Source organism: Meles meles, chromosome 6 (assembly GCF_922984935.1).
Source record: "Meles meles chromosome 6, mMelMel3.1 paternal haplotype, whole genome shotgun sequence".
NCBI lineage: Eukaryota > Metazoa > Chordata > Mammalia > Carnivora > Mustelidae > Meles > Meles meles.
Genome location: NC_060071.1, coordinates 130,359,113 through 131,512,545, shown reverse-complemented (window position 1 = coordinate 131,512,545; position 1,153,433 = coordinate 130,359,113). Strand labels below are relative to the sequence as shown.

The 1,153,433-nt window shown below is 38.1% G+C and overlaps 5 protein-coding genes, 1 non-coding gene and 4 pseudogenes across 17 annotated transcripts; 4 read left to right on the top strand and 6 right to left on the bottom strand.

Annotated features, from left to right (window-relative positions):
- Window positions 1-19,688: 19,688 nt before the first annotated feature.
- DIO2 (iodothyronine deiodinase 2) lies at window positions 19,689-32,285 on the bottom strand. Its single transcript, XM_046007232.1, is given in 3 exon segments — window positions 19,689-23,175; window positions 23,178-23,748; window positions 32,031-32,285. Coding segments are annotated over 3 exon segments (816 nt in total). The 5' UTR covers window positions 32,253-32,285; the 3' UTR covers window positions 19,689-23,152.
- A 255,344-nt stretch (window positions 32,286-287,629) lies between these two features.
- Window positions 287,630-700,446, bottom strand: CEP128 (centrosomal protein 128). Of its 5 annotated transcripts, none has more exons than XM_046006996.1 (25): window positions 700,387-700,446; window positions 697,845-698,005; window positions 678,446-678,606; window positions 676,596-676,682; window positions 662,900-663,026; window positions 661,549-661,667; window positions 658,841-658,932; window positions 654,980-655,052; window positions 642,548-642,664; window positions 618,768-618,854; window positions 616,120-616,194; window positions 614,086-614,218; window positions 606,396-606,547; window positions 577,234-577,584; window positions 569,189-569,839; window positions 564,037-564,201; window positions 547,605-547,781; window positions 541,904-541,963; window positions 523,826-524,018; window positions 365,656-365,705; window positions 345,087-345,110; window positions 315,114-315,191; window positions 311,284-311,394; window positions 296,602-296,710; window positions 287,630-288,747 (listed from the first exon to the last, which is right to left on the bottom strand). In XM_046006996.1, the coding sequence occupies exons 3-25, from the start codon at window positions 678,590-678,592 to the stop codon at window positions 288,620-288,622; spliced, it is 3,306 nt and encodes a 1,101-aa protein (XP_045862952.1). In that variant the 5' UTR covers window positions 678,593-678,606; window positions 697,845-698,005; window positions 700,387-700,446; the 3' UTR covers window positions 287,630-288,619. The 5 variants fall into 5 exon arrangements, with proteins under 5 accessions (XP_045862952.1, XP_045862951.1, XP_045862955.1 ...); XM_046006995.1 differs by having other exon boundaries at window positions 700,290-700,440; XM_046006999.1 differs by lacking the exon at window positions 564,037-564,201 and having other exon boundaries at window positions 700,290-700,440.
- On the top strand, window positions 694,760-695,221 carry LOC123943116 (annotated as a pseudogene).
- A 15,555-nt stretch (window positions 700,447-716,001) lies between the features above and the next one.
- TSHR (thyroid stimulating hormone receptor) lies at window positions 716,002-891,414 on the top strand. 2 transcript variants are annotated; one of them, XM_046009166.1, is made up of 10 exons: window positions 716,002-716,171; window positions 814,870-814,941; window positions 820,442-820,516; window positions 847,561-847,635; window positions 850,311-850,385; window positions 851,807-851,884; window positions 854,439-854,507; window positions 864,339-864,416; window positions 887,671-887,859; window positions 890,001-891,414. In XM_046009166.1, the coding sequence occupies exons 1-10, from the start codon at window positions 716,002-716,004 to the stop codon at window positions 891,412-891,414; spliced, it is 2,295 nt and encodes a 764-aa protein (XP_045865122.1). The 2 variants fall into 2 exon arrangements, with proteins under 2 accessions (XP_045865122.1, XP_045865123.1); XM_046009167.1 differs by lacking the exons at window positions 887,671-887,859; window positions 890,001-891,414 and adding an exon at window positions 864,562-864,631.
- Window positions 789,458-789,556, top strand: LOC123945354 (annotated as a pseudogene).
- LOC123944787 lies at window positions 830,958-843,956 on the bottom strand (annotated as a pseudogene).
- A 38,426-nt stretch (window positions 891,415-929,840) lies between the features above and the next one.
- On the bottom strand, window positions 929,841-975,487 carry GTF2A1 (general transcription factor IIA subunit 1). 2 transcript variants are annotated; one of them, XM_046009682.1, is made up of 9 exons: window positions 973,255-973,322; window positions 971,032-971,133; window positions 960,961-961,165; window positions 959,108-959,172; window positions 954,016-954,091; window positions 952,761-952,894; window positions 949,258-949,578; window positions 943,896-943,985; window positions 929,841-934,125 (listed from the first exon to the last, which is right to left on the bottom strand). In XM_046009682.1, the coding sequence occupies exons 2-9, from the start codon at window positions 971,044-971,046 to the stop codon at window positions 934,018-934,020; spliced, it is 1,014 nt and encodes a 337-aa protein (XP_045865638.1). In that variant the 5' UTR covers window positions 971,047-971,133; window positions 973,255-973,322; the 3' UTR covers window positions 929,841-934,017. The 2 variants fall into 2 exon arrangements, with proteins under 2 accessions (XP_045865638.1, XP_045865637.1); XM_046009681.1 differs by lacking the exon at window positions 973,255-973,322 and adding an exon at window positions 975,030-975,487 and having other exon boundaries at window positions 929,842-934,125.
- On the bottom strand, window positions 959,764-959,907 carry LOC123945214. Its single transcript, XR_006819117.1, has one exon. It is a non-coding gene; the product is annotated as a small nucleolar RNA SNORA79 (small nucleolar RNA).
- Window positions 975,488-986,178: 10,691 nt separating the features above from the next.
- On the top strand, window positions 986,179-986,574 carry LOC123944517 (annotated as a pseudogene).
- A 14,699-nt stretch (window positions 986,575-1,001,273) lies between these two features.
- On the bottom strand, window positions 1,001,274-1,152,205 carry STON2 (stonin 2). 6 transcript variants are annotated; one of them, XM_046009677.1, is made up of 10 exons: window positions 1,152,071-1,152,205; window positions 1,142,405-1,142,493; window positions 1,139,040-1,139,117; window positions 1,120,566-1,120,841; window positions 1,118,232-1,118,507; window positions 1,092,483-1,092,680; window positions 1,060,500-1,060,670; window positions 1,012,837-1,014,675; window positions 1,006,868-1,007,070; window positions 1,001,274-1,005,095 (listed from the first exon to the last, which is right to left on the bottom strand). In XM_046009677.1, exons 4-10 carry the CDS (start codon window positions 1,120,651-1,120,653, stop codon window positions 1,005,012-1,005,014), a joined length of 2,859 nt encoding a protein of 952 aa, XP_045865633.1. In that variant the 5' UTR covers window positions 1,120,654-1,120,841; window positions 1,139,040-1,139,117; window positions 1,142,405-1,142,493; window positions 1,152,071-1,152,205; the 3' UTR covers window positions 1,001,274-1,005,011. The 6 variants fall into 6 exon arrangements, with proteins under 6 accessions (XP_045865633.1, XP_045865634.1, XP_045865632.1 ...); XM_046009678.1 differs by lacking the exon at window positions 1,139,040-1,139,117; XM_046009676.1 differs by lacking the exons at window positions 1,139,040-1,139,117; window positions 1,142,405-1,142,493 and adding an exon at window positions 1,151,402-1,151,702 and having other exon boundaries at window positions 1,152,071-1,152,194.
- Window positions 1,152,206-1,153,433: the final 1,228 nt, after the last annotated feature.

Below are 1,153,433 nucleotides of genomic sequence, written 5' to 3'. Positions count from 1 at the left end.
GCGTAATGAATCTGTGCTTATGTAAAAATGTATAAAATTTAGATAAACATAAAGAAGTAAATTTATTCCATGCTTTGATAACATAGAACTAATAATTATTGACATTTTAGCATACATAGTTACTGCTTATTTTATTTAATTATTATATCATGACATTTACCTGGTTTATCTTTTCTTCCATTTTGTTCTAGTGATTTGGAAGATTTACATCATGTTTTCCTTCTGGCAGTGATAAAAATATTAAATTCTACTTTAAAAATACTTTAGAATCTAGTTTCCCTAGTTACTAGTATCAAGAATCAAAAGTACACATTTATTATCCATGTAAGTAATAAGACATGGTATAACTTTATCATTCTTTCATTTTTCTTATCAGTTTCCAGTTATTGTTGATTTAATCTAAACTTTTAGATTGAGTTATTATTAGGTTATTCTTTTCTTGTCATGCATTGCTTTAAAGATTATTTTTGATGTTCAAAATATTTCACCACCCAAGAAATAATTATTGATATTCAAATGCCTATATTGATCAAAATTATTTTTTTAAATATGACTTTCTTATCCTTGAGTTTATTATTTTTAACTGCAAATTTCAATTATCTTCCCCAGATGTGTGTTCAACTAATTCCTTTTTTTCAGGAAATATACATTAATGACTCCCGAGCCCCTGAAGATAGGAAATATCTCTCCTTTGCCCACATTCTATATGCCAAACATATTGTGGGTATAGAATTCTTGTATTTCAGAATCATTGCTGTTAGTATTTGGGAAACATATGAATCCAGCCCCATCTTAGTTCCTTTTTTACCCAACTTGTTGCAATTAGCTACTATGCTTTTAAGTTTGTTTCTTTATCTTCGATTTTAAAGAATTTCAGCAAGCTATTTCTAGGTGTTGGTATATTTCCATGAAATTTGTCTGATAATTGGTGAACTGTCTCAATGAAAAACTTGTTTTTCTTTTTAAGAATTTATTTATTTATTTGAGAGAGAGAAAGGAAGAGCATACAAGCAGGGGAGAGGGGCAAAAGGAGAAGGAGAAACAGACTCCCTGCTGAGCAGGGAGCCAGCAGCATCCCCAGGACTCAGGGTTGGATCCCAGGACCCTGAGATCATTACCTGAGTCAAAGGCAGATGCTTAACTGACTGAGCCACCCAGACACCCCCAAAACTTGGGTTTTTCTTTAGTTTGACACAGTTTCTTCTTTTACTTCTTTACTTATTCTTTCTGGGTTGTTTTTTTTTTTTCTGTTTCTTACTGATTTCCATTCTATCGTATGTAGATTTTCCCCCTAAATCTGTGTTCAATTTTCTTTTGTTCACTCTCTCAAGAATTCCATTTTTTATCCTTGTAGGTTCTTGGAGAAATTTTCAAAGTTTCAAACATCATTATTTAGTTCTCAAAGTATTTAATCAATTTTTTCACTGCCTCCTTTTAGTTAAGCATTTTTTAAAATTCCCATACAATCTTTCATGAGTTCAGAATATTTCCTTTTCACAACATCTTGCTCAATGTTTATAGCTGTGACAACTTCTTGAATCATGTTAGTTAACAGAAATAAGAACATTGCTAAATTTTTCTTCATCTGCTTACAGAAAGGCGATCTTAACCTTTTGAATACAATATCATTTTGATGTGTTTAGTGGTATTCCCTATTTACATGCCTTCATAGATAAAGAAAATTGTATCTTCCCTTTGCTAGAGTAGAAGAAGCTGAAAAGGTAGAACTTCCTCCATTTCTTCAGAATAAAACATTAGATCTTCTGATTTGTGCTTCTTGTGACTTCTTATCCCAAGTCTGCCATTCTTCTGAATTAGAAGCCCATCAATATATTTCACCCGTCTCCACTAATCTCTATTTTTCAAGCAGAGAACACTTGCTCTTTATATGAGGAGAAGCTTTAGGTCATTATTCTATCTTTTACTTAATCTGCCATTTTTGGAATTTATGTAGTCCAAAAATTTTTTTTTGACGTTTGTAGAAGATGAATCTCACAGTTTCTAATTTTCACAGGTTTTTACATGACCTTGACCATTTCTATTGGAATCTGGTGATGAGGGAATTGAATATCTCTGCTAATCCCACCATCTTTCCAAAACCTTTCTTTCCAATATTTTTTCTTTTCTCTTCCCATTATATTTTCTGTCAGTGTCTTCACTCTATCTCCTATAATTTCTGGAAAACATGCATTTTCTTATGCTGTTACCGTCTCCTGGAAGATCTTTCTTGGGACCTCTTCTCAATCCATCTCTTCCTGCTAAAATAACCAAGACTCAACAACTTGTCAGTGAGGAGCATAATAAAAGTGTTTACACAAGAGACAATATACAACTCTCTCTTCTATGTGCTCTTGTGCTATTTGTTAATACACACTAGAGTCTACCATGAATGATACCTATCCGTGGTTATACTTTATTCCCCGCTACAAATACTTAATTTTTGAGAGTAGGGATAATGCTGTGCTCCTGTTATTTCCTCTTTGGACACAAACAGAAACTGTCACATAGAAGAGGTTCCATAAAGAAGTATGTTAAATTTAGTTTAAGTTCAGCTATTATTTGTTATATACTACATATCGGTAATGTGTTATTTCTGTTCCCTACAATGAGCATGAGTGGTAAGTATTATTGTCCCTTTTTATAGAAGAGGTATCTGAGGCACATACAAGATTAATAACTTTCAGGTTATACAGTTAGTGACTGAAATTACATTCACACCCAAGTCTAACTCCAATGACCATGTGATTTTCTGACACACCATTCTGATTCAATTAAATTTTAATTAAGTTTAGATGACTTCACCAGGCATAAAACTTGCAGAAGGAATATAATTGGGTTAGATATGTAACAACATTCCTCCCTCACTAAGCCTATTTTGTGTCCTCTCTCTTTGATCACTATTGAGAAATAGACATCAAGGTTTCTACTGAATTGCTGCCTATTGAACCTCTGAAGCTCTTTTTGGATCTCTCTATTATTCTCCCAAATAATATGGCAATTCTCTGATTAGGATCTATATAAAGTAACTAACTAGTATACCTTAGAAATCTGAAGTAAGATTTATAGAATCTAGTTTTTTCCTCATGTCATAATTTCAATGTCATTCTACACATATTACGATCCAACTCTACTGGGCTAGATCTATTCTCTGTGGAAGCAGGAGAAAAATAATATGCAGCAGCTGTTGTTCACTGACCAGGAAAGTAGTAATTGAAAATGGTAAGAGCAGAAAAAAATCCTTTAAAGGATAAACTGGCAGCCAATGGGCCAAACCCAACCCACTGTTGTATTTTGTTTGGATTAAACAGTGTTTTAAAGCTATTTGACTTTGTGGTGAATATTTAAAAGTTTGAAATTTTACATAAAAATCCGGATTTCTGGTTTCTTTTTAAAAAATATGAAGATCTGATCACACCAGGCTTACATTCCTACATGAAACCACATACTCAGTTGGGTAGGGGCAGGGATGGCTGGTGCCTCCAACTGTGGACCGGTGAGATTGCAATATATAACACATGTGGAATAAATATAAAATATAGAAAGTTATAGCTCAAAAGAACCCTCACAAAATTAAGGCAGCTTTTCATTTTAAATAAGGAAATTGGACCAGGATAGTGATACAACTCAAGGTCACATAACTGGCTAACAATAAACTACAATAAATTCTAGATTTTTCTGGGGCACCTGGGTAGCTCAGTCAGTTGAGAATCTGACTCTTGGTTTTGGTTCAGGTCAAGATCTCAGGGTTCTAAGATTAAGCCCCACATTGGCCTCTGTGCTCAGCATGAAGCCTGCTTGGGATTCTTTCTCTCTCTCTCTCTCTCTCTGCCCCTTTCCCCACTCATGTATTTTCTCTCTCTAAAAATAAATAAATAAATAAAATTTTTTGGAAAAAATCTAGATTTTCTAACCACTCAGGCCACTGGTCTGTTTATTGACAAACTTCATAATGCAATAAGGACCTCTTATTAAATTACATTATTTAATACTTAAAAAGTGAGATGTATTTTAAAACACCTATCTGCTGTTCCCATGTTCCCTTGGTACCATCCCCTTCTCAATTTGCATTAGCGAGCACATTGACTTATGGAATGACAAATAAGTCCTTTGTGATAAGTATACCAAATTATTTGAGTGACCATCTATCAATATATTCTGAAAACAGGATACTGTACAAGATTCAGATTGTACAAACAAAAGTGTTGGACCCATATAATGTTTATTATGAATATACAATATTTTGCTCATTTATTTAACAAATATTTATTGAGTATCTATCAGGTTCAAGGAACTGTATTGAGCACTCACTGAGGATAGAAAGAGTGAACAATACAAATAAGATTTCTGCCTTTATAGTCATAAATTAGAAGTACCATCTGTAACAGAATCTTGAACACCGAATTATCTAAACATCTATTCCTTTGGATCTAAACATCTTTATAGATCACAGAGTATAGCAGATATAACACACATAATCCATGGTGAGTTTCTTAAAACTCGTTATTATTAGTGCCAAATTAGAATCGGAGTCTCAAACAAAGGCAGTAAATTAATGAATCAAGTGATAGGACAAATGCTTTGGAACTAGGTAAAAATATTAACATATAATACTCCATATTTTGAGTCAATTATTTAATTCTTTGAAGGTGAATTTTAAGTGATCCCATGATGTAAGAATATTTATATTGGAATAAAGGGTTCCCAACCACCCATCAAGTCACAAGGTAATTATCTTCTAAATGCGCATGTTGAGTCAGAGACCTGACTATGGTTGGTCGCAGATGTAAAAAATAAGCTTTTTTTTTTTTTCATTTCTCATGGAACAGTCCTCTATCTACTAGATAAAGTCTAAGTAAAATGTATTGAACACTAACTATGAATCAGACATTATGTTTATCACTGGGAAAATAAAAGATGATAAAATACTTACTTTCCTATATTAAACATTCATTAAAGAGATTAGGGGAAATGGAAAATTGCTAATGCTTAGCTGCATGTTGTTCTATTATTTTTTTCAAAAAAAATTGAAAATAAATGCAATAGGTCTCTGAAAGTAGGAAGAAAACAATGAGTTAGAGGATCCAGGGCACACTTCAAGGGTGTAATGAGTCTTGAAGAAAAGGTAGTAAATATAATCAAGAAAAAGTGGGGAATCTTGGGGAACTGTAAGATCAAACCTCACTGAAGATGGATAACCAAGGTTCTTTTTTTAAAAGTTTTTAAAAGGTGAAACAAGTTTAGCAAGAAGAAGCTAAAGAAAAATAAGAAAAGGAGGATGGGAATTTATTGACTTATATAGCTAGCTGATATTTGACTATATGCATTCACTGAAATTATGTCATCTGTCATCAGTAAAGCGTCTGCCTCAGCTTTGCCTTTCTTCACGTTGTCTTCAGAGTCATCCCCTAACTCCAGTGAACATTAGGCTCTCTTCCTTCTTGTTCCTACCCATACATGTGTTACCTGAGAGAGACATTTAAGCAATCGATTATATTTAGTCAATACCTAATTGAAAAATAATATATATGAATTTAGTAAATAAGCTCTCTTTTATTAGCCATTTGAGCCAAGAATCTTGAGGAAAGAGCCAAATAACATGTCTTTTATGTCAACTGTAGCAGCTTCCATATTACCTTTCACAAAGATGATCAATACATACTAGATACATTAAAATTATACTTAAGTGAGATGATTAGGATTTTATATTCTGAGTAGGAATTAAGAATGATAATTTATAGGGGTGTCTGGGTGGCACTGTTGGTTAAGTAGCTGACTCTTGTTTTGGGCTCAGGTGGTTACCTCAGGGTGATGATGTCAGGGTCCATCTCAGGTCCTGAGATGGAGCCCTGCCTATAGCTTGGCAGTCAGCATGTAGTCTGCTTAAAAGTCTCTTCTCCCTCTGCCTCTCCCACACTGCATGTACATATGCGTATGTGTGGGCATGCTCTCTCTCTCTCAAATAAATAAATAAATCTTAAAAAAAAAAGAATGATAATTTACAATACAGATATTGGGACAAAAAAAGGAGATAGTGACAGATTGTATAAAGCATATAAAGGTGTTTCTTGTATTTTCAAGGCTGATAGGCTAAAAACTAGGAATAATGTTAATTTGTTAAAGAACAAAATACCAACATTGGATAGGAGAATAAATTCCCAGAATATAAACACCACTTTAGACACCTTGAGCTTTAAGAGCTGATGAAATATTCAAGTTGCTAGGTCATATTAACAAATGCTAATGGGAGAGGCACCTGGGTAGCTCAGTTGGTTAAACATCCAACTCTCCATTTCAGCTCAGGTCATGGTCTTATGGTAATGAGACAGAGCCTGTGTCAGGCTCTGGGTTGGGATGTGGAGTCTGCTTAAGATTCTCTCTCCCCCTCTCCCACTATCCTTCCTACCATCTCTAAAATAAATAAATAAATCTTTAAAAACTAAAACAAAAACAAAAAATGCTTATGGGAAATACAAAGCAGATGACAGTGTAGATCTGAAGATCTAGATTTGGGATTCACTCTCTGTTAGCATAGAATTGATGATAATAATCACTAAAGTGGACAACATTTCATAGGAATGAATAACAGCAAGTTCTACTTTTGGCAATAAGACCGCTATATATTCCAGAAACTATAGACCCTGAGAAATTCTGGATAAAATAAATAGACGTTAAACTACATAGACGAATAACAAAAAAGTAAGAGAAAATCACAGGTTTAAAAAAAAAAGAGCCTAAAAGAACATGAAACTGAGTGTACACAGGTGTTAAAGTCACAGTCTGCTCAGGGGGCATCTCTGGACAGCACAACTCTAGATGTTCAGGTTTTAACAGTCATGACCTAGAAGGATGAGAAAGACTTCAGTCTGGATCACAGTAATAAGTCAAATCTGAGACTCCTACAGAAAGTTGGGTTACTTGAAGAAATATTCCCTGAATAAAAATATAAGCCAGAGAAAAAGTTCACCCCAGAGGAAGCAGTTTGCCTTAGGTCTTGGTGGAAAAGAAAACTGACTCTCCCTTGGAAATTCATAATGACAAGCCTGCCTCTCAAATGTTAGGGACTTGAACACTAGGTTAACTTTGCATTCTAGTAAACTGCAAGCAAAATTAATTTTTAAGGACTTCCAGGTTATTTGTGGCCCATGCACCTGGCAGGAGGAAACTTGGATCTCATTTAGTGGAAAAATTCCCTTAACCCACATTCCTTAGAATCTCCATAAATTAATATCAACCAAGAGGAAGAATATAATATAAAATGATCAAAAAGACAAGTAAACAGGGCACTAACAAGAGACAGAACAAAACAGCCCAAGGTTTTCAGATGATAGAATAATCAGATACAGATTAGCCTAAAATACACTTTAAAAATTTGGGGGGATAAGAAAGAATTAAAAATAAAAATGTAGAACATGGCACTTTCAAGAAATAACCAGGAATATTTGAAAAAGAACTCAGAAGAATTTTCACAAATTAATAATATACATTTTGAACTTTAAAACTCAACAGATTGCTTAAACAACAGATTGGACACAGCTGAGGAGAGATTCAGAGCACTCACAAGAGAAATCCAAGGAAACCAAAAGCAATGCAGTGCCTTTGGAATTAAAAAAAAAAAAAGTAAGAGATTTAGAGAACAGAATAAAGACACACATCTATTTGGAGTTAACAAAGGAAAAACATATAGAAACAGGAGAATTGACATTCAAGGAATTAATGGCTTTCAATTTTTCAAATTCCCTGAAAGTCATGTATCTTCAATTCTAGAAGTGCAACAATATCAATAAGAGTAAATTTAAAAAAATCTTCATTTCAGTACATGATAGTGAAGTTTTAAAACACCAATGACAAGAACAGAAACCCTAAAAATGCAGCCAGAGAGAGAGAAAAAATAATAATAATAATAAAATAAAACAACCACCACAAATGGGTAACAGACTGTCAGCAGATTCTCAACAGCAATATGGAAAACAACAACAGAATCACATGTCCAAAAGGTTATCTATAATTATATTCCTGCTTAAAATTTAATTCAAAAGCAAGAGTGAGAAAGGATATTCATAGGAAAAAATATATATAATAAAAGACAGAAAACATTTACCACCAGCAACCCCTGCCTAAAAGAAGATCTAAATAATGTACTTTAAGAAAAAAGAAACTCATCTCATGAGGTAAGCCTAACATTCAGGAAGGGCTAATAAGCAGATAAATTGGCAAATATGTAAGTAAATATAAATGAACAATGTCTGTGTATGAAATGATAGTAATTTGAAAAAGAACTAGATTCTTATACCAAAATAACATGTTGGAATATGTGTGAGAAATTTATTGAGAAAATTACAGATCTTCATTGTAAAACATTAAAGAATACCTAAGTAAATGGAAAGATATACCATGTTCATAGAAAGGTGAAAAAATCATGTAAATACAAATTATCCCACAAAATTATCTATAAATTCAACAAAATTCCAACTAAAGTGCTAAAAATGTTCTTTCTTGGAACTTAGAAAACTGATTCTAAAATTTTTGATGAAAGAATAAAGTGCCAAAATAACCAAGATGTTCCTTAGAAAGAAAAGTATGCATGAGGAAATTAGGGAGAGGAACTTATAATAACAAAGCTTATTATGAAACTTTAGGGTTAGTTTGAATTCATATGAAACTGACATTTTAATAGGTCAAAACCAAATATTGGTAACTGCTAATGGATCGACCTAATAATAAAGATGTAGCTTACAGAAAGTCAAATAGATAAGGTAAATCCAGAACAGAGAGCATACAGACAGACCCATGCATGCATAGAAACTTGCCAGGACTGGCATTATAAATCATTGGGAGAAAAGGAATCAAAGATGCTGCAATAATTAATTACCTGATAGGAAAGTAAAGTTAAATTATATTTCTTGCCTGATGCCATAAATAAAATTAGTTCCAGGTGGACAAACTGCTAGAAGAAAATATAGTAGAATGTCCTTACAAATGTTTCCCCCTTCTACAATCTAGAGTTTTCAGATGGGCACAGCTGTCCAGAATGAAGACTATATTTTCCAACCATCTTTGCAGGTCAGATTGTCTTATGGCAGGAGTTCCAGCCAAAGGGATGTAAGTGGAAATGTCCATAAAGCAGTTTCTAAGAATCTCCTGTTTAAAAGCTGGTGGAAAAATAAATAAATAAATAAAAGCTGGTGGACACCTGCTTTGCCTTTATTTCTCTTCCTTTTTCTACTCTCCCACCTAGGAAAGGGGTATATAAGGACTGTACAGCCTCATGGGGATGGAGCAGAAAGCGGGAAGGAGTCTAGATCCCTAAGGACTTTATGGAACAGAGCTTCCATACCTGCTGCAGATTGCCTACCTCAGAAATCTTACATGAGAGAGAAAAATAAGCCTTCTGTTTTAAGTAATTGTTATTTTAGGTCTCTCCTTCTCACAGTCAGGCCTAAGGCTAAGTAGTATAATTGGTGACCACATTTTCTCCCTCCTTATTACAGAAAGACTACAAAAGGGGAAAACAGAATATATAGGAATAATTCATGTGGAAACATCTGCTTTTAATGGATTAGATGAGAATAAGGAACAGTAAGACAGAGAAGCTATCGAAGTTCCAAACGGCAAATGCTGTGACATACAGAAAGTGAGGACTAAAAAAAAAGTTGCCTCTGGATTTGTCTAGATTAGGAGGTCACTGGTGACTTTAGAGGACTGTTTCCAAAGAGTGACTAAGAAGCAACACAGCACTCAAAGGATTATTGCCACTTGCACATTATTTGAAGGGCTTCCAGCCCCACACAAAACCAGCATGCAAACACGTTTGGTGTTTCTGGGAGATGGGTGTAACTAGATGTACCTGAATCATCAAGAAACAGAAATAGCTCTTAACCTGGATGATTTCTTGATGTCTTTTCCACAGTCATGGCACACCCATTAAAAACATGGTTTGTCCACTCCATCCAGTCACTAGAATGGTGAATGACAATTCTGTTGGGGTTCAACCTTTCTTTTTCAGTATATGAGGGGATTCTTTTTTTCTCTAGGGCTTAGAAGGTAACTGGGTTTTGTGTGCCATTAAATAAAACACATATGTTACTATTAATGATATATTTATAGATGTGTGTGTTAAGTGTTTACCTGTAATAGAAAATGATAAATCTTCTAAAGATGTAACTAAAATGGTTAGATATAGGTATATCCTTCAGCAATCTCTGTATAGAAGCCCTGAGCACCAGGAGGGGATACAGGCCAGAACTTTTAACTTTGCAAAATAGAAGCAGGCATTCCTTAATATACCAGAAGGGGAGACTTTCAAAAAATCTGCAAAAACTAAGAACACATGCCAAAAGAAATTTTTCCATAAGAAATAGTGGTAAAGAATGAATTCAGGGGATTTCAGCATATGAAGAGCCTATATATAATTACAAATCCTCAACATGTAATAGGGAACACACTCACATGGGTAGAGTCAGTAGCGGAGTGAGTTGACAGACTGTTGGGTTTCATGAAGGAGATTGTTGCTATTACAAAAGCAGGGGAGGTTTGTCTCCCCTCCCCCATCACTATAGGGAATGAGGGATTAGATGTCCCTAGTACCAACAAAGGGTGAGAATTCCTAAAATTCCCCTTACTGTGTTATCATTTTAAAGGAAATTTCCTAGTCAAGCATATCCAAGGCTGTACTCTTATTAGAATTGGTAAAGCACCTAAACCTTAAACAGTTAAGGAAACAAAGGTAACCCAGGTGTAGATGAATAGAAACACAAAAGGCAATGAAAATGTGGTGGGGCCACCTGACTAAGTAGGGTTGCCTGATGAATCTGTCTTGAAGCAATGTGTTGGCCACTTAACCACCTATCCTATGGGAGTGGCATATGAGGATCCCTAGGCCTGTGCTCTGTGCACATGCTAATAAATTGTTTAAATTGCCTTCTATGTGCTGTCTAAAACACCTGAATCAAGATTTTTGCCTGAATGGCATGAACTGTATCAATTATACAATCTACTCCATCCTAACCCATCTCCATACCCACTGCAGTTAGGCTAAAGTCTTTATCTTTTTCTGAGGGAGAGGGAAAATATAAACAGGGTGGCAAAGCTAAGGAAGAAATAGAAGTTAAACTCCTTTTTCTGAAGCAGGAGTGGTAATGGATGGGTTTCTGGATCCCTACCATTCTCTCCTGTCCAATCTCCCTGGCTTACAATGGCCACCGTTTATCAAGAGATACCTGGAATCTTCGCCACTGCTCTCATAGACGTAGGTAGCTGCAAGACCCAGAATTATTCCCCCTGGACATTTAAGCTACAAGTATCAGCATGTGTTCCAGGAGGAGCCCAAATTTAGCAAGTCTCCAGCAGATCTTGGCTCATGTAGGTAGATCCCTTGAATTCCCAGTGTCTAGGTGTGCCAACTCACCCAGGACATCGCATTAACTTTGCAACAAAGGACCTTGCACTTCCCTCCCCCCCATTAAAAGTCACCAGTTTTTACACTGGCGTGTGTTGGGGGTTTATTATCTGCCTCTTAATCCTGTGTACTTTTTGTCTCTTTATGCAAATCTAACCAACAGCAGTTGTCTAAGATGACTAAGCCACAGTGAATCCTTACCCATGTGAAAATTGGAAAAGGATTGTGAATACCTTTGCAAAATTCCCCAATAAAAGACATTATACTAAGGAATTTTATTACAAATTTTCCTGGAATGTCTTTAAGAGCTCGATGCTGGCTTATTTTTTAAGTGCCCTTTTCTTTTCTTTTCTTTTCTTCCCCCCTCCAATTTCTTCTGAAGGTCCTTCTAGATGGAGTGAAATGGCAACACTTCAAAGTTTTAAGCCTCAATACATTTGGAGGTTGTATCTGGTACATTAGATTTCATGTTTAGATTTTTCATTTATCAACAAGACTGTAAACACAGTGTGGGAAACCATATTTCATACCGTTTGTATATATGCCCACCAAATGTGGTGTTTTGATCAATAGTGCTTTATTTATGACTTAGTAGGTGCTTAAAAAATTCATTGGTGGTTGTATTTTAGATATTTAAATGTCTATTCACCAAGAGAGGGAGAAATACAAAGAAAGAAAAAAACACAGCTTCTATCCTCGGTTTTCTCAACTTTCACTGAAGTGGACTGAATTCTCCCTTCCAAAGATGATGGCCATTTTAATGTCTTATTTTTTGACAGATTTGACTTTCTCAATCACATCTCATGGACACTTTGTAAATACAGATTTACTTACTTAATTAAAGACAGCCCATCTTTCTCTCTTTCTCAATCTTACCCATTCTCTGAGTTCAACTCCTTTTAGATTCCACAAAGCCTCCTCTGAGAGCCCTACCCAGAGTCCTTTCCTTCTTTCCTCTGAACTTGTTCTTATTGATTGTACATATCCAATCATTTATTTAACCCTCATTATTAGGAAGGTTAAAGAAATTGCCACTGAGTTAACTTCTGATACCCTTGGACATTCCCAACATTCTTGTTCTCCTTTTTTTGGTAACAGACCCTGCTACCATGGCAACAGAGTAGGGATGTAATGCAATTCTACCTGAAGCATCTTATAGTTAAAATGTAAGTAATGTACAGCACAGTAACTATCATTAATACTGTATTATATATTGGAAAGTTGCTAAGATAGTAAGCCATAAAGTTTGTTATTCATTCGTAAGTCATAAAGTTCGTTAGCCTAAATAAAGAGGTAAACTGAGTCAAACTCAAAATTGCCCAAAAGATGTATTTGTTCAGGAATAGCAGAGAAATTGCAATTTGGGAAAAGCAAACTGTAGCAAGCTACAGGCAAGTCCTCTGAAGGTTTGGGTTAGCTGTGTTTATGGGCATGGATATAATAGGGGAGAGCTGCGTTCAGTCTGTTAAAATAAAACACAAATGAAGACCAATTTTGAAAATTCCCTAAGAAGACAAAACCAGTCCAGTCATACAAACAAAGCTTGATTCAACTCATCTTGCAAGACCAATCTGATCTGGGTCATTTCTTGTTCATGCATCTGGAAACCATAATCAAAACTTCCCAATGCTGATTTGAGGCAACCCCTGACCTACTCTGTATCATTTAAGAAAATTCCAGTATTATCACTTTTCTGTAAATCACGACTTTATGGGAAATCATCTCTCATTCCTTAAATTTTGTTTTTCTGAGGGCACATGTCTGAATTTTCCCATTTTATATCTTCCAGTTCCAATGTAGGTTGAAGTTCTTTCAAACTACATATGGTGACAAGTGTTAACTAGACTTCTCGTGGTGATCATTTCACAATATATACAAATATAAATTGTTCCATTGTAACTAATAATGATGTTACATGTCAATTATAGCTCAATAAAAGAAAAAAAAGAATGTAAGTAAGGAACTTCCCCCAGCTAGATCACCCAACATGAGAAGCTGATCTGAGAGAAAAATCAGACACCCAAAAAGAGAAGACACAAGGCTTAGCAAGCATTGAAGGTTTTAAAAGTCCCTGGATCCATCCAGTTCTCCTTGAGCTAAGTTTGATCCCAATCATTTCTAGGGTTTGGTTATTTTGGCCAGTAAATTCTTTTTTTCTTTTTTTCTTGTCGACTAATTTGAATTTGTCACTTGCAGAGCCTTGACAAATCCATGACAGGCTCCTGAAAGGAGTCATATCCTTGTGAATTTTGTTTCATGGCTTTAACACATCCTATTGCACCCAGCACAGATTATGCCCTGCAAAGAATAGTATCTCAATCAACAGTTGCCAAAGTCACGATTCCTTAAATTTCCATTAAAATTCTAGCATATTATATAAGCTACCACAAATATTAATATAATTATTATATGCAGGAAATTATGAGCAAGTTCAGAGTCTCAAGATACAGTACTACATTAGTTGAGTTACCTGTTTTCAGGAACAAAATGCACATATTTAACCATGTTGCTAATACATCTCTTCTCATTAGCAGACCACTGCCTACATAAAACCATTCATATCCTTTATACCTTCTCAAAATGCAAAGTACTTGATATAAACATGTTCAAAACTTTTTTAATTTCACATTAATACACTGCCAAGCATATTTTATAAAATATATCTCTCTCTGTGTGTGTGTGTGTGTGTGTGTGTGTGTGTATGGCTTTAACCAATTCCTAGAAAGTTTATATATTGCACTTAAAAAACCTGGGGGCATAGAGTGGGGAGGAGCAAGATAGCAGAGGAATAGGAGACCTAAATATCATCGTGTCCCAGGAGTTCAGTTAGATAGGTATCAAATCATTCTGAACACCTACAAACTCAACAGGAGATTGAAAAGAAAAAGAGCAGCAATTCTAGGAACAGAAAAACGACCACTTTCTGGAAGGTAGGATGTGTGGAGAAGTGAATCCAAAGCAATGGGAAGACAGGCCATGGGGCGGGGGGGGGGGGGGGGGGCAGTGTAGAGGGGGGTGGAATGGGCAGGGTCCTGGCAAGTGACCGAGCAGTGGAGCACAAAATCAGAAATTTTAAAAGTCTGCTCCACTGAGAAACGTCACTTCAGAGGCTAAGAAGTTGGGGGGAGGGGGGTAGCCCTCACAGGGACAGTGTGGTCTCAGGACCTGTGGGGTCAAAGAAAGACCAGGGGTGCCTGACTGTGGCAGAGCCCCCAAGTATCAGGGCAGAGAAGCCAGCCACAGAGACGGAGCTGAGGAGGGGGCTCTCATCTCAGGGTTACCTTAAACCATGATTTGAGGCACAGTCGGACCACTACTTCTCAGGCAGGAACCCCACAAGTGGCAAATCTGGAGAGACTCACCTTCCTCCTCTGAGTAGAGTGGAGTGGAAGCACGCTACAGGAATCAGCTGGGTTTGGAGACTCCAAATGGGACCATGCACCAGAGACAGAAACACTCGGTCACAGGCCAGGTAAGCTCAGAGTGTGGCTAGACACCAGGGAGATGGGAGTGATTGACACTTTTTCTCTGAGGGTGCACTGAGGAGTGGGGCCCCAAGCTCTCAACTCCTCTGGCGCCAGAGATTGGGAGGCCGCCATTTTCATTCCTGGCCTCAAAGCTCTATGGAAAGCATTCAGGGAACAAAAGGTACTGAGAACAAAACTGAGCAGATTGCTTAGCCTGGCCTCTGGCAAGGGCGGTGCAATTCCACCTTGGGCAAAGATATTTGAGAATCACCACAACAGGCACCTCCCCCAGAAAATTAGCAAAAATATCCAGCCAATACAAACTTCACTGATCAAATTTTATTTTTTTCTTATTCTATTTCTTTTAACTTTTCCTCTTTCCTATAACCTATAACTACTAAGGAAATTGAAGGAGTCATCAAAAATCTCTCAACAAACAAGAGCCCAGGACCAGATGGCTTCCCAGGGGAATTCTACCAAACATTTAAAGAAGAATTAATCCAGGGGCGCCTGGGTGGCTCAGTGGGTTAAAGCCTCTGCCTTCAGCTCAGGTCATGGTCCCGGGATCCTGGGATCGAGCCCTGCATCAGGCTCTCTGCGCCATGGGGAGCCTGCTTTCTCCTCTCTCTCTGCCTGCCTCTCTGCCTACTTGTGATCTCTGTCTGTCAAATAAATAAATAAATAATCTTTAAAAAAAATAAAGAAGAATTAATCCTTATTCTCCTGAGACTGTTCCAAAAATAGGAATGGAAGGAAAACTTCCAAACTCATTTTATGAGGCCAAAATTACCTTGATCCCAAAACCAGACAAAGACTCCATCAAAAAGGAGAATTACAGACCAATATCCCTGATGAACATGGATGCAAAAATTCTCACCAAAATACTCGCCAATAGGAGCCAACTATTAAAAGGATTATTCACCATGACCAAGTGGGATTTATTCCTGGACTGCAAGGTTGGTTACACCTGCAAATCAATCAATGTGATATAATACATTAATAAAAGAAAGAACAAGAACCATATGATACTCTCAATAGATGCTAAAAAAGCATTTGACAAAGTACAGCACCATTTCTTGATCAAAACTCTTCACAGTACAGGGATAGATCATACATACCTCAATATCATAAAAGCCATCTATGAAAGTACTAGAAGTCCTAGCCTCAGTAGTCAGACAACAAAAAGAAATAAATGGCATCTGAATCAGCAAAGAACTCGGAGTTCCACTCTTTGCAGATGATATGATACTTAATGTGGAAAATCCAAAGACTCCACTCCAAAACTGCTAGAACTCATACAGGAATTCAGTAAAGTTTCAGGATATAAAATCAATGCACAGAAATCAGTTGCATTTCTGTATATTAATAACAAGAAAGAAGAAAGAGAAATTAAGGAGTCAATTCCATTTACAACTGCACCCAAAACCATACAATACTGAGGAATAAACCTAACCAAAGAGGCAAAGAATCTGTACTCAGCAAACTATAAAGTACTCATGAAAGAAATTGGGGGAAACATAAAGAAATGGAAAATGTTCCATGCTCATGGATTGAAAGAACAAATATTATGAAAATGTCTATGCTGGGGCACCTGGGTGGCTCAGGGGGTTAAAGCCTCTGCCTTCGGCTCAGGTCGTGATCCCAGGGTCCTGGGATCAAGCCCCGCATCGGGCTCTCTACTCAGCAGGGAGCCTGCTTCCTCCTCTCTCTCTCTGCCTGCCTCTGCCTACTTGTGATCTCTCTCTGTCAAATAAAATAAATAAATAAATAAATAAATAAATCTTAAAAAAAAAAGAAAATGTCTATGCTGCTTAAAGCAATCTGCACACTTAATGCAATTCCTATAAAAATACATTAATTTTTTTCAGAGAAATGGAACCAATAATCCTAAAATTTATATGGAACCAGAAAAGACCCCAAATAGCCAGAGGAATGTTGAAAAAGAAAACCAAAGTTGGTGGCATCACAATTCCAGACTTTAAGCTCCATTATGAAGCTATAATCATGAAGACAGTATGATACTACTGGCACGAAAACAGACACATAGATCAATGGAACAGAATAGAAGGTCCAGAAATGGATCTCAACTCTATGTATGGTCAACTAATCTTGGACAAAGCAGGAAAGAATGTCCAACAGAAAAAGTCTCTTCAACAAATGGTGTTGGGAAAATTGGACAGCCACATGCAGAAGAATGAAACTGGACCATTTCCTTACACCACACACAAAAATAGACTCAAAATGGATGAAAGACCTCAACGTGAGACTGGAATCCATCAAAATCCTTGAGGAGAACACAGGCGGCAACTTCTTCAACCTCTGCCGCAACAGCTTCTTCCTAGAAACATCGCCAAAGGCAAGGGAAGCAAGGGCAAAAATGAATTATTGGGACTTCATCAGATCAAAAGCTTCTGCACAGCAAAGGAAACAGTCAATAAAACCAAAAGACAACTGAAGGAATGGGAGAAGATATTTGCAAATGACATATCAGATACAGGGCTAGTATCCAAAATCTCTAAAGAACTTACCAAACTCAACACCCAAAGAACAAATAATCCAATTAAGAAATGGACAGAAGACATGAACAAACATTTCTGCAAAGAAGACATCCAAATGGCCAACAGACACATGAAAAAGTGTTCCATATCACTCGGCATCAGGGAAATACAAATCAAAATCACAGTGAGACACCACCTCACACCAGTCAGAATGGCTAAAATTAACAAGTCAGGAAACAGACAGATGTTAGCAAGGCTGCAGAGAAAGGGGAAACTCCCTACACTGTTGGTGGGACTGTAAGCTGGTGCAGCCACTCTGGAAAAGAGTATGGAGGTTTCTTGAAAAGTTGAAAATAGAGCAAATAATACATTATATGTTAATTTAAAAAAAGAAACCTGAGGCATAAATATAACAAAGTAAAACTTTGTTCCATAGGCTCAATAGAGCCCTTTCCATGAATTCTGTGTGTGACTTGCTCATGAATATGGAAAGTATCTGAAGATTTTCTTCTAACTTGTCTTGATTTCCTTGAAGACCCTGGCACACATCATGAGATTAAAATAACCTGGCATTGCTGGTGTCTTTACCCACAAATACCAAGGAATAAATATTAGAATGATGGATTCTCTTTCCCTTGTCAACCATGAATGTGTTCCAGCCAGGGCAAGGTCTAGAGAATAATTTAAAAATAAATAAACAGAACCAAAGAGTAACTTTATTCTTTTATTCAAAGTTTATTAAAATACAAGAACAAATTTTAAAAGCACACATACCACTCAGCACCAATATAATAACATTCCTTCTACGATAACCTCCAAAGCATTTCTGTTTCTGCAACTGAGCAGCAGAGAAAGACACACGTGCATTCTCACCACATTTACCCAGTACCCATAGCATCGTGCCCCAAATAGTCTCCTTGCCAGGGAGACAAAGATGGGCAGGGGAAAACTAATGTGACTACATCCAACCACTAACTGAGTCAGTGACTCTTTCATCAGTAGTTATCATTCGCACACTGGTCACCTCTGCACATCCCAGTCTCCCTCTCCGGGTACTCGATTACTTGGGCTAGTGATAGAGTCTGGCAATAATGTGATGCAAAACTAAGTAAAACTGGCCAACATTCCCTACCCAATATCTTTTAATTGCTTTGGTTATAAAGTACTGGATACCTATGTCTTCATAGTCTCTCATCCTAATACACATAAAAAATACATGGGCCAGTGACGTAGTCTGGAGAACTCTTGAGAGAATTTTTATTTATTCCCCACCCCCTTCTGTGGGCTTCTTTCATTTATGTGTTTACCTGTTTGCTTTGGGGGGGTGGGGTGGGAGGGGGGATAGTTTTGAGCCCAAATAGTGACTTCATTCAACATCTCCTGGGTCCTTAAGATCTCCTCAGTAAATATTAAATGAACTCCATGGAGCTCTGGTGCTACTGCCCTAGATGGGCAGCAAACGCTGAATTGCATGACCAGTCTTGTTTGGATATCTGTATATGTTTGCTTTCTGTTGGTTCAGACTCACCTTAGAACAGAGCTGGGTCTCTTAGTTGAGACCTTGCCTCTGCTGCTATCCAGAACTTAAGGCATTAAGAAGTAGCCCAATGTTTGCCTCATTCTAAAGTCATTCATTGATACCCAGCAGCCTTTTCCATTGGTAAGAAGTTTCTTTTCAAATTCTCTCAAATCAGTAGACAAAATTCTCAGGCCCTACCTCTCTCCAGTTAGCAACTTCCTGACTCTCCCAGGCCCTACTTCCTTCTTTCATGGAGGACCTCAAGATACCACCAGGAGAATGCTGATCATCAAGCAAAAATTGATACTTATGCCCCATTCTGTATGTACATATGAAACTTAAGTTTGGATTCTATTTTTAAGATAAAGTAGAAAGTAGGGAGAAAGTTGGACTATAACTAAAAACATTTTTGCTCTGATTTTTGGCAATATCATTTTGTTTTAAGTTCCTGGAATCAGAATTCTTACTGTTAATCTCTTCTGCTGAGAGACATGACATTGGACATGTTCTGAAAACCTGTAAGTGCTGGAGAGATTTTCATTAACCCTTTGATGGGACAGAAATTGGTGTCTACATTTTCCCCTTTGCAATGGCCATATGATTCTAATTAAGCTAATTTTCCAAACCATCAGTCAGATTTACAGAATGGAAAGTCCTGTACATCAGTGTATTCCTTTAGCTGTGGATATAACCCACAACACATGCTAAGAGCACCTTGTATCCAGCTGGGAATTCTCCCAAAGGCATAGATATTGTCTTTAACATGCCCTCTGGTATTTCTTGCAACAAGGTAGTACCCACACATGACCTCACCATATTTCATATTTTTTATTCAAGAGCCCAAATAGTGTAACACACTTCTGGCAAAAATAAAAGACAGCAGGCTTCTCTTCTCCCCTTGGTCATAGAATAGGCATTTTCTGCTTAATGGCAGAACTTATATCAGTAGGCCATTCAGAACTTGATATTACCAAAAATCAAAGGTACATTCTATAAACAAGGTGAAGACACAGTACCAGAGATCCAAAACATGAAAATAAAAAGTCATATAAGTTAAACGACTATCACTTTAACTATACAAAGAACAGTTACTAGTCTTCCTCTGAGGAGGTCAGTTACATTTTAATATCTGTATCAAACATTTCTACATTATTCTGTGGGCATTTCATTCACACCCATTCAAGAAAGTCATTGTTGATTCCACTAATATTTTCTCTAAGCAATAAAATAAAGTAAGTTTGAATAGTTCCAAGACATATGTCTTTCAAACACTAAAGGTTTGAGTAAATCCAGATGTTATGATAATATCTAAAATTGCTTGGAAACTATTTCAATAGACAAGCTAATTCAGTTTAAAAGGCTAAACTGATAGCTCCATGTAAACACAGCCTAGGGGGAGGGGATGTTTAGGTCTAATTGTTCAAAGGAACATACTTTACCAAGTATGTTTGAACAATTGGTCAAAGGAACATACTTTATAAAGACAAGATAGGAAGGGTGGGTATTGACACAAATAATTTCTCTGAGCATACCAGCTAAGCCTTGATTCTCCTCCACTTCAAATAATGAGTTCTTGTTATGTTCATAAAAGATACATCACAGGAAATCATAAAAAACCATGTTGAGATAAATAGGTTACACAATTACAGGCTTATCATAACTCTGGTTAACACCAAGCCATTCTACAGACTGTAGGATTCCTGAGCTTTGTCAATTCACTGTCTTCATTGTTCCCTAACTGCCTTTCTTCCAGAAAGTCTTCTGTGTTCTATTGAACATATCTTTTTCCCTGATATTCAGACGATGCCTTTGTATATTTACTTCCACTGCTTCATTTTTCCATTGGAATATCCTCATGGAGAGGAATTGCACACACACGACCTTCTCTTTTCCTTAAACATAGATCGCAACTGGGTGCTTTTTCCATCATCATTTTTCCCAGACAACTAGCACTGCCTTAGCCAAATCTCATCCCCCCACCAGCTTCTCCAACATCCTGTTCCATTATTGTACATGTAGAACAAAGGGGAAGTTTAAGGACAACAGGGTGAGTGTGCTGCAACCAAGTTTTCATTTTACTTTTCTAGGGTACCACATAGTCTACGGCCATACCACCCTGAACGCGCCCGATCTCGTCTAGGGTACCACATAATCTTGACACCATTTTAAAGATAAAATTCAGGGAGGCCCAGTCTGGAGTATAAAGTTTAATGACTGAGAACTCTGAAATAATCTGTTCTCCGTGGGAATTTCCAGAAATTTGTTAGATGTTGCCACATTTTCAAAATTTCCTTTGTTTCTTCGCAGGTGTGTTTTATAGAATTTAAGACACTGGAAAGCTTAAATATTGCTGTAAAGAAAACAATCAGTTAAAATAGTACATTGATATCTAAACAATAAACTAGTGATATGACTGATACATTGTTCCAGTTCTGTTTTTTTGAATATACTTTTGGTTCTTACACACTCAATTCCCGCCTTTTTCTTATTTCAGGCAACTAGTTTCGGAAGATATTTTCAACTTGAGTGTTTTTTTTTCTCTATGACTTTTATTTTATGATTTAATTATTAATGGAATGGTCATAAGAACCTTTGATTATCCATATCAATACAACAATACACTGTGATTTAATAGCATCCTCAAATTAACAATAAAACATTTATAATACAAAATTAATTGGTCTATTCTTTGGGGGTTATGATATTTAGATATTATATTATAGGTAAAACTATAGTATATTTTAAAGAGAAATATGGTGTGTGTGTGTGTGTAGCATTATAATGAGGACAGAGGCCTTAGATTACTAGACCTCAAAGGAAGATCCCAGTCCAAATTTAAATGTAAATGGGAATTCCATTTTGCCAAATTCCAAGCCACTGAGGGTTGCCTCATATCAAAGCCTCCGAAATTATTAATGAGAATTGTCTCAAACTAACTTTCTCTTCCTCTCTTTTGTAACTGAAGAAATCTTGTTTATTTGCACTTACTATTCATTATAGTTCACCCACTCTGGGAGGAGAACAGTGCTACAGCTGAATGTCCAGGGCACCTACCTCCCACAGCAGCTGGGAATATATTTATACATATTATCAAGAGTATATTATGAAGAATGTACTCCCCAGCTCGGCCTCTGTTAAGGAGACTGAGACCAAGAATGAAAGGGGCCACATCATAATTGTAGGAATGGAGAGGAACAGACCAGCACCACTGGACCTACTGGTTTTACATTTAATCAGTATCATGTGGTATAGTTCACCCGCTGAAAATATACATACCACAGACCTGTTTCAGAAAGTAATTATTTCTACCAAAAAAACCTCATAATTAAAAATAATGAAGCATAGGGTTTTTTCCCCTTTCCATCCCCCTTTCTCTCTCAATTGAGGAATATATGATAAATTCATTGATTTCATATGCATATTCCCCATGCTAATTTCAATTAAGTTGCTTCTTTTTCTGGCCCATGTATGTTTTATGTTTCCATGTTTCTGTGACTAACAAATTAGTCCCATTCCCTATAGCTTCAAGGTGAAAGTCTGTGAAGCCTCCCTATCTTTCTGCCTCCTGTCCTTAGCCTGTCAGTTGGATTTTCTTCTAGGGTTTTCCCCACCTGCCTAGAAAGGAACCCTCAGATTTCAGATAATCATTCTAATCCTCCAGGTAGGGATCATCCTTGATATCTGCAAATACACCTGTGAGTTCTGGGATGTTTAGACTGGCATAGAGCACCACATGGCTAGAAACTAGAACAGCAGAAGCTACTCGAACATTGTTAAACATGAAAGCCTTAACCACAAGAACTGGGCTCAAGGACTCTTTATACGTAAATATTTGGGAACTTTCCAGATGGGCTCCATCCGTGCTGAATAAATCATAGGCAATACTCCTTATACTAATAAGGACAATAATTCCCTAACATAGTAGTTATTCAGGTAAGTCTTTTTCTTCAAGTCCCAAAGCATGCATCAGCTGTATTACTTCTTTCCCAAGGCAGAATGAACACAAGTTGAAACAGCGTTTCTTCCTCTCCATCTTGGGATCTTTTCATTCGGGCTTTTCATTAGGAAGAGATGTGCTGGGGCTGATACTTAGCCAAATGCCATTTGAGTGGTAAAAGGAGTATGGAGATGTTAGATGTCTATGTTCTTCTGACATGTAAATTCCTAACTTTCAGCAAGACAATGGGTCTCGGTGGAAATAGTGGATTCAGTTCTTAGTTTCCTTTCCTTTACATAATTTAAAAAAAAAAATAACTCCTTTACAATCATACCTTTAACCAGCTAATCTAGATTTCATCTTTTGCTGAAGTTCTTCTCCAGCCAATGCCGGACTTCTTGAAGGTTGTAGCAGAAAGGCCCCTTTCCTCCCAGGTAAGCAATTTTCTGTCTCTGCACAATACACACACGTTCAAAGGCTACCCCGTAAGCTACATTAGCATTATTGTCCATGCGGTCAGCCACAACTCGGCACTGGGGCGGCAAGGAGAAATGCTCCAGAAGCTGGTGGGCTGCTGCACATCGGTCTTCCTGGTTCCGGTGCTTCTTCACTTCAAAAGACAAAGAAGAATCACCAGGCACTGCCCAACCATCTGAAGGATGAGCCTCATCAATGTAGACCAACAGGAAGTCAGCCACTGATGAGAACTCTTCCACCAGTTTGCTGAAGGCTGGCAGCTGGCTAGTAAAAGGAGGTCAAGTGGCTGAGCCAAAGTTGACCACCAGTGGGCGCTCAGGGCTGGCAAAGTCAAGAAGGTGGCACTCAGCTCCATCAACCATCTTCACCTGGGCACCATTTCTACTGCTGTCACTTCCTTCAGCATTGGAGACGTGTACCACACTGGAATTGGGGGCATCTTCACCCAATTTCACCTGGTGATGAAAAAAAGAAAAGAGGGAGAGAATACCATATGAAACGCACTGTCACTCCATTTCACTCTATACAAAAACAACTGGCTCTAATCAAATGTGGCATTTCCTTCATAGGATGTAATAAACTTACATTGATTTAATTAAAGAGACATCATGGCAGGTATTGTAGAAAAAAGACCCTAAAAAGAGTAGAAGTTTTTCGTTCTGTATAGTTACTGAGATTAGTTGTTTTCATCATCAAAGGCATCTCGGTTAACTCTCTTCATCATTATGTTGACGCCAATATTCTTTCCTACCTTTACTTTGCCGTCAATGGTTAGCACACGTCATATAACAAATGATTAATTGACTTCATTTTAAAAGTTAAAAATGAATGGTCTACTTTAAGAGAAATTATCAGAGTTGTGAAATTTAGCTACCTCCTTCTGAATTCCCACTTTTGAATTCTAAAATGCATGGGAAAGACCTTTATATTCTTGCATGATGCTAATTCATTTAATTTCAACCAACGGACAACAATACCAATGAGGTGTATTTCTGGCCAGAGGTAGAAAACCTGGGATCTGCTATTTACTGAAATGGGCTACTCCCATTTCACCTCTTTGGTATCTCATGTTTTCCATCTGTAAAATAGTGATAATGCTACCTGCCTTCCTTGGACAGTTATTGGGTTATAACATAGAAAATAAGCTCTTGTACACTACAAATCATTGTGCACTTATAGGTTCCATCATCAAATGCCAACTAAACATGTGAAACAGCATACCGCCTATCTGGGAAACTCTATGTTTAAAAAAAAAAAAGATTACCCTTAAAAGTAACTTGAGCTTTTCTCAACATGATGTCCTTCCTAGAGGTTTCTCAAGCTGCTGCTTACTTTCAGGTTCCTACAACTAGAACCTCACCATTTCCATAAAACAAATGAAATAACAAAAACATGCAATTATCCACAATTCTCTTAGTTCCTCATTTTCCACGTGTTTTTGGTTTGGTTTGGTTTTCTTGTTTTTATCTAGGAAATCACAAACCATTTATTCATCTATCATGTATTCTATTAGCAAGCTCCTCTGAACTATAAAATATTCAGACAGGTATAGAAGAAGGTATGCAAGAAAATTACTCTCCGTGCCCCTTTGCAAATAGTTTAGACAGTTGAACACAGACTGAAGGAAAGTTTGTGGGCCTTTGGATCCGTAAATTGATAATAAAACGCTGGCAACATAAAAGAACCAATTACTTCAGTTTGAATTAACACAATCGGATCTTCCCCTAGAATGGTTTAATCAAAGCCAATAACATTAGGGACAACTTACGACAGCCCAATTGATTTTTATACACTATACTTAATATTACAAAACACCTCCAACTGGATCGACTTATTCCCTTCGTATAAATACAGCCGCACATAACACTGCTAGTAATTGAAGTCACTTAGAAGGAAATTGTTAAAGACTCAACAATCCAAACTGATGTAAAACACTCAAGGGCTTTTATTCAGAAGCTTCTATCTAATGTGAATGCATAACTCATTTTAACTGTAGAGAAAGAAGTAAAGAAGTTCTTCCTTTCCATTCTGAAAAATCCTAGCGATGCAGATTGAAAACAATACGATTATTTTTTTCTAAAAAATCTTAAAATAACAACCTTCTTTCTTAGGAAAGGAAGCTGTTCATATGATTTAAATAAGTACATTTGTTTTCAGTTACTATCAGGGAGAAAGTTGCTTTATTTATATTAATTTTCTTGGTTAATTTGCAAGTTATACTAGATGGAGAAATCTAACAAGCCACTTTCAGCTGGGTTGTTTTTTTTTTTTAATATTTTATTTATTTGACAGAGAGAAATCACAAGTAGGCAGAGAGGCAGGCAGAGAGAGAGGAGGAAGCAGGCTCCCTGCGGAGCAGAGAGCCCGATGTGGGGCTCGATCCCAGGACCCTGGGATCATGACCTGAGCTGAAGGCAGAGGCTTTAACCCACTGAGCCACCCAGGCACCCTCAGCTGGGTTGTTTTATACAAGGTAAAATAATACCTCACTCTTCTCTGAGGTATTAAAATACACTGACAATTTAAAGATACACATTTTAAAGGTATTATAAACCTTTTAATTTATGGGTACTTCTTGTACTTCTTTGTAGGTCTAAGCGGTGGGTAGCATTACCATTACCTTCTCGTTAGGTTTTTCCCACTTAAAATACAGGTAACAATTCTAGGAGGGCTGCTGTCAACAGTATTGTGCTGTGTTCCTCAATCTACTGTGATATAAAGATCTAATGCATCCAGACCAGTCTAAATTCATGAGCTGTTGTAGTGACTTCTTGTCGAGTGCGCAACCCACGCATAAGAGAAAAATCATCTCTGAAGTGTAGACTTGTAGGTTCTTGGTAGGTGAAAACAACCATCTGTTTGTTGGAGTCATTTTAAAGACTTCTGATGCCCCGAACTCTCACCCAAGCAGAACTGCTGATCTTTCCATTATTCTTGATCATTCAAACTAAACAATCTAATCTGATGCTTCAGTCACAGGTGACTCTCATTACCTGTAGTTAATTTTCTTGGAAAGTTAAAGCAGCTCCTCCTTCTTCTTGGTGACACATACTTCAGTCACATAATTCTTTTTGAAATACAGACTAATCTACCTCAGAAAATTTCAAACAATTATAATATATTCACTCTAAAATTAAAAATTAGAAAAAGTACCAAATGCATAATGCCTGTGTGTGTGTGTGTGTGTGTGTGTATGTGTGTGTGTGTGTGTTAGTGCTGGGAGCAGGGTTAACATTTTGTTAAGCTGAAAATTTTGTTGAATGATATTACTGGATGAATGGTATCTGTTATAATCCTAAGAGTAGGGGTCAATAAAGAATTTTACACTTAATAATAATCTTGACCTGCAAAGAACATAACTCTGTTTGGGTGATGGATATGTTCACTGAGTCAGGTTATTTGGAAATGTGAATCCTGGAGCCCTGTGGTAGAGTTCTGCCATAATCAACACCAAATACTATCAATCTGTTCTTGATTATCTCAGCTGATGTGTGTATGAAATGAAAGTAGCCAATCCCCTTAATTTTGCTAAGCAGCCATGGGACCCTACTGAAGATTGGAAGGTCATAAGCAGACATCCTGTTCATGAGGGTGACTAGGTTAGAGAAAATGTGATATTAATGATAATAACAAACCTATGAGGGGGGAAAAAAAAACCCACACCCATTATTTGTGAGTCCCAAAGTGAATACACCAGTAGTCTGCTTTTGTAAATCTCATCTACTAATTGTAAAGTTTGTTCATTTTGTTAAAACCTGCTGATGACAATTTAGGAGTGATAAAGAAAAAATAAACTTTAGAAATTTAAAAAAATGAAAGTTCCCTTTAACCTAAAAAAATAAATCTTTTAAAAGGACATTATTGTCCTTCCTCAATTGCCATGTGAGACCAATGTCATTTCTCATCTTTCCATTTGATCTCTGTGGCAATTAAATTCTTATTATGACCAGAGTTTCAAATGAAGACTTTCTTGGTTTGTTCAGTTATATGCCCTGCTGAGATGGAATGGGAGAATCTCCATTGTCTCCAATGATAGAAGATTCTTTGCTTTCCCCAGGAGCAAAGCATTCCTTGACAAAGAGCCAGAATGATGAAGAAAATAAAGTTCATCCCATAATAACATTTAGGCTGCAGGAAAGAAGCTCAACAAAAACAAGTTATCCCCTGGTACTCCCAAACTTTGTTTTAATTTCCCACAGTGGCACAGAAAGTCTCCTGGCCACAAGTTACCTATCATCTTAATTTCTTCTTCTTAGAGGGTTTGTGTTTGGTTTTTGTCCTTAATGAGACATATTTGCCAAAGAGGCATTCAAAAGGCATTTTTTACTCTTGCGGAAGAGTAATTAGGTCGGTACCTCTTTCCCTGCCAGCATTAGCTGCTCTAAAGAGAACCCTGCCCAGTATTTAATGCCCAAACACAAGAAACATCATTTCCACTAATTGGTCTTGAAGTTCCGATGTTCCCAAAGGGTCCCTTTATTTTGCAAGGATCAGAAAGGACATACGTAAAATGTAATATCGTCATCACTGACTTTATCTCTCTCATCTGCGCTATTACAGTTGTCCTTTCTTATGTTTGTGTAATCAACATCAACACAACACCAACAAGGGAGGTAAATAAAGGGTTGCATTTTGACAACACGGGGCATCTCTAAGCAGAGCACAAATGTTGTGATAGTCATATTTATAAACATGAACAAGAGTGTAAATATATGGCATATAAAATTTGACTCTCTTGATGATGGTATTCCTTTTACTGATAGTGTTCAGTGCATGGAGAAAAGGATAATACTGCTTGAGCATGTGGATTGTGAAATGCAGGGCAAGGGGAAAAAAGAACCATTCATGAAGCAGAAGCTGGAAGTAGAGCATATACTACTAACCTTGTTCCCCCACCTCCACCCCCCGGCCTGAGAAAGGCTTCTGGAAAAAATATCACTTCATCTCATGATAGGAAGTAGGGCAAATGATAAAAATTGGGGGGGGGGAGGGTTGTGGCAGAACAATATTTACACATCCTTCTTGCTACCCAAAGCCCTGGAATGGCTTTATCAACCATCATGAAATTTCGAATTCGTTGACATAATGACCAGACTATATCAGTGTCCTTACAAACATGGCCAAACAATTATTAAGCAGCAATTTGCCCATCTACATTCGAACTAGCCAAATAAACCAGAGTTGAAGAATGAATGAGTTACTTACTCTGAGTTCGATTCCCTTTTGGTCATTCTTTTTTCGATCTATACCTTGAAAACAAAGCTCTGAGCACTATCACTTCCTACTGTTTTACCCAAGTGATGGGCAAGGTCGAGCTGTGGCCTCCTTTCTGTTCTTTTGGGACTGTTTCTCTCCTAAAAGGGCTATTTTCCACTGTAGAAACTAGTGTCAAAAGGTCTGAGGGGAATGAAGAGGAGGAGGATGTTAGAGACCCTTCAAAACCAAAATTATATGTTCAAATGAATATGTTTTCTGTGCTACTGCAATATTAACCACTCAGAAGCTAAACTGCTTGTCAGCATCTATACTGCGTGTTTACTTTTACACTTCATTTAGGTAGAAGCCAGGCTCGCAGGCACGGTAGTTTGCTTTTGGTTGCATGTTTGAGTCTCGGAGCACCAGCACAAGGATGCAGTGTTAAGATGAAATGACACAGATTAGGAAAACTTAAAGAACACGCTTCGGGTGTTCGCCTCTGTTACGAGTTTCCACAAGTTTCTGTAGACTTTCTTTTTCATCAACACCATGCACAGAGCTCCCTCTAACTGAGCGCAAGTGATCTTTAAAGGCTTCCCTCCAAAGTTAATTTTAAAGCCCATTCAATATTTTCATGTAGAGGGTTGTTTTATTTTGTTCTGTTGATTTCCTTGTGGCTTCCTGTCGGAGCCAAATACAGGGCTAGCACTTTGACTGCACTTTCTCTAAATATCTTCCCAAACATCTGACCTTTAACAAAGGGAATTAGAAAGGACATGCCTGACGTATCACAGGTGCGCCAACCGCTCAGCCAGGAATACTCTGCTTCTGCAGGTGGCAACTTCCAAATAACCCAAGTCAGGATTGTGACATACTGTGGTACCATCTCACACAGAGCCTTATCCAGCGTAGCCATAGATTGGCGGCACCCAAAGACAGTGTCGCAGAGGACAACAGCAGTCAGGGAGGTGATTCAACCTGTTTCAGAGATTCAGCGAGACCCTTAAATGCCACCAGAGCCACCACCACCTATTCATACTGGGAGACAGAAGGAGACCTAAAAATCAAGGCAAGCTGTGTCCACAACGTTTCTATTCTATCCACCCAATCCAGTCTTGTCTCTGGATATATGGGTTCTCGAGTTGCTTCTTCTCATGGTATCTAATATATAAATCATAAAAAGCATACATAATAACAATTATGAACTTGGTCACTAATCAACAGAAACAGTAAAGGAGAATATATAAACCATCTGCAGAAAGAAAGAAAGAAAGAAGGAAAATCACTTTTCCTTGTCAATTTCTTGGAATATGCATCACAAAATATTGCAACACATGGAACACTATATATAAGCAAAAAAAAATTAATGAGGTTTATTGATGAGGCATTTGTTTGCTTTTCCCTTTTTATTCCAATAAGCTGCCGAAGAGAAGAAACACTCTCAATATTTGTGGGTAACAGCACAGCCCCCATATTTTATGTGAGATATTTATATAAGCATATATGCATAGAAGTAAAATTCTCCCAAGTGGTGACTTTCATTTTATAGGCAAAAAGTCTATTATCTTTTAAAGAAATAAGAGTTTAATATGCTGCGTTCAAGCCACTGGCATGGCCATGTTATCTTCCTAGCAACTACAAAATCCAAATATAGATGAGGGAACGTGCTAATACTGTGCCTGGCATACATGTGCATTCTCCACCCTCTTTCAAAGTCTTTACTCCCAAATCAAAACATAAGAATTTCACATTCAATGATACATTTGTGGGAATGAAATGATCATCTCAGTATCTCCCTCCCTTGACTCTCCTTTGCCCAACATACTTAACATAAAGGAGATTAATGTGAAAGGAACTTTCACGTACTACCAAGAGCTCTTACTATTCTCTGGCCTTTAGGACAACACATGCAGACCTTCTGCAGGTGACTTTTGATAACAAAGATATGCAATATAGTAAAATGCCCCCATTCATGAATATTTACTTCTTGAGCACTTGTTTCATTTTCAGTGGAACAGGCTTACTCCGGATTCCTTGTGACTAGAAGTTATTCTATTCCTTTCCTCGTGCATGGATTTATTTTTCTAGAGTTTATTGATGGAGTACTCATTCCTGTCCCCCTCTCTGATCCTGAGTTTTCACTCTGTTTCTGAGGTGCCACTTGTCTATAATGTACCACTTCATTGGCTTCCATATGCCTCTCAAACTCCCTTCCCTGGCATCTCAGACAAGGTCTCCCAGTACGCTTAGGGAAAACCAAGATTGTCTACTTTGACGGCAACTTTTGCCAAGTGAGTCCATTCTTCTTAATTGAGCCTAGAGATCTTTAGGAGTCACGTGGGTAGGGGCAGGGGGACAACCAACAAAGGACCAGTTCCCCTTTGCCCCTTGAGATCTGAGTTGGGGATGTCCTACCAACGTCTCCAAGCAGCCAAAAGTCTGGGCTGTCAGTAAGTATTAGAAACAAAGCTCATCAACTCAGATCTTGGGAAGCCGCCCTGAGACATGAGTTCTGCCCCTAAGTGAGGCCACTGCTCTAGAGCTCAAAACACGTGTTCTAACAGTTCTGAGACAGTAACGAACCATAGACTTATCTGCTCTTTCTAGGACAACTTGTTTTACTTTTGAGAAAGCAAATATGCTCTCCCTTACAAAGTATGGATTTCTGACAGCTAGTTCTCAGCTCTATTTTTTTTTTTTTTTCAAATTGGTATCTAGTAACCCAGGACCGGGGGGGACTCGGTGCCTGATAACCACTTCAAAGGGTTCAAGTCAAATAAGTTATGGGGATGAAAAGTGTAGCATAGGGAATATAGTCAATCTTGTAATAACTTTGTATGGTGACAGATGGTAACCACACATATCATGGTGAATATTTCTTAATGCAGATAATTGTCAAATCACCGTGTTGTACACCTGTTCACTGTATGTCAACTACCCTTCAATTACAAAAATGTCCATGTAGAGGAGGACGCTGCCCACCGGGCTGCTTTCATTAACTCTTACCTCTACCAGAAATGAGGGGGCTATTATGCCAAATCCCACTGGCTGTGAGCATTCTGTTACATCTTGCCAACTCTGCGGGTTCTGAGTAGCATTTTCTTTTTTTCCCTTGCCTTTCAGTGCTGAACCGTCTTTCCTGATACACCTACGTCTCTCATCAAGCGAAACATCAAAATCCCAGTTTGTGACAAGAGCAGGTAAAATGCAGCAGTCTCCCCTCCCCTGACATTTCCCCCAAATTGTTTAACCGGCACAAACACCTTCCACTTCAAAACTGCCCCAAGACACGACTGACCCTTGTTAGAAAGGCTCCTTATTAAGTCATGCCGAGTCATTACAGCTTCCTACCTGTCACGCCCAAATCTGACCTGTGTGACAGGTGTGGACGGCGCAGGAAGGAGCTCCCTCGAGCATAACCACCAGGCTCCCAGATGCAGCGCCACGATCCCAGCCCAGGGCTCCCCACGGACTGCTGCCCCTCACTGGCCAGCCCCTGCCCCTGCTGACCACGGGAGAAGCCCCAGTCGGGGTGGCTCACCTGCTTGTAGGCATCGAGGAGGAAGCTCTTCCAGATGCAGCGCATTCCCTCTGAGGTCAGCATGCGCCTCCACTCCCCGCGAGTGGACTTGGAGCGGCTCAGCAGCAGCACCACGTGCTTGAGGAGAATGACCGAGTCATAGAGTGCCAGGAAGAGGCAGTTGGAGAAAAAAACTGGCAGAATTTGCAGTGTGATCAGCAAGTCTACGCTGAGGATGCCCATCTTCTCTGCCTCCCAGTCAGTTCCCTTGTGCGCTCTGGTTCCCCTTCACCCTCTTATTTAAAAGGGGGGTGGTGATAGAGGGGGTGGGGGAGATAAAGGGGAAGGCCGGGGTGGGGGGAGAAGGAGAAAAACTAAATTAAAAGGAAGCCCAAGTTGTCTCCTCTTTCAAAGAAGCAGAAATGGCAAGACCAAGTCCAGTCTCTCCAGCCCAGCAGTTGGAGTGTGCCCATCAATTCATTCAATTCGGAGCTGCTGCTTTTTTTTTTTTTTTTTTTTTTTTTCAGGATTTAAGATGTTAAAAAAAAAGAAGAAAAAGAAAAAAACCACACACACAAACTGGCGCACCCGTCCCTAATCCAGTTACCCCTCTCAGAGTCGGTTAAAGAGAGGCAGTTCTACTTTCATTTCCAAGCACCTATGAGACTGTGGCAGAGATTGCAAAATTTTCTTTAGCTTTGCATTGTCTCTATGTTCAGAAACGTAGCCTGTTTCTTTCTTGAATTGCCAGAGTTTTTTAAAATGTGCTTTTAGGGTAGTTTTTTTCCCCTTCTTTACTCCGTTTGACACACACTTTCTGTTCTCCTTCTCCCAGGCTGTCTCTCTCTCCCTTCCCCAGGAGCGACTGACTCCTCTTTTCCTCACTCCCTCTGGCTTTTCCTTGGTGCTATCTGTCTGTGGTGCAAAGTGCCTCTCTCTCTGCAGCCCAGTGAGTCTCCCTGAAGCCTTTTATACATTCCCTGGCTAATTGCTGCAATAGAGAAATGAAAGCCTAATCTTGGTAAAGATCTTGACGTCATTGAGAAAGAGGGCTTTACTTTGGCCAGAACTGCAGTGAATAGAAAAGCAAAACTCGACAACTTTTTTTTTTTTTAAAGGGGGGGGGTGGTAGAGGGACAGTGGAATTTTGCTTTGTGATTTAAAGAGAGGGAGAGAGAGAAAAAAAAATTTAATACCTTGGATAGTTTTCAGGAAATGCTTCCAGACGTTGGGAAAAGTAATTTAATGTAATGTGTAAATTGATAGGGAAACACTCTCTCCTCTGATGATGATTATTGTTATCCTTCATTTATGAGGGGTTTTTGGAAAGAAAGGATTCTGGAAGGCAGGTAGAAAAGAGGAAGAGTACTCAGGGATGGTCTCTGTTCTATTTTTTGGAAGATGTGGATCCTTACATCTGGTCTTTATACCTTTATACTGTGACAGTTTCTCGTCAGATTTGTGACCCAGGTTCTTTAAATATTTTCGAGTCATGATCTTATTTAAGCATATTCAAAGTGAGTTGTGAGGTGGAAAACTTTTGAACTGTTTGAGTACCATCACAGCATTTCTCTAAAGATTTTTGTAGAAAATTAATACAAGTTTTCTTTTTGGTGTTACTGAAATTTCCAATGCGAAAAAGAAAAGAAGAAAAAAAAATCTTCCAGACGACCATGAAAGTAGCTAGTTGACCAGACCTTCTTTTTGTTCCATTTTGCCTATATGCAGATTAAATTAAAACTTTCTATCAAATGGCATTAAGCTGCCATAGGACTGAGAAATAAATTTCTTTATTAAGTGAGCTCTTTAAATTCTGTCCTTTCCCTGCTTCTGTTAGCATAACCCTTAAGAGACCTGAAGCTTTGGGGAATCTTCCTTTTTCCTTGAAAAAAAAAATTAAATTTGTAGGTGGTTAGGAGCAGACTTTGAATTGGTTCAAGAGCCACACTGAACATTGCTCAATGGCTTTGCCTCTGTCGTAAGTCTCCATGACCAATGTCTATTTAAGCAGACAATGCTTTGGCAGAATGCCATGACCCCCACCTCCGTCTAGCTTTCCTTCCTCACTTACCTAACTGATCACCTATAGTAATTACGTTTTCTTGGAAGAAGGAGTAGTAAGTATAGACAGTGGGGTGAGGATATCGAATTTAAATTGACAATTAGCCGACTTTTCTATGTATACAGTGCTCTCATTAAGCATGAGCTAAGCAGGAGATGTAAACCTGTCGTCAGTACATTTCTGCGTTTTGTCCCTGTGGCTATAACCTGCAAGATTACAGAAATAATTTAAAAGCCCGGAGCAGGGGTCATTAAATGGTAGGCCAATGGACCCAATTCTGGATATATATGCATTTTATTCGGTTGGTCCAGTTCTGTTTGACTTAAGAAAAAAATACAGTGAGAACGCTTTTGGCTTTCATGAGGCCAGGGATTCCTATCTGCTTTCTCTGTTCCTCTCTTCCACCAGTTAGAACCATGCCTGGCACAGAGTAAATTCAAGGAGGATGTACTGAATGGACCAATGGGTAGGGTATGCATTCCTCCACACTAGGGGGCACCATTCACATACAATATGATATGGCTAGGGTGTCTCAGAACTGTACACCTGGCTGGCCTTGGATGTGACCCTTCCCATTGACACAACCCTGCCCCTTCCCTACTGTCCTAAAAAATCTGATTTCTTCATCTTTCTCATCAGTTTCGCCCATTATGAATCTTGGATTTATATTCCAAGGACTAAATTTTGAGATATTTCAGAGCTTAGAGAAATGAATATAAACCACACAGAAAAATATTTTTCCTGTGACTAGTGTACATTGTTGCCTAAAGAATATTATTCAGATACATGATAACATTTACTCCATTCATTCTCTCAATCTTCTCAGTGTCCCTATTGAAGAAAAAAAGACAAAGTGAGGGAAGTGACAACATGCCATTTTAACTAGTGTAGAAGGGAAAGGTAAAGTGCCAGATGAAGTCCCACTCCACAATGACAGAAGGTCTGAGTCAGGAAATGATGTTTCCACTCACTGTTCAAGCCTTAAAATCTCGCCCCTTTTCAAACATTCATTTTGACCTGTTTGAATGAAAGCAGTGCTCATTTAAGGCAGAGATGTTAGCAGCTATAAACCAATGCTTCCTCACTTGTCATTTGCTTTCAAGGAGAAAGATATGATTAGAAATGGCAAGCTAAGGAGGGGAATTGGTAGAAAATCAGAAAAATATTTTCTTTTTAAATGCAAAGTTCAAGGCACATCCAAACTACAAATGATTATAAATCAGAAAGGCTTTTTTTCTTTTTTGTCTTTTTATTTTCCTCTTTCTTTCTTTCTCTCTTTTCTTTCTTTGGCAGTCAGATGTGTCTGAGGGTTTTTTAAACCAGAAGGACAAATAGACACATAGCCAACCTCTTTGTATCATTTTTCATATTTCTTCCATCATTTTTTTAAATGAATAAATAAATGAATTACAAAACTGAAAGTCACTCCTTTACCTGTTAGACAATCTGTCCATTCTAGAAATTACATTTCTCCAAAGCTATTTTTTATACACAGTTTGCTTGTTCAAATTATTTACACTATTCAACATTTTGGTTTTCAAGTAAACCATGAAGTAAAAAAATAAATAAATAAATAACACATACGGTGACAGAGAATGATTTATCCCATAATGCAGATGAGAGAATGTGGATCATGAAGGCTACAGAGTCAGAGCTCATGCTAGGATATCTTCCCTAAAGCTGAACCTCACTTTTTTCTTACATAACTGTTTTGTGGGCCCTGGCCATACTCTGAAAATTGAAACCCTTGCCAAAAGTGATTGTGCTGAATTATTTTACCTTCTAAATTGCAAATGATATCTGGGATTTCACATCTGTTTAATACTGCCCCACTTCAAGCTCCTGATTTAGATTTCATATGGTGATTTCAAAGGTTTGGCTATCTTCTTGGCCATATAAGCGTTCTTAGCAATCAACATTGTAATCAGCTAATTGCATACCAATGTGTGGCATGTTGGTCAATTTCTCCGTACAACGTTGTACACAGGTTTCAAATTATGAACAAAGGCAGCTTAGGGCAAAATGTTTGGGGTTTTTTAGTAAGTGCAGAACTGCTGTAAAATTGTTTAATTGTGGTCTTTTTCTATAGTAAGAGAGCATCATGTCCACCATTGCTTCCTTCTGGCTGGAGAAATAAGAATATGAATGGTAAGTGTTCCTTTGCTCCACTTTTTGGCTCAAACTGAGACTGAGAACATAAAGGTAGATAACTTGAGAGCAGACTCGAAAATTTCAGGGGTGGAAGCTATCACTGCTATCTCGTTATTGTTTTATGAAGGAGCCAAAGAGAATCCAAAGAATTCTGTGGAGTTAATAATTCATGCTGTGGATCGTTCAGAAGTCTTATTTCACAGAATTTTATTCCTTGTAATTCAAACAATTTGTTAAATATAGTTTTAAAATAGAGTTTAATTCTTCCGTTATTAAAAACATGTCAAATAAATAGATCATAAATCAAAAAACGTCTGCTCAGGACTGGGAATGTGATTGCCATACCCCCCCCCACCCCAAATAGCGCAGTCCTTATCAGAGAAGGGAATCAAAAACTGCACGACCTTCTGTCTCTACTAACTCCCGGTTGTGCCCAAGGAGGAGTTATAATGAAGGGTTTGTACTACCACTACTGAATCATTCAGAATTCCCTGTGGGCCCATCCATTTTACAAATGCAGCCGTGTTCCCTGCCTTGTGATGAAAGAAGCCCCGTGGATAAAATAGACAACCCCAGAGTAAACTCTGACACACCTTGAGCAAAGCAGCTTAGGGCTGGGGCAGAGAAGGCAGACTCTGTGGGAGGTATGAGCATTCTATCCCAACAGCTGGTCTCAGGTCCCTTTGCAAGCCCTGGCAGAAAACAGAGGCTGAGGTGTTAATGCATTTTTCCCTCAGGAACTGCTGCTACTCTTTTGTTTCCGGGCCACCTACTGGTAAGACTGAGGAGGAAAGGAAAAGGGAAAAGACAACAGGATGGGGAAAGCAGAAATGAAGAGATGGAAGATGAGGAGGGTGGAGAGGAGAGGGGAAGGGAGAAAAGACAAGTTTCAATGAACTTCTTGTGAGAGGCTGTGAGCAAGAGAGCCAATTAATGCCAATTGTGGCAATGCCTTCTGTGAGGAAGACAGCTGTCCAGAAACTGGATGGAAGCCACCACCTCATTTCGCAGAGGCCACTGAACAGCTGTTTCAAGACAGCAGCCTTCATTTGCTATTGACCTGGTCTAGATCTAAATTGATGGCCGATCCCCACCCCCGGCTTCCCAAATCTCTCTGGAACGAAGAGGCTGAGTGTTATTTAGTTTTGAGAATAGTTTATTAACCTCTAGAGACACCCAAGTTTGGTGGTGGGGAGGCCAGGAGAATAGAAAAGAACACTCTGTAAAGTTATACAAGATGAATTTCTTCAGGACAAGAAGCTCTCGAATGAATACATTGAACTCATCCTCTTTTCCTAAAATGTGAGTCCATGTCTTCATTCCCCCTAAATCTTTACCCACTGCAGCAGACCAAGAGAGACAAAGGAAAACGATCAAAAGTCATCATCTTTGGACCAGCTTTTCTTCTACTTTTGTTCTGCTCTATAGCTCATAGGAAACCACCAGCTGACATTTAGTTTTAAAATAAAATATGCCATTCTTTATAAACAGTTTTACAGTTGCCTTTTAAAAAATCACTTATACATTGCCTCACTCTTATACTGAGTACATGAACAGAGCATGACAAAATATATTAGGATTCATGCTGGTTCATGCAATTCCAGAGGCAATAGTAGCTTGTTCTCACTGAGGGTAAAGGAGGCCACACCTCCTCTCTCAAGAACTGGTAGACACAAATGCACAGAGAAAATAAGCAATGTGTTCTAATCTCAGTGAAGATAGTGAAACTAATAGAATTACTGTAGCATAAAAAAATCCACATTCGATATGGGGATAAAATACCTGCAATGAAGATGACTATACAATGAGATATGTTACCAAGGGAGGTTATGAAAATGTTATCACTGGGCTTATTTTCAAGGTAGGGAGGGAGGCTAATAAAACAATTTTCCAAAACCTTTTAAGCCCATGGTACTCTTAAAGTAATAGTTTAGAATAAGTTAATATGTAACATATACATAAAACCATCCAACTGGGCTAATGGCAGAATACCATAATCATAAATTATGCTCTGTTCCCATTTCAATTTTGAAGACAATTTTTTTTTGTACAATTAAGTAAAATCTTATGCTTTCTAAAGGTAGTAGACAGGAAAGCATGTTTGTTTTCTACAGGCAAAATATAAGGCCTGAAATTCAAATCTATTTTTAAAATCTAGCCTCATTTATTAGACGGACACTTGTCGTCTTTTATCAAGACACAACCACTTAGCTAAATGATTGTTTTAAAAATAGATGTGTACAAATTCCTGAATACTCTTGTCTTGTTTTCTCAGGAGAATTTTCTATCACGATTTAAAGACTCAAAATCTATTTTCCCAAACTAAAACCAATATGCTTCATGATTTTTTTTTATCAGTAATGAACTAAATGGTACACAAAGCTAAGACGCTGAACTCCTCAGCCCAAGTATCTCGATCTCTTCTTGATAAACGTTAAATAATACTAGCTCACTCAGCAAATTGGCACTCACCAGTTACCAAGAGATGTCTTGTTCTGGTGGGCTTCAATCATCAGAGGCAGAATCTATTTCTGAGCCCATACAGACCCATAGGATCAGAAACAAACCTCTGGATTGATTTTCTACCTTTAAAATGGAGCTGAAGGTGTCTTCCCATACTTATCTCATGTTGGTGGCTAATATAGTCATGTTTTTGAGGAATTTAGTATCATTCTAAAAATATTCAAAATAAAAAGGAATCCTGGCTGGTAAGTTTATTTGGACCTATCTGTATCAACAGATTCCCTCTAATAAAAACTTCTGGGGAAAAAAAATATTCCTAACAGGCCAGATCTGATTTTATTATGAATTGCCAACCTATTTGAAATGACTTTAAGGAAACCTGGGTTACTCAGTGGAAAACAAGAATGATTACCTGTAATGGCGGATATTATGGATGCACAAACTTTGCCTAAAAAATAATAATCAACCTGCATCTTTAACCACACTCAACCCTAAACTGAACCTATTTGAGAGCCCTTGAGAGAGGCATATTCCTTAACTCTATAAATTATTCACCATGTAACCATTCCTGCATCTTCCATGATTCTAGGAAGACTAGAAAGAAAATGAACACAAATATCCCTGATCCTAGAGAACAATTGATCTCCTAAGTTTTCTTGGACTGAAACGAGGTAGAAAATGCTCAATAGCAAAGAAGGAAAACCACTGACATTTTAATGGACCATGTGTTTGACAAATTGAAGCCACAACAAAATCCAGTGCCTGCCACTATCTGTGGCACTACTTTGTATCTTATTTAAGAGACTGTTTAACATAAAAACATAAAAACATTTCTCTCCTACCATGGGAACCTCAGAACTATGGGTCTTAAAAGAGCTATCAAAGCTATTTGGTGTTTTTTTTTTTTTTTTTTTTAAACAAAAGGACTCTTCTAGAAGGTGTTTACAGACAACGGGGGCAGAGGAGAAAAGGGATAGGGTAGAAAAATAGAAGAGAAAGCTAGATTTAGAAGGATGAATATAATCAGGGTTGTGGGGGGGGGGGCAGTGCACGTTCAATAACATTTGATTCCCTGATCACAATAGATGTTTGATCTATTAATGAATATATTAAATATTGGGAATGTAGAGGTTAATTCAATGAAAGGACAAGAAATTAGAAGTCAGTGGGTAAAATATTTTCCTCTTCTGATGTAGGCCCAGTGAAAGGGTACGGGAAATGTGAGAAAAGGGACAGGAAAAAGCCAAAGTCATCTGCTTACATAATAAAATAAGCTCAAATTCACTCGAAATATTGGCCACCAGAAGACATTTATTCAATTTGCCAATCTACTTACAGCAAATATTTATTTGTCATTTTGCTGTGCACTGTTAAGGATTACTGGTCTCAAATTTGGAGTCCAGTAGGGGGAGACAAACATGCAACTAAAAAAGGCAACTCATGGTACAGGTGCTATTAATAAATAAAGTTGCAGCATACAGTATGGTATAAAAGAAGAATTAGCCAATTCTATGTGGAATAAGAGTCAAGAAAGTGTTAATGAAGAAAATACACATGCCGCACTAAAATATTGTACTGCAAAATCAAATTTAGAAATGTGGTATCTGATAATAGAACAAGTTCAAAACAATGTTTATGTATTACTCTAATAGAGACTACTGATAGAATAATCTCTATTACAATTATACATACTTAGTATTTTTTGACATTGGAACTAAGTTATTTAGGTATAGATAACCTTTTCTTGATTAACGATAAAGTTGTTACAGTTACACAAAATGAAAAAAGTTTGATTAGAGCTTTGTTCTGACAGATTCTACCACTAACAGCCAGAAACAGGGACCTAAATATAACTTTTCTCTCCCTTTATAATTGAAAGTTAGTATGTACAAGTTCAGTCTTAATATCTGAATGTTATGGACATATCATGGAAGGTAGGAAGTATTGCTTGATAATGCTATTCACATCCAATTAAATAATAATCAGTGATGGGGATAAGAGTAACCAGGTCAATTCCAGTCTTCCACTACTATACTTGAATGATTTCAATCCATTCATTTCTTTTTTTTTTAAAGATTTTATTTATTTATTTGACAGACTGAGAGAGATCACAAGTAGGCAGAGAGGCAGCAGAGAGAGAGGAGGAAGCAGGCTCCCTGCTAAGCAGAGAGCCCTATGCAGGGCTGGATTCCAGGACCCTGAGATCATAACCTGAGCTGAAGGCAGAGGCTTAACCCACTGAGCCACCCATGTGCCCCCATTCATTTCTTTTTTATGTTTTCTAGGTACGTCACAAAGGCAAGCTCATAAAGCGTACTGAAGTTCTAAATCAGTGACTATCCAATATGGTAGCTTTTGGAAACTTTATGCCGCTACAGGGAAAAAATGGATTGAGTATCTCAGAATCAAATTTTCATTCTTCCAGTTCTCTTTGGTCTATAGCAAGGGTATCCCTCTTGTTTCTTTATTTATGATATTTATTAATTCTGTCTTCTCATGACAAATCACCCTGATAGTGTATAGGATGTAGGGTCAGAAACATTGAATACATTTACTTGTTGAAAATTTTGTAAGGTATTGCAAGAAAGATGTGGATATCAAAATTTTATGGAAATAGGAAATATTTATGAAATTTAGAGCCAGCAGTATAGTGCACAAATGAACATTCTTGTTTCCATATTTAAAGGATAAACTCCCACTGGGGAATAGTTAAATTCTGGGATGTTAGAAAAACTTATGGAAAAATTCATATATATGCAAAAGTAGAGTGATGAGAATAAGGAATCCCATGTATGCATCAATCAGCTTCAAGAATAAGGAATCCCATGTATCCATCAACCAGCTTCAAGAGATACAAACTCATGACCAATCTTGTTTGAGCTCTACAACCCTCACCTACTTCCCTGCTTTCCATGTAATTTTGAAGGAAGTTCAAGTCAGGTTTTTTTTTTTTTTTTCCTAAAACATCTGTGAGGTTTCTTTGCCTACAGAAAGCATCATATGAAATAGCTAGTTAATTGATTTATTTTCTTTTATCTATCTTTTTACTCACTGTGACATTTACCTGTCAAGCCACTAAGGAAGAAATGGAAAACAGACATTTCTCCCCATTATTTTTGAGCTCGAATTCAATTTTTCATCTGAGTACCCTGGTTGCTACAGTGATAGGTGTTGTAAAAAAAAATGCACAAACAATAAAACTGTAGCATTTTTCATAAATTATTGAACCAGTCATTTCCCTTTTCCCCCCATTTTTAATGGTAGGCAGTACACATGTTGACTCAGAGTGAAATTGCTTTTTAAATTATGAGGTGGTCTCAGTTTACTCATTTACATCCAAACCAAAATGCAATTACTACAAGGCACAACATGAAATTGCCAACTAGGTTATAAGAATCAGAGGACTGTGATAGAACAAAGGCTGATAAGAACTCATGAAGGTGATCAATGACAAGCAGACATGTTGCTTAATGTGAAATTTCTCACAGAGAAACTTCATTAACACAAGAAAATCATGATATTTGCCATAAAAACCAAAAATCATATGAATGTAAAACTTAACTTCTTAGTGAAACCCATAATAACAGATCTGTGTGCCTGTTCCCTAAAGTCATTCTCCTTCCCTGAGTCATCCAACATTCCCCAATGGTAATAATCTCTCCCATTAGAGATTTTTCCATCTTCCCAACTACTTACCATTCCAGAACAACTCCTGGCCTAGAAAGTGATGAATGGATGTTTGGAGGGTTTTATGGAAAATATAATACCTTTCCCCATATCACTGATCACTAAGGGAGAGGGTGGAGGGTTGGGAGGGCAGAAGTGTGTGCAGCTATTTGAGTGTCTGCATCTTCTCCAACAGAAAATATAAAATTTTACCTGATGCTATGCCAGCATAGTGTACTTGCATATGCATGTACATTAAATTTTGTAGGTGTGCTTTGCTATATTGGAAAACATATTCAAATAATAAATCTCAATAAATGAAAATGACTTTCTTTTCCTACAGTATATAAAAATGCCAGGGCAATCTGCTTTCCATGTTTGACACCAAAGAGCTAAACATTGAGTGATATCCAACTTTATGAGACACATAAAAATGAAATAAAAATGGGTAAGAAGATAAACATTTAAAGAGATAAACACTGTCAAACAGAAATGATTACAAAGTTTGTAACAATCTGCAGTTTTCATTGTTTTCTGTTTACCTAGCTTTCCCTACTATGAATTTCTTTAGCTCATTTCCCTTCTTTTAATAATGCATGTTCCCATAATCATTGACATTAAAGTAAAGGATGTGAAACAGGACCCAGTTTATATTTATTGGAAGAAATATCAGTAACTTGAACATGCAAAAATTTCCTTATATACTTGAATGTTTCATCTAGCTACTTTCATTTAATAGCTCTGGAAAATTGAGCTCCTTCCTCACAGGAGTATAGGCTGTTTACTTTGTATTATATGAAACCACCACATTCAACCTTTTTTGACCTACTAAAACAGCAATTTCATATTATTTAACCCAATAATATTTCAAATGTCAAAAGGTCTACAGATTGCCATTGCACTTGAGCTTATATATGGTTCTTTCTTGGTGAAATGCACAGAGAAAAATGAAAATATTCCCATTGGAATTCCCTTGACATTTGAAATTTTATTTTTAAAAAATCATATTAATAATGGAAAACAAATTAATATTATTTTTTAGTCCGGCCTGTCATTGTCTCTGTCAGTGGCCTAATCTAGCCCCTGGAAGAAATTATGTCCCTTACCAATTACTGCACTATGCCCAGGGGTTCCTTCTTCAAAATGATGACACCTAATGCATTTGAGAACATAGAATGTCACTAGAAAACTCAGTAATACCTTTGGCTAGGAAACATTTTGTAGACAATATGTTGTTTTACTACTAACAAATTAGATGTTCTTATACTGCAATAGTGATGGCGGTGGGGTGGGGTGGGGGAAGGACAATCTAAAGTGTTAGAGGTAGGAAGGCCAACTTGAATGGGAGACTGATATTAAATAGGCCAAGTTATTAAGGGTGGTACTCAAACATAGCAGGAAAGGATTTCTCTTACAATCTAAAAATTTGAGATTTTACCTATGTCCATAAAAAGTTTAAAAAGTGACTCAAACATCTTCAAGAGTATAGAATAATTTCTTCTCTGAGAGAATACTACATCTCTGCTCTTCCTAAAGCTATCATTCTTAATGGAAGCTTCTGTAAGACTGGTTTCTGAGTTGACCTCTCAACTTGGGGGTTAACTTAGTCCATCCCTATTGTGGAAAAAGTTAAATGAGCTCCAGGAAGCAGATTAAACACATTCTGTAGACACTAAGTCACCACTTGACTTTTGTGACTCACCTTCATTAAATTTGTCAAAGCAAAATAAAGGAACAGTAAAGAAATGTGGATTATATCATAGGCCACCAAGCAAGTACCCAATTATCTTCTCACATAATCCTTTTTTATGATATTGATAATATCAACACAAACAGCACCAACAAGTACTGATAGCTGACACTTACTGAGTACTTCTTATATAACAGTGACTCCTCTAAATATTTTAATTGTATTGAGTCATTTAATCTTTGTAACAATCTTATTGGCCTAAATATCATTATGAGGCTCATTTCATAAGTGAGAAAACCAAGTCTCAGGGAGGGATGAAGCAAATTTTCAAAGGTCACAATCTTTGGATCACAAAATCCCAGTACTGGAAGGTACCCATGAAGCAGGGAACCAGTTTATCCCTCAATTTGTGTGGCTGGTTAAAAAAAAAAAAAATCCGGGGCGCCTGGGTGGCTCAGTGGATTAAGCCGCTGCCTTCGGCTCAGGTCATGATCTCAGGGTCCTGGGATCGAGCCCCGCATCGGGCTCTCTGCTCCGCAGGGAGCCTGTTTCCTCCTCTCTCTCTGCCTGCCTCTCTGCCTACTTGTGATCTCTCTCTCTATCAAATGAATAAATAAAATCTTAAAAAAAAAAAAAAAAAAAAAAATCCCCCTCCTAAAAAAAAACTTGTAAATCCTAATCCTCGAAACCCATTAACCGTTACCTTATTTACAAAAAGGGTCTTAGCAGATGTGTCAAGAATTTTGAGATGGGGAAATTATCCTGAATAATTCAGATGGGCCCTAAATGCCATCTCCCAAATTCTTGTAAAAGAAAGACAGAGGATGGGGTGCCTGGGTGGCTCAGTGGGTTAAGACCTCTGCCTTTGGCTCAGGTCATGATCCCAGGGTCCTGGGATCGAGTCCCGCATTGGGCTCTCTGCTCAGCAGAGAGCCTGCTTCCTCCTCTCTCTCTCTCTCTGCCTACCTCTCTGCCTACTTGTGATCTCTGTCTTTCAAATAAATAAATAAAAATTTAAAAAAAGAAAGAGGGAAATTTCACACACAAGTGTGTGCATGTGCACACACACAGACACACACACACACACACACACACACACACACACACGAAAGGCAATGAAAAGACAGCAAAAAAGAGATTTGAAGATGCTGGCTTTGAAGACTGGAGTGATGTGGTCACAAACCAAGGAACATTGGCTAAAAGAGGCAAAGTAAGAATTCTTCCCTACCACCTCTGACCTGACCAATACCTTGATTTGTGGCCCAAAGATACTGATTCCAGACTTCTGGACTCTGGAACTGTGAGAGAATAATTTCTATTGGCTAGAGCCAACCAGTTTGTGTTAATCTGTTATAGTAGCCATTGGAAACTGACACAGGCTATAATAAAAAGAATATCTAAACTATTGAACATAAGTTCAATGTTCTGGTTTTTAAAAACTCTAAAAAAGAGGCTTATGATTTTTCCTTCAGTAACATGTTACAATATTTGACCATCCCACTCTCAGGAAATAACCCCTTCTAATTTATAAATCATTCACTTCCTTTTGCTCTGTTTTCTAAAGGAACAGATTATGCCTGTCCTTTATGACATCTTCCATACTCTAAGTAACTTCATTATCACTGTTATAGACATAGGATGAATAATGCTCATTTATTTAGTTTCTTTATTACAGGACCAATTTCTGGTGCTACGACTATCTTTCTAGTTTTCTTCTGATACCCACTGTAGTTGTGAAATTCAGAAGTGGTTCCAGAATTCAAATAAACTAGATTTTCCTCAAGGTCTAAGCATAGTGGAAATACATATGCAATGGGATGAGTATGGTTGTATGATTTTCCAGATCAATGATAGAGCTTTAACTCAAAAACACTTAGATTAATTCAGTCAAAATTGGAGGGCCAACATTAACAGTGATTATTTATTCCATAAACATTCCTGTCAATTCCACAAAGTTACTTTTAGTCATCCATATGGACTGCAAAAAATTGTTAAATAATGCCATCTGTTATTTCTATGTTGAGCTTAATCTATAAGGTAGTATTACTAATTGAAACACCAATATTTACTTAATAGCGATAGATAAGAATTTTTGCATAACAACAAAATCAGGGGACATCAGACCTCTAGTTTTCTTATGGAAATTATAAAAATTACAGATACATTTACTTGCCCTAACCCATGGCAGATTTTACACCTATGTGATTCTTCTAAAACCAGTAGACACTCCATCATAGAAGAGCAAGCAGAGGTGAAGATGTCTACCCCAAGCCATTTCTCTTTCTCAGTAAAAATAAAAATAGGGTTCAGCAATCAGAACCTGTTTTACTTGAGCCAGTTGATGTAGCCACTAAATAAAATGACAAGAGACTTAGGAGCTCATGGTAGAAGGGATGCATTCTCGGGTTGCCTATAAAACATTTTCAACACATCATCATCAAAAAGATTTCACTTTTTCTACTTTACGTGTACTGTTTTAGACCAGGGTTTCTCCAACTCCACGTTATTGACAATTCAGACCAGATAATTCTTTGTTTTGGTGGCTGTCCTGTGCATTGTAGGATCATTGAGCAGCATCCCTGGTCTTTACCTACTAGATGCTAGTTGCAACACCACACCTGATCCCCCAGTCAAAAATGTCTCCAGATATTGTCCATTGTGCCAGGGAATAAAATTACCCCTAGTTGAAAACAACAGTTTCAGAGCAAGCATAAATGCTAATGAATATAACCAACTGGCTGAAATGAGATAAGAAATAGAGAACGGAACCATATGCCTCTTCTACAGTGGTCTTGCTTTAAAGGAAATCATAGAGCTGTAAAGAAGGCCAGCAAGGACCCCCTTTAACGGTAAAGACAAATTTCTTTTCAAAAAAAATTAAGAGTTTATTTTTAATAAGACAACTCTGTGTCTGATCTTGAGGCCAAAGGACAGGTTGTTCATGTTCCATATCTCTTCAATACTTCGTAACTCAGGTTTCCGGGAATAAGGATTTTAAAGCCAATCCTTGATTTACATGGATTACACTGACATTCAGGGCAGGTGTGCATCTATTCATATATGTATCTAGAACATATGCAGGTGATGTCCCTGCATCAGACATTAGGAGTGTCATTAATTAAGTGGCCAAGAGGCACATGTTTAATTCTCTCGGTGATTTAGAAGTGGAGGTAAAGAAAAAAGGACTTAGGGAAAGGTCAATTGAGATGTTTTTCCCTTGTTTCACCCCAAATGGGATCTTTGTTCTTTCTATAGCAGATAAAAATAAAACTAAGGCACACGGGGGATAGGGCTCCTGATAGTGATAAGCTATCATGACCTTTCGGAGAAATAAAAACTTGTGAAAATTTTCAGCTCTTTATATTTTTTAATGATTTATTTATTTATCCGAGAGGGAGTGAACAAGTGAGTGAGTGCAGGGGGAGGGGGAGAGGGACAGGGACAGAAAGGCTCAAGCAGACTCTCCTCTGAGCTCAGAGCCCAACGCAGGGCTCAATTCCACAACCTGGAGATCCTGACCCGAGCCAAAATCAAGAGTTGACATTTAACCTACTGAAGCACCCCCAGCTTTTTATTTTCAAAATAACAGAATAACTGCATAAGCACTAAATATTTAAAATCCATCAACAGAATAGATTTTTGTGAATGTTTACAGAAATAACACCATATAAGCTATCAGAACCTCTACAAGTTTCAACTTACACTGTGATTTCTCTTCAAATTATGTAAATACTTGCTATTTTTAATAATACCAGGGGTTATATGATATTCTCTAGACATCTACTTTACTTCCATTAGGGTCAAAAAATTACAACTCTGCTTTCAGATCTAAATAATCCTCACAACCCCAAAAGATAGTCCATTACAGTCTTCCTCCTGTTACCGAGTGAGGGCAAAACTTAATAGCTAGCTTTCATTTCTAATATCCTCAGCCAACCATTCATTCTGCTCGTCCTGCAAAGATAATGCATGTATAAACAAATATGGGCACATGTTTATTGTTGTTATTTTTAATCAGACTTCATTTGTGAGAATATTTGGGCAAACTTGTTGTATTCCTGGCATCACAACCACTCCCTTCCACGGCAGAGGACGCAAGCCCTGCCCCAGCTCTTGTACCAGCAAGTCGAGGACGTCTGATGAGCATCACTTTCACAGTCATGCAGAAATTAGTTTAAGAAGCTCTGCAGACTGAGAGTAGATGGGGCCAGTTCTGTTGCCAGAGATATGCTTTCCTGCCCCTCCTTCTGATTAAGTGTTTTGCTCTTTTGACTGAAGGAGTTTCAGTGGGTGAGGAAAGCTACCCTTGAATTGTCATCTCTTAAGAGGAAGCTGACAGTGCTCATAGTTCAAGCACAGGTTGACTGATGAGACTGTCCCTGCCTGAGAGGCTGGCAATCTTTGTCATTGTCAGGATCAGGTAAGCCGTTTCACCGGCCAAAATTCTGGTCTCCCTCTACCTCATCATAGCTACCAAAGAGAGAGGAGGAGTACTGTTACTGAAAATAGAAGTTTAATGTGATTTGAGTTTTGTTGACTTTGAAGATCCACAGACTTGGCCTTGCAAATTGGAGGGCACTCTACCAGTTCTTGGTAGTGAATATGGTAGCACAAGAGAGAACACAGGAATAAATGCAGGTTTTATGAGGCCAGAAGTTTCTATAGTTTGGGAGGGCCCTCTTTGAGAAGAAGAACATGTAGTTATAAATACAAAAAAAAATAATAAGTACAAAAGTGAATAGCTATTCAGAACATTGAAAAGATATTACAACAAATTACAAATTCTAAAAGGCTGAGAAATGCCACAAATATCAAAAAATCCAGAAAAATAGCAGAGTTTTTTTTTGTTAATTAACTGCAGGATGCATTTCTTAAATTTTTATGCCTGGATATTCTTTGATCATCTCTTCATAATGCAATAAATAATATTATCAAATAAAAAGATAAGTTTTTATATAAAATTGCAAACAGGAATAAAATTTCTTCTTTCTTCTTATTCATCAATTAGAAGATTTTCTTTCAACTTTATGACTCATTACAGTCAATACGAGATTTTAGGAGGGATGTCGGGTGTTCTTTCATATGAGAGTTGTAAAGTTCAATATTCCAGCAGTTAGCCTCTGATTTTATATATTTCCAGCCTTATTTTTCCTCCACAATTACATCTTTAGTCCTTTGGTCTTATACTTTTCTATCACAGTATCAGCTGATTTGTTATAGAGGGTAATATTCCTAGAAACAATCCCATACCAGGACAGCTAGCAGTAGCTTAACTATGCACAAGTGACTGCAAATAACATAAATACATCTCATTAAACCTGAACTAAATGCATTTCTACTGAAAATATCTGCTGTTCTCCAACACCAATGAACACAAAAGTATAAAGAATAAAAGTCAGGATGTAAAGGGACAGTTGATTTAATCAACTGTGGTTAAAATACCTCACTTGTGTAAACCTCGAAAAAATATATGACTATATAAACACATTGCAAGTCAAGGGCCTGAGGCTTAGTTTCATTAGCAAACTGTGAAACTGCCTTGGGGAGAACTGTGAAGGCCATACCCTCTGTCTACACATTCCTATCCCTCCCTTATGTTTTCCCACATATCTCACAACTTTGTACAACAAAGTGACTGGCAAAAAATTTAGTCATGTAGTTTTCATTGGGGAAATTTATGATACTAGAATGACTATATTAATTGTAAAAAGAAGATGTCATGAAGATTTAAATACACAGGACCCCAGGAACAGGGTAAAACAACAATATAGAGATGGTGTACTTGAAAAAATAAGTACGTGAAGACAACTTCATTCTGTGCACATGCATTAAACAACAGGTATGATGCACCTGTTGGTCCAAGTACTGTACTTAGTGTTAGAGACAAAAATAGGACTACAATCTGGACCTTGCCCTGTGAGGGGTCCTCATTTAAAAAATAATGTGTGTAGGGGCGCCTGGGTGGCTCAGTGGGTTAAAGCCTCTGCCTTCAGCTCAGGTCACGATCCCAGGGTCCTGGGATCGAGCCCCACGTCGGGCTCCCTGCTCAGCAGGGAGCCTGCTTCCCTCTCTCTCTCTCTCTGCCTGCCTCTCTGCCTACTTCTGATCTCTGTCTGTCAAGTAAATAAATAAAACCTTTAAAAAAATGTGTGTAATCAAATTCACATGTGTGAGGTATGTCCCTATATAAAAATGCATAAAATCATGAAAAAAATGAGAAAAGATAGGTAAATATTTAAGTCATCTCTTTTGGAGGATGAAAAATTAAAGCATATAATAGAAGAAATCACAAAGGAAAACCTGTAGATATTATATGGAAATACTACTCTACTTAAAAACTATTGTCAACTGAGTGAAAAGGCAAAGAATAAACTGGGAGAAGAAAATCAACATATTTATTGCAAATGGAGGTTAAATATAATTTCTCTTTAGAGTTATTTAAATTAAATGAAAAAAAAACAACCCAATGGAATAAGCAAGAGACATGAATAGGCAATATAAGAAAAAATATAGCTAAAATAAATATATGAATATATCTAAAACAAATAATAATCAAAGAAATAACAATTAAATCAATTGATGATATTATGTTTCACTTATAAAATTAAAAATATTTTTTGTTTTAAAGACAGAAATTAACCCTGATCAGGATATACTGAGATGACAATTCTAATATATTATTAATAGAAATGTCAATTAGTATAAATATTATGGTAGAATGAATAATGACTCCCAAAGATGATGAGGTAAAAAAAAACAAATATCTGACAGAGAGAGGGAGTACAAGCAGGGGGAGTAGCAGCAAGAGGGAGGGAAGCAAACTCCCCGCTGAGCAGCTAGCCCCATGTGGGGTTTGATCCCAGGATCTTAGGATCATGACCTGAGCTGAAAGCACACACTTACACAACTGAACTACCCAGGTGCCCCCAAAGATTTTTTTAAGAAGTGAATGAAATGCTGTTCATAGTAGTATTGATTCCGATGGCAAAACAATAGAGAAAAACTGCCCAGTAACAGGGACTGATACAGTAAATTATGGAGTATACATATAAATAAATATTTTACAGTTATGGATTTTTTAAAGGATTACTCAATATTATAACTATGCCAGGGGTATGATATGAAGTTTTTTTAAAAGATTTTATTTATTTATTTGACAGGCAGAGATCACAAGTAGGCAGAGAGGCAGGCAGATAGAGAGGTGGAAGCAGGCTCCCTGCTGAGCAGAGAGCCTGATGTGGGGCTCGATCCCAGGACCCTGGGATCATGACCTGAGCCGAAGGCAGGGGCTTTAACCCACTGAGCCACCCAGGCGCCCCAGAAGATATTTTTAAAATAGGTCATAAGAATGTATATGTGGAAATTTTACAGAATAAGGTTCATCACAGCATGCTATAGTAATGGAAAAGGTAAGGAAAACATGAATGTGCAACAATAATAAATTATGGTCCACCACATTATAGGATATTATGGAGCTATACTAGGGACTACACTAGGGACTTGTCTAATATCCATTCTACTCTCTTCTTATTTCTTAACATCACAACCCCATTCTATTTGAGACTACTTGCCAGATAAAATTCTACATTACCAACCTCCTTTATAGCCAGGTGATCATGACACTACATCTTAGCCAATGAGATAAAAGCAAACTTTGTTAGATGGAACTTCTGAGAATATTCCCTTAAAGGTCAGGTAACTGGTGGGTTTTCTTTTTCCCATTCTTCCATTTATGTTTCTAATGAGGACATGGTGGCTAGAGTCCTGGCAGCCATCTCAGACTCTGTGACAAACCTGAGGATGTAAACCACATGCTAAATCTAGTGGAACAGAAATATAAAAACATCCTGGGTCCCTAATAACCACAGAAATGCCAAAAAAGCACTAGATGGATTATTTCTGGTCTTCTTTAATGTAAGAGAGATATAAAATTTCCTAGTATTCAAGCCACTGGTGTTTGCTGTTATAAGCATCCAAACTTAACTAACGCAATAGTTGATTTTAAAATTGTGTTTGGCAGCCGTGATCACCAAGATAGCATGGTACTGGCACAAAAACAGACACATAGACCAGTGGAACAGAGTAGAGAGCCTAGATATTGATCCTCAACTCTATGGTCAAATAGTCTTTGACAAAGCAGGAAAAAATACCCAGTGGAAAAAAGACAGTTTCTTCAAAAAATGGTGCTGGGAAAATTGGACAGCTATGTATAAAAGAATTTTATACATAATTTTATATTCGGCCATTCTTTTACACCATACACAAAGATAAACTCAAAATGGATGAAAGACCTCAACATGAGACAGGAATCCATCAAAATCCTAGAGGAGAACATAGGCCGTAACCTCTTTGACATCTGCCATACCAACTTCTTTCAAGACACGTCTCCAAAGGCAAGAGAAACAAAGCAAAAACAAACTTTGGGATGTCATCAAGATAAAAAGCTTCTGCACAGCCAAGGAAAACAGTGAACAAAACAAAGAGGCAACCCACGGAATGGGAGAAGATATTTGCAAATGACGCTACAGACAAAGGGCCAATATCCAAGATCTATAAAGAACACCCAAAAAACAGATAATCAAGTCAAAAAAGGGGCAGAAGACATGAACAGACACTTCTCCAATGAAAACATACAAATGGCTAGCAGGCAAATGAAAAAATGCTCATCATCATTAGCCATCAGGGAAATTCAAATCAAAACCACATTGAGATACCACTTTACACCAGTTAAAATGGCAAAGATTAACAAGGCCAGAAAAAACAAATGTTGGAGAGGGTGTGGAGAAAGGGGAACCCTCCTACACTGTTGGTGGGAATGCAAGTTGGTGCTGCCACTTTGGAAAACAGTGTGGGGATTTCTCAAAAAATTAAAAATAGAGCTGCCCTCTGACCTGACAATTATAATACTGGGTATTTACCCCAAAGATACAGATGTAGTGAAAAGAAGGGTCATATGTACCTCAATGTTCATAGCAGCAATGTCTACAATAGCCAAACTCTGGAAAGAGCCATGAAGCCCTTCAAGAGATGAATGGATAAAGAAGATGTGGTCCATATATACAATGGAATATTACTCAGCCATCAGAAAGGATGAATACCTAACTTTTGCATCAACATGGATAGGACTGGAGGAGATAATGCTGAGTGAAATAAGTCAAGCAGAGGAAGTCAATTATCATAAGGTTTCACTTACTTATGGAACATCAGGAATAACATGGAGGACCTTAGGGGAAGGAAAGGAAAAGTGAAAGGGTAGAAATTGGAGGGGAAAACTAACCATGAGAGACTGTGGACTCTCAGAAACAAACAGGGTTTTAGATAGGAGGGGGTGGGGGGATGGATGAGCCTGGTGGTGGTAATTAAGGAGGGCATGTATTGCATGGAGCACTGAGTGTTACAAGTAAACAATGAATCTTGGAACACTATATCAAAAACCAATGATGTATGGTGACTACTATAACACACACACACACACACACAAAAATTTCAAAAAGTCAGGATGAAAACAAGGATTATAAAAAGTTGTGTTTGGTAATACTGCCAAAATAGGTAATTTAAGCAAATGATCCCACTGATAACAAATAGAAAAGTCAGACAAAATTTAAGATTTCTTGAAGTTATGAGACTCATCTAGCATGTCCAATCTAATAGTAAGCCATTCCCATGAAATCTTAATTTCAGATATTATTTTTGTTTTCAGATCCATAGTATCTGCTTGGAAAATTTTTAAACTATATTTATTTGTCAAAATTCACCATCTTTCTATCAAATTTATCTATTTTTTTCTACTTTCCATAAGAAATTGTAATAGTCATTTCAAAGTCCTTGTCTACCAATTCCAACATCTAGATCATCTGGGGGTCAGGGATATGTATATCTCTTTGATTATGGATCATATTTTCCTCTTTCTTCATATGCTGCATAATTATTTTGTGTATGCCAAAAAGGACAACAGAAACTGAAGTCAATATTATTTTCCCTCAGAGGGCATGACTTTCCTTTGTCAGGCAGACAGGGAGGGTGACTGGCCCTTTTGAACTAATTAGGAATTGAGCTGGGTAAACGTTTTGGGTTGCCACTTTAGTTAGATGACGTCACAAAGGTGTGAGCTGTTTTGTGTTTATTATAAACTTTTCCACCTCACAGAAATTTGGCTTCTAAGTACTGGGACTAGAAATAGTTTTTATTGAGTATTTCATCCCAGTCTCCTTCCTTCAGAATCCTAGACAAAAGTCTCGTGAAGAAATATGGTGAGGGAAAATAGCTATGCATTTCGGACTCATACAATTTCCAAGTAGCTTGTCTATTCCTGCATTAAAAGGTCCTGATTTCTCTTTCCCTTAGCAATTTCTGCCTGTCTGTGTAGAAACCTGAAATGATGACTGGACTTGGTAAAGCCCCCAGAAGAACATGGCTGCCAAACTTTGTCCATGTAGAAGGTCTCTTCAATCTCTGGAAATTAATTCCTCTAAACCTCTACACATTCACAATTTTCTGATGACTTTTGTAGACATAGATACAGAGATAGAGATATAAGTAATAGACATAAACAATTTTTAAAATCATGCAGGTTTTCCTAGTTGTTACAGAAAAAGCAATGTTCTGCCACTATTTAATATATCTTAAAAGAATGTAGCAGTTTCTAGAACCATAAAATAATATAAAATTTATGAATTTTATATATATCATTTATTAATTTTATAATAATATTTAAAAAATTAAAATTTTTTGCCATTCAGAAAACTCCATGCCTGCATGGCTTTGTAGCTAAATTATACCAAATATTTAAGAGAGCACTAATAAAATCTTAAATAAGCTCTCCAAGAGAACAGAAAAAGACAAACACTCTCCAACTCATTTTTTGAGGCAACATAACCTTGATATCAAACCTTATAAGGGAAATGATAGCCAAATCTCTCTCAAGATTATAATTGCAAAAACAAAACAAAACAAAAAAAATTGCGAGACTTAACTCTAATCTAAGTTTATTTGCAAACAAATAAAAGAATAATACATCACAACCTGTTGGGCTTACTTCAGTAATTTGAGGCATTTTAAAAGTTAACATAATTTGCCACATTAACAGAGAAAGAAGTAAAATCATATTGAACATCTCAATATATTCAGAGAAAACAGTTATTAAAACTCCACAGTTCATAATAAAACCTCACTGCAAACAAGGAGCAGAAGAAAACTTCAATTTGATGAAAGTTATTTCAACAAAATTATAGCAAATGCCCTACATAATAATGATATAATAAAGCTCTCCCTCTACTATCAGTAACAAAACAAGGATTGCCATTATCACCAATTTAATAAACATATATGAGAAGTGGCAAATAAGAAATAAAAACTGGTAAGATTTTATACACAGAAAAATGAAGAGAATCCACAGATAGGGTGCAAATTCAGGGTATAAAAATCAATAGTATTTTTTAGACATCAATGAACAGAAAGATGAAAATTTAAATTATAGCATCTATAACCATATCCAAATACATTATATGTTTAGAAGCTGACCTAAGGAAATATGTAAGGAGTCCCACACAGAAAAAAAACAATATTATGAAAAGAAGCAATATTCAAATGAGAGGCAAGCAAGTATTTTCTACAAAGGGTTAGATATTAAGTATTTTCACCTCTGTAGGCTAGATAGTCACAACCACCCAACTCTGCCCTGTAATGCCAATGCAGAAATAGGCAGTATGTAAACAAATGGGTGTGGCTATGCTTCAGCAAAATTTTATTTTCGAAAACAGACAGAGGACCATATTTAGCCAGTGGGCTATCATTAAATAATAAGAGGAATAAAATATATTAAGCTATAATAAAGATACAATAAACATATCTATTCTCTCCAAATTGACCTTTTCATTCAAATTTCTTACAGTCAAAATTCAGGAAGTGGGTTTTTGTTGTTGCTGTTTGATAGATAGTGACAAGCAAATTCTATAATGAAGGAAATTTACAAAGGGCAGAAGTTTGCCAATCTTGAAGGACAAGAATTAAAGGACTTTAACCAATGTTGAGACTTATTTTAAAGTTTCAGTAATTAAGAGAACATAGTATTGCCAACAGACTAGATGCTTAGATCAGCAGAACAGAACAAACAATCTGTTAATACCCTTACATATACATACAACAGGTTCATGACCAAGGTGACACTCTGAAGCACTGGAGAAAAAATGGTCATTCTAATTCTAAAATTATTCTAAGTTATTTAGGTAGGAGTATCATAAAAGAAAATCATTCTCATATTATGTACAAAAATCAACTAAGGGTCGTCTGGGTGGGTTAAAGCCTCTGCCTTCAGCTGAGGTCATTATCTCAGGGTCCTGGGATCAAGCCCCACATCAGACTCTGCTCAGCAGAGAGCTTGCTTCCTCCTCTCTCTCTGCCTGCCTCTCTGCCTACTTGTGATCTCTGTCTGTCAAGTAAATAAATAAAATCTTAAAAAAAAAAATCAACTAAAAGTATATATGGTAGATCTAAATGTGAAAGATGCAATAGTGAAGCCCCCAGGAGAAACTACAGAAGAATATCCTCAATAATTTGAGGTAAGCCAAAAGTCTTACTCAGGACATACAGAGCGCTAATGCTAAAGGAAAAGACACAAAAATAATAACTTCCATTTATCAAAGGATATTTTAGGAAAGCAAAAATGTAAGGTGCAAAGAAGCCATCAGATGAAAAGATGCTCAACTTTAGGAAAATGTAAACCAAAACACAAGAAGATAGCAACACACACTGGTTGGAATGGCTAAAATAAAACTGGTAATCCTAAGTGTTGGTGAGAATATGGGACATCTAAAATTCTTATAGAGAACTGGTGGATTCTAATGAGTAGAACCACTCTGAAAACATACATCCTATGATGTAGTTGCTACATATATATCAAATATGTATATATATATATATCTCCTATTAACAATTCCATTTTTAGACATACTTCAAAGAGAAATACATATGTGCATACAAAAGAATGTTCACAGCAGTGCTATTCATGATAACCTCATACTGAACCTCACACTGAAAACCACCCAGATTTTAATCAATACTAGAGTAGATAAATATTTTGTGGCACAGTTATTCCATGGAATATTACACAATAATAAAAATGAATAAACTACTGTCCCACATACAAAGTGGATAGAGCTCACCAACATAGTACAGGAAATAATTTGCCAGACACAAAAAGAATGTGTATTACTTCATTTAAATAAATGTTTTAAAAAAATCAAGCAAAACAAACAATAATTTATTTTATTTTATTTTAATTTATTTGACAGAAAGAGGTACAGCGAGAGTGGGAACACAAGCAGTGGGGGTGGGAGAGGGAGAAGCAGGCTTCCTGCAGGGTGGGGAGCCAGATGTGGGGCTTGATCCCAGGATCTTGGGATCATGAGCTGAGCGAAAGGCAGACACTTAACGACTGAACCACCCAGGTGCCCCTGAACTATAATATTCTAAGTCATGATAGAAATATTTGTAGAGGGAGAGAAAGTAGTCAGAGAGAGAGCATATGAGGGTTATCTGGGTATTTGCGATACCTATTTCTTGACGGGGTGATAATTACATTGGTAGTTCCTTATTATTCTTATTTATTTATTTACTATCCTATATTTATTATTCTTCCTTATTATTGTTTATTGTTATTCTTTATTATTTAGTTGTATGCATTCACATTATATTAAAAGTTTTGCTTATTCAGGTAAGTGAACAATGACTGTTTCTCTAATGCATGGAACAATGACCAAAGGATAAATAGCAATATAAAATGCTCATTTCTAGATAGAATTTATGAATATTTATTTTCATTTACATTTGTATCATAATACTATTGATTTTCTTTTTAAAAATAACAGGATCCCACATTCATTCATACTAAGAAAAAATCGGTATGATTGTTTAAATTAAAACTACTTCAAATTTGTCAGGACTGAATGAGAGGATGTTAAGGTCATTAATCAATATGGATAAATAATAAAGGATAGAGGGCAGGTTTTGGCAAAAAGAAAATCCTGCATATAGCTTAGTTTCATGGAGGGTGAAGTAGCAAAATAGAGGAGTCAATCACATATAATAATTCAGCCAAGGCTGAAGGGATAGATTTAGGTCTTGCCAACAAAGATGTGACAGCTAACTATGAGTATGGGAGAAATTTTTAAAGGGAAATGTAGATTGTAAATCTGTGTGCCAATTTTTATCAAATATCAAAACATTTTGATTATAAGTGGATTATCTATTCGGAGAGACGTTTTTACTCTGGAGTACCTCCATTTTAATGTTTTCATTTACTACTAGGGTGAAAGTTGCATTACCTAGCACATTACCTTATATGTGGTAGTTTTATATAAATGCTTGATTAATGAAATATTTGTTTACCAAATTTGCTGATAACGTAAATCCAGGAAGAAAAGTAAACACATGGATGTCAGAATCAGAACCAAAAAGATCTCAGTAGGCTAGAAAAACGTAACCAAATTTCCAAGATAAAGCAATAAGAATAAATGTGAAGTCCCAAGTATAATTTTTAAACAACTAACCTCACAAGTATAGGATAAGAAAGAAAATCTTATTACAGAGACCTTAATGTGAAAAGGCTTCAGGTTTGAAATGACACGGAGCCCAAGATAAATTCATGAGGTGTACAAGGCTACAAAAACCTAGGTCAGTTTTAGGCTATATCAATAAATGCAGTGTCCCAAACAAGAAAGTTAATAGTCCCATCAGACATTTTGCTGGCCAGAACAAACTGGAATGTTGCACTCGGTTCTGGCCGCATGTCCAGGGGAAGGTAGCCAAAACGGTGAGGTATCTGGAAACCTGATTTAAGGAAGGTTGATTTTGGGGGGGGGGGGGGGAAATAAAAACAAAAAGAAGCCTAAAAGGGGACAGGGCAACTGTCTTGGAGTACTTAAAAAGCTGTCACGTGTAAGTAGGATTTGATTCTCGATGAAACTTTATAGACCAAATAAAGAATAAGTGCTGAATCCCTCAGTTTACATAAAGAAAGAGATTATAAGGTAGACATATCCAAAACCAGGATGGGTTATTCATGAGATTAATCTATCTCTGAAATTTCTTTTATTATGTCGAAACACTTCATAAAGTGGTACACTAAACAAATTTCAACAGTTTAAACAATAATAATATTTAAAAATCCATGTATTTAGTACTAAGGTGAATGGAAAAAAATATCAGCAGTATTTTAGAAGCCCCTGTGGGACAGAAATATCTTGAATTTCTATGTATCATATCTTTGTTTTTCTTAGAGTTTTCCACCTATGTAGGTTTTCCTAAATAATAGAATGTTAGTCTTGTACTGTAGGAATTAATCATGCTGATCTATTCCTTTGCCTTGTTTTTCCCCCTTAACTTGCAGTTTTGCACCCATACTGATGGTGATGCATAGTGATGGTTGGATTGTTTTCTCTATTGACGAGTACTCCATTTGTATGGATATCTCACAATGGTACTAAATTCACATATAAAGATGTTAAATTAATATTTAATGTTAATTTAATATTTAAATATTAATATGTGCATTTCAGCTGTACCCAGCTGCTCTTAGACAAGACCCTACCAGGAACATTCTTGTTTTGTATATGTTTCCTGGTGCACAGTAAGGAGTTTCTCTGGGTTCTAGAGCAGGGAAGAAACACACTAATTCAGCTTCACTTGGGAACCCCAGACAGTTCCGAACAAGTTATGCCAAGTGACCATCCTGCAGCATCCAATGAGAGTTTCCATTGCTTCATGTTATCACCATCCCTTGGTATTTTCAGACTTTTAACGTGGCCCAAATGGTGTGTGAAATATATCTAATTGTGATTTTAATCTGTTATTCCCTTAAAGCAGATGAGGTTGAGTAGATCTCATATGTTTATGAACCATTTGTGTTTCATATTCTATGTAAACCTCTTTATAGTTTTTTGTTTGCTTGTTTGTTGATTGGCTGTCTATTTCTCTACTGAGTTCTTCTCTTTCTTTCTGATGCACAGCTACTAATCCCTTTTTGATTGTTTAATCTTCTCCTGGAATGTATCTTGCTATGTTTTGCATTTGTTATGGAATTTTTAAATATTAATTTAATATCTTTAAATGTTAATTTAGTACCACTTATCTGTCTTTTCCTTTAGGGTCTACCTTTATTTAATTTTTTAAAAAATTAATAATATATTCTTCATTATTGAATCCTAAAGTGTTCTTTAATTTTGGCTTTGGCATTTAAATCTTTATTCAATCTATAACTGATAGTTGATTATGGTATATGGTAGGAATTCAATTTATTTTATCATTTTCATATGATAATCATTGATATAAAAGGTTAGCATCTGGTAATTATTTTTATACACACATTGAGTGTGAGGACTCCCTTTGCTCTTCCATTTGTTAATGAGTTTCCCCCTGCATATATATCACCTACGTGGCAGGGAAAGATACACATACACAGACACAAACACACACACACACACACACACTCCAGTTTTCTTCTTCAGGAGCGTGGGGTTTTAGTTTCTTGGGCATATGCTCTACAATATATATTTTAAAACCAGCTTATCCAATATCATAAAAATAAAATTCTTGTACAATACAAGAAATCCTACCGAGGTTTTGTAGATAATTCCTTTTAACCTGTAAATCAACTTGGAGAGATCCGACAATTTATACTACTGAATTTTCCTATCCAAGAACATTACCCATTTAATTCCTCACAGACTCTATTATACAGTTATGTCATCATACCCAATAATAAACTTTAGTGTATGACTTTTGTATCTAATGGTGTCACTCCATGCATATTAATTATAATAAAATTCCTGTAGAATCCTTAGAATTTTCCATCTAAACAATTTTTTACTTCATTTTGATATAAAAAGAAAGGTTTCCAACATTTCATGGTTAAATATGATGCTTACCATAGCATTTTTGCAGATCCTTACATTAAATCAAGTTTCTTTTACCAGTTTGCAAGGAGTTTTTATTTAAAATGGATATTCAGTTCCACCAAATGCTTTTTTTTTAACCTACTTAGTATTTTGTCATTTGGTTTCCCCTCTCTGCTAATGTGATAATATGTGATAATAATGTGATAACTAAGATTAATCTTAGACTATCATTGAGATAAACCTACCTTAGTCATGGTTATCTCTTTTATATATGTCACTGGATTTTATTTGCTATTATTATTGTGTCCATGCGTAATAATAACATTGACTTAATACTTATTAATAGACTTGCCTGATCTTAAGGTAATATTAACCTTATTAGATGCACTGGGGAATGATCTTTTTTGTCTTCCTCAAGAGTCTGTATATGAGTTTAGAATTATCTTGACAATTTAGTATCACTTGCCCATAAAACCTTCTGAGCATGGTACTTTCTTTATAGAAACATTCTTAAACTCCAATTCAACCTTCTTAATGATTACATAATTAGTCATATATTTCTTCTTGGGTCAGTTTCAAAAACTGTATTTTTCTGTAATTTATTGACTTTACCTAGGTTTTTAGGTATTTTGGCATAGGTTGTTTATAATATCCTCCTAATCTGCATAACATCTGTCCCCTTTTTCATTTCTAATGTTGCTTATTTGTAATTTCCACCAAATTTTTCCTGATTAATCTTGTCAGTGTTTCATTTATTAGTACTCTTCAAAGAACCAACTTCTAGTTCGATGGATTTTCATTGTATTTCCTCATTTTCCACTTTACTATTCTGTTATTATTCTCTTCCTCCCACTTTTTTAGGATTATCTTGCTATTCTAACTTTTTTAAGTTCAACGCTTAAGGTACTTGACTTACTAATTTTGAGCCCTTCTTTAAGGCTAATAATTGCTTTCTAATACCACTTCAAAAACATAACAAGATTTTGATAGGAGTTTCATTATTATTAAATTCTAATTATATTCCAAACTTATGATTTATTCTTTGACCCATGAGTGTATTTAGTAACATATATTTTAAATCCAATCTTTTTTTTATATTTTTAGGGAATTAATGACTTCTGTCCTTATGTCACTGTGTATTTATGATAATTTATGATAATGTGGTATTTATGCTATCAGTCCTTTGAAATTTGCTGTGGTTAACTTCATGACATTGCGCATGATCCGTTTTCATAAATATTTTAATATTTTTAAAATATTTTATATTTTATATTATATTTTAAAATATAAATATTTTATATGTGCTTGAAAAGAATGATTCTAATTTAATTGTTGGATGCAATATTCCATATAGGTGAACTAGACCATTTTGCTGATTTTGTTGTTCAAGGCTTCTATACACACAGATATAAAATTATTTTAGTTGGCTTGTGCTATCGAAGACAGAGATATAGTACTAATGTCAATGGTTTTGTGTACATTTCTCCCTGAAATTTTGTCAGTTTTTAAATCAGATTTTTGAGTTAATTGTGTACATAAAATTTGAGAATGTGTTTCCTAAACTTATCCTTTCATCATTTTTTTGTATTTCTCAAAATCATAAGTAATTCTTTCACCTTCATGTATACTTTGGATGATACTAATTGATACTGATATAGATATTGATATAGCAGCTTCTTTTGATTAGTATTTGACTTGAAGTCCAGAGGAGTTGAATGACAGGCCCAAGTTCACACCAATAATTCACAGAAGTAGAACTAAGAACCACACTTCCTGACTTTCAGTCCAGTACCCTTGCTATGGGTCCCAACAGAATGAGCATGATGTGGTCCAGAGGGCAGAAGACAATCAGAAGAGAATGACTAGTATGTGCTAGCAAGCAATGGGGTATGAGCAAGGACAGCTATAGAGGAAGAATGGAGGTACCAAGTTTGAATTTTTTGACAAGGTATGATGGCAAAGTAGGATTTAAGGAAGCCTATAATTTTAGCAATATTCTGGAGAGAGAGAAGGAAATGAGACTGTTTAGGAGGGTCCTTGCCCTTCAAGTCCCATATAGTATAATGAGAAACTGAATCAAGGCAGTGGGAATGAAGAGAAAGGTAGACTCAAGAGCCACCTTATGGCGAAAATGACACATCAAATGACTTCATGGATTTTAGAGATTTTAGAGATGAAGAAAATCATAGAGTCAAAGATCCTACCTCATTTATGTCTGTTGTACCCTGACAGGTTCATTATTTCTTAGGTTAGAAACCCAAGTTGGAAAACAGTAGTTGGCCTACAGGAAGAGAGAAAATAATGAGTTTTCTCTCCATGCAATGAGTCTGCTATTTCTAGGAGACAACTGAAAATAGAGGACTAAGAACAGACCCAGATCCAGACCAGCAAGGTTTTTTGTTTTCTTTTGTTGCTGAAGCTGAAGGAGGCTACTTGCATGGAAATGATAGTTGAATGTTTGGATTAGGCTCTATGTTTCTTAAACATTTCTGTTTTTTAGGGCCCCTGGGTGGCTCAGTTGGTTAAGTAACTGCCAATGACTCAGGTCATGATCTGGGAGTCCCAGGATCAAGTCCCACATCAGGCCCTCTGCTCAGCAGGGAGCCAGCTTCTCTCTCTGCCCCTCGCCCCTCTCATGCTCTCTCTCTCAAATAAATAAAAATCTTTTAAAAGAATTCTGTTTTTTTGTGAGGGGTCTCATCCTTTCCAGAACTGATCAAGTGGCTTAATGTGTGAAAAAAAAAAATTCTGTTTTTAAACAAAAGGTATCATTTTTGGCCACAATTTTTAAATTAAAAATGCCTATAATTTATTATTGTCATCTTTTAAAAACTGATATCAAAGATTATGGCAGCATGAATAAACTTCTGGACTACCCAGGGTGCTTTCTTGGACAACCACTATACTCCAGGTTGCTCTTGAGCACCACTATATCAAAAAATAAGGTTTATTGCTTCAGAACTTTAAAATTCCTTGTAGACCTCCTCTTAAAGTAGCGACAAGGCTCAACTCTGTTTAATTCACAACCATTAAGATCAAAGCTTTAAGTGGTACATCTGCTTGTGTAATTATCACTAGTGCCAGAATACGGCTTTGTGAATTTGGTCACAATGAACTCTGAGGGAATAAGCAGCTGGAAAGGCTCTAAGAGCTTTCTCCCCAGAAGTTTAAAAAACTGTACTCAACCCAGTGATTTTTTTTTCAGTGAGTTTGGTTTTGTTTTTTGTTTTTCCAACTGGATATAATAAAAATGTCTGAGATTTTGCTACATAATATGATCTTTCTGGAAGGGTCAACACTAATGTTTTTAGGCCAGTTCAGCAGGCTTGAGTTCAATTCTGGAAGTGTGTAAGTTTCAACAGGATTCTAAAAAATCCACCCAAGAGCCGGCATTTGTCCATAGATTATTTATGTTGACCTCTTCCACTGATAGAATAGGGAAGTCCTGGAGGAACCATTTAGTTGTCTGTGTATCAATTGTAAAATACTTAGCAGCTCTGAAATCACAAATTCAAATCCCCACAAGTCCCACTCGGCCCTCCCTGCAAGGTACATTCATGGAGTATAATGCTGTCTGCTAAAGAAGGCTTCAGGATGAGACTTTTATATTAATACAGAGCACAAGGAACTCTGTTTTTTAAGATCCCAAGCCATTTTTGATATCAGGAGAGGCCTTAGTGCTCTCAGCCAAAATTTCTGGGACTCAGCTAAAGTTTTGGAGCCATTGAAAACTTGGCTATGTATATGTAATCTCAGATTAATAATAAAAGAAACATTTCTTTTATTTAAAATATCAAAATGTATTGAATATCTAGAGTAAATGAAGGGCTTCAAAAATGTCTCCCTACAACGAGACTAGAAGAATCTGCATTGGCCAAGTTTTCACCTCTGAACTTCATATAGAACCATGAAGCATTTCCAAAAATTTCAGTAAATATGAAGTTCTTTAATATTTTTTTGGAGAAGGAAATTTTCTTCTGTTTGTTTTCACGGAGAAACCTGCTAGCTGTCCATGTTTATCTTAAAGCACCCTTTCTTGCTAGTCTCATTTCTCGTGTAAGAACGTATGGGGCATGAATGAAACTAACTGGCGTTCTCCTAAAGACTCTCTCTCCCTCTCTCTCTGTCTCTGTGCATTTTCATGTGTGGTTCCTCCTGCTGCCGAGGTTGACATATCCTACATTCTCTTTTAGTTAAGTCCTAAAGATCCTTTAGCACTCAGCTGAGCTATCCCTTCTTCCAGAAATCTCTGGAAACCCTAACTCTCCTTCTCCTTTGACCAGGTTAGGAACCTCCCCCCAACTTCCACAGTCTGTCATTAACACTCCTCTATGTAACTCGCTTTCCAGCAAGAGTTCCTTACATATCGACTGTCTTATTTGTACCTGCAATCCCAGCACCGAGCTTAATAAATATTTGTTATAAGTGCATAATGAAGCCCTAGTAAACTATTCTTTCACTCATTTGGCAGAAGTACAAAAGTGGATCCTTTCAAGTGGTTAACAGATTGCATTCATTCATTAATCCATTAAAAGATATTTATTGAGAAACTGTTCTGTGTCTGGCACTTTAAACACAGAAGGCTGAGTGATGAACAAACCAAAAATTGTCCCTCTTCTCATAAGCTTGTATTCTAGTGGGGGAGACTTACTACCAAACAAACCAAAGCAAACAAACGAGTAAATCTACAATATGATGGCAATTAGTGTTAAGTGCTATGAAAAAAAAAAAAAGCATTCAGAGGCAGGGATAGAAAGTGAATGTGTGGGGTGGGGTGGGGAGTTCAGGAAAGCCCTTTCTGACCTGAATAATGTGAGTGAATGAGAACTAGCTGTGGAGAGAAGAGCATTCCAGTTAGGGGAACACCATGTGAAAAGATTCTGAAATGGAAGCACATTTGATGGGTGTGGAGAACAAAGAACCAGTATGGCTAGAGCAGAGAGAGTGAGGGCAGAGTGGTAACAGATGGCTATAAAGGTGGTTATAATGAGCTAGATACAAAGAGCTCAGACCATCCCTCTTAGGGACGTTGCATGGGATGCTTATAATGCAACTGTGAAGGGACCCATTTGAAGGCTTTGATAAGGGACATGATGTGGTCTGATATAGATCTTAGAGCACACTGGTGGCTAGGTAGAATTGGAAAAATTGGAATGTAGGAACATGAAGAAAACTATAAGGAAGTTTTTAGAGTAATTGAGCAAGTAATGATGTTCACTTTAGCTAAAGTGACCACAGTGGTGGTGGTGGAAAGTAGTCAGTTTTCAGATCAGTTTTGAAAGCAGAGAGAATAGAATCTGGCTTTTAGTATTGTGAAGTTATGTTTTCAGTTTATTACAAAGTAAATTAGGGTCAGGCTAATCCTGTGATTAATTATAAAACTCACAACACACACAGACACGTATACATAAATACACACATATCAAACCGATACAGCTAATGACACAAAATACAGGAAGCCCTTGGTTTGGTGTGATCTGAGGTGCCATTTTCAGATGTCAGGTGTGACTTAGGACAACCCCTGAACAACTGCTCCAAATGAGCCACCTGTGGATGTTCTACCTGATTAGTGTACAACAACGGTTTCTCAGCATCATTCCACACATGCATTGACCTATGTGAGCCTGAAAGTTAGTGTGCCCGTGGGAGTTACTACTAGCCCTCCACTATCACAAAACCCTGGTTCGGTGTCAGTCCACAGAGGCTGAGCTCCCCCAACCTCCACTTCAGAGATATGATGGAAAGAGGAGAGGCTTGGAGTTTGAGTCTTGACTCTGCCACCTAACTGGCTGGGTAACCTTGGATTAGTTAAGGATAGTTAACCTTTCTGAACCTTAGTTTTCTCATTTGTGAAATGCAGATGTGTAACAAACATAAAGAGATGCAAAGATATTCTTCCTCATTCAGCCTCCTGTGCTTCTGGACCTCATTCAAAGTCTTTCCCAGAAAAGTATGGCATCAAGGTAACTCGGGCAAAAACCACCAACAGGGATGTCAGGGGCATATTCAACATTCAACATGACCATTCATGTCCATGGTCAGAATCTGTCTCTGCTATAAAGACCTTTAGCTTGGAACTACTCCCATCTACAGTGACATCACTGGGACCCCTTGCTGTCTCTGTAACAGAGTCCAACAGACAGCTTCTAGTCTCGAGTTTCCATTAAAATCCTTAGCACTCTTAAGGGTAATAACACAGTCAGCATGGCAATCCACACACAGATGATAATGATGTCTCAGAAAGGAGCCATCAAACTGAGATGTTTTCAAGATTTAGTAAGTCAGTCTCTTTTCTTTATCTTGTCCTTTTGGTCACTGAAGGGCTAAGACCACTTTAGCTTCATTAGTTTTAAAGTAGCATTTTAGGATAAAGGTTAAAATTGTTCCAGTGGGAAGGAGAGAAAAAGAGGATAGACAGGAGCCAAGGGTTGTGTTGAGCAATGTGTCAATACAAACAATGGAAATCATCAGCAGACACTGAGGGCAAATTGCTTTCATATGTAGAAATTATACCACCATAAAAGACTGATAGATGCTTACACAGCTGTAGTTATTAGGGCTACATAATAGCATTTGTTCAAAGCAAATAATGGAGTAGCAGCAGGCTCAATATGACAGGCTTTCAGACCTTACCAACAATAAAGAAGGGACAAGTACCAGATAAGGCAATAAAGTAATTAGGGAAAAAGAATAAAGATTGAGCCCTGGGTTGATGTGACAGAGTGGAAGTGATGTGAGGAGGGTTTTAACAAGGTGACTCTTCTAGTGTATCAGGTGAATTCTAAAAATCTAACAGGTTAACAATTTTCAGATAATTTTATAATCTGTATGTAATTGAAGTGGTGTTTGTGAATCACTTGTTTGGTGTTAATTGAAATTTGGAATTTGGACTGTGTAATGATTGGTGTCAGAAGGAAGATGGCACATGCAAAGAGTTGGCAACTTGTCTTCTTTAGAGGGGGATACCGATGAGCCCAATAAATCATATAACCTAAAAAACTCTTTCCTGGCAGTACCTTAGAAGACATGAAGGACATTGGGAGATGGAGAGGAGAAGGAAGTTGAGGGAAATTGGAAGGGGAGGCAAACCATAAGAGACTATGGACTCTGAAAAACAACCTGAGGGTTTTGAAGGGACGGGGGTGGGAGGTTGGGGGAACCAGGTGGTGGGTAATAGGGAGGGCATGTATTGCATGGAGCACTGGGTGTTGTGCAAAAACAATGAATACTGTTACGCTGAAAAAAATAAATAAATTAAAAAAATAAAATAAAATAAAATAAAAAATAAAAAAAAGAATATATAATTGGGATAAAGTGTATTAATGGAAATGGTGGTAAAGGATGAACTAAAATAAGTTTGTGTTTTCTTTTCTGTTGACATCATCTTTTAATACACCCCCTTGAGTAAAACTAGCCTCTGTCTTCTCAAATAAAAAATAGGTATTCCTTTCCCTGGGCAAATTTTACCTGAGCAATAGCATTTGGTTTTGATAAATATACCCTTCAATGCCATAAGAAAGGCAATCACTATATTTACTACATGTCTCAACCTTATATGACTCTGCAGTGCTACCCATTGAAGGTACCAAGAAGATGAACAACATCATCTATTATATAAAGTTGAATATTATCATATAGTATTTATTATATAGTCATTTTTACAAATTTGTGGCAAAAAGCGAAACTATAGCTGTTGTTAAAAAGTTATTGGAATTATCAGCCAACCAACACTAATTCAAGGAATGTTATAACCCCCTGACTATAATCCCCTGATTATATTTTCTGCAAGCTATATTTCAGGCCCTATGACATCCTTAAAAATGTCTTGTTTCTTTGGAGCCTGAGAGTCCACTGGTAATGGAAGAGTTAATCATGAGTTTGTAAAATTTAAAGTCTTCACAGTCTCATTTGTTTCTTTTTGTTCAACAGAAAGAGACTTTCAGAAAGTTTGACTGACATTTATGATAATTACATTTGAAGATTAAAATAATTTAGGGTTTTGAAAGGTTTAAAAATTATATACCATATTGGGCCTCACATGATTATGGCTTCCTCCATATCATTTCAGTCGGGTGTTGAAATCCATTTGATGTGAATGTATTAGTCATTTTAATGGATATTGTTAATTCCTTGTTTTCAGCATACTAGATAAAGGGGATTTTAATTAAATTCATTGTGTGAGCACTTGTCGGGGGTAAAAAGGTTCACAGAATTATTATTTTTCTGGCATAACATGTAAAGAACATTGGAAAAGGGAAGAGAGCAATATCAAAGTGTGGCTGGCAGGAGAAGTCAAGCTAGCTTCATCTCCTGTGCGGATGATGTGATGAGGCAGGCTTCAAACACTGGAAAGTAGAGCCTTGAAACCACAGTTTCCATAAGGGACCAGCATGATGTAACAACATTGCTTTCCTTCTTCTTCAAACATAATGGCACTCCGTAGGTCAGAGTTCAAGTGTCCTCAAAAATCTCAATAGAGAGCCAAATCCTATATCCCATTAGCACTCAGCTAGAAAAATAGCAAGAAATGGCAAGAGCTTTTGTCCCAGTGGTTCTACTTCCCATGCTAGTTCAGAAAACCAGAAGATGGCCTCTCCCTCAAGGTTTTAGGACACTCCTGGTTATAATCCTTGGATTACTGAAGTCATTGGCCTGAGCTATGACGTCGTAGAGGATAGCATTCAGGGAATCAAAGGCCCAACAAGAACTGCTGAGATGGTGAGTTTGTTTTGGTAGAAGAGAAAGGCCTGAATTATTTATTCTGTAGAATTTTTACAACATATTATCGATTGACATATCTCTTTGGGTCATTAAGCTCAGAAACAGTGGCCTTAGCTTACTACTCACAAAACTCTGTCATAAATTCCTCAGTGTTGTTGGACTACATTTAAACAGCATAATCATTAAATGTAAAAGTAGACTGGGAGCCTCTACTGGAAAAAAATAGTTAAAGCAGTTCCAAGCAGCAGCCATAGCAAATGAACTCTACAATAAATGAACTCACTATCCTCCTATCTAATCTATAAAGTTTTGAGTTAGGATGCTAAAATTAAGTCATGCAATAGGTGTACACACACACACACAGGATGTGCCAGTAGTTTTCTCTGGGAAGAGGAATTACATGTGATATTCTTTTCTTTTTATATGACTATATTAAATGATAATATTCATTACTTTTTAAAATCTATACAAATACTTGACAAATTGAAAAAGTAACTAACTTATATACAAAGGTCTCTCTCTCCAACACTTGTGCATATATATATTTACATATCACTTTTCCCAAACCAAATCCAATTCCTTACACATTCAACATCTATCCTAATAATCTTTACAAGATTTCAAAGCAGGTAATGTGCAGAGGAAGGCATAAAACATAACTCCATCACATTTTTTAACTTTCTCAAATTAAGTGAAAAGGGTTAATATATATTTTGGGGGGAGAATTTCTACTTCTAACATGAACTCCATGTTATCACTCTTCCTTTCTTGATTAAAATTCTCAGGGGCACTCTTGCCACATTTCTCAATGTTCATCATGTGGCTTCTACCTCCCACCCTCTAATCCCTTAAAACTCTTCTCCCAAATCTCACCAATGACTTCCTAATTACACAACTATGATATCTTTGCTCATTCTTTCTCTCTTCTTTGATTCTTCTGCTATATTTGATACTTTTGTACTTCCTCCTCTTCCTTTAGAAACCAAAGGTAAATGGATTTTATTACTCAACACTGTGGTCATTCTTCTCTAATTCCAATGCCTATTCCCATCTTTCCTAATTTTGGTGGGTTTTCTTTCTTTGTTTCACCCACTCTCACTCTCTTCTAGGCTCTGCTTTCTCCTTCCACTCCCCATGTAAAAGCCATTTCCAAATCTGTTTCCAGTCTTCATGTCATTTTATTTCAACAAACATTAATTTAAAACTTGCTATATATTTAACACTGTGTTAGGCACTGGATTGGACTGAAAACAGAGTGATGTGTATACAAAGGAGAAAGTGGCAGATTCTGCTTATAGAGGAGTCTGGAATGACCTCTGCTAGGAAAGGATAACTCTCATAGGTGATAATAAGAGATTAAAGTTCTTGGACTTCATCCCATGGATGAAGAGAAACTGAGGATGTTTAAGCCAGGAAGAAACACTGATTTACATTTTAGAAAGATTACTGAAAGCAATGGAGGAAAATACTCAACTAAAGAGAAGAAGACTTATTGGAACTGTTGGCTGGGTGAGAACTGATTCAGGCATGACCTAATTAAGCATCGGTGAGGATGGAGAAACAGAGATGGACAGGCATGAAGAAGTGGTGAAGAGTCAGTGTCAAAGAGGTAAAATCTATAGGATTTGATGCTGATTCCATATAAAAAGGAGGGAGAGAGAGAAAGGACACCAAGATGACTCCTAGGATTCTAAACAGACAGGCAATATAAGAAGTCATCTATATTGGTCGGAGAAACAGTGGGTTGGGTTTTAGAAATGAAGAAATTGAGATATATCAGAGGAATTTGGAGAGTATTGGCTAGATGGGTCTGGACTTTTTGCTTTGAATTGGAATATAATGTGATACTGCTAAGTATAAGAGAGTCCAATCATGATTATAATGGGAAAATGAGAAAGTCAGGGAGAAAGAACAGAATAAGGAGAAAATAATACCAAAGCAGAGTCCAGGAAGTATCAGCACTTAATTGATAAGCAGAAGAAAAGTCAGCAAAGGAAAAAGAAATGATTGCCAGTTCTATAAACCTACCTGCACTGGCAGTCATATTCCCTGTTTTCCTTTCTGCTACAAGTGAAGTGTCCCACTAGTATTTCCTGCCCTCTCAAGCAACTGTGCAAATAACTCCAAAATCTATATTGATTAGTCAACCTTTCTTGTAAACTCCTTAATAACACTCTCCAAATCTGAAGCAAATCTATTTTCTTTCTTACACAGACCCTGATTTTTACTTAATCAAAATTACTCCTTTTCTTCAAATTTTTGCATTCACTATTATGCCCTCTGCTTTTATTCAGACTGCCCTCTCTTCCTGGGATTCCCACATACTCCAGACCCAGCATCTCCACCAGCCATCATTCATCATCCTAGTCATGGCCTAAGAGAAGCTAAAAAGAGCCCACACTGAGGTCACTACCATCAAAGGGTAAAGAAGGGAGAGTACTAATATTTATTCAGGATTTATTCATAACTAGAACTGTGCTAAGCTGTGGATATGTGAGTGCTTGTGAATAAATATCATTTAATCTTCACGACAACCCTAAAAAGTCCCTTTTATATAAGAACATACTGAGGCTCATTCATGACTTAATGAATATTTATCAAATAAAAACCTATATTATTTGCAAGGCACTCTACTAGTTGCTAATAAGCAATGGTGAACTAAACAGAGCCTCTAGGTTGCCCCTATCAAGGGTTAACAATTGTGGGAGAGACAAATATTAAAAATATAATTATGGAAATAATGTATAATAGAAAGTTGGAGGAAGGGCCATACAGCAGAAGGATTGGGAAGATAATTCAGGAAAGCAGGTCTCTTTTCTAAGACAGGAACACTTTAGCTAACACTTCAACAATGAGTACCCAGGTGAAAGGAGGAACAATGATATGTGAGGCAAAGGAAAGAGACTCTTAAACACTTAAAAGTGTAAAGAACTAATGAAAGTCCAGTGAGGTTGGAGGGGTTGAAGCAAACTGTAAAGAGGTGCTCCTTGAGACTGGAAAAATAGGCAAGGACAAGATTTTGCATGCCCTTGCAGGCTGTGTTCAAGAGTTTAGATTTTAGGGGCACCTGTGTGGCTCAGTTGGTTAAGTGGTTAAGCGTCTCTGCCTTCAGCTCAGGCCATGATCCCAGGGTCCTTGGATGGAGCCCTATGGGGCTCCCTGCTCAGTGGGGAGTCTGCTTCTCCTTCTCCCTCCACCTTGCTTCTCCTTCTCCCTCCTCCGTGCTTGCGTGCACTCTCTCTCTCTCTTTGTCAAATAAATAAATAAATAAACCAATAAAATCTTTAAAAAAAGAGTTTAGATTTTACTCACTAAGCAATTAGAAGAGATTGAAGGATTTTAGGCAGCACGGTTACATAAGGCTAGCTTTAAAACAAATCAGGAAAGCTAAATAAATAAAGTCATCCATTTAATAAATGGTAGAGCCAAAGATTAAATGCTGGGTCTGGTGTGTACCATTTGCAGGAAGCTTGTAATCTCAGTCCAAACCCAATCTGAAGGTCTGACCGACCTCTTGTTTGGTGTGGGTGGTCTCAATTCAGATTCTGGTGCTTCTTGTTCAAACGCAAAGATTTAGCTGACAGTCTGAATTACAGAAACTTTCCCTTTGCCATAGGGAACCCTAGGGCTATCCTTCAAGTGATGGGTACCGCAAAAGAACATCATCCTTTAGTAATGGCAAACTCGTATGCCTTTCAACTCAGGATCATCCCCTAGAATGACGTTTGTGGTTCAACAAGGTGTTTGGGATGGTGCTGCTGCTGTTAATATCAGGTCTGTCATTATCACAGTTTCCTAGAAATACAACTAGCTAACCAAAGGCAGCACAGGGTGATGGAGCCTGATTCCCTAGGCTCCAAATCTGATTTCACCACTTAGTAGCTGTATAACCCTGGGCTAAGCCTATTTTCTCATCTATAAAATGTGGATGGTGATAATAATAATAATAGTACTTAACTCACAGAGTTGTGAGGATTAAATGAACTCATATATAAAGCACTTGCAATAGTACCTAGCACGGAAAAAGTGCTGCCTCACATCTGTTGCAGTCACCAGCTAGACCCCAAGACCTGATCTTCACTGTCCACCTACTTGTCCTCGCTGACTTTTGTCCCCATTTTTCCTGAAACTCTTTTTTCTAGCTTATCTCTTAACTCAGGCCAATGGAAACAGAAACCACCCTCAAGAGAATGTGTCTGTCCTGACAAGACCTCCAGCCCACCTGACAAGACCTCCAGACCACCCAGACCAGTTAGAATGTAAACCCCTGACTCGTGTCTGCAAAGATGGACCATTGGAGTGACCTCTAGAATGACCAACAACTATCTTTACCTCATCATAATACTAAAATCTCCATCCAAGGAGGATCAAAAGCCTCATTTACATAGCATATAATGTATGTAAAGGCATATTTCCTTAAGGTGCGTTCATGGCCTTATGCCCACCTCTGCATAGATGACAAGGCGTCTCTATCTCAAAATTCATCCTAACCTTAAATAAAGGGAACCCATTCACGCTTGCTCAGGGAGTCATGGCTTTGGAAGTTCTTCCCTGCGATCTCCTTATATTTACTGCAAACGACTTTTACTTCTGTGACAACTCCACATGGTAGATCTCTGACTCACCAAGGAGTGAATGAACTCATGTTGTGTGGGTTAGATTATTACCAATAGTTATGAAGGCATTCATAATTTAAGGTGTTTCTTATGCATATATTCATTTGTAACCTGTGTTTATAAATAGACTGCACTTTTAAGGTGGAGAATCCAAAACAAAGAGAATATGTTCTTTCATATTTCTAGTGTAATATGTAATGCTTGTGTCTGCCATGCTTCACGACCACTTTGGTGCTACTGTCCCTACATGAGAAGTAGGAAAGCCCACATAAATGGACTCTGTTCCATCTGGAGTATGGTAGAAAGAATACTCTCATGGTACCACTTCTGAAAACACAGTGGCTGGCAGGGTCTGAAAGCTACCCAGCAACCTTCTGAGACTGTTTCTGGTGCTTATCAAATAAACAGCCACCAAGAAGGAAGAGAAACAAACCTTAGAGACCATATCAGATTGAATACTTCACTAAGGGGACAACTCGTCAAAAGATTATAACTAGATTCTAGACAAATTATACAAATAATATTATAAGTGGCCCCCATACCTAATCCCTGCAAGAGAGAAAGCAGAGCTGAGGGGAGTAGGGCCTCCCTGATCCTACTCCTACATGGAAGATTTTAGGGGAATGGAATGAATGCAAAGGCTTTGAATCCATTGATTGTTTAAATGGCACAAGTCACTCTGGTTTATTGCTGCCATGTTTTGCCAAATATTGAATCTAGCCCTAAATTGATGTACAGGGAGGAAAGAAAGGGAGACCTCAAAAAATATTTACAAAACTAAGAGAAAAAAAAGTGTAGAAGAAGGGGAAAGTAGATAAAATCACGGTAATCTTAATTTGCGGGCAGGCAGCGAAGGGCTGTGGCAAGGAAGGGGGAGTAACAAAGCACAAGCATACAATCCTCACATACTGCAGTTGAAAACTGACTTAAAGAACAACAAGGAGGGAAGGATGCTGGGGAAGAAGAGAGTGGCAATATCCCCTCCAGCCTGATGCCACTGTGTACACGAGGTAAGGGTGAGATCAGAGACCGGCTGACATGAAGGTGAGGTCCAAGATTCAAATCCAACTCTACAAATTCAACTTCCTATTTGGAATGTTGACATCGCAGCCAGAATTGCACCTATCTTGGGATTTTGTATATATATTTCCAACTGATGGTGTATGAGTGGAGTAGGTGGTAGGTGCTTATTTTTGCATATTTAAAATATTTTCTAGTAAGAAAGTATTTTAGAAATGTTGAAATGAAATTACATTTATAAAACTACTAAAAAAATGAAAGTTGAGGGACACCTCGGTGGCTCAGGTGGTTCACCATCTGCTTTTGGCTCAGGTCATGGTCCCAGTGTCCTGGGATCAAATCCCACATCAGGCTTCCTGCTCAATGGAGAGCCTGCTTCTCCCTCTGCCTACTGCTCCCCCTGCTAGTGCCTGGGCTTTCTCTCTCTGACAAATAAATAGGTAACATCTAAAAAAAAAAAAGAAGAAAAATGAAAACTGAAATGAAATTACAATTTTTTCATTACAAAAATGAAATTACAACTACAAAACTATTGCATGAAATGTACCCATCAATCAGAAGATGCTTCACAATTCCAAGAATAATAACACTTGGGGTAAGGGCTGGAGGGAGAAGGAGTAGTCTGATGTACAGTCACGAAGCACAGTGCTTGTGGACTGCCTCAAACATCATCAACCACGAACAGAGTAATACCTGTAATTTTTCTCTTTTTAAAGGCTTTTTAAAAAATCAGACATGGGGTTTTCTTAGAGAAAGATACCCTTGGCTCATTTTTCCTGTTGCCTTTGTGTTAGGCAGCTTCCTTCAAACATGTTTAAGCAATGAATGAGTTCCTCTCATGGTTTATTTGGATATCTGATACAAGTTATGGCAAAACGATTGAACCAAAAAAAAAAAAATCCTGAGACTATATGTATTACAATATCTAGTCCAAACTAAAAATAGGTTGGAAAAGATAAGCTAAAAAATGCTGAAGGATTCAATTCCTTGTGTAACTCATTTGTTGATTTTAAATGAGAAAACAATTCTTTAAAAATCTGCTATCTTAACATTTTATTTTATTTATTTAGACTACAAGGGAATAGGAATTTATAAATTTTGGAAAACTTATTATGTAAGTTATATTATAAACTTTGGAACTATGAACAAAATTAAGGAAAAATATTAAATCTTCCGTAATATGTCTACCTAGATAACTGTTAATCTTTTGACATGCATGCTTATATTTTTCATGGATATATTTATATAAACAAATAAAATTGGAATTATCTTTATATACCATTTTATAAGCCTTTCACTTAAATTTACATCTAAATTATTCTCTTCTAAATTATCATTTTTAATAACTAAACAGAACCTCCTTATTGCTAAACTCTAAATTATTCAGTCAATAACTCCTTGTAGGTCATTTCAATTGCTTGTAATTATAGTAATATTGCAATAAGTATCCTTGACATAATTTTGGGAATGTATCAGATTATTTCTTTATACTAACTACAGGGAAGAATTATTAGGTTGAAGAATATAAACATTTTCAAGACATGAGATATATATTGTAATTTGTGCCATGAAAGTGTACCGATTTGCCTTTCCACTAATAGTATAATCTACATAGATCAAAAAACAAACTACAAACCCTGAAGTTAAAGCTACATAAAGTTTTTGCTTCCAGCTAGAACCAAACAAGAAGATGACAAAAACAAAAAGTTATAAAAATAGCAAGCATAGTTCTTCTTAAATTAGTGAGTATATAAACTTGATAGATTTAATTAGGCACTCATTTTCATGCTCCAAACTTAAAAAAAAAAAACTCATGTAATATTTTAAAAATATGGTAAAGAATGATTTGGAAAGGCTTTGGAGAGAAGAGAGAAGTGGGTTCTAGTCCTAGTTCTCCATTCGAAAAGTGTGGATTACTGGAACTCTGTGAGTTTAAATACATTCCTACGTAAAATATGTAGGCAAACTTCTCAGGGCTGTTGGGAAGACTATAGGACATGATGAATGGAAGTTGCCTAGCACAGTGCTTGATTCAGTAGGTCTTCACTCCCAGAAAATCTTCCATCTCTTTTAAACATGTTCCATTCATGGCATTTTTTCGATACCATGGGAATATGCTAGTAAATTGTTGAAATGAATCTAAAAATTTTTGTACCCATTTGTTTGTTAATTGGCTTTTTTTCAGCAGGCAATATTAAGAGAGAGGCTGTAAATCCTGACATAAATATTTGAGAGAAAGTTTCATTAGTTCAATGTTTTAAAAATTGAAATTACCAATTCAAACCAGAAAAATGCAGCAGATGCCAACTGTATTATCTAAACTCTTTCTCCATTACATATCTGTAGTTATGAAGGCATTTTCTTCAGGGAATCTGCCCACTAAACAGCCATCTTGGTTTCTTTGTCCTCATGTTTTCATGTATTTTCCACATCTTCCCTAATGACTAATCTTTCCCATAAAGCCCGTGCATCCTGAGTTCTTCCTGTCTGCTCCATTTTGTGATTTAAATTCTATCAGGCGGGGGGGGGGGGGGGGCAAAAAGCTTATAATGAGAGACACTGAAGAATAAAGTGGTAGAGACTTGTCTAACACACTGATGAATAGCTAACATAATTGCCTCAAACATATGAACAAAAGAAAGTCATGAGAACTAAAAAATGTGTGGGCATTGAAATATGTCATAAACAAGGGATTAGCCCAATGAGTCACAGAACCATGATGTCTGAATATGAGAATATGGATCAAGAGAGGAAAATAGATGAATTTCCACCTTTTGCTCCAGAGATTTTATTTTTTTTCCTTGTGACTAGATTAAGCTTTAACATGTTTAAAATTCTAATACTGTGTGTTAAGTGTATGTGTTGATGCATGTCATCTTGTTGGCATTTAATGTTCACTGCAAAGTTACCCTTAGAAATCAGCATCCCATTCAAGAAAGCTACAATTGACCAAATGTTCAAACTGGCCCCTGCAATGGCACAAAGATGAGTGAATTTCAAAGGAGAATGATTGTTCTTTAGGTTTATATAAAATAAGGGATTTTTTAAAGGAAATTATTAAATTATTGCTGTAAACCAAATGCTTTTGCCCATTCTCCCAATTTATATGTTTGAAGTTTAATCCCCAATGTAATCATATTGGGAAGTGGGTTCTTTAGGAAATAATTTGATGTAGATAAGGTCCTGAAGTAGAACTCTCATGATGGGATTGGTGTTCTATGAGTACGTAAAGAGCACTGAAGGAGAAAACAACAATCTATGAACCAGGAAGTATGTCCTCACCAGACATTGAATTAATTGGTATCTTGATCTTAGACTTCCCAACCTCCAGAACTGTTAGAAAGTTCTGTTTTTTAAGCCACCCAGTCTATGATAATTTTTGTGGTAGCAGACTCAACTCATTGAGACAGTTGTCAATATTGGTAAAGTTTGCCACACTACGTCAATAAAGAAAAGAAAAAAATAATACGGTAAGAGATTTATTCTATGTGATTATTAGAAAATGGAAACAGGTAACATAACATTTTTCCAGTGAAGTTTGTTTTAGTTTATTATGTAAACCAGATCATACACTTGCCAAACCTCACAGACATTTTGAAGGTAAAAGCAGAGGCCATACCATAACCCTGGACCCAATATTGTATCTCTATGTTACCAACATATTCAGATACTCTACCAAAAAAAAAAAAAAAAATCTATTGGCCCCATACTTGAATGTCTGTTTTTCTCAATTCTCAACTATAATTTAGTTCCAGAAGTTACCCAAAGATGCAATTTACATAAATGATTAAAATCAAGATAATAAAAAAAAACAAAAATAAAAAAAAATCAAGATAATAGTCACTGAGATGGTCACCCATCCCAAATGTTCAATCTTGAATAGAAAACATAAATCTTATATCTGTGCATGGTAGACACCACTGGGTCATCCTTTTTTTGTTAAGAGAACCCTTACTTTGTTCTTCTAGAAAAGGAAATGTGTTCAGAGAAGGTCGGAGCCTCCTCAGACATTATTGTTCCAAGTTAATCATAGAATTCCATTTCTTTCTACCAGTAATTATTTAGGAATAAACATCTGAACTATTTCTAGCCAATGAGACAAGAGGAGTGACCTAAAAACAAAACCATCCAAGGGTGGCAGGATGGAAACGTAAAACTCTATGTCAGTGCACACACTATTCTAATACTGAATGAATCCTAAAATTCATCACCTTAAAACTTCTTGTGTAATGATATAATGCATGTTTCTGTTTTGCTCTTTAAGCTACTTTTAATTAAATATTTTGTTACTTGCAGTTGAAGTTATCATAAGTTATAACCGGTGAGACATTAGACATTACTTCCAGAAATGATCATAAACTGCCCATCTATTAGCCTCTGGCCAAGTCTCTTTCTGTATCATTATGTCTTTGTCCATTATATTCTTTCCATGTAGAGTGCCCTTCCTCTCTTTCTTCCCTGAGCAAATGGCCCAATAACCCTTTGTAATGCTATCATACATTCCCCTGCAAGAATAAAATTACTCCATTACCTCTGTTTCTGTATAATTTAGCCATTGTAATTATTACTGCTATTGTACAATTGCCAAACAATATGTTTATACTCTGTGCCAGACATTGTGCTAAATGCTTTACATGTATTACATCTTATAGTAGATTGTTTTCTTTGTTCATGAATATTTGCTTCTCACTCGTACCATGCTTCTAGAGGACAAAGTACTCTTCGTTATCTATTGACTTTGGGCTTGACATTATGCCTTGATGTGTAATTGGATACAGGTGGAGAAAGAAGGTAAGATGTATTAGAATTCTCCAGAGAAACAAACAGAATGGATAGATGGGTGAATGGATGGATGGATGGATTGAGAGATATTATAGGGAATTAGGTCATGCAATTATGGAGACTAAGAAGTCCTGAGCTTTGCTGTTGGCAAGATAGAGGCCCTAGAGAGCCAATACGTGACTCCAGCATCCAAAGGCCTGAGAATTAGGAGAGCCAATGGTGTAAGCCCCAGTCCAAATGTTGGCAGGCTGGAAACGAAAGAAGAGCTGATGTTTCCGGTCAGAAAAGACCCACATCCTGCTCCAGCAGCCAGGAGGAGTTCCTTCTTACTGAGCCTTTTTGTTCTAGTCAAGTCTTCAACTGATTGGATTCGGTCTGTCCACATTATGGACAGCCGTCTACCAATTCAAATGTTAATCTCATCCAGAAACACTCTCAACAGATACACTCAGAATAATATTTGACCAAATGTCTGGGCACTCTTTGGTCCAGTTAAATTGACACATTAAAATTACCCATCATCGCCTGGGTGGCTCAGTGGATTAAGCCACTGCCTTCGGCTCAGGTCATGATCTCAGGGTCCTGGGATCGAGCCCCGCATCGGGCTCTCTGCTCCGCAGGGAGCCTGCTTCCTCCTCTCTCTCTCTCTGCCTGCCTCTCTGCCTGCTTGTGATCTCTCTCTGTCAAATAAATAAATAAATAAATAAAAAAAAAAAAATAAAATAAAAATTACCCATCATACAGTATTCCCTCATGTCATAAATATACACTCAATGTGTTAAATGCCTACTCTGTGCTTGAAATAAATCTTCCTACTAGCATCCCTGTAGTAACTGAATTTTCATATTTCATCAATGAATTTTAAAAGTAAAGTGATCTTAGAAACTATGTTATTCAACTGAATCATTTATACAGGTAAGAAAAGTAAGGTTCAGAGATACTAAGTGGCTAGCTCCAAGCAACATAATTTTACTGGTAAAGACAGAGGTAAGACTAAAGCCAAGGTCAAGAGGAAATGCTCTTTCCATGATACTACAGGGTTCCACTTCTTCTCAGTACTTGATGGTGAATACCAATCCCAGAATAAAAAAGAAATTAATAGACATACATACATAAGTCTTGTGAAGTGTTTATCTTGCTGCAGATTTATACGCACAAGCATTTGTGAACACAGGGAGAGATAAATGCTTTATTATAGCTTCTAAGCAACAGTAAAACACATTTTAGATATAAAAGACAAAATTCCCATAGATAAAAATGCATCCTTTGTAGTTTTTCATCCATTAGAGGAAAATATAATAAAACACCCAATTTCTATTCCTGAATGGAGTATTTCAGAAGTTTAATTTTTCTTGCAAACATGCAAGTAACCCAATGATGTTCATCTAAAAATGAGGGCAAGAGGTATTAAATCCATCAGCATATAAATGACTTTTCTAGAATGTAAAGACGGATCACAGTGAAAGACAGCCATGATTTCAAATATTATTACTTACCAAGGAAAAATAAATAAAGTCAAGTTTTTCATGCCATCATTTACAAACTATTTCACTGAACTGTTCTTATATTATCACTTTCTGTTTTATGATTTTCCCTCAGAGAAATTAACTAAAAAATAATGTGTATGACTCAATATTCTTCAAATCCTAACACATTTCTTCTCTCATTTCCCTAAACAATCCTGTTAGTAAAAAAAAAAAAAAAAAAAAGGTAATTGACCGACATCAAATAAATATAAATGGCACCAGCTCAGAGTGAATTTCAAAATGGCTGTCATCTTGTTTCCATGCCATAGAAAACATGATGTAACCATGAAAAAAAAAGGAATAAATGCCAGTAAATGCTTATATACTCTAGCTTATTTTTAGTACATTGATACATAGATAGTTAAGGACTATTATTTCATGATCTCTTATGAACTATTAATAAAAGTATATGAACAATCAAAAAATCTCTCCTAAACTGACTAAAGTTTAATTGTTTATTTATCCACTCAACAGGCATGTCTTGTTAGACTAACAAAGGTTAGATGATAAGCCTGGTACTATAAAATATTTTAGAAGCTGAATTGATAAAACGTAATAACTGAGTGGATAGGAATAGAGAAATAAGAGCTATATGAGTGCAACATGGCTCCGCCATTTAAAGAGGGACAGGGTTCTGGGAGGTCTAAGCAAGTGCAGGTATATCACAACGCTCTATGGAAGCAAAGTAAGAGGAGCATTACCGGCCTGACAAAGATTCAGATTCAGGTGGCTACTCAGAGGTTATGACACTTGAGACCTATCTTTACCCAGTAATGAAGAAGAATGAGGTTATTACTGTGAGTGTGAAGAATATCAAAAGTCTTAGAGGTATAAAACAGCAATACAGTTTTTGCTGAACAATGAAGAGCGCAAAAAGAAAGTAGCATGTGCAGATATGAAAGACAGAACTAGAAAAGTAGGTTGGGGCTGATCTACATATGCTGATACATTTAATATGTACCTTCACTATTGGGGTTAACACTGAAAGTTTTTACACTGAAATGTGACAAGATTAATCATGAGTTCTAAAAAAACAGTAATAGGAGGAATTAAAGAAAGACCTGAGTCAATGGTAATAGTTAGGCAAATATAACCCAGGAAAAAAAATGATGAGCACCCGAAGTAAAGAATGAAGGAGGGGGATTCAAATACACAAGTGGATCCTAAGTACCTGCAAAGTCTGTATTTGCAAATACTTCTACTCACTAAACATTTTTTGTAACCCTTAACTGAATGTGTCCCTTTCATAGTCATTTGCGGACTTGCACAGGTTGGGAAAATTCTGAGTTGCCCAATATGCATATTCTCAGTTGAGATCAGACAAGGTGATGCTCAGCTTTCCTGTTTCAGTTTTCATACTGAAAGCACGTGTCCTTTTCAGAGTCCACATAGTGCCCGGTTTTTCACATCTGTGTGCTTTTTGTTAGTTATCTCACAGCTTAAAATGGCCCCCAAGCACAGTGCTGTCTTGAGTTCTTAAGTGCAAGATGACTGTGATATGCCTCATGGAGAAAATACCTGTGCTAGATTAACTTCATTCAGGCATGGGGTAAAATGCTATTTGCTGGCTGTGAGTTCAATGTTAACAAATCAATAATATGTCATAATTAAGGTGTCTTTAGACAAAAACTCATAAATAAGGTTATCCATTATTTAGTCGACAAAAATGTTACCAGAGGCCCACAGGAAACCAACTTGTGTTTCCTCTAGGAGCAATGGTTCATATTCACTAATTCATTGTTCAGAGTGACTTTATAAAACATAACTACTGTGAATAATAAAAATCAATTTTATTTAAGACTGTAAGATTCAGCTGTTGGCTACATATGGAGGAGATAGGAAAAGTCAAGAATAAATATTACTTATCTTGCTTGAGTAAGAGGATGGTAATGCTATAACCTACAACAGGTAGACAGGAGATGGTACAAATTTTAAGAATTGGACTTAAATTGGTGTTGACTCAAATTGAAGAGGTTAGATTTGAATATGTCAATGTAAAAGACATATGGCCAGAGAAATTTAGAAAGCTTTAGGACATAAAGGTATGAGGCTTAGGAGTGGAGATATAAACTAGAAAATCAGCAGCATGGAGATCAGGGTTTTGGTCAAGGGACTGAATGGGGTCATGGTAGGAAAGATGTATAATAAGAGAAGTGGGGTTGAGGAAGACCAGTTCTCCTTGCAGCAGTAAACAGAAGTCTGAAAGGGAGCTCATAAATAAGCAATAGGAAGAGAGCCAGGGGAAAGAGGAAAATAAAAACCAAAGAAAAGGAGACAGGCTAAGAGGTCCAACCCTCCAAAAGAGTCAAATGAGAGAGAGACTAAAAGAGACGATCCAATCTCAAAACTGGGAGACTTTTGGTGACATTCGTGAGAGAAACTCCAGGAAAATGGGAGGAGAGGAGCCAGACTGAAATGGGAGGAGGAAATAAGAAGGCTGACCCATCCTCAGAGAAGTAGATACAGTTTGCTCCTGCAAAGACTTTGGCAGTCAAAGAGATAAGAAATGTAGGCTCTCAGCTTGAGGATGAGGCAACTTACTGTAAAAAAAGGAAGAGCAGTCAAGCAGAGAGAGTCAATTATATCATATGGTTTTGCTTATTTGTGGAGCATAAGGAATAACATGGAGGACATGGGGAGATGGAGAGGAGAAGTGAATTGGGGGAAATTGGAGGGGAAGAGGAACCATGAGAGACTGTGCACTCTGAGAAAAAAAAAACAGGGTTTTGGAGGGGAGGGAGGTGAGTAGTTGGGTGAACCTGGTGGCGGGTATTAAAAAAAAAAAGGAACAAACAAAAAAAAGGAGGCATTTAATAAACACATTTTTTTTCTAAGATGAAAAAAAAAAAAAAAGAAGAGCAGAGTTCATGAGGTTTCCCTTCTGGGATCATCTGGAAGTTTTAAGTAAGATAAATATATTCCTTTGCCAATGGTATCTGGAAAACTGGATTTAAATTACTATTTCAGGGGTGCCTGGGTGGCTCAGTGGGTTAAAGCCTCTGCCTTTAGCTCAGCTCATGGTCTCAGGGTCCTGGAACTCAGCAGGGAACCTGCTTCCCTCTTTCTCTCTCTGCCTGCCTCTCTGCTACTTGTGATCTCTGCCTGTCAAATAAATGAAAAATAAATTAAATAAAAAATAAATTACTATTTCAATTCCATTTTTTTAATTGCTATAATTTACCTGAAGTTTAAATTGCCATTCATCACTCATTCACTCAGCAAACTTATGGGAAACTACCATGTGCCCAGCATTATTCTAGACCCTGGGATTATAGTAGTGAAAAAAAAAATAGACAAAATTCCCTGTCCCTGGGAAGATTATATTCTAGCATACCATATCTTCTGGAAAGAGAAATGGCATTCTTAAAGTATAACATAAACCAAAGGATAATATATGAAAGTCAGAAAATTACATACAGAGAATGAAACAAAACACAAAGAGCAGGTCTCCTAGAATCGTGTTAAGGATAGGAAGGAGTTTCCAAAAAATCACAGTAAAGAATGACAAGAATGACCTTACTAACCAATAAAAATAGCAACTGAAGATCGCTTCTGGCAGTTTTGCGGTGAATGGAATGGCAGGGAACATTGGAACTCTACTTGCTTATTTAAAAACTATAAAGTGTAATTTTTCAACTGGCACACAAGCCTTCTGAAGTACCAACTAAGTATTATATTCCTTTAGCAAACCCCCAATAACCCTATCATAGAGATGAACCCGTCTAACTTAATACCTCAAGGGCATCCTTATATGCCCCTCAAGGATAGCTAAAATAAGAAGGCTCATGATGGCTCTTCTTTCAAAATCAGAGAGATTCAGCCATCCTAGAGTGGTATAGCCCTGGGGTTGGATTCTAGTGTAAACAAGAAAATTCATCTTCAGCCTTTAAACTGCTTATCCCTTAAGTGACAGCTGAGGATAGACACAATAAGACTGACAGACCTGAATGGATTTCATAACATGTTTGAGTATCTAGAAATATATTATTAATAGTATAATACTTTCTTGTAGTTATAGTAATGCATAATGATGGTTCATTGATTTTTAGAAACTGTGTACACATGTTATCAACCTATATAAATAATCTGATACATAAATGATTGCTTTATTTGGATATAATTTTAATCCTGGGAATCCCTGAATCCCTGAAGATCAGAGTATTATAAAAACACTTTATTAATTCATCATCTACTCAGTTTGAATTTGTGATAGATCAGAAAAAAAGGTTTTAAAATGTTATATTAATGAAATAGCAAATATATATGGTACTGCAAAGTTTATGTTTAACTGACCAGAAAAATTTTGAGTACCCAATTTTTTTATCAATCCTTAAGTAATATATTATGAATTCCTCTCATCCATTCACTTTTTAGGAATTTAGCAAATTCCTCAGTGGCCACTGACAAACACTTTAGTTACAATTGGGGGGATTAAGTAGTACAAACTTCCAATTACAAAACAAATAAGTCATGGAGATGTAAAGTACAGCATAGGGAATACAGCCAATAATACTATAATATCTTTGGATGGTGACAGATTATGATCATCATTATCATAGTGAGCATTTCATAATGTTTGTAATTTTGAATCACTATGCTGCATACCTGAAATTAATATTTTAATCAATATATTTCAATTAAATATAAATATGACTCAAGTTTAATATTTCTATGACTATGACTCAATCTGAGTTAGTAAGATTTAATGCCATTCCTATTTTGCTGCTAGGTAAAAGGCCCAATTTTTCTACATATCCTGGATACTCCTAAATAAACTTTTATTAGTCAATATCAGTAATTATACTGATATAGTTTGAGATCTCAAACTATGTTGATTTCTGTTTTCCATAAAAACAGGCTGCCCAAATTATTTACAACAGTAAAACAGTTGTCAAAATATTTCAAAGTCATTAAGTCAGATTTTTAACTCTGCAAAGACAACTCTTAATTTATTCATACCAGGACACTGGAATCTTGATGCTACCAGTTGCCTTTTGAAGTATTTGCCAAGAAAACAAAAATGGAACTCACACCAAAAATCCACTGTTTTATTTATGAATAGATGATGTGAAATAAGATTTTAGATGTAAGGTAAAAGAATAAGAGGAGTTTGTTGTTTTTTTAACCAGAGCATCAACCTAACCAAAAGCAGAGACATCTAGATACGTACAATAGAGTCAATTATGAAGTCATTTTAACAATGATATGAATTTATATGACTGCCCTCCAGAAGAACTAAATAAAAAGGCAGGATGAACCAAGGATGAACTTGGTGAAGCAAGTAAGAATGCAGAGCAAGTCAATATTCACACGCTTGTGGTGTGTAAATGGATACAACCACTTTGGAAAATTGCTTGACAATATCTATATACCTTATGGCTTAGCGATTCTACTCCCAGGTATAAACTCAACAGAAATGTACCATATGTTCACCAAAAAATGCAGTACAATATTCATAGCATACTTCACAATCACTCAAATATTCACAAGCATACTTCACAACCACTCAAAACAAGATACTCCTCAAAAATATATCAATAGTGGAGAGAATCAATAAATTATAGGATATTTTCACAATGAAATACTATGTGACAATGAAAATAAGTAATCTACAACTACAGGCAACAATATGGATTGTCTTACAAATAAAAGAGGTTAGTGAAAGAAGCCAGATATAAGAGTATATACTATATCATTCCATCTGTATCCAGTAAAAAAAAAAAAAAAAAAAAAAAAAAAGGAGGGGGATATAACCTATATTGTTAGAAGTTGAGATAGTGGTTAGTCATGGCAGGTTGGTAGTGGTTAGAAAGAGCTACATGGGGGTTCCTGGTATGCCAATATTTTCCTATCTCTTGATTTGAGTATTGGTTACAAAAGTTAAGTTCAAGTTTATTAAAATACACCAAGCTATATAATTATGCTCCGTGCACATTTTTTTTAAAATAGACATTTCTTAGGGGCACCTGGGTGGCTCAGTGGGTTAAAGCCTCTGCCTTCGGCTCAGGTCATGATCCCAGGGTACTGGGACCGAGCCCCACATCAGGCTCTCTGCTCAGCAGGGAGCCTGCTTCCTCCTCTCTCTCTGTCTGCCTCTCTGCCTACTTATGACCTCTGTCTGTCAAATAAATAAATAAAATCTCTAAAAAAAATAAAATAGACATTTTTTAGAGTTTTAGTCTCATAGCAAAATTGAGGGGAAGGTATAGAGATTTACCATACAATCTCTGACCTCACAGAGCCCCCTCACAGCCTCCCCTATTAACATCCCTCACCAGAGTGGTAAATTTGTTATAACTGATGAACGTACACTGACATATCATTATTATCTCAAGTCCATAGTTTACATTAGGGTTCACTTTTGGTTAAGGTTTCTCTGCCTTTTCATAGCTCGACAGCTCATTTCTTCTCAGCACTGAATAATATTCCGTTTTCTAAGTATAATACAGTTCTTTCATTCACCTACTGAAGGACATCCTGGTTTCTTCTAAATTTGGCAATTATGAATACAGCTACTCTATATCTACATCTACATCTATATCCTCTTTTGTGTGGATATAAATTTTCTAATCTTCTGAGTAAATACCAAAAAGCAGGGTTGCTGGATCATATAGTAAGAGTATGCTTATCTTTATAAGAAAAGGTCAAATTGTGTCTTTCATAGCAGCTGTACCATTTTGCAAACCCACCAATGATGAATGAGAGCTCTTGTTGTTCTACATCCTTGCTAACATTTGGTGTCAGAGTTCTGGATTTTGACCATTCTAATATGTGTATAGTGCTATCTCATTTTTGTTTTAATTTGCACACTCCTAATAACATATAATGTGGAATATCTTTCCACATGTGATTTGTCATCTCCATATCTTCTTTGGGGAGATGTCTTTTAAAGTCTTTGGCCCATTTTTAATTGAGTTGTTCATTCTCTTATTGTTGAATTTTAAGAATTCTTTGTAGGGGTGCCTGGGTTGCTCAGTTGGTAAAGTGTCTGTCTTTGGTTCAGGTTATGATCTCGGGGCACTGGGATCTGGGATCAGGCTCTCTGCTCAGCAGGGAGTCTGCTTCTTGCTCTCCTTCTGCCCCTCTTGCCCCTCTGCCCTGCTCATGTTCTTTCTCTCTCTCTCTCTCAAATAAATGAATAAACTCTTTTTAAAAAAGGTCCTTTGTATATTACGGTAACAATTCTTTTCAAATATGTCTTTTACAAATATTTTTTCCAAGTTTCTGATGCTGTTTTTGGATCTGTGTTCTTTTCAGCATTTACATTATGTCATTATTTTGTATTAAGCAGTTTACCTTTGTTATTGTGGTATATATACATAATGAAAAATTAACTGAATTTGACCATTTTTTAAAAGATTTTATTTATTTGACAGAGAGATCACAAGTAGACAGAGAGGCAGTCAGAGAGAGAGAGAGAGGAAAGCAGGCTCCCCGCTGAGCAGAGAGCCCGATGTGGGACTCGATCCCAGGACCCTGAGATCATGACCTGAGCCAAAGGCAGTGGCTTAACCCACTGAGCCACCCAGGCGCCCCAATTTAACCATTTTTAAGTGTACAGTTCAGTGGCATTAAGTACGTTCACATTATTATGCAATCATCATTATTACCTACCTCCAGAACCTTTTCACCAACCAAAACTTAAAATCTCTATCCATTAAACAGTAACTCTCCATTTCCCTTTTCCCCTAGCCCTGAAAACTACTGTTCTGTCTCTACGAATTTGACTATTCTAGGTATCCCATGTAATTATAATCATACCAAATTTGTCCTTTTGTTTCTGACTTATTTAACAGAGCAAATGTTTTAAAGATTCATCCATCTTGTAGCGTGTGTTAGAATTTTGTACCTTTTTAAGAACTGGATATTTCATAGCATGTCATCATTTTAAAATGTCATATAAATGGTCACCACATCAAAGTCATGATGACAAATACCCTTGGCCAACTAGCTGATAAGTTGTACAATACCATGTGCAAGTTAGCCAGAATCATATGTAAATGATGCATGTGATCACTTCCGTAGTTTTATTTAAGGGAACCAAGAGTGTCCTTGTACTCTTAAATGTCTCCCTTCCTCACCTGTGATATGTTTTTTTTTTTTTTTTCCTTTTTTTTTTTTTTAACTGATTTTTTTTTTTATTTTTTTTTTTATTTTATTTTATTTTTTTTTATTTTTTTTTTTTCAGCGTAACAGTATTCATTCTTTTTGCACAACACCCAGTGCTCCATGCAAAACGTGCCCTCCCCATCACCCACCACCTGTTCCCCCAACCTCCCACCCCTGACCCTTCAAAACCCTCAGGTTGTTTTTCAGAGTCCATAGTCTCTTATGGTTAAAATTCTATACAAGCTATTTCTTAACTCAAATATTCCTGGAAGAGAGTAACTTATTAAGACAACATCTTAGGATGGTTTAGATATACTGCTTTCTTTTGTGATAGGAGAGATCTTAAGAGGGAAAGAAAGAAAACATCTCTTCTATTCCAAATACTCTGTGAAGTGTCATGTAATGCTTATATCAGCTCCATAAAGCAGGACTGCTAATGCTCTTGGGAATGAGGAAAGAGAGACTCAGGTTCAGCAACTGGGATCAGAAGACCAATTGCTAAATGGAAAGTGGATTTCATTTTCAGGTCCAGTACTTTTCTACTACACCACACTGCCTACCAGAAAGAGTTAGGATTTATGAAAGAAGATGTAAAAGAAAGAAAATACCAAGAATAACTCTATCAATTTCCTAATTTTGTCTAAATTTAGCATGGGTTGTTATTTCAACCAACCTGTTTCAGTAGAAGTTGCTTCATGTGATGAAATAACTAACATAAAACACATTAAAACTAATCTAAAATGTAGTCCATACTGATACTTTCCCAATTAAAAAAAAAAAAAGAAAAAGAGAGAGAGAGAGAAAGAGATTTACTGAGGGGAAAAAAGTAACTGATTGGTTCATTGGATTCCAGAAAGTCTCTGTCTCTAACAATCACATCCACAGTGGCTCCCACAGATTACTTTTTTTCCTCTGGATGAGAGGAGGGAAAAATACCAGGCTTATGTTTGGTAAGTCATGTGAGTGTCTGAAATCCTTATTCTTAGGAAGTTCTTTCTTAGACATGAACAAAATTCTTCTTGCTTTAAAACTATTTTTCAGAGTAGATGGAGTCTAACCAGTATTTTTCAAGATTCTATCCTAGAAGATTCCCAAGGAGCTTTCTTTCCCCAGATGAGATAATGTTAATGTCTTTCATCTTCCCTCTTAAAACAATCAGAATTTTCTTAAACTTTAATAAGAAGTGTCAAGACTGGGGCACCTGGGTGGCTCAGTGGGTTAAGCCTCTGCCTTTGGCTCAGGTCATAATCTCGGGGTCCTGGGATCAAGCCCCATATTGGGCTCTCTGCTCACCTTCCCCTCTCTCTCTCTGCCTACCTCTCTGCCTACTTGTGATCTCTCTCTGTCAAATAAATAAATAAAATCTTTAAAAGAAAAATAAAATCTTAAAAAAAAAAAGTGTCAAGACTGAGAAAGCAACAGTTCCTCTGCAGTAGTGGGCATCAGCCATGATCCATAAATGCTGAATGCCTCTGCTAACACCAAGCATAAACCAAGCATAAACACCAAGCATAAATGAAAAGGGTTTGTTAGTTTAGGTGCACTACACTGGAATAACCTAAACTGATATTTATTAAAACATGGGAACACATAGTTATATCATCCAGATTTTAAAATGTATCTTACTATAGTGTTGTAATTTTATAGGCTGAATTATATAGAGAGAGTTATGGATAGAGAGAGATAGGGTACAAGATGAGATAGAAATGGAGATGAAGATTATGAAATTAGATCTCTTTAGATAAGACCTGAAAAAAAAATCACAAAATCTATTGTTAAGTGTTGGGTCCATGGTCAAAGAAATGAGACTGAAACAAAGCGAAGGTCAAGCAAAGCTTTATTTCGCGCCAAGCATCAAGAATCAAACCGACCAGTCGGGGTCGCCTCTTACAGAAAGGGCGACCCCTCCCTGCCTTGCCAACTAACTTTTATAGAACAAAGGCCATGTGGTTGACCCTGGCCACACACAGGTGGCCAGTTGAATTACAATTCACCCCATAGTAGCTATTTGAACTAGCCTATCACCTTGATCAGGATTGGCACCCAAAAGGCGGGGCCCACACTCCTTGGTAGCTAGGAAGACAGTGTGCCCATCCCACTGATTGGATGTCTCCACCTTGCCCGACTCATCACTGCATTCAGGCTCTGTTACCTCCACCTGACCTGACCCGCTCTTGTATTTGGGCTCTGTTATCAGGGATTGGTAGACCATATTCTACAGGTTTCCTGGACTTGATTTTAAGTAAGTTCCCCTGCCGGGGGTGGGGTGGGGCGGGGGGATGGTGGATGGGGGAGCAGGGTTAGTTTAAGTTTTACTGCATAAACAACAAAATCATTGTTTAACCGGATAGAATCACTCTGGCTAAATAGGCCCTTACAGTAAGATCTTTATGAAGCCCTAAAATCAACTGTAGAGGAATCACAAAAGTTCTCAACTCTGCAAAATGAAGTAAAGTCTTTAATGTGTTTCTTTGAAATGTAAACAAATCACATGATATCTTTGTTGCAGTCTGTTACCCAGCAGTATAGAAGTCAAGCAATATTAGATCATATAATAGTCCAAGAAAAACTACTTCTCCCCTTGACCTAGTTTCAAAAGCATTATCGCCTGGCTTTGAAGATGGTTAAATATGCTTCTTAAAGTACTAGAGCAGGCCATCAAGTCTTAGTAATGGATTCTATTATCAACTAGTCCCTATTAAAGTGAGTTTAAAATTGACTTGAAATAAAAAACTTTATTGTATAAGCCTTTTAATTTCTCCCTTTTTTTACTAAATGATTGCATATTGGTTGCTCAAGAGATTTCTAGTTATGCTTAGCCTTAGATTATCTCTTTAATAGAAACAAACTTGACCAATATTCCCAATGCTCTATAACTATCATGACTGAGAAACTTAAAGATAACCTCCCTTCTTAACCCCCTTAGTTATTCTATAAATGTTTAAATACTGGAACTACCATTTTCTTTAATAAAGACATTTCTACAAAATTATCATTATTATCCATTATATTTCTTCAGCACCACTATGCTTATTATCTGAGCAAGACTTATAGAAGGTAAATTTTTGCCCAGCAACAGCTAAAGGAAAAATGTTGGACATAATTCTTAGTTCTTTTAAGACAGAAAATATTGGCAAAGAGATTGTGATTATCTCCTTTTCAAATTGGTTGCCATTTCCTAGCTCCAGAGACACTAGAAATTTGAAACTGACTTGGGAGAATAAATAATTATATACTTTTTCTCTAATAAATGGTTCAGTATTCCCCTTTATTATACTTTAAGTGCATGTGCTAATTGAATAATACAAATTTTAAGATAAGAATACATTTGCAAATGTAACATATTCACATGGCTACTGAGATATACAGTTGGTTTTGGAAATGTTTACCACTACTGAAAAGGTTGTGCCCAAAAAATTGTCAAGTTGTTTCCTCTTGGTAGTTTAATAATGATAATTTTTTTTTTAAAAATTGAGTTTTATACATAGGCAGTCAATATTAATTATTACTATGAATCTGAATGTTTGGAAACTTATCAGATTATTTACAATAAAAATAAAAGAATACCTGAAGACTTGATTGACTATTATAATTGCTTTCTTATGAAAGAGTGAACATTTATCAAAGTGCATCTTTCTTTTGGTGTATCATAGCACTAATCATGTTCTACAAAATATTTAGCAAAGAGGAATATTAAAACCAAGAGAAAAATTATCTTTCACTTTAATAGGCAATGATGATTTCTACTAGACTTTTTCAACCTGTTGCCATTCTACTACTAGTACCTGTCTGTGGGTAATAATCTTGCAACTCTGTGAAGAAAGGGTTTATGGATGAGAACACCTAAATTTTAGAGAAGTTATGTAAGTTGATTGAGGTCACATTGCAAACAAGACAGAAACTTGATCAAGTTCAAATGGATCCAACTCAAAAATTACATGGACCTTTCTTCATTATACCATTACATTATGCTTTTCTCTATAGCCAGCAACAACAAATACTATTCTCAATACCGCCATTACCAGGATCTTTCTTCCTAATCCCTTGAACTATATCTAAACCCTCCCAGCAAAGAAGTGCACGTGCTCTCTGGTGATTTTTTTTTCAGCGTAACAGTATTCATTGTTTTTGCACCACATCCAGTGCTCCATGCAACATGTGCCCTCCCTATTACCCACCACCTGGTTCCCCAACCTCCCACCCCCCGCCCCTTCAAAACCCTCAGGTTGTTTTTCAGAGTCCATAGTCTCTCATGGTTCATCTCCCCTTCCAATTTCCCTCAACTCCCTTCTCCTCTCCATCTCCTCATGTCCTCCATGTCATTTGTTATGCTCCACAAATAAGTGAGACCATATGATACTTGACTCTCTCTGCTTGACTTATTTCGCTCAGCATAATCTCCTCCAGTCCCGTCCATGTTGCTACAAAAGTTGGGTATTCATCCTTTCTGATGGAGGCATAATACTCCATAGTGTATATGGACCACATCTTCCTTATCCATTCGTCCGTTGAAGGGCATCTTGGTTATTTCCACAGTTTGGCGACCGTGGCCATTGCTGCTATAAACATTGGGGGAACAGATGGCTCTTCTTTTCACTACATCTGTATCTTTGGGGTAAATACCCAGCAGTGCAATTGCATTGTCATAGGGAAGCTCTATTTTTAATTCTTGAGGAATCTCCACACTGTTCTCCAAAGTGGCTGCACCAACTTGCATTCCCACCAACAGTGTAAGAGGGTTCCCCTTTCTCCACATCCTCTCCAACACACGTTGTTTCCTGTCTTATTAATTTTGGCCATTCTAAGTGGTGTAAGGTGATATCTCAATGTGATTTTAATTTGAATCTCCCTGATGGCTAGTGATGATGAACATTTTTTCATGTGTCTGATAGCCATTTGTATGTCTTCATTGAAGAAGTGTCTGTTCATATCTTCTGCCCATTTTTTGATATGATTATCTGTTTTGTGTGTGTTGAGTTTGAGGAGTTCTTTATAGATCCTGGATATCAACCTTTTGTCTGTACTGTCATTTGCAAATATCTTCTCCCATTCCATGGGTTGCCTTTTTGTTTTGTTGACTGTTTCCTTTGCTGTGCAGAAGCTTTTGATCTTGATGAAGTCCCAAAATTTCATTTTCGCTTTTGTTTCCTTTGCCTTTGGAGACATATCTTGAAAGAAGTTGCTGTGGCTGATATCGAAGAGGTTACTGCCTATGTTCTCCTCTAGGATTCTGATGGATTCCTGTCTCATGTTGAGGTCTTTTATCCATTTTGAGTTTATCTTTGTGTACAGTGGAAGAGAATGGTCAAGTTTCATTCTTCTACATATAGCTGTCCACTTTTCGCAGCACCATTTATTGAAGAGACTGTCTTTTTTCCATTGTATTTTTTTCCTGTTTTGTCGAAGATTATTTCACCATAGAGTTGAGGGTCCATCTCTGGGCTCTCCACTCTGTTCCACTGGTCTATGTGTCTGTTTTTATCCCAGTACCATGCTGTCTTGGTGATCACAGCTTTGTAGTAAAGCTTGAAATCAGGTAACGTGATGCCGCCAGTTTTGTTTTTGTTTTTCAACATTTCCTTAGCAATTCAGGGTCTCTTCTGATTCCATACAAATTTTAGGATTATTTGCTCCAGCTCTTTGAAAAATACCAGTGGAATTTTGATCGGAATGGCATTAAAACTATAGATTGCTCTAGGCAGTATAGACATTTTAACAATGTTTATTCTTCTGATCCAAGAGCATGGAATGGTCTTCCATCTTTTTGTGTCTTCTTCAATTTCTTTCATGAGTGTTCTGTAGTTCCTCAAGTACACAACCTTTACCTCTTTGGTTAGGTGATTTAAAGTAGAACTGGGGTTCCTGGGAACAGAGCTGAACTTGTAGATGAATTCAAATCTGGACATTTCTGGATAAAAAGCTACAAACAAAGAAGCTTGTTCTGCATAATAGAAGCCTCCAAGACAACAAATGCCAGGGTCAAAGGGACAGAGAAAAGCAGAGTGTAGCCCAGATAGTCTCAAATGCACCAGCTCTGTGCTATCTCTGTGTTGGAGGTACCTCTGTTATCTCACAGTTCTAAATAATCCGTCTACACCAGAGTACTCAGGAGCAGTGCAGATTTTACCGATGATTCTGTAGGGAAGATGGAGGAGGAGATTTAAATTGCACATCTCTCCAAAACCTTTAAAGTCTTCCATTAGATGTTTCTCTTCTTTTCCAAACACTACCAAGACATTTTTTCTTTTTTTGCCTGTTCTCTTTCTCCACATCCTAGCCAACCTTGCTTATTCTTCTCTTTCCTCCTACCAAATTCTCAGAATCTTCAAGTGCATCTCCCTTTCAGAATGCTGGAAATTTCAGCTCTGCTTCAGGGACCACCTTCAAATTGCACTCAATCCCCTAGACACACAGAAAAACAAAGACCTTCTGATTTACATCACTCATCGTCCATAAAAGCAACGAGAGATTACAGCATTTTCCAAAATAACCTTGGTTCTCCAGAATCCGTGTCCATAAAAATTTATCCAGAATCACTGTTCATGAACATTATGTGGACTGATGTTATTCTCTGCATAAACTCTGCCTGTCTCTGTGTTCACTCTAGATGTCCTCACCTCAATCATACTCTCACCCTTACTTATTTCAAATCCTGAAACTGGAGTCTGACTTTGGCCAAAAGTCAGAATGGACCCTGCTTCCAAAAATGTTCACCAATAAAAATCAACAACATCCCATTTATTTAGCATTTCCTGTGCGCTGGGCAGTGTGGTGAACACTTTAAAAATAAGCAATTTAAACCTCCCAAGAAGTCCATGAAGTAGGTATCACTGTTCACATCTGTCCCTTGGCCTTTTCCCTGAATGAAATAGGACTTTCGTCTTGGTGCTCACCCATTAGTGATAAAAAGACAGTTTACTCAGTAAGCAGCCAGGAACAACACAGATAGCTAGGTAACAATTACTTAGTACTGACCTTGATCTCACATCTTAATGATTTAATAGGACAAAGAAAGTATGCCATTTTTAAAAATTTAATTCACTTATGTAGTGCTAAAAACTTCTCAAATGGTGTCACCTACATAATCTTCACAGTAACACTAAGAAGCAAATATTGTTACAACCATTTTCACAGACCAAGAGAGGAGACTCATAGATGTTAAGAAACTGACATGAAAATTTATTAGCAAATGCAGATGTAACACATGTCTTATAATCTCCCTTCCGGCCTATATACTTTGAATAATATCATGATTCCATATAACAATGTATATTAACTATACTGGATAGTTAACTATATAACTATATAAACACACACAGGCACACAAACACACACACAGAGTAGTATGTGTTGTAGGGGCCAAAGCCAAGATGGGCCACTTTGGCATGAACATTATTTTGAGCTGAGAGCAACAGATACCGTGCAGGCTCAAGAAAAACTTTTGGCCTTCACTTAACTACAAAGAAGAATCTAAACTGGGCACCTTTCTCAGAATAAGAGTTATTAGCAAAGGTAATTTTTATGTAAGTGATCCATTTGCATAACAAGGTAACATCTAATTACTGAACATCTGTTCTTCTTATTCCCTGTGAATTGCATTCTTCTGAATTCCCAGACGCCTATCCCCTTCTCCTTAATTCAGGATGACATAAATACTTCATTTTGCCTGACTATCTTTGGAATTTCCATGTCTTTGTGGATTCCCCATGCATATGCTATTAAATTTGATTTTCTCCTATTAACTGGTCTCATGTTAAATTGATTCTTAGTCCTGCTAGAAGGCCCTTTGAGGGGACAAGAATTCTTGCTCACTGAGAGTGTGTGCTAAAGAAATGGCAACTGGTTTAGCAAGGCTAACTTATTTAATGCAGAGACTATTAGCTCAACAGTTAGCCCTCTGAAAAAGCAAAAAATTCAAGTATAGTGAATCAACTCGAAAATTTATAACCATAACGTGAAAAATTTCCCTTAGTTTCATCATCTGTAAACTAGAGATTACTATTATAGAATTTCATGTTATTTAAAAAAATACAACTTTGTTTTGGTTTATGGATGGATGGTACTGGGGGTTGGCATATCACAATGTTTTCAGAGCTGATGGCTTCTAAAATTCTGAACCCGGAGCTGATAATATAGCACAATTTTTCACACAATATCTACTGAAAGGAGAAAAATAGGGTGGTAGCTAAAAGGAAAAATGAAGGTAAGGAGCAATCTGAATGGGTAGGAAAACCGAAATCAAGACAACTTAACATGCATTCCAGAAATTACCAAGTGAATATGAGCTGCAAAGTGTAGTTCAAGTTTCAAATACAAAAGGACTTCCGAGAAATGAGAGGATGACAGTCATAACAATAGTTAACATTTCTCTCACATAGGACAATTTGCCAAGAACACTATATGCATCATTTGTTTAATCCTCGCATTGATTACACAAGGTGTTATTAGTATCATCTGCATTTTGTAGAGAGGAAGGCCTGAAGGGGTTATGCAAGAGCTCACCAGCCTGTGAATGTTATTAGCCACCATTTCCAAATTGTGGCCACCAGCAGCGGCATTCTCTCAAGCAAAAGGAAAGGTGGGGTGGGAATAGGAAAATTTGGAGCTGCCAATCCACATGAATTTACAAAACAAAGAAAGAGTAATTTCAAACTCTGAAGTTAAAAAAAAAAAAAAGAATTCATAGCAGCTCAAACATTAGAAACTGAAGAAATTCTGTAACAACAGGGGCTCAATAAAAAGAATAAAATAGACTATAAATAAATAAAATATATAATTTAACAAATGTGTTCCAACTGGCTCTTCCTGTGGAGCTGCTCTGGGGGGTTGGTGGGGGGGAGGGGGTGGAGTCATGACTGAAAAAGACACCAGCGATGCATCCCAAGAGTAATGCAAGGAATTCTCACTGAGAACAATGAAAAGAGAATAGGAAAAACTTTCAATGTCATAAAATCACAAACTTGTGGACAAGTATTTGAGTTAATTGCTTGAAATAAGGTTTGGAAAATGATTCTTTAGCTAATGTCTTCTTAGAAAGAACAGAAGAACATTAAGTAATTTGATCACAATCATTACAAGGGAGGTTTATATAAAATTCCCTGTTTCTCAGAGCCTCACCTTAACTTGGGCTTTTCACATCACCATTTTTGATTCCAGAGTACTAGAAACCAAGATTGTGCAGTCATGAATAGAAAGTGAACATACCGTGGTGGGTTTGTTTTCCCTTACTCAGGGTTTTCCTGTGGGGTGTATATGGAAGGAGTTACATCATGCATAGCTAAATTATATTCAGTTCATCAGCGGATAATAGACATCCCTTCCAGGAAAGCTTCCATGCCTGATATGCTCAACTCTATTACCCAACTCTGAGGCACAATGAAAGATTCATGAGGACAATGACAGTATAGAGGTGTGAAATGCGAGATACCCAGGAGAAGATGAAATTCATTGCTCAATCACAATGTGTTTTATACAATACGGTGTGGCAAGCTGCATACATGATCAAAAACATATCGTTATAAACTATGGCACTGCATACTTTAGTTATCATCTCTGCAGATATGCAAAGTAATACCTCACCTAGGCAGAATGATAATGATGAACAGAAGATGGTCATATTTCTGAATAGCTAGTACACACCTACTTCCAAAGCTCATACCTAAAACTTTCATATTTCATTTGGTGAAAAGTTTATTGGACTCTCCCTTAGAACCTGTTTAGTTTTATTTTACACACAATTCTAAGAAATTTAGTATAACATAGGATTACTCTAAATCAAAATCACAGGCTGTCCCATGTCCCATGTCCTCACCATGATCTGGTGAAGGATTTCATATCTCAAAGCCTCCACTGACTCACCTGTAAAATGGGTATTTCATGGAATAGGTATGAAGATGTAATCAGCACATTGATGTAAAGTATAAACACAATGCAAGTGCCCTAGAGGTCAAATGCAGATTTTTTTTTCATGGAACCTGGTATCACATTGTGAACCAACTACTTTATCTGAGCAAAAGTAAATAGTAAAAGCAAGTCTTTCCAATGCCAAGGAAAAAGGCTATTCCAGAATTCTTATGAGAATGATTATACATGGATCTCCATAGGGGAGACTCCCCAGGGTATTTTCAAAGGTAACTGTAATTTATAAGATTGCCTTTTATTGTTGATAATAGTTGTTGATTAGTGTTGATATCTCTCTAAGAATTCAAACTGCACAGCCATCTTAACCTAACTAGCACAGGAGTACAGGGCTCTGGCTACCCTCACTGCACTGCATAATCATCAATGCTTATGATGATGAATAAAGTCATCAAGAAAGGGTTAAGTATGCGTTCTTTAATGCCCTAATCAAGAAGACAAAGTAAAGAGACATGTTTAGAAAGATCACCCCTTTAAAAACCAAGAATTTAAACAACACTTTTTTTTCCAGGAAACTTAAGAGGTTTCAGTCAAGAAAATTCATTCATTCCAAGCAGAGCTGATCACAGTTGCAAAATACAGGATCACCGTCTTCCCACTCATTTATAAAGATGGTTTAATACTCTGTTGTCAGGACTTGAACTCAAGATTACCAAGGTAACTCTTTTTTAGGTGGAAGAAGCAGTTATCTAAACATATGCCCTTCCATGACCTTTGTTTACTGTACTAAATTGTTTATCTATTTTTTATTGATTTGTATGAGCTCTTTACAAAGGCCCTTAAGGATATTAAGGATACCAGGCTTTGCTTCTGAATTCTAAATAAATTTCCACAGTTTACTCTTTGTTTTATGGGGGTTTTTTTGTTTGTTTTTTTATTTTTTGCCAGAGGCCTTAAATTTTAATGTAATGAAATATGACATATTTTTCTCTTACGATTCCTGAGCAGCTATCCTGTAAAGGGAAACCTTTTCCAATCTGAGATGATTAAAATATCCTCCTATACTTTCTTCTAGTCCTTGTGTGCTTTTAGTTTCACATTTAAGTCATTAATCCAATTATAGCTTATGTTTGCATTAGGCAAGGTAAACAAATTCCCAATAAAACATCTTGTTTGAAAATATAATTCTTTACTTCTTAATCCATGCAGATAAAAGCATGGATTTTTATACTATGCCTAGGAAAAATAAGTGGAATAGATTTTTCATGTTATTGTAAGTTATCAAACATTCATCTCCGCTAAAATATGTAAATATTTTAGGGGCTACACTGTGTGGCTCAGTGGGTTAAGTGTCTGCCTCCAGCTCAGGTCATGATCCCAGGGTCCTGGGATGGAGCCCCACATCAGGCTCTCTGCTTAGCAGGGAACCCGTCCCCCCACCTCTCTCTGCCTGTTTTTCTGCCTATATTGATCTCTCTCTTTCTGTCAAATAAATAAATAAAATCTTTTAAAAAAATGTAAACATCTTGGTATCATGATGAAAAGGAAAAGGGAACTAACACAATGCCAAAAATGTGCCAAGCACTGTCCTTACTACACTATATATACCACTTCATTGAATTCTAATGAAGGTGAGATTCAGAGCAGATAATAACTTACCCCCAAGTCACAAAGCCGGTGAAGTGGAGCAGTGGTTCAAAACCAATTTGTTCTAACTTCAAAACGTATGTTCTTTCTGCACAAAGACACAGAAATGTTACAACATGTCTAAGGGATGCATGATTATAACATTTAATGGTTAATGCTATTTTTTCCCAAATGCTAAGTAGCCCATTTAATGCCTTGGATAACCGTTCCTATCATCGTGTTGTATCCAAGCATCTACAGAGTAAAAATGGTAAAATAAACGGAACTCTATTCTTGGGTAAGATGAGTGCTGGAAAATTAATTATTATCTCTTTTTCTAATTCTGTGTTCTGAATTTCTAGAGTGGAACTTAGTACAGAGGTGACATGATAATCCAGAAAAGTTCTAGGCAATTGGGGAATTTTTGTGATTCTAGGTATTTTTTTCAGGCTCTATATACTCATGGGAATTATTAAGGACACACACATAACAGCTTTGTGAAGTAGCATCAAAATAAAGTAAATTCTGTTGTTTGCACATATAGACCAAAAGAAATATTTATGTTAATGTTATGCACACTATTTTTCCTATTAATACCATGTCAACACAAAAGGCTTATAGCACTTTGTTATGTGAAACACTATCCCATATATTACCGCAATTGGTTTCCACAATCACCACATAAAAGGAAAAGCAAGGCAGTCATTATTTTCTCTGCTTTTACAAGGTGACAGAAGTTGTACTGCTTACCTAGATCCCAAGGCAGGGAAACGAATGAAGGAGGGGGTCTACAACTCAGCTCCTGGAATTCCTAATTCAGTGCTTTGCACCCTGCTGTACTCCTTTAAAAAGAAAAGCAAAAGACAGCTTTCATTTTAAAATTCTAATAAAATAATTTTTAAATGCTGTATCATTTTATTAACATCTACCCTGTAGACCTAGCCTCTTATAAAAAGAGATACTGTAATCTCAGTCCCTAGAGCTATTTAAGAAGTTAACAGGACACGTATCTGTCCTTGAGGATTGAGAAAAATAGCAGGTTGACAAGAAAATCTGCTGGGTTTCATGCTAAGCCAATAATGAATAGTCATAAAGGATTTACAATCACATTCATATCTTTTTGGAAAAAGTTCAACTCTTGACACACTGATAGACCTTCTATGTACAGAGCATTCAGAGGGGTACGAAGAAAATACGGTGGTAAGTGAGATGCTTGAAACCAATATTGACTGTGTGTCTCTGAGAGTATGGAATTTAAGGGAGTTCTTCGACGTAACTCTATTTCCAAATGTTTACCTAATTAGCATGTATTTATTTTAGAATAAGAAATAAATAAATAGAAAATGTATGGACGTGGATAGAATATAGTGCATTCTTGTTTCTAATAGAACAGGCCTCCCATGTTAAACCTCTTTGTACACGCTATCTGGCTATGTGGAAAGAGATGAAAGCCACACTGATTGAGCATGATGATGTCCAGGCATTTTTTTAGATGGTTAGAAACATTAATTTTATTTACTTCTCACCACAACTTTTTAAGGGAAATCTTATCATCCTCATTCTATAGATTTAGAAACCGGCTCTTATTGAGAGTATATGATTTTCCTTTGGTCACACTACAAGGTTTCAGACCCCAAGTACAGTACTCTTTTCACATTCCCATAATACCTTTCTTTTTAATCTTATAGACAATAGGCCTGCCTATTGCTGAGAATACCAGTCTGATTTATGACCACAAAGGAAAATCATGTGTAGTCCCTAGGACTCCCATATTCTTTTTTATTTGTAGTTCTCTAATACACCAAATATAAATTCTTTAATGAATTATTCTTGGTTCCAATGAATTATTGCACTGAGTTTATTATATCTGACCAATTGGTCTGCTTGTTGATCAAGTTTTCTGAGTAGATAAAATGGAAAAAAATATCAACCACTTGTTTTAAACCGATAGTAGTTCAAACAATTGCCTGAAGTGTTCCCTAATTGATATTAACTACACACTTAATACTATCCTGAAATTTTAATTTCTACATTCCTGATTAGAAACAAAACATGAAACAAACAAATGATTCGAGTTGAATGTAGAGACTGTCACTTAAAGAAAGAAAAATTCTAGAATTATAATTAGCAAAACAAAAGGGTTTTTTTTAAAGTCAGCAAGTAGTCAGGAAAGTTCAGACTGGATTAATATAGATCAGCAAGATGCTAAAGATTCCAATATGTGCAGCAAGATTAATATTTACAGAAAAAAAATAAGTAAAATGATTAGATATTTTTGAGAAATAAAATTGCTTCTAGCCATCAGGAAAATGGTTTTTCTTGGAAAGTTTTAGTGACTGAAATGAGGGACAAATGGGATTTCTGGGGACTCCATGACATTCTGTTGTTTGATCTCAATACTAGCTAAATGTGATGCTCAGTTTGTGTATTTTCTGTTTGTATATCACAGTTCAATAAACATTTCTCAGAAATGACTTCTAGCAGTGAGGACAAAAAACACCCTGACTGGTTTTTAATGATGTTTTTTGCATCTTTGCACTATAGAATTTTTTTTTCAAAAGAAAAACAAAACAGAACACAAACAAGAGTCATGAGAATAGTTTATATAGGGCATAACTATTCATTTGCAAAAGAAAAAGACAAAAGAGAGGCACCTGTGTGGCTCAGCTGATTGGGCATCTCCCTTTAGCTCAGGTAGTAATTCCAGGACTCCTGGGATTAAACCCAGCAGGAAGCCTCTTGCTTGGCCGGCAGTCTGCTTCTCCCTCTCCCACTGCCCTTCCCCCATCCCACCCCCCTCATGCTCACTCTCTCCCTCTTGTGTGCTAACTTTCTTTCAAATAAATAAATGAAATCTTAAAGAAAAGAAAAGGAATGGAAAGAAAAGATAAGAAAAGTAAAGAAAAGAAAAAGGCAAAAAAAAAATCTCTTAAACTCATTCCACTAAAAGAAAAAAGATGAGTTCCTCTTAGTATTCTATAAGTATTTGATCTGGGTATGAAGAGGTGATCTAAAGTCCTCAGGCACAACAGAGCCCAATTAACTCCCCTTTCTTCTCACAACACATATGCCCACATGCACAAATACACTCACACAAACATGCATGCACTCCAAACCATGTAAACCATCCCTGAAAATAAGTCTCTGATCTATAGAGTTACTATTGAGCAGGACTCAGACACTTACATTTCTAAGGGTCAACTTTAGGATGATTTTAATTAGTATCAAATCTGACAAGCCAAGAATATGTTGTAGGGCCATTGCTGATCCATGAACCTTATTTTTAAAGTTGATTATTTGAATCTCCAATTCCATTGAAAGCCTATTAGAAGATAATTTTAAGATAGCACACTTAATTTCAACAGAAGCCAGTAGTTCTCTAAGTTTAGAATTCATAAGGATTATCTGGAACATTTGTTGACCATAAAGACTTGTAATCTTTATGTCAGAGACCTTGATTCAGTAGATCTATAGGGCCCATCCCAGAAATCTATGTTTTCCAGAAGCATGCCAGGTAATTCTGAAACAAATAATCAGCACACCACACCTTGAGAAACACTTCCACTATTAGAACCTGCTTATTAATTTCCTGCCATACTCTGCATGGGATTCAGAAAGATCACAATACAAGCAGGGTGCATGGACCTGAATAACCAGATGGTTTTCATCCTGAATATCTAACAGTTGATGATTTAACACCACGCTAGAGTAAAACAAGGGAGAACAGCACAACAGGACAGGTGACTTCACCATGTTCTCTTAGTAAGTGTGACAAGATGTACCCTGGCTAAAGTACTGTGCATTTGTAAAATTTGTTCCAGTACTTTCACAAGCCTTCATCCTATGAGACACAATAGCTTATATGAGAGAAAAGAGCTCAACTCAGTAAACTTTTATGACACCCTGACCCATGGTTAGCAAACACCTAACAAAGACTTTGGCTAGCTAGCAGGCAAACCTTCCATTTGAAGACAAGTTCCAACAATGGAAGCTGTAACTCAACCTGTCACAGCAAGTATACCAGCATTACATCTGGACTGTCATAGGCTGTCAGTCACAGGATGGCTTACTAATTTTCTGCAACCCAGAACTTCATCAAGCTAGAAGCAACAGCTACCTTGTTTACCCTCATTCTTATGCAATCTTTCTCTGCATTATCATTTTGATCACTAATGTGCTTGCATTGACAAGAGCCAAAGAAAATTAAAATGCAACCCAGAAACAACAGAAATGTGTCATCCTGGAATGGACATGTGGTCCGTCCAACCTAGGCACCTGCTTCTCATGATGAGTAATGCCAGATGTTTCAGGGAAAGATATAAGTCTCTATTACACATGTGCTTTATGCAATTGTGCAATGATACATCACAAGGGAGTTTTCTTTTTCTGACCCTGGGTTAAGCATCAATTGCAGCCTAATATTTCAAGACATCAGTCCTTGAACTCATTACCCCTACATCCTTTACAGCACTCTCTTAAGAAAGAAAAGAAAAGAAAAGAAAAAAGAATATTTGTTCAATATGTTTCCTCATCAACCCTGGACCAAGGCAATTATACTTGTAGGCAACACTTTCTGGTTTCCATTAAGGAGATGGCTGGATATTTGATATAAGGACAATATTTGTTGGATACAGTAGGTAAATGAGAACTAGCTCACATTTGCAAATAGCTTGGAGAAAAAAAATCACTATGCTGATAATGTTTAAATTTAGTATTAGGAAAACCTTCCAGAATCGTTATAGCTAACAGCATAATTTGGGAAAAAAGACCAAAAAAAAAAAAAAAAGCCAAAAACAACTAGCAACAATGGCAAAAATTATAAACACTAATAATTTCTCTTTCATTATATACTCTTGAAAAAATTCAATAAGAAACATAACAACAGTATGGCTTATTCATTTGTTGAATGGATATTTATAGAGTACATTCTCTATTCAGGGAAGTTAAGGACTAGGAAAGGACTAGGGAACTAGTCATGGATTTTACCCTTATATAGTCCGAGAGGAAATGGACAATTGTTAGAGAAATAAATATATAATATAATGCCAAATTGAGATACATGCTATAAATGAAACCAGCATGGTTATAATAGAGAAAAACTGGAGAAACCTCCTTAGAGTGATCAAGTACATTTTCTCCAAAGAAAATGTACATCTGTACATTTCAAAGCTGGAATGAAAGGTTAAGAAGATTTAAGATCATGCCAAGAGCAGCAGGGGAGTGTTCAGAGTAAAGGAAACAATGAGGCAAGTCCTACAGGTAAAACCAAGCACTGTGTGGTCTAAGAACTGAAAGGAAGGGGAAGTCAGTGTAAATGGTAGTCAGTAAGAACCAGATCTTTTTTATTTTTTTAGAACTTCGTAGGTTATTGTCTAGAGTTGGAACTTTATAAGTGAGATGGGATGAGAAACCATTAAAGAACTTCAAGTAGCAAAATGGTATAAACATATTTATGTTGCTTAAAGATCACACTGGATATAGGGGAAGAATGTAATGAAGGAGACAAGAGTTTGGGGAGGTCTGTTCAAGCACTGATTCTCTAAATTTAAGGTACACAGGAATATCTGGTGATCTGGTTAAGATGCAGATTCTGATCTGCAAGTCGAGGGTGGGACATGAGATTCTGCATTTCTAACAAGCTCCCAAGTGACATTGACACTACTGGTCCGTGGACCACACTCTCTATAGTAAAGTATGAGACTACTTTTACCACAGTCCACATTTTTGTCTCTTTCAAGATGGTGGCTTGAGTTAGGATGGAAAATGTGGTATTGGAGGAAATTTGACAGATTTGAGATACATTTGGGAGTTATAACTACCAGATTTGCTATACCATGCTTCTTTACATCATAGCAGTGTAGCATGAAGGAGACATCTGAAACCAACATTTATGCAACTAAAAGGGGATCCAGAAGTTCTAGTCTCAACACTGCTTATGGTTTGAGCTAACAGCTGAGGAATTAGGCAGAGATGGAAACATTGAATGATAGGCTAGAGCTTAGCTTGGTGAATATCAGAGGGGGTTGAAGGAGTGGTAGGTGGGATTAAGCTGTTGCCTGGGTCTCAGCCTGATAGGCAGGGAGTTATTAACAGTGAATCAGTGAGAGAAGATGACCACAGATGCACAAGAAAGAACCAATAACCTCAAACTCAGGAACTTTGTTCTGCCACACTTTAGCTCTGTGTCTCTGGGAAAAAACAAAACAACCCTCCCCACCAAAAAACACCAGTCTTTTATCTATTTCTTCATTTAATAAAATATGATGCAATGAGATCATAGCCATGAAAACATTCAGCACGGCACCTATCACAATGAGAACGTATTAATAAATATCAGGTAAATTATACTCATGTGTTTCCATGGACGACCAGTTCTGCTTCTTCTAAAGACATAAAAAGAAAATTGCTTATGTAGCTATAGGAGGTAGTGATTTCATATCATGGAGGGTGTCCACATGCAACCCATGTTATTTCTGTTCTCGTAAAGATGCTTTCTGGATGAAGTTGGAAAGCCTTTTCTTAGAAGCAACGAATAAGTATCACCTTTGAATTAAAAAAAACTCCACACTTCTGGGAATGCTTCAAAGGAAATTTACAATTAAATATAATATTGTTAATACAGAACTTAAAGAGCTTATCCAGTCCCTTCACCATACCTGAAAGCATCTCAAAAATGTAGCCAACTCTCATGTTATCAAAACTCATAGGAAAAGATTGGCAACACTGAGGCTGGCTTTTTTTTTTTAAGATTTTATTTATTTATTTGACAGAGAGAGATCACACATGCAGGGGGAACAGCAGGCAGAGGGAGAAGATGGCTTCCCACTGAGCAGAGAGCCCGACACGTGACTCGATCCCAAGACCCAGGATCATGAACTGAGCTAAAGACAGATGCTTAACTGACTGAGGTACCCAGGTGTCCCTGGTTCCTGGCTCTTTCAGGTTCCCCTGCAATGGCCATCAAGATTTTTTCCTTGATTCTATATCAGTCCTCTACTGTTGTTCATTATATTACTTGTACAAAGAATAAGGCTTGCTGACTTCATCTTTCCTGGTTAAATTTAATGTCATTCATCTTGACTACACTTGCAGAGGGACTAGAAAATACCGTCACCGTACTCTATTACTCAGGTCTGTCGTGAAGTTAGACTGACCGACTTCAATTAAGCCTCTTTTGTAATTAACAGCAAATATTCGCATCCAAGCAAAGTGCCAAAAGTCCCCCCAAAGCTGTTTGATCTCTCAGTGGGTAAAACATGACCCACGACATATACACATACTTTGCATCATTAATTCATGGTGATGATAGTTTTCCCAATGATACAAAGGCGAACTCAGTCTTTTCAAATGACGAACATAAAACAATTAGCTTCTTTATAATCTTAAAAGTGACGGGCTTTATGACTCTCTCAGGATAGGGACGAATTTACAGAGTACAATTTGAATAGCTCTATGAATCTGTTTAATTGTTGAACCCTATGCCTGAAATAAACAACGAGGGATCTTCTCCCAAAACCCACCACATCCACCCCAGGCAAGGCAGGTGTAGTCTCAGTGCCCACATTCCTTTTCTTTCTCTGTACTAGAATAACTCTCAGATTCTGAAAGAGGGCCTCTGAAATTTCCATGGACAATCCACTCTAGTAGAAAAGAAGTGATACTTTTGGTCATTATCATTGTGCATGCTCTCTTAGGCAACACTTAGGACCATGTCCAAAATGTCACATACAACTCTAGCCCTCTATGAGAACTTCTCACAAAATATTTCTAAGTCAGTTCCTCAATTGCACAGAACCTCTCCAACTCAGAGGAAACATCCAGGCATTTCCCACTCCTGCAAAACATCATTGTCTACTCCACTCAAAACCAGGACAACATCAAGGAACTAAATATTCCAACCACACAAACTTCTGAATCCTATAAACCACTCATTCCCCTCACTTGGTCTCATAATAAATAATACCAAGTTCTGGGGTTTCAGAGTTGAAAAATCTTTCAAGAACTTAACAGTAAGGCAATTATCTCTCACCTGTATTTCTGAAATGACCTTGATCAAGCTCTCCCTACTTCCAATTCACCTCACTTAAATCCATCCTACACTGACCCCAAAGGAGATATCTAGGGTGCAGATTGGATCATGGTACTCAGACAATGGAAGAGCTTGTATTTAACACATTAAACCCACCGATATTCTTGTCTGACTCTCTCACTAAACTGTAAAACCTTTAAGGCAAGGAACAAATTGTATTCAGCCCATTAACCCTACAAGTTAACACCAGGCATGGCTTTTAACAGATTCTTCATAATGCTTACTTAATGAGTAAACATTAGTTCTTCAGAATCACAGATTTCTAAAAATGGAGATCAAGGAAGAAGGGTGGGGGGGACAGTAAATGGCAAAGATGTCAAACTACAAACTTTCTCTTGTGTCTTCCTTTTGTTCCCCAGAGCAGTTAGAGTAATATCTGAAGTAAATAATTTATATCAAAACCTCCTGCTACATCCAGAGCTTCTGAGATCACCATCATTCCCAAGTGATACGCAAGGAAGTCACACTTTACACCAACACATTATTACTGAAACAAAGCAAAGCTGTCCTCTAAGTTGTAAGTAGAATGGAATGGAATGATGTTTTCTAAACCCAGTTTCACTAAAATGGATCTCAGTACATATCCTCCAGTGATGATATCTCAATATCATCTACCTGTCTATGCCTACCACACACACTCACACATACAAGTTTTTGATACAACAAATCTTACTTAGATATATGGGGGGTAAATCTTACTCACCCTTAACTACCATTCCTCCTTGGCTCTCCTAACTGCATTATAATCATAGTCATTACTGCTTTAATGATAGTAATAATGCTTTGTGCTTCTACAGCACTTCTCAGATGATCTCAAAGCATGACTGCATTGTGCCTGTAAAAATTAAGAACGTTTGCCTCCTCTGGAGATGGTGTTTATAATAAGGGCGGGCACTCACAGACTTGTCTGACACCCACAAGTCAAAATTATGAGGAGGCTTGCACAGATTTGTTTCTTTTATTTAGTTAGGAAAGGGTGATTTTATGGACACAGGTCAAGACAAGTCTCTACAGGAGCCCATCAAAGAAGGAAGACCTATTTCTTATCCAACACTCTCTGACCTTATCAAATACATTTTATACTGACAAGGAGGAAGAGAAAATTTAATGCTTCCATAGTTTAAATCTGCAAAGTGCCTTTCAAGTCAAGACAACAAATTGACCACCTGCCCTATGTAAGTCTTTTTCTTTGGTCTCAAGGCAAACCTCTGTACAACTCAAACTTCTTGTCCCCATTTCATGTGACACTTTCACAGTGCCCCCAAATATTTCACTACAAGTTCTATATGGTCATTATTATAATTATGTTCCCATGATCCCAGGAAATCCCTTAGAAATTCTAGAAAACATAAGGAACCCAAATTCACCTTCATGAGGACCAACCATCTATGAGAAGTGTCCTAGGTCATGAGAGGCTAAGATATTTCTACCCTGGTCTAAGAAATTTCCCTCACCCACACTTTTAGGCTTTCTTTAGGAGTTACCATGTACCCATGTAGTACCAGGATAAGGCAAAGCACTGGGAACAATATGTAGAGATTTCGTCTCTACCTTTGAGGAGCTCATATTTTTTGTAGACTAGAGATCATGAGAAGTGATCATTTGTCCTGTTTCCACACCATGACTGCCCCAAGAAGTTTATTCTCTACATGGCAGCAGAAAGATGAATTTAAAATACAATGAGATCATACTGCTCACCTGCTCAAAACCCTTTGAGAGCTTCTCAACACACTTAGAATGATATCTAAATTCTAACCATAACTTACACAAGGCTCCCTGGATCTCTTGCTGCCTGCCTATTTCTCCAGTCTCATTCTTTTCCCTGTGAACCTTCCAACTTAAGACGTACTCACTTTCTTTCTGCTTCTCTAAAAATCTGAGTATAGTCACTTCCGGACATCACACTTGCTGCTCCATTCTCTTATAACACTAGTCTAGAAGTGTTATATGTCATCATATGACTTGTTCCTTCATTTTTTTTAAAGATTTTATTTATTTATTTGACAGAGAGAGAGGTCACAAGTAAGGCAGAGAGGCAGGCAGAGAGAGAGGAGGAAGCAGGCTCCCCGCTGAGCAGAGAGCCCGATGAGGAGCTAGATCCCAGGACCCTGAGACCATGACCTGAGCCGAAGGCAGAGGCTTAACCCTCTGAGCCACCCAGGCACCCCTTGTTCCCTCAATTTATTCAGCTCTCCCCTCCAGCCTCAACTTCTCAAAGAAACCTTCCTTGACCACTTCCTCTAACATGGCTATCCCAGTCTGTGATAGGTCAACTCTATCTTTTTAGTCTACTTTATATTTACTCACCATATTTACCCCTACCTGGCATTGTAATATATATGTACATGTGGTTGATTGTTCACCATTGGTCCTGTCCACCAGAATGTAAGCTTCATATGGGCAGGGATTTTGTTGTGTTCATTACTGTAACCCAAGCACCTAGAATAACACTCTGCTTATAGTGTCTGCTCAACAAATATTTCTTGATAAATAAATAAATAGTGGAAAAGTTCTCTACAACCACATTTTACCTAATAATACCACTGGATCATCTATTTGTTCCAAATACCCTAAGGATTCTTTAAGGTCTTCAAGATGGGAAAAAGGGAATGAATCTTTACCTGTTAAACCCAGACACACTGGTGTGGGCTGCAAGTAGTATCTATTTGCCCACAGTCATCTTTTACTGCCCATAATCCCAGGTCTCTCTCTCTTTTACACATTAGGTACTATAAATATGATTTTATTACTGGAGACTGGCTTTTCGGTCATCAGGAAGCATCCTTCATTGACGTGTGTTGCCCCATTGACATAGATAGGCCCGAAAACTGTGTCTCTTTGTCTACATCTGTTTCTATTTCCTTTGAGCAGGCTTAAACTTGATGCATTCACATACCCTAAGAAATTTCTTCCTGAGAGCAATAACAGGAATTGGATTGTTTTCATAAAGCTTCATGGCTATCTTGTTAGCCCCCAGGGGTCATTTTTTTTTTAAATCTTGCTTTCTTATGGGGTATTTCAGACTATCAAAACAAGTGTGTGCAACAAAAAAGCTACTTGGTTGGATTCATCAAGAGTCTGGATGCTTATCTACAAATACACAGACAATTACATGTGCAAAATGTTAATAAGCAAAATGCAAAGGCACAAAATGTTGAGCCTATCAAAATGAGCACACAAATCATGAGACATACCACACTGGAGCTTTTGAAGTTCTGACAGGTTCAAATAAGTCTTGGAACTTAATTTAAATGTCTCATTCATAACTGCCCCTAATTCTGTATAAAGCTGCCTCCCCAACAAGGATCACTCCTTCCTTTCCACCCCAATGTCCAATAAGGATATTGGTTCCCATTGCCCACTGGAAGCACTCTGTGGCATATGAGAAACAGGCTGATGGCATTGTTTTTATAGGTCTTTTTTGCTTTAACAATCACTTAACAGCCAGGTTGATCTCATTGGCTGACAACAATATTAATTCAGAAAATGTGGTTTCTAATCACAAGGGCTAAGCCTTGTTTTCTCAGCAGTATTTCATGCCATCACCTGTCTTTCTAGAAAGTGAGGTAAAACACTGCAGTCTTACCAAAATGTTGACGAAGTCATGCTGGTTTTCTTTTAAAACTGTATTGGGCTGAGCTAAAGAGAATATCAAAAACTGCTTTTCCTTTTCTGAAGCTAAAATTGAACCAGAGCTGTGTAGCCACACACCCATCTGTTCATCCATTCACTTATCCCTTCTAACGTGCACTAAACATCTACTGCAGGGCAGACTCGGCTAGAACTAGAATTATAAGTATTAACAAGACACAGCCCTTGCTCTAAATCAATTATCTCCCTTCAACAAAAGTTTTTGTCTTCAACAGTAGCAATAGCTTTTACATCCAAACATATATAGCCTGTGGAGCTTTACATCTACTAATTTCCCTTTCATGACTCTCTACCAAAGCTTTAACTGAATCCATATCTGTGGTGTTGGGATTCTCATGCTTCCTTGACTGTTTATGCACAGTCTATAATTTATAAAGTATTTTTCACATATAGCATTTCAATTAATCCTCATAACAATCTGTGAGTTAGATGTCATAAACCTCATTTTTTAATTATTTTAAGCGTTCATTTTAATCACCCAGTACTCATCGCAAGTGCTCTCCTTAATCCCCATCACCTACTTGACCCATCTCAACCCAGCTCACTTCCCCTCTGGTCACCACCAGTTTGTTATCTATGTTAAGAGACTGTTTCTTGGTTTGCCTATGTTTTTCCCCTTTGCTCCTGTTTTATTTCTTAAATTTCACTTACGTGAAATCATATGGTATTTGCCTTTCTCTGATTTATTTCACTTAACATAATCTCTCTAGCTCCATCCTTGTTGTTGCAAATGGCAAGATTTCATTCTCATAGCTGAATAATATTTCATTGTTTATTTCATGAACATCATTTTATAGAAGCAGGAGCAGAACCTCAGGAATGCTGTGTCACTTGCCCAGGGTTACACATGGTCTTCAGGGTAGAAATGGACATTTCTGATTCCATATAACTCTAATGTGGCTTCCAGTTATCAACTATATCATATCCTTTTAGTCTTATTTTGTTGCATACTCCCTTAGCAAATATTTCTTAAGTGTGAACTATGTGCAAAATATTTGCTAGATAGGCGTATGCAATCCTTGCCAGACTGGTTAATTTCTTTAGTTCCAAGTTGATTAAGTTGCTTAGATCCGTGTTCCCTGAATCTAGAGCTAGTTTCCTCAGCAATTTCTAGACAAATACTATAAAATATCATGTGGAATATGACTTCTTAAGTAAATGTCCATTTCAGCTCCATTTCAGAAAGGGTCAAAGCTTTTCTCCATAACTCATATCATTTTTTTAAGTTCTTATTTCACATGATAGTTTTTAACTATGGTACTTTTTTCCCCTTGCCCCACCTAGAGAGAAACCTAAGTAGATTAGAGGAGAAAGGGATAAGTCAAGTCAAAATTCTTCTGTTGTATTTGAGAAACACAAGTGGATGAGCAGCTAGATGTGCCAGAGCCCATGGCAAGTGTAAATGGGAGGCCATGAATGTAGATGACTACACCAAAGCTCAGGTTACATAGATAGTGCTGTAATTTCTGCCACTTTTTAACCAGAAACATTTCTCTCATTACTCTCATCTCATATTTGCTGCTTGTTGAGCTACTTTAAAACCTAATTCAGAAAGATGGCCCTTAAGAAAGAAAGATGTGAAATCAAAAGCAGATGCTTTAATGTACTGGGGTCATGTCTGGGTCTGGAAATGGAAACAGGGACAGCAGGTTTTTATATTCTCTTGAGCAAATCCCAAAAAATATAAATATTTCCATTAGTCAAAGGATACCAGACCAAGGTTTGTCAAATCATGGACCGCAAGAACTTCTCCAAGTGGAGAGGTTTACATGAGTACTAAGGCACTCATCATTACCAAGAACTTTTGTGGGACCTATGCACCCTTCTGTGTCATTTTCCAGATATGATGGCACAGGGTGTGAAAGAAAACAAGAATTGGAGGGCAAAGGCACTGAAAGGAAATGGGTGGGGAAAATGAAAAGAAAGGAGAGAGGGTGGATGGCATAAAAAAGAAAAAAAATTTTAAATAAAGATTTTATTTATTTGAGAAAGAGAGAGAGTGTGTGTGTGTGAGAGAGTGGGGGGAGGAGCAAAGGAGCAGGAAATGGGAGGGGGAAAGCATCCCAAGCAGACTCTATGCTGAGCACAGAGCCTGACAAGGGTCTTTATCCCAGGACCCTGAGATCATGACCTGAGCTGAAACCAAGAGTCAGGTGTTTAACTGACTGAACCACTCAGATGACCCCAAGAGAACAAGTTTTGAATCAGATAGGCATTAATTTAAATTCTGGCTTTTGCTTTGTGTCTGCCCAAACTGGCTCCTCTCTGTAGTGCACACAGTTATATTTACTGTAGGACAAATATAAAGATTAAATGAGATTTTGAATGAAAAGAGCCAGCATGGTGCTTGACAGAGCAGACCCTCAATAAAGACAGGTGGCGGTGACTTTTTTTTTTTTTTAAGTAAACGATTGAAGAAAGAGAGAGAAGAAAAGATGTTCTCACTGAATGGCATGTCATTCTCCAACCTGATTTTTAAGAAATTTCTATTTCTAAAAATCTTCCTGGATAGTCCAGGATCTTTTAAATGGATTATTATTTGAACTATTCTGATAATTCTATAGTGTACAGATACAAAGGTAAATCCGCCCAAAATAAAAACTGAAAAAAAAAGTTTTGAGTGCACTGTTCTTCTCAATCAGAATCACTTGTGCAGCTTTTGAAAGAAATCAAATTCCCAGGTCTGACCTCCACCTAATTTGTTTTTAGTAGGTCTTGGGCAGGGTTTAGACATTTGCACTTTTTTTAAAGTTCCACAGGTATTCCAACACCCAACCAAGGTTGCGCACTGCTGTTATAAACACTACATAAAGTTGGGCACTTGGGCAATGTGAGGGTCCTCCTACCACTATCCTAAATTAATGCAAAACATCAGTAAGGAAATAGACATTCAACACTGCAACTTTCTTTATCAGATTGAAATTGATGGAATATTTTATTTTCTGCATATATTGGCTCAAACTTCCTCTGTTTGTACCCATCTATAAAATCAAGATATGCCCTATAAGAAAGACTATGGAAACCCAGTAAACCCTTCGTCTAGAATATATTCCAAGTTTTAACCAATCCTTCATGTGTTTATATAATGACATGTATAACTTAATGACATCTACTTCAAATGTGTTGAGAAGCACACCATTGAGAATAAGGCAATGACAGTATGTAGCATGTCATGTTCTCAGGAGTGATGGCAGTAACATTATGTAATTTGATATTTTGCTTCAACTTGTTTGGCTGCCTCCATCTGTGTGAGTTATCGATTGGTGCATGGAAAATGAATTACTTCACTTCTGAATGGCTCATGAGAGAATTGAAACAATCAAGGCTAAATGGCTAATAAGGTACCATGTTCTAGTAGAAGATCATTCATTGTCCACTGATCCTTGTGGAGTACACTTTTCATTCAAGATCACAGCTTTTCTTTAAAAAAACATCATTTCTACCATTCCAAAAGGAAAATCATTATAAGAACACAAAGTGTTTGTTCTTATAAAGTTAACCATTTTGCAAAGCTTTATTTGGAAAACCCAAATGAGCTTATAATGCATTTTTTTTAAATTTGCAACAGAAAAATTGTTCCAAATAAATTTTAAAATGAAATGTCAGAAACTTGGGAAAATGTACTCAGTGGCCAAGAAAACAAAAGAATGGATGGTGATGAGAATTTCCCTTCTCTTTCATCAGGTTCCACTTAGCTAAGGTCAGTCATGCAACTGCAGATAAACAAACAAAGGAACTTACATTGAAACATGGCACATTCCTAACAGGACTTCTCAGCACAGGGAAGAAAGACCATCTCGGTACTTCCCTACCTCATGGAAGCACCAGCTGCTCCTCATCACTTTGGGAGCAAGTTGTGAAGAACATTAGTGACTTATAATTAAAGTGGAGAAATTCCATTCAGATGTAATCATAAAGGGAAATGACAGAGACACAAAGAAATGCAGAAATTAAAAAAAAAATTAAACCCACTAAAACCTTAAAGGCCTGAAGTGACCTCAGATTATTAAAAAAAAAAAAAAAAGACGAAACAAACAACAAAAAAAAAAACACAGATTGACCTTAAAAGAATTTTCCTTTTGATAGGAAAGCCACATCAACTGAGATGAATTCTGAGAAAAGAAGGCCTTGTTGGTATGAACAGATACCATTTTAATAGCTTAACAATGCAGATCAGCTGGTGAAAAAGGAAGGGTGAAGGCTCATCAATCCTCTAATTATTTACCTTCTTTAGGACACTGGAAACTTTTACAAGAGTTTCCAACACTAAGGTTACTAAATATGTTTAGTCTTACCAAAAAAGTTTAAGGTAAAATCACTTTGAGATACCCTGGAGTATTTTCCATCTCTCATAAATATTTAGATATAATGGAAGTTTCTATTCAATAATTTTATTTTATTTGCACTCTTTCTCTCCCTCATATTGACTATCTTCTTTCTCTCTCTCCCTCTCTCTTCTTTGAATAAAGAGAAAATGTCCAATGTCTTTTTCACTATGTTTTTAAGACATCTAAGCAGAGACACACCACTGTGGTGATGAAACAGATTAATCTCTCACTGAAATAGTCCTTCATACATTTTTTAATCTGAAAGGAAATTATAGAAACAACCGAGCTTCATGGGCATAGTGATGCAGCCAAGGGCACCATCCAAAATATTTGTGTGGGCCATCAGTTGCATTAGTACAGTGTGGGTATATGGCAAAGAAGGGGACCTGATGAAAAAAAAGGAGGGAAAAAAATGATACATCAAAAATATTTGTACCATTTCCTTGCCAGGTTACCAGTACTGGCTTCCTTCAGGTCTCAGAGACAGCTGAGACCCTTTAGCTTTAATTTATATATTCCCAGACCTGAGTCACTGGCCCTAAATTCATTTGTATCATTGGGGGTAACTTTACACTCTAAACAGATAGCTCTACTATTTAAATAGTTGAATATACTCAGTATACTTAATAGTAAATATACTCAACGCAAATATGCTCAACGCAGAGCTGTTAGTAAAAGTCCATTAAGACTTGCTTTCCAGGGGCACCTGGGTGGCTCAGTGGGTTAAAGACTCTGCCTTCGGCTCAGGTCATGATCTCAGGGTCCTGGGATTGAGCCCCACATCAGGCTCTCTGTTCAGTGGGGAGCCTGCTTCCTCCCCTCTCTCTCTGCCTGCCTCTTTGTCTACTTGTGATCTCTGTATGTCAAATAAATAAATAAAATCAAATAAAAAAAAATAAAGACTTGCTTACCAGATTCCATCCACTCTCTTTGTAACAACAACACATTCATAAGCTTCACTCTTCAGAAGCAACATGAAATAGAGGAAAACCCATGAACTGAAGAACAATGGAGACCCCATTTGAGAAGCTCCACCACAGGTCATGTGACTTTGGAAATAAAAACATTTACTGAGAAATTAGTATTTCCCAGGCACTCTTATCAGCACCTGACATGTATTACATATAGTCCATATAATAGCTGTAAGAATTAGATGATTATTATTTTATCAATGTTGAAATAGAGTGTTTCAAGTGGCTAATTACTAAAAAAGTCAATATTTTAACTCATAGTTCTAGCTGTTGAGTGATGCTCTTAGCCTCTATGCTGTACCATTCCTCAGCATTATTTAATTTGTCTGACTCTAATCTATGAGGAGGTAAAGATTGTAATGATTATATAATATATAAAATGTCCTTAACATTCGATAGTTTTACCCTTAAGGGGACTTCTAATTCCAGTCATGAGGAGGTAACGTCCATATTTATCCTCCTACTTTAAACAACAAAACTAAGGGGGGGGGGAGGATAAGGGGATGTGAAACAATGATATTCAAACATATAACTGGCAACACGGGCCAATGGTCCCTGAGAAAAATGAAACAAAACAATCTCTACAATTTCCCCCACTTACTGCCTGCAGTTTCCAGGCTGCAGTACAGAAAAGGGGATCCCAAATAGAACCAGAGGTCTTTCTGACTGAAGAGACAAGAGATTGGAGTCCAAGGAGTCTAAAAGAGCTAGAATTAGTGAGGCAGCATACCAGAGAGGGAGTTACACAGAGAGCAGCCCCCAGAGATCTGAAGAGGGGGTGCCCTTGAGTTTTTGGCTGAATACTGATGTGCTTATATGTGAAAGGAAACTATCCAAAGGTAAGGGAAGAAGAGGTGAACAATTCCAGAAACTCACACAGGGCTGAGAATAGTTCTATTACAACCGCACTGATTAGAAAGATCTCCTTATACACGGGGAATTGAGTACGCCATTACCATAGAAGTAGGGCTAAATTAGTCTTAGACTATAGCCTGCCTTTGGCTCTGTCCTACTGAAACTTAAAAAAAAGGTTTAAAAGGATCAGACTGATTCCAAGAATTTTAATTGCAAACTAGAACAAAGCCAAACAAAAGTCATCATTCAAGTATATACAGTTCACAATGTTGGCATCCCATCAAAAATTACCAGGCGGGGCACCTGGGTGGCTCAGTCGGGTAAGCCTCTGCCTTCAGCTTGGGTTATGATCTCAGGGTCCTGGGATCGAGCCCCGCATCGGGCTCTCTGCTCAGCAGGGAAGCTGCTTCCCCCTCTCTCTCTATGCCTGCCTCTCTGCCTACTTGTGATCTCTGTCTGTAAAATAAATGTATAAAATTTAAAAAAAAATTACCAGGCATGCAAATAAAGGGGAAAGTATGATCCCTCTTAGGAGAAAAATCAACCAATAGAAATAGATCCAGAGATAAAAATATGACAAAATTAGAAGAAAGGACATTAAAACAGCTACTATAAATGAGTTTAAGAAGGTAGAGAAAGAATTTGCTGTTGTTGCCATTGAAAACCCAGCTGATGTTAGTGTCATATCGTCCAGGAATACTGGCCAGCGAGCTGTGCTGAAATTTGCTGTTGTTGCCATAGAAGGTAGAGAAAGGGTAGAGAAATGATAAAGAGAAATGGAATATGCAAAAAGAACCAAATGTGAATTGCAAAAATGCACTGAATATGACTGAAAGTAGATTAGACATTGCAGAAGAAAAGATCAGTAAACTTGGAGAAAGAGCAATAGAAAATATCCAAAATGAAACAAAGAGGGAAAAAAAGAATAAAATATGTACAGTCCATAAATGTGGGACAATATCATATGATCTAACATGCAAATGGAGAGGGGAAACATTTGAAAAAAAGTAATGGCCAAAAACTTCTGAATTTAATAAAAACTATAAACTCGTAGATCCTATCAGTTCACCACACACCAAGCAAAATAAACATGAGGAAAACCAATCTAATGCACATCATACTTAAACTGCTGAAACCAGTAATAGAGAAAATCTTAAAACATGCAATGAAAAATGCATTACATTTAGAAAACTGAAGGTAATAATGACAGCAGACTTCCTCTGAGAAACTATGCAAGCAAGAAGACCATGTTATGACAGCTTTAAAACTATTGAAACCAAAACACTTTCAACCAAGAATTCTACACACAGGAAAAATATGTATCAAAACTGAAGGTGAACTAAAACTTTTTCAAACAAAAGCTTTAAGAATTTATCACTAAAAATTCTTCAGAGGGAAAATGATACCAGATAGAAATTTGAATATCCACAGAAACATGAAGAACACCAGAAATATTATATGAGTAAATATAAAAAATTTTTTGCATCTGTTAAATTTTTTTCTTTGAAAAATAATTCACTGTTTAGAATAAAATTAATAATAATGTAGTATGGGCTTTATATGTAGAAGTAAAATGTATGATACTGATATAAAGGATTTGGTTTGGCATGAGTCACTTAATTTCAGTTTAATGATATGCAAATAGGAGTATTTGTATTAATTCAATCTCTTCATTTAAAACACTTAGCATAGGAGCTAGCACATAGTCACTAATGTTAACCATTGACAATACATTTATTCCTGAATAATTTGGATTTTTACATGGAACGTAGGAGTGCATTATTCAGTGAAATGCCAGGCCATACCGAGATTGAGGAAAAAGGTAAAATCAGAAATGCTGATCCTGTTTTTATTTAAAATTTTGATACTGTGTTCATTATGGACTTTTTGCATTATTTTTTATTTTTTAAAATATATTAATATATTTATTAATATATTAATGGGGGAAGCATTGATACCTAAGTCTAGTGCCTCATCCTCCTCCCAGCCCTGTATCATTGATGTAAATAAAAGAAGTGGGAGAGAGACTTATTCCTTGATTACACAGCCCACTGATCAAACATGATGGAGTTCTAGGCATGGCCTCCTGCTCTGAAAGAATGGGAGATGTCTCTATCCTAAGGGTTAAATGTTTTTTCACTATTCAAGGCATTTCCTATGCCTTCTTTCAAATAGCCAATTCTCCTAAAAGTAATTCCACAAAGAATTCAGTTTACTGAAAAGTTGTTTGCACAACTTTTTATAAAAATGTTTTGTTGGCAAAATGACCTCCAGAAGAATAGTGATTTGGTAACACTCAGTGTTCAGTGTGTGTCAAGTATTGTTCTAAGCATTCTACATATGTCAAAAATGTTGTACTTTTCTCCATAGCCCTATAATATAGGTTCCATTTTTACCCCATGTTTATAGATGAGGAAATTGAGATCCTTTAAAATTACATGACTTTCTCAACATCACACAACTGGAAAGTGGCAGTCAGGATTTGAAACTAGGCTTCTCAATCCGGGGCCTCACTCTTCACCACCATACTACATGGCCTTTCACTCCCAAACTTAGGAGGAAGAGATCCAGAAATCCATAGGATATCGGTAGGCAGCAAACACATCTAGGACCCTTTAATTCCTGCTTTTTATGTTTCCAGATATTGACTCAACTAGTATCATGGGTGGGTAAACCACATCAACAGCTGGTTCCTGCCTAAATATTCAGGAATATAAAAGAACATTCTCCATGATTTACGGTTAAATTGACTGTTCATCAGCAGAAAGGAACATAGAACAAACACACATACATCCTTGGAGTATAGATGGAAATTCATTCCACTTGTCAAGAGAGATTTGTGTAGAAAGCAAGCACACTTGGATCACTTAGGCCTATGCCCCCTTTTTCTCATTATGATGTCTTTGCAGTCATGAAGTCCTCTGACAGCTTGTCAATTTGGGAAATGGGATTTCTGTTGAAAGTTTGATGAGTACATCTTATTTTTAATGCTAACTAATTCTTGCTTGCAGATAATCCTCTTCGAGTCATGTTTACATAAGATACACAAAAATGACAGGATAAAAATAGTTACTATGAAATTCTCCACAGGCTATAAACAGTTTTAACTTTTGGCAAAAGGACTTTATTATTTACATACTCAGACAAATATAGGTCATACACTTCTCAGATTATTAATGTTCTTCTGCAAATAATTGACAGTGTATAAATATACCAACTGAACCCCTTACTGAGTCTTAATTAAATTCTAGCAATCTTGTTCAGAGTCTTGTATATTTGGTTTATCTTAGGGTCATCATTAATATATATCAATAATATTACAGTCAGAGATCTTTTCTTGCCTACTTTTTCTAAAAACAAATACAGTCAAAAGTAATTTATTTCCAATGCTAGATAATGTCTAACTCCAAAATCTCAAGATTCCAATCTCCCACTGTCCAAATGTCCATAAACTTCAAATATCATCAACTCAAATGCCATAATCTTAATAGAGAACGAGGTGGCAGATTCTGTAACTGAAGTAAAGAGCACACTGGTTTACATTAAAACAGTTATTTCTCTGTCAAATTCTCACAGCAAGAACAGAATCTCAGTTCAACTTTTCTAGGCCAAATGAAGCATCATGTTTATAAATAAAGCCTTCAGTACCTTTTCCTCTCTAAGCAGTAAATTCTTTGCAACCTCTGGTATTTGCAGTATGAACATCTGTCTGATTTAGTTGCAGAACAAAGGTACTCTGTTATGGAAAAAACAGCATTTCTCCACTCACCCATATCCCAAAACATTCCTAAAACATAGGTGTCCTATGGAGTCTGTGGTAGGTAGAATAATGACCCCCCAAATATGTCCACACCCTAATCCCTGGAACCTGCAAGTATGTAAATTGTAGGGCAAAAAGAACTTTGCAGATAGGATTGATGTTAAGGATCTTCAGATGATGAAATTATCCTAGATTATTCGGGTTGGCCCAATTGATTGCATGGGCATTTAAAATGGGAAAACATTGCTCGACTGAGTTTAGAATCAGAAAGAGAGATGAAAGGGCAGACCAATGGCCAGAGATGATGTGTTGGTAGCTTTGAGACAGAGAAGGGACTGGACTTGGGTCCCCTCACCCTGACCATGAAATCCAGCATTCCTTGACCACTGAAACCCTATGCCCTATGCCTTTTGCATGGAATATCCAGCAGGGATGCAGAAGCAGGATGCTTCCCCAAGGAGGGACTCACCAGTCTGCACCAAAGTGGGCCCCAGTGCTCATCTTCATCCACTTTTTCTTCATTTTAATACCAAAAAATTACGCCCGGGGGTGGAGGTTTAATATGCTAATGAGACATTTATCCATTGTGCCTATGGGCCCAACTTCCTGTATATCTCTCTGTCCCTTCATTCTTAGATGTCACTCCTTTCCTGTCTTAGCCTCTCTAAAAACTGTTCCTGGTCTTTGTTCTGAGAGTCAGGTAGGAAGGGCCCTTTCCTTTGTGCTGCCTTCCTTGTGAATCGAATATAATCCCCAATAAAAACCTTGCCTGGAAATTCTCATTGGGCCCTATTGACTCCACTACTTGTAGAGTCCAAGGGCCTGAGTCAGTAACAGCTTTGAAGATAGGGGAAAGGACAACAAGCTAAGGAACATGAACTCTCTAGAAGCTGGAATAGGCAAGAAAACAAACTGCCCCCTAGAGTCTTCAGAAAAATACAGTCACGTCAACACCTTGGTTTTAGCCCAGTGACACCCGTGTCGCATTTCCCACCTGCAAGCCTATAATAAATGTGTGTGTTTTAAGCCATCAAGTTCATAGTAATTTGTTACAGCAGCAATAGGAAATACAAAATATATTCAAGTTAAGAGGCAACTCAGATTCCACCTTTAAAATAGGTATTTTTAGCATCTATTCCCACCAAAGGAGATGTGTGCGTTGTGATGGTTAATTTTATGTGTCAGATAGACTAGCCATGGGGTTCCCAGAATAAACTATTTCTGGGTGTGTCTATGAAGGTGTTTCCTGATGAAATTAGCATTTGAATCTTAGGCTCAGTAAAGCAGATTATCCTCCCAAATGGGCATCATCCAACCATTGAGGGCCTGGAGAGAACTTTATTTTCTTCATACAGAACCATGTATGCTATTAGGACATAAAGATTTATTAATCTTCTATTTTCCAAGAAATAAACTAGAAGTGTTCTTAGGTACTGAAACGAAAACCATAGAACCATAAACCTCAAGCTTCAACAATTTCTCATCTGTCCTTAAAATACAAGATCCCCAGAATTTCCTAACAATTAACAACTTTTGATTTTTCCTGTCGTTGGTGTGCCATCAGGTTGTAAGGATAAAAGGTGGGGGAGGAGAGGTAAGTGACACACAGGCCTGACTCCTGGGTGATTTCCTTAGAGCACCAGTTTCACACGTACCTGGCAGATCAATTTGCCATTTACTCATTCCTTAAGCAAATACGAATTGTGTCTCTGTAATTTCCAAGCACTGTGCTTGGTGCTGGGGATACAGTGATGAGTATGATCGGCTATGCTTCCATCCCAGAAGCTGGAATTCACTGAGTTTACAGAACAATGAGAGCTAATAGGACAGTAAGAACTTCTCCCCAAGTTCAAGAGTACCTGGTAGAGAATTCTGCTCTGCAACTATGAAGGGACATGACTTACCAACCACTGAGACTCACTTCACCCTCCAGGTGACTTCTAGCATTGCATCTAAACCCATTCCTGACCAGCAAGAGCAGAACGACAGAGGCCCTACAACTTTATTCTATTCTCTGCTCTCCAAAATGCTTTCCTTGTGCACAAACTGAGCAAACCCTTTAATCTGGTTGTTCTCAACTTGTTGTGCCAAAGAACCATCTGGAGTGCTTATTTAAAATACAAGTTCCTGGGCTCTCATCAAGATAGCCTGATTAGGTAGGTGTGACAGGAGATCCAACTGTCAGAATTTTTAAACAAATACTCCAGCTGAAATCTGCTCAGCTAAGGATTGCATTTTGATAAACACGGATTTAACGCCTACGTTTTTCATATCCATAAGGCTATGATGTTACTACTTTTTTTCAAAAATAATTTCTGATTTAATCTGATTTTTTAAAAATTTTATTCACATTAAAGAAACACACACACACACACACACACACACACACACACACACACACACACAAACAATAAATCAACCCACCTTCCATTATAGAGATAACCACTGTTAACATTTGATAGGTTTTCTCCCACCTGCTTCTTAACAGAACTAAAAAATATTTGAAGTCATGCTATATATAAAGCTCTGGGTCTTGCCAATTTCAAGTAAATATCATTTAAAAATTACCCATATGATTAAATCCTTCAAAAATGAGTTAGTTTTGATTGGTCATCTTTTAGGTTGCTTAGTAAAGCTTATAAATTCTTTCTGCCAATTATACATACTTTATACACACATACTATACAACCTTACTCTTAGATATTTTCAAAATTTGTGACTATTAAAGAAATTGTTTCTATAATGTTTTCACATTGTAAAATATGAACATGTGGGAAATCTACTAATTCTTATGTACTCTAAGTTTTAGGAGGATACCTTACTTCATTTTCTGCTGGGAATGGCCAGCAATCCCTATACCGATAGATTAAAGATTACTCCAAATTTTGCTGTGAAAGAGAGAAAGCAAGGGATCAACACTCAGAGGCGAAGACCCTTTGCTCTTCTTTGCTCCCATTTTTGTTGGTCCTTCAGGATAATCACAAATCCCTATCACTGTTTCTCAAGCATGTGATATGTCGCAAGGGGTCTTCCTGGAACTAGGAGGATCTGATTACAGAAAGATATGATATCCTAATCTGCATATTCTGTGAGTTCTGCTAAACATAGCCTAAGGGACAATGCATCATCTCTTAGATCACAGGATGGCTGTTTGGGCTAAGAAGGCTCTGGGGAATGGAGTGGTCACTCGGGCCTCAGCATTGCAAAGTCCTATGTCCTTCTCCAAAACCTTTCACCACGCCCAGCAGCCGCCATGTTACATTTTAGCAAGCCAGGTATTATGGCTGATTTCATGCTCTACATTAACCCCAACATCTCCCCTTTTCTTTTCTTTTAAAGCTGCAGCAAGTAGTTCTTGAGACAGTTGTACTATGTAGATACGCTTCACATCTCTGGCAGTGGCTAGGGCATTTATTCCAATTTTGCAGACTAGGATAAGAAGAAAAACAGTAATTATTATTATAAGAGCAACTCCTCAGAATCCCCATTTTTGTGGAAGAGAACCATGTGGCAGGCTTAAGCCACTGAAGATTGTTAGAAATAGATTGCCAAGCTTCTGCATGAAGCTAATGATTTTCCGCCACTGTCAAAGCGATGAACATCAAAAGTTAAAATATCAGGGCACCTGGGTGGCTCAGTCATTTGGTGTCTGCCTTTAGCTCAGGTCATAATCCCAGGGTCCTGGGATTGAGCCCCGCATCAGGTTCCCTGCTCGGTGAGAAGCCTGCTTCTCCCTCTCCTACTCCCCCTGTATTGCCTCTCTCATTCTCTCTTTCTGTCAAACAAATAAATTAAATATTTTTTTTAAAAGTTCATATATCATAGAGTGATCCATGCATTTGTTTCTTTATCTTTTCCCAGTCATGTACGGTCTGGTTCTAGGACATGGGGATAACGTGGACCTGTGAGCCCAGTCACATAAGAGGCCTTGCCGATAGGCTTCTTGTTTTTCCCCAAGATTTTCAGTAGCAGCTTCCATTAGTTGAAGATGTCCCTGTATTTTCTGATCTATAGTTTGTTGAAGTTGGAATTCCCTTGTGGTATTAATAGGCAGCTGATCCACAAAGGCTGCAGTCTGAACTGAGAGAGAAAGAGAGGCAAGGGCCACACTAGTAGCAGTAATAACTGAGACAGCCGTGATAATGCTGACAATGAGTAGACCCAGGAAGCATTTGGATCATTTAGAATCTCCTGAGCTTTCTGGGTCATCTTCTTGAGGTTTCCCCAGGTTGTGAATTTGGCCTTGGGGGTACTGGGGAGGTACATGACAGTCAGCTGTTTTTCTTGTAGATTCACGTGACCCCTCTGAGGGACTGGATTCTAGCCAGTCCAGGCCTTGGTAATGTTTAACGTTTCTAGTGGGGATCCACACTGGTCAGTCCTTAGTGGAAACACAAGTGTAGTCTCGCCCCCATGTTATGAGTTCTGCTGGTCCCTGACCTATCCCTATGTTTGGGTCCCAAGAGTACTTGGGCTCATGTTTTGGGCAGGTAGTGAGGTTTAAAATGTTCTTTGCCCAGAGTTTCAAAATCAGAATTTTTAAATTAAAAAGACTTAGAGTAAGCAATGCTTTCTGTAATTGTGCTATAGGACTCCTATCTCCCCCTTTTAGTTTTGTATCATGTATTTAAGGGTAGAATGTGCTCTCTCAGTAACAGCCTGATTATGACTGATTTGTCTCCAAATAGTGTGCTGTAATTTATTGACAAATTCAATAAAGGTTCTTGGGAGCCTTGGTTATTGTCCTATGTCTACATATAGACCTCTCCCCTGAAGCATATTAGCCACTACAGGACCCCTCCTAAGTGACTGAACAGCTTGTCATTCACATAAATCATTATATTCAGTATGCCAGCCTGAATACTGAGTGGGGCAAATATTACTTTACATAAATGCTTTGTTCACAAATGAATCTTTTATCGCATTTCTGTAAATCATTGATATCTCAAGGTAAAGTTTCCTTAATCTAGAAGAGCAAACATTAGAGAATCAGCAATGTTTTAAATAAGAGTCACAAAACTATAATACTCTTTTAGTTCATTTAGTCCCAAGTTACTAATTCTTATTTAATTTGAATGTAGCTTTTGTTAGTTCTGAAAGTTTTACACATTTCAGTTTTAGGTTTTTAAAGATACCAAAAACCTGTATCTGTCCTAAGCCCTTTTATATGAATTTCCTTGAAGATGAACCTCATCTTTAAGGAAAGTAAGTTCTTACTGTCTTCAAGACAGTAAGAACAATTATAAATGACCAAAACTCAGAAATGGACATTGTTAATGATTTTATATGAGAACTTTTTATGATACAATTGACAAGGAAACTCAGTTATTTCTGTGACACATGAAACAGTTTAATAGCCAGAATATAGACTGTTGATGACCTTGTACCACAGGGTACATACCAAACAAGCCTAATTAGTCAATGAGACTTTGTTCATGATTTAAATCTTGAGGAAGTCTGTTAAAACCTTAGAAAGTTTTAAAGCACCTGTCTAAACAGGACTACAGATCACTACAAAACTCAATTTTTGTTTAACCAAGGTGACAATAAGAGATTCCAAAGGCAAATATGTAGGAGGTTATGTAGTTTTAGCAAAATACAGCTTCTTTAATATTGAGAAGTTTTAACTAAGTAACCAAAGACCTGATAATGACATAACATAGAAAGTGATTTCTGGGCACACAAAAGAGAAAAAATAACCTTTGTTTATATTTTCTTATCAAGAGCAGACCAATGATTCAAGAAAACTTCATCTTTTGAAGAGAGAAAATTTCAATCTTATGCCACTATACTTCTAAAAATCCCTTTATTTTAATCTTAGTCCATCCTAACCACACCTAAAATTCCTTTCCAAAGATTTCCCTTTCATAAACCTTCTACAACTTTCTTTGCATTCAGATTGTCCCAACTCATCTCTCCAAACAACCATCTTATTTAAGACAAAATTACCTTCTTTTACCTTCAACAAAAATACATTCCCATTCCGTATATCTTTCTTACATATCTCCTATGTTTCTACATACAGACTTGCTTCCATTATTTCCATCAGTCTTAACTACATTTAGTAGAGTTTTGCATTTCTAGAAACCTTAGTCTCCAGTGAAAACTAAGTAGTAACGAATTGTCAACTGTCACACCAGAATTCTTTAGATGGCAAATTATTGAATCAGTTAAGCATAAAACATGTTTTGCCAACAGACCTAAATATTTTTAGTTTTTTGCAATAAGAAGTCAAAAGCTCAAACCTACAACCAGTAATCAATTACTTAGCACTTTATCCTATTTGGAAAAGACCTAGATGACCAAAGAATATCATTCCATTTACCATACAAGCAAAAGTTTAAGGTTTCCAGTTACCAAAGACTTTGAAAATGAGACAATTAACCACCATTTTAGTCATCTTTTTGGTAACAAAGTACAACAGAGAAAACATGAGCTTATTTGACCTTTAGTAAACCTCAGTAAAGTAAGTTTTACATTTACTGCTGGTAACCTTAAAGATATGTCTACCTTAATTAAACTGACAAACTTCATTTAGTTCAAATACTGAATTATATTCCACCTGGCTCCTCCCCATTGTCGATTTTTGCCAGAGACACTGGTGGGGAAATCTAGAGTGGGTGGTGTTAGGTCCAGGGAGTGCTCTTCTTGCTCCTTGATGGTAGGGGTAGGAGGAGCCAAGGTGCCTGAGGCCCTGAGGATGGTCTAGAAGTTAGTTCTGCAGTCCACACCCAAGGTTGTGCAGAAAGAAGGGGGAAGAGGGGACAGAAGAGTCAAAGTTGCAAGAAGGCAGAGAAAGGGTTCCCAGGTCCAGAGATTGTCAGCTCCAACAGAGGAGCGAAGGCCATGTTTTCCTGCCAACAAGGGGAAATAGTCCATGTTGAGCCAGAGAAGACAGGGAATTTTCCCCAAAACAAAGGGAGTTTTGGCAGCTGCTTGGGAATATTCCTTAAAGTCCCCATCCCAAGGTAGACTTAACCACAGTTGGTTCCAATTATAGCCATTAATCCAGGAAATGAGTGAGGAAGAAGCCCCTACATCTATTAAGAACAGTGAGAGAGAGGGAGTCAAGAGTCCCCGTTGTCTGGGATGGCCTGTGTTTCCTCCAGCAGCCTGGGTTTACTCAAAGGAGCCCTATTCAGATAATTATCATCCAGTATGGCAGGAGGGAGTTTGCTAGCCAAATACATTCAGGCAAATCCATTCTGCAAGTCCCTTAGATTGGGGTCCTGGTGTAGAGCAATGAAGGCCCAGGTACAAGCAATGGGTACTCTAGATCCATTTATGATTAGCTCTGAAGAGATCTCACTGATAGAGCCCACTGAGTCCACACAGTGGTAAAGATCAGTGCTTTCCTAAATTTTGCAATCCAAATTGTTTCCAGTGGGTTAAAAGGGACCCCGAGGAAGAGTCCTTGGGAACTGAAGAAAAGAGGTCCATTACCTAGAAAATCCCCCTGACTCCCTGGTCGTGTCCCACTTGGGATATGTCAGAGGTTCCTGGTGTCAAAGTGACCAGAGGCGTCCCCTGAACAAAATCGATATGACCATCGCCACTGATCTAGGCCCTGTAGGAGGTAGTCCTGCCTCCCCCCACCTTGCTTCCCCATCATATTCTAGACTATGATGGATGCTTGTGTATGGACTAAAATACCGTGATACTGTGCTTAAAGGTCATGCCATGAAGGTCATGCCTTATTTACCTTGCCTAGGAGGTCATGGCATAGAAGGTCATGCCTTAATTTACTCACCATAAGCTTTGAAGAACCCACTGTTTTTAGCCCCTGGAGAGCACTAGAAAAAATTTACAAGGAGAAATTATCCAATTTTGTAGCTGAAGTATTTAGTAGAGGACACTGACAGAGAACAGTAAAGATAGAAATCCATCATGATCTAAGCAACCTTCCAACACATGTAGTCCTTAGAGCCAACATCCCTAGGAAACAATCCCCTGTACGTATCACTTCCAGATGTAGCCCCCAGTAAGTTGATCCTTACTGGGGTGAAGGGGAGAACGTGGTAGAATTTCCTAGTTGCTGGGAGGAGGGAGTTTTCGTCTTTGTTGGATCTAACTTGAGAAATCAAAGAGATAATTTGGGGAGCCAAAGGAGTCATAGGTTCCCCTTCTTTTTTCTTTAAAAATGTTTGAGGTGCCCTCAGACTGTAACGGGGCCAGGGTGGACCTAACTAGACCCCACATAGTAAGGGAAGCAAGTGACACCTTTTTACCTTGTTTATGGCAACGTTTCAAGTTCTTTCCAATTCCCTCCCATACTTCAAAGTCTAATGTTGCTTGGTCAGGGAAGCATGGTTCTGTTCAATAATAACCTCTAACAAACCCTGAAGTTGGTCCTCTGTTACAGAGGCCCCGCTTACCTTAAGGACCTGTTTCTCAATTATAGTAGCTCTGTTAGCCTTTAAAATTTGCTTTAAGGAAAAATACGACAAAGAAACAACAACAACAATAACAACAAAAAGCAAGGAATACATCATTGACCCAGAATGACCAAAACCAAAGTACTCTTTTGTAAAATTATTGGTTTTTAAAGAGAAAGAAGAAATTCTTTAGACACTCTGGGCATATAGGCAAAAAAAATAAAAAATAAAATAAAGAAGAGATTCTCATCACATTCTTCAATAACAATGCTTTAAGCCAGAAGGAAATTGTATAATATAGGTAAGATACTCAAAGAAAGTACAAACCAAGAATTTATACCCACCCAAATTGACCTTCTATAAAGACCCATTATTACCTTGCAAAAACTCAGTTTTTTCCATGAGCCCTTGCTGAGTTGTCTACTGATAATGAGCTCCAGTCCAACAACATGCCTGGAGAGACATTGCCATAAGGACTTGGTATGTATTTACTCAGAGAAGTAACACTAAATTATAGTTAAAAGAGAAACAAGTTTATAATGCCTATATGCTCTAACAAGATAGTTATAGTATAGTCCCCCAAAGAGGTGGGGAAACTGCACAGTGGATACAAACATTTTTGTATCAATTTTCAGTACTCTAGTTGGGAGCAGCAGTTTTACCATTGTTATTCTGAGATTGTTGCATGTATAAAGTGGCAAATCAGTTATTGTAGAATCTTTCAAATTTTTCATCTCCTGTGTTCTTGGAAACCAAAGTCAAATGTCAGGTGTATGTGTGTGGGGGGGAGTATATATCTATATCTATAGATATATATAGATATATATACCATACCATATATACCAATATATAACAATTATAATTATATATAATAAAATATATATTATATATTTATTAATATAACATGTTATTTATATTAATAGATGATATTATATAGATTAATAGATAATGTTAATATTATCTATATCATATATTATATATCTAATAGATAATATTAACATTATCTATATCTATATTATATAAATATCTATATAAGTATATAGATGAATATCTATTTATTTATCTAAAAATATCTATTTATTTTATTATTAATATCTATTTATTTATATTTATATATTTATAAGTATAATTTATAGATAAATATCTATAAACATGTAGATATTTATAATAGAGATATAGATAATATTAATATGGATTATAGAGTATGTGTATATATACACATACTTTATATATACACATACTCTGCAATCTATATTAATAAATAAATAATAAAATCTATATATTAATAAATATATAATAAAATCTATGTCTGTATTTACATAAAATACCTAATTCTATTCATGAAAAAGACCTAGAAACAATGACCAATCCAGTAGCAGTGAGCATACATAGTGCTCAGTTTATAGTCTTGAAATTCCCTTTTCTATTTAAGAAAATAGAGGGACCTCTTGGAGAACTGATGATTCTAAAAGTGTGGCAGGAAATATAAAAGATGGGTCTGGAATATCTTGTCTTAGCAGGTAACAAGGAAGCCATCAAGGCTATCAAATGGACTTAGAAACCAACCTAATGTTGGTAAAATCTCAGCTGCAAGAAAGACTATAATTGCAATCAATTGAAATGTGCAAATACATTTCAATAAGAGTTCATAAAGATATTTGGCAAAAACGCTAACTGATCACCTTCTGAAGATGGTATGGAAAAAATTATATTCTTAAAAACTATGTAAATAAAACAGAAGAATCAAGTATTTTGTTCTACCTTTCCTATATGAACTGTACCACTGGGTGACCAAATAATAGATTAAGAAAAACATCTTATAAATTATTACAACTGATATAGGAAAACAAAATGACACAATATTGTCATTTTGCAACCCACCATGAACTAGTGTATGCAGTCATTATACACAATAACAGCTAATATCAAAGAAGAGCAAACTCTAGCCACGTATGTACTTCTTGACAAAAGAATATGGAACCACCTATAATCATGCCAGAAGGATGGAAACTGGCTGACTCAGCTGCTAATATGCAGAAAATGCAGAGAGCAAAGTCCATGCTGAATTGGACTGTGAGGATGCAGTAGACAGGATCCAGATTTTGAGAAACTCTATGGGTCAAACAGCATAACAGACAGACTACAAGGAAAAGAAAGAGATACAGAGGCTTAAACACATATTAATTTTTTAAATAGGCAAAATGGGACTATAATGTCTAGGGATGCATATTCAAATAATTAAGCAAGGAAATAATTAATATAAAAGTCAGGCTAGCAATTACCTTTGAGGGGAGAGGCCATGATTGAGATGGGGTACATGGAAGGAGCTTCTGGGGTCACTGGTAAAGTTTTATTTCTTGACCTAGGTGGTGGTTACCAGGATGTTTGTTCCCAAATAATCACTAAGCTAAAAATTTAATTTGTATGATTTTCCACATCTGTGGTTTGTTTTATAATACAAAGTTTTTAAAAGATGAAAACAGAACTACCTACCTCATACTAAATGTGTGTGTGTGTGTGCACGCGTGCGCGCATATACACATTTGAATATCCGACTTCTGGTACATAGTAAGTACTTGACAAATATGAATCCTCTTCGCTGTTAATCCTGTCGAACAGCCTTACTAGTGTGATTTCAGCACCATTGCTAACATTACTAACTTGTGTGACTAATCAAAAATAGTTAATACTCGGGGTGCCTGTGTGGCTCAGTCAGTTGGACAACTGTCTTCAGCTCAGGTCATGATCCTGGAGTCCCAGGATTGATTCCCACATTGGGCTCCCTGCTCAGCAGAAAGTCTGCTTCTCCTCTGACCTGCCCCCTTCTTGTGCTCTCTGTTTCAAAGAAATAAATAAAATCTTTAAAAAATTAATAATTTTTATAAAAATTTAAAAATTAAAATTTAAAACCTTAATCTATTATCACTCTTTGGAGAGAGAGGTTTTCTCCACATCCAGAGTTCTTACAGACCTTTTAATTCTATAAAAATACCCAAGCCTGAAACTTCCCCAGACTTGGCCATGAGCAGAAGCCAACTTACTGTGCCCAAACTTTTCGTTTTCAGGTGGTCCATTCAGTGCTCTGTGGCAAGATGATCATGTTGGGGTCACCACTTGTCAGGAATAGCCAGCAATCCCTGTACCAGTGGACGAAAGATTACTTTAAACTGTGCTGCAGAAGGAAGAGGGCAAGGGGAGTCAACACTCAGAGACAAAGACCCTTTGCTCTTCTTTGCTCCCACTTTTATTGGTCCTTCAGGATAATCATAAATCTTTTACTCTTTTTCAAGCATGTGATGTGTGACAGAGGTCTTCCTGGAACTAGGAGGATCTGACTATGGGAAAGATATGATATGCTAATCTGTGTGTTCTCCATGTTCTCCATGTTCTCTGAGTCCTGCTAAATATAGTCCAAGGGACAATGCATACATCTCTTAGATCACAGGATGGCTGTTTGGCCTAAGAAAGCTTCAGGGAAGGCAACTCCCAGCTGCATTCCTACGGTGGAGTGGTCATCCTACAGTGGAGTGGTCATGCAGGCCTTGGCATTCCAAAGGCCTATGCCCCTCTCCAAAACCTTCCCTGTTCCAGGAGCTTCTGTGTTACATTTTAGCAATTCAGGTATTATGGATGATTTCATGCTCCACATTAACCCCAACAATTCTCTTGCTAGTTCTAATTAGCACTTAAGTTGATTTAGCTTTCTATGTGATTTGCAAATAATAACTGTCTCCTCCTTTCTAATATTTACAATTTATTTTTTATTTTTATCTTATCCCATCTGTTAAAAAGCAATACTAAATAAATTAGTAATAACTAATCTACTTACTTTATTCCTGATTTTGAATTATTCTAGCCTTTCACCTTTCAACATCACATTTTCCATTTCAGACTGATAATTTTAGTTAAGCAAGTTTTCTCCTGTCATAGGTTACGAAGACTCTTATTTTTAGCAACATTTTACTAAATAATTTTTTGCATCTACTAAGAAAACAATATACATATTTTTCCTTTTCAATTTAGCCTAGCTTAGTAAAATGAATTGAAAATGATATCCACCTAAGGATACTAAGCTTTGTTTCAGGGCACAGATATACCTTTTCTTCAGAGATGTAGAAGAATTGGCTTTTAAAAAACAAAATTAAATTTCTGAGAATTTCTTTTTGTTTCCATCATTGTGAAAAATCGGTTGAGTGAGTATAAAATTCTCGAGTCATATTTTTCCCTCAAAATTGAAAGATTGTCTCATAGCAGTTAATATTGTGAAAGGGATGTAATTCATAAATGACTTGTTTCTTCTGCCTAATACTTGTAGGAATTTTTTCCCTTTTGTCTCCAAATTTAAAATATGTTGAGGTTAAGTGTAAGTGCAGTTTATTTTTATTTTGCCTAAATTTGAGTTGATAACTGCTTGCAAGGTGAAAATGCAAGTGTTGACTTGTGGGAAATATTCTCCTCTTCGTATTTTTTACTATTTATCTGTCATTTTTTCTCATGTTTCTACATTGAATAGGCTGGGACTACTCTTCATATTTCTTCTATTTTGTCTTATAATTATTAATTTTTTCCACCAGTTTTGTGATAATTTCTCAAAGATTAGTTGAAGATACTCATAACAGATACATCAATGTGTTTTCAAGTCTGTCTTCCATGTTTGTTACAGTAGCTGTAAATTAACCAGGCATGTGATCTTGCTTCCTTAACTGAGGTGACTTTCCCTATGAAGTACTTCAGATAGGCTCTACTTCATTCGATAGGCTCTTTCAATCAAGCACAGGCTATGAGCACCATGCCAGTACAAGGTACACATCTCAAAGATTTTACTGAGACTGATATTTGTGTGCTACTTCTTGTGTCTGCTGATTACCCCACAATTAAATTGTCCCAAGTCTATGTCATTCCGAAGGAAGGACCAACCAGCCTACTAGTCCTAGTCCCTATAAGCAAAGTAAAGCCTGCCTGGCGAAATCCCTTTGATATTCACAACCTTAATCAGTCTCTCCTTTATCAGATCCTTTAAAAAATTAATTCTTTAATAAGATTCTTCATGGTATTTAGACCTAGTTTTCAGTTTTGATAAGCGATTTCCATTCTTATTATGGCCCTTTGTCAAAGGGGCATGTGGAACAAAGACTGAGGTGACTAACAGACTTGGAACATGTCATCATATGAAAAGAACACCATCATTCTCATAAATATCTCAACATAAAGGAAAAAAAAGAGTAGAGGATTAAAACAAAGCATTCAAAAACTATTAGAAAATAGCAATGGTTTAACATGAGACTACTAAACTCCAAGAAGAGAAAGAGAATAGAACACCAAAACATTTAGAGATCGTGGCTAAAAATTGTCTCAAATGAATGAAAATCAATGCATCACAGATCTGATAAACTCAGAGAACCCGACACTGGATAAACATGAAAACATACACACAGACACATTATGGTCAAACTGATAAAAAGCAAAGATAAAGAGACAATCCTCAAGATAGCCAAAAAGAATATACATAGAGAGAAACAAAGTCATGAATTACACTTGATATTTTGTCAGAGATTACACAAGCCCAAAGATAATAGACTCACATATTTAAAGAACGGAAGGAACAAGACAGTAACAAAACAAATAACAAACAAATAACTGCTGACCTAGAATTGTATATTTAGCAAAAATATCTTTCAATAATAAAGGGGAAATCTTTTTCATAAACTTAAAGCTGAAATAATTATTAGATGTGTACTCAAAAAATTTCCATCTTCCATCAAAAGAAGTATGATACCATTTAGAAATATGGATCTTACATAGAAAAATTAAGAGCAGAGAAATGGCTTTTTAAAAAGGATGCTCTATAAGAAAGATACAGTGTTCAAGCAAAACTATCCACAGAGACCTGGCATGCCAGAAAGGATTGGCATGATATATTCAAGGTAATAAATGAGAAAAATATGCATCCAAGAATGCTCTATCCAGCTTGGCTGTCATTGAAAATAGGAGTGTTAACAAAGCTTCAAGGACAAACAGAAAGTAAAAGAATTTGTGATCACCAAACCAGCCCTAGAGAAACACTGAAAGGTGTTCTCAAAGCAAAGAGAGAACCTAAAAGTAACATCGACCGGAAAAGAGCAGAGATGGGGGGGCTCCTAGGTGGCTCAGTGGGTTAGGCCACTGCCTTCGGCTCAGGTCATGATCTCAGGGTCCTGGGATCGAGTCCCGCATCAGGCTCTCTGCTCAGTGGGGAGACTGCTTCCCTCTCTCTCTCTCTGCCTGCCTCTCTGCCTACTTGCGATCTCTCTCTGTCAAATAAATAAATAAATAATCTTTAAAAAATAAAAGAGCAGAGATGGTATACAGTAGTAGTCATGTTACAGGCAATGCAATGGCACTAAATTCATATCTTTCAATAGTTACCCTAAATGTAAATGGGCTAAATGCCACAATCAAAAGACACAGAGTATCAGATTGGATAAAAAAAGCAAGACCCATTGATATGCTGTCTGCAAGAGACTCATTTTAGACCCAAAGACACCTCCAGATTTAAAGAGAGCATGTGAAAAACCATTTATTACACTAATGGACATCAAAAGAAAGCTGGGGTGGCAATCCTTATATCAGACAAATTAATTAAACCATAGACTGTAATAAGAGATGAGGAAGGACACTAAATCATATTTAAAGTGCCTATCCAAAAAAAAAGATGTAACAGTTATAAGTATTTATGTCTTTCACATGGGAGCAGCCAATTATATAAACTAATTAATAACAAAATCAAAGAAACACATTGACAAGAATACAATAATAGTAGGGGACTTGAACACCTCTCTCACTGAAATGGACAGATCATCTAAGCAAAAGATCAACAAGGAAATAGGACTTTAAATGACACACTGGACCAGATGGACTTCATAGATATATTCAGAACATTCCATCCCAAAGTAACAGAATAAACATTCTTTTGAGTGCACATAGAACATTCTCCAGAATAGATCACATCCTGGGTCACAAACCAGGTTTCAACTGGCACCAAAAGATTGGGATCATTCCTTGCATATTTTCAGACCACAATGCTTTGAAATTTGAACTCAGTCACAAGAGGAAAGTTGGAAAGAACTCAATTACATGGAGGCTAAAGAGCATCCTACTAAACAATGAATGGGTCAACCAGTAAATTAAAGAAGAATTTAAAAAATTCATGGAAACAAATGCAAATGAAAACATAACTGTTCAAAATCTTTGGGATGCAGCAAAGAGAGAAGTATATAGCAATATAAGCCTTGCTCAAGAAACAAGAAAAGCTCAAATACACAATCTAACCCTACACCTAAAGGAGCTGGAGAAAGAACAGCAAAGAAAGCCTAAATCCAGCAGGAGAAGAGAAATAATAATGATCAGAACAGAAATCATTGAAATAGAAACCAAAAGAACAGTAGAATAAATCAACAAAACTAGGAGCCAGATCTTTGAAAGAATTAATAAGATTGATAAAGCCCTGGCCAGATTATCAAAAAGAAAAGAGAAAGGACCCAAATTACTAAAATCATAAATGAAAGAGGAGAGATCACAACCAACACCAAAGAAATACAAACAATTATAAGAACATATTGTGAGCAAATATACACCAGCAAATTTGATAATCTGGAAGAAATGGATGTATTCCTAGAGACTGCTAAACTACCAAAACTGAACCAGGATGAAATAGAAAACCTGAAAAGATCCAAAACCAGTAAGGAAATAGAAGCAGTTGTCAAAAATCTTCCAACAAACAAGAGCCCAGGTTCAGATAGCTTCCCAGGGGAATTCTATCAAACATTTAAAGAATACCTATTCTTCTGAAACTGTTCCAGAAAATAAAAATGGAAGGAAAACTTCCAAAGTCATTTTATGAGGCCAGCATCACCTTGATCACAAAAACAGACAAAGACCCCATCAAAAAGGAGAATTACAGACCAATCTCCTCGATGAACATGGATACAAAAATTCTCACCAAAATACTAATAGGACCCAACAGTATATTAAAAGGATTATTCACCATGACCAAATGGGAGTTATTCCAGGGCTGCAAATTTGGTTCAACATCAGCAAACCAATCAATGTGATGCATGACATTAATAAAAGAAAAGACAAGAATCAAATGATACTTTCAATAGATGCTGAAAAAGCATTTGACAAAGTACAGCATCCTTTCTTGATCAAAACTCTTCAAAGTGTAAGGATAGAGGGTACATACCTCAATATCATAAAAGCCACCTATGAAAAACGCACAGTGAATATCATTCTCAGTGGGCAAAAACTGAGAGCTTCTCCCCTAAGGTCAGGAACATGGCAGCATTGTCCACTATCAACCACTGCTATTCAACATACTACTGGAAGTCCTAGCCTCAGGAATCAGACAGCAACAACAATAACAACAACAACAACAACAAATAAAAGGAATCTGAGTTGGGAGCATTTGGGTGGCTCAGTTGGTTAAGCAACTGCCTTTGGCCCAGGTCATGATCCCAGGGTCCTGGGACCAAGCCCTGCAACAGGCTCCATGCTCAGCAGAGGGCCTGCTTCTCTCTCTCTCTCTGCCAGTTCTACTGCTTGTGCTCTCTTGCTCTTTCACTCTGTCAAATAAATAAATAAAATCTTTTAAAAATAATAAAAATTATATGTGTGTGTGTGTGTGTGTGTGTATTTTAAAAGTACATTCAAATAAGCAAAGTCAAACCCTCACTCTTTGCAGGTGATATGATATTTTATGTGGAAAACCCAAAAGATTCCACCCCAAAACTACTAGAACTCATACAGGAATTCAGTAAAGTGGCAGGATATAAAATTCAATGCACAGAAATCAGTTACATTTCTGTTTATCAGCAATAAGACAGAGAAATTAAGGAGTTGACCCCACTTACAACTGCACCCCAAACCATAAGTTACCTAGGGATAAATCTAACCAAAGAGACAAAGATTCTATACTCAGAAAACTATAAAATACTGATAAAAGAAACTGAGGAAGATGCAAAGAAATGAAAAAATGTTCCATGCTCATGGATTGGAAGAACAAATATTGTTAAAATGTCTAGGCTACCTAGAGCAATCTACACATTTAATGCAATCCCTATCAAAATATCAACTTTTTTCACAGAAATGAAATAATCCTAAAATTTGTATGGAACAAGACCCTGAAGAGCCAGAGGCATTTTGAAAAAGAAAACCAAAGCCAGTGATACCACAATTCTGGACTCCAAGCTCTATTACAAAGTTGTGATCATCAAGACAGTATGGTACTGACACCAAAACAAACACATAGATCAATGAAACAAAATAGAAATGGACCCTCAGCTCAATGGCCAACAATCTTCACCAAAGCAGGAAAGAATATCCAATGGGAAAAAGACAACCTCTTCAACAAATGTGTTGGGAAAATTAGACAACCACATGCTTAAGAATGAAACTGGTCCATTTCCTTACACCATATACAAAAATAGACTCAAAATGGATAAAAGACCTAAGTGTAAGACAGGAATCCATAAAAATCTTTGAGAAGAACACAGGCAGCAACCATTTTGACCTCAGCCACAGCAACTTCTTCCTAGACATATCACCAAAGGCAAGGGAAACAAGGCAAAAGACATACAAATGGCCAACAAACACATGAAAAAGTGTTCAATATTACTCAGCATCAGCGAAAGACAAATTAAAACCACAGTAAGATACCACCTCACGCCAGTCAGAAGGGCTAAAATTAACAAGTCAGGAAATGGCAGACGTTGGTGAGGATGTAGAGAAAGGGGAACTCTCCTACATGTTGGTGAGAACGTGAACTGGTGCAGCCACTCTGGAAAACAGTATGGAAGTTCCTCAACAAGTTGAAAATAGAGCTACCCTATGACCCAGCAGCTGCACTACTGGGTGTTTACAGCAAAGATACAAATGTAGGAATCCCAAGGGGCACATGCACCCCAATGTTTATAACAGCAAGATATCCAGATGTCCTCAGACAGATGAATGGATAAAGTAGAGGTGATACACACACACACACACACACACACACACACACACACACACACAAAATGGAATATTAGGCAGCCATCAAAAAAATGAAATCTTGCTATTTGCAATGATATGGCTAGAGCTAGAGGGTATTATGCCAAGCAAAATAAGTCAATTAAAGAAAGACAATTATCACATGATCTCAGTGATATGTGGAATTTTCCATACAAGGCAGAGTAGCATAGAAGAGAGGAAAAAATGAAACAAGATAAAACCAGAGAGGGAGACAAACCATAAGAGACTCTTAATCTCAGGAAACAAACTGAGGGTTGTTGGAATGGAGGGGGTGGGAGGAATGTTGTAGCTGAGTGATGGACACTGAGGAGGGTATGTATTGTGGTGACCACTGTGTATTGTGTAAGATTGATGAAGCACAGACCTGTACTTCTGAAACAAATAATACATTATATGTTAATAATAATAAAAATTGAAAGATAAACTTCATTTTCATTGTCTTAACAATTATTAACTGTCTAAAGAAAAAACAATGTCTTGCCAGACTCTTAAAATGTAAAAGTAAAATCTATGAAACAATCTCACAACCTATGAGAGAAAGGAAATGAAAGTACATCATTGAAAGTTTACTATGCTATCTGTGAAATAGTATAATATAATTTCACTTTCAACTATTTTAAGTGAAAGATATATATTTCAACCATAGAGCCATCTTGAAAAAATTTAGAAGAGGTACAGCACAGCTAATAAGCCCATAATGGAGAGAAAACTGAATCAAAAAAGCTAGGGAAAGATGGAAAGGGGAACTAAGAATAGATGGAGCAAGTAGAAGAGAAGCAACAATATGTTAAATCTAAGCATATTAATAGTTACATTAATATAAACGGCCTAATGCCCCAATTAAAAGGTAAATATTGTTAGATTGAATTTTTTAAAAAGCAAGACACAACCATATTCTATCTATAAGAATCCACTTTACCGGGATGCCTGGGTGGCTCAGTTGGTTAAGCAGCTGCCTTCGGCTCAGGTCATGATCCCAGCATCCTGGGATCGAGTCCCACATTGGGCTCCTTGCTCAGCGGGGAGCCTGCTTCTCCCTCTGACTCTGTCTGCTACTCTGTCTGCCTGTGATCCCTCTCTCCCTCTCTCCCTCTCTCTGACAAATAAAAAATAAAAATAAAAGAATCTTAAAAAAAAAGAATGCAATATTGTTATAAAAAGAATCCACTTTACCTATAAAGACAGAGACAGATAAAGAGTAAAAGGATGAGAAAAGATAAAGCATGCAGACACAAATCAGAAGAAAGTTAGAGCTGCTGTCATATCAGAAAGACCTTTGCACAAAGAATATTACCAGGCATATATAGGGACATTTCATGATGATATAACAATTGTAAATGTGATTGCACCCAAAAGCAGACCTTCAAAATACAAACAAAACTAAGAAAACTAAAAGAAAAAGTCAAATCCACAATTGTTGGGTATTTCCAAGATCTTGGGTATTTCTAAGATCTTCTCTTAGTAATTCATAAAGCAATAGAAAATCAGTGAGAATAGAGAAGACCTGAACAACATTATCAACTAACTTCATCAAACTGATATTTATTGGCTCTTCCATTCAACAAAAGAATGACATATTTTATTTTCTAGTGGTATGGAACATTTGCTAAGGTAGGCTACACTATGGGCCTTAAGACGAATCTGGACAGATTTTTAAAAATTTAAATCATTCAGGGTGGCTCTGTCAGTTAAGCATCTGCCTTCAGCTCAGGTCATGGTCCCAGGGTCCTTGGACCCCCATAAGGTTCCCCACTCAGCAGGGAGTCTGCTTCTCCCTCTTCCTCTCTCCTTGCTTGTGCTCTTGCTCTTTCTCCCTATCTCTTTCAAATGAATAAATAAAAAATCTTTAAGGGGTGCCTGGGTGGCTCAGTCATTAAATGTCTGCCTTTGTCTCAGGTCATGATCACGGGGTCCTGGGATCGAACCCCTCATAGGGCTCCCTGCTTGGTGGGAAGCCTGCTTCTCCCTTTCCCACTCCTCCTGCTTGTGTTCCCACTCTCACTGTCTCTCTATCAAATAAAATAAAATAAAATAAAATAAAATAATAATAAAATAAAATTTAAATTATACAAAATACAATTTCTGGCCATAATGAAATTAAACTATGGCAATAACAGAAATATATCTAGAAAATACCCCAGTATTTAAGGATAACAAAATTGGTTTCTCATAAGTCTCTCAAATTTATCCTTTTTCTCCTTAAATCTAAATCTATTTTGGGATTTTTGTCTCAGAGGACATCATCAGCTTCCCATGCTCTAAGACATTAAATTTTTCTGTTTTTATTTTTTTCTTTTTAACCCCCAACTCCTCTGTCAAACACAGACTCATCTGTTGACAGATTTGTGATACTACCTCTGCAAAGTCTCTATTTCACAATCCCACTTAGCCCCAGTTCAGGTTCTTATTACCTCCCCCATGGCTATTCCATCAGCTCTCCAAACAACCTTCTTTCATTTACTCCTTCAACCCAGTCTTAAACAAGTGTTATCTTCCTAAAACAGGATTTCCAATGAAGTGTGCACAATGATCTGTTAATCCTTTTAGATACACTATCACAAAATATTTCTGTGACCAAAAATATTTTGAAAACATAGCTTATTACATCTGTCTCTTTGAGCCTCACAATACCTCTTGGCACATTAAGATTATTTGAAGTATTGCAATTAAAAAAAAAAACCTGTTTAACTTTGCTTAACCTAGCATGTTCCAAATTTGTTTGGAAATTAAGTTCTGGGTTTTCTTCATATAATACTTAGCAATAATCTAAGAATAAGTGTTTAAAAGAATGTTCTTCAGCAAATACTTTCCAAAATCACAACAAAACTTCACTTTCCCCCTCCTTTAAAAATATGATGTTTAGAACTGGTTATGAAATGACACCCAAGATCTGTGGCCTAGCTGCAAGGTCTTTCATGGTCTGGCTTCAACCTTCCCTTTGAGCTGGTCTTCCTTATATACCTCCATGCTCAGTCCACTGAATCATTCATGACTCAGCCATTCTGGACTAAGGCCCATGACTCAAAAAAACCTAGTACTTTCCTACTGTTCATCTTGTTTTTTCCCCAGTGTTCACCATTTAAGTCCACCTGTCCTTCTATACCCAGCACAAATGCAGCATCATCTATGATGAGATGTCATTCATTTATCCAGAAAACATTAATAAATATATACAAAGTACTAGGTACTAGGGTCTATTCCAAGAAGGCTCCAGTTGGACATAAACTTTCCAAAATAATTCAACAGCAAGCTCTGCCTATATTACATCTGTGCTTATATTTTATGTATATTAAAGCACTGATCAACAGCTGATTCTCAAACCACTAAGTGCTCTCCTGCCAAAGGCTTACAATGGCTAGTCCCTCTCCTGGACTACTGTCCCAGGAATCTCTACGGCCACTTCCTTACTTCTTCAAGTCTTGATACAAATGGGATCTTCTCCATGAGGCCTTTCTACACCATTCTTTAAAATTGTAGCTGCCCTTCTCTCTTTTTTACCTTACTTTTCTCCATAATATTTACCACATGTTATAACAGAACTTTTGCATATCTCTGTGTTGTTAACTTCATAATCACAGGGACCTTTATCTATCTCATTCACTGCTATATGCTTAGTACCTAGAACAATGCTCACTACTTAGTAGATGTGATGGCTAATTTTATAAAAGTCTCAACTTGGCTAAACCATAGTAACCAGATATTTGGTCAAACACCAGTCCAGATGTCACCATGAAGGCCCTTTTTGATGAGATTAATATTTAATTCAGTAGATTTTTTGGGTAAAGTAGATGAGCCTTCATAATGTGGGTGGGCCTCATTCAATCAGCTAAAGGCCATAAGAGAAAATAAAAACCTGAGCTCCCCTTAAGAAAAAGGAATTCTGCCTTCAGACTGCATTCCAGCTTTTCTGGATTTCCAGGCTGCTCTCCTATTTCACTGATTTCAGACTTGCCGGAACTCACAATCTCGTGAGCCAATTCCTTAAAATTAATCTATCTATGGATATAGATATTTATATCCATCTGTGTCTCTAACTATCATCCATTTATCTATCTATCATCTATCTTTCTATCAAGAGAGAGAGAGTCTACTGATTCTCTTTTTCTGGGGACCTCTACTACAGCAGGAACTCAGTAAATATTTGTAGAATGAATAGATGATTTATCATTAGTTACATACAGATTAGACTCTAAGCTCATAAAAGTGGGTATAGCTTATATATCCTTCATTTGTTTTGTGCCTAGCACCATTTTTCATTCATTCATTCAACATATATTTGTTGATTACTGATCTAGTTCCAGGCATGAAGCCCATGCCACATACATGCCTTGTACTTCTCTACTTCTGGATTTATCATCCCGCCAACCCCATTCACTTATTTAATTCTACCTATCCTTCAAAATCCAGTTCAAATACAACATCTTCTATGAATAGGAAGCCATTCATCTATTCAGCAAACATTAATTAAATGTCTACTATGTACCAAGTGCTGGGTTATGTTTGTTGAATAAACATATGAACTTCTAAAAAGAAAGTGTTACATAAAGAGAAAGTAGGCATGATTTAAAAAAAAACTTATTGAAGCTGAACTTGTTAGTATGAGAGTCTATACATTGATAGTATCGCAAACAGCAAAAATACATTTGTCAATTGATTGGAATCACTTGAGTCATGTGAAATGTAGTCTCCAGCCAGCCAAAGGACCACAGCACTGGAACATTTAGTACAAGAAAGTAGCACATTCATATGAAATCAGAGGGTCAAGCAAATGCAGGAGGTAAGAAGCAGATAAGCTCAAATGGTAGTACAGTAGGTTGGGTTAATAAAGAAGAAAATGGTAAAGGATTTGCAAAGGAACATCAATTTTGCACCTTATCTATATTTTTCCATCTATCAAAAGTGATCAGTCCAGGTTTAGCACCAGCACTAGCAAGCTAAAGCTTTCTGTATAAGGTAAAAAGCAGTCTTCTTGGCTCCCGTCTTGCACTGAAATGATATATGAGGATAAAAGAGATTGACAGCTTGGAAAGGTCACTTGTCCAGTCAGCCCAGCACACCTCATCTTGCTTCCATGTCATAATAAACTTCATTTGCAGACCCTGTCTGAAAGCATATCCATATGCCTTGGATGCTCTGGGAATAGAAAGGTCATGTTGGACCTGAGTACCTCTCGGTCACGTGTGGGTGCTCCTGGTCTCCACTGACTTGCATATATTTGTATTTAAAGCCACAAGCAAGTAAGTTTCCATCTCTTATTCAGCCTGTCATCCTCGGTCTGAATCATAAATTATATATATATTTTTTTTTTCATTTTACAGTCAGAAAAATCTCCTCTGCAATGATAATAAAATCAGTGGACCAGATTCTGCCCTTCGTTACTTATGTACAAATCCTGCTGAGGTCAGCAAAACTTAAGGGCATGCAACTTTGGACAGAATGTACTCCAACTTTTTTTTTTTCCTTGCTGGATTTTTATTACTTGACATCTTTCTGATTCCTCTGGATTGCACAATAAGGGAAGGGTGGCCCAGTTTGGGTAAAATAAAAAATGACCCAAACCACTGACCTAAATCCTGTCTTTGAAATTTAAAATTACATTTACTAGGAAGGAAAATAGTTTTTTGAGTGTGGGTGGTTTTCTTTTTCAAAACCCATTTTCAAATGTTGACCTCCTGAATGTTATCATACCAGTTTGGATTGGAAAACAGAAGGGTAGGTAAACATTTTTTTAAGCTTGGTGGGGGGAGGTCATCCTTTCTGAATTCATTATCTGCAAAGAAGCAGGAAATACCAAGAGCTTTTTTTTTTTCCAAAAGATTTCCTAGTCACATTGCCAGATTTGACTCCAAAAGTAAATTGTCCAATTTTGTGCAATATTGAGACTTTTTGTCTTCCCTTCTTTCAAAGGTGAACTTAGGTAGTGAAGAAGCAAAGAGAGGGAAGCTTTGCTTGAGGAACGAGATAAGGGATGGAGGTGATGAATTCTTCTGTGCACAAATAAAGGGGCCACATGCATAGTTTCAACACAGATGACAGCCCTCATGATTTGATGTAATGACGCAAAGACTACCCTACCATAAACCTTGCAGCTTACCATAAACCTCCCCTTGAGATGCTTACTGATGTCAACCTTTTACAATAAGATGCCATCTCTAGACGCACTCTGTAAAATATTTGGCATCTAGGACTCCAGCTCATAATAGCCCATATCCTCAGTTATTTACCAATTCTCTATCTGAGATTAGGGGAACACGACACAGGCAAATTTTGATAAGAAAGAAGAAGGATAGATGTAATAATGGAGGAAGGAAAGATTTGAAGCAAAGCCCTCCTTACATTACATTAACACTATCCCACTGTTTTGTCATTCTTTGTATTTATAACTAATCCCTGACCTAAACTGGTCTCCTTAAAATTGGAGGCTCTGGCTCATTTATGTTTGTCAGTACCTGGCATTGGGCCTGATATCATGGAAGCCATTTAACACAGTGCTTTGATTTTACAGTCCTGGGCTTGAGTTCAAATTTTACCAATTACAAGTTATATGACTTTCGATAAAATATAGCACTTCCTTAAGCCTAATCTATAAAATGGGCATAGTAATTCCTTCCTCCAAATATTCTTTTCAGAACAAAGTAAGATATACTTTTAAGTGCTTTTCACAATGCTTGGCACAGAGTTTGCACTTAATAAAAACCATAATTATTACTAGACATTCAAGAAGTTTTTTGGATGAATGAATAACCCAATCAATGGATCAACCCCAAATTAAGAATTAACAGGGAAGCAGCAGGAGAATGTGGAAGCTTTGTCATAGGGAGACATTTAAAGGTTCGGAGTGGGGAGTGCCTAATGCAGACATGAAACAATGAACTTCAATCTTTGGTTTCAGCACATTTTCGAAAACTCATCACATTTGGTCAGACACTTGAATAGAATAAAAGTCCCAGAATAGCACTAAACTAGCAATAATTTAGAATACCAGTGTTTCACAGTGCCAATACTATGCACTGGTAATCTTTCAGCCCTGGGTAGCTACCTAAGTAAACTATGTGCTTTTTTAAATTCTTGTAGAGCAAAGTCGCCATATGTTCTAGGAAACATGTACTCTCTTTCCTGCTGATATGGTGTTTATTGGGCCTCTGACCTCATTCCGGTCATGTTATGCCTCCTGGTACATCATAAAAAGTAACATTATGGAGACCTTACTATGCACTCAGCACACTTCTAAGTACTTTACGTGAATCAATGTATTCAATTCTCACAACTTCATGATGTTAAGTATTACCTGTGTGGAAGTTACAAGAACCAACCTTATTTTACAGTTGAGAAAACTGAGGCCCATGGAATCAAATAACTTGGTAAAGGTCACGGAAGGAGCAAGAACTCCATTGTATATTTGAAGCCAGACAGATAGATTCCAGAGTTTTTAGTCCTATTCCCCCACAAGACACACTAGTTCCAGCTGCCTAATATAGGCACCATCAGACCAGTGTTTATAAATTACACTGTAGCTAAATAAATTTTTGACATTGGTGGAAATACACCTGTCTACTAGGGGAAGCTCTTTATACATGATATGAGGTCTGCAAGCAGAGACACAGTCTCTTACTGGCAAATTCTTCTCAGATCACAAATATGTCAAAGGCCAACATGCCAAGCTGAGGAAGTGAGGCAAAAATTGACCATATTCTCAAGCATGTAATTCTCAGAAGAAACGTTGCCCATCATGAGATCATAGCAACAATCCCTGTTTCTACTGGAAAGCTACTGACGGCCTCTTCAACTCAATTTCTGAATTTTCTGTCAATGGAGCAAACCTCTAGATAACAGCTGGGCAATTATTAAGCACAGCCAGAGCTCCTTAAAGCGTCCTGCTCAACTTACAAATCATTATCAATTCTTCACTCATGATAATCTTGCTTACAAATAAACTTGAGCATGACAATCACCAAAAGAAAGGACAACAATTATTAAAGACAGTAACCAACACGGGAATACAGAATCTTCCATTCAGTTTGTGTTCTGGGCCCAGGCCTGTGTGCCCATACTCCAGTAGGTCCTGGAGATGATATGTCATACACCAAGTTACTGCCCTCAGAAACGTCACTCACACTCACAGATTTTTATATCTGCGTATCTGTGTATTTTATATATGGGTATGAGATTTTTATATCTGTGTATGTGTTAATAGGGCTCCCCACTTTGATTTATTGCCCTTGGATTTATTGTATCTAGATACCAAGATTCAGCAATAGCATCCATTGTTAATTTTCTGTACAAGAGCGGGATTCGGTAACTCTTGTCTAACTGAATATGTCAAAACCATTGCAATTGTATGCTGTATTGCATCCAAATAAAATGTTAGTTCTGTCCTAGACCAGGCAGATTGGATTGCATATTTTTAAAATTGAGAAAACAAGCCAAGGACTTTGGGGAGCTCAACTCTGTTACCCCTGGGATCTTTACCATTGCAAGTTACCTTTTTCCTCAGCTGGAACAGTCATGACCAGTAATGGAGAACTGGTAAATTCCTTTGAGAGTCTCAGTTGAAATGTTCTTAAATAGTCCTTAGAATACTTTTAATTTTGCATATCACCTTGTATCTCTAGAGCTGTACCTGCTGACTTATTTCATCTTCTATGTTGTCTCTATGTCAAAAGAGTGATAGCCCTTGAAAACAAGAATAATTCCCACTTGGCAGATGGAGAAAATAAGCATCTGATTTGTTGTGCTCTACTCACATAATCAATATTCCAGAAAATCATGCAGTAGAGATAGAATGCATGGAATGAAAGGCATGCCAGTTCAAAAGTAATCCTCGCCCTTAGATCCCATTGAGGTTACCAAATAAATTGAGAAGAGTATTTCCAATTAAGATAAACACTGTAGAACTCTTTTTTTCTTTTTAAGATTTTATTTATTTATATGTCAGAGAGAGAGAGAGAGCACACAAGCAGGGAGCGGCAAGCAGATGTAGAGGAAGAAATAGGCTTCCTGCTGAGCAAAGAGCCCGATATGGGACTCAGTCCCAGGACTCTGCGATCATGACTCAAGCTGAAGGTAGACACTGAACCGACTGAGCCACCCAGGTGTCCCAACGATTGTAGAACTCTTAGTGTTTAATATTAAGCCTCAAATATCCTGTACCCAATGAGTGGTAACCAGTCCCAGAGGAATGTCCATAGTCTGCTGCCCCTCTTCCAGCTGTAGGCCCATAACATAAGCCAGCTAAGTAATTTGCATAGGGTAAATAGAGCTAGAATAGGATAATATTAAATCCAAGTTACCATTAACTTACCTTGGCAACTGTAATACACTCTCTTCCACCATTCTTGCCCACCTGAACCTTTCTTTTCACATAGACTAGGGTTATTTGTATAAATACTGTATCAAGTCCCACACTGGACCTACCTAAGACTTTCAGTGGCTTCCCACTGCACAAAGATAAAGGAGTACATTCCTTAGTATGGAGGACAATGTGCTCTTTAAGTTGGCTGTTACCTCCATCTGCAATATCATCTGAAACCCTCCCCTCATCTCCTTCATTATCTCAATACTTTAACTTCCCAAACTGTGCCAAACCCTTTCCCAACTCACAGCGTGTTCTTTTCCCTCTTTGTGATGCATACCCCTCCCCACCTGCTCCCCTCTCCCAGATGACTGCCCTCCCTCTGACTCTTCTTGTGATGGCATCTTATTTTTCAGGTTTACATTTTATTGTCCTTCCTGAGACAGACCATTTTTTTTTATTAACCTAGACCGGTCTTACCCACTATTCCTTATCACAATACCCTGTTTGTTTTTTCATTCGCCCCACAAATATATTTGTGTACTTAGTATATGTCAATAACTGTTTTAAGTGCTGCAGATACAACAGTGAACAAAGCACACCGAAAAATGCATTCATTCATGAAGATAATATTTTAGTGGGAAAATCATATAGTGAGCAAAATAAGTAAGTGAATGAGTATCAAAAATATTTAGATACTCCATTTTAGATACTGGAGCTGGGGAATGTTTTACTGAGAGGGTGACATGTGAGAAGAGACCGCTGGGGGGAGAAGCACGTCTCCTTGTGACTACTCAAGGAGAAAGGGTTCCAGGCAGAAGGAATATCAAGTGCAAAGGCCCTGAGACAGGAAAGTGCCTGGACTGTTTGAGGAAGACAAAGAGCTGCTCTGGCTGAGGTGGACTAGGGTGGAGGACAGTTGTAAGGATGACGTTGGAGAAGTAATGGTACGGACAGATAGAGCAGGACCTTGGACATCATAGCAGGTTCTTTGGCTTTTACTCTGACTTAAATGGAAAGCCCTTGGAAGTTTTTGAGTGAAGAGTGATATGATCTGCTTTGCATTATAATAAGATCATCCAAGTTGCTTCCTGGGGGAATAATTTGAAGGACTTATGCAATGAATATTTGTGTCCTCCCCAAAATTCATATGTTGAAGCCCTAAAACCCAATCTGTACTTGGAGATAGGGTCTGTGAGGTGGTGATAAAAGTTGAATGAGGTCATAAGGGTGAGTTCCTAATCTGATAAAGCTGGTACCCTTATAAAAAGAGGAGGAGACACAATAGCTTTTTCTCTTTGCATGCAGGCACCAAGGAAAACCATGTGAACACACAGTGAAAAGGAGACCAGAACTGGACAAGGCTGGCACCCTGATTTTGGACTTCTAGCCTCTAAAAGTGTAAGCAAATAAATTATTGTTTAAGCTACCCATTCTATAATATTTTATTATTGCAGCTAGATGTGCATTAATTTTTTTAAATTTATTTTTACCAAAGGGAGCGAGAATGGAAGACTGTTTCCTTCCTAGCATGTAAGAGAATTTTTAATTTAAAAAATCTGCTAGTGTGTATTTGTTTCAAATCTTCTCCACTCAACTATCAACTTCAAGAGGTCCAGCTCTGGTCTCTCTCATTTACCATTCTACACCCATGTCCCAGTACTGCACCTTGCAGGTCATGCATCCAGAATAAATATTTGCTGAATGAGTGATTTGATGAACTTTGGACTCCTCCTAAGAAGGTCCCATGCATGTAAAGTATTTGCTTCTCAATTACAAACATTTTGTTTGTGTTTGTTTCTTTAGAGCCTTCTCTGACCCGATGCTGTGATGCTGTATTTGAATCAACTTTCCTCTTTTGCATATTTTCATTCCACGATTATTTATTAGGTACCTGCTATAAGCCACCAGGCCTGGGGTACAAAGATGAACCCTAGTTGCTTACTTCAAGCTGTTAACAGTTATTTATGTTTTTCTTATTCAGTATAATAGTATTTAAAAAGAGTTCAAAATGCAAAAAAAGGATACATTTTTACCAGAGCCAGTTGTCTTTAATCTCTGAAATGTTTTTTTACTGGACAATTTAGCAGTAATCTGTTAGAACTCATATGGCACCTCTTCAAAATGTAACTTTTTTATATGATAGACTACAGGTTTAAAATTTGGATCACTTTAGGGAGCCTGGGTGGCTCAGTGGGTTAAGCCGCTGCCTTCGGCTCGGGTCATGATCTCAGGGTTCTGGGATCGAGTCCCACATTGGGCTCTCTGCTCAGCAGGGAGCCTTCTTCCCTCTCTTTCTCTCTGCCTGCCTCTCTGCCTACTTGTGATCTCTCTCTGTCAAATAAATAAATAATAAAAAGAAACTTAAAAAAAAATTGGATCACTTTAAAAAAAAAAACAACTCTTTTTTGCTAGGGCTGCCATAACTAAGTTATGAAGTTATATCAATATAGAACCAAGTTATATCATGAACTGGGCAGCTTAAATAACAGAATTTATTGTTCCATAGTTCTGGAGCTAAGAGTTCAACGTCAAGGTGTCAGCAAAGCTGGCTCCCTTTGAGTTCTGTGAGGGAAAATCTGTTCCATGCCTCTCCCCTAACTCCTAGAGGTTTGCTGGTAACCCTTGTCATTCCTTGGCTTGTGGAAGCATCACCCCAATCTCTGCCTTCATCTTCATGTGACATTCTTCCTGTGTATGCTTGCTTCCTAAGTTCCCCTCCTTACGTATAAGACAATCTGTCATGTTGGATTAGGAGCCTATCCCACTTCTATATGACCCCATTTTAACAATTACATCTACAATGACACTCTTTCCAAATAAGGTCACATTCTGAGTGGCATGTGGGGTCAGATTCTGAATGGGAGAACATAATTCGGTTCATACCAACTCTTAAGAAAAGAATAAATAAAAGCTCTTCTCAATGACTCCTTACCTTCCAGCCCTTAATTACTTGTCTTTGATCAGTTTCAAAGTTGAAAAGTCTTTGATCATGTTCAAAGTTGAAAAAAAAGTGAAATTCTGCATTCTACAACTTTTATAAGAAAAGCACCAACAGGGGTGTCTGTGTGACTCATTCAGTTAAGCGTCTGCCTTCAGCTCAGGTCATGATCTCAGGGTCCTAAGATCCAGCTCCACATTAGGCTCAGCAGAGAGCCTGCTTCTCCCTCTCCCTCTGCCTGCTATTCTGCCTGCTTGTGCTCTCTCTTTCTCTGTCAAATAAATAAATTAAATATTTTAAAAAGTAAAAAAAGAAATAAAGAAAACACTTTAGCAGAAGTCATAAAGCCCTATTCCAGTCTCACATATCTGGTAAGATCTGATTCAACAAACCTTATTAAGGATATCAGTGAGGTTCCTCATATATAAAAGCAGGGTCAACTTTCATCACTATCAATGTCTCAATCTGCCCCAAAAGAAGGAAATAAATGTTGTTATTTGTGTTAAGCAAAATTCTAAAATGACCCCCTTAACCTGTACCTCCTGGCATTAGCCCTGTGACTGCTACCTCACATGACAAAAAGGATTTTGTGTTTGTAATTAAGATTACCATTTAATATAATCACCAGGAGATTATTCCTGTGGACTTACCCTAGTGACATGAGCCCTCTAAAAGCAGAGTCTTCTCCAAATGGTAGTGGGAAAGAAAGTCAGATTCAAAGTATGAGACGGTTCTTAGAAGTGAAGTTCTCTATTGCAAAGATGGAATGGGCTGTGGGGACAAGGACCCAGGAGTGACCTCTAAGAACTGGGAGAGATATGACCAACAGCCAGTAAAAAAGTAGGGGCCACAGTCCCACAAGCACAGGGCACTAAATTCTGCCAACTTGAATAAACTTAGAAGCATATTTTTCTCTAGAGGCTGCAGATTAATCAAACTTTTGAGACTCCAAGCAGAGAACTCTATCCAGTCCACCTGGACACTGACCTATAGAACTGTGAGCTATAAATAGGTGTTGTTTTAAGCCGCTGACTTGTTTTAAGCCACTGACTTGGCAGTAATATCTTATAGCAACAGGAAGTCAATACATTGCCACATTATAGTGAGAAAAGGAAGAGAGGAACCAGGAGGAAAGAGAAGAGAGAATGGAGTGGAGAAAGAAACCAGGTAAAAACTGAGTAGGAAGGAGCACCATCAAAGAAAAGAGGTGAGGGAAGACATAGAGGTAGAAAGAGATAAGACAGATGAAGTTTGCCTTAAATATTTCTACTTAGAGCTAAGACACACTTATAATTTATTTCTTTAACTGTTCCCCTGTGTGCGTGAGTGGTGAGAGTGCCTCTGACGCACACCATTTTGGACAATGAAACTGAAATCATGATCCATATTACCTAAGAAACAACAATCTAATAAAAAAATAGAAAGGAAACGGCTCTTTGAACATGAGGAAAAGAGAAGGGGAAAGGAAGAAATAAGGAAAGATGAAGGAAAGAGAGACAGGAGAAGAGAAGGAGAGAGGAGGAAACTGCAAAACAAATTGGTTTTAGAGCAATATAAAATTCTGTACTGAAAACTGAACGAATATGTGTCAGAGACAAGCATGGTGGTATCAAACTTCTCTTGAAGTTCTCCAGAAGCAATACAGAAATTGCCATTTCCATTCTGCCTTTCATCCTTTTGGAGCTTCACTGAGTTGCCTGGCTGCTTAAACAGGCTTCAATGCCATCAAAGGAAGCAAAAGCTCCACAGCCATGACATTAAAAAAAAAAATGTCTTTACCTCATGTAGGTATTTCTGAATCCAATAATTATGAAAACACAAAATCACATCTGTTTGAAAGCGACGGGTAAGCCAATAGCAATGTTAGACATTTCCAATAAAATTCAATAATTGAAAATAAGTTTTATTAGGAAAACATAATTTCTGGACTTTTCCTCAGCAAGGCAGAGAAATTACTCTGACATGGTCAAATCCCAAGGAGAATTTTTTCCTGTGTCCTTAATGGTTCTATGGTTCCTTTATAGTAGGTGGGGACATTTCACCCCATGTTCAATGCCCAGTGACACAGACCAACCTCGGTGCACTGAAACAAAAACACAAAGACCGAAGTGGGTGTAGAATTTACAGTAAAGAGCATTACAGAGCCAAAGTGGCCAGGCAATTAAAACAAGCACCAAAAAATGAGCAAACTCTGTGAACAGACAGCTAGTTTCATGTAAGAATAATTTTTTTAATTGAGCTATTAAACACTAAAAAACAAGAGCAGAATACACAGGACAAAGTTCAGCTATTTAAGCGGTCATCCAAATAAGGAATAAGAAAGCAGATATTCATCTAGTAACTTCTGTTCAGTGTTCTAAGGAAATATCAACTCTATTTTCTTTGTCTATGACTACCAATATTACTTGTAAAGCATTCTCAACAAGTTGGTTAAATAAGATCCTTTCTTCCAGCAAGAGCTGAAAGACCTGTAATGGAAGTATGCTTTCAAGAGCTCCTCTTGCTGTGCTCAGGAAATTCTACATGATTATTGCCATTATTTCCTACATGGATGATTGTTATATAATTGTCTATTCTCTGTCTTGTGGCCTTGGGAGGATGATGAATGTGATGGTTGATGAATGTGATGGTTGATGACCAGCCAAACCCCAAGCTGTCAAGTGACCCAAAGAGTTGTTTATGCCAATCTCAGGAAGGAAAAGTACTACATAATTACCAAATAACATATTTAGACCAGGGGTCAGCAAACTCCTTCTGTAAAGGCCCATAGACCAAATATTTTAGAATTTGTGGACCATGTGATCTTTGTCACAACTACTTAACTCTGGCTGTTAGTGTGAAGCAACCATAGAAGATATATAAGTGAATGAGTATGGCTATGTTCCAATAAAACTTTATTTATGGACAAAAAATTGTATTTCTTACAATTTTCTTATGTCATAAAATATTATTCTTGTTTAGACCTCCTTCAACCACTTAAAAATGTAAGAACTATTCTTAGTACACATCCAACCAAAAGCAGGTGGTAGACTGGACCTGCCAAGAGGCCATAGTTGCCCATTCCATATTTATACTATTTTACGTGTTTCCTGAATCCATCCTATGATTACTTTTAGATCAAACACATGATAAAAACATAATAAAAATTGGTTCCAATTATATATAATGGGTACCAGATGCACACTACTGAATTTTGTGGAATATTAATAGATGTTCATCTTTTCTAATACATTATAATTCTATTTACTTGGTGCTTTTAGATCTTCTTGTCCAAGAAAAAAAAATGCAGAAAATCTGAAAGTCCCAACTAATTTGATTGCCTATCAAGTGCAATTTTTTTTTTGACACTGAAATTCTGTATGTCATAAAACTCTGAGATTTGTTTTCCAGCAGACAAAAATTATCTCAGAATTACTTGGTGTTATTTATTTGGCTGGGCAATTATCTCAGAATTATTTGATGATTTATCATGTGTGATAACACAATTACAAATGGCCTATAGTCAACATCTGTCCTGGCCTTAGTCCTCTGACATCAGCAGTAGTATGAAATGGACACAACCAAAGAATCAAGTTAAGGTTGACTCTAATTACAGATCTTGGGGGCAATTCTAGTGGGAGTTTTAATGTGGTTTTACTATTATCCGCACAGGGTGATTCACAGTTCAAGGCAACACTAGCCATTATTGATGCAGCACTATTTGTACGTATGTAAATTGTCCAATGCATATGGCTTCATATTCCTTATAATAATGCAAAATAAGGTGATTGCTAAAGAGTTTTCTCACTCACATCAATTCTGTCAATAAATCAACCATCTTTTATCAACTCTGTGACTTATTAGAAGCTTCACAAAATTCCCTTTATGTCTGCTTCCCTTTCACATAACTTACAGGTGCAAGTTACCTCTTACAGTTTAGTAGATCTGGCAATTACTTTTCCCAAATTGTCATTTTCCCCTCATAACTGAATTTAAGTTTTAGGGATGTCATTAGGCTCCACTACCAAGAGAACATGATGCAAGTGTTTGAAAAAGAAGATAAATTCAAGTTTGTTTGTTTTTTAAGCCCTTCCATTCTTAACAGGAAAACAAACTTCTTGGCTACACAGAACAAATGCCACATCTGTTGTCTTTTCTTCAATTCAGCTCTGATTTATTCTTTCCTTCAAGTCTTCTTTGCTGTCATTGACTGTCTTCTTCTTTCTTTTCTTCCCTTTTTCACATTCCCCAATTTTTCTTTTTTCCTTTCATTTTTCCCAAACTTCCTTCCTGCAAACACTGATTAGCTATCAGGCCTTGTGCTCAGCATCAGATGCACGAAAATCAACCAGACACAGATGTGGGAGATAGATGATGTCGTAAGATATACAAAGAAAAATGTGGCATAGATCTCACAGTCAACTCTTTTCTGAGCCTGAGACCCTATATGCTTCATTCATTTTCAAGAGGGCCATGTTTTATCCCCAATCTCTAGAGTCTTAAAATTCTCCCTCTTTCTTAGCACCCTCTAACTTCAAATATAATTATGCCTCCCCAAGTTGAAAAACAATCTCCACTTTCATGTTTAGTAAAATATTTCAAAAATATAGAGAGTAAAATAAGAAGTCATCCACAATCTTTACTACATATGTATGGGTCTTTGTAGTTTTTTTACATGTATATGTACACGTATATGTAGTTTTAAAATAGTGTTTCTTTGAGTGTTTTGAGTATATGATATCATACTGTATGTTCCATTCTGAAATTTGTTCATTAAATATATTTTATATATTATTTCTATACTTGGTTTATCCATATTGATATATAACTTCAATTTATTCATTTCACCTGATGGGTAATATTCGTCATATAAATAAGACACAAGTTATTTATTTTTCCCTTATCATGGACATTCATGTTGCTTCCAATTGTTCACTACCAAATATAATGTCAACATTTTAGTACATGTCTTTTATGGGCATGGGTTAAAGTTTCTCTAAAGTAATTAGCCAGATGTTCAGTATCTGGACCTCAGGCCATGTGCATTTTCATCTTTACTAGATACTGTAGATAGTATCAATTGCCTCTCCAACATAGTTCTTTCAATGTGTTCTCCCACTGTTAATGTTTGAAGCTTCCTCCCAGCCTTGCAGCAATTGGTAATTGTCAGATTTTTACATTTTATACTGTCTAATGGGTTCAAATGTATCTTATCTTTGCTTTCCAATCTGGTTTCCATCCTCATTTAGCTATAAAACTGTTCTTTCCATGGGTATCTAACAATCACCTTCTTGCCAAATCACAAAGACTTCACTTGTACTTGTCATTCTGCTTGACCTCAATTACATTTGGCATACTGGTAAACACCAAGTCCAAGTTCTCTTCTCCCTTTTGCTTATATTTAACAGCATTCTGGGGAAAAGAAGGCAGATGTCCCCTTAGAAGTTCAGATATAAATCTTGTAGATAAATCAGGGAATGTTTCCTTCAAAGAAATATATTTAATAATAGAACTACAAACGTGGAAAAAAATTTTTTTAATACAGGTAACTTTCATAATATGAAATACATAAAATTAATATCAAAACAAATACTCCTAACTTTGGGTGTACAAGAAATGGCATAAGAATACATTCACAATAAGTACTATACTTCATGCCACATTTAATAATTACTTCTTATATTTAACATAATTCATGTGTGAATTATATATTTTTTTAAGATTTTATTTATTTCTTTGACAGACAGAGATCACAAGTAGGCAGAGAGGCAGGCAGAGAGAGAGGAGGAAGCAGGCTCCCTGCTGAGCAGAAAGCCCGATGCGGGTCTCAATCCCAGGACTCTGGGATCATGACCCGAGCGGAAGGCAGAGGCTTTAACCCACTGAGCCACTCAGGCGCCCCTGTGTGATATATTTTTATTGATGTTTATTTCTTATTGAAATGTAATATTTTATGTTTTAGAAATTAATATATTTGAATCTACTGTAATATCAAAAAGGGGGTGGTGGGGGTCATGAAATCTATTTATGATAATGCATCTTCCTTTTCCATGAGCTATGATTCATTCTGACTAAGCAAGCTAGAAGACAGATTTAAAACTAAGATCAAAGGTCTTAGGTGGTTCAGTCAGTTATGTGTCTGACTCTTGGTTTGCCTCAAGTCATAATCTCAGGATCCTGAGATGGAACCCAGTCTCAGGCTCCTCACTTAGTAGGAAGTCTGCTAGAAATTCTCTCCCTCTCTTCCTCTCCCTCCCCCTCTACTCTTCCCCTCACCCCTCGGGTTCTCACTCTCTCTAAAATAAATAATTGAATGAAATCTTTAAAACTACAAAAATAAATAAAGTCATTTGAATCTGGCTCCAGTTACCTTTAAATGGGTCTAAATGAGTAGCTATACATGGAAAATTACCTAAAATACTTGTTGGAGCTCACATATATCTCAAACCCCACCATCCATTGCCCATCCTTGACATCACTGATGACATTAAACAAATATTCACTTAAGAAATTCACTCAACAGATATTTTCTGAGCAATGACTCATCAACTCTTCTAGCCGAAGGGATTGAGTGGTGAATAAGAAAGCCTCTTCCCTCACACAGCTTAGATTCTAGACCTCTGTAAAAGTAATACCAGGTTCCCTGTAACCCTCTCCAGTTTTTATAAGTTCTTGAAGTGATAGGGGAATGAGGCATTTTTGCTTTGGGGGAAGAGTAGGGTAACTGTCAATGTTAGCAAAAAGAAAACTCCAAAATATTATAAGACTGACACCAAGAGTCACAAACATTGTAAAAAGATGATGTCCAGATTTCTCAGTATAGTTGAAATACAGAGCAATGGTACCAAATGACCTTCTTGAAAGGCACTGGAAGAAAAAAATTTTAATAAAAATCATACAAGCCTAAAAAAAATCCCAAACTATTATTTGGCCCACAGTTGAAGTTGGCAATTACTAAAACCTATAACCAAGATCCTCAAAGACTGTGAAAATTTTATGTGAAATAGCAATTTGATCACAAAACATAAAAACCTAACTTCTTTGGTGGCTTGTATTAAACCTTGTATTCTGAATGTTTCCAAAACTCTTATGAAACAAACACTATGGTTTTTTTTAATGGAAAAAATAGTATTCCTTATTAAAGAACACTATGGTGTTTCTTTGTGTAATTTCTGTAGTCAATCTTCAAACAGATAACTCAGTAGAAAATACCATAACTCAAGTTTGGTAAAAAAGAAAATCATCTTTACCTTTTGTTTTCTTTGTTTCACTTGGTATGGTTCTATCACTATTAGTTTATTCTGAATGTTTAAAGATTCTATTGAATAAAAATGCTCTTTTTTTGAACTTTAGCAATGACCACAAAGATCTATTATCTTCCCAATTCTATCAAAGTTTTTCCAAACAAAGAATCAGAATTACGGAGGAGAAGGATTACACTATATGCTTTTCCTAGTCTAGAAATATTGGGTTTGGTAATCTAAATTGTTAGCAAAAGAACTGTAAAGGAAGAAAAATCCTCACTTTAGATGATCTGTGCTATTTGTCCCAAAGCAATGAACTTCCAAATGCTGCCAAGTTCTCTTAGAAAACTCATGTCACTATCAAGATAATCAAGATGAGAATAACAGTATATGAAATACCAGTGGTTTTTTTTCCCTTTGCTTTGTGAAGATATGTATGTGGATCAAAAAATACTTGTGTTCCATGTTGAGGTCCTTTGATTCTCAAAAGGAAATATGCTTGGCTAAATTTATGAGCTGAAAGACCAAGTGACCTATTTTTGAAACACCAGAGAAAAGACCAACTGTGTCAAACTTGAAAAAATTATAACTGTCAGTGGATCTTGGCTGTTTGGCAGATATACTTTAAGCATAGAGAATACCGAATCTGAAATTTCAAGAGAAAATTTCTAACCTTTCACATATAACAAATTTTCAGCATTCATAGCCAAAACCAGTTACGGATACTGCATATTAATGCTAAAAAAATCTAATTATCATCTAAAGTTGGTTAAGATTTCAAGGACAATGTCTTAAAAGTGATTTTAAGGAGGAAAAAATTGAGACTCCTCTACTCCTACTGTAAGAAAAAGATGGACGGTTATTTTCTTGATGGTGTGGCTAAAAATCCCTTTTGGAAACGCACAAGAAATGTGTTCTAGGATTGGACTACACACAACTCACTTGATGGAGATTTTTTTAAAGTATACTTAATTCAGCTTCCAAAGTTAATTTTTGTACAATCAAAACTGGAGTAAAATATCACCCTAGAGGAAGTGAACATGCTTTGCTTGTCACTGTTCAATGTTCATCAAAATACATGTGTAACACACATTTTCTTCACTTTCAGCAAACAAGAAAAATAACGAATGGACAACACAGATGATACTGAAGCCCACTATTATGCCTTCGTTTTCCATATAGCTTACCAGAGAACATTTTATAGCAACCAAGGATATTCAAATCTCACATAATCAACTTTTTCAAAAAGTGACTGTAGGATTAAGGGTAGTTTTTCTTCTAAAACTACCGCTAAAGTGGGGTGCCTGGGCGGCTCAGTTGTTAAGTGTCTGCCTTCGGCTCAGGTCCTGATCCCAGGGTCCTGGGACTGAGCCCTACATCGGGCTCCCCACTCTGCGGGAAGCCTGCTTCTCCTCCTCCCATTCCCCATGCTTGTGTTCCCTCTCTTGCCGTGCCTCTCTCTGTCAAATAAATAAATAAAATCTTAAAAAAAAAAATAAATAACTACCACTAAAGTGTTGTTTTTGCCCATTGATTTTAAATTGTAGAAATTTTATACATTGAAGCTACCATCTCTCTGACCTGTATAGTTTCTTTTGTGGGGTCCTTGTCTTGTTATACTTCCCCACTAGCAGACTGTCCCAAAACTTGGCTCTTGGTCATTTTCTTTCTTCTTCCCCTGTTCTCCCTCCTACCCTCCCTCCCTTTTACTTCCTCCCTTTCCCCTTCCTTTTCCTCTTCTCTTCCTCCTTTCCTTTCCTTTCCTTCCCTTCCCTCTTCTCTCCTCTCCTTCCTATCCCTTCCCTTTCCTTCCTGACACTCATTCAAAAACCTTATCATTTCTCACAATTTGAACTAGGATCTCTGTGCAGAGGATTTCCAAATCTGTGTTCTTGACATTTTATCAAGTCACCATTATTATACATACCTACATATATCAAGTCATTCACCTAATATGTATAAGACACTTATTGTATACAGGTCTTGCCACAGGCATCTGGTATACAGCAAACAGTACAACAGTGCACAAAGCAGTCATTGTAGGTATCTTTGGAGCTGCCTGCCAATGACCTCCTTACATATGTGCTCAACACACTGCATTCAACATTCATTGCCTAAAACTCATCATTTTCCTTTCTGCTAGCTCTCCTTCTTGACTAATATTTTTTTGCCAAAGCTACAGTCCCTCTTCTATTAATCCAGATGTGTAATAATTATGGAGTTAACTTGAATACTGGAAGAATGGCAAAGAGGAAATTTTTTTAGTTTCCACTCCACACCTATCTACTTTTATTCCATGTCTGTTTCTCAGTTCATTTTCCTAAGGAACCCCTCAGAATTCAAGGTCTTTCTCTTCCAATCCCTTCTCTATAAAGGTGGCACATTATTTTTAGAATACTATCCTGCAGGGTCACCTGGGTGGCTCAGTAGGTTAAGCCTCTGCCTTCAGTTCAGGTCATGATCTCAGGATGCTGGGATCGAGCCCCCTATCGGGCTCTCTGCTCAGCGGGGAACCTGCTTCCTCCTCTCTCTCTGCCTGCCTCTCTGCCTACTTGTGATCTCTGTCTGTCAAATAAATAAATAAAATCTTAAAAAAAAAAATACTATCCTGCATAAGGTCACATCTCCATTTAAAACCATACTTGGTTCACTACTGTCTAGGTAATAATATCTAAATTATATCTAAACCTGTTATTATAGCATTCAAGACAATCCACAAAGTATAAAACCCTTTCCAACTTTATTCCCCATGACTCCCCAATATATTTTCTGCAACAGCCAGACCGTTCCCCTCACTGTTCACAAAGCATACTTTAGCATTCGTACCTCCATAGTCAATATATACTGGAATGCTTCTCCCATCCCTATTTTCTTTCCCAGCTGGCCAGGTTTTATCCCATTTGAGACAGACCAAGTCTGTCTACTTCCTCCTGAATTTGTTCCTTAATTCTTCCAACCAACATTCAACTCTCTCAGAAAGCATGGACTATTTTATCTTATTCCTCCTCACGTTTTGATGATTTAGTTTTAAGAAATGAACATATTCGATTTTCTTAAGTTGGGCCTTCATTTTTCACTTTTACAACTCCTAATATTGTGATTATATGTGTCTACACTATGGAATGAATTGGCCTTTTACAGATTTAGATGTACTGTGTCTAATCACACCCTATGAAAGCAGTACCCACATGAAGTTGTCATGTAAGATATTTATTTACGAAAAGCACAGTTGTAGCCCTTATAGCCATGTTTCCATGGGATCTCCTGCATGACAGTGTTCCTTCTGTTTTTATTAGGTCTCAAATCAGAGAATAATTCAGTGCCTCCATATGTACCATTCACAATGATCCAATTAGCGAGACGGGTCATCGTAGAAAATTAAACATTATTTCCCTTGTTTTACATGACTGCAGAACAAGTGGCAGGAACTGCATTTTGATTTTATGTTCTCTTTGAGAACTAAACTTGGGCATTTGATTCTATGAACTGAATTAGCATGTGGAAAAACCTCGTGAAAGACTGGCTACCCAGACAAGTTTATAAACATCATTTGCTCTCTGCACAAAAGAGTAATGGTGAGAGATTACGGAGAGGATATCAGATGCATTTACTGTGACTAACAGCACTCACACAGCCCCGTTCTTGCTCCATTACTGTTTATTATCTGCTTTTCAACAGTGCTCTGCATTTTCTTCAAAGATTCTGATGTAAAGATGAGCAGAGTGTTCTTCAAGCGAGAACATGCTCAGTGTGCAGTATGTCGATAGCAAAGTGCTGATGGACATTATTCAAGAACTTCAAGATGTCAGGAACTGCACCCCTGTGGCTCATAATGGGAATCAAGCACAGCTATGAGATTTATTTGCCAAGGCCACACCACTTTGGCTGACAGTGCCGGAAAAGACAGAGGTCCTCACCCAGTGCCTCCCAATTAACATGTTTACAATTCCTGTCATTCTACTAAGCAGCTTGTGCCTGAAAGTCACAGATAATTTCTGTGGTCACAGTAGCCCCATCTCCCTCCTCACCTCTTTCCAAAGAAAGTAAGTGTCCAATTGGCGAGTAATGCTTCTGAATGGACTCCAGAGGATATGTGAAAAGACCATGGTGTTAATATCAGTATCATCTAGATGAAGAGAACTGTCCGCTGGACCACAGCAAAGACAATTCCCAAAGATACGTGTTTTCAACAGTTCCGCAAGAAGAATAGGAAGCTTTATTAGCAGTTAGTTCTTTTTTTTCAACAGCTTTATTGAAGTATAATTGATACAGCATAAATTCACCCATTATAGGTGTACAATTCAATGCTTTTTAGATTTATAGAGTTGTGCACCCATCACAATACAATTTTAGAGCATTTCTATCACCTCCAAAAGTTCCTTTGTCCCCCTTGTTTGCAGTCAATCTTTATCCCATCCCAGCCCCCAGCGATCACTGAACCGCTTTGTGTCCCTGCAAATTTGTCTCTTCTCAGTGTTGTACATACATGAAATTATAGAATACGTAGTCTTATGCATTGGGATTTTTTTTCACCAAGCTAAATGTTTTTGAAGCTTACTTACATTGTAGCTTATATCAGTAATACACTCCTTCTATTTTCCTTCTAGTATCCTATTGTATGTTTGTCCGTTCACCAATTGATGGTCATTTGGATTATTTCCAGTTTGGGGCTATGATGAATAATGTTGTTACAAATATTCATGCACACGTCTTGTCTCTGTGTGGATGTGAGTTTTTACGAAAAATCAAAGTAATCCTACCGTCATCACAATTAGTTCTTTTTCCTCAATGCCATAACTCTAAGTTCCATTAAAACAGTTAAACTCCACAGAAAATACCAACACCAGCAAGATTTTAAAAGAATGACAAGCCAGACCAGGTTCATTTCAGTCATTCATTTCTTTTTTTTTTTTTTTTTAAAGATTTTATTTATTTATTTATTTATTTGACAGACAGAGATCACAAGTAGGCAGAGAGGAAGACACAGAGAAAGAGGCAAGCAGACTCCCTGCCAAGCAGAGAGCCCGATGCGGGACTCGATCCCAGGACCCTGAGATCATGACCTGAGCCAAAGGCAGCAGCTTAACCCACTGAGCCACCCAGGCGCCCCTTCAGTCATTCATTTCTTTACCTTTCTTAGTTTTATTCTGTGTCCAAGTAAGTGCATACAGAGAAATGACACAAGGTCAACTCAAAATGCTACAAAAGGTAGCCTTTATCAGGGGTTATAGACTTTTCTTCTTCCAGGTGTACAACAGTCTAAAGAATACAATAAAACTTATTGGCACCAACTTATTCAGGGCCATAGATTTCTTGAGACAAACAGAATAATAATCTATTAAGATGTGATTCTCAGTTTAACTGTTTAGTCTAATATGTATTCAGCTATACACTCTTTATCTAAAAACAGAAAAGTTTGCTGCCAATTTGTAGATACACAGAATATTTTCCTTAAAGACTGAATTGTGTCCATCTAAAATTCATACTTTGAAGTCGTAACCCCCCAGTGTGATGGTATTAGGAGGTGGAGGTCTGAAGAGGTAATCAGTTTTAGATGAGGTCAAGAGGGTGGGGTTCTCATGATGGGATTAGTGCCCTTCTAAGAAGAGACCAGAGGGCTTGTTCTTGCCCTCTCTGCCATATGTATACAGTATGACACAGATATCTACAAGCTTGGAAGAGGGTCCTCACCAGAACTCAACCACACTAACATCCTTATCTTGGACTTTCAGCCCCCAGAACTGTGAGGAAATAAGTGTCTTTTGTTTAAGCCACCCAGTCTATGCTCTTTTGTTATTATAGCCTGAGCAGACTAAGACAATCCCTTCTTATGACCTTCATTCCACCCCAAGAAAACCTCTTCCTTTCAAAAATAAAATACAAACAAAACTGTGGAAATTAAAATGAATTTTATTTTGTTGTTTATTTTTAGTGTAATTTCTTATCTCAAAATTTTCTGAAATTAAGATGATCCAGCAAGGCCATTTCAGTTATTTCTGATATCTTGTGGATAATTTTTCAGAAGCCATTCTTTCCAAAATAAATATGTTATTGAAGACTTTTTTACATTAAAGAATGATTTTAATTTGCCTTAGTGCCAACATTTTTAATGAGGGCATGCATCCCTGAAATTATAATGTAAATCACTACAAAATGTGCTTTCTTTATAAAATGTGTTCAGAATAATTCTTGAAAGCATAACCTTTGTAAATTGATGTATGCCCAAAATGTGCATAATCACTCCTGTGCAGAGGTCTCTAGTAAATGTCCTTATTTAGCTGGCAGAAGGTGTATGAGGGAAGAAAGTACCATCACCAAATGCATCTTGGGACACTGCCTCATGAGCCCAAACTATGCTAAGCATTGATAACACAGTAACCAGAGCAATGACTTTGTATATGACTAAATTAATAAGTATTTACAAAATTCTGTACAATCAAAAAAGCATATAGAATATTATCAGTAGGATATGACCCTGAGACAATCAATAAATAAGTAGAGACTATTGGGAATACTTCTTGTAAAGGCACATGGCCAGACAAAAAATATACTCTGTAATTGCAGCCATCATCAACATATTTACCTTTCAAAAACAAATCATTATAATTGCAAAAGGCTACTGTCTATACTCAGAAAACATTTATGTGAGTAATAGGGGTTTAAACAGGAGTTAAGGGGACCTGGGTGGCTCAGTTGGTTGAGCACCCAATTCTCAGTTTCGGCTCAGGTCATGATCTCAGGGTTCTGGGATGGAGCCCCACACTGGGCTCCCTGCTCAGCAGGAAGCCTGCTTCTCGTTCTGCCAGTCCCCCTGCTTATATTCCCTCTCTCGCTGGGTTTCTCTCTGTCAAATAAATAAATAAAATCTTTGAAAAAAAAAAAAGGTACTCTCTCCTTCTCCCTCTACCCCTCCCATTCATACTGTCTTGCTCTCTCTCTCTCTCTGAAATGCATAAACAAATCTTAAAAAAAAAAAACAAAACAAAACAGGAGTTACATCTTGCTTCCTTTACCATCTTCTTTGTTGTCAGAAAAAAAAATAAATGACATTCTTTTTATATCCTGCTGGTATAGGAGCAACAGATGTTTAGCCCATACTGAAAGTGAGATGGCAAAAGGGTATCAACTCCAGGTATCCCACAGTTGGAAATAGCAGTACGGAGCTCACAAGAGAAATCTGGCTGGAGATTTACAATTGTAGTTAATCGGCATTAAGGATGCCACTAGAAGCCCTGACAACGCATAAGCCAGTGAAAGGACAATTTGCAATCAGAGTAGAGAGCCAGGAGAAAAGCTTCCTAAATGTCCACATATAAAGAATATGCAGAGGAGGAGGAGTCTGCAAACATTGATAGACTGTCTCAAAGCCAAAGAAAATGAGCATATAGAGTGCATAGATGAGGAGGGCTGCCCCAGTCATGCCAGATGCTACAGAAAAGTCATGGAGGAAAATCTTGAAAAGCATTCATTTGATTTCAGTTACAAGGTTGTTAGTGATCTTAACTAGACTGGGAAGTAGAGAGGACAAAGAGAACAAAGATACAACCAGCAGGGAATATTCTTTCAAAGATGTTTAGCTAAAAAGAGGGAGATATGTCACCAGTGGAGGAACAGATGATATGAAATTAAAGACATTTATTTAGGTAATTCAGTAGACTAAAAGAGGTTTGGGTACTAATGAGAAAGAAGAAGAGAGGAAAGATGGAAGACACAGGAAGAGGGATTTTATGACTTTTAGGTACTTAACCGGTAACAAGCTTTAGAATGAGTAACCCAGTTCAACACCTCTCCATTTGGAGATACATTTTAGATACACTTTAGGATCCTAGAGTTTACAGAGATTAGTTTACTCGCCTAGTTGCGCTACTAATAATTGGCAGAAACAAGTTTCCATCACCGGTATACCATTTCACAGCCCAGGGCTTTCTACACTGGACCACTCTGCAGGCTGTTCAACCCAAAGAATCTGCCAGGGTGTGCTTCGTTTGGTAAGGTGGTTAATTCAGCAATGTCGGTAAGATGTGAGGAAGACACATTCTAGAAAGTCAAAATTCCTGTTACAACCAGATCGAACAGCTTCTCTATCCTGAAGCAAGTTTCTCCCCATTTTCAAGATCCCCTTATCCCAATTCATTGTGTGTGTTTCTGCTTGCCCCACAATTTGTCTGTCTTGTACCCAGGTCTCTGTCTTGACATCTGCCTTTGTCAAACTCCCATAGAATTGTTAGATAAAATTGAGGATGCCCAGTTAAATGTGAGTTTCCTATATTAACTATACTGGAATTAAGAATGTAATAAATGTGAATTTATAATAAATAATATTTTCACTTAGTATAGATAATGGACCACTCAATACTTGGAATATATTTACACTAAAAAGTTATTGATGTTTATCTGATATTCAGTGTTAACTGGGTATCCCATATTTTTGCTTATTTGTTTTTTGCTAAATCTGACAACCCTATCCCAAGGGCCAGATAACCTGACTTTCTTTTTCCCAACACTCATAACCCTTCACTGTGTAGCAGTCAGACCATAACTGCCACTACTACTATCTGACACCCAGATGGAGAAATATTTATATGCTCTCCTGGTATAAGAGTCCCCCAAATATCTGATAGACCCTAAGTCATATATTTGTCTTAACAATGAAGTCTAGGATTTTTTTTTTCTAGATTTGCTTCCTTAATCATGTAGTTCTAATAAGGACCAAAATATCTTAGTATTCTAACAAAGACATACACTAATTCATGGGAGACAAAGTCAGTAGAAATGGAAGAGAGGAAAGAAAACTGACTCATATTTTTGTTTTTCCTCTAATAATCCACACAGTAGATAAGGAGTAATAATCACATTTACTCGTTGCTGGTTGGTTGATACCTAAGGGGCAGTTTGGTAAGAAAGTCAGGGCTGTATCTTCTTCATCCTGTCTCAGAGGACTGCCTGGAGGTCAGCAACTCCTGTCACTCACAGTTGCTGACCCAACATGATGGCTTAAATAATAAATGCAATGAAATAAGGGCTCAGTTCATTTATGCAATCCTGCCCGGATCTGTAAACCCAAGTATATACTAAGTGCATATGGGAAAGAATGGTAGAAGTTCATGGTGTTTAGTCTGTAAAAAAACCAAAAACACATTTTGCTCCTAGCATTTTTCCCCTTCATTTAAAAGTTAAATTGTGTATTTCAGAGATAAATCTAAGCCATGTGTCTCACTTCTTCCCTTTAACAGCAAACTGTTCTGAAAGAGCTCACTGTCATATCAAGGACTTCCAGAATGTCATTTTTATTCCAAATGAGAAAAATCACATTTTTCCTAAACACACAACATTCAGTCTCAAGAATACATATTGTCTTAATTCATGTCTCATGAAATATAATTATAATCTCTTTTCAGCTGATCAACCTATATCATTTCTGAAGATACTTATCATCTGATCAAAGCTGTCAGCAATTTAACATTTACTAAGAGCCTATTATGGTGCCAGACATCAGACTATATATTTTGCAAATACTAGTTCTTACTTCAATCACCCGGGTAGGGAGGTATTATTAATTTACTTAATAGATAAAAATATTAAAGTTTCAAGAGGTTATATAACTTGTGAAGCAAATAAAAGCTAACACAACTTCTGCCTAACACATAAGTCCACAGTCTTTCCGTTTTTCCAGATGGTAGTATATTCCCTTACAGATAAGAAAAGTTAAATCATCCCTATTTTCCATAAGTTGTTAGTCTTAATAAAAAGCATATGGACACGGAGTCATCTAACCCATATTTAAGTCAGTGGAGAACAATGCTAAATGGTACATGTATGGATCTAAAAACTCCATCTTTTAAAAGAAATTAAATTGTAGAATTCACAAAAAAAAAATTAGATTGTCTTTGTTAAGATGATATAATATATTCTATTTCCAGGACTCACAGCTTTTTTGGAGGGTTATTAATTACATAGAGATCATATTTTTGGTATTGTGAGGGTAGGAGAAAAGAGAAAGAGGATTTTCAAAGTGTGTGCAGGAAAGAGTCACCAGGGAATAGTGAATAAAAATTCATGTTCTGGATTCTGACACTCTTGACTTCCAAACCAAGTTCTGCTGCTTGCTTGCCAATTATTCAGTTATGGGCTCTTTACTTAACAACTCTGTACCTCATTATCCTCATTTACCAAATGGATATAATAATACTTGCCTTATAGGAATATTAGAATAATTAAATGAGATTATATTTGGAAATTAGCTGCCCTCGTGCCTGGGACAAAATAAACATCCTGGGAATGGTGGTTGCGGTTACAGCTAAACCGTCAAGTAGAAAACTTTGGCAGTCATGGTGAAGTCATGGAGGCCAGTGAGGCGCTTTCAAACAACTATAGCCCATGCATAGGAAAAGGAGAAACCAGCTAAGTGTTGGACAGCACTGGGAAGAAGAGAGGTGAAAGGCGACTGTCAGAACTGGATCATACAAAGACACAAAAGGACGTGTCAACAAGCATGGTATGTATCACAAAGACAGGCTACTTAATTTGAGCCATAAATTATCTCCCCATCTGAATGTTTCACACAGGAGAACACAAGACATTAGAGAGATGATTTTCACTGGATTAGGAGAAATAAAAATCAGGGGATTCAGAATTTGTATTGTTAGCCAAAGAAATAAGCATTAGCCCATGTGTCTCTTGCTTAAAAGTAACTCCATTATTATTATTCCTAAGGAGAATCATACATTGGAACTTTTAAAAAGTGGAAGAGATAGTCAGTTGTTATGATTTTGTGTTTGTTTAGTAATAATGAAAACCTGTCTTTGAGGAAAAAAACAGAATATATCTGCTTTGGCTGTTTGTTTTTAGTGGGGTTTTTTTTTTTAAGGATTTTATTTATTTATTTGACAGGCAGAGATCACAAGTAGGCAGAGATCACAAGTAGGCAGAGAGGCAGGCAGAGAGGGGGAGGCAGGCTCCCTCCTGAGCAGAGAGCATGATGCAGGGCTCAATCCCAGGACCCTGAGATCATGACCAGAGCTGAAGGCAGAGTCTTTAACCCACTGAGCCATCCAGGCACCCCTGTTTTTGGTGTTTTCTTGGAGCAAGGGCTAGCAAGCTATAGCCTATGACCAAATTGGTTCATTGTCTATTTTTATAAATAATGTTTTATGAGACCGCAGACTCATTTGCTTTTTTACGTACTGGTTATAGCTGCTTCCGTGATACCATTGCAGAGTTGAGTGGTTGCAAAAGACTCTATGACCTGCAAAGCCTAAAATATTTACTATTTGGCCCTTTACAGCCACAGTGTGCTAACCTCTTTCTTAGAGTTAAGAGGTAAGTATTTCATCTCAGTCAGCTTGGGCTGCCATAATAAAATACCCCACACCAGGTGGTTTAAACAATAGACATTTATCTTCTCACAGTTCCAAAGGTTGTAAGTCAGTGTCCCAGCACAGTTGGGTTTTAGTGAGAGCTTTCTTCCTGGCTTATAATGGGCCACCAACTTGTTATGTGCTAGCATGACTTGGGGGAGGGGAGGTCTACTGGAAGCGAGTGAGCAGGAAGAGTGAGATGACTCTTCTGTAAGGACACTCATCCAGTCCTACCAGGCTCCCCTCATTATCTCATTTAACCTTCATTATTTCCTTGTAAGCCCTATCTTCAAACACAGCCACAGTGAGGCGTTAAGGCTTCAATGCATGAAACTTGGTGAGACACAATTCAGTCTATAGCACGTTTCAAACCTATAAAATCTGATTTAGCCATAAGTATCCATCATCTTTCATTCCCAATGTACCTTCCAATGTGCCTTTCTAAACACATCTGGAAAACAGGTTAAAAACAAAGCACAGTGGAAACCTCTCCTGCTGACTAAGAGTAAAGAGACCATCCAGAAACCTTATCCCAAATGTTACCTTTAGCAAAGCATTTGAGTGTGGAGAAAAATAGAGATGAAATGACTTCTGGAGGGCAGAACAAATTTCTCCATTGAGAAACTGAAAGGCAACTATTAATCCATTCCCCAAATGGTAGTTTCCATCATGTGGATGCCCTTTTATCTTACGGAGAAAAAGAACAGTGAAGTATTTGGGGATAATCTGTGACCAAGTGGGGTCAAAAGATTCAAATAAGCATTGATGGGTCAAAGTCAAGTTGTAGGCTTCATCATTCTTGTGCTATTTGCAAAGAGGATATAACTCTATTTCTCTAACAACCACAGAGTATTTTAAGAGACACTACCTTATTCATCTCCCAAGTGCCCTTTGAAGTAAGTGTCCCATATTTTATTTCTATTTTATAAATGGAAAAACTAGGGCTGTGAGGAGTCGTATGCCTCTCCCCAGAATGAATCAATCACTAGAGATAGAAGCTTAAGTCCTTTGTTTTCTATACATTCAACCATGGATTAGGTATTAAAGACCTTTCCATAAATAAAAAGTATTTATGCTCATTGGATATAGTATCACTCATACCACGATAGTGGTGTTTATTTCCTGCCATGCCAATATGGTGGACGACTCTCTCATTTAGGCACTTTTAAGGTCTCCTGAATAATTTTAAGTAAAGAAACATGAACAATAATAGGAAAGAAATGTAGAACCTAAATAGGTTATGGTCAAAGCACCAAAAGTAGTACTGGATTGAGCAAGATCCCCAGACCAAATGCCTCACGACATAGAAATAGGCTCTAGCACCATCTAGTGGGAGACCAAAATAACTCCTGGATTATTAAGAGGGTTGTTTGTCATCCTGGGGGCTCCTTTCATCAAGAGGTTTGGATTATTTCCAATTTAAAGCTTCCTTGGGCTTCACTCCTAAGTAAGCAAGTATATCTTTTATTGAAATCATTGTAGAAGTACACCAAGGGTTGGGCTTGGGTTACCTATTAGAGTTTATTTCCCAATGACACAGAGTAAAAAGGGCAAGGACTAGAAGAGATATTAATTTAAATATATTCCACCAGCAGCTCCTTAGTTTTACACAAACTACCCTATCTCTCCCAGGGCCCATTACTCCACCAATATAATGAAGTTAATGCCAATCTAAAGGGTAGTTGTGATGATGAAGGGAGATCTTAAGTTTTTTTCCAATTTATCTATACACTGACTGTCAACAAATATTAGTTTTCTCTTTCCCCTGAAAGATTTCTATGATAGTCCCATATAGCACTACATTGCCTTGTTAGGGATACTCTAACAAAGCAGCACAGACTTGCTTAAATGATAGAAATTTGTTTTCTCACAGTTCTGGAGGCTGGCAAATCTGATATTAAGGTATAGCAGGGTTGGTTCCCTCAGGGGACTTCAGAGAAAGATCCATCTCAGTCCTCTCTCTCTGCTTATAGAAAGCTATCATCTCCCTGTGTATTTTCATACTCTCTTCCCTCAGTACGTGTCTGTGTCCAAATTTCCTCTTCTTATAAGGACAACAATCATATTGGATTAGGGCCCATCCTAATAACATCATTTTATTTTATTTTATTTTATTTTTAAGATTTTATTTATTTATTTGTTTGTCAGAGAGAGAGAGAGCACAAGTAGGCAGAGTGGTAGGCAGAGGCAGACAGAGAACCAGGCTCCCCGCTGAGCAACAAGCCCAATATGGCACTCCATCCAAGGACCCTGCGATCATGACCTGAGCCGAAGGCAGCGGCTTAACTGACTAAGCCATTCCCTAATAACTTCATTTAAATTTAACTATTTCTTTAAAGACCCTATCTCCGAATACTCATTCAGAAGCAGTAGGGGTTAGGAGATCAACATATGAATTTGTGGAGGGAGCATAATTGAGCCCATAGTAAGCATGATGATCAGCCATGTAGCAAGTAAATAGCGGCGGCAGGGTAAACCCCCAGCCCTCCCCTCCTGTAACATAGCCATGCTGCCTCCAGGGAGAGGTAAGTCAGAAAATCCAGTTTTATAGATCAAATGAAAGATTCCATTTCCTTTGGTTTAAGGCAAACTAGTCAGATCTATTTCCTCCAGGATCATAGGTTTTCTGAGATAAAAAGGACTCTACAGGTACAACAATGTACTGTTAATTAGAGCAGTCCTCTCAGGTACCCTGGACAAATAAGGAGGTAAAATCAAAACATTTGTTCTGTCCCCTAAACGGATGGAATCAATGGTGCCTGAGTTATTATGTTACCCACCATTGCTAAACCAACTTTGGGAAACTTCATTTCACTATTTAGCTGACTCAGGAAGGGCTTATTGTAACTTCTAGCTAATCTATAGTACAATTCAAAATCTTCAGCTGCTAAAAAAAAAAAAAAGAAAGAAAAAAGAAAAGAAAAAAACTGCACTCTCCAGTTCTATTCCAAAAAAAAAAATAAATGTCTGCCAGCATTTTCAAAATGTATTTGGTGAGGTGCCCATATGTTAATATTAGTATAGCAAAGATAGTCCACCTCGTTGCTCTCCTATTAAGCAGATTTCTTTTACAATCTCCCACATAGCCAGCCTCTGCATTTCAGGTTTAGAGAGAACAGAATTTCAATGCTTTCCCTGCCTGCTGTACCGTGACTTTTACACTGTTTTTCCCTTCCAATCTCTCCACCACAGCTATATTTGCATGTCTGGTATCCAGTCTTTCTCTGTCTGGGACAAAATAAAAAGTCATAATAATAAAACACAAACAGGAGCTTCAGAATCCCAGACAACTGCACTCTACAGTTATCATTATCATTATTATACCATTTATATTTTAAGTGACTATTTGAGTTTACCTCATAAAAAGAAAGAAAACGCAGTGCAAAGAGAGCAATATCAAGCAGTACTTGGTTTTGAGAATCCAAATGAAGTTGGGTCTTAGAGGTCAGCTAGGAATTTTTCTTCTAGAATTGCATATTCTACTCAATTTCAAAGGTGGCTTGTTATATATTTACTTCATAGACTCATCATCAATTTAAAAGGCCTGGGTAGAGTCACCATGCATATTAATGCACAGTGTTTCAAGTGGGTAACCAGTGGGCACCATGATTGATCTCCAGCTTCAACACATCATTCAATCCTCAGCTATCATCCAAACCACGCCCTCCATTCTTAGCTCTCGCTCTTCTTTCTTCCACTGGACAGATGATCCCTTCCTTTCCCTCAAGCTGACATTTGCCAATATACAAATATTACTGTTTTTACACCCTGTACCTAGATCTTTGTTTCTAATACCATTTTCCAGTTGAAAAAAAAAAATAGGACTGGCTCTAGGTCTGGTATACAAAGGGGTATACAAGATGGGCCTTGAGCATTTTGTAGTGTCAGAAAGTAAGAAAGTGCTCAATGGAAAAAAAAAAATATTTTTTAAAAAGGTGGAGCATATCGGAGAAACAAAGGAACCTACCTGAAAGAGCTCCAGTGGCCAAAGCTGGGACAATATGAACAACAAAATAAATATAGAATTGGATTATGATGCAAATATAAACTAAATATACGTGATTCCATATTGATATAAATGACTGAATAAATCCATGGAAGAGAAAAGACACATCTTTCAAACAGAAAAGTTACAAGTAATTTATGTAGATAACTCCCCATATTTGTGCCCCTGACAAAACTCACATGTTGACATCTTAGCCCCCATTGTGATGGTATCAGGAGATGGGCCATCAGTGGGTCATCAAGTGGCACACTCATGAATAGGAGAGTGTCCTTATGAATGAGATTGAGCGATCTGTCTGCCCTCCACTATGTGAGGATACAACATGGTAATAGCTATCTATGAAATAGGAAGTGAACTCTCACTAGTGATCCAATCTTCTGGCATCTTGATCTTGGACTTGTTGGCCTACAGAACTGTGAGAAATAAATTTCTGTTGATAAGCCACCAGGTTTATGGTATTCTGTTATAGCTGCCTGAACAAAGACACCCTTCTAAAAGGTGGGGCTTAATCTCCCCACATGGTGCCCTGCATATGAGCTGGATTTACGACTCACTTCTGAAGAATACAGTATGAAAAGGAAAAATCATAAACTTACAGAGGAGAAACCTGGTAAACATTATTTAAGCAAGAAATTAAGTGTAATATCTCCAGTGCTAAGTCATTTGATACCATATGCTCTCTCATCTGATGTAATGAGAGAGGTCCATTCATAATAGACCCCAAAATGCACACGCCCAATCTAATCATGAGAAAAAAATCAGACAACCTAAACTGAGGAATATTTTATAAAATACCTGAACAATTCTCTCCAACACTGTAAAGGTCAAAAAAAAAAAAAAAAGATACAAAGAAAGAAAAAAAAAAAGAATGAGACCATTACAGATTAGAGGAGGCTAAAGAGATGTGACAACTAAATGCAAAGTGGTGTCCTGGACAGGATCCTGGTACAGAAAAAGGACATTAGCGGAAAGACTGGTAAAATCTGAATAAAGTTGGAGTTCATTTAATAGTAATGTAGCAATGTAACTTTCTTAGTGTTTGGTCTTGGTCCTGAAGTTGTATAAGATGCTGACCTTAAGGGAAACTGGGTGAAGGACATATAGGATTTCTTTGTATCATCTTTGCAACTTTTCAGTAATCTAAAATTACTCTAAACTGAAAAGATTATTTAAAAATTAAAAAGCAAAAATAATTCTGCTCTTTAACATGTTGTTCATCTACAACTTCCGTTTACCACTACAGAATCTTCCTTTAGGAAAGGGTAGTAAAAAGTAGATGAAGGAAGAAAATAACTAAAATGGAAATAGCAATAACTCTGGGGGATGGAAGCATGCACATCTATTTGAAACACAACTCACATACCATAAAATTGACACTTTTAACATGTGCAATGCATTGGTTTCTAGTGTATCCACAAAATTGTGCAACTACTACCACTATCCAATTCCAGAACATTCTTTATCATCTTAAAAAGAAACTCCACGCTTATTAGCAGTCATTCCCACGCTCCTCTCTCCGTAGCCCCTGGCAACCACTAATCTATTTTGTGTATATATGGATTTGCCTATTCTGGACATTTCATATAACTGAAATCATATAATATTTGGCCTTTTGTGTCTATCTTCTTTCACTTAGCATAATGTTTTCAAGAATCATCCATATTGTAGTAGAATATAAATCAGTACTTCATTCCTTTGTATGGCTGAATAATATCTTATTATACTAATAGGTTGCATTTTGTTTATCCACTCCTCAGTTGATGAGCATTTGACTTGCCATTTTTTGGTTACTATGAATAGTCCTGCTATGAATATTCTTGTATAAGTTTTTTTGTGTGTGTGAACATACGCTTTCTTTTTTCTAGGGTATATACCTCAGAGTGGAATTGAGGTTATATATGACAACTCTGTATGTAATCTTAGGAGGAACGGCCACTATTTTTCAAAGTGGCTGCACCATTTACATTCACTCCAGACAAGCATGACCATTCCTTTTTTTATTTTAATTTTACTTTAAAATCCTAACCAATGCTTATTACGATCTGTCTTTATATTATAAGCACCTAATGGATATGAAGTAGTATCTCACTGTGGCTTTGATTTGCATTACTCTGGTGGCTGATAATGTTCAATAACTTTTTATGTGTTTATTGGCCATTTCTAGATCTTCTTTGGAGAAATATCTATTCAAATCCTTTGCCCATTTTAATCAAGTTATTTGTGTTTTTATTGCTGAGTTGTAATCATTGGTTTTATATTTTGGATACTAGACCCTTATCAGATATATGATTTGTAAATATTTCTCCCATTCTGTGGGTCACCTTTTCACTTACTTGATAGTGTCCTTTGATGCACAAAGTTTTTAATTTTAATGAGGTTTATTTCATTAATTCCTTGATTGTTGATACTTTTGGTGTCAAACATAAGAAATTACTGTCTATTCCAAGGTCATGAAGATATACATCTCTGTTTTCTAAGACTTCCACAGTTTGAGTGTTTACATTTAGGTCTCTGATACATTTTGAATTAATTTTTGTACATGACAGGAAGTATGAGTCCTCTGTATTTTTCTTTATGCATTATCATGAGTAATTCTTGGTCTTAGAATCAAAGTTCCAAAGCTGAAATACTAATTCTGCCGATTCCTAGTGTGAATGTGTTTCCCTTTTCTGAGATCTATTTTCTCACCAGTATTTGAGGGAATTAGATACTTTCTCTGGAATCTGTTTCAATTCTATTTGGGATTTTACAATCACTAAAATTCCAAGATACATTTAAGGAATTCATATTTATTTTCTTATAATTAAATGCTGAAATATTTATGGATGAAAATATAAGATGGATTGGCTAAAAAAAAAAAGAAGGAAAGAAAGAAAAAGGAAAAAGAAAAAAAGAAAAGAGGTAGATGAGCAGTGATATAGTCAGAAAAAATAGAATTGACCATGACTTATGAATTGTAGAATACACATAGGTTTGTTATACTTTTTATAAATATATACATATATATTTTTTAAGGTTTAATGAAGGAAACAGTATCGTTGATATTTTAGGTAGCCAAGTAAGAACATTTTTAAAAATCTATTAAAATTATAAAACTATCTATTATCATTATCATTATAATGAAAAAAATGGTCTATACCAAATAATAAGAGCAATATCACCTTTACATAAAGAGGATTTCTTTAATTTGGGAGAAAAAAAGCTTCATGAAAACTCATTACCTAGTCCTTCTGTTTTTCACTTGACCATTGACCAGAACTGATTCCTAGTCTGATGCTTGGAAAGCACTGACTCTGATTTTAATTCTGAAAATGAGCCATAAATGCTCAGGTTTATGATTCTGTCTACTTTTCAACAAAGAATAGCATGGTGGTAGGAACTAGATATTCTCAGGTAGAATCTTGTTGATACCAAGCTTTCAATAAACCAGAGAGTGTTAACTGTAGAACACTAAGTGAAGCTCAACTTTATTCACAATACAGTAGGTTTTTCGTGAAGTGCTCATGACTACAGACTAAATCAAAATAACTGTGAGACAAGGGGAAAGTGAGAAGAGAAACTGTCATATCCTTTCTTGAGGTTTTTTCCTAATTACTGAAATTATGCATGGGTTCAAATACATTGTAGTAAGTTTTTTTTTTTAAAGATTTTATTTATTTATTTGACAGAGAGAGATCACAAGCAGGCAGAGAGGCAGGCAGAGAAAGAGGAGGAAGCAGGCTCCCTGCCGAGCAGAGAGCCCAATGTGGGACTCGATCCCAGGACCCTGAGATCATGACCTGAGCCGAAGGCAGCGGCTTAACCCACTGAGCCACCCAGGCGCCCCCATTGTAGTAAGTTTTAAGTGAGTGTCTTTAATTGAAAATTAATAAAATTCTATAACATACAAAGGATAAAATCTAGCAGTAGACATCATTCATTTATAAGATTCAATGTGCTGGAACTGTTTATATAAGAAACCTCCTTAATATGATAGTGTTGATTTCATAATAGTTTGAGGAAAACAGACAGAATTATAATTTCTAAATCAAAAAATTAAAAAAAAAAACCTGGACTTTTCTTTGGCCTCCAAAAGATCTCTAGACAAATAGCAAATTAGTTTCTCCACTGACTCAATACATTTTAGAGCCTTTATCCAAGCAAGATAATGGTAAGATTTATTAATTCTGTAAAAATAAGAGCGAACATTTTCTGCTATATATATATCACTTATACTTAAGAATGGAATGGCCAAGGGCATCTGGGTGGCTCCGTCTATAGGGGATCTGCCTTCGGCTTGGGTCATGGTCCCAGAGTATTGGGATCGAGCCCCGCATCAGTCTCCCTGCCCAGTGGGGAGACTGCTTCTCCCTGTCCTCCCTGCTCCAGCTCTCTGTTGCTTTGTCTCTCTCACTCAAATAAATAAGTAAAAATTTTTTTAAAAAAAGAATGGAATGGCCATTAAACCATTACAACTTGGAATTTATCTTAAATTTCTTTATCTATTTAGCATTTAGTACCATCTATATATTTTTGGGTGATACTCTGAACTTTCAAACTATCTTCTTCATCACATTTTTGGATATCAGGTCTTACAATCTTTACAAAGGAATTTTGAATTTACAAAGTACTTATTTTTTTTTCCATTTTATTTATTTTTTCAGCGTAACAGTATTCATTCTTTTTGAACAACACCCAGTGCTCCATGCAAAATGTGCCCTCCCTATTACCCACCACCTGTTCCCCCAACCTCCCACCCCTGACCCTTCAAAACCCTCAGGTTGCCCCAACCTCCCACCCCTGACCCTTCAAAACCCTCAGGTTGTTTTTCAGAGTCCATAGTCTCTTATGGTTCGCCTCCACTCCCCAATGTCCATAGCCCGCTCCCCCTCTCCCAATCCCACCTCCCCCCAGCAACCCCCAGTTTGTTTTGTGAGATTAAGAGTCATTTTTGGTTTGTCTCCCTCCCAATCCCATCTTGTTTCATTGATTCTTCTCCTATCCCCCTACCCCCCCATGTTGCTTCTCCATGTCCTCATATCAGGGAGATCATATGATAGTTGTCTTTCTCCGATTGACTTATTTCACTAAGCATGATACGCTCTAGTTCCATCCACGTCGTCGCAAATGGCAAGATTTCATTTCTTTTGATGGCTGCATAGTATTCCATTGTGTATATATACCACATCTTCTTGATCCATTCATCTGTTGATGGACATCTAGGTTCTTTCCATAGTTTGGCTATTGTAGACATTGCTGCTATAAACATTCGGGTACACGTGCCCCTTCGGATCACTATGTTTGTATCTTTAGGGTAAATACCCAGTAGTGCAATTGCTGGGTCATAGGGTAGTTCAATTTTCAACATTTTGAGGAACCTCCATGCTGTTTCCCAGAGTGGTTGCACCAGCTTGCATTCCCACCAACAGTGAAGGAGGGTTCCCCTTTCTCCGCATCCTCTCCAGCATCTGTCATTTCCTGACTTGTTAATTTTAGCCATTCTGACTGGTGTGAGGTGATATCTCATTGTGGTTTTGATTTGTATTTCCCTGATGCCGAGTGACGTGGAGCACTTTTTCAAGTGTCTGTTGGCCATCTGGATGTCTTCTTTGCAGAAATGTCTGTTCATGTCCTCTGCCCATTTCTTGATTGGATTGTTTGTTCTTTGGGTGTTGAGTTTGCTAAGTTCCTTATAGATTTTGGATACTAGCCGTTTATCTGATATGTCGTTTGCAAATATCTTCTCCCATTCTGTCAGTTGTCTTTTGGTTTTGTTAACTGTTTCCTTTGCTGTGCAAAAGCTTTTGATCTTGATGAAGTCCCAATAGTTCATTTTTGCCCTTGCTTCCCTTGCCTTTGCCATTGTTCCTAGGAAGATGTTGCTGCGGCTGAGGTCGAAGAGGTTGCTGCCTGAATTCTCCTCAAGGATTTTGATGGATTCCTTTCTCACATTGAGGTCCTTCATCCATTTGGAGTCTATTTTCCTGTGTGGTGTAAGGAAGTGGTCCAATTTCATTTTTCTGCATGTGGCTGTCCAATTTTCCCAGCACCATTTATTGAAGAGGCTGTCTTTTTTCCATTGGACATTCTTTCCTGCTTTGTCAAAGATTAGTTGACCATAGAGTTGAGGGTCGATTTCTGGGCTCTCTATTCTGTTCCACTGATCTATGTGTCTGTTTTTGTGCCAGTACCATGCTGTCTTGATGATGACACCTTTGTAATAGAGCTTGAAGTCCGGAATTGTGATGCCACCAACTTTGGCTTTCTTTTTCAATATTCCTTTGGCTGTTCGAGGTCTTTCTGGTTCCATATAAATTTGAGGATTATTTGTTCCATTTCTTTGAAAAAAATGGATGGTATTTTGATAGGGATTGCATTAAATGTGTAGATTGCTTTAGGTAGCATAGACATTTTCACAATATTTATTCTTCCAATCCAGGAGCATGGAACATTTTTCCATTTTTTTGTGTCTTCCTCAATTTCTTTCATGAGTACTTTATAATTTTCTGTGTATAGATTCTTAGTCTCTTTGGTTAGGTTTATTCCTAGGTATCTTATAGTTTTGGGTACAATTGTAAATGGGATTGACTCCTTAATTTCTCTTTCTTCTGTCTTGTTGTTGGTGTACAGAAATGCAACTGATTTCTGTGCATTGATTTTATATCCTGACACTTTACTGAATTCCTGTACAAGTTCTAGCAGTTTGGGAGTGGAGTCTTTTGGGTTTTCCACATATAGTATCATATCATCTGCGAAGAGTGATAGTTTGACTTCTTCTTTACCAATTTGGATGCCTTTAATTTCTTTTTGTTGTCTGATTGCTGAGGCTAGGACTTCTAGTACTATGTTGAATAGCAGTGGTGATAATGGACATCCCTGCCGTGTTCCTGACCTTAACGGAAAAGCGTTCAGTTTTTCTCCATTGAGAATGATATTTGCAGTGGGTTTTTCATAGATGGCTTTGATAATATTGAGGTATGTGCCCTCTATCCCTAAACTTTGAAGAGTTTTGATCAGGAAGGGATGCTGTACTTTGTCAAATGCTTTTTCAGCATCTATTGAGAGTATCATATGATTCTTGTTCTTTCTTTTATTAATGTGTTCTATCACATTGATTGATTTGCGGATGTTGAACCAACCCTGAAGCCCTGGAATAAATCCCACTTGATCGTGGTGAATAATCCTTTTAATGTACTGTTGAATCCTATTGGCTAGTATTTTGGCGAGAATTTTTGCGTCTGTGTTCATCAAGGATATTGGTCTGTAGTTCTCTTTTTTGGTGGGATCCTTGTCTGGTTTTGGGATCAAGGTGACGCTGGCCTCATAAAATGAGTTTGGAAGTTTTCCTTCCATTTCTATTTTTTGGAACAGTTTCAGGAGAATAGGAATTAGTTCTTCTTTAAATGTTTGGTAGAATTCCCCTGGGAAGCCGTCTGGCCCTTGGCTTTTGTTTGTTTGGAGATTTTTGATGACTGTTTCAATCTCCTTACTGGTTATGGGCCTGTTCAGGTTTTCTATTTCTTCCTGGTTCAGTTGTGGTAGTTTATATGTCTCTAGGAATGCATCCATTTCTTCCAGATTGTCCAATTTGTTGGCGTAGAGTTGCTCATAGTATGTTCTTATAATTGTCTGTATTTCTTTGGGGTTAGTTGTGATCTCTCCTCTTTCATTCATGATTTTATTTATTTGGGTCCTTTCTCTTTTCTTTTTGATGAGTCTGGCCAGGGGTTTATCAGTCTTATTGATTCTTTCAAAGAACCAGCTCCTAGTTTCATTGATTTTTTTCTATTGTTTTTTTGGTTTCTATTTCATTGATTTCTGCTCTGATCTTTACGATTTCTCTTCTCCTGCTGGGTTTAGGGTTTCTTTCTTGTTCTTTCTCCAGCTCCTTTACATGTAGGGTTAGGTTGTGTACTTGAGACCTTTCTTGTTTCTTGAGAAAGGCTTGTACCGCTATATATTTTCCTCTCAGGACTGCCTTTGCTGTGTCCCATAGATTTTGAACTGTTGTGTTTTCATTATCATTTGTTTCCATGAATTTTTTCAGTTCTTCTTTAATTTCCTGGTTGACCCATTCATTCTTTAGAAGGATGCTGTTTAGTCTCCATGTATTTGGGTTCTTTCCAGCTTTCCTCTTGTGATTGAGTTCTAGCTTCAGAGCATTGTGGTCTGAAAATATGCAGGGAATGATCCCAATCTTTTGATACCAGTTGAGATGTGATTTGTGACCCAGGATGTGATCTATTCTGGAGAAGGTTCCATGTGCACTAGAGAAGAATGTGTATTCTGTTGCTTTGGGATGAAATGTTCTGAATATATCTGTGATGTCCATCTGGTCCAGTGTGTCATTTAAGGCCTTTATTTCCTTGTTGATCTTTTGCTTGGATGATCTGTCCATTTCAGTGAGGGGAGTGTTCAAGTCCCCTACTATTATTGTATTATTATTGATGTGTTTCTTTGATTTTGTTATTAATTGGTTGATATAGTTGGCTGCTCCCACGTTAGGGGCATAGATATTTAAAATTGTTAGATCTTCTTGTTGGACAGACCCTTTGAGTAGGATATAGTGTCCTTCCTCATCTCTTATTATAGTCTTTGGCTTAAAATCTAATTGATCTGATATAAGGATTGCCACCCCAGCTTTCTTCTGATGCCCATTAGCATGGTAAATTGTTTTCCACCCCCTCACTTTAAATCTGGAGGTGTCTTCGCGTCTAAAATGAGTTTCTTGTAGGCAACATACTGATGGGTTTTGTTTTTTTATCCATTCTGATACCCTGTGTCTTTTGATTGGGGCATTTAGCCCATTAACATTCAGGGTAACTATTGAGAGATATGAATTTAGTGCCATTATTAGCCTGTAAGGTGACTGTTACTGTATATTGTCTCTGTACCTTTCTGATCTACTACTTTTAGGCTCTGTCTTTGCTTAGAGGACCCCTTTCAATATTTCCTGTAGAGCTGGTTTGGTGTTTGCAAATTCTTTCAGTTTTTGTTTGTCCTGGAAGCTTTTGATCTCTCCTTCTATTTTCAATGATAGCCTAGCTGGATAGAGTATTCTTGGCTGCATGTTTTTCTCGTTTAGTGCTCTGAATATATCATGCCAGCTCTTTCTGGCCTGCCAGGTCTCTGTGGATAAGTCTGCCGCCAATCTAATATTTTTACCATTGTATGTTACAGACTTCTTTTCTCGGGCTGCTTTCAGGATTTTCTCTTTGTCACTAAGACTTGTAAATTTTACTATTAGGTGACGGGGTGTGGACCTATTCTTGTTGACTTTGAGGGGGGTTCTCTGCATCTCCTGGATTTTAATGCTTGTTCCCTTTGCCATATTAGGGAAATTCTCTCCAATGATTCTCTCCAATAGACCTTCTGCTCCCCTCTCTGTTTCTTCTTCTTCTGGAATCCCAATTATTCTAATGTTGTTTCGTCTTATGGTGTCACTTATCTCTCGAATTCTCCCCTCATGGTCCAGTAGCTGTTTGTCCCTCTTTTGCTCGGCTTCCTTATTCTCTGTCATTTGGTCTTCTATATCACTAATTCTTTCTTCTGCCTCATTGATCCTAGCAGTGAGAGCCTCCATTTTTGATTGCACCTCATTAATAGCTTTTTTGATTTCAACTTGGTTAGATTTTAGTTCTTTAATTTCTCCAGAAAGGGCTTTAATATCTCCAGAGAGGGTTTCTCTAATATCTTCCATGCCTTTTTCGAGCCCGGCTAGAATGTTCAGAATCGTCATTCTGAACTCTTGATCTGACATATTACCAATGTCTGTGTTGATTAGGTCCCTAGCCTTTGGTACTGTCTCTTGTTCTTTTGTTTGTGGTGATTTTTTCCGCCTTGTCATTTTGTCCAGATAAGAGGATATGAAGGAGCAAATAAACTACTAAGAGGGTGGCAAAGACCCCAGAAAAATGCGCTGTAACCAAATCAGAAGAGACCCCAAATTGTGGGGGGGAGAAAGGGGATAAAAACAGGCTCTGAAAAAAAAAAGAAAAAAAAAAGAAAAAATTTAAAAAATAAAACAAATAAAAAAATATAAAAAAGAAAGAAAAAATATATATATATTTAGATGAACTAGTCAAAAAACGTTAAAAAAGAAAAGGGTAAAAGTTTTAAAAAATTTAGCAGAAGAAGAAAAAAGAAAAAAGAAAAAAAAATTGAAAAAAGAAAAAAAAATTAAAAAAAGAAAAAAAAAAATTGAAGTAGCCGCAAGACTAAAGAATCATGGGGAGAAAGCCATGAGTTCCGTGCTTTGCTTTCTCCTCCTCTGGAATTGCTCTGCTGTCTTAGGAATTGAACCTGCTTTCTCCTTGATAGATGAACTTCGTCCTGGCTGGATATTTTGTTGATCTTCTGGGGGAGGGGCCTGTTGTAGTGACTCTCAAGTGTCTTTGCCCGAGGCAGGATTGCACCGCCCTTACCGGCGGCCGGACTAAGTAATCGGCTCGGGTTCGCTTTTGGGAGCTTCTGTTCCCTGAACGCTTTCCGTAGAGTTCCGGAGGACGGGAATGAAAATGGCGGCCTCCCAGTCTCCGGCCCGGAGGAGCCGAGAGCCTGGGGCCCCACTCCTCAGTGCGCCCCCAGAGGACAGCACCCAATCACTCCCGTATCCCCAGCCTCTAGCCGCGCTCCGAGCTCACCCAGCCCGCGACCAGTTCAAGGTAACCCCGAGCTGAGAGTTCAGTCCTCGGCTCTGTCTCTGCAGCTGGCTTCTCCGTTCTAATACCTGCGAGCTCTCCGACACTCCAACACCCCCGATCCTTCTGTGAACCTGTGGGGCTTGGGGCCACGCTGACCCCGCATGGACTTCACCCTGGTTTAGCCTCTGGAGCAATGTCCCTCAGTGGAACAGACTTTTAAAAGTCCTGATTTTGTGCTCCGTTGCTCCGCCGCTTGCCGGGAGCCGGCCCCTCCCCCCGCGGTCTATCTTCCCGTCGTTTTAGATTCACTTCTCCGCCAGTCCTACCTTTCAGAAAGTGGTTGATTTTCTGTTTCTAGAGTTGCTGTTCTTCTTCTCTTCGCTCTCCCGTTGGATTTGTAGGTGTTTGCAATGTTTAGATAAGCTATCGAGCTGATCTCCTGCTACCTGATGTAGTCTCAGGCTGCTACTTCTCCGCCATCTTGACTCCTCCCCCCACAAAGTACTTATTTTTGAAGAAGTGATTCTTCAGCTTTAATCCTGCAAAATGGGTTAGTCTTAACACATGTATTTTATAGCTGAGAATTCTGGATTTTTGAAAATTTCAATGAGCTGCTTTCCTTAACTTCATTTTTCCTATCCTCATACACCACTTCCAGATAATTCTTTACTAGCATTTGGATCATTTTCAATTAATCATTTAGCAAATATTTAATGGGTACCTACTAGATGCTAGACATTGTTTGCATTATATGGATATAAGAGTGAACAGCAGCAACAAAACAAAAAAAGAAAAAGGCACGTACACACCCAGAGTTTGCTCTATATATTTTTAAATATTTTATTTATTTATGTGTCACAGAGAGAGAGAGTGGGAGAGAGAGGGAGCACAAGAAGAGGGGGAGGGAGAAGTAGGCTCCCCACTGAGCAAGGAGCTCAACATGGGGTTTGATCCCAGGACCCCGAAATCATGACCTGAGCTGAAGGCAGATGCTTAGCTGACTGAGCCCCCCAGGTGCCCCAGCTTCCCCTATCTTTAAAGCGGGAAATGAATGAATGAAAGAACTCTTATTTCAATAACTCATATGACTCAGCACTAATTTAGCCTTCTAGTTAGTCCTACTGTTGCTTTATAGCCTATATTTTGTTCATGAGCTTTTCTCTTATACCCTAATACAAGCTCACATCTTGTATCCTGACAAACTAGTTCGTCTCTTCATGACTTGATATTCTAAAACTGTGATGGAAGGGATAATATGAAAGTTCAAAGATTCACCCAGAAAATATATAACTGATACTAAATGCTAACAGTATAAAGAAATTTAGGGTAAGTTCAAATTTGTACTGATTTAATGCCCATTTCATTCTTGAGTGCAAAGTGATATATATATATATATATATATATATATATATATATATATATATATAGCAGAAAATGTTTAACCTTAATTTTGTAGAATTTATGAATCTTACATTCCATGCTTGGAAAAAGGGTTTAAAATTTATTGAGTCAGTAGAGACACTAATTTGCTATTTGTCTAGAGACTATACGGAGGCCAAAGAAAGATACGATTCTCAAATCCTACAGGCAATACTTATAAATATTGCATCCATCCTTAATTTTTCTAGCCCATTCAAGGCTTCAGTCATGCTAAACAAATCTCATCATTCAACTGGTGCCTGACACCTATTGCCAAGATCATGTCTTGCTGGACCACTTTGACACTGACCAGCTGCTGAATTGCTAAGTTCTATAAATAGCATGTTCCCTGCTTGTCTGGACTTCTTCCTCAACTGTTTAGAATAGTTTTAAAATGTCACCTCTTATCCACCAGAGTGGATAAGACTAGAGACTGGGACTTCAGAGATGAGTCCATTTTCCTGGTCCTTAACCTTCCTGGTCTGGCTGCCAGGCTGACTCCTGAACTCAAAACTCCCTTCTCAAATACAACCTACACCTACTGGCATAGGCAGAAAATCAGATGCAATTACCATTTTAAACTCAAGAACTCCCTAGATAAGCTTAATTATTGATCCTTTCCCAAAATTTATAACATCTGCCCTGCAAATTCAGCATTATCTAAGGAGATGGTTATTTGAACTTTCTACTACCATGACACAGAAGTGATGGCTATATTTTAATTATTCCATTGGATTAATTTTGGACATTTGAATATGCAAAAAATAGTATTTCATTCAATAAATTTCATAGTATTCAAAAGAGAATGTATTTCTAAATTCAGAGTGCTAACAAATGTCCAAAGTAATAATTCACTAGTAGTCTCATCAATCAAAGGCAGGATACTTTGAGGTTAGGATTGAGGTATTTTTGCAGCAAATAGCATGCACATGGGCCCACAGATCATAATTTCCCTGATCATGCTAGGATAAATGTATCCTATCACACTGGATAGACTATTAAAAGGATGGGGAATGGGGACAGATGTCTAATCATGGTTCTAGAATGAGATAATACACTTTATCTTATCACCAGTGTATCTTTTAAGTAAAAAAGGAAAAATTTACTCATCTTCTGAAAGATGATGAGATGGAAAACTTCTCTAGCAACCAAATGTTTGTCAGAAAATAAAAGTATTCGTCTTTTGGTTACTTTTCCATGTCCACTCTCCCCTCTCCCTTCGTTGTTTTGTTGAGACAACCAGAAAGAGTTAAGTCATAGCAATGTAACAAAGGTAGCATTGCCACAGAGAAAGCAATTGGACCAGAGTTTGTCAAAATGTGACCACTTCAGAATCATGTTTGTGAAATGGCTTTCAAGTGCCATCTGAAATCAACTGAGTCAATCAGAATTTCTGAGGATGGATTCATGATAGCTATATTTTGGAAGATGGGCTTCAGAAAGTTAACCTTGCTGACTCTAATGATACTAAGGTCTGAAAAGTATTGGTAGTGGACACTTTACCAAAGACAGAAGAAAGCCCCAGAGGTGGAGCTGGTATTGGGAGAAGGTAACTGACCTTGGCAGGGAGAAAGGATTCAAGAAGAATGTGATGTTTGAACTGAGATGAAATAATAATAGTGTATATCATCTTCAGTCATGAAAAGGAATCTTTCCTGTCACATGCTTCAGAGACTGAAAAAGTAATGTGTAAATTGCTAGAGATATTGCTCTTGACCTTGAGCAAGACTCCTTAAGATCAAAGTAGCTAGAGGAGGCATGGGAAAGCAGTAAGGGGGAAAGGGATAGTCTGACAGAAAGTAAGATGCATTGCCTTTGTGACCAATAAGTGAATATCCAAGGAAGAGAGTGTTGTGGGTTTATGTGACACCACTGCAAAGAACTACACAGAAAGAATTCTGCAAAAAAGAAGAGCAAGCATAGAAAAAAGATACCTTCCTCTTGGTGAGGCAAAAATCAGGTAAAATAACTTTGTTTAGAGTAGTCACACTGACAAAAATTTAAAAACCTACTCTTTGTTTTGAAAGCAGAAACATAGCAGAGATGTACATGTTTCCATATGATAATGATATTGCCTATCATACAGACAAGGTGAATGTATATGAGGAGTTTAATTTTTCAGAGTTTATTAATAATTAAGCTGCTCATTAGGTTTATTAGACAGGATTAATCCCTAATTGGAACAGAACAACCATAAGGCAAATTATTAAAATAACTGAAGGAACTTTCTTTCTTTACTTTAAAAAGATAAAGTTTGGCAGCTCCAGGTACTTATATCTCTCTCCAGCGTGAGAAAAGAATGGAGTTTTTGGTCTCAAAGAACTTTAAAGTAGATCAGCTGTGATACTTTTAAGTACAGACTGGATTCTTGAGTACTCAAGTGGGCTTTCCTACAGACACTGTGAAAGGAGAGTATTTTAAACCTAGATAGGTTCCTGTCATGGGGTAGGGGAATGTTGACCATGAGGGAGGCTATGCATGTGTGAGAGTGGGGATATATGGGAAGTCTTCATACTTTCTTCCCAGTTTTGCTGTGAACCTAAAACTGCTCAATAAAAAAATAAATAAAGCCTTAAAAAAAATGTATGTGTCTGTGTATGGACACAGCGAGTCTCTACCCAGACCCTGAGGCTGGTCACTGTTGATGCCACATTTGCTAAGAAGACCACAGTGTTGTACGTGTGTAGGAAAACATATACGCAAACTGATATCTTCAAACTATATCTGACATGGCTTTGATCAATTAAGGTTTTTACAGATTGAATAAATATATGAAGGTCTCTTTCCAAAAATCCATATTTGAAATTTTATACTAGAAAACTGAGGAAGAATAAAGTCTGCCAAATATAAAAAGAGGTGATATTAAAGATGATTGGATCTGATACTTTATCTTACTTTTTCACTCCCATCCCAAATATTACCAAATACTTTTAAAGACTTATGAGCTATCTCTTTTTAGATTCTGGGGAATCTTTGCTGATTTATGCCCTAGAATATTACAGATTAAAAAAATCAAAATAACTCTTTGAAAAATGCTTGGCTCCATTGATTTTGTGGAGAGGCTCTTGCTTGGCTGAATTTAATTTAAATGTAGTCCTTTGTTATTGCTTCAAGAGGACGACAGTCATTTCTAACAAGCACAAATTATTCAGAGCATGACCCTAAATGCTGTATTTGAAATAGCAAAAGAAAGCAAGCTATCCTCTAACCTACTTCACATTGCAGGAAGAGAAGCTGTGTGAAAAGGAGCTGCAAAAGGGCAACCTGACCCAGAGAGATTTGCCCTCACCGGGGCCCTCCTCCCAGCTTTCGTGGGTCTCTGGATGGGCCAGTTGCACAAATACAAGAAGATCAGGCCAGCATCCTGGAAGGGGGGAGGGTGCTTGGTATCACCCTCCTTGGATAGCTCTTTGCCAAGTTCTAGTTAACCCAGTTACAGTAAAGCCATTGTGGGCTCTTTAGTGGAGCAAGCCTCAAATCTACATGGCATTCACGATTTTTTGATGGCCATGGCCACAGCCAGTAACTGCAATTTAGTGGCTTACACATTGTCATGAAAGGGGGCGGGCAAAGGCTCAAGAGCAGTGGATTTTATGGCAATAGGAAATAGGACACATTTTGTGCAGTTGCCAACTCCTTTGCATTTCTGAGGATGAAATGCCCCCTAGATCAAAGTGACAAAGTAGTTAGGATATTCACGGGACAGAAGACAAAAGGAGTTCATTCACTGCCAAAAAACAGCCTTCTGTTAAGTATTTAGAAGTTTAATAACAGTACTTACATGAGAAGCAGAATGCAGGAGGGTAACTTGAAAGTGTGCACAGCTTAACAGAAACTGGTCATTCTTCAGGAGAGCAGACAATCAGTGATTCACTTATTTACTCATCACACATACATCAAGCACCTTCTATATGGGGCTCTGACCAAGGTATTTTAAGGAGTATAAATATACACAACAAAAGCCTCTACCTTAAAGGAGCTTATAGACCTATATAATAATATATTATTATACGTTATATTAATATACATACAATTAATGTAATCATTATAAATGAAATTAAACCAAAAGATTATATATAATAGATTATAGATTATAGATTACATATATACATACATATATAATATATTACATATAATACATTACTTTCTATCTATCTATCTATCTATGCCCAACTTAAGATGTCAGACCATCTGTACAGCACTTGCAAAGAGGATGGACAAAAACTAACCCTGTAGGGGCGCCTGGGTGGCTCACTGGGTTAAAGCCTCTGCCTTCAGCTCAGGTCATGATCCCAGCGTCCTGGGATCGAGCCCCGCATCGGGCTCCCTCCTTGGCGGGGAGCCTACTTCCTCCTCTCTCTGCCTGCCTCTCTGCCTACTTGTGATCTCTGTCAAATAAAATAAAATCTTAAAAAAACAAAAAAAAATCTAACCCTGTAGTTTTAGTCCAACACTCTCCTCAAGGGGATAAAAGGATTGTGGTTAAAGAGACAGGAAGAGAAACTATTTCTTTGGAAGGATTTGTTGGGATACTATACCTTTCTCTCTCCACATGCCCCCCCACACACTTTATTAACGGAGAAGTTAGAGAGTACTTCTTCCTCATTGGGGCCAAATGAAAGACATGTCAAGAGAACCACGTGGGGGGATTGGCCTGTTTCCTTTTAGAGTTTTGGGGGTACAGGGTCTAATGTAAGACATATACCTGAAAAAAATCTCCAGACAGGAAGCTGCCTGAGGCTGCCTATAGTATATGATCTAAAAGCTGTATTGAGGGGTGCCTGATTGGCTCAGTCAGTTAAGCATCTGCCTCCAGCTGACGTCATGATCTCCAGGTCCTGGGAATGACGTGCAGATCAGGCTTCCTGCTCAGTGGGGAGTCTGCTTCTCTCTCTCTCTCTCTCTATTCCCACCCCCCGACACTTGTTCTCTCTCTTGCTCTCTCAAATAAAATATTATTTTAAAGAAAAGCAAGCTGTATTGAGAGCAGATTGTGCTTCCTCTAATAGCAGAGACAAGGATGCATAAATGTTTTCTAAGTACTGCATGTGGTCCACAGCACGTGGGAAACAGCTGACCTAGAGTCAGTTAGATCCTTTACCTAAGAAGGCTCCCTAGAGGGAAATGAAGGAGGATTAAGGGAGTGGAAAATGAAGTTGCCTTCTGCCTGCCTCTGATGGAGATCATCACACTTCATCCAGCAGTTAGATTATATTAAGGTAGAAACTCTAAATCTCATTAAGATACTTGAAGCTACAGTGTTATGGGAGATTTTTTTTAAGTCACCTAAGACTTGTTATACTCTTATATCACAGAATAAAGGCTGGATCTAAAAAACTTATATCGATAAACCTAAGTGGTCAAAAGTGAAATTTTAAGTTATTACCCATATATTGAGCTTACACTACTCCAAGTTTTTAGAAACATCCAGAGTTTGGAAGTTTGGGAAACTATACTCTTCATATACATGCCTAATAGACAGGACACAGATAAAAAATGTAGACTCAGACTCAGTCTAAATGTATTTGGTCCCTTGGCATAAAAGGCCCTTAGAGAAATGCCTTTCAAAAGTGAATCAAATAAGTAAATATTGAGGGTTTATACTCTCTTTCCCGGAGGAGTTGAGATGGGGTAGAGTAGGAGGGAGAGAATTTCTTCAGGATCATCCCTGCTTCTTAGTATGGGGAGGTTAGGACATTCAGAAAGCAAAGGACAAACTTTGCCTCCATACCCCCAGCTTCCCTCCTTTTTTACCCTGTTAGAAAGTCCCCGTCCCCACTGTCTTGTTTCTCAACCGCCTTGACTGCTTAGCCAAATAGGGTATGCCTAGGAGTCCTTTCAAGGCTGGAGCCATGGTTTGCTGCAGTCCACAGACAGCTGAAGTCTAATCCAGAGGTCATGTGGTCTACACCCCTGTGTTCTGAGGTTTAGAGAAGTGGCCCACTAATCATAGCATACAGATCGGTGCCAGTGACAGAAGGAGAATCTTAACCTGCTACTTCTTCAATAAGGCTCTTTTAGCTACACTACATTGCAGGAAGGATTATGCGGTCACATGCACAGACACATCCCATTGCCCTGCCCCACTCTACATAACAGTTTGGAGCCATGATTTCAAGCAATTTTATTTGGTATTAGGCAGAACCAAAAAAAGAAGGAGAAGGTGGAGGGGGAGAGAGACAGAGGTGGGGAGAGGGAGAAGGAGGAGATGGAGAAGTAGTAGTAGTAGTAGTAGTAGTAATAATTTGGAAAAGTCAAAGAAATTTACAGAACCACTTTATATACTATAAAGGTATATCATAATACCATGTTTTATGAGTCAACCAATCAATTAAACTGGGAATGTCATGAAAATTCCATTAATACTCATGTCCTCTCTGCCTAGAAAAATCATGAAATTAAGTAACTTCTGAAAAAACATTTCTCTAATCTCCAATCACCTGCAATTTCCAGAGTACAAACATAAATCTCATGTGCTTGCTGTCCAGTCTAGAAAGATGCTTTAGGCAAAGGGCCATGGGGCTGTCTGTAGAACCTGTGATAGAATTAACTTTGTTTTCTGCAGAATTCTTGTTCCTGAGATGGTGCATGGACCCACGTCTTTCTAGGAACCACTCCTAGGTAAGAGTCAGTTTCGGCCAAGTCCTCACTCGGCAGTGTTCTAGCCTCATCAGTACCTGCAGGCCTTCCCAGAGGGTCCTTCCTCTAAAAGCAAAAAGCTGAATAGAACTAAGGCTGCTAAGAGTCTCCTACATTTGGAGGTGCATTCCTTGATTTGATCATGGAGATAAAACCAAATAGCTCCAACAAAACACCTAGGTCTCCTGCACCAACTGTTCTTTCAAGGCAAAAAACTCAATTTTTTGCATGACATGAATAATAAAAAGATATGTACTAATGAGATCTACACAATATTGGAAAGAAGGATTATGAATGGGTAATCATACTTTTAGGTGATTTACAGATTTCAACCAGTTCTGCCCCAGGGTATGATTATCGCATTAGTCCTGTGCACTCAGAATAAATAGAGAATAGGTTGGGTGTGACTAGCAAACAACAGTTTTTGCCAAAAACCTGTAAAGAACAAACTGCGGATTCAGTAGGGGATGTACCAAGCATTACCTAAGTGGATTTCATGCTTATGAAAGGTGAGCAGCACCTGGCAGGGCAAGATCTCCAAGTTCAGAGCGACTCACACATCTACCACATGGCCAGACTCCCAAACCACATTGTCTTGCAACCATCCTGGGCCGCCCCTCCTCAGAGGACTCCGTGTTCTTTCTAAACCACACTGAAACTCCTGATCTACCTCTCCCTCGGGCCTTCTCTTCAGCTTGCTCGCTCAGCTGTCCCTGGAAATGGATTTATTCTCATCCACCCTTATTCCTAGGAGGCACATGAGAGTATGTCTGGAAGTGTAAGCCTACTGCCTTGGCTTTAATCAGATTTTTTCCTAAAAGAGTTCTCCTGAAGAGAGCAAGCTGGGAAGGGCTCAGGTGACCAGTAGTGACGGGTCAGAAGAACAGTTTCATCAATAATGGCTAACGTCAAATGAACCCCTACTAATGTGCCAGGTTCTATTCCAAGAGATGTATTTTATCATCTCATCTAATTCTCTCAACAATTTCATGGGATAGGTGCTCTTAGAATCCCTAATGACAGAGTAGGAAATAGAAGTACAGAAAAATAAAGTCAATTGTTCAAGATTAGAATGTTGGAACCAGACAGTCCCACTCAATCATAACACAACTAATCGGACACTCAGTTGGTTTCATTAGCGTTAGTCATGTGCCAGACACTGTGCTCTAGGAGTTCTGCGGATTATCTCAATGAATCCCTACAACAACCTCATGAAGTAGGTACTAATGGGATGTCCACTTATATACTTGCTTTATTTTACCTCTGAAGTTCAGAAATGTTAACCAATAGATGGAAAACAAGGTTTGAATAAAGATTTGTTGTTGTTGTTGTTGTTGTTGTTGTTGTTGTTGTTTTCCTCCTCACTATCACCTTTACAAAGTTAGTCCCTAGAGAAAGTGAATGGGATGCTTAGGAAGACATGGAGTGCCCTCTGATTGAAGACAGCCAAGAAGGGGGCAGATATTTACTCAAATGGGGTAGTCTTTTAAATGGTAGTAGATTTTCTGTATTCCCCTGTACCTAGGGATATATGTTTATATTCATTCACATTGTTTTCATTGTATCTTTTCCTGTTTAGTTTCTATTTATTTACCCTGAGGTTGCAAACAACGTTTTCTTTTTCATTTTCATTTTCTCATAACATCTAGGCCCCATCTTCAATACTTCGTGCTGCTGATGCAGCTAAGAAGTATGGGATTACGGAAGGCTCTGAAAAACAAGTCTGAACTGTCTTCTTACAAAACAGACATCTCCTTGCACAGTGTTTGTGCCGAGAGCCGGATCGCATCGTTCAGACTTGCAATGGACTGGGTGCTCCGAAGACGGCGGCACCACCACACCCAAACATTACCTCAAGGGTGTTTTCTTTCCCTTCAGATCTGGGTCTACAGGGTGATGTTAGGTTCCAGTACACTTGGAGATTTGTGATTTGTCAAAGATTAAGAACCAAGTGAGCCACACTGATGAAAAGTCCGCAGGTTCTGAATCCATTATTGTAGTCTAGTTAGCTTCTCCAAGAAGGAGGATATCATGACAACTATAATAATAATAATAACTACTTAGTATTTACTAAGCCCTTAGCCTAAGCCACTCTACCGACCACTTACATTTATAACCTCATTTAATCCTCACACACAAAAGAAAATTAAGATATGTATTAAGATCCATCACCCAGTTACAGGTAAGAAAACAGAGGCTTTTGAAAATCAAAATCAAATAGCTCATGCAGGGTCACATGGTTATGAGAAGTGAAAATAGTATTTTAAAACAAACACTGGGATCTGGAAAGCCTGCATTCTTGACCACTACCCAACATGGCCTCCCACCTTCCCAATATAAGCTATCAACACAGCATCACAAACTTGTGCCAAAACAAGAGCATTTATGGATGCTGCTTACTAGAACTTCTGTGAGGGTCTTCTGTGTGGAAGAAAGTTCTCACCTGAAGTAAATTCCTGCCACCTTGACTATAAGTTCAAGACGGACTTCACAAAACTAGACCGTTACTGAGTATGTTCTCACTGAACTTGAAAATATCAACAAAACCATACACTAGGGATTTAAATTCACAGTATAGATATTAAAGCCTATCTTCAATGAGAACTTCCTCTCTCCTTATATGCTTGCTTATTGGTGTACAACCATCCTCAGAATTCTAGTTTGAAGAACTGGAGGCAGGACTGTATATGTATTACACAGACTCCACGTTAAGGGCATCTGGAGAGCTCAAGTTACTCTTGCTTTTGGCTCTGGTCATGATCTCAGGGTCATGAGATGGAGCCTCATGTGGGGCTTTATGCTCAGCAGGGAGTTGGCTTCTCTCCCTCTCTTCTGCCTCTCCCCACTGCTTGTACACGGTGCTTTCTCTCACACCTATCTAAAATAAATAAATCTTAAAAAAAAAAACAAAAACCACAAGGACCCCACTTTAGAACACACAGATTCTTTTTTTGTTTTAGTTACCATTTGGTAGAGGGGATTTGATTTCACTTTTCGCCATTGAGGTTTATCTTTTTAAGGTGTTTAGCTTTGAAAATGGCAGGTTGTTGTTTTTTTTTTAATTTTGGTCACTTGTTTCTTCTAAAATAGTTTCAGGGAATATTTTGTGGCACAAATACCCTAAAACCATGGACATAAAGGAAAATTTTAAATACTATATATAAAAGGACATGAACCCATCAGATGGAAGTTTAAACTAAATATATAAAACTTTAAGGCTATGGAGACATGGCATCAGGAAAATACAAATCAAAACCATAACGAGATATCGCCTCACACTAGTCAGAATGGCTAAAATTAACAAGTCAGGAAACGAATGTTGGCGAGGATGTAGAGAAAGGGGAACCCTCTTACACTACTGGTGGGAAAGTCACCCTAATGACCCAGTAATTGCACTACTAGGGATTTATCCAAAAGTGATCCAAAGGGGCACCCGCACCTCAATGTTAGTAGTAGCAACGTCCACAGTAGCCAAACTATGAAAAGAGCCCAGACATCAATCGACAGATGAATGGATAAAGAAGATGTGTGTACACACACACACACACACACACACACACACACACACACAATGGACTATTACTCAGCCATAAAAAATGAAATCTTACCATTTGCAAAAACATGGATGAAACTATAGGTATTATGCTAGATGAAATAAGTCAATCAGATAAAGACAATTATCATATGATTTCACTCATGTGGAATTTAAGAAACAAAACAGAAGATCATAGAGAAAGGGAGAGAAATAAAATAAAATGAAATCAGAGAGGGAGACAAACCATAAAAGACTCTTAACTCTAGGAAACAAACTGAGGATTTACGGAGGTGAGGTGGGTGGGGGAAGGGATAATTGGGTGATGGACATTAAGGAGGGCACATGATGAAATGAACACTGGCTATTATACACAACTGATGAAAATCACTGAACTCTACCTCTGAAACTAATAAAACACTATATGTTAATTAATCGATTTTAAATAAAATTTTAAAATAAAAAAAAAAGACAATGGAGACAGATGTAGCTGAATCCAGATTCTAGATTGGCTTGAAACAACATTATAGAAGGTTTACCATAAAACTTCCTTAGAAATGAGCTTCCTGACTTCCAAGTACTAAGGTGCCTCATCTGGGATGTCACAGGTAGTCAGGAGCTGATGCAGGGCCACAGTGTGTAATCCTTTCTCGGGCTTGTTACTTATCCTTACCACTTGCATTTTTTTGGTTCTTACTTAGTTTTATCCCTGATCTTTCCTCACTTTCTTCACCCAGTGATTTTTTTTTTTTAAATAAAAAAGCACTTGGCCCCATTCAGCAAGAGATCCATACTCAGCCTCCACCTGTGTCACTAATGCCCTGTGGACAAATCATTTACCACAGTGCTGGCCCCTTGCTGTAACTTTGCTCATGTTTCTCTCTCTCCTTCTCTCCCCCTTTTTCCTACTCCCCCAACCTCTTTCACTCTCTTCTCTCTCTTTCTCTCCCACTGACCCCAAAACAAAAGCAATGACTATACCCTGGAGCCCAGGCAGCATCAACAGGGACAACAGACTCTGAATTTTACAATTTGGGAAGCCCTTGTATCTCAACAAGTTACTCTTTTAAGGACCTGGAAGCTACTAGCAAGTGATGTAACATGTTCTCTTGATAACAAGCCAAAGACAAGATTACATATTGGTCTTTCTCATGGATATTCAGCCAGAAGTCAAACATTACCTTCCCCCTTTACTATGGTGAAGTAAAATATTTGTGTCAGATGGTTCCAGTGTATGTCATCACCCTAGTTTTCCCTTGATAGGAACTCTTCTGTCAGAACAGATCAATGGTATTCATCAACTGATGTCAGGGTTTTGAGGAGCCAGCACTACATGCTGTTCTAGAAGCTTCCCTTGCCTTCTTCACACACTGGAGGGAGCAGAGGGTACTGCTCTGCAAACACCAGTGAGGAGGAAAGCAGTTTTTATGCCTTCTACAGACATCAGAAATCTTCTTGTACTGTCTCACACCATGTCCCTAAATGCCACTGGAGATGGCACACAGAGAGGGACCAACTGGCAACTCACCTGCTGGCTGGCTCTCTGAGACAAGTTCAGCTCATTAAATCAAAGTTAATAGCTGAGCCAAGATAATCCTGACCCTGTGTTGGAAAAGGCTGAAACCCTGCCACTGAAGGGAGGTGACAGGGAACATGGAGAGGTAGCTCTGGGTGCAGAGTTTCTGGCTGAGCAGCTGCATCTTTTGTTCAATAGCTACATCTTCCTGGATCATGTTATGGTTGAATTCTGTCCATCTGAAAATCGCATGTTGAAATCCTAACCCCAAATACCTCAGAAAGTGACCTTATTTGGAAATAGGGTTATTGCAGATGTTATTAGTTCAGATGAGGTCATCCTGGAGTGGGGTGGGCCCTAATCCAAAATGACTGGTGTCCTTATAAGAAGACACAGCTTCACAGAGAGAACACCATGTGAACATGAAGGCAGAGCTCAAGGAGATGCTTCTACAAGCCAATGGATGTCAGTGATTGCCAAGAACCACCAGAAGCTAGGAGAGAGTCAGGAACAGATTCCCCTTCACAGTCCTCTGACGTAACCAGCCCTGCCGACACCTTGATCTCAACAGCAAACCTCCAAAACTGAGACAATAAATTTCATTTCACCCAGTCTGTGAGAGTTGTTACGGTAACCCTAGAAAAACTGCTATAGACCATACTTCCAAAGTTGTGAGAAACTTAACGTGTAAAGCTCTGACAATCTACATATCTCAGTAACAAGTTACTAGACTAGAAGAAAGTGTGTATAATACATCATAGTTAGTATTTCTTCTTATTGGGTGTTACATTGTTCATCTACTTCCACTCGACACATACAAACCATCATTTGAAGGTCTCAAAATAAACCTAAACAACAAATAAAAACCCTAACTCATTAATGAAACTTAAAACTTTCTGCATAATCCTTTCCAAAGGAAAGTAGCATCCCCAAAGTGGACTTAAGATCAGCTAAGGACCTCCCCTGATTCAACTGGAGATGATATATTCAACTGGAGATGATACCGGAGATGTATATTCTTTTCTTCCCTACAAGTTTTACTGTGTGGCTGCTCTGGGCGAAGCACTCTGATAGGCACTTGAGACCTAATAGTCTCAACAGCAAAACAGGTACTGCTGTCTTCACAGTGGTCCACATCCAGTGAGGAAGATAGATTTTGGTCAAATAGTCACTCAGATATCTAGAACTATTAACTGACATGTGCAGCAATGCAGAAGTATTGCCACACTCTGTAGGCAGCTGCTTTCCCTTTGGACCTGTGGACAGGCAGGGCTTACTATTCTGCATTATATGCAAAGGCTGCAATACTCTGAGTTTTCTCCCATCAAAAGAGAATGCTGAACTTTACATTCAGGGAACGAAACCACCTGCCAAAAATATAATCATCTTCATAAAACATGGGCCCCAAAATAAGGAGGGGATAGGTGTTGACATGGGTAAAAAGAAGCAAAGAGGCAAATGAGACCTGGAGAGAGTTAAAGAAATAGGAAACTTAAGACAAGATGCTGGCATTGAGTACCCTTCCCCCGCCCAGGATTCAAGAATAAGCGAGTGAAGACATATGCCCGGTGCTGTGAGCGTGGCAGTGGTGAATGGCATGTGGTCGGGCATGAGATTGTGTGCAGTTGAAAGGATGTTACCCAAAATAAAAGCCTACCTTTGTTTGCAGCTCTGTCCTTTTAAACTGGAACATCACTGTTCAGCATGCTCCTTGCTCTGTGCAATTGTGATCCCTTTAGCCCGCTGCCAAACAACGTAGCTGGTCACCCAAGCTGCTGAATGCTGCTGAAAACGGGGAAGAAAATCCATTGAACAAGTCCTGAACATTGCAAAAGCGGCTGCTTCTCTCAATTATTTTGTCAAGTCCCATTATAATTGTGGCTGTGATCACATGCAAGGTTCTCCCGTGGGTAGGGATAGAGCCAGGATCCTCGAAGTACTGACATGCACCCCCCCACCCCCAATCAGGCCGCTGTGAATAGGTCTGTAGCTGCTGCATCGCTTGCCCTTGTTGGAAGGGACACTTCTACCTTGGCATCTATATTACCCTTAGCAAGGGTCATTTCCTGCTGGTGGTGACCAACTCAGACGATCTACTTTGAGCTTTCCCAAACAACTTATGCATAACTGATTTGAAAATACTTTGACAAATGCATTGCTGTATGAAAACCTAAACCCATCTGTTTTCCAAAGTATTTATTTAGGGAATACCTTTGCTGATAGCGGGAGCCTGGGTTGATTAACAAACAACATCACTGGGCTAAAGAACTCCATCACAAAATGGAAATAAGCTTGCATCCCAGCACAGAATTTTACTGTGACGCTTGCTTTGTCCTTGTCTGCTTGAGTTACATAATTCGGGAGCTGGACTGTAATAGTGGGAGATGTCCAACTATCCTCAGGTAACTAGTTGCAACACTAGAATGCCCAGATGAACAACATGAATGAAAACTATGTATTTTGAATGTTATTACATCAGATAGTAAGGCTTAAGCAAGTTTGGTACATTTAGCATCATATTTGAAAACGAGTGGGGAAAAATGGATAGAAAGATAGAAATATATGACCTGCAAACAAAAGACAGGTGGAATGTTCGGGAATGGGCATTGGTAGCTAGTTAGTGCATAGTTCTCCAGGTGTGGCCCTGGGGACAGCAGCATCAACCATACCTGGGAACTATTTAGAAACCCAAATATTCTAGAGTCAGAAACTCTGGGGTTAAGGGAGTGTTGTGTTCAGCAATCCATAGTTCAGCAAGCCTCCCAGTGGTTCAGGTGCATGTTCACATTTGAGAACTACTGAGTTAGGGCATGAAGACCAAAGCACAAAGAAGACAAAAGCAATACAGAGCAAGCCATCTTCCCCAAAGGAAGATCATCAGGGCTGATCCTCAATGTCTTCAGGGAAAGAAACTCTAATCCTGGAATCTGGAAATTATCAGAGGAGCTAAGAATCAAAACAATGATGATAAAGTGATGAAAAAAGTCATTAAAGAAGACTGGTTGTTGAGTGGTTTTTCAACTGCATGGTGACAGACCCGATCCCTTATCATTGTGACGTTTGAGGAATTCCTACAAGTTCCCCACAAATAGTATTTTCATCCCCAGATTTTTAAGTGATTGAAATCAGCCTTAAGCCCAGGCTGCTGAAGTTTTTGTGGTCTGGCAAGTATTTGGTATGACTGCCTTCACCTGAATCTGAGCATTTTCCTTCTGAATCATTCACTGAGTGAGAAGAATTTGAAAGGAATTAGTAAAACACATTCTTTGAGGTTGGAAAAATACAATCTGCCATAATCATAGAATGGCCAGGTTGCTACAAGCAAATGACACACAGATAAGAAATACTATTTTTATCTTCATGGTATAGTCTTCCTAATTCTTATATATACCTAGGGAAATTCCAGGCAGAGGTCACTGGTCAAAGGTAATGTAGAAAGGAAAGGAAAAATGTGCTACAATAAAAGTGTGGAGTTAATGTGGTTTGTCCCACCTAAAGCTAAATGCCAGAGATATTTCTCCACCTTCCTCACCCGCCCAAATGTTACAAGCAACTCAGCTCAGGGTTATTAACAAGAAAGAGGTTTGTGGGAATGGAACTTTCTTTTTCTTTTAAACTCCTTCACTTAGCATCTACCAAAAAGACACTTGTGTGCCTAAAAGTGCCATCATTTGCTAGTTTCATTCTCCCAAGCTGGGTAAGTAAATGTATATTTTGGCAAAAGTCCAAACTAGCACTCAAAGTTGGGTATACCAGCCATGCTTGAGAAACAAGCACCCATAATAGCAGGTGGTACAAGATTAATTTTGAAAATACTGGAAATATTCTAACGAAATCTTTTTTTTTTTCCAGGATGATTGTGAGCCTCATATCCCTACTACAAATTGACATTTCAAATGATTCTTTAAAGAGGACACCCAAATGTGTTAACTTCAGAGCCATGAAATCAATTTAATTTCAGTTTCTAGAAATTATTTCTGAATTATTACTGAATTATTCTGAATTATTACTGAAAAACTAACATTTGCTCACTCGAGTCCAACTCTATGAGTAAAGATCCGGAATTCAATTTTCTCTACTGAATTATTTTTTTTTTCTTTCTTTTTTTTTTTGGTACAGCCAAGGCGGCAGCCTATAGTCCTATCTCTGCCAAAACTTTTGAGGGCAATAGGAAGTCCAAAAATAGTAATTTAATATTTTCCACCTGTAGCTATAACTCTCCTTAGTACTTACTGGTCTCATGCTGGCAAGACACATGTAATGCTTTTGACACACCTGAATTTTACAACTTTTCCTACTGTCTTTTACTCACCACTAAAAATAGCCTTTATTGTTTATTTCTTGTTTTAAGACAAGGCAGTTTTAGTCTGGGGTGTCTTACCAATCCTACAGATCACCCGCCCAAACCCTAATTTGTTCAGCAGTGGTCTTCAAAACTGAGATGGAAAAGGACTAGTTCAGACCTGGTTCAGACTAGTTCAGATGGCTACTAATGGGGAAGAACCACTCTTAGAAGCATCAGCTCAGAGGGTTGCTCAAAGGAATTCAAAAGTTTGGCTGAAGTTAAATTTCCTTTGGGATTTAAAAAGCTGACCAGTTATTTGAACTGATACATGCCTGCTTTACTGTGATCTGTTCCTTATACTGTCTGGGCAAGAAGCTTTGCATGAGACTTAGGAAGCCAAATTACTCAAAGGACTCAGGTACACAATGAATCAAAACTCTTTCTCTTTCTCTCTCTCTCTCTCTCTCACACACACACTCACACACACACACACACACACACACACACACACAAACATACACAAGTCTAGGAACCCAAATGCCTGTAGTGGGTGTTTCTCAAGCTCAGAAGCACAGTGCTTTCCTGTTTTGCCCCTCTTCTTTCCATGATCAACTAAATGGGGGTTGACACTAATGTCAATGTGGATTGAATCATTGTCAATGTGGATTGCTGTGCTTCAGGTTTCATCAATTGTATAAAACTTACTTCCTATTACTCACATCCCCTTAAATTTTCACTTTTACCATGTACATATAGGTCACATCTCCCTAAAATAGAAACTGTTGAAAGATAGACATTTCCAAACCCCTAAGCCACAATCATATCTTTTTTCTCAGACAATATGCAATGCTATAATTTTCCCTTTAACAAAATTTTCTGGACAGTCCTTGGGAATTCATGTGAAAGGAATTGATAACTACAAGTAAACATAAATAATTTGAGAAAAAAAACAAATCTTGCCATTGACATAGCACTGCTTTCTTAATGTTATTCCATAAAATGTGATTCTGATTTACGGATTTGCTTAGAGACACAGTATACAATGTATACCTCATTTGCCCTCTATACCATCTCCTGGTTCCACCCCTAGTTTATATATGTTATTCATTCTCCTTGGTATAAAATGAGATAGCTGGCCTATTTGGTCATTAACTTCCTTTCTAAGCCCTCAAATCTCTGACTTTGAGAGAGGCTCAAAGAGGCTCAAAAATTAATAGTTTTTTCAGTATATTTCATGGACTTTCCCTACCAAGTCCAAACTACCCCCACTTAATTAAAGTCAAGTCAACCCATTCATTTACTCACTTAACACATATATATTAAACATCAACTATGTTCCAGGCAGTCAGCTAGATGCTGCCCTTAAGAACCTCATAATCTAGAATTTTATATCTTTGGCAGATATTTATTTTTAAGAGGACTATATACACTCTTATGTAGCACTCATCCATTCTATGTGTGTATCAGTGTAGAAATACCCAACTTGGTCAAGCACCTGTGAGACTACAGACCTCTTCAAATCCAGGAGAATATTTTATCAATTTTGGCCCTACAGGCTAAGAAGTTAAGAGACAATCTATACATTAAGAATAAAAACAAAACAATAACAAATAGGTTATGTGAATTAATGAACTACTATAGATATCCTTCTTAAAATTTCCAGGTAAAGTAGAAATCAGTAATTCAAATCCCTGATTGGAAGACAATTGGGATGAGATTCAAATGAGATTTGAGGACCATATTTGCTAGTAAGTTCTTTCTAATTCTTAACCATTACCAATTATTCCTTGGGCCTATACATAAATCCAGTATAAGGGTATATCAGTTAGGCAGATAAATTCAAATTTCATTCGGATAACATTTTTATCAAATTCTAGTAATCTCCAAAGTCCATTAGTTAGATTTAGAATTTAATCCAAGGGCTGTGAAACTCTGCAAAGTGAGCCTATGAGATAACTTATCAGCATTTCTAAGTATGCCAGCATATTATCTTTTCATTGTTCTTCATCCAATATCTTAGGAAACATAGAGCTGTTCACAGGCATAGGAATTTTAACTACACTAGGTTGGAGAAACACTAGATAAATCACCATGCCTCTGAATATCTCCCTAACTGACAAAAAAATTATCTGAGTTTCTCCATTAAAGGTGCGTTCTTTTGGGTTCAGACACTACGTCAGTGGTCTGGTTACATTAATGATGCCATTTGTTAGTGCCTAGTCTATTCCAGATACTGTGATAAGTGTTTTACATACTTTTTCCCCAAAACATCCTGTAAAATAAGTATTATCTCTTTTTTTCCCCCAGAAGTAAGGGAAGTTAGGGTGGTCACCTAACCGGTAAGTTGTGGAGGCAATGTTTAGTCTCCACACTCTTCTACTGTGCCATCTGGGGACACTGTGTTAAGCCATCATCACTTTGGGTGGTCCATCATAAAGAATTTTATTATATTATTCTTCCAGATGGCTGAAAATAATGAAATATTTTCAATAGTAGAGAAGAAAAACAAATGACACATCTAGGGCAGGGGGCATTTCTCAGAGTGATAGTAGAATTGGTCCCTCTAGTGAAGAGTGGTAGAAAAAGATATACACAAGGCTGCAAAATTTGGAGGAAGTAAATACAACAATAATTATCATAGCTCTTACTGTGCATATTCCCTGTCATAAGTGGCACATATATCTTAACTGATTTAAACTCCCAAGATCAGAAAAAGATCTTGAATGTGGAGAACTGGGATCTTTTTAGTGGCTGGTTTAGTGGCTGGTTTATTTGTATTTCAGAACTGAGAACTGTTCTCAGAGGAACAGTCAGGAAAAGTAAAATATACCAAGCAAAGTTTGTCTGCTTGAAGGACATTCCTTTGCATACATAGCTACTTTGAAAGCAACCTTGTGGTTATCTGGACACATCACACTTTACTAATCTAGGACTTAAATCCTTTAAAAAGTATTTATATAATGAAGGAGACAGATCAAGTTTTGTTAGCCTTAAAGTTTATGAAATTTGGGGATCCTTCTTTAAGAGAAAAAATATAAAATTTGTTGTGAAAGTACATGGTGGTTATAACTGATTGTTGTTAAATTATCTTGTATTTTCAAATTTTGCACAAACATGGGATTGCATTGCCAGAGCTCTTGCTAGAGACTTGGAAGAGGATTGTGCAAACAAGGAGTCTTAAAACTTGACCTTCGTTTAATTCAAGGTAAACCTGCCTCTGACAGTGAAAAAGAGTGAAGTGAGTATATTAAGCAGAATGTTAAAGAAGTCAACAATGAAGTTGCAAATTTCAATTACCTTTCAAATTAACCACCAACAGTCCAACTGTTTAACTAAAAGAACTTTGTAACTGCAAGATCTCAGGAACTGAGATTGCAACTGATCATCCAAGTGGAGACTGAAGCACATATGATCAGGTTTAAAAGTGAGACTAAATGTACTTGCTTGGCAGAATGATGGAGTGACATATCGTTACACTCCTTAAATCTTTTCTGGGAAGCAGCAACCACCTCTCCCTCCTGAATGTGTCAAAACATATCAGAGCATTAGAAAACAAGTTAGACATTTACCGCATTTCCATTCTTGTATACTGACCCAAGAGAAAGGGAGGGCCAAGTCTTGGTGAGGCAGTGATCATCCGGTTATACATAATCCACCCAAGAGAACAGAATTCATTTCTTGAATCACTGTCACACGCCGGGCCCCTTTGTTTGTCCATAATAGATGGACTCATTTTTCCTTTTACCTTGTAAAATCCACTTAAGAAGGAATTTAATGCAGTCAGAGAGCATTAAAAAATTCCTTAGTGGGACCACCCATTAATAACCTTACCCTGGAAGAGGTAAAGAATAATGAAGTATAGATATAAGAATCAAAGGGACGAAGTGGACAGGGTCCTAATGGCTTTAATGGAGAATGATCTAATAAAATGAACTGGCATGGTTTTCCTTTCAAAAGCAATCTTGAAATGAAAGAAAAATATCTTATGCAGAGTGAAACATACAGTTTTAGATGATGGACACAAACTGACTTCCTTATTTGCAGCCTTGGATTTTTCAGAAGTCTGGAGATTGAACCCTTCCCTGCTGTTTGTTTGATTTGGTCTGAGATGAAGCCAAGAGATGTGGTGATGGAAGTTTGGAAAAACAATTAAAAAGAAATGTATGCAGTGGTTTTTCTGGGATCCTAATTAACTGACCCATTTCTAGGTAACATTAGGGAAGTTGTGGGCAGTGATTATTATCTCTTTAAAGTCCTAATTAAAATGTCAAACTGTAAGGTAGAATGTCTTCAAAGCTGCATGTAATTTGATTGTGTTGGCTTATTGGGAAAATGGCCTTGGAAATACAAATAAACCAGCCACTAAAAAGATCCCAGAAGTCCAGGCTTTATTCCAGAAGTATAATGTGTTGAACCAATAGCATTTTATAACTAACCACTCACCAAGTGGTAGACATCCAAATGTCAAAGCCAGTTTCATAACATGGTAACACATAGCATGCTGCAAGAATGCCTTGCCATAGAATACTGGGGTTTGAAAAGGATTTTGGCATTACTTCACCTACAAAGGCTTATCACTCAGCTTTAAATGCCCTCATTTGATGAGCTTCACAAATGGCTGGCACTCTACCCACTCTCCAAATTTGTCTGCTAGAGCTTTGGATCTCTAAAAAAAAAAAAATTCCTGTATCCTATGGCAGACCTCTGCAACTCTCAAGTATTGAAATCTCGGGCAGAAAGGAACCCCTATCACATTTGTCTATGAGCATTTGTAAAGCTGTCCTACACTTAAGAAGATGATGTGGTTATGACACTTTGGGACGCAAATGACAAAACATCCAGTCAAACAAACGGCTTAAACAATAAAGACATCTGTTGTTTAACAAGTACAACATTGATTAATACAGCTTCGCAATGATACCAACAATGGTGCACTTTCTTTCCATTTTTTACACACTGCCACTCTCTGCATGCCAGCTGCTCCCCTCATTGTCACATCTTGCTTGGATGAGCTCTAAGCATCACCTCCTCGGATAATCACTTCCATGGGAAAGGAACAGGAATGTTGCCTCTCATGGATCTCTTTTTGTCTTTTCCTAGACACCCCTCAGCAGATTTGCCATCTTGTTTCATCACCCATAACTGCATCACATGCTAATGCCTAAGGCAAACACTGCCAAAGGAAATTACTATGACTTGAACTATGAACTAATCTATGACTAGATTAGCTTGAACAAGACTCCTCTCCCACCCCTACACCCAACAGGAGACCTAGTCTCTCCTAACATACATAGCATACTGATATGGTAAAAATGAATCATAATTCTATCCACAAGGAAAAATGGAACAGTAGTTACTGCATAGGCAACCAGCAGCACCCACCCTAGTAAATAACATGTCTAGCATACCACTGTCAGTAGGATCTGAACACAGAGTTGCTTTTCTACTGGGGGGCAGATGTGTATGGATGCATCATTCACATTCTCTCTTCTATCTCTTCTCATGGCAACATTTATATAAAATACCTAGCTGAGAACTTCGGCCGTGAGTAAGAGAAAAACTACTTCCACCTTGGAATTTGTCAATTCATTCACTTGTTTATTCACAAATATAGATTATCTACTAGGTAGTTGTTCCTGTGGAGACAGACATAGTCTCCAATAACAGAGGGCTTAGAGTCTATTGGGGAGAATACCTAAAGGCAAATAGGCAGTATAGTATCATAGTTTTTAACAGGGAAAGCAAAGTCCAGGAAAGTACTTAAGTAGTAGATTTTTGATAGCAAAAGTCCAAGGTACTACATAGATGTACATAGAAGATGTACCTCACCCAGTCTCCTGGAGAAGAGATTCCTGGGCTGGGAAATGGAGAATGATATGAGGATGGGTTGTAAGTAGATAGAGTACAAAGGAGATTAAATGAGCCCCACAGCTTTAGCTCTCATCTAATTAATTCAGGTATTATTCAGGTAACTTCTCAAGAATACCTATATGACTAAAACAGAGATTCTTAGTTTGGGATACATGGATGTAATTCAGATTACTGAACTGGAGAAGAAAAAAAAATATTTATTTGTATGAACCACTAAGTGAAACTTAACATTTCCTTTGATAATATATGTGGGCAAAAACCCACAGTAGTGTTATCATTACCAATTACTTTGTCAACAACAGAAATAGTGGATATGAAAATACTACATTATAGTTGATGCAGATATCTCAAGAAAGTGTTCAAAATTATGGCATTTATAAGACCTACTGCTAGATCTTGTTCTTTAAAGCATTCATTTCTTAAAAATGTGTTTAACATTTTGATTACTCTATTTCAATGTTAGATCCTCTTGATTCTGTATGTTTTATTTTATGCATCTAAAAGCAGTAGTCCAAGAGGGGTTCATAGATTTCACCAGACTAATAGGAATGCATTTCTCCCAAGTAAGACTCAGAGCTTATACATGAGAGACTTGAAAAAATTACGAATTTAACTTTTGTTGCAATTTTGCATTCTATCCAGTTGAAATTTTGTATCTGATTTTCAGCAGTGTTAGATCTGTAGCTACAAAAAAATAAAATATTCTTTTAGCATGGCAATAGAACCACTTTGAGTGTCTAAATTTGTCATTTTCTTTCTGTATGAGCAATCAGACAATCCATTCCACACCAAAGTCCTTGTCATCATCATTATTGTCCTAATGGTCAAGGTCAGTAGCTTCTTAGGTGCTCACTTTATCACAATCAATCACAAATGATCATTTGATTAAACAAGATGCTACTGCATTCCATGGATTACTAGCACCTAATTGAAGCTTTGTGTCCAAGCCCAAGAACATGACCAAACCAATCCCCAAATCCCAATTTTTGGGTGTCCATTTCCTGGGACCACTTGTGGAACCAGTTTGTTTGTCTTTTGTTTTTAATCAGTCAGGGTGCAAGCAGGAAACAGAACCATTTGAGTTACTTGAGCAGAGGGAATTTAAGATGAGATTTTTAGATTCTAGTATAAACTTGTTAACAAGAAGGCAAAAATAGAACACAGAGGCAGGGTTCAGTAAACTTTTTGTATAAAGGACCAGATAGCCAATATTTTAATAGCCATTTGGTCTCCATCATAAGAACTCAACTCTTCTGTTCTAGAACAGAAGGAGCAATAGTCAGTATGTATGTGTAGTTACTACCACAGTATTAAATTTATCACAGAGGTAACAATTGCAAGAGGCAACCACACTCCTTGCCCTGGCGGGGGAAAAAAAAAAAAAAAGGAAGAGGTTGGAACTTTTTAAACTTAGAGGAAAGACCCTGTGGAGCTGAAATGCAGACTCCTGAGAAGGGAGAAGAAGCTGGGGCTGAGGTCTCAGAAGTGGCACCCTAGCCCAACTCTGTAAGTGTTGGAGAAGCAACAGAATTAATCCAGCTGTTGTTATACAAGTATACTGTGATGCTAAGGGGCAGAAGTATCGCACAGTATTAGGAAACAAACAGGAAACCCAGACAAAACAAACAGGAAGGAGAAATCCTCCCTGTTCAGCCCCTTGTCTTGTCATTTATCTCTAGTGCCACCATTGGCATAGCCTCATGGGGAGCCAGGTGGTCAGGCTGAAACGTGGTTGGCAAAGTCTCATCCTCAGCATCACAAAGTGGAATTTAGAGGGGTAAGCTTGCAGCTAAGAAACAGTAGCTTTATAACTGGTACAGACATGGTTCTCAAGCTTCACCAGACTAATAAAGGATAGAGAGCACAGGGAAACAAGTGAAGAATGAACTGGCTCAAATTTTTCATGAGCTCTGATTAGTGAATATGCCCATTAAGTAGTCTGTGTGAACTGTTTACTTCAGCAAACATTCATTTTTACTATGCCCTAAAAGAGCATTGAAAATATGATCTCCCTCGTTATCAATTTGAAAGACAGAAAACTATAACTGATTAGTAAAGGCAATGACCCCATTTTGCTCACTTTTAAAAAAAGGAAAAGACCACTAAAGCTGAGGCAGGTTTTCCTGCTATTATTATTACCATAGCTTCTGGGCATATGCAGATGGTTCCATGATCTATTCAAAATCTACTGGGAAATTAAAAGGAATAATAAATCAATCTAATATTTTTAATAAAATAGTAATGTTTTTTAATGGAGTCCTTCATTGCTATGGGTGGCAGAAATGGACTGGAGGCAGAAGAGATAATAATTGGTAAGCTATTTTATTTATGGAAACTAGTTCTTGGTCAAAAGGACCACACATTCTTTGCCCTTGGATAATTTCCACTATTAAAAATCACAGGGATTCTGAGTAATAAAAAAAAAATAAAGCACATTCCAAGTTGACATGTCATAGTTGCAGGTCCATCAAATATTCCAAGTTCCATTTTTCCCTGGGATGTTTATACCAAACAAGAGAGCAGACCACATAATATCTGGAATTTTTCCTTTTCTATCCCCCATTCTACGTCTTTGAAAAGAAGCAAAACCCTTGCAAAATTATATTACCTTCTTTGGAAACTCTAACTAGTGCCATTCAATTCTTGATCACTTCCGTATACTGTATACCCTTATGACATCTTTCAACATGGCTTCCTCAGTCAACAAGCACACCCTGTGTGTTAACTGCTTGATGCCCAGCACTGTCCAAGGTACTACAGGATCCTCAGAATGACTTTCATTGTCAAGTGTTTACTATACGGTACGGAAAGCAAAATGGGATTCACCAGAATGTTAAATGAGTTCATTTTTTTCCCAGCTTCTTAGGTCATAGACTCATCCCTGGCAAAGAGAAAAGAAAACAAACATTCATAAGATGACGTATGTAGCCTACAATTTCAAGTTAAAAATCGGATTTAGGGGCGCCTGGGTGGCTCAGTGGGTTAAAGCCTCTGCCTTTCACTCAGGTCATGATCCCAGGGTCCTGGGATCGAGCCCCGCATTGGGCTCTCTGCTTGGCAGGGAGCCTGCTTCCTCCTCCTTTCTCTGCCTGCCTCTCTCCCTACTTGTGATCTCTATCTGTCAAATAAATAAATAAAATCTTTAAAAAAAAAAAATCGGATTTAGACTGGACCTTGAAGGGTCAGTAGAATCTAAACCAAGGGGAGTGAGGCCAAGGAAATAGCTGAGCAAAAGTACAGAAGCAAAAATAAAAATTCTGACTTAGGTGAAGCCAGGACTAAATATCTGGAAAAAAAAAGTATGAAGTAAGGTTCATAACAGTTTATGGAAGTACTTGAAAAATGATCAGTAAAGTGTGAACTTGACACAGAAACTTCAAGTCGGCAGGATCAGACTTGCTGAAAGTCGGGTTTTGCAAAGATTGATCATTAGTATAAAGAATGGTTGGACAAGAGGCAGGCAGACCTTGAAAGTGTTGCCTAACAAGGGTCTTACCCAGTGGCCAGATAGCCGTCTTACTGCAGCAGTCGCCATGAGAGAAAAAAGGAAGGCTCTCAGCTATAGAAACTGAGGTCACCACGGCAGCTGCACACCAGTATTTGATCCCTTTCACAGAGATCAAATTTTTTCAATGGTTTTCAGCACCCTTGGTTCCCTTCCAGTCCATCAACATTTAGCGAGGCCCCTCTGTGCAGATTGCTCAAGGATCTAAACAAAGACAGCACCATGCCCACAGAGGGCAGTGAGGAACACTTTTGGGTGCCAAGCTGACCATGCTGACCCAGAGCTTTCAGTGTTTTTCACTGCATTTCTCAGGTAGTGTTTATAGCCACCTCTCATCTCCTGAAATCTTCCCTTCTGTCCACCTACACTGAGAGAATGAATGTGCTTCCTGCTTTATGATCTGATTGAGGAATTGAGAGGCATCAGAGATCCTATCTGATCACTTCAGACTATAATCTCAAGCCCCATCTCACCCAGAACATTTGGCTCTTTGCACAGCAAGATACATTCTTATTTAACCTGGTTTCTCAAGCCTCTACCTCCATACCTCCTCTAAAGCACAGGTACTCAGTATATTGGTTTGGTCTTGGTCTTAAGCAGCTCAGATATATAAGGCTATACTATAGATTTTTATATTATATCATCATCAGCTTGTTTTATTTTTTTCTCTATACTTGGAATGTACAATCTCCAAGCACAGGACTTTTGTCATGCCTAGGCTTAGCATAGTATTGCCATTTTGTATCTCAAAAAATATTAGTAAATGAGCTAATATTTTATTTTTTAAAAGATATATTTATTTATTGAGGGGGTGGAGAAAGAGAGTGCACATGAGCTAGGGAAGGGCAGATAAAGAGAGGGAGGAAGAGAAGAATCTTAAGCTGACTCTGCACTGAGCTCGGAGCCCAAAATGGGGCTAGATCTCAACACAACACTGAGATCATGACCTGAGCTGAAATCAAGAGTCAGATGCTCAGTTGAGTGAGCCACCCAGGTGCCTGGAATAAGCTAATGTTTTAAGTATTTACATTTCTTGCTAAGGAGCTGGGGATACAGATGTAAATATCTTGACAAGAAAACTTGGAATTTCCAAATTTTAAAAGCACTGATGGTGCTAATAGTTGAATGAAATTCCATAAACACATCTTTCCCTTTAATATATGCTAAGAGATAAATTGTATATAGGCATGAACCCTAGCCTTTGAAATGTAACTTTTAGAAAAGGCTCTTAAGTGTTCCTTGGAAAACAACTATAAGTAAAGTGGAGTCTAGTGTGAGGACTATTTCTTCTTTTTTTTTTTTAAACAAAATGTCATTTTTTTCTTTGGCACAGTGATCCTCAAATAGAAATTTATATTATAGTAAACACTAATAGCATGGAAGCTTGGATTATTCACAGTCAATGACCATTACCTTTTCCTGTTTGATTCATCAGGGACAGATTTTCATTGGCCCCCTGCCCCCTGCACATTATTGTAGGATGGCTCCTCCCCTCCCATTCTTTAACTCAGTTTCTCATAGTCTCCTACCTCTGCAAATAGTCTACTAAACATATCTAATTTCTTAGTCAATTCATGCCTATCTAGTTGCAAAATGTTATTGGGACTACTCTGATGAATTTTCAACAACCAAGAGATATCCATTCATTCCAGCTATAAACTTAAAGAAATTAAACTTACTAACTATATTATTGCCTCAAATCCTGCACTATTTAAACAATGTATTCTTCAGGGCCTTTCTGATGCTCCTTCTCTGCCTGGAATGAAAAAAAGAAAGAAAGAAAGAAAACTAGAAATATCTTTGATAATCAGATACCCAGAAGGAAAAAAGATACAATAAAGTTGAATAAAGAACATATACATATACAATTTGATATTCTAAATATTATCAAAAGGGAGAATACATATTAAATGGAATTAGAAAAATCTATCACAGGTATATGTCTTTGAAACTAGATATGCTATTTCTTCAGTTTTAACCTAAATAAGCAGTCTACATGGGTTTATATTGATTTTTAGAATGACTAACCTTGGAGAAATTACAAAAGAATTCATTTTAAAAGGTACAACATAAAATAGAATAGCATATACCATTACATCATGTAGAAAAAAACCATTTAATGATATGGAGAAATGTTTGTGGTATATTGAGAGAAAAATCGGGTTGAAAATTACCAAACTTGGTATGATCCTCTTGGTGTTAAATATATATACAAAAGGGAAGAAGCAAGATGGCAGAGGAGTAGGAGACTGAAATATCGTCAGGTCCCAGGAGTTCAGCTAGATAGTTATCAAACCATTATGAACACCTATAAACACAACAGAAGATAGAAGAGAAGAAGAGCAGCAATTCTAAGACCAGAAAATCCACCACTTTCTGGAAGGTAGGCCGTGTAAAGAAGTGACTCCAAAGTGACATGAAGATAGATCAGGGAGGGAGGGGCTGGCTCCCAGCAAGCGGTAGAGCACTGGAGCACAAAATCAGAACTTTCAGAACTCTTCTCCACTGAGGGACCTCACTCCAGAGGCTAAGCAGGGGGTGGGGTGTGTGGAGCCCTCGTCGGGACAGTGTGGTCTCAGGACCTGTACAGTCACAGAATGACCGGGGGTGTTTGAGTGTAGCAGAGCTGCCAGAGTATCAGAGCAGGAAAGCTGACTACTGAGACAGAGCCAAGGAGTGTGCTTTCATTACTTTAAACCATGATCCGAGGCACAGTCGAGCTACTGATCTTTGAGCAGCTACTCCATAAGTGGCAGCTCTGGGGAGACTCCTCCTCTGGGAGGAGCAGCACAGGAGCACACAGAAGGAATCTGCTGGGTTTGGAGACTCCAAATGGGGCCACGTGCCAGAGATAGAAAAGCTCAGTCACAAACCAGGTGAGGTCGGAGTGCAGCCTGAGACCAGAGAGATGGGAGGGATTGACTGCTTTTCTCCGAGGGCACACTAAGGAGTGGGTCGCCAAGCTCTCGGGTCCTATAGGCCGGAGACTGGGAGGCCGCCATTTTCATTACCGTCCTCCAGAGTTGAATGGAAAGCATTCATGGAAAAAATGTACCAAGAGTGAACCCAAGCAGATTACTTAGCCCGGCCCAGGCAAGGGCAGTGCAATTCCGCCTCTGGCAAAGACATTTGAGAATCACTGCAACAGGCCCCTCCTCCAGAAGATCAGCAAGAACATCCAGCCAAAACCAAGTTCACGCATCAATGACAACTGCAGAACTCCAGAGCTAGGGGAGGCTTTTTCCCCATGATACTTTAATCTTTCAAGGTTAAACTTTTTTTAATTTTATTTTTTCTTATTTTGTTTTTTAACTTCCTCTTTCTTATTTTAACGTTTTTTTAACTATTGTATCTTATCAATATCTTTTTAAAAAATCCTTTTTTTAAAGATTTTATTTATTTATTTGACAGAGAGAGATCACAAGTAGGCAGAGAGGCAGACAGAGAGAGTGAGAGGGAAGCAGGCTCCCCGCTGAGCAGAGAGCCCGATGTGGGACTCGATCCCAGGACCCTGAGATCATGACCTGAGCCGAAGGCAGCAGGTTAAACCACTGAGCCACCCAGGCGCCCCTAAAAAATCTTTTAAAATTTTCATTGTTATAGTCATATATTGTCCCTTCATTATATTTAACCTTGTTTTTTATATACATACAGGTTTTTTTTTCTTTAAAGTTTTGGGATAAAATTTCTTCTAGTAGATCAAAGTATACCCTAAATCGAGCACATGGCATTGTTCTAGTCTCCAGCCTGATCACATTCTCTCCTCTTTTTTTTTTCTTTTTCCAACCAACTTATCTTATCAATTTCTTTTTTAGAATCTTTTTAAATTTACATCTTTACAGTCATATTCCATTCCTTCATTGTGTTTATCCTTATTATAGAGTATGTATGTTTCTCTTTCTTTAATTTTGGGAGGTAGTTTCTTCTAAGAGACTAGAATACACCCAAAATCAATTGGGTGGCCTGTTCTATTCACCAGTCTAATTATATATATATATATTTTTTTTTTCCCCCTTTATTTCTCCCCCTGGTTTGGGGTCTCTTCTGATTTGGTTAGTGTATACTTTTCTGGGCTCTTTGCCACCATTTTGGTATTTTGTTCTCTCTTTCATCTATTCTTATTTGGATAAAATGACAAGGCAGAAAAACTCACCTTAAAAAAAGAGAGAGAGAGAAAAAGGCATTACCAATGGCAAGGGACCTCATCAATACAGACCTTAGTAATACGTCAGAACTAGAGTTCAGAATGACAATTCTCAAGGTGCTAGCTGGGATCGAAAAAAGCATGGACGATATTAGAGAGTCCCTTACTAGAGAAATAAAAACCTTTCTGGAGAAATAAAAAAACTAAAATCTAACCAAGCTGAAATCACGAAAACTGTTAATGAGGTACAATAAAAAATGGAGGATCTTACTGCTAGGATAATAAGGCAGAAGAGAGAATTAGTAATATAGAATACCAAATGATAGAGAATAAAGAAGCTGAGAAAAAGAGAGACAAACAACTACTGGACCACAAGGGGATAATTCAAGAGATAAGCGATACCATAAGATGAAACAATATTAGAATAATTGGATCCCAGAATAAGAAAAAAGAGAGAGAGGGTCAGAAGGTATATTGGAGAAAATTATACTAGAGAATGTGGCAAAGGGAACAAGCATTAAAATGCAGGAGGCACAGAGAATCCCCCTCAAAATCAGCAAAAATAGGTCCACACCGCATTATCTAATAGTAAAACTTACAGGTCTTAGTGACTTACAAGTCTTAGTGACAAAGTGAAAAATCCAGCAGCTCTGGACAAGAGGTTTACAACATACAATGGTAGAAATGGTAGATTGGCAGCAGATCTATCCACAGAGATCTGGCAGGTCAGAAAGAATAGGCATGACATATTCAGAGCATTAAATGAGAAAAATATGCAGCCAAATTACTATATCCAGCTAGGCTGTGATTGAAAATAGAAGAAGAGATAAAAAGCTTCCAGGACAAATAAAAATTAAAAGAATTTGCAAACACCAAAACAGCCCTACAGGAAATATTGAAAGGGTTCCTCCAAGCAAAGAGAGAGCCTAAAAGAAACAGACCAGAAAGGAATAGAGACAATATACAGTAACAGTCACCTCACAGGCAATACAATGACAAAAAATTCATATCTTTCAATAGTTACCCTGAATATAAATGGGCTAAATGCCCCAATCAAAAGACACAGGGGTATAAGACTGGATAAAAAAACCAAAACCCATCAATATGCTCTCTACAGAACACTCATTTTAGACCCAAAGACAACTCCAGATTTAAAGTGAAGGCGTAAAAACAATTTATTGTGCTAATAGACATCAAAAGAAAGCTGGGGTTGCAATCCTTTTATCAGATATATGAGATTTTAAGCCAAACACTATAATAAGAGATGAAGAAGGACATGATATCATAGTTAAAGGGTTTGTCCAACAAGGAGATCTAACAATTTTAAATATCTATGCCCCTAACATAGGAGCAGCAAATTATACAAATCAATTAATAACAAAATCAAAGAAACACATCGACAATAATACAATAATTGTAGCAGACTTCAACACATTCCTCACTGAAACAGACAGATCATCTAAGCAAAAGATCAACAAGTAAATAAAAACTTTAAATGACACTCTGGACCAGATGGACATCACAGATATATTCAGAACACTCCATCACAAAGAAATTGTTCCAAAATAATGGAATTGGAAGGAAAACTTCCAAACTCATTTTATGAGGCCAGCATCACCTGAATCCCAAAACCAGACAAAGACCCCATCAAAAAGGAGAATTATAGACCAATATCCTTAATGAAAATGGATGTAAAAATTCTCACCAAAATACTAGCCAAGAAGATCCAACAGTACATTAAAAGGATTGTTTACCAAGACCAAGTGGGATTTATTCCTGGGCTGCAAGGTTGGTTCAACATCCACAAATCAATCATGTGATATAATACATTAATAAAAGAAAGAACAAGAACAATATGATATTCTCAATAGATGCTGAAAAAGCATTTGACAAAGTGCAGCATCCTTTCTTGATCAAAACTCGTCACTGTGTAGGGACAGAGGGTACATACCTCAACATTGTCAAAGCCATCTATGAAAAACCCACAGCATATATCATTCTCAGTGTGGAAAAACTGAGAGCTTTTCCCCTAAGTCAGGAACACTGCAGGGCTGTTCACTATCACCATTGCTATTCAATATAGTACTAGAAGTCCTAGCCTCAGCAACCAGACAACAAAAAGAAATAAAAGGCATCCGAATCAGCAAAGAAGAAGTCAAACCCTCACTCCTTGTCGATGATATGATACTTTATGTGGAAAGCCCAAAAGACTCCACTCCCAAACTGCTAGAACTCATACAGGAATTCAGTAAAGTGTCAGGGTATAAATCAATGCACAGAAATCAGTTTCATTTCGATACACCAACAGTAAGACAGAAGAAAGAGAAATTAGGGAACCTGGGTGGCTTAGTTGGTTAAGCAACTGCCTTCAGCTCAGGTTATGATCCCAGAGTTCCACATTGGGCTCCCAGCTTCATGGGGAGTCTGCTTCTCCCTCTGACCTTCTCCCCTATCATGCTCTCTCTCACTCTTCCTCTCTCAAATAAATAAATAAAATCTTTAAAAAAAGAAAGAAATTAAGGAGTTGATCCCATTTACAATTGCACCTAAAACTGTAAGATACTTAGGAATAAACCCAACCAAAGAGATAAAGAATCTGTACTCAGAAAACTATAAAGTACTCATGAAAGAAAGTGAGGAAGTCACAAAGAAATGGAAAAACGTTCCATGCTAATGGATTGAAAGAAAAAAATATTATGAAAATGTCTATGCTACCTAGAACAACCTACATATTTAATGCAAACCCTATCAAAATACCATCAACTTTTTTCAAAGAAATGGAACAAATAATCCTAAGATTTATATGAAACCAGAAAAGACCCTGATAGCCAGATGAATGTTGAAAAAGAAAACCTAGGTTGGTGGCATCACAATTCCAGACTTCAAGCTCTATTACAAAGCTGTAATCATCAAGACAGTATGATAATGGCACAAAAACAGACATATAGATCAATGGAACAGAATAGAGAGCCCAGAAATGGACCCTTAACTCTATGGTCAATTAATCTTTGACAAAGCAGTAATGTTTAATGGAAAAAAGCCAGTCTCTTAAGCAAATGGTGTTGGAAAAATTGGACAGCCACATGCAGAAGAACGAAAATGAACCATTTCCTTTACCACACATGAAAATAGACTCAAGGGGCACCTGGGTGGCTCAGTGGGTTAAGCCACTGCCTTCGGCTCAGGTCATGATCTCAGGGTCCTGGATCGAGTCCCACATCGGGCTCTCTGCTCAGCGGGGAGCCTGCTTCCCTCTCTCTCTGCCTGCCTCTCTGTCTACTTGTGATCTCTCTCTGTCAAATAAATAAATAAAAATCTTAAAAAAAAATAGACTCAAAATGGATGAAAGATCTCAATGTGAGACAGAAATCCACCAAAATCCTTGAGGAGAACACAGGCGGCAACTTCTTCACCCCCAGTCACAGTAACTTCTTTCTAGATACATTGCCAAAGGCAAGGGAACCAAGGACAAAAATGAACTATTGGGACTTTATCAAGATCAAACCTTTTGCACAGCAAAAGAAACAGTCAACAAAACCAAAAGACAACTGACAGAATGGGAGAAGATATTTGCAAATGACATATCAGAAATAGGACTAGTATCCAAAATCTCTAAATAACTTATCAAACTCAACACCCAAAGAACAAATAATCCAATCAAGAAGAAGATGTGGTATATATACACAATGGAATACTATGCAGCCATCAAAAGAAATGAAATCATGCCATTTGCGACGACATGGATGGAACTAGAGCGTATCATGCTTAGTGAAATAAGTCAATCGGAGAAAGACAACTATCATATGATCTCCCTGATATGAGGACATGGAGAAGCAACATGGGGGGGGTAGGGGGATAGGAGAAGAGTAAATGAAACAAGATGGGATTGGGAGGGAGACAAACCATAAATGACTCTTAATCTCACAAAACAAACTGGGAGTTGCTGGGGGGAGGTGGGATTGGGAGAGGGGGAGCGGGCTATGGACATTGGGGAGGGGAGGCGAACCATAAGAGACTATGGACTCTGAAAAACAACCTGAGGGTTTTGAAGGGTCAGGGGTGGGAGGTTGGGGCAACCTGAGGGTTTTGAAGGGTCAGGGGTGGGAGGTTGGGGGAACAGGTGGTGGGTAATGGGGAGGGCACGTTTTGCATGGAGCACTGGGTGTTGTGCAAAAAGAATGAATACTGTTACACTGAAAAAATAAATAAAATGAAAAAAAAATATTAAAAAAAAAAAAAGAAAGAAATGGGCAGAAGACATGAACAGACATTTCTGCAAGGAAGACATCCAGATGGCCAACAGACACATGAAAGAGTGCTCCACATCACTCGGCATCAGGGAAATACAAATCAAAACCACAGTGAGATACCATCTCACACCAGTCAGAATGGCTGAAATAAACAAGTCAGGAAACAACAGTGTTGGTGAGGATTAGAAGAAAGGGAAACTCTCCTACACTGTTGGTGGGACTGCAAACTGGTACAGCCACTCTGGAAAACAGTATGGAGATTCCTCGAAAAGTTGAAAATAGAGTTACCCTACAACTCAGCAATTGCACTACTGGGTATTTACCCTAAAGATACAAACGTAGGCATCCAAAGGGGCACATACAGTAGGCACATTATAGTAGTAATGTTCACAATAGCCAAACTATGGAAAGAGCCTAGATGTCCATACACAGATGAATGGAATAAGAAGATGTGGTATTACGCAGCCATCAAAAGAAATGAAATCTTGCCATATGCAACAATGTGCATGGAACTAGAGGATATTATGCTGAGTGAAATAAGTCAATCAGAGAAAGACAATTATTATATGGTCTCTCTGATATGAGGAATTTGAGAGGCAGGGTGGGGGGTTGTGGAGGATAGGGAAGGAAAAAATGAAACAAGATGGGATCAGGAAGGAGACAAACCATAAAAGACTCTTAATCTCATGAAACAAACTGAGGGTTGCTGGGGGGAGGGGAAGTAAGGAAAGGGTGTCAGGGTGATGGACATTGGGGAGGGTATGTGCTATGGTGAGTGCTGTGAAATGTGTAAGCCTGATGATTAACAGACCTGTACCCCTGGGCAAATAATACATTATATGTTGATTAAAAAGATAAATAAACAAACAAATAAATTTAAAAACAAAACAAAAAAATATATACAGAAGCTTGTCTACAAAAAACCTACAACTAACATAATTAATGGTGAAAATTGCAAACTAGATAAGGATGTCTGCTCTTGCTATTTCTATGCAACAAAGTAGTAAAGGTCTTAGCCAGGGCAATTATGTGAGAAAATTAAATAAAATCTCTAGATCAGAAAGGAATAAGTACAATTGTCTCCATTTGCCAATGCTATAACCTTATACATAGAAACTCTTCTAGGAACCCACTAAAAACTGTTAAAACAGAGATAATCAATGAGTTCATCAAGGTTGCAAGATATCAAAATATCAGTGTTAATTATATTTCTATATAGTAGCAATAACCAAATCCAAAATGAAATCAAGAAAATCATTCCACTGAAAATAACATCAAAAATACTCATGAGTAAATGAACTAAAGAAATGTAACACTTATACTCTGAAAACTACAAAATATCATTGAAAGAAATTAAAAGCCTAAGTCAATACAAAAACACCCGTGTTTGTGGATCAGAATATTTAATATTGTTACAATGGTAATATTCTCCAAATTGATCTGAAAATTCAATGCAATCCCTACCAAAACACCAGCTGTCTTTTTGCAGAAAAAACAAACAGATCCTAAAATTCATATGAAAATACTAGGGATGAGAACAGCCAAAACAATTTTGAAAAAGCAAAACAAAATTGGAAAACTCACATTTCCCAATTTCAAGAGCTACTGTAAACTACAGCAATCAAGACAATGTGGTACTAGTATAAGCACAGACATATAGACAAATGGAATAGAAGTAAGAACCCTGGAATAAACACTATTGGTCTTCAATAAGGATGCCACAGGTTAGACCCCTACCTCACATCATATACAAAAATTAACAAGTGGATCAGAGATCAAAGTATAAAATTCTTAGAAGAAGATATAAGTTAAATCTACACAAACTTAGATTAGACAATGATTTCATCAACATGACACCAAAAGCATAAGCAACAATAACAAAAAATAAATAATTGGACATGTGTCATTTTTTTGGTTTGTTTTCTATGTTTTTCTGTTTTCTTCCTTGTCTTCTTGTGTTGTTTTTTATAACAGAATTATATTTTAATTTATTTATAGCATTTTTTTAGTTTCTCTGTTAGGTTTTTAAATGGTTGATAGAGTTACTACCTTATATATACATAGCTTATCCGAGTCTGTTTGGTATTGTTATTCTACCAGTTCAAGTAATGTGTAGAAAGCTTACCTAGCTTTATGTCCCTTTACTCTCCTGCACTTGAGTATTATTTCCTCTACATGTATTTAAAGCCTTATCAGTGTAATAATTTTTTTAAACCATCAAACATAACTTCTGTTTAAAGAACTTTCTTTAGTAAATTATAGTAGATCTGCTGGCAACAAATTCTCTTAGTTCCCATTCATTTTAAAATGTCTTGATTTCTGCCTCATTCTTAACGTATGTTTTCCCCAGGTATGAAATTCAGGGTTAAAAGTCCAGATTCCTGTGCTCCAAGAGCTGCTTGGGGAAGAGCAACAGCACGTCTGGACTTCAAAGGAGCATGTAACCAGGATGAAGCCCAAATCTCTGGAAAGAACACGTGGCCAAAGCTTTCGTCCCTGCATGACACTTACAAACAGGGCGGCAGTCCCAGTAAGAACCCAGACTGAATTTACCACGCTCTCTCTGAGGTAAAGAAGCTCAGAACCAAATTTAATCTGATTCCAAAAATAAAGTTACATATGTCTTGCACAGTTACCTTTGTAAAATACTGTTTAAACCTCTTACATAGTTTTCATTTTTATCTAATTCTGGCAAGGGAATGGGAACTCTTGATCCTAGAACAATTCTACTTAGCCTCCTTTTGATTTTTTTCTAACTTGTTGATTTCTAGATCACAGTAACCTTCTATGATGCTATGCTCTCAGGTTTTGTTTTTGTTTTTTTGGAGAGTTCTGTGTGTGTGTGTGTTGCTTTATTTTATTTTATTTTTTTAAAGAAAACGTCTAAAACAAGTCAGCTTTTCTTACAGAGCTAGCATTACACGCTGTGGAATGACTTTAGCTTGGGCCCCGGTGTTAAAATTCATCAAAGAGAACATGAGATGTTTTCCTCACCTTGTACCTGGAATGTCACCTGTAACTTTAAAGGTAAAAACGCCTCCTTTTATACTCTCTATTCCCTCTGTGGTCTGGGAATTGCAGACATTGCCTAGACAACGTGAGTCCACTTTTGTAGTTTTACAGACCTGGTGGACATTACTGGTTCTATTTAAGAGTTCTGATGTACCACGTATTCTTCCCAACGTTGCCTTTTTTTTCTATTTCTTTTTTTTTTTTTTTTTTTTTTTTTGCTGTGCCCTGAAACCTCCATCCTCATCTTCTGCTTAAAAATTTTTTAAAAGCTATTTTTTGCACTCATTTTTTTCTAATTAATTTTTCGTGTAGTTTAAAAACATTCGGGGCACTCCGTAGATACAGCAGTTGCAAATATGTTCTCTTTTTTTAAGATTTTATTTCTTTATCTGACAGACAGAGATCACAAGTAGGCAGAGAGGCAGACAGAGAGAGAGAAAAGAGAGAGGGAAGCAGGCTCCCCACTGAGCGGAGAACCTGATGTGGGACTTGATCACGACATCATGACCTGAGCCAAAGGCAGAGGCTTAATACACTGAGCCACCCAGGTGCCCACAAATATGTTCTTGATTATCAAATAGTTCTCTCAAGGCTCAGTCTATCCGTCTCCCTGACGTCAGACCTATATAGCCTAATGTCCCCCTAAGGATGTAGCAAATGTGTTTAAAATACAAAGTATACAAAACTAAACTCCAGCTTCCCCATTAAAATCAGCATCTCCTCCTGGGAGCCCTATCTCAGGAAATGGCACCACCCCATGTTCAACCAAGAGCTCAAGCTGTTTTCTCACCCACTTCTAAGTTCAAACTGTTACCAAGACTTGAAAACCTAAATATCACACAAAATTCTTCCCCGCTCGTTCCCAATGCTACCTTCCTAGTTTAGCTTCCGATCCTTCTCACCGCAACAGACTACGGCCATCGCTGCTGCTTTCCTTGTGCTACTTCTGCTACTGCTAAGAACAGTCATAATAAAACAGTAAATAATGACCGCTGACAATAAGCACTTTCTATGAGCCAGGGACTGTTCTAAACACACAACACGAATTGTTTAACTAGTTCTCCTCATGACCTTAAAGAGTAAACTATACCTTTAATCCCAATGTAAAGATAAGGAAACCGAGGGCACTGAGAAATTACATATTGTAACCAATGTATTTCATCTTTGTGCTCGCTTCGGCAGCACATATACCAATGTATTTCATCTTTTAAGAGGAAGATCAAGGATTCAAACCCAGGAAGTCTGACTTCAGAGCCAGGACAGTTAACCACTAACCCGGTGCATCCAAGCTCACCTCCCTGACCCCCAATCCCTCCTTCAAACCATGGTGAGGTTTTAAAACGGAAATCTGACCATGCCACTCACCCATTTAAAATCCTGCAGATAGCAGGAAATGCTTGCCTATGTCACTGAAAAACATTCATTGTCTGCACCATCCAGCCTTATCTCCCAGAGCACACACCCTCCTAGCATGTTCCAGTCACTTTAGCCACGTATTAGTCTTTTGCCCAGATTCTTTTGACTCCATTTTTTCTCCACATCTTCTTCCCCTGGCTGGAGTCTATTCTTACTCCAAGAAGTAATAGGTAGGTGATAACCTCGCAACAGTCTCCAGGGCAGGTGGTTTCCATTAGTCAGGGATGGTGCTCCAAAACAAGTGGCAGGTAAAAGGCATTACCTTAGTACTGACAGCAGCTGAGGAAAAGGTGTCCCAGTCAGGGAGAGGAGATTTGGTAATAGAATCTTCTACATCCTCTCTCACATTTATTGCCATGGCTTGTATTTTCCATTTGTTGTCTTCACTGCTACCCAGGGAATATCCTGAGGATGAGGACTATGGTTTTTACTTTAGCTCTCCTCAGCAAGCCCACTTTCTGGTAAGCTAATGAAAGAGTGAATGAATGATAATTCAGTCCCTCCCACCTTGAGTGAGGAGATAAACAGACAAATACTTACAAAGCAAAGCGAGTAGTGCCTTAGAAATGCGAAGGAGCGACTCTCCGCAGTCTTGAGTTCCCAGAGAATAGAAGCCCCAGAGAGCAGGGTTTCTGTCTGCCTTATTCCCTAGCGTATCCCCTGAACCTAACAGAGGACCTAGACGTTACTAGGCACTCAAAAAATACTTGTTGACTAAATAAGAGAATTTGTGTGGATGGAATTCCTAAACTCAGGAGTTGGTGAGAAGTAGTTACACTTAATTTCTACCAGCTTGTGTACATTCGAGGTTGGCAACTTCTAAAACTGTTCTCAAAGTAAGACCCCCGACACAAGCATGACCTAGAGATGTGGTAGAAATGCAGATTCTGGTGCCCCAGCTGAAAACTAGAGTCAGACACTCTGAGGGTAGTGCCCATCCAAACATTTATTAACAAGTTCTCCAGGTGGTTTTAATACATGCTGAAGCTTGAGAGGCACTGGTTTTTGTTTTTAAGATTTTATTATTGATTTTTTTTTTTTTTGACAGAAAGAGAAATAGGGAGAGAAGTAACAAATAGGGGGAGTGGGAGAGGGAGAAGCAGGCTTCCCACAGAGCAAGGAGTCCCAGGCAGGGCTCAATCCCAAGACCCTGGGATCATAACTTGAGCCGAAGGCATATGCTCAAAGACTGAACCATGCAGGCGCCCCAGAGACACAGTGTTTCAAAGCAATAGTTGGCAACCCTGGCCGCACATTAGAATCACCTGGGGGGGGGGGGGTGTGCACCCATGTGTATCCTGCACTGAGTGTGTTCCCCCACAATTCATATGTTGAAGTCCTAACCCCCAATGTGATCATATTAGGAAGTGGAGTCACTGAGAGATAATTTGGTCTGGATGAATTCACAAGGGTGGAGTCCATCCTTAGGATGGGATCAGTGTCCTTATAAGAAGAGGCAGAATGGCCAGAGCTCACTCTCCGTTCCACCAGGTGAGAACACAAAGAGAAGACAGGGGTCACAAGCCAGGAAGAGGTCTCTCACCAGGACCTGACCTTGCTGGCACCTTTGACTTCCCACCATCAGAACTCTGAAAAATAAATCTGTTGTTCAAGCCACCCTGTATATGGTATTTTACTATAACAGCCTAAGCAGACTCAAACAGTGTTTACGTGCACATATATGAACAGTTACATACACAGATCTGTACATATATACCTATATATCAATCAAGGAGCCTGATTTAATCGGCACAACACACACAGTGCTGTTTCCAACTACTCAGAATGCTCGGGGCCGGGTCTCAGAACCCCTTGGTTTTCTCGGTCTCAGGAGCAGACCTGTGTTCTGAATCTCACAGATGTTTACTATCTCCCAGAACGGTACATCATTCTTCTGCTCTCCACACCCCCATCCCTTGCTTCCTTATTTTTGGAGGTCGTGTATGCTGGGGTAAATAAATACACATAAAAGATGATATTTTGACATTAAATGCTCTTATTTGCTCTAAATTTCCTCTAATATGGTCTAAAACTAAATTTCTTGACAGTTTCTTCTTAAGAAAGAAATTATGGAAACAAATTTAAATTGTGTGACCATAAGGATGAACCCAAACGTTTCGCTTGTGTACATATGCATGCATACAAATGTTTTGCTCTTACACATGCCCACAAAGTGAGACAGATGGAAAGGTAACATCTTTCACCACTCTTTTGTCTGCACTGTATGTGTGTTATTTTCTCCTGTTTTTAAGAATTTAGTCTTTATGAGGCCCTACCAGTGATTTTTTTTTTTTAAGATTTTATTTATTTGTCAGAGAGAGAGAGAGCACATACATGGGGGGAGCTGCAGGCAGAGGGACGGGAGAAGCAGGCTCCCCACTGAGCAAGGAGCCCATGAGGGACTCAATCCCAGGACCCTAGGATCATGACCTGAGCCGAAGGCAGACACTTAACCAACTGAGCCACCCAGGCATGCCCTTAGTAGTGATTTTCTATGCTTTATGCTTTTTTTTTGCTTTGGGGTGTAGTCTGATTGCAAGATAAGAATGAGCCTCAAACTGTCACCAGTTTGCTGTAGGTTTCATGTTTCCTTCCTGCCTGTTCTTATTTCTGTGAGCATTCCCTGTAGCAGTGCTTTCATCTTGTAGCAGCAGACCCTTTCAGTAACGCAGTTGAGTCTAGTTTTAATTATTCCAATATTGGTAGAAACATCCTTATCACCCACCTCCGCCCATGAAGGATATCAGCACCAGCTAAGCACAACTTAGTCAGAAGCTGACTTCTAGCACCACAGGCCCTTCCTCCTAGCTCCAGGGTTTAAAATTTCCAACCTCTCCCTCTTGCTCTCTCCCATCCTTAAGGGAATGGCTGCTTCCAGCAACTGCTACCTATGAGACATTCCTAGTGTTTCAGAGAAAGCCCTCATTCTCTCTCTCTCTCTCCCTCATTGTCTTTCTCTTTTTTGTTCTTTTTTCCTTTTCTGGTACATAGAGAGTAATTTTAGTCATAGTTACTAATTCAAAACACTGCCATGCTTTGTTTTTGATGGACCCTGACATAAAGATATTGGCACTAGGAACCATCCTGTGAAGCAGACTATCATAGTATAGGAGCACCTGGGTGGCTCAGTGTGTTAATAAGCCTCTGCCTTCAGCTCAGGTCATGATCTCGGGGTCCTGGGATTGATCCCTGCATTGGACTCTCTGCTCTGCAGGGAGCCTGCTTCCCCGCCTCTCCCTGCCTGCCTTTCTGCCTACTTCTAATCTCTGTCAAATAAATAAAATCTTTTTAAAAAATAGTATATTGGGGTTAATTTGGTCATTTTGTGGGCTTGCATGAGTGTTGAGCTCCTTGTTAATGGGAAATGGATTGGTGGTGATCCATGACATGCACTGGCATATGATTAATCAAAGCATTACATGTGATTGATTATGGTAAGATGCCCACTGGAGTAGGTCCTTGGGAAACTAAGTGACTATGGCCTTTCAGTTACTGTGGCATTACAGGTAACAAGGACTGTGGTGAGATGGATTTTCTGATTGCATCAGAACAATTTCAGGAAAAAGATAAGGAAGACTCCAAATGGATTCTAAAGATGCTAGACCAAGGAGGTGGAAATAGAATTCTGGAAAACACCAGATTTATTGCTTTTGATGTATTGATGGTGTTTATGTACTTAATATGTTGATTGGAAGTGGTTCTAAGAGCTTATTCTGGTTGAGTGGCCCTTGACTTTTTGATAGCCTGCATTTAATGAGATCAAGATGCCAGAACATCCCTGGCAAAATGCAGAACGGTTCTAAAAGTCTTGAGGAGATAAGAATATTAGAGCAGATTTATCATATGTGACCTACATTTCCACCTCATTATTGCCCTCAACCTGTGCTACATTTGCTGGGAGAGCTTAAAGGACGCTTGCTGTACATTGGTGAGGGGAGAACCGGAATCTTGGGAGAGCCCCCTGGTTGCTGCTCTTTGTAGGAAAGGTATGAAAATGGAAGATGCTGCTGTTGAGATGTTCTCCTGATTTGCAATGGGATCCTATAGTTTCAGAGGCCAAGTGTCAGTGCCTAACTGACAGAGGCAAAGTGGATACCTTTACCCTATGGGGGGAAGAAATAAACTGATAGTTTGCATATTTTGTCTTACAGGTATCTTTGGCAGTGGCAAATTATTATTACAGGGTCTCTAGGAATGAAATGCGCAGATAGCTTACTAAGATGTTATTTGATCTATAAAAAAAATAATTTTCAGGCTGTTGGAAATCAGACGTGAGTTGACACAATGCCTCTCTCCCAGTTTCCATACATGACTCCAGAACCCTTTCATTAAAGAGAGAGACCAGTTTCATTTGAGGATACAGCCTGCTACACTGCCACATATATACACTATAAATCTTCCTTGAGCCTTTTCCACTGTGTCTGTGCTATAGGAAAAAGAAAAACTCAGATATTTCAGAAGGCTTTATTAGGCACTGGCTTTGAACTGGTTTTGACTTCCAAAAACCCTCAGAGGCTTTATTAGGCACAGGCTTTGAACTGGTTTTGACTTCCAAAAACCCTCAGAGCCACTTTGTCCACAGTCATATTGATGGTTTATGGTGTTCACATAGAAAGTAGAGTTAACAATGGTGTGCTGAAGGAAGATATAAGATGGAGATACAATTTTGGAGTCATTAGAATATAGATGATATTTAGAAGCAAGATACTAGATGATATCACCAAAAAGTGGTATAGAAAAAAGAAAGTCCAAATTCCAAAGATTAAGCCATTAAGGGTTAAAGTTTTAGACAGTGATGACATGAGAAGGAAATAGCAGAAGAGATTGAGAGGCGGTAGCCATAAATACAGAGAGGGGGTACCAGCTGGGTGTGTTGTACTGGAACCAAAGGAAGAAAAGTGGTTCAAAGGAGAGAATGAGCAAGTTGTGTCAAATGCTACTAATCAGGTAACTAAGAAGAGGATCAAAAGATGGTAACACAATCTCAGCAATGTGGTGACCAGAAGAAAGGAATTTCAGAGCAGTGGTTGGTGAGAAACCTGATTTGACTGGATTCAAGGAAAAGAAAATGAGAAGACACATTGGAAACAGCAAGGGCAGACAGTTTCTAAAAGAGTTTTGCTGCAAAAGAACAGAAATAGGACAGCAGCTGGAAAAAAACAGTGAAGTCAAGAGGATGCTGTTTGTTGTTATTGTGGTAAGATGAAAAAATAATGGCATATTTTACATTGATGGAAATGTTCCAATAATGGGGGAAATATGATGATACAGGGAGAGAGGAGAATTGGCAGGCCAGTGTCTTTGAGTAGGAGAAAAGTATAAAACCTAATGTACAGATGAAGAAGTTAGACTTAGCATTGAGCAGTTTATCCACAATAATCGGAAAGAAGTTCTCTCCTAGTAGTTCAGATTTAGAACACATATAAAATAGAAATGACCTGCAAATAAAAAGTTACTTCTATAATTATAAAATTCTTATAAACTTAATTTTATTAATTCTTACAAACTTATAAGACTTTAACATAAGTTAAAAGTCCTTACAAAGTTTTAAAATTGGTAAATTTTCTAAGTTTGTCAGGAAAAAAGAGAATGCTTTCAATAGCAAAGTTTGGAATCAAATAGATATAATTTAAAATGCTGCAGATATTTTAAAAGTAGTAAGATTTTCATGACCAACTTTATGCCAACAAATTTGAAAACAAATGCTAGTAAAATGTAACTTAGTAAAATTGATTAATGAAAGATCAGAAAATTAATAGTCCTATAACTTTTAAAAAATTGAATCTGTGATTTAAAATCTTCCTACAAAATAAACTCATACTCAGTGATAAAGTAATGAAATTATTTCCCTTAAGATTAGGAATAAGAGTAAGAAGAAAAGAAATAATCACCATTTATATCTAACATTGTTTTAAAGAAACCAGCGCAAACATTGAGGCAAGAGAAAGAAATGAAAGTTATGAGAATCAGCCAAAATGTGTAAATACTCCTAGTATTCATAGATGCTATCATTGGCTACTTAGGTAACCTGAAAGAATCAGGTTACCTATAAGACTCTAAAAGGATTAATAAAAGATTGCTGTATTAAAAACCAGTGTATAAAAACCAATTGCATTTGTATAAGTTTTCAACAGAAAAATTATTTTTCAAAAATAATATCCTTTCAATAGTAATACAATTATAAATATTTAGAAACATATAAGATCTATAGAGAAAATTGTAAAACTTTTGAAAGACAATTAAAGGAGATCTAAATAAATGGTGATATACCATACTCATTGTTCATGATACTCAGTATCATAAAAATGTCTTTTCTTCCAAAAGTAATGTATACTTTTAGTTCAGTTCATCAAAGTGTTAATCAGTTTATGTGTTTACGTGTGTGTGGGTTGGAGAGTACAAAGATGTGTATAAGTGAGTAAGGGAAATCTGATAGCAAATTCTGAAATCAATGCAAAAATTTGAGGTTATCAGAAAACGCAAAATTCTTTCAAATAAGAATCTACAATAGGGGCATCTGGGTGGCTCAGTTGGTTAAGTGTCTGCTCAGGTCATGATCCCAGGGTCCTGGGAATCCCTGCTCAGCAAGGAGCCTGCTTCTCCCTCTCCATCCAGTTCTCTGTCACTATCTTTGTCTCTCTCTCTCTCAAATAAATAAATAAAATCTTAAAAAAAAAGAATTGACAATAGGTTTAAAGGGAAAAATAATAAAGTTACAATTTTAAAGAAGAATCTTTTAAATTATCCTGTGAAATTTTTTAAACTGCTTTATTGAGGTGTAATTGAAGTATAATAAACACACATTTAAAGTGTACAGTTTGATAAGTTTTGGTAAGTTTTGATCAGTTTGATACATTGGTGAAACTATCACTCTCTAAACTTTCTTTATTCCTCTTTATAATGCTCCCCCACCCCACTCTTAGGTGGGCAACTACTGATTTACTTTGTGTCACTATAGATTAATTTTCATTTTTTGGAATTGTATATAAATGGAATCATAAAGACTGTCCTATTTTGTCTGACTTCTTTCACTGGGCATAATTATTTTAAAACTCATTCATATTTTAGCATGTATCAACATTCCCTCCTCTTTATTGCTGAGTAGTACTCCCAAGTAAGATTTGAAATGGTAACTTCCCAAACATATGGGAAAGCAAAGATGAGGCAGATGACCTCATATCCTGGAAATCCTCACAGGAATGCATGTTCACAGGTTTTCTTATGTTGGTCCTGATTTTGCTAACCCACTTTAGAAAGCTGTGGTTTTAACTATCCAGACCCTTCTCAAAGAGCCTGTTGCTAAACACTGTTATTTTTATAGGCTTTTTTTCTTTTCAGCTAAATACAGCATATTGTTATAAAACTGCAGCTAAGAATGTAGTTCTCTTTTAGGCCATTTAGACTTTATTCTATTTTTATAACTGTAGCCCCACGCACCAACTAGTTGATCTGAGCTTTTGATCGCAAGAAAGTGTTTGTGGATAGGTCAGCCCTCTTACTGCAAGAAAAGCTACTGCAAGAAAAGCAAGTCAAAGTGCAAACTGACAGCTTATCAGGACATACAACACAAAAGCAGCAAAACTTCTAATGGATCCATTATTTACTCTAGGGCAGTCATGCAACTAACATTTGCTTGAGTATTTTCTATGCACTTGGCAATGAATTTTACATGTATTGTCTCATTCAGTCCTTAAATCCCAATGAAATTAATGTTTAATTATTCTGATTTTATACAGAGGAAACTGAGGCATGGAGACTAAAATGTCACAGAGAAAATGGCAGAACATAGCAGAGCATAGACTCTAGAGAAAAATATACTCTGGTGTGAATTCTAGCCAGACATTTAGTACTGCCCAGTTTTCTTGCTGGTTAAACAAGACTTTGTAAAATAATTAGCATAAAATAACAGTACCAGGTTATAAGGTTATTGTATGGCTTAGATGATATAGTGTCTTGCACAAAGTAAGTAATAAACAGTAGCTATAATAATTATTATCATTATCATTATTATTGCCATGACCAAGTAGTAATGCTTTCAACCATGATTACCCTGAGTCAATTACTTGAAAGTAAAATGTTTTCAAACCTCCTAATCAAAAATAAGCTTGTGTCACTTCCAAATACTGGGCATTTAAGAAGCATAGGAGATTAATATTAATTAAAATTCTTTCTGATTTTCCACCGCATGCGTTGATTTATACCCTGTCACGAAGCAAGTCTCTTTACAACATTTTAAGACAACTAATTTTCTTTAAAACACATAGAGAGAAAAACACACCTAATATTTTAATCCAGTGACAAATGCATTCACCACATGGGTATTATCTGAGAGTTAGCAATTTGACTCCTTGATCAACAATCCCGGCTTTACTTTGTTCGGTTCAGCCAACTCCCATTTCTTTTACTTTTCTCAGCACATAATGTGATAAATGTTCCCACTGCAACCTGTCACAGGGTAACTGAGGTTGCCAAGGTACACACACACACAGTCTCACCAAGCGATGAGGAGGAGGATAATTCAGCAAGTCTGCCATAGCATTCTGGAATTCTTTATGGCTAGGGAAACTTGAAGGCTTGCTCTTGAATACAGTTAACTTCATGGTGATTTTTAGTATGAGTCCTTCCTTCCCCCCTACATCTGATCATAACCAAGGATTATAGGCTCTTAGCCAAGATAAGGTGGGGACCACTGGCTTGCCACATGCCCTTGCATGCCACATGACAAAATTAGCCTTGCCAGTTGCATCTCTCCCTACCCCTAGTACAGTTTAGGATTAGCGTGATGACCTTTTCTAATTGGTTGACACAAATTCCTGTCTGGAGTCTTGCTCTGAATTGTAGTTACCAATCATATGACTGTAAGAAAATACTCCAGGCTGTTAGCACCAGGCAGCTGGAGGAGGAAACCAAGGTAGGAATCCTGGTTCTACAAAACTGTCCTTGGCTCGCTCTTTATAACAGAACAGAACCGGAAACACAGTCTTGTCTTGTGGGAAAATAAAGATGTACATTTGGCAACTGTCACTCATAACCATCAAGTCCTTCTCAAATTCTTCCAGGGAAGATGATTTTACTAATTTTAGCCTCCTCTTGGAAATAAGAGTTGGAAGTGACCTTATTCTAAACCCACCACCTCTTCATGTTAGGTTTACTGCCCCAGTCATCGGCACTGATGATCCATCACATTGCTTGTTTGTTTCTCCCTCAATAATCTCCTTCTATACTCACAGACACCAAGCTCTCGGTACCATCCAGGAATACTGCATTGTCTCTTTTGTTGACTCCTTCTTCCAGTCATCATAAGTAGTACACCCAACTTTCCACTCTCCTTAAATCTCCAGAACCGCCACCCCCTACCTACCAACAGCTTTTCAGTCAGTGACTTCATCCTCCTGCTTCACAGAGAAAACACAAACCTTCACAAACAGCAAACCTAAGAGAGTGCATCAATGCATGTATCCTTCCACAGTGAAAAATGGATGATCTCTTTATTTAAGAAGATAATTCTTTTATCTGTCTTATGGATTTTTTTTAACAGTCCTCCCTTCTTTTTCCTTTCTTTTCTTTTTTAGAGGGGGAGAGAGAGCGCATGTGCAAGAGAGAGTAGGGCAGTGGGGTAGGGGCAGAGGGAGAGGAAGAGAGAGAATCTTAAGCAGACTCCATGTCCAGTGTGGAGCCTGACATGGGGTTCAACATGGGGCTCGATCTCATAGCCCTGAGATCATGACCTAAGCCGAAATCAAGAGTGAGACAGTTAACTGACTAAGCCACCCGTGTGCCCCCAATAGTCCTGCCTTCTTAAGAACCTAATCCTATGGACTGCCTCACATCATTAACTCATCATCATCCTTCATCTCTGTGGGTTCTTGGCTATCAACATTTAAACATTCTCAACATTCTCTTCTTTTAAAAAGGCAAAATCCCCTTTAACTCTAGCCACCAGCTACTTCTCTATATTTTTATTCACAGACACTACTTCTAATTTAGTACCTTTCTCTGTTTTATTAGTTCTTCAGAATCTTGTCCTCTACCCTACCACAAATCTCCTGAAATGGTTCTTGCCAAGGTCACCAAATGTCATCAAATATAATTGGTCTTGCTGTATTCATATGACTTCTCTCTGGTATTTAGCACACTCATTCCTGCTGGAAACATTCTCTGCTCTTGATTTCAGTACACTATAATCTCCTATTTCCTCCTACCATAGACATCTCTATTTCTTCTCAACTTCCCCAACTCATCCTGGTCTACCTCTCCAGGAAATAATGGAATTCCCCAAAACTTAGTTCTAGTTCTGCTCTTGAATAAAACTATAAAATGTCCCTAGATGATGCAACTGCTCTGCATATTTTCATTTACCACTAATATGTTAATTAAGCTAAAATAACTTTCTACTAGCCTTCTACGAAGACCATATCTATATACCTACCAACCAACATATTCATCTTTATGTACATATTTCAAAGGCACCTTACATATAATTAGTCCAAAACTAATCTCAATCCAATCTCCCCAAAAGTAGTTCTTCGGAGTCTTCCCCATCTAATAGTACTACTATTTATTCAAACTCACACAAGAAACTGGGGAATGATTTTTGACACTTCTTTTTCTTTTAACTATCACATCTAAACAATCAGCAGGTTCTAATAGACAGAATTCCTATGTCCCTCTGGTCATTTTGCTTAAAAAGAACTCTGGTCCTAGGAGAAAATTGTATTGAAATAAATCTTCCATTTCTTTTTCCATCCCTCCTTTCCCCATCCTCCTCTTTCCTCCTCAGAGGAGAAGAAATGAATTGCCTTATCGGTGAATTTAGGAGAAGAAGCCAGGCCATTTTGCATTTCCCTTTTGGATGTTCACACTGTAACAGCAGGTGCATTCTAAAACATATAAAACAGACAGCCAAAAAAGTGTAAGACTTGTATATTATAAACTATAAAATACTATTGAAAGAAATTAAAGAAGATCTAAATAAACAAAAATATATACCATGTTCATGGATTGGAAGATTTAATATTTTTAAGATCTGCCCAAAAATGACCTACAGATTCTCTGCAAACCCTATAAATATCCTGACTGGCTTCTTTGCAGAAATTTACAAACTGATACTAAAATTCATATGAAAATGTAAAAAAGACAGTGTAGTTAAAACAATATTGAGAAAGAAGAACAAAGTTGGAAGACTCACACTTCTCAATTTCAAAACTTACTAAACTAACCACAGTCAAGACAGGGTGGGGCTGACACAGGACAGACAAATCAATGAAATCTATCAATTCCAGATAAGAATCCAGAAATAAAATCTTATATTTATGGTGAACTGATTTTCAACAAAGGTGCCAAACAGTTAAACAGAGGAGAGAACTGTCTTTCTAACAAATTGTTCTGGGACAACTGGATATCTGCATGCAAAAGAATTAAGTTGAATAGCTGCCTCACATCATATATAAAAATTAGCTCAAGGTAGATCAAAGACCAAAATGGATCACATTACCTAAATGTAATAAACAACATAAAAGTAGGTTTTAAAAACTAGGGGCGCCTGGGTGGCTCAGTGGATTAAGCCGCTGCCTTCGGCTCAGGTCACGATCTCAGGGTCCTGGGATCGAGCCCCGCATCGGGCTCTCTGCTCCGCAGGGAGCCTGCTTCCTCCTCTCTCTCTGCCTGCCTCTCTGCCCACTTGTGATCTCTCTCTCTGTCAAATAAATAAATAAAATCTTTAAAAATAAATAAATAAATAAATAAATAAATAAATAAATAAAAACTACAAAACTCTTAGAAAGAAAAAAAGGAATAGACTTCTATGACTTTAGGTTTGCAATAATTTTTTAGATATTACTTCACAAGCTCAAACAGCAAAAGAAAAAACGAAGAAGTTGGACTTTATCACAATCAAAAACTTTTGCACTTCAAAGGTTATCATCAAGGGAAATGAAAAAGACAACTCACAGAAAGAGAGAAAATATTTGCAAAACACATATATTAAAAGGAACTTTTACCTAGAATATATAAACATGATCTCTTACAGCAAAACAATAAAAAGATAAAGAACCCAAAGAACAAATGGGTTAAGAATATGAATAGTTCTTCAAATAAAGTGTACAAATAGCCAATAAACACATGAAAAGATGCCAAAAACCATTAGTTATCAGGAAGATACAAATCAAAATCACAATGAGATACTACTTCACATCCACTAAGATGAATATAATACAGAAAGACAACAAGTTATGATGAGGGTATGGAGAAATTGGAGTCCTTCTACTTGCTGGTAGAAATGTAAAATAGTGAAGCTGCTTTGGAATACCACTTGGGGAGCTTCTAAAATGTTAAACCCAGAGCTACCATGTAATGCAGAAATTCTGCTCCTAGTTATGTCAAAGAGAAAGAAAATCAATACCCATACAAAAACTTATACACAAATAGTCAATATCAGTATTATTCATAATAGCCCCAAAGTGGAAACAATCCAAATGCTCATCAACTGAAGAATAGCTAAACAAAATGTGATATATCTGTCCAGTGGAATACTATTTAGCAATAAAAAGGAATGAAGTCTTGGGGCACCTGGATGACTCAGTGGGTTAAAGCTCTGCCTTCGGCTTCGGTCATGGTCCCAGGGTCCTGGGATCAGGCCCTGCATCAGGCTCTCTGCTCAGCTAGGAGCCTGCTTATCTTCCTCTCTCTCTCTCTCTCTCTCTGCTTGCCTCTCTGCCTACTTGTGATCTCTGTCTGTCAAATAAATAAATAAATAAAATCTTTTTTAAAAATCTTAAAAAAAAAGGAATGAAGTCTTAATATGGGTTACAACATGGATGACCTTCAAAAACAGTAGACTAAGTGAAAGAAGCCAGTCACAAAAACCACATATTTATGACTTGGTTTATATTAAATATCCAGAAGTCACATCTCCCTGACCTTAATACACTGTCAAATATTTCCTTCTATCCCCACCAGAAAAGGTTTTCCACTAGAAAATACTCACGCCATAAGATTGAGCCCACCTGGATAACCCAGGATATTATCCCCATTTCAAGGTCCCTAAACTTAATCACATCTGCAAAATTACATTTATTATGAAAGGCAACATATTCACAGGTTCCAGTGTTAAGTTATAATGTCTCTGGGAGTCCATTATTTTGCTGACTACAGTACGTAAATTATATCTCATTAAAAAAAATTTTTTTTTTAAAGAGTGGGTACATTTTGCTTTTCTGCCTCCAGGAGAACATCTCCTAGGTCAGATCCCAGGTTTGGCTTTCATGGGCAGTTTGGAAACCCATGGCTCTCTCTCCTGTGATGAGGCCTGCACAGATATAAGATAGAGATCCTGGCAAAGTAGATCTATATACTAATACACTCCCTAAGTGGGCCATTTCACATTCTAGGCTTGGACAGAGACATTAGGAAATAACTGGTCACATACCCAAGTTTCCCTTGAATGATGCAATTATCTAATGTGTCAACTTTCTTCAATTTATAATAAAATTACTGTCTCCAGAAGCTCAGGCATTGATTTTTGTCTTCTAGATAATGCTCATAAACATCAATTTTACTCCATCTTCACGTCACCACCTTACTTTAAGTCCCCATCATGGTTCAATAAGATTATTAAAATAACTGTTTTGCATATTTTCTTTTTGTCTTCTAATCCAGTCTCCTAGATACAGCCAAAGTGACCTTATTAAAATGCAAATCTGATCATGTGATTCTGCTGATTAAGTCTTCACTTTGTTTCCCATGACTGTTGGGATAAAAATTTTAAATGTCTCACATACTCTAGATTCCAACCACAGTGCCAGTCTCCACTTGAACCATTCTTCCCCTAGATCATGGCATCTCAGAATCCTCATGTGCTGCTTTTTTTCCTGCTTTTCCCCTCAATTCTCACCTGGATGACTCCAGCATAGCCCACAATCTCAGATTAAACTTCTCTTCCCAGATCTCCACTCAAAGTTAAAAATCTTAAAGTATGCCACTTTTCTTTTAGTAAAAGTAAGGTAAGTGCCTTTGAGGCACTTACCACAATTTTTATTTAGTATCAGTATCAATGAATACTGTTGACCATTTCCAATCCCAACTGGTACATTAATACACTATTACCAGTACATAAGAGAGAGAGAGTAACTATGAGGTTCCCACTATCTCTGGCAGCCCTATTCCCACCAGAATATAATAACTGAAGAAGAAATTCATCGCTTTCTGGGGAAAGTGGCACAACCCAATGACTTCTTATTCTAATATAATTTTGTATCTTTTTTTGGTGGTAGAATTAATGTGTGTAATAGGACTATGAACACACCCATAAAAATAGGTCATTAATAAGCTTATGAAAAATAGCTGTATCAGTTGTATACATATAAATGGAATATTGCTCAGTCATAAAAAAGAACGAAATCTTTCGACTTACCACAACAGGCAGATCTCAAGGGTATTATGATAAATGAAATAAGTCACAGAGAGAAATACAAACACCATATGATTTCACTTATATGAGAAATCTAACAAAATAAGCAAAATAAACAAAACAAAACAGAAACAGACTTATAGGTATAGATTAACAATGTAGTGGTCACAAGAAGGAAAGGGATGAGGAGATGGCTGAAATAGGGGAAGGGAATTAAAAGGTATAAACTTTCAACTATAAAATAGATAAGACATGGAGATACAATATACAGCATAGGGAATAGAGTTAATAACATATAACAACTTTGTGCGGTGACAGATGGTGGCTAGATTTATCATGGGAATCACTCTGTTAATGTATATAAATGTTGAATCACTATGTTGTATACCTGAAACTAATATAATATTATATGTTAACTATACTTCAATAAAAATAATAGCTATAAAGGAGAATTTCAGACCAATATCACTGATGAATATGGATGCAAAGATTCTCAACAAGATCCTAGCAAACAGGATCCAGCAGCACATTCAAAAGATTATCCACCATGACCAGGTGGGATTCATCCCTGGGTTGCAAGGTTGGTTCAACATTCACAAATCAATCAATGTGATAGAACAAATCAATAAGAGAAGAGAGAAGAACCACATGGTCCTCTCAATTGATGCAGAAAAAGCATTTGACAAAATCCAGCATCCGTTCCTGATGAAAACGCTTCAAAGTATAGGGATAGAGGGAACATTCCTGAACTTCATCAAATCTATCTATGAAAGACCCACAGCAAATATCATCCTCAATGGGAAAAAGCTTGCAGCCTTCCCGTTGAGATCAGGAACACGACAAGGATGCCCACTCTCACCACTCTTGTTCAACATAGTATTAGAAGTTCTAGCAACGGCAATCAGACAACAAAGAGAAATAAAAGGTATCCAAATTGGCAAGGAAGAAGTCAAACTCTCTCTCTTCGCAGATGACATGATTCTTTATATGGAAAACCCCAAAGACTCCACCCCCAAACTACTAGAACTCATACAGCAATTCAGTAACGTGGCAGGATACAAAGTCAATGTACAGAAATCAGTGGCTTTCTTATACACTAACAATGAAAATACAGAAAGGGATATTAGAGAATCGATTCCATTTACTATAGCACCAAGAACCATAAGATACCTGGGAATAAACCTAACCAAAGAGGTAAAGGAGCTGTCCTCGAGGAACTACAGAACACTCATGAAAGAAATTGAAGAAGACACAAAAAGATGGAAGACTGTTCCATGCTCTTGGATTGGAAGAATAAACATTGTTAAAATGTCTATACTGCCTAGAGCAATCTATACTTTTAATGCCATTCTGATCAAAATTCCACCAGTATTTTCCAAAGAGCTGGAGCAAATAATCCTAAAATTTGTATGGAATCAGAAGAGACCCCGAATTGCTAAGGAAATGTTGAAAAACAAAAACAAAACTGGCGGCATCACGTTACCCGATTTCAAGCTTTACTACAAAGCTGTGATCACCAAGACAGCATGGTACTGGCATAAAAACAGACACATAGACCAGTGGAATAAAGTGGAGAGCCCAGATATGGACCCTCAACTCTATGGTCAAATAATCTTCGACAAAACAGGAAAAAATATTCAATGGAAAAAAGACAGTCTCTTCAATAAATGGTGCTGGGAAAACTGGACAGCAATATGTAGAAGAATGAAACTCGACCATTCTCTTACACCGTACACAAAGATAAACTCGAAATGGATAAAAGACCTCAACGTGAGACAGGAATCTATCAGAATCCTAGAGGAGAACATAGGTAGTAACCTCTTCGATATCAGCCACAGCAACTTCTTTCAAGATATGTCTCCAAAGGCCAAGGAAACAAAAGCAAAAATGAACTTTTGGGACTTCCTCAAGATCAAAAGTTTCTGCACAGCAAAGGAAACAGTCAACAAAACAAAAAGGCAACCCACGGAATGGGAGAAGATATTTGCAAATGACAGTACAGACAAAAGGTTGATATCCAGGATCTATAAAGAACTTCTCAAACTCAACACACACAAAACAGATAATCATATCAAAAAATGGGCAGAAGATATGAACAGACACTTCTCCAATGAAGACATACAAATGGCTATCAGACACATGAAAAAATGTTCATCATCACTAGCCATCAGGGAGATTCAAATTAAAACCACATTGAGATACCACCTGACACCAGTTAGAATGGCCAAAATTAGCAAGACAGGAAACAACGTGTGTTGGAGAGGATGTGGAGAAAGGGGAACCCTCTTACACTGTTGGTGGGAATGCAAGTTAGTGCAGCCACCTTGGAGACCAGTGTTGGAGACTCCTGAAGAAATTAAGAATAGAGCTTCCCTATGACCCTGCAATTGCACTGCTGGGTATTTACCCCAAAGATACAGATGTAGTGAAAAGAAGGGCCATCTGTACCCCAATTTTATTGCAGCAATGGCTACGGTCGCCAAACTGTGGAAAGAACCAAGATGCCCTTCAACAGATGAATGGATAAGGAAGATGTGGTCCATATACACGATGGAGTATTATGCCTCCATCAGAAAGGATGAATACCCAACTTTTGTAGCAACATGGACGGGACTGGAAGAAATTATGCTGAGCGAAATAAGTCAAGCAGAGAGAGTCAAGTATCATATGGTCTCACTTATTTGTGGAGCATAACAAATAACATGGAGGACATGGGGAGATGGAGAGGAAAGGGAGTTGAGGGAAACTGGAAGGGGAGATAAACCATGAGAGACTATGGACTCTGAAAAACAACCAGAGGATTTTGAAGGGGCGGGGGGGGGGCGTGGTGGGAGGTTGAGGAACCAGGTGGTGGGTAATAGGGAGGGCACGTACGCATGGAGCACTGGGTGTGATGCCAAAACAATGAACACTGTTATGCTGTAAATAAACAAATAAACGAATTAAAAAAAAATCTTTAAAAGAAAAATAAAATGACTTTCTCTCCTTTGTGCAAAAAGAATGAATACTGTTACGCTGAAAAAATAATAAAATGAGAAAAAAAAAAAAAAGATTATCAGAAAGAAATTAGGTCAGAAATGAAATAAAAACGAAGGGCAAAGAAATACCATTTTGATGTAAATAAAAGCATTTCTCCTGCTTAAAAAAAAAAAAAAAAAATAATAGCTATATCACAGAAGTTAATATTTCAATGACATATCGTATTTGTTTCTTCTACCACTTTCATTATCTAGTGATAATACTTTTTTTAAATTGGAATAATGGTATTGGAAGGGACTTCAAAATATCACTAATTGTGTAAGAGTAATTTATATGGCAGTATATAAAGAAATAGGTAGAAAAGTCTTTAAATCTTGAGTCTTGACTGTGCCCTCTACTAGCTGTGTGACTTCAGGTCAATTATTTAACCTCTCTTGGCCTCCATTTCTTTATCTGTAAAAGAGAAGAGATTATAATAGCTAACTCAAATGGCTGTGAGAAGTGAGAGTCAATTATGATATTTGTGAAGTAACTGATACAGATTGTCAATATCAAGCACAGTAATTCCTGAACTTGTAGATCTCATGGAAATTATATATATATTATGTATATGCATATATATAACATATTTGCATAAATACAAAGTATAAAAATAATGTATGTTAATATATACATAGATTTGATTTAGGTAAGACCCACAGGACATGTTGTTGCTTCTATTTTTTCAAATATCATTATGAAAAAAATCTATAGAACACAATTATTTTACTAAAAGAAATGACATTTTAAAACACATTTAGAAACATATAGCTTTATGTTAAGCATTTCTCTATAGAAAGATGAAAACCTGATCTCAGGCCATTACTAACTTGTGGGCTGGATTGGGAGATCCATATTGCAGCAGATATTTCATAAATGGGACTTAAACCTAAATCTGGTCTTGGGTATCATTTCAGACAAGTTAGTTTCTAGCCCTTTCAGGACCAATTCTAACCTGGACTCTTTAAGTTCTCAAAAACAGACTCTCCTTTGACTCATGGCATGTCCAAATCAATATATGCCACATAAGACTAACCTTTAAGTTACTTTCAAGTAAACTCATGCCTATTGTTTTTGATGGCAGAAAAGTATAATTCCTAGTAGGATTTTTTTTTTTTAAATTAAAAAGTCTTTACCCAATTTTAAGTTGTTTGGGAAATTTTCAGCTAGGATATTTTAGTCTACTTGTCTCTAAAATAGGTTTAAAGAACTTTTTAAAGTACGGGATTAAGACCCTAAATAATGAAGCTATAGAGCTACCTATAGAAGTGTTAAATTTCAGGGTATTTGAAAAAGTCTACTTAGAGCTCTTATGGGATATAACTTGTGCAACTTTTTGGAAAGCAAGCTGACAGCAATGTAGTGAAAATCTTAAAATAACGATACCCTCCAACTTGCATAATAATCCATAATAGAAATCTTTATGAACAAAGATGTTCATCTTAATTTTAATGACTGAAATTTGTAAAAATCCTAAAAATCCAAAAGTAAAGAAAACCAACATCCAGACATGACACACACATTCATATGACAGAATATAATTATTAAAATGTTCATAAAGAGTTTAGTTACATTGTATCATAGACATTTTCTCATTTATTAGTCCTAGGTCAGTGGTCAGCAAACCATGATAACATGATAACCCATGAGCTAAACATATTCTGCTGCTTGTCTTGTCTTGTATGGCCTGTGAGCTAAAAAGAGATTTTTACATTTTTTAATGATTGAAAAAAAAAGGCAAAATAACACCTTGTGATACAAGTAAAATATATGGAATCCAAATTCCAATGCCCGTAAATAAAGTTTTATTGGAATATAGCCAAGCTCGTATGATTATGTATTGTCCATGGTTTATTTGGCACTACAACTACAGATTGAAGAGTTGTGAAAGAAATTATATGGCTCACAGAGCATAAAATATTTATGATGTGACCCTGTACAATAAAAATTTTGTTGAACCCTGTTCTAAGCCACAGTGCTATTTGAGGGTGGTATGATTCCAAAGCTCCTTCCTTATGCCATGCTGTCCTCCCACCCTTGCCATTGCCAATGGGGTGGGGTGAAAAGCAACACACAAAAATATTAACAGTAGAAAATTATCTTTGAGAGAACAGCATGTAGCCAAAGATAGACACTCCATATTTTTTGAGTGAATAAATGTATACATGAATATTAATGCAGACAGAGGGATTCATATGGAATCAGAGTTCTTTAAAAGTCCTATGTCAGTCTGTCCTTTGCCATTATCTATAGAGAAGTGGCCAGTTGAAAAAAGCCAACAACTGCTTATAATATAATGAGAGAATTTCTTGGCTTTTGAACTTCTAGAGTCAAGAAATAATGGGGAAAGAGTCTTCTTTCATTCAAGTCTGGTTTCTGAGAAGGCTTTTCTGACACTATTGAGTGCAACAAGCTAGCGGGGTCATTGGAATTAAACATGATAGCAACAGAGGTCGTGAAATAGGAACTTCTGGTACATTAACTTGTCTCTAGACCTGTGCTGCTGACATGTGGCTCTATTGATATTCAAATGATTTAAAGTTACATATGATTAATGTTTCAGTTCCTTCCTCACACTCCCTTATTTTGAGTGTTCAACAACCACACACTGTTAGTGGCTTCTGTTTTGGACATCTCAGAATAGGTCATGTCCATCAACATAAAAGGTTCTATTGGGCAATTCTTTTAGGACAGTTCTTTTAGGCAATCGATGGTATGGTGTGGGATTGAGCATTTTTGCCCTGAGTCATTTGTGGGATTTGTTAAGCTAAGCTTCCAGTCCCAGTATTTTCCATGACAGTACATCTCTAAATTTAGAAATCACTGGGAGAGATTTGTCATGCAAATTTCTGTTCTCTAAATTTTAAGCATCGATGTATATCTCTCTTACTTTATGCTTCAGATCCAAAAATTAGGTGTGGCTTCCCATTTTACAGTAGAAATGCAAGACTGGTTTTTCACAGCATATAATTCTTATTATGTAATTATGATAGATCAAGCTCTGTGGATGTACATTGGTAATCATTTCTTTCCCTTCTCTACTTCTCTGTGATGTGTTTAAAGCCTTGTGGGCTATAAATCAAGTAATTGTTGAATGTGTACTGGCTTGCAACCTTACTTATAGCACTGTTCTCTACTCCCAGGGCCTTTATCCAAGCCTCTGAGAGTACTTTACATCTCTGGACTCATTAGAACATCTCATTCTCCTGGATGGGTGACAGGGATTAAATCTGTTCACAGACAGAGAGACCAAGGGAAAGAGAATTACAAGGTCACTATGTGACATTAACCATTCTAAGAACTGAGTCCACTAGAACAACAGTGACTGACCCAGTGCTAATAGTGATGATTTGACCTTTGAAGAACATTCCTCATCCAAAACTTCTTTACAGGCATTTTTATTTCTGGAACCATTTTCTGCATGTGGAAAAGAGCAACTTTTTTTTTTTCCTTTCCTTTTTTCCTTCTTTTAGTGATTGTAAAAGTAGTGAATGCTCAATTTTCTTTTTAATTTAGCAAGTATAAAGGAGAAAAAAAAATCCAGAAGCCAAATGCTAATTTTTTTGTTTTATCCAAGAAATATTTAGTAAATGCTTAGTACATGCCACATACCATTTTACTTGAATACAACTTTCCACTTCACCTCTTGGTGTCTTATATAAATAAAAGTCTGGGACATAGCAGTGCAGTAAAAAGAGACTGATCTTGAGACTCAAACTGATCTGTGTCCAAATCCTGGCTCTGACACTTAACTGGGTGAAGTTGGGCAAGTCACTTAAAATCTCTGAGTCCCATTTTCTCATATGTAAAATCATTACATTAAAATAGCAGTTCTGCAGTTTTTCTAAGGATTTGAATAATCTCTGCTCTGCTGGATCGTATCTAGGCTGTTTGGGACACAAGCCCATGAGTACAACCAAGTTTTTGCTCTGCACCAATCTGGAGCAACATAAATGAGTAGGAATATATATATTTTTTTAATCATAAAAAGAATGTCGGAGTAGGGAATCAGGGGATATGGGCCACTGGGATAGCGGCCAAGTTTTTCCAAGATTCAAGGAGGGAAGACAGATTTTTTTCCCCTGGGCCAAGCTTGCAAATCCCCAAGTGTGTCACCAACTACAAAGCACTCCATGTTAACACACCATTCAGGGTGAGAATTGTTAGGTTCTCAAGCAAAGTTGTAGACTCAACACAGAAGGGGATGTATGCAAGGCAAGTAGGGCTGTGTAATCTTAAATTATAGTGAGTTAAATGGGAGCCTTTGAGAAATGATTAGGTTTATCCATAGTATTTGCGAGTCTCTCTTGCCAGCTCACATACTTCTGCCACAATGGGAATGAAGGAATCATGGAACCTTCCATACAGCCTTGCCAATTCTTTTTTTTTAGTAGGAAGCTGATTATTCAGTTTGGAAATTAACCCAGATTCCTTGTTTCTCTTTCTGCCTACTTTCCTCCACTGTTTTCTGATCAGTTCACTTATTAGAAGCTCTGCCAGAGGGTAGAAAGGAACATGTTCAGGAAGCATTGAGTCAATGTTTCATTGTTTTCTGGTTACACAGATAAAAGTTATTTGGAAGACTATACTCTTAAGACTGTCTTTACTCCTGATTATGCAAATGACAGATCAATCAAAGCCTTGGTAGAATTATCTTGTTTTCTATACCAATACTCCATTCTTTAGAACTGGGCACTCAAGAGCTACCATCTCCTTTTCCCCTCATTACCATGGACAAATTAAAATCTGGGTGTACCAAAAAATCTCCCAGAGGTTTTATATTTATTTTTAGCTCCACACATTGATCCAAAACTAGTTTAGAAACACAACAACAACAAAGTCAATTTCATCTTTGAACTGATGAGAGCAATTTATAACATTGAATAAGTTAGAGTTTCCAGTGTATAATAAAGTCAACTGATAGTTAAGTTTCCTGCCTTATAACCTGATTTTATGAAAAGCATAGTTGTTCAGAAAAACTTTGAGAACATAATTTTCTAACCATCTTGCCACCATGCAATATTTATTGTTACTGTAGAGACTTTTCTCCCTCCTTTAGCCCCAGCTTGAGATTATTTTATGCCCTAAAGCACATCACAGTATGCCCTGGAGCCTATCTTGGGAATCAGAAGTGAATCTTTAAATCACCTAATTTCACATCTCACCAGCTATGGTTTGGTCAATATCTGTGCAAAGTACACACTGAGGCAGAGGTTAAAAACACAAAGACAAAACCTCAAACTGAGTGGAATAAAGAACTTGCCTTCAGGTAGAAACAGTGTATTTTTGTTGATTTTATCTTTCATAATACCCCTTTTGAAAAAGATCAGCACCTCAACATCCACAAAACAACATCCTCCTCCCACCAAAGTATTTTTAAAATAATTAGGCACTGACTTTATTATAGGTGAGTTGTCAGAAGAGATATGCCTCTGGAGTCTGCTTCTAGGTGATATTTCACTTCTGATCTTTATTTGTTCAATTTGAAGATTATTGCTTTTCTTATTGCCTCTGAGCCCCTAGAAGCTAAAACATGAGATCCAGCTATCAAGACCCAGGCAAGCTATCTATTCAGAATCCTTTAGAAACATTCAAATATGCATATTCAACTATGGCTACAAATATACTTTTATTCTTGGGCGCCTGGGTGGCTCAGTGGGTTAAGCCTCTGCCTTTGGTTCAGGTCACGATCTCAGGGCCCTGGGATCAAGTCCCACATTGGGCTCTCTGCTCAGCAGGGAGCCTGCTTCCCCCTCTCTCTCTGCCTGCCTGTCTGCCTACTTGTGATCTTTCTCTTGGTCAAATAAATAAATAAAATCTTTTAAAAATATACTTTTATTCTCAAAATTATAGAAGAATGTACATAGACTTTGGAGACTGGCAAAAATTGCTGTGTGACCTTCATCAATTTCATGAGGCCCAGCCTTTTGTTCTGCAAAATGGATTTAAAAATATCTACTTCGGAGGACGGTTGTAAAGTCCAATGCAGTTCTCATTGTAAACTTCCCAGGGTATTACCTGTCATAGAAGAAAGATTCAAACAACCACTCTCTGTATTAGCAAACTTGAAAAGTTAGTGGAATATCTTCTTGTTATGTTACAGACAAGAAAAACTTATTTGGAAACAAAAACTCCTCCAAGGGAATATTGGTTTGTCTGAAGTGTCCAAAGAAGGTGGGTGGGGGGTGGTTGTCTTATTTGTTGCTTTGGTTGAGTTTTGTTTGCAGTCTTGCTGTCTACCACACAGGAGGCCAGGTATTCCGTATTTATTTCTTTCGGGGCTATAGTGGTAGGGGCTAACTCTCCATTATCCATACCATCCCCAAATCATATGTCCAAGTAAATACTGCTAATTTCACACCTGTCAGTGATGGGTTCAGGAAGATCCAATTCTGGTATGGCACAAGTTTAGAAGACAACCCTTGCTAAAAAATCATCCTATGCTGTGCTAACTTCCTCTCATACCTCCAGACTTGGTCATCTTGGGGCATAATGCTCATAGCTACAGCAGCTGTCTTGACCACCATGAGAGTGAAATGAGAGGGATGATAGAAAGCATCTCCTGACAACATCATGGAGTTGCTGAAGTAAACAACCCTAGGGTCTACCTTGCTAATGGACTTCTTATATATGATATAATTATGTTCCTGTGTAAGCCAGTTTGGGGCATTGGATTAAAAAAAAACAAAACACCATTCTCATTAAAAGGAGGAGCCACCAAATGGTCCTCTTGTTTCTACTCATGCACCTCATATCTATGCTCACACATTAGCCAAAGTGACCTTTTAATATCTTATTATTACCTGGCTCAGAATTACCTAGTGGCCTCCTATAACCCACAGAATAAAATCCAAAATCAGTCCCAAGGAATACTGTCTTCTATAAGCACATCTACAGGGGGCGCCAGGACAAAGGACACAGCATTCTATATGACCTGACTTCTTTTTACTTCTCCACTTTTCCCTTTTCCCTTTCCTGTCCTTCTTACCCTCTCTAGCTCTGTTATCACCACAGTGGCCTTCTTCCTGATCCTTAAATAGCTCTTTCCCACCTGCAGCCCTACATTCTTCCTGGTCCCTCAGCCTGGAATGTTCTTCACTCAATTCTCATTTCATCCTGTTTTCAGCTCAAAGTTACCTTCTCAGAGAGGCCTTTATAATCCCACTACAAAAATAGCTTGCATACTCACCTAAACCCAGATCTCTATACCATTATTCTACATTATTTTCTTCGCAACATATGTCACTATCTGAAATTATATTATTCACTTATTTTTTGTCTTCCACCCTAAAATGAAAACTCCATGGGAACAGAGAGCCTACCTGCCTTGTATTCCCTTGCATCCCTAAGGCCATGTTTATGGTAGCATACAGCAGGCATTCAATAAGTATCTTTTGAATGAATGAAAAGCAGAAGTATTGTAGGGATAGGAGTAACTCAATCTGGGATAAACAGATAATATAGAAAAAGGAATTAAAGGAAATAAGAAAAACATTCAAAATAAATCTTTATAGGGTCATTAAAATGAAAAAAAGTACAAAAAGCAACATGCAATACAAAACAAATGTCTCTGAATACTAAAGGCTAGAGATCTAACTCTGAGAGAAGAAAAATCAATGGGTGTTGCTTTCGTATGACAATAAATCTGAACATGAAGAGGAAGACATGGTGCCTAGATCCCAAGAAGAGGTAAGCCTCACCAGCCCAGGAAGTCAAAAGGACCCAAGATCTAAATTAGAAGACCTCTCAGTTGTAAATTTAATTGTGGCTCGTCAAAACAAGAAGTTTGGAATTGTATATTCCCTTCCTTCCTTCTGGGGAAAAACTATGAAAAATTGGAAAGAGATATGAGCTCTGTCTCTAGGAAACTGCTAAAAATTTGGAGAAGTATGAAAACATAGGAGGGGCCCAACCTTTTAAAAGTACCTCTTTAAATAGTATTAGGATGACATGCTTTTTGGAATACACATAGAAAAAGTTAGTGAATCAGGAAAATGAATGGATATATGAGGAAAGAGGTGGGGCTTTGAAAAAGCTTTCTTTTCTGTTCACACAAACAAGAGGCTGAACTCATATCTTCCAAACCCTAGCAATTAGTTTACAAGAGTGAAAAAAAAATTGTCAGCTACACTAGCAAGAAGTTAAAAGAGGCTTGAAGGGAAGAGCAAACAGGAGCACTTTGTAACATATATTTAAAATATGTATGAAGAAGGTGTCAGTGAAGAGGTAAGTTTAAGAGCTTTAAAACAGAGATTTCCATCCACATAAGCCATTAGAAAGAGAGAAGAAAAGAAGTGAAAATTTTCACAAACTTAAAGTAATACAGAAAAAGTAAAGTGGTTTTAAAGAAATTCATAATAGTCTTTTTGAACAGTTGAGTCCCTGACCAGAGCTTACGAGCTATGACTCCATTGTTATGTAAAAGTTTACCATTAGGTCAAGGACAGCAGTGTGATTATAAATGGATTGAGGAAAAAGTGTATTAACAAGAGTAGTCTTCAAAAACAAACAGGGGAGGAATAAGATGGTGGAGGAGAAGGAGACCTAAATATCATCAGGTCCCAGGAGTTCAGCTAGATAGTTATCAAACCATTCTGAATACCTACAAACGCAATAGGAGACTGAAGAGAAGAAAAGCAGCAAATCTAGGAACAGAAAATTGACCACTGACTGCTTTTTGGAAGGTAGGATGGGTGGAGAGGTTAATCCGAGGCACTATATGGAAAGACAGATCTCAGGGGAAGGAACCAGCTCCTGGCAAGTGATAGAGCAGCAGAGCTCAAAACTAGAACTTTTAGAAATCTGATCCACTGAGGGACGTTGTTCCAGAGGCTAAGTGGGGTGTGGAGCCCTCTCGGGGACAGTGTGGCCTCAGGACCCTCAGGGCCACAGAAAGACCAGGTGTGTCTGAGTGCAGCAGAACTCCCAGTATCAGAGCAGAGAAACCAGCTACAGAGACAGAGCTGAGCAGTGGGCTCTGAGTTAGGGCTTACCTTAAACTGTGATTTGAAGCACAGTTGGGCTACTGCTCTTTGAGCATGAACCCCACAAGTGGCAGATCTGGGGAGAGCCACATTCCTCCCCCAGGAGGAGTGGCATAGGAGAGTGCTGCAGGAATCTGCTGGGTTTGGAGACTCCAAATGGGGCCACACACCAGAGATAGAAATGCACACCAGAGATAGATAGTCACAGGTTGGGTGAGCTTGGAGGGCGACCAGAGACCAGGGAGAGAGGAAGGATTGACAGCTTTTCTCTCAGAGTGCATTGAAGAGTGGGGCCCTGAGATCTTGGCTAGAGATGGGAGGTCGCCATCTTCATTCTCCTCCTCCAAAGCTGTTCAGGGAACAAAAGCTATTGAGAGCAAAACCAAGCTGATTGCTTAGCCTAGCCCCTGGCAAGGGTGGTGCAATTCTGCCTCAGGCAAAGACATTTGAGGATCATGGCAACAGTCCCCTCCCCCAGAATATTAGCAAGAGCATCCAGCCAAGACCAAGTTCACAAATCAATGAGAACTGTGGAACTCCAGAGCTAGGGGGAAAGCAACACACAGAATTCATGGCTTTCCCCCCATGATTCTTTAGACTTTCAAAGTTAAATTTTTAAGTTTTATTTTTTTCTTATTCTATTTTTTAATTTTTCCTCTTTCCTATTTTAAATTTCTTTAACAATTTTATCAATTCCTTTTTAAAAAATCTCTTTTAATTTTCATTGTTATATTCATATTCTATCTCTTCATTGTATTTAACCTTATTTTTTGTATACATATATGTTTTTCTTTCTTTAAAATTTTGGGATAGTTTCTTCTAACAGATCAAAATACACCATAAATCTAGCACATGGTTTTGTTTCCAGTCTCCAGCCTGATCACATTCTTTCCTCTTTTTTTTTCTTTTTTCAACCAACTTCTTGTCAATTCCTTTTTTAGATATAAAGTCCCTTTCTAGAGGAAAAAAAAAGAACTAAAGTTTAATCAAGTTGAAATCAAAAGAGCTATTAATGAGGTACAATTAAAAAATGGAGGCTCTTAGGGGCACCTGGGTGGCTCAGTGGATTAAGCCACTGCCTTCAGCTCGGGTCATGATCTCAGGGTCCTGGGATCGAGCCCCGCATTGGGCTCTCTGCTCTGCAGGGAGCCTGCTTCCTCCTCTCTCTCTGCCTCTTTCTCTGCCTGCCTCTCTGCCTGCTTGTTATCTGTCTGTCAAATAAATAAATAAAATCTTAAAAAAAAAAATGGAGGCTCTTAGTGCTAGAATGAATGAGGAAGAAGAGAGAATATGTAAGACCAAATGATGGAGAATAAAGAAGCTGAGAAAAAGAGAGATAAACAACTACTAGCCCATGAGGGGACAATTTGAGAGATAAGTGATACCATAAGATGAAACAATATTGGAATAATTTGGAGAGCAGAAGAAGAAAGAGAGAGAGGGGCAGAAGGTACATTGGAGCAAATTATAGCATGGAATTTCCCTAATGTGACCAAGGGAACAAGCATCAAAATCCAGGAGACACAGAGATTCCCACCTCAAAATCAAACAAAAACTAAAAGAATTTGCAAACACCAAACCAACCCTATAGGAAGTATTGAAAGGGGTCCTCTAAGCAAAGAGAGAGCCTAAAAGTAACAGAACAGAAAGAAACAGAGACAATATTCAATAACAGTCACCTTACAGGCAATACAATGGCACTAAATTCATATCTTTCAATAATTTCCCTGAATGTAAATGGGCTAAATACCCCAATCAAAAGAAGCAGGGTATCAGAATGGATTGAAAAAGAAAATACATTGGTATGCTGTCTGCAAGAAATTCATTTTAGACCCAAAGATACCTCCAGATTTAAATTGATGGGGTGGAAAACCATTTATCTTGCTAATAGACATCAAAAGAAGGCTTATATATAAGCTTATATAAAAGATATATAAGCTTATATGAGTATATATAAAAGAATCCTTATAATAAATAAATTAGATTTCAAGCCAGAGACTATAGTAAGAGATGAAGAATGACACTGTATCATATTTAAAGGGTCTATCCAAAAAGAAAATCTAACAATTTAAATATCTATGCCCCTAACATGGGAGCAGCCCATTAAATAAGCCAATTAATAGCAAAATCAAAGAAACACATTGACAAGAATACAGTAGTAGGGGACTTTAATACCCCCCCCACTGAAATTGACAGGTCATCTAAGCAAAATATCAACAAGGAAATAAAAGCTTTAAATGACACACTGGATAAGATGGACATCACAGATAAATTCAGGACATTCCATCCCAAAGCAACAGAATACACATTCTTCTCTAGTGCATGTGGAACATTCTCCAGAATAGATCACATCCTGGGTCACAAATCAGGTCTCTACTGGTACCAAAAGACTGGGGTCATTCCCTGCATATTTGCAGACCACTATGCTTTGAAGCTAGAACTCAATCACAAGAGGAAAGTTGGAAAGAACTCAAATACATGGAGGCTAAAAAGCATCCTACTAAAGAATGAATGGATCAACCAGGAAATTAAAGAAGAATTTTAAAAATTAATGGAAACAAATGAAAATGAAAACCCAACCTTTCAAAATCTTTGGGATACAGCAAAGGTGGTCCTGAGAGGAAATTATATAACAATATAAACCTTTCTCAAGAAACAAGAAGGGTCTCAAGTACACAACCTAACCCCACACTTAAAGGAGCTGGAGAAAGAACAGCAAAGAAAGCCTAAACCCAGCAGGAGAAGAGAAATAATAATGATCAGACAGAAATCAGTGAAATAGAAACCAAAAGAACAGTAGAATAAATCAACGAAAGTAGGAGCCAGATCTTTGAAAGAATGATTAAGATTGATAAACCCCTGGCCAGACTTATCAAAAAGAAAAGAGAAAGGACCCAAATTAATAAAGTCATGAATGAAAGAGGACAGATCACAACCAATACCAAAGAAATACAAACAATTATAAAAACATATTATGAGCAACTATATGCCAGCAAATTTGACAATCCTGAAGAAATGGGTGCATTTCTAGAGATGGATAAACTACCAAAACTGAACCAGGAAGAAACAGAAAACCTGAATAGGCCCATAACCAGTAAGGAGATTGAAGCAGTCATCAAAAATCTCCCAACAAACAAGAGCCCAGGACCAGACAGATTCCCAGGGAAATTCTACCAAACATTTAAAGAAGAATTAATACCTATTCTCTTGAAGCTGTTCCAAAAAATAGAAATGGAAGGAAAACTCTAGACTCATTTTATGAGGCCAGCGTCACCTTGATCCCCAAACCAAACAAAGACCCCACCAAAAAGGAGTTTACAGACCAATATCCTTGATGAACATGGATGCAAAAATTCTCACCAAAATACTTGCCAATAGGATCCAACAGTGCATTTAAAGGATTATTCACCATGACCAAGTGGGACTTATTCCTGGGCTGCAAGGTTGGTTCAACATCTTCAAATCAATCAATGTGATATAACTAATTAATAAAAGAAACAACAAGAACCATATGATACTCTCAATAGATGCTAAAAAAGCATTTGACAAAGTACAGCATCCTTTCTTGATCAAAACTCTTTACAGTATAGGGCTTAGGGTACATACCTCAACATCATCAAAGCCAGCTATGAAAAACCCACAGCGTATGTTATTCTCACTGTGGAAAAACTGAGAGCTTTCCCCCTAAGGTCAGGAACACAGCAGAGCTCTCCACTATGACCACTGCTATTCAACATAGTACTAGAAGTCCTAGCCTCAGCAATCAGACAACAAAAAGAAATAAAACGCATCTGAATAGGCAAAGAAGAAGTCAAACTCTCACTCTTTGCAGATGATATGGTACTTTATGTGGAAAACCCAAAAGACTCCACTCCCAAACTGCTAGAACTCATACAGGAATTCAGTAAAGTGTCAGGATATAAAATCAATGCACAGAAATCAGTTGCATTTTTATACACCGACAGCAAGACAGAAGAAAGAGAAATTAAGGAGTCAATGTCATTTACAATTGCACCCAAAGCCATATGATGCGTAGGAATAAACCCAACCAAAGAGATAAAGAATCGGTACTCAGAAAACTATAAAGTACTCATGAAAGAAATTGAGGAAGAAAAAAAAAAAGAAATTGAGGAAGACACAAAGAAATGGAAAAACGTTCCATGCTAATGGATTGAAAGAAAAAATATTATGAAAATGTCTATGCTACCTAGAACAATCTACACATTTAATGCAATCCCTATCAAAATACCATCAACTTTTTTCAAAGAAATGGAACACATCATCTTAAGATTCATATGGAACCAGAGAAGACCCCAAATAGCCAGAGGAATGTTGAAAAGGAAAAGCAAAGTTGATGGCATCACAATTCCAGACTTCAAGCCCTATTACAAAGCTGTAATCATCAGGACAGTATGGTACTGGCACAAAAACAGACACATAGATCAATGGAACAGAATAGAGAGCCCAGAAATGGACCCTCAGCTCTATAGTAAACTAATCTTTGCCAAAGCAGGAATATCCAATGGAAAAAAGTCTCTTCAACAAATGGTGTTGGAAAAATTGGACAGCCACATACAGAAGAATGAAACTGGACCATTTCCTTATACCACACACAAAAATAGATTCAAAATGGATGAAAGACTTCAGTGTGAGACAGAAATCCATCAATATCCTTGAGGAGACTATAGGCAGCAACCTCTTCGATCTCAGCTGCAGCAACTTCTTCCTAGAAACATCAACAAAGGCAAGGGAACCAAGGGCAAAAATGAACTATTGGGATTTCATCAAGATCAAAAGCTTTTGCACAGCAAAGGAAACAATTAACAAAATCAAAAGACAACTGAAGGAATGGGAGAAGATATTTGCAAATGACATATGAGATATAGGGCTAGTATCCAAAATCTCTAAAGAACTTATCAAACTCAACACTCAAAGAAGAAATAATCCAATCAAGAAGTGGGCAGAGGACATGAACAGACATTTCTGCAAGGAAGACATCCAGATGGCCAACAGACACATGAAAGAGTGCTCCACATCACTCGGCATCAGGGAAATACAAATTTAAACCACAGTGAGATACCACCTCACACCAGTCAGAATGACTAAAATTAACAAGTCAGGAAATGACAGATGTTGGTGATGATGTGGAGAAAGGGGAACCCTCCTATAATGTTGGTGGGATTGCAAGCTAGTACAGCCACTCTGGAAAACAGTATGGAGTTTCCTCGAAAAGTTGGAAATAGAGTTACCCTATGACCCAGCAATTGCACTACTGGGTATTTACCCTAAAGATACAAATGTAGGGATCCGAAGGGGCGCATGCACCCGAATTTTTATAGTAGTAATGTTCACAATAGCCAAACTATGGAAAGAGCCTAGATGTCCATCAACAGATGAATGGATAAAGAGATGTGGTTTATATTTACAATGGAATACTACACAATCAAAAAAAAAAAAAAAACCACCCAGAAATCTTGGCATTTGCAACAACATGGATGGAACTAGAGGGTATTATGCCAAGTGAAATAAGTCAGTCAGAGAAAGACAATTATCATATGATCTCTCTAATATGAGGAATTTGAGAGGCAGGGCAGGGGGTCGTGGGGGAAAAGGGGAGGGAAAAAATGAAACTAGATGGGACCTGGGAGAGAGACAAACCATAAGAGGCTCTTAATCTAGGGAAACAAACTCAAGTTTACTGGGGGTGGGAGGGGCAGGATAGGGTGGCTGGGTGATGGACATTGGGGAGGGTATGTGCTATGGTGAGTGCTGTGATTTGTGTAAGACTGATGATTCACTGACCTGTACCCCTGAAGCCGATAATACATTATATATTAACAAATGAAAACAAAAACAAAAACAAACACCTTAGAGAAGTAATGTTTACCTGGTAGACATAAGGAAAGAAGAAAATAAAAAAGTCATCTGTGCAGACCAAAGGACCCTTAACTCAATCACTTTAAGCAGGGGTCCTGGTTACTGCAGTGCTCTACAAGGCTGAGACTGAATTGTAAAAGAAGGATAAGGTGAGCACTGCTAAAGATTGTGCAGTCTTGAAAAATTCTAATCCATTTCTACCATGTAAGATGCCAGATATTATTTTCACTAAAATAGTAGTAATAGCTAACATTTTTAAAATATTTACTGACTACTCAATACTTGTTCTAAGCATTTTATACATAGGATCTCATCTCTCATAACAGCACTACAAACTAGGTTCTCCTCCTCTCCATTTTATAAGGAGGAAAAGAACTCATCTCTGACATCACAGTGTCTGGAAAATGATAAACCCCAAAATAGACATTGAAACCATAAATTAGGGAATGAGTGAAAATGATTGGAAGGAAGAAAAGAAAGGAGGAATTAGAGATAGCTGCAGAGCAAGAGAGAGAGAAGATTCTGGAAAAACTGGCAATAACAAAGATCAAACAACATTAAGACAAACCAAAAGACCACAAACAGTAGAGGAAGACGAAGGACTGAAATGATCTTCAGTACAATAACAAAATTAGACCAGGAATAATTGCATAAAATGCATCAGAAATTCAAGTGGCTGTAAAAATATCAAACACACCAGACAGGATGTAAAAACACACATGTCTCACCATTTGGGGCCATGCTGCCTGTGCCTTGGGCATAGTGTAGACAAACAAGAGAAGTGGTCTACCAGAGAAGATGGAAATTGTTTCCTCCAAGGTACATGAAATACAAAAAAGAGAGAGAGAGAGAGAGAGAAAGAAAGGAAGGAAAAAAGGAGAATGGCAGGAAGAGAAGAAGGAAAAGAGGAAGAAAGACTAGCATCCTCATTGTATTTACGCTGACTCTTGGCACCCAGATATTACAACGTATAAAATTCTGCTCTGAAGGAAGTGTCAAAAATAAACATGGAGTTCGACATTCTGAGGCATGCCTTTCTCTACCCCCAAAATTTCTATGAAAATCAACAAGAAATACAGTCCATTGCATGATGCTTGTTCTGGAAGAAAAGACCACCATTCTTACCAGGACTTTAGTCTAAAGAAGCAACTCTATTGCAAGAGCAGGAAGGCTAAAATGAAGGGTATGCCCCAGTGATACATAGGAAGACAGAACAAAAAGTGAAATAAGTTCCTAATCTGGACAAAAAGGTACAGAAAAATAGCCTGGGAGAGATCCTGAGAACTTAGTAATGTGTTGAAAAAGACAGTTTTTAGGGCTACAAAGAAAGAAAGTGTTTAGAGTAGTACAGAGACTACGAGATATACTGAGAAGGTTGTCAGAGATGGATGAAGTGATGCCTACCACTCCATGCACTGGCTTCACCCACTTGAAACCAGGATTGGCCTGAATGTCACACGGCAGGGAAAAAGACCACTCACCTTTGACATGCCTATTGCCTAGTACCATTTCTACGACCAACTAGTTGGGCAACTTACACCATCTCTCTGGGATTCCGCTTTCTCATTTATAGGAAGCAAAAAATTATATTGATCAGAGAGATCGCTTCTAATTTAGCAAGCAATTCTCTGGGGGCCTCCAGTAAGAATGGAAACAGGGACCACTGTAAGGAGGATCATGCAGCAGCAAATAGGGAAAATCTTCGTTAAAAAAAAAAAAGCCACCTACTGTGGGAAGAAGATGGACAACTTCAATGTAGGAATCTCTGCATTACATGGTACTCCTTTGCAAAAGTGACTAGTGAATTTCAGAAATTTCTAAACTCTTACAATATGAAAATCATGGTCGTCTTTTGAATGTCTGTGAATTTTAAGTTTTTAACGATTTCAAGAGTTATCCTTCCACCTGACCCTTGGAATCGTCTTCCCTCAAAAACTTCCTCTGTCTCAGATTGACCCAAGTCTTTCTTCAGTGCCTGCAGTTCCATCTCATCTTTAAAAGCACCTATCAAGAGTATGATATTTCCTTTGTATCTAGATATTGTCATGCTATTTATTTTCAAAAACTATTAATTCTTCTTTCAACAAAGATTTTTTTGAACACCTACCATGTGAACAAGGATAGGAGCGAGAAATGCAGTGATGAAAAGAGAAGATATCTTCAAGGACTTTATGGTCTGATGGAAACAACAGTAACAAGAGGGGACAGGAATGCTCTAATTTCTAAAATATCAATCTTAGATATATAATTAAATTTTATAGTAGGGCAAAGAGTGAAGGGCAAGGATTATTTTTTTCTTTCTTGATTCCGTTAGAGTACCAAGCTACAGAGCTTTTCTAGAGTAAGTGTTCAATAAACACTTGATTGTTTTGTTGTTACATGGCCACTGTGTCATAACTGCCTTGTGCTCTGCGTAGCAGCTGAGCCTTTCACCCACTGTTCCCAATTAAACATTTGCTGAATGGCTATTATGCGCCAGACATTGTGCAATGTCCAGGTGGTCCTGGCTGTCAAGGAGAGGGTAGTCTGGATTAGCCAGGCATGTTTACACATAATTAGAGTACGACTGAAGATACACCAGAGTACTATGGGAACAAAGAAGTGTGACCAACTTCATTTGGGGAAGTAACTATAATTTTATATTATAATAGGATCCTTAAGTGCAAAAGTTTTACAGACAAAGGAAAGTGGGAGAGGCTATTCTAGGTCATAAGAACATCATGTACTAAAGTACAGAGGCATGAAAAAGCAGATGGCTTTGGAGATTAGCAAAGCATTAAGTATGGATAGAATTGAGGTGGGTGGGAGCTGAGTGATGAGAGATGAGGCCACAGCTGAACTGAGAAGAGCTTTGTATGCCAAAGTAATGAACCGAGATATTATTCTACGGAGATCAAAGAACAAAGGGAACATTTTAAGACTCGAAGAATTGTGATTGGATGCCTTTATTTATTTGGGAGGGACCATGCCATGACAATGTGGAGACCAGTATATTTAAGGATAGCTTGTAGAGAGATAGTAGGAAGCGTGGTTAGGAGGGGTGCCAGGTGGCTCAGTGGGTTAAGTGACCGACTCTTGATTTTGGCTCAGGTCATGATCTTAGGACTGTGAGATTAAGTCCTGCTATGGGCTCCACACTGGGTATGCAGCCTGCTTAAGAGTCCCTCTTTCCCTCTTCCTCTGCTCCTCTCTTTTTCTCCCTCTTAAAAAAAAAAATTTTTAATTTAATTTAAAGAAGGCTGGTTAGGAAAGAGTTCCAAGCCCAAAATGATAAAGGCCCAGCTAGGCTGGAGGGTGTATTGGAGATGTATCCACAACAGAATATGCTGAGTCAGTGGGCGGGAAATACAGAGTGGGAGGTAAACCAAGTCTGCATTGTCTCTAAATTGGGAGCCCAGTGGGAGCCATGATGTCATAAAATAGGAAGAAAGACAAAGTCTGAGTAAAAAGGCCACTGCTGTAGATTTAAATCCTGTCTGGTGTACTCATTGTTCTGCAATTCAGGTAAGGTAATTCACTTTGCTGAGCCACAGCTGCATCATCTACGAAATGGAAAAATACTATCTACTTCATGGGATCATCAAGGTTAAACAGGAGTAAACTGTATGAAACCATGAAGCTTACTGCCTGGACAGAGAAGTTGCTTGAAAAATATTTGTTGAATGAAGAAAACTGTCAGACATAGAATAAACAGCAGAGACTAGGGTTTAAAACTAGGCTTTGTTGTATGACCTTGAGCATGTTACCTAACCTCCTTCACATGTGAAATAGGGAAAATTTATCCTATCTCACTGGCTAGTTGGGAGGATTGAATTAGAAACCCTATGCAGTGCCTGAGCTGGCACATAATTAGGGTTAAATAAATGTGCATTGATAAAAATATAAATTAGCTCAACTATGGTCAGTACATCTTGTTTACAGAGGTAGAAAATGACCTCAGTTTACTAAATATTACATACACACTCACATACTCACAAAAGAGAACACAGTCTGTTTCACATAAGAATTTAAAATTGTAAGATACCATTGTTTGAAAAGTTAACTTGTGTAGAAAAGTTTATTTTTCAATGTCAAGAAAAGTCACGCCTATTTGTGTTATATAAAAATTAGAAAATACCTTCATATTGTCTCATTAAAAAACAAAACAAAAATAGCTAAATCTTTGTGCAGAGTATAGATGACCTGCATAACTTTTGCTCTATAGAAGGGATACTGAGAAAACAATTATTTTTAAATAACCCAAGTACAAACCAGCATTACTTTAACCCAAGTACAACAAGCATTACTTCATTTTTTATTTGTTTGAATGCCTTTGATGATTTATTTGGATTCTGTTTCTGCTTAGATAAATGCATTTCACTTTGTGTATTGTAGCTGTGACAGATAATGCTAGATGATCCTCAATACACCTCAACTTTCTTCTAATACAGTAACTCACCTCTCCAACCTCTGACCTTCCTCCACCCCTTTTTTTAGAAACATGGCCTCCCAACTATGGACTACATTTCCCAGCATCTCTAGAAGCTAGATAAGTTCGTGTAAAACTTCCGGGCAATAGAAGAGGAGTGAAATCGATATCTTTAATTTCTGGGTCATCTCCTTAAACGTTTGTCCTGTACTCTCCCCTGTCCCTTCTTCTGTGGGCCATAGGACAGATGTGGTAGAGACCAAGGTTCTATAACACTGAAGAATATGACATCAGGGAATGGTAATGCAGCATAAAGGAAGGAACTTGCGTCCTTTAATGACCTAGAGGAGTCAATCTACTTCACCACCTGGACCAGCGGGACTGTAATGTGAGAAATGCATTTCTATCTATGTAAGCCACTGCATTTGGTTGTTTTTGTTTTTTTTTTAATCGTTGTTATTATAGCATCTCAGTCTCTATCCCATGTATTGCAGGGTTTGACCTTATTTTTCAAGAAAAAAAGAGATTTCAATTGTGAATATTGTCTCTAGAACCTTATGGGACAAATAGATTTTTAAAGACAAAGGTCTGATGTGTCAGGCTGAACACTGAATATTCATTACCACACCAAGGTTATTACCAAGGGCTTTCTATCACACCTTATTTAATAACAGTATTTTGAGTTCTAATGGAGAATGCTTAATTGTCAACTTAGTTGGTTTTGATTATGATTATGCTGTTGTTTGCCATGAAGTAATATTTTTTGATTTCTTTTACTATCGTCCGCCAGTCAATATTATTTGAATGAACTAAAGACTTTTCAATTAGACTTAACCACAAATTAGATTAAAAACTGGGGGTCTCAAAAGAGAATGTCTAAAAAAATGGGTCACTAAGTTTTAACCATGAAGTAATAGTGTCATTTTGTATATCATAACCACTAATTTCCTTTAAGACATTTTTTCTTTAAGCTAATGGCCAGTCAGCATTGGAAATGGAATTCTATTATATTGTTTTGCCACTCTTGTGGCAAATGAGGTAAAATATGATTCAAGATTCTAGTTTTGCCTACCTTCAGCATAGGGTATTTGCATCAGTATTTTTATTACTAGTGCAATGAATAGCTATGCAATGGCTTAGTTGTCAAAAAGTTAAGTCAATAAAAAAGATAGGTAAGAAAATAATTAGGGCATCAGGTGATGGTGGAATGTAGCATAATATAGACAGAATATATTACAGTTATCATATATGGTCACCTACACAACCTAAACCAATCACACATAGGATTGTCTTGGGTCAACTGATTTGGAAAACAATTGCACTACTGATACTTCAGTCACTTTCAGTAATTCTCAACTTCAAAAAAGCCAAATCAGTTTCTTCCCCTCGTCTTCCAAGTAACCAGTGACAGCTGCTGTAAGTGGAAAGAACTCCTGGCTAGGAATCAGGAAACTTCATTGCTAGGCTTGGCTTTCCCACTTAGAAAGTTGAATTTGGGCAGGTCATTTAACCTTTGTGCAGTGTGATTATGAAGCTCAGAATAGGATCATCTATAAGAAGTGTTTTAGAAAATAAAAAGCTTTATACAAATATGCAATAGTATGTGTGTGTATATATGTGTGTGTGCATGTAAGAAAAACTAACATCATCAATAGTAGAAAGCCACCTATAAATGTATTTGTTCATATGTATGTGTAAACACACATATATAGATATATACATGTGTATACATAAAGAAACACACACACATATTTACTAAATTAAAAACATTTACTATCTAGGATTTATGTCTTGGCTACTTCTGAAATGAATCAAGGTAGTTACAGATTAACACACAATGCCAAGGTGCAATGAAAAGCTTTAAAAAAAAAGACAAAGTCCATGTAGATGACATTTAAGAAGTATTCTCTGGTGGAGCCCCTTGGCTCTTCATTGATGGTTGACAGCAAAGAAGACAAGGGGAGTTTCATTGTAATAAAGACAGGTTACCAATAATTTATTGAACACCTGTGAATTATCCCACCCCAAATGAAAGTTTGAATCTTAACGATGACCTACATCTAATCAAAATTTTCACCCATAACCTAGTCCTTTGTCTCCCCTCTCTGGGTGATAAAGTTAATAGATCACCACTGCCAGAGTTTTCAGGAAGTAACATCTGGGAAGTGTCAAGTTCCCATAGTGAATACAAGGCAAATATTAGGCTTGTACCCTAAAGTCAGTAGGACTACTACTATAACCATCTTTTAAACTTTTCTCTTTGTGATCATCTAAGATTAAGGAACAAAATGACAATCCCGAGAACAACTAATCTCCTTTACCTAGTCCCACACCACCTGATAATTGTTGAAGAACCAAAAATCTCCTCTTCTAAAATAATTTTAAGTGAGCTACATTCCTTTTTATATAAATATAAATAAATTCGGGATGAATTTCATTGTGAGGCAGAGGGTAATACAAACACCTTTGATTTGTGAGCTCAGACAATGCTATTCTATTTTGAAACCATCCATCAATACCCTTTGATCTTTATTTTAAGCAACTAAGAGGAAAGCATTGAATTTTACGGTCTCAGTCCTCATTGTGAACTACAAATATATTATACTGTATTTTTATTGGACAGAATAGCATTGATGGTGATCTACCTCAATTGAAACTCACAGATTAAGCACCAGATTAATGAGGATGGGCCAAAAAAATGGCATTTGATGTTTTTCCCTACCTCTAACACTCCCAGCCTTTAAAAAAAATGATAATGTGTAAAATGGGTTCGAAATCTCTGCGTAGGAGACAAGGAAAGAGAGAGCAAGAGCTGATCATTACCAAACATTCTGTACTTTGTTCTACTGCAGTGGTTAGTTTGCCTTATCACTAATCAAAGGAATCACTCCAGGAGCATCTCCAGGCATTGAAAAAGCTCACAACTATGACATTCGTCTTTCAGAAGTTGGAATTTCTTCTCCAGACTAATATTTCTATTTTCTGATACTCACAAAAAACAGTTAAGGAAGAATTCTGTAGCAATATATTCAAAACTTGTCACCTTAGAACCATAATGTGCCTTTTTTCTAAAGGAGACCTCCAAAAACAGTATCTCATTTAGTATTACAGTTTACTTGCCAAAGAGGCTGCAGAGAGCACCAGCTCTCTGCAATTTTACAATTGGAGGCCTGAGTGTCATCCCAGCCTCTCTTCAGACAGAGAGAATGAGAGGAAGCAGTGACAGCCACATATTCTACTCATTTCTTGAATGTGCATTTGTGGACTCATATGTCAATGACAGACTCCTTAAGCAGGTGCAGAATAAACAAGCAGAATACATAGGGAATGCTGGTCCTTGTGATTAGAATTTAATCTGTCTCAGGAAGTAACTGCAAAGGGACAAAATGTATACAAGTAAACATAGTTTAATTGATTCAGGACTCACCTGACCCCTCTTGTCCTCTTGGAGTTGCAAATACCTGCCCAGATTGGCAGAGTCAGCTAGAACAGACAGTGGAGAGAGAGACCCCAAGACCTTAGTCTTTATAGGCAATCCCCTCTCTCTTCAAACATCTTCTTCATTCTGATTGGCTTCTGGTTCTTTCCCTGCTCCTTGCCTTTGAATTGTTCTCCACTCAGCAGCATGCAGGGTTAATATCTGCAACTTCCCCCAAAGCATCTACGCATGTCCTGGGCACGTATGTGTATTTCCAGTGACCCAAAGTGACAGTCAGTGGGAGGTATCTTCTTGTAACTCCTTTTCCTGGAGACTTGTCTCTCCCTTGCATGGCTTGTCTTGGCTCTTCTAAAAGGCTAAAGGAGGTTATCCACTCTCTTCACCCACAGGTTGCAAACCAAAACGTGGCTCGGTTTTAGAAGGATGGCCTGCATGACTTGCATATCACTGCCAGAAAGAAAACTCAGGTTCTATATTTGAACCCCTACCTTGTCCAAATCAAGCACCTCCAAAAATTATGAGCTCATTATTGCCTTTCTATTTGCTATCTTCCTACCCAGGTTAACAATATTTCTGTTCTTAATCTGATTTTCAGCCCTTTTTCCCTTCATTCTAGAGTTCTCTTTATAAAGTTTCTTCTGACACAGGTGAAGCTATGGGTTCTTTTCTGAAAAAAAAAAAGAAAGAAAGAAAGAAAGAAAGAAAGAAAGAAAGAAAGAAAGAAAGAAAGAGAAAAGTTCTTTTATTCCTAGCTTCCCATACCACCTTACAGAATGAACATATGTGATTTTCAAGAAATAATAACTGGAATGATTTTGTCATTTTTATCTTCATTTCTTGATTACACAAATGAAAGTTCAGGTCAAATTCTGCCATAAGACAAGGGAGTTTCCAAGTTACTTTCTTGGAGTGAAACATGATTATACCCATTATTGAATGAAGGCAAAAGAGAAGCTTAAGAATCATTCAGCTCAGGACCCCTGGGTGGCTCAGTTGGTTAAGTTTCTAAACTCTTGATTTCAGCTCAAGTTGTGATTTCAGTGTCATGAGATGGAACAACATGTTGGGTTCTGCACTGAGCATGGAGCCTGCTTAAGATTCTCTCTCTCGGGGCGCCTGGGTGGCTCAGTGGGTTAAAGCCTCTGCCTTCGGCTCAGGTCATGATCCCAGGGTCCTGGGATCGAGCCCCGAATCGGGCTCTCTGCTCCGCAGGGAGCCTGCTTCCTCCTCTCTCTCTGCCTGCTTCTCTGCCTAGTTGTGATTTCTCTCTGTCAGATAAATAAAATATTAAAAAAAAAAAAAGATTCTCTCTCTCTCTCTCGCTGCTCCCTGACACCTCTCTCTTTAAAAAAAAAAAAATTCAGATATGAAGAGACTTTGGTTTTATAATGATATTTGTTGAATTGGCAAATATCCAATATACTGTTTTTGAATTTTACCATGACTAGTTTTGATAACCAGAATGTAATAACATGATTACTTACAAGTAACCTGAATTTTACAGCCCTGGTCTATACAGAGACTGGAAAAATATCTTCTTGAAATCATGTTCAATTGAATTTAACTGATTTCTGCCAAAGAGACAAATGTCATCTTTCCCTACATTCTTTTATTCCAGTGAAATTCAATTAGTAATGAGATTCAGCATTTTCAACAACATGTTTAATCTAAGTTTAATCTTTTGAAGTCTTGAAACAGATAATGCACCCCCTTCTTCCCAATATTCTCTTGGATGGAGATGTACTGAATGTCCTCTCAGAATTCTCGAATGTTGAGTTATTTTTGATTCAGAACATTTCCACTGGTTGCCCTTGGGTAGACATGCCATATTATCACATTACCTTTGGAATCTCTTCAAACTGTGACCCACATTCTTAGTAAGGCAACGAGATATGAACACCTTCCTTCCCACCTTTTTTTTTTTTTTTTTTTTTTAATGACATCTCCCTTGAGTAACTGGTCACCTTGCAGGGTCTCAATTCATTAAGCTGAGTACACTTGATACATATTCCTATGAACTATAGGGACTTTTTTTTTCTGTAACTTGGAAGCACCAAGAACTTTAATATTGCCCCACATATTTGAATTTTAATGTTTAGAATATTGTCCTAGAGAATTTCATTCCTCAGTATTTCTCATACTTTCTTTACACCCTGCACACCAATTACACATGTGTGTGTACACTCATATATTCACAGTTAAAAACTTAAGTTTTAGGTTAAGTCCCACCTATGTAACTCACAATTCAGACCTTTAGATAAAAGAAAATTGTCATTACTCTTTTAAAATTCATTATTGCTTCCTGTGGATACTGATTGGGGTACGCTATCTTTTACAATAATCTTTTTTTCAAATATTTTATTCATTTATTTGACAGACAGAGATCACAAGTAGGCAGAGAGGCAGGCAGAGAGAGAGGAGGAAGCAGGCTCCCTGCTGAGCAGAGAGCCCAATGCCCGGCTCGATCCCAAGACGCTGGGATCATGACCTGAGCTGAAGGCAGAGGCTTTAACCCACTGAGCCACCCAGGCACCCCTTTCACATTAATCTTTATCACATGGTCTGTTTGAAAAAAATCTTGTGAGGTCATTGTCTCCTTGTCTTCACCTTTCCACTCCAGGTGCCCAATCCAGTCTTCAGAAGTGTGTTTAGCTAACACAGACTTCTGTCTACTCCCCAAATGTCTTGATTTTAATCAAGAATGCATTTTAATGAATTTCTAAATTGCATGTTTTCAGATACCCTTAAGGAGGGATAGGGGAACTGGGGGTAGAAACATTGCCAGTGCTTTGAAAGGATGATACCAAAAAGAAAAGTGGCAAAATGCATAGCTTGCAATTTTCATGAACAAAGTTGCACCAGTTGATCATTGTATTTCCTTACACTATTTCTAATATCTACCCTGCAGAGTGAGTATTATGCTTATTAACCCCATGTTTACAAATAAGGAAGCTGAAGATCCCAGTTGTTTTGTGATTTGCCCAGGGTTAGAGAGCAGTGAAGTGGCCTAACCAGGATTTAAACCAGTTCTATGGGTGCCTGTGCCCACCTACCTAGACTTTGGGGAAGGGTAACTAAGAGCTCAAAATCTCCAACTGTCAGCTCCAAGTAATCTGGAATTTGTTCAGACCAAAAGGTACATACGGAGCATCTAAAAATGCCCTTCCTTCCATCTCTTTAAATCCAAGGAAGGTATAAGAGTAAAACATAAAACATGGACTTAGAACTCAGAAAACACCAGGTCAAATTCTGTTTCTGACAGTTATTATACTGGTTCTTACCCTGGGTAAAGTTAGTTGTTTGGAGCCAGGTTCTTCTATATAACGATGACTATAACAATACCAACTCCGCTGGTCTACTGGGAGGATGCAATGAAAATAACTTATATGAAAATTTCAATGTGAGTGCCCCACTACTAGTAGGATCTCAATATTTCTTTTAAGATTTTATTTATTTATTTATTTGACAGAAAGATAGAGAGGACAAGTAGTCAGAGAGGCAGGCAGAGGGAGATGCAGGCTCTCCGCGGAGCCGGAAGCCCGATGCGGAGCTTGATCCCAGGACCCTGGGATCATGACCTCAGCCAACGGCAGATGCTTAACCCACTGAGTCACCCAGGCACCCCTTATTTATAACCTTTAAATAGTTGCAAAGGAAGATGTTTCTCAAGCCTATGGCAACTTATTCTTAAATGATCAATGGACAGCAGCTATATCATCGTGGCTAAGAGTATAAATTTTAACTCCTGCCGGTTTAAATCCTGGCTCTACTCTTAAAAAGTTGTCTGTCTTATATATTTGCTCAGTACTTCTGGGCCTCAGTTTCCTTATCTATAAAATAGGAATAATAATAATAATAGCACTTACCTGGTGAGATTTCATAAGATTTAAATTCATTAATATAAGTGATGAGTACAGTGACTGGCACTTAGTAAGCGCTTTATACATGCTTGCTATTGGGGTGCCTGGTAGCTCAGTGGATTGGGCGTTTGCCTTCAGCTCAGGTCATGATTCTGGGGTCCTGGGATCGAGTCCTGAATTGGGCTCCTTGCTCAGTGGGGAGCCTGCTTCTCCCTCCCACTCCGCTCCTCCTATCCCACTCGCTCATACTCTGTCTCCCTCTCTCTCAAATAAATAAAATCTTAAAAAAAAATAAATGCTAGCTATTATTATTAACCAAGCAAATAATATAGCTAGAATAGTAATTCTCAGCCAGGGGTGATTTGGCCCCCCAGGGGACATTTAGCAATGTCTGGAGACATTTTTGATTGATACAACTCAGTGAGGGGATGACAATTAGAGTGTTAAAAATCATGGATGCTATTAAACATTCTAAAATGTGTAAGATAGCACCTACAACAAAGAAATATCTAGTCCAAATGTCAGTAATGCCAAAGTTTAGAAATACTGAGCTGAGAAAAACCATTGCTGGTCAACAGAGATCCTGAGATACTTTCCCAGGGGGTATAAGAATTCACTAACCAAATATTGCTGGAAAATCAAATAGGTGTATAGAAACTGTACCTTATTCAATGTCAAGTAAACTAATATTGGAAAAAGTCAAATGGTTATTGGATATATGGGACTATATTCAGTATGTCTTAGATTTATTTTAAAATGTTCTTTTAAAAGAGTAATATTTACTTCTTGTAAGATCATTATTCTAAAATCCATTGAATAAGAATTTGGAGAGTGGATAAGCAAGGATGTGCAAAGGCTTAAGAGCCTGCAGGTCCCACAAGATAATACTTGCCAATTTATTCGGATTTCTTCCCCTAGACCAGAGAAGATGGTCTGCGTATCATGGACACTGGGTAGGAAAGAAAGTGGGCATGAATTTTCATGCTCCTTTATATCTTCGCCCTCCTCAACCTTACTTACTTTGTGGGCACTGGGATTATTTAAAGAAAGCTAGATATGAAATGACTAAAGTATCTCTTTTCTCAGTGTCTCAGGGTCTCAGGTGAATTTAGCAGGATCTTGAACTAGGAGGACACCTTATCAATCCTGTGACTTTCTCTAGATGTCCGCTAGCTTGGGTTGAAGAGGATGTGTTGGCAACTCTAATCAGAACTAAGTAAGCCCAGGGGATGGCCTTTCCTTAAGGCCTTTTCTTAAGAATAGCCTTCCAACTCTTAGGAGGAAAGTAGGAAGCTCTCTATCAGGAGCACACTAGGTCTTAACTTTTGTTATCTGGGACCTGATAGTTGATACTCCGGGAACTAGAAAGATAAAGTGAGTCCTCTTCTTTTCCAGTCCTTGGCAGGGAGATACTGCTCAAACACAAAACATTGTTCCAACGAACAGAAGAAACATGAAGAAGTAGGACTCCTTTTTAATGTTTGCAGGTAAGATCCACCAGACAGGTTCATATGAGTTTAGGATGGACTCAGTATTGTCTGCCATATAAAAGGAGGACTCTGTATCATTCTGATTGTAGTGGGTTGAATAATAGTCCTTAAATATATCGGGTCCTGATCCCCAGAACCTGTGAATGTTGCCTTATTTGGAAAAAAGCTTTCTGGAGATGTGACTAAATTAAGACTCTTGAGATACGGAGATTATCTTGGATTATCTGGCTAGGCCTTAAAGGTAATCAGGAGTATTCTTGTGAGAGGGAGGCAGAGAAAGATCAACACACAGAGAAGAGGAAGCCATGTGACCAGGGAAGCAGAGACTAGAGGGACACAGCCACCAGAAGTTGGAAGGGGGAAGGAATGGACTCTCCCCTACAGCCTCTGAAATAAGTGCAGCTCTGCCAATACTTTGATTTCTGTCCAGTGAAAATGATTTTGGAATTTTGGCCTCCAGAACTGTGAGAAAATACATTTCTACTGTTTTAAGTCTCCAGGTTGGGGTGATTTGTTTCAGCAGCTACAGGACACTGATACAGTTGTCATGACTGTGGCTTCTCTTCTCACAGGCATCCATAACCTGAACCTAAGTGGGAAAAAGGAAGTGGAGGAAGAGGAAGAAGAATGGGAAAACAAACAAACAAACAAACAAAAAAACAACACCTAAAGGCAGGCAGGAGATAGAAGATTGAACAGGAGCAGGAAGAAAAGAAAGAAGAAACAGAAAAAAAGTGATAGAGAAATAATTCACTGAATGGTGCAGGTCACGTGTGAATCATGTTGGGGAGAAATAGAGAGAGTCCCTAAATTCCCCTCTTACCTACACAGTGGACACTGAGGCTATGCCTTAGGCTTGAGTCACAAGACTTTAAAACATCTTTAAAACATCTTCATGATTCATCCAATGGTTATACGTAGCTCACTAAAGGTTTTCTCATCAAGGTTACCAATGACCTTCCTTCAGGCAAAAGACAGTAACCTTTTAGTCATCAACCTCTTTAACTTGACTTGCCAACTCTAAACATCGGTCAAGATTCTGCTCATAACCCACTTCTTCCATAAAATTTCCCTTGATCTTTGTTTCTATTTTCTGATTTCCTATGACACTCTTAGGAAATGTGGCTTTTCTTTCTGCCCCTCTAAAAAGAGGCCAGGGAGGCTACTAAGCATCCTAAAATGCACAACACGGCTCCCCACAACAAAGAATTATGATATTTTTATACCCCTCCAGCACTTGGCACAGGGCTGGTGTGGAATAGAGTCCTGTGGTGACTGGCTACCTATTACTCTGTTCAATAATACAGATGGTCTCATCTCCTTCATTTTCTACCTATTTATCATATTTTACAATGATGATTGATAATGAGAATTATGTCCCTGAGGCATGCTAGGCTTAAATCACAAAAAATAAACTGACAAAATTCATTCACTCTCTTGCTGGTTAAAAAGAAAAAAAAAATTTACTCGTACATTTTAGAAAGATTTCCAACTGGGAGAGTTGAGGCCAGAAAGCATTACTCATTCAACCTAATTTAACTCCAAGATGCAATTAACAGCAACTCCTCAATTCCCAAATATTCACAGCATCTGAAGATTTACTTATGACCGGGAGAGTTACGGGTCTGTCCTAAAATATACCTGAGGGTATCAGCTTTCTGTTATTTATTTCCCAATACATGGCGACTCTTAGTATAAAAGTAAGTTTATTTTAAAATTGATTATATGTCCTGGCTTAAAATTTCCCAAAGGACATTCTGCATTTGGGGGGCTGTTTCTACGTTTCAAAGTGCTCATTTACATCCAGCATAATTGAAATTTAAGTTCAGGTCAACAAATAGTTCCACAATAAGTGATCAGACAACTGCCCACATGCAAACCATTATAGGCACACATAGCCAAAGAATCCAGTCAAGGACGTAACAAGTGTTCGTAAGCATCCCTAGGATTTCACATTTTAATGTTTATTATTTTTTGTTTTTGAAGCATAAAAAGACCTAAGGGACATTGTGGCATTCCCATCATGTAAGAGCAGTTTATAAAAAACACATTACAAATTAAGAATCACAAACACACGGAGAATGGAAATAAATTAAATAAAACAAGTGAACTAATTAACACACTTCCAAAACAGAAAACCAAGACTTTAAATATTGCACACCTTAGTGAAATAGCAGCTGCTCTTATTAAAGACCATATATTACATTTATATAGTATTTTGTAATTTATTGCCTTTCCCACCTTGGAAAAATTATGTTGGTTATATGGTCCCATATTAACATTTTTTTGGCCTTTTATAAGTAACAGCTTTGAAACTGGTCATTTAGCTATCCATTAAGTCAGTTGCTTGAGAAAAGCTTTCATTTTTTTTTTTTCTGGCTCTTTAGAATGCTTCAAAAGAATGATTCAGGGAAATCATAAAAGGATTAATTCAAAATGATGAACTGATGAAATTATAAAATGGAAATGCACCCCTCCACACACACCCACTCTGTTATCTATGTCTCTAAAGCATGGTGCCCTCACATTACTCAGACATACCACAGATTTCTATTTTGATGGCATTAATTAGTCCAGAATAATGACTGAGGTCAAAAGTCCTACGCACCATGAAAAACCAGGCTTTATGTAGAGAAAAGGGTACTTGATGAGGCTAATATTACCAGGCTTCTTTTCTCCACTTTCCAAAGAGAATCCTATGGCTTGTAGCTGTTTTCCTGTCTGTTAATGATAAAATGCCTAGTATTCTACTAGCACTTTCTGAAACTCAAACTTCACTGTCTTCCTGAGACGAGTCTGCCCTGAAGGGAAAAATAGTTTTCTTCACCCAGTGCCTTTTTCCTTGTATTAATATTAATATCCCATGAGAATATTAGCTCTGGAGGAAAGAATTTGGTGGCAAAATTTCATATTTACTCACAAAATCCACCCCCAACTTCCACTCACAGGTTTTAACAGGACAGTCAAAGGAAAAGCTCCTATGCTTACCGCCCTCTCTTCATGCTTCCCCTCAGCTTCTTCTGACACCCACTCTGGGTTTATTTTCTGTTGATTTTATTTATTTATTTATTTTTTTTAGTTCTTCCTGCCGAACCAAAAGCCACTTTTACTAGCAGAGGCTCTTTTTTAGAGAATACTTTGCATTTATTAGGCCAGAAAAGTTTTTAAGTTAAAAAAAAAAAAAAAAAAAAAAAAGACTTCCTTGGCCTTGGCTGAGGGTGAAGACAGAAAACGGTGTGCATCCAGTCCTCTGGCTCTACCCCTGCCCGCCTGTTCTCCCCGTGCCTGGCCCTGCCTCATGGGTTGCAAGAAGTGTGTATCAAAGCCTCACGCATCAAATCTCAGTAAGATTTAAGCAATGCAGTGGGTTTGACAGCAGTTGCCTGTCCTTCCTCTCCTAGAAATGCTGTTCAAAAGTCTTGCTGAATGAAACTCCTTGGTACTACTGAATCTTTAAAATGATTTTTAAATGGCTATTTGCATATGTGACTGAGTAACAAAGCGCATGAACTCTGGAGCTGCTCTCTGCATTTACATGTGGGCTCCATACTCGGCCTTGAGTCAGTTACTCTACCTCTCTGTGCCTCAACTTCCTGGTTTGAGGTACAAATTGTTGTGAGGATTCAGTAAGTTAAAATATGCAAAGTGCTTCTGAATAGTGTTGCCATGTGGTACACAGTCTGTTACAGATGAAGTATCTACGTCTGTTTCTCAAACATGAAGCTCTGAAGACATGCTTGTAGCAATAGAGTATTTTGAACTCTGAATAACAGTCACCTTGGAACAACATGGGGGTTCAGGGCCCTGCCCTTAAACTCAGTCAAAAATCTTCATGTAACTATTGACTTCTCCCAAACTCAAATACTAATAGCCTACTGTTGGCCATAAGCCTGATAATATGAACAGTCGATTAACACATAGTTTGTATGTTACACAATTTATTAAAAATATTCTTAGCGTATTCTTACAGTAAGGTAAGCTGGAGGAAAGAAAATGTTATTAAGAAAATCATAAAGAAGAAAAAATACATCTATAGTACCGTACTGTATTTGTTTTAAAAATCCAAGGTAAGTGGATGTGTGCGTTCAAAGTCGTGTTGTTCAAGGGTCAACTGTGTCATGTATGTGTATACAAATGTATACTGCATACATAATATATATAAAATATATATTTACAAACTTTGGGACTTGGCAAATAGTTGATAAATTAATACCACCTAACAGAATAAATGTATTGTCTAGAGTATAATCAGCTTTGTCACTGCTCTATATTTGGGGTGACCCATTGCTGCTAACCAATGGAGACAAGCATTGCAGGGTTCAAAGTAGACTTATGTGGATGAGAGGCTCAGGCCTAGATAATAAAGAAAGAAACATGTACAGGGAACCACCACGAGTCATGTTCTGAGCTTGGCACTTTTCACGTGCCATAACTTATAATCTTAACAGCTCTTTTAAAGTAAATGCAGTAAGTTGTATTGTGCAGATGAGGACAATGAGCTCAGAACTGCTCAGTAAATTACTCCAAATCACACAGCTAGTAACGTCAAGGTGGAGGTAGGATTCTTTTTTTTTTTTAAGATTTTATTTATCTATTTGACAGACAGATCACAAGTAGGCAGAGAGGCAGGCAGAGAGAGAGAGGAAGGGAAGCAGGTTCCCTGCCGAGCAGAGAGCCCGATGCAGGGCTCGATCCCAGGCCCCTGGGATCATGACCTGAGCCGAAGGCAGCGGCTTTAACCCACTGAGCCACCCAGGTGCCCTGGAGGTAGGAACCACTTTTAAGCAAAACAAACATAATATGGGAAAAGGACCAAGATAGGTTATGCAAGGGAAGTGATTTTACGAAGGGGTCATTATGAATAGATCATTGACGAACAAGGTTTATAATTCAAAGGTGGTTTGGTCTATCTTAGACTTAGCCTTGAGGTAGATATTCAAACCACATACAATCCACTTTTAATCCTGTGAACAAAGCCATTGTACATTTCAATTGTAGACTCAAACATGTCAGAGATGGAAAGTCACCTAGAAGACCATTTAGTTCAACTTCCACTTTCTTCGTTATATCATTATCAGTAATGTGAAGTCCAAAGGCTTATAATTTCTTTCATTGTGCATGCACCAGAAATTTATCATTAATAGCACTATTTCTTAGCTGGCTGCCAAGCTTGAGGTAGTATGATGGTACATATACTTTAAAAAAAAAAAAGAAAGAAAGAAAAAGCTGTACCATCTAGCTATACCATAGTACAATCCTGTATCATGGAGCCTAGGAAGCTTTGTTAATGTGAGTTATAAAAGACAGTTACAATGTGAAAGAGCACATTATCCACTGCTTCAGAAATACTGCATTATTTTTATAAAAGATTTTATTTATTTGAGAGAGAGAGGGAGGGAGAGAGCACAAGCAGGGGGGAGGGGCAAAAGGAGAGGGGGAAGCAGACTCCCCACTGAGCAGAGCCCAACTCTGAGCTTGATCCCAGGAGCCAGAGATCATGACCTGAGCTGAAGGCAGATGCTTAACTGACTGAACCACCCAGGCTCCCCTCCCCAGAAATATTGCATTATTATAAACACAACAGCTAAAAATGCTAGATCTTGGGAATCTCAAACTTTTCTACCTAATCTTCAAAAATGTGCCAAACATCATTTTGGTAGAAAGGGTTGCGATGGCAATATGGAAAGGAAGGATGTACCAGACTAAAGGTAAAGACAAAGAAGGAGGGAAGTACACAATTCTAAGTGATTTTTATAGCAGACACTTAGCCTAAGTCAGCAAATAAATTGCCAACTGACAAGAAACTGGCATACGAACTAAGCAAGTTTCTCAGGCCAAACGTCCAGAAATAAATGAATGCTGGTGGGACTGAATAGGAAGGGAAACCACAATAAGCCACAAGTTAGCTGGATATTGTCAGACCTACAAGGTCCAGCAAAGATTTCCTTGCCATATTGTATAGGGCGTAAAGCCCCACTTCCTGAAGACGATATTGGAAAGTCAACAATGATGGAGCAACTGATGTTCATTCATCATATGGGTCTCTTTCCATAAAATTCTATGTTATAAAATCAATTTGGGATTTAGGGGCCCAACATCACAATCTTACGGATTTTTGTTCCTTATAAACCATCTGGTGGAAAAGTCCTGGTGAACTATGTGGTGATGACAGGAATCTCTATAAAAATCCACAAATATGATGGCCAACACATATTCAGTCCTCCACAGTACGCTTACACAAACACAAGGGAGATGGTGCACGCAATGGTAACACAGATACTTTACTGATATCCATTATGGAAAATCAGCACATTTCATGCTCAGTAAATTGGTCACTAATATTGGTGACATACAGATGTTATCTGATCGGTGTGGTTTTCATGCCATTCAAAGCACTGAAGGCAGGGTTGAAACCCTGAGGCAGAAATTCCAAGAACAACACTGCAATTTGAATTTTCATGAATACAATCGGGTGACTGGTCTGTTAAGTGCTGAAAGACATTGCAAATCTGGCTATCAAGATGTTAATAAACACCTTTTGCTTAGTGTAGAGAAAGATGATGGAGAGTGTAGTGTGGTTAGTTCAGTTAGTGAATACATTCTGAACCCTTACACTATGTTAGCTCCTGTGGTAGGCAAAACACAGTGCCTTTTTCCAAAGAGCTTACTATCTAGTAAGGCATCTTGCAATTCAGAAATATAATTATATTGATAGCATTTATAAATACTACCTAAAATAAAGATGCTTTCTCATATCACTGGTTGATAAGACCATTTTCTATATAGCTTTCAAAGAATCTTATTCTGGATCCACATTGATTTAAAGAATCAGGAAGATGTTCAATCTGTGATGATATCAAAATAACAGAACAATAAATCTTGGATCCAACCACATACATTTTTTTTTTTTATTCTAGACAGACCTTTGGCTAATAATTAGAAAAATGAACTGCCAATATTAAATTGGTGACTTACTTTTGTCTGACCTTCCCAGATCCTACCTGGATTCCAAACATTTCCAAATGGCTCTTCCCGCAAATGGTGGGTAACTTGGGAATTCACTCTCCTTCTGGCACCAGCAAAAGGTAAGTAATTATTCTCTTGGTAGAAGACAATGTTGCTTTTGTAAAATTGATCAAACATTTGTATAAAGTTGTGGTTTTGAGATGAGTATCAAAATAAGCATGGATTTCATTCCGGTAGTTGCCACTTCGATGAGTTTCAGTTAAGGTCATGTTAGGGAAGTTGGTAAGTTTTAGATGTGTTGACTGCACATGCAGAAGGACAAAACAAGTTTCCTTTTGCATCCACTCTTTCAACCTACAACTCGAGGTCAGGGGGAGGGCAGGGAAGCCTTTAGAGACTCTGGAAGATGTAACTTACTCTCCTTTATATGACTATTTTGTTTACAGTTCACTTGTAATCACTCTCTGAGAAGAGCAGTAAACACTAAATATTTAAGGGTAATGAAAATTTAGGCTGAACATCTACTTGTATCATGGGAAAGTTTTTTTCTAGCTGCTCTGTGGTACCAGTGTCTGTGACTGTACATCCCACCGAGAAATATAAAGAGTTCCAAAGGGTAAAATTAAGGGTAGAGAACATCTGACCTCAATCATGGGCGTCAGGATAAGAAATGCATAACACATGCTCACAGCTCAAAAGCAGTGATCTCGAGGTTACTGGAGACAGAGGATGGCAGCTGTTCAGTTGGACATCTGGATCTCAGTGGCTCCAGAATGGGATTGTTCTCACATGAGATCTGTCTATGAGAAGCTCAGCCCATCTTCAGTAAGGGCTTTGAGAATCTGATTTCATCTTCACGTAGCACCCAACAAATGGTAAATTTTTACATATACACAAGATCCTTGTTTCTGGAAAGTAAAAGTTGCCCAAAAGCAAAATATTAAAACAAGAAGGATCATTCTGGGGTTGTATGGCTCTGTCCAAACTCATCCTTCATCATTAGTGCTTACACTCAAAAGTGATTAAGGGTACTGTAAGGGTCTTGGCTGTCTTCCTGTATTATTTGATATCATCTAAATACATCTAACATTTTACCTATGTTTTAAAAGTTCAGTTTCATTCCCTCTTCTGAGAAGAGTAATAAACAGCAAAATGCTGATGGGTAATAAAGTTCAGCATATGCAAGGTTGGGTTAGTATGTAAGTTTAGTTGTCATCAATTTCAAATGGTATTATATAACTATTATAATTGGTAACTAGGAATTAGGAAGTATTTGTATATTTAAACATACATTCAGCTAATCAAATTTATCAGTGTACCAAATAAAGGAATTATATTTAAATTCTTAAAAATTACAAGGTTAAGAGTGGTAAGACATAGATAAGACTTTGGGATAGACATTTAATGAATGGAAACAACTTCTTGGGTGGAAGGCCACCAGTGCAAAGTAACTTATGAATGTAAGTATGTTGTTGGCATAGTCCTTGTTCAACAGTGGACATTTTTCCTAAAGCAGATCACAACGGGTGTCATAAACTACATTTGTGTACTTATGTAGGCTTTTGTTTTGTTTTTTTTTGTTTCTAAATTTTTATATAACTAGTTGATACAAATCCCGAACCATAAAATAACTGAGGTTTTTTAAAAACAGTTTGAAGGGATAAGTTGTTTGCTCAATTTACTTGCTATTGCTATTTATGTAATAATTATACGTTTGAATTGCTGTAATTGGCTGCAATTGGCTGGAACAGGGGCTTAGCAAAGACTTTGAATGGAGTCTATCTCATTACTGCATTTGCTCAATAAATAAGCACCTTTCCAGAAAACACACTTTCTTTAATGTGTGACATAGTGTAATATTTAAATCAACTGTTCAGAAATTGAGAGAAGTTCTTGAAAAGATTGAGTTAAGATTCTTTAGAACTGGAATTCTGTGTAGATTTCGATTTAGTCCATTCCTAAACAAATGAGAAGGGGAAACAACTTAATTTCAAACAAACATTTCGAAGTATCAGTCATATGTAATGGGGGGAGAGGTACAACACGTAAGATAAAAGGCCAAGACAAATTATATAAGACCATTAATCACCATTCTTCCAAGGACAAAGAGATGGAATGATGCAATTGATACAATAAATCCCTGATCGCAGTTGGAGACAGTGAGGGAAAGCTGGGTGAGACTTAACTGTTCAGTGGTCATCAAACCAAAATCTTTTTTAAACCGACAATGTCAGAGTCCGGAGATGTTACTCTGAAACAGAGTGTGGATGACTGTGGGCTGCTGGCACAGAAGAACAAGATGATGTGAAATGATCACACAGAACCAATGTCCCAAATCTGGCTGCTTCCAAGCACGTGGGAGGAAGGAAAAAACAGGATCGGAACTCAGTCCTAAAGAAGTTCATATCATTTTGATAATAAAATACCTGCTATACACTCCAAACCAGACAGAGGAGTACACCTACAGGTCCTGATGATCCTGATAAATGGCGAAGAGTTCTGGTTAATAGCAATAAGCCAGGCAGAGCCGGTGGGGAAGTAACCTCGAGGGGTAAATCAAGCATCTTTGGAAGCCGCTTTTTAAGTCTTCCACCTGGGTGACCAAGGGTACTAAGTCATAGCTTGGACATCTGGGAGGATATATAATACTGGAAACCAAATTTTATTTTATTTATTTTTTTTTAAGATTTTATTTATTTATTTGACAGATAGAGATCACAAGTTAGGCAGAGAGGCAGGCAGAGAGAGAGGAGGAAGCAGTCTCCCCGCAGAGCAGAGAGCCCGATGCGGGGCTCGATCCCAGGACCCTGAGATCATGACCTGAGCCGAAGGCAGCGGCTTAATCCACTGAGCCACCCAGGCGCCCCTGGAAACCAAATTTTAAAAGGGTACCCTTGTACCTCCAGTGGAAAGGAAACCACATTCTCGTTTTGTTTGGGGATAGGAACTAAAGGTCAAAGACAGCTATAATCCAATGAATCTTTAAGGCATGGCTCTTGAACTTGAGCATTCATCAGAATCCCCTGCAAGACTTTTTATAACGCATTGCTGGTCCTGCCCCCAGAGTTTCTGAATCAGTAGATCTAGGGGTGACCTGAGAATTTGTAGTTAACCAGCTTTCAGGTGCTGCTATCGCTGCTGGTTTGGGAACCACATTTTGAGAACTGGGAGTTTAAGGAATACTGGACAAAAGGATATGTACCTTACAGAAAATTAGGATTTGTTCTCAGTGGAATCTAATCAGTAAGTTTACATGCAGTTAAAATTAAAAAATGAACAATGACCACCACTGCTAATTTGCAACAGTCAACCTAACCTCTCAAAAGACTTCTCCAATGGAAAAAATGGGAAACTCTTTCCACGGTACACATTGGCTTTATTGGCTGTGGTCTTAGTCAAAGCACAGAATGAACCTTGGCCAGCAGCATAAGGTCTCTCAAGCTTGCAGCTGTTGGGAGGAGGCTGCTCTGCCAGTGACTCTGGGCAGGAAGTGCCTCATTAGAACCGGTGCATCTATTTTATTCAGCTCAGAATAAAGTTAAAAAAAAAAAAAAGGGCAAAACTCCCTAGGTTTCTCCAAACTTCTTCTACACAGCCCAACCTCCCCAAAGCCACCATATCAGATAGCTTTACTGCCATGACTGCCTGACTTCTGGTAACTGACAGCTTGAGGTTCAGAATGATGGGAAATTTTCAAAATGCAAAGCCATAAACCAAGCCTGTATCTTCACTCACGGTGGGCTTAATGATAGCATAAATAAAACGGAAATCCAAAATGACAGACAAGCACAGGGCACTCAGACTGAAAAAATATCTGAAAGGAGGCCACGTTCCACCCAGATCCAGACTGCCAGGAAGCAGTTCAGAGAGAACATTAAAGACCAGTGCAACGTGCATCAGTGCGCAAGTTCATGGCCCTTCTCACCGTGCCGCTTTCCAGGACCCTACATCAGATAAAGGGCGTCGTGCTACCGCAGTTTTGTTTTGTTTTTCTTTCAAGTAAACAGTTTAAAATGTGTGTTGTTGAAGGCAACCCAGCTTCCTCTGTGCTCATATCGTTTTACAGAACTCCTGCCATCCTTCATTCCCTTCTCCAGCTAAGTGCTCAGCAATAATGGACAAACAAAATCTAAACTAGCATTACCACTACCCTAGGGATAACACTGAATACGAGTTATGCAGTATGATCTGATAATAGCTGGCTTCAAGAGCTGGGGAAAAAGAAAAAAAACCAACCACCTTGTACAGGGGATATATTCGAAACTTAGAGCCTAAATCCTATGTGCAACGTGACACACACTTTGGGAATTGCTCTTTCGGCTTTCAGGTAAAAAAGATGACATAAATACATTCTCTTGATAGATGAAGTATGTGTAAATACGCTCTAAAAAAAGAGCTATGCATCATCCCACAAGGGTGAAGAGAAACAATCTTGCTTTACCAAAAGGAGCATTTCACCCCTGGTGAACAGACCAGCCTACATCACTAGAAAAAAAAAAAAAAAACCATATATCAGTTAATTACTAATCTCACTAGCTCTTTATTTTTATTTTTTTTTAAAGATTTTATTTATTTATTTGACAGACAGAGATCACAAGTAGGCAGAGAGGCAGGCAGAGAGAGAGGAGGGAAGCAGGCTCCCCGCTGAGCAGAGAGCCCAATGCAGGGCTCAATCCCAAGACCCTGGGATCATGACCTGAGCTGAAAGCAGAAGCTTTAACCCACTGAGCCACCCAGGGGCCCCCTCACTAGCTCTTTATGGTTGCCATTTATTCTGATGTCTTGAATTGTAGGCACAGTGCAAGCAGGCATGACTCTAGTCCCCGGACCAACCCAAGTAAAGGGCATAAATCTGCTTCCAAAGATCCTTGAGGAAATGACTATGAAACCTAGAGAAAGAAATGAGAGAGAGAGAGAGAGAGACAGACATTTGGAGGAAATATTTCTAATTGAAATAGAGTATTTTAAGAACAAAGGGAGATGCACTATCTCAAAGTACATATTTTCACCTTGTTGGCCAAGTGTTTTAAAAGCCATTTGAACCTCCCGGTGGCTTCAAAAATACACCTGACTCTAAAGGAAACATTTGTAAGAAAAACAAAAACAAAAGGAAACTGTAATTTGATAGAAAACCTGATACTACAACATTTAGATTTGTCCCTTAAAAAAAAAAAAACCTTTTAAGAAAATATTAAGTCAGAATAAAAGGGAACTGTCAATTAGTGACTAACTAATGAGCATATAATATAATCCTCCTTTCCCTCAAAATAAGATCTTTTCTTACTTTTAAATTATAACATGTAAACTGTTGGTAGTTTAATATCCATTAATTTTGTTTAAAAAAATATTGCTTCAAGCCAGTATTCTGATCTTCTATTTCCCGTCAAATATCGGCTATAATGACACAGAGCTCCAATATTTAAGGGTAAATTGTACCTTTAAAAAAAAATTAAATAATGCCAGTCAAAATGCTTTACTAAAGGATAACGTATGAGAGAAGTCAAGTCGTGGTGATCTACGGAGTGATGACAGAAGACAGTGCAGGCATGAATGTCCAGCATCTGCCAGGCTGAGAAAGACACGGCATTCATTCTGGAATGGCAACTGTGTGACTTCAGTGCCTTAAAACATAGCAAGTTATTGTTAGAATTACAGGCAAGGAGTGTGGTATGGCTCTTTTTTGAGTATGGTAGCCTTTTTGTTTTTTCATGTTCCCGCCTCTGTGCTCACTGGTACTAGACTCTACCTTTTGAAAGGTGGAGGCCATTGGATTATATATTGTTTTGACTATCCTCCTGAAAGGAAACTAACATGGTGCTATGTTTAGAAATCCAGTATTTTCCTGCAGAGAGAGAGGCAACAAGTTCTCATCCACAACTGTCACATGGCTTTGTACCATGTCAGAGTCAAGCTGTGTTACAGAAGATACTCAGCCACAGAAATACTCCTCGGCTTTCAGCCAGGGACACTCAAAGACACTTGTCATTTAAATCTTTTTGCAATTGGCGGGTCCTGAAAGACATGCAGGTGCTACAAACCTCTGACAGTCTGCCCCCTCGTTGTAGGTCGCAGTTATGAGACTTCAAAGGTCAACGGTGGGGGCTGATCTGGTGGAACTCTTTTAGTGACCTGAGTGGGATTTGGATTTAGGGAGGATGTGGGCCTAGATGTGGATAAAGCAGGAGAGGCTAAGCTGGGGGCAGATGAGGTTAGAACTTGGTCTGCCTGGTCTCACCAGAGCAGAAAAATTGGTTTACTTTGTTACTAATCAAAAGCAAGGAGACTTCTCTGAAATCTGTTTGGGGGCTTGGACTCTAAAGTCCTGTTTCTAGATGTAAGCATTTCTCCTAGCCTTAAATTAGATGTGTCGTGTTTTGTACGGAAATGGAACTAAATGGAATCTTTCATGGTTTAAATTTCTTTTCTCAAATAGGGATAAGCTGATGTTTTTATTGCTAAACATTTGAGAACTTAAAAGTTGAAAGATGTAACTATTTTTATATCATACTTTGGTGCATGAAATGCCTTTAATATACAAACTTTCCCAATTTTACTTTCCAGCTTACGGTTCATGGTTTAGTTTTGATCCAAGAAAACCAGATGCCTTCGTGAGGGCAGCTTCCTCATTTGAAGGCCATGAAAATCACAAATTTTCTTTCTTTCTTCTTAAAATTAAATTGAGAGGAAATACTGGGATAGTTTGAGGAGAGGGTGTAAGAATCTTAGAAAAGGAATAATTTACTCAATGATCATTCCTATTCTTAGCTATTATATGATGTAGAGTTGGGTTTATAATACAAATCCTGAGAAGAACAATTTGAGATTGCTAACTCCTTGCTAAAAAAAGGTTTGCTAAGTAAATATACCATCAAATTATATGTAAGAATTTGGTCCCATTAAAAAAAAATTGCTATTTAACTGTAAGATTATAGATTAAATAAAATGTAACAATTACTGTGACTCTAAATACAACTTACATACCATTGACCAGAGCCTTAAAATGGAAAATGCATTTACCTCACTTGAAGGGATAAAAATGAAAAAAAAAAAAATTGGCTTGTTTTCTTAGTAGTAGGTAGGTAGGCATTTTTAACCCACATAACCTTTAAATCCAAGCCTTATGTGTATTGTTTTGTTAAGCTATAGATCTTATCTCTTTTATTAGTACAAATATGTAAACTATAAGAAAAGCTGGTGATTCTGGGAAACTGTATGCATAAGACGTTATATAACCAACTGGTTTCCAACCTTTAAATCAGACACTAGTAAAGGAAGTAATAATAACGTTAGCCAATGGGAAAAACATCCAGCCAGATTTCTCCCAGCTGTGTTTCTCCCCTTTGTGGCCTTCAGTAACTTCAATGGAAGTTCAGTGTGTTTAGGGAGAAAGATGGCCAGAAGAATCAAAATTATTAAACCAAAAAGGTCAATCTTCAAATTAAGTCTTGGACCAGGCTCAGTGCAAGAATAAGGTTAATCCCTTCCAATGTCCCAGTATTATAAGCAATATGGCTGATCGGCCACAACTCAAATGGGGCTGATATCAGGAGTTATCCTGCCAAAGGGGTGAATGAAGGAAAAATAGTTGTTGGCTTTGAAATGTACGAATCAAGCTATTAGTGTTTCCTTAGCATTCCTTTTGATTTCCAACTCGAGCTTAGGGTGACTGCAAGAGATAGGAAAATCCTCAGAAAAGACAGGTCCTTGGATTGAATTCCATATAAACAGAGGGCCAAGGAATTTTGACAAAATTGTTGCTCACAAAAAGTTGACTTTGCCTTTGAAGTTCTTGTGTGTTCCATATTTACAGTCAGACACCTTCATTCATCCAACAGTAGCACAGGGCGTTCAATAATATGATATAATGGCTTTATTTCTTTTCAGATTAAAAAAGGTCTTTCATAAGATCCTTATCCATTCTGTTATAAAATCATCAGCTAATATGTTTTCAAGGATTTGCCAGGTAAATAATCTGTGTTACCTTCAACTTTCAGGTCTAACTGGCCTGATGTAATTTTTTTCCTTTTTTTAATGGCCACAGATGTGCGAATATTGGTTTAAACCAGTTCCTACTAAAAAGAAAGGACTGCATGGAGTTCCTCCTGACACATTAAGGGAAAAGCTATTTAACTTAAATCCACAGGATTTTTAAATTAAATCCATAGGATTTAAATAAAACATGTTCATATTCTCCCTTATTTTCTCCCCAGTAAGTCATTTCGAGCCAAGGAGATAAAATATTATAGTGCTGGTCAAAACATCAATGAAAATACTGACATAATTTCTTTCTACCCCCAATATTACTCTGGTGTGATACAGGTTCTGAGAAGCACCAGGACTGAGAGCTGCTCCTTCCAAAAGGGCTACTCCCACTGAACCTTACTGTGCTCATCAGCCCATTAACAGCTGGAAGTCCTGAGGTTAGAGAAAACAAAACCAAACCTGTTTAATTTTGTCTAATGCAGAATTTCTCCAGCTAGCCTGAACACATCACTCCTTTTTTCATGGAATCCTTAATGCCAAACAAACTGTACATCATGCACAGCTGGTTTTGTGTTTCCGTTTTCCTTCCTAGCACAATGACTGGCCCCTACTAGGAGCTCAACAGATTTCCGTAATGGATAAATAACAAAAGGCATGGCTGTTCTCCCAGAGGTCGTGTAGATTGCATTATGTAATTTTTTTCAGATCAGAGATCTCTGTCTCCTGCAGTAACCACGGCCACTCAAGTTCAGAGATGAAGAGTACCGTTTCTTCTGGACATTTAACTATAGTAAGTTTGTAAAACATATGGTCGTGAAAAGAGAAGCATCTTTACAACATGTGAGAAACTTAACAAGCAAGTATACTTTAACAAACACAAAAGGTTATTAGGAAGGTATTGCTTTATTGCCCTTGTCCCTCTGAAGAACATTCCATCATGGCCCAGTGGGATTCAGTTCGTGGATGTTTTACTCTTAGTTAGCATTCAATAGAAATCTTTCTCCACTGGTAGATCAGCATGTAGAGAGCAGAAGTTCTTAAAAACACTCTGATGTTGAGAAAGGCTGAGATAGCGCCAGATTATACGAGAACTCTCGCGGAGCAAATCTCATGACACAGGAGTCTGGCAACTGTGCATTTGGTCAGAGTAAACTGAAAGACGGTCCGGAATATGACTGAAGTGATCACAGTGAGATATTTGGCCACAAAAAGATAAATAAATAAATGGTGCTATGAATTCTTTACAGTGTTCTACAGTTCAGGTATCACTTGTAAATTCTTTATTGCTATTAAAAATGGATGATTGGAAATAAAACTTTAAGGTACTGCATGTAGTAACAGACTGCTGAGATGATGGATGTAACAATCCTGAGCGTTTATAAAACGGACTGTCTAATATTATATATGCATATCTCCATGACATGTCATAACACGTGAAAATTTATTAGGGAGAAAGCATTTTTTAAAAAATCAATTGTATATAAACACTCCCTGAATCTAAAGTGCTGGAAACTTCTGCCTCAAGAGGAACTTGTTTCCCTGCTTTTTAGCCAGTCATTTCTTTAAAAAAAAAATCCCCATTATAAATCCAAATTTTGTTTGGAAAAATGTGACTGACCACACCTGAAGAATGAAAATGCAAAGTGAAAAGTATCTCCCTTTCTCTGCTGCCATAAGTAGCCAGTAAGTTAGCCGTATGTCATTCATGAGCTGATATTACTTGGATTGATTTAACTTCTATCCTTCCCAAAGACCAAATATATTATTGTTTCAGTCAGTGCTTGGCAATGCTGAAGAGGAGAAGCTGCGAATACGCCTGCTCGACAATCTGGGCCAAACTGCGACAGGGACAGATATGCTGTCATTGGTAAAATACTCATGTAAAGCCACGAATTACATTTTGCTTTTTCTGCTTTCATAGTCCTCCTTCTTAGACTGTGGACTTGTTCCATCCATGGGTAAACTTGTGGCATCTTCCTTGATTGAAGGTGAATCTGGAGTAACTGTTCTTTTGCTAAATGCTGGTAAGGTGAGAGAGAAGACAAAATAAACTCAGATGAAGAGAACCCCCAGGCTGACAAAACTGTCAGTAATCACCGTGTCTGACCTAGTTTCCTGTAAACTTTACATCGTATAGACCTTTACAGACCTCCCATGTAGGAATAAACGTAGTATAGTTACCATATTTTGGAAAACATCTATTCATAGGATTTAATTTCAGAGGGATTTGAAGAGTATCTCAGAACAAGACATGTGCATTTGGTCAATATACAGTGATATAAATCACACACACAATTTGGAGGGAGAAACCTTCACTGCCTTCTTTTCATGGAATCTTCCATGTTCCACAAACTGAGACTAGATCTGGAATCCAGGCTTACTATCTTTCTACGACCTCTCTTCTGAGCTCCAGATGGGCATGTCAAACTACCTACAGGAAATCCGCCTGTCTGATACCAATCTCTGATGTTTGCCCATCCCTTACTTTCTCCATCTTAGAAAGTGACACACTCATCACCCCAGCACTGGTTTCTCAAACTTTTGTTCCCTCCTTCTTTTGTCTTGTGTGTTCCACTCATCCTATTTAAGAGTAAATTCTGAAGATTTTACCTCCCAAATTCACCCCAGGCCTCGGGCTCCATACCTTCTCAATTCCTATTGCCTCAGCCCAAGCCACCATTTTCTTCCTGACTATTTTCACTAGTCCTCTTCTCTAATCCACAACCAGGATTATCTTTCCAAAAGGTACATCTAATTATGTCACTTTCCTCCAGTGGCCTCCCAGGAAACTCCGAATAAAATCCAAACATCTGGGGCGCCTGGGTGGCTCAGTGGGTTAAAGCCTCTGCCTTCAGCTCAGGTCATGATCCCAGGGTCCTGGGATCAAGCCCCACATCGGGCTCTCTGCTCAGCAGGGAGCCTGCTTCCTCCTTTCTCTCCCTGCCTGCCTCTCTGACTAGTTGCAATCTCTATCAAATAAATAAATAAATAAAATTAAAAAAAAAATCCAAACATCTGACTGTGGCCGAAAAGGCTCCCATGGAACTTCACCCCTGCTCTCCCTCTCTCTCTCTCTGAATCCCTGCTTTCCCACTCAATCAGAGCCCCATCTCTCTGGAAGACCATATCCAATCACTTTCTGTAGCCTTTATACTTATTGTTCCCTCTATCAGGAAAACTCTTCCCACCAATTTTAACTCCACTGATTCTTGCCATTCAGGCTTCAGTTCGTTGTAACCTCCTCAGAAAGGAATCTCCTGATCACTAATCTAAAGTAGTCTGTTTCAGGTACTTCCTATCATTTTATCTTCAAGCACTAAACACCATTTAAAATGATCTATTACTGTATACTGCCTCTTTCTTCTATGGGATGAGGTGACGTTTTCTGTCTTGTTCTCTTACGGCATTCTCCCTGAGGCCAGAGAGCCTTCTGCATAACCTCTTAGTAAATACTGTTTGAAGAAGTGAATATACTTATGGGATTTTTAAGAGATAGTGAATTGGGGATTTTCTAGCTGCTTTCTAGACAGTATCTGCAGAGTGCCTTGTGAATCAAAATAATCAGAACTCAGTTATTTAAAAATATCTGACACTTAACTGGTCAGTGAAAAGATTGTCACATACACAAAAGTCACTATCACAAGAACTGAACCTATAAAATGGAGAGACAAATGTTGTGTTTCCATGAAATAAATAAATTCTTAATGGACAAGAAACATTTTTTTTTACCTTTATCATTACCCCTACATTTTGATTGCCGTAAATCTTTGGCATTTTATTCTGCAAGTCTGAGGACAGATTACCTATGAAGCAGTTCAGTTAGACAGAGGATCCCAAGGTACAGCATAGAAAAGAGTGTATACTGTTCTTGCTGCAGAGAAATTATTTTTCATCAGCGTGACTTAAACACCTCACTTAAAAAAATTTTTATTTATTTATTTGACAGACAGAGATCACAAGTAGGCAGAGAGGTAGGCAGAGAGAGAGGAGGAAAGAGCAAAGAGCCCGACGTGGGGCTCGATCCCAGGACCCTGGCATCATGACCTGAGCTGAAGGCAGAGGCTTTAACGCACTGAGCCACCCAGGCACACCTTAAACACCCCACTTAAAGGCACCTCAAAATACAAACTGAGAACAATAACTTTTCTTTTCACAGCAAGTAAACGGAGGTAAGAAAGCAAAATAAAGTTCCTTTTAGTAACTTTCATTGACTTGCTTTTTAAAGAATATTAAGTTAAATTAATATGTAAGATTCACATTCAAATCCTATAATATTCTGAAGATAACATCCCCCCCCTTGAAAAAATCATAGTCCTTTATCTTGGGGTTTGCTTATTTTAATAAACATTATTGACAATAGTTTCAGAACAACAGAAAGTTTGAAATCTGCATTTACTTTAAAAATTTAGCTTAGAGAGACCAACTCCATAGACATTAGGCATTTTAATCTTAAAGGACACAAGATTTGGAGAAGTCATCAGATTACTAGAGCCCTCTCTCAAATCCAGTCTGCTCCTGGCCCCAAGAGTGAGGGCCCTGTCTTAGGAGTCATGTTCCTTTAGCCTAAAAGAAGCTATACATGGAGACTAGTGGTCAGTCACTGCTTATAAAAAGTAAAAATGACAGTTTCAAAAGCTGGCATTATAAGTCTCTCTTTCTAAGCCCCCACTGTCTAGAGGCTGAAGGTAATGGAATCCAAGCCTTCTAAAAGAGTATCCTGAATCACGGCCATCACTTCTAGCCAGCCAGGATAAATTTGGTAGTAATCATGGCTCTAAATAATGGATTTCTGTGTTCCTATTTCCAATGGTAATATAAACTTACAATTTATACATTTCTTCCCTTCTTCCTGGCAGAAGGAATCTACCTTTTCTTGAATTGACCTGAACTACACAAAGCTGACATAAATTACTACTTAAAACAAACTTTCATTAATGCTGGATCATTCAGAGACCACAAATTATGCAGTATTTTCCCATTTCCTTTGTTTTTTCCATGGTCAGTGATTCTACGCTTTCGTTTGGTCACAGTTTGACAGGGCGCCTACGTCAGCAGAATGAAAGCCTTAGCATCTCCGGCACAGACAGAAGGGCCTCGTCCTGTAGAAATCCCAACTTGTGTGAGAAGGAGCCTGTTCTATGGGCTCATAAACTTGCGTCTGCCTCAGCACCTATGGTTATGCACTCCTCACACCTCCGTACAGGTCTAAACTGCTCTAAACTCCAACCCCCAGCTTTCGTGTTCCATTCACAAGGCAATGAGAAAATCGAACACTTCCTAGTCAGACATAAAAGCAGGGGTGTTCTTAATAGCATTTTATTTTTACAAAATGTCTTTCCAGCCAAAGTGTACGTACAACCTATCAAATAGCAACAAAGGGCTACATAGAAAGGCAGCAGCCTCTTACCTCATCCCGCCCAGTCCCTCAATCCTGCACCCCAGGGTCAACCACAATCAACCCTTTTAGCTTTCTTTTCTGCATTTATTTCAATTTTGTAAGAAAAAGAAGCTTATATGGCTATTTTCTGACTTATCATTTATAGATGTATTCACACCCATCTACTTCCCCTCACCCCATCCTCCTTATATAGTTACATTTGAACTAGTTGTGTCGGTAGTATTTATAATATTATGTAAATATAGCTCACACAAACCTAGTAAGTATACTATGACATTTCTTTTCTTACCCATTTTTCCCATAGAGTTATTAATTGACCCATGTTTTTATTTTTGTTTTTTTTTTATTTGCTCTTACTCTGTGACTATCCTTAATTATTTTAATAGCTCAATGAGATCTGCCAGATTCTAAGTGCTCACCTGAATCAAATAACCTAACATTGTTATTTTCTAAAGATTTTCCTAATGGAATCTTTCCTTTCTTCTATCAAGTTGAGAGAACTAAACACGAGTTTCCAGATTAAAAGTGCCCACCCATCAAATGGCTAGAAAAGCAAATAAAGTAAGGCCTGCAGGGAGGGAGATCATCACAAAATTCGCTAGAGTTCAAGAGAAGACCCTAAAAGGTCCCAGCACCAGGGGTTAGGGCATTAGTGGTGGTGAAGATCACTTCAAAGGAGTGGAGGTCGACACAAAAAGACGTAAGGTTTTTCAATAGCAACATTAGATTTTGGAAGAGAATAGTGCACTGACTGCAGAAGCAAAGTCACTTTCAACCTAGATTTTTATAGCCAGCCAAAGTCTCGTCAAGTGTGAGTGGTGGAAGAAATCTATTTTCGGAAATACAATGACTGAAAGCACTTACCTCCTTTTCTTTGATGTGCTCCCACAAAAGAAAGAACTGAGACAACAAAGGAAGGCACGAACAAAGGAAGGCGTGCGTTCTGAGAAACTTGGGCACCAACACAGGATGGGGGTGAAGGAAAATCTCAAGACATCGGCCATGCAACAGGCACAGGTTGGGTGGGCCCTTCTAACCTGCCCACTCCTGGCTTTTGTTCTCTCCTCTCAAGGCTCAGTAATCAGGTACTGCTCCTCTTGAAGGGATTCTCTAAATATCTTTTCTCTCCTATTATCCCCTTCTTTTTCTTCTAGTTTCTTTACGGTTTTTGCAATTTTGCCTCCCACCTTTCTAGTTTTTCATATTTTAAATTTCTGAGACATCTTATACTGTGGTCCTTTTTCATAGCATCTTGTTCTTATTTTTAATGGGTGTAATGTTTTCTACCTCTGAGGACATTAATGGTATTTAAGAAGACATATTCTGGGGGCGCCTGGGTGGCTCAGTGGGTTAAGCCGCTGCCTTCTGCTCAGGTCATGATCTCAGGGTCCTGGGATCAAGTCCTGCATCGGGCTCTCTCCTCCGTGGCGAGCCTGTTTCCCTCTCTCTCTCTCTGCCTGCCTCTCTGTCTACTTGTGGTCTCTCTCTGTCAAATAAATAAATTAAAAAAAAAAAATCTTAAAAAAAAAAAAAAGGAAGACATATTCTGTTCCCTGTGTGATCAATTTACTGTAGCTTGGTTTTTCTCTTAGTTGACTTTGACGTTTCTCCTTAATTTTGGAGATTTAAAAGGAGGTTAGAGAAAAATTACAGGATAATTTCTATAACTAAGCTGAAATTTTTTATGCTACAAAAATGGAGCAGTATTCAGGGTGATCCTGATCCACTTTTAAAATAGTACATTATGAAAAAAACACATAGAAAATTCAAGGATTGGGTGCCTGGTGGCTCAGTCATTAAGCGTCTGCCTTCAGCTCAGGTCATGATCCCAGGGTCCTGGGATCCAGCCCTGTATTGGGCTCCCTGCTCAGTGGGAAGCCTGCTTCTCCTTCTCCCACTGCTTGTGCTCCCTCTCTCTCTGTGTCTCTCTCTGTCAAATAAATAAAATCTTTAAAAGAAATTCAAGGTTTATCAGAAAAGTAAATAAGAATAACTATGATTTCTAAAAATAAGTTTAATTCAATCACTTAAAATGACTAACAATAAGGTACTTTTAAATTTTCAAAAGTATCCTTGAAAGCATTGAGGTAGGTATGGAGAAAAATCATAAAACAGACTTGTCAAAAGAGGAAAAGTAAAATGTAAAGTTATGAATTAATAAATTAATTAATAATTTAACAAGAAGTTAATGAGGAGGCTTAGTTTTTAAGCTGAAATTTTCAGTCAGATTTTACAATGTAGACTATAACAGGTACTTTCATATCCAAGTTATGTTCCTTCATATCCAAGTTAAGTTTTTTCCTATTCTTACTTAACTTTGTTTCCTTTTGAGCCAGTATTTACATAGAAACCTATGGCTTCCTGTGAGAGATGACCACAGGTGGTCATGAAATGCTACTGAGAGTGAAGCTGGATGTCCTTTCTTTCACTGCTGTCATAATAGTAACAATAATAATAATAAATTCTAAAAACCTTGGTGTTTTCCCTCTAATGTCTCCTAACCACTACTTCCTAGGTGCCTTTCTAGGGAACCATATGAAAGTCATAATAGCAAAATGAAATAGCAGGAGAACAATGACATCTATGTCCATATCATGGTGCTATTTATATCTCAGGCTTCTGAATGTCTTAATGGGTAGGATACTATGATGTTTGATGGTGTTTTGTCCTTACCCTCTGCCTACATGTTCACATGCATCCAACAGACCTGAGGAAAATTTTCCATTTCTTCATATGAAACACAAAACATTTGTGTATGTGTACATCAGATTCTGAGGTACCATAATCCATTTGAGATACAATTTGCATTGAAGGGCAGCTGCCAGATTACAATAGCAGGGGTTTTATGCAGACATATAAAATCACTTAGTAAAATGGTTAGGACAGAAAAGAGAAAATGCTCAGCTTTTGGAGTAAAATAATCATGATATAATGAAAACCAAACCATTTTATCAGAAACTGATAAATATTTATTCAATGAATCCATGAATATAAATCAGCAAAAATGAGAGTTATCACTTTTGGATTTGACCTACTTCTTTGTAGCTTATTTTGCTTTTTATTTTATAGCAACCTACATTTTTTAAATGACAGAATTGTCAGATTTAATGTATAAACTCTATGTCCATGGTAAATTGAGGAGTTAAATGATTACTTAAATAAGAATCCATTAAGTAACATTTAAGATCCAATGATTTGGATAAAAGTGGATTTAAAAAAACTCATATTCTCATTCATCTAATATTAATTGAGCATTTACTACATTCCAAGTACTATGTGGGATGCTGAGGAAATAATTGTGAACAAAACAGACATTGCTCCTTTCATCACAAAGTTCACTCTTCAGTGAAGCGTATAATCACTAAACAAAAAGTCACTCAAATAAAAAATAACTGCAGGGGCACCTGGGTGGCTCAGTGGGTTAAAGCCTCTGCTTTCGGCTCAGGTCATGATCCCAGGGTCCTGAGATCGAGCTCTGCCTCTGGCTCTCTGCTCAGCGGGGAACCTGCTTCCCTTCCTCTCTCTCTGCCTGCCTCTCTGCCTACCTGTGATCTCTCTCTGTCAAATAAATCAATAAAATCTTTTAAAAAAAATAACTGCATAATTATTCTAAGAAGGTTTTATTTTATTTTATTTTATTTTAATTTATTTGACAGAAATCTCAAGTAGGCAGAGAGGCAGGCAGAGAGAGAGGAAAGGAAGCAGGCTCCCCACTGAGCAGAGAGCCCGATGCGGGGCTTGATCCCAGGACCCTGAGATCATGACCTGAGCCGAAGGCAGAGGCTTTAACCCACTGAGCCACCCAGGCACCCCTCTAAGAAGGGTTTTAAAGGAAAACTGTAATGTGTTACGGGCACTCATAATAGACACCATATTTAAAACCATAGGTTTCAAAGACTTAAGGGTTTTACATACAAACTGAGACTTGATATAGTAAGGAAGAATAGAGGTAAATGGTGGGGAAGGGTAGCCTAGGTCAACAAACTCACACCTAGTTCACACTGGTAACATTTTATCAACACTTAAAATATATTCACAGAATGAAATCTAGCCACTAACAGTATTGGTGACCTTATTCTTTGCACAAGATGATATATTTCTGAACAGTTCTGTGAAAAGATTTTCTACTTTTTGATGACTTAAATTTTAAAATATCACCTAACTGCCTTTATCCACTCATCCACAATTACCAGCAACCTCCATACAAAAAATTTGCTTAATTAAGATTATTACCTTGAGTGATTCATTTTGTTTTTCTGAGAAATGTAAGGTCTACAAAGAAGGGATCCCATACACTCTTTAGTAAATTGGTTAACATAAATGAATCTGGGAGGCGTTATTTGTATGATTCATAATAACAATTTCTTCAAATCCTAAAAAACAACTATTATTATCAGGTACTTTACATTTTAATCTATCTATGAGTTGCAGTTCTTTAAATCCAAGTTAAAAACTGGTACAGGATTTCATTACTTACGATTCAAGTGTGACAATCGTGGACTAGACAGGAAGCGACTGCGATCGTGCCAAGAGAATGAGTTCTCTAACCCATGAGCAGGGGAACTTTCCGGAAAGATTCTGTCATCCTAAAACAAAGAACATAGCACTTCAGTGATTACAAAATGTAAGGATCAGGACTCATTTAAATGTGCTGAAAATGAAATTGAACCTCAAATATATGAGTTATGTTATACAACAATTTAATTATTAAAAAATACATGCATGCTAAAATAAAAAAATATATATTTATATATATATATATATGAAATATATGCATAATATAAAAGGGAGAGAGAGAAGGAAATCACCCATGGCCACAACAGCATGACATATTTCTTTCTAGTCTTTTTCCTGTGGATTGGTTTTGTAAATGTTATAAAACCGTGTTCTTCATTTATTTATACTAATATTCTGAACACTTTTGAAGTCACTATATTATCTTAACCTTTAGCTTATGTGTTACTCATATACTATCTAGTGGATAAACTATGCTTTCCTCAGTTATTACTTTATTGGGCATTTAGGTGGTTTCCAATGTTTTTCTCCTATAAATAACACTGTGAAAATATCTTTAAATATATAACCTTTTCTATATTTAGGATTATTCCTTATGACAAATTCTTAGGTGGAAATACTGGGTCAAAAAAACCCAATTTGATATTTTTAAATACACTTAGCTACACTGCATTCCATAACGATTATACCAATCCTCTTACTCATTCAACAAATATTTAATACATAAACAAAAATGAATACAGAAAAAGGCCCTCTCCTTATGGACTGTATGAATGTGTTCTTGTACCCAAATCTTAGCTGAAAATGGGAATTTTAACTACAAATAACTATGGAGGAGAAGGGAGTTGAGGGTAATTGGAAGGGGAGATGAACCATGAGAGACTGTGGACTGTGAAAAACAACCTGAGGGTTTTGAAGGGGTGGGGGGTGGGAGGTTGGGGAACCAGGTAGAGGGTAATAGGGAGGGCACGTATTGCATGGAGCACTGGGTGTGGTGCAAAAACAATGAATACTGTTAACGTTGAAAAGAAATTTTTAAAAAGTGAAAAAAAACCCACAAAAAACAAATGCTTTAATATATTTTTCTATAATAGTGAAATTGCAGTTTTTTTCTCTTAGATATGTTCTAATTATTTACACTACCCTTTACTTTTTTCTTTGTTTCAATTCATGCGACAATAATTTATTGGGCACTAAGTATGTGCTAGTCAAAGAGCAAGCAAAACATCGTGGTATACAGTTATGAAACTTTCAGGCCTACAGAAGAGAAAGATACCAAATAAACTATGCAAAATATAATGAAAAATTGCAAAATATAATGAAAAATTACAATGAGTGCTATAAAAAGAATAGGAAATAGTTAAATTTAGATGAGGTCCAGAAGAGGCCCCTTAGGGACATGATATTTAAACAATATTTGAATGCTGAGTACTAATCAGCCAGGCAGAAGCTTATGGGTGGAGGATGAGAAGGTGGGAGGCCAGGGGGAGCAGGAGATGGTGGCCAGGCAATGATGTTCCAGATGTGTGTGAGGGGCTGAGGTGAGGAAGTCTGGTGTGTTTGAAGAACTGAAGGAAGGCCGCTTGGCTGTGGCACACTAAACTGGGGAAAGTGGTTACAGTGAGATCCAGGGGTGAGATATGGATTAGGGATTTTTTTTTCTTAAGTACAATCGGAAAGCAATCAAAGGGTTAAAGAGGATTTCTATTTAAATTTTAAGGAGATTTAGGGGCACCTGGGTGGCTCAGTCAGTTAAGCATCTGCCTTTGGCTGAGGTCTTCACCCCAGGGTCCTGGGATCGAGTCCCGCATCAGGCTCCTTGCTCAGTGGGGAGCCTGCTTCTCCCTCTCCCACTCCCCCTGCTTGTGTTCTCCTGCCCTCTCTGTCAAATGAATGAATAAATCTTTGGAAAAAACACATAAACTTTAAGGAGATTTAAATTTATATTTCTCAAAGATACTCTGGTCTTCATGTGGAGAAGAGACTGAAATAGCACAAGTGCTGAAGTGGGAAAACCAATTTAAAAACTGTAATTTTAGAGGACGGCTGTGGGGTCAAGGGAGAGGAGGGATCGAGAATGCTACCAGAGGCTTGATGAGACACCTGCGGTTAGGTGCTCCCCACGGAGCCCCATGGATTCCTCCAAACGTCACCCCACAGAACAGGGCCTCATGTCACAGGACCATTTGCTGAATTAATCGTCATTCTCTGTATCAAGTACATTTTAATTGTTTGTCACATAAGTGTGTACGCAAATGCGAAAGAAAGGCCAAAAAGACCAAGTTTGTGTATAATGGTAAAAGGCCCATTTATTCTGAGCTAAAAGCATGGACATAATCTTCAGATCAACTCAAGATCATTAGCCTTCATGTACCAAAAGGGCGTTTAGATGAAGATCGTTTAAGATGAAGGCCCTGAGATTTTTAACCATATGACTTACAGTTTTTACTAATTATGGGGATTTCATAAGAAACTAGAGGTCATTCACTGTAGGATCGCTGGAAAGAAAAGGATATACATTGTGTCCCCAATGCACTCCAATAGCTACTTTAAATAAGCTGACATGGGGCAGCTAGAGGCAGGGACAACAGAGCTAGCTAGTCACAGTTAAGGCCTGGATGGAGTTAGAAGCTGCACAAATGAAAAAGAGAGTTATGTCTTCACATAGTGCTAAAGATCTCCATTTAAGTGTGGTTTCTATGAAGCATGAAAGAGAAAAGCATAGTAATGGCTCCCCACTAACAGATGCTTCGATCATTATGCGCCAATAAGAAAAAAGAAAAAATAAGGGAAGCACACACACTTTTTGCCCATTGACAGCTGGATTGAAAAGACAGTGAGAGAACAGGAGGGAAGCTGGAGGGCCAGCGTCTTGCTGAATGAAAGACAGCGCAAAGACAGACTCAAAATGGGCCTACCAGAGGAAGGATGAAGTACCCGAAGACATTCAAATCCTATTCATCCTTCCCAAAAGGCATGGTTTTAAATTTCCAAAACAAAATCAACTGGCATCAAGACATGAATTATATGTTTTTTGTTTCTAGAAAAAGAGTAATTTATATTTTCAATGACAAAACCACCTTATTGGCATATGACAATTAAAATATGACCCTGACATATTTCACTCTTAGCAAATCTGGAAAATACAGAAGAAACTGAGAAGGAAATAATGTGATAAATTAAAAAGTAGCCTATTAGCCCAATTTAAGGGTATGTTTTCTGATTCTTCTTTACAAATATCTTTTTGTATTGAGTTTACCATTTGTTGACATTTTTATTTCTTACTTTTTCATGCAGGATTATATATGGGAATTTTTTCTACCATCATCATCATCATCAGTATGTTTATACCATAGTTTATTTGACTAATCTGCCATTGTTGGAAATGCATTTCAGTTTTTTTTCCCTATTATATTTTGATAAACATCTTGGTATGCAAAGCTTGGTCAACATTTCAAATTTATTAACATAGATTTCTAGAAGTAGAATTATGAGGTAACACATTTTAAGGGTGCTTTTTAATATCCATTTCATCTAAATTGTCAAATTTGTTGCCAGTATGCTGATACTCACAACATTTCCTAAATAACCTTTTAGTGTCTATGAGAGTTCTAGAAATATTTGTCTTTCATTCTTAATATTGGCAATTTGTATGTTCTCTTTTTTCCTAATCAATGTGGGTAGACTTTTTTTTTTTTAAAGATTTTATTTATTTATTTATTTGACAGACAGAGATCACAAGTAGGCAGAGAAGCAGGCAGAGAGAGAGAGGAAGAAGCAGGCTCCCTGCTAAGCAGAGAGCCGGATGCGGGGCTCTATCCCAGGACCCCGGGATCATGACCCAAGCCAAAGGCAGAGGCTTTAACCCACTGAGCCACCCAGGCGCTCCCAATGTGGGTAGACTTTTAAAAATTTTATTGATCTTTTCTTTTTTTTTGCAAGCCTCTGATTTATTGATCTTTTCAAAAAACCTGGTTTTGTTTCCATCCCCCTTCCCCATTTTCCTGCTTTCTATTTCATTGATTTCTGCTCTTATCTTTATTATTATCTTCCTTTTACTTAATTTAGGTCTGTTATTCATTTTTTTGTTTCAAGCTATGATTATCTATTATCAACTTTTCTTCTTTCATAATATATACATTTAATGTTATAATTTTCTCTCCAAGCACTATCTTGAGTCCCACAAATTCTGATAAATTGTACTTTTATTTTTATGCACTTAAAATATTTTCAAATTTTCCTTTTGAACCCCCAATGGGTTATTTAGAAATATGTTGTTTATTTTTCATCTAGGAATCTTCCAGATATCTGTTATTGATTTCTAGCTTCATTCCATTGTGGTTAGATGACATACTTCACATAGTTTCAATCATCTTAAATTTATTGAGATTTGTTTTATTGCCCAGAATATAGTCTATTTTGGAGAATGTTAGATGTGCACTTGAAAATTACGTGTAGTCAGCTGTTGTTAGGTGGAGTATCCTATAAATGTCAGTTAGGTCTTGTTGGCTGATAGTGTTGCTAAAGCTTTCTGTATCTTTACTGATTTTCTGCCTACTGTTTCATCAATTACTGAGAGAGGGATATTGAAATCTTCAACTAATATTATAGATTTGTCTATTTTTTCCTTATGATTCTATCAAGTTTTGCTTCATGTATTTTGACACTCTGTTAATAGGTACATACCATTTAGGAGTGTTATCCTTTCCCTTTAAAACAGTTGACTTTTTCAAACCACTCATGCCTGTTTTTCATGTATAGAAATGAGGAAGCTTAACTCTAATACAGGTTTAAGTTGCAACATTTTATAGGTCTTCAAAAGACTGTCAGACTCCTTCATATTACCCTGAAATATAACTAATGAAATGAATAAAAGAATACCCCCAAAGAATAATACCTCACCATCCCTTTGAACAAACAACATACAAGAATTAGGAAAAACCAACCAACCAACCAGCCCTCCATTTTCCCCAATTTTATAGTGATATTTAATTTGTGGAATTTCCAAAGAACCAAATTTTACAAGGTAACCTTAAGATGAATATTTCTTTTGAATTCCTATCCATCTTTCAATCAAATACTTAAATATTTAAATGGAAATACTGGTTAAAAAAGGAAGATTTGGTGCAATTTTAGGAATCCGAGCTTTTGCCTTTTACCAATTCTTAAATCCTTAGCACAAGGACTTATTTTTATTACTGTCTTAAGTCTCAACAAGCTAGTTAGCCAGAATTCCCTGCAAAAATTCCACTGGGTGAAGGGACTTGCATTTTCTAATATTTTCCCTGGGTTTCTTCCACTTCTCTTTCATAACCCACATTGTAATTGGTTTCTTAAAAGCTGTTCCAACCTGACTAAATCTCTTTGCTAAACTGATCTCTAATGATTAATATTTAATGACGCCCACCAAGTATTTTTCTCTCAGGAATATTATAAGTTCAAAGTTTAGGAGACAGATGATACATATGATTTTTTTTTTTAATTTTAATTTATCCAACCCTCACCCTGGAGAGAAGGAAAAAAACACGTGTTTCTGAATCTGTGGCAGCAATGTTTTCCTGAATCTGTCTCTTGCCTCACAATGTACCATACCTTCTCTTCCCCACTCTTAATTCCCAATTCTCCATCAGTGCTCAAAAAAGCTTAACCTCTTCTTCAGTAAATTTTATTCCTATTTGGAAGTTCAACCAGGCAGATAGTTTACTTAAAACCTGTCTTCTCCATCTTAATCTGCGTGGCTGCAATTTTAGCTTTAACCTCAACGAGGGTGAGGCTTTCCCTGTCTTGATCCTTCCATCTACCCATCCCAATAGTCCAGAATTTAGCACAGTGCTATTTGCATTAAGGAACTCAAACATAGTCATATATGCTCACTTCTTGGCCAAAGTGAAGAAATTCAAGTTTGCTATGGCTGAAGCTGGGAAATAGGAGACTGCCACTCTCACATTCAAGTTTCCTTATGTCCAAAAATGAAGACCCTGGAACAGATCATGTTTAAGTCCTCTGGGCACTAACACTTGATGATTCTAATCCATCTGAACAGAACCACTGAAGAACCAGTACTCTAACTATGCAAATGATCTTTATCACAGAAAATGCAAATTTATACAACAATACCATAAGAAGCACACTTGTCCACAGACGAAGAGACTCACAAAAATACTGTGCCAGATCAGGCCATTTGATTAATTTACCTTTAGTCAATTGATATTTTATTATGTATCATTTAATATTCCTGATGACTCACTAATAAAAAAAAATTGCACTTTTTTTTTAACGTACTTTAGATTTGGACCCATATGACTTTCATCCATTTTCAGAAACCAAATCTATTCACTGTGGATAAAAATTTGCCATAAATACAGATACTCAAGAGAATATGCCACTGACTTATAAAACAATGGAAGGAATCAAAGATGTTTTAATCATGGTGCTTCACTGGAATCAGTGCTTCTTCTCTTAATGTGACTGTTGTAAAGAAAACAATGATTGGATAAATATGTTATAACATTTTTTTTATTCTGAAAATTTTTATTTTATTTTTTTTTTGTTTATTTTCAGCGTAACAGTGTTCATTGTTTTTGCACCACAACCAGTGCTCCATGCAGTACGTGCCCTCCCTATTACCCACCACCTGGTTCCTCAACCACCCACCCCCATCCCCCCCGCCCCTTCAAAACCCCCTGGTTGTTTTTCAGAGTCCATAGTCTCTCATGGTTCATCTCCCCTTCCAGTTTCCCTCAACTCCCTCTCCTCTCCATCTCCCCATGTCCACCGTGTTCTTTGTTATGCTCCACAAATAAGTGAGACCATATGATACTTGACTCTCTCTGCTTGACTTATTTCGCTCAGCACAATCTCTTCCAGTCCCGTCCATGTTGCTACAAAAGTTGGGTATTCATCTTTTCTGATGGAGGCATAATACTCCATCGTGTATATGGACCACATCTTCCTTATCCATTTGTCCGTTGAAGGGCATCTTGGTTCTTTCCACAGTTTGGCGACCGTGGCCATTGCTGCAATAAAATTGGGGTACAGATGGCCCTTCTTTTCACTACATCTGTATCTTTGGGGTAAATACCCAGCAGTGCAATTGCAGGGTCATAGGGAAGCTCTATTCTTAATTTCTTGAGGAATCTCCACACTGTTCTCCAAAGTGGCTGTACTAACTTGCATTCCTACCAACAGTGTAAGAGGGTTTCCCTTTCTCCACATGCTCTCCAACACATGTTGCTTCCTGTCTTGCTAATTTTGGCCATTCTAACAGGTGTCAGGTGGTATCTCAATGTAGTTTTAATTTGAATTTCCCTGATGGCTAGTGATGATGAACATTTTCTCATGTGTCTGACAGCCATTTGTATGTCTTCATTGGAGAAGTGTCTGTTCATATCTTCTGCCCATTTTTTAAAATATTTTGTTTATTTGACAGAGAGAAATCACAACTAGGCAGAGAGGCAGGCAGAGAGAGAGGAGGAAGCAGGCTCCCCGCGGAGCAGAGAGCCCGATGCGGGGCTCGATCCCAGGACCCTGGGATCATGACCTGAGCTGAAGGCAGAGCCTTTAACCCACTGAGCCACCCAGGTGCCCCTCTTCTGCCCATTTTTTGATATGATTATCTGTTTTGTGTGTGTTGAGTTTGAGGAGTTCTTTATAGATCCTGGATATCAACCTTTTGTCTGTACTGTCATTTGCAAGTATCTTCTCTCATTCCGTGGGTTGCCTTTTTGTTTTGTTGCCTGTTTCCTTTGCTGTGCAGAAGCTTTTGATCTTGATGAAGTCCCAAAAGTTCATTTTCGCTTTTGTTTCCTTTGCCTTTGGAGACATATCTTGAAAGAAGTTGCTGTGGCTGATATCGAAGAGGTCACTGCCTATGTTCTCCTCTAATATTCTGATGGATTCCTGTCTCAGGTTGAGGTCTTTTATCCATTTCGAGTTTATCTTTGTGTACGGTGTAAGAGAATGGTCAAGTTTCATTCTTCTACATATCGCTGTCCAGTTTTCCCAGCACCATTTATTGAAGAGACTGTCTTTTTCCCATTGTATATTTTTTCCTGTTTTGTCGAAGATTATTTGACCATAGAGTTGAGGGTCCATATCTGGGCTCTCCACTCTGTTCCACTGGTCAATGTGTCTGTTTTTATGCCAGTACCACGCTGTCTTGGTGATCACAGCTTTGTAGTAAAGCTTGAAATTGGGTAACGTGATGCCGCCAGTTTTGTTTTTGTTTTTTCAACATTTCCTTAGCAATTCGGGGTCTCTTCTGATTCCATACAAATTTTAGGATTATTTGCTCCAGCTCTTTGAAAAATACCAGTGGAATTTTGATCGGAATGGCATTAAAAGTATAGATTGCTCTAGGCAGTATAGACATTTTAACAATGTTTATTCTTCCAATCCAAGAGCATGGAACAGTCTTCCATCTTTTTATGTCTTCTTCAATTTCTTTCATGAGTGTTCTGTAGTTCCTCGAGTACAGCTCCTTTACCTCTTTGGTTAGGTTTATTCCCAGGTATCTTATGGTTCTTGGTGCTATAGTAAATGGAATCGATTCTCTAATTTGCCTTTCTGTATTTTCATCGTTAGTGTATAAGAAAGCCACTGATTTCTGTACATTGACTTTGTATCCTGCCACGTTACTGAATTGCTTTATGAGTTGTTATAACATTTTTAATTAAGTCTAATAAGACATTTAATCAGTATTCCTCATGTTTTTTAGCATCTAGAATTTTGGATTTAAGGTGCTTAAAAGTGAATTTCTCCACAATCTTCCTAATGTTCTTGTTGAGTAAATTATTGGGAAAGGTGAAAGTATGGTGCTTATCAAGGGAACTAAGTTTGTTAGCAGGGGAGCTCAAGTAGGTTAAGAAATTAATATGCTCATCTAAGTACCCATGTTGATTCCTAAATAAACACCTTTGAGTCATTGCTATTTTCAAATTTTACAACAAAGAAAAACTCCAATTCATTTGGCAATCGTTTGTTTAGCTTTTAAAGAGCTAGATGAAATCAACTAGTTAACTATTATGGCTGGCAAGTTAGTATTGATCACTTCAAAAGAATGAAAATCTCTTTAGACTTAAGCATGATTTGTTTGCCTACAGAGTTTCAGACATGTCATATGAACAATCCTGAAAAAAACAGCATTTAAATTTTTGTTAGAATTCCAGAAAAGCTAAAGCTAGGAGAAAACAAACAAACAAATAAAAAAAACCCAACAACCTCCTCACCAGTTTAGCATGTATAGGATGCTCATTGTGTACTCTGGAGTTAAAGATGAGGCAGACAGTGTCCTCAAAAGTCATATAATCCAGTAGAACAGTGTTTCCTAAATTTCAGTAATCACCTATCGTTTTACTATTTTTTTTTTAGTGTTAACCTAAAGATTAGCCTTGAACCCTAAATCGCTATATAGGAGAGGCTTAAAGGTTGGGAGACTGGTTAATGTTCCTCAAATTCTCCCACAGTTGCTACTATTGTTTCTAAGGAACATCTGTAAAATTACCTCAATAATAACGGTGATATATTTTAATAGTTATTCAATAAATGTCACCCCTAATCTTGAATTGCACCAGGAGTTATGCATCGCATGCAGCAGCTACTATGGGAGAGGATTTAAGCTGTGTCCAGAAAGAGCTGACCTAAGAGAGGAAGTGTTAACAGCCATTAACTGCTATGAGCAAAGTATAAACAAATCATGGAGAGATTCAAGGAGGAAGAAATAGCTTCCAGGAGTAAAGCATGTACTTATATCATACACACGCTTACATTGAACAAATAGGACAAAGGGCTTTGGCAGACTCTGCCTGCATAAACTGTGTCGAAAACCATTGTGAACACTTCCTCACCTACCTCCTCTTATCCTGCAAAACATCTGCTTCTTTAAAAGACGTTATGGGGGCGCCTGAGTGGCTCAGTGGGTTAAGCTGCTGCCTTCGGCTCAGGTCATGATCTCAGGGTCCTGGGATCGAGCCCTGCATCGGGCTCTCTGCTCAGCAGGGAGCCTACTTCCCTCTCTCTCTCTCTCTCTGCCTGCCTCTCTATCTACTTGTGATCTCTCTCTGTCAAATAATAAAATATTTAAAAAAAAAAAAAGACGTTATGTACTAAGTCTTCAGCTAGAAATTGAAAATCATGATTTTTCTTCCAGGAGAAGGAAGGAAGGGGGGCGGGGAATCGTGCCTTCTGTGATTTTACTATAAAATCCACTGCTACTTAAAACTATATATTTAGTATGGGTAGAGAGCAAAAAAGGGCAGGCAGTAAACGGGGATTTTTTTGGACAAAACCATGCTCCTCTGTGAATTCAGATTAAGAATGTTATGTTGACTTTCGAACATTCTGTTCTATTTGAAATAGCTGGGACAGCAAGGAAGACTGTATGTTCTACAGAAACCCAGTTTGATGAAGGAGAGGCTATGAAATGCTTCTGTTGTCTACACACAGAGAGAAATGTCGTGTCAGATTCAGGTCTGAATTGCATTCTAAACATAAACTTTTAGATCAGGCTTTGTCCAGTTAACTTGGACAGCTTAATACAATATTATATTATGCTCTCAGAAACTGTGGACATTGAAAATCTTGAAAGGTTTGTAGAAATCTGATTTTATTTTTTTAATTTTTTTTTTAGTTTTAACTTGAATTCTAGTTAGTTAGCATACAGTATAACATTAGTTTCGAGTGTACACTACAGGGTTCAACGTCACCCCATGGGTATCCTGACAAGTGCCCTCCTTAAACCCCAGTCGCCATACAAGGAAACAGCAGGAGGTTGCTATAGCCTAGACAGAAAGAGCCCCTGGCTTGTCCCCTTTCTGCTTACTGCTCTCTCCACCAGCAGTGTGGTTTCTTACATGCCTTCTTACAACAGGAACAAATTGAGAGAAGCCAGTGGCCAATACGGTTCTGCTATTCCAACTGTTCGTCGTGTTCAAGAGTAACGCAGTCAGGGTTCTGTACCTGTAATGCTAATAGTGATCCTCTTCCAAACAAACGTGCATAAAACACTTTGTCTTTTGTGCTACAGACTGTGTGAAGGCTTTGCATTCCTAAGGGTTGGTGATGATTTCTCTTCTTCTGCCATTATCTCCCGCCCCCAGCAGAGTGCCTGTATGTTACAGAAACTCAAGTTCTCCTTGAATGTTGTACTTAAAAACAAGCACCCATGTGCAGCAATTAGAACGGGAGCTTCAGAGAGGCAGGGGGCTTCGTCTGTTTTGTTGACAGATGTGAGTGGCAAGCACCTACCTAGTAAGTTCCTGGCACATAATGGACACTGAGTATTTGCTGGATGCATGGATAAGTACGATGACTTTCCAAAGAGCCTGGGAAGTACTTATTTGATTGGTAAATCAAGCAGAGGACACACTGTCTGAATGTGTGCGGGAAGAAAGACGAGGTTGGTAATTTCTCCTTTCTTCCAACCAGGGGCTGGCAAACGCTTTCTTTCGAGGGCCAGATCATACAGAGCGTAGGCTTTTGGAGCCATTCAGTCTCTGCCCTACCTACTCGACTGTTGCTGCTGAGTGTGAAGGCAGCCACGGACGATACGTGAATAAATGCGTGGCTGAACCTCAATAAAATGTTACTGACGAAAGCAGTCAGCAGGCAGCACTTACCTCACGGGAGGTAGTGTGTTGACTCCTGCTCTAACATAACGGGGCGAGGATGAAGCTATTCAAGAAGACAAACAGGTAACTATTCCCTCCATGAGGACCACGCCTTGGGCATCTTTCTGTGTCCTGCGACCTCACCTGGGTTAGGTCATACAGGGCTTTGCAGGGTGGTGGCAGCTCAGTATGTTTGTCGAATTTTATTTTATTTTTAAAGATTTTATTTATTTATTTGACAGAGAAAGAGATCACAAGTAGGCAGAGAGGCAGGCAGAGAGAGAGAAGGAAGCAGGCTCTCTGCGGAGCAGAGAGCCTGATGTGGAGCTCGATCCCAGGACCCTGAGATCATGACCCGAGCCGAAGGCAGCGGCTTAATCCACTGAGCCACCCAGGTGCCCCTGTTTGTAGAATTTTAAACTGAATCCTACAATAACTGATTTCCCGGAACCACAGTTGTCAGAAGAACCAACAAATTCAAGTCACTGCAATGTGTCTTTTCTTTGAAGTCTCCTAGCAAAACATGTGGGCAGTTAATAGCTGTGGAAATAATATCAGATAAAACTAGGGCAGCACCTTCTCTCTTGATAGAGGACCAATGCGTCTTACTTGAAGCCTAGCCTTCAGGATATCAACAATTAACCGGAGGTCGTCTTCTGATTATCTGTGAGGCTAAGAAATGATTAACAAATGTCTCACTGCCCATCTGAGCTCCTGCTCCTTTTGAAACATTTCCAGTGAATTGTTTTCATAAAGGGTATAGGAGCAAATAATTGTTGGTATCACAACTGGCCAAAATGTGCTCCCACATTTTCTTCTCCAAAATAGGATGTACTCATGGGTGCTGAGTTAGATTATGCATTATTTCAGGCCAGACATCTGTTACAAATGGTGAGAGTCTACATATTCATTACTGGAATGGATCAATGTTTTAAAATGTTTAAGTAATATTAATGTATAACAAATGTCATCATAAAATGTGCTTTGCGGTCTTTTCTAATACTCGCACTACCTATTTGCAAAATTTTCAACTTATTTCTTGTTTTACTAAGTGTTGGCCTCCCTTACAAACCAGGCCCGATTTCTTCTACAGCTGCAAATGTAATTTTAAAGAGAACTCCAACAAGATTACTTGCTGAACACGTTAAACATTCATAGCTTTGCCATATGCTGTTATGGAAATTACACTGATTTAAAGCATTCTGGGTGTCACTAGGTAGTACTGATTCACCTGATACGAAATCTAACCATAGTGAGAAATAATGTTTTAAAGGTGTCATTTGCATCTAGACCTCTGTTGAACTAAGAGGCACGTACTGGGTTTATTTTTGGAGACAATGGAGTTTCACATTAAAAATATGGTTCTACATCTGATGATTTCTAGAAAAATTAAGGTTCTAGGAGGCCCAAATTTACACTATTATAGCTTAGCAGTCAAGGATATCAATTTCTGAAGCCAGGCAGATCTCAGTCTTAATCCTGGATCAACCATTTAATAGTTCTATAACCTTCAATGGTAAGAGAAGGCAAATAATGGTGCTGACCTGCCAGGTTTGCTGCAAGGATTAAATGAGCTAATGCATGTAAAGCATATGACAGCTATGAACAGAGCACCTTCATGCGGTTGCCTCAACAATGAGTCAGCAGTATTATGGGCTATGGCTGCCTAACCTTTGTACTTCTGTTGAAGTTTAGCAGCATCCCATATTAAGTGGTGGAGAAATGCTTGAGTATATGGGGCCTGATGGGGATGTCGGAAGATGATTTAGTGAAATTAGGATCTGCTACATAAGACAATAAGGTCACTGTTATAGTCAATAATCCCCAACTATAAAAAAATCAAAGGGAAAAAGGCACAGTCGCAGGACACCCTTTGCACAGTTACAGCATCAATAATGTGGCATAACTGTGTTGTTTTTATTTGGGATGGGGAAAGCAGAGAGCTCATTTTAAGCATGCTAGGGAAAGACTTATGGAAATGAACACTGTCTTTAGATCCACGGAGCATTCTATCCAATTACATTCAGAAGACAGAAGAAGCTTCTTAGAAATAATTACATTTGGCTGTAATAAGTGAATATATACGGTGTAATGAATATTCATACATACTGAAGTCTGTGAGAATATAAAAAAGATAGAAGAACCTTTAATTTTTGTTTGTTTGTTTGTTTCCCTAAATTGACTTGGGCATGTACATTTGAAAATAGATGGATTCTCTCTAGGTCAGTGTTCTGAATGGGGGGATGGTTTTGCTCTCTAGGGGGTGTTTGGCAAATGTCTAGAGACATGTTTTGATGCCACAACTTGAGATGGAGGGCGCCACTGGCATCTGGTGAGTAGAACCTAGGGCTACTGCTGAAAGTTCTATAATGTGTAAGGCCGCCTTCACAACAAAGAATTTTCTGGTCCAAATGTTAATCCCACGGCTGAGAAATGCTGCTCTAAGCTAGTAACTGTTCAGGTCTAATGGGTTTAAAATCACCCACACCCCAGGTGGATCTTGGGGAGACTCTAGAGGATGGTAGGCTTTTTTATCAATATGGTCAACTTTCCAGTCTCCTGTGTTGATTCCACACTAATGAACCATAAGCTGAAGTCATTGTATGGAGTTCATATCCTCAGGAAAAGAATGATTATAAACACCAAGATTAGAGTTCACGAAGTACTATGCGTTACTTGACCTTCTGGAGACTTTAGCTCTGAGAGTAGCTGGACTTACTATGCACAGAGGAGGGCTACCACCTATGTGGAGCCTCTGACCAATCAAGAGACCAAGGGTATCCTGGCATATGATTTCTTAAACAGCATCAATACCAAGAGACAATAACATGTTAAGCAACAATGGCATAAAATTAAAGATAATTCCCAAGTAAAAAGTTATAGGTACAATATCTGGAAATTTTATTCTCTAGTCCCCCAAAACTGAAGATTAAGGAATATCTTTTCTCTTACGTGAACCCTGCAGGGGCAGCTTAGAAGGCTGTAGCCACAAACATGGATAATGCTCAAAGACTGAAAATGTATATAAAGGACATTACTTTGAAGCCTCTGACTCTGTACTTGGTGTCATCACAGCGCTGAAGAGACTCTCTGTGAACTCCGTATTTAGGATATCTCCCATCAATTCTTTCAGAAAAACTGCAGGAATCCTGAAAAAAAAAATGTTAAAACCAGCAGATGAAAGGAAAATCGGTATTTGAAATAAGAAAAAGGAAAGTATTGATAGGTGTTTAGAAAGATCTGGGGGAAACAGAGGTCATGCCAAGGAGAAAGAAGGAAAGGGTTGCTTTGGATGCTACCTTAAAAATAAAAACAGGATCCCACTTTGGTTATGTGCATTCTTTTCACAACTAGTCCTTCGTCAGTCTGAAATGACTGACACTTTTAGTTGAAGGGAACAAGGTTCCAGTAAAAGTGAGTTGTCTAAAGATGGTCATTAATGACACCATGTCACTTTTGAATGCTGCATTCTCTCTCTTGGAGTAGTACCTGACATCAGAATATTCTGTGTTTAAAAAAAAAAAAAATGTTACTGGGGTTCCTGGGTGGCTCAGTCGGTAAAGCAACTAACTCTTGGTTTCAGCTCAGGTCATGATCTTACGGTCGTGGGATTGAGCCCGTGTAGGGCAGACTCTGCTGAGTGTGGAGTCTGCTCTAGATTCTCTCTCCCTCTCTGTCCCTCTGCCCATCCCCCTCCCCCCACACATGCATGCTCTCTCCCTCAAATAAATAAAATCTTTAAAAAAATGTTACGTTTAAAACTAGAGTCCTCTTTCATCATTAATTATTAAACATTCTACCCTGTTAACCAATATATCACATAGATTTTTAAATTGAAGGATACTTCATCTGCTCTCAAAAGCATAGATTCAGATAGTAAAGAAATTAAGAAAGAAAAATGTCAGAGTCATTCATTCATTCATTCATTCTCTTCTTCCCCTTCTCTCCTCCCCTTCTTCCCTTCCTCCATTGTTTGGAGAGAGGATGGAACATAGCGGTTATGATACCTAGTTATTTAGACATTTCTATTATAATTAGGAAGAAATTAGAATAAAAGAAGAGCAACTGATTTGCATATGTAAGAAAAATATCTACAGGATTTAGTTCCCCAAATAGTCCCAAGGAACTTACTGAGTGTTCAAGCTGGAAGGGGTATTAGAATTACAAATTTCTTTATTATAGATAAAAAGTTATACCCCAGTGGAAGTTAAAAATGATTTGCCCAAGACTAGGCAATTTGTGACAGATTGGGCTTGGAGCCCAAAGCTATTTCTTTTCTATCATACCAAGTATATAAGGTTTAAATGTGGAATTGTAGAGTTGAACTACTTCTTTCAAAACAAGGTTAAAGAAAATAAGAGGGCCTATGACATGTTTAAAGGAAAAAAAAAGACTAAATAGGATGAGATTTGCATTTACTATAGCTTATACTTACTTAGCCATAGACTGTAGTATTATCAAGAAATATACATGTGAAATATATCTTCATAGAGATACTAGCAATGCCAGTGTGAGTAGGAACTAGAGATAATGTTGCTCAAGCCCCTCATTCTAGGGATGAGGAAATACCAAATTTACTAAGTAGTTTTGCAACTACTTAGTAAAAGCTCAGATCAGAGCTTACATCTTTGGGCTCTTGTTGACAGCATCTTGATTTTTAGAAAGTTTTAGAAGTTTGAAAAACATAACCTCATAATCTAAAGGCTTTATGCATTTTTATTTAAGGCCAGATCTAGTTGTTTTCATTAAGTTGACTAAATAAGCTCTTTTTTTTAAATTTTTTTTAACATTTTATTTATTTATTGGACAGACAGAGATCACAAGTAGGCAGAGACATAGACAGAGAGAGAGAGAGAGGAAGCAGGCTCCCTGCCGAGCAGAGAGCCCGACGCGGGGCTCGATCCCAGGACCCTGAGACCATGACCCGAGCTGAAGGCAGAGGCTTTAACCCACTGAGCCACCCAGGCGCCCCAAATAAGCTCTTTTTAATCATAGAGAGGACTTTAGAGTACATAGAGAGTAGGTTTCGAGCTAGAGGCAGTAAAGACAAAGAAAATGGGATTGTAGTTAATACATGGAACTAGATCCCAGTTCGAAACACTTTACATACTCTCAGCTTCCGTTTCTTTGGCTGTAACAATGGGGGAAATAGTGCCCATGAGTAGGGGGTCTGAGGATTTGAAAATAAATGTAATACAGGTTAGAATGTAGCTACTGCCCGCTGCATGCTAGTGTGGAACACTTGATAATGGACTCCTTTCCTTGGAAGCTAAAGGTTTCAATTTTAATGACTAATATTGGAAAGCACGATTACAAACTTTGAAAAATACTCTCCCTAAAAACACCACTAAACAGGCATCTTCATATGTGTGTATATATAAGCTAGACTTGTAGGTAATCACTTAGCCCATATGATGAAAAAAAGTAAAACTTCTGGTAATAGCAGAGAACTTATAAATTGCATTTATGAATATTCTGTTCAGTGTAGACCCCTGGAGAAACAATGATCTGTCACTGGAGGTTAAATTTTTTCTTTTTTATCCTGGTGTAAGAGAGACATCTGTTTTTCAGTAGCAAATGCCACCTGTTTCCAACACCTTCTCTTGTCTGCCCTTCCTTCCTTTAGATGACTTGTTAGCTACAGAGAAAAATGTGGAAGGGATATGGAATAACATACTGTCTGCTATCTACATCGGGTAATAGAATGGTGAGTTAAAATCACATCTCTTTGGACACTGGTTTCATAATCCTTTGATAGGGATTTAGACTGCAAATATGTAATCAAATCATGAGAAAGAATCGAAACTTTAGCAAAAGGTACTAGAAACACTTTGTTTGTTCTATCTGTGATAGCCTCGATTTCTGGATGTGTCAGCTTAACCCTGGATCCTGTTCAATAATGTTTAGTTACCGAACTATCAAAATATGCTTAGTGAAAGGTGACTTTAAGATAGCATAGATCTTGAGAGCCACATTCTGTCAGTGCCTCTGATAATCAATATGGCATAATCAGGCTATATTTCCTACTCATTAGATTCTCAAATACTCTGTTAGATTTAAACAAAATCTAAATGTGACACAAGTTATATTTTAAAGCCAATATGAAATAAGGGGTTCATGGTTTTCAAAGTATAGTCTCACCATTGCTAGGTTCAGCCACATGGGACCAAGGTATTATAAATCACTACAACTGCCATTTATCTATGCATCCCTAAAGGGATATACAAGGTATTCTCTGGCCTGAACCTTGTCTGGCAGGACTGGAGGCAATTATTTGTTTTACATGTCTCCTCTACGAGAACTTCAAGAAGTTATAGTAGTTATGTCCACACATGAAATTAATTTCCTTGATAATGAAATGATTTGTGGTTTGAGTTCTATCGATAAATGGCATGGGATATAAAATCTAAAACTCTGTGGATCTGAATTCAAATATCATAGTATAGAGATAACCTGTGTACTATCATATCTCTAAAACAAACAGTACTCTGAAAATTTGTAATTAAAGAAAGAAGATAGTCCCTAAATTAAAACTGCTTGTCAAAAAGTTATCTACTGTCAATATAATGTGTAACCTCTTTTAAATCTTAGATGTTTCTAAATTAAAGTTAAAGCTTTAGGAAGCCAAATGAGCTTCTAGTGTGAGGATAAACGTCTCTAATACTCTATCGTGGTAATACGTAAGTTCCAGTATTTTCAATCCTGACTTAACAAATGTCAATAGACTCTGATAAGATGGAATATTAAGAGTCTCCAATATTTTTTTGGTTCTTCCACCCTCCCTACAACCTTCTTTGCACAACAGGAAGATGTCAAATGTTCTCACTCAAATAGGAATACTGAAAGAGACAAGCCAACTTTTTCTCACTCTCAGGTCTTTGAAATCTTCTAGTAAGCTCAGTTTCTCAGGCACAGACTCCAGATGGTCCAAGGCCATGCGGGTACTCTGAAAAAGAAAACATAAGGCAGCCAAACATTATAAAAAATTGATCAATACTCCCAGAATCCAAGGACTAAAAATCACTTGTACCATGTTAGAAGCAGTTCAATCTATAGATTTAGACAGTAAAATAAGAACAGATATAATAGTATTTCTAAGATAAATACATATTTTTTAAATCAGGAGAATTATTTCCTTTCATAGAGCGTATGAGATGCATTTGTAAAACAGCCTCAGATATAAAAACTTTTCCTGGATAATTACCTTCAACTGATATGCTATGAAAGTTTCTATAGAGCATTTCATATTAATTTACAAACCTGCTTCAGTGAACATCAGAAATAAAGCACAAAATATATCGAGAAACAGATGAATTTGAAGTTACTTCTCTATGGAATGTATTAGAGATCCTCCCACGTTGCCATTCTACAGAAGAAAAGAGTTCCCAACCATTATTTTACTTAAAAAAGAAGAGGTTCTCATAAAATTTGGGAGAAACATCTGAAATTAAATATTTATAAGAGGGACACAAAATCCTCTTGATTATAAATAAAAAAACTTAGTCTTTAATTAGTTTTGGTTACACCCACCAATATAAATATTAACAGGGAATGATCTAAACATTATTTTAAAGGCAATATGAACCAAGAAGTGGTAGAATAACCTTGAGACCAGAGAATGTATCCTAGGCATCTCCATATTCTTAGTCCTGTCACAGGCCCAGCACATCAATGGATTCTTAGTCAACAGATATTAGCTTTTAAATTTAAAATGAATTGCAATTATTCAATAAAATAAACCACAAACCCTGTGGCTGGTGCATGGGAAGAAAGTGAAGTGTTTTGTGATAACCTGGACCTAAGTTTGCAGTGTTGTTGAGAAGTTAGTGGCCACCCAATATTCCATATGCTGCTCCCCTACATCTCCCATGTGAATGGTTCTGAACAACACACAATGAGTCCAAGTGACAGGTCTCACTTATAAGCTTAGTCAGTTAAGACCCTATGTGTTCCCGCTTCCATCCCAGCCCCTGCTATGAGGAGCTTGGAGGCCACATGCTTCAGATGGCAGAGCTTCAAGAGAGAGGAGAGCTGTCGGCCATACTGGACTTCATGTGAGTGAGATATCAGCCTCTATTGTGTTTAGCCATGGGATCTCAGGGTTTATTAGTTATTACACAGAACAAATGCCTTAATTATTAAAAATAATGCCAGAGAATTACATAAATTGTAGGTTAATCTTTTTTTGGTGGGAGGAGGCTCCAAATTATGAGTACATGAGGATTTTTTCCTCAGAGGGAGTTCAGTTTTTCTGGAACCAGACAGGGTTAGGAACTGGTGTTACCTCATTTGGTATGCCCACTTACACTTAATCTTCCTATTGTAAATCCTCTGTCTCACTCTAGTGTTGTGGTCTGCCTTCACTTCCAATCCAGAGCTTCTCCAGAACATACATGTATGTCTCTGCAGGGTTTGTGTTGGGGTGGAGACGGAGACAGAGAGTTGAGGGTCTAACACCTCCTTGCAGACATTTTCAATATACTCATTTCCACCCTCTCCTTCTGGAGTAAATGGTACATCAAATTCAAAAACCTCTCTAAAAGTCTGCAGGGTGAAAGATATTTGCTTTCTGTTGGTATCTCCTTGACAGGTGCTTGCATTTTTCCTTCTCTGCTTTGAATCATTTTACCATTTCTCTAACAGGATTCTCCAACATGGGAGTTATACATGTCTTCTAATTGTCAATGCATAAATCAGTGTTTCTCTTTCTTCATATCCTTTTCTAATGTGATTTTTAAGAGAGCAGAAACACTCTAACTTCACCATTTTGAAATTGGAAGTCATATGTCCTATTTCTTCAAGTTCATAAAAATCTTCCTTTTCTAGTTCCATTTAAAGGCTTTAGTATTTTCTTTCTTCTGTTTAACATTTATATGCTTGTTAGTTTTTTCTTTTTGCCGCATGTGCTCACTTAAACATCCATGCATTTTAAATGGCTTCATTTAATTTTTTCATGTGTAGGAAAGATTCATCAAAATGACAAGTTTCTTAATATAGGCCCCAACATGTAGGTTTAGGAGAGCAAGTAATTTTAGCCACCATGTGTGTTATATTCATCAATAGTAAAATTAATAGATCTCCTCAATAATTATATTGGCCCTTTAACAATAAAATACAAATCCATGCTGTGGTGATTTTAAAGAAAAAAAATTTTTTTTTTGCATCAAAAAAAATCTTCATGAACAATGATTCAAATAGACTTGCAATTTGGAAACTACTTCCCTTTTTTTAGTCCCATAAATTTTGTCATTCAGAAGTGACCCTCTGAACTATGGAGAAGTATGTTAAACTCATTTTGTTCTTAAAATAAGCACATGATTTCTTTCCCTACTATAAAATTCAGCATGTTATGCAAATATTTTTGTTTAAAATTTTCAATCAACCAGGTGACTGCATGAAGAAATTTTTTTCTTGCATATTTTCACATACTAGTTTATTTTGACTATTTGATAGTTTTTGGATGCATATTCAAAATGGCTATATATATATATATTTTGCGTGAACCTTAAAAAACTCCTTGGCTCTTACTTTCTTAAGTACAGCTATTTTTCTACTCTCCGCTCCCACCCCCTATGTCCCCATTAATATCTTTAAACTTTTTCATCATCTATTTTAGTTGTGGCTTACTTTGTATTCCTTTTATGTGTTGTTTCTAAGCATCTTCCTTAATATCAGAAAGAGTTTCTGGTTCACATGCCTTTGCCTTCATCCTTACAGTCTTGTCAATCAGGTAACACCAAATGTGTATCTAGATACCACAGAAAGATCCACAAGACAGAGATGGCACAGTTCCTGTTCTCCAGGAGATTTTAACTCCTGGGGGAGAGGGGTGAGGGAGAAGTATGCATATGCAAAAGATGTAAGAATTACAGAAAGAAAAAAATTCATTGCATTTATTTTAAAGAAATTACGTAGACAGATGCTGAGATTTTTAAGGCCTCTGCAACAGTAAGATATGAAATAATGAAAATAATGAGTCCAGCAGGCCTGCAGGCATCTCACATCTCATAATTTCATGAGTAAGTGATATTTGGGGGAGCATATTTATTTTCTGACTGTTGTGGTCTCTGTATGCATGTGAGTGAGCTTAAAACCACCACTTCTGCATATAGACTTGAGAGTATGCATGTGCACGTTCTTTTTTTTTTTTTTAAATAACGTGAGCTGCTCTGGGGTTCTAAGATTAGAGTCTGGTCACATTACATGTCACTTCAAGTTCACTTTTCCCCAAAAGCTAACAGTGCTAGAAAAACGGAACCATTAGCAGATGAATAATCTGAATAAGGAATTTACTGGTTTTCCAGTGCAATAAGGACCCATATAGTATGTTAGTTCCTAGGGCAAAATACCTCATGCAGAGTCAGGGAAACTCTATTTTTTAAGTTGGTTAATTTTTTCTGCCTCACCCAGTCTAATGCTTTAAAGGGCACAGACAAGTCCCTACTACTAGAATTAACGGAATAATCTCTCCAGTTATTCAGTAATGGTACCAAATGGCAGGTGCTTAACCTGTCTTTAATTTTCTTGGGTGAATTTTCTACAAGAACTAAAGGAGACATTCACAAAAGGGTTTAAAGATGGTTTCTCTTTTGAAAATATTATAAGATACTAAATTTCCTATCAAAATTGAAAACAAAGAAAAATTCACAGTTAAGAACCCACTTAATAAAGTGGGTTTACTTTGTATAGTAACACTTGGTTTATCTCAGAGACTTAAGGAGCTGGACTCTCACTGAGCTAAGAGCAGTGACAAAGCAAATGATCAACTGCTCCTAGCACCATAATGAAAGACCGAACCATAAAAATGTAACTCAATTTTGAATACATTTCGTAATCCTCACACCATGATATGCTGTTATATGTGTTATTCCCCATGACACAGATGAAACAACTGAGAACCAAAGTGTAACATCAGCCTGGTGGTGGCAAATTTGGAGTACGAATCTAAGCAGTTAGAATGCAGAAATGGCATTGTTCTTACTACGGTAATACTCTGATGGTAAATCCCCAGAAGCTGTAACACTGTTTGATGTAAACTCCTAACCTTCCTTCACTATCACTTCTGATATCTAGAACTTTGGAGATATGCCCCTGATGGGCTTATTTATGGAAGAGGAGTTTCAAGATGGACGCAGGAAGAGGTCCATGTGGCCAGTGCTGAAGACTGTGCGCTCAAGACCATGCATCCAAGCACATGCAAGCTCAGGAGGGCCCAGGATTTTCCATCTTTTGATCTGAGGAAGTTAGGTATGAGATTCAGTTTTATGATGCTCACTAACACACCCTTTTCTTTTTCGTAACATTTTGCAATAATATAGCACACTATCTGGCCACAAGAGGTGCTTCGGTCATTGCTGGCTGTGAATGCAAAGGCAGAGTTACCACTCTCTGATCCATCCACTAAATCTTGGCTTCTTTATTAAAAACTGAGAAATGAAAGTCTGTGGTTTCATTTATTTTCTCTAGATTAAGGCAAGATCAAATGGTAGAAACAACAGTGAAATTCAGAAATCGTGTCCATTCGGCTCTGTGGCTTTTGCACCTACAGGCGGGTTTTGCTATCAATCTGTCTGAGAGGGCAAAGAATAAGCTGGCAATTTTCCTATTCCAAAATCTGCAGCGCACACCAAACTGCCATGTAGTCGAGCACTTTGTACTGGTCGGCGGTATATTTTTCCTTAGTTGTTCCTTTGTTTTAGACTACAGGGAAATTGAATCATGAACGTAGTATGACAACATAAATAGCAGTCATTCGGAACTAGAAAGGGGCTTCATTGCAGTTGTTAGTTTCCTGTCTCCTGTAGAGAGAGCTTAAGAAACAGATTTAACCGTGGGTATACTTTGGTAAATATCCTTCTTTCTGTAAAAATGCACATGTGTTTATTTTCCTCGGAATGTATAACAACTAGCATTTTCTGAGAGAGCTATTGCAATCATACATTTTGAGGGTTAGATGATAAATGCAATAAGGAGATGCTATATTTTTATTTTAAAAATAAGCATGTGCATTTTTGGCACTATGTAGATGTTAAATAAACAAGGTTATGAAGCAGTTTATTTGGGTTCAAAAATGCAATTCTATTTCATTTGGAAAGAGATCCACTGCAAAACTTTCTTGACAAATGGCTAAAAGGTGGTAAGAGGACCTGAGTAAACAAATTTCAAGGGGAGGAAGGGTGAAATCATAAAAAGGATAGACTGTCTGCCTTTTTAACTTGTGGGGACTTGATCCAGCACAACTGTATCGACTTCATAGGGCCCTCTTTTCATCCAAATTGTATCAGGAGCTCAATGAAACCAACCAAACAGTAGCACAGAATAGGCTGGCAAGTCATTCTGTTGCTGTACATCCTTCAAAGGGCCTCAGTGCTCAGAGTTGTGTGGATTTCTCGGAACACCAGAAGAGTCCTCTATTTCTAGATTGTGTACTTTAAGAGAGTTCTAAAAATCAGACACCCACTTAGATACAAGTGTTTTTGTGTATATTGGAGTAAGAGGGTAAACAAGGGTGTTACCTAAAAATACCAGTTCACATGGCAATATGACATCAGTGACTGTATTTGAGCTAAAATCCAGAAGAATTTTCGTCAGCAACAAATTCTATGTCTTCATATAACAGCATCCTAGTCACAAGAAGAAGAGCTCCTTTAAAAAGCACCCATCTATAAAATTTGAGAACAGGTGGCATATCTCTGTTGAAAAACTTGAATAAAGAAGGCTTTCTAGATCTTTTCCAACTCTCACTCACAATAATATTTTTAAGTGAAGAACTATATGAAACCTACAGAATTTGCCATTCCAGATTACTGCTTTCTTATTTTTAGACATGACCAAATTATAAGTCATAGTCAACCCAAGATCTTATTTTTTTAGATTAATTGGGGGAGTTTTTTTCAATAATACCACGAATGAGTTGAAGGGAAGACAGAAGGAATAAACAAATGTATCTCTTCCCCTTGAGGTCCCTGAGATTTCCTTCCCATCCTTCCCTTGCCACTTCCTGATATGAGGGAAAATCACCTATGAAGACTAGGTTGATGTTCTCTGTATGCCCTTACCACTGGTCTACAGGCAGGAGGGTCTTGAGACCCACAGTCTAATTTCTGTGACACCATTTTATTTCTCAAAATTGAAAATAAAGTGTATTCCCAAGGCAAAGAATTTTAAGAATATTTGCCTCCAAGATACGACTGCATGTTAATCAGGGGCAGACAGCATATGCAAAGACTTCCTGGAAGAGATGGAATTTAGCCATTTCCACTACGGTGGCAGGGAAAGAGACCATGCTTCTGATTCATTGGTCCCAGTCACATGTTTCACACTGGCAGATGAAGAACGGGTGAGGGGGAAGGCAGGCTGAACAGGATATCAGCATACCTGATTTGTGGATATGCATAGTTGTGGTAATGTTACTTGTGTTTGTGGTTTCTGGAATATCACTTTTCCCTCTCCTTCTAAGCTTCAGTCTTTAATTTGCAAAATGGGGATAAATAAGCGATGATCTTTATTATCTCATACCCACAGGTAGCTGTTATTATTAAGTAAGAGAGTGAATGTGAAAGCCTCAAATACTTTCCAAACAGCAGGTATTTTTAAAAGGCTGATTCTGGGAGGTACTGTCAACTCTGGTAATTCTCAAATGCAGAAAAGAAGGTCAATGACACTCTAAAATTTGTGACACTAATAAAAATCTGTCACAGAATTCAATGCAGAAACAAGGCAAACTTAATTAAAACTATATCCAATATTTAGAAATACATTTGTTGTTCTGTAGACATTATCCAACACACAAAAGTAATAGGAGTGTAATGGCACATAAATACTTTTATACATACTGTGCCCTCAGTGGAGAATGTTCCCTCCTGTTTCCTGATCTGGTTAAAACTTTTCCCCCCAATACTACGAGCACTTTCAAGCATACTGGAAATCTGAAAGAAATTTACAAAGATCACCCATATACTTATCATCTAGATTCTATTATTAACATTTCATTATATTTGCTTTAACACATATTAACCCATCTATCTATCCCTATGCGTATCTACTAACCCAACTTATTTTTTGGATGCCTTACAAAGTAAATTATATACATCAGTACACCTTCCCCTATAGACTTTATCATGCATACCTTTAGCTCCACTTGGATTTTTAATTTTTAAGTACAAAATTTATGTTCAATGAATCTTAAGTAAATCTTAAGTAAAATGATTAAATTTTATTATCCTTTATCACTTCCTTAGGGAATGCTCTCTCCTGCCTTTACTGAACCCATCAAACAAGCTCTCCACTGCACCCTGAGCCTTTCCTCTGCAACACTTACCAGAAATAAAGCACATTTATTTGTGTGATTACTTGCTGAATGGTCATGTTGACTCTGGGAAATAAGCATCAGAAGGGTAGGGCATATTTGTCTTTACTCGCCACCGTGCCCCTAGCACTCCACCCAGTACTTCCATAAAGGTGGTATTCAGTAACTATTTCCTGATGAATGAATGAATGAGTGGGTCTTACTCAATAATGGAAAGGTTCTCATTCAGTTATTCAATCTGCAAATATTTAGTGAATGCCTCCTCTATATTGGACAGTCTCTTACAGTGAGATGAGGGAGCTCACAACAAGATGAGGTCAAAGATGCCTCTGAGACAAGATCTTAAGAAGGCCTTTTTGGCCGCAGCAAAGTTTTTTATATTTAATTCCAAGTGAGATCGAAGGTTTTCTGAGGACCTTGAGTAGAGGAGGGATATGCTTTTATTTACAGCCTAAAGTAAATCTTTTGATGTTCTTTTCGGATCACTAGTCCTTCACCCCCACGCAGGCGCACTCCTGGTCTGGGGGGACTGTGAGAAGGTGAGACAGGCATCTCATTCCCAGGTTAGAGTCCTGCAGAGCAGCAGAAACTCTGAGACACACCTCATGGGAACCTTCCGTTTGGTGCTCCGTGAGAAATTCACTGACAGAATGTACCGTTATCCCTAGAAAGTGACTGGTGTGCCATATCAAAAGCCCTTGATTTATCCAAAAACATACTTTGTGACTGTAAGCACCTGGAACTGTCCTAAATGTCCATAAAATAGATTCTCTAATAATGTTGGATTATTTAATCAGATAACATTCTTATTGTGGTAGTCTTCTGTCTGAGGTGAGGCAGCAAGATACCGTAAAAAAAAAAAAAAAATCACTGATTAGAAACCAGGAGATACAAAGTTCTATCTCAGCTTTGCCATAACCAGTTGCATGAACTGGAAAAATCACTTAACCTATGGGCTTCAGTTTCCCAATCAGGAAAAGGGGAGAATAGGATCTAAAAGTTTCTAGGAGACCTTCTGGCCGTAGCTCTAGTCACTGTGGCTTTAACTTCTTTTCCACAGTAGGTTGGGGGTCTGATTTTTAAGCTTAAAAGGTCAGAAATAATGTAAAAAATAGTTTCAAAAAGGGAAAGTAAAATAAGGAGAAAATCAAATATGGGATTTTAGGAGTTAATACATACCTAAGAACACCTGTGGGGTGGAAAAACCTTCACTCCTTTATAGCAGAAAGCAAAGCTAATGATTACATAAGAAAAACAGGAAGAAAGACATTTTGATCTTCTTGGGTGTTTGCTCCATCAAAAACTCCAAATATTTACCATTTTGTGTTTTTAGAACAGACACTTCCAAAAGCAGGCAAAGAATTGCTTTTCATTTTTTTCCCACTTTTTAACTGGCACGCGCACGCGTGTGTGCGTGTGTGTAAACACACATATATTTATCTAAATACTGCAAATCAGCTTCCAGTTCTATTATCATGAATGGTACTCCATACTTTTGCTTTTGTCTGAAAAACCTGTGCGATCATGACTTTGCACATGAAGTCCATCTGTCTGAATGTTCTCCACACGCTGCTTAAACTAGTTCACGGATTCTCCTTCTACAAGACTTGGCTTGGTTGCTGCCTTCCCTAAGATGGCAGTTAAAGGGATGGGCTCTTGAGCTGGTCCGCCTGACCTGAAATCCTGCTTTAGTCACCTGCTAGCTATATGTGTCTAGGGAAGTTCTCAGATCCCTCTGCCCTGGGACTCAGTATCTTCATTTATAAAAGGAATGATAGTAATACTCATAGTGGAGAATTATTGTAAGGACCAAATATCTTGGCGGATGTAAAGTACTTAGAGCAGGGAGGGACAATAGTAAGCACTCAGTAAGCACTAGCTACTGTTACAATGGAGATTCTAGCCTATTCTGTGAAAGGCTCCCCTAAAGTCTGGGTTAGGTGTCCATTCTTTGTGGTTCCAGTGCACACATGTCTCATGTCCTGTGTCTAATACTTCCTAACTGTGTGCTTGTGTCTTTTAGTAGACAGCAAATGCCTTAAATGCAGAACTGTATTTTTCCCTGTATTTCTAGTACTAAGTACTTAGCATCACACACAATAGATCTTAGTTTTATGGGCAGAAAAAAAAAAACAAACCCTCAACACAAAGATCAATAAAGGCACAATTAGAACTGAGAAATGTCGTGGAATGAAAATACACTATAGATTATTTTTAAAGGTAGAATTTAAAAAGCAAGTGTTTTTGAGGCATAGAGAATGTTTCCAAACAGACTCAAAATTAAAGAAATAACAACAAAAACCAGAACCGGAAAAAAATGAGGGACTGTAAAGTTGAGTTAAAAGGTATAGACAAGAGTTAGAGACAGAATGATGAGGAATAAGATCCTCTTGTGGACCTAAGAAGCTGAAGCAAGAAGCCTGTGATGTGGACAGCACCCTCTTCCTGTGGACGAACTGGCAGGGGCTTAGCCATACAGGCCGTGACGGGGACACTGACACAGATACAGAGAAATGCTAATCATTTCCCTGAATACTGCAAAGCCCTCGTCGTCCCAAGGCCTCCAGACATGCTAATGCAGGCAATCACAGTAGTCTCTTCTGTATTTAACATGGAACAGAGGATCCTGACATGGAACACTGATAAGGAATGATAATTGTTCTGGTTGAGGTAGGGTCCAGGCTAATTTACTTAAAGCACCTTGGTGAGGTGAATATAATTCATCTTCTCTGTTCTCAAAATAAAGGGTTATTTTCTTTTTAAGAGATGTCTTGTGTTCTCAAAGAGAATGACAAAACAAATTAATCATTTTCCATTACTCCACACACAGCATTTGGATTTTGAAAGAGCATGTGAACAGTTAATCCCCTATATGGATGAGTTTCTGGTGACAGGCAGATCAGATCTAAATAGAAATCAGGCAAGGTATTTTATTTTTATCATTGTGGCTTTGAGACTTAATTCAAAAATAACTGAGATCAACCCTGCCTATACTTTTAAAGTTTGCTTTCATAATTAATCCTTTTTTGAACACTTAGAAACACTCTTTTGGATCTTGTACAAAGCATTCCCCTGGCCGACTGCTGCCAAAGCAGACAGAAGCAGAGCCTATCTAGAATATTTTAAAACCATTGAAAATTCAACTGAACTATCTCTTAAGGAATCCCAACTGGCAGACCACACTTAGTTGAAAGTAGCAATAATTTGACATCAGAGCAATACATTTTGGCAGATAGCTTACCTAAATAACTAATCTTGAAGGTGAGCTTTAAGTAATTGAGATGCTCCGTTCAGCTACGTCTTGAACGGTGAACAGAGGGTAAGAGGGCACTGATGGACTATATGTGAGCAAAAGTATATATTTTTAACTAAAGCCAGTCCGTTTCTAAATTTCCTGCCATTGGCTGAGAAAGACGGACTACAAAAGCCAATGGGCATAAATCAGCTGATGATATGATTTGGTGAGCAAATTCATCTGACATTTGCCACAATCAATTGTTTCCCTGAAACTTAAATTGCTAGAAAGTTTTTTTTTCCTTTTTCCAAATGAAAGCCATGCATTCATTTAACTGGACAACAATGAAGCTTTGTGGCCTCATGGTTAGTATGAAAAGGAGTTGGTCCTGCCAAAACAATTTGAAATTTTGAACTTAGACTCCCTCCCCCAACTTCATTTTAATATACTCAACTAAAAGGAACAAGTTCTGCAGCTTCTACTGGACACATTTTAAAAAACTAAAATTCAGAAGTGGCCAAAACCACATGACTTTGGACATTTAAAGGATGTTATGAAAACTCTAGAGGACATGCAAGTCTCTGGGAATTACACAGGAATTCGCAGCATTTACTATACAGAAACGAGGTGAAACATCAGTCAGTCTTCCCTTTATGCAACAAGAATTATTAAGAACTTACTATGTGCAGATCAAACTACAGAACATCACTACATCAGACTTCATTCTGCTAAAGCTGCCCAGATTGAGGTCAATCATATTCTTTTGGTTCCTGAATGAAAGTAAGTTATCAGGGCAATACAGAGAAATATGTATGTTGATTGCACTGTAATGTTTCATTAATTGACTTTTTTTCACCATTAAACTGGGAAATTTTAAGTATAGTGATTAAACCTTAGTATTCTTTGGATCTATGGTGTTAATACATAACAGCCACTCGATAAATACTTACTGAAGTTGGTACTATAGTTGCTTCTCAGCCATCCGGTAACTATACACATGCAATGATATATATATATATTTTTAAAGATTTTATTTACTTACTTGACAGAGAGAGATCACAAGTAGGCAGAGAGGCAGGCAGAGAGAGTGAGAGGGAAGCAGGCTCCCTGCCGAGCAGAGAGCCCGATGCGGGGCTCGATCCCAGGACCCTGAGATCATGACCCGAGCCGAAGGCAGCGGCTCAAACCACTGAGCCACCCAGGCGCCCCGCAATGATATTTTTTAAATATGCTAATGTAAAAGATAATTTATATTCAATTTGGGAATGATCTCATATGCTCTTGAGTGAAAATGGGTGTGCCAGGAGTTCTGGGATATACTCTAAAAGAAATGGTAAAGTTGCAGCAATAAACCATATTATGTGAGAAAAGTACTCAACTTTTTCTTTGAGGATTCTTGCTCTACATTTTTGTGGGGATATACTAGGACAGGATACCCTTGAGAAGTACCAGTCAGAAAGACCAAATTTGAAGTACTTTATAATGCTTTATACTGTCATTACTCCCCCCTCCAATCATCAACTTTGGTTGGAGGCCAAAGGGAGACATTTGTTCTATAATATTTCTAAAAAGGTGCAGCCACAGATACTTATCACAAAATCATGCGGAACACTACTTTAAATATAAATATGTTCTCTCTCTCTCTTAAACGTAGAGGGAATCTACTGATTTAAAGAAACTTTCTGGAGATGCAAACAGGATACCTATTGATAATGAATCAAATGAATCAAATTTACTGTAATATTTAAATTCAGCTGCAATTTGCACACTGTGGGAACCACATAAGATTCATTTGTAACAAAAACAAACAAACAAACAAACAAAAAGAAGGGAATACAAAATGGCACTTTACTCCCAGATCCTGGACTACAACAGCGTACTTCTGCTTAATCTTTAGTGTATTAGAAAACTTAGTCATTGCCATTTACTCTGGTCCAATGGGTGAAGTTTAAAAAAAAATCTTTTGGTTATATGATAAATAATTTAGAGAACGATGGTAAAGAAAACTTTATTAGAAATTTTAGTAAGAATTTAAGTATATTATATATTTCCTAGTTTTAGGGTATGAATGCAACTGACTTCTGATGAATTATCATTAATAAGTCTGGAAAATACCCATCTTATAAGTATTGATTTCATATTTCAAATACATTCCTAATGAGTCTTAGTTTACCATTACTTCTGGCTCATTATTCTTGCATTTGCATCTTCAAAACACAATACTTCCAAAAATACAATAGCTCTTAACTGTCTTAAATTGATGAAGCTATATTTTTACAATGTAATTGTAAATTTTTCATTTTTTAGATTTAGAAGCATCAATTAGTATGGTAAGTCCATCAAAAGTTTTCTTTTTTGTATCATCTTCTCCTTCTAATTGCATTTTTATATAACTTGCTTTCAACATTTTCCCACTTATGAACCATATAAATTAAATTTTGGTGAACAAACATAAGTTGAAAGAGTACTGAATATATTCTTTCAGCAAAATGGGGTGGTTCAGGTTCTTCCTGCAAAATACTGCATAATAAAGTCCTTCTTGTTGAATAACTAACTAGATGAGACTATCCTATTTCCTTTCTGCCCTTAGAAATATATTGTTCATTCATCGATTCTTCAGTTTGCAAAATTCATCTAGTATATTATCATTTGAAGACTCATAATCTGACTTTTTGCTTATATAATCAATTTCACCATCTTCATTAGTTTCTAGAGTGCTGCTGTCTGTCTCTTTATATTCATCTTCTGATTCATCTAATAACTGTGAAATGTCTTCCTCTGTCAGTTTCCTTCTCTTTGTCATTATGCAAGAAAATGAGAAATTCTGAATTCTCAACCTCCATTCAATAAAAGTAATAATAATAATGAAAAACACTTCAAAGCTTCTTCTTGAAAATCAATAGAACACTTAGGAGGTACTTTTCCATGACGCTGCTACGTGTCTGGGGTAGCTGTATTCCTAGAACAGCTTTTCAAGGATGTTTGTATAGAAACAGAGATAGTGTCTCCCTCTGGTACAAAGGTTGCGTGAGATTTCTTGTAGCTCTCTTCATAAGACTGGGGGCTACATAACCTCAGGGTTCCTCAGCTATAACACAAATTCACTCCATGTGCAACAACCACCTAGACCCATGCCCATTGCCCCTATGGGACTTGAGAAGCAAAGGAAAGATGCAAACATATATGTAGGTCATGGGGCCTGCTGTGCCATGAGTAATAAAGTCTTTTGTCTTATGTCCTCTTACAGTATCCATCAAAGTGTGTCAGGATAACATGGTAAAGTGTAGATAGGGTAAAATCTTTTCATTTCTTGATAGACTTTGGACAACACAGTGAGGACTGAAACATTATATAATAGTAAGGATTTAGTTCTACTTATTGCAAATCTTGTATGATTCCATTATTCCTCCACTTTCATACTATTTTAGTTTTTCCTAGCATAGTTGGGAACAACTGATGAATAACAATAAAATAATTCCTAGGATGGTGAAACAGGAAAACATTTCAAGAAAATAAGCTCACCAAGATCCATTATGTATCTTAGATTTACAACATGGTACAACAGACCCATGTGGTATCTGCAGGAGAGAATCAGTTTTTTTCTCTGTTTAAAGTGAGGAAAATTTCTCTTTATTCTTTGGAAGATATTTTAAAAAGAGTAATGGTAAAAGCAATGACAAAAAATCAATCCTTACCAGAAGGAGTGGAAAGACAAGACTGGGTTCAATTGGTACAGTGAAGGTTAAATCACCATTTTAAAGCTCTCTACTTTTTATCATAACCTCTCAGAATACCCTTTATCCATTTAGTGCCAAATTTCTCTTCCTTTAGAGTCTTCCTAAACTGCCCCGGGGATGGGGAGGGGGTACTGATAGGAAGTCTGATAATTCATGAAGCATGTGTATATAGCGCTGCTTTGTGAGAAGGCTTGCTTCCCACTCAGTTCGGCACATGAACCAGATGTTGAATGGAGAAGTGGCTTAAAGGTAAGGAGTATGATGCTACCAAGGGGACTGACAGAAAGGTATTATTAGGAGAAAGAAGAAGAAATGAAGAAGACAGGTAACCGATATAACCTTAGTTGCTATGCCAAAAGCAACTTGATTAAACAGCCATTTTCCCCAACATACTGATGTACAAAACAACTTACTTGTTTTGCAACTGTTTGTACAGTTTCCAAAAGTATTGTTTTTGTAAACTGCCTGGTTTGTTAAAATTTGTTAAAAATCAGAGAGTAAGTCATTTGGCAAATTCACGAATAGATAAATTTGCCCTTGAAGTTAGGTCTGGCAAATATAAATTTCAGTAAGATGCTTGAAAAATTAAGGAAGACAGTGTCTGAGAAAGAATCTTACAACTGTTTTGGTAGATTAGAAAGAAGACATACTAGAGACAGAATACACAATACTAACAGTCAAAAAAGCATGAAATTAATTCAGTGGAAATGAATAGGACTAAATCCAATAGACATGAAGGCAGAGTAGCACTGGGCCCTAGACGATGTACCATAAGGTATATTCTTTTTTTTTTTTTTTTAAAGATTTTTCATTCATTTATTTGACGGAGAGAGAGATCACAACTAGGCAGAGAGGCAGGCAGAGAGAGAGAGAGGAGGAAGCAGGTTCCCTGCCAAGCAGAGAGCCCGATGAGGGACTCGATCCCAGGACCCTGAGATCATGACCTGAGCCGAAGGCAGCGGCTTAACCCACTGAGCCACCCAGGCGCCCCCATAAGGTATATTCTTAAAGGGGATGCTGACGATGGCCACAATCAGTGATTCTCAACCATAAGTGCACATTAGAATCATCTGGGTGGGGGGACTTTTAAAAAGAAGGTCTTACCGCAGGTCAACCAAATCTGGGGGCTGAACTAAAGTTATTAGGATTATTAGTAGATCCTTAAATCTGTATGTCTCAGAGCCAACATTTGAAACAAGCAAATCAAATTTTGGAGGTAAACTTCATATAACACAGTGTCTAGACATATAACCTGTGCGATGAAACTCAGATTAAAATTCAAATGTCCTCATCAAAGAGCTCAACCTTTCTAATCCATATACTGCTTCTTTGACTCGTAAAGGTAACACACACCTAAGGGAGGAGTATTTTTAAAAATTTAAAAAAAAATCAGAAAAATCCATTATCTCATTTGCTCTTCTCTGCAAAACTATGAGACGAGCAGGATAAACACTGTGCTCATTTCATAGAAAACAGAAAAATTAAGCTCAAGAAGTTCAGGGAGTTGCCATTGTCAAAGAGCCAGGGTTCACAACCAGATCTTCTCTCAGTCCACCAAATCCTAATGAGAAATTTGGAGGTCACTTACCTTTTGTCTTTCCCTCTCACTCAACTGCAAACAAATACACTCTTCTCCAAGACTAAATGGATGTCTAATGAGGAGCTTTGATGTATTAGAGAGCAAAACAAGTTCTGAGTTAGAAATGATAGAGAAATGCAAATGATAAAGACAGGAAGTTCTCTGAAAAAAATGTAAAGAGAGTCCCTTCAGAGACTCTGGATCTTTTGTCGGTGAGTCTATACTTAATGTGCTGTAGATAATCTGGTGAAAGTCTGATGACAATGAAATAGAAAGTCAAGGATGTGTTTCACTGGCCTTTATTATGGATAGGTAGAGAGGGAGATGATAGTGAAAAGCACTGAAAAAGCTCCAGAAAACCATTTATGAAACACCAGCTATGCAAAATAATTAGGAACAGAGCCTAAAGAGAATAATGAGGGAAGGGCTATTTTGATGGTTTGGCCTTTTAGTGTTTGATGTTCAAATATAATGTAATTGGGGGCAATGATAGGTTGAAATCATTCACTAATGTTCAATAATTAACATAAGACCACTTTGGATATTTATATTAATAGTGCTAATAGTGACAATTTATGCTCTCTCCAGCCTTTCATCTGAGATCAAAGTTTATTAAAAGTCCTAAACAAACTTTATAAACACTTGAGTAAGTAGAATTAGAGTTGGTATGTAGATGCCTAAAGTAAAACAGATCAACGGAGGCATTTAGTATCACTGAGCAAGTTCAAGACATAATAATATACCAACTCTTTCCTACAAAATCAAAAAGCAGAAAATTAGTTCAAAGTTGCTTTATAAAACTTCACTGACCAATACGTTGAGGGCATATTCTGACAACCCTTCCAATGGTCCATGAATGTCAGTGTCCTATTTATAAGTCCACTTCTGGCCCTGCTCAAGGTAAATATAGGATCTGGCTATTAATTTCCTTCCTCTTCGCTTTGCACATTCACCAGACCCTTGTCAAGTGTTCCTTTCTCATGTCTTCATTGCTCTTACCAGTCACAAGAGGAGTATGTGGAATGGAAAGAACACTGTGTCACTAATCAGAACACTTGAATTCTAGCCCTAGTTTTGCCATACGTGGCAATGCATTAACTCCTTTTGCCTCCATACTTCTCATCTGTAGGGTGAAGGGTTTTGAAAAGGATCTCTAAGACCCCTTCCAGTTGCTATGTTATTTAAAATATGCGACTCATGGCAACAGGGACCTAATCTGCTGTACCCCGAGGGATGTAACAATGGTAGAGATTCAACAAGTACCTATTATAGAATATTATATGATTAAGTACACTGTTTGATAGCAACTATTGGTAAGTCAGAAATTCTGAAGACCAGAATTTTTAACTCCTCCTAGACTAGACCAGAGCCTATTAGGGAGGAGACCTTTCAGATATCACCTAGACCAGTCCAATCATTAAAAAAATAAGAAAACTGAAATTTAGAGAGCTTAAACAACTTGTCCAGGATCATGTGCCTGGCCATGAAAAGTGATATGATAAGAACCTAGCTTTTCTGACTCTGAATCAGATATAATTTTACCTTATCACCATCACTTAAACCAGGCATATAATAATTTTCAGCTGAAACTTGTAATTGGTTAAAACTAGATGCACAAAATGAAAATTCCCCAAACAGCTTTCTATTTAAAGGCCACTTCAAAAATGTAATACCTACTACTCCTACCAACCATATTATTAAGGGTACAATACTAATATTTTGTTTTATAGTTAAGTTAGGATCTTTAAACATATAGTATTACTCTGAGATTTCACCCATATATGTTCTCTTAGGGTAAACAGAAAGCATTTCTTCTATGTATTATATTTTTTCAGAAAGACCCTTCCATTGTGTTTTGGAATATACACTCATATGATCTTCACAATACAAAGCAAGAGCTTCTTACGGAGAGAATGCCCTCTTATTGACAGTATTTAGAGCGGGGCTGTGAAACACATTGTCTAGCAAAGCAGTTAGGTGGGTGGTGTGACTACTTATCAGCATCAAATATGAAGCTGTCAGTCTGACCTCCAAACACTGAGCAATTCGATAATATTAAATTCATCCGCTGGTGAAGCTGTATTCATTATGTAATTTCTCGGTGACACTTTCCCTATGTGACCGTGTTTATGAGAAATTTGACAGGGCTGTAAGAAACCATTTTTTGCAGGCTGAAGGAGGTCTTACATTTTTAAATTGGTCATCACCTTCTGCCATGAGGAAGCAACTCTGAACACACAGCCTATTTGTCTGAGTAGCATTTTCTTCACTCGACCTTAAACACAGTCATGTTTTAGAACTTTAACCCTTTGAAGAAGACCCCATTATTGGAAAACATACATACTTTAATACTGACGAATGCAGAAAACAGGCTCTGTATTTTGGGACAAGGTGGCGAAAAGAGAATGTCTAGATTGTTTCCACCAAGATCCCTCATGAGAGATTCATGAGGATATTTCCGTTTGCCCTCAATGCGAATATACAGAAGGTAGACTAACATTAGAGCAGTGGGAAACTTGGCAGAACGGGCTAGGACAGGGTTTGTGCAAAAACTTTTTCCGGTTTCAGTTTGAATGGGTTCCCAGGAAGTGTCAAGTTCGAACAAATCCAAAATTTTACAATGTAGCTCAGCCAAAACTGCTGAGATTCACCTGATTCTGGGTCAAAACTGTACAGAGCACACTGCGTTTTATTTGGTGTCAAGCCAATTTGACTGAACCTTTCAGGCAACTTCAATGAGAGGCTCATAGCCTTGGCAAAACCAAAAATGAACCTAGCTTGATCTTTGGTTTTGAAACAGCAAATTCTGGTTTTATAAAGAGATAAAGGCAAGTTTTCCTTAGTTTTAAGATTCTTACAAATACTCAGAAGAACCACTTGCAAATAATTAACAGTTATTTGGCCAGATTTACATTCTCAAGTCAGTTATTTCCTGAGCTTAACCAGGACACTTCAGTGACTACGTTAACTCTATTGGCACCATATACTCCTAAATGCCATAAAGCAGAATCTCCTGCTCTAACAAGGAGTAATGATCCTTCCTCAACAACTTATGAAGAGTGGATCACACACGTAGTAAGATGAAGCATGACTAGTGCTGTCTCCAGGGTGGGAAGGAGAGAATTAAAAATAAAAATTCCAGCAGCAATTGTCTACTGTAATGGCAGACATGGGAGAGAAGAGTATACAGTGTTACTTGGTGATTTCCAGAGAGACTCACTGGCATTCTCCTGAACTCTTGGACACTGAGGTCTTGAAGATCTACCGGTGGGCAGAATTCAAATATGTTACCACTAATATTAGCTGAATGAAACATTTAGAGGTATGCCAAAGGCTCCAAGATCTTTCTTTTTTTTTTTTTTTTAAATAAAAGCCGTATTTCTAAGAATTTCAGTGTTTTGTAATTTTTTTCAATATACATATATTTATGTATATATTTCTCCATATTGTTACAGGTTAGGACTTATCCTGTACATTGTACTATTTGAGTACACATTGAAAGCAAGGGAGACTAGATTGTTTCAGGTCACTTGGATTTGGGAAGATGATTAAATATTGATGAATTATAGCTATGTGATTATACATTTGCTCCAAGTCAATGATTTTCAAAATTTGGGGTAGATATTCCCCTAAGATAATTTTTTAAACTATATATCTCCCTTCCCTTTCACCCTCCCCACACACATTTTAAGTTTTTTAAACATTTTTGTCATAGATTTAGGTAGTTGCAAAGGATGAAATTTCTGGAATGTTGTAAATACTGACATTTTCAGATAAAACTCTAGTATTACTCATATAAACTTACCCAGCAAACTTTAAGTACTTCAGTCATTTGTTACTACCATTTGTCCACTGACAAAATAACTAAATAAGATCCTCCTTAAAAGACAGAAATTTTATATTGTTCCTTTGTCCTTTGAATTTATTTCCCATCTATTTTCCCCAAAAGACTTTTATCCTAATATAAAAAAATATTTATTCTTGGGAGTCTTTTTATTGGTTATCTTATCATACTTCATCTTCTCTGTAAGAAAAATGTATATATACAGAGAGAAAAACTGATTTTTAAAATGCCCTGTGACCATAATGTTCCAAGTGTTATATATTTTTATAGATTGAATTGTCATTACAATATTAGGTCTACTAAATTTTTTTTTAAAAGATTTTATTTATTATTTGACAGAAATCACAAGTAGGCAGAGGCAGGCAGAGACGGGGTGGGGGAGCAGGCTTCCTGCTGAGCAGAGAGCCTGATGTGGGGCCTGATCCTAGGACCCTGAGATCAAAGGCAGAGGCTTAACCCACTGAGCCACTCAGGCACCCAGGTCTACTAAATTTTTTGAGAAAAATTATTAAATGTAAACTGTATAAAGACCCCAAAACTTCTAAAAATACATCCCGTAATGGGATGGATACTGCTTTCTCTTCTCCTGTACTTAATTAGCTCATGCATCCATGGGTAAGTACTAGCTTTTGTTTGAATGAGACAGTGTTCTATTTCATTGCTAGTTCTATTTTTTTTTTTGTTTTTATAGATTTAATCACTGAGAAATCTTGTTCATATAAAAAAGTACATGACAGTGAAACTAGTTTGGTTATAACAATGTCACGCAGTTTCTTGAATGCCTTCCTAGTTTTATGGCAAAGATTACATAGTGATCTGTCATCAAAAATTAATTTTAATGATCTATCAGCTCGATTAGGTCTTCTTTCAATTTTGTTGAAAGCGACAAATTAGAAACCACTTGACTTGCCAACGGACTGTAATGAAGTTATTAAAGCACTCACTTTCTGTTTTGGAAGGTATATGAAAGAGGTTTTATTTACCAAGACTTGTCAAATGACTACAACAGTTCTTCCTTCACTTAAAGGCATTTCAATAAGTTCTACATATGCAAAAAGTATTGAGAAAAGTTAAAATCTTAATAATGTTAATACCATTCTATCCCTATACATTTTTAATACTTTTATTTTATATTAGCATTAAATAGATTTTCACTAAAACCTTAGACCTGCGGATTGGCAAAGCTAGTCCTTATTGTCAAACTAATCAGCTAAATCAGGCTTACTTTCTGGCAGGAAAAAATAAGTCTGACTTCATGTGCCCCATGACAATGGCCTTTTGAATATAATCCTAAAACAGATAAATAAATAAGGCATGGAGCCAGGCCAAAGTTTGCCACCTGGATGAAATAAGACACTTTCAATGATTTCTTTCCAAGAATCAGTTTTGTTTTCTGGAGCTATACGTTCTCTGATCATAGCAGGGTGGTAAAAAGAGGTGAGGTCATCAAATAAAACTGTCATCCTCCCCCCCCATCATCAATCCACAATATATGTTGATTTCAGAACGCCCCCTTCCAAATACCTCATCTAACTAATAAAACTCTTTGTCTTATCAAACATGTATGTATGACTAACAGGGACAAGGAGGCTTACATTAGTGACTTGATTAAAGAGGATATAAAAGCATCAAAATCAGAAAGTGCCCCTCGTTTGGCAACTTGAGTGTCTGGAGGAATCTGCCATCATGTAATCCAGGATGGGTGGAAGGTAGGCCTCTCTCTCATAAAGTGGGAGGAGATTGAACAGGAAAAGTAAGATGGCCTCATCACTCAAAGGCACTTCAAGGACTCTGCTGGAAGTGCCTGTAGAAGCTGAGGATATACAGATCAGTTCTCTTAAAGCTATTTGTGTCTGAAGACCTTTGGAAAATCTTTGCATACCCTAGGGGGTGTACTACTCCAGTCAGAAAACTAACTCACCAGCTATCTTTGAACACTACCCTCAGGGATAGCATTAATCATTTCATCATAAAATTAGGGGGGGGGGGAAGAAGTTCTGCTACCATGTTCCCATTCCTTCTGTTTTTTTTGGAAAAACATGTCATAGGTACAAAAAAAGTACATAAAATATATATACATGCATTTTGAAGAAAATGACAATTCTTCATGGTTTTAATTAGCATTTCCCTGTTTACTAATGAACCTGAATATGTGCACATATTTCTTTTTCAGCTGAAGTGTTTGCTCATGTCTTTTACCCTCTTTCTTTCTGTCTTTTTGGGGGGGGGGGATCTGGGTTGTTTATCTTTTTCTAGTTGATTGTTGGCAATAAGATCTGGATACAAACTGATTTGGATACAAAGTGCTGCTTAGCTATATATTTTGCCACCAATATATCCTAGAGGTGCTTTTCTTCTCACCCTTTTTATGTTGTCTTTTGACTTACAGAAGCTCTTAATTTTAATGTGGTCACATCACTTACATCCTTTTGGATCTATGTTTTCAGTGTCTTTTTTCTCCCAGAAATCCTTCAAAATCCTAAGATCATGAGGATATTTAATTACACTTTGTTTTCAAGTTTTATGGGTTGCCATGGACCTCGAGGCTTTCATCCATTTTTGCATCTGATAGGGGTTCAACTTTATTTTTTTGTTTTTAAATACTACCTATTGAAAAGTCCTTCCTTATTTCCTCAGTAGGTGATGCCAGTTGTATCAGAGACATCAAGTTTCCATGCACAAGTATTTCTGTTTTGGGGTAGTCTATTTGATTACATTGGCCTATTTTTATATTCTTGTGCCAAGACTACACTATCTTAATTTTCACAGCTTTAATAAGCTTTAATAAAGTTTGATACATAGTAGGAAAACCACCCCCAACTTGTTCATCTTCAGAAGTGTCTTGACTATTGAGGGTCCTCTCTATGAAGAACTTGTATTTTTATTGCTGTTGTTAGATACCCCCACTGCCCATGTATTTTGTATTTTTTTTGTTACTTTCGTACTGGTATACTTTAATTACATTATCTCTGTTCTTATTGCTGGAGTTAGAAGGAAAATGGACTTTTGCAAATTGGCTTTTGTAGACTAAACTTACTAAACTCTTTTTCTTAATTTAACTATGAATTCCTAGGGCTTTCTATACAGACAGTAACACTATTTAGAAAATAACATTAGTTTCACTGCTCTGGCCAGGACTGCATGCACAGTATCTAACAGAAGCTGTGGAATGGGGCATCCTTTCCTTGTTCCTGGTCTCAAAGGAGGACTTTCAAAACGCTAAGGTAATGTTTGCTATTGGGTTTTTTCACATGACTTAGTAAGTCAATTCCCTTCTATTCTTAGTTTGCTAAAAGGTTTTTGATGATGATAATGATATCATGGGAATAAATGCTTCTTATTCATCTACTGAGATGACCTTATTAAATTTATTTCTCCTTAATCTGTCACATGGTAAATTACATTGATTGATTTTCTAATATTAAACCAACTCTGAATTCCTGGAATAAACGCAGCTTGTTCATGATGAATTATCCTTTTAATACATTCCTGGATTTATTTTGCTAATATTTTGTGTATAATATTTTTGCATCCATGTTAATGCATGAAAAGTCCCTTAATTTCCCTTATTTATACTTTCTATGCCTGGTTTTGTCTCAAAGGTTATGCCAACTCATAATGAGTTTGGCATGTTCCTTCTTCTTCTAGTTTCTGTAAGAGTTTTTATAAAATTAAAATCATCTGTTCCCGTAACATTTGGTAGAACTTATCTACAAAATTTATTTGGGCTTGGTGGCCCTTTCTGGAGAAAACTGTAATTGACTAAAAATTGTTGATGAAACTTTTTGTGATTTTAAAAAATTTACTTACAGTATGTTATTTCTTCTTAGTTCTGGAAAATTATATTTTTCTAGGAATTTAGCTATGTCTCCTAATTTGCAAATGTATAATTGCAAAATTATTCACAATACCCTTCTATGTGGTTAAATTCTCAGATAGCTATAGTTCTATCTACTTTTTCATTCTTCTGTGATTCATTTGTATCTTCTTTTTTTTTCTCCATCAGCCATGCTGGATATTGATTTTTATTCTTTTTAAACAACCAGCTTTACTTTAATGGCCCTGCATGCTGCATTCTTGTTTTCTATTCATTATACTCTTTTCTCTATTTTTTCCTTTCTTTTGTTCTTAAGGTGTTTGTACCATGCTTTTAATTTCTTATGTTGTGTATAAGTTCATTATTCTTTATCTTTCTTTTTTTTTTTTTTTATTTTTTTTTTTTATTTTTTTTTTTATTCTTTATCTTTCTAATATAAGCATGTAAGCCAGTAAGTTTCCCATAAATACTATTTTTGCTGTATCATTCACATTTTATAACACAGTGTTGCTGTTATTCAATTCTATTTATTTCATAATTTCTACTATAATTTATTTTCTAAACTTGAGTTGTTTAGACATTTACTTTGAAACTTCCAAAAGTCCATGGCATATCTGGTTCTCTTTTTGAATCCCAGAGTTATAATCATGTCACTGAATTCTGGTCCATGGAAATGGACAGAAATAATATGTGCAAATTCTAGTTTCTACTAAAGGAAAGTTAAGTGCTCTCCCTTCTTGTTACAATGCAAATATAAGGGCTGGAGGTGGTACAGGAATCTTGGATCAGGAACGGGAAGCAGTATTTTGAGGACAGTGGAACAAAAAGACAGAAGCAGCCTGGGTTTCTGACACTGTATCTGACATAGACACCATATACATGGCTTGTTACACAAGAGAGAAATTAATTTCTATCTTGCTTAACCCACTATTACTTTTGGATTTCTCTGTTAACTGAAGTCAGGCCTAACTCTAATATGAAGGTATGCAAACATCATGGTATTAATGGAAATGAAATTAATGGAAATGAAACTAAAGACAGATTTGAGAGTTGACATGAATTTATATCTCCAAGCTGAACTGTCTTACATTCCTTTTAAACTTCCTCAAATGACTCTTATTGTTCTGTCTCTATCTCTGCTTTACCCTTGACCTCCCACTTACTAAGTTCACTAGTTCTCATCTCTAAACAAGGGCATCCATTTACCCCTGCCTTTTTGGTACCAAGTGCCCAACCCCTAATTTTTCAACCACATTTCTAAATTTGGATTATTTCCAACTTGCACTTCCCCTATTCCTACATGCAGTCTTTCACCATTTTACTCTACCCCTGCACAGAACTACAGCATTTGGATTCCTACACACCACATTTACCAGCCACAAGCCCTGATTAAAAACCATTAATGGGGGGCACCTGGGTGGCTCAGTGGGTTAAGCCTCTGCCTTTGGCTGGGTTGTGGTCTCTGGGGTCCTGGGATCGAGCCCTGAATAGGGCTCTCTCCTCAGTGAGGAGCCTGCTTTCCCCTCTCTCTTTCTGCCTGCCTCTCTGCCTACTTGTGATCTTTCCCTCGGTCAAATAAATAAATAAAAGTCTTAAAGAAAAACCAAAAACAAAAACCATTAAGGACTCCCTATTGGCTCTAAGGCAATGCTACCACATTAACCCTCTGAGTTGTAGGTAACTGATAGCAATGCAAATGATTCTTGTTCAGAGACATGCAAATAAATGTTGTCTTAGGGAGGTTCAATTGATTTCCTTCCTCCATCTTGGAAGAAACCAGATTTACATCTGTTTTAAATTCACTTCAGTGCTCTAGTGCCTACCTATGTGGTTCTTTGCTCCTTTAAGTCAACTTTAACATCTTACTAATTCTCTCATTAACGAGTTAAATAAACCCACTGTCATGACTTCATTTCATATTTGTGTAAGAGTCATGATTTCATCGTTTTACTTTTTTGGAAAAATATTCTTCTAACAACCCCTTTTTGTTCCTTACTATCTTCAAAGTTTGATCATAGCCCCAACTTGGGATGCCTTCTCTGGCTCTTTCCCTCTGACACTACTGATTGTTCGCATTTCAGAGATGAATCTAATCTCCTCCGTAATGTCCCCAAAATTATAAGATCCATGGTTTTCCTAGAACCTGGACTATGATGATGTTTTATTTTACAATTTTTTTTTTCTTTATAAGAGCTCCTACTGTAAGGGCCTATTTAGCCAGAGTGGCCCCATCTTGGTTGAACAGCCATTCTGTTGTTTATGCAGTAAAACTTAAATTGACCCTGCACCCCCCACCACCCCCAGGGGAACTTACTTAAAAGCAAGTCCGGGAAACCAATCCCAGGTAACAAAGCCCAAATATAAGGGTGGGTCAGGTCAGGTGGAGATAACAGCCCGAATGCAGGGATGAGTTGGGTCAGGTGGAGGCATCCCATCAGTAAAGCATATATACTGTCTCCCTAGCTACCAAGGAGTGTGGGCCCCGCCTTTCGGGCACCAATTCTGACTAAGGTGATAGGCTAGTTCAAATAGCTACTATGGGGTGAACTGTAATTCAATTGGCCACCCGTGTGTGACCTAGCATGACTGTGCAGCTTTCTCTGTGTGTTACAATCTCATTCGCCACCTGTGTATGGCCAGACCCGACCACATGGCCTTTGCTCTATAAAAGTTAGTCTGTGAGGCAGGGAAGGGTCTGTAAGGGGTGGTCCCGACTGGTCTGTTTGACATTTGGTTTGATTCTTGATGCTAGGCACAAAATAAAGCTTTGCTTGACCTTCGCTCTGTATCAGTCTTGCTCCTTTGACCATGGACCCTCTCTCTGTAAGGGGTGGTCCCGACTGGTCTGTTTGACATTCGGTTTGATTCTTGATGCTAGGCACAAAATAAAGCTTTGCTTGACCTTCGCTCTGTATCAGTCTTGCTCCTTTGACCATGGACCCCTTATTGGAGGACCCAGCATTGGGGACCCAACACTATCAAATGCACTGTGTTTCATTCATGTGGTGTAGACAGTGTATTTTTATCTTACCTCATTAATTTATTTACATGGAAGTAGCTTTTCTTTTCTGTGTACAGTTTCCTTGAGAAAACTAATCACAGTTTTTCCTCTTCCTCTTCAGTGTCAATACAGTGCTTTATATAGTAGCCAGTAAGTATCCACTGCTATGTCTCATCCATGGCCCATCAACTGGGGCTATCAATCTAGATTTTTTCAGATAATCACTTAGATTTATTTGGAGAATCAACATGCCATATTTTGGCAGAAAGTTGGTTCCTTCCTAAAAAATTCACATTAAACTTAAATGAAAATCGTAACTGCTTTCGTGAAACATCAAGTAAAGTGCAATACTAATCAGAACGGCTAGGGAAAAAAAATTGATGTGCTTCTGAGGAATTTTTTTCCCTTCAACTATTGAACTGGTTCTGTGTATACCTATATTCATAAAAACAGTCTGTGTGAGGGTCATATATGGACTATACATGGGAGGGTCATATTCTTTCCTTCTACAAATGTTTACAGATTGTCCAATATATAGCAGGAATTTTTGACAGGCTCTGGGATGCATTTACACCCCAAATTAAAATGTAATTTCTAATCCAAGAAGCTCACCTGCTAGTGAAGGAGAGAGAAACGTTGAGGAAGAGGGGGCTACATGGACACATGATAATGACCTAAGCATTTGGATCACTAGTGACAAGCCATATCAACGTGCTCATTATGATGAAAAGACCATCTTATTTTCATGTATTGTAACTACTGAACATTTCAAATCTCCTAATGAACAATGAAATCTCAAACTTTTGCAGACTTGTATCACCATAACATACACCCTACATTCAACACTTTCTACGTTAATACCAACCCAACCAAATGTAGACCACCACCATTTCCTACAGTCTAAGTGCTGAATTAGTGAGAGAATAATAAATGATCCTGAGATTACTTTCAGCATATTTGATTTTATGAACTATAAAACACTTTACCAGTTGAATAGTCTACCAAGTGTATTAAATCTGCTGCTTATAATGCCATACGAAGTCAAAGAACTTCATAATATTTGAGCATTAACATTATTACTAAGCATTTTCATCTTTATGGTTTTACTTATGATAATTATTTCAAATTAAAAACATCTTGAGAAAACTATCACTGTAAAAAACCTCATCCATTTAATCAATTTTATTTTTCTCATGATGACTTTTTATTTTTACCTTTATTCCTAAAGGAACCCTTAGAATAAGGCACTTAAGATCATACTCCATAGTACTTTTAGTAAAGAAATTATATAAATACAAAAGACTAACAAATGCTAATAAGAGTTATAGGCTTTTGGTTGTTGTTTGTATAATTTTCAGTTTTGTATGGCATATTAACACAATTAAAATGATTAAGTAAGAAATAATAAGCAATCATATAATGATAACCTAACATTTGTCTGGCCCTAAATATTTTCACATATATTCTGTCTCTTAATTCTCACAACAACCTGACAAAGTTTAATTATTATTATCATTTTTACAGATGAGAAACAAGTGAATTGCTGAATGTTGTGTAAGTGGTATTTTGTACGTTGAACCTAAGTCCTCAGACTCAAAATTTCTGTTTTTGTTCATACTCTTAAAAAGGGCATTTAATTCACAAGCCAAATCCTGTTGGCAAGACACTTCCTAAGGGTAAGTAAAATATATGTGGAAGAACACTAAACATTTTATTCACCTACAATGTCATCATACTGAAACTGAGAAGGTCAGTGTAATTTCCAAATGGCCCAGTTAAATCTAAGGAATAGATTATTTACCCACGAGGGTCCGGACACTGTCAGTCAAAATCACTTGCTTACATAGGACTAAAATGAGCTCCATTAGCATCTTTCCATTTCTCACACTCACAAGTAAATATTTTATTCTTTATTTGCCACATTGTTTAAAGGTTTATTTTCTTCCTGTTCATTAAAAACATATAAAGAAAAAATAAAAATCACCACTAGACCCAAGCCACTCTTAATATTTTGTGTGCTTATTTTCTGAAAGTCTTTTTTAACACAAAATATTCACTATTTGCATCATACTCTCCATATGCCTGTGTATTCTACTCCCCCTCCCCCTGTATAACAGCATAGCAATATTTACTTCTGAAAAATATGACCTTTTATGACTAATCTTTTGTCGTAAGGTGGTATCATGAATTATTTTACCATTCTTCCAATTCACATGGTTTTTATTCCAAAAACATTTATTTATAAAAGGAATGTAACATTTTATAAGACTTGAAAAAATAGAGAAAGGAATGAAATCACAGTCCTCTCATCTAACAAGTCATTTTTTTTTCAAGATTTTATTTATTTATTTGACAGAGAGAGAGATCACAAGTAGGCAGAGAGGCAGGCAGAGAGAGAGGAGGAAGCAGGCTCCCTGTGGAGCAGAGAGCCCGATGCGGGGCTCGATCCCAGGACCCTGAGATCATGACCTGAGCCGAAGGCAGCGGCTTAATCCACTGAGCCACCCAGGCGCCCTAACAAGTCATTTTTATGAGTTTTTCTCAGTCTCTTCTATTCTTTACTCATACATCTATCATTGCCTGTTATCACTGAAGTACACATGATTATATTTGTCTTTTCAGTTTGTTTTCTATTATAAGCCTTTTCCGTAACAACAGTGGCATGCTGGGTGGAAAAGTCCACACCTTTATACAACCATTCAGTACTATATTGTCCAACAATAAAGTTGTCCCCCCTTTCTTCCTAAAATCATTTAAAATAAATCATTTTACAATAAATATTACAAACACGTAGTCTTTACATTCACTCACCTTAAAAAATTCATTCCCTGATGCTAGATTCCTGCAAGCAAGATTATTGAGAAAGAGGCTGACCAGCTTTTAACATTATTTGGGTATTGGTGAAAACCATGTACAAAAATATTAAGGTTGAATATCTGTACTTCCAAGTATAAACAGTTTTCCAATCTCAGCTTCTGATCAACCAGTCCTTTTAGTGATTGTACAATATAGACACAAGCATATAGGATACTGATTATACTTAGGCTAATTATGTTTTTCATGGATTAGTACATCTTGGTATCCTCAGATTTGAGAGAACAGTGACCAGTGAAACAGGCACATTTTTTTTTCTTTTTTCACTTAAAAAAATCTGTATCCACATACTTTTCAGGTATAGTTTAGCTTATCCTCCCCTTTGAGTCCTAGATGTAGTTTTAGAAATGCTTTCTCAAACTGCTTCTTTTGGGGAGTGCTCTGAAATCCACCTCAGGACACAGCAGTAATTCTGACAAAAGGAGAAAGAAAACGCCTCAACTTACCATTTCTAATGCATTTACACGGTCCTGCAAATAAAGCATAATGCAGAATTATAAAAACAAAGCTACTAAAAATCATTTCAATTTACTTCTAATTTTCAGATTTTCTACTTATTCTCTATTAGTAATAATGTTTTGAAAATCTCAAAAAATGAAAACTCCTATCAGGATGATTTCTACAATAGAAAGAGTCAGGAAAGAATCACTGTACTTCTCATCTCAGTTGTGTTCGGTTTAATTTAACAGTAAATATCAGAAACTCATATACAGTGACTAAGTGGAATAAACATTACCACTTTTGCATTAGTAAAATGATTTATCTACGTAAGGATTTATAAGTATTACGTACATACATTTGAATATATGAACAACTAGATGGTAGTAGTAATATAAAAAAGGACTTTGGCACAATACCAGCGCTCGGTTAGGTACACAATACAAAGTGTGACTTGGAAAGTAAAGTTCAGACATAAGAATAACTTCATCAATTAACTCTGAAAAACAACCTGAGGGTTTTGAAGGGTCAGGGGTGGGAGGTTGGGGCAACCTGAGGGTTTTGAAGGGTCAGGGGTGGGAGGTTGGGGGAACAGGTGGTGGGTAATAGGGAGGGCACGTTTTGCATGGAGCACTGGGTGTTGTGCAAAAAGAATGAATACTGTTACGCTGAAAAAATAAATAAAATGGGGAAAAAAAAAGATTAAGAAGTAATTTGTTAACTGAAACAAGGCAGGAAATACAAACAAGAAAGATGTCACATGCAGTCAATCTTGAATTCAGATGGGCCCTCCATCTACAGTATCTTTGAAGGTTCTACAGAAAAATCTCTTTTCTTTTTTTCAAGATTTTATTTATTTATTTGAAACAAAGAGACACAGTGTGAAAGGGAACACAGGCAGGGGGAGTAGGAGAGGGAAAAGCAGGCTCCCTGCCGAGCAGGGAGCCCAATGCAGGGTTGATCGCAGGACTCCAGGATCATGACCTGAGCCAAAGGCAGACACTTAATGACTGAGCCACCCAGGCGCCCCGGAAAATCTAGGTTTTAAAAAGGGTCATTGACAACAATATTGCTACAAAGCTAAATGATTAGGTAAATGGTTGCCTTCTCAAAGCAACAACTATATTCTCAACTTTTTTCAGAGCCGACAGCTACGTAGAGGAAATCTTTATCAATGAAAAGAGGCTGAATTTGAGAGAGGAGAGTCTGAAGATTTAACCAAATAGAAAGCCATCTTTTGGGGGAAGATCAAGGCCACTTTTCCTTCTTCTCTCTCATTAGAAGCAATGGGAGATGTGTGACATCTGGATTTCCTTTCTGTTTAATCAAATTAATTTTGCCCAAGACGTAAGGGGGGAAGTAGTACAGAGAGCCACTCAGCTCAGATCTCTCAGTAGTCCTACAGGGACCGAAGTGGACTCAGGACACTTAGAAGCAGCAAGAACTTGGCGCTCACAGCCACACTCCCAGCCTTACCTAACACATACAGGCCTCACCTTTGAGGACTTCCACAGAGAGTTGAACATTCCTACCCTTTAAACATTTGGCTATGTGGGTACAAGTAAAATGAATATATTATGCAAAATCAGCCCAAAGCAGACTGTTCTTCGCAATATAATCTGTTTAACTGCATTTTGTTGGCATACTTGAGAGAACTTCACCCTCGCCCCCATAATTTTCAGGAAATAACTGCCATTTGGTTGGTGACTTGTGTACTGTCACTTTTGAATGCTTCATAATAAATGCATATAATAATGCCTCAAGGGGGCTTTGATCTGTTGTTACCAGGCATCTTATTCACAGTCCATCTGGGACAAAACCATTCAGCAATGCTTTATCATCCTTTGCAGATTGAACAGAAGAACCTCATTAGATATCTTACGGAGACAGAAACAGCCTTTGGGCAGTATCACATTTATATGAACCATCTTGGAAGGCTCAAAATATTTACAGCCACTATTTGGGCCTTAAGTTTTCCACATACCATGTATTTATGGGCTCATATTATTTAGGATTAGCACATTTTAATGGCAAACATACAACTAGTTTTAAAAGCACGCATAAAGCTAGTTGGAAATCAGAGGTTTTTTGTTTCGTTTCGTTTTGTTTTGTTTTGTTTTAAGATTTTATTTATTTATTTGACAGACAGAGACCACAAGTAGGCAGAGAGGCAGGCAGAGAGAGAGAGGGAAGCAGGCTCCCCGCTAAGCAGAGAGCCCGATGCGGGGCTCAATCCCAGGACCCTAGGATCATGACCTGAGCCGAAGGCAGAGGCCTTAACCCACTGAGCCACCCAGGCGCCCCGGAAATCAGAGTTTTCATAAGAGGTAAAAACAGTAGAATTTAAATTTAGTGTCTTTTAAAAAAAATTTTTTTTTAATATTTCTTTTTTTTTTTTTAAGATTTTATTTATTTGACAGACAGACAGGCAGGCAGAGAGAGAGGAGGAAGCAGGCTCCCTGCCGAGCAGAGAGCCCGATGCAGGACTTGATCCCAGGACCCCGAGATCATGACCTGAGCCGAAGGCAGAGGTTTTAACCCACTGAGCCACCCAGGCGCCCCTAAATTTTGTCTGTCTTAATTCAGATCTCTGTGTTTGGCAAAGATAAACGGATATAATTTATGTATTGGTGTCTTCATTTTACTTGAATATCTGTTACAAGATTTTTAAAAGAAATACACACTATCATGGACTGCATGTTCTTATTCTCATAAAATTCATGGACTGAAACCCTAATCCCCAATGCAATGGCATTTAGAGATGGGACATTTGGGAGGTAGTTAGGTCATGAGGACAGAGTCCTCATGATGGGATCAGTGTCCTCATAAGAAGAGACAGAATCCTTCTCTTTCTGTTCCCTGCCATGGAAGGACATAATGAGAAAAGATGGTCATTTACAAGCCAGGAAGAAGGCCCTCGCCAAGGACCAAATCTGCCAGCCCCTCAATCTTGGACTCCTCCTCCTCCACAACTGTGAGAAATGTTTGTTGTTTAAGTCCCCCAGTCTGTGGTAAATTGTTGTAGCAGTTCAAGCTGACTAAGACATGTGCCCAGTCTTTAAGACTATGAACACAAATGGTCCAAGAAAACTCCATTTTGTTAAAATATAAAGATGAAGAAATGATTTACTTCAGTGCAATTCACTTATGTCTTTTTTTTTAAAGACTTTATTTATTTATTTGACAGAGAGAGATCACAAGTAGGCAGAGAGGCAGGCAGAAAGAGGGGAACGCAGGCTCCCCTCAGCTCTCAGCAGAGAGCCTGATGTGGGGCTTGATCCCAGGACCTTGAGATCATGACCTGAGCCAAAGGCAGAGGCTTAACCCACTGAGCCACCCAGGCACCCCTACCTACTTCATTCCAAATTGGTACTGAGTTTTCTACAAAAAATGTAATATGTTACCAAAATGAGAAAATTAGGGCAATTGTCTATTGACAATTCAGTTTATTAACCTGAATTTCAATAATCCCATTTGCCAATCAACAGCAGCTAATCGACTACCAGCCATCACTGCCAATTAGTGAGGTTTGTCTAAACTGTACAGTTGTTTGGTCTTAATTGTAGGCTATCATTAAAAAGAAACTACTCCTAGTCTTTATGGACTTACTGACTTGCTTTTAAAAGTTAAGAAATGCTTTGAAAATGGAAATGGCTGACTTCTTTTTTGGCAGATAAGATTATAATTCTGTATATAAAAGGCTACTGCAAATATTTTTTCTCAAACAAAATAGGTCCACACTTCCTTTCTGGTTCTTCTTATTAAAACACACGTAACTTAAGCCAATACTGTGGCATTGATACAGTCCATGAAACAAATGTCAGTATATACTAGAATGAACATCTAAGTAGAGCACATTAAATTCTGTTCTTTTTCACCTCTCCTACTCTAACCAGAAGTTCACAGTGTTTTGTTGTTGTTTAATCTCCAACTTTCATTTTTTACATCAGTCATTCTAATTTTTGTAGTCAGGGACTTTGAGAGTATGATGAAACTTGATCTTCTCCCCAGGAAAAGGTACATTATCCACAACATACACATAATTCTGCATACACTTTTAGGAGAACTGTAGACTCTCAGAGGTCTTCTCATCATTTTACCCCCCCAAAAATACTTGAAATAACATGGAAGAGCATTATACAAATAAATTATTTTATTAAGCTGAATCTACTGATTTCTCCTATATGAAGTATTTCTGCATAAATGACGCCAATAACAAAGAAAGAAATAATTGGGAGCAGAAGGTTAAAACAAGAATCAAAGGAAAAATGCCTTCAATGTTTTGAAGAAAGTTCTTGGGGGGGGACCATTTTGTGTGTGTGTGTGTGTGTGACTATTCTTTCATTCTATCTAAAGAGGGGAATAATCTAAGACACACCTAAAATGGCAAAAATTATTTAAAGTTTACTCTAAAAATTATCCATTTGGTCACTGCATAGCCATTGAGTTCCAATGTAAAGTGCTATCTACTCTTCATAATGTGAGCATTATATACAATTTCCGAGTGTCAGTAATGCTGCCAGACAATACACTGTAATTCATTCTAGGCTTGGAAGAGCAAGAAGGGAGAGGTATATTTTGGAAGAGGTCTACAGCATATGTACTATAAAAAGATGTATTAAAACTTTTTATGATCACGTTAGCAATCTGCTTTGAGCTGTATATATGCCTTTTCTACCTGGTTGTACACTGGAATTTATGACTGAACTGAGGCAAATTCATTAGCATCACTAGAGATGGGCAAATATTTGTAGGCTAAGTTAGGAAATGAGTGCTATATGGATCACTGGCATCTGAATCCCTGATCATTAAGAGTTTGATTTAGCCAAGCCAATCAATAAGACATATTGATTCATCCATCCCATCTAGGAGATGAATTAGAGGCCTTGGAGGTCTAAATAATCAGAGTTTTGCCTCTGGTAAGTGTAGTTGAACTGGCCCAGTGACTTTAGCACAACGGTGCAGCACTTTCCAGGAATGCTTTACATATATCCACTGACATATGAAAATGCACAATACTGGCATAAGAATATAACAAATGGGGACTCCCTCCATTACTGTTCCAAAAGCAAAAGGCCTCTCTTCTGAAAGAAAAACCCACTTGGCTTCACCCAGAGATAGCATTTTTCCAGTCACTGTTAACACTGCTTAATCAATATTCACACTTTACTTGCTACTTACTAAATAAATGATATAAAACGAGATACAAATATGTGCATTTTTTTCTCTATGAATTTCCACATGGCAATCTGTTACTTTTAACACACTGTCCGCCATTTTTTAATAACGAAAAGAGCGCAAAATAATTCCAAATGTATTCTTTTCCAAAATTCAAGATATTAAAATGAAAGAAAAGGAAATGGCCTTTATTAATCATCACAAAAAATGAGTTTCACATAGTGATTTAAAATAAAACAAAGGGCTAAAAACTGCAAACAACCTTAATGTTGCAACACCAAAAAAATTTTAAAATATAGCCTCAGTTGACTTTGAATATAGCAAATGAGTCAATGATCTATATGTAAAACTGCAGTTAGCTACTATAAGTCAAACAAAATTACTCTCCACTTAAGACAAACTTCAGAACAAGTGGCATGTGAGCAGCATGCAGTGATTTCCCAACTATCCAGAGTTCGCTTTACCCATCACTGGATTCCTGTACTCTGTCCTTGTTCACTCATTTCACTAGCTGCTTAAGTGTCTTTTTCAAATAAGCTACTACAGGATCCAAAATAACACCACAGAGATATTGAAAAGAAAACCACAGCAAGGCATCAAGATTTTGTCTAGAAAGTTGTTAATAACAAAACTGAATGGGAAGAAATCAGAGAGGGAGATAAACCATGCGAGACTCGGGAAAACAAACTGAGGGTTACAGAAGGTAGAAGGGTGGGGGGTGGGTGGCAGGGAGATGGGGGTGACCAGATGATGGGTATTAAGGAGGGCAAGTGTTGGGACCAGCACTGGGTGTTATATGCAACTGATGAATTGCTGAACACTACAACAAAAACTTACGACGTACTATATGCTGGCTAACTGAGCATAATAATAATAAAAAAAAAAACCAACAAAGTCATCAATAACCCTCCCCGCAACCACTCCCCAACACTTTGACTTATCAAGAAAAGCCAGTTTAAAAGGATGTATCATTTCCCAGTCTAGGGGGAGTACCCAGTAACACTCGTGTTACCTGCTTTTCATTCAGGGTGTGGCAAATACCTGATAGAATCAGAAGCAGGATTTAAGAAGGGAATCAAAATATGTGCTCCACATTTCTGATCTGCTCTTTCATCCACTACCACTGTCATGATCAGACTTCAGACAGCCCACTGTTTTTCTGTAGGGTTCCTCAGCAACAATGGCAGGTGCCATTTTGGGTTTGCCGTCTTCTTATGAGGCGATCACCATCCCTTCTACTCGGACAATGCCTGTGTCACTGTTTGACCTTGTTCAGAGAATTCCGAGATTGCACTTGTCCCGAAGTGGGAAAGGGATGTGTGCATGTGTTTGTTGGGGTGGGGGTGGGGCAGGGAAGATGAGAGAAAGATAGGGAAATGGGGCTCCATTGGTTTGTTCCAACAGATTTCATGCTGGAAAATGCAGCCCGAGAGGTGAAATAGGGTTTTGCTTGAAATCCCTATAAATTGTTCCAGTCAATTGAACAAAATTAAAACCAAAGAAGTCTCACATCTACCCTTTATGTTTCAGATCACGGAGGAAAGCAATGAGGTTTTTTTTTTTTTCCTTTAAAATGAAGAATCACATTAGGATTCTTCGTTAATGCACAATGTAATGTGGTGCACAGATACCTAGAGGATAAGACTACAAACAAATGAAGGGCAAAATATACAGAACCTTCTTTCTCCCAGAACTGCACAATTCCACAGAAAACCTGTTGGTAACAGGTAATAAGAGTTCCGTGAATGACATCTGGACTGGAGAAGAACTAAAAATTATTTGCAGATACATAAAGGCTATGATGGTGGTTAGGGGCAATGCAAATGACAACCAATGTAATTGCAAAGACTGACAGTCCCCCAAAAGAGATGTAGGCACAGTAGTTGAATAGTAGGGGGAGAAAGCCAGCAACTCAGAAACCAATACACCATATTTCTCCCCCAAGGATTTACATTTAAAAAAAATAAAGTATATGTCTCCAGTGGTGAGGTAGTCATACATCAGCTGAATATGCTCTGAACTCATATGCAAATTACAGTGCAGTAGTGATTATGGCATAATTTATGAGGAGGTTTGTGTCATGAAGAACTTGTGGGAAACAATTGGGTATGTTTTTTTCAGGGTTGTATCTGACTGTCACCAGACACAGCTGGCCTAATGAGACTCCCTGAGGCTAACATCTCCTCTGAATCCCTCAAGGACACACATCTTCCAGACTCCAGGTGGAGAGTATTCACAGAGAAACCCACTTAACCATGGAAGCCACTGTCCCAACCTCCTTCTTCCTGAATATATGAATCAGAGCACTTGGTTGCTGACTATCATGCACATCACAAGCTAAGTCATTAAATGGTATGAGCAAACAATCCACTTTGGGAATTAAATTGCTTACCTTTGAGCAATTCCAATAACTCACATCTCAATTTACGTGCAGTTATTTTACTCAAGTGTTTTCAAGAATTCAAGGACAAGGAACAAGTACGAGGGGCTCTCTCATCCTCATTCCCATATTCCTTCTGTGGGCTTCTGTAGAGTTACCTCCCACTGTTCTATACTAGAGATAGACTGTTGATAAGGATATCCAGACATAAGCAGAAGGCTTTAAAATAATATATTTGGCTGACACAAGTTAGATTTTTCTTGCCTCCTCTTCAGTTTGACTAAGATTAAAACTGTTATTAATCTCCACTTCCTGACATACAAGTACAGGTTACGTAGGGGACAGATAGTTCAAGGATTTAAAACCAACCTCAGATTATCGGTACTCAGACCATCAATGGTACACTATTCTCAGTATCCAAGAAAACCAAAGAAAAGTCCCCAACAACTTAGTTTCTACTTATACTGCTGAGATACATACCTGAAAGCTGACTTATCCTATATGTCCTAAAATAAAGTAGACATGTTTTGACTATTCCGTTTCAAATATCCTAAATATTCCTTCCTATGAAATACTTAACTGCTTTTTCTTCAAATTGAGCTTCATTCTGATTTTTCATTGCAGTCTGACTAGCATCTTCCCAACGCGGAATTTTAAACAGTTGCTTTGGCTGTTTAAGAGAGATGTGAGTAAAGAAAAAAGTTGGAAAGCTCTATTATCTTAAGATATTTGAAAGCACTATAAATAGTCAGAGCTATAAAAATAATACCAATAGAACTATAATAATTTCTACTAAATTTTTAATTTCTGCATTTAGAAAATGATATCACACTGTTCTCTTAAAATGTTTTCCCCAAATAATTCCTTACCCAACTTAAATACACAGATTTTAGGGAAATCATTACTTGAAATTTAAAGTATTTGATTCTTGAGGATTATAGAGCTAAAATTTTTCAGGATTATAGACCTAAAGTATCCTCAAACTTCTTACTTTCAAATATCCTTAGAAGAACCTAATCATAAATTCCAAAGTCTATGATATGAAGGAATAAATAAGGTGAGAGCTTGCTAATGGATGCACCTGGGCAGTTTTAGCCAGTCATGAAAGCTTCTTTTAACACTCACAACCCTCCTTGTGGATAATGCAGCACTGATGTAATGTGCTTTTAGGAGTTCAGGAAGGTCTGATTAGTCAAAATTATGCTTTCCTTCCATTTGCAAAATTATTAAAAATCCTACCAATAGAAATGAATTCTTTACCTCCCCCCACTCTAGTTCATCTTTTCAAAGGCAAACAATCATGGGAGGGAAAACCACTGAACTAGTTCATTCTAAGGCAGGGGTCAGCAATGTAGGACATGAAGCCATTCGAACCTGCCCCTTGTTTTTATAGGCTCCTGAGCTAAAAATGGTTTTCACACTTTTATTTGGATAAAGAAAAATCAAAGTAAGAATAATATTTTATGACATGTGAAAATTACATGGAATTCAAATTTTAGTTTCCCTAAACAATTTTTATTGGAACACAGCCCACTCATTTCCTTACATATTGTCTATGGCTGCTTTCATTCTGTAATGGCAGAGGTCAGTCGTTGGGAGACAGCATATAGCCTGTAAAGTTGAAAATATTTAGACTCTGGCCCTTTACAGAAAGTTTGGCAACCCTCTGTTCTAAAGTGTTGATGTCCTATAGGAATTACTACCTGCCTCACAGAGGGAGGTCAGCCTATAGCAAAACAAGCCCTGTCAGATTGTGGAAGGAGAAGATAAGGTGAAACACACTGACCAGGGGCAAGAAAAGGCAACAGGAACAGGAAAATTTTTACTTGACTTTTAAACTTTAAAATAACATCAAAAAGCTGTATATGCATAAATACACATGTCCTGAATACAAATCATTCCTCAGACCATAGAAGTTTCTTCTTTTTGTCCTTTATTCCTTTTATCCATTATTTCTTTTTCTTTCCTTCCAATGTCTTTCCTCCTTCCCTCTCTTCCACTCACTTATTCATTTAATTAATTCATCCATTCACTCACATTTATTGAGACAGAAACTTTGCTGAGTTTTGTATACACAGTTATCAACAAGGAAGATAAGGTCTCTCTGCCTTTATGGACTTTACATGCCAAAGGAGAAGACACATAAATAAGATACTCAAAAACTGTGATGGGGGGCTGAGGGCAGAGATTTACTTTAAACAGGTTGGTCAGGTTAAGTTCCCACAAAGAGGTGACATTTGAGCTGAAACTCAAAGGATGAAAATGAGCCATCACTGAAAGAGCTAAGGGAAAAGCACTACAGAGAGAGGAAGTACCAAATGCAAAGGTACTGGGACAGGAAAAGGGTTTGCTTAATTTCAGGAGTAAAAGGGACAATGGTATGTGTGCTGTGGCTGTTAACAAAAACATCCTTTTAAACTTCCAGTACCATAAATTCAACACTATTTATTAAAAGCTTATTATTTGCTGAAAATATGATGTTTCCATTTAATGGTCTCCCAAACTCTCAATAGGTGAATATCATTAATTTCTTTCATTTTATAGTCAGAGAAATAGACTCAAAGATAGTAAACGTATTGAATTCCACACTGTGATTGAGCTTAGACTATAATCCAGGTCCATGTGATTCAAAGGAGTCTATTCTCTCAAAATCAAAATCTATGTTAAAAAAAAAAAACCTATGTATATATTTATATATTTATCTATATAGATGATACCTTTTTTATTACCACTAGGGCTATATTCTGTGTGCAATGGAAGTTAGGGCTTACCCTGGAAAATCAATTCAGAGCCTCTTTCTCAAAATTACACATGCCAGAATAGCATTCCAGAGCCTTATTTTTAACAGATGCCAGGTGACGGTGTAACAAAACATATACTATATCACAATAAAATTTCATGTTCAAATGAAAACCATTATTTGTACCCATTCTTATAGTTATTTACCATATAATCAAAGGGATTATATTTTTGTCATATGCTTTTCTTAAGTAAGCTGTGACTGCTTCTGACTTCTGAGTCTCACGTTAGGCCAGCTGAAGCACACAGAGCCAATACCACCGGGAAAATCTCAAAGAAAAAGATAAAGAAAAGCAAAGATCTAAACTTAATTAGCTGTGATGCTATACAGCAAACTGGCACCTCTATTGTGCTGGTCTCCCAAGTCTTTCAGTCTGGCTGTGCGAGTTAGATTCATTACTGAGCTCATAAATGGCCCCTCTCCCTCAACTCCTGTTTTACTGGTGACAAATTTATTAGTTCTTTTCTAACAGTGAAATGAGAACTAGGGATTTCAATTACACCCAGAATGTAGTAAAGGCATGGAATCTCTTGTAAGTAATATTTTTCTATTCCATTTTAAGAGCAAATATAGAAGTACTGTTAATAGACATTAAATGTTATTTATTAGCATGCTAATAAACCTGCACACTTTTTAAAGTAAACATTAAACTTCTAACAAATTACATTTAGAAGACTAAGTGGAATGCAGATACTCTGGAAAGGGAATGCACTTCAGAATCAATTTTTAAAAACCCAAATCATCACTGATTATGATAAAAAGACAAAGATATGAGGAGATGCTTATTACTCATTCCTTCAGTTCATTTTAGGTTTATCACTTTTTGCACAATTTAAAATTTATGCAAACGTTTTCAATGTTGCCTTTAATTTTTGCCAGAATATTTTGAATCTGGTTTAAAACTGAAATTGAAGAAGCCCAAGGAGGGCTTTAATAACAAATTTCTTTGGTCTGTTTATTTAAAACATGATGAATAAGCAAAAAGAAAAGGTGTAGAATGGAAAAAGGAAAATAAGCCCTTCTTCCTAGAAGTATTTGAGATTACTGGATTGTTCATAATCTTGCACCAGAAATTAAAATCTTCCCCACATGCCAACAGCCAAGCACACACATGTTCTCTCTCTCTCTCTCTCACACACACACACACCAGTTGCCATGTATATGAAAGCCTAGAGCCTAAGGGTTTGTAATAGTTTTAAAGTCCATAGAAAAGCAGTGAGGACTTTCACTAATCTTAGTCCCCAGTATTGCCTGATTTATTAAGTGCACTTTCAACAAATCATTTAGCTTCTTATAGTCTTTTTCTTGGGAATATAAGGGGTGAGTTAGTATTTTACCACACTAAATACCTAATATGTCTTTCAACGAATCATTCTCCTAGCGGGGAAAAAAAGAAAGATGGAAGAAATTCTAAGGAAAGGCCACGAACCCAAAGAAACAACAACAACAACAACAAAAAAAGTGTGGAAGTTCTTTTCTCCATAACCTCTGGAGACATTTAAGTACAAGAGTACAGACGACAGGGAGATTCTAGTCTACGTACTAGCCCATCCAACTGCTGGCTGAACCAGCTACGAATGTTTGTGTCCCTCACTCCAAAATTCACAGGTTGAAATCCTATTCCCCAAAGTGACATAGGAGATGGGGCCTTTAGCAGGTGACTGGTCATGTGGGTAGATCTGTCATGAATGGGATGGTGCCCTTAGAAAAGATTCAAGAATGTTCCATCTGCTCTTCTCCTGTTATGACCCAGGAAGTGGGCCAGATACTAAAGACAGGTACTGAATCTGCCTTGATCTTAAGACTCCTTGACCTCCAGAACTAGGAGAAATACATCTTTCTCGTTTAAGCTACTCAGTCAATGGTAGTTTTGTTACTGCAGCTCAAATGGAAGACACATGATTCTTTATCCAAAGCCTGAGGCCTATCCAGCGGTGTGACTGAGAAGAATAAGCAGATACACATAAAGGAGAGTGGTCTTGAAGTGATTATTTAAATTGCAACACGAATGAAACTGCCCCAAATTGTGAGGTGACAGTTGACTCTTGAAATGTGGCAAAAACTCCCAGACAAGCTCAACACTGCAAAACATCACAACATGCTTAGATGGTTTTCATTTTTCCCGAGAAAACACAAGCTGTTCTTTCATCAGCCCAGTGCTCATGGGGCCCAGAATTCCGACTCTGACAAAGGCACTAAGGGTTATTTTCTGGAAGGGTTGCTTTTCACAGAGTCATCTCCAAAGGGGTTGGTATATGGAGACACATAAAATAAATTTCCCCCTTGTGGGAAAATTTACGAAATTTGTAACACACACTTGGCTCATTTAACTTTACCAAGTTTTTAGAAAACTTTGTCACAGAGTAAAATTTGGGCACTTGAACTCAAAAATTACACTTTATATTTGCATTTTAAAAATGCTTCCAAAGGGCGTCTATTTTTTTTTTTAGAGGCTCTTATAGACCCTTGACTCAAGGGAGACTCCTGAATCCTGAGGACTCGTGCTTTGCATCTCTTTGGATAAACAGAACCAGACATATTTTCATATTTCTCTTATTCTCCAAAGAAAATGATCTAGTCACTCAACAGCCATACGTTCGGACATAGACTACTTACTTCACTTTCAGGGACTCTTACTTTCCAGTTTTATTGCCATAAATTTGGAACTAAAATTAAGTTGCCAACTTTAGGTAAAATAGAGTGATAAAATTTAATGGCCATTAAAATTTCAAGTGGAATCGATTTTACTGAGCTTGGTTCCCTGTTCTCCTGAGGCCTCTTGACATAGTAAATGGAAGTGTGCAAATCTAATTGGCTAAGACCCGGCTTGACCCTAACACAGACTGCTAACGTTTTATCTTAACGTGGAGACCTCATACCGAATTTAAGCTTGGTAAGCTTCTTTACCTTTTGAGAAAATAAGAGATTTTAATGCGCCATTAAGTCAGCTAGTTCTCAAAGTGGCAGTGTTGCCCAATCCTCCATCCCCCAGAAGCACCCATATTTTGCTTGGTTTATGTCATTGCTTACAACAGTTATTTATTTTTTTTTTATATCATATATCAGAAAAAGAAAGAGAAACAAAGTGATTTGTCTACATTCTTTCATCTTGGGAAGAATATGTATGTATGTACATTTCATTTCTAGAGCTATGGAAGTTGTATTTTAACTCTCATGGGTCACTGTAAGGAGGAGCAGGATCCTGCATTTACTTTCTAGTTTAATAAATAATCAACCATAAGTTCTCAATTTATTCAAATTGGGACTTCTAAAAATGTGCTTTAGTACCTCCCAAGCAAATCAGAATTTCAGGGGCAATTTAAGACTTGCTTAAATGAATCCTTCAGTTCTTCTAGAGAACCAGTGTTAGCACAGAGCATCTGACTTCCCCCTTACTTTCTTTCTAAATTAACTCAGAGATTCTTCACAGCCCCATCTCTGCATTTGTACCCATAATCTCTAAAATCCCCAAATCACTGGGTGGTTTGAAAATACAGGCTTTGGGCACTGTACATTTAGAAGAAGAAGAAATGACTGACAGCAAAATTACAGAAATTATCCTGTTGGTCTGTCATTAGCTCAGCTTACCACATGGTTGTAGAGCCAGAGGACTGGCCATCTATGGGGACTACTGAGATGTTGATGCATGATCCTGCTAGCCTCAACCAGGGCAGTTTTTTTTACTCACATCAGCTTTTTGTCTTTGGTGTTTTTCTTGCCCAGTTTATTTCCAACAATGGATCTGCCAACTCTACACTGAAACTCTTTTTCATAGTATAATACCCCTATATTAATATTTATTAGATTTCCACAAGAACTAAGAAATTTCTGTTCTATTTTTCCCTTAAACACCATGCTGTCATAGTTTACCCCATAAGTAGCTGAAATGAAGTAATGGCTGAGGAAAAGATTATCTTCTCCTTCCGCTCACTTCAAATGCTTTTGCCTGAGCACTACTAAGGTGACAAAAACAAAATCAAACACCTATCCCTCCTCTCCCAAAACATTTCTAAAAAATAAATCAAGTCCTTCAAGTGGAAGGTTCCAGGCTATTTTTAAAACTACCTGGGAGAGAAATTAAATATAATTATGGGTCATCTGAAAAACAGCATGTCAGTGATGCCACTTTAATATCCTTCAAGGGCATATGTAGCTTCTGGAATGTCTCAAAAAAAAAATGTACATTACTTTAAAAAAACCCCATAAACCCAATGTTTTTAATTAAATGAAGGATTCAGTTCATTTCTAATGAAAATACTGATACTAAAGAAAGTGTCCAGAAATACGGGTGATATTTACAAATCCTACAACTAAAACGTTTCCTTTTCCCTCTTAAATAATGAGGCTGATGTTCAAATCCAATCATATAATAAATTTCATTATTGCCACAATGTAACTTTTTTCACTGTTTCATTATATTTAGTAGCTATCCAAAGATGTAACACTTCCATTAGCATAATCTAAATAAAATCTGAATTTAAAATTATGGTTGCCCATGGTAAGAGCAAGGAGGGTCAGACAGAGGGAAAAGATGACTCTGGGAGGGCACAGGGACATTTACCACTGTGTCCCAGTATGCGGTGCCATGTCTGGTATGCAGGAGATGCAAACACATAGTGTGTGGAATTAATATTTATGGAGGACCTGTCAGGCACCAAGGTTTGTTTATGCATTTCTTATCCCAATTAATCCTCTTAATAGTCCTATGAAGTATTATTACTGTCTCCAACTTATAGATACGGATGTTGCTTTAACATGATCTGAATATGGGGGCTCCTGGGTGGCTCAGTGGGTTAAGCCTCTGCCTTCAGCTCAGGTCATGATCTCAGCGTCCTGGGATGGAGCCCCGCATCTGGCGCTCTGCTCAGCAGGGAGCCTGCTTCTCCCTTTCTCTCTGCCTGCCTTTCTGCCTACCTGTGATTTCTGTCTCTCAAATAAAATCTTAAAAAAAAATAAAAGACCTGAATATTACTTAGTAAAACAGGAAGGTGAATAGGAAAATCATGTTCATAATCATCTATTTTTATCTTATTTGAAATAAAATGAAGCGAGATGACTCTAAGTCAGCAAAGGGGGTAGGGGCATAAGTGTTTTCCAGATAGTCTGCTTAGTGACTGTCGTAGGTAGTGATTTGCAACTTTTTGTGACTAGGCATGATACTCTTGTGGTGTGATTTGCATTCTGGGGTTTGCAAAACAATAAACTGATGGAAGGTGAACCAGGTAGGTTGGTACTTTAAAAAATGAAAACAAAAAGCAATAGCAGCACCTACCATTAACAGTCATCACAAGAAAGACGACAGTCACTGAATATTTTTCAACGAAACTGAGGAAAATGGATTACCTTTTGTGTCTATTTAAAATGTTTCAGCTGATCTCAGAGCGGTTTAATAGAGAAGGGATTTGTTTGTTTCAATGTATCTCAAACCCTTATGCAAAAAGGACTCTGGTGTGGTACCACACATGTAGAGTCAAAGACAATACTGTTTTTAAGAACAGTGCACAATGTGGGGCGCCTGGGTGGCTCAGTGGTTAAATCCTCTGCCTTCGGCTCAGGTCATGATCCCCGGGTCCTGGGATCTAGCCCCACATCGGGCTTTCTGCTCAGCGGGGAGCCTGCTTCCTTCTCTCTCTCTCTGCCTGCCTCTCTGCCTACTTGTGGTCTCTGTCTGTCAGGTGAATAGATAAAATCTTAAAAAAAAAAAAAGAAGAAAGAATAGTGCACAATGTAACTGCAAATGAATGTCTTACACACACACACACAAACACAGAAAATATTAACCTCCAATGAAGAATTTTGGTAATTACCAATTGTATTATAGAAATCACTGTCAAATATGTTTGTCTCCACTGTTTGTGATTCCTCTTAAGATTGAAAATATTCTCCTTGCTGCTGCCTGCCTCCCTCACCATTATATCCTCTTCCTTTGCCACTGATTACTACAACTTGTGCCAAATTACTCACTTAATGACCTTTCAGTTCAATACTACATTTAAAGAAGGAGGGGGAATAGAGCAGGATAGAGAAAAGGAGGGAGAATGAAAGTGGGTGTGTGCGTATGTGTATACACAGGAATGCTAGAGCCTAGGAGCCCTCTCCTCCAAATGTTTTTAAACAGAAAATCACCTGTAGGACAAGGATGGTTTTTGTTTTTTAATGGGCAGACCTTCTGAAGACCAGAAACAGGTGCTAAATCAGAGTCTGGTAGGTAGTATTCATTTGTTTATTTGATCAACAAAAACTTACTGAGTCCCTAACTATGAGGGTGCACTGTGCTAAATAGTAGATATTTGGGAACATGAAAGACAAGAGTGACTGCATAGGTATGATAGGAAATTACCACTTACTGTATGGTAAATTTTAAAACTTAAGCCCCTTAGCTAGGGGGATTCAAGGATTTATTTACTCAGTTTTATTATTTTTCCCTTGAAATATGCTTTGCTATACTTCATGATAGTATGCCCTCCTGAAGTTATTTTCTCTATGTTTTAGACTGTTTTGCAAGATTTTCATCCTTAGCTTAAAACTTAAATGTGAGTGTTCCCTATGGTTCTGGCCTGTTTTCTTCTCTTTATTTTATATATTTCCCCTGGGGCATCCTCACTGCTCCTATGACTCCCCCCTCCCCAAGGTAAGCTATACACCCAACATGGGGCTCCAACTCACACCCTTAAGATCAAGAGTTACACTCTCTCTCCATCTACCAAGTCAGCCAGGCATCACACTCCTATGACTTTTAGTATCATTTATAAGATATGGAGACCAATCTGCTGACAACAAAATCTGCATGTCCAATTCACACACCTTCTGAGTTCTAGACTCATGTAGGAACCCCCTCCTGACACTGCCACCTGGATGTTTCAAGGCACCCAAACTGAAAATATTACAAGTTGAACTAATCAGCTTCCTTTTCTCTCACTGACTAGCACAACCATCCATGAAGTGGCCCAATCAAGAAATCCAGGAGTCATTCTTAGCCCCTTCCGTTTTACTTCCTAACAACCAATCTCAAAGTTCCATGGAATTTTAGATCTTAAAATACATTAAGAAACTATCCACTCCTCTTCATGCTCTCTCTACCACCCAATCCAGGTCACTATCATCTCTTGTCAAAACTCACACAAACATCTGCTTAAATGGTCTCTCTGGTTTTAATCTTACCTGCCCCCAGTTATTTTGGACCTTATAGCCAGTTTGTTGCCCATTCAAAAAAAAAGAAATGAAGATTTGAGTCAGTTGTAAGCTTCTGTGTCAGGCTCCCTGCTCAGTGGGGAGTCTGCTACTCCCCCTCCCTCTACCCCTCCCCACCGCCCTCTCTCCAATAAATAAATAAAATTTTTAAAAAATGAAGATTTGATCATATTGTTCTCTTGCTTCAAATTCTTAATTCTTCAAACTCTTGCTTCAAACTCTTAACTGGTTTCTCACATACTAAGAGTAAGGGTCTTCCTATCTCCTTCACACTGCCTACAACTTACTTTTACTCCAAACTTGCCAGGGTTAACTCCTAGTTATCATTTCAGTATTGGCTTTCTTTGGGAAATCTACTCAGTTTGCCATTCTACCCCATCTTACCCTACCCACCACCTTCAACCTCCTATGCTTCTACCCACCTTATCTTATATCTCCACCAAATAAAGGCAGGTGTTCTTATTATATGTTCCCACAGTGACTTGCACATCCCCTCTAATATCTAATCCCCTATCATAATATTTATTATTATATAACAGATACCTTCTCAGGGCAGGAAGGCATCAGTAGAAACAGCTTGCTTTTGTATCCCTAGCACTCAGTACGGTTAGCGCCTTGCCCAGAAATGGTGCTCAAGGAGTATTTGTTCAATGAGTATGTGAAATATCTTTTATTTGAAGAAAGCTGGAAAGGGTATAGTGATAAACACCCTCTATCCTCAAGGAGGATGACATTAAATACAGAATGTCTGTTATACATAATTATATGATGATAATGAGTAAATAAAACTGACTCCAATTTGGATACATGGGGATTTGTTAACATTGTAAATTGGAATTAAATATTTAGCTCTCCCTCCTAGGATAATCTAATCCACACTAAACACTTCTGGAAGACAGTTTTATGATTTTATATTAAGATGAGAAAATAGGCACAGCAAAGTTAATTGAGGTACTCAAAGTTGCCCAGAAGCAGAGCCAGTATTAAAATTCAAAGTCATCAATTTCCAATCTTTTGCTATCATTTTTTTAAATTGTTTTGTCTTCTACTCCTTGAAATTCTACTGTGTGATTGTAGGACTTCAACCTAAATACCTTTTTTTTTTTTTTTAAAGATTTTATTTATTTGACAGAGGGAAAGAGAGCACAAGCAGGGGGAGCAGCAGGCAGAGGGAGAGGGAGAAGCAGTCCCCCCACTGAGCAGGGAGCACGACATGGGGCTTAATGCCAGGACCCTGAGATCATGACCTGAGCTGAAGGCAAATGCCTAATGACTGAGCCACCCAGGAGCCCCTCAACTTAAATAGTTTGATAGTCTTCCCAAAACTATCACCTGCGATATTTATAATATGAATACAGAAATTCAGGAATATAGGTCTTTTCAATGAATTTTCCTCTAGTGTTAAAATGAAAGGTTTTTTGTGCTGTGTCTCTGCACTCTTGTGTACTCTCAGAGGTGTCGTTTCTTTGTTCTTAATAGACTATTAGGCACTAATTGTCACTACAAAGTGCCAGCATTGAACTTTCCTGCTGTTGGACATCATAATGGATACTCTATATCTATCAGTGCCCACAGTTAGTTGGCTGATGCATTCTATTGCACTCACTGGACATTTTGGTAGAAAATGCTGCCAGTTCTTAATAAATATTTGAGAAGCAAGAGAGGCTATTAAATTTAACAGGATTACTGTTCCAACATTTGTATTGTGAGAGAAGTAAACTCAGAAAGGTTGGTGCTGTCATTTCAAAAGGCCATATATGTACTATCTACTCAATAAATTTGTTTACATGTGTTATTCTGGCAAATATAATGTATAACCAAAGTGCTGCTGAAAGACTTTATTACCTTTTCAATATATACATTTGGTATACATGGAAGCTTTGCTTTTCCTGATTCTGATATTAATTTCTCAGACATAGACACAGTGACTATACACTTGAGATTTTTCCTAGCCCCAGATAGGACCAACCAGGGTTTCTTTTTAACCTGACTATAGCTCAAGCTGTTAAATAAATCCAATCTGTACAGAACTGTGGCCAATACATGCCACTTTTATTAGGGATATAGAACTATCTTCTTTTTCATTTTTAGATCAATAATATAATTTTCTTTTAACAAATACACCATTAAATAGAAGAATTCCCAATTATAGAACATTTCTCTCACTCTTTGGGCTTCGCTTGACCCATCCTTCATTTGCCAGAAGCAAAAACCTCTACCTCTAAAGCATTCAAGCCAGCTCATTATATCACTCTCCAGTCCTGCCTTGCAGCTTCCACGCCCAGGAAGAACTCTAAATGTCCAAAGTATTTACTGTTCTTAATCCCCAGCGTGACGTTAAGTGAATTGGTTCTGTCATGTGAGTATAACTGATTATGTTTCCACTAATAAAGATAGACACTTGAGTTACCCATCTGCAAGTGAGCCCAGTGTAAAAGGAAGAGAGAACTACCACTGTCAGATGCCAAGTTAACATCACTTGCTCATACCATGGAACTGTCAATTAAAATTCTAGAGTAATCTTTCAAACACAATTTTCCAGTCCAAGAACTATGTATAAATCCACAGTGAATTAAGAGGCATACAAGGTAAAGTCTTAAGCTCCATGTATGTGTTAATATTCTGGGTTGGTCATCGATAGATGACATTCATGGAGCCAGAATTCTCTTGACTTTCACTTGAAATGCAGATTCCATGAATTCATCCTCATTCATCGGCCCTGTTTTTTGGGGAAATGACTTTGCAAAGATGTTGCTTTCATTTCATAACGCTGCGGTTCCTATTAAGCTATACCAAGGAATAAAGGTTCCTTTCAAGAGTAGCACAGGGGCTGACTTTGCCTCCTGCTTTAGGAGATTATAAATATTCTCACACACTTCTAAAAGGAAGCAAATTCTAACTTGGGCTTTAACATTCTGACATGTTTTTCACTCCATTTGTCAGTGGTCTGAATGAGGTAACAATAAAGGGTAACAGAGTAAAAACAGATGTTTTTATCCCAAGGACAAAATTCTGTTGGAGAATTTACCTGCAGAGATTCCATTTCTTCATCTTTTCTGTGGGTCTCCTCCAGAAGATCTATAAGAAGAAAGCAAAATGCCCATCAAGATAACGTTGCCTCTTAGTATCAAACTCAATTTAGTCAGGTTATAAAAAGGTTATACAGGAGCATGTAAAAACTGTTGCCTGGAAAGAGAATTTAATGTTTAAGTGTGAAAAGGAATGTCAAAGAAATGCCCTCTGATCCTAATGGATGAGATGGGACAGAGATCTGGACTCTGCCAATCCTGAGCTAGCTGAGAAGCCCTGGGAGATCTAGACTCTGGTGGAGGTGCCAGAGAAGAAGGCCAACTAATTTACAAATCCAAAATCATATCAATATTTTAGGAATTTGGCCCACTGTTTATATAACTCTGAAGTAACACAAAATTAAAAAAACAAACAACTTTTCTCTTTAATGAAAAATGAGAAACAAATCATTTGCTCTTAAAATAAGTTCCCAAGCCAAACTCCACCTCCAGAGTCCATTTTTATAACCAAATTAAAACATCCTGGAATAATGGGTGTTATTAATGGAAGTAGAACACCACCTTCACAGTAAAGTCATATTAATTATCATTTCACGCTGAGAAGGTGGGAAGCACTAAAGCTACATCCGACCAAGAGCTTAGCATCATCTCAGAGAAATTAGCAGCTAGAAGCGAAGGTAGTCAACTGAAGAGAGTTCCGTCTAAATTCATGCATATAGCATGGTATCTCGGTGCCCTACATTAATTTACAAACTTGCTATAAAGGAAAATATATTTGGCAAGCAGAATTTTCTGCCTGCAGCTATACCATCCCGTGCTATGATCTTATTAGATCTCACAAACCTAAAGAGGGCTGGGCTGAGTCAGAAGTTGGACGAAAACAGGCAAGAAACACCTACAGCAGTGCACATTAATATGAGCATTTGCCTTGCTCTGTGATTGATGGAGCTCACCAAGAGGCTGTGCTGCATAAAAGGAAAATATAACTTACAGAAATTCAATATATATCTCAGAAAGGCAAATGCAAATGTTTTTAGCAAGTGTTATACTACATATAGCAGGAAGCAATACTACGGTGAGAAGCCAAGGCATGGGGCTATAGGTTATAAGTGAACAGGCAAGATGCTGGAACTCAGGAGAGCTGGCAGATGGTAGGACTGTTGGTGAGACTGCATGGCTAATTCAGCCACAGAAGAGTCACATACAATCCCCCAAGACACGATGTACTGGGATTCAGGAGAACAGGTGATTTTTGCTCTATATCCCATAGAGGGGTGGACTTTGGCTCCCAAACCCCCCCTAATGAGGGTTAGGCCTATAAAGTTAGAGGAGAAAGTCAAGGTATTAGGCTGCATTTTAGAAGGGGTCTTTGGTTGGCATAGCAGGTTCTTTAGCTACACAGAAACCAACTTGGGGGTGGCAGACTGTTTCAGCGCCTTCAAAAATTCCTCACCCTGAATCCTTACTCATATGCATTGTGACACTGCAGCTGCCACCTTGAGGAGGTCACACTCATCTACTTTCTACATGTCACCTCTGGCCCAGCTTCCTGACTTGATTGACTAAACAGACTACAGCAGAATCTGTGCCCAACTGCACTGAGAGTTCAAGAGGCCTTGTGCATTTCACTTTCCCACTTGGAACTCTCTCACCACCATAGAACAAGGCCAGGATAACCTGTTGGATGACAAGGGCCTGGGACTCTTCCCACTTATGACACCCTGCAGTTTGCCTTAACTGGCAGCTAGCAAATGCCCAGAAGCACAGCTGTTAACTGGCTTGAAGATGATTATGGATGACTCATAAGGGGAGCTCAAGAGATACCAAAATGCCCAGTGAGCCCAGGGCCAATCCCAACTCACAGAATCAGGACCTGTATACACGGAATTGGGGATGCTTTGGTACCCAGCACTTGCTAACTTACAGCAACCATTTGTTAACTGTACATGAAGCATTCAGAATTTATTAGAGGGACATAAGAGTAACTAACAAATACATGGGAAATGAGGAGCCAGACTCCTCAGAGAGTAACAACTGATCTGGGATGGTAGGGATGTAAGTATCATGAACTAATGGGCATTTTATCCTGGGTGCCTCTAGCCCTTGTGTCACTCCACTCTGGGTGAAATTCCAGAAAGAGAAATGCTTATGAGCCTAGCTTAGATCTCTTGCCTACTGACTGGCTAGGGGAAAGGATGGAGCACTCCCACTGATAACCCCAAAAGGATTAGATGAAGAATAGAAAGGATAGTTTCTAAATGAAAGACCAGGGAACTGTTAAAAGAAGAAGGAATAGGCATCAGACTGGCTAAAAACAACAGTTTCAGTAAATTGTGTCTTTGGCACAACTCTCTTGAATAGTCACAAGATGTAAGATCACTATGTGTCCCTATGTGAACATGGCCATTTTGATTCACTACTTCTGGACATTAGAAGGTTCTCTGATATTAGGCCCCCTGTACTGAATTACATCATTTATGGTACACTGGACTTGGAGTGATGGATAGTAGGGTCCACTAACCATCAAAGAAAGCTGATCTTGTTCCTCCAAACTCCACTCGGTACATCAAACACCAAACACCTTTGCCAAAACATAGCAGATAAATAATGGGTACTGCATCTCTTGTACAATCAAATTCAACTCACAGATTTAATAAGATTATAAATGTAAAGATGTATAAATGTAAAGATGTTCAGTTACCCTCAGAATTTCATGGAATTATTGCAATTTAAAAATTATGTTCTCAATTTCTCTAAATATATAGAGGTTATGCTGTTTTTCCAAAAAGTCTAGTACCAACTGGAATGTTTAATTTTTGACAACTGAACAAAAAAAAAACTACAACTGGCATTTCAAATATAGAAATTCTATACTTTTGGGAAGAATGGTAGAGTAGGAGAACTCTAAGCTCACCTCATCCCATGGCTACCGCTAGAGAAGGCCCACATTAGTGTAAATAACCCAGAAGATGATTCAAAGACTGGTAGACCAGATGTCTCGTAGCTAAACGTAGAGAAGAGGCCACGTGGAAGAGGTTAAGAAGCACAGAGATGCTGTTGGGATCTAAACAGACCCTCAGACTGTCTTCAGGAGGGAAGGACAACTTGGGCACAAAGAGGGGAAAGAAACAGACCCTCACAGTGGGAACCCCAGGCATAGGGAGCCTGCACGGGGGGGAAGGAATCCCTGTGACATTTGACTTTGAAAACTAGAGGCTCACAATTTCAGAAGTTTTTATAATCAGTGGCACTTAACACCTGGAACTTTAAAAATAATCACCCTGGGCTCTGGGAGAGCCAGGAAGGTGAGAGAAAACTGAGTCTCTACCCTTAAAGAGACAGCACAATGAAGGGCCTTGTGGAGCTACAGCCCAGAACCACCAGTGGGAAAAATGCCTGGATACATGGGAAAGAGATCTGTTTACTAATGTCAGAGAGTGAGATGGAGGGGCAGGGATCATTGGGCAACTTCTCTAAGAAGAAAAGAGTTGATGGGCATCACCTTCCTTCCCCCAGCCCCCAGCCTAGACACACATAGACACCTGTGTGAACCATGAGGTGCCAATGCTTGCTACCTAACTTGCTAGCAGCATGCCCTGCAGAGAGGAGCTGCCCCCTCCAGCTAGGCCTCAACTCAAGCCCAGAGTAGGTCCAGACTGTCCTGCTAACAACAGGGACTAAACCCTGTCCACACAGGCAAAAATTGGTAGAATTCCCTTCTGAAGCCACAACCTTATATTAGCCTGGTTCTTTCCAGGCTATATTTTCTACTATGGCAAAGGAACGTGTACAACAGCAAAGCTGGTGAAGAAGAAAGCAGAGCCAAGAGACAGAGTAGGTGAGAATAAGATTGACCTTTGCCTGAAGCCCACATAACTCTTAAACTTCTAACTCTCTTCTTTCCCTCCCTCTACTTCTTCTTCTCTCCCTATTTTCCTTCCTTTCTTTTTTCTTTCCATCTTTCTTTTCCTTTCCTCCCTTCCTTTCCTTCTTGCTTGTACTTAAATTAGGTTTAGTTGGATTGCTGTCAGTTTTAAAAGTCTATGGTAGTCCGGCTGTATGGAGCTTTCTTATCTTTATTTGGAAACTTGGAGAGCTCAGAATTGACAAGAATGTTCTATTTTACAGTGAGCACTTCATTCTACAATAAATCAAGACATGAGGCTCAAAGAAGGCAAATGATTTGCTTGAGATTCCCTAGTTAGTCTAAAGCCCCAGCTAGAGCTTTGCTCTCCTTGCAATGCCAGGGCAATCTTCCTGCCATATATATCACGTCCTGCTCTCATTTGTAACCCCCGGTACTTAATTGTACCTTCCTTAATACCATTATTTTTAAAAATGCACATGTTTGTATTCCTCTGATTTCCTTCAGGAGTTCCCTGATGTCAACGATCAGGGCTCCGATGTCTTCATATCCATATCCTCTCTAACTACTACCTCTCTACCTTTGCTGCTTAACATGGATCCCCCAAATTGTCTCCTCCTCTACATCACTGCTCTATGCAATTGTTCACTTGTTAGGTCCCTTGTTTGAATACATGCATTTGGGATGATGAACAGGGTTATTAAGCTGTGCTGGTAAAATATGGCCACCGGGCTTTGCTGAGAAGCAACTATTTCGCTGCAACCACAAGAGCAGAGAATATAGGTGAGGCCTCTGGACAGCTGCAGTGATAGAGGCCGGGACAACAGAGTGTGATTAGTGCATCTCGTTATAACGAGCAATCTTTGTTGTTTGGTCTTACCGGCTTTAGGACGGATGATCAGCATGGAAAAAGTGGAAGGGCTGCCCTGTTCCCTTGCTCACCACTGGCATGTTCCTGTTTTGCTTTATTATTCTCTGGTTTGCTGCTGTTCAATACAAACAGCAATTCAACTGCCATGCAAATTGCTGTGGCTAAATGTGCTTCCATCAACATGAGTTAATGAAAGATTTTTCTTTCTTTTTTTTTTTTTTTTTTTTTGGTGAAAAGGGCAGTAGTCCTGCCCGTTTTCCTTGGACTGGCTCCAACTCTTTAAATGAGCTGATACTAACTCATTAGGACATACAGTTATTAGAGTAAAAAATACCATTAAAAAAAACATGCTATTATGGATGAGAATGGGAAAATCCAGTTGTGTTGTTTTGTTTTGTTCACTTTGCATTTCTCTGGCACATTCAGGGTAATATATCATGACAATGTTTTTGGCTAAGATGGTCTTGTACTACTTTCTTCACAGTTTTTGCAACTAGTGGTCTGGCTGTTTAAGGAGGTTTGACACTTTTTTATGTTGATTCTGGTTCCTGGTAGCCAAGGAACAGATAGGTTGTTTGTTTATTTGCTTTTAAAAGGAGAATCATGTCAAGCTGTACATGAGAAACCCATCTCTCTAGCAACTTGATCCTTGACAGAAAGGTTGGAGATCAAGTTTAGAAATGAGTATATTTTCTCCCTTAACCTTTACTATAAAATATCTCCACCCAGCTGGTCATGGACAGAAAGTTATAGAAACAAGGGTTTCAGACACAGCAACATGTATAATTACAGCACTGGACAGAGGAGCATTGACAACAAAATATGGCAAATTAATGATTACAGAGAAAATCATTTAACTTCTGGCTCCTATACCTCACTTAGTAATCAGTGCTCCTATTCAGTATTACTCTGTGTCCTGCCATTTACCTAAAACAATAGGTAGTGTAAATTCTCAAAAGAATATAAACTTTTTAAAAAGTAAGTCTGTGGGTCTCTAGGGGGCTCAGTAGGTTAAAGCCTCTGCCTTCAGCTCAGGTCATGATCTCAGGGTCCTGGGATCGAGCCCTGCATCAGGCTCTCTGCTTGGTGGGGAGCCTGCTTCTCCCTCTCTCTCTGCCTACTTGTGATCTCTGTCTGTCAAATAAATAAATAAAATCTTTAAAAAAAAAAGTACATCTGTGTCATTCGTCTTTGTGGGGTGCAGTAGTGGTATAACAAAGTTAATCAAATAAAAGAGTACCTTACAACCCTTCAGAGGTCATAAATGATGGACCTAGCTTCCCATGGTTGTATACTAGAGACATTGGCTACATGCTAACAACCAGGACCAATTTATCTTTTTTCTTTTTTGGCTTCCTAGTTATTAGAATCATTAATATTTTAGGGGCAGAAGGGACCACTGAAATAATCTCACCCAAAGGTTTTCAATCTTTTTTTTAAACAAGTAGAACTTTGTCTTATGAATAAATCACATACACTTTCAAGTGCATATGGTATATAAATAAATACTGTAATTTAAATAGCTGAAAGGAAGCTTCTCAGGTGAAAGCAGAAGGGAGGACCTGGGGGCCAGCCTGCTGGGGCTCTATTCCTAACCTGGCATCACCCCCTGTGGTGCCACAGTGGAGCTATAAAGCTCCAATTATGCTGATTGGAAACCACTGATCTAATCCAACTTCATCACAGTTTATAGATGAGGAGTTCCCAAAGGGCAAAAGCCTCTGTCAGTGTCACACAGCTAGTGAACAGATGTGCATGAACCTGAACCCAGGGCTTCTAAACTGAATCAGGGTCCAGTACTTTTCCTCCTGAAAAATTGACTTTCCTCCTTTGCTTTTCAAGATGTATTGAAATGACATATTATTCCAAACTCTATCATAAATGCTGACACATTGTCCAATGCCTCCCCAAACTGAAAGAAAACTTTCCTACAGCAATTTGTGTAACAACAATCTGTGAGAAGTTCTATAGTTAATTGCTCTGCAAAATGAAATTCCTCAAACCTGGGAGAGGACATCAAAAGATGTGGCTTTGGGGCGCCTGGGTGGCTCAGTGGGTTAAAGCCTCTGCCTTCGGCTCAGGTCATGATCCCAGGGTCCTGGGATCGAGCCCTACATCGGCCTTTCTGCTCCGCAGGGAGCCTGCTTCCTCCTCTCTCTCTGCCTGCCTCTCTGCCTAGTTGTGATTTCTCTCTGTCAAATAAATAAAATATTAAAAAAAAAAAAGATGTGGCTTTGATGGAAAGCAAATACTTAGAACATTTGAAAAGGCAGTTGTTTTTGGCAAAGTGTATGCATCACACAATGTATAGTATATCTCACAAAAAAAAAGCAACAAAAATCTGTGTAAGTGAATCGCTGGCAGCTGAATAGATCCTCTGCTTAATATAATATTTATCAGCAAATTTCTTTTTCTGTTCTGTTACACTAGTATAAGTAAATAGGATAAGTGAATAATAATATAATTGTACATTAGCCAAAATACCTTGAAAATAATCAAATGTGTTATTTTAAAATATATGTAAAACACTTAAAATTGTGTCTGATACATAGTAAAAATGATATATATTAGCTGTTATTATTATTTTAAAAATTACCCTTCAGTATGCCTGCTAAAGTCAGAAAAATGTGTGAAAGACAATCAGTTACATTTAAAAAAAATAAGCAAAAAAAAAGCCCTCAAGTCTACTACTCTGAGACTCCATCTATGATTGGGTAGCTGTATTATTTAGAACTCTGCCATATCTACTGCCACCCACTGGTACATATCTGGATATACCACAATGAGTTAAGAGTTTTCTCATCAGGACTGACCACAGAAAACACACAGATTAAAATGAAGAACAACATTCAAAAAGTATGGCTATCCTCTGTGGTTTGTCTCAGACGCTGAAACAACATACTGGTCTACGGATGGAGCCCAAACAGTCCAATAAATGAAAGGTTTACAATCCACTGTCTGTCTTGGGTATGTGGTAAAACATCCAAATACAGGTACTTATGTTTTATTTGATGTCCATTCATTTCTGGTGAAACTTTCCATCTTGACCACTATAGAGATTTAAAACCTCTTCTTCACAAAACTGCTACCCTATAGAAAACAACACAATAATCTACCCCATTCCATCTCATTCTTGGTGCTGACCTGGAGAAACACCAAGATGTAGAATAAAACGTTCTGACTCAGCCACCTATTAAGACTTTTATCATTTGTATTAGCAACACAAGCGGAGAAAGTAAGAACATATTCTTTAATAAATAAGGCACTGTTCTAAACTGTCTTGTTCAATGGGACTATATGTCACAATTAGCAAAATAAGAGAAGTTTATAATGAATTGTAAACACCACTCCAAGAAGAAGTTTCATATGCTCATATCTAGCCATAAAATCATGCTTCTTTCTGCATACACTACCTCTAAATTGTGTTCACTTAACAGAAAGCTTGGCTTTTATATAAATTCCTTAGGTTGGAAGGCAGTTTGTCTTAGACCCCATTTTGGTTCTAGACTCATAGTGCAAGGAAGTATGTAATTTGGGGATTATTAAAATCCTAGGTTTACGACTCGTTCTGCAAGCGTCTCCTGTTTATGGAAGTTACAAAAGTTTATGCTGGTTTCTTGATGCACCTACTACTCAGTTGGGCATTTCAGACTCCTAGGTCTACTCTACATCTACTCGAAATATCACAGACAAAGTTCTGGGAAACCAAATTATCAAGAGTAAATCTTGAAAGCAGTGAGAGAGAAAAAATACTTTAGTTATGGGGGAAAACAATTAGAATGTTAGTGAATTTCTCATTAGAAACCATACAGGTCATAACACATTTTTTTAAACGCTGGAAGAAAAGAACCAACAACTCAGAATCCCACAAGCAGTGAAAATATCCTTCAAGATTGAAGGTGAAATTGAGATATTCTCAGAAAGAAAAATTAAAGTGAGTTGTTATCAGACCTATGTTAAAACAGCGACTATGGTAGTTATCAAAAAAAAAAGACAGAGAGAGAGAGAAGAACTAATTAACAAAAAGGGAATCTTAAAAAATGAGGAAGAAAGAACACAGTAATAGAAAATACACATAAATCCAACAATTTCCCTCTCCTATTGATTTTTAAAATTATGTTTGATGTTGAAACAAAAAATTGAACACTATCTGACATTGTTCTAAATGCATCTAGAGGAAATATTTATATTATACATTTTTAAATTTATTTATTTTTTTAAGTAGGCTGTCTGTCCAACATGAGGCTTTAACCCCCGACTCTGAAATCAAGATTGCATGCTATGCCGACTAAGCCAGCCAGGGCAAAAGAATATGAAGAAAGAAATTTGTTATACTTTAAACTGGTAAAATGACTATGCCAGTAGACTTTGATGGCTATATATGTACAAGTAATGCATAGAGCAACCACTAAAAGAACTACACAAAGAGATGCACTAAAAACACAATTGATAAAATGGGATTCTAAAAAAACAACAAACAAACAAACAAAAACACCTGCTAAATAACCAACATTAAGGGGAGAAAAAGCAGAGAAATAAAAAACACAGAAAATAAGCAAAGATGGCAGATTTAAGTCCTAACATATCAATAATTACCTTATATGAAAATGGTCTAAACACACCAATTAAAAGATAGAAATTGCCAGATTTGAATGATCTCTCTGCCATTAATCTATGGCATGATCCATGCATGATATGCTATCTATAAGAAACTCATTTCAAATATACTGATTTGGCAGGATGAGAGTAACAAATGAGAAAGAGCATGCCATGCAAACATTAATGATAAAAATCAGGAATGATATATCAATATGAGACAAAGTAGACTTCAGAGCAAAGAAAACTAATGGAAACAGAAAAGGACATTATATAATGGTAATAAGGGCTAATTTACATAACAATCCTAATGTGTATATGCTAAATAACAAATTTGAAAAAAAAGGTGATGAAAAAACTGATAAAACTGAAAGAGAAAACAGAAAAATTCAAAATTAGAGAATTCAACACCCTTCTCTCAGCAAGTGATTATACAAGTAGACAGAAAATCATCAAGGATATATAGAAGCACATATCAAAGCTATATTTAAGCATAAGTATAACAGGAAAATCTCCAAACATTCGCAACTAAACAATATTAAATAATCTATGGGACAAAGAGAATGTCTCAAGGGAGATTAAAAAATATATATCATGAACTGAATAAAATGATTGTAGGATACAGCCAAAGCAGTGCTGAGAGGTAAATCTATAGCATTTAATGCATACATTAGAATAAAGGTCTTATGAATACTCTATAGCTCAAGAACCTAAAAAAAGAATGTAATAAATCTCAAGCAGCAGAAGGAAGGAAATAGCAAATAACAGAAATCAATGAAGTTAAGAACAGAAAAGCAATAGAAAAAAAAAAAACTAATGAAGTATAGAGCTGGTTCCTCACATAGTTCAAGAAAACTGACAAATCTTTAGCAAGATTGACCAAAAACGGAAAGAAATATTGAGACAGAAAGTGGTGGGGGAAATTACCAATATCAGGAATGAAACAGGGGAAATCACTACAAATCCTAGAGCTGCAAAAGGATAATAAGGGAAGACTATGAGCAACTCTTCATATGTAAATGTGAGAACATGGATGAAATGAACCACATTTTTAAAAAGCATAACTTACCCAATATAAAATACATAATTTGAATAGCCTGTAAGTATTAAAGAAATTGGATTTGTAAGTGTAAAACCCCCAGAAGAGAAATATCCAGGGCAGAAGTTTTTGCTGGTGAATTATGTCAAATGTTTAAAAAAGAATCAGCACCAATTTTACACAATCTCTTCAGAAAACAGAAAAAGAGGGAATACTTCCCAATTCATTTTATCAAGCCAGTATCATGCTCACTACCAAAAATATACAGTTAAAAAAAGATAAAGAAAAAAATTATAGCTCCCTCCTAAATAAAGATACAGAAATCCATAAGAAATATTAGCAAACAGAATTTAACAACATATAAAAAGAATTATATTTCATGACTAAGTTGGGTTTATTCTCAGGTTTGGCTCAATGTTCAAAAATCAGTTAATATAATCCATCATCTTAACAGAGTAAAGAAGAAAAATCACATGATCATATCAACTGATGCATAAAAATCTATCTGACAAAATTCACAACACATTCAAGATTAAAAAAAAAAAACCTCAGAAAAAAAATACAAGGGAATTTTCTCAATCCAATAGAGAGCACCTACAAAAACCCTACAACTAACATTATACTTAATGTTAAAGAAAGATGAAAGAGGAAATGTTTTCCCTTTAATATCAGAAATACAGTAAGAATGCTCTTTCTCACAATTCTTATTCATCATTGTTTGGGAAGACCTTTCTAATGCGACAAAACAAAGAAATAAAAGGTATACAAATCAGAAATTCTCTATGAAAAGAAAATGCAACTACAGTAGGTATAAGAGTTTTTAAAACGATGAGTAAACTGGGAAAAATCAGTCTATTTAATTTCTAGGTTTATTATATAGCTGTAGTAATCAAGACTGCGTGGTCTTTGTGGAGGTATATATACAGAGATTAATCAAACAGATAGAGAACCCATTACAGAAAATGGAAAACAGATTAGTGGTTGCCAGGAGTTAAGGATGGAGTCAGGGTGAAAGGGAAGTCAGTTTGGCTATAAGAGGCAACATGAGGGATCTTCATGTGGATGAAAATGTTCTGTATTTTGATTATCAATGTCAATACCCTGGTTGTGCTATTATACAAGTTTTGCAAGAAATTTCTATTGGGAGAAAATGAGTAAGGGGAACTTTATATATTATAGAATCTCTCTTTTTTAAAAAAAGATTTTATTTATTTATTTGACAGAGAGATCACAAATAGGCAGACAGAGATGGGGAAGCAGGCTCCCCACTGAGCAGAGAGCTGGATGCAGGGCTTGATCCCAGGACCCTGAGATCGTGACCTGAGCTGAAGGCAGAGGCTTAACCCACTGAGCTACCCAGGCGCCCCTATAGGATCTCTAGATAGTCTCACAACTCCATATGAATAGAAAATTATCCTCAAAATAAAAATTTCAATGAAACTACTGTTATTTAACATAGTACTGAAAGTCCTAGTCACAGCTATCAGACAACATAAAGAAATAAAAGTCATCCAAATTAGCAAGGAAGTAAAATTTTCACTCTTAGCAGATGACATAATACTCTATATAGAAAACTCGAAAGAGTCCACCATAAAACTGATAAAACTGATAAACAAATTCAGTGAAGTCACAGGATAAAAAACCAACTACAGAAATTACACCAGTATTGAATCAGCGGAATGAGAAATTAAGTAATCAATCCTATTTAAAATTGCCCCCAAAACAATAAGATACCTACGAATACACTTACCCAAAGACGTAAAAGACCCATACTCTGAAAACTATAAAACACTGATGAAAGAAATGGTATATGAAATGAAAACATGGAACATTCCATGTTCCTGGACTGGGAGAACAAATATTGTTAAAATGTCTAAATTACGGGCACCTGGGTGGCTCAGCCAGCGAAGCAACTGTCTTTGGCTCAGGACAGGATCCTGGAGTCCCAGAATGGAGTCCTGCATAGGACTTCCTGCTCAGTGGGGAGTTTGCTTCTTCCTCTGGTCCTCCCCATCTCATGCTCTCTCTTTCTCACTCTCAAATAAAGAAATTTTTTTTTTAAATGTCTATATTACCCAAAACAATCTATACATTCAATGCAATCCCTACCAAAGTACCAATAGCATTTTTCACAGAGCTAGAACAAACGATTCTAAAATTTGTATGGACCACAAAGACCCCCAATAGCCAAAGCAACCTTGAAAAAGAAAAGCAAAGCTGGAGGCATAACAGCTCCAGACTTCAAGTTATATTACAAAGCTGTAGTAATCAACACAGTATGGTGCTGGCACAAAAGTACACACAGGTCAATGGACCAGAATAGAAAAACCTAAAAATGAACTCACAGTTATATGGTCAATTAATCCTCAACAAAGCAGGTAAGAATATCTAATGAGAAAAAGGCAGTCTCTTTAACAAATGATGTTGGGAATACTGGAGAGCAAAACGCTAAAGATGAAACTGGGACACTTTCTTATACCATACACAAAAATAAATTCAAAATGGATTAAAGATGCAGCTGTGAGACTTGACACCATAAAATTCCTAAAAGAGACCAGAGGCAGTAATCTCTTTAACATCGGCTATAGCAACTTCTTTCTAAATATGTCTCTGGAGAAAGAAAGCAAAAATAAAGTGTTCGAGCTTCATCAAAATAAAAAGCTTCTGCACAGTATAGGAAACAATCAACAAAACTAAACCTAGGGAATAGGAGAAGATATCTGCAAATGACATATCCAATAAAGGGTTAGTATCCAAAATAAAAAGAACTTATATATAAATATATAAAGAACACCCAAAAACAAATAATCCAATTAAAAGATGGATGGAAGATATGAATAGACAGTTTTCCAATGAAGACATCCAGATGCCCATAGACACATGAAAAGATGCTCAACATGACTGATCACCAGGGAAATACAAATCAAAACCACAATGATGTATCTTACACCTGTCAGAATGACCAACAAACAAACAAACAAACAAAAAACACAAGAAACAACAAGGGCTGGTGAGGATGTGGAGAAAAAGGAACCCTTAGGCACTGTTGGTGGGAATATAAACTGGGGCAGCCATGGTGGGAAGTAGTATGGAGGTCCCTCAAAAAATTAAAAATAGAACCACCACATGATCCAGAAATCTATTATTGGGTATTTACCCAACAAATATGAAAATGCTAATTCAAAAAGATAGTATGGATCCCCATGTTTACTGCAGCATTATTATTATTTACAATAGCCAAATTTAGGGAAGTAGCCCAAGTGTCCACTGATAGATGAATGGATAAAGATCTAGAGAGAGAGAGAGAGAGAGAGAGAGTGTATACATACACACAATGGAATATTACTCAGCCATAGAAAAGAATGAGATTTTGTCCTTTGCAATGATATGGATGGAGCTAAAGAGTACTATGCTAAACAAAATAAGTCAGTCATAGAAAGACAAATACCATATGATTTTCACTCCTATGTGAAATTTAAGAAACAAAACAAACAAACAAAGGGGGAAAAAAAGAGAGGGAAGCAAACCAAGAAGCATATTCTTAACTATAGAGAATAAACTGATGGTTCCCAGAAGGGAGGTGCGTGGGGGAACGTGAAATAAGTGATGGGGATTAAGGAGTACACTTGTGATGAGCACCAGGTGGTCTATGGAAGTGTTGAATCACTATATTGTCCATTTGAAACTATTACATTGTATGCTAACTAACTGGAATTTCAATTTAAAAATCATAATGGCTTTAGAAAAAATAAGAGATAATGGATATTAGAGATAATTAATTAATTATTACTTTTTGAGGTCAGTACCTCAAAATCTGCCCTTTCCTGTCCAACCTCATTGCAACTGTCCTAGTCTACACACCCATCTTCTCTTTCCTATATTTCTACTGTACTACTATACTAAAATGAAAGAAATAAAAAATTAAAATAAAACATTGGACATGCTGAGGAATACAGAGCAGGAGCTTCGGTGTCAGAGTCACGTGGATATATAATCTTACCCATCTACTCCTCTTTCTTTCACTCTAAAATGGGGACAAAAATGCCAACATTATGTAACTGTTGAATGATTATATGAAATAATGCACATGACTTCTTCAATTATTAGTAATTATCATTATTTCATCACACTGCTACAAAGATATTACAATAATAATTATTAACTATGAATATAAATTGTGTTGATGATTAGAGAGTCTTGCTTCTGCAAGAGAGAAAATAATTAGGCAAACCGCACATTGATAGCATAAAGACCATCAGTATTTTCCCGGATACTGTATTCTGTTCTGAAGACAGAGACTCTACAGTATTATTCCCTCCCCTCTCATATCTTGTAAACTAGAAATTAAGTTCTTTGTTGATCTGAATTTATGAGAATCTATATAGTAGAATGCTGTGAAATAAACTATATAGTTTTTACTCAATCCCAAGTAGATGTTAAGGGCGGGGTGGGGAGGGGGGAGTTGTTACTAAAACTTTGAGAAAAGCAGTGATACCTTCAAGTTCCATAAATTCCATTTCTAAAACGTGTTCTAAAATTCTCATCTGAAATACTACAATAGTGTCTTGGCTGTGTTCTCTACTCCCAGTGTTGTATCATTCAGCCTTTCCCCTTGACTGCCCTGAGTAATGATTCTAAAACAGATATGCTTATGTCACTCTTTGTTCAAAGGTGTTCTGGGGCTGTAAACTACTTACAGTGTTGGATTCTATCTGTGCTGCCATAAGTGATTGATTGGTCATGACTTCCTAGAGTATATATGGTCAAGTATTCTAGGGTATGCCTGAGCTCAATGAAAGAAGCTCTTAAATTCAGTTTTGATGTCTTCCATGGATATATGACTATAGGGGAATAGTAAAATGTAGAGGTCTAGTATTTTCCATGCTGAGATAAAGTCCAAACTCCTTAGTACATTATTTATAAAGGATCCCTCCACAGTTTACTTCAAAGACCATTATCTTTATACCTCCTTACATTATCTATAATGTCCTTCCTGAAATTCACAAATTAGAAAACATCTAACCATTTTTCAAATCCCAACTTAACAAATATCCTCTGTTGACTTTCACAAGCCACCCAATAACCAAACAGCACTCATATTCCTAGAAATACTGTTTCGGCTTCTGTGTTCCCAGGGTACTTTCTTTTATTATTTATTCTATTGTAGTTAATTGTTATTAATTTGGATCTGTCATCAAAATCAAACTCTTTGATAAGTACCATGTTCAGGAGCTTAAGCTCAGAATATTGCATAAGCTAAAGAAATACTTACTGAGTAAATGGATTTTTAAGATAACAATAAAAACTGACGTTCTTACAAACATTCATAGAGTAAGAGGGGGAAAGAGAAGAAATATTTACTCCTACTTTGCTGTACTCTGGTTTTCATATCTATATACCATGATATATCACATACTATATATCATGTCTATACCACATACTGTATACCATGACATCTGAGAAGCTGGAGAGGTCAAGAGCTCACTATCTTGGGCTGATGTAGAAACATCACAGAATTACTATATACCCCTCAAGACAGGAACATCAGATGACAAATCAGATGATATAAAATAGGGAAGTACAATCAGCATTTCAAAATAACTATTCTTTAGTTATAGCTGTTTTTAAGTGATAACTATTTACTTCATTGCAGTTTATATAATTATTCTATATTTTATCCCCTTCCAGTAATTCTGAAACAGTTGGGATTTCCTATCCCAAAAGTAGTTTATCCTCTGGCAAAAGTCAGAAGAATCTGGTCCTATCTGTAATTGGGATAACTTGGCAATTAAAATAATAATGGCAAAACCCATGATAAGCCAATCAGCAATGTTCAAGTTCACAGCCAAGTTTCTACAAGCCCATTCAAAAAAGGTATGGTTTAGTCACTTTGGTGGCAAATACTAGAAAGACAATCAGGAGATCCTGGTCCTAGTTCTTCCCCTGCTATTAGTTAGCAGAGTTACAAGAATGACCACTTAATCTTCCTTGGCCACAGTGATTACATCAGTAAAATAAAGGGAGTAACCTAGGTTATTGCAAAGATCCCTCCAGGACTGAGACCCTAAGTACTTTGGAAAATTGCTTCATGGTCTCTACATATTAGTTGTTGTTTCTTAGTTGAGTGGCTTGATCTGTATGAGTAATAATTATTCATAATTAATATGGATGACAATCATCTCCCCAAACCTTTTTAGAAACCCAAACAGATTCTTCACTTAGTTTAAGTAATTATTCATACTGTTAGGACTGTGTATAGATAATGAACATGTGATAAATTCATTCTCATTTACCTCTACTATCTGTTTTCTTTTATGCCCAGGGTAAATACACTTTAGATAATTACAAATCTTCCCTTTTTGTTCTTCAAATCCTCACAATTACAATAATTCTTCTATATCTTCTTATTCAGAGTCTTTTTAAAATTCCAATAAACAAATTAAATCAACTGTTTCAGCTGGAAGTAGAAAAAGAGCACAAAGTGGATTTTTTAAAAAATGAAGACTATATAACACAAATATTTGCATTTGCCAGATCAGTTTCTTTCCTTGTCAGTGTCAAGACAAATAAAACAAAAACCAAAAAGACCAAGAATGTCTTCAAAGGCATTTGACAGGCATTAGACCTTCTACAGGGAACTTGAGCACCTCAAACCCAGTTCATGAATGGGTAGGATTGGGATGTTAGTGGTTTTAGTCCCTTACTATTAATGAGAATTTAAAATATGTGTCTCATTTAAATAGAAGGGATTAAAAAATACTCAACTGGTAATAAAAAAGATAAAGAGTAAACCAAAAGAGTCCCCAATGTAAGATTATACCATGAAAAGAAAAATCTTAAGTGAATGTTTTCTTTTGATGCTATGTTCAGATGGCAAATAGTTTTCATGGATAATCTCACATACAGGTCACTGCTTCCTTTAATTAGTAACTTTTGTTCAACATAAAAAAAGCTTCAGGTTATTTTAAAACTGATTACAACTGCCTAGTCCATTAACAAATTGTCATATTACATTGGCCACGTTGTACTGCCTATCTTTAAAGGTTACTCGATTCATTTTCATAGATTTTAATTAACTTTTCTTTTCCCATTAGGGCTGATCATGAAACAGTGACAGAGGCATTTTGTCTTTTTTGCTTCTAGATCTATAGCATTTTGACTGAAAAACAGGACCATAAAATGCAAAAGATGTGGATCCCAAATTAGTCGTGGTGACTTGTAGATATATTCAAAGAATCCAGGCTCTGTGAACTCCACCAGCAAACTGACTGAATCAATTTCATGTTGCTACCATACTTCTGGAAGTCTCTTTAAAATTCTGATTTCCATCAGCAGCTTCTCTTATTTGCATTAGCTGGGAACTGTACATATAATCATAACTGACAGGCTAGAGGGAGTTTAGGCTTATAAAGCAGGGAAAGGAAAGGAAAATGCTCATTGTTTAGATTCCCTAAAGTAGAAACTGTTATCTTTGTTTCAGAAATAGATGTACTATACTTGCAGTGCAATCCATAAGGTTTAGGCAAGTCTACAAGTTTGTAACAGATTCAAGAGTTCTATTCTCACACAATGACCTCTTTTCTCAGCATTTTCATATGTGAATACATATAGAGACCAGAAGAACCTGGCTCTTGAACACCATGTTATTATGTATATATATTTATGTAATACACAGACATACACACATATATATTTATACATATATGTGTGTGTGTATGTTCTCTGCTCAAATGCCATCTTATCAGAGAGGACTCTCTTGATTTAAAAAGATCTAAAACAGTACTTATATTTGTCTTTGCTATCATTACTCCCTATACTCTTACCTTGTTTTGATACTGATATACATATTTATTAACATCAAAGGCTATATCTAAATATGAACACATGTAGCTCATTTTCAAAATAGGTGCTATAAAGAAAACTATATATTAAGAAAAGACTGAAATTGCATAATAAATATGACCAGTTACAGGATAAGCAAAATAGTATAAAATTAGAGAAAGAGGAGGAGGAAGGAGATAGAGAGACAACAGCAAATGATACATGGGAAGGACTGCTATTCCTGGAGCATTTCCCCCTTTTCCGAAAGTAGATCTCATTTTTTAAGTCCTTTCCTCACATATGCAACCATTCTTTCACTGGCTCTCTCTCTGCTCTACGAAAGCTCTCCTCCCTACAGTCTCAGGTCCAGTCCCACTTGCTTCTTTGCTCTTGTATATGCCATTTATTCTGCCTTAGGGTCTTCGCCAAGGCCAATTCTTCCACCTAGAACAAACTTTCCATTCAGGTCTTTGCTCATATTGGAAAGGACTTACCTGATCTAAAAAGATCTACAACAGTACACACCTCTGTCCCTTCCAACTTACCCTGCTTTGATTTCTTCATAGTCCTTTCTAACATAGAGAATATTATCTGTATATCTTCTTAACTGTTTATTGTCTTTCCCCCTCCACTCTCCGCCAATATTAGTGCTGTAAAAACATGGAGTTTGTTTGTTCAGGTCACTAAGTATCTTAGTGCAGTTTAGAGCAGTTCCAGGCACAAAAAGGGTACTCAGCAAATACTGGTTGAATTAATAATTCTAATTCTAGCCCTTCTAATGCAAAATTGAATTTTACAAACACAAATTACATCTCACTTCACATCTTCATTTTCCTCCAACACCAACCTAACATTCTTAAAATGTCTTAATCAGTCACTTCCCTATGCTTTCAGACTATCATCCACATCCCCCTTATGAAGTGAAGCTGTTTAATTTTCCAGTCTTATTTTTCACCATCCCTTTTCATATTCTGAATTCTAATCATACTAAACTCTTTGCAGATCTAAAATGTAGTATGCTCCCTTCAACTTCTAAGTCCAAGTTTGTTTTTTCTGCATAGACTGTCTTATCTATCCCGTTTATCCTGGCTAACTCTTACTTGTCCATTTGGGATTAGATATGCTTTGTCATTGCTCTCACAGTCACTACCCTATGCTTTGATCTCACACACCACTTTCACACAATTTTTTAAAAATAATAATGGTCTCCTTATTTATCTGCACCTCCTCCCTCATTGCATGAGGGGCTCTTTGGGGATTGCAAAGCATCTCTTTGCATTTATTCAACATAGTACCCGGAACCTAGTCAATACTCAATGAATATTGACTAATGGAGATACCTTATAATTTTGTGTTAAAAACTAAAGTATTCTGGTTTTTGAGATTTGAGAGCTTGCTGAACCATGACCTGAGAATACTGGAGATATACTACAATACTGCATAGACTAAGATCACAAATTTCTACATTAGAGTCTTCATTTTCAACAAACTACATAGTCAAATATTTGTTATATGTAATTTCAAATATACAGCTGAGATATTTTAAACTTGGTAAAGCATTTGGTTAAGTAAATATTATGTAATTGGAAAGGGCTAGGCATGACTCATTTTTTTTATTTTCAAAATGAAACTTTAGTTAATATTTCAAGATTTGCCTATAAACTGAACGTCTTTGCCTGTAATTGACTTTTAAAACCAAAACATTAAATCACATATCTTGAACTTTACAGTGTAAATAATACAAATTTAAGATGTGAACTTAGAGATTTCACTATGATAGTACCCCTCAGTCATTGCCCTTCCCCCATCAGCTAGGTGAGCACTGAGCTGTCCATTTTCCCACATGGTGATGGATTTGCACTTTGCTTCATCAGGTCTCCCTTGGGCCAAGAACACATTTTAGACATAATTATGGGAGCAGTCTGTGGCAGTGGAAAACCAAAGTTAACTGAACCACATGGAAATAAAACCCATGTCATTGGTGTCATTACCAGTACACTCTAACCAACAGAGTTAACCTCAATGTAAATACCAGGCAAAAATAGCACAACACTCCATCCTTTGGAGAAATCAGTCCCTTTGGAAAGAATGCAATAAGTAGGAAACACCTGGACTCATATTTTTTTGGACCAAAAGAGGGCACAAGTATTGATCTTTTTTTTTTTCTTACGTTTACATGTATGTTAAAAAAAAAAAAAAGTAAAACAGCTGAAAAAGAAAGTTTACCATGAAAAGTTTGATGACCTACCTAAAGAAAAAGGACTGAAGAAGGTATAAGTGACTGTAAAATAAAAATCTTTTTTTTACTCTTAAATAATCTAAAAGATAACAGTTTGTTCAAAATGATAATAGCAACAATGTATTAAATTACATATGGTTATGTATCTTACATGTATATGTACATGCATGTACATATATCTATGTTCATGAATGCTTACAAATACATGAAATACATGATAATAAAGACATAAAAGATGGGAAGGGGAAAATTAGGATTTTTTTGTTATTATAAGTACTTAACTCTCAGTGAAGTGGTATAGTGTTTTTTGAAAGTGGACTTGTATTAGTTGTAAATACATATTACAAACTCTAGGGCAAACACTATAAAAAAGAAAAAAGAAAGAAGTGTAACTAATATACTGAGAGAGAAAATGGAATAATATAAAATACTAAAAACCACAAAAGGCAAAAAAAGAGAAGAAAAACAGGAACAAAAAACAGGAGCAAAAAAAAGTTAACAAATGTGGTAGGTATTAATCTGATTATATCAAGTCAGTTTGAATGTCAATAGTCTAAACACATGCAGAGATTTTTAGAGCACATCAAAAAACACTGTGACCCAACTATATATTATTTACAAGGAATCTACTTCAAATATAAAGACACTTATAGATTCCAAGTAATGGACGGACAAAAATAAACCATGCTAACAGTAACCAAAAGACTTAGGAATAGGGGCACCTGGGTGGCTCAGTTGGGTAAGCCTCTGCCTTCGGCTCAGGTCATGATCTCAGGGTCCTGGGATTGAGCCCAGAGGCTGCTTCCCCCCTCTCTGCCTGCCTCTCTGCCTATTTGTGATTTTTCTGTCAAATAAATAAATAAAATCTTAAAAAAAAAAGACTTAGGAATAGTTATATTAATTTTAGATGGAACAGACTTCAAAGCAAGGAAAGTTACTGGGAATAAAGAATAACTTATATAATGATGAAGATATTTTCCAAGAAGATATAATAATCATTATAGATAATATAATAATCATTAACATGTATGTACCCAACAGCAGAGCATCAAAGTACATGAAGCAAATACTGATAGAACTACAAAGATAAATATATGTTACATCCACTATAATAGCTGAAGACTTCAAAAAACCCTCTATAAAAGTGGACAGATCCAGTAGGCAGAAAATCAGAAAAGGATGTAGTTGACTTCAACACGACCAAAGAACTGGATATAATCGACACCTATAGACTACTTTGTCTAACAACAGCAGAATACATAATCTTCTCAAGCTAACACAAAACATTCACCAAGATGGACCACATCTAGGCTATAAAAGATACCTTAGCAAGTTTAAAAGAACAGAACATCACTGATATGTGGAATTTAAGAAACAAGGCAGAGGATCAAAGGAGAAGAGAGGGGAAAAAAATGAAACAGGATGAAACCAGAGAGGGATACAAACCATAGGAGAGTCTTAATCTTAGGAAACAAACTGAGCGTTGCTAGAGGGGAGGGGAAGATGAAGTGACTGGGTGATGGACATTGGGGAAGGTATGTGTGTGGTGAGTGCTGAGTGTTGCATAAGACTGATGAATCACAGACCTGTACACCTTAAACAAATAATACATTATATTTTAATTAAAAAAAAAAGAATAGAACACACAGTGTTTGCTCTCAGACCACAATGCAATTAAATCAAAAACAGAAAAGAAATCAAAAACAGAAAAATAACTTGAAAATCCCCAATATGTAGGTATAAACAACACACTTCTAAATAACACATGGGTCAAAGGAGACATGAAGAGAAATTAAGAAATATTTTGAACTAAGTGAAAATGAAAATAGCACTTATCAAAATTTCTGGGATGTTATGAAAGTCTCGCTTACAGGGAAATTTATTGTATTGAATGCATGTATTAAGAAAAAAGAACAATAAAAAAATCAATAACCTAACTTTCCACCTTAGAAATCTAGAAAAAGAAAAATTAAATCCAAAGAAAAGAAATAATAGGAAATAGAGCAGATATCAATGAAATTGAAAATAGGGACTCAATAGAGAAAAATCAATAAAACCTAAAGCTGATTCTCAATAAAGATCAATTAAATTGATAAGCCTCTAGGCAGGTTAACTATGAAAAAAAAAGGGCACAAATTACTAATATTGGAATTGAAAAAGGGGGCATCACAACAGATCCCATGAAAATTAAAAGAATAATAGAGAAATACCAGGAATAGTTCTACGCCCAACAAATTTGAGAACCTAGGTGAAACAGACCAATTCCTTACAAGATACAATCTGCCTAAACTCACAAAAGAATAGACAATATGAATGTCTATACCTATTAAAGAAATTGAACCAATAATGAATACTCCCCCTCCTGCCCTACGCCATACAGAAAGCACCAGGTCCAGATGAGTTCACAGGTAAACTTAATTATAAAGAAGAAATACTACCTTCCTAATCTTCCTAATCTCTTCCCAATCTCTTTCAGGGGATAAAAACAGAGGGAGTACTTCCTAACTCATAATATGAGACCAGAATTACCCAAATGCCCAAGGTAGGCAAATATATTTCAAGAAATCTACAGACCAATAACTCTTATGAACATAGATGCAAAAACTCCCAACAAAGTATTCAGAAAACAAATCCAACAATGTCTAAAAATATTTATACTCCATAACCAACTGGGATTCATACCAGATATGTAAGGCAAGTTTACTATTTAACTATTTAGCTTTTATTTTTTTAAAAAATATTTCATGTATTTATTTGACAGAGAAAGAGATTACAAGTAGGCAGAGAGGCAGGGAGAAAGAACGAGAGGGAAGCAGGCTCCCCACTGAGCAGAGAGCCTGATGTGGGGCTCGATCCCAGGACCCTGAGATCATGACCTGAGCTGAAGGCAGAGGCTTATCCCACTGAGCCACCCAGGTGCCCCTAACTATTTAGCTTCTAATGTTAACATTTAACATTTAGCTATTTTAACATTTAAAATCAACTAATGTAAGCTATCACATCAACAGATTAAAAAAGAATCAGATGACCATATCAATAGCTTTAAAAAGCACTTGACAAAATCTAATACCTATTCATGATAAAATGCTCAGTAAACTAGGAATAGAGTGGAAACTTTCTCAACCCCACTCACAAAAATGTCATACTTAATGTTGAGAAACCTGAAGCTTTCCCACTCAGGATGTCCCTTCTCTATTCCTTTTCAACATAGTTCTGGAACATTGCTAATGCAAGAATGCAAGAAAAAGAAATATAAGGTATGCAGATTTGGAAAGAAGGATTAAAACTGTCTTTATTCACAGATGACAAGATTGTATATATAGAAAATCTGAAAGAAGAGACAAGAAAAACAAAAACAAAAACTACTTCCTGGAACTAATAACTATAGCCAAGTTTGTAGGATACAAGATTATTATACAAAGGTCAACTGCTTTCCTAAATACCATCAATGAACAAGTAGAATTTTAAATTTAAAACATAATGCTATCTACATTAGCCTCCCCAAAATGAAATACTTAGGTATAAATCTAATGAAAGATATACAAGATCTATTTGAGGAAAACAATAAAACTCTGACAAATAAACTCAAAGGAAAACTGGATAAATGGAGAAATACTCCATGTTCACAGATAGGAAGACTCAAATGGTCAAGATGTCAGTTCTTCACAACTTGATCTACAGATTCAGTGAAATCCTAATCAAAATCCCAGCATTAGGATTTACTTTGTGGGTTTTGACAAACTGATTCTTAAGTTTCTATGAAGAAACAAAAGATCCAGAATAGCCAACACAATATTGAAGGAAAAGAACAACATGGGAAGACTGATGCTACCTGACTTTGAGATTTACTATAGAGCTATAGTAATTAAGACAGTGTGGACTGGTACAAGAATAGATCAGTAAAATATTAAGCTGAGAAATATCCCTCATAAATAGAGTCAACTCATCTTTGACAAAGGAACAATGACAATAAAATGGAGTAAAGATAGTTTTTTCAGTAATAGCGCTTGAACAACTGGGCTTCCTTATGCAAAAAAAGTAGAATCTAGACACAAACCTTACATCCTTCACAAAAGTTAACTCAAAATGGATCAAAGACCTATATGTAAAATGCAAAACTATGAAATTCCTAGAAGATAATATAGAAAATCTAGATGATCTTAGGCAAGGTGATGGTTTTTTAGATACAACACCAAACACAGGACCCATGAAAAAGACAATGATAAGATGGACTTCATTAAAGTTAAAAACTTCTTCTCTGTGACAGACATCAAGATTATGAGAAGACAAGCCAAAGACTGGGAGAAAATATCTGTCAAAGACACATCTGATAGAGGACTGTTACCCAAAATATACAAAGAATTCTTAAAACTCACAATGAGAAAACAAACATGATTCAGAAATGAGCCCAAGACCTTAAGAGATATCTCACCAAAGAATATACAGAACATATACACAGATGATTCATATAAAATACCATCAAGGAAATACAAATTAAAACAACAATGATGTTCTACTGCATACGTACTAGAATGACCAACATCTGGAACACTGAAAACAGCAAATGCTGGAGAGGGGGTGGAGAAACAGCAATCAATGGTAATGAAGTGCTGGTGGGAATGCAAAATAGCGCAGCAACTTTTGACAACAGTTGGGCAGTTTCTTACAAAACTAAACATATTCTAGCCATACATATCAGCAGTAGCACTCCTTGGTACTGACCCAAAGGAGTTGAGAACTTATATCCACACAAAAATATGTGCATGGGTGTTTAACAGTAGCTTTACTCATTATTGCCAAACTTGGAAGCAACCAAAGTGCCCTTCAGGAGGTGAATGGATAAACTGTGGTCCATCTGGACAATGGAATATAATTCAGCACTAAAAAGAAATGAGCTATCAAGCCACAGAAAGACATGGAAGAACCTTAAATGCATTTATGAAAGTGGAAAAAAGCCAATCTGAAAAGATGGCATACTGCATGATTCCAACTTTATGACATTCTGGAAAAGGCAAAACTATAGAGACAGTGAAAAGATTGGTGGTGCTAGCAGATTGGGAATGGGGATTTAAAAAAGAAAAAAAGGCAGAACAGAGGATTTTTAGGGCAGCATAAATACTCTGTATGGTATTACAGTAATCAAAACATGTTATTATACATTTGTCCAAACTTACAGAAGGTACATTTCATAGAGGGAACCCTAATATAAACTACGGACTTTAGGTGATTATGATGTGTCAATGTAGGTTCATCAAATTCAACAAATGTACAACTCTGGTGGAGGAGGCTGATAATGCAGGAGGCTTGTGTGGGACAGAAGGGATGTAGGAAATCCCTGTACCTTTCTATCACTTCTGCTGTGAATCTAAAACTGCCTAATTTTTTCGTTCAAAAGGAACCTTCATTCCCCAATATTCAAACAATGACTCTTCATCTCTTAAGTAACCACAAGTCAACTTCTATTGCTACTTGCTAAATTTCACTGCCAGCTCATTGTATTGGCATGTGCATATGTGATGTGTCTATATGTACGCAGTCTTCTCCCTTTGTTTTTTAAACAAAAATGTTGCAAGTTATATACCTGTTGGGTTTTTTTTTTTTTAATGTAAATCTTTGCTCCATCTGGCATTAATTTTGTTGAAAGGTGCTTGGTATGGATCATCCCTTATCTTTATTTTTTCTTACATAAATGGCTAGTTGACATAAAACCATTTATAAAATTTCCAAAATTTTACCCACTTGTTTGAAATGAGATCTTACTGGGAACTAAATTCTGCATGTATTTGAGCATGTATCCATAAATACTACTGTTCTTAACATCTGTTTGCATAGTTATTTGCTACTAGCATTAATTTAATGTTGCTTTATGTTTTAATAACTCAGAAGAGATGTAAGAATCTAACAACATATCATGTAGTAAGTGACAAAGAATGGTAGATGTGGTATTACGATATGAAAGCTCAGAACTATAATTCATGGGGTACCTTCATCAATCCTGAGTCAAAAATATTTACATATAAAATAGGGATAAAATCTTTGGTTTAACAATAAAGTAAAAAGTATGAACACGGGGCTCCGGAGTCAAGATGGCGGAGAAGTAGCAGACTGAGACTACATTAGATAGCTTATCTAAACATTGCAAACACCTACAAATCCAACAGGAGATTGAAGAGAAGAAAAACAGCAATTCTAGAAACAGAGAATCAATCACTTTCTGAAAGGTAGGACTGGCGGAGAAGTGAATCCAAAATGACGGGAAGATAGACCGCGGGGGGAGGGGCCAGCTCACGGCAAGCAGCGGAACAACGGAGCACAAAATCAGGACTTTTAAAAGTCTGTTCCACTGAGGGACATTGCTTCAGAGGCTAAACCGGGGTGAAGCCCATGCGGGGTCAGCGTGACCCCAGGTCCTGCAGGATCACAGAAGGATCGGGGGTGTCGGAGTGTCGCATAGCTCGCAGGTATTAGAACAGAGAAGCCGGCTACAGAGACAGAGCCGAGGACTGAAATCTCAGCTCGGGGTTACCTTGAACCAGTCACAGGCTGGGTGAGCTCAGAGCGTGGCCAGAGGCTGGGGATACGGGAGTGATTGGGTGCTGTCCTCTGGGGGCGCACTGAGGAGTGGGGCCCCGGGCCCCGCTCCTCCGGGCCGGAGACTGGGAAGCCGCCATTTTCATTCCTGTCCTCCGGAACTCTACGGAAAGCTCCCAAAAGCTCCCAAAAGTGAACCCGAGCAGATTACTTAGTCCGGCCCCCGGTAAGGGCGGTGTAATTCCGTCTCGGGCAGACACTTGAGAGTCACTACAACAGGCCCCTCCCCCAGAAGTTCAACAAAAAATCCAGCCAGGATGAAGTTCATCTACCAAGGAAAGCAGGTTCAATACCTAGGACATAAGCGGAATTCCAGAGGAGGAGAAAGCAAAGCACGGAACTCATGGCCTTCACCCCATGATTCTTTAGTCTTGCGGTTAATTCATTTTTTTTTTCTTTTCAATTTTTTTTCTTTTTTCTTCTTCTGCTAAATTTTTTTAAACTTTTACTGTTTTCTTTATTAACGTTTTTTCACTAGTTTATCTAATATATATATATATATTTTCTTTCTTTTTTATATTTTTTCTTTATTTGTTTTCTTTTTTTAATTTTTTTCCTGAACCTCTTTTTATCCCCTTTCTCTCCCACTCCCACCCACGATTTGGGGTCTATTCTTATTTGGTTAAAGTGCATTTTTCTGGGATCTTTGCCACACTTTTAGTATTTTATTTGCTCCTTCATATCCTCTTATCTGGACAAAATGACAAGTCGGAAAAATTCACCACAAACAAAAGAACAAGTGGGAGTACTGAAGGCTAGGGACCAAATCAACACAGACATTGGTAATATGTCAGATCTAGAGTTCAGAATGACGATTCTGAAGGTTCTAGCCTGGCTCGAAAAAGGCATGGAAGATATTAGAGAAACCCTCTCTGGAGATATAAAAGCCCTTTCTGGAGAAATTAAAGAACTAAAACCTAACCAACTTGAAATAAAAAAAGCTATTAATGAGGTGCAATTAAAAATGGAGGCTCTCACTGTTAGGATAAATGAGGCAGAAGAAAGAATTAGTGATATAAAAGACCAAATGACAGAGAATAAAGAAGCTGAGCAAAAGAGGGACAAACAGCTACTGGACCACGAGGGAAGGATTCGAGAGATAAGTGACACCATAAGATGAAACAACATTAGAATAATTGCGATTCCAGAAGAAGAAGAAAGAGAGAGGGGAGCAGAAGGTATATTGGAGAGAATTTCCCTAATATGGCAAAGGGAACAAGCATCAAAATCCAGGAGGTGCAGAGAACCCCCCTCAAAGTCAACAAGAATAGGTCCACACCCCGTCACCTAATAGTAAAATTTACAAGTTTTAGAAACAAAGAGAAACTCCTGAAAGCAGCCTGGGAAAAGAAGTCTGCAACATACAATGGTAAAAATATTAGACTGGCAGCAGACTTATCCACAGAGACCTGGCAGGCCAGAAAGAGCTGGCATGATATATTCAGAGCACTAAACGAGAAAAACATGCAGCCAAGAATACTCTATCCAGCTAGGCTATCATTGAAAATAGAAGGAGAGATAAAAAGCTTCCAGGACAAACAAAAACTGAGAGAATTTGCAAACACCAAACCAGCTCTACAGGAAATATTGAAAGGGGTCCTCTAAGCAAAGAGAGAACCTAAAAGTAGTAGATCAGAAAGGTACAGAGACAATATACAGTAACAGTCACCTTACAGGCAATATAATGGCACTAAATTCATATCTCTCAATAGTTACCCTGAATGTTAATGGGCTAAATGCCCCAATCAAAAGACACAGGGTATCAGAATGGATAAAGAAACAAAACCCATCTATATGTTGCCTACAAGAAACTCATTTTAGACGCGAAGACACCTCCAGATTTAAAGTGAGGGGGTGGAAAACAATTTACCATGCTAATGGGCATCAGAAGAAAGCTAGGGTGGCAATCCTTATATCAGATCAATTAGATTTTACGCCAAAGACTATAATAAGAGATGAGGAAGGACACTATATCATACTCAGAGGGTCTGTCCAACAAGAAGATCTAACAGTTTTAAATATCTATGCCCCTAACGTGGGATCAGCCAACTATATCAACCAATTAATAACAAAATCAAAGAAACACATCAATAATAATACAATAATAGTAGGGGACTTTAACACTCCCCTCACTGAAATGGACAGATCATCCAAGCAAAAGATCAACAAGGAAATAAAGGCCTTAAATGACACACTGGACCAGATGGACATCACAGGTATATTCAGTACATTTAATCCCAAAGCAACAGAATACACCTTCTTCTCTAGTGCACATGGAACATTCTCCAGAATAGATCACATCCTGGGTCTTAAATCAGGTCTCAACCAGTATCAAAAGATTAGGATCATTCCCTGCATATTTTCAGACCACAATGCTCTGAAGGTGGAACTCAATCACAAGAGGAAAGCTGGAAAGAACTCAAATACATGGAGACTAAAAGCATCCTTCTAAAGAATGAATGGGTCAACCAGGAAATTAAAGAAGAATTGAAAAAATTCATGGAAACAAATGATAATGAAAACACAATAGTTCAAAATCTGTGGGACACAGCAAAGGCAGTCCTGAGAGGAAACTATAAAGCAGTACAAGCCTTTCTCAAGAAACAAGAAAGGTCTCAAGTACACAACCTAACCCTACACCTAAAGGAGCTGGAGAAAGAACAAGAAAGAAAGCCTAAACCCAGCAGGAGAAGAGAAATCAAAGATCAGAGCAGAAATCAATGAAACAGAAATAAAAAAAAAAAAACAATAGAAAAAAATCACTGAAACTAGGAGCTGGTTCTTTGAAAGAATCAATAAGATTGATAAGCCCCTGGCCAGACTTATCAAAAACAAAAGAGAAAGGAACCAAATAAATAAAATCATGAATGAAAGAGGAGAGATCACAACTAACACCAAAGAAATACAGACAATTATAAGAACATACTATGAGCAACTCTACGCCAACAAATTTGATAATCTGGAAGAAATGGATGCATTCCTAGAGACATATAAACTACCACTACTGAGGGCACCTGGGTGGCTCAGTGGGTTAAGCCACTGCCTTCAGCTTAGGTCATGATCTCGGGGTCCTGGGATCGATTCCCGCATTGGGCTCTCTGCTCAGCAGGGAGCCTGCTTCCCTCTCTCTCTCTCTCTCTCTGCCTGCCTCTCTGTCTATTGTGATCTCTCTCTGTCAAATAAATAAAATCTTTAAAAAAAAAAAAAAAACTACCACTACTGAACCAGGAAGAAATAGAAAACCTGAACAGGCCCATAACCAGTAAGGAGATTGAAACAGTCATCAAAAATCTCAAAACAAACAAAAGCCCAGGGCCAGACGGCTTTCCAGGGGAATTCTACCAAACATTTAAAGAACTAATTCCGATTCTCCTGAAACTGTTCCAAAAAATAGAAATGGAAGGAAAACTTCCAAACTCATTTTATGAGGCCAGCATCACCTTGATCCCAAAACCAGACAAGGATCCCACCAAAAAAGAGAACTACAGACCAATATCCTTGATGAACACAGATGCAGAAATTTTCACCAAAATACTAGCCAATAGGATTCAACAGTACATTAAAAGGATTATTCACCACGACCATGTGGGATTTATTGCAGGGCTGCAAAGTTGGTTCAACATCCGCAAATCAATCGATGTGATACAACACATTAATAAAAGAAAGAACAAGAACCATATGATACTCTCAATAGATGCTGAAAAAGCATTTGACAAAGTACAGCATCCCTTCCTGATCAAAACTCTTTAAAGTGTAGGGATAGAGGGCACATACCTCATTATTATCAAAGCCATCTATGAAAAACCCACCGCAAATATCATTCTCAATGGAGAAAAACTGAAAGCTTTTCCGTTAGGGTCAGGAACACGGCAGGGATGTCCATTATCACCACTGCTATTCAACATAGTACTAGAAGTCCTAGCCTCAGCAATCAGACAACAAAAAGAAATTAAAGGCATCCAAATCAGCAAAGAAGAAGTCAAACTATCACTTTTCGCAGATGATATGATACTATATGTGGAAAACCCAAAAGACTCCACTCCAAAGTGCTAGAATTTGTACAGGAATTCAGTAAAGTGTCAGGATATAAAATCAATGCACAGAAATCAGTTGCATTTCTCTACACCAACAACAAGACAGAAGAAAGAGAAATTAAGGAGTCAATCCCATTTACAATTGCACCCAAAACTATAAGATACCTAGGAATAAACCTAACCAAAGAGGCAAAGAATGTATATGCAGAAAACTATAAAGTACTCATGAAAGAAATTGAGGAAGACACAAAGAAATGGAAAAATGTTCCATGCTTCTGGATTGGAAGAATAAATATTGTGAAAATGTCTATGTTACTTAAAGCAATCTACACATTTAATGCAATCCCTATCAAAATACCATCCATTTTTTCAAAGAAATGGAACAAATAATCCTAAAGTTTATATGGAACCAGAAAAGACCTCAAATAGCCAAAGGAATATTGAAAAAGAAAGCCAAAGTTGGAGGCATCACAATTCCGGACTTCAAGCTCTATTACAAAGGTGTCATCATCAAGACAGCATGGTACTGGCACAAAAACAGACACATAGACCAATGGAACAGAATAGAGAGCCCAGAAATAGACCCTCAACTCTATGGTCAACTAATCTTTGACAAAGCAGGAAAGAATGTCCAATGGAAAAAAGACAGCTTCTTCAATAAATGGTGCTGGGAAAAATTGGACAGCCACATGCAGAAAAATGAAATTGGACCACTTCCTTACACCACACACGAAAATAGACTCAAAATGGATGAAGGACCTCAATGTGAGAAAGGAATCCATCAAAATCCTTGAGAAGAATGCAGGCAGCAACCTCTTCGACCTCAGCCACAGCAACATCTTTCTAGGAACAACGCCAAAGGCAAGGGAAGCAAGGGCAAAAATGAACTATTGGGACTTCATCAAGATCAAAAGCTTCTGCACAGCAATGGAAACAGTTAACAAAACCAAAAGACAACTGACAGAATGGGAGAAGATATTTGCAAAAGACATATCAGATAAAGGATTAGTGTCCAAAATCTATAAGGAACTTAGCAAACTCTAACACCCAAAGAACAAACAATCCAATCAAGAAATGGGCAGAGGACATGAACAGACATTTCTGCAAAGAAGACATCCAGATGGCCAATAGACACATGAAAAAGTGCTCCATGTCACTCGGCATCAGGGAAATACAAATCAAAACCACAATGAGATATCATCTCACACCAGTCAGAATGGCTAAAATTAACAAGTCAGGAATTGACAGATGCTGCAAGGATGTGGAGAGAGGGGAACCCTCCTACACTGTTGGTGGGAATGCAAGCTGGTGCAACCACTCTGGAAAACAGCATGGAGGTTCCTCAAAATGTTGAAAATAGAACTACCCTATGACCCAGCAATTGCACTACTGGATATTTACCCTAAAGATACAAACGTAGTGATCAGAAGGGGCACGTGCACCCGAATGTTTATAGCAGCAATGTCTACAATAGCCAAACTATGGAAGGAACCTAGATGTCCATCAACAGATGAATGAATAAAGAAGAGGTGGTATATATACACAATGGAATATTATGCAGCCATCAAAAGAAATGAAATCTTGCCATTTGCGACGACGTGGATGGAACTAGAGCGTATCATGCTTTGTGAAATAAGTCAATCAGAGAAAGACAACTATCATATGATCTCCCTGATATGAGGACGTGGAGATGCAACATGGGGGGTTAGGGGGATAGGAGAAGAATAAATGAAACAAGATGGGATTGGGAGGGAGACAAACCATAAGTGACTCTTAATTTCACAAAACAAACTGAGGGTTGCTGGGGGGAGGGGGTGTTGGGAGAGGGGGAGTAGGGTTATGGACATTGGGGAGGGTATGTGCTATGGTGAGTGCTGTGAAGTGTGTAAACCTGGCGATTCACAGACCTGTACCCCTGGGGATAAAAATACATTATATGTTTATAAAAAATAAGAAATAAAAAAAGTATGAACACATTATTGTTGTATGAATGAGGATATACATATTTTCACTCATACCTAGCAGGAGTGGAAATTGGTATAACCCTATGGAAAGAAATTGTACAAACCCTACCTGAATGGTTAATCCACATACTCTTTGACTTAACAATTTTACTTCTGGAAATTTATTCCATAGCCATACTTTTATTTGTGTGAATGACATATATATGTTTTTATTCATTGAGGCATTACAGCAAAAGCTGAGAATATATTAAATTCATATCAGCAGGGAAACTTGTTAAATGAAGTATGGAATATTTACCCAATAGAATTTCTACACAGTTGCTAAAAAGAATGAAGTTCATCATATATTAATATGGAAAGCTCTCCAAAACATATTAAGTGAAAAGCATGATGTTGGACACTGTGTAGCCTGTCGCCAGCTGGATAAAAATTAATAGAAAAATAATATGTATTTTTATTTGTTTTTAGATGCATAAATTTATTCCTGGCAGGATACATAACAAAATAGCATATGCAAATGTGGCAAAGGAACAGAACAAATGGAAAGATTTTTAAATAAATTTTTTAATGTATCATTTTCGTTTTAAACCTCAGAAATCAATGGTAAATATAAAATATTTAATGAAAACCTATTATGTTACAAGAATCTTAAGGAATTTTCACTTTCGTTATTACATTTTTTCAATGCATCTTTATTAAATATTAAAAGACTAAAGAGAAAATATTAAGAAACTTTATACTGCCATGCATTATTGAGGGGGGAAAAAAGAGAACTGGATACCAGCATCAAGTAACCAAAAAAAAAAGAAAAAAAAAAGAGGTAATTCTATCTAAAGTAACTTATAGTTTGGAATGAGAAAATTCATTATTAATTATGGTTAAGTAAATCAACAGTGAAATCTAGTGAAAACTACTTCAATAAAATGTATGGATAATTCAATTTAACACTAATGTCATAGCATCTTAGATTATGGTTCTTTTAAGGTATAAGATTTTGATAAAATTACAGCTTAATTTCAAATATTCCTTAAAGTTAAGTGATAAAATATTAAATACTTTAAGGATAAGAAAAAAATCAGTAATGTTCTTAAAAACTTAGATATAAAGGTACCGCTAGCATAATAATGGCCACAATCTTGTTGTTTTGTGCGGTACAAGCCACAAAAGTGCAGTCTGACTTCTAAATATTCTTTAAACAATGGTAAGCATTTCTTATCCAATATGCTTGAGAGATTTCAGAGTTGCTTTACTGGCTTCTATGAAATTATGTTATTATGTTAAAATAGTTATGTTAAAATAAGTTATGTTAAAATAATCTCAAGAATCTCACAATGACTTGGTGAAAGTCAACGAGTAAACAAAGAAAATGTAGTTATGTATATACACACAGTGAAAGACTGAAAAGGAAAAATGTTAAATTCTAAGACTAGAAATAGCATGGACAAAGAGAATAATCATATTAATTTGATCAGTGTACATCTCTTGTTATGTATAGTGCTCTTGATGATTACATTAGATCTTACTAGATCAGAACATTATGATTCTTATCTACTGAAAAAAGTACCATGAATTTTCATTTGAGATTTAACGGAATTTGAATTTCAAAAATATCAAAGGATAATCATATTCTTTGAGAGTCTGCAAATTGCTTAATAATACTATTTCTTGGAAATTGAAAGCAAAATGGTATATCAAAACAGTAGTAATCAAAATCATTTTTCCAGAAGAGGAAAAATGGACCTAGTAAAATTTAGTTTCCTTAATAACAGTAGTGAAAATTAAAATATTATATCCAGAGTTACTGCTGACAATACTGAATTCAACTAAAATCAGGAAAGCTTAATAGATCCAATCACATTTTGAAAGTAATTTCTAAAATCCTTAAACATCAGACAAACCAGAAATACTGTTAAGGCTTAGAAATAAAAATAATAATGATGGCTGTGATCTTACAGTTATGTGCAGCACAAACTACACACAGGAACTGCCATTTGCTTCAAAACTATTCTGAAACAATGGAAAGCATTTTTAAAAAGTATTTTCCAAAATCATTATCCAAATGACCCTTTATAAGGGATGATATGTTGTTGCTTTCTATGTATATGCGCATATACATGTATGTAATATGTAACATACTTCTAAATATAATTTCTATATGACTTCATTGCATTTTGATTAAAAGTCATTATGAATTAAGATAGCATACATACCCAGGAACAGGACTAGGGTAGAACACTGGATAGAAGACAGTAAAAAGTCCTTTCGGGAAACAGAGTTCTTTATGATGGGAAGGTTGAGACATGTGTAAATACAAATGTGCCTCTTTATCATCATCACAAGTACAATGGAAACTGTTTAATTGTTTGTATAATAGGCTAATAGCATTTAATAAAGAAAAAGTGGTTACAGAAAAGATTTTATATATAATTTTCCATGATAAAGCAATCTCATATTTAACAAGACAAGATTTCTAAATAATAGAGGGAAGGAGTTACAGATAGAGAGAAAGATATAAGAATTAAAGAGTAAGATATATAAAATATAAATAAAATGGAAAGTAAAAAATTGAGGAGTTAAAAACGGATGAAAAGAGAGAACAAGTAATAAAAGGACTTACTCAGAGGTAATACATTTTATTTTGTTCTATATGGTTACATAGAAGCAGCATTACATCATCTCTGTATATTGCTGAAACCAATGGATACCTTTCTATTCCTATCTTATTTGGGATCTTTGCAGCATTTGACACTCCTGATCACATTCCCATTCTGGAGACTCTCCTTTCTTTGGCTGATGTGACACTGCTCTCCAAAAGTCTCTTCTACTCTTTTGTCACGCACTCTGTGTCTTTTGAGAATTCCCCTTCCCATGACTAAACCTTAATTATTACTATTTAATCGTTCTACCCTTAAACTCTTCAGGTTAATATCCAGGGTCTCTGCAGATCTTGTTCAATATAAGTAGCCTAAGTTCAGCTACCATGACCCACCTCCAACCATACAGCACTCTGTCCCATCCAAGTAGGCTGCTCCATGAGGTCTTGTTTTCATAATGCTGCTCCTTCTCTTCTAAATGCCTTTCTTTGCATGGATAACTACAACTTAACCTTTACAATTCTGGTATAGTGTCATCTCTTCTAAGAATTTTCTCAAAAATCTCTAGAATAGCTGACTTTTCTCTGTGCTTCCAAAGAAATCTGCTCATGTAGTAGCATTCAATGCTACTTAAAAATCACTAATTTACATGTTTGCTTTCCTACCAGACTATAAATTCCTTGAGGTCAGACCACATATTTTTTTTTTAACTTTTTTACTAAGAAGTACAAAGTGCACAAAGAAAAGGTTATCAAATGTACAGTTTAGTGAATTACCACCAAGTGTACACCTGTGTAAATAATCCTAGAATAAGCATATATCTTACTTGAATTTGCATCCTCAGTGATTAGTGCATAATACACAATAAATATAAGATAAGTAGAAATAAATGACATTAATTAGGTTTGGAGTGAATTTAGAAGAAATTTGCAAGAAATCACCCCAGCGCTATGATCCAAAAATCAGATTTTAGGTACAAAATTTAAATATCATTTCTAATGGAGAACCTCCATAGTCACATAAACTAGCAATAGCATAGACCTAAAACTTGCAATTCAATAATATGATGTCAAATAATAACTCTGCCAGGAAACTAAAAATGTAGGGAGTTTGGCATCAAAATCCAAGGGATGATGAGGGTCCATCAAATATTGTTTTTGTCAGTATTCGCTATTCTGGGCTAGACAGTTACAGGGGATAGCCCTAGAAGATCTCTAAGAGCAAAACCCAGAAATATTCAATCATCCAACAGCCAAACAACTTGGCTTCTTAGCACTGAACATGTCAAAAGGACTGATGAAAATGGAACCAGCTACCCATCTGCCCCATGGTGAGTAGATGTGGAAACTGAGAAAAGTGGCCAGGAGAAATGCTATCTGGACACAAACGCACAACTCCAAGAGTCAATTGCTTAGAAGCGACAGCAGCAGATAGGCCCACTGGTATACAGGACTGAGAGATGGATTGTCTTAATTTCTGTAAGAACACTCCACAGCCTGGGAGGCTAAACAGCACAAGCTTAAATACAGAAAGGCTATAAACAGTTGACCTCTGAATGACACCAGGGTTAGGGGCACTAACCCCTGAACGTTGACCTCTGAACACCTGGGTTAGGGGCACTGACCTCCTGAAGAGTGAAAAACCCACAAATAACTTCTGACTCTCCCAAAACACAAAGCCTGCTGTTGACCAGAAGCCCAAAAGATAACATAAACAGCCGATTAACACCAATTTTGTACAATATACTGTATTCTTATAATGAAGTAAGCTAAATAAAACATTATTTAAAAAGTCATAAGGAAGAGAAAATATATTTTACAGTACTGTACTGATAAAACAAAAGCCATATAAGTGACGCGTGTTGTTCATGGGGCAACTGGACAAGCAGCAGCAGTAGCCGCTAACCACTGGGACTGACAACAAACGCACTTCACTTAGAGTGGGTTCCTGTGTCCTGCACAACTTGACTCTTGCTATTGAGAACAGCACAAGAAAGAGGCTCAAAAAATTATTTAATGTAACTAAAAAAACTGCATCAATTTCAGTATTACATTTTTACTTCCCTGATAGTTCATTCAGTGGGGGCTATAATATAAAGGAAAGATGCTTAACAGGGATCATCATGGTGACAATAGAAAGAGCTAAAATTTATGAGTGCTGGCTTATGCTCCAGACATTGCACTGAAGGTGTTCATATATTTGCTCATTTAATCCTCACCCAATTATGTGGAGACTATTATTTTCCCCATTTTGCAGAGGAGAAAATAGGCTGGGAACGAAACTCACCTTCACGACTGGATATTACCAAAGCTGAACCTCTAATCCAAGATGGACTTAGAATCTACAGTTTCCAGGGATGCCTGGGTGGCTCAGTGGGTTAAGCCTCTGCCTTCAGCTCAGGTCATGATCCCAGGGTCCTGGGATCGAGCCCCACATCAGGCTCTCTGCTCAGGAGGGAGCCTGCTTCTCCCTCCCTCTCTGCCTGCCTTTCTGCCTACTTGTGATTTCTCTCTCTGTCAAATAAATAAATAAATAAAATCTTTTTTAAAAATCTGCACTTTTCTCTATTATGCTAAATAACCCAAATTCAATGATTTGTTTCTGTGATATAAGTATTTTAACAATCAAGTACTTGCATTTCCAGTCATGACTGATCATGATTCTTTTTTTTTTTTAAAGATTTTATTTATTTATTTGACTGAGAGATCACAAGTAGGCAGAGAGGCAGGCAGAGAGAGGGGGGAAGCAGGCTCCCTGCTGAGCAGAGAGCCCGATGTGGGGCTCTATCCCAGGACCTTGGGATCATGACCTGAGCCGAAGGCAGAGGCTTAAGCCACTGAGCCACCCAGGTGCCCCTACTAATGAAATTCTTAAGAAGCAAAGAGCCAGAGGTCATCATGTGAGATGACCAAGTTTAGTTCGTCTGACATCAGCTACAAATTTTTCAAATTCACAGCATTATACATCACAAAATACTAGATGGAGTCTTGCTGATGAAGGAGGAGAAAGGTATGATTGAATCATTAAGATTTAACTGGCTGTAGTTGAAAAAATTAAATTATTGTAAACTACTGATATTGAATGAGAATATCAGAGCTACAGAAACATCTAGATAGGATGTAGTTTAAAAACAAACAAGGGCAAACTGAAACCCAGGAATAGGTGACATAAAAATAGCCCTAACAGCCTAGTCAATAAAACAAAGACGATTTTGTTTCAGACTTCTTAGTCCAATGAGAATCTCTGTTAACCACGGGGCTCCAGTGGATATTACTCCATCCCCTAAACATTTCCAATAGTTGGGCTAGTAATTTTGCAATAAAATAAACTGTATTATAACCATGGAAGAACAAATTTTGAACTAAGTAAGCCAGCCTTCTTACCATAGGGAGGATGCTTTGGCAGCCAATAGACTTAGGGTCAAATGCAACTATGATTCACTCAGGCAAATACTTAACTTATGGGAGCACCATGTCTTAAAATCCATGAAAGGACAGGATGACTGGTAGTAACTACTTATAGGACTCGTTGTAAGCATCAAATAGGAAGTGGGTGAAAGGGCTCAGCATGACCCACAAACCATGTTTGTTCAAAGTGCTGTTTTTCTTTCCTAAAAGTATGGTGTATTGGTTAAAGCATCAGCTCTCTAGTTGGGCTGCATGGGTTCAAATCCCACTACAGTTAGTAGCCATGTGATCTGGGTCAGATATCTACACTCTCCATGCTTTCTGATCTACAAAATGGGAATGGACTATTTCTAAGGACTTTATTAGATGACATGTAAAGCACTTAGCTTACATTCCAAGACTTTTTTTTTTTTTTTTTTTTTTTTTTAAGATTCCATCTATAGGGGCGCCTGGGTGGCTCAGTGCGTTAACCTTCTGCCTTTGGCTCACGTCATGATCCCGGGGTCCTGGGATCGAGTCCCGCATCAAGCTCTGCTCAATGGGGAGCCTGCTTCCCCCTCTCTCTCTGCCTGCCTCTCTGCCTACTTATGATCTCTGTCTGTCAAATAAATAAATAAAATCTTAAAAAAAAAAAGATTCCATCTATTTATTTGCCAGAGAGAGAGAGAGCACAAGCAGGCAGAGTGGAAGGAAGAGCCTGAGAGAGAAGCAGGCTCCCCGCTGAGCAAGGAGCCCTATTCAGGATTCGATCCCAGGATCCTGGGATCATGACCTGAGCTGAAGGCAATGGCTTACCGACTGAGCCACCCAGGTGTCCCCCAAGACATATTCTTGAGAGCAATTCTCTTGATTCTATTTTATAATCTGCAAGACCTTTAAGTATTCAACACTCCTATTTTTACTCTATAAAAGATACCATGTCAATACCTTTGCTCATATCTTTTGTGTGTGTCTGTGTGAAGATTTAAAGAACCAGGGATCATCAGGTAATTATATAAGGAAAATTGAGGGCCATACATCTATTCTCAGTACTCAAATGTAAAACAAATCACAATGTATATTCACATTCAAGATAATATCAGTATACAACATGAACAATTCAGCTGTCTTCTGGCTCTCTAGCTAGAGTCCTCTTACTCCACACCTTGAATTTCTAAATAAAATACAGTTGAGTTCATAAGAAAAACAAGATGTTCCTGAATGCACAAAGAGTAAAATGACAACCTGAGCTGGACAAAAAAGTTACTGTAGCAGCTGACCTTGAGGTGGGGAACAGGATTGGGGGGAGGTCTATCAAATCTGAGGATAGCCCCTAACAGCTAGAGTTTTGGATTTTAATGCCCATTAACTGACAGGAAACAAGGTCTTGATCCCTGCCTAAATGAGAAAGCAAGCTGGAACTGAGATTCTTGCATAAAGTTGGAATCCTCTCTAAATCTATACTTTCCAAACTTTGGCATTTATAAGAATCACCTAGATGGCTGATTAAAACCTAGATTCCTCAATCGACTTCCAGAGAGTCTGACTCAGCAGGTATGGGAATCTGCATCCCTAACAAGTTCCCATGTAACTAACTGATGCTGCTGGTCCTTCATAGACCAAACCCGAATACCTCTGCTCTACGGGCTGCACCATTAGTGAAAAGGATCCTTAAAATGATCTTTCCTGTGGCACCTGGGTGGTTCAGTTGGTTAAGCATCAGACTGTTCATTTCAGTGCAGGACATGATCTCAGGGTTGTGAGATCGAGCCCTGTGACCGGCTCTATCCTGGGTGTGGAACCTGCTTAAGATTCTCATTCTCCCGGGGTGCCTGGGTGGCTCAGTGGGTTAAAGCCTCTGCCTTCAGCTCAGGTCATGATCCCAGGATCCTGGGTTCGAGCCCTGCATCGGGATTTCTGCTTGGCAGGGAGCCTGCTTCCTCCTCTCTCTCTGTCTGCCTCTCTGCCTGCTTGTGGTCTCTGTCTGTCAAATAAATAAATAAATAATCTTTAAAAAAAAAAAAAATTCTCATTCTCCCTCGCCCTCTGCCCCTCCACCACCCACCCACCATCACCACCATAGCCCACCATTGCTGGCATATCAGCTCTTTAAAAAAAAAAAAAAAAAAATCATTCCTGACTCAAAGTGAGAATAAGAAAGCTTATCTCTGACCTGGGCTCCTATTGTATACTGGTTTGGAAGAAAAATGTACACTACCTGCACAGTAGAGGAGTGCTACATGTAAGAATGAACACTTAAGGGGGCGCCTGGATGTCTCAGTGGGTTAAAGCCTCTGCCTTCGGCTCAGGTCATGATCCCAGAGTCCTGAGATCGAGCCCTGCATCAGGTGCTCTGCTCAGCAGGGAGCCTGCCTCCCCTTCTCTCTCTGCCTACTTGTGATCTCTGTCTGTTAAATAAATAAATAAAATCTTAAAAAAAAAAAAAGAATTAACACTTAAAAGTTGGTCTTGGTTTGGGGATTCCTCTCAGGCATATGAAGAAGTAAACATAAGACTGCTTTATAGGAAAACTTTCACAGGCCAGATTATGTAAAATTTCCATTTAGGTAACTCACAAGCAATAATTACAAAACACACAAGGAAATGTTCAACATAAGAGTCTACCAAAAAAACAACAAAAAACAAACAAACCCAGAAGATTGGCACCCCCACAATTTAAGGTAATAGAATAACTGAAAGAACCTATGAGATAAGTTTTCAATTATTTAAACACACACACACACACACACACACAAACACACACACACAGGAATAGAAAACAAACAAAAAGAACTTGTAGAAATGAAAAATAATAGTCATTACTACTAACATTTCAATAGCTAGGTTTTGGATGAGAGACTGTGGAAGAAAGAACTAGTAAACTGGAGGAATTGTCCAAAGAAATTACACATAATGCAGCATGGGATAAAAAGATAAAATATACTAAAGAGCAGTGAAGGTATATTAAGGTTAGGATGAAAAATTCCAACGTGTGGGTAATGGACGTTTTATTAATCGGCTAAAAATAGAGAGAAGGAACTTTAAAAGATATGGTGGTTAAAAATCGTTTAGAACTGGGATTCCAGGATTAAAGAATCATAGAGAGAACTAAGCAGAGTAAATAAAAATAAGTCTATACCAAATATATAAAAATAGTAAAGTTGCAGAATATGTTGGCAAAAAAGATCTTACAGGGATGAAAAAGTTAAACCTCTTCATTTGTAAAGAAAGTACAATCTGGCTGACAGAAGATAGATAATAGCAAAACAGAGGCTGTAAGAGAAGACAGTATCTTTCCAATGTTGAGAGGACATAACTGTCCACCCATAATTCTCTACTCAAGTAAAGAGCCATTTAATAATTAAGACAAAACAAAAGACATTTCAAAGACAGAGAATCTACCACTCATTAAAAGAACTACCAAACAATGATTTTCAGTAAGAAAAAAACTGAAACCGGAAAAAAAAAAATGGTGAAAGAAAAAGACTGGGCCACAGTGACAATGCTGATCAATGAAAATGATAAATATGTGGGTAAATCTAAATAAGCATCATGATTAACAACAATAACTAGCTTAAGAATGTTTAAGAACAGTATGTAACTAAAGCTAGATAACTTCTAACATGCAAAATGGGGTGAGTAGAGTGAGATTTTAATGTCTCAGGAGAGATACTAGTGCTGTATGCTTTAAGTAGACATTATAATTTCAAACTATGTACCCAAATAACAGATGTAGAATGCACACTTCCAAACATGTAGCGATGAAAAAATGGGAAGAATACTAAATAGTAAAAGTATAAATATACCCACAAGAAACATACAGGATAGTGGTCACAAGTAAAGACTGTAAGGAGGAAAGGGATATGCTTAGGATTATAACAATATACAAAAATTTCATTAAAATACGGCAAAAATGTTACCATCTGCTAATTCTAGGTTGTGGGTACAGGACCGTCCACCATTTTGATTTCTGTATACTACAGGTTGAAATATTTTGTGATGAATTTTTTAATTTAAGAAAGCAAATAAGCTTAGCTAATCCAACTCAATAAGAAAGGCTTAATTAACTGGAAAGTAAAAAACCTACCACAGATTTATTTTCCAAAAGAAGTCAAAATGGGCTAAAGTAATTAGGTAGCAGGCCCATGAAAACCAGGTTAAAAAAAATGTATAATACATATTCTCTTTTCTCGGGAATTTCTTCCGATTTGGTTTGCATAACACTCTCTGATTGTAAAAGTATTTATATTGGAAAAATATATACACTAAAATGTGGTGTTCTTATTCCACTGATGGTCCCATCCGTGGTTAGCAGAGGACATAAATGGGTAAGAGATGGAATCCAATGGGATTTAAAGCAAATTCTACAGACAAACCAAAAATCTTATAAAAACTACTTAGAGGGTAACAGTGCTATTTTAACCAGCTTAAAACATACACGTAAGAAAATCAGAAAGACTAAAAACAGGTTGCATTCTAGGTTAGTGTTTGAGATTCATTAGTTTTATTGTTTCTCAAAAGTCAAGCTCCAAATCTGCTGTGATATATTTTTTTACTTTGGCTTCAAAAGACTCTAACCTCAGCATTTTTCACTGATAACTCAATCCTTCTGCTATTTCCACTCAACATCATATGAAAATCATGCTTTTTTTTTAATGACTCATACCTTACAGTATGTTGTTTATTAATTCCAAAACAATTCCTGTTAGTGACTGTTAGGCTATTCCCAAGAGAAAAAGGCTAAAATTAGACCTTTGGCTTCCACTTTGTTCCTGGGCAGGTATGTGAATGCTTTGACCTTTCTCCCCCACCAGCTGCTCGTTTCTTATAAGGCAGCAGCATAAGGGCAGAAGTCAGAGAAACGGAATTGGCTTGCCTCACTTTTGAAATTAAAGCTGACAGGTACAATGAGGTAAAAGAAAAATATGTATACACAGATGTGGCCAAAGACTTCACAAAGCCCTTTATGGCATTATTTATGCAGCTAAAAATAGGTACATATAATGGGAGTGATTTTTTTTGTTTGTCTTGTCATCTTTTTTTGCCTGTAGACAAAAATGGCATCTTTTCAAAATACTTATTTTTCATTGAAATGGACCTCTAAGCTGCCCTACCCCCTTGCCAATATCATTTATTAAGATCTATAGCACTGTCTCTTTCAGATTTCATCAGGTCTCGTCAGAAATATAGAATGTTACAACTGACATTCATATTTTATATAATAAAAACAAACTACATTTGCTAATGTCATGAAGCAGAACAGAAAACTAGAATGTCACAGACTCAGCACACAGCAGGCACTCTATAAACATTTGCTGAATTCAGTGATGAACTAGAGGAGAGGTCAACAAACTTTTCCCATAAATGTTCAGATAAGTATTTTAGGTTCGTAGACCATAGGTATTTTTTTCAAACACTCAACTCTGCCATTGTAGTGGGAAAGCAGCTTTAGATGATAAAACAATGTGGCTGTATTCCAGTAAAACTTTATGGAAAATGAAATCTGAATTTCACATAATTTTCATGTGCCACAAAATATTATTCTTCTTTGGATTTTTTTTTTTTGACCTTTAAGAATGTAAAAACTACTCTGAGTCACTAGTCACATGGAAACAGGCAGAGAGCCAGAGGTGGTCTGTGGGTCGTAGTTTGCTGACCCCTAAAAGAGAGTTTAGTGATTTCATAGGCCATCTGATCTTATTCTTTACAATCACATGTGGAAGGTAAAGGCTTAAATTGAAGAAAACAGTCAGAAACGTGAATAGCAACTGAAAGGATGAGCAAAGTAGTTTGAAGTGTATATGCAATTACACATGTCTTTTTCTTTTTGGGTAGTTTCACGAAAGACTAGTAACCTCTGACTCATGTATCTGCAGTCTGAAAGCAACATACATTTTAAAAATGCAGACGAATTGTTTTGAGTTGAATTTATATAATACAAACCTAAGGAAACATCCAAGGCAGGAATTCTTAATCTGAGATCTATACATCTATACATGGAATTAATGGCTAGTTTTCAAGGGTCCCTTGAATTTTTTTATTCTTGAAGTTGTAAATATTTGTTATATGTACATATTTAATGTAGAGTCAGTGACGCTTTCATCAGTTTTCGAGGGGCCAGTGGTTCAAACACCAATGATCTAGCAGATTGGAATTGATTAGCTAATAGGCCCAATTACTATTCCTTTGAATCTTCAATACCCAAAAGCAGTATCATTAAAAAAGCAAATACCTAAAAGCTTGATATTCAAGCTAGTATTAAATGGAACACATACTTTTAAAAAATCATTTCCTTCTAGAATGCCTTTTTAAGGTATGGAATTAGTTTTCTCATTTGTGCCAAAATCAAACGGGCCCGTGTTACTCTTAAAAGCCACAAAATACTAAATAAGAACTGTGGTAGGTTGAATAATAGCCCCCAAAGATACTCAGGTTCTATTTCTTGAAGCTGTGACTATGTGACTTTATATGGTAAAAAAGACTGTAGATTGTAAGGATCTTGAGGTGAAGATGGTATCCTGGATTATCCAGCTGGGTCTGAAAGGTAGTGACAATTGTCCTGATGAAGAAGGAGGCAGAGGAAGATCTGACGGCAGGAGAGGAGAAGGCTATGTGACGATGGAGCAGGGCTTGGAGCGATGCAGGCTGACAATGGAAAAAGGGGCAAAAGCCAAGCTCCCGGCAACCAGGAGAAGCTGAAAAGGGCAAGGAAATGGATTTTCCCTTCGGAGCTCTCAGAAGGAACCAGCCATGTGGGCACCCTAACATTAACACTGCAAAGTGATTTCGGACTTCTGACTTCTAGAACTCTAAGAGGATAGAGCTGTGTTGTTTAAAGACACCCAGTTCGTGGTAATTTGTTATAGCAGCAGTAAGAAACTAATACGGGAACTCTTTATTCCTGCTTCCACCAGAAGCTAATAATTGGTCCTATACTTTTCAAGAGAAATATAAAAACACAACCAAAATGAAGCGGTCTAAATCCAACCAACTTTTCTCTCCCTAAAGCAAATCCTATAGATGAATTTGTTGAATAACTGAGAATTTTCATATAAGTTATGTCCCAATTTAATACTGAAAATAACTAAAACAAAAACAAAAACAAAATAATTTTAGAAATTAACAGAATACAGGGGCGCCTGGGTGGCTCAATTGGTTAAACATCTGCCTGAGGCTCAGGTCACAGGGTTCTGGGATTGAGACCCACAACGGACTTCCTGCTCAGGCGGCTCCACTTTTCCTTCTCTCTGCCCCTCCCCCTTGCTCATGCACTCTCTCTCAAGTAAATAAAAACATTTTTAAAAAAAGAAAAAAACTATGAAATACAAACAAAATAATTTTAGAAATCATCAGAATGCCATATGCCTTCTCTAAATACCCAGTGATCTCAACTTTTAGAGTGCAATCATGAAGACAATACCCTCTCTCCCAACCCATTTTACCTTCCTCTGACCACACATATGCACATAAGTTTGAGGGATGGGGGAATGATAACGAATAGTCAAAACAGATGCTCCAGAACAGATGCATCCAAAACATCATACATTTTATTCACAGGTAAAACTCTCAATGTCCTCCTGGGACCAGAAGGACTTTTATATTCCACAAAATCCTGACCAGGTATTTTTTAGGCCAATGGATGTTTATTTGTTTTGTTTTGTTTTTAAGATTTTATTTATTTATTTGACAGAGAGAGAGATCACAAGTAGGCAGAGAGGCAGGCAGAGAGAGAGGAGGAAGCAGGCTCCCTGCGGAGCAGAGAGCCCGATGCGGGGCTCAATCCCAGGACCCTGAGATCATGACCTGAGCCGAAGGCAGCGGCTTAATCCACTGAGCCACCCAGGCGCCCCAGGCCAATGGATGTTTAAAGAAGACAGTCATACTTGGGCACATGGAGAATCTGGGAAACTGACAGAATGTACTCTTGACTGTTGGAAGAAGCAACATCTCAGAACATGGAAAGAAAGAGACATGGGCCAGGTTAGAGCATGGTGCAAGAAGAGCAAGTAGGGCTATACCCTTGGTTGATGCTGTGAATAATTATTTTGTTAGAGTACAATTATCAAGTTGGGAACAACTGCCCCAAGTCATTAAATAAATACTTGCCATATTCTGCTTAAGAAGGTTAAGGGAAAACAAGGAGCTGTGAGGCCCTTATTGAAAGCCTCACATGCAATTAAAACAAATATTCATGCTTAAGGAAGTAAGTGTCAATCGCCTAAAAACATTTATCTATTTACAGCACTACTAATGGGGCTGCAGAACTTTGTAGATAGTCTACTGCCATTTGATGGGTAAATTCATGAATAGTGACCTAAATGAAAATCACTTATTGGAGATATGCTGATATAAGTGTAATAAATTATATATTTATTTAGGTTGCATTTAAGAGAAATATTTAGAAATTATCTAGTTCAGGAACAGCTTTGGAAAAAGAAGAAAATAAGAGGAATGAAGATACTTAGAAAAATAATTTGCCGTTTATTTTTTAAGAGCTTTAATAAAGTCAAGACCAATGCCTGCTCACTCAAGATTTTTGGTGTTAGACATAACAGAACTAGAGCAATAAGCCCACCAGGCTATAAAATGAAAGTTCCATATCAGAGATTGCATTCGATTTCCCTTAAGAGTTTTCCAAGTAACCTAATGCATTTACCTCACTCAGGCTGTGTATGTGTTTAAGTTATGTTCAAAATCTCCTCAGCAGTGCTCAATTGGAGGCAGTTTATTCTCAGGAGTAAGCATACCAGTGAAAAAGCTTGGGTTGCAAGGACAGAAAATTCACAGAGCTTTATGCTGCTGTAGATCCATATGGTAGTTTGACAGATCAAACTAACCTCCAAAGGGAACTTTCCATCTGAATAGTAAGTAGATGGTTATAGACATGAGCTGGAGGTTTTATTTAGAAACATAGATTAATGCACCTGCTATCCTAAATTGTGAATGTTGGCAATAAAGATTTTCCTTTCTTATACTTGGGATCACTACAGATATCTGTTTATTGGTATTCTCTTACCTTTTCAACATAATGCACATTTTCTTTAGCTTGACTGAATGTCTTAAGACATAGTATCAAGTATCAAATTAGGAAAAGCACTTTGCAAAATTGGTTACATGCAGTAGGAGTTAGAGAAGTAGTTCAACCTATTTGAACCAATTTCAAAATATGAACCGACATGGCTTTATTTAACAGGCTCAATTCTTAACATATAGCTACAATGGATGTCTACTGGTTTTGCCTATCCAGTGTCCATCTTCCCCTTTTCCCTAAAAAGAGTGCCCAGATTTTGCTATGGAAACCACCCTTCTCCACATTCATACTATATAGTTCTAGTAGGACTAACCCCACTATCTGGTTTTAGCTTTGGACAAGTGACTGAAACCTGGTCAATGAGAGAGCCATAACTGGGATTGGTTTAAGGGTAGAATACATGGTTAGGTCAATCAAAGTCAAGGAGCATCAGTCCCAAGACTTTTACTGGAACTACTGAAAATTAAGCCTTTGTTTGCTATTATTGCTTGTTAAGATGATAGAATGTCAGGCTACAGCTAATTAGGACCATGTTGTCACTACTTAAGGGCCTTAAAAGTTAACATAAAAGGAAGCTTTAAACATAAAAGGGCTTATTGGTCAACAGAGTAAGATTTTTGGATGACACAAATGAATTTTCTTGTGCCACAGTTAGACTACATTTGTATTTTGAGTTTCTAAATCAAGAAATAACCTAAATAACTCCCAGCTCCTTTTTTTTTCTTAAGCCAGTTTTTTTTTCTTTTAACCAGGTTTAATGCCATTTCAGCAAAGATTACTAATACAATAGCTCCTACCATTCACTATTTCTTTTCAAATGACTTTGACATTTTGTTATCTAACAACAATCAAAAGAACCCGGGCTTTGGCTACCCAGTGAAGTTTGGGTTCTAATCCTGGGATCAGTAATGTGCACTGTATGCACTTTGATGAGCTATGTCCTCTGAGGATGTTTTGTTTTGTTTTGTTTTACACTTTATTTATTTGACAGACGGAGATCACAAGTAGGCAAAGAGGCAGGCAAAGAAAGAGGAGGAAGCAGGCTCCCTGCTGAGCAGAGAGCCCAATGTGGAGTAGATCCAAGGACCCTGGGATCATGGCCGGAGCTGAAGACAGAGGCTTTAACCCACTGAACCACCCAGGCACCTCTGAATTTTTTTTTTTTTAAACTATTTATATACATGTATTGACATGTATTTTGCAAGGCTGTGTTGAAGATTAAATGCACAGTTTGCAAAATGTCCAGCAGACTGGACACGTGGTAAATTGCATTTCCTTTTCCTTTTTTGAGAAATAGAAGGGTTTTTATTTATTTTTATATTTTTTACATTTCATGGTGAAATGACAAAACGGTTACTCTGAGAGAGGGTTCTGAAATTCAGTAGACAAAGGTAATCCTTAACACACATTAGAAGAGAGAGAGAGAGAGAGAGAGAGAGAGCGTGTTTAAGGTACGGACAACCCTGTTTGTGGGAACTAAGGAAAAAAGTATAGAAATAGGAAAAAATAAAGGATCTACTAAAATTTTTCACATAAGCAAAAGTCTTATTAATGTACATCAACATGAGGTATATAGTCTAGACAGACCTACGGTTTGCACAAAGTTTTTCTATGTGGTTTTATTGTTTGTTGATTTTAATTGGCTTGAGGCTTTTTGGCTTATTTTGCTTTTCTTTTCCATCAGTGACTGACTCAGTCAGAGTGTCTGTAACTTTGAGTCACATATTCCCAAGATACTATAGTTCTAGAACAACATGAGAATTAGGTGTCCTGGTAAAAAACATTTGAAACTGGTTTTTAGGCAGACAAATCTATTTAAGAGTGAATTTCATATGTTTTAATCATGTGGTTTGCTCTTCACTAACCCAATCATGAAACTCTGTAATGAATTTAACAAACTTAAAATCTCTATAGCCATGTAAGTTTAGGACATTTTAATATTTCTTTTATCCTGGAAACCCAGCCTGGATGATATGTTCATATAACTATTACTTACCCGCAAAAGAAAAAGCAATCTGTAGTATTAGACACGGAAGAGTTCTGTCCACTCTGTTCAACACTGCTCTAGAAGTAAATGCTCAACATAAATAAACTAATACATCAGTGGTTTAAAAGCTCTTAAACACATATTTTTATAAATTATGGTGGAGAATTCTCTTACACAGCACTAAGTTACAAATAAAAATTCAATTCTATAAGCTTGAAGCAATTCATTGTAATTATCTAACCTGTGAGTTTGGAGAAATCATAGAATTCTATAAGCAACAAGAATTGAACACCTATAATAACCACTATGGAAATGTGACATGATATTTAATATTTAAATTTTCTATAGGCTTTTGAGTTTAAACTTAGGTGTAAGATGAATTCATTAGGATAGTAGTTTATGAGTAGTCAATTTAATAATTAATGTTATGAAAGATTCTTTAGCATATGAAAATGAAACTCTACAGAAGTACCCCAAAACCTACCTTTGTAAAAAAAAAAAAAAATTGAGTCATATGGCAAAAACACAAGTTACAACAGAGGTTGCTTCATTACAAGCAATACACACATTACTTCTGAATTATACAGATAATGAAAACCTCCAGCGTCCTAGACTAATAAACAAATATTTCTATTAAATTCACATGATTTGTTTCCATGGAAGGATGTAGTCACGTTTTTATTTTGTAAGGACTGATCAGTATAAAGAAAGTAAGTTATTCAATCTGGATACAGAAAGACAAAGAAATAAGTCTGTAATATCTAGAATCACAAAATTTTGCTGTCAGGGAACAATCTAATATAATGTGAATAGAAGGTAATACTAAGGCTACAAGGGACATAACCTTACAGGGTCAAATAATTTTCCATAAGATATTTTATTTGGGCTTCTGTTTTTTAACTGAAGGACCAATATAAAAGAAAATCTGCAATGCCAACTTACTAGTGGGTAATTTTTCTCTTTGTACCAAGGGACTTAAAAATATTCATACTTTTTTTGATCCACAATTCCACTTCAAAGAATAATCAGACATGTACAAAATTACATATATGTAAAAATTATCATTCTCTTGTTACTTATAACAACCCCATTTTCTAGACAACCTAGTATCTGGCTACAGATTAGTTATTACCTCCTCTGTGAATCTAATGAACACTAAGGATTCTTTACTCCACAAATATACACATTTGCTTTACTTCTACAACACACACGCTCACACGCACACACTCTGAACATAATATAAAAACTTCATTGTCATCTGACTTAAAAAACTATGAAAGGAGTCAATAACAGTTTTCAAGAAGTGAAAAATGCATTCATTTGGTACTGAAATAAAATGATCTAAAGAAATGAGAGATAGCAGACAAAATTCAAAGTAGAGACTACAAAGGTGCGCATATACTATTAAGGTTTTTTCATCTCTATTTTAGTATTTAAAGACAACACCTACTGATATATACTGTATAAGGCTGTTAAGGCTGCTAAGATTAGTGAGTGAAGCTTCAGAAAGCTGATCTTTGATGAGAGACTGCAACTGTGATGGACAAAGCTTGGAAGAATTTGTATTTCTCTTGTTCCACAGAAGTGTAAAGTACAATGTCCACTTATTCATGCAGTTCAGTTCAATTCTATAAACATGTTCATTAACTCAATTCCATAAACATACCTACATGTGCCAGATTTAGATGTTGGAGATACTTAGATGAATGTAAAACACAGAGCCTGTATTCCAGGGAACTCACTATTTTAAAAACCATTCACAAACATTTATTTCCAACAGCAAAAGGGTAACCTGCATGAAGACAGAGATTTTTGTTGTACTCAGTGGTATATCTGGAGTACCTAGAACAATTTCACAGTTACTAAAACAGAGGCAGAATTTGGAACACGGTTTGCCTTACTCCAAGGTTCATATTCTTAGTTAATACATTATTCAGCTCTCTGGTATTCTGACTTTTCACCAAACTACAGATTAAAAATTGCCTTATTCTACAAAATATAAAATCATATATCTGAAACACAACAGCAAGGACATTACATAATAATAAACACAGAAAATTCAGAAAAACAGCCAGAACAGATACTATGACGACTATTATTCAGAATTGTTCTTTATAGTTTTCTATGTGCACATATCTCTAAATAATATGTTTCATTTTACTGTCTTTTGACATTACATAATTATACTGGATGTGTTCTTTTGTGACTTGCTATTCTCAACTTCATAATTTTGAGACTGCCATGGTGGTGAGTTGATATATATAACACATTTGTTTAAACTGTTTTCCAGCATCCTCTTGTATAAATATGTCACAGGTTTTTTCATTCTTCTATGGGTGGGCATGTAGTATGTTTTCAATTTTTTTGCAGTTACAAATGTGAATATTTATGTGCATAATCTGGTTCAGGTGCACAGAGTTTCTCTTGGGTGGATGCCTAGGAGTGGAATTGCTGACTCATGTGGCAAGCATACATTCAACTTTACAAAATAACGCTGAGCTATTTTCCAATGTTCATAAGTACGCCCTAAGAATGAATGAAAGTTCTATTGTGGCAGTCTGCACCACGTTTGGTTACTATAATTGTTTTCTTTTCAAGTTTGCTCCTCTAAAAAGAAAAAAAAAAAAAGTCTTCCTTTTATGACTTTCCTCCAGAGGACTGCTATGTTGGTAGTTAATACTTCTCATTTTAAAAGTTTCATCATAATGTCTTATATGGGTATTAGGATACAAATCTACTCTTACCACTATTCTGCTAACAGCGTCCCTGCTCTTCTATGTTGAAGAAGCAGGACTTCCCATCACGTGCTCCCAATCACCAGCTCAACTGCGGGTTTTGTGAAGCTGGCGATGAGATCTACCTCATATCCCCCTCTATCCTCTTTGCTTCAAGTAAGTCCTCAATAAATATTAAAATGGATGATTAGAAGTTGCTAGTTAAAATAGCTCTTTAGGAAAGGTATCTGCTTTTGGTGTAAAAAAAAATCTGCACCCTTAAGTTTAAGTGTCAGATGTTAGACCATGATGAACTGAACAAGGTTAAGGGCGACTGACAGCGCCCTCCAGAGAGGAGTTTTTTTCGGGGTGTGCATGTCTAGAACAAGAAGCACTGGGGCCACATGCATCTTCCTTGATATTTGAAGTATCAACAATTTCCATGGCTGGAGGTACACAGGGGTCAGGAGATGAGGCTAGAACTGTGGGTCACTAAGGGTCCTGCATGCTGCATTACTACCGAGTTCAGATTCTGTCCTACAAGATTAAAGCTTGAGCAAGTTATGACTAATGTAGGATTTCAGATAAACTTCTCAGGGTGCTTTATGAAGAAAAAAAACTGTTGAGAAACATGCCTTCTTGCTGGAAGTCCATGATGCCAACTTAATTTTATGTTGACTATATTCTCACAGATGAATGAATCCTTAATATTTTCCTCCTGGGAGCACTTTTTGGATTTTGATATCAGAGATTCCTGAAGGGTATGTCTGGGTAGAAATTTTAAAGCAATGAAAATGATCTCTGAGGACCTTTATGACTATTTTAAAAGATCTGAAAGTGGCACTAACATCAATAAAAAAGTTTTATGAAGACACAAATAGTAAAGAAATGGAAAGCAGTCATTTGTGCAACTTTTCAGTATTTTATATTTTCTCAATTGGTGAGTTAAGCTTGGTAGGTATTTTCCTCAGATTGTATTGAGAAGATAGAATTAACATTGTTATTCTCCCTTTACCCTAGCCATCATTTATTCTGAACTTCTGGTTCAGAGAAGCCAACCTCATACTCTCAGTAATCTCTTATTTGTTTCTCTTTTCTCTCTTCCATCTTCTACAGAGTCACTCATATGTCCTTTTCTTCTCCCCACCCCCCATTTCCACAGATACCACTTTGGTCCATCTCCTGAGGCTTGGATTAAAACAGAAGCCTTCAAACAGTTTGTCTATATTTTCTCTCTAATCCAGTTATTTCCAACACAGTCAAGATGGATTATCTCCAACTTTCATACGATTGATTGAAATTTCACAACCTTCGTAAGATTTTTCCCTCTTATGTAAGAGCCACCAGTGGCTTCCCACAGCCTGGTTTATCAGTCTGCATTTGCCTTCATGGTGAGCCATTAACATATGACCCTGCTCCAAAGCACCAGCCTTTCAAATTCATAACTCAGTGTTTTCTAAGTATTTCCTCCCCTCCTCAAAGCTGATTCCCCTTATCAGTCCTGTTATCTGTCTTCCTCATTCCAGCTACTTGTAATTCGCCTTCCTTTCCATAGCCTTAAAGAACTGTTCTGGCTTTATTTCTAACAACTCTGATCACTTACTGAGTCTGTCAATGAAAATTCATTACAATATTCTCCTCGGAGCCCATACTTAATTATAGATGAGACACCTGCTAATTGAATTTCTCTTTGATTTGGACCTAGAATAGATATGACACACTGAATAAAATGCACAATACATTATAGGAAGATCTGACATCATCACTGTCTCTGTCATTCTCTCTTCCTTCTCCAGAATTTCAGCTCCAAATTCAGCCTTTCCCCATCATTCACAGCACCCAAACATGACTCTCTTACTGCACGTATTGTTAGTCCCTAAGACTACAATTTTAGATTTTGAAGGCAAGAACCATATCCTGTCATTACATTAAGAGACTATAGTGTTATACAATAATCAATACTAAATTTTCAATAAGTTAATCAATCTATCCATTTACAGAGTACTTACTGTGTGTCAGACATTGATCCAGGTAATGCAGATTTTTCAGTGGGCAAAGCACTTAATCCTAAGGCATCCTGAATGAATAAAAGTGCATCTTCATATTCCTATGACTTATTGCTACTTATTTGTCCTCTTGTTTTCTGAAATATTCTATATCTGTATCTATGTCTTCTATATTTATGATGTTATTCCACAGTATGGGAGCTGTATATACATATGGTAGTCAGTGACTGCTTGGTAGATACATGCATGGAGAAAGAAAGATATTGTTACTAATACTCAAATAAGAATGCTATCTCCCATCACAACACCCATCCTACCCCTACTGCCCAACACTATCGTTCTCCAGGAACACAAGTTACGTTTTATAACATTTTATAGCACAAAGCTATAGTTCCACTCTTTCCTATTTTTTCATATGCAGTTCTCAACTCTTGCCAATCCTCATCCCAAAAGTCTATTTTCATGCTTCTCCTTTCTCCTACTATTGCCTCCAGGCTATGCAGAAAAAGAACATGTTATTCTTTCCCCCAAAGCTGTTCCTCTTCTAGTATTCTCTCTCCCAGGGGAAGAGTACCACATAGTTGTTTGGCTCTTCATGCTCAAAATGCACCTCTCATCTCTAATCTATTATAGGTCTCTGATTTAAAATCTCTCTCAAGGCCAGCTGCACCTCACCATTTCCATTACCACTCCATTCTAGGTATATTTTCTCTGGGACTGGAATGGCTTCTTCGGTGGCTTCTCCAGCCCTTCTCCACCTTTAGTAAGGATTACCTTTTTAAAATACAAATCTTACCCTATGTCCCCAGCTTGCTTAAAATGCAGCAAGGGACTATCAGTGCTATTAGGATAAAGCTAAAATGCTTAACATGATCTGCACTATCTGTGGTGGACAAAATAACAGCCTCCAAAGATGCCCCCACCCCATCCCAGGAACCTAGGAATATATTAGATTACATGGCAAAGGAGAATCAGGTTTGCAGATAGAATTAGGTTGTTAATCAGATGACACTAAAAGAAGGACAACTTTCTGGATTGCCAGAAGGATCCTTAAACATAAAAAAAGGGAAGCAGAACAGTGAGAGGATGAGATGTAAGGACAGAGAGGTCGGAAGCAAGATTGTCAGTGATGTGATGCAAGGAGAACTCAGTCCGCTCTTAGGCCCATGGGTCAAGGAAAGTGGGAAACTTCAGGTTCTCCCTTCAAGCATCCAGAAAGCCCTGCTGACACCTTGATTTTAGCCCATTTTGGACTTCTGACCTACAGAACTGAAATTCATAGAAATAAGTTTGCATTATTTGAGCATCTAAGTTTGTGTTAGTTTGGGATAGTGTCAGTAGGAAACTACTGTACCACCTACCATTCCTCTCAGCCACTCTTTACAGGAGCCATGCTGTCTGCTGCCATAGGGTCTGCAAATAGGTGTACACCTATTTGCATAATCACTGGATTAATAAAACCATGACCCTAACTTGATGGAAAACTCCATGTCAGTGGACAGTGTCTCCTTCTTGTTCACTATTGTATCACAAGCTCCCAACCCAGAGGCTACAGAAAGTAGACCAAATAAATATTTGTTGAATCAATGCAGCCAAGCATATATGTACCATCAAACTCTTGACTATCACCCTAGAGCGGACTATGAGTGGACTACTGCTCCAGTATTTCTATTCTAATGTATTCTACACATGAGTCCTGGATACGGTCTTCTAAACTACCATGCACATGATTCCTCAATTTAAGAGTTGACCATATCTCAGGAACCGATCACAGACCAAGGTCAGTTAGAGAGATGAACATCAGTGAAGCAAATTGCAGTTCCCCTTTCATCACTTCTTTGCTGAGTTAAGTGTCTTTAGACAATTTAGTTAACCCCTCTGGGCTTCAGGTTCTTCACTCTTAAATCACAATAATCTCACAGAAAGTAGGGATCTGGACAGGAGATATAGGATTCTGTAATTCCTAAGCCTTTTATTAAAGATTCTGTTTTTTGTCTCTACTTTACCCTCACTTTCATCTCTATAAGGTATAAATTCTATAAGGTCTATAAATTCTATAAGGTTAAGGTTTGTCTGTGTTTGCTTCCATGTCTACAACTGTGTCCTACACAGTGTCCCTTGAAGACATTTGGTAAATATTTTCTACATACATGAACACATTCATTAAATATTTGCTAAGCACATAAAGGAAATATTCCTGATAGGAACTCTTACAGTTTTGTTAGATTGGGCTCTGTATTGTTAAACATGCTTATCTTTTCTATAGTGGGGTTGAATAGTGGCGTCCAAAAATAACAAGACCTCATCCCTGGCACCTGTGAATGTTACATTATAAGGTAACATTTTTTACAGACGTAATAAGTTAAAGATATTGAAATAAGGATATTATACTCAATTATCTAGATATGATTGAATTAAGGATCCTGAGATGAGGGAATTATCCTAGATTATCCACGCGGGCCCTAAATGTTATCACAAATGTCTTTATAAAAGAAAGGCAGAGAAAGATGAGACGTACATATGAGGAGACAATGTGACAACTGTGGAAAAAAAGACTGGAGGGATGCAGCCACAAGCCAGGCAATGCCAGCAGCCACCAGAAGCTGATGAGACAAGGAACGGGTTCTCCCTCAGAGGCTCCAGAGGTATGAGGCCCTGTTGACAGCTTGATTTTGGCTCAGTAAAACCAATTTTAGATTTTTGACTTCCAATATTGTTAAAGAATACATTTCTGTTGTTTTAAGCCAACAAATTTATAGTAATTTGCTACAGCAATCATAAGAACAAAAACACTTGAGGGGCGCCTGGGTGGCTCAGTCCATTTGGCGTCTGCCTACAGCTCAAGTCTTGATCTTGGGGGTCTTGGGATCAAGCCCCATGTCAGGTGGTCTGCTCAGTGGGGAGTCTGCTTCTCCCCTTCTCTCTGCCATTGCCCCTCCCTTCCAGTTTGTGCTCTTGCTGTTTCTTAAATAAATAAATAAAATCTAATCTTTTAAAAATTGAGGTATAATTCACATACCATAAAATCTACTCTTTTAAAAGTATGCAGTTCAGTTATTTATCGTCTATTCAAAAAGTCACATAAACCATCACCACTGTCTAACTGTAGAACATTATCACCATCTCAGAAAAAAAACCTAGGTTCAGGGCATATAGTGTGTAGCATGGTGAGCAGAGTTAATAATACTGTATTAGTACTGTATACTAGAAAACCGCTGTGAGAGTAGGCCTTTAATATTCTCACCGTAATGACAACAATGAAATGGTAATTATGTGAAATAAAGGATGCCTTAACTAGCCTTATGGTGATAAACATTTTATAATAAATGAACATATCAAATCATCACATTGTACACATTACACTATACAATGTTGTATGTCAACCATATTTCAGTAAAGTTGGGAGTAGGGAAGAAAAACCCACCACTGATTAAAAGGTCTTTCTTTTCCACCCTCCTCCCAGCCCCTGGCAACCACCAATCTGCCTTTCTTCTCTCTATGCATTTGCCTATTATGAATACCTTAAGCAAATGTAACAACAAAATATGTGACCATGTATGTCTGTCTTCTTATGCATAGTATCATGTTTCTTTTTTTTTTTAATTTTTTTTTATTTATTTAACAGAGAGAAATCACAACTAGGCAGAGAGGCAGGCAGAGAGAGAGGAGGAGGCAGGCTCCCTGCGGAGCAGAGAGCCCGATGCGGGGCCCGATCCCAGGACCCTGGGACCATGACCCGAGCTAAAGACAGAGGCTTTAACCCACTGAGCCACCCAGGCGCCCCTAGTATCATGTTTCTGAGGCTTACCCATGTTTGTATTTTTTAAATATTTTTAATTTAATTTTTTTTCAGTGTTTAAAGATTCATTGTTTATACACCACACCCAGTGCTTGAACTTCTGATCAGATCCTATCCTTTCTGAAATGCTCTTATTTTCATGTGTTAGTAAATGTTCATCAAATAAGTAACAATAAATAGCTAAATCCTATAGTTACTTCAAGTGTTACTTCTTCCATAAAGCAAAATCTCTTCCATCTGTGCATAGAGATTATAAATTCTATAGAATTTTGCAATCTAGGCCTCATGGACCCACTGGTATATTTTTCTAATTAACCCACAGAAACAATTCAATGCTTAATTTTTCCTGGTGTCCCTCAGGCTATGCACAAAGCCCAATTATGGGCATGTAGGCCTGAAATGTTTTCTTCCCAGATGTCCACAGGGTTTCACGCCTCTCTACACTCAGATGCTTCTTTGTCACCTGATCAAAGAGGCCTTATCTGATTCCCCAATCTAAAAATAACACCTCTCCCCCATCCTTCTACTTCCTTACTCTATTCTTCTTTATAATACATTTCATATACCCTGACATGCTTTTTGTTTATAATGATTCTTCCTCATCCACAATGAGACGGTGAGCCACAAGAGCATAGGGACAGTGACTAGCACATAGTAGGAACTCAGTAAATATTAACTGAATGAATGAACAAATGTAAAGAAATGTCTAATATTAATTTTCTTAATAGCCTTATGAAGCTAAGTAATCTGGACATAAGTGATTGAAGTAGTAGCTCCTAATATTTGAAATACCATCTCTGAATTCAACTGAGGCCCAAATTTCAAATCCAATAACTCCTTTATTTAGTTTCTTCTGAATGTCTGGGAGTCAATGATCCATTGCAAAACTACTTAAAGGTTAAAAAAATACAGTCCATCTTTTCTCTCTTTTTGTTCTATTACACAGAAACTCTAAAAGTTGAGATGTGAAGAAAAAATTATGGAATGTAGTATCCAACTCTCTAATGTGTGGATGGTTGGTTATATCCCATATGCAATGTCCAGGTGATGTGGGAAAGAAAAGCGAAAGAAAAAGTAAATTTCCTTACTACCTACAACCCACTGACAAGTCCTTGAAACAGGCAGAGTGACTTTCCTCTAGGAACTCAGCTGTCTCGATGTTAATACTTTGCTAAGGGCAAAAGGTAATCTTAGCCTGATCCCAAGGATCCTGTAAGTCTACTTTAACATTTAAAAATTCCTTTGGAAACGTCCTTTATCTCTAGCCCCTAACATACATGTTGGCAATCATCTCCTAAGCATACAACCCACCGATTTATATCTGAAGAGTCTCATGACTAAGGTTTCACTATCCAGTAAAAAGTGATCTTTTTCTAACAATATCTAGCCCCCTCAAGGTCCTGGAAATCTTGCTTCCAAACTTCCTTAGAGACTTACACTATCCCTTACCTTCCCCCACCCTGAAAGTATGTCATTGGCCACTCCTCATGACCCCAGGGCAGCTCTTCCTGCCCATAGTTCCTATCCCTGTGCTTCATTAAAACCACCTTTTTGCACAAAGATGTCTCAAGAATTCCTTCTTGGCCATCAACTTCAAACCCTAACATCTTTCCTGCATCAAAGCAAGGACAAATTGACCATTGGTCAATGAACTATGTTAGAAAACGGTATTAAAACAAAAAACTGAATCAATATTGAAATTAAACTTCTTTATCTATTTCCACAAATGAAATTTGTGGTAATGAAAAAAATCATTTTTACCTTCAAATAACTGAAATGTTTCTGATTACAAAGTTAACTGTACAAAAATAACTTGAACAATCTTCATTTTGGCAGTTACATACAAGATATGGTTCAGAAGCTGAGTTCAGACAAAACAGTTTTAAGCAAAGGCTAACAAACATATGGGATAAGTTACCAAAAAAGAATTGCTGAAGCAAAAAAACACCAGTGTGTTCCACTGAGAGCAAGAAGGGTATTTACATACAATTCAAATAAAGAAATGTGGGAGAAGAGTAAAATACAAGAGAACTGGAACTGTCCCCAGAAATGTGTGCCTGAAGTAAATTCATTGTATTATTATAATTGAAAGACAATAAAGTATTGTATGTCCTTCTTAAATGTGTTTATTGTTGATATTTGTTAGATCCCTTACAATGAAAATATGTGGACCACCCAAATCTTTTTATTCTACTACGATTTATCTAGATTAACACATTACTGGACATTCTTAGTTTGCATGTCTTAGAAACAACTGACTGCCATCTTTCGATAATGACTAGTCTATCTGGTGGGGTAAAAAGGAGGAGTTGAAGAGATAATGCAAACTTCCCTGCTCCTTTGAGTAGAATTAAAATCTCATGGTGAGCCATGGTTTGTTTTGATGGAGGACTATATTCGCAGATTGGAATAAGCCAGAAAAGCTGACAGCGATCATTGCATGCTGTCAGGACCAAAGAACAAACAACAAAGTTTAACTCAGATTCTCTGACTTTGTACAAAAGGAAGTAATACATAATCAAATTATTTCTTATAGAAAGTGACTTTTGCATGGACCAAGACCAACAAAAAGCACTCCCTGTAGGACATTTACAGTAACTCAGCAACAACGCATTGTTTCTAACCATCCTTTGGAATACAGAAACATCTTTTGCTCTTTTACCTTGAACAGCTATTTACTGTAACAGATTTTTATTTCAAATAGGATAGGTCTCTCTGTGATTAGTCAGTTCAAAAGCTAGATCACAGTACAAATAAACCTAAGTCTAATTCAGGTATAAAAGAGGTACCCTCTTCTTTCTTTTCCAGATCATAAAGTATGTCTTTAGTGGTATGTGGGATCAAATCAGATATGGAGGATAAACTTGCTTTATTATCCACTATCGTTACTGCTAAAAAAACCCAAATTTCATGGGACACCTAGGTGGCTCAGTTGGTTGAGCGTCACACTCTGGATTTTGGCTCAGGTCATGATCTCGGGGTCCTGCTTCAGGTTCCACGGTGGGTGGGAAATTCGCTTGGGGATTTTCTCTCCCTCCCTCTACCCCACACCCCACACAAGGCTTAAGCCCTCTCCCCACTCTCTAAAATAAAACTTCAAAAAATCTTTTGTGACTTTTTAGTAATGGGTGAAGACTGCTACTTCCATAAATGGAGGACAGTGCATTCATCTTATTTTCATTACCTCATCTATTACTTTCTCAAACTATTATAAAGGGATTCTCACCTCTTCTTAAAACCACTATCAATTCTCTCCCAGTGTTTAGTCCAACAGACATTTTAAATGAGAAAACTAATTTGACTTATCTGTTGCACTGAATGCAAATTTTTCTTTTTATTTCCCACTACAATGTTCTCTCCTTTTCTCTCTCTGAACCCCACTTATCTGTAAGCTTCCCAGGTTCCGCTTCTTTTACCACTCTGCTTAAATGTTGATGTTTCCCAGAATTCCATCAAAAGCTCTCTTCTCACTCTGGACTCTGCCTCTGGACTATCATAAATATGGATGTGGCTTTGACAAGTACCCACTATTTAAACAACTCTCAATTTGGCCCTCCCAAAAGAGCCATCATTTTTCTGAGCTTAAGTTCCAAATTCCAATGGTCTCTTAGAAGATTTGTCCTAGATATTTTAAGGGTACCTTGAACACAACACTTAAACCTATGCTTGTTATCCCCTGCCTGTCCTCCTAAAAATTTAAGAGCATGAGTTTTGCAGCTAGAGGGAAAACAAACAAACAAAAAAACAAAAAAACCCCAAAACAAAACAAAGCAACAACAACAACAGAAACCAGCTATCACTGCTTAAGTTAAACTTATTCGTATTATCTTCTTGACACTCCTTGAGAATTGTTCCCTAGCTACTTTTAAGGGCTATTATAAGAATTAAATTATATTATACAATAGCCTTCCAAAAACATGTTTCCAAGGTTAGTTCTATTTCTTTATAGTCTGTATCTCAGCTGAAGGTACAACCACCACTCAGACAGTCTAGGTAGAAACCTGAGAATCATTCTGGACTTCTTCCCTTATCCCTACATCCATTACTAATTCATAATAGACTATGAACTGTCTATCATCTGCGAATCTCCAGCATTTGCCCCCTTCTGTATAACTATAATCACATTCTAGATTAAATCCTCATCATTCTATATTACAATTGTCCACTGACATCCATGTTTCTATCAGAACCGTTACACTATGCCTCTAAACATAAAATATGCTATGGCTCCCTACTGTTACGAAAGCTAATATTTTATATGCTCAGCCTGGGGTTCAAGTGCCTTTTCCACTTGGATTTCACTTGCCTTTCAGTTTTATCAAGTGCCAATTTCCCCAGTACCTTAAGCTTCAGTCACAAACTATAGAGGTTGTGCTGTCATAATTTCATTATTTCTCCAGCTTTGGTTGTGAGCCTTTTTACCCTTTTCCTAGATTTTGATACAATAGCTGGCATGAAGTATGCATGGATAAAATACATGTTGAATTTAAAACCAAATTTTAAACTATTTATGGCTGCTGAAGAGCGCTTTCTGGGTCTAACAGTAATGGTTGTTAAAAGGTCAAAAAAGGATATTTTCTTCCTACTCAACAGTATTTATCTTAGTAGTAAAAGAAAACTCTTCTGTAAATAATTAAAATAGCCACGTCAGAACGACTTGGCAAATTAATTCAACTCAATTCAGTACTACATGTGTGGGATGGGGGAAATACAAAAAAACAGGGAGGTGGTCCTACCTTGAATTTAAGCTGCAAACTGCTAGAATTCCTATCAGCCCAGAGATATTTGAACAGTAGGTAGAGAGGAGCCTGACAGGGACTAGTTTGCTTGAAAAAGAGAAGACTCTCCTGGAAAGACCTCATCTTTAAAAAAAAAAAAAGAAGAAGGGGTGAAGCTTGGTCCAGTAATAAAGTTTTAGCATTAATGAAAAAGAGTAATTCTTAATACAACATGGGATATGTAACTAGGATTTATTGCTTTAGAGCCTACTTCATATAAACTCAAAAGAATGCTGTGAGGTTCCACGAGTTTCCCAGGCACCAGCAAGTTGCCACAGGCAAGTACAGGGCCCAGCAGGAGACGGCAGTCTTGCCCATCAGTAATGGAGGCCAGAGGCACCACAGCAATTAGTAAAGGCAGCTGGGAGGCCTCACCAATGTGGCACATACCCTAGCTCAGGCAACAGGGCTTAACAATGATGGCAGTATGTGCAATACACAGCAATACGCAGCCAACGGAACATTAGTATCCAACAGAGACAGCAAAGCCTGGCAGAGGCGATAGCATGTGGTAGAAGTAAACATATTCCCAGCAAAGGGGCAGAGCGCTCAGCTCAAACCAAGTATCGTGGGGGAACGGTGACCTCCCCAAAATTCAGGTCCACCTGCAGCAGCAAACTCAGAATGTGACCTTATTTGGAAATAGGGTTAGTTAAGGATCTCTAGAAATCATTCCAGATTTAGAGTGGGTCCTAAATCCAGAGAAGAGTGCCTTTCTAAGAGAAAAGAGAGGAGATACAGATGTGGCAACATAAGAAAGAAGGCCATGAGATGTGGAGGCAGAGACTGGAGTACTCACCCTGTAGGTCAAGGACAACCAAAGACTGCCAGTCACCAGGGGAGGCTGGAAGATGTGAGGGAAGATTCTTTCCCAGAGCCTGCATAGGGAGCAGGGCCCTGCTGACATCTTGATTTCTGACGTCTAGTCTCCAGCACAGTGAAAGAACAGACTTCTAGTGTTTTAAGCCACCTGGTTTGTGATACTTGCTACAGAAGTCCCGGAAAATGAATATAACACAGGTTATTAATTAGATAGGGGTATATACACATCAGAGCCGAACACTTAGAACGCCTCAAAATACTTGTAGCAATAAGAGAGAAGACTTTACTGAGGGAGTGGGACTTGCAAAATCAAGTAAGGACAAAAGCTAGTAAAATAGGGGTGTTACACTGTCAAGAGAAATGCAGTTCTACTTTGTTGTCTACATTTCCTTATCACTACTTGTTTCTGTTGTTTCAAGAAGAAGATATTGTTTACTTTCTCAGAAATCTCATTGAAACAAAATGAGAATCAAAACTTAAAAATCAGAGCAGCAATTAGTAATGACCATTATTCATACTAGCCTCATTTGTAAATATTCAACTCAATGAAACAACACATTACAGTATTAACATAAACCCTTCTTTTAATGTAATAATTTAAACACTATTTCTATAAAATTAAGCTCATCTGAAAGCAAAAGGATGTGAGTCATGACACCTGGCCTTTGGTAAATGTCTCTTATGAATGGATTAATTAAATAATAAAGGTACAAAAAAGAGGCACAGTAACATATATATTCACATAGCTATTTTTAATGAAATAGGACACTTTCAATAATATGCTCTTAAATCACAAATTTGTATTTTCTAGGAATAGAACCTATTTTCACAGAACAAAACTAATCCTATCTGACTCAGTAAAAATGGGAGAAATAGCACGGTTTTGAGGAAAGACTACAAAAGGTGATAAATGAGACATATCACAATTCTATCACTCTGACGTGGACTGGGTTATCACAACACAGCATCCTGGCTGCCTCAGAAATTAGTTAAAAAGTTAACTAGGGGGGCACCTGGGTGGCTCAGTGGGTTAAAGCCTCTGCCTTCGGCTCAGGTCATGATCCCAGGGTCCTGGGATAGAGCCCCGCATCAGGCTCTCTGCTCAGCGGGGAGCCTGCTTCCTCCTCTTTTCTCTCTGCCTGCCTCTCTGCCTAGTTGTGATCTCTGTCTGTCAAATAAATAAATAAAATCTTTAAAAAAAAAGTTAACTAGGTTAGGGACACTGTGGCTCAGTCGAATCTTGATTTTGACTCAGATCATGATCTCAGAGTCCTGTTAGGTACCACAAGTCCTGAGTTTGTTTGAGTTTCTCTCTCCCCCTCCCTCTGCCCTTCCTTGCTGCACACACTCTCCCCTTCTCTCTCTAAAATAAACAAATCTTTAGGAAAAAAGATAACTAGTTTGCTTTCCACTGTAATGAGCTATGATTCTATGAGCTACATATAAACCTAACACTATTTTACCCACTTCTCAACAAAAATGAAGCAAGTGAGATATACTATGGGTACATTTCTAAATGGTTTTATTTTATTCTTTTAAAATATTTTATTTATTTATTTGACAGACAGAGATTACAAGTAGGCAGGGAGGCAGGCAGAGAGAGAGGGGGAGGCAGGCTCCCTGATGAGCAGAGAGCCCAAAGCAGGGCTCGATCCTAGGACCCTGAGATAATGACCTGATCTCCTGAGCTGAAGACAGAGGCCTAACCCACTGAGCCACCCAGGCACACCTAAATGGTTTTATTTTTTAAACAATTTTTATCTGAGAAATATAACCCCAATTCTTCTATTCAAGAAATGTTAATGTTTATATTTTACAGAAATGTATTAAGCACTGCATCTTATGTAAAAAAAATGGCTGCTGTCATCAAAGAGTTAATAATCCAATAGGAGAAATGAGAAAAGAAATGAGCAGCATGTAGTGAGTCTAAACAAGTAGTAAAAATGAAGATAGGGGCACCTGGATGGCTTAGCCATTAACTGGCTGCCTTTGGCTTGGGTCATGATCCCAGAGTCCTGGGATGGAGCCCAGCATCAAGCTCCCTGCTCAGTGGGAGGCCAGCTTCTCCCTCTCCCACTCCCCCTGCTTGTGTTCCCTCTCTGTCAAATAAATAAATAAATAAAATCTTTTTTTAAAAATGAAGATAATTACAGTATGCAGTGGGGAGATACTTAATGGGTTGGTGAAGGCTGTATTATGGAACTTGTAGCATTTGAATTGGGCAAGGAATTAAAATAAAATAAGAAAAGAACACTGACAAAACCAAATGCTAGCAAGGACGTGAAGCAACAGGAATTCTCATTTGCTGCTGATGGAAATGCAAAATTCTGCAGACATTTAGGAAGACAGTTTGGCAGTTTCTTACAAAACTAAACACATCTCTTTCCATATGATCCTGTGACTGTCCTCTCTGGTATTTACTCAAATGAACCGAAAACTTATGTCCCTATAAAAACCTACATAAAGATGTTTCTAGGAGTTTCATTCATAATTGCCCAAACCTGGAAGCAACCAAGATGTCCTACATTAGGTGAAGAGATCAACTGTGACAACTCCAGACAATGGGATATCATTCAGCGCTAAAAAGAAATGAGCTATCAAGCCATGAAAGACATAGAGGAGCCTTAAATCCATATTACAACGTGAAAGAAATCAACCTGAAAAGACTACATCATCTCTGATTCCAACTTTATGACACTCTAGAAAAGGCATACCACGGAGGCAGTAAGGAAATCAGTGATTTCCAGTTCAGAGAGAGGGGTTGTTAAACAGGCAGGGCACAGAGGCTTTTTAAGGGCACTGAAAATACTCTGTATAACACTATACTGGTAGTTACAAGTCGATAATACACCTTTAATACCTAAAGAATGTACAGCAAGAGCAAACCCTGATGTAAACTATGGAGGGTGATTGGGACATGTCCATGTAGATACATCAATTTTTAACAAATGTAGCTCTCTGGTGGGGGATGTTGATAATGGGGAAGGTGGTGAATGTGTGGGAACAGGAGGTACATGGGAACTCTCTGTACTTTCCATGACACCTTTTGCTGTGAATGTAAAACTGCTCTAAAAAATCAAATCGATTTTATTTATTATTAAGGATTTTATTTATTTATTTCAGAAAGAGAGAGAGAGAAAGAAAGAGAGAGCATGAGCGGCGGGGAGCAGCAGAGGGAGAGGGAGAAGCAGACTCTCTCTTGAGCAGGGAACCCAACATGGGGCTTGATCCCAGGATCCCCGGGATCATGACCTAAGCCAAAGGCAGATACTTAACTGACTGAACCACCCAGGCACCCCTAAAAATAGTTGATTTTTTAAAAAAGCAAAAGTTGGTGGAAAGACTTGGAAGATATATTCTAAGCAAAACCAAAACTCGAAACAGCAGTATGGGGTTAGAAAGCCACAGTGGCTGTTAAGGGTTCAGGGAATGTTCAGATTGGTCAAAACATACAGTTCTTCTGAATCACTAATAGAATTTATCTTTAATGAATTTATGTTTAATGAATAATTTCTCTTTAATGAATACATCTTTAACATATAAACCCACATATACAGTGAGGAAAATATCTGTCATTATACATATATACATATACATATGATCACATATGATATTGATATATATATACATATCTATCAATGTCACCATTGAAAATGTATGTATAATATTCCATTAAACACATTCATGAAGGTAATCAACAAATATTACTGAGTGCCTACTGTGTCCAGTCACTATTTAGATATACTAGAATTTATTCAACGTTCTCTACTTTGGCCAATTATGTTGATTTCACTTACTATCATAACACTTAGATGAAAATACATGTATATAAATTTTGCACACCTTTTTTTTTTCTAAGAGCAATTTATTAGAATACTGGGCCAAAGAACTTAGATTTATAAGGCTTTAAATATATGTATATACATATATATGTATACACACACATATACACAGACACACATATATATACATACATACATATATGTAAATAAAAAGTAGAAAAGCTTAATTACAAGGTTAACATGAACTTGTGGAAAAAGAGGCCTGGCAAACAGATAAGATTGCTACAGCTACCTCCTGAAAATGTACAAGGGAGGGTGATGGGAATGGGGTAGCTGAGTGAGGTGGGTGTGTTCCAAAGGCTAACATTAAGGACTAGGGCTCAGACTGTATTTCCTACCCTCCTTCTAACCTCCCCTCCCCTGCAGCTAACAGGTTCACAAAGGGCAGGTGCTACATCTGTCTTCTAAGGTCACCCATGATGTGACTCGTTCTACTTGCTACTAGTCTCTCTGATGGGGGTAAAAAGCAGGGGGTGAAGGCCTAAAGAGCATGTCTCTAATTTCTGACTTATGAAAAAGATGTCATATGCAGAGAGCATAAAGAACGAAATAATGAAAAAAATGAAATGTAAACAAAATAAAGATGCTAGTGTCATGGAGAAAATGTGAGCCTGGCAAAAGGAATGATCAGATGAACGAGACAAAGAGATGAAGGGAAAGCAGCAGGACCTCTGAGCTTCTACAACCTCAGAAGGAAAGATTCGAAAGCCTTTCGAAGTGGGGTCTCCAGGCCACTTGTATGGATCTTATTTGGGGACACTGTTGAACAATCTATTCTAGGGCTCTAACCTTGCAATTTCAAAATCAGAATCTTTCAGGGGTGGATCTCCAAATCCCACATTAAAAAAAAAAAAAAAAAAACCCACACTAGGGTGAGTGCTGTGAAGTGTGTAAACCTGGCGATTCATAGGCCTGTACCCCTGGAGCTAATAATACATTATATGTTAATTAAAAATTTTTTAAAAACCCACATTAATTTCTGGAAATCACTGAAATAGAGGGTAAATCTAGTCCTGATTTTAAAAAGCAATCTTCCAAATCTCGTCTGAAGTGTTTCACGTTGCAAGATGTGACCTATTAGTGGATCGTTCTATCAATGTGTAAGTTTTCTCACTTTGTAATGACAAAGAATGCACAGCACAGTACCAAAAATAAAATCATATACTGGCATAAGGAAAGTATTGTTTCAAGAAACTTTTGTTTCACTTTCATAAATATGGGTGCAGTGCACGTGTGCATCTCCACTGCTACTCTTAAGTAGTGGGTAGTGACACTGAATGCATTTCTTCGGGGAGCATCAGGGTCAAAGAAATGGAAAAGACACCCTGTTACCAAACAATAAGGAACGTTCAGGCAGTAGCTGGCATTCAGTTCTTGACCTCGGGAAGAAGAGATGAGCATTTGTGGTGGTGATTTCCTGCTGTGTGCTATATAGGCCTGACATGAAAAATTAGAAAGTGTGCTATTTTCTTACAGCAAATATCAGATATATGACCTGACAAGGTTTATCAAATCCACCGGCTGCTATTTATTATTTTTGATTCACCTGGCCATGAATAATATACTTGGGAAAAAATGGAGTATATGTATAGTGACTCTACAGCCCAAGATAGGAAGCTGAAGCGTTCGGGAGATTGTTTTCATTTCTTCTTTTACTTGAAGGTCAGGACATTAAAATAGAAAGAATATGGCAAGTGAAGAACTAACTGTATAAATTATATAGGACAAAATGAAGTCAGTTTTCTGAGCGAAGGATATAAAGCCCAAAATTGGCTTCTGGTAGGGAAAGAAATTTATCACATCACTACAAGAAAAAAAATTATAGGATTATCAAAATGCCAAAGATTTTGACCTGAAAATGTGGACAAATGGGAAAAGAAGTTGAAAATCAGATACTATGTGAATCACTATTCAAGGTGAACTATGTATTTTATAGGAGAAAGTAATCCAGGGAAAGTGAAGGACTGTACAAATATCCATGGACACCCACATATCATTATGGAGAGCATGGGTGATAGTCATCGTGAACTTACAGTTGAACACAAGGAAAGAAAGTCAATGTTGTAAATATCATCAATGAGGCCCACTTGTTCAACAGATACGCATTCAGTCTTTTCCCTTATTTAGATAAGAAAGAAACAGGTGTCCCCCCCGAGGAAGTTCTACTTTACGAAAACTTATACATAAAATTATGTTAATTAGAACATGATAAATATCAGAAAATATGCAGATAAACTGCAGTGCAGATAAAAACCAGAGGAAGGAGAAAAGACTCAGCATGGATATTAGGGAAAGCAAGAGGTAGCCTGCTTGATCATGTATTTATTTGGCTGTATATTCTCTATCCAGATTTCGATGAGTATAACAATGATAATCTTAAAAAAAAAAAACAATGATAATCTTATAAAAAGCAGACATCTCAAACAAAAATTTCTCTCAATCAATAGTTTGATTGCCTTCATCTCATAGACTATGAAAAGAGGAAGACAATTTTGATGCAAATTAAAGAAATAATCATCACTGATTTTTATGTCATTTTTATAGAAGAGGTAGCTTATTTTAAAATAAGTCTCATAAGAGGAGTCACACTAAAAAAAATACATGTATATATAGATCAGTTGATCTAGAATGGGATAATGGAATAGTACACCTTGTGCAGAAACCCAATAGAAACCCAATCCAATGAAGTGATCTACAACTAGTGATATCTCCCATTATAGTTATATATTTATATAATTATTTATATTTTCATATGTGTATATCTATAATAAATGTATATATAAATATATGACTAAAATGGGAGGTATAGTGAGCAGCTTTTTTTTTTTTTGTAAATAAATAAAAGAGAAATAAATTGAAATTTCTGGGGAGGATATTATATCCTGATCTGTTAAACAGAAAACACAGAAGATGCCTTCTCAAAACTTACTGTAAAGCCAGAGCAAAATACAGTAGTGAAGGAAGAACACACATGTTAACACAAGGTCTCACCTAGTCAGACTGCTTTTATTTATCTTTGCATTTCTATATCCATTTATTCCCTTTCCTACCTTGAATACTGTGCATTTACTATTTAAGTGTCAGTTGTACAAATGACCAAGAGAATAAAAAAAATGAGTGAACATTTCTAAGAATGGAGCACTTAAAAATTCTAGACTGCCTGGATCAGAATGCACAGGACAGGATCAGGGAACAGTATGACTTTCAGTTTGGCTGGAATATGGGGAGCATGTAGAAAAACATCATGTTCACTCATGGGATCGATGAGAGATTAACATTTGAAAGTAAGGTTGGATCTGGTAGGGTGACTGGAATCCAGGCTTTTGCACTCGGGCTTTGTATATTAGCAATGGGGAGCCACGGAGGATTCCTAAGAAAGAAGTGATATGATCTAAAAGAACTCTAAGAAAATTAACTTAGCAAAAGGTAATAGGTTGGACTTAGGGAGACTGTGAGCTACAGTGAAGTATTTGGAAATCATTATTGTGGTAGAAAAGACCCCCTAGGAGAAGTTCAGTGAAACAGCATGACCTCTCACTAGAAAACTCCCTTGAAAGAGTAGACAGCACTACATGTCTCCCCCATCTTAAGATCTTTTCAACTCTTGCATTTTGACTTGAAATGGTGTCTCAAGGATCAATAGTGACCTAACTGCCAAATGCCATGCTCTTTCCTTTTTCTCAATCTTCAACTTTCTTGAGGTATTCTATATAACTATTCTTTTTCCTTCTCAAAACATCTTTTTCGTGTGGACTTCTTACTTTCCTGGCTCACCCATCTCTCTGATTAATCTTATCTTGTCTCTTTTGGCCTTCCCCCCCACCCCCACTTCACTCTATCCCTACTTGTTTTTCAAGATCTTATTCTTGACCTTTTTTTCTTTTCATCTCTTCTCCCCTTTTTCTTTCGGCATTCTCATTGTGTGAACTACATCTCTATATGCATGATCTAAGTCCTCATGGGCTTTACCATTACAGCTATCAGCAGCAACTTCTCCTTCAAAGTTCCATTTCACAGTGTTAGCTATGGTTCTAATTGTCCTGAGAACGTAGTTTGTATAAATAATCATCCATCTGAAACCAAAATCATTTTCTCTAAACATCACCATAATTCTCATAGTCTCAGTCAAAATAAATATCCCTTTCCTCTCCTACCTCTTCAGGGAGTTGGCAATTCCTTTTGGCTCTTTGTTCACATTTACTCACATCGAATCCCTTAACCTATATGTACTGTTTCTACTCCTGTTTAAGACCTTATTATTTCATATTTTATAGCTAGGCCCTAATTGCTAAATCCAGGTAGACAGGTGGGAGATACACAAGATTTTGGATAAAATATTGTATCTCTATTCCTATTTAGCCATCCATCCATTCATCCTATTCATATTACCACCAGAGTGATCTTACTGAAATATAAGTCTGATAATATCATATCCCTTGTGCATCCTTCAATTAGTGCAAAATCCTTAGCTAACGCGTAAGATTGTTCATAATGTGGCTACTGTTTCCATTCTAGCCTAGTCACCCACCATATGTCTTTCCCTATGTTCATCTCTGTCTTTTGTAATTCCCCTACTCTCTCCCTCCCACCCACCTTGTTTGTCTGCCTAGCATCCTTCTAAGGGGCTCCGGGGTAAACATATGACCCAGGCCTGGCCATTCGGGAAATAACTTCTTCTCAGCCACAATGAATTGAATTAAGGCAGTGTCTCTAGGGGACTTCTATCATAACTTTCAGCAAAGAGGTACATAACCACCCTGGTTGTTTGGCTGGTAGAAAGACAGATGGGGGATACTGGTGGTCATCTTTGCCATCACTTGGGAAAAACACAGAGGACAAGGGACAGGAGATGAAGGCAGATTCCTAACTATCCTAGGCTTTTGGGTCACAGGAACCAATGGAAATCCTTTTATTTTTATTTTTCCCCCCTTTTAAACCAGTTTTGTGTCTTCCTTTTATTGCATCTGAAAGTATGCTACTTATAAGAGTTACTTTAAGGAACATTTGCTAATATAATTTGGTTTATTCATCCTTCTCTGTCACATGCTGCTATTTCTCCACACTTAAGTATCATGCATCTGGCCATAGAGTTAGATAAAAACTGGAGCTTATAAAATACCTTTAAAAAAATTTTACATCTTTAGGAAAGTCCAAAGTTAATTTTCTACAATAAAGCTCTCCAATGAGATTTAATGAGTGTGTGTGTGGGGCGGGGGAGAGTAGGGAAGTCAATATTACTGTGAAGGATCCTCAAATATTTCTTGAATAATCCAAGTTTATAAAAAGAAACTCATTCAGGAAAATAGCTCCCCTGCTTTCAGAATTCTCCTTCTCATAGCTGAAGCTATAGACTGCACTTAGCTTCATTGACAGCAAGAGAATGCCACAAGATAGAATATTAGAGTACTGGCTAAAAATAAATAGGACTGAAAAGATGGGATTCCTTTTTCTTACCCTTCTTAATCATGGAGTTATTTAGAAACTAAATATGACAAGTTCTAAGTTGCCTCAGAAGACCCTTAAATCTGTCTGTATTCTACCTAAATCTAATGGGAAATTTGTAAATAAGCATTCTTAAAATCAAAAGAAAACCAAATCTAAATTTAATTTTTTGGTGACCAAGAAAGAGACCAGAATTAATATTTATAGTGTGTTACTAAATTCCCTTCCTCTAGTCATCACCTAATATCCAGGTTCCCTTTTCTTTTCACTGGTCCTGGGTCCACCCAAGCTCATTCATACAGACCTTTCCTGTCTGAGCTATCCTGGCCTAACCCTAATGTGGTGTAAATAACTTAACCAGACAGACAAACAGAATACCCAGTCAGGTTTGACTAGTTGGAAGTTCATTCATTTTCTGAGAATACATTGAACTTTTTTTTTTTTTTTTTTAAATGGTGGCATTGCATTTTCCTCAAAAAGGCAAAAATCTATTTTGGCTTTATATATGTGGTCTTTAAATGGATATTGAGATTCTTCAAGGGAAATGACATAAAGTAGTAGCTCTACTTACTATATGTATTTTATTCATGCAATTCCCATTAACAGTAGAGAAAAACACATAAAAAATTTATGGAAGGAAGGGAGGGGAAAAGGGAAATTTGAAACTCTTTTTAGTAAGGTAGAAAAGGGTCAATTTTGAGCAAGAAAACTTTTGTAACCCAAAGACTAACAGGTGATGTGTACTGATGTTAAACAGGACAATAAAACGTACCTCTAAAAACTCTTTTTGAAGATAAAGACTCTTGAGGAAATAAAATTTAAGTTGAAAGTCCCACCGAACACCCTGTCTCCTCTTATTGTGTATACTTTAAGTTTTTAAAAGCTATCACCAAAGCAGAGTACTTTAGATTGATAATTTAGACCTTCCAAGAACATGGGAAAAAATTAAGTTAATTGGTTTTTAATTCACCTAGTACAAGTTTTAAAAAGGTAATTTGTCATTTTTGATCTGACATTGCTTATGGGCATGGCAACTATAGAAGAATTATGGCAAGGGATATAGAAAATGATAGAGGAAATTGGTTTTGACTCTTCTTAGGTTTTGCATCAACATTCTTTTGTTGTTGTTGTTGTTTGCAAGCTTTATTGCCCTATTCATATTTATGCTTGTCAGCAAGTTTCCCTTGGCTACATTCAAAAGGCAGCTGTTCCTCCATAGTCCCGAGTGAATAAAGGATATATCAAAGCCAATTCTGGGCCTGGTGACATGATCTGATTTTTAGAAGAGTTGCAAGCTGTCTCCTTTTAAGATACTCACAATGTATCCAATGCCTTGGACTAGGGCAACCTACATATTTATTTATTTTTAAATTAACTATTACCGTATTCCAACAATACTGTAAAAGTAGGATAATCACTGCTGAAATCTGAAGGCTCCAAGCCTTCAAGTAGTAATTCCATTGTTTAAACATCTCTATGGATATAGACTGCCTCTAACACCTTAAAAAAGAATGATGACGATTTCTCTTTAAAAGGCTGTAACAGGTACACACCTTAAAAAAGAATGATGACGATTTCTCTTTAAAAGGCTGTAACAGGTACAAAAGATGTGGTACCCTTGCAAGAAGAGGCATGGCTGATCAAGAATTAGAACAGGCACAAGCAACTGACAGACTCTGGTATGTCAAGAGCGATTTTGATTAGGGAACACCATGGGCAAAATCAGATTAGCTATAAAGATGTTCTACCACTCTAGATGAGGACTCAGTTCCCATAGTAATGCTTACAGTTCCATAATGAGACTGCTGATGGGGGACAGGAACAACCAGGCTACACAACAAAACTTTTGTTTCCGTGTTAACTGACCTACATGAACATAAAGTGTAAACGTGGCCTGTGAATACTTGAGGAAATGAATTGAGAGACATTTTTAGAAAGACAGTGGACAGAGAATTGTGACAAGTGTAAACATGATTTCAAAGCACAAAGTTATTGAAGAACTTTGTTCTCTTCAAGGAATTGGCAGAACTTTTCAATGAAAATAAGCTTTGCTAATAAAGAAAGAAGTGATAAAGTACAAATAGGGCACAGTTAGTTTCTTGGAGAAGACGTTCTAGAGAGAAAGCAGACAGATTTGGTAATAATTTTGCTCCCCAGCAGGAAAGGAGTCAAGAAATACAGAGAGTCCCAAATGCCCCTCTCTGCATCAAACTAATGTATCTTAACATGGGTTATAATTTATTATTACTACCTGCTTTGGGATCTGTCTGCTCCATTGGATGGTATGCTTCCTGAGGTCATGACACATAACAGGGACACCATAAATACTTGTTCAGTGAATGAGGACACACATGCACTCATACACAAGTAGAAATTCACAGAGGTACTACCATCACTTCCAGCCTTCCTGCACATCACAAACCTTAGTGATATCTACAATTCCCCAGTTTACTCAGTTGAAAGTTCTACCACCTTAATTTTTTTTTAAATTATTAGACTAAGTATAATAAAATGCACTTGCTGATTTAAGTAATTACGGTTTCTTATTGAAACATGATGGTGACATTTCTATTTTAACTAACAGAACAGGCCAGTACCAACTGGAAACGACTGAATCAGGTGTTTCATTAGTAGCACTTGCTTTTTAAAAATTCCTGTGAAACTATTATAAATAATGATGATACCCATTTTTCCAAGTCAGATGTGTAATTACATGACAAATCAGCAGTACTTATGATTCCTCAATTATTATGATGGATTCTGAGTAGCTTGTACGAAAGTACAACCCTAAACTTTCCCAGAACCAAGGCCTCCTTAACTGTAATTCTCATGGCGAGAGAGTATGTACTCAAAGTTGTGTTTCTCAGAGACAGAAGATGTGAGGTAGGTGGCAAATGCTTATAAATGCATGGGTGGGTCTTTTAAGCATACCATAGATACTGTGAATTACCAAGATTACAGCATTTTCAATCTCTTCTTTACCCACATAATCTAAATCCTCAAAGACAGAAGAGGATCTGGCTTTGAGATACGGAAGACATTTAAATAACAGGGTGGGTCTCAGAGCACTTTAGATACATCATCTATATTTTGTTTTCATAAAATTAAAAAGTCTTCAGTTTGGACATACTACCTGAATTAATATGTCATCTTACCATATGTTAAAACGTTCTTTGCTTATTGGCCATATCAATGAGTTCGGAGATACAAACATGGTAACTGAGACCCGCATGATAAGTGTCACACCTGAGTGAGTTATGTGCCTTTTTCCACATTAGACATGCTTGCCAATTACACAGACCATAAAGTTAGTTCTTCTGTCAGATTGTATGATTGCAGAGATAAATCTGGAAGCATCCGTAACTCACATAAATTTAGCCTGCATCCCATGTAGGTGTAGACAGATGCACGCTAAAGAGCAACCTGAAAGCATTCACAGATCGTTGCCATGTTGACTACCGCATTCAATAACATTTACTGATCGTTTGATATTTTTAGGTACTATGCTAATAAGTACAGTTATCTTCACAACAATCTTATGAGGTATTTAGTATTACTTTTATTCATGTTTTATGCATGAGAAGAAATGGAGGGTCAGAAATGTTATAGGACATTCCCAATTTTGCACGGAAAGCAGGAAAGCTGAGCTGATGTTTTTATAGCCCTCTGGCTCTTATTCTGTGCCCCTAGCACATTTTCCTTATACATAGACCCTGAAATGTACAGAGATGTTTCATATAAATGATCTCCTAAAAAAAGCCCTGCCCAACATCTATAGCTGAGTTATATCATTGCTTAGAAAAAATAAAATCCGTATTCTTACCTACTAACTTACCCATGTCCTTCTACAGACCATTTAATGGAATCCCATAAAAACCAGAGACATGCTGAACACCAAGCAAGATTCAATGAAGGCTTAACTGTTGAATGAAAGTTCATTTGCCTGAATGTAGGCTTGACTACCCAGTGAAATCAAAATACGAGATTAAGAAATGGAACTAGTAAGTACTATTTTTTATTTTATTTTATTTTATTTTAAAGATTTTATTTATTTATTTGACAGAGAGAGATCACAAGTAGATGGAGAGGCAGGCAGAGAGAGAGAGAGAGAGAGAGGGAAGCAGGCTCCCTGCTGAGCAGAGAGCCCGATGCGGGACTCGATCCCAGGACCCTGAGATCATGACCTGAGCCAAAGGCAGCGGCTTAACCCACTGAGCCACCCAGGCGCCCCTAAGTACTATTTAAAAAAAAAAAAAAATTAAATAAAAAGTGCTCGCTTTCCAAATGAAGCAACGTTATCCGTCTTTCCTTCTTTTCTCCTTCATTTTTAACAGTGCTATGCCATTACTTCCGTGAGTTTAAAACTAAAGAGTCTACTGGCCTGTTGTGCTAGTATGTGTTATTATTAGGACTACCCCAAGACCTTAGGGTCACCATCAATATGCTTCAAAGATATGAGGGGCCCTGGACAAGCAGGAAGCTGTTCTGCCTAACGGTCTGAAACCATGAATCTTTTAATTAGAGATAAGTCTCTGCTAGTGATAGGGACTAAACTGAAGTCTCCCTCTTAATAAGAACAACAAAAATAGTACAAATGGTTGTCAAGAGGAATATTTGTATAATTGAGAGACCAAACTGCTTGCAAGAACTTCAGATGCACTTGTTACCTAGATACATATAAATAAACTATAAATACAGGCAAACATTGTTCCTTAAAATGATATTATGAAATTATAATTGTTATCTTTTCATTAAAGAAGGTTTTTGCTGGGTGATTTGACTTCAAATAACTATATATATTGAGGAATTTAAGCACTTTTTTCTACAATGCCTTAAGCTTTATAATTTAAATTTTTCGCTAATGTTCCTTCTCAACTCTAATTAATGAGATTTAAAAATGATCAGAACAACCAACAAAAATGAATTCAAAGTAGTTTTGGGGAGGGCAGATGAAATTGCTTAATGGACTAAAGAACATCAATTGCTTAATTATACAGAATACATTGGGCTGAAACAATATCACTCAGTTTCTATCAAATCTTCCAACAGCAGAGAAAGAAGTTTTTTGGCTTCTTAGATAAATGCTCTTCCCAGTTTGGGTAGAACTACAGGATATTTATATATGGGCAACTTGATGTGAGTTGAATGCATGAGAAACAACAGTGACAATATTTCAAGTGACCCCAATATCAAAGGACAAAACTTGCTAATTTGCTAAATAACTAATTAATGAAGAATGGGTATGTGTATCATTTGTGGGCCTTAAAACGTTTAGGAAGTCAGTCTGAACAGCTCATGCCATGGACAGTGGCTGACTTATTTGTGTCACAGCAGTGACTCTGATTATTTCTTTTTAGAATAGAAAATATTAAGCATACTTTCAAACATTAAATCTGAAACTCTAAACTTAAACCTAGGTAGTATGTAACACTCCTATCTCTAGATATCTATAGATATTTTGCTACATTCTTAAGTAATGACTAATTATAAAAATTTTTTAAATCAATTATCTTTAAGGAATTGTTATTCATTCTGACCTTAGTCTTGGGAAGAACAGAGATGGACCATCAAGGACTATCACCCACCAATATAAAGCTGTTCATCCAAGCTTAATTTGACAGCATGCATTAAATGGAGGATTTGCAACATTGTAAAAAAAGAAAAATGGAAAAACAAAAGGGTAGTCTGTGTAATTATATTCTGTAACTTATAATGTTCCTATGACTTTCCCATATATAGTAACCAGATGACAGGTAATGGGATAATATATTTTAAAAAAAACCGAGAGAGGAAAAATTAGACAAGAAACATTAGAAACTAGAAACATTAGACATGTCCGTTGAGCTAATCTCAGATAGGTCTTAGGGACCACACTGATATTTATTTCACTACTGTTCAATAGAACGTTCTGTGATGAAAGAAATCCTCTAGATTTCTTACATTAATAGAGAAGACACTAGCCACTGGAACTGTGGCCAGTGCAACTAAGAAACTCAAATTTTAAGTTTATGTCGTTTTACATAGCCTCATGTGGCTAGTGGCTTCTGTACTGGACAGTATAGTTCTATATGTCTCTTTGTTACCATCCTTGATCATGACACTCTCATGTCTGAAATACAAAATAAAAGAACTCTATCACTACTATCAGGCTTTGTTGCAGAAACAAAAAAACTCAATACTATGGGTGAGTAAAGATTATTTTTTGTCGTGTTCCGTGCTATTTTCACTCTATGCTCCAGGCCTAGGGGGCAGCCCCAAGACAGAATGGAAGAAAAGTGAGACAGCTGACTGCAATTTTGCTTTTAAGTTTCCGTTTAAAGGAATTCATGTCATTTCCACCTGCATTATTGGCCAAAACTAGCAAGGGCCTCTCCCGATTTCAATAGGATGGATCCTGGTGTCACATGCCAGAGCCAATGTGAATGGGTCCAGGCAAGAGAATCCTCCTCCAGGGAGCAGTAGCAAAAATCTTCAGCAATACTATGATCTACCACAAGAATGAAATTTTTATTTCAGTCGGTGAACATATACAAGTTATAGGACATTTTTGTTTACACCATTTGTCGGGCAGTCAGGATATAAAGTGCCCTAGATCTCGGAAAGGGCTCTTCTCCAGTCACCTTCCAATAACAACAGAAACAACAACAAGAATCACAGCAAAAACAGCAGCAACACCACCACCACTTCCTGAGCCCCTCCCCGTGCCGGTGTGCACTGTCACATGTGCTCTACATACATGATTTCACTGTATTCTCTCACCAGTTCCAGGACGCTGGTGTCTTTTCCGTCAGCTCCCTTATGATAGAGGAGGCTCAGGCTCAGGCGCAAAGCCAAAGAGCTAAGAAACTGCACCACTCAATTACATCACAGATGCCTCAGACAGAACTGACTTCACATCGTATTCTTGGGCTATCCCTATTCCTGGTATGAAAGTTGATCTGTATAAACTGTAATGTCAGTATTCAGAGGCAGCTTCAATTCAGAATTTACCTGGAAACTCCCTACCCTGCACTCCTCATCCACTCTACCTCTTTACACATCCAAGAGTCCAAGCAGCTACCAGTATAACCATCACTCCTATGTACCCCTGGTAAGAAGATACTAAATTAATCTTCCTATCACCTTTCTTGGAAAATGTGTATTTCTAGGTCCTGTTTAACACCTTTCATTAGCTGCTCAACCCAGAATATGGGCTGCTTCACATACATACAGCACTGTATATGGTACCTAACATTTGGAAATTGGAGGTGTCCTCCAGTCTAGATGTTCTGGAAAAATGGTGAGGGGATGACCCCAAGGCCTTGTAACAGAAGGGACAGACAAGAGTTCAGGTCAAAATCACCCTTCATAAGGCTTGCAAATAACTGAACTAAGATTCTGAGAAAATGAGAGTATCAGAATATTCACCAAGTTAGCCAGTTTAAATAATGAGCAAGCGGAGAAAGAGCCATCAGAGGGAAGGAGCCAGCAATCTGATGCTCTGTCTACATGATGAGTTAGAAAGCAGAATAAGGAAATGAGGCAGTAAAAATATTACATTAATTATTGAGCCCATCAGACAATGTGCTAAACAACTGCTTACCACAGCTCTTGGATATAGGCCTTATTTATCTTCATTTTACAAATGAGGAAACAAAGGCCACGAGAGAATAAATTCATTACCCCCATCACAAAGTGGAAGTGATGCAATTCAAACCTAGGTCTGTCTGACTTTCAGGAGAGGTTCTTAACTTCTAATGTCAGTATAATTTTTAGAAAGAAAAAAAAAACTGCCAATTTAGGCATGCCTAAAATCACGACCATAGAGGTGGTCAGCGGACTGGATGCTAAGAAATTGTTTCCTAGGACAAACTTCCTCTCTCAGATGTTGGAATTGACTGGAAAGATGAATACATTCCCTGCATTTTCAACTTTCCCTCCATAAACGCAGGTGATGGAGCTCTGACTGCAGTATGACTGTTGTGTTATTTCATTAATCAGTGACTCAGCCAAACCTTAAAGCACTCTAACAAGTAGAAACCAATGAACTAAAGTCTCTACCAGCAATAAAGGCTCAAAACCAGAGAAATGGTGTAAGTAAGAACCTACAATCTTAGATTGGATTTTTTATAACAGCACACAAAAAAGTCAACTCCAAGTGTCAATGAAATACACCTACAGTGTGTAGGTAGGTCAGGGGCAGTGTGCTTTAATTAGCTGAATGTCAGTTGGTTATCTGGTACAGCACTGAAACCTTACCATATTTTAAAACAAATAAATGAGCAATTCCTGATAGCACCAACAGTCAAAACTAACAAGGGAAGACTAAGAATTAGAGAGGGAAGTCTAATTAATTGGTGATGGCCTGGAGACATGGAAGTTAATTAACTTGGAAGAAAGGCAAAAGGCAGAGACTGAAAGGGGAAAAGAGGGGACTTTAGATAAAACAGACTCTCTGGCCCTGACCTCTCATTCCTTTATTGTAAGGTCCTATGGGCTTATGATAGGGGTAAAATCAAACTCATGCTATCATCTTAAACTGTATGTAGCAAGTGGAAAAGTGAAAGTTTCAAACTCCAGGTGTGCCTGGGTGGCTCAGTCTGGCTCAGGTCGTGATGTCGGGGTCCTGAGGCTGAGTTCCAAGTGTAGCTCCAGGCTCAGCAAGGGAGTCTGCCTGAGATCCTTTCCCACCTCCCTCACCCCTCTCCTTTGCCCCTACCCTCACTCTCTCTTCTCCTCTCTTTCAAATAAATAAATAAATTTTTTTAAAAAAGTTTCAAAGTTCTCCATAAAAAGTAGATAATCCACAGTTTAAGCACGAAGAAAACATGATAGGGTATAAGGAATTCCCCCATCTTCCTAATAACCAGAATCACTATCTAAATGATTATTCATTGTTCCCTAATCTCTCCTCAGAAAAAATAAACAAATGCAGGTAATTTATTCTAGATATAGAAAGATATTTTCTTAAACAAATTAAAAAAAAAAAGAAAATTGAATCAATAGCTAAGAAAACGCACATTTCTCCACTCTAGGCCCCAAATCATAAAATGACAGTTATGAAATTAAATAAATAAAGGATACCGCTATGCCAGTACTAGAAAGCAGAAAGTATGCCACAGGCTGACTAGAACATGAGAAATTATTTTAAAGTAGACGGAAGTGGAATACCAGAGAAAGAAGAGAGGAGGAAATATTACCATCCAGGAGAAGGACAAGAGAAAATCACCTTTGAGGTAGGAGCAATTTCAGGGCTTTTCCAACATCAGGGTAAAATTTACTGAGGAATTAAGAGAGGACCACCAAGTTAGTTAATTTCACAACTCCATCAAACTGATTCAAATCAAGTTTGCTTATAATGAGCATCAGAGGGGACTGATATGTGCCCTAAGGAGAAAACCCTAAGTAATCCTCTTAAGTAGGTCAATGACAATTCTCAGAAAGGATGGAAAAGAAAGCTGGAGGCATCAAGCTCCCTCCTTATAGACTCTATTATAAAGTTATAGTAATTCGAACTATATGGTACTGCCATAAAAGTAGGCACATAGATCATCAGAACAGAATAGAAAGCCCAGAAATAAACACACACATATAAGGCCAATTAATTTAAGACAAAGGAAACAGAGGAGGTAAGCTCCTTCACACTGATCTTGGCAGTAATTTTTTGAGTCTGAAACCAAAAGCGAAAGCAACAAAAGCAAAAATAAACAAGGGGGACTACTTCAAACTAAAAAGCTTTGCACAACAAAATGAAAAGGCAACCTAATGAATGGGAGAAAATATCTTCAAATTATATATCTGATAAGGAGCCACTATTCAAAATACATAATGAACTCATATAACTCAACAACAACAACAAAAAGAACCAACCCAATTAAAAAATGGGCAGAAGATCTGAATAGACAATTTTCCAAAGACATAGAGAGGGCCAACAGATACATGAAAAGATGCTAAACATCATTAATCATTAGGGACATCCTAATCAAAACCACAATGAGATATCACTTCCCACCTGTCAGACTGGCTACTATCAAAAAGATAAGAAAAAACAAGTGTTGGCCAGGATGTGGAGAAAAGAGAACGTTTGTGCCCTGTTGGTAGGAATGTAAATTGGTGTAGCCACGATGGAAAACACTGTGCCAATTCCTCAAAAAATTAGAAATAGAACTATCATATGATCCAACAAATCCGCTTGTAGGTATTTATCTAAAGTAAATAAAAACTCCAATTCAAAAAGATACACATCCCCTTGTTCAATGAAAGACTATTTACAGTAGCTAAGATATGGAAACAACCTATGTGTCCATCGATGGATACACACACACACACACACACATACACATCCATCACAATTTATTTCCTTTTTTTTTTAAGATTTTATTTATTTATTTGACAGAGAGAGATCACAAGTAGACAGAGAGGCAGGCAGAGAGAGAGAGAGGGAAGCAGGTTCGCCGCTGAGCAGAGAGCCCAATGCGGAACTTGATCCCAGGACCCTGAGAGCATGACCTGAGCTGAAGGCAGCGGCTTAACCCACTGAGCCACCCAGGCACCCATCACAATTTATTTCTGACATGGGTGTCATAGATATGATTGTGAGGCAGGCTCATTAAAACAGGTTTTGATAATTTATGTCCCCCAGGGAGCAGGAAAGATTTAATCTCCAGGAAATCAGCAACACTCACAATCCTCTGATCATATGGCCTGTCCCTCTCCCAATCAGAACCACTATTCTCTGAGAAATCAACAGAGCTCCAATACACATTAAACAGAAATCCATTAATGATGAAACATTTCAAGAAAAAACACCAACTTTTACTCACTGATTCTACAAATGTTTAAGTACCTACTACATAAGTAATGGGAATTTCTTAAGAGCATAGGAATATAGTAGGGAAGAAAACAAAGTACTGTCCTCATGGAACATATGTTCTAGAGGAGAGAGTAAAAATATCCAAATAAACATATAAATAAATGCAATACAGTATGAGTTCCAAGAGAATTAAAGTAGGGTAGAGAAACAGGAAGTAGCAACTGACCAATAATAAAGTTAATTTCACAAATGATAGAAGAAATAATATAGATAAAAGTAGACACTAAAAAGCTTCCAATCAGAATGACACAGTAAGTTCTGCACCCCTTTGCTCCAAAAACACACCAGTGATGAGTAATAGATTAAAAACAAGAAATCAGTAAGCCATTTCCAGAGCCCAAAGGAAGGCAAATATCTCCATGAACATGAGGCTCACAAGTCAGTAATGAAGATGGCTGAAGACACACACCTGCTTGGCTCCAGATCAAGAATGCAGATGATAGATGGGGAGTTCAGCTCTTATAAGATATGGGTGACCCAACAGGATCATTGAAGGAATGGGCCCAAGATCTCTGCCTGAAGCCTTAAGCTTGGGATTGGGCTATAGACCCTAGAAAGGAGGTTGATGGAAAATGCTGCCTGATGCTATAACAGCTACTGAGGCAATACACAGACACACCTTCACATCTTGCAAATGGGAACAATGGAGTGACTGAGGAGCTCAATAATCAGGTGCAGATTCACCCATATGTTCTTGGGCAGGAACTCCGAATCAATTATCAGCAGAATTTTGGGATGTGGGATAGGGTAACTATAAAACTGTTAGGAAGTGGGATAGGGTAACTATAAAACTGTTAGACAGTAAGGGGAGACAACAGTAGTGAAAATCAACCAATCAACATGAGTTTTCAAACCCAAATTCTAAAACATTTGAAAAAAAAACTATAGCTATAAAGCAGGCCAACAAAATCAACACTCAGAATATGAATTTCTTTCAGATTAAATGAATTTTATAGTACATCATTACAAAGACTTTAAAGTACCATTATCATACTCAAAGAACTAATGATACTCATCATGAAAATGATGCTGATGATGATTATTATGATGGTGGTAGTGGATGATGATGTCACTAGTGATAATTAGCTAACAGTAATTGAAAACTTACTATGTGCTAGGCATTGTTCTAAATATTTTATGTAAAGTAACTCAAATTCCATAACTCAAAATAACTTATATATTAATATTAGCCTGATTCTACTGATGGGGAACTGGAGGCATAATCTAGTTAAGTAACTAACTTGCCTCTTTAAAAGAAACACAGCTGTTATGTAAAGAGCTGGAATTCAGACCAAGCAGGCTGCCTCCAGAACCTATGAATTTAACTAAACCAGTTTTCCTGAAGGAATAAAAAGCATTGAAATCCCTTTTAAAAGAACAAGAGATTATGAAACACAATGAAGCAGAAATGAAATAAGAATTTTTGGATATAAAGAATTACCAAAGTGAAATATTAAGAAATGAACACATAGTGATTCAAATAAAAATTAATTACATATGATAAATTTTGGACCACACAAAGTAAATTAGAGAGTTGGAAAATGAAAACTGCTGGGGAATTCATTCAGAATACAGCACAGAGACAAGAATGCAGACAAGAGTTCATTAAAAATAATATGAAAGAGCAATTATGTCTTATGAAGGATAGATTGAGAGGTTCCAATGATTGGTTATTAGGTGTTCCTGAGGGAGATAAAAAGGATGTTAGAGAGATAAAATGTGGAAAAAAATACTGGCTGACAGTCATAAGAACTGAAGGACGATGTGAGTTCTCAGAAATACAAGGTGGGCTTATCACTGTGAAATCATGAAACATTAACAAAAAGTGACAATCTGAAAGGTTTGACAAAGAAGAGAAAAATGATGTGAAGAACAACAACAAAAAAAAGACAGCTAGACTGATAGCAGATTTCTCTTTGGCAACAATAACCCCAAGGGAAAATGGTGTAACATTTAGAAGAATTAAGAGGAAAAATTAAATTAGAATTCTGTATTCAACAGAGTTTTTAATCATTGATTCATATTATACATTGTCCTTTCTCATAAGAGAATTATATACCTTCACCCTATCGACACAAGGCCATATTTACTTTGGCCAATGAAATGGGAGGAGAACTGACATGTGCCCATCTGTGCAAAAGCTTTAGAAAACATAGTTTAGAAATGCCTTGGTCTTTTCTCCTTGCTAAAAAAAAGACATATTCCAAACCAGGGCCGTCCTAGCCTGATTCCCAAAATGAGTCGACATCAGCAGCTAACCTTTAGTGAACATATAATATGAGAAGAAAATAATGCTTTTGCTGTTATAAACTACAACAAAAAGGCAAAATGAAGACATTTCCTGATATACACAGACTAAGATTCTTACTAAAAAGAAAAAAAATTAATAAAGTGTCATTTCAGCACATAGAAAAAGAAAAGGGAAAAGTAATACAGAAATAGATGTAGCTTAAAATTTAAAAACACAAAACAAAACAAAACAAAAACAAAAAACCCCACCCTTTCATGTGATTCTTCTTCAAAGATAAAACTAGAATAAAATTTATACCTTCTAAAGCATCAGAGAGGGGAAAGGGTAAATACAGAAAATGTTACCAGTTTAATTCAGGCCAAAAACAAAAGAAAGAAAAGTAAAGAGTAATAAACAAACATCACAACCAACAAGGGCAGAAGTCCCAATATATTATTAATCATAACACATACAGATGGAATCGACATACCTATTAAAGAAATATTTAAAAACAAAAATAAAAATTGCTGCTTACAAAAAACCTCATGTAAGGCAACACAGAGGAGTGAAATTAAATTGTTAAGAAAAAATACAGCAAACAACAATGAACCACAAAAAAGCCACTGTGGCATTTGTATATCAAACTATATTGCACTGGGGGTACCTTGATGACTTAGCTGGTTAACTGTTTGACTCTTAGTTTCAGCTCAGGTCATCATCTCAGGATCCTGGGACTGAGCCCTGTGTTAGGCTCTGCGCTCAGTGGGGAGTCTGCTTGGAATTCTCTCCCTCTTCCTCCCCCAACTCATGCTTGCTCTCTCTCCCTCTCTCTCAAATAAATAAATCTTTAAAAAACAAAACCAAAGGGGTGGCTAGGTGGCTCAGTCACTTAAGTGTCCGACTCTCTATTTCAGCTCAGGTCATGATCTCAGGGTGGTGAGATGGAGCCCAGGTTGGCCTCTGCGTTGGGCATGGAGCCTGCTTAAGATTCTCTCTCTCCCTCTGCCCCTCCCCCTCCCCCCAACTCACATGCACTCTTCCCCTTTCTCTCTCTCAAAAAAGAAAAGGAAAATAAAACATATATAAACACACAGACACACACATACATGTCACAAAGATACAACATTAATGACCTTATATGCAACTAGCAACAAAAAGTCAAAATACACACACACACATACATGCCACAAAGAAACAATAATGACCTTATATGCACCTAGCAACAAAAAGTCAAAATACTAAAAACAAAATTTTTAGAACTACAGGAAGAAACACACCCATCCACAATCTTATTGAATGTTTTAACATACCTCTATCATAAATAAATAGACGATCAAATAAAAACATAGAAAGGATTCTAACAAAACTAGTAAGTTAAATCTATTACATATACAAAATACTTAATTCTACAGACAGAAATAATATGTGCATATACTTTAAATATGCATGAAATATTTTAAAAAGCAACTTTTAAAGATTATCAAAATGGAAAATTATTTGGCAGACATTTACTTCACAACATATAAATATATAATCTTGAAGAAATAAACAATAATGTGAGAAACAAAAGTTTTACATTCTTATTGGAAAATATAGAAGACTATCATTATGAACACAGAGCCAAATTTAAAAAATCTTCTATTAAATAATTGAAGCCATAATCAAAATTAAATACTGTGTCCCAATATGTTATAGAGACACAAAATAAATAGTTTTTAAAAATGGACAAAAGAAAGACAAATAGCCCATATACATGAAAATGTGGTTTCACTGGTTATCAGTAAAATACAAGATAAAGCAATAATCAGGTACCATTACCCAGCCATCTTATTTCCTGGAAGTAAAAAGTCTGCAAACGTCATTATTGTATAAAAATATAAATCAAGAGAATGGTGGAAATATCTACCAAGCTACCACCAAGCAATATAATAAGTTGGATTGTGCCTAGAGCTTGGCTTTCATCCAAGAACTCCACTCCTAAGTATTGAAGAAATTATCTCATGTGTACAGGGAGATATATGCAAGGATGCTCGGTACAGAAATTGCTTTAAAATTAAGAAACTGGAAGGAATATAAATGTTTGTGAATGAAAACTGGAATAACAAATTATAGTATAGCTACAATTAAAATGAAACAAAACAGTACTATATGGTCAACAGTAAAAATTAAAAATCAGATTATTATAGGAAAAAGAGTCATCTGTATAGTTTAGAAACCTAAAATCAATAGTATATATATTTTGTTGATAAATCATATGTAGTAATAAAAGTATATAATATGTTTAGTAACAAGAAACACCAGATCAAGATAGTGTTACTTCTGGGTTTCTCTCTTCTCAAAAAAATAATGGAATTAGGAAAGAGAAATAATTGGTTACAATGGCATTAAATGACTTCTTTAAAAATAATAATAGAGTAAATCAATAAAACCCAAAGCTGTTTTATTTTTCTAAAGCCCAACAAAATGGAAAGACATTTGCCAAATCAAATTAAAGAAAAAAATACAGAGGACAAACTGAAAAGCGTTAAAGATACTTACATTTTTGTGTAAGTCCTATACCTTCTGTTATGGGCTAAACTGTATTCCCTCAAAATTGATATGATGAAGTCCCAACCCCCAGTACCTCAGAATATAACTGCATTTGAATCTCCCTGATGGCTAATGATGATGAACATTTTTCAGGTGTCTGTTAGCCATTTGTATGTCTTCATTGGAGAAGTGTCTGTTCATGAGTTCTGCCCATTTTTTGACATGATTATCTGTTTTGTGTGGGTTGAGTTTGAGGAGTTCTTTCTAGATCTTGGATATCAGCCCTTTGTCTGTACTGTCATTTGTGAAAATACTCTCCCATTTTGTGGGTTGCCTCTTTGTTTCCTGTGCTGTGCAGAAGCTTTTGATCTTGATCAAGTCCCAAAAGTTCATTTTTGCTTTTGTTTCCTTTGCTTTTGGAGACCTATCTTGAAAGAAGATGCTGTGGCCGATGTCAAAGAGACTACTGTGTATGTTCTCTTCTGGTATTTTGATAGATTCCTGCCTCACATTGAGGTCTTTTATCCATTTTGAGTTTATCTTTGTGTATGGTGCAAGAGAATGGTCAAGTTTCATTCTTCTACACCTAGCTGTCCAATTTTCCAAGCACCATTTATTGAAGAGACTGTATATTTTTTCCTGCTTTGTCGAAGATTATTTAACCATAGAGTTGAGAGTCCATATCTGGGTTCTCTACTCTGTTCCACTGGTCTATGTGTGTTTTTATGCCAATACCATGCTGTCTTGGTGATCACAGTTTTGTAGTCAAGTTTGAAATCAGGCAACGTGACGCCCCCAGTTTCGTTTTTATTTTTCAACATTTCCTTAGCAATGCAGGGTCTCTTCTGGTTCCATACAAATTTTAGGATTGTTTGTTCTAGCTCTTTGAAAAATGCCAGCGGAATTTTGTTCGGGATGGCACTGAAAGTATAGATTGCTCTAGGCAGTACAGACGTTTTAACAATGTTTATTCTTCGACCCATGAGCATGGAATGGTCTTCCATCTTTTTGTGTGTTCTTCAATTTCTTTCATAAGTATTCTGTTTTCCTCAGGTACAGATGCTTTATCTCTTTAGTTAGGTGTATTCGCAGGTATCTTATGATTCTTGGTGCTATGGTAAGTGGAATGGATTCTCTCATTTCCCTTTCTATATTTTCAATGCTAGTGTATAAAAAAGCAACTGATTTCTGTACATTGATTTTGTATCCTGCCACATTACTGAATTGCTGTATGAGTTCTAGTAGTTTGGAGGTGGAGTCTTTTGGGTTTTCCATATAAAGTATCATGTCATCTGCAAAGAGAGAGAGTTTGACTTCTTTGCCCATCTGAATACCTTTTATTTCTTTTTGTTGTCTGATTGCTGTTGCTAGGACTTCTAGTACTATGTTGAACAAGTGTGGCAAGAGTGGGCATCCTTGTCGTATTCCTGATCTCAAAGGGAAGGCTGTCAGCTTTTCTCCATTGAGGATGATATTTGCTGTGGGTTTTTTATAGACAGATTTTATGAAGTTGAGGAATGTTCCCTTTATTCCTATACTTTGAATCATTTTAATCAGGAATGGATGCTGTATCTTGTCAAATGTTTTTCTGCATCAATTGAGAGGACCATATGGTTTTTCTCTCTTCTCTTATTGATTTGTTCTATCACAGTGTTTGATTTGTGAATGTTGAACCACCCCTGCATCCCATGGATAAATCCCATCTGGTCATGGTGGATAATCTTTTTAATATACTGTTGGATCCTATTAGCTAGGATCTTGTTGAGAATCTTGGCAACCATATTCAGCAGGGATATTGGTTTGAAATTCTCCTTTTTGGTGGGATCTTTGCCTGGTTTGGGGATCAAGGCAATACTGGCTAAATCAAAACCACATTGAGATACCACCTTACACCAGATAGAATGGCCAAAATTAACAAGACAGTAAAAAACAGGTGTTGGAGAGGAGGTGGAGAAAGGGAAACCCTCTTACACTGCTCGTGGGAATGCAAGCTGGTGCAGCCACTTTGGAAAACAGTGTGGAGATTCCTTAGGAAATTAAAAATAGAGCTTCCCCATGACCCTGCAATTGCACTATTGGGTATTTACCCCAAAGATACTGATATAGTGAAAAGAAGGGCCATCTGTACCCCAATGTTCATAGCAGCAATGGCCACAGGTGCCAAGTTGTGGAAGAACCAAGATGCCCTTCAATGGATGAATGGATAAAGAAGATATGGTCCATATATACAAGGGAGTATTATGCCTCCATCAGAAAGGATGAATACCCAACTTTTGTATCAACATGGATGGGACTGGAAGAGATTATGCTGAATGAAATAAGTCAAGCAGAGACAAGTATCATATGGTTTCACTTACTTGTGGAGCATAAGGAATAACACAGAGGACATTGGGAGATGGAGTGGAGAAGTGAGTTGGGGGAAATTGGAGGGGGAGACAAATCATGAGAGACTGTGGACTCTGAGAAACAAACTGAGGGTTTTGGAGGGGAGGCGGGTGGGGGCTTGGGTGAGCCTGGTGGTGGGCATTATGGAGGATACATACTGCATGGAGCACTGGATGTGGTGCATAAACAATGAATGCTGGAACACTGAAAAGAAATAAAACAAAATAAAATGGAAAAAAAAAGAATATAATTGCATTTGGAGACAGGTCCTATAATGAATTAAGGTAAAATGAGGTCACTAGGGTGAACACTAATCCAATATAACTGGTGTCCTTAAAAGAAGAGATTAGGATGTTCACATGCGTGCACTTGAACACGCACATGCAGGGAAAACTATGTGAAGGCAAAGGGAGAACCCGGCCTCTACAAGCCAAGGAGAGAGAATATAACCGAGCCAACTGATATCATACTAGACTCCAGAATCTTGATCAAACAAATTTCTGTTGTTTAAGCCACACAAGCTGTGGTATTTTGTTATGGCAATCCAAGAAAACTAATATACACAAGTTAAGAAAGTCCCCTTATTAAAAAGACAGTGTGCCTTAGGTTTCTGTCACTTCACAACACTAACAAATCCTAATACATTCAGTCATTCTATCTTGGTACACTTTTTTTTTTTTTTTTTAAATGTCTTGAAAGAGCATTTAATTTACTGCAAATACATTTTAATTTGCAAAATTTATACAGTTTGAGAAAAGTACAGAAAAACTTTCTCAGAGGCTCAAGTATTCTTTACATATAAAGAAACTGCTGGGGCGCCTGGGTGGCTCAGTGGTTTAAGCCTCTGCCTTCGGCTCAGGTCATGATCTCAGGGTCCTGGGATCGAGCCCTGCATCGGGCTCTCTCCTCAGTGGGGAGCCTGTTTCTCCCTCTCTCTCTGCCTGCCTCTCTGCCTACTTGTGACCTCTCTCTGTCAAATAAAATAAATAAAAAAATATAAAAAAAAGAAAGAAAGAAACTGCTAAAGTGCACATAATTATTTCAAATCTCTTCTTCTCTAAAGAATTGTAACCATGGCTTGACCAACATGTTTGGCAGGATATCATTTATTGATAATTTAAAAGCTGGTGCTTTTTGAAGATTTATTTTGTAAAGACTGAGATGGTAAATGGAATCAAATTCAATTATAGATTTGTTCCATTTTTATTATAATACAAATATAAGCATTAAAGCTTTACTAGCTCCAACATAAAAACATCCAAATCCAGAAAAAAAATAATTCAGGTGTTCACTGTGTCTTAAATAAAAGAAAAACAAATTATCACAACAAGTTATTATAATTTCTAAGAACTCTAGGTTGCAAATAGTTAAGAGGGACAGAAACAACTTATCCTCAAAATGGCAACTAGGTATTTAAGAGAAGATGAACATGCACTTTCTAGATATCTGTTAAAAGTCCAAGAGTTTCTGGAGGGAAGGGGAGTGGGAAGATGGGGTAACTAGGAGATGGGCATAAAGGAGGGAACATGATGTAATGAGCATTGGGTGTTATATACAACTAATGAATCACTGAACTCTACCTCTGAAACTAATAATACACTACATGTTAATTAATTTAATTTAAATAAAATTAAATATTAAAAAGTCTGAGGGACTCGGAAAAATTTAAAAGAAAAGAATTTAGAAATAATCAATTGTTAATGAATGTATATCTAATTAGCATGGTCAGTACTATTATATAAAGTTGCTCACTCCAGCAAACCTGGAAACTATTCTTCTATTCTGTGCTATTCCGTAACTACTGTGTCATATTATTGGAGGTTTGGGTTTTTGAGGAAAAAAAAAAAAATCATCTTGATGTTGCTCTTAAATAGAACATAATATTGGTCTTCTCTCTCCCCAGGGTCTTCGTGCTGATTGCTTTCTGGTACTCTGATTGTTATCATTAAAAAGTACTTTTTTTTAAAAGATCTTAATTTTATTTTTTTAGTGTTCAAGATTCATTGTTTATGCACCACATCCAGTGCTCCATGCAATACATGCCTCTTTAATACCCACCACCAGGCTCAACCAATCCCCTACTTTAAAATAGAAGATTTGGAAGAACATGGCTATAGCACATGATTATCCAATTTCACCAAGAAGTTAATAAAAGGGCAAAGGATTAAATGTTTCAGTCTAGCCTACAAATGTGAGATGATACCAAAATCCCAGATATTCAGTAGTATTATAACATACCAATATTTTGAAAAACTAAAGTCATCATAGTTTATTCATCATTCACTGGTATATGAACTCACCGCCAACTTTCAGTTCATTTTTACAAAGATCCATCACACCATTAAAAAAAAATATATAAACCTGAAAATTGTTGATTTTTTTATCAATGAGAAAAATTCTATTTTTCTATATATATAATATATAATAGAATATATCAATATATATATTGATATTATTTACCTGACTTTTTAATATACATTTGATTCAGTGACAGCCATCTTGAACCATAAGAGAATTATCATATTCAGCTATTTTTTGTTTCCTTTTTTTTTTAACCCTCCTACCTTTAATTTCTACTAAATGAGAGAATCCTTACATCAGAGGAATGACTACATGCTTAAGGTACCTTTTTACTTTTTTAGGATGTTGTACATAATCAGATCAAACACAGACCTAGAAAGAATACAGGAGTTTGTCATAGACAACTTCCAGCATTTTGTCAAATAGTAAGCTATCAAATACAGCACACTGAAAACGTAGAAGGTTAAATATTTCCACTAGGGCTATAAAAGCAAATAGATTCCTGAAAGGTAGTCTATTAAAATGACTATCTTCTTGAATTAAAAATAAGGAATGAGAACTACAAACCACAGCTCTATAGTTAAACAGCCTTAGATTGCAGGTAAGGTACTGATGGCATCAGACAATCTTTAACAAATGCCAAGTTCTTTGACAGACTTCTCCTTTAGTTTTGTAACATATGGCTTGGCTCATCAATAATAAAAATAATCACAAGGCAGACCTCTGGAGAAGAGTATCAAAACTAAATCTAAGATCAATTCAGTCATTCTCAAACTTTGCATCACGTCAAATCAGCATACTACACAATCATTGTGTCTACAATGAAAATAGGACCCAAGACATTTTCTATACCTTATAAATAATTAAAAGATAAAGATAAGATTAAAGAAAAGATAAGATTAAAAGATAAAAACGCCCCTTCTGTGCCAAAGACTAAGGGAAATGAACAGAACTAAGCAGGCAATTGACTGATAACAGACCAAAAAGAGTCTGGGTATGTGAACAGCTCAAACTGAAATTCACCACTCTTTTTGCAAGCTGGGCAAGTTAGAAGCTTTATTTTAATGAGCCATGGAGAAGGACTGATTGATTATAGTGGATGTTGCTTTATGGTTTACTGTTCACAAATCACTGATCTCCTTATTGTATTGTCTATATATAGTAATATGTTTTCTCCTTCTTGCTTTTGGGGGGAAAGAACAAAGGGGACAGGTTGGGGAGAATTTTACATCTTCAAAATTATCCTCACATATCAAAACTGACAGGCCCTTGAAGTTTAAAAGCACCTTTCACAATTCCAATTTAGTAAAAGCAAAAAAAAGAGATTTATACCAAACAGATGACACATATAAATTGACCTTGAATCCTGGTGACCTGATAATTATAAGTTTCTTATATTTCTAAGATTATTTTTCTGGCAATACCAATAGAACACTTAAGCTAGATACTGACTGTAAAATAAACAAGTCTATGACATTTATTATAAATTTTTAAAATACAAACTAAAAAGAAGTACTGTTTCAAATAATCTTCACAAAAAGCATAGAAGTCTTCTCTTTTCTTCTCTGAAATTAACTTGATATTAGCATTAAACAAATTTTGAGATATTTATTAGGCAACAAAAGAAAAGTGTACTGAAAATAAACAGAAAAGTGTTTTTAAAACAATATCACAGAATTGATAATACTATTGTCAGCATATTAAAATAACGTTGGATTTAAGTTCTATGAAAAGTAATTACAAAAATAACCAAAAATTCAAATTAACAGATCCAACATGGCTAAGATTTTTAGGTAAAATATTCACCTACAAAATGTCGGGGGTAGGGGCTGGCAGAAGCCATAACATTTCTGAACTAAGTTCCAATGTTCTTAACACTTCACTTGGCTCCTCATTTTTCACTGCCAATTACAGACATGTGTCCATTAAAGGCACATCTATAGTATGGTTTATTTTTATATTTCTTCTAAAATCTTATTAACCCTTAAGTCAATTGATTAGATTCATTTCACAAGAAGAGTATACACTTTCTAATTCAAAAATACATTTTTTTTTCCTAATTTAAAAGCACTATAGCATCTGGAGAAAATATTACATATCACATGGAAATTAAGCAAAGTCATAAGATAATACTTTTCTATATAATAATTCCACTGAAGTTTGTGAAATTAGTGAAATAAGTAAAAACTATGAGTGGCAATTTCATTCTTATCTGTCTTCTTCCTCTCCAAAGAATCTGTTCTCAAGCCCAAAGTTCCAAACTTTGTCTCTAAAATATTTGAGGTTTAAAAAAAAGAAAAATGTGGGAAGCCTGGGTGTGTCAGTCTGTTAAGCCTCTGCCTTTGGCTCAGGTCATGATCCCAGGGGCCTGGGATCTAAGTCCACATCCAGCTCCTTGATCTGCAGGGAGCCTGCTTCTCCTTCTGCCTGCAGCTCCCCCTGCCTGTGCTCTACTCTCTTTCTGACAAATAAATGAATAAAATCTTTAAAAAAAATAAAAATAAAAATAAATAAATAAAAGTATAATGGTTAGAAATATTTTTAGAAAAGAGAGGTAAACATCTATTTATAGTATGACCTATAAAATAGCACTTCCCATATATAGGGTGTTTTTCCTCCTGAAATCTATTTTAGGGCCAGGATTAATAATAAAAGGGAAAGTTACAGTCCAAGCAAAAATTTAAAGTTACATTCTATTATAAAATTTACATAATTATAAACTATTTTAAAGCAACACCATCCTGAAATCATAAAGGAACTCTTTGTGGTATTTGTTTACACAATTAAAGGAAGCGAGAATATTCATTAAAAGAAATATATTATCATTTCTTACTTTTTTAAAACTATTGTTTCATTAATATGCTGATAAGCATTTTTTTTAAATGCATCAAAGCAAAGGAATATCACATTCAGAAATGTAAAATTGCTTACAACCTATAATCCTGGCCTACCTTTAGTTTTCCTGACGGAGATATGTACGCCTTTACTTTTCTTTTAAGCATCAGAACTCTAGAAAAGATAAGCTTCCATAAACTCCTGGATATTAATTAATAAATCCAAGAATATGCTATCTTCATAGCAAAAACAATACATAAAGGATTCTGAATCACTGTTGCTTTATAGGAAATTGACAGTGCTTTTGATTGGCAAATTTGGAAACAATTTAGCAGAAAAAATAAAATAATTGCATAAATAGGATTATGAAAAGGAGGTCATTTACTCTTCTTTTCCTACACAAAAGAATCTTTTAAACAGTTTCTTGGATACTCATTCTATTTTTTTTTTCCACTTTGAAAAATGTACACATTTTTTGGTGTAGAGAACTGGTAAAGAGCTAAAATATTTTAATCCAAAAACCTGGGTTCCAAGCTTAGCTTTAGACATATCAACTATGTGACCACTGAACCTATGAAGATAACAGTATCTAAATCAAAAGACAATTCAAATGATTATTAAAAGCAATTAACACTCTGCTTAGCATTCAATAAGCTGCCCATGAATGATGTTATTATAATAACTGTTCCTGCAATTATTCACTATCATTTTCATCCTTACAGATATTTTGGAAATCACATCATTATAAAAAATTTTCACCATCAAGTGATCCTACAATTTTCAAAGTCTGTGATATATCCCATGATTTCCATAAAATGGAATGCTAGATTCTGAATATATTCAAAGTTAAATGCAAAACATATTTTAAAACACATAAAAAATGTTTAAGGGCTTATTTTTCTGCTCTTAGTAAGTTATTTCATTATTAAGATTTAGAAAAGCTCTTCAGTTTTAAATGAAGAAAAAAATGTCTTAAAATGTGCGTGTGTGTATATATATGTGCACCAATATTATGTGTGAATGAGATAGAAAATAGAACTACATTTCAAATGAACTCACTTTATTTTATTCCACCACTGCCTCTGACCTAGCTCTACTTCAGAGAACAGAAGATATTAAGGTAAAACAATCACAACTGGCTTAACCATCAGAAAACTTATTTCATATTTTCCCCTGTAAAGTAACCCAAATACCTTATTCCACTGTATGAGATTAAGGCACAGACACAATTCCCTATTAATCCATAAGTATACTATTCATATAGCACATTACTTCTTGTTTAAAGTATGGAGCTGGTCTAAAGCTCAAATGGAAACCACATCTGACTTTAATGAAACCATTAATACAGTCATTTTGCTTTAATCTCACAATCTCCCACTCCTTTTCACTCTCTTGCTCCCTTATGTGATCTTTATTTAAATTATTCATTCATTCCTTCTAATTTATGGAAAATTTCAAACATGTACAGAAGTAGAGAGTATATTTATAATGTCTAGATATTCAAGGTGTGATGATGAACATCTGAGTTCTTTTTGCTCTTTTAAACAATGATTCCATGAACTGATTTTTCTATTCTAAAAAGTGATTCTAAGAACATTCTTCAACATATCACCTATAAGAGGCAAGAGATTTTCTTGGGCAAACTCTAATGAGTAATATTATTGGAAGAGATGATATATGAGTATTCAATTTTAGAGTACATTTTTTTTTTCAAGAGAGGTTATACCAATTCATACTACACGAACAATTCATAAGACCCTGGTGATCCATATCCTCTCCAACACTTGAAGTTGCTAGATTTAAATTTATGCTAAATGAGTAAAAGTGGGATTTTACTGAATTAGCAACCTGCACTTATTTCATTTCTTCTTCATTTCTTCATTTCTTTCTCCTATTAAATATTTGTTCATGTCTTTTGTCCATTTTTTATTGAGCTAATGCCTTTTCTTACTGATTTGTAGGAGTTCATTTATTCTTGATATTAATCCTAGGTAGGTTAAATTTTATGACTAACATCTATTTTTTAATATGTAGCTCGTTGTATTTTTTTAAATTTAATTTTATTTGTTTATTTATTTTTATTTGTTTATTTACAGCATAACAGTGTTCATTGTTTTGGCATCACACCCAGTGCTCCATGCAGTACTTGCCCTCCCTATTACCCACCACCTGGTTCCTCAACCTCCCCCCCCGCCCGCCGCCCCTTCATAACCCTCTGGTTGTTTTTCAGAGTCCATAGTCTCTCATGGTTCATCTCCCCTTCCAGTTTCCCTCAACTCCCTCTCCTCTCCATCTCCCCATGTCCTCCATGTTATTTGTTATGCTCCACAAATAAGTGAGACCATATGATACTTGACTCTCTCTGCTTGACTTATTTCGCTCAGCATAATTTCTTCCAGTCCCATCCATGTTGCTACAAAAGTTGGGTATTCATCCTTTCTGATGGAGGCATAATACTCCATCGTGTATATGGACCACATCTTCCTTATCCATTCATCCGTTGAAGGGCATCTTGGTTCTTTCCACAGTTTGGCGACTGTAGCCATTGCTGCAATAAACATTGGGGTACAGATGGCCCTTCTTTTCACTACATCTGTATCTTTGGGGTAAATACCCAGCAGTGCAATTGCAGGGTCATAGGGAAGCTCTATTCTTAATTTCTTCAGGAATCTCCACACTGTTCTCCAAAGTGGCTGCACTAACTTGCATTCCCACCAACAGTGTAAGAGGGTTCCCCTTTCTCCACATCCTCTCCAACACACGTTGTTTCCTGTCTTGCTAATTTTGGCCATTCTAACTGGTGTTAGGTGGTATCTCAATGTGGTTTTAATTTGAATCTCCCTGATGGCTAGTGATGATGAACATTTTTTCATGTGTCTGATAGCCATTTGTATGTCTTCGTTGGAGAAGTGTCTGTTCATATCTTCTGCCCATTTTTTGATATGATTATCTGTTTTGTGTGTGTTGAGTTTGAGAAGTTCTTTATAGATCCTGGATATCAACCTTTTGTCTGTACTGTCATTTGCAAATATCTTCTCCCATTCCGTGGGTTGCCTCTTTGTTTTGTTGACTGTTTCCTTTGCTGTGCAGAAGCTTTTGATCTTGAGGAAGTCCCAAAAGTTCATTTTTGCTTTTGTTTCCTTGGCCTTTGGAGACATATCTTGAAAGAAGTTGCTGTGGCTGATATCGAAGAGGTTACTGCCTATGTTCTCCTCTAGGATTCTGATAGATTCCTGTCTCACGTTGAGGTCTTTTATCCATTTCGAGTTTATCTTTGTGTGCAGTGTAAGAGAATGGTCGAGTTTCATTCTTCTACATATCGCTGTCCAGTTTTCCCAGCACCATTTATTGAAGAGACTGTCTTTTTTCCATTGAATATTTTTTCCTGTTTTGTCGAAGATTATTTGACCATAGAGTTGAGGGTCCATATCTGGGCTCTCCACTCTGTTCCACTGGTCTATGTGTCTGTTTTTATTGTTGCATTATTTTTTAAGTGTCTTTTCATGAGAAGTACTTAATTTTAAGGCAGTCAAAACTATTAATGAATAAGAAATTCAAATATTTTCTACATAGATTAATCATTTTCTCCTACCACATTTATTGAATGTCCTCCATTTCCCTTAATATGCCATATAAACTGTGTCATATTGCAAAGTTTTTATACATCTATTTTATGTATTAAAATAGAATTATATTAAAATTAATTCTAATGAAACTGGAATTAATATCATTAAATCTACAGGTTAATTTGGAAAAGACTGAACATTTTTATGATACAAAGTTTTCCTTTTCATAAACATGAGTTAGTTTATCATTTAGTTTAAACATGAGATAGTTTATCATTTCAGTAAAGTTTTACAATGTGCATGTGTACATTTTATACATCTCCTCATAGATATATTCCAAGTACATTATTGTATTATTTTTGTAAATGGAATCTTAACAACTATGTTTTCTGATTGTTTGTTAATAAGTAGGAATTAATTGCTTTAATATTGAATTTTATATCCAGACACTTGTTGACTCCTTAATGTCATTTCTAATAATTTGTCTACAGATTCTTTTTCTTGTAATAATATTTATCTATAAATCAGCTCAGTTTTACTTTCTCCTTTCCCACCTTTATACCATAAATTTATTTTTCTTATTTTATTGCACTGGCTAGCATCTCATGCTAGTATAACATTGAAAAAAGTAGTAAAAATGAATATAGATTTTTTACTTTTTTTTTAAATAGTATCTTTCTACTTAAAATGATGTTTTTAAAGGACTTTTTTGGTAAAAATTTTGTTTTAAATCAGGATTAAAAATGCCCTTAATTTGTTAAAAAATTGTAATATGTATTTTTGTAGAAATTAAACAAATATATTTTTTCTGTAAGTATTTATATGATAGTGTGTTTTTTTCCATCTGAGCCCTTAATTTCATAAATAATATTTACAGATTTTCTAATATTAAACTATGTTTGCGGGTTCCCTGGGTGGCTCAGTGGGTTAATGCCTCTGCCTTCAGCTCAGGTCATAGTCTCAGGGTCCTGGGATTGAGCCCCACATCTGGCTCTCTGCTCAGTAGGGAGCCTGCTTCCTCTTCTCTCTCTGCCTGCCTCTCTGCCTACTTGTGATCTCTAAATAAATAAAATCTTAAAAAAAAAAGAAACTATGTTTGCAGTTCTGGGACAGAACCAATTTGACCATTATATATTAACTTATTTATAATTAAATATTTGCATTTAAATGAGTGAAATGCCAAAAACACTTTTCTTATGCTGCTTTTCTGGATTGAATATCAAAATGCATACATCTAAAATATAGATTTGCATGTAAAGTTATTCTATCATTAAATTACTTATAAAGAGTTTATTTCAATATTTCTTCAAACTTTGGAGTATGTACACATTTGTCTGTGAATGCATCTGTCTGCTTCTCTATTGATAACCTGTTCCTTATCTATCGATACATTAGACTTAACAAGAGCTAGAAAGCAATTCTTTGACCCAGTGGTTTTAATCCAAAGAAGGCAAGCTTAAACAAAAATATGCAATGAAGAGTAAAAGAAATTAATGTTATTTAAGTCAAGAAAATAACAATTTAAGGAAGTTGTTTTAGTTGTACAAAAACTAGTATCTTCTGCATATTCAAAGGAAAGTATTCTTCCTCAAGTAACACTCTAGAAGTGATGAAACACCTAATTTGTCCAAATGTGTTGAGCTCAATTAAAAGGTTAAGATACTAAAAGATACATATCTAGGGGCACCTGACTGGCTCTGAAGGCAAAGCATATGACTCTTGATCTCAGGGTTGTGAGTCCAAGCCACACTTGGGCTTGTATAGTCCAAGTCTATACCCGGTGGATTAAAACCACCGGGTATAGAAATTACTTAAAAATAACATCTTAAAAGAATAAAAGATATATATCTAAAGAAAGACAATATTATTTATCTCACAATATATTAAAGTCACAAAACCTTCACTGGAATTACAATTTTAGATTGGTATTAAAACAACATATAATTTAGCAGCTTTCTTTAAACCAAGAAAAATGTCTGGATGCTCAAAAATGTTTGAGACATCTTTCATATGGTTTAGAATTACATCCTAGAGTCCTTAATATAAAAAGCTAGGATAAACTAATCTATACTTTTCAGATTTTCTTGGCTTAAGACAGGGCTGTTTGTCAATTGCTATCCACCCTCTATTTTCAACATGGACAGTTACTGTTTAGGAGATATATATGCTCAAGGGAAAATTACACAGCAGCTGAAGTCATGAAGAACTGCCCATCAGTTAAGCACAGAATCCCGCAGGTGATCTGAGAGCCCCAATTCAATTAAAATGAAATGGAACAGCATGTATACAGTAGATCAAGACTTTCCATCACTTTTTTCTTAGATACAATCATTGGGGATAATCTGTAATCTTGCTGTGAAAGAAAATAAACACAAAAGCTACTTTCACATAGAAGATCATCTATCAAAAATATCAAAAATGCTTTTATATTGCTTACTCCAAAATATTCTACCTCTATTCCTTAAAGAAAGAGAAAAGCAAATTCTAAATATGTATGAGGTTAACCAGTTAGAAGCTGAAAAAGTAAGTGACTTCTCCCCAGAAATGAGATTCTACTCATGCCTGAAAATAAACATTTGACCACTCGATGCTTGCTATTACATGATGGTATGCCCTATTCTCTAAAAAATATATATACATAATAGACTTTTTCCATGTAACAGGTAAAAAATTTATATAATCTAAGAATTAACAAGAAATTTTTAGACCTCTATGAAAAGTCTTAAATCATTTATCTTTTTCGCTGACCACTGCTTTATCTTATTCTAGCTTCATTTTTAATAGACTGAGTCTCTGATTATCTATGTCTGTTTCTCCAATCAGTTCTTTTATAAAACACAGACTTGTCATTGTTTCAATTTTAATTCATCACTAAGTCACTCTACCAAAATGCCTGCCTCCCTAAACTCTGGGCTGGTAATAACAAGTATTAAATATATTAATTTTACTTAAAACAACAAAAAAATGTTTCTAGGTTATCAGTAACTCCTTCATGATGTCTGCAGAATTTCTTCTAATCCTTATGCTCACTGGTTTCAATTGTCTAGTCCAGAATCCATATGACCAAAATTGTCGGCTCTCTGTTACTCTGTCCTCATTGTAAAAACAGCCTTCCCAACCAAGAAGTATGAAGAGTGTATAAATACAATTATTCACTAGCCTATTCTGTATCTAGGTAACAAAAATAAACAAAATCAACATTATTTACTAACTTAATAGCAACGGCTTTAGCAAGAAGCTCACTTATAATAACAAATGTTTTTGTATTAAGCAATCTTTCATATTTGTTTCATGTTTCCCCAGTTGTAAAATTAGATTAAGGCATCACATAGGAAATAAGTCAAGCAGAGAGAGTCAAGTATCATATGGTTTCACTTATTTGTGGAGCATAACAAATGACATGGAGGATACTGGGAGATGGAGAGGAGAAGGAAGCTGAGGGAAATTGGAAGGGGAGGTGAACCATGAGAGACTATGGACTCTGAAAAAGAACCTGAGGATTTTGAAGGGGCGGGGGGTGGGAGGTTGGGGAACCAGGTGGTGGGTAATAGGGAGGGCACATATTGCATGGAGCACTGGGTGTTGTGCAAAAACAATAAATACTGTTATGCTGAAAAAATAAATAAATTAATTTAAAAAATAATAAAAAAATAAACTCCCACAACGAGCTCTCAGAAAAAAAAAGGCATCACATAGGAAGTTCATGGGAGCCCTCCATTCTTATTAGTTGATGACAAGAAACAGAAAGGAACAATAAAGTCTCAGGGTCAATATGGCAGAATAGCAGACTAAAATGACATCTGGTCGCAGGAGTTCAGCTAGATAGTTATCAAACCATTCCAAACACCAACAAACCCAACAGGAGATTGAAGAGAAGAAGAGCAGCAATTCTAGAAACAGAAAATCAAAAATCGACCACTTTCTGAAAGGTAGGACATGTGGAGAAGTGAATCCAAAGTGATGGGAAGATAGACCACGGGGAAGGGGTCAGCTCCCAGCAAGTGGTGGAGCAACGGAGCACAAAATCTGAACCTTTAGAAGTCTGCTCCACTGAGGGACATCGCTCCAGTGGCTAAGTGGGGGTGGAGCCCTCACAGGGACAATGTGGTCTTGGGTCCAAGAGGGTCACAGAAGGATCAGGGGTGTCTGAGTATAGCAGAGCTCAAAGGTATCAGAGCGGGGAAGCCGGCTACAGAGACAGAGCCGAGGAGTGAGCTCTCAGCTTGGGGTTACCTTAAACTGTGATCTGCGGCACAGTTGGACCACTGCTCATTGAACAGGGACCCCAGCATGTGGCAGATTTGGGGAGACCCACCTTCATCCACTGGAAGACCAGAAAACAGGAATCTGCAGAGTTTGGAGACTTCAAACAGGGCTATGTGCCAGAGACGGAAATGCTCAGTCACAGGCTGGGTAATCCCAAGTGCAGTTGGAGAATAGGGAGATGGGAGTGAACTCTACAGAAAGCATCAGGTAAAAAAAAAGGTCCCGAGCGAACCTGAGCAGATTACTAAGCCCGGCCCCTGGCAAGGGTGGTGCAATTCCACCTCTAAAAAGACATTTGAGAATCACTGCAACAGGCCCCTCCCCAAGAAGATCAGCAAGAACATCCAACCAAGACCAAGCTCACTGATCAAGGAGAACACCGGAATTCCAGAGGAGGCAAAATCAAAGCATGGAATTCATGATTCTTTAGTCTTGCAAAGTTACTTAATTTTTTTTACTTTTATTTTTCTTATTCTATTTTTTTTAATTTTCCACATTCCTCTTTTAATGTTTTTTTAACTAGATTATCTTAACAATACCTTTCTAAAATTTTTTATTAAACTTTCACTATTATAGTCATATTTGATCCTTCATTGTCTCTAGTTTTACTTTTTGTATACATATAGGGTTTTTTCTTCTAAAAATTTTTTCGGATACAATTTCTTCTGATAATTCAAAATATACCTAATGTAGCACTGGGCTTTATTCTAGTCTCCAGCCTGAGCAAATTCTCTCTACTTTCTTTCTCTTTCCTTTTCTAACCAACTTACCAATTCCTTTTTTAGAAAATTTTTTCATTTTCATCATTACACTCATATTCCATCCCTTCATTGTGTTTACCCTTATTTTTCTTTATATATAAGTTTTTCTTTCTTTAAAATTTTGGGTGATAGTTATTTCTAAGAGACCAAAATACCCCAAATCAAGTGGGTGGCTTGTTCTATTCACCAGTCTAATGTATATATAATTTTTAAGTTGAAAAAAAAATTTAAAGTTCTTTTTACCCTCTTTCTTCTCCCCACAATGTGGGATCTCTGCTGATTTGTTTAGCATACATTTTCTGGGGTCCTTGGCACCCTTATAGTATTTCATTCTCTTGTTCATATACTCTTATCTGGATAAAATGACAAGGTAGAAAAACTCATCACAAAAAAAAAAAAAAGAACAAGAGGCAATACTGAAGGCTGGGACATTGCAATATGTCAGAACTAGAGTTCAGAATGATAATTCTCAAGGTGTTAGCTGGGCTAAAAAAGGGCATGGAAGATATTAGAGAAACCCTGGCTGGAGAAATAAAAGCTCTCTCTGGAGAAATAAAAAAACTAAAATCTAACCAACCTAAAATTAAAAAAAGCTATTAATGAGGTGCAATACAAAATGGAGGCTCTTACTGCTAGGGTAAATGAGGCAGAAGAGAGAATTAGTGATATAGAAGACCAAATGACAGAAAATAAAGAAGCTAAGCAAAAGAGAAACAAATAACTACTGGACCAGGGGGAGAATTCAAGAGATAAGTGACACCATAAGACAAAATAACATTAGAATAATTGGGATTCCAGAAGAAGAAGAAAGAGAGAGGAGGGCAGAAGGTATAATGGAGCAAATTATTGTACAGAATTTCCCTGATATGGTAAAGGGAACAAGTATCAAAATCCAGGAGGCACAGAGAACCCCTTATAAAAATAGGTCCACACCCCATCACTTAATAGTAAAATTTACAAGTCTTAGCAACAAAGCGAAAATCCTGAAAGCAGCCCAGGAAAAGAAGTCTGTAACATATAATGGTACAAATATTAGATTGGCAACAGACTTATCCACAGGGACCTGGCAGGCCAGAGAGAAGGGGCATGATATATTTAGAGCACTAAATGAGAAAAACACACAGCCAAGAATACTATATCCAGCTAGTCTATCATTGAAAATAGAAGGAGAGATTAAAAAGCTTCCAAGACAAACAAAAACTAAAAGAATTTGTAAACACCAAACCAGTCCTACAGGAAATATTGAAAGGGGTTCTCTAAGTGGAGAGAGAGTCTAAAAGTAGTAGACCAGAAAGGAACAGAGACACAGTAACAGTCACCTTACAGACAATACAATGGGACTAAATTCATATCTTTCAATAGTTACCCTGAGTGTAAATGGGCTCAATGCCCCAATCGAAAGACACAGGGCATCCGAATGGATAAAAACACAAAACCCTCAATATGCTGTCTACAAGATATCATTTTTGACCCAAAGACACTTCCAGATTTAAAGTGAGAGGGTGGAAAACAATGTTTTCCAAAGCTGGGGTGGCAATCCTTATATCAGATTAATTAGATTTTAAGCCAAAGACTATAATGAGAGATGAGGAAGGACACTGCGTCATACTCAAAGAGTCTGTCCTAGAAGAAGATCTAACAATTTTAAATATCTAAGCCATTAACATGGGAGTAGCCAACTATATAAACCAATTAATAACAAAATCAAAGAAACACATTGACAATAATGGAATAATAGTAGGGGACTTTAACACCCCCCCCCCGAAATGGACAGATCATCCAAGCAAAAGATCAACAAGGAAATAAAGGCCTTAAATGACACTCTGGACCAGATGGACAACACAGATATATTCAGAACATTCCAACCCAAAGCAATAGAATATACATTCTTCTCTAGTGCACATGGAACATCCTCCAGAATAGATCACATCCTGGGTCACAAATCAGGTCTCAACTGGTACCGAAAATTGGGATCATTTCCCTGCATATTGTCAGACCACAATGTTCTGAAGCTAGAAATCAATCAGTTGGAAATAACCCAAATACATAGAGGCTAAAGGGCATCGTACTAAAGAATGAATGAGTCAACCAGGAAATTAAAGAACTGAAAAAAATAATGGAAACAAATGATAATGAAAACACAACTGTTCAAAATCTGTGGGACACAGAGAAGGTAGTTCTGAGAGGAAAATATATAGTGATACAAGCCTTTCTCAAGAAACAAGAAGGGTCTCAAATACACAACCTAGCCCTATACCTAAAGGAGCTGGAGAAAGAACATCAAAGAAAGCCTAAACCCAGAAGGAGAAGAGAAATAATAAGATGAGAGCAGAAATCGATGAAATAGAAACCAAAAAAAAAAAAAAAAAAAAAAAAAAAGAACCAGTAGAACAAATCAACGAAACTAGGAGCTGGTTCTTTGAAAGAATTAATAAGATTGATAAAACCCTGGCCAGACTTATCAAAAAGAAAAGAGAAAGGACCCAAATTAATAAAATCGTGAATGAAAGAGGACAGATCACAACCAATACCAAAGAAATACAAACAATTATAAAAACATATTATGAGCAACTATATGCCAGCAAATTTGACAATCCTGAAGAAATGGGTGCATTTCTAGAGACGTATAAACTACCAAAACTGAACCAGGAAGAAACAGAAAACCTGAACAGACCCATAACCAGTAAGGAGATTGAAGCAGTCATCAAAAATCTCCCAACAAATAAGAGCCCAGGGCCAGATGGCTTCCCTAGGAAATTCTACCAAACATTTAAAGAAGAATTAATACCTATTCTCCTGAACTGTTCCAAAAAAATAGAAATCGAAGGAAAACTTCCAAACCTCATTTTATGAGGCCAGAGTTACCTTGATCCAACCAGACAAGACCCCATCAAAAAGGAGAATTACAGACCAATATCCTTGAAGAACACAGATGCAAAAATGCTCACCGAAATTCTAGTCAATATGATCCAACAGTACATTAAAGGGATTATATACTACGACCAAGTGGGATTTATTCCTGGGCTGAAAGGTTGGTTCAACATCTGCAAATCAATCAATGTGATACACTACATTGATAAAAGAAAGAACAAGAACCATATGATACTCTCAATAGATGGTGAAAAAGCATTTGACAAAGTATAGCATCCATTCTTGATCGAAACTCTTCTAAGTGTAGGGATAGAGGGGATATACCTCAATATCATCAAAGCCATCTATGAAAAATCCATAGTAAATACATTCTCAATGGAGAAAAACTGAGAGCTTTTCCACTAAGGTCAGGAGCATGTTAGGGATGTCCATTATCACCACTGCTATTCAACATAGTACTAGAAGTCCTACCTTCCACAGACAACAGCAACAAAAAAAAGTAAAGGCATTCAAATTGGCAAAGAAGAAGTCAAACTCTCACTCTTTGCAGATGATATGATACTTTATGTGGAAAACCCAAAAGACTCCCCTCCAAATCTGATAGAACTTATACAGAATTCAGTAAAGTGTCAGGATATAAAATCAATGCACAGAAATCAGTTGCATTTCTCTACACCAACAACAAGACAGAAGAAAGAGAAATTAAGGAGTCAATCCCATTTACAATTGCACCCAAAACCATAAGATAACTAGGAATAAATGTAACCAAAGAGGCAAAGAATCTGTACTCAGAAACCTATAAAGTACTCATGAAAGAAACTGAGGAAGACACAAAGAAATGGAAAAATGTTCCATGCTCCTGGATTGGAAGAACAAATACTGTGAAAATGTCTATGCTACCTAAAGCAATCAACACATTTAATGCAACCCCTATCAAAATACCATCAATTTTTTTTTTAATGAAATGGAGCAAACAATCCTAAAACTTATATGGAACCAGAAAGGACATCGAATAGCCAGAGGAATGTTGAAAAAGAAAAGTTGGTGGCATCACAATTCCAGACTTCAAGCTCTATTACAAAGCTGTCATCATCAAGACAGTATGGTACTGGCACAAAACAGACTCATAGATCAATGGAACAGAATAGACAGCCCAGAAACAGACCCTCAACTCTACGGTCAACTAATCTTGACAGAGCAGGAAAGAATATCCAATGGAAAAAAGATAGTCTCTTCAACAAATGGTGTTGGGAAAATTGGACAGCCCCAATCAGAAAAATGAACCTGGACAATTTCCTTACACCACACACAAAAATAGTTTAAAAAATGGATGACAGACCTCAATATAAGAAAGGAATCCATCAAAATCCTTGAGGAGAACACAGGCAGCAACCTCTTCGACCTCAGCCACAGCAATTTCTTCCTAGAAACATCACCAAAGGCAAGGGAACCAAGGGCAAAAGTGAAGTATTGGGACCTCATCAAGATCAAAAGCTTTTTTGCACAGCAGAGGAAACAGTCAACAAACCAAAAGACAGAATGGGAGAACATATTCGCAAATGACATATCAGATAGAGAGTTAGTATTCAAAATCTATAAAGAGCTCATCAAACTCAACATCCAAAAAACAAATAATCCAATCAAGAAAAGGTCAGAGGACATGAACAGACATTTCTGCAAAGAAGACATCCAGATGGTCAACAGACACATGAAAAAATGTTCCACATCACTCGGCATCAGGGAAATACAAATCAAAACCACAATGAGATACCACCTCAGACCAGTCAGAATGGCTAAAATTAACAAGTCAGGAAATGACAGATGTTGGCGAGGATGCGGAGAAAGCAGAACCCTCCTACACTTTTGGTGAGAATGCAAGCTAGTGCAGCCACTCTGGTAAACAGTATGGAGGTTCCTCAAAAAGCTTAAAATAGAGCTACACTATGACCCAGGAATCGCACTACTATTTACCCTACAGATACAAATGTAGTGATCCAAAAGAACACGCGCACCTAAATGTTTATAGCATCAATGTCCACAGTAGCCAAACTATGGAAAGAACCTAGATGTCCATCAACAGATGAATTGGAATACTATGCAGCCATCAAAAGAAATGAAATCTAAGGACGCCTGAGTGGCTCAGTTGGTTGAGTGGCTGCCTTCAGCTCAGGTCGTAATCTCAGCATCCTGGGATCAGGTCCCACGTCGGATCCTTGCTCAGCAGGGAGCCTGCTTCTCCCTCTGCCTCTGCCTGCCACTCTGCCTGTGCTCACTCTCTCTGACAAATAAATAAATAAAATCTTAAAAAAAAAATAGAAATGAAATCTTGCCATTTGCAACAATGTGGATGGAACTAGAGGGTATTATGCCAAGCGAAATAAGTCAATCAGAGAAAGACAATTATCATATGATCTCCCTGATAGGAGGAATTTTAGAGTCAAAATGGGGGGGTTGGGGGTAGGGAAGATAAAAATGAAACAAGATGGGATTGGGAAGAAGACAAACCATAAGAGACTCTTAATCTCACAAAACAAACTGAGGCCTGCCCGGGGGGGGGGCGGGTAGGGAGAGAAGGTTAAGGACATTGGGAGGGTATGTGCTATGGTGAGTGCTGTGAAGTGTGTAAGCCTGACGATTCACAGAACTGTACCCCTGGGGCTAATAATACATTATATGTTAATAAAAACAACAACAACAAAAATACTGGAAATATTTCCCAAAGGTGGTTTGGAAATAATAACAAAATGATCATTCTGTCTATATTTTGCTATAAATAAATACATATATACATAACTGAAAGCAGACCTTGCTTTATAAAGCTTAGGAATACTTAATCAGATAGCTTTAATAAATTTATTGGAACTCTCTGTTACTGCATTATAATTTCATCTATACATCTCCTCACCATCAAGGCTGAAAATCCTTTGAGAGCAGACATTAGATGGGTCCAAGTGAAAAAGACCAAGAGTTAAAGATAAAGGAATGATAAGGTAGAGATTTTCTCAGCAAACATAATTATCCCAAAATACTCATCAAGAAACTGCTATTAAACCTTACAAAATACCAAGGGCTAGATATACAATGATGGGTAACAAATGCTTCTTACCCTCAAGTTATTCACAGTCAAGCAGGAGAGACTAAACTACATTAAGCTACCAGCTGGAGGCATCACTGAAATGATATGGGCATGTGAATTTACAGTGATCTTAAGTAGGAGAGGGCAGAACTGAAGTGAAAGAGGGTCAGGAAAGTGGCAAGATTTCTAGGTTTTTCAAACTGCTACATATTTAAGCATTATTCCCAAATTCCAGTCGTCTGTATAGCAGTTGCAACTATATTTAAATAACACAACTGCTCAAAACCATGCTGAAAATATGTTAGATTCTTAGAATACATACATTAAAACTTAAGGTTTTGAGCAGTTTAAACAATACTAGGGTACTATGGAGGTTTTGTGTGCACATATATATATACTTTATATATAATATAACAGACATATTAGAGGCCAAGGAAGTAAGTTCTTGTCTAAAATGGATGATATATTAAAATATTTTAAAGTGGAAGCATTCTTAACTTATGCATTCATAATTAAAATTTATATAATGATAGAGTCAAAAGATCATAAATTGATTTTAGTGACTTCCTCAACATATATATCCCTTAAAAAGTCATATAACTTGAAGGAAAGGACAAGAGGAAGAAACATACCAAAGTAACAAAGCAAGCAAATGATACTGAATACAAGCCTTGACAATCTTGAAAATATCAACCATCCATTCTGTTCTAACCTCTTCCACCTGCTGTTGCATTAGCAAATTAGGTTCATTGTTTTATACTATTTTATACTGATGATTGATAGAACACAGTTTATCAGACATATATTCTGTTAAGTTAGGAAGAGAGTTGAATGCTAAGTAGCTTCAATCTTCAGGAAATTAAATTTCTCACATTAGTTGGCTCAGGTATAGATAAAAATCACTGCAAACACACCTTGTCTAAGGTATTAAAGTCAAATGTAACAAAAAGCTCTACATCATGACATATATCTGGGAGAACAAAAAAAAAATATTTTATGTGTGTGTAATTTCAAAACAATGCAATTCCAAAACCCAACTATCAATATTTAATACCTTATTACATAACTACTACCTTGTGACTTTCCTGCACCCCCTTATGGTACTACTGCAATCTCTTTACCATGAATCCACTTTGAAGCTCAAAATAATTTTATGATATAGTATCCTGAAATACTACATTCTTATTAAATGAAAGATGTTAAATATGATAAATTCCTGGGTCAGAAATTTTTTCTTGCATTTTTATTCACTAAAAATAAATAACCAGGAGGTGCCTGGGTGGCTCAGTGGGTTAAAGCCTCTGCCTTTGGCTCAGGTCATAATCTCAGTCCTGGGATTGAGCCCCACACCAGGCTCTCTGCTCAGCAGGGAGCCTGCTTCCTCCTCTCTCTCTGCCTGCCTCTGCCTACTTGTGATCTCTCTCTGTCAAATAAATAAAATCTTTAAAAATAAAGAAATGAATAAATAAATAACCAATGTTAGGAATGTAAATTCAGTTTAAATAATTGCCACAGAATTTTAAAACAATTTTTAATAGACATATTTTTAATAGATATAAAAACATTATTTCCATTAAGGTAATAATGTGAAAAAAATGACAATGCAATGTCTTTCCTACTTCCCTATCACAGCACAAATCTATCCTAACAGAAGAGTAATGAATAATCCTATAACTTTTGTATGTTCAATTAGAACAAGTACTATGACCTATAACCACAAGTAATATCATCTCATTTTGAAACCATTAACACAGAAATTTTGTACTAAACTACACAGACCAATAAACACAGATAACAAACTCATCTTAAACTCTTGGCCTTTCCAATAACTTAAGAATGTTTTCTCTTTTTTTCCCCCCCTTCTTCCTTAAATGGGGCAAAATTTACATTAAAACTTACTACAAGCTGACAAAGACAAATGATATTAACCAGTGGTGTCAATTCTTTCTGGTTAGTGAAAAATAACAGCAGTCATGCAAGTGCCCAGAGAAAAGAGAATGTCATAGGTAATCCCAAATCACCATTTAACCACAATCTTCTGCTCCTTATCTGAGGTCAGACTCTTAGGGGAAGATTAGCCATGTCCAAAGTGACAGAAGGACCTAGAACATTCTTAGCTTATCCATAAGCCTCAGTGGGGCTGACTGCCTGGCAGGAAGAGAGGAGAGCAAGCTATTTAATTTTCTCAGAAATAATCTAGACCTTCTTAGATTTATAAAATTTCAACCTAAAAAATATTATCCAAAAAAAGAGGAACAAAAAATTTACTCACTAAATCTTCACAAATAAAGGGTAAATGGACTAACTGCATATCTCTAGCACTGAACCAGATGAATTGTAGTTTTATAAGTCAAAATGGCTCAATCTAAGTGTTAAAAACATTAAAAATTAGGAAATTATAATTATAACTAAATGAAAACCCTAATATCTTGTCTTTATTGCCGAGATACAATAATTTAAAAACATTCCGCATCCAGAAATACTTAATAAATTTTATTAACTGTAGTGAGTCAAGGAGATCAATCAAAAAATATACAAAAATCTCAACAGGATTAAAGGCAAATAAAATCTGAAACATAAAAAGCGTCATCTCCTCATGGACACGGAGGTGGATGCAAAAGAATCCCCCAAAGATTAACTGTTATAATCGATCACCCACAGAGGGATTTTTGGAGAGAAGGTGAAAATTGAACTTGGGGCTTTGACAGTTTGCTGAATAGGAGAAATTTTAACTAGTTATCAGGAAAGGTCAGGCTGCCGGACCCAGCAAGGAGGCATCAGCCTGTTAGGAAATGCAAAGAAATACTACAATACGGGCACAAGGTGACAGAGGGGGCTAAGCAGCAGACAGAGAAGTTTGGTCCACTAAGAAATTTTGAAAGAGTTAAAGATCACAGTTCTGAATCATATCCAAAAATCAATTTCCATCAGTCATCTTTATATTAACAAATGTCAGGAAAACTCTGCTTAAAAAGTAAAATTAATCTACTGAGCTCAGTCATTGAAAGCAGTGGCTCTCATGTTGATAACCAAAGAAAGGATGTGTACTCTGAATATTAAAAGTATAAACAGGTACAACAAACATGAAAAATAAGAGATTTAGGAGAATGTCCCCATGACAGGGTGAAGAGTTAGTTCACTGAATTTGGGGGAAAGAAACTTTATGGGTAAAATTAAATCGCAAAGTATGGGATGTCCTTCTCATCTATATCTAGTCAGTCATTAAGTGGTATAATTTATTCTAGACTATAATAAGTGGATGATGATCTCAGGCAACAGTAAATTTTATTCAATAAATATTTAACATTTCTTTTGGGAGAATTCGATTTCTAATTATAAAAAGATAGGGTGGGACTAGATCATCTCCTGAGGATCCTTCCAGATTTAAAACAACATAATTCTGAGTGGGCCTACCTTGGTTTTGCATTAGAAAGTTTGTTCGTGGTACTGTGAAACTCCCCCCAAAAGGAGGCTTCCCATCCTTCTCCAGGAGGAAGCATAATACTTCACTAGTCTCAGGCAGTTCCTCTCATATTTTAATGTATATGTGAATCACTTTGGAGATCTTAAAATGCAGATTTGAATTCAGGAGATCTGACGAGGAATGAGATCCTTCCTGTCTAACAAAGCCTCAGGTAACGTAAATGCTGCTGGTCCATGAATCATACTGTGAGTAGCAAAGGTCTGAGATACTCCGGAGCTATCAATGGTTTTGGGGGCTGGGGGGAAGTTCATCTCCAAAAGAGTAACTATGGATCTCCAGAAACAATCTGGGGATTTCAGAGGGGAGGAGGGTCAGAGGAGGCGATAATAGGGAGATGGGTATCGAGGAGGGCACGTGCTGTGATGAGCACTGGGTGTTATACTTAACTAATGAATCACTGAATACTGCATCAAGGACTAATTATGTACTATACAGTGGCTAACCGAACATAATAAACAAAAATAAAGAAAAAAGAAAAAAATCAGCAGCAGCCTACACCAGGTTTCCTGGAAGTCTGCAGAACAATAGCTCAACAAGATATTTATACTCTAGATCAAATCTAAAACCCATTTATCAGTTCGACTTATTTTCAAGTCCCCTGTTAACGAAGACACAATTTCTATTCCACTGCTAATATTTCATGTTAGGTCTATAATTTAATGGTGTCAATTAGAAAGGAACCTATGTGTCAGAAAATACAAGTTGTAAACAGCTATGTTCTATGTCAGAAGCAATAGTAATGCCTCAAAGTTTATTCACAAAAATTCAATTTATCCCTTAATAAGACATAAAGTACTCTCAAAACTCAACTGAAATCCAAATTTTTCTATATGAAATTTATTTTTGATCATTGAAAATCAACTGGTATCATTACTTCTGTTTGGAAAAAAAACCCATTAAATGTTTTAAAGATGCTCTATGAAACAAAAACTAGCCGTCGGCCATACATGTTGTTTAAAAGAAAAAAAAAAGAGTGTGTCTAATACTAAATTATGAGATCTAAAAATCAAAAAAATTACAAAAAGGCAGCTCCATACTTACTAATATGTTTAACGGTATCTATAAATCAGTTGTATGAAATTTAGACCATAATTTCCCATTAAAAATAGTGTTGCCCCTAGGATACTTAAAGTAATAATTTGGTTGATGTATTGGGTTTGCATTGCCAAAATAAATATACATTTGAAAAACTTAATAAAAGAAAAAATATTGCAAATGAATAAATCATTTTCAATTTACCTTAGATGCTAGTGTTTCAGAAAGGATGTTTAATTTGAAGATGAGGATGGATACAGCAGAGACTCCTATATTTCTCCCACAAATGCTTCAGACTCTTCCTGATATAAGACTTGACTTTCTTCCTTCAGATAGAAGATTTCACTTGCATGGTTTCTGTACATCAATCACAACTAAGGATTGCTTGTTTTTGGAATGATTAAGCTAATCACATTATTTGCAGTTTTGAAAAAGGAGGTAACAGGAATGGAAGTAGAGATGTTTCTAAAGGTAAACCTTGGAACAGAAAGAGAAGAAGAAAATTTGTTGCAGGGGTTACATCTGTGCCTGGGAGAGAGAAAGGTGAAATGCAAGACAGGAGAAATGGAGAGCACATGAATACATGACCTCATAAAGGAGAAAACAGGATTTGGGAAGCACTGGGTCAGAATTGTCTTCATTGGTCTAGACAGAAGTTGGGAAAAGGCCAGCAATATTTCAGAGAGTAGGTGACACATAAGTTGAGCTTTAAGAAACAATTAGTTCACCAGTAGTTGAAGATGGAATTCTAAACGGGGGTGGGGGGGAGCATTTCCAAAGGGTCAAGATATGAAATGAAAGGATGTGCTCAAATAATGTCAAATGATATCACTGGAGGGCAAGGGAGAGTAAGAGTAGTAATAGACTTAACAGGTCCATAAAAACCTTAAGGGTCATATGATGTACCCCTTATACAATAAAATACTATGCAAAGGGTTAGGCAGAGGTAAACATCTTCAGACTTCTTTATAAATCAAACACTGGTATTACAGAGAATAGACTGGATGGTGGAAAGACTTAGAGACAGGGAACATGCCATGCATAGAAATGGAAAGGCTGAACCTTTCCAGTAGTAACAGGGAAAACACAGAAACAACAAAATGTGATGGTGGAGGGGGTACATTGTATGGATTTTCAAGATATGAGAAAGGTAAATGAGAGGAGTATTGGGCGCACACTGGAAAGTCCTAGCGGTTTCTAGACTGGCTGAGTGGGTAGACAGGCCAAAAAGGAAGACGAGAAGTATATAAAAGAAAGAATAGGGCGCCTGGGTGGCTCAGTGGTTTAAGCCGCTGCCTTTGGCTCAGGTCATGATCTCAGGGTCCTGGGATCGAGTCCCGCATCGGGCTCTCTGCTCAGCAGGGAGCCTGCTTCCCTCTCACTCTCTGCCTGCCTCTCTGCCTACTTGTATCTCTCTCTGTCAAATAAATAAAATCTTTAAAAAAAAAAAAAAAAAAGAAAGAATAGGTTAATACTCAGATATAATGCATTTGAGCTACTTGTAGGACATCCAAGCAATATATATTTGAAAGATATTAAGATAGCCAAGTCTGAATACTGAGGAAGAGGTTGTGGCTAGAAGTCATCAGCATTTGGATATTTAAACCATAAGAGTGTAGGCTAAATCTTCCCAAGAGCACATGGGGTATGAAAAGATAAGAGGGTCTGGAATATTTATGAAACACCCAAATTTAAGGAATGGAGAGTAAAAGGAACTGACAGAGGAGCTTGGAAAGTGTTTAGAAATGCACTTAGTTGGGGAGCCTCGGTGGCTCAGTCATAATGCATCCAACTCTTGATTTTGGCTCTGGTCATGATCTCAGGGTTCTGGGATCAAGCCCCAAGCTGGGCTCCATGCTTAGTGCGGGGTCTGCTTGCCTTTGTCTTCTGTTCCTACCCCTGCTCATATGTGTGGTCTACCTCAAATAAATAAATACAATCTTTAAAAAAAAAATAAAGCTAATGCACTTGCTAAAGTAGAGGAGAGTGGTGTCAAGAGTTCACTTAGGAGGGGCACCTGGGTGGCTCAGTGGTTTAAGTCTCTGCCTTCGGCTCAGGTCATGATCTCAGGGTCCTGGTATCAAGCCCCACATCAGGCTCTCTGCTCAGTGGGGAGCCTGTTTCTCCCTCTCTCTCTGCCTGCCTCTCTGCCTACTTGTGACCTCTCTGTCAAATAAATAAATAAAATATTTAAAAAAAAAAGAGTTCACTTAGGAGAGAGAGGCCATCAGTGTCAAGTTCTACAAAGAGATGAAATGCCAAGTCCACTGAAAAGCTGCCTTTGGATTTTGCAATTAGGATATCACCACTGATCTTAGTGAGAGTGATAAAAATCATAGGGTGAGATCGTAAAATCAGTAGGATGAGAAATCAGATTTTAGCAGTTTGATGAAAGAATGCAGAAGCTGAAAAAAGCAATGAGCAAGATGGTTCCTCACAGACCTTTGAACAAGAGCAAAATTAATTTGGGGCATAAAACTCAGTGTTTTATGTTTGGACAGAGCAGACTTTAGCACATTAATATATTGGAGGAAAGGAAACATTACAAAAAATGGGTACAAAATACAAAAAGGAGTGAAGATAACTGACGTAGCAGATAATGACTCAGAGCAGAGATAGAAGATTGGTTTTCAAGTGGAAGTCTGTCAAAAGACTGTGTATATTACACCTGAATTAAACCTAAGACAGTGCTCCTTAAAATTAGCTGTTTATTTGAATTGAGGTCATATCAAATTACCAAATGCCAGTGACTGAAATTTAAGAAATAAAGAAGTTTTCCAAGCATCAAAAGTAAGGAACTCTATAAATCAATTTGACCTTTCAGGGATACAAGATTTCCTTCTCTATTTTTAGTTTTATTATAAAACAGATCTTATTGATGAACCAGAAGTATAATGGTTGTCCTCCTTACACAATAAAAAGAATTTAGAGGTACTAAAGGGTAGGTAATGGATTTTCTATTTTCATACCATAATTATATCTCCCAAAATGCATCTAAGAGTCATTCAATTGAATGTCTTTAAACACATCTTTGGAAACATCTGAGATTAGGGGATTTTAATGAAATACTCTCTAAATTATCTATTTTTCCCTCTCTAAACTTATTACTATTAAAATCACATTTGAAAAACCTTATTTAATTGATTTTATTCTTAAAATAAGACGGCACAGCCATTTTCTTTTTTGTCTGTGCTTGCATTTTGTTTTTAATAACTTGGGCTAACTTGGAAAATGCTGAATAGAAAATAGGCTAACATTTTTAAATAGAAATATAGAGGAAGTCATGCTGTAACATCTGTTCTATCTCCTTACCTCAAAATGTGAAGATATGTTAAGTCAGATTTTGAATATGTTTTGTTTTAGTATTAAACAAGAGTTTAGGGAATATTGCAAGAAGACTCATTGAACAAAGAGGGTTTAAGGCAAAAGATGAAAATCAGACACACATCAACGTCTGGGGAAATATCATTATGTCATCAGATAAAACTAAGCTATTTCACAGGACTGTGTACTTGCCTTTGCAAAAAGAAAATATATATATATTGGAGACTATATATATCCTAGCTATAGATTTTTCTAAGTTACTAGGTTTTAGAAGTACCTGGGTAATTAAGTCGGTTATGCTTCTATCTTCAGCTCAGGTCATGATCCTGGGGTCCTGGGATCGAGCCCCACGTCAGGCTCCCTGCTCAGTGAGAAGTCTGTTTCTCCCTCTCCTTCTGCTCCCCCTTGTTCTCAGCTTGTATGCTCTTTCTCTCTCAAATAAATAAATACGATTTTTTAAAAAATATATTAGTTTTTAACTTGTCTGAGTAATATGGGCTTTGACCTGGTCATTCCAAAGCTGTTCAGGCTAAAATCTTCATTACCGTCTATCTGAGTGGAGGTTATAATTAGTAACTAAGCATTTTGTTTTGAATTTAGGATTTTGTGACATGAGGGATTCAAAGAGAAAGAACAATGTAATATTCATTTTCTTTCATGCAAAATGGGATTTTTGGAGCCAGATACCAACTTAAGAGAAAATACTGTCTCCCAGTTTAGCAATCCAACAGACAAGTTTGTTTAGCCAACCATAGAGCTCTAATGTAAGGGATATTCAGAAGGAATAGGATATGATAAATAAGAGAGTGTTCCTTTTCTCTCAAAGGAAGGCAGGGAAGAGAGAGGAAAACAAACAAGACTGTCTCACATATGAATTGGTTTTGCCTTCTCTGCTCTCTGTCTAGAGAGGAAGAAAATTATTAGGTCAGCAAGGATAACACTGAAGGGAGGGCAGGGCTCTAGCTTCTTGGTTCTTGTTCAAGACCGTGAAAAGTGACTGCCTCACAAGCTGCCCCAGACAGCAAAGCCACATCGCCTTGGCAGGAGAGCACTGTCAGGTAGAAAGGCGACCCAAGTCTTAAGCTGCTGATTAGCCTTTGGCTCCTGTGTTGTCTAAAAGGAAGCAGAAGCCACTGACAGTCTGGCTGAGGCACCTACCTGAGAGGCTGCCATAATGAAGGGAGGCTGCAAGGCAGAGGGTTCTGTGGAATCAAAGTGGACACATATCCAGGTCTCAGAGGAACTGAGGGCAGTGGCGAGAGGAGAGAGGGAGGTTAGGCCGGCTAACGCTACAGGAAACACTGCCTGAGGTGACAAGTTACACCAGCTACAGACTCCAGCCATCAGATCAACACCAGTGGGGGAGTAACACCAAATGGGTGAAGAGCTTCACTCAGGGCCAGAGGAGTCAGGGCAGTTGAGTCTCCTCTGCTGCCTCAAAGATGCATGAGCTGACCTCTCCTGGGATGTGGAGAGAGTTACCTGAGAGACTTAGCTTTCCTGGTCTCCGACAGACTGAAAAGGCCTGTTTAAAATTTTAAACTACATTTAGTTCACTCTTTCCAGCTCCACCATCAACTGTCTCACCCCAGAACTGGATAGTTTAACACTTCAGCTGTTCAGGCTAAAATCTTCATTACCATTTTTGACTCCTTTCTTTTTCTCAAATTCCCCAACTACACTCACCACCCCACCCCCACCCCTGCCCACTCCACTCCAGCCACACTGGCTTGTTTGTGGTCTCTCAAATAAGCTGGATGTACTGTTGCCTCTGAGGCTTTGTTCTACTGCTTCCCTTCACCTGGGATGCTCTTCTCCCAGATAGGCACACGAATTTTCTTTCATTCTTCGTTCTAACAGCACTTTCTCAATGAAGCCTACTGAGACCATCTTATTTAAAATTACACTTTGCATCTAGTAGCATTCCTTAGCCCTTGAAGCCTCCTTTCTATGCCTTTTCCCAAGGCAATTATTATCTTCTAAGGTACTCCATAATTTACTTGTTTTTGTCCATCCCCTGTCTCCTGCCAGTAAAATGTAACCGATACAGCTGCTGGGATTTTGTGTGTGTTACTCACTGCTCTATCTCTAGTTCCAAGAACAATGACTGGCATTAAAAGGAAGCACTCAATAAACATTTATTGAATGGGTGATTAACTAAATGTATGAGATTCAAGAGGAAGACCAGATTATGGACTGAATTAAGGAAATCAACTTTGTCTCACAAATCAATTTGCCCTTGACATTATGGATGCTCAAAGGTGACTTATTGACTGACTCCTCGTGTATACACACCTGATCATATTCTTATTGGCACCCTTCCCCCATTCCCCAGTGTAGATCCTGGACTAAGTGATGTCTAGTAAGAGTAAAATCAAAACTATGAGCCATGCTTTAAAATAGCAGTTAATAGTTATTGAATGCTTCCTAGTCACTAGGTACTATTTTAATCAATTTTTTATATATCAGCACATTTGATACAATATTCCTACCATTTAGATAATATTATTAATGCAATTTAACAAATGAGGCAAGTAAGGAACAGAGAGGTTGGGAAAGTTTCCCAAGGTCACAATGTGGTAGAGCAGTGAGACTTCAGAGCCCATGTTCTTAACTTCCCCCCACAGCTCATACATGTTTGTAGGTTGTTCAATATCCTGCAGCAACCACCTGCTTATTTTTTGCACTATTCTATAGTAAGAGCGACTTCTTTAAAATCAAGCAAAAAAAAAAAAAATGTCTAAGAGAGATACAATAATACAAATACATAAAGCAAAACACTAACCAAAATACCCACACACAGCAGGGTGTTTTCATCACAGATACGTCACCGCCTGAAAATATACACTGTAAAAAATTTATTTTGTTTGTTCACTTGTCTTTATTATTCTTATGGCAACTTGGAGAGAAGAGAACTAAAGGAAAAGCTATTGAAATGGACAGTATAAATACACAGATTGACAGGTGCAGCAAGAAAAAGAAGGTCAGAGATAAAAAGGTAGGCCAAATCAATCACTCACTACTGTGTTTAAACAGCAGAACCTTGGGAAAAATTACTTAATCTTTCTGTGTCCAGTCTTTCATTTGTAATAAAGACACTTTCAAGCAATAAGGTATAAAGGGCCCCTCCAGTTCTCAAAACTATGATTATCTGTAATTCCAAATTAAGTTTGTACATAAATTTTCCAGCACTTACTAGGAGACTACATTCTCTGTAGTATCCCAACTGTGAGCAGGCCCTCAGTTACTAAAGGCTTCCAGAGGACTTCGTGTTTGTCATGGCATATCTAAAAATGTTTTTGCTGCACAATATCAGTTCTTAAGAACTTACTCAGGGGGTGCCTGGGTGGCTCAGGTCATGGTCTCAGGGTTCTGGGATAGAGCCCCACATCGGGCTTTCTGCTCAGCAGGGAGCCTGCTTCCCCCTCTCTCTGCCTGCCTCTCTGCCTACTTGTGATCTCTGTTTCTCTGTCAAATAAATAAATAAAATCTTAAAAAAAAAAAAAAACAAAAAAAAACTTACTCAGGTCCTTTTCTAACTTAAAATTTTAAAAATCAAAAGCTAAAACAAATCAAAATCTAAAAACAAAAACTAAAAAATTAGAAAAGACTGTGTTTACTATTTTAAACTAGACTTGATGTCTGATTTTCTAGGAACATTAATTTCTCATTCAAAGATATTAAAATTAATGTAATCTATTTTTCCAACTTTTATTGTGAGATAATTATAGACACACATAGTTGTAAGAAATTACACCAGCAACAACAGTTTCCTCCAATGCTACCATTTTGCAAAATTGGCATTCAATATCACCACCAGGAAGTTGACCTTGGATACAACCCACAAACTTTATCCAGATTTTACCAGTTTTTAAACTATACTGTGTGTGTCTGTGTGTTTTTAAAATTTCATGCAATTTTATCATTTTATCATATGTGCAGATTTGTGTGAACACCAACATAGTCAACACATAGGACAGTTCCTGTACAAAGATCCCTCATCCAACCTTCTTATAGACACAGTTACCACCCTATTTTCTTTTTAAAATAAAAGAAAACTCAAGAAAATTGTTTGGGCAAAAGCATCTTAATTTAGATTCAACCCACAAAATGATTACTGATAAAACTTTAAGCTACAGAATTAAGAAACTATTTAGATTACCAAGACAGAGTCCTCTGTAATGTGAAAAACACACTAAAAATAACACCTTCCTTTCTTACCACACAATTAAATTCAGAGTGACAGTATCTCTGGGAAATAATTTCGATATGTAGTCCTGGATCATTAGAAGATTTTACAAAGATTAAGCTGGGATTTAAGAAGCCAGTATTCATTTGAAGAATGAAGAAAGTCATAGAGAAAACATCCCAACCAAAATTAACATTTTAGCCAAAGAATATCCAAACTAAATTTTCTAAGAGGTAACATAAATAAAATTTAGGATTTAGTTATTTGAAAATAAAATTATGCTTAACTTTTGAAGATAACTGCCATACTATTATCACACTTAAAAATTAATATTTAATAGTATATTTAAGTATTATTAGGCAGGGGCGCCTGGCTGGCTCAGTGGGTTAAAGCCTCTGCCTTTGGCTCAGGTCATGATCCCAGCGTCCTGGGATCGAGCTCCACATCGGGCTCTCTGCTCAGCGGGAGCCTGCCTCCTCCTCTCTCTCTCTGCCTGCCTCTCTGCCTGCTTGTAATCTCTCTCTCTGTGTCAAATAAATAAATAAAATAGTCTTTAAAAAAAAAAAAGTATTATTAGGCAGTTGGTGTTTATATTTCGCTGACTTTTTTTTACATTTGTTTGAAGTGGGATCATGCAATGCAATTTCACTCATTTTACTGACAGATGGGCCTCGTCAGTCGCTTTTAATCTACAGATTCTCCCTCCAGCTCTTTTACTCTCTTTGTAATTTTTGTGAAGAAAACAGATCTTTTGTCCTGTAAAGTTCCAACAGTCTGAATTCTGCCGATTGAAATGATTCCTTTGTATATAATATAAATTGGTAATTGGATCTAGAACCTTGATCACATTCAGTCCTGTATGTGAGAGAGAGAGGGGCAAGATTACTTCCTGAAGAGTAAAGAGCATTGAGGTTCTAAAAACATCTGAAAATCTTTAACACTTTCCCCACTGAGAGGTAGGAGGGGTGGGAGGGGATATGGACGAGGGAAGAGCCCTCCCCCTCCCTGAATATAAGCAGGCTTATGACTAGCGTTATGACCAACAGAATGCAGGGAAGTGATGCTGTGTCACTTCCAAGGCTAGGTTAAATGCAGCTTCCGCACTATTCCCTGGGACCCAAGCTAGGAGCCCTGAGGCTGCCTTGCTGTGAGGAAATGGAGCGCTGTGGAGATTCCCCCATAGCCAATTAGTCTTTAAAATGGCCCAGCCCACTTACCAGACAATGAAGAGACATTTCTCTTTAGCATTTCTCTTCATTGCTGTATATTACTACCTTCTGAATTCACCACACTTTCTCCAACTGGCTCCCTCCTGATGGACGCAGCATTATTTCCAGTCTTTTGCAATGAGAAGTGTTATGCAATGGGCCTTGTATTGCTGCCATTGCAACTTTATTTATTTATGTAGTATGTATCTTTAAAATAGATTCCTAGAAGACTCGAGAATCAAAAGTAAATAAATTTCTAAGAAAATTAACTAGATTCAAAGTCACCTTCAACGGAGTCCTGACATTTTGCATTCCCATAGCCATGTGTGAAAGGGCCTGTTGCTTCATAGTCCCCAGACCCACAGACATTCTCATACATTTGGCTTTTTAATAAGTTGTTTATATATTAGGTATATTACCTCTTGTCTGTTACAAGACTTGAAAATAGTTTTCTAAGTCTGCAACTTGTCTTTTTCTTTTGCTTATGGTCAGGGTTTTCAGCCATTTAAAAAAAATTTTACGCAACCAAATTAACCAATCGTTTTATTCCTTCTTGCTTCTGCATGTTAGCTAGTAGTTAGGTAACTTTTGTCCAATGCCAGATTCTAGAGGCATTTGCCCATGCTTTTTCTAGTATTTGCACACTTTCATTCTTTACACTGAAATCTCTGGTGCATTTTACACGTAATCTGGTAGATGGTGTCAGGAATGGATCTAACTTTATCTTTTTTCCATATAGATATCCAGTTATTCCGACACACTTATTAAAAAGTCTATCCACTCCACTGGTTTAAAATTCCAGCTTTATTTTAGACTAAACTTATTGAAGATTTTGGGTCTATTCCTGAGTTTTCTATTCTGTTCCGCTAAAAAAATTTTTTTAATTTATTATAAAGGTTTACAACTACTCGTTAACCATGCTCTTCTTTTTCAGGATTTTGCTAGATAATCGGTTTTTTAATTATTCCAAATGAATTTTATAATCAGCTTTCAAAAATCTTGTTTGAAAAAAAACAAAAAAAAAAACAAAAACAAAGCAACGAGCCCCATGTGGGGCCCGATCTTACAATCCCGAGACCATGACCTAAGTTAAAACCAAGAGATGGACTCTCAACCAACTGAGCCACCCAGGCACCCCTGAATGGTTCTTTTTCTTCCTATCAACAATTTTGATAGTCTGCAAATGAAATATCACAAGAAACATCTGCCTTACTTAGAGATGATACCTGATCTATTGGAGTATCTTCTAACTGCAGATAATCCATTAAAAAATAAAGCATAATCTAGAGCTATAAGAAGTTTGTAATGGGATTGATATGTATTTCATACTTCCTTCTATAATCAAGTCACAAAAACCACAATAAGATTATCATCTTTCTATCATATACTACAGAGTGATATGGCAAATCTAAAAAACTTGGCAACCAACTAAGAACAAGAGAATCACTGAAATAGGAATTCTCTGGGGTGGGGGGAGTAGCCAGCACAACTATTAATTCTAGGCTAATAATTATTTTTGAGTCACAACCTTTGGGTCTAAGAAACAGATAATCTTTACTTACAAAAACCAGCCATTTGTTAGGGAGAGGTATGGACAATCTCGGAATGAAATCATTTTATGAAACAGTACACACATAATCTCCATCACCAAAGGGTTTTAAAACACAGACTGAGCAGTTTTTGTGTTCTTCTTACCAGTCTTACTTGATAATTAGTTATTAGACAATAGAGCTTATTGGTTTTATTTTCTCATGTGAGATCCCACAAATGTAGCATGAAATCAGTATATCCTATTAGCATAGGATAGAAAAGAGGTTAAATTATGATTAAATACTCAGAAAAGAAACAAGATAAACCTACTCCCATTTAGTTCAGAGCCTACTGGATTCATACATATCTCTGTAAACCTATAAAAATAATAATAGTAAAAAAAATTGTTGTAAAAAGTAACAATAACTTGCTCATATCATAAAACCTTATTTCTTGGACTTCTCCACAAGTTATTTTGGAATAGTATATATATATATGTATATATACATACACACACACACACATATATATATTAAAGGAATAGATATCTTTATTTATATACTTTTATTAAGTAGTATAAAAGTAAATATAAAATAAAGAAAGTCACTTCTAATTTAAAGTTCTCCTAGAGAAGATTAACTAATTAACCCCTTTTTGGTTGGTGTACACATCAATCTGCCTGAATTCCCCATAACTACTTGGGAATTTTATATCATGTACAATGCATAGATTTTAATTGGATATTTTCTTCAATGTAATTAAAAAAATCAAAAGTGATTTAGAATAACTAGAACTGACATGTGCAAACTACAAAACATTTACACAGAACAACACTATATGATTTTGGAAATAAACCACCTGATGTCCAAATTGTCTAATAGTTTTCTTCTTTAAAATTATACAGAAAAATCATAGGCTAAAATCATTAACTTGTACACTCTGGAGCATTAAAGTAAATCGTGATAACTCACCAAATGTAACAAACAGCCATCCTCCTCAGAAAACAAAGTATGGCACCCCAAACCAAAATAGTCCTTTAGGCTTGCGTGAAAAGCTATGTAATTTTGTTTTTCTGATCTCCAGAAATGTTTTCGCTGTTTCTGTATATTGATTTAAATGCTGTATTGAGGCAAGATGAAGCCAAAAAATTCACATAGGACACCTTTCCTATTCTAAATCACTCCCTTTTTACTTCTGTAGTGTAGTCTAAAGTGGGTCTGAAGACTGACATATTAGACTAGGCCATATATGTGCACACAAATACAGTATGTATGTGTGTTTGTACACTGCGTATGTGTGTGTGCCTACATATATATTGTTTTGCTACTCTAATATGATTCTTATAGAACATCAAATAAAACTTTCTTTTCAAACAAACATAAGCAATAAGCTAGCAGTAAAAAAAAAAAAGAAATTGTAGTAATAGTATTTTTTTTTAATGGAGTGAGAATAATTCCATAGCCCTAACTGCATTTACTTAAGTATTTTCATGTCAGTTCACTTTTGATTATCTTCTTTTACTACAAACATAAGTACATGAAATGAATTTGTTCATTCTTTTCTAAGTCCAGTGACTATACTTGGCCGTCCTAAGGAATTAGTGCATAAGAGCATAATGCAATAATCCTCTTTCAAAAGAAACTTAATTTACAACTTAAAAAACATTGTATATAAGAGGGCAGAAAATTTTGAAAATGCAAACGCTAATGTTAAGAGCTGTTTCCAACACACCAAAGAGTTTGAGACAGATAATTTTATGAGTAGTGTCTATCTTCCCTAAGGAGCTCAGTTGACATGTCTCAATTCTATATTGGAGCCTCTTGATCATTTTAACTTCTGCATTCCCAACTGATCCTATTAGATCCAAGCAGTCTGTCCTTAACATTTTCAGGGATGTAAAAGGAGGTCCACTAGCCTGTGGTCTTCCTGTTCCACCCCAGACTCCATCTAGCACTGCAGGGACTCAGCCATGAACATGGAAACCACTGCACACACCAGCTCCTATTGTTCCCTCAGAGAGCTACTTTTCAACCACCTCTTGGGCCTAGAGTTATTCACACTGCCCCTGAAAAGATATATCCAAGAAATGGGCCTGAACTGTTCCTCTACACAGGCTCTGGCAGTTGGAACAGGGAATTCTGGAGTCTAGTAGCCAACACATGTTCTAGACAAGGGAGATGCTGCGGCTATGAGTGGTCAGTCATGTTTCCATGGCCCCAGATACTCCTCATCATATAGAATGGTGATCAAAAGCACAAGATCCAACACAGGTACTCAGATGTACCCTCAAGGGCAGCTCCAGAACACAATGATCATCAAGACTTACATACTGGTTCGATTAGAAACCTTCTTAAAGCTCTGCCAATCAACCTATCTCAGTGAGGGACACATCAGCTATCCCATCATTAATATTCTAAAATGACAACCAAGTCAGTGGCCAGGCTGCACTTTCCCTGAGCTTTGCATTCCCGGTTAGATCCAGCTCCAGCCGCACTAGCAGACTACTTCCAAATGCCATATAACTTACAAAGGAAACACTGAAAACACAAAAGGTTGAACTAACTCTATCTTTTGCCAGATACTGCCCTGACCTACCTGGAAAGAATACAAAAGTTAAATTCTCTGCACCCCTGGAGATAAAAATACATTATATGTTTATTAAAAAAAAAAAAATTTGGAAGGGGAGGCGAACCATAAGAGACTATGGACTCTGAAAAACAACCTGAGGGTTTTGAAGGGTCAGGGGTGGGAGGTTGGGGGAACAGGTGGTGGGTAATAGGGAGGGCACGTTTTGCATGGAGCACTGGGTGTTGTGCAAAAACAATGAATACTGTTACGCTGAAAAAATAAATAAAATGGGAATAAAAAAAAAGTTAAATTCAACCATATCACAGGGTAGTTCAGATAGACACAGGCATATTAGCAACTTGAATAATACTGTAGCTACTTATTAGTACTAATAATAGAGGAACTATTAAGAACAGTACTTTATGTAGGAGGCATCACAGGCAAAAAGCAGTTTCCCCATTGCTCCGAGCATTAGCTACAAATAAGCAAAAGGAATCATCACACTCACTCACTAGACAACATCCGGTCATTGATGGAAAATGCTCTACATAATCTAGTATCAAACACATTTTATCTTATTTTATTCTTCCTGCCTCACTATATTCATCTGCTAAAATTTTCTCTTGCTTCTCCTCTAAGGAAACTGCTTTCTATTTGTGCCTTCCTGAATTTTGTCCTATTTCCTGGGCAAACATGGCCTTTTCAGAATTCTAAGACTTTGTGTAGGCTGTTTCCTTTGGCTACTTCTTCACCTGGCAAATTCCTGTTTAACCTTCAGAATCCAGATGAAATACTTCTCAGTTTCCTGACCCACTCGGGCAGAGCTAGTGCCTTCATTAATGCATGTATGTAGCCCCTTATTAATATCTACAGCAATATATCCAATGGTGCATTGACTGAATATCTAGATCACTGGGGCATAACCTCCTCTGGCGGAAGGACATGGCTTGCTATTCTTTGAATCTTCCCAGTCATGCACATAGTAGGTTTACTTCTGTGTATGTATTCAAAGTATAAAATGTCTTTAAATACAGTAACTTCTGTTCAGCATCTTTCTAAGTACTGGATAAAAGAAAAGGCTGAAAGTAATGTTAGTGATTTTGTTTCTAATTTTATGTAGATTATACTCATCCTCTTACAAGTAGCCTATTTGTACAAAGAATCAAGAGTCAGCTGTGTGGAAAATCTTGGTTATTAGAAACGATGTAAAAGAAACTGGAGCCTGGCCATTCAGTACTGCAGTTCCCTATTTTGCTTTTCAGCACCTAGTGTTTACCTCCCTTGCTCTGCTGAGTGGTTAAAAAAAAACAGAGAACTCAATTCAGTGAATATTACTTATGCACATAGGATCCAATTTTAATGTTCTGAAAAAATAAAGTGACTTGTAACAATACCAAATATCATTTTCTTTCTCAATACAGCAGAGGCCAGCAAAATACCAAAGTGTAAATCTCAGACATTTAATTGTATAATATACTCCTTCCTAAAGAAGTCCACGTTTTCTTTGGGATTTATGTATAAAACTGGAATTTAAAAAATTCCCTGTAAGTCTATATGGCTTGCATCACCCATCACACACACACACACACACACACACACACAGAGTTATTTCTCTCACTGGGAATAGAAACACCACCATTCTGTGATGGGAAAGGCAATAGAAAAATAAGAGAAGGAGGCCTATTGCTGAAAGGCCATTATGTAAATGGAGCATTAAGATGTGTTTCTGTGCATATGTGAATGCACACGTGAGTACATATATGTGTGTTGGTCCAACAAAAAGATAAGGTAAGACTGATACAGCAGGTTTTCTCAGTGGTGACTTGGAATCAACTAAGAACAGATCTAGAAAATTCCCCAAGCTCTTTCATGTTTTCTCCATGCTGACTGTAGCTATATCACTTCAAAGTCCCTGTAAAACCAACAGCCAAGAACTGCTCTCCCCATTCTTCACACTCTACCCACACCTGAGAATAAATTCACAATGGAGAAGCAGATCAATGCCCTAAAAAACATTGAACATTTTAAGAAGAGCAATAGTGTCCAATCAGCCACATGTATTGTCAAAAGGCCAATTCCCACCTTAAAACATGAGTCATTATGGCATAAAAAGAGTCTTTTATCCTCTGGAAATTGGCCTCAACCATAATTTGGAAAATACATAAAATCCTACCCTCCAGTAAGTAAGTCAGTAAGCCAGAAAACAAATTGTTTTTGAGCTCCTTTTATCTGTCAGGCATTGTTCTACTAAGCAGGGGTAAAGCACATTATAATTAAAAACTAAAAAGTTAATTTCAAACACTGATAAAGGCAACGAGGAAAATATATGAACATGTAAGAGCAAGTTGCAATTACTGAAGATGGCTTCTCTGTGAAGATGAAACTGAAGTCAAGAATGATGACAAGGAAAAAGACTCTAGAGGAGGAGCACTCCGAAAACCAGGACCAAGTACAAAGGGACCAAGGCAAGAATGAGCCTGGTGGACTGGAAATTAGTTTTTTTAAAAAAAAAAAAAAAAAAAAAAAAAAAAAAAAAAGAGGAGCCAAGGAGACTATGTCATTAGAGAATGTTAAGCCAAGGGGTTCCTTGATCTACTTTACGTAACAACCATTTACTTGCTGTATTACCTTGGGCAAATTACTTCTCTGTACCTGAGTTTTCCCATCTATACAATGGGGACAGTAACATCACCTACCACATACAGTTGTGATAAAGATAAAAGGAGTTAACGTTTCAGTACTTAGAATAGCGCTTGGCACCGTGAACTGAGCTAACCACTATTTCATTAGCATTAAATTACCTATATTACCAGTAATTCAAAAATGATCCCTCTGGGGGTGCCTGGGTGGCTCAGTGGGTTAAGCCTCTGCCTTCGGCTCAGGTCATGATCCCAGGGTCCTGGGATGGAGCCCTGTATCCGGCTCTCTGCCCAATAGGGAGCCTGTTTCCTCCTCTCTCTCTGCCTGCCTCTCTGCCTACTTGTGATCTCTGTCAAATAAATAAAAAATAAAAAATTTTTAAAAATAATCGCTCTGACTGATAGATGAAACAAAGAAGTGCGTGAGTGGAAGACTGCAGGCAGATAAACCAGCTAGGAGGTCACTAATGTCCAAGCAAGAGTTGATTCTCAGCCAAGATTACAGAATGAGACAGATTTGGAGTGTAGTCTACAAGTAAAGCTGATAAGACCATTTAATGAATTGAATATACATAGTGCAGGAAAAAAAATAGAAATAAGACTCCTAAGTTATTAACAGCTTAAGATATAACTCATACACCATATAATTAATCTATTTCATGTGTACAATTTAATGGCTTTAGATATATTCACAGAGTTGTACGGCCGTCAACAATACTAGAACATTCTTCATTACCCCCAGAGGAAAACCTACACCCCTTAGTTGTCATCTTCCTGTCTACCCCTCCTGCTCAGCTCTAGGTAACCACTAAGCTACTTTCTATCTCTATACATTTGCCTACAGGGACATCTGATATAAATGGAATCATATGTGGTTCTCTGTGTTTTCTTTCACTTCGCATAATATTTTAAAGGTTCATCCCTGTTTTAAAATTTACCAGTACTGCACTTCTTCATATTGGTAAATAATATGCCATTATATAGCTATCCAACACTTTATTTATCCAATCACCAGTACAGGGACATTTGGATTGTATCACTTTTTGGCTACTATGAACATTTGGCTACTATGAATATTTGTGTACAAGTTGTTGCATGAATATGTTTTCCTTTCTCTTGGGTATACATATCTAGGGGTAAAACTGCTTGGTATTATGGCTTAATTTTTAAGTAACTGCCAAGCTATTTTCCAAAGTGACTGCAAGATTTTACATTCTAACCAGCAATATACAAGGGTTCCAATATCTCCACATCCTCTCCAACAGTTATCATCTGTCCTTTTGATTATAGCTGTCCTGGTGGGTGTGAAATGGTATCACATTGTGGTTTTGATTTGCATTTCCCTGATGGCTAATGATGTTGAGCATCTTTTCATGTGCTCATTAACCATTTTTATATCTTCTTTGGAGAATTGTCTATTAAGACCTTTGCCCATTTTTTAATTGAGTTATTAGTCATTTCATTATTGAGTTGTAGGAGCAAAGCAAAATACTTTAAGCAAAGCAAAGGTTAATTGAGAAAGAAATAATGGTCAAATCTTGTATGTCATGTTAGTTCACAAAATTTGTAGGCTTAAAGGCAAAGACTCTGCCATAACTCACTTTGAAGGATGCTTGTCCCTTACAGAGTGACTAGCAGCATCAGATGTAAAGTATTTTCAAGAATAAATGAAAATACTAGAAATAGAGCCCTTAAAATAAGAAGGAAGTGCCATTATCTTCAGTTCAGATGGAAGACTGCAACATTTTGAACTCATTTCCTACAGATATTAACAACTACGTTTCACTCCTAGGAGGAATTTAAATCAGCTGACAGTGACTACCTCGAGCAGTGTTTTCGGAGAGATACTGAAGTCGTGGCTAACTCAGAGGAAACTAAGTTTATTAGGTCTGTTATAAGCACCAGAAAATGAGAATGATGTCATTGTGTTGTAGGGCCCCATCCCTAAGAAAGTTTATATATCTTGAAAATATAAAAGCAATGCAAGATTTTTTTTAAGGCATAAAGGTTAATTTTTATTTATAGTATACTTTTAATATTTGAAAATGACCAAATAAAATGTAAGGATAGAGCTTCTAACAAAATACCACTTCGGGCCATTGTCAGAACCAGAATATGAAATGGATCATAGATCTAAATTAGTATGTCTTTTTTTTAAGATTTTATTTGAGAGAGAGAGAGAAACTAAGAGCAGGGGTAGCAGCATGCAGAGGGAGAAGCAGGCTCTGAGGCTCTGAGCAGGGAACACAATGTGGGGTTTGATTCCAGGACCATGGGATCACGACCAGAGACGAAGGCAGATGCTTAACTGGCTGAGCCACCCAGGTGCCCCTTGTACATCATTTTTTCATATGCATCTTTCTCAGAGCCTGAATCACCTAATCCTTATTTTCACATGACTTAGTCAAACTCAAAATATTTTCCTGTGTAGCTGAATATGTGAATCACACTAGAAAGATACCCACAAGTCTTATACAATGCAGTAGCAATGATTTTACTGACATAAGAGACAGTCTGTGTAAATTATTAGCAATTCACTAATTTTAGTATAGGGATAATTTTACATCAGTATTTATGTTGCATCCATCTTTTCAACAAAGTCTCACAGTCTTACCTCTAAATTCTAGTTTTAAAAAATGCTGGTTTAAAAAAAATTAAACTAGGTTCAACAGATCCAAAATTTATTTGGCATAAAAATATAATAATTTTAGCAATAAAATGATACAGTCTGAAAGTTATAATCATTGTGTAACATATATATCATTGATATAATATATGCATATTGCTATATATTCCTCAGTATACAATTCATTATTCATTATTCATATTCAATATATATAATCATTGTGTAATTATATATATATAATATTAATGATAAATATACATACACATATCATATCACACAGATACTTTACCTAAACTAAACTTAATAAAATTAGTTCAACTAAACCTTGTAGTGATATTGGGAAGTACTATTTAGCATAAGAAAACAAAATGGATCCTGACAGTGGTTAGGGGTAGGACTGGGGACATTAATTTGTAAGGGAGGGAGAGACAAGTTTAACTAACTTAAATCAAAAAGGAAAGAATGAAATGCAGCGTCTGATCAAGAAGGGCACAGGTATAAATGAGGGCAAATGGGGACAAGGTCTTGACACCAGCAAGCCTATCATTTGCCCTGCATCTCTACTTCTTTTCTGAGTGTTGGCTTATTTATCTGCTATTACAGTTCTTTTTTCTCCTTGAATGAAATATGATCTCTGACAGAGGTTTATAACGCATCAATGCCATGTCCGAAGTATAAAAAGAGGTCTGCTCTCCTATTTTGAGTTTGAAATTTTCAATCAAGGAAGGACTCAAATGGCCAAGAATGGATCACATCTCTTGCAAAAATCCCTGTGGTGAAGGGCCAGGGAGCAACCAGGCCCGGGCAGCCTGGTTATATCACCATCCACGTGTGTCAGCAAATACGGTCCATTAGAACAAAGAGGGGGATATGAGGCTGGAAAGTCAACCAATTAGTATTTATTACAGTTTGGCAATATTAGCAGATGAAACAGAGAAGTGAGAAAATGAACTCAGGATGAACATTTCAGGACGTAATTATGTAAATATGGCAAGCCAGATACCAAAAGGCACATATTTATTCCCAGCACATATTAACTGTGCACCCACCATAGCAAGGGCAACAAATTTGGTCACTGGCCTTATGGAGAGTGTGTGTGTGTGTGTGTGTGTGTGTGTGTGTGTGTGTGTATGTGTGTGTGTGTGTGTACATATATATACACACACATATATATGTATATATACATACATATATATATATGACAGATGACATCAAATGAATACATGAGCATATCCAAATAAAATTACAATTTTTACATGCTCTTTAAAGTAAATGAACAGGCTGCAATGACAGAAATAAAGGAAGGGACCTACTCTGACTGGGCAGCAGAATAAAGTCCACCTGAAGAGAGAACATCCATGTGAGCTAAGACTTAACACAGCTGGGGAACAAAGCCATATGTGCAGGGGAAGGGGGAAGCAGGAGTACAATACCAGAGGCGAAACAACAGGTGTGAAAGTTGTGAGGCCCACATGGGCTCAGAAAGTAAGAGGAACAAAAATAAGGGCAGGATAAAATGTGTCTAGAACTTTGTACTCAAGTTGAGACAAGAAATGGATGAAGCTGGAGCACAGGGAGGAGCGAAATCCAGAGGGATGCTGTCAATCATGGTCAAGAACTTGGATTGTTCCACCTGCCCTCCACCTCCCCATGTCACTAAAGGGTTGAGATAGGGTATGATATAATTTATGCTGCAAAGTAATTACTCTAGGCTGCTGAGTGGTAGAGGACAGTTTAATGGGATAAGAAGAAATAGTAATTTCCTGCACTTCTAGTCAAGCCACATTTTACAAAGGAACCTCTTGTACTTTATCCATGGATCCAAAAGCTTGTCGGTTAACCTCTCATAGTTTTAATTTTCTCATCAACAAATCAGTAATGAAACTACATATCTTAAATAAAAGATTATCTGAGAAGTTATATAACACAGAGCTTGGCAAGTGGTAGTTACTTAGAAAACATTAGTCCCTTTTCATTTACTTCCTGTGTAGCTAATAAAAACCTTTGTTAATTCATTAGCAGGTGCTTAATTTTGAAAAACAAAACACTAGAGCCAAACAACTTGGTCTAGACAGTCGAAGCAGTGCCTAAGCAATTCAGACTCCATAGTCTGAATGGAAAAAACCTTGACCAGAGCAAAATATTTACTAAGCGCCACAGTCAAAATCAAAGACAACATGACCCGGGTGTTCCAAAGAATAAACTCTGTTTTTAATACATATTATCCAAATTATTTACTGCAAACTATACAACATAGAAAAATGTAGGTAAAGAAGGCAAATAAGTCCTGAAGTGTCCTTCCTTCTAATTTGTTAAAATGATCTTTACTACTCAGCTACAAAAATAACTGTGCTATTCTCTACCATCTGTTTTGAAACAGAAGTACAGAAAATGGAAAAATTTAAAGAATCTAGCTTGTTCAAATTATTTCTACATATCTTTAATTTACCTTCTGATAGTTTGGTATTAGGGCTATAGTATTTATCATAAGATGCCTTAAATCATTTTTTAGATATAAAGTAAACATTTGTTTCATAAATAGAATATTAGAGTATATAAGCTTCTATTTATAATCATCTTCTGCTTCCTAAAGAGTCCTCAACCCTGGCAATCCTACTATAGATGAATGTCTCATCGCACGAATGATGAAACAAACTAACAGACAAAAGAGAGGGTCTTCCAGGGCTGTACTGTCCCGTACACTAGCCGTGAGCCACACATACACTACTGAGCGTATGAAATGCAGCAGGTTGGAACTGAGATGAGCAATATGGGTAAGATAGCTGCCAGACTTCAAAAGTTCGATATGAAAAAGAGTTCAGTGATTTTTCACGTTGATTACATGCTGAAATGATCATATTTAAGATATGGTGGGTTATATAAAACACATTATTAAAATTAACTTCACATTTTCTTTTTTCCTTTCTCAATGTGGTTATAAGATCATTTTGAATTACATACGTAGCTCACATTTGTGTCTCATTTCTTTTGGATAGGACTGCTCTATAATGAAGTACATTTTTTTAACAGCTCTGTATAAACCAGTTACATAAGTCAAGATATAAACAAACAGATGAATAATTAAACAGATAAATAAAGCTCTTGATATGATATCTCTGGTTAATTTCACAACATGGCTTAATTGTTTGAGGGAAATGTTAAGTGTAAGTAATTAAGTAAATACTAAAGTTAGTGTTAGTTTATCTGATAAATAAACATGTATTAAATGAAATGCTTATGGGTTACACACTGTGATACGTCATGGAAAAGCAATATATTTATGACAAGTACTGTGTTCTTATGTGGTTCATAGGTTTATGGAAGGATATAAATAAGAAAATAAGTAAATGCAATAAGATGTTTCTGGTGTTGTGAGAAAAGAATCTAATAGTTCTCTAAAAGAATTTGCAGGGAGGTGTGGGGAGGAGCATTTTTCTTCTTTCAGAGAACAGATAGTGCTACTGGTATTTAGGGTTTGGAAACCAGGATAATCAGATGCCCTTCAATGTGCGAGAGCATTCTGTAACACAAAGAACTGTCCAGTTCAAAATATTCCTAGTGCTCCTACTGAGAAACATTCAGTGTCGTGTCATGCTTAGACATGATCACAAGTACAAAAACACAACACAAACATGGCAATTATGTTCTGGGGCTGGTTACTAAACACTCAGAGACCCCATTCTAACGGTGCAATCAGTATAAGATTACACAAAACCTCCCCTGTTCTTTGATATATAAATATATATACACATACACACATAAACATAACATATACATTTATAGATATGGTGTGTGCCTATAATAACATATTTTGCCCTTCTCCACCCAAGAAAAAAAAATAAGTTACTTGAAGCATTTCATAGCTATAAAACAAAATTTCCATATATGAGCAAATAACTTCTTTTAAAAAAATTTTCACCGTTTACAAATATTTTGTTACTGAAACAGAACACCAACCTTGCCATTCTTATCAGACTCCCAACTGGAAAATAAGCAGAGAGAGAGAAAACTTCTCTCATTTGTCAACAGAGCAATCACTATTCCTTTTAACCATTAGAGAGGATATTGCCAATCTAGAATGATACAGTAAGCAAAAGATAGTAACTACTCAATACAAAAATGCCAGAATCTTTAAAGGAAAAATGAGTCAAACTACTATAATTAGAAAATAAAACATTCATTATCTGAAAATAATAACTTATATATATAAGAAATCCATAAAAAATGTCATAGCTCAATGTCAAGCATCTCATCTCTCCCACCCAAGTCAAAGAAAGATCCTTTGAAGAACTTACATTCTAGAATCTTATTCAGGCTTGAAGCAACAGGAATGTTTTAATCCAGGCTTAAATCTAGGGTAGCAAAGCTATTTGCCTCAAAAATAAGGGTGTAGTTCCCTTTTCCAAATGCCTTACTACATAATTATCTCTATAAGAAGCGCAAAACTTTGAACCATAAATTATGGAGGGAAATCTAGCATAATGGTGGAATAGTGTCCAAAAACTGATACCCTTATTGCATTAAAATATTCAGGGCTAATTGTGATTTTAGCACTTGTTTTTATCCTCGCTTTGTTCATTGGCCAAACTTAAATACTTCTCATCTCCTTCAATGAAAAGTGGTGCTATTATGTGTCTGGAAGCATGAGCACGGTTCCTCAAAGCCTAATTTTAAGGTCTTAATTGGCTGAGGCAATGGGAGACCATACAAAGCCCACTTCAGAGAGAAGGGCAAGATTGCCAGGTCACTTGAGAACAGATGAAGAGCTAAACTAGAAGCTATTGCTGAAATCTTACAGTGTTCTGGGAAGTTTTACCAAATAGTATCTTACACAGAATGGAACCTAATCATCCATGATAACACAGAACCCAGAAAGTTTGAAGATGGGCTTATAGAAACAGAACAATTAAAACAGAAAGAGTTATCTTCACATAATTGGGGACCCTAACAAGGCAAGCAAGTTTTATAGAAACAGAGTACTGTGATTTGCTCTGTAGTGTGTTGTGGATATCAAATAATTGGCTATATCTCCTCCTAACCTCCAAGTCTCAGGAACCATGTGCTTATAATTCAAGAGGGTACTACTTAGTAACTCTGTTGCTTGCTTGGTACTACTGGACCTGAAGTCAACTTCTACCATTGCAAAAGATGACTGATCATTCATCTATCCACCCAACATTTGTTGTGTGTTATGTGATAAAAGACATGACATTGAATACAATTATCTTGGCCCTCGAGTAGTTCATTATCATTTATAAAATAATACTTAATAATTCATCAACATACATATATTATAAAAACACCAATTTGGAATAATTTCAAGTAAATTAATTCAATTATCATCAACTCTAACCACTGATAAGTTCTCAAAACAAACCCAGAGAAGATATGTTTTATTTGTGAAATTCAAGATTATGAAAAAAGAAAAGTTAAAAGTCTGGGAATTACCCTATAAAAGTCTTTAAATTATTTTATTTTCGCATTAATAATAAAGATGCATAATAAAAAAGATATTAAATGATATGCACTTTCAGGTTTGAGGATAGTAAGAACTTACTACCAATTTCCATATGTCATCAGACACAGCTTAATTTTAATAAAATGCTTATAAAAGTTTGTTTCAACCCTTTCTGTTAGAAAAAGATCCAATGAGAGGCTTAATTCTTTTTTTGGTTCCCATGCAATTAATACTTTCTGATTATTTACTCTAGACTACATACTCTAGTTGTTTGCTCCACTGTTCATTCACCCATTACTTCACTCAACAAATATTTACTATATGTTGCCATGAAGAACAAGAAAAACCTAGCTGCCTATTATTAAGTTCTACCTCTAAATGCCTCTCTTGGACCCCAAAGGTGCTTTGTTTATTTATTCTTTTTTTTTTTCCTATCAACTACTGGAATCTAATTCTTAATTTCCAGTATGCTCTATTTCATTCTAATTTTCCCAAGGTCTTTTATGCAGAAAATTTGCTCCTTTATTTCTACTAGTACCTATTCCAGAACACAAGTTCCCTCTTATTCAAATTACCCCAAAATGAATGACCCACAATTGACGAAAACTGAATATACAAGGAGGAAAATTTCTATAAATCCAAGAATTATAACATGCTGGAATTTTTCTTAAAACTGTTTGTATTTATCTATGAGAGAGAGAGAACGTGCACCAGGATGGGGGAGGGGAATGGTGGGGTTGAAGGAAAGGGAGAAGCAGGCTCCCTGGGAACCCAGCACAAGGCTCCATCTCAGGATCCTGGGATCATGACCTGAGCTGACGGTGGACACTTAATTGACTGAGCCACCTAGGTGCCCCCATATGCTGGAATTTTGTATGAGAGAAAGTTCATATTGGCCAGAAGATATTATAATTCACAATCAAAATAAAAATCAAAAGATGAGGAAAGCCTCCTTTTGGAAAAAATATGCATCATTTTAAAAAATGGAAATCTTAAATGGTATTAATTCCAGTTAATTAAGTTACATGGAATAATCAGACACTGGTATTTTTCAGCTACATTTAGAGATCTTCAAAAATTACAAATGAGGGAGATGAGATCTAAAAAAACTATTATCCCCCCCAAAATAACTCTTTCCAATAAAGGCCCTAGTCATTTATTTATTCTGTTCCTTCACCAGGAATAAGAAAAGGGAAGAAGTAGTATAAGGTACTATGCATAAAAATAAAAACCTGTAAGAACCTTTTTGTATGTAATTGGCACATGTCTCCCCTTTTCCTTCCCAATCTCCAAATCTTCCAAAGCCTTACTTGTCGCAAAGAAGCCAACAGATAGGTCTCCTTTACCATAACAGCTATGATATGTCTGATTTAGCCAAGCAACAAGGACTAACAACATCTGACTAGCACGGAAACTTCCTAGTAACAAAAATCGCAAAGACAAACTTCTCTTTATGAATGTTACAGTAATCTACAGTTTATATTTTCTCAGGGCATTTATAACATTTCATGGTCAGAGAAGACAGAAAGAATCATCCTTTCAGTGGCTGTTTCCTTGGAAGCAACAAACCTATGTGAAAAAAAAAAACAAACAACTTTAGAACCAACCAGAGTCACTCCATCAACAACTTCTCTTTCCTGTAGACCATACACCCACAACTATATAATCCTTTTCATAGCTTTCTATATAAATGTTTGTGTAAATCCTCATCTGAATTAGAATTTTAAATTCTGTGAAAGAAAAGAGGATGACTCTGTCACATATGGAACACAATGGAACACTACATACTCCAAAGACACTAATAGGCAGTCATCGAAAATAAGGTACTTTTGGCTTTCTTATGGCTTGCCTGAGCAAGACAAGTACTTCCATTAGCATGAATTGAACTGAAGGAGAAAAATATGAACTATACAGCCAAATGTACATTATACAGCAATGAATCTCATTTAATACTTCTACCCAGGTAATAAAAAGAATAAATGGATATTTCAAAGAGAAGGAGAAAAAATGTAAGCATAGTTAGTGACTAAATTCCAATTTCTTACAAAATGGACTGCAGAATTGAGATGCTGAAAAGGTGAGTAAAATATTCAAGAATCAGAAATGTAAAAGGAGGGCGGCCATTCAAGGTGCTCCTGGAGGAAAACTAATCTGAAGGAAGATGGCCAAAAAAAAAAAAAAAAAAATTGCAAGTGAAAAATAAACTAGAAATTTGGATGGAGCTAGAACTGTGGAAGAGTAATAAGATGCTTTGTCACCTGGACAGGGTTATGGAGGCGTGGAGACTGAAGGACTGTTACGATACCATTATGACAAAGGACAGATTGGTTTACATGGCGTTGTACAGCTGAGGCCCAACAACATTTAAGTCTTGGCGAACACTGACCTTACAGCAAGACTTACACAAACATAAGTTTCTAATGTGATGTGGGGGTGGGAGATGGTAAAGAACTTAAATAGTAGGGTATATCAGTTTAACATGGAATAAAGATCAATTTATAGTAAAGTTAAAAAAAAATCAATCAATAAAAAATCTTTGCATGCTGAAGCCTTGGGAGGAAATACACATCTCCATGCCAGCTTCTTGCAGATGTCTGAGCCAGCGACACAAAGTCAGAGAAAACAAATCCTAAAGCAACCCTCTTCCAGAAAGTACATTTCAAATGTTTGTTCCGCAGATTTAAAAAAAAGAAGAAGAAAAAAAAGGAAAAAGAGTACAGGTCTACATGTCTACTAAACTTTGTAAAAAGGACAAGAACTGAAATCAAACCAAAGGGCAGGAAGACTTTTCAAATTCTTACTAACTCTTATTTTTAAGGTATTTAAATCAAAGTTTTTTTATTATCTCTTAATAGTTGATTAGATTATTTCTATGCCTAGATTTAAAGGACAAAAAAAGTGATAATTCTTAGACTGAAATAGAAAATTAGAATAAACATAGATGCAGATATGAATACTGCAGAACAATATACAAGTACAGTAGGCTAGAATTTTTATTTTGATTTCTAAATAATATAATCACATACTAACTAGTTATATTTTCCCTCTTTTATCCGTTTGTCAGAACAACTTTTACATGAAGAATGTTTGCCTGGGAATCGGGCATTTCATTGAAATTGCATTTGCCTCTTTTCCCTTCATGAACCCCATTCTAATTAACATATTTAATAATTATAAGAATTTATGTGTTTAGAGAGTATCTCCAAAGTTGTATTACACATAGCAGCCATTTTCTCTTCCTTGTGCTGTCCTAAAAAACTTTCTAAGCTCACCATGAGCAAAGATACAAATACTAAAGAAAATCCATCAGAGACTTCACTGATGTGGAGGTACAAGATACCATGTTACTTAGATACATACCTCTGCAGAGTGTTCATATTAAATAACTAGAGCCAAAAAGTGCTTGGAAAGCAAGAGCAGTCCCTTCTTTAAAAGAGTTCACAATTTCAGTTAAAGAAGAGTAAGAAAATTAACTCTTGTATTTGCTCATAATCATTAGCATTTCATTACAACTAAGTCATACTACACAGATGTCTTCTCCCTCTGAAGATCTTTGAAGAAAGGACTCCTTCCAACTGCCATAGATATTTTAGTTCTAGGAACCTCCTAGTTTCAAAGTATTCTTACATCTTAGCTAAATCCTTCCAGCTGCAGTTTATATCTCTTTTCTCAAGATGAAAGTGTTCCTTTGTTAAGCTACGTTGAGTCATTCTCCATTCAGAATAGAGAAGGTAGAGAGAGCTGTGAACCTGAGGGCAATTGCTAAAACACTGCCAGACTCAGCTGAGGTTCTAATGGCTGGCTGATAGGACTGCATTATAAGGCGGGGGTGGGGGGTATTGGGGAGAAAGAAACCGTAGATCATAGACTGGATATACACCTGTCCTGACTCCAGTGAACTCTAACAGCTTTGAAGGGAGCCAAATTTCTCATGACCATAAAAGCAGAAGTCAGAAGAGTTCTTGGAAACACTTGTCCCATGGAACAGAAGTACACGGAGATGAAAACTAATTGGTTGCTCTGAAAACTATTGTGCCCTTTAATCACTCTGAATTTTAAAACCACAACAGAAAGATGTGGTCTTAGGTAACTGATTAGGAAGTAGGTATCTCATTCATGGTAGTGGCACACATAAGAAAATGTTTGATATTAGTGTCTTGTTTATGGAAGAGAAAGGTCCACTACCATAAAATTAGAATTCGTTTCATTAATTAACAATTAAACTAGTAGCCAAAAAGACTTGGAGATTTTGACAGAGCAATTTTATTTCTAACATTCTTAACAAAAACTTGATCTCTTTACAACTTTAGAGAAAAGAGCCCAACACAATGGGGAAGGATGGGTTGTTTCCAATTTATAAGGCCTCCTGAGCTTGACTGAGTGGCGCTGGTTCATTCTGATATGTGATATGGTAGGAGAAACACATAACGGAGTTTCACAAAGACCTTTCCCATCTATAATTCACTGTTCCACCTTGTGAGAAGAAAACCTACCCTTCTTTGCATCCCAGACTCAACTGCCTGACTCTAAAATGGGATCCATAATCTCACAAGGTCATTTTAAGGGTTAAATGAGGAAATACATATAAAAACCTGAATACAGCAAGCCCTTGAAAAATAGTTTCCCTCATTCCCCTAAAGGCGATCTCAACTATGTTGAGAGTGAACAGTTGAACATAAAGATCTAACGTCACCTGCAGGAAAGAGACTGTGATAAGGAATATTTTCAAAGTGTGACATCATTAAGAAATGAATTTTAGGGGTGCCTGGGTGGCTCAGTGGATTAAGCCACTGCCTTCGGCTCAGGTCATGATCTCAGGTTCCTGGGATCAAGCCTCGCATCGGGCTCTCTGCTCTGCAGGGAGCCTGCTTCCTCCTCTCTCTCTGCCTACCTCTCTGCCTACCTGTGATCTCTCTCTCTGTCAAATAAATAAATAAAATCTTTAAAAAAAAAAAAAGAAATGAATTTTAAATACTAGAGTATAGTTCAGTAGTCTCAATAGGAAATCAAATATGCAATTGCTCACGGCTGATGTGAACTGTCATTAAATTTATAAAGGAGAACATGTATATCACAGTCTTTCCAAATACTATTAGGGAAATGGGAGGAGGATTCTCTTATTGTCAATTATCCTAATTTCAAAAGACTTAGTGAAGAGAGCTAAGCTAATAAAGGACATCATCAGCATAGTTTGGGGGCAATTCTGAGTTAATGTCTAATGTTTGTTCCTGTATCCTGAAGCAGATGTAAGAATAAATCAATATTGATGTTTGTTTCCTTTCTGATTGGTAAAACAGACCTAAGTATCTATAGTATATATTGTTAGGGGGTATGATTTCTTTTTTTTTTTTTTTCAATGAATCTTTCATTTTATTTATTTTTTTCAGCGTAACAGTATTCATTCTTTTTGCACAACACCCAGTGCTCCATGCAAAACGTGCCCTCCCCATTACCCACCACCTGTTCCCCCAACCTCCCACCCTGACCCTTCAAAACCCTCAAGAGACTATGGACTCTGAAAAACAACCTGGGGGTATGATTTCTGATGATGATGCCATAATAAATGGGATAAAGAGGTAGGAGGCTAGATCTGTGCTATCCATTTATATGTCCATCCACTCATCCACCCAGTCATCTGCACACCTACCCAAATGTCCAATAACTATGTTTATTTCCTGTTTAAATATAAAAACTGGTACAAGATGCAGTGGAAAGACAAGGGTCTATAAATGAGATTAAAACTTAATATAAAAAATACACATGTAGATACCCAGAATAAAAAGCTGTAAGTGTCAAATGTCAAATGTCATGTAATGGTATGCAAGAGTTTTAATAGTAATGGAGTGGCAAAAGGAAAAATGCTTGCTATCAAGGTAATAACACAAGCAGGGTATTCATAGGAAGAGGGTAAAATGGTAGACTCCTGAAAGAGTTTGAACTTTATTTGTTCAGCAGTTTTTGAGAAAGCCAGTGACGGTTTCTGAGCTGAGGATCTCATGCTCAAAGCTGTGTTTAGCAAGGATTCATTTGGCAGAACTGATTAGAAGAGGAGTTGTATGTGCACGCACATCTGTATATACGTTTTCTCCAATGTAACACTATTGAATGGAGGTCAATAGTGGGGTGTGTTGCAAGTAATTTATTATAAAATCACAAAACCAAAGCTTGAGAATGATTTCCTTTTTTGTATTACTCTGAGCACATTCAAGGTTATTTCTAAATGATGTCATCCTTACCAAATGCTTTATTAAATAGAGAAATGGATGAAGGATGGCTTGGGCCCAGAGAATGGTGTGACTTGAACACCTCCACTGGAGTGTTTCTGCTTGGGAAAGTCATCAGTCTTGGGAGCTCTGGCAGGCTCATAGGTGAAGACCAGTGAAGTAGACTAAAGTTTAAGAAGATCTTGCAAATAAGAAGCTTCTGCAATCATTGAAGATGAAGTAATACAGAGCTTAATAAGATAGAGATCATCTAAGTGGAGAGAGGAGATTGACAAGACACAACTAAGGAAAACTATGTAAAGTCACTAGTTGCCGAGTTCAAGGAAATGGTAGAAAGTAATCTTTCTTTCAGATAAGTGTCATAATAGGTTTTCAATGTTCTCGGGAGATCTTTCAAATTAATAAAGTAAGAAAATTTTCCTTGGAGTTTCAAATTTCAGAGCTATAAGGCAATATATGCTTTATATACAATATGCTGGCAGCCTGTATTCAAAAATATTTCCATTTTAAATTCCATGACATGCATATGTTTATTCTGTGTAACCACATCTGGTATCTAAAGCATTGTGGATCCCAACATACCTAACAATAAAGAATAATCAAACTTCAAATACGTTGTCAAGAATTCAAGGATAAATTGAAGTTTTATCTACCCAAAGTATACCAGTTATCTGAACACTGAGTCCACTGTCTGAACAGAGGTAATTTCATTAAGTCTACCATCTGCAAAGCAGTAGGTCAGTGCCTGCACTTCGATCTCCTTACGTCAGTATGCTCCAGCCAAGCTCCTTCCCACTTCGGCCCTTCACAAACACTGTTCCCTCTGCTGGGACAACACTGCCAACAGTTCTGGACCTGACTAATGCTTGCTCAGACTTAGGATCCCCATATGTGTCACATTCTAAGGAAATCCTGCCCTCACCCTCTACTCCATAAAGTGAGATCCCCCATACAGTATGTAGCACAGCCTGTATTATTCTGAGGCCAACTTCTCTGCCAGGCACAGTAGGCACAGTGTCTTTGGCCAACAAAAATGTATTCATTATAAAACTAGAAGAAAGCATGAATATAATAATTAAGATATAAAAATAAATCCAGCCTGGATTATAAGCAATCATCTTCATATCACCATAACCAAAAATTTCATTATTTCATGGAGGACAGGGCCTGAAAGTTAAGTGCCTGGGGACTGCAAAAATCGTAACGTGTCCCTAGTCATTTTGTAGAATTTCTACAAAGAAGTGGACCCCCATTTGTTGCTTTTTGAAATCTGAATGATAACACTACTTGGGGATTAATGAAAGAATAAACTGCTTATAGCATTTAGTATATTACACTATACAGCTAACACATGTTAGCTCTTATTACTATCTAAACAATAACTGGAGACATTGTTAAATTACTTAGAGAAAGATGAATATCATATATTCCTCTTGAATTCAGTTTCCAGGATAAATTTGTTTCTCATAGGAGTTTCCATGCTCCCTTTAAGTAGGATGCTAAGAACCTTGTGACCCAACAAGTATCCCTCTTAGATGTCAGAAAACTCAGAAGTAAATTAAGTAATAATCTACAATAACTCCATCGGATACCAGGGACATGGTTTCTCTGCTCCCTATTTTTGCCTTATGATTTTATTTTTTAATTTCCTTCTATGTACATGTTAATACTATACTTTAACCCAAAGTGGAAGAACAATAAAATGTAAAGGTGGGAAGGCCTATAAATGAACAATGACCTCAAAGCCAATAAATATCTATATTTCATGTTCATCCACAACCTAATGTAACTTCTTTGAATTTTCTTGCTATATTTAAGTGAAGAGGACTAATATGTATAGACAGGTATAAGGAAATTATATTCATCTTGAAAATGCCACATTTCACACATTTTAAGAACTGCCTCCATTTATTTCAAAGTTAATTTTAGTAGACTGAAAGTAATATATGTATATTTCTAACTTTTTGACAAACATCCAAAGATGGACACATGTACCCAAAGAGGTTCAAGGAGACTTGAGAATTACTTGATATGCCATGAATCAAGTGTCAGAGAAACTATCACAAATCTCTAATTTCATAGATTTATCAATGTATTAGTTTTCCATGTATCCTGTAAAAAATTAAAATAAATTTAGGGCCTGAAAACAATGCAAATCCATTATGTTATACTGTAGGTGTGGAAACTGAAATGGGTCACACTGGGTTAAAATCATGTCAGCAAAGGTGCATTCCTTTGCAGAGGCTTCGGTGGAGTCTCCAAGACAATCCATTTCCTTGCCTTTTCCAGCTTCTTAGAAGCCACTCATAGTTCTTGGCTTATAGTCCTCCTCCTTCATTTTTAAGGCCATCAACAGTAAATTGAGTCTTTCTACCATTGAATCATACTGACTTCCTCTTCTGCTTCCTCTTTCACTCTCAAGAACTCTTATGATTACACTGAGCCCAACAGAAAATCTGGGATACTCTTCCCTTCTCAAAACCCTTAATTTACTACACCCACAAAATCTCTTTTGCTATAGAATGTAAGATATTGACAAGTTCTGGGAATTAGGAGGTGGACATCTTTGAAAGAGGTGCATTTTTATTATTCTGCCTGCCACTATTGATAACTATTATGTATGCAATAAAATACAAAAAATACAATACTTAAAAGATATAATACTTAGAAGAACACACAGTAAGGATATGCATTGAATTTAATAAAGCTATTTACTGACTTAAGAACTCATTCAGATCTATTTTAGCACATGTACCTCTATCTTACTCTTCTCCCTGAGTATACTAATGATTCAAACTCAAGTAGACCAGCTTTGTTGTACTACGAAACAGCAGAAAATAATGTAGATAATCCATTAGAGGATTAAACAAGAAAATCTAAGTCCATATCATATATTTAACATCTGTGGATTTTCCAAAATATACTCCAGAACACACACACACCCCCCCAATAATTTAGAAGGGGAAAAATGTAAACTTTAAATATCTGAACTCGCCATCCAGTCAATACTTAACTATTCTCAACTAAGCATGTTACTGGAGATACGGAAAATGTTTGTCTCTAAAATTGTTTAGTCGATAAGAGTATAAGAATTAGGCTCATTATGTACAGAAGCAGGTGGGCAGAGGTATTTATGGTTAACTAAAGAAGAATTAGCCAAACTTTCTGTTGCCAATTTACTAACAATGTGAATGTTGATTTCATACTCAATTGCAGTTGACGCCTGCACAGATCTGTGGATCAGGAGCTGCAGGCATATCATTTATTTATTTAATTTTGGTCCTAGAAACACTCAACAAACAATTTCAATCCCCCTTGACCTACCTGGATTTCAAATCATAACATAAAACACAAAAAACATATGAGAAATAAAATTATTTTAAAAAAGAAATAAAATTATCTTAATGAAACACAAACAAAAACAGAGATGGAGATTAAAACAAAATTCTAGTTTGACTCAAATAGTGGACATAATTTTTCTTAAAAAATTACTATTTCTTAAATGGTTTTTGAAAATAACTATGAAGAAAGCCGAAAATAAAAGAAAGGTGTAATTTCATATCAAACAAAATTTAATGAGTTCAAATAATTTCCTCAATCAATCAAAAATCAGTATTTCATTATCTCTAATAATCAACATCACTGAACTTCTGAACTGGTGACAATGTAAAATAAAGTCCTAAATAGCAAATAAATAAATTATATTATACTTTAAGATAACCCCCTAAATTAATTTAAAACATTTAATTATACTTCAATATGAAATGGAAAAAAAGTGATTCTCCTTGTTGACTAGTATTTATATAAATGCCATGATTGTCAAATACCCTTTCAAATAGAACCAAAAAAAAAAAGGCTTTAAGTGATGTGGAAATAAGTAACAGATGAATGTGTGTGGGGGGGGTGAAACCAATAAATAAAAAATGTCACATATAAAATATAAACCATGCAACTCCATGTCTAGCAAAGGAAAGATGCTTTAGTCTCAAAGTCCCTCCCTTATTTCTGTCCCACAATGAATTCTCATTTCCTAATTTTCCTCTGTTCACCCATCTACCAACTGCAGAACTGGTACAGAGATTCAGACAAAGAGCAAGGAAAAAACACAGATATCAGCTGAAAGGACTTTCTCAGAACTCTAGGAACAGTGAAACAAAAGGAAACGCTTTTTAAAAGTTGAGAGCACCATGGGTAGCGACAAACCAGGTAAATGAGAACCTATGAAAATGCAGAGTGATTTAGAGTCAGTGCCTTGAACATCACAGCAATTTTAAGAACAATGAAAAAAACTGAGTCATATCTCCATTATAGAGTAAAATACTTGTCTTCAGAGATATTCTATAAAGCCAGAACAATAAGGGTATAGTAGACAAGCTTCATCACTAAGTTGGCTCTATGCCTTGGATATCCTTCACATGATAAGTGTTAACCTTTGGAAGCAGCTTGCAAAAACAGAGTCATGAGAAACACTTTATAATCTGGCTTAAAATGCAGAAGGCTTCTACTAAGACAGGTCTCTCAGACTTACGTGACAAATCCAGTAGCTACCTCTCATTCCGTCCATCCTTTTCTCCAAGCAGGTATTGAGCATATACAAGGCAAAGATCAATTAAAGCCAATCACAGATGTTGAGAAACAGTCAAAATAAAGGAATCACTACATAAATTATTGACATAAATTATTGTGGTAAGTGAAACTGCCAAAACCAGTAGTGTATTCAAAGAGCTAAAAAGGTAAGGAGGAAAAGCCAAAACTTTTTGCCTTATTCTGTCCAAGATTCATTTTTCCACTGTTACTTTTAAACCCATCCATTCTCCTACCTCCTGGGATCCAGCTATACCAATTAACCCTTCTTTCACCTGTTCAACCTCTCCCATTCTTGGATCCTTGTACTCAACATTTATAATCATGTTTATTTATCATCAATAGCAAATAGGAAGTTATCATCTAAAAGCTAAATTTGTTTTACTATTAAGAAGAAACGATTTTAGATATACATATAGTTTTAATACGGTACTTTCTGGATATTCAGGTATTTTTAAATTTTTTCCAGATATTATACTAGAGAGCTAACTCAAATCATAGTACAAAAGGGGCTAGAATTACTACTAACAATGTTATAGCACCCCTAAGTGAATCGGGAGACTCTTCGAAAATACTGTCACAAAATGAATAAAAATATAAATGGTTTAAATACCTCTACTGTAAAATGTAATACATAACTGAAACATTAGGTAAGACAAATACTCTTACCTAATCCCAGAGTGCCATAAACAAAATGTAAACCACTCTGATTTAATTACTTAACTTCTGCCAAACATTTGCTGATTTGCCTTTTGGTTATGCAGAGTTTATTCCAGTTACATAGAGTACATTGTTTTTGAGGGTTTTTTTGTTTGGTTGGGTTTTTATTGATGCACCTTTTCTCTACTGCCTACTTCTTGGTGAAGGCATAGTTCCTAACAAAAAACAATGAAACGATCTGAGCAATTACTCTTCTGCTGCAGAAAATATTACCTTCTGAAGTGTCTGAAGAACTATTTCCCTTTTCCACATCCTTGTGGTATTTTCCCTTTTATTCAGAAAAGGTAACTCCCTAACAAAGAGGCCCTGACAATGGCCTATTTCATCCTTGCATGTACATTCCCAATAAGTGATATGACAGGAAGAGAGAGATTAGGGAGACCTGAATCTAGAGTGCATGTTCCTGAAAATTACCATCTTTCTAGGCATTGTACCTATCACAGTATCAGGGTAGTAGGGTTTGGGGAGTAGTCCACCTAATCCAACAAAGGCAAATGAATATAACACCTACTCAAAACTAGAAACTGGGTAAGAAAAATCTAATTTCATCTTTAAGGGAAAGGAATTTCAGAGACCATGTCAATTTCTAATTACTCAAAGAAGAAAAACTACGCACAACTAAATAGTAACAGCCACAAGCACAGAGTGCCTGGAAAGTAAGACAGGTGCCTTATTTAACTAAAACTTCATAATTTCAGCTTAAGAAAACCTATATTAAGAAAATTATTGCGGAGAAAGGAGAATCCTCCTACATTGTTGATGGGAATGCAAGCTAGTGCAGCCACTCTGGAAAACAGCATGGAGGTTCCTCAAAAAGTTGAAAATCGAGCTACCCTATGACCCAGCAATCACACTACTGGGTATTTACCCTAAAGATACAGATGTAGTATCCGAAGAGGCACATGCACCCAAATGTTTCTAGCAGCAATGTCCACAGTAGCCAAACTATGGAAAGAACCTAGATGTCCATCAACAGATGAATGGATAAAGAAGATGTGGTGTGTATATATATATATATTATATATATATACACACACACACATGGTGTGTATATATATATATATATATTATATATACACACACACACACACACACACACACACACACACACACACTGAAATACTATGCAGCCATCAAAAGAAATGAAATCTTTCCATTTGCAATGACGTGGGCTGAACTAGAGGGTATTATGCTGAGGGAAAGAAGTCAACCAAAGAAAGACAATTATCATATGATCTCCCTGATATGAGGAATTTAAGAGGCAATGTGGGGGGCTTGGGAGTAGGGAAGGAAAAAAATGAAACAAGATGTGATTGGGAGGGTACGAACCGTAAGAGACTCTTAATCTCACAAAACAAACTGAGGGTTGCCAGGGGAAGAGGAGAGTGGGGAGAGGGTGGTTGGGCTATGGACATTGTGGAGGGCATGTGCTATGGTGAGTGCTGTGAAGTGTATAAGCCTGACAATTCACAGACCTGTACCCCTGCGGCTAATAATACATTATATGTTAATTTTTTAAAAATTAAAAAAAAAGAAAATTGTCTGCTATATTTGTTCATCATTAGCATTTCATATAGCAAGAATGAATTGAAATCATCCTATACAAATGCCCCTCCTTCTGAAGCTCTTTGGAAAAAAGGAATCCTTTCAACTTCCACATGAATGTTAGTTTTTAGTAAATCTCATAGTTTCAAAGTATTTTTACAGAGAAATATTGGCACATACAGGAGCAGTGGCTTACCAGAATATTAAAAAGGTAGACAGCAGTTAGTTTCTTAAGAAATTATTAAAAATAACTACCTACACAAGTGAAAATATTCCTAACGACTCCCAACTGCAGTTTACATCTCTCTACTCTGATCTTTGTTACCATTCATGACACTAAAGAATTTTTAGTCAATAATTACTGAACTTCTAAGGGGGCCATGACATTAACTTCTTATTAGAGTTCCTCTCCTTTTTGAATACTCCAGGCCAAACCTACAGGCCTAAAGAAGCTCAGGAAGCATAGAAAATTCAGATAAACAAATCTGGCAGCACTCACCTATAAACTTCTTGTACATGGGTTTCAGTTAACATGGCACATGTTAGTCAATATTACATTAAATCAAACTAAAAATATTAGTGCAGAGAATGGCAACTTCAATGAATACTAAATTTCTCTGTAATACTTCCTTATAAATAGGTTGACCTTGTTCTATCTAACAGGTAAGTTTCTAAGACAGTGAAGGAAATCAAATATAAATTTCTATAATTCATTTTGATGTTTCAGAAATATCTAAATTTAATCATCAAACCTGCAGGTTGTCACCTCTCCTACGTATATACTATTGTAAACAAATGCTAAAGTACCCAGTAAGAGATCACTATGCAGATAAATCCTGCAATCTTTCTTCCTCCTCTGTTTCTTATAGAAATCCTGCTACATTCCTCAGATCTAAATCAAACGACACGTCCTAACAAAAAATTTCCCCATATGGGCCTCTACCAAAGTAATCAGTACTCCCATTTTCACCAGAACATGTTGCTTGTATTTCTAGTAACATATTTATTTCACCCTACCTCCTAATAAATATGTTTATATGTCTCCAACTGCAATAGCCTTTGCTTAATCTTCATTATTCATATTAAGTCCACATAATTTCTGAATCACAGACAGCACTTAATACATCTTATATACATAAGGCAAGAGAGTACCATATCATTTCTTTGTTAACAAAAGTTTGATTCTTTCCAAAACATTTTTTCATTTATGACTTTAAGGAACAGGTGTAAAAAATAAGATCCCTCTTTTTCTGTCACCAAAATCAGCCCCTACTTTCTAACTTTCTTATTTCTCCCAATGGCAAAACCACTGAGACCTTATAGTCTCCTATATGGGTTCTATCACCTACCCTGCTCCATCTTACACCAATTCCTCCATAATACCTTCTGCATTTGTTGCCACTACTAACACCCTTCTTCCTTTGCTTTTATTGAGACTATTACAATAGGCAACTGATTACACAATCAATACTAACTAAAATAGATCTAATAACAGCCTCAAAATACATGAAGCAAAAAAAAAAAAAAAGACACACACATACACAATCAAAGTAAATAGCTGGATATTTTAGCCATTCTCTATTAGTTATTGATAGAGGTAGACAAAATCAGTAGGGATACAGAAATCACCAGGGACAGAGAACATTATGAAACAGTTTGACACAACTGATAATTATAAAATATTTCACAATAAATGGCAGAACATAACTTTCTTTTAAGTACACATGGAAAAGTGACCAGCACAGACCACATTTGGGGCCATAAAACAAGTCCTGCAAGATTTCAAAGAATCAAAATTATGGAGAGTATATTCTAAGACCACAAGGGTATAAAGTTAGAAATCAGTAATAAAATATGCAGGAAACTCTTCACATAACTGGAAAATAAGTAGTATACTTCTAAAAACCCCCCATAGGTCAAAGAAGAAACCACAGGGGAAATATTTTCTAATTTAAACTAAATAATAATGAAAATATGACATTGAAACATTTGTGGAATACGTTTCAAGTATCACTAAGATGGAAATTTAGAGCTTTAATGACAACATTAAGAAAAAAAGGTATTAAAATAAGGCTTGTGACTTAAGAATCCAGAGAAAAAAGCAAATGATACACAAAGTAAGTAAAAGATGGGAAATTATAAATAAAAGTAGAGGTCAACATTAAAAAGACAAATAGAAAAAAATTAAATTCAAAGTTGCTTCTTTGAAAATATTCATAAAATTAAAACCCTCAGCAAGACTTATAAAGGATAAAAGAAAATTACCAATATCAGGAATATAATAGTAAGCATCAGTACAGATCTTATAGAAATTAAAAGAATTTAAAAGGGGATAGCATAGGAAATTTTAAGCCAACAAATTTGATAACATAAATAAAATGAGCAAATACGTTTAAAGGTACACATTAATAAAACTGACTCAAGAAGAAGAAATTCTGAATAGCCGTAAAGCTATTTAAGAATTTGAGTTTGAAATTTAAAGCCTTACCCAAATGAACACTATGGGCCCAGGAGGCTTCATAAATGATTTCTATCATACATTTAAAAAAATAATAATACATACTATATACAAATGTTTCTAAATGTAAAAGGGAAACACAACTTATTTTAAGAGGTCACTGTTATATTAACATTCAAATCAGATAAAGACATTACAAGAAAAGAAGCTACAGAACAATATTCCTCATGAACACAGATGCAAAAAAAATCTTAACTCTTAATAAATCAAATCTAGCCATATATAAATGGAAAAATACAATTTAACAAGGTAGAGTTGATCCCAGGAACATAAGGTTAGTTTAATATGTACTGGAGGTCCCATTCAGTGGAAAGGAAAGGAAAAGAGAGGAGAAGAAAGAAAGGAAAGGAAAGGAGAAAGGAAAGGAAAAGGGAAAGGAGAAAGGAGAGGAGAAGGGATAGGAGAAACGAAAGGAGATAGTACAGGACAGGGAAGGGAACGGAAAAGGAAAAGGAAAGGAAAGAAAAAGAAAGGAAAAAGAAAAAAACTCACCAGGAGAAGCAAAAACTGTCCTTATTTATAGGACAAAGGACATATAGGATTATGTACAAAGAAAACCCTAAGTGTTAAGAAATCAAAAACAATGATAACAAAAACTACTACAACTAATAAATGAGCTAACACAATTAAAGAACATTAGTTAATGCACACACGTAAAAAAATCAATTGTATTTCTATATACTAGAAAAGAATGTTGGAAATTCAAGTTTTAAAATGTAACATCATAAATTTAAATGTAACATCATAAATCAGAAAAAAATAGGAATAAATCTGAAAAAATGTCCAAGACCTATCTGTTGAAAAGTACAAAATATCCATGAGAAAATTAAGAACTTAAATATGTGTATAGACATACCATGTTCATGGATAGGAATACTCAGTATCAAGAATGTCCATTCTTAAATGTGTACATTTAACAGTCTTATTAAAAAACTAGTAAATTCCGCAAAAAGAATGAATACTGTTACGCTGAAAAAATAAATAAAATGGGGGAAAAAAAATTGAAAAAAAAAAAAAAACTAGTAAATTCCTTTAAAAAAACCTGACAAGCTGATTTTAAGATGCATAAAGGAATTCAAGTGCTCTATGAATACAAAACAAGCAATAAATGTTTATTAAATTTGCATAGTAGAAATAAAAGAATCATATTGAGAAGTTATAACATTTATAACTTATTTTCTGAGGCTTTTATGAAAAAGCTTGGCATTTAAACATAATTATTTCAGTGTACAAATATTTGGTTCTTTCCTTTTGGATTTGTCCACCTAAAAGTTATAGGTATTTATAATATACTACTGCATTAATCCCTATAAAAAATAATTTACTGGCTGATAATATGGATAATATTTACTAAAAGAAAAACCAGTCTATTAACATGTACAGAGAGCACACAATGTTTTATCTATAAAGTCTGTAATTAGATTCTATTGTACTGTCCTTTAAAAAAATTATATCTATATATATACATATATGTATATATAAGGGCATCCTCTGACTTTTACTACTAGCACAGTTTACACCTTTCAATTGCACTATAGCAGCAGTTAGCAATGGATGGTTTGGGGGTCATCCAAGACCCTTTATTAATAATACTAAGATATTACTTGCCTTTTTCACACTCAAGTGCTCATAAACACAGTTCAGTTTTTCCAGAGGTTACATGACATGGAATATAACAACGGAATACATAAGCAAATACAAAATTGCAGCTGTATTCATTTAAGACAGCAATGAAAGATATTTATAAAAGTGCAAAACAAAGCCATCATCAATATTTTTGTACTGGAACTAGTTAAATGTCATTAATTTTTATGTTAAAAATGCAATAGGTTTATAATTATTATTTCAAAGGAATTAATTTTTTTTTTGGCTTCTTCACTTTTATTTTAATATTTTTTTTCAGAGTTTTTTTTGTTTGTTTGTTTGTTTGTTTTGTTTATTTACAGCATAACAGTGTTCATTGTTTTGGCATCACACCCAGTGCTCCATGCAGTACGTGCCCTCCCTATTACCCACCACCTGGAATTAATATTTTTATTTTTTTTGTTTGTTTGTTTGTTTGTTTTCCATTTTATTTATTTTTTCAGCGTAACAGTATTCATTCTTTTTGCACAACACCCAGTGCTCCATGCAAAACGTGCCCTCCCCATTACCCACCACCTGTTCCCCCAACCTCCCACCCCTGACCCTTCAAAACCCTCAGGTTGTTTTTCAGAGTCCATAGTCTCTTATGGTTCGCCTCCCCTCCCCAATGTCCATAGCCCGCTCCCCCTCTCCCAATCCCACCTCCCCCCAGCAACCCCCAGTTTGTTTTGTGAGATTAAGAGTCATTTATGGTTTGTCTCCCTCCCAATCCCATCTTGTTTCATTTATTCTTCTCCTATCCCCCTACCCCCCCATGCTCAGTTTTAATTTTTAACATGGTAGATATTAATGCATATGTTATACCTTGATTAAAGCTCTTTGAATTCTCAAAAATATTAATGAATGTAAAGTGGTTCTGATACCCAAAAAACTTAGAATCACTGCATACAGCAGTAATTTTTAACTGGTACCTGTAGAAGGAATAATCCTGATAAATAAAATGAAAAACCAAAAAAAAAATTTTAGGGGGCTATTATATATTAATGTTCTGTTTTTCTTAGTGGGATCTATACTAAGTCTCTTTCTGGTTCTTAAATTAATAAAGTTCACCAATAACAAAAAGACCTAGGCCAACACAAGAAACACATAGGATTTCCATACATAATGCTGTTTTTCTTCTTCCCATCATGATGTATCCCTAGTAGAACCAAAAAGAAAAGCAGTTTTTCCAAACTTCTTATCAAACTTTTAAAGTACTGCCTACATATTAAACATATTAAAACCTGCCCCCTCCTCTCCCAAACTCTTTTTCCCTTACTCTATTGTTTTTACCATTGTGCTTATAACCTTCTAATACATTAACAATTTATCTATGCTTTATGTTTATTTTCTGTCACTCCACTCTATACAATGTAAGCTAAATAAGAGGATTTTTTTTTTGTTTTATCCATGATGTATCCTCAGCACTTTTAAAAGTGCCCAAGACAAAATAGGCACAGAGTAAATATTTATTGAATAAATTAATGAATATTCTCCTGAAGTAAAATATAAACTTCAGCATTTTATCAGGGAAGAACAAATGTCTGACCACATCAATACTTGGAAATGGCAACAAAGTACTATCTATACAGGAAAGATGCACTAGCCGAAGGAAAAATTCTCAGGGTGAATAATCTTCTCTTCTGAAGCCAGAAATGAAGAAAGATAGGGAGACAAGAGATGGGAAAGGAAAAGGGTTCGGAAATAATCCAAAGTAGAGACAAGGGAAATAGGCTTTTCTTTCAAATCCTAGGATTCCACAAATATAAAGAAAAAATAAGAGTATGAACAACTAACACACCTCTTTTCTCCTGGTGTATTTCTTCCAGAAGCTGCTCTTGTCTTTCTATCTGTTCAAAGAGACACTGGAGCTCAGATTCCTTGTTTTCCGTCATATTCCTCAGCTGTTGTCTGCACAGTATCAGCTGATGCCTCAGATTTTTTTCTCGGTTTTCTCTCTCTTTTAGTTCCTCACAGAGCCACTGAAGTTTTGTCTAAAAAAATGATATTTATATATCTCATTTTCTAAAAATCTAGAAAACAGTAACATTTCAAAACAGGAGGGAAAAGTCATGATAATCCAAACAAATATAAGCAATAACAAATTTAAGCAAAACAAAAAAGTACCCATAATATTTTAATTTGATAATAATTTATGTTAGTTAAAAGTTGGTATAGCAACTAAGCCATGATTATCTTGGATTTTTATAAAATATTTGATATTCTCTATCATCTTTGGAAAGGCAATACCATGGAAAAATTTGGCCTACTGAACTTGCAATCATAATACAATTAGCCCCCTAAAGGAATATATAAGGCAGTCTAGTACATTTTTAAGCATTTTTAAAGCAAAAAGTACCTCAGAATAGAATGCTACAGACTCGTCACAAAAGGGAGCTTGAATTCAGAGATTTTTTTTTCTTCAAAAAAAGACTCAAAAAGAATGAAATCTTGCCATTTGTGATGATGTGGATGGAACTAAAGGGTACGATGCTAAGCAAAGTAAGTCAGTCAGAGAAAGACAAATACCATATGATTGCACCCATATGTGAAATTTAAGGAACAAAACATATAAACATAAGGGAAGGGAAGGAAAAATAAATAAGATAACAAAAGAGGGAGGTAAACCATAAGTGATGCTGAACTCCAGGAAACAAACAGGGTCGGTGGAGGGGAGATGGGTGGGAGGATGGGGTAACTGGGTGATGTTAACTACATTGAATTTAAATAAATAATTTTGAAATAATAATAATAATACTTTTTTTAAAAAGGTAAAATTTCTAGGTTTGATTTCTAAAAATTGCATATCCCCAGGCGTCCAGCTAATCATGTAGAGATATTCTATACGGTATGAGGGATATAAAGTCAGTTTTTGCCCACATTGAGAAGACTAGAAATTTAACTGAAGCAATTCTTTTTCATAGACTCTAACCTCACCATCTTTATTATTTAGATATTTAAATCAGGGATGAGGAAAAAAATTTTTTCACTTTCACTAGAACAGGATTTCAGTCAGCTCTTAGGACCTTCACAAGTGAGGGTGCCCTTCGAAGTCTAGTTGATTTTAAGTAATCTATAACAGTCTTTATTTCAGTAAGAAGCAAAATAAAGGAAGCAATGGGTCAAACAGAACAATTAGGTTAAGCTAAGGGGTAACTTCCCTGAATAGCATTCATCCGTAAGCAAGAAAGTTCTAGGCCTCCAGAAATCTAGGAGGTTCTTGGGCTATGCCACAGTATATTAAAACAGTCTGTGATTATTAGGCAAACAATGAATAGAATGTGAATGTGTTAAGTGAAGGGAAATCATGCTTGTAAAAGCAAAACCTAGATCACATTTATTATAAATGCTCATCAAAAACAAAGGAAGCACTGCATAGAAGTTCCACTTCCAGAATGAGGGTAAGAGGAGTTCTGCAAAGCTGCTCTTAAATGAAAATGTTAGGTAGAAGCTAGATAAATATGAGCAGTGGAAGGAACACACCCTGTGTGACAAAAGCTCCACTCCACATTTCATAAAGTTATTGCCAAGAAGACGGTTCCCTCTTTCCCCAGTTCACAGTCAAGTTATATGGTATTGTGGCATAATAAGAAAGGTACTTGGTCCTTGTCCCTAATTCTTGGCACAGAACTCCTAAAGTCCCTGGAACTTCCAGAGTAAGAATGTCCTTTGTTATTCATAACAAGCCCATGGATCCAATCAGAGTTCATGCTAATGAGGCTGTTTAGGGTTGGGTCACTGGACAGACTCAGGACTGGACTGGTGATTAGGGATTTGGAACTTTCACTCTACCCTTCAACCTCTAGGAAGTGGGAATACAGGAGGCCACCAGAGATTAAGTTCTATAAAAACTCTTGAACAATGAGATTTAATTAGCTTCCACATCAGTGAACAAATCACTGGAGTGCCAGGAGTGTGAAATACCCCCAGACTCTATGCAGACTCTTTGAGACTTTACCTTATATAACCTCTTCATCTGGCTGGTTATTTCTATTCTTCATAAATAAACTGGTAATAGTAAGCAAAATATTTCCCTTAGATCAGTGAGCCATTACAGCCATTTAACCTGAGGAGAGGGCAATGGGAATCCCTAATTTGTAGCCAAGTCAGAAGGAAGTGTAAGTAACCTAGGGATCCATTATTTATGATTGGCATCTGAATTGGGTGCAGATGGGACTGAGCCCTTCATCTGTAGTATCTGCTAACTCCGGGTAGTTCGTGTCAGAGCTGAATTAAATTGTAGGACACCCAGTTGATGTTTGCAGAGAACTAGAGGAATCATCTCATGTGGAAAACTCACATGGTTGGAGCAAGAAATTCTGTGAGTAGAAACAGAATGTAATAGTAGGTATTGCACTGCAAGGGCAGACCACTAGGATTTTTCATTTTCATAGCTCTAATCTGCGTAGGCTAAAGTCCTGGCAAGTCAGTGGAGATACTAGGGATTCCCTCCTCCACCATGCCCTCGCTGAAAGGGTGGCCACTCTACTGCAAACACAGAGGCATGAGAACACTGGGGTCCAAAATGCCATTTACAATTACAGCAAAAGCCATGTGATCATATCAAAAGGCTCAGAGAAAGTATATGATGAAATTCAACACCTATTCACAATAAAGTCATTCAACAAACTAGGAACAGAGGGAACTTTCTCAACCTGAAAAACGTATCTATGAACAGCTCTTATAGTTACATGTAATGGTTAAAGACTGAATTCTTTCTCCCTAAGATCATGAACAAGAAAAGAATGCTCTCTCCACTTCTAACATTGTATTAGGATATCCTGGAAAGGAAACTATACAGGAAAATATCAATATACATAAATTATTTGTATTTCTACACACTTGAATGATCAACCCAAAATAAAGTTAAAAAGACAATGTTCATAGTAACATCAAAAGAATACTTAACATACTTTTTAAAAGAAGCGTAAAACTTACACTCCAAAAACTACAAAACACTGTTGAAAAAAATTAAAGACCTAAATAAATGAGAAGATACTCCATATGCACATATACCAGAAGACAATACATTTAAGATAGAGACAGTCCCCAAACTGATCTATAGATTCAAAGAACCGCCTATCAAAATCGCCACTAGAATCTTGGGAGAAATTGATAAGATGATCTTAAATTTCATATGGAAATTTAAAGGGACCCAGAAAAAACAAAAACAGGTGTTGAAAAAGAACAAAGGTGGTGGAGTCACACTTAGCTGATTTCAAAGCTCACTAGAAAGCTGTAGTAATCAAGACAGTGTGGTATGGGCATTAGGACAGGCATAGATCAATGGAATTAAATTGAGAGTCCAGAAATAAACCCATACATACATGGTCAATAGATTTTCAACAAGGCTTCCAGAACAATTTGATGAGGAAAGATTAGTCCAACAGTTAGTTGGACTACTAGTTAGTCCAACCAACAGTTCTGGGACAACCGAATATCCATACACAAAAGCATGGAACTGAACCCATACTTCATACCATATAAGAAAATTACTTCAAAATGGATCAAAGACCTAAATGTAAGAACTAAAAATAGCAAATTCCTAAAAGAAAGCAAAGGCATAAGTCTTAGTAACCGTGGTTTCACAATGATTTCTTAGATATGACACCAAAAACACAACCAACCAAGGAAAAAAAACTGACAAACTGGACTTCACCAAAATTAAAAACACGTGCTTCAAAGATTACAATCAACACAGTGAAAAGACAACCCACTGAACAGGAGAAAATATTTACAGGTCATATACCTGAGAAAGAACTATTTAAGAAAAAAAAAAAAGAACTATTTAAGATACACAAAGAACTCAGTAATAAAAAGACAAACAATGAACTGAGGAAGGGACATATCTTCAAAGATACACAAATAGCCAATAATCACATGAAATGATACTCAATACCATTAACCATCACAGAAATGCAAATCAAAACCACAATGAGATTCCATTTCACACTCCACAGGATAACTAGAATCAAAAAGACAGATGATAACAACTGTTGGTTTGTGGGGAGGAATTTGAATTCTTATATAATGGTGGTAGGAGTGTACCATGGTGCAACCACATTGGAAAACAATCTGGCCATTATGCAAAAGGTTAATATTGGGGCGCCTGGGTGGCTCAGTGGGTTAAATCCTCTGCCTTCAGCTCACATCATGATTCCAGGGTCCTGGAATCGAGCCCCACATTGGGCTCTCTGCTCAGCGGGGGGAGCCTGCTTCCTCCTCTCTCTCTGCCTGCATCTCTGCCTACTTGTGATCTCTGTCAAATACATAAATAAAATCTTTAAAAAAAAAAAAGGGTTAATATTAGTTCCGAAATAACCCAGCACTACTACTATCCCTCTCCCGTCCACCTGCCAGCAACACTCAGTTTGTTTCCTGAGATTAAGAGTCTCCTATTGTTTGTCTCCCTCCTGATCCTATCTTGTTTCATTTTTTCCCTCCCTATCCCCTCATAACCCTTCCACCCTGGCTCTCAATTTCCTCAAATCACAGAGATCATGATAATGGTCTTTCTCTGATTGACTTATTTTGCGTAGCATAATACCATCTAGTTCCATTCATGTCTTTGCAAAGGGCAAGATTTCATGTTTTTGATGGCTGCACAGTATTCCAGTACACACACACACACACACACACACACACACACATACACACACACACACACATATACATATATATAGATAGATACACACAAACTACATCTTCTTTATCCATTCATCTGTTGATGGACATCAAGGCTCTTTCCATAGTTTGACTACTGTGGATATTGCTGCTAGAAACATTCGGGTGCATGTGCCTCTTCAGAGCCCTACATTTGTATCATTAAGATAAATACCCAGTAGTGTGATTGCTGGGTTGTAGGGTAGCTCTAGTTTCAATTTTTTGAGGAACCTCCATGCTGTTTTCCAGAGTGGCTGCACGAGCTTGCATTCCCAACAGTGGAGGAGGGTTCCCCTTTCTCCACATCCTCACCAACTTCTGTAGTTTCCTGACTTGTTAATTTTATCCATTCTGACTGGTCTGAGGTGGTATCTCACTGTGGTTTTGATTTGTATTTGCCTGATGCTGAGTGATGGGAGGTACTTTTTCATGTGTATGTTGGCCATCTGGATGTCTTCTTTGCAGAAATGGTTGTTCATGACTTCTGCCCATTTCTTGATTGGATTATTTGTTCTATGGGTGTTGATTTGATAAGTTCATTATAGATTATTGGATACTAGCCCTTTATCTGATATGTCATTTGCAAATATCTTCTCCCACTCTGTCAGTTGTCTTTTGGTTTTGTTCACTGTTTCCTCTGCTGTGCAAAAGTTTTTGATCTTGATGAAGTCCCAGTAGTTCCGTTTTGCCCTTGCTTCCCTTCCCTTTAATAATGTGTCTAGGAAGGAAGAAGTTGCTGTGGCTGAGGTCAGAGAGGTTGCTACCTGTGTTCTCCTCAAGGATTTCAATGAATTTCTTTCTCACATTGAGGTCTTTCATCCATTTTTTTCTCATTTTTTTTATTTAATTTCTTTTCAGTGTAACAGAATTCATTGTTGATGCACCACACCCAGTACTCCATGCAATATGTGCCCTGCATAATACCCACCCCCAGGATCCCCCAACCTCCCACCCCCCGCCCCTTCAAAACCCTCAGATTGTTTTCAGAGTCCATAGTCTCTCATCCTTTATCCATTTTTGAGTCTATTTTTGTGTGTGGTGTAAGGAAATTATCCAGTTTCATTTTTCTGCCATGGGGCTGTCCAGTTTTCCCAACACCATTTGTTGAAGAGACTATCTTTTTTTCCATTGGATATTCTTTCCTGCTCTGTCAAAGATTAGTTGACCATAGAGTTGAGAGTCTATTTCTGGGCTATCTATTCTGTTCCATTGATCTATACAACTGTTTTTATGCCAGTACCATACCATCTTGATGATGACAGCTTGAAGTCCGGAACTGTGAAGCCACCAAGTTTTCTTTTTCAACATTCCTCTGGCTATTCATGGTTTTTTCTGGTTCCATATAAATTTTAGGATTGTTTGTTCCATTTCCTTGAAAAAAAAGCTGATGGTATATTGATAGGGGTTGCATTAAACATGTAGATTGCTTTAGGTAGCATAGACATTTTCACAATATTTATTCTTCCAATCCAGAAGCATGGAACATTTTTCCATTTCTTTGTGTCTTCCTCAATTTCTTTCATGAGCACTTTATAGTTCTCTGAGTAAAGACTCCTTGTCTCTTTTGTTAAGTTTATTCCTAGGTATCTTATGGTTTGGGGTGCAATTGTAAATGGGATTGACTCTTTAATTTCTCTTTCGTCTGTCTGGCTGTTGGTGGATAGAAATGGAACTGATTTCTGTGCATTGATTTTATATCCTGACATTTTACTGAATTCCTGTATGAGTTCTAGCAATTTTGGGATGGAGTCTTTTGGGTTTTCCACATAAAGTATCATATCATCTGCAAAGAGTGAGAGTTTGACTTCTTCTTTGCCCATTCAGATGCCTTTTATTTCTTTTTGTTGTCTGATTGCTGAGGCTAGGACTTTTGGTACTATGTTGAATAGCAGTGGTGATAGCAGGCATCTCTGCCATGTTCTTGATCTTAGGGGAAAAGGTCTCACTTTTCCCCCACTGAGAGTGATACTCACTGTGAGAGTGACATCCAAGATGGCTTAGATGATAGTGAGGTATGTAATGTACCCTCTATCCCTACACTGTGAAGAGTTTTGATCAAGAAAGGATGCTGTACTTTGTCAAATGCTTTTTCACCATCTATTGAGAGTATCATATGGTTCTTGTTCTTTCTTTTATTAATGTGTTTTATCACATTGATTGATTTGCAGATGTTAAACTAACCTTGCAGCCCAGGAAAAAAATCCCATTTGGTCGTGGTGAATAATCCTTTCAATGTACTGTTGGATCCTACTGGTGAGTATTTTGGTGAGAATTTTTGCATCCATGTTCATCAGCGATATTGGTCTGTAATTCTCTTTTTTGATGGGGTCTTTGTCTGGTTTGGGATCAAGGTGATGCTGGCCTCATAAAATGTGTTTAGACACTTTTCTTCCAGTTCTATTTTTTTTGAACAGTTTCAGTATAGGTATTAATTTTTCTTTAAATGTTTGGTAGAATTCCCCTGGGAAGCTGTCTGGCCCTGGGCTCTTGTTTATAGGAGATTTTTGATGACTGCTTCAATCTCCTTACTGATAATGAGTCTCTCTAGGTTCTCTATTTCTTCCTGGTTCAGTTGTGGTAGTTTATACATCTCTAGGAATGCATCCATTTCTCCAGACTGTCAAATTTGCTGGCATATAGTTGCTCATAATATGTTCTTATAATTGTTGTATTTGTTTGATGTTGGGTTGTGATCTCTCCTCTTTCATTCATGGTTTTATTAATTTGGGTCCTTTCTCTTTTCTTTTTGATAAGTCTGGCCAGGGGTTTATCAATCTTATTAATTCTTTCAAAGAACCAGCCCCTTGCTCTACCGTTCTTTTGGTTTCTATTTCATTGATTTCTACTCTGATCTTTATTATTTCTCTTTTCCTGCTGGGTTTAGGCTTTCTTTGCTGTTCTTTCTCCAGCTCCTTTAGGTATACGGTAAGGTTGTGTATTTGAGACCTTGCTTCTTGAGAAAGGCTTGTATTGCTATATATTTTCCTCTCAGGAATGCTTTTACTGTGTCCCAAAGATTTTGAACAGTTGGGTTTTCATTTTCATTTGTTTCCATGAATTTTTTCAATTCTTCTTTAGTTTCCTGGTTGACCCACTCATTCTTCAGTAGGATGCTCTTTAGCCTCATGTATTTGAGTTCTTTCCAACTTTCTTTTCCAACTTGTGATTTAGTTCTAGTTTCAGAGCATTGTGGTCTGAAAATATGCAGGGAGTGATCCCAATCTTTTGGTACCAGTTGGGACCTGATTTGTGACCCGGATGTGATCTATTTTGGAGAATGTCCCATGTGCACTAGAGAAGAATGTGTATTCTGTTACTTTGGGATGGAATGTTCTGAATATATCTGTGATGTCCATCTGGTCCAGTGTGTCATTTAAAGCCTTTATTTCCTTGTTGATCTTTTGCTTAGATGATCTATCCATTTCAGTGAGGGGGTGTTAAAGTCCCCTACTATTATTGCATTATTGTTGATGTGTTCTTTGGTTTTGTTACTGAATGGCTTATTTAATGGGTTGTTTCCATGTTAGGGGCATAGATATTTAACACTGTTAGATCTTCTTGCTGGACAGACCCTTTAAGTATGATGTAGTGTCCTTTCTCATCTCTCACTACAGTCTTTGGCTTAAAATCTAATTTATCTGTTATAAGGATTGTCAGCTTTCTTTTGATGTCCATTAGCATAATAAATGGCTTTCCACCACCCCCCCACTTTAAATCTGGAGGTGTCTTTGGGTCTAAAATGAGTTTCTTGCAAACAGCATATCGATGGGGTTTGTCTGTTTGTTTGTTTCTTTGTTTTGTTTGTTTGTTTTACCCATCCTGATACCCTGTGTCATTTCATTGGGGCATTTAGCCCATTTACATTCAGGGTAAGTATTGAAAAACACAAATTTAGTGCCATTGTATTATATGTAAGGTGACTGTTACTGTGTATCATCTCTGTTCCTTTCCGGTCTATTACAGCAATTCTACTTTTAAGTACATAGTTATGAGAAATGAAAACATATGTTCATGAGGAACTTAAACTCAAATGTTCTTATCAGCATTTTTCATGATATCTAAGAAATGGAAATAACCCAAATGAACTTCAAGTGACTAATGGATGAATAAAATGGTAAATCCATATAGTGGACTATTATTTAGCAAGGAAATGAAGTACTGATACATGCTACAATACAGATGAACCTTAAAAACATTCTGCTAAATGAAAAGGGTCATTTATAAAGGACCACATATTGTATGATTCCATTTATAGGAAATGTGCAGAACTTGCAAATCTATAGATATAGAAAGCAAATAAGGTGTTGACTAGGACTGAGGGGGGTGGGTAAGTGGAATGGACAGATTTAGGAATTGTTGGCTAAAGGGTCCACATTTTCTTTTTTGGGGTGATAAAATGTTCTAAAATTCATCGTGGTTATGGCTTCTCACTTCTGTGAATATACTAAAAACTACTGAATGGTATACTCTAAATAGGTGAATTGTATGTTATATGAATTAGATCTCAATTCAGCTGGTATTTGATAAGACAGAATGAAAGCAAGCAAGCAAGCAAGCAAGCAACAAAGCTAAAATTAAACCTCCTTGCAGAGAGGAGACCTGGCTTTAGTACCTGTTAGATAATTTATAGGCCTCTGTCTTATCTGAATGTCACTGGGTAAATACAGGAAGTCCCCAACTTAAATTGAGCTGTGGAGTTCTGATTAAGATTGCAAAAACTTAATGAAGGCTGCTTCATTTCACAACATTACTTTGAAATACTCATGCAAATATAAAGAGATAAAAAGTTCCCATAGGACAGGAAACCAGGCAATGTAGAGTCAACTCTTTGCCAGATAAAAGGAGCACGCTCTGCTACAACTTTTGTCTCAATAAAACACTGAGGCAGAATACAGGGTGGGTGCTGAGGGTGAGAGATATACCACCACCCCCATCTAACCACAGAATGAGACACAAGAAAGTGAACTGGACTATTCTTTAGAAAGCTTGCTCTTTGTAAAGAGTGAAGCCCATACTGAAGGCTAGAACTCAAGAGACTGCTACCAATAATCGAGACAAGAGAGAATAATAAGGAATGGACCCGTGTGTGTGTGTGTGTGTGTGTGTGTGTGTCTGTTTGAGATTTAAATGCTAGGGATAATGGAGAGAAAGAAATCAGTATTAATGTTCACATTTCTAGCTTAGGAAACCGTGAAAGAGGAAACCTAGAAGCAAAGATTTAAGGGTTAAAAAGTTAACATCAGATTGTGATAAGCTGAAATTGTTAGGACTAAGACACAGAAGTATGAATGACTGTTTGGATATGTAGACATAAAGCTCAAGAGATACAGACTGAAGAATCAACAGCATGGAGGACATCCAAGGCATAGGAACAAATAAAACAGCCTACAAAGTGTCTATAGAAGAAAGAAGGAGAAAGTTAAAGAGAGGAGGAACAGAAGAGAAAACTAAAAATAAAGTTGAGAAGAAGAAATTGGAAGGGCACGAGGAAAATCTAAGAGTCTGGGGTGACAGAACCCCTAAGGAAGAAAACAAAAATACTGTAAGAATATGGATATACTTAAAGTGTCAAAAACTGCCAAGAGGAAGAGGCCAGTATATTTGGCAATTAAAAAAATACACATCTATGTTCAAAACAATTGCAATTCAGCCCACTAAATTAGAACAGGACTGAAAATATGAACACCAAACTGTTTATGATGACTATGCCTACTAAAGAGAGAGGTACAAACAGAGAAATGAGGGTAAATACTCTACTTTCCACACTTCTATATTGTTAAAATCTTGAAAATTAGAATATGTTCAGTGTATTAGATACAAGTCATTAGGAAACTGATTCTAAAACATTACTACTTTAGTCATTCATTAATTGATAATAACTAGGCAAAAAATAAGTGGAGGTCTATGCTATTGCTGCCTGCTTCTGTGTTAAAACAACAAAACAATCTCAATCTATAGATTGTACCTTTTGTTCACCTCAAACTTTACCAATCACTCAAGAAATATAAATAAACCAAAAAGCCCCAGTAATTATCATATTGCTATTATTGGCATGATAAAAGGGAAAGGTTAGTTATATAGTTTCTGGAAAAGATATATTTTCAACCAAGTCTTTTTTGCTGCTTATTTGGCACCTTAAACAAGTACACATCTTTATCCTTGTATATTAAAGAATTTGCTGTACTAAATCCTCAAGATTGTTTTTAAGAATTTTAAATTATTCTTCAAGTTAAAGCACCTTGGGAATGGATGTGTGTTCATGTTTGTATGTGATCACACACACTACAACTAATACAACATTCTGCACATAGAGAAGACAGGATACATGCAATTAAAGGAAAAATTAGATGCTGTTAAGTTCTTATAAAGAGGTAACACCTTGCATTTAAGTAATAATATGGAAAAATAAAATATCTTGAAAACAAAAATATCCAAGATTTTTTTAGTATCATTATATTAAGAAAGGTTCATGAACATTCTAAAATAACACATTTAAGACCTGAATAAACTACTGATCTGGATTATAAAAAGCAACTGTGTTAATTTTGACGATTCTAACTGGTGTAAGGTGGTATCTCAATGCGGTTTTCATTAGAAGGAAAGGAAAAGTGAATTGTGGTAAATCAGACGGGGAGATGAACCATGGGAGACTGTGACTCTGAGAAACAAACTGAGGGTTTTGGAGGGGAGGAGAGTGGGGGGATGGGTGAGCCTGGTGGTGGGTATTAAGGAGGACATGTATTGCATGGAGCACTGGGTGTGATGCATAAACAATGAATCTTGGAACATGAAAAAAATTAAATTAAAAAAAAAAAAAGACAACCATGAGAAAAGGCAGGAAGGATCTTCCTTCTAATGTGATCATATCCATGGTTCTTCTCAGCCCCAACAGTTTCCTATCACATAAGAATGAAACACTAATGTTATCAGGTCTTCTGATACCTCAAAAGGCAAACATATTCCATGCTGTAATTACACAATTGAGTAATTTTTTTAAATGTTCACAATTAATTATATTTTTTAAACCCAATGTAGTCCAAACAAAGTGAGTCCCTGGGAATCATCGGTTTCAATCCAGTGTAATCTGTTCTTGCCCAATGACTTAAATGCAAATTTAGAAAATAACCACACATTTCCCTTTTCTCAGATTTCTTACTTACTCCATCCAATCCTTGGCCCATGCTCAGTACCATTGTGAAGGGTTGATAATGGAGGAACAACAAATCTGTTTTGTCATAACAATAATCCTACTGGTTCTGGTAAAAGCAAAAGAATAACACACAAAAAAATCTCTAAAACAAAGCATTCATCAGGTTTGATAATGTGCTATGGACTAATTGTGTCCTTCCTCAAGCTTGAATGTTGAAGTTTTAATTGTCGGTGTGATTGTATTTGGAGATAGTGCCTTTAGGAAGGTAGGCAATAAAGTTCAATGAGGTTACTACCAAAAAGGGGCCCTATTCCTATAGGACTGGAGTCCTTATAAGAGGAAGAGACACTGCATCTTCTGACTTTCCCATTTCTTCCAGTAATACTCCCAACCCTCCCAAATGTCCCTCCCCACACAGGAAAGTGGTCATCTATAAGCCAGGAAGAGGCCTCACCAAAAACTGACCCTGTCACCTAGATCTTGGACATCTAGGCTCCAGAACTGTGAGAAAAAAAGTATCTGTTGTTAAAGCTACCCAGTTTGTGGTCTTTTATTATAGTGGCCTGAGCAGACTAATATAATATGACCTATGGCTTCAGATTATTCTCATAAAGCCTTTATTCCATCACCAAACAAAATTTAAAAATGGGTTATAGTTAGATGCTTATTATGAACTGAATATGTAAGCAGAATATATTATTAATCCTACAAAACAAAATATCAACTTATGGAAATTTAATCAACCAACAGTCAATAATAAGAATCAGTGTTTGTTAGAGAAACACCCAACATCTTTCATTAAGTGTCTTAGAGAAACTGCTTGGAACACAGTATAAGAATAACTTTACCAATTCCAAATAATAATTAGCTGACAAGGCTATTAATCACAGTGCAAACACCATTCTATTAACCACTCACAAGAGCATCTTCAAGATTACATAATAGGCTCATTTATTTGACTACATCAACTATTGCTAAATAAACTAAAATATGAAAGAATTTCTAAATGAGGCATTTTGTTACCTTCATAGTTGACAGCTTACAACTAGGTGAGAGTAAGCATCTAGTAAAACAATCAAAATGATCTTTTTAATATGTAAAAATTCCCTAGTGAGATTTAGTGTAATAATATACTAAAGTCATTAAGGAATGACTCAAAGCTAAAACCTAGGGAAACAGAAAATTCAAATAAAACAATTATAGCTGATAGAGTTAGCAATTATATTAAAGCCCATAATTTTGCTGCTTTTAACTACTATACTTTCTTTGCCAAAACTCAAGAAACAATTTTGAGAGGAAGTGTTTATAAAGGAACCAAAGGTAAAGGAAGAGAACGGCAATTCCTAAGAGTGTGCGAGGCCACCAAAATAAAAATTAAACTAGAATAACAAAATTCAAACCCAAAGCAATCTCAAAATATAATCCTTTTAGTAATACTCTCTACTTTTCTACTAAGTTATGAATGTAATTCAAGAAGGAAAAAATATCTCCATAATAAGAGTACATATTTAAAAATACAAAATACTTTTTTTCAATTAAACTGATTATGTTCCTTGCATACAATCTAAAGTATCTTTCTTACAAATGAATCAAGATACCTGAGTTCTGCATCTCATTTTGAGGTCTACACTGGAAGGATAAAATACTAGATGATTATTCACATCCTTCAACCAGAATTAAATACACTGGGTCTAATACTTCTTATACAATAACTTGTAAAAAAAAATCTATACCATTAAAAAGACAATATGCATAAATGTAAGGGTTACATTCAAATGTAGATTACACAACCAATGGAAAGAAACACTGGCATAGAATTCAGAGACCCAGGTTCTAAACACTTCTCAGTAACTAATTAGCTTTAGGTCCTCAGGTAAATCTCAGAATTCCCAGAGTCATCTTCTCAAAGTTAAACTACATGATCTCCAAAGGTACTTCAGTTACAATATTCCAAAAATGGCAAGGAAAGGCAACACCTAGAACACATTATACCACTAAAAGTATGACTCGTTGGCATGATACCAAATGGAGAAATAAAGGAAAATTTAGAAGTGTGTTTATCCATATAATCTTTGAATTTTACAGTTCCAATCAAATAAAACATTTTAAATGAAATATTTTAAAGTTAACAAATTTACTGAAATCTAATCTGCTTGCTATTTATTCTTTGGTGATATTCAAACTAAGGAAGAAATTTGAGTAGAAAACTGCAGTATTCCTAATATAATTACTCTTTTTAAAAAATGTTTTATTGGGGCACCTGGGTGGCTCAGTGGGTTAAGCCGCTGCCTTCGGCTCGGGTCATGATCCCAGGGTCCTGGGATCGAGTCCCGCATCGGGCTCTCTGCTCAGCGGGGAGCCTGCTTTCCTTCCTCTCTCTGCGTACTTGTGATCTCTGTCTGTCAAATAAATAAATAAAATCTTAAAAAAAAAATGTTTTATTGAGCATTTAGGTAGGTATTGTGGTAAGTGTTCAAGATGCAATGAGGAACAGGGGCGCCTGGGTGGCTCAGTGGGTTAAAGCCTCTGCCTTCAGCTCGGGTCATGATCTCAGGGTCCTGGGATCGAGCCCCACATCGGGCTCCATGCTCGGCAGGGAGCCTGCTTCCCCCTTTCTCTCTGCCTGCCTCTCTGTCTGCTCGTTATCTCTATCTGTCAAATACATAAATTAAAAAAAAAAAAAGATGCAATGAGGAACAGGTTGGACATGGGTCTTCCCTCATGGAGCTTGCAGACTAAAGAAAGAGGAGGACAATAAAAGGGATGAAGGTGAAGAAGGAAGAGATCTTTATAACCAAAGAAGCAAATACATTTACCTTTTTTGTCTCTTCCATACCATTCCTACAATTGTTTACTCTGCACACATAGTATTTCCTCTTTATCTGGCCAGCTTTAAGATTCATCTCAGGGACCAGACACCATGACAGTTTCTGCATACCTGTATCACAGCTTTTATAGATAATACTGCAATTATCTATGTGTCAGCTTTTCTAGAGAAAAAATGTTCCTCAAGAGGAAGGATCATGCCAAATTCATTATTATGCCCACGGGACATAATATAGCTTCTGGGACATAGTAGCTACTCAGTAAATTCTCTGTTAAACTGAATAAATTTGGCCTCTAAATACCTTGTTGGGATTTATGACAAAAACAAATCCCTGATGTATGGGAACTGCTTGTCTCATATTTGTTAATGACTATCTCAATCCTCTTCCTCCCTGTAATGTATTGATCTTACCATTCTTGGCTTATCTTATCTGTGAGCCTGGCCCAACTCCTAACTGGCCTTCATATTTATATTAGGCAACCAATCCCAACAAAGCAACAGTGACACTATCCTCACCCAATCCTCTACTTCTTCCAGGATTAACACTAACAGAAGAAATTCATTTGGCAGATTTATGAAAACAATTATGAAATGCCCTGAGAGGTCCTTCTAATACTGCAAAATGAAAGCATGGACTAGCAGAATAGCAATTTTACTTTCCATATAGTTTTTGTCCTCTGATTTCAGATCTTATCTTCAATACTTATAGAGCTGTCCAGTCGTAGTTCATGGGAATTACAGTATTGCAGCCCATCAATAACCTAAACCATCTTTCTAGTAAATAGATTCAATTCCTCCTTAGTCAGTTGGTCAGTGTGGTATTGCTTATCATGACCCTTTTGCACTGTAGAAGAACACTTGTCTCATGCAGTATTAAAACTCGTCTGATCAGAAGTTCAATCCCATTAAATGATAAGGGAAGACTTCTCACTGGCTCCCAAATTAAAGAGCTATGATTAAGAGTCATCTCTGGCTCTCATAATTTAACTGAACAACAGCAGTGAAAGCTTTCTGTTCAGAAATGATAAAGATTTTAACTTAAAAGAAAATTCCAATTACATTGCTCTTGTCACAATTGAGGAGTCGGGAAAAAGAAAAAAAGAGAAACGCTTTTTTATTTTTTTTAAAAGATTTTATTTATTTATTTGTCAGAGAGAGAGAGATCACAAGTAGGCAGAGAGGCAGGCAGAGGCAGAGGGAGAAGCAGGCTCCCCGCCGAGCAAGGAGCCCGATATGGGACTCGATCCCAGGACGCCAGGACCATGACCTGAGCCGAAGGCAGCCCCTCAACCAACTGAGCCACCCAGGCGTCCCGAGAAATGCTTTTTTAATGCACAACAAAAGTTTCTAGCCCCAAATTTCTGAGACTGCAAAACATGTATTTCTAAATTTCTATGCAGGTGGCATAAATACAAGTTTGCATTTGGTTTTATCAAAATGGTTAGGAATGAACAGCATTACTGTACTTAATGTAGGAGGAAAATTTTACAAGTTTGGGTAAATTTCAACGGTCAATCATAATGCTGTTAGTTTCTAATTAAGAATTTTTTTTTAAGAGGTTTCTTTAATGCACAGCGGGCCTTCAAAGGTGAATCCTGTCTTTCCCCACCACCTCCCACCTGTACCTTACTCATCAAGCTCAGGGCATTATCTGTGTTCACTCAGATATTCTCAACTTCTTGCCATTATTATACCTATAATTAGCTAACTAGAAAACTTTTGCATATTTTTTGTATGATCATGTTTAAATACTGCATTTTTTGCAGAAACCTTCTGCAACACTCTGGTAGCATCACACCCTCTTAATTTCCTAGCACAGATGTCATACTCAGTTCTTCCTCTTTTTGTGGATCCTTGTCAATGTTTATATATTTCTATAACAATTTAACACATCCTAAAGATTTTTAAAAATTTGTCTACAGGGGTGCCTGGGTGGCTCAGTGGGTTAAGCCGCTGCCTTCGGCTCAGGTCATGATCTCAGGGTCCTGGGATTGAGTCCCACATCAGGCTTTCTGCTCAGCAGGGAGCCTGCTTCCCTCTCTCTCTCTCTGCCTGCCTCTCTATCTACTTGTGATCTCTCTCTGTCAAATAAATAAATAAATAATCTTTTAAAAAAAATTTGTCTACATTTCCATTTTCCTTATTAATTTCATTGGCTTGCTAGCACTTATATCACTCATGTCTATACACAAAAAAGTACCCAGTCAACAAATCTTGGCTGAATGAAAATTTTAGACAGTAATACACACAATGGTAAGAATATTAATGGTGAGTCTAACATCCAATCCATTTTCCCATTCTTTATATAGCACTGGAAAAGTCACAAACCTTTTCTAAAACCTCACTTTCCTCATATTTTTAAATTAGGATATGGGACAAACTTAAAAGTTTCCTAAGTTGGACTACAATTGTTCAGGTTTACAGTACAGTTGGTTTTCTTATAGAATTTAAATTGGGATCAAAGACTTTTCACTTTAGCATCTTAAAGCTGAAAAACTAATTTAAGTGTCAATACTCAGATAAACAAACATCTACATTATATATGGTTGTGATTTTCTATATATTTTAGTGAAGGAATATCCAAGTTGACATGATATATGAGAATAGCTGGTAACTACCCCATAATGCAGAAGAATCTTCTTGCTAAAATTAGCAAATTGTTTGATTTTATTTAGATTTGCTCACCTGCCATTTAAATTTAAATCATCAAGCCAAAGAACCATGAAGCAAGAAAGTTATCTTCGGAACATAAAGTTTACCCTTCCCACTTTGTAACTGAAGAAACAAGATATCCAGAGAAATGAAGGGATTTGTTTGAGCTACAGGGAGATTTGGCAGGCTTTGAGCTTATCTCCAGGAACTAAAATATATTAAGTATCTAAGTGTATGTAAATAAAGGTTTATATCTTTTATATCTGCCCTGACCTTTATACACTTCCAAGACATTGCCTAGCCCAAGAAAAAGGCGGAAGAATTTGTCTGACAATCTAGTTTTGATATTTCAACAGCTTTTACCTTCATTTATTCTCTCATTCTATGAACTATATACTTACACAGTTAAGCTAATTTTTAAATGTTAAACTAAAGGAATATGGAAATTTCTTAAATGCATGACGAAGATATCTTCCCCAAAACAGCTTTGTATGTTCTGTTCTATAACAAAATGTATGGCTGGCCCAAATAGGACACCTTGAAAGTCATAAATATTATGGTAACTTTAGGACTTAAAGATAAATTACCTTGCTTTCTGCTAACCAGCGATGTGGGTCATAGTTAATATCAGGACTGGACGAAAAAACCTACAAAAAAAAAAAAAGGAAATTGTCTATTAGAAGTAGAATTTTTTCTGAATTGAAATTCTTCACCATACCATCCAAAAGTTTAGTCCCTATATTTAAAGGTTTAAAAAGAAAAAAGTTCAAGTACCCAACCAATTCCAAACCACTATTTAGCTAGTATGTCTATGTATGTACACATGTATGTGTGTACATATGTATGCACTGACAGTAAATATTTACTTCAAATACAGACATGAATCAGCTTTCAAGTGTTCTCATTGCTAGAATCTCTGAACGCTGATTCCACAGAGTTCTGGCAAGCAGCCTCAGTTAAACCAGTGTACTTCATTTTTATTTACTACTTTGCCTCAGTCTTGTTCCACGTAATATATTTCACAGTGGGTTAGATTTAATTACATGGAAACTTAATTCTTTGTCTCATTTATCCTTCTTTAATTTCATACTATGAGGGCCATTTTGTCTCATTAATGGTTGTATAGAACTGACAGAAACTAATCAACATGACTTTGTGCAAACATTGCTTTATATTTCATGATGGTAACAAAATCCTACAATAAATGGATTGTCTATACCAGCTGCCTTGGTTTCCTTCAGACCAATTCATTTGTAAAATCCCTTGCCATCTGGTTCTGCCTTATTACTAATGAAACGGTGCTCAAAGGTTTTCAATGACTTTATGATTGTAAACACAGAATTTTTTCAATCCTACTTTCTTTGAAACAGGTGCTACCTGTGATATTTTTACAGGTCTCCTCTGTAGAAATTTTCTGCTTAAAAATACCCTATCCCTTTGCAAGAGACATCTATTCCTATTCTTAAATATTTCCACACTTTCTGATGTGTGTGCTCATGACTCCCCTAAGGAATATCATTAGGTAATTCATTCAGACAGATAGATGATGAATACGTAATGATGCCGACCATATGCCATAAACAAGAGTGCTGTATTCTCATATCCAACTTTTCTCACCATCCAAATCTCACCCCCAACTCTTATGCCTCCCTGAGTTCAGCAAAATCCTGCTTCTAGTTTATAGTGTTTTCTTCTTCAAACTCAGCTATTTGTAAGCATGTACTTGTCAATGATTGTCACTGATTATATGTTTTATTGTTCTTTTCCATTCATCTGTGTCATGGTTTCAATTAAAACTTCAGTAACTGAAGATCAAGTGTTCAAGATTAAAGTCTAAAATAATTTGATAGGAGTATAAGTAATATTCATATTTTGTGACTTTTTTTGCAAATTTATATATAGTTTAGTGTTTAAGAGAATAGCTGTGTCCACTTATAAGTGAGGTGACTTAATTTCTCTAAGCTATAAAATAGGCAAACTGCCTCATAAGGCCAAAGTATAAATTAAATAAAATGAGGGTTAGCACAGCATCTGGCACATAGAACACCACTATTACTACTTATTGCATATAAAGAAGTCATCATCAGGAAATAGACTTCAAGGTTTATTGCGACAAGAAAACTTTAACAACAATTTGTCATAAAAAGTTAAAAGAAACAGAGGAGCCTGGGTGGCTTAGTCAGTTAAGCTCAGATCATGATCCAAGAGTCCTGGGGATGGAGCCCCGAGTTCAGCTCCTTGCCCAGCAGGGAGTCTACTTCCCCCCCCGCCCCACCCCTACCATTCATTCTTGCTCTCCCTTCCTCTCTCTCTCTCCCTAGAATAAACAAAACCTTTTTAAAAAGTTAAAAGAACATCTATATATACATAAATATATAAATATATATATATGACCAAAAAAAGACATAATAATGATAGCAAGCATTAGTTGAGTATTCAATAAGTGCAATATATTTCACTCCATAATATGCACCTTATATATCTTATTCTACTTTATCCTCAAAATAAGCCCACTTATAAATGGGACATGAATTCTTAGAGAGAAGAGAAATTGCATAACTTGTCCAAGGTCATACATTAGCAATATGGAGATGCAATTTCAGCCAACATCTGTCTTGAGCCAAAGACTATCCTCTTTATGCTCTACAAATGGGTGAATACTCAGACCAAGTGTTATGAGAAAAGCTCCTCAATTATCAAAATTGGTCTGTGAAAAGATATAACTTTAATTCAGACACTTTCCTAATTGTTTTATAATAGTGATGGCTTATTAAGTGTCTGTCCTTAAGTTTTCAAACACAACTTGCATTAACTAAAGTGGAATAAATAATAAATATGGTGGCTGGAGAAAGAAAAAGTAATCAGAAATAATATCAGTACTCCCAAGGACTTTTCTCAGGCTCATTTGTTACATATCTATTATCCAATTCATATCATAGCTGTCACTCTCTACATAAAATGACTAAAAATTTCATCAGTAATATACCAAAATCAACAAATAACAAAGAATAATTGGAATTATTCCATTTTTTAAAACACTTTATAAGGATCACCACTCTCCCTTAAATTTCTGAACTATAAAGCACAGAATGAATTTTATTTTAAGAACCCCTTGGGTTTTTTCATGTGTCTGTTGGCCATCTGGATGTCTTCTTTGCAGAAATGTCTGTTCATGTCCTCTGCCCATTTCTTGATTGGATTGTTTGTTCTTTGGGTGTTGAGTTTCTGCAAAGAAGACATCCAGATGGCCAACAGACACATGAAAAAGTGCTCCACGTCACTCGGCATCAGGGAAATACAAATCAAAACCACAATGAGATATCACCTCACACCAGTCAGAATGGCTAAAATTAACAAGTCAGGAAATGACAGATGCTGGAGAGGATGTGGAGAAAGGGGAACCCTCCTCCACTGTTGGTGGGAATGCAAGCTGGTGCAACCACTCTGGAAAACAGCATGGAGGTTCCTCAAAATGTTGAAAATAGAACTACCCTATGACCCAGCAATTGCACTACTGGGTATTTACCCTAAAGATACAAACATAGTGATCCGAAGGGGCACGTGTACCCGAATGTTTATAGCAGCAATGTCTACAATAGCCAGACTATGGAAAGAACCTAGATGTCCATCAACAGATGAATGGATCAAGAAGATGTGGTATATATACACAATGGAATACTATGCAGCCATCAAAAGAAATGAAATCTTGCCATTTGCGACGACGTGGATGGAACTAGAGCGTATCATGCTTAGTGAAATAAGTCAATCGGAGAAAGACAACTATCATATGATCTCCCTGATATGAGGACATGGAGAAGCAACATGGGGGGGTAGGGGGATAGGAGAAGAATCAATGAAACAAGATGGGATTGGGAGGGAGACAAACCATAAATGACTCTTAATCTCACATAACAAACTGGGGGTTGCTGGGGGGAAGTGGGATTGGGAGAGGGGGAGCGGGCTATGGACATTGGGGAGGGGAGGCGAACCATAAGAGACTATGGACTCTGAAAAACAACCTGAGGGTTTTGAAGGGTCAGGGGTGGGAGGTTGGGGGAACAGGTGGTGGGTGATGGGGAGGGCACGTTTTGCATGGAGCACTGGGTGTTGTGCAAAAAGAATGAATACTGTTACGCTGAAAAAATAAATAAAAAAAAAAAAAAAAAAAAAAAAGAACCCCTTGGGTTATTTGAGGTGAGAGCAAATGTTATATTCTTCATATTCATTTTTTTCCCCAAGTTCAAAAGAAGGTAACAACAGAAGTTATTTATTAATAGAAACCCACAACAAAAAAGATGTACTCTAAACAAGACAACAACAATAAAAAACTTAATAGAATTTCCATTCTTTCAGATTTACTTTCCACCCATCAGTTGGATTCAATTAGTCTTTCTCTAGGAGAAGAGGTGTAAAGAAAGACCCATTACCCAAATCACCGCATTCCTAAAAGCCTATTAAAAAATTGGGTATTTTTTGGAATATGTTGGAAGGATAATTTGTGCCTCAAAAAGAAAATACTTAAGCAATCTGCAATCTACCCACTATGTTTTAGCCTGTAATTGCCCATAACAAGGTTTATATATCTTATAGCATGATCTAAATGATACCATTTCTATGTCTCTATCTGACTGAAAATAAGCCATCCTGATACAAATACTTAGATACAGAATAAATATCTCACTGTTAGTATGTGCTTCTTTCAGATGAAATTAGGATCTTAAGGTCACACATCCTTTAAATATAGGTAAACATGACAAGTCAAATAAAAAAAGCAGCGGCAGACAGGAAAAAGAATAAGCCATCATTATAACAAGCTCTACAACAAAACTGAAAGAGTTTTTCCTCTAAAACCAATTACTCCTCATATTTGGCTCATAGTCCTCTCAAAATGACATCTGAGTGTTTTAAAAAATGTAGATGGGAGTACCTGGGTGGCTCAGTGGGTTAATAAGCCTCTGCCTTCGGCTCAGGTCATGATCCCAGGGTCCTGGGATCAAGCCCCACATCGGGCTCTCTGCTCAGCAGGGATCCTGCTTCCCCCATCTCTCTCTCTCTCTGCCTGCCTCTCTGCCTACTTATGATCTCTGTCTGTCAAATAAATAAATAAAATCTTTAAAAAAAATAAAAATGTATATAGGAATACATATTGCAGAAACTCCATCAACTCCACCAAGTTCTACCCGTCAAGATATTTCTATTAAAGGTGAATCCTAAGACACCTTCCACTGCAAGTGTGGAAATATAGTTCTACTTTCTTTAAAACACCACATAAGTGGAAAAAAAAAAAGAAAGGAAAAGGATATGAAGGAAGAGTAGGAAAAAAGAGGAGAAAGAAGCCAAAAAACAAAACAAAACAAAAAAAAAAAAAGAGAGAGAGAGAAGAATGACAAAATAAAAAGAAGAAACACCCAGAAAGTATTAAAAACTAAGAAGCCCTTAGGTGTAACACTATAATTTAAGTCCTGCCATCTCATCATATGAAATAAATACAGGGTAAATGATGGCTAAATGCTAAGGGTTATGGTCCCGCCGTATTGAAGCAATGCAATGCAACATAGCAGTACTACGACCGAGACTAAAGGAGGGGCTCACCTTCAAGGAATGAAAAACGTTCATGATCAATTCTTTTTTTATTTCATTTCATTAGAACTATAAATTGAATAGTAATATTCTGTTTTAAAGATAGAAAAACTCACCTGAGTATATTTGTCTAAACAGGGAAGGCAAATAGCACCGTGCTCATGTGTTTAAGCTCAGGGAGTTAGAACCCCAAGGTCTAAAGTCTTGCTTCTAGCATTTAACTAAATACATGGCCAGGGCCAAGTTACTTAACCTCTCCAAGCCTTGCTTTCCCTTGTCTTAAATGAATTTAATCAGAATACCTAAAGGACAGTAGTTTTAGAGTTTAAGGGAGAGAATCCTACAGTACCTATAATATAACTAGTACTCAAAAGATGTTAGCCATTAATACACTAACAACAACAAAAATGGCCTGTGATAATGAAAATCCAGGCCTCTTGACTCCAAGGATATTTTTTTCATCAGAACTGCTGCCTCTCTCCTAAGACATTTTCTTTTACAGAATGCGATAGAGGCAATTCCATGAATTAACGTACACCTTCTCTCCCAGGACCATGCAGTAGATATATAGTATCGCATTCTAAACAGTACAAGATGTTAAAACTTTCCAGAATAAAAATGTGACTACCATATAACCATGCATTAAAATCTTCTTATAATAATATATTAAGAAACTAACTGAAAGGCACAATGAGAACTCATAATTACTTTCAATTTCTCCATCGAGTCCCCGGAGAAGGTTTTACAAGCTGCATCAATTTCCCTTCCTATGACACCAAGAATGGACTCCTGTTCAGTCTCCAGGCAAAGAAGTTGATCCTTGAGCTGCAATCTGGCCTCTTCCATCCTTCTTAAGTGCTCTTCTTCATTGCTTATATGCTTTTCCTAAAACATCAGTAAGAAAAACAGAAGTTAATTATTAAGTAAAGGCAAGAAACTCTTGTATTATCTGTACAACCGACTCAAAGGAGTGCAGTACAAAACAGATCTCTCAGTCTCCTTACTTCACTAAAATAAAATGTTTTGCCTACTCATCAACCGAGGTCAAGTTACAGAGAATTCAGAAAAAGGAACTGAGGGAACTGAGTGAGTAGATACTTGGCAAAGAAAATTAAAGTAATTCTGTAACCAAAAGAAAATGAAGTTAAAAAAATCCTTTACATTTTAATGCCATTAATGGACTGGAGAGTAAAAGCTGATGCCATGAACAGACTTTGAGTTTTCAATAAATATTAGTGAAACAATAGAAAAAAATATAAAATAAGATTGTTAGTTTCATTTCAGAAAAAAAAATACCTATTACTATCTTATTTCATCAAAACATAGTTTTTAAAAAGTCCAAGTTTTCAAATGCCAGTCATAGTGCATAAATGTTTTGAGTCATGTAAATTTTTTTTAAAGATTTTATTTATTCATTTGACAGAGAGAGATCACAAGTAGGGAGAGAGGCAGGCAGAGAGAGTGAGAGGGAAGCAGGCTCCCTGCCGAGCAGAGCCCGATGTGGGACTCGATCCCAGTACCCTGAGATCATGACCTGAGTAAAAGGCAGCGGCTTAAACCACTGAGCCACTCAGGCACCCCCTTGAGTCATGTAAATTTGATAGAAGCAAGATGGAAGTACTTCTCAAGTAAGCAAATACATTTAATGAAAAAAAAAAAAAGGTTTCTAAACCAGGTGGTGGGTAATAGGGAGGGCACGTACTGCATGGAGCACTGGGTGTGATGCCAAAACAATGAACACTGTTATGCTGTAAATAAACAAATAAACGAATAAAAAAAATAAAAAATTAAAAATTTTAAAAAAAAAGGTTTCTAAGAATCCTTTAAGAGCTTACAAAGACTTGGGGACCCATTCGAGGCAAAGTAAGTCTCAATCATGATTGCACAATTTCATTACTAGAGAAATTCTAGCAGAGTAGCACAGACCTGGAAGAGAGTAACAGAATCACCAGAATTATAAGTATAAACAATAGCCCCAAAAGTCATGGTGGCTGGCTAGCTTTGCTTTCACTCATTACACAGTAACCTGATCATTCTTTACCTACCCTAGTAAATATAATACAAGCAGGAAAATTATGTGGTCAAAAACTCCAGCCTGAAGTTAAAATAATGAGATCCATCCACTCAATTAAAAGTTACTTATGAAAGGTAAGATAGCATTTTAGCAGAATCACAAGGTATTTCCTTTCAACTCTGCCCAAAGAAGAGAGTCCTTTCACAAACTGTCTTCTATCCTTCCCTCTAGCTTCATAACTCTCTCCTTCCCACTCTCTCATATATCAACTACTTGCAGCTTCTCAAATATGCCTTCATATGTCTCTCCAACCACTTCTGATGTGCACAACACTGCCTGAAACTATACTATTTGAAAATGGGCCTGGTAGCTACAAGACAGCCTTTATCTTGATGACTATATCCTAGCAGTCTGTACCTCTGCTTTGTGAACTTAGGAATTGGATCTTCTTTCTCTTTTGGTACCCTGAGTGGAATCATCTTTCAGCAAAAGAGTAACATTAAGCTCACAAGAGACTAATGTACAAACTAGACTGCCACTCAATTAACGAAATCAGTTTACAATAAGAACCATAACTGCCATATGGATCAGAATGTTCCTGTCAGCATACCCAGTACATTTCCTCCCTGCAGACCAATCTGGATGGGAAGGCAAATTATAATCAGAATGTTGCTTAATGAATAGGGAACTGGAGCGAGGGGAGTTTATTTTATGAAACAATGCGTATATGGCATCACGCTAATGGCAGTCTGGTGCGTCCAGTGGCACATCAGGGATTTACAAACCACAGGAACAAGTGTTCCATTCTCTTGGGTGGTGTTTTGATGGAGACTGAAGTACATCTCCCTAACTTTCTCCTCTGTTCACATTCAGTTTCTGTCCAAACTCTCCCTCCTGACTGATAAGGCATCGCTTTAGAGATATTGATATCTTCACAGAATCTTGCTCTCATCTAGGAGCCTTTCTGAAAAAATTAACATCCTGGCTCTGAACAACATTTGAAGACTTTGAAGCTTACTTACTAGAAAGCAACCTTCCCATCAAGTCCCCTAAGAGGTGAGGCTACTCAGCCCTGTACTGTTGGCTACCCCCACCTACACTTCCTAGCCTTCAAAATTTAGCCTTTGAGATTTAGTCTCCTTCCTTTACTGATTTCCCAAAGCAGAATGTTCCTAGAGCATATTATATATATCACAGTTTTAAATATATATATATGTATAATTATATATATATAGCTGTAATATATAGCTGTTTTATATATGTGTGTGTGTGTGTGTGTGTATATATATATATAGCTGTAATATAATTGCTCTTCCACCACCCTCCCTCAATAAACCACCAATTTCGGGAGACTGCAAAAGATGCTTATAATTACCTTTAAACTCCACAACTTTGTTGAATAAGTGATTTAAAGTTTTTCAAAGACACAAATTCAATACTGGAAAAATCATTTCATCAACGACCATGCAGACCTATATACACTCTGAAGCTACTGATGTGTGCTTGGAGGTTCCTTCTATGCATATGTAGACCTCCAGAATGCTGCTGTATTCTCACTCGTGTGATATTAATAAAGAAAATACCCTATCGGGGTTACTGAAGTATTTAGAGGACAACTGTTGCTATTCTAAACCCAGAGAATTCACAATGATGTTCTACCTGTTCTTTCCTTTCTCATTTCCTTCAGAGCCAGCTTTCTTCCATCCACTATCCACTATTTCTATATTTTGATATTCCTAAAAATGTTGATATTGTCAGGAAAGGCTCTATAAATTCAATCTCTTTAGCAAAGACTGAGAACATCATTATCACTTCACTATCTTTTGTGAGACAGTCAGCAGGCCAGGTCCAACTGACCTCCCTTTGAAGTAAAACTCACAGAACTATGAACTCACACGGACCTTTGAGATCAATTGGTTTAACTACCTATTATTCTTTCAAGAATCTTTTATTTGACATTTCTGGCAAATGGTCATCTGACCCCCCTACATGAACAGCTCTAGTTTCAATGAATAAAACACTTGACAAAACCATAACATCCTTTCATTTGTCTAAGTGCTGTACTCAAGAATTAAAGTGAATAGATGAATCCCCTACTCTCACTTAATCACATTCCAGGTAAATCCATGTTCTTTTATTTAACTGGGTTTCAGACACTGCACCACACTGGTTCTCCATCTGCATGTGCTCCAAAACCTAAAATCTAGGAGTTAAGTAAGCTCTTCCATTCTGTACTTTTGTACCACTCTGTATTGACTTATTCACTCATTCCAACAATTTTTATAGAAAGCCTACTATGGTAAGACATTCTCCTGAGTACTAGGGACAGAGTGAATAATTAAGGCTCCTGTCTTCATATAGCCAACAACTATCTCCATGAAATGTCATCCCTTTCATTTTGCCTCATTCTTCTGGCTTGAGAATACTTACCTGAATACTAAATTGTTCCCAATGAATTAACTTTTTCTCCCAGTTTCATGTTTCAGAAATAGCTCTACAAATGGAACTAACACAGCTCATTCTGAGGGAGAAGTGGAAAACTGGCTGGCTGACAGTAATCCAATCATCCTGTCTGATTTGAGGATGCATGGATTAATAAGGGGAGATGATAATATTTAGGCACTATAATGAGTAGTTCTTGGTTTTCTAGAAAATTCAGCAGAAGTAATTCTACAATACGACTAACCAAAAGCCATCTTTTCCTATAGAATTAGAGGTAACTCGAGGTATTTTAGAGACTATTTAGGAATTTGGAAGAAAAAGTGGCTTTGAGGCACAATGGATAGCACATTGGACTTCCAGAAACATGGAAGACACAGTCCAGCTTCAATGTTTCAGCATGAATGGACATGTATGTCTAGGTCATGGCACCACAAAAGGAGCTTCTCTGTGGGGGAGAAGATGGGATTAAATAGATAGATACAGATGAAGCTGACTACAGCAGTCTGTATGATCCAAAAAGAAAGATATCCTATACCATGGCTGAGTTTGAGAAAGAACCTTAGAGAATAAACTCAACCCTAAATTACACAAATGAGGAAACCAGAGTTCAGACAGAATAAATAACTGAACCAAAGTTAAAGAGGCCAAACACATAACTTGAGTCTCTTGGCTCCTCACTAAGTGCTCACTATTAAAATACCAGATAAGTTGAATTCTTAAATTCGACTTATCTGGTAAGTGACGTAGTGGGAAATTCAGAACAGAACACACACACACGAGAGAGAGAGAGAGAGAGAGAGAGAGAAACATCAAGCATGCATAAAAAGCCTAAACTTTTAGGGGCTATCCATCTAAACTAGAGACGTACCCTATGTACACATAAAATCTGCTGTTGGCATTTTTAATCAAAAAGTATACTAATCACACAGGAAGCAAGTTATAGTTCCATAGTCGAGAGAGCAAAGACTTTATGAAGCTTCCATTTCAGGACAGGAAAGGATTACACTGTTGACATTTGTGTCTAAAGCAAATTAAAAAAAAAAAAAATACTGCTCACAATCTCTTCAAACACACATATGTGCACACATACACTGTTGACTGGCGTCATCAATGGATCTGTAATTCAAAGGATGAGAAATTTTCCTCTACTCATATATTTATGTTGCAGCACACTCTTTACAACTCAGAACATTCACTTTCCCAAAGGCTGTAAAGATTATAAGGAGACAAAATCTTACAGGAAATAGAACTTCAATAAACTAGAGCATGTCCAAAATATTATCTCCTTGGCGAAAGTTTGTGAGATCCCTTCAATGTCCTAAGAGGCCCAGAAGAGCCACTTTATTTCCAATAGAGTTGGCTACAGGATATGAAAACAGGTCTTCACATCTTAAAAAGAAAAAGCTTAGCAAATAAAGCACACTCACATGACTAAATAAATCATTGAGTACAAAGCTACTGTTAAAAAAAAAAAAAACTACTGTTATTCCTTTATTGAAAACTAACTTGAATAAGCAAGTATGACAATATTTCAGCCCCAAGGTCATCTTTAATACATCAGCAGTGGGTGAGGGAGAGATAGGATGAGAGGCAGAAAAAAATCAAATTATATTAAAGGCCAGAATTAAAACAATGTAATTCAAAGTTATTGGAAGCATGGCATATTGAAACTATAGACCAGCACATATCACCTAAAAAGTTGTGAGAAGGAATATTTCTGTAACTCAAGATAACTGCTATGCCTAAGCCTTAAATCCAGGACACTAGCATTACAAGGCAAATTATGAAACTATCCTGAACAAAAATTGGATCTGTCCGGAAGCCATTTATCTAACTCTCTAAAGAAAGCTCACATTACTTACGCCAACAGAGTTGACTCAACTACAAGGAAGTTAAGTTACAATGAAATGCCAACCAAGGCAGAAACTGCAGAACAACTAAAAGAGAAGGATCTACTGTGGGTATTATAGGGTATCTGAAAAGAGTTTCATCTAGAAAATTACCACACTACAGTTCAAACTGTCTTACAAAACAAGAAGCAAGTAAATAAACAAATAAAACATTAAATCTTGGCCACACCATAACTACTTTTTGCAAACTTATTTCTTAAAAATACAAGATTTTATATGACTGTGCACTTTTTAAATTCAAAGTATGGCTGTACATTAAATGTTGAGATTGGTATTTAAAAATAAATAAAACAAAAAACCAAAGCAGCACTTCCAAAATCAACAGTTCAGATCAGTTTGAAAAAGTCTCCATGGATCCAACCTATGTATACCCTATGCCCTCAGTGAACCCAACACTATTCAGGAACAAAGAGGACAGGGGAAGGTCATAAACTGATTTTTTTTACCCATTATAAAAGTACAATAACATGCATTTTCTTCCTCACCCATGCAGATATTGTAACAACAGATAACTTGAGCTCTTAAGAATAATAGGAATATCTTCCCCTTCTCTTGCCCCCCAGGCACTTTATAGGAGCTTCCTCTACGATTCCTACTACTTTGTATGTCTTTTATGTCTGTCTCTTTAGCAGACTGTGAAGCCCTATTGGGCAGAGATTTTATTCTTCTCTATATAAACATCCCAGTACCCAGTAGAGTGTCTCAGTTAGAAGTCAATCGATAATTTTTTCTGAAACATACATATCCTTTTATGTTCCATTCATTCTGTGAGCATTTTAAGTGTGCGTATGCTCTATGGGCCAAACAGAATAGACCCCAGCAATGCAACAATGAAAAAAAACAGAATCTCTGAACTCAAATGATTTCTTATGTTTCTGGAAGTTTGATTTTGCAATAAATCAATCAGTAAAATCATTGAGAGCAATCATCTTGTCAGTAACAGGTTACTGTAAATGGCAAGGCCAGTTGATGTCACAAAAGCGAGGGCACTGCCAGGAGTAAGAAGTAATCAGATGCAGAGTAAGCTTTAAGGATAGAACTAGTAAGATCTGTTAAGGAATTAAGTACAGATCCATGTGTGAATGAATGAAATGCTTCTTTATATGTATTTAATAAGCAAAAGAACACTGTAATTCCTACTAGAAGATTGGTTTCTTAAAATAAAAGTGCTACTATTTTGTGGGTTAGATATTCTTTTTTTCTCCTCCGTAAGTAGATGCTTTACACTATTTCCTTCAAAGAAGGGAAAGAAGTTACAATTAATAGTATGGTAAGAATAAGAGCTGAAAGCATCAGTGAAATAGAAGCACTAATAGAAAAAAAGTAAGGCATAATTAGAACATTGGATATATGATTTGGTACATATTAAAATTGGGATATGAAAGAGTTTCCAATCCATAACCTAGTCTTAGGCAGGCATAGGAAATTTATCCCTAAGACAGAAACCAAAAAAAACCACAAATTCAGATTTAAACTCCTAACCCCACTTAAGGAAATTATTCTTGCCTCAGGCTTTTTAGTATCTTTTCTAGAAGAATATTGAGAAATACAAAGATCATTGGCAGCATAATCAGAAAGGTGTCAGGACATGTATTGGATACATTCCTAGAAATTAATATTCAAAGTCGGAAACAAAAATACCACTGAAGGGTATTTTATGCATTCATTAAGTTTTAGGACCATTTTGCAATTATTATGTATTTCTCTTAAGACAAATGCTAGGAAACAGAAATAACGTTAGTTATTTAAAATCAGCCACTTTTGATGCATTTCTTTTTCTGAAACAAAATACGGACAAGGAAACAAACAATCAGAGTTTCAAATTATGCATTTGGAACGAACACTGTTTAATTTTCAAAAGAAAAAACTGTATCATTCAGCACCAGGGAAATGTTTATAAGCTTATGGTGTCTTTAAAAACCAACGGGATTTATTCTCTTTTTTTCTTAAAAGATACTTAAGCATTCATTTATTCTTAATGAAAGAATATGGGGGAAAAAAGTTAAGAACAAATTTCCAAATAATGTAACTTATGTTAACAATGACCACCTCCTGGTTGTTTTCCTAAAATTTACAGACTATTGCTCATTTGACATTAAAGACAAAGTGGATAGAGTCACTTTAAACTGTGATAAAAAAAACAAAAACAAAAACAAAAACAAAAAAAACACCAAACCTCACTTAAAACAAACCTGGACATTCATTTTATGTTCCCTTTTAGGGTCTAACCAAAGCAAGCAAGCTGGGACTGCTTACCTCCCAACAAAACACTAAAACAGATAAAATACAGGACACTTCATGCAGCCTGTTCCCCTTGGCTTTCCACATCACAACAACTGCATGTACCATTATTTAGCCTAACTCCTACACTATGGCGATCACTCACAACCTCAAAATTAAATGAAATCAAACTGATAATCCAGGATTTTAAAGGTAAGTGTCCAACAAGACTGCACTCCTCTAAAGCCTTTGTAATTTTTAGGGACTCGATGAATTAAGGATTAAATGGCAGTCCTCTTAAATCAAGTCCAAATCAGGGATGAAAAATATGCAAACTTTGACTTCACTCATTATATTCATTTAAAATCAACCTCTTTGATTGTAAATGGTTGGTAGAAAAGTCACTGCCAATGGAAAAGAGTTTGAAAATGCGTCTCCACACTTACGTTCCATTTTGGAAAGTAGAGACCACATGTACTTCTATACAGCCTTTATTTCTTGCCTCGTCCTCTGCCACAGCTGTATGTATAACTGCTCCCTCCCCCCAATCACTGCATAGTCACTTCACCTTTGCATTCTAAAACTGTTTCTTAAAACCTGGCATAGGTTTTCATACATGGTAAGGACTCTGATGTTTCAGCCAACTCTGTGAAAGTCAAGGACTACTCTGGACTTAATGACTACAAGTGGTTCAAATTAAAAGCCCTTTATAAATAACAAATACAAAACAAAGTTTATAATTCTATCTTTAATTTGACCATCTTATCTTCATTTTTTTAACAGTTTTAAAGATTTTTTTTAAGATTTCATTTCATAGGAAATTGCTTATAACATCTCAGTCAATGTTTATGTCAGAGTATCTGGTTTAAATTTCCCTCCAAATTAATACAACGTAGATACAACTTTATTCTCTTTATTTTACTCACACAATTTAAAATAGATGCTGCACGAAAGAAAGAGTAAGTCCTACCTAAAAATGCCCGAAAGTATAAACACTCAACACTAAAGTAAATGAAAGAAGTTAGCAGCTCATTTGCTTCTATTTCTTTCTTGCTATTCTGAAAAACAAAAAAATTAAAATAGAGAATTCTGCCTGCCACAAAGAGTTCTTAGTAAAAAAAATACAGAACTGAAACTCTATAAAGTAGTGACTATTTTATAGACAGCTGACAATCATACATATTTTTCCATATGATGAAAAATACCAATCCTGAACGGATGGTCAAATTAGAACTGAAAACACAAAATTAAAAAAACACTGATTCATTTTTTCCTGCCACAGATATATTTTATGCGGCAATATCAGGTTTTAATTTGATTTTTCTAACAAAGTCACTGATGACTTCTTTTCCAATATTGGTGTCAAACTAAAAAAATTAAAGAGTATATGGTAATCTGTTGGATATAATAACCCTAAATTTAAATTTCACACTATGAGTTCAATGAAAAGATATAAATGTGAGTCATTTTACTGGCAGTAAATAAAGGGAAAAAAATAAAAGGAATTTGTGCTCATATCCTGTTTCCACCACAAGCTATGCAATGTTGGACAAGTCACTGTGTTATACTCACAACCTCAGTTTCCACCATCTGTAAAAATGGGCATCATAATTACACAGGAAAATTACCATTTTTCAAAGATCATTATTTAGTACTAGGAAAAAATCTCCCTTAAGTGTTTTTATCCAATATAATAGTAGCTTTAAAATATCTGCTAGGTGGGGCACCTGGGAGGCTCAGTGGTTAAAGCCTCTGCCTTTGGCTCAGGTCATGATCCCAGGATCCTGGGATAGAGCCCCGCATCGGGATCTCTGCTCAGCGGGGAGCCTGCTTCCCTTCCTCTCTCTCTGCCTGCCTCTCTGCCTACTTGTGATCTCTGTCTGTCAAATAAATAAATAAAATCTTTACAAAAAATAAAAAAAAAATTTTTTTTAATTAAAAAAAAATATCTGCTAGGTGTCATTTCACAAATAATTTGAATAAAGCATTTCAAGGGAAGGAACAAGAATACATGTTTATGAAGCCTGATCTACTCAACACTTAGATTCCTATAACCACTATAACCACTATAGCCTTGGATGGCCTTAAAGTGTCCACTAATTGCATAATCACAGTTTCTGTCTCCTGAAAAAAATAATAGAAAAGAAGCCTCTTGAGAGAATCCAGAATACTACATAAATTAGCAATAATTATATGAGCTAGCTAAAAATCCCAGATAAACTATATAATCTATATACTGGTTCTTATAGATTCTGGTACAACAGAAAAAAAAAAATAGAATTCGTAAGCCTGATTCCTATTTCCATTTCTACCAATGGACAGTTGGAGCACTTGGGCAAGTCTCAATTAACTCTTTGGGCCAGACCTGTCTCATCTTTAAAAGAAGATGGTGGAGGGCTAATATTGTTAAAGTTTCTTTTATACTTCAGAATTACACTGACGCTAAATGTTCTGGGAAACACCACCTTTGCGCAATATTCCAGTGCAATCTTGTAAACACTGAGACCCTGCTTATTAAAAATAAAAGCTAGCACGTAGATTTTTTGTGTGTGGGGGGCAGAGAAACAACCTACTAAAGAATCTTCCAACACTGCCAGGGTGCCTGGGTGGCTCAGTGGGTTAAGCCTCTGCCTTTGGCTCAGGTCATGATCTTGGGGTCCTGGGATCGAGCCCCGCATCGGGCTCTCTGCTCAGCAGAGAGCCTGCTTCTCCTTCTCTCTCTCTGCCTGTCTCTCTGCCTACTTGTGAGCTCTCTCTCTCTCTCTCTCTCTCTGTGTCAAATAAATAAATAAAATCTTAAAAAAAAGAAAGAAAGAATCTTCCAACACTGCCATGGCTAGCTATAACCACAAGGCATGTGTACCCATGTGACAGCATCTCTCGTAACAGGGTAAGTTCTACATATGGTTGTGATTATGGGTGGATTAAAGGAGAAAAGCAAAATGAGGAGAGTGGATACCTCCGGCTTCCTCCAGGTTTGGTATCTAGTAGCAAGAAGCCTGTCTGCATGATTTTCCTTAGAATTAAATCAGTAACAAATACAAATGAAAGTTCCAAATATGAAAAGCACGGGATCATATAGGAGAGAAATTACTTGATCTGTAATTTTAAAATAGAAAACACACAGTAATGTAATCAACAAGAGAATGCCATATTCACCAGATAAAATACTGGGTGTCAAATAAAACTTGATTTTGAAAAATGTTCAAGGACACGGGCAAATTCAGAACGAAAAGCTGTGCATGGCAAATAATCCCAAATGGGATCTGTGTATCTGAGTGTGTAGAAAAGAACCCCAAAAAGAATTTTACCAGAACTTGAATGAAAGAAAGTTAGGTGGTAAGATCACAGGTGAGTTTTTAAAACTTATTATCCAAATAAAAATCTATTTTATAATTTTTAATGTTTCCTTTTAAAGAACAAAATATTTTTCTAAACATAATTTCAAATAATTTCATAATTTATTAAAATGAATATAATAAAATAATAAAATTACTCTTTCTCTAACATCTGAAAATTAATGTCTTTATTAGTCTACATTGAAGATAGGAAAACAATCTCAGAACATTACTATCATTGTTTATGCTATTTTTTTCACTAATTATGAAAATACCTGCAATGGTATATATATTTTTTCATAAAACAGACATGCTTCCAAAACATAGGGTTCAAGAGAATAGACATAGTATAAACAGAATAATCTACAAAATAATATTCTCTTAATTTTAGACACCATATTTATGTCAAAAATATCATATATGTTTGAAAATTAAAAACATTTAATACTTAACACTATAAAATTACTTGGAAAGCTACACAAAGATGGCCAGTATCATTAGTAAACTCACATCTACTTTAATAAAATTTTTTTAAGTTGGATCAGATACAGGTCTGTATATATAAAAGACATAAAATTTTCACTATGTGAAATTTGATGTTGACTTGCTGAGCAAAAATGGCTTAATCATATGCTCTTTTGATGCTGCAACCACTCTGAAAAACAGCATGGAGGTTCCTCAAAATGTTGAAAATAGAACTACTCTATGACCCAGCAATTGAGCTACTGGGTATTTACCCTAAAGATATGGCCGTAGTGATCGGAAGAGGCACGTGCATCCGAATGTTTATAGCAGCAATGTCTACAATAGCCAAACTATGGAAAGAACTTAGATGTCCATCAACAGATGAATGGATAAAGAAGATGTGGTATATGTACACAATGGAATACTATGCAGCCATCAAAAGAAATGAAATCTTGCCATTTGTGACGACATGGATGGAACTAGAGGGTATCATGTTTAGTGAAATAAGTCAATTGGAGAAAGACAACTATCATATGATCTCCCTGATATGAGGACGTGGAGATGCAACATGGGGGGTTAGGGGCATAGGAGAAGAATAAAGGAAACAAGATGGGATTGGGAGACAAACCATAAGTGACTCTTAATCTCACAAAACAAACTGATGGTTGCTGGGGGAAGGGGGGGGTTGGGAGAGGGGGAGGGGGCTTATGGACATTGTGGAGGCTATGTGCTATGGAGAGTGCTGTGAAGTGTGTAAACCTGGCGATTCACAGACCTGTACCCCTGGGGATAAAAATACATTATATGTTTATAAAAAGTAAGAAATAAATATATGCTCTTTTGATGATTCAGATTCCAGTGAAACCAATAAAAATATATTTCTGATAAAACAAACAGCATTATGAGTTTCCAGGTAAATGCCAGAAGAACAAAAAGATTAATATTATTAAGATCCTTTTAGAACAAAAGAAGAAATCAAATATTTTCCTTTAAAATTTTAAGCAAAAGGAATATTAAATTTCAATGACACTACAAAGTTCTATCTAACATTTCATGAGAGCTTTTTCCCCAGTAAGAAGTTTATAATAGCTTTAAATGCATACGTAAATATTCTGTGGGTTGTATAATACTTGTTCTCTTTGTCATGTAAAATTGAAAAATAACATTTGATATTAAACCAAAATCAGATGTTGGAAAAATGCATCTTACTATCTACATATCTACATATCACCACTAAATACATGAGAAAAATATGTTACATTAGTTATTCTGTACACATATACTAACAGCAATCTTCTACTGCTGATTCATGTTGCTGATGCTAATGGTTTTATATGAATTTTGATGGAATTTTAACATTTCTTAGCTTACCAAATAATAAAATGACAAGAAACAAAGACCTAAAGTAAGCAGTCAAAATAGTAGCAAGACATTTCCAAAAGAAGGGAAATGCCACTTATGCCACTAAGATGGGCATGTGAGAATAATGCTGTGTTAGGTAAACAAGAAAGGCTTCCCTTTTGAATCACATTTGAAATCCCTTCAATCCATAAGGCCCCACTTATCAAGTTCAATGTATTGCTTACATAGTAATCTTTGGGTTACAAGTTATAGGGCTTTTTTTTTTCCACTGAAAATATATTTTCATCTTGTTTCCCTGTTTTTATTTTCCACAGTCTGCTGTAACCCCCCCGCCCCCGCCGACACACACACACACACACACACATACACAATGTATATATACCCACAGGTTATCTGTACTTTTTATGCTCATATTATACACTTTTGCAAGCATGTATATATGCGCGTACATGTGCGTGTACACCCACACACACGCACACACCCTCTTTATCCACAATTTACTTACAAATTATCTACTGTGTATCTGGCTCTGTGCCTGATCTTGGAGATGGAAAAACAATCAAGATTTGGTTCCTGTCCTCAAATAGAAAACATAATTATAAAACTGCCTACTTGTTTGGTTTGCTTGACACACATGCCTTCAATATCACCTGCTAATAGAAATGCCACCTCTTTTCCCAAGGGAGCCTCTTTTGTGGGCCATCTGTCTCAAGTGATTCAACACAGTCTGGTTCTAAACTTCCAATCTGCATAGTTCATCAGTAATTCTTACTCCCAGTTCCCTGGCCCTTCACTACCTAACATTATTAGACAGGACCACAGACAGTCAACCAATACTGGCTGATTGGTTGATTGCTTGGTTGAACCACTAATCAGTATTTATTTGGAAACATAACAATAACAAAATAATGGCATTTACTAATTGATAGCTTATTAGATATCAGTTACTCTGCCAGGCACTTTACATATTTTTTTCACATTTAATTCTGTAACAGAGGAATCATCATATCTTTTTAAAGATGATAAAACTGAGGTTTTGAGTTTTAAGCAACATACAGTTAAAAAATGATGTACACTCAATGCTCTGCCCATAGCCACTAATGCTATGCCACCCCTCAGAGAAAAGAGCGCTATCTATAGATGGCGGGACCCAACAATATTTTGATTCATATGCCACCATACACTAAGGCACAGGTCAACATAAACAGCTAAGTGAATCCGAAGTACTTAATCATGTACACAAAAAATAGATCTTAAAGAAAAGCAGCCATATAAGCTATATATATTTATATATACTTGTATCTTTATATCTATATGTATCGATATCGATATCAATATATCTTTAAGATTATTCACTAGTTTAGACTCCAGAGAGATATTTTGTCTGCATTAGCACACACTGATAAGACTTGACTCTACAATTTTAACAACTGAAAGCAATTTTGTTTTTCATGATCTGGCTAGGAGCATTCAGTTGCAGGCCTGTGTCTTATCTACACCCAATCCTCAGCACCGAGCATGAGGCCTGCCACATACTGGATGCTCAACACAGAACAATGGAATATAATCATTAATTCTTGAAACTTTTTTTAAGGTGAATGTTTCACGTATACCAATATGTGATAACACGTATATATTTAGAACATCACAAATAGGATCAGTGAGAAAACATTTATTTTAAGCAGAACAAGGTAAACTCACATCCCGACATAAGAAATTTTCACTACTATTTCTTAAATACAAGTGCGTAAGTATAGAACACGTTAAAACAATCTTCTGGCTAGAATTTTAATTATGGAAAAGCTGGAAAATTTAGCGCTGTCTCCACAGCAACTACTCCCTGACAGCAGATCCACTGGACACACTCAAAACCAAACAGGACATATGAACTAAATTGCAGCAGCTGTCAAGACTGTAGGCCTTAATTTAGCACATTTAATCATAAACACCAAACATATCTTATTTCCTTGATTTTAACAATTACTAGAAAAGGAAAAAATATAGACCTATAAAATATAACGAATTTTGCAAAAACATAAAAAGATCAGTAAAGCAGTTAGGGAAGTTTCTTCCTAGAGGTCTGTGAAGCATTTTATGATACCTTACCCAGTGGTGGCACCTTGCTCACACATGTAACCTTATCAAGTATCTGTCTTTGTTGTCTTATCCTCCTACCAGTAAGTTCTTTAATGGTCATCTTTACATGTGGCTTCTATCATACTTAACCACAAATCCTTCTTGGAAGTTGGTGGAAGAGAGATATTCTGTCTTCTATTCCTAACTGACTTTTGCCATAAAAGTAGTGACTCTCAAAAAAAGAGTAGTGACTCTCTGAGAGTCCCTAATCTTCTACACAATGCCTGAGAGCAGATACTCAAATTCACACATCTACTAACAGGGAAGTAGTAAGTCTGTCAGGAACGTTCCAAGGTTACCAACCTTCTTAAGCTTCGGTCACTGCAACTGCAAAAATGAATTTAATAGTATCTATTTCATAAAATTACCATCAGCATTAAAAGTGCCTCACACATGGTCAGTACTTAACTATTATAGGTTTTATTTTGAGCCTCAGTTTCCTAATAGGTTAAAAGGGATCAATGAAATCTACCCCAGAGAGTTGTGGGACCTGAAAAAGCACACATACGTAAATCAACTGGCATAAATGCCTGACACATAACAGGTCCTCAATAAACCAGAATTCCTTTCTTTGCTACCTTGCCTCTAAACTCCTATTTTAAGATCCAGAAGGAATTAAAAAATCAAATGTAGTAGAAGGTTAACAGTTTGGTTGAAAGACTCAAAATCCAGCATTCTAACAAACTAACACTCTTTTTGTGGCACCAATATAACTTTCCCATGAAAGACAACAATTACCATTTATTAATACATAAAATAGGGGCAGCACCTGGGTGGCTCAGTCGGAGAAGCAACCGATTCTTGATTTTGGCTCAGGTCATGATCTCAAGAGTCCTGAGACTGAGCCCCACATCGGGCTCTGTGATAAGCGTGGAGGCTGCTTGAGATTCTCTTTCTCTTCCTCTCCCTCTGCCCCTCCCCAGCCCCATTTGCCGGCACGCTCTCTCTCTTAAATAAAGAAAACTGCGGGGCGCCTGGGTGGCTCAGTGGGTTAAAGCCTCTGCCTTCGGCTCAGGTCATGATCCCAGAGTCCTGGGATCGAGCCCCACGTCAGGTTCTCTGCTCAGCAGGGAGCCTGCTTCGCCCCCTCTCTCTGCCTGCCTCTCTGCCTACTTGTGATCTCTGTCAAATAAGTAAATAAAATCTTAAAAAAAAAAGAAAAAGAAAAGGAAACTGCATAAAATATATTCTATAAGAAATACTAGAAGAAATCTGAATAAGTCTTTAAAATTAGAATTCATTCATATTTTTACCTTTTCCTCTAGCTGGTCCTTCAAAGCCTGATATTTCAGCTTCAGTTTTCTGTTCTCATTTTCATTCTGGGTTAATTCGTCTGTCAGCCTATCACACTGTGACTTCACCTTCTCTAGCTGACAACGATGGACTTTGGCTGTATTCTTATCTTCTAGGCTTTCTGCCTGAGAAAAAGAGGAGAAAAGAAAAAGTCCACTGGCCACAGCCAAACTGTACAGCAAAAAATTACATATGTTATCAGTGGGCAAAAATGTCAAGATTTTGCTCTAAGCATCTGTACATAACATACACACCATACACACACAAAAAAGGAAATGCTCCTAGCATTTATTCAATCTCTTCTTAGTGCTTACTGAGCACTTACTCAGTGAAAAATGCTGTACTAGGTGCTGAGATAGCAAATATGAACAGTAAATTGCCAGATGCACCTATCAATTCTACAACAATGAAGGAAAAGTGCTTAATGAAGGCAGAAGCAAATACTGTGCCAGACCAAAGCAGACACCCCAAGTCTACTGACAGGGAAAGAGGTTGTGAGAGGTGTCCCAAAAGGGAAATACTATGACCCAGTACTGACTGATCTCTTTCCTCCTCGATAAAAGGAGATTTACAACTTTCCTGATCAACCTCTCTCCTGGGTTTTGTGAAAGAACTGTGTACTTTAAGTATAACAAAATTACTGATGCCACCTTGGGAGGCCAAAAGGATTATGAATTGTAGCAGCCAAGAAACTACAAGTAACTGAACTTGAAAAGGAGTTTTTACCAATGATTACTATTTCGGTGCCAACGGTGTAATAAAGTACCTGATTTTTTAACTTTTTCCAAATATAACCAGAATCAACTTTAAGAAAAAATGAGGAATAATCTATTCTGTGTACAAAATTCAATAAAGATTTGCCAGGTATGTGAATTTTAAAACTTTTAAGATGACAACGACGCAAACACTTCCTATAGGTCAGGCACTGCTCTCAGACCTCTTTGCACAGTTTTTCCTCATTGTGTCCTTGCAACAACCTGACCAGGGAGGTACTATTACTGCTGTCTCCTTTTTTGCAGCTGAAGCCCAGAGACACTAATAACTTATCCCAGCATATGTAATGAGGAACTGCAGAGCCAGGATTTGAACCCAGGAATTCTAATGTGCAGGCTTTCAGCTATTCTGCCACACTGCTTTTAAGAAGGTTTATCACTTTTAAAACCCAGCTGGGTACAACTTGACAATGTTAACTGGTCACAGCTACCAGTTACTAACAACTTGAAAGCAACTGCCTATGATCTGTTTAAAACACATGTTTTAATTTCTAAAATATATGTTTCTTTTCTTTTTACAAGTGTATTGTATGTGTGTAATCAGGTATGTAGGAATTCAACCACTGGAATCAATTTCCTGAGAGGAAGTTTTGTCAGCTTCAGACAAAATCTGTATTATAGTCACCTCACAAAAATTCACCTAAGACTGGATGCCATTTTAAATTAACACAGGAATTGATTTTTAATAAGGAAACCTGTTTTCACAATCTAAAAACAAAATTACAAAATAAAGCCTCTCATCAGGAAAATTGCTCAATTATGATTTTAAGTTTCAATAGAATGCTTTGCCTTTTCTTTATGGCTAATGAAACTCTTGGGTACAGAAGGTTCCCCTAAAGCCAGTGGAGAACTGGAGTTAGCTCAGGGAGCCTTAAGAGCCAGTGGTGCTCATCTATGTCCAAAACTGTCCCTCTCTGTTGATAATGTTCTTTGATAGCCTGAAGTCAAATGGGGTATATATACAACACTAAACTGGGCAAATGCTATAAATCAGGGTTTCCTCCTTGACCTCCCCAGTTTTAAAACATTTACCCACATGCCAATGCCTAAATTTGACTAAGAACTTACTTCTTATGGTTTTATTAGTACATTAACATTTCACTCTAAGGTTTACAAAGTGATGTTGTACTCATGAAAACCCTGTGATAAAGACATTACTAGTCCCATTTTATTGATGAGGTGAAAAAAGGTTAGGTAACTTGACCAAGATCATATAGCCAGGAAGAAGCAGAAGTATAGAGCTCAAACCCTTGGTCTTGATCCCCTCCCCTCAAAAAGGCTCTACCAAATGATTTCTATTGAAATCATAATGAGGTGATAACCGGAGCTAGAATATTTCATTAAAATATTTTACATTTAAATTTAAAAATAGGCATAAGTGGTCCTAGATGGGGAAAATATATAAATCGTGCAGAGAAAAAATACAGGTAACGTATCAGCATTTATTGGACCCAGAAAAATAAAAGTGAAGCCAAAAGACAAAGAAATAGAACATTTATAGAGCTACATGTCCCAAGTCCTCTTATACATAATTCAGTATACTAAGTCATCTGTGGTGACCATTGTTATCAACTCCTTTTAATTAATATAAATAAGTAAAAGTATAGGATTATGTTAGTGAAATAGAATGAAATAGGGGTTTTCCCTTATGGGCAAGTCATTCAGTTTACAATAAAAGTGCGTACAATCTCTGGTTCTCCTTTTAAGCTCTTATGTTGTTTTTATACCATATTAAAGAGTGGCTGAAACACCCCTCCTCTGTCTTCCAAATTAAAAAAAAAAAATGCATAAAAGTTTCAAAATATCTACAGAGTACTTCTAAGTTATGTACTCTTTACAAACAGAGAATTTCTCAAAGCTTTACCGTCATTTCACTATACATGAATACAAAGCACTTCCTAAAGAAAGGATGGGGAAAACTGCCTGCTGAATACTATCCACTCTGTTTTGATCCAACCCCCACATTTCCTCATGGACCTTCCCTAGCCATCTCTGACAAATGGGGTAAATACATTTTGAATTCTTTTAATCTACCACATTTGACACTTATTTTTTCTTAAGATTTTATTTGTCAGAGAGAGAGAGAGCACAAGTAGGGGGGAAGGACAGGCAGAGGGAAAATCAGGCTCTCCGCCAAGCAAGGGGCTCAATGTGGGACTCAAAGCCAGAACTCTCGCATCATGACCTGAGCTGAAGGCAGACACTCCACTGAGCCACTCAGGCATCCCACACTTTGAACACTCTTGACTAAACCTTTCTTGAAATGTCCTGCCTAGGTTTCCAAGATACTATTCCTTTCTGGTTCCCTCCTGTCTCTCATATAGTCCGTTCTTCTAATCTGCTAGAATTTCTTTCTCAATACTTCCCTTAAACATTGATGTTCTAGAGTTTCAGCCTCTTCTTTCTCCCTACATGATCTCATTAAAATTCCATGATTTCAACTACCACCAATAGGTCACTGGATCCCAAATATTCAATTTTAATCTCATTTTCCTCCTCAATGTCTAATCCATCATGAACTAAAGACTATTTTGCCTAGATTTTCAGGGTTAGGCTTCTGTTCTTTTTCACCTAACTCAACATGCGTTAAAAACAAACAAACAAACTGAATTTGCCACTCTTCTCTCCAAATCTGCTCTTCTATCTGCATTATCTACCTTGACAAACAGCCTCATTATCCACCTAGTCCCCCAGATCTGTGCCCAGTCATCCCTGATTCTGAACCCTTCAACTACAGCAGTGTAGTTAAGAACAGAGGCATTTGACTACCTAGGTTCAAACCCAGTCTCTGCTACTTTCCAGCTTTAAGACCTTGAGCTTAAAGGTCTTAAAGGAAATTTAAATCTTAAAACTTAAAGGAAATTGAGGTTTCCATGCCTCAATTTCCTCATTAGCAAAAAAGTACCATACAATCTGCAGGGACTGTGTGAGGATTAAATGGTTACGCATGTAAAATTCTTATAGTAATGACTGGCATGAACTAAGTACTGAGAAAAAATGTCTGCTACTATTATTATTATTATTGTCACAGCCAATCAATCAACATATGACATATATTTTATCTTCTTTAAGATTAGCTCCTCTCCATATCTCTGATTCTTCTTTTGTTTATGTCCTCATCAACTCTGACAGACTACTATGCCATATTTCATCAATATTAAGACATATTTTTCCACATTTTACCACCTCTGTCTTGGGATGTTGTCTTGCAGTTGACAGTATGTTATATTTTCAGAAAGACATATTTTTTTTTCTTAGTAGCACATAATGATGAGTCTTATAACTGATGGTATCTTAGGTTGAATGAAATATGGTAAGGGCCTTCTACCTATTCCTCCAGCCTCCATTCTGCTCTGCCCACCCTAATTACTAACCCCAAATCCACTACTGCCAGTAGGCTACATGAAACTGGGGGAGAATTCATAAAAAGCGGAAAGCATTCTACATATGTCAGCTATTTCATTATAACTTCATCTTTTATCAAAGCATTTTTATGGCAGTTGTATTTCAAGGAACTTTGAAAAAAAATTGTAATTAACCTTTGAAGACTTATCTATGTATTCACCTATTCAGCAGATATCTACAATGTTCCAGGAACTGTTCTAGGCACTGGAGATATAGCTGTAAACAAAACAGACTCCAATCCCAGTCGTCATGGAGTTTTCATTCTAATAAAGGGAAACTAAAAAATAAATAATATGGAATCTATATCATATGATGAGAAGTACTATGGAAAAAAGCGAAAGCAGGAAGGAGGGACAGATTTATCACACTCCTGTCAATCATGTTATAAAATAATTTCCCCGCATGGGGATAATGCTAATACCTTTGACCCTAGAAATATTTCCCCAATGCAAGATCTCAATTATGCATTTACCCAGGCCAACTTTGATTTGGAAAAGAAAGGGTAAATCTCAAAAGCCTTGGGTTTACACAGCTTACAAGCTGATCCACTTTAGTTACCACACTAATAAGGACTGTGGTTTAAACTTCTATGGCCTTGACAAGTCTTTGCCTTTTATATTTTAGGTCACAGATGTTGAATGAGGGCACGTTTCAGGTCCACGACTTACTGTCACCTCTGCCTTTCCTGAACTCCCAAAATAGCTAAACGTTCTTTTTAAAGGGCTTCAGTGCTCTGAAATAGGTGCTCCCAGGTGGCTGCTATAACTCATTTCAACCTGGCCGAACAGGCATGAATAAGCCTCTTTACTGTTAGTTTTATCTTCCCTTCAGTGCTTAGGAATACAGAATGATCTCTAAAAGTTTACGCTTTATTAACTTCATGAGCCACCAGAAAAATTCCTTCAGTATCATCAGGATAATTCAGCGCAGGTACCTTCAGTGTCCTAATATGATTCTCAGCCTCACTCTTTTCTTTCTTGAAGTGTTTCATCAGCTCCTGGATGTTCTGTTCGTGTTTCGTTTTCACACTCTGCAACGACGATGTGAGATCTTCCAGCTCCCTCTGGTGAACGTCTCGTTCTAGCTTTAACTGTGTAATGATTGTAGCTGTTTCTTCATCTCTGGATTTCACCTGTGTCTTGAGGTCAGCAAGGTTCTTAAGTACATCTTTCCTGGCTCGCTGTTCCTCAGCCAGTTTATTAGCAAGATCCGCCCGGATGGCGCTCAAGTTCTTGATGGCTTCTTGCATCTCAAGAAGTTGGGCTTTGTCCCTAGCCTGACTCTTCTTTAGCTCGGTGATTTCTTCTTCCAGGTGAGCTTTCTCAACTTTCATCTGGCTTTGACTCTTAATCTGATGCTTCAATTCACTCTCTAGCCTTTGGATAGTGTCCAGGGAATCCTTAACTTCTAGTTCAAGGTCAACTTGATGAGCCTTAACATCACTTAGTTTCTGCTCCTTACGGTGAAGCTCCTCCTCTTGAAGGGCACGCTTGGTTAAGACATCATTCAATTCCTTTCGAAGATTCTCTATTTGTTGTAATGCTGTATAAAGCTGGCCTTTCAGTTCATCCTTTTCTTTTAGAATCTATCAGGTAAAAAAAAACAAAAAAACAAAAAAACAAAAAACACTGTAAAATTCACCAGAGAGACTGTCAGAAAATAAAGTTTAATACACAAGGAGAAGAAAAATCCATAAAATAGGATTTTGTTTTTTTCCATTTTTTAATGAAAAATTGCTTTTGGGCTAGAAAAAGAAAAATACAATTACACTGACGTAGCAACACACTGAAATAATATGTTGCAGATTTTCAACACCAACACATATCAATCCTTGATTATAAATAATTATTTAAATGTAGGATAAAATTTAGCAAAAGAATGGGGAAAGAAAAAGATTCCTACTACAATTTACCAGAGGTTGAAATAATTAATGTTCCTTAAAATAACAGTTCTTTGCATTTCAAATGCACACTTTTAAAAAGGAGAAACCTCAAAATAGACAAGGAAGACAATATAGGGAACCATGCAGATACACTCGAAGAAAGGTTATGGCACAATCAGTAATTACTTAATAAATAAAGTCGGTAGGGAGAGGAAATACATTATCTGTAACTGGGAGTCTCAAAGCCCCAAAAAGATAGAAACAGGATTAAGATTAGGATAGGCGGGGAAGGGACACAGGAGAAACGTCAAACGTCCATCACCCTCTGCCAGCCTCTCTGCAGAGTGAAGGTGGACACTGACGGATGGAGGGAGGCCAAGAACTACCCCTCTCATTCTCACCACTTCCCAAAGCAATGAAAGAGTCAGCAGCTGAGGAAGGTGGAATCACGACCCCTTTCCCCCAGCACTGGCACCAAGAACAATCTCCGTCTCTGCTTACGGATGCCTGCCATGGCTTTCACCCAGAAAAAAAGAAAATCACGATTCTCATTTCAGAATTAGAAATAACAAGTAAAAATGCAAATACTTACAAGGGAGTTTTACACTTCATATTTTATACTTTAGTATGAAACAATTCAAGGTAAACTACAAGGAGTCAATCGCCCAAAGAAAGAAAGAAAGAAAGAAAGAAAGAAAGAAAGAAAGAAAGAAAGAGTTCCCTCAAAACCCTGTCAGTTTTAGCAGGGAAGAACAGCATGAAGCCAGCATGAGAGATAATAAAAGGAGGTGGTTAGGCAGCTTGGCTCTGACCACAGAAAACCATATGTGATTCTCAGTCCAGTCGTAAGTTACCCTAGGGCCTCAAGTAAATTTATTTATCTTTATAAAGATAATAATAGTACCTATATCACAGGGTTGTGATGAAGACTAGTGGGACAGAAGGAAAAAAAAAGGGGCAGAGGATTCAAGTTCAAGGAGAAGCCAGGATCCCAGGGAGGTATTCATGTAAGATAGTAATCAGATCCATGAAGAGCAGGTATAATTGATAAAGCAATGCCCCTGGACTGAAAAGACTCAGGGCCACAGAGGAGAGAGATTACTTTGAAAGGCAGTTAAAATGGCTAAAAACATAGGTAAGTCTAAGAGTAGATGTATTATTTTTCTATTGCAGTTTAACAAATTCCAACAAACTTAATAGCAAAAAATATACCATTTATTATCTCCCTGTTTCCACAGATCCCCAGTCCAGGGAAGGTATTGTGCCCAGGGTTTCCTAAAGTTAAGTCAAGGTATCAAGTGGCCTGGCCTCTTACTTGGAGGCTTAGGGGGAAGAATCCACTTCCAAGTTCATCCATGTTGTTGGCAAAATTTAGTTCCATGCACTTAACGCCCTGGTCCCTATTTCCTTGCTAGCTTTGGGCCAGGGATTGCTCTGAGCTTCTAAGGCCACCCACACTCCTTGCCTCATGGACCCCTCAGACTCTGAAGCCAGGAACACCACAATGAATCTTTCCTGTGTTTCAAATCCCCCAACTTCCCCCTCTCTCAACTGCCAGAAAAATTTCTATGCTTTTAAGGATTCCTGTGATTAGAGTAGGCCCACCCAGATGATCTCCTTATCTTCAGATCAACTCTGCTATATAATAGAACCATGAGAGTGATATCTCTTAATGTTCACAGGCTCCAGGAATTAGGGTGAGTCATCTCTGGGAGGTCCACTTACCATACTAGACAGAAACTGGCAGAATCGGTCTTGGCTGTAAGGATAATGCAAGTGGGGCCTGAGAACAGGAGAAGTGGCTTCAAGACCGTGCTTAATGTTTGGAACAGATAACATAGGCCCTGGCTAGGAGTTATGAGACTTCCCTGCTGACCAGAAGATAAAGATTATATTTTCAAGATGGAGATCTAGCAGGTAAAACATCTTTGATTGCAAAATACTGTATTATCTTCCTAAAGTTGGTTTAAACAGCGATATTTATTTTTCTCACATAACATGAGCACCAGAGATGGAGCACTTCAAGAAGAGTCCTTCCAAAACTCAGGCACTGCTACTCTACAAGTCTCTAGATTTTGCCCTCGGTTTCAGCATTCCAAGTATCATATCAATTCATGACAAAGGTGGTACCCTTAGAGTGGATAGTCATAGACTTCGTTAGTCAAGTTTGCAAATTCTTTGGCAATATAGATACTAAAGATACTAATAGATACTAAGTTCTATTTGCTTTTTGTTGATTGCTTGGCTAGTAGCCACAGCCCAAGATTTTGTCTAGACATTGTATCTGAATCGGAAAATGGCAGTGTCTTAACTGCCACCTCAATATCTTGGACATTCAACTGTGGGGTCCTCAGTTGAATAGACTTTATCTTGAGGGAACTCAAAACAATAGACTTGGATCCCCCTTGGCCAGGAATGCTGAAGTAGAAGCACTTGAAAGGGGCCTGAGAAATCAGGCTTGTTTTTCACCTCATTTTTATTTCAGCTGAGTTTCCTCGTTCCCTCTCTTGCTTGGACTAACTTCAGCAAGGACAGATCATTTGGCTATTCCATCACTGAAAACCTCCAAATTATCAGACTACATATATTTGGATTATAGACTACAGATTTTCAGTCTCTCTACCCCCAAAAGATCTTGCTCTCTGCTTTTACTATTTATTTTTCTCCACTTTTAGGCAGGCAGGCTACAACCTATATTTGTCTTTCTCTTGTGGATCTGTTCTGAAGTCTATAGTAAGATCACAACACATGCCAACATCCTAAAGTTTTCATACCAGTCACTTAATACCCCACTCTGAGGCACAGCATCACTGCCCCAAGGTAGGATTTCTGATGGTTCAACTAACTACTTCCAGTAGCACAGTTTGCCAACTTCCCCTTTAGAAAGGTATGATGCGCCTGTCCCCACTTTAGTTCTCCACTTAGTCAATGCTACATTTTAGGCTCTTTTACTTAAAGCTCCTTATTCTGAGAGCTGATGTGCCCTGTCAGCTTGAATATCTCCTGCTGAGAGTAAGAGAAAACGCCAATTCAAGCTGACTTAAACTACAAGGTAATTGAATATCATTCCAGGCAGAACTGTTCCAGACATGGTGTCAAAGCTCTAGGTCCACCTCTCGGCACTTCTCTCAGCAATACCTTCTGGTGTGTGAGACTTCGTTCTCAGGACCACAGTAAGACAGCCAACTTCGTCTACTGCAGGCATCACAGCCGATTACAACAAAACCAGGGAAGGAAAAAGATCTCTTATGTATCTTCTTCAGGGGTGAGCAAATGTTTACCAGAAGCTCCCCCAACAGACTTCATAACTCATTCTCCATTGCTCAAAAGAGGGTTATATGCCTGGTAACTGGCCTACATTAATTTTTGAACGGGATGGAATGGATTGAATGGATGGGGCAGGGAGTAGATGGGGATAATCAAGACCACTACGGAAGCCAACTGATGTTTCTAGGTAAGTTTTGCCAGTATACTCAGGTGCAGAAATGGGAAAAATAAGAGTTGGGTTGATTCCAGATTGAAGATCAGTTAGATGTGTGAGGTGGAAGAAAGAAATCAAAGATGCTGGTGAGCATGTCTTCAGAGCAGCTCTTCATGAAGTTCAATCTGATAGGAAAAAACAGATTGTAGGAAATTATTGGTCAACCAGAGGAATGTGGAAAGATCAAAATCATATGGTAATCATTGAAAAAGGAAAAGGAAATAAAAGAAATGTGTAAGATCAGAGACTGAAATTTTGGAAGTAAAGATTTGGACATGGAGAAATTACAGATGAGGACAATTTTTAGCCACAGAAATTGGCTGCTGTGTGACTTGGAGGTCACTGTAAAATGGGAAATTAGTGAAGTTTAAGGATGCTGAAGTTTAAGGTTGCTGAGATGAACTTTGTAATTACCAAAGACAATGACAAGAATTACATGTAATGAGACAGGCTGAGGGGAAGCCAGGTGCAAAAATCCTTGAGAAATATAGAGGCATAATGGAAAAATATGTAGCAGTCAGGAACAATGAGAAGAGAATGTTCTAACCACGCAAACCCAGCTTCAAAAGAAGAAAAGCTGTAAGAGAAGATTATGAAGGAACGATTGAAAATGGCTGTGTGAAGCCAGAAGAATGATACTGTCTAAAACCATAATAAGAATAGAAACGAACTTTTCAAAGGTTGACCACAAAGTACACACAGAATTTTGTTTCCTAATTAACTAAAAGGTAGACAAAATTTTTAAAAAGGAAGAAAAGTTATTTTTCTGCATATGAAGGTATATGCAGATGGATTCTGGGTTATTCTAATATATCCGTACTTTAGCCTTTCTAAAATTGCCTATGGTAGAACCATATGTACATTTAAAATGTATTTAGCACTGATCTTCCTTTCAACTTTTAAATTAAAAAATTCAGCTGTTAAAAGACAGTATATATTACATATACTCCTTTTTTCCTCAGCATGAAGGCAATACAAAAAAGGAAAAGATGGAAATTTAAGATTCTTAAGTCAAATATTATCAAGCAAAAAGCTCAATACAGGGCAAACCAATTTTTCTACGAACTCAGTAAGAAAAACAAGCAACCTAAGAAGCATTCCTATTATCCATATTAAAATACACATCTATGTATTTGGAAATACTCAGGAAAGTATACATTGTGATCAAAATCCAAGTTCAAAATTTTTTCCTTTATCATTTTCACAACAGATATAAGAACCAACAACTTCAAATAGCACTTTAAAAGATGAAGACAAAAAAAAAGTTAAAGATAAAGACAAAAATATCACAATAAATGAGATTATTTGTAGCTACAGAATTTTAGGTCCTCCTTTATATGTTTATCTACATATCTCTAAAGAACATCATATCATGGTCCCCTGATGTAAACATCCATGCCATTTTCTTTCAAGGAAGTGCACAATCTGATGTTTCTGGGGTTTTTTTGCAATGATATGCTATTCGTTTAATATTCCATATAATTCAATAACAAAGTAGTTTTGTAATAGGATACATATATAACAATCTTACCAAACTTCCAAGAATGTAAAAAACAGGAAAAAAGTAAATCAGAGCGATTTTTAAGAGAATACAACTCTTTAGCCTTCTACTACATTTTTTAAGTGGCAAATCTTAAAGCAGAAAATAAATTACACTGGAAAAAAGAGAAATGGTAGTAGAGAAACACAAAAACTGTATTGTTTGAGCATAGAAATTGTCTCAACAAGGTTACTTATTAAACAATTTACTCTGCAAAACATAATGTGTTTTATTTGGAATTTAATATTATTTTTATTTTAATATATACTTCCAAATATACCCTAGAGTCACTTTTTGAAAATAATTAGCTCAAAAAAAAAAAAAAAAAACAAAAAAAAACCATACGCTGTATTCCTAATGCCTTGGGGTGGTTTTGTGATTTTATTAAAAATTAAATACTCCTTAGAGGTATTATTCAGTAAGACATAAACATATAGATGCTTTTTTCCAAAATTATTTACAACGTACTTCCACATCATGGATTTACTGGACGCTTACATGTGCAATGAAATAGCTGTTACCCTTTCTTCCTTGATTAACCACTGCTCTAACTCCAACAGGCTGCATTCATTTTTAAGGCTTTTAAAGTGGAAATTACAATGCCTGCTGTGATAATTGTGATACTACCCTAACTGTGGCAATCACTTTAAAACTACTTCTTTGCTTATCATTAGCAATGCTAAGTGATAAAAATAATTATATCAGGAGCATTCTGGGAAATAATTGTTTAACAATTTTGAGTATCTAAAAAAACTCCATCTAGAAAACTCTGCACCATGGATTAGGATACTGTCTGATGACATGGACCCTTCTACATTTCCTCTAATTAAGTAAAATCCCCAGATGGTTTTCAATCAGTCAGTCCCTCCCACCCACCTTCTTTCTAGCTACCTCCCCAACAGTCATGCTCATTGAACCCGTTGCCAGACCAGACTGACAACAGGATAATCAAGGTAGAGCAATTTCCTGGGATCAGATCAAGTCTGAAAGCTTTACAACTGCTTTACCTCAGGGCAACTAGTCACCCAGTATGTGTCAGATGGGTTAAACTGAAAAGCACTCCACAATGAGTGCAAGGTGATCGCTTCCTCCATCCTCTAGATGTCCACGAAATTCATATCTAAATGGTAAAGCGTCTTTTCCAGGACAGCTCATCTGAAATAAGCATCTGTCACTCTTAAGTACTGACAATTGATTTTATAAACATAATTGCCCTACATTGTGTTTTCCTTTGAAAGAAAGTCAACTTATCTAAATGATTATTCTTTTGGAATGTTCAGAATTCTTGACAAGTGACAAATGACAAAGCAGAAATGATAAACCAAAACTAAACATGGATAAAAATCAACCCTGACTTTCCTGTTTATTATCTTATAAACATCTAGGTTTAATTCAACCCAAAGATATAGTTGAGAATCAACACAGGAGCACAAAATCCATTTAAAGTAACTGACGATGCACGGGAAAGACGACGTGAAATGCATACACGGATGAGTGAAATGCTTTTTGTTGCAATCAAAAAGGCACAAAAGCAGAGTCTTAAAGAGGCTTGTGACCTGATAATACTGCTCGGGCAGTGAGATTATGAACGTCATTCATTTAACGAAAGCCATTATAGTTGCTGCCAGAAAATTGTCCAGTAGTAACTACTACATGTTTAAATGTTCCTTTCCAACCAATACTTAAGTTGAAATTTACTAAAAAATAGATTTTAAGATACATGCACTGGGGGAAAAGTCAGGTGATATTACGGAAGACTTTGTGATTTTTTTTCCATTTGAAAATCAAAGAATAATTTCAATTTAGGGAACTAAAAGCTAAACTGAGGGAGAGGAAGGTTATCTCTTTTTAAGGGCCAACTTTAAAAACTCACAGAATGTTAAACTATGGAGAAGACTTTAAAAACTTAAAAAACTAATTTACTTTTCACCTTGAAATAGCCAAGACATAAAGACTCTTCTATCAAGGACGTCATGATAGAGTACATGCAGAGTATGGCACTCAAGTGTTTGTTGAAAGGATGGATGAATGAATGGTCAGAGCAAAAACCATTCCTTAGGAATCTGGCTTTTATACCTGATTATTCTTGTCTGTCAGTTGATCAAGAGTTTCAGACTGTTTCTCCAGCGCTCGCTCTAACTTCTTGTGCTTAAGCTTCCACTGCCTGATGGACTCCTGAGCTTTCAGTTTCAGCTCTTCTCTCCTCTTCTCTGCCTCCTGCCTCAGGGCCTCTGACTGCTGGAACTCAAGGAGGTACTGCTCTGCCTGCTTGGTTGCATCCTCGGCATGGTGGGTCAACTCTGAGATCTGAAGTTCCGCACGCTTGTGTTTGGCCTCACAAGTTTCAAAGTGATTCTGGATCTCCTGAAGCTGATCCAACATCTGTAGCTGCTTCTTTTCTTTGTGCTCCAATTGATGTGTTAAATTCTGGGAATAAAGCATGAGAAATATTAGGAACATGTTCTTGTCAAAACTGGATGTCTAACAGCATGAAACAAGAATCTCTAATGTCTGAGAATGACTGAAATGGGAACCACCTGTACCAAATTTCATTAGTAGTCAGTCTAGAAGATATGAGTCCCTCTCTATGTATTTTATGGGCACCTAAGTTGGGAATAATTCTTCATAGAAATAGTTCCTCTTTTTTAGACTACTTCACTATCCAAATAGAAAAAACACGTATTTTCCAGTTGACTGTCACCAAAATAGAAGAACTTTTGACGACAAAAACAATGTGCATTACTTTAGTAAGAATCTAGCACTTTGTCCAACTGAAAAAAATGTAAGTTTTAAAAACTGTCAGATTATCACAGCAGTCATATGTAATATTTCACTTTCTGGCAACACATAAATTTTGTTACAATAGAATAAAAATACATAATAAAATATGCACATTGATGATAGAAAGATCAATATAGATAATATTTGAAAGTTATTAAAAAGACTCTCAATACAGTGTTTATAGACACATTAATTCCAGCTAAATCTAATGTTAAAAATTGCTAAACTGGGGCGCCTGGGTGGCTCAGTGGATTAAGCCGCTGCCTTCGGCTCAGGTCATGATCTCAGGGTCCTGGGATCGAGCCCCGCATTGGGCTCTCTGCTCCGCAGGGAGCCTGCTTCCTTCTCTCTCTCTACCTGCCTCTCTCTGCCTGCCTCTCTGCCTACTTGTGATCTCTCTCTCTCTCTGTCAGATAAATAAATAAAATCTTTAAAAAAAAAATTGCTAAACTTAGCTCAAGCTTACAAAAATCAGGGTAGGATAGATTTTTAAACAAACAAATTTATTTGAACTACATAATAATTAAGAGAGGGCAAACCTGAACCCTTAAAATCCAGCTTCCCAGAATGGGTCAACAACACATTTGGAAATTGCACTAAATCATCATGCTTCATACATATTTTCAACTTAAAAAGACCTGGTAAAGATCTATTTTTTTTTTTCCCTTTTTATTAATTTTTTCAGCGTAACAGTATTCATTCTTTTTGCACAACACCCAGTGCTCCATGCAAAACGTGCCCTCCCCATCACCCACCACCTGTTCCCCCAACCTCCCACCCCTGACCCTTCAAAACCCTCAGGTTGTTTTTCAGAGTCCATAGTCTCTTATGGTTCGCCTCCCCTCCCCAATGTCCATAGCCCCCTCCCCCTCTCCCAATCCCACCTCCCCCCAGCAACCCCCAGTTTGTTTTGTGAGATTAAGAGTCATTTATGGTTTGTCTCCCTCCCAATCCCATCTTGTTTCATTTATTCTTCTCCTATCCCCCTACCCTCCCATGTTGCTTCTCCATGTACCCGAATGTTTATAGCAGCAATGTCTACAATAGCCAGACTATGGAAAGAACCTAGATGTCCATCAACAGATGAATGGATCAAGAAGATGTGGTATATATACACAATGGAATACTATAAAGATCTATTTTTAACTTAAAAATGAGAGGACACTGCTTTTATATAACATTTTAAACATATAAAAGAATACTGTAATCATTAACATTAAGCCACTATTATAGAGCTTTGGAAGGGAGTGACAAATTAAGAAATAAGGTATCCCATATGCTGCCCCTCCTGAGCCTTACTTTCCAATACTCAGGTGACAAAGGTAACATGAAAAGGCCATGTTCAGGGGACGAAGATGATACCAGAGCTGGACAAACAATAAATATCATCTACATTGCTGTAAGGCTCCTACAAATGAAGGCTGGAAACATTTACCAACTTCCCCTGATTCTCACAGCAGAACGTTCAGTTCCAGATTCCATTATCCCTGCACCATGGCTCAAATAAGTGAAATACAATTTCTTTCATAGTTAAAGTCATTGTTTGACATCATGGCAAAAAAATACAATAAAAATAATGCCTTGAAAACAAGATTCATTTTCAGAGCAACAGGTTTGCATTTGCTCAATTTGCTAAATTCAATGCAGCATGGAAGAGATGAGTCACTCCTTTATCTACCCAAACAAAATAGTAAATTGAGAACTGTGCACTTGTTTGTGCGGAAAATTCTAAAATGAAATCAGAAAGCCATAGTGGTAGTGGTTTGCCCTTTTGCCCTTATCTAAAAGTTTTATCACTAAGAAACCTGCAGTATTCGCATGATTTCTCCATCAGCAGAGAGATGTCAATATTTTTTTTTTCTAACAAACACTTCGGAGAGTGGGTACCCTTCCTACATGTTAAGCACATAGCTTACAAAATGGTTAATAAGACCTGGCTTTGATACCAAAAAACGAAGTAATATAAACTGGGGAGATACTGACACTACCAGCTAGATTACAACTGCAAATGATGCTAGATGCTAAAATGATAGACAGTTACCTGAAGGGGACTAAATTCTACAGTGTGGCTAGGGGGGGTTTCTCTTGGGAGATGACATAGGAGCTGAGATCTAAATGAGAAGGAGCTAGCAATAATAATTACTATTACTACTAAAGTTTGCTGAGCGCTTGAGTTGTACAAAGGATTAAGCAAATACTTTATAAGAATGACCTCACTTAGTCCCACTATTACTATCTTAATATCAGTGATATGTAACCAACTCTTGGAACCTGCCCAAGATCACATACCTAATATGTGAGGAAATGGGATTTAGACCTAGATTGTCTGGCTGCAGAGCCCATGTTTTCAACTCTTTGCTAAGTGGCCAGATTCTCAAATGACCCTAACTCCTTGCCTGTTTGTCATCTACTATCACAGTCCTATCTTAGTGGTTCTGTTCAGAACTGCCATCTATGAAGCAAGAGTCCCGGTACTCCCTTCTCCCCAGTACTACTCCTCTCATCCCTTTTCCCCATTCCTCAGGCCTTTGGCTTTATCTACTCATCCGCCCAGTTCCCTCACTCCTTTTCTTCTCATACATCTGCTCTTCATTGTCAGGAAGATGACCACGCCCTGACATTTCTTTTGCTGGCTTTAAATCCAAGTTTTTTGACCTAACTTCCTTAATCTTCACTTTAACCACTCCCTTGTACACATTTCAAACTCCTTTCTAAAGCTGAACTTAAATGGTAAAACTACCAGCTCTGGGGGAATTAGCACATTTCCTGTTTCCTGTATCAGGTTACTGAGTCCTCTAAGGAAAACCACAGGGGAGTATCAGTTGATGTGATGGCACAGAGAGGCAAGCCCGTGGTGCCCAGAAATTGTACTGCATGCCTCTTCCCAATCCACACAGTGGCCCTTCCAAAATGGCCTGCCTCAGACCCACCATCTTTTCACTCACTTCTAGTGTGTAACATAGCTCCTTAAAAAAATGAATTGAAGCTATTATGCAGGACATCCCTTAAATTTCCTTAATGTACCATTTTGAAACTTAACCAATGGATAGTTTGTCCTCCTCTCTAGTCTTTGAGGAAAAGGGATCTTTCTTACACAAATCAGCCTCTCTTTGTAATTTCCTTCCACAACCATCAAGGGTTTTACTACATCAATTATATCTTCTCTTCCTTGTACTGAACCTCTCTTTTCCTACTGGATCATTCTTCTCTACTTTTCCCATCTTTAAAAAAAAAATCACAGGACGCCTGGGTGGCTCAGTTGGTTAAGCGGCTGCCTTTGGCTCAGGTCATGATCCCAGCATCCTAGGATTGAGTCCCACATCGGACTCCTTGGGCGGCAGGGAGCCTGCTTCTCTCTCAGCCTCTGCCTCTCTCTGACAAATAAATAAATAAAATCTTTAAAAACAAATAAAATAATTTTTTTAAAAATCACAGTAATAATTTTTTCTTAATGAAACAAATTGAAGAGGATACAAACAAACAGAAAGATAGTTCATGTTCATTAATTGGAGGAATCGGTATTGTTAAAATGTTTATATTACCCAAAGAAATCTGTAGTTTTCATGCAATCCCTATCAAAATACCAAAAGCATTTTTTACATAACTAGATCAAATAATCCTAAAACTTGTATGGAACCACAAAAGACCCTAATAGTCAAAGCAATCTGAAAAAGAACAAAGCTAGAGGTATTATGATCCCAGATTTCAAGATATACTACAAAGCTAATATAATCATAACAGTATGATACTGGCACAGAAATAGGCACACAAATCAACAGAACAGAATAGAGAGTCCAGCAAGAAGCCCACACTTCTATGGTCAATTAATCAATGAAAAATGAGGCAGGAACACACAACAGGAAAAGAGTCTCTTTAATGATGTTGGAAAAACAGCAAAGTTACATAGAAAAGAATGAAACTGGACCACTTTCTTACACCATAGACAAAAATAAACTCAAAATGGATTAAAGACCTAAGTATAGTCTGAAACCATAAAATTCTTAAAGAAAATATAAGCAGTAATTTCTTTGACATCAGCCATAAAACAAGTTTTCCAAATATGTCTACTTTGGCAAGGAAAACAAAAAGCAAAATTAAGGCATTGGGCCTACACCAAAATAAAAAGCTTTTGTACAGTGAAGGAAACCATCGACAAAACAAAAAGGCAAGCTACCTAGTGGTAGAATACATTTGCAAATGAGATATCCAATAAGGAATTAATATCCAAAATATACTAAGAACTTACAAAACTCAACATCAAAACCAATAATCCAATTAAAAAAGGGACAGAAAACCTGAACAGACCTTTTTGCAAAGAAGACATACAGATGGCCAACAGACCATGAAAAAATGCTCAACATCATTAATCAGCAGGTAAATGCAAATTAAAACCACAATGAGATATCACTTTATACCTGTCAGAATGACTAAAACAAAAAACAAAAAACAAAATATCCCCAGGGGTACAGGTCTGTGAATTGCCAGGTTTACACACTTCACAGCACTCACGATAGCACTTACCCTCCCCAATGTCCATAGCCCCCTCCCCCTCTCCCAATCCCACCTCCCCCCAGCAACCCCCAGTTTGTTTTGTGAGATTAAGAGTCATTTATGGTTTGTCTCCCTCCCAATCCCATCTTGTTTCATTTATTCTTCTCCTATCCCCCTAACCCCCCATGTTGCTTCTCCATGTCCTCATATCAGGGAGATCATATGATAGTTGTCTTTCTCTGACTTATTTCACTAAGCATGATACCCTCTAGTTCCATCCATGTCGTCGCAAATGGCATGATTTCATTTCTTTTGATGGCTGCATAGTATTCCATTGTGTATATATACCACCTCTTCTTTATCCATTCATCTGTTGATGGACATCTAGGTTCTTTCCATAGTTTGGCTATTGTAGACATTGCTGCTATAAACATTTGGGTACACGTGCCCCTTCGGATCACTATGTTTGTATCTTTAGGGTAAATACCCAGTAGTGCAATTGCTGGGTCATAGGGTAGTTCTATTTTCAACATTTTGAGGAACCTCCATGCTGTTTTCCAGAGTGGTTGCACCAGCTTGCATTCCCACCAACAGTGGAGGAGGGTTCCCCTTTCTCCGCATCCTCGCCAGCATCTCTCATTTCCTGACTTGTTAAAAAAAGTCAATCAAAGAAAGACAACTATCATATGATCTCCCTGATATGAGGACATGGAGAAGCAACATGGGGGGGTAGGGGGATAGGAGAAGAATAAATGAAACAAGATGGGATTGGGAGGGAGACAAACCATAAATGACTCTTAATCTCACAAAACAAACTGGGGGTTGCTGGGGGGAGGTGGGATTGGGAGGGGGGAGGGGGCTATGGACATTGGGGAGGGGAGGCGAACCATAAGAGACTATGGACTCTGAAAAACAACCTGAGGGTTTTGAAGGGTCAGGGGTGGGAGGTTGGGGGAACAGGTGGTGGGTAATAGGGAGGGCACGTTTTGCATGGAGCACTGGGTGTTGTGCAAAAACAATGAATACTGTTACGCTGAAAAAATAAATAAAATGGAAAAAAAAAAACAAAATAAACAAAACAAAACCACAAGAAATTACAAGGTGTTGGTGAAGATGTGGAAGAAAAGGGACATTCATACACTGTTGGAGGGAATGCAAATTGGTGCAGCCACTGTAAGAAATGGTATGGAGATTTCTCAAAAATTACAACTAGAATTATCATATTACCCAACAATTCCACAACTGGGCATTTACCCAAAGAAAATGAAAACACTAATTCAAAGGGATACATGCACCCCTATGTTTATTGCAGCATTATTTACAATTGCCAAGATACAGAAGCAACCCAAATGTCATTCACAGATGAATAAAGATGTAACACACGCGCGCACATGTGCACACACAATGAAATATTATTCAGCCATTAAAAAAAGAACGAAATCTTGCTGTTTGCAACAACATGGATAGACCTACAGGGTATAATGCTAAGTGAATAGTATAATACTATTGGCTAGTATAATACTGCATGATTTCACTCATGTGGAATTTAAGAAATAGAATAAAAAAAGAAAAAAATAGACGAAAAAAAGACTTTTTTCCCCAGCTTTTTTTTAAATTATGTTCAATTAGCCAACATATAGTACATCATTAGTTTTTGGTGTGCTGTTCAACAATTCATTAGTTGCATATAACACCCAGTGCTCATCACCACACATGCCCTCCTTAATACTCATCACTCAGTTATCTCATCCCCCAACCTACTCCCCTTTCTGCAACCCTTAGTTTGATTCCCAGAGTCCGGAATCTCTCACAGTTGTCTTCCTTGCTGATTTCTTCCTATTCAGTCTTCCCTCCTCCTTCTCCTGTGGTCCTCTGTGCTATTCCTTATGTTCCACATATGAGTGAAACTATATAATAATTGTCTTTCTCTGCTTGACTTATTTCACTTAGCATAATTCCCTTCAGTTCCATCCATGTTGATGCAAATGATGGGTAGTCATCCTTTCTGATGGCTGAGTAATATCCCATTGTATATAAGAACCACATCATCTTTATCCATTCATCTATTAAAGGGCATCTCAGCTCCTTCCATAGTTTGGCTACTGTGGACACTGCTGCTATGTGCGTGTGCCCCTTCTTTTCACTACATCTGTATCTTTCAGGTAAATAATAGTGCAGTTGCTGGGTCGTTGGGCAGCTCTAATTTTAATGTCTTGAGGAACCTCCATACTGTTTTCCAGAGTGTCTGTACCAGCTTGCATTCCCACCAACAGTGTAAGAGGGAACAGTGTAAGAGGGTTCCCCTTTCTCCACATCCTCACCAACACTTGTTTTTTCCTATCTTTTTAATTTTTGCCACTAACTGGTATAAGGTGGTATCTTATTGTGGTTTTGATTTGTATTTCCCTGATGGCTAGTGATGTTGAACATTTTTTCATGTGTCTGTTAGCCATGTGTGTGTCTTCTTTGGAGAAGTGTCTGTTCATGTCTTCTGCTCAGTTACTGACTGGGTTATTTGAAAAAAAAAAAAAAAAAACAGACTCTTAAACACAGAGAATGAACTAGCTATTTTCAGAGAAGGGGGAGGAAGGATGATGAGGGAAATAGATAAAGGGGATTAATAGAACGTTTATCTTGATGAGCATTGAGAAATTTGTGAAACTACTGAGTAATTGTGTTGGACACCTGGAACTATTATAGCACGATGTATTATCTATACTTGAATTTTTTAAAAAATCACAGCAATAATTTTTTTAATGAAACAAAAAAAAAAACCCTTATAAATCTGACATGATCTAACCAGTACTCTATACTCAGCTTCCTATTAAATCAGACTCCTGGAAAGATTCTCTGAATATCCCTACCAAGCTTTTGAACCCAGGAGGAAAATAAGTTCAGCATTATTTATTCTTCTATAATTACAGAACAACAAGAATAGGCACATGATTAACATATGTAAGCCCTGAGCTTAAGCACATAAATTTCATTGTTCTCACATTTTAAAAATTACAGACTTTCATATTAACATATTTCATACAATAACTCACTTTAGAATACTTGAAAACATCATGGCATTAATTGGGTATATAAGTATAAATGAATAGAAAAGGATGTGGTTCTAATTGTAAATAATTGTGGTTCTTACTACTGATAGGAAAGTAGGATTGAATTTGAACTGGATGAACCCTGCCTCTAACTGCTCTGAGTCTGGAAACTGTCGCCACTGATTTGCTCCCATCAGTCTGTCTGCATTATGCTTCAGGTAAAACCTGTCATAGAATTCCTGCCTATATTCATTCCTTGGCAGGTTCTATTCAGCCACAGTTTTGATGTTGTCTTTAATCCATCTTCCTCAGATAACAAATCAGAATAATCTAATTTTAACAAACATTTCTCCCCCATCAATCAAGAGATTATATTACAGAACCCTCACAACAATCCTTCACATATGCACACATCTATGGAGAGCAAACAAGTAAACAAACACATCATTAATCCATGGATAAATGCTTTTAGGGTAGGCATATATACCAAATACTAGCATCTTCCTATGTACTACATGAAATGCTAAATGAAAGGCAATTTTCTTATTTATTCCATTAGGATGATTTCCAATTCTGTTATTACTATCGTACATTCCTGGCAGCCTCTTCTACCCTAAAGAACATTTTATAGTTAAATTGTGTGAAATTATTTCAGCCACTAGAGCAGAGTTGTTAAATTTCATATCGTTTAATCAAGTCTATTACTTATTTCTCACTATGTAAGTACTGTCAAAGACAGGAACCATCCAAAAACATAGAATTTTTTTTTTTCCCCACCAAGAATTGTTTCCAGTTATGTGGGAGAAAAAACTTTGGTTCCTAATGGGAACATTTTGGATTCTATAGCTGGGCCTGAGAATTAAACCAACACAAGACAGATTAACAGGAGAAAAGCACACACATTTTATTTACTATTTTTACATAGACATAGGAGCCTTTGTTGGGAAAATGAAGACTCTACAAAGTGGTTGGGACCGAGAGCTTCTACGCTTTTTTTAACAGAGAATTTGTGGGGAAGTGACAAGAAAAAGGAAAAGGGATTTAATAAGCTTCGAGGGGTAATAAACTGTGGGGAAGTGGCTAGGAAATATATGGGGGGAATCTAACTGAAGATCAGGGTTATTTTAGGTTCCTCTGTACATATCCATTTTGGAATCAACTCCCAATCTCCAGTGATAAAAAAATGTTTTCTTCCTGGTAGAGGGAGTACCTTCCTCATGGGAAATACTATGACTTTCTTTAGGTAGGAAAAGAGGTCAGAGTACCTTTCTGCATCTACTGTTTCTCAAGTGCCTTCAGCTCACAATAATCAATATGCCAAAGTGGAACATTCGGGGATGGTACGTTCTGATCCCTTTCACAGCACCTTACCAAAGGTTTATAAATGCTCCAACTCAATCTAAAACTTTACACATTTCTCTTTTATCTCTTTCTCCTTCTTCAGGTGGGAAAAAATGTTAATGAGTAGTTGTGTTGAGGGTCTCAGGTTTGTTGATAACTAGAAGTATAGTCATACTTATGTTGAGATTTATTAGACTGAGAAGATACAAGGCAAAATCAGCAAAAGGAAGAGAATGTGGGGTGTAGTCCAGTGGAACCCGGGCACAAGCTTCCAGGAGTCCTCTCCCTGCAGTCAGAGGATGTGCTCAATTGTTCCAGCAGTGAATTCTGACAACGTGTGTGAGGTACTTGCTACCAGGGAAACTCATTAGAAACTCGGTGCTCAAAGTTTTTATTAGAAGCTGGTCACTTAGCTACTGTCTGCCTAGTATGGACCAAAATCCAGACTACCAGAAGGAAAGCAGTTATTCAGCACAAACCACATTCCTTGTATAAAAGGTCTAAGCACCATGAGCTACACCTTATCATTTAAGAAAAGTTTCTTACTTGATTATCATTAAAGTTCCCAGATGCCAAACAAGGGCCTATTTTGGAAGCAGACCTAAGGAAACAGTCTCTGATCTACTTTGTTAACTCCTTTCTTCCCAGTAGTAAAATGACCAAGGAATAGACAGAAAGGAAAAGAATCTATTAAAGAATGCATTATAGCTGCATTGAGAAGATGATAGAAAAGAACTCTCTTCCTTTAAAATTGATTGGCCTTGGCTACCAGTGGCTTCCTTTTTAATTACTGCAGTGTTTGCTTTCAAATTATAACTACAGACAGCCCACTCATATGAATAAAGCATATGAATAAGGCATTAAAATGAAAATAGAAAATGAAAAAGAGATACTCTATTTTAAAAAGCAGTATGGATAGGATCCATCATAAATTCTAGCTTTAGCTGTTCACACATCTAAGATAATAATTTCACATATGTGGATTACAAAAAAATATTTACCAACTTGAAATTACAAAAGTGGAAAAACTGGACTAGCTAAGAGAATAATGGAATAAGTTTATAGAATTAAGAAACCAGTTCCGTCTAGTATATGAAGATCTTCCTACCTGCCTTCTTTTCTCTCATATTCTTGAAGAATTACTAAACCTACATTGAAAGAGTTTCCATTAAAAGACAAAAAGCAGACTACTGTGTAGGTGACAACAATGATTATTTGTTCACTGATATCACTAACATATAGTATAACACAATTTTTCCAGTACTCTTATTTGATAGTCAATGCATACAAAGGATTGGGCACCTTAGGGAATATTTAAAAATGAAAACTTCATCCCAAATAAGCCAGGGTCTCAGAATATTTATTTTAAATAAACATTTTCATCTAGTATTATGTACTTTGTGTGAGACCTTTAAGGGTAATGAGAAAAGAGCCACACTTTAATGACTCAAAAACAACATCCCAGGGAAATAGCAGTGTATCAGGGAAAGAACATGAATCACAGACTTGAGATCAAATCCCAGCTCTGTCACTCTATGACCTCAGGAGAAGGGTTTACCCTCTGTGAGCCAAGGCAACTAAATTTATAAAGAGGACTCAATAACATCTACATATCAGAAGAATGATGACCTACACAAAATCAATTGGATAAACATCTGGAAGACTCATTGATTGGCACACTTTACAAACTCAACAATGGCAAGGTTTGCTAACTAGAAACAACAGTAAAATTAGAGAGGTAGGCACCTGGGTCGTTAAGTGGTTAAGTGTCTGCCCTCAGCTCAGATCATCCTCCCAGGGTCCTGAGATCAAGCCCTGTGTTGGCTCCCCACTCAGTAGGAATCTGCTTCTCTGTCTCCCTCCCTCTTCCACACTACTTGTGCATGTTTTCTTTCTCTCAAATAAATAAAATCTTTCCCCCAAAATTAGAGAGTTAATCCAAGGCCTGTATTATAAAGATGAGGAAATTGAGGGACAAGGAGATAATCAATCCAAGTTAAGGGAAGTAGTTTACAGCAGAGAGTCACAGGCCCCCAATATTCAAACTAATATTCATCCCATTTCACTGTATTACTGACTTGGATACTAGCCAAACAACCTCTTGAATAATTAAATAAGATACCATGTTCTTTCCTGAGATAGGAGGAAATCCTAAATAGGAATTACACAATCTCTGAGGCATGGATGTTTCTGCAACATTTTTAAAACTGAGAAGAAAAAAAAAAATCACAGAATAGATGTGACTTGGTTAAAACAAAATCAGGAATAGAATAGTTTTCCCCTTCTATAGTCAAGACACTGGCTAGGCACTGAGGAAAGTATTAGATGAGAAACACTGACTGGGACAAATATGATCAAGCAGGAGGGAAGAGACATCACCGTTAGCCAGTAAAGTAGAAACAGAATTTAAGTTAGTAAATTTAAGAGAAACCACTCTGATCATCAAGAACTCATAAAGAAAGGCACATAAAATAAGGAGACAATGAGCAAACTCAAGTGTGAAGAAGAGAAAAGATTGGGTCACTGATAAAGGACAGGCATTTAAGACCAACAGTAGCACTGGAAAGAGCCACAGAATGGGTTATCAGGGCTATTCACAAAGAGTAAAAGTTCAAGAGGGCCAAAAAGAGATTAAAAAGTAAGGTCAGAAACCAGGTTGGGAGAATGCTGAAAGCCAGTTTAAGCTTTCAAAAGTTTTTTAGCAAGGGAATAACGTGATCAGATATGTGCTTGAGAAAGATTAATCACCAAAGGACATTATGCTAACACTAGGATATTAAAATATTATAGCAACATTAAAAATAATTGAAGATCATCTTTTTAAAGCAGAATGGACTTTTAGAACCAATTTTTTCTCATCTGAATTCAATTTCAGCAATCAAATTCAATAGAGCTTGCTTATAATAGATAAGAACCATCTATGGCATTCAAGAGAATAGGGGGGAAAAAAAGAAAAAGAAAAACACCACTTGTCAGTCTCATTCTTTCTGAAGAAAATACAGGTATGTTTCCATTTAATCCAATAAATATTTACCGCACTCAGCAACAACCAAGCTGCTAGAGACACAAAAAGATGAATAAGACAGCATGGTTCTACATTCTACTGCTACAGAGAAACATATAGTTTGGTTAGGCAGACACCTAACAGTTATTTTAAATAAATGTGATACATATGAGCAATTTTTTTCTCCTGTATTTCAAATTCTGCCTCTCTTCCCAATTTATGCTACCTAATCTATACTTAGATTTCATTCTTCAGTGTCTTCATCTGTCCTTATCTTTATATAACGTTTTCTAACAATGATTCTTTGTCAAAAAGAAAAGAGCCCTGAGCTAACACCATTAGGTGATGGCTAAGGGAACAAAAAGATAATTCACAGTTGCTAGTGAAAGTAAAAAAGACAAAGAGCAAACATGGGGGGCAGGAGGGGAGAGGCAGAAACACAGCTAGAGAGAAAATGAATGCCTATGCCAGTCAATCTCAGAACTCAAACAACAGCCAACACCACTAAGGCAGGAGTATGCACAGCACTCTTATCCTCTGTTTCCCTTTGGTGCCTTCTTTCATGATGAAAGTGCTCATAACATTGGTGTTGGCCGGGGAAATGTGGTTGAGAGGAGAATGGAGAAGAAGGAAAAGATTAACTAGAGAATCTGATCAAACAGACACTTCTCCCAAAAAGACTTTTGTGAGAATTTCAAATAACTTGATTCTGCAACATTTTGAAAAAGAATGATCCCAAACTAGGGGCAAGCCAAATGGAAGTACAATCATTTGTACATTTCTTTTAATTTTTATAATTGCTAGCCTTTGAGTTTTAGATACATCAAATATATGGTATAACAGAAATAAGAAGACACACACATCACACAATTTTTGGTGTGATGTTTACTCACACTAGAGTAAACATGTATATTGTAAAATTATGTGTTTGTATTATACTCATTTTATCAAAAATTTAAAAACAAGTTTAAATATTAATTATTATAAAGATTAAGAGTTTTTATAGCTTGCATTGATGACAAGTTCATTTTAAGAATAAATATCCTGATTCCCAAGTCTTCTTGGTTGGAAATACCATGCTTAATTATAAAGTTTCTCATATGAACACATACAAACCACAATAGAATGATGTGTTTTACAACATAGTTTCTAGAAACCCAGCACAGTGAAAGTAGCAACTACCTTATCAAAATGATACACCGAAACAAAAATGATATTTAAAGTATAGGCAAATATAAAGCTCAATTCTTTATAAGGACAAAAATGGTGACATTAAAGTTAATAAGTAACAAACACACCTCAAGGAGAACACTGTTCAAAACAGAATTCAGTTAATTATCTTATCATTGACTCTGAACAAAGATAAGACTAATTCCAGCCCAAAATATGACTTCCTTAAAGCAGACACAAGATGAAAACACTAACTGAACAAGGATATTATATCCAAAATGAGATGCAAATATCTCAGCAAGAGGACTGATTCAAGTGCAGAAAAAAAAATTAAAATTTTATTTATACTTTTTGTATTTATTAAAATTAAACTCTTTTCCAGCATGTTGGAACGTTTTAGGTTCCATGTGACAAGTTAATTGGCATGTATAGATGATTTACTTTTAAGTAAGCTAAAATGGACAGGAAGCTTTAAAAACAAAAACCTGCAAATAAACTACACATTGAGGGGTACCTGGGTGGTGCAGTTGTTTAAGTGTCTGATGCTTAGTTTCAGCTCAGGTCGCAATCTCAGAGTCATGAGATTGAGCCCCATACTGAGCTCTGTGCTCAGTGCAGAGTCTGCTTAAAATGCTCTCTTCCTCTGCCCCTCCTCCCTATGCTCACTCTCTCAAATAAATAAATCTAAAAACAACAACAACAAAAAACTACACACTGAGTATAACATTACCAGTGTATGGCTAGGTATGTGTAAATGTAACATGAGGATTAACATGAATTCAACTAGTATTCGCAGAGTGCCAACTATGGACACAAGGCTAGGCTCAAGGGCTATGAAAAATACAAGGCAAGGTCATGTTTCTCAGGTGAAAGAAAACCTGATTACTGGCACTGTGGTTTATGACGTGACTGACAGCAGTCAGCCCCCATCCCTACCTCCTCCTAATATACTCTCCTATTCCATAGAGGCTATAAAACTCAGTGTCTAGCACTCACTTAAGCTAGGTTGGGGTAGGGGGTGGCAAATTAGACTCAATACAGAGAGAATTAGAATGTAGAAATGAAGCAGAGACAACATAACTGCTAATTTGGCTCTTTGCTACTGGCCAGCAAGGTCTTAGAGACAGGATTTATTTTGTTCCACAGTGAATATTCCCTTGTGAATATACCCCTTTGTGTTACCTCTTCTTAGAAGCCTAAGCAAGACCACATCTGCCAGTACAACTATTGCATAAAATACCTAGAGCAGTTCTATTTCCCACACTAAACCTAACTAATGTTATAAAGTTTTGCTTGTACTGTGCAAACAAAAGAACAGATTTAACAGGATTTCACCTGAAATTCTCAGCCTCTCAATTAAGCCATGCCCCATTCACCTCTATTGGGAAATTAGTCTGACATATTATTGCATGTTTTGATAGACTCATTCATTTCTGTATGATTTAGGTGTTTTATGAACTGATAGTGAGAGGACAACTAATCAATTTTCCACAGTCAGGAGAATTAAGGGAAGTCTCCAAATAAAAGAACTCAAATCAAGCAAAACAAGCATGGTAGCCCCGAAATACAGGCAAAGGAAGCTAGACTGGGCCAACACTCACTGGGATTTCACTATGTAAAACTTTTTAAAGTCATGATTGGTGGAAAGTAGAATATACACTTAAAATCCGGGAGTCAATTTTTCTTAACTCAAGCAAAATATCTATTAATAATCTTTAAAAACTGATTTAAACCCTTTATGAGTTAGGGATCAGCCACAAAATATCAGGGGCTACTGTAGTAACCATGTCACAAATAATTCTTCCTTTACAAAAAGAATCTTCTGTCTTTTCTAGCCTTCTAATTTGACTACATATACTACTATCATTTTCTCTTTGCCAAATGAAGCAGAGACACATAAAAAGACATTAATCCCAAATAACAGGTTCCTCGGTCTTTCTCAGTGATTAAAAATAATTATTTCTCCACAAATCCTAGGAGAACATATCTGCTTCATACAACTACAGTTTCCTTGTACTTTTTAATGAAACATGATACTAAGCTTAAGCAAAGTACAGAAAATAATGTTCAATTAATTAAATACATTCATCTCTTTGTGAAGAAATAAAATATTAACTTCTGTTTCATTAACCATGATGTTCACTACATGGAACATTTTAAATACACATTTCTTCAGAGTGTTCAACTTACTACACAAGGGGACACATAATGAACATCTAGGCCCCAGCAACACACTGGGGAAATTCTGACCCTGCACACATCTCTCAAGTACATTTGTGTTTTCTTCTTTTTCTCACACTCTATTAGACCGATAATTTTAACTCTGCAACTCTAATGTTTAAACTAAAGTAGGCACATTGGGAGAAGAAAATTTGAATATAGATAGGAAAAAACCATTCTTCTTTCAGCAGACTGGTATTTGGAACTGCTTTTGATTGAGGTGCAACAACCTCTGATTAACACATTTGCTATGAAATGCATTAGGACAAAGCAGGTATCAATAAAAGACAGACACCTGTGTCTTACCAGTATTGATTTGGCCACTGAGAGAACCAAGATAAAGTATGCAGTTCAACTAAAGAAATATGTCATCTCTAATTACATTACGTATATTGAAAAGAACTTAAATGTAACCTAACACTTAATATTATTGCTCTACATCCTTAGAGAGCATTACAGTTTACTGGAAACAGATCAGACACATTATCGTACATGATACAATAGCACTGTGCACCTAAGAGAAATCAACTTTTCTTGATTTTTCAGTTTTGATTTCTTGAGAGAAATCAAAGCTAAGGAAGCCTAAATGAGATAAAAGAGTCCTATTTTCTTTTTTTTTTAAGTAAATACAGTTTCAAACAAAAATAACAATCCCCTGAGATACCACCCCACATCCATTAGGATGGCTACCATTAAAAAAACCAAAAACCAAAAAAAATCAACAGCCAAGTAACAACAATAAAAAACAGAACAAATGTTGATGAGGATGTGGAGAACCTGGAACCCTTGTGCATCGTTGGTAGGAATATAAAATGGTATAGGAATATAAAATGTAGAAAAAAGTACGGTGGTTCCTCACAAGATTAAACACAGAATTATCTCATGATCTACAAATTTTATTTCTGGATATGTACCCCCAAAACGTAGAAGCAGAGTCCCAAAGAGATATTTATACACTCATGTTCATAACAGTATTATTCACTGTGGAAGCTAAAATGTGGAAGCAAGCTAGGTCTCCATCAACTGATGCATGGATAAGCAAAATGTGGTATATACATAGAATGGAATATTATTCAGCCTTGAAAAGAAAGGAAATTCTGTAATATGACGCAGCACAGTTGAACTTTTGAGGACATCATGTTAAGTGAATTAAGGCAAGCACAAAAAGACAAATACTGCGGGTGCCTGGGTGGCTCAGTGGGTTAAAGCCTCTGCCTTCGGCTCGGGTCATGATCCCAGGTCCTGGGATCGAGCCCCGCATCAGGCTCTCTGCTCGGCAGGGAGCCTGCTTCCTCCTCTCTCTCTGCCTACTTGTGATCTCTGTCAAATAAATAAACAAAATAAAAAATCTCAAGATGCTACAATATAATGCCAATTTCCTCACCCACATTCTTTAAAAAAAAAAAAAGACAAATACTGTATGATTCCACTTATATGATATACTCAGAGTAATCAAACTCATAAAGACAAAGTATAATAGTTATAATGCTGGTTGCCAGAAATGGGGAGGGGGTTTCAGTTAGGATGGGGAGTGGGAGTTATTAATTGATACAGAGTTTCAGTGGGGATAAGGATGGATGATTATACAATGTAAATTTATTTACTATCACCAAACCGTACATTTAAAAATGATTAAGATGGTAATTTTTTGATTTGTATATTTTACTGCAATTTAAAAAAAAAAAAAGAAAAATAATCTACCCTTTTTTGACTCCAGTGGAATTTCTAGAAGGACTGGCTATGACAGATGTTTCTTTAATCAGCTCTTGATAAAATCCAAGACTACCACACTCCCACCATACAGTCATGTCATATTCAGACCAAGTAAAATCAGCATGCTTTTTATACCATGGGAATTCAAGACATGGCTCCTAATCCAATTTCATAGCATCCAATCACATTCCCATCTGTTAAGTTTCACCTGTGTTTAAGTAAAATTAAAAAGTCACACTGACCTCATTTCAAGTGCTCTATGACTACAGATAGCTAACATGTTGAACAGCACAGATATAAAACATCTCCATCATTGTTGAAAGTGCTCCTGGGCAATCCTAATCTAAGGCAACCATTGATTCGTATCAGCCTGACTTGAAATTCTTTACAATTTTTCTTCTCCTTTGTATAGGTAGAGCTCCTTTCTTGTTCTTAATGTTGATTATATAATCTTTTAAAAAAATAAATTGCATAAATTTTACCTAAAAGAGAAAAAAATTCTATTTGTTCTAAAAAATCAATACTTAGGACATATGTTTTGTGGATATAATATGACTGAACATGATTCAGTGGCTTGGTTTTAGTTTAGATCTGATCAAAGCTCATTTTATTTTGATATTTGGTTTTAATTATTATCTTAGCTGAAATACACCTGACCTGTTAATGTTAATAATTTACCTAGAGGATTGTTGGATTTTTTAAAATATCAATTAGAAATAAAGACAGCCTTATTAATTCCTTTCCAAACAGATACTTTTCCTTTTCCTTGAATTACTGCCTAGACAATTAGCCCTATTACACTGTTGAATAGAAGGGAAGTGTCTGCTCCATTTCCAGTTGTACTTCACTATTAAGTACAGCGTGTACTATATAGGTTTTTTAGTAGATACTCTGCAGTATCGGGAAATTTCCCTCTCTTCCTTTTTACTAAAAGTTTAACTCTTTTTACTAAAAGAATTTTAGTAAATTTTTAATTACTAATTAATGGATGTTGAACTTTCATAAATATATTATCTCTATCCATTGAGACACTAATATAATTTTCTGTTATACTGATTACAAGTGTTAAAACAACCAGGCACTGCTATAATGAACTTAATATATAGGAATAATACATAACCACGATACCAGTCTTTTGTTCCATATATGATCTGTTAATATCTTCCCCCAGTGTGGCTTGTTCTTTTCATTTTCCTAATGCAGCCAAGTGTAAGGAAGAAATTTTTAATTTTTTTCAAGTCTGATTTATAATAGTTTCATTTATGATTCATGCTTTTGGTGTCTTCACAAGAATCTTTGTTTACCCAGTGTTGTAAGTCATAATACAGTCATAGTAAGTACATAGTAAATACACAGTAAGTCAAGTAAGACTTCTTTTGGAAGGTCTGCTGTTGTTGTTGTTGTTGTTGTTTTTAAGTAATCTCTATGCCAAACATGGGGCTTGAACTCACAACCCTGAGATCAAGAATCATATGTCTACTGACTAAGCCAGCCAGGTGTCCCTAGTAGTAATTCTTTTAACTGTTTCACTTTCTTCCTCAGTATTAGTATATACCTATTACTCTTCTTCTAGTAGTTACCGTAGAGATTACTATATGCATCCTTCACTTACTAGTATATAAAGTAGATTGCTAATTTTAAAACACACTTCAATGAGAATCAAAGACCCATTAGAGGGGCCATCATCCCCAGATGAGTGGATGGAAGCTCTATTCCAAATAGACAAAAGGACCGAGGCTCCCTTTTCCCAACCAGTCCCCCCACTCCCCAGTCAAAGGGCAGAAGGCATCATAGACTTAGATTGCTCATGTCCCAGTTCTCTCATACAATGAAGGTTCTACACAGAAGGGCTAGCTGAGAGATCATGGACTACCAACCCCACTCAGCACCACACCTGAAGAGCTGGGGTATTACCCCAGAGGGAAGCTATAGTCCCTGAACCCAGCTCCAGTACAGTGACACAGAAGGTCTATTAAGAGGAAGAGGGGAGGGCACCTGGGTGGCTCAGTGGGTTGGGGCCTCTGCCTTCGGCTCAGGTCATGATCCCAGGGTTCTGGGATCAAGCCCCACATCAGGCTCTCACCTCAGTGGGGAGCCTGCTTCCTTCTTTCTCTCTCTGCCTGCCTCTCTGCCTGCTTGTGATCTCTGTCTGTCAAATAAATAAATAAATAAAATCTTTAAAAAAAAAAAAAAAGAGGAAGAGGAAAGTTATATAAACAGAGAACTGACAGTTTTGACTAAGGGGACTGACTTTATTTGTAACAGAACATAAAGAAATTACAGTCTAAGGATGATATCAAAAAACAATAAAGACAACTAAGAAGAGCACTCTTGGAGTCAAAATATGCTCCCAAAGACTGGCAACACCATACTCTTACAAAGAAGCCCATCTTTAACTGCATCGGACTGTGGTACAATTTATATCCCAGGGAACATAGGAAGGAAAGAAAGAAGGAGCAAGCACTCAGCATTTACTGGAGAGGATAAAACCTAGGTGGGATATCAAAAGAGTCAGAGACAGAAGTTTAATCGGGAGATTAGGGAGATCAGGGAACTAGAGAGTGAAAGAGAGAGCCCAGCTAAAACCACAATCATCCCCGCTGGTCATGGAGATACTGCACATACTCAAGGCTGCACCTTCTGAGAAGCAACATCAGAAACTGCACACTGCAGGGAAAATAAGTTCCACTGAGCTACTCCAGTCAATTCGCTAAACTAATAAAAAAGCAAATAATAACAGCAAACCACAGAAGGTATAGAGTTAGTATCCAGACTAAATACATTATATAAAATGTCAAATTCAACAATAACCAGTAGACATGAAAAGAAATTTTAAAAGTGTGACCTATTCAAAGAAAAAAAAAAAGACAATTGAAACTCCCTTTGAGGGGGACCAGATTTTGAACTTAAAATTTTGTTAAAAGCTATTGTAACTGTGCTCAAAGAGCTAAAGGAAACCATTTTTTTTTAAATGAAAGGTATCTATGATGACAATATAAAGATATTAGCAATAAAAAGACTGAAATTTTTAAAAATGGAAATTCTGATATTGGAAAGTCCAGTAAGTTTAATGAAAAATTTACTTGAAAGGCTCAATAGATTTGAGCTGGCAAAAATAATAATAAAAATAAATAAAAAGAATTTTTTTTAAAATCCAAAAACATTTTTTAAAGATTTATTATTTGAGAGAGGGTATGTGAGGGAGAGGGGCAAGGAAGAGAGAGAATCTCAAGCAGACTCCCTGCTGAGCAAGGACCCCCCCCCCACACACACACCCCCACCCCCACCCCCACACACACAGGGATCAACCTCACAACCCTGAGATCATGACCTGAGCTGAAATCAAGAGTTGGACACTTAACCAACTGAGTCACCCAAGTGCCCCCAAATCCAAAAACTTAAAGATAAATCAGTGGTGATTATGTCATCTGAAAAAGAGAGAAAAAAGAATACAAATGAACAGAGCCTCAAAGAAATGTGGAATACTAACAAACATGCAGTAGAAATACTAGTTGCAATGGAGAGAAAGAAACAAAAAATACAAGAAAAAATGATGGCTAAAAGTTTCCAAATTTACTCTTCTCCTATCCCCCTAAACAAGATGGGATTGGGAGGGAGACAAACCATAAATGACTCTTAATCTCACAAAACAAACTGGGGGTTGCTGGGGGGAGGTGGGATTGGGAGAGGGGGAGCGGGCTATGGACATTGGGGAGGGGAGGCGAACCATAAGAGACTATGTACTCTGAAAAACAACCTGAGGGTTTTGAAGGGTCAGGGGTGGGAGGTTGGGGCAACCTGAGGGTTTTGAAGGGTCAGGGGTGGGAGATTGGGGGAACAGGTGGTGGGTAATGGGGAGGGCACGTTTTGCATGGAGCACTGGGTGTTGTGCAAAAAGAATGAATACTGTTACACTGAAAAAATAAATAAAATGAAAAGAATTTCAAAAAAAAAAAAAAAGTTTCCAAATTTGAAGAAAGACATTAAGCTATATTGAGGAACTACAAGTAGGATAAATACAAAACCCTCACCCAAATATATCGGAGTCAAACCTGAAGGCAAAAACAATAAGAAAATCTGGAAAGCAGCAAAAGAAAAAAGTGTCCTGTCATGAATGAGGAATCCAACAGTATCAAAAGTTGACTTCTCATGAGAAACAAGGAAGAAAAAAACCAGTGAGATAGCATATTCAAAGTGTGAAGAAAATCAACTAAAATCTTATATTCAGCAAAATTATCTTTTTTTTTTAAATCAGGTGCAATAACGACATTCTCAGATCAATAAAAAATGGAGAATGTGTTGCCAGCAAACCAGCCTTACAAGAAATATTCGAGGAAGTTTTTCAGGTTGAAAGTAATTGATATTCAATAGTAATTCAAATCAACACATAAAAAGAAAGAGAGCCAGGAGGGTCCAGGGATTCCACCAGCATGGTCACAGATGACCGTACCAATGAATTAATGCTGAACCCAAAATAGTGATGGCTCAAGTTTTCTTATCTTTGTGATCTAAAGAGTCTCAATGACCACGTCAGTTTGGTAACAGGTATGAAATCTGTTTTGTCCATGAAGCCCGAAGGGCAGCTGTCAAGATAGTTTCTCACCTCCCTACATTAAACTGCCCATTTGAGTGTATTCCAGTTTCTTGTAACCTAGAAGGAACAAACAAATATAACTGGATAATGTGATGTAATAAGTCTGTAAAACTATAAAACCATTGTTCAGATTTTCAATCACCAAATACCAATTTCTATTTAAAGGTATTTCTGCTGCTTTTTGTCTTTTGATGACTCTTTGTTTTTACATTTATTGTTCTGTCCTCGGAGGATGGGGGCCATCTTGGTACGGTAGGGATGGGTGCTCCTCATGCCCACTTACTAAGGTTCGGACTCCCCATACCCCTGCTTCCCATTTTAAGTCTCAATATGATTCATGCCCATCCTGACTTTTCTTTTCTTTCTTTTATTTTTTTAAATTTCTTTTCAGTGCTCCAGAATTCATTGTTTATGCACCATACCCAGTGCTCCATGCAATACATGCTTGAAGTGAAACTTTACTGCTAAATGTGAGTTCAATGATTATGACTTCACTGCGGGCAATGAATATTGCTTTCATTTGTGTACCCCCGGATTCCAGCACCAGACTCAATATCTAACAGACTCTTAATCAAAATTTATTGAATGAAAGACTGAATAAATTGGGTTTTTCTTGCCAATTAGAAGATAGAAAAACAGATCATTAGACCAGAAACCAAACCACATATTAAATTATATAACTTAAGCATACTTATGGATGGAAGTCTCATAAAATCCTTCAAGGAATAAGAAAAAAAAAGTATCTAATTTTTTATTAAACCCTACCTACTGATCCAGCTCTTAATTATAGTTAATTATAGTTACTAAGTTTTGGTTCTCAGTTTTCTATTCTGTTTATAATGTCCTATTCTCTGCTAGAATTAACAGTCTTATTATCTAATTTCTTAACATATTAATGATCCATGTTTTTAAAGGTGATTTCTGTTGACTCCAACATCTGAAGAGTCTATATGCCTATTTCTATTTCTTGCTTAGATCTTGTTTTTTAGTAATGGGTTTTCTTGATAGGACTGCTAAGTTTTGATCAAATGCTAAACACTGTATGACAAATTACAGAAATAATGAGGGCTCTGGAGGATAATGCCTTTTGTTTAGGATAATCTGCTTTTGTTTAGATGGGCAGTTAGGATAGAGACGGATAATGTCACAGCAGATTCCAAGCTATGCTACAGGTTTTGTGACTGTTAGTGCATTTCCAGCTTTCCCAGACTCCTAGGGTTTAGTCCTTCGGGTATCCCAACCGAAAGTATGTGATGATTAGCAGTGCCCTTCTTCTTAAAGACATGACTCCTCCTGTCCTTATACCCTGGTAACTCTCTGATAACTTCAAACATATTTTTAAAAATCTATGTCTTACCTAGGTTTGTCTAGTTTTTCTCAGTAGGAAGTTTGTTCTGCAACAAGCTAATCCACCATTAATAAAGGCAGAAACTGTTCGTTAATCAGACTTGACAAAAGTTTACCTAATTTGTTAATCTTCACTAAGGAAGAGCAAACTATAGCCTAACAACATCATAGATTCCCCCCCAAATAAGTACTGTATCACATAAACTCACACTTCACACAAGTAAAGTAATAGAAATTAAATGTTTAATACATATGAAAAAAATTGATAACACTGACCTTTGCTGATGTTACTTACTTACAAAGTTACTTACTAAAAACTTTTTTTTGTAAAGATAATTTATACCATTAGAACATTTAAGAGTGTAACAGGCCCACTGTTTTCATTAAGGCTGAATATAATCTCATTTCTCCTTATAGAAAGCTGCCTGAAAACAAAAATCTAAAACACAATTTAAGTCTCCACTTAAAATGATAAGGCTATCAAATTAAACTCACTGCAAAGGTAACTATAAAGGCTATAGGAATAATGCAAGAACAATTAAAATGTGTATTACAAAGTCTACTTTATATCCCTTTAACAGCATTTGTAGTGGTCAAGAAATGAACAACTATGAATTACTAAGATTCTGCAAAAAATATTACCTCATTTGTTACATATCACCTATTTTTCCATAGCAAGTCCTTGAATAATTATTCCCAAATGTGGATGTTATCTTTATAATTGCTTTTAACATCAAATCTATCTATGATTAACATAAATTATAAATACTTCATTGCTCTGTGAAGAAGGTAGTTTCTCCCTCTCCCCCATCCCAATTTCATGCAAGTGTCCATGCACATGTGCACACACATACCACAGAGAGAGACACAAATGCCTACATGTTCAATTTATATATAAAACACATGAGGCAGAAATTATCATGACTTTAGAAAATAAAGAATTTGAAAATTTACACTTTTATTCCTGAATTATTTCCTTAATGACCCTACAAAAGAGTAAACCTTTGATGTCTCAAAGGAAAATTTAAAATATTTGGTCCACTTCTACTTTCTGGCTTGATGGAAATACTCATGCAACTCTCAGTTACAAAAAATAAAGAGCTGCCTTTCTTCACAACTCTGATATTCCCATATAGATGAATGATTTGAGAAGTAAATCATCCTCAAAGTGTAAAAGTTTACCTAGTTTTACATGTAGGGCATGTCTGCCAGTTGTCATCTTCATGAAGAGCTGGGAGCATAGAGCATTTGTGGACTTAGCAATCTGCTTCAATGTCCGTTAATTTGGTTAGTAACAGAGGCAGACCTCTTCTCAGGTTCAACAGTTTTAGCCTGCCTATACAGTTTTGCTGCCAATATTTTTTTCTTTATAATCTGTGTATTAAAAATTACTTAGTACTCAGTACATTATTTTACAACAAGAACTTGGATAAGGAAGAAATTATTAAGATAAAAAAGAACAGAAAATTACAAACAGGGCAATTAAGGTCTCTAAGAAGGACTTTAAAGTAGTATTGAAGGGGGCATTATTACAGAGCAAAGCAGCCAGCTTTATATAAGAAATGCAAGAATCAAGAGTTTATCTTAAAAGCATGTTAAAAGGAACAACCTTCCTTCTGTTCCTGAAGCACTAATCATCAAGAAGAAAAGTTATTATTGATTATCATTTCTGTTTTCCACTACCCTCTTTTTAAAAGTAAATTATGGCATTACAGTTCCAAGTTTCTGCTAATGAATAATCATGTCAGTTGTCACTCAATTATCACTTTCAACATTTAATCTAAATTATGTACAGCACCTTGTTTTTTTTTCTTTCTTTGAAGTTCCTCATTGAATTTAAAAGTCAAATTTTTTTCTTCAAGAAAAGTAAATTGATGAAAGATGGAGGCTGAGATTAAATCAGGGGGAATCATTGATCAAGGATACTTGGAATTCTTATGAATACAAATAGCCTATCAAGGTTAATGAGGTTCAACTCAAGTTTAGAAAAAGAAAAAACTGTACTTAGTATTTTCTATGCATATAGAGATTTAGGGTTTTAGGTACAATTTGAAAGGTAAATTATGCAAACCCAAACTCAGCTCTCATTCTGCTTTTTTACAAGCTCTTTTCGGTTTTTCTCAGTATAAAACAACTGCTTAAAATATACACTCTGCATCAACAAAAACTAAGGCAATTAGTGAGAAAGAGCAAAGGTCCCCTTGAATACTGACAGACGCTTCCCAAAATTAATGTGCTTTTAAAGAATGGCCAGACAACAAAACTTAGCTTTGAAAAATAACCATAAAAAGTGTTCTACAATTTACTATTTCAGTCAACAAATACTAACTGGGTCCCTTATGGGTAAGACACTGTCAAGGGACACAAAGAAATACAGAGATAAGACCTGGTTGTTAACACATACTCATTTATGACCTGAAAAAGGATATACTTATTTAATTCACAAGAGGCTTCCCAAATGCCCCAAGTTTGAATTACAACATCAGTGCATACTGGTAAATGGCCCAGAGCAAAATCTGTGCACAGCAACATATCAAAAGAAAATGCAAACAGAAGGATGAGCATCAGAGTGAAGGCAGAGAAGACTGTTAGAAAGACAAAAGAAATCAGTTCAGCACACTCCAGAAATAAAAACAAGATCTGGTGAAATAAACAGATCCCTGGTTACAAGAACTCTGTTAAAGAGAGGTAGAGGGTGGGACAGCCCTACCATAGCCAGGAACAAACAGTCCCTTACACATCATTATTCTCTGATTGTGTCTACCAAGCAACTTTTTGGTTACTAATTTATAAAACCCAGGTATAGAAAACTGGGAGACTGGTGCCCTGCATAGAAGTGTTTAAATATCCATATAAGGCCCCCACAGGGTACATCAATGAGCTGGTACTCTTTTATACACTGTCTTCTGAGGGGTTTGTTAGTATGAACCAGTCCCTTGGGCCACATTAATTCTAAGACACAGTAAATTCAAGTTCCCAGATGTGAGGACAAGACCTTGAAACATGAGGTCTTCACCAAGGTAAGGATATCGAGGTCAGATTTCTTTTAGTGACAGGGCAGCCTTCTTTTGCAGTCCCCTATGGCCTTCATTTCAACTCATTTTGAAATTTTAAAGGCATATATCTAGATACTTTAAGGCAGTGCGAAAAATGTACAATAAGAATATTAGTGATGTGACTAAGAGGACGGGGTACAGAAGGAAGGACTTTCATTTGTAGCTGCTATAGTAGAAGAAGGCTTCAGGAAGGAAAAGGCTTAGGATTTCCACAAAAAGGACATTACAGAAACAGTGAACAATGGGAACAAAGACAAAAAGAAAATGGAAATGAGTAGGAAAGTTTAAGAAAAAAAGACTGTGTATAAGGTTTTGGAGGAAAGGTGTTAGGAAGTTAAAACTAAAGAGAAAAAGACTAGTGACTGAACAAACCACAAGGAGGAGGACTGCAGAAAATGTTTTGGAGTCTGACCAACGGTCACATTTTGTGCATGTTTTCTTATTTATACTTAGTTTTTAAAAAGAAACTAAAGAAGATTAATACTCATTATAGACTACATAAGGCAATACCATTGTTTTTCTAAAGAGAGAGAGCGAGCACAAGTAGGACAGAGGGAGACAATCTTAAGGAGGCTCCCAGCCCAGCACTGAACCCAACGTAGGGCTTGATCTTACGACCCTGAGATCATGACCCAAGCCAAAACCAAGAGTCGACGCTTAACCAACAGCCACCCGGGGCCCCCAACACCAAATTTTTTTGAAAAATAAAGCAGGAACCAAATGCTTTTCAATTAAATTTCAATCAAATACCCAAAAGAAGTCACATTGAGTGATCTTCACAAAGTCTACTCTAGATGTCATTTTGAGAACAGCTTGGAGATATTCAAGCTTATCTAATTATGAAAAGCCATAATCAGAAGCGTCACAAAATCTAAAAGAATGGATATAAAATTTAGGTAATTATTTTATTGTTAAAAATAAAGTCAGGGGGAAAAATAAAACTGGTTAATGGGAATATCTTCCAGAATAAACAATGTCTTTTTGTAATACCTTTTGATGGCAACTGGGAGAAAAAATCTTTCATCCTCCAAAAGGAATTTGAATCAGATTTGAGACAAACTCAAAGAACTTTATAAATCAATTTTAGAATGTCACGCACACAGAGACAGGGAAATTTTCCTGGCTTTTGTTCCTTGCCATGTCACCACCACCTAGAACAGTGCCTGGCATATAATAAACAGTCATTAAGTATCTGGTATGTGAGTAAATGTTCAATATCTCTGTCCAACTGTCTTTCATATCCAAATCCATACAACCAATCCAAACTAACACAAGAGAATGCCAACTCCTTTCCTAACCCAGGTGAAAATGTAAAAGAGCCATTGTTAGGACAAGGGGAAAGCAGGCTCTTTGAACAAGAGCATTATTAGATTAATATAATTTTTTAAATGCCTATGAATGTGAGATTTTTTTCATATGATCCTGCAAGTGTTAAATGAAATGAAACAATGAAAAAGAAGGGAAGGAAGAAGGACAGACCAATACATGGTTATAAACACCTTAGCAAAGTGATTTCTCTACCTTTGATACTTATTAATATAGTATATTTTTAATTTTTAATATTTAACTTTGGAAAAATAATATTTTAGCACTTTTGTCATCAGGATCAAAGGCTAAAATAATTAATACCCATGAAGCAAACTGTAGAAGTCCTACAATTACAATTGTTCTGAAAATATTTCTGATAAATATTTATTATATATGTAGAGGGCTTTGTAAAAAGTATGTCAATATTCCATTATCTTCATAATCTGAATCTTGATCCAAATCTAAAATATATTTTCCACTGATGCACTGACAAGATGAAAGAGAAACTCAAACTGCAGTAACATTAAATATTTCCTTTGGATTATATAAAGTTAGGTGTCTTTAACACCAATTTTCTACCTTTCATTATAATTTAGAAAATTCTTCAAATGTGGTATCTTATTACAACTAGAATACAACTCTACTAATAAAAACAGATACAGAAGAGGACTGCTACATATCTATTTCCAAGTGTGTCATCCAAGTTTGATATAATATACATAATTATATTGGAATTAAGACATTTCCTTTTTATAAAGTTCTTTCTTTTGATTTTTAATAGTTTTGAATAATTATCCCAATTCTGCCTCATGTAGAGCTGTGGGAGATTTAAAAACCTTTATGGTACCCTTTTTGCTATGCCAGCTTCACCCCCGAAATAAATGATAATTCACTATTCCTTCAAGAAAGACCCCTTCTATCTGAAGGAAGGGCTTGATTGCCACTACAAAAAAAATTTTCATATTTAATAGGTTCCTGGCGTTAAGGTCCAAATGAAAGAGAAATGAATCCATAGACATATCTATGTATAATTAAAGTAGTCATCTATGTAACTTTACTTTATGCTAGAGTTCATAAAATACCACAAACTTTCTATTAAAACTTCATTAAGCAATTCTCTGAAACAAAACTAAAGTCCTTTGAATACAACTTAAAAATAGCAAAGTCACCTCTATTTGTGCTGCAAACTGTGCTTTCTCCTTGTCTCTTCGCTCCATGCACCGCTTCGCTTCCTCTAACTCAGATGCCATTGCGCTGAAGTTCAGCTGCACCCTCAAATCTGACATCTGCTTCTCCAGATTCTCTTTTCCCTGCTCAACCCCTTGAAAGAGAAAAATGTAAAGCTTGATTGTTGTTCTTTATTCACAGGAGAATGTACTTTCAAACGGTACAAAGCCTTGATGTTCTAATATTCCAGCTAACATAACCACTTATTAACACTGTCACTCAACAGACTTTTCAGAATTTGCTAGCCTATTGTTTCAAGTCTCACTCAGTATTCTAAAATATATACACTGATGTGTTATCCAATATTATTCTATTTTCATACTAAAACTTGAAATGTTATCGGATTTCTAGTACAACTGAGCTCAGGAAAACCTACATACTTTTTCTTTGGCTTTCATTAAATCTCTACCTCCAAATTCTAACACACAAATACTAAAAGAATGTTCAACTAAGTTATACATTAGCTGAAAGTTACTGAAGTTGACACACAAAATAATTCTTTCTTGCAAATTAAACAAATGATACTGTTAAATCTCTGTGTATGATCACTAACTAACTTACTACTTCTGGAGACTACCACCTGAAATTATATCACTGCACAATATAGACAGACTTAGTATTTAATTCAACATACTTGGTCTGTGATGCACAGGACACTGTAATATCATCTTCTTCAAACATAAATTACACAAAAACCTTTTCTCAATAACCTTACACTCTAAGAATAGAAATAAGATATATAAACTACATCCCTAAGTCTAAGATGCCAAAAATTGGAACATGTATTATCAATTTAACTGTTTTTCTAGTAGTTTCCTTTGCAGGAAAGGAAAATAAGGAAACACTAGCAAATTAAATTTATACATCATTCATAAGACACATGTGAACTTAAGAGATACCAAAGTGTTCAAAATTGTACATCATGGACATGGGTGGAAGATACAGAGGCATTTTAATAGCATGATAAAAGCAATGACAGATACTATACAGATATTTTACAGATACAGTTATCATACAGAAATAGTACAAAGGATAGAGTGATTAACTCTATCTTGATGAAAAACTCGGGTAGAAAAGACATAGAAAGTAAGTTAGATTTAAAGAATAAATACAGACTGTCACCAAGCAAAGGAGATGGGGAGTTGGGGTGATAATTTAGGGAAAGGAAGCGGCATAAGGCACAGAGGTACAATACTGGATTTAATTTTCAGATAAATGCACTCAGCACTTCCACATAGCTACCACATATGAGGGAAGGAAGAGGGACAGTGAGCAAGGTGTTTACACATTGCTAGGGAGCTTAGAAATTATCTTACACCAGGAGTTAGCACACATTTTCTGTAAACGGTCAGATGGTAAATATTTTAGCCTTATGATCTCTGTCACAACTACTCAACTCTGCCATTGCATTGCACAAGAAACCTGGACAGTGAATAAATGAATGGGAACAGCTGTATTCCAATAAAGCTTATTTACAAGTCTGGATTTGCCCCATGGGCCATACTCTGCAAAGTCCTGCTCGGTTTCCAATCTGAAAATATGCATATCTGTTTACGTGTAAAAGTATTTATTCATTTTACAAATACATATTTTATATTTTATATTTAGGTAGGTATAAATAGGCATATGTGTGTGCATATAACATATATCTTTAGAGTGTCTATCTTAATATATAGACATATATTTCAGGATATATATTAGAGTATATACAAAGTAACAGGAAGATATATTATATAAAATATGGAGATATTAATACATGTGAATACATGTATAAATATATATAGGTAATTTGTGAAACATATATTTAACGTGCATAGTAACATAGTAATTTGATAAGTTTCATAACCTAGATGCACATAAAATAGTATGGATATATATAAATATATACTTGGGCACACATACATACATATATAATTAAACATCTAGCAAAGTTAAAATACTCAAAATGTAAGATATAAAATAAAAATCGTGTCACAAACACTCCTCTCACACCCAGGGGATTGTCTCACACACTTCACTTTGAAGAACACTTGCTACAAACATGACAGGTCGGTACAGCATATTAGTTTAGAATTCAGGTTTGGGGAGAAAGAGATTCAGGTCTGTTACTTCCCACAACTATGACCTTAGGCAATCTGTTTGTTCTTCAGACTTTTTTTTTTTCCCTATCTCATTCAAATGAGAATAAGACTAGTACCCTTCTTATAGTGTAGTTAGAACTGAAGTTCTAAGAATATTAAGTTCTTAGAATTCATATTTCTATGAATAGCAAAATGCTGCATGTATAGTAAGAGTTCAATAACGTACAGCAAAAGGTTTTGTGTTTTTTTTTAAGATTTTATTTATTTACTTGACAGAAAGAGATCATAAGTAGGCAGAGAGGCAGGCAGAGAGAGGGAAGCAGGCCCCCTGCTGAGCAGAGAGCCTGATGCGGGGCTCGATCCCAGGACCCTGAGATCATGACCTGAGCCGAAGGCAGCGGCTTAACCCACTGAGCCACCCAGGCGCCCCACAGCAAAAGGTTTTAAGCAAGAGTAACATGAATGGATCGGAGAAAGACAACTATCATATGATCTCCCTGATATGAGGAAGTGGAGATGCAACGTGGAGGGTCTGGGGGGTAGGAAAAGAATAAATGAAACAAGATGGGATTGGGAGGGAGACAAACCATAAAAGACTCTTATTAATGTCACAAACAAACTGAGGGTTGTGGCGGGGGAGGGGTTATGGACGTTGGGAAGGTTATGTGTTATGGTGAGTGCTGTAAAGTGTGTAAACCTGGCAATTCACAGACCTACCCCTGGGTTAAATTTTTTTTTAATTTATAAAAAAATTTTTTTTAAATTTTAATTTTTTATAAAAAATTTTTAATTTAAAAAATAAATTAAAAATTTATTTTAAAAATTTATTGAAACTTTTTATAAAAAATGAATGGCTTGTGGCTTAGAAAGCATCCCTTTAGTAGCAGCAGTATCGAAGACAGACCACAGAGGAACTAGAATAAGTTAAGAGGGTAATACAAATGAGACAAAGCATGCCTAAACTGGGACAGTGGCAATAAAAAAGAAGATGGGCCAAATTCAAGAAGTACCAAGATCTAAAAATAGGCAAGGATGAAGCAGACGGAGGAGAGAAGGAATAATTTCTGATGTTCTTTGTAATCAAGTCTTGGCTATTTGGATAAAGGATGGTGGCACAAACTGAAACAGGAAATAAAAACAGTTTTTGAGGAAAGGATCTGTTGCCTGGTACATTCTGTAGAATAGCACACAGAGATGTCCAATGAGAGACTCCAACTGGGGGACTAAAGATTAGTGGACTCAAGATTTCATTCCAGGTGACAGCTAAAGCTTAAGATTTAAATAACAACCTCTAGGGAGAAATATTAAGTGAGAAACCCCATAAAGAGGATTCTAGACAAAACCCAGCATTTAAAAGACAAGATGTAAACAAACAGAAAAGATTCAAACGAGAAGAATGAACAAGGAACTCAGAAGAACCAGGAAAGAGTAGAAACATGTAAGTCAGTTAAAGAGTTCCAAGAAGCAAGAGGAAAAAAATGGAATCAAGTTAAAAAAAGTAATAGCATGATTCCTTTGACTTTCAGAAGACCACTAGTAAAGTAAGGTCGATTTCACTTTTTTATTTTTTCAAAGACTTATTTATTTGAGAGAGAGAGAGGGAGAGAGAGAGAACAAGCAGAGGGAGTGGCAGTGGGAGAAGCAGACTCCCCATAGAGCAGGCAGCCCAATGCAGGGCTAGATCCTAGGACCCTGGGATCATGACCTGAGCCAAAGGAAGACTTAACTGACTGAGCCACCCAGGTGCCCCAGCAAAGTCGATTTTAAAAACAGATGTGGGCGGCGCCTGGGTGGCTCAGTGGGTTAAAGCCTCTGCCTTCAGCTCAGGTCATGATCTCAGGGTCCTGGGATCGAGCCCCACATCAGGCTCTCTGCTCAGTGGGGAGACTGCTTCCTCCTCTCTCTCTCTCTGCCTACCTCTCTGCCTACTTGTGATCTCTGTCTGTCAAATAAACAAATAAAATGTTTAAATAATAATAATAATAATAATAATAAATAAATAAAAACGGATGGGGAAGTCACTTTGCAACCGGTGGAGGAACAAACAGCAACCAGACTGTGACTACGAGTGTCATTTCTTATGCAGATTCAAAAAAAAAAAAATACAAGTATTCATAAAGATGAAAATTTTAGAACATTAAGAGAAGGTGAAGAAGTTCATTATCACATTGATATGAGACCTTCCAGATATTTTTAAACCTTGTAAGTAGTTAAGAAAAGTGACATTCTTCTAGTCTTCAAAGACTTATACCAAGAATAACTAGATTTTTTATTAGGAAAGAAAACATGTAACAAATGTACCACAGTCTTTTTCCAAACAAAATAAGTTTTAAGTGTTACATAAGTCTTATGTGCATCTTTATGAAAATTTGATGAATAACCAAAAACCTTGGGATTTTACTTTTAAAAATAAATTTTAAAATATTTGATGTCAAAATATATTTCAGTTATATCACATGAAACTTAAATGAACTTAATGGCATGCAATTATGTTAGGATAGGTATGCCAGAATTTGCCTAGTGAAGATTTTCTGGCAATGTGGAAATTCTAACTTAGGCAACATACTGAGTTATATGTGGGGAATCTGGGAAAATATTTATCTTTCCTGATTTTGATAGTACACCAAATGCTTACAAGAGTTTCTCCAATAATTCAGACATTTGAGTAGGAAGCTTCCTTATGGAAATAATTCATAAGCTGAGCAATCTGGACTAGTCTATTAGAAACCATTATAAAATTTCAATATTACTATTTCTGTTACAAGTAAACTTCCAAAAAGAAATACATCTAGACTCATTAATTCCACAACCTAAATCAATACCACCACTAAAAAGGTATTCTAATATTTCTTAAACACAAAATATTCTTAATCTACATAAGAAAAAGTCGGTCATATGGTTCATGACCACTTTTTCCAGATGATTAATTTCTGTCACGGATCTTGATCACAAAAAAGATAGGATCTCAATTTTAATTGTACATATTTCAAACTGGGATAAAAGAAAATGAAAACATAGGTAGGGGTACTTCCAATTTAAGTACAAGGAGAAGTACACACACACATTTAGGCATGGAAATAAGAAGCTGGAAAAAATTCCACTACTAGCTTTGCTGGCTCTTTCTAGGAGAAAGCCCCCATGAGATAAATATGTCTGAAATGGGTTTAAAAATAAAGCAGAAGAGAGATTAAAATTGGATGTTAATATCAGCAATGAACAAGTTAAATCTGAAATTAAAAACATAATACCATTTACATTTGCATCCAAAGAAAATACTTAAATATAAATCTAACAAAATCTGCATGACAAAAACTATAAAACTCTGATGAAAGAAATCATAGTTGAAGGAAATAAATGGAGAGACATTTCATGTTCATGGATAGGAAGACACAATGCTGCCAAATGTCAGTTCTTCCCAACCTGATCTACATATTCAATGCAATCCCAACCAAAATCCCAGCAAGTTATTTTGCAAATATCAACAAACTAATCCTAAAAATATATGGAGAGGTGAAGGATCCAGAACAGCCAATGTGATATGAAGGAGAAGGACAACGCTGGAAGACTAACACTATCCAACTTCAAGACATACCATAAAGCTACAATAATCAAGAGTATGGTAAGAACAACAATAACCACAAAAAATAGACAAATACATCAATGAAACAGAACAGAGGCCCAGAAATAAACCAATATCAAAGCAGTCAACTGATCTCTGACAAAGTAGCAAAGACAATACAGTAAAGAAAATGTTGTTTTCAACAAATAGTGTAGGGCTGGACAACAGGACACCCACACGCAAAAAAAAAAAAAAAAAAAAAAAAAAATCTAGATACAGACTTCTAGGCATGGAAATAAGAATTCCTCTTACAGGAGTTAATTCAAAATGGTTCGCAGACCCAAATATAAAACACAAAATTATAAAACTTTTAGAAGACAGGCAAAGTTGTGGATGACCTTGAGTTTGATGATGACTTTTCAGGTAGAAGAGCAGAATTATCACCCATGAAAGAAATAACTGATAACCTGAACGTCATTAAAATTAAAACCTCAGTTCTGCAGAAGACACAGTCAAGAGAATGAAAAGACAAGCTACAGACTGAGAAATTATTTGCAAAGACATAGGTTGTTATCTAAAATATCAAGAGGACTCTTAAAATTCAACAAGAAGCTAACCAACCTGCCTAAAAAATGAGCCAAAGACCTTAATGAATATCTCATTAAAGAAGATATATACAGGTGAAAAATATGCATAATAAAAGATGCTCCACATCATATGTTATCAGGGAAATGTAAATTAAAACAAGATACCAGGGGCGCCTGGGTGACTCAGTCCTTAAGCGTCAGCCTTCGGCTCAGGTCATGATCTCAGGATCCTGGGATCGAGCTCCACATCGGGCTCCCTGCTCAGAGGGAAGCCTGCTTCTCCTTCTCCCACTCCCTCTCCCTCTCCTACTCCCCCTGCTCCCACTCCTCACTATGTCTCTCTCTGTCAAATAAATTTTTAAAAAAAGATACTATTACAAACCTATTAGAACAGCCAAAATCCAGAACACTTGACAACTGCAAATACTGACAAAAATGTGGAACAACAGGAACTCTCATTCATTGCTGGTGGGAATGAAGAAATGATACAGCCACTTTGAAGGATTCTTACAAAACCAAATATAGCCTGACCATATAATCCAGCAATCATGTTCTTTGGTATTTACTCAAAGTAAATGAAAACTTCTGTCCATACAAAACCCTAATACAGACGTTTGGTTTACAGCAGCTTTACTCATAATTGCCAAAATTTGGAAGCAACCAAGTGGTCTTCAGTAGGTGAATAGATAAATAAACTGTGGTACATTCAGACAATGCCAAAAGAAAAAAGAAAAAAAAAAAAGGGAAAGAGACAGAACTACCAAGCCATGAAAAGACATGGAGGAAGCTTCAAGGTCTATTACTAAATGAAAGAAGCCAATCTGAAACACTGTATGATTCAACTATATTAGATTCTGGAAAAGGCAAAACTATGGTAACAGTAAAAAGATCTGGTTGCCAGTGGTTAGAGGGGAGAGAGGGATGAAAAGGCGGAGCACAATGAATTTTTAAGACAGGGAAATTACTCTATGATACTGTAATGGTGCCTAAATTTCATTTATATATTGTCCAATCCCACAGAACACACAACACCAAGAATGAATCCTAATGTAAACAATGGGCTTCAAATGACAATGATATGTCAAGGCTACGTACACATCAGTTATAACAAACATACTTCCAGTGAGAGGAATTTGATCATAGGGGAGGCTATGCATGTGTGGGAACAGGGGGCAAAGAGAATAATCTTAGTACCTTCTACTCAATACTGCTATAAACACAAATCTAAAAGATAAGGTCTGAAAAAAATATCGATGCTAAATTATGATTAGCTTATTGAATAACTTTTAGATCAAGAAATAAGATGATGAGAGCACAATGTATGAAATGCAATTCTGAAAATGGGAAGTATTTAAGAAAGATTTAAAAAAAAAAAAACCCACACATTTACAAATCAGAATTATACCTCTCCTAAACCTCCAGTCATCTCCTTGTTCATCCTGAAGGTTCAACTGTTGCTTGGACATCTGAGATACTTGATGTTGTAAACCTTTTCGATCACCTTCTGCTTTCATAAGTTGTGTACGGAGCTCTTCCACCTAAATACATAAGCCAAAAATGACACTTCTATCAGTTTTAAATGCAGGAAAAGAATAACTGAACTTACAAATTATTTCAAATTATTTTTCTAGGGAAAAATATTACTTCTAACGGGCTATTGTCAGCACAAGTTGAAGCCAAGTTAATCTCCTTGTTATGCCAAGCACAGTGGAATAGTCTCTTGCTCTATTTCTTTACTCCTCCCATTCCTTCCACAAAGAATGAATGTCTTTTCCCCTTCTCTGTGTCTCTACTGAGACAAAGAATTTGACACCAAAGGGGAAAAAAAATCCTTTATTGTGAACTCAGTCCACTCTACTACTATTAACCCAAGCACCTCCATAACTGTTTTCCTACTTTTCACTCCTTTTCTATGAATATGGTCTATTGATTGATAAACTCAAGTGAAAAGATCACAATTTAGCATATTTTAATATCAAAGTACTATTCAAAATAAGAAATAAATGCTGCTGAATAAACTATAAACTCCTTGAGGTCAGTGACTATGTTATTCATCTCTATTTCTAAAGACTAGCAAATTGCCTAGCACATTTCAGATATGTCCCCAGGAACCATTAAACAAATTAGGAGTGTCAAAAAGACTCGGTTAAAGTCACAATGACAACCTGTACACAGTAAACTTTTACTTCAAAAGATGAGATCAGAAATCACAAGTCAGAGTCAGGAAAAAAAAAAATTAAGAGTGGACATTGGGGAGGGTAAGTGCTATCGTGAGTGCTGTGAAGTGTGTAAACCTGGCGATTCACAGACCTGTACCCCTGGGGATAAAAATACATTATATGTTTATTAAAAAAAAAAAAAAATTTGGAAGGGGAGGCGAACCATAAGAGACTATGGACTCTGAAAAACAACCTGAGGGTTTTGAAGGGTCAGGGGTGGGAGGTTGGGGGAACAGGTGGTGGGTAATAGGGAAGGCACGTTTTGCATGGAGCACTGGGTGTTGTGCAAAAAGAATGAATACTGTTACGCTGAAAAAATAAATAAAATGGAAAAAAAAAAAACTTCAATAACAAAAAAAAAAAAAAGAGTGGAAAGGACTACAAATATAAACTTTCAAAAATGAAAGTTCAGACTTTGTATGAATGGCTGCAGAACAAAGCCAGTGAACATTTTTAAAGGTTTTGCAAAAAAGGTATTATGGTGTATTTTCAGCACTAATTGTCAAAATGTTTAAGCATCTATGATGCCTGACATCTCTGCCTACCTAGCAGACTACATAGCGAGTTATGTAAGCCACACCTCAGAACAGAGAAAGGTATGAGTGCGGTTTATATTAAACACAGGCAGAGAGGCAGTTAGAAACCTATATGCCCTTATCCAATGTATGTACATAAGTTACTGAGGTTTAAATAGCAGAAACACCAAACTCTCATTATAGGCTAATGGGTTGCAAAATGTTATGTTTTAAAATTAAGCTTTATCTTTGGTTAAAAGGGACAGGTAGCATCTTGAAAACATAAATATAAGACAGTGCAAAACAACTTGAATATGTAAAAGTCTTCCTTTTACATATTTCTTCCTTCACTCTCCAATGCCTCTTTGAATAAAATTAAGCCCCTGGGAAAATTTTATCTTACACATCCACTCTCATTTTTACACTGGTTATGCTAAGAGAGATAAATCCTAAATTGGAGCAGGAATCAGCAAGACACACTAGCACAGTGGGAACTTGGTCCGTGTTTTGTACCAGCTTGTTCTGACTCATCCTGAAAGGATTTCATCCTTTGTTTATGTGTTTTAATATACATTCCTTAGGAGAAAAAAAAATTCTCTAGACCTTTGTGAGTTTTTTCTACCTTTCACAAAGACATTTAACAGAAAAGGAGACTCAATCCTGATTTAATTTAAAAGCAGATTATCATAGCTTGCATAGACTTACCTGATGCAGAAGTGTTTCTCTGCTGCCTTCTGACTGATTCAATAACCTTCGGGATACCTCTAATTCCTGTTCAAGCTAAAGTTTCAACAAAGGATAAAGAAAAATATCCAGTGGAGCAGAAAATAACTAAATTATTATGGGCATAGTTTAAGAGGAGAAAACTGGAGAATTTTTCAGAAGATATTTACAGCTAATATAAAAAAATACCTTGCTATCAAAACATCAATGTCTCCATGAAAATGTTATTTGCATAACAAAAAGTGAACCAGACAAGACCTCAGGGGGTCAGTTCCATCTCAACTATGACACTCTTTTCCTTAGGTCTCCTTTCTATCATTTCTAAAATAGGGACTTTATATTAGACAGTCTCCGAGATTCTTTCCAGTTCTAAATCATTGTAATCTAAATTCCAAAGCAATTTTGTCCTTTGGTACATGTAATGTCATATGAACTGAATTAGAATAAAACTTGAAGGACCCAATGACTAAAGTATATTTCATCCAACTGGTGATTTTGTATATTCTTAATATTCCAACATTCCTAATATTTCCCATTATTCATGGCATTCCTAAAATTAAAGACATTTAAGATTTCCTTAATAATATAACCATAAGATAAATATTCACAGAAAATGTGCTAGTTAGATGACCAAACACCTGAAAAGTGTGAATGTGCCTAGCTTACTACAAGTTGAAAATATAATGAAGTGAAGGGGAGAGGAATATGCCACCACCCTCTCTGCCCTGCCCCAAACATGCCTTTTTGGTGTACAGATTTTTTTGAGCTGAAGAGAATCAAGACCCAAAAGACTCAGGAAAAGCTTTTTACTTATCCCTTAATTGCATTAAAGAATTTAGAGAGAGAGTCTGTACTAGAAAGAGTGCTATTACCAAAGATAAGTTTTTATATATGAAAGACTTATCTGTGAAACAAGGCAAACATTTGTTTACCAAACATTTGCTCTTCTCCTCTTCCTGTGATTTGTCTTTCTCCCCTTTGAAGCCCAAGCAAGACCCTCTGTCCCATTTCCTCAACTCAGAATGGTATATAAGCCTCAACTGCCTGTCTGCCTTTGAGCTCATATTTTTATGCAGCTCCTATAAATACAAAATCAGATTTTTTTTTCTCCTGTTAATCTATTTTATGTCAACTTAATTATTAGACCAGCCAAAGAACCTGGAAGAGTAAAGGGAAATTAATTACTTTTCACCCCTATAGACTGGACATACATTTGTTAAAATTCCTGAGATTACATATGCTAGACATGTTTACATCTTTTAAAAGTAAGGCTCTTTTGTGAAACCACAAATTTATATTAAGATGTTATTAAGCGCTTAGATTTGTGATAATTATCCTAAATTATCATTTCACTTGACCAAACTACTACCCATGTATTAGTCCTTTAAATATTGTCCATGGGGTAGGTACGGCAATTGAAGAGTAGCACAGAGGGTCACTGTAGTTCTGGATCTTCACTGTGCAGACAGTAATATGAATCTATACGTGATACAACTTCATAGAACCACATACATGAACGAGTGCATATAAAGTTGGTGCAATCTGCATAAATTCTGTGGATTATACCAAAATCAATTTCTCAGTTTGGATATGGAAGGACGGTTATGCAAAATGTTACCACTGAGGGAAAGTGGTTAAAGGGCACATGTGACCTCTCTCTACATTTTGTCTTGCAACACCTTATGAATCTATAACTATTTCAAAATACTTTTTAAATTTGGTTATATAGGTTTTTTAAAAAAATTACACATGTGGCCAATAAAATATCATAATCTAAAAAAAGTAAAGTATATATAGAATCACAGAAACCACACAAAATACTATCTCACTTGTCTTCTAGTTTCCCTGGAGAAATAAATAGGGAAGGAATCACACTTCAGTTAAAATATTTTCAAAATCTACCAAAGCCCACACTGGTCATGGTCCCTGGATAGTATCAGCAGCCTCAACTCCTTAAGGGCAAGCATGATGGCCTGACATGACTTGCTTACCATAATGGGGGCATGGAAGCATCATTTAACTAGACATAGGTTGGCGAAATAAAAATCAAGGAGGTAAGGTAGATTTACAGAGTGATACAAAGCAAAGAACATTACATCGGGGCAATTTTTCATTTTATCATAAGTTACCTTGGGCTCATCCTTAAAGCTATTCATTTGCAAACTGAGAAGAGTTGGCTGTCCTCTAAATGCCTAACTCTAACATGGTAGGCTCTATAGATTCATAGACATAAATATATGTCAAAATTTCTTCATATTTAATGCACCTGTTTTCTATGATGAAAATGAATATATTCAAAATACCCACCCTTTAAGCAACAGATCTTTCCTCAGTAACCTTGCAACAAAGTCAAGCTCCCTAAATGTTCCCTGGCAAGGAATGATAAAGCTCAGTTGTCCTCTTAGAAAGGGAGTAGCCAACTGACAAGGTAGCAAATGACCTGAACATGTTTCCCAGAGCAAGCACCAAGAACAGCGAGCCATCAAACCAAGCAACTCCATATCAAAACGTAAAGCCTTCACTGTGTTCTAACAGATGATCTCAAGGACAATTTTCAAGGCATTCAACAGGTATCACCAGCCCTACTTCAACGAGCATTACTTTTTGAAAGATAACTTTCAAAATCTTACTTGACTCTTCTCAGTTTCAGTCTGTTTTATCTTATTTTTCATGACTCCCTCACTTTCATTTGCTTTAGCTTCTTGTTTCTTCAATGCCTAGAATGATAGATACGAAAAAAATATGTATTATTCCAAAATACACATAAAACTGAAAGACATTATTAGGATTTATTAAGAAAAGGGAGGAAGAAGATGATTATGAGTTGTACAACATATACAAAGGAATTACAACCCTCTCATACACTGAAGTCCTAAGAACACTTCAGCAGTGATATTTATTTTTATATATCAAATATAAACAACTTCTTGATCTTTCTAATCAATTTCCACTTAGTTTCACTTTCTCCCATCTTTGGGTATTTTGTTACACATTTAGGGAGTAGAGACAGCTAACAGTTCTCACAAGCAAACAAAGCTTACTTCCAGGTGAGATAATGTATAAAAATCATATTATCTGTTCAACTATTTAGACATAATAAAAATTAGCTCACTAGTTTTTCAAATTCTGAAAGAAAATCTTAAGATAGAAACATGCTTGTTGCACATGTATTACATATATGATATTTTATCACTACGAAGAACTGGCTCTTCAAACCATTCTTCACAAAGAGAAAAGAGAGCATCTTTTCTACATTTGTCTCTCTTTAATAAAATGGAAAAAGGAACTTCAAGAAAATTCGAATTTCAAAGAGTAACCAGAAAAATGGGTGTTTGGGTTTGCTCTACATTAAAACAAAATTAAACTTAACGGAAAAATATATATATACTTGCAGCAATCTTTCATGACATTTAAAAGACATTCTCTTTAAGAAAAATTTTGATAATTCTAACATTTAGACTTAGCAAGGTGTATGTTCAGAGGACACCCAAATTGAGAAAAGCCAAATGCCAGAGGTCTCCCAACAAGATCTATGTTGCCCAACAGAAAAACGATTTTTAGACAAACAGCAAATGTGTTAAAAACCATTTTGATGCAGAGGCAACTGGGTGGCTCAGTTAGTTAAGCATCTGACTCTTGATTTTTGCTCAAGTCATGACCTCAGGGTGGTGAGATCCAGCCTTGGATCTCTGTGCTCAGCAGGGAGTCTGCTAGAAATTCTCTCTCCCCCTCTTCCTCTGCCTGCCTCCCACCCTCATGTGTGCTCTTTTAAATAAATAAATCTTTTAAAAAACTTTTTTTGATGTAAATATAATCAGTCATATTCAACTTCCTTAACTTACATATCCAACAAATAACTCCTAAATGCATTTACTATGTGTCAGGCACAATGCTGAAGCTACTAATATACATGCATATGAAATAACCATGGCCTCCTGTCAGGAAATTACAGCTCCCTCTCCCATGGCTCCAACTCTAATAAAAAGGAATTGAGTAAAAAATCAGAGAGGCATCATCAAAATGAAAAATAATTTTGGTTTGAGTATAGTAATAATATTATAACACAGCATTCACTATGTCCAAGCGTTCTTCTTCTTATATATTAAATACATCATATACATTGAACATACACATTTAATCTTTATGATGTGGGAAACAAACACAAAAGAAAAAATTAGATTTGCTTACTCCCTACAGCCCACTGACAAGTTCTTGCAACAGGCAGAGTGACATTCCTTTAGGAACCCAGCTGCCTCAATGTTAACACTTTGCTAAGAGCAAAAGGCACTCTTTGCTTAACATTACCCTCACCCCCAGGATCCTAGAAGTCTACTTTAACATATAAAAATTCCTTTGAAAAATTCCTTTATCTCTAGCCCCCAAGATATATGTTAGCAATTGCCCTCCAAGCATAGGACCCACTGATACACATCTGAAGGGTCTCATGACTGAGTTTTAACTAAATAGTAATAAATGACCTCTTCCTAACAATAGCTAACATCCTCAAGGCCCTGGAAACTTGCCTCCAAAATACCTTGGAGGCTTATGCCATCCTTAACCTCCTCCCAATTTGGAAGTATATAATCAGTCACTCCTCATAACCCTGGTACAGCTCTTTCTACCATGAGTTCTGTCTCTCTACTTTAATAAAACCACCCTTTTGGGGTGCCTGGGTGGCTCAGTTGGTTGGGTGACTGCCTTCAGCTCCGGTCATGATGCCAGAGTCCTGGAATCGGGCCCTCATGGGGCTCCTTGCTCAGCGGGGAGCCTGCTTCTCCCTCTCCCTGCTACTCGCCTGCTTGTACTCTGCTAAATAAATAAAGAAAATCTTTAAAAAACAAACAAACAAAAAACACCCTTTTGCACCAAAGAGGTCTCAAGAATTATTTTTTAGGCATTAGCTCTGAACCCCAACATTTCAGACCACATCATTTATAAATCTACAAGTTATCACTAAGCCAATTTTATTAAGAGGGAAAGTGGGGTACAAGTAGATGAACTGCACTGCTTTTCAGGTAGTTATCAAATGACTTTGATGTTTAATATTTGTCCTTTCTTGTAAGGTCAGTGGAATTTGTAATAATTTTTAACTCTATATGCTATAATCTATTCATGGAAGAATGTGTTTATAAATTTTACCTGCACGAATGTGTTATAAATTTTACCCTAGAAACCTGAAACTGACTGCAAGCTTATACAGGGCCTGCAGGTTGACATTATATGGTGTCAGAAGTGGGGCCTGAAGGTGAAGAACCCAGATGAACTAACAACCCCAGGCATTATGTACATTATGTACATTATGTCACTTCAGCCTCTTGCACCCTCTCTGAGTCATCTTTTTCCTTTTGGCATGACTGTTCCTAAACCTCTTGGAAAGGAACTATACCGGGTTCTCCTCATTACCCAAATGACAGCCAGACTTCAAGGGTTTGAGTCTTGGACATACGTCCCACAACTAAAGATGGCTATACCTGACATCTGGTCTTATACAAACCCTGGAGATTTTTCAATCAAACGGAAAAGAAGTAGCAGACATCAAGGCAAACCACTTCCACCCAATTCAAGTGGCTATCCAGGCTGCTTTCCTCAGCCAATGGGCATGTGTAAGAGAATGAAAAGATACAAAGATGTTGTTGCTACATTTTGTAATCATTTCATAAAGTTTGAACTATTTCACTTCTCAACATCATCATTTCAGCCTAGTCCCATTCTGTTTTAAATAAGTTAAACTTAATTTGGCTATCTTTTCAATATTTGTTCATTGAGCTATAAACCAGCCTGGGCTTTTCCATGGTGGGGGGCGGGGGGGGGGGGGGGTGTTGTTACAGGAAAGAGGTCCTCTGGCAGCCGGTAAGTTTCATCAAACTATTGATTCTGGATTCTCTGATTCTGGATTCAAACTCCTGAGCAGAAGTCACTCCAACTCAAAAGGAGAATTAAGCTCCATTTCCCAGAGGGAAAATATCAAAAAATGTGTGATGTTATGTTAAAAACCACTAAAGTAATTAATACTTATTTTGGTAGATACTTTGAGACTATACAAATATCCTTAATGTTTCACCTACCAATTTTAACTCAAAGCTAGAGCAAAGATAACACTATCAGGTCTTTTTTACCTACAAAATTTTCCCCCACCAAACCTTATACTCTGATGTCACCAGATTCCTAGTACATTAACTCAGAAGTCAGTGCTCACCAGTATGTAGAACACTAAAACTCTTAGCATTTACCCCCAAGATTACTTACCCCCCAAAACACTAATAAGTGAGCTGGAATTTATATAAAACTATTATAGACCAATGGAGTACACTCATCAAAGCTCCACCAAACACTGGTTATTCTCTTTATTCCCTGTCCCCTTACATCTTCTCCATCCTCATTGTTTACTTTCTTTGCACCTTCTGGACCTCCCCCACAGCCTTCTAAATCTCCCTCTCCAGGTTATGCAGAGCAGTTTGCCTTTACTCCAGTACTCAATTTTGAAGTTATACCTGTAACCACACATAACACTCCTTCTTCCCCAACCCTGTGAAGACTTATCAGTTACCAGAATTCATTCCCCTGAAAGGGCAGTGTGAGAAATTATTATTTTCATGCTCATACTAATAGATATTCAATCTTTATTTCTTATAATTAGTATAAATATTAATAATTTTACTTGATAGTAAAGAAAAATCAATAAGCTGAACTTTAATTAAACAAATTGTGTTTTATAACATGGAATTATACCTTATAAAAACATAATTCTTCTGAAAGTCAACTTTTTAAAAAAGCCTAATTTCCATATATGAGCTAGTTGAATAAAAGAACCTCTAATTCTTTTTGGATACCTCAGAATCTGCAAAAAGAAATTCCCTTCCTCCTCTACCTTCAACATCTGACCTATTGTTTATAATATCCCTTTTCCAAATATACACTTTTCAATTATAGTTGTACTTTGATGCCCAAAATGTTATTTAATACCTCTCTTTTTTACTTCTCCTTTTACTCTAAGGATATATAAGTCTTAGAAAAATTTAGTCAATGAGAACTTAAATTCTATTGTTTTCAGTAGAGGAGCCAAATGAGGTCCTAAAAAGCAACCCAAAGCAAATTGCTGTATTTCCACCATTTCATCTCAAAATGTCATTAAGTTTGAACATCATCTCTGCTTCCTACAGATCATCGGTCAGTAAACAAGTAAACACACATGCAATATTTTAGCCCAGAATACTGAACATATTTTCTACATTACCTAGTTTAAAATGAAAGACAAAGAAAATCTAACTCTTCAGACCTAGTAAATACATATTAATGCACTTCTAACTTCTAAAAACACAAATAACACTGAAGGAGAAGACTTTAAAAACTAACTGAGTCAAAATTACAAGCTTTCTTTAAACCTTAACAATAAACTTTAACTTATACACTATCTTTTTAAGTATATAAGGCTGCACTAGATTTCTTTTCCATTTGATTTAGATCAAATAATGAGAATTATATTAAAACTGACCCAGTAAAAGCAGTTATAAAAAGAGAAAAAAAATCACATGCCAATGAATTGCCATTATTATGTTATTTTGCTTTTTAAAGCTTGGGTTTTTTTTTTCCCCTTAAAAGCAGTTTAGCTATAAAGCTATCATGTGCCCTGCTCCAGGATTCAGCCTGTCTTTTACACGTTTAAGATTACAGCAACAACGCTAAGCCTTAATAGTGCATCCCTGGAGCACATTTAAATCTTTAATAACAATAATTTTTCTTCTTTTCCTTAAGTGTGACTCTTTACATTAAAAAGACTAACACATTGAGTATCATACTACTGCATTTCTTTAGAGGTAGAGGATTCTGAATTCTCATGGTTAAATATTTAAAAAAAAAAAAGGCAGCCTTTTCTTCTAGAAAGTAAAGGAGAAAAGGAAGATGTTTGTAGACATCTCATCTGACCATAAAAACTCCCACAACTTTGGCAATAGGCATGTTTATCAAGAGGCTCTAAAAACACACTCAAAAATAAAGAATAGGGGCGCCTGGGTGGCTCAGTGGGTTAAAGCCTCTGTCTTTTGCTCAGGTCATGGCTTCAGGGTCCTGGGATCAAGCCCCGCATTGGGCTCTCTGCCCAGTGGGAAGCCTGCTTCCCCCTCTCTCTCTGCCTCTCTGCTTACTTGTGATCTCTCTCTCTGTCAAATAAATAAATAAAATCTTTAAAAAAAAAAATAAAATAAAGAACAAATAGGGAATTAAAGGCCCTTTGACCACTGTAAAGGGACCAGCCAGCATTGGTAAGAATCATGGAGCTGGAATGAAATAGAGGTAGGTCCTATGTTAACTCCCACACATGACACTGAAATTTGGAAAAAAAAAAAAAAAAAAGAGGAACATAAACTATCCTGTCTCATTCTAATCATTGAGCAGGGCTCCAAGTGCATGCCTTTGGTCACAAGGGCAAGAACATGTAGATGACTCACTGGTAAACCAACAAGACTATAGAAAAACAAGTCTGTTCACATGGAACAATAGGTCAGTAACATTACCCTTTAAAAGGTACAAACTTCCAAGTCAGATTTTTTTTCCCGGTAATAAAGAATAAAGTCATGTCACTTAGAATTAGAAAAGTATTGCTCTTACTATATATTATTAAAGCCTTTTTTTTTTTTTAGCAGTTTTTGGTTCATAGCAAAACTGAGAGGGAAGTGGAGTTCCCATATACACCAGTGTCCTCATACCTGTATAACTTCCCCATTATCAACATCCTTCAACAAACTAGTACACATTTTTTACAACTGATGAACGTACACTGACACAATATAATCACTCATAATTTACATTACGGTTCATTTTTGGTGCTGTGCACTCTATGGGTTTGAACCAATCTATAATGACAGGTATCTATCATTACAGTATCATAATATATTTTCATAGTGTATTTTCACTAAAAATCTTGTGCTCTACCTATTCATCCCCTACCTCCCAAATTCTGGCAACTACTAATCTCTTTATTGTCTCCATGGTTTTTCTTTTCCAGAACGTCATATAGTTGGAATCCTACAGTACGTAGTCTTTTCAATTATTCTTTCTCTTAATAATATGCCCATAAAGTTCCTCTATGTTTTTTCATTGCTTCATAGCTCATTTGACTGTATTTTTATAATTAAATTCTTCATGGAGGTACAAAATAAAAGTCAGCAAGCATTTTAAGCTTCGCAATATAATGCAATTCTGATTGGAATTAGACCACATGAGCTATAAAGCTAAAAGTTTATATTTATGGATATTAAAAATTTTAAATAGCTTTAAGAACAATTGTCATATTTCAAATCAAGAAAAAACATTATTAAGTACTTAATATGTATACTTAATACTGTAATAAGAAACATATTTGAGATTTTTTTAAAAGAAATCTGGTGTCTATTTCCAAAATTATCTTTTGAAAACCTAAATCACAACTCTAAAACCATCAAATATCAATAGAATAATACATATTTTGAAAAGGAATATATATGCATATTGCAGCAGGATTTTATTGCTAAGAACTAATACTACTCACTTAAATTAACATAGATTTTATTTCTGTCAAGCTCTGTGAATTTCTAAATTTTGTTTTTTCCTAAATCAAGTTAGAGATTCCTCCCACATGAGAACTAGCTAAAGTCATGGAAAATTTTAGCCTTTAAGTTCATCCAGTTGGGGATTATCTGTGCCAACAAAAACCAAACCAAACAAAACAAAACAAAAAAAGTTTCTTTTCAAGGCAGAAAACAATGCATTCATATTCTAAATCCCTGAACCAATATCTAACTCAAAAATAGTTAGATTTTACTCAAATTATTCAAAGAAATTTATTTTCAGCCATAACCAAGGAACAAAAATTCTATGCAAACTACCACAAAAAAAAAAAAAAAAATTAGTAAGTTAAAGTAGAATTGCATGATAAAGGCCAAAGAGAATCCAAATGTGATCATTACCATTATAACACCATACAGATTTTTTGGGCTATCAAAGGGAGAAATTCTAAAAACCTGCTGTCAGTTGAATTATGTATATTTTCCAGATGGAAGTGGTAAGCATATTGTGTGTGGAGTCACAAGATACAACCATTCCTGTTTTTCAAAAGGCAGAGTAATATCAAGTATCATGTAGTTAAGTAAGATTTATCAGTAGTTTAAGTACATTGGTATTACTTCTGATGGCAGTTGTAATCCTTAATGATGTTCTTTAAAGATACCTGAGGTTTTGAAGCATAAAACTGAAAGTTTCTCCTTGAGAATGGCTCAGATGTCTATTTTTTTTTCTTTTTTGTCTTATGATAAGGTGTTAGTTTTTTTCAGGAATCCAAAGAGCTTTTATAGAAACCATTCTGATAGGATAGAGGGTCACTTAGTACTGACCTATTTTCCCCAATGAAGAGTAACTTACTGTTTCTACTATGTCCATATCTATGGAGTCTGTGACTGGCTGGGGACCCTTTGCCAACAAAGCCAACCAAGGTCATGGGTTCAATCACCATGAGAGCCAATTCCCTTTGCTCTGTTCCATGGACATAGTCTTTACCCTAAACCTTAGCCAAAGGCCACACGGAAGACTAACGAGGCCAGAGACCCTGGATGAATCAGCAAGATCTACCAGGACTATAAAAATAACTCAAAAGTAAAAGCCCTATTGACTACTGTCAGAATTTCATTCTTTAAATGTTATTAAATTTGCCAATCTGCAAAACAAAACCTTAATTACTGCCTACAAAGTTGGTTTGCTAAAAAGACATTCAGGTCTTTTGCCTTCTTTAATTCAAAAGCAACAATGGTAATGAGTATTATTCCCTAAAATGCCACTGCTTTTACTGGAACAGACTTTATTTTTATGCAATCTTTTACTTAAGAAAAATCTTGCAAGTAAAGTTAAATGTGAGCCCAACAAGTGCACTTTCCAGGATTTCCTTCAAAATCAAAAAGCAAAGGCTCTTAGTGGAGGGTCTGTTTTTATCTGAGTAGTTTCCTCTTTGAAAAAGGACACTCAGAGTTTTATTAGAAACCCCAGAGTAATATGATACTCATTTGACTTTCTAAATACAGGACCACTGAGTTAGAACTGTTGACAAACAGAAGATCATAGGTAATTACAAAAATTTTATTTAAAATTTCTCAAGTTTAAAAAGAGTAAGTAAAATAAAATTTCTCAAGTTTTATATGTATTTGAGTAGAATGCCTTTAAATATACAACACCTTTCACTGTTTGGAGTTAGAGGATGTTATTTTATGCCTTTGGATTTTTTTTTTCACTATTTTCTAATCAAAATAAAACGTACCAAGTCAATGAATAAGTCTTCTGGAGCAGAGTGGTCTTTGTTTACACAACATTACTATGCACTCAGTAGTTGCCCAATAAATATTAATTGATAATGATGGAAAAGGGCTTTATAAACAGATGGTCTAGGATAAATTCAATGGAAATGTAGATAGAAACATTACACTCTTCAAGAAAAACACAAAGTAGAAATTAAACAAGTCCCGCACTCAGAAAATCTCAGGCTATTGTCAGGCAGCTGTTCAGTCAACAAGAGCACAGACATTTTTCATCATCATCATAGCATTAGCTGCATTAAATGTCTATTTGCATATGGTGCTGCACAAAGGGACTCACACAGATTCATGCTAGCCTTATTTGTTATAGTTTACAATGATAATATTAGCAAAAACAAGTACACACAGCAAAATAAATGTGCTTAAACAATACTTTAAGATCTAGTCATATATGGTATGAACAAAAAATGTGTCAAGACTTAAATGCAACTCACAGCAGCAGTAAGAGTATTTATTCCTAATAACAACTATTTCCAAACAGATTCTGAAGTGCTTTACAAGAACATCTACACACATGCTTCAAGAATAGGTGAAATAAAGAAAGGAGTCAGAAGCCACAATGGCCATTTTGGAGAAAATAAGAAAGGACTGTTCAAGAACCTAGAGAGCAAATATTAGTGAGGAAAAAAGTAGGACAAAAAATCATATAAGGACTAACTTCAGTGAGGTACGAACAAAGGAGCTACAAGCAAACTGATCAACCCAGGAAGATAGCTTGAAAAATACACCTTATTCAAAAACATTTGAATAATAAAAAATATGTTACATACATTGGAAGATTTTGGAGAAAGGTCGTTGAAATGGAAAGGTGAAAGGGGATAAAAAGTACACTGCAAACACTTAATAATTAATATCCTTAGGTAATATTTTCTTAATAAAGTAAAAAGCCAAAGAAGAGATGACGTATTACGCAGAAATGAGATTTTAAGAATCTCAGGACAGGGGCGTCTGGGTGGCTCAGTGGTTTAGGTCTCTGCCTTCGGCTCGGGTCATGATCTCAGGGTCCTCGGATGGAGCCCTGCATCGGGCTCTCTGCTCAGTGGGGAGCCTGTTTCTCCCTCTCTCTCTGCCTGCCTCTCTGCCTACTTGTGACCTCTCTCTCTCTCTGTCAAATAAATAAATAAAATATTTAAAAAAAAAAAAAGAATCTCAGGACAACTGACATCTACACATCATCTCATAAAACTGCAACCCTCAAAGGAGCCCAAAAACCTTCCCTAGCATGCTAACGCTTGGCATTTTACTTCTCTTACAATGTAGGAGACAGTTCTAGATTTTCAACTTTTGTTTTGTCAATATTAAACAGCAGGCTCCTGAAATATATGATCTGGAATATTCTAAATCCAGCCAGCTATTACTATCAATATTTCCCAATAAAAGAAAGGGAACATGGCTTGTGGAAACTGTCTATATGATATGCATGAACCACGTGGGAAGTTTGCTCCGTGAACGGAAATTCAGGTACTGAGTGAGTACAAGGTTGAAAGAGACAACATATAAGATCTCTTCCAGCTTCTCTTTTACAAGGAATTTTGGGGAAGAAATATTTTCCACAGAAAAAAATACTAAAAGGATTTTGGTGTCATCTGAAATGATCAAAGCCTAATAAAACAGACTTACTGGTTAAATCAGCAGGGGTGGGGTACAGGAGGCAAGGAGGTAAATTAAGAAAAAGACTAAGGAAGAAGATGGGAGAACATGAAAGGTCTTGGACCTGCGCATTTCAAGCTGTGCCAAATCGTGTTCAATCGGCTTTGAAAGACAAATCCCATAATAGACAATCATTCTTCTCCATCTATTTCCTTTTTATCAGCATGGTAACATTAATGGTTCTTTCACAACCTTACAGAAAAATGTTTAACTTTAGCCTTGCAAAAAAATAAGTAATCCATAGGTAATAAACATAAAAGAGAGATGAAAATAATTAACATGGTATAAAATAGTAAGAGAACAATACTGTAAATCAAAACTATAGTGAGTCAGAATTTAAATATCTATTTCGGCCATCGATTGGTAAAGTGCTTCTCATGCAGCAATAAGCAATGGGATAGGATCACATTCATTAAAAGAAATGACCAAAATGATTTGAAAACACAAACTCTCAGCAAAAATGCCACTTCTTCTACCCAAATTTCCCCAAATAGTCAAGAAGAGATAACTATTTTCCCTCTGGGCTGCTGTAAAGCCTATTTCAATACTGAAATAACACCCTTAGTGAATTACAGAGATTGTTAACATTTCTTTCTCAGGTAAACTGGGAGTCTCTCAAAGTCAAGACCATGTTTTAAGTACCATTAAATCTCCAGTCCCCAGCACATTACATGCCAAACACTAAGTACACGAAAGTATAGGCTGCATATTTTACTATGTGTAGTTCTGACTACATAGTAGACAATATCTATTCATCCTTTCCTCCAAGAAACACTTCTTGGGTCCCTATTCCATGCCTGCCATAGCTCCAGGTACTGTAGATACAGCAGTGAGCAATGTGCCTGCCTGAATTCTGGTCAGGGGGCAGACGGATGACCGGTAATGAAAAGTGCCAATAAAAAAGTAAAAATTAAAAAAGAGTATGAGGCAGTGTGAAGGACGCAAGAGTGAAGAAAGGGTTTATCAAGGATAGTTAATAAGGCCTTGCTGAAGAAGGGCTCTAAAAGCCCTACTGAAAGATCTGAAAGACTTGAGGGTAAACAGCAAAGCAACTGTTTCCAGAGTTGAAAATTCCTGGCTCTGGAAATGGAAAGTGTAAATGTCCAAAAGCAGGAGGGTGCCCAACATGTCTGTGGAAAAGCAAGAAGGCAAGTCTAGTTGGCCTAGAGTGGACAAGAAGAATGACAGAGAATTAAGGGAGTGGGTACACAGGAACCATAAGTGAGGAGGCTTGTAGGCTGAGGACTTTACATTTTATTCTGAATATGATAAAGAAACCACTGAAGGGTACTGAAGAATGATGTGGCACTATCTGATTCTGTGGGGAAAAGACTGTAGGAGGGTAAGAATGGGAGCAAGGGGGCTGACTACTGCACTAGCCCAAGCAGGAGAAAATAGAGACAAGAGGATAGATGAGAATAGTAGCGATAGAAGGAGTGAGGAGTGATCAATTCAGAAAACATTTTTTTTTTAAAGATTTTATTTATTTATTTGATAGATAGAGATCACAATTAGGCAGAGAGAGAGCAGGAAGCAGGCTCGATCCCAGGACCCTGGGACCATGACCTGAGCCGAAAGCAGAGGCTTTAACCCACTGAGCCAACCAGGCGCCCCTCAGAAAACATTTCTTAAATATTGCTGATGCAGTGCCTGGACAGATTAGTTGGTTAAGCACCCAAATCTTAATTTTGTCTCAGATTATGATGTCAAAGTCATGGGATCAGGCCCCGTATCCACTTAGCATGGAGTCTACTTGCCCTACTTCCCCTGCTCTTCCTCCTTGCTCTCTATCTTTCTCTCTCTCCATCTAAAGTGAATAAATAAAACCTTTAAAAATAAATAGAACTGACAGAATTTAATGATGGATAGGACGTGAAGGATGAGAGAAATGGTAAAGGCGAGAACATAAAGGAACCACATAAAATTTTTTAAATATAAAGTTGACATTGTTTTTGTCATCAAGATGAGTATCCATCCTTTTAGAAGAAATAAATCATAGGAGCTACTTACTAGGCTGAACCACACAAAAAGAGATAATTTAGCACCTTCTATACAAGTTCCCAGGTCAGGAGGGGAAAGAACAGGAAATGGAGCTTCAGCAACCCAAGTCTGCCCAGGTTTGATTCTCATCCAAGTCTGATATTGGCTAACAGTGCTTCAGGATCTCAATCCCAGATGAAAAATAGGAAACTGAACAACTTTTTCTCCTTGCCAAATAAGCCCATGGAATGATGACGTAAGGTTACACATGTAAATAGTGTTCTAACTTGACTGTAAGTGATGTTAGAAAAGCCTAAGCAACTTCTCATTTCTTGAGTAATAAGTAATACCACAGCTTCAGTATTAAAAAAAAAAAAGAGAGAGAGAGAGAGATCTAGGGTACTAAATACAAATGTAAATCAACCAGAAATGCAAGGAATCATACAGCTACAAAAAACACTTTGTATCAGGTGAAAGAGACACAAATAAGACCACACAAAGGGAAATCAACATAGAATGCCAGTGAAAAATGACTGTTCCAGGGTTGGGTGGACAACAAGGTACAAAGGCAGTGATGATTAAGGAAAAGAAAATGATAACTGGAAAAAGTTTGCGTCTATATAAAATAAAAATGGGACATTCCTGCATAGATTAGATACATGAACCACGGACAAGGGCATGGGAATACATGATTCCAGTGACAGAAACTCTCTTATCAAATTATAGTCTCTAACTGTTTAACTATATGTAAAAAGATTTTTTCCACAGAGGGAGGAGAGAGGGAAGGAGGAAGAACTGTAACCCTAAATACGAAGAATGAAAGAAACTCCAACAAAAAGGCATAAAAATGACAGCTTTAGTGTTAAATATAACAGATGTCTTATTACATAGTACTCAGTGTGTCATATTTTATTTTTCAACTGTAGAAAGCAACACTGTTTCAAATTTAAATTTCCAAATAGCAATAGTTAGATAATTATATTCTTTTTCAGTTGCAATGCTTGTGCCAAGTACACTTTCAGGGAGGCCTAATAGTTGAGATATATATATGTTATCATCATTTTCCAAGATAGTTTAGCGACTTTAATGAAGGATGCCTGCTGGGTCACAATTGATGGTTCAACACTGACGACTAGTGGCCAAAAATATGTAGTAATTCCCTATTTCTAAGTACTCTCCTAAGACTTTTATCTAATTTTGAAACACGTAGTATAAATTTTGAAACATATTAAAAGAATTTTCAAACATTCTGAAAATCACAAAGGAAAAACCTGTATCTCTTACATCTTTTCTGTCCATTATTTGCTATGTCTCCAAATCAAACTCAATCAGCCTTTGATATTGACCCATGATGGGAACAACACCATAAGGTGTTGGTTCATTCACATCCTCACAGTTGAATTAACAATTTCAGAAATCCATAATTAATATTTTAAAGAGATATTACTTTCAGAATTCATGTATCTGAGCAGTTCTAGTCTAATTTTTTTTTCTAACTTCGTCTGTTAGACACAAAGAAATCAGAAATTTAGCTGTCCTAAATTCCCAAAATAATGTGAAAAACAGTAAAGTACCATATCAAAATACTCTTTCTAAAAAGTTAAAATTTAATTTGGTTGCCTTAATTCTTGAAGAATGCTTATAGGATTTCAGTTAAATCATTTAAACTGCTACCTATTCAACGTCAAAGAGGTTAAAATTTGTTAACATTCACTTTCTTTGCAGGAATAAGAGCAGTAGGATAATACAACACAGACAAATCTTTGAGAGAGAAAAAAAAGTTTGTTTTTTTTAACCAAGAGTGTAACACTCAACCAAATGGTCACTTACATGTGAAAATAATGGGAATTTCTTCAACAACTATTAACAGACTCTCTGCAGTGGGGTAAACACTGAATTACATGCGCCAGAAAACAGGTGAGATGGACAAAGTTCCTGCCAACAGCATTCCCATTTTGGTGGGAAAGACATACAATAACATAAACAAATATACAGTTATAGGTGGTGTTAAGTGCTATGAAAAGATAAAGTAATATAATATGATAGAAAACAATGGATAGAAAAGAGCTATTTTTTTTTTTTTTTTAAATTTTTTATTTATTTGTCAGAGAGAAAGAGAGAGAGAGAGAGCACACAGGCAGGCAGAGGTGGAGAGAGAAGCAGGCTCCCTGCCGAGCAAGGAGACCATGCGGGACTCGATCCCAGGACCCCGGGATCATGACCCGAGCCGAAGGCAGCGGCCTAACCCACTGAGCCACCCAGGCGTCCCAAAGAGCTATTTTTTTTTAGTTGTTTTTATTTATTTTGGTGGGGAGGGGCAGAGGGAGAAAATTTCAAGCAGACTCCCTGCTGAGCACAGAACTCCTCTCAGGCCTTGATCTCAGGACTTTGAGATAATGACCTGGGCTAAAATCAAGAGTCTAGTTTTTTTAGTTTGGCTCAACCAAATGAGCCACCCAGGCTTTCCAGAAAAGAGCTATTTTAGAAAAGGGAGGGGCAGGGCAGTTCTCTCTGAAGAGGTGGCAACAATTAAACCCGAAGGATGAGAAAGATGTAAGTTTGCTGAGGGTCTGAAGAAAAGTGTTCATATGAGACACGAGAGGAAATCACTGTGCTTAGAGCACAGATTTCTTAGAACAATTTGTAGTTATAGATGCAATTTTTAAATTTGAGAATAACCATTTAAAAAATAGAAATATAATCAAAGTCAGAAGTATAAAAATGAATATATAACACATTTCAATCCAGTAGAAAACAAAAAAAATGGGGGGGGGGACAAAAAAAGCAAAGATGTTAAAAGAAAACAAATAAAAGGATAAAAACATTTCCAAATGCATCAATAATTTTAAGAAAAAGTGACTAAACCAGCCACTAAAAGTCATAATTTATCAAATGAGATTTTTAAAGTCCAGCTGTAAGGTGTTTATAAGAAAAAGAAACATAAAAATATAAGTTATAAAGCAAGGATTAAAATATAGCAGAAAAATCATATGCCAAGACAGTAACTCAAAAGAATGCTAACATCAAGAGGAAAACTACAGATTAAAAAATAATTGACCAAGAAGTAATTAATTCATATCCATGAAACAGCCACAAAACAGAACAAAACTAAAAATAAAAAAACTAGTAAAAAAATAAAATCACTGAGAGAAATTAACAATCCTCATTATACTGGCAGGCTCTAGACGGACATATTTAATAGAACACAAAAGAACAGAACAAAATTTACTAATTTGACTTACTAAATTATAGGAGTGTGCATGTATGTGTGTCATATGCTAAACTGAAAATGTGTTAAATTTTTTACTCATAATATCTACCAAAAAAACTGATCATGGTACCAGGTGTCAAAATGGAAGTGTCAACAAGTTTCAAAGGAATTAAAAATTAATAATAAAAAGAGTTAAGTAAGAATACACACATTTGGATTTTTCAAAAGGCATTCCTAAGTAAGTCTTAAGTTTCAGAGAAAATCATAAAGGAAACTATAAAAGATTTAGAAATAAACCACCATAAAAGAATAGCATATCAAAATATATGGTAATTTAGTGATAAATTCACAGTAATTGTTAAAAGCAGAAAAATCAGCTAATGTTTCAACTTGTAAATCTAAAAACTGAAACAGAGTAATCCTAAAAACAAAAAAGGAAGAAAAAATACAGTTAAAAACAGAAGTTGATGGACTAATAAAGCTAGTCAAAATAAAAACTAATAATCACATGTTTAGCAAAACTAGTAAAGAAAAAGGAATAGCTAATATTAGCAAGAAAGTATACAGCTTCAAAGCAAGATTTAAAAATAATAAATCAGGGCTATGATTGCTTTTAAAATTAACTTCAAAATACAGGCAAAATGGATAACAAAGTATCATCTATTACCAAACTGACTTAAAAATAAAAAGCTATACAAACCAAAACAAACAAACAAAAAAAAAAAAAGAAAAAAACTGAAAACCTCAGCCACTAAAAGGATAACAGGAACAAATGGTTTTATAGGTGAGTTTTAATAAACAATCAAGAAATAGACAATCCCTCTCTTAAACAGAGCTAGAAAGAAAAAGAATCTACCTGATTCATTTTATGAGGTTAATGTTACCTTGCTTCCAAAACCAAAAAGAGCAGTACAAAGAAAATTATAAGCCCTCAATCATTAATAGAAATATAAATGTCCTAAGAAAACACTAGCAAATTAACTCAGCAATGTATAAAAAATAATATATTATAACCAAAAAAATGCTGGGAGGGGTCAATATCGATTAATAAAGTCAACCATATTTCAATATCAAAAAAGAAATATAGCAAGCACCAAGAGTATTTGATAAATTCTACAACACATTGTGATTTTTTTAAAAGAAACAAACACAACTTTTCGAAATCTAGGAATAGAAGGCAATGTTCTTAATCTGGTAGAGAACAGCATTGAAGAAATCAGGAGCAAACACATGCAACAAGATTAACACTTTAGAAGCATCCCTATAAAAACAGGAATAAAGCAAGAATTCTTGCTCTTTATTTCTAGTCGACATTGCACTTAAGTTTCTAGCCAATGCAATAAAGCAATGACAAAGAATTATAAAGTTAGAGACTAAACTGCCTTTCATTTCATATATGATTATCTACACAGTATATAGTACATGATAGTAATAAATGAAAGCTGCTAACAAATTATAAAATAAGATCACTAAGCAAAATTGTTGCATACAAGAGCCATGTATAAAACCAATTACACTCCTATATACTACAATTAACCATTCAGAGATGTAATAAAAAAAAAGATTCCATTCACAATAGAAAGATACTTAGGAATAAGTCCAACGAAAGATGAATAAGACCTTTATATATAATTATAAAGCATTATTGAAGAACATTAGAAAACACCTCTCTTCAAATTAATCTATGTAGTCAGTATAATTACAATTAAAATGCCAGCAGGATTTTTCAAGGAACATGACAAGAGATTTTCATTATCATTTACCAAAATATAATGAAAGCTATAATAATGGAGATAAAATGATAACAGTTCAGGGGTAGACAAACAGATCAATAGAAAAGCATATAGAACCAGAGAGATACCATGGGAAACTAGATATATAACAGAAGTGGCATTTAAATCAGAGGGGAAAGAACAAATTATTCAAAAATGATGCTGAGGCAACTCATTAGTCATGTAAAAAATAACAGATTCCTTCCTCGTGCCACTGAAAAAGTAAAATTCCTGAGGGAAAACACAGTAATCTAATATTTTCAAATGAGCAAGTGATAAACAAGCTATCTGCACAGGCACAAATGCAAACTGCCAAAAAAATATGTGAAAGATATTCAAATTCACTAATAGAGAAATGCAAATAAACATAAAAATGAGTTAACACTTGATACCCATGAGCCTGGCAAAAATTAAAGAGAATGTAGGGAAAAGGGCCATTTTCAACCATTTTACTAACAGAAATGTAAAAGGCTAGAACCTTTTGGAAAAAAATAATCTGATAGCCTCTATTATAATAAAAATTCATCTCTGGTAATAAAAGATTTAGTTAGAACCACATCAGCTAGTTCAAGGAATTTCCAGAAAATACTGGTGAGAGAAAAAAGCAAAAAGCAGAATTGTGTGTGTGTGTGTGTGTGTGTGTGTAAAATGTGATCTCATTTTATTAAAATGAAACATACAAAAAAAGTCCTATATATGCAAAGGCATATATGATCCATATAATCTGTCTAGGATAATTAAGAGTAATGATTAAGGAAAATAAAAAGGGATCGATCTACCAGGTTGTTCACACTGGTTCCTTTTTCTTAGGGAATGGGGTTAATGGTTGATGATCAGAGAATACATAAGAGATGGGGGGGGCAGGAGGAGGTGGGGGGAATGAGCCAAGCAAATAAAACAAAAGCTGCATTAAAAAGAGAATGTATGGGGCGCCTGGGTGGCTCAGTGGTTTAAGCCGCTGCCTTCGGCTCAGGTCATGATCTCAGGGTCCTGGGATCGAGTCCCGCATCGGGCTCTCTGCTCGGCAGGGAGCCTGCTTCCCTCTCACTCTCTCTGCCTGCCTCTCTGCCTACTTGTATCTCTCTCTGCCAAATAAATAAATAAAATCTTTAAAAAAAAAAAAAGAGAGAATGTATGAGCATTTATGATATGATCACATTTAGTTATACATTTAAATTATGTATGAATAAATTATGTATGAATAAATACTTAAAAGAATTATGTAAGAAATAAAAGTAAAACAGTGGATCGAAACAATGTATGAATATGGTCACTACTTAATGCATTTGACAAATATTTATTAAGTACTACTATGTGAAATGCTAAAAATGCAAAATGTTCAAGAAGAATACAATTAAATATCAAGAAATAGTAATTCGTAATAACCTGGGACAAAAAAAACTCATGTTAAATAGATCACTAGAGGGGCGCCTGGATGGCTCAGTGGGTTAAAGCCTCTGCCTTCAGCTCAGCTCATGGTCTCAGCCCCACATCAGGCTTTCTGCTCAATGGGGAGCCTGCTTGCCCCCGCCCCCCGCCTGCCTCTCTGCCTACTTGCGATCTCTGTCTGTCAAATAAATAAAATCTTTAAAAAAAAAAAAAGATCACTAGAAACAGAACGGTGAGGAGAAAAAAAGCCATCATTGCAAAAGGAGGAAGCTAGTCGATGGGATTAGAGCTTATTAAAAGAATAAAAACCAGGACTTAAATTAAGGCTCAGACTTAACCAACACATAGAGCTCCACCCCATAAAGAATAAACAATAGAGGAAGAGTTCTAGAATTTTCCCTAGCTACACACATTTTCCTACAGAATGGCACATGTGCAGTAGTCCTGTTGTGATACTCTACTTTCAGGCCGTTGGTAGTCTGAGGGTCCTTGCATGTCCCCCCAACTCTGCTACTCAGTGCTTACTACGTCCCACCTGGTCACCCAAGCCTCAAAAAGACCAGATTCTAGAGCTCATGTCCCAAGGAGTGGGAAAATAATGTGCATTTTCTGGGCCTCCATCATGCTTTCCACGGAGCTTGTACTTTAAACTCCCATTGAATTGTATAGTCTAATGGTCTTTCTCAAAGCCCTGGGAGGCTATTGGGCTGATCAATGTCAGAGTGATTTAAGGGGCATTTATATAAAAGGCATCAAGTAACATCAGTGGGGAAGGGGATAATTGTACTATGAAATAAATATGTGAAAATATCAGGGCATTGACTATGGAAACAGAAGGGTAACGTGCCAAGCAAAAGTTATACAATTTAGCCTTGGAAAGATAAGTGAAGTCCAAAATCTACCAGCCTCAGAAAGGTCTCCTGGTCAATCCAAGCCAAGCAGGGGAGTCTCTAAATGAAGGGGTTAATGAGGACACCTTAGAACATATGCCTGACTAGATTCTACTCTGAATTGACACAGAGGTCTCAAGGGAAATGCTAAAGCTATTAAGAGGACATTAGGAATACATTCTTGGCTTCCTCAGAAGCTTCTCCCTTAATGAGTTCAAACTAAATACATTTATAAACTGTACCCAAGGTTTTTCTTAGGTGAAGTATCCATATTACTCAGCATCTCTGGAGCCACAATGACATTTCTGGGAAGGAACAAATAGCATTACTTCATTGGGCTTTTCACAATTGGTACAGATGCCAAAAGATGAAGAAAAATAGTGGGAAAAAAATCTATCGCTTTAACTTTTCTGTACAAGGCTTTAACAATATCGATGAGGCTCACATAATCTGGTTTCTCACAGATGTACAGACTGAAAACCACTGAGCTGAGTGCCCATCTTACACCTACCAATCCCCTACTAATCTTCACCATCTTCAATTAAGATTCCATTCTTCAACTTTCCCTACACTTCTCCCTGAAGTGTACACCTACAACCTTGAGGCACCCGATTCACCCTAAATCACTGGCAAGCATGGCATATTACTGGTGGGAGTAAGTGGGAGAACTAGCACTTTAATATTCTATGAAATGTTCTGAAAAGCATATACAAATATACACCCAGCATTTATTTCATGTACTTCATTTTAAGTAATTCAAATGAAGACAAAATATTCAATTTAGTATGAGGGCCAGTTGGAGATCCTTACCAAGTTAAGAAAATCTGACATTCATGTGACATCAGTAGCACATGACTAGTAAATTGACCAGATTACAGAGTGTCTACAGCCTTCCTGCTTAGACCAAGAGAGGGGAAAAAACACACATCAGCTCATTAAAGACTGAACAATTCCTTAAGACCACTAAATAGGAAGAGAAGAGTGGCTGTTCCTCAACCAATTTCTAATGATTAATACTGTATTTTTCATTAAATGGGAACAGATAAAGCTCCAAGGACCTAAGGACCTCATTAGATCACTAAAAGGAAGCAAGTTTTAGCCAAAAGTACACATTGCCTCCCCATAATATGACATTATACCTAGAAATCGCTGATATCCTGGAATTTTTAATGAATACTTCTAATCTCTTAACAATTTTTAAATGTCCTAATTTTCACTAACATTGAATTATACCTTTAAGGGAGGCAGAAGAGCACAGTGGCTGAAAGTCCAGATCTCCTTACTCATCTATAAATTCATTTTTCTCACCATAGCCAGAAACAAAATATATCAATTACTATCATCATACAGTATAGATGTTTACAAAAGTATTTTTTAATATTGAAAAGAAAGCAAAGTGTTTCCTCTCCTTAAACATGACCTTTCCAGATCAGCCTAAGCCACTTAACTTGGGAGAAGGAAAACATATCAGCCTAAATTAATCCTTTCCAGCTTCCACTGCACTGTTTAATCCAAAAACCACCTTTTAAAAGCATATGGGTCACCACTTATACTAAAGTGACAAAATATGAAATTAAACATTTTTTATCAATAGTGATCCTCTACTGTATTGTCAGAGATGGAATTCTAAATCGCAGCTCAAGCTTTTAGTCAAACTGACAATTACAATGCAAATATTCAGGCTCTGGTTTCTCAAGAACAGGGATGGGAAGCAATCTTCCTCTCCCTCTTTGTAATTTTATGCATTCTGCAAAGAAAGAAGAAAATAAGTATGGAAAATTTCTCTAATTTTCTCTTGCAAGAAAGAACAATTGTCTATTCTTATGCTCACCAGATGCAATTTACTTTGAGAACAAATGTATAAAAATCAAGGTTTAAAAAAGAAGGCTACCCACATGCTGTATCTAATTATTCAACAAAGTATCCTCTTCAAAGTAATTACCAACTAACAAGGGTATGCCTCCTTTTGTGAAATAGAGGAAAATGGAATTTTAGAAAACAAAAGTAGATTTTCTATTGTTTACATTATAATTTCAGGGTTGCCATTTTTGTACCTAGTTTTCAATTGGCAGTATCTCCTAATAATTAAAAAAAAAATTTTTTAAAGATTTTATTTATTTATTTGACAGACAGAGATCACAGTAGACAGAGAGAGAGGAGGAAGCAGGCTCCCCGCTGAGCAGAGAGCCCGATGTGGGGCTCGATCCCAGGACCCTGAGATTACGACCCGAGCGGTAGGCAGAGGCTTTAACCAACTGATCCACCCAGGTGCGCCTTAAAAAAAATTTTTTTAATCCTCCAATTTATAAGGGTCAATGATCTTCAAGCACATATATGTGCATTTATAGAACACCACTTTTAGAGAAAATCATTTTGTAAAAGAAAAAGAAATCCTTTTTAAAATCTTTTGTTTTGTCTCAATTTTTTATACTTTATGTATAGATCTAAGCCACATTTAAAGGAAATTCAACAAATCAATTTTCTATAATGATAGTAATAAAACATAACCAACATAATACAATGAAATTTACAAATCTACACCATTAATTAAAGGAAAAAGCAAAGCCTTTCCTCACAGTATGAATCCAATTAATAAATGCAGAAAAAGTGATAGAATGTGTTAAAAAAAAAAACACCATTTAGCATCACTTATAGTAATAACTGTTCCATGAAAGAATATTAATAAACGTTAAAATCTATGGATGAAAATACGATAAGCTATTTTCAAGTTTCAAAGAATTTCCACATAGAATAAATACTTAAAAAGGCATATTATTAAGATTTACAGTGGAGAAATTTGGCAGACAACACCTTAACCAAATATTCAGTTTTCACCAGTAATGGGACAAATGGACATTTATATGCCTTCTAATAAGATACCCTGGGAAGAATGTAACACCAATTCTCTGTGTTTCCTGCCAAAAGTCCATCATCTGTATCTGAATTTGGTCATGAGACAGCATCAACAAACCAAAATGCAAGACTTCTACAAATAACTGGCCAGTACTCTGCAAAGCTGTCAAGGTCATAAATGACAAAAAATTAAAAAACTGAAAAAACTGTTCCAGATCAAAGGAGACTAAAGAGACACAATGGTCAAATGCAGTATGTGATCCTGTATTATAGCCTGGACCAGAAAAGGATGTTAGTGGCTAAATGTGAATGAAAACTATAGATTATATCATAGTATTAATCCAGTATTAAATTCCTATGATTATGGAAGAGAATGTACACACCATATTATTTAGGTAGAAGTATTTACATCACGTCTGCAACTAGCTAAAAAAATTACATATATGTAATATATAATAACTTATACATTAGTATTATTATTATAACATACATATAAAATGTGAATATTGGAGCGATCTATAGGGTATAGGGTATACAGAAATCCTTTGTTCTAATTTTTCAACTTCCTCCTAAGTCTGAAATTTCAAAATAAAAAAGGTACCTAAAAAGTAAGCGATCTCAGTTTTGGAATGGTATGACCATAGTCTAGCCCAGGGGTTGGCAAACTTTCTATAAAAGGGCCAGAAAGTCAATACTTTAGGCTTTGTGGGTTATATGGTCTCTTTTAACAACTCCTCAGTGCTGCCACAGTGTCAAAAGACCACCCACAACCAGTAAATGAATGAATGGCTGTGTTCCAATAAAACTTTATTTACAAAAACTAGGCAATGGGAAACATTTGGCCCAGTGGCCATAGTTTGCTGACCCCTGGGGTCTAGTTCATGCCAAGGAAAATTGATCAGAGTAATCACACTTTCAGTTAACATTTTTGAGCACATGCCAGATATTAAGTGCTTTACAATACTATACTAAGTGCTTAAAAAAAAAAAAAAAACTATACTAAGTGCTTTACAAGCATTAACTCATTTATCTTCACACCAACATGATTAGGTAAATAATATTACTATTTCCATTTTCCACAGAGGAAATGGCCTAGAAAAGCAAAGGAATTTGCCCAAGGTCACCACAATCAGCAAGCAGTGGACTTTGGGTTTGAACCAGATAGGGCTATCTTCACACACTGAACTAGATAACGGACATGCTATACTTCTCAGATGCACTGAAATATACATGCAATGACCAAGAAACTCTAACCATTTTAACAGTGGCTAAATAAGTATCCGAACTATCTGAACTCAAGATTTACATTCTGAGAAAGTATTTTTCACAAACCTCCTGTAGCTGCAAAGAAATAACTCCCAGCTGATCCTGACGTTTTTCCACTAGCTCTCTTTCTGTGCGCATCTCTCTTTCTATTTCCTGAAGCCGTCGTTCCACCCGATCTGAAATCTTAACATGAACAGACAGAAACGGTGACATTACAGAGCTGTTAGGCAAAAAGAGAACATACTGAAGAGATATTTTATGCCAGATACATGACCACCTACAGCATTTAAAAATGTCTTGTTTATAAGTGCCCTTTTTAATGCTATTATAAAACAGATCACCAAAAAAATGGACTGAAACTTACAAAAGAAAACAATCATTAGCCTCTAAATAATCCAAACCTGGATCCCAATAAAGGACTTGAATCTTTCAAAGTATAATAATTCAATAGATCAGAATTAAAATATACTAGAAAAGAGTGCCCTCTGGTGAAGTAGAAGGGAAATGCCAAGTTTCCCAAAGACAGCATTTTTTCTTCTATTAATGATAAACTGTTCTATTTAGTTCTTTTTCATTTTAATTTTCTATAAACATGACCTGCCTAGAAAAGTTTTGATGTCTATGAGCAGCAAATAATTAAATGTGTGTTTCATTAGGTTGTCAATCTTTTCCACTGTGATCTACAGAAAATAAACCAGCTGTAAAAGATCAAAAACTAAAGTCAAACAGAAAAATGTTTAATTGGGACTCTCTAAAATAAACATAAAAGAATGTTTTCTCTGATGCAAGATTTTCCTTGCTAAAAGTTGTACAAATTCAAACACATTTCATGCATATCATCATACAGTCCCCTAAATAAAATTTACCTATTTGATGATGTGCATATTTCATGCAGGAAGCTACAGGGGATAAAAGACATTTGGGTTCATTTAAGAGAAGCAATAAACATTGCCCTGTAATAAGAAATCTTTTGCTAACAATTCTATACAGCCAGAAGGGTCCTGGTCACAAGGAGTCTTACTGGGGCAACAGAAATGTTCTAAACTGGGATCATGGTGATGATTACACAACTCAGTACATTTACTAAAAATTATTGAATTGTGCACATAAAGCAGGTTAACTTTATGATAAATTATACATCAAATCAAATTTTTTAAATGATACTGGTAAACATAAGTTTAGTTAATAAAACCTGAGCAAAAATATTCTATCAAAAAAATTAGCAGCTAATATTTACTAAGAATGAAAATTCTTGGTTTTCTACCTTTTTGCTTAAAAACAATTAAGATATTTACTCTGATACAGTGTTTTACTAAAAACTCAAAATACCGCTCAGGATCAAGCTTCTAATTTATCGTAATAATCAACTTTAATACCCCAATAAATAATTTACTACTGCATCTGAAATAAATGTAATACCTGCTGTAAAAGTAAATAATATTGGAGAAATACTAAAAAATAAAAGGTTGTTAATTTATGCAATTTTTACAAAATGGAAATACCTTTATAGTTCACTCTGAATATAAAAAGTAATTAATAACGAATGGAAAGGGTGGTTGGGTTATAAACATTGGGGTTTATAACATGAGGGTATGTGATATGATGAGTGCTGTGATGTGTGTAAGCCTGACGATACAAAGACCTGTACCCGTGGGGCAAGTAATACTTCATATGTTAATAAAAATAATTAATTTTATTTTAATTATTTAAAAATTTACATTAATTTTAAAAAGTAATTAATAGCAAAACTTATCAGAAAAAAAAATACAGGATCATCTCAAACTTATTAGGGTGGCTGCTATCAAAAACAAACAAAGCCAAAAAAACAGGAAATAACAAGTGCTGGAGAGAAAGTGGAACCCTGGTACACTGTTAGTTTAGTAGGAATATAAAATTGTACAGATCATATGGAAAACAATACGTTGATTCCTTAAAAAAATTGAAAATAGAGTTACCAGCAGTTCCATTTCTAGGCATATACCCAAAAGAATTGAAAGAGAGTCTTGAAGAGATATTTGTAGACGCATGTTTATAGCAGCATTATTCACAATAGCCACAAGGTAGAAGCAACCCAAGTGTCCGCTGACAGATAAATGGATCAACCAAATGTGGTTACACATACAATGGAGTATTATCCAGTCTTAAAAAGGAAGAAACTTCTTACGCATGCTACAACATGGATAAACTTTGGAGACACTATGCTAAGTGAAATAACCCAATCACAAATGGACAAATATATTGTATCATTCCACTTAAATGAGATACCTGGAGTAGTCAAAGTTATAGAGACAGAAAGTTGAAAGGTGATGTCTGGGGACTGGAAAAAGGGTATCATGGAAAGGTGTTGCTTGATGGGGGTAGTTTCAGTTTTGCAAGGTAAAAAGAGTTCTAAAATAGTGAATGTGCCTAACACTACTTAACGTTTAAAAGTAATACAGTGATAGGGTTGCCTGGCCAGTGCCACAGTTGTTTCAGCATCAGACTCTTTGCTCATGGGTTGTGAGATCAAGCCCCACATTGGGCCTTGCGCTCAGCGAGGAAATCTGCTTAAGACTCACTCTCCTCTCTCATCCCCCACAACTCAGGTGCTCTCTCTCTCCCTCTCTCTCAACTTAAACTGAAGCTTAAAAATAAAATAAATCTTAAAAAAAAAAAAAAGTGAGGAGTACCTGGGTGGCTTAGTCAGTTAGGCATCTGCCTTCGGTCCGGGTCAGCATCCCAGAGTCCTGCGATCAAGCCCTGGGGTCTGGCTCCCTGCTCAGTGGGGGAGTCTGCTTCTCCTTCTCCCTCTGTGCCTCCCCACCCCATCTCTTTCTGTTTTTCTCTCTCTCAAATAAATCAATAAAATCTTTATGATGGTAAATTTTACCACAGTTAAAAATAAATAATAAAGAATGATAAAAAGCAATAAATACAATCTGCTAATACCACCCATGAAGAGAAAAACACTGATAGTATATGGCTGTATGCTCTCAGAAATTTTTCTCTGCATATGTGCATGACTAGTCAAACACATATCCATTTCATTTCTTTAAATAAGAAAAAAAGTTAATGAGGTGTTATACATAATATTTTATAAATTTTTTGCAGTTGACATATCATGGGTAACTTTCCATGACAACAAATAAATCCACATCCTTTTTCTTAACAAATGCATAGTTTGCCCTAATTGATTAAAATAATCCCTACTATCAGTATCCTACTGATAATGGGATAACATTTATTTTTACTAATAGATGCTATGGCAAATACTCCAATATAGGATAATTTTTATAAATTCAAGAAACAATCTTTAAGTGGCACTGTTGAATCAAAAGGAATGAATCACTTATAAAAAAAAAAAAAACACAAAATAAAATAAAAACTTGGGAGGTATTTTGGATTTTTATCCAAATCCTTTACTCTAAAAAGAAGACTCAGGAGATGAAGTCATTAACCAGAGGTCACACAACTGATCAGTGAGAAAAATAAGCCTAATGCAGGTCTCCCTTTCCAGCAGCATCTTATAAGCCCCAGGTCCATTTTCATGCATTCATTCAATAAACATGCATGGACACTCATTTGTTCCAGTTGTTGTGGTAGGTAGGTATCTGGTTTAAAATCCACTTCAATAAATATTTGTTATCTATTCTTTTATTGTAATCTATGCAATAACCATGTTATCCTAAATGCAGTGTTGACAAAATTCTGAGTTCAATGAATGACCAACTCTTCCAGAAACAGCTAGATCCATGTTTAGATTTTTAATTTAAATAGTGACCCTCCTATAGAAAACGGAAATAAAATTGACTTTTCCTCCATGAATAATCAAACTTAGTAAGTATTCATATCACAATCAAATGGGTAGACTCTAGACAACTAATGAACTGAAATTTCCCCTGTGGTATGAGGCCCATGCAATATTGATTGTTACCAAAATTAAATCTTAATGGAAAATATTTTCCATAATATGTTATAAATAATAACTATGCCCTTCTAATGGGAAGTATAAAAGAAACTAAACAAACAAAAGTCTATGAATCATAAAGGATTAACAAATCAAATCTTAGCATGTCTGATAGGAACCAACACTTTTTGCCTCTCAAAGAAAACTGTGTCCTATAAACTTTCAAGATATATTTTAGTTACTGAGAAAATGCATGATAAACAGCTGCAGCCTCAGAGTAATGCACAATAAATGTGAATAACAGTACATACCAAAGAAACTGAAATTGGTGAGAGATAGTGGCAGTCATTCATTTTTCTTTATGTATTTGTACAACATTTTAAAGTTTTCCACAGTGAATGTGCATCACTTTGGTAATTTTAATTCAAACTTAAATCTGGAGGGGGAAAACAGCTGCAGCCTCTGAGAAGTTTAACATTCAAATAACAAAACTAAATGTTCTCTGACAGCATGCTATCATGAATTCACAAATATAACACAATATGTCAAAGTTATAAAATGTAAATGCTGACTTCAATTGGAATAAGTGACTTAGAAAATCTATATTAAGCCTTGTATAAATTGGAAACAAACATCATGTGGCCTTCAGAAGACCTTCCAAAATTCAACAATATTATTTTTAAGTTTGGCTAATGTCTAATGACAATTTTCCTCAATCAGGACTACATACACCGATATGAGGTATGAGATGCCCTCAATTAGGAGATACCCCTACTTTGAAAGCAAATTACAGAAAACACAAAACAAGCTATAGCAATACAACTTGAAGGGAGGAACTAGCAGTTGAACAATTCAACTGCATAATTAAGTGTGTATAATTTTCCAGGTTTAGACACTATAAAAGAATATGTCCTGATGAGCTGGGCACACTGCACAGTTAGGTAAACTGGGGAATTGTATACACCAATTACACCAATGAGCTGAGCACTAGTGAGGTGTGACATCCAGTTGTTCAATCATAGCTCTATCTGATGTATAGTAATTCTTAATACACTGTAATAAGGATAAAAAAAGTGAACATTCTGTGAATTCAGCTGTTAACTTCTAGCTCAGTAATTACATTTCAAACCCCCATCAACACTCTTGACTGCAGAAAGTACTTACTAGTTTTATTTGCTATATAAAAGAAATAAAAATGAAGTAACTCTTCATTATGGGTTCTTTGTAAACAGTGAAAGGTAAAACGTTAACAAATGTAATGTGCACCATGCGACTTAGTATTTTCAAACTCCAAACTCAAACTATCCCGACTGACAACATCAAAAAACAGCATGTCAGTACAACTGTCCATAGCTTTCTCAAAACTACAAAAATCTCAGCAGAACATTGAGGATATTTGAGTTTGGAGCAAAGTCTGTGTTATAAGCATACTTACAAGTTGTATACCTATGTACCAAGTTAAAGGAGCCTCATAAAATGGCTACAAAACAGCAAAATCCTGATAGAAACAGCATTAGAAATACCAAATATAATAACAGAACCATATATATGCAAGACATTCATGGAGTTTCATTTCCAAAAATGACAGCCTAGATAATTCAGACCAAACCTTCCACTAAAAATAATTCAAAAAACTAGAAAATTTAAACAAAAAAAACAGTTTTAAGGCACTGGAAAGATAATATGAGACCAAAATGAATGAGAAGGGAAAAAACCTCAGACGTTAGCCCATCTTTTCTCCCTGAAATATCAGCCCGCTTCAGAAAAAGCAGTTGTTAATACTGAGAATCTAAACAGAGTTTTTAACAGATGTGTGGGGCTACAGAGGAAAAACTGGAGGTGAGAGATTTTCCAAGGAGGGGGGTGCCTAGTTAAACTTCCCCAACCCCAGCCCCAGACTTTGGGCTAGATTCCTGAATGGTCATCCGCCAGGAATAAGGTGAACTAGAAATAGTTGAAACTCATCATTGAAGTTTTAACATTGAAATAGCACAAAAAAATAAGGTAATCCATGACTGCTATGGCCCTTATTCTATAGCAAAAAATAAATATATATTCTCATACATAATAATTATCAAATTAATTATCCTTATTAAATAAGAATGAAATATATTTTCTGTCAAACAAAAGTAACCAGATAATCAAAAATAAATAGTAGGCAAAAACAATGTGATCAGAATCCAAGAAAAATAAGAGATAACAAATAGAAACAGAGTTTTAGAAGATCTTGACAATGAAGTTATGACACAGAGATACACAGATTGAGGATTTTGCCAAAGAACTACAAAGTTAAAAACAATAAAATCAAAATTCTAGAAGTGAAATATGTGGTAAATGAGAATACAAAATCAGTGCGTGGGTTAACAGAGTTGATTCAGCTAAAGAAAGAACAAGTAAATAAAAGGTCCAAAGAAAATATTCAAAGTAATGAAAAAAAACAGTATTATTGATAAAAATGAATATAAGAGACAAAGGGAATAGGCACAAATCAAAGGAACACAACTAAGCTCATCATAGTAAAACTGCAGAAAACCAAAGAGTAAGAAGAAAGACTCGAAAGCAAATTAGAAAAAAATATATATTATCATACAAAAAGCACCAACAAGAATAACAGCTGACTTCTCAACAGAAACAATGGAACTGAGAAAATGATGAAATATCTTCGAAATACAGACTGGGGGGAAAACGGAATTATTTAGAACTTTATAACCAGTGAAAATCTCTTCTAACAAAAAAAGTGAAATAAAGATAATTTCAGACAAATACAAAGAGTATCTGTCACAAAAGAACCCACTCCAAATGAAACTGTAAATGGAATTCACTCAGGCATATGCAGATTCATTCTGAAGAAAATTTCAAAGTATGTTTTTAAGCAGATGAGGAATCTCAGGATGCAAAAAGGAATGAGACACAGAAAGAAATGAAGAAAGCTGAAGAAGGGGCACCTGGGTGGCTCAGTCAGTTAAGCATCCAACTCTTGATTTCGCTCAGATCATGATCTCAGGATCATGAGATCAGGCTTCTTAAGATTCTCTTTCCCTCTCACCCTCTGCCCCTCTTCCCCCCAAAAAATTTAAAAATTAAAAAGAGACAAAGATTAATTTTTTAATGTTAAGTGCTACTCTCTAAAATGACATAAAAATAACAAAGTCAAAAAATAAATATTAAAATATATAACATATAAGATCTTCAGATTAAAAAAAACTAAATAATATTAATGAAAGAATTTGCTCTGTTCATAAATTGGAAAACTCAACATTATAAAAATGTCAATTCCCTCCACGTTGAACTATAGATACAATGTAATCTAATCAAGATCCTAGGTTTTTAATGATTTCACATGCTAATTCTAAAATGTATACAGAAATTCAGAGTAAAGAACACACAGCATAAACCTGAAGAACAGCGTGGAAGGGCTTACTATACTATCTCACAATTTATCATAAAACAGTAATCAAGACAATGCAATATGGACACTGGAATAGACAAATGAACCAGAAGATTGAATAAGTCCAGAAACAGATGTCTGTACATATGAACATTTGATTTACAACTAAGAAAGGATTGTAAAGTAATAACAAAAGGGTGGTTCTCTCAATAAATGAAACCAAATAAAAAAAAAAAAAAAAAAGAAACCAAATCAGTTTAGATGTCATATAAAATGTAGGTTCATACCTTGAACATCAATTCCAAGTAGTTATTAGATCTTAACGTAAAAGGTAAAATAATAAACTTCTAGAATTTATATAAGAAAATATTTTCATGATCTGAGGAAAGGGAACAATTTCTTAAACAGGTCAAAAAAGCAAATAACCACAAAAGAAGAGATAGAAAATTGAACTAGATTAAATTTCAACAGAAGACCTCATTAAGAGAGTTTTAAGAATGAGATGAAGCAGCTCTGGATAATTGGAGAAAACAATGCAATACATATAACTGACATATAACAGAATGCTCATATATAAAAGAAAGACCTCCCACAAATCAATAACGATAAGACACCCATTTAAAAAAAAAAAGCGGGCAAAAAGAAGCAAAGTGGCATCTCAAAAAAGAAAACAGCCAATAGCCAACAGGAATGGAGTGGATTTCTATTCTTAAAAGAGAAAACCGGGGGCGCCTGGGTAGCTCAGTGGGTTAAGCCGCTGCCTTCGGCTCAGGTCATGATCTCAGGATCCTGGGATCGAGTCCCGCATCGGGCTCTCTGCTCAGCGGAGAGCCTGCTTCCCTTCCTCTCTCTCTGCCTGCCTCTCTTGTGATTTCTCTCTGTCAAATAAATAAAATCTTTAAAAAACAAACAAAAAAAAACTTGCTTTAAAAAAAAAAAGAGAGAAAACCTAAGCTGGTGGCATCACAATTCCAGACTTCAGGCTATATTACAAAGCTACAATCACCAAGACAGCATGGTACTGGCACAAAAACAGACATATAGTTCAGTGGGACAAAATAGAGAACCCTGAAATGGACACTCAACTCTATGGTTAACTAATCTTCAACAAAGCAGGGAAGAATATCCAATGGAAAAAAAGTCTCTTCAACAAATGGTGTTAGGAAAATTGGTCACATGCAGAAGAATGAAAGTGGACCACTTCCTTATACCGTACACAAAACTAGACTCAAAATGGATGAAAGACTTCAATGTGAGACAGGAATCCATCAAAATCCTTGAGGAGAACAGAGGCAGAAACCTCTGTCACCTCAGCTGCAGGAACTTCTTACTAGACACATCTCCAAAGGTAAGGGAAACAAAGGAAAAATAAACTATTGGGATTTCATCAAGATAAAAAGCTTTTGCACAGCAAAGGAAACAGTTCTGTTGACTGACAGAAAAGATAACTGACAGAATGGGAGACTATATTTGCAAATGTCTTATCAAACTCAACACCCAAAGAACAAATAATCCAATCAAGAAATTGGCAGAAGACATGAACAGGCATTTCTCCAAAGATGACAAACAAATGGCCAACAAACACATGAAAAAATACTCAGCATCAGAGAAAGACAAATCAAAACCACAATGAGATACCACCCCATACCAGTCAGAATGGCTAAAGTTAACAAGTCAGGAAACAACAGATGTTGATGAGATTGCAGAGGAAGGAGAACCCTCTTACACTGTTGGGAATGCAAGCTGGTACAGCCACTCTGGAAAACAGTATGGAGGTTCCTCAAAAAGTTAAAAATAGAGCTACCCTACAATCCAGAAATTGCACCACTAGGGATTTACCCAAATATATAAACGTAGTGATTCAAAGGGGTACCTGCAACCCAATATTTATAGCAGCCATGTTCACAACAGCTACATTATGAAAAGTGCCTAAATGTCCATTGACAGATGAATGGATAAAGAAGACTTTATATTATATACAATGGAATATGACTCAGCCATCAAAAAAAAAATGAAATCTTGCATTTGCAATGACATGGATGGAACTAAAGGGTATTATGCTATGTGAAATAAGTCAATCAGAGAAAGACAATCATATAATCTCACTCACATATGGAATTTAAGAGACAAACAGTATCATAGGGGAAAGGAGAGAAAAATAAAATAAGATGAAATCAGAGAGGGAGAAAACCATAAGAGACTCTTAATTATAGGAAACAAACTGAGGGTTGCTAGAGGGGAGGGGAGTGAGGGAAAGGGGTAACTCAGTGATGGACATTAAGGAGAGCACATGATGTAATAAGCACTGGGTATTATATAAGACTGATGAATCACTGAACTCTACCTCTGAAACTAATAATACACTATATGAAGTGAGATGGGGGAAATTGGAGGGGGAGGCAAACCATGAGACTGTGGACTCTGAGAAACAAACTGAGGATTTTGGAGGGGAGGGGGTTGGGGGTTGGGTGAGCCCGGTGGTGGGTATTACGGAGGGCACGTATTGCATGGAGCACTGGGTGTGGTGCATAAACCACGAATTTTAGAACACTGAAAAGAAATAAAATAAAATGGAAAAAAAATACACTATATGTTAATTAACAGAATTTAAATCAAAAAAAAAAAAAAGAAGAAGAATGGAGTGTATTCCTAACAGACAATTCAGTAGGAAATTGGAGAAAAATATCAATGATGTAATAAATAAGGCCCATATCAGGCCAAAAGATGAGAAACTCTAGAAAAGACAAAATGTGAAAAATGTTCATCATCTAGTAATAATGAAGATGCAAATTACACCATGATGAGAGACTATAAACACCTAACGCAATGGCTATAATTGAAAGACTAGTAATACCAAGTACTGGAAATGATGAAAAGCAATATGAATTCTTCTGCATTGTCAGTGGGAATGTAAATTAATGCAATCACTTTGGAAACCTGTTTATCAGTATCTACCAGATGTGAAGGCATGTAGGAATTACACTATATGTTACATACCAACAGAAATGCATTTACATATGCACTAAAATCATGAATAAGATCACTCGTAGCAGTCTTATTTGTAATAGCCCAAAACTTGAAATAATTCAAATATCATAACGTGTTAAAATACACTGCAGTAAATCCATACAATGGTATACTAAAGAGCAATAAAAATGAACAAGCTGGAAGTACTTGACATAACACCTAGAAATATCATAACCTTAAGGATTAGCAAAGAACAGACACACAAAACCATGCCCTATAGGATTCCACTTCCGTAAAAAATTCAAAACGGTCAAAATTAATTTATGGGGTAAAAAGTCAAAATATTCATCTTCGAAAAAGGAGGAGTAGTGATTGGGACAGGGAATGAGGAGGCTTCTTGGGCACTGGTAATGTTCTATTTCTAGATGTGGGTGGTGGTTACATGGGCCTGTTCACCTTGTAATAATTCACTGAGTTATATGCATGTACTTTGCTGTAAGTTAACTACACCTTCAAATTTAGAAAATTAAGAATTTTTTTTAAAAAAGATAAGGGGCGCCTGGGTGGCTCAGTGGGTTGGGGCCTCTGCCTTCGGCTCAGGTCATGATCCCAGGGTCCTGGAATCGAGCCCCGCATCGGGCTCTCTGCTCGGCGGGAGGCCTGCCTCCCTCTCTCTCTCTGCCTGCTTCTCTGCCTACTTGTGATATCTGTCTGTCAAATAAATAAATAAAATCTTTAAAAAATAATAAAAAAATAATAAAAAATAAAAAAAGATAAAGCTCCAGCAGGTTCTGCTGCCAGGTGACAGGTTCCACTCTAGACTATGTGAGAAGAGCCAGAAGATCATTTAGTAAGTTATAAAGGAACTGGGAGCTACATTTTCAAAGTATGTGTTCAGTTCCTGTTTAGATAATATGTAAATCAGACAATGGCACAGACTTCTTGCGGTGTGAACCACTGCAATAAACTAAAAAAGGTTCCAATGCGTTAACCTCAGAAAATACTTTTTCTTTGAAGTATGATAGGTATTTTAGATTGGCACAACTTAAACTGAAGGTTTTAATATGCTTTGAAAAATCTAGGACTTCATGTAAAAAAAAGAAGTATCCCATTTCCTGATCACATAATCAGCATCAGTTAACCTATCATCAGACACTGACTGCAAAGATTTTTTCTATTTCAACAGAAGACAGTACATTATATCTTCATCTTTCTGGGTACTTCACAAAGAAATCAGCACCAAAAGCACAAGAGGAATATGGTTTTATGTGGCCAGATGTTTATTCAAATTTTTGAAATGGGCAAATTTCACTGCAAGTAGAGTAACTAAGTTGATCTCTTTGAAAATAGAGTATATCCATTTCTTGCGTATATGTCCAATGAATTCAAACTCCAAAATAAACTCAACATATCTATGTAAGGAACTATAAACACAATAAAAACTGCAGAAAAAAAAATCTGCCTATATTTTCAGTTTGAATAAAACATGTTAAGAAAAATATTCTGTCTGCTACCATTCCTGGTCTTGAAAAAAAAAACAAAAGGTACTCTTGGATAAATAAATACACATTACTCCTGAAGTTGGTAAATTTCCAAGTTTAGTTAACAATTGCTATTGATTTTTTTTTCTCCTAAAAAAGCAAACAGAGAAGCAACTGATGATGCAAAGAAACAGACATTGTATGTACTTCATTTTCACTTTAATTCCATCAAGAATAGTGATAAAAAAAAACACACACTGAATAATGACTGTCAACAATCTGAGTTTGAGATAAATAAAACTTGAGAATTAGGGGTATTTTCAATTGGCATCATGTCAAACAACAACAGACAGCAAGGTCTTTGCAGCAATTATGATTACACATGCTTGTGAAATGAAAATACTAAAAATACTTTAAAAATGTAGAGTGCTACAGAGTCACTACCAAGAAATTCCGTATTTCAAACATCATTTAACAAAAGCCATGGAATTGCTGGGTCTCTTTTGAATATTCATAAGGAAACTCTAAAAATTAAATAATAATTCTATCTCTAATATACTATGACTGTAAACATTTAAAAACTGTAATACCCAAATTCATGAATATTTTATAAGAAGTACAAGAATAGATTTTAGACAAAATGACATACATCATCCAAAAAGTTAAAATCTATGAAACTTCACTGTGATTATGACAAGTCCAGCTACACTACCATCTGCAGATGAAATCACTCACTCATTTTTTTCTACTTATTTATTTTAACAAAGAGTTCTTACCGCATCTTGTTTTTGGGCTTCATTAAGTTTTTCCGTCAATTCTTCCAAAGCTCTTTTTGTTTCAGCATCCGACCTAGGGAAAGAAAAATATTTTAAGTTGGCTGTTTGAGAAAGTATATACACTTAAATTTACAACATAATAATGTTATTACATAATACTCTACTGCAGTGGTTCTTAAACATTAGCCAACATATGAAATACCTGGAGGACTTAGGATGGACTGCCGAACCAGCAGATCTGCAATGGTCCCCAAGAATGTGCATTTCTACAAATCCCTAGTTGATCCCAATGGTACTGATTTGGGAATTACATTTGCAGTACAAGTAAAGCAGAATGGGATACTAAAATCTTAACTCACAAAGTTAAGTCACCAGGTTTCACAAGAAATTTGACTCCTAATTTGGCTTAAGTTTCTCTGCCTCACTCGCACATCCATCTGGGTCATACAAACTATTAGTAGACCGTACCAGCCCATAGATAGAAGATTCCCAGTCCACCATGGCACAGCCAAATGATCATTTAAACTAAGTAAGTAAATCGTCTCTACAACTTCTGCTTTGTCTTCTTACAGGACAAATTCCTAAAAATTCATGTTCCTAGTGCTTAATTTGTACCCTTTCTTCAAATATGTAAAAGCCACAGAATAAAGCAATCTAAGAACATACTTTACTACGATGTTGACAGCAGTCTGCTCATTTTATCAACTTGTCAAAACTACCTAGTTTTAATTTTCAACATTTTGAGGAACCTCCATGCTGTTTTCCAGAGTGGTTGCACCAGCTTGCATTCCCACCAACAGTGGAGGAGGGTTCCCCTTTCTCCGCATCCTCGCCAGCATCTGTCATTTCCTGACTTGTTCATTTTAGCCATTCTGACTGGTGTGAGGTGATATCTCATTGTGGCTTTGATTTGTATTTCCCTGATGCCGAGTGACGTGGAGCACTTTTTCATGTGTCTGTTGGCCATCTGGATGTCTTCTTTGCAGAAATGTCTGTTCATGTCCTCTGCCCATTTCTTGATTGGATTGTTTGTTCTTTGGGTGTTGAGTTTGCTAAGTTCCTTATAGATTTTGGATACTAGCCCTTTATCTGATATGTCATTTGCAAATATCTTCTCCCATTCTGTCAGTTGTCTTTTGGTTTTGTTAACTGTTTCCTTTGCTGTGCAAAAGCTTTTGATCTTGATGAAATCCCAATAGTTCATTTTTGCCCTTGCTTCCCTTGCCTTTGCCGTTGTTCCTAGGAAGATGTTGCTACGGCTGAGGTCGAAGAGGTTGCTGCCTGCATTCTCCTCAAGGATTTTGATGGATTCCTTTCTCACATTGAGGTCCTTCATCCATTTGGAGTCTATTTTCGTGTGTGGTGTAAGGAAGTGGTCCAATTTCATTTTTCTGCATGTGGCTGTCCAATTTTCCCAGCACCATTTATTGAAGAGGCTGTCTTTTTTCCATTGGACATTCTTTCCTGCTTTGTTGAAGATTAGTTGACCATAGAGTTGAGGGTCAATTTCTGGGCTCTCTATTCTGTTCCACTGATCTATGTGTCTGTTTTTGTGCCAGTACCATGCTGTCTTGATGATGACAGCTTTGTAATAGAGCTTGAAGTCCGGAATTGTGATGCCACCAACTTTGGCTTTGTTCTTCAATATTCCTTTGGCTATTCGAGGCTACCCTATGACCCAGCAATTGCACTACTGGGTATTTACCCTAAAGATACAAACATAGTGATCCGAAGGGCACGTGTACCCGAATGTTTATAGCAGCAATGTCTACAATAGCCAAGCTATGGAAAGAACCTAGATGTCCATCAACAGATGAATGGATAAAGAAGATGTGGTATATATACACAATGGAATACTATGCAGCCATCAAAAGAAATGAAATCTTGCCATTTGCGACGACATGGATGGAACTAGAGTGTATCATGCTTGGTGAAATAAGTCAATCGGAGAAAGACAACTATCATATGATCTCCCTGATATGAGGACATGGAGAAGCAACATGGGGGGTTAGGGGGATAGGAGAAGAATAAATGAAACACGATGGGATTGGGAGGGAGACAAACCATAAATGACTCTTAATCTCACAAAACAAACTGGGGGTTGCTGGGGGGAGGTGGGATTGGGAGAGGGGGAGGGGGCTATGGACATTGGGGAGGGTATGTGCTATCGTTGAGTGCTGTGAAATGTGTAAACCTGGCGATTCACAGACCTGTACCCCTGGAGTTAAAAATACATTATATGTTTATTAAAAAAAACAAAAATTTGGAAGGGGAGGCGAACCATAAGAGACTATGGACCCTGAAAAACAACCTGAGGGCTTTGAAGGGTCAGGGGTGGGAGGTTGGGGGAACAGGTGGTGGGTAATAGGGAGGGCACGTTTTGCATGGAGCACTGGGTGTTGTGCAAAAACAATGAATACTGTTACGCTGAAAAAATAAATAAAATGGAAAAAAAAAAATATAGATCATTGTACCACCCAAAGGAAAAAAAAAAAAAAAAAACTACCTAGTTTTAAATTAACTAACCCTTACTGGCTTAAAAAAATAATAATATAGCTCAACAATATATTTCAGACTTCAGGAACTTAATTTCTTTACTCATACCAGCTATATATGAAAATAATCTTGAACCACAGGGTACTATAAGTGGTAAAGAGCAAATACTCTGGGGACATATGCCTACCTCTGAATCCTGACTAGACCATATCCTCCATTTAAACTCCAGCAAGTTGAGTTACTTCATCTCTCTGTGCCCCTTTCCACATCCAAAAACTGGAAAGAATAATAATGACTACCTCATTAGGGTTGTTGTAAAATTTAAACCTAAATCTATCTGGCATGAAGTAATTGTTCAATAATATTAACTATTAGTAGTAGGAACAATAGTAAGGTATTTAATTCTTACTACTAAATTCCCTGCCTTCCTCATTTAAAAGCAGGTGAATTATACAGACTACAGTTGATCACAGATTTATAACTATAGCTTTCACCCTTTTTGCTGTAGCAATACAAAACATATATGGAATGATTCTGTTAGATGGAATGGGAGTCAGCAAGTAGACTTGGTAAAGAAACTTCCACTCAGCTTTGTTGTTCCCTCATCACTGCTGTATATAGAGTATGACTCTTGAGAAGGGATAAAAAGTTTGGTTTCTTCTAAAAATAAGGCCTCTAAATGAAAACCAACAGTCACTGCTAATGATGAAAATGAAAAGACAGTGAAGAAATTTTAAATAAAGTGACACTTATTGGGGATCACCCAGAATTGATAAAACTGCAAAGACCTTTCAGATATAAACCACTTACTTTTGAGGATTTCAATTGAAAGCTAAAATATCAGATTGGACTCTGCCTGTCTCTCACCCCCTCTAATGTATTTGCAAATTGACCTCTTTACTAAGGTCTCACAATGTATCTCTCTGTAATGGCAACTCTCAGTAGAGTAAGTTAAAATGTTTTTAAAAATATGAAATTAGGGGCATCTGTTAAGTACCCACCTTTGGTTCAGGTCATGATCTCAGGGTCCTGGGATCAAGCCCTGAATCGTTGGGGTCCCCACTCACTAGGGAGTCTGCTTGTCCCTCTCCCACTTCTCCTCTCCCTGTTCATGCCTGAGAGCATGAGCTGTCTCTAATAAATAACTAAAAATCTTTTTAAAAATACATGAAATTAATTTGTCTAACAAGGAGTCATGGTACATTCTAAAATTAAAGGATTTTTAAACTGTTCTATTAATAAATTTTAAAATACTGGTATAAAAAAAGCACTGTTTTTTAAATTCATGTAAATATGTCAATTACAGAGCTTAACGTGTTCTTCTAATAACTCATGTCTCCAACAAAAACCATATTCTGCTTTTACCGGCTTCTTCTGGCAAGCTCCCGATTGAAATCATCTCCAAGCCGAACTTGATCACTGCTGAGGTCTCGGAGGGACTGATGAAAAGCATGAAGCTGGTAAAGGCAAAACATAGTCATCCATTTAGGATTCTGCTTAATTCTTCCATGAAGATTCACTGAGGTTGGTAAGAACTTATTTTTTGCACTAATGCCCAAATTTTATAATGTCATTAACACATAATAAAACACATGTCTATTCTGAAAGAAATATTTCTCCAAAGAAACACATTTTTTAAAAGTTATATAAAACTTCTTATATATAAACCGTCACATCCTTTATAGTACAATAATTCTGATCCTTTTAGATACCCCAGTAAAAAATAAGTCAGCAAACTTTCTGTAAATAGTACAACAGCAAATATTTCAGGCTTTCAGACTATGTGATCTCTGTCAAAATTACTCAATGTTGCCACTTTTAGCACAGAAGTAGCCATAAACAAATGAGCATAGCTGTGTTATACAAGAACTCTATTCCATGCTATGGTATGTCAATCCATGCTACAGAGAAACTCTTGCCAATGTGCACCAGGAACCACGTACAAGAATGCTTGAAGCAACACTGTTCATAATGGAAACACCAAATATAACCCAAAAGTCCATTAAGAACAGAATGGATATAAATAAATTGTGATATATTCTCCCAGTGGATATAATACAGCAGTAAAAATGAAATGATGAAACCTACCTACACACTAGTAAGGCTGAATGTCAAAAACAACATCAATTGAAAAATAGCAAAAGAAGACATAAAGTATTATTCCATTTATATAAAGCTTAAATGCAGGCAATACTCAACAAGATATAAATAGTGCAAATGTTTTGTTTTTAAAGCAAGAGAATGATTAATATAAAAGTCAGGATAGTTGATAGCCCTTGTATTGATAATACTCTAATTCCTAGCCTGGGTAGTGGTTACATGGATTTTTCTTTAAATTATTGTACTATTAACTGTAAATATGTATACTATATATGTGTATACTATATTTTATAAAAAAAAGTAAGTTATAGAGATTTGCAGAAACAACAAATTGATTCATTTCAACAAATGCATTGAGCAACTAATCAGTGCCACCAATTATGGTAGGAAAAAAGGGGCTCAGAATCTAACATAGGAGATAGACATGCAAACAAAATGACAAATGATGAGCAGGGCACTAAGAAAGTACACAGATAATGTGGAGTTACGGGTCATCTTAAGATATTTAAAATCAGGAAGGACAGTTAAAAAGAAATTGGGTGTTGCCATGATCTTCCAGTTTTGCAAACCAGAATCCTAGGTTTTGATTCTGATGCCTCCTTTTCAATCATTCCCACCCTCCCCAAATGGTCATCTGATCTTCAAGACCTTTCATTTTACCCACCAAATAGCTTTTAAGTCTACTGCCCCACCTCGTTCTCTCCAACTCCATTTATCCTAACCCAAGTAACTAGCATCTCACATCCACAATATAGCAATATCCTCTTAATCGGTTTGCCGACACGGATTACATTTTTCCACACTAGAGGTGGAGTGATCTTTTCAAAATAATCGTCACCTCCATACAAGGCTGTGCACAGTCTCGGCCCTTCAGACATCTCTGGCCACACAGCCTTCTTTAAATTGCTCAGAGGTGCTAACTTCCCTCCTGCCAAAGTATTTGTTTTACCTAAAATGACTCACTCAACCTTCAGGTTTCAGGTCCATCAGCGTTTCCTTAGGAAACCTTTCCTGACTGGGGAAAGTCCCTCTACCACACACTCCCATGGCCCTATGCTTTCTGTTGTAGCATGCAACTCAGCTCACAATTAAGGGACTATTTGTGTACTTATTTTATTAATAACTACCCCCCCCCCAGATTACAAGCTCCATGAAAAGGCAAGGTTTTTACTTATTCCTGTTTCCAGGCACAAGCACTGTCTCAGAACACTAGCAATAAATAAAAAGAATGAAAGAGTAAATGAATCATAGTAGGATACTGTTCTCCACTCCAGGCTTCACCATATAATTCACTCTAAAGTTGCACCTACTAAAAAAAAATTACACAGTGAAGGAGAAGTTCCTACAAGGTGTCCTCTCGTGCACTTGGTTCTGTTACTTCTCTTATGCTATAACAAGTAAAAGTTACAGATGAGTATCCTGACAAACTTTGAGCCCACAATCCTGAAACAACCAAAACATAGATGTCAAAGTCGGCAACATCCTCTAGCCTAATTAATTTAGCTACCCAAGGCAATAAGAAACATTTTTTTCAGCTCTTGTAGGGACGTTTAAAGAAGCAGAAAAAGAAATATATCTGTAAAACCAATACACCCAAAATCTTCAATGAATACATGAAATAAAAGAAAAAAGTATAAAAGTTCTTGCTTCTATTAATTAGCTCCATCAGTAATTTAACAATCAGAAAAAACAAAAACAAAAACAAAAAATCAACAGGTTAACCACAGGGACTAACTTGTTTATATGAAACAAAGTGGCTGACTTAACAGGGGTTGCAGAAGAATGAGCCACCTCACAAGGAAACAAAAACATGACCAGCTAAACTCACCTTTAAACGTTCCATGAAACATCCTCCTCCATTACAAAATCCAAAATAAATGATATGATAATTATTTATTGAAAATAAAAGTTTATTTGGTTTAAAAAAAAAAAGATCAAACACAGATTACAGAATAATATATAATATAAAGTACCTGGCCCATGTCATCAGGCTCCCGAACAAATCGGACACCAGTTCTGGACCGAATTCGCTTAGTACCCTGTTGATCCCCATAGTCCTTGAGGGGTGAGGTAGGTGGAAACCGGGAGCTCTCTTTAGAGATGAAAGGAAAAAAAGAAAAGAAAACATGCAGGAGAAGAAACAATCTAAAATTTTGTTCAGAAAATACATACACAGGACCTAACCCAAACCATTTCCCAACTATCTTGCTAGGGCCACAAAAGTGGCACTAATCTTTCTCTTAAAGCAGATAAAATGAGCAACAGAAATAACTTGGAGATAGAAAACATCAAAAATTTTAACTTGCTATGCTTTTCAAAAATGTAATATGTATTTCCCTTATTTAAAAATAATAAATTGGCAAATAAAAATAACTTTTGTCTTTCTAAAATATAACTTTATACCAATAAAGCAATTTTCAAACAACAAAGTAATCTAAAATTTGAACACTGTTTAAAAATCAATACATTAAAAATAGCTAATTGTATCCAATTTTTAATCCTTATCATGATCAACAGCAGTATTAACAATGTGGGCTACTAATGTTCACTTCTACGTAAATCACCTCTCTTTACTGCAAACTTTTTGTTCTTTTCTACTCTAAGTCCTTTCCATTCAAATGTGATCTCAGTGTTGTAGGAAAGTATTAAGACTAACCACAGGCCGAGGCACCTGGGTGGCTCAGTGGGTTAAGCCTCTGCCTTTGGCTCAGGTCATGATCTCAGGGTCCTGGGATCGAGCCCCGCGTCGGGCTCTCTGCTCAGCAGGGAGCCTGTTTCCTTCTCTCTCTGCCTGCCTCTCTGCCTAGTTTCGATCTCTGTCTGTCAAATAAATAAATAAAATTAAAAAAAAAAAAGACTAACCACAGGCCAACCAAGAGTCACATCTTTAATCTAGCCGTTGAACTCCAGCTACACACCAAAGATAAAATTCACCTGTTCTTAACAAGCATCATAGGCTATTTCTTAACCAGACTTTGAAAAACTATGAAGTTGGGAAGAGACTTCTCATCTAGAAAGTACACCACACAGCAAATCCTATTTGGGTATTCATTTTGATTAGAGGCAGAAAATTAAATTCAAGTTTTGTCAAGTAAAACTCTGTGTAGTCTGTGGAGTCAGAACAAATGTAATAGAATAACAAAGTCCCACTGAACATATATCAAAATATTCACCATAAAATCACTGACAACGGCATTTTCTTAACTTCATTTGTATGATATTGTGTACGGGTCCTAGTTCTCCAGAGATTAAATGTATTCAGTATGGACCTCAGGAATACTTGTAAAACAAAGAGAGAGTTTTCAAGACATCTGAAGAGTTTACCTGTCACAGTGCCAGCATCAAGGTCACTCGCAGTCAGACTAGTAACAGAAATACTCCTCCCTCCTGAGTTTCTCAATAAGCGTTGACTCCGCAGCTGGCCTATTGATTGTTCCAAGCTTTCTTTTAACTAAAGAATATAATGAAGGAAAAGTTATTCTCTCTAAACAATTCCAAATACAAACAGACAAGAGATTTTTAAACTATTTCTGAAATAATCGGAGTTCCCAAGGAGAATTGTATCAGAAAAAAATTTGGAGTAAGGTAAGAACTATAAACATAGAGGGTGCGCAGGTGGCTCAGTCGTTAAGCATCTGCCTTCAGCTCAGGTCATGATCCCAGACCCTGGGAACGAGCCCCGTGTCGGGCTCCCTGCTCTACAGGAGGAAGGCTTCTCCCTCTCCCACTCTCCCTGCTTGTGTTCCCTCTCTCACGGTTTCTCGCTGACAAATAAATAAATAAAATCTTTAAAAAAAAAAAAAGAACTATAAACATATAAACATAAATATTCTCAGAACCAATTCTAACATCTGGTTTTAAGTAGCATCTGTTACTACCTATTCCATCTTTCTATTAGCAGAATGTGAAAAACAGATCTACTACCTAAGGCTTACAAAACCAGATTAAATGTCTAATTGATGTGCCACCCATACTTGGCCATATATCTGAGAGAAGAGAGTCTTCCTCCCCTCTAAATATTCCTTCAGAAGCCCCAGGTCTATAACAAACAGGAAACTAACCAGCTATCACAGTAACTGCTGCTATTAAAATAATGTGCATTGTTCAATTGCATATCAGAACATCCTTTCATTCATTCAAAGACTTCAAATCCCAGAAAACTATGTGGGCAGATGTCAGTCTGTTAATACATATTAGGGACTAGAATTGTCCAAATGCCCTCTTCAGATTATTAAGGAGTCAGCCAGTAGGGGATATGAGACAACTTTTAGACCTAAAGAGCTAAATTAAGTAAAAAGACACTAAATACAAAGAATAACGTCCAGAGCTGTACACAGCTACAGATCTGAGAAGAGGATACAATTGAAACCCAAAGTAACAAGCTGAGGGAAATCCACATACCCTGAACTGCTGGGCAACTTCAGATCTAGAGATCTTATCCAAAGATAAATAAAACATAATAAAAATAATGTATAGATCCATAGAACAAGTCACCCATAACTCTTTAAAGAGAACATCAAAACAAATGATTGAAAGGACAGGGTTTCCTAAATTCAGCCAGAAATAAACAATAGAACACCACTTTTGGAGTTCCCACTTGGGGAACTGTGCAGAAAAAAGTAGCCTCAGTAGAAGAGAAAACACAGATGAAACAGAATATGAATGACAAATGAGCAAATCCTTTCTCATTTCAGTTATTTGAATTTAGCTGTTCTGCAGAACCAAGGATAACACAGTCTGGATTAAAAGAAATAAAATGTCAAGAATGCACCTCTAATGTTGCTCTCACTTCCGGGGGGTAGGGAGGAGGCTAATATTTCTACACTCTCTGCCCCCTGCTTCCCTAAGCTGGGGTATACAAGATCCCATCCTGCCTGAGCATTCACTAGCTACAGGACCCAAACCTATTAAAAATACACAGAGACGGCCCAGGAAAACAAGGTCTACTGTGAGCATCATTTATACATAAATAAAATAAAACTAAATCTAACATGAAAGTAGACCAAAAATCTTATACAGTGAACACCTATGATAAGCTCTGAATACAATTAAACTATATTAAGAAACTCAAATCTAAACTGTAACATGAAAAAGGGACTAGAAATATAAAATGACTTTAGATCACACAAGTTAGCGACAGAACCATCTCTATTAACTTTTTCTGTGTTTGTTCTTTATTACTCACATCTTTCAAGTGAAGCCTGATGACAGTATCCCTTTAGAAACAAAATAAGCTGTCATTTCTTTTTGTTGCTTTTTTTGTGGGTAGTCTGCCCTTTTTAGTTCTAATTATGAAGATTTTGTTTGACTCTGATTGTCAATGGTCTTACTGTGATAAAATGATGTGAAGTTTTATTTGTAGTTATCCCATTTTTGATCCATAGAGATCATGGAATCTGTACCTTGATATCCTTCCTGTGTTATAAATTCTCAGCCATCATCTCTTCAAACACTGTTTCTGTCCCTTTCTCTCCTCCCTCTCTTTCTAAAAATCTGGTTATATTCAAGTTATCTTTTTACCAAATCCTATATGTCAATCATGCTCTTTCCTACATTATTCATCCTTTCATTTGTCCATTTTTCTTTTTTGGATATCTCAGGTTGGTCTAATTCATTAATTCTCTCTTCAATGTAATACCAACTGTTATTTAATCCATACTTTAACAGGTTTTAATTTATTTATTTGCTTATTTTAGTTATATTACTCAGTTTCTATCATCTTCATTTGGTTCGTTTCTGGAGTTTCCAATTCTTTGTCAAAATTCTCAATCTTGTCTTTTAATTTCTTGAATAGGTTAATCACAATTTTTTTATATTCTCATGTATTTTCTATCATCTGTTTTTTTCCATTGATTTTCAGTCATCTCTTACATTTTCTTATGTGTGATTATCATGCAATAGACATTGTATTTGAAAAATTGTGGTGATTATTTAAAGCTCTGATGATGACATCTTCCTCCAGAAGGGATTTGGTTTTGCTTCTAGCAGGAAGCCAGGCTACGGTCACTAGGAAACCCAAATAACTTCAATCTAGTCAGGAACCAAGATGATTCAAATCTGGCCTTCTGCCCCATCAGAACAGGTCCATTTTCGGTTCATTACTTCTCTCATTTTCAGCTCATCATTTTTCTTAAGCTATCATTCTTTGGGGTCTCCAGTGAAAACCTGAAGATTCCTTAACTCCAGTTTTGGTCTCCCTGGCCTCTCCAGTCTATTGATAGCTTTGATACTATCCTCTCTGCTTCTAAGCCATCTCTTTTGAAATCAGCTACTGCCTTAAGGGAAGAAGAGTCACAAATGCACAACTCATCCTTCTGGACTTCCATTTTTGACAAATCTTTACGAGATCCAGACTATAATATTCTTCACTTGCTTGGTTGTTCTCTGATAGATTCATAATTTCATTTATTTATTGACTTTCTAGTTGTTCTGAACAGAATAAGTTATCCAAAATAATCTTCCTTAGCAATGCCAGAAGCAGAACTTGCCATCATCCTTTTCATGTGGGCTTACTGCTAACAAATCCTAAGCTGTAGCTAAAAGCTGATGAATAAAATGAATTCTCTCTCTCTCTCTCACACACACACACACACACACTCCCTACTAATAACAACAGTAACAAAAAACCATCATAGAACCACGTGGAAAATAATACAGAATAAGAGAAATGATCCATTACCCCAAAATCTAGAAGTAATAACAGATGTTGGAAATTTAATCATTTCATAAATAAGATAAAAAGTTAGACAAACTATTTCGCAACCTCATTTTAAAATTCTAAAAAGATCTATCATACACCATTGAATAGATGAACAGGTACATAAACGAACGGTAAATAAATACCAAAAACTATAATGTAAAAGGTAAATGAGATAAATAATTAATCACTCCTGCAAATATCATGATAAAACACAAAACCTAAAACACAAAACTGAAAATATAACTGAATTAAAATCTACACTTAATGGGACATCTGGGTGGCTCAGTTGGTTAAGCATCTGCCTTGGGCTCAGGTTATGATCTTGAGTCCTAGAATCAAGCCCAGTGTCCAGCTCCCAACTCAGTGGGTGTCTGCTTGTGCCTCTCCCTCCGACACTCCCTCCCATCACTTGTGCTCTCTCTCTCTCACTCTATCTCAAATAAATAAATAAAATCTTTAAAAAAAAATCTACACTTAAAGTAGCAATAACACAAGAGATACAATACAAAATCTAATTGTGATGTATGAAACTGATCTGATAACTCCTAAAACATAAAAACAAACATAAAGAAAAAATAAAATTATAAAAATTGTTTCAAATTCTTTAGGATTTTAACCCCTAACTAGGACCTAAAGCAAACCAAACTTGAAATGAAATTAAAAAAAAAAAAAAAACAACACTAATAAAACTCAATTTAAGATTAATTTACTTTACTATGATGGATGATGTTATTTTGCTGAATGCTAAACCAATGCTCCACACAAGACTCCAATGGCACAGGTTCTAAGAGTTTAGTGTGGCTACCTGTGCAGGTACCAAATGATGATTCCATTTTCCACCTATTTCCCTTATCTGAAAGGCTGTAAAAGCAGCATCATAGAAAATGTTATGCCATATTTTTCACCTCAACTTGAGATGAAAGTATTATTTACATATTAGGTCTATTCACTTATATGCATTCATTTGATATTAGACTACAATAACTGAAACATTACTATTATGTACTAGTACAAATACAAATAAAAACTTGGCCCCTGAAATTGAATGGCAATTATAAGGTAGTCTATCCAAATTGTCAAAACATGTTCTTAAACTTAGAAGTCCAGAAGTCCCCCTCTAGGCAATGAGGAAATAACTTGAGCATCAATGATAATATTAACTACAATGGGTTCAAACACTTCAAATATGCATAACTTTGTGAGCTAATGATCCCCACGCTGAAAAAAAACCACTGGTCACTACTAGAGCATGCTAGCAAATCAACTCATTATTTTGGAAACTAGTAGATAAATGACATTGTGTAAAACCACCAAAGCTTTTAGATTAACATTAAAATAAAAATATCAGGGTGCTGGGTGGCTCAGTTGGTTAAGTGTCTGCCTTCAGCTCAACTCATGAGTCCAGGGTCCTGAAATTGAGCCCCACATCAGGCTCCCTGCTCCCTTTCCCTCTGCTGCTCCCCATCCTTGTGCTCTCTCAATTTGTCAAATAAATAAATTCTTTAAAAATAAATAAATGCATGCATAAATAAATAAAAATATAAAACTTTCAAATTCTCATAAAGCTCTGAAATTTCTGTGATGGCTCTATGTCAAAGACTCTAACTAGAGACAAAGCAGAAGTTTAATAAACTGAAACAGTATGTAACTCAAAAGGACTGACTACATTGCAAAGCAAATCTCTGAAAGGCAATCATTCAGTCGTCTATGGGTACTCCAAATAAGAGGTATGGTCACTGAAAATACTGTGATTCAGAAAGACCAGGGGGAAGCCTGGCTGTGATTTCCTCAGCTGTGCTACTTGTGCTTCTGCTTCAGTCCCTATCCATGTACTTCATGCCATGAGAGCTAATGTCTCACTTTTTTTTTTTTTTTTTTTGAGGGAACAATAAGACTGCATGTAAAATAATTAGAACAAAGCCTGGGAAGGGCTAGTTTGTTCAATATATAGTAGTTTTACTATGAAGATTATAGGCAGGGGCGCCTGGGTGGCTCAGTGGGTTAAAGCCTCTGCCTTTGGCTCAGGTCATGATCCCAGGGTCCTAGGATCAAGCCCCGCATCAGGCTCTCTGCTCCACGGGGAGTCTGCTTCCTCCTATCTCTCTGCCTGCCTCTCTGCCTAGTTGTGATTTCTATCTGTCAAATAAATAAAATAAAATAAAATAAAAAGATTATAGGCAACGCATAGAAGAGCAAAAAATAAATGGAATGAAAAAATGGGATGTCTTAATCTGGAGAAACTCTTTAGAAGAACTGTCATTCCTTAAAAATGATTTCACTAAATTCCTCTGGCTGGCTGTATGTCTAGGGATTCCTGAAGAGTAGCAGTATCAATATTCTAACAACAGCTACTTCTTTATGACTCCACATAGAACTCCTTCATAATCCACATTTCACTTCCAGTATTATCACTTTTCACTTTATTGTTGCACTGTTAGCCAATCCCTTTATTATTATTAATTTTTATAAAGTAGCACACTACAGGTTTATTATTAGAAGGCAAGGAAGTAACACAACTGTATGTTTCGCTATCTGCGACCAAACAACAACAGACTTCGGTGATCTCTTATTTACATAGTAATGCGTGAACTGAAAAGCTCGTAGCAAAGCCTGTGCTTTTTGCAGTTACTCCTAGATAATAAACCTTGTTAACAGAAATTCCAAATTGTGTTGTTTGGGAGGCTGATGTTATTTGACCAAACTGAGAAGTGAAACACATGAACATCAAAACCATGCAACAAGGACTGCCTGTATTTACTTTTCAGATTCCTCAAACAGCTGCTCTGTGCATTTAGTACCCAGGGAAAATATATGCTATATCTACCTACCCGGCCCCAGAACTCTGGTTTGTTTAAGTTAAAAATACCGACTTTCAGGGCACCTGGGTGACTCAGTGGGTTAAAGCCTCTGCCTTCGGTTCAGGTCATGATCCCAGGGTCCTGGGATGGAGCCCTGCATTGGGCTCTCTGTTCGGTGGGGAGCCTGTTTCCCTCTCTCTCTCTGCCTGCCTCTCTGCCTACTTGTGATCTCTATCAAATAAATAAACAAAATCTTTAAAAAATAAAAAAATTATGACTTTCCAAGATTCTTTTTTTTTTAAGATTTTATTTATTTATTTGAGAGAGAGCGAGCAAGAGAGAGAGCATTAGAGGGGTAGGGTCAGAGGGAGAAGCAGGTTCCCCACTAAGTGGGGAGCCTGATGCAGGGCTGGATCCTAGAACTCCAGGATCACGACCTAAGCCAAAGGCAGTCGCTTTTGCGACTCAGCTTAACCAGCTGAGACACCCAGGGGCCCTATTTTCCAAAATTCTTACTAGCAAACTTCTTGACCAGTCCCTAGGAAGGTAAGGTTTCCAAGCAACAGTAAACAGTAGGAAACTAGGCACCAACTCCACAAATAGTATCAGAAATTCCTAAGATAATCATTCAATAAAATTTGGCTTCAATAAGAAAAAATGAGAAAAATGTGGCAAAGAACCACATGTATAAACTTTGTTGGTAAATACATAGCAACAGTAAGTGCTTCACTAATAATCATTATAATCATTGTATCTCACAAATTCACAACTAATTCCATCTTTGACTAGCTCATTGTGAGAGAAAAAAAAATCACAAGAAAAAATAGTTACTAGAAAATTCTTTAAAAAAATTAACATTATTCCATAGACCATAATAGAAACAAACTAGTAGTCATTATTCACACACACATATATTAGCTATCAAATAATCATCAAATAATTAGCTTCCACACAAATGAAAAACACAACTTGAAAAAAAAAAAAAAGCCAGCAACAACCCTGGCAGAAATTATAAATGCTGCACTTTAAAGTAGGCTTGTGGGTGCCTAGGCCAGTCGGCCATGGCCGACTCTTGGTTTTGTTTTGGTTTTTTTGTTTGTTTGTTTTTTTAAGATTTTTTATTTATTTATTTGACAGAGAGAGAGATCACAAGTAGGCAGACAGGCAGGCAGAGAGAGAGGAGGAAGCAGTCTCCCTGCAGAGCAGAGAGCCCGATGTGGGGCTCGATCCCAGGACCCTGAGATCATGACCCGAGCCGAAGGCAGCGGCTTAATCCACTGAGCCACCCAGGCGCCCCTCGACTCTTGGTTTTGGCTCAGGTTGTGATCTCAGGGTCCACGGATCAAGCCCCACGTAGAGCTCCACACTCAGCACAGAGTCTGCTCAAGGATTCTCTCTCCCTCTCTTGCTCTGACCCTCCCCAATAGTGTGCAAATGTGCACATATGCACCTCCTCTTTCTCTCTCTCTCTCAAATACATAAATCTTTAAAGTAGGCCTGAATTTTGGAAACCATGTAAAAATCCCATTTAGTTTCTTCAGATGCTTTTCTTACTCTAAATTGTCTAATTTACATACCAAGAAAAAAATGTACCCTAACATAACATAGATTCTACAGAAATGCATGCAAATTTGCTCATATAAGAGAATTACACTCACTTAGCTGCAGAGTTAAGCAGAAATTGGAAAATATTCTGCCTAAAGACTGAGTTTTGTTTTCACCTAACACTAAAGAGTAAATATTTAGCAAATATTCACAATACACATAGCACCAGTGACTACAGAAAGTTTGTGTTGTAAGTTTAGATGTATCTACAATAATGACATATAAAAAAAATTAAAGTACTTAGATTTACAAATGTTAGAGGTCAGCTAGACAAAATCCAGGGCAAAAGTGTAGGCAGAAAAGTAGTGATTTTAAAAATTCTGTCTAGGATAATGATGTCATCCACAGGCACTTTGATTAAGTGCTTTTATGCCTGGCTTCCTTCACTGCCTATTTCTTTACAGATGCCAAAGTTTATCTGACAACAGACTGCAAAATACTTTGCTTACAGAGCCGTTAATTGTATCAGCTCTATTTAGTTCCTTACAGTCTATTTGTATTCTACCATTAAATATAAGGAAGAGGAGGAGAAGGAGTTTTAAAAAATTAAATAAGAGTGAAAATTTATGGTTTGCACATTTTTCTGGTACCACCATCTGTTACTGAAATGTATTTTTGAAATGGTTGCTACTATTTTATTTTTTATTTACCAAAAGATTATTAGCTCCAGCTGCTTTGCCTAACCTCTCTCCATATGCTGATTTATGGAAATATAAGCCCATAATAGTATTCCCAAAATGGAGAAATTTCCTTTCAAATGATACATTTTTATTTATGTAACTATTTTGTTTTTAAAATGAAATCCTATATATTCAAAGCCCATATATCACACACATTCTAATCATAATTTTGAAAGTATTCTTAAAATATTTGTAAGTAATATTTTAAGTATCAGTAAATGAGCACTCAAGGCAACTTGAATGTGTTCTTAATAAACATTATACTCATGAACAGAAGACAGACAAAAAGCAATATTATCTGTGTTGTCTAATTTAGCATATACTTTGAAGTCAAAATAATGAGACATACTTATCCCTGTGAGCGTTGCAACACACTATATTGTTTATTGGCACAATGACACACAAATGAAACTGGGTTTAGGCCCACCTGTTCTGAGTGCCTAGAATATACCAAGTACTACATTAAGAACATAGCAAAGGCTTGAAGGTAGGGATTACTGAATGAATTAAAGAAACAACAAAGACATGAATGCTTAGCAAGTGTCTAAACAGTGTGACCACATTAATAAATGTTAGTTATAATGAGGGATATAGGACTATGTTCATTTTTCAAATGACAAAACTCAAGTTCAGAAAAGTTTAATACCTTGTCCAAAGTCACTAAAGTGTTCTAGTAGAAAAAAATCAGAATTAAATTTCAAATCTGACTCCAGAGTCCACATTTTTCTACTAGCCTCAAAGCAAAATTCTATAAAAATTACTCTCCTGTCCAGCAATTTCATGAAGGACTTGGTAATATAACTTTAAATATGAGACTCTAAGAACCCAATTCCTAAGATCGAAATATATTTACAGAAAGAAAGTTGCTGCAGGATTTAACTGCTTGATTATAATTTCTTAATAGATTCTTACTACTTAACATTAAACTGAACTCTTCTCACCCTCAGGACAATTAGTAAAATTCAGCCAGAAAAAAAGGGACAGGTACCTTCCACTTTGAGATATTACAAGTGGTTTGTGCCTGGCCCTAAACCATTCCCATCATCCTTCTGGGATAATCACTAATTATATCTGAGAACTGAAAACCACTGAATATAAGAAAAAACCTGCACTTTATTATTTAACATTCAAATTCTTTCAAAGTCCATATGCCAGATGGCAAGATCCTATTACTCCCAAAGGGAAATTTTCATCAGAGTACTTAATTAGAAGAAAAATTACCTATTAATGCAAGTCTCTAAGTCCTAATTTGATATTACTATATTCTCATCAATCTTTACCTTAAAAATGAACTTAACCAGTCTGCTGTTTTGAATGAAGACAACTTTATTTTTCTCATATAATCAATATTAACTGGTGTAGCCGCAGCTGCAGTCCAAATTTCAACTGCAGAGGTATTAACTTTTTATGTTGAATATTCTTTTTTTTTAATATTCTTCCTTGAGGGCATTCCATTTTTATAATATTAAACAAAAAACAGACCCTGTTCTCTCATGAATAGGAACACACAGTTCTAGAAATACTTTAAGCACTAAGCTTATCTACTGCACTGTTTAATATGCAACTATAATAAGTTCCAAATCTTCATAGTAAGTTTCCAAATAAAACCTTCCCCAAATGTTCTCAGATCTCCCAAGAAATGTGCAGCATGAGAAATAATGCAAGATGACACTTCCATAAAGTCAAAGTTCATTGCATCCAAAGATCCTAAGACATACTATCCAACTAAATACAGCTCATTGGCTGGAACAGCTGCAGAAAACGATAGTGAAAAATCAATGGCTGTTATTTAGGAGGAAGAGGAAAACTGATGCTGATGTAGGCAACTTGCAGAACCTTCCACATCGCCTAAGTGGCAGCTAGAACCACCAACTTTGACAATCTGTCAATGCCAGTCCTAGCGCAGTGCCTTATTTCTTCCCAGTTGTGTTTCTAGATTTGTTTCATCTAAAATGCATTCTGGACATTTTAGCAGCTGTAACATTAATGACTTGTGTGACAGTGGGCTTCTGTTTTTCTATCAGGTAATATGATCTCTAAAATCCAGGTTGTCAACATAAAGTATATAAGCTTTCAAACTCTGAATCCAAAATCCCAATTTTCAGAAATATGAACTCACAGCATCACACAAATGTGAGCAACCATGACTCAGAGAAGTAAATGAATCTGATGCTAAGGCTAAGGATCCCATCCACGGCTGTGTCACTAACTAGCCTTGAGACCATGGGCAAGTTAGCAACCATTCTGCGCCCCAATTTTTTCAGCATGTAGGTGAGGATAATCTATCTAATAGGATTATTGAGAGAACTAAATGGGCTAATATAAAAGTGCCTGGGATATACTAATAAGCATATGGAGACATTTCCAAAGAGCCTATGAAAAGGGAGGTACTCCTTCTCTATGAGACCCCATGGACTGCATCACTGATGCTTTAACACTGCTCAACTCCTCATAGAGAGGCCTTCACATATAATAAGCAAAGAAGTGGGGTGCCTGGGTGGCTCAGTGGGTTAAGCCTCTGCCTTTGGCTCAGGTCATGATCGCAGCGTCCTGGGATAGAGCCCTGCATCCGGCTCTCTGCTCAGCAGGGAGCCTGCCCCACCCACCATCCTTTCTCTGCCTGCCTCTCTGCCTACTTGTGATTTCTGTCAAAAAAAAAAAATCTTAAAAAAAAAATCCTCTCCCTCTCTCTCTGGCCACACCCCACCCCTGCTCAAATGCTCTCTCTCTCCCTCTTAAAAAAAAAAAAAAAAAAAAAATCGAAGAAGTAAATTTAGGATTGTCAGTTATAAAAAATAAAAGGAACAACGTAAAATTATGTACAGTTCAAGAAGTCATCAAAAAAGAAACCCAGGGGTGCCTGGGTGGCTCAGTGGGTTAAGCCTCTGCCTTCAGCTCAGGTCATGATCCCAGGGTCCTGGGATCGAGCCCCCCATCAGGCTCTCTGCTCCGCGGAGAGCCTGCTTCCTCCTCTCTCTCTGCCTGCCTCTCTGCCTAGTTGTGACTCCTCTCTCTCCGCCTGCCTCTCTGCCTAGTTGTGATTTCTCTCTGTCAAATAAATAAAATATTAAAAAAAAAAAAGAAACCCAACATGACTCTTGACCCTGAGGCCTTACAAATCAACAGGAGTAATTCTCCCAGTTCTCTTGTTGAGGGAGATCATCCCAGAAGGGAAATGCTACATCAAATATTTGTATTTCCCCTCACCCACTGCAAATTAGGTTCACAAAGTTAAATCCCAATAAAACAGATACTAAGTGTGTGTGTGTATGCACACAATCCTCACTTACTCATTTCCTGAAGTTTAGCAACAGAATCATTTACAAAATCTTAGTTAATAAAATCCTTGTCTTCCCTAGAGCAAAAGAATTGGTCTCATTTTCTAGGACATCTCTTCAATCTTAAAAAAAGAAATGTTAATTTCAACAAGGCAATGTGTATTTAGAATGGAGAAATTTTTTAACATTGAACAGTGGTTAAATACTGGATTAACCTGTTTCAGGATGTTTAGGAGGAAAAAAAAAAAAAAACAGGTTCTATAGCAAGACTGGTATGAGTTACAGCATAGCCACCAAAAGATTAAGGAAATAAAAAAAGAAATCACTCTCCAGGGTCCCTCCCTAAACATACATAGATTTAAAAAAATAAATAAACAAATAAATAACAAAAACCCTCATTTTTGGGTAGGATATATTCCATAGCAGTTTAATGTTAAGAAAGCAATTTTCATTGAAGCCCAACAGAATCATTTGTGAAAAATATTCTTTCCAATTTATATATAATCCCATAGATGATGGCAGATATTACCCCAGGTAATTTACAGGTGGCAGGGTAAAAATCATTGCTCTAATGAGTAAGAATAACATAAGGCAATGAATGACATACCCTTCTAGTATGCTGCAGGGAAAAATCATTGAGAACCAACTGTTTTAAAAGAACAAGAATTTGGGGAAACGAAGGAATAGACTGTAGACCACAGTAAGGAATGACCTAAAGCAAAAGGAAAGATTCTTGCTTCCTGTGTCTTATTTTTAATGAATAGCTTTGTTTCTATGTACTTTTAACTCAGAAGAAAATAAAACACCTGTTGATTTTATTTACTTTCAATATATAAAACCACATCCCAAGAGAGGTTTTGACTCTAGGCATACCACAGAGGCTGAATGCCACAGATTACATTTTTTTTTTTAAAGATTTTATTTATTTACTTGACAGAGAGAGATCACAAGTAGATAGAGAGGCAGGCAGAGAGAGAGAGAGAGAGAGAGGGAAGCAGGCTCCCCGCTGAGCAGAGAGCCCGACGCGGGACTCGATCCCAGAACCCTGAGATCATGACCTGAGCCGAAGGCAGCGGCCTAACCCACTGAGCCACCCAGGCGCCCCCACAGATTACATTTTGTGCTTTAAATGTTTATCTATACAGAAGTTTACCTAATACGTAATTGCCCAATTCCTCCATTCAAAGGAAATCTGCTGCCACAATTAAGCATCTAATATTGAGCATGAGAAAGTAGGTTTGTGCCTAATATTAGTTAATGCTGCTTAAGTTTTCATTAATAAATTAAAAAGCAAATAATTCTCATTATTAATATGGTAATTATATGTATACATATATAGAAAATGCTAGGAAAGATATACAAGAAACTGTCAAATTGCTACCTCCTTGGAGTGGAACTCAAGGGCTAAGAGAGTTTTTTTTAAATTTATATAATCAATGAACATGTATTACCTTTTTTTTTTTTTTAAAGATTTTATTTATTTATTTGACAGACAGAGATCACAAGTAGGCAGAGAGGCAGGCAGAGAGAGAGGAAGGGAAGCAGGCTCCCTGCTGAGCAGAGAGCCTGATGCGGGGCTCGATCCCAGGACCCTGAGATCATGACCCGAGCCGAAGGGACTTAACGCACTGAGCCACCCAGGCGCCCCGAACATGTATTACTTTAAAATAAACCATCCATAGAATTCTTAACTCCCAGGAGGGGTATCAGTGGCCCAAATTTAGTAAGAAGTAAATTCTTCTTCCTCTGACTTTAAACTTACAAATTAAACAGAATCTAATCTATTTAAGCTAACTGGCAATCCATTTGACAAGCTAATTACTAAAAAACAGTAAAGCAATCTAAAAGCTAAAGGTGTTCACAATTGTTCCATTCTTACACTCACCTCCCTACTTCTCAACAACTGGCTTTCCAAAAAGATATGTAAGAAAAAAGGCAAACATATGTAAACATTCTCACGTGTTCTATAGCACCCGCCTGTCCATTACTATATTCTCGATACTGTCCAAGCATCTGGTCTACTTGTCTCAGGTTCCGACTGGTGTCCTTAAAAAAGAAAATGGATTTTATTAACTGTTCCAGTGTTTTTCTCAGCCTTTGTAGTATATCAAAGAGCTAAGTCAACCATTTGTAAAAGATACAATTTATATCATACTTAAGTTAGATATTAATATACTTTATAAATCAAGTAAGTATTAAAAAAAAAAACTGAGAGAGAAACCCAAATCCATCTACAATTGACTGAAGCACACAATTTAAAACCTTATCCAAGGTTCCATAATCAGTTGGCAACAATAAGACTCTTCATTATTAATTTGTGTACCTAATTCACACCTTTTTTATAGAAAAGGAATCCTGAGAGAATAAACCTAATAGACTATGTACAGAGAAGCAAATCATTAGGATCAATGTTATTTCAATTATAACTTCACCTCAGAACTTGATTAGGAATAAAGAAAAAAAAAAGTATCCTTAAACCTTTAGCTATAAACAAATTTAGTTCTAATCACAACAAAAAATGTTTCCACCAAATGAGCCAGGTTTTAACTGAGAGATTAATGAAGGTATTTCTCTCAAAAATATATACTTACTAATGTGTCTCATTGGTGGGAAAGAATGAGGATTTGTACTCTAAAAATCCAATGGTATGCTAGTTTACATAAGCTTAAAAAGAAAGACTCTGAGTTTTAATTCAAATTATGGCCTCTCCAACAGAAATTTAGCCTCCTCTTATCTAAGCATACTAACCCAAAGCAATGAAAAGCCAAAATCCTTGCTTATGCAGGCAAGCAAAAATAAGAGATTAACAGGTAGGAAAGAAAACTCTTTTTCTTTTGCCCAGCTTGGTTGTGTTACCCTTCCCCCACCTCGTTTCCCAAGTCCTTTCTATGGAGAGGATATAAACTGCCACCATTCAAAATTCCAAACACAGTCAAAAGTTAGCCTCTGCATAAAAATGGCAACTCAGTATTGTTCATTCATGAATAATCTGCCTGGCTAAAATATGAACAATTTCTCTAAAAACACATGTCCACAATAAGCTAAACTGTGGTAGTTCATACTCGTTTTACTCCCACACATTTTATTTGGACATGTTGCCTTATCCCAAAACACTTCCACAACCTATCATATATTTCAAATATCTTTACTGACTGTGTTAGGCAGAATAATGGCCCCCAAAGATGCCCAAGTCCTAATCCTTAACGTGTGTATATGTAACCTTACATGGCAAAAGGGATTGTGCAGATTTGATACATATCTTAAGTTAAGAACCTTGAGACGGAGATTGGGGGGGTGGGGGGATTGTCGTGGATTACTGGGTGAACCCAAGGTAATCATAAGTGTCCTTAAAAGTAGAAGAGGGAAACAGAAGAGTACTCAAGAGTGATGTGATGTGATAAAGACTCAACCTGTCCTTGCTAGCTTTGAAGACAAAGGAAGAGAGCCTCAAGAAATGTGGGCAGTCTCTGAAATTTGGGAAAGGCAAAGGAACAGATACTCCCCTAGTGTCTCCAGAAAGAAATGTAGCCCTACTAAACCCTGATTTGGGTCCAATAAGACCAGTATCGGGTTTGATGTACAGAACTATTAAAAAAAAAAACCTTGTTATTTTAATTACTAATTAATTATAAATAATTACTTAATTATATAATTAGTTTTATAGTAATTTGTTATAGCAGCAAAAAAACTAATAGGCTGACCAAAATTACTTCTCAAAACTATTTAAAACCTATTACAAGCAAAAAAAAACAAAAAAACAAAACAAAAAAAAAAAAAAACGTATTACAAGCAACCATAGTTTAACTAACCTGTAGAGTACTTGCTATAGTGTTGATCTTCTTGGTGACGCCTACTGTAGGACGACTTAGAGATTCCCTGTATGTTGACCTGGCAGTCCATCGACTCAATCGATCACGAGTGCGAAAGTAGCCTGAATCGCTGGAGGATTCTGCCATTGATGTACACAATCCTTAAAACAAAGCCAGGTCAAGGTCAATCAAACAGTAAAGAGCATGGAAATAAGAGATTAAATTAACTCTTTGCATTCTGATCTTTTTAAGTATTACATCAGTCCTTTGGCATATCATAATTTCTAAAGCTGTAGCTTGAAAACACAAGTTACTTCCCCATGTAGTTCTCTCTCCTTTATTTTTTCTGCTTTAAGAGAGTAATTCCTCAGATATGATTTTAGTCATGGTTACAAATAACAATAATCCCTTGGTTTTGGGCAATGCTCTGAAATTTTAAAAGCACTTTCACATATAGTATCTCACCTAATCTTACTAACAACACTGCTGATAGAAGGGACAGGTTAGGGTTAGATTGGCATCACTACAATTAAAAAAAAGTCATTCTCTAAGGTAGGACCTGCAGGTCTCAATACTGGTCTGAAGTCCATTCCACCAAGCTATAAGAATATGGGTGTCTTTAAACAAAAATACAACATTCACAGAATGACCTAAAATAAGAGAACCCCATGTAGCATATAGTGAACACTCTTATGCACTTTAACTAATTTTTTTTTAAGATTTTATTTTTCAGTAATCTCCACATCGAATGTGGGGCTTGAACTCACAACCCTGAGATCAAGAGTCCCATGCCCTACCAATTGAGCCAGCCAGGCCCTCCCCGTGCACCCTAATTTAAAATACAGAATTAAACAAATGCTGTAACAGAGGCACAATCTCCATAAAAACAACTATGTGAGAAGATGGCATCTTGATCCACCAAAACAGAAAGTCAAACATCCTGAGTATAGTTTCATCAGTAGAAAATTCTCTAAATATGCTTTCTTTCCATCCTTACCTCAATATTTGATTTAATGCAAAAGAAAATTATTTCATGAGAAGATAACATCAAAAGTTTCAGAAAATCTTTTATGGAATTTTAATGAAAAAATATATTTGCAACAGAAAAAGCATCAGAGAACACTCACTGATCAAAAGTGGAAGTTTATGGAGTATTCCAATTTCATTTTTTGCTTAATGGAGGCTTAACAATCTTTAACACTATTATAATCTTCCTAAAATCTATAAATCTATATGGCCATTTTTTCTGGCTTATTACATACAGTGTGATGAAAACTTTCATTACTGATCTAGAATACTCTGGACTTTTTGAATCTTTATTCTGAACGCATCTGGGTATTACATTACCATACACCTAAAACAAAGATAAAGGGAATTTGTTAAGTATAAATAGATCGTAGAGCAATTCATGAAAGCATTTATGTTTTTAAATGTTAGATTAAATAAAACGATAAACAAGCAAGGACCTTTGTTGTAAGTTTGGGGTTTTGGGGGGTTTTGTTTGTTTTTTAAGTGAAATACAGTCTGTCTTTGCAGTATCAGAAAAAGAATCAATGGAACATCCAACTTCTAAGAGCAGAGAAAGGGCTAGAGATTATGCTGTCAGACTCCTGTCTGTCCCCTGTGCAGGTCTCTCAAGCACCTGCTGCACCGATCTCCTCTGCTTTGTCCCTCCCATCTCCTGCCCACAAGTCGAAAGGCACACTGCCTAGAGTGTAGTTCCCTCCCACATCAGGAAACATGAACCAGAATTATTTAGCTTTGCTTTTCCTAGATCACAATTGTTTAAGTCCAAAAGAATGTATTTGAGGAGAAATATTAAATATAAAGTTCACCTTTTAAACTGAGGAAATCACGTCCTATGTGTATGTCTTATAAACTGATATCATATGACCTAAAATTGTTTATTCTAAGTTAAAATACTTTCCAGCATTCTCCATTAGTGAAAGCAGAAGAACCAGCATTTTCTGATAAAAACTCTCTGCAGTGTAGGGATAGAAGGAACATACCTCAACATCATAAAAGTCACATACAAAAAAACCACAGTGACTATCATTCCCAACAGGGAAAAACTGAAAGCTTTTCCCCTACGTCAGGAACATGACAGTGATCTCCACTCTCACCAATTTTATTCAACATAGAACTGCAAGTCCTACCCATAGCAATCAGACAACAACAACAAACAACAACAAAGGCATACAAATTGGTAAAGAAGAAGTCAAACTCTCACTCTTCACAGATGACATGATACTACATGTAGAAAACCCAAAAAACTCCCCCCCAAAACTGCTAGAACTGATACAGGAATTCAGAAAGTCACAGGATACAAAATCAATGCACAGGAGTCAGCTGCATTTCTATACCCTAATAATGAAGTAGAGGAAAGAGATATTAAGGAGTCTACAATTGCACCAAAACCATAAGATACCAAGGAATAAACCTGACCAAAGAAGTAAAAGGATCTATACTCTTAAAAACTCTAAAGCATCTGCCTTCAGCTGAGGTCATGATCCCAGGGTCCTGGGATCAAGTCCTGCATCAGGCTCCTTAGTAAGCAGGGAGTCTGCTTTTCTCTCTGCCTACTCCTCCCCTTGTTGTGCTCTTCTCTGACAAATAAAATCTTAAAACAAAACAAAAAACTACTGAACACTTAGGAAAGAAACGAAGAAGACACAAAGAAATGAAAAAACATTCCATGCTCATGGACTGGAAGAACATATATGGCTAAAATGTCTATAATACTCAAAGTAACCTACACATTGAATGCAATCCCTACCAAAATACCATCAGCATTTTTTTAAAGATTTTATTTATTTATTTGACAGAGAGAGAGAGATCACAAGTAGGCAGAGAGGCAGGTAGAGAGACAGGAGGAAGTAGGCTCCCCGCTGAGCAAAGAGCCCCATGCGGGGCTCGATCCCAGGACTCTGAGATCATGACCTGAGCTGAAGGCAGAGTCTTAACCCACTGAGCCACCCAGGCGCCCCTCAGCAATTTTAATATAGCTGGAACAAACAATCCTAAAACTTGTATGGAACCAGAAAAGACCCCAAATAGCCAAAGTAAAAAAATATTGAAAAAGAAAACCAAAGCTGGAAGCATCACAATTCAGAACTTCAAGCTATATTACAAAGCTGGGAATACCAAGATAGTATGGTACTGGCACAAAAACAGACACATAGACCAATGAACTAGAATAGAAAACCTGGAAATGGACTCTCAACTCTAAGATTAACTAATCTTCAACAGAGCAGGAAAGAATTTCCGATGAAAAAAAAGACAATCTCCAACAAACGGTGTTGGGAAAATTGGACAGCCACATGCAGAAGAATGAAACTGAACCAATTTCTTACACCATACACAAAAATAAACTCAAAATGGATGAGGGACCTCAATGTGAGACAGAAATCCATCAGAATCCTAGAGGAGGGGGCGCCTGGGTGGCTCAGTGGGTTAAAGCCTCTGCCTTCCGCTCAGGTCATGATCTCAGGGTCCTGGGATCGAGCCCCACATCGGGCTCTCTGCTCAGCGGGGAGCCTGCTTCCTCCTCTCTCTACCTGCTTGTGATCTCTGTCTGTCAAATAGATAAATAAAATCTTTAAAAAAAAAAAAAAGAATCCTAGAGGGAGAACACAGGCAGAAACCTCTTTGACCTCAACTGCAGAAATTTCTTACTAGACACGTCTCCAAGGGAAACAAAGGCAAAAATGAACTATTGGGATTTCATCAAGATAAAAAGCCTTTGCACAGCAAAGGAAACAGTTGACAAAACAAAAGATTACTAAAGAATGGGAGAAGATATTTGCAAATGTCTTATCAAACTCAACACCCAAAGAACACTCAAGAAAGATCCGCTCAAGAAATGGGCAGAAGACATGAACAGGAATTTCTCCAAAGATAACATACAAATGGCCAACAGACACATGAAGCATCAGAGAAAGACATATCAAAACCACAATGAGATACCACCCCATACCAGTCAGAAGGGCTAAACTTAACAAGTCAGGAAACAACAGATGTTGGCAAGAATGCAAAAGAGGAACCCTCCTACACTGCTGGTAGGAATGCAAACTCGTGTAGCCACTCTGGAAAACAGTATGGAGGTTCCTCAAAAAGTTGAAAATAGAGCTACCCTATGACCCCAAAACTGCACTACCAGGTATTTATCTAAAGGATATAAATGTGGTGATTCAAAGGGGCACCTGCACTGCAGTGTTTATAGCAGCAACGTCCACACCAGCTACACTATGGAAAGAGCCTAGATGTCTATGAACAGATGAATGGATAAAGAAGATGTGGTGTGTGTGAGATTATATATTTGTATGTGTATACACATGCACACAAATACACACTGGACTATTACTCAGACATTAAAAAGACTGAAATCTTGCCATTTGCAACAACATGGATGGAACTAGAGGGTATTATGATAAGCGAAATAAGTCACAGAAAGGCAAATACTACATTATTTCACTTATATGTGGAACTTAACAAAATAGATGAACATAGAGGAAGGGAAGGAAAAATAAAACAAGATGAAAATTGAGAGAGAGGCAAACCATAAAGGACACCGGACGTTAGGAAACAAACTGAGGGTTGCTGGAGCGGAGGTGGGTCCTAGAAGGTATAATTGTGTGATGGGCATTAAGGAGGGCACTTGATGTAATGAGCACTGGGTATTATATGCAACTCATGAATCACTAAATTCTACCACTGAAACTAATTTTTAAAAGAAGAAGCAGCAGCCGCAAGTGACCCTTAACAACAGAGAACTGAAATTGAAGGTTGATGGAAGGAGGTGGATGGGGGATGGGCTAGACCGATGATGGGTATCAAAGAGGACACCTGTTGTGATGAGCAATGGGTGTTGTATATAACTGATGAATCATTGAACTCTACTCCAGAAACCAATATTGCACCGTATGTCACCTAACAAAATTAAAAATATATATAGTTATTATTTCCGACTCTGACATGCATCCTAATATTTTTAATAAAATATTTAGAACATTATAAATAAAGTCTTAGTACATTTTCACCCACCCTCCACTCAGTAGTATTCCTGCCTCACATCAGGGACAACCACTAGCATGATTTTGTGTTTAACTCTCCAATATATACTTTTACTGCAGGTGAATGTACCTCACAGTCTTTCTTAAGGAACATACTTTATAATCAGTTGATAACTATTAACAAGTGAAAACATGAGGCATCTGAATTTAACTTGAAAACAGTAAAACTTAGCAGCATTAACTAAAGAACTGAACTAAATTATGTGTAACTGTCACACAATACAAAAGAAAGGCCTCTCACTTAAGATAAAATCACACTTTCCAGCATGAATTTCACCGGTACACACACACACAAAGTCTTCGGCTATTACTTTCAATTACTCTGAGCAACAAAAGATGTTCAAACTCCTGCATCTGATGGAACTCCTGTAAAGATATCAAGATGTAAGATGAAAACGATCTGAGAATTCTGATGGCTTTTTTTAATACAAAATATGAAACATTCAGCAACCATCTAAGCACCTTAATTATACATAAGTGTCATAAATGTTAAAGAAACATTAAAAAATCCATTAAAAAAACAGAAATTAGATCATTTTCATTGTTGATAAAAATTGAGCACTTATTCCAACTATTATTGACAACTCACAAGGTCAAACGTGACCCTCAAAGCTGAGAGAGTATGCACCCCAAGTGTCACAATACAGAAGGCAGCTGTGGTGACAGAGATCCAACCTTATCAAAAGATGCCATGTCTCATCAGCCAGCACCACCACTCCCCAGACACAGAGCTACAGGAGGGAGAGATAAACAAAAGAGAAAAGAGCAGCTACTAGAATTGGCGAGAGGCTCATGCCAGCCACATAATCAGAACCTAGAATGAATATGGAGAGCCATTAAAGTTCCGAAGAGCCCCTTAATATAACTGACTTAAAAAAAAAAAAAAAAAGCACAATGCAGTAGGTGCCAATTACACACCCTTCATTCCATTAAGACTGTTTTATTTTAGATTACAATTTTAAAAATTAATTTAAAAAATACTGAATATCCTACTATCAGTGGCATTAATAAAAATTGACCAGGCCCCTGAAAATCTTCTCCCCAGTGAAATTGTACCCAGAGCACTAAATTTATTCCACGTTGATAAAAGTTTATTGAGAGTGGTCACATAAGTAAACACTATGCATGGCTATAAAAAAACTGTTCTACCTAATTAACCTAAAATGTAAATTAAACAATGAGATGCTTTTCTAGCCTATTGTTTCCTGTTAAATAATAATATGTATGGTTAGCCAGGTTGTCAGGGAAAGAGCACTCCTCTACTGTCCTAATGGGAATGTGTAAATTGATATAAACTTGTCTGAAATTAGCAGACAGTATGTATCAAGGGTAGTTTGTATGTATCACCTAACTAACTAGACTTCCAAAAATTTCCCCTAACAAAATCATCTGAATACATACAGAATTTATATGTAAGGATATTTACTGAGAAGTTATAATAGAGGTAAAATAAAAATTTAAATTTCAAATTATAAAAGAATGGTTAAAATACAGTAACTCTCATGCAATGAAACAGCGTACAGATACTAAAAAGTCTGTTTCTGGAGACATTTTATAGCAACACAAAGGCAAAAGTATGAGTTTTGTAGTAAACATCATATGCAGGCTATACATGAATATAAATTATCAGTAAACAAATTTAAAGGAGCAGGAAAAGGCAACAACAAAAGGGTAAGAACATAAACCAAAAGTATATTTACTATCTAGCATTTATAGCCAATTTCTATGTTTTCAAACATTCCTATCTTTCCTGATTTTTCTACCTTTCCTGAATTTTCCACAATGACTGTATAATCAGAAAGAAAAATATAATATATACTTAAAAGAAAAAATATATAAACATAACCTATAGAGATAACAGATTAATAACAGGATGACAGCCTGGAAAATGTGTTTAAATAAAAGCTGTATTCATAACTCCCTTTTTGTTGATAATTGTTTCCTTCTCCCAAGCAACTTTCTTGATCAACTACTGAGTCCCCTGACACCTACCTAAGTGGGGTCGTGTCATTAGTCCTAATCAACTGATGAGCTAAAGAAATGGGATCACAATGTCAGTGTCTACTGTTCCATGACAAAAGAAACCATGTATCATGAGTTTATGGGCTAAAATAATAATATTGTTTAATCATGTATGATTCTATCTTTGCAATTTTGTTGAAGGACAGTCATTAGATTCAAAAACTGACTTTCTTAAACATTCTAAATACTGGAACAAACTTAAAAGTTGAAGGACTATGTGAAAGTATACTAATGTGCACTGACATAGCTTATGCAATCAAATTCTGCTTTGAGAAACAAATTAAAAATGGGTTGAGAATGATGAGAGACTATGGACTCTGAAAAACAACCAGAGGGTTTTGAAGGGGCGGGGGGGGAGGGGGGGGTGGTGAGGTGGGAGGTGGGAGGTTGAGGAACCAGGTGGCGGGTAATAGGGAGGGCACGTACTGCATGGAGCACTGGGTGTGATGCCAGAACAATGAACACTGTTATGCTGTAAATAAACAAAAAAAAAAAGAAAAAATGGGTTGAGAATGACATTTAATCACAATTACAATTTGAAGCCCAAAGAGAAATTAGTAAGACGGGTAGAAAAACATCACTGTATGCTCAAGAAAAATCTATCACTATGGTTAAAGATTTAAAAGAAGAAAGTTCAGTTGGATTAGACCTCTGTTCTCACCATCATGAATTTGAATATGACATATGTTGACAGGAAAAAAGGAGTTGCTAAAATTGAAGACTGCCTGAAGAACTCTTTCAAGAATTGTTTATTTATTTAAGAACAATTTAAATGAGCGGAATCATCTAAATCCTGGTTAAAGGTGAGAAAAGCATTTCCTTCAACTGAAGAAAAAGCAGTAAATGTTCTCTGCAGCTTACTACCACCTACTGGTACAATAAAATTTCTCTGATGAGAAGATGATAACACTCACATTGTCTGCTTTTCAAATGCTGAGGTTTTTCCAAGACTCTAGAAAGGACTAAGATGGGTGACCTTGGGTGAAAGTCTCTGGAGTCTTAGAGAAAGCTCTTGGTCTGAAACCAGATGGTACAATTCTTAGAGTAGTTTATTTAGCTGTTCCCAACACATCAGTATTTAAAGGCATAAATATTGTTGCTTCTGTCTTAATGAACCTTATAAAGAAGACAAACAGCCACCAGAGCAAGTAATGAACCCTCATCAATTCACTCCCACTGAGGATCCATCAAAAACAAATATCCATATGCAAACCTGAACAGACCAGAGAGTACAACTACATTCAACCCTGCAGAAGGACTGGTGGGAGTCTTTACAAACTCAAGTCCACTTCTTTTGTTATTTGACCTAAAGAACCGTCAGACTGTCTTCATTATAATGATGCACATTTGTATGTATGAGAGCTATAATTTATTGATTCTCAAGTCTCTTTTCCTCAGAGCCAGTTTAAAACAATTAGGATTTGCAAGCTGTTCCATAAAAGATAAGCACCCAGCATCAGGGGTGATATTTCACAAAGGCTGACTACTGCATGTTAAGTAGGTGATTGCTTCTGTGGCCTTCAAGTGCCTCAGCTGTCCCTGTCCAAGGCAACTGTCCCCCATGTTCAAGGTAATGATGGGGGAAGATGGGAAGTGGATTTTAAGCTTAATCGCTAATCAAGTCCAATTTTAGAAAGCATTTCTCACTGTTTCAATAGCTGTAGAACTTGAGAGATTTATTCTCTCCTTCAAGAGAAAAAATTAATAAGCCAGCCAAGGTTACCATGTACAATTATCAATTGTACCTGTCTTCTTTACACCAGTGCTCCTCTGTAACTTTAAACTCTCAAAAGCTTCCGGTAAGTTAATTTAAGATCAAAATGAACAGTCTAGTCCATCAGCTAGTTCTCTATTAAGTCAATAGACAATGTAAGACATAGGAAACAGAATCAAAGAGATGCAATAGATTCAAGTATTCATCATTTACTCAATTGTCACATTAGAAATGGAAGATGAAAGTAAATTTAAAGAACCACAGTCCTTGATGGGAGAAAAGGGCTTATGAAAGTACTATACATGGTGAGCTAAGTAATATAACAAAATGCCAGGGAAGTTGGGTCAGGATCCTTTCACTCATCTGGAAGGATGAATAAAACTTTGACAGATGAGAAGGAAACTGGATCCAGTTAAAAACCATCTGTCTCAAAGTAACTATGGGGTGCCTGGTTGGCTCAGTGGGTTAAGCATCTGCCTTTGGCTCAGGTCATGATCCTGGGGTCCTGGGATGGAGCCCCTTGTTGGGTTCCCTGCTCCGTGGGGAGTCTGCTTCTTCCTCTCCCTCTTTCCCTCCTCACAGTCATGCTCTCTTATTCACTCTGCTCTCTGTCAATTAAATAAACAAAAAATATCTTTTAAAAGAATTCTTTTAGGGGCACCTGGGTGGCTCAGTGGGTTAAAGCCTCTGCCTTCGGCTGGGGTCATGATCCCAGGGTCCTGGAATCGAGCCCCGCATTGGGCTCTCTGCTCAGCGGTGAGACTGTTTCCCCCCTCTTACTCTGCGTGCCTCTCTGCCTACTTGTGATCTCTCTCTGTCAAATAAATAAACAAAATCTTTAAAACATATATATATATATATTTTTTTTTAAAGGAACTAAAGAAGGTACAAATAAACAAAGCTCTCACATCCTTTGACCAGTACGTAAATTTTAACTGTCTCCAGATATTCATAAATGTCCCGGGGGCCGGAGAAAGGAGGGGTTAGGTTGTTTAAATCATTCCTAGTTAAGAACTTTTTAGAAAATTAACACTTACACACACACACACACACACACACACATACAGTCTGATTCTTTATTATATATTCCACTTATTCCTGTTGCTGTCATGCATTTCCTCTCTCACACACACACACTTCCACACTGTTCTACTCCATGGGTGAAGCCAGGCAGGCTTAGCCCCCCACCTACATTTTGCTCCCTTTACTCCAATATCTCTGAGTTCAAGGACAGAGTCACAGGAACCAGTGCCCAGACAGCAGGGAGCAGGAAATCGGCCATGCAGCATACAAATTGACTGCTTATTTAGACATGGAGAAAAAAACTAATAGCTGCTCAGATTATGTATGTGCCAGTTGATAATAAATCAGTGCTGTTTTAAAAGAAAATAAAGTTACTTAATAACCCCCTCCCTGTCTCACAATCAGAATGCTACAGATATTTTAGATTTATACATCCACACACTTCTAAAATAAATGAAGTAGTTGATAAAATTAAATAGAAAGTAAAACGTGTCAATATAAAAAACAACAAATGAACACTCAAGAAAAAAAAATTACAGAAAAAAGGATGCTAACAAACCCAAGATGGATTTATTACTTTCAACTGAACCCTAGGATTTGCAGTCCTACATTTATTTGCCAACCAAAAAAAAAAAAAAAAAATTATAATATTCCCAAAATAGCGGATAAGAATAAAGTTCTCTGGGGGTACAGATGACTCTACTAATTGCCAAACTGCTTCAGACTGGGCAAGATAACAGCATGGACAAAGATGGCACTAGCATACCCAAGTTTCTGACACCATTTTGTTTACATCGGAGGATGAAAACTGCAAGACTAATACCAAATCTAGGCAACCAACATGTACTTAAAAATAACGCTCACTGTGTAACTTTCACTGTGTAACTTTGAATCTTTTTTTTTCATTTTTTTTATTTGTTTATTTTCAGCGTAACAGTGTTCATTGTTTTTGCACCACACCCAGTGCTCCATGCAGTACGTGCCCTCCCTATTACCCACCACCTGGTTCCTCAACCTCCCACCTCCCACCTCACCCCCCCCCCCCCGCCCCTTCAAAACCCTCTGGTTGTTTTTCAGAGTCCATAGTCTCTCATGGTTCATCTCCCCTTCCAGTTTCCCTCAACTCCCTCTCCTCTCCATTTAACTTTTTTTTTGAAGCTTTAATTTGAAAACAAAGAGATTTCACATAAGAATTCCAATTTCCAGCTTCTCTTAAAAAAAATCAAAGATATAGCAACACTGAGGGGTAACTTCCCATGGCAACATGGACTTAGTACCTGCTCTAGAGTCAGGAACCCACCTTCCTGTTTTCCCCAGTCCCCACTGGACCAGCTTCGCACAGTGCATTACCTGACTGGCCCCACTTAGCAGCTGAGCTTGCAAATTTATTTTAAAGAACCAAGACAAAGGAAGTTTACCAGTCTTCCCCAGTTAAAAATGAGCAATTTGATCATGAAGAACGGATCAAGGTTAAATGCTCAAAAGATAATGCTTTCCTCTACAGACAAGAAGAAAAAATGGATAATAGAACTTTGATATTAGCCATCCCTGTAGACTATAAAACCAGAAGGATATACTACTACTGAGCAGAAGGATTAAAACTACTTAGAATGTTTTCCCACTTCGAATGTTTCCCTATTGTATAGATCAGAAAGAACTTTCAGAACAAAAGTGTACTACAGTGAATAATTTGGCTCTCATTCTTCAACCCTCCCTGTACACAGAGCCTTCCTACAATAGATGGAGTTACCTGCCCATGGAGTTACTAGCCTCCTACCATTCTCCCATCACCATGAGGATGTGCCCAGGCTATGCTGTTGGAAGGTATGGGATCCACGGTTGCCCAGTGGCTTCCAGCTTAGATCAACAGATCAGCCGGCCGAACACAGACAAATTAGTGAGTCTAGGGATGATAAGCAGACAGCTTAGCTAGCCCATCACACAAGCAATAAACATGTATTGTTGTATGCTTCCAAGGTTTGATCTGTTATGCAGTAAAAGCTAACTGAAAAATACAGTTTACAAATAAATCATTTGATTTGGTTCAGAAGATGGTTAACTTCCTAAAGTTTCCTCTTCAGCCTACTCTCCATGAGAAAGCAGGTTGGTTTCAGGCTGTCTTCTTTTTTTTTTTTTTTAAAGATTTTATTTATTTATTTGACAGAGAGAGAGGTCACAAGTAGGCAGAGAGGCAGGCAGAGAGAGAGGAGGAAGCAGGCTCCCTGCAGAGCAGAGAGCCCGATGCAGGGCTCCATCCCAGGACCCTAAGATCATGACCTGAGCCGAAGGCAGCGGCTTAATCCACTGAGCCACCCAGACGCCCCTCAGGCTGTCTTCTAATGGTGGAAGAAATAAAGGACAGATTCAAATTAGGATGCAGAAAGTAAACATAAGCAATTGATAAAACAGGTGAAAAGCTAGCAATTTTTGAGAAAAAATTCTAAACTACCATAAATAACAGTTGGAGATATTTGTTCTCTGTAAAACATTAAAAAGAAACAAGCAATTTCTTTTTTTTTTTTTTTGGTTTTTTTTTTATAATTTTTTTTTAATTTCTTTTCAGCGTAACAGTATTCATTGTTTTTGCACCACACCCAGTGCTCCATACAATACGTGCCCGCCCTATTACCCACCACCTGGTTCCCCAACCTCCCACCCCCCGCCCCTTCAAAACCCTCAGACTGTTCTTCAGAGTCCATAGTCTCTCATGGTTCATCTCCCCTTCCAGTTTCCCTCAACTCCCTTCTCCTCTCCATCTCCCCATGTCCTCCATGTTCTTTGTTATGCTCCACAAATAAGTGAAACCATATGATACTTGACTCTCTCTGCCTGACTTATTTCACTCAGCATAATCTCTTCCAGTCCCGTCCATGTTGCTACAAAAGTTGGGTATTCATCCTTTCTGATGGAGGCATAATACTCCATCGTGTATATGGACCACATCTTCCTCATCCATTCGTCCGTTGAAGGGTATCTTGGTTCTTTCCACAGTTTGGCAACCGTGGCCATTGCTGCAATAAACACTGGGGTACAGATGGCCCTTCTTTTCACTACATCTGTATCTTTGGGATAAATACCCAGTAATGCAATTGCAGGGTCATAGGGAAGCTCTATTTTTAATTTCTTGAGGAATCTCCACACTGTTCTCCAAAGTGGCTGCACCAACTTGGATTCCCACCAACAGTGTAAGGAGGTTCCCCTTTCTCCACATCCTCTCCAACACACGTTGTTTCCTGTCGTGCTAATTTTGGCCATTCTAACTGGTGTCAGGTGATATATCAATGTGGTTTTAATTAGAATCTCCCTGATGGCTAGTGATGATGAGCATTTTTTCATGTGTCTGATAGCCATTTGTATATCTTCATTGGAGAAGTGTCTGTTCATATCTTCTGCCCATTTTTTGATATAATTATCTGTTTTGTGTGCATTGAGTTTGAGGAGCTCTTTATAGATCCTGGATATCAACCTTTTGTCTGTACTGTCATTTGCAAATATCTTCTCCCATTCCGTGGGTTGCCTTTCTGAAACAAGCAATTTCTTAAGTGTATTATGAAGTACACTTGTTCTCTTCCTCCTTGTTTTTAAAGTATAGAAAGAGGGACACCTCAGTGTAGGTTAAGTGGCTGCCTTCACCCATAAAGGGGTCCTTGCTCAGTGGGGAGCCTGCTTCTGCCTCAGCCTGTTTCTGCCTACCACTCCCCCTGCTTGCACTCTCTAACAAATAAATACATTAAAATAAAGTATAAAAAGAAACTCCTCTTGACTTTCCTAGTGAACAAAACAACACTAAAAATTTAAAGAAAATATTTTATTGCTATTTATACCTTAGATTTGCATATTGCTCTATGGCTTACACAGCCTTTTCATTAGCCTTTTCTCCATTCAATCCAGTAAAGTTGGTACAATTACAACCCATTGCTTTTGCTGCCTTTAGAAAAACAAAGCTTTGAATAAAATACTTGTCTGTGAGGACTCTGCTAAAAAGCTGCAATAACAGAAATGGAATCCACATGTTCTGTCTCTAAGCTAGTGCTTTTTGCACTGCATTCTATATATTTAAAAACTATGTAAATTCCAAATACACTGCCCAATCACTGAAACGTTTTGTCTTCCCCTACCATATTTCTTATGACCCATCCTCTCGCTCCAAGAAATGCATCTAGGGCCAGAATATCCCATATGTCCTTGTTTAAAGGTTTATATGATGAATATAAGATAATAAAGTACTAAAAAGGTACTGTAAACCCAACTTACTACTGCTATTTTAAGATGTCTTTCAAATAATCCTTCCTCTTGTTAAGAATATTTACAACACGGGGCACCTGGGTGGCTCAGTGGGTTAAGCCTCTGCCTTTGGCTCAGGTCATGATCCCAGGGTCCTGGGATCAAGCCCCACATCAGGCTCTCCGCTCAGCGGGAAGCCTGCTTCCTCTTCTCTCTCTCCCTGTCTCTCTGCCTACTTGTGATTTGTCTGTCAAATAAATAAAACAAAATCTTTTTTTTAAAAAAAGAATATTTACAACACATTTCAGGAAGAAAAGTGTACCTATTTTTTTTAGAAACCATACCCTAAAACCTTAAACTTTAAAAAAAGATGTTCTCTTCATGGTGTATACATATTTTCTGTTTCTCTTTTTCTGCTATTCTCAATAAACAGACTTCTCTCTTGTCCCATTATTCTTTTACTTTGCATCTTTAGATCTTTCCTTTGACTCTTTTATGATGAAAAATATGGAATATATTTTTATTGTACTTATGGATATGTTTATTCTAGAGTTTGGCATGTATTCTTATTTTTAGAAGTGGATAAATAGAACAATTTGTATATTCTTTCCAAAATATTAAAAAAAAACACACACATAACAAAATTTATTTTAAAAAGGTCGTTGGAGTTCTTAAGTTTGACTTGTACCATGAACCGTTTCTGGGAATGTTTTTAAAAGCATGAAAAAAAATGTTAAAACTTATAGGGTTAGAAAGGAATCCAATTATAATGAAATGCACTACAGTATCACTGAAAACTAATTACATTTAAAAGTTAAATTACTGGAAGTACATAGAGGTAGACCTTGGTTAAAAACCTCAATTTCAAAACCCTCCAGAAAAAAAAAAAAAAAGTTGAACTATTAATGCTGAATAACTAAGACTTTCACAGAACAGCTTATCATAGGACAATAACCCTACAAAGTACATAAGAGGCTTAAAGAAGCTAAGGATGAATCTCCAAGTTTATATATAGCTCCCAAGTGACAAGTCTGAGTCTTGAACCTTTCTCCAATGTCCATATTCCTATTTATCCCTTCTCATCACCACTGGCACCAATCATCATTTGGACTTTTCTCAACTCAGTCCTAGCCACCAAAATGGTTTCTCTAATTGGGAGTCTTTTTCTAGCCTTTCCAACTCTCAAGGACACTTCACTGCCCATGTAAGATTGAGTCTAAGTTCTTGAATCAGGAATTCAAGACCCTCAGCTAGCCACTCTCCTCTCCAACAAAAGAACCATAGAAAACATAAGGTCTGCGTTCAGCTCTTGATCCCAACTATTCTTCCATCACTTCCCTCCCTCCCTAATATTGTGAGTTCTGTCTAGAACACCTTCTGCTGTGTACTATTGCCACTTAACAAAATTTCACTCATCTTTCCAGGCATAGCACAAATAATACAGTCTCAGTGAAGCCTTCCATCTCCAGCCAGAAGGGATCTTTCCATCCTCAACATTCTTATAGCTCTATAATCATAGCAAGACATTTATTAAACATGTCCTTAATGTAACTGTTTGTGTCATGGAATTTTTCTTCAATTCCTCTAATATGGCATACTCATTTCCCTGCCGGATTCATAGCCTAGAACCTTCTTTTCACTCCTTTCCTTTACTAACTCTTAATTTTTCCTTCAAATCTCAGTTTATAGGAAACTTCCCTTAAAAAGCTTTCCTTCACTGCCCCCACCCAACTCTGGGCCAAGTGCCCACAGTGAATACAACTTCATCACAGCCCATAGACTGCTAACTGGCTGTTCACTGGTCTGTTCCCTCAGTAGACTCTAAATTTCATCAGAGACTCCATTTACTTTGTTCATGGTTGTGTTTCAATACCTTGCATAGTGCTGGGCATGTAGTTGGAACATTTTTAAATGAATTTACAATTAAATTTTCTTTATTATCCTGTCTAACTAATCTAGAGACAAATTTCAAAGAACAGGAGTTCACAAATAGCAGGTACTAATAAAATAACTGCTGCATGAAATAATTCTAGTGGTAAATGACCTAAATTATCTTAAGCCTTCAAACAATATGTATTGAACTGAAAAAAGTGTAAATATGAATACTGGATAATATGTCTATTCAGAGTAAACAAGGACAAACATTTCAAATTGACTTGAACACATGTGCTAAAACTTCTAACTGAATCAAATTTAGAGAGTTTCTTTGACTTACTACAAATCACTTTATCATAGGGCTTTTAGTGTTTGGGTCAGAGGAGGCCAAGGTGCAACTGCCTTCAGTCATCCTGAATCCAAGTTCATCCAACACTAGCCATTTCCACAATGCCACCTAGGTTCGACTCCAACAAGATCGAACTCGTGTACCTGATGTGCACTGGTGTGGAAGTCAGTACCATGTCTGCCCTGGCCCTGGAAGGTGGGCCCTTGGGGTGTGAATGAAGTAGGACCTTCTGTCTCTGCCCTGATTATCAGAACCCTCAAGGAATCACCAAGAGAAGGAAGCAGAAAAACATTAATCCAGTGGACATATTACTTTTGATGAGACTGTCAATATTGTCTAAAAGATGTGTCACGGATCTTTAGCCAGAGAACTCTCTGGAACCATTAAGGAGATCCTGGGGATTGTCCAATCTGTGAGCTGCAATGTTGATGGCTGGCACCCTCATGACATCATAGATGACATCAACAGGCAGTGCAGTGGAATGCCCAACTACTTAAGAATTACAGAGGAGCGGGGGGCCTGGGTGGCTCAGTGGGTTAAGCCTCTGCCTTCAGTTCAGGTCATGATCTCAGAGTCCTGGGATCAAGCCCCGCATTGGCTCTCTGCTTAGTGGGGAGCCTGCTTCCCCCTCTCTCTCTGTCTTCCCCGTCTCTCTGCCTACTGGTGATCTCTCTCTCTGTCAAATAAATAAATAAGAGTTTTTTTTTTTAAAAAAAAAGGAACTACAAAGGGAAATATTTCAATAATGGATCATTTAACAACCAAATAAATAAATAAATACTAACCATAGGTCACTTCTTCAAAGACATCTCTCTTCATTCAGAAAAGCCTAGTTCAGGGCTTACTTTAACTAACCCCTCCATTCATCTCTAAGCTCACTTGTCCATGAGCACTCACTCATTCATTCATGAGCACTTACATGGCAAATCTGATGCACAGGGTAGACTCTAAATGTTCATCAGCTAACTGGATTCATGTAACCACAAATACTCCCATCTCCCAAACACGCCAAGCACCAGCATTGTACAAATCTATGTTAAGAGTTATAAGAATTTCAGGGAGGTGTGCATATCTGAGAAAGGCCTGATCAGTCTCTTAGGATCATTGGTAACAATAACAAGACACCAGAAACAAGGTTAAAAATCTAAAGGACAAACATAGAAAAATATTTGCAATATATGAGAATGAAGGGATTAATCATCTCTTTTAAAAAATGGGGGAAAAAAACAGTGCAGTAGTAAAGGATACGAAAGGATAGGTAAACAGGCTATTCACAGAACATACTTTATTTCCCTAACAATTGCAAATTAAAATGATAAAATCATATTCTTGTTTCTCCGTTTTGTGCAGATGAAAAAAAGCTTTGGCGTGGGTACACCTTGCTCTAAGAGTATTAACTAGAATAATTTTTCAGGGTGCCTGAGTGGCTCAGTTGGTTAAGCGTCTGCCTTCAGCTTGGGTCATGATCTTAGAGTCCTGGGATCCAGCCCTGCATGGCTCCCTGTTCAGTTGGGAGTCTGCTTCTCCCTCTCCCTCTGCCCCTCCCTGTCCCTCCTGTGTGTGTGTGTGTGTGTGTGTGTGTGTGTGTGTGTGTGTGTCTGTGTGTGTGCATGCACACGCTCTCTCTCAAATAAATAAAATCTTTTTGTGTGTGTGGTTTTAATTTCTATTTGGGATTCACTTGATGAGGACTAATGCATAGGTTGGTCACTTCACTACTGATATATAAAACCTTTTATAAATAAATAATATAGACTAACTTTTCTGGAAAATAACTGGCAAGACAAAAATAAGTAATATGTATGTTCTGACTCAGAGATTTTATAATAAATATTATTCCAAAAAAATAAAAGCAGATGAATGTATACATCTTACATGTAGGTATGTGTATAATTTCACTGCAGAATTAGTAAAGAGAATAAATAAATAAATAAATAAACAAGAGAAAACAAATAATATATTAAATGGATCCAGTCGTTGAGATACTGGTAGCAGTTAAAACAGACAAGATAGAAATTTATGTGCTAACATGTAATGCATTAACAAGAAAGAAAAACACACTATAAAATAGTATGAACAGACTAGAAACATTTCATAAGAGAATCAACTTAGTGACAATATTAGACAGATAACAATGAACGCTAGATTATTTTCATATTACTCCCAGATGTATCAAGACAGCAGTTCAGAACTTCTGGGCTAGATTATTCTAATCAGGCCCCTCCATCTCTAAAATTCCTAAATTCTAAGAATTTTGTACAACATAGATCTTGTACATGGTATTATTGCAAGGTCCCAATGCATCTCCCCTCTATATTGAAAGGCCCTTTATCAAAATGCAGTATGAAAATATTAGGGCTCCTGGGTGGCTCAGTTGATTGAGCATCCCACTGTTGGTTTCAGCTCAGGTTATGATCTCAAGGTTGTGGGATCCAGCCCCGTATCAGGCTCCAGGCTTAACAAAGAGTGTGCTTAAGATTCTCTCCATCCCTCTCCCTTAGCCCTACCCCCCATATAATAAATAAATCCTTTTTTTTAAAAAAGGCTAATAGACCCCTTTGAACATGTAAAGAGATTAAGTAACAGTAAACACAGCTTATATAGTATATCTAATCTAAAAATGCTAACTGTAAATCAAATCTGATTAGTGAACAATCATAAACATCAATGTGGTCTCTTTGCAGTGGGCAGGGCTGGGATTTGTCAAAAAAGATCTGGGGACAAAGACCACTGTTTTGGCTCCAGATCGCAAGCAAGTCAAAAAAAATCTATCTGAACCTCGACTGCCTCAATTACAAAATGAAAATAAGAATTAAAGTATTATATCGATAACAGGTAAAATGTGCTTAAAACATTGCTTGGGACAAAATAGATTCTCAAATATTTGTCTAACAGAAACAGTAACATCATTGTTGCTTTTAAGTTATCTAGTTTGTTGCCCTGAATTTTTTGTAACATCAAATCTGTTTGTTCATCTGAACTTTTATTCACCCCTTTCACAACCATCCTATCTTTATACTGCATGTTAGAAAGGAGTTTCTTGCCCCCCAAAAGTCTATCTCTTACCCACCCTGTGTGAAAATCCGTTAACTCAGAAACTTAGGGAGAAAGCCTACTTACAAAGCACACCCCCAAAACTCCGTGTTGTTCTCCTCTGTGTTCTCCTCAGTGCTCTTCTTAGGCACATATGTCTGCCTCCTATCATTTCTTCATGAGGTTCAGGGCAAAAGGCCTCGTCAAGTAGATGATCTTTGGTCGCCCCTATACTTTCCCCAAACCACCTAAAGATAAATGAAACAAGGGGGTAAGACATAACTACAACCTTAATTTTTTTATATATAATAAAGGATGAAAATAAGCTCACCCTCACCATGCACAATTTACAGCATAACAGACAACAGAGAAAATGTTCCTCGTGTCATGCAAAAGCCCCAGTGAACTCATAGGAATTCTTCACATCCAAGCATCCAGCCAGCATACTCTTCACTGGTCACTTCCACTCACGCCTGGTCACCCCTTGGGTTGGCTAGTGTGAACTGTAGCCCAAGTCTGGCAAAAAATACTGTCCCTGAGCACGTCTATCTGTGAGTAAACTCACTAAGGCAGGCAATGAAGTTAACAGGTTACATTTGAATTTAAGAGCCCAATTCTAGGGGCACCTGGGTGGCTCAGTGGGTTAAAACCTCTGCCTTCAGCTCGCGTCATGGTCCTAGGGTCGTGGGGTCCTGGGATGGAGCCCCGCATCGGGCTCTCTGCTCAGCAGGGAGCCTGCTTCCTCCCCTCTCTCTCTGCCTGCCTTTTTGCCTACTTGTGATCTCTGTCAAATAAATAAATTAATTAAATCTTAAAAGAAAAAAAAGAGCCCAATTCTATTTCTAAGCTAGTAATGAACTATCTGCTAGCACTCATCAAGGAAATATTTTATAAGCTGCCCAACTCTTCCCACATTTAGCACTGCAAAACAATAAGTAAAAGTAAAATGTCTTTGGTGGTAAGAGAGAGCTCTGGACAGAAATATTTTCAATTCTTTGTAACTGCTTTCAAAGCTCTTCTGAGAACTGGTCATTATCTACACAAAAAGTAGTTCTGGAGGGGCACCTGGGTGGCTCAGTGGGTTAAACCTCTGCCTTCTGCTCAGGTCATGACCTCAGGGTCCTGGGATCCAGCCCTGCTTTGAGCCCTGCATCTACTCAGTGGGGAGCCTGCTTACCCCTTTCTCTCTGCCTGCTGCTCTGCCTACTTGTGATCTCTCTCTGTCAAACAAATAAATAGATTTAAAAAAAAATTTTTTAAGAAGTAGTTCTGGGAATACATATATAAACAACTGAAGAAAAATGCATTCTGCAAAAATTAAATCAAAATAAACTGTCAGAGAGTTCAAAGTGACCCATGTCATGCAATGACAGAGAAGACACGGGTAACATACACACACAATGCACTCATCTAACAAAGAGGAAACTTCCCAAGGTAAGTCATATAAACAACCAAATTTTTCTGTACCAGTGTGAAATGGCTGAAGTTTTAATCTTCGCTCTATGCTGCCAATACAGTAGTCACTAGCCACATGTGGCTACTGAGCTCTTAAAATCTGGGGGATTCGAAATGACACGTGCTGTAAATGTAAAACATGTAACAGATTGTGAAGACTTAGTGCCATTGAAAAAATTGTTTTAAAATGTAAAATATCTCAGAAAGATTCATTTGGCTACATGTTAAAATGAAAAAGTTCTGGATATACTGTGCTAAATAAATTCTTAAAATTAATTTCACCAGTTTCTTTTTTACTTCTTTAACGTGAGTACTAGAAAATTTAAAATTTGTGTGTGTGGTTCATATTATATTTCTATTACAGAGCGCAGTCCTGCAGAATTAAAATAAATAAATAACAAATACTGAGCCCTTCCTCTGTGTCAGGCCCTGTGACATCCCCTACACCCTACTCAGAACAAGGCTGCAAAGTGGGTTTACAAGACATCTGCCTAAAGTGACCGAGCTTCATCAAACCAATAAAAAAACCAATAAAACCAATAAAACCAATAAAAAAACCAATAAAAAATGAATGCAGCTGGCATTCAATGCAAGGTGTCCCTACGAAATAACTTAAGTAAGGGACTGTTAACACCCAGCTTCCACGACGGCCTAGGAAAGCCAGGTGGCTAATACAGCGTTCCCGAAAGCAGCACCTTTGTAACCACGGAACAGGTACAAAACGTCGTTATATCCCAGGCAAGTTAACACCAGAATGAGCCCAATATCCTAGACAGCTCGGGCTTCGCAGCTGCTAGCACCAAGACTACCTGCTCCCCCAAAAAGACCTATGTAGTTCAAATTCCCTGGATAACCTAACCACGACCGGACCGTAAACACTCATGCTGAGGAAGAGGCGACGGGATACTTGGCACGCTGCCTCCCCCCACCCTGACGCACTCCACCAGTCCACCGCCACACCCCAGATTTCCGCAGGTTTGGCGTCCCCACCTCTGGGACTAGGGAAGGAAGGACCTAAAACTCCTAATATAGAATAGGGAAGTAGTTAAGGGTGAGGAGGCGGTTGGGGGCAGGTACCTGAGACAGAAGAGGACCCCAGGTCCTTAAAGCCGGATCATCGCCGAGGCCCCTCCCGGCTCCCACGGCCACCAGCGACCCAGAAGGTGCAACTGACCTGACGCTGCGTCGCAACCGACTGTGCTTTCCCCAGACTCGCAGCTATGGCAACTTGAACTAGCCGCCTAGCCACAGAGAGAGAACAAGACCCCGCTGCTGCCGCTTGGCCCTCTGGGAGTTGTAGTCCATCTTGTCCTCAAATGTAAGGAGTCATCCAGAGAGAGGCCCGAAGAGAAACTTCAAATCCCAGGATGCCATATGACTGGCTTTAGGGCGACTTTCCCGGAAGAAGCCGGATTAGCTGGCACCTGAGTCCCTAGGCCGCGCCCTCTTGCCCTGTTCTTTTTTCTTAAAGGGCCAGTATATTTTATAGGCGGGAAACACCTGATCGTGAGTTAGCTGCCTTGCCCCCGACTGTAATTTATTCAGAAAAGTCTAAAACATTTACTTTAAAAAAAAAATAAGAAAAATTCAAAGTAGTTGCAATAATAACTGACTCCGTTTCTTTTACTCCTTTCAGAATAGGGAAGAGCACTTTCCAGAAGTGAAATGTACAAGTCCCCTTAATACCAGAGCCCAGCATCTTTTTCCGAAGGCTCACAAATTCTTAGAACTGGAAGGGAACAGAAATTATCTAGTCAAACCCTTTAGGTCTGGAAGGAGTGACTTACCGAAGATCACATAATCATTAACAGCAAACCAAACAGGGGCTACATTCAGTCTAGGGTGTCATCTCTTCAGTCATTCTAGAAGATGAGAGAGACTCATTCCAAGTAGAAGCTGGCTTCAGTCGGGGGGTTGGAGGGGGTGGCTATAAAAACCTCAGCAAAGAATTCAACTTTGGAAAAGCTATGAAGAAGTGAAAATCAATTAGTCATGTAAAGCCTCATTTCCTCGTGTTCTGCCAAAAAGACCATTGATCACTTCCTCCTCAACGCTAAAATCAAAATTTGCTTTATCTGTGAAAGCTTTCCTGGCTACTTCAAGAAAAGCTAGATCGCATTCGATGCAGTTTCCCTACTTTGTGCTGTAATTATCCATTTCCCAGTTGGTCTCTTCCATCAGACTCAGCCCTTCAAAGGCGGGCCAGATCTTTTCAAATCAGTATCTCTTTTCTCAGTCTTTCCTCACTTCACCTCTCCCTCTCTCTCTCCACCTCCCCCCACCCCATACATACACAAAATCATCAATAATTAGCATACAAATTTGATATATTCAAATAATTCAATTATTTTCTCTGGCCAGCACTGAGGGGTAAAGTTTATTTCATAACGAGTTTGAACATAAAATAATTCTTCTAAAAATTACCTACGTATTTTCATGTCTTCAAGCTGCTTGCTCATAGTTTTATTCAAGAATATATTCCACCTGATACAGAGATTAAGATAATTAAAAACAGCCATAAAGTTTTCCCATATGCATGCAGAAACATAACTCTGCATTTTAATTTTTCAAAACAATCATATTCATTCATGTAATTCAACAAATGTATGCCATAGCTTTCTAGCAACCAGACACCTGTATTACACACTAAAGATGCAATAATCATGAAGAGATGAACAACAGTTTCTTTGTCTTCATGTTGCTGAGTCAAGTGAAGAAATATTTATTAAACAAATTTCTACAAATCTGGGTGATAAAGTACTGTGTAGGTTTCCATGGAGAGACATGAAAGAGAAACTTTTTAGGGAAGTGATATCTGATCAAATGCAAGATCTACCAAAAAAAGCTAATGTCATTTTGGGCTGCATTAATAAAAATCAACTGTCCACAACCTCTTTTCACTGGTCCAACCCTATTCAGAGAAAAGATTAAATTCTGAGACCCCATTCTTTAAGTGATATTAACAAAATAAAGCAAAATCAGAGGATGCAACTGGGACTAAGGGGTGGAGAATAAGATTTGAGTTCATTATGACCAAGATATTTTAAAATACACTATTAAATTAAAGCAGTATTTTTGTCAGGTGATGTGCTCTCCATCCACATATATGACTTCAGAAAAAATCTAGTGAAGTCAGATCATAGAATCGTTCTCCTCCTTAACAAAACAGACAAAATAAGAAAGCCAACAAAAAACGTTTTACACAAAATGTGTCTTATAACTCCCAAAAACATTTATTGCCTTTAATCAGTATGACAGACCCATATTATCCAACCCCAAAACCACACTCAAGTAGAATCATCTGATTTTAGAGTTGGAAAAACCCACAAAGATTATCACCTGCAGAACCCTTCTTTTGCAAACAATGTAAATAGAAACATGGAGAGATTACATTGTTAGTAAATAGAAACAGAGAGAGATTACATTGCTAGTGTTGTTATAATAAAATACCTGATTTAAGAGTTGGGAAAACCCACAAAGATTATCACCTGCAGAACCCTTCTTTTGCAAACAATGTAAATAGAAACAGAGAGAGAGAGTACATTGCTAGTGCTGTTATAATAAAATACCACAGAATGGGCTGCTTAAAAAAACAGAGATTTATTTCTCACAGTTAAGGGAGCTACAAGTCCAAGAGCAAGGTATCAGCAGGTTTAGGTTCACCTGAGGACTCTTTCCTTGGCTTGCAGGTAGTTGTCTTCTCTCTTTGCTCCCACATGGCCTTTTCTCCATGAAGGCAGCTACTTGATGTCTCTGGCTCTTCTTATGAAGATACCAGTTATTTGGGATTAGGGCCCCATCCTCAAAACCTCATTAAACCTTAATTACCTGCTTACAGAGACTACCTTTAAATATGGTAATATTGATGCTTTGAGCTTCAACCCACAAGGCTGGGAAATCAGACCTGATTCAGCCTGTAACATGTGATTTCCTCAAAATTGTACCCATTTACAACTAGTGTCACCAGTGATCTTCCCACAACACAATACCTTGATAATGGTAGATGTGACAGATATTTTTGACATAACTTACCCATATTACCTCTTAACTAGAAATGATTCTATCCACAGTCTTGGGCCCCAAAGCTTTGTTTATATTATATAAAGTCCCTTCTCTAACCATGGCTGATTGGTCCATGGCTGAAACAATTTGGGCCCATCAGGATCTTTATCCTTTGAGGATTTAAAATTGGGACCCCAGCATTCAACTTGTTGCCTGAAGAGTCTTGATGTACAAGTACAAGCTGAGGCTGTCATGGTGAGGTGACCATCTTCATCATCCTTCGAGGAGAAATGGAAAAATCTAATCTGCAGAGAAAGAGAGAAATGAGTAAATCAGCAAAAGTAAACTGTGCAGCCCCAGAGAAAATAAGCCTAAGAGGACAGAACCTTGACTCCTGACAAATTCCAAGTTCCTGGCTTTAATCTTGTTATTTCCACTGTATTCCACATACTTGTGTTCTGGGACCCATTAGAGGCAGCCGAAGTTGGTTAAATGCACAGATTCTTGACGGAGAGCACCTGGGGTCACACCTTAGTTGTAATACCTCTCAGCTATCTTATCTCAAGCAAGTACCCAATCACTCTGTCATCACTTCTTCACCTGCCAAATGGAATAAAGTTGTTTTGAGGTTAAAAGAAATGAATGTATATGAAGCATTTCACCCAGTGCCTCGTCCATAGTAAGCCCTCAATATATGCTGGCTGATATATAATATGATATCCCAGAAAGTTAGTTCCATGAGCATTGAAACTTTGTTTATTATTTTGTTCTAGATGCTGAGATCAAAGAATATACCTTGTTGCCTTCTGAAGATTTCCTTTTGAAGCTTAAATTCTATTGATTGAAATCTAAACTCTCTTGACTAAGATTACTTTGGTGAAGCCCAATTGTCCAGCCTGTGAGATCTGAGATCTTAACATTACATTAATTCTTGAGCAGTTTAATCAGAAACTATTTCAAACCATACCAAACATCCAACATCTAAATTGGCTGGGGCGCCTGAGTGGCTCAGTGGGTTAAAGCCTCTGCCTTCAGCTCTGGTCGTGATCCCAGGGTCCTCGGATCGAGCCCCACATTGGGCTCCCTGCTCAGCAGGGATTCTGCTTCCCCCTCCCTTTCTTCTTACTTGTGATCTCTGTCTGTCAAGTAAATAAATGAAATCTTTAAAAAGAAAATCTAAATGGATTAATCCATAGAAGGTTCTGGGATGGGGCTAGTCTGAGAGCCCTGACACCATCATCATACCCAAATTCATATAGAATGGATAAGCAGAGACAAGGAAAGAAAGCTACTCCATTAGAGGCTGCTGGTCAGCACTGTTTCAAGTAAAAGGAGCAGAAGTTGTATTTTTCCAATACCTTGCAAATTCATACTACTGTGAAACAAAAGCAACAAACTGATTATTTCCATGTAACAGAAAAATATAACTGGAATACTAACTAAGAATTTCCTCAAGTATTCTCTTTTCCCACTTGGTTCTTCTCCCACCTCTGTTTCAGCCAGCTAAGCTGGTCTGTGCTTATAGCCTCAGAGAAGGTATGTGACCACAAGAAACAGAAAGGTAGAAGACGAGAAAGAGAAGAAGAAAAAGTATTCTCACCCTGGCTGGTGAGCATGAAGCATCTAGATTCTCACATAAGACTGGCCACATAACTTATGGGGCCCAGTGCAAAATGAAAAGGTCAGGCCCTGTTCAAAACTGATTCAGATTGTCAAAATGGCGTCAGCAGAGCCTTAAACCAAGAATAGGGCCCTGTGAAAATCCACAGATTACCAATTGGACAGAATAGAGAGTCCTGAAATAAACCCACAATTATGGTCAATTAATCCATGCTGAAGGAGGCAAGAACATACGATGGGGGAAAGACAGCCTTTTCTATAGTAGTACTGGGAAAACTGGACGGCTACATGCCAAAGAATGAAACTGGACCACTTTCTACCACCACACCAAAAATAAACTCAAAATAGATTAAAGATCTAAATGTGGGACCTGAAACCATACACATCCTGGAAGAGAACACAGGCATTTTGCTGGCAATGACCATTGCAACATTTTTCTAGATATGTCTGGTAGGACACAGAAACAAAAGCAAAAATAAACTATTGGGATTACATCAAAATAGAAAGCTTTACAGTGAAGGAAACCATCAACAAAACAAACCAAACTACTGAATGGGAGAAGATATTTGCAAATGACATATCTGATCAGGGGTTAATATAAAAAATACATTTAATTTTTTTTAAAATATTTTATTTATTTATTTGAAAGAGAGACAGTGAGAGAGACCATGATCGAGAAGGTCAGAGGGAGAAACAGACTCCCCGTGGAGCCGGGAGCCCGATGTGGGACTCGATCCCGGGACTCCAGGATCATGACCCGAGCTGAAGGCAGTCGCCCAACCAACAAAATACATTTAAAAAAACATACAACTCAACACTTCAAAAACCCAGAACAATCTGATTTAAAAAATGAGCAGAGGATATGAATAGATACTTTTCCAAAGAAGATATATAGATGGACAACAGACACATAAGATGTTTAACATCACTAATCTTCAGGGAAATGCAAATCAAAACCACAATGAGATATCACCTTATACCTGTCAGAATGGCTACAATAAAAAAAAAAAAAAGACAAGAAATAGCAAGCGTTGGTGAGGATATGGAAAAAAAGGAACCCTCCTGCACTGTTGATGGGAATGTCGATTGGTACAGCCACTCTGAAAACAGTATGGAGGTTCTTCCAAAAATTAAATATAGAAATTCCATATGATCCAGTAATTCTACTACTGGATATTTTACACAAAATGAAAATACTAATTCAAAAAGACATGTGCATGCCCATGTTCACTGCACCTTTATTCACAATAGCCAAGATAGAGAAGGAACCCATGTGTCTCATTAGTAGAGGAACGGATAAGGAAGGTGTGGTATATATAATAAGATCATGTCATTTATGATTAGGATATTAAATAAGTCATATTGAGGGAGAAAAATACCATATGATTTCACTGACGGTTGCCAGAATTGAGGAAGAGAGAGAGAATGAGCAAAATGGATGAAAGGGAGAAGGAGAATACAGACTTCCAATTATGGATAAATAAGTCAAGAGCATAAAAGGCACAGCATAAAGAATATAGACAATGACACTGTAGTAGTGTTATATGGTGACAAATGGTAGCTACACTTGTGAACTTAGCACAATATATAAACTTCTTGAATTACTATGTTGTACACCAGAAACTAATGTAACATTGTGTGTCAACTATACACAAATTTTAAAAAATAACAAAAAGAAATTGCACATCACAAACCCATGAAGCCAATCTTGCTCTCAGAAAGGAGCTGGTCCAATGCTTACAAGCAAAGGATTTGGAAGAAAATATCATGAATGGTGCATCTGGGTGGGTCAGTGGGTTAAGCCTCTGCCTTCAGCTCAGGTCATGATCTCAGGGTCCTGAAATCAGATCCACATCAGGCTCTCTGGTCAGCGGGAAACCTGCTTCCCCCTCATTCTCTCTGCCTGCCTCTCTGCCTACTTGTGATCTCTCTTTGTCAAAATAAATAAATAAAATCTTTTTTAAAAATTATAAACAAGAGCAGTCCCCCAAAATAGAAGTGACTCCTGATGGGGAACTGTAATAACTGAGAAACAAATTGAGGGCTTTGGATGGGAGGGGGATGGGGAGATGGGTGAACCTGATGGTGGGTATTAAGGAGGGCATGTATTGCATGGAGCGCTGGGTGTGGTGCATAAACAATGAATCTTGGAACACTGAAAAAATAAAATTTAATTTAAAAAAAAGAAAGAAACAGAAAACAGAGTCCTCAGATGGGGGTCTGGGGGACAGATGTGAAAATGTTGAAGGAAAGCTTGTGTCCATAGAGTGCCCAGCCTCTACTCAAGACTCAAGCAAGTACTATTCATAGCCTAAACCTAGTTAACCTGCCCATTGGCATTAAGAGAGAATGTCCCTTCAAAAGCAGCCTGCATTTTGTCTAATGATTGTCCAGCACAGATAATGATCATCAGTACCACTCTACTTTGCTTGGTTCTATCTAGCCACCACAGATGGGCAAGCTCCCTTGTAATACCACAGACAATTATAAATCATAAGAAGGAAGATGAAACACCAAAATGGGATGCTAGGCTAAGGAAAAGAAAAATTTCCAACATCCTGATTCGTTAGGACTGAATGGAACTACTCAAAATTCTCGCTGAACAATGACAGTGATGAAAGCCATTCTCTTTAAGCCAGCACAAAGTGATCCTAAGTGGTTCTTGACCTTTTCTGCAATCAAGTTTTCAGATAACTGCAAGTCTGAGGAGAGTCAAAATAAGAAAAGATATTCCAAAGATGACAATGCCCACTTCTGAAAGAATCATCATCAACCATTCATTGTGTAGAAGCACTGCTCATTCCATACAGTTCTTTTTGGTCACACAGTTACTAATTATAGGTATCAGTCACTGTCAGGAGCATCACATATTAAAATCACAGCAGTTTGTTGCATTCAGGTCAAAATGAACAACTACTAATGTACAAACCCAAAATTCTAAAACAATTCATTAAAGCTAAGTAATACAGTCTTTGCTCTACTTTAATAGGCACCTTTGGAAAAAAAGAATTCACACTAAGCACTCTTTTTGTGATATTTGAACCATTTTAATGGTTCTTCTACCAAAAAAAAAAAGTCATGTTCTATAGTCATTCTCATTAATCTGTTATACTTAAAGTGATTTTTGTGTGTTTTTAATGGATCTGAATGCTAACACTTTTCTTTTTACTTAAAGTGACTCATTTTCTCATCTCATGTGTTCATTTGTCCTAGTTTAAAAATTATGCTAAGGAAAAAAAATTGCTTTATTGATTGTCATAGCAATTTGCTGAGCAGGCTGCTAGAAAATGGTTATCCTGAAGGCTTGTTTCAATTTAATGAACTGAAACCAGTAGACATAGTAGAATTTACCTGCATTATAATAGTCACCAAGCCAAATTTATGCAATCAAAACCCTGATTAAAATGTTACAGATCTCAGCATACCACTTCTGTTCCTAGAAAAGATGGAGTAGCAGAGACCAGATTTACCCTCCCACCAGACTCAAAAAAACAAACAAAGAAACAAAAGCAGGTAATATATACAAAGCAATGCTTTTTAAAACAGTGAATATCAGACAAAAAAGGGCAATGATCCCTGAGAGACAGGAATCAAATAAGATTAGCTTTAGGATTGCCAGAAGTTCCTGCCTTGAATTTCCATGCCATGGTACCAGGAGAAGGAAGCCAGGAAGAGCCCAGTGCATTCTCTGAATTGAGGAAACAGAGCTGAGAATTTGAAAAGCCCAATGTAACTGGAGTCTGCAGGACAAAATCTGGAGGGAAGAAAGCTACATAAAAAAACTCCAGAGAACCAAAAAGGGTCTCCATGGAGTATTCTGCAGAGCACACAGCTTCCCATGCTTATGAGGAACCTGAAGCTAGAGAGAGAAGCATCTGAGAAGATGGGAGGGGAAAGTGCCTGTCACACAGGACCAGGAACAGTGACTACTCCCAACTGCTGGACCGAAATGCTTCGTTATGCATGGATCATTAGGTGGAATACTCAGAAAAGTCTTGGCCCAGGAATGGGGAATATCTAGTGAAAGATCAAATGCTACTCTGGTCCTACCTAACAAAACCTTGAAGCAAGATCCAAAAAGATCAAACTGTTTCCAAGTAATTAACCATATCTGGTAAGAAATATCAAGAATATTTATATGAAGGCAAAGAATCCAGCACCAAAAGGAGTAAAATTTATAATATCTACTATCCAAACAAAGATTATCAGGCATGCCAAGAAGGAAAATACCACCTTTTTTAAGGAGAAAGATAAACCAATGTAAACTGACCCAGAACTATCAAAAATGTTAGAATTACCAAACAAGGACATTTTTGTGGCTTGAATCTTGTCCCTCAGAAATATATCTTGAAGTTTTAATACCTGGTCCTTGTGACTGTGACCTTATTTAGAAATGGGGTAGATATTCAAGTTACATTGAAGGTTATTATAATACTAGATTGGGGCTCACGCTAATCCAATGACTGGTGTCCTTATATGAAGAGGGAACTTTGGTCATAGAGACATGCAGAGAGAATATGTTGTGATGACAGAGGAGAGACTGAAGTGATGGAAGCCACGGGACATCAAAGAACATTGCTAACCATCAGAAGCTAGAAGCAGTAAGGAAGAGCCTTTCCTAGAACCTTCACATAGAACATGAACCTGACAACACCTTGATTTTGGACTTCTACCCTCCAAAACTAAGAGGGAATTATCTTTCTGTTGTTGTAAGCCATCAAGGTTGTGATACTTTGTTACAGCACTAAACGAATACAGACATCAAGATAGTTACTGTGTTTCATATGTTCAAGAAGTTACTTAGAGACAGGGAAAATGTGAAAAAGGCTTAATTTGAAATTCTACATATGAAAACTTAACCTGGGATGAAATTTATACTAATAGGATTAGTAGCACATCAACTATTTCAGAGAAGGAAAAAAAAAAAGAATTTGTAGACACAGCAAAAGAAACTATGCAAAATGAAAAACAGAGAGAAAAAGAAATTTTCTAATGAAAAAAATAACAGTGAGCTCTTTGTGAGACAACTTTTACCAGCCTAATAAAAGTATAATAATCAGAACCCTCAAAAGAGTGGAAAGAGATAGGGATAGAAAAAATATGGAGAAATAATGGCTTAAAAATTTCCAAATTTAATGAAAACCATAAATACACAAATCAGAGAACCTCAAAATACTGCAAAAGAAATAAAAGAAAAATATGTCAAGGTACGTGGTAATCAACCAATGATAATGAAAGTCTTAAAAGTGGGCTGAGGGAGGGGAAAAAAGAGTATGTCACAAAAGAACAAAGAAAATTATGACAGACTATTCATCCTTGTAAACAATGTAAGCAACAAATCAATTTAACAGAGAAAGAGAAAAATACTGTCAATCTTTAATTCTATGTGTAGCAATGATATACTTTTAAAATGAAGGCAAGACTAATATTTTTTCAGATACACAAAAGCTGAAATCATTCATAACCAGAAGATATGTACTACAAGAAATGATAATGAAAGTTTTATGATTTAAATTCTCTTAAAAGATAATTGGCTATCAGGACACCTGGGTGGCTCAGTCAGTTAAGTGTCTGCCTTCGGTTCAGGTCATGATCTTGGAATGGAGCCTGGGATCCAGGGAATCTGCTTCACCCTCTGCCTCTCACCCTTCCCCTGCTTGTGTGTTCTCCCTCTCTCTCTCTCTCAATCTCTCAAATAAATAAATAAACTCTTTTTTAAAAAGATAATTGGCTCTCTTAACAAATAACAATGTGTTACGGGGCTTATAACTTACGTGTAGGTAAAACGCATGGCAACAGAAGCAAAAGGCCATCAGAGAGAAAAAACAGAAGTCAAGTTCTTAGATCATACATAAAGTGGTATAATATCAGCTGAAGGTAAACTATAATAACTTAGAGATGCATACTACAAACTCTAAAAAACCACTATACTAACCAGACAAAGGGTTATAGGTGAGTCAACAAAGAAGATAAAATGGGGGCGCCTGGGTGGCTCAGTGGTTTAAGCCGCTGCCTTCCGCTTGGGTCATGATCTCAGGGTCCTAGGATCGAGTCCCACATTGGGCTCTCTGCTCGGCAGGGAGCCTGCTTCCCTCTCACTCTCTCTGCCTGCCTTTCTGCCTACCTGTGATCTCTCGCTGTCAAATAAATAAAATTAAGAAAAAATAAAAAAGTGGGGCGCCTGGGTGGCTCAGTGGATTAAGCCGCTGCCTTCGGCTCGGGTCGTGATCTCAGGGTCCTGGGATCGAGCCCCGCATCGGGCTCTCTGCTCCGCAGGGAGCCTGCTTCCTCCTCTCCCTCTGCCTGCCTCTCTGCCTACTTGTGGTCTCTCTCTCTCTGTCAAATAAATGAAATGAAATCTTTAAAAAATAAATAAATAAATAAAAATAAAAAAGAAGATAAAATGGAATGATAAAAGTTCCTGGATTAACCCAAAAGGGGGGTTTAAAAAAAGGGGGGAACATCAAAAAACAGATGGGACAAATAGAAAACTAGTAACAGGGTTATGGGCTTAAACTTATTATCAGTAATGACATATATAAATAATCTATACAGTCAAAACAAAAGGTAGAGATTGTCAGATTGAAAACAAACTTAAGGGCGTCTGGGTGGCTCAGTGGGTTAAGCCGCTGCCTTCGGCTCAGGTCATGATCTCAGGGTCCTGGGATCGAGTCCCACATTGGCTCTCTGCTCAACAGGGGGCCTGCTTCCCTCTCTCCCTCTCTCTCTGCCTGCCTCTCTGCCTACTTGTGATCTCTTTCTGTCAAGTAAATAAATAAAATCTTTAAAAAAAAAAAAGAAAGAAAGAAAACAAACTTAACTCTATGGTATGTATAAGAAATGCACTTTAAATATAAAGACATAAAAAGGTTGAAAAAAGTATAGAAAAACAATAGCATGCTAATGCTAATCAAAAGAAAGTTGCATTGACTCTATCAATAAGTAGATTAAAGAACAAAGGATATCACAAAAATAAAGAAGTCCATTTAGTAATAATAAAGGCATCAAATCACCCAGAAATAAGAGAGTTCCTAGGCGCCTGGGTGGCTCAGTGGGGTAAGTCTCTGCCTTCAGCTCGGGTCATGATCTCAGGGTCCTGGGATAGAGCCCCACATCCGGCTCTCTGCTCGGCAGGAAGCCTGCTTCCTCCTCTCTCTCTCTCTCTCTCTCTGCCTGCCTCTCTGCCTACTTGTGATCTCTGTCTGTTATTAAAAAAAGAGAGAGAGAGAGAGAGAGAGAGAGAAAGAGAGTTCCTAAACATTTATGTAGCTAATAACAGAATGTCAAAATACACAAAGCCAAAACTGACAGAAATGGAATGGAAAAAAAGAAAAATCTCCACAACTGTTAAAAACAAGGATATCAGAAAATTTTTGGATGGTATCTATGTTTCTGAAAAAGGAACAGTTCAGCAGGCTGATGAATAAGATCTGAGTTGTCCATCTGCAGAAACAGCAAGAACCCGGATGATTTTTCACACTTATTTGTGATATTTTAAAGATGCAATAAAAGCTATACTGATTTGTGGCTTAAAAAAAAAAAAATCTCCAATGTTGTAAAAAATTTCAGTACCCACATCTCCTAATTGATATAATAAATAGATAAATAATAAAAAAATACATAAGACTTGAACATTATCAACAGTATGACCTATTGACAATTACAGAATGCATGCCTTGACAACAGAATGCACATGTTTTCCTAAGTGTACATTGATCACTTATCAAAATAGACCACATTCTGAGTCATGAATGTCACTAAATTTAAAAGTTCTCAAGACATAAAAACTATATTCTTTCTCTAAATGGAGTATTTTTAGAAATCAGTCATAGAACAAGATCAGGAAAATCCCCATATATTTGGAAACTCACATATTTCTAAATAACCCATGAATCAAAGAAAAAATTTTTAAAAATTAGAAAGTATTTTAAGCTGAAGGAAAATAAATTTATAAGATATCAAAACTTATAATATGTTGCTGAAGTAGTACTTATGGGAAAATATATAGCATAATATATCCATAATGTTATCAAAGAGAAAAGATCTCAAATCAATGCCTCCAGGTTTCAATTTAAGAAACTAAGAAGGACAGGGGCACCTTCGTGGCTCAGTCCACTAAGCATTTGACTCTTGATCTCAGCTCAGGTCTTGAGCTCAGAGTAGTGAGTTCAAGCCCTGTGTGGGACTCCATGTTGAGCATAGAGACTACTTTAAAAAAGAAAAATGAAAAAAAAAAAAGAAAATTAAAGAAACTAAGGACAAATTCAAACCAAAGGATAAAAAAAAAAAAGGCAATAAAGGTCAGAGCATATATCAATGAAATAGAACATAGAAAAACAATCTAGAACCCATGAAACAAAAAGCTGCTTCTTTTTTTAATTTATTTTATTTATTTGACAGAGAGAAATCACAACTAGGCAGAGAGACAGGCAGAGAGAGAGAGAGGAGGAAGCAGACTCCCTGCTGAGCATAGAGCCCGATGTGGGGCTCGATCCCAGGACCCTGGGATCATGACCTGAGCCGAAGGCAGAGGCTTTAACCCACTGAGCCACCCAGGTGCCCCATAAAAAGCTGCTTCTTTAAGAACATTTACAAATTTTAAATTATTGGCATAAAAGTGTCCATAATATTCTCTTGTCACCTTCTTCATAACTGTACACTGTGTTCTTTTTTTTTTTTTAAGATTTATTTATTTATTTGACAGAGAGAGGGAGAGATCACAAGTAGGCAGAGAGAGAGAGGGGGAAGCAGGCTCCCCGCCGAGCAGAGAGCCCCATGCAGGGCTCGATCCCAGAACCCTGAGATCATGACCTGAGCCGAAGATAGGCTTAACCCACTGAGCCACCCAGATCCCCCTGTATACTGTGTTCTAATGTCAACTCTCTCATACCAGAGACCAGTACATTGTGTCTTTTTTCTTTCTTTCCTGATTAGCACATCTAGAGCTTCTGTTTTGATGGGGATGGGAGAGCAGAGAGACAGGCAATATATTAGGAAACTAATGAAAAACAATAACCAATGATAAGTGGTTTGGTGATAGTGAAAAGAGGTAATATGATGAGGATCTTCAGAGGACACCCTCCTGAGGCAGTGATATTTAAAGCAAGATTTAAATAATGTGAAGATCTGGGGACAGATTGTTGGGCATGGAGTTCCAGCGACAACAAATTCCAGAGGTGATAATAAACTTGTCTTATTCCAGGTCCAGCAAAGTGATGGTAGGGGCTGGACCTTGAAAGGCAAGAATCAGCAACCTTTGGCTTTCAGGTCAAATTCTGCCCCAGGTCTGTTTTGGTACAGCCTACAAGCTAAGAATGGCTTTTATGTTTGTAGAGGGTTGTGTAAAAAAGGGGAGGAGGAGAAGAAAATGCGACAAAGATCGAATGTGGCCTCCAAAGCCTTAAAATATTTATTATATAGTTCTTTACAGAAAAAGCTTACCAGTCCCTACAGTAGGATCTTCCTGGTTAGGCTAAAAAATCTGTATATAATTTTCTTTCTTTCTGTTTTATTTTGTAATACCTTTTTTTTTTTTTTTAGAAGAGTATTCCATTGTATGGATGTATCACTGTTCATTCATTACCTAGTCAATGGAATTTTGCGTTGTTTCTATTTTGGGGTGATTATTAATAAAAGCTTATAAACTTTGAAATATTTTAAGTGTACAGTGCAATGGAATTAAATAAATATATACATCCACTTAACCTTCAGGCTAATTAAAATATAGAGCATTCCCATAACCCCTGTGAGTTCTTTCCTGTCTTTTTTCTGATCAGTCTCACTAATTATTATTCGGATTTCTGAATTATTATTCATTCTAGAAACATATTAATGGAATCACACTGTATATGAGGAGCTGATGTTCTGTTTACTCTAAGGAGAATTTAGTAAGCAACTGAAGGCTTCTTTTTTTTTTTTTTTTTTTTTGCAACTGAAGGCTTCTTAAAAAAAATTTTTTTAAGATTTTATTTATTTGACCGGGAGATAGCACAAGTAGGCAGAGCGGCAGGCAGAGGGAGAGGGAGAAGCCAGCTCTCCACCCAGCAGGGAGCCCAACGTGAGACTGGATCCCAAGACCCCGGGATCATGATTTGAGCCAAAGAGAGCCGCTTAACCGACTGAGCCACTCAGGCGCCCAACTGAAGGCTTCTAAGAGGGAAATTGGGACGATCTGATTTTAAATTATCTTTTTGGTTACGGCGCAAAGACTCATAAGTTGAAGATAGTGTGCCACTTACGTGTTCTTTTTATTCCCATCTTCGCGCGGTGGGGGGGAGGGGGACAGAATATGGCTCAGTAAAATTCCTGGGCAGACCAGAATTGACTGGCCGGCCTCCAATCCTATGGCAAAACTGGGATTCAGAGCTCCGATCAGGGCTCCCAAGTGTTCCTGCAGTTCCCAGTTCTGCGCAGCAGATGGCCCCAGAGCGCAGTTGCTGACGCGGAGTCCTCGGCTGCCCCGGGAGCCGCGCGCGGCCAGGGGAGTCCGCGCCGCGATTTCTGTGCTTGTGGCGGCTCGCGCCCGGCGGTCCGGGTTTGCGCTGAACTGGGCGGGCTGCGAGGATCTGCCCCGGGTGTCGCGCTCCGCTGCGACCGCGCTCCGGCTGTCCGGCGGGGTGCGCCCGCCTCCCACTCCTTGCAGAGGCTTCTTAGGTCGGGAGAAGCCGAAGTTCTGCAGGACCCCCGTCCGCCCTGGGACAGTCCAGCCGCGGGGACCTACTCTGGCTGGAGTGCGTGCACGTGGTCCCGGCAGGCAGTGCCCTCGGGAAGCTCCCCAGGGGAAAAGGTTGACCACTCGGTTTAGAGACAAAGCAGCGTGTGAACTAGGCTTTGGAGAGAACTCCCGGGAGGAGGGCGTGGGGCTGGTTGGAAAGAAGGGACAAGTCGGACTGGTGTTGAGTGTCTGGAACCGACGGAGCGGGCTGCGTGGCTCCAGGGCACCGAGAGTGAAGCAATTAGTCTTGTTGGGATGGACAGTTGCCTAGGGAAACAGAACATTCAAGAGCCACTTCTTTTCCCTCTCCAGCCTCCCCTTGGGAGCTGAAGTCACAACCCCAGCGAGTCCTCTCTCCTCCCACACTCCTGTCCTTCAGCCTGCGGGAACCTGAGCCGCAGAAGGCCGAGACGATCGTGGAGGATGAAGAAATAGCCTTGGGACCCTTGGAAAATGTGGCCGACGCCCCTGCTGCACCTGGCGCTGCTTCTTGCTCTGCTCAGGACCCTGGCGGGGAAAGGGTGTCCGTCTCCCCCCTGCGAGTGCCACCAGGAGGATGACTTCAGAGTCACCTGCAAAGATATCCACCGCATCCCCAGCCTGCCGCCCAGCACGCAGACTCTGTGAGTACCTGGGAGAGGTGAGGGTAGGATCAAGAGGCCAAGGGCAGCAGCAGAAGTGGACAGAACCGCACAGAAAAGCTTGAGAATGGGTGTGTGTGTGTGTGTGTGTGTGTGTGTGTGTGTGTGTGTCTGTCTGTCTGTCTGTCTGCGCAACGAGTAAGAACTCAATGGCCCAAATTTGGGATTGCTGACACCCTAGTTACTCATCTCACAGGAAAAGGTAAAAAAAAAAAAAAAAAAACAAACTTCGGTACAGGATGAAAGTGAGAGTTATTCTTTCTAAAGAGCTGCTGTTTTTCACTTTGTCTAGGCCTGGCTGACTCTGACTTGCACTTAAGATATTAACACTAATATTATGATAATATATATTATATATCAATATATAATATATGTTAATATATATTGCTATTATGCAACTCAAGAATTGACTCAATTGAGCTCAAGCAGAAGCTTGTTGAATAAGTAAATGAACACATGAATATGCTAGTCTCAGATTGTCCTTTGTGTGATGGGGAGGAAAAAAGGCCAGAGACATCACTCCTTCAGAGATCGCTTTAAAGGGGGCAGAATTTCAAATCATGGAAGGGAAATGGCTCTGACCATAGACGGGAACTTGGAGTCATCCTGTTTATAGTTCTGCCCAATGTTGAGGAGAAAGGATAATGTTGGAGGAAGAGCTAGGAGTCAGAACACCTGCATTCTCTTCATCCCTCTCTCACCAACTGTGAAATTAGGTGAGATCATTTACTTGGGAAAACCCAAGATTCTTTCTGGGTAAAAGAGAGAGTTCAATTAGGGGTATTCTGATGTCTTTGAGGCAAGTGAGGGGATCCAATGGATCACAGAGAATAAACTCCTGGGGAGACTTTGAAGACAATGGGGGGCAGGGGAGGGCCCACGTTATGGGGAAAGAAGTTATTCTGAGATACCGAAGAAACTGATGAAAGCGTGAGTGAAAAGGCATGCTGATTTAGACCATGGCCACAGCCATCTGCAACAGTAGCAAAGTGACTTGCAAATCTTTGGGGGGCAGTAGAACTCTTTTGACAAAGGAAAGCTTCTGAGAGAAGTCAAGTATGTAAAGACAACAATTACATTGTGCTTATTCCAATCCTTAGCACTTTACATGAACTCACCTGTTGACTCCTCAAAAATCCAACTGAGTGGATAATTTCACTATTCTCATTTTGTAGATGGGGAAACTAAAGCATGAAAAGTGAGGCAATTTGTTCAATGTCATGCAATTATAATTTGTGGTGCTAAGACTTGAAATAGCGCAGAGCTGCACTCTGAAACCCCCTGCTCTCAGATGAAAGGAGGTCTCACCCAGCTTTTCCCAGTGTGGTCATGAGAAAGAAAGAAGAAAGAAAAAAAAGAACAAAAGAAAAAAAAAAGAGAGAGAGAGAGGGAGGAAGGAAGGAAGAAAGAAAGAAGAAAGGAGAGGAAAAAAATGTAAGAACTCAGAAGAATAGGAAGTTAGGGGCAGGAAAGAAAAAAGAACAGAAAGAAGGAGGGAATGGGAAAAGAGAGGATGGAGGGAAGGGGGGAGGAAAAGAAAGAAGATATCTAGGTCATAGAGGACATTTCCTGCTGAAACAAACCAGACCTTTGTCATTAAAAACCTGTTCTGGGTAATAGGGAGGGCACGTACTGCATGGAGCACTGGGTGTGATGCCAAAACAATGAACACTGTTATGCTGTAAATAAATTTAAAAAAAAGAAGAAGAAGAAAAAAAAACCTGTTCTGGGTGGTAACCATTTTTCTGAAACTCAATGCTTTGTTACTGTGGCCTGTTTTACAAATTATAATGGTGCTGAGAGCATTTTTTTTTTCCTAAGCCTTATCTTCTATCCATGTATTATGGTGCTGAAATGTAAACAGATTGTCCTTTTCTGTATTACCCATACACTTGCCACGTGTTTTGGTAAATGGATGGGAGACAGTTACACTCACTGGAATAGTGATTCTGAATCTTCTTCTCTACTTCCCCCCTCTACAAGGGAGTATGATTCACTCTTATTTTAACAGTGGTTCTGACTAGGTAGGAAGTAAGGGAGAGTTGCTATTCCTACTCCCCAGTGGAACATTCTAGAATCTTTGATACACAGGTAGTTTGAAAAAAAAAAAAATTGCTCCTCCTAACTGAGGATTATTGATTTAAGGGAAATTAAGCCAGTAGAATAAAACTAAAAATTTAAAAGTTGGCATATAATTATAGAGATTTACCACTTGCTACCTGTGTGCACAAGAGGACCTTCCCTTCTCTGAATGAGGAGGAGGATGGGGTTGGACAGTCATTCTGGATTTATATGGATTCTTCCTCAAGAAAGTGCTGCCTTGCTTGTCTTGTCCTTTGATGTACCCACTTTCAGGCTAATGATGGTGGCATTCACTACCTCCTCCCCCTCCCACTCTCTCCAACTCCAGTGGAGTGATGGTTAGTCCATCACATACTTGTTCCTTCAGAAATGTTTATGAAGGAGCCATTGTGGCTATTCTTTTCAGGTTCTGGATTTTGCTTCCATTCCTTGCATTTTGCATCTGTGACTCTATATGATGGATCAGCCCAGCTTTTTTTTCCTAAACAGAAGACACTAACTCATCATCTTCAGAATTTTTGCCCTGTGTTCCACCTGTGTTATTATTCACTTGTTATCTTTAAGTGGTCCACTTCTTTATCTGAAAGAAATATACTTAGAAATTTTATGTCATGACAATAAATGGGGAGTCAGCATGACTTGCTATAAAAAGGAGGTAATCCAAAAAGCTAAATATGTTGAAAACACAAATGTAATTATATTCTAGCTCATGACTATTGCCTGTGAATGCTCCAAGCCTGAAGCTGACTTTCTTTCATTAAAAGGGAAGAGTGATAAGTGTTAGAGAAATATTAGGGGTGCCTGGGTGGCCCAGATACTTGGGCGTCTGCTTTCAGCTCCAGTCATGATCCCGGAGGCCTAGGATTGAGCCCTGCTTTGGGCTCCCTTCTTAGTGTGGAGCCTGCTTATCCCTGTCCCCCTGCCAATCCCTCTGCTTGTGCTCTCTGGCTGTTTCTCTCTCTGTCGAAATAAAATAAATAAAATCTTTAAAAAAAAAAAAGGAATGTTATTAAAGAGATACCAATTCAACTTGCTGTCCTTGATGGTATCAGGAGAATTGAAAAACCATGGAAAAGGGAATCACTTTTTCTCTGTGTGATTCAATATTGTTTCATGCCATGTGGGGACACTCCACCTAAAATAATCTCATGTCATACCTGTTTTCCACGCTTAGGGAAATGTGGATTTATCCCATATTTCACAACTGTTTTGTCACAATCAATAGTCATAACCTGAGTAACACTTGATTTCCAACCTAAAGAGAAGCCCTCTGCTTTAGCCCCTACATGCTTGCCAAACACAGCCCAATATTTTGTGTCTTAAAGATGGCATCACTTCATGCTTGTAAATTCCATGATTTATTCTCTTTTTATCCTCTGTGTGTGTAATGGTTTTGATGGAAAGTAACAGAAAACCCATTCTGTCTGGCTTAAGGACGGAATAAATGTTCTGAAACAATAACATGTAATTTACAGAATTAGTGTAGATCCAGGCTTTCAAAAGAAGCCAGGGCCCAGGGCAGGCAGGGAGTTGGAGCCATAGCCAACCATCTGGTTGGAACAACTCCATAGACAACACTACAACCACAGCCACTGGACATCTGTGGTGCTGGGCACCTTAATCTCTAGCTGCTGGACTGTCTGTGTGCTGCCTTCCGTAATTTCTCAACTGTTCCTGCCACTTTGAATCACCAGCCAGAAAGTAACATCCTAAATGGGAGCATCTGATTGTCTGCCATAGGTTACCTGCTGTGTCCTAGCTGTGGGGGCTAGGGAATAGGAGGTGTGGAGGTCTCTTTTTCCCGACTTTGGGTGTCTGTAGTGGGAGGTGAAGAACTAGGTCCTTCTAAGAGTACACACACATACAATGGGGAATTTTCCACCAAAGAGAGACTATATGCCTTCAACATTGTTCATCACTTCCTTCATTCTGCAAATATTTATTAAGCACTGGTTATGTCCCAGACACTGTACTAAATGCTCTAGATTTGGTGGAGAATAACATCAACATGTCCCTGTCCTTGGGGATCTTACAATCTAGCGTGGAAGCTGAATATTAAATAATCACATAAACATATTAGAGTTGTGTTAATATGCTGAGAGTATACTTGGTGGGAATGGGGGTGGGAACTGACTTAAACCTGGATTCAGGGAAGGTTTGGAGCTATATCCTGAACCACTAAGGGACATAGGGAGTCACAGGTTGGAGTGGAGGGTAAGAAAGTGGTGCTCCAGGGGATGGACCTGCTCATTTGAAGAGCTTTGAAGAATTCTCATCTGAACAGTGAAAGAGTTGGATTTATTCATTTGGGACAAAAATATGTTACTACTTTCTTTGTAACACAATACAGGTCAAGGTGAATTCTTATGTCGGAGGGGATAGCTTTTGTGCCTTGCCCCCCAAAAAAAGAGTTATTGAGGGTAACTTGTCTTAAAAACAAATATTTGATTCTTTAAAGTAGTAGTGCATATAAAGACTAGTTCTTTTTTCAGTTTTCCATGTATGTATTATTTTGTTTGAAATTTAATTAATAATAATAATTACTTCAAGGAAGATTTTATAATGTAATAATATCTTAATAAATAACTTAAGAAAATAATACATAGTTTAAGTATGGACTTAGTATATTTTCTTTTAAAGCCCTTGAATGTGCTTTCCAAGTACTTAGAAAATTCTAGAAAATCCATTACATTAAGCTTTATAAGTACCAGGAATACTAAGGTTTTTAGATATCCCAGTTCTGTTTATTGGGGCAGGAGAGTAAAGTGGTGAAGAGCACTCTTTCTGGAGTGAGATCATCTTGGTTGAATGCCTTGCTCTACCATTTCCTAAGCATGCTTTTGGGAATGTAGAGAAGGGAAAAATATTTTGCCTTCTACTCTTCTAAATTCTTGGCTAGAACCCCTGGTGACAACAACAACAACAAAGATTAACAAGAGAAAAGCATACAAATGTATTTAGTATAAGTTTTGTGTGACATAGAATGAGGACTCAGAGGTCCTGATAAAGATATGAAGACCCAAAGAAGTGATTAAACCTAAGAGTTCTTATATCAGGTATGATAAAGAGTGGGGAGTCATGAAATAATGTGATAGGGCAAGAAGAGGGTATAAGCTAAGTATGGAAAACTGGGGGAAACAACAGGTTCTGTCACTTCAGATTCCTCTTGTCTTCCTTTGGTCTTTGAGATAAGGATGCTCCTTTCCTCAGGGTATAGGGAAGTCACTTCTTCTGTGAAGGTCTTGTGCTCTGCTCTAGGGGAAGGTCAGATAGTTGTCTGCACCTACCAGTTCCCAGATTCTTTCATGTTAAACTATTCAATATGCCAAGGTGCCATGTTTGGGGAGAGCATGTTCTAGACCCCATCAGGAACATTACCTACTTGCTCTGTACCTCAGTTTCTTCATCTGTAAAATAAGAATAATAATAGTATTTGCCTTGTTCAATTGCTGAGATGTATAAATAAGTTAATGGTGTTAAAGGACAATTTTCAAAGAAACGTAAAATCATGATTCTCCTATAGTGATAAATTGAACACATTAAAGATTTTATTTAACTCCAAGTGTTCTAGTTCCTAAGGTTGCCATGACAGTTGTGGTATTCTGTAGTCTGAAATCAAGGTCCTGACAAGCCTATGTTAACCTCATACAATCAAAGAAAGAATCCTTCCTTGTCACTTCCTAGCTTCTGATCACTGCCATCCTTGGTTTTCCTTGGCTTGTAGCGGCATGACTCCAGTCTCTGTCTCTTCATTTACATGGCCTTCTCTGTGTGTCTATGTCTCCGTGTGTCCTCCCCACTTCCTATAAGGATACCAGTCATTGGGTATAGGGCACACCCTAATTGAGGATGATATCTACTTAACTAATTACACCTACAAAGACCCTCTTTCCAAATAAGGTCATATTTTGAGGTCCAGGTGGATGTGAATTGGGGGGAGACACTATTCAACCCACTATAGTGAAGAAACTGGTAAAATGTTGGAATTATGTTTAAGAAGAATCCACAAAATGGACATTTATGATGAAGAATATTGAAGTGAATATGCTAATGGAGGCAAAAGTAACTTCTTTCATGATTGGGGGTGGAGTGGAGTTACTTGAAGCTCAGGACAGAATTTGCCATGTCTATAGACAAAATTAATTTGCGTTGCTATCAATTATCTACAATCTACGGAATTGTAGAAGAGCTCCCATAGAATCAGACTCAGAATCTTGGAAGAGTATGCTCTAGTCAATGCATAGTTTTCCAATGAAGCACAATTTTTTCCTCTACAGTACATGTAAAATGCTTAGAATAGTTACCAGCTGCCAGTAAACACTCCACAAATGAACTCGGTAAAAAATAATTTCCTTTTTAACTTAAATCACAAGTCAAATTAAATTACTCAGTTATACATTTCGAATTGAAATTGCAAGGCCAATCTATTAGGTATTCCAATAGGCCAAGTTTAAATAACAGAAATACTCAAAATACCAAATATCCTGTCTAAAATACATATATATGTATATGTATATATTATACATAAGTATATGCACTCTCTCTATATATACATATATATGCATATATGTATATACATATATGCATAAGTATATGCACACTATATATACACACACACACATATATGTATATGTATCTATTATACATATATATAAGACAGGAGGAGAGGGGCAGAGGGATAGGGAGAGAGAGAATCTCCAGTAGACTCCCTGCTGAGTGCAGAGCCCAGTGCAGGTCTCCATCTCCCCACCCCGAGATCATGACCTAAGTGGAAATCAGGAATCAGGGACACTTAGCCAACTGAGCTACCCATGGGCCCCTACTGACTATTCTTAAACTCATCACAATTTAATATTACGGGTCTGATTTATATTTTCATTTCTATTTTTAATTCTACATTTTTCCATGCCAAAAGATGTTTATGCATTAAACCCAGAAGCTGGGTTCTTACAAACTCTACCACTTAAACGAACTCCAGTTCTTGATGGTACCATCCATTGGCTTCCTAGGTTCCTTATAGTTCGGCTTGCCCTATCTAAAAGGCACTTTCTCTTATAACTGTTATCCAGGTGTAATTAATAGCCTTCCTTTCACTCTCAAAGGTGTCTCAAATTGGAAGATAAATTACTAATAGGTTTTAATAATACACCATTGAGTCCAGAGGCCTATGGGACATGCTGGAACATTCTGAGACTTGTTTATGGTCATCATAACTGGGAGTCAGTAACTTAAACAGGGGTCTCTTGGTATCATCTCAAAATCTGCAACACTCAATAGATGGTAGTGAACTTCCTTCAGAGTGTCAGCTGAATTTTGCATTTCTTTGACTCTCTCAAAATACCTGTGTCTTCCCTTCTGACTTATTCCAGGAGCCACCTAGCAGATCTCCTGCTGCCACCCTTGCCGGACCTCCACAGGGGCTAGTCTTCCACACAACAGATAGAGAGATCTTTTAAGATGTATGTCAGGTCATGCCCCTCCTTAACTCAGAACCTTCCAACAGGCTTCCTAGTTATATTAAGGAAAAAAACCAGAGTACTTACAGAGGTCCCAAAGGCTCTACATGATTCAGACCTTCTTTTTTCTTTTCTTTTCTTTTTCTTTTTTATTACTTTCACTCATAATACATCTTTTACTCCATTGGCCTCCTTGCTGTTCCTCATGTTCATCAGGCTTTCCATGTTAGATTCTTATCCGTGCCTCAAACCTTATTTTCCCAGATGTCCCCATGGCTAATCTTCTCACCTCCTTCAGGTTTTTGTTCAAATAGTACCTTCTCAATAAGGCTTTCATAATCACTCTATTTCAAGTTTAGCATTCCTGGGGCACCTGGGTGGCACTGTCAGCTCAGGTCATGATCCCAGGGTCCTAGGCTCAAGACCCCCAGTCAGGCTGCCCCAAATCCAGTTCCCCTATCTGCAGGGAGTCTGCTTCTCTCTCTCCCTCTGACCCACCATTGCCCCCGCCACTCATTATCTCTCTCAAATAAATAAAATCTTTAAAATAATAAAAGAAAAAGAAAAGTTATCACTTCTGCTTTAAAAAAACAAATCCACAGAGCTTGGCACCTTTTCATATATGACATAATTTGTTTGTTTTTATATTTTGTATTTATCTCTTTCACCACAGGGCAAGATTTTTGTTTTGGTTTGATTTTGTTTGCTTTGTTCAATTATGTGTCCTATGTGCCCAGAAAGAGCCTGGCATATGATTAGTTGCAAGTAAATATTTGTTCAATAAATGAATGCATTGATGAGGGTCTGAGGCCCTTTTTTTTTTCATCATTCCATTGGGTTCTTCAAACCATTTCATTCTTTTTCAAAGTCCTTGAGTTTTATTACCCTGTTAAAGTAAATGAAATTCTACCTTTGTTTAATATTTTTCCTGGCTACCTGAGACACTAGTAAATAAACTACCCTTCAAATTAAGATTCATTAACTGGAAGTTCATGGCCTTCCTTGGCAGTCCGTGGTTGTCCTCCTGGAAATATGTGATTAAATGAAAATTTGTAGACAGGTATCTCAGGGCACTGCTGAGAGAATCTGTAACTTCCCTCAGATTATTAAAGGTGTCCTTGACAGTCCCCCAAATTAAGAAATTATCTTTTGGAATAATTTTACTTTTTTGTGTAAGAAGTGTACATTGGTATTAACTGACTTAATCTTTTTTATTTTATTACAAAGAACGCTAAAACATATATTTAAAAAAAATAAACCCAAACTTCCTGACCTTTGAATGTGATTTTTTTTTCTCCTGAATACAGTACTATGATTACTTTTTTATGCCTCACATTGAGCCTGTCCCATGAATAGACTCTTCTCATAGAAATTCACTAAATGTGCCTATTCTTTAAGTTGGTCATTTAAAAAGAGATTTTGCAAGTGTCTTATGCCTCATATCTCACATTAAATCCTTTCTACCAACCCTATTTCTATTCTCACTGAATCTGTCTGATATGCTTAATTATTCTTTTGCCCTTCATTACCGTAATTAAAAATAATTGAAGGAAATTTTAAGTGTTGGAAAAATGGTTCCATTTGTTCAGGGATACAAATTAGATTTTGAAGAGTTCCATTTTGATGTCAGACTCTACTTACTTTGCTTCATTTCTGTATGAATCCTTAAGAATATGTAGGGTGTTCTAAAAATTTTCAAAGCAAATCCTTTTCTTAGAATTACAAAGCAGGCATTTGTGATTTTTAAAGCATCTTATAAATGTTCTCTGACATGTAGTGACATGTAAATCCAACCTGGATTTTTCTGGTACAACCCTATTTAAAATATTTTGCCATTAGAACATTCCAGAAATTCAAATATTTTATCATCATCATTTTAACTAAACTTCCCACACCCCTTTTGCACCTGGAAAGAGCTCCTTGTGTCCCAGTTTTTCTTTCAAAAACATGATCTCTGTATTTATATGATACATGAAGCTTTTGGCTAACATTTTCGCAGGCATTAGCTTAATTTTACCCACACCCGAGTATTATCGTAATTACTCAACTCCAGAGAGGGATTGAAACTGTCTTTTCTTATTGCCAGCTACTGTCACTTTATATTTTGTTATTTTAATCTTTTTATGAGCTGGGAAACTAGAAGGCTAATTTTAGGGCAAAGATCTGTACATGACAATAAATAAAGGATCTAAAGGGAGGGCACAGATGAGGGGTTCTCCTTTGACAATGTCTTTGTGGGCTTTGGCTGCTCTGTTTCCCTCTCAACACCCTTTCCAATTATTTCTGAGCAGGCAGGCATGATCCAGAGATTTGTGGTAACAGGAAATCTTACTCTAGACAGGTGGCATTTTATTGTGGTTAGTGTTTGCTCCTTCCTTTCTTCCTTTTTTTTTTTTCTTAACCAATGTTTATTGATCACCTAATATATGCAAGTAATATTCTAGGTATTGGAGAGATAAAATAAATGACTTGCTTCTAGCAGGGGGAAATAGCCAGCAAAATTAGTAATAAAACATAGAATATCAGATGGTGAAAAGCATAATGGAGAAAAATAAAGGAAGGGACATGGAGAAGAAGACTGAGGGTTGCCCTTTAGATGGTCAGAGAAGGCCTCACGGAGAAAGTGACATTCGAGGAAAGACCTGAAGGAGCCAAAAACATTAAGCCAGGCTGACATCTGGGGGTCAGGGAAGAAAATTCTGAATAAATGCAAAGACCAACAGTCAGGGGGATGTGGGAGGAACAGGTTTAAATGACGAGGAGAGAAGTGTGCCTGAAGCAAGAGAGGGTTGTAGGAAACGAAATCAGAGTAGTTATGGGGGAGAGAGCATTTGTATTTTGTAGATCATTATAAGACATTAAAAATATAAATATAATAAATATAAATATATAAATGTAAAAAGTTATGTTATATATGTATATTTTTTTCCTGAGTGAGGTAAGCAGCTATTAAGAATGCTGAGCCCTGCCCCCAAAATTACATGAAGTGACCTACATTTTACTAGGAGCACCCAGGCTACTCTTATTTGTTAATGAGTTGAGAAATGACAGGAGCTCCAACCAGCTTACTACCAGAGAAGGTGGTGAAAAATGGTTGAGTCCTGGATTTATGATGAAGGCAAAGCCAACAGGATTTCCTCACAGAGTGTGTGGAGTCCAAGGGAAAGAAAGGAGCCAGGAATGTCTCAGCCTGGATTCTCCAGAAAGCAGAGCGGGTATGGGAAGTCTTTCTGGGGACTGTGATTCTAGGGAGTGGAAGGGTAAGTTGGGGAAGTAAAGCAGGGAGGGAAGGAGAGTTTGCTGCTACTAGAGGCAAAGGGTTGCTGATCCCATGGGGCCACCTGAGAATGACGTACATCTCGGACCCTTTCTCTTTTATCTATGAGTTCTTGTCCACTCACCCCCACCCCACAGATAAGAGTGGTACCACCACCCTTCTGGGATTCTTGCGCATGGTTGATGGAGTTCTGGATGGTAACAGAAATGCCCAGGGTGGAAGGTAAGCATGAGGCAGGGCTGAGATGCAGCTGTCAGGTCGCACCTGGATGGAGCTAGTCGACACTCACACAGATCTGGTGGCCTCAGTGTGGTGAGAACAGGACAGGTAATAGAATAGATCTCAAGTGTTATATTAAAAGGTCTCCAATGTAGTTTATCCTTTGAACCACTCAGATCTTCCCAAGCTTTCCATTATATCTAGTTCTCATGTTAAAATATGGGACCTTCTATTTTGTAAAAACAAGATGCTCTTATGTCTTCTCTGAGAAAGAAGGGGACACAAGCCTGAACTGCCACAGAGCTCTCTCCAAAATGCAAACTTTGCAAAGACATTAATGCAAGAGGGCCTGCTTAAAGAAATAAGCTAAAGTCTACTCTGCTGTGGCTGATCCCAAGACTGTAATTGGTAGTCATATCTCCCTTCAACTCCAATTCTAGATTTCTTTACCCTTGGCTTGACTTTGGCTAGTGATTGCCTAGTGGAAGGACCCAGACTTTTAACTGCAAGTGTTCTAAACCCTTGGTTGCCTTGTCCTTATGAGCTACAGTTGCCCTCTTTCCCACTCACCATTTTCACTGGCCATAGAGGAACCAAGACATGGCCCAGTGAAATCCATGGGCTCTAGACATACTCCTCACTGCTGATGTACGACAGCTACACTACCTTCTTATGGTTCTTTTATTCCTATCAGTACAGACACTCCTTTATTTGCCCATTCGTCCATGGTATCATGAGCCCAAAAGACCAGGTGCTCATTATAGCATCAGGCTCCATATGGAGGAAGTAATCTTTCTACCCAGAAACTAGGGCCTCTAATTTGGTAGGAACAGAGACAAGAAGTTCAGATTCTAAATATAAGTCACTGTGGTGATGGTGAGAAGGACAAATCCTACCAACATCCCTAGGTCCTACTGGAGCTCCATGGGTATTCTAGCGTATATTGGCTATTGGTACTGTGTGTATACTTCCTTGGTCAGATCCCTAACCCTGCAGGCTTTGTACCCAGGTCAGAACTTAGCTGAGCCTTTAATGGCATTCTGCCATTCTATTAAGCACTCATGATTAGGAACATGGTAAGATTAGTGGATACAATTGTCATGCACCCTTTATTGCACCCTCTGTCCCAAGAAACGTGTCTCTGGGTTGAGTGTTGTGCTGCTGCAGTGTATGCAATGGTTGGTTCTTGCGGTGCTGTGTAGGATTTCATACTGGTGGCTTAGGCCGTCTATATGCCCTTGAATAGTGGCTCTAGTGGAGGCAAGGAGGTCAGAGAAGGCAAACCCAAGTCCAAAGTAATAGTTCTTTTTAAAATGAATTACAACTTTCAACAGGTAGAAAGGGTCCAGTGTAATCAAACTGCCACCAATTGACTGGCTGTTCTCTTTGAGGAAATTTGCCTTGCAGTGTAGGGTCCGGTTGCTGGTAGTTCGGTCACTCACAGAGGCAGGATCTTCATGAGATTTGATGGAAAGGAGCCTATGCTGGACTTCCATCCCTGTCACCATGGCCATTTCATTCACGCCCATTGCACCAGCGCTGGGAGACATCCACAGGAATGAGTCACCTTGTCCACCTGGTTGTTGAGAGTCATCTCTGGGATGACTCTGAAAAAAATTTCCTTAAAAGGATCCAGCCTCCCTTTCAATCAGTGGATTTCTCATTTCAGAGCTGTTTTTTTTTTTCTTTCAAAAATCTGCATCATAAATTGATGAAATAGTTACTTTTGGTTTAATTCAAACACAGTCCAGGAGTGAAGAATTTACCATAGCATTAATTTTTAGGTTTAAACTAATACCTTGATGCCAAAATAATAAACTATAAACCACAATTACAAAAACATCTAGTTCTTTAGAGTATCTGGATTTCTGAAAATTACCATAATTCTCTCCTATGAATTATTAATCTGTTACTTCTATTACATAATCACCGGTAGAACTATAGCGTGAATTAAATGGGTTTTGTGTACTGCCTTAAAATATGTCACTGTTGGGAATTTTTTTTTCCTTAATTATGTACTGTGTCAACTCTGGGACCAGCCCCATGCTATGTGTTTCTTTTTTCTTTTTTAATTTTGTTTATTTATTTATTTGACCGGTGGGGCTACGGGGAGCACAAGCAGGTGGAGAGGCAGAGGAAGAAAGGGAAGCAGACTCCTCACTGAGCAGGTGGCCTAACATGGGGCTTGATCCCAGGACACTGGGATCATGACCCAAGCCGAAGGCAGACGCTTAACCAACCGAGCCACACAGGCCCCCTTGTTATATGTTTCCATATATGATATCTCTTTTGGAACTCACAATAGCTCTGTTTGGTTCTACTTGGGATGAGGACTCTGAGACCCAGAAATGTCATCTCTCTTATCTTTAATGTCACAGCCAGTAAAGGAAAGAGTATTCAAACTCAGATCCCATAGGTCCAAATCCAAGGCTCTCTCTACTATGTAACTATCTTCCTAAATCTGTTTTTTTCCCCTCCTTTTTCTTCCTTCCCTTCCCAACCCTTCCCCAAATGACAAAATTCATACAATGTACTATTCATTACATTCACAATGTTATACAACCATCAACTCTAGCTCCAAACTAATTTCATCACCTCTGAAGGAGATCTGTACTGATTAACCCATCATTCCCCATTCTTCCTCTCCCCATACCCCCAGGCAAACACTAATCTGATTTCTGTCTTCATGGATTTATCTATTCTGGACATTTTATATAAATGGAATCATACATTGTATGTGACCTGTGTGCCTGGATCCTTGCACATGTTTTCATGTTTCATCCACATTGCAGGAATAGAGAGAATGTGGGCCATCAGATAAGTGGCCCAATGGGAAAAGAGATGTAAATAGGTCAAGCTTTATGTACTTTCAGGACTTTTCATGCAGGTCCATTTCTAGCACCCTCTTGTAGAGAGCAGTCCCACTCCATGTCTAAATGCCTTACAACTTAGATATAGTCATTGGAATGTCAAAAATTCTCATAGTTATTCTCAGAGTCTTAGAGCTACAAAACTACTTTCCCATGTCAAAAGGTTTTGAGAGTACCCATCTTATGAAGGAGAGTGTTTCTAACCAGTTGGCTGAGCAACACCATGTGCTTATCCCTTCTGGAGCCCATGGCAATCTTAGTCAATGCTTCTAGAAAGAGGTGACTTAATAGCAATGCATGAGCCATTATTCATTCATTCATTTTAAAAGCCAGCACTTATGCAAAGGGCTTTTCTCTGTTATAGGTGAGTTGCAGAACTCAAACAATATCCCATTTGTAATGGTACTTATTACAATCATATTGGCTTCTATATCTTAGAGCTCCATTTAACAACTTAACCAAAGTGCCAACAATGAAAATTTGCTAAGAACAACAAAAAAAAAAGGTTAAATGAAAGAGAAAAAAAAGATTATTCTTCCCCTGAGGCTTTCTGGAGCTGACTTCTCAGCTATTTCTTCCCAACCCACACTGGAACTTGGAGATAGAAGATGAGTGGCCAAATTCTAGCTCTCCACCAACTCACTGTGTGGTGGAATCTGTTTGCACAACTCACAGGTTGACCAAACGGGTAAGATCTGTTATGCCCACATCATGGAGGAGCCGTCGTGGGGGATCATGTGAGGTGATGCTATTATCATGTACGTGAAATACCTGGTAAACCAGCATAAAGTGTGATCACAGTTAACTAGGATCACAAGTGCAGGAGTGGGTCCGAGCATGTGGGTGACCTGGTCTGATTTAACCCTCGGTGTGGGTATTACATTGATTTGCAGAGGGCACGCTTCCAACAGGGACCATTCAGCAGCTGTCTGACTTAATGATTGCACAGCTATTAAGACCAGACACTTGTCCACTGTGCAAAAAGCACAGTTCAAATATTTGTAAGATTGCTTATCTTCTTCCAGAGATGTTCATCCCTGGGGAGTTCCTGTCAGTAGGGTAAAGTGACTGAAATTCTAGCTGGGAGTGGAGGGGGTCCTCTGTCCCAGGAGGGCCCATAAATCTGTAAGGATCTCTCTGTTCTGTGTCAGAGTTTGGCTGGAAAACCTGTTAGGATTTCCAAACTCTCCAGATGCCCCTATTTAATGCTTGGCTGACCTTCTTATGTAGCATAACCAAGTTGCCATTTCACAATCATTCTCAATCCCTGGAATCTAAAACAACAAAGCCAGAAGCTCTGAAATGTGCGCTATGAAGCGTGAAAGAACCTATTAAGGTTCTGTCTGATTCAGTTCTGTGTGACAATAAGAAGTTCTAAGGTACTTACGAAGAGTTTCTTTTACTTGTAAGAAACTTGGCATTTTATAGAAAGTGTGTATCTCATGACCAAAAAGACCCAGGGTGGCTTGGAGGGGCTATGAATTCTTTTTTTTTTTTTTTAAGTTTTATTTATTTGACAGAGACAGAGAGATCACAAGTAGGCAAGACAGACAGAGAGAGAGGAAAGCAGGCTCCCCACTGAACAGAGAGCCTGATGCAGGGCTCGATCCTAGGACCCTGAGACCATGACCTGAGCCGAAGGCAGAGGCTTAACCCACTGAGCCACCCAGGCGCCCCTATGATTTCTTTTTATATCATACCCAGTATCTTCATTTTCAATAGCAACAGAGGGAGGGTAAATATCTTGAATGAAGTTAAGTCAGCTCAAGTCATGGTCAAACTTAATAAGGAAATTGTTGATGAGCATTTTAGCAAGGCATTAAATCTTTCTGTGTCCCATCTTTTGTATCGGTGAAATGAAATTGTAGGATCGCTCTGTCCTACTTTGGAGAACTGTTGCAAAGACCAAAGAAGTAATTGTTCAAGTGTACAAGGTGATCTTCGTTATTTAGGGATAGACTTTATCCTTCAACAGAGTAAGAATATGGGAGGTTATACTTTATCAAATATTTGGGGGAACACAGATTTATCACACAGGGATTTTGAGAAAATTAGATCATAAAAACAAACAAAGCTACAAAAACTAAGCAATTTAAAATCATCTCCACCTGTCCTTTTGTCCTTGACTCTTCCAACAATGCAAGAGAACTGTCCTCACCTGTATCCCTGCTCCCTCCTCTCCTCACCCCCTTCTTTGACTTTTCCCCTCTTTCTTGTCTCCCAGATTCTTTCCACTGTTGTCTAAACACACTCAGGTCTCTTCCTGCTAAAACAAAATTCCTCCATGGTTCTCACATCTTAGTCCATCTGCCATGGCTGCTTCCCTATCTGTCTCCTTTCCTTTGCAGTGCAACGTTCATAAAGACTTTTCTCAAGTTGCTCTCTTATAGTTTTTACTTCCATTCACTCCTTAACTTACTGCAATCTGGCTTCTGTTCCCATTACTCAATTGAAAAGGCTCTTGCCAAAGTCACTAACAACCTTGGTTGCAAAATCCAGCTGACATTTTTAGATCCTTCCCTGGATTGAACCGATGCTAGCTTTTGTAGTGATGACCACTTCCCTCTGATTCCACCACATCGAACTCCTTGATTGCCTGGTGCCTCAAAGTGCATCTGTGATCAGCCTGGGAGGTAGGGCAGCTGTTGCACAATGAGGGCAGATACTGAGATATGAGCCAATTAGGAGTGCTGGGTGCACCCTTTGCATCTTGGCATCAAGTGCATTCTTTTTAAAACATTTTCTTTAAGTTGAGTATAGTTCTTCTTTTCACAAATTTTACTTATTTAAGAGAGAGAGAGAGAGCACATGCAGGGGAAGTAGCAGAGCAAGAAGGAGAAGCAGGCTCCCTGCTCAGCAGGGAGCACAATGCTGGGCTTGATCCCAGGACCCTAGGATCTTGACCTGAGCAGATGCTTAACCAACCAAGCCACCCAGGCGCCCCTATAGTTCTTAAATTCAGTTAAGTTGCAGGATACAAAATCAATACCCAGAAATTGGTAGTGTTTCTATGCACTAATAATGAAGTAGCATAAAGAGAAATTGGGAAAACAATTCCATTTACAATTATACTAAAAAGAATAAAATACCTAGGAATAAAATTAACCAAGGAGGTGAAGGACCTATACTCAGAAAACTATAAGACATTGATGAAATTGAAGATGACACGAACAAATGGAGAGATAGTCCATGCTCATGAACTGAAAGAATCAATATTATTAAAATGTCCATATTACCGAAAGCAACCTAACAGATTCAATGGAAGTGCGTTATTGAATGGGGGCTCGCTTTCATGGCGGACGCACTTGCACCCCGTGCTATGATCTACTGCCCCACACATTTGGCAAGCAGAGCATCCAGGATTCCAAAGGGTCAGTCTTGATGCAGGAATTTAAAAGAGAGGCTGGGGGATGAACCCTGGTCCCTATTGCTGTAGTTGATGTCAGGGCCATAACTGGTGCTTATGTCTTTCTCCACTATCCACTCTAAATTCCCCTCATACTTGGCTTTTACCACTGTTAGCCTCGATGCGTTATCTGCTGGTATGATCCAAGCCCTTATTTCTGAGGGATCTGAACCCATGGTAACTATACTATTTGCAGGTGGGCGTTGCTGGGATTGTTCATTTTAGTCATAATTGAGCAAGTGTTATGGCATGCCCAAGTGGCTTACATGAATTCCACATATATTCCTCCCTACTGTCATGGGGTCACAGAAGACCTATTTCTTCCCACTGATCAGGATCAGTTACTTCTATCCAGATAGTAACTCCTCCTTTAGTCTACTGGTCCCTGGATATAAGAAGTCCAAAATACCTAGGTGGCAGTCTTTGCTTTTAGTTCCCTGCAGAGCCTAGAATTGTAAAGATCGGAAATACAAAATCCCTCAGTGAGTCACTGGATATAAAGGCAACTGGGGCCACTAGTGCTTTTGCTCCTTGGTTTCCAGACCGCATAGTTTTCCTAATAGGGCACAACATCCAAACAGAGATTTATGACTTAATATGTAACCTGCTTGATGATACCCCACCAAAGCAGAGTATTGCTTACAAGTTGTGCCGTTGGCAGGCTATTCCACTACTCTGTAAAACCAATTACTTCTGGATTATGTGGTATCTGATATGACCAGTGAACTTACCCATGACCATGAACTTACCTCCCTATCTCTTTCTCTGTGAAATAGTTCCCATGGTTGTATGCTATGTTATATGAGATTATATACCTGGGTCACATACTTTGAAAGCTCACAGATAGTGGTGCTTGCCTGAGGTTACAGAGGCAGGAAAGGTGAACAGTTACCAACAGTAAGTGTCTACTGCTATGACAATAAGCCATTGGCCCTTTCAGGAAGAAAGGGCTCAATGTGGTCAATTTACCACAATATGGTACCCTCAAGTAACAGTGCCACATTGAATTCTGTTGCTAACTGCTTGGACTTTTAACAGTGGTAGTAGACAGATAAGCTGTGGTTAGTGGTTGTCCTTGCTATTGACATGTAGTCACCACTCTGTTAATGTGCCAATTGTGCTAGTTTTGGGGTGGCCAGTGACAAAGACTAGCTACTCTTAACTGGTCAAGTCATTTTGTCTTAGTTATTCAATGCTTATTCTGTGGTGACTGCTTTATGGTGGTCATTAATAACTCATACAAAGATCTTCATATTTCATGCCTACTCCCATATACTCATCCTCATGCATCTAGCCCAGACTTTTTCTTCCATAGTCTTCTAGCCTTTTTCTTCCCAGGATCTGACCAGCTTACTAATCCATTTGCTGGTGAGTTCATATATATTCTTAGGCTTCTTTTCGATGAAATCTACCCATTGGGAAGATTTTCCCTTGCTGCTGTTTTTCAAGGCCCCCCTCCATGTGCAGGTCATGTCCATTTTGGTGGACTGACTGACTTACTTAATTACTTACAAAATGACCCACTAACCAAGCTCTGGCTTTAGTCGTTTTCCTTTAGCTGGCTCACATGTGATACTTCATACAGCCATAGCTGTGAGCCAAAGAAGGGACAGTGATATAATCATAGTAGTTGACATGGGGGTCTAGGACACCAGCTTATACAGTGTATTCATGTTTCATAGTCCTGCTCACCTTTGATCCTTGATACCTTTCATCTGATTAATTACTCCTGAGTCTGCCTAATGTTATGACTAAGTGGGCTGTAGAAAACTCAGCTCATAATGGGCAATTTAGGATGCATGCTCACTTAGCTTCCATAGTCAAATGTTCTGTCTCATTTGACTGAAGGCCCAGTAGCATACCAAGAGCTGTTTTTCTGCACTGCAGATGTGTGGATTTGTTCCAGAACTCCGTGGAACTGCATTACGAGTCTCTTATGAAGGCTTACCTAAACTCCACACCACACTCTCTTTTTCCTGTTGACACCTCCAACACAGTAGAGTCTACAATGTCATATAACCCAGCTGGAGTAGAGTCCTGCTCAGCCCCTACTCCAAGCTGGCAGACTTCCATGTCAACGGAAATATGGTCAGAGCCATCCTTGTACAGTATTCCACTGAATGAATAAGCTATAATTTATTTGACTATTTTCCTACGGAGGGATAAATAAAAGCATAAGCGTGAGTCCTGAGATTGGCCTTCACTTTTTCTGATTTCCCACTGATTAGATAAGGGCTTTCACATTCAATTTTCAATGTTTATCAGTTGTCTCGGCTTTTCATTATCTGTCTGTAGTGGCTTCAATACAACTTAATTGAAGTCAGCTGATTATACGGATGCATTGCTTTTCTTCAATTCCCTCATTCTTACCCCAGCCTACCCCTGATATGCATCTTTTCCAAACCCAGAGCATGAATCATTCCACAGGCTGCATCTTGTCTAATTTCCAAAACTTTATCTTCCAGTTCACTATTCTGCAGCTGACTACTCTTTTGTTTAATCCATCCAGTATTAATGCATGTATTCTTTATTTTGTATATTTCATTGTGTTTTTTATATTTAATTTTTTGTGGTTTTTTTATGTCCTGGATTAATTTAAATAAACTTTATAGTCACTATGAAAGTGTTCTATTTTCTGAAATTCTTGGGGACTTCAGTTTGCTATTTGTTGGGTCTACTGACTCTTCCATGGTGAATTGTTACCTTCGTAATGTATAATTTTGGATTATGAGCTCATCTTCAGCATGACTGTATCTTTGAGAATTTTGTACAGCCTGGGTTGAGAGCAGGAGTCATCAGGACCAACATTAAGGATATCAACATCAGGGATTTCACCATTCAGGTGAAACATATTTTATGTTATTATCCCAGCTTGGGAGATGCCTCAAGCAGAGAGTAGTTTAAATGCTATCCCAAACACCCAAGTCCATGGATAGGACCATGATTCCAGATTCTCAAGAATATTTTTAAAATGCAGAATGTATACAAGGGATATACAATTTTTGGGCAGGAGACAGATCTCTTCTGTCTCATATTTTCACTAAGTATGTAGCCTTTGCACATTACCAAGCTTATAGCAGTATCTTACTATCACCTCTGCCTTTCACATGTGCCAAGGTCTCTTCTTCTGACCTGGTGTCAGCATTAAAAGCCAAGCTCCCTGGTTACTGAGTTTGGGGAAATATTCTCCACTATAAACTTCCTGCTCCTAGAGCTTTCACAAAGCTGACCATTCTGTTTGTAGTTCTCTCTGGATGTCTGAGAAGTTCTCTTCCTTCTGGGAGTTACATCTATTCATTGAAAGAATTATGTCTAATCCAGTTTTTATGGGTGGCCACAATAAGGAAGCTTTTGGATTGGGCAGACTCTAGGAAGTCTCCATCTTTCAGTTCCTAGATTATTGATTCTACAGATATTTATTTTTTCAGTGGCTTTTGGGTATTGAAAACATTATGTAAAGAAAAGGAGAAATAGAGCCTATGTTATTAACTTTATGATATAAATTAAACATCAGTTTCTCCAGGAAGATTTCCTGGACCTTTCTCAAATCTAGATTACATAGACCTAATCTAGCACTGCATATTTCCTCATTCTATCAGACTATTTCAGTTGCATGTTTAAGTGTTTGCATCATCTTCTAAATTAGACTATAGGCTCTGAGATGGTAAAGAATGTCCTCTCAGTTAATGGTTCCAAACCATCTTGAAGGCCCAGCATATTGCAGGAATTAGAATGTAATTGTTGAACACAATTATTTTTGAAAGCTCTTAAAAATTTTCAGTGTCTTTATGAAAATGCCATTATCAGCCTTTCTTTTTCCCAATCATTCTTACATTATCACCTTTCCTTTCTTTTAAGTTCTTTCTTCTCTACAAATAAATTTGCTCAAGCCTCCTTTATCCTTACAAACAGAGCAAAGCAAAACAATTTAATACCTCCCCTAGTACTTGACACCCTCTCAAGATAGTATTTCTGTCTTCTTCAGTTAAGTACTATTCAACTCACCATTCCTGCATCTGCAAATCCTCTTAAAAGCCAGGCAAAACAGTCCTGGCTCTTCCCATTTGCCATTTCCAAAGTTGTCCTGGTCCTCTATGAGGCAATATGCTGTAGCACTCTGGTACTCTGCCTGCATTTTATGACTTCTGCCTGATTCTCTTACTTTCTGGTGGCCCCCTGAAGCCTTTGCTTGCTCATTTCTGGGTGGGGACCTCAACCTTGGTTCAATCTTCTTGTATTCATTTTGTTTTAAAAACTTTCCACACTCTTTAATTGACAGCACAGCTCACCTAGGATTCCTCCACCAGGTCACTGGAAGCTCTCTATTGTCTCCTGGTAACTGGCAGACTGGCACTTCAATTAGCTTATATTACCATTGCTAGACTTTTTTGCTTGCTGTAGTTACCTCTTAAGTTCTTTCATTCCTTATCCCTTTTCAGATTGACTTCTCCCCCGATCCTTCTATCAAAACTTGCATGATGCATCGTCCCATGGTTACGAGGATGTCTTTTATGATATTTGAAAATAGTACTCTTTCCTTTCCTATATACCCATGACATATTTCTTCTAAGAACTGGATACTCCATCTGAAGTTTGCTACTTCAGGGGTTTTCAAATTTGGCTGCATATTAAGATTACCAGAAGAACTTATTAAAAATATTGGTCCCCGAGCAATCTCTAAAAATCCTTACAGAGTAGAGGTGAAAGGTAGGGGTAGAGGCTGGAAATCCGCATTTCAATTTATTTGTTCAGTTAGTAAAATATCACCTAGTAGAAATTTAAATCATATATACTGGTGGGAAAATGCTAAAATGTAAGTCATTCTTAACACTTCCCTTTGGTTCCCTCTCCGACAACTACTGTTCATAGTTTCTGAGAGATCCATCACAACACACATTCCATGTTTTTAATACATGTCCCAAGTGACTTTAATGCAGCTGTTCCATCAAGTTTGGGAAGACTTTGGTCTTATCCGACCTTTCATTTTTCTTGAAATTCTTTCTTCCCTTGATATCCTTTATGGTAAGCATAAAGGTTATCATATGGTTGTCCAACATTTCTGATAGTCTTAACTTTATTTGGTTCATGCTTCTTACTTCTTCTGAATACTACACATGGGCATTCCCTCAGGCATTCCCTTTGGCCTTCTTTTCTGTCTATATTTTCTTCCTTGACAATCCCTCCCAGGCCCACAAGTTACTTAGAAAGTATACTCATACCTCACTCTCTTACTCCAGCATTTCAACCTAGTCATAGTCCGAGATTTTTTCTACTATTTAAACATTTCTGTCTGGCCCTCTGGAAGGGCCTCAAATTTAACATCAGAACAAATTTATGTTCTTATCAGCAAAACTTCTCATTCTTCTCTTACCTGTTATCCTTATAGTCTCTTATCATCCTCTTATCAATCCCTCCTCTGCCTCTCCACTGTTTTTGTACCGCTGAGATGTTCCACACTTTCATGCTCTGCACCTGAGTTTTATTTATGTTACAGAATTTTGCACACTAGTTTCCCTTCTAAGTGTTTCTCACTCCTCCACCCACTGTTCACAGGCCTGTTGAGGACACCATATCTTATTTATTTCTGTGTCTTATGCACCTCACTCACTACCTGGAACATAGAAAGTGTTCTATAAATATGTTGAATCAGAGAAAACAGGATAAAGCTGAAACTTAGTGTGAAGCTGGGTCATCCATTTTCTACTTTACCTGTCTCTTAAGTTTAGAGACCTATCTACTCCTTATTTCAACCAGACTGAACTATTCACTGGTCTTCCTGAATGTGCATTATACTTTTCCTTTTGCATTCCTTTGTATCTGCTTTTCCTCATGCTCAAAATGCCCATCTGCCTCCTACCTGCCCATCAAAATTCCACAAATCCTTCAAGCCTGTATACCTCCTTCTTCATAAAAATTCCTAGTGTCTAAAGCCCCAGTTACCGCGGCCCTTGGATTCAGAGAATGCACTTGTCATACAGAACTGGATAGAGTCTTCCTTCTCTTTGACTGAATTGGTAAAATCACACAATTTTAGATGTGGAAGGAACTTTTGAGGTTATCTAATATAACCTTGTGTTTTACAGCTAAGAGAACTGAGGCCCAAAGAGAATAAATATCTCACTCAGAATTAAATGTCAGCCAGGGACTAGCTGAGCCAGACCTGGTAACTAACTCTCCTGAATCCACTAGATTCCATTAGTGGAATCCACTAGAATCCACTAGAGCTATGTCTATGCAAATGTTCTGTCTTCTCTTCTAGACTTAGTGCCTTAGGTCAGATACAGAACTCTGTTCAGCTTTGCTTCCCTTCTAGTTCCTAATCTAGTGCTTTGAGTACAGGAGGCTCACAAATTTATCCTGGATTGAAATGCACCCTTAAAGTGCTGGTTAGTAGGTATTTTTAACCATCAGTCATCCTATTGTGGGTTCCCCAGATAACAGAGTCCGACACAGAGGTTACTTGCTGATGTGAGAATGAGGAAAAGGAGAAGTAGGCAGGGACGGCTGGAAAGCAGCGCACAGGTTTGCTGCTTCATTCCAAGTGAGCCACGAGGAACCCAGCAGGTTGTGCACAGCCATGTGGGGTATCTGTGGAAGGCTATTTGGAAAATCCATGCTTTAGGGCAGTTCATAAGAAAGAGCTTACCCACTCCCTCCCACTTCCTGTTTCCTCCATTCCCACCCCACACTTTCAGTTGTGATCTCTGGCCCTTCACAATCTCCTTGGAAAGTCGGATTGCATGCCCCATTGAAAGGCTCCTCATTTGAGTCAGACTAGAGGAAGATGCACGTGATATGAGTCTGACAAATATCCCTAAACTGCAACCTGTTCAGCTGTTACTTTGTCAGTTTTTGAAGTACACTGATGTTAGAAACACAAAATTGGTAGCAGTTTTCTTTAGACAGAGGCCTGGAACAGGAATAATTTTTAAAATGTTTTATGATAAAAGTAGGCAGTGATGTTTGTGAATAAGAAGATTGACATGCAGATTGAACAAGTCCTGATTTTTCCCTCTAAATGAAGAATAATTGGCAAGAGCGTTCATAGCTCTTAAAAATTAGTATTTTCTCATCTGATATTATGATTCAAAATGAAAAGACCTATAAACTCCTCTTCCCATTAAGTTACTCAGTACAGCACAAAACAGTCCCTCCTTTTAACCTCTCACTCCATCCTCATATGTAACTCATATTTTAATGAAAGTTGCTCACCAGTGCACATGACAAAAAAGACTTAAGTGTGGAGAAGAATTTTTTTTTTTCAAACAAGTGGTTCTACCTACTTACAAAAAAGACTTGAGAGCTTGGACACACTCCAAGACCCTCTGAATATTTTTCTTCAACAGAAATTCCAGCCCAGACGTTCAATAACCCAGGTTTGTTTTCAAAGAGGGAATAAAGAAACAAATTTCATAAAGACGGGCCAAAATTTGAAAGCAATTAATGGTGACAGGTCCAAGGCTTTTACTTCATTTTATTATTAACATGACCACTCTTTCCAGATTTTATTGTCAAATATTGGAGAAGAGGAGGGAAAAGGAGTCTAGCGAATGAAAAGAAAATTCAATAGAAAGGGGCACGTAAAAGCCGTGTTCAGAGTAGGGGAAGACTAACTAAAGACTCAGCAGACTGCTAGGGGACACTGGAAAATTAATGAATAACAACAGGTGACAAACAGCAGCCTAAAGAAGGTCTTCTCATGGATTTCAAACTTTGAGAAGGATATTACAGACCCAGATCAGTTGACGTTATAGGTGGGGAAGTTGCTTTAAATGAATTTACACCAAGAAAACTGGAGAGATTATATCCCTAGGTGCTAAAGTGCTTTAGTCAGAAATTTCTGAGGGCACTATATAGAATTTCTGTGGAATCTTAGAAAATAAGCAATGAACCAGAGAAATAGGATCACATTGTCCTGGTTTTCCACAAAAGGGGAACTGATGCTTCTTATGTCCTGGGTCACTTAACTGCTCTGAACCTTTGGTTCTTCTGTAAATTGATGGCAATTTACTAGCCCTATTTTTCTGAGAATTAAATCTATCAGAATCCTTCAGAATTGCTTTGAGAATTAAATAAAATAAGATATGCAAGTTAATCACAAGTTCTAAATCAATATAAAAATATTACCAATTATTGAAATATCTTCCTTCTTTGCATGTTTATTGCACTTTACATATGCCTCTATTCAGAGTTTAACTTGTTGCATGATGGAAAAGTTTATGTCCAGTTTCCTAACTGGAATATGAGATACCTAAGAAAAGAGACTGTGACTTATTTTTTTATATGAACTCAAAACCCAAAACACTGATTAGCATTTAATGGGGGCTTAGTAAGGTTTTGTCAAATGAGGCAAATTAAAAAAAAAAAAAAAATCTCAGTAGGCTGTACCATAAGTCAAAATGAACAGCAAGATATTTGAGATCAATGTAAACCCTACACTTAGGTCTAAAAACTATTTGCACAGTTACTGGGGGTAACTGTAAAAAGTCAACTGGTGAAGTCCAAGCTCAGAGTTCACAGCAAAAACCTCTGGGAGCTGTAGTCAACTATAAGAAGAGCCAAGACACAGATGAAATTTCCAATAATATTAATATGAATTTTGTCAATAGTACATGGCATCCAAATCAAGAAAATGTTAATCTCATGCATTCAGTACAAGTTGCATCACATTTTAAAAGGAAATTGACAAACTAGAGTAAATTCAGGTCACTACCATTTAAGAGGGTATATTACAGAGTTGAAAGAGCCCAAATAGGGCCCAAGGGAAGAGAAAAATAAAAGATAGACTTGAGCTGTCTTTGGATATTTAAATGCTATCCAGTATTGCCCCTGCAGGCAAAACTTAGAACCCCCAAAATCGTAATTCCAAAGTGTGTTGTCACATGTCAAATTTAGATGCAATACAAGGAGTGTACTAATGATAACAGCTCTTCAAGAATGGAATGGACTTTTCTATGAGATGGAGAGACTTCAGCGATTCAGCCTGTGCCTGAATGTCTATGGTTTAGATATTTCTTGTGCTCCTATCCATGCCTAGCATGGTGGTGAGCACACAATCAATAGTCCCCAAATATTTTTCATAGATTGATGCCAATGAAAATAATCATATTTAACTAAGAGTATGTGCCTACTGTGCCCAGTAGAGTATAGAAGTCAGCCAGTCACTTAGAGTAGTGGTCTCCAGATCTAATTCATTGCGTATGCCTATCAGTGAAATCTTTGAACACGTACTCTGAATATTTACATTCATTTCTAAATTCCATGCTATATACACTGCACTAATCAGCACAGCTGATGCATATTTTTAAGGTACATATAAATACAGGTCAAGGTGTGAAATAAAGAAAAAGAAATGTTAATGTGTTTTCTTTCTATATGAAGTAGCTCCATTCAGCCAAACCACTTTGAGGAGCACTGGTGGACAATTAAGGAGTTTAATTTACCTCTGTCTCAAATACTTGGATATTTTGGACCTTTCCTGGTGTTAATTACCTACAGATTAGTCTGAAAGTTTTCCATTCCCCTCCTCTCATGTAGACAAAGCTAGTTAGGTGGGGTTCTTTTGCTTTTGCTTTTTGAGGAAGGTTAAGTGACTTTTCTGGAATTTCTGTAAATGTTTTTTGTAAGCCTTAAAAAAAAAATTGGGAAAGTCAGTTTCCTGTTTTTGATCCAGTTTTTCTATCTTGTGTCTCAAAAACAGGTGTGTTCCCTTATAAATATAATACATTTTTCAAAATTGTAACTGTGTGGTGATCTGTTGAGTTGAGAAATTCAAATTAATTGCACCAGCAGGAACTGAATTGCTAATTCTTCCTCCCTTCTGTCAAACTTTCCATTGAATCCCCAAGTCCCAACATAAACCCAGCAGCCTTGCATGAATTTTTAGATGCTCTCTGCTTCACCAGTATCTCCTCCTTTTCCTGGAAGATTTGAACTATTTCAAATTAATTGTTTTGCAATATAATGCTACACATTCCCATGATTCTTCTTTATTCTTGGAAACTTTTTTCTAGGACCTAGTGAGTAACTATACTTTGTTTATTGCAAAATTTGTGAATCACGTTGCTCTGTCATGACCCAACAGAGGCAGTGCCAAGAGAAAAGCTGATTTCATCTGAGGAGTTTACTTCCAGTTACCTCAGGGGCCCAGAAAACTTCCACATTCAGACTTGGTCTTCATTGGGAAGCACTGTTGTCCTAATAATTGGGAAAACCCGGGTGTTAAGCAATGGTACCACTAAGAATCCAATCTCTTGCCTAAGGTTTCTTGGAATTCCTCTAGCAATAGAAGAGGGAAAGTCTTTTGTACTAGTCCCTCCTTGGGCCTCCAGGGGCTCCCGTTTTCTGAAATCCTGAAGAAATAGACCCTATGTACTGAGTGGGTGAGGTGGTAGGATGGAAAGAGAAAGAAAAAAAGTTTCTTCTTGTCTAGCTTCCACTTATCAAATGCGTTTTTCCCAGAGCCAATACAAGACAAAACACTGGTTTACCAAGTCTCTCACTGCTCTGCTCTCTGGGCCCCCTGACAGCAAATCAGTAAGCTACTGAACATCAGTTTCTTCCATTGTAAAGAAGACACAATATTATGATAATGGTGCTATGATAATGGGTTATTATTACCCATTGGGTAATTCTGTCTCCTGCACTTAATCTCATTTAACACTTACATCCCCCCCATAAGCAAGTTTTATTGTTCCCATTTTACAGATGAGGAAACTGAAGTTTAGTGAGAATTCATAATGCAGTCAAGGGTCATGGCGCTAGAAAAGAGTGGCCCTGGGCCTTGAATGAAACCTGTTTACCTCCAGATCCCCTTGCTCTGCGCCTCTACTGGGAATAAGAGTAATACCACATCTTTGGGTAAATACCCACTGGCGTGATTGCTGGATCATTGCATAGTTCCATTTGTAAATCATTGAGGAACCTGAGTACTGTTTTCACCAGTGGCTGCACCTGTTTTCATTCCCAACAGCAGTGCACAAGGCTTCCTTTTTCTCCACATCGTTACCAACCCCTGTTGTTTCTTGTGTTGTTGATTTTAGCCATTCTGACAGGTATGAGGGGGGGTATCTCATTATAGTTTTGGTTTCCATCTCCCTGATGGTAAGTGATGATGAGCATTTTTTCATGTGTCTGTTTGGCCATCTGTAGGTCTTCTTTGGAGAAATGACTGTTCATGTCTTCTGCCCATTTTTAAATTGGATTTACTGTATTATATGCCTAAAATTAATATAACACTGTTATATTATCTAATTGGAATTAAAATCAAAACTTAAAAATAAAAAGCAATGCCATTTCACAGTTATACCTTACAAAGCACTTTGATTTTTATTAACTCCACCAGAATAATTCCATGAGGTAAATAGGACAAATATTAACATCTGCTCCTCCCTACCCCTCTACACCTCTTTAGCCCCCATTAAAAAAAAAATAATAATTAAAGAAACCAAAGCTCAGAAAATGCAAAAGATTTTTCTAAGGTCACATAGATAGTAAGTGGAGTCGGGACTAAATGAGCTTCAGTCCTGTGATTGCTACGCCATGCTTCTTTGTCACATAGAGAAAAAGAAGCCCAGTTTGCCTCTAACTAACTTTAACCCTAAAATGGTCATCTAAACCCTGCAGTTTTTGCATATGCAAAATAATGATCAGTACATTAATTATCTCACAGTGTTATGACAAAGATCAAATGAAATAATATACATAGGTATTTATGGAAAAAGTAGATAATATCCAAACCAAGATAATTTTATTATTAGAACTATCCCTAGATTGTCCAGCTTCTGCCAAATTGCAAGACAGTGCAAATGCTTAGAACTACCAATCTCCCCACCTCCCAGTTCCTAGGTAACACACAAACTCCTGCTGCCTTTGTTCCACCTCTCGGAAAGGAATTTTGCCAGAAAAGACATCCAAAGTTATGTAAGCAGCAGGAAATCTTCCATATTTGCCTACATTTCATGATGAGGCTGCTTGTCTCCACTGTTCCGTCAGGTGGTATGTACCTACTTAGGAAGCCATCCACAGCTTGATCTGCCTTGTGTGGGACATGGAAGCAGTTTTGTTGTACTTTAGTGGGAAATCTTGAAAGCTGAACAAGCTGTCCTTACACCATTATGAACTGTCCCAGCACCCATTTGATAACAAAATCATTTTGATAACAGAGATCAATGAAGTAGTTTGAAAGGAAGAAATAGAATTTTTGAACTGATCCAGGATACTGGGGAGAAGAAACTACTTTTCCTTTCTCTAATTTGTAAAACAGAGAGGTAGACTGTTTCTATTCTTTTAAGAAAGTGTTCCAAAAAAGTGTGTGTGTATGTGTGTATGTATGTGTGTTGTGATGTGGAAGATATAAACAGTGTTGGAGAGAGCAGATAATCATTTCATTGCTAGATTTATGTATTCAGTATTTTTTGGGTGCTGACACTGTGCTAGGTCATGGAAATGGAATGCTGAATAAGACAGCTAGTTTGTCCATACTCTCATGGAATTTGCATTCCAGATGGATGGCCAACATTGATCAAACAAGTTTAGTGGGTATAACAGAAGAGAAAAACAGACTTCCTTTATAACTTTATTTGGGAGCACTATGCAATGTCTCAAAGTTCTTACTTATAAAGATCGAGTAGAAGCTACTGCCACATACTAGAGAATTCCAAATGCTTTCCAACAATGAAAAACTTGAACTTCTTAAATAATAACTATTCTAAAAAGAAACTAAAATGGATAATCTTGGCTCTCAATCTCTCTAAAGCCAGTGTAAAGGAAACAAGAGATCTACAACATTATCTTGACCTCGCTGACCACTAGATAGCCCAAGAAACAGTGCATGCAATATGGTAGAAGGAAGGATCAAAGAATGTAGTTTTTAAGGATAATGAATTCTGCTGACTTCTCCCCTTCTGGGTTATAATAATTTCGGCATTTTTTGTAATCATACCCTGTTGGAAAGCCACATGGCTTGGACTGCTTTTTGCCTACTACAGATTTTGCTTTCCAGAAGTACATCTCCATGACTAAGGAAATGGGCAGTCTCAGGTTGGCTGACTCCATCAAGAACACTTAAAACTTGATTGCACAATTGTATGACCAACTGGGGTCTTAGCATCAACTAGAATTTTCTCATTGGCATCTAATTTTGAAGATATCATATTGCTTGGAGAAGAAAGTGGAAATACTTATGATGTTTATGGACTTATAGAGTTTTAGTACTGGAAGGGGAACTTGGAGATCATCTACTTTAATCTTCTACCCAATGTAAGAGTTTCCTGAGCTTGATTCATGATATTTATCCTTTGAATACATATGAGAAAAGGAACTTACTATTTCATTTTTGAATAAGTCTGCTATTCCTTCCTACACTGGGGAAAAAAAATCTACCTCCATTGGTCTTAGTTGTATCTACTAGAGGCCATAAAAAGAAATCAGAAAGAATCTCACTTCTCTTTAATGATTTTCCTCCTTCCCTTAAGTCTTTTCTAGGCTAAACACAGCAGTTTTTTTTTTTCCTCCATTCTAAATGCAACGTGCATGAGCTTCCAAACTGCTACCATTTTGGATCATGGAGATTGAAGTGATGGGAGAGGAATGAAATGTTTGTGTCTCTTATGGATCATACCTGCTATTTCTCTCAGTTTTTTAACATCAACAGGTCTGATCAACAACCTGTGCCTCCATTCACACTGATATTTACACTGCAAGAAGCCACTTTTAATTGTAAAAATAAAGGCAGAATTTCTCCATTAATATTGCCAGATGTGGTGACTTCCCATTTTATTCTCTTTGGTTCTAGAAAATGTCCAATAAAATAATATTGACTCTAAAATTATCCTCTGGGTTTGCCATGCTGTTGAGTCACAAGAATACATTATTTTTAATTTCTATTTTGCTACAAATTTTAGTAACTTTGGCAAAAGGAACATAAAAATAGCAGTCCCCAACTTATAGGGTTGTTTTCCAAAAGCCACTTGTTTGGAATATATTTTACATGCATGTTATATTTTCTGGCTAGCCTACTAAAAACCTTTTAACCCCTCAGATGTCTGCCCTTGTAATAGCATACTGGGAATCAGCATGCAAACCAGAGTGCAGACTCGGGTTTTGGTTTAACATGTGCATTAAGCACTGCACCATCAGAAATACTTTCATAGCCAACACTATGTTTCATGGTGTTTTTCTGGATTAAAATATGTAAGTGTCTCCTGGGAATACCAGGAATGGGTTCATGCTTCTCCTCTCCTATCCAAATGAGTTCAGTATTCGCTGCATCAGCCAGCCAATCACATAACCCTGGGGGCCTGGCAACCTGAGCCTGGTGGGGACTGGAAAGGTGACATGCAGTGATAGATGCTACGGAACTTCTGGAAAAAAAAAATTATACCGTTCAGGTACACTTCTCAACCTTAATTATATCTACTTGGGCTCCCGTTCTTTTCATCCATGTCAGCCTGATACAGTCTCTTACTCATTCTCAATCTCTCTCTCCCTTTCTCTCTCTTTTCTTGGGCATCAGGATGAAATCTCTCAGTTTTGCTTCCCTTGCCCCTGAAACACTCTCCAAGGTGTTAGCAGTTTTCTAAGGATTTTTCCCCAGCAGTAGCAAAATGAATAAGTGAACGAATGCATGAATATTGCTAGTCACAAAGGAAAGACAGGAATTATACAAAAAAAAAATCTCTTACAGCATTCTCTGTCCCTCAATCTCTCTCCCCCTTCTCTGTCTCACCTGTACGGAGAGGCAAAATCACCTGACCCCTCTTATGGTTTAGGTAAAATACAGGAAAAGCAAGGGCAGACCATTCTAGAACTTAAAGGAAAAAAAACTAATTATCTGTCTAGTATTTGACCTTTGCTAAGAAAACAGAATAGAGCTTTTGTGGGGGTTGGGATAAAGGAGCTGAGGCCTAAGCTTGTTGGTCTTCCTTTTGTTCTGCTTCTCTTTTCACAAAGGAGCAGGTGTTCCTAACTTCTTCCATGACCCCACTACCAGCTTCTCCTCTTCCTCTCCCTTGGAGACATCTTGGCTATTACAGGAGTGCAGTGACTAATCTGCAAGTCCAAAATTCAATCAGCTCTGACCCTTGACAGTTTTCTGGTAACTCATGGCAGCAGAAGTTGGCCCAAACTGAGTTGAGATTATTTAGTCTTTACTGACTGATAACATTTATTACAAAAATATCAATTACCAGTGTGACTGTGTTGAAGGTACAGCCCCAGATCCTGCTTGGCTGTAATAAAACATGTGTATATTATCTTTCTAAAAGCTGACAATTTCAGTTTGAAAATACATCTGGCCCCAAAAGTTTCTGGTTAAAGGATTATGGCCCATTATGTCTTATTGTCCTGCACCTTGCTCTCTCTAGCAAAGTGTAGCAGTTAATAGTATAGACTCAGGTGCCCCAGGATGGATTCAAATCCTCTCTGACAGTTGCGTGTGAACTTGCTCAGTTTCTTAATCTCTCTGTTCCTGTTTCCTCATTTAATAGGGATCATAATAGTGCCTACCACAGTGTTGTTGTGAAGATTAAAATGAGCCGGTCTAGGTAAAGGGTTTAGAATAATTTCTGGCACATAGTAAATACCTTGATTTACTATGGTTTGCTATTTACTATTTACTATGATTTACTATTACCATCATGCTTTGTCTTTCATCACTACCTACAAATATTTTCCAATTTATGCATATAAAATTATATCCTACTCTGCCTCCTCATAATGAATCTCTATCAGTTTCCTTCCATTCTCCATCATAATGCAAAAACCCTACTCTCTTTACAGATCATACTTTCCAGTTCCCATTTACTCTTTGACCTGCTAACATCTCATTAGTTTTCCTATCACTTACTCTCCTAGAGGTCCGTAATGACTCAACCACCTATTTAAAGGTTGTGGTTCAGTTTTTATTCTGCTTGATATTTGTGTAACACAATATTTCTATAACCAATGGACTCTCCAAGCTTGTCACTGTTCTTTGAGACTTGCTCATTAAAGATGGGCAAAGATCCTCTTCCCAAGGATTCCATTCTCTGTCCTTTTTGAATACTATCAGCCTTCTTAGATAATCTCACCCAATGCTTGTCTTTCTGTGTCTGGCTTATTTTAGTTAACATAACGTCCTCAAGATTCTGCGTGACTCCACTTATGTGAAATATCTAAAACTGTCAAATTTCTAGAATCAGAGGGTGGAATGGTGGTTGCCAAGGGCTGGCAGGGAGGGAAATGGGGAATTCTAATCAATGGGCATGTTTCAGTTAAGCAGGGTGAATAATCACCAGATTATCCATCTGCTGTACATTGTTTACCTTTAGTCAACAATACTGTGTTGTACACTAAGTGTGTCATACACTTAAAAATTTAAAAGTGTAGGTCTCTAATATCCTTACCACAAAAAACTAAAATTTAACAAATAAAAATAGGAGTAACAGGGTGGCTCAGTCGGTGAAGCATCCAACTCTTGATTTCAACTCAGGTCACAATCTCAGGGTCCTCAGATTGAGCTCCACGTCTGTCTCCATGCTCAGCGAGGAGTCTGCTTGAGGACTCTCTTCCTCTCCCTCTGCCCCTTCCCCTCCTCGCTTGCTCTCTCTGTATCTAAAAATAAATAAATAAATATTTAAAATAAAAAAAATAAAATAACACCTAATATTTAAAAGAAAGAATTAAAAACTAGCATATCTATAACAGACAACTAGATGGGGTAAGTTTTTCTTAGCATTTTCTTAAGAAAAAGCAGTTTTGGGGAAAATGCCCAATATTCATATTTAAAAATGAAAATAAACAGCATGTTATGGTTTTTGTGCAAGATATTTATGTTCTCTTGAACAATATTAGAACAAATTATTGGGCAGTTCAGTAACAATGAACACATAGTGGAGTTAATCTCTTAAGGTCAATTCTGGCACAATCATAATAAAGTAATACAGACAATTAGTTATCTTGCCACCTTATTAAATTGCTCATTCATTTCACATTGTTCTTTTAATGTTCTTCAGTAAATCTGATATGCATTTTATAAAAATTTCAGTCTTATCATAAAATGTATCTATATTGATTGACTTACTTAGTCTCTGTTTACAGTTAATCATATCATCAATGATTCATATTTAAAAGACATTTTAAAAAGTTCTGTGCGAAAATAGTCTTTCCTAACAGAGTCATAAGGAAGTGTTTTAAGTATGAAAGTGTAAATGAAGTTGAATTTTGTGATATAAAATTCTTTTGGACTGATAAACCAAAAAGAAAAATGAAAAAGAAAGAAAATCTCATCCAATTTAACATGTCAGCTATCACCTGGGTAATAATGACTATCAGACTTGATCATTAACCCTGAACTCTTCTTTATGCTTCAGACCATGTTTCCTATTGCTTCATAGATATGGCCACTTGGATGACCTATGGGAATCTCAAACTCAACTCATCTCACCCAAACTCACTATCTTCTCACTGACATCTTGCCCTCAGTCTCCACTCCCAACCCCCAAAGAATCCCACATTTTACTTCTTCTCTCCCTTTTTTTTTTAAAGGAGTTATTTATGTATCTCAGAAAGAGTGAGAGAGAGAGCACCCACAGAGAGAGATCCTCAAGCAGACTCCCCTCCCCACTGAGCATGGAGCCAGATGCGGGGCTCAATCTCAGGACCCAGTCTCATGACCCATGAGATCTTGACCTGAGCCAAGATCACTAGTTGGAGGCTTGACTGACTGAGATTCCCAGGCGCCCCTTACTTCCTCATTCTTAATCTCAGTTTTAAGGACATTACACTTCGAGTACTAGCTTAAGCTAGTTCTGAAACTAGGTCATCACCTTTCTTTCCTTTCCACATTCAATTAGTCACTAAATCCCATGAATTCTTTGTACTATCATCACCAGAATCTACCTAATGATTTAGTCAGGGCTTCCATCAACTACCAGGCAAACCAGTAGCTTGACACTTTGGACCATGACTCATGGTAAAGAATACACTTTACAGGGGCACCTGGGTGGCTCAGTGGGTTAAGCCTCTGCCTTTGGCCCATGTCATGATCTCGGGGTCCTGGGATCGAGCCCCGCATCAGGCTCTCTGCTCAGCAGGGAGCCTGCTTCCCTCCTCTCTCTCTGCCTGCCTCTCTGTCTACTTGTGATCGCTCTCTCTCTGTCAAATAAATAAAAAATTTAAAAAAATACACTGTACATTGTACCCCAGGATACAGACATATTTATGTATGTATGTGTTCCATTTTACTTTATTTCTTTTGCAAAAAGGATAGTCATGATACAATATATTGGTTTTACGATCTGCCAATGGCTTACAACCTAGAGTTTGAAAAGCACTGACCTAGAATAATGGCACCTTACCCCCCACCCCCTCCCATGTCTGAAACAGTAACTCTACACATAACACTTCCTGTGTGTGTATCAGAATCTCCAAGAGCAGAGCTTGCAATCTGAAGAAGAAAATGCCCCCCCCCCACAGGTGGTTCTGATATCTCCCATATGTTCTTCTCAGCTATCAAAACAATAATGAATATTTATTAAGCATCTCTTTATTAAGCTGTATACAAAAAGCAGATAGCAGTGGCTCCAATAACCATGCTTTATTTGCCTTTTATATTCGTATTTACTTGGAGTCCTCACAGGTCTGAACACTCCCAGCCTTTTCGCATTTCCATGGCTTTGCACGTGCTACACTCCTTGCTTAGAATGCCCTTCATACCCCCTTTCAGCAGGCAAACGTCTACCTTTTGTCATGTATGTAAAAAATCTATTGCTTACCAAACTCAACACAGTAAAACCCCAGTTTATGTGCCTCTCCAGTTGTCCTGTTTCCTGGTGAGAGAGGTCCCAGCATTGGGTCCTGCCATTCCTTCCAGTTCACCCATAAAGTTTGTGCAACAGTCTCATTTTGCTCTGACTTGTTCTGATTCAGAGGTACTAGAAGTCAGGCTCAAGGTTTGTTGATGAACAAGGAGAAAGGTAAATCTGAGTGGTGTGGCTTGTAGGTTTTATAACCAGGAGGCTTTCTGATTAGGAGTTTCCATCCTAGTAAACTCAGGGTTTCCTTCTTATCCCTCTCCAACACAGGGAGGTACTAGGATGATCCCCACTTTAAGGAAGAGAGTGCTGGGGAACAGAAAGATTGAATAATTTGTGCAAGGCACATAAACCACTAAGTAGCAGAGCCCATAATTTAAAAATATCCCTACAGATGAAAATGTGTTACTTGTCTCTGCTTTTGTATTAAGGGAAATAAAGACTGAGAATACGCTTCATACTTGTCCACCTAATGGTCTGATTTCTACTGTCTTCTAAAAAAGTGGTCTCCAAACCCTTTTTTGTGCATGTTTCCAATCAGCACTCTAAAATATGTGTGTGTGTGTCTTACAGATATGTACTATTATGTTAATATACCATGTAAATTGTAAAACACACACAAAAACAGAAAGTCGGAGTATGAATTTTTAAAATTACAAGTCAAAGGTCTAATATTTTTCCCATACCACAAAGTATTGCCTTAGGCACTGCACTTTAGCGACCACCTATAACATATCGTACTTAACAGAAAACGTGTTTTCCTTCACATACAGAAATAATATAGGTCTGCAGTCAGTATTTGTTCGGAGTTGCTTGTCAAAGAGTAGTGTTGGTCTGCAAGTCACATTCCCCAGGACACTGTGAAAGACAAGCATTCACAGTTGGAGATGGCAAAGTGGATTATAAACATGCCACAGATTATGACCTAACATGCCCTTGGAACTGCTGGGCTGCAGAAGTGTTTGGGTATAGGGTCAGTTAGGAGTGATGGGAGGAGGACTGAAGTAACAGCCAATGAGAGCTCTAAGTCATTTGACTTCTGCCTAAAATAGCCATGGGACTTTTAATGACATTTAAACATTTAATGGGTAAATTTAATTTAATGACAAACATTTAATGACAAGTTTTTTAATGGGTAAAACATTTAATGACAAGTTTTTTAATGACATTGTGTTCACATGTATTAAACCATTGGGTGTCAGAATAACGCTGTGAAATAAGTAGGGCAGCTTTCATTTGGTAAATGAACGAAGGCTTAAAGAGGGCAAGTAACCTGCCTGTGTTGTATGAGGTATAAAAACTGGGCTTCACTGTGTCTTTATCGGCTCATATACTGCCTTGCCTAATCTTTTTGGGCTTCTCTTTCTTTCTTTTTTTCTTCTTTTTTTTTAATATTTCACCCATTTACTTGACAGACAGAGATCACAATAGGCAGAGAGGCAGGCAGAGAGAGAGAGGAGGAAGCAGGCTCCCCGCGGAGCAGGGAGCCCGATGCGGGGCTCGATCCCAGGACCCTGAGATCATGACCTGAGCTGAAGGCAGAGGCCTTAACCCACTGAGCCACCCAGGTGCCCCTGGGCTTCACTTTCTAAAAACAAAATACCAATATTTAAAATGGAAATTTTAAATACCAGTATTTAATGGAAAAATTGTGAAAACAGTATGGGTAGTTCCTAGATACCCCACACCCAGTTTCCTCTCTGTTTTAGTTTGCTAGAGCAGCCATGACAAGGCACCAGATATTGGGGGGTCTTAAACGACACATTTATTTTCTCACAGTTCTGGAGGCCAGATGTCCTACATCAAAATACAGGCAAGATCGGTTTCTTCTGTGGTCTCTCTCCCCGGCTTGTGGATGGCCCCCTTCTCACTGCATCCTCCTGTGGTTGTCCCTTGGTCTGTGTATTGTCTGTGTCCTGATCAACTCTTACAAGGGTACCTGTTGTGCCAGAGGAGGGCCCATCCTAATGACATCATTTTTTAACTAAATTACCTCTGTAAAGGCTTTCTCTCCTAATAGTCATATTCTGAGGTACTGAGGGTTAGGACTTCAACATATGAATTTGGGAGGCATGCAGCTCAGTCCTCAACACTCTATTTTTAATGTCTTATATTGATATGATACATTTGTCTTAATCAATAAATGAATATTGAAACACTATTATTCACTAAAGTCTATACTTTATGCCCATATCCTTAATTCTTACCTAATGAACTTTTACCCAATGACCATCTAGGATACCACACTACATTTTGTTATTCTTATGGATAGAGTTGTACTCACCCCACCACAAAGTCTTGTATCAAAACTCTAACCCCCAATGTGATGGTATATGGAGGAGAGGTCTGTGTGAGGTAATTAGGTTTAGATGAGGTCCTAAAGGTGGGGCTCCCATAGTGGGCTTAGTGCCTTTACAATATAGAAGAAATAGAGAGATCAGAGTATTTCCTTTCTTGCTCCACTGTGTGAGAAGACTGCCATCTGCAAAACAGGAAGAGTCCTCCCCAGGAACCAAATCTGTCAGCGCCTTGATTTTGGATTTCCCAGCCTCCAGAACTATGAGAAATAAATGTCTGCATGAGCCACTCAGTGTTTGGAATTTTATTATGGCAGCCTGAGCAGGCAAAGACAATCATCACGTCTCAAGTTCCTCTTGACTCTGACATTCTCAAAGGTTTCTTATTTTTGACAACTCTGATCGTTTTGAGAGACCTGGTCAGGTATTTTGTATATTCTCCTTCAACTGGGACTTCTCTGATGTTTTTCTCATAAGACTAGGGTTTAGGGTGTTTGGAAGACCACAGAGGTAAATGCCCTTCTATCAAATCGTGTCAAGGGTACATACTATCAACATGATTTGTCAATGTTGATATTAACCTTGATCACCTGGCTAAGGTAATGTTTTTCAGATTTCTCCATTGTAAAGTTATTATTTTTCTCCCTTCAATACTATGCTTTTTGAACGGAAGTCACTATGTGCACCCCACCCTTAAGGAGTGAAGGTTTATGGACCTTACATTTTTATCTATAAACCAGTAGGGCTGAATTAGTTAATTTCTAAATCAATGGTTTTTTTTCCCTTATAATCAGTGATTAAATATGAAGTCTGTAGTCACAGAACACAGTGAGAGCAGGATCCACTTAGGTTCAAACTTGTCATTTCAACATCCTTAGTTCTCTGGCCCAAGGGACTACAAAAAAAAAAAACACTGTGAAGGTAGGGCAATGTACTGGTCTACCTTAATTGCAAGTTGACCCTAATAATATTGATAGACTTGGACAAATCACTTAATCATGGTTTTCAGATTCACTCTGAAAGTTTCTGAACGTCTGCTCTTCACTTGATGGCAGAGAATTGGATGCAACTTACTATTTTTAGTAATCGGCACTCAATAATTATGTTATTGCTGAATAGTTGCATCTGACAAACACAAGAAACTCTTAGTACCATTTTCTATAACTAGAGGGTAGAACTTACTAGAAAGTTTACCTTGAATACAACCTCTATGTAGTTTCTATTTTTTATTCCAGTGTATGATCCATGCATTGAAATTACATTCATATGTAAAATAAGGTAAAACAAATGAATGTTGAATGGAAATTAAAGTCTTTAATCTTTATCATAAATGAATTATTTTGAAAAGGTGAAGAACTGCTGTTTCATATCGACTTCCTATTTCCTGCATCAGCTTTAAAGTTACTTGCATTAAAAGATTCTTAGAAACTTAAATTATTCTAGAACAGACATTTTTCTCTTTAAATAATCAGAACACTAATTAGTTCTTTAAGTGGGTTTCTTTTTTTAATGACAATAAAAGTACATCTGTCCATGATACACAGCAGTGTGCCCGTGCAATATGAGATTATATTTTCCATAAGTAGTCCTCAGAGGAAACATAATTTTGTTATTTACAAAGGAATTAAAATCAAGTTTAAGCCCCGTTAAACGAGACTACATGATCACAATACCCACATTTTTAAAGGAGAGTTCTATGATGTTAATTTAGAAGACTGATTATAATTAATATCTTCCACATTCTCAGATTTTTAAAATGATGTCAGCATAATCGTATCTCCTTATAATTTATGGGAGAGGAAAAAAATGATCTTGTCTTAGGTATGAGAAGATTTTTTTAAATGATGAAGTTTCTGAGTTGCCAACTGTTTTCCAGTAGCATCATTTGGCTTATAAATCACATTTTTTTCATTTACTGACTACACCCTACATATTAATTATAGGTTCTTTATTATGGAATATTTCAAATGCATGAAGATACAAAGTGTCCTATAACAAATACACCCCTCCAAGGAATGCCATTAACACTTGTGTTCAAAAAATTAAAATGTTAGGGTGGCTTAGTTGGGTAAGCATCCAACTCTTGATCTCAGCCCAAGTCTTGATCTTAGGGTGAGTTCAAGCCTTGCATTGGGCTCCATGCTGGCCATGGAGCCTACTTAAAAAAAAAAAAAAAAAAAAAAAAAGGAAATATTGCAGTTGAGTTCCTCTTGGTTCCATTTCCATTCCTTTCTTCTCTAAATCTTACTTTGCTGCAGTTGACATACATAACCCTTGCTTTGTAATTTCATCATATATGTCATAGCCATAGATACCATAGACTGGTTTATAATTTTTTTCTAAAGATTTTTTTTATGTGAGAGAAAGAGTGAGAAGAAGGAGGGGCAGAAGGAGAAGAAGAAAGAATCCCAAGCCAACTGCACGGAGTGCAGAGGCGGGGCTCGATCTCCCCCTGGAATAATGACTTGTGCTGAAACCAAGAGTCAGATGCTTAACCCATAACCACCCAAGAGTCCCCTGGTTTTGTCATGTAAAAATTTATTTATATGGTATCATACTTTGTGTATCATTTTGTAGCTTATTTTCTTGATTCCAAACATGAGTTCAAGAGAAATTATGTTGATGCATATAGTCTAGTTTATTATAATTGATGCACAGTACTTTACTATGTAACTATGTAACTATGTAACTGCACCAGAATTTATCCATTCCCCTATTGATGGACTTAAAAGTAGCTCCTGACTCTGGCAAAGAATGCTAAAGTGAAAATCCTTGTACATTCTTCTATGTGTCACCTTGTTTCTTTGGGCTTTATGTCTAGAAAAGAGGATTTGTTGGGTTGTAAGTTATAGTTAGCTTCAATTTTAGCAATCACCAAATACTTTTTAGAATAATTGTAGCGGAATTCACTCCTAAGTGTATGAAAATTCTTATTTTTGTATATCTTAATTATATCCTAAGATATGAAATATTTATAAATCTAATAAATAGTATTCTTACTTTTATTTTCCTGATGACTAACAGGGTTGAGCATTTTCCATGTTTATTCATCATTTTAACTTCTGTGAATTATTTGATTATTGCCTTATCTTATTATTGCTTCAAGAAGTTCTTTATATATCCTGGGTAATTATGCTTTGGTATACAATTAGTAAATACCTTTTCCTAGTCCACCACTTGTCTTTTAACTTAAGTATGTGTATTGACTAGGAAATTATAATCTGGTCATTTAACTTTAATTATGCAATTTTTATGAGAGAGATAATTTAAATTATTATAGCTGAATATATCTCTAATTTCTTTTCTATCAAATCTAATAATTTTCTCCATTGAGACCTTTTATGTCTTTCCTTTATTTTTAACTGTCTTGTACTTTTGTTTTTATTTTTTATGAGACTTTTTAAAAATTTAAAGTAAAAATTATTTTATTTGACAGAAAGAGAGACAGTGCGGGAGAGAACACAAGCAGGGGGAGTGAGAGAGAGAGAGAAGCAGGCTTCCCGCTGAGCAGGTAGCCCAATGTGGGGCTCTATCCCAGAACTCTGGGATCATGACCCGAGCTGAAGGCAGATGCTTAACAACTGAGCCACCCAGGCACCCCTAAAAATTACATGTTTGAATGATTTTTGTGGGTATATAGGAGTGCTAGTGATGACTGCTTATTAATCTTGGTTGCACCAATTTTGCTGAACTTCGATCTTCACTACAGAAACATCTATAAATATAATAATTCTGTTTCTTCTTTTCCAGTATTAATTGCTGAATTTTTGTCTCAATCTTAGTGCATTGATTAGGATCTCCAGTCCAGTGTCAACTAGTAGCACCTTCTCTTCCTGACCTTAAAGACAGTGCTACTAAAGTTTCCCTATTAAGTATGGAGTTTGCTATTTTTTGGTAGACCCCTGTTATAAAGGTGTATCAGTCAAGATTTGAGGTTAGAAGTCACAGCGGCTCACCTTGACTAATTTCATCAGAAGTTGAACACATCCATTTCCAAGGACACTGCCAAGGACATCATTACAGCTACTGCTTCCTCTTGGCACTGAGTGCTGGTTCCATCAAGGTCACTGCCACCACTACAAGAACAAAACTTCCCAACTGTTCTTACATCTTGTGGCCACTTTCTAAAGAGTCAAAGGCCCAAATGTGAGCATCCAGTTAGCCAACAGTAGGAACTAAGCACAACTGGGTTCTGCTTTTTCTTCTTGTACTACTCAGGTCTACTTTTAGTGTCAAGATTGTATGAGCATCATAAAATGAGTCAAGACACCTTCCTTTCTTTCACTCTTTTGTTCCTCTTTCCTTCTCTTTCTTGCTTTTTTCTTCCTTCCCTCCCTTCCATTCCTTCTTCCTTTTTTCTCCAATGATTTGTACAAGTAGGATATTATACTTTCTTGAAGGTTTTGTAAATTATAAATGCATTCCAGCTGGTGCCTTTTGGGGGGATGAGGATCAATAGAGAGATAAAATTTAATCATTATTTGTCTCTTGAGTTTTTTCTATTTTTATTTTTGGTTATTTTTTTTTCTAGAGACAAAATTTTCATTTAATTTTTAAAATTTACAAAGATAAAGCTACTTTTTATTTTTATAAATTTGCATAGTATTTGTAGTTGTAACCTCTTTTTCATTCTTAATACAATTATGTATTATGCTTTCTCCTTTCTCCTGTTCAGTCTTGCTAGATGTTTGTCTGTGTCATTAGATTTTTCCACAGAATCAGATTTTATATTACTTTATTAGGTTTTAAAAATTGTGATATAATATTTATTGCCTAAAATGAATAGCACTTAGAATTTTTAGTCATAAGTAGAAAGTTCTAGGAAAAGGTTAATGTCTTTGTTTCGATGACACTGAAAAGTCCCCAGAAAATCTGAATTAAGTGTTTTTCCCTATGTAGTTCTAGCAAGGAAAATCTTAACAGATGTACATGACGATAGAGACATTTGGGCATTTTTTTTTGATGAACATATGCTTATATAGGATTTATTAAATAATCACCACTGTGATAAACATTGTTGCTACAAAGATAAACATATACACCCTGTCCTCTAGGAGTTTTCAAGCCAATGAAACTTATAGCCACTCTTTATTGTCCACTATACTCTGTTATGAGTTAAGGCCTTTATTAACCAAATTCTCATGACACTGGGCACTGGTTTTTTGGGAGAGTAGGTGACTGGCCTGGACCTCACAGCTTACTCTTCATACCAGACCACACATATGGCCCAAAGAGTGATACTTACTCTGCCCTTTTAGAGTCCGAGTCCGAGAAAACATTGTTTAGTGGTCTGGCATCAACTATATTTACTTAGCTTGATTTGGGATAGACTATAATCCTAGTTCTTGATGAAAGGATTTTTATGTATTAACCTTTTGGGTCATGATATTGATGGGATTATTTCCACTCATAGAGTGATTTGTGGAAAAAATATATCTTAATCCTTCATTTAGGATTAAAATGGATATACCCATGAGAAATGGGTCTATAAAACTCATCTTATTTTGAGAAATGAAATAAACATTTAAAATATCTTGTTGGCTCAGTTATTTCGGCCCAAAAGCCAATTGGAGATCTGTTCTATATCAAGGTTTTTCAGCTCCTCTGTGAGAAAGAGCTGTTTTTCATTTGTTTGCAGCCTTGAAGAGAAGTCAAAACAACAGCAGGGATGGTCCTCAGAGCCCTTGGAAGATCTGTCTTTATGCAAGTGTTTGTCTCTCCAGGAGAAAACCAGATGAACTGAGTTTAAGAGACCAGGGAAAGTGGTTGGGTATCAGCAGCTAATCCATGACTTTAGAGGTCCACTGGCTGGTTTGCCAGATGTCAAATAATAAATATCTTTCTGTTGGTGTTAGAGTCTAGGAAGTAGGGATTTTGTGTCTGGGGGTATAAAAGAGAACAAATGAGATTATGTATATTAAAAGGCAGGTAAGAATACCTGAAAAATAGTCTTTAATAGATTCCTTCTCCACTTTCTTCCTTCTTCTCTTTATCTCATCCTTGTCTATGCAAGCTCTGAAGGTTTGATTGAACAATGGCACTATACAGTTCATGCTACTAGACTCTAATTTAACATGTTCTGATTGCCCCAATTTCATTGGATGAAAGCATTTTGGTTGGCAAACAAAATAAGGCTAACAAACTTTGTCATAGAATTCCCACACCAAGGAGTACACATAAAATGACTTGGAGGCTTGGTCATAACTCCTGCAGCAATTAGTCATGGTGTATTAGTGGAATGCAGATCTCAAAAAGTTATTTCCTAAAAGCCTTCCAAAGACCTGGTTCTTCATACAGATAGTTTTGGCCAACTGTAATGATGGGAAGAAACTAGTGTCAGGAAGAACAGAATTGATGCTTTAAGTTTAACTCTGTTTTGGATCAAATGTTCCTTAAAAATAAACCTTCACCTGATCTCAATTTTCATTTCAGTTTCCTAGACCGGTGATTTGAGTATTGGAGATAGAGTTCTTAAAATCTGTTTATGTGGTATGAATACAGAAATGGTCTGGTTCTGAGTATTAGGATCATGATCAGTGTTTTGATGTGAATTCAAAACCTCTCTAAGTCACGTGTTATTTTTTGAAGCATAGAAATTGGACTTTGCAAACAACATAAATCCCTTTGTTTGAGAAACTTTAAGTAAGCACTGAGTTCTTTGCCATAAAATTCTGCACTGCATCTAAAAAGCTTCTTTAAAAAATAGCTCTGGAAAAACCTGAGACTGGCAAAGAAGTTGGATAGTTGAATGGGAAAATGATAGAGAATTCTGTTTTGTGGTAAAGGAGAACAAAAAAGAGGGGGGAGGGGCGCCTGGGTGGCTCAGTGGGTTAAAGCCTCTGCCTTCAGCTCAGGTCATGATCCCAGGGTCCTGGGATCGAGTCCCGCATCGGGCTCTCTGCTCCACAGGGAGCCTGCTTCCTCCTCTCTCTCTCTGCCTGCCTCTCTGCCTACTTCTGATCTCTGTCTGTCAAGTAAATAAATAAAACCTGTAAAAAAAAAAAAGAGGGGGGAAAGTAATTATTGTCAATTTAAAATTTTATGTTAAATTTCTAGTGTACAGTTTTGAAGACTGGTAAAAACTTCAGTTTGTTTTATCCCAACATAGTTATACTGTTAGATGTGAACCAGAAACTCAGCATGGGAATGTCACCTCCTTCAAGTTTAATGACAAAAGAGATGGGAACATCAAGGGAATAAGGCTTAAGCACAGACTCTCCTAGTTGGTGGATGAAGGGCACTTGGGGATTACAAAGATAAACAAAGAAGTGAAATGAATTTTGGCAACGCCTTGCTTTTATCCACATTACAAGTGTCAGCCAATTCTGATGTTCTGCTAATATTCTGTGATTTTACAGGATGTTAAGTTTAAATAGTGGAGAAACAGGACTGGATATCAGGGTAACGCTGGTTGAACCCCAGTAGAGTTCTAACTAATCCAAGGCAGCTTGAGGGTGTCAGGAGTATGTAAGGAGGGAAAGGAGTGTACAAAGGGACTACTTTATACACTCTATACACTTATACACTTTATACACTACTTTATACACTTTATAGTTTAAACTAAAAGGTATCCCTGACTCCACTGTTATTTCTCAAAAGGTAGTCCAGAACAGCTTGGATCTACATTACCCATGGGTCTGTTAATAATCTAAATTTCCAGGGGTGCCTGGATGGCTCAGTGGGTTGAGCCTCTGCCTTTGGCCCAAGTCATGGTTTTGGGGTCCTGGGATCGAGCCCTGCATCAAACTCTCTGCCCAGTGGGGAGCCTGCCTCCCCCTCTCTCTCTGCCTGCCTCTCTGCCTACTTGGGATCTCTGTCAAATAAATAAATAAAATCTTCAAAAAAAATAATCTAAGTTTCCCGATGGCACTTCAAGTCAGTGGAATCAAAACACTGGGAATGGAGCCTGAGAATATGAGTTTCAAACAAATAGCCTAGGTAATTCCTAAGCACATTCATGTTGGATCTCTTCACCAAAGGTTAAGAGTAAGAAAGGAACTTACAAACACTGTACATAAAAATGGCTATGCTCATGCCTCCACAGCCCTTAGGTCCAAGATCCCCCTGCAATTGCCTTCAGAGTCATTGAGAAAATTTCAAATGTAGATTTTTAGAGAAGCTCTCATATAGAAGTAGAAGAGAGGAATTACAAAATGCCAAATAAGGAGATAAATGTCACTTATTGGAAAAGAATGGACAGAGACAGTTTAATGTTTCTATGCTTCCCTTCTTTAAACCTTATAGTCTGTCCATACTGAACTGACTGCCTTTACCCAAATGGACCATACTTTCCTTTGCCTCCATGCTTTTACATTGGTTGTTCCTCTAGCTCGAATGTCCAACTGTGAGGGTAGATTTCTATTTGTCATTTACATCTCAGTTCAATGTCACTTCCTCTGGGAAGACTGAGCACCCCAAATTTCATATTTTACAGTTTTCTATAAGAGTATTTAATACACCATACTGAATTATTTCTTCTTCCCTTTAGCCCATATATTCTTCAGGATCATCTCTTTTTTTTTTTTTTTAAAGATTTTATTTATTTATTTGACAGAGAGAGATCACAAGTAGGCAGAGAGGCAGGCAGAGAGAGTGAGAGGGAAGCAGGCTCCCTGCCGAGCAGAGAGCCCGATGCGGGACTCAATCCCAGGACCCTGAGATCATGACCCGAGCCGAAGGCAGCGGCTTAAACCACTGAGCCACCCAGGCGCCCTTCAGGATCATCTCTTAAACTTAACATAGAGCTTAGTTCATGAATTTCTTTAACTTAACAGAGAGTTTAGTCATGAAAGCTGCTCAACAAATGTCCTTTAAATTAGCAAATGACAAATGTCTTGATGTCCCAAAACATATTCCTTAGTCAGCCTGAATATTTCCATTGCCTAAGATTCCATTTAGGGTAACTGAGAATTTTGGTTTAATTAATGAAATCCATCAGCTATCTAGTAATGTGAATAAATTCCACCTTTGGTTTTCCAAAGATGGGAGAGGAACTACACATAGAGATTGAGGAAAAGGAGACATGGTAATTTTGACACAGAATTTTTAGGGTTACGTTGGTTCTGAGTATAGCCCTGCAATGAAAGAGGCCTTGCAGGGAAAGCCACAAAGAGGTGAGAAAGGATGTATGTTTGGGGGTGGGAGGGCGGGGGAGTAAGCTGCCATTTCAAAACATTACCCAGAAAGAACCATGCACTCAGAATGGAGAGAGAAAACCTTCCTCCTCTGATGGCCATGGCCGCCTCATATCTTAACACAAAACTCAAGCTGGTCCTACTTTCACTATATGAGTAGGTGAAATTGAGGGCCTTGGCCTCAGAATTTGACCACCCTATGGAAAGATGCATCCAAAATCCCAGAAAACAGATTTACAAACAAACTTTTGGAATCTAATCAACTCTGAAATTGAACAAGGCCTCATTTGCATTTCTCTTACAAATCAACTTAGCAATAAAAGCATGTTATATTTGTGAAGACAAAGGTCAAAACTCTAGAGACACAGCAAGGGACACTTTATGGGATGAAAACTGGATGCAGTCTGAGGGGCAGGAGAAATTAAAGGAACAAAAGTATATTCCTTAACAAATAGTAAGTAAATAATCATATTTTCTTTTTTATGAAGATTTTGTTTATTTGAGAGAGAACATGAGCACGGGGGGAGGGGCAGAGGGAGAGAGAGAAGCAGGTTCCCTGCTCAGCCTCAGGACCCTGGGATCATGACATGAGCCAAAGTCAGACACTTAACCAACTGATCCACCCAGGTGCCCCATGACCATAGATTCTGAATATGAAACGAGACACATGGTTTCATAAGTCATACAACCTGAGCTGGTAAACTCTGGAGAGTCAATGGTGAGAACAATATGCAAAGAGGGTGATTCAAACTGTGCCAAAATATAAACAAGACTAGACAGACCCCCTAAAAATATAGATGCCTTAGTATAGGTCAGTCTCAATTCTAAAACCCAGTAACAAATATTAAACAAATATTTATTAAGTCTTTGTGTGTTTGTGTTACACTAAGGCACATAAGAGGTATTTAGTAAATATTATTGAATGAATGAATGAATGAATGAATGAGCATTCACTTTGTGTCAGGTGTTGTACTGTTATGAGGAATGGTCCTAAGACACAAATGGTAAAAAAAAAAAAAGACACAAATGGTATTTGTTCTCATGGATATTACAGTCTTGTGGAATGACAACCAATTAAAATATCATGAGAGTTTATAACTGGAGAATGGAGGGATCCAGCACCTACTCAAAGCAAAACACTCTGAGAATCTCCTCTAACCCCCAGTCTATACCACTAAATACCTGTTGTCCAAGCCATGGAAAATGGGCCACAGAAGTGCTTTACTGAAAATGGGAGCCCCAGTACTTAGAATGGAGCCTCCTAAATATTCCAAGGAGCCATTCCTTCCCACATCTTGGCCCCTACCCAAGACACAAACAGATGGGGAGGTGGAGATTCTACTCTAGGAACAAGTCCTTTCAACCTTTCTCTTGCATGAGGAATTCCTCTTTTCCCTCCCTGCACCTGCTCTATACCTTTCACCTTTGGGACACTGGATCCCTGTAAGTAGATTTTTAGAGTTTAATAACTGGGGTCCATGAACTTGGATGGGAAAAATTTTCCTCTTTCAGATTTCTAACTGTAACTGAGTACTTCCTTCAATAATAAATTAGACAGCAAATGACAGCAAGTCACTTCTTGATGACAAAGTTGTAAATACTCACATTTTGCCAGGTTTCTAGCTTGAACACCTCTAGATGAAGGAAACTAGAGAAAAGGCAAGTTTGGAACTGGAGTGAGTGGGTGGAGATGATATAATGACTTCAGAACGTACTGAGATATAGTTAAACTCAGTTCACCAGTGAACTCAGTCCGTTACATTGAAACACAGAAAACTTCTCTCATCTGTAGTCTAAAACTTTAAACTAAAGCTGGAATTCTGTTGAAAATATGCAGCATTCATCATGAAAGTTTTAGGGCAATGTTTATTTTTTAAAAAGCCATTTATGAAGTAAAAGTAAATCTGTGCTTTGAAATGGAATTGATTGCCTAACAGAGCTCTTTTCTTCTGTCAACTTTATGCTAACTGAAAGGACTCAAGAGTGTGGATATTACTTAAAGTAAGTGGTCACTATGTTTCAGAAGAGGCTTGTATAATAATTCACCTGAGTATTCTCAACTGACAATTTTAACTATGCAACTTCTTTAGAAGATCAACTTAGGAGCAAAACAGCTTTTTTTTTTTTATTCTACAGATGTACACACACATAAATACCATTCCAATCTTTTTATTAGGCCAAAATATATGGAATTACCATTTTTTGTCATAAATTGTTGAATATGAGCTTTCATATGGCTTGACCTAAAATTCTGGAACAGTACCAGGAGATCTCTGATATAAAGAAAAGGAATCTTAGGGGTGCCTGGCTGGCCTTTGGTAGAGCATGCAACACTTGATCTCAGAATAATGAGTTCAAGCCCCACAATGGGTGTAGAGATTACTTAAAAAAAAAAAAAGTTACCATAAAAGGAATCTCTGATACTCATGTCATAGACCAACTTCAGATCAATTCTGAACAGATAGATGGAAGAATGGAGAGACGGAAGGATAGATGGATACATAGGTATTTTCCTGCTAAATCTGGAGGAAGTACATATTCATTTCTATTTTTAGCCATTTCAATTTTCTTAGAAACATAGATGATTATACCTGGAAACAACTTCAGGTCTCACTCAGTGAGTTTAGGCCATTGGTCAAGTCAATAAATGTTTCAATTTACTGATGGTCCCTATGGACATGGATTTTAAGATCAAAGAGATCTTGGTTTATCTATTTATTTAACAATTTCACCATTAAGCCATATATTAATAGAAGCAACTTAAAATGATAAGCAAAACTTCTCATTAGACTACATGGGATTATTCTTATGGGACTCAGTTTTCTCAGTGATGGGGATTGAAAAAGGATAAAAATGTACACAATAGAGTTGCTTTGTATATTAAATGAAATTAAAGCATAGAAAGCATTTTTCAAAATGCCTGACATAGTGCGGTTTTGACATATGGTACATATTGGAAGTACGGTGGTCCAGCCCCTCATTTTAAAACTAAAAAATAGTATCACCCAGGTCTTTTCATTCTCCTCACAGTCCCACCCACTCCATAGGTTTTATTCTTGGACAACCTCCCCAATATGGTGGCAAAGATGGGCACCAGTAGTTGTAGGCTTACATGGTTCTCATTGTTAATGATCCCAGTGAGAAGACCACTTCTTTGTATAGAGAATTGAGTGGTGAGCAAAGGATAGGGATCAGCCCCACTTGAACCACGTGCAATGGATTTATGAAAAAGAGGACTTCTGTAACTAGAAAACAGGGTGAAGGAAAGGCAGGCTAAGCAGACAAGAACTGTAGCTACCATAGTTCACTTTAGGGAGGCAAAGAGAAAAAAAGAGATGTGTATGGGTGGTTGTGGTGCCACTGGTAATGGTGGTGGTGGTGGTGTGTATGTGTGTGTGTGTGTGTGTGTGTGTGTGTGTGTGCATGTACATATGTGTCTGTGGACTGTGATTATGACTCAGATGAAATCTGAATGGACTAGAAGCCATAAAAATGATCTGTTCCTAAAGAAGAAAATGAAGAGTGAGCTCTCAAAAAAGTATCATATTTGCATTCAGATCCCTTCATTTTACACTATTTTGCACAATTCCTTGTTATTTAATACGGAGACATCAGCTACAACATTATTGATCAGAGCAATCAATAGGACTCCTTTGGTTTCAATTATGAGAAATCTATCTCAGACTACCATCTCCTGAAGACAAAGATTAGAATTGAAGATAGGCATGGGTCTAGCTGTAGACCACAAAGCCAAACCAGATTCCTGGTCCAGTATATGCAAGTGATTAACCTGCAATATTTGCAAAGACGAGATCAGACAGGTACACTCATGAGATTTATCTCCTATCATATGAGAAAAGAAAGGTAGAACTTTTAATTTTTTTATTCATTTTTTAAAGATTTTATTTATTTATTTGATAAAGACAGGGATCACAAGTAGGCAGAGAGGCAGGCAGAGAGAGGGCAGGGAGCAGGCTCCCTGCTGAGCAGAGACCAATGCAGGCCTCGATCCCAAGACCCAGAGATCATGATCTGAGCTGAAGACAGAGGCTTAATTCTCTGAGCCACTCAGGCACCCCAAGGTTGAACTTTTTAAAGAAGATTCTATAATGATCTCAAGCTGATGTCACCAAAGTACATGGGCAAGAAGAGGAGCTTTCTATGTACTATGAGTAACCACTGAATGAGTATATGTAATAAGCAGAATCATCAAGAATTTACACTGTTTTACTATGTTGATCATAATTGCAGCAAGCCAACATCCTTGGTTCAGAGCAATGCTCAGAAATATTAAGAAGCATATCCCAAAGTCACACAGCTTATAAGTAAGAAGGCTAAACTGGGAACCCAGTTTCTCTGATTTCTACCTACATCTCTTTGTCTATTCTGGTGGTTGTCAAGCTTGAGCATGTGTCAGAATTACCTAAAGGGCTTGTTAAAATATATGTTGGACTCCCAACCCCAGAGTAAGGGCCCAAGAATTTGCCTTTCTTTCAAGTTCCCAGGTCCTGCTTTTGGTTCAGAGACCACACTTTAAAAATTACAGTTTTATACAAAACCTACTACCTTAAATATGTCCTCAATATAAATATGAGATACAATTAACTGCCAACCCTCATTGAGAACTTACTATGTGCCAAGCACTGTTCTAAGCACCTTATGTATATTAATTCCCATAGGACAGGTACCAGACAAGTAACCTGCCCAAGGTCATATCACTAATATGTGGCAAGGCTGAGGTTGCAAACTCAGGCAGTCTGGCTCCAAAGACTAACATTTAATGTGCACATTATAGTCCACTTGCAGTACTTCAGTAGTACCAGTGGTATATAAGTCTACCCTTAACACATACCTGCTATAATGTTAGTAGATCCAGAGCTGAGAGAGACATCCTGGCATACAGAAACAGAGTAATGAATGAGAAAGAATTTTTCTAGTAATATCTGTAATCGCTCCATTGCCAATAACTCTATAAAGAGTAGTTACCATCAGTCATAGTCTTAAAATTAACCAACTGCTAATAATTCCCAAACAAAAAATATAAGATATTAAACATGAAACTGTGTAAGTACTAATCTGAATATTGAAAAATGTTCAATTTGATTGCTACTTTTTTGGTTAAGAAGAATATGCAAGGATGCCTGGTGGCTCAGTTGGTTAAGGTCTGCCTTAGGCTCAGGTCCAGATCCCAGTACCCTAGGATTAAGCCCCACCTCAAGCTCCCTGCTCAGTAGGGAGTCTGCTTCTCCCTCTGCCTCTCCCCTATTCATTCTCACTCTCTCTCTCTAATAAATAAATAAAAATCTTTAAAAAATAGTCCAATCACAACAACAAATTATTTGGGGGGAAAAAAGAATAAGAAAGCATAAAATCAAGTAAATAGAAAGGGAAGTAAGGACAAGAAGCCTGAGAAGAGCTATCCAAACAAATTGTCAGAATAAGGGTAGAGAAAGATATTGGAAGTGGGAGTCTGAATCCATGGAAACAAAGAGCTAGACTGGGAGAGCAGGAAATGGTAGATGTCATAATTTGAGTAATTTGGTTGCCAGTCACTGAAAGCAAGCTTGTAAGAAAAAAATGTACTAAAAATACTAAAAAACTATGAGGTTACTCATATCAATTAATAATTCCCTAGAATGTATCTCTTTGCTGATAAATTCCTGAAGCCCAGCTGAAGTGTCTCCTCCCCAAAAAAGTCTGCAAACAGCATAATTAATCACTATTGCACTGAAGAGCTCATGCCATCAACCTGGGTTAGTTGTTTTACCTGCGTGTCTTTCTCACTAGGATAAGAGCAAAAAGATTCTGTGTTTTTCCATCTTTTTTTTCCTCCAAATCTATGGACTATGATAGGGGAAAGGATAAAGGGAAGAAAAGGAGTAAGGAACAGAAGAGAGGACAGTAAGGGGGAGAAAACAGGGAAAACAGTGAAATAAATCACGCTTCTCTGCATCTAAGGAAATTATGATGGATGAGAGATCTGGTAGCCTAGTTGTTAGATAATCAAAACTTTAATTCTACCTTATACTCAGTAAACAGTGTTGAGTAACATTAATTGCTCTACCACTTTGAGAATAAATCTGTAATAAATAAATTTAATATCTGTAATATATAAAAAATACTAAAAAATTAAAATCTGTAATAAATAAATTCAAAATAAATAAATATTTAAATGCTTGGATCAAGTCTTTATTTTTATCACATTTTTTGAAGCTTATTGAAACCACTTAGCACACTTCTAAGAATATGAAATATATAATCTCACTCATGATAAAGAAGAAATTTTCTAGATAACAGTATCAGTAAATATATGTATGCAATTTCAATTGTGATCTACTTGTATTTTTTTCTAAGTTTACAACCTCATTTTCTCAATGATTGATTTTCTCAATCATTTTCTTAATCATTTCTCAATGATTTTCTCAATGACTGCTGGTATTCAAAAGCTAGTACATTGCATTCGTTGACCTAAAACTGGACTCTTAAATTGCAGTTGCTAGAATGGGTATAATGGTTAACTTTATGTGTCAACTTGACTGGGTCACAGACTGCCTAGACATTTGATCAAACATGACTCTGGCTATTTTGGGATGAGGTTAACATTTGAACAAGTAGGCTGAGTAAAGCAGATTGCTCTTTCTCATGTGGGTGGGCCTCATCCAATCACCTGAGGGTCTGAATAGATTTTTTTCCTTTAGTAAAAGAAAATTCCAACCACCTGATTGCTGAGCTGGGATGTTAGTCTTTTCCTATCTTTGGACTTTAATGAAAACATTGACTCTTTTTGGGTATTGAGCCACAACTTGGCCTAGAACTTGTAGCATCACCCTCTCTGGTTCTTACGCCTTTGGACTCAATTAGAACTACACCGTCAACTGTCCTAGGGCTCCAGCTTGCCCACTGCAGATCTTAGGACTTCCGAGCCTCTGCAACTGTACAACCCAATTCCTTATAATCTCTCTCTTTCTCTCTTTATCTTTATAAATACAAATATAAATATGTATACATATATGTGTGTGTGTATATATATATACACATATATATATACATATATATATATGTATATATATACATATATATACATATATATATGTATATATATACATATGTTTCCTGTTGGTCCTGTTAATCTGGAAACTCTAATATAAGATAAACCAGTAGGATATGTACTTGTGTTTTTAATGTGAGAAGAGGTAGAAAGTTAGGTTTGGACAAATCTGAAGCTGTTTTTATGAATATCGATTTGTTTCCTTATACTTATTTATCTTTTATGTAAAATAAAGTATAATGGAAAGGAGGTTGAACTGGGAATCCAGATGCTTGAGTTCTAGGATTGGATTCATACTACAAGTTATATATGAGACCTTGACCAAATCATTGAACCTTTCTAGGCTCAAGTTCCCTCACTTTAAAAGGAAAAAGATGGGATATTTAATTTCAGGATAGAAAAGACATCTAGATCCTATCCTTTCTGGAAATCAACCAAAATCAACAAGGAAGATTAGCAGCAGACACTCTCATTTGTGATCATTAGAAAATCCTCACTGAGTGGCTCAGGGGTTAAGCCTCTGCCTTCGGCTCAGGTCATGATCTCAGGGTCCTGGGATGGAGCCCCTCTCTCTCTGACTACTTGTGATCTCGCTTTCTTTGTCAAGTAAATAAATAAAATCTTTAAAAAAAAAAAAAAGAAAGAAAGAAAATCCGCATTAACCTGAACCATAATATCCATGAAGGACAGCTGTCAAATACAGTGAAAATTGAACCAGAGGAAGGAAGTAAACTGAAATAAGGGGGTTATTAGAGATTATAGGCTGAGGGAACAGAGTTCTCTGAAGTAGGTGGCATATATCAATGGGCAAGGGAGGCAAAGAACAAAATGGCTGATCTCAAGGAACTTCTGAAATCTCACAAGATCCTCTGCAGAGGCAGGGGATGTGATGATTCATGAGGACATTTGTAGACAAGATAACTCTTCAAGAAGGTATCTTTCTGTTTGGCAGAGTGGATAAGAAACTAAATAATAAGCAGCCTGAGGCTATCAGTCTTTATCATCTACAGAATGTAAACTCGTATAAGCAGGGTTTTTTTTTCCCCTCCATTTTATTTATTGCTATATTCCCCAAATCCAAAGCTGCACCTGACACTGGGTAGGTCATAATATTTTTAAGAAAGATGGATGGGTGAAGAAAGGTTATAGCTAAATCATTCCATTAATATACTTACATATGCACACAAAGAGAGGGGGAAACCCTTGTATTATTTGGGACTTTGGAAACTGAAAAATCTTTCTATTGTCTCAGGACACCTCTCTGGATCTGAGGGAGAAGAAGATGGGAGGTAGTTTAAGTTTTCTGGTTTTCTCATTTTCAATGTATATTGTTTAAGGCTAACAAGATCAAGTACAAGTACTTACTTGTAAGATCAAGTACAAACCAAACAAAAGTGTAGCAGTATATCCATTTGGAGTCTATTTTCGTGTGTGGTGTAAGGAAGTGGTCCAATTTCATTTTTCTGCATGTGGCTGTCCAATTTTCCCAGCACCATTTATTGAAGAGGCTGTCTTTTTTCCATTGGACATTCTTTCCTGCTTTGTCGAAGATTAGTTGACCATAGAGTTGAGGGTCTATTTCTGGGCTCTCTATTCTGTTCCACTGATCTATGTGTCTGTTTTTGTGCCAGTACCATGCTGTCTTGATGATGACAGCTTTGTAATAGAGCTTGAAGTCCGGAATTGTGATGCCACCAACTTTGGCTTTGTTCTTCAATATTCCTTTGGCTATGTGAGAAAGGAATCCATCAAAATCCTTGAGGAGAATGCAGGCAGCAACCTCTTCGACCTCAGCCGTAGCAACATCTTCCTAGGAACAACGGCAAAGGCAAGGGAAGCAAGGGCAAAAATGAACTATTGGGATTTCATCAAGATCAAAAGCTTTTGCACAGCAAAGGAAACAGTTAACAAAACCAAAAGACAACTGACAGAATGGGAGAAGATATTTGCAAACGACATATCAGATAAAGGGCTAGTATCCAAAATCTATAAGGAATTTAGCAAACTCAACACCCAAAGAACAAACAATCCAATCAAGAAATGGGCAGAGGACATGAACAGACATTTCTGCAAAGAAGACATCCAGATGGCCAACAGACACATGAAAAAGTGCTCCACGTCACTCGGCATCAGGGAAATACAAATCAAAACCACAATGAGATATCACCTCACACCAGTCAGAATGGCTAAAATTAACAAGTCAGGAAATGACAGATGCTGGAGAGGATGCGGAGAAAGGGGAACCCTCCTCCACTGTTGGTGGGAATGCAAGCTGGTGCAACCACTCTGGAAAACAGCATGGAGGTTCCTCAAAATGTTGAAAATAGAACTACCCTATGACCCAGCAATTGCACTACTGGGTATTTACCCTAAAGATACAAACATAGTGATCCGAAGGGGCACGTGTACCCGAATGTTTATAGCAGCAATGTCTACAATAGCCAAGCTATGGAAAGAACCTAGATGTCCATCAACAGATGAATGGATCAAGAAGAGGTGGTATATATACACAATGGAATACTATGCAGCCATCAAAAGAAATGAAATCTTGCCATTTGCGACGACGTGGATGGAACTAGAGCGTATCATGCTTAGTGAAATAAGTCAATCGGAGAAAGACAACTATCATATGATCTCCCTGATATGAGGACATGGAGAAGCAACATGGGGGGTTAGGGGGATAGGAGAAGAATAAATGAAACAAGATGGGATTGGGAGGGAGACAAACCATAAATGACTAAATGACTCTTAATCTCACAAAACAAACTGGGGGTTGCTGGGGGGAGGTGGGATTGGGAGAGGGGGAGGGGGCTATGGACATTGGGGAGGGTATGTGCTATCGTGAGTGCTGTGAAGTGTGTAAACCTGGCGATTCACAGACCTGTACCCCTGGAGATAATAATACATTATATGTTTATTAAAAAAAAAAATTGGAAGGGGAGGCGAACCATAAGAGACTATGGACTCTGAAAAACAACCTGAGGGTTTTGAAGGGTCGGGGTGGGAGGTTGGGGGAACAGGTGGTGGGTAATAGGGAGGGCACGTTTTGCATGGAGCACTGGGTGTTGTGCAAAAACAATGAATACTGTTACGCTGAAAAAATAAATAAAATGAAAAAAAAAGTGTAGCAGTATAGAAAAGCAAGGAGGTGAAAAAATAAATTATTCTGAGAATATTATCATTCAGAGTAGAGAATTAATAGATTGGTTAAAGAAAGAGAGAACTTACTATATTATATAGTCATATTTTAAACAACAAGAAAATTACTTGAAGAACTAAAATTGAACCATAAATCTTCCACATTTTCAAAAAGAAATATGTACACATGCAAAATGAACCTAAGAAATCATAAATCAATGGTAAAATATTAAAAAGAAAGTATAAAGGACTTCTGCTTCCAAGAATATTCACAATAACTTGCACAAAATATACATATAATATAAATCACTCCTACTGAGAAAAATTGACAAAGCATGGTAAAATAACTTTTTTTTTTAATTTCACAATCAAGGTAGCAAAGAATTATGAAACAAAAAAGCAGGAAAAGGAAACCCAGAGCAGTGAGTCCTAGGAGTGGCTGATGATTCTGTAAGAGGTTAAAGGAAGAATTGAGTAGAGGTGTTGGTAGTCCCAGAAAATCTAAATGGTTAAAAAAAAAAAAAAATCAAATCCAAGTTCTGTCAAAAAGGGATCTCTGCTAAACCCCCAAACATGGAGTTGCAATTTCAAAGAGCTCTACCAAAGAGTAGGCAGTACTGGGAAAACCTGGGACTGAAGTGGTTTCAAATTATCTCAGTCCCTATAGTTGGATTAAGATGATCTAACACTGTCAGTGCCCCTAACTATCTGCCAAAGGCAACTCTAAATCCTCTTTGAAAGAAAAAAATTCTAGGACTAAGATTATGTCAATTTTTTTTCATATGCCACACAATGTCTTTCACACAATAAAAAATAACCACATAAGAAAACACAATGTAATTTAAAAATGAAGAGAAATAACAGTAATAGAAAAGGATGCACAAGAGTTCAGATAGCGAATTATTAGACACAACTTTAAAATTTTTAAGAGAATTTTTTAAAATCCAGATTGATTCTTTAAAGAGACTAATGAAATTGATAAACCCCTGATGAGGCTCATCAAGCAAAAAGAATCAGAAATGAATATATATCATTATATTCATGTATTTAGCATTATAGATATATCATTACAGAGCCTATAGATATTTTTTAAATTATCATGTCATTTACAAATATTAACAATTCTATGGTCCTAATTTGAAAATTTAGATAAAATGGATGTTTCTAGAAAAAAAAATAACTTCCCAAAACTGACACAAGAAGAAATAAAAACTTTGAATCATCTGATAACAGAATTAGAAACCATGATAAATACACATTGTGATATCCTCAGAGTTATTACACTCACTTGTTTCTTTTTTTTTTTTTAAGATTTTATTTATTTGACAGAGAGAGAGATCACAAGTAGATAGAGAGGCAGGCAGAGAGAGAGAGGGAGGGAAGCAGGCTCCCTGCTGAGCAGAGAGCCCAATGTGGGACTCGATCCCAGGACTCCGAGATCATGACCTGAGCCGAAGGCAGCGACTTAACCCACTGAGCCACCCAGGTGCCCTCACTTGTTTCTACTTAAAATTTTATTTTCATCTTTTTGAGAAAGCATTCCTTATTTTGGCTATTTGAGGAATGTTTGAGGAATTTAAAACATTATGAATACTTTTCTATCTTATTTTACTTGACGTTATCAGAACTCTTCTTTGATTTACTTCTGGGATTATACGTATTAGCTTCTCAATTATATTGCAAACCATAGGACTGGACAATATGAGGCATAAGAGTGAAGGAAGAAGAGGAGAAAGACAAGGAAGGAGGGAGGAAAGAGAAAACTCTTCTGAGTTGAATTATAACTTTACATTCACACCCTACAGTCTGTTTATAGCTTCCTGACATAATAGTCATAAACGGCCACTGATGTTGTTTAATGTAAAACATATTCAGAGAAGCAATATGACACAGTGATGAAGATTTTTTCATCTTTTTTTAAAAAATATTTTATTTATTTATTTGACAGACAGAGATCACAAGTAGGCAGAGAGGCAGGCGGTGGGGGGAGGGGGAAGCAGGCTCCCTGCTGAGCAGAGAGCCCAATGTGGGACTCGATCCCAGGACCCTGGGATCATGACCTGAGCCGAAGGCAGAGGCTTTAACCCACTGAGCCACCCAGGCACCCCAAGATTTCTTAATCTTAATTTAAGAAATTAAGTGCTGCCTGTGGGTGTGTGTAGTCTTGCAGCCGCTGAGCAAGGTCCTTGGACAAGGAACCAGTCTAAATTTCAGTTTCCTAATCTATAAGATAAAGATCATCATGGTATGCCTCACACTTCATGGCAAAGCTTTAGTGAAAAAATACATGGAAAAGTATTAGCACAGAGCCCAGAAGAATTCTATGAATAGTAGCTATTACTTATGATTTTGATGAGAAGAAAATAAAAATATGTTTGATTTGATTTTATGTTTTAAAATGTGTTGATGAGGGGCTCCTAGGTGGCTCAGTCAGTTAAACATCTGCTTTCAGCTCAAGACATGATCTCAGAGTTCTAGGGTCGAGTCCCACATGGATCTCCCTGCTCAGCAGGGAGTCTGCCTCTCTCTTTCCCTCTGCTCCTCACCCCCACTCATGTTCTTTCTCTCTCTCTCAAATAAATGAATAAAATCTCAAATGAATAAAATGAATAAGTGAGAAATATTATTTCACGGAAATAAAAATTTTCTGTACTAAATATAAGGCATTTCTGGGAAACATTCTAAGTTGGACTACCTGGTAGCCTATGAGTTGATCAAAACATTTGACAATTTTTCTAAAGAAAAGAGGGTGTAATAATAACTTAGTCTCTCTTTGAAAAAATATACCAGGGACTCTGCATCCCTGCCAGTTGTCTGTCACATGGTTTGCTGAGACTGTCCAACATTGTCTGAATTTCCAAGGCTCAGCACTATAAAAACAATTCACTAGAACTCCCTCCAAATAGTTTTATATTGTGTAATTACTTAACACTGCCCTTCAGATTACAATATGGGCTGTATGTGCTGGGAATTATGCTGGGTTCCCTGAGAGTCCTGCAAAAAGCCCGCTTTGTCATGAAGAATGGTCCTTTGATGTTTAAGGAAGGGTGTTGATAGGTTCTAGAAACTTAGTTCCTACAACTACTAGAGAATATTCATCACAGCAAAGAAGGCAGTTGAGAATGGCTGGTACAAACTCTGAAAAAACAAGGTTACTCATGTTCCAGCATGAACCCTCAAGAGCCCTTGAAGAAAAAAAATCACTGTCACAGGGAACTTTCAATTGCCTGCTCGCTGATGTCTAAACAAAATAGACTGGATTCATTTTTTTTTCTTTGTATCTTGGCTAAAAGACCATGGAAAACAGTCTTTCACTTAATTTCCAGAAACAAAACAAAACAAAACTCTATTGCTTGTGGTTAAATTCATTTCTCATCTCAAACATTAAAGCTCCAGATTATCACATCAAAATACATTTTCTTTAAAAATCTAAAATTATTGTGCTGAATTTTACTGCAACTAAATTCTATTTTAATTATGATATGGGATGAAATATTTTGGTACTAATCTTTTTCTGTCTCAATAAGTTAAGATACATAAGAAGTACAATTTAAAAATCATGCTGAGATAAATGTTAAATCTTTTTTACTAGTGATCATTTGTTTTGTGAAGCCAGCTTTACAAATACAATAGCATCACTCAAGAAAGGACTTTACTGAAAAGTGTTTCTAACCATTGGTTAGAATTGGAATTATCTGAGTAGGACTTCACAGATACAGATGCTTTTGGGTTTCCCATCATTTACGCTGTTTCATTCGAAATGGAAAATCATGTGGTTTGATTTTTGTTTTTTTTTTTCCCTTTTTATTAATTTTTTCAGCGTAACAGTATTCATTCTTTTTGCACAACACCCAGTGCTCCATGCAAAACGTGCCCTCCCCATCACCCACCACCTGTTCCCCCAACCTCCCACCCCTGACCCTTCAAAACCCTCAGGTTGTTTTTCAGAGTCCATAGTCTCTTATGGTTCGCCTCCCCTCCCCAATGTCCATAGCCCACTCCCCCTCTCCCAATCCCACCTCCCCCCAGCAACCCCCAGTTTGTTTTGTGAGATTAAGAGTCATTTATGGTTTGTCTCCCTCCCAATCCCATCTTGTTTCATTTATTCTTCTCCTATCCCCCTACCCCCCCATGTTGCTTCTCCATGTCCTCATATCAGGGAGATCATATGATAGTTGTCTTTCTCTGATTGACTTATTTCACTAAGCATGATACGCTCTAGTTCCATCCACGTCGTCGCAAATGGCAAGATTTCATTTCTTTTGATGGCTGCATAGTATTCCATTGTGTATATATACCACCTCTTCTTGATCCATTCATCTGTTGATGGACATCTAGGTTCTTTCCATAGCTTGGCTATTGTAGACATTGCTGCTATAAACATTCGGGTACACGTGCCCCTTCGGATCACTATGTTTGTATCTTTAGGGTAAATACCCAGTAGTGCAATTGCTGGGTCATAGGGTAGTTCTATTTTCAACATTTTGAGGAACCTCCATGCTGTTTTCCAGAGTGGTTGCACCAGCTTGCATTCCCACCAACAGTGGAGGAGGGTTCCCCTTTCTCCACATCCTCTCCAGCATCTGTCATTTCCTGACTTGTTAATTTTAGCCTTTCTGACTGGTGTGAGGTGATATCTCATTGTGGTTTTGATTTGTATTTCCCTGATGCCGAGTGACGTGGAGCACTTTTTCATGTGTCTGTTGGCCATCTGGATGTCTTCTTTGCAGAAATGTCTGTTCATGTCCTCTGCCCATTTCTTGATTGGATTGTTTGTTCTTTGGGTGTTGAGTTTGCTAAATTCCTTATAGATTTTGGATACTAGCCCTTTATCTGATATGTCGTTTGCAAATATCTTCTCCCATTCTGTCAGCTGTCTTTTGGTTTTGTTAACTGTTTCCTTTGCTGTGCAAAAGCTTTTGATCTTGATGAAATCCCAATAGTTCATTTTTGCCCTTGCTTCCCTTGCCTTTGCCGTTGTTCCTAGGAAGATGTTGCTACGGCTGAGGTCGAAGAGGTTGCTGCCTGCATTCTCCTCAAGGATTTTGATGGATTCCTTTCTCACATTGAGGTCCTTCATCCATTTGGAGTGTGTGGTGTAAGGAATGTTCCATGCTCCTGGATTGGAAGAATAAATATTGTGAAAATGTCTATGCTACCTAAAGCAATCTACACATTTAATGCAATCCCTATCAAAATACCATCCATTTTTTTCAAAGAAATGGAACAAATAATCCTAAAATTTATATGGAACCAGAAAAGACCTCGAATAGCCAAAGGAATATTGAAGAACAAAGCCAAAGTTGGTGGCATCACAATTCCGGACTTCAAGCTCTATTACAAAGCTGTCATCATCAAGACAGCATGGTACTGGCACAAAAACAGACACATAGACCAGTGGAACAGAATAGAGAGCCCAGAAATCGACCCTCAACTCTATGGTCAACTAATCTTCGACAAAGCAGGAAAGAATGTCCAATGGAAAAAAGACAGCCTCTTCAATAAATGGTGCTGGGAAAATTGGACAGCCACATGCAGAAAAATGATTTTTGTTTTTTAAATGGAGAGGATCATCAGGAAAAAATGCTTATGTGGTTTTATTATCTTTTTTTGTTTTAATCAGGTAGATTGTCAAAAGGAAATGATTTCTGTATACATTATGCAGGGAACAAACATGTATTTTTGGTCATAATATTTTTCCATCATGACATTGGAGGTTTTTCAGGGGTACATGCCATGTTTTGCTTCTCTTTTCATATGAAATTATACCATCATAAAACTTTACACCTCTTTGTGAAAGCTGTAGTGGGAACCAGGAAGTTCTGACCATTGCCTTGACTTAAAACAAAAAACAAAAAACAAAAACAAGCAAACAAACAAAAACAGGAAATTTCTAGGTTTTCCTTCTGTAGATTTTTGTATCCTGATACACCCTGCCTAACGGGATCTTACAGACTTTGCAACTGGGGACAGGGGAGATGGAAAACTGACCTGTCAGTGACATACACAGCTTTCCACTTAGAAGAGCATAGGTTCCCTCCATCCGGCCACTCTGCTCTTGGCATCCAATCATGCAAACGAGTTTGCATCCCTCGTTACAGTCAAACCTCTGGAGAAAATCCACGTATAGTTGGCAAAGTGGGCGTGGGTTCTGAGTATCTTCACTAACATTTTGATGAATGTTTATCAAAAAGACTTATTTTTAATAATTTGCATTATAGTAAAAGTATCAAGTGTGTGGTATGAGAAAAAATGTTAAGATTCAATTATGAGAAATATATATATATTTTAAAGATTTTATTTATTTGAGAGACAGAGAGCACAAGCAGTGGGGAGGGGCAGAAGGAGAGGGAGAAGCAGACTCCCCACGGAACAGAGAGCCTGATGTGGGGCTCAGTTCCAGGACCCGAAGATCATGATCTGAGCTAAAGACAGATTCTTAACTTACTGAGTCACTCAAGCACCCCTGGAGAAATATATATTAAGAGCAATTCTACCTACATTGTTTCTCATTTATTCATACTTTACTACTATAGAACATCAATAGAGTAGCTTGTTTCAGATCTTAAAAGGTCTTTTTAAAATCTACAATTGCCTTGGGGCGCCTGGGTAGCTCAGTGGATTAAAGCCTCTGCCTTCGGCTCAGATCATGATCTCAGGGTCCTGGGATGGAGCCCCGCATCGGGCTCTCTGCTCCACAGGGAGCCTGCTTCCTCCTCTCTCTCTGCCTGCCTCTCTGCCTAGTTGTGATTTCTCTCTATCAAATAAATAAAATATTTAAAAAAATCTACAATTGCCTCATTTTCTTTCAATTCTGTTTTAGTATCTTGTGTATTTGGAACAATTTCCTAAAAAATCCTTTGTGATTCAGAAAAAGACATAGAACATTCAAGCTGAGCTTACTCTTACCTCTAGTGCTGTTCAAGAGAAATATCATGCAAGCCACATATATGTTACAATTTTCTAGTTGCCACATTAAACAAAGTAAAAAGAAACAGGTGAAATTAACGTTAATAATGTATTGATTAAATTGATGTATCCCAAAATTATAATTTTAACATGTAATCAAAATAAAATATCATTAATGAGGTACTTCAAAGCTTTCAAAGTCCAGTATTTTATACTTACAGCACATCTCAGTTCAGATTAGCTGTATTTCAAGGGCTCAGAAGCAGCCACACATGGCTATGATTATTGTATTGGACAGTGCAGTTCTACTCTATGAAGAGAACTTATGGCTACTGTATTGGACTGAAAGAATCAGTGCTTCCCTCTTTCTACTATCTCTGACCCCCAATTTTCAACCCGCATGCTTTTGACATTTTAATGAACAAAGGACTCTTCTAGAACTATAAAGCATGCTTATAGTTATGAATAATATTGATCTAACCCTGTTCTTCCTGTTCATGCTTTTTTAAATGGTTAATAACTTTCATTATAAATGAATTAAATGTTTTTTGTAGACAAATTAGAAAGTATAGATTACTAAAAGAAAATTTTAATTATCTCTGTTCCCACTCCCTGAGAACTTCTGCTAACATTCTGTTGTACATCTGTTTAGAATTCTCTTGTGTAATGTATGTAAAACGAGTTTTACATGTGCTCTTTTGTATTGGTTCATTTTTACCTAATATTAAACTTTAAACACCTTCCCATGTTCTTTTCATACAACATCTCGGTGAAATTTTTTTAAGATTTTATTGGAGATAGAGAGAGAGTGAGCAAGAGAGAGCACAAGCAGAAGGAGGGGCAGAGAGAGGGAGAAGCAGACTCTTTGCTGAGTGGGGAGCTCAATGCAGGGCTTGATCTCAGGACCCTGGGACCATGACCTGAACTGAAGGCTGATGCTTAACCAACGGAGGCACCCAGGCGCCCCATCTTCTGAATAAATTTTAATGGCAGAATAGTATTTCATGTAGTAGGTGTACCATAATTATTTATTTAACCCATCTGTTGTTTCTGGACATTGCAATTATCTATCTATCCATCTATCTATCTATCTATCTATCTATCTATCTATCTATCATCTATCTATCTATCTTTTTTGCTGTCACAAATGGGCCTATTCTTTAGGATTGTTTGGCTTATATTTGGAGTGAGGCAGCAGAAAACAGTTTTATAGATAGTCTAACGAATTGGGAGTTAGTTGCAAATTGTAGCCAACTTAATAATAGTTTTTTGATTTGTCCAGATACTTTGAAATGTTCACTTTAGTATACATAAAGGAGTGTATAAAACAATCAAAAAACTATACTTGTGTTTAAAGATTGAAGACATTTTAAATCCTTTTAAGCAAATAAAAGAAAACAGTATAACAATTATAATCTCCTCCTTTTCTCCAAGTAGATAGTCTGAAGGAAAATAAATGTAAACACAGTCTCTCTTTTATGTTATAATTTGAGTCATCACCACTACTGTCTCAATGAAAACATAAATCCAAACTCATTTCACTTTCTGAATAGTTAGGGAAGCTAGAAATCTAAAGGGTAATTTCGCAAATGCAAGACATCAACATCAAGTGCCCTTCATGTCTAGGGTGTTGGAAGGAGGAAAGACAGTTGGTTTAGTCCTCTGTCTTGCCCCCAAATTATTGAAAATCCAGAGACTGACTTTTTTCACAATGTCAGTTTCCTCCCTAAGAGGAGGTAGAAATAGATTGCTGCAGCAACAAAGCCACTCTCTTCCAGATCCCCGCATGGGCTGAAGGGGGTCTTCAAAGAAAGAAAATCTTACATTCAGCCAAGAAAGGTCCATGTTTGCATGCTTCGAATTATAATGTCTCAGCTTATATTCTCATGACAAGTCCTTATTTCTATAATAACTAGATTAAAAGGAATGACCCAGCTACAGACTAGTGCCATAACTAATGGTACTTATGCATGAGTTTACACCATGCAGCATCTAGGTCAGAAGTCTACATTGCCCTGCTGTTCAGGAGAATCCACCAGGGGAGACCCTAGGTGTCTTTCCTTTTAGTAGGTTTCACGGGAAACCATCTCCATCCTTTAGAAAGGTTCTAGTAACATCTCAGCTCAGGAGGGAAAGGGTGAAATCTTTCTTTCTCAGGAGACCTTGGTCCTTGTATAAACCTGTCTCATGTCTTCTTCAGTAATCAGCCCTTTGAGCAAAAAAGGTAAGGAGTAGAGAGCTCTATCAGTCCACGGAAGTATTTCTCTTACCTTTTTCCAGGACAGCTTCAGCAGGCCTAGGTTCAAATCCATGCCAATTCATTTGCTGTGTGACCTTGAGAAACTCAATCTTATGAACCTCAGTTTCCTTAGCTGTGAAATGGGAATACTCTGGTCACAGGGGTATTGTGAGGTTTACATAAAATAATGAATGTAAAACACTTAGCACAGCAGCAGGCCCCTAGTGAGCTCCCAATATCTGTCCCCATGTTACTTACCTGTACGTTAACTTAGACGGAAATAGTGGACAATGCAGTACTTCATCTATATTAGTCTAGGTCCCTTTTACTGTTTCTATGAATCCCTTCCCAACTTCAATATGTCTTTGCTTCTGGCAGATCATGTGTGCTCCCTCAGAGGAGTACCTGGGGCTGATTTGAGGAGTTTGCAGAGGACTGAAGTAGGACTCTGAAAGCCCAGGCTGAGTCAGGACAAACGCAAAGGCATAATCTGTACTCCAGAGCTGCTCTGCAGATCCCCACTGAGGTTGCAACTTGGCCTTCTCTTTCTTAGCTGCATCCGCTGCCCCTCTACAGTTTCTCCTGGGAACACTCATGTAGCAAATCACTTGCACACAAATCCTTGCCTCGGGCCCTGCTTGTGGGCAGCAGGAACTAAGATGGGGAAATCCCGTGACTGTTTTCAAAAAGGAAGATCTCATCCAAGGTGTATGGATGTCTTGGCAATGTTAATAGCACCGTCTCTTGTACACATGCAAACTCAAGTCTGCTTAATTGGATACCCGCTATAGTAATAATACCAATAAAAGTTGTGGGTAAAGGGGCGCCTGCGTGGCTCAGTTGGTTAAGCAGCTGCCTTCAGCTCAGGTCATGGTTCCAAGGTCCTAGGATCGAGCCCCACATCAGGCTTCCTGCTCAGCAGAGAGCCTGCTTCTCTCTCTCCCTCTGCCTGCTGCTCTGCTTACTTGTGCTCTCTATATCTCTATCAAATAAATAAATAAAATCTTTAAAAAAAATTGGTGGGTAAGGTTGAAGGAACAATAAAACCGTATAACTCATTTCATGAGGAAGAAAATGAGTTTGGGCTATTTTTAGGTGATTTGTTTTGTCCTCCAGCTGAAATGATTTCAGAAAATGACTATTAAAAAGACATCCCCCTAAGAGGGTCTCATGAAACTCTCAAGAGCTGAAGGTTTGCAGATACTTTTATAAAAAGTGGTTGATTTTTAAACTGTTGTAAGAAAGAACCTTTATCATCTTAATGTTATTTGTTAAATAAAATTATTTGCAGGACAATATTTATTAGCTTGTGCCTCCCTCCTTATCACCAAGATGACTCTCTATAAGCCATTTTCTTACATGGTTTGTGTACAAATTCAGGAAAATGGGTAGAGTAAGATAGTATCTAAAAAGGAGGCAGAAGGGTGGCTGGGTAGCTCAGTCAGTTAAGCAGCTGTCTCTTGGTTTCTGCTCAGGTCATGATCTCAGGGTCCTGGGATAGACGCCCACATCGGGTTCCACACTGCCCATGGAGCTTGCTTAAGATTCTCTTCCCCCCCTTTCTCTGTCCCTACTACAGCTCTAAAATAAAGAAATAAATAAGGCAGAAATAACTAATAAATCTAGATCAGTTTGCATAATGCAACATTTTAAAGAAAGAATGAGGTAGAAAGAAAGGGAGGAAATTTGACTTTTGGAAGTTTATCAGAGTGGCTTTGAAAGGAGAAGCGGAGGAAGGAAAATTTAAAGATGTGTTGTGAGGTTACAAATGTTTATCCTTTAATGGAATTCCTTTTATTGACTTAACAGTAATTTTTTTTAATGACATCACAGTTAACCTAGATCATATGGTGGCTTGAGTTATTTTTTTGAACAAATTTCAACCTCTATCTTTCACTATTTCTTTTTTTTTTTTTTAAGATTTTATTTATTTATTTGACACACAGAGAGAGATCACAAGTAGGCAGAGAGGCAGGCAGAGAGAGAGAGGAGGAAGCAGGCCTCCTGCTGAGCAGAGAGCCCGATGCGGGGCTCAATCCCAGGACCCTGAGATCATGACCTGAGCCGAAGGCAGTGGCTTAACCCACTGAGCCACCCAGGTGCCCCTCTTTCACTATTTCTTAAATCAGAACAAAGTTAGCTTGAAAATGAGACACGTCTGTTCTCTTTAAACCACTTCTTTATCCCTATGGTGGGGGGCCAAGGCAAATACTTTGTGATAAGTAGGTAAATGCTTGTGAATTACAATAATTATTAACATTATAATCATAATCATAACATTTCTATCTAACTTCAATTAGATTATTTTACCTGGTTCTCATTACAACCCCCTGTGTATTAATGGGGAAAAAAAGTGCTCTTCTCCACACATGAACAAAACATTGACGTTTGGGTATGCCTGGGTGGCTCAGTGGGTTAAAGCCTCTGCCTTCAACTCAGGTCATGATCCCAGGCTCCTGGGATCAAGCCCCGCATTGGGCTCTCTGCTCAGTGGAGAGCCTGCTTCCTCCTCTCTCTCTGCCTGTCTCTCTGCCTACTTGTGATCTCTGTCAAATAAATAAATAAAATATTTTTTTTAAAAAATTGAGGCTTGGAGAGTTTATAATTGACCTAAAATGACAGTGATAGTTATTAGCAGAGTTGAGACAGACCAGTCCAGTCAAAAGGCAGCTAGAGTCTCTTCTCCATTGTACTGATGGAACACAGGTTGTAGACTAAACACTGACTTTGCTACATGGAGAAGTCTCATTCTTAGATGGCATCCTCAAAGTTACTAAACCTATGATTATCCAAGTTTTCAAGCAATATGACAACCAGAATAGAAATAATAGGGAAGAGGAGAATAGTGGACTTGAAGCTCATCTTCTTTCATTCTATAGGTGCTCATTATATCAATTCTACTAATTTTATCTCAGCTTGGGGAGGTTTACTATTTTCAGATGTAGCTACTCTGCTGTTCTTAGCAATGTGTGATATATATAAAAATTCTAACACAATATCTAACATATAGTAGGTGTTTTGGTTATCTATAGTTGTAATACAATTTGGAGGTTTAAAACAACTATTTTATGACAAAATGGATGAAAGGAAATGGGAGGTACAAGCTTACAGTTATGGAATGATTAAGTCATGGTCATAAAATGTACAGCACAGGGAATATAGCCAAGGGTATTATAATAGTGTTGTATGGTGACAGACAGTAGCTGCATTTGTGGTGAGCATAGCATAAGTATAGAGTTGTTGAATCACTGTGTTGCACACCTGAAACTAATGTAATATGTGTCAACTATATTTCACTTTTAAAAAACCATTTTATTATATCTAACAATATTGTGTATCAGGAAGTGGGATAAGTTACAGCTGAATAATTCTTAGGGCATCATCAGTGTTCACTCAGTGGTATTCAGATGATGGATGGGTGTGGCTGGAGAATCTAAGTGGCTCCGTGCACGTATGGGCTGCCCTGGTGCGGATGGCTAAGTGCTGGGCTCAGGTGAGACTTTCACTCCAGCTGTTACATGTGGCTTCTCTAAGTGACAGTTTCAGAACAGTTGACTGCTATTTTGAAAATTCAGAGCTCTAAAGGAGAGTATTCCAGGACACCCTGGCAGAAACTCTAAGAATTTTCACCTAGCCTTAAAATCCAACAGTGTTTCTTCTACCACAGTCTTTGGTCAAGCACCTAAGACCAGACCAAATTCAAAGAGAGGGAAATTTGTGGCCACCTTTTACTACTACAGTGGACCTCAGTAAATCTTTTTTCCTTGCACTAGCAGTTTCTACATTATTTATCTCTCTGTGCAACAGGAATGAAAATTTAAAAACGGAAGGAAATATGATCCACAATAAAGAGTAAAATCAGTTAATAGCAGCAGACACAGAATGACAGAGATGATAGAAATAATAGGCCATGATTTTAAAACATTTATTAAAAATCTCCAAATAAATCAAGAAAATATGACCATAATGAAGAGAGAAATGGAAGTTATAATGAAGACCCAAGTGAGACTTTTATGCCTAAAAATATAACATATAAAAAGAAAAATTAACTGAATGGGCTTTATAACATTAAACACTATAAAAAGAAAAAAAATCAAGAACTCAAAAACTTAGCAATAGAAGCTATCCAAAATTGAGTACAGAGAGAAAAAAAAAAGACATAAAGAAGTAAAGAATCTATCAATCACCTGTATGAAAACATTGAGTCATTTAGCACACATGTAATTGGAATTCCAAAAGGAGATGAGAGAGAAAAGGAACAGAAAAAAAAAGATATTTGAAGCAGTAATGACCAAAAGTTTTCCAAATTTCATAAAAACTCTAAACTTAAAATTCTAAGAAGCTCTAATGAACCCCAAGAAGAATAAACATGAAGAAAACTACAAGGCACCTTATAAACAAATTGCTGAAAATCAGCTATAGAGAATATTTTAAAAAGGGAAACTACACAGTTTGTCATGCCACAGAATAACATCTTTAACTACTGAAAGGAAAAAAACTGTCATCCTATAATTTTATGCCCCATGAACATATCTTTCTATACTGAAGGCACAACAAAGACTCTTCTAGATAAACAAAAGTTGAATGAAGTCATTGCCAGCAGACCTGCATTAAAAGTAACCACACCAAATTAAAGGAAGTTCTTTAGGGAGAAAGATAACAATGCCAAATGGAAATCTGGATTTAAATGAATGAAGAACAGTAGAGACGGTGGGTAGGAAGAAGGTAGGTTTTAAATCAATGTGGAACAGTTGAAATACAAATATAAAAAGGAGAATTAACTCATACAAAAATGTTGACCCTGAAATACAAATTAGAAATGGAAAGAACTTGTATATTGGTCATTTTTCAAATAAAATTATTTTTCTTCTCCATATCAAGAAGAAAAATAATTTTATACACACACACACACACACACACACACACACACACACACACATCCCTTCTCAAATATATTAAACCTTAGTATTCAACATTCCTGAATAAAATATATAGATGATGAAGATATACATACTATCTCTTGAGTGTCTAGCTCATTGTCCTTATCTGAAACTGGGAAATGATTCGAAAGTTTCCTAAGCCAATAAATTATTTTCTCCCTGGATAAAATTCACAGACAATACTTTGAAATTTTAATGAGAGATGGTGAACTTACGAACTTCCAATTGGCACGTAAGAGCCAGGAAAAAAAATGTCACTCTCTGCCAAAGCCTGCATTTGCCATTTGTAAAACAAAACAAGAAAACAAAAACAGAAAAAAAAAACAAAACTACTTTTAGAACACTGGACAGATGACAAGTGTTCACCAAGCTGCTTTTATCTAGAAGTACATACTGAATGCCAGCTATGTTCACAGCATCATTATACATAAAGACCTCAAACATTACAAGTTCTGACATTCATTATTTTGTAATATATAATTCACTTTCCTATCCACCTCACCTTAATATCACCCTTTTTTGGTTGAGGTTCCAAAAGCCCAATCCATCACCCTGTTTCCTTCACTGACACATCCAGTCCTTCAGATTCTGTTATCAGATGCAGCCTTAGGTCACAGCTAAATCAGTTCCTTGAAGAGAACTTGTCTACACTTGCATGATCTATACTCTTCCTTCATAGCTCTAACACAATAAAAATAGTGTAGTTATTTAAGTGGGTTTTTTAAAATGTCTTGTTCCTCCACTGGTCTCAGCTTCATGGAGGCAGGACCTTCATCTGACTTGCTTACCATAGCATTCCCTGCACCAGGCATGATACCCAGAACACGTTAGGCATTCAACATATAAATAGTACTAAATACATGCTCATTCCTGAAGTGTGTCTGGGCCACAGCTTCATAGCAAAGGAGAGACTCTATCGTTATGTAGCTTCAAAATACCATCTACATATGTTTTATAATGAAAAGCTTAAAGGAAGCCAGACTGCTGTTACTTAATTTTATGAACTTAAGTCACTCAACCTTTCTTCAGATATTCATCCATAAAATAACAAGATTTGGACAAACACATAGGGTTGGGGTTTTGTTTTTGTTTTTAAGACTTTATTTATTTATTTGACAGAGAGAGCACATAAGCATAGAGAGTGGATGAGGGAGAAGCAGGCTTCCCACTGAACAGGGAGCCTGATGCAGGACTCAATCCCAGGACCCCGAGATCATGGCCTGAGCCAAAGGTAATCACTAAACTTACAGAACCACACAGGTGCCCCAAACACATAGGTTTTAAATAGTGTTCTTCAAGGCATAAAGGGTTCCACAAGGGCTGAAGAAAAGTATTAAAGGAAATCATTTCCATTTTTTCCTTTAAAAGGAACACAACACAAATTAAACAACAGTTCAAAGACAGGTCTATAATAAAATATTCCCACTAATATTGAGGCTGCACTATAATGCTCACTAGAGTGCTCCCTTCGGCAGCACATATACTAAAATTGGAATGATACAGAGATTAGTATGGCCCCGGCGCAAGGATGACACACTATAATGCTCACTAGAAAATTAGGAAAAAATTAAATAAATAGAATAAATTTCTTAAGTGGCACATAATGGGTCATATTAGAGATATATAAAATCTCAGAGAAAACAGAATGACCCTCTGCAATGCAGCTGAAGACAATATCCATCAGGCAGAGGACCAGTCAGCTAAAAGCAAGAAGAAGTGGAGTCAGAGATGAGAATTGTGAAAATTCTCATCTAGTCAATGTCCAGGACAAAAGAAACTTAAATCAGTGGATGCTTAAACCAGTGGATGGCAAACATTACAAGGCAAGGTCATTCGTTATAAGATATGGTGATATTAGAACATCAAAAAGCCATTTTATCTCCTTGTTTTGATTGATTTCATGCCCTTTACACAATCTTCTGATTCTGTCTTGATTCCCCACAGTAGACTGCCCAAAAGATAAAATAGACATCATGAATATTCTGGTCCATATGACAGTTGTATTTCTCATCATCAATTAATAATTGGCCAACTGATTTGTATATTTTTGTTTCTTTAACAAAAACACTTACCTAGTGTTCACTATGGGCCAACATTTTTCTCTAAGTGCTTCCAATAATAATTTATTAAATATTCATAGCATGCCTCTGTGGTAGATATTATTATCCACATTTTACACTTTGCAGAATTGCAGTAGAGTATACTAAAGAATCTGAGGTCTTTTTCCTCTGGGATTGAAACCCTGCCCTCATACCACTATGTGGCTTTCACCAAGTTATTTAACATTTCTGTATCTCAGATCATCATCTGTAAAATGGGTTAATAATATTACCTAACTCATAGGGCTGTTATGAAGAGGTAATATAATGTACTTTTATAGTGCTTGGCATAATGAGTGCTGTGTAGGTGTTTGTTATTTCAGTTTAGAAGCTTTTTTTATTAGCCTGGGATCTCCAAAGAAACAGAATCAAGAGGCGGTGTATACATATGTAATGAGACTGGAGACAGACAGACACAGACAAATTGATTTTACTATAAGAATTGGCTCATCGATGATAGAAGCTGAGAAATCTAAGATATACAGTCAGAAAGGTCGAAACACAGGAGAAATGATATGGTTCTAGTCTCAGTCTAAAGGCATGAGAATGAGGAGACCCACTGTGTAAGTAAGTTCCAGTCTGAGTCCAAAGGTAGAAGAACAGTGTCCCAACTTGAAGGTAGGCAGAGAGAAAGAATTCTTTCTTATGCAGCCTTTGATTCTATTCAGGTCTTCAACAAATTTGATGAGGTCCATCCACATTAGGGAGGGCAGTCTGCTTTTCTCAGTCAATGATTCAAATAAAAATCTCATCCAGAAACACCCTCACACTCAGAATAATGCTTAATCCAGCTCAGGACAAGAGGTCTGTAACCTACAATGGTAGAAATATTAGATTGACAGCAGACCTATCCACAGAGACCTGGAGGGCCAGAAAGGACTGGCATGATATATTCAGAGCACTAAATGAGAAAAATATGCAGCCAAGAATACTATATCCATATACTATATGCCATTGAAAATAGAAGGAGAAATAAAAACCTTCCAGGACAAACACAAACTAGAAGTATTGCAAACATGAAACCAGCCCTACAGGAAATATTGAAAGTAGTCCTCTAAGCAAAGAGAAAGCCTAAAAGTAGCATAGACCAGAAAGGAAGACAATATACAGTAACAGTCATCTTAGAGGCAGTACAATGGCACAAAATTCCTATCTTTCAATAGTTACCCTGAATGTAAATGGGCTAAATGCCCTGAATCAAAAGGCACAGGGTATCAGACTGGATAAAAAAATAAGACCCATCGATATGCTGTCTTTAAGAGACTCATTTTAGATCCAAAAATGCCTTCAGATTTAAAGTGACGGGGTAGAAAATAATTTACCATGCTAATGGACATCAAAAGTAAGCTGGAGTGGCAATCTTCTTATCAGACAAATTTGATTTTAAACCAAAGACTATAATAAGAGATGAGGAAGGACACTATATCATATAAAGGGTGTGTATAACAAGAAGATCTAACGATTTTAAATATCTCTACCCCTAACAAGGGAGCAGCCAATTATATAAGCTAATTAATAACAAAATTAAATAAACATATTGACAATAATACAATGATAGTAGGAGACTTTAACACCCTCCTCATTGAAATGGACAGATCATCTAAGCAAAAGATCAACAAGGAAATAAAGGCTTTAAATGATACACTGGACCAGATGGACATCACAGATATATTCAGCACATTTTATCCCAAAGAAACGGAATACACATTCTTTTCTTAGGGCATATGGTATATTCTCAAGAATAGATCACATCCTGGGTCACAAATCAGGTCTCAACCAGTACCAAAAGTCTAAAATCATTCCCTGCATATTTTCAGACAACAATACTTTGAAACTAGAACTCAACCACAAGAGGAAAGTTGGAAAGAACTCAAATACATGGAGCTAAAAAGCATCCTACTAAAGAATGAAGGGATCAGGGGCGCCTGGGTGGCTCAGTGGGTTAAAGCCTCTGCCTTCAGCTCAGGTCATGATCCCAGGGTCCCGGGATTGAGCCCCGCATCGGGTTCTCTGCTCCATGGAGAGCCTGCTTCCTCCTCTAACTCTGCCTGCCTCTCTGCCTACTTGTAATCTCTGTCTGTCAAATAAATAAATAAAATCTTAAAAAAAAAAAAGAACGAAGGGATCAACCAGGAAACTAAAGAAGAATTTTTTTTTTAAAAATATGGAAACTAATGCAAAGGAAAACACAGCTGTTCAAAACCATTGAGATGCAGCAAAGGTGGTCTTAAGAGGAAAGTATATAGCTATACCAGCCTTTCTCAAGAAATAAGAAAGGTCTCAAATACACAACCTAACCCTACACCTAAAGGAGCTAGAGAAAGAACAGCAAAGAAAGCCTAAACCCAGCAGGAGAAGAGAAATAATAAAGATCAGAACAGAAGTCAGTGAAATAGAAACCAAAAGAATGGTAGAACAAATCAGTGAAACTAGCAACTGGTTCTTTGAAAGAATTTATAAGATTGGTAAACCCCTGGCCAGACTTATCAAAAAGAAAAGAGAAAGGACCTAAAATAAAATCATGAATGAAAAGGAGATATCACAACTAATACCAAACAAATACAAACAATTATAAGAACATATTATGAGCAACTATAGGCCAGCAAATTTGACAATCTGGAAGAAATGGATGCATTTCTAGAGACGTTTAAACTACCAAAACTGAATCAGGAAGAAACAGAGAACCTAAATAGACTCATAACCAGTAAGAAGATTGAAGCAATCATCAAAAATCTCCCACAAAAAAGAGCCCAGGGTCAGACAGCTTCCCAGGGAATTCTACCAAACATTTAAAGAAGAATTAATACCTATTCTGAAACTGTTCCAAAAAATAGAAATGGAAGGAAAATGTCCAAACTCATTTTATGAGGCCAGCATTACCTTGATCTCAAAACCAGACAAAGACCCTACGAATACCCTTGATGAACATGGATGTCAAAATTCTCATGAAGCTACTAGCCAATAGGATCCAACAGTACATTAAAAGAATTATTCACCACACCAAGTGGGATTTCCTAGGCTGCAAGGTTGGTTTAACATCTGCAAATCAATTGATGTGATACAATACTTTAATAAGAGAAAGAACAAGAACCATATGATACTCTCAATAGTTGCAGAAAACACACTCAACCAAGTGCAACATCTTTTCTTGATTAAAATTCTTCACAGTGTAGGGATAAAGGTATATACCTCAATATCATAAAAGTCATCTATGGAAAACCCACAGCAAATATCATTCTCAGTGGCAGCTTTTCCCCTAAGATCAGGAACACGGCAGAGATATCCACTATTACCACTGCTCTTCAACATAGTATGAGAAGTCCTAGCCTCAGCATCAGACAACAAAAAGAAATAAAATGCATCCAAATCAGCAAAGAAGAAGTCAAACTCTCACACTTTGCAGATGATATGATACTTTATGTTAAAACACAAAAGACTCCACCCCAAAACTGCTAGAACTCATACAGAAATTTAGTAAAGTGTCAGGCTATAAAATCAATGGACAGAAATCAGTTGCATTTCTATATACCAATAACAAGACAGAAGAAAGAGAAATTAAGGAGTTGATCCCATTTACAATTGCACCCAAAACCATAAGATACCTAGGAATAAACCTAACCAAAGAGGCAAAGAATCTGTGCTCAGAAAAATATCGAATATTCATGAAAGAAGTTGAGGAAGACACAAAGAAATGGAAAAATGTTCCATGCTCATGGATTGGAAGAACAAATATTGTGAAAATGTCTATGCTGCCTAGAGCAATCTATACATTTAGTGCAATCCCTATCAAAATACCATCAACTTTTTTCAAAGAAATGGAACAAATAATCCTAAAATTATTTTTAGGATTAGAAAAGACCCCAAATAGCCAAAGGAATGTTGAAAAAGAAAACCAAAGCTCGGGGCGCCTGGGTGGCTCAGTGGGTTAAAGCCTCTGCCTTCAGCCCAGGTCATGATCCCAGGGTCCTGGGATCGAGCCCCGCATTGGGCTCTCTGCTCAGTGGAGAGCCTACTTCCTCCTCTCTCTCTGCCTGTCTCTCTGCCTACTTGTGATCTCTGTCTATCAAATAAATAAATAATTTTTAAAAAAAGAAAACCAAAGCTGTGTACACACACACACACACAGAGGACTATTATACAGCCAACAGAAAATGACGTGGATGGAACTGGAGGGTATTATAGTAAGTGAAATAAGTCAATCAGAGAAAGATAATTATCATGTGATCTCACTGATATGAGAATTTGAGAAACAAGAGAGAGGATCATAGGAAAAGGGAGGGAAAAATGAAAAAAGACAAAACTAGATATCAAGATTAAGAGATTCTTAATCTTAGGAAACAAACTAAGGGTTGCTAGAGTGGAGGGGGGGTGGGAGGAATGGGATGACTGGGTGATGGACACTGGGGAAGGTATGTGCTATGGTGAGCACAAGAATAGTGTAAGACTGGTGAATCACAGACCTGTACCCCTGAAACAAATAATACATTATATGTTAATTAAAAACAAATAATTCTTAACCAAATATCTGGGCACTTCATAGTCCAGTTAACAAATAAAATTAACCATCACACTGTTCATACAAATATACTTTTTTTTTTACTTGACTCTCCTTTTCTCTAAATCCTTTAGCAATTAAAAATGCTATCAAGAATATTATACATACACATCTACCAGTATGGCTAAAATTTAAAAGACTGATGATACCAGGTCCTGGTGGGGATGTGGAGTTAACCGGAATTCCCATCCATTACTGGTAAGAGTGAGCATGACACAATCATTTTGGAAACTGGCAGTTTCTATTGTAGTTAAGTTTGTATTTACCTATAATCCATAATCCCAATCCTAGGTGTTTACCCAAGAGCCACAATTGTATATGTCCATGAAAAGATTTGTATGTGATAATGTTGGTGAGGATGTGGAGAAAGGGGAATCCTCTTACTTGGCTGGTAGAAATGCAAGCTGGTGCAGCTACTCTGAAAACCAGTATGAAGCTTCCTCAAAAAATTAAAAATAGAGCTACCCTATGATCCAGCAATTGCACTACTAGGTATTAACCCAAAGATACAAATGTAGTGATCCAAAGGGGCATTTGCACCCAAAGTTTATAGCAGCAATGTCCACAGTAGCCAAACTATGAAAAGACCCCAGATGCCTATCAACAGATGAATGAATAAAGAAGATGTGGTGTACACACACACACACACACACACACACACACACACACACACATACACACACACACACCATGGAATATTATTCAGCCACCATAAAAAAGAAATCTTTCCATTTCCAACAGTGTGGAAATGGAACGAGAGGATATTATGCTAAGCAAAACAAGTCAATCAAAGAAAGACAATTATCATGTCATTTCATTCATATGTGGAATTTAAGAAACAAAACAGGAGTATAGAAGAATGGAGGGAAAAGTAAAACAAGACACAATCAGAGAGGGAGACAAACCATAAAAAACCCTTAATCATAGGAAACTGAGAGTTGCTGGAGGGGATGGAAGCTTTAATCTTAATGGCCCCAAACTGGAAAAATATCAACTGCAGAAGAATAAACAAGGTGCACAAATTCATAATTAGCAATAAAAGAAACAACTGATGGGTGAAACAACATGGACAAATCTCAAAAACATTACACTGAACAAAAGAAGCCAGACAGAAAATGGTGGCTATTGTGTCATTACATTTATGTGAAGTTAATAAAAAGAAGCAATTCGTGGTGGCAGAATTCAGAACAGTGGTTATTTTCTGAGAGGGGTGGAGTTAGTAATTGGAAAGGGGCACATGGGAACTTTCTGGGATGATGGAGATAGTCTATATATTTATTAAATTTTGTTGAAAAAGCAGTTGCACTTTGTTTTTTTGTTTTTTTGTGTGTTTTTTTCTACATATTTATTTGACAGACAGAGATCACAAGTAGGCAGAGAGGCAGGCAGACAGAGAAAGAGGGAGAAGCAGGCTCCCCACCGAGCAGAGAGCCCGATGCGGGGCTCGATCCCAGGACCCTGAGATCATGACCTGAGCCAAAGGCAGAGGCTTAACCCACTGAGCCACCCAGGCGCCCCTGCACTTTGTTTTTTTTTTAAGTTTTTCTTTAAATTTCAGTTAGTTAATATACAGTGTAATATTAGTTTCAGGTGTACAATATAGCATTTCAGCACTTCCAGATACCACCCAGTGCTCACCACAAGTGCACTCCTTAATCCCATCATCTATTTAACCCGTCCTCTGCCACCTCCCCTCTGGTAACCGTCAGTTTGTTCCCTATAGTCAAGAGTCTATTTCTTGGTTTTCCTCTCTGTCTCTCTCACTCTTCTCTCTTTTTATCCCTTTTGCTCATTTGTTGTTTTTTTTTTTTTTCTCAAATTCCACATAGGAGTGAAATCATATGGTATCTGTTTCTCTGACTGACTTATTTTGTTTAGCATAATACTCCCCAGCTCCATCCATGTTGTTGCAAAGGGCAATATTTAATTCTTTTATGACTGAGTAATATTCCATTTTTGTGTGTGTATATACATAAATGTATGTGTGTATATATATATGTATATATATATATGTATATATGTGTGTATATAAATATGTGTATTTGCATGTATATGTATATGCATATGCATGTGTATATACATATGTATATGTGTGTGCGTGTATATATAAATGTATGTGTGTATGTATACATACATATATGTATATACACACATATACATACACATGTACATATACATATACATACATACCACATCTTCTTTATCCATTCATCAGGTGATGGACACTTGAGCTGTTTCCATAATTTGGCTATGGTGGATAATGCTGATAAGCATCAGGGAGTATGCATCCCTTTGAATTAGTATTTTTGTATTCTTTGGGTAAATACCAAGTAGTGAAATTACTGGATCCTAGGGTAATTCTATTTTTTAATTTTTCAAGGAAGTCCCATGCTGTTTTCTACAGTGGCTGTACCAGTTTGCATTCCCACCAACAGAGCAAGAGGATTCCCTCTTCTGCAATATCCTCACCAGTGCCTCTTGTTTCTTGCATTGATTTTAGCCATTCTGACAGGTGTAAGATAATATCTCATTGTAGTTTATATTTGTATTTTCCTGATGCTGAGTGATGCTGAGTATTGTTTCATGTGGTATTGGCTATCTGTATGTCTTTCTTCAGAAAAATGTCTATTCATGTCTTCTGCCCATTTTTTAGCTGGATTATGTTTATAGTTTTTATAAGTTCTTTACCTATTTTGAATGTAAATCCTTTACTGGTTATGTCATTTGCATATATATATCTCTTCTCCCACTCAGTAGGTTGCCTTTTAGTTTTGTTGGTTGTTTCCTTCACTATAGAGAAGAATTTATTATTTTGTTTCATTTGCCTCAGGAGTCATATCTAGAAAGAAGTTGCTACATATAATGTCAAAGAAGTTACTGCCTGTGTTCTCTTCTAGTATTCTTTTTTTTTTTTTTTTTTTTTTTTCCCCCTTTTATTAATTTTTTCAGCGTAACAGTATTCATTCTTTTTGCACAACACCCAGTGCTCCATGCAAAACGTGCCCTCCCCATCACCCACCACCTGTTCCCCCAACCTCCCACCCCTGACCCTTCAAAACCCTCAGGTCTTCTAGTATTCTTAATGGTTTCAGTTCTCACATTTAGTTAGGTCTTTAATCCATTTTGAATTTATTTTTGTTTATGGTGTAAGAAAGTAGTCCAGTTTTCCCAAAAGCTTTTGTTGAAGAAACATTTGTTTTCTTTCTTTTTTTAAATTATGTTCAGTTAGCCACTGTATAGTATAGAATTAGTTTTTGATGTAGTGTTCAATGATTCATTAGTTAGGTATAACATTTGTTTTCTCATTGAATATTCTTTCCTTTCTTGTCAAAGATTAATTGGCCTTATACTTGTGGGTTCATTTCTAGATTTTCTATTCTGTTCCATTAGTCTATGTGTCTATTTTTGTTCCAGTACCATACTGTTTTGTTTACTACAGTTTTATAACTTGAATTCCAGAATTGTGATTATTTTTTCAAGGTTACTTTGGCTATTCAGGGTCTTTTGTGGTTACATACAAATTTTAGGATTATTTGTTCTAGTTCTAAACTATTAAACTATAGTTTAACGGTTTAAAATATCATTAGTATTTTAAAAGGGGTGGCATTGAATGTGTACATTGCTTGGGTAGTATAGACATTTTAATAATATTGACACTTCTGATCCATGAGCATGGAATGTCTTTCCATTTCTTTGTGTCATCTTCAATTTCTTTCATCAGTGTTTTATAGTTTTCAGAGTTAGGTCTTTCACATCTTTGGTTAGGTTTATTCCTATATATCTTATTGGCTTGATGCAATTGTAAATGGGACTGATTCCTTAATCTCTCTTTCTGCTGCTTCATATTGGTGTATAGAAATGCAACAGATTTCCGTACATTGATTTTGTACCCTGCAACTTTACTGAATTTGTTTATCAGTTCTGGCAATTTTTTGCTGGAGTCGTTCAGGTTTCCTATTTATAGTATCATGTCATCTGCAAATAGTGGACGTTTTACTTATTCCTTGCTAATTTGGATGCTTTTTATTTCTTTTTGTTGTCTGATTGCTGTGGGTAGGACTTTCAGTTCTATGTTGAATCAAAGTGGTGAGAGTGGACATCTCTGTCTTGTTCCTGACCGTAGAAGAAAAGCTCTGTTTTTTCCCATTGAGGAAAATTTATTTATGCTCTGGGTTTTTCATAGATGACCTTTATTATGTTGAGGTATGTTCCCTCTAAACCTGCTTTGTTGAGGGTTTTTATGATGAATGGATGTTGTATTTTGTCAAATGCTTTCTCTGCGTCTATTGAAATGACCATATGGTTCTTGGGGTGCCTGTGTGGCTCAGTGGGTTAAGCCTCTGCCTTCAGCTCAGGTCATGATCTCAGGATTCTGGGATCGAGCCCTGCATCGGGCTCTCTGCTCAGCAGGGATCCTGCTTCCCCCTCTCTCTCTCTCTACCTGCCTCTGCCTACTTGTGATCTCTCTCTGTCAAATAAATAAATTAAATCTTAAAAAAAAAAGAAATGACCATATGGTTCTTATTCCTTCCTTTTATTAATGTCATAGATCACGTTCATTGATTTGCAAATATTGAACCACCCTTCAACCCAGGAATAAGTCCCATTTGATTGTAGCGAATGATTTTTTAATGTATTGTTGCATTTGGTTTGCTAATACTTTATTGAGAACTTTTTTATCTATGTTCATCAGGGCTGAACGTTGTTCTCTTTTTTAGTGGTGTCTTTATCTAGTTTTGGTATCAGGATCATGCTGGCCTCATAGAATGGAATTTGGAAGTTTTCCTCCCTTTTCAATTTTTTGGGAATAGTTTGAGAAGAATAGGTATTAATACTTCTTTAAATGGTTGGTAGAATTTGCCAATGAAACCATCTTCTCCTCGATTTTTGTTTATTGGGAGTATTTTGATTACTGATTCAATTTCTTTGCTGCTTATTTGTCTGTTCAAATTTTCTATTTCTTCCTGTTTCAGTTTTGGTAATTTATATGTTTCTATGAATTTATCCATTTTTTCTAGGTTGTCCAATTTGTTGGCATTTAGTTTTTCATAATATGCTCTTAAAATCGTTTTTATTTCTGGGGCGCCTGGGTGGCTCAGTGGTTTAAGTCTCTGCCTTCGGCTCAGGTCATGATCTCAGGGTCCTGGGATCGAGCCCCGCATCGAGCCCCGCATCAGGCTCTCTGCTCAGTGGGAAGCCTGTTTCTCCCTCTCTCTCTGCCTGCCTCTCTGCCTACTTATGACTTCTCTCTCTGTCAAATAAAGAAAATATTTTTTAAAAATCGTTTTTAGATGGCTGCATAGTATTCCATTGTGTATATATACCACATCTTCTTTATCCATTCATCTGTTGATGGACATCTAGGTTCTTTCCATAGCTTGGCTATTGTAGACATTGCTGCTATAAACATTCGGGTACACGTGCCCCTTCGGATCACTATGTTTGTATCTTTAGGGTAAATACCCAGTAGTGCAATTGCTGGGTCATAGGGTAGTTCTATTTTCAACATTTTGAGGAACCTCCATGCTGTTTTCCAGAGTGGTTGCACCAGCTTGCATTCCCACCAACAGTGGAGGAGGGTTCCCCTTTCTCCGCATCCTCGCCAGCATCTGTCATTTCCTGACTTGTTAAAATAAGTCAATCAGAGAAAGACAACTATCATATGATCTCCCTGATATGAGGACATGGAGAAGCAACATGGGGGGTTAGGGGGATAGGAGAAGAATAAATGAAACAAGATGGGATTGGGAGGGAGACAAACCATAAATGACTCTTAATCTCACAAAACAAACTGGGGGTTGCTGGGGGGAGGTGGGATTGGGAGGGGGGAGGGGGCTATGGACATTGGGGAGGGGAGGCGAACCATAAGAGACTATGGACTCTGAAAAACAACCTGAGGGTTTTGAAGGGTCAGGGGTGGGAGGTTGGGGGAACAGGTGGTGGGTAATAGGGAGGGCACGTTTTGCATGGAGCACTGGGTGTTGTGCAAAAACAATGAATACTGTTACGCTGAAAAAAATAAATAAAATGGAAAAAAAATCGTTTTTATTTCTGCGGTGCTGGTTGCTGTTTCTCTTCTCTCACTTGTGATTTTATTTATTTAAATCTTTTCTCTTTTCTTTTTGATAAGTCTGGATAGAGGTTTATCAATTATATTAATTTTTTTCAAAGAACCAGCTCCTGGTTTCATTGATCCATTACCTTGTTTGTTTTTTTTTTAATTTCTATATTATTCATTTCTGCTCTACTCTGTATTATTTACTTCCTTCTGCTGGCTTTAGGCTTCATTATTGTTCTTTTTCTAGCTCCTTTAGGTGGTAAGTTTAGGTTGTTTATTTGAGGTTTTCCTCGCTTGTTGAGGTAGGCCTATATTGCTACAAACTTCCCTCTTAGAATTGGTTTTGCTATATCCCAAAGGCTTTAGGCTGTTATATTTTCACTTTCTTTGTTTCTATATAGTTTTAAATTTCCTTTTTGATTTCCTGGTTGACCAGTTCCTTGTTTAGTAGCATGTTATTAAACTTCCATGTATTTGTGGTCTTTCCAGACTTTTTCTTGTGCTTGACTTCTAGTTTCATAGTGTTGTGGTCAAAAAGGTACATGGTATGGGGACAGCCCATATTTTGATCCAGGTCCTGGTCATGGGACTATATGTGTACAAATACACTTGTATACATTTAAAGATGTGTGTATCTTACTTGATGTAAATTACAAAAAAATTTATCCCAAATAATGAAATACAAAAAGTATCCCAAATAATGAAATAAAAACAAATTTTATTATATATATATATATATATACATATATATATATATTTTTTTTTAATCTGGAGAACTAAACCAAATGCCATGATAAAAACTCTAGCCCAGATGGCCTAAGCTAGATAATTTCCATACAGCCAAACCTGTCACGCCACTGCTTGAGTTTTTAAGTCTAAAATCACAAAAGTTAAAGCCCAAATGGGGATTAACTATCTCAAAATGATGATTCATTACTGCCTTTGGAATCTGGTAGTGTATTGCAATATCATACCTTGAGTTTTAAGCATCACCTGGTGTTTTTGTATTATTTGTAAATAATTCAGCAGGAACACTGACGAGAATGCCATTCTACTATTGAAACAAAATCACAGATAGCATAGATTAAAATTTTTTCATATTTAAAAATACAGTCTATATATAACAAAAAGAGTCCCAAATGTTTGACTGCATGATCCTTCTGGATCTACATTCCTGACTTTAATTCCTGTGCTTGCTACATTCCTCATAACTCACCACAGCATATAAAAAAAATGCACAATAGTAAAAAAGATTCACCAATGAGGATCTTCTCAGCAAAGTTAAAAACAGTAGGCAAATGGTAAATGTCATATTAATATTGTCCATTTTATAATCCACAATTTCACAATATTTAAGTATCTGGATTATTTGTACCAACTTTTTTTTCTACTACCAGTACTTTCTTTGGTTATGACCAGTCCAGTGTTGCATATTTGACCCATTTCAGGGAAATACTGGTTGATTGACTGACACAAGTATTTAATAGTAAAGGAGGCCTTTGAAATGCAAATGAGGATATTAAACAAACAAGCTCGGTGCAGAATCACAAAATATTCTCAGCCTGATTGCCAAGAGACTAAAAATGTCACACACAAATGGGAACTTGGTGTTTCTGGCCCACACAAGCTTAGCCACGGCAAAGAAGATCAACCATGCTTCTCACCCCAGGAAAATTCAGTCATGCTCATCCATTCATACTTTACATTCTTTAATAAATAGGGGCTATAGTGGGAAATATGCAGCATCAATCAACTAAAACTCATACCCATATGTGCACACATACATACAAACTATGTATTTATGATTCCAGAGAACTTGTACAAAACAAAATGTTGGAATGTTGCTTAGATTTACATGCTCCTAAAGTTTCAGTGAAATGAGCCTATAATCATGTGGAAAATGTAATAGTACAAATTGTTCTTGTTGGAACATAGAGAACTGTCTGTTCTCTTTGCTAGCCTTAACCAGGTTTCCCTCCCTGTTTCTATGGCAAGAAAAAAAGACAGCTCTTAAAATTGGATCCTATTCTGCAAATCTTCAAGTCAATTCAGGGGCACTTCACATGCATTGCTAGTTCTGCATTGTAACTTCTAAATGCAGACATTTGGCAAGTCCAAACGAAATATTTGATTCTAAGTCGTACCCTCATTGATCATCCTTGGTTAAATAAGTCAAAGAAAAATAAATTAAATTGCATCAGCAGCTTAAGTATTGATTCTCTCTTAAATATTTATTATAAAATACATTTACTATTATAAATATTTATTGTTAAATATTTGTTCTTTCCATATGCTAAAGCCAACTTGTTTAACTACTACATGTACATACTTCACTTAGGATATAAAACTATAAACTTTTTTCCCCAATGTATGTGATGCCTTCATCATTAGTAGTAAATACTGTTACTAATAGTAAATACTGTTACTACTCGTATGAGGTACATTTTCTGTTTTTTTCATTATGTAGTAGAGAGCATAATCGTGGCCTTCTCATTTTGAGCATCAAAAGCAAATAAAAAACAGAGCCTCTTCAGTCCCTAGTATATTTTCATATGAAATAACTACTATTTTGATGCTATTTCTTTGGATAATAGCATAACACCTTGAAGATTTTCTGATGTTTTTGTCAACAGAATATATACTTAGGAATGTATTCTTCCTTTTCCACAAATATTCAAAACTTATTCCGAAAGAAAAATAAAATATTCTAGCCAAATAATCACAATAATTTGCCTTTCCTCTCTCCCTTCTGCTCTTATGGCAGCAATTACAATGTTACAAGATTCTTTGAATAAAATTCTTTGAAAATGCAGATAATGGAAAGAACATCCAGCTGCTCACTCCTATGGAAATGGACAGAGAAACAGGTTGATGATAACCACTTAACTCTAGCTACCAAATTACTGCCTAACAAAACAACCATGAAACCTCCATAATGTTTAGGTCTTGTGCCTCTGGAGTCAGCTAGGGATCAACAGGACTTGTACACATCACAATAATTTATTCTCCATGACCCTCAGCTTATAGTAAAACTATTGGGGAAAATGGAACAGAGGCTCTGCAAATAAACATGCTATGTTTATTATTTAATTAACTAGATGCCACTACCAGCCAATTATTTTTCTCTTTATTTGAAGAGAAATAGGTACTTTGGAGAAAACTCTTCCTACATGTTTTCATAATGTTGATCAGGCTAATAACATTTTAAAAGTAGGGAAGAAAGTGAAGGAAGACTTAAGCTAATATGGTGAATTTTAGAGTTGCAGTTAGGATAATTTATACCAATTTATATTTTTAACTCATTTTTTCCAGGTAGTATATGCATTACTATGAATATGTCCAGGTAAAACTTACAAGCTACTAAACGGAAATGGCAATTTTTATGATCAGTTGCTATTCTGATCATTCATTCTTTCAACATTATTGAAATCAGTCTTCTGTCTTGGGCTACATTATAATCATCATGATATTAACTAAGTTCATCCAATAATTGATCATTTATTTTCATCTTAGACTGGGATGCCTAGCATTTCTCCTTTCACTTTTGTTTAGGATTGGTTGTGCATAGTGTATCATTAGTAAGACAGTGGTTCTGAGACCCATTATCCTCCTTGGTCTATTTGTATTGGTGGGCTTTCTTGGGTGAGGAATCAGGCTGAAAAGAATGAGCAAAATGTTAACATGTCCAAACATTTTTGTCTTGTAAAACATGTGCTGTGTAGAGGATGAAAAAACATCTTTTCCTTCCCTTCTAGCTTTTCAGCTATGGCTCAATAACCAAAGAGAGATTAACAAGAGAAAGGCATACAAACTTATTTTATGTAAGTTTTACATGACATGGGAGCCTTTAGGAAGAAAGGCAGACTTGAAGAAATAACTAAACCTGTGCATTTGTATGCTCGGTTGGATAAAGAATGGAAAGTGGTGGTAAAATGTCATAGGACAAAGGGGTATAAGATAAGGATGATAAACTGGGGGAAATACAGCAAATATAGAAATATTTGTTCAGATTCCTCCTTGGCATCCTACTGTCTTCAGAAATAAGGTTGATCCTTTCTTCTGCGTACAGAGAGGGCACCTCTCTTATGAGAGTCTTATGACCTGCTTCAGCCGGGCAGAGGGGTCAGCGAGTTCTTCCTGAACCTGCTGTTTCTCAGATCCCTCTAGCTTAAAATATTCGGTAAACCAAGTTGTCATATTTTGGGGTAGCGTGTTCTGAACCCCATTATTCTCCCATCTGAAAATTTCCCCCCAAAGTTTGACAGTCCAGAAACTTAGTTGGTAGATCATCCCATATCCCAGTGAACCAGACTCTGAATCCTACGACTAGGTCAGTCCTATAGATTGTTTCATTTCAGAAGGCAGCGATAGGGATGGGAGTAAGGGTACCCACCTAAGTTAAGCCTCTAATGGTGTTAACAATCAGGCATTTAATGAGGGACATTTCTGAGGAAATAAAAGTAAAAAAGTTAATGGTTCCAACAAACTATAAATTCACTTTTTGAATCCAGAGGACAGTCAGTCAAGATTTCTGGACGGTGGGCTCAAAGCATCTTAAATAACATAGTTAGGACAATGAGTACATGATTAATAAAATTTTGATTTGTAGTTCGAGTATCTCTGGTGATAGCATTGGACATTCTGGTGAAATTTTTGAGTGACCTACATGGCCAAAGGTATAAAGAGTGCCCATACATGATCTGTTACTGTAACTCCCTAAAAGTTTTTATCATCATCCAGCTTCAGCTTATAGGACTTTGGGAAATAGTTTTGTTTCTGGTGATGCCAAGTCAGCAAGATGAGAGAAATGTTGGCTACATTAACAACTGACAAAAGGCCAAAATGGCAGGATCTGATTTAAAGGAGATGAAAAATGGCTCAAAGATAATGAACATTTACAACGGCAGATAGTACTTTTTCACTGAAACAACATTTTTCTCTACAATCACCTCCATTTCTACCAAAGATAATCCAAGACTATTTTTATTTGCAAAAATAAATCTAATCTTATTAAACTTGGCCTAACTATTCAAGGGCAACTGATTATATATGTTCTTTTTTAAAGTCTGTTTTGAAGGGATCCTCTGGAAAAACTCAAAGTTAGTTCAGAGAATATTATTTAGAATTTGATTTGGGGAAATGTGTCAAAAATGTCAAAAGATTTGAACACTTAATTAAATAAGATCCTGGTCATCTATTTAGCCAAAGTGACAATAAAAGATTTTATAGGCAAATACAGAAGGTTACATAGTTGTGAACAAAACCCTCTGCTCTTTTAGTATTAAGAAAGTGAGGTTTTCTTAAGTAATCAAAAGACCTTATAAAGACAACACGAAGCATAGGAAATTATTTTGATAGAACACAGAATCTTTGTTTCCTAGGCAACTTTCTTAATAGGTAACCAATGAACTGCATACCCTGGCAGGCAAAACGCCAAGCAAGGCTCTCAGGACACAAAACAAAACAAAACAAAAAACCCAAACAAGCAGGAAAGGAATAGCTGTCCCTGGAGAAAAGGATCAATAAACAATGGGTACTCAAAACTAAACCACAAGTGTCACAATCCAAATAACTAATTCTTACAAATATTTTTCCTGCTCACCTGAATTTGGAAAGGAAAGGGCAAGGAGAAATGTCTACATTCCTCTCTTGACTAAGCCCTGAGATAGAGATGGAAGACACTGACCTGTTACGAATTCTTACCTTCTGGGGCACCTGGGTGGCTCCGCTTAAGCCTCTGCCTTCAGCCCAGGTCATGATCTCAGGGTCCTGGGATCGAGTCCCGAGCTGGGCTCTCTGCTCAGTGGGGAGCCTGCTTCCCTCTCTCTCTCTGCCTGCCTCTCTGCCTACTTGTGATCTCTCTCTGTCAAATAAATAAACAAAATCTAAAAAAAAAAAAAAAAAAGAATTCTTACCTTCTACTGGCTTTCTGTCAGTTGTCCCAGACCTCAGTTGCAGTGTCCAAGGTGAGGGCAGTATTCCAGCCTTTTACTATCCAATCCCCATCACCAGAAACTGTAGGAAAGGAAAATAATATGTTTTTCCTTCTACCCTGCTAGTTCCTCAGCTGCGGCTTTGTAATAAAAGACAGATTAACAAGAGAAAAACATAAAAAATCTATTTACTATAATTTGTATGTGTCACAGAGGCCTTCATAAAGAAAGGAAGACCTAAAGAAGTGATTAAACCTGAGCATTTTTATGCTAGCTTGATGAAGAATGGAAAGTCATGGAAAAACGTGATAGAACCAAAGGGTATGAACTAAGGGTAATGAACTGGAAGAAGCTTTGCAAGGAAGGTTTGTTCATTCAGGTTCCTTTAGTATTTTCAGAGATGAAGCTATAAGGCAGGGCGTCTCTCACATGAGGGTCTTATGACTTGTTTCAGAAGAGAAGAGGGATCAGAGAGTTCTTCCTACACCTGCCATTTCTCAAATACCTCCAGCTTAAAACGTTCAATATGCTAAGTTACCGTGGTTTGGGATACTGTATCCTGAACTCCATTAACTGTAACTTAGTAGTAGGGAAAAATCTTTGTGTTTATGTGTGTGAAAGAGAGAGAATTCAAGAAACATGGATTATATGTATCAGAAATTCATATATGGGGGGCACCTGGGTGGCTCAGTGGGTTAAAGCCTCTGCCTTCGGCTCAGGTCATGATCCCAGGGTCCTGGGATCGAGCCCCGAATCGGGCTCTCTGCTCAGCGGGGAGCTTGCTTCCCCCTCTCTCTCTGCCTGCCTCTCTGCCTACTTGTGATCTGTCTGTCAAATAAATAAATAAAATCTTTAAAAAAAAAGAAATTCATATATCGGGAAAGGACATAAATGTTATTTGAATCTTGAATCTTTTACTCAAAGTCTATTAAATTGCATTTCGATGGATTTCTGTTCCAAGTCAGACTTCTTAGGTACCATTGTAAAGTTACTTCAATTTTCTTCTCAATTAAATATGTCATTTTCTTCTGAGCACAGAATAAATGCCCTAATTTTTAGTCAATGAAAGTTACAAATTAGGTCCACATTACCTACAGGCAATATGTGGCATCTTATAATTAAGTATGCCCTCAAGATCCATGCCTTAGGATATGCTTTATACATAGGACTACCTTTGAGCTTGAGAAACTCAATCTCCTTGGGTGATACCCAACAGGTGTGTATTTTATCCTTTGTTTTCCTTTGGCATGGCTCAATTTTCCTGGGAGATTTTAATCAAATGACTTGTTCTCTTTTTTTTAAACTACAGAATCTGGACCAACAGCTTTTAATCAATCAAATTAAGGGAATGTAAGTGGGAGACCTATGAGGAAGGGTGGGTAATTTATGGGACTTGAATTTTTGAAATGATATTAAGGCAACAGTGGGCTTCATGCTGAAACATCAAGAGCTAAACAATTTACCCTTTCATCATTCACATCACCTCCCCTCCCCCAAGTTAACAGATCCTTATATAAATTAATTTGGTCTTGCTGATGCACTGATTAGGCAAACTGCAGATGTATTTCTTTTTATTAGTAGTATTATTATTAACTCTTTCTTATTTCTCCCTGAATTCCTTGTTTTTTTTTTATTATTTTTATTTAGCATATAATGTATTCTTTGTTTCAGGGGTACAGGTCTGTGATTCACCAGTCTTACACAAATGACAGCACTCACCATAGCACAGACTCTCTCCAGTGTCCATTATCCAGGCACCCCATCCCTCCCATCTCCCTCCCCTCCAGCAACCCTCAGTTTATTTCCTGATATTAAGAGTCTCTTATGGCTTGTCTCCCTCTCTGGCTTCATCTTGTTTCATTTTACCCTCCTTTCCCCTGTGATTCTGTCTTGTTTCTCAAATTCCTCATATCAGTGAGATCATATGATAATTGTCTTTCTCTGATTGACTTATTTCACTTAGCATAATACCCTCTAGTTCCATCCACGTTGTTGCAAATGGCAAGATTTTTTTTTAAATTTATTTTTATTTGTTTATTTACAGCATAACAGTGTTCATTGTTTTGACATCACACCCAGTGCTCCATGCAGTACGTGCCCTCCCCATTACCCACCACCTGGTCCCTCAACCTCCCAACCCCCCCACCCCCCCGCCGCCCCTTCATAACCCTCTAGTTGTTTTTCAGAGTCCATAGTCTCTCATGGTTCATCTCCCCTTCCAGTTTCCCTCAACTCCCTCTCCTCTCCATCTCCCCATGTCCTCCATGTTATTTATTATGCTCCACAAATAAGTGAGACCATATGATACTTGACTCTCTCTGCTTGACTTATTTTGCTCAGCATAATTTCTTCCAGTCCCGTCCATGTTGCTACAAAAGTTGGGTATTCGTCCTTTCTGATGGAGGCATAATACTCCATTGTGTATATGGACCACATCTTCCTTATCCATTCATCCGTTGAAGGGCATCTTGGTTCTTTCCACAGTTTGGCGACCGTAGCCATTGCTGCAATAAACATTGGGGTACAAATGGCCCTTCTTTTCACTACATCTGTATCTTTGGGGTAAATACCCAGCAGTACAATTACAGGGTCATAGGGAAGCTCTATTTTTAATTTCTTCAGGAATCTCCACACTGTTCTCCAAAGTGGCTGCACTAACTTGCATTCCCACCAACAGTGTAAGAGGGTTCCTCTTTCTCCACATCCTCTCCAACACACGTTGTTTCCTGTCTTGCTAATTTTGGCCATTCTAACTGGTGTCAGGTGGTATCTCAATGTGGTTTTAATTTGAATCTCCCTGATGGCTAGTGATGATGAACATTTTTTCATGTGTCTGATAGCCATTTGTATGTCTTCGTTGGAGAAGTGTCTGTTCATATCTTCTGCCCATTTTTTGATATGATTATCTGTTTTGTGTGTGTTGAGTTTGAGAAGTTCTTTATAGATCCTGGATATCAACCTTTTGTCTGTACTGTCATTTGCAAATATCTTCTCCCATTCCCTGGGTTGCCTCTTTGTTTTGTTGACTGTTTCCTTTGCGGTGCAGAAGCTTTTGATCTTGAGGAAGTCCCAAAAGTTCATTTTTGCTTTTGTTTCCTTGGCCTTTGGAGACATATCTTGAAAAAAGTTGCTGTGGCTGATATCGAAGAGGTTACTGCCTATGTTCTCCTCTAGGATTCTGATAGATTCCTGTCTCACGTTGAGGTCTTTTATCCATTTCGAGTTTATCTTTGTGTATGGTGTAAGAGAATGGTCGAGTTTCATTCTTCTACATATCGCTGTCCAGTTTTCCCAGCACCATTTATTGAAGAGACTGTCTTTTTTCCATTGAATATTTTTTCCTGTTTTGTCGAAGATTATTTGACCATAGAGTTGAGGGTCCATATCTGGGCTCTCCACTATGTTCCACTGGTCTATGTGTCTGTTTTTATGCCAGTACCACGCTGTCTTGGTGATCACAGCTTTGTAGTAAAGCTTGAAATCGGGTAACGTGATGCCGCCAGTTTTGTTTTTGTTTTTCAACATTTCCTTAGCAATTCGGGGTCTCTTCTGGCTCCATACAAATTTTAGGATTATTTGCTCCAGCTCTTTGAAAAATACCAGTGGAATTTTGATCGGAATGGCATTAAAAGTATAGATTGCTCTAGGCAGTATAGACATTTTAACAATGTTTATTCTTCCAATCCAAGAGCATGGAACAGTCTTCCATCTTTTTGTGTCTTCTTCAATTTCTTTCATGAGTGTTCTGTAGTTCCTTGAGTATAGGTCCTTTACTTCTTTGGTTAGGTTTATGCCCAGGTATCTTATGGTTCTTGGTGCTATAGTAAATGGAATCGATTCTCTAATATCCCTTTCTGTATTTTCATTGTTGGTGTATAAAAAAGCCACTGATTTCTGTACATTGACTTTGTATCCTGCCACGTTACTGAATTGCTGTATGAGTTCTAGTAGTTTGGGGGTGGAGTCTTTGGGGTTTTCCATATAAAGAATCAGCAAATGGCAAGATTTTTTGATGGCTGCATAGTATTCCTGTGTGTGTGTGTGTGTGTGTGTGTGTGTGTGTGTGTGTGTGTATCACATTTATCCATTCATCTGTCAACGGACATCGAGGCTCTTTCCATAGTTTGGCTATTGTGGACATTGCTGCTATAAACATTCGGGTGCATGTGCCCCTTCAGATCACTACACTTGTATCTATAGGGTAAATACCCAGTAGTGTTATTGCTGGGTTGTTGGGTAGCTCTATTTTCAACTTTCTGAGGAACTTCCATGCTGTTTTCCAGAGTGGCTGCATGAGTTTGCATTCCCACCCACAATGTAGGAGGCTTCCCCTTTCTCCACATCCTCATCAACATCTGTTGTTTCCTTGTTAGTTTTAGCCATTCCGACTGGTGTGAGGTGATATCTCATTGTGGTTTTGATTTGCCTTTCCCTGATGCTGAGTGATGGTGAGCACTTCTTCACGTGTTTATTGGCCATTTGGCTGTGTTCTGTCCATTTCTTGATTGAATTATTTGTTCTTTGGGTGTTGAGTTTGAGAAATTCTTTATAGATTTTGGATTCTATCCCTTTATCTGATGTGTCATTTGCAAATATCTTCTCCCATTCTGTCAGTTGTCTTTTGGTTTTGTTGACTGTTTCCTTTACTCTGCAAAAGCTTTTTATCTTGATGAAGTCCCAATAGTTCATTTTTGCCCTGGCTTCCCTTGCCTTTGGCAATGTTTCTAGGGAGAAGTTGACTAGGAAGAATATGACTGTAAAAAATGAAAAATGTAAAATGAAAATGAATGTAAAAATCAATGAAAATTAAAAAAGATTAAATAGGAAAGAGGAAAAATTTTTAAATAATAGAAAAAGAAAAAGGAAATTTTAAAAATTTAACTTTGAAAAACTAAAGAGTCATGGGGGAAAAGCCATGAATTCTATATGCTCTATTACACTAGCATTGGAGTTTCGCAGTTCTCTTTGATTGGTAAACTTGATCTTGACTGGAGTTTCGCAGTTCTCTTTGATTGGTAAACTTGATCTTGACTGGAGTTTCGCAGTTCTCTTTGATTGGTAAACTTGATCTTGACTGGAGTTTCGCAGTTCTCTTTGATTGGTAAACTTGATCTTGACTGGAGTTTTGCAGTTCTTTTTGATTGGTAAACTTGATCTTGACTGTATGTTCTTGCTGGTCTTCTAGCATAGGGGCCTGTTGCAGTGATTCTCAAACATCTTTGCCTGATGTGGAATTGCACTGCCCTTGCCAGTAGCCAGGCTAAGTATTCTGCTCAGATGTGCTCTAAGTAGCTTTTGTTCCCTGAATGCTTTCTGTACAGCTTTGGAGGATGGGAATGAAGATGGCGGCCTCCCAATCTCCAGCCCCAGAGGAGCCGAGACATCAAGGCCCCCCTCTTCAGTGAACCCTCAGAGAAAAGCAGTCATGATGCCTGTCTCCCTGGTCTCTGGCCACACTCCGAGCTCACTCAGCCTGTAACCCAGCATTTCTATCTCTGGTGCACAGCCCGTTTGAAGTGTCCAAACCCAGCACATTCCTGCAGAGCACTCCTGCACTGCTCCTCCTAGTGGAGGAAGTGGGGGGGCATCTCCTTGGATCTGCCACTTGTGGGGTCTCGGCTCAAAGAGTATTGGCCTAGTTGTGCCACAGATTATGGTTTATGGTAACCCCGAGGTGAGAGCCCCCTTCTCGGATCTGTCTCTGCATCCAGCCTCCCCACTCCGATACCTGGGAGCTCTGCCACATTTGGGAACCCCCAGTCTTTCTGTGACCCTGAAGGTCCTGAGACCACTGTCCCAGGGAGGATTCCACCCAACACTTAGCCACTAGAGCAACTGTCCCTCACCAGAGCAGACTTGTAAAAGTTCTGATTTTGTGCTCCATGGTTCCGTCACTTGCCAAGAACCGGCTGACAGAGGCTTCCCTCCCCATCCCACAGTGGCTGTCTTCCCATATATCAGATTCTCTTCTCTGCATGTCCTACCTTCCAGAAAGTGGTCACTTTTCTGTTCATAGAATTGCTGCTATTCTTTTCTTTGATCTCCTGTTGACTTTGTCGTTGTTCAAAATGGTGTGGTAACTCTCTAGCTGAATTCCTGGGAGCAGATGAAATTTAGGTCTCCCACTCTTCCACCATCTTGCTCCTCCTCCCTGTCTATATATTTCTGGTTAGACAGACATGCTGTACCGGGTAAAAGGAACTGCTATAAATATAGGGCCAATAGTAATGTGATGGTGAGGTGTTGGGGGTGGGGAAGTGTTCTATTGTCTTGTGATTAGGTCTCAGTCTTTTAGTGAGCCTGTGTTCCAGACTCTGAACTTTATCAGTGTTTCTCAGGTTTGTTTTTTTTGTTGTTGTTCTTTCCCCTTAAGTAGCACAGAATTGCTAGAGTGACCTGGGGTTGGGTATTTTCCCTACCCCAGGTCAGTTAGGCTCTGGTTAATAGTGTCCCCTGAGGGCACGCCTGGGTAAGAACTGTGTGTTCTGGTATATTTCTAAATGGTCCCTTTCCTCCTCCCTTTGCCAGAAACACAAGGGGATTTTTTTTCCTAATGCTTACCATTAGAACTTATTTGAGCTCCTGGAGGTGAATCTTACAAAATTGTGGAGGTCTCCCTATGACTGGGTCCCCTGGAAATTTATCAACACTATGCCTCCAGCAATTCATCAATCCCAGTATAGGTTTCCTACCCTGACACTGTTGCTCCCTGTGGTTGCCACACATCAGTCTCTGCCCTGGGAGTCTGGGACTCCCTTTATTTGCCTGGCTGTCTTGGGAACAGCAGTTTGCCCTGTGTCTTCCCTTCACCAAGAAGAGTTGTTGAGTTTTCAGTCTGTTCAATCTGTTCAGCTTGTCACTTATTGTTAGAAGGGAGAGGTGAGGGGCACCTGGGTGCTCAGTGGGTTAAAGCCTCTGCCTTCTTGTGATCTCTGTCAAATAAATAAATAAAATCTTTAAAAAAAAAAAAAAAAGAGGGAGAGGTGACTTCCAGGCTTCCAGAACCAGAAACCAGAAGCTCCAAATGCATTTTAGTGACTGCAAAAATTAGTAGTTCAAAGAATTCAGGAATCAAGGAAATAGATTGTTGAGATAAAAAACCCTGCAGCCCAGAAAGGAAATACACAATTTTAGTCTAGTGTCTAAATAAGGTAGTAAGTAGATGATATATGATTGCCCATATTTATATGGCAAAACAGACCCAGGGAGAAGATGATAAGTGTGGTGAGGTACTATTTTTTGCAAAGTGAGTTAGGACACCTTCCTCCCTATCGGATATCTATCAAGCAGTCACGATAGTCACAAAAGGAAGTAAAAAATGGAACACTTCAGGATGCCTGGGAGGCTCAGCTGGTTAAGTGTCTGCTTTCACCTCAGGTCATGATCCCACAGTCCTGGGATGGAGTCCCGCATTGGGCTCCTTGCTCAGCAGGGAGCCAACTTCTGCCTGCCACTTCCCCGGCTTGTGCACAGGCTTTCTCTTTCTCTGACAAATAAATAAAATCTTTTAAAAAAGGGGAGGGAACACCTCGGTGGACAAACATCTTGAAATGCATGAAGATGTCTTATTACCTGTAAAGAAAATAATCTCATCCTTCTGAAAAGTATCCCAAAAAGCACACTGGAAGAAAAGCCACAACCTTTAAGTTGATTATGCAATAAAGATGTCACAAGAGAATTGGCTCCTTGTCAGTCAGTTATTTCCAAACTGTATCAAGTAAAGGATAAGATCAAGGTAATGATTGAAGAGAACTTTGGTTGGGAAAAAGGATTGTAACCATACCACTATTTTTAATCTTTAAGATATATCACATGCATTTAATGGTTTTAATATGTTCTTCATATATGTTCCAATGGCATACCAAGACATTTCCTTTGACATGTGCATGCTATGAATTCAGTAGTCCTAATAATCTTATGAATATGTTATTTTGCTCACCAGTTAATAATTTGAATATGATGTTAAACAAGGCATATGAGTTTACTGCAAATTCAAAGGTGATGTTTGACGTTCTATTTTATGCATTTGAATTTCATTCTCAATTCTTGTTTTGTAGGGGAAGACTGTAAGTTTGTTTTTCCTTGAGTATTAATTTTGTTGATTATGTATGATGAAATATGTGTCATAAGGACTAGCATGCTTCTAATAATGTATGGTTCATAATTAAGGTGTATTATAAAAGTCCAGTGATTAAAACTCTAATTGTGTAACTGTTATTTTCATAGGAAGTTTACAGAGACTCATCTGAAAACCATTCCCAGTCATGCATTTTCAAATCTGCCCAATATTTCCAGGATGTAAGTCATTTTTTAATATAACTAAAAGTTTGCAACTGTGCCATGTTATTTTTTAAATGTGTTCTATAAAGGCAAATACTTGATATATTGTACTTGTATAAGTCAATATCTACATCTCCAATGTATGTAAAAATTTTATGTGCAAGATGTTTATTTGATTTTATGACATCTCTAATCCTAACTTCCTAACTGATTTATTAAACCTAATGCAAATTTAAATTAATTTGGTCTTGAAATTTTCATAATTCTCAATGTATTTTAATGTATCTTGGGATGTGGCAAAAGCTTAGCCAGGAATCTCCCCCATAAACAGATTTATATATCGATCTCTAGTCCATCTCTCTCTCCTCTTTACCAATTCTTAGTTCAATTTTTGCCACTAGGAAAATTTTTACCTTTTGTCAGAAATGTAGATAATGATTTCAGACTTCTCTCATTTAAAACACACACACACACACACACACACACACACACACACACACACACACACACAAATAATTCTAAACCTTAGATAATTGAATTGCTATACACTCAAGAGCAAGGATAAAAAGGACTCCCATATTGAGTTGACAGGAGTATAACTATATATGAAATGAACGAGGGCCTTATTTTGTTTAATGGGTTCTGCCAAGCAATGACGATAATTCAGGCACTCTAAGTGACAGTTCAACCAGGAACAACCTGTGTGATTTGGGCTAAATTCATTCATTTCATGACCATTTATTGTCTATTGTGTCATTTCAGTAGAATTTGACATTTTTAGTTGTTACTGGAGGAGGGGGCTACTGGCATCTCATGGGTAGAGGTGAAGGATCTGCTAACCACCCTCCAGGGCTCAGAATATCCTTCCACAACAAAGGATTTTCTAGTCCCAAATGTCAGCAGTGCTGTGGCTGAGAAACCATCCCAGCTAAACATCTCTGCAGTCTTTGATTTTCCTGACCAGCCTTTCCTTTTTCCAATTCTTAGCTCCTTTGGTTTCCTGGATATTGCTCTCATCCCTCTTTTTAACATCTTACCTTAGCTACTCTTTCTCAGTCTCCTTTCCTAGCTCCTGTTTTCATTTCATTCAATTCTTTAAAGATTAATTCATCCTTTATTTTGTCTCAGTTCCTTTATACCCTCTTCTCCTTGAATGAACACTCCCATTCCTTTGGCTTCACTATTACATAATACAACTAATTCCCAAATGAGTATCTCCAGCCCTGACTTGTTCCTACAGGTCAGGCCTTCTTTAGAAGCCTCCTTCCAAGTATCAACATCTTGATGTCCCACAGTCACTTCAAACAGCAAATCCAAAATAAACCCATTGTCTTTCTGCTAAATTGATCCTTCTCCTCCCTTTAATGCATGACCATTTAATGACCTATAAGCTAAACACTGCATTCCCCTTTAGCTCTCCTTTTCCCCTCAATTCCTATATAATTACCCATTTGGTGTCTCTACTGGGATGTCCCAATAGCTTGACCACTACTCTATTCATTCATTCAACAAATATTTATTGAGCCCTAGTTTGTATCTGGGACTTTGCTAGATGCTTCACACAAAACAGCTAATAATACTCATGGAGCTTCCACTTTCCTTCCTAAAGAGAGTGATAGTGTTATGATAGGGTCAATCATAGAGTGTTACAGAACTCATACAAGAAGCATATTACCTGGATGGAGAGTGTAGTCAGGGAAGCCTTCCTGGAGGAAATGACATCTAACATGTGATCTGCTTTATCTGCGTGGTGAGATGGGTAGGGAGGTGGAAAGATAGTTCCAAGCAGAAGGAAAAAGCTGGGTTGTCAGTTAAATTAAATTTGTTGAGGCTAGAGCTTAAGCTGGGAGAAGGGCAGTAGAGAAAAATGAAACCAGAGAATGAGCAAGTGCAGAGCCTTGTGAACCATGTAAAGCAATTTGAAATCTTCCTAAGGGCCAAGCCACTAAGTGGTTATAAGCAGGGAAGTGACAGATCAAGTGTTTTGGAAACAATTCCTTGTGCTGTGAAACGGGAGTCAAATGGAGTAAGACTGGAGACAGGAAACTAGTGAGGAGATTGATGCAGATCCCTGGGAAGAAGGGATCATGAACTGAGAGGTGATGGTTAAGGAGAAACAAAGTGGCCATGTGTGAGTAACAAATAAGAGAGAACCAACAAACTGGAAAGTTGATTGATCTGGAGGTGGAGGGAGATGGAGAAGAATTTCGTCCAAGTGTCTGACTAGGACATCTGCGTAGTTGATGAGCATATTCACTACACCAGACAATTTTTCTGTATATTTGCTATGGAGGGTCAGGGAGCAAGTTAGGAGTTCAGTTTGGGGCATGTAGTGTTTGAGGTGACTTTGAGGCATCAAGCAAGCTATGTCCAGCAGACATCAAGACACAGACATAATTTTTTATTCATTCATTTGGCAAATATTTATTCAGCCCCTAGTATGTGCCATTGACTGTTCTAAGAGATGAAAATACATCAGGAAACAAAGATTGATGCCCGTGTGGAGTTTACATTTGAATAGAAGGAAATAGACAATAAACCAAAACCATAATGTATACTAGCTTAGAAGGGAATAATGGATATGATAAAAAGAAAAGGCATAGTAGAGTAAGAAGTCTGGAGGTGCTGTTTTGGGGCATGCTCTAGGAAAGATTCAAGTAGGGTTTTTTTTGTTGTTGTTGTTTTGGGGTTTTTTTGTTTTTGTTTTTTGAGATTTGAGAGTCATAAACAGGCAGATGTAACTGAGACCAGGGCAGGGCATCAGTAGAGAGAGCAAGCCTAAGGAGAGTAAAGAACAAAGAACTTTAAGCGCATGAGGTCCCTGAGAAAGCAAGAAGGGATGGGATCCAAACAGAAGGACTGACTTGCTACAGGAAGATTGTCATTTTTTTACACTGTCACAAGAAGGTAGTAGTAAGAGATGAAGCAGGTGCAGGTAAATTAATAGGCTTATTGGTGGAGAATTCAAGGAATTCTCATCTCAAGGTTTCAGTCTTTTCTACAAATTAATAAAAGATAATCTGCTAATAGGGTGAAGAGTTGGAAATTTGAGGATTGAAATAAAAGTGGTGGGCAATAAAAAAGGAGGGGTGGTTGAGATATACAGGACACCCAGGCAGATTTGAAGACCCTGTTGAGACTTCCTCCATGGAGGCTATGCTGGATTCTCCAATCCGGTTAAATGCTCCCTGGACCACATCAGTGCACTTACCACTCTACATGTTAATCCCATTTACCTACCTATATCACCCAGTACTGTGATTTCCTTGAGGCTATGAAACAGATCTCTTTTGCCAGTGCCCATTTACTGATAGAGTAAATATTCACGTGGATACATAAGTACTCATTAAAGATCTGGTATGTCTAGGGGGCAAGAGAGAAATCATTTAGTTGATCCTCGATAGGTTTGCCTGGGACAGGACAAATTTCCACCTATGATCCAGGTATAATTATTAATAGCAGCCTGTATAACTCATAAAAATATCCTACTTTGGATGATAAATGATAGGCCACCCTAATGATCACATTATCACAGATCTATAGGCTAAGAAGAAATATGAGGAAGAGGTGGGATCTGATTTTTCCTGCTTTTAAAAATGGGATAAGCAAGCAGGGAATCACTTCTTTCATCCCACTGAATAAATGGTTCCTACATGGGGCGCCTGGGTGGCTCAATGGGTTAAAGCCTCTGCCTTCAGCTCAGGTCATGATCTCAGGGTCCTGGGATCAAGTCCCACATCAGGCTCTCTGCTCAGCAGGGAGCCTGCTTCCCCTCCTCTCTCTCTGCCTGCCTCTCTGCCTACTTGTGATTTCTGTCTGTCAAATAAATAAATAAAATCTTTAAAAAAAATGGTTCCTACACATTGTCTTCACAACTGAGCTATAAGAGCCCTTTGAGGATGTTGAATTCAGGTGCAGATCTGGAACTTCATGTGTTATGACATGGGCAGAATGACCATCCCAGTAACCCCTTGAGAAAGCTTCAGACTTCTAAACTAAGAAATTCAGGAGAAAATTTAGAGCAAAAGATATGACCTAAAGTTAGGTAAACAAGTTTGCAGCCTTCAAAATTAATCTTGTCCTTCAGGTGTCTCAACTTCATCCATTATAACTCTCTGCAATCCCTACACAATAAATTAATCTTTTCAATGTCTTCCATTTTTTCCTCTTTGTTAAAGACATATTTGGATCAAAATAATGTACGTAATGTTTTCCACAAGTGGCAATGGCTTGAGAGACCTGACAAAGAAAAATTGTTTAGAGAACAGATAAAACAGAAAGTACAGGACCATTAGAATATTCACAATGACCATGGCAACAGTCAGAACTCCTTTCATAAACATTGTATTGATGAAAATATTTTACTGACAGACTTAAACTATAGATGACTGGTCCTGAACCCCACCTGCACATTAGAATCATCTAGGAAGCTTTTTAAAAATAAAAGTATTTAGACGTCATCCCTCATAAACTCTGACTTAACTATCCTGCATCATGTCTTGGACATATGTAAATTTCAACAGCCTCCTGGGTAGTTCAACTGTATCACCAGAGTTGAGAATCTCTGCTGTGATGACAAGTGGACACTATCTATTAATTCTTAATTTTCCCAAATATCCTAGAGATGCCTTTCAGTAAAAAGCAGTCCTTGAACTTGGCTGCATTTGTCCTTCTCATTACAAGAATAGAATTTGTGGAGAGTATTAGAAATAATATTCGTATGTATTCTTGACAAGTTGTACTTGGAAGTTTTTCTTTTCTCTTTTTAATACTTAAAAACTTTTATTTGAGTTATCTGTTGCTTACAAAGTTCAGGACAGATCTTGAATTTTCTACTTCATTAAAATAAAGAAGAGAAGTCTTGGGTAGATATGTATTCACCACCCTATGGAATGTTTCACTAGAGAATTATTGATTCTCATCTTTGAAACTATTTCTAATCACATGCTATCACATACTCTATTAAAAATGCTTCTTGTTTAATTCCTGTGTTCTTTTTTAATGTCTTTCATTTCTGCTATTTTGAGTAACTCATCTACTCACTCACTCACTCATTTCCTTAATATATATTTTGTGTCTGCTACATGCCACGCACTATGAAAGGTGCTCAAAATTCAAAGGCCACCCAAAACAGACACAGTTTTCTGTTTCAGAGAATGCATAGCCTAATCAGACAATAAAAATCATATATTATCCAAATAATAAGAAAGTTGCACTGCAAAAATTAGTGAAAGGAAAAGTTCTTGGTGCAATGAGATAACTTAAGGGACATTTGACCTAATCGGGAAATTCAGGAAAAGCTTCTGAAGAAGTATGAGTTGAATGAAACCTTAAGATATCATAGATTCCAGGATCTGAAAAAAGTAAAACTAATTTTAACATAAGTAGATAGAAATCATGTTGCCTGATCTGGGAAGCCCCTGACAAAGGAGTTTTATCAAGATAAATGTTTGGGATATGTATGGCATTCACAACCCTACTAACTTTCTACTTTGCTTTATATTTTTGCGACATTCAGCTACTTGTCAATAGATGCAACTCTGCAGCGGCTGGAATCACATTCCTTCTACAATTTGAGTAAAATGACTCATATGTAAGTACAATGAAAAATGCAGCACAGACTCCATGATAGCCAGTCTTGATTGATAATTCTGAGCCTCTGGATGGTTCTAACAGCTTAGTTTGTTTTTTTTTTTACCATGGGTCAAAACTTCTGTTTATGATTAAATCCTTAACTGGTTCTCACAGTTTGTTGATCCATCCAAAATTCCACTTCCATGGTTGAAAGGTAAACCAAGGGACACCTGGGGGGCTCAGTCGAACATCTGCCTTTGCCTCAGGTCATGATCCCAGGGTTCTGGGATTGAGCGTCACCTTGGGCTCCCTGCTCTGCTAAGAGCTGCTTCTCCCTCTCCCTCTGCCTGCGGCTCTGCCTGCTTATGTTCTATCTGTCAAATAAATAAAATCTTAAAAAAGAAAGAAAGAAAAGTGGAGACAAAACTAGAAGTTCTCCTCTTAAATTGTCATTTCCTTTTATTATTATTATGTCACAGATTTCATTGGTGTGGATGTCAATGAGTCAATATTTACTGACCACTGACTTGATTCCAGTCCTGTGCAAGAATCTGCAATCTAAAATTTTTTCTCAATTAGGAAAGAGAAATGTAACTTCATGGGATTTGAACAGGAGTGGGGTTAGGAATTTTGGCCTTGGAGTTGTTAGAATTGTGTTTGAACACTGGCTTACTCTCCCCACTCACCATCTGAACTTGCACAATCATGTAATCTTTCCTAGCCTCACATTCCTTATTTTTAAAATAAGGGTATTTTGTTTGTAAAATAAAAGGGTAACTTTATATGATATAATGCATGTAAGCCCGTGCCTAGCACATTAAAACCAGGCAGTGCACTTCATAAGTAGTCTATTTCTTTAGTACATTACAATCAATTAAAAGTTGTACACAATTGGGGCGCCTGGGTGGCTCAGTGGGTTAAAGCCTCTGCCTTCGGCTCAGGTCATGATCCCAGGGTCCTGGGATCGAGCCCCGCATCGGGCTCTCTGCTCCGCAGGGAGCCTGCTTCCTTCTCTCTCTCTGCCTGCCTCTCTGCCTGGTTGTGATTTCTCTCTGTCAAATAAAAAAAAAAAAAAAAAAAAAGTTGTACACAATCATATTCTTCTAGGCAGCCATTTAATTTTATGAAATTCTATGAGATATGAACTATTTTCTTGAAGAAACAAAAATACTTATTATCTATAAATACTATGTTCTAGGGGTGCATGGGTGTTTCAGTCAGTTAGGTTTACTACTCTTGGTTTTGGCTCAGGTCATGACCTCATAGGTCATGAGAATGAGCCTCACATCAGGGTCTGCACTCAGTGGGGTATCTGTTTTGAAGATTCTCTCCCTCTGCCTCTCCATCTACTCTTTCTATCTCCGTAACAAATAAATATTTAAAAAAGAACACTTACTATGTTCTAGACATTATGCCAAGCATTTTGTTTTCTATATGTAATGCCCTCATTTAAGTCTCAAAAAACAACCCTATCAAGTAGAAATTATTTTTTCCTATTATTTCTATAAGAAAAACATAAATTCATAGAGGATAAATATGTTTTCCTTAGTCACACAGTTATTAGGAGGTAAGAGCAGAATTTTTATACTATAAATATCTTATTCAAAAATTGTTACCCTATGCACTGTATTACACTGCTTTCAAGAACACTGAGGCTTTAGAATGTTACTTCCAGCTATTGGAGGCAAGCTTAAATCAAGCCAACCATTACTCTGAAAGCAACTAGACAAGATGGGTAGAAATATATATATATATATATAATATATATATATATAATATATATATATATATATTATATATATATAATATATATATTTTTTTTTTCTCCCAAGCGCTTTTAAGGGGACTAAAGGGGAGAGAAGCAAATCCCCAAAACAACATTTGACTGTTTTCCTCTTGAGGAATTCTGTGAATTATAAGCAACAGCTGAGATGCTGAGGTTGAATAGAAGTTCAAGTAATCTCATAGGGCTAGCAAACCAAAAACTGGAGTTCAGAGCTTATAAAGGAGGATGACTCTTTAGTAAAGAAGATTTTGGCTGGGATCCCTAAAAGGTTTCATCCCAGAAGTATGGAATAATGGGAAATAGATCAGTCCTCATGAAGGCTAAGGCCTAGTTTTGAATCCATAAAAAATAACCAGGCATAAAAACAAAACAAAACAAGAATATATGGAAAAAATCAAGAGAAGAAAAAAACAACAGAAAATGCTCACAGAAGATTCATATATGGGAGTATTTGAGAATCGGAGTTATCAGACTTTAAAATAACTGTAAGAATATATTCAAAATTTTAAAGATAGGGAATTTCAAAATAGAATTAGAAATTATTAAAAGGATCAAACAGAAACAAGGATTTAAAAATTCAGTAACTGAAAATCTAAACACATGAGTTTAACAACAGATTAGACACATCTCAAAAGAGAATAATAATCTGGAAGATAAAGCAGAAGAATATATTCAGCCTACAGCATGGAGGAAAAAAAAGAAAATTTAAATATATATGGCACAGTAGGGGTGCCTGAGTAACTCAGTCAGTTGAGTGTCTCTTAGTTTCAGCCCAGGTCATGATCTCATGAGTCATGAGATCAAGCCCTGCATTGGGCTCCACGTTTAGCAGGGAGCATGCTTGAGTTTCTCTCCCTCTGCGTCTCCCCTCACCCCTAGGCTTGCATGCATGCATTCTCTCTGTCTCCCCACTCCAGATAAATAAATAAATCTTTAAAATATATGGTACAGTAAAAAGTCTAGCATACCTAACATTGGGTCCCAAAAAAAGAAGAGAGAAAGAATGACAGAAGCAATATTTGAAGAGAATTTTCTAAAACTCATAGAGGAATCAATTTGCAGATATAAGGAGTACTGCAAACCCCAACATAATAAATACAAAGAACCATATCAAGGTACATAGTGGTAAAGGTATTAAAAACTAAAGACAAGGGACGCCTGGGTGGCTCAGTGGGTTAAGCCGCTGCCTTAGGCTCGGGTCATGGTCCCAGGGTCCTGGGATCGAGTCCCACATGGCCTCCTTGCTCGGCAGGGAGCCTGCTTCTCTCTCCACCTCTGCCTGCTTCTCTGCCTGCCTGTGTGCTCTCTCTCTCTCTCTCCTTCTCTCTGATAAATAAAATAAAATATTAAAAAAAAAAAAAAAAAAAAAAAACTAAAGACAAGTGGTATCTGGGTGGCTCGGTCAGTTAAGGGTCTAACTCTTGCTTTCGGCTCGGGTTATGATTTCAGAGTCCTGAGATCAAGCCCCACATTGGGCTCCCCACTCAACGAGGATTTTCCTTCCCCTCTTTCCTTCTGCCCCTCCCCTCACCTATGCACTCTCTCTAAAATAAATAAATTAATCTTAAAAAAAAAAAGACAAAGTGAAAATTATTAAAACCACCCAAAGTAGGGAAAGACACACAGAGTTTCAAAGAAGTAGCACTAAGATTGATAGCTGATTTTTCAATCAACAATTTTAAAGAGAAATAATGCTAAATGGTAGTACAGAAGTACAGAAGGAAATGAAAAACAAATAAATGAAAAGGTAAATATAAATGAACCTTGGCTGCACAAAACAAAATAAAAAATATCTTACTGGGTTTAAAATCTCAGCAATCCTTGCACTGCATGATAGTATAGGATCATGAAACTGCATGCTGAAACTATGGAAAGTTTCATTATAATCAGAGAAAAAAATTATCATTTTTTGTGACTTTTAAAATTTTTATAAAAACAGTAAAACTTCCTTTACTATTGATTATAAGGTATAGGGAAAGGAAAAATAGTAAACCAATATTTAGCACACTGTAATCATAAATGTTAAAAAGGATTTAGAACTAAAATGTTTTATTTCTTTGTAAAAAAAAAAAAACTTATCAAGAGTAGTTTGAACAGTGCATGCCTCTTTTTCTCTTTACTATGTAACTTGCAAGAGCATCACATCAATGTTTTGGCAAATTGTCATACTTCTTTTCTAGATCTAAAACAGCTTCCAAAATTTAATTCTCTGTTCTTTCAGTGTCATAAAATATTTCTAAGAGCTCCTTTAATGCATATTTTTTTTTATCGGCATCATATCTTTTGGGACATCTTCATCCTTCTGTTTGCAATCACTTTTCTCATTGATGTCAACAATTTGCCTTCACTAATTCCTTTTTTGGAACATCTAGAGTCTCTCAAATGGTCACATTCACATGGTCAGCTATTTCTCCTATGACTCTATTTACATATAATTCAAATGTCATTTCCAGCATTATCACATTTTGTTTCTTTGAGGCTCCTTCATCTCTGCCGGACATTTCCCTCTTCCAGGTATTCACTTTTATAAAATGTCATATGCACTTATCACTGGAAGACAAGGAGGCAATACAGCTGCACACACAATTAAGCTGTTTGTGGACTGAATAGCAGGTGCTCAGGGACCAATCCCTAATGACTTTGAAAGAAGTCACATATCACCATATGCATCTGTTACTTACATAGTGACGCACACATTGAAGAGCTAGCAGCAAAGCTTGTACTTTGTGCAATTATTCATCATTCACAGTCCATATATAATGGTAGCCACAACCTGAGCCATGTTTAAATTTAACTAAATAATGGTAATTTAACATTATGCATATTGGGACCATGCAAAGCAAGGACTACATATATACATGAAATTAAAATATACTATAGCAAATAAACAAAGGATGGGAGAGTTATAAATGGTGTTAAAGTGTCCTAAAGTCCTTGAGTTGTCTGAGAAATGCTACCAGTACTAAATTCTATTAGACTTATAAGTAATGAATGTTTTATATTTAGTATTTTTTAATTTAAATTTAATTAAGCATAATGTGTTACTAGTTTCAGAGGTAGAGTTCTTTGATTCATCAGTACCATATAGTACCCAGTGCTCATTACATCATGCATCCTCCCCAATGTCCATCCCCCATTTACCCCATCTCCCAACCAAGCAATTCTCAATTTGTTTCCTATGATTAAGAGTCTCTTATGATTTGTCTCCCTCTCTGATTTCATCTTGTTTATTTTTCCCTATGTTCCTCTATGATCTTGTTTTTTTTCTTAAATTCCACATATGAATGAAATCACATAATTATCTTTCTCTGATTGGTTTATTTTGCTTAGCATAATATCCTTGAGTTCCATCTACATCATTCCAAATGGAAAGATTTCATTTTTTTGATGACTCAGTAGTATTCCAGTGTGTGTGTGTGTGTGTGTGTGTGTGTGTATACATCTTCTTTATCCACTCATCTGTCAATGGACATCTGGGTTATTCCCACAGTTTGGCTAGTATGGACACTGCTGCTATAAACAGTGGGGTGCAGGTGTCCCTTCAGATTATTACATTTATATTTTTGGGATAAATCCCTAGTAGTGCAATTGCTGGGTCATAGGGCTATTTTCAACTTTTTGAGGAACCTCCATACTGGTTTTCAGAGTGTCTGCACAGCTTGCATTCCCACCAGCAGTGTAAGCAGGTTCACCAGCATCTTTTGTATCCTGACTTCTTAATTTTAGTGATTCTGACTCGTGGGAGGTGGTATCTCATTGTGGTTTTGAATTGTCTTTCTCTGATGCCCAGTGATATTGAGCATGTGTCTGTTGGCCATTTGGATGTCTTCTTTGTAGAAATGCCTGTTCGTGTCTTCCGCTCATTTCTTGATTGGATTATTTGTTCTTTGGGTGTTGAGTTTGATAAATTCTTTATCAATTTTGGATAATAGCCCTATATCTGATATGTCATTTGCAAATATCTTCTCCTATTCTGTCGGTTGTCTTTTGGTTTTGTTGACTATTTCCTTTGCTGTGCAGAAGCTTTTTATTTTGATGAAGTCCCAATAGTTCATTTTTGCCTTTGTTTCTCTTGCCTTTGGAGACATATCTAACAAGAAGTTCTTATATCCGAGGTGGTAGAGGTTGCTACCTATTTTATCTTCTATGATTTTGATGGATTCCTATCCCACATTAAGGCCTTTTGTCCATTTTGAGTCTATTTTTGTGTATGGTGTAAGGAAATGGTCCAGTTTCATTCTTCTGCATGTGGCTGTCCAATTTTTCCAGCATCATTTGTTGAAGAGACTGTCTTTTTTCCATTGGACATTCTTTCCTGCTTTGGCAAAGATTAGTAGACCACAGTGTTGAAGGTCTATTTCTGGGCTCTTTTTTTAGTTCCATTGATCTATGTGTCTGTTTTTGTGCCAGTACCGTACTGTCTTGATGATGATGGCTTTGTAATAGAGCTTGAAATCTGGAATTGTGATGCCACCACTTTTGGTTTTCTTTTTCAACATTCTTCTGGTTATTTGGGTCTTTTCTGGTTCCATATAAATTTTAGGATTATGTGTTCCATTTCTTTGAAAAAAATTGATGGTATTTTGATAGGGATTGCATTAAACGTGTAGATTGCTTAAGGTAGCATAGACATTTTCACGATATTTGTTCTTCCAATCCATGAGCATGGAACATTTTTCCATTTCTTTGTGGCTTCCTCAGTTTCTTTCATGAGTACTTTATAGTTCTTTGAGTATGGATTCCTTGTCTCTTTCGTTAGGTTTATTCCTATGTATCTTATGGTTTGGGGTGCAATTGTAAATGGGATCAACTCCTTAATTTCTCTTTCTTTTGTCTTGCTGTTGGTGTATAGAAATGCAACTGATTTCTGTGCATTGATGTTATATCCTGACACTACTGAATTCTTGTATGAGTTCTAGGAATTTTGGAGTGGAGCCTTTTGTGTTTTCCACATAAAGTATCATATCAACTGCAAAGAGTGAGAGTTTGACTACTTCTTTGCCAATTCGGATGCCTTTTATTTCTTTTTTTTAAGATTTTATTTATTTGACAGAGAGATCACAAATAGGGAGAGAGGCAGGCAGGGGAGGGGGGAAGCAGGCTCCCTGCTGAGCAGAGATTCCCAATGTGGGGCTCAATCCCAAGACCCTGAGATCATGAGCTGAGCTGAAGGCAGAGGCTTAACCCACTGAGCCACCCAGGTGCTCCCCTTTTATTTCTTTTTGTTGTCTTATTGCCAAGGCTAGGACTTCTAGTACTATGTTGAATAGCAGTGGTGATAGTGGATATCCCTGCCATGTTCCTGACCTTAGGGGGAAAGCTCTCTGTTTTTCCCCATTGAGAATGATATTCGCTTTGGGTTTTTCATAGATGGCTTTGATGATATTGAGGTATGTACCCTCTGTCCCTACACTTTGAATAGTTTTGATCAAGAAAGGATGCTGTACTTTGTCAAAGGCTTTTTCTGCATCTATTGAGAGTATCATATGGTTCTTGTCCTTTCTTTTATTAATATAGTATATCACATTGATTGATTTGCAGATGTTGAACCATGCTTGCAGCCCAGGAATAAATCCCACTTGGTCACAGTGAATACTCCTTTTAATGCACTGTTGGAACCTATTGGCTAGTATCTTTGTGAGAATTTTGGCATCCATGTTCAATAGGGATATTGGTCTATAATTCTCCTTTTTGGCGGGGTCTTGGTCTGGTTTTAGGATCAAGGTAATGCTTGAGTTGGGAAGTTTTCCTTCTATTTCTATTTTCTGAAACCACTTCAGAAGAATAGGTATTAATTCTTCTTTAAATGTTTGGTAGAATTCCTCTGGGATGGCTGGGAAGCCATCCGGCCCCAGACTCTTGTTTGTTGAGGGATTTTTGATTACTGCTTCAGTTTCCTTGCTGGTTATGGGTCTGTGCAGATTTTCAGTTTCTTCCTGTTTCAGTTTTGGTGGTTTATACATCTCCAGGAATGTACCCATTCCTTCCAGATTGCCTAATTTGTTGGCATACAGTTGCTCATAATATGTTCTTATAACTGTATTTCTTTGGTATTGGTTGTGATCTCTCCTCTTTCATTCATGATTTTATTAATTTGGGACCTTTCTCTTTTCTTTTTGGTAAGTCTGGCCAGGGGTTTATCAACCTTATTAATTCTTCCAGAGAGCAAGCTTCTAGTTTTGTTGACCAGTTCTACTGTTATTTTGGCTTCTATTTCATTGATCTCTGCTCTATACTTTATTAATTCTCTTCTCCTGCTGGATTTAGGCCTTACTTGCTGTTCTTTCTCCAGCTTCTTTAGGTGTTAGGCTATGTGGTATATTTGAGAGCTTCCTTGTTTCTTGAGAAAGGCTTGTATTGCAATGTACTTCCCTCTTAGGACCGCCTTAGCTGCATCCCCAAGATTTTGAACAGTTGTGTTTTCATTTTCATTTGTTTCATGAATTTTTTTAAATTCTTCTTTAGTTTTCTGGTTGACCCATCCATTCTTAGGAGGTTGCTCTTTAACCTCCATGTATTTGAGTTCTTTCCAATTTCCTCCTGTGATTGAGTTCAAGTTTCAAAGCATTATGATCCAAAAACATTCAGGGAATGATTTCAGTCTTTGGGTACTGGTTGAGACCTGATTTGTGATCCAGGATATGATCTATTCTGGAGAATGCTCTATGTGCCCTCAAGAAAAAAAATGTATATTCTGTTGCTTTAGGATGGACTGCTCTGAATATATGTGTGAAGTCTATCTGGTAGTCAGTCAATCTGTGCTGAAACCAGAACATTCTACTCCTGCTTTGGAGAAGAGCTATTATACAACTTTCAGTCAGCTGAAGATGGTTTGGTAAAGAGGTGTCTATACACAAGTTTCAAGTTATTTTTGCTTGTGCAGAATAATCCATATTTTTCCAAGACTGAATAGGCAGTCTTGAGGCTTTCTTCCTTTTCCACATTCCCAAAAAGGCTACATGAAGTTCAATTCTTGATGGGCCACTTATAACAGCAGTTCCTTGGGAGCCAACATGACAGGTGGATCAGATTTCCCTATGAGAAACAAAATTGCCCACCTGACAGCAAAATATTCAGATGGACAAGTTCTTCTTTTCTTTTCCTTCTGATTATGTACTATATGTCTCTTTTCAATACTCTTATCCCCATCATCCTTTTCCCTTCACAAACCTAAACCTTGAGCTGATATGAAGGAGACTGACATCAAGAAAAGAAAATTCAATTCAGAAATGAAGAAAACTGGAAAGTATACAATACACCCCCACAGCATCTCAATCATCCCTGCTACAGTACAATTCAGTGTAGTGCTACAGTCCAGAGATAAATATTGGCAGCTTGAAGAGATCATTTTCCCCCCTGTGGTGGTTAAAGGGCATCAAATAAATACTGGGCAGGAGGAGTTTGCTGGGAGAGTTAGAAATGAAAAGCTAACCAATTGTTATCCCTGTAATAATTCAATGCCAGTGGGAGGCAAGTACTGAAGAAGAGAAAGGACAACTCTCATGCTAAAAAAATTCCTCTAATCATTATGTCACCATCTCATTAAGAATCCAGGGAATCCCAGAAATAGAAAATTCATTTCAGAAGATCCCTGAGGGCAATGTAAAGCCTTAAAAGATTACAATAATAGTAAATTAGCTATTGCTCTTCAGAGACTTACAGAGCAGCAGAAGCGTGGAAATCAGGTTGAAAAAGTTGTGTCCAGATTATAGTCTTCCGGAGCTGCTCAGCCTTCTCTAGAGATTAGTTGAATCTTGAAATACCTTTAAAAAGACATACAACTTAACACAGATGGAGTGGATCTTCCGTTTAGTGGTAGTGTGGAATTTGCTCCTTAGTGACAGGAGCTGGTTTTCATCCTTTTCAAACTCAGGTTACATTATAAGTACATTAAGACAATACATAAAAGAAATACTATAGGGGAGATGAACCATGAGAGACTATGGACTCTGAAAGACAACCTGAGTGTTTTGAAGGGGCGGGGGGGGTGGGAGGTTGAGGAACCAGGTGGTGGGTAATAGGGAGGGCACGTACTGCATGGAGCACTGGGTGTGATGCCAAAACAATGAACACTGTTATGCTGTAAATAAACACACACACAAAAAAGAAAGAAATACTATAGCAAAGCAGGGGAAAAAGCCCAAACTGGCAAATACCTCAAGGAGTCACAAAGTTTTCTTGCAACCTTCAACTTGGATCTCCCTCTCAGTTTTTCGGTGGAGAGGTGTAAGACAGAACATTTTTCTCATAGATGTTAACCATGGCATCAAATGGACAAAATGTTTATCAAGGGACTTTAAAAATCTGACCCCAAGGAATTCAGGACACATAAAGGTAATTCAGAGGTATACTTCTGACTTGGGACAAATTCCAGACTAAAGAAATGATCATCTTGGATAAATGTTATAATAGAAGAAATGAAATCCAGTTTTTTGTTTTTTGGATTTTTAAAAATTTTTTAAGGATTTTATTTATTTATTTGACAGACAGAAATCACAAGTAGGCAGAGAGGCAGGCAGAGAGAGAGCTTGGGGGAAGCAGGCTCCTTGCTGAGCAGAGAGCCCGATGCAGGGCTTGATCCCAGGACCCTGAGACCATGACCTGAGTCAAAGGAAGAGGCTTAACCCACCGAGCCACCCAGGTGCCCCAATTTTTTTTAAAGGTTCTACCACCTTCAGCTATTACTCATTTCTGATAGCTCAAGCAGAAGTTCATCTTCATCTTTTCCAGGATCCACGTTGATCTCAGCTTCCAATTTCCCTCCTGAAACTTCCCATACTAGTTTCTCAGAATCATCCTCCTCATAAAGGGGAGGCTTTCCTATTGAGGTGGAGGTGAGTCAGAGGGTTTTCATGGCCATCTGGGAGGAAGGGCCAGACACTTCCAGTAGTGAGGAATCTGTAGAGAACTAAGCTAGAGGCAGCACAATCACTCCAGGTTTTTCCATCTCGGGCATAATGACTGACTTGTCCTCAGAGAGGAGTGGGATAACCACCACAGCTGCTTTTTTGGTGGGGCTTTCCTGTAGGATGCCTGGAGCTGAGTGGCTTTGCAGCTGCAGTCACAGCAGGGGGGACCTCCACTGGTGTTTGGGGGCCCGTTTAGGGGGTGAGACAACTTTAACCACAGATGGCTTCACATTGACTTTGGGTTTAGCTTTACCCCTTTTTCCCAAGGTCTGTGCTGCACATCTCACATTCAGTAATGAGTCAGTGCCTGAGGTTTCTACCTCTGTCTTTTGGGATGACTTTGTGGGAAGCCACTTTGCCAGGTGCTGTGTGAGGCCCGGCACAGGAGTGAGCACTGGTTTTTCCGTTGTCTGAGTATTCCAAGAATCTCCATCTCTCCAAAAGTGTGTCAACACTGATTTTTCCTTATGTGAGGTTCCCCTCTCCAGCTGTTTTGGCATGTGCTTCCCTCTCATGGTCTCATGTCTCTTGACTTGAGTTTTAGTGATGCCAACTCCTGTGGTCTCTACTGAGGCCTCTTTAGCCTCTGTTCTAGAAACATTGCTCTGAGAAGCATCTTCACTTCCTTCTTAACGTTTGTCTTCTTTTATACCTGTTTTTGTTTGTTTGTTGTTTGATTTGGAGAAACCACCTTATGCCTGGGGAGGGGGTTGGCCTCAAGCTGAGCCTGGGAGCTGGTCCTGCTCTCAGAGCTCTGCTGTACCTGCAGTGCTTTCCCCTATTTAATTTCCTCCAGCATCTTGATGTGCACCACCTGCATAGACTTTGTTCTACCTGCAGGCTCCTCTGATTGTTCTTTGCTGGTAACTATAGGTGGCGAAACCACTGTTTGGTTCCTTTTCGTTTGTTTGTTTTAATTTCACGATCAGTCTTTAGCTTGATGCAAGTCATATCCTTTTTGCTTTTTTGTCTCTCTCCTTCCTGCTGCTGATGTTACATTTCAGCCAGGATCTCAGAGAAGGTTTCGAATCAGAGAGTGGAGAGGTTTCTTGCTCCTAAAGTAGAATCATCAACTTGTGGAGGTCCTTTTGTCTTGAGTTTAAGTTGCAATTTTACATGTTTCTAATTAGCTTTTTTAAAGAATTTCTTCTAATGTCTTCACATGGATCTCACCAACTTTAGTGACTCTCTCTGCTGACTCTCCTCCACATTTAGACCAGCTGACTTGCCTAAACACTCCTTGAGACTTGGAAACATGAACTTTCTTTGGTGGTTTGCCGGTGTTAGTAGTAGCTTCCACTGTTTTCCTTAACCTCTGTGCAAGGCTGTGCTTTATTTTTTATTTTTTTTTTAAAGATTTTATTTATTTATTTGACAGATAGAGATCACAAGTAGGGAGAGAGGCAGGCAGAGAGAGAGAGAGGAGGAAGCAGGCTCCCCGCCAAGCAGAGAGCCCGATGCGGGGCTCGATCCCAGAACCCCGGGATCATGACCCGAGCGAAAGGCAGAGGCTTTAACCCACTGAGCCACCCAGGCGCCCCCAAGGCTGTGCTTTAATGGAGGATTGCCGTCACCGCCTACTGAAAATTTTTGTTTTACCACTCTCTTGGTGAGACTGCGTCAAACAAGTCTCCTTGTTTGCTGGAAAGAGTTACTGTCCTCACTACAGTCCAGATATTCTCTTTATCAGGACCTGGAATGGGCTGAGGTTGGTGTAAAAGACTGGAAACTCCAGAAGAACTTTCACCTTGCTTCTTGGATTTTTGCTTCATTTTCTTTGATTTAATTCAAGAGTTTTTATTCCAAAATTCAAACATCCACCTTGCTTCAAATTGACCCCAGGTTTCTGGGCAGAGGCTGTCCATAATCCATTACGAACTTTGGGAGGCAGTTACAGGATGGATGTCTTGGTTTCCTCACCTTTTTTAGAAAACTGACCATCAACATCTTCATCATCACCTGCAGCACTGATTACAACTGGTAGCTGGGTGGGGCTAGGAACATTTTCTGAACTTTCTATTTTCATAACACTTTGCAGCTGAGGGAAAGAATTAGACTGGACAGACAATTTGTTCTGTTGAACTGTGACCTGGTTAGCCTTCACTTTCCCTTCTGGTGACTCAGGCACAGTGGTCAACAGTTTTGCTTGGAGGCAAGAAAAGGCCATCAACATAATGCCCTCTATTGTGGATGGAAAGCACAGTTAGTTTCTGACATCCCATTGGCTGATTTTCCCAGTAACAAGGAATCTCACATTTCTTGTCAATCTCCATTTGCCGAACACTGCACACCTATTGAAAACAGCACCCTTCTTGCCATGATGTGCTGTTTCATTTCCTAGTGCAAAATCGCAGTGACAGAAGGGACAGCTGTCACTTTTGGTACATGTAGAATAGAAAAAAAAAATAGAAGTCTTCTCCTTGATTAGGAAGACTGGGTAGATCCTTAAATCAGAAGTGGCTTCCTTTTTTTTTTTTAATTTATTTATTTATTTTCAGCATAACAGTATTCATTGTTTTTGCACCACACCCAGTGCTCCATGCAATATGTGCCCTCCCTATTACCCACCACCTGGTTCTTCTTGTAAACAAGCCACTGCCTCCTCAAGGTGAGGACCAGCTCCAAATCCTCTTGAAATGGGTTTAGTCTTCCAAAAGACAACGCAATCACAGAAATCTCTTTAAAATGTAATCATTAGCTGGTTGCTCTAAATAGGAACCTCTGTGTCTTCCCTAAATTCCAACCTATTACGCCCTTTACTCATTTTTTAATACAAGTCAACTTTCCAGGAAATTTTTGGGCAGGGAGTATCCCCAAATCCTAAAAAGCATCACTATCACTAATTCCACAGCTTCCTTCTCAAGATCCAGAACCAAAGCCTGCAAGATGTCAACAACATGGGCTTTCCCCATAAGAATCCACACCTATCATGGGAGGTTAGGGGGTGTTCTTCGTGACAGTTTCATCAATCCAAACTTCCACCACGGTCCCCCATTCTGGCTTGCTGCCCCATCTTCCTTCTTTCTTAGCCACTGCCACCTGTGTTCCTCAGAGCAGCAACACCATAATGAATATATGTTTTAATCATAGAGCAACAACTAAAATAATTGTAAAAGAACAGATAACTGACAAGCTAACAGTAGTGAGGAATATCATCATAAAAATAAATTAATACAAGAGAAATCCAGGTGGCTCATTTGGTTAAGCATCTGACTTTGGTTCAAGTCATGATCTCAGGGCCCTGGGATTGAGCCCTGCCTGGAGTTCCACACTGGGCTCCGCACTCAGTGAGGAGTCTTCTTTTTCACTGCTGCTCCCCCTACTTGTGCTCTCCCTCTCTTTTTCTCTCTCTCTCTTAAGTAAATAAAATAAAAAAAATAAATAATACAAAAAGGGCAAGAAATTAGAATAAAGAACTTCTAAAACAAATACTAGATTTAACACTAAATAATCAGTATTTATACTAATTGCATTAAATGTAAAAGGACTTAATATTCCAATTACAATACAAAGATACAGGTAGGTTAATAAAAAAAATTCAACTGTATGCTTCTTACAAGGGACATACTTTAAACACAACGATATAGAAAGACTAAAAGTATTAGGATAAAAATATTAACATGCAAACAATAACTAAGAGAAAATAGATATAAATTTGCCACTGTACATTAACCCTGAAGTATCACTATATATAAAAATGGAAATTTTATTATGATAAAAAGGATTACTGCAGGAGATACAATGATTCTAAATTTGAATATCTGTAAGAGCAGAGCTTCAAACCATGTAAAGCAGAAATTGACAGAACTGAAAAAACAAAATAGATACCCACCATCATAGTGGGGATTTGTTTGAATAGAGCTTTATCTGATAGAACATCCATACAAGAAAAATAAAAATACTGATAAGAAATTAATAAGGCTTGAACAACATAATTGCAAACTCAACTTTATTGACTTGTATAAAATATTGTATCCGGCAATTGCAGAGTACATATTCTCTTCAAGGACACACAGAACATTTATCAAAATTGACCATATGTAGGGCCATGAAAGCAAGTCTCAATAGCTTGCAAAAAATTCAAATCAAGTTCTCTGATTAGTAAACAATGCACTTGTAAATAAGCATGAATCGAAGAAATCACAATAGGCCCTAGAAAATAATTTCAGCTAAATGACAATAAAAATATGACAAATCAAAACCTATTAAGATGCAGTTAAAGTCACACTCAGAAGAAATGTATAGTTTTTAAAAGAATAGGTTGGAAATGAAGGCTAGAAATAAATTATTTACATATCTTTCACAGAAATTTACAAAAGAATAGTAAATTGAAACTAAAGAAAGTAATATTCAAGAGAACTGAGGATTTTGGTCAGTAAGGACAACAGTTTAAATTCAAAACAGAATCTTCAGACTCCATATATAGTCTTCATTTATTCATTTGATTCTCTGCCCCTTTCTCAAAAAAAAAAAATCAAAGAAACTAATTTGTAATGAAGCTCTATATACACCCTGCAGATCTTAAAAGCAACTGCTTTGTTATAATTATGGCCTTTCCTCAGTAAGATTGTAGGTGTTAACATCTCTCTTAGAAATACCAATTTTCACTTCATCAAGATCAAAAGTTTCTGCACCGCAAAGGAAACAGTCAACAAAACAAAAAGGCAACCCACGGAATGGGAGAAGATATTTGCAAATGACAGTACAGACAAAAGGTTGATATCCAGGATCTATAAAGAACTTCTCAAACTCAACACACACAAAACAGATAATCATATCAAAAAATGGGCAGAAGATATGAACAGACACTTCTCCAACGAAGACATACAAATGGCTATCAGACACATGAAAAAATGTTCATCATCACTAGCCATCAGGGAGATTCAAATTAAAACAACATTGAGATACCACCTGACACCAGTTAGAATGGCCAAAATTAGCAAGACAGGAAACAACGTGTGTTGGAGAGGATGTGGAGAAAGGGGAACCCTCTTACACTGTTGGTGGGAATGCAAGTTAGTGCAGCCACTTTGGAGAACAGTGTGGAGATTCCTGAAGAAATTAAGAATAGAGCTTCCCTATGACCCTGCAATTGCACTGCTGGGTATTTACCCCAAAGATACAGATGTAGTGAAAAGAAGGGCCATCTGTACCCCAATGTTTATTGCAGCAATGGCTACGGTCGCCAAACTGTGGAAAGAACCAAGATGCCCTTCAACGGATGAATGGATAAGGAAGATGTGGTCCATATACACAATGGAGTATTATGCCTCTGTCAGAAAGGATGAATACCCAACTTTTGTAGCAACATGGACGGGACTGGAAGAAATTATGCTGAGCGAAATAAGTCAAGCAGAGAGAGTCAAGTATCATATGGTCTCACTTATTTGTGGAGCATAACAAATAACACGGAGGACATGCGGAGATGGAGAGGAGAGGGAGTTGAGGGAAACTGGAAGGGGAGATGAACCATGAGAGACTATGGACTCTGAAAAACAACCAGAGGGTTTTGAAGGGGCGGGGGGGGGGGGGGGTTGAGGAACCAGGTGGTGGGTAATAGCGAGGGCACATACTGCATGGAGCACTGGGTGTGATGCCAAAACAATGAACATTGTTATGCTGTAAATAAACAAATAAATGAATAAAAAAAAAGAAATAACAATTTTCTCCCTCTGAGCAAAAGAGTTAATTTCATAGAGCAAAGAAACTACTAAATACAAAAATTACAAAGAGGATAATTTGGCAAGTGGATTTTTAAAAGGCTATTTCTCTGATGGATGAGGTAGTCAGTCTAATATCTTAGAAAATAAGAGAATAACACACCTTGCATTCTGCAGATTTGCCTAATAGATATCCTACATTATTATCTGCAAGTGGTTTTAGTTGGCACAAAGGGTAAGTAAAGACTTTTGGACTCCTGCCATAGGAATGCTTAATACCTTTATCTTGTAATCATTTATTAAGCAATGACTATAAACAAAGCATTTTGCTATTCGCAAGACAAAAAGAGAGCTGAAAAATCCGTCTCCTTCCCTCAAAGAATGGAGATAGATAGATAGAAAGCATGAAACCAAATGTCAATATAGAATGATCCGTCTCATCTAACTCATCTCCTGTGAGCCCAACTTCTCTAGCACTCCCAGCAGAGAACTAAAGCTGTCTTATTTGTGAAGCAGAGTCAGTCCCTCATGAGGTTGGATCTGCTGTAAGCAGAGGTACAGAACTAAGGTGTGCTGATGGCCAAGGACATCGCATATTGCTAGCACTTACTGAAAACGCTCAGGGAGAACATTAGCAGTTAAAGAACATAATGTCATTCGGTTGCACGGATGTCCTTCCTCAGCAGCCCTCCCTCTCTCCCTGCCCCTTTTTTGTGGTGTGATTTGGTAAATTGGCTGAATTAGGGCTACGGAAGGACTTGTGTCTCATCATTCCCACTTCTACCCGTCCTTCACTGCTTTTTTAACCTTCTCCTGCTAATGCACTATATTTTTCCTATAAGCTGGCTTCCCAGTTCTTGCTTAGATTGTGCTGATTGGAGTTACCATGGTAGAAAATATGTGCTAAAATTGTTGGTGACCTAGGGCTGCCATTTCAAAGATAAAACTATCTAGTCTGTCAGTAAATATAGTTATGTTTAACACAGTGCTAAAATTGTGGTCATTGCATCTTACAGCTATACACAGGGTTCAGAATAGTGGATCATTCTATACTTACCTAGACCCTCTCCCTTGGCCTCTGTGATTCCGTTCTCCTTGGCTGGTTCATTCTCCTTCCTCACTTTTAAACATTGGGGTTCCCTATGACCAAGTCCTGTGTCTTCTCTTGTTACTCTATGATTCTCTTCCATGTGACCTTCACCGACTAGTCTCAAGTTTACACACCTAGTCTAGGCCCCTCTTTTTAGCATCGAGCCATTTACCTGCTGGTCTCCTTGTTGTCTCTTCTGAGATGTCTCACATGTATCTCACTACTTAAATGCCCCAGACTGAAATCAGCCTTTCCCTCTGATCTACCACTCCTCCATTATTTGCTGAGCCAGTACATGGCACATCCATTTATCTTATTGCAAATTCCAGATACCTGAGGGGTATCTCTGTATCTTCTTTCCTTATCACCTCTTTCTCTTTTTTATCCTACTATTTAAAAAAATTTTTTTTTTTAATTTATTTGACAGAGATCACAAGTAGGCAGAGAGGCAGGCAGAGAGAGAGGAGGAAGCAGGCTCCCTGCCGAGCAGAGAGCCCAATGCGGGGCTTGATCCCAGGACCCTGGGATCATGACCTGAGCCGAAGGCAGAGGCTTTAACCCACTGAGACACCCAGGCACCCTGCTTATCACCTCTTTCTAATGCTTCACCATGTCATGTTGATTCTACTATCCTAATATGCAAAAAATGTACCCCCTTCCCTCCACTGCCAAGACCCTTGCACAAGACATCATAATTTCTGGGAATTACCACATGTAGATGGAGAGGGCCTGGTTGAGCTTTTTTTTTTTTTTTTTAAAGATTCATTTATTTATCTGAGACAGAGAGCAGGGGGTAAGGGCAAAGGGAGAGGGAGAGAGAAAATTAAGTAGACTCTGCTCTGAGCATAGAGACGCATGCAGGGCTCGATCTCATGACCCTGAGATCAGACCTGAGCCTAAACCAAGAATTAAGTCACTTAACCGGCTGCACCACCCAGGCGCCCCTAAGCCTAGTTACCTGATAGTCACCTTCAAGAGGCCAGGCATAGAAAGCACAGTTATCTTAGACCCTCTCTATTGATCCAGACACTGCTAAAAAAAACAACCAGTGATCCCAGTGAAGGCCACGTGAAGCAGAAGAGAAGTACGGTTTACCACTGCCTGAAATCCTAATCTACATAATCATGACCGCTTTAGTAAAATAGTCCTTATTTTAGCCACTTAGTTTAGGGTGATTTGTTATACAACAACAGACATCTGAAAGAGGTAGCAATTACATATCAGCAATGGGTAAAAGACATTGAGGATTTATAAGAGAAAATTACAAGAATGGCAGGTTTCTTTATAACTTATTGAGAGTCCTAACTGAAAACAAAACAGTTCTCCTGGGTTTTAAACTTCAGCTGGAATACAGTCTAGCCCCCCAAAATACCTTTTTATTTTTTCCAAAGATTCATTTATTCATTTGAGAGTGAGGAAAAGGGAGAGAGAATCTCAAGCAGACTCCACGCTGAGCACAAAGCCCAATGCAGGACTCGATCTCACAACCCTGAGATCACAACCTGAGCTGAAACCATGAGTCAGACATTCAACCAACTGTGCCATCCAGGTGCCCTCCAACTATAAATCTGATAAAGACTTACACCTGTAAAATGATGAAACACTGACCACTTCCATCTTCTATTTCATGTTTTGAATAAAGAAGCCAATAGAACATTGATTGTTGCCATTGTTACTCCTACTAATAGCAGCCACCAATTACTGAATACCTTCTATGGGCAAGCATTCTACTAAAAGGGCTTCACATACCCTATGCCAGCCACTTCATCTCACTAAGCCTCAGTTTCGACTATGTACAATGAAGACTGTAATACATACCTCAAAGGGCTCTTGCCCAAATTTACTCAGCTAAGAATTTTCAGAGTCAGAATTTGAAACAAAGAGTCCCTCTAAAACTAATGCAATTCATAATATCTCTTCAATTAAAAACAGAAATAAAGAAAATGCTACCCTCAAAGGATGTTTTTACTTTTATGTGGATTTTTTGAAAATCACAAGTAAATAAAAATTCTATAACTGGGTAGATAAAAAGTGTGAGTTATGGCAGATAGTGTGATAAGATCTAATATTCGCTGCTTCATTCAACTGAGTCAAGTATATTTATTGGAGGTTTCAAGAGTACCAGTTTTAGTCCTGATCATTAGATAATCATGCAATCAGCTGTATACATCTTCCAGGAAATTTAGAAAATCATTTTTATAATGTCCTATTTCTAGTGGAAAATCTACTGGTAAACTCACCTTTTCTTCAACCTGCTTTAAAAATCTGAAGATATAAACTCTCTTTGAATTAACATCTATTATTTTTTAATTCATCAATAAATTAAAAGATGCATCAACATGATGCTTATCACCTTTTAGTTATGATTATTTTTCCCTTAATTGTGGAACATTAGCTTTGAAATACTTCATTGATAATAGCCAAAGTAGAATAATTAAGATTTCTCTCACTGAAAAGCCTTGATAATTTAGAAATAACTTTTTCTGTGAATTTATAGACTATTGCTGAAAAGTTACTGCCAGTCTAAAAATCAAGACTTTAGACGCTAAGGACCTAGTATATACCAAGAGCTTTGACAGACTTTATACTCTTTGATCTAGTAATTCCACTTCAGCAAATTTTCCCCAAGAAAATAAACAGAGGAGTGAGTTTACATAAAAGCCATTTGTCTCACAGTTAATTTATAATAGCAAAAATTTGGAAACCACTCAAATGCTCAGCTAGAAGGGTCTAATATGAAATACTGAGCAACCATTAGAAATCTGTTGCCACAGACTAATCCCAGAGGGAATACTTTCGATATAATGCAGTTTTAAAAACACAAAACATACTTAAAGACAGGGAAAAAAACCCGATTTTCTTTATATCATGGAATAAGAGGTTTCACATCTTTTTGACGTGAATGTGTTTAAAACTTTTCACAATATATTATCTTCATAGTTAGATGGAATAAACTTTTTAAAAATTAAGAGTTCTTTCAAAATACATCAATTTTAAAATGAATATTTGATGTAAATTTATACTACCTGGGTGACTTATTGTGTGATAGGAAACCTATCAGAAAATGTTACTTTAAAATTAATTTATCTAATTCTTAGTCCCAGTTTTCACCTCAGTACTGTGCATTTAAGGTATTTAAGGTAACAAAATACATACTAATTTTGTTAGTATGTATGTATGCTAATTATTAGTATGTATGCTAATGTATACATTAGTGTGTATACATTAGTATGTATGCTAATACATACACAGCTTCTTTTTAAAGTAGTTAAGTAATTAATTACTACTTCTCTCTACCTCCCAGAGCCCACAGTTAAGTCGCACATAATAAATGTCCAATAATTATTCCTCCAGTTTTAACCAATCTCTCCCCCACTCTTCCCCACTAGAGCGAGCAGACCTAGTCAAAGACAGAGTGACCTGCCTTTTTTTTTTTTTTTTGAACTAATGGTACTTAAAAGCAGACTAGAAAAAAAATGAAAATCAAATGGAAGTAAGTTGAAAAGAAGCTGGGACCTGGTCAATACCTAGGTTTTTGGCTCTCATTCCCATTCAGTTTCTTGTTTTACACAAAGTAGTTTTACACATTAATTGCATTTGTATTTCTTAAAATTCCAACTATGCCAGCTAGGGCAGCTTCTCTTCTCTTCAGCTATCTTATTCCAATTCAAGGTCCTTGCCCATGCATGCCTGGAACCTTCTCATCTTCGTTGGCCCCATCTTATTTTGCAGGTGAAAAGCCATGTCGGTTTCATTCTTGCCCTCAGTTTGCTTCCCAGCTTGGCCTCTTCCTCCTCATGAACTGGGGGCATTGAGGGTGTGGGCGAATATCTCTAAGGCTAAGGAGCGGAGTCAAATGCTATGATCTAATGCCAGTTGAATAGTTAAGAGGGAAAAGGGGCACAGGACAATGGAAGGAAAAAAGAAGTTGGAAAGTTCCTTAATAGTAGAAGGTTTTAAGCCTTCATTTCTCCTCCGCTTGCCTCTCTCTGCCCAACCTGGGGACTCTATTCTATCACTTTGCTGATTTCCCAGACTGTGTGGGTGTAGGCTGGGGTACTAAGTGCCTGCCACAATGACAGCTGTTCTGAACAAGCCAATTTCTCTTTTTGCTCTTGTTAAGAAAGAACAAATAGGGGCACCTGCATGGCACAGTGGGTGAAGCTTCGGACTCTTCGTTTGAACTCAGGTTGTGATCTCAGGGTCATGAGATCAAGTCCCCCCTCCCCTCACCCCCATTGGGCTCTGTGCTCAGTGTGGAGTCTGCTTAAGATTCTCTTCCCCTGGGGCACCTGGGTGGCTCAGTGGGTTAAAGCCTCTGCCTTCAGCTCCGGTCATGATCCCAGAGTCCTGGGATCAAGCCCCGCATGGGGCTCTCTGCTCAGCGGGGAGCTTGCTTCCTCCTCTCTCTGCCTGCCTCTCTGCCTACTTGTGATCTCTCTCTCTGTCAAATAAATAAATCAAATCTTTAAAAAGATTCTCTTCCCCTTTGCCCTTCCCACCCACACTCACTTGCTCCCTCTCTCAAATAAATCTTTTTTTTAAAAAGGAATGAATAAATGTTTCCCAGAAGAAGACAAAGTCCAGAATCTTGTCATAGGATTAAATGAACCTAATGGATGCTAAATTATTGTTCTGGTTTGTAAAAACACTGCACTGTTAACACTTGTCATTGAAATGTCCATTTTAGTTGAAATCCAGTGAAGGGAAATTAAACAATAAGGAGTAGTTAAATTTCTGTTTAGTTCTGGTGGATGATCTTCTTTAAACACCCTTAAAAAATAATGATAAATAAAGCAGTATTTATTAGCAGTCCGAGGTTAAGGCCTGGGGTTGCCTCTGTGTAACAGGAGATCATTCACTTACTCTTGCTAAATACGTCTTCGTTGTTTTGTCTGCAAAATGAAGAGGCTTATTACCTGCTTCACTTAAGTAAGTTCTCCCACCCCCTCACAGGTAGAACGATCCTGAGTGATAAGTATACCCAGTCCCTGGTTACCCTTTAATCTCCAAGGCTGGGCTTTTCTAATCCTTAAGCTTCAAGATCCTCAGATAGTTCCCTGACACGGCGGATCGCCCCACTCCAGAGAAGAGCGTACTTGAAGACTGAAGCAGAGTATCTGACCCTTTATATGTTTTTTAAAATTTTTATATAGAATATATATTCCTTTGTGTTTTTTTTTAAAGATTTTATTATTTATTTGACACAGAGAGAGAGAGAGAGGTCACAAGTAGGTGGAGAGAGAGACAGAAGAGGGGGAAGCAGGCTCCCCGCTGAGCACAGAGTCCAACGTGGGGCTCGATCCCAGGACCACGACCCGAACCGAAGGCAGAGGCTTCAACCCACTGAGCCACCCAGGTGCCACTCTTTTGTGTTTAATTCGGGACTTTTTGTATGCCTTTTATTTCATTTTTTTTTTAACTTCGAACAAGATAAAATAGGGGCGCCTGGGTGGCTCAGTTGGTTGAGCATCTGATTCTTGGTTTTGGCCTCAGTAATGATCTCAGGGTCCTGGTTTAAGCCCTGCCAGGTTGAGCAAATGTCCATTGGGCTCCTCGCTCGGGTCAGGGAGGAGTCTCCCTCTCCCTCTCCTTCTGCTCCGCCCCTTGCTCACAGGTGCATGCACTCCCTCTCCCTAAAATAAATAAATAAATCTTTAAAAAATAAGATAAAATAAAACGTGAGAAGTATACATCCTTAGCTTCCAAACCTACCTACCAAAGACAACCACAAGGAACACTATGCCCTGTATATTAAGAATTTTATTGATGCTTATTGTATTAGTTTGGGTAGGCTAATAGCTAAGAAACAGACAAAATTAAAGCTCTGTAACAGCCTGACGGGAACTGAAAGTTATTTCTTGATCATGGGACAGTACCCGGTGGAGGGGCAGGTGGCCAGGGCGGTGCTCCTCCGTGCAGCCACTCAGGGACCCCCGGGGGCTGATCCAGGGGCCCTGCCTTCCTCACCTCTTGTCCTCACTCTGGGGGACAGCTCCACGCCAACCTGTCATGCTGGCACGATATACATGTTTTCTTTCTCTCGGCGTCCCCAGTGTCCTGGCAACATAGCTAGCCGCGTGCACTCTTGGGCTGTAATTGCTTCACTCAAAATTGTAGCGAGTCAAGTTCACCCTCCCATGCAGGCTTGGAACTTACTCAACTTTGGACTCCCCTTTCACCCTTTTCTTTTTATCAGAGGTTGCGAGTGCTCACTTACTACTCCTCTCTGCTGTCTTAGAAAAGGTTATCCAGCTGCTTTCACTTCTGACACCTGTCTCCATTTGGCTGAGGGAGCAGCTCCTGCCCCCTCCCCGTCTGACTTCAGCAGAGATTTTATTTTTCTAGGTTTAAAGATATAATTGACATGGAACCCTGTGTAAGGTTAGGGTGTCCAAGGTGTTGATTTGACAGACTTATATTATTACTGCAAAATGGTCACCGCCATAACATTAGCTCGCACTTCCATCCTGTCACCGAATTACGGTTCTTTTTTATGGTGAAGACATTTTAAGATCTCTCTTGGCAACTTTCAAGGATGTAACGCAGTATTCTTATTATATTATTAGCCACCACCACCAGGCTGTACGTTAGACTCCCAGAATTTGTTAATCTTATAAATGGATGTACGCTTTGACCCCAGCCCTCCCCAGCCCCTAGTAACCACCACTGTACTTTCCATATCTCTGAGTCTGGCTTTTTTAGATGCCATATAAAAGTGAGGTCATACAGTATTTATCTCTCTCTCAGCAGTTTTGTTGTTGTTGTTGTTTTAAAGTCACTTGTGAGCATGAGCAACTGTTTTCTTACCTCAGAAAGCGGCTTCCTTTCCTTGATGATTCTTGTGGTAACTCTTGCCTGTCTGAAATTTGCCCTAAGAAATCAACCTATTTTGGGGCACCTGGGTGACTTAGTGAGTTAATAAGCCTCTGCCTTCAGCTCAGGTCATGATCTCAGGGTCCTGGGATGGAGCCCCACATCGGGCTCTCTGCTCGGCAGGGAGCCTGCTTCCTCCTCTCTCTCTGCCTGCCTCTCTGCCTACTTGTGATCTCTGTCTGTCAAATAAATAAAATCTTAAAAAAAAAAAAAAGAAAGAAAAAGAAATCCACCTCTTTTGTATCTCCCCTCTCCTAGCCTCTCCTACCTCTTTCAACCATGTAGGTAACAGTCTTCTTTAGTCAGCTGGAACCCACAGCAGTTTCTCATTTCTCCTTTGATACCTCCGGAGCTCCTTCAGCTGGCTGCCTTTCACTGGAACATTCTCTTGGGCCACACTCTCAAGCCCATCTTGTTCAACAATCGTCTCTCATCGAGTAGTTTGCCAGACCGCAAACTCTCCTAACTAGTTTATATTTGACTGACAGCAGTTCAAACCCTTCTCCTCCCATGGAAAGCTCTGACAAGAAGTTTATTACTGAACATGCAGAGAGAGGGCACCTCAACTCAATAGTGTCTAAAAGTATCTGAGACAGGCAGGGCGGGGACAGCTATGGGATTGTGCAGTAAGGCAGCCAACCAGCCCCATTTACCCAAGACAGACAGAAATACAGGGTTTTTAGTCTCAAACCAGGACAATTTTAAATCTACTTTAAAGTGATTCTTTTCATGCAGGATCTTGATTTTGGGGTGAGGGATTCTAAGGGTCTTGGGATATAAACCGTTGATGCTTCCTGGTGAAGCATGGATGTGTCTTTCAAGAGGATTCAGTAAAGAACAATAAAGTTAGCTGTCTGGGCAAAGTTTTGCTAATGGAGACGATAGACAGTAAGTTTATATTAATAAGACAGTAGGTTAAGGTGGAAGCAAGATAGTTTTGTTTTTTTTTTCCTTTTTGAGAGAGCAAGTGCTTGAGTGGAGGGGTGGGGAGTGGCGCAGGGGCAGAGGGAGAGAGAGAGAATCTTAAGCAGACTCCAGGCCCAGGGCTGAGCCTGACACAGGCCGTCTCACACAATCCTGAGATCATGACCTGAGCCGAAATCCAGAGTCCAGTGCTTCATCAACACAGCCAGCCCCGGTGCCCCAGTAGTTTCTGATCCTATCCTCTCTTTCCCAAGATCTGTTTCATACTCCACATCCTTAGTCAAATACCACACCTAGTGTTTGTGTGTTTGTTTGTTTGTTTTAATTCTGTCTGAACATTGCAGCACCTCCAACCTCAAGTCTCTGATGTCTGTTCTAGCTTTCCTTCTACTCAGGAGAATGACAGTAACGAAACTGTTGTTCATAGAGCCTTCACTGTGTGCTAGGCTACATGTCAAACTCTGTACAGACATTATTTAATTTCCACAAGAGTCCCACGAAAGATGAGGTATTATTATCCCTGTTTTATAGATGAGGGAACTATGGCTCAGAGATGTCAACTTGCCCAAGGTTATGTAGCCAGAAAGAAGTGGCAGAGTCAACATTTGACCTCAGTTCCCTCTGGCCATTCAGCAATAAAAAGGAGCTAACTACTGCTGTGTATTACAACATGTATGAACTTCACAGACACCATGCTAAGTTGAAGAAGCCAGATAAAGAAAACTACATGTTTGCAATTTCAGTTATATGAAATGTCCAGAGAGGGCAAATTCGGAGCTAGAAAGCAGATCCGTGGTTCCTAGGCATGGGGGAGGGTGGGAATTACCTGCACATGGGCGAATGGGGTTTTGTCATTGATTGATAGAAATGTTCTAAAACTGGGTTGTGATGATGGTTGCACAGTTCTCTAAGTTTACGAGAAATTACCTAATAGTATACCAGCAGTACATGAATTTTATGAAAATTCTCTGTCAGTAAAATCATTTTTAAAAGTCCAGGGCTGGTTCCTAAGTCTTCTAGTTGTTACTGTGAGTGAGTGGATGCAGGTTCCTTTAGCCTTAGGGACCATCTCTAAGGGAAGAGGATCCAGGTCTTGCTGGGTTCTTCTGTCCTGTTCATAGAAGCATAGAGAGTGCCTTTAAACTCTTTCAACCAATCTACATGTGCTGAATACGTTCAGTTTTACCGATGAGAACCTCTTTCTAACAGTCATGAACTTCACTGATGCTAACTGTGCATTTTGATCGACTTGTCAGTAATCCTGAGTATATAAGTTGCAGACATACGTGATATCACACCGCATGTACTTAAGTCTTCAGTTACTGGTTTAGAACAATCAGCTCAAGTGAACTGTTAAGACTCACCATAGCCACTACCTCTGAAACAGCAATGGACAGAAGAAGCTCACTGCCCTCACTGCCTTATTATCATCCATCATTTAGCCTGCTCAGCGTCTGCTCCAGGGCCAGGTTATGTGCTATTGTTAATAATAAAGATATCTGTTCTCAACAAACCATTGGAGGAGATTTTCCTTTCTATTTAAATATAAGAAGTTGGGGATGGCAGGTAGGAAAGACTGTGAGACTACAATCAAGAGAAAGGTCACCCATACATTCAAATGGACTGGAACTGAGTCAGGGATAGTGAGGGTGAACAGCCAGTGTGTCCCTGGGAGAGCTTGCTCCTGATGGGACTGATTCCCAGAAAATGTGTATTTTTCTCATGAACATTTGTTAAGCCTGATTCATAATATTCTTAACTTTGGTAAGAACAGGAATGGATATATTATAATGAATGTGTTTCCTATAACTCTTACAGAGAGATTCGGAATACCAGAAGCTTAACTTCCATAGACCCTGATGCCCTAAAAGAGCTCCCCCTCTTGAAGTTCCTGTAAGTATTAGTGCCTATCCCATTCTACTTTTTTTTTTTTTAAGAGAATTATAATGCTGTTATCTGCCACAAGTCTCCCTAGGATGATGTGGGCCAGGGTCATTTTAGGAGTATATGGACTGAGACAAATCACATCCTGTGACTTATTCCCCACTCTTTCCCATCAGACAAGGAATCAGGTGAAATGATCCACATTTAAAAACCCTATTTAAAAGTCAGCATATAATGCTGGGACCAAAGACTTGATCCAAGAGGGAGAAAATACCACGATATATACATAGCCTTTAAATGGAGTATAACAGAACAAAACAAAACAAAAAAACTCTGAGTCCATTGGTCAATTTTATGAGAAATGGGTATCACAACAATATCAATATTAAAGTATCTCTCACAAAGAAAAGAAAAAAAAACCATAAAGGGCAAAATCCAAACTCTCAAAGGTTGGGGTAACAAAAAATGGAAGAGACAACACTATTGCTTTGTTTTGGCAACACCTTGTGAGCTAATTATAAACTCGCTGAGAGCAGGAACCACAGCACTTTACTCTCTATTGCATCTGTACTGGCTGGCACAGAGTAGATGCTCAATAAATATGTGCTCAATTGATGTGTATCTATGGCCTCAGGTCCTCTAGGCATCAGCTGGAAGAACCCGTCCCTTATTCCCTTCTTTCTGGTTCACAGGCATTGTGAAAGATTAGAACACAATTATGAGAGGAAACAATTAAAATCAACCTTAATCCTAAGACTCAAAAATAATCATTATTAACATATCAGTTTGTTTCCATCTAGGGCTTTTAAATAATAGTGTACATCCATATATATTTTATGAATTAAGTCTTTAAGTATGAATAGAAGTTATCCAGGAAAAGGAGAGGGAGGGATAGAAGAAAAATACAGATGGATGGACCAGCATGATAAAGACACAAAGGTGTGGAACCATATGGCTCATTTGGGGCCCTAAAAATAGTTCAGTGTGAAGAAGTGGGAGTGGGAGATGGCAGGGAGAATAGAAGAGGATAGTGTTGGGAAATGTGGCTGGAAGGGTATCTGGGAAGTAACAAAAACTTATGGGACAAGGCAATCATTCTTGTGTGGACTTCAAGTTTCAATCAATCAATAATTCTTTGACACGATGATCCCTGAGTATGTGTGGGGCTCTGTGAGGGAATTTATAAGGTAATAAAACACTCTTCTTACCTTCAAGAAGCTTACAAGCTAGTTGGGAAGATACTGTATAAAACCGAAAAGTTTCTCTCCTACTGGAGAATAATGGTAAGAGATAAATAAGAGGTATATACATTATGGGGGGGTATAGTTAATTAGAGGACACATCAGAAAAGTGGACTTGTTTGGGGTTTTGAAGAAAGGAGAGGTCCTGGTCCCTAATCTGGCACTTCCATCCCCGCTGTACGGAATAAGGTCCCCACTTGACTCCAGGGCCTCCCCCCGCCACACACACTTCCATATGTACCTCTTGGGCAACTGACTAGTCTCTTCACTGTTTGTTTCCTGTTCTTCACATATTCTTTATGGAATCTTCACTCTCTCCTTTGCTATCTGGAATATCCCCTTTGTTCTTTGTGACACCTCTGGTTCCTGTGTTCTCTTCAAATCTTACACCTCCCCCTCTAAAAGCCGTCAGGTCAGAATTTGCCTAAGAAGGTATTTCAATGAACCAGAGTTTTCTCTGCTGGAAGATTTTCTTTAAAGCTTTACTGGTACTGTCTAACTCGTATCCCAAGCTGTGCCATGCCTCTCAAAAACAACAACAACAACAAAAAACACAAAAAACCCCTCCATTTCCACTACCTACGTTCTAGTAGCTGCAACGAGTGTTAAATTAACCAGGAGCCCGAGAGTGGATGTATTCGTGCTGTCTGATGTACATCTTTTAGTCTGGACATTTTGCCCTGATGACACAAACTCTGGAAGGTGAAGCCAATTGTCTTTGACTGATTTTATCCCTTTTCTGGACATATTTTCTAAATGGCGCTGCTGCCATCCTACTCCCAGGTGACTGCCAGGGGAAAATAATTCTTGACAAAACAATGAACACAGTATAATGAGAAGGTTGAAAGAAGAAGCCTGGTTTGGAGTTGGGTATTATGTATTATATTGTCTTTTTTTTTTCCATTTTATTTATTTTTTCAGCGTAACAGTATTCATTGTTTTTGCACAACACCCAGTGCTCCATGCAAAACGTGCCCTCCCTATTACCCACCACCTGTTCCCCCAACCTCCCACCCCTGACCCTTCAAAACCCTCAGGTTGTTTGTCTTTCTGTCCCAGCTTCCCCTTATTCCCCTGCCCCCCCCATAATGCCCTCCAGCTGAAACAGGCAAATATCACACATATGCATGCACACATGCAAAGAGACCCAAATTCCTATTAATAGGAAGCCTACTTGGTTGAAGCAGTCTTCATATTCTCATAAACAGAAAAAAATGTATCGACACTGGTGAATTGAATTAGATTCTTAGACCTTGAAGGAGCAAGATCTCACCCAAGGGTTAGAACTTAGCCAGGTCACTCAGATATTTAATGAAGGAGTTAGGATTTGACTCGAGTCTGACTTCAGAACCCAGACTTTCAACTAATACATTAATCTACTTCCTATATGTTGGTTTTCTTATCTTATTTCTGTTCCCTCTTCTTCCTTTTCATGCACTGTAGTGGCATTTTCAACACTGGACTTGGAGTATTCCCTGACCTGACCAAAGTTTATTCCACTGATGTATTCTTTATCCTGTAAGTATGCCCACATGCAATGTTTACCAGTATTTTGTCACTGTCAAGAAGGAGGGTGCAATCATAGGGGCTGGTTGAAACCTAGTGAAGCAATTGTCTCAAGGGGAAGCAGTGACCGGCCGTGACAAATGTGCTGGTGGATGAAGTAAGGCAGAAAATGAGAAACAACCACTGGGTTTAGTAATAGGGGACTTTGGTGATTCCGACAAGTGCAGTTCCAATGGAGCTCTAGGGTGAACTCCGGTGGGAGTTGGCTCAAGAAAGAATCAGAAGGAAAGACTTAGCGAAAGTGACTATTACAAACTCTTTTGAGAAGTCTTACTATTAAAAAGGAGTGGAAAAATATCTCAGTAGTTGGAGCATACTGGGACAGGAGAAAAGGTTTATTTTTGTTGTTTCTTGTTGTTTGATGGGACAAATTATGGCATGTTTGTTTGCTGATGAGAGTGATCAAATAGAAGGAAAATTTGACAATAATGATGATACTTTATCTTCCACATAATTTTAATAGCTTTTCAGACACATGTATTCTTATGTTTGCTACTCTTGACCTCCTTATAATGTGTAAAAGGAAGTTAGAATTTTTTTCCATTCCTTAAATGAAGAAACAGAGGAACAGAAAACCTAAGTGATTTTGTCTGAGCAGAGTCCCAAGGAGCAGAAACTGGTGGTGTTCAAACTACTTCCTGTGGCTTCTGATTGGTGGCCATGTGCCCTTTTCCAAAACCTGTGACACAGTCACGTGTCTTACCTTGTTGTATAGAAGTAAAGAGACTTATGCAGCATTACAGGGTGAGTCTCCACCACAGAGTCAGCAAAATGTGGAGTGGTCAGATCTGAACTCTCGGGATTTTGCAAAAAAAAAAAAAAAAATTGACCACGCTTCTTTGCTGCTGAAGAGCACAGTTCAAAAATAGGCAGTCTTCTAGCAACTAGACTGGCACAGAAAGTTCTCCAGGAGTATCTGCCGGGCAGTAGTTTGCAAGTAGAGGACACTTCAGTAATACTCATAAAAAGAAATCCACTGATCTCATTGTACCAGCCCTTTTTAGAGGTCCCATACGCTTAGAAAACTCTAGTTGCTATGGGTCAAGTATTTGTCACAGATTTACCGAAGTCTCTAAGGCTCCTGCTCCCCTTGTAAATGAGGATTTAGTCAGGGCTTCAGCCTACCCCCTCACTTGCTTACGCACGTCTGAAAGGCTGTGAGTGCGTGTCCCGCTATGACAGCTCTCCACACCTCACTGAACTTCTGAGCCACCAGCAGCTAAGAGGAGTCAACGAAACCTAAAAATAAATAAGATTAAACTAAATTGCATCAGGTTATCTATTTGAGTGCATGGGGTGGAGCAAAAGCCCAGCCCCTGGAGGAAAGCATTTTTTTTTTTTTCACCAAGTACCTTTTTGTCCCTCTTTTGCAGTGAAATCACAGACAACCCTTACATGACTTCCATCCCTGCCAATGCTTTCCAGGGGCTGTGCAATGAAACCCTGACACTGTGAGTACTGCCACTTCCACTCCTGCCAACAACCAAAATGTTATTTGGACCATTGCCATATTTTCACAGCCCCTCCAAGAAACATACTATAGGATGTGCTCTATGATCTACTAAAGGTTTCAGAGTTAAATAAGAGGATTGCCTTATGGTACGTTAGTCCAATTGATGACAAAATGGTTTAAATAACAAGCCAAGTATTCCCTTAAAGAAATGGTCAGCACACTTGATCTAGAGATGACCATTAGGTCTTACAGAGCACTTGGTCTTTGCGGCAACTGCTTACCTCTGCCATTATAGGCAAAATGCAGCCATACACAATACATAAACTAGTAAGCCTGTCTTTCAAATCAAATTTAATTTACAAAAACAAGTAGTAGACCAGATTTGACCTGCAGGCCTTGTAATATACTGTATTCTAGTATCCCCATTATCTACAGGAAGAACCTGGGGTTAGAGTGGTGACTTTTCCAAGATCACTGAGTTAGAAAAAGGTGCAACTAAGAGCTTCTTATGCTCTTTGCACTCGCACTCAACTCGTCATCACAACTGTTAAGAAGGTCCTACAAAACCCTATTGAATAGAAAACAGTGTTGCTCTACATCATTATTTTTCAGAGTTCGGGTGGGTTCTGCTCTTTAGATGTTCAAAAGGAGAAGTTTATTAGAGAAATTCATAAAGTATTCTAATAAAGAAATTTAGTAGAGGTATAAAAGATAAGTTAATTCTCCAAACTTGTAGAGAACTCCCCTCTCTCTCATCAAATTAGCCACGAACTAGAGTTGTCCAAAGGATCTCTTCTCTCTAGCTTCAGTACCACAGCCCAAGCTCAGGTCTCCTGGCTTTTTTGCCTGGATTGTCACCCAGTTCCCTTTCTCTGGTCACACTACAGTCCAGGGGGTTTTGGTGAGATACAAACTTGATTGGATTATTTCCCAATAAAATTGATCCAAGCATCCCCATAACTCTTACAAGAAGCTGCTTCCAAGTTATTCTAAGTCTATCAGTCTAGGCCCTATGAAACTGCCTCAGCCTCTGAGTCTGTAGCCACAGTGAGGCATTTCATCCTTCTCCTTGAAACACGGGGAGAGGTCTTTTGACAAGACAAAAGACTCTTCTTGGCCATCATTTCATTTGACAACACAGCAAAAACCTGGAGCCTTAGCCTGGTCAGTCCCAAGCCTCAAGGCCTTTTGCCTCCTCTATGAAGGTTTCCGTTGTGCAACTGAACCACTCATTGCATCTAAACTCATTTCTCAGTTTCTCTACCTTCACTGTTTGGCCTTTTTTTCTAAGGACCCCATGTCTCCGGCAGCCTTCTCAAGTGAAAGCAGCTCCTTGCCCCATGGAGCACAGGCACAGTAGGCATTTAATAAACATCTGAATGAGGGAATCCTATGCTTCCTGAAATCAAGAGTTGGGGATGGCATGGGTTGCCCATTATCTTTTTGGATGATTATTTTTACATTCCTGCAAAAGTCCTTGCTTCTTTGAAGCTCATGCTCAAAATACTGCATGAGAGGGTATGTGTCCAGCAGTGAATTTATGTGCATATTCCTGGCAGGATAGAGTTTCAATCAAAGTTTGCAATCCTTTTTTTTTCCTTCTTTTTCACTATTTTTTTCTTCCTTCATTATTTTCCCTTTCTAAGGCCTATTTGTCTATTAAGAGTTTTATTTAATCTCTGAAATGTAATCCTAACAAAGAATATTTTCATTGTCTAGGACTGTTAAAGTTTCAGAAAATAGAAATCCCAAATGTATACTTCTCACATATACACAAAAGAACTCTTAATTCAGGGGCTGGGTGGCTGGGTGGCTCAGTGGGTTAATCCTCTGCCTTCAGCTCAGATCATGATTTTAGAGTCCTGGGATCGAGCCCCACATTAGGTTCTCTGCTCAGCAGGGAGCCTTCTTCCTTCTCTCTCTCTCTCTCTCTGCCTGCCTCTCTGCCTACTTGTGATCTCTGTCAAATAAATAAATAAAATCTTAAAAAAAAGAGAGAGAGAAACAGAAGTTAGGGGCACCTGAGTGGCTCAGTCAATTAAGCGTCTGCCTTTGGCTCAGGTTGTGACCTCAGGGTCCTGGGATTGAGCCCAATGTCGGGCTTTCAGCTCAGCAGGGAGCCTGCTCCTCCTTCTCCCTCTGTCTGCCACTCTGCCTCCTTGTGCTCTCTCTGTCAAATAAATAAATAAATCATTTGAAAAAAAGAAAAAAAAATGAAGTTATCCTTCATTATTGACATTGTGTTTAGTATTACCCAAAACTCTTCTTTTTTGAGTATAGGTAGTAGAATTTTTTTTTTTTTTTAATTCTTAATGGTGGCAAATCTTTGCTTCTCAAAATGAATTGCTTCTGAGAAATAGTTTGAAGTTACTAGGAGCTGTCTGGTAAAAGCGGATTCAAAGTATGAAATATTCTATGTTCCAAGCAAGACATACTGTAAAGTTTTCTTGTGGGACCTGAGAACCTCCATGCACATTTCTGACACTGCAGAAATGAAGCCCAACCATCACCTCTTATGAGCCACTGATTTCTCCTCTCTCTCTTGATTGTAGGAAATTATACAACAATGGATTTACTTCAATCCAAGGACATGCTTTCAATGGGACAAAGCTGGATGCTGTGTAAGTCAAGGGTAGCCATGGACACCATTATCTTCCTCCATAATCCCAACCGCATCCAATGGGGGAACATCCAATGGGTCAGAATTCTGTTAGAGATAGGTTCTACCAGAGCATTCTTCAACCCCAGAATGAGTATGACCAAAATTTGGGAATGATGTTAAGGAACTTGGCAAGAGCCAGCTTTAGCAAATACTTACAGTGACTCCCATTCTAAATCACAAACATTTTATCCTTGATAAAATGGAGAACTATGGTATCACCTTCAATTTCCTTGTAGGAGTCTGTTGTGTTTGTGTGTAAATGTTCATGAAGTACACTGTATACATACATGAAGTAAAGCGTGTCTTTAAATCTAAAGCTGTTCAGAAAGTAAGGTTTTTATTTTTATTTTTTTCTGACATGTTTTCAGAAAGATTTAGTTTATACTTGATTCACTCACTTTTGCCTACCCCCCCCCCAAATAAATAAAGCCTAGAATAGGATGTTGGCAAAAAGATAGTCACTTATATGGGGTTCTGCCGTTGTATTTTCCTGCCAGATCTTTGTGGCCACCAGTATCTACACCAGGGCATACTTTGGGTCTAAGAGCTTAGTATGGCTATGGTTCAGCCATACTAATTTGTGTTTTAACCTAATATCTAGTAAGTGAAAAAATACATTTAGTAGAGTCTGTTTCCCACACTGTGGCAGACTAGTTAATTTGTAGGACTTTCCTACAAAACAACTATAACATCCATTTTTTTAAAAATTACATTTATGTAGGGGCGCCTGGGTGGCGCAGTGGGTTAAGCCGCTGCCTTCGGCTCGGGTCATGATCTCAGGGTCCTGGGATCGAGTCCCACATCGGGCTCTCTGCTCGGCGGGGAGCCTGCTTCCCTCTCTCTCTCTCTCTCTCTGTCTGCCTCTCTGCTTACTTGTGATCTCTCTCTCTCGCTGTCAAATAAATAAATAAATAAAATCTTTATAAAAAAAATTTACATTTATGTCATAGCTCCAAGAGAGAGAGACATAAACTAACAAACCAGAAGCTGAAACCAAAGTGGCGGGTGCTTCCAGAAGGTTGATTTGCTAGGGGCAGCTGCCAACATCAGTGGTGCCAGGAGACAAGGCTTTAGTGCAGTGAGAAGAAAGGGAAGTGATACAAACCTGAGACTCCTAGATTAAGCCAGGCAACCTGGATGAGAGCTGGAGTAGGACCACCCTAGTAGTCCATTCTGCTTCCTGGCAGAAATAAATGCATACCTCTGCAGAGGCAAAAATACCAATGCAGGCCCTCACCTTTTTTAAAGATCTCGATCAATCAACTATGCACTCACTTTCAAAAACCACACACAGGAGAAGAAAAATCCACCATGGTTAAGAGTCAGCTAGAAGAACACACAACACATTTTTGTGTTTGTCTTGTAACACATCACTGAGTATTTTCTTTAACAATTATATTTTTTCCAATTCCAGAGTTTCTCTTTGCTTTTTCAAAAAAGTTGCGTGCTCATTTTTGAGTCTTATTGCGTACTCCCTCTTGTGATTCCATCTTTTTTTCCCCTGTAAACTTTCCACAAATAGTTATTTTATATTCCAGAAGTGGTCATCACAAAATCTGAGGGCCTATGGTTCTGGATCTGTTGTACAGTGCTTCTCAAACTTTATCGAACATATAAGCCACCTGGGATCCTATTAAAGTACAGAATCTGGTTAAGTAGATCTGAAGTGGCCCCAAGATTCTGCATTTCTAACAGGCTCCCAGGTGGTGATGATGCTACTGACCATTGGACCGCACTTAAGCCCGGTGAGCTGTATGACCTGCACAGCCATATGCAGGGGCCTTGGAAGCAAACAAACAAAACACGTGTAGATGACATGGTCTTATTCTGATTTGGGAGTTAGGTGGTAGATTCTGGTATGATTCCATTTTTAAAGAATAAATGCAAATAAGTTTTGAAATCATACCTTGGCATGGCTTTCTGAGTTCTGTTTGAAGTGGAGTCTCACTTTTTGCCAGGCTTTTGGATTTCCTCATAGTCTTTATCAAATAGAGATTAGAATATCTTTCTCTGAATTGTCACATTCTGGTTATTACTCATTTTTTTAAATGCACAATTATAGGGAAATCTGAAAAGACTCAGTAGAGTGATGACATGAATCCTTATACATCAATTTTGTTTACAGTTGGAAAGGCCTTACATCCATCTTAACTTTATCATACAAACCTCACATAATCCTTTGTCTGTTTTTCAACATTTTTTTGAACACTACAATGAGCCAGGTACTGTGCTATTCACAGGTGATACAAAGATGAACAGGAGAAATGTGCTCCCTGCCTACACTGAGCTTGCATCCTAGTGGTGTCAGCTTGAGGGCAGCAATATTAAGGGTCAAGGTATATTAGGGAGAAATTAACCAAATCCAAAATATGTAATCTTCAACGAGGGAGAACAGAGCTGGTAATAAGGCTCCTAAATTCAGTTGTGTCCAGCTGACTCTCTTCTAAACCAAAACTGCCTTTCCAGAATGCTGGATGAGATAAAGAAACAGAAACTAACCTTAGATATACGGTCATTTATTAGTAAAAATTTCATTTTTCACAAGCAAAAGATGTTAAAGCCCATGATGAGGAGCTAGGCTTTAAATGATTTGCTTCTTTATCCTGCTGTATGTTGTCATGGGAAGGTCTCACCCTCAATCACTCTCAGTTATCATTTTTTTATTATTATTATTTATTTGACAGACAGAGATCACAAGTAGGCAGAGAGGCAGGCAGAGAGAGGGGGGGAAGCAGGCTCTCTGCCGAGCAAAGAGCCTGATGCGGGGCTCGATCCCAGGACCCTGAGATCATGACCTGAGCTGAAGGCAGAGGCTTAACCCACTGAGCCACCCAGGCACCCCTCAGTTATCATTTTTTAAGGACAGCAATATGGGGTATATAATTCAGCCTATGAAGTCTACACAGCATAGTTCTCAATACTGTTTGAAAATTGAAATCACCTGGAGAGATTTGAAAGCACTGATGCCTAGGTTTACCACCAGACATTCTGGTATAATGGTTTGGTTGTAGGCAGGGCACAGGGATTAAAAAATCTCCGTAGGTGCAGCCAACATAAAACAAAAGTCATACCAGGAATTGCACTATTAGGTATTTATCTAAAGGATACAAACATAGTTTTTCAAAGGGGCAACTTGCACCCAATGTTTATAGCAGCAATGTCCACCATAGCCAAAATAGGAAAGAGTTCAGATGTTCATCAGCAGATGAATGGATAAAGAAGATGTGGGGTGTGTGTGTGTGTGTGTGTGTGTGTGTGTGTGTGTGTGTGTGATGGAATATTACTCAGCCATCAAAAAGAATGAAATCTCGCCATTTGGAACAACGAAGATGAATGGAGCTAGAGGGTATTACGCTAAGTGAAATAAGTCAGTCAAAGACAAATACCATATGATTTCACTCATATGTGAAATTTAAGAAACAAAACAGATGACCATAGGGAAAGGGAAACTAAACTAAATTAAGATGAAAATTGAGAGGGAGGCAAACCATCAGAGATGCTGAACTCTAGGAAACAAACTGAGGGTTGCTGGAGGGAGGTGGGTGGGGGAAAAGGATAATTGGGTGATGGGCATTAAGGAGGGCACTCGATGTAATGAGCACTGGGTGTGATATGCAACTGATGAATCACTATATTCTACCTCTGAAACTAATAAAAACAAAACACAAACAAAATAAAAAGTCAAAAACCACTGCTATGGAGTATGTTATCAGTCTTCTTGTCCAATAGTCACATTTTGCATACAAAGGGAATGAAGCCCAGCGTAAACACATTGCCTTTTTTTTTTAACCATGGCTTTTTAAATTTGAAAGAACTAGCTTGTGGCCAAGCCAAACCCAGGACCTAGATGCCCTGTTTTGAGACTCTTTACTGTGCCCTCCTGGGATTCTTCATTGCTGACTTAGCAGCCACCACCAAGACTTGGACATCCAAGTCCTCTGGCTCCTGCTGCTTATTACTTAGACCAGGAGAATGGGCTAAGAACACTTCAATGCTTATGTGAGAAGATTCTCTCTACCTTCCCACCATCTTTCTCCTCTGACCATATCATGGGCTCTGTAAGAGGTTTGACAGATGACAGAGAATTATTCTTTTGGAGACAATGGATTTTAATTCACTGGTTCCCTGAATTACAGCCTTTTGTATTCACTGTAATGATCCCTTTGAACATAGAAAAGAAATTAATGTGCCATATTCACTATACTTTCTTGGAATTTTTATGCAAAATATTAATGTTTTTGGAAGGACTTAACAAATGTGGGAAAGATTTAAGTGAGAATCATTTGTTTCTTGACTATTAGAAGTCTAGATCAGAGATCAGCAAGCATTTTTGGAAAGCGCCAGATGAATATTTTGGGTTTTGTGGGCCATATGACCTCAGTTGCAGCTACTCAGCTCTGCCATTATAATGTGGCAGCAGCCACAGACAATGTGTAAATAAATAAGCATGACTATGTTCCAATAAAACTTTATTTACAAAAACAGGTGGCAGGCAAGATTTGACCAGATGGTCACAGTTCATGGACCTCTGTTCTTGATGGGGTATTCAGTGAGGATGACCACTATGTGATGAAATATGTAGTCTATTTCTCCCAATTCCTAGTAGAGTTCAAAGGCAATTATGGGATAAAGATAAATGCCTGGACAAAAATATTTTAGGGTTTGAAATTTCAGATCCAATCATAATAGAAAACAAGGACTTTTTTTCCAATTCATATTTTGAATCCGAACATGAAACTCTATCCTATAATAATGTTCTATCATTCTATCCTAAGTTTCTGAATCTTAGTTGATGGAAACTTATTTTTTCTTAGAGTTAAACACTTCAGGAAAAAGTATTGTGTAAATCCAAGGTAAAATCAAATGATGATGGTGCTAGGAGACGACAGGAAGATCAAGGTTGAGTAGCAGGTGCAGAAAACAGAGATCAAGTTTCAAAAGTGATAATGAAATAGTATTCACTTTGCGATTTTAACATAGGGCTGATGCCTGTGGTCTCAATGCTAATTATGATCTGAAACTAATGTGAACACATCAATATCCTATAATGATTCTATTTGCACACAAAGATTACACATAGCATGTTAACAACTTGATAAATTCTCTAGAATTATGTCCAAATATCTGTAGGTTCTAATTTAAACATTGTGTCATCCTCCAAAACAGCAATGATTCCCCATCATCCATGTCCTGTCAATTTACTGAAATTAGCAGGTTTAACCTCATTTAGACATTATTTTAATGTAACTGAAGCCAAGTTGGACAAATTCCAGATGAGAACAAGCACTGATGCCTTAGCAGCGGTTGGGTAATTAAAGTTTGTGAACATTATGGCAGATGTGTAAACACACATGGTCCTGTGATTTCATATGGAACCAAGCACACTGTCATCACTCAAATGTGAAATTAATAATAATACAAGCATCTCTTGCTCTGCAGAAGTTGAACTGCTCCCAGTCATAAGCAAAGTCACACATTCATTCCTTGGAACCTCTTTTCCATCCTCTCTTTCCACACAATCTGGCATGGGGATGTGTTGCTTATCTCAGAATGTCTGATTGCCTGTATTATATTTTTTATTGTCAAACACTAGTAACTAGCTACCATCTGACAGTAAACATTTGGGCAGGGAAAAAAATACCATTTTGATCTCCTAAGAACATACCAAAACCCTAGTTATTATGAGCGGAGAAGTCAACACAATTCATGTGCTAATTACCATCACACATTAGCTGATTAGAAGCAAAACACCAAAGCTTGGAGCACTGGGACAAGATGACGATAGAGAAGATTATGGGATGAAGCAGGCTATTACTTCTCATGGAGTCTTTGAACAGTTTGTCAAATATGCTCCAACACTGGCTTTTACCTCTGTTGAAACCTTGAACATCTTCTCATCTGTTACTGTTTACAGACAGGTCTCCTGATTTATGCTACCAAAAGGATTTCCATGGAGCAATTAGGGCTAGGCAGGGGTTCCCTTTAACTCTTCCAAATAACCAATGCTATGAGGGGGAAAGTGTTCCCATGAGTCTCACAATGTAAACAGGTGCTAGCCCAGGATTACCCTAATGGGACTATGGAAACGCAAGCTGAAATTCCACCTTGGAGCTGAAATTTATCCCAAAACTCCCCAGAGAGCAAAGCTCAGCAGCAACCACAATTTTTCTTGCCATAGTGTCATATTCCTCCCTCTGACAAAGCTTACTTCCTCACCTAAACATAATAGAGAGAGTGCCTCTAGCTAGGAGTTAGTTACCCAGCAGTTGGACTTCCATTTATTCACCCAGCAAGTTTTAGTGAATGGCTGCTATGTGCCAAGAATGAGTCCAATGAAGAAAGATGTGAGCTACAATATTGTCTCCCTCATACTAAGTTCATCAATTGGATATCCTTCCCCAACTCAGTTCTGACCATCCTCATTTTCCTGACCACATGTTTTCTTCACTGTGAGATACACAGCATGAACATTATAAAGGCATTGAACATGCATATACCAGTGTATATTTTTAAGGGAAATGCTAGTTCTTTTCTCATAAGCCCTTCACTGTGTGTATACGTAGAAATCCTGGCTTTCTAGAAGTCTTTCCTTTCAACTCTGACTCCAAAGCTTTATACTGCATATTAAGTTCATTTATGTCTACCATGTCCTTGCAAAAATATAGTTTAAATGATCACATACCCCACCCTTATAAAATAATGATTGTCTGGAGTAGCTTACCCATAGATCCTACCAAGACCTGTGATTGATTTACTCAAGTTGGTTTTATAGAATGTGGATTCTAGAGGAATCAGCCTAAGTCATGGCAAAGAAATCAGTAGACTGACATTTCCAGGTAACATTATATGATAAATGGGGATGATGGAACACTTTATTCTTGGATATTAAGGGTTTTGCAGATATACGGCCCCATCCCATCCTCTTAGCTTCAAATGGAAAGTAGAATCAGCAATCTGAACCCACAGTAAAAAGCTTCATGGAATTATCACATTATCTGTGATGATAAGCAAGCCCTCCAAACTGCTACAGATGGAGTGACAGTCTCATTTTTGAGCACCTAAATATCTCTAAGAGATAAAGTACCCAACAACCCTGCTGGTTTTAGAGAACAGAGCCTCCCCCAAGATCCGGTTCATCTCCGTTCAAGCTGGCTGCACCTTCTCTCCATCCTCTTTCTTCCCCCTGGACTCTGGCTGGCTTTCTCAGTTTGAAATCTTCTGCAGTGTTTCTGGTAAACTGCAATGCTTATCAACCATTCTCCCTATCCTTGGGGGCGTATTGAATAACAGATGAAAACACCACAGAATTGGACAAGCAATTATTTAGTTTTACAATAATTTCTAATGATTAGAGCAAGCCGATTTTTACTTGCAGCAGTCCGAGATGAAGAGGGAAAACTGAGATGAGCTCACCGATCCCCACTTGATTTTCAGCAGTCTGGGAACAGAGTGTGATCTACAAGCTGCGTGGTCCAAAGAATACAAAAAGAGATGCAAGCCAGTGCTGCACATATGCTTAGCTTGTTGTCTTTTTACAAAATTACGCTGTTCAAGATCTTCTTTCCTATTGTTTCTCCAAGGTGGTTCTTGCCCGCTCTAGCCGTCACTGACCAAAGGAATTCCATGGACACTGTGTGTTGAAGGACAGTCAAACAATGACCAAAGAAGCCTGTGATCGACAGCCTTACATGATAGTCATTCAACCCGAAGGCATAGATGAGTTCCTGTAGCATCTTAGTTGGGTCTTGGTGTTTATATGGGATTAATGGAACCCCACCATTTCAGACTTATCAATGTCCTAGAAGCTTAATGTCCCACCACTGCCTGAAAAAGCCATGTCTGGGCCATACCATGTGGCATTTGTAATCAGCTGCCTTGTCACTGCCATCAAGAGACTCAATGGGCCACCATATTGTATGTTGAATCTTCTTTCATTCTCTAGTCCCTTTTCCTTAAAGCAATCTCATGTGACACCCACCTCACTATTTTGGAAGAGAGGTACACTAATTTTTTTTATTTATTCATTTACTTATTCATTCTCTGTAATCTTATCTGTGTAACCTGCACACCCCTCCACCTCCAAAATAGGATTGTCAGAGAAAATATAGGCCATCCCATCACATTTGAATTTTTCAGATAAAAAACAAATAACTCTTTAGTATAAGAATGTTTCAAATATTACATGGGGAATACTAATGCTAAAAATTATTTATTGTGGGGCATCTGGGTGGCTCAGTCAGTTAAGTGTCTGCCTTCAGCTCAGGTCATGATCCCAGGATCCTGGATTGAGTCCTACATCGGGCTCCCAGCTTGTCAAGAAGACAGCTTCTCTCTCTTCCTCTGCCTGCTGCTCTGCCTACTTGTGCTCTCTATCTCTCTATCAAATAAATAAATAAAATCTTTAAAAAATTAGTCATTGTTTTTCTGGACATCTTGTATTTTTACTTGCTAAATCTGGCAACCCTGCCCCCCAAGAAAAGATCTGAGTCTCTGACAATCTTCATTATAGATACTGCATTTTACAAATTGAAGGTCTGTAGCAACCCTGCATCAGGCAGCTCTCTTGGAACCATTTTCCCAACAGCATTTGCTCACTTCATGTCCGTGTGTCGTACTTTGGTAATTCTCACAACATTGCAAATTCTTTCATTATTATTACTTTTAAATTCCTGCAATCTCATGATAAAACTTGAATAGATGAGGAGTGGCTTCTTATGGGTGAGCAGTGGTTTCTTGAGATGGACTCTATACCTGGAGAAGATGTTCTGAAGATTGTTAAAATGACAACAAAGGATTTAGAATATATGGCATAAATTTAGTTGATAAGCCAGAGGGAGGGTTTGAGAGGACTGGCCCCAACTTTGAAAGTTCTGTGGGTAAAATGCTATCAAACAGCATTACATGCTACAGAGAAATTGTTCTAAAGAGTCAATCAATGCAGCAAACTTCACTGCTGTCTTATTTTAAGGAAATTGCCACATCCACGCTGACCTTCAGCAGCCACCACCCTGATCAGTCAACAGCTGTCAACACTGAGGCAAGATCCTCCACCAGCAAAAAGATTATGACTTGCTGTAAACTCAGATGATGGTTAGCATTTTTTAGCAATAAAGTATTCTTAAATTAAGGTATGAACATTGTTTTTTTTAGACATAAAGCTATTGTACACTTAAAAGACTGAAATATAGTGTAACATAACTTTTATATGCACTGGGAAACCAAAAAATTTATCTGAGTCACCTAATTGTGGTGGTCTGGAACCAAATCTACAGTATCTCTGAGGTATGCCTGCAAATAGGGAACTAGACAACTTTTATAAATCTAGATATGCAAGCTATATCTTAAACATGCTCACTTCCAAAGACATGTGCCATAATTAATATGTATAAACTTTGCACAACTAAAACCTAGAATATTTTGAGTGCTTAAGCCATAAGAAGGTAAGGTGTTTCCAGATTCTTAGAAACCAGTTAATAGGGGCACCTGGGTGGTTCAGTTGGTTAAGCATCTGACTCTTGATTTCAGCTCAGGTCCTGATCTCGTGGTCATGGGATCGAGACACACATCAGGCTTTGTGCTTGGTGGGGAGTCTGCTTGAGAGTCTCTCTACTCTCCCTCCCACTCTGTCCCTCCTTGCCCTCTCTCTCTCTTTCTCTCAAATAAATAAATAAATAAATCTCTTTTTTTTTTTAAGCAGTTAATAGCCAGGGAGATCATGCTCACATTTCAGTTTGTCATTTATATTAATTTGCTTAACCTCACCTAACTCTCTCTCCCACTCTCTCTCTAGTTACCTGAACAAGAATAAATACTTGACATCTATTGACAAAGATGCATTTGGAGGAGTGTACAGTGGACCGACCTTGCTGTAAGTAAGACAAAAGAATGTCAGCCTTTGTTTTATGTTATTTGGAATGAAGGGGGTCACTAAGAGGAGCAGCTGATGTTCATGGGTAGGGAATGTTGATGTCTTGGCTAAAGACTTGTTCAAAGTCTTAGCTCTTCCTGTACAGGCTACTGCTTGGAAGAAAGTCCTTGTTCTTTGAGATTCAGAAGATCTCCCACTCCAGCATGCCATCCTGATGCCTCATCAGGAAGTCACCCTGGTGTGGACATTCACGGTGTCCACTCTTGTGGAAAAAAAACAGACATTTTTGAGCAGCTGCTATTTGCAGAATTCTGAGACACAAGATCTACAATTAGGTGGAAGACAATCTATGCAGGGAAAAGTGTGTACGAATGTGGATTGCACAATGCCTGGCATGAAGAAAAAAGAGTATAAATACTTTGATTCCTATCCGGTAAAACTTGCCATCACCAGAAACGATGGGACATAATTAGTTTCAAACAGCATGAAAAGATATTTACTTGTGCATTTCTATGATTTGCATCCCCCCAGCTTATAGGTAACCAAGTTCTGTCAATTCTGCCTCTCTCAAGTTTCTTTATCAGTACCATCTTGCCCATCCCCTGGTTTTACCTTTGTTTAGAATCTCACCATTAACCATAATAAACACTGAATAATGTTTTGAATGAGTGGGAAAAAAAAAAGAATCTCACCATTGAGCATCTATTTGGTCAAGTCCTTGCCAAAGCAAAGCATGGCACCCCAGGAGAAATACAAGATAATCCATTAGAGGCAAGAAGAAATACTAGAGGTTCTATTTATACTTAAGCTTTTAAAAATAAGAACAAATTAAGTTTTGCTACTATTTTATACACAGATGACTGTGGTCCCTCAGGTGTCAGGTAGGGAATGGAGGCATCCCAAGGGAACAGGGGGTGATCCAAGTTCAAAGACTTAAAATCTGCGACTCTTTCAGTTTCAACAATTGTACCTCCCTTTCAGATTGAATGCCCCTAGTTAAGTGAATTCATGGCCTTATTTTCTTAACAGATAGACTCCATATGAGAGGGCAGAGTGACCCTGAAAATCTACTGCGCCACATGGGGGTTCTTTGTTAACTCAGGGCAAAGTACTTACAAGCATTATGCATTTTTCTTTCCACAATAACACAAGTGGAAGGAAAAAAAAAAAAAAGTGTTGATCTTTTCTCTGATTTTTTTTAAGCTCAAAGATACTTTTAAAGACAACTTTAACTGTTCCTTCAAGATAAATGTGATATTTCACTAATGAATGTTGTATTTCTGAAGAAATTTGTGCTTTGGAAAGGGCCTTTAAAAACAGGTATTTAATGAGAATGGTGAATGTCACTTAAGAAAATTACATCTTGTTAAAACCAGAATTTGAATTTTACCCTGTTGAAAAATATTTCAAATTAATAACTACAGGGGTTTAAAATCCATGTGTATAAAATATGAAAATGAAACACCTTCAGGTTAGTATACAAAGACAACTGATTGACATCTGAGAATATGAATTTTAATAAAAACATGCATTTAATTCCTGAATTGGATTGAGAGATGAGAATCTTAACTTAGTACAGCCAAGACTGCCTTATTCCATGTGAACCATCTATCTTTGTGTGGTAACTTTTTTATTGACAGCCATTTAAACCAAAGCCAGAATAAACTGAACCAGAAGCGGACCTCTGGAATAGCTATATCAGAAAGAGTTAAACAGCAATTTTCAAAATTAGTGAAGTAAATTTAATTACACTGCTCTCACTTGAGGGAAATTTTTTTTTAAAAGTAGTATTTATTTTTATCTTATCCTTTTAAAATGTATGTTTAGTGTTTTTATAATGTGTATAACATGTATAACAGTAATATGTGTGTAAAGCTCATAAACGTACATATGTTAAAGGCACATACTCAAACATTTTTTACTTGTGAATATGTGACATAGAAAGAATTTAAAGACGAAGATGAAGACCACAACCACTCAATCTGGAGATCTGCTACAAGGCAAATGGCTGGCCCCGAATTTATGTCAAAATATAGCTTCCTTTATGGAGAAAATCTTCCCATGAGAGCAAAGTTGCTCCAATTAAACAGTATGCTTTATGAAGTAGTTGGCTTGCATTATACTATAAGCTTCTTACGTTTGTCAAGGACTCATAAGAATAAGTTAGCCTATGGGCACCATGCTTTGAGTAGCACTAGTCTAGATGGGAAGAGCTCCATATCTCCCTTTGCCTTCTATGTTGATCCCTCTCAATTCCATCCTCCCCAAACCTCTGTGTGTTAAAGTACAAACAGGATCTTAACATGCAATTTTGGTCTCCCATGGTCTTTGGGATAAAGACCATGGTGTGGTATGCAAGACTTATAATTTTCAGCTTTGTCTCTCACACCATTATATACCCCCGACCAATGATCCATCCATATTAGCTTCCCTAATGCTCCAACCTACATATGTGGCTATGTTAAACTCTTGTTTTTCATACTGCTTGAAATATCCTATCACAATCTTATCTGTCTGATGAACAGGTACTACCATTAGACATTGAAGACTTCGCTCTGAAGTCATTCTTGACCCTTCTTCTCCTTAGGTAAAGATAAACATTTCTTCTTCTATACTCCAGTACCTCTATGTATGCATCTCAAAGCACCAGTAATAAGTTTCTGTCTCTCTCTCCATGAGCTCCTACAGGACATGATTGTGTCTGTTTCATTTCTACAATTGTACTTCATCTTACAATGCCTGAAACACAATACTAGCTTAATAAATGTTTGCAAAATTAATACAGTATCCAGTAAATGTTTGAATCGCACTTCTGTAACTGCTATAGCATTTAAATAGCAATCACATGATGAGGCACCTGTGACACATCCAAGCAGTGATGTCTACAGATGTGAAAGTAACAAGAGCAATCAGGGTGATGTATTTAAGATGCTTTGGAATGTAGGTGGTAACGGGAGATATGAGGATAGAGGAAATCTCAAAAAATTGATAGAATGTAGAGGCACCTGGGTAGTTCAGATGGTTAAGTGTCTGCCTTCAGCTCAGGTCATGATCCCAGGGTCCTGGGATTAGCCCCGCATCATCGCATCGGACTCCCTGCTGGGCAGGGAGCATGCTTCTCCCTCTCATTCTACTGCTCCCCCTGCTTGTGCTCTCTCACTCTCTCTGTCAAATATATAAATAAAATCATTTAAAAAAATGGATAGAATGGAGACTTCTGATAATCCTCCCCCCCAAAGTAATCTTCCCTGTTCCTTCCTTAAACAACATTAAAATAGGAGTACTTTACGAAAAAAGAGCATAAATTAAAAAGCATAAATACTCAGTGATAGAGTGGAAGAGTGACGTGAATAAGTGGCCTTGAAAATCCAAGAGAGAACTGCATGCTAACCATGCTGATTCAAAATCACTAAATCTAGGAAATATTTCATCAGTTAAATCTTAAGTATTCTGCGGGTGGGGGTATAGGTGACATTGAATTTGGAAGTCTTTAAAAACGTCACCTGTTCCCCTAGATCACCTCTCCCACACTGCACAGGTGACCAACTACTTTTTATTAACCCCAGAAGAAAACCAGAGTTTACTTTCTGTTAAAATGCCGTCGCCGTAGTTGAAGGATAATAGGCACTGTTGAGGGGCGCCTGGGTGGCTCAGTGGGTTAAGCCTCTGCCTTTGGCTCGGGTCATGATCCCAGGGTCCTGGGATCGAGGCCCACATCGGGCTCTCTGCTCCGCGGGGAGCCTGCTTCCTCCTCTCTCTCTGCCTGCCTCTCTGCCTAGTTGTGATTTCTCTCTGTCAAATAAATAAAATAAAAAAGGCACAGTTGAGGGCAGAAGTGAAACACTGTCTGCAAACAGGATTATGTGAAAGTTCGCATACTAAAATGTAAGACCAACTAGTTTCTCATCCGCTCAACTCACAGAATATTGTCATCAAAGTTAATACTTTCCAGATAGGAGATTAAAGTTCTGGGGAGGCTGACAACCCCAAGGAAAGAAAAAACCTACAAAAGTGCTCATTGATATTTTCCCAAAGATGCTGAAGTAAAACCCTTTAGGCAACAAACAAAAACACACAGAGCTCTCCATAAGCCTCCCCCACAAACATGAACATGCATCCAAGGATCCCCAAACCTTAGGGGAAAGCTGTTGACATGAAAAACAGAGACTAGAACAGAGAAGGGAAATTTAAAGGAATAGAAATAAAGCAAGAAACAGAACACTTTAATGAAAATTTATAACAAATATCGTCAGAGACATAGTTTTTTTTTTCATCTATAACTTAACTTCTTATAGAGTAATATTCTGAAAACAAGAAAAGGCCTTTGACTCCTAGAATAAAACATAGGGAAAACTTTCTTGACATAGGCCTTAGTGATGATTTTTTTAGATATGACACCAAAAGCATAAGCAACAAAACCAAAAATAATCTAGTGGGACTACATTAAATCAAAAGGCTTCTGCACAGCAAAGGAAATGCTCAGCAAATTGAAGAGGCAAGGTAAAGAATAGGAAAAAATATTTGCAAATCTTATGTCTGATAAGAGGTTAATACCCAAAATATATAAGGAACTCTCACAAATCAATTTTTTTAAAAACCCAAATAATCTAATTGAAAAATGGGCAAAGAACATGAACAGGCCTATTTCCAAAGCTACAAGTAAGAGGCAATTTCCATTTATAAGTTGAGTAAATTTGGGAGACATACAAATGGCCAATAGGAATATGAAAATGTATTCAACATTTCCACTAACCACTAGGAAAATGTAATAACCATAATGAGATGTCACCCCACATATGTTAGAACAGCTATTATCAAAGAGAAAAGAGAAAACAAGTATTAACAAGGATATGAAGAAAAAGGAACACTTATGTGCTGTTAGTAGGAATATAAACTGTACAGCCATTATGAAGAACAGTATGGAAGTTCCTCAAAAAGTTAAAATTAGAATTATCATATGATCCAGCAATCCTACTTCTGGATGCACATCCAAAGGAAATGAAATCACTACATTGAAGTGATATCTGCATTGCCATGTTCATTGGAGAATTATTACAATAAGGAAAACATGGAAACAAGTACTTATTACAATAAGTAAAACTTAGATGAATACTTCTAAGTGTTCATCAATGAATGGATAAAGAAAAGATGGTGTGTGATATATATAATGGAATATTACTCAATTGTGAGAAATCCTGCCATTTGCAACAACATGGATGAACCTTAAAGCCATTATGCTAAATGAAGTAAGTCAGATAGGGAACGACAAATAGTATAGGATCTCACTTACATGTGGAATTTATAAAAGTCAAATTCATAGAAACAGAGTAAATTGGTGGTTGTCAGGGACAGTGGGTGGGGGAAATGGGGAAATGTTGGTCAAAGGGTACACAATTTCCTGTTATAAGTGGAATAAGTTCTGGGAATCTAATGTACACCATGGTGACTATACTTTAAATAATACTATATTATATACTTAAAAGGTTCTAAGAGATCTTAAAAGTTCTCCCCCCACATACATACAAAAAGAAATGCTGGCTATGTGAGGTAATGGATGTGTTAACTAATCTTATTATATTAATCACTATATATATATATAGAGAGAGAGAGAGAGAGCAAATCATTACATCGTATACTTTAAATTTACACAATGCTATATGTCTATTATATCTCAATAAACCTGGGCGGGGGGACAAAGAGTCCTTGGAAATGAAAAATATGGTAGTCAGGGCCATAGGCAAATGCATATATAACTTTAGGATATATTTTTTAAAGATTTTATTTATTTATTTGAGAGAGAGAGAAGCAGACTCCCCACTAAGAAGGGAGCCCAATGTGGGGCTTGATCCCAGAACACTAGGATAATGACCCAAGCCAAAGGTAGATACCCAACTGACTGAGCCACCCAGGTGTTCCCAACTTTAGAATATTTTGACAGCCCATTCCCCCAAAAGGTTTCACTAGTCTGAGTTCCACTAACCAATTATTAGAGTGTCTGTTTCTTCACAGGCTTCCCAAAATATACTATGTATGCTTTAATGTCAAACATTCTTGTGGGTGATAGATAAGAAATGGTATCTCCCTATAGTTTCATTTTGCATTTCTCTAATTATGAGAGAGGTTGGACATCTTGCTATCTCTGTGTCTGGTTAAGTATCTTTATTCTTATTTTTTCCACATTTTCCCTAATAGGTTTTATGCTTCCTTGCCCCCCAATTTTTATAGTTATTTATAGATCATTGTTATAAAATTGTATCTTTATATATGATATCATTTGTAAGTACCCTTTACCATTTCATGTTTTGTCAGCTTATTTTGTTACAGTGAGGGAACTACAGTGGTAGTCAACACACACACAAAATTAACCAGTTTTCAAAGACAGAGTGGAAAACATCTCCCAGAAAAGAGAACACTCAAAAATAACATATGGAATAGAGCAGAGAAAAGATAAGAAAATTTTAAGTTCTAACTTTTGGAGGGGGAAATAAAAACAACAACAAAAAAGAAGTTGTGACAGATGTTTTCCCATAAATGAAGGAAATAAGTTTTCAGAATAAAAAGACCCATAAAGAATTCTCATGAATGAAAAAGAGCTCATGGAGGTACATCATAAGTCATGAAAATGCTGTGATAAGGAGAATATCCTAGAAGCTTTTAAAGAGAAAAATCATGTTACCTGTGAAGACTGAAGACTCAGCATGCCATCAATCTTCTTAGCAGTAACATTGAAAGATAGAAAATAACAGAGTACATCCCTCAAATTCTGAGGGAAAGTGATTTCCAGACTATCAAGGATAAAGGTAAAATAAAGACATTTTCAGACATGAAAAGTCTCAAAAACCTGATTTCCCATTCACCTTTTCTTGGAAGAAAAGAAAGAGAAAAATAAGGAATTCAGAAACAGTGATCAATACAGGAAAGAAATAAATGGAATTCCCAGGATGACCAGAGGTCCTGGGAATCTTGAGACTAAGACGTCTACTCCAGAGCTGAAGGAGAGCTTCCAGGAGAGAGTTCTAGAAATAAAATAGATTGATAGGCTATGATAGTCATATAGGATTGACTGTATGAAAAACTGTTTTGCTAGATGTTTTAGAGAACTTTAGAGCACACAAAAGACTTAGCAAGAGGTCCACTCCAACCACGGTATGTAAATAAAACAGAGAGAAGACAGAAAGCTACACAAGAAAGGAAATGAAATCAAGATATGCAGAGTTGTAATACCCAAAATACTAAATACAGGTTTAACCAAATATGTCCTAAAACCGTTCCGGGACATTAGAGGGGTTGTCTGGAGAATGTGTGTGAGGGTTAAGTGAGGTGAAGAGAGCTAAATCCTCATCTTCCATAACAAGAAGTCAGTGGGTGAATCAAAAACCAATAAATCAAGAAATTATGGAAAGAAATACCCGTTAAAAGTTAAAAGTAGTTGTTCCTGGGACATCAGAAAGCAGACTAGAGGAGAAATAGCACAGGGGCCTGCTGCTGTATCACCAAGCTTCCAGTGTAATTTGCTTTTTAAAAATAGGTCCATATTATTTTAGTGAAAACTAGAATTGACTCTTAATCTCACAAAACAAACTGGGGGTTGCTGGGGGGAGGTGGGATTGGGAGAGGGGGAGCGGGCTATGGACATTGGGGAGGGGAGGCGAACCATAAGAGACTATGGACTCTGAAAAACAACCTGAGGGTTTTGAAGGGTCAGGGGTGGGAGGTTGGGGCAACCTGAGGGTTTTGAAGGGTCAGGGGTGGGAGGTTGGGGGAACAGGTGGTGGGTAATGGGGAGGGCACGTTTTGCATGGAGCACTGGGTGTTGTGCAAAAACAATGAATACTGTTACGCTGAAAAAATAAATAAAATGGAAAAAAAAAAAGAATTGAATTTAAAAAGAAAACCACAAAGCACAGGAAGAGGAAACAATGGAGATGGCAGCATTTGAAAAGGCAGTAGCAGGAAAGCACAGAGTGGACGAAGAGTTCAATCTCCCTCTTCAAATTTCAAGCACAGTTGTATTAAAATGCATAAATAAACGAACCATGGGTGGCTTTATGACGTCACCTTAATTCTTGTCTTGAACTTCTGTCAAAATCTTTTACTATATTTCCCACAAACTTTTTCCCCATTAACTAGTTTTTAAGATCTAAGGAAATCAATTATGTCTTTCATTTTTTGTAATTCCCCCATTTCAAAAGACAACAAGTACAATAAATAATCTGATAAATTGTAACCTCATACCAAATAGCCATGATTTTGCTGCGATTTGGTATAAAAGCCAAATTTGGAAAATCTTAAGCTCCAGCTAAAGAGAATAGAAATGTATGACATACATATTTCTGCCTCATAAAGATATTTGAGAAAGAACACCGTCATTTCTAACAGTCAACAAAAGCAGTCTAACTTGCCCACTCATTTTACCCTTTTTTTTTTTCAAGGTCAATTCTCAAAAAAGAATCTAATTCAAAACAGGTGCAACATTTAAAGTAAGATCTATTCTCCAATCATTGTTATATATTAAAAAAAATGCCTTTTAAATTTAGTTCAGGAGTTGAGTATTTTTTTACTTATTGATTTTCTCAATCAAGATATGTAATCTCATTTTCCATTTTTATGCTTTCCATTTTTGATTATCTTGTTTTCTTTTAATCTTATTTTGAAAGAGAAGCTCTTGGTGTTTATAATCCCAAAGGAAAGAACACACTGAAATGCAATGCCTTCCATAATAAGCAGAGTTCTCTAAGGTCTAAATTATGTAACCCACATTAAAAAGCACTTAACTTACTATTGAAAATTACTCTAATAGTCCCACTTACTATTATAAGTATCTCCTAAGAAGAGGACATCTCTGTAACAATATCCTTGAGTTTGTAGAACATGTCTCAACAAAAATAAACTTTGGTTGTTATTAGCTGATCAAATTAATCATTTACAATCTAAAGGTCACAGCACTGCCATCTTGGTTTAGAGAAGAATAAGCTTTTTATGTTCTTTTCTTTTACTCAGTAGTCTTCACAAAGTCATACTATTAGATGGCTGAAAAATGGTGGCAGAGTTTGTTTTTTTTTTTTTAAAGATTTTACTTATTTATTTGCCAGAGAGAGATCACAAGTAGGCAGAGAGGCAGACAGAGAGAAGTGGGAGGGAAATAGTCTCCCTGCTACACAGAGAGCCCGATATGGGGCTCGATCCCAGGACCCTGAGATCATGACCTGAGCCGAAGGCAGCGGCTTTAACCCACTAAGCCACCCAGGTGCCCCAATGGTGGCAGAGTTTTTTGGCATGTCTGAGGTCCACAGGTGTGCTGAATACATGAGTTCTAGGTTGATCCTGGACAAAGTTATTTTTTTATTGAGGTATAATTTAATATACAGTAACATACAGTGTGCAGATTGGTGAGTTTGGGCAAAATTATGTTAGCCTAACCTAATCCAGGCTTAGAACATTGTCATCACCCAGAAAGTTCCCCTCTTGCTCCAGCTTTCAAAGACAACCACAGATCTATTCGTTTTTCTCATATAAAAATCTAGGAGTAAAGCTGTCAGGTCACAGGATAGATATACATTTAACTTGTCGGAAATATTGCCCCCCAAAAATCCCATTTTCTATTCAAACCAGAGAAGTATGAAAGTTTCACACTCACTAGCCCTTTGTATTGTCAGTCTTTTTGATTTAGCCATTCTAGCTGCTGTAAAGTTGTTGGAGCTTATTCTCTTTTTCCCTGATTATTAATGATGAGCATCTTTTCCTGTACTTAGTAACCATTTGTATATTTTCTTTTGTCAAGTGTCTGTTCAAATACCTTATCTTATTTAATTGGGTTGTTTTTCTTTTTATTATTGAGTTGTGATCTTGAGTGAATTTTAGACCTAAATGAAATCAGCTTTAGTCCTAACTCCCAGCCCTTCAACCATCCATAGTTTATCCTCTCTTTCCCTTTTCTCTTTCCTTTCTAAGGAGAAACAGCTAATCTGAAGCAAATTCGTCAAAATGTTCATTTACTTACTTATTCTGCAGGCATTTTACTGAGCACCTACTGAACTCCATGAGTGTTATAAGGATAAGACACAACTTCTAGGGGCACCTGGGTGGCTCAGTGGGTTAAGCCTCTGCCTTCGGCTCAGGTCATGGTCTTGGGGTCCTGGGATCGAGTACCACGTCAGGCTTTCTGCTCAGCGGGGAGCCTGCTTCCTCCTCTCTCTCTGCCTGCCTCTCTGCCTACTTGTGATCTCTCTCTCTGTGTCAAATAAACAAATAAAATCTTTACCAAAAAAAAAAAAAAGACAGCTTCTGCTTTTAAAGAGGTTACAGTAAAATTTAGGAGAAATGTGCTTAAGTAACTATAAGTTTAATGTAAAAAGAGCCATAAGAAGTATTTAGAGACTCAAGATACCATTTCTAGGTAGGGTGACCAGCAAAGGCCTCACTAAAGAAGGTGATATTTGAGATGGGCTTCAGATGAGGGGTAGAATTGCAATAGAGAGACACAGAGTTATGAGAGAAAGAACAAAAGCAAGTCTAGAAAAACATAGGATGTGTTCAAAGAGCAGTAACAACAAAACATAACTTGGGCCAAAGGATAGTGTTGGAAAAATGTGTTGTGTTGAAATCATATTGTGGGGAACATGACCTGACCCAGGAAGTTAAGGGTGGCTCACTGAAGAATTACCATGCAAATATTAGTAATAGTTATATAACCCATTACAGTTTGTGGCCCTCTTCAAAGCACCCCTATATCTTCTTTCCTTCACCTTTGCCCATCCTTGGCCCTGTCTTAGTCCTGGATACCTGTGTCCAAGCCACTGTGCTGTGACTACTCGTTTGCATCTCCTGGCTATCTGGCAGGCAGGGGACCTCCTCAGAGAGCATCAAGATTGCACCTAAAGACTTAATCAGCCTGGCACACTTTGTCTCCTTTCTGTGCTTGCCAAGCAGAGCCTTTAGAGCAGTTCTCTTTGAGAGGAAAGGAACCTCCTAAGGTAGAAAACCAGAGAAGATTTGTTGCTAGGTTGTTCTGCTCATGGGAGTGAGAAATGAGTTGCAAAGATAAACATACTCTTACAGTTCCTGGCTTGGGCATCAAGTCCGACCTGTGCCAAGGGAGCCAAGTTTGGGGAAGCAATGGAAGGAGGCCATCCCTCCTTCCTAAGGCACACACTGTGTTTCCAGAGGCAAGTAGGTGACTTGCAACCACTTCGTGGAGTCCTTGAGAGCTGTGAGGAAGGTCACAGAAGAATTTGAAGTGAAAGAGTAGACAACTACTTTTCCACAACTGTGTGCATGCTGACTTCTTGCTGATCACAAGAGGATAGTCTATTTCAGCCCTAGGAATCCTCAGACTGGAAGAATTGTGTCAACAACTCAGGATAATTGGATAACACAAAAAATCCAAATTTATTGACCAGTAGCATCTCTTACTACCATGGCCACTGATAGGAGAAAACAGGGCTAATGCTTTAAGTCCCAGCAATCTGTCATGGTTACTTTCTGCAGCAACTGAGAAATCATTTGCAGAGCATTCCCAAACTGGAGTGATGGTTCTTTTTTTTTTTTTTTTAAGACTTTACTTATTTATTTGACAGACAGAGGTCACAAGTAGGCAGAGAGGCAGGCAGAGAGAGAGGAGGAAGCAGGCTCCCTGCTGAGAAGAGAGCCCGATGCAGGGCTCGATCCCAGAACCCTGAGATCATGACCTGAGCCGAAAGCAGAGGCTTAACCCACTGAGCCACCCAGGCACCCCTGGAGTGATGATTCTTGTAGGAAAGAGATGATGGGGTAATGACAAAAGTCCTCAAAGTCGTACAAACATTTGTATTTCTTCAACTGACTAAAAGTGCAACAACTATCACCCTCAAAAGTTTTTTTTTTTGTTTTTTTTTATTTATTTATTTTTTTTCATTTTATTTATTTTTTCAGTGTAACAGTATTCATTCTTTTTGCACAACACCCAGTGCTCCATGCAAAACGTGCCCTCCCTATTACCCACCACCTATTCCCCCAACCTCCCACCCCTGACCCTTCAAAACCCTTTTACTTGTGACTTTACAATGAATGAGAAGATGCTAGCCATAGGCATACTGACAGGAGGGGTGAATCAACCTAGGATTAAAATTTTCAATAAATAACCCACAAACATAAGCACGAGAAGCAGTTTTTGGTGTAAAGGATGAGGCATTCTGTTCTTCTCAAGTTAGTATGAATGAGTACTAAATTCTTTGACTCTTCTGAGATTTTTACTCTTGGGACGGAAGGAAATAAGTTGTTAAGGGTTTTCATTCTGACACAATATTTCTTCCAGGTCACTGAAATCCATTTTGTTAACTGTGTTCTGCTTCTGATTCTAAAGGAAATAAACACCGTAAAAGAAATTGGACTTTTCCTTTCTCATAGGAAGCACTGAGGTCAATCCTTCAGCCACTATGGTGACGGTCGTTTTGTATGTGTGTTGGGGACGGAGAAAGGATTTAACACTGAAGACAAGGATAGGTTTGTGTTTAGCATCTATCTGGCTATTTGGCAATAAGTTGCCATCATTGTGTGGTAAAGAGCCAAGCTTACTGAATTACGGTATATGGATAGTTTTTCTTTGAAGAATCCATCATGCTAAGATAGTCAACTCCATGAGATTTTTCTGGGTCATGGAAGCTACAGGCTTAAAAGAAATGTAATTATATAAACTTGAGAGGGAGAAAAAGAGGCTAGCAGTGATATCTGAGTTACAAAGCAATTTTATATACACACAAAGACTTCAAGGAAAGATTAGTAATTTATTTATTTTTTTAAAGATTTTTATTTATTTATTTGACAGACAGAGACCACAAGTAGGCAGAGAGGCAGGCAGAGAGAGAGGAGGAAGCAGGCCCTCTGCTGAGCAGAAAGCCTGATGCAGGGCTCGATCCCAGGACCCTGGGATTATGACCTGAGCCGAAGGCAGAGGCCTTAACCCACTGAGCCACCCAGGCGCCCCAAGATTAATAATTTATGATCATCTGAATGTTTGGCCTATAATCTTATTAGTAATGGCAGACATTTTTGAGCTTCAGTTGTGTTATAGGTTCTTTACAGATAGTAGATGGCCTTGAGCCTTTTTAACTATTCAATGTTATTATCCCTCTTTAACAAATGAGAAACTGAGGTGCAGAGATGATAGGTAAGTGCCCAAGGTCACCTGGCCATAAGTGAAGGTTCTAGAATGCAAACCCAGTAGTGACTAACCCAGAAACACCATTTCTTCCTAGCACACAAGGTTAATTCTTCTCACGTAGGATTATTTTTGCATCTGTTGTTCTCCAACTTTGCTAGATCATTTTCTTAAATCTCTGCTTAAAATGGTCCAGGTCTTTAGCATCTTCCTCAGAAAAAAAAACCCAAAGTCCTCACAAATAGCATTCAAAGACCTTGCTATAACAGCTTCCTACCCATGACCTGTTCTCTGATTCCATCTCCTACTTCTTTCCTCCTCATCACTCCACACCAGCCATACTGAACAAGTCCACCTAAGGGCTGTACACTGTCTTCTCTATATGGAAGGCTCTTTCCCCAGATATCCATGGGGTTTGCTCCTTCACCTCTTTCAAGTTTTTGTTTAAAAGTTATCTTCTCATTGAGGTCTTCCCTGAACACCATATTTAAATTTACAAGCTGCTCACCATTCTTCATCATGCTTCCCTGCTCTGTGTTTCTCCATGATGCTTATTACTATACCCATCTGGATGTCTAATAGGCATCTCAAACTCAACCTGTCCAAAACTGAGCCCCTGATCTTTCCCTCCAAACCTCCCTCACTTGCAATCTTCCCCATCTCAGGAAATGGCAACTCCATTCTTTTAGTTGCAGACCAGAAATCTCAGTCATTCTTAACTCCCTGTTCCCACCCATATCCAATTCATGAGAAAGTTCCATTGATTCTACCTTTTAAATATATTCAAACTCAGGCCATTCTCGGCATCTCCAGTGCTCCCTCTCTGGTCCAAGAGACCATCCTCTCTATTGTTGGTCTCCTCATTTCCAACCTTTGCGCTCTTTGGTTTCCTTTCAGAGCAATAGCCAGACTGATCCTTTCAAAATAAGTCAGATAACATCATTCCTCTAAAGACTCTTGATCTCACTCTGATAAAAACGCAAAGTCCTTCTGATGGCCTACAAGGCACACATGATCTGGCTCCCCATTACATCTCTGACTTCTACATTTCCTACTCCTCTGCTGTCTCAGCCCCCACCACAATGGCCTCCTTATTTCTTCAAACATAGCAGGAACGCTCTTACCTCAGGGCTTTGGCACTAGCTGGTCTCTCTGCCTGCACTGTTCTTGCCTCAGATATCAACACGTTTCTCTCCCTCACCTCCTTTAGACCTTTGCTCTACTGTCTCTTCAATGGGGACTTTCCTGACACCATCCCCCATTGCGACCCCACTTTTGAGTTCTTCCTTTCCTCTCCCTGGTATTCCTCTTCCCCACAGTTTTATTATTATCAAACTTTTTTTTTTTTAATGTCCCTCTCTCCCCACTAGAACATAAGCATGAGAAGAGCAGGAATTCCTGCCTGTTCTGTTTACTTCTATGGCCCTAGCTCCTAGCAACATAGACCAATACATAGAAAGCAGTCAGTAAGTATTTGTTAAAAAATGCATATCGTAGGGCACCTGGGTGGCTCAGTGGGTTAAAGCCTCTGCCTTCGGCTCAGGTCATGATCCCAGGATCCTGGGATCGAGCCCCGCATCGGGCTCTCTGCCCGGCAGGGAGCCTGCTTCCCTTCCTCTCTGTCTCTGCCTGCCTCTCTGCCTACTTATGACCTCCATCTGTCAAATAAATAAATAAATAATCCTTAAAAAAATTAAAAAAAAATGCATATCGTATTTTTAAATTCTTATAACCAATCAAGTCACTCTCTTGAATGTATAACTTTTAAGCCCTTAAGTTATTTCTGAGTCAGTATTAAAAAATTACTTAAACTGCCTTTTAAGCAGTAAATTAATCTTCTTTCTATTTTAGATGCATTTCATCTACCAATTTGTAGATGTGACTAGACATCTTTAATGGGTCAGCTTCTGCCTATCGATCTTTAGGAAAAAAACCCACATGTATTAGAAGCAAACAAAAGAAATCTCCAATTGCTGCTGAAAAACACTGGCAAGCTAAGTAGTGCTTATTTCATTGCAATTGAATTCATCAAAGGTTCATCTTAAATAATAATGACAATACATCTCACAAAAATGGAAATTGTTCCAGTGTTTGGGGATGTTAGGGTACATAATTGCTTGAGAAGCAATTTGTTTTTCCTATGACATCGAATATCAATTGGCTCTTTTTTGTTTTCCTGGCATCATTCAAACTCAGTGATCTTTTTGTCCTGTGTATAACCCGGCAAATCTCACCGTCTCCAAATTCATGTCCTGTTACTTTCATTAGACACTTAACTTGAGATGGTTCCCATGACCTAGACAATTAGGCTTCCAACTGTCTGCCAGGCTGAGCTCAGCTGCATTCTGTTTTGTGACTAAATACTTGCTAGAGACAAATTCTCAGGAAGCTCAGGGCCCATCACTTGAGCCCTTTGTGAAAAGTGCTCGAATCACTAAGAGAGAGGGTAGCCCTCTAGCTTGAGGTTTCCTTCCATATGGCCGCACTCACAAATCATTTCGGATCCCTTTATTGCTGATAGCCACTTTTCATATTCTCTCACTCTGAACACAAAGTTTTCAATGCTACTACATTTTAAAAGTTTTATTTTAGAAAAGAAGGTACACTATTAATACATTCTGGATTCAAAGTGGGCAAATAAAAATTTGGGTGAATGAAGAAGGATATAGTTTGAAAGAACTTAAAGTGATCCCTGCCTGGTTGAATTTGGGGCTTTCATCAGACCAAGACTCTTTCTCTCCATCAACTTCGGGGATGTGAAACTGTCTAGTTGTCTGGCTGACTCAGCCTCAACGAGTATTTGTTCTAAGCTCTTACACAGATAAACATGCTAAATGGAGTCATGGCGATGAGTGATACATTGAACCTAAGCTTTTATTTCTCCTCCCTCATAAGAGACCCCTGAAAAGATGGGGAAAGAATTTTTAATATACATAAATCCATAAGGACAGAGAGGACAGATGAGGGTACATGTGTGGTCTGGCGAGCTACAGAATTCTGAAAGAAAAAAGGCAGAGAGAAGGAAGACGATGTAAGAGTACCAGTCACTGGAAGCATATATCTGGTGTATCTGGAAGTAGCTGCCTTGCCCAGCAGAACACCTGAAGAGCATGGGACAGGGAGATGATGGGTGTGGCCCGGCAAGAATGAGACATGGGGCTAAAGACAGAGGATTTATTGAAGGTTTACATCTGGAAATGTCACCTCACTGCCCTGTTCAGGCAAAGTGCCAGCAGCCAAGAGTCCCTCCCTTCTAAGCTAGAGACTTAAAGTCTCTACTCTGAAGAAGTTGAGAAAACTCTAAAACAAAAGAGACCTCCATATTCTGGCATTTTACGGTCCAACAGCATAATGGCCAACTCCCCCAGAGAATTGCCCTAAAGCAGAGTCTGCCAGTGGACAAGCTCCCAATCGGATTTTCAGTCTTGTTCTTAAGCATGAGCGCGCAACCTAGGATCACCAGCAAAAGAATGCTTATGACATGAAAGATTGAAACCAAGAAAAACAAGCGGGGTGGAAATGAGTCTGGAGGAGCCATACACATTTCAGAGAACAGAAGAGAACTTTTAACAAGGCCACCATTAATCATCTGAGATAAATCTGAGAAGACATTTCTCACAGTAATAATGACAATAATAACAACAGATATTTATTGAGAACATACTGTCAGCTTTGTTGAACAAACCCAAGACGAAGAAACTGATACACTAAAGGGTTCAGTGACTGATAGTAAGTGCAGAAGCCAGGTTTCAAACCCAGAGAGTTGGAATTTAAAAGCATTTCTAAACATTATGTGTCCTTCCTCAAATATACTATAAAAAAAAAGAAGAGAAGGGGTGCCTGGGTGGAGCAGTTGGTTAAGTGTCTGACTCTTGGGTTCAGGTCAGGTCCTGATCTCAGGGTCATGAGATCGAGGCCCTTGTCGGACTCTGAGTTCGGCACAGAGTCTGAGATTCTCTCTCTCCCTCTGCCCCTCCCCTAGCTCGCATGCTCTCTCTCTCTCAAATAAATAAATCTTAAAAAAAAAAAAAAAAAAAAAGGAAAGGAAAACATGAAAGCTCTTCTTAACATGTATCTATGCATTTGACAATTATGTATGCAGAACTTTCTGTCTTTCAAGCACCAGTCTAGGTGCCAAAATATGGCAGTGAACAGAATAGGCAGAGTCCCAGCTTTCATCAAACTAAAACTAAAAAATTCAAATCCCAGCACAGACAGGCAATACTGCATGATCTCACTTATATGCATAATCTAAAACAGTTGAGCTCATCATGAGAGAGTAGATTGGTGGTTGCCAGGCTTGAGGGATGGAGCAAGAGAGAGATATTGATCAAAGGGTACAAGTTTCAGTTATGCAGAATGAATAAGGTCTGAGGATGTAAGGTACAGCATGGTGACTACAGCTAATACTATTTTGTATATCTGAAATTGCTAAGAGAGTAGATCTTCAATGTTCTCATCATAAGGAAAAAAAACTATGTGAGGTGGACAGGTATGTTCATTATTGTGGTGATCATGTCAAAATGTACACATCTATAAAAACACCACACTGAGCACCATAAATCTATACAATTTTTATTTGTCAGTGATACTTTGATAAAGCTGGAAACGAAAATTTTCAGTTAATTTTTTTAATTCAATAGAAGAGATAGAAGATACAGTCAAGGAATTCTACCATTAGACTCAGTACAAATAATAGGGAAGGGGCCTCTGGCTGACTCAGTAGAGCACGTGACCCTTGATCTCAGGTTGTGACTTTGAGCCCTACATTGGGTATAAAAACTACTTAAAAATAAAATAATAAAAAATAACAGGAAAAATTACAAGCAAAAAATGGAGAGAAATCTGATGACTATAAGGAGTTCCTTTTTCACTTACTAGGAATTACAGAGAAGGAACAAAGAACACGAGAGAAGTAAGTTATCCAGGAAATAATACCAAAAATTGTCCTAAAGCTGAAGAGCATAACCATCCAGACTAAAGGTTTCACCCCCACCCCCAGGAGCCAGCACAATAAGTGCAAAAAGATCCGCACCAAAGCATCGCTTCATGAAATCTCACACTAGGAACAAAGAGAGTGCCATATAATCAGTTCACAAAATGGACATGTGCCAAATCATCATGTTGCATGTTGCAAACCTACATGTGTTATACATCAATTATATCTCAGGAAAGCTCGAAATTAGAGAGAGAGTGAGAGAGAGCACGCGCCATAAAAGCTTCCAGTGAATAAAAACAAGTCAAAGACCAAAAATAATATTAGTCTTACCAAAAGCTAAAATGAGTGCTAGAATTTGGTAAAGCCTTTAGAATTCTGAACAAAAACTATTTGCCACCCCAAAATTTATAGCCAGGTAAGGTATCAACAGAATCTAAGGGTAGAAAAAGTCATCCTCAGACATGCAAGGATGCAGAAAGTATCTCCCTCATATGTAGCCTTTCTAAGAAATTATTCAAAAATGTGCTCCAGTGAAATTTAAAAAATCAAGAACATTACACAAGATTCAGGAAGACATTCCCACTGGGGATGAAGAATACTCTTCTAAGAAGCTTAACATACGTTGTGTAGACATCAGAGGAATCATGGTTTCAAGCTGGAAAGCCATGCAATGAGATCCACGTTTCAGAAAGAACATTCTGTCCTAAGTCTGAAGGTGGGTTCTAAGAGCAATCAGGAAGTTTTTGCACAGCTTAGGTGAAATGTAATTCAGACCTAAATTAAGGTCGTAGTAAGGAGAACTGTGAGACTGTAGACAGTTTCAGACATAAAAACAGTGAAGCTAACATCTGATTAGAGGGTGTAGTTCAAATGCTTCTTACTGTAAACATTCATGGCACAACTGTACGGCAAGAACAAGAGAGACTCCATGAGAATACAAGTCCCAGAAGATGGTGGAGAGAAAATAGGACTTAACACCAGTAGGCTTGGAGGAAAGAATCACTCCATTTGGGATTTTTTGCATGGAGAGGCAGTGCTACAGCCATTTTCAAGGGTAAAGGAACTCCTACCTTCCTTTCTGGTAGCAGCCAGAATTTCTGATTAAAATTGTAGGTCTTGGGGCGCCTGGGTGGCTCAGTGGGTTAAGCCTCTGCCTTCAGCTCAGGTCATGATCTCGGGGTCCTGGGATGGAGCCCCACATCAGGCTCTCTGCTTAGCAGGGAGCCTGCTTCTCCCAGGCTTTCTCTCTCTGCCTGCCTCTCTGCCTACTTGTGATCTCTGTCAAATAAATAAATAAAATCTTTTAAAAAATAAATAAAATAAAATAAAACTGTAGATCTCTGCAAGAGCAGTTAAATCCCAAAAAGGTGGGCGGAAAGAATCAAAGTAGCATGAGTGGAGCAGCCAGCATCTGGAAAGGGCAGCAGCTCAGGAGCACTTTAGGTTAACAGCAGGCCTAATGGATTAGAGCTGCATCAAGTGCCTCATGGCAGCAGGGAGTGAGATGGCTCCAGATCAATTCCAGTTGGGGCTGTAAGTGGCTTTAGGCCCCTGAGATGATCTGGGAGATGTAGGCGAGGGCCACATTTTCAGGACATTAAAGGACACGGTAGGGAGAGTAAATGGTATTCGTGGTACATTGGGAAGTCACTGAAAGGTTTTCAGCATGAGGGAGACCTTATTCATCCCCTATACTATGTCTGACTACTCTGACTGCTGTGTGGAGGGCGCACTGGAAGGGAAGAAGGGTAGACAAGAAAGCTATTGCACCAAGAGATGATGTTAGCTCGGACTGGAGCTGCAATTACATGAATTTGGGATTTAGAGGAAGAGAGGTAGTGTGTGTGTGTGTGTGTGTGTGTGTGTTTTCTTCCTAGATTCAATGGAGGAGGCTGGGTGGGGATGGAAGATTAAAAGCTAAGTTTGGGATGGACCTGTTAAGTTGGAGTTGCCTATGAGGCGTACAGGACAAGATGTCAAATAAGCTGTATTTGCTGGGTTCCTTGCTTCTGACTTGGGCTAAGAAAACCCCAAATTGGGCAAGAAAGGAATTGACATTCATTGAATACCTACTATCTGCCAATTTCTCATTATGTTACCGGTGTCTCTGTCATAAGTTTTACACACATTCTCCAACACTGCTTTTCTCCATGCCTGTCCAAGCCCTCTCCCAATTCAGCTCCACTGGGACCCAGCTGGAGGCCACCTGAGATATGCTTGTTACAGACACGCAGACAAACCATGGAATTAGTTCCTCCCTCCCAGAGTCCTAATGAGTCCCTGGAGGATTGTTGCACCTGGATCTGTGTTCAGAAAAGACTCCAGAGACCTGATGAGAAGGGGTAGAGAAAAGTTCCTAGGATACTAACCCCAAACTCGAGCTCCAAATTACAGTTATGGCTCCACCCTTGGTTTGCTGAATCTTTTTGGATCTAACATGCCTCCTTTTTCTCATCTTAGTTATAATATCCACCTGCTTCATAAAAATGTTCTGAGAATTGTAGTGAGATTCTAAATGACCTAGAGAGCATCTTAATGTAGACTCCTGGGCCCTACCATCAGAGTTTCTAATCCACTTGGTTTTGGGTGTGGCTCAGGAGTCTGTATTGCAGGTTATTCTGATGCTGGTCCAGGCACCACAAGAAACACTGATTGGCAGAGTGGTAAATTCCCAGCTTTCACCAAATATCTGCCTCAGTGCTATCTATCCCCACCACTTCGATCACTAGAGCACTTTTAAAATAAGGCCCAAAATTCTTCGACATGCCTCCCATTGTGAGATGGGTTATATGTTCCCTGCCTTTAAATCTACTAGTTCTCTTGGGACACCCCAGATGCTTCCTCTCAAAATGCCCTCTTCTCAGAACTTGACTGCCATGATATGAGAAGCCCAAGCCATGGGGAAGCCACATTAACAGTCCCAACTGGGCTGAGCTTTGAGTCATCTCAGCTCTGGCCCAGACATGCAAGCGAAGGAGTCTGCAGATAGTATCAGCCCTAGTCACTGATTTGCTTCAGTCTTCAAGTCTTCTGGGCTGAGCCCCAGACATCACGGAGCAGAGATAAGCTGTCCTTGCCATGCCCTGTTCAAATTCCCGACAAATTCAAATTCCTGACAAAAGCTATGCTAATAATAAAAAGATTGTCATTTGATGTCACTTAGTTTTGGGGTGTTTTGCCACTTAGTAACTGGGATGGTTGCTAAAGTGTTTTTTCAAGAAATGTCTATTAAAATGCAAACACAGTACTTGGAAGGATAAACTCAGATGAACACACACAATCAGTGTGTGTAACAGACAGCAAAGCAGGGGAAATGAGCCAAGAGATGCTTTCTTGTTTCACTGACATGAAAGCGTCCCTGGATAAAGACACATAAGTTGCTTTCAGAAAGCTGAAGGCAGAAAGATGGCAACCCTTCGAAGACAGCAGAGCTAAAAGAGAAAATGCTGCATCAAAAGGACAGCTCAAGCATGAGACCAACATCTAGCTTCATTTACTTCCCGGTTGCATTTATGGCTGGCTCCAAAATCCCTCAGCTCTCAGCAACTACTCCAAAGTTGTTCATTTATGCCAATTTTCCAAATGTACTTACAAGTACATACAAAACAGAATAGCAAATGCAACAGCCCTTCCCTGAGATTCACAGGTCTATAGTAAGAACGGGCTTAATGTGAGAGCTTCGTGCTTATAAAAAATGACTAGCAAATTCTAGCAGCCTTGAACCCCCGAGAATGTAAATCCCAGCTAAGTCAAATTACGATATGGAGGAAGAAGCTGTAACTATTGGAATTTTCTTACTAATAAGATACTACTAATTATAGTAAACATTTTAAAATGTAATTATTAAAAAACTATAAAGCGGGGCGCCTGGGTGGCTCTGTCATTTAAGCATCAGACTCTTGATTTCAGCTCAGGTCATGATCTCAGGGTTGTGAGACAGAGGCCCACATTGTCACTGGGCTCCATGCTCAGCAGGGAGTCTGCTTCTTTTCCTCTCCCTCTCCCCCTCCCACCTCTCTAAAATAAATTATCTTTTAAGAAATATAAAACAGGGGTGCCTGGGTGGCTCAGTGGGTTAAAGCCTCTGCCTTCAGCTCAGGTCATGATCCCAGGGTCCTGGGATTGAACCCCACATCGGGCTCTCTGCTCAGCAGGGAGCCCCCTCTCTCTCTGCCTGCCTCTCTGCCTACTTGTGATCTCTGTCTGCCAAATAAATAAATAAAATCTTTAAAAAATATATATAAAACATTATAAAATACATAAAATGTAAGAATATTTAGTGAATATTTTAATTGATAAAATATAAAATGACAGAGGCTAGGTTAACTATTTACAGTTTTATTCAATGCAAGTAAAAATGATGGAGCAAATAATAGAAATAATTTTTTAAAATGATGGAGCAAGACATATAACCTGTATTTTCTGGGACTAAGAACGGAAAATGCCACACTGCAATGTGAATTAATTCTACTTTCGTAACTAATACTAATGTCTGTGGCCCCAGCTTCATCACCCTTCCCGTTGTTTTTGGAAGTGACTTGAACCTCATTTCTCAGATTAATAACCTAAATAAACTCAGATTATTAATATAAACGTTGAATTTTCTTTCCATGAAATACATTTACAGTCTTCTAAAGAAACGCTGGGGAGTTTGTTCTCAGCCATGAATTCACCATGTAACTGGTATGATTCCCAAGTTCATTAGACTTCCATGATACTTGTTTTGGTCCGTATCAGTGAGCAGCTTTATTAATCCTAAATCCCTAGTTCCCAAAGAGACAGAACAATTCAGGCCCCTCTAAGCCTGTTCAAATTTATTTCTCTTGTCTCTGGAGACCCTTTAGTAGTCACATGGTATAATTTTCTGGAGTAAAATTGTTATCTGTCTCTGATTCCAAGAGTTTGCATTTATTGCAATGAGTAAAATAGTATATCTGCTAAACTATTATTTGTACCAAACCATACTGGAATTCCAAGTAATAAAAATGGGAAGTCCATTGTAACATATGAACTTGGAAGCCAAATATCCCCCCTTAGACCAGTGGCAGTATCTAAAGAACTGAGTCTATGTTCAAGAGCAGAAAGGAGCAAGCCCCTATCAATCTTGGGCCCACTTGACCTTCTGGTCACGAAGTAGAAGGCTCTGGCTGCTCACCACCTCTGTGTTCTCTCCTTTCCAGGGACGTCTCTTACACCAGCGTCTCTGCCCTGCCATCCAAAGGCCTGGAGAACCTAAAGGAACTGATCACAAGAAACACGTGGACTCTAAAGAAGCTTCCAGTTTCCTTGAGTGTCCTTCACCTTACACGGGCCGACCTTTCATATCCAAGCCACTGCTGTGCTTTTAAGAATCAGAAGAAAATCAGAGGGTAAATGGCAGGTGTCTGGAATAAGCGACAAGAGGTCTCGGTGGAAGTTGAAGTAATTTCTGGGTTGGGGGAAAGTTTGTGGTTTGAAAGCCAGGCGGAAAGAACTGAAGCATCCATAAGAAACATAAACTCCATAGGACATAATGTCCCTGTAGACTTAAAGTGACTGCAGATGAGAAGTAAGACCAAGGTCACTGCATCACAGCAGGGAGGTGTAGGGATCTTGTAGAATCTTTGTAGAGATTATACAACATGATTCCTGCTCTCCAGATTCAACACATATTTGGTCCTCAACACATACTAGATGCCACAACTATGAGGATAAACTTAGAAACACAAGCAGTTAAGACTTCGATAAATGTCACAGCTTTCTGGATGCCTGTGTGTGGGCTTTGGACTCAGTTGGCTTTGTACCCAAGCTCTGCCACTTTCTAGTTGTGTTATTCCAGCCTCCTTACTTAACTTCCCCGACCCTCTGTGCAGGGAGATTGTAATGTTATCATTCATGGAGGGTTTGAGAAGATTAAATGAGAAACTGAACAGAAAACACCTATTGTCGTGACCTGGAATGTTTTAAATTCTGAATAAATATCAGCTGCATTATGAGTTATTTTATCATCAGGCTGCCTGCAAGCTGCAAAGGAGGGACAGCCTTCTTCTCTCTGTGCTTTCTCTGCATCTTGTCTTCACGTACACTCTACTTTATTACCCCCTTGTGTCTCATGTAATCCCGTTGTCCTAACACCACCTTCATTTCTCATGTATTCACTTCTTCTCCATGTCTATACAATATCTACTGGCTGACGTTCTGGCTCATATTTGCAGTCAGAAATAAACTGGGACCTAGTTGTCAGGGCAGAAGCAAAAGGGAAAGTTAAATGGCTCTGCAAAGGAGGCCAGTATGGGCCTAACACCTGCAGAAAGCCAGAAGTGGGGGACGGGGTGGTGATAGGAGCCATCAAGAAGGCTTGATACTGACACCATGTGGCCCTGGCTAAGAAAGGACAGGGATGGGTGGGAGGTCTAGAGAGGACCTCAAGGGCAGGGCCCAGATTTCTCATTAGCCTCCAAAAAGGTTGGAATATGCAGTCCATAGGGCATTTTAACCAGAACACAACAGATAAATCAATATTCCAGCAGCTGAAGCGAGTTAAAGAATCCCTTGTGATGTCAGTATGGGGGGCTAGGGAAAAACTAAATCTCATTTCCATGAGCATGTCGACATCCTAGCGTACATTTATTCATTTGTTTGATAAATATTTATTAAGCACCTACTATGTGCTTGGCACTGTCCTATCCCATAGCAATGAATAGGTTGGACAAGAGCCTTCTTTTTTTTTATTTGTTTATTTTCGGCGTAACAGTATTCATTGTTTTTGCACCACACCCAGTGCTCCATGCAGTACGTGCCCTCCCTATTACCCACCACCTGGGTCCTCAACCTCCCACCCCCCCGTCCCTTCAAAACCCTCTGGTTGTTTTTCAGAGTCCATAGTCTCTCATGGTTCATCTCCCCTTCCAGTTTCCCTCAACTCCCTCTCCTCTCCATCTCCCCATGTCCTCCATGTTCTTTGTTATGCTCCACAAATAAGTGAGACCATATGATACTTGACTCTCTCTGCTTGACTTATTTCGCTCAGCATAATCTCTTCCTGTCCCATCCATGTTGCTATAAAAATTGGGTATTCATCCTTTCTGATGGAGGCATAATACTCCATCGTGTATATGGACCACATCTTCCTTATCCATTCATCCGTTGAAGGGCATCTTGGTTCTTTCCACAGTTTGGCGACCGTGGCCATTGCTACAATAAACACTGGGGTACAGATGGCCCTTCTTTTCACTACATCTGTATCTTTGGGGTAAATACCCAGTAGTGCAATACCAGATATTACTATAAAAGAAATAAATATAAGGTAGGACAATTTATTTAGGGAGATCAGGGAAGACCTCTCTAAGAAAGGGACACTTGAGTGAGGTGGGGTGGGTAACAGGAAATTATGTAGGAGAAACAGGCCTGACTAGATCATGTAGAATCTTGTCAGATCATGGAGATCTCAGGAAGTCCACATATTTTGCTAAGTTTTGTGGGGACCATTAGGGGCTTTCAGCAAGCAGTGACTTATTTCTGTGCCTTGCAGATTCCTTGAGTCCTTAATGTGTAATGAGAGCACTATTCGGAGCCTGCGTCAGAGAAAATCTGTGAATGCTTTGAATGGCCCCTTTGACCAGGAGTATGAAGAGTATTTGGGTGACAGCCATGCCGGGTACAAGGACAACTCTAAGTTCCAGGATACCCACAGCAACTCTCATTATTATGTCTTCTTTGAAGAACAAGAAGATGAGATCCTCGGTTTTGGCCAAGAGCTAAAAAATCCACAGGAAGAGACCCTACAGGCCTTTGATAGCCATTATGACTACACTGTGTGTGGGGGCAATGAAGACATGGTGTGTACTCCCAAGTCAGATGAGTTCAACCCCTGCGAAGACATAATGGGCTATAAGTTCCTGAGAATTGTGGTGTGGTTTGTGAGTCTCCTGGCTCTCCTGGGCAATGTCTTTGTCCTGATAATCCTCCTCACCAGCCATTACAAACTCACTGTCCCACGCTTTCTCATGTGCAACTTGGCCTTTGCAGATTTCTGCATGGGGATGTATCTGCTTCTCATCGCCTCTGTAGACCTCTACACTCATTCTGAGTACTACAACCATGCCATCGACTGGCAGACAGGCCCTGGATGTAACACAGCCGGCTTCTTCACCGTCTTTGCCAGTGAACTGTCAGTGTACACACTGACAGTCATCACCCTGGAGCGCTGGTATGCCATTACCTTCGCCATGCGCCTGGACCGGAAGATCCGCCTCAGGCATGCGTATGCCATCATGGTTGGGGGCTGGGTTTGCTGCTTCCTGCTCGCCCTGCTCCCTTTGGTGGGAATAAGCAGCTATGCCAAAGTCAGCATCTGTCTGCCCATGGATACTGAGACACCTCTTTCCCTGGCATATATTATCCTTGTTCTGATGCTCAACATAGTTGCCTTTATCATTGTCTGCTCCTGTTATGTGAAGATCTACATCACAGTCCGAAATCCCCAGTACAACCCAGGGGACAAAGACACCAAAATTGCCAAAAGGATGGCTGTGTTGATCTTCACTGACTTCATGTGCATGGCCCCAATCTCATTCTATGCTTTGTCGGCACTGATGAACAAGCCTCTCATCACAGTTACCAACTCCAAAATCTTGCTGGTTCTCTTCTATCCACTTAACTCTTGTGCCAATCCATTTCTCTATGCTATTTTCACGAAGGCCTTCCAGAGGGATGTATTTATTCTGCTCAGCAAGTTTGGTATCTGTAAACGTCAGGCCCAGGCATACCGGGGCCAGAGGGTTTCTCCAAAGAACAGCACTGGCATTCAGGTCCAAAAGGTTACCCGGGACATGAGGCAAAGTCTCCCTAACATGCAGGATGACTATGAACTGCTTGAAAACTCCCATCTAACCCCAAATAAGCAGGGTCAAATCCCAAAAGAGTATAACCAAACAGTTTTGTAAGCTAACCCTACACTAGTTGCAGTGGTAGGGGGACTTCTAAAAGGCTGGTTTCTTGAACATGTATTCCAAACCCATTACATACACCAGACAGCTGGCCTAACCCTTGTGCAGGTGATGTTTCATGGGGCGAAAGTTCATCTCTGGAGCGAGGACAGCATTACCACCTAATCATTACCTCCCAGAAGGAAAAGAGACTACCTGCACGTCTGAATCCCAGTTGATATCAAAATAACTGACACTTTCTAGAAGGCTTGCTTGATGCTAACTGCAGTGACAACATTGTGTAAGATGCTCAACAGGTATCAACTGAAGCAGGTCAACACTGAGCTTCTCACCGTAGACAGTATTTCATACTAAAGATTCAGTAATTGGCAAATGCTATTAACTTAGTTGGTGACCACAAGATAAAATTAGCCCCATGTTGGCTTGGTCCACCTTCGTGTTCCTGGATACAACCAAAGACAAGGTGAATTCTTCGAAACTGAGAAGTCCAACAGGATACATGCATGGAGTAGCTGTTATGAGGTGAGGAGGGGAAAGGCTTAGCTTTGCCTTGTTTTTTCAAACTCTGAAACTATTAATCATCTCTTCACAAGGATCTACCTGATGTGACCCAACTATTATGTATTTCCTGGAAAATAAAAACTGGCAAGATTTCAGCTAATGTGGCTGAGCAAACTAAGAATTGTTCTTCTTGGCTAGTCTCATGGCATAAAAGACGTGAACTCTAAAAATATTTCTGAGTAGCTGTAAGTGGGAATTAGGAACAGAGCACACTAAATCACCCACTGATTAATAAAGCAGTCTGGACACAAGGTAACTGTTGGCCCTTGGGCAAATCACAGGGCCACTTCTAAGTCTAGAAATGAAAGAGCTTGATGACCTCTTCCAGGTTTAAAACTCAATATATATCCCTTGCCCTTAAAATGTGTTTCCATGACCAAAAAGAAAAGTGCTAAGAAAGAAGAATCTGTTTTTCCTATCTTGTACGACTGCCATCTTTTTCTCTTTAGAGTCTAGACATATGACCCAGGAAATTTCTTCTTTGTTTCCTTTTTGGTTATGATGTCTGAACATACTGGGCTGGATCTGAATCATTCATCAAATTACTAGATGTACACAGCTATAATTATTAGGACCAAAAGAGATTGGTATTCATATAATAGAATAAAAGGTGGTTTTACAAATTTTTACTCTACAGAGTTACTATGTCACTGTTCAGATTAACTTGAAAACATTGAACTTGTCTTCAGGGATTGGTTTCTTTACTTACTTGTTTCCAACCCACAATATGCACTAAAACTATCAAACACTCAAATAAAGCAACACTAAAGCGATCAAGAGAAGTTTCTTCTCTCTGAAGCTGCTAGCTCTTTCTAAGTATTGATCATTGGGCATAATCTCTATTCCCCAACAGTGCTCCCTTACTTAAAATGGTTAGGATCAATCTTCATCCATAGATGTACTCTCCAGATTATCTGTCAAAACAGCCCCTTAATTTCATCCCAAACAGAGATGGCATTTGCTTTATAGTGCTCATGAAGCACACCAAGCTTTTGTTGTTTTAAGTCTGTAGAGTAGGGTTAGTGGGCCCAGTGGGCCCCCAGAGATGGTTCCCCTGACTCATCTAGGATATCCCCATAGCAATACCCATTTCTGATTATCACTGAGACTTGGACGTCTTCGTAGAAATATTATGCACACTTGATATCATGACATATCCACCATTCATCCAACCATTCACCTGTGACTAATGAAACTAAACAGTTGTGTTATTTTTTGGCATGTGTTTCTCACCTGTGACATTTTGAAATAGTTTATCCTGATAAATAATGTGTTTTATCTTGAGTAGTTGAAATAACACTTTGGAAACAGTCCTAGAAAAGTAAGTTCAACACCATGATTACTAAAATTTGCATTCACAACGTGAAATAAATTTTCTTCCTGTGAAATGATTGTGCTGAGTCCTATAGTAATGCTTTCACAATTTGTGGGCTTCTTTTAGGGTCCCCATTATCTGTGTTACAACTCAAGACAAGAAAAAAATAATCAGTAAATTTGATATTGAATTCATATTAATAAATAAATTGTTGACAAATTGTAACTTAAGTATAAAATTGCATCTTGATTATAAATGGTCTTTATGTGAAAAACTTACTCATGATGAATTGAATTATGATTCACTGACAGGCAGCGATGGCTAAGAGAAAAATATGATTAGTATTGACACTGGGAACTTAAATAGTGCTCTAATGAAGATGACAAATCTATGCTACTTGGTCAGAGTTTTGTTTATCTAGCAGCTTTCAACTATCTGAAGATAGACCAAAATCACTAAGGATAAATGGCCTTAAACCAATCACAGAGATGTCACAAAATTCATGTCCTAAGTTTATACATGTTTATATTGGTTTATATTGTTGGTTTATATTGGTTGGTTTATATGGTTGGCATATATTGTTTATATTGGCTTAAATTGGTTTATATTGTTGGTTTATACACCAAAGGAGTGTCTCTCAAAACACCCTCAAAGTTTATTGATTCTTGCTTGTTGGATAATCTACTTTTTATATCAGAAAGAGCCAATTAGAAGAAAAGAGTGTAATTCAGAGCAGCACCAGGAGAGTGTCAATAAGGCAAAAATGAGGACCAAAAATTAAACCTATAATCATAAGAATTCAAACCAATAACAGTTTAAGAAGAAATATTCTTAACTGCTTAGAGTTTGGGGTTGGGGGACGGAATGTATTGTAACACAACAGAGTGATTCTTATCCTGAATACTAAAGGGACAAGAAAAACTGGGTAGCAATGCATTCTGTTTTAAAAGATAGAAAAGTTCCAGCTCAGAGGAGAGAGCTGAGTCCTGGCACCTACCAACCTTCTTCTTTCAAATTCCACTGAAATAACATTGAAAAAGCATAAAATGGGACGAAGCCAAAACTATACTGTGAACAGGAGGAGTGACACCTACCACAGGCTGAAGTCTCTGGTGGCTTTCTGGAAGATGGAGAGTCCATGGCCTGGAGTTGATGGATAACAGAGTGGAGAAGGCTGCAACTGGAACACAGTGACTGGATAAGGCCTCAGCTGTGGAGAGATGTGTTCTCCCCTCCAGAGTCCCAGAGAGACCCCAAAGCCTGAACTCACATGACTGAGGGGCTAACTCGGGTAATGAATTGGAAATCTGTCTCACATGGCCACCCCATCGCCTCTCACTACATCAGTTAAAACAACTGATACGTTCAGTGTTTGCCCCAGGCTGAAATCAAGAAAGTGATCTTAAAGGAAACGAGTGATTAGTGCAGATGGGGCCAAGCTCCTGGTCTGGGGCTGGGGCAGGGACAGACCCAGTCCACTTGCCTACTTCTGCCTTTGCATCAGAAAACAAAGCCTGGATGTTAACATAGGCATCACCATCAGCTCCCCAGTCAGGGAAAGGCGTGTTGGGGAAAATATATATACACCATTAACCTGACATTAGTCATCCTAACTTTCATTCAAAAATATAAGTGAACCTCAAGAATTACCAGACATTTGAGAAAAATGAACTGTACATCAGTAGCAAACACAAGAAGATCAAATTGAATAGGACATTTCTCTCCCTCTCCCTCTCCCTCCATGCACTCTCTCTCTCTAAAATAAACAAATAAATCTTAAAAAAAAGAAAAGAAAAGAAACAGAGGTCTGTTTTCTAAGGCTATACCGTTCAAAAAACTTTCTAAGGTTATAAAGTCAACCAACTGAAAAAGTTAAAATGAATACTAGCAAAAAATTTTTTAAAGCTGGGAGTTAGCAATAGCTTGTCAACTTATTTCTTATTCTTCATCATATTCAGCCAAAAGATATATTGTCTAAATATATATACCCTAAAAAAACATGTATTTAAGTGTGTAACAGAATTATGAAAATAAACACCAGAAGAATTAAAATGAAAAATTGACCAAAAGTGGTTTTCTCTGGAGACTGAGACTAGGGATTGAGTGGTGTTATACACCAAATTACGTCTACTATCCTAACCCCCAGTGTTTCTGTATTTGGATACAGGGCCCTTATGGAGGTAATTAAGATTAAATGATGTCATACGCGTGGGACCGAGTCCTTACGAGAAGAGGAAGGACCACCAGAGGTCTCTTTCATTCTCATGTACTCACAGAGAAAAGGTCACAAAAAAGTCACAAGGGTCCACAGCCAGAGAGTGGCCACTGAGGAGAGCCTACCCCAGAAACTAAATCTGCAGGCACTTCTTTCTTGGACTTCTAGATTCAGAACTTGGAGAAAGGAAATGTTTGTGATTTGGGCCACCAGTGCAGTATTTTGTTCTGGCAGCCCGAGCAGACCAACACAGGTGGGAAGTTTTCAGTTGGTACTCTTCTGCACTGCTGATTGTTTTTATCATACATGTACTTTTTTAAGACAGTGGAATGGAAATTATTATAATAGTATTATTCTTGGTGATAATTTACATTAAAATGTGGCCTTTAAAAAAAGGTACAGAATGGTCAATTTTATCAGATATTTGAGTTAATATGTCTTTAGAAAGATCAGAGAGGGAGGCAGATATCACATTGAAAGTGACTTGAACAATAATCTAGCTATTACAAAATTTACATTTTTAGGATGTGATAAATCCAAGCCAGTGAGTCTTAAAGTGCCTATTTGGTAGCTGTATCTGGCAAGCTAAACACTAAAAAAAGTAAAACCCCTTTATAATTTATTCTATTGGATGGCCTCATCACGTTAAACCAGAATTTTCGTTTCCTATGAATGCATTGCTGTTTAAGTTCCGGTGGAAAAACTAAGCAACTAATTGTTATCTGTCATATGAATTTAATAGGTAAAAAGTAAAGCTTTAAACAAAGTATGTTAATCAAGATAGTGTAAACAACTTGGATTCTATCACCCGTGTAGTATAATTTGGGGATCTATTTGGGGAATATTCTGGAATATTTAGGAATACTGTCCTCATTTACTGAAGTATTTTAGGTGGAGGAGATTAGGAAGTTGATGGCAACTGCTGTTTGACAGCACACAATAAAAAAGTTTAATTGTATGCCATGCGCCTCTCAGTTAAATGACAACATGGATCCTTGTAGCCCATTTGGGGTAGTAGAGTCCCAGCTCACTATGGAAATAGCTGAGGCATATGGAAACCATGTAATGATGTATTCATAATTCACCAGAATGGGATTTAAACAAAGGATTCTAATCATTAAGAAATTTACAATCAAAAACAGCATTACAGATCTGCCCCTTAGGCAGGAAGTATTTTGACAAAAGCCTATTTAAAACATTCCCATGACTTCATTTTCTTTCACCACATCTGAATCTGAAGGACTAACCCCAGAGAGAGTTGCAAAAAATTCTGAAAGAACTTCAGTTCTCTAGGAGGCTTTTCAAGTTTCCCAGCAAGGGCCATATTAAGTAGATGAGGTAAAAGTTTGAGAAAAACAAAACCATACCATCCCTGCTTCTTTTTAGCAAGTTCCAGGTTTAAATTTTATTATATTCCACATCAGCTCTCTGGACATTGTGTGAAAGAGGCTTCTGGTATGAGGGTGGACAAATTTAGGTATCGCCAGACTAGACTTGTGGATCTGTGGGAATACGGGACTCCTAGGATTTGTTGCTAATAATAAATAGGACCACTTCACTCTATACGCTCTCAGATATTTCTCTGATTTCTCCAAGTGTTCCTTAAGCATTCTGACAGAAAAAGAACTAGGGAAAGTATAATAGCTTCACCAAATGTTGGAGAAATGAGATACCCTGCCCAACTGATGCCATGGTCCAGATGAAAAAGGAGCTGCCTGACATCATACCTGTTTTCACCATCTGTGGGCTGACTCTGGAGAAAGGGAAAAAGTGAGCACACACCTCTGGCAGGCTCAGGTCTTCCCAGACATCCAAGCTGAGCCACTAGTGGGAGCAATAACTGAAGGAAGTTGAAGTATTTTCTTCTGTTTCTTTCACTGACCAGCCAAGCTATATGGTCCTCGTGAGTTCTCTCTAAACCCACACGCCCTGCAGCCACACGCTATCTACCGCCTGGAAGACCTGCAACCTACACCAGCTCTTGTGTCTATCCTGGCCCCAATACCCTCTCTCCAATCATTCATTCTATTCTATCCCTGAGATCTAAGAATACCATTTCTAGAATACCTATGCCATGATTAAACGGGGGAAGGGGCCCCTGATGGTTGATATGTCATCTGGGATACATTCAGAAACTTTTCAAAAGTCATCATAAACTGGTAATGGCAACAGTCTAGAGCATAGGAGTAGAAATGACTGAATGATTCAGGGTTAGAGATGGTAATTCTATAGAATGAAAATGAAACCTGTGGCTGGTGCTTCTTATTGTCTGTCTGAGTTACCTGAAAAGGAAATGCAGGAGCTAATAATGTCATACTCACATGGCTGTCTCGGAAATTATGTAGTACTGTCCACCATTTTCAGAGAAAGATTTTTAATTTTTAAAATTCTAATAACAACCATCAAAAAAAAAATCAATGTTTGGAAAAAATGTCTGGAAGCATCTAATCTACCTATTTGCTTTAAGGTGTTATTAAATAAACCATCTCAAACATGCCTAAGACAATCCCTAGTTTTGTCTTCTGTATTAAGAGATGTCCTAATTTAAGTGATAATTAATTGAAAGACAAAATTCAACTTGTTTATTCCAAGTCTGAGTTTAGGGAGAAACCAGCAGGCTGAAAAATCAGTAGATTATCTAATGTTGGTCTTAATTCCACGGAGAGGTTTGGAAACTTTTTTTGAAAAATCTCTGCTAAAATCTTATGACAATTTCTATGACTTTGGTTTCCAATTACAAAGCCTTCTGAGGGTTGCCAACTAAGTGTTAAATGGGAACATGGAAATTGACAACTGATTTATTTCCTCTGATTGTGCTTGTTCCGAATTAGCTAAGAAAGGGAGGACAAAGTGTACAAGTTGGTATTAGCCTTAACATGCAGAAATATTTTTCAAGGGAAAAATCATCATCGACCTTGTTGATAATAAAGTTACTGGTAAATAAGGCTAATGATGATAACTCTAAGGTCAGTGGAATGCTATCAAATGCTTCTATTATAGGAATATTTAATAAAGAGGAAAATTAAGGCATCAGCTCAGCTTTTTCAACAGAATTGGGTCACACAATTTATCCCCAAAGAAAAAGTGCTTCTAAATTCTAAGGTGACAAGCAAAATTATCAATTAAACATCAAAACCTTTTTATAGCTAGTTATTCTAATTAAATTGTTTTTGCTATCTCTGTACATTATTTACCTTGTATAATGATGGACAAGGATGCCCATGTTCTAGTAAATGGAGTACAGATCTTCCTTTTTGAGGTATTGTAAAATAATAAAGTTATCATACTTTGGATTTTCCTCCTCTATTGTCATCCCCATCAGCATATAAACATGACATTGTTTTTTCCTATGTTAAAAGAAAAAACCTTTACTTGCCTCCACTTCTCCCTCATCATTCTTTGGCTCCTCTGTCACAAAGCTAGACAAAAAAGAATTGCCTTTACTCACTGCTACAAATTGCTTTCCTCTAATTCCTTGTTAAACCCACTCTAACTAGGTTTTCAATCCCACAGCTGCATGAAAACCGATCTCATTAAGGTCATCCATGTTGTTAAACCCAGTGGCCACTTTTATGATCTATTAGCAGTATATTGTTACAGCAGGACCTGGTATATTGCTCATCTCCTCCTCACTGGTTCCTTTTCTGCCCTTTGCTTCCAGGAGACCACACGACTGTCACTGACTGCTCCCTTTTCTCTTTGCATCACCCTCTTAATATTGTGATAACCTGGGGTTCAGTCTTTGATTCTTTTCTCTTCTCTATCAATGCTTATTCCCTGGCTGATCTCACACAGTCACAAGGCTTTAAATATTATCTATTTGTGATGATTCCTCAAAGAATATCTCCACACCACACCTCTCTCCAAACTCCAAACTTGCACCTCTGGTCTGCCTCCTCACAATCTCCACTTTGATATCTAATAGGCATCTCGAAGTCAACATGTCCACGTGAAACTTCTGATCTTCTCCCTAAAACCTACTTCACTTTCGGCCTTTCCTATCTCAGTTGATCATAATACATCCTTCAAGGTGCTCAGATGAAAATCCCAAGATCTTCCTTGATTCTTTCCATTCTCTCATACCCCACATCCAAATCATCAGCAAGTCTTTGGGTTTAACTTTAGGATGCATTTAGAACAGGACCATTTCTTAGACCTTAACTGCAGTTGCCCTCTTGCTTGGATTACTAAATAGTCTCTCCATTGTTCTCTTTTTATCCCTTTACAGTCTATTTAAGAGGTTGACAAACTACTACCCATGGGCCAAATTGGTCCAACTTCCTAGTTTTGTACATCCTAAGAACAAAATTGGTTAAAGAAATCAAAAGGAGAAGAATATTTTGAGGCAATATGAAATTACATGCAACTCAAATTTTGGTCTCTATAAATAAAGATTTAATGGAACCCAGCCATGCTCATTCATGTGTATGGGTAGATATATGCTACAACAGCAGAATTGAGTAGTTGTGAGAGAAACTATATAGCCCACATAGTCTTAAATATTTACTCTCTGGCTCTTTACAGAACAATCTGCCAACCTGTGGTATATTCTCAACAGATCAGGATGGAGTGGTCCTTTTAAAATTTCGGTCAGATCAGGTCATTCCTCTGCAGTCTCTCTTTTTTTTTTTTTTTTTTTTTTTTTTGAGGTTCTGCTTTTCTCACTGTTGTTTTTTGTTTTTTGTTTTTTTTCCCTTTTTATTTATTTTTTCAGCGTAACAGTATTCATTCTTTTTGCACAACACCCAGTGCTCCATGCAAAACGTGCCCTCCCCATCACCCACCGTATCATGCTTAGTGAAATAAGTCAATCGGAGAAAGACAACTATCATATGATCTCCTCTGCAGTCTCTTAAGTGGCTCTCCAGTTCTCTCAGAGCAAAAGTCAAAGTCCATAGGATTTGACCCCAGTTGCCTCACTGCCTTCATTTCCTACAATCCTCCTTGTTAATGTTGTTCCAACTGCTCTGCCTCCCTGCTATTCCTTGATTACACCAACAGACGCCCTTACCAGACCCTTGGCATTGACTCATCATTGTCTGGAACACTTTGCCTGAGATAGCTCTATGGATAAATCCTTCACCTCCATCAAGCCTTTGTCTAAATGGCACCTTTATACTGAGTCCTGTCCTGACTATTCTACTTAGAATTATAACTAGTTCCATGCTGCTATATATTTTTCTCTGTTGCACTTGCTCTTAGCAGACTATATTATTTATTTATTTATCATTATAATAAACATAATAGGACATAAGCTTCATAAGAATGACATTTTTTGTTGGTTTTATCCACTGATATATCCCAAGAGCCCAGACCAATACTCAGCACATCATAGATGTTCAATAAATATTTGATGGTTTGACTTGAATTTCTGATATGTTACTGTTCATGTCTATGACATTTTTAATTGATCCTGAGCCCTTAAATGTATATCCTACCCAATATAACACCATATCTCTGGTGTAGCACAACTACTAGGCAGTTATCTACTTTATGATACAGTTAAGCATCCTCTGTGTTAAAAATAGAGATGGCCTTATATGAATTTTTAAAAACCATGAGAAAAAGATTCTACCATATACCTTTTCTTCAGCAAGGAGTCCCATTTATTGAGGCATCAATCTTACAGAAGGAAGTACTTGCAATCACTAATTTAAAACTCCTAAAACTCCTGATTTTTAAAACTTCCCTTTTAAAAACCCAGAGAACTGGTTATGCTCACCCAAGAAAAAGGATTTGAATGGGACTTTTTTTTTTACTTAATTCATCATGTGTTTGAGTACTTATTATATGTAAGACATGTAAGTCAAAAAAAATTTTTAGCTATATCCCAGTTTTAAGAAAACTTATAATCCAGAGAAAAAGACAAATGTGTTCATTGTACTATAAAAAAAGATTAGAAAGAGTTCCTAAATGTTAGCATAGAACATTTTTGTCCAATAGAAATATAATCCAAGCTACTACACCACTGCAAATTTTCTCATAGCCACATTAAAGAAAGGTAAAAAGGAACAGGTGGGGGACAAAAAAGGAACAGGTAAAATTAATTTTAATAATATACTATATTTAACCCAGTATATACAAAATAAGATCATTTTGACATGTAATCAGTATAAAATTATTGAGATATTTTACATCCTATTTCTTCTTACTAAGTCTTCAAAAGTCATGGAAGCTGAACAACAAATTATTAAGCAATCAATGGATCAACCAAGAAATCAAAGAAGAAATTAAAAAAAAAATACATGGAGACCAAAGGAAATGAAAACAGAATGGTCCAAAATCTTTAGGAGACACAAAAAAGCAATTCTAGGAGAGAAATTTTGTTTTGTTTTGTTTTGTGGGGGTTTTTTTTTAGAGATTTTATTTATTTATTTGACAGAGGAAGCCAAAGAGCACAAGCAGAGTGAATGGCAGAGGGAGAGGGATAAGCAGGCTCTGCACTGAGTAGGGAGCCCTATGCAGGGCTCAATCCCAGGACCCTGGGATCATGACCTGAGCTGAAGGCAGATGCTTAACAATCTGGGCCACCCACATAGCCCTCTAAGAGGGAAATTTATGTGACATGGGCCGATCTCAAGAAACAAAAAACCTCAAATAAAAAAAAAAAAACCCTAATCTTACACCTAAAGGAACTAGAAAAAGAAGAACAAACACACCCAAAGCTCATAGAAAAAAGGGAAATAATAAAGACAAGAGTAGAAATAATAAAGACAAGAGTAGAAATAAATGAACTAATAATAAAACAATAGAAAATATCAATGAAACCAAGGGCTGGTTCTTTGAAAAGATAAACAAAATTGATAAATCTGTAACCAGACTCATGAGAATATAAGAGAGTGAGGACTCAAACAATTACAGTCACAAATGAAGGAGGAGCAGTAACAATTGACACCACAGAAATACAAAGAATTACAAGAGAATGCTATGAAAATTATATGTCAACAACCTAGACAATCTAGACAATGGATAAATTCCTAGAAACATACAATCTTCCAATAATGAATCAGGAAGAAATAGAAAATTTGAACAGACTAATTACTAGTAACAAAACTGAACTGGTAGTCAGAGAACTCCCAGCAAACAAAAGTACAGGACCAGATGGCTCCACAGGTGAATTCTACCAAACATTCAAAGAAAGTTCATAGCTATTCTTCTCAAACTACTCCAGAAAATAAAACAGGAAGGAAAACTCCCAAATTCATTTTATGAGGCCAGCAATACCCGGATGCAAAACCAGATAAAGATACAACAAAAAATAAAACTACATAGCAATATGTCTGAAGAACACAAGTGCAAAAATACCCAATGAATTATGAGCAAATGTAGTCAATAATACATTGAAAGGATATTTACCATTACCAAGTGGGATTTATTCCTGGAATGGAAGGGTGGTTCAATATCTGTAAGTCAATCAATGTGATATATCACATTAACAAGAGAAAGAATAAAAATCATCTGATCATTTCAATAGATGCAGAAGGAGTATTTAACAAAATACAACATCCATTCATGATTAAAAACTCTCAACAAAGTGGGCTCAGAGAAAACATATCACAACATAAAAAAGGGGTCTCAGCTAGCATCATACTCAATGGTGAAAAATGGAAAGCATTTCCTCTAAGATCAGGAATAAGGAAAGGATGTCCATTCTCACCACTTTTATTCAATATATTACTAGAAGTCCTAGGTTCAGCAATCAGACAAGAAAAATAAAAGTCATCCAAACTGGAAAGGAAGAAGGAAAACTATTACTATTTGCAGATGGCACGATAGTGCATATAGAACACTTTAAAGACTCTACCAAAAAACTATTACAATTTGTAAGTGAATTCAGTAAAGTTGCAAGACGTAAAATAAGTATAAAGAAATGAGTTACATTTCTTTACATTAATAAGGACAGAACAAAAAGAGACATTATTAAAACAATTCCATTTACAATTGTTCCCTGCAGAATGAAATACCTAGGAATAAATTTAACCAAGGAGGTGAAAGACTTTTACTCTGAAAAGTATTAGACACTGATGAAAGATGAAAATAACACAAACAAATAGAGAGATACATGCTCATGTACTGAAAGAATTAATATTGTTAAAATGTCCATACTACCCAAAGCAATCTATAGATTCAATATAATCCCTATCAAAATATCAATAGTGTTTTTTTTTTACAGAACTAGAATAAATAATCCTAAAATTTGTGTGGAACCATCAAAGACCTCAAAAGCCAAAGCAAAAGCCAAAGCTTTCTTGAGAAAGAAAAAAGCTGGAGTTATCACAATCCCAGATTTCAAGCTGTAGTAATCAAAACAGATGATATTGGTACAAAAATAGACACATAGATCAGTGGACCAGAATAGAGAGCCCAAAAATAAACCTATGCCTCTATGGCTAATCAATCTATGACAAAAGAGGCAAGAATATACAATGGGAAAGAAGACAATCTTTTCAATAAATGGTGATGGGAAAACTGGACAGCTACATATAAAAGAATGAAGCTGGACCACTTTCTTCTACGGTACACTAAAATAAACTCAAAATGGATTATGCACCTAAATGTGAGACCTGAAATCAGAGAACTAAAAGAAAATATAGGCAATAATCTCTTAGACATTGACCTTAGCAACATATTTATGGATATGTCTCCTCAGGCAAGGAAAACAAAAGCAAAAATAAACTCTTAGGACTATGTCAAAATAAAAAGCTTTTGCACAGCAAAGGAATCCATCAGCAAAACAAAAAGGCAACCTAGTGAATGAAAGAAGATATTTGCAAATGATGTATCCAAAATACATAAAGCACTTATAAAATTCAATACCAAATAAACCCAAATAATCCATTTTGAAATTGGGCAAAAAACCTAAATAGATATTTTTCCAAAGGAGACATAAACTGGCCAAAAGACACATGATAAGATACTCAGCAACACTTATCATCAGGGAAATGCAAATAAAAACGACAGTGAGAGTGGGACAACCTGGGTGGCTCAGGTGGTTAAGCATCCAACTCTTGACAGTCAGCTCAGTTCTTGGTCCCACGGTTATCAGTTCAAGCTCCATGTTGCGCTCCACACTGGATGTGAGAACCTCCTTAAAAAAAAAAAAAAAAAAAAAAAAAAAAGAACTACAATGAGATATTACCTCACACCTGTCAGAATGATTAAAGTCAACAACATAAGAAATAACATGTGTTGGCGAAGATGTAAAGAAAGGGGCACCCTCTTGCACTGTTGGGAATGCAAATTGGTACAGCCACTCTAGAAAACAATATGGAAGCTCCTTAAAAAGTTAAAAATAGAACTACCCTATGATCCAGCAATTGTACTAATACATATTTACCCAAAGCATTCAAAAATACTAATTCAAAGGATTACATGCACCCCAATGTTTATAGCTGCAGTATCTACAATTGCCAAATGATAAACACAACCCAAATGTCCATCATTTGATGAACGGGTGAACAAGTGTATGGAATACTACTTAGCCATAAAAAAGAATGAAATCTTGTCTTTTGCAATGACATGGCTGGAGCTAGAGAGTATTATGCTAAGTGAAATAAGTCAGTCAAAGAAAGACAAATACTATACGATTTCACTTGTATGTGGAATTTAAGAAACAAAACAAATGAGCAGAGGGGAAAAGAGAGAAAGAGGCAAATTAAGAATTAGACTCTTAACTATAGAGAATAAACTGTAAAAATTTAAGGCAGAAGACCTTTTTTTTTCCCAAAGACATACAGATAGCCAACAGACACATGAAAAGAAGCTCAACATCACTAATTACAGAGAAATGTAAATCAAAACCACAATGACATATCACCTTATACCAGTCACAATGGCTAGTATCAAAAAGATAAAAAATAGTAAGTATTGGCAAGGATATGGAGAAACAGGGACCCTTATGCACAACTGGAGGGAATATAAATTCGTGCAGACACTACGGAAAACAGTACAAAGAATCCTCAAAAGATAAAAAACAGAGGGGTGCCTGGGTGGCTCAGTGGGTTAAGCCTCTGCCTTCAGCTCAGGTCATGATCTCAGGGTCCTGGCATCGAGTCCCACATCTGGTTCTCTGTTCAGCGGGGAGCCTGCTTCCCTCTTTCTCTCTGCCTTCTTCTCTGCCTACTTGTGATCTCTGTCTGTCAAATAAATAAGTAAAATCTTTAAAAGAAAAATTAAAAAAAGAAACACCATATGATCCAATAGTATTTTCCCAAAGAAAATGAAAACACTGGGGTGCCTACATGGTTCAGTGGCTTAAGCCTCTGCCTTCAGCTCAGGTCATGATCTCATGGTCCTGGGATCGAGCCCTGCTCTCTGTTCAGGAGGGAGCCTGCTTCCCCCCCTCTCTTTGCCTGCTATTCTGCCTACTTGTGAACTCTCTTTCTGTCAAATAAATAAATAAAATCTTAAAAAAACAAAGAAAATGAAAACATTAACTTGAAAAAATATGTACACACCTGTGTTCATTACAATATTATTTACAATAGCCAAAGTATGGAAGCAATCCAAGTATCAATCTATAAATGAATGGATAAAGAAGATGTGGAATATTAGCCATAAAAAAGAAAGAAACCCTGCCATTTGTGATAGTGCGGATGGACCTAGAGGGTAAAGTCAGACAAAGACAAATACTATAAGAGTTCACTTAAATGTGGAATCTAAAAAAACAAAACAAAAACAAAAAAAAAGACTCTTTTTGAAAAACAACTCCTCTTTAAGATTTTTTAATTTATCTATTTGAGAGAGAGTGAGAGAGAGCATGAGCAGTAGGGGAGAAGGAGAGGGAGATAGGGAAGCAGACTCCCTGCGGAGCCAGAGAGCGGTGCAGGACTTGATCCCAGGACCCAGAGATTGTGATCTGACCTAAGGCAGATGCTTAACAGACTGAGCCAGCCAGGCACCCCCTGCAAAAAACAGATTCTAAAATACAGAGCATAAACTGGTGGTTGTCAGAGGGGAGGTAGGTGGGAAGGTTGGTGAAATAGATGAAAGGTACAAGCTTCCAGATATAAAAGAAATAAGTGATCGAGATGAAAAGTATACCAAAGGGAATACAGTTAATAACACTGTATGGTAACAGGTGATGACTGCACTGATCCTGCTGAGCACTGAGTAATGTGTAGAATTTTCAGATCAGTATGTCGTACATCTGAAACTACTATAACATTGTATGCTAATCACACTTAAAAAAAAAAAAAAAGCCAGTGTATCCTTATGGTACACTGCAATTTGAAAACCAAGTTTTCTTCAGAAATACTTGATCCATATTAAAAGTTCCTGAAATTTACAGTTGAAAAAAAAAAACAGATTTGCATATGCAAGTTGCTCTAAACAAACTTGGGGCCCACAAGTAGCCTCCTTAACTTGCTAGACATCTTTCTAGCTCTCCCGTCAGTCACTCTGTTCTTGTGACCCTTTTGAGTCAGGTTCTCTTGGCTGGCTTTTCCGTGGGTAGCTTGACCTTCTATGAAAGCTATATTTGCATATCAAATACTATATTTCCATCCTCCCATCTTGTGCTGAGTTTTAGAATCTATCTTGATAACATCCAAGATTTCTGGAAGTTGGACCATGTCTATGTCTTCTTTCTTGAAGTTTCTGCTCCCACTTCTGCATCTGGTCTACCCAGTAGCTGGGTTCATCTCATTAATCCAACAACATAATCCAGAGTATCAACACCTTTATCAAAATCAATCCCTTGCCTCCCAAGGTTGGAAATAGAGAAGGTAAGGAGAGGAAAAACAGAAGTTGAAGCTTTAAAGTTCAGGTACCTTCTCTTTGTGGGAAGTTCTGGTCCTTGGCCAACTTAAATCTAAGCTTGATTTCATTAGGGAATTGACAGAGAATTTTAGTTTTTACTTCATGTAATATAAGTATTGGAAGGTCTCCCATGAGTCAAATGCACGTGGTCTCATACTGAGGTTAACGGGGCTAGCGGGCCCTAGTTACGTGCCTTATGTATACATCTACATTCTCGCCTGTGTCCTGGATATGTCCAGTTGCTGGACAAATGCACTTTACCAGCAGACCAAAATGAGTCTGGCAGACCCAGCCTCAGAGTCAAAATGTGGCAAGGGATGAACTCTTCTCCAAATGTGGGTAAGGTCAACATGACCTAATACCAAAGCTCCTCTGTTCCTTGCCAAATATGAATGAGCTTTTTGTGAGTAATAAAAAAGAAAACCTTAATGAGACATACCTGCGTCACTAGGTGTGCTTTCTGCAGACACTCAGCTCGTCTGTCAAGTCAGTGGTGAGGTAAAGAACTTGCCACATTGAAGGGCTATCATCAACCAATGGAACAGAAAGAGAAGGAGGAGGAGGAGGAAGCACGTTAAGTAGCTTTGAGCCGAGACGTGAGGCACCGTCTCCTACTTAGAGCTACTTGAAAATAAGTTTCTCCCCTCTCCTCTTGCCAGAGAATCAGGGCCTGTCCAGGTCTTCACAGTTGACTGGTATCACAAACCAAATCCTCACCTGGACAGCATGCTCTCCCTCTGAAGGCTGCACAGCTGGAACACAAGGAAGGCACGTCCCCTCAGCTGTCCCCAGGTATGACCAACAGACATGTCTCCTGCGTCCCTGACCCTTACATATCATTCTCTCAGCCAGCATATTATGATAGTGACTAATCACTCTGCTGATTTATACGCTGGGGAATACAAAACCACAGCCAGTGTGTGGGCCTGAAACTCAGCTCAGCTTCTTGACCTTTTCACCTTTATCTGTAAAACAGGCCATGAGTTAGATACAAAACATGTTATCACGGCCCCACTGGTAAGAAAACACCAAACTAAGGAGCTTTCCCACATTCTATGACCTTTCAGCACCTTCTTGTTTTAGGTCAAACTCCAAGATTGCTTGTCCCATTTGCTAATGATGGTAGATTGCGTCACTCTCCCTTCTCCTCCTCCTCCTGCAGGGAACCACGGAACCACTCAGGTGGTTTGAAAACAACTTCCTTTCTTTAGAGGGCGGGGTACTGGAATCCAGACAATCTGACCCCAAGTTACCTTGTGACCTGTTAGGAGGCAGGCTGTTCTGAGGAAAAAATCACAGGAGATAGGGATGTTTCTTGCAACCTAATAATTCACATCTTGCACGTTGAGCATTAGACGTTCATAGGACTGCCTCTCCCCAGATCTCCCACAAGAATCAGACTATATTCCTTGGGTGAAGCCAAACCCCTTCATGTACCCCTCTTTCCTGCTATCTGTTTGCTGAACTCTCGTGCCCAGCTGTTGTTAAATCCAAAGCAACACTATTCCAGCAAGAGCTGTCAGAGAGTGTGGGCAAACTTGAAGAGCTGCTCTCTTTGCTCTTGAAGAGCAAACCTCTACTTTGCTGGATAGGCTTCCTATCCAGCAAACTTCCCACAAATCATGAGATTTGTAAGCAAAAGGGCTTAGTGCCACCCAACGTGGAAGCACACTCCCCAAGCCACAGGGAGGCTTATGGCAACAAACACCAGAAAGTGTCAATGATCAGCTTCTGTTGAAGAATGTGTTGTTTTTAAATATAGAATTGAAGATGATGAATATTTATAAGTAAATTCAATTTCCAAGACAAAATTTTGAAAAACTTATTCAATTAAAGTAATGCAATATTTATACTCTATTCATCACATAAAATAAGACGCAAGCTGCGTATTGAAACAATGAGTTATTCAAACACGTAAATGAAATAGTGTTGAGGCTATAGGTTTCATGCCGATGGCTATTAGGAAATAATAGAAAATAATTAACTTGGAGAAAATATGATCACTACATATTTAAATTTCCCTGTTACTTTTTCATACTTGCACACGTAATTAGCTATCTTACAGCAAGCCCCAAGACATATTCTCACCACCTTCCCTGCATCCCGGGCACACACTTACATACACATCTCCCAGCCCTCCTTTCAGTGACTGAAATCTGGCCAATGGAATATAGACAGGAGCAAGGAATGACACATCCAGGAAACCTCCCATACCATCTTCCTGTGCTCTCTACCTTCCTGCTCTGTCAGACCAATGCAAAGGATCTTGGGAAGAGGGAGAGAGTAATGTCCCAGGGAAAGACAAAACCACTCCATGGGAGGAGCTTACATTCTGGAATCACTGCACAAGAAGAGCCACCTCTACCAGCTGTACTGGGACATGCAGAAATAAACCTTTACTGAGGAAATCTTGGGAGTTAAAGGAACATTACATAAGTTCACCTTCCTTGACTAATTTACATTCTTACACTGTATTCTTATCCCTTTACTTCAGAAACTGAGCATATAGGAAAAACACATTTATTTTTTCTATAATCAGAATGTATTTGAACTCTTTGTCAATGTTACTAGAGTTCCTTTCAAGTCAAAACAATCTGACAGCACATAAATAATAAGAAATTGTGCAATCATCTTTTACGGAGCCCCTTCAGCAACCAAGTCATCACATGACTTGTGATGCTAAATTCAGAATAAAAATGCATAGAATCCAAAATATAAGGAGTTGGAAAATATCTGTTTAATAGTGTTAGATACCACTATTAATCATCCTATAAAGGTCATTTCATGGAAAAGTAAATTTTTTCCTTAATATACATTACTGTCAATAAATACCTGCAAATTACACAAGAAATACGTCACTGTCATTGCTCCAATGTCTAGGACAAGGGATTTTCAAAAAACTCTTTCCTAAAAGGAAAAAAGTTTTTGACACGTGTGGTAATGCTATATGACCAGTAAAACCCTGCGAAGTATCTGGACTAAATCAAGGATCGGTATGTGTCAGGAGTGAACCCAAGTCAAAATGCGTAAGAGGGAGGAACATAGCCTTCACCACTGGTACATCTCCGCCAGTCCAAAGTGAAATATCAAAACTGGGATAACCAAAATGTGCATTTTCCCAGTAGAATCAACTTAGGAGGTTAACGATAGTGGCATCCACAAAAAAAAAAAAAAAAAAAAAAAAAAAAAATTTCTTGACACCACTATTTAGTTATCTTTGAATTTTTTGTTCCATATTTATACATAAGAAAGGTTTACTGGGCTATCCCTCTGAGGAGAGACAACATAACTGAGATCAAGCCTAAAATTTGTCCTCATCTATATGGAGGAACTCCACTCTCTACAGTTCACAGAATAATTGAATTTTGGTCTAATTATACTTTTTTCATTTTCTTTTAAAAGTTTCCACATGAATGTTCTTCTCATGGTTAATATTTAGATTCATCCCTCCGCACCAATTTTCTCACTCTCCATCCCTTTTTTCCCTAGTTCCCCGCCATAATCCTTCCATAATCTTTTTTCCTGAAATTCATTATTTAGTAGTTTTTTTTCAGTCTGGGCCTTAATAAATAGTAATCACTTTCCATTTTTACCTAAGCTTATCTTTACTTCTTCCACATTGAATAATAGCTTCAGCTGGCTAGAAGCTTCTAGCTTGAATTATCCCTTCTGAGCACTCAGTACTAACTAGATCATCGCTCTTGTTTTTGAGGACGAATCTGCTCTAATGGGTGAGTAGTCAGTCTCTAAGATCAGCCTGGGTTCAAGCTTGGCTTCATTTGCTGTGTGGCTTTGAACAAGTTTGCACAATCTTTCTAACCGAGTTTCCCTATCTGTAAATTGGGGGGTAGGGGGTAGAACCTAAAGCTTTGAGTTATTCAAGATTCACGTATGACCAATGTCTAGAACATAAAAAGCATTTGGCATCATTTTTAATCTTGCCTAGGACTAGACATTTTCTTGAATCTGTGAATTGTTCTTACATTATTTCTAGCAAAGTCTTGGTGAATATCTCTTCAAATATTGCCTTTCCTTCACCCTTTCCTATGAGAACTCCTGATAAATGTATTGCTAGGCCTTCTGGCTTTCTCACTACCATCTCCATGTCTAGCAACCTCTCCTGCTTTTATTTATTTCTTTATTTAGGCAGGGAGGGGCAGAGGGAGAGATTCTTCAGCAGGCTCCACGCCCACCATGGTGCCCGATCATGACCTGAGCTGAAATCAAGAGTTGGATACTTAACTGACTGTGCCACCCAGATGCCCCTCTCCTGCTTTTAATATCTCTACTTCTGTGTGCCATGTTTTAGGTAATTTCCTTATGACTGCTTTCCCAGTTCACTAATAATCTTTTCAGTTATGACTAATCTGCGGCTCAACGTTTTTGTTGTTAATTTTAAAGATATACATTTTCAGGGGTCTCAATTCCAGTTGTTTTTATTTTCACATGGGCCTGCTGTTTTCCATAGTGTTCAGTTATTTTCTTGTGAGCATAAGACTTCATTTATCTAGTCATTTTACACATATTAGAGTCTTTTTGATATTATTTTTATCTTGAATTTTATTTTTTTCTTTTACGATTTTATTTATTTATTTGGCAGAGAGACAGAGAGAGAGCACAAGCAGGGGGAGTGGCAGGCGAGAGAGAAGGAGAAGCAGAGCACCCGCTGAGCAAGGAGTCTGATGCCGGGCTCCACTGGACCTGCGCAGAAAGCGGACACTTAACTGACTGAGTCACCCAGGTGCCCCTATCTTGAGTTTTAGAGTATTAATCCTCTTTTTATAATATCCTCTGATTCTGTCTGAACAGTGAACTGGTTCGTCTTGTAATTTTTCATTCTTCCCTGTGTGCAACTCTTTAGCCAGCTTTGGCTTTCTCCAGGCACCCCGAGGGGTGGGAATACTGTGGACAGAAATTTTGAGCTGCTTTTGCTGCGGACTCCATATATTTCTGGGACCAGTTTTTATATTATATTTTTTGGCTTCAAGATTCTTGAGTCAATGCCTAGTGTAAATTTAGATTCTATACATATGCTCAGAACCTTGAGTTTTCATGGGAGGCTTTTTGTCTCCCCAGAGCCGTAGGCAGACAGATGCGTGCTTCTTGAAAGGTAATACAGGAAACAGACTAAAAGCACCAATGCTAAATACTTTCAGGGTTTTAATCTTCACTTGACTTTGTAATTAGCACTGACGCTCAGACATGTTCTAAAGAAAAAAAAAAAAAAGACAAAAAGCCCTGTGACAATTTCCCTGTCTAGAGTCCTTCAATGAAAGAGAATTAGAAAAACTCCACATACTGGGATGTCTGGGTGGCTCAGTCAGTTAAGTGTCCAACTCTTGATTTTGGGACAGGTCATGATCTCAGGGTCATGAGATCGAGCCCCACATTGGGCTCTGCACTGAACATGGATCCTGCTTAAGAGTCTCTCCCTGTCCCTTTCCCGCTACCCCTCAATCCCTCATCAAAAAAAAAAAAAAGCAAAAACACCAAACAACTCCACATAACAGCACAGCAATATGGCAATCACAGCTAACACACAGCACATAGTGTGTGCCTTGCACTGTTCTAAATGTTTTACCTACATTAACTCATTTAATCCTTACAGCAACCTTACCAGGTAAGGAATATTAGTTTCATTTTACAGACGGGAAAACTAAATCGCAGGGAGATTTTGTTTTACAATGAAAACTACTTCAGGCATATGGTTTCACACTCAGTTCTGTATATAATCTTTTTCCTTCTTGTGTACCCAAAAGGTTTGGTGGAATAGTTGGAGTAAGGGATGAGGAGTGGGGAGTGGGGAGTACAGCTCATACTAGCACAGTGGGCAATGCTGCCAGAATCCAAAGTCTGCATCAAATTCTTAATATTCTTTCCATTCAAAGCCATTGATAGGAAGGACTCATTTTCCAATACCCAAAGTTCCTTATGAAGTCATTTCTTCCCTAATGCCCCTTGAGAGAGTGCTCTAGTTTTCTAAAAGCTGGCAGACAACCTAGGGCCATTTCCAGAGCACATCACTCCTCTGAGCTGAAAGCACTTCTAATCAGTAGGACATGTGCAAAGGCCACCCAAAATCACCTCTGATAACCCTAGCCTCTTCCCCAAAATCACCTATCTCAATTATTAAACAAAAATAATATTCCTAGATTCACTAGATCATTTCATGTAATAGAAAAAAAAATACTAGGGGCGCCTGGGTGGCCCAGTGGGTTAAGGCCTCTGCCTTCGGCTCAGGTCATGATCCCAGGGTCCTGGGATCGAGCCCCACATCGGGCTCTCTGCTCAGCAGGGAGCCTGCTTCCACCTCTCTCTCTGCCTGCTTCTCTGCCTACTTGTGATCTCTGCCTGTCAAATAAATAAATAAAATCTTTAAAAAAAATAAAGAAAAAAAATACTACAATATATCTGTCAAAAATACTTTGCTTAAAAGATCAAAGAAGTGAGTCAAGCTAGAGACTTTTTCTGATACAACCAGCTTTTTATTGTCCGCTGTGCATAGGAAGAAATAAAGACGATTATTGGGAAGTAAAAACAATACTAATAAAACTTAACCATCTAGAATTTAAACTGGTGAAATTTCAATATTGCTCAAAACGTGCTATGATTTTCTAAACCATTTCTCTGGAAGCTGCAAAACTATAGTGGGTAGAACCATCTGTGAAACTGGTCGGTGATCCCCCTCCATTCTCCCATCCCGGCTCCTGACATCAGAAGTTCACGGCAGCCGAAGTGGGGTGGGATGGAGTCTCTCAGCTGGCCCTCCACTGAGAATCAGGGACAAGTTCAGGGCTCAAACTTGGGACCTGCTGCATTCAGGTCACTCAAACCCTCTTCGTTTATAAAATGAGGGACAACCAAAGTGTTAACCAGCCACCTGATGATACCCCAACTCTCCAGTCTTATTGGTTACCGTTTCTTTAATATTTAAATTAAAATGCCGTAAGCTGCCATTCAAACACAGAGAAGACAGCAGCATGCAGGCTCCCACCTTGAATAGTTATGGAGACACCCAAGAGTATCCATTTCTCTGGATGACTTTCTGCTCCGATTTCCCTGAGCCCCTAAATCTTCAACTCCACTCACATCTTGCCCCCTCCAGTTTAATCTTCCCTTCACTCTCAGTAGCGCAACAAATAAAGCAACCCCTTTTTCCTTTGATTCCCCAAAGCCACCATGATGACCAGCCTTCTGAATGTATCAAACGAATTTTTTGAAGGCTTATGAGTAAACAGGATATGGTGATGGGGGTGGGGGAATGCCTCATATCACAGAATCATATCCTCATAAGCCTTAACTTTGAACTATAGACACTGCTGTTCTCAAAAGTCCCTCAACCATCCTTGATTATGGAAACTTGTCCCTGGCGGTTTTGTCCTCTGGGATCTCCATGGAGCTCAGAATTAGCCCCCTCTACTTCTTTCTTCTCAAACTAACCTTTAAGTTCCCACAATGTCTTACCAGTTTTCATACGGCAATTCTTCACTCCTTACTCTAAAGTTTCTTCAGCCTACTTGCTAACATGGGAAACTTATTAAGGTGATTTAAAAATTAATTAATTATTTATTTATTTATTTAATTTTCTATTTTTCCCTATTCCCTAGCCCCAACCCAAACACATTCCTGGAAGTGGCTAAATTTGCACATCAATGTCTTTAAGGAGAAGGGATCAGTATAAAGACAAATTCTTCCCTTTTTTTTTTTTTTGGACACGTCCTTCCTCTCAAATGAATTATGCCCCTTCCTCCTGTTCTCTCCTGTGAAGAACCAGAGAGTCCACTTTCTTGTTTTCAATAGCAACGTTTCCTTTCCCACTGCAGGGAGTAATACCCCTTCTCCAGTGGACGCGAGCATGACACATGTGGATAGGCATAAGCAAGCCGGCAGACCTGTACTGAGTGTAAGGGCGTTGTGGTTGCTATGAGCATTATTTCCAACCCTCCCCTTTTGGAAATACACAGTAACCTTAAAAAAAAAAAAAAAAAAAGGAAAGAAATCATATTACCCCCTGCTTTCAACTCCCCAGTAGACTCCCACTGCTCTGAGGATATAATCCAGTGTCTTTCTCACCTGGGCTTGCAGTCCTACTTCCTAGCCCTTCTGAGTTCTTCTACTCATCTCCTAGCACTCTTCCTTTTATTACCACACTCCACGTGTATGCGCCTTCCTTCAGTGTTTCCATTCAAGACACAGGTACTGAGTGCCTGCTGGGTCCCAGGTAACGTTCTAGATACCTGAGGTATATCAGTGAACAAAATAGGAAACACTTTCATACCCAGAAGATACTGTAGCTGCTATTTCCTCCTCCTAGAATATGTTTACCCCAGAGCCTGGCAAGGTCCAGCTCCTCCTCATGCTTTGTGTCTCAGCTCAAATGTTACCTCCTCTAAGAAGACTTCCCCAACCCTGCTTTGGAGTGGTGCCCACTTCTTTGATCACTGTGGATTTCATCATCCTTCTTTGGTTTCAGTTGTACTTATTATTTTCCAATACTATCTATGTTCCAGTACTGTCTTGCACATTTATCTATGTATTTAATTTTTAAATTGTACTTATTAGTCATGTGTCTTTCCCAGTTAGAAGGTAAGAGCCAATGAGAGCAAGGACGCAAGCTGTTACACTCCCTGTTGTATCCCCAGCCCTATTGTAGGCACTCAATAAACTGTATACACTGAACGAGTGAGCGAATGGAGGAATGAGTAAATGAAAGAAACTGTACTTACTTTTGTTTGAGGACATTTTTCCTGTTCTATGTGGTCCTTATTGAGTTGTCAATAGTGGTACAGCCCTGCCATCCCTGGGTAGAGGCGGACATGTGACCCAGCTTGGGTCAATTATGGACCTGCATTCTTTTGGATACAGTGATTAGTCCAAGCCAGGCCAACTGGTACATTTTTCCAAAATTGTCAAAATAGGAAGTTAAGAGGGATATATAAGCTCTAAGGATATATTTGCAAAGCTACTGGTGGCCACCATCTTCCTTTGACATAGACTCTGTCAAGGGTAGATCAGAATGAGATTAAAATTTAAGGTGAAACTGACCAAGAGATAGAGCCAGAGAGAAAACCACCTTAATAACATTAATTGAGCCTGTGTTTCTAGTCCTGCTTAAAGTCTAAAATCCCGAGTCATTAAATTTCTATTTTTGCTTAAGACAGAATGAGTTGGGTTTTTGTGCTATGTAACTGAAAAAGTCCTTTTCATGAGTTGGTACTTAAACAGGTAACTTCCAAGCCCCTCTGCTTGTCTTTTCCTAATGAAACAGTCAAGCACAGCAGTCCCAAGCAATAGCCATGGCATATGGCCCTGCCATACTTGAGTGTTGTTTACAACCTGGGCTTGATAAAGGCAGCCACAAGTCTACTCCCATAATTCAGGGAAGCTGCAAGCTGCTTGAGAGGTCACCCCAATTTTCCCTTCCCCTCACTACTCGGTAAGCAACAAGGAGCAAGGTTTATGGTCAATGGAGTATGATTTTTTTCTCCCACCCCAGACCCACTCTGAAGAGTATCCTTTGCCCTGGATCTGGCCATCAAAAGCACTGGCAATGGTTATTTTCCTCTCTCCATTTCCCCCAACCCCAGTCCCTTTCCCAGTGGCCAGAAGAGAGGCAAACCAAAATCTTACACCTAAGAGTAGAGCATGGCTGGCTCATTTATTCCACTCTGTAAAAGACAAAAGCAATGATACCAGTTGGGCTGATTATGCCTAGATGGTTGCAAAAGATCTTTGCTGCCAAAACCAGAGCCTGAGCAATTCATACTGGATGCTTTAAATCTCATCAGAAAACCCAAAGCAAAAAGCAGCAAAAATCAGACAATAGAAACGAGGCAAGGCCTTGATCTGGCTATGCTTAGAACTTGACTGAGCCACTTGACTTTTCAATCTAATTCTCCCTTTTCTTTTCTTTTCTTTCTTTTTTTTTTTTTAAGATTATTTATTTATTTGACACACACAGAGAGAGAGCACAAGCAGGGAGAGTGGAAGAGGGAGAAGCAGGCTTCCCACTGAGCTAGGACCCCGATACAATACTCGATCCCAGAACTTTCCTTCATCCGCCAAGATCTAGGGGCAAGAAAACACTGAAATGAAGGAGTTTCTAAGATTTACCAAATTCTCTGAACCACACAGTAAAAAGAGACGACGAAGAACCTTGGCCTTGACCTGTGACTAGTGGGAAGAGGCTTGCACTGTTTCCTGGATATGCTCTGCACAGAGCCCAATGTGCATACAGTGTTTAATATTCATACTAATGGCTAGCTGTAGCAGGTTGTGTAAATGTGACCTTATTTGGGAAAAAAAAAAAATCTTTGCAGATAAGGATCTCGAGATGAGATTACCCTAGATTACCCAAGTGGGCCCTAAATTCAGTGATGAATGCCTTTATAAGAGTGAGGCACAGGGGCACCTGGGTGGCTCAGTCTGCCAGAGGGCCGGCTCTTGATTTTGGCTCAGGTCATGATCTCAGGGTCCTGTGAGTGGGCTCTGTGCTCGGGGCGGGGGGGGGGGGGGTCTGCTTGAGGACTCCTGCCCTCTTCCCCTGCTCACGTGCACATGTACGTTCTATCTCTAAAATTAATTAATTAAATTAATTTTAAGAAAGAGTAAGGCAGAGACTGGAGTATGAAGCTGTAAGTCAAGAAACATCAAGGCCGGGGCACCTGGGTGGCTCAGTCGGTTGAGCAACTGCCTTCGGCTCAGGTCATTATCCCGGACTTCCAGGATGGAGTCCCACATCGGGCTTCCAGCTCCTTGGGGAGTCTGCTTCTCCCTCTGACTTTCTCCTCTCTCATGCTCTCTCTCACTCTTTCTCTCTCCAATAAATAAATAAAATCTTTTTAAAAAGAAAAAAGAAACATCTAGGCCATGAGAAGCTGAGGAGGTAAGGAAGGACTTCGTTTCTGGAGCTTTCAGAGGGGAACACAGCCCTGCTGACCCTTTGACTTCTTACTTCTGACCTCTAGAACTGTGAGAACAAATTCTGTTATTTGAAGCTGCCCGGATGGTGGAAAATCATTTTGGCAGTCCAGGGAGACTAATGCACCAGCCCATAGCATGTGTCATTGGTCCAATAGCTGTGCAAAGTGGTTTGTGGTCACTTTCTTCTTTACTCGTGGCAAAATATCTTTACAAGGGAGGGAATTTAGCCCCCTGAAACAGGCAAAGGGTTTAAAAACGATGCCCAAAGTCTGCTGAGGAAAGGTGGCATCTGACTTCAAATTCGAATCCAATTCTGAAGCCCAGGCTCTCTCCACCATGCCACTATTTCTGTAGTTGGTACGAGCATTTGTTTTCAAATCATGAAAGAATTGGGTCTGCTCTGGAGCCCGGTTTCTAGCATCTCTGACTCCCAGAACATCTCATTTTTTAACACCTCCTCTTCCTTTTTAGGACATAATTATTTTCGGTAATAGTCATGAACTACAACAAATATATTTGTTTATAGACTAAAATTTGCATTTACCAAACAAAATGACTGCCTTTCACACCTTGCACTGTTTCACTGTTTTATATTTAAACACATAAAAACTCCCAGTGGTCACATTGAAGGACATAATTAAATAACTAAATTCTGTTTCTGTTCTTACCGTTGTTAGGCTCCAACTGTGTCTTTCTCATCTACTATCTAAACACAGATACACATAATACGACAAGAGCTGGACGCATGAGTTGAGCCCTAAACAGGAACAATTCTGAACCCACAGGAATTTACTCTTGAAACAAACGAGCACGGCTATGCCCCGAGTATTGGGATCTGACTATATAATTAAGAGTTGTCCAATTGATTTCTATACTAAATACAATGATTATTAAAAGATACATAGACCTTTTTTTTTTTACTGTGGTAAAAACACATAAAAAATTACCATCTTAACCATCTTTAAGTATATAGTTTAGTAGTGTTAAATATATTCATGCAGTTGAGCAGCCAACCTCTGGAACGCTTTCATCTTGCAAAAATGAAACTCTCTACCCGTCAGACAACTCCCCAATTCCCCTTCCCTCCAGTCTATAGCAACTACTTTCTAATTTCTGTTTCTATGTATCTGACACCTTTAGATACCTTGTACCGGTGGAATCACACAGATTTGTAAATTTTGTGATTGTCTTGCTTCATTTTAAGTGAAATGTAGAAAATGTAAAAATGTTTTTTTAAAAAAATACATAATACAAAGGAAACTAACAAATATATTATTATTAAAAGTCAACACTAACTATGGTATTGAGGCCGAAAATACCAAAAACTTTACAATAAAAAACTGTTTCTTACAGGGAGTGTTCATCATTAACATTGTTGAGGATTGCTGTTAGGTGGAATATAACGAATTATCGTGAAATACACTAAACATAATCAGCTTCGTTATCATGTTTAAACCCTGTACCAGCAGTTCACCCCTTCTTGCCTGCTCTGGGGACTGACTGCTGCCCACCTTGGGCATGCCCCTGGTACAAAAGACGCCGAGGAGGGGCATGTGAGGCTCCAGGCAATGAGGGCTACCATGCTCACCGATTTAAATTTAAAAATCAAAGTATTGGGAGGGAGACAAACCATAAGAGACTCTTAATGTCACAAAACAAACTGAGGGTTGCCGGGGGCGGGGGGGATGGTTAGAGAGAGGGTGGTTGGGTTATGGACATTGGGGAAGGTATGTGCTATGGTGAGTGCTGTGAAGTGTGTAAGCCTGATGATTCATAGACCTGTACCCCTGGGGCTAACAATATATTACATGTTAATAAAAAATTTAAAAATTAATAAAATAAAAATGGCTCAGGAAAAAAAAAAAATCAAAGTATGTTTTCTGATGACCAGGTCACCGGCCTCTGGGTTTCTATATTCCTGCTGCATCCTGCTATGAGACGCTCAGAGGTCAGGGCCCACTTGGATTGCATTAGGAAGCTGACTTGGGAATAAACTTCCAGAAAAGAAGCGGTATGAGCTGAATGCAGACAACACTCCCTCAAGCAAACAAAAATACTGTTTTGTTTTTTTTTTCTGAAAACACACCGTTTTCCTTTAATTCATTTAACTTCACACGATTAGTACAGAGAAAAAATATAACTCGCCATTTTGTGGATCCCCAGCTCAGCGCAGAAGCGCTCACCAGAGTGACTTCACCACCATGGCCCTGGGCCATTGTATTTGGCTCCCCGTGTTTCAGAAAGGTAAGCATGGACAGTACAGACGGGAGTGCTCTTAGAACAGAAGTGCATCCCCTGAACAGGAACAGGAGACCAGCTACTGCAAGAGCCTCAGTCTCTCCAGCAGGCTTAGCTCGAGTGGACACCATTTGTTCCTGCAAACTGAGGGACGGAGAGACCTCTCTAGACCTAAGCATGATCTTGACCTCACTCGCCCCACCAGCTCCAGCCTCACTGTTGTTCTGCCATGGGATCTGAGGCAAATTACTTAACCTCCCTAAAGCTCAGTGAACCATCTATAGAAGGAAGATACAGAGAATCTTTCAGTGACCTTCTCCTTCCTTCTCTAATGCCCTCCTTATTTGAGAACAAGAACTCCTCATACAAGGGTCCTTGACTGTGGAAGTAGGATGCTATGGGAAAGCTCCGGAATATGTGAAACATGTCAAAAACAAGATTTTAAGAATTTGAAAATAACATTATATACATATCATACACATATTCCTTATAATGTAGGACATAAAACTAAATGCCATCTCAGGACAGGGCTTGGCATTTTGATACGTGCTTGCAACCAAGAAGAGAGAAAGTTTGGGAGCAAGGGACCCCGTGCAGGCAGACTTGGGCTACAATAAGTTTAGGGAGATGTTGATAACTATGGAAAATCCATGCTCCTTCATCACCTATAAATGGGCCTCCAGTGGCTTCATCCAGACAAACCCTAGTTTGACCTCCAGAGAGCAGCTATGTGAGGGATGAAGCATCTTGACCTGACCCTGCCAAACCTCCCTACCAGTCATTCCGCTAAGACTGCACTAGGTTGGATTTGGGGCCTAGCTCTCATTGTGCACATAGTAGGTACTCAATATACGAATAATACAATAACTAAAGGGCTAAAATATACTAGAACTCTTTTACGCTCAAGGATAATTAGTCGGCCAACCACGATTGTAACCGATACTCATAAACAATAAATAATATTAATAATAATAATGTGCATACATTGCTGTTTTGTGTACCTGTGAAGATTATAGGATATTGAAAGCTTAATGGGAAGAAAAGGTAAATATAAAGGTAGAAGCCTCTCTGCAAGGGAAGGAAGGTGAGTCTTAAGCCATGCTTCGTTATTTCCACCGTTTTGCTGCATCAAACCTTGTTTACCTCGGCTTTCCAAAAGATAAGTGTGGAGGTGTGTGAATGCTGCATAGACGTGTAACTGAGCAAGAAGCTTGCCATTGGCCCATGCAACATATCCTGCTTTGGCATGATAAAGCTTTCATGCCAACTGCATGCTTAACGCGGCTCCTTCCCAGATGAACTGAGCTATACCATCAGGGTTCTTGGTTGCAAATAAGAGAAATAGACTCTGGTTAACTGGAGCAGAAAAGGGAATTGATTTGAAGGACAGAGTAGTCTGCAGAATCCAGAAGAATCCTGGAAAACCAGCCTCAGAGAGAAATCAAGCAAGGGGAAGCAAAACCACAGCTCTGCCCCTGCAAAAATTTGTTTAGAAGGCTGCCACTGGCACCCTTACCCAAGACAGTCACTGTCACACCACTGGACCTGAACATATGTAAGACCGCTGACTGCTCCTGTAACTTCATTTCATGCCCTCAAGATTTGAAGTCCTCTGATTTAAAAACTTACTACACAGCAGCAGTCAATAAACCAGGGTGGTACTGGCAAGAACACAAAATACAGACCCTGGAATAGAGATCCCAGAAAGAAACCCTTACGTACCTGCTTAGACTGTTTTTGAGAAGGGTTCTAAGGTTATATAATGGGGAAAAGAGAGTCTATTCAACAAATGGTGCTAAGAAAACTTGATATGTATATGCAAAAGAATGAAATTGGACCTTCACCTAATACTATATAAAAAAATTAATTCAAAGTGAATCACATACCTAAAGGCAAGACCTAAAACTATAAAACAAAACAAAACAAAACAAAAAAACCAGAAGATAACTCAGGACAAAAGCTTCTTGTCATTGGATTTGGCAAGGAGTTCTTAGAGGTGATATCAAAGGCACAGGCAACGAAAGAAAAAAATTGGCAAATTGGACTTCATGAAAATTATAAAATTTTGACATCAAAAGATAGTATCAACAAAATAAAAAGAAAAACCACTGAATGGGAGAAAATATTTGCAAATCATCTATCTGATAAGAAATTATATCCTGAATACTTACAGAATCCCTAAAACTCAACAACAACAACAAAATCTGCCTCAGAAATGGGCAAAGGACTTGAGTAGACATTTCTCCAAAAGAGACACCGATGGTGAATAAGCACATGAAAAGGTACTCAACATCTCTAATTATTAAAGAACTGCAAATCAAAGCCACAATGAGATACAATCTCATTAGGATGGCTACAATCAAAGAAAGAAACAAAAAACAGAACAAGTGTTGATGAGGATGTGGAGAAATTGGAACCCTTGTGCACTGTTGGTAGGAATGTAAAATGGTACAGCTGTTAGAAAACAGCAAAGCAGTTACTCAAAAAATTAAACATAGAATTATCATATGATACAGCAATGCCACTTCTGTGTATATACTCCTAAATATTGAAACAGGGTCTCAAAGAGATATTTGTACATCTATGTTCATAGCAGAATTATTCACAATCACTAAAATGTGAAAGCAACCTAAGGGTCCATCCACAGATAAACAGATAAGCAAACTGTGGTCTATACATATCACATAATATTACACAGCCTCTAAAAGGAAGGAAATTCTGACATATGCTACATACAGCATGGTTAAACCTGAGGACATTGTGCTAAGGGATATAAGTCAATCACAAAAATCAAATACTATATGATTCCATCAAGGTACCATACTTAGTTTAAATCATCCATAAAGTAGAATGGTGGTTGTCAGGGTTGGGGAAAAGGAGGAATGAGGAGTTACTGTATAATGGGTATAGAGTCTCAGTTTTACAAGATGAAAAGAGCTCCAGAGATGCATGGTGATGAAGGTAGCTCACTCCACAATGATTGAAAAGGTAAGTTTTTATGCTTCTGTACTTTACCACAATTTTAAAAACTGAGAAAAAGGGGGGTCACCGTCTGAGTGCAAGCATCATTGGGTACCTTGAGATTTTGGCCCCTGTTTCTGGACAAAGAGGCATGGAAGGGACAACCTGCCCTATCCCATTTCCCTAACAAGAGAACAACAAGCTAACAAGCTCCATCCTGCTTGGCATGAAGCAAAATAGGCAGAGTGTACTGAGTGTACTGTGAAGCCTGAAACAACAAATATCTCTCATTCATCCCACTGAAATCAAACAACCATTAGGAGCCTTTATTCTCATCATCTATTAAAACTAACCTGGATGGCATCCTTTTCCTGTCCGGCGTTGCCGCCCTAACCAGTGGTATCCTCCGTGTGGATGTGCTGGCAGCTGGGCAGGAAAGGCAGTGGGCTCTTTCCAAAATGAAGGAGACGGACCTCTGGCTTCCTTCCAGTTAACAAGCACATCACTTCTATTTATCATCACTCATTCATTCAACACACGTGTGTATGCCCGGCATGGAGTCCGGTCCTAGAAATACAGTTGTGAAATGGAAAGACACCACAGCCCTGATGGGATTTATAGTCCAGCGACCCAAAATTCACCCCTAAGCAACCTCCCTCTAGGATATTCTTTTGTTTTGTTTTGTTTTTAAATTTGAGAGTGAGAAAGGGAGAACAAGTCAGGGAGAGTGGCAAAGGGAGAGGGGGAAGCAGACACCCCGCTGAGCAAGGAGCCCCACATGGGACTCAATCCCAGGACCCCAGAACCCCAGGATCATGACCTGAGCTGAATGCAGGCTCTTAACCATCTGAGGCACCCGGGAACCCCCCATAGGATATTCTTTTCTGGAGACTTTCAATAACAGCCTAAATTCTGATCAGCTTCATGGCCTCCAAGCTGCTATCTCTAAAAAGATAAAAATGACCTCAATGACCACTCAGCTTCCCTCAACCTATGGGATGTATGAAAGTGTTCAGATGTTGAGCTTTCTCACATCTTAGAATTTATGTAAACAGATGATTATTAAGGAATGGAAATGACTCCCTTTAACTCAGTTCCCTGAAATTTAAAACAACAAAGCAGCCCACTGTATCCTGTTTCCCTAATTATAGCTAGGTGTATTTCACACAAGGAGGTACAAAGCTGAGCAAATACAGACATTCTGGTGGTCCCCAGTTACCCCCCTCTAGCCCCCTATAGCATTCCCTGTGGCGAAATACAATTTACTTCTGAAAAGACCACAAAGCTTTCAGCAGCTTCTCACTGGTAGGCCCTGAAGAAAACAGAAAGGTCTAGGAGGGTAACTACTTGACTTTGAATTAATGGGAGATATATATATATATATAATAAATATATATAATAATATATATATTTAATGGGACATTTTTATAAATCATTTCACATCTGTTCTTAAAACCAACAGGAGGGACTGACAAGTTATCACATGGGACCACAGACTCAGTGCCTAAGAACAGGTACAGTTGGTATAAATACATAAAGTCGGCTGGGTATAGGAAAAGAAGTCCTATTCCTGCATTACAACTAAGCATAAATAACCACCGTTGTACACTGTTAAAACAAATACAACAAAACATGGCCATGTAACATCCCTCTCTATAGGCTGTCTGCCTCAAGAAACAGAAGGGGAACCTACCTAGGTATCCGGCCTTCTGGTGGTCACTTTTATTAGTTGTATGACATTAGTCAATTTGCATCACTTTTTGGGGTCTTAAAGTCTCAACTGTAGAATATAAAGCTCAAACCAGAAGAACCCTAAAGTCCTTTATGCTAACAAAATACTTTCAGAATCCAGTATGTGCCCCACACTTTAAATACACTGTACTTTACAACAAGGATGCAAAATAACCATTATTGTGTCCATTTTTCAGAGGAATCGAGGCCCAGAGTGTGTAGGTACAGCTGGCTCTCGACTCCAGCTCGCTCTAGTTCCAAAGCCTGTGTTATTCTACCCTGTAGAATTTTCCACTATGTGTCTAGGGCTATGCTTACAGGCCCCTGCAACTCTAGGGAAGCAAGAGAGTAAAGACCTAGGCCTAAACCAAGCCAGCAAATCAGCAGGGAAAATGCAAAATTGTATACAACTATAGAAAGGCAAGGGCGGAGTGGGCGGGGGGTAAGATGGGTAGAAATAAAAGAACGGCAAACAGAAAAATATAAAATCAGAATCTATGATAACTAGAAATAGAATGGATTAACGACTTCGCTGTGTAACAAAGGACCCTGTTTCTTTCCATCTTCTGCTCTGCCTCCCTATGTCATGTGTCTGTTAAGCTTGGTTCTCCTCAAGGTCATGGGATAGCTGCTGGTGCAACAGAGCTATGTGCTTCCTCATTCAAATCTGCTAAGAGAAAGAAATATTTTGTCTGGGCATTTCAAGCAAGAGTCCTGAAGTTCACAGAATGACATCTTGGGTCACACGCCCACCCCTGAATCAATAAGCCTGGCCAGAGAAGTAGGATAGCTGAAGCACTCAGAACCCAATCCCCATGAAACTACTGTCTTATTGATATATTCTCCCCTTTCTTCCTAGTTTACCGGGCCTTAATTCCTCATTCACCCTACTGATCCTCAGGGATGGCTTCAAGGAAGTGTGACATGTACAGTCACCAAGGCCTCATTTTTGGTTTAATGCTCTGCTGTCACCATCTTGAAATCCTTAGGAAGGGATGAACAATGGGCCCCATTTGGGGGTTGTCATTTTGCATTAGGTTGTGCAAATTAAGTAGCCAGTCCTGTTAACTCCTCCTCTTCCCAAATTTCTGCATTGGGAGTGCCTTTTGGATTAGTCTCAGACACTCTTACTTTCTCTATCATCTCTGTGTTCCGGCTTAGGTGAATCATTTCTGTGGCTTTAAATGCTCTCCATCCAAAGATATTACTTAGCTCAGACACCCCTGCCAAGCTCGTCTACTTACATCCAACTTGCCATAGTGATACCTCAACCTGGATCTTAATGGGCAGCACACACTTAAAAATATATAAAATATGAATCTTTTTTTCATTTATTTATTATGATCACTTAGCCACCATATAGTACATTGTTAGTTTCTGATGTGTTCAATGAATCTTTTTATTTCCTCCTCCCAAATACCTTTCCTCTCCATGCTCACTACAATCAAAGTTCTTTGGGTAAATTTCGGTACCTTTACACACCATCTCCCTTTCCTGACTCAAAGCATTTGTTTCTTGTTCCCTCTGTCCACCAGAATGTATCAAGTTACATTTCCACAGGCAATCTATCATAAAGCCCATTTACCCACACCCTGACCATGACAGTTTATTCTTTCTCCTACTAGTCATTGGATAGGTAGAAAAATGGTTTCTTATTGTCTTATTTCCTATTCTTTCAATTATGAAAAAGGTCAATTAATTGACATTTGCCTTTCTTCTTTGAAGAACTGATTTTTTTGTTCCATGTGTCCACCTTCCCTGGTAGAATAGCATATTAATTTATATGAATCCATTATATATGAAAAACATCAATTGTTTGTCTTAAAATGAGTTAGAACATACTTGGAACAAGGAAAGACAAATCATCATCAGGTCTCAGTATAAGATAAAGCATGGTAGAAGCAATGGAATGTTCTTGACTCTTGAGACCATAAAGATCGAAAGGGAGAGTGTTGGGGAGCCTGGATGACTCAGTTGATTAAACATATGCCTTTGGTTCAGGTTATCCCCTCCCCCTGCTTGTGCTGTGTGCATAAATAAATAAAATCTTAAAAAAAAATTAAGGGAGAGTGTTGTGGGCAAAGGGCAAAATCAGGTGCAAATACCATGTTTAGGAATTGAATTTTGTATGTTTGTGCTGCCAGATGGGTCTCTATGTGGTTGCCACTTGTGCATCAGGACTTTGCATCAATTCCACACGGACTAATGGGCTTTAGTGAGACATAGCTACTTAAGTCAGGTCAGCAAGAGACCCACGGTGGGGCCCTCCTCCAATGGACACATTTGAGATCCAGTTGAGGGAGCCTCACTTTCTTTCTCCCTTCATATGAAAGATCAAGTACAACAAAGAAGCTTCGTCAGACTGGTTGATGGCAGTCTGATTTAGGGGTGACTTAGACTAGGTACCAGTGGAGATACAAGTTGTCAATGTTTATATTGACAGTAGACCCAGCAAAACTTGCTGATAGATTACATGAGGTAAAATGAGGGGGAGAAAGGGCTTCAGGGATGACTCCTGGGTTTTGTTTTGAGTGGACGGTAGAGCTATTTACTAAAATTGGATAAGACTAGGGAAGGAACAGGTTCAGATGACACTAACCTTCAAATCCCAGTGAGTGGGAAAACAGTAGTTACTGATAAACAAGGTTTGGATAGGGAAATAGAAACAGGAATGAATAGTTTCTGTAACACTGTGTTTGACAAAGAGGGCTATTCCGGAAGTGCTCAGGAAGCAACTGGTATTATTTCAATTCCATAACCTTCAGAAAGGTGAAGTTTGAAGGTAAGTGAAGACTCAGAATGTTCTTGATTCAAGAAAGCAAAATTCAATTTCAATGTGAAGATCACAACTACAATTAAGTTTCTAGAATTATTTCTATTAACAAACTCGGTGCCCAATATAATCACTAATATTGTCTTCTGAATCCCTCCATTGCAGAGGCATCATCACAGGCTGTTAACCTGTGTCTATGAAGGTAGGAAGGTAAGGAGAACACACATAAGTAATCTAGCCAAACTAAGATCTTCTCCGGGACCATTATTCCTTACTAAAATATATGGGTATATACACCATTATTGAGCAGTTACCACGTGCCAAGGACTGCATTAAATGCAACGTCATCCCATCTTCACAACAGCCCTGAGGTAGTCAGGTTTGGCAACACACCCAAGTTCACACCATTACTAATCCAATCTACACTAGAATTAGATCAGACACAATTCAACCTCACTTCTTTGAAAAGGTGGCAACTATCTTACTCATCTCTGAGTCCTCCAACAGTACTGGTCACAATTCCTGGCCCATGAGAGATCACCATAGATTGAGTTGAGTGAGACTTAATATATGCTCTGTGCTCAATTTCTTCTCAGACTAAGAAAACTATTTCAAAACAAAAGTAAGCAACTACTTCTATCTGCCTCTTCCTTGACTAAGGAATAGGAAGGTTTACACAAAGGCCAACAATCACTAGGAGAGGGATTTAGGTCAAACTCAGGGTGAGGTAATCAGAGTTTCAGAATCTTTCCATAACAGTATTTTAGTATCAGTGTTTTCTCCATAAATGAATTGGCAAGAATCCGCTGACATTTAAGAAAATGCGTAATTTTTTAAAAATGCTCCAATCCTACTAATTTTAGCTTTGGGAAAATTCGACCTATTTTAGACCTGTAATTCAGAATATGTTTACTTGGTGGGGGGGGGGGGGGGGTGGAAGAAAAGCTTAAAGCCTTCTAACCGTGTTTCATTATTACCCTTTCCTATAGCTGTCCTTCGCTTTCTTCCCTTGAGCACTGCCACAGCCACGGTGCTTCACTAACTCAATACCAGGCTTGATTCGTTTAGTTGGAACCACTGCCTCAACTTAATCAGATCACATTTTCTTCTGCTATTTTTCACCATTAAAAAAAAAAAAGCTTTTTGCAGCTCCACTAATCATTTCAAATTATGCAAATAATTACAAAATTTATAATTTGTGACATCTGGGTGCTTGCTGCTACCAAGCACGATTCTAAGAGCTTTACATGCATTATACTTCAAAACCACAATCATCATTTTACAGAGGAAGAAACTTAGGCCAAAATGGTTAAGATCATCAACATAGGAGCTTAAAGTGCAAAAATACAAGATTTGCTGGCAATAAATGTCTTTATTATGATTTTTTTAATGGTTAAAATTTTATTTCCTAGATAATGTAGTAACAGGATAAAAAATTACGGAAAACCTCCTTAATGATTCACTTGAATTAACTATAAAATTAAAATACCTAAAACCTTCTCAAAAACACAAAATATATATGTAATACAAACCTCAATAATCCAGTTCTCCTCTTATGCAATTATTTACAAACTCTGAACTAAGGAAAAGATTTAACTAAACAGAGTAATTAAAATATGCCCTCAAATAATTTTATCCTAAGTAACCTATACTTTGGAGTAGAATTATTCATTTATTATAATATGTTAATTATATCAATTTTTAGTTACATTTTGTTGGTGTGAATTTAACCCAATTTAGAATCCTGTGTGCCTGGAAAATACAACTAATTCTTCTTAAAAGCTACTAAGAACTTGTAACACAGTAACGCACTATAATATTTCAGATTTACATCTCACCCTATTTATTTTGAAGGTATAGGATTTAATGATACCCTTTTCTTTTGTGAAGTGGAACTTATTAACAATGTAAAGCAATTTCCTTTCTAAACTATATAGTTTTATTCAGTTATCTATATAACAGTCTTATACACTAGTAAGCAAAGCAAGCAACATTACTTTTTTAAATAACATCTTTAATTAAAGTTTTTGCAAAGGTAAAATATTAAACTTAAAATAGGTCTTAGTACATCAAAATACTAAGTTCTCTAATTGTATTCCAAGATGGTCTTTAAAACATAATATCCTGTATATCACAGAAGAGCAAACTTGATCTGCAATTGTACAGAATGAATTTTACAAACATAATAAATATATTTACGCCCTTACACATAACAGTATGTACAACAGCAGTTGACAATAGTAGCTCAGAACAGCAAAAGGATTAGCCCCTCCCCCAAAATTGTAGCCCTGACACATACTGGACCGATTTAAGGAAACTTGACTAAAATAGTAGTTACTAATTCAAAGCAGTTCTTCCCTTAAGAGAAGAAAAACATTTCTCTTGTTCCTCAAACACAAATATTAAGTTCGGTGTGTTCTTCCTTAAATCATAAAAAATGACAAAAGATAGGCTAAGGCAGGCTTAAAAAGGGAATTATAAACTTCAGAATAATTTCCATAGCATAATAGATTAAAATGCAAAACTATTTAATATAAACTCATGAGGAACTATTTTAAGCAACTATGTTTTAACCAATGAATTCAAAATCTGAAATAGCTGACTCAGACAGATAGATGGGAAACAGACATGAAATCAAATGAAAACGTACAAAGATGGATCAATATAATATTCCATTGCACAAAAGTTCAAAAAAGTTCAAGATGAAATAATCTGAAAATATAGGAATTTTCTCAAGTGGAAGAAAATGCTAAGTTATAAAGGGAACTCCCAAGAGGAAATTATGTCTGTTTTCTTGTACAAGGCATATTTACCTTTTGAAAAGAATGCTGACATTATTGCTGTACGGTAACCAAAAATTACTCTTAGAGGGAGACAACCCTTTTTTATTCCTCCATAAAATCCAGAAAAAAAGAAAACCAAATCTTTGATTTTCAATATAGCAAAAGAAAATCTTTATACAAAAGCTATTATATTTTTATGTTCTTGCTAAACCAAAATCTATTAGAATATGCTCTTCAAGAACATATTTCAATCACTATACACACCACTCAGATCCTGATATATTCCTAAGAATAATATCAAGGTGGCTTTGATTTTAAGAGAGGCAACAATATGTGATATGATGACATTTAATTAACAGAAAGAAATGTGAACATTTAAAAAATATAAAAGCCCAATATAAAGATCCCCCTCATATAACAGACATTTTACTCTAGGAACTAATTGCACATTAAAGTTGTTTTAGCCAAATGTGGCTCTCCACAGAAATTAAATGTGCTCTCAGGCAATTCAAATGGTCTGATTATCCAAACGACCACCAAAAAAGAGTACATACATATACTGAAAGGCACACATTTCCACACTTTACCTAGTAATTTTGTGTAAATTTTCCTTAGCACTGTTAACATTAACCTTTTTTTTTTGTAGTAAAAGGTGCCATCACCATCTGTGCAAATCTCAACAAATCCTCTTCTGAAACCTTTACTTATTTTCATAATACCAAGTCTGAACTATTTTCGCTCTTTTAATAAACATGTTATTTTTATTTTAAAATTCTGAAAGTGGGAATCCTTGCCTTTTTCAAAGGAATGACATTTTAAAGAACCTAATGAAATGATTTGTTAAATACAATGTAAAAGCATGATTAAGAATTCAAGTACAGTAAAAGATAAGCAAGTGGCATTCTTATAGCAAGCCACTATAATAAAACCAAAACATTCTATCTGATTAAAAAGGAACACAATGCAGTAATATATAAGAGCACAATTTGGTATGCAGTGTTGTTTGGACCGGCTTTCAGAATTTTCACAGGTAAAAGAAAAGCATTTGCCAAGTATGCCATAATTAGTATGCAATACACAGGTGCAAATACAAATGGTTATTTCCTGCTTCAAAATAACCCTAGTGAGTCACTCTGAAAGCAGTGGTTGTTCATGTTTGAAAATAACGTTATAAAAACAGGCCTGTATACAATTCTACTATGAATACAAATGTTTGTCTACATAGAGGGCCCAAAACATGAGCTGTTTATCATATAGTAATTCAAGGTTCAGTAGCAGAAGAACTACAATATAGCCAAAGGGTTTCAATCAACATTGCAGCACTGCTAAACTTTTATAGGTAGTTCAGGTGGTTGACTTCTTCATTGGGTAAATATACACCTATTAGCAACTAACTGAAGGACAACTGAACAACAGGACTTCTGTGATTTCACCCTCCCCCTTATCTTCTCCCAGATTCATTAACAAAAACAAACAAACAAAAAAAACCTGTGTGTGCTTTGAGAGTAGTGGGGTAAACAAACCTCCCCTCCAAAAAAACTAAATTAATATAGTAAAAATTAAAACCGTATTACACCAGTTAATGGTATCTAAATAAAACCTAACTACCAGCATGCTAGAAACCATCATTTACACCAAAATTCAGAACATAAGTTAAAGGGACCAAGCTGCTACGTGGGGTGGGAAGTAGGCAAAAAAAAAAAAAAAAAAAAAAAAAAAAATTAGCCTTTTTAAGAAGTTTAAAGATTTGTGTTAAAAAAAAAAAACATAAAACAGCTCACAGTTTTTCTTTGCAATGTAAAGTGTTTGTTATTTCTGGAAACACACAAAGGCAAATAAAAGGAAGACGAAAATGGAAGACTTAAAAGAAAAAAAAGCAATATACAAGTATCTTAAACACACGTTAATTTTGTCAAGATAGACCATGAAGAAGAATTAGTTTTAAGAAAACAGATGAAGTGTTCCTACAGTTTTCCCAGGCAACTAGTTCACACAGAACACAGCACTGCCATATTGTTCTTTAGAGGCTCTTACAGAATACAGAGCTGTGCATTCTTAATATACATATTACATTTCTATTATTCTTAATATACAAGTCAAATTTCTATGCTTTCTTCTCGATGTGCAAACTGGAGCCCATGCCTACATTACCAATGGCCTGGAAGGGCCACCAAATGAAAGAGAGGTAAATATGTACTTAGTGGCCCAACCCCCTCTAACCCCAAAAATTCTCCCTCAAATTACAAAGTTGCAATTTTTAAAATTTGTTCAATTAGAATAGTTTTTAAATTCTTCACTAGTAAACACAAGAAACTTTTATAATTACTAAACTGTTTAAAAAAAAATCCAGGTCCTCACTACCCACTGCTTCAGTCAATGCACAGAATGTTATCTGAATGTCTGTTTAGCTTAAAGATTAAACACATATATAAGCATATACTTCAGCCCAACAGGAAAAAATCTGTATCTATTCTTATGTATGTAATTTCAGCTGATGGTACCTCTGTGAAATAAAACTGTATTCCTGAGGAGACACCCTGGGGTTTCTTCATAAGGTATGGGACTAAAAGAAACAAGCATTTTTCTGTAAGGAAACCAAAGCTGTCATTTTAATTCTGTTCTACTCAATGAGGCCCAAGTCTTTAAAAGTTATATTTAATGAGTATGAAAACCTAATTAAAATAAAAAACCATTCCTGGGTCAAATTTTGTCTCCAAACTGTGATTACTGATTACTTCCTTTCACTCTTAAAGAGATGTTTCATAAAGCAGGGAAGAAGAGGTATATATTACTGAGGGAGAATAGCTAGTAAAAATATTTAAGACCTATAATGAGAGTTCTAAATTGTTTCCTTATACAAGTGAATTAAAATTCAACACCATAATTCTTACCCTTTTGTAAAAAGCTCACACGCAATTTTTACCAAATATAACCACATACAATAAGCAGTTTCAGTTCAATCTATCAAAAGGGAATTTTCTTCAGTTCGTTCCAACAAGTATCTTCTTCTGATTGAACCCAAGTTGAAGGAAGGAATATAGACAAAGCGTTACATGCTAATTACTGGTGGCAGGTACCTGTATTTAAAATCAACAATTATGGTTCTCCAAAACCCCAGCCTCCCCCACCCCAACAACCCCAGGTGCTACAGTTCCATGGCTTGCCAGTTAGTAGTGTCTATGTTGTCAAGGTCTCTTTGTTCCAGTAGCTTTGATTCTACTGCACTTTTCTGACATGCAGAAGTTAAGTTTTGGTTGGTGTATGTCCCAAGTTTCAAACTGTCCACTTTAAATTTTTTTAAGTTTCTTTGTTTTATTTATAAAAGAAAAGAACCAACTCTTCACCATTCTGCATCTCCAATGGCTTTGGAAAATATATAATCTCTTCCATTAAGATTCATAATGCCATCCTTGAGATGAAATTTCCATTTGTTTTTACTTCTGTGTATCTAAATAAAAAAAGAATGTAAAAGATACAATCAAAAGACAGAGGAAACAAAAAACCCATTAATACACCAAAAAAATGTCTTGTACATTACTACATTTATATTCTTTTAATTGATAATTGACACGTAACATTATTTACAGCAACACATGATTCAATATTTATATATACTACAAAATGATAAGTAAGTCTAGTTAATACCCATCACCATAATAGTTATAAATTTTTTTCTTGTGATGAGAATTTCAAGTATATAACATGTCATTAACTACAGTCATCATGCTGTATATCACACCCCTATAACTTATTTTATAACTTCCAAGTTTGTACCTTTGACCCCCTTCACACATTTGCCCCAATCTACCCTCTGGCCTCTAATAACCACCAATCTGTTCTCTGTGTCTATGAATTCAGTTTTTGCTTTGTTGTTTTTGGGGTTTTTTGCCTGGTTTGTTGTAGAATCCACATACAAAAGTGAGATCATACGATATTTGTCTTTCTCCTGTTCTACTTAGCATAATGCCTCAAGGTCCACCCATGTTGTCATAAATGACAAGCTTGCTTTCTTTTTTATGGCTGAATATCACATCATGTGTATATAAATATATATCACATTTTAGGTTGCTTCCATGTCTTGGCTATGGTAAATAATGCTGCAATGAACATGGGAGGGCAGAAATCTTTCAGAGTTAGTGTTCTCCTTTGAATAACTATTAAGGAAGCAGAATTACTGAATTACACAGTAGTTCTATTTTGGATTTTCAAGGAACCTCCACACAGGTTTCCATAGTGGCTATACAAATTTACATTTCTACCAAAAGTGTCTAAGGGCTTCCAATTCTCTACAACCACACATAACACTTGTTAATTTCTTATTTTTTTGGAAACATTCTGACAGGTATAAGCTGATATCTCATTGTGGTTCTAATTTGTATTTTCCTAACAAATAGTAATGTTGAGTACCTTTTCATGTACCTGTTGGCCATTTTATGTCTTCTTTGGATGTTCAGTTCTGCCCATTTTTTAAACTGAATTGCTTATTTGCTATTGAGTTGTATGAGTTCTCCATACATTTTGGCTATTAACTCTTTATCAGATATGTGCTTTGCAAATTTCTGTACATTGCCTTTCATTTTGTTGATGGTCTCCTTTGCTGTGCAGAAGCTTCATAGTTTAATGTAGTCCTGTTTATTTTTGCTTGTGTGGCCTTTGCTTTTGGTGCCAAATCTAAAAAATTATAACCAAGACCCATGCCAAGGAGCTTAATCCCTGTTTTCTTCTACTTTTATGGTTTCAGATTTTTTTTTTTAAGGTTTTATTTATTTATTTGACAGAGAGAGAAACAACGAAAGAGGGAACATAAGCTCAGGGGTGGGATAGGGAGAAGCAGGTCCCCCGCCGAGCAGGGAGCCCGATGCAAGACTAAATCCCAGGACCCTGGCATCATGACCTGAGCCCAAGGCAGACACCTAACAACTGAGCCACCCAGGAGCCCCATGGTTTCAGATCTTACATTAAAGTCTTTAATCCAGGCGGCACCTGGGTGGCTCAGTGTGTTAAGCCTCTGCCTTCCCCTTAGGTCATGATCCCAGGGTCCTGGGATCCAGCCCCCGCATGGGCTCTCTGCTCAGCAGGGAGCCTGCTTCCCCGCCCCCCTCTCTCTGTCTGCCTCTCTACTTGTGATCTCTGTCAAATAAATAAATAAAATCTTTTAAAAAAAAGTCTTTAATCCATCTTGAGTTGACTTTTGTGTATGTCGTAAGATAGTGGTCTATAGTTTCCTTTCTTTGCATGTGATTGTCCAGTTTTCCCAAAACCACTTATTGAAATGATTGTCCTTTCCATTGTATATTCTTAGCTCCTTTGTTGTAAATCAATTGAATACCTATGTTTGGGAACATTTTCTGTTCCGTGGATCTGCATGTCTGATATTATGCCAATACCATACTGTTTTGATTCTTACAGCTTTGTAATGTAGTATAGAATCAGAAAGCATGATGCCTCTCTCTCTTAAGACTGCTTTGGCTATTCAGGGTCTTTTGAATTTTGGAATTATTTGTTCCAGTTCTGTGAAAAATGCCACTGATATTTTGATAGGGATTGCACTGAAACTGCTGAATCTGTTTAACACTTTAAGTAGTATGGACACTTTAACAATATTAATTCTTCCAATCAATGAACACAAAATATTTTTCCATTTGTTTCTTTTTCAATTTCCTTCATCTCTTAAGTCTTCATTGCACAGATGTTTCATCTTCTTGGTTAATTTTTTTTTTTTAAAGAATTTATTTATTTGACAGAGAGAGATCACAAGTAGGCAGAGAGGCAGGTAGAGAGAGGGGAGGAAGCAGGCTCCCTGCCGAGCAGAGAGCCTGATACGGGGCTCGATTCTAGAACCCTGAGACCATGACCTGAGCCGAAGGCAGAGGCTTAACCCACTGAGCCACCCAGGTGCCCCTTCTTGGTTAAATTTATTCCAAGGCATTTTATTCTTTTTGATCCAATAAATGCAATTAGCTTCCCCTTCTGATAGTTTATCAGCATATAGAAATGCAACATATTTTGTATACTGATTTTGTATCCTGCAATTTCACTGTGTTTATTACTTCTAATAGTTTTTTGGTAGTCTTCAGGATCTTCTGTATGTAATACTTGGTATTCCATAAATAGTGATAGTTTTACTTCTTCCTTTATAATTTAATTTGGATGCTTTTTATTTCTTTTTCTTGCATAACTGTTCTGGCTAGAATTTCTAATACCATGTTGAAAATGGCAAGAATAAGCATTCTTGTCTTGTTCCCGATCTCAGAGAAAAAGCTTTCAGCTTTTCTTCTTTGACTGTGTTACTTGTACCTTTCTCATGTATGTCCTTTACTATGTCGAGGTATATACGTTCCTTCTGATACTCACTTTTTTGAGAGTTTTTATCATAAACGGATGCTGAATTCTGCCACATGCTTTATCGGCATCTATTGAGATGATCATAGGATTTTTATCCTTCATTTTGTTAATGGGGTCAGTTGCCACATTGATTTGTGTATGCTGAATCATACTTGGATCCCCTGAAATAAATTCCACTTGGACACGGTCATGGTGTATGATCATCTTAACATATTTATAGCTGAATTCAGTTTGCTAATATTTTGTTGAGGATTTTGGCAACTGTGTTCATCAGGAATATTGGCCTTTAATTTTCTTTCCTTGTGGTGTCTTTCTCTGGTTTAGGTGTCAGGGTAATGCTGACCTTATAAAATGAGTTTACAAGTATTCCCTCCTCTTCTATTTTTTGAAGAAGTTTGAGAAGGACTAGTATTAATTCTTCTTGAAGAATTTCTTCTTTATCCTGGTAGAGTTCACCAGTAAAACTATCCGGTTTCATGATGGTTTGTTGGAAGGTTTTTATGACGAATTTATCCATTTCTTCTAGATTGTCCAATTTCTTGGCGTCTAACTGTTCACAGTTGTCTTATGAGTCTTTGTATTTTGTTGATATCTGTTATAACAACTCCCTTTCACCTCTGATTTTGAGTCTTATCTTTTTTTTTCTTGGTGAGTCTAACTAGAGGTATGTCAATTTTCATTTTCTTTTTAAAGAACCAGCTCTTAGTTCACTGATCTTCTCTAGTGTCTTTTTAGTCTCTATTTCATTTATTTCCACTCTGATCTTTGTTATGTCCTCTCTTTTACCAACTTTGGACTTCATTTGTTCTTTTTCTAGTTCTCTGAGATATAAAATTAGGCTGAGATATTTCTTCTGACATAGGCATTTATGTCTATTCCCTCCTAAGAGTGCTTTTACTACATCTTATGAGTTTTGGGATGCTATATTTCCATTTCATTTGTCTTAAGATTTGTTTTCTCTTTTGATTTCTTCTTTCACTCAATGATTGTAGTGTAGCATGCTGTTTAATCTCCAAATATCTGTGAATGTCCCAATATTTTTCTTGTAATTGATTTCTAGTTTCATACCATTGTGGCTGGCCAAACTGGTGTGACTTTTATTTCCCCCCCAAGATTGACTGATAGAGGAAGAGAGCGAGCGAGCACACACAACCAAGGAGAGCAGCAGGCAGAGGGAGAGAGAGAAGCAGGATCCCCATGTAACAGGGAGCCTGATTCAGGGCTCAAGCCTAGGACTTTGGGATCAGGACCTGAGCCGAAAGGAAGACACTTAACCAACTGAGCCACCAAGGTGTCCCCAAACTGGTTTCTTAATAAAGTTAAATCTGACAAAAACAAAAACAAAAACACAACAAACAAACAAAAAACAACAAACAAAACAGCCTATTCACTCATTAGGTGAGTTTTTAAAGAAACAAATGTATCTGCAATTAGTATTATTTTACAGCTCTTAATACTTGAGTTCATTATAATAAATTTCTCTGCAAAGTATCTTATCTTTGCCAGGTTTATATATACATGTGTCCCTTTTTTCACAGGAAATTTTCTACTGGAAAACTTTTAAAATAGGATAACCTTTGTTTTCCCTGATTCTGATAGAAACCGTGGCTTCTAGACCACGGTTTTGCCTTTTCTCCGTAACTCCTTTTATGTCTACACCATTTAACCTTAGGCTTTTCTTCATTTTTATCTAGACTACTGGGACACTATCCTCAATACTGGAATCATGTTTACAACCATTCTCTTCCTCACATAGAGTAACAATTTCCATATTGTTAACTCTTCTGATACTATGTATCAGAACTAATATCCATACTAATATTAATATTTCTAACCTCTAATTACTTTATCTCTAATTCTACTTTAGTTGTCTACAGCACACCTGGTAACTGTTTTCTCAATGACCATCAAATTATCTTCTAGTTTACCACATCAATAGCCTCTTGTTACCTGATTTATTACAGTAACTTTCCAACTCCAGGCTTCACGTTCAACTTTCTTCCAATCTGCTTATAAATATTGTTGCCACAAGCACAGTTCTAACCAATCATCTCCACTTAGCTATTTCTGTTTCTAAATGACCTGGTAATAACTCGCCTTCCAAGCTTATTTCCTACTTCCACATTCCTCAAAGACTGTATTTCAATCAAAAGAAGTATCATTCCTTGCTCCCATTTTTACAAATTCAATTCCTATTTCAAGATCCACCTCAAAAACACTGCTGTGTTCTCCTCAAAGCATTCCCTAATCAATCAGCTAAAAGTAGTCTCTCCTAATAATTTTCAGTGTCATTCCCAAACACATTTCTAGTATCATTTCTAAGTATATACAATTATGAAGAATTTCTTCTATGAAAGTAAAACCGCTTACAGTTTCCTCAAGACCTAACATGGAACATTATACATGGCAGTATTTAACAAATACATCTGAGGGAATGCTGATCATCCGGTCACTTACAGATTTCAAAAACTATGTCCATCTGCAATTATGTCAAAGGGGTAAGGGCAGTGTTCAAATAGCACCAGATCCTGGGCACTCCCCTCTTTACCTTCATTTATAGTTTTTAGTTGTCTGCAATTCACAGACTGAAGGAAAAAAGGAGTTATAAAAGTTAATCAACTTAAATAACCTTTCTTCCCTTTCCCAATAAATCCCTTGCATCATTCAATTTTCAGCTTAAGCTCCCTATCTTCCAAGAAGGACTCTTCTCTGATCTAAAGGGACCTAAAAATCAAGCAGTTAAAGCTTCCATTTTCAAAAAAGATAATCATAGCTTAGAGAGGTTCAATGAATTGACTAGGAATATTTTGCTAGTAAGTAAGTGGCAAAGATGATTCTCAAACACAAGACATTTTTTATTAAATCAGGCCATTTCATATAATAATCCAAAAATGCTCACTATGGTAGATATTGTCTGAACATCCTTGCATAAAATTCCATGGTCTAACCTCCCAATACAAACACCATGGCATATTCATGGCAAGCTGTCATTCAATTTCTGCTTCAGTATGATTAGACACGGGGGACAAAGAATTGCAAATTAAGTTATTCCACTCTGGGTCTATTCTAAGTCTTTCATACTTTATCCTTTATTGAAATCTGCTTCCTCCAAGCTTCCACTCACTGATCCTAGCTCTATCTTCTGGGACTTAATTTAAAAAAAAAAAAAAAAAGAAGAAGAAAGAAAATCAAACACTTAATGTATTTGAAAACTACTCCTAAGCTTTTCCTCTACATCACTGAATTAAGCTATATACACATTTAATATTTATCACATTTGTCTTTTTATTACAAGAAAATAGAGCAAAATAAAGTTAAAATAGCAGTTAGGGCAGAAACTCTTATGTTAAGTGGTCTTGTATTTCTGGTCTAAAAATACACTATGTAGATGTTAAACCTAACATCTTAAGATGAATGATTTGAATGTCCAACAGACATACCAAGACTTATCACGCTCAGAACTAATCACTCTCCTCACCCAAACATGCTCCATCTTCAGCCTTTCCCATCTGAGTTGATGGCATCTCCATTCTTCCTCCTGGTTCCTCATCAAAAAATCCTGGAATCATTCTTTTTTTTTTTTTTAAGATTTTATTTATTTATTTGATAGAGAGAGATCACAAGTAGGCAGAGAGGCAGGCAGAGAGAGAGGAGGAAGCAGGCTCCCTGCTGAGCAGAGAGCCCATGCGGGGCTCGATCCCAGGACGCTGGGATCATGGCCTGAGCCAAAGGCAGAGGCCTTAACCCACTGAGCCACCCAGGCGCCCCCTGGAATCATTCTTGATTCCTTTTTCTTTTCTACCACTTGTCAAGAAGAGTCAGAAAATCCTGCTCACTCTTCGTTCAAAACACATCCAAGATTCAGCTGCTTCTCACCACTTTGAGTACTATCCCCCTAGCCTAAGTCACCATTATCTCTCATTTGGACTACCATAATATCTTAGTCTCCTTGTTTCAACTCTGCTTCCTCTGCACAGTCCACTCTCACCAAAGAAGGCAAAGTAATCTTTTTAGAATTAAAATGTAAGTGACACTACATCTATTTGAAACCTTCCAATAATTTCCCAATTCGCTCATAAGAGCCCATGTCCTCACAAACTTCCATACCACCTGCCTCACTTACCTCTGACTTAATCTACTAACTATATCCCTTCCCCTTGCAATCCCAGTCCAACCACTCTCATCTCCATGCCGCTGCTCACACACAACAGCTAGGCTTTGTTACCAGATAATGACAAGGCTAACTATCCTCAAGGCTCTGTTCAAATGTCATCCATTCAAAAGATCTAACAAGACTAACCTTCTAACCTTTTAAAAACTCTAACCTGTATCCTTTCCTATCAATTATCAGCTTCTAACATACCATAATAATTTATTTATTACATTTTAGCATCCGCCTCCCTTAACTAAACTTCCCAATGGCAGGGATTGCTTTACTTTGTTTACTAGTGTTTCTCAACCTTCTAGCACAGCACCCTGGTACACCACAGACATTCTATTTATTGAATGAAAAGACTTCTGTCTCCTTTTTTTCTTTGACTCCCTATAAAGTAGTAACTATCCAAAAGTGGGCAAATTTATTTCCAGCATGAACTGAGTGACTGCAACTTGAAAGACAACAGGATTATATAAGCAAGAAAGTGATGAGAAGCCAGGAAAAAGAAATTCCTCAGACAAGTAAAGAAACTGATCACATTCTTCTGTATTGACAACTTGCTAAAAGCAAGTGTACAAAAAGCTTGATCAAACAGTCTGCATACTCAGCACTTAAAAAGAAAAGGCCCTTAAATTTCCTAATGACAAACATATTAAGTAAAATTACCAATAAATAAGACTGAAGCCTCAATACCTGATGCCATCAGTACTTATCTATCATGATAAGGGAGAACTCTGCTTCATTATTAGGTTTAACTACAATTTTGATTTGATTGGCAACATAAACTCCATTATTCTTTCTATAAGTTTCTAAAATTGACTCATTGAAATTCTAAAGTTTAGGCTTCAAAAATAAAATCCTAAAATTCAAGTTGGCTCAAACCACATCCAAGCCAATTTTAATCATTCATAGAACACCAGCATTCTTTATTACTGACTAAAACATGAGGCCCAGCCCTCAAGAACTCATTTGATTCTAAAAATTCGATCTTTGTGAACTTTACAATTGTTTATTGCTCACCATACTACTTAAAGCTATTTTCAATTTCTGTCTCAAACATTAAATTGTCTCTAGGAACAAAAACAAACCAGTTTTAACATTTAAAATATTATGTGTACAATTTGTACCAAAGGAGAACACAACCATTCTTACATTATGAAAATACTTAGAAGTATATTCTTCAGTCTACTAAGGTAAAGGACTCTACTGCCTGATAAATCTGACATCTTCTCATCACGAAACTGTGTTCTGGCTAACTTGGTTGCATGAGGTCTCTTTGAGATTTCCTGGTAATATAAGGTATTTTCCTATCTATTTTAACACTAATACTCTTCCACTACACGATAACAAAAAATTACACTTATTGGGGCGCCTGGGTGGCTCAGTGGGTTAAAGCCTCTGTCTTTGGCTCAGGTCATGATCCCAGAGTCCTGGGATCGAGCCCAGCACTGGGCTCTCTACTCAGCAGGGAGCCTGCTTCCTCCTCTCTTTCTCTGCCTACTTGTGATCTCTGTCAAATAAATAAAAATCTTTAAAAAAAAATTATTTATTATAATGTCCCTGGTGTAAGGTTTTAAGAATGCTCACCCAAAAGTCACACAGTACAAAAGCAGATGCCCTGATAATTCTGTTTATGAATAACTTCACTGCTTTATTCTGTAATCTCACTGCAAGTAACTGGCTTGACTTCTCCTTTTCATTTCAAAATGATAAAATTGTTTTGACATTTCCCCACATATATGTTTCCAGTAAGTATGGCTATTCATACGCAGTAAGGATGACTACTTAAAAGATTCATTTCTATAAAAGCAACACAAATGTAAGATTTTCATTACTTGTAAAGGAAACTCATGCAAGGCACAATTTTGCATGATCCTGACTATAGCTCCAGTGCCTGGCGTATGCAGACACTTCATAAGTATTTGTTTAGTGAATGAGTGTGCTTATAAACAAAAGCCCAATTGCTTCTATTAAGGTTTTCCTCATTTGGTAAAGACCACTGCTGAAATTAAATTATAAATGCAATATAATTTGTGGATTTATTAGAAATTTAATGAGTATAAGACCATTTTATTCCAAATTAAGTTTCAATAATTAACAAAATCTCAACAATAATGCTAATAACTGTAACAAAAAACACTTGGCAAGTAGCATCCTTTTGAAGAATTAGGAAAACAAGAATTCAATAGTTAATTCTCACAGACCTAGTTTAAAAATATCTAAGGCTATCAAAAATACAGCAAAGCTAAACAATTTTAAAAATGATCTTCAGTAAAAACATATTTATTAGTTAGCAGTCCTATTTACTGCCCTAGTTTTCTCCTTAGTAATAAAAAAAGTGACAGGATTCAATTAAAGCCGTTTAGTTTTGAAGCAGTTGAAACTAAAGGGAAAACAGGTTATTCTACTGGGTTATTAATGTTAAAGGACAACCCTAAAATGACTGTTAACTTTGCTAGTGAGTTAGGAGATGATACAAATTCAAAGAAGCCTACTTCTCCTCACAATTTCATTCTTAGCATTTTTTCCAAATGTAAAGCCACATAATTTCTCATTTTATTAAAATAATCTAAAATTTAACAATGTCTACATTCACCCTGTTTATACTGAATGTAAGGGGCATCTGTTAGCTGCCTAAATTTTTGAACAAGGTAGAGAAGATATTTAGGGAAGAAATTACAACAGAAAAAATGTCAGTAACCTGATATAACGCTTACCTTATCATATTGGCATACAACAACATTTTCTGTATCAAAGAGTTCCTGTCCTTCCTCATCACTCACATCATCTTCACTGTTGAGGGGCTCCTACAAATAAGAAATAAGAGTATTTATTTATACTTCATGTATTATTAGAAAAAGGCCCTTCTAATATTCAAGGAAAAGAAATACAATGACCTTGATGTTCTTTGAGAATGAAGGTTCAGACAGAAGCATATACATACGTATATTTATATCAAACTTATTATTCCTCAGATATGTTAAGATTTTGCCAATTTTACTGAAATTCCAACAAGAAATCAAAAATAAAAAGTTAAGCTACATAACTTTAAAGTCTGAAAAGATGTTTATCTCCGTCATTCTTTCAGAATAGCACAAGACTACTCTCTGTAGTAAGGGATCTAAGAAAATACGGAAGGTTTAATGTGATAATGGTACTATGTACCAACAGCAGCAGCCGAACAAAAGGGAAAAGTGGTAAAGTTGGAGGGGAAAAAGGGGCTATAACACAGGCTAGGAATCTGGCTTTTCTATATGTGGAGGACTAAGACTCTATTTATAATATAAGCATGTCTACCATTGTGATGGTAAGTGTGGGAGCCTTGTAGTCTACCTAAGGCATTTAGATTAAGAGGATACATGTGGGCGGGGTAAGATGGAAGGGGGTCTCAATCCCAAAAAGAATTAAAGGCCAAGACCTAACTAAAGCATAAAATGACCAACTATGTTAAATCTGACCTCAGTTATTTGAGAAGACAAAAGATGTAACTCAGATTTCTAATTAACAGGAAAAAAGAAGAAAAAGAAATAAGACAAAATGAAAAAGAAGACAAAATGAAAGTGGAAAGGAAAATAATCAAGTAGATATTAAGTCTAGGCTTATACCTCACATACATGTATATTTAATTAAAATAGGTATCACCAATGTAAATATAAAAACAATTTATTGAAGCAAAATTCACATAACATAAAATTCACCATTTTAACCATTTTAGAGCATACAACCAGTCATACTTGGTACATAATGTATGTAATTATCACCACTATCTAATTCCAGAACAATTTTATCACCTTTACCATTAAGCAGTTGCTCAACCCCCATCCCCACTTCTCCCCAGCCCCCCACTTATCTGCTTTCTATCACTATATATTTACCTCTGGCTAGTTCATATAAATGCAAACATACAATATACACATATAACAACATGAGGTATGGTTTCTTTAACTTATAATGTGTGAGGTTCATCCATGTTGAAGCATAAACTGGTACTTGGTTCCTTTTCATGGCTAAATAATATTCCATTAAAATCACATTTTAATTTATCCATCCATCAACTGATAGACATTTGGATTATTTACATCTTTTGGATTTTGTAAATCGTTTTGAACATTCATATACAAGCTTTTGTTTGAATAACAGTTTTCAATTCTCTTATACATATACTTAGGAGAATTGCTGGGTCATAGGATAATTTTACACTTAACATTTTGAGGAAAACACCAAACCATTTTCCACAGCAGCTACACCATTTTCCATTCCCACCAGCAATGCAGAAGAGTTCCAATTTCTCCACATTCTCACCAACATCTGTTTCTTTTTTATCTCTTTTGATTACAGTCATCTTGGTAAATGTGAAGAAGTATCTCCTTGTGGTTTTGATATATGCATTCCTGTAATAACTAGTGATGCTGAACATCTATTCACATGCTTATTGTCTATTTGTATATTCTCCCTGGATAAATGTCTATTCAAGTCCTTTACCCACTTTGGAATAGAGTTGTTGTTGAATTTAAAAGTTTTCTAGTCTGGATATTGAGCCCATATTAGAGGATTTGAAATATTTTCTCCTATTTTATAGTCTGTCTTTTAACTTTCTGCATATTGTCTTTGGATATACAAAAGCTTTTAATCTATTAAGTCTGTTATTTTTTTTTAATCGCTTGTGCTTTTGGTGTCATATTTAAGAAACTATTTCCAAACCCAGTGTTATGAAGCTTCTGCCATATTTTCTTCTAAGAATTTTATAGTTTTAGGTCTTAAAGATCTTTGATCCATTTTGAGTTAATTCTGTGTAAGGTGTGAGGCCGGGGTCTAATTTCACTGTTCTGCATGTGGATATTCAGTTGTCCAAGCTACGTTTATTTAATAAGATCATTCTTTTCCTATTGAATAGTCTTGGCCCATGTAAAAAATTTTTAAGATGACAGCATACATAGCAGTATTCCACATTAAAAAAGACACAACATCTAAAGCTTAGGGATCCAAAAATTTGAAAGTAAAAGAATGAAAAGAGCTATTTTAACTGAAACAAAGTTGGCATGATTCTATTAATATAACACAAAACAAACTGTATGGGCAAAAAAAGAGAAATTACCAGAGATAAATAGCATATAATTAAATGGCTCAATTCACTGGAAAGTGTAAGTTTAAGCTATATGCATTCACTTTTAGGTTCAAACTAAACTATAAAGCATAATGACAACAAAACAAAGAAATACACCATCCTAGTAGGAGATGTGAACATATCTCAGTCACTAATTGATGATGGTGTAAGCATTCAAAAAATATCAGTAAGAGATAGATTATCCAAAGAATCTAATTCTAGTAATACATATAGAAGACAACCAACAGCTACAAAAAAGTCTTTTCAAATATACAGGAAGCATATGCAAACGCTGACCACATAAAGCAAGTTCTAATCAATTTCAAAGGATGCATACATTACACAGATCATAACTCTACAAATAAAAGTTAAGTCAGAATAAGAATGAACTAGAAAAAAAATACTAAAGCTAAAAGTTGATTCTTTAAAAACATTAATGAATCAACATAACCTCTGGCTAGACTGAACAAGATAAGAAGAGCAAGATGGCACAAAATCAGAAGTGAGAATATAAAAATGAAAACGACTACAAAGGATTCTGGTATCAAAACATAATTATCATTAACTTTATGCTAACCTAAAAATTTACATACATAGCCCTAGAAAAATATAACTTATCCAAACTGTCTCAAAAAGAAACAATACTTAAACACAGTAAGGACATTACTAGAATCAGATAATTTTAGCAGCATGCTTTAACAAATATTCACAGAATTAAATTAAAATTTCTTTAAAAAAAAAAGAAATCCAAGGATGATAGAACACTCACCAGAATTCATTTAATAATGCTATCACAAACCTGAAAACCTAGTAAGAAGAGTATGAGAACAGAGAATCATAAACAGTACATGAATGTCCATGAAAAAGTCCTGAACAAAGGTGAATTCAGCAATTCATACAAAGGGTAAGAATAATCAAGTTGTGCTATCCAATCAATACAAAACTGGTTATAAGTAGAAAACCAATTAGTGCAATTAGTTATTAGATAACAGATTATGGATAAGAAATTTTATGATTAATAGTAGCAAAGAAACTGTTTAACAAAATTCAACATTCATTTAGAATTTAAAAAACAAAGCAAAGCTCTTAATGTGAATAGAAGAGAACTTCTTTAACCTGATAAAAGATGTCCATAAAAAGCCTATAATACACATTATACTTAATAGTGAAGCACAGAAAGGGTTCCTTTTAAAATTAAGAACAAGATAAGGCTGACTGCTATTTCTAATCAATATTGTGCTAGAGGGCTAAGCCAATGAGGCAAGAAAAACTGCCATATTTAGTTTAGTTATTTAGTTATTTGATTTGATTTAGTATTCTCTACTGAGAAGACATGAAAGAATCAAAGATGCTAAACCTCATTAGTAATCAAATTAAAACCAAAAGAAAACACATTTTCAACATATTAGACTGGCAAAAATTAAGAAGCCTGACAATATTGAGTATCGGTGAAGACATATTAGTACAGCAATTTGGCACTTTATTGTAAAGTTAAAAACATGCATGCCTTGAAATCCAGTAATTCAATGGTTAGGTGTTAACATTAAAAAAAAAAGTCATGCATATGTGTCTTCAGAAGACACACTTCAAAATATTTTATAACTGTAGAGGAAACAAGTAGAAACAACCCTAATGCCCATCACATCAGAAAAGAAATGGAGAAATAAACTATGGTATATTCAATAGTGAAAATAATTACCAGTATATACAACAACTTAGATGAACCTCGGAAATACCACCCTAATTGGGGGGGGGGCAAATCAACTTGTAGAAGAATAGAGAGAATTACCCCATTTACATTATAAATGGGCATTGAAAACTAAACACTATATTCTTTAGGAATATAAATAGATGGTAAACAAAGGCAAGTTAATGATAAAAATCCATGAGCCTGATTACTCTGATAACAGAAAGAAGAGGATGGGGGTTAGGGAGAGGTACTCAGGAGACTTTAATAATGGATATATATTTTTAAAAGATTTTATTTATTGATTTATTTATTTATTTAGATAGCACTGGTGAGCAGGGGGAAGGGGCAGAGGGAGATGGAGAGAGAGAGAGAGAATCTCAAGCAGACTGTGCTGAGTGTGGAGCTTGATGTGGGACATGACCCTGAGATCATGACCTAAGCTGAAATCAAGAGTAGGACCTTAACTGACTAAGCCACCCAGGCACCCCGCAATGTATTTTTAACTAGATGTGGACATAAGGGTGTTTTATGTTAAAATATTTTTTATTCATCTGTAATCTATTCAACATTTAATAATTTTTTTTAAAACATTAGATATAAAGAATTTTGTCTAAAATAAAATTACATCTTAAGTTGCAGAAAGCAATGAACAATGAAAACTGTGGTTAAGACAAACATCTTGAACACAAATAACCAAGCAGGAACACTGAGGACAACAAAGATATATTTATAAGCTTCTAGAAATATGTAACTAAAGATGAGTAAGAATGGTTTAACTCATAGATAGACACTAAGAGTAGATAAAGTGATCTACACAACTAGTATATACAGACCAAAAGTAAGTTATGAATAAGTCTGTGACATTTAGTTTTTTCAAGTCTCCTCACTTCCCGGATGTACCATACCTTTTTAATTATTGAAGCAGAAGATTAAGCTCAGTATATCTGCTCTACCAAGGTCTTATGTTTCAATCACATCATGAATGCATAACCCAGAAAATTAGAATTACTTATACTCTTCTCTCCACCCGCTTTATAAACACAACTCAGTATGATATATTTATATTTTATTACTAGCTATAAGAAACAGTATTTTATGATGATAAGTACAACCAGAACCATCTAAAAACCTTATTAGGTTAGAACAATCTAACTTTATATTTAAAATCCTATTGTATAACACCTTAACAGTCTCTGAAAAAATAAGATATAATTTATCAGTTTGGCACCAAGTAAAAGAAATGATTGAGTAGTTTCTCATTTCAAGTCTTTTACTACAAACTTACTTCTTCTACCTGCCCATCCTCAGCTCCATCTTTCTCTTTGTCTTCCTCCTCATCATCATCATAGTCTTCTTCTTCATCTTCATCTTCTTCAGATGATGTATCCCCAGTTCCATCAACCTGTAACACCAATGGGGCTTGTGCTTGAGCAGGCTGAGCCTGTGGTTGCTGTTGGCCAGCTGCAGTTATCTGTGCTTGTGCCGGTGTAGGTGCAGCCACCGTTGTAGGTATAACCTGAGTCTTATTTCCTGTAAATAAGATTTGTTGTGGCTGAATAATGACACCCGCCTGTGGTGAAATCCCTCCAGGAAGAGGGGCCAGTACCTAAGGCAAAAGAAAACAATAGTAAAACTAGTAAGGGGATCAAGTAGCTCAGTTTCATATTGTGGCACACAGAACCAGGCATAAATGCTAAAGAATCATCCAAAATGGCCTTATCTCATACAGTTAAAACCACCAAGCATAAAAAGAGTTTAACGAGTATAATGATCCCACCTCCACTTTACCATTCAAAATTCTGAAGGAAAAAAGATTTTCTGAAAATAAATATTTATTGAGCACTGGCTATGTACCTGGCAAATTCCAAGCCAATAGTTACACATATGATTAACTTATTTGTTTGATGTATGGACAAGTTTAGTAACTTGCCAAGTTCATAGTCACCAAGACACAGAATTTTAACCCAAGCTTTCTGATTCTGCACTAATTATTATGTTACACTGCCTCCCTGTGGAGAACACTGCACTGAAAATGTGGTCCTAGGCCCCAGTTTTGTCTAGGATCCCACCCAGGTAGAGATATAGCAAAGGCATGTCATTAAACCTCCTTTGGCTTTTGTCACTTCACTGTTAAATTAGGATCAATGGTTCTCAACGTGACTACAAATTACAACAACATGGTAGCTTAAAAATACTGGACTTGGAATCGGAGAAAGACAACTATCATATGATCTCCCTGATATGAGGACATGGAGAAGCAACATGGGGGGGGTAGGGGGATAGGAGAAGAATAAATGAAACAAGATGGGATTGGGAGGGAGACAAACCATAAATGACTCTTAATCTCACAAAACAAACTGGGGGTTGCTGGGGGGAGGTGGGATTGGGAGAGGGGGAGGGGGCTATGGACATTGGGGAGGGTAAGTGCTATTGTGAGTGCTGTGAAGTGTGTAAACCTGGAGATTCACAGACCTGTACCCCTGGGGATAAAAATACATTATATATTTATTAAAAAAAAAAAATTTGGAAGGGGAGGCGAACCATAAGAGACTATGGACTCTGAAAAACAACCTGAGGGTTTTGAAGGGTCAGGGGTGGGAGGTTGGGGGAACAGGTGGTGGGTAATGGGGAGGGCACGTTTTGCATGGAGCACTGGGTGTTGTGCAAAAGGAATGAATACTGTTACGCTGAAAAAATAAATAAAATGGAAAAAAAAATACTGGACTTGGGCCCCACTTCTACTATTCTGATTTAATTGCTATGAAATGAAATCTAATCATTCAAAGTTCTCCAACTGATTCTAACTATACAACCACACCAGATCAGATGATTTCTAAAGTTCCTTTCTGCTTCTGCATCTAGAATTCTAAAGTAAACCATAACTCAAAAAGAACACATTAACAAATATTAACTGTATCTTTTACAGTAAATATAATTATAGGTATTAACAAATTAATAAATTATTAGTATAAATAAAAAACAGTGAATGGCAATTACTTGCCTTTAGGTTCAAGGAATGCAAAATAAGACAGTACTTCCCTCAAGAAGTTTACAGATTAATGGTACAATAGACAAAGCAGTAATACAACTCACAAGATAGAAGGTATAACATAAATATGATATGTTGTTATGAGAACACAGGAGACTGGACTAAATTCAGTGTGAGGAACAAGGTATGGGCAGGGAAGCCTTCTTAATAGGTAATACTTAGTTCTTTTGTGCTTGGAAGATTAGCCAGGCTTTTCCATTCATTTGATGCAGATAGTAAAGGGAGTTGCTAGATGGAAGGTCAAAGGGCTTTCTAAGTAAAATAAACATCAAGTGAAAATCTGGAAAGCTGTAAATCGACTAGATTAATGCTTCTCTGATCTTACCACTATCATCACACTATAATATGGACATTATGTTTTCATGTGTCTTTTTTTTTTTTTTTAAAGATTTTATTATTTATTTGACAGAGATCACAAGTAGGCAGATAGTAAAGGGAGTTGCTAGATGGAAGGTCAAAGGGCTTTCTAAGTAAAATAACATCAAATGAAAATCTGGAAAGCTGTAAATCGACTAAATTAATGCTTCTCTGATCTTACCACTATCATCACACTATAATATGGACATTATGTTTTCATGTGTCTTTTTTTTTTTAAAGATTTTATTATTATTTATTTGACAGAGATCACAAGTAGGCAGAGAGGTAGGCAGAGAGAGAGGAGGAAGCAGGCTCCCTGCCGAGCAGAGAGCCCAATATGGGGCTCAATCCCAAGACCCTGAGATCATGACCTGAGCCAAAGGCAGAGGCTTAGCCCACTGAGCCACCCAGGCGCCCCTCACGTGTCTCTTTTTTAAAGTACCTAAGTTCTTCAAGAAAATAAACCATTTCTCTTTCCTCTTTGTCCTCATAGTACAAGAGTTTAACACCCAGCACAGAAGTAATACAAAGATTTAACTTTGATCTAAACAGCAGCGAAGCATGGCAAGAAATAAACCTGAAGAAATAAAAAAAATCAGATCCATAAATAAACAAAGATCCTATGAATCATGCTGAAAGCCTAAGAGAAGTTTTCAAAACGAGAACTATAAAATAGAGCAACAAGTTAGGAAGGAAGCTGAAGAGTCAGGGAAATCAATTAAGAGGTTAATATACACGCGCGCACACACACACACACACACATTACATATAGTATATATACTACTGAGAGAATAAGAATAGTATTTTAAGTGGGAAATTATGAAAGCCTGAACTAAGAAAATGATGAGAGAGACCGAGAAAAGAAAACTAGTTTCAAATATCAAGGAACTGCAAATATGTTAAAATTACAGTGTGAAAAAAAGAAATATTAAGAATTGGTAGGATTTCATGATACTTTGCACATTAAAAACGCATAAGCTTCATGAAACTGGATTCATGACTTGCCTTGTTCACTCCTAAATCTCCAATCCCTTGCAAAGACTCTGATACACAGCCACATAGTAAATGCTTGTTGAATGAATGCCAGATAACTTGGAGGCTTAGGAGGCTGGATGGACCGTGGTGCCACTGATAGAAAATCATGTCCCGGGGAATGATGAAAGATAAGCAGGGGTAACAACAATTTAGTCTTAAGTATATTGAATGTAAGTTAAGCTATGAGGTATATAGGAGGAATTTACAATGATAGGACATACAGCGCTGGGAGAATTGTCTAAGAATTCGTATAGATAAAGCCATGGGAAAGGGGAAGAGAACCACCCAGAGAATTCAAACAGAAGAAAAAAGAGCCCCATCGTAATCATAACTTACTATTCTATTACCTGTTGTATAACAGGAGCTTGTACTCCACCAGGCTGCATTTGTGGTATAACTTGTTGTTGGAGAACCACTGACTGCTGAGGCTGAAAGATATACTGGGCACCATTGGCTGCTCTTACTACTTGAAGAAGCTGGCCTAAAGCAGAAGGGACGTATTACAAGTTATCATTTTAGCAGTGACCATCTAAAAACAAATGAATTCATAATGAATGTCAAACCATCAAAACGCCCTAGAAATAACTGGGCAAGAAGTCTAACAACTAAGGGCTGCCATACACAGTAAACTATAATCCTCACCTTCTCTAGGTTCCCTCCATGTTCAAATACATTGCTTAAAATCTTTTTCCTTACTTACCATCTTTATAAAGCTCTTTTCCAATGAAGTTGTAACAGATTATGGAAGTTGATTAGAAGTTTAAATTATCTTTACTAACATGTTAAGAGTTGTGTAAAAGCAGTAAGATCAGATGTTTCAAGGGATGTTTCTTTTTAAAGCTCTAAAGACATGAAAGTGTAATAGTTCATTAATATCTTGAGCCAAAGCATCAGGACACTTAGCTTCAAAATGCTTAAAAAAAGTAAGTTTGCTGAATGAATTAGCATTGTCACATAATACTGAGTATATGCCTGGCTTAAACACAGAGACATGAATCCCTCTCTTTGTTGTTTGAGATGATACAGAATCATCAATTAATTAAAAGGCAGGATAAAATACAGGATAAATCTCTAGTTCTTTAAAAATTTAGAATCTTATTAACAAAATATCAAGAAATTCTGTAATTCAGATTACAGAGAAAATACTTAAAATCCATGTAAATAAATTCTTCCAACATTAATATACCAAAAATCACAAGTAAATTTTGTCAGTCTATGCAGATACTATGTAAAACAGAATGCAATAAAATACTATAGGATTTAGTTTGATATTACAAATTCATTCAAATGAGTCAAGTTTACTTATTTGGCAGGTTAAATGTGTTTAACAAAAATCTATGCAAATAAACATTTCTATATAATCATACTTCAATAGGATTCTCATTCACAGATCAAAAGCTCAAGTGCAATTTCATCTTCTCTACTGCATCCTCAGTAGTAATTATCATTTAATGTGCTATAGTACTCAATCTTTTTTAATAACCTAAGCCAAACGGTAAAAGAAATATTGATTTTGTCTTTCAATGAGGCCAAAAATGAAGACTAGATGTTACAATTTTCTGAGTTATACATACAAATAATGGTACCATTACTCCTCATTACCTGAATTTGTTAGTATCTGCTGAACAGGAGTCACACCAGCAGGGAGTGCCAAGGTAGCAGCTGTAGCAGCAGCACTCTGAAAAAAACAAAGGAAAAAAAAAAATCAAAACCATCTATGTGCATAACAGTATCTCAATTTATTTCTGGCCATTTTCATAGTGTTCGAAGTTTATCATTTAGTATACACTAAAATGAAAAGTTTTAACAAGACTAAATCCAACTTTATAAAATGATACAATGAAGACCACCTAGCTTAAAGGCCTTACTTAAGTACTTCAAACAACAAAGTAGAGTAATATAATTGGTTCTTTTTCTCCCTGAAGAATGTGTTCTAAGGAAACCTCACACATACTAACAATGCTATTCAACATATAAAATACCCATTCCATTATTTCTTTTCCTACTCTATTTCTTATTCCCAATTCCTTGTTGTCAATTACAGCTGACCCTTAAACAATGCAGGGGCTAAGGGCACCAACTCCTCACACAAGTGAAAATCCACATATAACTTATGACTTCCCAAAAGTTTAATACCCTACTGTTGACCAGAAGCCTTACCAATAACATAAATGGTCAATTAATAACTATTCTGCATGATATATATACATATTATATACGTATTCTATAATAAAGCTAGTATACCTTATTTATTGAAAATAACCATATTTATTGAAAAAAATCTGCATATATATGGACCATACAGTTCAAACATGAATTGTTCAAGTTCAACTGTAATATACTTGAAGCAAAATGTTCAGTATCTTCGTTTTAGAAATCTTAATATTTTTAATTTATACTAGAATGAACAGGGCTGAAAGAAACCTTGCACCAGAAGGATGAGCTTGTATAGCTAGCAATTCTATGATGCCCTAAGATGACGATACTGGTACTCTATCTAGGTGAAACATATTAATAATAGTTTTATTAACACACACACAAAAAAAACTAAAAATCTTAAGAAAGTCATCAACTTTAATTTCTACATTCCAAAATGGAGGTAGTAATTGACATTTAAATTAAAAAAATATATACATGGGTGTACTCTGAATCTCTTTAAATCCAGGATAAATTTTTCATTTACTGCTTCTGGAGACTTCTCCTCTCCCCTTTCCTCCAGAAGAGTTACACCATATTTTCTTTTACTGTTTTTTTAATTCTGTACTCAAAGTATTTCCATGCATCTCAATGTAACTACATATAGAGGTAATTTTTCTCCCTCATCCTTCAATCTTTTTACAGGTACCAAGTCTTCACATACCAATCTAACATATACATTTTTAGAAACATTTCTATTTGGCAAGCTCTGAAAAATAAGTTTAACTGTGCTTTAAAGATGCTACTGCCAGAGAATCTCAACAATACTTGGAAAATTATACACAAGTAGGTTCATGACACTACTATCTAGTATAGACTCCACATATGGTGTTCCAAGAAAATGTGCTTCTTGTTGCCATTTGATAGGTCTACCTAGTTTCTACATCTAAAACCTGCAACTCCCACTAAGCCCCAGAATCCAGCTATAGCCCCACCAGGTTTCTTCATGAAATCCAAGTTCTGCATTTCATTTATTTTAAATAAATCTTGTCCATATAGGCAAATGTACGGTAATCTAAGGACCACATTAATAACCACTTACTATTGAGAAATACTATTCAGAAATATTAATATTCAAATTTTATGAGATTAATAGAGCTCCCTCTACTGGCAAAGTGACAACTGTAGTTTCTACACAGCATACATGACACAATAACCACCTGCATACCTCTACACTATCAATAAATATTTGTTGAGTGACATACCAAACACAAAAAACCTTTTATCAATGCCTACTGGGGCACCTGGGTGGCTCAGTGGGTTAAGCCTCTGCCTTCAGCTCAGGTCATGATCTCAGGGTCCTGGGATAGAGCCCCACATCGGGCTGTCTGCTCAGTGGGGAGCCTGCTTCCCTCTCTCTCTCTCTGCCTGCCTACTTGTGATCTCTCTATCAAATAAATAAAATCTTTAAAAACAAACAAAAAATGCCTACTGAAAATTTGTTCTTGTATTTTATGAAATAGCCCTAAAACGAATGATGAATTAGAGCAATGATTTCATTAAGAGAACCTGTAAAACTGGTTTGACGTCAGGTCCTATTTGTTTTGTAGGTTCCCTGAAATAGCTGTCTGCCTAATATATCACTATCCTACATTCTTATTAAATTACATAACTTTTCAATGTTCATTTCCAAAGCATGCATAGCTTTAAAAAAAATCAAAACTGGAATAAAAGCTTGCCATCTGCAATGACATGGATGGAGCTGAAGTGTATTACATTAAGTGAAATAAGTAAGTCAGAAAAAGACAAATACTCTGTGATCTCACTCATATGTGGAATTTAAAAAAGAAAACAGATGAACATATGGGAAGAGGGAAAAGACAAAAAGGAGAGAGGGAAACAGGACATAAGAGACTCTTAACAAAAGAGAACAAACTGAAGGTTGATAGAGGGAATTGAGCAGGGAATGGGCTAAATGGGTGATGGGTACTAAGGAGGGCAACTGTTCTCATGAGCACTGAGTATTGTATGTAAGTGATGAATCACTGAATTCTACTCCAGAAACCACTATTGCACTGTATGTTAACTAACTAGAATTTATTTAAAAAAAAAAAAAAAAAAGGAAATCAATCAATCAAATGGTTATCTTTGAATCAGGAATAATTCAAACAAACAAAACAAAACAAAAAAACTTTTATTTGTAAAGAGCCTACAGTGATTATATTTCAGAACATATAAAATACGTGGATGAACACTGAAACATCAACTAAAATACTAAAATACAAATAAATGCTAACACCTTTTATTGACAGATGTTTCTGACATATGATCTTATATTTAAATACATGCTCTTTAGAATCAAGACATAACAACAACTAAGAGACGTGCCACTAATTTTGACCCAGTTTCTTTAAACACTATTTTAATTCAAAATTTTCTTCCAAACACTTAAAATTCTTAGAAATCAGAGGGGCCTACTCCAAGTAATTTTACAAAATTTTCTGTTTTAAAAAGGACAAAAGTCAGGACGCCTGGGTGGCTCACTGGGTTAAGTGGCCAATTCTTGATTTCAGCTCAGGTCATGATCTCAGGGTCCTGGGATCAAATCCCGTGTCTGCCTCTGCACTCAGCAGGGAGCCTGCTCCCTCTCCCTCTGCCCTGCCACCTGCTTTGCATGTGTGCACGCCCTCTCTTTCCTTCTCTCTTAGATGAATAAATAAATCTTAGAAAATAAAATAAGGGGCGCCTGGGTGGCTCAGAGGGTTAGGCCTCTGCCTTCGGCTCAGGTCATGATCTCGGGGTCCTGGGATCAAGCCCCGCATCGGGCTCTCTGCTTGGCAGGGAGCCTGCTTCCCCCTCTCTCTCTGCCTGCTAGCGATCTTTCTCTGTCAAATAAATAAATAAAATCTTTAAAAAAAAAAAAATAAATAAAATAAAATAAAATAAAAGGACACAAGTTATTCCTTAGGAAACAGTCTCAATAGTACCAACTACAATACAGATCCTGCAGTGGGACTTTCATTTTTAAGAACGGAGGTTAAAAAGAAATTTGGGGCCTTAGACTTGAAATAGAACTTTCTGAATGATAAGAATTCTTGTGATGCCATGATAGGCTGGAATTTTGTGATTTTTATGAAGAACTGATTCCATCAATTTGAACTAGAAAGACAAATAGATATCCTTGATTCTTTTGTGAATTTAAAAACTGCAACTTCTACGATCGTGCAGAAATTTGTAATTCTGTCAAGCTATAAATTTGTAAGGCTGGTATATTTAAAAATGAGTCATTTGTCTGGTAGGTGAGCCCTGTTTCCTATCTGTTTATCAATCACAGATGAACTTTGAGGTTAATTACTCATTACTCACCAAACAGAAGTGATTTTTTAAAATACTGCTTTTTCAGGGCACCTGGGTGGTGCATTTGGTCAAGCATCCAACTCTTCTTGGCTCTGGTCATGATCTCAGGGTTTTGAGATCTATCGAGCCCTGCATCAGGCTCTGCATTCTCTGCATTCTTTCCCTCTTGCCTCCTCCCAGCCCTCCACCCCTCTACACATATGTACACCCAGGCGTGTAATCAAATAAATGAATTTTGGAAAAATACATATTTTTGCTTTTTTCATTAAAAAAAACTATCTGAAAAAAAAATTTCATTGCTAGCATTAGACTAAAATTTTTTTTAAGAAGTGATTCTTGCCTTTAAGTAAAAAATATGGCTGAATTTAAGAATGAAATGTCAGAGGTGAGATTCCACTAACATTCTATTTATTGTAAACAGAACAAAGAAAAGCCATGTATGAGAAAGCACTGGAATAACTATTCTAATAAGACTTCATTTCAATGTCTTATTAAAAAAAAAAAACTTTAAGCATATAGGTAAAGACTCTCTAAGAATCTGAAGTAATTTTTCTCATTTTAGTTATATGGTACTATATTCAATGGGAAATATCACATGCCCTAAATGAAATTTGAAAATTTAGTTATGTTCAGTGAATATGCCTTAGAAATACCAAAAGACTAATGCATAATAAACTCAACTGGCTAAAATGTATTTTAAAGTAGTAATATACACGTCATAATAAACTGTAATAAATCTTATTAAGCTATACTATGGTTAAATCAGAGCAAAAATTTTCAAAGGTTTCGTCTTAAAAACAGTTATCCTGAACTATCCAAACAGGTCATTTTCATTTTTAAAGTTTTAATTCTAGTAATTAATGGGTCTTCTGAAACAGAACTACAATTGGCACATTATGTTTGGTAGGTCTCCTAAACCCATTTTCCAAAAACAGCTTGGAATGAAATAGCTCTCACAAAGCATCATTCTTTTGGTCTTTTCAACAGAAAACTGCGTGATTTTATGAACCTCTATGTCTAAATACAAAGCTAAACTTGAGATCTACTGCTAAATCCAGTAATTAGGAAACCAAATAAAACAGCTATTTTGTTCAAGTCTTGAATAAACTTCAAGTTGTTAACACACAACATACCTTGGCATAATAAAAATTTTGAGTTAGAATAAGTACAGCCAAACAAAGTCTGGTGTTCTGAGTCTTACCATGTTTGATGCATTCATATGTTGTATCAGCTTGGAATCAGGAACTATAACTTGTGGTGCAGCTGCTATTAAAAAAAAAGTACAAGTACAAACAAGGAATCATGACATGAGGCTGTTTCATAATCCAAAGAATACTACATGATGCTGAAAACTTATTTCCTGTTTCCCACATTCAAATGCATTCACCCATTTGATACCTCAGAATGTTATAAATTTCTACAGCAAATAACAGCTGTGATATACCCATCTTATACTGAAAACATCAATTAAAAAGATTTGAGTAACAACACCTAAGAAGACAAGGGAATTGGGGAACATGAAGTAGTGAGATACCTAATACCTATACGTATCCAGCTCTGTGCATTCTTAAACTGGAAATTTTCAAACACGACTTAACTACCTTACTAACTCAATACTGTTTTATTGATATAAGGATACTACTGTTAAAATGAGTTAGTAGTCCATTAAGAATGAACTCAAAAAAATTATTAACTAGTTGTTTTTAATCTATATAGTCCTCTTCTCCCATCTGGTAGTTGCCAGAATTTTAAGTTACATCCACCAACTTTTTAAAAATACAAATCAGAAATAATGGCAATGTTAAAAGAAAAAAAAGAAAGAAAGAATGGCAATGTTACATAAGAACAAAAGGAACTAAGTGTTTGATTCCGCAAATTTCAGAGAATAAACAGATAATCCCATTATCCTAATATTCTCTGAGTGAAGAAAATCAAATTTTAATTTATGATGACCTAAAATCCTAGTGCCAGCCCTAAAGGCAATAGGAGGAACAGTCATCAAAGCAAATCAAAAGGATAAGATTATTTGATCCAGGAATAGAATAAAACCAAATATTAAAAGTCTTATTTGGTATAAACAGTAAAACAATCCAAACAGACATTTCTACCATACATTACTTACTATATATCACTATCTATTTTAAGTCTTATATATTCTCAGATACTCTCAAATGAGGCAAATGGGTAACTAAACCATTACCTTAAAATAAAACTTTTCACTAACCTTCATTCTCCGCTCCAGTAACAAGATTTACAAAACTGAAATGCGTTTGAGTTTCAGCTCAGGTCATGATCTCAGGGTTAAGTTTTGTAACTGAATACATTATGTGTCATGACCGAAAATACTTACTACATGTAATAGGCCAAGCTTCCTAGCCTTCTCAGGGCCCAAATTTTCCTTAGCATTGAAATGTTGGAAGAGCTACTTCACAAAGCCTTTTTTTTATAAAGCTTAAATGAAACAAATCTATAAATTCACTTGCACACTACAAAGCACTATGGACACTCTATAAATACCTGGGTTTTCTTACCTTCAAACCAAGTAATATAAATTAAGATATGTATATATACACTCTTCACTTAAATCTAATTCCATCATTTTTACATTTAAAGTACTAGGGAACTGAAATTTCAGACTGCCACACTTACAAACTCCCCCAGTGTTTAAGATATATTTATAAAAACCAATTCAAATGTCTCTGAAGTAATAAATCAATTTCATAAAGAAAGCAGATAACGATTTTACCATATAAAATAACAAAAACCTCAGTAAATAAATCTTTGTAGGTCTGATGTATTTTAGGAAATCCACCATTATGTAGCCTTCTCAAAAGAAAATATTAACACACTTACATCATCTTAGGCTCTCAATTACTTAACTACTTGTTTATTATTACTACAATACAGAATCCATGTTTTATAAAAAATTTGTATGTAAATACACATACAAAGACTACCCCTCAGTCAACAGAAAGAAAAAAACCACATTTCTCTTCTTTGAAAATGACAAATTTCATTTCCAAGTTGTAAGCAGAAAAATACATCTGTTCTCACCTTGCTGTGATGCAGGAATAAGGACCTGCTGGGTCTGCGCTTGCTGAGGTACTGTCTGCTGTGGCTGAGTTTGCTGATGGTGGTGGTGGTGGTGATGTTGCTGCTGCTGGGGTTGATGTTGCTGCTGAACTTGCAATAAAAGCTGCTGCTCTTCTGAATGAAATCCATCTACTGCCCTAGACTGCATTAGTTTATTCTCCCACAACTAAGGCAAAGAAAAGTAAAGAACATTCTAAGTGAATGCTAGTAAAGGTAACACCAGCCACATGGACAAAATATATTTTACTAGTCTATTTATAAAATTCTTCCATTTTCAACACTGATACAGCCAATCTCTTTTTGAAGTATCAAATTTATTTTTTTGCTATCTTAGAGTATGAAGAATTTTGTTTCTTTTTATATCTTCAAACTTTCTACAGTAATTCTTTAGTAATTCCAGGCAGACTTTCATATAAGCAATTTTTTTAATAAAGATTATCCTTTTTTAACATCAAATCAAATATTAACTACTTTCATGGAAATCTCCCTTTAAATCTAACTTTTAAATTACACATGCAGAACATAAATTCATCTTTTCTTGATTTGAACAATGAGAAACATTACAGAGGCAATCCTCAAGTTAGAAATGCCTAATTTTCCATCTGTCTGAGCCTACACAAGGTAAAAGAAACAGCAATGCCTAATGCTTTTAGAGGCACTCTGAAGCTTCCACTACTTTGATATTCTTCTCCATCTTCCATCATGACAAGGAATAACACTCCTTTTCTGCTTTGCCACTTCTTTATTTTCTCCTCTCACCCTAGGACAGCTATTATAATGGGGAAAAAAATCAGATACAGGAAAAACTGATAAAGAAAATAAAATATTTATGACTATTTCATACTTTTTCCTAACCCAGATCCTCTCTAACAGACTTAGTGTTCAATCTGGAGAACCTCAACCCTTATAAGAAACTGTCCAAGAAAGAAATAAACCATTTTTTAAATATACAAAATGAAATTAGTTATTTTGGGGCGCACCTGGGTGGCTCAGTCAGTTAAGCATTTGACTCTTGATTTAGGCGTTAAGCTCTGCAGAGTCTGTTTGTCCCTCCTCCCAGCCCCCACTCTTGAGGACATACATACTCTCAAAAAAAATAAAATATAATATTAAAAAAAAATAATTCAGTCATTTTGTACACATGCACCTAGCCCATACACACACTTTGTTTTCTCCCCTAGGATATGCTCTTGGAATACTGCCTAACACACCTGAGACTTCTAGGAGATCCTTCAAAAAGGTCTTTTTACCATACAATGATTTTTATCACCTTCCAACACTTCAAACTGTTCTAGAAATTCTGTATTTGTAGCTACATGCTAATAACAATTCCAGCATATCTCTAATAGCTTGCTAAAAAAGTAAACTAAAGGTCAATCTCCCAAAGCAACAATTCCCCTTAGCAAGCTCATGTTTAGACCTGCCTAAAGACTACAGAGATACTAACAGTATCTTCCTCACTGGTTGTTGTGAGGACTCAGTAACGTATTTATATAAAACGTTTATCAGAATCTAGCATAAACTCAGTGACCAATAAATGTTAGTTTTCATTATTACAGTGGTGGTGCTATTAATTGTGTAATAGAGCATTACACTAGAAATCAGAAACATGTTCCTGGTTTGGCCACTTTTCGGTTTTGTGGACAAATTACCTATCTTTCTTGGGCATTTTCCTCATCTAAAAAGAAGACAAGTTGATTTACTTCTAAAATCACTTCCAGCTAAGAAATCTAAGTCTCTGAAAAATCTCAAATTAAAAACAGCTAGAATTCTACCTAGGGTAACAAAGAATTACTTTCGGAGAGCTCAATTTGTATCTGGTTCATCTCTGTAGAGTAGGCATTTAGCACAACACACAAAACGGACACTTATACACTGAATAAAATACATTTCAACTAATATATTATATAAAAAGATTCTCAAACAGTTTGCACTCACCCAAAACTTCTATATTTCTTTTGTCTGTTCTAAAACAAAAACAAAAACAAAAACCTAGACTCTGGGGGCGCCTGGGTGGCAGTGGGTTAAAGCCTCTGCCTTCAGCTCAGGTCATGATCCCAGGGTTCTGGGATCGAGCCCCACATCCGGCTCTCTGCTCGACGGGGAACCTGCTTCCTCCTCTCTCTCTGCCTACCTCTCTGCCTGCCTGTGATCTCTGTCAAATAAATATATATATATATTTTTTAATTTTATTTTAATTTTAATTTTTATTTTAATTTAATTTTAATTTTATTTATTTATATATATATATTATTATTTATTTATATATATATATATATATATATATATATATAAAACCTAGACTCTGGGAAGCCAAAAATCAAGGTACCATTGATTAATATGCCTTAAGAAACTGTTGTTTAAACCATGCTTTTTTAAATTTAAAACTTCAGTTCAATCACCTCTAATTGGTCTATCCACTACGATGTGATCCATTCACATCATTTCAAGGAATCTTCCACAGTAATGGCAAATATTAATGATTAGGGGCGCCTGGGTGACTCAGCGGGTTAAAGCCTCTGCCTTTGGCTTGGGTCATGATCCTGGGATCAGGCCCCACATTGGGCTCTCTGCTCAGCTGGGAGCCTGCTTCTTCCTCTCTCTCTCTCTGCCTGCCTCTCCCCCAACTTGAGATCTCTGTCTGCCAAATAAATAAATGACAATCTTTAAAAAATAATATTAATGATTATATATTATGAGCTAAATACTGAGTACCACTACTCACCTAGCCTCCTAAGCAACAGAATGAGTCAGAATTCACCTCAACAAACCTCATTACTGTCACTATCCCTTCCAAAGCATTATTCCAATCTGTCCTTACTGGCATGGCCCTGGTTCAAGTCCTTTCCTCCCACCAGTACTACCATAAAGTGTAATGACTTAGCCCACTGAACTCCCCGTATCAAGTCATAAATTCTACAAATAACTACTGAGATCTCCTATATACTAGGCACTATTAGAGGCACTGAAACAGTGAACAAACCTGACAAAAATCCTTCTCCTCACAGAGCCCACAATCTAGTGAAAACTTGCTCTTCCAATCTATCCTCTATAAATCAGTGGTCCTCAAAATACGGTCATCAGCATCACCTGAGAATTTGTTAGGCATACTAATTCTCAGGCCCCACTCCAGACCTACTGACTCAGCAACTCTGGGGATGAAGCCAAAAATCTGTTTTAATAACCTGTCCAGGTCACTTTAATGCATGCTATTAAAGTCTAAACCAATGCTTTTCAAAGTGCATATTGCAACCCATTAGTGGGTTGTTAAAAGTCAAATTTTTTCTTTTTTGGTATATGTAATTGAATTAAAAAGAAAATGTCAAACTGTGCCTCTATCAGGTCAGACTCTCTGGAACAGCAGTCCAAAAATCTGCATTCTAACTAGCACCCCAGACAATCTTTCTCACTTTTAAGATTAAGCTCCTTAATACAGAATTACATTACCTCTCTGCTACTGTGACTTGCATTCTACTTTCCTAACAGTGTCAACGTACTTGAAGTTCCCTGAACATAGCATACCTATCTCATGTCTAAATCTTAGTAAACTATTCCCTCTGACTAGCAGTCTTCCCTCATGATTCCCTAAACAATGGATACGTCAAAGTCACATAGCCTCAAAAGAAATCACTCACTGCCTCCAAATCCTAGAAATATATTTTTTAAGATTTTATTTATTTATTTGACAGAGAGACATCACAAGTAGACAGAGAGGCAGGCAGAGAGAGAGGAGGAAGTAGGCTTCCCACTGAGCAAAGAGCCCGACACAGGGCTCGATCCCAGGACTCTGGGATCACGACCGGAGCCAAAGGCAGAGGCTTTAACCCACTGAGCCACCCAGGCGCCCCTCAAGAAATATTTCTATCATACTTTTCACACCAAGTCTACCTTCTCTACTGAAGTATGAAATCCTTCAAGGTAGAGACTGTCTTATTCAGGAGGCAACGGAATGACTAAGAGCTTATCAGACATTTAGTATTAATTTCAAAGAAGAGAAGGGCAAACAAACTTATTTCTAGCTAATGTTTCTCTGTAAGGATGCTACTGACATCTTGGACAAGACAATTTTTATTGTACAGGTAGTGCCACAGGAAGTATTACTCCCCTCTCCCCCAAAAAAACAAAAAACCCATTCCGGACTGTAGCCGACTAAATGCCAAAGGTGCCCACTAGTCATTAAGACAAACAAACATGGCCCCACACATTTCCAACTGCTGCAGGTGGGTAGGGAGCAGAGGAAAAAGGGGTGTTGGAGTAGGCCACTGAGAATTCACATTTACCAAGTACCAAATACTGTCCCAGGTAACATGAAAAACACAAATACAATACTGTACAAATATTTAGCATTAAACTTTAATATCAAATAATATAAAGTTCAAACTGACTAAATGTTTTGTTTTATCCAATTTTTTATGATTTTAATTGTATTTATCAAAATACTCTACTTTTCAAATATCACCTATTTAAAATAAACAATGCAGTACTATTTTCATCAAGAGTAATCACATTAATACTACTGACAACAATCAAGAATACTGAATTATTACATATTTATTTATTTTGCTTAGGAAACAGAAGAACTCTTTATTTTTATAACATTATTTTCTCTCCAACACAGTAGCTATTATTCTGACAAACTTATTTCATTAATCTTCTGCCAGGTCTCTGAAATTAGACATGGAGAAAATTCATTTTCTATTCCCCAAATGGCTGTAATGTACACATCTATAGAGCATATTAACTAGATTAATATAGTATTAGTATTAATCTGTATTCTTACTCTGCACTTTGCAAGTAACTTTACACAGAGACTCATTTTTCCAAAATCCTGTAACACATTGTTACCATCTCCTTTTTACAGAAAACAAACAAACAAACAAAAAAAGAAGAACAGTAAGTTAGATAATTTATCCAAGACCACCAACTAACAGCAGGCAAAGTGGTATATAATCCAGGCAGTCTGACTTCTGTGTTCCCAGTCACAGAACCTGGACCCTGAGAGTGAAGACTAAGTGTCTTTTAAATTCTACACCCTAGACCCCTTGCTTGCCACATCCTAATCCTAGCTCTGGTCCAAGTTTTAATCTCTACACTGTATTGCTGCTATCACAGCAGGTCCAGTCACAACTCTGGTCCCTTCCTTTTTCCTGGTAAGGATTATATACGTCATCTGAAGACAAAAGGCCTTCGTTAAAGTCTGTACTATTTGCTAAATAATCTTATCAAAGCATATTCCTTCTGAGTCTATTTTTTGACCTATAAATTTGTGATTAAATCTATGGTTTCCTGGCAGTTTGCCAGGCTAGAAATTTGAAGGATTCTACTTTCACAAAACATCTAGCTCCTGAATAAATACAAGAAAACTGCATTTCTGGGCTCCCTTGAAATGGAGTTGAGGCACAGAGTTCCCCCCAAGGATAAATGAAGTAGAGAATAAGGGATTATTGTTCAAGTTATGGCCCAAGTATTTATATATAACTAGAGTATATTTAGAAGAGTGGTTCTCAATCTGAGGTGGTTTTGCCCCCCACGGACATTTGGCAATGCAGAGAGACATTTTTAGTTGTCAGAAATGAGCAGTACTACTGGCATTTAGTGGGCAGAGACCAGGTATGCTGTTAACATTCTACAATGAACGGAACAGCTCTCTGCAACAAAGAATTAACAAATGACAGTAGTGCCAAGGCTGAGAAACCTCATCTAGAGACCAATAAAAACTGAGTTTCAGATTTGTCTCCAACTGAGGAAATTTTTCTCACTTTATTTCATTGAGAAGAGAGGCCAAGTTTTATATGTACTTGCTATTTAGATATGGGTAGGTCTGAGTGTAGAAATGAGGATGATTTTATCATTCACTTTAAACAGGATCTGTAGACTGTCATTCCCATTCATAATCACTCAAATCCAAAACACAATTTACATTCAAATACAAATTAAAGACTGTCAAGACTATGTTTTAGGTGTTTTTTCTATCTCCCATAGTTTATACATTAAAGTAGGTCCAAAGTGTTTCAAGCGATAACCTCTGAGAACTGGATTGACTTTTTTTAATCGCATCTCTTCCAGCATTATCTAGTTAGACTTCAAATTACATGCACAGTCCTTACTCATCTTAATTCGTCATCTAATTCACCACTGTATCCTTCAGCAGTGGTGTAGTTTTTGGTAAGTCTGTGAAACAGCCATAAAGTGGCAAGAAGGGGTTAGAACTAATGACAAAGTCCTTTGTAAATCATAAAACACAAAAGCAATGTTAGTTTTTGTTAGCAAGATGTCTAAACCTGTAGAATATAATACAGTATCTATGGGGCACCTAGGTGGCTTAGTGGGTTAAAGCCTCTGCCTTAGGCTCCGGTCATGATCCCAGGGTCCTGGGATCGAGCCCCACGTCGGGCTCTCTGCTCAGCGGGGACCCTGCTTCCTCCTCTCTCTCTGCCTGCTTCTCTGCCTACCTGTGATCTCTGTCTGTCAAATAAATAAATTAAATCTTTAAAAAAAAAAAAAAAGGAATATAATACAATATCTAGCTGACACACATGGTGATTTATTTATTTTTACTTTTTAACACATGGTGATTTAAATTGCAATTAATTATAATTAAAAATTTAGTTCTTCAGTTCCATTAACTACATTTCAAGTGCTTAATAGCCACATGTCGCTAGTGGCTACCATACTGGAGAGTACAGATACAGACCATTTATCACCACAGATAGGGCATATTCTGGAAATTCTGAGATCTGAAGAAATTTAGTAAAGAGAATTAAAATAACATAAATTCCATTTAGTGTTAACAGTGTACTTTCAAACCCAGTTACAACCCACCATAGAAGAGTATGCCCCATCTGAAAAACAGCAAAAATATTAAAGTACTTTGTTCTGTTAGGTTCTGGAACCATGTTTGTTATTAACTAACTTAATTAAATATTTACTGAATACCAACTACATATGCGAGGCACTGTGCTAGAGGCTAGGGATTCATAGTCGAATAATTCACAATTTTTGTCATTAAAAACTAGCCATCAAACAATGTATAAAACATACATAATATTCATATATTAAATACATTATGTATCTATTACACTAATATATTTGAAAAATCAAGTGTAATAAAAATAGAGTTAGATCTATTTAATCCCAAAGACAGCTCATTCTCTTTGGAGAATGCTTTGATGCTACTGGGACCAGTAGGAAAAATCAATTCCCCACACTTTGTGAAAAGCAAGAGTAGATAACCAACAACCAGGATTGACTACCAGTTTGATTTAGAGTGGATTAAAGACTTTGAGGCTGATTTTCTACATGTTTTTTTAATACTAGAACTCTTTTTTTTAAAGATCTTATTTATTTGACAGAGATAACAAGCAGGCAAGAGAGCCTGCCGAGAGAGATTGAGAGAGAGGGAAGCAGACTCCCTGCTGAGCAGAGAGCCCAATGTGGGGCTCGATCCGAGGACCCTGGGATCATGACTGGAGCCGAAGGCAGAGGCTTTAACCCACTGAGCCACCCAGGCTCATCTGCTCAGCATGGAGCCTGCTTCCCTCTCTCTCTCTCTGCCTGCCTCTCTGTCTACTTGTGATCTCTGTCAAATAAATAAATAAATAAATAAATAAATAAATAAATAAAAACATTGACTGTGATTACTGATTTGTACACAGTCCTCAAGGATATTAATACCCAATTTTTAAGCCAGCAGTTCTAAAACTTTTTAGTCTCAGGATCCTTCACTGCTATCAAAAATTACTAAAGACCTCAAAGAGCTTTTATGAAAATTTTTTTAAGATTTTATTTATTTGACAGAGAGAGATCACAAGTAGATAGAGAGGCAGCCAGAGAGAGAGAGAGGGAAGCAGGCTCCCTGCTGAGCAGAGAGCCCGATGCGGGACTCGATCCCAGGACCCCGAGATCATGACCTGAGCTGAAGGCAGCGGCTTAACCCACTGAGATACCCAGGCGCCCAGCTTTTATGAAATTTTAAGTACGTTGGGTATTTTGTTTACAAATTCATTTAAAAACAGCAATGTATCCATCACATGTTAACATAAATAACACATTTTTAACAAAAATAACCAAATCAAATTTACTGACAAATAGTTTAAAGGAAAAATAGCTGGGTTCTCCTATCTGCTTCTACAACCATCTTATTGTTTTGGTTGAATATATGAAGAAAATCTGTCTTCCCACACAGTTGGGAAAAGAAAAAGTATTCAAAGTGATGGTTTCTTAAAAGTTAGCTACAATGTAAAATCTGAAACCACACACCAACGACCTTTTCATACTCTTAGATTAAAATCCATTCATTTATCTTTCACTTTGAACAAGGGATTTTGCAACATAATGCACCGGTCATTTGGAAAATATAAGTTCAGTAAATTATGTGATATTTCAAACATTAACACATTTCATTAAAGGTATCAAGTATTCTGATTTCTTAACATTAACACTGATCTCTCATCTTGATTCTTCAATACACATCTTTTTTAAGATTTTATTTATTTGACAGCGAGAGATCACAAGCAGGCAGAGAGGCAGGCAGAGAGAGAGGGAGAAGCAGGCTCCCCACTGAGCAGAGAGCCCCATGAGGGGCTTGATCCCAGGACGCTGAGACCATGACCTGAGCCAAAGGCAGAGGCTTAATCCACTGAGCCACTCAGGGACCCCAGTACACATCTTTTTTAATATTCACTGCATCAAAATGGGAAGCATACATAAAGCATTGTGCATATGAAGAGTTACCTCAAAGAAAAGTACTTGTGCATTTGAGTAGCAAGTTTAATTGGCCACTTTTCATAGAACACAACTTTTACTGAAGACATGACAAACTCTGATTATTCAGATGGGCATTTGGCCAACCTCACTGACCTCCTGAAAGAATCTGTGGGGAAACCTTAGGACTTCACAGACCTTATTTTGAAAACTACTGTTCTGAGCAATAAAGCAAAATAGTCAATGATTTCATGAGTTATTACAACACCAAGGAAACACAAATGTTAAATAAAAATATCTAATTATCATTGTGTAAGTCCAAAGAAATCCAAGAGACAGAAAGTCAACTCCCAGTGTAAACTATATCATAAACCTAGTATTTGGCCTACATTAAAACAAACAAACAAACAAAAAAAAACCTTAAGAACACAAAACTATTTTATCAAAGCACTTATTTAATCTCCATAGCATACTTTTTAAGATTTTATTTATTTACTTGACAAAGAGATCACAGGTAGGGAGAGAGACAGGCAGAGAAAGAGGGAGAAGCAGGCTCCCCACTGAGCAGAGAGAGCCCATGCAAGGCTCAATCGCAGGACCCTGAGATCACGACCTGAGCTGAAGGCAGAGGCTTAAGGGTGAGCCACCCAGGCACTCCCATAAATACATTTAAAAATACAGGTACAGGGTGCCTGGGTGGCTCAGTGGGTTAAAGCCTCTGCTTTCCGCTCAGGTCATGATCCCAGGGTCCTGGGATCGAGCCCAGCATCGGGCTCTCTGCTCGGCAGGGAGCCTGCTTCCCTTCCTCTCTCTCTGTCTGCCTCTCTGCCTACCTGTGATCTCTGTCAGATAAATAAATAAAATCTTTAAAAAAAAAAAATACTGGTACATTAAGACCATTAAAAAAGTAAAACAAACAAACAAAAAAACTATACCTATGTTAAATAATTAGACCATAAATATATAATGCTAATGGTCCACTAATAATAGTGAATGCTATTGCCAGGCACTGTGCTTAATAAGGTTATAACTTATATGGTTATTGTATTTAATCCTCAAAACAAACCTATAAGGCAAGTCCGACCAATTCCTGTATCACACATTATGAAACTGAAATACAAACAGTGTGCCTAGGAGCAGAGGAAGGATGGATGGTGGAGCGATCTAAAACTAGCATCCTTCACCTATCCACATACTGCCTCCTCCAGCAAAGTTGAATGTTCACCCCATGGAAAAATTATGGATCAGTCTCTGGCTGAAGAGAGGATTTTAAGGGGGGGGGGGGGGGAGAAAGCATGACTATTAAAAATAACAAAGAGGCAAACTCACGGTTTTTAGTTCCATCAGAACTTGTTCATCAACTCCGTCATCCAAAAAGATGTCTCTTACATCATTAATAACATCTTCAATCACAGATCTGTACAATTTAGGCTTCAAAGGAAAAATAAAAAACTTGAAAAAGATCATTTTTCACATATTCCAAACAATCATTTTTCCAACTAAACAAAATTTATTTTAGAAGCTATAACTTAAGATATGGCCATCCTAACAAACACCATTTGCTTCAATTAAAATGGATTATTTTACGACTGCATATTTTAAAAGAAGTCTTAAAGACTAATACAATTCAAAAACAGAAGTCCTTACGCATACAAGGTCCACACAATTTCCAGTTATAATTTCCTATGTTGTTATAATCAAAACACCTAATATGACCCAATAAATAGCCTTATGGGTTGCTTATGTCTGGTTCCTATTATTCCTCCCTTTGTTTGACTCCTGTTAGATCTCACAACCTCCTCACTAAGACTTAAACTAGAGAACCTTACGTCCAGTCATTTGCCTGATAATATCTGCAACCTAATTTAAAAATCACATAATTTCTATTTTCTGTTAACCAGTCTGTGCCTTTAAGCTATACCATTAAATTGTTCATATACCCACAATAACAGGTCTCAAAGCCCCAGATGAACAAGGCACACTGATCTCTTTCCCAGGATTTCTTTCCTTTAACAACTGCCCAAACGATGCTATAAAACAAAATCATGAACAGACTCAACGTTTATTTTTCTAATTATTAATATTACTACTATTGTTGGTATTACTTAGGAAGGGTTGGAGGGGAAGACTGTTTCTAGAAGGTTGCCAGAAGAATGAAAGGAGAAAAAAATGAGAAAACACTTTCAAAAGTATAAAGTATTTTTTAAAAATCAAAAGGTAATGGACAATAATTTGCCCAACCCCTATCTTATTTTTAACACGTTAGGCAATAAGTTTGCATGTCAGTATGATAGAACTAGAGCTATCTTGTTATAAATCCTATCCATTATCACACACAATTAAGGTTATCAGCCTTTTTCTTTTAACGTTTGTCATTATTCATGTTTTATAACCTGCTTAAAATAAGAATTACTGGTTCCCCAATAAAACCAAGGGTTTGCTCTCATAACCAAACCTCAAGCAGAAACGCTTCACTAGCATCTCTTTCAGAAACATTGTTATCACAGGAGAACCATCTAAGAAAATGCGTTCTTGCACTGCCAAAACTACAAATAATGAGTTCCTCTGTATAACTTACCTCAACCATTAAAATTTGTTCCTTTTCATCACAACCAGAAAAACAATTCATATACCTGGGTTCTGACCTTTGCTATTCCACACACTAACCTGCTTTATTTTACCAAATTTACCTCTGTAAACTATTAAGTTATTCATGTGCAAATTTGGGACTCTATAGGATCTCATTTTAACATTCTGATTCTATATATAAGGAAATTGTCACTGACTATAGGTATCACTTTATCTATGCAGATTTAACCACTGCATTACAAAAATAGCATTTAAAAAGTGGCTTTTTTAAGCCAATAATGATCCTTAATGCACTATAAGGTGATGGTATAATTTTAAATTGTTACTATGAATCTTAAGTTGATGATATAAATTATTTTTTTCAGCAAACTGGACATTTGGTGTTTTCTGAAGTCAATCACTCTTCAGCTTAAAAATCTTCAGCTTGGAGATCCAGACATTTACAGGTACAAAACTTGCTTTCTTCTGGCACTCCCTATTTAATGAATTTACCTTTAGTATTTTGCTTATGCACCTTAGTTAAGCCACAACTTGACCATTTAGTGGATTCATAAAAGCACTATAAAGAGAAATGTGTATTCTTCATGACATATACACAAACAGAGAGCAATTTAGCAGAATTCTTCCTAAGTTGATAAGCCCCCATAATACTGATGAATGGGGGGTATGTAGGGACTATCTGAAATAAGCAATTTCCAAGTTATTATTTAAAATACTAAACCTTACTTGAGCCAAGGTTTTTGCCTTTTACAAAATACAAAGTAATTTAGGTTTGTCCTGGTTTTAAAAACACAGACATTCCAAACTGGTAAATTAGAGAACCATGACTGTCACTACCTAATGACTATCTAGAAGGTTCCTTTCAAAAGTGTTAGTTCCCTGAGGGAACATTGGAAAATAAATCAGATTAACATCCATCTAGGATATTAATATCCAAAGAAATAAAAAACACTGCCAACTTACAATTTTAATTTTTTGACAATCCAGTTTGCACTAAGCCTCCTCACTCTCATTACTCACGATTCGTCTATACATAAGTGGACCATGATGGCGGGGGTATAGCTCAGTGGTAGAGCATTTGACTGCATAAGTGGACCATGGACATAAGGTCCTATGTCGAGGCTTTAAGAACTTGAATATTTCTTCAAAAAGCTTTGTCTCCAACATTTATTACAGAAAAAAGGCATATTAGAAGCTTTACTTCTAACATATTTTCTGAATACTTGAAGAACAGAACATTACCAAAGTCAAGTACCCTGCAGCTAACGGTTAATGTAGGAAGCTTTTTTTTTAATTCCCGACAATAACGCATTTTCCAATACAAAAACGATTAGACATCTGAGCTACAGTGCTGTTTAAAAGCAAAAATAAAAAGGGCCAGCAATTTTATTTTCCCCTAACAAAGACAGGAAACCCTAACTGCTGCTTCAAAACAACAACAAAAAACTTGGGACGCTGAAAGCGGCCCTGCTGGGTGCGAAATTACAGTGCAAGCAAAGGACCTAGAAATAAACTGAGCTCTGCACACTCCTGCCTCTCGCCTCGGGAGCACGCACCTCCCAGCCCCGCTCTCAGCAGCTCTCACTATTTAAAGCCGGATCTAGTGTTTAAATGGAGAGGCGGTGACGTAGGCCTGAAAAGCACCTTCCCATCCTGGCAGAGTCTATATTAGAGAGCGGCAATGGCTCTATATAAACAGGGCAGCCAAAGGGAGGAGGACCACAAGGCTCAGGGACTGAAAAGCAGGGTAAGCGGCCGCAGCCATGATGGATCGACCCGAGTCGCCAACGGTACGGAGTCGGGCGGCCGCGGGCTTATCCGCGGCGTTTGGGACCGGGCAAAAACGTGTTTTATTGTCAGAATAAAAATAAGAGTGGGGTGGACTAGTGATCACATTGCGTTGGTGACTGACAAGGTTATTTATGTGACTGCTTTTTGCAAACCTACGTGATCGCAAGTAACCAAAAAGGGACTAATGGGGAGAAGTAGGCAAATTTCAAGGCGAAAGCAGGGGCACTTTGACCACTGTAAGCTTTTTTTGTTGCTTTGGTGCTTTTGCTAGTGGAAGATACGAGGGGGGTTTTGCTTCCCCTTCGCCATTTTACCGATTCGGAAGGAACCGAGATAAGTGCTTTTCAACCTTCGTCCTTTTTTTTTTTTTTTAAAGAAATATAAAATGGCCCCAGTGAAGGCTCCCTAAGCACAACCGCCAGAAACACCCCAAATGTCCCCCAAAGTAGCCGTTCACCTTCCACTGCATTGAAGTGGACCACGGCGGGTCTGGGGGACTCGCCTAATTCCCCAGACGCGGTTTTTGTTTTGAGGCTGCTCGGGGTGCCCTTCTCGAGCCGGCGCTGCCGGGCCCGCTTCAGGGTGGGGGAAGCGGCGGCTTCCCACCCACCCTCCCTCCCGGCGGCCGGGGTCTGGGACCCGGGCCGCGCGCTCGCCCCGGCCCAACGGCCTCTGCGGCCCGAACCGCCCCGCGGCGGCCCCAGGCCCCGCCGGCGCCCTCGCCCTCCCGCCGCCGCCGCCGCCGCCGCCGCCGCCGCGAGCCCGAGGCGCCCCCCCGCGCCCGCCGCCCCGGCCCGCTCCGCCCGAGGCGGGAAGCGGCGGCGGCGGCCGCGCGGGCGGCTGAGGAGAGTAGAGGCCGGGAGTCACCGCCGTCCCCGCCCCCGCCCGGTCCGGCCGTTGCTGCCGCCTGGACGAAGCCCCCGCCGGCCACCAAACCACGTCCTTACCACGGTGTTTGTATTTGCCGAGTTCGCCATTTCCACACACAACACAAACAAGAGGGGGGCAAGCCCGAGAAAACAAGATAAAAACAAAACCAAAAAAGAAAAAAGAAAACCAAAACACCCGGAGGGTGGCCCAAGCCACCGCAAGATTGGGGGTAAAAATTTCAAACAAAATCGAATCCTGAAAGAGTAGAGGGGAGCGGTGAGAGGAGGAGGAGGAGGAGGGGGGCAGTCCTCCCAGAGCTAAAAACCTCGAGAATCGCCCTTAAAAAAAAAAAGCCACGACCCTTTTGGGGTCCAGGGGGCGTTGCCCGCTCCCCACCCCGCGCCAAGGAGGGAAACCACCACCGGTCGCCGCTCCCCGCGCCGCCGCTGCCGCCACCGGCTGCAGCTCCAGCCGTCCGGTCCGCCCGCTTCTCCCCTTTATATAGTGAGCCAACGAGCTGCGCGAGCCGCCGCCGCCGCCGCTGCCGCCGAGAGACAGGGCGGAGGGGGAGGGAGGGGCGGAAAGGGCGGGGGCAGAGGTGGGCGGGGTTGAGCGCGAGACACCGCGAGAGCCGCCTGCGCAGGCGCGCCGGGGCGGAGGCCGCCGTGGGCCGCGTCGTCACGCGCCGTGAAGGGTGCTGGGCGGGCGGAGCCAGGGAACTGGAGTAGTTCTATCAGCTTGCCGACTCCCCAAGTCTCGCGTGATCACGTGGTTGCCACCCAGGCGGAAGTGTTCCACAGCTCTTTTAGGGTGAGGGACTTGCAAAGCACTGCTGGAAAAGACTTGAGTTTTGGTGACACTGGAGTCCAGAGTTACCTGGGACCGGCTCTTGTCAGGTCTTTCTGCATCTCCCTGAGCTGGAGAAGCTAGGAAATATGGAAGGGGTTGTGGCAGCTGCCTCGCTAGCAATGGCTGTAGAGGACCGGTCACGTGTTCCCGCTTCCGGCCCCGGGAGTGCTCGGACTCCGGGCAGAGTTTTAAGTGCGGAGTCATCTCAGCGCTTGAGTTAGTCACTGATTCCAAGCTCTGAGGCTTCTGTTCCTCTTCTGAAGGGTGGGCCTTCCCCCTACAAAATTGTGTACGTCTTCCTGAAGGTGAAGAAATCTGATTTGGGCCCACTGTTAACACATTTCAGGATTAGTAACCCCCTGAACTGAGTTGTTTGTCTCCCCACTACAGCTAAAAGTCTCTGGGCTTAAGTTTCCCAAGTGTCGGCCATCTACTAGCCTACTAGTACTTTAAGTGACTTACAATGGTGGTGGGAATGCCAAACAAAACGAAACAAAATACGAGCCACCGGATTATGACAGCACGATAACGTTCTCCCCCCCCTCCCGCCACCTTTTTTTAAATACTGCCAAAATTCTGTAACCATACGTCCTGCGTGTAATGACTAGCATCTGAAATACTTCCCCTTGACCCACCAACTCTTGTGGCCTCTCGCTGCGAGAGAGCGGGCAAAAAAAGTCCATGTCTTGAAGTATAAATCAAAAGGCGTTTGACCTGCTCTGCTCAGGCAAATCCCGCCTTTATGGCAACATTTCGCGCAGAACAGAGAATGCTCTGTTTAGAAGGCAGAACTCACAGTACCTAATTCTCTTGTCCCTAGGAATTTTGAGAAACATGGAATGTAGTCTGGACAAGTGAGGGAGTTTATCCTCATAAAGCAAAACGAAATGTCAAAGTTGTATGCAGCTAGCTGAGAGCATATTTGGAAAATATCAAAGAGAGGAAAAGATGCAACCTGCCAGGACCTGAAGGAAGAAATTAGAGAAAGCAGAGGCCATTAAGACTCAGAAAATGGGAAGTTGTCGGTATGTTTGTGATGGGCATAGAGAATATCAATTAATTTTGAGATTTCTTTTAACATCACCTGCCTTAAACCAGTTGCATTTCAGTTCCCTGCACAGCTTCCTGAGGGAAGGCACTTAAAAAACCGTCCTAGGAAATCTTAGTGTTCTTGATACATAAAAATAGGATTCCATCACCTTTTGTAATTCTTTTAATATTCAGGTGACCATTAGCCCGAAAAGTTATACTAAACAGTACCAATACTGGTAAATTTCATCATTTATTAGGACTTCTTTTTACCTCTTTATGTATGCATACTACCAACTATTTGAGCTTGGTATCTCTCACCTTCCACCTCATTTTCTCCTCTCACCACTTGATAGTCTTAACTAAATGATAAAATGTTTTGCCATCAGTTAAGATAAAGACCACTGCATACAAAACATGGGTTTGAATCTATGAGATTTATTCTCCACAGACTTATTCCAGTGGGATTAGTCACCATTTTGCTCTGATTGAACCTGAACTATGAAGTAACAAAATACAGTTATTGGATTAAAAAGACAGAAAACCCCATCCTGGACTCCTTAAGAACTTCCTACTTCTTGGAGGCTCTAAGATGGCCTCTGTTTTTACACACTTTAAATTGCAACAGTGCTGAAGCATTTAACTAATATTAACTAATATTAACCCGGATCTCTTCCCTTCTCTTTTCATTGTGCATGGATTCCATTCTAATTTACTGTTTTCCATTCCTCATTTAGTTGTAATATATTGTAATATGCCTTCAATCACTATATATGTGGGTCAGCCACTTTAGTTACAGAAAGAGACATTACCTGATCTTGCACCAAAATAGTCTGAATAATTTGGTCTGAATGATTTGGAGACTACAACTGTTTTTAATTCACAAAACTGGAAATCTGTGAATAGAAAGCTCCTCCCATGTAAGACTAGATTTAGCATTATATGTAAATTGTTTTTATCTGATCTTTTTCTTGGGGAAGGGGAGCTTGAACAACTTTTCTAATTTTAGCTGTTCCTTGTACCATGTATGAATCATGAATCATTTATACTGCATATTCAGCTTACAAACTCATACTTTGTAACAGCCATATGCTTAAACAGATAGATACTTATAGTGCTCTCTTTCTTTGTAATGTGTCTTTTATTTATTTATTTATTTTTTACTTCAAAGTGATTTGTACTGGACAATAGCAAGTTACTTCTTCCTTTTAATGTTAATATTCTGCCTAAACACTGAATAATTGCCAAACAAAAGAAGCAATGGGAAAATTTAGTGCTTAAATTTTAATATACCATAAACAAAATGACACCAAACCTTATATGTCCAAACATTAAAATGTTCTACTCTCCAAATGACTATTTTAGCAACAATGCCAAGAGAGAAAAAAAAAAAAAATCTAAAAAGACTGCTCATGGAAATTCGCTTGAACTAAAATCTCATTAGGTAACTTACCTTCAGTTTCCATGTTCTTAAATAATAGATAGATAGATAGATCAATAAAAGTAATTATCTGGTATATTTAGGAAGCATGCAGCCCTTATATGCTCAGTAGTATTGGGCACTTTGGGAGAACACTGAAGTGAAGAAGAAAGATCTTGTAACTCAAGTTTACCAATCCTAGTGAAAGTCCCTATTGTTTAGTGCATAGTTATAGTATTCATTCAATATATTAAAAGCACTGATGTATTTCAGTACGACCAAAAAGAAGTATATTCAGAATTCATATATTTTTTAGGCCTTTACAAAAGCAAAACGAAAAACACCTGTTGATTTCCATATGCACTGATGTTTGATGCCGTGTATAAAAAGAAATTACTGGCCACACCAATGACTTTATACATATGAGGAGGAGATTTTTTTAATTCTTTTTTTTTCACTGTTCTCTTCCTTTTCGCTTACAGTTTAAAATTGCTGCTTCATGTCTTAAAACAGCAACTTACTTGCAATTATTTTTTGTATATGGAAATATAAGGCAGTTAGTAGTGGCTTAGCAAAAATAACTTAGTGCAGAGTCTGTGCAATCATGTTTGACAATGTCATTACCTTACTGTGAGACGTTCTGCAGTAACTAAACTTCTCTGTGCTTGATAAGACGAAATAGTAACCACCACCTATGGATTGTTGGGAAGATCAAAGGTACTAGAAAGTGCTTTGGTAAGTATTGGGTGGATGTTTTTATTATTAACGGTAAGTTACGTCAACAACATCAAAGCAAGGGGAAGTTCTTTTTAACACACTTTATAGAACACTCCTATGGTTGATGATTAATTTATCCAGAGAAGTTTGGCTAAATTTTGATAACTTAAGTGGTGAGTATACAGAATAATTTTTGTATGTAAATATAATATATGCTGTTGTAAGATAAGATTCCATAAGCCAAGGGGCACCTGGGTGTCTCAGTCAATTAAGCCTCTGACTCTTGATCTCTGACTCTGGTCATGATCTCAGGGTAGTGAGATCAAGCCCCATGCTGAACTCCACATTCAGCGGGGAGTCTGCTTCTCCTTTTCTATCTACCCCCTCCCCCAACCCCCACTCATGCATGCTCTCTCTCAGTCTCAAATAAATCTAAAAAAAAAAAAAAAAAAAAAGATTCCTTAAGCTAAAGGCTTAAAGAATTCATGATCATTGGATATAATTTGGATATAAGGATCCCCGTTGGATATAAGGAATTCCAGTATCATTGGAATTCATCAGGTTGCTTGGTTACACATGTACAATTATACCTAGCAAAATTACTTTTGAATTTGTTTATTGATCCAGCAATGCCAATTCTAGGACTCTATCCCACAGACATAGTAGCAAAAATATGAAAAGGTATATGCCCAGACCTATTCAATATAGGACTGCTTGTAACACTGAAAGAAAGGAAACACCCTGATATGTCCATATAAGGAGATTGGTACTTGCACACAGTGAAATACTATACAGCTGTAAGAAGGAATGAGGAATATCTCTATATACCACTATGGACAGGATACAGTGTTAAGTGAGAAAAGCAAATAGAAGTGTTCTTTGTATGCTACCATTTAAGAAAATAAAGACTATAAAAATGTGTGTACATACACTTGCTTAAATTTAAAAATAAAAAGGAAAGATAAACCATAATTTTTTAAAGGAAGGTTACCTATAAGGACAAGGAGAAAATATGATGAGAACAGGTATAGAAACTAGGCTTATTTAAATATATTCTTTTTATTTTACTCTGGAAACCTATTCACTTAATTACAAAATGAAAATAACTTATTTATAAGATAAAATTAATTATAATTGGTCTCAAAACTAAAATAAAATGAGGGAAATAAACCTAATAGTATATTTCATAACACACAGAGAGGAACCTTTCCAAGTGACCTTAAAACAGTAATTTGGGGCACCTGGGTGGCTCAGCCCATTAAGCATCCTGCCTTCATCTCAGATCATGATCCCAGGGTCCTGGGATTGGGTCCCACAGGTCCCATGGGTCCCACCAGTCCCATGTCAGGGTCCTGCTAGCCTGCTTTTCCCTTTCCCTCACCCCCTCCCCACCACTTGTGCTCTCTGTCTCAAATAAATAAAATATTTTTAAAATACAGTAATTTGACTATACATCTGTAGGGACATATTTTCTAAAAACAAGAAGAAATATAAAAATTTTTTTCACTCTTCTCTGTATTGATGTGATAATGTTTGTATATGTATTCTGGCTTTTTAAATGTGAAATGTGAGATAAATAAAATGAATAATGTTCTAATGATAGCATCTTAATCATTCTTGAAAACCAGGATTCCCTTCCCAACATTGAAGAAAGGAAATGCAGATGTAAGATACAAGTGGATATGTAAAAATTCCATAGTCCTGAATTTGAATTAGAAGCATCGTGGTCCATTTTATTGTATTTTTTACCCTGCCTCTGTAAAGGCCTAGAACTAACCAACCCAGTAGCAATGTGTACACCTAAAGCCTAAATTATGGCATTTCAAGACCAGTACTCCTTGGAGAAATGTCTCATTCTGGTTCTAGGTCAAGACCAAGAAATGTCTTTTTTCTAAAAAAACAACAAAACCCAAACCCAATGTTTTAGCATGTAAAATATACATAGCTCTGAAAAAGCCTAAAGACAGTGACCAATCTAGCAACTATGAGCATCTCTAGCTCCCAGATAATAATCTTGAAATATTTTCCACTAAAAGGAGTCAAGGCTCCTTGAAGATATTGCTGACTCCAAGATTTGAGCAAGAAAAATATCAGCTTGAACCAGATGAAATTGCCAATGATTGCCCAACCTAATACAAAATGAGTCTAGAATATCCTTTCATACAGATCACAATGAAGATGTATTAGTCTCCCTGGGCTATTGTAACGAAGTCCCACAAACTGGGTGACTTAAATAATAGAAATTTATTTTCCCACAGTCCTGGAAGCTGGAAATCTGAAATCAAGGTGTCAGCAAGACCATGCTCTATCTGACCCTCTGAGAAGAATCTTCACAGCTTCTCTTGATGGCCTGCAGTCCTGGGTGTTCTTTGGCCTATGGTTGCATCACTCCAATCTCTGCCTCCATCTGTACATGGCATTCTCCCTGTCTTTACATTGTTTTCCCTCTAGGCATGTCTGTCTCTGTGTCCCAAATTCCCCTTTTTGTAAGGATGCCAGTCCTGTTGGATTAGGGCTTATGACCACATTCTAACTTAACTGTCTTTGAAAGACCCTATTTCCAAATAAAGTCACTTTCTGAGGTACTGGGATTCAGATTCCAACATCTCTTTTTTGGAGGACACAATTCAACCCGTAACAGAAGATACCAAAGACGGCTCATGTCCTGTAAAGAGAATTTAGGAGCCAACATGAAGAGGGCCCTATTGGCCAAAGGTGAGACACTTTGAGTTCCAATAGGATAGAACTTGGGTCTACGTTGGTGGTATAGTGGTGAGCATAGCTGCCTTCCAATAGGATAGAACTTGATAGCAAGTTGAAGTACATCAAATATTTAAATCCATTAATTTATAATACTATTAAAAATGAAACTTCTAATTGGTCACTATTGGAGGATGCTGGGGAATTAACTCTGTATTTTGAAGAGTGATAAATGAAGAAAACTAATTGAGCACTTATCTAGCCTTTCCTACATGGACTGTACCACTGAGTACCAAATTGTGGATGTCTTGGATTGAATGTGACCCCCAAAAGAAAACATCCATGTCCTAATCCTCAGAACCTGTGAATGTTACCTTACTTGGAAAAGAGTTCTTTTTTTTTTAAGGTTTTATTTATTTATTTGCTTTTTTTTTTTTTTTGAGAGAGAGAGAGAACAAGTTGGGGCAGCGAGAGAGAGAGAGAAGCAGACTTCCCAGCTAAGCAGGGGAACCCAACACTGGTCTCAATCCCAGGACCTGGAGACCATGTCCTAGCTGAAGGCAGATGCTTAACCAACTGAGCCACCCAGCTGCCCCAGAGAAAGGGTCTTTACAGATATAATTATGTTAAGGAGTTTGTGATGAGATCATCCTGGATAACCCTGGTAGGTCCTAAATCTGATGACAGGTATCCTCATAAGAGATATAGGGAGGTGAGCAAAAAGAGGAGGAAGAGGGAATATAACCACGGTGGTAGAAATTGGAGTGGTGCAGCAAGTAATGCCAACAGCCACCAGAAGTTGGAAGAGGCAAGGAACAGATTCTCCCCTAGTGCCTCCGGGAGGAATGTGGCGCTGCCAATACCTTTATTTTAGACTTCTGGCCTCCGGAACTGCAAGAATAAATTTTTGTTGTGTTTAAGCCACCAAGTTCATGGTTATTTATTACAATGGCCTTGGAAAACTAATACAGTAGATGAGAGGAAGTTTCTCAGTAAAGAAGTATTCCGACTAGTAAGTGAATAAAGAATGATAAAATATCACCATTTCACAGCCTCAAATGAATTGACATGGAGGCATTAAACACTGGCATCTGCTAACATCACAAAAAGAGGAACAACCAGATGTATGTGGTTCCTGATGAAGAACATGCTACAACCAATAAGGTAGTCTTACTTTTGAGGTCACCACCCAAAAATAGAAACCCTGGATCTGACTAGGCTTATATATCCAACTAGCAATTTTCAAAAAATACAGAGGAGGCAAGGACATTGCGAACTACATATCTGGAATGCAATCAGCAAAACCCAGATGCTGGGAAGCTATAGGACAAATGGTCCAATTTCTCAACAAATAAATTCAGGGAGAGAGAGATACCTGTAGATTAAAAGAAACTTAAGAGACATATCAATCTATCACAATGTGTGGAACTTACTGGCATCCTAATTCGAGTAAACCATAAAAGAAATGAAAGTTATGACACAATTGGAAATTTGTAATTTACTGGATATTTGATGAAATTAGAGTTACTGAATTAAATGAAATCATTCATGTAAAGTGTCAAAAGTAAGTCCCGTGAAGCTTTATTTTACACTCAGTGATGGTTTTCTCCAGATGGCTTGTCTTCCAGTCGCAAAACAGTTCATATCCCCAAGAAGGCCTGGTATTGTGTTATAAAAGTAATTGATGTCAAACGCTGTTTAATTACATGGATTATCTTTCTCTGATTCTTGGACCTCAGCCGTATATACCTTATCTTGGTTCACGAGTTGAACAGCTGTGATTTGGGACAGTTAAAAATGGTGAAAATTAAGGTGCTCACTGATGTATTTATAAAAGCATTCTTCTAGCAAACAAAATCTTTTTTTTTAGAGGCTTTATTTATTTGGGGGGGGTGCATGAACGAAGGAGGGGCACATGGAGAGGGAGAAGCAGACTTGCTGCGGAGCAGGAAACCCACCTCCCTCAATCCTAAAACCCTGAGATCATGACCATGATGACCAGAGCTGCAGGCAGATGCTTAACCAATTTAGTCACCCAGGTGCCCCCAAATTATCTTTGATTTACATGCCAACTTTATCTTCTTATTCATACGTCTTCAACTTGATAGAGGCCTCTGATATGACACATAATTCTACATAGATAATTTTCGAATAAAACACAACATAGGCAAATCTGTAATTTATCTACAAACCCTGTCTTAGAGAATTATTATGTAAACTGGAACTAGATGGACCATTTTCAATTCTCCAGAATCTACCTTCCTCTGATAGTAGAGGTCGTACAGCTTGTAAAAAGGGAGGGGGCAGAAAGACTCTCATAGATTCCAGGCCCAGAATGGGAGTACTGGTCTTCCATTTAATAGTTTCCTGCGAGAAAATCGAGGGATGCATTTCAAATACCTTGTTGTGAACAAGGCTCTGGATTAATGTTGTACGATGTTTCTTCAAGGCAGTGAGATAGCCAGCAGGCAAAACATAATAGATGATTACACAGGAAAAATGGAGATTAAAAAAAAAACGAGGAATTTGCCATTTTGTGTTCCTGCCAAGATGAGAAGCAATAATAATAATAATGGATTTACTTTAAAAGCTTTAATCACAGGGTACCTCCTTTAAAGCTTCTAGCAGTCCAATGAGATAAGTAATATAATCCCTTTGCTGTGGATGGGAAACTGAGACTCACCTTCAGCAGTGACTTGTCCAAGGTCATATTGCTGTTTACTTGTGACATTTTAGAGGTACAAGTTCAAGGCTCTTTCCACCTGTCTTAGAAATAAGAAGCTATCAGTCCAGGAGAATGCAAAGGTTTTGAGTCAACTCACCTTGCTCCTTAAGTTTGTCAAATGTATGTTAATTATATAATGCATTAAATTTGATTTGGGAGTAGAGAAACTGTAGTTTATGCAAAAGCTTATGAGACCTGAAACTGAGACTTTGCCCTGATTAAAAAAATCGTTTTCATAAAAGTGTCATCAAGAAGCATGTATTAAATCATTTAAATAACTAATTTCTCTGTTTTTACATCAATTGAAAATCATCCATTTCCCATTTTAAGTAGCATCTACTCAATTACTGAATTTGTCAAGAACAGTCATTTTCTAGCAAGATTCTTTATAATCAAAAATTTATGTCTAGCTTTATCATTTATCATGCTTTCATTAAACAAGAAAATAAGGGGTGATGGTTAGAAATATAATAATATTTATAACAATAAGATGGCTTATTATTTTACCTAATAAGCCAGTGGCATAGCTCTGATTCTGTAGATAAAAAATATATTAAATTAGGCATGTGCTGATGTCTTTGCACAATAATAAATCAGAAGAGGCAGTATATATTGAAAGGTATAGTGGTGAACTTTGCAGCCATGTACACTAAGATGCTTGTTCTCGCAATGACCACGGGCAAGTTACCTCATCTGTGAAGTGGCAGTTTCGTAATATTACCTACTTTAGAGGGTTGTGTAATGATAATCCATGTAAAGCCCCTTAGCATGGTGATTGCCACAAAGTAGGTCCTCAGTAAGTATTAAAGACCATAACAACAACAACAATAATAATGCTGTTGGTACAGAAAATGAAATAGGTTCCATTTTGTCCTTGTCTTGATCATGTTGAGCAGTGGAGCAAATGTGAATTAGAATGTACTTCTGAACTGAGTTTACCAATTAAGCAAAGCCCGTCCTCTCTTTTGGATGTGTAAGAGTTTTTTTATTTTTTCCATCTGTAAAATTAGAATCAAAGAAGCAATTCCAAGTATGAGATGAAACACATACTATACTCAGAATTAGTAAATTTTTCACCAGTTTCTTTGAGGTTAAATCATTTGAATAACTGATTTCTGTTTCTAAATCTGTTGAAAATCATCTATTTCCTGAAATGACTCAGACTGTTTAAAACTAGAGGCCTTATATAAATCTCTAGTCAAGAGATATAATTGCTCATTTGCCACGTGTAGAATGCATTACCATTCCTCAATAAATGTTAAATGAAATGATAGATTTTCCAGCCTTCAGATATATTATAGCATTTGATAAAGACAATCAATACTGTCATTTGGGCACAGGAGGACAAAATACACCTGAGCCCAGATAGAACACAGAACTAGGAACCCACAGTCTATAGAGTGGTGTTTCATTTCTTCTTCATATATTTTGCAGCACCCTTAGGGATATTTATCACTAACTATCATTTTATTTTCCAAGGATAGAATTCATTACATAATCACTTATTAATTTTCTCTAATTTTAGTGAACAATACAGTCAATTCCATATCTCTTCTTCCTGTCTCCCCTTTTCCCTGAACTTACCTTCCTTTCTCCTTCCCTCCCTCTTGCCTCTCATTGTCTCCATTACTGTTCCTTTGATTTTCTTTTTCCTTTTAAATAGACTAGTTACAGAATACCAAACATAGCCTCTTTTCAGTGCTCTTAATGTGTTTTCTTCCTTCCAATATTGGCTTAAAAAAATAAAATCAGGGAGTGGAATTCTTGTTGCTGAACTTTGGGCACAAGTAAGTGAGGCCTGCTGAGAACAGGACTCCTCTAAAACGCCGAATAATGTCTGGAAGGCTGTGGTCCAAGGCCATTTTTTGCTGGCTATAAGCAGGGTCTCCGCAACCAGAGGGAGCACACAGCTCTTCTTAAAATCGAAGGTGTATATGCTCGAGATGAAACGGAATTCTATCTAGGCAAGAGATGTGCTTATGTGTACAAAGCAAAGAACAACTCAGTGACTCCTGGTGGCAAACCAAACAAAACCAGAGTAATCTGGGGAAAAGTAACTTGTGCTCATGGAAACAGCGGCATGGTTCGTGCCAAATTCCGAAGCAAACTTCCTGCTAAAGCCATTGGCCACAGAATCCGTGTGATGCTGTACCCTTCAAGGATTTAATTTAATTTAATTTAATGAAAAGTAAATAAAGGTGTAGATTTGTTCTCTTGTAACAAATAAATAAATAAATAAATAATCAAATCAGAATTTCTGTCTGACTTTTTAAGAATGTGATTGGATAGTGATTATCAGATACAGACCATTTTCAAAATCTCTATGTTCTTAGTTTCCGTATTTAGCCACTGATTTTTTTTCCTGAACCAATCATGACATTCAAAAAATATTTTATTGGAGAGGAAAAACAATAATAAAACAAGAAAAGTTAAATTACCCAAAGCCATCAAATAAAAATTATATAAAAGAAAATATGAAGCCCGTGTATTTCTGTCTTTCCAGTCATACCTTTTGATCACGCATATGTTTTTTCTTATGCCCACAAAGCATCTCTGGCTATAGATAGATGATAGATCGCTAGATAGATAAATATAAGTACACTTTGTTTTTTACCAAAAAAAGGATTCATGCCTTAAATTTTATATACAACTTGCTTTTTTCTCTTCTTTTTTTCTTTTTAGAAAAAAGGATTTATTTATTTATTTGAGGGAGAGAGGGAGAAAGGATCTCAAGCAAATTCTATGCTGAGCATGGAGCCCGGCATGGGGCTCGATATCACAACCTTGAGATTATGACCTGACGCAAAACCAAGAGTTGGATGCATAACCAACTGTACTACCCAGGCGCTCAGTTTGCGTTTTCATAGACCCAGAATATCACAGACCTCTTTCTAGACCAGTAAATTTCATGTTCTCAGGTGACTGTAATGGCCCCCTCTGTGGGTACCCAAAGGAATATTAGGGCTGTTTCCTTTTTTTTTTTTTTTTTAAAGATTTTTTTATTTATTTAACAGAGAGAGAGATTACAAGTAGGCAGAGAGGCAGGCAGAGAGAGAGGAGGAAGCAGGCTCCCTGCAGAGCAGAGAGCCCGATGTGGGGCTCGATCCCAGGACCCTGAGATCATGACCTGAGCGGAAGGCAGCGGCTTAATCCACTGAGCCACCCAGGCGCCCCAGGGCTGTTTCCTTTTGTGCTATTTTAAACATTGCTGCAACAATGTCCTTGTGAATATTCCTTTATACCCTTTTGCTATTATATTTGTAGAATAGGTAAGTAGAAATGGAGGTGATGGGTCTCAGGATTTTTACATTTTAAATACTAATTGATAGTCACAAGCTACCTATAATAGGTTGTCCCTACTCTCTCTCTGACTTTATACAGGTCCCACATAGCTGTCCTGTAAAGTTGAGACCATCTCCATTCTCATTACTCGGGAAAAAGGAATTTTTAAAAATTTGTTCCTGTATCTTTCTTCACATTACACACTTAACAATGTCTTTCTCCACTTACGTTTTTTCCTTTCTAGAGAAATCCAGCTCCTGGAAGCTTTAATTCCTTCCATTATTTGCCCCATCCTTGTTTCTCTATACTTATTTTTGTAAATTATTTGCAAAGTGGTAATATTTTATGTAATTTTTTGGGTATTGTGCTTCAACGGGCATTTTAAAGGGAATATTAAGACATATTTTCACAATGTTCTTTGTTCTTGGCTTATTTTCCTTTCATCCATAAAGAAAGACTAAAGCTGTCTGTAATTCCCAAGATCTGAAAATATTCTCCTTTCTTAATTTTGTACATACTCCCACTTAAAAGAAGGTATTATAGGGGGACCTGGGTGGCTTAGTCATTAAGCGTCTGCCTTTGGCTCAGGTCATGATCCCAGGATCCTGCGATGGGGCCATGCATTGCATCGCATCACATCGGGTTCCTTGCACAGCAGGGAGTCTGTTTCTCCCTCTCCCACTCCCTGTGCTCCTGTTCCCTCTCTCACTGTGTCTCTCTGTCAAATAAATAAATGCAATCTTTTTTTTTAATTTTTAATTAAAAAATTTTTTTAAAAAGAAAATGTATTGGAGCACCTGGGTGGCTCAGTGGGTTAAAGCCTCTGCCTTCGGCTCAGGTCATGATCCCAGGGTACTGGGATGTCGGGCTCTCTGCTCAGCGGGAAGCCTGCTTCTCCTCCCCTCTCTCTCTGCCTCTCTGCCTCCTTGTGATCTCTGCCTGTCAAATAAATAAATAAATTCTTAAAAAAAAAAGAAAATGTATTATAATTCAATTTTTGCATGTCTGATTCCCACTAGACTTTTCTTCCAATTATTCAATGAATACTTATTGAGCAACAGGCCCTATTCTAAGCCATGAGTGTATAGCGTGAGATAAAACAAGCCAAATTCCCTTCACTCATAAATCTCATGTGGCTGGCGAAACAGACAACAGACAAGATAAGTAAGTAGAATATTATATGTTAGGCGTTTGTAGAAATCCAGGTGAGAAGAGTAGAGATAGATTCATTGTGTGTTTTGCAAAGGGATCCAGTAAAGCCTGCTGTGGGTAGAACATGGGGTTTTAGAAAAATGAGCAATCAGAAATGATGCACAGGTTTTTGTTAGGTAACTGGGAAGATGTCACGGCCATTCAGGTTGGGGAAAATTGAGGGAAAAACATGTTTGGTGATAAAAATTGTTCTGGTTAGGTTTAGCTGTCTGTTGAGCATTCGAGTGGAGACATCAAATAAACTGTTGAATACAAGTTTAGAGTTCAGCAATTTGACCTGGAAATAAATACCGGGGAATCATTTAGCATATATAGGTACTTACAGCCATGGGGATGTGTGAGATGGTGTGAAGAGTGTAAGGAGAGAGAATAGAGGCATTTTGACATTTAGAGGCTGGACCAAGGAGAAAGAGCCAAAAAACAAAAACATAAACAAACAAAAAAAACAAACCAAAACTGGGAAGGAGTTGGCAAAGATGTAGCATACAAACCAGGAGAATGAGAGTGAGGGTGGGAGGTGGTTGTGGATACCAAGGTTAGAGAATGTTGCAAGAAGAGAGTAAAGCTGCCAAATGCTGCTGAAAAGCACAGAAGAGAAGATAGGAAAGATCTTAATCTGTCAAGTCAGAAGACATTGGCAGAAGCCATTAGAGTGTAGTAATGGAGTAATGGAGATGGAAGACAAATTGGAGTGAATCGAGAAGAAAAGGTGAAGTGAGAAAATGGTGAGAGCAAATACAGCTTCTCTGTATCTCCATGGTCAGAAGTAGCAATCAGCAGTCGGAAGACAGACTTCTCATGTTGTGAGGACATGGTCCTTTGTGTCTGCTGTTGCTCCTGCAAGAGCCAGGGCTGGGAGATGGGGGGTGGGTAGCTGCTAAGAGCTGACATTGACAACCTCACTGCACTTTACTGTCCAAGCCTTTGCCTGGAAATTGCAAGCTTTCAATAGACTCCAGAGTTCCTACATGGTTATATCAGATTCTGTCAATGCAATGGATTGTCTAGGTGGGGAGACAAGATTCCTGGTGCTTCCTACTCCACCAGCTTCCCAGAATCCTTTCCTCGAATGATTTTTTGAAGACGGGATTTATTAGAGACTATTTCTGGGAATAATCAATGGGGGAAAATTCATAATGATACAAGAGAAATCGCATATTATTGCAGTCATCACTCTTTGAGAAAGGCCAGTGAGGATAGGCTTCAGAGCAATAAGGGAGGCGTTCATCTTTGCTGGGAACAGGAAGCTTCCATATACTGTAAAAGGAGAGAGAGGATGAGAACAAAGAAAGTTAGAATTGGTGGTGGAAGTGTGTAGGTAAGTTGATAGATTTGGTGGTAGGAAGGAAAGGAATTTCCTATGACTGTTTAAAAATGTTCGATAAAATACAAGGGCGAGTTATCAGCTGAGAATGCAGTGTAAAAAGTGGGAAGGAATTGTTGAAGTTTTGAGAAAAGAGGAGAAAACATGAATTAGTCTTTTTTTGCAGGCACAACATCAAGGGTATCTTTAAAAGTATATAGGATTGTTATGGAGAATCAATTGTTTTCTTGAGATTTAGGATAAGAATCATCATGGCTATGGTGCTTTTCTCTGGTGTCAGTCAGCTGCTTGTGGGAAGGCATAGAGTACGTAGATAAGAGGCTTAATTAATGTGACAAAGATTACTTACTGTTCCCAAATATCCGTTTTTCCCTTTCTCTTAGTGGTAGAATTCCCTGAGTGTTAGCTGGTCTTGCCCAGCAAGAGATTACATTTTGAGCTTCCTTTGTGGCTAAATGTCATCCTGTCCTTACATTTGATCCAATGCATATAAGAGGTGATGTGGGCAACTTCTGGAACATCTTCCTAAAGAGTAAGTCATGTTCCTTGGGCCTCAGCAAGTCACTATTGTCAAAAGTACATATATGACAGAAAACCAGCGAAAAACCAAGTAGTAATTCATAAAAGTTTATTGTGCACACACCAAAATACAGTTTGCAAACTGGGAGCACTCAAATCAAAACATGGAATGAGCCTCAGGGTATATGGTTAGAGGACAAGGTCCCTTCTACAAGGGGTAGTTTATATAGTGGGAAGGCAGTGTTTATTTATACTTCCCAGTGATTGGTTATAATAGAATTTTCTTAAATAACAGGGAATTGGTCAGTAATGACCTCATATTAACCTTGGGAACCTGTTCAAGTTTTGCTTATGATTTCCAGACACATTCAAGAAATAACTCAGGTCCAGTTAGTCTTCCAAAATAAGCTAAATTAAGCTTTGTATGAAGGTCAAGGAGATAGCAATATTTGGGGTTGTAGTGTCTGATAGCATGAACACGATTCAAGTTTTGAAGAGGAAGGAGAATGATTTATGAAGCAAAGAGGATATCTCACTTCTCTCCCATCTTCAAGCCCACAGGTATCTGGTATAAGAGAGAAAAACCACATCCTGTTGCAAGGACTGCAGGGCAGTGAGAGCATGTGGCTGGAAGGGGACAACAGTGTCTCAGTCAGGTTGGAAATGAAGGTGGATGGTAGTGAAGGGACTGTTCAGAGAAGATATTATAGATAAAGAGTACTGATGACAGGTCTTGAGTCTTAGAGGCACAGGAAATGTTGAGGGAGCTAGGGAGGAGTGTAAGAAGGGTTGTATTCTTGGATGAATTGGGGTGATGGGTGAAAACAGTTGGAATTTCTAGTGGTTCCTGAGGCTAATGGAAACATATATTGGCATAGTGATCCTAAGGTCCAACTAGAGGAAGGTCAGGAATTGGTTTAAGGTGGGAAGCACAGAAGACCCAGCACTCTTGCAACCAGCTGAGATCTAGCACCTAAAGAGCAAAGACATCTTCTGAGACTTTGGTCTCTTGGACAGTTGCAGTGATGAGCCAGCCACAGGAGCAGCCGAGTCACTGGAAGCTCCAGGAACTCTGTTACTTCACAGTATTTAAGGTCTCTGGGCTTCAATTTCTCAATGACATGGATGGGATGGGGATGATAATGGTACTTATTTGATAATTATGCAATAGATTGAATTAACAGCTCTAATTCCTCACCCCTCCCTATGTGTACACCCTCTGCCTGTGACTTTGCAGTAATACTAAACAGATGGATCTGATTTCTCTCCCTGTTAATCTCGGTCTGGTCATGTGAGTCCATTTGGCCAACAGAATTTGGTAGAAGCGATGGTGTGCCATTTCTAACTGTAGGCCCTAAGAAGCCCAAGTATTTTCACTCTTGTTCTTGTGCTCTTGCTTCTCCATGAAAACGACATAACCCAGGCAAACCTGTCAGTTCCAAGAGGAGAATAAGAGACACATACAATGGATCTGCCCTAACTAAGATACCCCAGCTAAGCCCAGGCTAAGGCAGAGCTCCCAGGCAACCATTAAGCACCAAAGTGAGCCCAGCTTAGGTTAGCCTCAGTAGACCACAGATATGTGAGCTTTAATAAGCAAGAACTATTGTTTTAAGCCACTGAGGATTGGAATGGTTTGTTATACAGAAATGGCTAACTGATACAAAATACAAGGCATCAAACATGGTACATGACATTTGGTAATTACTCAATTAATGTTATTGTTCTAGTTACTACGGCGCTTAACAAGTTACCCCAGAATTATTGGTCGGAAACAATTATTTATTATGCTCATAGATTATGAGGATCAGGAATTTGGACAGAGTACAGCAGGAATGGCTTGTCTCTTCTCTGTAACATTGGGTGCCTCAGCTGGAAGGCTTGAAGTCTGTGGGCTGGAAATCAACAGAATCTCCACGCACTTATGTGTCTTGGTTGATTCTAGCAGTCAGTTGAGACCTTCGCTGAGACTGTTGAGTGGGACACCTACATATGGTCACTGGACGTGGCCTGGGCTCCCTCAAAACGTGGTAGCCAGGGTGGAAAGGTGAGTGAACTAAGAGAAAGGGAGACAGAAACTGCATCTTGTTATGATCTCACCCCGAAACTCACATAGCATCACATGCACTGTGCTCTACTGGCTGGAGCATTCATAAGACCACCATTGAAAACCCAGATTCAAGGGGTAGGGAAATAGGCTCCACAGTTTGATGGGGGCTGGTAGGTTCTGGAAGAGCATCTGGGACTGGAAATATTGCTATTTATTGCATTTATTTGAGGAAAATATAGTCTGTCATAGTTAGCCACTTTTATTTCTATTATTCTCGTCAAATAGATATACTGACCCACCATTTATGCTTAATTCTGCCTACTTACTTACCTGAAGTTGTTCCCCCTACTTGTTATGCACTTGCCCTCCTCACCATGCCCTACTTTGCCTTTGGAAGTGGCACCCTTTCCTTCAAGAGCTGGCCCAAAACCCATCCCTTCACAAAATCTTTTCCCTGATTGAAATAATTCATTTGAATTCATCTGCAAATTTCTAAAACCCATCATTTTAGCCCCACTTTTTCAGTACTCTTTGTATATACCTTGCATTATACATTACCTTGCTATATATAATTCTTCCTGAGGGCCAGAATGATAATATTTAAACTTTTTAGTGTACTTAGTGAAAACCAATTATTTCTGATTATCTTAAGAATGCCCCAAACATTTTTTGTTTTGTTGATGAAGATGATGATAACACCAGATAGTGAACAAGAATAGTCTGTAGTCACATGACAAACGCAGCTTTCTAAGAGCATATGAAATACTGCTTGCAAATACCTTGCTGCCTAGCATGAAAGAATGTGGGGCTGCCTTCCAGAGCCATTCTTAGGAACATTTCTGCATGTGCTTGTGTAAAACATGCGTATCACCTTTTTTTTTTTTTTAAGATTTTATTTATTTATTTGACAGAGAGAGAGAGAGAGAGAGATCACAAGTAGGCAGAGAGAGAAGGGGAAGCAGACTCCCCAGTGAGTAGAGAGCCCAGATGCGGGGCTCGATCCCAGGACCCTGGGATCATGACCCGAGCCGAAGGCAGAGGCCCCAACCCACTGAGCCACCCAGGTGCCCCTACGTTATCACCTTTTCCTGAAGTTTCAAGATGAAGGGTGTGCTCATTCTAGGGTAGGTCCTTCAACCATCCCCTCTTCATTGGTTTTGGTTTTCCATTTGTGGCTCCTCTTTTTTCCCTTCAAACCCTTTATACATCATCTTTGTTGTTTCTTGTAGGCTCCTCTCCTCATCTACATCCACCAATACAGGGATTAAAATGAAATATTAAAACATTGTTACTACATCTATATTTCCTTATGTACGGATTTATGTTTTTGTAAGTTCTAGGCTCCAGATATTTTCATGTCTATTTTTACTTTTTTTTAAAAGAGTTTATTTATTTATTTGACAAAGAGAGATATCACAAGTAAGCAGAGAGGCAGGCAGAGAGAGGAGGAAGCAGGCTCCCTGCTGAGCAGAGAGCCCCATGTGGGGCTCGATCCCAGGACCCTGGGATCATGACCTGAGCCAAAGGCAGAGGCTTTAACCCACTGAGCCACCCAAGCGCCCCAACTTTTTTTTTTTTTTTTTAAGTAAGCTCCACACCCAGCAGGGAGCCCTACAAGGGGCTTGAACTCACGACCACAAGATCAAGACCTGAGCTGAGATCAAGAGTTGGACACTTGACCAACTGAGCTACCCAGGCTCCCCTTTCATGTCTATTTTTAAAAAAATAGATCTCCATAAGCTCATTTAGGTACCAGCTACAGAACTGAGGAGGCCACATACTGTTGTGGAGTTTTTACATTGCATAGAAGGACTCTTCTGAGAAGGCAGAGGTGAAATCCGGTGCTTGATCTACTTGCAGTATTCTCTATGTTCGATGTGGGGCCTTACAAGCCCAGAAAGGGGATGCCCTTTTGTAACTCAAATGAAGTTGTCAAATGTGTTGCCCTTGGTCTTGATGATGCTTTTGCTATCCGAACCATCTTCTGAAGGAGTCATTACAGGGAGGAGCGGCGGAGGACCATGTCTCATTTACCTCTCATCCTTCGAACTTAACAGAACACAGAATGGGTGTTTCAAAACATTCTTGAATGACTACTATATTGATTAGCAGTTATTCCAAAGAAGAGTACTTTGCAGATACGTTAGTCATTGCTGTCACCTGAAAGTGAGGTGACCCACTCACAACCTTCCTGTAGGTGGCAGAGTAGCATAGATAAGAGGATGCTGATTTAGATCGGCTGATTCCTGTTGCTTTCAGTGCATTTTTGCTGCATGCCCAGAAGACTAATTCCTTTAGTCGTGATTGCTTTTTAACAAAGAGGATAAACCTAATAAATAAAAAAACATTAAAAGGCAGCACACAACTGTTAAAAGGTGGCAGACGAGATGTGCGCTTTGTTCAAAAAGAGTTCAATGTGGTAAGAAATAACTGGAGACCATTTCAGTCTCTGGGATATGTTCCTTTTCCCGCCAGTGCCCACCACACTAGTCCAGGGTCTTGGGACTTTACAGTGTTTAGTGAGGAGATGAGAGAGGACGAGAAGAAGAAGAGGTAAGGGAGGTGAAACAAAATTTAAAAAAAAAAAAAAAAAAAAAGAGAGGGCACCTAGGTGGCTCAGTGGGTTAAACCTCTGCCTTCAGCTCAGGTCATGATCTCAGGGTCCTGGGATCGAGTTCCGCATCGGGCTCTCTGCTCAACAGAGAGCCTGCTTCCTCCTCTCTCTCTCTCTCTCTCTCTCTCTGCCTGCCTCTCTGCCTACTTGTGATCTCTCTCTGTCAAATAAATAAATAAAATCTTAAAAAAAAAAAAAAAAAAGGAACCCCTGGGGTTTGCTTTCTACAGGTACAGAAGAGATTTACCTTGTCCCCTCTGTTGACCTAGACTGTGTGGGGAAGGAAAATACATGTAATTCAGCTCTGAGTTCTTCTAAAAACACTATCTGTAATTTTTTTAGACTTCTAAATTTTTAAAAAAGTGAATTTATCTAAGTTCTTTTTGGAGATCTAGGATAGCGTTCTCTTTAGTTTGGAAAGATACTTCAGTGGGTCCATGACATGATGCAATGGAGTAGAACCAAAAATTGCTTTGCATAAGAACATGAACTATAGGGGCGCCTGGGTGGCTCAGTGGGTTAAGCCGCTGCCTTCGGCTCAGGTCATGATCTCAGGGTCCTGGGATCGAGTCCCGCATCGGGCTCTCTGCTCAGCGGAGAGCCTGCTTCCCTTCCTCTCTCTCTCTGCCTGCCTCTCTTGTGATTTCTGTCAAATAAATAAAATCTTTAAAAAAAAAAGAAAAAAAAGAACATGAACTATAAAGGAGACTCATTATACTTCTATTCAAGTTATTTGGTCTGCCATTCCACTCAGTGGGTCCGTGAGGCAGAGAAAAGATGCCATCAAGCCTGAAACATCAATTTATACTGGTAAAACTCAGAAAATAATTGTGACTCATTTTAATGGCTTCCCACATTGGCCATGAACTGAAACACATTGTTCAGGTGGCCGGGATTTGGGGCAGTGATGACTCTGTCAGTATTCTCAATGAAGAAATTGAAAAATTAATTGAGGGTCAGAGGGCAACTTTCATTAAAGAAGACTTATGCCTTAGACTATTTTCTAGGCACTTTGATTTTCAAGAGAGTTGACTTTAGAACTTAATGCCCAGTTAACATGAGATTTTAAGAATTTTTCAGTTTTCTCTTGGCAGTCAGGGAGACCACAGTTTGGGGACTTGAGGTGTTGGCTCCGTTTACTCAGGCTAGAGGTGGGGAGAAAGATGTTGAGCAAGGATTCCTTCTGTGGGTTGTGAGCAGTGAGCTTTCAGAGCAGGATATCTGGTATTGAGTCTTAAGTTCTTTCCTGCTTTGTGCTGTATTTGCTATTAATTGCTAACCTTCAATAAATGTCCATTGTACCATCAGCCTTGAATTATTAGTACCTTGCAGAATGGAGAGAGGGGCTGCCTTCATTAAATATGAATACGTCTAAAATCCTTAGGACACATGGTTACACTAGAGTATAAAGCTAACTCATATTATGTTTTGGGAATAGCATGGAGGAAAAAAAGAGGAAATAGAGGTGATCAAGAAAGAGGTGGGGGGAATTTGGAAAAGAGCTGCCACATGACACTGAGGACATTTAAATTCTCATCTTCACTTCCTCTCTTTCCCAACTTCTCTTCCCACAAATCCTGAAGAACACTAGGGAGCACCCTTGGCTTCAGACAGCCACTTGCATAGTAATTCCACCTGAATATTGAAGTACAGGGGGACCTTAGCAGACTGAAACCTTGTGCCAGTGTGCGACCTAGATGGGTCTCAAAACCTGCGCAAGAGGACTCTGGGCAGATAGGGATGAAAGATGGGGGAAGGAGTATATTATTCTTCAGCTAAGAAAATTTTATGCCGTTATTTGGCCATTAACCCTTCTGTACACCTGCTATCAGTTACTAATATCAATTAATTTCATAGTGGCTAGACTATACAGTTCTGTGTTCTATTTGGGACAGAGTTCTCTCAATGACAGGGGGCCACTTATGGATCATTGTATTTTGCAGTAAGATGTCCATGGTCTATTGGAACTAAATAAAACAAAGCTCTGTTTCTCTCTTCCCTTGTTTACTCAAAAACAAAACAAAACAAACAAAAAACCCCTTCTTTTCTTTGCCCTTAAGCTTTCCTCTTGTCCAAAAATACCCGGCACATTGTAGACGGATGAGTCTTTCTAGAATAGTGCTTTATTGGTAAGATTCTAAAATAGCTTCATAGCATTTACTGGGTTGAGTCGACCTCAGGCTAGCTGCAAGCCCTCCCTCAGCTTGGCTTCGCTACCAACCTTACCTTCTGATGTGCACGAGGCCTTCACTCAGGTCAGGCTCACCTCCCACACATCCAGCATGCCACTTCGACACCTGACTCTTCCCCGTGCTAAATTCCCTTCCTCTTACCATGGAGACCTCCAGGTCTGACAAGTCATCTTTTCTGTGAAAATCTTACAAGTAATCTAGTCCATATTGATTTTGCCCCCATCTGAGTTTACGTTGACATTAGTCATTTGGATTCATCAATCGATTGAACAGTTGTTTCTTGAGCACTGACAGTATGCCAGGAACACATTACAAATATCGTATTTGATTATGCACTTTTATATTTCTCACTTATAGGTGTATGCACTTGTTGCCAAGAAAACCTTAAGGATTATATAATTTTGTTTTCTCACAGAATTGGCCAGAAAATAGGAACACAATAAGTATGTCTTGAATTGACTAAATTATATATGTGATAAACTAGGATAAACAGTTGTTAATCTGCCACTTGTTAACTTGTCATTTTATGATCATTAACCATATTAACTAGGTGATGGGCCTTCTTTATTATAGACATTTTTCCTTATGCCCCACCTCATTAAATCTTCCATAGGGAAAATTTTTGTTTAAAAATGTTTATTAATAGCTTGTTTTCATAGCTCAAAAAAAGGGTATTACGGACAATAATCAGAACAATAAAAAACAGAACCTTACCTCTATAAAGTTAGCCAGTGTGTAGACTTTATTACATAGGCACATATTCTTTTTCTTTTAAAAAAAGTAAACTGGTTTGACATAAAGTTAATCACACTAGTACGAAGTTACACCAAACGAGGATGGATGATGAAGGAAGGAAATACAAGCTTTGGATCAGCTGAATCACTCATTAGATCCTGGGTCCCTCCATCCTGACAGATTGAAATTCGCTTATGGACATTACAAAAGTGGAGGGTCAGCAGGAGAGCTCTTTTATCAGACTCCCTGGGCTAAAACACTGATTCTGTTTATTTTCTTGCATATGGTGAAGTTTTCTCCACGATCTGTTGGCAGGTGGACACAAAGGTCAAATGAATGCTGGCTTAGGGTCAGAGGAACTCAAAATCTTCCCTTTCACCTTAGACTTCAAAACCCTTCAACCCTTTGGTCCAGGGTCTGTGCACATCTGCTTTCCCAGATCTACTTGCATTGGATACTACCTGGGGTTGCTGATCCTGAAGCACATGGAGGCAAGATGACCGTGGCTAGATGGTGTCCATGACTGGCACTGAGGGTTTGATCTGAGGCACATGGGACTGACCAGGAAGAGGATGCTAAAATTCCTTGTTCGGTCCAGTTCAAATTGAGCCTTTACATTTGACCCCATTCTAAGTAAAAGAAACTAAAATCATACTAACATAGACCACGAAAGAGATGGTATTTTGTGGCTTCTGGATGTTTAAAAAAAATTTTAAACTACATTTTCATGTTACTAATAGACAGTGAGGATAGAGAGAACTGACCCTTGCTCTCATCTCACTTTGCCATAACTGTTTTACAAATAGTCCCAGAATGTTTACGGAGCATTTTTTTTCCTCCCTCAATTTCTGCAGCCTTTTGTGTAAAAGGACATAACTATAAATCATAGATCATCCTAACGTGGCCCCTCAGTACCTTGGAGGGTTAGACCTACATTTGCTCAAGTGATCCCCAAATCCTAACATCCATTTGGAGCCCTGTCTGTTCTGTTCCTCACACTCACAGCCCTGTTGTGCTGGGTGATGCAGGTAGAACTTACAGTGTTCTCGCTGATGGCCACCATCCTTTTGATCCTCCAACTATAAAACAGAGGACTGCAGAGTTTTCTGTGTTTGTTGTCTGGGCAGAGAGTAAAGGATAGAGACATAAAAAGGAAAAAGACGGGCCAGCTGATATTGGTTCTTGGTTCTTGAGACTATATGAAGAGTCCTACAGACGTGAAGTATCACTGACAATGGCACCAAAGGCTCTTTTATAAAATAATCCATAAAACTGGAGCTGGCAGGGACCATTAGTTCAGCTTTCTCACTTTTTTAGCTGAGGTTACTGAGGTCCAGTTGTGAAAATAGCAAGTTACTTCACATGGTGGTTGTCTCCATGACTATGCCCTTCAAAGCTTCATAGAAACTCTAATTTTCCCTTGATAAAGGGCACTCCCTCCAATGACTTCACATCAAAAATGCTCAGTGTCCTTGGCTTTGACCTTACCTCCTTTTAAGGAAGCTGGCGGACAGCACGGAACTTGGACCAGAGTAGACACTCGATAAACATTTGAACTGAAATCGTTCTACTGTTTAGCCCCGCTACATAATCTTTTATTTTTCCTAGAGCTCCTTCCTGTAAGGGATGCTCTCTAGTTCAAGTATTTAGAGGTTTGGTGGCCCGTGCTGTATTTGTCACCTCGCTACACTTTGTCTTTTCATACTGAAATTCTAATTTTTGAGTCTGTTCTTTTATAGCTTTTCACTATACATAGTTATTGTTTTCCTCTGTCCAGGTACCAAACACATTATTATGGATAATTTCTGTCTTTACAGACCTGGAATTCCAAGTTCAGAGATGTGTTTCCCTCCACCCCCTCAATTCTTAAAAGAAAAACAAAAAACTAGACTCTCAAGCAGATTCGCTAAGGCACACTAGAAGAAGTGTGAAAATTACATAGTCTTTCTTTTTAGTTAATACATGGGAAAATATTACTGATATGTTTATTTTCTAATCTTGTTCACTTTTAATTCCTTAAATACATAAATACGAGTCACAATATCCAAAGCAAGTTTCATTTACAAATAGCACAACTAAAAAATGATGAAGAAATGGTGATTTGTAGGGAACTGACACTTAAATAGTGGTAATGTTTAGGAAACATCTTTAAAATCTGGTGAGAATGCCACGGCTGATGTTGAATAAAGAGCAGTCATAGTTTGGATGAGACTTGGTATAAGGTGTTAAAGATGATTTGCTTATACTAGCTGATATTTTTTTTGTGGATATAATCTTTTGGGTCAGTGTTGTTCAAATTTTTTTTTGGCAAACTGCATTCTTAACATGACCTAAACTCTAGAAATGCTAGAATTAACCATGATCACTGTTTGTAGAAGAGTTAAAGTTCTCAGTCCCAAGTGGGAGAAATTCTAAATGTGGGAGAATTCTAAAAGTAGGCGAGGTGGCAGTGCTTCCTACTCAAATTAATTTAATATTCCCAAGGCTTTTAAGAAAAAAAACAAACAAACAAACAAAAAAAACCCAGATCATCCTGTGCTTTCCTACCACTAACCTCATAATGAGACTGATTTCATTTCACAAATTTCATTCTCACTCTTTGACCTCCATCTTACAGGCTGGCAAAGGAAGTACCCAGTAGCGCTGGTCAGTGCTCACTGTCGGGGGGAAAACAAGGACCTCACACACCAAGACTGGCCATGCTCTCTTCTCCTGCTGACTATTCAAATGGGCAAGATCTGTCTGGCTTGCAGAAACAAAATTGAGTCAATAATCTTCATGATGGATAACATCTGTGCTATTGTATTTTGGGCACAAAAATGTTTTTCAATATGAGTAAAGTAAACCGTAGTTTAAATTCAGCCTCACGTTAAGTGCTGACAGTTATTAGTTGATAGGGGAAGCAGGAATAAAAAAAATTAAGTCTTCCACGAAATAAAGCATGTTTGCTTGCTTTAATATACGTATCTGATGATAAGTAAGGGTTAAGTATCTTAGAGTTTCAGGGTCAGTGTTCATTCAGCAAACACTTACTGAATACCTAATAATTTCTCTCTCTCTCTTTTTTTTTAAAGTAAGCTTTACACCCAGCGTGGGGCTGGAACTCAGGACTCTGAGATCAAGAGTGGCATGCTGTATCAACTGAGCCAGCCAGGCACCCCCTAATAACTTCCTTGTATTTCATTAATATATGTTTGTCCTATCAGCAAGGATTTAAAGTGGCTGAAACCTATTATACTCCCAAGCTTTGTCCTAGGTACAAGAAACAAAGAATTAGATACATTCTTTGCCATCATGGATCATATTTCTTGGAGGCACTGATTTCTAGGGAAATCAACTCTTGCTCTCACCCACTGGATTTGAATAGAAATTAGTCCCATTTCAAACAGAAATACATTACATAAAAAAAGTTCTCAAGAGTTCTGAGTCCTGCCAATAATGCAGAAATGCTGAGAGCGGGAAAAGACCCAAGTAGAAAATAAAAATTGTCCTGATAATATTTAATATAAGTGAAATGTAAAACTTTGATAAGAAATAACTAGTATTATGTTTATAAGAGTGGCAAAGGGGGTTTAATGCCCCCCCAAATATCTTAACTTCATTTTCCTTTGACCTATCATAATGAGTACATTTCTTATCCTCTTTTACAATAAAGTCACAAAGCAAGCCACTGCACTCAGAAGAAAGCATAGCTCTTAATATCATGTGACATCTAATTTATGTTCTAATAATAATAGTATGTATTGGTAAAATGAACTTACTTTTCATTTCACATTATTGCTAACACAGACAAGGATTTTTTTTGTGACCACACATACACACAATCCAGGTCCAGAGGCAAACTTAGAATTCACACACCAAAAAGGCAATTTTCCTAACTGTGTTTTCTAGGTAGCCTATTAACAAAACACTAGGCCTAAAATATATAGTATTATATTTCCCAAACCCCTAAATGCTACCCATAATTAGTTTCCCAAAAATAGTAGTGGGAAAGCAAAGTTGATGAAATCAAGGTGATAGTTTTTTAAAATTAATAATAATTTGCTTGTTGAATGTAGATAGCATGGAAGGGATTTTCCTAAGCGTTGGTTTAAAAAAAAAAAAAGTCCAGGTAAAAGCACAAAGGCAGTGAGAATTAACTACGGTGGGAAAAGTTTCAATAAGCAATACACACGCAATGCTAGCAGGTGAGGCAGAGATCTCGAGAGGGTGCACAGGCACTAACCTTAGGTAAGGAAGGTGCCAGAATGACCTTCACCTTGCCAGCTCTTCAGTCCACCTTGATGTTTTTATGAGAAATCTCATGTGTCTCTCATACAACAGGGGAAGGGCTATGCCTCACTTGACAAAGACCTCCAGGGAGCCCCACTGTATTTCAAAGAGCATACAAAACCACTTATCGAAGAAAAAAACAACTAGAGTTAGAGAGTCCTGTTACTACTGAGATGAACCTATACACAGAAGGGATCTTGGTAGCCATCCAGCCCAAATCCAATGTCCCTCTCATAGCATCTGGGACTGATGGTTATTTTAACCTTTGTTTGGGCATTTGCCACAACCGGAAATTTTACTGCTCAAGTCTATTCCTCTTTAGAACCACTCTTATTAGAAAATTCTTTATGTTGAAGCAAACATCTGTCATCTAGAAAGTTCCTCTTTGTTCCTACTTTTGCGCTTTGAAATTACACAGGGTAAGTCTAATTCCTCTCCTTTTTATTAAAACTCAACAGAAATTTCAAGGCAGCGATATTATTTTATTCTCTCCTATTCTATTCCCCTGCTCCTTATATCATCAGACCCTTCACAACCCTGATCACCTGCCTCTGGACACTATTTATTAATGTCTTTCATAAAATATGGTACCCAGAATGGAACTCAGCCTTCCATCCAGAAGTGGACTGAACAATGCAGCATGCAGGGCTCCCTGCGCTTTTGTTACCACAGGCTGACGCACTGACTTTGTGAATAATCATGATACACTCCTGATTCAACAATGAACTCCAATTTTAACGTGAACTGCTCTGAAACCAGGACTTTTCAGCACCCTTCCCACCACCCCTCTGTATTTAGAGGGTTGCATTTAAGCAACTAGAATATAGTTTCTTCCTAATGTCTACTGAATTTCATCCTTTTGTTTCAGTCTTATGTTCAGGTATTTTTTTAAAAAATGGTAATGATGTCTATATTCTAGTGTCAGTACATAGTTATAATTCAATGAATATTCATTGAATAAATTAATCCTAAATCTGCCAGTTGAAACAGGATATATCATTTATTTCTCTGTGTCATCTGACAAATCTGACAAGCATGCTTTCTGTCCCCTTACTGTATTCTTCATGGGAGAAAGAGGCATTTAGATCCTACCTGTAAATTGTTGCAGGTGTCCCATTTGGGATGGCCGATATAGGTCCGTGTGTGATAAGAAAACACCAAGATACAAGTAAGAAGTGGAGGTACAGAATGTAAATGGGACCATATGAAGGGAAAGAAAATTGAGTGTCCTAGACTCTTGGGACTGGGACTAATATTCCCAATATTAGAAAAATATGGCTTTCCCCCATTTCTACCCTAGAGACTTCTGCCTTGTAGATCTGTTACAATACTGTGATTATCGAACTCTGAATTTTAGGGAAAAGATCATATAAGTTCAGTTTTAAAACAGCTCTTAAAATGATCTTTTCCACTTATATTTCATGTAAAGTCTGAGTCAAAGAGACATGCAACTGTCTATAGGCTTGAGGTATAAAAAGAGCTCCCAAGTGCTCCTGATAAATGCCTGAGGTATTTTATATATATATATATATATATATATATATATATATATATATATATACATACACACATATATCCATTTGTTTCAGGAATCGGAAATGGCCTGTGTTTTTCAGTGTGAATTTGGGAATTCATTGAGATTGAAAATGTCTCCTGAACTGAATATAATCTTATAATTAATGTCTCCTTTCCCCCAGAATGAAGAAAAATAAGCTCAATTTTGCTTTCCCTTTCATAGCCACCCTTTGCCGAATATGGGGCTAATCACAGAATAAAAAAGTATCCTATTGTGCCTTTTTCCATTGTCTATTGTGACTCAGGGTGGTGAACCCTGGGACAAGAGAGATGGAAAAAGTGTTTCCATCAAAACGATCCCAAACCGGGAGGGAAATGTCTCAAAAACTTCTGTTGCATAGCGTTAACATTGCAAGAATAGAGACATGTACCAAAGGCCTACTAGACCCAAAAAGGAAATATGTTTTGTACCTCTTCTGAACCTTTTCTAGAGGGCATGACAGAGGGGGAGTCTCAAGACAGTGTTTTCTAGAAAATCATGGAAGTGACAGATGAACACCAGAAGGAAATCCTGCCAACACTGATGTGGAAGGTTCTCTTCCTGACTCCAGTAGTCACAACAAGCCACACTCAAGAGCTATGAGATCAACAGAACAAAGAGAAGGAGGCTTAATTAGACAATAAGCTCCAGAAGTCAGGGAAACCATGTGCTTCAGGCATATCAGAGTCTCTCCAAAGCAGTCACCTCAAGGTTTCCTGTGAGATTACAGGTAACCACAAACAGGAAGGTCCAACATACTGTTCCAGTAAGGAGTAGCCATGGTAGGTACTGCCTTGAACTCCAGCTGCTCAGGAAGACATCCTGTCATGACGCTTGAGTCACCCCCCCTGCAAGAGGGCTTCATCACTGGACCCCACACTCCTTGGGATTTTCCATTTCATCACCTTCAAAGTCTGGCTTCAAACTCTTTTTTTGCTCAATTTCCACCTGTTGAGAGTAGAAGTTGGAAAGAAATATCAGAAAGGAGAAAAACCATCCCAATAAGAAGTAATCCCAAAGAGAATACCTCACCAGGAGATTCCCTGTAATTCTGTCACTGTTTTGAGCTTTGGCCACACTGGAGCTACTCTGGCCCAGAGGACGGCATGGTTCTCTCTTGGTACATGCTTTTTGCTTGGTCTGGAATTTCCTCTTCCTCACAGTCCACCTGGAAAATTTTTATTCTTTGCCTTCCATGCTGCTCAAAGGTCACCTCTTCTGTGAAGCTGTCCTCGTGTCATTAGGTGCTCCTCCTATCCATATCTCCCCTGAACCTGGTACATGAACCCGGCTCCAGCATTCCACAGGCTCCGCGGGACAGGAGCAGGCCCTCGTTGTCTACTGTATCCCCATAATGCAGGCATGCGCCAGGCAAGCACAGAGGTTTATCAAATGAATGGATTCCTCTCCATCCAGCTGTTTATACTCTCTATTACTTTATGGCTTTACGAAGTCTCCAAACTGGTCCTGGGATCGAGTCCCACATCAGCCTTTCTGCTCAGCAGGGAGCCTGCTTCCTCCTCTCTCTCTGCCTGCCTCTCTGCCTACTTATAATCTCTCTCTGTCAAATAAATAAATTATGAAAACAAAACAAAACAAAACAAAAACAAAATCTCCAAACTGGTAAGTATTGTCTTGTTTACAGTTCTACCTGTGTTTTCAGCAAAATATGGTAGCTGTAACTAAATGGATTAATAAATTCATCTTGCCTTGAAAGAGACACACACTGAAGCCTTTGACAAGTCAGAAAAGAAGTACATCAACTAAGAGAGCTTCACAGTTAAAGCTGCTCCTCTCTTTACCACTTTGGATATTTATGACGAAGGAAACAATTCAAGCAGTGGACTAGGCCCACGCTTGATGAAAGTGCTATTTTTTTCCTGGCCACAAGATGGAGTATTTGTTCTTTTTGGTAGTTTAAGACTAGCTTGCACAACTAAGGAAACATTTGCAGAACAACAAACCATAAAAATCTAAGGATATTATTAAGAATAAAAAATTATTAAACCACTTTGCAAAGTACTTCTTCAATAACCCCCACTTTCTGTCTTTGACATTTAATCTGCTATTGAATTTCTAAGACCTCAAGATAGAATGACCATGTCTGAACACTCCAATTTTGTTTCCTCCTTCCACAGCCCAGATCCTGTTACAGAAGCTTGCTTGCTATAGCCCTGTGACCAGGTCATATGTGTCCTGACTTTACACAGATCTATATCATCAACTCTGAAGCCAAAACACATACTTTGGGTTAGCACTTTCCTGAATTCCCCTCCACCTTCCAAGTTTACAACTTCTGCAACATGTATTACGAATAAGAATATGATACTATGATATACTCATTCATAATATTCATATATATACTCATTCATAATATATATAGTGTACAATACAGAATTGTTATAGATTAATAATAATCCCTTTACCCCATGACTCTTGATGTTCATGATGACTGAAAGACATTATACTCTCCTCTTTCGTCCACCTCTTATTTTTTTCCCAACCTTTCTCTTGCTCACTAGAGATTAGTCATTCAAATCACAGCAGACTCACCCACAGCCGTGTGTGGCACACCTGTCTCTAAGGCAGTAAGAGAACATTGCATCCAGGGCAGGTGCCGCTAAAAGGAACAAGATGGGGCATGGAGGGTGGGGAGGGGGGATGGTGGAGGGATAAACAAACGGTCTTGGACACATGAGCCAGACGCCTCCCGAGGCTACCTTGTAGCTGTAGTGTGCGGAATAATTGACCCACTTCCTGACGTCAGTCTTGTCTTCCACGGAGATGGATCTTACAGCGGCTTTGGAGGCAGAAGTTGTGGGCATGCTGAACTCCACATTCACATGACTGGCAAATCTGGAAGGCACTTCCCGGTCAGAGCCAAGTTCAAGGTGGCAGAAGAAACAGTGAGGGTGACCAGAAGCTATGAAAGGGAAAGAATCCAGACATTAGTTCTTTGGAGAGCCATGGAAGGAGAGGCCCACAGAGGCACCTCAACAACAAAAAAGGCCTGCAGACCGCCTCCCGGCTCCGCACCAGGCAGTCTTTCCGAGGGTCCAGGGCTGAGCATTTCCTTCCACGGAAATCAGTGCCTGTGCCTCAGACCCTTTGCTAGAACCATCTGATTACAGTGGCCTTGTATACTAGCAATAAAACCCACAGCCTGAAAAACGGGTCACTCTGCCCGCTGAGGTCAGGGTGATATGGGAACACAGCACGAATACCAGAAATAAAGGCGTAGATCCATAGACTGGCAGAAAGGAATAAAAGGGAGCAGCACTTAGCAACGAATAAAACATCAATGACAGCCACGTGGAGCCAAAGAATCAATTCCCTTTGAAAGACGAATTTTCTCAACAGCATTTCGTCTATTTACAAAAACGCTTTGGCACCTTTGTGTGGGTAATGGCATCTGTAAATGACAAAGCCCATAGAAACAGCACAGACATATGAAGGATGGACATGGTGCACTGGGTAGGACGCAGACTAACAGGACACTGCGTGTGACTCCCAGCTCTCCTCCTAAATGGTAGAGATCCGGCACCCAAGTCCTTTGTGTTCTCCCCTCACCTCAAATCCTGACTTGGAAAATGGGGAAATGGGAGATGGGTAGTAAAGGGTGGGCTAGACAAAGCCAGGCATAGTCCCTTCCTGTTCTTTAATTCTATACATCTATGGCTAGTTCTACTGTACTTGGATGGAAAACAAGGTTTTCCATGTGAGGGCTGTTATTACATACGTGTGTGAAGAGCCAGATCAGTTCCGTGGCTATAACCTCTGAAAGCATGGTTTGCTGAGCACTCTAGTGTCTCAAATGCTGCCCGCACACCCAGATGAGGCCACAAAAGCTTTGGGAGGGAAAGTGAACGAGCCAAGGTCAAAGCTGGAAAGTGGCGGACTGAGGACTGAACTCAAGCACTCTAACCCCGAGGTGTTTTAACCACTCTGTCTGAGTCACAGCCCCCACAGAGTCCCCAGCCTCAAGACCAGGTTTGCAGGGTGACATGAGTGGAGAAGTGAGCTGTAGGAACCCCCGTACAGCAACTTGCCACGGATAAACAACATGACATGGCTTTGGCTTCATTATGTAATACCAATGGCCCTTAGTTAAAGGAGTTTCCCCAAATAAACAATTCCAATTTTCTTTATTGATCTGGGCAGGACTTTCTAATCTCAGCGAGTGAGGACATACACACCCACTCTCCAAGGAAAACATTATGGAGTGAAGTACATGTTTTGCTCTATTTCACAAACAGCATAGTTCAGTGGTTATTTCTAAAGAGTAAAACTCTGGAAAACTGAGAAATTTGCACTGGTTTCTAGGAAAGAAATTTTAAATTGGATACACATAATAGTAACAATTACATTATCTAAAAATGAATCCATGTGTTTTTTTTAATTACAGTTGTAATTACATAGCTATCTGCTACATTTATTACAGGCCAGAGATTGTCCTAAACACTTAAAGGCATTATCTAATTTCTTTCTTAATGAGCTAGGTATTAATGACCGTCTTCTGTAAATGAGGAAAGTAAGATTTCTTTGAGAGGTTTAAGTAAATCGCCTGAGGTCACAAAGCTACTAAAATGCAGCACTAGGAATAAAACTCAGATCTGACGCTGAACTATGTCCTAAACTCCTCTCTGTATATTGCTATGGATTTAGATCACTACAAATCACATTGAGGAGTTTCTTACTTTTAATCAATGGCAACTTGAACAACAGTTTTATCTAATTGTCCTTATTTGCACATTGGAATAATGAGGAATCATTACTTTCCACAAAGCTGACCTCTCCGCTTACCCCTCCAAAGTACATTCACAGCAAACTCCATGGGTGTGGCATTCTTTCACGATTCCCAGCCTCAACTAAGGGATGTGTAGGGCTGGTGGACAGGTAGGAAAGTGCAATTCTGAGAGCTAGTGTCGTTTAATTTATGGTAATGAACTATGTGAGCCCACGCATTTTGTCATCTTCCTTGATGAAGTTGAGAAAATTTAACATTAAAATTCAGATTTCTATTTTCCATAAAAGGAAAATTCTATTGAAATTGTTTTCTCTCAATCTAATATTAGAGAAGTGGAGTTCCAGCAAAGAAAGCTACCTATGCAAGACAGCATGTTTTGTTTCCTGGCAGATGATCTGGGCAAGCAGTAGGCCTTATTCTGCTACCTTCTAAGACTAAGAAAAGCTCTTGGGATCAGGGTGAAAGGGGTCCTTGAAGGGCCTGGTGGGAAGGCAGGGGCGGCCGAACATGCATAAGGCTGGGCTGGACCTGCCAGTTTAAATAAACCATGTTGGACTCCAATGGCAGCTTGTTAACCGTTTGGCAGCAAAACTGGGAGAGCCCGCTGTGGCTGCAGCAAGTCAGGGGTGCTGACCCGCGGTCCCGGGCTGCTGACCCGCGGTCCCGGGCTACCTATGGTCGGACAGCCCTGCCGGCTGCAGGCAGGAGTGAGCATGCAGAGGTTCTGGTCTCCCTCGCTGTAAATGGAGGTGTGAGAATTATGAAAAAAATCACCTGTAAAATGTACCGTCCAAGGCTGACGGAAGACCAAGATGAGCTCAGAAAAGGGATAACTAATGGAGGGCACACTGGATGGGGAGAGAAGGAGCTGGTCACAGGGAGCGCTGGCAATGCTAAGAACCTGCTGTCCGACTGAAATTCAGATCCTGTACCTCTCAAGTTTCCAGAAAGGGGTCTTACCAATTTCTGGAACCTAGCCAGAAATACACCATTGGCTAGGAGTAGAATAAGAAGTGCTTTTTGGGTGTGTGTTTGGGGGTTGTTACTAAAAATGTATAACCAGGACACCTAGGTGGCTCAGTCGGTTAAGTGTCTGCCTTCGGCTTGAGTCAGGATCCCAGAGTCCTGGGATCGAGTCCCTCCATCAGGTTCCCTGTTCAGCAGGGAGTCTGCTTCTTCCTCTGCCTGCGACTCTCCCTGCTTGTGCTCTCTTTTTTTCTCTCTCTCTGAAACATAAATAAAATCTTTACTAAAATAACGTGTAACCATGACCAGCAAAAGCAGTGATGGGGGAATAGCTTAAGGGAGAAACATTCCCAAATATCCTTATACTGTCCTGTATGTCAAAAATCTTTCACAAATAAAGGTTCCAGTAATCAGGAAATATATGTGCAATACATCAGCTGCATTTTCTTGGCCTTGAGCCTACTGAAGACTAACCTGCCGGGAAGCATTAAGTCAAGTGTTTGCTGAAGACCTATATTTTCCCTTATCCCTTGTCCTGCAACCACTCCCCCCCACCCCCACCCCTTCTTCTGGTCACAATCCTTCCCCCCTCACCCTGGCTTTGGGGAATAATCTTCCCCAGCACTGCATGTCATGTCAGTCAGAATGTGCTATCCTCCCCTTGACTCCTGAGCCAAGGGACGCAAGGACAGAAAATGGCTTGTGATGATTGATCCCAACGGCTGCAGCCTGAGGAGACATCGCTCAGTTCTTTTTTCGAGAGCCATCCTTTCTAAGCCTGCTGGCTCAACTGTTCCACGCTTTCCTTCGGTTCTTCAAGCTACCCTCCAACAATCTTTTTTTCTTGGCTGTCTTTGCTGCTTATCACCCAAACCCTCTCATACAGTGACTGTTAAATACTTGAGAGCAAGAACTTTGAAACAAACGAGGTAGATGTGCACACACTGAGAAAACTGCAAACCTCTCTTCTCTTAGAAGAAATACTTTCACATTTGTGTCTACTGTGTCCTCTACCAAGAGGCAGCTGGGGTATTAAGAAAAGGCCCCTGGAAGTGGCCTCTTGACGTCAGATAAGTCGTGTTGCTTCCGGTCCCTAATTTTCTCATCTATAGAGGGAAGAGGTTTGACTGAGTTATCGTCAAGGTCCCTTCCAGCTTGAAGACTCAGTAATTTCATAACGAAATCATCTGAATCCATGCTTAACAGACTTGAAGGGCCAAACATTCCGATAAACATAAACCTGAGGCCTGGTCTTTCAGGGGTCAAGTCTCCAGCAGGTTCAACAGTCACTCCCCCGCCTTCCACCTCACTTCTCTTCTCAAGGGCTTCTGTGACGAAGGAGAGTTCAGGGCTTTTCCTTTCAGACACGTCAATTCAGACGGACCCCGTGGCTGAGGTGGAAATCACAGTGCTCTCACCAAGAGAATACAGTGCTGATTTCAGGAGAAATGCATAAGCAGGCCCAGAGAGGGAGACTTTGTTTTTTAAAAAAATCCTGTCAGTTTGGAAACCAGGGTGGGGGTGGGGGTGTTTGGCAAGTCCGGCCTCCAGCACAGAGGTCCGATTGTGTCTTCATTTCACACTGGGCTACAGTGTCTGACACAGAATGCCCCGGTGTGTGTGCAGGGCCTGGACAGCTTGGGGAGGTGACCCGATCGTCCTGCTTCTTGCAGGCACGTCACGTCCCATTTCGGGTAGGATGACACAGCCACTCCACACTCAGAGCAGGAAATGGAGACTCTAAACGTACTATCAGGGTTTAATAGTGAGAATGGAAGGATATCTGCAGAAGGGTAGAGTTCTTCCCAACCTTATCTTTTTTGCCTGGCTGGCATATCTACTTTTGTTAACAAATGGGCGAAGTTTATGATAAACAAGAAGTGGTTTAAAGGATCATAGAATCGTGGGCTTATTGCCTGTCATTGGGGTCATGCAGACTTCCTCTAAGAAATAAGACTATTAGAGCCTGTTGGATTACTCTCTAGTTTTGTCATTTCGTTAAATTCCCTGGACCCCTAAGGAAAGTCATCACCTTCCGTGCTCACTCAAGCACAAAAGCTTCCTTGAGAGCTGTGAGCAAGGCAGGGAAGGCCGGTAAGCTTGCTTTCTTTGTTTAAATTGAACATACCTACCTCTACTTTGTATCTGAGAGAATTTCAGCCCTTTTGGACCTTCTGGTCCTGGCTGGATCTTCAGTCTGATCAGAGGCCATTTCTCCTTTTTCCCATCCTCAAATCCCAACTCTGAGTTGGAGATGTAATGACTGACATGGGTCTCACACAGGGGGACTGGCATCATGAGTCTGACTCCTCACTCGTACTGTGTTTATGACTGGCCAGAAACTGACCCCTTTACCTACACTCAAAGCATAGTGAGAAAACTACCTCTTCAAAACCAGAGGCTTTCTAGGATCTGGAGATAGACAGCTTCCGGAACCACAGAGAATACTTAAATGAGTCAGAAAAAGCATACAAGGGGGCCGGGGTGGCTCAGTTGGTTAAGCGACTGCCTTCAGCTCAGGTCATGATCCTGAAGTCCCAGGATCGAGTCCCGCATCAGCCTCCCTGCTTGGCAGGGAGTCTGTTTCTCCCTCTGATCCTCCCCCTTCTCATGCTCTCTCTCCCTCATTTTCTCTCTCTCTCAAATAAATAAATAAAATCTTTAAAAAAAAAAAGAAAAAGAAAAAGCATAGAAATTCATAAGTTGCCCTGCAGTCTGCTTAACAGCTCAGCTGAGAAGAACGCAGAGTTTTCTAGACGTAGATAATAAAAGAGAAAATGGAGTAAACTGGGCCATTCATGTTTGTTACTTACTTTTTGCTCGAGTGTTTTTGCTTCTCTGGTCCCACTTCTCCATTACCATATTTCTGTCACACAACAAAACCCAGGCCTTCATAGGGGAACAGAATGCGGAACTCTGACCCCAGCTCTCGTGTGACCATGTGGCAGTTTTCACAGAAGAGAAACCTCTACCTACCTGAGTTTTTGTCAGGCAGTCGGTTTATCCTCCACACAATGGAGTTGAAGGCATGTTCATACTTGGCAGTTCCCAGAGTTACTCTCATGACAGGCTCAGAGCCAGACATACTGGCTGAGCCAAAACTCGCCCCTCGGTTCACTTTGGCTTTTAAAGACTTTTCCCCCAGGACGCTTTCCCTGCGGAAGTTTTTCACCCACTCACTGGGCACGGGGTAACGAACCATCACATTTTCACAGGGAACCTGAGTGAGAGGGTCTCGGTTAGAGGAGAAGCCAGCTGACATCCTGAGCCAGCTCTGCACCTCCACCTCCGCCCCATTGATGCTTGCTGCCGTCCTGAGTGTGAAAGGCAAGGTCTTCTCTGCAAACACTGTCCTGAACCTCATGAGCTCAAAGCGACAGGCATCCAAAGGGTTGAACAGAATAACCCGTGAGCTGCTGAATACGTCCTCATCCACACACCCATGAAAACAGCACTGATGGAGCTTGATCCACTTGGTGGTTGTGGTGGGCATGATGTCTTGCCGGGAAACTATCTCGTTCCCTTTGACAAGGACATCGTTCAGACCCAGGCGGCACTCTGCCAGCCCAGAGAGGAAACTCAGAATGTGGATCCGCGTCAAGACATGGTGCTGGAGAATCTGGTTGTCTCCTTTGCTCACAATGCCAGAGAATTCATCCTTGACATCCACAGTAATCTCCTCTTCCAGGTAGTTCAAGCCAACTGTGCTCAAGTCCATTGACATCACCGGCAGATTCATGAGCCGGTCTTGAACAGCACGGATGAAACTCAGGAAGTCGTCGTAATTGGTGGTGCCCAGCTTAATCACTTGTTCCCTCTCTGCTGTGTGGGCCACAGCAGGTTTGGGCTGGTATTTCTTCTTCTCCTTGTAGATGACACGGTCTATTCGTAAGCTGTGGATCCTGCCATTCTCGTCATAGTTTTGGAGCCGGGGTTCCGAAATTTCATGGCAGATCTCCAGCTTGAACTCACGGAATGGTTTTTCCAGACCCTGCTCATAATACAGCTGCAGGTAACCACTGTCTGTTAGTTTGATGTAGATGGGTCCCCAGTGCCTAGACGACATGATGTTTTTCTTCTCAGGGATCCTTAGCATCATTGGCCACCCATCTCTGGGCTGGGACAGTGCTGAACCAGGTGGGTGGTCATCTAGTTCAACCCAGGCTATGGGGTCATCATCTGGTAGCGTCGCACTGCCTGAACGATCAGGGTCATCAATCTGGAGTTGCTTGAGTTTTTCAACAGCATCAGAGTGGGACTGGGTTTTGCTTGAGTCATCAAAACTGATGGCATCCTGGTAGACGGCAATGAGAGAATCTCTTTGGCTCTTGCCTGTGGCACTGGAAACAGAATTGTTTTGGGAACGTCTCTCCTGCTCCTCAAAGAAAGCAGTGAAAGGGTTGATAGGGGAGGGTTGGACATCCTGCAGAGTCTCATTCAGGAAAGGATTGGTTGCCCTCCAAGGTGGAGCCTCCGTTATGGAAGGTGGATGGCTTAAGGATGAAATGTCCAGTTTCTGAACTTTGGACAAGTTCATCAAAGTGCTCTTGGGACGTTCCCTCTTCTTGAATGACCCAGCTGAGTGGTGAGGTACATCTGGGGTCACAGATGCAACAGGTGGTGGGTTTGGCTTCAGGGGAGAGGTGACTGGTGGCAAAGGGCAGCTGACCTCATTGTCATCAAAAGTGACCCAGCTGGGGAAACGAGCAGAGGTTACTGGAGTGGCAGGATGTCCATTCATGGCTGGACTACTAGCCTGCCAGCTGATGGCCTCCATCTCTACCTCTTCATCTTCCTGGACTGAGGAAGAACTGTCTAAAAGAAAAAGGAGAACATATGAGGGCTGCTATTCAGGGCCTCTTAGATGTATGGGAAACAGGTATGGGAATGAAGAATGACTAGAACTTTATCTGAAATCCGGTAAATTCCAAAGCAGCTCCTTACCTGTGTCAAGATGCTAGTCTGGGCACAGATTTCACAATTTTGTAATAAGCACAGCACAGGGGCTACACATCAAATGCAGTAAGAATACAAACGGGCCTATCGATAAGACTAAGGCCCCTCATAGTTTAACTCTTATACATTCTCCCTTTGATAGAAGTTTCTAGAAAAGATGCTGTCCTTACCATGCTCTAAAGTGTGTATTAGTTTTTTGGGGCGCCTGGGTGGCTCAGTGGATTAAGCCTCTGCCTTTGGCTCAGATCATGATCTCAGGGTCCTGGGATCGAGCCACGTGGGGCTCTCCGCTGAGTGGGAAGGCTGCTTCCCTCTGTTTCTCTGCCTGCTTCTCTGCCTACTTGTGATCTCTCTCTCTGTCAAATAAATGAATAAAATCTTTTTTAAAAAAAGTGTGTATTAATTTTTAGTCATTGAATTCCACCTCCTACATAAAATGATATAAAGCTGATCTCATCTCATTGAACAAAACACATTATCTGTTCTAAGTGATCACAAATAATGTGATTGGAGGGATTTTTGCCGAAATGTGATCAAGAAATACTAAAGACAAAAATATTAACACCCTTAAGATGAAGTTAGTCCATACAAGTGAATAAGAAGGCTATAAAAACTTTAATAGAAATATAGACAAAGGACGACATATACAGACAGCTCAGGAGAGGGAAACTAAAACTGTCTAATAAGCATGTGAAAAAATGTCCAATCTCACTAGTAATAAAAAACTGTAAATTAAAAACAATCAGTGAAGATTTTAAAAATTTTTAGTCTTCAATGAGGTTAAGGATACCATTATATGAACAGTAAACAGAACTTTAATGGGACTGTAAATTTCTATAAACTCTCTATAGGTGGTTTAGCAATTTGTATTAAGGGTTTTACAAATGTGTGTAAACAGTAACTTTGTATTTTGCCCTAAGGAAATAAATCCAAATTGTGAACCTGTTTTGACTAAATGTTAAGCAACTAAAGTATACAATAGAATAATACCCAGCCATTAAACCATTTGTAAGTATGCAGTAATATGAGAAAACACTCATAGTCTCTTCTTTTTTCTCCAAAAATACTTTTCCATCTTGGGGTTTATTTATTTTACGCGGAAGAAAAGGGGGTATTATAAATAAAACACCACCTGAGCAGGAACTTCAAGGGAAGGGATATAGGACTTGATTTTCCATGTGGGAAAGATCCAAACCTTTTAGGTAGCAAAACGACCCTGTGTGTCTGCTGGGATTCTGCAAAGGGAGGGGGAAATTGAAGACTTTAGCAAGGAGTTGATTGTGACAAAAGAATGGCACAGAAAACAAATCTGTGTGGCATATAGTAGATACTCAGTAAAAATTTGTTGATTGAATAAGTGAGAAAAGAGACTTTGCATTGGGGCAATTCTATCTTCTCTGTCCCTGGAAGAAAGCATATGGAGATCTCTGAAACCATTCCACCCACTATTTCTATCACCAGCAACGTGGCGTCAAAGGAAACAGATGCTCAGTGGTTGAGTCAAGTAGCTGAGTTTTCTAACTGCCTCACTAGACCTTCATGAATATCATATCCAATCAAACCAGATCAGCAAAGCCACACGCAATTGCAAGTGGAATTACATGTGGATGGAATGGCTGGCTCGTTATTCATCTTCCCAACTGTATTTATTCAAACAACGAGCAATTTCCTCTACTGAAAACATCACCTTGAAAATGTAAGCTAAATATGTGAGTATGCATACACACATATCCACACTTGCCCCAGCAATATAATGGGTAAAAAAGTGTTTTCTGTATGTACGGCAACCACAAAAGGATTTCAAAGCATTTTAAAATTAAAGATGAGACTTTCCTTCAAATTAATCATTAATCCACTTTTGGAGATGTGGGATTTAATTTCTGGAAAATGAAGGGAAAAGGATCAATAAGCCAGGTTTGTAGGATCTGTATTTTATTTATTATCATTACTACTACTACTACCAGTATTGTATCAAAGGCCAAAGGGAACAATGTGGGCCTGAGTAAAATAGAATCACTTCCTAGGAATGTAACTGATCCTCCCTAGACGACTGGAGAAGCCATGCATCTCAAAACATCAATGTTTTATGAAGCCGCTCTAAGGCGCTTTTGTAACAGTAGAGTTTCCACCCAAACAGCCTGGTACTGACCCAGCCCCTGTACCAGGGATATCCTTTTTGTCTTGGGGCTCATCACCACTCCCTAGTCTGAACAAGCCAAAGTCCTTTTCCTTTGGAGGGTGCTTTTCTGCCAAAGCTGTTTCTTCTTGCTGCCAAAGGATTCCCTTCTGTTGGGAATCTTGTCCCCAAAATAGCATTTCTCATTTTCCTCTATGAAGCCAAAAAAGAAATGGATGGGGTGGGGGTGGGGAAGCCTTTGTCTTCACTGAACATAATTTTTTTTTTAGAATAAATTCCTTTGTAAATGAAGTTATTTAAAATCATACAAAGTCCTAGACAGTTCTGAAGCATTAGACTTACCATATAATTTAAATGAAATTTCTTTAAATCTGGAGGGAAAATTTTTAATTAAATTAATTTCTAGAGATTCCATCTTCTCTTTGACAGCCATTAAAAGTATCAAAAGACTTGTTACAAAATATTCTCTCCGTTGGTAGAGAATCATCTCCCATGATTATAATCCATTTTAAAAATCCATCATTGGGGGCAGTAGTAGGGTGCAGGTCAAATTTCTGGAAATGAGATTTTTTTTTCTATGAAGTCATTTATAAAGAAAAATGTCTTAATAAAGATACTTTTACAGATGAAAAGCAAAAGTGGTCTCTAGTTCATGTGAAAATAAAGCATTTCTTGGAGTGAACTCAAGGACAGACAAACACAGCTTTTAAAAATAATCCCTTATTGACTTCCCTATTTGTAAGCTCTTAATTTTCTATCATTTATCAATGACTGAAAGGTATCTTGAATTGTTTTTGCAAAGATCAGGTCATATATTTTCTGAGCCTCTTTTTATTAAAACCTCTTTATTATATTATTCAAGACTTTCACATGTAAAAAATCAAGTTATCTGTATATGAAATTTCTGGAGGAAAATATCTGATCATATATGATAAAAATTTGGTATCCTTTATGTAATATGACAGTGTATTCTTAATAAAAATGATACACCCAGGGTACCTAGGTGGCTCAGTTGGTTAAGCGTCTGCCTTCGGCTCAGGTCATGATCCCAGAATCCTGGGATAGAGCCGCAAAGCAGGCTTTCTGCTCAGCGGGGAGTCTGCTTCTCCCTCTGCCCTCTCCCACCCTCTCCTCATTTGTGTTTTGCTCTCTCTCAAATGAAAACAACAAAAGCAACAACAAAAATAACTTACAAAAAGATACACCCTCACCAAAAAAATTAAATAAAATAGGATAAGAACAGATAATTCTCCAATTAAGAAATATAAATGTCAATAACTATTTAGGAAAAAAAGTTTAACCTTATAAAACAATAAATACAATTATCTCTGTGTCAAAGAGACAAAAATTTACTATGAATCATTACTTGTGACATCAGGAAGTTTACACTCTGATGGAAGTGGTCAAAAAATCTTCCTGAAGGACAATTTGAAAATTTGTGTAAAAGTCTCAAACAATGTGATCCAAAAATTCTATTCAGAGGAGTGTAATCTAAGGAAAGAACAAGACGGGCATGGGAAGAGTAGATAGCAGTATGTTTATCACAGCAATGTTTGTATCATAGAAAAATCGGAAACAACCTAAATGCCCAATAATGGGACACTGGTTATATTAAGTATCATACCCCTAAAACGGAATCCCCTGCAGCTATCAAGACAATGCTGGTGATGCATGTTTATTCACATGGAAGCTGTTCATGATATATATAGCTAAGGGAATAGTAACAAGAGCCTACAAACTGGAATCTGACTGCCTTGGTTTCAAATCTGTACCTGCCGCTTATTAGCTAGGTGACTCTGGGCAAGTTGTTTAACTTCTTGGCAACTCACCTTTCCCACCTATGACATTACAAAGATACTAAATCCTACCTGACAGGGTTGTTGGGAAAATACAGATGTTAAAATTGTGCCTGACAAGTAATAAGTGTTCAGTAGATGACAGTTGTTATTACTACTACTACTAGAAAGATACATTTTTATTATATAACTTTATATAATAATTATATACATGTATTAAAAAGCTTTGGAATATAATATTTCATAATATTTTGATGTGAAAACAGATGTGTCCTGTGGGGTAAGAGGTGATTTAAAAATATTAAATCTGTATTAAAAAATACTGTTTGCTTACAAAATAAAGAAATGATAAAAGGTCAAAACACAACTATAGCACTCCTACTAATTAACCTCAGAGAAAGAAAATAGTTTAGCTGTAATCCATGTTGAAAAAGCAGTAGTTAGATCTTTCCCATGACACTTACGACTGATGTGGCTGATACTGGAAACAATGAAGGGAATGGGGGGGAGCTGGCAAATTTCTCCAGTAAGAAATAGGCAAAAACTAATTATTTTCAGAACAAAATTAACTATCATACAGAATTCCATTTTATTGACTTAATAAAATAAAACCAAAACCAAAAATCCAGCATAATTTTAATTACTATCTCTTCCACTTGCTACCTCCAAATTACTTTTAGTATGAGTTGGGCTGCTGCCAAACAAAAGCCATGTATAAAAATCAGGCTCTCATTCGACACCACAGGGAGAACTGCTAATACCTAAGAGCTTCCTAATGTCTTTACTGATGCAAAAAAAAAAAAAAAAAAGAAAAAAGAAATGGTGGTAGAACTCATACAGGAATTCATCAAAGTGGCAGGATATAAAATCAATGCAATAAAATCAGTTGCATTTCTATACACCAACAAGACAGAAGAAAGAGAAAATAGGGAGTCGATCTCATTTACAATTGTAACCAAAACCATAAGACACCTAAAATAAATGTAACCAAAGAGGCAAAGGATCTGTACTCAGAAAACTATAGAACACTCATGAAAAAATTGAGGAAGACACAAAGAAATGGGAAAATGTTCTATATGCTTATGGATTGGAAGAACAAATACTGTGACAATGTCTGTGCTACCTAGAACAATCTACACATTCAATGCAATCCCTATCAAAATACCATCAACTTTTTTCACAGAGCTGGAACAAACAATTCTAAAATTTGTATGGAACCAGAAAGACCCTGAATAGCCAAAGGAATGTTGAAAAAGAAAACTAAAGCTGATAACATTGCAATTCCAAACTTCAAGCTCTATTACAAAGCTGTAATCATCAAGACAGCATGGTACTGGCACAAAAACAGACACACAGATCAGTGGAACAGCCCAGAAATGGACCCTCAACTCCATGATCAACTAATCTTTGACAAAGCAGGAAAGAATAGCCAATGGAAAAAATGGTATTGGGAAAATTGGACAGCCACATTCAGAAGAATGAAACTGGACCATTTCATGACACCACATTCAAAAATAGACTCAAAATGCATGAAAGACCTAAATGTGATACAGGAATCCAGCAAAATCCTAGAGAAGAACACAGGCAGCAACCTCTTCGACCTTAGCTGCAGCAACTTCTTGCTAGACACGTCTCCAAAGGCAAGGGAAACAAAGGCAAAAATGAACTATTGGGACTTCATCAGGATAAAAAGCTTTTGCACACCAAAAAAAAAAAAAAAAAGAAAGAAAAAGAAAGTCGACAAAACCAAAAGACAACTGACAGAATGGGAGAGGATATTTGCAAATGATGTATCAAATAAAGGGCTAGTATTCAAATCTAATACCCAAAGAACAAATAATCCAACCAAAAAATGGGCAGAAGACACCAACAGACATTTCTCCAAAGACATCCAAATGGCCAACAGACACATGAAAAAAATGCTCACTACTTGGCATCAGGGAAAGACAAATCAAAACTACAATGAGATACTACCTCACACCAGTCAGAATGGCTAAAATTAACAAGTCAGGAAATGACAGATGTTGGCAAAGATGAGGAAAAAGGGAAACCCTCCTACACTGTTGGTGGGAATGCAAGACAGTACAGCCACTCTAAAAAACAGTATGGAGGTTCCTCAAAAATTTGAAAATAGAACTACCCTATGACCCAGCAATTGTACCACTAAGGATTTACCAGAAAGATACAAATGTAGTGATCCAAAGGGGCACCTACACCCCAATGTTTGTCCCAAACTATGGAAAGAATCCAGATATCCATTGACAGATGAATGGACAAAGAAGATGTGAATACACACACACACACACACACAATGGAAAACAACTCAGCCATCAAAAAAAAAAAAAATCTTGCCTTTTGCAATGATGTGGATGGAACTAAAGGAAATGCTAATTAAGTAAAATAAATCAATCAGAGAAAGACCATTATCATATGATAACGGAAAAAGTAATTCCACATACGATCTCATTCATATGTGGAATTTAAGAAACAAAACAGAGGATCATAGGGGAAGAGAAAAAAAATAAAACATGATGAAATCAGAGAGGGAGACAAACCATGAAAGACTCTTAATCATAGGAAACAAACAGGTTGTTGAAGAGGAGGGAGTGTAGGACAGATAGGGTAACTGGGCCGTGGACATTCGGGACAACACGTGGTGTAATAAATACTGGGTATTCTATCAAACTGAGGAATCCCTGACCTCTACCTCTGACCCCTCTACCTCTATATTGCACTATATGTTCATTAATTGAACTTAAATTTAAAAAGCGAAAAGAAAAGAAAAAAAGAAATGGTGGATTCTTTAAATGTTAGACCGCAATCTATTTTAAGTTCCCTGAAGATTAAATTAAATGATTACAATGGTAGTCAAAGTCACCAATCTGAAGAAAAAGTCAGAACTATGGGGAAAGATGAAGTTTCCATGGTATCTTGAACACAGCAGACACTCGGTCATCTTCTCTCCCCATTTCTTACCTAAGGTGCGCATTCAGTGACAAACGCAAAAAACTTACTGAAAGCTATTCACTGGAATTTATTTTCAATGGCAAGAACACATGATCTGAGATGGCTGCTGTTTTCTCAAGACGAGACAGCAAGAGCATCTACTTGAAACTGTAACCAGCCTCAGATGCCCGGCAGGGCCTTATGTATTTGTGGGTTGATGTGTAGAGTGAAAAGAGGAACGCAGAATTTGGGGGGTTTGAAGAGATTTTAGAAATAATGAAACTTGGCCCCTTCATTTTTTGCTAAGACTGAAGCTCCAGAAGTTTATGTGGACTGCCCAAGGTGACATTTAAAAAAAGTCCTACTTTTAATGTTCACTAATTGTGGCATTTTCTTAATGCTTGTTTGTTAAGCTAAAATCCAGTTAATTTTTCCCAATGTCTTTGAGATTGGCAAGTTACCTTGACCCACAGCTTTTCAGAAGCATTGCTCAGCAGGGGGAAAGAAATGAACTAAACAAGGGTTTACATCCACAGAGAAGCTTTTGGGCACAAGGTCAGGTGATGTCATCCCCTGATGTATGAATGTGTAAGAGTAAGAAAAGAGTCAGTCCTCTGAACCTTATCAAGGGAGCTTCTAACTGGGATAAAAGAAGCTGAGACCAGTTCAGTCTTCACAATACACTGATAAAAAGAGCCAGAGGGTGTGTGTCTATTCATCTGTCCTCACAGCATTCTCCAGGAGAAAGGATGCATTGATGCTGGTCAGAGATATCCTCAAGTAAAGAAGCCAATTCATAGAACTACCACTTAACTACTATTTGACCGAATCCCTGGCAGGAGTATTTGACACTACACTGTAGTTTCTATTTGTTAAGAGGACCTATGAAGCAGTGTTGAGTTGCTCCGCCAACTTCCTCTCTGCTTATCAACATGAGCGGACTCAACACATTTTTATTTATTTATTTATTTTTGCTCAGAAAAGCAAGCATCTGACCATAAGTTTGCTGAATATCTCAGAAACTTGTGTGCTCCTGATGACTCTGTTCTCTCTGGTTCTAACCTTTTGCTTTTGTTGTACCCCTGCTCACTTTGCCATTACTCAACCTTTGGATCCCTGCTTTTTGGCTTCTTCCTCTAACAGCTAAACTTCCACTCAACAGGCTTACGGGTTGTCGGGCTTCCTAGGCCTTTCTGGTATCAGCTTCTCATGTTGTCTTAGATGAAGATGCTATTCTTCAACTCCCACCAGGGCAGAGATCTTACTGTAACACCTTGCTGTTGTCTGAGGGAACCAAGTTCAGTTCCTTAGCAGAGGTCACAGGCAGGGAGCAGGGATAGATTCCAATATCTATAACAAACTGAAAAATCAACACTCCGTTTTATAAATTAATCTCTTAACATTTTATACATTAGGGTATATCAAAGACTTAACTAGTAATAAGGCCTGCTGAGAACCTAACCTGTGTTTTATTTCTTTGTTATTGCCATAGCAAAAAGCCCCATGTATTTCCCTCTCATCCTCGACTATTGGAGCACACCAAAGGGGGTGAACAAAGAGGACTTTCTAGGGTCTAAGCCTTTTTGAATGGGCAATGAAGCTCTGCTTAATGGACCATAACATTCTTCTATGATGTCCTAAATAGATGTTTTTCCCAAGAAGATATACAGATGGCCAACAAAGGGGCACCTGGGTGGGTCAGTCAGTTAAGCATCTGACTTCAGCTCAGGTCATTATCTCAGAGTCAGGTTGAGCCCTACGTCGGGTGCCCCACTCAACGGGGACTCTCTCCTTCTGCCTCTCCCACCATTGATGCTTTTTCTTTCTCTCACAAATAAATAAAATCTTTGAAAAAAAGAAAAAGGCCAACAGACATATGAAAAGATGTTCAACATCACTAATCAACAGGAAAATGCAAATCAAAACCACAGTGAGATATCAATCACCTTACACCAGTCAGAATGGCTAAAATCAAAAAGACAAGAAATAATTGTTGGCAAGGATGTGGAGAGAAAGCAACCCTTGTGCATGCTGGTGGGAACGTAAATGGAATAGCCACTGTGGAAAACAGTATGGAGGTTCCTCAAAAAATTAAAAATAGGGGGTGCCTGGGTGGCTCAATCATTAGGCATCTGCCTTCGGCTCAGATCATGATCCCAGGGTTTTGGGATCAGGCCCCACGTCTGGCTCCCCACTCAGTGGGAAAACTGCTTCTCCCTCTCTCACTCCCTCTGCTTGTGTTCCCTCTCTCTCTGTTAAGTAAATAAAGAAAATCTTTAAAAAAAAATTAAAAATAGAACTAGCATATGAGCCATTAATTCTACTAATAGGTATTTACCCAAAGAAAATGAAAACACTAATTTGGAAAGACACACACACACCTATGTTTATTGTAGCATTATTTACAATCGCTGAGATATGGAAGCAACCTAAGTGTCTATAGGTAGAAGAAGAGCAGGAAGATGTAACACACACACACACACACACACACACACACACACACATATTTATACACACACACTGGAATGTTATGTAGCCATAAAAAAGATGACATCATGTCCTTTGTAATAACATAGATGGATCTAGGGGGTATCATGAAAGTGAAATAGGTAGGATGAGAAAGACAAATACTCTATGATTTCACTCATATGTGGATCTAAAAAACAAAAGAAACAGAATCAGACCTATAAAAACAGGGAACAAGCTGCAAGAGGGGAAGTGGTAGGGGGATGGGCAAAATGAATGAAGGGGAGTGAGAGACACAGGGTACCAGTTATGGAATGAATACATCACAAGAATAAAAAACACAGGAGAGGGAATATGTAGTTAATGGTACTGTAGTGGCATTGTGTGGGGATGATGGTAGCTACACTGTGCTGTGCACAGCATACGGCATAAAGAAGTTGAATCACTATGTTCTGCTCCTGAGACTAACGTAACATTGGGTGTCAACAATACTCAAATAGAAATTTAAAAAAATAACAATAACTCATCTCTGGTGTGATGAGAGGTAGAAAAGGTTCTTTTGGTTCAGGAGCTTAAAAGAGAAGAGAAGCATCCAGAAGTTATTGTAAGGGAGAATGTATGGACGGGGCAAGGGAAAAAGAGGGTCTCCAGCCTGACTTTGAGTTGAGGGAGAGTTTTTAGACCCAGGAAGTGCCAGAGGTTGCGACCAGGACAAGGACCGTCTGCAGGGGCACTGGGACAGTGTTCATGCCCTTATTGTGACCAGGACAGGTGACTCATCAGGCCTGCCCGTCCCTCTGCCACAGGGCAAGTCTCACCCATGTGTGTCCCCATATCCTCCCTCACTATTCTTCTGGCTACCACGTGAGGAAACACCCCAGCAACAACCTGTTTGAGCCTTAGTGACAGGAACTGCTACTTTTCCAAGGCTGACTCTGTAAGTTCAGCAGGGCACCTGTGATAAGGGCAAAGAAACAGAGCTGGGGGCTCTCACATAGTATTACATGCGCTTGGGTATATGTGTGCTGGGGGTAAGGAGAAGAGCGAGCATTCGGACTGAGTCTGTATCAAGCCTATCTTCCATGTGTTGTTAACTTTGCTAGGCTACAATATAGCTTCCAGGAGAAATTCAAAAAGTCTGTTGGTGGCAGGGGTACCATCAGCTGGTCTAAGATCACCCATAGAAAGGTGAAGGGCAACTTCCACTAGCTGAAAAGATCTCTATAAATGATCCCCTTTCACCTATATTGCCTAAAGCTCATTTCTGTTCATATGGACTTTCCAGCAATGACAATAACAAATAACCAACAGCTCCTGCATGCAGTAAGCCACTTCTTTCCAGTTGAATTTGGGGTTGGTAATTCGATTTCTTTTCAGTACTTATTCAGCTCCCATTTAGTTACCAAGATCAAAGGAGACATTCTTTTTCTTCCTTCCTTCCTTTCTTTTCTCTCTTTCTTTCTTTCTTTTTTGAGTGAGAGAGAGAGAGAGAGCGCGAGCACTCGCGAGCATATGCATGCACGCAGTGGCAGGAGGTGCAGGGGGGAGGGGCACGGGGAGAGGAGGAGAGAATCTTAAGAGGCTCCATGCTCAGGACTCGATCTCAGGACCCTGGGATCATGACCAGAGCTGAAATCAAGAGTCAGAGGTTTAACCTACTGAGCCATCAAGGCAGCCCAGGAGGTGTTCTTAAACAGACACTGATGGTAGATGAAATTTTTTTTTTAAAGATTTTATTTATTTATTTGACAGAGATCACAACTAGGCAGAGAGGGAGCAGAGAGAGAGGAGGAAGCAGGCTTCCTGCTGAGCAGAGAGCCCAATGTGGGGCTTGATCCCAGGACTCTGAGATCATGACCCGAGCTGAAGGCAGAGGCTTAACCCACTGAGCCACCCAGGTGCCCCTGGTAGATGAAATTTATGAACTATAAGCATATCAAGTTAAGATAATTTCTTAGAAAAATAGGGGGGCAACTAATTTCTAGCATGACAATAGATTTATTCTCTCACGTACAGATCCATTTATATTTTTGAACATCTCAAATTTTTCAGAAGCCCTCATAAGGTAGATAATCTGCAGGCCAACTGTGAAATGCTATTTCCAGATGGTTTACTCACTCAGTGCTTTTCCTGACTTGCTACAGCATCCACACTGTCTGGCATATATACACCATGTCTCCTGGGTGGACACAAGGCTCGCATGGGAAAGGCTAGATTAAAAGTGGTTTACTAATGATGGATTGAATTCCTGGCTTTATGCTGGTCTCTACTGCCTCTTTTGTGCCATTGTAGGCAACAGAGAGTAAAGCTTGGGCCCTGGAGTTAGATCAACCTGGCTCAAAAGTATGAATTTTTGGGCACCCTACTTCACCCTTTCTAAACCTCAGGATTTCTCAACTCTCAAGGCAAATAATAACAATATCCACTTCATAGAGTTGTGAGTGTAAATGAGATCATTAATGGACACTGAATTTAACCGGCCCACAGCTCAATAAATGTCGCTATCACAATAAAAAATATGTAAGCATTAATTTCAGAGTTCTCAAGGAAGCAAAAAAGAGAGGGGGAAGAAAGAGAGGAGAGAGAATGCCTTTGAAGTTGTATTCTTAATCTGATAGAGACTGAAGGACAGATTGAAGAGGGAGAGGAGGAAGAAAAACGGAAGGAAGGGAAAGAGAGGTGGAGAAGGAGAAAGAAATGTCTCAGATTATGATTCCATGAGTCCAAATCTTTTCATAATTATTGCACAGATAAATCCCCAGAGGCTTGGGGATTACAAGAGATACCAGGGTCTGCATTCACAAAGTCATTGTGACTACAACAAAGCAGTAAGAGAAGTGTTAAGTCTTGAGTACACTCTGGCTGAGACAGAACATCCAACTTTCTATTATCCGTCTGGTACTAAGAATTGCCTATATAATTGTTGGGCAGATCTCAGATGTTTTCGTACTCCAGACAAGTAGTTCTCAAAGTAAGGGGATGTCCCCAGAGGGGCACACAGAATCATTGACTGGGGTGTGGGAAGAAAATATCAGATATTTTAATTTTGTCTACTTTATAACCAATCCTTCAAACATTTCTAATTTTTGTTCACATGTTATAAAACATTTACTAAAACACCTAGTATGTTTGTAATTTAGAAATAAATTAATAATATTACACACACACACACACACACACACACATGCACACAAATATTAGAGGCTCACGATCAAGTCTCTTTGGAGAAATGTGACCAAACATTCAGAGAAAACTGATATAGTCCATTAGGCGTATTTCAAATACTTAGCATGACCTCACATATACAAAAAGATATCACATTTTCCTTGTTCTTTGTAAAAGTGGGCTATTGTAACCAGGAAAATGGTCTTGGTTGTCAGTCCAAAGGGAGAAGTATCTTGCCAATAAGAAGATTCTATTACTCTCTTAAGCTCTCTTATTATCTGGGCAATAATTCAATCCTAAATGCTCCAAGCTCCCCTGTGATCATGCTCATGACCCACGTGAGGCTTTCCCTGTCGCCTAGAACCTAGCTAAATCTGACTTCACCACCACTCATCCTTGGCTTTCTAGACTGTTTTAAGAACAGTCTTCCAATTCTGCAGAAATTATGAAATTAACCTAAGTAAATGTCAGAATAGCTGCTCTGGTCAAGGACTGTATGACCTCAGTATCAGACCACCAGTCTTATCTCCCTTTCTGATTTGTCCTCTTGGTGCTCAGTGAAGACATAGCAATGAAGGAAGAGGGGATGTCCGTGAGCCTGTAAGATCCTGACCTATGCCAGGGTCATCACTAGCACAGTAAATGTCTTTATTTATTTAGTCAGTTAGTACGTTAAGATTTATTTATTATTTATTTTAGAGACAGTGAGAGAGCACAAGTGGGAGGGGCCGAGGGAAAGGGACAGAGAAGCTCAAACAGACTTCATGCTGAGCATGGAACCCCAAGCAGGGCTCCATCTCACAACCCTGAGATGAGGACCCAAGTGGAAACCAAGAGTTGGACGCTTACCCGACTGTGACATCCAGGCATCCCTCAGCAAGTGTCTTTAAACTAAATGTTTTAAATGTCCTTCTGTTCAAGTAACAGGTTGAGACTGTTACTTTTTAATAAGTTTTTAGAGGAAAATTCAATCCCCATAATTCAGAGCAGAAGGACAAAGTCAACAGAGTGAACAAGACAGATGGAAGAAATTGTGTACTGCTTCTCCTGAATCTCTCCCCAATCTTGGGTAACCATTTCACAACTGAAACTTCTCTCCCTCTTATTCAAGGCTTCAACAATCAAGGTGCCCGACCCCCAATGCATATGGCCCAAGCAAAGTCAGATACTTGTTGGAAATCTTGGATAGACTGATGCTGGCACAGGAAAAATAGTGTGTCTCTACCTGAGGTATTCAGATAGAGGCACACTGGAGAGCCTGCACATTAGTTCTTGCCGACTTGAGGCTTACAGTTGCCAAGGTTCCTGACCCTTTGTGGGAGAAAGCAAAAATGGCCTCAGATCCTTCCTTCCTCCAGCCACGCTCTTGGGCAGTCCCTTCCCACACTGACTCTGTGCTACAGCATGGGATTTACTGTAGTCAGGATCAAGTAGATCACAAGCACAAACTTGAAAGGTGCTTGTGAGCTGGGGCTTGCCCTCTTTTGCTGTACTTGGTACCCTGAGACCATGACGAAGTGACTGTGCAGGGGAACGAATGACCATGCGGAGAAGCAAGGTACCCTAGCCAACCCGGCACCTGACGGCAAACCCCTGAGTGAGCCCCCAGGGCGATCAGCTTGGCCTAGCGGCAGACTGGGAATTGCTCAATCTTGTTTACACCATGGATATACAGAACCTTTAGCTAAACCAATGATTGTTGGGGTTGCAGCAGGGTACTAATTTTCAGTGTGGTTTTTATGTAACACAGTTAAAGTTGATATACCAACTTCCTGCCGTGTGAATTCTCAGCCTTTCTTCTGATTCTGTAAACTATTACATCCTTAGAATAAATTTCTTTTTTGGGCACCTGAGTGGCTCAGTGGGTTAAAGCCTCTGCCTTCAGCTCAGGTCATGATCCCGGAGTCCTGGGATCGAGCCCCACATCGGGCTCTCTGCTCGGAAGTGAGCCTGCTTCCCTTCCTCTCTCTCTGCCTGCCTCTGCCTACTTGTGATCTCTATCTGTCAAATAAATAATAAATAAAATCTTAAAAAAAAAAAAAAAGAATAAATTCCTTTTGCTTGAAGTTAGTAAAGTTGGCTTCTGTTGCTTGCAATCCAAATTATTTAGTAGCCAGGCAGGAGACAGATGACAAGAACTTTGTTGGAACCACGGGCAGATATAAATTTCTAAAACCTTCCAAATGTGTCTGGCTTTGAGCCAAACTATTTTGTTGCTCCTCTCCACTCTCCCTCATTCTTTTCACAAGGAAATACTTACTGCTTAAACAATACAAGACACATACTTCTAACTCTGATCAGGTTGGAGGGGAGCAATTTTAAGACTCTTCTCTGAAGAACAGTCATCTTTGGTCTGGGTCACCCTAGGCAAAAACAGGTGGGAAGGGGAGAGGCTCTGACTGTACTGCCAGTGGTCAATGGATTGTGGCTCTAGACTGGTTCCTATTCTGGCTTCTCCATCTGTTAACACTGTGACCTTGGGCAAGTTACTTAAATGTACTAGGGCTTTAGTTCCTTCACCTGTAAAATAGAAATAACAGTAATATTTACCTTTTTTATTTTAAGATTTTATTTTTTTATTTGACAGAGAGAGAGATCACAAGTAGGCAGAGCAGCAGGCAGAGAGAGGTGAAAGCAGGCTCCCCGCTGAGCAAAGAGACCGATGCGGGGCTTGATCCCAAGACCCTGAGATCATGACCTGAGCCGAAGGCAGAGGCTTTAACCACTGAGCCACCAAGGTGTCCCATATTTACCCCTTTTTATAATTTTTTAAAAAAATATTTTATTTATTTATTAGACAGAGGGAGAGGTCACAAGTAGGCAGAGAGGCAGGCAGAGAGAGAGGGAGAAACAGGCTCCCCACTGAGCAGAGAGCCTGACGCGGGGCTCGATCCCAGGACCCTGAGATCATGACCTGAGCCGAAGGCAGAGGCTTAAACCACTGAGCCACCCAGGCGCCCCTACCCCTTTTTAAAGTATATCTATATTTTATTTATTTATTTGACACACAGAGAAAGAGAGAGAGACAGAGCAAGCACAAGCAGGGGGAATAGCAGTCAAAGGGACAAACAGACTCCCTGCTGAGCAGGGAGCCCAATGTGGGGCTCAATCCCAAGGTCCTGGGATCGTGACCTGAGCTGAAGGCAGTCGCTTACCAACTTGGCCTCCCAAGCACCCCTAATATTAACCTCTTAAGTTGTGGGGAGGACTGAGTTCATCTATGTAAAACTTACATGGCAAACATTTTATAAATATTTGGTGTTATTTTTATGATGATTATTCCTTAGAGTCTAGATACCCTCGGGGAACAACTTGGAAAGAAACATTTGGCGCTGTGGGAGCTTCAATAAAGCCATGAAACAGAAGGTTTTATTTCTAGTCCGGGCTCTGCCACAAACTTGCTAGGTCTTGGGCAAGTCTCTGGGCCATCTCCCCACCTGTAACATGGGATAATCATAAATCCTGTTCTAGTTTGGAAGCAAATATGAAATAACACATATGTAGGAATGTTTCTAAACATTCAAAAGTGCGTAACTGATGTTTGGTAAGGTCTATAATTACTATTCAGATAATGTGGTAGTTTTAGGTTCCAAGTAAGTCCTACAATTCCTCATGCCATTCAAGTGGGTCCTAGCTGGGCACTTGTTGCATTTGAGAGAGAGAGAGAGAAATGCAAAAAGCAGTCTTGGAATAAAGATTTATTTACAGATCTATTAAACCAAAACCCATTTGTTGAGAAGGTTGGTTACATGTCAGATCAAAGAGGTCATAGCCGGGGCGCCTGGGTGGCTCAGTGGATTAAGCCGCTGCCTTTGGCTTAGGTCATGATCTCAGGGTCCTGGGATCGAGCCCCGCATCAGGCTCTCTGCTCCACGGGGAGCCTGCTTCCTCCTCTCTCTCTCTGCCTGCCTCTCTGCCTACTTGTGATCTCTCTCTCTGTCAAATAAATAAATAAAATCTTTAAAAAAAATAAATAAAGAGGTCATAGCCTTTTCAAAAGTCTCCCAAAGACCACTCTTTCTATAACCTGAGCTGACAGATACCACTTAACTGACTGGTTCCCCAGCTGTCCACAGGACCAGGGTTGAGTGTCTTTTGCCTCCATTGGGGATAACTCGGGATTTAAGGCCCACTGAATCTAATGTCCTTGTAATGTGAATTCATTTTAAATCACACTGCTTTTTATAATTGTTCCAGTTACCAAGTTCTAAATTAAGTAACAATTTGCTTCTGTACTATAAAGATGAACTTTTTCAATAATTTTAAGGAACAAGTTATATTTTAGAAAATTTGAATGGTGCAGAAACATATAAAATTAAAAGCACCTGGGGTGCCTGGGTGGCTCAGTCCGTTAAGGGTCTCTGACTCTTGATTTCAGCTCAGGTCACGATCTCAGGGTTGTAAGATCAAACCCCTGATCAGGCTCCATGCAGGGTGTGGAGGCTATTTAAGATGAAATCAGGCCCCCAAATCCTGCTGCCACCTGAGATTACTGATGTCACTATGACAGTGTTTTCCTCATGCTGTCTCACCGTGCACAGCCACATTCATGGACACACAGCTAGCTACAGACTGGGATTCGTCGGCATATCCAGTTTTAGAACCCACATTTTCTTTCGCTTACGATTCGCAGATGAGAATTTTCATGGGACAACATTCGAAACAGGGACCGAGCAAGACAGTAAGTGCCAGCAGCTGCTCGCAGAGGCTGCCCAAGCTGTTAGTGTGACATTATGTTCACTCAGAGAGTCTGGAGGGCAGCTGGTATTCATTCCAGTACATAAATACAATGTCTGGCAGCCTCCGTGGGGACGTGCAGGATATGTGAAAAGTAATAAGAAGCTGTGATCGTGGGTAAAGGATGGTCAGTGCTGATCATTTGTTTCATGAGGTCAGTGTGATCCCACTGACACTGAAAGTCAGGGGCTTCAGTAGACAGACATGAGGTAATGGGATCAGGATTTCTATTTTCAAATCGAAAGCTTGCCTGGCTGGGACACGCCGAAATGTTGACAAACATGCTGCCTTCCACTCTTTAAAAATAGTAATCTCGGGGCACCTGGGTGGCTCAGTGGGTTAAAGCCTCTGCCTTCAGCTCAGGTCATGATCTCAGGGTCCTGGGATCGAGTCCCACATTGGGCTCTCTGCTCAGCAGGGAGCCTGCTTCCTCCTCTCTCTCTCCGCTTGCCTCTCTGCCTACTTGTGATCTCTGTCTGTCAAATAAATAAATAAAATCTTTTAAAAAAAAAATAAATAAATAAATAAAAATAGTAATCTCTGTTTCCTCCATGGAGGGCATTTCCTAAGGTCAGGCTGAACCTCCTTTGCAGCTGGACACACAACCGACTGGTGTGTGTGGCTACTCGTTGCTTCTTCTTTGCACAAATGAGAGCAGTCAAGTGAAGGACACAAAGGTGGTATCATCTGCCCACCTCAAGGCATAAACATTGTTACGTTAGAGGGCAAGTTGCACACATAAAACACAGGTTTGCTTCCTCAAAGACTCTTCAAGATCATGCGCTCCATGGCATTGGGCTTTCTAGCCTATCTTCAAGAGCAGAAGGAGGAAAATACACACTAGTCAGCATTTGAGAAAGGCTGTTAGCAAATAAAGGGTAAATAGTCCCAAAATATTTAGAGAGGAAGAATGTAACTATTCTGTCTAAAACCTTAAGATTTCTGCTTAAGATTAAGGTGGGTAAGGCATGTGTCAGTGGAGAGAAGCACACACTGAATCAGGGCAAAATCGAGCCAAAGAAAGAGATCTTTGTGGTGTTGGTTTTTCTTCAAAGTATTCAATTTGGGATAGACTGTCTAAACCCACATAGCCCCTGGTGACTTCTGGAGTGTGTCGGGAGTTCTCTAGTGACTTGGGGAGTAAACTTGAGGTTTTAAGGCCGGAGAGGGAGCTGGAGGGAGAGCAGGATAACAACCCGCCATCGCCTCCACGTTCAAGACCACAGCAGTGGCTAGGCTGACGCACAGCGGTCCTGTACTGGACGCCAGGTGCTCTGCCAGACTGCACTGACACCCATGTGATCCTGGAACACCGACCTAAGGTGGGTCCTACCTCGGGGACACTGAGGCATGGAGGTTAGTGAGCAAACTAGTAAGTGGTGGAGGCAGAATCCGGACCCAGGAAGTGGGAGTTCACCACCCTCAGCTTGACCGCTCTGAGGCACCAGAGCGCCGACCGCCTCTCAGGGTTATGGAACTACCTAATCTCGAGCAAGTGACTCAATTTCCAAGTCTCTGTGCTTCACTTTTAAAAAGCATAATAAAAATAATCTGGTCTGTCCACCACAACATAGCTGTGACGACCTAACGAGATGTGGGAATACATGTGAGTGCCCCTTGTCCAATATGGCATGCCATTCATCTTAAGTTATTTCCATTATTACTGATGAAAGAAGAGAAAGAAAAGGGGCACTTATTTCTTCATTTTGAGGTTTGTTCTTTGTTTCGTATGAACATTTTAATTTTAATAATCAACATCAGGCAATGGGAAGTAACAGATATTCACATTAAGCATTGAGAAAAAGCAGAAAACATTCCCTCTGTCAGGAATCAGTGATGAGAAAGAAGGAAAAAAACAGTGATTATTTTGACAAGGCAGTGACTTAGGCTCTCTGGGGGGACTCTGTAGCTCCAGTGATAAAGCCTGCTCTGACTGCTGGCAGGCAACGGACACTTCCCTTTCTGGAAGTGGAAATGAACTCTCAAGGATTTGTGGCTCTGCAGATAATGACTTCCTGTTCCACAAAAACAGGGCACACCCACTGGAATTAACAGCCTATCTCTGGTCTTAGAGCTATGGTTCTTAGTCTGGTCTGCAAGAGGGTTCTCTAGCTCTGGGCCTCCAAATTCTCAACTGTTAATCAGATGGACAAAAATGCCAGAATTTATTTATTTTTTTTAAAGATTTTATTTACTGGGGCGCCTGGGTGGCTCAGTAGGTTAAAGCCTCTGCCTTCGGCTCAGGTCATGATCCCAGGGTCCTGGGATCGAGCCCCACATCGGGCTCTCTGCTCAGCAGGGAGCCTGCTTCCCTCTCTCTCTGCCTACCTCTCTACCTACTTATGATCTCTGTCAAAAAAATAAATAAGATCTTTAAAAATAAAAATAAATAAAAAATAAAGATTTTATTTACTTTATTTATTTTATTTTTTTATTTTTAAAGATTTTTTAAAAATCTTTTAAAAAAATTAAAAAAAAAAGTGGGGGGAGGGGAAGAAGGCTCCCCGCTGAACAGAGACACCCCCCACCCCGGACACGGGGCTCGATCCCAGGACCCTGAGATCATAACCTGGGCCGAAGGCAGAGACTTAAATGCACTGAGCCACCCAGGTGCCCCCAAAATGCCAGAATTTAAAGCCAAGGTTAGAGACAGTTACCTTTGAGCAAAATCACCCTGGACTCAGACCAAACTGCTGGAAGTCATTAAACTCCCAAGCAGGGATGAAGTCTTTGATATATTCCTTCATCACAGCACACACAGGCATGATCTCTTTGTGTTTATATTCCCACTCTGGCCATTACATAACAGCCTTTTTTTTTATTTTTTAAGACTTTATTTATTTACTTGACAGAGAGAGATCACAAGTAGGCAGAGAGGCAGGCAGAGAGAGAGAGGGGTAAGCAGACTCCCTGCTGAGCAAAGCCCAATGCAGGACTCGATCCCAAGACCCAGAGATCATGACCTGAGCTGAAGGCAGAGGCTTAACCCACTGAGCCACCCAGGCACCCCTACATAACAGTGTTTGAACTGAATTGTGCTGGGAACTTCATCTAGGAGCCCAAAGTTGGGAAAAAGGGGAAAAAAAGGAACATCTCCAGAAATCAAGTGATAGAAGGGTCAGCAAAGAAGAGTTTAGTCATCTAGTACTAAATGAATTCTTTCAGTCGATCTATACATGTTCAAGTTTTATTACAATGTATGATGGGCAGAAAATATAGTACTTCTTATATAAGAGGCTGAAAAAGAATGAAAGGGTGAAAATTAGATTTAAGGTACTCAAGAAGCAAGAAATAAAGTCATAGATGTAACACTCCACTTTCAGGTGCCTTTGAAGTCACCTTCAATGGAGATGTACCATGGTGCTTTCACAGTACAGTGTTCATATTTTATTAGAGCCCTGTGTACAATCAGTCCTGTGATAATATTTTGAAAAGAAAAAACGGTGATCCTACAGTTCTGCAAGGGGACAGCTTCCTCTGCACATGACCATGGAATGTCATCAAACCTATAGTATAGAGGAAAAGTTTAAAAGTTTTCAGAAAGAATTGATAGGAATCTAAAGTCTACTAATCTCTAACCTCATTAATTACAAAGAAGGTTCAAACCTTTCTTTTAACACAAGCTATTCATGCTCAGTGAAGAAAATTTAGAAGATACAGGCAAGTCGGGGTGGGGGAGCACCCAAAGTCCCACGTTTACCACCATGATAAGAGACATCTGTGCTGTTATAAAGGTTGATGAAGGAGAAACTGAAAATAACAGCAGCCAAAAGTGTTCCCAAATTAACTGTAGGACGCAGGTGGGACTCACGAGACCTGAAACTGCGCTTGGCACTAGGATCTACTGGTCACTTTGAAAAAAGATGCCTGGACTTCTGTCGTCTTACGCAACTCCTCTGAACCTCCCAGATGATTACAGAAGTTATTCACACATACAGAGAATAATATGTTGTACAAGCATACCTTGTGAGACCATCGCAATAAATGAAGAAAAGGTAAAATTTAACATCCATTAGTAATAATAACTCTCAGCATACTAGAAATGGGGGACAATTTCCTCAATCTGATAAAGAGAGCGTGTGTGTGCACGTGCCCGTGCATGTGTGAGTAAACTTCAGATAATATCCTAATGGTGAAATATTGAATGTTTGCCCCCAAACTCACCACATCTATTCAGTATTGTAGTGGAGTCCATATGCATGACAACAAGATAAAGGAATGAAAAGCAAATGAAAGAAATAAAACTTTCTTCATAGGTGGTATGACTGTGTACTCAGCAAATCCAAAAATATCAGCAAAATCATAGAAGCATAAGCAAATGCAGCAAGGTGTCAGGATACAAAGTCATTACTTAAAAAAACTCATTATAGGGGCGCCTGGGTGGCTCAGTAGTTAAGCAACTGCTTTTGGCTCTGGTCATGACCCCAGGGCCCTGGGATCCAGCCTTGCATTAGACTCCCTGCCCAGAAGGGAGCCTGCTTCTCCCTCTCCCACTCCCCCTGCTTGTGTTCCCTCTCTCACTATGTCTCTCTCTGTCAAATAAGTAAATAAAATCTTAAAAAATAATTATATATCTAAATACTAGTAACAGGGGCACCTGGATGGCTTAGTCAGTTAAGTGTATGCCTTCAGCTCCGGCCGTGATCCTAGGGTCCTAAAATCAAGCCCTGTGTCAGGGTCTCTACTGAGCAGGGAGCCTGCTTCTCCCTCTCCCTTTGCAGCTTCCCCTGATTGTGCTCTCTCTTGCTCATTCTCTCGTACTCTCTTTCAAGTAAATATATAAAATCTTTATGTACAAATAACTGGAAAATGAAATTTTTAAAAATTACAATATCATAAAAATTTCAAATACACAGAGTAAATTAAATATGTAAGACTTCTAAACTTGAAAGCTCCAGAACACTAGTCAGATAAAACAAAGAAGGCCTAATCAACAGAAAGATTTCATGTTAATGGATTTGAAGATTCAAAATGTAAAGAAGAAAAAGTTTCTGAAATTGAATTATAGTCAATGCAAATCCAAATAAAATCCCTGGATTGTATTTCTTCCTCTTTTGGTAGAAACTGATATACTGTCAATTTTTATGAAAGCCTGTCAATAGCCAAGATAAACTTGAAGAAGAAAAATTCTGGAGGGCTTATATTAGTAAATTTAAATATTTACTATAAAGACTCAGTAATTACGATAGTTTAGTAGGAAAGATAAGTAAGTTAACTGAAGAGAATAGAGAGTCTAGAAGCAGACCCATAATATATACTCATTTGGGTTTTGACAAAGTTGCCGTAGGATTCAATGGGGGAAGAGAGTTCTTTTCAATAAAATGTGCTGGAGCGACTAAACATACATATGGAAAAAGCAGACCTTAACCTTTTCCTCTCTCTATATACACAGGAATTAAAGTGAGAAAGATCATAGATCTAAATGAGAGCCAAAAGTGTAACACTTCTATAGGAAAACATAAAAAAAACATTTCGTGACCTTGCAGGATGCAGTGATTTCTCAGGACACAAAAAGCACTACTATGAAAACAAAGAAACAAGAAAAACATAATAAATTGCATCTTATCAATTTATTTATCAAGATATCACTTAAAAAGTTAAAAGGCAAGCTACTGAAAAAAGACTTCTATCCAGCATACATAAAGAATTCCCACGGGGCGCCTGGGTGGCTCAGTGGGTTAAAGCCTCTGCCTTCAGCTCAGGTCATGATCCCAGGGTCCTGGGATGGAGCCCACATCAGGCTCTCTGCTCAGCAGGGAGCCTGCTTCCTCCCTTCTCTCTCTCTGCCTACTTGTGATCTGTCAAATAAATAAATAAAATCTTAAAAAAAAAAAAGAATTCCCACAAATCAATAATAAAAAGAAGAATAACCAATTAAAAAAAGTGGGCCCCTCATAAAAGAAGCTTTGTGAATGGCCATAGAGCACATGGTAAGGTGCTCAACATCATTAGACACTAAGTAAGTGTCTCTGAACTACAGTGAGATACGACCCATCCACTAGAAAGGCTGAAGTTGGGAAGTGTGATAATATGGAAAACAACGAGAACTCTCTTATATTGCTGGTAAGAGTATAAAGCAGTAAAATCACTTTGAAAAAATGGTTTAGCAGCCTCTAATAAATTTACACATTCACCTAACTTACGACAAAGCAATTTCACTACCATCTTTATATGCAAGAGAAGTGAAAAAAGTGTCCACAAATAGAATTGTTCGAGAATGTACATAGCAGCTTTATTCATTATAGTAAAACACTGGAAATACCCCAACTATACATCACTAAGAGAATGCATAAGCAAACTGTATCATATTCATATAATAGAGTACTACTGTAGCAATAAGCCTAAGTGAATTGTTTAGACATACAGCAACATGACAAATCTTAAAACCACCATCTGAATCTCAAAAGTCACTGTCACACACCATCACCTACTCTGGTTTCACTGATTCATTTAATGTCATATGAGCCCTATAAGGTAGACACAATTATCCCTCAGTTTAATTTTTTAAAATTTTAAAAGGATTTTATTTATTTATTTGAGGGAGAAAGATAGCAAGAGAGAGCACGAGCAGAGAGGAGAGGGAGAAGCAGCTTCCCTGGTGAGCAGGGAGTCCCATGTGGGGCTCGATCCCAGGATCCTGAGATCATGACCTGAGCCCAAGGCAGCTGCTTAACCAGCTGAGCCATCCAGGCACCCCATTCCTCAGTAATGAAATAGTAATAATGAAGACGAATAATAGCCAAGACTTTATTTACTCATTCATTAGTTCATTCAATATTTACTGAGCATGTACTGTTTGCTAACGGGTGGTGTGTCAGATGCTGAGGATACAATGTTAGCGAAACCAGACACAAGATTTAAACCCAGTCCTTCCACTACACGACACTGCCAGGTACTGAGACAAGCCCTACATTAAAAAAAATGAGTAAGGTACTATCACTGCAATTACGATACAATAAAGTGCTCCCGTAGGTATATGCAAAGGGCTGTGTGAACCCGGAAAGTGAAATGCCTGAGAATTCTGCCTGAGTTGGTTGAAGCCAAACTGGCAAAGAGGCTGACATTTCCATTGGTAACATAACAGCAGACAGAGTGCTTTCTGGGCTGAGAAAGAGTGGAAAGAGCTCAAGACCTGGAACTAACTCTGCCTGGGTGGGAGGGGGGCTCAGTACTGACATTTGTGAAATGCTATCCAACAATTTGAGGGGTGGTTGTGGGAACCGGAAATAATACCTAAAAATCAAAGCACATGCAGAAAAAAATTAAAATTACAGTAGCTTTTATTTTTGAGCACATCACTGGTGTTAGTCATCCTGCCAACATACGTCTCCTATTGGAGATGGTGCATTAGTCCCCAGGAAGGCTTACCCGTCAAAACAAAAATCACAAAAGAATGTGATTGCCTTTCTAAGGCTTGAAAAGCTTTAGACTAGACCTTCTACCCATAGTGATTTACTGGCTTTTGATCCCCCTCCTCGTCTGAGCATGACTTGTGCCCAACAGACACCATGAGACTGTGTTAAGTAGAGTTGGCTATCTCAGTTTGAGTGGCTTCATATGTGGTTAGAGGTCAGGACCCCCAAATACTTGGACTAGTGGGAACCGCAATCACTCCCCACTCTGCATTGTTCCTTTTCATACAAAACCACTCAGAACATGCACTCAATCGCTGCCTCCTCTGTGCCCAGCTCATAGCAATCCTGCTTTTAATTGGCACCACATAGCCATCTCAGTCTCCAGGTTCCTAGAACAGAGGCTAATGGTAAGTATTAAATTAATCTGAGAGAGAGAGCCTCTCAAGAGAGGGCCAGAGTGGCAGAATTTTCTCAATACAGAGGCTCTTCCTGTGGGGCCTGCATCCAGGATTTTAATATAGATAATGAAATAGGTTCTGTACCCCCTCTGATACAGCAGGTTAGTGCTGCTGAATATTAAGGCGTTTACAAAATGCAAGGTCAGAAGTTGTTTTCGAGGCTGAGTGGCTCTTTATTGACATTTCTAGTCGAGCCTAGAATAATTACAGCGAGAGTAGCCCTGGCTCCAACCTTTCCTAACCACACAGGTTTATATGCACACGGTTGACTGATGAACTGACGCAGAAGGGTGTTTACATCATTTAATCATCAGAGCACAGCACATGGGAGAGAGAGGGCCACACCACAGAGAGGTATGGGTAACCTCGGGCAAATGACTTCTGTTCTCCAAGCCTCAGGTCCCTCACCTAGAAAATGGGATAATGATGCCCTGCAGGATACCGTGAGAGTTCCAGATAATGCAGGCAAGTGCCTGGAATAATGCCTTGCATATACCAGACACCTAATAAATGGTTGCTTTTGTTACCATAATTAATGGAAGGCATGGCCATCTAGAGTTTTGGGGGAGCCAAAGAAGAAGATATATGCTACAAGCTGGTTGCTTTTGTTGGAGAGAGGCCATGTGAAATGGCTCATAGCCTGCTTACATGGAGTGGAGTTCAGGGAAGGGTTGGTGTGTGACGGGGGCAGGGTGGGGGTGAGTGGAGGGAAACAGGAGAGACAAAGAGGGGAGAGGTGGGGGGAAAGAAACAGCTTTCAGAACAAGCACAAATATCTTGTTACTAGACTATAAGCTATTTGAAGGCAAAGCCCCGGTCTTATTTTAGTTTCTTTTTCTTTTTTTTTCCAACCCTGTTTTTATTTGTTATTACAAGCTCTATCAGCATCTAACATGACACCTGACACCCAGTGGGCACTCGCTAAATGTTTACTGATGTACGCCAGGATCGGCGCTGACCCGCGCTCACAGGTGTGGCTCTGACTAAACAGGAAGAGGAAACGGACAGTGGCGGTGTGGGACCATTGTTGAGCAGCCGTTGTGATAAGCAGAAGTGCCCTTTGTCCCAGCAGTTGAGTCACTTGCCCCATCACAATGACAGACTGTGACAGGTTAAACTCACAACACCAATAATGACATGAAATCGTTCCCTGGACAAAGCACTAAGCCCCAGATAAAGGCTCCAGATCTTAACACAGGAAAGGTCTGTCCCAGTCTGTCACCTTCTATCCCAGTTAGTACATCAGATACATGAAGCATTTTACTGTCCCGTCCTGGACTAGGCATTCTGCATACTCTTTGTTCATTAACCTCAGGACAACGCTATGTAAGGTATTAAGCACAGTTTAAAAGTGAAGAAAGTGAAATTCACAGAGGTGGAGTAACTTGCCTAAAGTCAAATATCAACCAGGCTTCAAAATCCTATCGTACAATACTCCCACAGAACGGTGTATGTATCAGAAGTTTTCACACATCGAGTACATTCATGTAACCACACCCGAGGAAGAAATAAATTCCCTTGTACTTCTTTCTTGTCACGCTCCCTCCAAACGCAGCCCCTCTTTTGACTTCTCACAACTCTATGAGTTTTGCCCAGAACACTCCAACCTATAGTAATTTCTCCTTCCACTGAATGCTTGGTTTTTTCTTCTCTGTAATTTCCTAAGACCTTCTTGGAGTGTCAATTATTCATTCTGTTACATACGTTGTCTTTCTAATCACGACTGTTATAAGCTTTTTGAGGCCCAGGTTTTATACTTCTTTACCTCCCCTGGCACATCTAGGATGGAGAACCTACTGCACAGCATAGGTACCTAACCGTTAACTTTCTGCCTTCTGTGTATCTGGCACTGTTATAAGTATTATACCCAGATTAGCTCATTGAATCCTTCCAACAGCCCAGTGAGGTAGGTACTGCTATTTTCTCTTTTCTATAAATGATGAAATGGAGGCACAAAGAAATAAGTTGCCCAAGGTCATACAGTCAGGGAGGGATCCTCCAGATTCAGCTGGGGCATTATTAGGCCAGGGAATGCAGGAATTGGAGGGCTTTCATTATTCTGTTCTCTTTTCATAAAATTTTTATTCAAGTATAAAACACACATAGAAAAAAGACCACTTAAGTCACACATTTAGGTTCAATGCACTCTGGGTGTGAGGAAAAAGGGACTATGGGGAGAGTGTGTCTTGTTCAACCAAGCACTTGGATTGAGCTCCTTCATTTACAGCATGGAAGAAACTTACATCAATTCCCTGTACCCTGAAAAGCTATCATAATGCCCTTAGGATAAAAACCACCAGATCAGGGTCTGCAGGCTTCCTTATCATTTTATCAAAGGCAGAAAGAATCATCCTTAATGTTGCAAACAAATTGGCCATTTTGTCCCTTCAATGCTCACCACCAGCTTCCATGGGCCAAAAATCAGTCATCATATCTCCATCTATGAAGATAAAAGTTGTAGTAAGCAGGATTTTGTGAATCAAACCAGAAACCTTGGACAAGGCAGACGGTTAACCGGCTGAGACATACAGGTATCCCGGCCCTACATTTCCTGCTACCAGTGCGTTCTTCATTTTTCCCCCCCTGAATTTAATTATAGAAAAATAAACTGTGACTTTCTGCCAAGTATCTTTTTTATTTCCTCCCTGCTTTGAGCCTTCACTCATCTGATGCAAGAAAGAACCCTCAAACTCGGAACTATCTCGAATAAGCATCAATGTAGACAGCTTAAAAAACAAATAAAGTTGAATGGGTTTTTAGAAAATGAAGACACCTGTATAACTCAGATCAGGAGAGAGAATATGATCAGTAACCCAGAAGACCCCTTAGTGCCCCATTTAGTCACTAACTGCATCCCTACGCCCCAGGGTATCTGTTATCCTGACTCTTCACACCATATATTAGTTTACTTATTGTTGAACTTTATATAAATGAAATTATATAGTATGTCCTCTTGATATTCATGAGATTCAGTCACTTTGTTGCACATGGTGTGTTCATTTGCATTTCATATTGCATTTTCTATGTTGAAGTATGTGGATGTGATATGATTTATCTACTCTGGTGTTGATGGACAGTTGACAGATTCCAGATTTCATTACCTGTAGCTAATGTTCTGTGAGCATTCTTATACATGCTTTTTGGTACATAATATGTGTGTGTTTTCTTGAGTATATAAGTAGGTATGGAATTATTATGTCTTTGGATATGCAAAGTTGATCATAACAAGTTACACTCCCATCTGCAATGTTTGCGATTTCTGCTCACTCTAAATCCTTGCCAACACCTGTCTGTCATTTTCATTTTCATTTATTTCAACACTGTGTCTGTCATTTTCATTTTCATTTATTTTTTATTAAATATTTACTTATTTATTTATTTGAGAGTGAGTAAGTACATATGTGAGTGGGGGAAGGGGCAAAGGTAGAGAATCTTCAAGCAGACTCCCTGCTGAGTATGGTGCCTGACACAGGGCTCGATCTCACAACCCATGAAGTCATGACCTGAGCCGAAACCAGGAGTTGGACATTTAACCAACTGAGCCACCCAGGAGCCCCATGTCATTTTCATTCTAGCTATGATGGTAAGTGTATGGTGGTGTTATATTGTGCCTTTATGTGGGCTTTCACTGATGGCTGTGGAGTTAGTTGTACACCTGCTGGTCATTTGGATATTCTCTTTTGCGAGTACCTTTTCAAGGCTTTTCTGCATTGGGTGGTCTACTGTCTTGGAGTGGTGTAGAAGTTCCTTACATGTTCTGGATATGAGTCCTCAGTCAGATAAATCTACTCCAAGTATCTTCTCACAATGTAGCTTGCTTTTCACTCTCTTAATAGCGTCTACCAGCAAACAGTCTTTTTTTTTTTTTTTCCAGCAAACAGTCTTAATTTTAATGTAGTCTAATTTATCAGTTTTTTTCCTTTATACTTAGTTCTTTTTGGCTGTTGCTTAAAATGCATTTTTTAGGGGCTGCCGTATTAGAGACTGACTGGTGGGGCTTCCTGACAAGGCCCCAGCCTCCCCAAAGTCCCACGAGCTCATCTAGGCCACCACAAAGCTCTTTCTCTGGAATTTTACTCTTTAGGAAATGAAAATGAAACTGAAAATCGTTGATGGCACTAGAAGAAACCATCTGAGAACCTTTGCCAGAGACCCAAATTCTGTTCGACCCTCCTTTCTGAGTATAGCTTTTCAGCTTGATTTCTGTTTTTCCTTCAGTTCTGTAAGCACACCCTTCCCCTCGGCCCCTCCATACCCTTCCAATAAAAACTTCCAACTAACCAGAGCCTATTTCTGTTGCTTGCAACCAAAGAATCCCACTGATTCGTTCATTCACTCTCTCTCTAGTGACATCATCTATTTTTATATTTGGCGCTAAGCACAAAAGGACAGCTTGATGCTACACTGTGCAAACAAGTGATTTCGCCTTCTTGAAGTTCGGTCCTCATCCTTTCATGACCAAAGTATGATTTTTAAAAACTATGAGTTTTCTGACATCCCAGGACTCATTCTGCCAGGACACTCACATTAGGAAACACAATGGCATTTTCAACTCATTGGCTGCTAGGGAAATGAAGAAGGGGAAATCTAGCTAAAACTGCACATTCTCCAATAAAGCAGACAATAAAAAGGTACAATAGAGCATTAACCTCTTAACAAAGTACCCAGCAGAGACAGCTCTGCAGCTGTGCCCAAGCATGACCATTAGTACCTTTTTATTGCTGATGGCTAAAATAATGAGTACTGATAATTTAAGCGGAAGAGCAACTGATACATTGTCTACAATATTATTTAAATAAGGAACACTTCTAAAAATTAAATTATCCTGAATAGGCAGCATGGGAGAAGGGGGTGACAATCTATAGAAATACTATTTTAACTGGAAGGGTGTTTGGGGAATCATCTCAATAATTATGTGTTCAGACCCCTCATGTTTCATAAAATGAGAGCACAGGCCAACATTAATAAGAGATTTTTAAAAAAACAAACAGAAATTATAGCTCCAAATGCGTCTGAGCTAGCAAGTCATACAAATATTGCATTGATGCAATTGTAACATCAGGCATTTCTGGATTACAGTTTTTGCAAGTGTTTTTAGAAACTACGCTGCTTCCTTCAGCATGACCTTAGTGGTGGCAAATCATCATTCCTTGAAGTTGATTGGGTTTGAGTGCTCAAACACATTCAAAAACTCAGTGAACCTGATGAGTAAATTTCTGTAAATATATTTTCTTTTAAAAAAAAGGGACAACACAGGGGTACCTGGGTAGCTCGGTTGGTTGGGCATCTGCCTTTGGCTTGGATCATGGGCCGGGGGTCCTGGGATCGAGCCCTGTGTTGGGCTCCCTGCTCAGCAGAGAGTCTGCTTCTCCCTCTGCCTCTGCCCCTCCTCTGCTTATGCTCTCTCTCTTTCTCTCAAATAAATAAATAAAATTTTTAAAAAATTATTATTATTTTTAAGATTTTATTTATTTCACAGACGGAAATCACAGAGAAGCAGGCAGAGAGAGAGGAGGAAGCAGGCTCCCTGCTGAGCAGAGAGCCCGATGCAGGGCTCGATCCCAGGACCCTGGGATCATGACCTGACCTGAAGGCAGAGGCTTTAACCCACGGAGCCACCCAGGCGCCCAAATAAATAAAATCTTAAAAAAAAAAAAAAAGGGACACACAACACTTTGGAGTTAGAGCAATCTATACTCTGACACTTCCTGGATTGGGATCTTGGACACAAGAGAGTCTACTTGTGTCTCAGTTTCCTTATACATAAGAAGGAACTAACAGTCTTTCAGACGGGTGTGGCTGGTAAATGAGATACTGTACCTGAAGCTATGATATCTTTAGCTTTTATTATTGTGACTAAGGAAGGAGAATGGTTTCTGTCTGTCGAATGTAAATTGGTTCTGAAAGGGCTTCACAAAAAATGTTTACAGAATTTAAGCATTACTATTTAGTGAGTGACAAGACTTGCGAAGTCTCTGGATTTATGCCACCCAGCTCAGACCCAGAAATTATTTTTATGTAGGTATGTATGTATTTATTTTTCAGACCCAGGAATTATTTTTAAAAGGATTCTAAGAACAAAACACAATCATAGAGTCAAAGTACTAAAGCTGGAGCATTAATGCACAGATGTGCCTCTTGGTGTCAGAGGAGATAACACTCATGCTCTAAGTTTGAACCCATCCCTACAAAGCCCATGAAGAGGCCCTTGAAGAAAGGGTAGCTATTGGTGCAGGGAAAACTGGAAGACTGACAGACGCAACCAAATTCTCAAAAGAAACCAGATTCACTGAGAGAACATCTTTTACCCATAGACATATATGCAAAGAGACTGTGGGAGGATCAGGGGCAGAATGGCTCCTTTAGTAGGCTGCAACTTCAAAATTCAGAGGGCAGGTTTCTGGGTTGGTGTTAGCCAGTACAATAGGCTGGTCTTCGGACAGTCAAGCTTTATTTGGTTCAGCACTGGATTAACGGTCTTTCCTTGATATTTGCCTAAAACCTAACCCTGCCCTACTTCCAGGGGAACAGAATAGTTCATCAAACACCCAAAAAATTTGGTTCCCTTGACCACTTAGTGTCCTTATCAACAAAATGAGAAAAATCACACCTACTTCATGGTACTATGCAAATTAAATGAGATCTCATAAAAAGCATCATTATAGTATCTGACACATGGCAGTTGCTTGATTAATAAGTAATTATTGGCTTTAAACAAAGAAAGAAAACCAAATGTTGCATCTAAACTGCTAAGAAGATAATCTATGGATCAAGAGAAAAACTTCGTCTACTCTGGATAATTCTACAATTTGTTGAACCTTGGTTTTGAATAATTGCTATTATATCTTGAATGTATATTTTCTCTATACCTTCTTGTTTTATCTACACATATCTTAAAATTTTGCTTAGTTGTGTAAGCCTGATGATTCACAGTCCTGCACCCCTGGGGCAATAATATGTTATATGTTAATAAAAATTTAAAAAAAATTAAAACTCACTTAAACAATCATATAGACCAAGCAATAAAATTTATATATATATATATATATATATGTATATATATATATATATATAACCATATATAACCAATCAATAGAAAAATATATTCATAAATATCCAGGTCTTGTGCTCTGCAGATCTGACCTTTTCTTTGAATTACAGAGCTAGAGAATGAGATCCCACAGAGGCTGGTTTTTCAACAGATGATGAAATGGTCCTTCAATCAATCTCTGGATCAGGTGTTTTTGTTTTGTTTTGTTTGTTTTGAATCTGAATCTGTTTTGATCATGACTGTGTATCTAAGAGCACAGAGTTAGTAGAGGAGCCGTCCTTCAGAGGGGAAAAACAGGAACTGTTCATTCTGTCCTCATTGCCTCTTTCGCATAATAGATATGTATTTCCCTAGGCAAGTGGGGGATAATGTGCCAAAGACAGGAAGAGACTGAGTCAAAGGTGTCATTGTCTTGTTTGAGAATCCTCCACACCTTAACATTTCAAAAACTATGGCTCTCAAATCATTTGATATTCATGGTCACTTTGGAAGGGCAATAAAGCAAAAGACCACACATAGAGAACCCTGAATTAGGGCAGGAAGACCCGTCCCTCTGCCACTCAGAGAATTCAATGAACACTCTTGTGCCTCAATTTCCACATCTGCAAAGTGCAGGGGTTGGATCAGAGAACCCTGAATTAGTCTAGTGTTTAAAACTCTGTAATTTAGGGGCACCTGGGTGGCTCAGGTCATGATCCCAGGGTCCTGGGATCGAGCCCCACATCGGGCTCTCTGCTCAGCGGGGAGCCTGCTTCCTCCTCTCTCTCTGCCTGCTTCTCTGCCTACTTGTGATCTCTGTCTGTCAAATAAATAAAAATAAAATCTTAAAAAAAAACACACACAAAAAAAACCTTCTGTAATTTATATTCACTCTTCCACTTTTTTTAATGTGAAAGACAGCAATGAAAGCCACCCCACTTTCACCAGAATGAATGAAGACTAAGACATTGCTCTGATGGGACAAATGAAAGAAATAATAAATCAATATAAAAATATACACAGTGCCATCCTGCAGTCATCCCCGGAGAGCCATCTGTTCCACGAGCGATGAGCCTGCTCGTGACAGGCTCTTTCTTACTATCTACGATAATGACAGAACAGGATCTCTGAATCCTCAAAATGGCTCATTTAATTCCAACTTACAAACTGTCGAGACTAGCCAGAGCTGCAGACAGACAGGACACCTGCTCCCTGCTAACTGTGGTCACTACGTGCACGGCAGGTGGCATCAGGAACGAGTGATAACCCTGAAGTTATGTTGACCTGGGACACCACGGCATTCAGCTGCACAACAGCCAGGTGTTATTTGTGAGCTCAACATGGCTAATATTTCTTGAGTATTTACTTCACGCCAGCACTTAAAGCCACGTGCGTTATATACGTTATCGAATGTTGGATCCTCCCCTGTACCACGTGGGTCAGAAGACCAGGGCTATAGCAGCTCAGGGTCCCAGCCGTGCTGCTCAGAAGCTCTGTAAAGACCCTTCTCTCACAGGGGAACTGGACAGGGGAGCTCGTGTCTGCTTTCTCCTGGGCCTTCTTTCCAGCTCCAGTGATTCACATTCCTTCTTCTCAAGCCCATGAGTCCCAAAAGACTGGAAAGCTCAGAAAGTTTGATGCCTGACCTGCTCTTTGATTTTTTGCAAGTGTTTTCCTCTAAATGCCAAATGGTTCAATGACTACTCCTGTCTTCCATGATCAAATATACGGGTACCACTTGAATCCCTACAGTGCCTGTTGTGTTAGACGTTAATTCACATGGTAGGTCTGAGCTAGAATTTGAGCTAAATAGCAAGACATGTGGAGACTTGGAGGACAGGTAAAAAGACTGGAACCTCCTGGAAGACACAGCTGGATGTGCCTTCCTTCTTGCACTGCATCTAGGTTTGTATCTAGCCATTGACAGGTACAGAACCATATGATATAATGGAAAGAACAATGGGACAGGAGGGAGTAAACAACAAGGGCACGGGTCTCCATCGCCCCCATTCTTGCCCAGCCGTCTCTGCTCTCCAGAACAGAACCCTGACACTGAGAAGTACCAAATGTCAAGGGGTGTGTCTAACTCAGGAGGGGCAAAGAAGAAGAGAAAAAGCTGAAATCTCTTTAATGGACTAAAACCAGTAACAACTTATAAATTCACACTACGTGCCAGGCACTGTGCAGAAAAACTTTTCTTAGGTGATCTTACTGGCTTCCCATAAGGCTCCTATGAGAGAGACATTCTTATGAACTCCATATAAAGACGAAGTAAATGAGGCACGGAGAGGTTAAATAACATCCCCAGGCTGTATAGGTAGGAAGCGGCAGAGCTGAGATGTAAGAGAAGCTTTGCCACTGAAAACAAAGGGATCCGCTTTGTAAAGAATTGTGTGAAACTGTTAGAAAGGGGCAAGTTCCTAGGAAACCAAGAGACTGCTCGGAGCAGACCTTCTCTGGAACTAACTCGGAAAGGGATATCAGACAGGAAAGCTCCACGTTGCCACATACTATCTTTGTTGAGTGTATTTTTGTAAATGAAGGAGGGGCCGATTAACATTGTCTAGTGGGACACATGAGCCTGATGGCTTGGCTGCTTGTCAGCCCAACACAGTTATCTCCTGGTCTTTGGCCAACATGTCATACCATACTGTCTCCACCTCACTAAGTGAAAAGCAGAATGGACATACGTGTGTGTGGGTTTGGGTGTGTGTAGGATTTGTGCAGTGTAGGCGCAAAGCCCACAGGCACACCTTGCATTCTTGGCTAAAATTCCTTCCTCCTCATAAAGAAGAGAGATTATGTTTTAGTCATTCTTTTCTTCCTGGAATGGCTTTGGGAGGGATATAGTCTGGCTGGGGTTTAAGCTCCCAAGCAGACCAAGCATAAAGGCAGGCTACCGACATCTTCTGTGTCTGTGGGTTTTGGTGAGAAGGGGAAGCTGGGACAACTACGCAGGCAAAGGCTGTCCTTTGCCGTGAAAGCTGAACTCTCTAAGGAGAGGAGCCAGAAGAGAAACTTTACCTTATCTGGACTATCCATACTCTCTCTCTCTGTTTTCAAAATAAATTGAAGCTGTTTGGCTTTTTAAAGCTAGGAATTTTGTGATTTCTACAGAAATGTAATCAGTAAATCTCCCCTAAGTCATTTCCCCTACAAACTGCAAACTCCATGATACCAGAAGGAGTTGTATTTTCTAATTCAATCAACTTCCCTCCTGCCTCCTGTTCCTGGTCGATGAATACCCATCACACCTCCAACCTAAGGAATTCTTGCTTTTCCCTCCCGGCAGCATCTAGTCTAGGCTTGCTGCTTAAATGTGCAATGGCTAGCTCTAGTTTCCTAGTGTAAGTGCCTGGATTGATCACAACTGTACAGGTTTACAGGAACTGGCCAACCCTCTTGGAAACTGGTATCCTGGTTTCTAAAGCAGAGAGATTTCTAGAGATTAGTAAATCTTTTGTGTGCTTATAATCACCTTTTGCTTACAAACTTTTTGTGTTTTCATTACTCAACACTTAAGATAAGAATTGTTTAAGAAACATGTCCTTGCTTATAAAGCCCATCAGTCGAAAAAGGACACTTAGAAGTTAATTAAAAAGATAGAACTCCACGATTTCAGTGTTCTTCTTGCTGTATTGTCCTCCTCATTTCTCCCTCCCTCTCTCTTTCCCTTTTTTCCCCACCACTTTCATTCTGTCTACTATCTCCTATAACTTCCTTCCAGCACCTGGCTTCAGTTCATGGATTCCATCACAAAAGAGCAATCAGTCTAATCAAGGAAAATTGAAACCTGTCTCGTGATCAGATCAGTAACAAGAGCCCAGGGTTTTTTGTTTTCATTTCTTGCAGCATATTTTGGGTGTGGGGTGGGATGGTAGAGAAGAGAAACAGAAAAGTAAAGCTGAAGATCCTTAAGGGTAGAGACTGTCACGTAATCATGTTTGTACCCTCCAGGAAGCCTAATGTAGCACTACTGAGTCTTCAACAAACGTTTACTGAGTGGTTCCTATGCAGAGTCAATGGTGACTAAAACAGACTCCCAGAGTCCTCAGTCTCAGAATGAGAGAGAAAATTGCTAAAAACAAAAAACAACCAGCCCCCACATAAGAAATAATCATTACAAACTGTGCTAAGTGTGATGACATAAAAGAACACACTTAGCAGGGAGCAGAAGCCTGGAGTTCTGCTCTAGCCTTGGGGGAGGGGGTGGGGGGAGGGGGCGGTCAGGGAAGCCTCCCTGAGGAAGCGACACTGAAGAGGAGACCAGAAATATGAACAGGAATTAAGGGAGCTACAGAGTAAATGATCTTCAATAAAGCAAAGGCTTTTTTCCACTTTTCAGACTACTGGAGTACCACTTTCTGTGTGAGTAGGAAAGACGTGAGTGAAATGTTAACAGTGTCATCCACATCTTTCATTCCACAGGCAATGGAATTAAGATCCTCCTATGAGCTGCCCGAGGTCATTGGGGCTAGGACTAGGTCCCAGGGCTGCTGGCCCCCAGCCTAAAGCCCTTAGGACTACACCACAAGAATAGTAGTGGGTTGGGGATAAAATATTTTTAAAAGTGAACTTTTATATTTTTGTTTAGGATTTATTTGTCTGAGAAAGAGAGAGTATGCAAGTGAGCTGGGCAGGGGTGATGGGGGTGGGGGGAGGCACTTTGGAGGGAGAGCGAGAGGGAGAATCCAAGCTCAGCCTGGAGCCCAACGCTTCAATGTGACCACCTCAAGATCACTACGTGAGCAGAAACCAAGACTGTATATGTGTATACAGGTGTATAACCTGTATATATCAGGTGTATAACCAACTGAGCCACCCAGGTGCCCTAAAATTGAACTTTTAATAAAAGAACTCAGTGCTGCTTCCACAGAATGGCTGGATATGTTCAGATATTTCTGACCAAAATGTTTTTGTGAACCTAGGAACAAAGGGGGAATCAGGCAGATTTCGCCATCTGCGTGCAAAGTGAAAACAAGATGTAGACGCAAAAACAGTACTGCGGCAATGTGATCCGATCAATTCAAAGTGATATTTAAGGTCTACTGACTTCACCCATTAGCCCCACAGGAACTACAATTAGCCCTAAACGCTAAGCTTAACTGCACCCAAGAAGCAGTCCTGAATTCCCAGGTTAGGCGGTTTTTAAATGCCTGTGACACCTGGCAAGCTAATGCCACCTAAGCAACTTTCCTGAGCAGCTTCCCCATCTTCGTCCCTCTCTTTACAACACGGCTACAGCAAGTAAGACTAACACCTCCATTTCTCAGTCTCGGTCAGCGTGCCCTTCCTTCTCACAACAAAGATACAGAATGAATTAGAAGGACTGGAGAATACAGAGGGGAAAACCCACATTCTGGTCTACTCTGGCTTCTCCAGACTTAGAAGTGAACACACCATGGGCAATAATCCAAGAGCTTCACCACCCCCCTGTTTGTTAAGCAAAGATAGTAAGAGAAAGGTCTCCAAAAGCTGCCAGGGGGTGTCTCTCAGACGAGAGGTCTCATGAAGAAGGGAGGGAGAGATATATTGACTACCACTAAACCTCAAATCCTTCCCCACTTCACACCTCTTCGGGAGATAAAAGATTGGAAATGTCCCTCCAGTCAAAACAAAATCTCTTTCTCTCTGCCTTTCCATGATTCTTAGCCCCTGCTTTGTGTTGGCCTCTTTGCCTCTGCAACGAAGCTGCTTCATTGAAACATCATAGGAAGAAAAAAAAAACACAACAGTTGTCCCCCAGACAATGAAGTCCCCTGCACACAGGCATTTCCAACGTAGGCAGGAGGCAGGCTACAAAGCCTGCAGAATTCTCAACCTGTTGCTATAGTAGCAGAAAGAATGTGATTCAAGCAGCTCTGCTGAGATCCATATCCAAATCCTTCCAGTTCCCAAAGAGAACATTAACCCTTCACTGCCCCTTGTTGGGGGCAGAATCACCTGGGAAGAACCTAAACTTGTCTTGGGCACTGGGTATTGTAATCCTAGCATCTATGCACTCCTGTATTCACCTAATATCTATTTATCTGGATTCACTTGTGCTGGCTCCTAGGTTTTCAGCGTAAACAATGCAGATATGGCCCTTGGCGATGAGCAAGAGGAGGAGTAGGATATTAAATCATTGCTCAAATAACAATATACTACGCAGCATTAGTCATATATGGGAGCCACATGAGGTTCTCAGTGAAGCCATCGCCAGAATGGAAACAACCTATCCAAGATAACCAGCTTATACACTAATTCTAGCAGGCTCTACATATCCTGGGCCACTGGCATTATTTGATTGTTTGCATGTGCTAATCTGACAAGAACACCACTGGAAATGCCTGTTCCCATCATATCACGCCTCCTACAAAGCATTAATTTGAATGAGTTGTTTAATCAAGTCAGCTTTCCACATAAAACAGAAATAGCACTGTTTGTCTGAGAAGCACGGCAGGCAGTTGCTGAACAATGACTGAGAAACAGACGTAGCAGGTGAGGACACAGAGAACCCAGGAAAGAAGCATAGTCACAAGGACCCTCCAAGGACTTCTATCTAAACAGCCCCCAACCCAATTTACTTCTGTAGTCAAGACGGTAACAAAGAAACGTTAGGGAAGAGTATTTAGAAAGGACTCATAATCCAGCTTACTTTTTCCCAAAGGTAGTGCAGAAATCTTATGGCACTGAACACCTTCCCGCTAGACTTCTTTATTTCTCATGGAGCATTAGTACTAGGAGGGAGGGGTTTCTTAGGAAGCTAAACTCATTAGGTAATGATATCCTCAGACGCTTTTTGTGAAACAAGGCAGCATCCATCAGCCTGCCGAGCATAAGTGGAAAAACCAACAGGACGGGTTGCTAATCTCAGATGACTAGTAAAGGCAGTTTTGTGGAACTTGCATAATCTTTTGTATCTCAGTTTCCTCGGAGGTAAGTCTGATACACTCTGTAGATACAAAGACACAGAATGATCGTCAGCAACGCCTATACAACAGCGCCTGAAATACAGTTGACCCTTGAACAACTTAGGAGTCAGGGAAGCCAACACCCCACAGAGTTGAAAATCCACATGTAACTTTTGACTCCCCAAAACCTAACCACTAATAGCCAACTGTTGCCCAGAAGCCATACTGATAAGATTAACAGTAAGAAATCTTCCCTTAAGAAAATCAGAAGGAAGAGGGGCGCCTGGGTGGCTCAGTTCTGTGTCTGCCTTTGGCTCAGGTCCTGATCCCAGGGTTCTGGGATTTCAAGCCCCATGTGAAGCTCCCTGCTCAGTGGGGAGTCTGCTGCTTTCTCTTCCTCTTCCTCTACCCCTCCCCCTGCTTGTGGCTCTCGGTCTCTCACTGTCAAATAAATAAATAAAATCTTAAAAAAGAAAAGAAAAGAAAATCATAAGGAAGAGAAATACATTTACGGTACTATAAAAAACCCATGTCTGTGTGGACTTGCGCAGTTCAAACCCAAATTATTCAATGCGAACTGTACTCTGTTGTTATTCTTAGTAACACTGTAAAACATAGTTTCTGCCCTGGAGAATACCTGAGCAGCTCAATCATATTTAAGAACTCTAGTTTCCTATCTTAACCAGAGGCACAGGCTAAAGGTCTTTCACCAAACAGTCCAGAGAAAGATGGGCCCTCAGAAAGGGATATTCACACAAACCTCTTTTAACCCCTGCAACACTGGGCTAAGACTTGGGAAAATGTCCCAAATGATTTGACTAGATGGAAACTGGTTTCTCTTTGCCTGAGAAAGAAATGATGGTAGCAAACGTGTTGTATGCTCTGAAGAAATGACTTCATCCTGACTTGGCAGTTTCTCTCTACAAATCTGTATTTTCCTGGCCTTTGACAATGGAGTTGGTTACGTGACCAGCTTTGACCAAGAGATGTTAACAGATTAATGACATAACCAGCAGCCTGAAGTGAGCTTGCTCATTGTGGCTTATGCTTTTTTTTATGCCTGCCATCACCATGAGAAGAATGTGGCCAAGTTAATAGCTGATCCCATCGAAAGTTGAGGGACATTTAAGAGTAAAGGCACTCCCTGGGGCACCTGGGTGGCTCAGTGGGTTAAGCCTCTGCCTTCGGCTCAGGTCATGATCCCAGGGTCCTGGGATCAAGCCCCAAATTGGGCTCTCTGCTCAGCAGGGAGTCTGCTACCCTTCCCTTTCTCTCTGCCTGCCTCTCTGTCTACTTGTGATCTCTGTCAAATAAATAAATAAAACCTTTGGAAAAAAAAAAAAAAGAGTAAAGGCACTCCCAAAGCCAAACCAGGATCAGTGGATTCTCCCCCACTCTAACCTGTGCACAGAGGGGTTAATAAAACACACTGTTGTATGCTACCGTGGCTTTGGGGTTGTCTGTAATGTAGTGTGATTGTTGAAACAACGGAAACACTCACCATAGTAAAAAATTCACCTGTAGTTTAAGTGTCAAAACCTTGCTTGCTTTTTTCTCTTAATATGTAACAAGTAGCAGATTTCTGATTCCCCCCATCCCATTGGACTGTAAGGTCCTCAAACAGGGTCCTATTACATCCCCAATGTCAAAGACTTACTCAGAGAGTCTATACCGTGTTCTCAGTCTCAGGGGATGCAACCGTAAACGTACACATGCAGCCATCAGTCTCCACCTGTGAATTTCCCCACCTAAGATCAGGTCCGTGTGACTGCCCAAAGTTGCTTACAAAGTTTACTGATACGGCTAAAGTACATCAAATCAGTAACAAACTCAGGACCACTCGGTGTTGTTTGCCCACGTACGAGAACTGGAATCACTGCATCTTTCAGTAACGGAAGGGACCAACAAGATCACTACGTAACTGGTTTTCAATCCTAGACAATCACTAGAGCTTTCCAAATTACAGATTCCTAGACCCCATGTATAGATATTTAGTTGAATAATCTGACATAAGGCCCAGACATGTGTTAATGTTTTTGTTTGTTTTAAAGATTTTATTTATTTATTTGAGAGAGAGAGAGAGCACAAGCAGGGGGAGTGGCAGACAGGAGAGGGAGAAGCAGGCTCCCTGCTAAACCATCCCAGGCCCCTGGAACCATGACCTGAGCAGAAGGCAGACATTTAGCTGACTAAGCCACCCAGTGTGTGTTGTTAAAAAGGTCTCAAAGCAATGCTGATGGTCACAAGAACTAGAGATGCCCTGCGTCTAACAGAACCCCTCTACGCATGGACTGAATTTCTTTCTTTCTTTTTTTTTAGATTTTATTTATCTATTTGACAGAGAGAGAGAGAGATCACAAGTAGGCAGAGAGGCAGGCAGAGACAGAGGGGGAAGCAGGCTCCCCGCTGAGCAGAGAGCCTGATGCAGAACTCCATCCTGGGATCATGACCTGAGCTGAAGGCAGAGGCTTTAACCCACAGAGCCACCCGGGCACCCCTGGACTGAATTTCTTTTGCTAAGTTCCACTGAGCATTTGTGATGATATTAATGGACCAAAGAGTGAACACAGAGGTACCACCTCCAGGGGACCACATGAATCCTTTAGTTGTTGTTAGCATAACAAACCATTCCAAAACTCAGTAGCTTCAAATAATAGGCACTCATTATTGCTCCTGAGTCCTTGGATCACTTTGTGTGATCTCTGCTGGGCCCATTCATGCATCAGGTCCGCTGGCTGGTCGAGGATAGCCTCAGTCACATATCTGGTGGGGAGACAAGGGTCTCTGGGCCCCAGCAACAGAGTGCAGGCATGTCCATAGGGTGACCGGGCTAGATTCTAGGTGAGCAAGTAGACACGTGTGAGGCCACTTAAGACCTACACTGGGGACTGGTACATACGCATACTGTCACTCCAGCATATTCTGTTGGCCAAAGCTACAAGGCCTAGTCCAGATTCGGGGGCTGGGTAAAAGGACTCTACCTCTTGATAAAGGGACCTACAAAGTCCTTATCACAAGAGACTCGTTCCAAAGTCTATTATACAACCAAAGGGAGAAAAGGTTGCCTTAAGCCAAATACGATTTCTAAGCATGGGCCCAAGTTTTCCCCTAATCTCAAAAAGTTAGACACTCCTGAAGGTGAGGTTTCATCTGACATTCCTCATTTCTATTCCTGCCTGCATATACATACCTTACTTCTTCCTCAAGACCTCAGTCTCAAAAGAAAGCCAAAGAAATCTATTTCTTTTCAGCACTATTTCATATCATCCTTTGAGGTTTTTAAAGATGATGTGGAAGGCATGCCATCCTTACAAGGACTTGTGCAGGGTGAGTGTTTCTGCGATGCCTCTTCTTGGAGTAGGATGTGCCCACAGATAAATGTGACCAAATGATCCGCAGGGCTACGTCCTGCAAAGGCCTCCACAGCCTTCCCACAAGGAGCACCGAAGTGTAAGAACTATTACAGGAAAAAGATAACACACTAGGCCGGTAAAGAGCTCCGAGGAGCAGGAAACTGGCGCCTACTGAAGATTATAGGCTGAGGCTAATTATATTGCAGCCGCCAGCTGTTTCACTCACCGGTGCCTGACTGTGCCACTTAGGAGCTGCACTGAAAGGACACTGGCTGAGTCCACAACTGCACTCCTGACCCACACCCGAGACGCACGTAGCCTGGCTGGAATGCTGCTGGAGTTATTACAGCATCCCTACAGCTAAGGGGTTGCTTTCTGGTTTTTTAGAAAAATTACTATGACCTTTGGGTTAGTTCTACTTAAAATTCTCTAAACACCTACTTTTGAGGTTCGGGACAGCAAGGGGTGGTAGGGAAAGTAATTCCAGCAACCAGGAAACACAGATGGCAGAGAAGTGGCCAGGACTGGGTAGTGCCTGGAGGCTCCTCAGGAGGGACACAGAGGATAGAAGGAGAAAGCATGTGCTGCTCACGGACAAGGTTGTCTTCAGTGCCTATCTGGTTCCCATTTATACGGCCAGCTTTCACTCTGCTTGGTGTCACTGTCTGAAAGACTAAGCAAGAGGAGTGGGTGACACACAGTGACATAGAAAGAAATGCTAAATTCACCACAAAGATGCCTCAGAAAAGCCAAATTCAAGAAGATACCGCATTTAATTTAGTTTGCGAAGAAACTGTACAAAGTTCTGAAAATGCGTGAAACGGGCCATCGCTAGGAGGAAACACCACTCACTCTCCTCTAAATGGTCTTTCATTCCCAAGCACTGAGCCCTGGATCCGGGAGACAAGCAGGTGTGGCAGCACTAGCGATGGTTTGGTTCGGTTGTTTTGTTTGTTTTGTTTTTTAAGATTTATTTATTCGAGAGAGAGAGAGCCTGTGCATACAGATGGCCGAGGCAGAGGGAAAATCTCTAGCAGATTCCCCACTGGGTGTGGAGCCCGACTCGGGATTCGATCTCACGACCCTCCGCCAAAATCAAGACTCAGACACTTAACTGACTGTGCCACTCAGGCACCCCATGGGAGAGAGCAATGTATTCTACCTGAACACGTAGTAACCAAACTGCAAATGCTCACGAAGGCTAGAACTGCTGCCGGTGCTGGTCACTCCGTGGGCGCCTCGGAGTGGCATCCGTTTGTTTTTCAATCACAACTGAAAAGACTCACAAAATTCGTCCCCAGGTGAAATCACCAGAAGGGTTCCCACCCCCATCTTCTGCTCACTCGGCAAAAAAGTAAGCGGCATTCTCGGATGGTCTTTCAATGAGCTGGCAAACTGGGCTGCAGCCAGACGATGCTTTTGATTAACTAAGGGGAAACCAAAGCAATAAGAAAGCGAACTTTTGGTATTACCACCACGGGAACCCTGACAGTAACAACAATGAGGAATTACTGATTTTTTTTTCAGAAAACGACAACATCAGAAGAGGGAACTAAGAAGGGGATCTTCACCTTGCTTGCACTTCTCCCCACTTTGAACACACACACACACACACACACATCCCAACTTCATACCCTTCTTGGCACACTACTTTTTAGTAGTGCTTTTTAATGCTGCTCTAAAAACCTAGCTATATGAGGTACAGGTTGCTCTTCCTGGAAAATCCTTTTTTTTTTTTTTTTAAAGAATTTATTTTTTCATTTTACAGAGAGAGAAAGAAAAAAAGAGCACAAGCAAGGGGAGAGGCAGAGAGAGAGGCGGAAGCAGGCTCCCGCAGTGCTGGGAGCCCGATGTGGGGCTCGATCCCAGGACTCCAAAACCATGACCTGAGCTGAAGATAGATACTTAACCATCTGAGCACCCAGGTGCCCCTTCCTAGAGCATCCTTACATTGCCTGCACAGCAGTGCCAAGGACGAACCCATGCTGCATTTGCAGGGACATCTGGGCACAAGGAAAACTTTCACATGTGTCAGGGGAGTGCCTCGGCTTTGGGCAATTTCTTTCTTTTTTTTTTTTTTTTAAAGATTTCATTTATTTATTTCACAGACAGAGAGCTCACAAGTAGACAGAGAGGCAGGCAGAGAGAGAGAGGGAGAAGCAGGCTCCCCACTGAGCAGAGAGCCCAATGCAGGGCTTGATCCCAGGACCCTGAGATCATGACCTGAGCCGAAGGCAGAGGCTTAACTCACTGAGCCACCCAGACGCCCCTTTGGGCAATTTCTATTCCAGTTTCTGCACCATTCTCCTGTGAAACCCCTTAGCTCAGCATCTCCACTCTAATGTAACCACAGTGTAAGTCCTCGTGGCTGTTCAAGGAATGGGGCCACCTTAATCATACTGTAATAGTGGAGTATCAAATTCACATTACACATTGCTTTATCTTTCCTACAACCTTTTCTCCCCAGGTATTAAAGTTTGGGCTACGCCAGGAACCAGAGGCAGCAGCTTCATTCCCCCACGTTCAGTGCAATCAACTGCTTGTGTTTAGAATAAATATTTGAAACTCAGAAGCCTGTTAACAATGTACCACTTGATTACTCTGAATTACTCTCACCCACAGCATTGAGGGAGAAGTTCTTGGCACTAGCCCCACGCAGAAAACCTGCTTCCCAGCCTGCTCCATTTGCTTTCCAACGCTTCCCTCAAAGTCTCAACACACTACACAAAGTCTCAGTTTTCCCCCTTAAATACCCCACAAATCCCACATCCAACATCTGACTTCCTTCTTCCCAGGGCACACAGATTTATTTCAATACTTCCAGTTCAGATATGTTTAATTAGACCAACTTGTCTTGTTATCTCTTAGTCAAACCTCTCTGCTAGCATCTTCCCTTCAACACTGAAATCTCTTTAAAAGGGTTTTCTGTTTGCTTGTTTTGAGACAAAACGTCATCTTGGTCTATTTTAAAGCTACTTTTCAATTAGAGGTGCCTATGTATTAAAATGGCCACAATCAGTAGCACTTTTCCTCCCTCAAAACCTATCAGGTAAATAAAGTCTTTTTTTTTTTTTTTAAGAGGGCCAAAAGGGTAAACTTTAGTAACCAGAAGTAATTAGTATGTTAAGTTTTGTTTCAAGGCCACGCTATCATGTTACAAGTTCTGATAAACCCTGCTGGGGGAAGACGTGTCTTTGTCTTGGGACCACTGAGACAGGAACCAATCAACCAAACAAAACACCTTGAATTCCATCAGAAACTCTCCCATCTAAACACAACTGAAACGGAAAAGCCAACACCAAAGCAGAGCAAATGAATGAAATGTTCCTGCTGCTGGCAGCCCTTACCATTGGGTACAGAGGCCCCTTCCGGTCCCTCGCAGGGGCTCTGGCTCCTCCTGGGGTCGGGTAGGGGTGGCGAGGGGTCCAGGCCCTGGGTGCAGGTAGAGGTATGCTCCGTACATGCTTGAACAGGACTCACAGCCGTCTGCCTGCCTGTCTGCCACTCCGTCCTCTCGTCTGGGTGGGAAGGGCCAAGATGAAAAAAAAAATGTGCAGGTTACTCACTGGCCTTCCCCGGCGGGCACACCCAGGAGGAGGGAGAGGCCCAGCACAGACAGGGAGATTCTTCAGCTGCAGTGCCTGAGATCTTGCTTCTGATTCCTTTTGTTAATACTTCCCGAACTTTAAACCCAGTCTGCACAGGCGCGGGTATTTTGGGGGAGGCAAACAACACTTGGGTAATTAGATTCCAAGAGCTTTGTGCAAAGGTTACTTTGAAAAGGCAATGCTGTAGTGCACATATTTTTAAATTTAACTCTGAAGTTTGTTTCCACCGTGCGTGAGCATTAACGTTAGCTCAGGAAATGAGAGCAAGGGGCAACCTTGGTGCAGGGCCTGGAAAGGTCTGGAGCAAGGCAAACCTGAGTGTGGTTCAGACAATGAATTTCTCTTTCAGGCTCTAACTTTTAGAGAAACAAGATTCTCAACAGTCTCCCAGAGTCAGTGAACCTTCCCTTGTATAAGAGACACGATCTTGAAATACGTGCCCAGAGATCAAGATTTTAGAAATGGATTCCCGTTTAAGATGCAAGAACTTGGTACCGGATAGCCTGGCCTCTGTAAATCCTGACGGGAAGCCTTTCGTCAGTGGAGGGAGCCTCAGCAATTCGTCCATATTTCAGTAGAAGGAGGTGGAGAGATGGAGCCAAGGGTGAGGAGTACCGACCGACCGCGGACCAGGTGCTTCTCTCATTTAATCCTGAAATGCCTTTAGGAGGGAGGTATCCGCCTTCCTCTCTCACAGGTTAGGTAACTTGGGGAGGGCTTGGCCAGGTAGGGAATGGATGACCCAGAATTTGGATCCAGGTTTGCCTGAACCTAAGACCCAGTCTCCTCACACCACACCACCAGCTATGACACCCACATTTCCTGAAGAACGTCACCTTTTTTCCACCTGGAGTTGACCTAAGGCTAGGTTACCTTTTCTTAAGTTTTTGTACCAGTTCCAAAATGGATATGCCGTGAAATATAATTCTGCAGGATGTTAATAGGTATAACAAAGGTTAAGAAGAATATTCTTTTTTTTTTTAATATTTTATTTATTTGACAGAGAGAAATCACAACCAGGCAGAGAGGCAGGCAGAAAGAGAGGAGGAAACAGGCTCCCTGCGGAGCAGAGAGCCCGATGCAGGGCTCGATCCCAGGACCCTGGGATCATGACCTGAGCTGAAGGCAGAGGCTTTAACCCACTGAGCCACCCAGGAGCCCCAAGAAGAATATTCTATATAGTTTTCTTTATGGTGGCTTTTCACAATCTTTAGTTTACTAACATATATTGTGAATCTCCCAGCTCAGGACCTAGTGTGCTAGGTTTCCTTTCCCAAAGCCTTTTGGAGTGGGGGAAGGGGATCTTTTGGGTTTGGGAAATATTGTTCTAGAGATTAGGTTATTGTGATACTTTTCTCTCCCTCTGCTACAATCTGAATTTATGAGTCCTTCCAAAACTCATACGTGGAATCCTGATGCCCAGGGCGGTATTAGGAGGTGGGGCCTATGATTACCTAACTAGGACAGAACCCTCATGAAGGGGATTGGTAATCTTCTACAGGGGAGTCCGTACAGTTGCTAGACCCTTCTGCCATGGGAAGATCCAAGAAGTCTTCCTCCTGAAAGAAGACTCTTACCAGACCAGGCTTCCACCCCCATCTCAGACCTGCAGCCTTCAGAGCTATGAGAAATAAATTTCTGTTGTTTATAAGTCACCCAGTCTGTGGTACTTTGTTACGGCAGCCCAAACAGACTAGGATACTTTCCTTAACTTTTTTAGTTTTTTTTTTTTTAATTTATACTTGATCTTAGCCAAAAGCCACTGAGAAGTGGTTTTTTAAAATTAATCAAATTATTTATTTTAAAGATTCTATTTATTTATTTGACAGAAAGAAAGAGATCACAAGTAGGCAGAGAGGCAGGCGGGGGTTGGGGGAGAAGCAGGCTCCCCACTGAGCAGAGAGCCCAATGCAGGGCTCCATCCCAGGACCCCAAGACAATGACCTGAGCCAAAGACAGATGCTTAACCCACTGAGCCACCCAGGTGCCCTTTTTTCTTAATTTATAAAGCCAACTCACGACCAAAAAAGTTCAAACAGTATATAAGGGTGTAAAATAAATAATAAAACTCGACTTGTTCTTTGTAACTACTAGTCCCATCCCCCAGAGGTAACCACTGTTAGGAATTTCTTAGGAATCTGCTTTAGAAATTTTTATGCATATGAAGCATATATGAATACCCTTTTAAGCATACCCATGACGTGTGATCTGGTTCTTAAAAAAATCTTGATATCGTTGAAATTTTCTATACCGGCAGAGAGTATTGTTACTGATAAACCAGAGCCAAGAATAGTAAAAGGTAGCTCTATCACATGGGATCGCTGCTTTATCAAAGGGTCCCCTGTGTGGGTCACAGTATGCTTCAGTACTGGCGTCAAATGCCCAGCCCCCCGCCAGCTCTGTGTAGCCACCTGCACACTTGATACTCATGTACACGACAGGAAGGATCTAAAACCTACCTTGTATCACAGGTTGTTGTGAGGATCAAGAACAACGATGACAATGACACCCCAGCCACACCCCAGGTGTGCCAGGCGCTCTCCTTAATGTCGTCTATGTATTAGTTTGACTAAACCTTGCTCTTGACAGGCATGTGAAGTAGGCATTACTATTAGCGCACAGACTGAAAGAGCCATCTCGCCGTGTGTACCCAGCACACAAGCCCACCCCAAATGCTTGACGCTATATCAATAAAGTGAACGTCGTGTCAGCAAACCTGATCAGTGCCACAATAATATTTCTCAAATGGGCACTATAGAGTGGATCCCATTTTTCCCTTAAGAATAATGTTGCAATTAAGGGTTCTGTTCCAAAACTTCCCCTTGCCTTACTATACGTTCTAGACATAAGAAAATTGTGTAAAAACAGAGCCATAACAAATCTCATCATCATTCAAAATAACAAAATAAGGTTCCATGGCTCAGAGATTCTGAGAGATTGGCTCCTACAACCCCTCCTTTTTTACTGATCAAGGAAATCAAACCCAGAAAATATGCAGGTCTTCTCTAAGGGTATACCGTTACAACGGTCTCAGCCATGAAATAATTTTTAAATATACATACATCTCAACCCCAGATGATTGCTTAAGGGACTCCAACATATTCTATATGTATATACAAAATATACTGTATCACAAATCTGATGTAATATTAGTATATAAGTTAGATTAAGTATTAAACATTTAATTAGAAGTAGCTTTCCCTGCCATAGAATTTAAAAGGTCATTTGAGGAATGGTTTGACTGACTCATTTCTCTTATAAAAAACTCTCTAGGCATAATGTGAATCAATATCACCTTATTCTCTCAATTTATTTTTCTATAAAAACCACAGGCCTTCAAAATTAGCCCACTGGGTACTTTCCCCTATTAACATGGTAGCAGAAGGCTCTCTAGAGTTTGAGACACCACTCCAGATCTTAGCTTTGGTTCAGGGTGCTCAATCTTTGACCTGATCCTCTTGCCGATCTCTATTTCTTTTTTTTTCCTCCCCACCCACGTGAGAGAAAGGAGGAGGAAGAGAGACTCATATTCCTTTAGTGTGGTTACAGCTCAGTGGACACTATGCATTTTACTCTAAGGATTAAAAAAAAAAAAAAAAAGACAGGGACCTAACTCTTCCCTTCCTCCAACTCTGACTCTCATCCATCTCATCATCATCTCACCTGACCTTCGGCTGAGGTCATGATCCTGATGTCCTGGGATCGAGCCTCACATCAGTTAGTCAGGCTCCCTACTCAGCAGGGAGCCTGCTTCTCCTCTCCCTCTGCCTGCCACTCCCCCTGCTTATTCTTTCTCTGTGTGTCAAATAAATAAGTAAAACCTTAAAAAAAAAAAAAAAAAGACACAATAACTGCTTGCTTCGACTGCTCCGCAATCAGGAGATGGGAAGAAACACAGTGCTCAGCTGCATCCAAGACGGGGCTTGTTGTGATCAAGTCATAGGTCAAGGTCCCAGTTTCCCAGTCTCTTGAGTGAGGAAAAGATCATCTACCTCATTAGGCTGTGACTCAAGTTTAACCGTCAAACATTTCGTGAATGGCACAGCACAAGTATCAGGTAATGACCATCAGTGCTTCTGGCTCTCTAAATATGCTGGAGGGATGGGGAGCCTGGGTGGCTCAGTGGGTTAAAGCCTCTGCCTTTGGCTCAGGTCGTGATTCCAGGCTCCTGGGATCAAGCCCAGCATTGGGCTCTCTGCTCAGCAGGGAATCTGCTTCCCTTCCTCTCTCTCTCTCTGCCTGCCTCTCTGCCTACTTGTGATCTCTGTCTGTCAAATAAATAAATAAAATCTTTAAACATAAATAAATAAGTTGGAGGGAGAGTGTGATAGTTGCTTTGAAAGTGGAACCAAGTTGTTTCTGTTGTTCGTGATCTCCCAGCCCATGGCCTGCGGTTACTAACTAGAAGGTGAGCACAATTCTAGTAGAAAACAGACCCGCTTATTTTCATGTGAACACAGACCTTTCCCTCCACTCTTCTTGCTTTACCAGACTTTCGGAAGACATTCCATTTAGCATAATTATAAAACTATTTTTAAACCTTCTATGATAAAAATTTTCAAATGTACATCAAGGTGGAGACAAGAGTGTAACAAACCTCCCACGCATCCCTCAGCAGCTTCACGATTACCAGTTCACTCAAATCTTGTTTCACCTATTTCCCTACCCACTCTGGATTATTTGGAAGCAAATTCCCAGCATCACATCATTTTATCCATAAACATCTTTGCATGTATCTCTAAAAGATAAGGATTCTGTATGCAAACACAACCAAAATATTATTACATCCAAAAGGAAGCTATAATTACTTAATATCTAATATCCTATCGGTATTTAAATTTCTCCAAATCTATTAAAAGATTTTTTTTTTTGGTACTGTCCCCAATTGAATTAGGCAATTAATTGATAAATGTTGTCTTTTTAAATCTAAAATTTCTTTTCCATCTTTATTTTTTCCTTGCAATTTACTTGTTAAAGCAGCTGGTTCTTTTGTCACAGAGATTGTCCTGCAACCAGATTTTGATTTGATGGTGTGATTCATAACATGTCCCTCAGTCCCTATTATTTCCTGTGAATTCAGAGTTAGATCCAGGAGCTTGATCAAACTCATATTTGATTTTTGGATAGAAGAGTTGATTACTCCAGTTTTATGTACAGAGCAGCCACTGAGAATCAGTGCTTAGGCATTACTTCATGGGAACTGAAAAAAAAAACCATTATTTCTTCATTTGCTGATTGGGATGCTATTATTATTAAAAGTTTATATCTGACTGAAATGAAAGCATGTAGTTCCCACTTCCATTTTGCCCATAAGGTGTTGGACAATATATCAGTTCCTCTCTATCTACATATCTCAATACTGAAAAGATAATTTTAGACTTTAAGAAAAAAAAAAAGACGACTCTATTAGATTTCTGGGGGAAACAACTGGGAAACATTTTTCAGAAACCTTCAATCAAAGAGCAGAGAAGGACTGGTCCACAGTGTATCATTCAGATTCAAATGTGATTCTTTCTGTTGTGAGCTCTAAGACTCTGCTCAAGGTTTTTGGCATTTTTATCCTCAGTTTTCTCACCTATAAAGTAGGGATAGTAACTCCTGCATTATGACTTCTGTGAGGATGCGTGAAAAAGTATTCAAAGAGCCTGTTCTAGCATCTGAAAAATCATAGATGCTCAATCAATTATAGTTACTACTAGTTGCACCATTGTCTCCCCCATAACTAGCAAAGTGCCTGGCAAACAGCAGTAGCTCGATAAATGCTGAGTGAATAAATAAATTGTTGATTGACTTTACTTTGGCCCAAGCTAATGATGCTTTAATATTTCAAGATGCTGGGGATATAAAAGTGAACAAAAAGTTCTGCTCATGAATTTATGCAGGAATGGAAAGGGAATTTATTTGCTCTCAGGGTATTTATTCTAGTTGGCTCTTTTGAAAAGAAGCACTATGTGTAACCCACAGGGTCAGGACAAGAGAGGGGAGCATGACCTCAACTACACAGGAAGACATGAGAGGACATCAATTTTCACCAAAAGAAAAACATGCCAGTACTGTCATCATATTGGACTTGACCTGAGGTGCATTAAGGACTCACTAGGTGTAGTGAGTTCACCTGTGTCCCACAAAAACGCAGGCTGAAGTCCTAAGCCCCAGATCTGTGAATGTAACCTTATCTGGGAATAGTCTTTGAGAATGTAGTCAAGTGAAGACGAGGCTTTACTGCATTAGGGTGGGCTCTAAATCCAGTGACCGTTGCCCTTATAGGAAGGGAGCAGCATCATGGAGATACACAGGGGAAAAGACAGGGTGAAGACAGAATCAGAGATTAGCGTTATGCTGCCCTAAGAAATGGCAAGGATTGCCAGTCATCATCACTTCAAGCTTGAAGAGGCAGGATGGACACTTTCCTACAGCTGTCTGAGGGAACATGGCCCTCCTGACACACTGGTTAGGATTTCTAGCCCCCGGAACTAGGAGAGAATAAATTTCTCTTGTTTTAGGCCACCCAGTTGGTAGTAAGTGGCTATGGCATCCCTAGGAAACTAATATGTCTAGTGAACCGAGACCAAAGGTATGGACCAATCAGCCTAGCTTTGGCTTCAAGTGTCTAGTGAGAAAGAGAGCAAAGGAGGGGAGAGATCCTAAACAAGAGAACCTGATCTGTTTTAATTCATTTTATTTCAAGTGGGTCTATGATCGACTCTTCAAAGCTATGCAAGTACCAACAGGCAAGCTTGCTTTACCTGAAAAGCAGGTAGGTAGAAGTCATGGAACTTGCTGGCAAGGATACTTGTCTCTGGAGTCTGGCAGGGGCATAGGGGAAACAATGCTGTCCGGGCAGGCATGGTGGTGGAAGCACGCAAGCCTAGGCACCCACCCTCCTAATCTTTACTGCAACTCAGGAAGGCTCTATGGTCTAACGGTGATGCTCCTGAGAGCACTCCCCTAGTCACCTACCCACACTGATCCTCAACATACCATCCCATGCACTGTGAGAAGTCAGTGCAATGATGTCATAGAGAACTTGTCTTGGTCCCTTTACAAGACCATTGTCTGGATATTCGTAATACCAAATAGTGCTGGGAGGGGGGCATTCACAAACATTCCCTGAGCTCCCTTTGTGTGCCAGGCACTGGGCTGGACACTGGAGAAACTAAGAATGAAAATAAGAACTAACAAAGAAATGAAGGCTTTGATAAATTAATTGTATTAGGGATGCAGGATTAGGGATGACGTCTTTCTTTTTTCCTTAAAATGCCTTTTAATGTTATAATAATGTTTTACAATGAAATCCTTAAAATTAAAACTCAGAGCTAATTTTTTTTTTAAAAGACGTGGGAAAAGCTGTCACAGACAGCTGTTTCATTATTATCTATTTAACAAATAAATGTGTATATATTTACAACATTGCACAATCCTTCAACGGGGCAAAGCCCTAGGTACCTAGGGAGACAGTGCTGCCCTCTAAGTTATCCCCACCCACACTGCACACTAACACGGGGTCAGTAACACATGATTTCACACTTAATTGGTAGCTAATTATTTCAGATGTGCTAATTTTATTTTCCCAGATTAGCTCCCCCAGGGCAGGAATTACCTCCTTTCACACCACCTGTCAGCACCTACTTGAAAGGCCACCATGCCCAGGATTAGCTGGCCTTGCAGATGGAACTATGGACTTCTCTCTACCTTTCTGGAAAACGAGCCACGACAAGCTGCCCAGTGGTTATGTTAGGGCAAGGAAAGAGGCAGAAGAAACTGACTAAGCATCCCGCTCACTGCAAGAGTCTGCTTAATCATTTCCTATTGGTTTGCCCTAAAATGGCACCACTAGAGACCACAGAGTGAAACGTGCATGTGCGGCCAAGGGAACCACCTACAAGTGCCCCGTGCCCGGGAGACAGAAGGGAGCATGTGTATGTACACGTGCATGCGTGTGTACTCCGCCCGATGCCTAAAGCAAATAAAAGCTTTCTCGGTGAATTCAGACTTTTATTGTTCCACTGTGATGGCCACAGATGCCTGGGATACTTGCTGGAAGCAACCAGGAGGATTTGGCCCTGCATATCTTTGGAAATGTGGGTAGGAGTATTATTATGTGCCTGACACCGTGTTAAGTTCTTTACGTCTACTCTCATTTATTCCATTCAGAGGCCCTGCCAGCTCACCCCAACCCTGTTTCCCTGGTTGGGGACCTGGCCACAAAGGGCCAAGCCAGGACTGGATCCCAGTCACTCCCTTGGTGAGTCCAGCACAGACCTCCTGCATGACCACAGCAAAACAGTATGGCTGGCTGCACTGACAGAACCAGGAGCAAACAAAACCGTTAGTCCCTAGCCATTTTTCTTCCATGTCCGAAGCCATCGCCCACCAGTGAAGCAATGAACTTTGCCTGGAGACTCAAATAACCTCACAAACTTGGCCTCTATGTATACCTCCAGCCTTGGACAGAGGAGAAAAAGGGAAACCCCGCGGTAGCCACCAAAGTGAGTTGAGAAGCTGCATCCTCCCTCTTCTGCATGCATGGCAGCTAATTGAGGTTAGAGCCATAGAAACCAAACAAAGGCTCCCAGGAGCCCACACAGCCTGGGCTCACAGCTGCCAGCCACTGTGGAAGGGAAAAGGGAGCCCCTCCCTCCTTCATTCCTCAATGGCTTAATGAAGATTTGGCCTGTCATCTTCCCAGGGAACAAACTCCACGCTGTCTGAGACTGATTTGTATTCTCAAACAACACAGCAGATCCGCCTTTGAAACCAAAAGTCAGCAATAAAATGGGTCAAAAACATGTGAGGTTATGAGCCCTTAGAGAAGGTGACTGGATTCCTCCCAGCCCTCGGGCCTGTCAAAACCAAACTCCTGAGGAAGTTCCCAATGTCCCCCGGGGCAAGGGGGAAGGAGGTGGAGGTCACGGCTCTCACTGCACTACTAACACAGATGGTGTGCTTTGTAGGCAGGACCTTCTTGTGCTCCAAGCTATAGGCTTAGCTGCCCAATGCCATCCACCAACAAATGAGAATATCCAGCTGGCCATGCAGATCTGGAATGATTCCGAAAGAAGCCACACTCATATTCGAAAACGTCCAAGATTCTAGCACATAAATGACAGACTGACTGAATGAATGAATGAATGAATAAGGACTTTATATACAGCATAAGCAAGTACTATCTTTGTATCCAGCAAAGAAAACCCAATCATTTTCCTATTAAACTTATTTTTTTTTTAAAGTATTCTTTAAATCCCTCTTTTGGGGATAGAAATTCCAGGGAAGACATCATCATTATTCAGATATTATAATATTTTTATTAAGGTCTCCAAATGGGTCTGAGTATATCAAATTGACCTCAGTGCTTTGAACTTCTTTGTCATCTTTGTAGAACTAGGCTGACAAGTAGACGGTTTCTGGGACTGAGCGTGCCTGGCTCTTTTCCAAAAGGGAAGAAGTTGTCATAGGAAAAAAAGATACATCTGTCCTTTATGGATCCAAGACATGCAAATGATAGTAACTATAGTAAAATTATTATGATTTTATTGGAAGAGCTGACATTAATTAAACACATCTATATCAAGCATTTTTCTATAAGCATTATACAGTCTTTTTGTTCACCTTCACAACAGCTCTCGAAACTGTTACTAGGTTCTAATTTTGTATACAAGGAAACTGAAGCTCAGAAAACTGAAGTGTATTATCCAAGGCCAAACTGCTAATAAGTAGGGAAGCCAGTGTTCAAATTAGGCAGTTAGCTGCCAAAGGACTACTGGGTAGATGGCAATGTTATACCTTGCTCAGGTCATGACATGGGATGGAGAGTGAGTGCATCCTTGGAAACACAAGGTGTCGGGCAGTGATCACCGTAGTGAGAACTTCCCCTTCGTGGGGACCCGGGCAAACACCCCTCTCAGGTCCCCAGTGAGGCTCCATTCCTCACATCCCACTGGGTCGCACTACTGAGTAGCCACATGATTTTACTTTCTAGCTTTGGATAGATTTTTTTGTTCGATTTCTCCTTTCTGGCAGAAAGTATGTCATTTAGAAAGCAGAGGAGTACTCTGTCACCACAGGTGATAATTCAGATTTCTAGCAAGAGAAAAGATTCAGGTTTGCATACCTGTTCTGAAACTGCCTCTCTTTCCTCACCTTGGAAGCAGACGGTAAATGTGTGTTTGTCCCAGTGTTTTTTTTTTCATTTTTATTTTTTTTTCAGTGTTCCAGAATTCATTGTTTATGCAGCACACCAAGTGCTCCATGCAATACATGCCCTCCCTATTACCCACCACCAGGCTCACCCAACCCCCCACACTTCTCCCCTCCAAAGCCCTCAGTTTCTTCTCAGAGTCCACAGCCTCTCATGCTTTGCTCTAAAGCCAGTCTCTGCAGTGAGGAAGATGCTACACACCCCCTGTGAGCTCCAGTCAGAACAGATGCCAAGGTTTAAGCACAGTAATGAGGCTAAAGACAATCCTAATCATTAAAGTCTGTGTAAGAGTTCGTTAAACCAGCCTTCCATAAGCCACTGTGCCACCTCTAGGGCACTCGGAACTGTCAAACCAACGCCCACTTCCTCTCTGTTGGAGGAGGTGAACCTAAGAAATACCTAAAAGATAGAAGTGAAATATTAGATCGGCGGAGAGACTGCTCATTGTCTCCCTTCCCCTCCCCTCTCTTCATTTACTTAAATATTAAGACACCATTCAAGTCCCACCACACACTATATAGAGCTTTCAAAACAAAGGAATTCAATAATGTATTAAGTTCATCATCCAGCCCTGAATTCATTAAGATGAGAATCTTCACCAAGTTTCTAGAACCTCTAAAACAGGGACAACCACCGTGTATTACTCTAAGGGCCAACAACCAGGACTCTGAGCCTTCAGCGAGCTCTTCCTAGCTTCCTCTCTTTCTGCCTCCAGTTCTTTGCCAACTGCCTCCAAAATGCCTTTCATGGGCATCTGGAAGGAGAGAGGGATGTGTCTTCGTTTAGGAATCGGAAGCACCAGTGAGGCTGGTGCAAGGAAGCCCCGACAGGCAGAAGGCAAAGAGAGCGTGAGGGAAGATGGGGGAAGAGCAAACACAGCAGGTGTTTAGCAGGTATTTGGAAACACCCGACAGCCACTGGTGTGCCTCCACGGGGAGCCGGGCTGCTCTTCTGAATAAGGACGTGCTGCCACGGCCAAGCGGCCTCCCTTGTAAAACAAGTAAGTCCCAGGGATGTAATGTACAACACAATGAGGACAGCTAACGCCACTGCAGGACATGCAGGGAGGGACGTTACTAAGAGAGCAGATCCCACAAGTTCTCAACACAAAGTTTTCTTTTCTTCTTCCTTTTCTTTTATATAAGAAGACGGATGCTCGTTGAACTAACTGTAGTAAGTGTTTCACAACTTACGCATCTCAAACCGTCATGAGCGCACCTTAAACTTACATAGTGATGTATGCCAACTGTTTGTCAATTAAACGGGAAAAAAAAGAATGCCTTTCTCCCGTACTCCCCAAAAGACTTGCTGCCAATTTTAACTACAAGGGTCAGCCCTAAAAATGGTGGATCCTTTCCCTGTGGGCAGACCAACCAGAGACACTCTCCAAGACACTTTCCAAGAAGCAACTCTCTGTGGTAATGGAAAGGCAAGGGAAAAGGAAGAGAGAACAAACTGGAAGGAGGAAATAAAGATGGTAGGGAACATGAGTTGTCAGTCTTAGTCCTAACAACTGACCAAGTATGCCTCTTCCTACTCCCACACTTCCTGTTGTTTCCATCTAACAAGTTCTGCAGGGATGGTCTGAAGAGACAGAGGTCACAGGGGAGGAAGAGGCTAGGTGAAGAAAAGACACTGTTTCACTTCTCAAGAGCTGTTTTTCTTGTAGTTCTGCGGACACAGCTGGACTGTTAGTCCTGCGGCCACATGAAAAATCCTACATCTACAAGGGAGATACGGGACAGACTACAGGGAGGGAAAAAGAGCTAAATTGGAGGAAGACCTGGATTTCAGACCACACCTATGTGTTCCACGAGCTTCACAAATAATATTCTTGGGTTTACTATGGACTCGGTCTGGCCAAAATCTACACTAGCACTTGAAACTTAAAAGAGGAAGTTCTTTCAAAAAATGTCAAGATGAGCAAAGGCAAGATTGAAAACAGCTTCTGCTAAGAGTGAGAATTAACGAATCATATTTAGGGGAGAGAGAATTTAGGGATGAGGGAGAGAGAGATATGCAATGTGCAAAGGGGGTGGTATTTGAAGGAGCAAGGTTCTTGATGAGGCAAAGGGATCAGTTCAAGACTCTGGTTTTGTAGAGCTCAGAGGCACAGGGACTCTGAGTATCTGGTAGGGGTTACCCAGGACTGACAACTATCCAAGGAGTATGGTGGAAGGTCAAGGAGCCAAAGAATTCTAAGGCTACTGGTAGAGTATTAAAGAAAAAACTGTCCTTGAGGTCCAGCCTGGGTTGGAAAGCACGTGAAGCCAGAAAATCACTCAGAGACGTTTCAGCTGCAAATGAGATCCAACGTTGGCAAGCCGCGGAACAGCTAAGAGGGCAACTGTCCATAACGCTCGTGGCTTCTAAGGTAACTTGATATTGCCTACTTCAATTTATTCCTCGATAAATCCTGTGAGGTAGTCAGGCAGAGTGGGTATCACTACTGCCGTGTTCCAGATGAAGGCACAGAGGCTTACAGGGGCAAGGTGATTTGCCAAAGTCTTATTACTACTAAACTGGAGAGCGAGGCCTCCAGATGAGCTCTTCTGACTCTTCTCCATCCAGTGCTCATTTCACTGCACCGGGACTCCAGAGTACTGGAACTGTCCAAAGTCAGCAGTGTGACATGCATGGCTCAGACAGACACCGATAGGTAGGACTGGCAGTTCGTCTAGACATGGAATGATGGCAGGACAACAATGGCAATGGCAGTAACGCAGAGGAATGGGGATTATGTCAGTTCTCCCATGGTTCGGGAAAATAGGGCTACAGAGAGAGCAGGGAAAGACAGAATCCCCAGGACAAGGAAGCAGAAGGAGCACACTGTACAGGCAGAGTAGGCAAGAATATTTCCTCACCAGCAACAGGGGTTGAAAGCTACAAGATGGTTCAGGGTAGAGTGAGGGAACCCATCAATGAGTGAATGAATGAAAGCCAAAGGAGCAGGGCAGAGGGCTCTGGCCCCCAGTGGATGATCAGCAATGGCAGGGCTAAGAAAGACCTCAAGCCAAGAAGTGGTGAGGCTCCATCCGTGAAGAGAAGGGAGGCAGCCATTGAAGAAATCATGGAAACTTCCCAAGGTTCTAATTAGAATGTTAGTATGAAAAGGGGAGAACTGCTATCAGCTTCAGATGAGACAATGTATGTAAAAGTATCCGATGGGGCCTGGTACACAGTAGATGCTCAGGAAGGTTTGGCTGAACCCGAACTTGAGTCATGTGGGCCTTGGGGAATTTTCTCCTCAGTGTTGACCTTTGTCTTTCAAATATTTACTGATGTTCTTACAGACAATGTGTTTGAGGTGATCTAATAATGAATCACACACTGACACTGCTCTTGTCCCCAAGGCATATCTGAGAGCACCTAAACTGTCATCTTCTGGGCAATAGTCACTTGCTCAGCAAACATTAAGCACCCGCTACGTGCTGGGCACTAGTGATACACCAGTGACAGGCCACAGTCCCTGTACACATGGAGTTCCTGCGGGCGCGACCGTCAGAAACAAGCAACTGTCATCAGGTGGGGTTACGCGCCGTGGAGAAACACAAGCAGGGTAAGGAGAGTGGAAGTCGGGAGCGGGAGGCCCTGCGTGAGATGGGGTGATCTGCGGAGGGGGCAGACAAGCAGAGGCCTGAATGCAGGAAGGGAGCAAGATGTGTGCAAGTCTTGCAGAACATTCCTGCAGACAGAGGGAACAGCAAGAGAAAGAGCCCTGAGGCACAGAACAACAAGTGGGCCCGTTTGGGATGAATATGATAAAGGTAAGAGTGGTCAGGGACCCAGTGGAGCTGCTGTGGCAGGGAAGTGACTCCCAGTTTGCGGTGCTGGTGTCTCTGTGGGGAGCATGACAAGGAATCGAAGGTGGTTTCCAGAGGTGCAGGGCTGGACCCTCACAGAGGAACACCATTTGTGCCCATGGCAAAGGAACCCCGTAAACCAAGGTCCAAAGGGAGGAAAGCAAAGGGTATATCCCTGGGGAACAATAAAGAGTTTGGTTTGGATGGAGAGCACATTTGATAGAGGAAGCGGTTAAAAATCACACTGGAAAGGTAAGATAAGACCAGAAGCGGGTGTGGGGGGCTGTGAGGGAGAAAGGTCAGAAGGAACGGAAACATGTAATTTTTTATGTGGACTATCCACTAGGCATGAGCATAAGTACTTTGTAAGATTTCATTAATTTTTATTTCAATAATAATAATTTATTTTATTCAGGGAAAGGAATATTTCATTTAGTAAACAGTTCCTTTTTTTAAATTTTTTTAAATATTTTATTTATTTGACAGAGAGAAATCACAACTAGGCAGAGAGGCAGGCAGAGAGAGAGAGGAGGAAGCAGGCTCCCTGCGGAGCAGAGAGCCTGATGCGGGGCTCAATCCCAGGACCCTGGGATCATGACCCGAGCTGAAGACAGAGGCTTTAACCCACTGAGCCACCCAGGCGCCCCTAGTAAACAGTTCCTGATACGCATGGTCAGCTTCATGCTATAGGTGAGACACTGAGGCTAAGAAAGGTTCAACCTTAGTGTGAGCCATGGATGTTGGGGTAAGGAGGTCAAAGTTTGGGCAGAGGAAAGCACAGAAGGTATGTGGACATCGCAGGGCCATGGGCAGCCCTGTGCCATGCCGGCATGAACCAGGCACACAGCATGGACAGCGGCTCCAGGACCAGAGAACAGGTAGATAGATGATGGTGCCGATCTTGGACTACTGAATTCTGGGATTAGCCATCTGGTTTCTGTTGTGTTCCCCAGGCCACAGGGCACAGTGCTCCGTCTACATTAGATGGTCAGTACTTGATTCACAGTCTACCCAATCTGAGGTTCAAAAGCAAGAGAAGTACCGCACCTGTTCCATCTAGTCCTCCTCTTCTTGTGACTAGGGTTATGTGTGAGACACTCGGGGCTGTTCCTTCTGACCTGCCCAAAGAAGGCTGGGCATGTTAGCCTTTTCAGACTGTCAGGCAAAGTATCAGGAAAGGAATGACCTAGAGGTCCTTTAACACTGAAAAGTTGCACTTGCTTGCTTGTTTGTTTGTTTGAAATAAAACAAATTGTAGTATACCCATGTAATGGAATGCTACTTGATAGAAAAGAATGAATTACTGATAAATGCAACAGACCTGTGTCCCAAAATAATTATGCTGAGTGAAAGAAGCCAAATGAAAGAGCCTATTGTATGATTCCATTTCTACAAAATTCTTGAAAATACGAAAAAATGTGCACAAGCAGAGAGTGGGTGCCTGAGGTGGGAGGTGGGGAGACAGCGAGAAACAGAGGGTCAGAAATGGACAGCAGGAACAATTGGGCACCGCAGATATGCTTGTTATCCTCATTATGGTGATGACGTCATAGGTATGTACGTGTGTCAAAGTGCATCACACTATATGTTACAATTATGGTTAGTGCAGTCTATGTCCATCATTCCTCAGTAAAGCTGGGGGAAAAAGGTAATGGTATATAGATCCTAAGCAGGGGCCCTAAAACCATATGCATTTCTAGAACTTTTGTGGCAGAGCTTTGTTGTATCCATGAATGTTGCTGTTCTCTGCTTTCAGGTCACAGAGTTAGGCCACAATTTCCAGCCTCTGGCTGGAAAACGTGGTCAGGACTGGAGTTCTGCCAGCTGACTGTGCACCTCCCCCCCAACCCCCACCTGACTGGAGGAGACTCTAAGGACACAGAGTAGCTGGGATCCCGGAACTCTGGAGTACAGCCCCTATTCCCACCCTGTGTTCACAGTGCTGTGAATGAGAAATAAACTTGGAACGATGGAGAGCCACTGAAATCTGGGGCTTGCTCTATTTGATTTCCTAAGGCCAAGTTCATGGTTTTACTAGTCTAGTGAGGTCCAGGTGACTTTTCTTTGTTCTGAGTCAGAAAGACCTTATTCTTAACTCTAAGTACCTCGTATTTGATAGAATCTGAGCAGATGCCATCTGGAAACCATTCATTGGGATCACTCTTTTTGGTACAAGACAGGAGACAGGTAGGTATATTCGAATGTAAATTCATAGATAACGGATACATTTTTTAAAAAAATAAAAATACTATCCACTATTCTTCAAGCTGGGGGCTTCATTTGTATTTTCTCATTTTATAAGTTTTTTTTCCCCAAGGTCTGACTCTGAATTCGATATCTGGAGGGTCACAAGGGAAATGAGGCAAGCAGATGTATTGATAACACAAACCATCACTACTGGAAAAAAGGGCCTCAAATTTCACTGAATGCTAGTAATTCAGCAGTAAGAGTAATTGGGCAAGTATGGGGCCTGTATGTGCCTACTCAGAGAACTCCAGTCAACTCCTGGGATTTCTTCCAGACTCTCCTGGGTAGCGTTACCATGCATATAGCAACAAAAAGTTGTGCCAATATCAATTTTAAAATGGGTCAAGTTTGACACCTTCAATGAACGTCACCTCTTCATCCTACAATTAATGACCTTAATCTAAATTATGCCATGGTGAACAGATAACCCCAGAATCTCAGTGGCTTACAATTACAAGGATTTATCTTTCCAATTACATCCGTTAAGAATTAGCCCAACCCAAAAGAGCAGGCCCTGTCTAGAACATCAGACTCATCCCGAGCATTGGCGGGCACTGCCCTAAGAATTCAGGTGCTGGCTAACATATGTCTCAGTATTTAAAAGTACAGACCAAGTTAAAAACTGTTAAATTGGGGCGCCTGGGTGGCTGAGCTGGTTAAGCATCTGCCTTCAGCTCAGGTCCTGATCCCAGGGTCCTGGCATCGAGCCCCACATTAGACTCCCTGCTCAGGGGAGTCTGCTTCTCCCTCTCCCACCACCCCAGTTCATGCTCTCTCTCTCTCAAATAAATAAAATCTTTAAAAAAAAACCAAAAAACTATTAAGTAAAGTATGTCCTATCTTCCTTGATGAATATATGTTCATAACAACCCAGAAAAGCTAAGATGGAACGGCAGCTTGTTAGACTCCTCGGGGCTCCACACAGAAACATCACTATGTAGCAGGAAGGAGTCCTACCTGAGGCCTGCTTCCTTCCTTCTCCTCCTGCTCAGCCGACCCCAGCCTGCACCGTTGAAGGCTACCCCTATCAGCACACTCAAGCTCTCTTTCCAGCCCCTGGAGGACGGGAGTTGCCTATACCAGCAGCACGGGCTGCACGTAGGTATACAGGTCCAGGAAGAAGCTGGAATGCAGGCCTGGGGCTGTTTAGGAAGAGGGTTCTGGAGTCCTGGATATAGGGACTGTGCTGTAGAAGATGGGGACTGGGGACAAGAGGAGCCAGAGGAGAACCAAAACAGGGCCCAATCCAGGGTCTGAGGGTGGCATGTGGGTGAGTATGACAGAGGGAAAAGGAATGGCGGTGGAAGCATCTAGAATTTGATGCCAGAAGCCTCACTTCCACCTGCATTTCACTGACCAAGCCTGATGTCAATGGGGCAGAACACATTGCCAGGGGTGGGGAGACTCCAGCATAGAGGGACAGTGAATACTTTGATCAATAATATAATCTTCTTATCTTAGACACCAGTACTGAGGTGTTTAAGGAAGGAGGGGAAAAAACCCAGGAGTTGAAAATAAATATGAATAGCTCATGACTGGTTGCTTTCTGAATGCAGTGAAATGACACAGTGCCTTCCAAATTGCACTCAGTGAAAGGAACTCAGTGGATTGGGATATGCCAAAGTGGAAAATGCCCCCACAATCCCAGCATCCTCTGCGGGGAAAGGACAATTATTTGGCAAAGGGAAAGCAGTAAGTCTCCCGGGATACATTCTGGCTCAAACTAATAACGTGTTGCTTGAGGCAACCAATTTGTACAAACAAGCCAATCCTGAAGGGGCAGGGGGAGCAACTCCCAGTGGTTGCTCCCTGGCCCCCCCTCCCCACTTTCCCTCCCCACCTTCCCTCCCACCTCCTCTCAGGAAAGATTTTCTTTCTGATTTCCATGCAAAAGGAAGAAGCAGCAGCAGCAGCCAAAGACACAAGTGGTTTCACAAATCATGTTGAGTGAGCCCACCCTTCTGAGTCAAGGGGATCTGAGAGAATAAAAGAAACTGCCCTTCTGTAAAGGTGGTTTACAAAAACCAGCCGAAGACATAAGATACAATTTATTTGGGGTTTGATTTCAGCTGCTTTTCCACAACTTTAAGAAATTTTCTTCCCACAGACTGAATCCTAGCTCTTAAGTATGGGGAATTCTGAAACGACATCATACGGCTATCATCATAATAGCTACTCCTTATTATAGACCAGGAACTTTATGTACCTGGTCTCATTTAACCTTCAGAACAAACTTGCAGGCTCAGTATTTCCATATTATTTCCATTCTGCAGTCAAAAGACTAAAAGTCAATGTAATTAAATAATTTGCTGAATATCACAGAGCAGGAGAGTAGGAGAGATAGTATTTGACTCTATCAAACCCAGGGAACTGTAGCTCTCCATTACACCATATCTACCTCCTGCCAGGAATATGCAACTAACATTATGTTGGTGAAAAGCAAAACACAAGTGTATGACAGCAATATCTGAAACTCTAGCCCCCTACCGCAAAGCGAAGAGACCGGCATTCGACAGCCCGCCCCCAACAAATAAGCCTGCCCCCAGACACATAAAAAAATTTAAAAATAGCTCCAGAACATATTTCATTTTTGAAAGGGAAATATTTTCATTTCTATTTTTTCTGATTTTTTAGAGTGATCTATATTATATATAATATACATCCCATAGAAATATATACAGTAAGGAAAGTCCCTGAGATAACCAATATTAGCAGCTTAGGATATATCTTATCAAACTTTTTTGTATATAGTTAGAAACACAAATACATCCATATATACATAGATTATATATACACACACACACACATACACTTATACATGTACATATATACATATGTACACACATACACTAATATAGCAAAACTATATATAGGCCAATGTAGCAGAATGATTATACATTCTATTCTCTAACTTACCTTTTTTAATTAAAAATATAATTAATTGAGACACTTTCTATGACTGCCTAGCATTCCATTTATTTGATTATTTGGTTGGCTATTTGGGTTTTGTTTGCTTTTACTAATGTAGGCAGTGCCATAGGGGACATCCACACACATGTCTAGCTCTTTCCTGGGGATAGACTAAGAGTTACAGAGTGTGACATTTAAACTGACACCAAGGGCTAGGAAGGTCTGTCCACACTCCTGGTGTGCAAAGTCCCAACTCTCCACTCCCCATACAAGATGGTTTCAATCATTTAAACTCTACCAAGGTGACAGACATTCTTGTTTAATCTGCATGACCGAATGGGGACTAATCATCTCTTCATAGCACTTCTTTGCATTTCCTCTTTAGTGAACTAACATACTTACTTTTGAACTGGCATGGAAGCCAACCAGTCGAGCAGGATAAATTGCTCCTTGCCGACCCACCAAGCCATTCTACAGAGCAGGTGAAAAGGCTAAGTGAGGGATTTTTTAAAAAATATTTTATTTATTTAACTTATGAGAGGGAGAGAGAAAGAGAGTCTCAAGCAGACTGCGCTGAACTCAATCCCGTGACCCTGAGATCATGACTTGAGCCAAAATCAAGAGTCTGACGCTTAACCGACTGAGCCACCCAGGTGCCCCTGTGAGGGATTTATGAGTCATAACCAGCTCCTTTCTCCTTACTACCGCTGAGGGAGGTGGTGAAGCATCAGATGCACTCCAGTTTCTATAGCAAGTGGTACTGCTAAGGATGGCTCCACAAAGACTACAGAGGGTGGGATTATAGTATCAATCTGTGTGTCTTGGGCAGGGAAGGGAGAAGACTTCTAACTTGCATCTGCATAGTGTTAGGGGCTAAACTGTGTGTCCCCAAATTTATATGTTGACATCTTAATCCCTAGGACCTCAGTATGTGACTGTATTTGGAGACAGGGTCTTTAAAAAGGTAGTTAAATTAAAGTGAGGTCCTAAGAGTGGGCCCTAGTCCAGTATGGCCATCCTTATAAGAAGAAGAGATCAGGATGCAGACACATCCAGAGGCAATACCAAGTGAAGAAACAGGACAGAGGTTTCAGAAGAACCAATTCTGTTGATGCCTTAATCTTGGAATTTGGGCCTCCAGAATTATGAGGAAATAAATTTCTGTTGGTTAAGTCATCTGGTCTATGGTACCTTGTTATGCCATCCCCGGTAAACTAATACACACAACATTCCAGATAAAACTTAAAAAAAAAAAAAATCAATTGCCATTTCACAGAAGAAGAACCGATGAGCAACCCTTGGTGCTACCACTGGGGAAGGTTGACATCTTTTTTTTAAGTTAGTTGCAGAAGTAAAATTTAGTGACTCATCAGTTGGATATAATACCCAGTGCTCAGGACATCATGTGCCCTCCTTAATGCCCCTCACCTTGACCCCCCATCCCCCTTCCCACCTCCCCTCCACCAACCCTGTTTGTTACTGAGAGTTCAGCATCTCTTATGGCTCAGCTCACTTTCTCAATTTTCATCTTATTTTATTTTCCGGGAAGGGCTGACATCTTGTTGATGTTTATAATCTTGTGTTTAGTGCTTCTCTCTGTTTCTGGATGAACCACAAGGCGGTGACGTGAATTTGTTCTTGAGGCTCATGACAGATGTGAATTCTACCAAAGACAGCTTCCTTTTTATAGGAAGTAGCGTGATCTGTTTCCTCACTTGACCCATACTCTGTTTCATCATTTAAACTGAGAATTCATTCTCTCCCTTGAAACAAGCATGAAAAGTTAACTCCCATTTTTCAAGAAAGCCTATGTTACTAAAACACTCATAAGGAGCTCTTGTAAGCTCAGAGGAATTTGCAAATGGAAGGACAAGATGCCCCTGTGCTAAAGTCAGGTGGCTGAGAACAGATCTGTAAGGAAAGAAGCTCTTCAGCACATGCCAGTAAGATGGCCGGCGGCGCACTGCGAAGGAGCCTCCAGAGAGAATCACAAAGACCTAGACCTTGCCCCACCCAGACTTCAGGACCAGGAAGAGATGTGTGATCTAAGACACATTAGCCTGGGAGTCCAGAGACTTTGCATGGTCACGCCTCATGTCAAAATTAGTAGGAACAAAACAAATTCCTTGGATTCCTTGGATCTGAGGGGCTTCCATCTCCACCGGCTCCACTGCTCTTAACTTTTTCACAAGTAAACTGAACCCTCATGAAAGAGGATCCATTGTTTATCTCAGGAAAAATAAAAAATAAAAGAAGATGAAACATTCAGAGAAGAATAAAGTGAAAAATTGCCAGTTGTGCTTTGACAATCTCTTTTTAAATAATCTGGAGTGGGGGCACCTGGGTGGCTCAGTCAGTTAAGCACCTGACCTGGTTTAGGCTCAGGTCATGATCTCAGGGTCATGAGATCAAGCCCTGCACTGCGCCCCACACTCAGAGCAGAGTTGGCTTGAGGTTCTCTCTCCCTCCCCCTCTGCAACACCCCCACCACTTGCTCGCTGGCTAAAATAAATAAATATCTTTAAAAATAATAATAATAATAATTCAAATGGTGGGTGTGGGACAAGGAAGTATAAGCCCTGGCTCTGCTTCTAATACTTAGGCCTTGGCTTTTCCACCATAAAATGAAGACATTTTACTTAGTAATCTCTTAAATTTCTTCTAACTATAAAGGTCTGTGATAGTTAAAGAATTCAAACCAATCATTATGAGCCTAGACCAAATACAAAGGCATCTATTTCCAGAAAGCTTCAGGAATAATGACAAGGAACACTTGAAAGGGCACGGCATACCAGCCTCTATGGTCCGGGCACTTAATGTCCACTAGTATTTTGTCGTGCTCGAGTTAACATTTCATTACCTGAAAAAAGCATAGCTCATAATTCTTTCTGAAGCTTGACCTCGCTGGGTGTCAGTGATTTGCACAAGAGCTTTAGTGAGCAATTTCTAATTCCTTTCAATCAGTGATGTTTATCACTCACCAGGGAAGCTACTTAAAGTGAGAGATAACATCCTTCACCGGTGGAATTTAATGACATATGTTTATTTTATTATTTTTTAAAGTTTTTATTTATTTATTTGACAGAGATCACAAGTAGGCAGAGAGGCAGGCAGAAAGAGAGGAAGGGAAGCAGGCTCCCTGCTGAGCAGAGAGCCCGATGCGGAGCAATGACATATGTTTAAAATATTCCATAAAACAACTCAAAATTAATACCTGATAAACTCATTTCTATTTTTCTAAGTTCTCTTTCTAAACAGGTGTACCTGGGACCAAGGTGTCTGGAGGCAAGCTTTTCTTCTTTTCGGAGATCAGAGGCAAGTGTATTGTGCAGATGCAACAGGACAAAGAGAGATGGACCTAAAAACATCCACTGGGACACCTCCTTAGTTCCAGACATTTGTGCTGGAGACCAGACTGCTGGACAATCCAAGAATAGAAATATTACTGTTGCCCTCAAGGACCTGACTTTAGTCAGAAGATGAAAGAACCATGCAACCAAAATATTAGAGGTCGAATAGGGACCACGACCTTCAGTAAAGCTCCAGGAAGAACTCCCTCCTTATAGCTCACTGGGAATGCCCAGTCTTTAGGACCATAGGAGGCACAAAGTAAGGACTTCACATGAGAAAACCTCACTTGAATTTCATCTTAAACAATCAATAGGACTTTGTCACAAAAGGAGTTATTCAGGGTAAAAAGCAAGAGTAAGTAGAGACTTAGAAATGGAACATTTTGAAGCGTGATGGAAGAAACAGTATAATTGGGATTCCATCCTCTCTAAATACTAAATGTCTTTGGAATCTGTTCAGTTTCCTGTAACCTAACCCAGTCACCTAGTCCAGGCCACCATATATGTTGTCTGGATTATGGCAGTATGTTAACCCTACCAGTAATACAACCAATAACTACCATGCTTTCCAAGGAGCAATGAAATAAGTGATCCTTTGTGATACATGTCACAACTCCAACATACTATGGAAATACCTGTGATTTCTGTTAAGTGGGCGGCATTGTTAATACCACTGGGGTTTGTTGCCTGCATCCACGATTGGTGGAAATGCTTGTGTCACTAACGTCCCCAGAGGTGAGAGACAATAAAGACCTATCATCCAAACTCATGGACCCTCTTTATTCTACATGGCTGCAAATACCCAGTTTTGATTGCCGGTTTGGAACTGAAATGACAAAACATCTTAAACTCTGCCCTATAGGACTGGGTGAGTTACAGAGTGCTGACAAGCCTGGGTGTCAATCCCAATTTTGTCACTTAACTAATGGGTGGTCTGGACATTGCTGTCCTCCTCATAAGACCAAAAAGAATGCCACAGAAGGTAATCAATAAAAAGCATTTCAGCTGTCATCTCCTCTTTAGGACTAGTACTTCAGCAATTCTACAAGGGACTTGCAGAATCTCTGGCTGGAGGCCACAGGTTTTAATGAAGTGGTCCCATGATATTTAGTTTAGATTCTGTTTAGAACATATTAACTTTTTTTTTTTAAGATTTTATTTATTTGAGAGAGAGAGAAAAAGAGAGAGTGCAAGCAGGAGTGGGGGTGAGGGGCAGAGGGACACGGAAAAGCAGACCCCCCACTGAGCCAAGAGCCTGGACCCCAGGATCATGCCCCGATTTAAGACAGATGCTTAACTGACTGAACCACCCGGGTGTCCCTGGAACACAACATCTATTTTTTTCCCCTAAGATTTTATTTATTTATTTGACAGAGAGAGACACAGAAAGAGAGGGAACACAAGCAGGGGGAGTGGGAGAGGGAGAAGCAGGCTTCCCGCTGAGCAGGGAGCCTGATGCGGGCTCTATCCCAGGACCCTAGGATTGTCACCTGAGCCAAAGGCAGATGCTTAATTGACTTATCCACCCAGGTGCCCCTGGAACACAACATCTTAAACTCTGCCTCTCTTTCTCAGATTTTGCTCCTCACAGTGGGTTCAACAGCCACAAGAAACCATTTCGCTACCACAGAAAAGCCTTCCCCATCTCACCATCTTTCCAGTGTCCAAGGTGGCTAAGGAGGAAAGGGACATGCAGAAAGTATAAGGTAGGTGAGAATCTGAGTCTCCCAACTTAGGGAGCAGCGCCCCCCCCCCTCCGCGATACCCACACACATCCATATACATCAATTTTTTTAAAAACGTTCAAAAGGTTATGATAATCCTCCAAAACAGAGCAGGAAAAACTAAATGAATGGAGACTACTGGAGAGTTGCCTAACATTTGCAAACATGGAGAAAGGGGTGTCCTTCCACATCCTAGATGTTCCTGTTTGTTCGCTTTTAATTCCTTCCTTCCATTTCAATCGGCAGACACACTTAGGCCTCAGTAACTGCAGAACAGGTTTGGGAAGAAGGGTTTTGCAGCCCTATATCAGAGTAGCTCACTTCCACAAAGATCCACTGTATAATTTCAATGTGCCAAGCAGCATGCTGGGAATATGAAATGAACATGAGGTGGTTCCTGCTTCTAAGAAGGTCTCAGTCGAGTGGGATCCCTAAACAAGTCATGGCTGTCCAACGGGATGAGCACATAAGGCAGGTTTGTATTTAGCTCCCAGGGAACATGCAGAAGGTGGCAGCAGGAGCGCTTCCCACGGCTCACTGAGTCATCAACGGTGCCTTTCACGGTACCAGGCACCAGGCAGGTGAGCCAGGAAGAGAGAACTGGGCTGAAGCCCAACACTAGTTGTATGGCTTTAGCCAAACCATTTAATCTCCTTAGCTATTGTTTCTGCATCCAAAAAGTAGGGGAGCAATATCTACTTTTTTAAAATTGTGAAGATTAAATGAGCTAGTGTGTGTGTGTGTGTGTGTGTGTGTGTGTGTGTGTGTAGCACATTCCTGCCACATAATAGTTATTCTATAAATAGAAACTCTTTTTAAAATTATGTATGATGGGGACCTGGGTGGCTCAGTCAGTTAATCATCTGCCTCCGGCTCAGGTAATGATCCCAGAGTCCTGGCATGGAGCCCTGTGTCAGGCTCCTGCCTCAGCGGAGAGTCTGCTTCTCCCTCTGCCTCTGCCCCACCCCTCTGTCTGTGCTCTCCCTCTCTCAAAATAAATAAAGTCTTTTTTAAAAATTACATATGAAAATCTTTTTTATTTTAAATTACCTTAGAAAGAGAGAGAAGAGCATAAGCAGGAGGCAGGTACAGAGGGAGAAGGATAGGCAAAGACTCTCAAAGCAGACCCCAGGCTGAGTGTGGAGCCTGACTCGGGGCTTGATCTCATGACCTTGAGATCACAACTAGAGCCGAAAGAGTCCAACACTTCGCCAACTGAACTACCCAGGCGTCCCTGTATGAAAACCCTTTTAATGGCAAAAAATCTGCTTGCAGATTATCAGTTTCTTATAGGAGTCCTGAGATACCACGTAACATACTCATTTCTGTATCTTTAACAACTGGTAAAATACCAGTTTCACTCAATAAACATTTGTGTTTCTGAGAAAACTTTGAACCTCTCTGGAGAAACTTTCAAAGAAACCAGTCATTAGAAGGGTTTCTTTTTGTTTTTCTGCACCGATTAAAATCCAAAATGCAAAACTTAATGGAGACAAGAAAGCTAGGATCCTGGGCACTCTAAGTACAGAAATGAGGCCAAGTTTATGTATAAATGAGAGAGAAAAAGGATCTAATATATTTTTTAAAAAATATTCTACTGTTCTTTGATTGTGAGGAGAAGATTACTGTTCAGGAATACTATGAATATTGCTGAAATTTGTAGCTAGGCAAAAGCATTTTGAAAACAAATTAACTTTATTTTTGTCTTCCAAGAAAATATATTCAATGTAAAAAAAAAAGTCATGAAATACGAATGTGTCTTGAGAACTAGAACCCCCTAGGACCCCATCATGCACAATGATAATTACTGCTTACTGGGAATCTGGGCCCCAATTCCTGTCTAGTGCTCCACCAACTGCAGCAGGACTAGAAAAAAACCGACAACAGAGAAAAATGTCACATCTTACAAGGAGTTACACAGACCTGATGATGTTCTCCCACCAGCCCTAACAATGACCAGAGAAACTTCCTGAGCATCTAAAAAGTTCTTAGTCTCAAGTTCTTAGTTTTCTACCTAGTATAAACACTTGTTTCTGAGTTAAAAAAAAAAAAAAAAAAAAGAGTCCAAAATCCCTGGGGATATCCTACTGCTCTGGGAGAATTCCACTGTGATCAGATCAGTGCAAATGAAACAAGAACATATGATCCACATTTATTTTAAAACCCACCAGCGTTAAGTACAAAGAAAGTCTGGCAAAATGTAGTCTTGGGTCTGCTGAACCTAGAATTTTAAAAAAAGGTCAAGAGGTATAGCAGAGCCTAAGACACAGCAGGGCTAACTTTGTAAATGTGGACCAATTCATTTAAATATTTTTTTCTGGTTTCTCAACACTTTAGCAGTGGCAAGAACTTCCAAGTCAAGATTAGCCAATGTATATAAGTTTGGGCTTCAGAACATTGAGCTCTGACCAGGGACTCAGTATGGGCTAGTGGACGGCTAAATGGATTTTCGTATGCACGTAAATATATGTGTGTACAGGTACACATAGAAGTTATGGGCTTATATGTATACATAGAAATTACACATATACACACCTACATACAATTTCAGAACTTTTGAAAGTCTTTAATAATCTAACACTTGCTATGAACCTCCAACAGAGGGGGCCCAGCATGACCTGACATACGGGCCCCTAGCATCTCCATTTTTCTTGAGTTGCCGCATGGGATACCCTTGGCGGGGAATGCTGGATTCTTAAACTCAAATGGGACGCGATGCCTGGGATGCAGATGACTCCCCACGTGCAGTCTCACTCCTTTCATTCAAGGATCCATTCAACGGACAGTTATTAAACACCTGCTTTGTGCTTTATCCAGGCTTGATGCAAACTGAGCCTTCTCACCCTACACTTGAACTCTCCCCTTCTTTTGTATGTAAAAGAAAACCAAAATAGAAGCCCACCACTTAATAGGAGAATGTGCTCCTGCAGACATTTCTGTGTTTTCTCTTTCCTGCTTGCCATGGACTTCCAAAGGCTTATTTTTACTCCCCCGACACTCTTCCTGTTTATGGTCCCATGTGAAACTATCGGTGTTACAGAGCGAGGCTGCCTGGTGAAGATGACAGGGTGTGCCTGTCGTCCAGGGCAAGGGGGGCCCTGGGGAGGCAGGGGGTGAGAGAGGAAACAAGTGTTAGCAAAGTTCTTGCCTGTTCCCAGTTCTCCTGCCCTGTGCTCTGGAGAGCTGAATCCCAGGGCAAATATCAACATGCTCTCCAGCTCTGCCCCGTATCCGGGGATGGAACCAAGGTGAGGGGATTTGTTTGCCTTCCTCCTCCTAATTACCCCCTTGGTGCGAAAACAAGAAGAGAGCGCGGATTGATCACAGAGTCTTGCCCTCGCACAAGTATGCCCGGGATGGGGATTGCCAACCCCTTGCAGAAGCCCTGAGGCCAATGACAGGGAGGATCCTGTCCTGAGGCTTGGAGCGGCCCAGCACGGAACAGTGGGGCCAAGGTAAACAGGCTGGGCCTGGGCCCCCGGAACCCTCTGCACACAGGAGATGAATCACAGAGCTTCTGGCCCAGCTGCAAGCTCACACAGCGGGCTGCCAGGGAAAGCCCAGGCCAGCTGGGCCCAGGCCTCTCCTGATGGAGGCTGCAGGTCTTACCCCTCTGTGCCTCCCGCTGCCATGCTAAAAGGCACGGGGAAGGGGGCAAACACCAAAAGTCTCCCCAAGACAGCTGTTCCCCAGGACCCTCAAGCTCTCAGTACAGAAAGCAACGTCCCACAGCCTCTCTCTAAATGTCCCCATGGCTCACTTCTGAAGACCTCTCAGGTGTCATCCCACCACACGTATGGTTTGCTGGCCTCTTCGGGGCAGTAATTATCCTTATTTCCCATGTCAAAGGGAAATGAGGCCCAGAACTGTGAAATTAAGATTTTTAAAAAATTCCTGCTGCCCTTTGCACTGTGCAAAGCAGCTGTACACACATCCTGTTGCCCAGCCTGGCCAGGGACGCTCAGCCCCACTTCCCAGGTGAGGAAGGGCAGCTCCGGGGAGAGGACCGGCCCAGAGACACACACAGACCGAATCTGCTCCCTACCCTCCCGAGGATTTAGTTTACCTTCACTGAACCATCTGGCCTCCCAGGAGACTCTTCCACGAGGTTGGTCACTGGCACAGGCCTGGTGCCCGGGGGCGGACAGGTAGAAACATGACTGGGGGGCTTTCCAGAGCTTTCAATAGCTCGAATGAAAGCATTTATAAATCCCCTGCTACTGAAGTAGAAAGATAAATGCCACAGGGTTAGAAATATCTGGTCTTTCTCCTAAACCTTGTTCTTCCTTATCCAGGATGAGTTAAAGGCTTTTCAAAGCCGAAGTCCACCCTGACGACACAGGTCCAGGCGTTCAGAAAGGATCCAGGGGTTTCTCTACCTGGGGCTGCATCCAGACACTGTCCACACAGCCTGGGCCACTCACCTCACTGCCTCTCATTTTTCCAGGGCCCCAAGGCATGCTGCTTGCCACCTCTGGGCCTGGAAGAGTGCGTGGAGGTGAGGAGATGGAGGCCTTCCCCTGGGCCTGGCCCTCGGCTGCTAAAGAATGAGGAGATTTGTTTTCCAGCATCCAGAAACTTGTTTACATAACACAATACTGTGGACTCACAGCAGTTATCTAGAAGCCCTCATATCTGTTAAGGAAACAGGAATTTTTCCTCAGACTACACTTATTATACATCTTCTTTAAAAACCTTTTGATTCTATTTATGTCAAAAATAGACCCCATGGTTGGGGTGCCTGGGTAGCTCAGTCAGTTAAGCATCTGCCTCTTGGTTTTGGCTCAGGTCATGATCTCATGGGTTGTGAGATCAAGCCCTGCATGGGGCTCCAGGCTCAGCAGCGAGTCTGCTTAAAGATTCTCTCCCTCTGCCCCTCCCCCGACTCATGTGTGCACAAGCGCTCTCTCAAATAAATAAATCTTCAAAAAAAATTTTTTTTCTTAAATAAACCTCATGGCAAAATATGTGTATCTGTTCAGAAGGTCTGGAACGTAACATGGCAAAATGATAAACATGATGACTCCGGGGCACCGCCAGGCTTGGGAATCATGGTGAAAGACTTTGGAACTTTGGTTGAAATCCAGGTTCATCCATTTCTTAGTGGTATATCTCGGATAAGCTTCTTACCTTCTAGACTCAGGATCAACGAGGAAATGGGGAGAAAGCTCTCTGCCTTGCAGGACTGCTGTCAGGGCCGGAGATGGCACACGTCACATTCCAGCACACAGCACAGACTCAGGAAGGGCTGGCTGTGATCTATCGCTACATCTGTAAAAAAGGATGGCTGCCGAAAGGCCGTACCACTAGCCTCCCGTAGCTACAGAAACTGTCTCCTGCTGAAGGAGAGCGCTAACAGTATCACTCCTCATTCCACGGTCCGAGTTTTGCCTTTGCTTCTCCAGGGTGACCCTAGACTACAGGCCATTGAGCTCCTGGTGGAGACCAAAGTGTGTTGGCTTTTCTGCATTTGCTTCACCCGTGCCCTCGCCCTAAATCCATTCTTCCCCTCTTCTCCAGCAGCTCCATGGCCTGTGGGCTGAGGGGTTGCCTCAGCAGGGCCCTGTGCCCTTTGACTTCCAGCTGGGATCTGCCAGGGGGAAGCACCAGCACAAGATCTGGGCACTTATTCCCCTCCCCCTCCCCACTCCACCAAATACGGGGCAGCGGCTCGGTCTTTCCTATAGTCTCTCCTCCATGACTCTAGCTCTGGCTGCCTCTGTAACCAGTTCTCTCATTAAACCCTCTTCAGATAAAACTTTTTTGAAGATGCCATCTGCCTCCTGCCAGGACCCCGACCAAAACAATGAGGGAAGAGGTTCTCTTGGGGGAACTGTAATACTGTTAAATTGACATCGGAAAATGGAGACACTTTTATAATTATAAATAATTATAAGCTTTGGAGACAGATTAATCATGTCCAGCTCAGAGAAGGACTCTGATTTTCATCACTGGAACCTCTAGGAATTGAAGCAATTTTCATCTAAGTATATAGGTCACTGGGAAAAAACAGCCTGAGCCTAGAGACCCTGACATTTCCACAGTGGGGAGTCTACCTCCCCCTTTCTGAAGCAATAAGAACCCCGGGGCAGGAGAGAGAAGAAACCAGCTACATAGGCTGTCTCATTTGGATCTGACAACAACAGCTTGGTAAGCATGACTATTATCTCCACTTTTCAGGTGAGGAATGGAGTCATAATCTTGCCCAAGGTCACACTGCTGGTAAATGGAAGGAGGAGGATCTGAGCAGTCTAACCCGAGTCTGCATGCTCCTAATCTGTGTGTTATAAGCGTCCCCCATGGGAAGGCCAGGAAAGGTGGCTAAGAGCGAGGAGAAGCAAAGGCAGGCGGGGGGCCAGGGATGGGAGGGTACAGCCTCTCCCTAACTGCCTCGGCTTCTGATGGTACCTTCCCATCATGAAAGGTCCCCCACAGTAAAGATGGGGTTGTAGGGACATATTTCAGCCCCTGACCGAGATCATCAGTCACAGAGACTAACCAGAATGGAGAGTGTGTGTAAACAAAATGCTCCAAGGGACTGTGGCTTGTAAAGAGAGACTGTGATAAACTAGGATTCTTTGCAGTGTATTAAATACCAACCCAAATCCTGCCTGAACCTTTAGTCTGCAAGAAATCTCTCTCTCTATGCGTAGACCCCTCTAATAACACACAGCCTAAGGACAAATGTTACCCAAATTTGAAAAATGATCCAGAGACAAATGCCTAAACAATGTTTTTGAGAGAGAAAAACAAATACTGTTGGACACACCTGCCAAATTCATCCACAGAGAAATTATTGGTAACTCTATCACTTTTAAAGGAAAATAATCCCTTGGGCCAAATAAAACACCAAAAACACACTACATCTATCCAATGCCATCGTCCTAAATCTAACCCAAGTACAGTGCTTGTTAACAGGCCTTTATTCCACCTGCAAAGCAAGGCAACATCCTTCTCAAACCTACCAGAAATTTAAGTGAGACCACGGCATATTACAGACTGACGTACAACAGAATAAATATCACTGTAACATGATTTGTAGTCTGGACACAGTGGCTGAGTCCTGACTCTCATTCTGTTTCCCATAACATTTGCTTTTTCTCTGCTTAAATCTATATCCCTCTTGCTGAAAAGGGAAGGTGTACGGGTGAGTGGATGAAAGATTCAGCCTTGTGCCTTTACCTATCGTTCAGTCATCCAAGGAGAAAATCAACCGACAAGGAACAGTATTTGTACTGAATAGTAGAAAACAGCACACTCAGATGTATGTCAAATGGTTTCCTAGTATTAACACCCATGCTGCCAACCAATCAGCCAATCTGTATACGTGTTTTTCCCTAATGCAATCTTGAACCACTCTGTATTCTAGCTTTTTAACTGGATGACTGCTGCACTGGGCTCATTCTGCAAACAAAACTGGCTGCAGAGATTTTGAGAGCAGCAAAAGGTCACCAAAAGTGATCTGCAAAGCCCTCGGGGCTCCGTCTTACCAGTTGAGCCAGCCTGAGAAGCCTTGCCACTCATCTGCTCCTCGGCACTGATGAGCTGCAGGTCTGTGTATGAGGGATCAAAACTGGGGCTACTGGTGTCTTCAGAATGTGTGGTCCAGCTGCTCTCAGAGGTCAGAGGGCATCTCCTCAGGGAGTCGAAGGAAGGGCACGTCCAGCAGGGCATGGTCAGTGGCAGGGCTGGGGGACAGACCAAAAGCAAAAGCAAGCAGTATAAATAGTTGTGTTCTGTTGGTCTTCCGTGCTTGTCTTACCTTGATGGTGCTTGGATTCTGTGAAATCTTGACAGCCATACAAGGCAAGGAAATGATAGAAACATCACTTATGATAGACAGGGGAAAATGACTGACTGAGAGCTCACCGTCAGTCAGTATCAAAACCAATACCACGAAGAAGGGAGTCTCCTGACTCTCAGATCGAAGAAAATCTCGCTAAGGAAGAGCAGGATTTCCAGCTCTAATTCTATTTCTAAACTGCGATTTCCGCTTCATCCAAACCAAAGCTTCATGAGTCCTGCCGTTTCCCCCTTACCCTGCCTCCATTTTTAGGGGCATGCCAACAATCTCAGGAAAACTCACCCAATTACACTGCAAAATCAGAGCTAGGCTAGGTTACGGGGGATAAGAGAAGATAGGTGAATATGGACGTATTCGCCTAGGAATGGGATACGGCCCTGCTTGAGGTTGACTGTAAATGGAGAGTCTGCAGACCAGTACGGATACCACGTGAGATTTCCTGGGGCTGCTGATTGGTAATACAATGGACAAGAACTTCCAGGTGGAAATGCACAGGGCTTGACTTTCTCTCCTGAACGCCGAGCACCAAACTGAGACTTTCAAAACCGCTTTGGAAAATTTCTTTTTTTAAAACGAAATTTTCGAATGTTCTTCATTTGTCTTCAGTAAATAACCTACCATATGGTTTCTCCAAGGTGTTACATGAGGATCTTCTCGCAAATTTATTAACAAGTACTAAAAACAAGGGCCGAAAGGAGTGTGGACAGGGGAGGAAGAACAAAAGAGAAGGCTATTTCGTCCTCACGAAATGTCAGGCACTTTTACAAATATTACCTCATTCCACTACCAGTTCTGAGAGACAGGTAGTGGTGTTATTTGACACAAGGGAAAACTGACTCGAGAGGTTAAATGGCTTGTTCAAGAAGGGTCAGTACTCTGGGGTTCCTGGGTAGCTCAGTCGGTTGAGTGTCCAATTTCTGCTCAGGTTATGATCTCAGGGTCATGGGATTGAGCCGTGTGCTGGGCTCTGTGCTCAGCACAGAGTCCGCTTTCCTTCTTCCTCTTCTCCTCCCCCTTCTCTCAAAAAATAAATAAAATAGAATCTTAAAAAAGGGGGGGGGGCGATAGTTCTCCTAGCTGGAGAATCAAAATTATAGTGTTGGTTTTGGAGAAATATGGGTTAAGATAAAATTGAGAAAAAAGAATAAACAGCAATATATGTGACATGTGGAACAAATATGAAACCACAGAGAATTTTCATTTAGTATTCTCTTACACATTTGTAAGACATGTAGGTCTTCTCTGTCTGGAGTACTCATGGCTCACTTTGCTTTTACTTTAAAAACGTTACCCTTTCGGGCCCCTGGGTGGCTCAGTCGATTAAGCATCTGCCTTCAACTCACGTCCTGATCCCGGGTTCCAGGGACAGGGTCCTGCATCGGGCTCCCTGCTTAGCCGGGAGTCTGCTTCTCCCTCTGCCCCTTCCCTCTGCTCGTGATCTCTGTCAAATAAATAAAATCTTTTAAAAATAAATAAATAAAAATGTTACCCTCTCAGTAAGGTATTTCTGAACTGTTCTCTGCAAAGATGCAAAGCCCTTCTCTCCTTCATTTCTCCTTAGCATTATCACCATCTAATGTACTACATATCCAGGGTCTTCCCCACCAGAGTTTAAGCTCCTTGGTGGGAAGCCAGAAATTTTGGTCCATTTTGTTTACTTCTGTCCCCCCATTCCTAGAATAATGTCTGGTGTGAATAGGTACTCAATGAATATTTGTTGGTTATGTCAACAGAAGCACCAGAAATCACTCATAACAGTCTATGGTAAGTACAGACTCTTAAAACTAAACTTGTACCTATAAAACTCGAAAGGCTAAAGAAGTAAAAATAAACCACCAAAAAGCCAAAAGCAAAGCTGAACTTGTAAAGACTTTTTATAGGACTGCTATTTCCTACAGTATAATGGATTAGATGCTTTAAGCTATTGGGAAAACAAAATTAAAATATTAGGAAAATGTAGTAACATTATTTAAAATACATTACAGCATGAGCAAGAAAGCAAAGAATTGTCAGAGGCCAAGTTCAAGTTAAAACCCAGAATGGTAAACAGCACACAACCTGATTTTCACACCCTGAGGCTTGTAAACAAACCAGGGAGACTCTTGAGTTTTTTTTTAATGTCTTGTGAGAAGGCAAAAGGAGGAAAAACCTATGGCTAACTCAAGATGGGAAATCTAACAAAAGATGTGATGCATGAAGCCTGAATTCCCAAAGGGATCTGTTCAAGGGTAAATTAGGAATAAGTTCTACCCCCAAGCTAAGGATAGCAAAGACAACGGTCTGTCTTAAGGTTGGGTACAAGCTAGAGAAAAGAAACCTGAGAATTTGTAACTATAAGCTGTCCCACATAGGGGTTTACAGCTAAAACTACTTGTGTGGTCTGAAAAACCTTCCAGTTTGAGAACACAGTTGAAGTATTTGCAGGTTGATGGTGGCCTCAGGCACCTGGGAAAAGCAAATACTAACGGGGCGACGGGGTGGCCCAGTGGGTTAAAGCCTCTGCCTTCGACTCAGGTCATGATCTCAGGGTCCTGGGATCGAGACCCGCATCGGGCTCTCTGCTCAGCAGAGAGCCTGCTTCCTCCTCTCTCTCTGTGCCTGCCTCTCTGCTTACGTGTGATCTCTGTGTGTCAAATTAATAAATAAATAAAATCTTTAAAAAAAAAAAAGCAAATACTAACCCTTTCTGGGGGAAGATACCTCAAAGCCAGCCTTCCCAGACAGACTGTTCCTCAGTTTCACATGGAAAAATCAAATAATAAATAAATTAAGTAAATAAATAAATAATAAAAATAAGTAAATCACAAAATATATAAGAAATCAAGTTACCATAAACACAAACCAGAGAGCCTGTAAGGTGTAGGGGTGGGGTTGGGAGGTGGGGGGGAATAGCAAACAGAATCAGACCTGCAAAGAATTCAGATTCTAGAATTATTAAGCAAGAAATATAAGTATATTTACTACATTTAAGGAAACAAGAAAAGAAGAAAAGAAAATGAAAATATTGGAAAAGAACACATAGAACTGAAAAAGAACTAAATGAGCTTCTGAAGAAGAAAAATACTACTGTAAATACAAAATTGTCCAGACAGCACAGAAAGACACAGAGGGAAACATGAAAGACAGATTAAAACATACGGGAGCAGTGCCTCACTGGCTCAGTCCACAGAATGTGCGACTCTTGATCTCAGAGTTTGAGATCCCATGTTTGAGTGTAGAACTTAGTTAAAATTAAAATATTTAAAACACATGGGAGAGAAAATGGGAAGGCCTTGTAGATATCTGTATAAACTGAGTTCCTAAGGAGAAGAATGAGAGAATGAGAGGCAATATTTTTAAAAAAACAAAGCAAAACAAACAAAAAAATCTTACTGAGAATTTCCCAGAATTTATGTAAGATTTTATTTGTCATATTAGAAATTCCATCTCTCAAGAAATGTAACCAAAAACAAGTGTGCAAGTAGACATCAAAACTATACAAGACCAAAGACAAAGAGAGATCTTAAATAAGATTACTTTTAGAGGAATTATGATTAGGCTGACTACCACCTTTACCACAAGAGAAGCCAACGCACACTTCAATGAGCCGACAGAAAATAACTGTCAAGTAGGATTATATACTCAGTGAGGAGATCTTCAGACGTCAAGGGAATAATAATGATAATCTAAACAAACAAAAACTACAATTAATTTGAAAGAAGGAAAGATGAGAAAAAGAAGCATGATATTACAGAAATAAACTATATCAGTGCTTGATAATAAACATAAATGGACTAAAATTGCCAGCTTAAAAAAAAAAGACTAGCAAGCTGAAAAAAAACAAATGAAATCCAATGTGCTGTTCACAAAAGACACATCTAAAATACAAAGATTTGTCAATGATGAGAGTAAAGGGATGAGAAAATCAAACAGGACAATATATTAATGTGTTATATATAATGCTACATATATAATACATATGAATATATAAGATAATATATTAATGGAAAGAATCTGATATATTGTAGCCTATAGACTTTAAAGTAAAAAGCAATACTAGAAAGGGTCACAATAAAATGATATGTTTTAACTCATCAGAAATATAATAATTCGGGGCGCCTGGGTGGCTCAGTGGATTAAGCCGCTGCCTTCGGCTCAGGTCATGATCTCAGGGTCCTGGGATCGAGCCCCGCGTCGGGCTCTCTGCTCCACGGGGAGCCTGCTTCCTCCTCTCTCTGCCTGCCTCTCTGCCTACTTGTGATCTCTCTCTGTCAAATAAATAAATAAAATCTTTAAAAAAAAAAAAAAAGAAATATAATAATTCTAAATTGGTATATATTTAATAACTTAATCTCAAAATTATTAATACAAAACTGACAGAACTGCAGAAAGCAAGAAATGTCCATCATCATAATGGGAGATTTTTAAAAACACCTCTCTCAGTAACTGATCAAGCCGGCAGAAAAATCAGCAAGGAAACAGAAGATATAAACAACAAAATGAACAAGCTGATCTAAAGGTCATACATAGATCAACAGATGAAGAATACATCCTCAAATACATTCCTCAAAACCCACATCTAGAACTCTTATAGCAAGTGACCACGTGCTATGACATAAAGCAGATTTTAAGACATTACAAAAACTGGTATCAGACCATGAACACCGATCACAATACAATGAAGTCTCTAGTTATCCAAACCACTTATCTAGATACGACTAGCATCTATTTATCTAAACTAGACAGAAGACAATTTGAAAAATTCAGAAACTAAGAAACATACTTTCAAATGATTTGTTGGTCAAAGAAGAAATATTAATGAATATTAGAAAATATTTAGAACCAAACAATAATGATAATAGTATTTGTTAAAACTAAGAATGCAAGTAAGCATTACTATCAGGAACAGTTGTATTGCTTATATTAAAAAAGAACTGAAATTTAATACAATAAGCTTCCAACTTATCTAGTTACAAAAGGAATGGGGCACCTGGGTGGCTCAGTCATTAAGGGTCTACCTTCGGCTCAGGTCATGATCTCAGGGTCCTGGGATTAAGCTCCACATCGGGCTCCCTGCTCAGCAAAAAGCCTGTTTCTCCCTTTCCTCCTCCCCCTGCTTGTGTTCCCTTTCTCACTGTCTCTGTCAAATAAATAAATAAAATTTTAAAAAACACAACAACAACAACAAAAAGGAGCTGCAAAATAAAATAAAGATTTCTAGGAAAGATTTTATTTCCAGGAAATAAAAAATTATTTCTTAGAAAGAAAATAATAAACATAAAAGCATAAGTTACTGAAATTAAAAAATACATAGATTAAAAAGTTCTTTAAGAAGATTATGTAATAGAATTGAAAAACTGTCAAGAAAAATCTAAAAAAAAAGAGGGCACAAATAACCTTAAGAGTGAAAAAAGACACATAATTACAAATGCTACATACATTTAGAAGGCAATGAGGAGAAATAATGAATGTGTTTACACCAATATATTTGAAAAAAAGTTAACACTGTAGAAGTTCCAGGAATTTATAACTTCAAAACTGATTCAAAAAGAAGGTTAGAAACCTGACTTGTCCAATAATCATCAAAGTTAAGCAATCTTTAAACTTTCATAAGAAAATGTCAGGACAGATAGTTTTACTGAAAAGTTATATCAAAAAGTTTTTTATTTTTATATTTTTAAATTTTTTTTATTTTTTATTATATTATGTTAGTCACCATACAGTATGTCATTAGTTTTTGATGAAGTGTTCCATGATTCATTGTCTATGTTAACACCCAGTGCTCCAGGCAATATGTGCCCTCCTCAATACCCATCACTGGGCTCATCCATTTCCCCCCACAAAACCCTCAGTTTGATTCCCGGAGCCAATAGTCTCTCATGGTTCATCTCCCCCTCTGATTTACCCCCGCCCTTCATTTTTCCCTTCCTTCTCCTAATATCCTCCATGCTACCCCTTATGTTCCGCAAATAAGTGAAACCATATGATAATTGCCTTTCCCTGCTTGACTTATTTCAAACTTTAAAGAAAAAAATTTCAATCTTTCAGAATACAAAAAGAGAGACCACTCATCAACTCATGTGATGAGGTTAGCATTTCCTGACATCAAAACCTGACAGTGTGTATCTGATTAATACTTATATTCTCTAAAATGAGAATGACAGTCCAACCTCAATCAGGACATAGATACAAGAATCTCAAATAAATTACTATCAAAGAGAATTCAGAGATTGAGGAAAAGGAGAACTACCTCATGACTAAATTGGATTTATCCAATGAATGCAAGGTTGGTTTAACACCGTATTTCTCAATTTTTTTTTTCATTACTGCCCCACTGACACATTTTTCCCCCAATCATCCTCTCCCTTGAAGTCCTCCTTCCCCAGTAGAATATTATGACCAGGAAATTGATATTAATACAATCTACCAATCTCACTCACATTTCCCCAGTTTTACATGTACTCAGGTATGTATTTAGTTCTATGTCATGTTATCAGTGTGTAGGTTGTATGTCTACTGTCACAATCAGGATGCAGAACAGTGCCATCACCACAAGAATATTGACTTTTATTCATTTCTACTTCTTCCCCTCATTCCCTGTTCCTAACCTAGGGCAATCACTAATTTGTTTCTCATTTCTATAATTTTGTCATTTCAAGAATGCTATATAAATGGAATCATGCAGTATGTGACCTTTTAGGATTGGCTGTTATTATTCATCATAAATCTCGGAGATTCACTCAAGGTGCTGAATGTATCCATACTTCATTCCTTTTGATTGTTGAGTAGTGTTCCACAGTATGGACTAACCACAGTTTAACCAGTCACCTCTCATTGAACACAGAGTTTCTGGCTCTTGGGTATTATGAAAAAAGGTGCTTTGAATATTCATGTATGGTTTTTGTATAGGTTTTTGTATGAACCTAGGTTCCCATTTCTCTGGGATAAATGCCCCAGAGTACAACTGCTAGGTCATACAATGGATCATTCATGTATTGCTAATGAGAATATAAACCATAAAAATGACTTTGGAAAAGAGTTTGACAGTTCCTTATAAAACTAAACATGCAATTCATTTCTCTGCATCTTCACTAGCATTTAGCATTACCACTGTTTTTATTTTAAGTCATCTAATATATGTGTGATAACTCATTTTATTTGCATTTCCATATTGATAATGATATTGAACATATTTCCAGGTGCTGATTTGCCATCTGTATATCCTTTTCAGTGAAACATATATGTATGTCTGTTGCCCATTTTAATTAGATTGCTTAGTTTTTTTCACTGTTGAGTTTTGAGGCTTCTTTATATATTCTAGACACTCGTACTTTGTCAGATATGTGGTTTGCAAATATCTTCTCCCAGTGTATAGCTTCCTTCTTTATCCTCTTAACAGGGTCTTTTATAAAGCAAAGTTTTAATTTTGATGAGCTCCAGTTTATCAATTCCTTTTTAAATTTTAATAAGACAGATATATTGTACATCTATCATGTACTATATATGTAACTATGCTGTACACATAAGAAGAATAAGATTTCTTTGCCTCAGGGGCACCTGGGTGGCTCAATGGGTTGAACCTCTGCCTTCAGCTCAGCTCATGATCTCAGGGTCCTGGGATCGAGCTCCACATTTGGCTCTCTGCTCGGCAGGAAGCCTGTTTCTCCTCCCCCTCGCCTGCCTCTCTGTCTACTTGTGATCTCTGTCAAAGAAATAAGTAAAATCTTTTAAAAAAAAAAGATTTCTTTGCCTCCTCAAACTATTTTTAGCCCCATTAGAGGTAATATCACCTGTTGATAACATGGGGGTTAACATTACTAAATCAGGGGTGCCTGGGTGGCTCAGTGGGTTAAAGCCTCTGCCTTTGGCTCAGGTCATGATCCCAAGGTCCTGGGATCATGCCCCACATCGGGCTCTCTGCTCTGTGGAGAGCCTGCTTCCTCCTCTCTCTGCCTGCCTCCCTGCCTACTTGCGATCTCTCTCTCTCTGTCAAATAAATAAATAAAATCTTAAAAAAAAATACTAAATCAATTAACATAATTCACTATAGTAATACATTAAAAGAGTAAAAAACCATATTGTCATTACAATACACATAGAGAAGGCACTGAATAAATTTTAGTATTTATTTATGGTAGTAATTTTGGCAGAGTAGAAAGAGATGAAGCTCCCTAAACCTAGCAGAGCTAACCCCCAAATCCTATCCAAATGCCATGCACTGCTGGAGAGTGTTCGCTTGGAGATCTTGATCAAGACGATGGGTGCCCGCTACTCTCACTTCTATTCAACAACCTATTTGTGGTCAGAACCTACACAATAAGGCAGGAAATAAAAAGGAATGAAGAAAACCAAGCCTATTCTTTGCAGATGATATTTTTATATACAGAAAATAACCAGGAAGCCCTAATAAATTATCAAATTAATTTTAGCACAGTACTTGGGCTTTTTAAAATAAATATTATAAAATAATTGCATTTCTGAAAATAAGAAATATATAGAAAATTAAACTTGAAACAAGATAGCATTTATAATAGTAACAAAAAATATCAAGTATATATAGTAATAAATCTAATAAAAGATGCACAAGTTCTCAGAGGAGATACTTCTAAAGTTTATTAACAGATTGTACAGAAGATCTAAATAAGTGGAGAGATATATTATAATTAGGGTTTAAGAAAATGTTTGGGAAAATTGGACAGCCACAGCAGAAGAATGAAACTGCACCATTTCCTTATACCACACACAAAAATAGACTCAAATGGATGAAAGACCTAAATAGGAGAAGGAATCCAACAAAATCCTTGAGGAGAAGACAGGCAGCAACCTCTTCGACCTCAGCTGCATCAACTTCTTCCTAGAAACATCGCCAAAGGCGATGCAAGCAAGAGCAAAAATGAACTATTGGGATTTTATCAAGATATAAAGCTTTAGCACAGGAAAGTCAATCAAACCAAAAGATAACTGACAGAATGGGAAAAGATATTTGCAAATGACATATCAGATAAAGGGCTAGTATCCAAAATCCATAAAAAACTTCTCATATTCAACATCCAAAGAACAAATAATCCAATCAAGAAATGGGCAGAAGACATGAACTAACATTTCTGCAAAGAAGACATCCAAATGGCCAACAACACATGAAAAAGTGCTCCACATCACTCGGCATCAGGGAAATAAAGATCAAAACCACAATGAGATACCACCTCAGACCAGTCAGAATGGTTAAATTTAACCAGCCAGGAAACAACAGATGTTGGCGAGGATGCAGAGAAAGGGAAATCCTCCTACGTTGTTGGTGGGAATGCAAGCTAGTGCAGCCACTCCAGAAAACAGCATGGAGGTTCCTCAAAAAGTTGACAATAGAGCTACCCTATGACCCAGCAATTGCACACTGGGTATTTACCCTAAAGATACAAATGTAGTGACCTGAAGCAGCATGTGCACCCCAGTGTTTATAGCAGCAATTTCCATAATAGCCAAACTATGGAAAGAGCCTAGATGTCCATCAACAGATGACCATCAACAGATGAATGGATAAAGAAGATGTGGTATATATATTTGCAAGGCAATATTATGCAGTCATCAAAAAATGAAATCTTGCCATTTGCAACAACATGGATGGAACCAGAGGGTATTATTCTAAGCAAAATAAGTCAATCAGAGAAAGATAAATATCACATGATCTCACTGATATGAGGAATTTGAAAAACAAGACAGGATCACAGGGGAAGGGAGGGAAAGATGAAACAAGACAAAACCCGAGAGGAGACAAACCATAAGAGACTCTGAATCTCAGGAAATGAACTAAGGGTTGCTGGAGTGGAGGCGGGTAGGAGGGTGACAGACACTGGGGAGGGAATGTGTTGTGGTGAGTGCTGTGAATTGTGTAAGACTGAAGAATCCCAGACCTGTACCCCTGAAACAAATAATCCATTATATGTTAGTAAAAAATAAAAATTAAAAAAAATTAGGGTTTAAGAAAGTTAATATTGTAAAATGTTAATTCTCCCCAAATTGGTCAATAAATTTACTGCATTCTCAATCAAAATTTTTGCATATTTTTCCTATTGATAAGCAGAATCACACTATTTAGATATAAACAAGGTAGAATTTTAATAGTATATATTAAAAATGAACAAAATAACAGAAATAATAGTAAAATACTATATAGAAAAAAAATGAAATTAGACTCCGACTTCACACCAAATGGAAAAATCAGTTCTAGGTGGATTGAATATCAAAGCATAAAAGGCTCCATAAGATAAATTTTAGGGGCACCTGGTTGGCACAGCTGGTTGAGGTCCAACTCTTGATTTCGGCTCAGGTCATGATCCCAAGGTCATGAAATCAAGCCCTGTGTTGGCTCCAAGCTTGGTGCAGAGTCTGCTTGAGACTCTCTCTCCCTCTCCTTTTGCCCCTCTCCCCCATGCTCATATATGTTCTCTCTCTCTCTCAAATAAACACATAAATCTTTTTAGTCATTTGAGAGAGAGAGAGAAAGAGAGAGAGAGGGGCAGAGAGAGCACAAGCAGGGGGGGAGCAGTAGGCAGAGGGAGAGGGAGAAGCAGACTCCCTGCTGAGCTGGGAGCCCAACATAGGGTTCAATCCCAGGACCTTGACATCATGACCTAAGCTGAAGGCAGATGCTTAACTCAGGCAGACGCCTGAGCCAGTCAGGTGCCCCTAAATATATAAATCAAGAAAGAGAGAGAGAGAGAGAGAGAGAGAGAGAGAGAGGGAGAGAGGAAGGAAGGAAGGAAGTAGGGGGGAGAGGAGGAAGGAAGGAAAGAATATTTTAGAAGACATATACCTAAATATGCTCATGACTTCAGGGTAGGGAAAGATTTTCTCTACCAAGGCACAGAAAGCACTAAGCATAAAAAGAAACAAATTTCATATCATTAAAATTAAAAATTCCTTTTTATGAAAGGAACCATAAAGAGAGTGAAAAGACCATCCACTTTTTCCTAGACCCATGTGTAGGAGACACTGCCATATATTGCCATATATCACATCCACAAGGAACTCCTAGAAATCAGCAAGAAAAAGGGAAAGACCCCAGCAAGAATACACCTGAATAGGACTTTTATGAAAGAAAAAAAAAAATTCAAATGGCAAAAAAACACCTTCCCTTTCCCCATGCCTCAGCATGACTAAATAGAAAAATATAAAGAAAAGAAAGAAAAAAAGAAAAATATGACAATCTTAAGTGTAGACAAAGAAGTGGTGACACAACATCTTTTATACTTGGCTGATAGGTAAACTGGAACCGCCTGAGAAAATGGGCTGGTGTTAGCTGATAAAGTTGAGGATAAAGTCTCTACCGCCCAGCAGGCCCCCTCTGACTCTTAGGCGAGAGAACAGCTTACACTCGGTCACCAGGCTGTGTGTTTAGAATGCTCACAGGGGAAAAAGACCAAAAAAAAAAAAAAAAGAATGCTCATAGAAACACATTCTCAAATACCAAAAAGTAGAAACAAGACAAATATCCAACAGTAATACAATAGATAACGGAATCGTGCTGTATTAGTTTGATGGAATACGCAGCAATAAAAACTAAAGGATAGTTTATAGTTGCAGGTGACATGGAAAAATATCATAAATAGTGTCGCGTTAAAGGAGCAAGCTACAAAATAATGCATTCAGTATTATTTCATTCACAGAGTTCAAAAAGAAGTGAAATTAAATTATGTCATTCTTGATGCATGTGTAGGCAGGGAAGCTGTTAAGAAAAATAATATAGTTTATATCACAAACCCCAGGAAGGTGGTGATACAGGAGAGAGCGATGGGATATCTGATATGATCAGCAGGGAAACATGGGGACTTTTGGGCGATGACAATAGTCTATTTAGTAAACTGGGTGATGGGGTTGTACTGTTGTTCTTTATAATTTAATATACACTTTAAATCTATCTCTTTATATTTATTCAGTAGTTAATAAAGCTTATTAAACCACATATCAAATGACTCTAATATTGAGAAAGAACGTTATTTTTTTAAAAATATTTTATTTATTTGACAGAGATCACAAGTAGAAGAGAGGCAGGCAGAGAAACAGGAGGAAGCAGGCTCCCTGCTGAGCAGAGAACCCAATGCAGAACTTGATCCCAGGACACTGCGATCATGACCTGAGCCGAAGGGAGAGGCTTTAACCCACTGAGCCACCCAGGTGCCCCAAGAACGCTGTTTTAATTATTTGTATTTTCACACTGGTGTTTTACATTTGTTAGACATAATTTCAGTATTTCCCTGAAAAAGAAACCAGAAATAATGCAGCTGGGAGAGTCAAAGTCCCAACATCTCAAAACACTGCTCTCGTTTACCTATCAGCTTAGAAACCTTAGATGAGGGACGCCTGGGTGGCGCAGTCGGTTAAGCAACTGCCTTTGGCTCACGTCATGATCCTGGGGTCCTGGGATGGAGGCTCCTTGCTCAGCGAGGAGCCAGGTCTCCTTCTGCTTGTGTGCTCTGACAAATAAACAAAAATTTTAAAAGATCTTTAAAAGGAAAGGAAAGGAAAGGAATCTTAGCTGAATCACTTTATTTAGGTTCTAAAGTGAACGTGCTCAGGCCACAAGATGAGTTGAACTGTTAAAAGCTGGAGCCTACTTTTCTCCAAGGGGCCAGGCCTTTGACTCGTGGGCCAGAGGACAGCAGACTGCTTTCGCCACGGCTCTTCACACTCCAGGGCTCATCCAGACAGCAAAGAATAAAGTGAAAAAAGACAGAAATCTGCTACTCCTCCTTTCCTAAGAGCTTAGGTGCAAGGACCCAGGATCCAGACTGCCTGTCTCGTTCTACGCCCGGTCTTGCAGCCTGAGGCAAGTTAATTCATCTGTTCTGCTGTAAAGTTCTCACCTGCAGAAACAGGGCTGAAAACTGTACCCACTCACAGGGCAATTAGGTGAATACTGGCAGAGCACTTGGAAAAGTGCTTGCACAAAAGGGCCACTGAAAAAGGGTCAAGTGGGTTATTACCTCCAGACATAACCTATGTCCAAATCTACTTGAAATCTCCGCTTAGGTCTCCAACCTTACCCATCTGAAACTAAGCCCCTGTTCGCCCCCCACACCAGCTCCTTCACCCTGCTAGGTGCTCAGAACAAATCCGCTGAGCCACCCTTGATTCTTCTCACATTGGGCCCGTCACAACTTCTGCTAGTCCTCCCTTCAAAATACATCTGGAATCCAATCACTTCCCACCATCTCCAAGCTCCACCCTGACCCAAGACAATGCTGTGTGACCCGGACTAACGTCATCCCCAACAAATCTGCAGACAAATCTGTGGACAAATCTGCACACAAATGTGAAGCCTTCTCAAGCACAGCTCCATCCCCCAACATTCTTTCTTGTCTAACCTCACCCTTAAGTACTCCCTTGGGCCTAAGGTCCTCAATCAGCACAGGAGAAATGACTGTGACACACCACTACTGTCAAACATTACCCCCTCCTCCCCGACCCGTCCCATGGTCCACCCACACTACTTCCCAGCCTCTAGGGCTACAAAAGCAAGTCTTATGGGAGGTGGGGTCACAGAGATCTACTCAGTTTGCAGCTGCCCAAAACATGCAAGTCCCTATGTCCCTTTAATAAACCATATCTTGTCAAGGTGACCTCTTGGCCTTTCTCTCTGGCCTTAGGGCTCCTGTGGCCTTTGGAGGTCATTTCTGTGTCTCTCTCCTTCACAGAACAACCATCCCTTCTGGATAGTAACAGGGGCCTCTCCCTGGGTCACCCACTTCCCCAAGTGTCCTCCTCTTAGTCTGTTCTCAACAGAGCGGCCATACAGCCTTCACGGAATCACCTGCTCCAATCAAAGTCAGACCTTACCACATCACTGCTCAAAACCCTCTGATGGCTTCCCACCTCATCCACAGCAAAAGCCAAGGTCCTCCCTCCACCCTTGAAGCACCTCATGGTCTAAGTCCTCGTGACCTCTCTGCCTCATCCCCCGCCCTTCTCCCCATGTCATTCCACTCCAGTCACATACCACCAGCTCCTTCCCTAATTTCTGCAAGCCTCACTCCTTGCTTGCTCCTTGTCTTCACCCAAAAGTCACTGCTCAGAGACTCACTCCCTGATCTTATGTAAAACTTCACATCCTTCCTCACTCCATTCTCTTTCTTTCCCTCATGTTTCTCTCTTTCCTGCTAAACACACTAACACACTTACACTGTATCTACACCTTTACTGTGTTTCTGGTATGGCTTCGCCAGCAGAAAGTATGCTCCATGGGGTCAGAATATTCTACTATTTCCCTAGTGCTCTGAACAGTAACTGGCACATAGTGAGAATTTGAAGCACCATTGATGGAATGAATAATAAAATGACAAGCTGACAACTAAAACAATTACTACAGGGGCGCCTGGGTGGCTCAGTGGGTTAAACCCTCTGCCTTCAGCTCAGGTCATGATCTCAGGGTCCTGGGATCGAGGCCCGCATCAGGCTCTCTGCTCAGCAGGGAGCCTGCTTCCTCCTATCTCTGCCTGCCTCTCTGCCTACTTGTGATCTCTGTCTCTGTCAGATAAATAAATAAAATCTTTAAAACAATTACTACAGCAAATACAATATATTCTTTTGATCCTTTGGGTTCCTAGACTAAAATTTAAATACTTACATACATTTTGATGCCATATCCTATATGTATACTTTGATGTCTACTCACTAGGGCAATATGATTTCTCCAATGCTGTAAACAAGCCCACCAATTAATACAAAATAGATCTAATTCCATTCTTCATTTGTGACTCCCCTGCTAGCTCACAGCTGGCAATACCAAGCAGCTGTCCCAGGACTGGTTCAGAGGAGCTCCTGTTTACCCCAGAGGGCTTCACTGGTGACAGATTGCCCAACCGTTAGGTAACTTCTACGTGGGGAGAGCAGGGACTATGGCCAGTTTTCTCATAATTGCATTCCCAGTACCTAAATATTTTTTGCATGAATGAACTAGTTAATTAATGCATGCTTGGCAGTTTATTGTGCTTTGTGTCCCACACCGAGGGTGAGATAGGCCACAAGGACCCCCTGTGTAAGCTGGCACATTTTGGAAGAGGAGAATATGGGGAGTTTTTGTAAAATACTTTAAAGTAGATAACCAGAAGAAGTCATTTTCAAGAGATTCTCACCCCTGTCCAAATGGTATGATGGTAGCTTCAAATATGACAAAAATATAATGGGTAGTTTGAAATGTGCTTTTTAAGGCAGCTCCCGGGGGGAAAAATATGTGTGTTTGTTTATGTATCATGAGTCTATGTTATGCATATATTATATATACATCTGTATGTAAGTGCATGTTATGCACATACACTATGTGTATATACATATGTACCTGCGTGCTATGTGTATGCACGTGTGAATGTGCATTGTGTGTATATTAACAGGAAATCAAAACCGATGATAGCTGATAAGCAAAGGCATGATGGGGAAGTTTCTTTGCCTATTTTGTTAAAAATAATAATAACAATACATTTCACTGAGAGCACCATGCCTCAAGTTCTATCTAACAGCTCATTTGCCCCATAAATTGCAGTCAGTCATTCTGCAAGATGTTTCATATACTCCATCTTTTATTCATTAATCCAACAAATTCTAAGTGAGTACCTACTAAGTTCCATGCTCCATATTCTGGGATAGAAAGTAAATGAGATAGACAACATCTCTCTCCTCTAGTGGGGAAGAGAGACAACAAACAAACATAACCTAATTCCAGGTAGAAACATGGACTGTAAAGACATTTAATGCAGGAAAACATTAGGGAGTCGGGACAGGAGGAAATGATGCTTGAGCAGAGCTCTGAGTGAAAATGTAGGGGAAGAGTTCCAGGGGCTGAGGAAAGAGTAAGAGCAGAAATGAGCTTGTCAAGAACAGCAGGAGAGGTAGTGATTAGAGCAGAGTGGTGCCCAGTGGAAAGGGGCAGAGGGCATCAGGCCCTAAGGAAGAAGGGCTTTGTTAGAATCCATTCCTCAGTACAGTACTGTCTAAGATGGATTCCGGAGAGGTCATTAATTACTCTCAGAAGCAGAGAACAATTCAAGGTATTAAACGAAAATAAAACGTCCTCTGTTGAAGAGGGAAATACATATGCATGCCGAAAGCAATGGGCCTCGGATACATATTCACCAAATGGTTGGGATCTTATTCCACTCCCACCCACCAATTCACCCTCGGTCGCCAGAATAAAAAGTATAATAGAAATTAACCGCTGGGCTAGTCTTCCTCAGGACTGTCTCTCAGCTGTCACCCTGCCTCCCTCTTAAATGGCTGACATCATCTTTGGTCTTCCCCCAAACAAGTGGCTCTTTCTCTGGTCCCAGATAATTAGCTTCCCCAGACACAATGGGAAGGCCTCAGCCCAGGCTTTTGGGGAAGACATTTGAAGCACAGGGAATATTAGTGTTTTGCTTGGGCTGTGGAACAAATGTTCCGGAAATGAAAATTTTTTTATGTTTGTAATTATGCATATCCTGCAGCATCTGCATAATGGGTCCAATTCAGCCTTGACCTTGCCGCAAAATTGCCTTGTCAGTGGAGGAAGGTCAGCACATAACATGATGAGCGAACAGGAAGCTTCAGGCTGAAAATAGTGCCACAATTTTTTTCCTTCAATTTTGGGAACGAAGTTTGCTTTTTCAAGTCAGCTTGTCTGCCTGCATTTGCAAACATCTTGTAAGCACACACATACACTTGTAAAAGGCGTATATATAGAATCAGCCTTTGCTCTGAGATGATCTCTGTAAAGATTTTAGGTGGTATATAAGCCGACTGCTACATTCTTTCTCGTACATGGTGGGATTTTAAAACAGAAGAGACAAAACACTAAATTAGGAAAGCTTTTTGCCACCAGGGAAACTCAGAAACACTACAGCTAAGGGACCCAGTGTGAATAACATACCACCTGGGGTTAGGTTCATTTTCAAAAATATTTCTTTAGAGAACAATGTACAGATTTGATTTTGATTTGAACAGATTCACCAGAAATTTGGTGTTTTGTTTTGTTTTGTTTTTTTCCTTGTTTCTTTAACACTTTGGATCTGCTGTGTTCTGCTGTTTTAAGGCTTAGCAGAATATCCATGCATTGAGATTCGAGGTTCAGCAAATAAGTTTGCAGTTAAATTTCTTGATATTCTTCAGTGCATAACCCAGTCCAATCACATGGCATTTTCAGACTAAGATGTGAACAGTATTCTTGCGGCTACTTTAAGTCTTAAGTACTTGGCAGTTATCCTAATAAAAATATTTTAAAGAGAATACTTACCGACACGACCTAAGCCAAAGTGTTCTTATTAAGTCAAAGAGGTAGGATTCCATATTTGGCCTCCATCAAATTTCAGAGGTTTTAATGGAGGAACCCATCTTTACAACAGGGGCATGATTTTACATGCTCCCCATTCCTAGCATCCTCATGTCCAAAGAACCGATGAAAGCAATCTGTCTTATATGTGTTTACAAGAAGGCATTGTCACTCAACTGACTGATTTTATTTGTATTTTTCTGAGAGAGATGATGTGTCTCCTTTTTCCCAGACCAACCACAATGGCACTTACTCATTCCAAATCTTGCACTAGTTCAAATCCAAAACAAAATTGTCCCCCTGATGGACTTAAAGCATTTCTGGAGTTGTCTTCTCCACCAGCTGTTGCTCCTCGTTGTCCAATCAACCTTGGTATATGCTTCAGCACAAGATAAAATCAGTAGCCAGGTCACAAGGTGGGGGTAGCAACTCCCTGGCTTATTTAGACAAGATCAGGCACGTTCAGGGTGGTATGGCCGTAGACTCCCTGGCTTATTTAAACTCCCCAGTGCAGAGTCTAACAATTTATGGCACAAAAATAAGAGATTTACCACTAATGGCAGTCTCTTTGTCTCTTGCTCCACTGTGCCTTCGGCCTCCCTGCATTTTAATTTGGGCAAGTAGTACAATCTCATTCCAGGCTGAAATCCAACGCTCCCTTGGTTTTATCCGTAGGGGGGCACAGCTTAAAGGATAAATTCTTTTGTTTTTTGCTCTTCATCCGCCAGAAAAACTGTGAACAGTGTAGGAATGTGAACTGGGGGGGATGGAAAAGGAGTGTCCATGTAACATTCCTCCACCTCATGACTCTGTGTGTGCACACATGTGCTATCTTCCCCGACTTCTTGCCAGCCTGGATGTGAGGGCATGGACCAGCCTGTTGAGGAAGGCTCCACTGTTGGCTTCCCAAAATCCAGACGAGGAATAGCCCTAATCCACTCCATTTAGTCTCCTTTCTCATCCTCCTTCTTTTAGGTCAAGATCACGATCACCTCATAAAAAATATTCACAAAGAGGGGCGCCTGGGTGGCTCAGTGGGTTAAAGCCTCTGCCGTCGGCTCAGATCATGATCCCAGGGTCCTGGGATGGAGCCCCACATCGGGCTCTCTGCTCAGGAGGGAGCTTACTTCCCTTCCTCTCTCTGCCTGCCTCTCTGCCTACTTGTGATCTCTGTCAAATAAATAAATAAAATCTTTTAAAAAAATGTATTCACAAAGAGGCTGCATGGGACGGGGCAGAAGGGGTTCACAACAGGTCTCTTCAAAATGTGTCACTTTGGCAGGTGGACTATTCTGAGCTGAAGGCAAATGAGACCCTATGGGCTGGAGAGAAAATTCTTCCCTTCCTTTAACTACCTAGAAGAATCTAAATGGAGTATCTTTCCCTGACTAAGGGTTATTACCAGAGATAAATTTTATCTGAGTGACCCATCTGCATGCCAAGGCAAACATCTAGTTCTCAAACACCTGTTCTTCTTACTGTCCGTGAATCAGCATCCTCCCCTTTGAAGCATCTGGCCCATCTCCCATTCATTCGGCCTATCTACCTCATTTTACCTGCTTCCCAAAGTACAAAATTGTATTTTATTTTCCCCTATAAATCTGTCTCATGTCAATTTAAGTCTTGGACCAGCCAGAAGAAACTTTGAAAGGCAGAGGAAACTCTCCTTCCCCCAAGTCCAAAATGCACATTTTTCCCTTTCTTCTGACACAGAGATGTTTGACCAGAAAGTGTTAGGCACATAAGAGAAGCAAATGGAACATGGCAATAAAATGGGAATAAACAAAGAAACTACAAGTACATTATAGGGACGAGAACTAACCAGTTGCTCTGGTGATACTGATGTCAGGGGAAAGACTGCTGAGGCCATAAATAGTTGCCGCAGATTTCCCTTATTTCTGGCTGAACCTCACCACCTACATGCACTGAAACACACCAGTATATTCCAGAGTTCATCAACAGATTCCCAATTCCTGCATGTTTAAATCGAACACATCAAGTATCTCTCTCGCCCCAATTCTATTTTGTTCATGGGCTGTCCATACTAAAAAAGTTTACTTGATATACACAGGGTGAAGCTTAGCCAAAAACAGGTCTCGGGTCTGCTTGCTGGAAATTAATACACTAAGAGAAGCATCTTTTATAGAGTGGATAAATGAGAAACTGATAGACAAATCATTTCTATATTGTCAGATTAGACTATAAAGAACCAGATGGCCACTCATTTCGTAGAAGTTGGCCATCCACCCAACACATTGTTTTCTCCAAGTGGGCACCATTGATCCAGGGCAAAACTGAAAAAGAACTCTGGGAACGATCCACAATCAAATGATAAATAATAGGGAAAATGCTTTAAATGCCAACTTTGATCCTTCCCAGGAAGAGATAATAGATGGGCCTGGTTATATATAAAAGTTTATATATAAAACTTTTAGGCAAGCAATTCTCCCCCTATCTACTTCTTCCTTTGCTTCCTCAAAGTACTTCAAATTTGCAGGTACCATGAAATGGGAAAAAAAATTTTTAAGACGTGCAGTAACTGAAAGACGGTTGACTGGAGGCAGATGGGGGAATCATGGGAGCAGAGGTTGGCTCTGGATTCCTACTAGAAGACCCAGGGAGAAGCTCAATGGACTTCTGACAAATTCTGAGCACTATGTTACCCAGCACCTAAGACAGCTATGGGGAGGAGGTGCTTAATAAGTATTTGGTGACTCAATGAATAAATTATAAAAGGCTATAAACTTTGGAAATAAAACATACTGGCTAACACATCTGCTTTAAAAATGGCCTGCACTATTAAGGATGCTCCCCTAGCCCAGACTGACTCATTTTTAGTCTTATGCTAATGGTTCTGTTTTAGGATTTTAGAAATTTGGTACATTAGTTTACTGGGGATGCTGTAACATATTAACACAAACTTCATGGCTTCAAACAACAGAACTCAGTTCCCTCCCAGTTCTGGAAGCCAGAAGTCTGAAGTCAGGATCACTAGGCTGAAATCAAGATGTCTGCCTGGCAACATTCCCTCCATGGGCTCTGGGGAGAGTGGATTCCCTGCTTCTCCAGGCTTCTGCAGGCTGCCAGCATTCCTCGGCTGTGGACTCATCACTCCAGTCTTCAAGGCCACATCTTCAAATCCCTTTCTGTTCTGTGTTCGCTCTGCCTTCTTTGTGTGGGCAAAATATCCCTCTGCCTCCCTTTTATAAGAATATAGGTGTCCACACTTAGGGGTCCCCACTTCAGATAATCCAGGAATATCAATTTAAAAATCCATAACTTGGGACTCCTGGGTGGCTCAGTCGGGTAAGCATCTGCCTTGGGCTCAGATCAGGATCCCAAGGTCCTGGGAGGGAGTCCAGCATCAGCCTGCTTCTCCCTCTGCCTACCGCTCCCCCTGCTTTTGTTCCCTCTCTCCCTCTCTCTGACAAATGAATAAATACAATCTTCTAAAAATAAAAATTTAAAAATTAAAAATAAAAATAAAAATCCTTAATCACATCTGCAAAGACCCAATCTTCAAATAAGATAACATGTACAGGTTCCAAGGAGTAGGACCTGATATCTTTGGGGGCCATTATTTTGCCGATCATACCAGGAAGTCTTAGCGTGATCAAAAGAACAGAGCAGGCAGCAGTGATTGCAAGAGGCCTCAGACCGTCTCTGTCACTATAAGGATACCTGCTGCACACACCAGTGTTATTTTGCTGTCATGCCCGCAGTTACATATCAATATTATTGATGACGCACAGTACCCCAACCTTTGGGATTTAAGTAAAATCTGAGCTGCCCAATAACCATCAGAACAGAACTATCTTGGGGGAATGTCTGCATTATCCATGTTGACAGGGTCGAAGCCTCCTTTCTCCTTATCACATGGCCTTAGCTCTGTCAACCATTCTTCCTTGTTGTCAAACCCACCTGTGTGAGGAAACGCATGAGGAAATTAGTCTACATGGGTGGGGCTGGTGTGGGTAATAGGGAAATTGATGGGTCCGGCTGGCTGTTGGAGAGTTGGAATTGGAGCCTTGCATTTATTACCATTTCCTTTACCACTCTGATGCTCCAAGCATGGCTCTTGGGTCCTGGAACACTACCTGAGGTGGGGCTAGCCCTGCCCATGGTTTATTCCTGCTTCTTGTCCACACATCAAGCCTCAAGTCTGCTGGAAAACCAGCCTATGAGTTCCTCCTAAAGCAGACAGCTCCACTTCTAGAAGGATGAGTTAAACTTGTATATGGAAACATATAGAATTATTGTTTGAGCAGTTTTCAAGCCATGATAATGCTTTCAACACATTTGAAATGGTCATTTTTTAAAAATATTTTTATTTATTTGACAGAGAGAAATCACAACTAGGCAGAGAGGCAGGCAGAGGGAGAGGAGGAAGCAGGTTCCCCGCAGAGCAGAGAGCCCAACGCGGGGCTCGATCCCAGGACCCTGGGATCATGACCTGAGCTGAAGGCAGAGGCTTTAACCCACTAAGCCACCCAGGCGCCCTGAAACGGTTATTTCTTGATTGTTCTCTAGTAATATCAATATATTCCTTAACCCTATTATAATGCGGAGCTGAGACTAGGGTAAGTCAAGAGAGGCATACTCCCTTTGGGTGTAAAATTTGGGGAACCTAAAATCTCAGGAATCAAACAATAATTTAAGTACAGTATTTTACTATATAGTTTTTACTATATAGTTCTTTTCTTTTCTTTTTCTTCTTCTTCTTCTTTTTTTTTTTTTTAATAAGCTCTAGGCTCTACCTGGGGGCTTGAACTCCGACCTCAAGATCAGGAGTTGCTCCACTGACCAAGCCAGCCAGGCTTCCCTTAAATACAGTATTTTTAAAAATATCAAATGAGGGGCGCCTGGGTGGCTCAGTGGGTTAAAGCCTCTACCTTCGGCTCAGGTCATGATGCCAGGGTCCTGGGATCGAGCCCCACATTGGGCTCTTGGCTCAGCAGGGAGCCTGCTTCACCCTCTCTCACTGCCTGCCTCTCTGCCTACTTGTGATCTCTGTCTGTCAAATAAATAAATAAAATCTTAAAAAAAAAAAATCAAATGAGTAAACTATGGCCCAAAGACTAACTGCCTATTTTTGTAAGTAAACTCTTACTAGAACTAGGGCCAGGATAAGGGTAAGGCCAGTGAGGCAATCACACAAGTATTGTCTGGCTCTTATTTTTAAAACACTGATATCGTCTCATCAAGGAGTTTGGGGGTTTTTTGCATTGTTTTCATTTTTAAAAAATAATTTTAAAATAATTTTGATTTTCAAAATGAATTCTTTTTCATTAAAAAATTTTAGGGGCACCAGGGTAGCTCGGTCAGTTAAGCATTCAACACTTGATTTTGCCTCAGGTCATCTCAGGGTCATGAGATGGAGCCATATCCAGCTCTACACTCAGCAGAGTCTGCTTGACCCTCCCCGGCTCACTCTCTCTCTCTCTCAAATAAATAAATAAACATCTTTAAAAAACATTTTTTAAATCCATTTCTTCCCCAAGACAACCATTATACTTTAGTATGGCACAGAAGTGTTTTATGCCAATTTGTCACAGAGAATATTAAAAAGATGCACCTGAAGTGAGCTGGGGGAAATTGGAGGGGGAGATGAATCATGAGAGACTGTGGAATCTGAGAAACAAACTGAGGGTTTTGGAGGGGAGAGGGGTGAGGGGTTGGGTCAGCCTGGTGGTGGGTATTAAGGAGGGCACGTATTGCATGGAGCACTGGGTGTGATGCACAAACAATGAATGCTGGAACACAAAAAAAGAAATTAAACTAAATTAAATTTAAGAACTTTTTAACTAAATAAATAATAAAAGAAAGATGCACTTGGGAATCAAGATTTAATAAAATTAATAATTTTTATGACTACATCAAGGATATTATGTGAAATTGACTTTTTTTTTTAGTATGAGTATATGGTAGCCAGAAGTTTTACTCATCATTACTTTTGTACCGTCAATGCAATTCTAATGCAGTGAAAAAGGCAACCTTAGAATTATTGTGAAAATAATTTTGACCCCACAGCCTCTTCAGAGACTTGTGGGCAATCCCAGGGATCTATAGACCACTCTTCGAGAACTGCCGCATTAAAGGCAAAGGTTTTAACAACATGTCAAGAGCACTGTCAATGACAAGCTAAGGTTCTCAGTCAGAGGGAGGCAACAAAATTAAGACTACCCCCAGAACTGGTTTTGCAAAACTAAGTGGTCAAGAGCTGAAGCAAAGTGACCTCGTATGCAACCAACCCACACATAGTTCTGAGTCATCAGGAAACCTCTGAAGCTAATGGTAAGGTATGAACGAGATGTGAACAAACCTGAATGCCATAAATATGCGGCATTTAGTGAACTGAAAGCATGGCCATTTTGGGGCAGGTAGAGAAACACCACTGCACCTATCCCTCGTCTCCCCTGCCTCCTGGGAATCGGGGAGCAGAGGAAACCATAGGAAGAACCGCAGGAAGATGGAGGCAAACAGACCATAGTGCATCCCTAGACTGTTCTAACATCCGGGGGCCAGCCTCCCAGTCTGTGAAGCTCTCCCCTGACACTTCTCAGCATACAACCTTGGGCAAATTCCCAAACCACTATCTTCTCAGTCTCCCCATGTCCAGTAAAAATATATTAGTGCTTTCCTCATATGACTGTGAGAGGTACATGAGATGATGTAGCGTTGAGCATGGTGCCTGGGACAGTGTTTGGTAAGTACATCTCATGAAAAATAAGACACTTCTGTACTGATTCACCCCCCAGTGTTGGGAAACTCTTCCCCCGTGTGTAAACGCTTCACCGGCCCACCGTTCTGCCAGTGCTGGATGTGCAGTAAAGGTTCCTTCCTCCCTCCAGCCAGACTGGGAAGCTTGTCTGGACCTGTCATTTCATCCACGCTGCTCTGAGTGTCATGGCTCTCTCAACAACAATTCACTAACAAATCTGATGTTTAAATATGAACAAGTAGAGGGCCACCTGGGTGGCTCACCACCACCACCACCAACAACAAAAATCTATCAACCTTAATTTTCTCTAGTAGTCTCTGTGGTAGACAAAATAATGCCCCCAAAGACGTCTACGTCCTCATCCCCAGAACCTGGGGATATGCCACCTTGCATGGCAAAAGGGACTCTGCAGATGTGATGAAGTTAAGGAGCCTGGGATGGGGTGATTATCCTGGATTATCTTGGTGGGCCCCGTGCAATCACGGAGTCCTTAAAAGGGGAAGAGGTGGGCAGAAATCAGAGGAAGATGAGATTCCAGAAGAAAGGCACAGAGAGATGCAGCATTGCTGGCTTTGGCGGCAGAAGAAGGGGACACGTGCCACGGAATGTGGGCAGCATCCAAAAGCTAGAAAGGGCAAGGAAACAGATTCTTCCGTAGAGCCTCCTGGAAGGAATGCAGCCTTCCCAACACTTTGAATTAGCCCAGTGACACCACGTCCAACACTTGGACTTCTGAATTACAGAACTGTAAGAAAATAAAGTTATGTTGTTTATACCACTGAGTTTGTGGTAATTTGTTACACAGCAAAGACAGAGCTAAGAGAGTCCCAAAGGCTATCTGGTCAGCGTTGACAGGCTTTGGTGCACAATAAACTAAGCAGCCAGGTCACCAGGGCAGGGACCAACAACACCTCTGGCTTCACTAAGTTCCCCTGTGCAGCTTCTGGCTACTGAAATGCCATAAAATAAGAGAATTATCATTAATGACAGGCCCTACCCCTGAAGATTTAGCTCTAACAGGTCTGGGACACAAGTATACCCATGTTTAATAGTGACTCTGTTAGAAATTGATAATGGTCCGTGCTCAGAGAGACATTCATGTCTGCTTATAAGGAGCTTATAATTTAGGTGCTGAGTAAACATAACTCCAGTACCTAATAGACAAATAAATATGCATACTTCCAGAGACAGGACAGCAGCCAGGACAAGTACAGAAGGCTAGAAGGGGCCCAGAGCCCATAAATCTTTCCATAGGCTTTGATGACATAGACCAGTTGTAGAACTAAGCCAGATGAGGTCTCTGACAGCTCTCCTGTATGGCTGGTTCTGGAGGACTCTGGCAAAGTAGATTCCCCGCAGTCCTGACACACCTCTGATGGCAACACACCACTGGCGAGCATGGACCTAAGCCTGACCTCTTCTCAGCCTCCCACCTGTCTCACCTGTTTCCTTCTGAGGTGGTGATGTGCTGGTCCAGGGGGTGTCATCTTCAAACTGAACCCAGTTGCTGATAGCCGAGGCTAGGTCAGGTGAGGGCTGCTCGGGGCTCCCAGGAGGGGAGGTTGCTTCAGAGATGAGACCCAGCTTTTCAGAGGAGTCATCCTGCTCTGAGTGGGAAAGATCTTGACAGCCTCCGTCCACCACATGGTTCTCCCCAGAGGAGCTCTCAGACTGGTCTGAGTAAGACGACGGTGCTGGGACATGCTCTTCCGTGCCCCCTGAAATACATACCAGACACCACCATCAATCACATGAGGAAGGCCCCACCCTTCCAAACTGTCTCATGGAGGAAAATCCCAAGGATAGGTAAGGGGTGATCACAAGACTCATGACACGGGTGGGTACGTGTGAAGGAAGAGCCATGCCCACCTGCCTCCATGCTAAAGGGGAGTTTTCCTAATAATGGGGACGAAGGATAACTCAGCATGCCCACAGTCAGTACCCAGGCAGGCTGAGAATGGAAATCTTATTCATAATTCCTTTTTTTTAAAGATTTTATTTATTTATTTGACAGACAGAGATCACAAGTAGGCAGAGAGGCAGGCAGAGAGAGAGGAGGAAGAAGGCTCCCCGCAGAGCAGAGAGCCCGATGTGGGGCTCAATCCCAGGACCCTGGGATCATGACCTGAGCCGAAGGCAGAGGCTTTAACTCACTGAGCCACCCAGGCACCCCTTATTCATAATTCTTATCCTAGCATCTATTCCAGTGCCTGGCAGTCACAAACAACAATGCTAAAGAGAAATGCCAAAGAGAAATATAACTGAGTCGAAGGAGAAAAGCAAAAGGCAACTGGGACAGACAGAGACTTTGGCTGAACAGGCAAGCTTCTCTCTGGACTAAACACATTCAAATTCACACTTCAAACTCCACGCAGTCCAAACTACGTGTATCTGCAGGCAGCCAGGTGCAAACTCTGTACCAACAGCCGGCTGAATGAGGTCTAGCTAAATGAGGATCCTACTTTTCCAGCACTTTTTTGGTCCTAGAACACGTAACATCCTTCAAAAACAAAATTTTTTTTAAAGAACTATATCCTAATCGTGGGGGTGGCTACACAAATCTAGACATGTGTTGAGGTTTCTCAACTGCATACCAAAAGTGGTCGATTTTACTATATGAATACTTTTAAAAAGCAAAGTACTTACATAAAATTTTTTCCTGCCATCATTAGCCACACAAACTAGTCTACCTGCATGTAACCAAACCCTTTAGACGAGCGCTGCCCAACAGAAATAAAAGCTGAACCACATATGTAATCTTAATTTTTTAATAGCCACATTACAAAAAAAGTAAAGAGCTGAACTACTGCTAGTAATATAAATTTCAACTCCATATGTTGAAAATTTATAATTCTAACATGTAATTAATATAAAAGTTATTAATGAAATATCTTACTTTCACTAGGTCTTTGAAATTCAGTGTGGGTATTTTATACTTAAGACACACTTCAATTCTGACTAGCCGCATTTCAAGGACTCAGAAGCCCCATGGCCAGCATACTGGATGGCTCACCTGTCAACTCACACTTTCCAGGTGCTGTCATGAAGCTCGGTTGATAGCAGCTGACAGGGGTAGCTGCAGTAGGACAGAACCAGTCAACCAAACTCTGCAAATATGTCCTGTCCCCTACCTTAACCTTCATCCCTGAGCACCAGGTCCCTACAAGTCAATTTAGCCATCATCATGATTGTGGATGACAATTAACTGAGCTCTTTCCACACACCAGGCACGGTTCTAAGCACTGTATGTATATTAATTCATTTCATCCTCACAGCCCCCCTGAGGAAGGTACTGTGACTACCCCTACTGCACAGATAAATGACTGCACAGAGACGTTAAAGAGACTAACTACCCAAGGGCACATCCCTTAGCTGTGACAGAGCCAGGATCCGAGCCCAAGCAATCTGTCTCTAGTGCCTGTCACTCTTCACAGCTATGCTTTAAAAACTGAGGAAATCCAAACTGCTGTTGGGCGTAACACCCTAAAAGGCCAAGTATAAAGGAGTTATTTGTAAATACAAAGTTTACATTCCTTGGAAGAAAGCACCCAATACTTTTGGTGTTTCCAGGCCCTTCTGTTTGGGACTCGAAGTTTCCTAAAAATGCTTCCCCCAGGCTTCTCAGGGGACAAATCTGCACCTTCGGAAAGTGACAAACTGGCTCTTTTTCCCATATTAAGATCCTACCCAAAGAATGATCAAGTAGAAGTCATTATAAACAGTGTGGTTCTTTGCTAATCTTTTCACTTAAGCTCCTTTTCACTTGAGCTCCTTACCCTCAGAAGGGACAGGAAAGAGTGGCTCCTCATTGAAGGAGACCCACTCTGACTGGTGGGTGGCGATCACATGGTCCAAGGTCGTCATGCTAGGAAGGCACTGGTCATCTTCACACCAATGGCCTCAGGCAGACCCCAGAGTAATGTCTGGGGTGGGGGAATGGGAACACAGTGAACTTGGGCCTCGGCTCTGTTAAGAGGGTCTTGTAGAGGGTGGCGCTCAGCACGTAGATAGATTGGTTCCTCTTGCTTTTGGCTAAACTGCCGGGCAGAAATCTGTTTAAAAAAATAGTAAAAATTAAAAAGGACAATGATCACATTATATCCAACCCACACAGATCCAGGGTTTTCAACGCTGCCCACGAGGAGGTCTGGGTGGTTTCCAACTTATATTACTCCTCTCTGCCCTGTCTTGTCCCCACGCCTTGTACAGAAATATCTGCCTTTAGCATCAAGATCTCTATATAGGTCTTCCTATCAGACTTGTAAATAATTATGTAAATGTTAGCAATCGGATTCCCAAATCTCTCCAATTTTTATATTTTGGGAATACTTTTATTTATAATATAACACCATTGTTGTAAAACAAAAATTAAAACTTTTCAAAGTATTTTCACTTTCTTTTAATAGATGGTAAAATAAAAGCATGTTCTTTCCTAGTAACTCATAGCACTTTCTTGCCTTAGGCAGGTAGCTCTTTGCAAGCCTGATTTAAATCCTTGGCAGAAACCCAACCATCTCCAGATGGTTCCTCCAAGCACAGCTTACCAACCAAGAGAAATAGAAATGGAGTCATCTTGTTCATTTGGAGTAAATGGGAAGGGAATATTTGCTTTAGTAAAAAATGTGAGTTAAAGAAACACATTTTCAATTTAGGCCAGTTTGAATTAGTACATGAAAGTCTAGCTTTTCTTTACTCACATCACAATTATGTTCTTTGTATACAGAAAGAGACTTAACAGACTCATAATTCTGTTTGTACTATTAATGTCCATTTACAATTTGAACGTAGCTCTTGCTCTTATGATAAATTAATAAAATCTGAATTAATGCAAAATTAATGTGTTTCCACAAAAGAGCTACTATTTGCCCGGAACAATATCTGTTCTTATTAATGGAATACTTACAATATTCATTTTAGTCTAGGAAAATTTAACTCATAGCCTTCCGACTGGGGCATAACAAAAAAAAATGCTAAGAAATTTTAGTATAGATTATTACCTGCTATAAATAATCTATGCTGGGGTTAATCAGAACAGAAATATGTAATAATTTTTGTCATTTTTGGTAGCTAACAGTTTTGTTGTATAATACTGCCTAAAAATAACTGCTTGTACATATTTATAATTTTCAGAAACTTTTTTTTATATATTTTTGGAAGTTTTTATTTCTTTGAGAGGGAGAGGGAGACAGAATCTGAAACAGACTCCACAATGAGCACAGCCCAACATGGGGCCTAATCCCACAACTGCGAGATCATGACCTCAGCCAAAACCAAAAGTTGAATGCTTAAGCGACTGAGCCGCCCAGGCGTCCCAAAAAACATTATTTCCATACCATAGTTCATTTGATTCTATAGCCATTTTGCTTGAGTAAGGCAGATATAACTATAATTCCTTTACAGATAAAGAAATTTGGGGTGAGAGGAGTGATTTATCCAACATTTTCATTGTTTCCAGGCCCTTGTTTGGTGCCCTAAGATGTTTCCTCCAGGCTTCTAACTGGAAGAATTCACACATTCCAGAAAAGTGACAAAGGGACTCTTTTTTCTCCATGATTAGATCTTATCCACAGACTCATCAACTAGACGCCATAGTAAGCAGGTGTGTTAGATGCACCAAGCTAGGAAGTGATCAATACAACCCTGAAACCTAGGTCTTCTAGTGCCAAAACTCTCTCATCTTTGGATCACAGCCACAAACAACCAAAAAAAAGTACAGGAATATATGCAAAACCACCCAACTGAAGTCCTTTGCAAACATCAATTACAACAGAACCATAATGAAATGATCTGTGAAAACTCTCCATGTGGAAATGTGCCAGGATACCCCAGCTGTGCGGGGAATGGAAAGCCTGGAAATCTCTCTTCCAAGTCCCTCTCCCAAGATTCTTACCAACCACGGGACCAGACATGTGCAAACAGCCTGGAGACTACAGTGCTCCGACACCAGATCTCACCAGAGAACTACGCAGAGCCCAAAGACCCTAAAACTGATTCTGCCTGCTTGTCCCTGCAAGCCATTCTCAAGCCCCATCAAACATGAGGGTCACTGTGTTCCTGGCTCCAGGCCAAGATAAGACAGCAAAATAGAAGAGTCAGACTCCTCCCCTCCCTACGACAGCAGCATGTAAGCCAGGTCCAACAACAACAAAAAAGCCACAATACAACTCCATGCGCTGACACATGCAGCGTCATAGCTCCATGGGGAAAACATCCTCCTGACCCCGTGATGATGAATCCAGCAAAAGTCACAGATGCGTGTGGGTATGGGAGGGGACATGGGAAGAGGTGAAGGGAAAGAGTGAGAGTAATGGGACAAATACTGAGAAATTTTAGAGCTCAAAGGTTTTAAAGACCAACAGTCTAACTCTCAAGTTCACAGATGAGTAAACTGAGGCCCAAGGAAATCAAACATAGCAACAGAGAATGAGAATATGGGCCTGGGATCTGAATCCTGTGCAGGCTTTAAGTCTCATTTCACCCCTGTATAGCAGGAATAACAATACTCACTTCGTAATTTAAAGGATTAAGAGAGATAATAGACACAGCGTGCTTAGTATGGGAAGTAACGAGCCCTCTGTAACAATGATGATGGTAACAGCAGGTGACCGCACAGAGGGCTTATTACGTACCAGGCCCCAGTCCAAACTCCTTATGAATGTCAGCTATAGCCGTCACTGCTGTTGTTAATTTACTAGCCAGAAGTCACACAGCTCATTAGTGGAAGTCTTTGGACTAGAATGCAAATTTCATGAAACAACCCCCCCCCCCCCAACTCCATTTCTGTCATTTCCACATTCTGGCTTTACGGATTTCTCTTTTCCATCATTTTTAGAGCAGTTCTCCCAGATGTTACATGGAGTCAAGCATTCAACCTCTTCTTTCCAGATACAGACAGAGTCTGACTGAGGAACCAAGACTACTACTCAGAAAGTATGAGTGAAAGAAGAGCCCCAAATATTTATCTACACTTCCTTAGCCTGTCTGCCCCAGATCCAGACATGGGCTGGTTACGGATAATAAGCAGCCCCAAGAAAGCCTGGTGGAACAAATTTACTACATAATCATAATCCTGTGAAATGGATTCTGGGTATTTGCCATGAAACAGCCACATCCAAGAAGCCACAAGATGTGGCTGTGCCAGCAGCTGGAAACCACAAAGGAACCCAATAATTGTCAGGCTAAGTTCACACTGGAATCGGGTTCTCTTTAAAAACCTCACCCCATTTTTAGAATGTGAATCATAGAGTGAAGCTTAAAATCACCACAAATGGGTAGTGACTCAGTATCAGCAGCAGGACTGACCAAGAGACACTACCAGATTCATTGAAGTCTCTGGATTGCCACTTCAGAGAGCAGCTTCTTCCCCAGCATCACTTACATGCTGAAATCTGGGGGTGGAAAACACAGTCAGCTGAGAAGATGGGAGCCACAGAAATGGATCTGTTTTGTGCCAATCCTCTGACACACATTCATAAGCCCTATGTGTTTGGACATAGACTAAGCACCCTTTGAGAAAGTGATCCTCAACAGCTTGCGATCTAGCTGGGGACACAGAAGAGCAAACACAACAAATCTGGAAATAATCCTCCTACAGGACATACCAGAAATGCTATTTTGCCAGAGAGAGATCTGCAAGGGCTGGAAACATAAAAAACAGAGCAGATTTCTTGGATCTGAAGTATATCCTTCGTTCTGGACCACCAGAAGGGAAGAGTAAGGATACCCGAGGACATCCCTGGGACCGAGGATCAGTCTAAGTGGAGAATAAGAGTCAGACCTTTGTGGGCTTGTTTCTAGACCAGTGAAGAGGTCAGTCTGATGAAAGCTGAGGTGTCTACTGAGGAAATGTGGAGAGAGAGGATTGGTAACCTTAAGAGCTGAGGAGAAGAGTTCAGTGGGAAATGGTAAGCTGTCTGATGTTTAAGAGTGGAGAGTGACTAAAGAAATGTGCTGACGAGCTTGGAGATGGAAGCTATCAGCCACAACAGCCTCAGTATCTTGGGCAAAGTCAGAGACCAGGAAAAGTCTTGGGCAAAGTCAGGCACCAGTGCTCAATATGCTGAGCACTCTGTGCTGGGTTTGATTAAAATTAACTTCAGCTGTTTCTTTTTACATTTTTTAAATGAGGCAACTAGAAAATTTAAAATAATACATACATGGTTTATACTCTATTTCTATTGAACAGCCTGGCTCTAAAATAATCCATTCTTTATTTCACCTTTGTTTTTGAAGGACATTTTTCAGTAGACATAGAATTTGAGGCTGACTTTTCTTTTTCTTCAGTACTTTGTCTTTTGGAGTCTATGGTTTCTGATGAAGAGTTGGCTTTCTCTCCTCCCCTACTGATCTGTCTTCAAGTTCCTTGACTCTTTCTTCTATTATCTTTATTTCCTGTTAAGTTTATTCTGTGAACTTTTCATCTCAGTTATTCAACTTCTCTATTCTACAATTTCATTAGATTCTTTTTTTTTTTAAGATTTTATTTATTTGACAGGCAGAGATCACAAGTAGGCAGAGAGACAGGCAGAGAGAGAGGGAAGCAGGCTCCCCGCTGAGCAGAGCCCGACGTGGGGCTCGATCCCAGGACCCCGAGATCATGACCTGAGCCGAAGGCAGAGGCTTAACCCACTGAGCCACCCAGGTGCCCCTCATTAGATTCTTTTATACTTTCTATTTCTTGCCTGAGATGCCCTATATGTTTACTCACTATGACAATGTCTACCTTTAGTTCTTTGAACATATTTAGAACAGCTGCTTTATAGGTTTTGTCTGCCATATCCAATATCTGGACCATTTCGGGATTCATTTCTATTGACTTTTTTTTGCTATTTTAATATTAAAATTAATATTTCCCCATTTCTTTGCACACCTACTAATTGTTGATGATACATTGGAGACATTCTGGATTTGATCTTCCTCTACAGAGCTGATTTTTGCCAGAAGTCAAAATGCTTGCTCACATTCACCTTGTATAGTCTTCCACTTTGTTGGGTGGGTTTGAGAAAAGCCAAAGATGTCTCCTAAGCATCTCTAACAACTGCAGAACTCAACTTCCCAACTCGATCTCCATGGCAGATTTCAGCAGCACTTAGTTCTAGGCTTTGTTAGGGTAGGTTCAGAGTAGGTCTTACTCAAGAATACCATCTGGCAAACTACAGCCATGACCCAAAGCTGGCCCTCTGCCTTTTTCGTAAATAAAGTCATACTGAGACAAAACCAGGTGCATTCATTTACATACTGTCTATGGCTGCTCTGGCTCTACAATAGCAAATCTGAGCAGTTGTAACAGATGCTGTATAGTTCATAGGACCTAAAATAATTACCACCTGACTCTATAAAAGAATTTTACCAACCCTGCTTGAAAGCATGTTCCTTTCCCCTAAGATGCAGACTTTCTGTGTCTTTTCTGGATGGTTAGAATGTTAATAATGTGTTAAGGAAGTCTTTCCTATGTGGCTGGCCTGGACTGCCATTGTCTCCCAACATGGTTTAACCTCTAGTATTTCTGTCCCATTTTCAACCTTGGAGCCACCACTTTTGGTAAATCTCATATGGTTTCAGTCTTTACATTTGCACTCTAGCCAGGCCAAGGATTCCCTGGGTATACCCAGACACACTTCTGCTCCCCCATCCCCCATGCTACTCTCTCTTCTCTAATGTCCTGTCCAGCAGATTCCAGCTGCTTCAACTGCCCCAGACTCTGATCTCTGTTTGCTTAGCTCAGCAGGACTGCTGTGCTCAGTGTAGACTCCAGCATATGATGCTGCATCAGGAAACTCTCCCCTGGAAGGGAGCCAAGGTAATCATCAGGCTCACCTCACAAGCTTTCCTTCTCTCAGGATTGAAATACTGTGATTTCTGTTGACCAGTACTGGAAAACACTTGCCTCATACATTTTGTCCAGTAGTTTCACGGCTGTATACTACACAAGGACTAGTTTGTTGTTATAGACAGAATTGGAAGTCCTCCCCAAAATGTTTCCTTTTGACTTGTAATCGTTTTTAAAAAGAGTCCAGTCCAGATAATCTAAAATAGGGTTATTTTATAGTGACATCCTCGAAATCTTAATTAGAAGTTTTAGAAAACTTTCGTAAATCCTATGAAAAGGAAAGGAGGGTTTCACATAGCTCTATGGATTAATTCCGTCCCTTCAGAGCTGAGAAAATGTTTTGTTTTGGTAGGTTAGCTATGTTTTATAATACTGTAACATAATTCTTGTTTGGTTAGTGAGCCCTAAAGATTATTTAAATCTGAGAATTTAGCCAGTTCCCTCTTATGTCTCCTTGCCATATGTATTCAACTAGACAGTTTCTTTGGACATGTCTGCATCTACTTGTTGGGTTTTGAGGCTACTGGCAAACACTATCCAGCCATCTGTTTGGGGTTTATGCAGAAACATCTCAAACTAGATCCTAGTGCCAATACCAAACTCTAAAGTAAGGCCTCGGACTTTTTCTGATCAAAGACAAACATCTCAAGGTCAAAAAGAGAACTGGAAAGAAAGTAAGAATGAAAAACTAAGACTGCATAGATCATATGTATTTCTGAAAAGCTTTCTTCTAAAGCAAGAGATTCAACCAACTTCCTGAACATCTACTGTGCACTCAGAATTTGCAATGTTTGAATCAAAATAATATCAAGCCTGGTTTTGTACTCTGAGACCTCTGTCACAGTGGGCTCGAAAAATCACAAGGATTTAATCATGAAGTTAAAGTAACCATGCCACTTGTTTCATAACTTCTCAGAATAAACAGAAGCCCCGAAGGCACAATTGCCCTATGACAAAGACCCAGATCAGATCGGGACCTGGAACACTGCTTCTCTTTCTTCTTCTAAAGTCTTTACCTGTAGGAGAGAACAGGGTTCATTTTAACAGAATCTGAACACTGGAGAACACACACACTTTAATTAACATGTGCTTTGATGTTCTCAAAAGGAAAAGGTAAGTGGCTTTGGTTGTATGCTCCTACTATCTTTTCATCATTTTTTTCTTTCATTTAAATATATTATTCTTTAAAACAAACAAGTAAACAGAAAAGACTGACCACTCCTCTTCCACTGGAAATTGGTTAAAATGAACACTCCAGCCCCAAGTCAACCATACAGAAGAACTCCAAAAGGAATATATATATTTCAACCAACATCAGTATGTATCCATGATTCTCTGTGAACTAACACCCCACTACCTCTCTTTCAATCATATACACCGTAATTCCCCATCACTAGATGTCTGTTTTTGTCCCCTCTAAAGTCACATCATTTGTGTGTATATACACATACATACATGAACAAATACATACACATATAAATACATATATATTTACGGGCATGCATATTTATATATATCTCAAAGTTATAATTACAAACATTTTATTAATTGATTTTTCTTCAAAATAAACAATTCTGATAGCTGCCTTATTGAAGAACTCTGTGGCTCCACATTCATAATCAAGGATCTAAGTCATATTTGGCCTAGAAAATAGGCTGTATCTGATCTTTGCTGCATTCCTGAGGCAGTGACCCTGAAGGACGTTCCCAGGTGCCTGAACAGTGTGTTACATTCAGAATGTAATGAATAACCCTGGCAGAAGGTCACACTTTAAGGTTTGAAGAAGACTTTCTAATACCTCAAACTCTGGGGAGGTCCCAGCTTACTCCATCTTGGTAAACTCCGTTTACTTTAGTTTCATATTTGGAACAGCAATTCTATTGTTTTGCCTGTGTGAAAGTAAGGAGTTGGTGTGGATAATTTCTTTCCATCTGTATTTTAGAGCCATAAGTCTATCACTTTATTTTTTTTATTTTTTTAAAGATTTTATTTATTTATTTGACAGACAGATCACAAGTAGGCAGAGAGGCAGGCAGAGAGAGAGAAGGGAGGAAGCAGGCTCCCTGCTGAACAGAGAGCCCCATGCGGGGCTCGATCCCAGACCCTGGGATCATGACCTGAGCGGAAGGCAGAGGCTTTAACCCACTGAGCCACCCAGGCGCCCCAGGCCTATCTCTTTAGATGTTCCATCATAAGACTCTCAGTTGCCTAGGAGTCCCAATGGTGGCCATATCTTCTAGACATAATCCTAAGACTTTCCAAGAAGCTAAACAAAATATTATTATATTTCATTGAAACTAAAATGCCATAGATTATAAAATACATCTCATTTTAGAGATTATAAAATATGTTTAAATATGTATATTTATTTGTATGTCTATACACACACATACACATACATTTCTAGAAATCAAAGAAATACTATTATTTTTAAACCAAATACTAAAAATTACAATTCGTATATATTTCCAGGATGCAAAGAACTTCATGGATTACATCAATTCATTCTTACAATAACCCTGAGGTAAGTAAAATAGCTATTTCTCTCATTTAACAGATACATGAACTGACTCAGGGAAGTTGCTTGACTAACCTAAGGTCACAGAGTGAAAACTGACAGAGTTGGGACAGGATCACAAGTCTCCTGACTTTAAGTAACTTCTTTAACTTACATACTCTTTCCACTACTGAAAGGCCACATTCTGCCTTTCATAAAAGATGTGTAACAGATATGCCAGCTGGGTTTCCAATACCTCTTCCTTCTCCTCATCCAGCACCAGGGGATGGTCATGACTGGTTAAGCCAATCACAGAACATTTCTATTCCTGCTTTCCTACCTCCCTGGCACCAAGGATGGCCACCCGACCAAGTTCTGGTCAATGAGACACAGATGGAGGAATGATGAGAATAAAGTTCAGAGAGTGCTTTTTGTCTTTGTTTTGTCTTGCTTTGTATTGCACGTCTCCATGAAGTGGACGGATAATGCTCATGCATCCTCAATCCTTCTCCCTTTCCCATTTTTCCTATCTTGAATATGGCTGTGATGGCTGGAGCTATGATAATCACCCTGCAACCACAAATGCAAGGACAACAGAATCACAGTCACTGAGCCACTGAGCAGGTATCAATAATCATTCAATTCTGTATTTATTATGTGAAAAAAAGTGTTTTTGTTTAAACTACTGTAATCAGGTTTTCTGATAAGCAGATAGATGCCATTCTAGATTAACTGTGGAGAATTTTAAGAGGATCCCCATGATATCCGCATCCTGGTGCAATCCCCAAGATTGTCATATTTAAAAGGGATTTTGCAGACGCAATTAAGGTTGCTAAACAGTTGCCCTTAAGATGGGGTGACCAAAAGCAAAGCGTTTTCTCTCACTGGTAGCAATAGAAGCAGTCAGAGAAATTTGAAGTGTGAGAAGAAGGTTCTCCATGGCTGAGACAGAGACGACCACAGGGCGATTACAACCCTAAGACTACAAGGAACTGAATCCTGCCAACAACAAGCAAAAGCTTGGAGAAGACAGTTCCAAGTGAGCACGCACTGAGCCAATCCTTAATTTCAACTTTGTGATACAATGGATGGAGAACCCACCCATCCCGCACCAGATTGATAGTTTAAAAATGGGAGGAGAATTTATTCTAAAGCTCAAAATGCTGAGGGACAAGCCTTTTAAAAGTAACTTCCCGGTATGTATAAGGGACTGAGCTCAATTGACATCAGCTATTACCCCTGGTAGGGAATAAATCAAAAAAATAATACAAAATAGCAAAAGAACACAAAATTATACATGCAGCATTTGGGAACATACTACATAGGATTTCTCTCTCCAAAAAGTTCAATGTCAGGGGCGCCTGGGTGGCTCAGTGGGTTAAAGTCTCTTCCTTTGGCTCAGGTCATGATCCCAGAGTCCTGGAATCGAGGCCCACAGCAGCCAGGAGGGAGCCAGCTTCCTCCTCCTCTCTTTCTCTCTCTCTCCCTCTCTACCTATTTCTCTGCCTACTTGTGATCTCTGTCAAAAAGAAAAAAAAAAAAAAAAAGTCAATGTCTTTTTCTTCCTTGGTTACTTAGACCACTGCAAAATTAGCTTGCCTTTCCAGAGTCGTGGGGCAAGGCTGAAAGAGTGATCATTTTTAATACCAAAAAATTAAAGAATAATTTTGGGTACCTTTCCTTTGAACATCAGGAGCCTAATGAACATTCAACCAGTTTCCTGGTACAGTAATGATGATATGACACCAACGACTCTTCCTAACACCAAGGGATGCTAACATTTTGGAATGTGTTAAAGGCTAGGTGAGGGGAGAGTGAGCAAAACGGAAGGCAAACAGAAGTGGAACAGATTGTGGAATCTCCTCTCAAACTTATTTTAAATAGAGTATTTATTAATTCATCTACCAGATCGTTAGCAAACACCTGCTAGATGTTCAGGATACAAAAAGTAAATGAGATAAATATGAAATAGATAAGGTTTCAAGGGCCTTATATCTAAGAGGGGGAAACAAGGATGAAACAAGTTAGCTATAAGTAAGTAAACTACCCACAAATCAATACAGGGTTAAGATGAGGAGTTAAAAGGGATCTTAGTTATTAGGGTGTTAAGAGAAGATCTCTCTGAAGAGGTCACAAGTAATTACTACTTCAAGAATGAGAAGAAGCCAACTGGACAAGAAGTAGAAAGTATTCAAGGTAGAGGGAACAAAGAGTCTGTGACAGAAACAAACAAACAAGAAAAACCTTGAACCGGGAGTAGAACAAGCAAGGAGCCTAAGACAATGTTGTAAAGGTAATTCGTTTTTAGGAATAGAGGATCTTGCAAGCAAATTGAGATGTTCAGATTTTATGCTAACCACAATGAGAAGTCAAGGAAGGATTTAAAGAACAACAAAACATATTTCACCTTTTCAGAAGCGGAGTGGAGAACAGATGGGAAGAGGAAAGAGAGGAAGTAGAGAGAACAATTAGGAAGCTGTCATAGAGTTGAGATGAAAGATGACGGCAGCCTGAAGGGGCACCTGGGTGGCACAGTCGGCTGAGCGTCCAACTCTCAGTTTCGGCTTAGGTCATGATCTCAATCTCAGGGTCATAAGATGGAGCCCCACATCAACAGGCTCCACACTCAGTGGGGAATCTTCTTGAGACTCTCTTTCTCCCTGTGCCCCTCCCTTATTCACACACACTCTCTCTCAAAATAACTCTTAAAAAAAAAAAAGAAAGAAAGAAAAGGAAAAAGGAAAGGTGGGAGCCTGAAACAATTCAAGGGCCTATCCCTGGGTTATGGATTAACAAAATGTGCTATCTACATACAACAGAATATTATTCAACCTTCAAAAGGATGGAAATTCTCCTACAACATGGATAAACTTAAGGACATATGCAAGTGAAATAAGTCTGTCACAAAAGGACAAATACCATATGATTCCACTTATATGAGGACAATGGAGTAGTCACATTCACAGAAACAGAGTAGAATGGTGGCTGCTGGGGGCTGAAGAGGGTGGGGGTGGGGAGAGTGTTTCACGGTTATGGAATTTCAGCTCTGAAAGACTACAAGAGTTATGGAAATAGATGGTAGTGAAGGTTGCCCAACAACATGAATGTACGTAAGGCCACGGAACTTAAGAAACACTTAAAAATGGTGAAGATGGTAAATTTTATATGTATTGGAAAACAGTTTTAAAAAATTTTTTCTTTTAAAAAAGACCATGTAAGGTGAAATTATACAAAGCAATTTTCAGATTGTTTTGTGATCTTTAACACTTTTTGTCAAAGTGTTAAGAACTCTCTTACTACTAATTATAAATGTACAGGGTAATAAAGATATCATAAAACTAATGTGACTTAGTACACTATAATTGAAAACAAAAGTAGTTTCATTTATCAAAAAAAAAAAAAAAAAATCATAGTGGCCAGAATCAGGATGGGGACATTGAGATGGAGAGAATAAAGCAGATCGAAGATAGACAGGGAAGGCAGGGTCTCCAAGTTTCTGATGGATGCCATATGTAGGGAGAACAAGGGTAGACCTCCTGGATTCTGGTTGAGGACTGGATTGGCTGGTACCGCCACTGACTGGGTTGAGGGAAGGAGTCAGAATCTAGGGGTAAATTAAATATTTCTTTTTAAATACATTTGGGATGCTTATTAGACACCCAAAAGAGAGGTCAACTGTGTACTTGAACATGCAAATGTGGAGCTCAGGGCTAGAGACAGAAACTGGGAAGTTATCATACACAGAATGGGTCAGGTCATCTAAGGAGAAACTGTAGCCAAAGAGGAGGGTGGCTGATGTTGTCTTATGCATGGGCAGTGTGGAGACACACCATGAAGCTGCACCCAGAGCCCAGGACCTTGTGACTCCAACTGGACAGAAAAGAGAAGGGAGCCCAAGTTAGGGAGCGCTGCCATGCTCTGCTCTTCAAAACACAGACATGTGGGAGACACAGGTCTTGGTCCAACCAGGCCATTCTATACCTGGCCTCGTAGAAACAGAAAAAGAGTTTGGAATGGAACATTCTCCATGATAGATGCTTTGGACCCCAGACTTGAAGAAGAAAAAAAAAAGAAGAAAGAAAGAAAATGCTGCTAAAGCACTCAGTAAGTCCAGGAGCAAACATGTGTCAGCAGGAGAGGGGCAGGTACCAGGCGTGTTATAACAAAGGCAGGAATTTCCCAAAACCACAGGCAATTTTACAATTCTGAATAATTATTAAGTGAGACATTGTGGGTGAGAGTAGTCAAGAGACTGCAGCATAATTCCTAAAGTAAGGCCTGTACATTGTTATCAATCAAGCAGCAAAATGGGGAAAGGGTAAGGGCCCCGAAAACAAAGTCAGGTGCTTTGGCAACCGCCCTGGGGCCACCAATCATTCTTCTGCCGGGCCAGGAAGTCAGGGAGGAACACAGGGCAGCAGCTGGAGTGGCTCTCCCTTTAACAACGATGCCCATAGACCTTTCTCCTACCTCCCTCACCCTGTCCCCAAGCACTCTTTAGGTGCAAGCTCACTTTTGTCATCCCACAGATGTGGAACATCATCTCTCTGTTCCTCTACTGACCTTCTGAAGTAGGTGCTATTAGTAATAGCAACACTTTAAAAAGGATAAAAGTTGAGAACAAAGAGATTAAGTAACTTGCTCAAGGTCACAGCACTTGTAAATTGTGGTCCTGGGATTCCAACCCAAATCATTCTAAATTCTCAGATTGTCCTCTAACAATCATTGGCTCATTCATTCAGTCAACCAACAACTGAGAGCCTACAATGTATCAGCCCCTGACTCTGTGCTAGTTTTAGGGAGAGAGAAATAGACATTACAGAAGCCAGAAAGGCCAATCAGCCAACTCAGACCCAATAGGTCTTTAATATTATTATTTTTTTAAGTGCAGCCCAATACAGGGCTTGAACTCACAACCCTAAGATCAAGACCTGAGCTGAAATCAAGGGTTGGATGGTTAACTGAGCCACCCAGGGACCCCAAGGACTCTAATATTTTTAAAAATGGAAGTACATATTCAGTCACAAGAATATACTGAAATGAGTTGAAAAGCGGTGCCTCCTACAACCTTCAATTCCTGTCCCATTGCCAACCACTCTGCCTAGAGAGTTCAATGAACATTTATGATGTTATCCTGCCTATAGTTATCCTGTGTGTAGCAAAAGTGTATTTCATTGTGGGTTTCTCTGTATGACTATGCATTAAAAGCTTTAACTTCGTTAAAGGCAAATATACAAGTAAAGTCATAATATTTTCTGACCCTGTCTTGGAACTTCCTCAGTCTTTAATAAATTGGGAAGGACAGAAAAAGGAAGGAACATGGGCCTCTCTCCACCACCCTTAAAAGGTCCTGAACTGAATGACAGCATGAGTTACAATGGAGGATGACCAAAGGTCACAGGTGTGGAAGAGCCTAGGGAGACTTCCTAGAAGAGGCTACATCCAAGGTAGGTCTTAGAAAGACGAATTGCACACTGATTCAGAACACAAGCTCTGTCTGCAGTCAGGGAGGCCAAGCCCCTAATTGTTAATTATAATCATGAATATGTTTCAAACTCTCTAAGCCTGAATTTTACCTCATAGTTTCAGAGAGTCCTATGAAGATGAAAAAAGATGCTGGATGTGAGACTTCTAGTATATGAATAATAAGCATCCCAATGGGGTGCCTGGGTGGCCCAGCTGGTTGGGAATCCAACTTTTGATTTCAGCTTGGGTCATGATCTTGGGGTCGTGAGATCGAGCCCTGAGTAGGGCTCTATGCTCAGCAGGGAGTCTGCTGAAGATCTCTCTCTCCCTCTCCCTTTGCGCCTAACCTTAGCTCACACAAGTGCATGCACTCTCTCTAAAATAAATAAATAAATCTTTTTAAAAAAATAAGCATCCCATTAATGTTATCTATTACCATTATTATTTCTATTAAGGTTGAACAGGAGTTAGCCTGGCAGAGAGACAAGGCAAGGACTTGCTGATTTCATTCCTGTGGTCGTGGCATTCAGGAAGTAAAGTGGAAGGAAGGGGGAGACCTTAGAAATTTGGGGAAAAAAGGAAGTAGTGGTGTGAGCTTTAGTCTGACACAGGAAATGGCCTGGCCAGCTGAACACGAGGCATTAGTTGGCCCGGAAATGCCTAACGAGAGAAGGTGCAGGAGGCAGGGACGTCACACCGGACAACTCTGGGACTCCATGTTCATGGCCATCTACGTAAGCAGCATCCGTGGAGGGTGCATGGCACAACCAATGCAGCTGAAGACTGCAACCCGCCTGAACAGGTGCGCCAAGGGTCGCCGAACAGTGGCCACCACGCTCCACAGTTCTCCCACTGCTGGTGTGGCCCAATCATGTGGGCTTTTCAGCAAACAGCAGTGGGACCAGCGCTGTTACCAATCCCTTTGGACCATATGGAAACCAGATCCAAGAGTCCAGTTGTCACTGGAGAATCTGGGATTATCCCAATGTATTGGCACAGTGGCAGCAACATGCAACCCTCATTTTAGAAATTCCTGCCAATGCTCCCAATATCAACAATAACAAGAATTGGAGGACAATCCAGGTCTAGGCCACTGATCTCAAGCTTAGTGGGTGGCTCTAAATGAAGTCAGCTCAGTGCAGATTTGCCAAGAAAAACAAACAGCTTTATCCTCTCAGGTAGAGGACAGAGAGAAAAATAATTTCCCCACATTTCCCTTTTTCATAGAAACAGAACTTTCCTCCCGAGCTGCACTGCCAACTCCCCTTAACTCTTTCCCTGCCACTCTACTCTTCAGCATACCCCCCTCCCCAGAAGTCCTCACCAGCGTGCCATCCCCTGGCACTCTCACACCCCCACAGCACTGCACTGCGCAACTGTGGGAGCCACCATTCACGTACACACAACGCAAAGGGAATAGTGCCTCTTTATGGGAATGCTGCCCCTGGAGCCGTGCCCGTCCAGCAGCCCCACACATGTCTTTCTACCACTCATCCACACTTCAGAAAAAGCAGGAGAAAACCCTGACTGGGAAAGAAGGTGTAAGTACATGCCTACAGCCGTAGGGATCCTTCAGCTTATTCTTCATCCAACACAACAAAAGAAACCACAGTGAGCAGGAGGATGGCAGCCCAACTGAGGGCCGAGATGGACCCGGAAAATATCCTAAGCAAAGGAGGAACGGTGGAGTTAATTGGGAGTGGAGGTGGGCAGTGAGTTTTAATTGGGGGTGTGCCGACATTCAAGGACTGTGAAACAAAAGGGGAGACATAGAAAATGGAGATCTTGGGCCTAGAGAAAAATCAGGAGTAGAAAGTTAGATTTCTCTCTCTCTCTCTCTCTCTCTCACACACACACACACACACACGCGCGCGATGATATATGAAGCCAAGGGAAGGAACGAGTTATCAACAGAGGAAGAAAAAGACAGACAAAAGAAGATGGCGGAATCCCAGAGCATGCCTACCTATGGGAAACAGGGAAGCAAGAAGGAAAAATGGGGATGCCCAAGAGAGCCAGATGGTGAGAGAATTGAGAGGAAAACCAGAGGCCTCCGGGGTCATGAAAGCAAGAGACTTCCCAAGAAGGTAGGTTTCTCTGGTGCCCAGTGTTGTAGACAGACATTACATGGGCTTGCATGGTTACCGCTGACCCTTAAGAAGGGTAACTGGAGTGTTAGCTCCTTGAGGGCTGGCCCATGCCCTTTGCCACCACATTCCCAAAGCTCAGGACCGACTACACAGAAGAAAAGCAACAAGCATTTGTGGAACAGAGTAAAGCAGCTAGACTCATAGCCCCATTGTAAAGAGTTAATAATATACTATGATTACAGTTTAAAGTTTAATGACTCTTAATATAACTTGGTACAGGAAAGTAAAAAAATCACCAGTGCACACATTGTTAATCCCCATTACAAGCTTCCATGGGGGAAGCACTTTTCTTTTCACCTGGCATGAACTGAAACGCACCTCAGAGAAGGAACAATAGGTTATTTCCTGGGATCTTCCCTGCCCCCAAATTCTCCGAATGACCACAGCAAAGTTGTAAAGCCTTTCTGCTCTTGTTTCCACAAATTCATTAAGTTGGGATTCATATGAATTGATTTGGAACCTCAAAAGTACTTGAAAGATGGGAATTAGATTTAACTAGTCTCAAACCGTATGTGACTCTCACACGTCCAACAAAATTAAATACCTAGCAGGTAAACACGGCCTCCATGGAAGGATTTAGCGTGCCTTCCCACCTGGTTCAGCAAGATTAAAGCTGGCCTGACATTTACCAAAAGAGCACCTCCTAGGAATCCAATAAAACCTTTAAGGGCTAAAAAATGTCACATTATATTTGTTTCCCATACCAAGATTAACACTCTCTCACTCTCAAGTTGTAACTTAAAGGGAGAATAATAACCCCAGCAAATAGCTTCTGCCAGCTTGCTCTGTGTGGCACTGTGCTGGGCGCCGTATGTGCATTTTCTCATCTGATCTTTGCAAGTGCTCCGTGAGAGTGCTGTTGTTAATGCCTACTTCCAGACGAGGAAACTGAAGCTTGGATCTGCTAACGTTCTCAAAGCTTCACAAGCGGTAAGTGGTGACGCTCAGCTTTAAACCCAGAATCCTCACAGGATTAATTTTCTCAGCTGTATAATGTTCTGCTGCATCACTGACATCCAAAGATATATGTTTGATTTTTTTTTATTAGAAAGATTTTTAAAAATAGGAAATTATGAAACAGATGGCCAGCCTACACAGGGACCAGATACACAGGTTCCAAATGATGGATCTTTTACTACTGATGGACCCATCTGCCCAGTTCCCCTGAAGAAGTTTAGCCAAAGCTGCATGGGAAGAGAGGGCAGGCATGCATGGCTGAAGGCCCAGACTCCCAGCTAAGCCCTGTCAGATCATAGACTAGAGACTGCCTCACCTACACTGCTCCTCCCTCTTCTTCTCCCATCACTGGCCCCTATTTCTCTAGGGAAATCATGGTGGGTTTGAATGTGTATTGAGCTGGGTTCCTTAGACATCAGAGCCTGAGCACAAGCGTCTAGGCCAACACTTTATGGCAATCCCAGGGAAGCCAGAGTCAGAAAAAGAAATGAGACAATGAAATCAAATATAAAATGGAGCAAGACTAGTCACACAAAACTTCTCATTTGGTCATACTAGACATCCCCAGAGAGGCTGGTACAGACTTCAGCCTCCCAAAAGTTTCCATCAAAGGGAACAGTGCTCTGAGAGGGAAACTATCTGCCAGCTCCTGCCTGTTTCTTGTTCCCCACTGGGCCAAAGTTCATTCCATGGTGACCCAGCTTCCCCCATACTTTCAGGGTATACTGTCCGGCTCCTTTAGCAGCAGATGTGAAAGCCATATCCCATACCCTACAGAGTGATGCTTCATCTGAGTCCAAAAGCGGTGGGAGTAAGCCCAACGTGGCCTTGGATGGTAGAATGGTATAGTCCAGCAGAGCTGGTCACCAAGAAAACCCAGAGACAGGTGGGGCTAAGAGCATTTCAGGTGGTGTCTAAGAGTTAGCCACCAGAGGAAGGTTAAACCTCCCTAGGAACCAGAACTGGTATGCAATCCCACACAGACAAAAAATGGAAGAGATGATCTAATAAATTTTCTTGGAATGTGAGTTATTTGTGCTCATTGAGTTTCTGCAGGTTCTTAGAATTCTGACTGCCACAGGACATCATCCATTCATACATTCTTCATTCTTTCAATAAGATTTCTGCAGCGTCTCCTATTGTTTGGTAGGCATGTTCTAGTGAAATTCTAGAGATAGAGGACTAAGACTTGGACCTTGCCTTGGAGAGGGAGACAGGCAAATAACCAGATAATCACAATACAGTGTAGTCAGGGTACCCCAGGAGAACCCAATAGGGCCGGCCATGAGCACATAGAGGAATGGCACCTCCCCTAGTTTTGGGGTCAGTGAAAACTTAGGGAAGGTGATACCTGGGCAGGAGCTTAAAAGATGAACAGAAATTAGTTGGGGGCAAGGAAAAAGGAGATTCCAAGCTGGCAGTATGGCATCTGTAACAACAAAAGAGGACAATGCAGTGTGGTTAATTAGAGGGTGCCATTTTACTTAGCCATGTTTAAACAGCTACATTACTAAGCAAAAGCAGTCTGGTACCAAAAAGTATGTGCCAGAGACATCCTTGTCTCTTACCTTCATCCCCAGACCTCCCCGCTAGCCCCATTCCTGACATGACTCCTCACTGACCCCAACCCCTGGAGTATGTATGTATCAGAAATGGGGTAGGATCTGGAGTTAAGCGAGGAAAAGATGAGGCTAGGAAATGAGTTTTAAGTTCAGGGATGGCCCGAGATTCAGGGGTGATGTTAGCAATGGGGCAGGAGGTAAAGACTGGGGTGATGCAGAGCTAGAGCGTTTTGTGCATGACTTAGAAACCTGGAGTGTAATAGTTTTTAATAAGTTCCCCCACTTAAAACAGCTATAATAAAACGCGATATGTTCATTCAAAGTCTAGGAGATGAATGAAGCATGTTGTGCTTTCTGAACTACAAGTAGCTCCATTTGACTGAAGAAGAAATGAGCCAGGAGAATAGTAAGACAAGAGGCTGGAAAGCTGAGGAAATCAGGTCAGACAGAGCCTTGTGTGCCATCCCAAGAAGACCAGGTTTTGACATAAGGGCCACAGAGATCCATTAAACAATTTTAAACAAGGAAATGATATGATTCAATCATATTTTAGAAAGATCATTCTGGAACCAATGAGGAAGACAGACTGGAGGGTGGGAAGACCAGCTTGTAACCACAGTGATGAGGCATGGCAAGATGAGGGATAAAAAGGAAGATGTTCTTTATGAACTATTTAAAATGAAAGACCAAGACATGGGAATAAAGTCTATATGAAGCTCATTTATGTTGAGGGAGTAGTGATGTGGTAGGAGGATGAAAAAGATTGTTAGAAAACTGGATACACTTCTGGCCATTCACTGTCCTTCAGTGAAGAGAAGAAGAACTTCTTGGGGAGGAACAATTGAGGGGTGGTATTGAGGAGTTCAGTTTTTTGGGTTTTTTTTGGTTTTTTAAATTTTTTTACTTATTTATTTGACAGAGAGAGATCACAAGTAGATAGAGAGGCAGGCAGAGAGAGAGAGAGAGGGAAGCAGGCTCCCTGCTGAGCAGAGAGCCTGACGCGGGACTCGATCCCAGGACCCCGAGATCATGACCTGAGCCGAAGGCAGCGGCCTAACCCACTGAGCCACCCAGGTGCCCCGAGGAGTTCAGTTTTAAACCCAGTGAGTTTGATAGGCCTGTGGGACAACCACACTGAGGTCTGAGGGCCTGTTAAATAGATCAAGAACTCAGATGAAGAAAAATAAGTATTAATAACACAGATTGAAAGGTCATTGGTAGGGACGCCTGGGTGGCTCAGTGGGTTAAAGCCTCTGCCTTCGGCTCAGGTCAGGATCCTGGGGTCCTGGGATAGAGCCCCACATCAGGCTCTCTGCTTGGCAGGGTGCCTGCTTCCCTTCCTCTCTCTCTGCCTGCCTCTCTGCCTACTTGTGATCTCTGTCTTTCAAATGAATAAATAAAATCTTTAAAAAAAAAAAAAGGTCATTAGTAGCCATGGGTCTGGAGTAGGTCACCTAGAGACAATGTGCAACGGGAGGAGAAACAAGAAAGGTGGGAAGGTCAACATTCATGTGCAGGGCACCAGATAAACCTCCACTCAGGGGTTCACTGTCCATGCCTGCTCTTGTCTCCATCATGAAGGCCTGTACCAATCCAACCTTCTATTGCAAAATCAACCTGGTTTGCTTAGAACCCAGAGGAAGACCAGGGAAAAGAGATACTAGTGCTCGCTTCAACAGTCAAACTCTTCAGGTGACACAGAGTTAGGGCAGTTCTCTGTGAGCTCAAGGACATTGGGAAAAGGAGAAGGGGAAGCAGTAGACAGAACTGCAGGGGGTGTGTGTTTCTGAACTTTCAGGTCTCCAGCACTTGAAGTGAAACCTTCCTCACCCTTCTGCAGCATGGGCTTCTCTGGGTGTGCCTAAGCTGTTTTCACACTGACACCAATACTTGCACTACATACACGTCATCCATTAGAAACAGTTCTCTAGTTTGGGTCAAGGCCAAGATGTGCAAATCAAACTTGAACATCTCCCCCTAGAACTGGTTCTTACTTAAAAAAAAAAAAAAAAAAAAGGTATGGATCTCTGGATCTGTTTCACATATCATTTAAGCCAGAGACTCTCATTTCCAAGTAAATACACACACATCTAACATATTTACAATTTCGGGGGCTTCACAGATACCTTAGCCAAAGTTCCCTCCATGAATCCCCTAGGGTTCCCTCGAGTCTCTGTGGAAAGCTCCACCCTAGAACAATTTATCTAGCTTGTGTCACTTTCAAACTGTTCAAAACAAAACCAGATCATACCAGAAGAGCACAGCAGAAGGAAGCCACGCACTGTGGCTTCCACTGACCCTGAACTGATAATTCCTTATTTCCGTTTTCAGTAATGCAGAGGATATCTCCTTCCCTTTTCTATGGATCCCTCCCCTCCTGCTCCCCCCAAAAAATAGACCATAGGCATATAAAACCAAAACAACCCAGCCCTACACTAAAACTCGGGCCTCTCTGGAAGCCGCTCCGCCAGGGCCCCAGGCTGACAGTGACATTATCCTCAGGCAGTGGGCCCCTCACAAACAAGAAACATCCCTCGTTCATGACTGCTGACGGAGACAGGGGCACAAGGGTGTCTCCAACTGCTGGGGACACTGGCCAGGAACGCAGCCACGCTGGGTGGGCTTGGCACAGAGCAAGAGTCGAGTACCTCTCTGTTGACTGAGGGCTGGCTCTGCTTTCCTAGGGCAGGGTCTTGGGTTTCGATGGGTGACAGATACTGTCAACACCCCTTTTTTGAAGTTTGTAAATTTAGGGAGCAGATAAGTTAGGAAGTGTTACAACTTCTAGGATAAAATAATCCTCATTATAAAAATGCAACCAACTCCAAACCTTTCAACGGTGACAACTCACCCACCTCCACGCTCCTGCTGAATTTCCCTTTTTTGCATCTCTTTTTCTAACATATATATTTTATTATAAAAGGGATACACTTTCACTAAAGAAAACTTGGGAAATATTTTTTAAAAAAGGATAACCACTGCTGAACTTCCGAAATAATGTGATTTATAAAAATTCCCTTTGTGTGTACCTTTTTTAGCTTCCCAGGGACACTTCATTGTTTCAAGGTTAGGCGTTCCTTTTTGGGGGTGGGGGGCTGTCACCACAGACAAATGGGACAGGATTCTTTGACCTTGTGACTCTCTGGGCTCTCACCTCATGGCCAAGAATTATTTATTCTATTGTTTTTTCCAAGTTGATGGAAATTTCCCACTGCTTATGCCCATTCTCTTTACTTCCTCAACCTGAAAGACCAGAAAGAAAAATTTAATCACTGGAAGCTCTTTCCTATTATTTTTTTCTGCTTCAGTTCTCACACCACCCACCTCCATCTGGAGAAGTTTTCTCAAAAATTCTAGCAGGGATTTAGAAACCAACCACACCGCGATGTGTATTTGGTCCTGCCGCCACTAAAAGTTCTATTTCTTCATGGACGCTAACTCTTACAAAACAGAAAAGCCACAAGTTCAGAGCATGTAAACCATAAATGCAAAGACAGCAGATATGCTAATTAGAGAATCCAGAGAAAGACTTCGGAATTTGATTCTCCCTGTCTCTGGATTCTTATTCAGCTCTGAGAGGAAGACTTTGGAAAAAGCAAATCCAGAATCATATTTGCTGAGGGAAATCAAGGGTCTTGGATGCATTTTCCAACCAAGTGTAAAACTGGAATTTAAAACAGTAACGGAGGGCCAGTAAGTTTAGTAGAGAAAAGCAAGAGCCTTCTTACGTGGCTCGCCGTGGCAAAGAGCACACATACATTAGTGTATACAATCCTGAAAAACGGTCATTGCCAGGATATCCATTTTTTCCTGTGTTTCAGCTTTCGGGTGTCTGAATGCTTGGGTAGCTGTGAGTCAGATACCAACCGCCACATCCATGGCCCAGACTTGATTTCTGGGTGCAGTGTTTCAATTACAGAGAAAGCATACACAGCTGACAGGTGTGTGTGTGGAATTTATTGCAGTATCTTCTTGACCTCTTTTACTTTTAATAAGAACGACAACAACAAAAAAAGTATGGATTAAATTGAAATGTGGTTTTCCGTTCTGGGGAAATGCAAAGGGCTTTAAAAATGTGTAAGCTGTCACCACTCCTCACGTCCAGCACGTCGGCACCAACAGTGAGAATTTTACAGCAATAAAGCAATGAACAGCTTCATCACACCGATACAGCGGCACTCGCTGTGCCCTCAAACCTCTGCGATGGGCATTTTTACTACCTAGTCCCATCTCCAGATACAAAACTGAGACTCAGACCATAAGTCACTTGCCCAAAGGCACAAGGGGAGAAGGGGTCAAGCTGTATCTGACCATCGTCTATGGACTCTGAAGTCCAAGCATGACAGAGCTCGGGAGATAAACTCTCCAAAGGAAAAGGCCAGCATCATAGTTCATTTCACACTAGAAAAGGAAGAAAAGAACAATCTGGAAGAGGAGAGCTGGCGTGACTTTTCCACGGAGCTGGAATGTCCTTGGGTTCAGCCACACGGACCCATCTCTTCATAGTAGGCTTTAATAACCCTTTGTGGCTTTAGCTCCGTGTACAATCAGGGACCCCCACACAGATGTCCCCAGACTTGACTTCTCCCCTGACTCTCATGCCCATGGAGGGCCTTCACTTCCATGTTTAATAGGCCTCTCGAAAGTCACATATCCATGACAGAACAGCTACTTTCCCTCCAAAGCTGCTCTTCCAGAAGCCTTCCCATCCAGCATGATGGCGGCTCCATCTTGGCCGTGGCCCTGGACAAAAACATCAAGTCATCCTGGACCACCCCCTCCTCCTACATGGTTTCTATCATGTTCATTTTACAAAAAGACAGCGTACAAACAGATTTCTCCCATGCTTCTTTAAAACAGCAAGCTCCCCTCATGCACGTAATAAGACGCCGTTTGCCTACGACCTGTCAGGAGCATATCTCCCACAGTCGTTAGGTGAGCTTCAGCCATCCCAGCACTGTCTACCAATGCACAGTGATGTTCACCTACTACTTTAGATGGGCTACTTGTAAAACACTTAAGCAACACTTCCTATCACCCAGATATTGATCTCAAAAGTGCCTTACAGCTAACAAGTTCATCTAACCCTCCAAAGAACTCTCTGAAGTAAGCACCATCATTATTACCTTTCCACAGACAAGGAAACTAAGACACAGGGAAGTTCAACAGCTTGCCCAAGACCACACAACTCCAATCCGGACAGTCTGGCTCTAGAGTCTACCAGGCTTCATGCATGAAACACACTTTTCCCCCTGAAGGTACAGAAATGAACTTGTTTTTTTCTTTGCTTTCTTAGGGCGGGGGCCCACCTCGGCCAAGTTCCTGGCCAAGATGGACTGCACATTGTCTGTCCTCTTCACTGGAAACTGGTAGCCAAATGGCAAGGGACCAAAGCCCCCTGTCCTCTGGGCACTGTGCTGTGACCAGCCAGGTCACCTAGCAGAGTCTACTATGTGACAGCAAATGACTCTGTCTCCTTGGAACCGCCTCCCCAAGGCCTGCTCAGGGATCTGGAACTGAACACAGTTGGCTCTGGCCAACAGCAGAGCACGAGAGCCCCCAGGCCCGAGTGTGATGGGTGGCGCAGCTGGCGTTGGTGGGAGCTGCTGTGGAGAATACTGGGCCAATGAGGCTGCTGGTGAATGGCTGGGATGTGCTGAATTTACTCAGATGGATCCTCCCAACACATACACACACCCCTTTTAGATGTGACTGTAATACCAAAAATGTTAACGAGAAAGAAAAAGGTAGAAGAAGAGAAGCAAGTGTGCCTCAACAGCCCTGCTGACCACGTGAACGGACAGAGCACAAACAAGGACAGTTTTCCTCCTAGCAGGATCTCTGTGGGTGTGCCCAGAGTGCAGAGACCGCCCCTGTTAACCCTTTAGAGCACTTCTCCTTTGGTTTCCAGATACAGCAGTGACAAAGGGCACAGCTTCTAGAACTAAGAGGCTGAGGTAAGGTCAAAGCCCTATCTTCATGACAACCTCGGACAGGTTACTTAACCCCCAGTACTAATTTCTGACCTCACAGAGTGGAGGCGGAAATTAAGTGAGATAATGTGGAGTAAAATGCTAGCAGAAGACGTGGGGCACAGCAAAACTCAGTGAATGGTGGCTACTGAGCATGATTTTGATAATTTCACTAATAAAAGTTGTTCATACCCTTCAACTGTTTAGAGTCTTAAGTAAAGGGAAATGGGGGGACGAGGGACATAGAAAAAAATTAATACTTTATGTTTGGCCAATGGTGGGAAAATATACAAATAAAACTGTATTTCTCACAGCTCTGGTTCACACATTTAAGTAACGGACAAACGAAAAAGCTCACCGGCTTCGGATCACCCCAGCCTTATCCACTTAACTATGGTATTACAATCTTTCTCCTTTAAAAACTCAAGTCAAGAAAGACAAATATATTCAGTTTCTAAAACAAACAGAGGAATAAAATCTGTTTTCATTTAAAGCATCTCACTTTTTTTTTTTTTTTTTTAAGCAATTAGCTCACTTCAAAGGGCAACCAATGGAGTGATTTTTATCAAGCTGGCAAGGGTCTGGTGTCTCACTTCAAAGTTCAGGCAGATTGAAAGCCGCTGATAGTCCTACTACACTGGCTGGCATTTGGCAGAGAAAGTGCTGAGAATGCCAGTTCGTTCAGATGGTGAATGTGCACAGACCACAGCACGAAAGCGGCACCTCTTTCAGGGAGAGCCAGGATTCAGCCTGAAAGCGAAGGGTGTAATTACCCCACCCCCAAATTAAAATTAACGAGGGTCTTTCGGGGTTCCAGCCACAAGAGCCTCCATGGGACATAAGAATAGATGGAGGAAGTCCTAATTAGATGGGCAGGGCCCCGAGTGCTTCATGACCCCAGGCCTATGAATATCTGTAAAACAACTTAAGTGGGACCCCACTTAATGTCCAGGGAGGTGGGACCAGCGCACACAGACGTGCCAGGGGATTCCTGCGTGACTTGAAACAAGCTGCTTGACCTCCCCAGGTCATTCTGCAAGCAGAGTGAGAGACCAACCGCCTGCCAGTCGGACAGAGTTTATGATAGGATTAGATTTTATTTATAAAGAGGTTTGACATCCTTAGCTCCATAGTGCTTTCCTATTAATAAAACAAACATGTTAAGAGCTCAAAGTAGAGTCCAGAGTTACCCATCTGCTCACAAATCACCAAATGGCTTCATTTTTCAGGATGTGATACGAGCCATTAGAATATTAGAATTAGACGATCACAAGGCAGTCAAGAAAGGAAGATTTTAAGAAGTGGTCTACTTGACTCCTTTACTCCAGACACAGAAGTCTAGCCACAGACCTCAACAAGCTTGTGCAGACCATCAGAGCCACAGTTCACAGGAGCCCGTTCCTAACACCCACTGTGCCTCACTAAACTCTATTTCTACCTCCAGGCCAGCATGGCTGCTCCTCTATGAGCCTTCCCAGCCCAGCATAACCTCAGAAAGATTCCCTATCTCTGAATTCACAGCATGTGGTGCCCCCTTTGATTATACTATTGATCTCACTGTTACCTGGCTACTACTAATTCTCTATGAACATTAGGCCCTTTCTCCCTGAGATTAGAGGCTGTATCAAAAGAATAAGCATTACACTTCTCTGAATTCCTCACATCTTCCCCAGAGCGTTGTACCCAGAGGATGCCCAGTGCCACTCCCATGAAGCTGCCTTCCCATGAAGCCGCCTTCCAGAGATTTTACTGGCTGATTAGCAATCTGCAAAGTAGCTTCACACTCATTATGAAAACACTGCACAAAGAACATTAACCTTCTCTTACCTGTTAGTGAAGCCACCTCAGAGCACAAGTCAGGGTTAGTCTGAAGCCAGCTGGAATGATGGAGGTGTGGACAATGAACAAAAAATTCAAGGGACTGGGTTTTCAATCCTGCCCTTCTATTATCTGTCTGTGGATTTTGGGCCAACTGTTTCTCATTAATTGCATTTCAGAAAACCAGCTATAGCACAAGAAACCTACCTCTTGAAACTGCTAGAGATGTTAAAAAATATATATGACACATTTAACATTTATTCAACATAAACACATAGAGAGGATACTATTTGTGTAATGTTTAATGTGTATTTTTCTTAAATACCACATTGCCAGATAAATGCTATCCAGTGGGGAAAAGTATCACTTTCTAATGAACATGTTCAGCATTTTTAGATCCCTCCTGGCTAGTTTAAGTGTCCCTTCCCTCACTGACTCTCACTCAGGCCTCGAGTTTTGTCTGCTAATCTTTTGCAACTTCAGACCAAGCTTCCTGGAGACCTGAGATCGAGGGAGCTCCAGGGTTTCATTGTAGAGCTGACCAAGGGAAGGCCAAGTCTGCAGGAGGAAGTGAAACAGCTGGCTTTCCAAAATTACCAGGAGAGGGAAACAGACCAGCAGAGATAGCCTCAGGCCTCCTGGCTAGAGGTTATGGCTCCAAACTTTCTCATCCACCTCTGGAGGTATGCAGAATCCGCAGGAATTCTGCTGTTACAGAAAGCACACCTTGTTGGTGTGGTTTGTCAAGTCTGTTAGGAAAAGGATCTCTTCACATATTATTCACACTTCATTTTATAGTCTGGACCCACCATGACATCTCTTATTTTATACAAAGTTCATATGCATATAACTTCTAGTACAGTCTATCCATACCCCAGTGGACTTTTATACTCCCATACCACCTTGAAACAAATACTGTAACCTGCTGGCCAGCACTCAGAATGCTGACTCTGAAAGTATTTCATGTATTCACATGGTGTGGGCAGGCATATCGCTGATTATCAGGACCCTGGCAGAGTTAATGCTTTTTTCAACATCCAGAATTGAGAAAAATTGAGTAAAGAGAAAACAAACCCCCGCTGTGTTTTATTTCTTGTGTCATGTTGTACATGCCAACATATTTTCTCCTTCACGTCCACTCTTGGAATGCTCTCTCATTACAGGAGCGGTGAGTCACCATTAAATGAATTGTTGCGACCTGCCCCGCCCATCAGTAGAAGCTAAACTGTGGACATCTTGAGTTCTCAGGGGGTTATTTATCTTGGGATAGTTGATAGCACTTTGCATGATCATATGGTACAGATGTTTATTCATGAAGATGACCTCAAGTGAAGTAAGGAATTTCTTGGTCTGACTATTTAAAAATTCAGCCAAATGTCCACCCAATGGGCAAACCCCAGTTCCAGAAGAAATTAAAGCTGTGATGGATCAGAACTGATGTATGCTGACAAACTTGAGTTGAGAGGTCCGGAGCCGGACAAAAGGGTGTGTACTCACTGATGGGGGTGGGCAGAGATAATCAGGGCAGAATTACAAAGGGAGGGATAAAGTAGCACTTATATGATTCTTCTGTGAATCCAAACTTCTTTCGTTTCCTTGGGGTGAGAATTACATCTGCAGTGTAATACAAACCTAGAGACTCAGGCACCCTCAGAGACCCCACCGCCACTGCCAGCCTTCAGCAAAGCCACCAGATGGAGAATGCCGGGACCTTCCAGACTTTTCCTCCTGCCATTAGGCTCTCTATTCAGGCCTTTCCCTCAACCACATCTTAATTTCTCCTTTTAGCTGCATGGTTTTCGAAGTGTAGACTTTGGACTGGCAGCATCAGCATCACTGGAGCTCTCGTCAGAAATGCTAATTCCCAAGTGCCACCCCAGACCTATTGACTTAGAGACTCTAGGAGTGGGACCCATTATCTCTGTTTTCTCAAGGGCTCCGGGTGATTCTGAGGCACACTGAGGTTTGAGAACCGCTGCTTTAGATGACATGAAGATGAGAGATCATGTGCATCTTAGGAGAGGACTTAAAAAGAAGGGAACAATTTTCCAGCAATGGAATCTCAAGTCATGTGAGAGACAGTGAGGGAAATTTGAGGCTGCTGAATTGATTCGGGCCCTCATCATTTCTCACTTTTAATCTCACCTAGTTTGGTCTTCTCCCCACATTGCCACTAGAGACATGGGCTTTGCCTGAAAAATCTGACCAGGACAAACCCCAACTTAAAAACCCGTCAGTGGCTGCTCCTTGCCCATAAGATAAAGTTCCAAACACCTGCACACAACCCTGGGCCCTTCATCATCTGGATCTGGGCCACCTCCCTGGCCTACTTCCTCCTGCACTTTCCCTCCTACTCAGCCATACCTCACTGTCTGCAGGAGGCTCATACTTCCCCATCCCACTGACATGGGGTTTGGCTGTGACTTACCTTAGCCAAGAGCATAAGAGTTGAAGTGACTTCTGAGAAGATACTAAGTGCCATATTTTTGTTTTTTCATATTCTCTTTTTTCCCATTCCCATAAATGAGATCAGTATTATCCCAGAAAGAGGCTGTTTCTTAGCCTCTGGAGGGTCTCAGAATGAAAACAGATACGGAGCAGAACCATAACTGTCCTGCACTGGACACCCAGGATAAGTGAGAAATAAACCTTGTAAGCCATTGAAATTTGGGGGTTATTTGTTATTTTGCCTAAGCTGACCATTATGGCATATTTGATCCCCCATACCCTTCTGTCTGGAATGTCTTTCTCCTCTGCTCTACCTTTCCTTCCAATCCCACCTCAATCCTATCTGCATAGGAGACTTGCTCATCCCTCTACACTCAGTTCAGGTGTTATTTCCTCAATCAAGTCTTTCCTCATTCCTAGGTATAACTGATCAACTCCTGTAGGATCCCATTTGGATGCTACAGACCTGTAACTGTGTCCTTGGAATTTTGCTGGGAACTTCCTATTTATTAGCACCATCCCTAGAACAACAACTCCTCTTAAAAAAAAGAAAAGAAAGAAAGAAAGAAAATTAAACCCTCATTTTACAGAGTGGGAGACTTTGGCTCAGAAAAGCAAGGCACCTTGTCCAGGTTTCCCAGCCATCAGCCACAGAAACAGTTTTCACCAAGTGTGGGTCTGGCTCTGAGTTCTGCAATCTTTCCCATGCCCCACCCATCTCCCCTCCTCCATTACCAAGCTTTCCCATCCTCCCATTCCTATTCTGGTGGAGAGAGTAAAAGTCTCCTTATCAACAAGTTAAAAGGTTGTGGAATTAATTTGACACTTGAAAGACTTGCATCTGGAAGTGGGCTTCTTACCCCCTGAGAAGATAATCACTTTCTCTAAGTGGATGGATTTATTTAAAGGCTCCTGGCAAGAGCACTGGGGCTCCTGGAGAACTGAAGCCCTGTGCCTGTACCTTTCCCAGGTAGTGCGGCGTGCTAAGACAGGCAGATTCTCACTGAAGATGCCCTCAGGACCTTTTGGGTCTGTCACAGGGTAGGATGTTGAGGAGCAGAAGGTTCAGAATTCCAAGTAAATCAGCTACATGTTGATATTTTTGATAAATGAACAAGGGAACGAAAACAAGGGTAGAAAAGCGACACAGTGGCAAAGAACTAAACCAGACCACCCAGGTCAGACACAGGAATAACCGCCTAAAGTAGGAACAGCAATTTTAGGTTTCTATGAGCTGCTGGCATTTTGTTGTGTGGTTGGGCTTTTTATTTGTTTTTCTCTTCCTTTCCCTCTCTTTAAACTTGTCCAAGGGAGGACTGGAAAGTATAAGAATCTTCAAGTCCTCCCCCCTAAGCCATACCAGTCAAAGATGAGAGCATTCAACAAAAAACCAAGATATTCTTCTCACATGACATTCATAACAATTGCTTCAAGGTTTACAAAGCTTTTCTCAGTTACTAATTGGAATCCATTTATCTCTTTCACCATTCCAATGGAGTTTTTTTGTTTAATTCCTCAAAGGATGTATTACCTTTAAATGATACGATCAGTAACATTAATAATAGCATTTTTCCCCTTTGAGTTTAGAAAGCTGTTCAGAGCTCCAAATGGTCCCTGGGCCAGGTAGGACACATCTGATTTACTCTTTAAAATACCATCCACTCCGTTTAGCCTTGTGCTTGGTGTTTTGCGGGCATTGGTTTATTTAATCCTCGAAAGGATGCTATGGAGCAGGTGCAATTATTTATGGCCACCTTACAGATGAGGGCAGTGAGGCACAGAGGGCACGAATGACCTGCCTGAGAGAAAGGGTGTCTCTCCCTTTCAGAGGCCAAGTAGCTGCACAAGACAGTTAATGATCTACCCACAGCCCTCAGGGAGCTCCTTCCAGTAGGGGCAACACATGCACTTACACATTCTCATTCTCTCTCTGTCTCTATCTCTCTCATCTTCAACTCTTCTTCACCCAGTAAGAGGCGGGTGTCCAGCAAATTGCTTGGCAACGCGCGGAGGAAACTCCATCCAAAGCCAGGGTCTGCCGGGTCCAGGCCGCCTCTGGGCGCTGTCCAGCGGGCAGCGCGCCTGAGAGGCCAGGCAAGGGTCCTGTCTCCGAACACCCCGAAGATGGAGCGGAACGCCAAGACCCAGTTTCACTCGGGGCGGAGCGGGGTGGCGGGGGAAGTACCGTCCCCAGGGACACCTGTTGTCGCCTCCCTATACGGGCCAACAAAGATGTCGCGGGGACTCACATATCAGGGAAGACACCCGTCGGTAAATAGTGTCCGCGTAGGGGTGAGGGAGTCGCAGGTGTCTTCCCCTCCACCTCGCCCCCCTTATGCGGGCTCACCTCACCCCCTCCCACCCCCGGACGCCTGCGGCTGGTGGAAATGTCGCGCCTCCCCAGCTGCGACCGAGGCACGCGCGGGGGTTCAGGGGCCCGCTGGGCGAGGGGCAGCACCCGCGGCGCTAGGACCTCGCGGGCGGCCCGCCCCCACCCCCACCACTCGCCCGCTCCACCTGCGGACCCCCCCCCCCCAGGCGGGGCACGCTCGCCCTCCACCGCGGGACGCGGGCGCTGTTACCTGCGACACCGCCTGCAGGGTCCCAAGCGTCGGCCGGAACGCCGCCGCGGTACAGCCAGCAGCGCTGGCGCGGGGATCCTCGTCCGGCCCTGCTGCTCTCGCTGCCCTCCCTCGCGGCCGCAGCGCCGCCGCCTGCTCCCGACTCTCTAGGCTCGCTCCGCGCCCGCGGGCTCCTGGCGCCGCTCCTGCCGCTCCTGATTGGCCGCAGCGCGCGCCCGAGACGCGCGCTGATTGGGTGGCCGGGAGCCGGGGCGGTGGGACGGGCGGGGCGCCGCCTGGACCTGCTCCCGGTGTCCCCGGCGCCGCTGCCTCTCGTCCCCGCTGCACCTCCGGGCGGAGGTCCAGACGCGAAACGGGGATCTTGCTTCTCTACGCGGGGGGAGGCCGGTTGTGGAGAAACGGGATGAAGTGGAAAGTAGGACGAGAAGCATGGGGTGGCGGGGAGTGGGGATCGCCTTGGAGTCTCTCCCACTCCTCATACCAAGGCTGGACGGGGGGGATCCTTGCTTCTGCGGCCTCACTCCTGCAAAAACCTACAGGGTTTTGATTTCCTGTTTTTACAGGCAGGACGGTGGCTTGTAAACAGCGGTTGCCAAATTGTGTTTTTGGACTTGGATTGGACTTGACGTACAATCTTTCTCTATGTGGTCCAACCAGAGTTCGCAAAAGGGAAGCGACATGTGTGAGGTCCGACACGTTTACAAATCAGTAAGAACGAGTAAGATGGTGAGATAGATCTTTGCTTACAAGGACCTTAATACCTAGATAGGGAGCGAAGGCTGAATAATAATGATAATAGTACCAATAATAATAATAACCCTGACTTCTCTATGACACACATTGTTTGCCAGGCACTTTTTAAAGTGCTTTGGATATAGTAATACAGAAGTACAGAAAACAGCTGACCTAAGGATGTCCACACGTCCTGTGAAACGTGTGGTCAAGTGACATCAGTCGGCAGTGTGAGAGATTTTCCTGTGGAAGACACACCAGCAGTCATTCCACGTTGCAGTTAAGAGGCACAAGTTAGAAGGGAGAGAGAGCATAGGGAATTAAAATTGTTTCTATCTTCCATATCTTCTCCCATAGTTCTTTACCCCTCCCAACATTTTGTGTCTCCTGAGCTGGGCCTTTCTAAAGAATAAGAACAACCACTATAAATTCAGGGTGCTACCAAAACTTTGTTCTACCCCTTCTAAAAGGATCCCCCTCTAAGCAACCAGGTAACAGTGAGTAGAAAAAAGTAGCACCGTTTCTATTTTAGCACCTTTAACTTTAGTTGCAGGAATACCTTGAAAGCAAATATGTAGCCATCTTCCTACAAGTATTTCCGCTCTCTATATATTCTCCTATGTTGATAGAA

Excerpts from the sequence above, each read along its gene's own strand:
- CEP128 (XM_046006996.1), bottom strand. The coding sequence starts at position 678,592 with ATGGCAGAATCCTCCAGCGATTCAGGCTACTTTCGCACTCGTGATCGA. Across the intron at positions 618,855-642,547 it reads TTTCTTTGCAGCTACAGGAG|GCATTGAAGAAACAAGAAGC; the intron begins GTTTGTGAAAAA and ends CTATCATTCTAG. Across the intron at positions 365,706-523,825 it reads AATACACCAGGAGAAAAGAG|ATCTTCTGGAGGAGACCCAC; the intron begins GTGTGTTAGTTG and ends TTCTTCTTATAG.
- TSHR (XM_046009166.1), top strand. The coding sequence starts at position 716,002 with ATGTGGCCGACGCCCCTGCTGCACCTGGCGCTGCTTCTTGCTCTGCTC. Across the intron at positions 847,636-850,310 it reads CTCCCCCTCTTGAAGTTCCT|TGGCATTTTCAACACTGGAC; the intron begins GTAAGTATTAGT and ends CATGCACTGTAG. Across the intron at positions 887,860-890,000 it reads AATCAGAAGAAAATCAGAGG|ATTCCTTGAGTCCTTAATGT; the intron begins GTAAATGGCAGG and ends TGTGCCTTGCAG.
- GTF2A1 (XM_046009681.1), bottom strand. The coding sequence starts at position 975,059 with ATGGCGAACTCGGCAAATACAAACACCGTG. Across the intron at positions 959,173-960,960 it reads TATTCCTGCATCACAGCAAG|CAGCTGCACCACAAGTTATA; the intron begins GTGAGAACAGAT and ends TTTTTTTAATAG. Across the intron at positions 952,895-954,015 it reads GCAGATACTAACAAATTCAG|GCCAGCTTCTTCAAGTAGTA; the intron begins GTAATGAGGAGT and ends CTTCTGCTTTAG.
- STON2 (XM_046009677.1), bottom strand. The coding sequence starts at position 1,120,653 with ATGACGACCTTGGACCATGTGATCGCCACCCACCAGTCAGAGTGGGTC. Across the intron at positions 1,118,508-1,120,565 it reads CTTTCCTGTCCCTTCTGAGG|GGGGCACGGAAGAGCATGTC; the intron begins GTAAGGAGCTCA and ends TATGTATTTCAG. Across the intron at positions 1,092,681-1,118,231 it reads ACCACCTCAGAAGGAAACAG|CCCTGCCACTGACCATGCCC; the intron begins GTGAGACAGGTG and ends TCTGTCCCCCAG.